The sequence below is a fragment of the Dermochelys coriacea genome, chromosome 7, assembly GCF_009764565.3.
Source record: "Dermochelys coriacea isolate rDerCor1 chromosome 7, rDerCor1.pri.v4, whole genome shotgun sequence".
In the NCBI taxonomy this organism is placed as follows: Eukaryota; Metazoa; Chordata; order Testudines; family Dermochelyidae; genus Dermochelys; species Dermochelys coriacea.
Genome location: NC_050074.1, coordinates 47,405,394 through 48,422,934, shown reverse-complemented (window position 1 = coordinate 48,422,934; position 1,017,541 = coordinate 47,405,394). Strand labels below are relative to the sequence as shown.

Sequence of the window (1,017,541 nt, the reverse complement as noted above, 5' to 3'; positions counted from 1 at the left end):
CCTTCCTGTGTACTTCAACTTGGGCTGCTCCTTAAAGCCACTCTGAGTGGAGCCAGCCAAGGACCTTAGTCTGTGTGCTCTCTGTAGAGCAGGGCTCCAGCCTTATAGCAGCTGGGACCAGCTGCTGAGAGGGATCTCCCAACCTTGCAATTTGGGCAGCTCAGATCTGTGGGGCTGGAACTGTTTCCCAGATGGTTTGGAGGGGATGGGAAGCTGGGAGCTTCTCCATGGAAGGTCGGAGAGCTGAGGGTATGCTCTCTTGCTTCCTGGAGTACTTTCCATCCAGGGATCTCACAGCACTTTGCAGCCTCCAAACAGTCCTTCCCACACACCTCATGGAGTAGTCAGTATTGTCCACCCCATTGTACAGCTGGGGAAACTGAGGAACAGAGAGGGAAGTGACTTGTCCAAGGTCTCACAAGGAGCTGGGGGCAGATCTGGGAATCAACCTCAGCTCCTGAGGCTTATGCACCATCCTCTCCCCCCTGTTCCTCTGACAGACTCCTGGGCAAAGCTCAGGCCCACTGTTCCCTTCCTTGTGGTATGTGGGTGTGAGAGCAGCAGGCTTGCTCCCATTTTGTGTGTTACTGGGACACAGTCCTGTTGTATGTACTGTAGTGTATTTAGCCATATCATGTGGGAAAGGACCACAGCCCCCAGGTCCCTGAGAGATTGGGAGGGGGGACATATTGCACACCTGGTGCTATAGCCCGCAGGCAAAGCCTGTCTTCTGGGGAAGGGGAGAAACGAGTTAGACTGAACCCTCTGTGCCTGGCAGGGAGGAAAGGAGTGGGCTCCAAGAATGAGCGTACTGGAGACTTTGGAAGCAACTCCTGGTTTTATGCCTCTTGGGTAAAAGAACAAATGTTGGGTTAGGCCCTCCAAGGTGCAGCCCTTCTCTGGGAGAAGTCTGGGGCACATGGGCTTGACTAGGGCTCAATTCCATCACAGGACATGGGGGCCCTTCCTCGTGCCTGGAATAGCTACTGTGCAGTCCTCTTGGCCATTGTGTGAGCATGGAATGATCCGGGCAGCCCATTCACCTTTATGTTGCACTGACACAGTCTTTCTGTTAAAGGGCGAGGGAGGAAGTGCCCCTCCTCTCTGTTAGTGAGGTACGAGCAGCCTTGGTTCAGGATGCAGTCCCATGGACTCCTCTGTGTGTGCAGCTCTCCTCCCTGGTTAAATGACAACCCTCCCCACCCCCTCTCTAGGAGGGAGGTCCCACCAGCTGTAAAAGATGCAGAAAGGGTTTGGAATACTTGTGGTACCTTAGAGACAAATTTATTTGAGCATAAGCTTTTGTGAGCTACAGCTCACTTCATCAGATGCATGCATCCCGTGAAGTGAGCTGTAGCTCGCAAAAGCTTATGCTCAAATAAATTTGTTAGTCTCTAAGGTGCCACAAGTACGCCTGTTCTTTTTGCGGATACAGACTAATACGGCTGCTACTCTGAAACCAGAAAGGGTTTGACTCCTGCTGGAGCCCAAGGAAGCTGCAGCCAGCCTCAGCAGCTGTTTCAATCCTCTTACTGAGGTGCATCATATTCCCTCTGGGGGGCAGGGGAAGTGGGAGCAGAGCCTACTCAAGGAACATTAAGTTGGAGCCAGAGGTTTTTTTAATTAAAGATTTCAAGCAGCTGCAGCCTTGTCAGCTTTGTGCCACTTTGTTTTGTTTTAATTGCCTTATTATCCACTAAGTTCCTGCTGAGAGAACAGAGGAATCCTCTTTGATGGGTGCTTTTAATGTGCAGCAGGGAGCATTTATCACCACAGGGTAAGAACAGCTCCCTGTGCCTAGGGATCCTACCCCTAAGGAGCTGATGGGAAGGAAGCAGGCAGAGGAGAGACGTGGACTAACCTCCTTGATACCCTACCAGTGAAGACGCTAGCGCAGGAGGGACTATGATGCAGCAGGCTGTATCTCATTCAGCATCTTAGCATAGTTTCTTCCTGCCATTCTCAGGCTACAGGTCAATTTCACTAGCTTTTCTTGGCAGCTGCAGAAAAAATAAAAAAGGCTCAGGCTGCCTGGGGCACCTGCCAACAGCAAGTCTGGGTGCTGCTGGGAGAAGTCATTGCGGCATGCTTAGTTCCACATTGGCTGAGCCTGTATTTGCTGTCCTGGAGCACCTTCCACAGGAATGCAGTGGAATTCACCCTTCCCACAGTAACTGTAAAACTGCTGGGCTAGGTGCCCCCCCTTCTCAGACACGGCTCTCTTGGATTAAATGAATCCAGCTCAGAAAGAGGGTGGCTGCTGCTTTCAGATTAAAAAAGGAGAAGCAGATTTTGCATCTCAATCAGCTTTATGTAATCATGGAATCTCAGGGTTGGAATGGACCTCAGGAGGTCATCTAGTCCAATCCCTAATTTTTGCCCCAGATCCCTAAATGCTCCCCCCCACAACCCTGGGTTTAGCAGGCCCATGCTCAAACCACTGAGCTATGTCTCCCCCCCCCAGTGTAGATCAAGAGACTAGCAGGTTTATGGGAGGGGGGTAGGAGCTATGGCAGCTAATTCTATGCAGCTGGAATAAAGTGCAGCATTTTAGCCCTCTGGGCACCAGAATTTTCCAACACACCTTGCTCATTTCTGGTGCATTAATTCACACAAGCCATTAGCTTTAGTGCAGTGAATCAGGGCTCTGGGCATCATCTGCCCAGCATTTCACAGCTGACCAAGGATTGTGGTGGATTCTCTGACACCAACAATTTTTAAATCAAGATTGGGTACATTAAAGATCTGCTCTACTTCAAACAGGACTTACTGTGGGGCTTTTCTCTAGCTTGTGTTATATAGAAAGGACAGCAAAGATAATCACTGTGGTCCCTTCTGGCCTCGAAATCTGTGAAGTTAGGCTCCTAAATCAGCACCTAAATAAGTGGCCCGATTTTCTAGAATGCCTGCCTAGCCTGCAGCTCCCTTTGACTTCAGTGGATAAAGGTCTCTGGCACAGCATGTGTCCCTTGCAGCAGAATCATGCTACAGACTAAGTTAATTCTGGAGAGCATTTAACCCAGGAGTGGCCAACCTGAGCCTAAGGAGGAGCCAGAATTTACCAAAGAGCCACAGTAATACGTCAGCAGCCCCCCCCATCAGCTCCCCCACCTGGCACCGACTCCATGGGTGCTCCTGGGCTGGAGCACCCATGGGGGAAAAGTGGTGGGTGCTCTGCACCTACCGGCAGCAAAGCTCCCCTGCCGCCTCACTTCACCTCACCTCCTCCCCTGAGTGCAGTGTGTGCACTTTTCCCAGTGCTTGCCACCACAAAACAGCTGTTTTGCAACATAACAAGCTCTGGGAGGGAGGGGGGAGTAGGCGGGGCCAGGGCAGGGATTTGAGGAAGGGGTTAGAATGGGGTGGGGACTTTGCCCCTGGCCCCACCCCCATTCCAACCCTTTCCCCAGAGGGGGGTTAAGCACCCATCGGCGCCAGCAGAAGTCGGTGCCTATGCCTCCCATGCACTGGCAGCCCTGCTGATCAGCGCCTCCCCCTCCCTTCTCGCACCTCCTGATCAGCTGTTTTGTGGCATGCAAGAGGCTCTGGGGGTGAGGGGAAGGAGTGAGGGCACGGGAGGCTCAGGGGAGGGGGCAGGGCGTGAGCAGCGAGCACCCCCCCGGCACATTGTTGCCTGTAGCTCCAGTCCTGGAGTCGGTGCCTATACAAGGAGCCGCATATTAACTTCTGAAGCATCACATGTGGCTCAAGAGCCACAGGTTGGCCACCCCTGATCTAACCCCCCAGAGCTGCAAAAAAACAACCACCTTCCACACTGCCTCTAGCTGCAGGGAGACAGATTGAAACCGCAGTTCTGAGTGACCAGCTCCCCCATTCAAAGCAGTTACCCAAACCTAAGACAATTTTAAGGGCCAACGTTAACTATTTCACTGTTCATTTCGGCAGGAACATCCAGTCTCAAACTGGTTCTCAGCTGCCAAAGACCCCAACTGTCTGCCATGTCCCCTCCTGCCCATCCCAAGCAGCTGCCAAACCCTCCTGCCTTCCCCCTTACTATGTCCACAATGAAATAATTCATCCCAACTCTGGTGTAGAGGAAGCTTTGGGTCAGAGTAAAATAATTGGAATTTAACAAAGTGAGGCAGGGCTTCTGGAGTCACATCTGGGTAAAAACCCCATGTTTTAACTCACCCAAAGCTGACACACAATCCCCAGTTTGCTGCACATGCAGGAGGCTCCTGCGGTTGGGTTTAGGCGCCACGGGTCACACAGGGCCTTGCTCATAAGCAGATGATGAGTATTAAACAGTGCTGGAAGCAGCATACAAATATTCTGCAGAGCCTAATGCTGACCCTACTGTTCCAGGCCTGCTCCTTCCTTCCCCTCCACTAAACCTCATTCCTACCTTGTCACGGTCTCACAGGACATGTCCACTCTTGCCCCTATATGGGCCCTGGGGGGAACCCCCTTCAGTGTGACAGCCCTTCTCAGGGGTTAAGCCCCTCCACCTCTTGGAACTGCACCTCTCTAAGCCTTAGCACACCTGTCTCTCGCCGTGGGCCCCCTCAGGGAGTCCACTTGCTCTGGACCCCTGGGACCTCCACTCCCAGAGGGAATAATGCAACCCTGTTCTCTAGACTGGAGCGTCTCTCAGCCAGCATAAAACAGGAGCATTTATTGAGCATCTGAACACAGCATAGGAAACTCTCTGGGCCCTCAGGCCTGGCCTCCCTCAACACAGCACATCTCAGTCTCCTCTGCATCCACATGGGCTCTGCCTGCTCTCTCTCTCCAGTCCAGAGACCCATGCTTTCCAGCTGGGCATCTGATATCACCTGCCCCCAAGCTCCGCCTCTGTCCCTATGTTTTCTGTCCAAGTAAACAGGGTCACCGGGGCCTCCCTTCTCATCCGTCCTTTGTTCCCCACTGGCTGGAACCGGCTGGTCCAGACCACCCTGTCTGGCTTGCCCTTCCTACAACACTCCATCAGGGGAGCTGCCAGGGAGCTAAAGTGTGGCACAAACCTCCAGTAGTACCCCGCCATCCTAATGAAAGCCTGGACCTGCTTCTTAGTCTGGGGAGTGGGCCAATCCTTGATTGCCTCCATTTTGGCCAGCTCTGGCTTCAGGTGGCTGCCATCCTCACCTTGCACCTTCCAGCATTTATAGTCAGTCCTGCATCCTGGAGGTGACCGAGCACCCTCTTCATCTGGGACACATGGTCCTCCCAGGGTTGGCTAAATATACAGATATTGTCCATATACGCTAGAGCAAAGTCCTCAATCCCCCTTGGTGCTGGACGGTTGAAGGTACCCCCTTGAGGCCAAAAGGCATGACCAGGAACTCGAAGAGCCTTATTGGAGTGGTGAACTTCGCCCTGGCCTCTGGGTCCAAAGGCATTTGCCAATAGCCTTTGGTGAGATAGATACCGGGCAGCCCCCAACATATCTAGGATCTCATTGGTCCTAGGCATGGGGTCGGCATCAGACACGGTGAGGACACTGAGCTTCTGATAGTCCACACAGAACTGGATCGACCTGTCCTTGGGGACCAACATGACAAGGAGAGGCCAAGGGGCTGGAAGATGGCTGGATCACCCCTAAAGCCAGCATGTCTCCGACCTCTCTCTCCAGATCCTGGGCTGCTTTCCCAGTGACCCTGAATGGGGAACACCTGATGTGAGGGCGGGCTCCCATCTCCACCCAATGAACAGCCAGGTTCATGAGCCCCGGACAGTTGGAAAACAGCTGATGGTACGAATGCAGCACCCCTCTGATCTCAGCCTGCTTGCCAGGGGTGAGCTGGTCTGAGAGGGGAACTGATTCCAGTGAGGGGTCAGCCACAGCCTCAGGGAGGAATCCCACCAGGGGATCCTCTCCCTTCTCCTCCTACTGCCCACACACAGCCAGCACCACCTTCTCCCTGTCCCAGTGTGGCTTCATCATGTTGACATGGTACACCCGGTGGCTGTGAGCCCAGTTAGACAGTTCCAGTGTGTAGTTCACCTCATTTACCTGTTTGATGACCTTGAAGGGGCCGTCCCAGGCAGCTTGTTCTTCCTCACGGGGATGAGAAGCATCACATGGTCCCCTGTAGCATAGGAGTGGGCACGTGCTGAGCAGTCATATCAGACCTTCTCTTCCCTTGGGCCCTGACTAGGTTTCCCCTGGCCAAGCCCGAGCTCAGTGAGCTTTTTCCAGAAGGTCAGTACATACTCCACCACTGATTCTCCATCAGGAGAGGCCTTCCCTTCCCACTCATACCTCATCAAGTCCAGAGGTCCCCTCCTATACAGCAACTCAAATGGGGAAAACCCTGTGGATTCCTGGGGCACTTTCCTGTAGGCAAACAGCAGGTGGGGTAAAAACTTGTCCCAGTCCTGCAAGTGCTGGTCCATAAAGGTTTTCAGAATCTCTCTACCAGCTCATTGGACTGAGGGTGATATGCCGAGGCCCAGGTGTGTTGGACCCCACACTTCTCCCACAAGAACTGGAGCAGGGTTGACATGAAGTTAGACCCATGGTCTGTAAGGACCTCCTTGGGGAAACCCACTCTACAATGGTAAGCAGTGCGTCTTCCATGGTGTCTGCCTCAATCAAGAACAAGGCCACTGCCTCGGGGTAGCGTGTAGTGAAATCCACCACCAGCAGAACAGATTTCTTCCCTGATCAGGTCACCCTGCTGAGGGGCCCCACCATGTCCATAGCGACCTTCTGGAAAGACTCCTTTATGATGGGCAAAAGTCTCAGAGCTGCTTTACACTTATTCTGGGCCTTCTCCACCCTCTGGCAGGAGTCACAGGACCTGCAATATTGTTGGACAGTGTCAAAGACCTTGGGCCAGTAAAAGTTCTGCAGCAGCCTCTGCCTGGTGTGCCTGATGTCCTGAAAGGAGAATATTGTGGGCCAAGTACAACAGTCTGTGGCGGTACCTCTGGGCTCCAAGGTTCAATTTGCCCCAAACCAGCCCATTCCCGGTACAGGAATCCCTTCTCCCACAGGAATCTCTCACAGCGGTGCTCCCACTGGAATCCTGGACCACTGTGGCCAGCAAGGGCCCTCAGCTTCTCTAAGGAAGGATCCTCCTGCAGTTCCATCTGGAATTCAGCTCTTGGGTTTGAGGTTACAGCCCTGGTTGGCAGTGCCTCAGTTTCCCCACCTTGGGATGGAGACTCTGGCCCAGCCCTGTCAAGCCCTACCCTCGGTGCTTCAGTCCTCCCCAATTGGGAGGTCCCACATCCCTCGCTGGCTCTGGCTCCGGGTAAGGACCAGGGCGCTCTGAGTGCCATCAGGCCAAATCATTACCCATTAGCACCTGAGTAGGCAGGTGATCGTGCACCCCAACCTCTTTGGGTCCCTCCTTAGCCCCCCATTTCATGTGTATCCTCACTACAGGCACCTTGATGGGGGGGTCCAACACTCCCCTAAGGGTCAGCTATGCATTGGGCACTAACTGGTCTGGGTCCACCACTTCGGGCCTCGCCAGTGTCACCTCTGCACCCGTGTCCCAGAAGCCCTGGATGCTCCTTGTGCTAATTGTCCCCCAGGACCTGTCCCACACTCACCCAGTGGATTGAGTACGGGCGCTCTGGAACTGGAGCCCCACCTTTGAGAGGTCTCTGGGTGACTCCCCTTCCGAGTCCCCGATGTGGATCTTCCTTCTCCCCGATCTGCTGTCCACAAACTCATCCGCCAGTGCCCCCGCACTCCACAGATCTTTAGGCTTCCGGTCCACTAACCACATCTTAAGGTCTGGAGGGCAGATGTCATATAGCTGCTCCAACCCTACCAGGTTACACACGGCCTCTGCGGTAATGGCCGCTGTGCCCTTCCCCATTTGCGGAGATATTCCCCCAGCAGGCTGGCGACCTCCTTATAGGTGACTCCTGAGGTCTTACGTACACCCCAGAATCGTTTCCTGTACGCCTCGGGGGTCAGTTCAAACTTCAGCAGCAAAGCCTGTTTAAACAGGTCATAGTCCCCGTCTCAATACCATCCATTTGGCTGAATGCCTTTATGGCCTTGGGACCCAGCAGGGGGGTTTGACAGCGGAGCCTGTCTGTAGGGTCAATCTGGTGCAGATCACAGGCCTTCTCAAAGGCTGTGAGGTAGGCATCAATATCCCCTCCACCCTTAAACCGGCAGCAGTTTGGTGTCTAGATTCCCCACAGAACTGGTGTCTTGGGGCCATTCCCCATTTACCCCCTGGCAGGCCCTCTTGGCCTACCTCTCCTCCAAATCCCAACTCGTGCTTTTGCTGTTCTGCATGGCCCGCCAGCCTCCGCTCCTCCAGCTCCACCTCCTTCTCTTTCAGCTCCAGCCTCTGCAGCTCCTCCAGGGAGAAACCTGACTGGAGAGTTGGGTCTGATAGATTCCCGGCTGCTACACTGCCCCCATGGCTACTCCCCACCTCTATGGGCATCCTGGGATCCCCCCTGGGATCTGGAGCCTGTTGCTCAGACTGGTCATTCTCTACAAGCTGAGCCATCAGCAGCTCCTTAGTGAGTCTCCCCACACTCAGCCTTCTCTCTCTGCACAGATGCGCCAGGTCCCTCTTATGGAGCTGGTTAGACGCCATTTCTCCGCTGGTTCCTTCAATTCCCTCGTTTTATCGCTGGCAAGCACTCACTGCAAAGTGCCTGCGCTTGTAGCCGACTGTCTATAGGGTGCATCCACAAACCATCCTCTGCTACCACATTGTCACGGACTTACAGGACATGCCCACTCTTGGCCCATATGGTCCCTGTGGGGAACCCTCTTCGACAGCCCTTCTCAACATTCCAATTAGGTGTGTGTGCGCCACGTGCACGGCTGTCAGAAAGTTTTACCCTAGCAACACCCGGCGGGTCAGCTGTGGAGCCCCCTGGAGTGGCGCCTTCATGGCGCTCGATATATACCCCAGCCGACCTGGTGCCTCCTCAGTTCCTTCTTGCCAAGCACTCTGACAGAGGGGAACGGGGGCAGGTTTGGAATGGACATGAGCAACACATCTCGAAGAACAACAGTTATAAAGATCAGTAACTGTTTTTTCTTCTTTGAGTGTTTGCTCATATCGATTCCAATTAGGTGACTCCCAAGCCTTACCTAGGTGGTGGGGTCGGAGTGAAGTAACGTGGAGTGCAGTACCACTCTACCAAACACTGCGTCGTCTCTGGCGTACCGGACGATGGCGTAGCACGAAGCGAAAGTATGCACCGAGGATCAAGTCGCTGCTCTGCAGATCTCCTGGACCAGGAATGCCGCAGACAAGGCCTGGGCTCTCATGGAGTGAGCGGTGAGGGCCGTGGTCGGTACACCGGCCAGCTCATAGCAAGCGTAGATGCAGGACGTGATCCATGAAGAGATCCGCTTACAGGAGACCAGGAGGCCTTTCATCCGGTTCGCCACTGCAACAAAAAGCTGTGTTGATTTCCTGAACGGCTTTGTGTGTTTGATATAGAAGGCAAGGGCCCTAGGGACATCGAGGGAGTGCAGCCTCTGTTCCTGGGGACCGGCGTGAGATTTCGGGTCAAAAATTGGCAGGAAAATGTCCTGGTTGGTATGGAAGGCTGACACCACCTTGGGAAGAAAGGCCTGGTGAGGACAAAGTTGCACCTTATCCTTATGGAAGACCATGTAAGGCGGTTCTGAGGTAAGGGCCCTCAGCTCAGAGACGCCTTGCTGACGTGATATCGACAAGGAAAGCTGTCTTCCAAGAGAGATAAAGGAGGGAGTATGAGGCCAGCGGCTCAAACGAGGTCCCCCATGAGTCTTGAAAGCACCAGGTTAAGGTCCCACCTGGGGACCGGCTGCTGGACCTGAAAGTAGAGGCGGTCTAAGCCCTTGTGAAAATGACCAACCATCAGATGGCGAAGACAGAGCGGCCAGACACACCCGATTGAATAGGCCAAGATGGTCGCGAGGTGAACTCTCACAGAGGATGCCACCAGGCCTTGCTGCTTCAGGTCCAGGTGGTACTCCAAAATGAGAGGCACCGGTGCCTGGAGAGGGGGGGTTCAGCGCTGGTAGCACCAACACGAAAACCGCTTCCACTTCATCAGATTCATGGCTCGAGTGGAGGGCTTCCTGTTCCCCATCAGTACTTATTGTACAGATTCCCGAACACAGACACTCTAAAAGGTTCAGCCACACAGCATCCATGCCATGAGGTGGACAGACTGCAGGTCGGAATGGCAGAGGTGTCCGTGATCCTGAGTGAGCAGGTCGGAAAGAAGAGGCAACACGACTGGAGCATCCATGGACAATTCCAGCAGCGTGGTATACCAATGCTGCCTGGGCCACACCGGAGCCACCAGAATCACCCACGCCCTGTCCCTGCATATCTTGAGCAGGACCTTGTGCACAAGGGGAAATGGAGGAAAAGTGTAAGACAGGTGACCCATCCACAGAAGCAGGAACACGTCTGTGAGGAAGCCCAGGCAGCGACCTTGGAAGGAGCAGAATGCTGGGCATTTCCAGTTGCTGCAGGAGGCAAACAGGTCGATCTGGGGAAACCCCCACCTTTGGAAGATGGGGTGGATGACATCCAGTCGGCGCGACCACTCAGGGGAGTCGAAGGACCTGCTGAGGTGGTCCACCAGCATGTTCTGGTCCCCAGGGAGAAAGGACCCCAGCGGGTGAATGAAGTGGGCTATACAGAATTCCGTGTCGAACAGCCTCCTGACAGAGGGGATAGAAGCGGGCCCCCTCCGCTTGTTGATGTAGAACATGGCCATGGTGTTGACCATGAGAACCGCCACACAATGACCCTGTAGCTGTTCCTGGAAGGCCTGAAAGGCAAGGCGCACCGCCATCAGCTCCCGGATGTTGATATGAAGGGAGAGCGTCGATGGAGGCCACAGGTACCGCATCTGAAGGTCTCCGAGGTGGGCGCCCCATGCCAGGGCTGATACATCCGTGACCAGAGACAAGGGGGGCTGCAGACTGTGAAAAGGGACTCCTTCGCACACCACCCGGGGATCTAGCCACCACCGGAGGGAGGCCAGGACTCGCTTCGGGACGATGACCACCAAGTTCAGACTGTTGTGACCGGGATGATAGACCGAAGCGAGCCAGGCTTGCAACAGGTGGAGTCGTAGCCTGGCGTGCCTGGTCATGTATGTACAGGAAGCCATGTGGCTGAGAAGACTCACGCAACTTCTTGCCAACGAGGCTGGGAAGCTCTGAAGGCTCCAGATGAGGCCCATGATAGCTTGGAAACGAGTGTCCGGCAGGAGGGCTCGCGCCTGAACGGAGTCCAGAACCGCTCCAACAAATTCTATTCTCTGGGTTGGTTCTAGGGTCGATTTTGCTACAGTAACTCCCCACTTAACGTCCTCTCACTTAACCTTGTTTCCATCTTATATCCCTGCTCCATTACAGAACATGCTCATTTAAAGTTGTGCAATGTTCCCCTATAACGTCGTTTGGCCACCTGCTTTGTCCACGGCTGGCAGCCCCCCTATTTGCCCCACGCCCAGTACCTCCCGCCTGCCGGCAGACCCCACAGATCAGTGCCTTCCCCCTGCTCTTCCCGCCTCCTGCCCATGGCAATCAGCTGTCTTGCAGCATTCAGGAGGCTGGAGGGAGGGATGGGGGAGGCTGCACGCCGTGCCCTCACTCCCCCCCCCCCAGCCTCCTGAACACTGCAAACTGCAGGAGGCTGAGGGCTAAAAGCCTCCTCCACAAGGAGCTGCTTTAAATGAAAGTCGCACTTCTTTTAGTCGGAGGACTAAACCCTTTACATATCCTGCACTTCTCAGCTTGATGAGCCTCCCCCAGACACTTCAGGCAAGAGTCATAGGGGTCGCCCGTTGGCATGGGCTTAGAGCAGGAACTGCAGGGCTTGAATCCCGGAGCTTTGGGCATAAGCCTGAGAAGAAGAATCGGGGAGGGGGGGAAAGCCCCCGAACCCAACTAGCACTAAGTAAAAACCAAACTATAACTAACTAACTAACTATTAACTATTATGCTAGGGAGAGTGGAGAGCAAGCGAAGCAAGAATCCACAGTTCCAATGACCATCATGGGTGGTAAGAAGAAACTGAGGAGGCGTCAGGTCAGCTGGGGTATATATCAAGCGCCATGAAGGCACCACTCTAGGGGGCTCCACAGCCAACCCACCGGGTGTTACTAGGGTAAAACTTTCTGACGGCTGTTCATGCAGCGCGCACACCTTATTGGAATCGATATGAGCAAGCACTTGAAGAACTGCACCTCTCTGAGCCTTTACCACACCTGTCTCTCGCCATGGGCCCCCTCAGGAAGTCCACTCGCTCTGGACCCCCATGGCCTCCACTCCCAGAGGGAATAATGCAACCCTGTTTTCTAGACTGGAGCAACTCTCAGTCAGCGTAAAACAGGAGGGTTTACTGAGCGTCTGAACACCACATAGGAAACCCTCTGGGCCCTCAGGCCTGGCTGCCCTCAGCACAGTACATCTGAGTCTCTCCTGCATCCAGGTGGGCTCTGCCTGCTCTCTCTCTCCAGTCCAGAGACCGCGGCATCTGATATCACCTGCCCCCAAGCCCCACCTCTGTCCTTTGTCTTCTATCCAGGTAAACAGGGTCTCCTGGGACTCGTCTCAGCCGTCCTTTGTTCCCCACTGGCTGGAACCAGCTGGTCAGGTCACCAGGGTCCACTCTTTCCATAGCCCATTGTCCTCCCACTGGCCAGAACTGGCTGTGACTCCTGAGCTGGCCCCCCCGGTCACCAGTCGCTGGGGTATCCATTCTCCCGGGCTTTGGCCAGGGTGCCAAGTTGTCATTGGTCCTCTAACAACAAACTCCCTCTCCCATCACCTTGTTAAACCAGTAACACCCAGGGAAACTGAGTCCCACCCCCTTTGAAACCATTGAAAAAAAAATCAAGAAAATCCACAACTTTGTTACACCTAACCCACAGGATTTCCTGTTATTCCAACCTGAACCCCCACCTCTCATAGCACCATCACATGGTGCTCCCCCATCACTCTAGCCCTGGAGCTCTCAGAGACTGAAAACCACCATGTGACTAAATGGGGGACTAAGATGAGACCCACTGAATTAGTTTCTCAAGGGCCTGAGTGAGGATCTGAGCATGGCTTCCTAGAGATGAGAGCCCAGCCCCCAAATTCCTCTGCTAACAATGCCAACCAAACCCCAGGAGCCCTCGCCCCAAGCTTCTGCCACTCATTAGGATGGGACTTGGACTTATTGGTGATGTAGGGATGAGAGCAGATAAGTGAAACAAAATGAAATGGAATGGTGTCCCTCCAAATGAGACCTGGGCTTTGGGTGATCTACAAACTACAGTGAGAGGCACTCTTTGAAATAATTTTTTATTGATACTGAAATTCCCATATGTTTATTTCTCGGTTGACAAAACCTTCTTGTGTGGCTCTTTAAAAAACGTTATCACATATGCACACTCCTCAATTTGGTAGCTGCCTCCCAGGGAAGTATACAAGCTGGAGTGGCACGGTCTTGTGGGGCTGGTTCTCAAGGAAATCTTTTCCAGATTAAGCACCCCCACCCCTACCCTCCAAAAAAGCCCATCAGCACAGAGGAGGGGAAAAGGAGAGGGGAAACCAACATTTTAATCAAAGGGAGAGGAAAAAGCAGAAGGAAGAATTGCCAAGAGCCCCACCATAAAACAGATTTGCAATCTGACAAAGAATCAATGCACAGATGATTCATCCAAGCAGCGGTGAATGTGCAGGTCCCACCCAGTTCAGAGGCTGCGTTACAATTTAAATCACTGCAAAAGAAATTGGAGAAAAACCAAAGTAGCAATAACACAAATGAAATTAAACCCCTCTAGGATTCCCACAGAAAGACTAGGGTTGATGTATGTCCATGGACTAGTCTCAAAGCTCTGTGGCCCCAGGCTTTCCAGTCAATAATTCAAGATAGGCAGCTGCAGCAAGGGGGCGGTATTAAGCACTTACTTTGTAGCTAAACAGGCTTATCTAATGATCATAGCAAATTCCCAACTCAGGAATTCATATTAGTCAGTTCTTGCCAGATAATCGGGGACAGAGGGGAAAGGGTTAATATAGCAAAGGGATTAAGAAAAACTTCCCGCTCCTCAGATCAGTAAGAAAACTAACTTTGAAAGGGAAAAAGGAAGTTGCAGGGTACTTTTAACCACCACCACCACAAAAGTAAGAGAGAGAGAGAGAGAGAGAGAGAAAGTACTGTATCACTTGCTGAGTCTGCTCTCTGGGATGCTGTGAGGGTCATCTAGTGGTCTAGCACACGGGCTTCAAAATCGGGACCTGACCAACCATGCACATGGCAAATCCTGAGGCCGGATGAGACCACTGCCTCTGCCCAGACAGTACCACAGCCACCACCGAGGCATACACAGTCAGCTAGCCCCAGTGGTGGCTACTGGCAGAGGCGGCAAGTGTAAGGCCTCTCTTGACAGAAATGTCCATGTTCTGTACTGAAGAGACACATGTGAGTCCACCCCCCTTGGTGGTTGGTGCCCAGCCCTGCTTAGTGTCTTTGAGGAACCTCACATCACCATAGAAAAAAGTGAATGAGAACCAGAGCCCCAGCAGGAGAGAGAGCCCTTCCAAGGAGCCAGCATTGGCTAATGGTTACCACCCAGAGACAGTCTAGAGACACTGCATCAGCCAACTGTGGCTATTAAATGCTGGAATGAGGTAGCCCTCTCCCCTCGAGGTTGCTGGAGGGGTCCTCCTGCTCCCTGCAGACAGCATCACTGGGGAGCAGAGAGGAGTGTGAGAAGATATGAAGGATCACTCTGACACACAGAGATGGGGAAGGGAAGGTGATGTGTTCACAGCTGAGGGGGGGCGTCCTCAAAGGTGATGAGACTGGACTCCTGGCTGGCTCCTTTCCCTGCAGCACTGGCATCCCGGCTACTTTGGTTCTTCTCAGGGAGCAGCAGGCTGTCCACCTTGGGACTTCCCTCATCCTCATTGTCCTCCATGCTGGGCCACGCTGACTGGTCCTCCACGCGTTTCAACCGCTCATTCAGTGCCTTCAGGGCAAGTTGTCTGCAGGACAAGGACAGACATGGGTTAGTGCAGGATCAGCTTCAGGCACTCCCAGGGAGAGGGGACAAGGCATATATTACAGTATGCTGGGCACTTCATGGGTATTTGGGGGGGTGGGGGAGATCTCCCAATGCTTCTACTAACCATCTGTCTAGGCCAAATAACCACTAGGGTGGGAGCAAAAGAACGCCAATACAATAGCCCTGCTCAGATTCCCCTCCACTCTACCTTTGCTGCATTTCTGCCCCACTTCCTCTGGTTCATGTGAGTGAACTACTCCAAGTGGCTACTGTTCCCCACACACCTCCTGCTGGCTCATAACTCTCTCCATCAAACCTGCATGAAAGCTCTCCATCCCTCTCAGCTCAGGTGTATCTCCAGTTTATTCTGGCTGCTACTTCTCCCAATCTGTGACGGGTTTATGGTTTCGCCCAGCCTCATCTGCTCATCACCCCATGGCAGAGCACCCTCAGCAGCAGCAAAGAGTTAAGGATGTGTTTCTGCACCTCCTCCACACTACCTATCTCCAGCAGAGGCAGTAGGGTTTGTGTGTCAGTTTCACTTGGCTGCTCTTGCCTGGGAGATGCTATGGGCAGTAGCAAATGCACCAACACAGTCCTCCTTAGTGGGCATGCCTTGCAGGGGAATTTCACAGTGCAGAGGCCTACGTGCCAGGGAAATGCAGAGCTCCTACAGTTACTCCCCAGATCTAGCCACCAATAAACACAGACCCTCCTATGGCTATGTCTTGGATAACCTTGCTAAGATCTGAACAGATCAGGATCTCCTGAAAGGTAGCAACCCACCAGGTTAGGCCATCAACACCAAGAACCACATTTGGTGAAAACACCGATGAATGGGATTTGGGAGGTTCTCCCAAGGAAGAGAATCTTTCAGGATCTTGGCTTCAGTCAGGACAGCATCTGAACCAAGACCTTCTTCCTGCTGCCCTCCCCAAGTATGGGTATATCCCTTGCGAATGCAGCATTGATATGAGACCCATGAGATTGGCAGAGACTATCTTTTACTATGTGTCTGAACAACTCCTACAGGGCCCTGATCCTAACTGAGACTTGTAGGCACTATTGCATAGTAATAAATACTAATAGGGAGTGGGCAGCGATTCTGTGATCCAGTTTAGGCAATAGAAGGATTTCAGCCAGTCTGAACACAGGAGAGAGAACATTCTCTTCCCACACACTACACTGAAATCTTCAGAGATAAAGGACACAGATTTCAAACACTGGTCTCTGAATTAGGGCCCCTAGGTCCTCACTGGGAGCTTAAAGTGGCTCCTAAGATGTGTATTTGGACAATCTGACTGATTGGAGAGTCAATCCCTTCCTCCTTGGTCCTTCCACCTAACTCCTTCCCCCAAATGGACATTGCTGGAGTCCTAGAAGGCAGCAGGACCAAACTGCAGCTTCCCTTCCTTATGGGTATGACGTCATTTGAAATATGGTGCTGGCAGAGAAGCAGACAAGGTGCTAACCACAGAAGCAGCTTATCGAATGCCTCAGCCTGGCTGTAGCGTTAGATCACCCAGGAGCACTGTTCAGTGCCGCAGTTACTCTTCTGCTGATAACATTATCCCTTGAATAAATCCCCCCCTCTTTTCTGGGATTAATGTCATCTCATCAGCAGAGGTCAAGCCCCCACCCTTCTGAAGGGAAATTCTGAAGAGTGTGGGAGTGTGTATGGAATATATGCATGCCAGGAGATTACATTTGGTGCAGGCCTGGGGGCATCCTGTGCCCCCATCTGCCCTGTGTTAACCAATGTCCACCCCCTCCTGGGAGAATCTTCCCTAGGCTGCTCCTACACAAACTGCTTCCCCCAAGCATGATGGCAGGAAATGCAACTGTGGAGTGAAACTGGCATCATCCTTGTCAGTTTTATTCCTGCTGCCACTGGGGTAGGAGGGACACAGGCTTCATCCTGAGGCATATGGTGGGAGGGAGGGAGGGAGGAAGGAAGGAAGGAAGAGAGAGAGAGAGAGAGGAGGAGACTAACAGGTCAGCGGGTGCTGCACACATTGGCCCGTGGTTTCTTGTTCTTTGGGCCAGAAGAGGCTGGGACAGCTCTTGACACAGTGCAATCATTGCCTAGGGGTGGGAAGTGCCATTTCAGGCAACGCTCCCATCTAGCTGCCCCCAGATGGGAGAAAGGGTCTTTGAAGGGGAAGGAGTAAAGGTAGCCTAGGAGATACCACTGCTGGATAAATATAAAATTACAGATTAGAGATAGTTTAAATCTGATTAATGAAATATATCCATGTTGTAAAGAGACCCTGACTAGCAAGTTGAAGGACTACCTTGAAATAATGAGTCATAAGGCCAAAGGGAATGAAGTGTGGAGGACACCTGGTTCAAAGACTAACTGATGAGATAAGGGGACGTTTCTAAAAAGGTGGCCTCTGACCCATACGGGTCATAGCGGATGATTTTAAATAAAACAAACAGAATCTGTCTTAAAATGAGCCAACATGGCCCTTCCCACTCCCCGCACCAGTGTTAAAGCTTAGGTGAGCCCCAGTGCATTGAAAAACTGTTAGTCAGCAAGAAGGAGGGGAGGAAAAGCCTTGAGGATTGTAAATATTATCTGGATTAAGATTGGAAATAAGGGTGAGCTATCTCCAACTGGTTTTTAGCTGAGGTCAGTAACTGGCAATGACATCAATTGTTTGTTGAAGGGCAGAAAAAGTAAACTCTTAAAAGGTTCATTGCTAACATCTGCCTGACTATGTTGGAGCAGACCAATATGTGTCTAAGTACTCTTGGGTTTAGCCCATTGAGTGTAAATATCTTGATCAAATGCTTATGTGTTGTTACTGTACTGGGTGTAGTAAATTGCTTATTATTTAGGCTTGTTAGGCATGTTCAAAGCAATTGTATAAACACCATTTGGCCTTTGGATTTAATAAAGGAATTTATGGTTAAATTAGCATTGTAATAATACCCTGCACAAAAATTCATAATTCCAACACCACGCACAAAAACAAGAAGGGAGTGGAGACAGTAGCAGAGAAGCAAGAAGAGAGGGAAAGACAGGAACAAGACCCAAGACAAAGGCCTGTTAAACAGAGAAACCCAACTCTAGAGCTGTCCTGTCCCTCTCCATGTATCTGAGGTAATTTAACCCTCATTGCAGCAGGAAGCCAGACCAGAGAAGTTAAGATATATGAAGCCAAACAGGTGCTTATCTGTTCTACACCAAAACAAGGACATTTGTTTTCCAAGTCAGTAGTGGATTACAATGCAACCCTCACTGCAAGCCCCTTGCAGAGAGTCTGCTCTGAATCTGCACTGGCCATTGATCCACACTTGCTGTGCCACATTATCTAGAAGTGTTCATTGTCTACTGGGAAATTATACTGCATGGTGCAAGATGCGGCATGAGACACATTCCAGCTCTGAGTCATTTCTGTTCACTGCCCAGCCACAGTCCAAGAACCTGTCAAATTTACTCATTGGATAGAAGGGAGGGAGGAAACAATTGTCTCATCCCTAGAGGCAAGTTCCCTCCAAGACATGACTGAGGCATACTGACAAGGTTACTGGGGCTGGGGAGTTTGCACTACTGCTGCTCATCAGATCCCCATTTCTGTGGGTCGAGTTTCCTGCGCTCTCAAGCTGGCTGCTTTCACCAGTGCTAAAGTTGCTTTAAAACGTAACCTCGTGTATGTATCCAAAGGGAAAACTCCAAATGAGTGCCTGGGACAAGGATGGACTAGACCAGGGATTGGCAAACTTTTTGGCCCAAGGGCCACATCTGGGTATGGAAGTTGTACGGCGGGCCATGAATGCTCTTGAAATTGGGGGTTGGGAGGGGATGAGAGTTCTGGCTGGGGGTGCAGGCTCTGGAGTGGGGCCAGAAATGAGGAGCTCAGGGTGCGGGAGGGGGGAAGGAGGAGGGATCTGGCGGCGGGTGCGGGCTCTGGGGTGGGGCTGGGGACGAGGGGTTGGGGGTGCAGGAGGTGTTCCAGGCTGGGATGGAGGGGTTTGGAGGGCAGGAGGGGGATCAGGGCTGGGGAAGGGGGTTGGGGTGCAGGAGGGGGGTCAGGGGCATAGGCTCTGGGCGGTGCTTACCTCAAGCAGCTCCCAGAAGCAGCGGCATGTCCCCCCTGCAGCTCCTACATGGAGGTGCAGCCAGGCAACTCTGCATGCTGCCCTGTCCGCAGGTGCCACGTCTACAGCTCCCAATTGGCCACAGTTCCCGGCCAATGGGAGTTATGGGGGCAGCGCTTGGGGTGGGGGCAGCGTGCGGAGCCTCCTGGCTACCCCTACGTGTAGGAGCTGGAGGGAGGACATGCCGCTGCTTCTGGGAGCCGCGCAGAGTGGCGCAAGCCCCAGATCCTGCTGCCCAGCAGGAGCTCGAGGGCCGGATTAAAATGTCTGGAGGGCTGGATGGCCCCCAGGCCATAGTTTGCCCATCCCGGGGCTAGATGGAATTTAGCAGGTCTGCAGTAACTGCATGAGACTCAGTGCAACACCAACATGAGCCACAGGCCTAAGCCTGTTCCAGATCCCACCACACCTCACCATCTTAATAGGACCCACCTGAGATTTCCTCCTCAGCTCATACGCAAAGACGCCAGTGAATGAGAGAGAACTTGGGTTGGCTGGAGGAAGAGGAAGCGCCTGAACCAGTAACATGCACCATTGTTATTGCTCTCCCAGAGCTGGTTTAGTGGAAAGCAAACTGTCCCACCTTCTCTGAGGCAGGGCAGGGGCCAGGCAGATCTAGGCCCACCCATAGCTAAAGGCCTATCCCCTCAATTACAGGAGAGGAAGCATTAGGTCCAGGCTACGATTAATTGCTGGGGACAACCAAAGAGAAAACAGAAATGGGCCTGAGATTAAAGGCTGGAAATCAAGGAACCAGAAGGGGACGCAGAGCAGAGCACCCCAGACAGCACCTCAAAGGCATTCCAGGAATCAGTGGGCACTGCCCAGAGATCTGAGTGGACAAGAAATAGGCCCCACAGGCGCAGAGCACCCTTCCTCTCCCTCACTCCCCACCCCCCCCAGCCAGCTTTCTTCTCCTGGTACGATGGATGGTCATCTCGGCTAGCACCAGAAGGAAGCTGATGAGCAGGTCCCGTGACATTGTGGGGCCGTGGATCGGGTGTGCAAGAATCAGATTCAGGGAAAAGTGCAACCAGAACCTCAGTAAGAGGTTTTGGAGGAGCCAGAAGAGGGGCTGCAACCTGACACATTCTGTATAAACGTGCGCCAGGGTCTCCCTCTCCCCACAAAAGGAACATGTGTAGGGGGCAGTTTGTGAATCATGCCAGGTACACAACAGTGCTCACAACACTGTGGAGGAATCACATCCCCCGTGGGCTGTGGGACCAAAGTGGAGCACAGACTGGCCTACCGGGGTTCCTCACCCTCAGCAGGTGGCAAGCAGGCTCCGCCACTTGGTGTCAGAGTGGAACCTAAGGGTGAATAAGTGGATGGTATGAAGCATGAGCATTTACAGATGTTTCCTGGGTCTGGTTCAGAGGTGAACCGACTGGCTGAATGTCGTTCAGCCAACTTAGATAGCGTGTCGGGGGCAGCTGAGGAGGCTCATGGGGCAGGGGCCTGATGATGAGTTCTGGAGGGCTGGGGTGAGTGAAGAGCACCCATCATTCTTTCGCTTGAAGAAAGTAAGAGATGCAGGAGACTAGGCTGCCCTCACCTCATGGCAGGCAGGGCAGAAAAGGTGGGGGAGTTGCATTGTATGTAAGAAAGCAGTATGGCTGCTCAGAGCTCCGGTATGAAACTGCAGAAAAACCAGAGAGTCTCTGAATTAAGTTTAGAAGTGTGAGCAACAAGGGTGAGGTCCTGCTGGGAGTCTGCTATAGACCACCAGACCAGGGGGATGAAGTGGACGAGACTTTCTTCCAGCAACTAACAGAAGTTACTAGATCGCAGGACCTGGTTCTCATGGGAGACTTCAATCACCCTGATATCTGCTGGGAGAGCATTACAGTGGTGCACAGACAATCCAAGAAACCTTTGGAAAGTGTAGGGGACAATTTCCTGGTACTAGTGCTGGAGGAACCAACTAGAGGCAGAGCTCTTCTTGATCTGCTGCTCACAAACCCGGAAGAATTAGTAGGGGAAGCAAAAGTGGATAGGAACCTGGGAGGCAGTGACCATGAGATGGTCGAGTTCAGGATCCTGACACAAAGAAGAAAGGAGAGCAGCAGAATACGGACCCTGAACTTCAGAAAAGCAGACTTTGACTCCCTCAAGGAACTGAGGGGCAGGATACCCTGGGAGAATGACATGAGGGGGAAAGGAGTCCAGGAGAGCTGGCTGTATTTTAAAGGATCCTTATTGAGGTTACAGGAACAAGCCATCCTGATGTGTAAAAAGAATAGTAAATATGGCAGGCGACCAGCTTGGCTTAACAGTGAAATCCTTGCTGATCTTAAACACAAAAAAGAAGCTTACAAGAAGTGGAAGTTTGGATAAATGACCAGGGAAGAGTATAAAAATATTGCTCAGGCATGCAGGAGTGAAATCAGGAAGGCCAAATCACACCTGGAGTTGCAGCTAGCAAGAGATGTTAAGAGTAACAAGAAGGGTTTTTTCAGGTATGTTAGCAACAAGAAGAAAGTCAAGGAAAGTGTGGGCCCCTTACTTGCTGAGGGAGGCAACCTAGTGACAGAAGATGTGGAAAAAGCTAATGTACTCAATGCTTTCATTGCGTCTGTCTTCAAGAACAAGGTCAGCTCCCAGACTACTGCACTGGACAGCACAGCAAGGGGAGGAGGTAACCAGCCCTCTGTGGAGAAAGAAGTGGTTCGGGACTATTTAGAAAAGCTGGATGGGCACAAGTCCATGGGGCTGGATGCGCTGCATCCAAGAGTGCTAAAGGAGTTGGTGGATGTGATTGCAGAGCCACTGGCCATTATTTTTGAAAACTCATGGTGATCGGGGGAGGTCCAGGACAACTGGAAAAAGGCTAATGTAGTGCCCATCTTTAAAAAAGGGAAGAGGAGGATCTGGGGAACTACAAGCCAGTCAGCCACACCTCAGTCCCTGGAAAAATCATGGAGCAGGTCCTCAAGGAATCAATTCTGAAGCATTTAGAGGAAAGGAAAGCAATCAGGAACAGTCAGCATGGATTCACCAAGGGCAAGTCATGCCTGACTAATCTAATTGCCTTCTATGATGAAATAACTGGCTCTGTGGATGAGGGGAAAGCAGTGGACATGTTATTCTTTGACTTGAGCAAAGCTTTTGATATGGTCTCCCACAGCATTCTTGCCAGCAAGTTAAAGTAGTATGGGCTGGATGAATGGACTATAAGGTGGATAGAAAGCTGGCTAGATCGTCGGGCTCAATGGGTAGTGATTAATGGCTCCATGTCTAGTTGGCAGCCGGTAACAAGCAGAGTCCCCCAAGCATCGGTCCTGGGGCCGGTTTTGTTCAGTATCTTCATTAATGATCTGGAGGATAGTGTGGACTGCACCCTCAGCAAGTTTGCAGATGACACTAAACTGGGAGGAATGGTAGATACGCTGGAGGGTAAGGGAAGGATACAGAGGGCCCTAGACAAATTAGAGGATAGGGCCAAAAGAAATCTGATGACGTTCAACAAGGACAAGTGCAGAGTCCTGCACTTAGGATGGAAGAATCCCATGCACCGCTACAGACTAGGGACTGAATGGCTAGCAGCAGTTCTGCAGAAAAGGACCTAGGGGTTACAGTGGACGAGAAGCTGGATATGAGTCAACAGTGTGCCCTTGTTGCCAAGAAGGCTAACAGCATTTTGGGATGTATAAGTAGGGGCATTGCCAGCAGATCGAGGGACGTGATCGTTCCCCTCTATTTGACATTGGTGAGGCCTCATCTGGGGTACTGTGTCCAGTTTGGGCCCCATATTACAAGAAGGATGTGGAAAAATTGGAAAGCATCCAGCGGATGGCAACAAAAATTATTAGGGGACTGGAACACATGATTTATGAGGAGAGGCTGAGGGACCTGGGATTATTTAGTCTGCAGAAGAGAAGAATGAGGGGGGATTTGATAGCTGCTTTCAACTACCTGAAAGGGGGTTCCAAAGAGGATGGATCTAGACTGTTCTCAGTGGTAGCAGATGACAGAACAAGGAGTAATGGTCTCAAGTTGCAGTGGGGGAGGCTTAGGTTGGATATTAGGAAAAACTTTTTCACTAGGAGGATGGTGAAGCACTGGAATGCATCACCTAGGGAGGTGGTGAAATCTCCTTCCTCTGAGGTTTTTAAGATCAGGCTTGACAAAGTCCTGGCTGGGATGATTTAGTTGGGAATTGGTCCTGCTTTGAGCAGGGGGTTGGACTAGATGACTTCCTGAGGTCCCTTCCAACCCTGATATTCTATGATTCTATGATTCATGGAGCACGACAGAGGACACACAGGGTTGGCAGCCCCATGCGCCGGCCAAGAGGTCCAACCAGTCCCTCTGATTGCAATCCAGGAGGTCTCTGATTCTGGTGGTGCTAGCCAGGACCATCCTTTGGCATACCAGAGAGGACTCCACCACCTGCACACAGCTATGGAGGGTTGCTTAGCAGCGGTTCTGTGAGGAGGTCCTCCCCCTCAGTGGCAGCTACAGACCTGGTCCCCAAGACTGACTTGCAGGTCCTGGGAAAAGACTGGCAGCTCAGAGAAGCCTCGGGGGAGACCTCTTGAGTGGAGACAGAGCACAGGGGCTACAGCTAGCACCTCTCTGAACAAATCAATTCACCCTAGGAAGCTTTAGTGAATCATGCTAAGACCCAGATGCTCTCTGATGTGACTAGAATATTGGTGTCAAGACATCAGCAGGGCAGGAATACCTATTTCCACCCTCACTGCAGGCACTCAGCTTCCACTGATGTCAATGGCAGCTTTGTACCTGGCACAGCTGCAAATCTGTGGCCTATCCTGGAAGAGAATTCTTCCTAGTTTTTAAAACCACTCCCCATGCCCTTTGCCCCTGTCTGCTTAAACCCGTCACAGACTTAGGACAGAGAGCTGCTTCTGCAGAGGGACTGTTCACATCAGCCTCTCCACTGCTTTGCCTAGTGCCCATGTCCCCAGCCATCTGCAGTCCTCATTGCCATTGTCTATACACCCCACGTCAGTCAGAAAGGCCAAAGCAACTGGGCTCTGTGGGAGTCAACCCACATGGGTCCAGGAAGGGACTGAAGGATTTCAGATACAACTACTGCGCAGGCACTTAGGGCTCCCAGTGTCTCACCCTAACAGAAGGGCTGGTCACATGCCCTCTCCGCTCCCACAAGGCATATGCACCTCTGCTTGTTTAAGCAAATGATGTGTGACCAGGGAGGAAGACTCCAGAGAAAAAACACCCACATCAAGGAAACTGACTCTCTGGGTAAAACACTCAGTGTGGAGCTCAGAACAAGCCACAGGGGCAGGGGGCTGCAGTGGCCACATGGTCTGCACCTGCTCCAGGAGTTAGCCATTCTAAAAGGCAGGGAGCAGGTGTACTCTTATCTGTACCCCATCACATGATCAGGATCAACCCTCTATCCTGAAACGTGAAGCTTTCATTTAAAATTCAGCTGTCATTGTGAGGCAATAGCGTGAGCACTTCTGGACGAGCTACGAGAAGCCAGCTTGACAGCCAGCTCTGAGGAGGAGGAAAAGAAGATCTGGCTAGCAGGACATTTCAGAAGCCCAATCCAGCCTAACATTGCAGGCAGCTAGGAAGGTGATATGAAGCTGAGAAGAGCTTTCCTCCACAGCAGAAGGGCTGGATTTCCAACCCTGAAGAAAGCTCAAATCTAGGGCATCAGCAAATACGTACAGATGGTTTTTATTATAAATTCTGCAACTGTACTGGAGCTAAACCTCCCTTTCCCCTCCAGGCTTTCTCCCTCAGTCCTCCAAACCTAAGCAAAACAAAGCATCAGCCTACCCCCCAAGAACATACCTTGACTACAGTGCATCCTATAGTGCTCTGGATACTTGGCATTGGCAGCTGTTGTGGAAATGGGGAGTGCAATGGGGGGATTCATAGCAGAGGGCACACAGCAACCCGCTGAACTGTCAGTGCATGTTGTATTCTAGTTATTTGTTTTCCCGCACTAACAACGTTCTCCACCCAGACATGCAATCTCATTTCAGTTCCTTCCCTCCCCTCCCCTCTAGCAGGATCCTCCACATCTCCAGTACTCCTAGCAGGACTCCTCCACTTTAATCCCTCCTGGCCGGTAATAACACCTTCCGATGGGCTACCTATGAACATTCCTATTTAACCTCCCAGTGGAGGGACAGAGGGGTTCTCTCTCCACTGCACTTTTATCCTCAATCCTAACAGCCCATCTGCAACCAAGAAACCATACAGTTGGGCAGAGATTTAACCCTTCGCCAACTCTCTTTTATCCTCAACTGATATAACAAAAGTCTGTTCTACAGCATGAAGCAAAACATTATGACTTCTGCTTTAGGGAATAGCCACACAGTTGAATGCCAGGTGGAAAGCACCTGAGGCTGGGCAGCTACCTAGTGGACCCAGAAATGCCCCCCTTTTAGAGTTACCTTGCCCATTACATTGAGTCATCATTAACAAGAACATGATTAGTTGGCAACTCTTTTCAGCAGGTTCTTAGCTCCATTTCACACTGCATGCTCCAAGCTGGGGTTGAGACTTATTTAAGCAAATCTTCCCTGAACAGCCTGTGGAAATTACCAACTGAGCAGCTGTGGAGATGTGGCAGCTGCTTGAATCAGTTACCATTATTCCAAGTCCTATCTCCCCCAAACAGGACTAACCTGAATACAGGGAAATGATTACACTGAAGACAATAAAGTGAAGGTTTCTTGCCTCACTCGCTTTCGAAACTCATGAAACACATGATCAGATTGCACAGGAGGTACAGTCAACTGAGAAGTTAAAGGGAATGTGTGCAAAATCTGACTATGAATAAAATAGTTCATGAAAATAAATTTACAATAGTGTTTGCAATTTTTCTTTTTAAATAGTTTGCCATTGAGTTCAAACCCAACCAGCTGCCTGGGTTCAACAGATCCAGGAAATAAAAGCGACTAGAAATGGTGAAACTGACTCAGCTCATTTTCTTCCCCATTCGAGAAAAGGGAAGAAGAGTAAACTACCATGACTGGCAAAGAGCAAATTAAGGCCCCAGTCATGTGGAGACTCATGAACCTTCAGCCCACTGATTTCAACAGGAATATTCTTGCACTTAAAGTTAAGCATGTGCACAGGGACTAGATTATTAAAATGCAAGGATCTAAGCCATGTATTAGGAACAAAGTTAATATTTTTTAAAAAGGAAGGTTCAACAGCTTCCCTTGAATTCTTAAATGGGAATGATGAGAAGGCTCCCACTTATGAAGTGAGCTCCACTGCTGATGGAATGTTCTGGGTCAATGCACGGAAAGTCCCTTTCCTTGGGTGGTTGTATTTTTCACTTTTTTTTTCCCCCCTGGGGGTGGGGAGAGAATAGGTAGTAAGAGGTGAACTAAAAGGGATTGCCACCTGCTGACCTCAGGATTTCATTTCCCTTAAGAGACCTTGTCTGTAGAAGGATCCCCCTCAGAACTTCTTGTGGTTACCATCGCTGAAGTTTCACTAGCAATAGCAATACCAATGGTTGGAGCGTTACTGTGCACAAGGCATGAGTGTTTTTAACAGTGTGTGGGTAGATCTGCTCTCAGTAGAACTAGATGACATAGGCCCTAAAATGCAGCTGTCCCACACCAGGGCTTCCATTGCTGCTGTCACTAGTAGGGCTGCAATAGGGAAAAAATCTAGTGCAGACAACAGTTGATGGCTCCCCGATGTCAGATTCAGGGGGTAAACACAGAGCCCTGAATTCAAATTGAGAAAGGCAAGTAAAGGGGGGCAGATTTTCAAATATTCCCTTTTTAAAAATAATCCTTGCAACAGTGGTCCCCAAGTTTTCTGTGGGAATAGCACATTCCTATTCCCAGAAAACTGTGGCAGGCACCAGACACCCCGTCGCCAAAATGCTGCCGAGAAACAGCAACGCTTCTTGGCCGCATTTCAGCAGGTGGTTCTCCGGTGGCCTCGCTCGGTGGCGGAATTGGAGCGGCGTGGTGTCCTGTGGGCACACACAACTGCCCCGGCGGGCGCCATTGCACCCGCGAGCACCGTGTTGGGGACCCCTGCCTTATAACATTTAAACCTAGACAGTCATTTGAAACCAAGCAGTTTTGTTATCTTATTAAAACTCATCTCAGTTCTCCTTTAGTAGGTATCTAGCACTGGGTATGCTGCATGAACTCATGATCTCTAACCACACAATATATTTCAAGGGAACATACAATACCTTCTCCTCTCAGCATCCTGCGGGTCTGTTCCAGGCAGGCTGATAGTGATGGACGAAGGAGCACCCACATCGTAACGCTTCACTGTTTTCCGACAAACTTTTACCTTTACCAAGATGCCATGCACCAAGTTGGCCACCAAACCAATCACGGGCTGCAGGATCTCGGGGAAGAACGTGGCAAAGGCAAAGTGGTCTGACATGTCTCCACGTCCCCTACTGTGCCGCTGGTAGAAACGAAGATAGATCCAGCTGGAGAGGACCCCAAAGCCATAAGAAGCCAACATGTTGCTTTCAATTAGGGTGGTCAGCCTCAGAACAGCCAGGATAAGGAGTAAGAGCATAGGGACCACTTTCATCCGCACCTGGGGCACCTTCAGGACAGTGCTGTCACCCATGGTCTGCTTGAGGGCCACCAAGACTCCACCAAGGAAGCCCAGCATGCCGTGGATGCGAACGGTAAACAGGTACAAGAGATTGAAGGACCCCACGTAGGTGAGAAAGTAGGCAAAGGCTCCCAGAAGCCCCACTGAGATATTCACAACTGCAAAGAAGATCAGGAGCTCCAGTGCTCCCCACAGGGGCTCCAGCAGCCTGCCAGCCAGCACTACTGTGGCCAGGCTCACACCAACGTCCCAGACATGCTTCTCCACCACACTGTGTGTGGCCAACGTCCAGATCCAAAAGTTGGGTGGAAAGAGGTAACCAGGAGTCACGCCGAGCCCGAACACCGTGTCCACAGCAAAGGATAGAAGGTACAGCAGGATGACGGTGGCACAGATAGACTTCACCACCACGCTGGTGCTGGCCAGCACAGCTAGAAAATGCTGCCGGGCTACTGGGAGGTACCGGTTCATGTTGAATCTCTGCCCACACACACCTTCGCTGAACCAGTCAGGGGCCTTGATCTGATACTTTTTGGGGAGTCATGCATCCAGCAGCCCCCTCTCCACCTCTTCCTCAATATGGAAGAGTGGACCTCAGTCCTGACACCGGCCACCACAGGCCCCAGGAGAGGGGGGACGACAGAACCTCTCCGCCCTGCTGATCAGCCTCCCCCGGATGGCACAACAGGGGACCGTTACCCTGCCTATCAGAGAATCCAAGAGGGACAAGCCCAGATTCTCTTGGCCCTGTCACCCAAAATGCTCAGATTCCCCAGAGCCCACTGGAGTCCCTCCACCCCACCCCCCTGCACGCCCTTACCCCACCGCCGCTCATCCGCCCCACCCCGTGCCCCCTGCACCCCGTTACGCCACCCCCCTTTCGTCCGCCCCACCCCGTGCCCCCTGCACCCCGTTACGCCACCCCCCTTTCGTCCGCCCCACCCCGTGCCCCCTGCACCCCGTTACGCCACCCCCCTTTCGTCCGCCCCACCCCGTGCCCCCTGCACCCCGTTACGCCACCCCCTGCTCGTCCCTTACCCCAGCGGGCGGGGCAGAGCCCGGCTCCCCTTGGCCGTGTGCGCACGGGTGCGGGGCCAGGTCCCGAGCCTAGGGGCGGGTCTCTGGGCCTGCCCCTCACGCCCCACTTCACCTCAGGGGGCTGCCCGCGCAGGCCGCACTCAGCCTCGGCGCCCCCCGACCCCGCCTCCCGCGCCCGGCTGCGGCCCCGCTCGACACCCCACGCCGCTGAGTGCTCCCCCCGGGCCAGGCCGCGGCCGCTCGGTGCCCCAGTCACTCACGACCCCGCCGAGCGGCGACGCGGACAAACACGGCACTGCGCCTGCACGCCGCCCTCGGGGCCCGCCCGGTGCACGCCGGGAGTTCGAGTCTCGAGGCTGGGCAGTGCCACGGGACGCAAGGGGGAGAAGAACGACAAGTCCCAGCATGCATCGGGCTGGGCGGAACCAGGGGCGCCGTTGGCGAAAAGGGTGCTGGGGGGTGTAGTTTTGGGTGGAGATGAAGTTCTCCCGGGCAGGGGGAAGCTGGCCCGTGCGCTCGCTCAGACCGTGTCTCCACGAGCGGCCCGCAGGGGCTTGGCAGGGAGCACAGCGCGGGATGTGGCTGCCCCAGGCCACCACGCTTCACACCGGCCAGGGGCTCCCTGTGCGCCCAGGCTCGGGACAGGGACTCAAAGCAGAATCCCAGCCCTGACCTAGGGAGCTGGGGGCCGGGAGGGGCCCCGGGGTGCGGAGATGGGACCTGCCTCGCCCCCTCCTGCAGTCGCACCGCTGGGCAGTCTCTGCAGCAGGGAACGGGTCTAGTGATGTAGGTAAACTAGGAACACCAGATAGCAAGTGTGAAAAATCAGGACACCTTTTTGGGGATGGGGAGTAGTAGTTGCATATATAAGACAAAGCCCCTAATGTCGGGATGTCTGGTCACCCTAAGGTAAACCCAGGCAGTGAGGTGTGACTGCAAACCTGGGCACCCCATGCTCCCAGGACAGCGGGACACCCGCCTCCTGGGAGAGGGGACAGACTGGGAACAGGGGGAAGGCCCTGGTGGGCCTCCAGCTTTTCTCTGCCATCACAAGGGCTAGCAATTTACTATTTTTTAAAATGAAAGCTGAGAGTCTCAAGTAACCACTTGACTCCTGGCACTGGTGCTAAAAGAAAAAAAAAACTCACTACTGTGAGACTCATGTCAAATCACAAGAGTTGGCAACAGCAAGTCAGATAAGGACAGGGAGGAGAGAGAGCACACTAGAAAATGATGGTGTTGAAATCAAGGATTAGAAAACATGCCTTCTCGTGATAGATTCAAAGATCTCAATCTACTTGGCTTAACAAAGAGAAGGTTAAGGGGTGACTTGATCACAGTCGAAATGCCTACATGGGGAACAGATATTTAATAATGGGCTCTTCTGTCTAGCAGAGAAAGGTCTAATGAAATCCAATGGTGGGAAGTTGAGGGTAGATATATTCAGACTGGAAATAAGGTGTAATTTTAAAACTAACCATCAGAACAACTTGCCAATGGTTGGGGTGGATTTTCTTAAAAAAAAAAAGCAGTACTTGTGGCACCTTAGAGACTAACAAATTTATTTGAGCATAAGCTTTCATAAGCTTTTATTTTTACAGCTCACTTCATCGGATGATTTTCTGTCACTCACACTTTTTATATCAAGATTGGATGTTCCTGTAGGAATTATTATGGGGCAGTTCTCTGGCCTGTGTTACACAGGAGATCAGACTAGATGATCACAATGGTCCCTGGTGATCTAGGAATCTATGACTCAAAGGGTTACAAACAATGCACTAAAGCAAAGGGAATACAGAAGCAATTTCCCGACAGCCTCACGGGCATTTTACTTCCAAGGGCTGTTGCTCGCCCAGTGTCTCATTCATCAGGACATCATGATGACTGTCCTTTATGGGCTTCTAATGGGTTTCCATGCTGGGGTGCCCTTGGAAATGCTTGGATAGGAAAGCGATTGAGCTGTGTGTGAAGCCTCCAATGCGCCCACAGCTCCAAGAGAAATGCTCTTGCTTTGCTCATGTTCCCTTAGCTTGATTTCTTGTTCCAAACATTAAGGAGAAGACTGTGCTCTTCAAGCTGAGTCATTCTACCAGCTGACATCACTGAGTCACAGCGAGAAATGGGGCTTTTAAAATGGCCCCTTCCTTACTGCCCAGACCTGCTCCAATAAAACCCTCACATCCCACAACCCGTTACCACTGCTGGATGTGCCTCAGATTTTACAAATGTTTTCAACTTTTCATTGGGGCTATTTTTTGTAGCCCTCTGCCTGTGACACCAGGCTTCCTTGGTTGCCACTGGCCCAATTCTCCTCTCTCAGCACATCGCTCAGGAGTAACTCCAATGGAGCTACACTGGCATAAAACCCAGGTGAGAAGAGAATCCAGCCTCAGGAATCCCACTATAAATGGCTTACGTGCGCCAACACTAGGAAAAAAGGTGTTAGCGAACACATGATAAAATCCTAGATACCATTAAAGTATCTCCTCAGGCTGCTAACTCAGGAGAAAGCAACAAATCGCCTTGTCTTTCAGGATTTTACCTGGTGGGAAGAACACACATTTCTTCCTAGTGAAGACAAGGCCCTAAGAGGGGAGAGAAACAGCTACATCTCAGGTTTCAGAGTAGCAGCCGTGTTAGTCTGTATTCGCAAAAAGAAAAGGAGTACCCGTGGCACCTTAGAGACTAACAAATTTATTAGAGCATAAGCTTTCGTGAGTGAGCTGTAGCTCACGAAAGCTTATGCTCTAATAAATTTGTTAGCTACATCTCAGACCCCTCTAGAGAGGCTTTTAAATAGCTCATCACTGGATCATGACACAAGTTGAAAGCAAAGCTGCTCCTACTAGTCTATTTCAGTAGTGCCTAGAGGCCCTGGTTGAGATCAGGATGCCAGGGTGCTAGTTGCTATACATACACACAGCAATAGGTGGTCTCGACTAGAAAGAGTTTACAGACAAGACATTAATAGATGGGGAAACAGAAGAAGTGAGAAGACAAATCAGTTGTCCGAAGTGGCCGTGGCAGACTCAGAAAGAGAACTGAGATCTCCTGAGTAAGCCCAACTTTCCCTTCTTCCTTTTCTAGCTGCTCTGTAGGTGCTCTGCTCCCTACAGCTGCAGGGGACATGAATAGTCAGTGTGGAAAGGTTAACGTATTGGAGGAACAGCTGCATCTTCTACCCTGAGCAGTAATAGCTCCCCATCTGTGACTCTGTCAAGCCACAGGGTAAATCTGGACATCCGCCTGCAGGAAAGTCAGCCAGGGAGAACATGGAGGCTTTGTGAGCCCTCCATGCTGCCGATGCCGAGGTGGAGGAGATTTCTGGAGGTCTCATGAGTGCATTTCAGAGGGTTGTGGGACAGCGTACCTCACGCTCACCTTGCTGCTGAGAGCAGCAGTACTGCTGGACCCTGGCAGCTTTCCCCTCAGCTGTAGGAGGGGCAGAAATGGGCCCTTGTCTTTTGTTCATGGGACTGGGACATGGTAATTTTTAATTGCAAAACAGATACACAGCTTGGAAAGGTCCAGGTGCATGTTGGGCTGGGAGAAGATTCTGCAGGAGATGAGAATTTTAAAAGCACAGTATCAATGAGAGAAGACAATATGTTTTGGTAGAGGACCCCCAGCACAAAGCACACAGGATCCGAGGGCCAGGCTGCACCAGTAAGTTCCCTATTGTTGACTGTCCAGAGTCCACAGTTACAGCTCTACATTTCAAAGCCAACAGGCTGAAGCATCCCTAAAGGAATGCCAAGTTCTCAAGGGCACATCATTCCCCATGCCTGATCTCTCTGGGGGCAAGACTGCACCAAAACTAGTTATACAGGTAGTATGATGAGCGGAACTGAAGAGAGAGAATAAGGTTTCAGGCGGGACTCAGATTGGTGTAGGACATGAGGTGCCCCTATAAAAGCCAAGTACCTGGCTGCTACTAGCATTAATAGCAGAACCTCAGCAGCTACTGCTGGCCTCACAGTATATTAAATACTATGATTCTGCCTGCTTAATGCATCACTTATTGCTAGTGAAACCAGACAGCCAATTGGATTAGATTTTTATCTATAAACATTGATAAACATTGTTTTCACCAGATACACACAAAATGATGAAAAAATATTTTCACTTATTATAATTAAAATTTACAGAGCAGCAAAGTTAAAAAAATGCTGCTTGAGAAGTGATTAATATAGAGTTTGATTTAAGATTTACATTGTATATTTTGACAGGTGATGTTGACAATTTGTGATTTAATAGTTATAAAGCTTTAACTTTTTGAATCTCAGCATCTATTGTTACTAATTATTGCCTGACACCCCCCTGATAATTTCTCACAACTGTGAAAGTTGAAATAGCTGACAAAAAATTAAAAATGCTTAAAATCTATACGCTTGCACAGCTGTGAAAAATTAAATTGATTAAAAATAGAAAAAATGTTTAAAAATAAACATTGATATTATCCACTGAAATGATAAAAAATAAAAATCTAATTCTGCCAAGCCTTCTTATATGCTCAAGGACAAAGAAGCCATTTATGTCCGTATTTGAGAGGCTCGTCCTGCCAAATTTCAGTAACTGTGGGACTTTTCCTTGCTTCAGGAAGACTCCTTGCCATAAGACACTCCCTCCCACAATACACAGTAGTACCATTCGATTTACTCACCTCTCCCTCTGCATGTTGGCCAGCATGGAAGGACTGATAGTTATGGCTGCTGGTGTCTTAGCCAGGCTGTCTGGATATAGTGCTTGATTGTTTTCCTTTCTCTGTTCTCTGTGGAGGCTGCTTCCCAACAGGTCCCGTGCATGTCGAAAGGAAAGCACAGCCATTTCTCTAACAGCAGGTGACACAAACATGGATGGGTGTGTGCGTGTGTATGTATGTGCACGCTTGGGATGAGCACGCTTGGGATGGGCACACATGAGGGCATGCATATGTTTGTGCATGGGCAGGGTTTTCTGCTGTTCTGTGATGGCATGGTGATTCCAAACCAAGCACCTTATCTTCTGGTGCTTCCCCTGGTGGCTTGCTCTTTCTCCCTTTTTGAGGAGAGTGGCCCTGCACACAAGAGTCTTGGTGCCTGGGGTGCTACAATGGCCTCCACTTCGTAGCACCTCGTGGTGGCAAGACGCAGTGTTGCCGCACTCTGCCTCAGTTTCCCCCTCCTCAGGAGCTTGATGACCAGGGATTTCACAAACTTATTTCAATCATGCCCTTGTTCAGCCTCAGTTGTTAAGACAAACAGCAGCTGTTCAAAGCCAAAGATAAAGTCCTCAGTGTCCAAACTTGACAAGAGACTAGAAATCATAAACAGAGGTGCCTCTTCCCTGCTGATCTTCAACCATGGGCCCACCAAGGCCTTACTAAACATAAGGAGATGTAAATCTGGCCCATCCCTTGAGCTCTTCTTCTGCAAACTCTCACGACCTCAACTTGGGCTCTGCAGGAGTCTCCCCGCTCTTTGGCTGAGTGCCACCAGCCAGGGTTTTCTCACCTGAGGCCCCTTTTCCTCCAGCAGGTTCTCACTTCTTCCCCTCCCAAGGGGATCCCTGCTGCTCCTGCTTCTCCTTTTTAATGATAGCCCTGCTTCTTACTGGAAATACCCATCCCCTCCTCAGCTGCAGCCCCCGACTCTCCTACAGGCCCAAGTACCATTCTGGGCGGGCGCTATGAAAGGTGTCCTCATTGCCCAGCGAGAATGGTGGGGTAAGCAAGCGGCTTAGCAGAGCCCTGAGCTGATGAGATTTCCTTTCCTGTTGGGATTTCAGGCCCTGAGCAGAAGATGACAGCACTCTAGTGACTCAGGAGCATTGTATCTGCTGGGCACTGGAAGGAAGGGAGAGCCTGATGCCTTATACAAATTTTGACAGATTCTTGTACGTTTCCCTGACACTTTTTACAGGTCACAGCAGAAACCTTAGGGGATTGATTCGCTTCTCATTTAGGGCCCGATTCTCCTGCTATAAAGCAGTGATACGCAAATCTCCGTGGTTCAGGAGCCAAATTAGCACTCAGCATTACCCAAAAGACCTTCATTGTTTCGTTTACTATAGTACTACATAGTCTTATTTAAACAGTATGACAGGGGAATGATAGGTCCATCAATGGCTATGAGCCAGGATAGGCAGGGACGGTGTCCCTAGCCACGGTTTGCCAGAAGCTAGGAATGAGAGACAGGGAAAGGATCACTTCATGATTACCTGTTCTGTTCATTCCCTCTGAGGCACCTGGCATTGGCCACTGCTGGAAGGCAGGATACTGGGCTGGATGGACCTTTGGTCTGACCCAGTATGGCCATTCTTATATTCACTGACCAAGTATTATTATCAACTATAGTTGGTTAATAATACAATGAAAGCATCCTGATTGGTTAATAACTTATACTGGTTAATAATGAAGTAACACAGTGTTTTAACAAAAACAAGGAGTCCAGTGGCACCTTAAAGACTAACAGATATATTTGAGCGTAAGATTTCATGGGTAAAAACCTCACTTCTTCAGATGCTTGTGTTAATGTCATGTGCCACAAAAGTCACATTGTGGCACATGAACCACAATCTGAGTATCACTGCTATAAAAGACCCTACCGTTGAGTTTGGTGGCCTTAAGTTGGCACCTTACCCTGGTGTAGATCAGTGTCTGTGGCATTACGGCTGAGGTTTCATCGCCAGCGCCATCTCTTTGCTAGTTGCAGCCAGAGAAGTGTTACTTGGCTAGTCAGCTCTTTGGGGCAGGGATATGTGGCTTTGGTTTGTGTTTGTACAGTGCCTAGTGCAATGCAGGCTTCTAGGCGCAATCACAATGCACATACCTAACAAATAACAATGAGAGGGAGGGCTGAGAATGCAGCATAGTTTCCTCTAAAGACATTATAATTGTCAACAAACCCTAACTGCTAGCAACTCAGGCAAGTCAATGGTCCAACAGCCTTAACTCTGCCCACCTGTGTCCTCTGCTCACCTTCTCCCTAGTCTCATAGGTAACCTGCCCATGTGGGGTTATGAAACGCGGTAATGCGGCCAGTAGTTGTTGGCTGATCTACGCCACACTCCCCATTCCGGCTTCTGTCAGGTGGTGGCAGGGTAGATCTTTGAGGCCCAGTCTGGTCCTGGAAGGGCCCCAATTTGGTCAGTATCTAGCTGACATTTACTGAACTCAGCTTCCTGTAACCCCTGAGGAGTAACGCAGGGCGGCCCCATTGCCCAGGTGGGGAAACTCACACACACATAGAGGGGAGATGACTTTACAACATGGCCAGGATTAGAACTCATGCCCTTACCAGCCTGATGTTGACCTGTTCCGTCCCCCCATCCCAACCCCTCGGTGCAGCTGTCCACCAGCCTGTCTTCCACCATTGCCAACGGGCCAGCCAGCAGGCAGCCGGCAGTTGTGTCCTTGTGGGGCTGCATTTTGGAAGGCGTATGCGTTTGTGACTAAACAGCAGCCGAGAGACAGATCCAGGGACTGAGATGCTTGGGGTGCATTTGTGAGGGATCGGAGGGTGGAGACTCAGAGACCTCTATCATGTCTCCTCTTAGCCAGCCCTCTGGCTCTAAGGAGCCTGCTGATGACACAATGAGCATCAACCAACCAGGTGTGCTGGAGAACACTGATGGGTGCTCCCTTCGCCAACGCCTTCCCGGGGGAGCAAGCAGCTTCCTCCAGCCTTGGGGTGCTAGGTCCTGAATCCTGATATGGCACCAGCCCCACTCTGCTGCCACGACAAGTCTCATGGCCAGCATAAGCTGGGATAACCAGTCCTCCTGTAGGAACCCCCCCATAACTGAATAAAGGGCTTGTCCACTTGCATTCTCCATGTTCGGCCCACGTGGTTAGTAAGGGGCAGCTGGCTTTGGCCATTGCAACCCCCTGCCAGCTGAGTATCGGGGCATAGCCCGCCTTGTATTTCTATAAGAACCTAATATTCTGCACAGACATGTCAACCTCCCAGAGTCAAGCAGGAGCAATCAATCCATTAAAGCAGCTACTAATTCCCCAGCATATATGGCATCCCAGCCACCCTCCCCAATCCCATTCAAAACCAGTTAAAAAAAGCCACCACGTGTGAAGTGAAAATATGAACATTATTTAATAACTGATTCTCTGTAATAAACAATTTGAAAATATTTTACAAGGAATCACACACACAATATTTTACAAAGTTTTTTGTCTTTTTTTAAAGTTTTCTGACTGTTCTGTACAAAAAAAAATCAAATCAAATCAAATTAAAAAAAACAACCCTTTCGAATGAGCAGAAGAAAGCATTCAGATGAGGAATGATCAGGATTTGATCCCAGCAGAACAACTATCTAGTGGTTCACTTTGTTCTTTTAGTTTTTAGTTTTTTAAACGTAAAATAGAATATATATATTTATATTTATGTATAGGCTTTTTTTGTTATTCTCAAATGAGCACCTAACTAGACTATAGAATTACACAGACTCCCAGTAACACAGAGCCAGCCATCTGTTCAAAACACGTTTCCCAGAGACATTTAACCAAACACACACTGAAAAAGCTACAAGCAAAATGACCATTAATTAACCCAGTCATTAATTAATGAATCACTTCCATTACCCGCCCCCCCCCGCCCCCTCCGGCTCAAGGGTCAAACCGGCAAGGTCCGTGGCTTCCCTCTGCCCACCCCCCTCCCATCCCCCAAGTTGGTTTAGTTGAATTAATTTTATATAAGCATTACAAAGGTCCAGTGATTTCAGTTCCAGCCAGCCCTGGGCGCCCCCTGCTGGCAGCTGAGTGTGGCGTAAAGGGGTACGTGGACACAGCTGAAATGATGATGGCCAATAGGCCAGTGCAGCCCCCAGTGCTGCACTGGAAACGGAGCAGCTCAGGGTGAGATGAGGTGTGCTCCAGCCCCCGTTGCCTTCCTAAGTGGGAATGGATAGGTCACCGGTTCCCCATCTCCTGCCCTGAGCCCACTCCCAAACCACGGCTCCCCTCCTCCGCCCGATCCCCAGCACCCTGCACATGCATCAAATTCCTTCACTGGCTCCCTCGCTAGCCTCAGTGTGCTCTGCACAGCTCTCCCCGGCCATCCCCTCTACCCCCACCCCCACCTCATCCCCTGCCCTCTGCCCCGGCCATCCCCCTACCCCCACCTCATCCCCTGCCCTCTGCCCCGGCCATCCCCCCACCCCCACCTCATCCCCTGCCCTCTGCCCCGGCCATCCCCCTACCCCCACCCCCACCTCATCCCCTGCCCTCTGCCCCGGCCATCCCCCCACCCCCACCTCATCCCCTGCCCTCTGCCCCGGCCATCCCCTACCCCCACCCCCACCTCATCCCCTGCCCTCTGCCCCGGCCATTCCCCTACCCCCACCTCATCCCTGCCCTCTGCCCCGGCCATCCCCCTACCCCCACCCCCACCTCATCCCCTGCCCTCTGCCCGGCCATCCCCCTACCCCCACCTCATCCCCTGCCCTCTGCCCCGGCCATCCCCCTACCCCCACCCCCACCTCATCCCCTGCCCTCTGCCCGGCCATCCCCCTACCCCCACCCCCACCTCATCCCCTGCCCTCTGCCCCGGCCATCCCCTACCCCACCTCATCCCCTGCCCTCTGCCCCGGCCATCCCCCTACCCCCACCCCCACCTCATCCCCTGCCCTCTGCCCCGGCCATCCCCCTACCCCCACCTCATCCCCTGCCCTCTGCCCCGGCCATCCCCCTACCCCCACCCCCACCTCATCCCCTGCCCTCTGCCCCGGCCATCCCCCTACCCCCACCCCCACCTCATCCCCTACCCTCTGCCCCAGCCCCACCCCTACTTTATCTCCTGCATTCTGCACCAGCCATCCCCTTCCCCCCAACCCCACCTCGTGCACTGCACTCTGTCTCCACCATCCCCCATCCCCTGCACTCTGCCCTGGCCATCTCCTGCCCCCACAACACCTTCTGCCCTGCACTCTGCCCCAGTCTTCCCTTCCCCTGTCCCCCCTCATCCCCTGCACTCTGCCTGGCTCTCCCCTGCCCCACCCCCACTTCATCAGCGCACTCTGCCCCAGCCATCTCCTCCTCCTCCCCCCCCTCGTCCCCTGCACTCTGCACTGCCGGTGCTTCATTGGGAGACCTCTGAAATTCCTTCTGGCTGGGAGTGCCAGCCTCCTGCAGGGCACGCAGCTGGGGAGCAAAGGGACTGGGGTGCTTATGGCAATGGTGGGATCTGGTAAGATTTCCTTCAGGGAAAACAAACACAGTGCTGGGGGAATTCAAGGGGAAAAGCCACCTCTAGCATTGGGTGTTGTGACTGGTCTCCTGTCCGGCCCTGCGGCTGCTGGGGTGAAGTTTGTGTCAGGATCAGAGTAGGGATACAGGGGGAATGTCGCTACCAGGCGCCTGGGTGAGGGGTGATGACAGTAGCCTAGCACAAAATGGTTCCTTGAACCAAAGATTGTGTTAGGGTGTGTGCAGGAGCATGTGTATGTACGTGTGTGTATGTGTTCACAGGAGGGGTAGCCACATGGGCCAGGATGTGCTGGTGTGTGCACAGTTTGGTGTATGCGTCTGTGAATGCACAAGAGTGTGTATTCCCTTGTGCGTACAAGGGGATGTCTGCACGTGGCTGTGTGTGCACATGGGGTGAGTGTGTGTGTGTTGTGGGGGTCATATCTGACAAGGGCTGTGTGCTGTTGCTGGATCGCAGGAAGCACTCTGCCCAGCAGGCACAGAGCTGTCGTGCCAGGGTGGAAGCAGGGCACAGCGAGGGCGCTAGCCTAGTAACACCCCAGGGGGCTAAAGTCTTGTTTCAGGGCATGGCAGGTGCATGGGAAGGAGCCTGGCTTCATTCTGGGAGCCCAGGCAGGGGCTGCAGGGTGCCCTGATCTAGAGCCCTGGGGAGACGCTGTTCTCACAGAGCAGAGACGATGCAGCCTGGCTGGCTAGTGCTGATGGGGCTGCGCTCTGCATATTCCAGGGGCAACTGGCTTTGCCGCACGCTAGCAGCCAGGGGGAGGGAAATACAACCTCTGCATGAGCCCCAGCTCTGTGAGCTAACAGAGAGCTCTCCTAGCTTAAAGGAGCAGCTTGCTACAGTCACGGGGGCCATCTGTTGGTGGGAGACATGATCAAACAAAAAGGGCTCATCCGAGCTCAGTGGACACTCTGTTGGGCCTTAAGCCAGTACGTTATACAAGCAGCTCACAAAGTGGCTCCTGTATATTGGCTCCACACTGTGGCATCACACAGCAGAGCAATGCCCCCCGCCCCCCTCCCCGCCACACTGTTCCTAGCTCTTCCTGCCCAGGTGTCAACACACCAAAAATCAAGAAGATTCTATAGGAGTGTACATCTGGTTTTCTCTCACTTGGCCTTTGGTTTCTGTTTGCTCCTGAGCGGGGACACACATTCCCTGGCTCTGTGGCTTCAGGCAAACACAGAGATGAGGGCAAGGTGGGGGCAGGCTGGTTTGTACCCTAGGGGTTCAGTCCGGCTTTGGTGACAAGTGAAAGGAAATGGAGGTGGGGTGGGATCTGTTAGTACCTCACAGACGTTTGCCCATGTCACAAAGCAGTCGCACGATCTGGCACGGCTTGGCAGTCTTGGCTCAGGAGAGACCGAGGGTACAGGATGAGGTCGGGGGCACAGGTCAGCAGCTGTGGGTCAGCAATGGCTGGGCTCATCTTTGCTAACAGGAACACTAAACTGAATGAGCCGTGGACAGAACGGGAATCAATGAGGTCTGGAAGGAGACATTTTCAGACATTCGGCTGCTGGTTCTGAAGACGGAGACGGCAGCTGTGACAGCACATGAACCCCTTGCTAACGACATAGTGGTTGAGGCAGGATTGGTTGTGGAGATAGCAAGAAAGACTAAATACCCCACCCTGCTCCCCATACAAAGAGTGATTAAAAGGGAAGCTAAGAAGACCCAGCAGATGTGCCAGAGGCCTATTGGATCATGGTGCACAGCATGGCATCGCGTGCATGGGATTGCACTCTATTCTGCTGAGCTGCACTAATGTGGCCTGGCATGGCACTGAGCTGCAGCACTCCACTCCAGTGCATTGCATTGCACTGAGCTGCAGCACTCTGCTCCGGTGCGTCGCATTGCACTGCGCCACTCTGCTCCAGTGCATGGCGTGGCACTGAGCTGTCTCCCACTGCTCAGAGCTGCCTCACGCTATATGAAGCCGCATCACATTTCCCACCACTGTGTTCCAATGCTCAGAGGAGCATCGCATTGCACGGAGCCGCTTTCACACTGCATGGAGCCACAATTGCATTGCCCTGCTCCCTGCACTGCACTGAGCTGCCCCTCATGATGTTGCTCTATGCGCCCACCCATGAAGCAGCAATGAGCGAGGGTCCTTTCCCCTTTCCTGGCCACCCAACGCAAAGAGGCAGAGGGGATATTTGGCTGGAGAGAAGGGGGCTTTGGGGTCGGGAGAGTACTCCAGTGCAGCTGAACCTGTGTTGAATGGTGTCCCTGCCTGTGCACCAGGAACAGCCCCAACGGCTGGGGACAGGCACAGAGCTAGCTCTGCCGCTTTGATATCCCATCTAGACTCCACTCGCTATGAGGGAAGGGATTCTGACTTTGATTTCAAAAGCTGGCCCCAGACATAAAACATGCCGTTATGAAGACAACTGGAGGGGCTCTTGGCGGGGGACGGGAGCTTGAGTTGAGTGGCAGGTGCCCATAGAACCCTCTCCCCTAAAACCAGATCTGAAAGGCCCGTGTGGGGGGCATCTGATGCCATCTGGATACATACGTGACAGCCAGCTGCTGCTTGAAAGACGGGTCAGTCTCAAGTCTCCCAGTTAGTGAGGCCCTAGGATCCAGATGTTCTGCCCTCTCCCAGACATCTGGGTGCTTCACAGGCCCAGGCTAACATGCATCATGCACTGAGGCATTCCAAGTGTGAAAACAAGGGCCGTGGGCACCCAGGGAATAATGTGTCAAATGCACCATGGCATCCCCCTGCTGGTGGTTCACCTGGCACATTACCGCTGCCTGTGTAGCATCTTCCTCCTTCTCTTGCCCTGCATGCCATTTTGGGAGGCTGAACTTACGCCTCTGGGGCCCAACCCTCTGCTCTGTGGCCAAACCCCTCGCTAGCGCATGCCCTTTCTGAAGCTTCCACCAGGCTCACATGAGGCAACCGATGGCCAAAGATGCATAAGGTCAAACTCTCCCCTCAGAGGCGGAGTCAATGGCAGCAACATGCGGGCACCACTTGGCCATTTTGGGGGGTTCAGTTCAGGGACCCTCTTCCTATAGCAGAGTTGCCCTGGATGCCAGTCCCTCTGGGGGGGTATTTGGGGTGTTAGGGCCAAATGCACCCTAGTGTATCTCTGCTGACTTAACAGTTACACCCAGGGATGAGCTTGGGCTGGGTTTTTTGGAGGTGTTGAACCCCACTGAGGTCTATGGGAGCTGTGGGGGGCTCAGCACCCTCCTTATACCAGGCCCTGGGTGTTTTAAAAGGCCCTGATGGATCCTCTCCAGCTCTGCGTGCCTGGTGGAGAACGAGTCAGCACACAGGATCAGGGCATGCTACTCAAAGGAGTGGGTAGTGCCTGCCCCAATGGTGGTAGTCCAGTCCAGAGAGAGATCCATGAACCCTTAGCCAAGCTTCCTGCCAATGTATCCTTGAGTCAACTGAGCAGGGGCAGCTGTTATCCAACCTGGGTTGTAGTGGGAGGATATCTCTGGGGAATGAGGAGTCAACTTGGACCAGGAAGTTCTTCTTACCCGTGATTAGTCCCACCCACTGTATGCCATGGCTAGAATGATACACATGAATGGCTGCTGAAGGTCTCGGACCCTCTCTCCCACTTCCCCACTACAGAGTTATCGATTTAAATAAATAATACTGACCATGATATTCCATTCAAGTTTCTTTTTTTGTGTGTGTGTCCTTGTTGCTGACAATAAATACTTGTACTTCTTCAGTCTAAAACGTTGGAAAGTAGATGTAGAAAGATCTGGTTTAAAATCCTCAGGCTACAAAATAATAATTGAAGATTGGAATAAGATGGATGTAAATAAGGTGAAACTTGGACGAGATGGCACTGGAAAGCACCTAGGGATTGGGTGGCATGGAGAAGCAAATGAGGACATTATAAAACTATGACATTGGTTGTTTTTTGAGTTCAAGAAGCCATGGTGATTAGCTGAGAAGTTAACAAGACTCGTCTCAATTTGGCAAGAAAACACCATTTTTTTCTCTTCTATTTTGTTTTGCGTTTTCACTTGGATGGGCAGGGCGGGAGGGCAGATTATCTCAAACACAAGAGCAATCCGGCATCAGTGTTGGTTAAATACTTTAAGACAGCAAAATGGTAAGACATCTCTCAATGGAAACTACAAAACCTCCCAAAATTCCACAGGTTTCACGAGGGAAAAGAGAAAAAAAAAAGAAAAGAAAACCAAACCAAAAAATCAGGTCACTGTTCTTCGTATTTGGCCAAAAGCTCAATGGCAGGGAGAGGACAGGGTCAAGGAGTCAAGAGCTCAAGGACGCTCACTGTCTGAAGAACAGAAGCCTCAAATGGGTTGTGATTCCTCAAGTCTTGTTCAAGCTCAGTTCTTGCCAACCTGCTGCACAGAGACACTAGAAAGGCAAGGCCAGGTTGGAGAGAATGCAAAAAAAAGCAAAAGGAAAAAGAAAAAGATATTCCAGGCTCCTGAGTGGAGTGAGAGGAGGTCCTCATGAGCCACAGCCAAGGTGTAACCAGAGCGGATGGGACGAGAAGAAGTTGCTCTTTTCCAACACGCCTGGAGAGGATGGAGATGGAGTTTTAAACAAAAGAAAAATGGATGGGTTGGACCAGATGGATGTTTTAAAGGCAAGATGCCGAGGACAGAGGCTGGTGGCTGGCAGTCAAGTAGAGGAGCAGCAGCTGCAGGGCTAACAAGATGCTGAGGGAGGGTTTGAAGGAGGCCCCTCTGCCGCAGTCTGAGGTATCTTCCTGCGGAGACAAAAGGCAAGATGGGTTTCTGCAGGGATCAGATGGGTGGGCAAGATCATCACACATGTGCCAGTGGGACCCGGGACAAAGGCAGTCCCCATGCAGTGACTGGCTTCCACTCACTGATGCCGATAACATACGCACTCACTCTAGGAAAGCTTCCAAATCAAGGGGAGGTTATTGCCTATGACCCGGCGCATCCTTAGAAAAGCATGAGGTGCTGGCAACCTTGCCTTCCATCCCCAGCAGATCCCTTGCACAGCTTGCCCTGCCTCCCTTCTTCTGGGACCCCTGCTTCCCTTGCCCCTGGAGCTCGTTCCCCTGCTTACCGTTGCATTGTAGTCGAAGCAGATGTGGGGGCCTTTCCGGTACCGGGGCTTGTCTACCAGCTCACACTGATTTGGATCTCTCGGCGGAGCTTCACGTGTCAAGGAAACAATGTGGTGCAGCCATGATTCTGGGGAAGAGGGACGAAGCAGGGCTGGGGCGGCTTAGAGAAGTTAAGCAATGGGACAGGAGGCCACCCAGAATGCAGGAGACTTCATGAGATCTGCGATTAGGGAAGGACCGAGACCTCCCAAGATGTTCTCCCTGGTTCTCTTCTCTCCTCACTTGGAGGCTAGTGCACAGCATTGGCCCTTGGCTTTTCACACTTCTCTAGCGGAAACCGTGTATTTCAACCCATCATCATTGATCCCCTTGCTGTTTTTGAAGCCCTCTGGCAGGTTGCCTTGGTCTCCTCTCTTCCATTGAGAACAATTCCAGCTCCCTTAACCTTCCCACACTAGTCACCTGGCCTGCAGAACGTAAGTGATCACCTGGGCATCTGAACACTCTTGGGGGGTGCGGACCCAGAAGAGAAACAGCTCAGAGCTGAACTAAGACAAGGCAGAGACACAACCAGCTCCAAGGGGAGTTGATCTGTGGACTATGTTTGTTATTTCTAAGGTGTTGGGCTCCCAGGGGTCAGGGGGGTCCTGCACTAGCATAGGCGCCACTTAGGACTCTCCTGAAACCTATGGGCTTAAAGAGGTGCTTATAGGGCATTGTACTGGCTCTCAGTGTGGGGTGAATTCCACCTTCTATGATCATCCAGGAGAAAAGCTCATCTTTTCTCCAGTGGCTGTTGGCCATGTCTTGGGGCTGAGGCGGGAGCTGTGAAGCCCAATGCAGTAACAATCAAAGGATACCTCGTATCTCCGCCTGAGGGAGCTTGGTGGACTCACACTGGCTGCACATCGGCTTATCCGCTACGACAAACAGCAGGTTGGTGTTGGCGAGCTTCTGTGCGTGGAACAGCCTGTGGGAGGGGAGCAATGTGGTTATGCCGGGCCGTATCTCCTATGCTGCATCCTCCATCTCTGCTGTGCTGCTCCTGAGGAGCGGTGAGCAAACCCTGCTAGTGCTACTGAGAACCCCTAGGCACCATGAGTGCACTTCTTCCTTGGCTTGGCTGACCTGTGACCCTGAGCCCCACACACCAGCACAGGCCGCCACATCCTCTGCCACTGGTGACCTCCCAAGTGTCATCAGGGAGGGATGTGAAGGAAGATTAAGGTACCAAAGAGGAGTCCAAAGCTTTCACCCCACCTGGTGGCCCTGTTCAGCCGGGTGAAATTCCTTCCTGCCCAGGCTGTGAGGGTTCGGGTGTCAGAGCCGCTGTGTTGACGTTAGAGGGGAAAGGTTCCACTTAATGAAACCTCAGTAGCCTGCAGAATTTGGAGCTCACCTTGCGTCCAGCTCACTCAGCCCAAGGGGCGGTCTGTACCAGCAATTGCTGGTGTCATGGGACAATGCTATTGCAAGTGTTTATTTATATAAAGGGCCACAGCCGAGAGTGGTGCTTTACAAAGAGAGAGAGAGACACAATTCACACCCCCAATGTAAAATTAGATCAGGGCCACAACGGCCATCACATCACAGAGGGAACAGTAACTCTGGCACCCCCAATCCCAGCACCGCTACATCCTCCTTCCCCTTCTCAGCAGGCATGGGAACGATACAGGGACCTTTGGGGAGGGGGGGGATCGCTGCTGCCACCTGGGCATCTCAGCAAAGAATAACTGACCATCGGTTGAATTAAAGTCATTATTAATTCATGAACCCACAAGAATTTTCTGGTCTTGCAGTTCTTATTGAGTCAGCAAGGTACCCAAGCTTTGCCCAACCGAGGGTGATGTGTCAGTTGGACAGGTGATGAAGGGCCCCATCCAAACTGTGTACCATGGTGCAGGATGCAGCTGCCCATTGAGAGACTACAGATCCCAGCATGCAAGGCACTGTTCGGAATTGAGTAGCCCTGGCCTCTGTGCATGCTGATAGGCCTTTGGCTAACGTGGCTTAATTAGGATCAGCTAAAATGATCATGTAACAAATTCTGCTCTCATTTACACTGGTCCCATACACAGATTTGTATTTGGTCCAGTATAAAATACACCAGTATTTTAAACCTCAAGACCTCCTGAGTTAAAAAAAGAACCTGAAGGGGAAGAGAAAGTTCCTCTCCCAGGCGTCAATGTTCCCTAGCTTCTTATCAGGAAGGCTTTCTGGGCGGAGGAGTCTGATCAGCTAACAATGGCTCAGAGAGTGCAGATCTCTCATACAACCCTGCAGATCAGGGACTCCGCAGCCAAATGCAACAAAACAAATCACACAAGTGCAAGCAGTGACATTCTAGCAGCTGCCTGTGATTCTGCACAGAGCTGATGACACAAAAAGTTTGGCTTCAAACCTGCAAATGCACTCGAGATGCAGTACCACTGCATGCTTGTTGGCTGCTACTGCTTATGACACTGCCAGCGCTGCTGTGTTTGTTCCAGTCCTTGGCGCTACTGCAAAGCAACTGTGCCACTCTCAAGGAGAAGCAGCTGAAGTGCAAGGAAGAGATGGAGCTTCCTTTGCACGGGACCTGATTCAGCTCCCACTGAATGAAGTCTTTGCTTTGATTTTAACAGGAGTTGGATGGGACCCAAGGAGCCATCTTCATTGTTCTGCTCTTCCTCAGCAACCCGGCTCCTTCCTCTCCAAGCCGTTGGATTGACGACATGCAGCCTACTGCACAGGACTGACACTAGGGCACTCCAGGGTCCTCAGCCTCAGGACCCCTTGGAAGGAGAAAGACATTCTCACGCCCCCAGCCCTCCTTGCAACAGAGCCCATGTTGTCTAGCTGTGAAATGCACCCTGGACACCATGTTCTGGTTACCAGCTGCTCTGAAGCCCCTCGCTGTGGGCACCCTGTCGCACTGACCTTGAGCAGTTTCCACAGTCGATTATAGCATTATAAGTGGCGTTGACGGTGCTGAAGTAGTACTGCGTCTGCTTCATGATGCAGCTGGTCTCTCTGGACTCCATGCTGTCTGCTGTGACATCCTCTGTCACCGGGGACAAGACACAGTGGGACATGGCAGGAGGAAAACCCTTGGCTGCTCATTCCCACCCCACTGGAATGTGCCCATCTCCTCTAAGCCCCTCTGAAGCAGTGGCCAGAACTAAGGCGGACTTTGCTGGCCAAAAATACACTCCATGATATTCTGGAAAGCAATACTATGTACCCCAGAAATCTGCACGTTGGGGCTGGGTGGTTACTGCAGTGACTCCAGGTGCTGGCCAATGGAGGATCAGCTGGTGACATCATCTATCTATCTCAGTCGCTTAGTACTCTCCATCCCCCGGACAGACGTTTACTCCCCCTCTCTCAAGTGCTCCCTCCTCCTGACTCATCCCTCCCGCTGCTGCACGGAGTTAACCCAGGCAGAACGTACCTGTTTGAAACCAGCTGCTGTAGGTGAGGCCGTACAAGAGCTGCTGGAACAAAGACCTTTGCGAAGGAAAACACAGAGTTGTTAGTTGACATGAGAGGCCAATCAGAACACACTGCTAGGGCCAGGCTACGCACTGACTATAAGCCTGTGGGCTGGAGCATTAGTTTTACACTGTGCCAGCTAAGCCTCCTTCACTCCAGCCTGACATGCAGCTCACAAGGTCAGAAGCCAGAAGCAGATGTTTCTTCTCCCTTTCACTCTCTGTGTAGGAGGTTGCTTTGCCTGGCTTTGAGCTACTCTGACATCACGAAGGCAGGTACAGCCATCGCATGGAAAGGAACCCACCCCATTCCACCATGAATTTGATCAAAGCCAAAGAGACCCAGCCACTCTACGGCTTCCGTTCCATCAAAGAGCACTCGCTTTCCTCAGGCTATTCTCCTTCGCAAGTGGAATTCAAATTCTGTCACTTGGCAGGTGCCATCACTGAAGCAGATATGAGCAATTAACATAAAGGCGGCAAAAACTGGTTGAGAGACGACGTTCCATTTGCTAATAAAGTACGATTTTCAAACCAAACCCACACAGCATCCAGGAGCAATTCTATTGGCCCCAAGGCTATTCCCTTCCATCTCTCTCCATCCAGAGAGATCGGGGCGGACAAACTTTTTGGCCTGAGGGCCACATCAGGTTTCTGAAATTGTATGGAGGGCTGGTTAGAGGAGGCTGTGCCTCCCCAAACAGCCAGGCGTGGCCTAGCCCCCACCCCCTATCTGACCCCCCCCCACTTCTCACCCCCTGATGGCCCCCCCAGGACTCCTGCCCCATCCACCCTCCCCCCACTCCCTGTCCCCTGACTGCCCTCAGATCCCCCACCCCTTACTTCCCCCCGCCACCCCATCCAACCCCTCCTCTCATTCCTGACTGCCCCCCGGGACTCCTGCCCCATCCAACCACCCCTTCTCCCTGTCCCCTGACCTCCCCCAGAACTCCTGCCTCTGACTGCCCCTCGCCACCCCATCCAACCCCCCCCTCCTGACTGCCCTTGTGGGACCCCTGCCCCCATTCAACCCCCGTTCCCCGCCCTCTGACCACCCTGACCCCCACACTCGTGACCACCACCCCAAACTCCCCTGCCCTCTATCCAACCTCCCCTGCTCCCTGCCACTTACCACGCTGCCTGGAGCACAGGTGGCTGGCAGCACTACAGCCACGTCGCCCAGAGCACCAGGACAGGTAGCCATGCTGCCCGGCTGGAGCCAGCCACGCCATCGCGCAGCACAGAGCACCGGGTCAGGCTGCAGCTCTGCAGCTGCGCTGCCCAGAGCATTGTGCCAGTGGCGCAGTGATCTGAGGCTGCGCGGGAGGGGGAACAGTGGGGGAGGGGCTGGGGGTGAGCCCCCCGGGCCAGGAGCTCAGGGGCCGGGCAGGAGGGTCCTGTGGGCTGGATGTGGCCCACGGGCCGTAGTTTGCCCACCTCTGAGATAGATAGATCCATCCGTCCATCCATCCATCCAGATAGATCTATCTACTAATAGCGTGCCAACCACCACTTCATCTGGGCACCAACCTAATGATCTATATAACACTCCCGTAAAAAGCACGAAAGCCAAAAATGTTCACATTCGGGTGGTGAAAGTTAGATATCTATATCCACATTTAGACCCCCTAAATAAAAATGGCCTGATTTTCAAACATGCATTGCTGAGCACCAGCAGCTCCCGATAAAGTCAGGGAAGCCACTTATTTAGGTACCTAATTTTAGACATCCAGGTTTGAAACTTTCCGCTTACCTGTACAGAGAAATGTCTAACTGATGCCTAGGGGTGTGTGGGTGTGAGACAGAGAGAGAGATGCTGACTAAAGGGAGTATCTCACATTGTATCTGAAAGGTGTAAACACCAAGGGATCTGAGCAGGGAAATAATCAGGAGATCGGGGCTGAAATGGATTAGTGCAGATGTAGGCTGAATTGCAGGGAACATTTTCTGATGCTGAGACATGTTAGGCAGAAATGGAGGCTCCCAAAGGAAGTGAGGTGGAAGCCCCACAGATTTAAAGAAGAGTGGACAAGCCCCAGGAGCATGGAATGTAGGGAATTCTCTGGCCCAGGGGATGGGATGGACCAGATAGGAGCTATTAAGGCATTTCCACCTGACTTCTCTCACTAGCACTTTCTCACTCTGCCTTGCTGTGGCACATCCTTACTCTCCAGTCTCACTCTAAAATCTCAGGGCTCAGCAGCAGCAGAGATGGAGACTTACCACGCGGCAGCTGATGTCCACCAAGCCAGGTTCAGGAAATCTGCCATGGTGGGCTGAAAAGAAAGAGGAGAAGGAAACAATGTGTCAACGGAGCAGGGCCCACCTGTTAACAGGGCCGCCGAGAAACTCTACAATTACAAACCAGTGGGCAGCATCCTGGGATTGATGCTGCAGAAGAACAGGTGTGAAGCGCTTCAGATGCCTGTGCTAGAGCCACACAGATAGAGGGCTCCATTTTCTCTTGTCTCCCCTGCTTTTTAACATATTAGTGACTCTAAACATGGCTGGTGTCCACACTTCTCCGGGTTAACGCTTGGTTAATGACTGTGGCCAGTAGTGGTCTTTCTCCCAGCCAGAGGCCTGGGCCGGCACACTGCTGTTACCGGCTAACCTGTCTGGCTCACTGCTCTTTTGCAGAGCAGTGCTAACTCCTTAACTAGGCCTGCATAACTGGCGCGGTTGGTCCCCCTTCCTCCCTGCTCTCTGTGCGCTAGGACACCCCAGAGTGCATTGTAGTACTTGATGCTGGGGCTGCTCTGTGTCGCATCCACTGGGCACTTGAGCCCCCGCTGCGGCACTCTGGGAGAGCTGCCCGTGTTTTCCCAGAACGCGCTCAGACCGATGTAGTAGGCAGCTAGGTAAAGGTGGACACACAGCCACAGCTGGCACACGATTGTGCTGCATGGACACAACTCACTCATGCTGCTGGGTACCATGTCAGAGGAGACCGCAGCCTGACCACAAAGCCTAAGCGCATGTGAGACAAGAGGCTATTTCAGACTCTGCACCCGACAGGGAAACTGAACCTTGATAAGCTACTCTCCACAGTTCCCGGCTCCACAAGGCATAAGGAAGAGGAGGATAAAGCAGCCCTCTCCTAGTCCAGGGCAATGTTGAATCCCCTGGGGACACAGCACTTGGGGTCTGTGAGAGAACACTGTCTGGAAGTATCACCCAAGTCTTGGTACCAACAGGCAGATTAAGAGGACTGGCCAGCTTTCCCGTTGCATTCTGGGAGGACATCTGTTGCTCTGATTGGTTGCATTACCCAGCTGCTATGCCCTATGGGAAAGCCAAAGGAATTTCTCCCTCTGGTTTCCTTGTGTCAATCAATGGTTCTTTAATTGCCTGGTTGTCAGGGATACAGCCCCTGGACCAGCAGGTGAACTTAGCCCTCGCCTCAGCTGTACGAGCGCTGCCCATAGCCCTGCACTCACCACAAACACCCCTCTGGGGGCAGCTCCCGTGTTGCTCTGAGCTTCTGGGGTGCACACCGACTGGAAGTCATAGGACTCCTTCCGCGCGAAGAAGGAGTTGTTGTAGAGGGCAGACATCAAATTAGCGTCCACCTCGCTGAAAAACTTTCCCACCTGGAACGGACGACACCAGAGCAGAGGAGGTGAGTCTGTGCTGAGCATGAGAAATGAGACATGCTCTCTGCACAGCAGGGCTCTGTGTTGAATCATCCAGCCAGAGCTCACGGGTGCAGTACAGGAACCAGGCTTATGGTTACAAATGAAGTGAGTTTGAAGGTCTCTGCTGAGTCCCCTATGGGTGCTTCTTAACCCAATACACAGTTCAGTACCAGCAGGAATGACCCAGGAATGGAATAGTGGTGGTGGGGCTGCAGCTCAGGACTGAAGGTCATTGGCAGACCTGGGGGGCGAGGGGCTCAGGCCTGGAGGAGCAAGGAGGCTGTAGGTCAGGATTGAGGTGCACTGGCAGAGCTGTGTATGTGGGGAGCCTAGGGCTGGAATAGCAGGGGGGCTGCAGGCCATCAGCCATGCACTGTTCTTAGGGGCAGCGCTATCAGTCCTTCACTTTCAGACACAACTGAAATTTACCCAAATTGGCCACGAGGGGGCAAATCACCATGCTTCTCTGCGCTCTGACTGGGATTTCCCTTCCTTCGGCTCCCAGCATCTCAGAGCCAAGACCCTCCACCCCAGCCTTTGGCAGAAGAACTGCTGCTCACCTGGTACCAATGGTCTTCCTGGTTGGAGAGCACCAGAAAGCCTCCATCATCGATGAGAACGCAAATGAGGTCCTGCAAAAGGAGGAGAGCATTGGTCTGACGTAGGCAGCTCAGAGCTATGGGCAGCACTGCTGGGCTCAGTTGTGTCCAGGCAGCCGTGCCCATGGGGGCAGAGCCTGGGCACTGCCCATGGGCCAAATTCAAGCGAGTTTCAAGAGAAATGCAAGCAGTACGTGAAATCCCTGGACAGGTCAGCCCTGCCCTGAACACCTGGTTCCCTGGGGCACTCCTTCAACATCCGTCCTGAAAGCACATGGGTCTTCATGTGTTAAAGGGCTGCTGTACTGTGTGAAAGGGCAGCCCTGAGATACAGCTGCCACATTGGGAGGTACGGGCCACACAAAGGATGGAACAAACCTTTGTAAAGAAAGTCTGTATCAAAATCTGCCTGCCAGGGCGATGTCTGATTGACAAGAGACAGGGACAGAGTTAAAGGCGTCTGCATGACTCTACATGTGTTTTCATCCTTTCCAATTTGATGTGTTCAGGGGCAACCTTAACTTAAGAATTTCCTGCCTTTCTGATGATTTTTTAAATCACATCAGAGTTTTTCTAGTGCAATTTCTTCTGGAGTTACAGATGGGTATTTTCAACCTTCACCACAGTTTTTTGTCTTGGAATTTCCTCTGGGTTTTGAAAACATTTGTCACAAAGTACTCTGAATCGGGAGGCTTTGCAGGCTCTCTCATCCCTGTGGTGTGTAATAATCATCCCTAGCTCTTAGCATTTCGCAGCAGTAGAGCCCAAAGAGCCTTACAAAGAATCATGATCTCCATTTTACTGGTGAAAGAGAGGAAATGACTTGCCCCAGATCACTGAGCAGGTGGAGCTGGCAATAGAACTCATGTCCCCTGAGAGTCCCAGACTGGAATTCTGTCCATGCTGGGCAGAGATAGGGGGCTAGCTGTGTGACTGCAGGAGTCCTGCAAGGTGATGATGTAGATCAGAGGTTCTCAAACTGGTGGTCTGCAAGCTCCATTCAGGTGGTCCGTGGATAGTTCCCTCTAAGGTGTGCAGCTGGGTGGCAGCACACAAGAGAATGAAGGGCCACCCACCTAATTAGGTGCCTGGACCCTGGAGAAGATGCACATGTAAGGTGAGGTGGTGTCCTTCAGGGGAATAGGGGGTAGGTGGGAGGGGGCAGTGGGGTGAGAAGATGGGGTGGGGGGAATTTGGGACGTGCAGGGCTGCGGCGGCCAGAGAAAGAGGTGATTTTCCCCAGCTCCAGGGCTGCGGCTGCCGGGGAGAGACGGCCCTCCTTCCCAGCCTCAGTTCTGTGGCTGTTGTGGTGGGGGAGAGACGGCCCCCCTTTCCAGCCTCAGCTCTGGGGCTGCTGTGGTGGGAGAGAGACCCCCCTCCTGCCACGGCTGGGGAGAGAGGGCACATCCATCACATTAGAAAGGTAAGACTACTGATATTAAAATATGAGTTGTGTGCTTTTATTTGTTGAACAAAAAAATGGTAATTATTATAAACCTTTTTTTATATAGTGCTTTTATCCAAAGCGCTTTACAATAGTTAACTAACGGTACAAACAACATTTGGAAAGGTCATTAAGTGATCCACGGAGACCCTCAGCAATTTTCAAGTGGTCTGCGAAAAAAAAGTTTGAGAACCACTGGTGTAGATTGTAAATGTCATCATGCCGGCATCATGAATGCCTGGGGTGCTACACACATGCTTAATAATAATGGTAAGTGCATGCTGGGGGGCTTTGAATTTGGCTGCCATGATCTGGACTCATGTCCCAGGGCGGAGTAGAGGAGCTGAGAGGCTGCTCACCTTGTTGTTGGCCTCACAGTCCATCTCGCAGCTTGTGGAGGGGTCGCACTGTGAATTCAAGCAAACAGAAAGAAGCGGGGACAGTTGTAAGCACAGCAGCAAGTGGGGTGTCTGCAACTGATCTGCCTCATTCGGAATCCGCACCCATTTCTCCACTGACCACGTCCCAGCTCTTCCTGGCTGTACCTCCCCGGGGAGATCAGAAACCAACTGGGAGAGAAGGATCATGGACATGGGAGGAAAGGGGAGAGGGGTGTAACGGGATGATGCGTGGAAGGGATGGGCAAAGGGGGAACCAGGTCTGTGTGGGGTGGAGAGGACTGGGATAGCTAGGGGGCTGGCTGGTAGGATATACTGGCAGGACTGTGCAGATCAGGGCCAAGCTGGGATCGCTCCTGGAGCAGAGCAGGACAGGTCTGAGCAATCCCACTGGAGTGCCCCTCTCTGTGCTAACTAAGATCCTGCCCGTAGAAGCAAAGCCCAGCAGCTCTGCCCAGGAGGGCGACAGCTCATATCTTTCCCCTTCCCTCTCCCCACTCACCCTGCGAGTTCCCATTTGATCCCGGTCTGTCCGATTACTTGCCAGGACTTTAAACTTTTCAGCCCAAGCTTCCAGGTCGAGCTTCACTCCAATCACTGGGGAGAGGAAAGGAGGGCATGGGAAGGTCACAGAGCAGCTCCCCTTCATGCCCATGGTCATGCCTCGCACCCTGGAGAGGTGTGTTGACTGTGGCCAGCAAGTGTTTCCCCGTATGTTAAATCACAAGGAGCCAGACTCAGTAGAATTGAGGGCTCAGGATCATCCTCCTACTTCCCACATGGGCCAGAGGGAGGTGGCTGCTCCCCACAGTGGAACCACACAGGGGAAGCCCAGGATTGACTGGACACAGAGAGCTCAGCCTAGAGCCAGGGGCACAGGTTCCAACTTTTTCTTTTCCCTGGGGGTGCTCAACCCCGGCTTCATGCTGAGGCCCTGCTCACACTTCGCCCCCTCCCCCAAGGTCCCGCCTTCGCTCTGCCTCTTCCTGTCCCTGCTCTGCCCCCTCCCTCAAGGCCCTGCCCTCGCTCCGCCTCTTCCTGCCCCCATTCTGCCCCCTCTCCAAGGCTCCTGCCCACCCACTGCTCTCCGCCCTCCCTCAAACCCTTCCCTGAGCCACCAAACAGCTGTTTGGCAGCACCACCCCCTATCAGCTGTTTGGCGGCGGCAGGGAAGAGCTGGTGCCAGTGGGTGCAGAGCACCACTATTTTTTTTCCATGGATGTTCCAGCCCCGGAGCACCCACAGAGTTGGGCCTATGACCAGGGGGCGCTCACCGGTGGAGCAGTGCAGGGGAGTCCAGACCCAAGTGGAACAAAAGTGGAACCCCTGAGCCAGAGTTAGTGTCCTGAGTGGCAGAGCCCACAGCTGGATAGAGCCTATCACCCTGCAGGCTGTGTCCAGACAATCGAGGAGAATCACATGGAGGGCTTTCCCCTAGGTCTGCCATGCAAACATCTCCCCGGGCACCCTGACCTGCTGGCTTCAGGGTCCTCCCGCCAATGCTGAGTTCCACGGCCGTGCTGACCAGGATCCCAATGGTGTTGTTTTCGAGCTCCAGCCCTCTGTAGCTGGCTGTGGGAAGAAGAGAGAGACCTGAGACCACATGAGATGCGGGGAGCGCCACCAGGCAGGTCCCTCTGTAAGGGGAGGCCCTGGATCCATCCCTGCTGCTATGATACTTTCTTAGATTTATAGAATCCAAGGACAGGAGGCACGGCCGTCCCTAGCCATTTTGGTGCCCTATGCAGCCCCCCGTGGAGGGGGAAGGCTGGCCTCAGGCCTCTGTGGGGGGGCAGGAACAGGCTTGGGGGGCAGAGGGGAAACTGCCCCCAAGCACGAGCTGGCGGAGCGGAGTGCGTTGGGGCCCGGTTGCTGCACTTCCTGTCACCCAGTGAGTGCCCGACCCTGTACTCACAGGGTGGCGGGAAGTGGAGTGACCTGGCCCCAGCCCACTCCACTCTGCTCCCCTGGCTCCCAGACTCGGGACTTGGGGGACAGGGAGGAACCACCCCCCAGCACCCACAGGCAGCGCGTCAGGGAGCTGGCAGCATGGAGCAGGCTGGGGCCGGGTTGCTCCAATGCCCACTGCCCGGTGAGTGCAGGGCACTCCCAACCCCTGCTGCAGTCCTCAAGGGAAGGGGTGGAATGGGGCAGGGCTGGGGCAGAGCAGGGGCAGAGCAAGGGCGGGGGCCACGGGGAAGAGGTGGAGCAGGGGCTGTGTACTTTGCGTATGGGTAAAGACAGCCCTGACAGGAGGGACCATTGTGACCATCTAGTCTGACCTCCTGGATAACATAGGCCAGAGACCTGCTCCACAATACCCCTAGAGCAGGTCCTTTAGGGAAACCTCCAATCTGGAGTTAAAAGTTGTTAGTAATGGAGAATCCACCATGCCCCTTGGAAAATGGTTCCAACAAGCTTTATTTCCAGCCTGAATTTGTTCAAAGAATCTCCGTCAGGCAGGGCTTGGGATATTGCATCTGCTGGGTCGAGAGCTGGGCAAACCTCACAACAATAACTGTGTTCACACCTCCAGCTGAACCCCCCCATTCCCACTCAGTGGAAAGGCTCTTGGGCTTCTTCTCCCTTCAAGCCTTGATTCCACTGATTCCACTGGCCCATCGACGCTCCCGCCCAGCAGCAGGGCTCTCTGACGGAGCCTCTGACTGCTCCAGGCCATGGATCAGCCGGGGCACTGCCTAAGCAGGGACAAACCATGCGCACCTTGCTCTTTACTCAACTGTCTTCCTGGCAGCCTGGACAGCAGGAATGCCGTCTGGTTCGCCAGCACCAGCACTTACGGCCTGGCACAGTAACGCTGCAGGCCCAGCTAGTGCTGAGCACCTTGCTCGCCATTATGACGCAATTCCTACCTCCAGGAAAGGATTCTCCTATCCATCAGTGAGCGACACTAGTGTAAAATACATGTGCAATGGACAAGGATATCTGAACCAGCAGAGCCCAAGAGATGAAGCTGCCCAGCGACAGATCTCAGGCGTGTTTCCTCAGGAGCCCCTGGCAGGGCCTGCTCTGTACCTCCGGAGGTAGCAGAGATGCTTCCAGCCCCCAGACACAGCTCCAGGCTCCGAGAACCATTGCTATCTCATCTCTCTTGGTACTGCTGCAAAGCGGCTGAGCCCAAGGAATCCCGTCTCATTCCAGAGGGCCATGAAGCACTGGGCTTGTCACTGCCATGCATACCCAGCCGCTGTCTTTTTGGGGTGCCGGTGCAGGGTGATACTTACGGTAGGGCGGTTTGAAGATATACCCCTTGTTGTCCAGGCTGCGACGATAGAAACTAGCATTGAAGGGCTCCGGGTCCTCTTCCCAGTCGTCGGCAGCTCTGGAGTGTGGGAGGAGAAGAGGCCCCAAATCAGAGAGGCCATCAGTGGTAACGGCTTGTGTATGCCAGCCTGCCCTCATGTTGAGGCTGCACCCTCACACAGACAGGGCTGAGACGTGAAGGGTAATCAAGGCTACTTACTTGTTAGGGAAAACTCGGGTGATGCCACCATCCGTGGCAGCAAACACAGCCAGGAGACTGTACCTGCAGTGAGACAGGACAGGAGCACAGAGCGTTACAGCTGGTCAGAGGGCGCTCAGGCTCCTACCCCTCCTCAGCACTGCCCTCACTTATATCTAGCTATGGGTATTTTTCCTACCATCCATCACTGTAGTATTTGGGGCCCTTCCATGCCAAATCAATAGCAACAGTGAAATCCCCCATGGACTTTGTGGAGTCCCTGGCACTTCTGCCTTGTCAGGGTTGAAACCCTGCTTGGGCTGGGGATGTTTTGGGGGCAGAGCTGGGTATTAAATGGGTATTTGAATGAGCGTGATCAGTTGCAGCTGGGACCCCAGGGGGTTCAATGCTTCCTACAGCAGTGCGTCACTGATGGTGGAAAGGCTCTCCCTAGAGGAAGGCCTTGTGCAACGGTTCCAAAAGATGGTCTGCCTCTGGATTTGCCTGATCTGGATCAGCTATTGCATGCACTGAAACTGTCATCTTGAGCACTATCGTGCCAGCAGGGAGAGCTTCCCACAGCTGTGCCCTGCCCCTGCCGCCTACCGTTGTAGGAGTGCAAGCTTTCGTATAGCAATGTGGCCAGTGCCAGCAACGTGGGCTCCTTCTGATGGCTGAGTCTTTGGGGCTGTGAACTTCCCCAGCACAGCACCCTAGCTGCACTCGGGGAGTCACACATTAACACCACAGCTTTTACTTTGAAACCCATCTGGGTTCAGAGCACCTGCTAGGGGTGGCTGTAGTCTCCGCTCAGCGCAGAAGCTGGCTACTGCAAGAGCCTTGCTCAGTGAATGAACATCAAGGTCAAGGCAGAAAGTCTGGCCTCAGGTAGGAGGTTTCAAGGCTGCTAATGCTGGTATTGTCTAGCCTACAGGGGCTCCTCTGGAGCGCATTCCAGGAGGGCCCTGCCTTCCAGCCATTGACTAAGGAACTCAATCTCCCTGCTCCCAGATGGAATTGCCCCTGGCTGGGCTGCTGCTGGCGGGACAGGTTCTGGAATGGGGATGTGCCTACGTGTTGAGGTCCTGATCCTTCCACACTCTCTCCACCAGCTGCTGGGTGATTCCTGTGTCCAGGATCAGGTTGTGAAGGAGGAAGTTGTCACCTTGAAAGTAAGAGGGAGAGAAGAGAACGATGAGGTCTGTTCCCCACCCGGAGCCTCCCCCTGACCTGTCAAGCAGCAATCTCCCCCCACCCAGGATCTCTTGTCCCTCTGAGTGCTGGGTGAAAGAGGGCGGGTTCCCATCGCCCTTTGGCCTTGGCTGCCTTTCCTCTCCATCCACTAGAGCCCCTTCTCCATGCTGTCTGAGCCACTGTGCCACGGCACAAGTCCTAGGCTCAGGAAGCGGGCTCTTCCGTGGCTACTGTGCTGTTCTGCACCAGCCATGAGGAAGCCAGGGCTGGAGAACTGCAGAGACAATCCCAGGATAGGGCAGGTGGGACATGGATTCAGGGCTCCCACATGGCAGCCAGCTGTGCAGATCCCTGAACTACTGAGTGCCTCTTTTGATCTTCTCTGGGACATACTTAATCTTAAGCAATACAGATATAACCATTGGGGAGAACACAGGGCTTGCATGAGAGAATCATGGCAGACAGCAGGCAGGCTCTCTGCCAATGTACCTCTGCCAAGGTACTCTAGTCCTAATCTACACCATCCCCTGCTAGCCCAGCCCTAGGCTCTTCATACACAGCTAACTGCCAACCTGCAATCCCCTTGCCATCCCAACACTGCTCAGTCAATGCCCCTCCATCCTGCCCTGAAGCCCCCCCTGCTATTCCAGTCCTTCATCCCCCCAGCTCTGCTGATGTACCTCAATCCCAACCTGCAGCCCCCTCTGCTATTCCAACCCTGGACCCCCTCCCCAGCTCAGCCAACACACTCATTCCTGCCCTTCCGCACCACTTCCTGCTTCCCCAGTCTGGCTGGACCTCTCTTAGGAACAGACTATCACACAGTGTGCTGCTTTTGTGGCTAGGACCAATGCCCGCTTGGCATCAGAGCCCACCAGCCTCCGTTGGCTCATGAGCTGATCCCAACCCTAGAGCTCAGCTCCCCCAGGTGTGTGCCCCAGCCTGCTGAGTCAGCTGCTGATCTGGACAGGTGTCGTTAATGGTTTATCCCCCTATTCATCCCCTCAACCTGCTATGACCCTTCCCAACCCAAACCTCTCCCTTTCTTCCCCGAGAGAAGCCCAGGACCGCTCTGCAAACGCTGCCCCCTGTGGTACTTACACTGTTTGGAGTCTGGGGTCACCTTTTCCATGAGGGCGATAAAGTTTTCCAGGAATTCTGTGTTGTTATCCGACAGGTCAAGGTCTTTGCAATATTCTCTGGGATTAGGGTGAAAAGATTTGGCGTTTGGAAGGAGGAAAAAGTTACTGTCACTTTTCTCCTGCTCAGCACTGGTGCAATCCTGTTTGTGTGCGAGTGTGTGGGTGCATAGGGCTGCTTGTATATGGGTGGGCGTGCACGGGCTACATGTGGGATGATGCCTTTGTGCTTCTATGTTCCTGGGGCTGCATGTGGAGAGCGAGTGTGCGTGTATTTGAAGAGGTGTCTGGGAGGGGTATATGTATGCAGCACCCTATATTGTGCATGTGTGTAGGCTTCTGTGCTTGGATGTGTCTATGAGGAAGATCCTACACAAGTGGATGGATCTAGACTGTTCTCAGTGGTAGCAGATGACAGAACAAGGAGTAATGGTCTCAAGTTGCAGTGGGGGAGGTTTAGGTTGGATATTAGGAAAAACTTTTTCACTAGGGGGGTGGTGAAACACTGGAATGTGTTACCTAGGGAGGTGGAGCAATCTCCTTCCTTAGAAGTTTTTAAGGTCAGGCTTGACAAAGCCCTGGCTGGGATGATTCAGTTGAGGATTGGTCCTGCTTTGAGCAGGGGGTTGGACTAGATGACCTCCTGAGGTCCCTTCCAATCCTGATATTCTATGATTCTATGATAAGTGTGTGAGGAGGTGCTGGTGAATATATGCAAGGGGCAGATGCTGGCTGACATTTGGATGTGTGAGCGTCCCTCTGAGTGGGCCTGCACTATTTGCATGGGCTGCATGGAAGCGTGTATGTTCACCAGAAAACTGCACATTCAGGCTTTCCAGAGTGGCACTGCATCATCACCCAAGAACCAGTGGAAGTTTATGAAAGTGGCCAATTTCAGTGGAGACAGCCGCCACACTGGAATTTATCAGCCATATCAACCCTGGGACAGGCACTGCTGCCGGCTATCTTGATACCTAGTCAGCCATGCCATCAAACACCATGGGGGAAGGCTGCTAATGCTGCGACAGCACAGCCCCACCGCCAACTGGGCTTGCTAATGTCACTTGGCGGAAGTACCCTATGAGCAGTCACTGCATCCTCAGATTGCTCCATGTCTGCTCAGATAAGCTAGGGATCGCTGGTTGCTTTTAGACATCCCTTTTGGTTCTTGGATTCAATGGGCAGAAATAAGATGGTAGCACATTCTTCAGCCCCAGCGGGTCTTTGGTCAATTGCCCAGGGCAATTCCCTTACACTGACTCTTGTAATGACAAATCCCGGGGCTTTGTTGTCAATGTACCAGGGCTCAGCTGGCCACACATGTGAGTACTAGATAGTGTGATGGTACTATGCCATTTCACCTTCTCTTAGCATGCAGACCAGACACACCAGGAATATCCACAGCCTTCTGCAGCCTGAAAAGGGCCCACAAGTGTCCTCTGGGTGAAACTTCACAAAAGGAACCACCCGCCTCTGGGGTCTGAGACGCGGGGAAGCAATCAGATGACATGCGACTACTTGCTTTCACTGCCGCATGGGCAGTGGGAAGTAGCTAGAAGCAGCGTCCTGTCACTGGAACACCAACAAGAACCTGTGGAAGGGCAGCATCACCTGGAGTGGCAAAGCTGGCGCCAGCTGCTATGGCATCTCCCCAGGAAGATGGCACCACCTGGCAAAACAGCATAATGCCTTCTGACATTACTGCCCAGAATGGTGGCAAGAGCCCCTCAAAAAACAGTGCGCCCAGCACAGAAGGATGAGGCTTTTCAGGGATGACAGCTGGAAGGGCCATAAAAGACCTCTGAAGGGAACATCACGTGAGGTGAGATCTTCAAACCTACTTCTCTTTCTATGGGTGATGACTGGCACCTATCATGCTGGTATCAGAACACCTGAAGGCACCTTATACAGCATCTATCAGAAGCACTATTTGCTGGGCTGCCTAAGATGGGATCTTATAGAGGGTGAAGGCGAGGCAGTTACAGAATTTATAATCTGGCTGCTGACCTCAGCTATAGCTTTGAGATGACTTAATGGGATGGAAGTCTTGGAAAAGTCACCAAACTCTCATCATTGGCTGACACAACATCCAGTGGTAGTTCTTCTCTCAGCCTTCCATGGAGGTGAAGGCCCCATTGCACTCACCCTGTGCATGCAGCTGCAAAATCCAGCTAACATGTGATTGCTGAAAATGTCACCATAGGTGAATTAGCCAAGACTCGGGTGCTGCCTTCCTGTCACAAGCGAACCCTAACACCAGTGAGGAAAACTGTGGAACGTGGCAGGCGCTCAGGTGAGATGGGAACAAGGCTGGAGGAGGTGGACGTGATTTGGTGTTTGAAGGCCTCTCGTGCTGGAGCGCCTTCTCCAAAAAACACCTGATCTACACAACTTCAGATGCTGCTGCAATAGAAGACAAGATGCTTCCAGATGCCATGGAACGGCCTAAAAGAGGCCCAGGGTTTAATAAGCAAACACTCTACTGACCACATTAAGTCTGGGAGGAATTTCCCTTGACTTCCATACCACAGGTACCTATTTCCAGGTCTGGGTTGCACCTGATTAGACCAGGACCAAATGTGACTCTAGTTTCTTTCTCATGTTGTCATTTTAGTAAGGGTGGGCCTCACAGTTCAAGACAAGAATTGTTCAGTGGACCTGGAGAAGCCTAGGATTCAATGATCATCTGCATGAATTCTCCTGTCACATTAAGAAGCAACTGGTCTTTCTTTGATAGGCCCACTCCATTGAGAATCCCATTCTAAAGCACGGAAGGATGCCTATACTGAGCTTGCAATACTGGTTAATGATGTTTGATGGCATTCAGGCTGCAATGTCTTACGTTACAGACTCTGTTACAAACGGGTGCATTAATGTGCCCTGATGTAGGTATTTTTTATGCTATGGCAATGTGGCCATTGAGGACTGATTGTGATTGCCTCACAAGTATCCCCACCTACCAAATTGCCAGCAGCTATTTAGGTGTTTGCAAAAGAGCTGCCACACCCCCAAACACATGAATTCTTCCTTCACATGGAGAATAAGCCATGGCTGTTTATGGGTCCAGGATGAACAATTCAGTGGATTGAGAGACTCCTGAATATGAACAGCATTAGAATCGCAAATACTGCAGATGGTATCCTGTGATGTGGCTAGGAGCGCTGGTGATGTGAGCAGGTAGAGTGGTGGAGCACACAGTAGGTTAAGCACTTGATGACTGGAGACTGAGGGAGTGTGGTGGACAAGACTCCAGCATTCCTTCCCTGGCTCTGCCACTGACTCACTGTGTGACCTTGGGCAAGCCACCTCACTGCTCCATGCCTCAGTTTCCCCATCTGTACAATGGGAGATAACTATACCTACCTACCTCATGCAGAGGGTTGTGAGGATTAGTTTATAAAAAGCTTGGGGACTGTCAGATACATGGAGCAGTGGATGCATATCAAATCGATTCTGGTTCGTGCTTCATTCACCAAGTGCTCATTTTACCACGTCCTCTGACAAATACGCTCCCATTGCTAGGGTTGCTGCTTGTATGCTCCAGTCACAGCAAGCCACATGCCCATCAAGTTAGCCTCACCAGCAAGAAAGCAACCTCTGGAAGCAAAATCTCTAGCGAGTCAGTTGTTTGTATTTTGCATTCAGATAGTGCTTTTGTAGACTCTGCTCTTGGAAGGAGCAGAGGGATGGGGCAGGGAGAGAGGAGGACAGAGACAGCTCTGGGGTCTGTCTCATTGGTGGCACAGTTTCCACTGCACACAGCTGCTCTCGTCTTAGCAACATGAAAATAAGATGGCCAGCCATGCTTTACCCAGGTTACTGTATTGGAAATACCGGTACACACACACACACTCTCGTTATACATATCTGTACCATTTATATAGATAGATAGGTGCTGGATTAGCTGTGTAGAAGAACATGTACATCTGGCATAGATGTGTTTGTGTTCTGCAAATAACTCCCCAGTAGCTGCTGGGGGTCAATTGCCCCAGCCCCCACAATGTGTTGATATTGGACTGCAGGCACGCACTTGGCCTGGAGTCCCGTCCTGCAGTGCATTAGAAAATGAAGGTAATTGATAGTTTAAAAGAATAACTGGATGGTGTGTGTGTGAAAGAGAGAAGTGTGATTGCATGTGTGTGTCTGGGTGTGAGGTGTATGAAATTATATAGGGCCAGATTCTCAACGTGGGTAAATGAGTGTTGTGCCATATGCTGATTGACACCCACTGAGAATGTAGCTTGGAGCTTACAATATTCATGCCTGGAGTAACTTCGCTGAAGTCAAGGGGATGAATTTGGCTCAGTCTAGGTTTGCCCTGACCGAGAGCCTTTTGGGTTCCACATCAGCCGAAGCTGGGAGTCCCTGTCTCCCAAATACCCACAGCTGCAATGTGTTCTCAGGAAAGAGAAACCAACTGCTTTTAAACCTGCTTCCAGCCGTGCTGATGCTACTTCCCCGACAGCTGCTGCCTCCAGCTGCTCGGCTCCCATTGCTTCCTGCCGCCAAGTCCCCAGGCTGCCTCAATCACACCAGGTTCCTCGTGCCTGTGAGTTCTGATGTGAGGGCTGCCATATTGGCCACCGCGCCAGGGACTGAACCGGGGACCTCCAGAGCTAACAGCACAGGTTGTCCAGGCTCCCACACTGGTGTCTGTAACAGCCTCATCTCTGCAGATCAGGCCTGTATCACACTCAGCATGAGGGTTACACTGGCATGATATTGCTCCTCGCTGCCAGGCTGCCATCACCTCCAGGGATAAGGTGCTGTGGGGAGCAAGTCTCAGCTGCTGTTGCCTGCCAGGTGCAAAGTGCACGGGAAGGGGTCAATTTAAGGACTGTCTTTACAAACTCTTGGCTCTGTGGCATTGGCCTCCCTGGCTGGGACTGCAGCTGAGATCCCCTGGCATGAGGCAGAGTGGGTCCTGCAGCCTGCAGGGCTTTCTAGCCTTGTTTCAGCAGTTCAGTTATTACTGCTTTATTTTAAGCCATCTGTGTAATTATGCCGAAGGATCAAATGTACTAGAAAGGAAGGCAGATCCATGCCTGCAGGATAGCAGATGGCAGGGTATGTGGGTGCCCATGAGGAATGCTTGGGGGTCTGAGACTCCTGTGGAGTGGGAGCATCTCATAACACCTGGCTAATGAGGGCAACTGATGCTCACCACTGCCTGACCCTGATATCAGCCTAGAGTATTGCCTGACACACAGCAGGCCCAGCTCTGGGGCTCAGATCAGCTGGCCTGCCGTTCATGGGCTTGGCTCCGTGTATGCTGAAATGACTCCTCGGGAGAAACAAAGTGGTGGGGAGGGAACCCCTGGGCATCCCATCCTTAAGCAGCTCTGCAATTTGTGATCACATACAGCAGGTGTGACTCCTCATCTCATCAGATCAAAACACCCCAGGAGAGGTGATTGGTGTGCATTGTCTCTCTAAAGAGCTGAGCAGTGGACTCATGACTGGCCCCGAAGTAACTCTAGTGCTGTGAGACCTTCACTGTAAAATATGGTAGCATTTTAAATACATATTACTGAAAGGGTTGCCAGTTCTCATGATTTCATTGCAAGGCTCGACATTGGGCATTTTTTCTTAAATCTCCAGCTCCCGGAGGCCTGGGATTTGGGAGAATCTTGGCTCTCAAACTAAGAAAAGTAAGTTTCTGGCCTTTGTGGTTGTGGAGAAAAACTTGAAAACCAACCAGGAGGCAAATAAAAAGAATCCCAGGTGGATTATTTTGGAAAGTCTCCTGATTTCTGAGGGGTCTGATGCACGATTTGTGAATGCCTGGGGTCTGAAATAATAGGAGGGAGAGAAAAGTTACTGGATCCCAATGTTCTGGCTGAGGCCATTCTGTGACAGTCCAGGTAAAGTCTCTGTATTTCCTGAAAAGCCATGGCTTCAAAAGCCACAGACTTGATGCTCTCCCTCTTTCCTGCTGGTTTTTACATATTTGAGGCAGGGAGTCAATTTCACGTATACCCGCCATTTTGGCATAGGTAGGTCGCTGCGCGCACAGCGATCTGACATGGGCTCTTAGGAGAGGACACTTTTGTGCAAAACTATCCAGACGATGCAGTGCTGCTTGGCTGGATTGGAATTGAAAAGAGCAGCAGTGGAGATGCATCTGTATGTGGCAGGCATGCTTATATTTTAACAGCACTAACAGCAAGGGTGTGTGTATGTAAAGGTGGGTTTCATCTGGAGGGGCATAAAGTCCCCTCTCTGTGTGAGCAGCTGAGTGGGGAAGCCATATGGTTTTAATTTCCCGCTGCACTGTGCAAGGCCCAAGTCTCCTCTTTCCACTCCACCAACATGATGGAAATTGTCATTCCCCTCCCATCTTCTAAACTTTTCACATGATGGCTAGAACGCATTGTAGATTCCCACACCCCTCTATTGCTCAAAGATCTATAGGTGTCCCAAGGTCATCTTTAACTAAAGCCACCTATTTATCTACACAAATGCGTACAGATATACGTGCTCACACACGCACAGAGATATTAATATGCGATATATGGTTTCTGAAAATTGCCAGGGTACATATTAGAATTGATGGCATATCATACAGTCTTATTGACTCTCATGTAATCTCATTTGGTCCTCCTGGGACATCTTACAGTCCTTTTGGTCCCCAGGGATATCATAGGCCTTGTAGGATAGGGAAGCAATAACACAAGATCCTATTTTTTTTCTAATGTGTCACAGTATTGATACCAATTTTGAGCAAGGAACAGTCACAGAACAGATTTCAAACTGGAAGATTCTTACCTATTATTAGAAAAATGGTTAATATACAATAAATCACTACACGGCAATTCCAAATTTCTCTTCTCCTTTATGAACTACATCATTTGGATCTGAATTTCAAACAGTCCGAAGTTCAGGACTGTTGGATTGGGCCCATCTCTAACACATATGAACAATACATTGGTAATGCAATGGATTTCTAATAAAAAGCTAGAAATTCATCAAGAGCTTCTGGTAATGTTCTATGCTGGGAGCTGAAGTTGGAGTCACCTGACTGCTATAATGTACATAGATTCTCATAAGATGTGGATTGGCGGGTTTTTTTTAATAACATATGCTTTGAAATTTTGTGTCTCTAGTTGACACTTAAGTGTCTCATTAATATTGACTCTATGCCTCATGACGAACATTATCCTTCTGGAAAAGTCCTATAGCATTTAAAAGAAAATAATCCCATTTGAGTCCCATGTTATATTAAAGGTACATTTATAAATGGCTTATTAAGGGTCATTGAATGATTAATGGCTGTGTAGCGGGGTGGTCACCCGCTCCTGCCTTAAAAGGCTTAAAACAGCCCGGGGAGAGGGCTGTGGCAGGGAAGGAAAAGTGTGGCTGAGTGGGAGAAGCAGCCTCAGATGGGGGCCACACCCCAATCAGGCCACGGTGGGCTTAATCAGGGTCCAGCTGGCTCTTATAAGATGGCAGTGGGCCAGGAGCACACAGAGTCTCCTCTCGCTGTGGAGGGAGATAGGCCTGGCTGCTGAGGAGTGTACCAGGGTACCTGAGGTGAAGCAGGGCTGGGGAAGGCCAGAGGAGCTAGGAGGCTCTAGACTGGAAAAACCCCAGGCTGCAGGCCTGGCAGATGGCCTAAGACAGGGTAGTGGGGTTGCAACAGGGCAGCCCAAGGGTAGGCGGAGGCAGCAGGTCCAAACCCCCCTTGCCTATGATGACTGGCTTATACAGACTGCAGTCAGCCCCAGTGAAAGGGGGCTAGATGGTGACTGGGGGTAGCCCATAGGCTGAGGCAAGGTGGGAATAGAGGGTGTGGGGTTCCCTGGGGAGGGGAGACCCAGATCTGTGGGGTATTGCCTGGAGGGGCAGCACCCCAGGTAAAAGGGCATCGGGGTCCGGGAGGGACATGGGGGCCAGTGATGGCGAGACACCGGCAGAGGGTGCTCTGGAGCTGGTAAAAAGAGCTAATTCCCAGATAGCCAGCAGGAGGCACTGCTGGGTGAGTCTGTGCCCGTTACAGGATGTTATAGCATGTTACAGACATGAGTAGTATGTGTTATAGATAGTTATAAGCACATCTGTAGGTGTTATGGATGATTCTAAGATGTAGTTATAAGCAATCTATTGACTGTTGGACTCTATAACAACTGTATCAACCATTTATTAAACATCTATTAACCACTTATTAACCCTTATAAATATACCCTTAGTAAAAAGTGTGACCAATATTTCTATAGATTTTTTTTCTTATAGATTTAATAGAAATTTCTGTCCCTGCTAGAGAATTCTACAAAATAAAACATCTTGTATAAAGGAGTTCTGTATCTATTAAGCCCTATCAGTTTTTAGAGTTATTTCTCTGAGTCCAATCCCTATTACCTCCTATTAGACTTTTCAATATGAGTGGAGCTGGGTGAACAAATTGATTGGTAAAATTTTCACTAAACAAAATGCATCAATCAATTGGCTCTGATTCAAAAGTGTTCAAACTACCTCTCAGCATTTGTGAAAGCGTTCGCAACTGTTCAGACATCCACAGTTTAGTCAAACTATTATTTCTTCAAAAATTCATGCCAAAGTGTGTTAAGTGCTACTTGTTGTTCTGCCATTTAAAATCAAATGTGTTTGGTCAACCGATTAGTGACCAGAAACATCATGTGACTGAGGCAGCCAATCACGTGAGCTGAATAATAAATTGTTGAGGCAAGCGATCCCAGCTCTGAAAATGACTGGTTGAAACTATCTGATGGACACCTAGGAATAAGGGACCTGTTTGCAGAAACTCAGGCCTGGCTCCTGAACAAATCTGCCACTCTCTCTTCCTGAAAAAGGACCTTAACTTGAACCAAATATTATCCATAACTGAACAGTCTGACCTGCACAGCCAACATGACTGTATGATGCCACAGCAATCCCACTATGACTTCTGGGTTGTCTGCTGCTTTGCGAGACTTTTCAGAAACTATACCTATATATGTACACCATATATACGCCTCATATACAGCTATACATATATACTGTGCTCGTGTATATAACTGAACAGACGATAGACACAGGCTGCCAACTGTGGTGGAGGTCTCAGCAGAGTGCAGGTAGCAGCTACCCATCTCAGAGGCACACAACACACACAAGAGACAAAGAGTAAGACAGGCACAATGAAGTGGCATCAGTTCTGGAGAAGAAGGTGATGAGAGGGATATATGTAGGGGTGGAGGTGGAAATGGGAAGAGGGGAGTTGAACTAGCCCCAGGGTCAGCGTGGGGAGCGTGTTTAAATGGACACCTCAGCAAGCGCACACGCAAAGCTACCTGGGAGCAATGAATACATGTCCCTCGGACTCAAAGCTGTTTGGCAGCAGGAATTCAAAATCTGCAACAGAAAGGCAACGTTATCCGGTGGAGGTTTCAAATGAAGGAAGGGGTTTTGGTCTCAGAATATGAGAGAGAGAGAAAGAGAGAGAGGATAAACGAAAGAATCAAACAATTGACTGATTTTTAACAAGAGAGAAGTAGGGGAATTCTGTTGGTAACTGTAGCATTGCACAAGAAGGAGAGTTATAGCCAATATGTTGCCAACATTAGAAAGATTTGGTGATTTGATTGGATTTTTTTTTGTTTGTGCTCTGAAATGCAATATATTTTCTCTGTTGTATATGTATGAATACGGGCCGTATAGTTACATATACACACATACATATATATATATGTGCACACATTTATATATATATATATATGCATGTTCAGTAGGTCATATGGGCATCTCTCTCTTATGAGGATTGTTAACAATGAAACCACATGCTATGCTTGTATATGAAAAGAATTACTACAACAATTTTTTTTTGTAATAAAAATTATTGTTCAGGCATCAACATGGCCAAACCAGGGTCCTTTATGAAGACAGTCCAACCAAAGACTTACCCACCAAATAAAAGTCAAATGCAATGCACTGTGGGGGTGTTGCTGCCTTCTGGCTGCCAATGGTCTACAGCTCAGCAATAACCATCCCCCTTGGTCAGGCTGCAATGGATCCTTCCAAATCTGGATTAAGATGGGTGGTGGGGGGTTGGGAGGATCTGAAGGGGCTGTTGGAGAAGCCTAGGCTAATCTTTCTGCTCTTCCAATGGAGGTTTTCTACTCTGGCTCTTTCAGATTCAAGGACCCAAGCTGAGGGCCACAATGTTATCTCTCTGCATTTCCCTTGTTCCCTGTTCTGCATCCTATTAGCTCTCCTTGGTGCTAGTGGTTTTCACTGCCATTGCCATTATCTCCTGGTTATGTGGCCACTGCATCTTCTTGGTACAAAACCAGGGGCTGTCTGCCTAGAAGAATGGGAGATATTTGCCCCAGGGGGCAATGTGTTGTTGAAGCCTGGCACAGTGGACCCAGGAGAGAACCTGATGGAGGAGGAGTCAGCCAGGATCCATGCAGCTGTTTGGAAAGGCAGAGGCCACACCCATGATTAGAAAACCCTTGGGTTGCTGAAAGCGACTCCCCAAAGCAGAAATGTTGATTTTCAGTTCCAACAAAGGCTAAGATGTCCCCAGGCCATTGGGCAGGGAGTGGGTGAGGAGTGAAGGTGATGGGTTATCAGTCATATTAAACATGGTTTCTCTTTCCTTAGTGGTGGGTATGGCACCAGGCGTTTGGAGACACCCTGGCTTTCTGGACCAATCATGGATGTTACTTGCAGCCTGGTCCTGCCTCCTTTACTCCTGATAAGAGACCTTACTCAGATGAGTCACCCCATGGGAGCCAATGGGATGGGCGACTCGAGTATGGATTACTTGTGTGAGTTCAGGGATTGGGCTCTAAGGGTTTTCACCAGTAAAAATTGCAGGGAAACCTTGTGCTGGACTACTGTGGCCTTGGAGGACAGATTCTGGCTTAGACAAAAGCTAGTGCAGCATATGTGGGGATGGGAGATGGAGGAACCTCTCCAGGATGACCCAAGTGATTTAGAAGGCAAGGAGGGAAAACAGGTTGGGGAAACCCATGCCGTGCATATGGCACATGCCCGATCCAGTTGGGATTTGATGGCCCAGGTGGCTAGTCCAGCAGGGCAGGGTCCTTTGCCTTGCTCCCCCAAGAGGATGGCTGTTGCCAGCTCTCCATTGCAGGCCATTTTCTGACAACACAGGCTCGACTAGTACAGCTTGTCTGCATTTTTCACACGGAGCTTCGTAGACATAAATATTCAGAGGTTAGCCCTATGAGCAGCCAAGCCCCTCGCCCTCCCCACCATGTCTTCCCGCAGTGCATTGCAAGACACACAAGGCCCTTTGCCAGGCAGCACAGCCATAGGTTGGACTGTTGTTTTCTGTAAGGCGGGGTCTGGATACAAGCCAATGAGAGGAGGAAGAGGAAAGGAATACAAAAACAGTAGTAATTATTCCATCAGCATTGCCATTACAGGGTCACTGGGAAGAGGCAACTCAAGGCTGATAGAACAGGGCTGAGGGCAACGCTCCCTTTACCTTTCTCCTTCCTTCCCCTTCCTCTGTGTCTATCTGTCTATGGCATCTGTGCCCCTCTGTGTCTGTCCATCCTTCCAAGCCTCTGAGCCTCTCCTCTCGCTGGCTGGGGGAACTGATAGAGGAGGAGTGGGTAGCTCCAGTGGTTCTGCTCAATGCACTGTGGAGTGGGGTTGTGGGTCTTGGTGGATGGGGGGGGAGTGGAGGAAGGAGGGCAATGAGAGGCACATTCTCCGCATTCCCCACCATCTGTACACCTCAGAAGGTGCAGAGAATGCGAGGGAAGCTAAGTCAATTTTCCACACGTTCTTCTTATTTAAATCCATTGGCTGTGCTTTTAACTAGATCATGGCCCTGATCAAAGCTATCCATTGACTCTGACAAGTTGGGTCAGACCCTCTATGAGGCACAGTGTCAGGCCACATTTTCACCAGCTGGACTTTAACGAATCCCACAGGATCTGGAAAAAAGCGGATTGAGGAGGGACCTGGTATTTTCAACAGAATAAGGGCTATTGTAACGAAGATGGGGATCAATTGTTCTCCTGACGGTGAAGGTAGGACAAGAAATAATGGGCTTAATCTGCAGCAAGGGAGAGTTAGGTTCAATATAGGAAAAACTGTCTAACTCTCACCAGTAGTTCAGCTCTGGAACAGGCGTCCAAGGGAGGTTGTGGAATCCCTGTGCTGGAGGGTTAGGAACAAGTTGGACAAACCCCTCGGGCTGGTCTAAGGTTACTTGGTCCTGCCTCATCACAGGGGACTGGACTTGACGGCTTCTTTTAAGTACCTTCCAGCACATTTCTAGGGTTTATGATCTCTCGAAAGTATTTCAATCCTCTTTCCCAGGGAGCATTGGATGGCCTTATTCATGCACGAACACAATTCTGCGCTCAGTCCATCCGTTGCCCTCCACTATTACACCGTGTCCTGAGAATAAATGTGCCCGTGAACAGATCCTGACATGTCTCCTTTTGGTTTTGAGAGCAGGAGAGGCAGAGTGTGGTCCTTGGCTGCCTGACATCTCTGGATTTAGGTGACAGGTGTTTTCAGACTCAGTTCTCCAAAAAAAGGCGGACCATGTTTGCTAGTGCCTGGGCAGGACCAATCATTTCCTTTCTCTGTTTGTATCACAGACAGAGAAGTGGTGAAGGCAGATGTGAAGGGTAAACATTGTTCCACTGCACAGGTTCAGGAATGGAGCACCACAAATGCCACTGGGACAAGCAGGGGACAGCTGGGTTCAAATCAGAAGTGCTTACTCAGCCCCACTCCTGCTGAAATCCATGGGAGTTCTGCATGAGTTGGTCCAATTCTGGAAAGATGACTTATTGCTAGGCCACATCCTGAGAGGGACCAAAACCACCCATTCCCACGGGATGGGAGTTGCTAGTTGCTCTGCATTTCTCCGGTGTCTGGCCCTTCATCCTGAGCTACACAAAGGATGGAAAAAAAAGAAACCATGGAGGACAGCTAATCCAAACTCATCCCCTTATTTTCCACTGAGGACACTCCTAGATCCCGATCCAGTAGCCACTGAAATCAATGGAAAGACTCCCATTGACTTCAAGGGGCATCGACTCAGGGCTCCAGTGCACTGTGGGAAATTCATGTCCAAGCAGATGGTCCAGTATCACACCAGATTGTACTGTATACACCTAGACCCCTTTACCTGAATACACTGTGCTAGCCAACTCCACCCTTGGTGACACCAGACCCAGGATATTTCAGGCAGCTGCAGCTAGCTCAGAACCCCGAACTCTTCTCTACATATACACATTTGCAGCACATGGACACACATATTTAGGTTTACGAGCTGTTCATTTGGGGATAAACCCTTCCCCAATTGACTTAAACTAAACCATAATAACTTGGATTTAAACAATCCAGAGTCTTCACTCCTCCATTAAACTGAATCGGCCTAACATCACACCTGGAGTTAAACCAGTGCAACTCAGCATGTGGACCAGCGTGACACAGCCATGGCTAGGACTGAAACGATGCAGCGACGCACAATCTGGGGCCTTCCTAATATGACAGCTGAGACTTGGTCCTGGAAGAAAAGCTTTGATTCATGCGTGCCATGGACCTGCCTGATTCCAGCCCCTTTCTCCTGCTCAGCCAACATCTCCCCACTCAGGAGGTCTAAACGCTTATTAGTAGTAGTTTTTAAGTGATCACTGGATCTAGTTCCAAGTACCACTGAGTCTGGAGGTCTCTGCACAGCCCTATCCCATTCAGTTTGAGTTGTCTTGAAGAGGAGGGACGCACAGGAGCAAAGATGGGAGGAGGAGAGATTTGTAGGGAAGGAGTGAGAGAGGGAAAGAAGAACAAGAAAGGGGGCTGGGGGAGGCAGAAGAGCAGGATATTAAACTAGCTACAAAAACCTTGTTGAATCAAAACATAACAATTCCATAGGAGATGGACTCTTTAATGGTATCAAATCGAATTTCTGAGCAATGCACAGGGAAGGAGTGCAGAGATAAATAGGGACAAAGCTCTCATGAACATAACAAGACGTTGCTTTCAAATAAAGGGGAAAGAACTGGAGGGAGGGAGTGGAGGAACAGTTTGGTGGAGGTTTGCAAGGTTAGGCGTGGCAAACGGGCACAGGAAATGGGCAAGCAGGCTGGGTGGAGGAGGTGGGGGGAGTCGGTGAAGGGTGGGAGTGAGGGGTGGGGGGTACTGGACACGGGGGGTGGTGGTGGTGAAGGGTTAGTGGTCTAAGACTGAAAATACTTGCCCTTCATTTTGATGTTTGGTACTGTGTGAATCCACCAGAGAGAGAAAGCAAGAAAAAAACAAACGAAAAAAACAACAAACAAAAAAAAAGGGGGGGGGGAAGGGTTGGGTGGAAAGGAGGAAGGAGGGAGGGCACAAACAATATTTTATTCAATTTTTGTTTGAATAAAAATATTGTGTATCATAATCAGACCAAAAGGAAACCTCTTGCAAAAAAACGACATAAAGAAAAGAAAAGAAAAAAAAAGAAAAGAAAAGAAAAAAGGCCACAGTAAAATAATAATAAAAAGTATAGATATAACTAGAGAACTATAATCAATCTATATTTATATAATCAAAATTAAAATGAAAGTCAGTAGCAAACAGTTGCAACAGTCTTGATATAGAAATGTTCTTACTGAGTTAGCAGACCATGCAAAAAGACAAGGTTAAAAGAGACCAGAGGGGAGACATGAGAGTGCCCAGAGGCACAGAGACAGAGAAGGAAGGAAGGCGAGAGAAGGAAAAAGGTATTCAGAGATAGGCGGGGGATAGAGAGCTCAAGACAGGGAAAGGGAGGATGCTGAAGGCTGTTATCCCACTCTGATGTAAGTGGCTGCTGAGAGAGCTCAGTGTGGGCTGAGCAGTCCTCCAGGAGGAATCCCAGGAGCCACCATGTCTGGAGAGAAGTCTTGGCCTGGATGTGGTGTGGGTCACTGCAAGCTCCCTTTGTGTGTAAACCCAACCCCTAGGAAGGGGGTATGTTTTGACCCACAGCACCTTTATGTGAGGTGTTTATGGAGCAAGGTGGGGAAGTCACATATGCTGTGGGGGGAGGTCACAAAATTCTTTTGAGCCCTCTTCTGCAAGTGACCCTGAGCGGGGAGTAGGCTCAAGCTGCAGCCCAGAGACAGCAGAAGCATGTCTCGCTCCCATCTCTAGAACAGCAGCTGCTCTTCCTGGAGCAGACGCTACAGCTGCTCCTTCCCCAGGGGGCACTGGGGCCAGTGAGTGCCAGCCCTTCTCTGCCCGACACGGGGCTGGACGAGACCCCTGAAGCCTAACTGCTCATCTTCGAGTGGTGGCTGCTGAGGAATTCTGGGCCCTCCATTTATCTCATTTTTTAATGAGTCAGGCTTAAGCTGCAAATAAGGCCCTGGGTGAGGACAGCTACAAGGCCCTCCTAGCTGCCACCCTGGGCTGGCTGCATTTGGAGGAGCTGTGCTCCAGGGCTGAGCCCAGCAGTGAGCCTGTGAACCACAACTGATCCACTGGGCAGCTTGACCCGCATCATGAACCACAGAACTGACAGCCATAGTCGCTCCAGAGCAGTTTTTAGGACACAAGCTTGGCTTGATGGCCCCAGCCATCTATGCTGGCACAGCCTGGGCAACACACGACGACTTCTACATGGAGGCTGAGCAGCCAGATGACCACCTAGCAGACTCAGGGTGCACCCAGACATTGGTGCAGAGAGCTTGGAACAGCCCCAACTCCTTCAAGTGACAGAGCCCAGGGGCATCTCCTTGAGGGGCATTGCCCTGGCTCCCATCACCCATTGCCATGGGGCGAGACCGGACACACCACTGGTCTCTTCTGGATTCCATGAGATGTCCATGGAGTCATTGGATTGACTTCCAGCCACAGGGCCAAGACGCAGGCTACCACAGGGCTTTGCAGGAGTTTGACCCCAATGGGGCTTGCAGTGGAGAGGCTACCAAACTGGACACGTTGGCATGGTTGTAGCAGGGAAGTAGGTAAGAGGATGGCAGTGTTTGCAGGCTAGCAAATGCTGTTCCTGCTAGGAAAGGGTTACATGGATTCTGTTGACTGATGCAGATGGCTCATTACCCCACCTAGATATATCTAATGATTGAGGACCTAAGGTGTGGGCTGAGCAACTCCTTGAAGCGGAACCCTGGGAGCAACCAAACCTGGGGAGATGACTCCAGATGGATTTTGTGTTGGTTCATTCCAAATTCCTATTGTGAATAAAATCAAACCCCAGGAAAGACCTGCGTTCTGACCTGCTATACTAGGGACTATGAATGCAGCAAGGTGCTCAGAAAGAGAAAGGGACAGTGGGCAGCAGAGAGAGACAGACAAAGACAGAAGGAGAGAGAAACGAGGGAGAAAAAGATGGAGGAGGAAGCCTGGTTCACCCCCTTCAGGAGCGACTCTTATCCCGAGGTGGGAGAATAGGTTCTGGCGTAGAACAAGAGAGAGAGATAGAGAGAGAGAGAGAGAGAGAGAGGTGCGCAGGTTAACACATAAGTACATAGACTAATTATAAATTAATTAAAAAGAAAATCAACGAACCAAAACTTAAATCATAAAAACAAAAGTGGTTTAAAACAAAACCCAAAAGAATCTTAACGAAAATAAAACATGCAAATTTTCACAGGCTTTCAAAGTAACTGGCTGCTACAGAATTATCACCTAGTACATCGAAAGCATATACAGCAGCATGTCAACCTCATCTCCTCTAGAGGGGTCTTTTTTTTTTTTTTAGGAAACATTTTATTTTAGGGTTTTTTTTTAATGCAAAATCTAAGTCCGAAACCCTCGCATTCCAAGGCAGACAATTAACCTTCCATTTTAAATGTCATAGTTCGTCTCTATTTTGAAATGATTATTATTCATTTTAGTAGCACACGTTTTGCTTATTTCCCCCCCCCATTGGTCATTCACTGTACCAGCTGGTAGGGGGTTCAGGGTCACAGGGCATGTGAAAGGGCAAAAGGAAAAGGGAAGTGTCTACTTACACTTCACTTGGAGAATCTGGTCGCTGAGGTTTGCTCGGATGTAGTATGTGCTATAAGGTGGCAAGGCTAGCCCCAGGCTGTGGAAGGGAAGGAAGGAATCAGCATGTTTCTAGCCTGGTTGTCAAACTTTTTCCCAGGGTAGGATCCTGGCCCTCAGACTCCAGTGGGGCCAGAATTTCACCCAACATCTTGTTCTAGACTGGCATTTGACAATGTAATCAGGGACATTTGGGGCCCGTTCCCTTAGGAGTCACTGGGCAGTCTGCTTCCGGAGCAGGAAGCGACACGGATATAGGCTCTGTCCTTGTCTTTACGAGCTACCCCAGCACCCACACAGAACCCCACTGAGAACAGGGGCAGTTCTCAGGATCGAAGCCAGAACATGCTAACCCCACCAAGAAATGTTTGGAACACACTCTCTCCCACCCCACTCCCCCATTAGATATAGGGATGGATGGCTTAAAAGTGTCTTTAACTAGTACATTCCCTTTAGCTGACTGGATACAGAGATCCAAATCCAGTTCTTCCCTCCCAGGGGCTGCACTCAAAGTCCGTCCCAGAGGTTCAGGAATTCAGGCAGGTGGATGTCTTAGAGTGCCACAGCACAGACTCTTCCAATCCTGGTAGCCACAGGGAGATCCAGGACGGTGTTTCTGCAATCGGGGACCCAGAACCCCACCTGTCTGGGGCTGTGCTCTCTAGGATCCAAGAGAGCTAGGGCTGTCCTAGCCACCAGGTTCTGCCCAGCTCGATGCAGGATGTTATTTGAAGGAGAGACCCCACCATTGATTTCCCACGCAGGGTCCTCCCAAGCTGCTGGAGCCTATTCCCTGCAAATCCCAGAAACGAGATGGGCTGATGGGGAAGTCAGTGGTGACCAGGGTTCTGGAGACTGCTAGGAGAAGGGGGCTGGCATGGGAGTGAGGACAAGGGGAGTGAAGAGGTGTGGGTGGGGAGGAGAGCCAGGATGGCCATTCAGGGTTAGAGCCTGAAACAGGTTGGGAGCGTGAGAAAGGGGCAGTTCTGGCCTTGGGGAGGGGGGTTGTGGTTTTGGGGCCGCCTCCCTAATCTAACCCCCATTTTGTCCATTGCCAACCCTGTCATCTCCACTCTGCTCCTGTCCCTCTCCCACAAGGTGGTGCTCCCTTCCCTATGAGCTATTTGCCTCCTCTCCCTTCCCCAGGGGCTCTGCATGGGCAGGGGAAGCATAGAGTGCCCCGTCTGTCTCCTCCCAACATATGGACAGCCCTCTCTCTCTGAACTGGTTTGGTTGTGTCTGGGAAGCCCAGAGCTCCCAACAGGCCAGCAAGCAGCTGGACTCCTCTGATCCCTTTCCATTGCCCTGTAGGGATTTGAGTGCCATATATTTTTTATCAAGCCATAAGCACATGGACTGTTCCCCTGCCCCTGCCTAAGTGTCCAGCCTCTGAGATGGGGCCACATTGTCCTCTTATGACTGCCCCCCCTTTTGTGCTTCCTTCCACTCCCCCACCCCCAGGGCCATCCCTAGCCATGTGGGTGACCTACGCAGGGTCTGGGAGGCAGGAGCTGTGGGTGGACACTTTTGGGGCCCCCACAGGCCCAGAGTGGCCCAGGGATTAGCGGGGGGCCGGGAGCAGCTGCTCCGCTTCCCTCGCCCCAGCCCCAGCTGTGTCGCTCGGGGGAGGAGGCTTGGGGGAAGGGATCTCCCCCATATTCACCGGCAGCGGCGAGAAGCGGAGCAGCCCGGCCCCAGCCTGCTCTACTCCGCCAGCTCCCAGCCGTGGTGCTCCACTTCCTGCTGCTGGTGAGTGCAGGGGGCGTCCTTTCCCCAACCTCCCCGCACACACCGGCAGCGGGAAGCGGAGTGCTGTGGCTGGGACCTGGCAGAGTGGAGCGGGCTGGGGCCAGGTTGCTCCGCTCCCCGCCGCTGCCAGGGAGTGTGGGGTTCCTGGGGGAAGAGGTGGAATGGGGAGGCAGGGGGCGGAGCATGGGGGAAGGGTAAGAGGTGGAGTGGAGGGAGTTGTCAGGGGCCCCACACCCCCCTAGGGACGGCCCTGCCCCTTGCAGTGGGCACAGCCCACGCGTGGGCCGGCCAAGGGACAGGGCTGGTCGCTGGGGCTGGTGCTGCCGCGTATGCAGCACGCAGCTGCCTAGGGCACCATGAAATTTGGGGCAATTTGGTGCTCCAAATTTCATGGTGCCCTACGCAGCTACGTATGCCTAAGAACGGCCCTGTCCATCCCTCTGTTTTTTTGGCTGTATCATGCATGGGATCAGACGGCCGGCTCTCCAGTGCAGGGACCCTGTGCAGTTTCTCTAGTCTGCTTCGCAGCAATCCCTAGGAAATAGATATACTTACAATGAACCTGTCTATCCACTAGATGACAGCCTTCCCCAAGGCAGATTATGCTCTAGTCTAGAAGCCATAGCAAGCAAGATCTATTTTTCTATGGCTAGCATCTGCAGCTCCCACTGAGTTTGGGAGGTCACGGAAGCTTAGACCTCTTTGAAAACTGGGCTATGGTTTTATTTTCCCCCGTGGCTGCTGACCTCTCTCCCTGCTCATGGCAGCGAGCGTGTATAGCCTTCATGAGCAATGCACGGGCATGAATTCACACTAGTCCCAACTCACGGTTTGCTTCTCATTCTACTTTAACATTTATCATCAGGTGAATGGGAGACTCTGGTTGGCTGGTGAATATTTCGGGCCATGGCAGATGACAGATGGGAATGTCATAGCAACTTGCCACCAAATTCTGAGACAGACGTCAGATAAATTGACTTATTTCTCCAGTAAAACTCAAGCACCAAAGATGCCGGTTTTGCAATAATAAGCTACACTACAATATAACGCAGTGAATGGAAAAGGCTGTGGGTGCAGCAGCACTCCCTGGCCAAAGTCAGAAAATGCCAGTTAAAGGAGGCCCACACAACTTTCACTCTGCCCTGATGTTAGTAAGTATTAATTCCCCTAAAATCCCTACTTACTAGAGGTGGGCGGGAAATGGTTTTCCCATCCCAAGAGAATTTTGGGGATTCAAACGTTTTTCTTGTCCTGAATTGGGATGAAATGTCAAAATCTTCCAAAAATTTTCACAAGCTGATAATCTGATAAATAATTCATTACTGGGTTAATCAAAATGTTTCATGTTTTAAATTTCAAAATATTTCATTTTTTACTTTTAATATCCCCCCCTGACTTTTTAACCATCCATTAACTAAAATTTTTAAACAAAAAGTTGTTTCAAGTAAAAAAAAAAAAACCTAAACTTTTTTGGTTTGAAAATGTTGAAACAGGACATTTTGACAAATTCCGAACACCTTTTCCCCCAATGTTTTTGGAATTGGGAGATTTGTTGAAACTGACCCTTTCCCGCCAACAGTTCTGGTCTTGATGAATTGCCATTTTTCTAATGGAAAAACGTATTGTTGGAGAATTCCTGACTAACTCTATTAGTTACTTCATCACATACTAGTTCTCCAATAATACATCCAACCACTTTTCCCTGCGGTTTAAATACCCTTGTTGTAGCCCTGCAGAGTCTCTGTTATTCCTTGCACATTTTACAAGGCTTTAGCAAAAATTCCATGATAACATCTTGTATCTGAAAAATAGACTGTGATCATGTCATTACCATGTATTGTAATGTCTATGCATAAAAAGGTAGAATTAAGGTTGTACGTGCAATCTTAACTTGGGCATTTTATGAATTTCGAATTCTGAACTGTGCAACCTTAATGGTTTATTAAAATAGGTTTTTTAGATGGAATTTCCTAGGGTTACAATTTTTTTTAAAGATCCATTGTCTGGCTCAGTCTGCCCAGGCTCCATGTGTTCAAACTTTTAGGCAATGTGAGTTACATGTTAATAAAGAGCGTCTACTGGACACATCTTGCATTCAGGATTATGTAACACCCCTCAGCAGTTGCTGACATGGGGATGTGACATTAGGAATGTTTGTCATGAAATTCGGTGTCTTTCAGTGCAGTGTAAGATGCCAGATGAAATTCAATAGAAGACAAGTGCAACATACTACACTTAGGAAGGAAAAATCAAATGCACAACTACAAAATGAGGACTAACTGGCTAGGTGGTTGTGCTGCTGAAAAGGATCTGGGGGATTACAGTGGATCAAATAGAATATGAGTCAACAATGTGATGCAGTTGCAAAAAAGGCTACTATCATTCTGGGGTGTTTTAACAGGATTGTCGTACGTACGACACAGAAGGTCATTGTCCTGCTCTGCTTGGCACTGGTGAGGCCCCAGCTGGAGTGCTGGGTTCAGTTCTGGGTGCTGCACTTTAGGAAAAATGTGGACAAATTGGAGAGGGTCCAGAGGAGAGCAACAAAAATAATCAAAGATTTAGAAAACCTGACCTGTGAGGACAAGTTAAAAAACCTGGGCATGTTTAATCTTGAGAAAAGAAGGCTGAGGAAGGACAGAGCTGGGGACCACACCCAGGTCTCCTGATTCCCTGCCACCATTCCATTTACCTCGGACCCCACCAAGAATCTCCTGTCACCCATTTCTCCCTCTCCAGCCAGTGGCTGGAATCCAGCTGATTTTTCCTGCTGCAGTTCTGTGCCTTCAGAGGGGCCAACACAGGAGATGGAGAAGAGCCCTTCCACCTCCCGCCCCCTCCTACCGGCCACACCCTGCTCACCTGTAATTGGTGCTTTTGATAGGGGCCCAGGTGTAGGTCCTGACGACTTCATCGATGTATCTCTGGAATTGCAAAGAGGACAAGCCATGGTCAGGGCCCAGGAGGAGACACTGAAATGGCAGTCCGGGTGCTACAGCCCACACACAGGACAGTGCCAAGAGTCACACTCCAGGCTCTGAGTGCAGCAGGCCCCATGCACGCCAGGACTATCACTCTCTCAGGTTCCCATTGCGTTCCATCTTTATCCCCAAGAATACAAGAATTTCCCTCCCCATCTCTGTGTGGGCCCTGCCAAGTCCTTACCTCATCCAGGGATTTGATCAGGGTCTTGATGACTCTCTGCCCTTCGCTGCCATCAATCATACTTCTCCGGATCTAGGGAAAAGGCAGGAAAGGAACTGAGCCCTGACACACACCGTGGCTCTGCACCCCAAGAGGCTGAGCCCTGGGCAGTCAGCTGGCTGTGTGGGCTCCTGTGATCCTGTCCCTGGCCAGCGCTCCAGACACATGGGGGAAAGAGGGAAACAGGGAGGGGTCGAATGTGGCCAGTCAAGAGCCCAACAGATCACCAGAAGGGAGAACAGGGCACCGTGCCATCCCCAGGGACATTGAGATCAAAGGGGAGGGATGACAACCTCTCTGATGGTCCTGTGAGCGGGTGGGATGGGAGTGGAGGATGTTTATGGAGTGAGGGCTGGGTACAATCATGTTCACACGTGCCAGCCCCCAAAAATCCTGTGCAGGACTGCTTTCCCTGTGGGAGTCAGGATCAATGCCAGTGGGCCAGTGCTCACATGCCCAAACCCCACCATCCCTGCCGACACTAAAGACCAAATGGCGCAAGGTGTCTGCCCTCCCTTCCCATCCTTAGGCTATTCCCCGCAGCGCAGGGCAGGGGCAGCATGGAGGAAGCCTGCTGCCCCGGCTGTGCTTGTCCTGTGCACAGAACGCAGCAGATTCCAGGGCCCCTTTGCCAGAAGGGCCCCCTATCGGCTGTTTTTAACTCAGCCTTTGCCTGAGTCCTTAGTCTTGGTCGAGGGAGAGCCCCGCTCACCTCCTCCTTGTTCTCATCCTCCAGCTCAGCATCCAGAAAGTCCAGGGTCACGGGCTCTCGGAAATTGATGATCTGAAAGCAGGAAGAGGCTGGTGAGAATCGAGGGCTGATGGGCACCGGTCAGCAGAGCCGGGCCCAAGCAGCTCGGAGCCAAGTCAACTTCCCCTCATGCACACCGCCCGACAGCCTGGGCTCAGCCACTCAGCGCACTAGTAAAGCACTCGATTGGTCAGCCAATGCCCTGAGGCATTGTGGGTGCTGGCAACAGCTTGGAAGAGTGAGACTCAGCAGGCAGTACTAGCAAAGCTGTCTAGCTGTTTGCCTTCCCTCGCACCCCCCACCCCATCTGCTCACTGGGGATCCCAAAGTGTTCTGCAGACACTAATGAATTAACACTCTCCGGTGTCCTGGAGTGGGGGAGGGTTATGAGCCAACTTTAACACATGGGGAAACTGAGGAACAGAGATGTTGAGCTTTTTTCTATAGCCTTGTACTCCTGTCAGCCCCACAGAGCCCACACAGCTCCAGGAGATGGCACCCTATGCTATGGTGTGCAGACGAGCTCCGGCTGCACAGGTAGAGGCTGGAGGCAGTTAGGGGTGAGTCTGGAGGCAGTGGGGGGTCGCACAGTGGTTGCAGAGGACAGACTTGCCTACAGAACCCTTATTTCCGGTGATGAATAAGCCCAGACTGACTCTCAGCTCCCCGGGGGCGTGTGCTGGGCCAGCAGATTAAATAAACATCCATTTGTCTGCCATCTGGGCACATTATATACAGGGATTCCTGGGAGACCAAAAGCATGGAGGCTTCCAGTGCTGTTTGTCCAGTCACTTTTCTGAAGTGAACCACTCACCCTTTAACCCTCAATGGGCCAATCCTGAGGCAGTCAAGGCAGGTCCCCACTGCTCAGCCCTGCACCCTGGCATGTTGTGTTTAGCCCTGGTCCTGGTAGCTGCCCAGCCACTTTCCACCCAGCACTGAGCTCTTCTCAGGCTTCCCTGGTTTTCTTTGCTGATCAGCCCTGGGGCTCTCTGGGCAGAGCCTGCACCCTAGGCACAGAGCCACCTGAAGGTGATTGAATGAAACTGACGAACAGTGACCTGGAGGAGTCAGGGCACCGAGACCTTGCCTGCCCCAGCATCCAGCCTAGTGAGTGCTCTGGAGCTGGGGGATGTCCAAGGAAGCATGACATGGCTGATCCTCAAACAGGAGACTGTTTTCAATCAGATCAGCAGGTCTGCAAGGCTTCCTACCCTGGTGATCCCCCAGTCAGTTCTCACAGCACGCGCTGGGCACAGAAAGGAGGTTACTGTTGGAGCCCCTCACCCACAGGGATGCTGGACTATTTCTGCTGCCATGAAAATAGCTTCGTTGTTAGGGGCTGAGGGGGGACTGGGATGTCTATGTGGGCTGCAATCACATACCATTAGCGGGGGAGAGCCCAGGGACTGAATGCTAGGTGGGACAGATTTTCCCACTCATCAGGAGCTTAGCCAGGGATCTATGTGGCTGCTGCAGTGTGATGGGGCACAAGACTCTCTCCCCACAGCAAGGGGGCTGGCTCTTGGCTCAGATCTTGGTGGGGTGGAGTGATAAAACTGGGCTGGAGCCTGCGGGTCCGACTGGGCACTCGGGGCAGTCTGGGAGCTCTAGAAGAGCCGCATGCTGGCACTCGGAAGGGTGAGGAATCCGTGAATGGGGGGTGTTCCCTGCCCAGTTACTATAGGGCTGGGCTGGAGCCTGGGTGGGGGCTTTTCCCATACTGCCTCCCAGTGAAGCCTCTTGTCAAAAGGCTGTTTTGAGCCGTGGGGCCTCTGGCCCCACTCATCAACCTTCCACAGTGGCAGGCCAAGGTATTGTTGTAGTACTTTAGTCATCCCTGCCTACAGGCAGCATGGGCACACATGCAAACACACCTACCTACCCCCAGCCCCCAGTTGCAGTACGGGGAGCGCTGGGCCATCTTCTGCTCCCTGTGCAGCCTCCACCCAGCAGGTGTGCTGGGCTGGCAGGGCCAGGAGCAAGTGCAGGCACCATAGTTCTCTGAACGTGTGTGTGGGCAAAGGGGGCTACACAGTAGAAAGAAAACATCTGGGGCAGAGTCCCTCACTCCTGTGTTCTCAGCAGCCCTGACACCCAGATCCCATTCTGAACAAAGGGGTGTTCACACCTGGGGCGATTGGGCCGTCCTGTCTAGAGACAGAGGCTGCAGAGTCAAGATCTGATCCTCTCCAGAGTTTGGTGCCATTTCAATCTAGTGTTCGAGCCTGTCTCTGAGAATGGGGGAATGTCACAGCTTTCCAGGCCCAAGATGAGGGTCCTGCTCAGACTGAAGCGCCCTCCCTGGCCTCTCTCACTGTGCTGGGCCATGGCAGGTAAACACAAAACATACCTGGGCAGCCATGGGGAGAGGAATGGGCCAAGTACGCTTTCAGCCCATTCGAATGGAAGGGGACAGAGAAGAGTGAATAAATCCCACTGTATCTCTGTCTGTCTCCGCCGCCCATTAATAATGCTGATGAGCCCTGTGGGACGTCTGTGCCAATGAAACATATTTCACCCTGTTCGCTGCCATTTCTCAGTGCCTAATTCCCAGCTCGCCTCTGAATGATGAATCTCTCCGATTAGCTCTGAAGCGGGGAGCCAATTTCCCACACCCCGCACTGACAGATGTGGCGGCCCCACGAGATAAATGATCCCACTCGCTGCTTCATGTCCCCAGGAAGGCATATTTCATAAAGGGCTGGGCTAATCCCTCTGCGCCCTGTCTGGAGGGGAGCAGGGGCCCATACATCATGGCCCAGAGAGGGAGCGATTAACGCCCATGGAGCAACAGGGCTTCCTACTCAGCTGTGAGCACTAGAGAGGGTTTTGGGGGCATAAGAGTGAGGGGTAATTAGCTGGGGATTGAATCCACACAGGCCCAGCAGGAGCCCAGGTACCTGGGATTGGGTGCCCTGCTCGGAGTGGCACAAGCTCACGAGTACACCCCATTGCAGACGCTCAAACACATACAAGCATGTCCATGCACAGCACAAGATTGCAATGCATCAGCCTTCGCCTTGAGGTGGGGGATCAGAAGGGCGCCCTCTGCAGGTCACAGGAAGCCAATCCCATCTCTCTTGCCAGTCAGTGCAATATAACAGCCACAGTGGGCAGGGTCAAACTACTCGGTCCTACTCCTGGCTCCCTCCGACAATGACCTGCCATCACCATGAGCAGGTCACTTCCCCTCTCGGTGCTGGGGGATAAGGATCCTGACCTGCCTGCCAATGGGTAAGGGGGCCCAAAGTTGTTCAGTGGCACACGGTGCAGACAAAGTTGGCATCTCAGCAGTGAAGGGGGGCAGGGAGGGCTCTCTGAGTCTGTCTCTTCCTGGCAGAGGGAGCTGTGGCCTAGTAAAATCCATGAGATCCCGGAGAGGCTCCTTCCATGGGAAGCCAGTGTTTGCTGTCTGGCTGTGCCTGAATTTCATGTGGTCCCGCAGACGTGCTTTGCTGGGGGAGTCAATCTCGTGTGTGAATCCCTCTGATCACAGCGTTATTCAGAATCCCTGCTTTTCCTGGTCAGATGGGTGGGCACTGAGGCTGGTGGAGTGCCACTATCAGGAGTGGGATGTTTGTCTCAGCTGTGACAGGCTCCAGGGGCTTTCCATGGGGGTACCCCCAGCTATAGTCCAGCTGTGCGTGTGTGGGTGTGTGTGCGGGGGGCAGATGTTCCGTGCATTCTCTCTCAGCCTCCTTGCCCACGTGCCTGCGGCTGTGCCCATCCCTCTAACTGAAAGCAGTGACCAGAACCTCAGCTGGCATAAATCTACATCGATCCAGTGACTTCACCACAGCTATGCCAGATCCAAAATGTTCTAGTCTCTGTCATTCCCCCCTGCCATGGCACGGAGGCACTTTCTCTCTCTTGGGGCTGGATTAGACCAAACTACATCAGCACTGGCCTGCTCCTTCAAAGTCCTAACTGAGGGGAGAGCCCAGCTCTCTGAGAGTCCGGCTCACCTGGCACCCTTCTCCAGCAGCTGTATCACCAAGGATGGAGCAGGTGACGTCCAGCTTTTCAGAGACAGGTCAGGCTCATGACCCTCCATTTTAACAAACCGGAAAACTGAGGCACAGAGTCCTGACGCCAGCTGCCCAAGGCTGTGCAGCACCAGGAAAAGCCTGGAGCTTTGATCTATGGACTATAAGGTGGATAGAAAGCTGGCTAGATTGTCGGGCTCAACGGGTAGTGATCAATGGCTCCATGTCTAGTTGGCAGCCGGTATCAAGCGGAGTGCCCCAAGGGTCAGTCCTAGGGCCGGTTTTGTTCAATATCTTCATTAATGATCTGGAGGATGGCGTAGATTGCATCCTCAGCAAGTTTGCAGATGACGCTAAACTGGGAGGAGAGGTAGATAAGCTGGAGGGTAGGGATAGGATACAGAGGGACCTAGACAAATTAGAGGATTGGGCCAAAAGAAATCTGATGAGGTTCAATAAGGACTAGTGCAGAGTCCTGCACTTAGAATGGAAGAATCCCATGCACTGCTACAGACTAGGGCCCGAATGGCTCGGCAGCAGTTCTGTAGAAAAGGACCTAGGGGTTACAGTGGATGAGAAGCTGTATATGAGTCAACAGTGTGCCCTTGTTGCCAAGAAGGCCAATGGCATTTTGGGATGTATAAGTAGGGGCATTGCCAGCAGATGGAGGGACGTGATCGTTCCCCTCTATTCAACACTGGTGAGGCCTCATCTGGAGTACTGTGTCCAGTTTTGGGCCCCACACTACAAGAAGGATGTGAAAAAATTGGAAAGCGTCCAGCGGAGGGCAACAAAAATGATTAGGGGATTGGAACACATGTCTTATGAGGAGAGGCTGAGGGAACTGGGGTTGTTTAGTCTGTGGAAGAGAAGAATGAGGGGGGATTTGATAGCTGCTTTCAACTACCTGAAAGGGGGTTCCAAAGGGGATGGATCTAGACTGTTCTCAGTGGTAGCAGATGACAGAACAAGGAGTAATGGTCTCAAGTTGCAGTGGGGGAGGTTTAGATTGGATATTAGGAGAAACTTTTTCACTAGGAGGGTGGTGAAGCACTGGAGTGCGTTACCTAGGGAGGTGGTGGAATCTCCTTCCTTTGAGGTTTTTAAGGTGAGGCTTGACAAAGCCCTGGCTGGGATGATTTAGTTGGGGATTGGTCCTGCTTTGAGCAGGGGGTTGGGCTAGATGACCTCCTGAGGTCCCTTCCAACCCTGATATTTTATGATTCTATGATCTTCTTCCTCGAGGGAGCGGTGTCCTTTGATATGTATGGAATGGCCATGGCTACTGTTGTCCTACCCCACACTGTCTGCTGACACTTGGCTCTGGAGCTGAGAGTCAGACCCTATGCGAATCGCAGACTGCACAGAGTCAGGGCAGACTGTAGTGGGTGTGGCAGGGTGAAGGGCCTGGGACTGTGAGGGCTCCAGGCTCCCTTGCATTGGGACACCAGAGAGTAGATGTGTTCCAGGCCCAGCTATTGTTGGCGGGGGTCAAAGCTAGGGAGCATGGCCCCTGCCCATACCTGGGGTTGCAGGTTTGGATGCAGCAGGACGTATCCATTCAGATCAATGGCGAAGATGTAGCCGTTAGCCCCTAGCTGTGGGAGGCGAAGAGAAGAGACTGTGGGTTAGGGCTCTGACAGAGAAGCAGCTCGGAGCTTGCCAAAGGGAGGCCTGGAGCTCAGTCTCTGCCCAGCACAATCACAGCTTCAGTGTGCTGGGCCCTCCTCAGCTGATCCCAATTCAGAGGCCCCTGCCTCCTACAGGGCCCACACCAGACTTCCCTGCCTCCTCCACGGTCCAGAGAAGCCTGGCTCTGCTTCTCATCCTACCAGGGATGGAACTCATCACCTCTCCCTGATCGACAAGGAAATGCAGCCCAGATTCTCATTCTGCCGGGGGCTGGAGTCTATTCTGGGGGGCCCAGAACCCCAATCAAGGTCCTCCCCCCCTGAGCTGACGGAACCTTCTTTTTCCCTGACACTAGGCTTCGTCTGCTGAGATGTCTTTGCCTGGGGAGTCACAGTGAAACACCAGGCTGAATCGAGGTGCCTCAGCAACCGGGAACGGAGAGGTCCAATACTCCCTTCCTCTGCCATCTCCAACATCTCACCGAGCTGACGATCCTGTTTGTCTGAGCCCTCCCCGCCTGAACGTTTGATACACCCCTTGCCCAGGGGTTCCTCACTGTCTGGCTTGGTAGAGAAACCCTGCCCCGGCAGTGGTGACGGGATTCCTGGATCCCAGGGGACGATGGATATTCAGAGGTTGGATTGGACCGGCCCACCCACACACACACACAGGAGCAACAGGGCTAAGTGTTCTCAATCCATCCAGGCAGGAGATCTGACAGAGCAGCGACATGCCTCTAGTTCTGAACCCTCAGAAGCCAGGCTGCTGCTTCCTGGACAGGCAGTAGGGTCTGTGTAACCTAGCTGTGCTCTTTCTCAGCAGGGTGTGACGTGTGGGGCCTGATCCTCTGCTGGATCAAGTCACGGCCCTGTAGCTCCTCTAGTGTACACCAGCTGGAGAGGTGGCTGGCACCCTTTAGTGGGATACCTGCTTCCTAGCAACACAGGCTGTCTGAGACTGTTTCCCGTAGTGTCCCTCCTGCAGGAGTCGCTACAGGGACTGGTGCAGCGAGATTGGTGCAAGAAAGCGATGCAGAAAGGACCGAGGGAGACTGGTGCTGATTGGCGCCCAGCTCATTCTATGCCTCACGTTCCCCTCCCCTCATGGCCAAGGGCAGAGCAAAGAAGCCCCTGTTTCCCCTCTCTCCTGCCATGGCCCCAGGGATGGCCTGCGAGGTGGCGTGCGAGGGACCCCTCTGAGTGAGGCCGACTTCCTCACGCACGTTGTAGCGCGGCGTCAGCTTCTTGATGTCATTGAGAGCCACGTCGATTCCCATCACACCCAGGATGAGCTGGTTCTGCAAGAAGCAGACAAAGCGGCATCAGCACCAGGATTGAGGGCAGAGCTGTGGGCATCCCACGTGGGTGGGAACATGGGTGCCATTCTACTCCCTTAGTGGGTGCAAAACACACAAACACACACGGGCCTTCTGCAGGTCAATGCAGAAACTTCACACTCAAATCTCAGTGCCAAGGGGTAGCCATGGGAGAGGCTGATTCTCATGGGCCTGTTCCCCCTACAGCTTTTTGCTTAACTCCTCCATGTACATCTGACGCCTCTCTGATACCAGGGCTCTGTCAGGGGAGCAGTGAATGACTAATACAAATGTAATTATCCACTCACCCTGGAGATGTGGCTTGTTTCTCTCTTTCTCACAGCTATCCATCTCTAGGCACCTTCATCCCAAAGAACTTTACAGACTCGACATGTTATCAACTCCCCCACCCCCAATATTGAAATGCAGCCAGCTCAGGGGTGGAATTTAGCAACTATTATATAGTGTAATGGATCTGCAAAGCAGTGGACTACAATTCTCACCAGCCCTCTTCCCCTGGCCAGGTAAGGGAAAGATCCTGAACCAGAAAGTGCCCAGGGCTCTTTTTGGGAGTGGGGGCCACATGGCAGCAGGGAGCTGGAAAGACGCCCCAGAACTGTGGCCAAAGTTGCAGGTAGAACAGACTGTGACTGCCGGACATCACAGCTGGGGGAAGCTCTGGGTGGGATTTATGGGGGAGCAGCAGTGGTTGGGCAGGAAGTCAGTGCAAAGGGGCCCCAGTGAGAGACACAGCCTGGCTTGGAAACCCACAAATGCTTATTTACTTGAACAGAGACTGGATTGGAGAGAGCACCCCAGGCACCGGGACTGCCCCAGGGACCAAACAGGAAATGGCTCATCATGGCTAGCACCTACAAGACCTAGTTGCTGTGCTTGCCTCCAAGACGCAATACACTGGGCACGCTACTGGCACCCTTGGAGCTTGGGGTACAGAGTAACCCCAATAAGTACAAAGGCAATGCAGCAACACTACAAGCAGGAAAAGAAGATGACCATAGTTAATCAGCAGAAGGCATGTGAAACAGGCTGAATGTACTCTCTGAAATGAAGACAGAATGGCTCAACTCCTCAAAGGCACTTAGGCATCAAACTCCCAGCGGGTACCTAAATGTACCTTGGAGGATCCAGGACAATAACCCCAGCCTTATGGAAAATGCCACAGAATTTTAACCGAGAGACCAGCAAACAGTGACTGTCTCTGGGACTTGGGGCCACCAAACTAACCACAAAGCCAGGACAGGACGCACAGGGAAAAATCACAGCAACGGGACTATCCTACGAACGTGAGTTCAGTGCCAGGGAACAGCTGCCGAGAGGGAGGGGCTTAGTAAGGAGACCATTAGAAGAAGCCAGAATTGGTTTGTAAGGCTGCCTGCTAGACTCTGAGCTGCCCTGGCTAAAGTTAAGACAGGTCACTTAATTAAGAACAAAGTGCTCAGGTTTTCAAGGGTTGTCTTAACATTTAACGTCTAGCTCTTTAGCATTGGTTCTGCGCATTCCCCCTGCCTGAGCTCTCCCCAAAAGAGTAACGGAGTTTTGCAAGCCCTGACTGCTGCTCTCTGCACCGTTCTCTCCTTATTACCTGTGAGACCTCAACAGCAAATTATAACCTCTTCAGGCAACGATCACAGCTATAAAAAGCAACTCGACCTGAGGGTGGATTTGCTCCCCTGGGTCCTAATTGTTCCCCAAATGACCATGGATGTGCGGGGTTGGTGGGTGAGGGTCTCAGCCATTTTGCTACACGAGGACCTGCCTGACAAAGGCGAAGACACGATTCGATCTATCGAAGGTATTTACTGAGGTAGTGTCTCAGCATCTCGCCATCTTCAATGCAGTTCTGCTCACAGCATCCTATGCGGCAGGGCTGTTATCCCCACTGTACAGCTGGGAAACTGAGGCACAGAGAGGCTAAGGAGCATGCCCAAGGTCGCATGGGCAATCTGTGGCAGAGCAGGGACTTAACCCAGGTTTTCCAAGTCCTAGGCTAGTGCCCTGACGGCCAGACCATGCCTCCTCCATTGTGTATCAGGATTAGAGGTGACTCTGGGTCCCACAATCCAGCCCCAGGCCTCTGTTTCAGCTCAGTATGGACATGGGTCTGAGCCAAGAAGTCTGGCTTCAGATTCAAACTTCCCCCACCTCTGGGAGTGTTAGCAGAACCAGGGTTTTAAAGTGCCCCATTCTTGGGAAAGGAGCCAGCTGCCAAGGTCTGGATCCAGATCTGAAGTTTCTGACAGTTTGGTTCCAGATTTTGAGCCAAACCTCTATGCAGGACATGCTCATTCCCTTCTTCACCCTCACACATCCTGCCCTGCTGCTGCTCCCCTTGAAGAGACACCAATGCCCACAGCTGCCATCCAGCTTGATGTGGGACAGGACAGGCTACTTCAGCAGGCAATAGCCCAGCTCCTCAGGGGACAGAGGCTTGGTCTCTGGCCTTATTGCTTACACAGTTGGGAAACAGATTGCTGGCTGCTTAGAAACACAAAATGCAGCAGCAGTGCCACTGCTGCAGTGATCAATCCAGAGCAGTACAATGAGGGGAGTGTGACACTGGGGAGAGGAGGCTGAGCCAGTGCGGAGCAGTGAGTTGAGGGGGGCGGTGGAATTACGGCATCATTGCTGGGGATCTGGTTAGCAAGGGCTACGTGTTGCATTTGCTCGTGGCTTTGTGTTTTATCCACCTGCCCCAGCTGCCTCTGGGAGCTGCCAAGAATTCACCCCCACCAGCTCCCTTGTCAGGCAGCATCCAACTCCCCTGCAGCTGGTGGCCTGGTCTTCGTTACACTGGAGCAAATTCCTGGGAACCTGGGGCTTTCCTTGCATCCCTGTGGTCTGGGCCACGACCACTCGAGAACGCACAGCAGCAGGGGCAGGCCCAGACTCTGGCTCTGCTAGTGCACAGGGTGGATGCAGGTGGGAGGTGATGATGCTAGAGCAGCCAGCCTAGAGATGCCAGTCATCTGAGCGCAGGAGTTGTGCTGCCAGCCCCAGTGGGAGTGGTGGATCCCTATTAGGGGAGAGGCAAAGGGTGTGCTCCAGCTCCGCTCTCCCTTCCCTCCCTTCCTTCACCACTGCTGTGGCTGAGCCCCTCCTGGTGATGCTCCCCCCTCACCAGCACCTACTGTTGGCTACATCCGGTGATGCAGCATCCCTGGAAAGGGTCGTGAGCATCTCCTGAAGGAGCACTGGCTGATGGCCCAGCAACGGATCCCTATGCAGCACCCCAGGGCTTCATCACATGCCGCAGCTGGGACTCCAGCCTGTGCTTTGGTTTCCGGCACAAACAGCCACCACAGCACACGTGGCTCCCTCAATCCCCTGTGGGTTGGCACAAGCTGGGTCTAGCTGCACAACTTTTGTCCTTTAATATTGTCTTAACCTGGGAAACTACAAGAACTGGCAAGAAAGCCCAGTGGGAAGGAGGCTGGGGGAAGAGCTCCATTGGGCATACAGAGCCATACATTGGTTCACTAACCCCCACCACTGCTTTCCTCACCTGCCCTGTCTCCCTGATCTGCAAACAAGCTCCACAGAGAAACAGGAGCTACTGCTCCATCTCTCTACATCCCTCCTTCCTCCTAACCCCAGCAACCCCCCTCAGGACATCCCTGCCTGCTGGGGGAATGCAGCATCTCAGCTGTCCCAGCCCTGCCCTTTCAGGTGGGTTGATCCAGCTCATGGTATCAGCATCCTCATGGCTCTGGTTCTGTTCCCAGGGAATTACAATGGAAGTTAAACCAGCCCCAAGCTCCCAACCTCGCCCCCCCCCCGGGCTCATCTTTGTGGCCAATGCCCCCCGGAGCAGAGGTGCTCTTTTGTTTCAGTATCTAAAGGGTTTTTTGTTTTTGCCTGGAAGCAAAAAAACTGCCCAGAAGAATAAATAAACTGAAATAATAATAATAAATAATAAATAATAATAATAACAACATGAAACGAAACCGTGGGAGAGACCCAGGGAAGAGGAGGTGGATGGGGTAGGTGGCAGAAGGGTCAGGGGGTTCTGGGAGGAGAGGGCTAGGAAAGGTTGGAGGTCAGGGACAGAACGCAGAGCGTTAGCCTCAGTGATGCTGGTTCTTGTCCGGAGCACAGGAAGATGGGCAGGAAAGAGAAAACTGACAGAGAGCAAACGAGAGACCAAATCCAACACATCAGATACTGAGACGAGTCTCTCCTATCCTGCACTTCCTCCGACGCAGCCTCTGAGATGCCTGATCCTGCTTCCATGGAAATCAATGCAAATTTTGCAGGATCAGGCCCTTAAAGGTCACAGAGCTTCCGTTCTCAAGCTATGACCTATGGCTAAGGCTAGGTGACTTCCAGAGCCTTTTGTGACATTTTCCGGGGCAGCTTTCAAGTGCTGCTGGCAGCAGGATCCCCCTTGTAACTAACAACTGCCGCATGCACCCCCCCTGGTGCTCCCCGCTGCCAGGCCACGGGGGGACCCTGCAGCTCCCAGCTTCTGAGAGGGGATCCCACAGCTCTCAGCTGCTGCGGGTGGCAGGGGGAAGTCTGCAGCTATCTAGATGCCACCCCCCCGAGAGCTCCCAGCCATTGTGGGTGGCAGAGAGACCCCGGACCCCACTCTGCCACCATGGGCGGTGGGGGCCCCTCCCGGAGCTCTGAGGCACCTCAGGCGGTAAAGGCCCCCACAGCTGTCCAGTTACCTGTCCATAGAGGGGCCCTGAAGCTCCCAACAACCATGGGCAGCAAGGGGACCCTCGCAGCTTCCCAGCCGTGGCGGGTGGGGGGGGATCCTGGAGCTCCCAACTGCGGCGGGTCGGGGTAGACTCCAACAGCGGTGGGAAACACCAGAGCTCCCAGCCGCTGCAGATGCTGGAGCCTCCTCTTTCCCCATTTTGTCAGGGATATTTTTAGTAAAAGTCAGAGACAGGTCACGGGCTTCTGCGAATTTTTGGTTATTGCCCGTGACCTGACCCTTTTACTAAAAATATCTGTGATAAAATCTTAGTCTTACCTATGGCGCACCAGTGAGTACTGGCGCGCAGGGGTGGGTATGTGTGTCCCTGGTCACATGGTGCTGGCTCTGCCTCCTTGGCACCAGCTGCCACCTTGCATGCAAAGAAGCTACAAACACATGAAGTTCTTTTCTGCTCCATACCGCTCCCCCAGGGATGTGATTGCAAGGGGAGGGCAGGGGTCCCGAGGTAGCTTCCCTGCTAGGTAGCAGCCTGTGCAGCCCTACGGTACAGTCTGGGCATGTAGTGGCACGTTGGGTATGGATGTAGGCAGCCGGATGGAAAGCTCCCTGGAGTTCTGGTCAAACTCTAGCGTTAGCAACCAGCAGGGTCTAGCGACTGCAGAGGACCAACTAACCCAGCCGGTTATGGTACTGCTCAGTGCCACTCTACAGCCACAAGCGAAAATCATCCTTTATTTAACCCAGCAGCCAGGGAAAGGCCAAATAACTAGAATTTAGACCCAGATCCACAAAGCTATTTAGGCTTCTATCTTCCACTGATTTCCTGTCAACCAGGCTGCACCAATACCCTCCAGCTTTTGGGTGGGGAGGTGACCCCATGGCTCAGCTGTGCTTCTTCTAGAGCTTTGCCATCACCAGAAACATCTGAGCGATTCCTCCTTGCCCCTCCCTGCCTCTCGCATACGCACGTCCTCGTGCCAACACAGGCTGAGCAGTGGGGAGATCATGGAATTGGCGGCATCCCATCTCCTGTGATGATGCTATCCACTGACACAGATGCTTTGGTCCCAGTATCACAAAGTGTTTTACCAACGGTAATTGGTGGAGCCTTTTGCACTTGCCCCTCTTACGGAAGAGATAAAAAGGGATCCAGCTCTAGACACACAGCCCCTGCCGGGGTGGAAAGCAGCAGCTGTTCAGCAACGCACAGCAGTGCTATAGAACAGTTCGTGGAGGGAAGGGAAGAATATCATATCCAGTGGGAGCTGGTAAAACAGGGAGGCAGACTAGGAATTTGGCCAAAGACCAGGGCAAACAGCCCTTCCATTTCACAAAGCAGCAAGGCATTTTTAAATCATCAAGAACTTGATTTTCCATCTTATGCAAGGAGGAGGGGAATCTTTGCCAGCTGGTTCAAGGCTGGGACAGGGAGAACACCACCTGCTGAGCACTCATCACTAAGGCTAAGATTATGTCATGGAGGTCACGGAATCCAGGACTTCCAGTGACCTTCATGACATTGGGGGCCTCACAGCTGACCAGCCGCTGCTGGCAGTGAGGGACCCCGCAGCAGCCCAGCCTCCACAGGCGACGGCGGACCCTCTGGCAGGACCTCCCGCAATTACCTGGCCACTGCCATTGGTGGCGACCCCTGAGCTGCCCAGCCACTGCCATTGGCAGGGGTTCCCCCGCAGCTCCCAGCCGCCGGCGGCAGTGGGACCCTGGAGCTGCTTAGTGGCCGCTGGCAGGGGTCCTCCCGCAGCTCTCAGCCACTGCAGGTGGCGGGGGACCCCTCCAAGCCATTGTGGTCCCTGCAGCTCCCAGCTGCTGTGGGGCAGGATGCTGGACCCTTCTCTCTCCCCGTTTTGTCAGAGATGTTTTTAGTAAAAGTCAGTGACAGGTCATGGCTTCCATGATTTTTTGTTCATTGCCCATGACATGTCCATGACTTTCACTAGAAATATCCATGACAAAATCGTAGCCTTACTCATCACCACCCCCTGCAGCACCAAGTGTTGTTATGCGAATTCTCCCATCCCAATACTGACCCATGGAAGTCTGCTTAGCTTGGGAGAAAGCCTGAGCTTGCAGCAAAAGCTGGCACGTCTGAGAGAATCCCTGCATAGATTGTCCCTCCTTGCCCAGCCAGTGACTCCAGCGATTGTCTCCAGCACGATAAGATGGGCAGGGAACAGAAAATGGACAGCAAACAAGGTACCGGGTCCATCACGTACCCATCTCTCCCGCTAGTTTTCTGGCCAGATTCATTTGTGACTGAGTTTTGAGCTATCATCTTCCTCTTTAAAACCCAGCAGGGACTCGCCCCAGCCAGTTTCAAATGCTCCAATCTCCCATCCGCTCCTCTTGTCCCAGTGCTCTCTGCCTCTCTCCATGCCATCTCTCACCTGAGGCTACAAGGGCCATGGCCTCTGCAGCTGCTGCCGGCTAAGCCAGCCTCCCTGTAGCTCTCCACTTCCTAGTCTCATTGGAAGACAAACCTTTCCTCCTCTCCCGCTGGCTCCTGGTCCTCCCCATCCCTGTTTGGGATGCAGTTTGAATTGACACACGCTATGCACAGTAATGCTGGGTTGTGTTTTGTCTTTCTCCCCACCACACACACACAGAGGCATGACTCAATTCTCCACTCCCACTGGTTTGGCCCCAGTGTGACCCCACGGACACCCCTGCACTTTCTCTTAGTTTACAGGGGTGTACGAGTGCCTAGAGCTGGAGAGAGGACGGTAACGTTTCATACCTTTCTGTTGCTGCCACCATCCTCTGTGAGGTTAAACACTGGCAGGGTGCCAGTCACCATCAAGCCCAGGCCCTGGACAGTGAAAGGAAAGGCAACCAGTCAAGCAAGGTCTTGGACATGTCTGCTCTGGTCTGACAGCTCCTTCGCAGGCTCTGCGCCACTGCTGGCCTGGGTCCATTGCATGGCTGGGGAAATCTGGGCATTTATCCCAGGCTGGGACAGAGGCCACAGAATGGAACTGGTGAGCTGCAGTACCGAGCCCTGGGGTCCGCTGTGCTGACGAGGATCCGCTACCTGTGTCTGGCTTGACTTGCTTCCCTCCCACCGTGAAGTTCTGAGGGGGGGGTCACCATGTGGTTTCCTTTTGGCACCAACAGAGTGGCTGTAAATCTACCCTGACGGTTCTGCGTCCCTTGGGGGTAATTCCCAGGACTGTCCACATGTAGCTACCCAGTCCCTGATGGGGGCTAGCAGCTCCCAGCTCTCTGACTAAAGAGCCTAAAGCATTATCATAACCCCCTGCTAATTGGAAACTGAAGCTAAATGTCCATGGAGCAGCACTGAGCAAGCAGCTGCTCCAGCAGTTGGGGGAGTAAAAGCACAGGTGGGCGCGGTGGGGAAAAGGCTCGCTTCTGTCTTGCTTACCAGAGCATCCTGATAGACATTGGTCCATTGAACCTGTTTTGCTTTGTTTCCTGCTAGGACCATGGGTCTTCCCAGCACATCCAGGTACTCCTGCAGACACAAGGAGAGAGGCCAGCTGTGAGACAGAGACAGGCACCCCCCGGCCCATCAGAGATGGGCACATGCAGCCCCAGCCCTGCTGGGAGCAGTGAGAGGAGAAACACCGGCTCATATGCGGGGTATGTGACAGAGCCCAGTCCAGGGATATCCCTCCACCTTTGCTGCCCCACATCCCTGGCTACTCCTGGCCCTAGGAGAGACATGGGCCTTCCTGCTTTCAGTTTCGTAGCCCTGGTCCCATCCTCAGTGGGCTGTGGTCTCCGCTCCATTCCCACCAGCTCGGCCTCTCAGCTGCCCCTCAATCCCACGGTGCCTGCTCCCATTCTGGTTCTCCTGTTGGAAATGGCCAACATCAGCCAGAGGGACTCGTAGCTGGGGGCTCCACGCAATCCTATAGCATGCAACGGTGCCTGCCCGGCTGATCTGGGTGCGGCTGGGTCTTTGTCTCATCTAGGGCTGGGCGGGATGAAAGCTGCCACACCAGTACTTCCCCTTTAAAGGCTGATATAGCAACCCTGCAACATGGTCAGCTGCCTCTCATGCTCCCCCTTGTTGCCAGGGGTGGCTCCTTCAGTACCCTGCCTCAGTTTCCCCTTCACTCAGTAGCTCCATAGAGATTTGTGCCCAGTAACAATGTCCCTCTTTGAGGGCTGTTTTTTTGCCATAAAATAAACTCAAACATAAAGTCTCCTCTGCCCCACCTTCCCACAGGGCACAGCCCCTCTCCTCCTGAGACCTGTTTGTCTTTTTAGAGTCCCAAGCTGGGCATCCTCTGCCCTGAGGGTGAGAGCCTCCTTCCTCCCTGCTGCATCTGCAGGCATCTGCCAAACTCCTGCAGTGCCTCCTTGCTCCAGGCCTCCCCAAGGCCTGATCACATCACCAGACCCACTGGCCACATGTCAAGGCTGATTCCCCACTCTGACACTTCGAGTGCAGAAGGTGGGGGCCCTCAAGGATTCTAAAAATTAATACTTGCTACTCCAGGCTTGTATTAAACTCCCAAGGTTACAGCTTTTCTCTGACCTTGGCTTGGTAAACGCTGCTACCACCCAAGTGAAAACTGCCTCTTGCAAATCCTGGAAAAACTCACTTGGGAAGTTTTCCCTGAGGCCCCTCGGCTTTTCCACCCCTCCATTGGGGAAGCCAAGAAAGAAAACAAACAAAAGGGAAACCCGGCTGTTGCCACCAGCTAGTTGAAAAACATATGCACAGACCTTTTAAGACACAAACCAATCAGGTTTTTAAAAAAGGTAAATTTTATTAAAAAAAAGAAAAAAGGAAACATCTGGAAAATCAGGCTACTGCTAGATCTCATAAAGCAACTGAGAAGAGGTTAAACACTAGGAATGGTTCCTGGGGTCCAGTTTAATGTGATAAAAGAAAACAAAAATACCTGAGCTTAGCACAAAGGAAATCCACAAGCCAAAATAAAGAAATAAACCTGATCACGTCTATCTAAACATTCCCTGTCCCAGTGAATCCTTCTAAGTACGGAAGATAATTTTTCATACCTGGTTCAAACTTTACACAGCATTCCTGCTGCCCTTGTCTCTTCAGCCAAAAGAGAACAACTGAGAGACAAAGGAAAAGCTTTTTCCCCATTTTTAAAAATTTCTAGCCTTCCCATTGATGCTTTTGGTCAGGTGCCCACTCCCTTTCCTTTACCTGGGGGACTCTGTTAACCCTGGGGACTCTGTTAAAGCAAGTGGAGAACAGCCACCAAGAGGGTCTTTTCGCTAACTGGCTGGCTGGGTGTGCATAAAAGGGAGCTCCCCCTCACCCCCTTCATTTATCACACCACATGACTGTCATTCACTGGGTGCTCTGTAAGGGCTTTCCTACTTGAGGCTACACCCATCAGTGAAGCCTCATGACTGCCCCGAATGTACAGATGGGGAAACTGAGGCTCAGAGAGAGGTGATGACATGCCCAAGGCACACAGAGAGTCAAGGGCAGAGCCGGGAATAGGACCCCGGAGTCCTGCCACCCTGCTCTAACCACTAGATGACACTGCCTTCAAGTGATGCTGTTGAGCTGAAGGCCAAGAAATCCCCTTGGAGCTGGACCGTGTATGTGGGGGCAGATGGGGGAGGGACTGGCACTGGACAGTTCTTTCTCTGTCTCTTCTACTGCCACCATGACACCCACCTTTCTCTGGGCATGTACAGGCTCTGCGTTACTGCAGGGTCCTTCTGCCCCCGCCAACAGAGAACTTCCCTCACCAACTTATTCCCACCCCCCCCACTACAACCTCCGACATTGATGGCAGCTTTGACAGGCATTCAGCATTGACTCAGGCACACAGGTTGAGGCCAGTTTTGGGTCCCAACTTGAGACTTCTTAAAGGGGTAGGATTTGCAGTCAACGGGTGCTCCCCATTCTCTGACACCCAGGCCCCTTTGAGGGGTCTCAAGTTGAGACCCCAAATCACTAGCCCCTTTTGAACACCCAGGCCTGAGCATGCAGTGTGAGGTATGTTTGTGGGGGAAGCCTCCTGCCCCTGCTTCCAGGAGGCAGCGTGGCCTAGTGGATAGAGCACTGGGTTGGCATTTAGGAGACCTGGGTGCTATTGCTAGCTCTACCATGCTAGGTGACCTTGGGCAACTCATAGCCTCACTCTGTGCCACAATTTCCCCATCTATAAAATGAGGATCATGGCACTGCCCTCCCTTTGTAAAGCACTTTGAATTGTGCTAATGGAAAGAGCGAGGTAGCAGGGCCCACCTCCCCTCTCACTCATTCACCCTGTACTACCCCCGTGGCAACACTCCTGCTCTATACTACTGGGACAGAGAGCACAACCAGGCCCAAGGTGGCTCTCATGGGGGAGTAGCTTTTCGTCCTACTGACTCAGGAAGGATTTAAGCAGCCAAGTCCCACCAGCTCTGCACACCACAGAAGAAGGAGGGTGATGAGGGAAGCACCAGGAGTGATGTGAACCACACCTAATCCTTTCTAAACCTGCAAATATGCTACCAGCGTCTCCCCGAGTACCAGAGTAGGGGGAAGGAATGGGGACAGACTGAAGGCTCTGTGCTCTCGGCCACCTGCCCAAGTGCACCGGGGACAGCGCTTGCCCATCAGCTCTCCCTTCTCCCCATATAGATTACCTGCCCCTGCAGGTTGCCATGGAGAGAGCAGCAGGTTGTAGCCTGGGCCCTGAGGGGGCTGTATTCTTTCTGGATGACAAGAGAGAGAAGCAAGCAGAAGGCATGGAGCAGGAGGGAGCCATGCAGCCAGAAAGAAAAAGCGCAGATCCTAGGAGAACACCAGGGATGCCATTAAAGCTGTATCCACGCTCACCGTTTAGCCCTGTGGGAGAACGACTATAGATGAGCCCTATCTATCTAAGCTGCTTACATGGCCCCCATCAATCCGGGCACCTGACACTCTTTAATGTATTTATCCCGCCCCTGTTCAGTAGGGCAGGGCTGGTATCCCCATCCTGAGGCTCAGCATTGCACGGGACAGAGCAGGGAACCGAACCCTGGTTTCCTGCCAGCGCTCTGACCACTGGGCCTTCCTTTCTTTCCACTCAGCTGAAGCACCAGGTAATTGAGCCCTGCTCCGAGCAGGCCTGAGCCCCCACAGGACAGCAAAGGCACAGCTGTTTGGCGGCAACCCTGTGGAGTTGTTTAAAATTAGAGCATTAGAGGTGAATTCTGAAAGAAACCGAACTCCAGGCCCTTACTGCTGTGGGTACACCCCACTCTCCATGAGCACACGGCTCTGCACCTGTGCCAACCAGCTGGAAACAAGAGTGCTAAGGGCCCGTCTTCCCTGCAGCCGCGGGGCCTGGCTGCAGATTGTGTAGACGTACGAGCGAGCTGGGGTGCAGAAGCCCGAGTGATTCCCCAGGGTTCCAGGCGGACTTGTGCAGCCTGCGATGGTGCCTGTGTTGCCATGGTTTCAGTGCTCCAGTATCCAAGCAAAGCAAGATTTGCAATGGATAAGACAGAGTCCGTGTGGGCAAAATTTACATTGGGAAAGAAAACTAGTAAAGCCTCTCCTACGATAGTGCTTGGGATATGCTATAGACCTCCGGGATCTAATTTGGATATGGATAGAGCCCTTTTTAATGTCTTTAATAAAGTAAATACTAATGGAAACTGCGTGATCATGGGAGACTTTAACTTCCCAGATATAGACTGGAGGACCAGTGCTAGTAATAATAATAGGGCTCAGATTTTCCTAGATGCGATAGCTGATGGATTCCTTCATCAAGTAGTTGCTGAACCGACTAGAGGGGATGCCATTTTAGATTTAATTTTGGTGAGTAGCGAGGACCTCATAGAAGAAATGGTTGTAGTTCAAATTCAGGTTTCAGAGTAGCAGCCGTGTTAGTCTGTATTCGCAAAAAGAAAAGGAGTACTTGTGGCACCTTAGAGACTAACAAATTTATTAGAGCATAAGCTTTCGTGAGCTACAGCTCACTTCATCGGATGCATTTGGTGGAAAAAAACAAAACAAAAAAAACCCACCTTTTTTTTTTCCACCAAATGCATCCGATGAAGTGAGCTGTAGCTCACGAAAGCTTATGCTCTAATAAATTTGTTAGTCTCTAAGGTGCCACAAGTACTCCTTTTCTTAGTTCAAATTCAGTAATTCAGTTCAAACTAAATGGAAGGATTAACAAAAATAAATCTACAACTAAGGTTTTTGATTTCAAAAGGGCTGACTTTCAAAAATTAAGGAAATTAGTTAGGGAAGTGGATTGGACTGAAGAATTTATGGATCTAAAGGTAGAGGAGGCCTGGGATTACTTTAAATCAAAGCTGCAGAAGCTATCGGAAGCCTGTATCCCAAAAAAGGGGAAAAAATTCATAGGAAGGAGTTGTAGACCAAGCTGGATGAGCAAGCATCTTAGAGAGGTGATTAAGAAGAAGCAGAAAGCATACAGGGAGTGGAAGATGGGAGGGATCAGCAAGGAAAGCTACCTAATTGAGGTCAGGACATGGAGGGATAAAGTGAGACAGGCTAAAAGTTGAGTAGAGTTGGACCTTGCAAAGGGAATTAAAACCAGTAGTAAAAGGATCTATAGCCATATAAATAAGAAGAAAATAAAGAAAGAAGAAGTGGGGCCGCTTAACACTGAGGATGGAGTGGAGGTTAAAGATAATCTAGGCATGGCCCAATATCTAAACAAATACTTTGCCTCAGTCTTTAATAAGGCTAAAGAGGATCTTAGGATAATGGTAGCATGATAAATGGGAATGAGGATATAGAGGTAGATATTACCATATCTGAGGTAGAAGCGAAACTCAAACAGCTTAATGGGACTAAATCGGGGGGGCCCAGATAATCTTCATCCAAGAATATTAAAGGAATTGGCACCTGAAATTGCAAGCCCATTACCAAGAATTTTTAATGAATCTGTAAACTCAGGAGTAGTACCGAATGATTGGAGAATTGCTAATATAGTTCCTATTTTTAAGAAAGGAAAAAAAAGTGATCCGGGTAACTACAGGCCAGTTAGTTTGACATCTGTAGTATGCAAGGTCCCGGAAAAAATTTTGAAGGAGAAATTAGTTAAGGACATTGAAGTCAATGGTAAATGGGACAAAATACAACATGGTTTTACAAAAAGTAGATCGTGCCAAACTAACCTAATCTCCTTTTTTGAAAAGGTAACAGATTTTTTAGATAAAGGAAATGCAGTGGATCTAATTTACCTAGATTTCAGTAAGGCATTCGATACCGTGCCACATGGGGAATTATTAGTTAAATTGGAGAAGATGGGGATCAATATGAACATCAAAAGGTGGATAAGGAATTGGTTAAAGGGGAGACTGCAACGGGTCCTACTGAAAGGCGAACTGTCAGGTTGGAGGGAGGTTACCAGTGGAGTTCCTCAGGGATCGGTTTTGGGACCAATCTTATTTAATCTTTTTATTACTGACCTTGGCACAAAAAGTGGGAGTGTGCTAATAAAGTTTGCAGATGATACAAAGCTGGGAGTATTGCCAATTCGAAGAAGGATCGGGATATTATACAGGAGGATCTGGATGACCTTGTAAACTGGAGTAATAGTAATAGGATGAAATTTAATAGTGAGAAGTGTAAGGTTATGCATTTAGGGATTAATAACAAGAATTTTAGTTATAAATTGGGGACGCATCAATTAGAAGTAACGGAAGAGGAGAAGGACCTTGGAGTATTGGTTGATCATAGGATGACTATGAGCTGCCAATGTGATATGGCTGTGAAAAAAGCTAATGCGGTTTTGGGATGCATCAGGAGAGGCATTTCCAGTAGGGATAAGGAGGTTTTAGTACCGTTATACAAGGCACTGGTGAGACCTCACCTAGAATACTGTGTGCAGTTCTGGTCTCCCATGTTTAAAAAGGATGAATTCAAGCTGGAGCAGGTACAGAGAAGGGCTACTAGGATGATCCGAGGAATGGAAAACTTGTCTTATGAAAGGAGACTTAAGGAGCTTGGCTTGTTTAGCCTAACTAAAAGAAGGTTGAGGGGAGATATGATTGCTCTCTATAAATATATCAGAGGAATAAATACAGGAGAGGGAGAGGAATTATTTCAGCTCAGCACCAATGTGGACACAAGAACAAATGGGTATAAACTGGCCACCAGGAAGTTTAGACTTGAAATCAGATGAAGGTTTTTAACCATCAGAGGAGTGAAGTTTTGGAATAGCCTTCCAAGGGAAGCAGTGGGGGCAAAAGATCTATCTGGTTTTAAGATTCTACTTGATAAGTTTATGGAGGAGATGGTATGATGGGATAATGGGATTTTGGTAAGTAATTGATCTTTAAATATTCAGGGTAAATAGGCCAAATCCCCTGAGATGGGATATTAGATGGATGGGATCTGAGTTACCTAGGAAAGAATTTTCTGTAGTATCTGGCTGGTGAATCTTGCCCATATGCTCAGGGTTTAGCTGATTGCCATATTTGGGATCGGGAAGGAATTTTTCTCCAGGGCAGATTGGAGAGGCCCTGGAGGTTTTTCGCCTTCCTTTGTAGCATGGGGCATGGTTGACTTGAGGGAGGCTTCTCTGCTCCTTGAAGTCTTTAAACCATGATTTAAGGACTTCAATAACTCAGACATGGGTGAGGTTTTTCATAGGAGTGGGTGGGTGAGATTCTGTGGCCTGCGCTGTGTAGGAGGTCAGACTAGATGATCAGAATGGTCCCTTCTGACCTTAGTATCTATGAATCTAAGATTCAGGCTAGCTCAGGTCCGTCAACAGGAGCGGCAATCCCAGCCTCTGCTTGCAGTGTAGACCCACAGCGAGAAAGGTCCTCAGCTCTGCCGCAGATACCCTGTGAGACGCTTCGCCCCGTCCCTTTCCCTGCTGGCACGGTGGGGGCAGTGACACAGCCACGGGGGACTGGGAGGAGGGATCTGGCCAGACAGGTGGCCATGGGTACCCTGCAGAAATGGGACTGAAGGGTGGAGAGGATCGCTGGCTGGCGAAGGAGGCGGCAGGAGGAAGTGGAGGCAAAGAATGGAGAAGAGGGAAGCAAGCGCTGTCAGCCACATGGAAAGAATTCAAAGCAAACTGCAAATTCCAGCACGAAGTGCGGCCGTGCAAGAGATGCCCCCTCCGCTGCAGTGCCCGGGCCGTACTGGGCCCTGGCTGGGAGGTATAGTCCCATGTTCCAGTCTAAGTCAGAAACATTCACTGCAGGTCAAATGCTCTGAGGAGTGCTGGGGAGCTGTGCCAGAGAAAGGGAGGGTTCTAGGCAGCACTGAGGGCTCAGGGGTCTCTGTTCCCTCAGGCTGCCTCCCTTTTGTGTTTGTCGGCACACCTTCGCACCGCGACTCTGCATCACGAGGTGCGTCCTTGCCCTGGGAGGCAGCATTAGGAAGTGGCATGACATCACCACAGGCCCTGATGCAATGCGGCACCATGAAAGCATTCAGTTCAATAGCCAGCTGTACTGTAGGCCTTGGGCCCATCACACCCTCTCCTTACTAGGTGCCCAGCCACATCTGGGACTCCCTCATTTTCCTCAAGGCCAGGCTGGGAAATATGGGACAAATCACCAAACCCTTCTATGAGTGGCACGACAGGAAAGAGGTAGGGACAAGGAGCCACTTCTTCCAGAACATCAACCCCCTGCCTCCCACCCTGCTCACACTGCCCTATGGCCCCCTTAAGAAAACCTATAGCTGCACCACACATGGGGGGCCCTCTGGCAAACTGCAGGGATGCAAGATGCAGCCCCATCCAAGATCCCGTTTGACCACTGGTCAAGAACCTGGTAGTGACCCCATCAGAGCCCAGTGGGAACGTCAGCAGGGGAGACGGACGTGATGCGGAAGTCCAGCCATTCACCATATGCAAGGACCCAGCATGGCGAGATGCTGGCTAAGCCCTTCCGAGTGATTGTGGAGGAGTCTCTGCCGTGTGGTAGGCTGAATGTTTCTGGATGGCCAGGAGTACCATGGGTCAGCTGGGATGGGGCTGAGAATGGCTCACGCACCAGCTCAGCAATTCTCCAGACTGTGCCGGCAGAGCCCTGAGAAATGTCTTGGCTGCATGAACGCCAGCTGCGTATGATGTTCATGTTACTCTGCACCCTGGGTGGGAGCAGGAACTGAACCAACAACCTCTGGATCTTAAAAGCAGGAGCCTCAATGGCTGGAGTGCAAAGAGCCGACCCAGAGCCCTGGTGGGCTCAACAGTCTCTCTCTCTGGCCCAGCCACCACTGGAGTGGGTGCAGTCCCACCGTGCGATGGGCCACGGTGGTGTAGTGAGGGAGGTGATAACCGCAGACGACGCTGGAGGACAGGACTGGTTACCCAGCAAAATGGTGCCTGGCTCATCACATCCTCAGCAAAACTCTCAATTCCAATGGGAAGGTTTGCCCGAGGGAGGACTACAGGATCAGGCCCGTGGCTGGATCAGACAAACAGTAGTTCACAGCACGTCCAGATGAACACAATGGCGATTTAGCTTTTTGAATGGGGGGAGCAGCAGGCGCCAATGAGCTCAGTAACGTGACATCTGTCACTAGCACAGCAGCTTCCCTTTACTACCCTCCGTTCCGACCAGCCTACTCTGCCTCGCCCCAGGCACTAAGAACGTGGGACACAAATGGCTACATTATCCTGCCCCTGCCACCCCTCTCAGAGCCATTACGCGGATGGAGTTTGACTTTTCAGGAGAAAGGCGACAGACTCCGGGGCCGTCTGAGCTCAGATTCAAGACAGCGGTGAGCTTTGTGTTAGGGTGGTTCTGATCTTGTTTTACATTTAATTTCAAAGGGATACAATTGCGAGAATGGATGTCTCTGAGAAATGAGTGCACTGTAGCTCTGCATTGCTGGTTGGGCTCTTTTTAGCTGTTTTCTGAGCTATTAGGGCAATGTTTTCAAGCAGAGATTCCTATAAAATCGCCTGACTCCAGGAGCTAGGTGGTGAAGGAAATCATCAAATCTGCAAGGCTTGTAATCCACAGATTCCAAGGCCAGAAGGAATCACTGTGATCATCTAGTCTGGTCTCCTGTATAACAAAGGCCAGAGACCTGCCCCACAATAACTCCTTTCAAACTAGTGCAGACCTTAAAAAAAAATATCAAAATCTTGATTTAAAAGTTGCTGGTGATGGAGAATCCACCATGACGCTTGGAAAATCGTTCTAACGTCAATTGCTCTCACTGTTAACAATTTACACCTTATTGCCAGTCTGAATTTGGCTAGCTTCATCTTCCAGCCATTGGATTGCATTAGACCTTTGTCTGCTAGCCTAAAGAGCCCATTAGCAAATATTTGTTCCCCAGGAAGGGTCAGGTGGGCTGGAGACCCAAGCTGTGACATTACTGCTATTTTTAGTAATGCACGCTAGCAGGGCTGGAGTCTGTCTACCTGGGCTGAGAAGCTCATGCCAGTGGCAGGGCAGACATACCCCATGAGTCTATTGCTAAAAGGCAGATTCTCTAGTCCTTTACTCATTCCTGTGGCTCTTCTCTGACCCCACTCCACTGTATCAACATCCTCCTTGGATGGTGGGCCCCAGAACTGGACACCGGACTCCTGCAGTGGCCACACCAGTGTCAAACACAGAAAGAGAGTTGGCAACACCCAAGAGAAAGATTTTGTCGCTTGCACCTTCATGTCTTGGGCCAGGTCCTCAGCAGCACCAGCTCAGGATATGGCCCAGGATTTTCAAACTGACCACGTGTCACTTAGGACCATGACAGCACCATGCAACATTCCCTGAGCGTAACCCCCTGCTCTGGGCTCTGCGAGGGAAAGGCTGTGACCTGGTGCGCGAGGAAGTGCTGGCAAAGCAGAGGTGCACAAAGGGGGTGTGGGGTCAGACTCCCAGTCCTCACACCGGGTATGCTGCCAAGTGGAGGGGATATGCTCCCCCCACTCCCCAAGCTCTGTGCCTCCAGTACCGCGCTGGCAGGATGGCTCTGGTGCCAGGGGGACTCCTGTGGCCATGCTTCCCTCCCTTTCTTGGGCTGCAGCCAGCCCCTGCACTAGGCAGCAAGGTGGGGTTGGGAAGAAGCAAGGGGCCTCCATCTCCTGAGCGTCCCCTGCAGGAATCTGCTGCAACTGCAATGCCTGAGAGCAAGTATAGCTCCCAAAAGGGGTGCGGAGGAGGTGGGGCCACGCCTCCCCCCTTCCACAGTAACCAGTACTTCTGCGAGAGCTTCATGACAGCTTTTAAAGGGTGTTGGAGCAGGAGCTCCCCTCTGCCTGCCAGGGGCTTCTGCAGAGCATGTGTGTGCAATAAATGGGGCACAGAAAGGCCCAGTTTCTGTCCACGGCTCCATGCACTGGGGCATGGACACCACCATCTAGGAGAGGGCAGCACAGCAACTGGCACAGCAGGAACCCAGCAGGTTGGTTCCCCGGCAATTTCCCTTTTTCGTGTCCCTAGACTCAGCACCCTCCTGCCATGGCGAGGGGTAGCGCATCTGTCAGTCCCTGTGCAGAGCTCCCGGTGAGCTACAGCAGTTGCTTCTTGCTGGGTGGACACTTCATCAGTGCTGGCTCCTCTTGTAGATGGAACTAGCTGTATTGCCCAACAGCTCCCCATGCTGGGTGGCTTATGTGCCCTTGCACAGGCACCGAGTCCAGATTTACCCAGCACACAGACAGACAGGGGGTATGTCTACATTGCAGTCACAGGTGTGACTGCAGTTCAGGTGAGCAAACCTGTGCTAGCTAGATTAAAGACAGCACAGCTAACACTAGCAGTGGCATGGGCTCTACGAGCCCCCTGAAGCCCTGGGCATGTATTCACATTCCTGGACCGTGCCAGCTAGATCAAAGCTAGTGCACGTTTGCCCTCTCAAGCTGCAATCATACCTCTGATTGCTGTGGAGACGTACCCAAAGCCTCTCATACGACACACAGAAGCAGACGCACGCTTTTGGGAGTACAGATCGGTCTCAATGTTTAAATTCACATACACACACTCAGCAACCCTCCCTCCCCCCACTTGCACCTACACACAATGTGAATCTCGTCTCTCTTCACATTGGTTTTATCTCATGGCCTTCAGTGCAGTTCCTCCTGATTTACATGGGGGTTAAGAAAGATCAGGCTCAGTCCCTGTGCATACAGCTGTCTCCCTCTACTCCCGTACGCTCCCAGGAAAATACACCAACCCAGATCTGGTGCCTGGCACCACAAAGGCCCATGGCACTGGGCAGAGCAATTGCAGGGAAAGTCCTGGAGCATGCTCAGTGTCGACAGAAACTTTGGAGAATTTAGCTTCAAACTCTACCAGCTCTCTACTGAGCATGTGCAAAATGAAATTTTTCAAAGGCCAAATGTTTTTTCATGGGAACATCCTGGACATAAGGATGATCCATCAGTCAAATTCCAAGCCCTCGCTCCAAAGCCCAAAGGTGTCCGAACTTCTCAATGAAACTGCTGCAAGATTCTTTTTTTCACATGGGCAAAACAATGTATTTTTTCCCCTAATCTTGTTCTTGGAAATGGCTGAACCATTTTGGCTGACACCTGAAATCAGGCTGAGGCAGCCACATGACATGAAAAATTTCATCCCGAACAGTTAAAGTCAGCCAAATTCTAAAGTAACTGAAAACAGGGTCTTATAATGGGAAGTATTGGGCAACTTTAACAATAAGCAGTGCTACTTTAGAACTTCTCAAACTTGAAGGCTCCTATGGCTTCTGGTTCCCAAGGGGACCCTCTGAACCCTGTGAAGAGGGTCATATCCATACAGGTGGTTTGAGAGGGCCATGGACTGGAAACTAGTGAGCACATGCAGGAAACTTTGCAGAAAGATCTCAACGCCTCCACCAAGAAACTTGACACTTCCTGGCAATGAGATAGGGACACAAAGCCGAACCCCACGAAAGGTGACAAAGCAGCAAAGCCAAAAAGTTGCTCGTCACTGGGTGAAGCTGGAAAGGTTCAGTATAGCCACGGAGGATTCAGTATAGCCTGGCTCAGAAGTATCTTGTGGGACGTGACAACATCTGGCTTCTAGTGATGAGGCAACAGGTTCTTCCCCTCCTCCTTTCATCTGCATCCCGTTGCTGACATGCTGAGGATTGGAGCATAGAAGGAGCCAGCTGGTTGTTTTCTCTAGCCTTAAGGCTGGTGACTGTTTGGGATTCAGCTTTCTAACCGGACCCCTGGGAAGTTCACAGCAGTTGTCAGACAGTCTCTCTCAGGTGGAAGCCTTGGAAAGGAGATGCCGACTGCCCCTTCAGAGTGCTCACAAGGCATTTATTAGCAGGGAGGGGAAAAGCCTCTGGGGGTTATCCCATCTTGCTGGCTTTTTAACTGTCTTGGCCCATCCAAGAGCCAGATCAAAGCTGGCCCATCTACCCACAGGAGGGGGCAGGAACGCAGCAGATGAGCTAATGAAGAAAACATCTTGCAGGTTGTTCTCAGCCATCCTGCGGGAGAACTGCAGCAGGTGAGGCCTCGCCCTGATGCATGCCACCCTCCCAACATCAAGTAAGCCGCCAGCGGGGAGCCTCCTGTCAAAACGCCTGGCTCTCTTCCCCAGGGATAAGGCACTGCTGACGTGGGGAGGCACTACACATGCTGCCACCCAGCTGTCTGGATCCACAGGAGCTACCCAGCTGTACAGTTTGCCAAGGTACCTCCAGCCCAGGGGCTGCAGATTTCATTGCTTCTGTTACCATGTGACTCCTGCATTAGACAGGGCTGGATGAAGGTCGGGGTCTGGGATGTGACTGGCAGCTCTTTGTCCAGTACAGGGTTAAACCAGTCTGTAAGCAGCAGTCTCCAGAGAGGGGTAATTCCACTGGCCCAGAGCGGGGAAGGGCCTGGAGCCCCTCCTCTCCTGCCTGCCATGAAACTGCTCTCTCTCACAGGCCTGGCCTTATGGGACTATTCGCTCTCCCTGATGTCCCAGCGGGGGCTGGCAAATTGCATCTCACTTATCTGTTCCCCAGAGGAGCCTGTGCTCTGCATACAGCACGCATCCCCCACTGGACTGCTCTGTGCCCATGTAGGGCTCCCCTTCTGTCCCATGCTCCATCTCTACAGGATGAGCAATACCTACACCCTATACCAGAGTCATGGGACCAGGGTGTGGGTAGCACGTGGCACCTGGACCCTTCCCCAGGATGGGACTGGGGGGCACATGACACCTGGACCCTACTCTAGGATGGGATGGCAGGGGGGGAATGACACGACACTCGGACCCTACCCCAGGATGGGGGCAAGGGATGGGGACACCAGGACTTTATTTTCTCCCCATTCTTGCTGGTTTCCCTTTGAGTATCCAACATGACAGCTGCAGAGAAACCAAGGAAAGGCAAAGGGAGTAGAGAACTGCCCCCACAGATGAGGAGAAGGAGAACAAGGGGAAGAGCAGAACTTCCCCAGTCATTCAGCGAGGCAAGGGGACAGGCCAGCCCCCAGCGTCCCATGGACAACCTTGTGCAACCAGCTTAAGCTCACTCACTCTCTTATTCATTTTCCCCCTCCCTCTTTTGCTGTGTTGTTTTGCAATTGTCTGGTTGGCCGGCCTGGGCGGGCTGCGAATGGAAGGCCACTAGCCCAGCCCAGCAGGGCCATTTGCCAGGTGCTAGTAACTTGTCCCCAGCTCTCACTTGCTGCCTGTCACCTTGAACAGCCCGACAGATCAGATGGCACCACTCGCTCCGCTCCGTGTGGATTAAAGCATGAAGTTTAATAACTAGCCACTTAAGGAGGGAAGGAAAAAAAAGGTTCAAGAAGAGGGCCATTCGTTTCAATAATGCAGCTCATCAGGCCCTCTGACGGGTACCTAGTTTCTGCTCTCCTTTCCCAACATGGACTCAGGTCACATTGAAATGGGTCTGCGGGCCCCAGCTGGGCACCCCATAGATGTCTGTCTGCAATGTGTACTCAGTAATTCAGGGTGCTTGGAGGTTTGGCCTCAGGAAAGATTCAAGGCTGGGACAGCAAGGTGAGCGGGCTGCAGGTGGGGACTGAGAGGCATCTGCAGAGCAGGGTGGAATGGCCAGGCAGGATTTGCAGCTTGCAGATTTAATAGATCCCCAGGCCAGAAGGGGGCACTGTGATCACACAGGAGATCAGACTAGATAACCCCGGCCAGCGAACTTTCCCAGAATAATTCCTATTGTACCAGTGCAGAGTCCAAGGGATAGCGGTGAGGTTCTATAGCCAATCTGGATTTAAAAATCGCCAGTGATGGATGAGCTGTTCTTGAGGCAGGGGGTGAGAGAGGAGACATTTCTTCCAGTGAAGTCCACTCGAATCAGAGCCAGCTTTGGCCCTCTGATCTGACTCCCTTTGGCCCCAGTCCTGGGCAGAGGGAAGTCCCTGGGTCCCTGCCAGCACCTGCACATCTGTCCCCATACTTCTGAGACGGTGCTGCCCGTGCGCCAGAGACGTGTTCAAGCCCCACTGCAGGAACAGGGGTAAAACCTTCAGCTGTGAAGGCCGTGTCCGCACTAGCATTCCCCACTTGATCTACCACCGCTGCAGGTCCTGTGGTATGCAGGCAGCTCTGGGGTAGAGGAGGCGCCAGCAGCATTCTACCCCTGTGCTCGGTGCCATGCTAGCCAGCAGGGTGGCAACAATGCTGGAAGCCAGCGTGCACCAGGGCCCTTACTCTGGGGCAGCACAGGGGCTGGGGCAGCAGTGGGGGATTCCAGGGGAAAAAATCTAGCACAGGCCCAGCCAGCCCCGTCCAGGGGCAACATGACCGGGCTTGTTGGTGGACAATCCAGTGGCTGGGAGATGAAGCCAGCTAAGGACAACCAGGAGAGAGGTGCCTGTGTGTAAGAATAAGGGTGGTTAACTCCCCTTTGGATTGGCTTCTCCTCCATCAGCTGGAGTCCTACCTAGCACTGGGTGTCTCTCTCAGAGCCCAAGCCACTGGGTCTGATGCAGAAACCCCAGGAGCCAGTTCTCTAGCTTGCGTCATGCAGGAGGTCAGACTAGAGAGATCATCTGACCTTCCTGCCAGTGGACCTCTAGGCGTATGTGTGCTGGGGGCCTGGCGTGGCTCCTTACCTGTGTGTTGATTCGGATGGCCCCAATGGAGGGAATTTCGAAGTAGTAACCTATGCAGAGAAACAAAGCAGGAGCTGTAGAAACATGCCCATTGCGCACAGCCTGGTACCTCCCCATTCGCCCTTTCCCCAATGCCCTTCCGCCTCACGGCCTCAGAGCCACTGAGAATGTGATCCCAAAATCCCATGGATACCACCTGCAGGGATCCCTGAGCTAGAGCCCCGGGCCCTGGAGACAACGGGCCCTGGGTGGAAAGAAGGAGCCAGCAATGGATGGGGGAGCAGGATACCCAGTTGCTCTCTTTGGATTGAAACCAGTACGAGATTCTACAGGCAAACAAACAGATGGAGCTGTGAAAAAACCAGAAGGACAGGAGCTGTAAGGACCAGAACAAGGAATGAATCCTACAGGGCAGGAGCAAAGGATATGCACAAAGCTGGGGATGGGTGGAGCCCAGGGCGGCAGAGCAGGGGGCTGTGCGTCAGGAGTGATGGGGATGGGCAGAACTTATGGGGGGGAGCCCAGGGCTGGGACAGTGGGGGTGGAGGAGCTGTGGGTTGGGATTCAGAGGCACCGGCAGGGCTGTGGGCATGGAGGGGAGCACAGGGCAGGGATAGCAGGGGGCTGTGGGTTGGGATTGAAGGGCATGGGCAGAGCTGGAGGGGATGAAGAGGGGGACAGCAGGGCTGGAATAGCATGGGGGATGCAGGTCCAGAATGAGCTGTAGGATCAGGCCCCATGTGGAAGAACCTGAGCCCAGGCTCTGCTGCAGTTGTCAGTCTACAGAGCATTCGCACCATGCAACACAAAGCCCATGGAATTCAGGAGGCAGTTTGTAAAGTGCCCCTCCCCCACATTAGATGATAACGAGGCATCAATCAGCTTTAAAATAGACCAGTGATTTTGGAAGCCTGCCAGTGGTCACTTTTGATCTTCGGCGCCCTCTTGTGGCAAAACCAAGTGACATAGCAATTCTGCCTCAGTTTCCCCTCCACTGCTGGAGTGATCACTATCTAGCCCAGGGATCTCAAACGCAAATCGCCACATGAGGACTAATATATTGGCCCGAGGGCCGCACTACTGACACCTTTTCATACAAAGATACAAAAGCCACCCCCTCTGTCCCTGCTCCCACTCCACCCCTTCCCCAAAGTCCTCGCCCCAACTTCGCCCCCTCCTTGCCCCTATTCCAACCCCTTCCAAAATCCCAGCCCCACCTCTTCTCCGCCTCCTCCCCTGAGCGTGCAGCTCGCCGCTCCTCCCCCTCCCTCCTGGAAAGTCCTGAGCGCTGGGAGGTAGGTGGAGGAGCAGGGACACGGTGTGGTTGGGTGTGGGGTGAGGGGCAGAGTGGGGGGAGTTGGTGCCTATGGCGGGCCACAGGAAATAGCTCCGTGGGCCGCATGCAGCCCGTGGGCCTCGTGTTTGAGACCCCTGATCTAGCCTGCCTGTTGATTTTTTGCTACGGCCTCAGCCCTCTCGCCAGGTCACTAGTGGTCCTATTCCCTTGCAGAGTGTTCGACTCCCATGGATCAGGAGGCCAATCGCCCTAGGTGAGGGGTGTACATTGCTGGTCTCTTCAAAGCATGCCTTGCCAGTTCAAGGCCTTAATAAAATCTAGGTTTGGCACGGGAACCCAGAGACCCTGTCTGAACCTGTCAGAGTCACCCTGGGGGCTGCACTTTGAGAGGATCCGATTTCTTGGGCAGCATCTCACCAGTCTCTGGCTGAAGGCTGCTGTTCCTAAGCCTCCCTGGCAGCCACCCCTCCCATCCACTCCACAGCTCTCTTATCTCCACAGCCCAGTTGTGAGGCCCACCGTTAGCCCAGCTAAGCAGGCCGGAAGCTTTCCCTAATAACCCTCCAGCAGCTGAGAGAGCATGTGCTCCCCCTGGCGCCAGAGCCCAGTGTGAATCCCCTGAAAGAGGCCGATTTGCAGAGAGCGGGTTCTCTGCATCCACTGAAAATCAGGCTCCCAAATCATGGGTCACCTTCCAAAACCTTGGCACTTGCATGCTGAGTGAGACGCAGAACCAGGACCCCACCCTAAAAGTCCACTGCTGTAACTGCTGGGCAGCCCCATGTTCCCATGAGCAAGGCGCGAAAGGGAGTTGATAAGCCATAACAAGCATTACCCGCTGTGGGGCTGCAGCGTGGTAACTGAGACTCAAGTGGGGCTAAGAGGGGTGAGGAACAGACGCTGTAGGCGCATGGTGCATGAATTCCCAGACGTGCTGGGATGATGTAGGGCACCGAGAGGATAGCTGAATTAACGCTAGCCTGGGGCTTGGTGGGTGCCTGCAACTGATACAGCCAGGTGAGGGGGAGATCCCCGGCCAGGGACAAAGGAGAACCAGAAACTGTGCTGACTAGGGAAGAGGCAGAGACGGGTGGCAGCAGGTAGAGAGGAGGGAGAGAGACTCGCAGGAATGGAGAAATGGGGAGGGAGAGTCCCTGGCAGAGAATGGAGCTAGGAGGCTGCTGAAAAAGCCCGGGGAAGGGATATGCAGCAGGCTCAGGGAGTGGTGGTATGAGTGCAGAGTGAAGTCTCCTCACGGCTCCCCCACAGAGCAGGCCGTAGGGAGAGGGCTTGGCACTGGCAGACACGTTCATCAGGCGGGAAAGGAGGTATCGGGCTGAAGGCAGGAGGGGAGAGCGCAGGGCCAGGCCGAGTGGGCAGAGCCCCATACCAGGCCTCTCCAGGCAGTGTGGGGGGAAGAGGGGGGACTAGCTGCCTCAGCCTATCCCTGGTCCTGAGTCAGCTCTTGGGGGGAGGCTCACTGCTCCTTGGAGCCCAGTTGGCTCCTTTGCTCATGCCTCCCAACCCCACTCCTGGGCAGCTCTGCTACAGGGTGAGGCCCTCCCCATAATCTGCTCCATGCCCCCTATTCTGCACTTGTGGCAGTGACCTCCACAAGCGGCTCCCCCTCCCTTATGTGTGGAGGTCCTGCACATGCCATCTGGCTCCCCTGGCAGACGGTGTCCTCAGTGGGCACAGAACCGACACAGGGATGACTGCCTCTCTCTTTACAGGCAACTACATGCCGGCAAACGGTGCCAGCCTGGCTGCCCCGGAGCCCTCTATCCAGACAGCAAAGGCAGAGCAAACTTCCCATACACCTCCTCTGCCACTCAGTGCGACAGAACTGCCCGAGGGCAAGGGCACCTCAGCCCTGTCCTTGGCCCCTCTGCTGCATGGGCCAGCAGGGCGGGTGAGCCTGGCTAGGTGCTGGGGTGCACTGTTTTCTGTGCAGTCCAGCTTTGAAGGAGAGGCATCTCCCAGCTGGGGCAGTAAGCAGCACACAGCACTGGCTCCCAGGATGACTTTGTATCCTCTCTCCACCTCGGCCACTGGGGAAGGTCAGACCAGGAGGAGGCGCTTTGCTTGTGCGGCTGGAAAGCACAGACGCCTTCTATCTGCGAAGGGTGACTCCCCTGTGCTTTCCCTGCAGGCTCCCAATCAGCCAGCAGATGGCACTCTTGGGTTAAGTTTGTTGTGTTGCCAGGGCTCTGAGAAGCTCTGGATAACAGGGAGAGACTATTTGGAGGTTTCAGAGTAGCAGCCGTGTTAGTCTGTATTCGCAAAAAGAAAAGGAGTACTTGTGGCACCTTAGAGACTAACAAATTTATTAGAGCATAAGCTTTCGTGAGCTACAGCTCACTTCATCCGATGAATGCATCCGATGAAGTGAGCTGTAGCTCACGAAAGCTTATGCTCTAATAAATTTGTTAGTCTCTAAGGTGCCACAAGTACTTCTTTTCTTTTTGAGACTATTTGGAGCGTCTTGTGAATTGCACTGTGAGTCACAGCGTGCCAAGCCTGGCACCCTGGCTCCTCGCTGGGCCCTGTACCCCAAAATGCCGGAGCACGAGAGGCAAGACATCAGCTGGATCCTCCAGTTAAACAATGTAGCAGCAAAGCTGCAGCCCTGTACCTTGGAGGTTAGATCTGTCTACGGTGGGCAATGCCATCCAACCATCGAGCGGGGTGAGCTTCCCCACAGCAGAGTCCTGCCCACCCTGCTGAGAGCCTGGCCGGTCGGAGCTGCCTCCCTCCCCTCCTTACTCCACTGTTCATGGCATGCTGGCTATTCCCCTTAAGCGCTGTCCTACTTACCTTTGTTGGCACAAGCCATCCACTGCAGGGGGGTCACATCGTAGTTGTGCTGTCCCACTGAGAAGGTGAACACTCGCACCTGGGGGAAGGGGGGCAGGTTAGTAACGGGGGACAGACTGACTGCACCATGCCACGGGATGTCTCAGCACTAGAGCACAATGCCACAAGAGCTGAGCCGTGTACCCGCTCAGGCTGAAGACCCTCACTGAGCTAGCTGGCCTGGCTGGGCTTGGGGCACTGCAGTGCAGGAGCCCAGGGCTGCAAGCTGAAGCCAGACAATCTGAAACTAGAAACAAGGCAAATATGTTTCACAGCGAGGGTGAACAAGCACTGGAACAAGCTCCGAGGGAAGCGGTGGAGCCTTCATCCATTGGTGTCTTCAAATCCAGGCTTGGCTGCCTTGGCGTTAGCCAAACCCAGGTTAGTGGGCTTGGCACAGGGGCAACTGGGTGTGCAGGAGGCCAGACTGGATGATCTGATGGCCCCTTCTGCCCTCAAACTCTAGGGGTCGATGAGCACAGCAGTGTGGTCTAGTGGACGGAGCATGGGACTGGGAGACAGAAGCTCCCAAGTTCTTCTTCTTCTCCTAAAGCCCCCACTTGAGATCAGGGCCTCCCTGTACAAACACAGCGAGAAACGGTCACATACAACTGAAAAGGCGAGACAGGGACAAGGAGCCAGAGAGGTGAAGTGACATGTCCAATAGCACACAGCACAGACAGGCAGTGATTGAGCTGGGAAGAGTGCCCAGATCTCCCGAGTCTCAGTCTTGTGCCCCTCTCCACTAGACCATGCTGCCTCTGACACCCACCCACCATTCCACTGATGGGTCTTCCACCAATCCTGTCTGTGGCCTGGTTCACTCCCTGTGTGCCCCTTGGACTTAGGGCCAGCCTGGGAAAAACATTTAGGCACTGTTCTGCTCTGCGTTGCTATGTCTAATTAATTTAGGAGCCTGAGTCCCATTGACTTTCAATCAGTCAGTTAGGCATTGCTTTGCTCAGCCGGGTTGTGAGGCTTTGAAAATGTTATTACAATCTAAAGCGAAGAAAATCTCGCTCCCCATAGACCCTCAGTCTTTAAGGTCCAGTATTTTCTGCGAAGCCCTCGAAGCACCCCGATTGAATCAGCTTAGTATTGTGAGTATCAAGACACTTATTACACTTGCTTTTACAGTAAACGCATGGGTGGGGGTAAGAAAATGTTTGACTTCCACCTGATCTAGACAGTTCTTTGAGCCAAGCAGCAGCTGTAGACTACAGCTCCCAGCATGCAACACTCTATCTGGGTCTAGATTAAATTATTATAAAGTGGGTGCAAAACTAGCTGAAGGACCGTACTCAAAGTGTAGTTATCAATGATTTGCTGTCAGACTGGGAGAATGAATTTAGTGGGGTCCTGTAGGGGTCGGTCTTGGGTCCATTACAATTCAATATTTTCATTAATGACTTGGATGATGGAGTGGAGAGTGTGCTTACAAAATATGCAGGGGACACCAAGCTGGCATGGGTTGGCAGCACTTTGTAGAACAGGATTAGAATTCAAAATGACCTTGACAAATTGAAGAATTGGTCTGAAATCAACAAAATGAAATTCAGTAAAGACAAGTGCAACATACGGCACGTGGAAGAAAAAAATCAAATGCACAGCTACAAAATGGGGGATAACTGGCTAGGTGGCTGTGCTGCTGAAAAGGATCTGAGGGTTAGAGTGGATTAAACTGAATATGAGTCAACAATGTGACACAGTTGCAAAAAAAGCTAATATCATTCTGGGGTGTATTAACAGGAGTGTTGCATGTAAGACACAGGAGGTCATTGTCCTGCTCTACTCGGCACTGTTGAGGCCCCAGCTGAAGTGCTGGGTCCAATTCTGGGGTGCCACACTTCAGGAAAGATGTGGACAAACTGGAGAGAGTACAGAGGAGAGCAACAACAATGATCAAAGGTTTAGAAAACCTGACCTGTGAAGAAAGACTAAAAAATGGGGTGTTTAGTCTTGAGATAAGAAGACTTGGGGATGGGGGGGCAGGACACCTGATAACAGTCTTCAAATATGTTAAGTGCTGTTACAAAGAAGACGATGATTAATTGTTGCCCACACCTACTGACAGTAGGACAAGAAGTAATGGGCTTAATCTGCAGTCAGGGCAATTTAGGTTCGATATTAGGAAAAACTGTCTAACTCTCCCGATAGTTCAGCTTTGGAACAGGCCTCCAAGGGAGGTTGTGAAATCCCTGTTGCTGGAGGGTTTTAAGGCTAGGTAAGACAAACACAGTCAGAGCTAGTCTAGGCTGACCCTCGAGTCCTCCCCAGCAATTGAAAGGATGCTTGGCCCGTGGAGGCTGGACTAATGAATGTGGAGCAGTTCCACTCCTGCTGCCTGGTCTGGGCTGGAGAGGATTCCCTGCTCCCCCTTGCCAAGTTACTGAGGGGGGGGGATGGGGGTCACAGAGTGGTGACCCGCTGCCGGCAGGCTGGCAGGGAAAGGAGCCATCTGGGCACAACCCTCCTGCCTCCTGGGGACTCCTCTCCCATGGTCCCGCAGCCCCTTGAGAGCACTGAGATGCTCCCATTCCACTCCCTCCCAGCCCGGCTCTCCTGTGACACATCCCCTGTGTACCAACAGCCCAGGCGAGGGAGCTCTGCCCATTTCCTTCCCTGGCACTTCAGCACAGATGATAAGACAGTCCTGGCATGTGAGCCACCCCATTACAGGGGCAGTGGCTCAGTGCAGGACCAGGTGGGCAGGAAGGAAGATGTCATAATAGCTCTCATCAAATGAAATGGAATCGGGTGATAAAGCTAGTGGCTATTTCCCCTTTCCTTGTGATGAGGTGGCGCACTGCAAAGCAGCTCCAGAGATTCACTCCCAGCCCCCTCACAGGGCTTCTCACCCGCCTTTCCCGACTCGTGCTCAATCCCCTACTCGTGATGGGCAGCTCCAGGAAGGGACGGAGAGAGCAGGTCAATGATACCACCTCTGCCCACCTTACTGGCTCATTCACAGCACTACGCTCCCAGGAAGAAACCCCATTGCATTTCCCGGGTATGTCTTTGCTGCTCTTCTGCCCCTGGCATGAGGCTCTGTGCACTAGATCCCTGTCTTGTGCTATGCAGGCACGACCCATTCACTGCCAGGCCCACCCCTTGCATCCCCAACCTTTTGTCCGTCCCCTTTGCTCTGAAGAGGATGGAACGGCCAGCTCTCCGTAGCTCACAAGACTCCCCTGAGCTCAGAGCTGGGTTGCAGCAGCTCCACCTTTGGCTCAGTGCCCTTTGGGACTCAGCCCTTGTGTCTATGCACAAGGGACAGCACAAGGCAGTGGCTGTGCAAATTTCCCCTCCCTTGTGCCTCTGGAGGGCCGGACTCAAAGGAGAGCTCAGGCCTTGGCTACCCTGCAGGCTTGCCCTAGTTCCACCACCTGTGCAGCTGCACTGAGATGGGGTTCACTGCAATTTGCATCAGTGGATCACACCCCATTTTCAGAACCCAGTGTAAATGACGGCTTCCCCTGAACATACTAGGGGTCTGCTCTGGGTGCTGGAATCCAGGCAAATTCCAAGTCCAGACCGGCCCTCCATCGCCATGGCCCTTAGCCTCTCACTTGAGACTGTAACCTGACTAATGCCAGGGTGGCAGTGGCTTTTGTGTTGTGGATACTCGCAGCGGGCTGAGAACAGAGCACTCATTTCACAGAGGCCACCAAACTTCCATTGCACGGGGCTGAATTTTGGTCTCCAGCGAGCTTGAATCCAAAGGCTGCTTTTCCCACTCCAACGTCAGTGGGATCACTGCTCAGCAGGGACCTGCTCTGACCATGACAGTCCCCACCTGCTAGACCAGCACCCTTTAACCTGGGCTTTCCTTACACATGCGTAACGTAGCAATAGGTGCACACAGCATCAAATCCTGCCTTCACCTATCCTCTGTGCAACCCCACTGCAATTAGCCGTACTGCCTGGGGTGGCTGCCGGGGCAGGGCTCTGGGCTATACTGTTTGGAGTGCCCTCTAGTGGTAGGTCTAAATACAACATTCTTAGTACAAGAAAGGCCTGACAGACTACCAAGTATCAGAGGGGTAGCCGTGTTAGTCTGTATCCACAAAAACAACGAAGAGTCCGGTGGCACCTTAAAGACTAACAGATTTATTTGGGCATAAGCTTTCAGAGTTGGTTTTTCACCCACAAAAGCTTATGCCCAAATAAATCTGTTAGTCTTTAAGGTGCCACCGGACTCTTCCTTGTTTCTGATAGACTACATTACCCAGAATCCTTAACAGGAAGTAGCGTGTGCCTGTGGTAGTAGAGTGGATCAGTATAGCTCGGTGGAAACTTAGCTGCAAACCTTAGGTTATTCCTTACAAAAATGGCTCCAAAGCCACATGTGTCCAGCACCCCATCATGGGACCCTTTTCTCCAGGCAGTGGAACAGCAAATTGTTAGCCACTGTGTTCTTCAGTGAGTGATGGGGGGAGAGAGAGAGAGAGAGAGAGAGTGTGTGTGTGTAAGTCTTGCATTGCGGGATCTGCTCTTAAAAGCCAGGAGGTTTCCCTGCCCCCAGCCCTGCTAATGAAATGCATACATAGCTTGCCTCCACCCAAGGGGATGCCTTTGCCTTATCAGCCTGCCTGTTATCTCACCAGACCCTTCATTGCAAACCTGCAGAGAGTGAAAGTCTGTAGGTATGTAAATGTTAACTAGGGCAGGATATAGGCACTCCGTCATCTGCTCCGACCAAGCCTCTCGGGGCCCAGAGGGAGACAGAAATGATTCGCTCTTGCCTGGAAACTGCAGAATACACTGCAAATGGACATTTCAGATCAGCTTTTAAATGCAGCACCAAAAAGGGCTGTGATGTAAACCTCAGACCTGCATCCCTGCCTTGCTACAGTGGCTGCTGCTCTTGTAGCATTCCCTACAGCACCCCCTGCTGGGAGAGGCTGGGGCTGGCATAGCTGGGAACTCCCCCACATCCAGCACTCCTGCCCCCTCCCCACAGCGCCCCCTGCTGAGAGAGGCTGGGGCTGGAGTAGCTGTGAGCTCCCCCCACAGCTCCCCCACAGCCAGCGCTCCTGCCCCGCTCCCCACAGCACCTCCTGCTGGGAAAGGCTGAGAAGTGAAATAGCTGGGTGTTTTCCAAGAGCCAATGCTCCTACCCAATTCCTTGCAATGCCTCTGGCTGGGAGAGGCTAGGAGTAGAGCCCAAGAAACAAATGCACAGCACACAGCAGTCGTATTCTGGGGTAAGAAGCGAACACACATACTGCCTGTTGGAGCACAGGCAGTGCTCATGGGCTGCACTAGAACCAGGACCACGTCAGCAGGGGATTGGTGTGTCTAATACCAGAGCACTCACCGTTTTATTGGGCCAGTTGTACTTCTCAAACACATCCTGGACCCGGTCTTCCCCGCCATCGGTGAACATCATGATCATCTTATTGCAGTTGGCTCGTGTGATGTTGGACTGCAACCAAGAGCAAAAAACAGAGTGAGGGCAGGCCCTGGAAGGGACAGAGAACATCGACTGCCTCTGTCATGCTCCTGGGTTAAATCAATGCACGGGCTTCTGCTAAGAAAGGCTGTATACAGTGTGTGTGTGTGTGTTTTATACACAGCAAAAAACTGGCTGGGATATTGTGCCCCACTGTCTGCTGCTGGATGGGATCAGAACTACTCCATCATGTGTCATATACCCTATACTGCTGGCATCTATGAGGGATTCTCCTTTGGCTCAGATAATGTGTTTGGAGCACAGAGGGTGTAAGTTTTATCCCAACGGTCACTCTGACGTTCTGGGAGACCCCTATGTCTGGAATAGTAACCACCATGTCCTCCAAGGTGCCTACAGAATTGTTTTTGTATTGTACGTGTGGGTACCTATACGTGTCTAAGAGTGAGAACAACACATCCATATAACATGTCCCCATTCTCAGGGCAGGAGGGACAAAGATCTCAGAAGAGCCTGTCAAGAAGCAGCCCTGGTGATGAGTAGCATCGGTCGCAGTATCATCCCACTCAGGCCATTACACCTGCTGCAACTCCCTTCCTATTCACTGAAGCCACTATTCACTATTTTCTTCAGGTATGTTGGCAACAAGAAGAAAGCCAAGGAAAGTGTGGGCCCCTTACTGAATGAGGGAGGCAAGCTAGTGACAGAGGATGTGGAAAAAGCTAATGTACTCAATGCTTTTTTTGCCTCTGTTTTCACTAACAAGGTCAGCTCCCAGACTGCTGTGCTGGGCAACACAAAACGGGGAAGAGATGGCCAGCCCTCTGTAGAGATAGAGGTGGTTAGGGACTATTTAGAAAAGCTGGACATGCACAAGTCCATGGGGCCGGACGAATTGCATCCGAGAGTGCTGAAGGAATTGGCGGCTGTGATTGCAGAGCCCTTGGCCATTATCTTTGAAAACTCGTGGCGAACGGGGGAAGTCCCGGATGACTGGAAAAAGGCTAATGTAGTGCCCATCTTTAAAAAAGGGAAGAAGGAGGATCCTGGGAACTACAGGCCGGTCAGCCTCACCTCAGTCCCTGGAAAAATCATGGAGCAGGTCCTCAAAGAATCAATCCTGAAGCACTTAGAGGAGAGGAAAGTGATCAGGAACAGTCAGCATGGATTCACCAAGGGAAGGTCATGCCTGACTAATCTAATCGCCTTTTATGATGAGATTACTGGTTCTGTGGATGAAGGGAAAGCAGTGGATGTATTGTTTCTTGACTTTAGCAAAGCTTTTGACACGGTCTCCCACAGCATTCTTGTCAGCAAGTTAAGGAAGTATGGGCTGGATGAATGCACTATAAGGTGGGTAGAAAGCTGGCTAGATTGTCGGGCTCAACGGGTAGTGATCAATGGCTCCATGTCTAGTTGGCAGCCGGTGTCAAGTGGAGTGCCCCAGGGGTCGGTCCTGGGGCCCGTTTTGTTCAATATCTTCATAAATGATCTGGAGGATGGTGTGGATTGCACTCTCAGCAAATTTGCGGATGATACTAAACTGGGAGGAGTGGTAGATACGCTGGAGGGGAGGGATAGGATACAGAAGGACCTAGACAAATTGGAGGATTGGGCCAAAAGAAATCTAATGAGGTTCAATAAGGATAAATGCAGGGTCCTGCACTTAGGATGGAAGAATCCAATGCACCGCTACAGACTAGGGACCGAATGGCTCGGCAGCAGTTCTGCGGAAAAGGACCTAGGGGTGACAGTGGACGAGAAGCTGGATATGAGTCAGCAGTGTGCCCTTGTTGCCAAGAAGGCCAATGGCATTTTGGGATGTATAAGTAGGGGCATAGCGAGCAGATCGAGGGACGTGATCGTTCCCCTCTATTCGACACTGGTGAGGCCTCATCTGGAGTACTGTGTCCAGTTTTGGGCCCCACACTACAGGAAGGATGTGGATAAATTGGAAAGAGTACAGCGAAGGGCAACAAAAATGATTAGGGGTCTAGAGCACATGACTTATGAGGAGAGGCTGAGGGAGCTGGGATTGTTTAGTCTGCAGAAGAGAAGAATGAGGGGGGATTTGATAGCTGCTTTCAACTACCTGAAAGGGGGTTTCAAAGAGGATGGCTCTAGACTGTTCTCAATGGTAGCAGATGACAGAACGAGGAGTAATGGTCTCAAGTTGCAATGGGGGAGGTTTAGATTGGATATTAGGAAAAACTTTTTCACTAAGAGGGTGGTGAAACACTGGAATGCGTTACCTAGGGAGGTGGTAGAATCTCCTTCCTTAGAGGTTTTTAAGGTCAGGCTTGACAAAGCCCTGGCTGGGATGATTTAACTGGGACTTGGTCCTGCTTTGAGCAGGGGGTTGGACTAGATGACCTTCTGGGGTCCCTTCCAACCCTGATATTCTATGATTCTATGATTCTATGATTCTAAGCCAGGAAGGACCTAGGAGGTTATCTGGCCGATTCCCCTTGGCCAGCAAAGTTGGGCTCCCTGTTCTCCAGCCTGGTCTGAAATGAGCCAGGCCATGGAGCGCCCGCTGCTCTCCTGGGGAGAGGAGGCCCCCAGAAGTCTCGTCTGAGATTCAGACCGAATTTCCCTTCCCAGACCTAGCCCAGGCACTTTGGGCTCTGGAAGGGAAGGGAATGGGAAGCAGAAGGGGCCAAGGCCAGCTGTGCTCTGAGGATGCCATGACCCAGCAACGAGAACCACTGAGGACCCCCCCAGCGCTTGCTGCTGGACAGTCCAGGGTAATTCTGCCTCTGCATTGGATGAGCGAAAGGAAGCTGTCAGGGGGGCTAGCAGGGGCCAGAGAGCCATGCCTGCACCACAGGACCTGCCCAGAAAGGAAGAAAAGAGCAATATGGAACTGGAAGAACTCTCAACTGGGCACACAATGGACAGTGGGCGAGGCTGGGGCTGGAGTATCTGGTTGTGCCCCCTCCCCAGAGCGCCTCCTGCTGGGAGAGGCTGGGGTTGGCATAGCTGGGAGCTCCCCCCATGGCCAGGGTTCCTGCCCCACTCCCCACAGTGCCCTCTGTTGGGAGAGGCTGGGGCAGCCGGGAGCACCAGGGCAGCCATTGGTAATTCCTCTCCTATATACTTGTCTCTCTTGCTGCTCAAATGGTGACAAACCTCAAATCTACGTAACTCCCTTGTCAGGTTTGGCTGCATCTCATGGTCTCTCCAGGGAGGGTCTGGAATCCACATGGGTGCCCAGGGCTGCAAGCCAGCCTGCGAGTTTCCACTCGCAAACAGAGATGTGTGTGCATGTGCGTCCACAACAGTGTGCGTGTGTGCACAGCAGTGTGTGCATGCATGTGTGTGCACATGGATGTGTGAATACAGCAGGGTGTGTGTGTGCGTGTGCACGTGCACAGCAGTGTGTGTGTGCATGTGTACCGCAGTGTCTGCACGAGTACAGCAGTGTGTGCGTGCATGTGTGTGTATAGCACTGTGCATTCACGTGTACAGCAATGTATGTGCATGTGTGCATGTGCAAAGCAATGTGGGCATGGGACTACAGCACAGTGTGTGTGCATGTACAGCAGTGTGTGTACATGCATGTGTGAGTACAGCAGGGTGTGTGTGTACAGATTTCCCTGCCTCTATGCAGGACTCAGCCCAGGCTCACCACGCTGGCCATGACAAATCTGTTTTCCCTGCCTGATTCTCCAGGGGTGAAGGTGGTGGAGGTGAACTGGAGGTGGGGGCTGTCTGGACAGAAATTATGTTGTGACTATTACTGCTCAGTGATTAATAGGGCCATTCATCTTTATCTGGCCCACCGCCTTGATGGCCTGTCTGAGCTGAGCCCTCTCATGTTGGCCCTGTGAACTTTTTAATGAAATGTAAGAGACAGCAGTTCCTGTGAAAACTGAAATTCCAGGCCCTGAAGCTCTCCATCGATCTGGCCAGGGCTGCAGCAATAACACAAGGGACAGGCCGAGCTGAGCTTTTCCAGCCTGGGCGCTGCTGATGGCCTCATGCAGCGCTTAGCAGCTGCATGTGATGCTGGGTGAGAGCCCTGAGGTGGGCATCTATAAAGGGAACACCGTGCAATTCACCGTGCACCCTATGGGGGACACTGTAGGGAATGGTGAAAAGCACTGCTTGTTAGGGGCTCCCTGCTCCATTCCCAACTTCTCCCAGAAGGGGGCGCTGTGGGGAGGGGGAAGAAGCGCTGGCTATGGGAGGAGCTCCTGGCGATGCCAGCCCCTGCCTCTCCCAGCAGGGGGTGCTGTCGGGAGGGGGCAGGAGCACTGGCTGTGGGGGGAACTCCCGGCTACTCTAGCCTCAGCCTCTGCCCAGAGGGGGTGCTGTTGGGAGGGGCAGGGGACACTGGCTGCGGGGGGAGCTCCCAGCTACTCCAGCCCCAGCCTCTGCTCACAGGGGGCGCTGCAGCGAAGCAGGTACCACCCTGTTTCCCCCCCCTGGAGTTTTGCTCCCAGTGCTCTGAACAGAGCTGAAGATGTATGAAATACTCTCCAATTCAAGCTGCGAGCAGTGTCCGCTTAATGTTGGCTCTCAGTCAGTGCTGCATCCTGGCACTGCGGGGGCAGAAGTGTGGGGCTCTGTTCCAGTTAATATTCTATGGCCCAAGGTCTCGTTCTCAGGTGAGTGACTGAAAAGCTGATTGCTGGCGGCCAGGGTGTGAGGGGCCTGAAGGACTGAAGATCTCTGGTCTGAGGAAGGATCAGCCATGTTACAGAGCAAAGGTCCACGCTGGGACCCACACGGACATTCCCATGGCTTGGCGGCTGCTTGGACCTATGGGCTCCAGCCCATCGCTAATGGATTTTGGAAGAGGATCCCATCAAAGACACGGAAGCTCGGAACGGAAGGGCTGACCTGAGACTCTGAGAGGGAAATTTCCAGACATGGAGGCTTCCCTGTGAGGCTAGAGTGCGTCCAGCTGCCAGGCAGAGGCCATGGGAGAATCTCCTGTTTCCAAAAGGTCTGTTTCGACAGCATCGTCTCCTGGTTTCCTTGTGCTTCCTCATGTGTCGTATCCAGCTGGTGTCTCTTGTCTTATACTTAGAGTACGTCAACACGACACGTTTCTTTCGGTGGCGTGTCGCGTATATAGCTAGCACGAGTATGAACAGCAGTATAGATGGTGAGGCACATCATAGGTGAGTAAAAACATGCCTGAAGGATGTGAGGATACTCTCTCAAGCACTGCCTCCCATCTACACTGCTGTTTTTAGTAGCGTTGTGTCCTGTCTCCCCACTGCTTGATCCTTACCCCACTGCCGGGGAAAGACTCCAGCAGTGGGGAAAGGCTCTGGCAGAGGGGAGGCAGCAACCAAAAGCTCAGCCTTTCCCCACTGCCTCCCCCTGCCAGAGCCTTTCACTGATGCGTGTAGCTACACCCTGCAGTGTGGAGGAAGCCTGTTTTTACTGTGATGAGTAGCTATGTGTATCCTACGTGCCGGTGTGCAGTGTAGCCATAGTGTTAGAACAGAAGCTCTTTGGGGCGGGGACTGTCTTTCTGTTCTGTGTTTGTATCGCACCTAGCACAACAGAGTCCTGGTGATGATGGGGGCTCCCATGGGTTATGATAATACAAATAATAAACGATAACAGCAAGGACCTTCCCCACTAGGCTGAGATACCCAGGTGAAGAGGAGAGAAGTTCACAGAGTCAGAAGATGGAGGTAGCCTCTTGCAAACAACTGATTGAACACAGTCCCCAGGCTTATGAGTTGCAGAGTCATCTGGCAGTGAATGGTCCAAGCCTCCTGCTCAGAGGCTGAGCATTTCATCTGGAAGCCTCCAGTCAGGAGGTCCTGGAGCTCCCACCCCAAAAACCAAAGAGTCTGAGTCCTGGAACTGCCCAGGATTTTGTCCTTTGGAAGCCCCTGTGTTTGAGTCCTAAAGCCCCCCTCCCAGTCCCAGACTTACATTTTGCAGCTGGTCAAAGGCGTACTCAAATCCGGCTTTGTAGTCAGTTGTCCCCTTGGCCACCATCTCCTGCACGTCTTCCTTGAAGACCTTCTTGTTACGGATGTTGGCCTGGACCAGGTGCTTGAAGCAGGATACAGGTTTTGCCTTCTCGTTAAACTAGGAAGAAAGAGAGAAAGGGACCGAGCATCACAGCATGTTGGAGGGGTGGAGGGGGAACTGCAGCAGCGATGCTGTAATCCCCAACTGAAAGGCAACCGGCTTGGGAGAGGAGACAGGAGGAGAACCAAAGACTCGCCTTCCCCATGGCAAATGCTTAGTGGGATATAAATCACAGCTCCTGGCACCGCTCAGCACTCATAACTTATAGGGCTTCTCCATGGGACATCTACCAGCTCACGGTCCCTGTTGTCCTAAAAATAATTTCGCCTGCCATTGTACCTGGTGTGGCTGGGATGGATCTGTAGCAGTGTAAGTGCCAATACGCTGCCTGTAATGACATAAATCTAGCTAAATAAAGGGCACACGCACCAGAGAGTCAAAAATCCATCCCGGATAGAAACAGGGAGCATCTCGTACTGCAGGACCCAGGAGAATGTTTCCACAACATCTCCAAGAGCTGGGCATCCTCCCCTGCAGGCATGGGCAGAATGGGGAGCTAGCGGAGTGACAGCTTGTGGCTGGCAGAGATGGGGAGATGAGAGGAGCCTTGCCTAGTCAAGCAGCAGGCGGCAGAGAAGCTGGGTCAAGCAGTGCTGTGGTGCCCTGCAGATCTGGCCCACTGCTATAGAATACAGTCATGTAATAAAGGAACTCTGGGACCTTCCCAAGGAAGCTTATCTGTGAACTTCTGCTGGAGAATGCCTGCCGGGCAGCAATCTCCTCTAGACAGCCCAGTCTTTGGGCAAATTTTCACCTTATCGCCTTTGCTGAGATTGTCAACAAGGGGTGTGGGGCAATTAGTGCTAGTTACGATAGGGGGTTTCAGAGTAGCAGCCGTGTTAGTCTGTATTCGCAAAAAGAAAAGGAGTACTTGTGGCACCTTAGAGACTAACAAATTTATTAGAGCATAAGCTTTCGTGAGCTACAGCTCACTTCATCAGATGCATCACGAAAGCTTATGCTCTAATAAATTTGTTAGTCTCTAAGGTGCCACAAGTACTCCTTTTCTTTTTGCGGATAGGGGGTTTGTGTGTTTTGTGGATACCTAGTCACTGGGGGGTGGGTGAGTGTCTACTCCAAAGCCCAATGGGAGTCCTTCCACTGACTTCCCTGGGCCTTGGATCCAGCCCTGAGAGCTGCACTGAGGTCACAAACTCACTTCACACAGGCCACCAAGCAGCCATCAGCTGGCAGTGACTTGAGGCACCTGGATTTAGGACAAAGTAAAACCTGTGACCTAGAGATGAAAACACTGGGCAACAGATTCAAACCCAGGTGCCTGAAGTTAGACTCTAAATCAATAATTAGGCTCCTAAATCGATTTCTGAGGTGCTGTACACAGTAGTTCTGAATGATTTCAACAACAGCTGCAGTGACTTGGTACTTCTGAAAAAAAGGTCACTTTTATGTAGGAGCCTAGATATGGATTTAGGAACCCAAGTTTGAAAATTCTGGACAGTATCATAACAAACCAATCCAGCAATTCACCCCTGCAGTATCTCCACTGCAAAATTCCCATTGTCAATCTGACAGACATTTTCTCATTCTGCTTCTGTTTTGATAAATGTGATAGAAAATGAGTAGGAGAATAAAGGGGCAATAAATCAAATACTATAATCACCTTCCTAGAAACCAGTAATTTCCAAAGAGCCAGGAATATAATCTTGCTTATCATATTGCTTTCAGCCCATAACACTCTCATTTAATGGGACACTGGCAGGAACATTTTAGACCCTAAAATTTAGGCTTAGTAAAAACAATACTTATCAGCTAAGACAACTAGAAATGTTCCCATTTTAAACAAACAGTCCAGTAAAAAACAGCTTCCTTAAAACTGAACAGGTTTCAGAGTAGCAGCCATGTTACTCTGTATTCGCAAAAAAGAAAAGGAGTACTTGTGGCACCTTAGAGACTAACAAATTTATTTGAGCATCAGCTTTCGTGAGCTACAGCTCACTTCATCGGATGCATTCGGTGGAAAAACCGAATGCATCTGATGAAGTGAGCTGTAGCTCACGAAAGCTTATACTCAAATAAATTTGTTAGTCTCTAAGGTGCCACAAGTACTCCTTTTCTTTTTTTAAAACTGAACATGGCCCTTGTGACCCAGACAGGGCAGTACCGGGCTAATGCAGGAGAACCTGGAAGTGAAACTGACTAGAAAATTTAAGGATGGCAATTTTGCAACAGAAAAGCTTCAAAAACAGATTCCAAAGAGAAACTGATGAATTGAAACTTGAATTAATATTCAAACTAGATACCATTAACCTGGGTTTGATTAGAGACTGGGAGTGGCTGGGTCATTACACATATTGAATCTATTTCCCTAAGTTAAGTATCCTCACACCTTCTTGTCAACTGTCTAAATGGGCCATCTTGATTATCACTACAAAAGTTTTTTTCTCTTGCTGATAATGGCTCATCTTAATTAATTAGCCTCTCACAGTTTGTATGGCAACTTCCAACTTATCTGTACATATATATATGTCTTCTTACTATATGTTCCATTCTATGCATCTGATGAAGTGGGCTGTAGCCTATGAAAGCTTATGCTCTAATACATTTGTTAGTCTCTAAGGTGCCACAAGTACTCCTTGTTCTTTTTTTAGAAGCCACAGCAAACCTGACTAGCCTATTTTCATTGCTCCAAGCTGAGTGAAAAGCACGCAGAAAACATGATTCAAACGCAGCAGCACTTGTGTGAGGAGCTGAACACAGCCCAGATGTGACTCTGAGAGTCTGAAAACGCTTTCAGATTTAGTCTGATGGGTTATTAGCAACCAGGGTTACACAGGCAGGATGGTCCAGTGACTAGCCCTGCTTCAGTTCCCTGCTCAGCCACAGACACACTGTATGATGTTGGGAAAGTCTCTCTGTGTGTCAGTTTCCCATCTGTACAATGGGGACACTTGCCCTGTCCTGCATCCCAGGGATGAGAGAGGATAAATACACTGGAGATTGTGAGGTGCTCAGATGCGTTGGTGACGAGGGTTGTATAACTACCTGAGACCGATAGAAAATGGGTCTCTTAACAATCTATCGGGCCAGATCCTCAGATGTGCTGGAGCAGCATGCCGCAAAGCTGAGAAGGGGAGGGAGGAGTCGGTGTACTGTCCCCTGGCAGCACGGGGTTTTCAGAGTGCAGTGTGCTCCTGCCACTGGAGTGCCCTTTATGCTGTAGGGCGGCCAGGTGTGCACTCACCTCTGGAGAATCCCCAGCTGCACAGTCAGGGCAGCTTCCCATCCCCTCTCTGCTGCCAGAAGGGGCATAAAAGGGACAGTGAGTGGGCCAGGATCAGCCTGGTGATTCCAAACCTGACGCTGTCTAGTTACCCTATCAGCCATTCACACATGCCAAACAGAGCTGTGAGCTCATGCTCAAGGCCTTGAGAAAGCATTTCCTGCCCATTTCCTCCACACCCCCAACTTCTTCTGGGACCGGAAAATCATTACAGCTCCTGCACGGGACAGGGGGAGGAGGAGGAAAAGGAGTGAGAACCGGTAGGAACTATCTCCCCAAGTGAGAAATGTATCTTGCTTGTCACCATGAAAGGTTTTCCTCCCTCCCCCCCTGCTGCTGGTGATGGCCCATCTTAAGTGATCACTGTCCTTACAGTGTGTATGATAAAACCCATTGTTTCATGTTCTGTGTGTGTGTATATCAATCTCTCCTCTGTATTTTCCACCAAATGCATCCGATGAAGTGAGCTGTAGCTCACGAAAGCTTATGCTCTAATAAATTTGTTAGTCTCTAAGGTGCCACAAGTACTCCTTTTCTTTTTAGAAAGAGGTGGGATTCGTTCCCCATTTGCTGAAAGTCAGGGCCCAATTAATCACTCAGCCATATCTGGCTCTCAGTTACCATTGTGTAAATTCTGGAAGAACTGAATTGATTAGGATGGAGTTAGATGACATTTACATGAGTGTAACCAAGAGCAGAATGTATCTGTCCATGGAGAAAGCTGTGATTTCCTCGAGCATCTTTGGGTAGGATTTCTGCAGGAAATTTGAGTGCTTTATCACAAGGTGGCAAACCCACTTAAGCAAATGTCCTGCACTATGCTCCAGCACGGAGAGGTCTGACCTCCCATCAGGAAGCAGGAGTGAGAGGACGGACAGAGCAGGGGCACTCAGATTGCTGGATATACAGAATGTTCAATAGGGAGGCAGGGATCTGGCAAAAATAGCCAGGTTACACTCATTACTTCCCTGCCAGAGAGAGGGCATGTGGGACAACGAGCAACTACAGCTCCTGACTCCCACTAGGCCAGGCCAATGGGCTTAGAAAGCAACGGGCCATCTCGCTGGGTGGTGGCTGCACAGGTCAGCCTGTATAATCCTGGAAACATCGGGCCAGAAGGGACTTTGAGAAGTCATCTGGTCCGGCCCCTGCGCTGAGGCAGAATCAAGTAAACTTGGCATGCTCTCGGTGCTATATAGATCAATCAGTAATAATGGATGCTGTCCAGGGAGAGATCATCGCTTGTCCTGGGAGCAGATCGTGCTGAGAACGGAAGTAGCTGGGGTCAGCAGCTGCAGCTAATCCTCCATAAAAATATTAAGGCAGGGACAGGAGGCACATTTCTCAGTCTAGACACCTGAGGATCTGAGCTGTGCTTGGGGCCTGTGGATAGACCATCTCTGACAGGTGCCTGTCTCATCTGTTTTTAAAAGCCTCCTAAAACAGGGATTCCACAGCCTCCCTAGATTCCCAAGCCTGTTCTAGAGCTTAGCTATCCTTAGAGTTAGACAGTTTTTCCTCAAAAAGAACAGGAATACTTGTGGCACCTTAGAGACTAACAAATTTATTTGAGCATAAGCTTTCGTGAGCTACAGCTCTCTTCATCGGATGCATGTTTTTCCTAATATTGAACCTAACTCTCCCTTGCTGTAGACTGAGCAGATTTTGTTGCTATCCTTTGGAAAAACAAGTCCAATAACTGCCAGTTCGCTTCCCCCACCTAAGAGAAAAGCTCATGCAGAGCACATCCTCCTCAAGCTGGCCTGGCTTGTCTCTGCTCTGCCCCAGCCCTTTGGTCCCATGCTTTGCAAGCTGCTCCAGCCCTGCCTTCTGCCGACACCAGGAAGAGGCCGAGTGGGATGGCACATGAGATAGTAAGAGATGCATTTGCAAAGGTGGCTTTTAATTCTGGGAGCCACGTGTTTTGGGGTGACCTGCTGGCATCTCTCTGGACTCAATTTTCAGAGGTGCTGAGTACCCCTCAACTCCAATGGAAGTCAATGAAAAGCAGGCCCCTAAGGTGACGCAGGCTGACTTCCCAACATCAGAGACTGTTTCTGACCTCTCCCTGGGAGTCTGATGGGCCATCCCTCCCCTTATTCAGGTCCCTCCTAACCAGCCTCTTTCCCAAGGCCTGTACATACACCCTTGTCCTCCCCCCAGACACATACTGACTCATTTAGAAGGGAAAACATGGTGGCTCTACGGGAAGCCTGCCCGGCCTCACCACTCAGTCATTTTGCTTCCGCTGCTGTACCCTCTCCCTCATCTACATGCTGCATAGCTGGCTTCATGCTTGTCTGTTAAGTGCCTATATGAATCAATCAGTAACAATAATGGATGCTGTCCAGGGCGAGATCATCACTTGTCCTGGGAGCAGATCGTGCTGAGGAGGGAAGTAGCTGGGGTCAGCAGCTGCCACCAATCCTCCATAAAGATATTAAGGCCAGGACAGGAGACACATTTCTCAGTCCAGACACCTGAGGATCTGAGCTGTGCTGGGGGCCTGTGGGGAACACCGATGACTGATCAGTTTGCAAAACCTGCCAGGGCATGCTGGCGCCATTTGTCTTGTATTCCAAATAGCCCCCTGGGGATGCTCTGGGAGCCGAGTCTTCATGACTGCTTTGCAGCACACAGCAGGGTCTAGAATCGAGGACAATGTCTGCAAAACTGTTTGAGAAGTGCTAATTAGGGTTATTTATTATTATAAAACCCTGGAGAGGAAAGAACTGAAAAGACTGGGAACAAATCCAGTACTGCCAACCCCAAGAGGTTAAAAATCAGGAGTCCAAAATAAGCCTCCAACAAAAAAGATTGTAAGGAATAATAACACTTAACATTGAATTCGTTCTTTGCCTTCTGGTGGGTGTCTTTAGAGGGCATCCCGGTACTTTTCAGTGCAATGGGGCTAACAGCCCTGCCTTCCTCACAGAGCAGTTATGAGGATTAATATGTTAAAGAGTGTGAGGCACTTAGATATTAATGTGACGGTGGGCACCTAAGATGCCTGATTTGCTGGAGCAGCACCAGAGTGCTCAGCACCTTGCAGCATCACGCTCTATGGACGGCATCCAATGCCCGCCGAGGGCTCACTGTGGGGAACCTTTCCCAGGCTTACAGTGGATCATGCCTTATTTATGTACTGCCCCTCCTGAGCCTGGGGGGTATTGTGAAGCGGAAACCGTTGATCTGTCAAGCTGGACTAGTTTTAATGAGCCCCAGGCTTGCAGCCATGTCGGCTGATGATACTGACAACCTGATGATAGACCTTTGGCTCTGGGGGCAATCCAATCTTGGCTCCAGACATGTTGCTTCTTCAGTCATCCCAGAGAATGGGCTTCCCCAGAATGGGAGAGAGGCCTTGATCACCTGGGAGCACAGCTGGTCTAGAGAACCACCCTGCCACGCAGCCCATCAGACATCTGACTGCCTGATTAGCTCAGAGCTCCAGTGGTGATAGGTGACCAGATGTCCTGATTTTATAGGGACAGTCCCGATATTTGGGGCTTTTTCTTATATAGGCTCCTATTACCCCCCACCCGTCCCGATTTTTCACTCTTGCTGTGTGGTCACCCTAAGTGGTGACAGCTGGAGAGGTGTCCTCAGGAAGGTCACTATTACATCCTGGTCACCTTCTGGCTGACAGGAATATCATATCTCTTGGCTGCTGGGGCAAACTGATCCCTAGTAGCTTCACAGCCCAGAGTTTGCTGCAATTGCCAACATGCAAGAAGTCGCAGTTTCCTCTGTGACCTTTGTCAAGGCCTCTGCTCTGCTCTCCAGCCTGAGCTGAGCTTCCCACATGAATCTGAACATCTAGGCCTCTTGGGTTATCCCCCATAGCCTCTAACAGATGTGATGCCACCGAACACATCCCATGTGACAGCCTGGGATGAGACAGGGCCCCAGGGGTGGCGAGTTGTATGGGCCTGTGGTTGTATGGGCTTCCGCAAATCCAGCTCACCAATATTTGGGGCTGGGTCTCTTCTCCGGCCCCACTTGCTGCTCCCGCGTGCCCCTCCCCTGAGAGTCCCTGCCTGCCCTGGGCAGCAGGTGGCTGCCCTCTGCAGGTCCGCGCTGTGCTCCCTCACCGGCCGCTGCCGGCTACAAGGGAGTGGCGCTGGGGGTAGGCTGAGGAGGCTGCTGTGCCTGTGGAGGGAGGAGGCGCATGGCAGCCCCCACCCTCGGCAGGCAACTCCGAGTCAGGGCTTATCCTGGCTGGACCTCCTGAGCAGCAGCCTGGGGGAGCTTGCGTGAGTGTTGTGCTGGGGGGGCTGTGCCGGGGCCGTCCCCCCGAGCTCGCTGTTGCTGGTGGGAAGAGGTCTGGGGGGAGTCCAGCCTGCCTGCTGCACCCCAAACTCCTCATCCCTGGCCCAGCCCCATGCACCTCATCCCCTCCTGCACCCCAAACCTCTGTCCCAGCCCATAGCCCGCACCCAACACCCAAACCCCCTTCCAGAGCCTGCACCCAGCACCCAAACCCCCTCCCAGAGCCCGCACCCAGCACCCAAACCCCCTCTTGCACCCAGCACCCAAACCCCCTCCCAGAGCCTGCACCCAGCACCCTAACCCCCTCTTACACCTCAATCTCCTGTCCCAACCCAGAGCCCGCACCCAGCACCCAAACCCCCTCCTGCACCCAGCACCCCAAACCCCCTCCCGCACCCCAACCTCCTGTCCCAGTCCAGAGCCCATACCCAGCACCCAAACTTCCTCCCAGAGCCAAAGGCAGGTGAGTGTGTGGGGGCGGGACTTGGACCCATTCTGGGCACCACCAAAAATTAAACAAACCTGCCACCCCTGCAGGGCCCAGCACTCTGCTTGCTGAGCATAACCCAGCCCAGCGTGGAGGTTCCTGCCCCTCTACTGGCTGGGCCATGGAAGAAGCTGACAAGTCTGCTACTCTCTCTGACACACATGCCCCTTTAACTTCAGCAGTATGGCCTCATGCTCAGAGATCCTGGCTTAGTCGCTGCAGCTGATCCATGCCGGGAAGTTGCTGCGTGAGCGTGTTCCATCCAATAGCCAAGGCACAATTTGCATGAGTCTGTGCTGGGGCATGCAGATGCAGGCAGCAGTAGCAGATTCCCCGAGCCTGCTTCAGCTGGCTGTATGCGAGGCTTCAGTGAGTGGGGCTGTGTTACCAAGCGAGGGGCCTGACCCACACCTGTGGGAGCCTTTCCATTGCCTTCAGCAGGCTTTGGAACCCCACCTCTGCCCCACTGTAGGGGGGCTAGGCCAGCCCTCTTCACTATGACAGGCACACGGACATTGTGGCCTGGGTTCTCAGGTCCAGCTGGAAGGGATCCCTCACTCTCTGTATCTCATACCAACTCTACATCAGGAGCGTGGCACAGGCCAATAAGTAAGAGGTGAAGGCACCCGCCTCTCTCCTGCAAGTCGTCCTTCACAGGCCTTCGTCCCTTCCCAAGGGGAAGCTTGCGTTCCCATGGGGCGCTCTCCCAGCTTGCATCCGTCCCAGGTCTGAAACACTAGCCTGCGGTGCCTGACATAATGGCAGGTCTGTGGAGGAATCTCCAAAGTCTGCTCTTTCCCTGCAATGGAAAGAATGTGAACGAGATTTTTTTTGAGGCATCTACATGCCTGAAAAACGAGGGGACACTGGACCGACCCCTAACGCTCCCTGGGAGGGCTTGGAGACTAGGAGACAATTTCCTCTGACTCATGGCAGATAAAATGTCTGCGTTGCTTCAAACTGTTCTGTGTCCAATCTGGTGGGAGGGATAAGACAGACTGTGAGCCTTTTACGCCCGTTGGCTAGTACCTTACTCCAGTCGGCAGCATGACTATCGGAAACCACACGTATCCTGTTAACTAGATCCTGCTCTGCCCTGAGGAAGCCAGAGCTCTTCCTGGCTGGAAGCTAGTCTGATCCCAGAGCACCCCCTGCAGAGCCACAAAACCTCCAGAGCTAGCTAGGCTGATGCAGTCATACGTCTCCCTCTGCCTGACCTAAGTCCCGGCCCCCCCTTTGCCTCTCATGCCAATGCCCCACCGTCACCACAATGAACTTCTCCCACAAAGAAAACCGGCTGTCAAAGCCAGCGCAGGGGAAATGGCAAGGGAAGGATGTAATTTATTTCTCACAGTGTGTTTTGTCGGTTGCAATCGATCAAAGGCAGGGAGACATCGGGAGAGGGGAGGGAAGGGAAAGGTGACAGAAACGGTAAATGGTGCTGCGGGAGCCATTCAAGGCAGAGGGCACTAGAGATTCCTCCTCCCTTTTCCCATTATAGAAAGAAAGAAAGAAAATGTTTGTCTCCTCCTAGATGCTGTGGCATTTTGTGAGTGGCTAAGCTGCTTCCCAGATCTCAGTCACTACGAACCAATTGTTGCTTTAATTCCTGGGTGCTGGAGGCTGGTGACACCATGAGCCACTATTATAGTCCCACTGGAAACCATCAGCTGGCTTTACTGATTGTGTGGCAACACCAGGGAGATCTTGCCATGCTGGACCTCACGCCCCACCGGCTGTACCAACATGTCTCCGGCCCCATACGCCTCGGGGCTTGCTTTGCCAAGGTGGTGAGAAATCCCACTGATCTCCACAGGAATGGTGGGGGCTCAGTTTTCTGAAGGTTTTCCAGGGTCCTTGTTCTTCCACCAACTCTTCCAAGGTGTCAGCAAAGCTGCCAGGCTCCTAGGAGTCATCCAGACTCCCAGGGAGTTGATGCTGGACTTGGTTTTGACACCCTCTTTGATGGGTGTTAGGGGAGTCGCGGTTTTGGGGTGGCTGAAAAGGCCTGTCAGGTGAATTGGCTGGGTGAATTGGCTCAGAGATGGGATGGAGAGGGAGGAAGGAAAAGAGCCAGTGGCAACCCTCATTAAAACCAACCCCATCCCAAGAACCACGGTCATTTCCTTGGTGCTGCAGGTCTGATGGCACCCAGGAGGTTAAGGAGCATTCATGCTGCTGACGCTGGAGGCCTCAGACACACGGACCGGTGACAAGACCCTCCAAGCAGGAGGGGAGGAGGAGGACAGAGATGAGACGATGCCCAGGCTAGTCACAAATGTCCCGACTCTTTGATGCAACCATGCATGGTGACACAGTAATTGGAGTGCATGTCGTGATGGTGCGGGATCAGGGTCAGGGTACATATACAAGTGACCACATTCAGTGACACAGTCTCTCTCTGTCCCTCTGCAAGGCTGAGCACCATAGGTGCTGCACCTTTTTGCAGCTAAGAAGCAGGGTGCAATTAGCTGGCATTTAACTACTCTACGGAGAAATTACTGGATAACAATTCCTTAGCTCCTCGCCGTACACAGCTCCAGTCACAACGACATAGTTATTTAGTGGCTAAGTGTTCCACTGTCATAGCACAGAATAGCACTGAGGTTACTTATCTATAGGGAGTATCTACATAACAATTACAGTGTGTTGGTTAGCAATAAAAAAGGTTACAGTATAATTAGTGCCATTCAATTTACCCTGTTGCCAAACAATCATGGATACTGTATAGTACCAGGAGTGCGGGGCTGCCATGTGTGACACAGTTTTATTAATGTGTAGGATTGGTGCCCTAGGGGCAACCTTCTGCCCTTAATGGGATAACCCAAACTGGGAAGGTGGCAGGGAGTGGTGCCGGCTTTGCCTTGGTGATGTGAGTCAGCCTACAGGCACAGGGTGGACGCAGAATGCAGTGGGTGCGATATGCATCCCAGGTGAGTGCACTGTGTGGAAGATAACATGCGCTAGCTGAGTGAGGGTTTGACCACACCCCGTGAGAGTTTAACCACACCCCCTGTGAGCCTGACAACACCCCATTGGGGCCAGGCTGTACCACATGGCCAATCTCCTTCCCTAGCGACTCTTGAACAGCTTGCAATCCTGGCCTGCTGTTACAGGCAGGGAAGAGACTTCTACACCCTCTCCCTGAACTAGTGCGGCCAGGGTTTTGCCTTACCAGTACTTTGCTAGTGGCAGGAGAAGCCCAGAGGGCTAGGGCATTCAGAGGGGCACCCAGAGGATAAGAAGGACCTTTCAGGTTCAGCTGAACTGTCCAAATCTCATGCTGAAGTGACCTGAACAAGGGGTTGGGGCTAGGGAGGTCCTGAGTTCTAATTCCAGTCTGGCCACTGGCTCCCAGTGGGGCTTTAGCTCTCTGTGCCTCAGTTTTCTCATTGGTACAAAGGGGGCTGACAACAGGCATCTAACTCTGGGTGCTTGCTCAGTGCTTTGGACATGTGAAATTGCTCTGCACTGGTATCAGGGCCATGCCATGCCAGGACAGACCCTCTGATGGTGTGTCAGAGCCCCTGCTCCCGGGAAAGGAAATGAGCAGGAGAAAGTAATCTGAACTCCAACATGGCTCAGGAGCAGCTCAGACTTTCGCTGTGCCCCTCCCGGTTCATCCATCCCCTGTGCAGGCAGTGGGGCCGGGGCACTTTTGCAGAGAGCTGCATCAGACTCTGGCTGTGGAGGGTCCCCCTTTGCCTTTCCCTGAAGTTGCTCACCGGGGTGGAGAGGTGTCCTCAGCACACTTCTCCTCAAACTGGGGTTGTACGTGGTGAGAGCAGCTTGAAGGGGCCTAGGGTATTTTCCTGAATTTCTTGCACAAGGCCCCAAAAGAAAGAGCATCTCCATGCCCAGCTCATCTGGGAACAATCCCAGCACCCACCACGGTCCAGGAAACGCTCTCTCTGTAAGAACTATCCACTGCCTCCCCGATCACTAGCTACGCAGCCCCCTGCTCCCTAGATGCTGAGGCAGAAGGGACCATTTGGATTGTCTCATGCACGGCACAGGCCAGAGGACTCCACTGAGCAATTCCAACTCAGAACATCTCTCTTTTAGAAAGACCAACGCAGTCTGGATTGATCAGGAGTCATACGGGTTTGCTATTTAGCCAAAGGAGATGTAGTCCGGAAACTTTCCTCCCAGTGAGCCGTGTCACAGTGTGGGAGGGCCACGAGTCCCAGTATTTGGGTGCACTACGCCCAATTGAGACCATATGATAGTGCACAGGCTGGTGGGCCATGGACATAAAGGGTGTTTTCCATCTCTCATTGCTAGGGTTCCCCATCCCTCACCCCTCCTCAGAGTGGTACTTACTGAAGCCACGTTGACGTAGTCATCATCGGAAAGGGTGTCCAGCATCTCGCAGACTGATGTCTTCATCAGCTTCAGGGTGAGACCACTGACGCTGCCGCTCCTGAGGAGGCAGAGGGGGCATGGCTTGTGATGTGGCTCAAGGCAATACATAGCTCTGGGGTGGGCAATACAATACCCTGCTGCTTGCAGGGACAGGGCGGGGAGGGGAGAATAGCATGACCAGTGACCCCACTGCTCCTCAGCAGCCCCCGAGAGCCTTCCCTTGGGAGGGGCGGAGTTACATGCTCACTCTGGCTCCACCCATTTGCAGACTGTTGATTGGCTAGGTGAGAATTTCACAAGAAGGCCCTGGCCATAAAAGGAATCCAGGGGAGGGGAGGTTCCTACGGATTCCTCCTGGGCAACACTCACACGTCCACGATGATCACCATGTCCTTCGGAGAGGAGGCCCCTTGGATATACCTGCAATGAGCAAAGACAGAGTGTGAAGCATGCCCCGGCCTCCCAACCCACCCGGGGAAGGGACTGGCATCGCATCGCAGCCCGGGGTCACCTGTGGAGGGCGAGGTTGGGATGGGAGAAGTACAATAGGGCATGTATGTGTATATCTATTGTCCTGGGCAGGATAGAACCGCTCAAGAGCCCATGATTAAATTACTCTGATAACTGGAGGAGGACAGTCCACCCACAGAAAGCTCAGGGCTCTATGTAGCAATTATAATATGCACATGATTTTTTAAATGCCTTCTAGTGGCCATTCTAATAACTGTCCCTAGTTGAGGAAGCAGCCTGCTGGACTACACTACCCAGAATCCTCAGCAGGAAGTTTGGTGGGTCTGGATTCAGAGAGTGCAAAATGAAGCATGATGGACTGGCAGCATCAAACTTCAAATTCTCTGTGCACAATTCACAGCTCATCAGCTGGAGCCTGTGTTTTGAGCACCACATGCTGTGAGGGCTGTTCCCTGTGGTGTGCAGAGCAACTGTCACTGTCATTGAAGCATGGGTGGGTCGGCTGTGGAGATCTAAGGTCCACAGGTATAGTTTGACTTCTACATTTTGGAGTGGGAGTGGGGGGGCAGCTGCAGTCAGGCCAATGGAGCTGTGTGTAGGGGGGAGAGGGGCGGCGGACACAAATTCTGTGCCTTCTCACAAGGGCTCCATTTCAGATCAGGGGAGTGCAAGTTTCACCGTGATTCCAGGGGCTGCTTAGGCAACTGAAAACTCCAGTGTTTTTGCAGATAATAACTTAGAAATATCTGACAGGAGCATTATATCTAATTCCTACATCAAGAAAGAAAATTAAATAAATATTAGACCCACTCAGCTCTAATACTAAGGTGTTCTGACATCTCGTGGCTAGTCACTTATGGGACACTCGTTAAATTTAAAATTGTAATGTACATTCTTACTCAGATATGCTTACTGAAGTCAGAAGGGACCATCGTGATCAACTAGTCTGACCTAGGCCACAGAACCTCACCCATTCACTCCTGTAATAGACCCCAACCTCTGGCTGAGTTACTGAAGTCCTCAAATCATGGTTTAAAGACTTTAAGTTACAGAGAATTCACCATTTACACTAGTTTAAGCCTGCAAGTGACCCCACGCAAAGGTGAAACCCCACCACTGTCTCTGCTAATCTGACCCGGGGGAAAATTCCTTCCTGACCCTAGATATGATGATCAGTTAGACCCTGACCATGTGGGCAAGACCCACCAGGCAGATACCTTAGAAAGAATTTTCTGTAGTAACTCAGAACCCTCATAAAATCATAGAATATTAGGGTTGGAAGAGACCTCCGGAGGTCATCTAGTCCAATCCCCAACTCAAAGCAGGACCAACACCAACTAATCATCCCAGCTAGGGCTTTGTCAAGCCGGGCCTTAAAAACCTCTAAGGATGGAGATTCCACCACCTCCCCATCTAGTTCCCCATCTCCAGCCGTTGGGGACTTTTGCTACAGGCAGTCGCTGATGGGCCACTCTCCATTGTTGGCAGTCCTGTCATACCATCCCCTCCATACACTTATCAAGCTCAGTCTTGAAACCAGTTAGGTTTTTCTCCCCCACTTCTCCCCTTGGGAGGCTGCTCCAGAACTTCACTCCTCTGATGGTTAGAAACCTTTGTCTAATTTCAAGCCTAAACTTGTTAATGGCCAGTTTACATCCATTTGTTCTGGGGTTCACATTGGTGCTTAACTTGAATAATTCCTCTTCCTCCCTGATATTTATCCCTCTGATGTATTTACAGAGAGCAATCATCTCTCTCCTCAGCCTTCTTTTGGTTAGACTAAACAAGTCAAGCTCTTTGAGTCTCCTCTCATAAGAGAGGTTTTCCATTCCTCAGATCATCCTAGTAGCCTTTCTGTGCAGCTGTTCCAGTTTGAATTCATCCTTCTTAAACATGGGAAACCAGAATTGCACACAATACTCAAGATGAGGTCTCACCAGTGTAATGGTACTAACACTTCCCTGTCTGTACTGGAAATACCTTGCCTGCTACAGCCGAGGATCGCATTAGCCTTTTCACGGCCGCACCACATCAGTGGCTCATAGTCATTCTGTGACCAACTAATACACCCAACTCTTTCTCCTCCACTGTCACATCCAACTGATAAGTCCCCAGTTTATAGCAAAAATTCTTGCTGTTAGTCCCTAAATGCATGACCTTGCACTTTACACTATTAAATAATTACTCCAGGTCATCTAAGATCTTCTTGTATGATATTCAGGTCCTCCTCAGTATTGGCAAAACCTCTCAACTTTGTGTCATCTGGAAATTGTATTAGCACACTCCCACTTTTTGTGCCAAGGTCAGTAATAAAAATGTTATACTGTATAAGATCGGTCCCAAGACTAATGCCTGAGGAACTCCACTAGTAACCTCCCTCCAGCCTGACAGTTCATCTTTCAGTATGACCTGTTGTAGTCACCCCTTTAACCAGTTCCTTATCCACCTTTCAGTTCTCATATTAATCCCCATTTTCTCCAATTTAACTAATAGTTTCCCATGTGGAACTGTATCAAATGCCCTGTTGACCTCAGGTAGATTAGTTCTACTGCATTTCCTTTGTCTAACAATCAGTTATCTTCCCAAAGAAAGATATTAGTAACTTTGTTACCACCTCTTGAGTACAACAATTTAAACAATTGTAGAAAAATCATTTGGCTACCTACTTTTTCCAAAAAACCCTGAGGAGTCCTTGGGGCACCTTAGAGACTAACAAAATTTATTTGGGCATAAGCTTTCATGGGCTAAAACCCACTTCATCGGGTGCATGCAGTGGAAAATACAGTAGGAAGAGATATATATACACAGAGAAAATGAAAAAATGGGTATTGCGATACCAACTAGACTAATCAATTAAGGTGGGCTATTAGCTGTTCACAAAGCTCGGAACTGATCATTTAACTTTAGGAAACACCCTAACAGCCCTTTCTTATCTTAATCACCTGCTAATCACTCTGTTTATAAACACAGGTTTCAGAGTAAAAAGAAAAGGAGTACTTGTGGCACCTTAGAGACTAACAAATTTATTAGAGCATAAGCTTTCGTGAGCTACAGCTCACTTCATCGGATGCATTTGGTGGAAAAAACAGAGGAGAGATTTATATACACACACACAGAGAACATGAAACAATGGGTTTATCATACACACTGTAAGGAGAGTGATCACTTAAGATAAGCCATCACCCACAGCAGGGGGGGGAAAGGAGGAAAACCTTCCATGGTGACAAGCAGGTAGGCTAATTCCAGCAGTTAACAAGAATATCAGAGGAACAGTGGGGGGTGGGGTGGGGGGGAGAAATACCATGGGGAAATAGTTTTACTTTGTGTAATGACTCATCCATTCCCAGTCTCTATTCAAGCCTAAGTTAATTGTATCCAGTTTGCAAATTAATTCCAATTCAGCAGTCTCTCGTTGGAGTCTGTTTTTGAAGCTTTTTTGTTGAAGTATAGCCACTCTTAGGTCTGTGATCGAGTGACCAGAGAGATTGAAGTGTTCTCCAACTGGTTTTTGAATGTTATAATTCTTGACGTCTGATTTGTGTCCATTCATTCTTTTACGTAGAGACTGTCCAGTTTGGCCAATGTACATGGCAGAGGGGCATTGCTGGCACATGATGGCATATATCACATTGGTAGATGCGCAGGTGAACGAGCCTCTGATAGTGTGGCTGATGTGATTAGGCCCTATGATGGTATCCCCTGAATAGATATGTGGACAGAGTTGGCAACGGGCTTTGTTGCAAGGATAGGTTCCTGGGGTAGTGGTTCTGTTGTGTGGTGTGTGGTTGCTGGTGAGTATTTGCTTCAGATTGGGGGGCTGTCTGTAAGCAAGGACTGGTCTATCTCCCAAGATCTGAGAGAGCGATGGCTCGTCCTTCAGGATAGGTTGTAGATAGGTTTCAGAGTAGCAGCCGTGTTAGTCTGTATTCGCAAAAAGAAAAGGAGTACTGGTGGCACCTTAGAGACTAACAAATTTATTAGAGCATAAGCTTTCGTGAGCTACAGCTCATCCGATGAAGTGAGCTGTAGCTCACGAAAGCTTATGCTCTAATAAATTTGTTAGTCTCTAAGGTGCCACCAGTATTCCTTTTCTTTTTGTTTATAAACAACATTCTGACTCCCTGCCTCAGGAGTGCAAGCTGGGAGCAGTATCCTCTGCAGAACTTGTTACAATGCTTTCCCATGCCCCCAAACTCTGCCTATGTTAAGGTCATCTTCCTTTTTGGAAAACAGGGTGCTGGGTGGGAGGGGCAGACAGCACTGGCTCCAGCAGATGGCAGGTCCAATTGCTGTGTTACGTCAGGTTTAAATGGAAATAACACATAATATGACAACAGCTTAGCTGATGAGCATGGCGACTACTGATCTGGTTATCCCCCATAAATTTATGATGGCAGAACCTCTCCTTCTGGCTTTGTACAGACACTGGGGACACTGCAACGCAAATCAGTCAAAAATTGAGTGTGGGGAAAAACCTGCACTATCCAAAGTATATGGAGGGTGAATGATACATGGCCAGGCTGCTCAGTTGGGCCTGCAGGCATTCCAGAAGCTTGGGAATAGTCTCTCTTCCTCTACCAAATACCAAGCTCTGTGATGGAAGTTGGGATATCAAGGCAAATGGCATTACTTGTATGCCCTGGAGACTGGAGTGCGACAGATGTCATAGCAGAGCTCTGCAGTACTGTAGCACAGATTGGCAGCAAAAATCCTCAGCTGTGGGGGGCATGGATCAGTATTCACATAGAACTCCCTGTCAGTACCCGGCCCAGGCCAGGGAAGCTAATGATCCAACCAGTGGACCAAATTGGGTGACGAATCCTGGCCACGGGCCACCACTGCACACTGTACATACACTAAGAAAATGACCCTCAGCTGTAGCAGCCCCACTTGCCCAGGAAAGTGTGCCAAGAAGAAGGGGAGAGAAGATGGTGCTAGCTCTCCTGGAAAGCCAAAGGGAGGAAGACCCCCCCCCGTTCAGTATCATATCAGCTTAATGAGCTCGAAATGCTAAAGTCTTCCAACCGCACCGTCCCCTTTTTTATTCTGAGCAGTGATTATGTTGCTGACACACACATACATATTAAGATGCTGTTTGCTCCCCTGGTGGTTTCAAAGGCCAGACCTGATTAGGTTATTTTTAGCTGCTTGGAGGAAAAAACCTCACCCCAAACCCACCCATTAAAAACAATTAGGAAAGCCTTTATCTGCTGCTTAAAAAGCACACACAAAACTGGCTGTCTGCTTCCCACCAAGTGCCCCTCACATCGACAGGGTGAAAGCTCTGCACCACAGGGTGAGGTTCATACCTGGAGGCAGGGGGGCACAAAGCAGGACACAATACCCATGGCAAAGACCTCATGCAAAATCCTAACTCCAAAACAGCTGCAAAAGTACCTCCCTGTCCTCCTCCAGAATGCTGCCCCCTGCGGTGATGCCTGCAAAACAGTGGACACTGGTGTGTTGTGCCCACTGCCCAGCCTACTGACCAGTATGGCCTCATTGTTTCCTTGCGCTCCCCCGTCTGTCTGTTATAGCCACCTGTCGTCTACACTACATCCTTAAAACACTGAGCCTGTAAACTTTTGAGGGCAGGGGCTGTCTCTCATCATGAATGAGACCTGCTACCAGCTTCTGAGGGTCAGCGACTGCTGTGGAAATGCCACCGACCCTCTGCCAGACCCTCTTTCTGTACCCTACTGCAGCATGCAGGAGCAGCTCATCCAATAGGGCTGGATCCATGACTCAGCCATGGCTGGAATAAACTCAAGCATGGAGCATGTGGAGCCTTAGCTTAAAATGTGTTGGCACTAGCCAACATCGCTTCCACAAAGGGAAGTGCCGACACGTTCTCCCACAATATGCTGCAAACCAATTCCTAAAATGGCTCCAGTTAGTGAGGCGCTGGGAACCCTGGGCTATGCTCCCAGAAACCCCAGTGCCAAACCCAGGTCACTGCAGCACCATGTGGACGTGACCCGTGTGTGGCTCTGCAGCGTGGATGCTCAGAGGAGGGGTTGGCAAGCATGGGTCTGCATGCAGGGGAGACTGTAACATAGGCAAGTTCTACGTGTCTGTACAGCGCCCAGCACAGTGGGGCCCTGACTGGTGCTCTCACACTGCAAATTACTAATATTTACTGCCAGATCTTTGTACTTTGATTGGAACATTAAACGACCCATTTCTGTGTGTGCATAAAAAACAGTGGAAATCTGCAGTTTTCCAATGCAAACTGGATCTGTTTTCATCCTCCACAGTTCTATCCTCAAAGGAGGGGGGGGGGGGGGGGAAAGAGGAGAATTAAAGGCTACGCTGGGAGATTTGAAAACCCTCCTCGTTCCTGACAAACAGCTGGCTTGCAGCCCATGGGGTGCGGGGCAGGAACAAGTCGGCTGGCAGCAGTTTTGTGAAAAGCACGTCCAGGGCATGAAGCAGTTTGGAACAAAGCCACAGAAATGCTTGTGTGACACTGGGCACCATGTTTCGTTCCTTGCACACTGCTCTCTTTATAAGGATCTTTGGCCCAAACTTAAGGTTATTATTTGTTTTCTGGAGGCCTCTGCTGAGATCACCACCCCATCGCGCTGGGTGCTGGACATAAGCATGGTGAGAAACAGCCCCCCCATGGGCCTTTGATGGAAACAGACAAGACAAACAAAGGGTGGGAGGGGAAGTGACTTACCCGAGCTCACAGGCAGAGCTGGGACTAGAATTCAGCTCTCCAGAGTCCCAGTTCAGGGCCCTGTCCAATAGCCCCCTCTACCTCCCAAACACAATCCCTACCCCATGGCTTCCTATGTCTCTGAGGCTGAAGGGGGAGCCTGGTTACATCTCCACATATCTCACCTGCACCGAGTGTGCACCCTTCCAGCCTGCTCACTCTCCTTGCACTTGCTGCCCTGTACCTGCGCTGGCCTGCCTCCTGACCTGACACTTCCTGACCTGCACTTCCAGGGCCTCTGGTGGTGGCTTCCCTCTGTGACCCTGGCATCCCAGGAGGGGGTAAAGCTCCTAGCTGGCCAGCTGCAATCTGTTGAGCTCCACTGCCTCCCACCCCCCACGGTGCTGGGGAATGTGGAGTGGGAATGCCCTGGAGGTGAGGGGAATGGAGCTAACGAAGGTGGTGCTTGGAGCTGGTGCCAGGCCTTGATGGTCCCTGAAGGGCTTACCAAAGGGTTGGGAAGACTGATGGAAGCCAGGCTGGAGAGGGGGAGAGGCACAGTCTGCTGTGCTGGCTGTTACCAAGTGGGTGCTCCACCTGCCCTGCCAGCGGCGTGCTCAGACTTGCTCTTCATGGAGCTGTGACTCTTGAGCCTTCTCAGGGATGCCCTGGTTTCCATGCACCTCTCACTTCTCTGCTGCACTCGCCTTCGCTGAGTTGCACGGCAGCCTTCCCTCCGCCTCCCCACTTGGATCCCTGGGACAGGGTGAGAGCAAACGGGGTGGGAGGCAAGCAGGTGCCATGGCCTTAGGGAACACATTTTCCCTTGTGGTTCTGTACAGTAAGCAAATGTCTGACAGGCAGAAAACAGGTGTATGTGGATTTGTCACTCCCTGAGTCACCCCGAACCTCAGCCCATGGCGACCCCACATTGCCGTGCCAGCACACGCCCTCCAGAAAACGGCTGGTGGGCTTCGATGTACGCGGCAGCAGCTCTCCAGGCTGCTCAGCTAAGGGACCCACCACTCAGGCCTTTCAGTACAAACGGCACCACAAGGCAGCGAGAGAGATTCACGGAGCACTACTCAGTCACTACCGCAAATACACAACCCACAATGCTACACACACCCACCCCATACACACCTCTACACCCACCCCACACTGCCACACCCAAACCCCTGCTGCAGACACACACTCCACCGCCACAGATGCACTGCACTTCTGTAGACACAAACAACACACTGCCATAGACACACCCACAACACTGCCAGACACACACACCCCTTTGCAGCAGCCACACATAACATTGCCATAAACAAACACAAGACGCTACTGCAGACACACACACACACATCACACTGCTAAAACCACATCATATTGCTGCAGCCATAGACACACATCACACTGCCATACACACCCCCCCACTGCTGCAGGCACACAACACATACAGTGAGACTCGACACCCCCCAACAATGGAGAAACACAATATACCCCTGACAGGGTTCCCTCCCCACTCTGAACTCTAGGGTACAGATGGGGGACTCGCATGAAAGACCCCCTAAGCTTATTTCTACCAGCTTAGGTTAAAAACTTCCCCAAGGTACAAATTCTTCCTGGTCCTTGGACGGTATTGCTGCCACCACCAAGTGAATTAGACAAGGATTCAAGGAAAAGAACCACTTGGAGTTCCTGTTCCCCAAAATATCCTCCCAAGCCCCTTCACCCCCTTTCCCGGGGGAGGCTTGAGAATAATATACCAACCAAATAGGTTAAAAAGGTGAGCCCGGACCAGCCCCCTGGGTTTTTAGGTCACTAAAAACCAATCAGGTTCTTAAAGCAGAACTTTATTATAAAGAAAAAGTAGAAGAAGCACCTCTGTAAAATCAGGATGATTTTAACCAGTTGATTCTGGGAAACTTTCACGGGTGAGTGCATCAGCCACTTTGTTAGAAGCTCCTGAAATGTGTTGTATTTCCAAATCAAAATCTTGGAGAGCTAAACTCCACCGAAGATGTTTTTTGTTATTGCCCAACATTCCCAGACACACGTTCCACCCCACACATCACACACATCCAGGCAGTGATGTGCAAACACACACTGTCTGTGCATTGCAGAGGCAGGCACACCAGCCCAGCTGTGGACACAGACATACACAGTTTCAGGCAGACTGATACACTCAGGGCTTGTCTACACTATCCGCCGGATCGGCAGGCAGTGATCGATCCAGCGGGGGTCGATTTACCGCATCTATCTAGGACCCTGCTGTGCCAGGCACTGAACAGACCCAGACCAAAGAGAGAGCCCCTGCATGGCATGACACCGCCTGCTCCATCTCCCAGTCTTTAAACACCTAAATATGACGTCTTTGCCTGAGGATGTTGTGAAGGCCAAGACTATAATAGAGTTCAAAAAAGAACTGGATACATTCATAGAGAATAGGTGCATCAATAACTATTAGCCAGGATGGGCAGGGATGGTGTCCCTAGCCTCTGTTTGCCAGGCCCTGTCTACAATGGCAAGTTTATATGCAGTAAAGCAGCTTTCTGTGTGTAACACACTGATTAGCCACTTAGTGCACAGAAACTGCGCAGTTGTAGCGCTGTAAAAAAATTACCCCGAGAGGTGTAGAGGTTTCTGCCCCGGGGCTACAGCACTGTGGTGCCAGTGTAGACACCGTGGTCGATTACAGTGCTGCGACTAGCCTCCAGGAAGTGTCCCACAATGCCTGTTCTCACCTCTCTGCTCATCGGTTTGAGCTCTACTGCCCTGCCCTTAGGTGACCAACCGTCATTCTCACCCCGTAAATTCCTTTGGAATTTTGAAAGTCCCCTTCCCGTTTGCTCAGTGACACATGCAGTGGTCTCAGCGCATATTTCCAGGTGGCCATGCCTGCTCCATGCACCAGACGATTCCCCGCTTGGAGCAATGCTGAGCTGCTGGATCTCATCAGCATTTGGGGAGAGGAGGCTGTCCAGTCCCAGCTGCGCTCCAGCCATAGGAATTATGATACCTATGGACATATTTCACGATGCATGACAGAAAGGGGCCATGATCGGGACACATTGCAATGCAGGGTCAAAGTGAAGGAGCTGCAGAACACCTACTACAAGGCATGGCAGACAAACCCCTGCTCAGGTGCTGCGCCCATGAGCTGCCAGTTCTACAAAGAGCTGGACGTGATACTCGGCAGCGACCCCACCTCCACTGCGAAGACCACTGTGGATACTTTGGTGGCTCATGTGCTAGTCGAGAGTGGACTGCGCCAGGAGGTGGAAATGTTGGAAGAGGATGTGGAGGGGGGGCAGAGGATGACCTGGAGGTCAGAGATGCATGCAGCCAGAAGCTCTTTTCTGCCTTGGAGGAGGCTACCCAGTCATGGATATTGGATGTTGACAAAGCGCAAACAGGAGAGGAGGCCCTTGGTAAGTGGATATGATTCTGGGAATCTCTAAGCGAGTTATAGGGGACAGGAGAGTTGCAGAAAGCAGGCTTGTCTCCCATTGCATGCCTAGTCTGAACAGCAGAACAGGCTGTTGATTGACTCCCTCACTTCACAGGACTCTCCCTCATATCTCCAGGAAACTCTTGTGGAGATACTGGGCAATCTGCTGCCTACGTTCTTCAGCAGAGCTGGTTTGTTTCTTGCCTTATTAATGGTAACTTTCCCACACCACTGTGCCATCATACAGGGGAGGGGGACAGACCATTGCTGTACACAGGCGAGCCACATAGGGGCCAGAGCGGAAGCCGCAGGCTTGGAGAAGACCCGCCCTTGATTCCCTGCTCACCTCAACAGTGAGATATCTTCCATCATGATCACATCCTGTGGAAAGTGTGCGGACAGGAATGATTATCAGGCCTACCCTACAGTGCTGGTTCTCCCCAAGAGCCACGTGCCCAGTGTACAGCAGGGTCTGGGAAGAGTGATTTACCCTGCTTCTGCGGCTACTCACCATTTTGGGAGTCTTGTGGCTCGTGTGTGCTTGCCTGGGGTCAGCCAGTTAGTTAGTGACAGGTGTGTGATTACTAGCTGTGTTTTAAATACCTAATCAGAATTCTCTGTGTTGCAAACAATACTGCTTCTGTAAAATGTTGCATTTAAACCTTCACAGAGATGACCTTGGAAGCCAAGCCTCCTGCTTTGTTACCGGCGGCTGACCTTGTGCACAGAATTAGAAAGCGGCCAAGAAGATCTAAGGAGGACTTTGTGCGTGATGTTATGATGCACTCTGCCGCCAAGAAACAGGAATTGAAGGAGTAGCGGGACAGCGAGAAGAGGGACCAAAAGGAAAACATGGCACATCTGAATGAAGCCATGGAGAGGCTCTTAAAAGTTATGTAGCGCCAAGCAGACATACTCCAGGCAATACTAGCTCTTCAAATCAAGCAGCTCCGCGCCTGCCCTCCCCTACAGCCGCTGTCGGAAAACTTTTTTCCATGCTCCCCCCCAGACACTGCCAATGCACTCTTATCAACCTCCTAGGTCCAGGCTGTACCTGTGGCATTCCACTCCTCCCTCCTCACAGTCTAGCACTGTGGACTCCCACTACCCCACTGCACTCAACACCCATCCCTCTGCAGTTTGGCCCTGCTGAAGTACAGCACCGCTGCACTGTACTCCAAAGGAGAAGGTTGGATAGGATCCCTGGACATACACAAATCTTTAGCCATCCTGGGACCCCTCCTCCTCCTGGGACCTTCCTTCCCCCATCCCCCTCACTGCTGATGTTTTTTTTTTTGGTTTGTCTCTCCGGTCCGATTGTTATTTTGTTGTAAAAGAACTGCGTTGGTTTGAAAGCAATCTTTATTCTATTAATTGAAAGCAAACAGAGCCCTACAAAGCAACATACAATTATGTTAAACCCACATATTGTATCGTCTGCACCAATTATCTCCTAGCACTACAAGCACTGCACTCCCGAGCATAGCAACAAATATTAGTGGCCTTCAGCTTCAAATTGTTGCCTCAAGTCATCCCTGATCCTTATGGCCCCGCACTGGGCCCCTCTAATAGGCCTGGTCTCTGGCTGTTCAAACTCAGCCTCCAGGTGCTGAGACTCTGCAGTTCAGCCGTGAGTGAATCGTTCACCCTTCCCTTCACACATATTGTGGAGCGCAAAGCACGAGGCTATAAACATAGGAATATTGTCAGTGGACAGGTCCAGCTTCCCATAGAAGCAGCGCCAGTGGGCTTTTAAATGGCCAAAAGCACACTCAACAGTCATTCTGCACTTGCTCACCCTGTTGTTGAACCGCTCCTTCCTGCTGTCAAGTTGCTCCATGTATGGCTTCATAAGCCACGGCATTAAGAGGTAGGTGGGGTCTCTCAGGATCACAATGGGCATTTCTGCTTCCCCTATGGTGATCTTCTGGTCTGGGAAGAAAGTCCCTGCTTGCAGCTTCCTGAACAGGCCAGTGTTCCGAAAGATGCATGCATCATGCATCTTTCTGGACCAGCCTGTGTTAAGGTCTGTGAAACGCCCACGCTCCTCGACAAGTGCCTGGATAACCATTGAGAAATACTCCTTGTGATCAATGTACTCAGTGGCTAGGTGGTCTGGTGCCAGAATGGAATATGTGTGCCATCTATCGCCCCTCCGTATTTAGGGAAGCCCATTTCTTCAAAGCCATCCACAATGTCACACACATTGCGTAGAGTCACGGTCTTTCGGAGCAGGATGATATTAATGGCCCTGCACACTTTCATCAACATGAGTCCAACGGTCGACTTTCCCATTCCAAACTGGTTAGCAACCAATCGGTAGCAGTCTGGAGTAGCCAGCTTCCGAACTGCAATCGCCACGCGCTTCTCCAATGACGGGGCAGCTCTCATTCTCGTGTTCTTGCACCACAGGGCTGGGGTGAGCTCATCACACAGTCCCATGAATGTGACTTTCCTTATCCGAAAGTTCTGCAGCCACTGCTCATCATCCCAGATGTGCATGACAATGTGATCCCACCACTCAGTGCTTGTTTCCTTAGCCCAGAAGCGGCATTCCACTGTGGTCAGCACTTCCGTGAATGCCACAAGCAATCTTGTGTCGTAGCTACTACATGTGGCCAGATCAGTGTCGCACCCCTCTTCCCTTTGTAGTTTAAGGAATAACTCCACTGCCACCCATGATGTGTTGGTCAGAGTGAGCAGAATACTACTCATCAGTTCAGGATCCATTCCTGCAGCCCGAAGAGGCAGGGCGTGCAGTACTCAAACCGTTGAAAGATGGCGCCAAATGCGGATGGAAGCAAAGGGATTCCTGGGATGCGAAGCAATGCATCATGGGGCATTGGGACAGAACCCAGGATGCTCCATTACTCCCTCCACCTTCCCACAACTCTTAGTGGCAGAAGAGGAAGAGGTGCTCTGTGGGATAACTGCACAACAGCGGTTTCCCTTCAATGCTCTCTGAGTAGCAATCTAACCCTTGGCAATGTAACTCTGCCAGTGTGGTCATGCCCCCAGAAGCTGGGAATGCACAGGGGATGGATCACTTGACGATTACCTGTTCTGTTCATTCCCTCTGGGGCACCTGGCATTGGCCACTGTCAGGAGACAGGATACTGGGCTGGATGGACCATTGGTCTGACCCAGTGTGGCCATTCTTACGTCACCAGCACATCTCTAGATGGCCTGATCCTTCCTGCCATGTCTACACGCTGCTTGGCAAGGACCTGATCCTGCACTGGTCGATGTCAAAGGCAGCTTCATCATTGACTTGAACAGGATTTGGCCTGGTGTGAATTAGTGCTTAATTACTGTCAATTACTCACCATAACTGGGAATTACTTGTAAACGGACAGGCCTTGATTACTAAAGCGAGTGAGGGATGTTCGCTAATTGGAAATGATTACATTTTCTTTGGGGATGAGGCTGAGCTCTCCGCCTCACAAGCAGCTATGGGACCAACCAGCCCCTTTGCTTTTGGCATTGTCCAGGGAACAGGAGATGTTTTCCAGCTGGTAAAAGAGCCCCCTCCTCTCTCCTGCTTTTCCTCAGAGCCCCTGACTCCACATCCCAGACTGCATGTGTGCTAGCCAGGGAAGCGCAAGGGCCAGCACTTTGTTCTGGGTCCTGAGTCCTGCATTTGGGGGCAAGGCATGGGAGGGGGAGTTTAGGGTTTTTTTTTCCTGAACCAAGCCAGGGGGGAGTTGTGACGGGTCAGCCACAGCTGGGGGACAGCAGGTAACCCCTCCCCCTGTCCCCATAACCCCGAGGAGCAACAAAGAATGTTGTACTGAGTCCCAGAGGGGGGAAAAGGGACAGGACACTGACTTTTAGGGCTGTCCCCTCCATCCTCTGCTATGTATCTTGGTGCCACCAGGGCGGCACTAGCCCTAACTGGCATGGCAAGAACAAGCACTGTTGCCCCCTGTGGGACAGCGAGTCTGTGTGGATTGTTCGTGATTCCTGCCACTGACATCCAACCCAAGGGAAGACGGAAGCTCTCGGGATCCCTGCATGTCGATATTCCCTGTCACTTGCAAACAGTGCAGATCAGGCTTAGGAGAAAAGAAAAGGAAGCCCCGAGCTGCAGTGACATTCCCATTCATTGCAGAGATCCGAGCCGGCAGCAAGTCCCATCTTGCCCTGTGCCTCCGATGCTCACAAAGGACCCATCCTTGCACTTACTCATTGTGCTGGGGAATGATCGCTGCAAGATGCACACACACCAGGGCCTTCACTTGGGCTGGCAGAGGACTTGACTGAGGCTGGGCTGAAATGCTCCCCATGCTAGCTCTGAACAGATCAACGCTGCAGCAAATACTCAGTTCTTCGGATTCAAATGAAATCCAGAGCCACGTGCAGAGGGCCAGGGGGAAATACCCTGATGCCATCCCCACTCATAAACTTCAGTGTAGAGCGTGTGCCAGGGACAGAGCCTGGGACAAAACGGGGCTTGTTGGGGGTCTCTCCTGCTCCATGACAGGTTTCAGAGTAGCAGCCGTGTTAGTCTGTATTCGCAAAAAGAAAAGGAGTACTTGTGGCACCTTAGAGACTAACAAATTTATTTGAGCATAAGCTTTCGTGAGCTATGAAGTGAGCTGTAGCTCACGACAGCTTATGCTCAAATATATTTGTTAGTCTCTAAGGTGCCACAAGTACTCCTTTTCTCCTGCTCCAGTGATTCTGAGATGCTGCATAGCAACCAGAAGACTGCCATAAATCAGAGCCCCACCCAGAGTTGCTCTAATTTATACCAAGGGGCTATTTCAGCCCCTGAAGCATCCCTGAATATGTATGGTGTAAGGTGGCTTGGATTCACCTTTGCCACTCTGCGCCTTCTAGAACTGAACCAACCCTCTGAGCCTTGGGGAAGCTGGGAGCTGGATCCCAGCTCTGCAACTCAGACCCATTTTAAACTGGGGCAGGGTTGCTCAAAACCCTAACTCCAAGGACCCTGGTTTATGACCGGGACAAACGACCCAGCCTGCTGACACTGACCTCCACCAACAACCAGGAGCAGAGGGTGACAAAGGATCTGTCCGCTGTACCAGGCCCTGGCATGCCTCTGAAATGAGCTCTAAAACTGTAGGATCGATACAGAGTTTTATGGGCACCCAGTGGAGAGACTGCAAAACAAGGAGCGAGGGACTGGAAAGCCCTGTGCCCCGGAAACATTACAGGTGTGGTGCAAACAGGAACGTATGAAAGGATGCAGGTGAAATAAACCATATTAGATTTTGGTGAGTTTCATGACTCTTCGGGGGAGCGCAGGGCATATTCTGGACATCCATATGAACGGGTCTACCTGCCTCGGCCTTTAAAGCTGGACCCATTTCTCCATCTATAGCCCTATGCTCTGGTCCGTTAAGCCATGCTCCAGGCTCCCATGCTGGATGGCATAAGGAGGGCTGAACTAAGATGCTTCTCCTAATAGATGGTGGCAGTGCATTTATCTCTCGGCGCTGCGCTCGGCTTAATACTCAGGACCCTGCAGGAAAAGGTTTATTTAATAAGGCCATTTATCAAGGCAGGGAGCAAGGGAGAGCTGCTCACTGACTGCGCTGCTGGGCAATCCAAATGGCTCTTAGCAGGAGCTGTGTGTTGGGCCCCTCACCCTGAGAAAGAAAGGGGGGAGCTAAGGAGCTTGGCAAGCCAGAATTTCAGACCCTAAGCTACTATCACATGACCCTGCTGGAAGCACATTGTTGTTATGTGTATTACAGTAGGACCTATGGATCAGGCCCCCTTGTGCCAGGTGCTGTACACTCTAAACAGACCGAAGGGCTTACACTGTAAATAGACTGGCAGAACTCAGCTCTCCTGACTCCTCATCAGTGCCCCACCCACTGGGCCATGCTGCTGAGGGATGAGCTCTTGGAATTAACTCCAGGGCCTGTCCCAACACCCCCCCTCCTCCAGTTCCAGGAGGGCTCTCCCTGTGTATGTCTGCCCATCCTGTGCAGAGCTATCTCTCTTCAGGGGCGAACTCAGTCTTCAGCCCATCTGCAACCTCTGTTTCTCTCCCTCCTTCACCCAAGACTTCCCTCTACAATTTCCCACTGCTGCTCGCACAGTCCCAGCAAGGGGGGCTAGCAATGGTGGGTGTGCTCTCTAATGGAAGGTGCTGGCTGCCACTGGTCTTTTGTCCACCAGGCTGTGTGCACCTGCTCTGAGCAGGGCTAGGCAGGACTGTGGTTACGGGAACCCAAACCGCTGGGCAAGGCAAGGGCAAAGGGCTAGTGTAGACATAGCCGAAGTTAACCAAGAGTATGTCTACACAGCAAAGAAAACCTGCGGTACCGAGTTGCAGAGCCCAGGTCAGCTGACTTGGGCTCGTGAGCCTCGGGCTGGGGGCTAAAAACAGATGCTGGGGCTCCTAAATCTGGCTGGGGTGGGTGGTGGGTCTTGGAGCTCAGGCTCCGGCCGAGCCCCAGGGTCTACACTGCTATCAGCCCGAGCCCAAGTCAATTGACCCAGGCCCTGATGCTTGGTGCTGCAGGTCTTTTCTTGCAGTGCAGACATACTCTCGGGGTCTAATTTCAGTGCAGATCAAGCCCTGGCTCTTAGCCGGGTGTTGCTCTAATACTCTCTCGCCCAATCCCATTTGCACACAAACCTTCTCAGCTGAGTCTGGTGGTGTTTTGAACCCAGGCTAGCTGCCCTGCCTCAGGGTGGGGATGGAGGGTGACGAAAGGGGTGGGGGGTGAGGTTAGATCCTAGCTGCTGCTTCCACTCTGCAGTGAGGAAGCAGGCTAAACCATGCACTGAGAGTCTACCAGTGCCTTTCCACAATTCCCCCCGTGTGCCCAGAAGGACAGACCCATGCTCCCACAGTTCACTGGGAGAGAATCACAGATACCCATGAGATGTGTCCCAGAAGTCCCAGTGACAAACACAGAGCAGAGTAGCATCAGTAGTGAGCTGTAGCTCACGAAAGCTTATGCTCAAATAAATTTGTTAGTCTCTAAGGTGCCACAAGTACTCCTTTTCTTTTTTGCGAATACAGACTAACACGGCTGCTACTCTGGAACAACTGGGGTGTAGTTTTCAGGGCGGCTGCTCACATCTGGGCAAGGCAAAGCCAGGGTCCGATCACCAGGGCTTATCTCTGCAGTGAGGATGTCCCCCCAGACTGCAGAACCTGCCCCTGCTGCGGGTGGAGGGGGGATTGTCTCTCCGTGTGTAACAGCCTCCCTGTTTGTTCCTCTAGAACTGTCCATGTAGGGCGTACAGGTCTCCCAGGCCCTCCCTGGAGGGCTCACAGCCGGCTCTCCCCACAAGAGTTTGACTGTGGTTAGCGTTAGAAACAGAGAAATTCTGAGGAGCAGGCACTTTCCATTCTCAAGTGCACAGGCCTGGGAGGTCAGTCCCAGTTCTGCAAAGCACTTCAGTCCGTGTTTAGCTCTGAGCATACACTTAAAATCCCATTGATTTAAGCCCACACTTAAGTGCTTTGCTGCTGCTGAGGAGAGAGAGGATCATGCTGGCGCTAACGAGGAATGTTCTCCAACAAGTTCCAGGAGAGAGCGCATCAGTGAGGGCCTCAGCACAGTAACTGAACTCAAGCCAGCCAGACTCGGCTCCTTCCCTAATAACCCTGCACAGCCGCTGCAACTGAGGAAAGTTAATAATTAATGTGCAGGAATCAAAGACAATTAACCATAATGGTGGAGCCATTAATTTCCTGTCAAAGAGAGAGCCTGATTGGCGCTGGGGTGCGCACTCCCACCACTCCGTCTTATTTATCAGTCTGGTGACAGGGCAAGGCTGGGCAGGGCAGAATGCCTCTTGAAAGCCTATGCACGCCTGTGCAGTGTAGTGCTCTCCCTTAGAGGAAAGCATGCAAAACCCCTGTCCCTGCAGTCAGGAGTTGCTGGGGGTCTGATCCTGCATGCTTGCAGCATGCAGAACTCCCATTGACTTCAATGGGAGCTAGGCACCTGCTTTGGGCCCAACCCTGCAAGCCCTCACTGTGCAGAGCTCCTGCTGACTCCAACCTCTCTTTGATTCTCACGAAGCATTTGCCAGATGAGGCCCTGGTAGGACAAAGCTGCTCTGCAGCGATGCTGTTTCTGCTACAAGCCCGTTTTCAGATGGGTTTACAGCCAGTCTCTGCAGGCAGCGCATTTTGCACACAGTCTTAAGGGGCAAATTATGATACAAACATGTTGGTTTTGTAAAAACAAAGCGGGTTGTACGGAAATCACAGAAATGATACACAAAGCCCATGGAAAACAACCCCCCCCTCCTCTGCAATTTCAATAGAAAAAAAACCAAAGGCATTCAAGATCTGAGTGTCATTTCAGCTGTCTGGTAATTGGCACCCACATCAGCCTAGCCTAGGTGGCAGCGTCCCCACAGCAAAGCCCTGCCCCTGTGACTGTGTGTCCTCGCTGTTCCTGCACTTGTCTGAACACATCCCATAGTTCTTAGTGCTCAGATGCCCTAGGATTCTTCCCCAGTCAGCTGTGTCAATTGAGAGAGAACTTGTCTGTCCTTCAGGGGGAATTGTGGGAAGGCACTGGAGGATTAGCAGCACTCAAGTGATCTTGCCTGTGTTCTCATTGCAAAGTGGGTAGGTTCCAGCAGTGCAGGCAAGCATGGGTTCAGAGTGCAAATAAGCATGTGCTTGAGGGCTTTGCTGTGGATGGCAGGGGGATTCAGGCAACAACACATGTAGGTGTATGGGCCAAGGCTAGAGTGTAGACATATCCATAGCGATAGTCCCAGCTCCTAAGAGTTTAGCATCCACAGACCAGCCAGTGGAAAGAAGGATTATTAAGCCCAGTTTTAAAGATGGGGAATGGAGGCCCAGAGAGAGAGTAATTGACATACATCAGTCAGTGGCAGAGGAAGGAGATGAACTCAGAGTAATGTGGCACCCTTCTGAAGAATGAAATTTGCTCAGACTAAAGAAGCAAAGATGACTAAAGCAACAGGAAGAAGGTATTCCCCAGAGAAACCAACTAGCTCTTTCCTTCTGTGCAACAAATACAATTAGAAGGAAAGAAAGAAAAATCTAAACAGTGTCTATTCGTGGCTTCGGGGCAGCAACTTCTCCAAGGGATTTCCAGTGTCTGCTACGCGCCGGATGCATAATGTATATTTACATGAGAGAAGAAATGGATCCTGAAATGTGACAGCTTCCAGCACTCCTTGTTCATGTCTAAACATGGATTTTGAGCAAATGCTGCATTCATGTGCCACCCACAGGTTTCCAGGAGAGGGTTGTTTTTAATGTGACATGAACTAAACAAAGAGAACCCACCTGCTAAAAATATCCCCAGGAAAAAGGATGTGTATATATATTACACACACAAAAACCTAGTTGTATGTAATTTCCCACCCCCAGACTCCTTGTCCCAGTCTACTCCCCGCACACTCGCCGCAGGTCTGGCTTTTGTCTCCTCTCCATTAGTGTCAGGCAGCTTCCTCCTGTCAGGCTGCTTGGGCCCAGAAGGGGTGTCACCGAGAGGGGTGTCATTCTGAGCTCTCAGTTCAGGTGCCCAAACTTGACATGGGCCTTAACTTATCTGGCCTCTCAGTGTTTGTTTTCAAAGACTGTACAACATCTTCAAAAGACAAGCTGGGAGCTTAAATTCATAACTTTGGTAGATGCTAAAAATCATGGACACAAAAACATTGGATTTATGGCTTATTACAACAAACCGTAAGTCACTAACCTTCACTTGTCCTACAAGTGCAGAAGCTTAACGGCCCACTTCACCTTGAATGGTCACTTGCAACATGTGTCAACTCCTTATGCTTAACAATCTATTCCGCCTTGTATTTATCTTTGACACACTTTGAGTACCCTTCCCAGACCTAAAGAGTTCTGTGTAAGCTTGAACACTTGCCTCTTTCACAAAGTCATGTTGGTCCAATAAAAAATCTTACCACACCTACCCTGTGATATGGCAGGTAAGTACTACGATAAGCAAATATCATGGTCATAAAACATTTATCTCACACCATCATGAAATCTCTCTCGCTCTCTTTCGGCAGATTCTCAGGGGGTATAAATCATCAGAGTTCCATTGAATTCAATTAAGCTACGACAATTTATACCCACTGAGGACCTGTCACCACGGTCATGATAGTGTGGCATAATAGTTTGTTCACTGTGAGGTGCAGAGACTCTCTATCACTTCCGATGGATAGACAGACAGATGATGGGAACACTTTGATCTCCTCATTCACCCCAATGAGGTATGAACTTGCAGAGCCAACTGAACCATTTAAATACTAAGGCCGCTATTCAGGAAGCATGTAAAGACATACTTTAAGCACATGCGTAAGGGCTTTCTTGAATCAGGGCCTAATATAATTAAGCACAGGGAATTTTTTCCTCCTTTAAAATCCCCACAGAAATTCAACAGAAAAAGAACAGTAAAGCAATGTTTCATGTAAAAACCTGCGTCTGACCCTGCAATTCAATCGCTTTGCCTGTGCAGTGTGTTGCCACTGACTCCAGCACATGCCAGGTGGGCGAAAGGGCCTACCCGCATGGATCTGACCGCAGGAACAGGGCCTTCGACCCAGACACGTCAGACAATGAAAGAGTTACAGTTCTCAGACCATTAACATGCCCACATTGCACCTAGTGTGGCAGATCCTCAGCTCTGGTGCGGCACTGCTTTATACAAAGGGATTTAGGCACCTAACTCCTAACTTTAGGTTCCTAAATTCCCTCGAGGATCTGCACCTTAATGCTTTCATTTCCTGACTTAGGTGCTTTTAACTCCACCACCTTCACATTGCATCACCATGCTCATGAACACCCTCACACCTGTGTCTCTCCTGCTGGCAGCTGAGAGAAACTTATTTATTCTGCAACCAGCCCTGTTGGGATGGGGCTTTGTCTGGCTCCAGATAAGCAGGGATCTGGAGTTTAAAGGACAGACTTTAAACAAGCTGCTACTGTTTATGCAAATGCTGGCTATTAAACCTTCCCCACCTCTGATATTTTTTCTCTTTGTTGCCCTTCCAGGGCTTCTGCTTAGGATGCCCTGCTGCTGTGTCCTTCCAGGAGGTAAATACCTGTTTGGACAAGCAAGGGGCTAAAGACGACATGGGTAAAAACCGATAACAGCAGTTGTCAGGCAAACAAAAGAAAAGAGCTGTCACTTAAGCAGAGGCAGGCTTAGGCTGTTTAGCTAGGGATCAAAGCAGAATGTAGGGATGCAGAAGCACCTTTATATTTTCTATTACCCCCTGCATCACAGGCAGCTGGTGCCATTTGGATAGTTAAAAGGAGCCCCGAATAAACAGGAAATCCCAAGCACCCTGCATTTGTGGTGGAATAATTAGCCCTATAGAGCTAGCTCCTCTACCAGGGCTGATCGTAACTGATTCAATCATGCTTAACTTGATGTGTGGCTAAATTGATGCTTGCAGCTATCACTTAAACACAGTCTGTCATTGTGCCTCATATTTCTCTCGCTGTCCTTCTGGCTCCAGCTTTCGAGAGTCATTTGTTTTTCTTTTTAAACGGGATCCTATGTGAGTGCTGCCTATGAACGAGCCCCACACTTACCATCTCCACTGGGGGAGAAAGGAAGGAAGATGATCAACCCGGTTGGTCTGTATCTAAGGATCTAGCTGTCTAACCTTCTGTCTTCCCCAGAGGCAGGAAGGAAGGGGATGGGAGGAAAAGAGCCAAAAGCTGCAGCTCCGATGCCCCTGCCTGTGTTATTGTATCCATTTTCCAACACCAACGATGTGTGAAATGAAAATTGGACAGAGCTGGCTGCTCCCAGACCTGGAGTTTCATACAGCCTAGCTGCCTCCCTAGAAGAGTGAGTGAGGGACGGAAGGAGAGGGGAAAGAGAAGATGCAGGCAAGACGGGAGAGAGAAAGGGGAAGGAAGGAGACTCCTGAATAGCTACACACCTGGCTTCAGTAAACCTATCTCCATTTTAATAGCTGCTTGTTGGGGCGGGGCAGGGCAGGGAGTGGGAGGGGCCTGTTGTGCTCATTTACAAGTAATTGCCCAGAATGCTCTGCCAATGTATGTCAGTGCTGGCAATTTACAGTAGCTGAAAGGCTAGGGATGTTGACCATTGATGTTCTTGGCTCTTTTCAATACCCTTTGTGACCAGGTCAGCTTTGATATCACAGCCCCATGCCTATGAGCTGTTGAGGGTCTTGAAGCAGCCCATAGCTCCATGAAAAGAAACAGCTGGCTACCTCAATAGGAGTTTCCAAATACGGGTGCAGCCTGCAGGGCATGGGCCTAGCCCTCCGTGCCCGGGAATTTGCTGGGCTGTATGGAAGATGGGAGCCCAGGTTGTAGAAGTGGTTCAGGGTGCACCCACCTCCCATCCCAGTACGTCATCCACATCCAGCCCTCTCGCCCGCCCCCTGGGGGGGTCTGTCCCCCTCCCTTCTCACCAAGGCCTCCTGCGGACGTCATACAAGTCGATCTTATTGGGCGCTCTCCATGGGGTGGCTGCAATGAAAACAGAGGAGATGTGAAACACCGCCAGGGAGGCAGATGTCAGCACACTGGGATAGAGGCTGTGGGAGGGGAGGGGATGAGCTAGCTCATTGGTTCTCTATCTATTAACCATCGTGGGCTACAGATGCAGGTCTCTGTGTTATGTGGGCCACATTCACACAGTGTATATTCTAGCTGTGTGGCCCTGAGGATGTCACATGGGCCGCAGCTGTGTGCTGACTGGGCCACCTGCGGGCTGAGAACCACTGAGCTACATGCTCCCTACAGGCAAAGCTGCTGTGGATGTCAGCAGGAGCTTGGCTGGTACTGGGGGCATGTGATCAGCCCAGCACACTGCCAGAGGAGGAGCTGAATGCTCCCAAGGAGTTAGGTATCACATCACAATGCCTTATAGGCACCTGTAAAAGGACTGAATCTCAAAGCCTGAGTTCAGCATCTAAGCTCCCACCTCCCACCACGGCACTAGGGGGCGCTATGTTGCTGTCCGCCTAACCTGGGCATGCCCCACCTCCCAGCAGGGGTGTTTGAGGCTGCTGTGGTTACTCGGGGGCCATGCTGCCATGTTTCCCTTCCCCGCAGAAAGCCGCGATGCCGGCGCAACAGACCTGGGTAGTAGCGAGTCACGCCAGTGGCGCTGCCAAAGACCTGCCACAGCAGAGATGGGTCTTCCTTCCGGTTCTCGATAAACACGTCCTCCAGGGCTTCAGTCCAGTTCAGCTCATTGAGGATCACGGTGGCTGGAAGGGAGAGAGCACGGACGGGCTGAGAGGGGGCGTACAGGACCTCGTTCATTCCCGATACTCGGCCTGCAAGGGGCTGGACACAGTGGGCCACATACTCTGCTGGTGCTGATTGGCATAGATCTAGACCGCGGTGTGGCTGGCCCAGGAGAGCAACAATACCCAGCAGCTACTGCTCTGTTGCGAATCTCAGCTGTGTGCTGCCACGTGGCTGGTGCTAACCCATCAGCACATCCTAGCGCTCACTCAGCAGCCCCTGTGCCTCCCCTGATACAGAGAAGAAGGGGTGGGAGATCCCCACTCCTGCAGCAGGGCACAGGAGGCAAGGCTAGGGCCAAGGGGATGCTGGGGGTGGGAGGGCAGGGGGCTCAGGAATGACAGCTGTGATGCTGGGGCTCCAAGAGCAGAACACCATGGAAGGAACAGAGGGGGGGAGCATGTGGCTCCATGAGGTGCTGGAAGCCGCCCCCCAGGCCCAGACGTGGGAACGTAGAAGCCAGCGCCAGGCAGAGGTGAGCCCTCGTTTGTCACAGATCAACATGGAAGTACCCAGCTCTGACTGGGCCTTGTCCCAGCAGATCAGCCATGGGAGGAGCCCAGCGAGACAACACCCACAAGCCCTCTGTGATTCTTCAGTGCCACGGGCTTTACAGCCCTGGCCTGCAGCACGCTCTTCCCTTCGCACCAGCTCCATCTCTCCCCACATCAGAATCACACTCAGCAGTGCTGTCCCTTGGCCCCGTGTGCCCACCACCTACCCTATCCACCCAGTGCACTGTGCCAGTGTCTCACCCACTGCTAGCCCTTGGGCCTGGGTCCACCTCCTTCCTCCTCCATGTCTCCGCTACCCACTCACTATTCACCAGCACATGCCCACTCCTGCCCTGGTGCCCCTACACCCAGCACGGGCAATGTAAGAAGGCAGCTACTCTGAGGGAAGCAGACCTGGGTCAGGGCAGGATCTGGCCCCTCAAACCTAACTCATGCCACACAACAAGGCTGGAACTAAGATGGTGCAGCCCGGACCTTCTTTGTGTTGACACCTGATCCTGCAATGGAAGGTCCAATCCTGCCACGCTGCCTCCCAAGCGCAACCAGCGGCCCAGGAGCGACCCCATTGCAGTGCAGGGGGCTGGTCTCTGCAGGAGGTACCACATGCAGCTGTCAATGTTTGCAAAAACAGATCCTCAGGACATGTCCTGGCAGCGGTCCTGGGGCATGGCTTCAGCTGGCCATGCCAGGGCTAGCTTCAACCTAGCTATCCCGTGTCCCAGAGCAGTGAAGCTGCAGCTGCACACACTTCCACAGGGTCTGTATGAGCCCTCCTGACCCATGTGATTATTGGACAGCTCGCCTGCACTAGGACCCGAGTGAGCTACAGCTAAGCTAAGTTAGGTCTGTCAGCTTGAGCTGCCATCCCCCCCGTCACTGCCATATAGACCCTACCCTCTGGCTGTAAGCTAGGGGCCTTCTCCTGCGTCTGTGTAACCCAGGGTAGGTGTGTTCTCTGCCCGATCCTCAGGGAGGGGAGTCTGTGATTGCAGGTGCCGCCCTGGGTGCAGCACCCAAATGGAGGGGGTCTAGCCGGCATGGTTTTCTCTGAGTAGCTGTCTCCTGAGAGCAGCCTGTGATGTTTATATTCAGGTACAATAACTGCTGCTTAAGGAAGATTAATCTCCCTCTCACAAGGTCACTGAGAATGCAAGAAACCAAAACTGGTGCAATGTCCAGAAAGCTGGAGACCAAGAGCAGTTTTAAGACAGCGGCCTTGCTGGCTTGCTCAGTGCACAGGTTGTGTCCTAGCCTCACTAGACAGTGGCCCAGTAGCCCCACTGGGACGTGCAAACAGTGTAGCAGGTGGTGTCAGCAAAGAGGAACAACAGAGAGATCCGATGCAAAACTGGCCCTGTTTGCAACTGCCCTGAGCCCTGATGGGCCAGATTGCCCAGTCCCCTCGCCCCACCTGGCCCGAGATGGGCTCTCGCTGCAGCCCTTTGAGGGCATGAAGCTGCTCTGGAGGTGTGTGCCAGCCTAGTCGAGGTTTGAGACCACAAAACTGCAGTCAGCATCGTGCCGTTCCACAGTGCAGGCTGGCAGTGGGAAGCAGCAGGGCTAGAAGGTGTGGTGTTCCACAGGTGCCATGGGAGCACTTTGTGTTGTCGCCTGGAATCTGAGATCCCTCTTTCTGTGCAGACATTGTTCTGGCCATCGATCTGTTTTGCCTAAGCATTTGTTTGTGCTGCACCTGCCTTATCACTGTGGTGCCAGGGAACTGTTAGAGGGGGAATGCTCACGTACTCTTTGGATGGAAGAGAAGGGATTCCTTTCCTATCTATTCCCTGCCTTTTCCCTCCCTTGTCCTGCCCGTGGATTGATACTACCATTCAATGCTCCCCGCTCCTTCACCAGCATGCACTTCAAACCCCAGATGGGCTGGGTGGCTTGCAGGGCATTAGGCTTGTCTACCTCATCTCAGATGTCAGCAGCCTGCCCTGTTCCAAATACCCCCTCCCCACCCGAGAGACGCTTTGCGCCATCGTCGGGTCTGGCAGGGTTGTGAAACATGCAAAATCTCTTCTGAGCTGGAGAGGGTCAGGCCCCTTCCCATCTCTGTGCTATTGTCTACATTTGCATATGGAGCAGCATCTCCCCAGGGTCTGACATGTGGTCCAGTTGCTTAGAGCGGAGCCACAGGGAGACAGAGCCAGGAGAGCGGGCTGGAGCTTGTGCTGGGCTCAGGTGGGCATTCCCCAAGCAGGTGCAGAGTTCCGGGGTTTCCGAAAGGGGCTGGGGAGGGGATGGGGCGGGCGAGGTTCTTATTCCCACTGAATGAGGAGGCTGCAGAAGAGGAAGGGAGGAGAGAGAGATGGACTGGGCCGATAAAATGAAAGGAGTCAGAACTCCTGGGTTCTAGTCCAGGCGCAGCTGCTGCTTTGTAAAGTGGGGAGAGTTCAGCCAACTTTTGCACTGCGGGGGGCTCCATGCTTTTCTTCTCGCAGAGAGCCGAGATCCTCAGCTGGAGGAGTTTGAGAGACTCACCGGCCTGAGAGTGCTCTACAGGGTTCAGACCTCCTCATCCATCTTCTCCCATGCTCAGCTCCGCAGCTCAGCCCTGCACCATTGGAGAAACCCCTCTATGCCCTCAGCTACCCCTTGACCCCGGCTCAGCCCCGTAGGAGCTGCCCCACTCAAATACCATCCTTAGAGGCTTCTGAAAGAAACAACCCCTTGTAAAGAGCGACTAACGGCGTGCCTGTCCCATTCACTTCAGCAGTCCTGGCCCCATTTGATTAATCACAGAGTCAGGCTGCTCTGAGTTCATCACTCACCTCAATAGCGGAATCATTTCAAATCTCTCTTTGCCGGTGTCTTAATTGCTTTTGCGTCGGGCACAAGGGCCGGTGTGAATGCAGAATAGGGCAAGCTACTCTCACCCATTGTCTCTTGGGGACTGGCTGATGGAGGAGGGACTCAAACGCAGCCCCCATGGGGGACAAACCCAATTTATTTCCCATCTGCCGTAGGTACCTGGTGACAAGCATGTGCCACAGGCTTGAATGTGCCTCCTGCAGTTCCGTCGTTTCGGGGTGGAGGGGTCCTTTGCTCACCAGCTCACCAGCCACTCAGATTGGGAGGCTGACGCCTGCCTGGGGTGACTGTCTGGATCTGTGCAATAGTGTGTGGAGGAGAGGCCTGGAGTCCCTGTCAGCTGCTGATGGAGAAAGAAACCTCAGTCTGGGAAGTTCGGATTTGTCCATCTCCCCTCCCCAGGCTGAAAGACGCTGGTTCCCAGTGCCCCAAGCCATGGAGCCTAGACCTGTGAGGACCCCCATCTTGGCCCACCCTGGCCATTGAACTAGGGGCTCAGGAATCCAGGTACAGTTCTTCTCCCAGGGTCTGTGCCAAGCAGGCCTAGAAATCCAGATCCAGGTTCTCTCACGAGTCCAATATTCTGTAACAGCCAACTTTTTTCCATTGCCGACTCCCTAGCGCTGGTGATGGCTACAGATTGCCTCATTATCCTTCTTTCCTTCCTACCTAGCTGTATCCAAGTTACTCTACCTTGCCTATTACTGAGCAGTCACCATCTGCTAGCTACACTCCTCCTGTAGATCCCATAGCATAGTGCTTCTCAAACTTTAGCAACCTGAGGACCGCCATTTTGATTAAAATTTTTTCACAGACCTCCAACCTCTGGATCAGTCTCAGGTCTTGCTCCCATTCCACTCATTCCCTCAAGGCCCCACCCCGACTCACCTCTTCCCACCCCCGCTCCTCCTCTTCCCTGCCCCTCCTCTTCCCAGCCTCTTTCTGCCCCCTTCTCCAGCACCTCCTGTACACCCCTGAACAGTTGTTCCCTGGCATGCAGGAGGCACTGGGAGGGAGGGGAGGAATCGAGGGAGGGAGGAGGAGTTGATCACCAGAGCTGGTGGACCCCCTGGAGTACCCTTGCAGACCCCCAAGGGTCCGCAGATCCCAGTTTGAGAAACTGCCAGAAGATCAGAATTTGCCTCCATTCTCTGCAGGCAGAACAGACTTCTAATGGTCCATCCAGCCTGGCAACCTGTCTCTGCCAGAAGCCAAGGTCAGGATGGCCCCCCCGGCAGCTGTTGCTGGGAGGCTGGACTTGGGTTCCGGGCGCAGTTTTATCCTGGGAGTTCCACCTATTCCTCCCCAAAGTCCCCCCGGGCAATTCCTCCCCATCCTTAATGCGGCCAATGCCCTTAGAACCCCCTACAGAGAGACAGCTATCAGAGCTCTACTCAGTCGTCACCACGCTGTACTGCAGCATCCCTGACCACTGAACTAGTGTGGTCCAGTGGGTAGAGCACTGGACTGAGATGCAGGAGACCACTTAGCTCTGCCCCAACCTGCTGCGTGTCCTTCAACAAGTCACTTCCCTCTCTGCCCCTCTGTTTCCCTGCTTGCCCTTTGCCTGTCCTGTCTAGTTAGGCTGTAAGAAGCTACCTTTGAAGATCTGGGCCCAAGCTCTCGTGGGGCGCGGGAATGGACTGTCTCTCAATAAGTGCATGTGCAGTGCCCAGCACAAAGGGGGCACTGATCTCAGTTGGGGATGCCATGTGCTACTGTACACAAAAATGGGGAGCAGGGGGAAGGGCTCTGAGAGATTCCGAAGGCGCTAAGGAGTTGTATGAGGGCCCCCGCAGTCAGCTGCAGGGCTGCTAAGGCGCTCACAAGAGGGTCTTTCTTGTGTGTCCTGGAACAGCTTCACCAGGGTTATGCTGGGGATGGCTGACTGAGGGGGTGCGCATGCATTAAGGGACGCCTGCACCAAGCTCTCCCACATCCCAGTCTTGCCTCAACCTCTGGCGAAGATGCAGGGAAGCCCGAGTGCGCAGGGGAGAGCCTGATCCTGAAACACCTTTGGGTCTCCAGGCTGCAGCAGCACACGTCGGAAGGTGTACGGGTGCTAGCGCTGGGTGATGGAATGTACCAACATTTGTCCTGCCAGCTGTGGAGTTTCACAGAACTGAAGACTGGACCTTCTCTTCCTTTATTTTGTAAAATGTCTTCTCCTTATCCATTGTATTTTTTTGTAATCCCCACCCCCAAAGCCCCACAACCACCCTAGGAAACTCCAGTGGAAAAAGCTGTGAACAGAACATTAAGGTGACACAGCTAAGCACTGACAAACCAGGGAAGGCCAAAGGTTAGGTCACACATGTAACCTTAACTCTGACCCTTGTGTGCATAAATTATGATACATTCTCTTCCTACGTGATCCCATATAATTTCTCTATTACTGCAAAACAACACCATGCCAGTTTTTAGATAGCCCAGTGTAGCAGCTTCTTGTGCTATGCATCGCTCCGGGTATCTTAAGGTTGCAGGGAAAAAATGGCACATCAGTTGTATTATATGAGAACTAGCATGTGACCCGATAAATATATTTAGTTCCCTTAGAGGTTCCTCCTACATCAGTCGCATAAATCAGGACACCATAAATAAGCCTATCAATTAATCAATCAACCAATCAATTAAATAAAATAAAGTAAAGCTTTTCATTTTTAAGTAATTCCACTTTCATTTTTAATTTCTTCCATCTGAGAAAATAAACCTTTCCATAATAAGTATTTAATTCCAGTTAATTCAGGCACATGGCAAAACCCACAGACACATGGTCTCATTCACTCCCTCTCACACACGCCTTTTCAAAACCAAACCTGTACACACAAAAGCCATGTGCCTCTCAAACCATGCCAGTGTTATGCTACAAAAGCCATGCGCCTCTCAAACCATGCCAGTGTTATGCTACAACAGCACAGGTGCTGGCAGATGGCACAGACCCACTATGTGGGCTGGGTCCCCTCCCCAAGGAACTGACAACCAGATACGATGGGAACATGGAACCAGAAATAAGGACTGATTCATCAAAGCCCAAGAACTGACTCATGAGAGGAAAATCAGAGACTCCCAACCTCGTCCATTGGACAGAAGAATAAGCAGGTGCCTCCAGCACCATGGTGACATACAGTCCTCTATGTCCCCCTTTGTCTCTAAAGGCCTCCTTTTCTGTTCCTTTCCTCCTGGTAGCAATCAATGGCACAGCATATGTGCTTTACGTCTTGATCTCCTTCAGCGTACACAATAGAGCATGGAGAGGAGAAAACAAAAATTAATCTCTCTGGAGTCTCCTGCAGCCTCTGTCCTGATGCCCCACCGGGACGGGCACTGTGCCCTGCAAATCTTTTCTGAACGGCACAGCAGCAACTTCAAAACCAATGTCTTATTTCATTAATGAAAATAAACATGTCTTACCCAGTTCTGCACTGGAGAGGCTGGGGCTGGTGTAGCTGGGAGCTCCCCCACTGCCAGTGTGCCTGCCCTGCTCCCTACAGCTAGGAAAGGCCAGGACTGAGGCAACTGGGAGCTCCTCCACAGCGAGCCTTCCCCGCTCTCTACAGCACCCTCTGCTGGGAGAGGCTGGCATAGCTGGGAGCTCTGCCACAGCCAGTGCTCCTGACCCGCTCCTTACAGCGCCCCCTTCTGGGAAATGCTGGGACTGGAATAGCTGGGAGCTCCCCCACAGCCAGCCTGCCCTGCTCCCTACAGTGTCACCTATTGGGAGAGGCCGGGACTGAAGCAACTGGGATCATCCTTTGCTAATATACTCTTATTCCATAGAAAGAAATCTCTGTAGTAGAATGTTAGAGTTATGCCTTCGATAGTCAGAAAGTGTGCAGGTCACAGTTGCATGCCTAGCCCTTCCTCTGCCCCCTTGTGTGGATGCCAAACAGTCTTTAATGACAGGAACGCACACTATTTGTCAATCCATATCCTATAGCAGACAGTTTTTTCTACATCTTAGATACACACATGCAGCATAGGGTAAGGTATTTTTTATTAATGTTATTGACCTAATGGCCTGAGAATATTTATATTGATTTAGGGTTGAATCCCACATTGGCCCTTAGCCTGCTATATATAACCTGTTCTCTTCTCTCTAAAAGCTGGATCTGAATATATTTCTCTGTATTATGCCCGATATGGTGAAGAGGACTTTTTTTCCCCTTCTGCAGACAGATATGTCTCCAGCCAATAATTTATGATGTCAGTATCTCAGATGCCGTTTCTCAGAAAGCTGCACCTACTGAGTTGTGTTATCAGTGTATTTTGCATGATTTCTTGTTTCACTGTGCCAGCAGCTGTATTTTTTCCATGAGGAAAAAAAAAGTGGTGGTGGAGAAATGACAGATTTCATGGGAAACTTACATTTCATACCCACCTCATTTAATTGTGGGCATCAACCAACACAGCTTGATATGGTACCCAAGATAGATCAGAACACACAAGACCTCAAGAGAAAAACAAGGAATCTCCATTCACGATTAGCTTCTTCTTGTTGTTAATAAACATCTGTAATGTGGTTGGGGCTGCATTGTGCTAAACACTGCACAAACATGTAACAATAGTGCACTGAGCCGGACCAAAAGATACAACACGTGGGTATCTACGCTTGTAGAAAAAATTGCATGATGTATCATTGTGCTGAAAGGTATTTGCTAATGGCTGCCGTGCGATGGGTCTTGGGTTTAAAGATAATCAACAGAAGGAGAAAGCAAGCCTCTTTCTGTAGTCAAAACAGCTGAAGACAATGGAGGTGATGAGACAAAGCACTATGATGGATGGCGATCAGAGCTAAGCCAGGCAAGTACTCAGAAGACCAAGGTTCTAGTCCTGGCTGTGCCACTGATCTGAGGGGTGACTCTGGGCAAATCAACTCACCTCACTTTTCCATCTGTTATGATCCTGACCTCCCTTTGTAAAGCGCTTTGACATCTGCTGATGAAAAGTGTTTGATAAGAGCTAGAGACCATGATTATTATAGGTAGATTAAGAGGGTGATGCTGGCTGCAAGCTGTGGGTATTGGAGGCAGGCAGCCAAGGGAAGTTGTGAGGGAGACCCTGAGAGGAAGCAGACACAGCGCTCGTTGGAAAGGCAGATCTGGGGAGTTCTGAGCAAGGAAGTGGCCTGCTGCTGAGGTCAGGGAACAGGACTGTGACCATTCTTTGTAAACATACGAGATTGCTCCAGGAATGTCCCTGACTTGTATCACTGATTGTTTGTCCTAATGGAACCAGCCCTGCAAGGTTCGGAACTTTGGGTAACTACTGGGGTCAAAGGGCAATGGTATTATTTGGGAAACAGGCTGTGACTATGTAATTAAAGGCTGCATCCTAATGGATACAGGCAAAGGGGCAGAGTTAAGATACCACAGTAACTAACTTCAGCATTGCTTGACTTCTGAGGGTCTAAACGTGCAACCCTATTATGTCCTTAACAGAAGACTTTTGTTTGAAATTTCCTAGCTGTCTCCTCTGTTCAATGTGAAAGGGAAAAAGTAAAAAATAAATTTAAAAAAAAAATAGCAGCAGGAGCTCCCGTCTGCAGGTCTCGGAAGCTCTCCTGGCTTGCACAAAAATCAGCAAATACAACATGTAAATTCTGTCACTTAAACTATTTGGCTAGACCCCAGTGGAGTGCTGCCAGCCTTCACCCAGGCCGCAAGAACCCACGTGACCTGGATTGAGATCTTGGTCAGCGTTTAGCATTTCACACCCAATTTAACACCTGGTTACTCACTGTTAAACTACTTTGCACTAAGTGCATTTGTGCAAATACTGTGGCAGTCATTATCATTTGCTAGCATTTGGCTAAACCAGTTTCCCTGGGCATGTCCTGGTAATGCAGATATCCCAACAGAGTTTGTTGGTACAAGCAGCAGGTACCATGATATTTTACATTTGTATAAAGATTTTTATTCCTGCAAAGTGATGTCTGCATTATACACGCAGGGCACTGTGGAAATGCAGCAGACTCTGGGGAGGAGAGCAGCAGTCAACGAACACACAGGATTGCTGCACAAAATGGCAGGGGGGAATTTTATACAATGTCTCCTGAGCAAATCTTTGCTCTCATGCACTGCACTATGGGCTCATCATCACCCACCCACACAACCAACAGGGATTCGCTGTATAAAGCCTGCTCTGAACAACATACACAATGCACTGCATGGGGCCTTGAGGATAAACGTCTGAGACAGTCCTGCTGAGAAGGGAACCAACTGCTCCAGGGAGAGGAGATATTTCAAGCCTGAACCCACAATGCCATCTCCTCTGCGTGCTTTCTCTCTTGCTTTCTTCTTAAAGCAACTTGTCTCTTGACAGAAATGGCTGTTCTCAAGCTCTCCCCCACTCTGACCCCTTACCGATCTCTCCTTGATGTCTGTCCTGCCCACCCATGGTTGGGGGAAGGCATCAGAGCCAGGACAGAGGTTCTGTCCACAAAGAAAAACTCACGGGGCCGAGTCTCAGAGCCCAGGTCTTGCAGGGCTCAGGCTGCGAGGCGACAAATAGCAGCATAGATATTCCTGCTCTGGCTGGAGCCCGGGCTTTGTAACCCGGTGAGCAGAGAAGGTCTATGCTACTGTTTTCAGCCCGTCAGTCTGAGCCCCATAAGCCTGAGTCAATTGACCCGGGCTCTGAGGCTCGGTGCCGTGGATTCTTCTTTGCTGTGTAGACACACCCAGGCCCAGTCTCCACTATAGGGTTAGGTCGATGTAAGCTGCCTCGCATCAACCTAGCTGTGAAAGTGTCTTCACTTAAATCTGGCTCCTGTGACACCAATTTAGTAACACCACTTTCCCACGCGGCACAGAGTGTGAGTGTAGACGCTGCATTGCTTATGTCAGCTGATACTGGCCTCCAGGAGCAGTCCCACAATGCCCCACATTGACAATAGTCGATACATGCGCTTCTGATGAAGACACACAGCACCGACACAAGGAGCCAAGTGTACCCAGAAGTGATGTGATTACTGTGATGGCTGCATACTGATTTAATTTTGTAGTGTAGACATGGCCTGAGAGGGAGGGAAATTTGCTTTCTGTGCAGTGCTCTCAACCTCTCCTGGACTTTCTGACCCCATCTCACAGATGGTGGCAATGGTACTGGCCTAACCTCTTGGAGGAGTGGCATGAGGCTTTGCTAAATAAGAGCTGTGAAGTGCAGAGTTATTTAGGCCACTCAGCAGAGGGAAAAGGACACTGGCATTGCCAGATTGGCCCAGACCTATGGTCCATCCAGCCCACGTTCCGTCTCTGACAGCGACCAGGGCCTGGTGCTTCAGAGGGAAGTGACAGAGCCCACCGGTAGCAGATGTGGGATAAACTGCCCCCCCCACACCCCACACATAGGCCTCATTCTGGTCTCTAATAGTTAGAGATTGGCGTAAGCCTTGAAGCCTGAGGTTTAATCTCCCTTCCATCATTTTTGTTCTCATTAACTATGATAGATCTGGATAGCCTTGATCTCCATTTAAGTGTCCAACCCCCTTTGGAATCTTGCTAAGTTCTTGGCCATCGTGACTTCTTGTGGCAATGAGTTCCGCAGTCTAACTGTATGTTGTGTGAAAGAGTATTTCCTTTTATCAGGTTGAATTTGCCTCAGAAACACTGATCCTCCTGAGTCCCAGTGCAGTGCATGGCTCCCTTGGTTGCTTGGAGGCATTTTTTGATGGGGAAAGCAGCAGCTGCCTGTGTTTTTCATTGATGCATTTGGAAAGTGGGTCCGGTGTGTCTGCAGTAATTTAGGAGATTAAGCAGTAGCATATGTAGCTGAGATGGCCACTCAGGATGTACAATGGAATCTTAGCTATACAGTTATGTGCTTAGCAAGAAAACACCAAACAAAATGTCCCATGCATGCATGAGGTTTGATTTTCCATAGGTGAACACAAACCTAAGTTTCTTCAGAACATTTTAAAGCACTTCCAAGAGAGGGCTACTTCTCTCCCAAATTTCAACTTTCCACCCCCCTGCTGATTCTGCTGCAGAGCAGTTCAAAAGAGAATGCAATGGGGGTTTTTTTGGTTCTGAAATGGCAAATGTGTGTATTTTTCCTCTTTAAACCCTTTAAAAAATGGATGAATGAATTGTGCTCAAACTTTAAACAAAGATCACTTTGGGGGCAGGGACCACGGCTGGAAAATTCCAGCTTGAAGGGAGAAAATTTCAGAAAATTGTAAGTCACCAAACCAGAGGCTTAGAATAAAAACTGCCCTGTAGCCTTAACACCCATGAGTCATTCCAAGGCTTTCCAGCACATACAAATATTCCCCAGAGTGACTTCATGGCCAAAGCTCCTTACAGGTGGGGTGCTGGGGAGAGACACAGATTTGTCCCTTGGAAAATCTTCTCTTGTGCCGAGTGCCAAATACTTTTGCCAAAGACTCAGGCAACTCCCCAAGCCAGGCTGATGGGTGCATAAAGCTTCCCTCGCTATGCTGAACCAGGAAGAGTGTGTCATCCAGGAGCTGGGCTTTGCATGTGAAGGCTGCTAGTCTCTTGATGGTGACGCGGTTTGGATCCTAGCTGGACCCCGCTCATTCCCCAACCCTGCTTTGCCTGAATGGTCCCTTTGCACTTCAGAGGGAGATTGGGGCAGGTTGCTTTGGGTTGTGTGTAAACGGACAGTATGCGGGTCTCCTTCACTACAGCCAAGCTGTTCCATTATTATCCCCTGCCAGAATTAGGGGAGTGGGCAAACAGAGGGCCTGATCCTACCAGCAGAGGGGACTTCCCCATGTGAGGCGCTCAGAGATGCCTCTTTCTCTCTGCTGTCCCAATCCTCCTAGATTCTCTGCTGGAGCTTCTTGTTTCTTATTAGTGAGACTGAATCAGGGGACCGGGTCCATCCAGGACTCCTTCCCTGCTCAAACATGCTCCAAATCCCCATTTCTCTCTCTCCTTCCCCAGCACTGCCCCTGGTGATTCCCCCACCCCCTGATACATGAGGCTGGATCGGACCCCTCCAGGCGCCCTCCCCACCTCCAGACAGGCAGGACCAGGCCATGCCCTCTAGCAAGCTATTAGGGATTTAATTACAAGTGACACAGTAAATAAAAAACATGTAAAATGTAATTTGTGTGTGTAGTGATGGGTGACTACGGAGGGTGTTTCATTCCGTGTATTAATTAACGTGCCCACCGGCGATAGTGCCCCTCTGGTGCTTCTGTGCCAGACTGGCATGGGACAGGGCTGAGGTGCTAGCAAGCCAAGGGGCACCGCTTGTGCCTTTCAATCCCACTCGCTCCCTGACAGCCAGCCATACCTCCAACATCCCCGGGGAGAGCTGCTGCGTCCGGACCCCCTAAATGCTGGGAATCAATGCTTCCCTGCCCACTGCAACCTCCTTGTCCTTCCTTGAACCTGGCAGCTGCCACGTGGACTTCACGGGGCTGGCTAGAGACAGACGAGGTCCCCCTAACACCCATGATCAATGCCCGAGATGTCCCTTTCACAGGATCAGACCCTAATAATACTCCCGTTTTACAAAGGGGAAGTGAGAGGCTGGAATTCTCCATTGGAGAATGTAGCATTGACCTTTACGTGCCCCAGCCAAGGGCCCCTTTCCCCTCTGTTTCCAGCCTTCTCTCTACAGGGCTCCCTGGCCAGGGCTGGACCTCACCCCTGAAGGGTGCTGGTCTTTGGGAGACACTGCCACTGGCTGCTCCCCCTAAATCGTGTTGCATGCATGGGTGTGGGGGACTCCACTGTATTGGGCTGGAAGCTATCCGGGGAAATGACACCAGCGTTTATGCCAGGCAAAGGGTTCCCTAAGCAGGCTGGACTAGGGGCACGTCCCATCCACTGGATGCCTCATGTCCAGTCTCTATCCAGGGCTTGGCACCCTCCTTCCCCAGTGGGGAGGGGCCGGTGTAGCACTGGGGTTTGGTTCCCCACTTGGCAAACCCCATTGGCCAACCATTTCATGTGGGTACCCAAAGCACGACTGTGCAGGGCTGTGACTGCATCTGGCTGCCCATCTTCACTGCTGGCTGGACAGCCCAACCGGGAGAGCCATGAGTTAAAGGCGAGCTGGTTGTCAAGTGCATGCCCTGGACATGCAACCCTGGCTCTCTCTTTTTTTTTTAAATTAACACTAAATAAACAGCAGGAAGAAACTTCTCCAGGCTCTGATCCTTTTCCTGTGAACTCACTTTCCATCACAGAGAAACGCCAGGCACCGGGGCTCATAAATGGGCTTTGGAAAAAGAAGAAAAATGAAATTTACAACGAATGAGGCAGTGCTGATTGTTTCTAATTACCGCAGTTCCCTGGAGCAGCTGTTCCTCCCATTTTAATATCCTTATGGAGGCACTGATCAGGGGCCTGCAGGGTCAGCCTCACAGCCTTATTTTGACCCTGCTCCACCCTTTTAACTCTTTGGTTGCTGGAGCAACTGTTCTGAGTTTGTGAGCAGCAGGACTGGGCAGGTAAGGAGTGCTCAGGAAATCTTTCTCCAAATTGAAAGCAAACTTGTTTCTTGTGGTTCTTCGGCCTATTCTATCCAGTGCTCCTATTTACTACTCTGGTGGGAATCTGTGTATTTTGACACAAGGTAATGTATCTGTGCATCACGATTTCAGATCTCACTCATGCCTTCCAATATTTCCCCCAGGTCTATGGTGCTGTGGTGGGGTGGCCGGTCCACATGGGGGGAAGGGTTGAAACAGGCCAGAGGGAGCCTATGCAGAACCTTCCAATTAGAGGAGGGCTCACTAATTGAGCCAATCGGGAGGTGGCTTGTTGCAGCGGCCAATCAGGGCCAACAGGGTCCATATATAAAGGGTTGCTCAAGAGAGCAGAGGGGGTCTCTCCCTGGCTTGCTAGGGAGAAGGGTTTGCGCCCTAGAAGCATGATGGCTAGGGCAGGGCAGGGCAGGGCAGGGCAGGGCAGGGCAGGGCAGGGCAGGGCAGGGCAGGAGCTTTTGTCTGACTGCTGCCAGACTGTGGCCCTAGAGGAAGGGCAAATAAGGTGCTAGGGCTGCCCCCACTTGCCCTGAGGCAAGTGGCTAACACAGACTGCAGTTTGCCCCTGAGCAAGGGACTAGACTGGTGACTGCAGAGGGCCACAGAGGCGAGTGGCTGAACTATAGATTGTCAGTTCCCCCAAAAGTGGGAGAGACAACAGCATGGGGCACAGCTGGAGGGCTGTGCCCAGAAGAGGACACTGCAGTCTGGGGAATGATATGGGTCACAGACTGGTGGAGACAGCAAAGCGGAAGTAACAGCGAGTGAGACACCACTGGAGAAGGATGCCCTATGGAAGGACTTGAGCTAATTCCAGAATGGCCAGCAGGCGGTGCCATGGCGATGAGTCTTGCACCGCTACAGGTGCCCATTGTAAAACTGTCCTTTAATCTGACGGCTAGAGCTTCACATCAGAGAAGTCACAGTGACCCCCCCGGGCAGCAGATCTCTGCAGGAGAAGGGTCTGCCCACTGCTCCCCTCTACAGTCCTCCTAGGAGCAGCAGCGACAGTGCGCACCTCCCACCATGGGGAGTTTTGGAGCTCTGCTGTCATGAGGGCTGGGCCCTGGCTGAAAACCCAGAGCGAAGTCCGCTGCTGAATTTTCCCCAGGCTGGGACCATTTTCAGCAGGCTGGGGACCACCTCTGGATCCAGGCAGTTATTTCTCGTTCAATATATAATGGTGCTTACACACAACCTTGCTTGTAAGCAGATAGAACCACCAGTTGCTCATGAAGAGTCCAAGGGCAGCTTTCTCAAGACAGGTCTGATTACGGTGTCCCATTGCACAAAGAACATGCCAGCATACTTAAAACTCGCTATTGCCTTAACCAGACAGTTTTTTCCTCAAGCCCCATTCGTCCTCTCCAGCCCTACTGCCCACTCAGCTCCTGAGCACAGCACAGTTATCAGGCCTGGCTTCAATGAGCTCCTCCTTCAGGACTCACCCCTCACAAGCTTCTGGCTGGATCAACCCGCAATCCCAGTCTCTTCCTTCCACAACAACACCCCTCTTCCTGAAGTGGTCTGCATGGCCCTCTCGGCAGTCACTAGTGAGGATGCTGCACTGGACAGCCAGCAGAGGGCGCTCTAAGACCCTCACTTTTCCTCTCTCCCCAGAACACAAAGGTTACTTCTCGAATGCACCTGAAAGCCACTCTCATGGTGCAGGGTGGGTGCGTAGATTGCTCCAGAAGTCAGGCTGCCAAGCTCATACAGATCAGCGGTGCCCTGTAAGATACCGTCTCATTCCGCAGCAACAAGCACAGAAGTCGTCCCCCGAGTGTAGTGTGCATTATTCAGTTCATATTTAAAAGGCTGTTTCCAGAGCCTGGTCCCTTGGGGAGATGATGCCACAGCCTTGTAGCTCTTGCCAGCAGAAAGATCTCCTGAGAGTCTAACTAAACTCTCCTCTCCTGCTTAGGTACCCAGGCCTCACCCTCGCTGGCACTTTCCACACGTCCAGATTGCTCGGCTCACACATCATCCTTCAGCTGGGTTCTGCCCTCTCCTCCGAGTCCCCTGCCGTTAACTGGCATTACCTTTGCTTCTGCACTGCCCAGCCCAAGTGGCCTTAATCTGCCCCCACAGGGCCGTGCTTACTGAGCATTCTCAGCTTTGCTCCCTCAGCAGAACTCTTTTAATCCTCCATGGCCCCACCATAGGAAATGGAGCATCCAGCTCTTCCCCAAGCAAAGCCCATCTCTAGGTGACGGCTATGGGGGATGGACGGTTGTTTCACGCTGTTCCTAGGAGTGGAGTGGATTCCAGATGGGTGTGTGGAGCCACTGCCAGTTCTGCCACCACATCCTGTACCTGAGCCTATTTCCAATGGGGCATCAGGATGGCCCAGGATCTTCCTTCGGCAAGTCAGTGCATTGTCCCGTGGTGCATGAAGCCTGTTGACTTCAAAAGCTGGGCTCCATCAGGCCTTCTCGACCCTGATGGGCACCTGGAGTGGTGCAGACACACTGCTCCAGGAGGAATCCTGCCTTGGGAAGGCATAGCCCCTCCCAGCACAGGGGGAAGGCACCTGCTGCTCCACCCTTCCAAGGGCCCAACCACGACCATCTTGACTCTCTGGAGATGTGGCTGCTGCTGACTCTGGCCAGACTGGAGAGGAGAGATCCCTTAATCATTCCCTTTGCAGACACATACTCACTGGGGAGCCAGGCAAGGAGCGGGAGCAGAACAGCCTCCTGCTCAGCAGCAGAGAAGCCGGGATGGAGTTGGTGCCAGTGTTTAATAAAAGGTTAAAAAAAATGATCTAGCGGGGAGATGTGGTGGAAAGTCCGCCCCTGCAGCAAGGATTCCCACAGAGTGGACTCAGGCTGCGCGCCCAGGATGGGCAAAAAATTTCCGGGGCAGCATGCTGCAGACAGACCAGGCCTGCCCTAGATGCTCGGCATGAGCAGACTCCCTGCCTCCCCAAGCATGTGGTGGGGATTCCTTGCAAGGCTGGGGAGAAGGAGAGCTGTGCGTCTCCCTTCCCATCATTGCTCAGGCACACAGGGACTCCTTCCAAAGCTGGGGACATAGGCTCCAGGACTGAAACTGTAATATATTCTGTCAGGCTCTCCAAACAGCCATGTCTATCCATGGCTCTTCCCATTCCCAAGGATCCCCAGTGCTTTCCAAATCTAAGTGCCTGGGCCAGGAGTGCACAGCGGCTAGAGTCTGCAGCAGGACCTGACGTCTGTTCCCTCCACCCCATTTCCTCGTGCTGGAAGAGGTGCACCCATCACCTGCCCTGCTCCTTTGATGAGCCAAGCACTGCTGCTTCCCCTAACAATCCCTAGCCTTACCACCAGGGAGCATGCAGCAGAAGGAAGACTCCTGGCATCCCATCCGCACAGGGCAAACCAGAACATGGCTCTATCCGTGGCCCTTTGCACTGGTGCTTACATACTAAGATGTCTGCTGCCTTGGAACTACCACAGCTACAGGAGCCATCCACCCACCATTGAAAAGCACCCACCTCTGGCATGGGAGAGGACAGCTGTTTAGTGCCCCATTTCAGAACAGATTAGGACCATTGTGAGGTTGAAACTGGGGCAGGGAGGATTAGGGAGCAGAAAGGGGAGTCTGGCCAGGCACCAGGCTGAGATCTCTTGGCTAAAAAAGCAAGTTGCCCCAGATCTCAGGCCAGTCTCTCATACATGAGGGAGCCTTTATATCACAATCTGGGCTCATTCCACGTTCAGAAACACATAGGCCCAGGCTCCCTGGGAGGATGAGGGGAACACAGAGTGTCCAGACTGGCATAAAGCGCTGGATACCTGCTCTCAGGAGATCATATTCTCACCATGAATCCAGCCTGACTCGGATCTGAGCTCCCTCCCGAGGACTGCACAGAGGCAGAGAGCCTTGCGGAGCACAGGAATCCCTCCATGGCAAGGCACGGGCCATCTGGGGAGGAGAGGGCTCTGTGGGGCCAGGGTCAGTTCTGTGCCCGGTAACACCTTTGGGGTCAGGAAGGTGGGGGGAGCCCCCCATTAGTGATGATAGCTGGAGAGGAGCTGCCCATACCAGCAAGGACAGGGAAGTAACAGAAAGCGATACAGGGTGAGGATGCAGGGCAGGGTCGGGGCCACAACCCCCAGGTTGAGGATTCCTGCCCCTCTCCCATTGTTCCTCTCACCCATGTGTCGAGTCTCGGCTCAAGTCAAACTGCACGGCTCCGTGAGCAGAGATCATGTCTGGGTCTGTGTAACCCCAAGCGTCCTGCTCTGTGCCCAATTCATGGAGGTTAGAAGTCTATCAGAGCGCCCGTTTACTGAAGCTCTTTAGCTCAAGCTGTAGCCACTCATGCTTTTAGCTCTGGAGGACACCAGTTTAATCCCTAGCGTGCGTCCCAAGAGGGTGGCCACCATGTCACATGGTGCCCAGTGCTTTTGCTGCAAGCCCCCTTCCCTCCCACCATGGTGCATGCCAGGACTCCACCCTGACTCCACCACACTTGGCAGCTATTTCCATGCACCAGAACACTGCTTTGGCTCATTTTTGCAATGGCTATTTCCAAAGAAGCAACATTCTTCCCCACAGAGCTACTCAATTCTGCCCCCACTCCTCTGCCCCCGCCATCCCCGCCTGGCCATTATTTCTCCAAATAGGCTCCAACTCCCCGGAGTGAGTTAATCTCCAGTTTGATTTTCTTCCATAGCCGAGCGTGGTGATTTATGTGGCTTTGGCAGGACATTAGCAATTGTGCCAGCTGAAGAGCGGGGGATTGGAAATCATGAATATTTCATCCTGCTCACCCATCCCATGCTTCCCCCCCTTCCCCAATCTCATGATTTGCTTCATTAGCTGCTCGGCCCGTGCTAGCTGGGTAATAAAACTAATTGCAATTTCTAATCCACTGATGCAGATGCGATGAAATTGTTCCACGGATGTGCTCCTGCGTATGTACATGCCGCTAACGAGTCGGTAGATCAGCACATGATGGAAAGTGAGGCTAAATAAGGTGATGTGGGCTAGGTTCCAATTACAGGCAAGACGGTGATTTGGAAGTGGAGGGGAGCCTCATGGGGGAGTTTGTGTGTGTGTCTAGGAAGCTGTGTCTGGGCTCCCTGCTTCTGTACTCCTAGGCTGGGAAGAGGAGCGTGAGTTTTCCTAGCGAACGTGTAAACAGTAACCTTGCTTGGGTCAACAGTGAGGTTTGAACCCAGGACCTTCACATCATAGAATATCACAGGTTGGAAGGGACCTCAAAGCAGGACCAATCTCCAGTTTTTGCCCCAGATCCCTAAATGGCCCCCTCAAGGCTTGAACTCATGGGGGAGTTTGTGTGTGTGTCTAGGAAGCTGTGTCTGGGCTCCCTGCTTCTGTACTCCTAGGCTGGGAAGAGGAGCGTGAGTTTTCCTAGCGAACGTGTAAACAGTAACCTTGCTTGGGTCAACAGTGAGGTTTGAACCCAGGACCTTCACATCATAGAATATCACAGGTTGGAAGGGACCTCAAAGCAGGACCAATCTCCAGTTTTTGCCCCAGATCCCTAAATGGCCCCCTCAAGGCTTGAACTCATGGGGGAGTTTGTGTGTGTGTCTAGGAAGCTGTGTCTGGGCTCCCTGCTTCTGTACTCCTAGGCTGGGAAGAGGAGCGTGAGTTTTCCTAGCGAACGTGTAAACAGTAACCTTGCTTGGGTCAACAGTGAGGTTTGAACCCAGGACCTTCACATCATAGAATATCACAGGTTGGAAGGGACCTCAAAGCAGGACCAATCTCCAGTTTTTGCCCCAGATCCCTAAATGGCCCCCTCAAGGCTTGAACTCACAACCTTGGGTTTAGCAGGCCATTGCTCAAACCACTGAGCTATCCCTCCCCCCTCTAAAAAGCATCAGCCTCAGCCCCTTGTGCTACAGGACTAAGGCCCTCTGTGGCCGGCTGTCGCTGACTTATCAATGTCTATGGTGGACCAGCCACTAGACAAAGGTTCCTGGTGTATCCAAAGTAGGGAGTCTGGCCAGCTCCCTCAAACAGGCTCAGTGGATGTGCGAGCTCCCTGGGGCACATTGAAAGTGAACTCTTGGCAGCTCCCTGGTGGGTACATACTGCACACATGTATATCCGTGCTTGGCTCCATCCCGCACCATCAGGTCCCTTCACGTTCACAAGCACAAAGTTCCCCATAACAATGAAGCACAAGTGTATGCGCTGTGATTAGCAATGGGGAGCCAGAGAACCCGAGCCTTTGATGCAGGACTCCAGCTGGGTGCAGGTGATTTGCACTGCCAGTGTGTAGGACGTAGTGAGCAAGAGTCACGGCTTGCAGGCCCTGCTCTGCTTTGCAGGTTCCCTGGTGATGGGACAGGAGCATGGGGCATGGGCGCACTCTGGTGTAACGGACAGCTTTAGAACTCAGCAGGCTCTGGCTTTGTCCTCGTGATTTTCAAGGCCTATAGACAACACGATGGTTGGCAAGTTTTGCTCATTTCTGGGGAAAGCCCAGGGCTGCTCCCAACAATCAGCCAAAGCGGGGAGACAACATAGAGATGGAAGATCTCATTCTCTGGATGGGAAGGGACCTTGGCGAGACAGTCCTCCTTGCACCAATGCAGCACAGCTTTCATTTTCTGCAAGCCAGTGCAGGTAGCAAGTAGCCGACCCCAATCTCCTTCTCACTCACAATGCAGAAGACTCTCCTACAAGGCCCTCAAGCCCCAAGACCTGCAGTGGGTCAGTCTATGGGAATTCATACTTATCCCTTTGCTATTTGACAACTCCCTGACTCTACCCCAGGGCTAGTTAACTTGGTGCCAACTCCTCCTGGGCTACTAGTGAATCTAACTGCCTCGGGTGCTGCTTGAATCTGCTGACTGCGGTCAGCTGTGCTGCAAGGAGCATCATTCTAACTGGTTCAGAGCAATGCCTCTCTGGACCATGTCAACAACATTAGGAGCCAGCACCAAACCACGTTGTTCCTCCAACGCAGCTTAGCCATTGTGCGGAACGCCTACCTGGCTCCTGGATGAAGATGCCAACCTCACTGCACATCCTGTGCAGCGGGGTCAAATTCGGCCTCAAACATCTCAGGTGATGGGGACACCACAACCTCCTCTGCAACACGTCCCATCACCTGGGAGCCTTGGAATTAATGCATTTCTCTCCATTAGCTCATACGGACTTGTCCCTGTCTCTGTAACAGGGGATCAGGGTATTGGCTCAGACCAATGAGCCATCTAAGGCTGATACCTTGACCTGACGCTTCGGAGTAAAGCGCAAGAGACCCCACAATGAACAGTGTCAGAATGCTCTGCCCAGTGGGGAGGGTTCGTCCCAGCTGTTGTCAGGAGGAGGTGGTGTGACTGGACCATCCTCTTGGAGTTACAGAGGGGCAAGGGACTCTTCTGGTAAATGTCACGAGGGGTTCTGGCTTAGGCTAAGGATTGGGGAGGTGCTATCTATAGCACCTACCTCCACCCCAGTGGGACTAGTTACAGGACAGGGAGCTGGCCTTAAAAGCAGGGCTCATGAGAAAGAAGGAGGGTTGCTCGGCAGCCATGCAGGGACTGAGCGCTAACTGGGCTCCAGATAGGCAGCTGTACTGAGCGGCAATACAACTGGGGCTTCTATGCACGCATCCCCCACGCTTTTTTCCCATCTGACCCACCAGGTTCATCAGGAGACAGTGATGCCCAGGCAGACCATGCGTGAGAGCTCTCCAATTCTAACCACTCATGACAAGGCCCAAGGCCAGTCTGCAACACCGGATGCACTGCTGGTCCAGCCATTCCACTGCCTTGCTTCTCACTGAAGCCAGTTCCTAATTCTGCAGAGGGAGGTGGTTCCCTCTCACCCACCAAGCACCTGTCTGCGCATTAGCACTGGATGAGAAGGATGGAGAGCTCCAGAGGACCAAGTGGCAGCGAAGGTGGGCCAGGTTCCAGGGCAGCAGGATGATATATTCCCTTTCCCAGTATATGAAGCCAGCTGGGGGGAGGGATAGCTCAGTGGTTTGAGCATTGACCTGCTAAACCCAGGGTTGTGAGTTCAATCCTTGAGGGGGGCATTTAGGGATCTGGGGCAAAAATTGGGGATTGGCCCTGCTTTGAGCAGGGGGTTGGACTAGATGACCTCCTGAGGACCCTTCTAAACCTGATATTCTATGATTCTATCCATCAGTCCCATGGCAGAGAATGAACCGCTGCCTCCCTCTCTTTACAATCCAGCAAAGCTGAGACAGGAGAGATGGGGTCTGCTGGGGGTCCCATTCCACCCTTAGCCTTCCAATTCCCCTGCCCCCTTAGGAACCGAGCCAGTGTGTCTCAGCTGCAGCAAGTTCCGCGAGCTACAGGCATGTCCAGCAGCAGGAGCTCCTGTCACTTGGCCCCCCCTTACTAGATCAAGTGGTTGTTTGGCGCTGAGCTCACACACCGGACATGGACCAGGGCTGTTGTTTGACAGCGAGATGGAGACCAGGGGAGAGCAGCCTCAGACCAGTGGCAGTGACTCTACGGCCAGCACACACAATCCCACGGCTTCATCTGAGCCATCAGGCTGGGCTGCTGACATTCTCAGCATGATCTGGGAGAAACCAGCTGCACCATTGTGAGTGGCGGTTGGGGATCTATTTACCAACCGTTCTGCTGGGAAGGGAACTGCCCACCCAGCGTCATTTTGGGGGAAACTCTCCAGCAGAAGTGCAGCTTACAGAGGGAGACAAAAAGATACCAAGGGGCCTCCCATCACAGAGCGGTGGAGGTGACAGAACCCCAGGGCAAAGCGACAGAGTGGTTTTGGTGCAGTGCCACTAATCGTCCAAGGCTATGCCTGGGCACTGGAATGGCCGGAGGTGGATGGGATCTCCCCTAGGTTGGGGAATCTTTGGGGTCAGACCCATCTCTGCTATAATCCCAGCTCCCTTGAACAGGGGAGGGAGGGGTTCACTCACTGTAGCACACTTTGCCAGGGGAAAGTGAATGCTCCATCTTCCACAGGTCACGCCATGGAACTGCATTGATGGGATGTTCATGCAGGGGCTCAACAGCTCTACATTTACATCAGCCTGTCGAGCCCCCAGACTCCAGTAGTTACAAGCTTTGCGTTATTTTTCATAAATGATGAGTTGCACAAAGACAGTAATAGAGAGAGGACAGCTAACACATGAGTGTAGCCCTCCATCCTTCCCTCGAGATCTTTACACCCAGGTCGGGGGACTCTCTCTAAAGACATGCTCTGACTCAGTCAGGAGTTATTGACTTGATAGGGAATTACAGGGTGGAGCTCTCTGACCTATGTTATACAGGGGGTCAACCTAGGCGATCAGAATTGTCCCTAGAAATTGAGGAGAAAGCAGCACTCACAGCCTTTGTAGATGTCCGTAGGGATCTGCACGGCGGCATACGAATAGTTAACCTTGGTTTTGAAGTTAACATCTTCGGTAAACTCCAGCTTCAAGGAGTTGGACTTCTCCCTTTCAATCTCTTCTCCCTCTGTATCGTCCTGGGAAGGGAACAGAACACAGCTTGTCAACACACCGCCCAACCTGGGACAGGCACAGCCAGCGGAAGTAGGACTGAGTGGGGGTAGCGCTTAGCCCAGGGCAGCCCAAGCGCAGTGAGATCCCATGGCGGTCTGGCACGCCACACATCAGCCCTGTGTGGGGCAGATGCCGGCACCCGTGCATGTCAGAATGCTCGAGTTGGCATGGGACTGCACAGCTGTAACCCAGGGGCTGGCTGGCTCACCTATCGCCTGCCAGGCCCAGCACATGTTGTGGAGACCAGACAGGCAAAGCGATCACATGCACAGGAGTGCTAGGCAATTCCAGCTCTAGTGTGGTGATTAAATTTAACCCCTCACTGCCCACCTTCTAATCACATCTGGAGGCACAGACCCAAAGAGCCCTGGCCAGAGCATTCGAGGCAGGGGGTTTAGAAAGAAACCCTGGGCTCTTCCCAGAAAAGGCTGGTCAAAGCTCCGGGGGCCCAGGTTCAGCTCTGAGCAGGGTGTTATCCTACAGGGTTGGCTCCAGGCGGATTGTGCCAAGAGCGCGTCTCTCTTTTGGGTGGGTCTTTAAAGACCACAGGGGCTGGTTTTCCAGGTGCGGAGCCCACACAATGGGTAGTGTTGTAGCCACTCAGCTCTGCTGACACAATCAGACCCACGGCTTCTTTCTGCTCTGCGTGGACGTTACGGCTCCCATGGCACTTTTCGGAAGAGGAGGGGGTTTGCCCTCCTGTCTTGGAGGATATTTCCCTTCCCCTCCCCCCAGCCATTGCGCTCTGTGACCTTTGTTTCCCTGTTATCCCAGAAGTGGCTGCACTTCAGTCAGGCTGCATGCACCGCGTTTGTAAAGAGCCTTGGGCTCCTCTGAGATGGAAGGCGCTATCAACATCACCACACTTCATGTTACCATGGTCCCTGGTGTCTGAGAAACGCCAGGAACAAGTTCCCCAGACACAGTCAACCGGCATAATTTTCTGCAGTGACTCAGCCCACATCCCATTCCTTACAGTGCCCCCTTCTGGGAAAAGCTGGGAGAACATTATTCCCCACAGTGCCTCCTATTGGGAATGGAGTGGCTGGCAGCTCCCTACAGTCTAAGTTCCTCTCCCATTCCTACAGCACCTCCTACTGGGAGAAGTCAGGGCAGGCATAGCTGGGCGCTCCCCGCACAGCCAACGCTCCTGTGCTATTTCCTACAGTGCACCCCTGCTGGAAAAGGCTGAGACTGGAGTAACTGTGAACTACCTAAAGCCAATTTCCCCTCCATCCCTGCAGCAGCGATGGAGCAGCTAGCAGATCCCTCCAGCCTCTCCTGTTACCCAGAGACGAGCTTGGAGCTTTGTGTGTCAACTCGTGCAGGAGGAGATGAAGAGAGAAGCTGGCTGTGTGCGAGGACAAGCCGGTTCCTGGCTCGCTCCTCAGCTCCGTGTCACCTTGCCTCTCTGTTTTCAGTGGCACCGCAGGTATTAAATCAGACAAAAAATAAAAACCACCCTGAAAATCAATTAGCAGCAAAAGGCGACTATCAAAGAACAAATTAAAACGGAGTGTGGCTTAGCGCTCTGTCAATAAGCAATACAAACAATATTTAATTATGGTGGAGAGACAGCAAATTCCCCACTGCTGGAGCTGGAACACACTGACTCTCTTTCACACTCTACTTCCCTCTCCCTTGCTGAGGCATTCTGCCATATCCTTGGCAAGGAAACTGAACGAAGGGACCTGTTGTTGTTTAGAAGGAGATTTAACCTGGTGAAGAGGCAAAAATTCTTCTCTCGGAGCAGCAGCGTGGGGCTGGACTCCGATGTCTTGCTGGCCCAATGCAGGAGTCTCCGGAGAGCTCCGGGCATACAAGGGCAGGGGAAGATCAGAGCCGCGATGCAGGCCTGAGAGCTGAGCAACACCCTGTGGCACGTAGGGATGCACATCTCAGCACAATGGCCAGCAAGGGGCAAGGAAGCAACCTGGGCCGAGGGACGTGCTTGCCGCTGCTTCCTGCAGCCCCCATTGGCCTGGAATGGCGAACTGCGGCCAGTGGGAGCTGCGATTGGCCGAACCTGCAGGCGCTGCAGGTAGACAAACCGTCCCGGCCCGCCAGTGAAAAAACTGACAGGCTGCGTGCCAAAGGTTGCTGATACCTGTTACAGTCGATTCATCCAATCCATAGTTTTTTAACTTGCTGGCAAGAATACTGTGGGAGACCGTATCAAAAACTTTGCTAGTCAAGGTATATCACATCCACCACTTTCCCCATATCCACAGAGCCAGTTATCTCATCATAGAAGGCAATCAGGTTGGTCAGGCATGACTTGCCCTTGGTGAATCCATGTTGACTGTTCCCGATCACATTCCTCTCCGCCAAGTGCTTCAAAATGGTTGCCTTGAGGACCTGCTCCATGATTTTTCCAGGGACTGAGGTGAGGAGCTGGTGTGTAGAAGGGGTTGGGCCACCTCTTCATCAGATTCTGCACCCCCTCCACTGAAACCACCACAGCCACGCTTAAATACCAGCTAAAGGAAAGAGAACCCAGATGGGCTCCTGAGCTGTCTGTAGAGGAGTGAATTTTCCTTGAAAAGCAGCTTGAAGCCTGTCCCATTGTGCCTGTTCCCAGACTGAAATACAGATCTTTGAGCCCATATGAGACGGGCTGATTGCGGTAGCAGAGATCATCCCGGGGAAAACGATAAGAGAAGTGACTAAAAGAGAGATCCATCCTGGACGCTACTAGCTGCTACAACAGAGCTGCCAGTTTGATCCCCTGCATGGCTTGGGAAGAGCATGTTAGCATGTGGAAGGAAGATCTGCCCCAGGAGACACGGGGTAAAGAGATGCAAGCTCCTGGCTGACATACAGAACTAGTAGAAAAAAACTATTTCCCACAACAAATCTGCAACTAAAGGAACATTCTTCACTTTGTTCGATATGTGGCTTTTTCAGCAAAATGAAAACTGAATATTTCCCAGTTTTTGTTTTTTCTCCTTTTTCTCTCTGTTTTCCAATTGGAAAAGGGGGTGGGGAGAGGAAGGAAAAGGGGAAAATCCCCCCAAAAGGGAACATTATTTTATTGAAAACACCCGAAAATTTCAATGGAAACTAAAAGCTAAAAACATTTAGATTTTGCTCAAAAAAATAAAGGTTTTTTTCCCACTAACAAGGCCTTTTTGGCTAGATATTCAGAAGGGTCCTGTAGCTCCCCTGGGGGTTCTCTACTGTGCCCATCAATGGGGTATCCTATCCTTAGGTACGTTCCTCGTGAACAGTGATGCTCGAGGAATTCCTGTCGGCCTTGATTTCTTCCCTTCCTTGCGGAGACGAACAGTCTTGGCTCCGGTCCCTTTGCTAGCTGGGACTTTTACTTTCAGCGGAGAGATATTTCACATCAGTATCAATTTTTCTCCTCCTTTCAAACACAACGGATTTAACAAATGAAACAGTCCTGGCAGCCCTATGTACCGGCCTTCCTGCCTCACTACAGTTCGACCTCTCAAGTGCATGCAGCCTAGTTTACCATTGTCAGAGCTTCCCTCCTTACACTGTTTTTCAGAGCATTGATTGAATCCTTCATGGCAGTACCCAAACCACTTCTCAACTGGGGACACTGGCAACCTGACATTCCCCATAGTGTGAGCTTCCTCCCAGCTAGTGTCAATGACAATCCCAGCCCAGCCAGCAGTGCCCTGTCGATACCAGGTAGCAGGAAAGCAGCATGTATGTCCTCACCCCAACGCCAGACAGCAGCAGTCATTGCTTTGGGCTCTACGTGTTGATTCTCCACATGCTAGCGAAATTCCCTTCTTGCCCGAATGCAGCAGCCCCCACCAGGAAGATGCTGAAACCTTGAGGCAGGTTTTCAAAGGCCCAAAGAGCAGTTTGGCATCTGGGTCTCATTGACAATTGGGCGCCTAACTCCCCTTTGTGCCTCTGAAATTCTCCCCTTGACCATGGCTTTACTTGCAGACTGGATGACCCGCAGACTGCAGGGCTAAGTCATACAACATCATCAGAGACGAGGGCAGACCCAGGGGTAGGGCATAAGCCAGTCTCTGCCTAGTGGGGGGCACAGAGACTCACTGGGGGTGGGGGGGAGATTGTCTCACATCTTCCTCTGAAGCATCTGGTGCGGGTTACTGATGGAGCACAGGTTGATCTGGTACGGATGCCAAGAGACAGGCTTCCAAGGCCCTACACAGGATCCCTTTCCCCATATGCATAAGGGGTGCACTCTTGGAACTCAGGCATTCATGCCTGAGAGGTCCCTGGATGGATCCTTCAGGCAAAGGGTGGAGAGGAGGAATCCAGGAGTAACAGCTCCACACAGGAGGCTGCTCCAGCTCTATTCCAGGGCTTCCCTCTCTGCCCAGGCAGCCCCAGACATTAGCATTCCAGCGGGAAGATTCATGCCTGGGAAGAGTCCAGACTGCATAGGAAATGTCCATGGGCAGCATACTAGGGTGGCTGCTTACTGAGCACCAACTTGTGGCCAGGGGTCACCCTGCAGCTATCCTACCCCTGTAAGCGCCCTCCTGTCGGCCCCGTAAGCACACCCCACACTCTTGGGACTAATAGCACCCCCACCCAGGGCAGGTTTAAAAACAGAAAAGGTTCAAACAATCCCCAGTGAGTCCCCGGAATAAAGTCCATAAACAAAAAGTTTATCCACAGCCCTGGTTCTTCTGCCCCACACCCAGCTCCTCCTCTGTCCCAGTCTGCCCCACACATAGCTGCCAGTCCAAACCCTTTCTGGAGCTCAGCCCGTGGAGACAGGCTATATAGCAACTTCCTCCAGAGAGCTCCTGCTGATTGGCTAGGAGAGGGGGATCCCCGCCCACTCTACATTCTACACTGATCCTGGGCCCTTAAAGGAACAGTGTCTTGTGGTTTCCCTCCATTCAACTCCCAATTCCCCAGGACCACTTCCCCTCTTCTGCTATGACGCCATTTCCTGGACCTCTGTTCACTCCAATGCCCTGGAACGGGATCTTCTGGCCCCCTCGACTCTTAAAGGGCCAATATACCCAGTTAGAGACAAGTACTTCCTCCAGTTTCCAATCCAGCCTGGCACCCAGGGAGCCCCTTCCTTGCCTTCCAGAACTACTGCCCTTCCAGAGTCCAGTCTGACTCCGATTCCACTGGGCTCAGTCCTGCCAGCAGGCAGCCAGCTCCAAGTGCCACCACCTGGCACTGTGACAGTCATCAGACACAGCTGGCAGCCGCACCAAGTAGAAACAGTCCCCTGTCCTCCCTAACCTCTCTGGCTGGGATTCCTGGCAGCCCCCTTTGACCAGTGCCTCCAGGACACAAGGCTCCTTCTCTACGGACTGGAGAGAGACTGCTGTCTTCTGGCAGCGGGGCCGTAGGCTCCCTGTGCTCATCGAGGTCCAAAAGCTGGCCAGTGTGCCTGGGGTCTTCCTCCTCATCAGACAGGGGCTGGCTATCTGCTCTGTCAGGTACAAGTTCAGCACACTGCTCTTACTCCTAGGGTTGTCCGTGCCTTCTCCCCCGAACAAGCAATCAGCTCCCACTGGGGATCAGCTCAGGTCCAAACTGTGCCCTGCTCCCTCCCAGACAGCTGGCATGGCAGACCTGGAGTGAACCACCCAATGACCACAAGATCTGTTAAGGGATGAAGGCACCCAGCCAGGTTTATTGTCGACAAAGCATGATACTAGTATCTCACAGGTTCTACCGGATCACTAATACATGTATGCAATGTATACAATGGACCAGCTCAGTGAATAGCGGGACTTTCCTCCCTAAGGCCAGACAAAGATACTCCCTCTGAGATACATCTTTATACCCCAATACAAACAAGTTAGTACTCCTCCTTTGACATAGTTAGTTACTACCCCCTGAAGGCGCTAATGATCACCCATCACCTTGCACATGTTGGTTCAGTCAAAACATCTCTATTACATAGCATCATCCTGACTGTATCTTTTAGAAGTGGCTAGTGTGTTCCTGTTATTCTTGGGGAATGTTTTTGTACCATCCTTGGTATCGGGATGTTCTTGTACCACTTGATATCGGGAAGTGGTTGTGTGGGTATTCTGTGACTAGCACTTCTTGGGAATGTGTATTTCTACAATATCAGCCCTGTTCTTGCTGAATTCTGCGAGCAGGTCCTACCTCATACCAGGCCTCTGATACAAGGGCTTATGTCTCAGGCTTTCTTCCTACTACAACCCCCGCTCCCGATTCCCTCCCATGTTATAACCAGTGCAGAAGGCTATTCCAGCTGAAAACCGCTTTGATTTCCCATTTTCTTTTTACCATGCCTGCTGATTGGTTGCTCTGGGCATTTCACGCAACTTGGGACAAGGAATAGGCTGGTCAATTTCATGAGTGTCACTAGTCAGTTTCCACGCCTTGCTCCCATCTGGCGGTGCAATGGTGGGGGAAGCTTACATCTCAAAAAAATAAATCTTGGTTTTTGCAAGACCTCAGTTATGGGCCTAGAGTACTTGAGTGTGTCCCTATAAGCTTGAACTTTGCACCCATAGCAGCACCTGCTGGTCCCTGGTGACTGCTCCTCCCTTCAGCACCCATGGCTCTAATTACCCCAGCCAGTGCGCTGAGGTCATGTCTACACAAGGAGCTCTTTTGCCAGCATAGTTCAGGCAAGCGCTGCCCCCAGCGAAATAAGCTATCCTGGTAAAAGTGCAGCATTGCCAATATAGCTGCATCTGCACTTAAGGTTCCTGCTGACAAGGCTCCGTCAGTCAGGGTGACACCTCGTCATGCTCCTGACTGACATGTCTGCAGTGTAGCCCTGGCCTGAGTAATCCAGCTTGGAGCTTCTCTGTCTGAAAAAAACAATCAAAAGAGCCCTGCAAGTGCCAGAAGAACTCAATCTCCTCTTCCTTGCCAGCCTGGCCATGACATCCTGGGATTTGCGAGGCCAAAGCTCTCAATCCATCCAGAGAGAGAGCCAGCCATGCTGACCTTTGACGCTGAGTTCCTGGCATGGCCCACTGACACCACTGGATGCATCTGCCAAATAGATTACTGATTGAGATGAAGTTACACCAGGAATGAATCTGGCCCACAGATGTATTAAAGAGAAGCTCCCAGTAGACCCCTAACCTTACAGATAGCATGCCCGAGCCACGTTCCTCGTGTGCATCTTGGTCAGTGGCAGAGGGAAGCAGAGAGAAGGGTGTGGCAGGGGAGTGAGGCAAGCTGCAGCCATGGTGGCGCAGCACTGAGCTGTTCGGTAGCAGACCCTTGTGAAGCTTTCCAGCTGCCCCTTCACAGACCGGAGCAGGCAGCACTGCTTTCCCCACCACTCTTGCTGAGCACACCATTTGCTGTTTGACAATCTGCAGTGCGACACAGAGAACGGCTTCCAGGGCAATTTGGCTGGCATTTGAAGCCTCTCTCCTCATCATTCCTCCCCTGCTCCAACATGCCTCGAGAAACATGCCTGCTTTGTGTAAGGGGACTGTTGCCCCCTTACTAACATTCAGTGGGGGTGTTTTGGTTGTCTAGCTCCCAGTACTAAAAGGGGCTGGCTATCTGGACCCTGAGACTGATAGTCCCTAGGAACAATGGGGAGAGGCCAATGCTCTGGGTCAGCCTGAATGACAGGGCAGGCAGGCTAATCAGGGAGTCAGGAGGCCAGGGTGGGTCCCATCCTCCATGTGAGCTGGAATTGCCTGGGTCAGACAGAGTGGTGCTGAGCTAAGGAGAAAGCAGGGCCCCAAGCTGAGCTGGGGAGCAGAGTCATGCCAGATCCAGAGGGACCAGACCTTGTCCTGGGAGTAGAGCTCCAGCCCCAAAACCAGAGGCACAGCCCAGAGAGAGCAGATTTGCCCTGGGAGGAGAGTTGCAGCAACCAGAGCCAGAGGGGCCAGAAAAGCAGTCCAGGAAGCAGGTCAGTGCTGGGAGCAGAGTCACAGAAGCAGCCTGCAGAGCAGACCTGTCCTGGGAGCAGAGCTGCAGCAACCAGAGCCAGAGGGGCCAAAGAAGCAGCCCAAGGAGCTGGAGGCAGAGGAGCAGCAGCAGCAGTGCAGAGACAGAGTGGTGGAGCTGGGGCTGGAGCAATCCGGAGCTGGGTGCGGTGAGCAGCTGGGGAGAGTGAGGGGGACCCTGGACAGCGGGCCCAGCACAGGGAGATGCCTCAGCCAAGAGGCTCTGCAGGCCAGGCTTGGATCGTAACCCCGACAGGGCAGGGCTGACAGTGGGAAGAAGGGTCCTACCACTTAGATCCTGAGAGCGTGTGGCCACCACCAGAGCAAGTGTCCAACCCACAGCATCTCTGCAGCACAGCCAGGGCCTGAGAAGAAGGCCTGGGACTTACAAGAAACAGACTGTGAACTGCCCGGACGTTCCAGAGACACTGTTTGTGATGTTCCCTGCCACAGAGCGGGGTGATGTGTTTCCTTTAATCTTTCCCATTTTTCTTTTTTCTTTTTAGAATTAATCGTTGATTAAATAACTTGCATTTGCTTTAAATTGTATGTAATGGTCAGTGGGTCAGAGAAGTGCCCAGTGCAGAGAGAGTACCCCAGAGTGGGGCCACCCTAGCCCCTGTCCTAGGTGACCACAGCAGGGCTGGGGATCGAGCCCCCCAGGAATCCTGGGCCCAGCCTTGTTGGGGTTACGAGGACTCTGCCAGACAGGAGAGTGGAAGGGGAGTCCTCAAGGGCAGGGAGGCCACTGGGTAAAGGAAGTGGGAGCGAGGACTCAGATCCTTTCGCTATATTTGCAAACGCCAGCTGGTTGAGAATTAGCTTTCTGCCAGGCCTGGCTGGTGCCGCAGACCCATCTGACAGCGCGGCAAAGCACAAGGACATGCTCTGGCTGGGGCTCGGGCCTGATGATTATCACAAGCCCAGGGGATAAGATGCTCATCTGATTTCCAAAGGTTTTGTCCTTGCTCCTAACCATGACACTCTGGCATCGAGGAAGGCTGCCAGGAGGGGAGATATAAACAGAACTCCAGATAACACAGGCTCGGCTGTTCCCCTCCATGCACAGATCTCACCTGAAGGCTCCCTTTGATTGCAGCTGCAATCACTCATGCACTTGAGACACTTGAAGCAGGCCTGATATCAGGTCCTTGGCTGCTTATCCCAGCCAAGCGCAGAAAGGGGGAACAGAAAGCTAGTGCAGCTTTGTCTCCGGAAAGGAAGCAGCACCATTTGCCTCACTGGTGGTAGCAGGCTGCATTACAAAGCCAGTGTCCTGGGCCAACAGATGCGGCACTGCATGGCCATCTTGATCCCTTAATCCCACGGCCAACGAAGCACTGGGTTTGGTGTAGGTCTACAAAGAATTCGTCAAGGAAGGGGATTTAAAAGCTCCTTTTCTGAGCTGCTGAAACAAAGGAAGCCAGCCCAGAGGTGGGGCTAAGAACCAGGTCCAGGATATGATGGGGGCACTCTGCCTTTGTAAAGGAATAGACGGGGGAACAGAAGCCAGAGACCGCTAGGAAAATACAAGTGGAAGCCACTCCCAGCCCAACTCAAGAAGGACATGTTAATTCCACAGCTCTCTGTTACAACCAGCCAATCATAGTTCTTTCCTGGCTGCCTCAAAAACATGCCACACGTCTAGTGAAGAGAAAATTAATAAGCTAATGAAGCTGATGGCCCATTTCAGTTCATTTGAAAGGGAAGCACACCTATCAGGAGCTGAAGGAGGGGGCCAGGGCTGCGACTAACAAACAGCAATCGCGAGGCAGAGGACGGCGGCAGAAATGCAGAAATCACCCCCAGCCCATGGCAATATCTGGACACGGCTTAGGGTGCGCTGAGAGCACAGCACACGCAGGATTAGCTGGGTGGGCTGCAGGCCAAGCCTGAGGTACACTGGGAAAGCAGTGGGGGGCAGGGGCCGGCAGGACTGGAAGTCAGGATTGAGGGGCATTGGCAGAGCTAGGTGGCGAGGGGGAGCCCAAGGCTGGACTAGCAGGAGGTGCAGGTCAGGACAGGGGTGCTGGCAAAGATGAAGCTCGCCCAGTGCTTGCCTCTGCCATCTTGGCTTTAGCTAGTAACGCGAGTCTCTGATTTTCACGAATGCTGAACATCACCCCGACCCCTCAAAGGAAACTTAAATCCAGCCCTAGGAATAGGTTGGCACCCACGAGCAGCTCTAAGATGGCACTTGCCTCGCTCCCAGGCTGGAGCATCCCCTGGTGATGAAGGCTCATTAAGCGTGCAGCTTATTTATAGCTGCAGATGCTCCAGCCTGCACTGGAGGTGGCGAACACAGTTCAGCTCTAAGGACAGCCCCTGCTCTCCCCATGGCATCGTGCCAATTATGGCATCTCACCAGCACAGGCAAGAGAACAAACCACTCACCCTCCAGTCGGCCTCAGCAGACGGACCCTCACGACATAACTGGGGTGGGATGGAAAGAGGAAAGGCAGCGACTGACCCCTGCAGGTGTGTGAAAGGGATGTGGGGGAGCCAAGGGGGATGACAGCTCTCCTGTGCATTGGTTCCCCTTCTTATACTACTCACTGAGGCACAAACGCCAAGTGCCTTCCCTTCCCATCCCCAGGCATCTTGGGGACAAGTGGTGACACAGCAAGGACAAGCAGAGGGCAATCACCCTGCCCCACCTGCTGGAAAATATCATCTCCTTGCTAAGGCAGGCAGGTTGACAGCAGCAGAATGTCCCGTCGCTCTCTGCACAGCACCAGCTCGTAAGCACCAATGGCCGTCCTCGCCATCTTCTGGAGGCTGCCAAGACATCTCCAGGACAGCAAGGAGACGCTGCCTGCTGGTTGTGGGTGTCTCCTCCTCTCAGGTGCTGACTTCTTAGGAGCCCTGTTGGTCCCCTCTGGCTCTCAGCCAGCTGAGGGGTCAGCGCTAGGGCAGTGTGATCAGTCACCACAAAGAGAACACACCTCCCAGACTCAGCTGGAGGTCAGTTAGCTTGGAGGGAGGGTCTGGTCCCTTCACATGGGAGGAGAGCAAAAGGCAGTGTTCTGGGGATCTGCAGGCCCGTCCCCCCCAAATGTTACTGGCGTTGTAGAAAGGGAATAAGCCCAAAGTGAGCCTGCCCCATGGAAGGTTGCTTTCCTGTGACTCTGATCCCACTCTCCTTGCTCTTTCAGAAGAAGACCTGTGACTACATCCAAGAGTCCACAGGGCTGGCGTGGGGGAGAGGTTAATCTGCCCTCTTCGAGAGGTTAAACCCACTTCCTGCCATTTCCAGCGCTCGCAATGAACCAGCAGATCTCCTGCTCATGATGGCTCTACAAATAGCAGGTGCCTGCTAGAAAGATGAGGCACAAATGAATGAAAGAGGCTGGGGAAAGCCTGGGGGCCTGGCCTATCGACAGAGAGGAGCAGCTGTGTTCCCAAGCTATGGTCCTTTGGTAGCGCTGACCTGCAGGTTGTTCCTGGATGTTCCTCTGTGCCTACGAGAATGGTGTCTTCTTTCATGATCTGCCCGCTGCCCAAGGCAGATTGCCTGTGCTGGAGGTTGGCTCATCAGCGTAATCTACCCCACATGTACTCATCTGCGGTGTCATCCAGGGGCTCTCCCAGGAGCAATCAGATTTACTCTTGGTTTCCTTCTGAAATAAGTGACTTTTATAGCTTAGCTTAAGCCATTCTTAAGCCAGATCCTGCCACCCTCACTCGCACACCTGGAAGAGTTCCATCGGTTTCATTTGGGGCCAGATTCTGGGGCGATATCACTCCGTGTGAGATTGGGAGGGCAGGATGTGGCCCAGAATGAATAAAGCTGTTTGCACGTGTAATGGCGCCCCCTAATCGGATCAGTTGCTGGGACTGAACGTGAGACCTCCAGATCTAAATGCATGTGCCCGGCAGCTTGAGCTGAAGAAGCAGCTGCATTAGCACAGAGGCAGCAGCAGACTCACCAGCCTCTGTTAGCCATTAGAGGGAGACAAACAGCAGCACCATGCTAGCCGGGGTAGCATGCAAGCATGCACGCACACACAGCATTGTTCATTCCTCTGCAGTCAGACTAAACAATGGGCCCCCTTGTGTCACTTCACTCATCCATTCACAGGTCCTCCTCCTCGTCAAACTGCAGTGCTGCCCCAGGGAAAAAGGCTGCTGGTTGAGGATGGCAGCCCTACATGGCACCAGGACAAATGATGCCAATGAAAAAGCATCCTGATATCCTAGCATATGTGTAACCCACTGCCCAGGGTGTGTTCCTCCAGGGCCACCACAGCTGCAGTTGCTCTGGTGCTTAGCTCTGGAGGTTTCTGGCCCAGTCTCTGATATAGTAGCTGGTTTTTTGTCAGCTGCAGAGAGCTGTGTCCTCTGTCTCGCCCTACAGAAGCCATAGTCAAAGCCCTGGAAACTCCCTCCATGCAGCCGGCTCACCTCAGACCAGGCCTGGGGACACCCCCATGAGGGGTGAACGCCTCCAGCATCTGGACAGCCTGTGACTCTTCTGCTGAGGGGGAAGGTTGTGCTGGGAGGGGGGGAGGTAATATGGCCACTTGTCCATCAGGAGTCAGGCTGAGCCACACTGATCCATCTCACTTAAGCTCTGCTGCAGCTGTGTGCTGCCGACAACTTCCCTTTGGGACTTCAGCAGGTGCTTAACATTAAGCATGTGCTTAAGTGCTTTGCCGAGCTGGGTCCGAAGCCTGGAGTTGCTCCAGCCATTATGTCAGGGAAGCCTGGGGCCCACGGAGGATTTACACACATTGGCCTGCAAACCGTCCCCCTTCCTGATTGCTGTATCACGCTGCTCTGTGCAGAGAGCAGCGCCAGCAACCTGGCTGTCCCCAGAGAAGTGTGATCCAGCATGGCTCAGCTTCCTTCTATGGGCTCTCATGCCCGAGGACCCCTAGGAGCATGCTATGAAACAGCAGGTTGGAGACACACGATTGCAGCTACATATGTACAAGGCGGTCAGGGAAAATCAAAGGTACTTCCATGGCACTCATTGCTGAGCACCTCACAGGCTTTAATGCATTAATCCTCACACCCTCCTGGCAGGCAGGGCAAGGCTGTTATCTGCATTGTACAGATGGGGAACTGAAGCCCAGAGAGACTGGCACAAGGTGACACCAGAAATCTGTGGCAGAGCAGGGACATGAACCTATGTCCTGGGCAAGTGCACTAAGCAGGGGACCAGGCTTCCTCTGAGCTGCCTCATTCCTTCTTGTTACGTAGTTCTGAAACTGAAGTAGCACCCACAGTCTGCCAAGTGCTTTCCAAACACGGCTGAAGACAGCTCCCTTCCCTCCCTTCTACTGGGAATGGCAGGCACAGCTTCCCTCACCAGCAGGGGTTCAGTCTCTAATGGGGACTAATCATTCTGGCTCCTTTGAAAAACGCTGGGCCCTTCAGAATCAGCACTCTACAGAGTAAAGAGCTGTGGAGCAGATGCTGGGGCAGCAGATGAGCCCCCTAACCCCCTCCGGAGCATAGATTCACAAGCTCAGCAAACCCACACTGCTAGGGACTCAGTTCCCTAAGTGTGCTGACCCTTCTGCAACGCCGCAGCAGCACGTGCTGGTGCACGGAGTCACTTGCGGCACCCAAGAGAGCTCAGAGGCTGTCCCTGCCAACTGGACTAAGGAGGCAGTCTCAAAGGAGGGCTTGGCACAACAGACTGCAAGGGATTTCAAGGAGCCCTTTCCCCTCCACTGGCTCAAGAAACATGGAGCTGTTTAGAAGTGTTCTCATCGCACCATACTCTGTTCTGACGCCGGTGTTTGTATGCATTGGAAATAAGCTATTTAATGGGAAATCAAAGACAAAAACTAAAGCCCAATGAACATGACCTCAGGAGCGGAGCGGAAAAGGCAAGAGATGGGGAGTCAACGCTGAAAGGTGAAGGCTGCCACGGCTGACTCCACTCACCACGGCCAGGATCAGCTGACATCTGCAGAGCTGCCTTCGCTCAGAATGCCCAGCCAGCTTCTAAGTCAGACTTGCCGTGCACCTGCAAGGTGATTTGATGAAAGGGGAACATAGGGCTGATGCCCTTGAGAAGTCCTGGAGGCATTTGTTATTTGTTTCTCCTTTTATTCCTGCTTGCTTGTCACCTTAGAAATACCAAGTCTGTCAAAACATGGTCTCCTTTGGTTTTGTTGGAGGACTCAATGCATGTCTCGGTGATGCAGGCTCTGAGCTTTCTCAGCCTTGAATTAACTGGTCAGGGTGCTGAACGCATTAGAATGCACTCTCTGAGCATTAGAGAGGCATTAACCAAAAATACCCAGGGAAGAAAACAAAGAGTTTTAAACAGTCCTGACTAAAAATATCTTCATCCTTTCGAGTGATCAGGTTTCACTTATTACTATTGTTTATTATTTCCTGGACCAGGATTCCATTGTGCTAGGCACTGCCCAAACACACTTCCTTGGTATCTCTGACATCACAATCCTCCCAGTTCTCCCGTCACCCATAGAATCTTCCAGAAAAAATGGGAGAGAGAAGAGCTGAATTTCTAATGACAATAGTCACATAAACAAACTGAAAGGAAAACAATTAGGCCTTTAAAAATATCTAATAAAGAGGCAATAAAAATCCCCAAATGCCCCAGACCTACCGCCGAGTCCATTTTTCCTTTGCAAGTCACTTTGCTGTCACAAGCAACTACCAGTCATCCCTCTCTGCCCATTCCATAGACACTGGAGGAGGGGAACAAAGATGAAATCTTGCTTTGGTAGAATAATACTCCCCTGACCCTGCAGCTGTGGCAATAACGTTTTCCACGGCTCGGAAGAGTAATAGGATTGTTATGCAAGGCTTGCTTTTTAATTCCAGCTAGTGTACTGTGTGTATGTAAATACACTGTCTATGGGACCCTAATACAGTAGACCTAGTAGCCTGGAAAGATGCTGAACTCAATCTGAGTTCAATCCTTGAGGGGGCCATTTAGGGATCTGGGGCAAAAATTGGGGATTGGTCCTGCTTGGAGCAGGGGGTTGGACTAGATGACCTCCTGAGATCTCTTCCAACCCTGATATTCTATGATTCTATGTGTGCAGTCTCCAAGCACAGGGCATGTATAGACCATAAGGAATGACTGGAGCTCCTATGGAGTGTACCTCTATGTTCTAAATCCAAATTCGGCCCTCAGTTACACCCGTGTAAATCCACTGATTTCAACAGCCTGACCCAATGTAAATCAATGGAGTTTATGCTGAATTTTGCACTGATTTAACTGAGTTCAGAATCTGGCCAACTTCCCATAGCGTGTACTAGATGCAAAATCGAGCAATGGCCTAGGCGTGTGCAAATGACAAGCAGCCTGTTTTTCAGCAGAACACAGGGGCCAGGCCCCACTGCAGGAAACATCTCAGTACACCAGATATTAATCCAATATGCCTCTTTGAGCTTGGGTCTTCCCTTTAAAGACTGTCCCCTGCCTAGAATACACACAGAGAAAAGAAGGATCGGTGCCTAAGCTGGAAATGTTAAACTCCAGTTCTATCCTTTGAAATCACTGTTATGGAGAGAGTCACAAGACAACATTGACATGCACCTTTTTGCCATTTGCAGCCACCTCTGTTCAAGGACTGGTGTATGTAGTGTAAAAAACCAAGTTACACTAATGATGCACTCAGAGTCCACGTCACTGGTTTCTCTTCCAATAGGAAGCTGCTCTGCAGGGCCCGCACTTGGTGGAAGGACATCATCATTCAAAACCCGACCCTTCTAGGAAAGTATTATTTTCAGCTGGAGAAAAGTATTATTTTCACCCACTTATACTCACGGGAGGGTCTTAATGTGCTCTACAAACATTCCTTTATGAAGCTCCACAATTTCCCTGTTAAGTAGGTGCCATATTATACTTAGTTTGCAGATGGGTAAGTTAAGGTACAGCGAGGTTAACCCTTAGTGTTTCTGCCCCATCACTATAAAATATTGCAGTATTTCTTTATAATGAGGACAGTGGTTTGCCCAAGGTTACACAGTGAGTCAGTGGCAGAGCCTGTAGAACCCAGGAGTCCGACTTGCTAATCCCCCTCTAGATCACACTGATGCCTCAACTGAGCTTTCCAGCTTCAGTCCCAGGACTCCTCCATTTGTTTGTGTGTGTGTGTGTGTGAGGGGGATGCTGTTCCCACTGTGAGCTTTCTCTCTCTTTCACTCACACCCATCCCGTGGCAAAACACACCGCCTTTTTGCCATCCACCATGGCTGGAGCCCTGCTTTCAGTCGTAAAATATCAAGGCTCATTCCCACCTGCCAACATTGTCATGTTTATCCACTACTTCCAAGAAGCTTTAAACTACAGCAGATAGTTACAGATGCTCTGTCTGTCATTATGCTGTTATATTATCCACTTTTCAGCAGCTAATTAGTATTCTCCAAGTTTCAGAGCTGTCTGGCTACTTTCATTCATGTATCCATATAGCCACATACACACAGCTCCTGCAGACCAAGCCTGCATGCAGCTATCTACATGTAGGATATTTCATGTGTCACTGAGACCTACAAGGCAACGTACACACATCAAAATCTGATGGTCACCAAAGAGTGGATACATTGGGCCAAATTTATCTGGGTGATCAATCTACTCACTTCAGCTGAGCTGTATCTGATTAACCAGGTACGAAGCTGGCCCATTGTATGGAGTCACCACAGCTCACATAAAACCAAATTATTATTATTTGGATTACAGCAGCACGTAAGGACTCTGTCAAGGATCAAAGTTCCAAGATGCTAGGTGCTGTGCAAATATATAGTGAAGACACAGTCCCTGCCCCAGAAAGCTTACAGCTCAATCCTGATGCAAGTGCATTGGCTGCAGCCGAGTTACTTCAGGGCTCATGTATGCCCACAATGTAGACGAACAGCTCAGCTTCTCAGACCACAATGCTTATGAGAGGAAGCATGGTCCAGTGGTTGGACATCTAGCGTAGCACTTAGCAGACCTGGCTTCAATTCCTTGTACTACCACGGCCTTCCTGGGTGACTATGCATAAGTCACTGGGCCTCAGTTTCCACATCTGTGCAATGGAGATAATGGCCAAGCCCTGCCACTCAGGGGTGTTATAAAGATAAATACATTAAGGATTGGGAAGCGATTTGAGAGCTACTGATGAAAAGTGCGATATAAGAGGTAGGTATTATCTACCTCTTCTGCTAGATCAGTGGTTTTCAACCTGTGGGCTGTGGACGCAGTCTTTTTAAGATTTCCAAAGGGGTCCATGCCTCCATTTGAAATTTGTTAGGGATCTGCAAATGAAAAAACGTTGAAAATCACTGTACCAGATCCAGGGCCACTTCAGATCTGGAGTAGTCAGGTGCTACTCTGCTAGAGCTATCCCTGCACACACCAGGAATGAATCTAGCCTAATAGAGCAAAAATAGGGGGTGCCAAGAGCAGCTTCCTCTGCTTTGCTTTGGCAGATCTGCACCATTTATTAGCTGCATTGCAGTAGCACAGTCCCTGCACCAAGGAGCTCACAATCATCTCCTTCAAACATTTGAGAAACTTTCCCATAGTTCGTTCGTTTATTCAGGACTTGAGACAGACCCAAACTGAAATTCCAAATACAAACTCCCTTTGCCTTGATATTCTGGGGAGGTTTGGAACCAAAAACAGGCCTAGGTTTCCAGACTGAGTTGAGATGTAACCCAAAATGGCGGAAAACGTGCATGAACAGCCAAGCTCCATAGATTTCTATCATTTAAGTCAGAAAGTTGTACAAGTATCTTCTTTAAAAAGTGCCAGTGGACCAAATTCCAGTTTATGATATGCTAGTGTAGCCCCAGAAGAATGTGATTTGAATGAAGAGAGTTACTCTAGACTTACATCAGTCTAACTTAGAGCCAAATAAGGCCTGTTCTCTATCCACACTCAGAGCATTTTATTAAACAATAATAAAATAAATAATAATCATAATAATAACAATTAATAGAAGTAGTTCTGATCTGCTGGCTCCTAAAGGCTCAAAATCCAAAGGCAAATACAAAGAACTCAGCACTTATTATTTTTAAAATCTCATGATCTTTGAGGTCTGACTCCTGATTTTTGAATGCTGGATTATACTGACTGCTTCAGTTATTATTATTTACTTGTATCATGCTAGTGCCTCAAGGTGCCAATAAGTGTCCCGCTGTACAAGGTACTAAGTACTTGTGTAATGAACACATGATCTCTACTCCAAAGAGGTAGTCTGTGTACTGAGCATGTGTGGGCAATGCCCCTGCAGTGCTGCCCCAAGCATCTTCCGTTTCCCCGTGGAAGTGTCAATATTTTAGTGAAACTTGATGCTTATAGGTATGCTGTCAGGTCAAATCAGTCCCAAAATGTAGGTGTTATAAAACAAGCTAATCCAAAACCTAAAGCCAGTGGAAATGATCCCGTGGGGTTTTTGCTTAAAGTCCAACCAGGATCTTCCCCTCCCAAAACCCAGGTCAATATCCCCCTGCGATGTTTGCAATTCATACATTGCAACATTTGGCCAGTGCATGAGAACCAGAAAGTAAAACTGACTAGAAACAAAAGTGAAACTAATTTATTTTCAATCACCCCAATTCAGATCTGATAGTTATTAGGGACATGGGATTTAGATGGATAGAGGAGATTGCCATCTGAAAGTTGGGTAGGGTGATCAGATAGCAAGTGTGAAAAATCGGGACGGGGGTGGGGGGTAATAGGAGCCTATATAAGAAAAAGCCCCAAATATCAGGACTATCCCTATAAAATCGGGACATCTGGTCACCCTAAAGCTGGGAAATTTGTTGGAAGGAAAATGCTAGATACAGCAAAAAATCAATGAGACGTTTAAGATGATTTCACTTTGAATAATCAGAGGTGTTTGTCGGAGCTTATCTACACACAAAGGTGGTGCCACTTTAACTTTCTCTGTGGAGTTAAAGCACTGCAGACCCCCAAGGATGGATGCGGTTGTATCGTTACAAAGGCACTTAGCCGACTTCGGTATGGGAAAGGGCACCAGCTATACCAGTATAAGGCACCTTTCAACCAAAATCCACATTAGAGGTTCTGCTGATACAGCTATTTTGATAAGAAACCACACCCCTCAGCGGTGTAGTTACACTGGTACAAAACCTGTGTGTAGAGCAGGACTTATATATGTAAGGACATTTGTTAAAAATATTTGGGTCCAATCTTCTTCTTACATCAGTTTTACCCTGGTGTAACTCCACTGACTTCCATGGAGTTACTCCAGATTTACACCAGGGTGAGAGGAGAATCAGACCCTTGATTTTTGTCCTGACACTTGTACATCTACACTGGAATCAGCCAAGTGAGTACATCTCATGTTGCTAGCCCATGCCAGGGTCTGTGCTGTCTTGTGTATTTTTGCAGTGCTAGCTAGAGCAGAGCTAGCATGGGTATGCCTGTCTGTGTTGCAGTCCCACCTCCGATTGCAGTGCGGACATGTCATAGAACCAGAGTGTTAGAAGGGGCTGCCAGGGTGATCAAGTCTAACCACAATATCTGCTGTCTCTTTACAAAAATGCTGCCTTGTTACACTGCTGGCGCGAGGTGAGTGTCAGCAGCGTCACCTGAAAGCTTTAGCGGAGGCTCTGATGCTCTTGAAAACTACCTGTCTTTATCATGTGTAGATTTCAGGTGGTGGAGGAGCGAATAAATTAACACTGATCTTAAAAGCAGCATAATTTGCCTTGACGCTGCTTTGATTTTGACAGCATAGCGGGGTTTTCCTGAGCCATTTACTGAAATCACCTATCTCCTGCCCATCTTAATTGCATTGTCATGATGGTCTCCACAGACCAGCACTGATATTATGGCAAGAATTAATTGGAGTCAGCACTGAGGATCTGTATTTAGTAAGAAAAGCCATAGGTAAAAATCTGCAGTCACTCTCTGCTGGGCTGTTTCTAGGCATACAGGGGGCTTGATCCAGCTCTACTGAGATCAGCTGGAGTCTTTCCGCTGACTTCGCTGGGGGCAGCATGTGACCCAGGGTTCCAAAGGTGACTGTGTCAGTGTGCCCAGATGTGATGCTGAGTTCCTGGGTTTGAAATGACTGCTCTGGGAGCAGCGAACTCCCTCCGTTCAGCTCCACGGGGTGCTAATCAGCAGAGTTAATGAGGACTGTTTAAATATCAGCATCGAGAACAAACACATTGCTGATCATGCTAGCAGAGAAGGACAGCCCCTTTAAGCCCATGAGGGGAGGTTAAGGGCAGTGGGTAGAGCCTGGTACCACCAGTCTTTCCTCCAGCCTGACGTGCAAATGCCACTGTAACCCCCGTGTAACAAGTTGGCCCAGGAACTAGAGTTACCATACATGCTCAGTAATCATCACCGAAAACCCTGGCCATAACCTTCATATGCCCACAGGCACTAAACCATGTGAACAGCTGGAAAAGCCTGTTCAATTCTACTAATAATAAAAACCAATCACCACTACTAATGAATAATAATACTTAGCACATATATCTGTTCCCTCTGGAGACCCCAAAGCACTTTACCAAGATGGGCAAGTATCATAACTTCTCTGTTGCAGATGGGAAAACCAAGGCACAGAGCGAGAAGTCGGTTCCCCAAGATCTCGCAGTGAGTCAGTGGAAGAGCCAGGAACAGAACCACAACGACAAGGTGGTAGTGTCTGACCTCGGGACGCTGCTGTGTCCCTACTAATAGCATGGGAACGAAATGATGACTGCTTTGCTAGAGAAATACACCCCAGGTGTCCGGAAGGCGTTTCAGGCACATCAATCCACCAGCAGGGCACCTCTGCAGCTGTCTACACAGCAAGAGATGAAAAGCTCTGAGTGTACCACGAATTCAGGAGTAGGCCTGAAAGAAGCATTAGCACCAGGGCCTAGCTCCCAAAGGTATCCAGTTACATCATTTCCATTGATTTAGGGGTCTAAACACCTGGAGGAGCTGGGAATTTTCCAATTAAACTTTTTTTTTTGGTGTGAGGGGTATGTGGAAAATGCTGATTTGCCAAAATCAAAAAATATTCATGGGAAAAGGTTGATGATGATGAATATCCCAATTAAAAAAAAGGTTGAATTCCGCCCCCTCATTACAGAAATGGGACATTCTGGAATTTTCAACAGGAAAAGTTTCTTTTTGGGGGGTTGGAAATAACTTTGTGGTTTGAGATTTTAGTGAATTTATTCTGAAAAACGGTATTTTTTAAAAAAAGTGAGAAATGAAATTAAATGTTCTAATTGACACAATCAGGTTTTTTGGGGGGGATTATCAGGTTGTGAACATTTTCGAGATTTTGACTTTTCATCCCGATTTGAGATTGGAAGATATTTTTAGCGCTCAAAAAGTCTCATGGGATGGGAGAACTCTTTCCCACCCAGCTGTAAGTAGGACAGGCATGGGACCCCCTCTGAGAGTGCCCACACTCCTGCATAGCTGGTTAACATTATGGAGGACAGAGAGCTGGGACAGAGGGCTGATCTATGCCCAGCTGAATAGGTCTGATGCCCTTTTAAGACCCAAGCTAAAAAATACAGTGGGCCTAATTCTCATTTACACTAAAGGCCCTTTTATGCCACTGATGTCACATCTACACTGCAGCTCAAAGAGGCATATCCATCTGTGCTAGCTCTGATTGAGCTAACATGCCAAAAATAGCGTGTAGCCATGGTGATGTGACTGGAGGGATGCTAGGCATATCTTTGGTGTGGCTAGCCCCACCTGCCCCTTGTGCCAATGCTGCTACGTTCTATTTTTAGTGCACTAGCTCGATCAGAGCTAGAACAGGTATGTCTCCCTGAGCTGGAATTTACCTTTCCAGTGCAAAGTGTGGACACGCCCTCTGACTATGTAAAGGTGCTTTAAAGTGAGTTACAAGATACAAAGGTGGGGAGGAAAGAGAGGAATAAGAGGGGGGCAGCTGTGAGCCAGTATACTGAACACAGCTCTGGGGGATCAGGACACCTGTGGGGGTCTATTCTGGACTCTGCCACTGACCCATGGCATGACTTTGGAGAAGTCAGTTCACTCTGCTACCCCCCGGCCCTAAGCCCAGGATGACGGCACTTGCTTTGCAATGGGCTTTAAAATGCATGAACAAGAGGCTTTATGCAAATGCAAAGGAATATTATTAGATTTCTCAGCTCTTCACATAACACAGAAATCCACGCAGGTGCTGACGCTCGGGGAGCGAGATCCTGAGCTCTCCACACCACGACCCGGCTTTTCTAAGCTGCACAGGTTATACATAACAATCAGTCTCTTGAGCTCATTCGCTCCTCTTTTTTTTTTAATCTTTGCCAAAGGTACTGTTTAGAGTACCTTCTAGACCCTTTATTTTTAAATTACCAGCCAGAGGAGAGACGAAGGGACGAGGGAAAAAAAAGGAAGAAAGAAAGTTAGTTCTCTGGCTGATAGCTTATCAGAATGAAATCCAAATGTCACATTAGTTGAGAAAGTTGGGAGATTAAATTTTCTAACATCCTTCATCTGCAGCTGACATTTCAGGGAGCTTTTCTCCCTCCCCCTCTTCTCCTCCTTTCCACATTTAACTTCTTGAGCAAAAAGCTTGCAGAGCCTGCTCTGTGCACTGGGACTGCAGATATCTTCTTAAGGTTAAATTTTTAGGCTTTAGTTTGACCCAAGGACTGTAGTTTGCGCTGTACACACAGCATGTGTGAGAGAGAGTAGTGCTTGTAGGCATTACACAACATCATTTGAACTGAAATGCTTTCTTTTTACAAAGCCATGGTAAGTCATTATTGTTATTTACTGGGTTTTACTCGCTTGTGCCATGCAGACCTATTCTGTGAACAGATTTTATTCCTTGTCTTGTGTATTGGCAGCCTTGCCAAGCTCACACATTTGAAAATCCCGAGTCAGACACACAAAATCCCAAAACTGGTTTAAAAATGAGGAGGGTTTTTTTAAAAATAATCCCTGCTGGGATCTTCATTCCACTGCTGGGTTTTGAGCCTGCAGGGGTCATATTTTCAAGCTCTTCTCCACACATCACGACTAGAAACTTAGTTTTTTAAATAGGAGCTGACTCCTGCAGCTGGGGCTTTAAGAAAAACACCAAAAGTTAGGAGCCTTCTGAGGAAATCCTTGGAGGTGGCAACCTGGTGCAGAAAGGGATTCTTCATATGATGGCCTGCATTGCAACTTCTGACATTCAGTGCATTTTCTGTCTATCCTATGAGGTGGAGACAGGCCTGAAGTGAAATCCCGGAGCTAAAGAACCCCCACAATTTGGGCAGAGCTGAATTTTGCATTTTTCTAACTATCACCTGGGATCCGCATGTCTCTGCACTCTGGGATCCGGATTCAGTTCCAAACTTTGCAGCCAGCCAGTCATAGTGACACAAACCTAAACACAGGCACCAAGTCCCCCAAACTCTAGAGGAATCCAGCTCAGGAGTGGAATCTTGCAGCTTTGGCCCCTCTCTGCTCTGAACAGGTTTGTACTTCTCACACAGTGGGCAAAATTCTCAGTTGGTATAGGGACAATGGAGCTATGTTGATCTACACCATCTCATGGTCCGGCCCACATTTCTGCAGCCTCTTCTATACTGTAAATGGCCTGAACCTTTTTCTAAGAAACCTATGGCTGAAGTGTGAGAGAGAGTATGTGGCATTAAAGCGGGGGTAGCATCTGCTCTCAGTTACACTGAGGTAAATCCAGAATAACTTCACTGACTGCAATAGTTACTCTGCATTGACCCCTCGTGTGAGCAGCATTACTCTACCGTATCTGCGCTGTGCATGCACACAAACAACCTTCTCTGTACATTTCACCTGGTGGAACCAGGCTGTAGTTACTTCAAGGAACTAAACCCTCATGTCTCTTCCTAGGTATCTCCTACATTATTAGCCAATTACTCCAGAGTACATGGAGGATGTCTGGTTGGGGTCCCGGGCTGCATTGTCAAAACACCCTCCAACGACAGCACTTGCTTTGTCTCCCTCCTCTTGCAGGATGGCAAGGTCAATGGCAGGATGGCAGCAGCCTTCTGACCCTGAACTGACAGCTATTAACGATTCCCGAAAAGCTATAATGAGACCCCAAATATCATAGCCTGCCAATCATTTCACTCCACTGTCCATGGCCAGGCCAGCTGGTTAGAACGCTGTGCATGTGGAGGAAGCAGAATGTGGGGGAAGGAGGAAGCAGTCACGCTGCAGTGGAGAACAGTTGTTCCTTCTGAGCAGGAGCCCACAATGTGGGTATAGAGCGGTGATCTCTTGGAGCGCACCCTTATTTGCACAGTTTAGGGATGAGTACAGGACACCCATTGTCGAAGAACTGCTGGATGGAAGAACTGGTTTGGAGGGTTCTGTGCAAACTACAACTGTTAAGTGAGTCTGTAACAAGTAGGGTACGTCTATACTGCACATTAAGTCAGGCTCTGACTCTGGTTTAAAACCAAGCCTTCCACATGCAAATCAGTCTGACTCAGGCCAGCAAGCACTCAGGATCCTAGCCCTGCTAGGGTATGGGTCAGAGCCAGGTCTTGCTGTGACGCGGATCCAAGCCCTGTCATTTTGCATTGTGGATGCAGCTGAAGCCGCAGACCCGAGTCAGAAGGTCTGCATAGCGCAGTATGGACCTGTTAACAGGGCTGGGAGACGCAGGTCCAGCAACTGTAAATCCAGGTGTATAATGCAGTGCGGACACTCAAGTGCAGGTTTGCAAACACCGAGTCCACAAGCCCGGGTCCCACAGACCTGGGTCTGCAATGCAGTGTAGACATACCTTTAGTGGCCTGATTGGTGCTAAACATGGACCCCACATAGCAAAAGCTCAGTTAGTAATTGTGCCAGCTAAAAGCACTTTGCCCCTGCCACAAGCCAAAGCTGGCACATGGCATCCTGCTGTAACTGTTTCAGCACACTAGTTTACTGCAGTGTAGATGGGACACCTTTTGTAACTGGCTTGGCCAGTCTTCCACCTTCCCAGGGTATCCCTGAGGGCATCACCCATGTGCTGCTGGTGGTTGCTCTGCGGGCACATGCCCTGGGCATTCTGTCTCCTGCTGAGGCACTGTGGGAGACCTGCCCAGATTTTCCCAGGATGGACTCAGACAAAGCCAGGCAGTGTGGCAGGCGCCTATGCACTAATGCAGCTGGGATGGCAGAAAAGTTGCAGTGTGGACATAAATCTGTGGCAAGTAAATTGACTGTGTCTCACTCCAGTTACAGAGCCTCAGTTAGAAACAACTGACCAACTTGCGATGTGTGATGTACAGAATTGCTTCTGTATGCCTAGGAACAGCACCTACCACAGCTACAGAGACAAACAGCCTGAGTCTGACCTCACTCACAATGGCTTTACAACTTCATTGACTTCCAGGGAGTTATTCCCAATTGACACTGGTGTAAATGAGATCAGAATCAGTCTCTTTTGCCTCTGACAAAGCCAGAAGCTTCAATCCGCTGCTGCCCCCTACAATAATGCACCAATTATGTGACACTACAGAGGGATTCTTCCTGACCTCCAACTGGTGACCAGTTTGTGCCCTGAAGCATGAGGACTGATACCTCTTGTGATTCTGAGTGACTCAAGATATGATTCTTTCAGTGACGCTATTGCCTTTCAAGAAGTGATGCAGTGCAGTGTCTGTGCCATGTAGTTTTGATTCCCCTTACACGAGAGAATTTGTCCTGACTTATGTTTTCCAGGTCTTACCATCCCATATTGAATTTATACCCTCCCAAGCCTCCTGCTATACCTGCTCTCACTCATGCTATTAGCATTACTGTGGAAATAATATGATCTATTGGTGAAGGGTTGGGGTTTTTTTTATTTCCCCCTGGTAGAGTATAAATAGCTGATATTTAAAATAATTACACAGACAGCACCAATTCATGATTCTAAAGACACCGTCAAGCTGTCATGGCATTGATCATGTTTATGAACGCTAGTCGCGCACTTGCAAGCCTGGACAGCTTCAGCACCTCTAACTTCTCAGAGTCCTCTGCAAGGCACTTCATAAACTGCTGCTGAACGCATGGAAAGCCATCTATCTGCATTGCTAAGGAGCCGAGCACCTGCTGCTGTGTGGAAGTGAGAATGAGCCAGCAATGGGCGGCCTCCTCACACATGCCTCCCGTTCAACTCAGTTGGAGTTTAGCACAAGTAACCACGCTGTGCCAATCCTTCACCAGATTCCTTAACTCATCTATTGTAACCTCATCCCCTCTGTCTCCTCGGACTGTAATCTCAGCAGAACAGAGATGGTCTCTTTCCTACAGCTGCACAGTGCCTAGCACGATGGAGCCCCAAACCTGACTGGGGCCATTGGGAGCTAGCAGACTGTCAATATTTAATAAAACAAATCATATCAGTGCTGTCCAGCAGGTTGATTCTGCCCAGCTCTTCTCACTGCACGGTCATGGGTCCGTGACTCTGTCCTGGACTGCAGTCCATCTGCACAGTCCCTTTGCTGCTCTCAGAACTAGAGCTGGACCAGAACCCTGTGACTTTCACATTGCGTCTCTTTCTGAAAGAAATCATAGAATATCAGGAGGACCTCAGGAGGTCATCTAGTCCAACCCCCTGCTCAAAGCAGGACCAATCCCCAACTAAATATCCCATGGTTGAACCAGACATGATGGGCTCATGGTAGGAATCAGCGGGTGGAATTCTCTGGCCCGTGCTGGGCAGGAGATCAGACAAGAAGCTCTTTGGGGCAGAGTCTATCTTTTTTGTGCTGTGTTTGGATAGCACCTAGCACAAGGGGGTCTTGGTCTGTGACTAGGCATCGCAAGAATAAGAGAGAAAAGATGGTAACAATGGTTCCTTCTGGCCTTAAAATCTATGAATTTCCAGAAGGATGGGATCTGAGTTCCCAGATCCATCTCCACCCCTATAGTTTTTGATAGATCTAACCCCCAGCTGAGCCCATTTTCAGCTCATTTCTCAAGATTTCCGCCATGTGGGGCCAGAATCTCACCAGAACTGCTTGTGAAATAACGACACCACACAATCTGAACATGAACTGCGGCCCCCATTCAGGCTCAAACTCAGACCTCTGGGCCTAAACCTGAGCCAGAGTAAGATGTGAACACAAACAAACACCAACCTCTGCAAACGCACAATTTGGTCTACAGGGGAATTGCCTTCAAGTCCGTTGTCTTTAGGCAGAACAACAGGAGCCCCTGTCCTGCCACCCACACTGAGTGACCCAAGGAGCTTCACTCAGTCTAAAGTCACGGTTACACTGCACTCTGAGATGCAACTGCAGGCTCTAGTTCAGGCCTAAGGTGCGAGGAAGTGTATCTTATACCTCGCTGTGTGAGCTCTGGTGAAAGGAATCTGTTAGGCATGACAGACGCTGAGAGGATCTAAGGGACTGGAAGTAAGACTACATGGCAGGAACTTACATGCTGAAGGGGCCAAACGAAGATGCAAATTACAGCAGCCTGGACTCATCCTAAGGAATGTCTGTACTGTAATCGGGAGATGTGATTGTGGCATGTATAGATGTACCTAGATGTAGATCAAAGCTAGCTCAAGTAACAAGAGCCGTGAAGTACGTCCCCAGGGTCCTGGGTGGGCAGGGCTAACCCTTGCAGCTGCCAGTGGGGACTGGGAAGGGCATGAGGCAGTTAAATGAGGGAGCAGAGCTCTCCTAGGACTGCTGAGCAGAAGCTCTGAGTCCTTGGAGCCCAAGATATTTTCATCCCTCTGTTAGGAGGATGCTGCCTTGCCCCAGACCGATGTCCCCTTTAACCAGGTGTGCATTGGAGTCCCAATCCCACTGCAGCCTGGGCCCAGCCCTGCTCCCACTGAAGCCAGTAGGGATCATGCAGTGTACATCCCAGCGTGAGGGAGCGGGGTGGGTTATGCAGCAGGATTATACAATTTGCCTGTGATGTAGATGGCCGAGTTCATGTTCAGAGGCTCTGCCATTACTGTATTCACTCTTTTAAGGGCACAGCTTTCTCCATTCCCATAAACAATGAGGCACGTAGCAAAGGAAACCTAGTTGCATAACGTGCCATTTCTAGACTGTCGGCTGTGTCTGCGGCTACAGCTTTCTCAATCGACATCTTGTATCGAAAAGGTCAGAGCGGGACAGCGTCTGTGTGATATCTAATGTGAGCTAGTCCTTTGTACAAATACAGGAGGCAGGCTCAAAAGATAGGGGAGCTTCTTTTCAAATCAAATACACAAGCTTACAAATGTCTCACGAAGCAGCAGAATTGGAAAGTGGAGCGAGGTACAGGGCTCAAGTGCTGGAAAGGATGATACAAAGATGTCCCCAGTCTATACTGCTGAGTGCACCATGGGTAGGCTATCCCAGCCACAAAAGAAGGGGCAGTTGCAAAAAAAGCCTGCCTTCCATTTTATAACTCTGGGAAATTAATGACTTGCCACTGATCAGTTGCAAAAAATTAACGCCATTGTTGTTATGGATAAAGGACCAGATCCTCCAGGGTCGACACGGGACATAGCTCTACTGATTTCAATGGAGCTTTGCTGATAAACAGAAACTGGGGATCCAACCTGGAGGATTTGGGCCTCAGTTCTGATTTAAACACTGCCCCCTGCCATAAACATAATGTCTGGAAAATTATTGTAATTTTCTACCATTCCGCCAGTGGTATCCAGCTGAGAATGTTTGTTGATTTGAACACTTCTCTAGGACTAAACATTGAATCCCTCACTTCAGGGAAGAGGCAAAAAGTTCTTGACTTCTGTAAACATTTCGAGTGTCTTGGGGTCCCTGAGTGAACCTTTGGACAGTCCCCATTCATTTGGGGAAAAAAATAAATTAAAAACGTGTTCAGGAAGATAGTGGACTGTTGGCAAAATGAATAGGAAATGCAACTTTCTTTTCCCTCCACATTTCAATCTGGCATGAGGCTCATGAATGAAGTCACAGTTTTGCTGAATAGGAATTGTCTATTACAACTAACTTCATTTCAGGGAGTTCTCGTGCTCAATTTAAATCTAAAAAATGGAACTAAAAAGAGAAAAATATGCGGGTTTGCTATTTATTGCAATTGCAAGCGTCCTGGTATCTTTTTTTATTTTATCATCTCTTCTGTCTTTTATTTTGGTTGGAATTAAATTAGCCGGGATTTCATTGGGAAGAAGTAATAGTTCTAATAGGGTAGAGTCCCATCCATGGAAAATTACAAGTGTTTTCAATAGGGCCCATACAATTTTGCTATAATAAAAAAGGAGAGAAAGAGAGAGAGAGAAGCCCAAATGGGAAATTATTTGAGCACTGCCACTGACATGGATACAAACTGCTAACTTCATTTGGTTCCAGCCCTGTAAACTAAGTTCTTTTTCTTTTCTGCTTTGTTATGAGAGCTGCAGGTTTTAAAAGGCAGCGATTGCTGATGGCTCAGGAGACCTCAATGGCTTTTCAACCATCCGGAGGTGGAGGGCCTGATTCATTCTCGGTAGCACAATATACATCCTCTGGTGTGCAGTAGTAGACCCCCTAGTAGGGGCAATTCACCCTGGAAGAGGGAAGCAGCTGTCTCCCAGGCATTCCATAGAACGCAAGACTGCTTAAGTGCCCAGCCAGTGGAGATTGCTTGAAAAACCTGCTGCATCTCCCAAGCAATCTGGACACCCCACCTTGCAGATGGCCCTGCCCACTTTCTAGGCTGCATCAGTGGACGTGCATGAATCATTGATTTTTCGGGGCTGAACTGCAAAATCCCTCCCCAACCCCAAAAGCAGAAGTTCATTTAAAAGCTAAACTGATTTTTTTGGTTGTTCTCAACAAAACAAAAACAAACAATCAAACAAATTTATTTGGGTTGAAGGAAAAGTTTCAAACAGCGATTTGAATGGAGGTTTTCTAAACAAAATGTCGATTTGAAATGGTTAGTTTAGAAAATGTCCAAAATATCCTATTGTTTTTCCTAGTTTTTTTCCAGACAAAACTATTTGCTGAACTTGACCCAACTTTTGATGCTTTTAAAAAAAGACTGTTTGGGGGGGAATTTACTATTCGCTGAAAAACTATTGCTGAGCTTTATGCATTAGCTGGTACAGCCTAGGCAGTTTGCACTGCTTTGATTCATGTTCCAGTTGGACTTTCCACTACTGAGGCCAGCCTTCCATCTGCGCAACCCAAGGGACAGATGAATCAAGCCATTAATGACATGCAATTTTAGACCCAAGACCAATTTCCTAAACCACCATGCTTTGTAAAGCAATTACCAGTTTCTCCTCAGGAGTTGTCACTGCCTGTTCTGCTGTGGCTTCACTGCTATTGTTACATGAGCTAGTTGTGACCTCACTCAGGTGTGTCGACAAAGGCTGCAATCACACCTCCTGAATGCAGTGTAGACATACTCTTGGTTGCCAGAGGGGGCTACAGCTCATTTCAGGGAAATCTCATGGAGGGAGATTTGGGCAGTGCTTGATTTGGCCACCCCCCTGGTTCCAGCCAGTATCAGGAGACTCGCGTCTTCATGAGCACTGCCGATCACTGAAAATATTTTTATAGTCAAGACTGTGGCCTTTTCAAAAGCCAATACTACATCAAGCCCATTCCAGAAACATAGGAAGATTTTCCTAGCTATCATCAGCTAGACCCTGGCTTACGCCCTGAAGCACGAGGGTTTATATCCCTCATATGTTCTAATCCCATCTAATGTCACCGTGGATGTTCTCATTACACATATATATGTCTAATCCTAAAGCTAACAGCCAGAAGTTGCTGGCGTTTTGCATATGAGCAGCCTACCTTGCACTAAGATTGCTGCTGCATAACTACCAAGTGACTCCTGCCTGGTAATAGGAGGGAGGTCTAAGAAAACATCTACACTGCAATTAAAAGCCTGTGGCTGGTCCATGCCAGCTAACTTGGGGTCACTGGGACTGGGCTAAGAGGCTGTGCAAGGTCCTAGAGCTCCAGCCCATGCCCAAACATTTATACCACAAACAGCCCTGCAAGCCCAAGCCCTGAAAGCCGGAGACAGCTGGCATGGACCAGCCACAGGTGCCTAGCTGCAGTGTAGACATACCCTTAGAGGCAAGTGGGTAGCTAAGCATTTCATTTCCAGGAAGAGAGAGAGACTGCAGAAAGAGAAAGGATGGTTTTCTGGTTAAAGCAGCTGAATGCTGCCCCAGAGAATTGGATTGTATCCCTGCCTCTGCCACAGAGTTCCTGTGTGATGCTAGACAAATTTTTTGCAAGTGATCACTAATTGTGAGTTCCTCATTTTCAGAGTGCCCGACTTGAGCCCCTGAGATCTGACTTGCAGAAGTGCTGAGCACTCACAGCTGTGACCGAAGCCAATGGGAGCTGGGCTCTGCACAAATACAGTACTACGTAATGCTAAGGACTCTGAAAAATCAGTAATTCTGTCTCCAGAGCAGGGTTTGAATAGCATGCTGGAAATTAGGCCCAGGGCCACATTGGAGAATGAGGAAACAACAAAATATTGAACAGCTGTCCACTCAGTGAGCACCATCTTCCCTGTGCACTGAATGAGGCAGGGCCCTGTGCAAAACATAGGATGTGATCATGTAGTTAAAGACTGTATCACATGGGGGCTGAGTTAAGGTTGCAGAGGCATCCTTAATTCTGGCATTTCCTAACTTTGGCGTGCTTGACTTTGCAACCTTGACAACATTCTTTTAACTTAGGGTTGTTTGTTTGTTTTTAAACAAAATTTCATAGGCTTTTAAAAAAAGCAAACTGACAATCCCCCAGAAATTCCACCACATGGAACCATTTTGATGAACCCTCATGGGTCATCAGTGGAGCTGGCACCATTAACTCCACTGCATGGGTCTTAAACTGGGAACTATCAGGCAACCTTAACTTTGGGCATCGCTACTTGTGCCACCTATCATTTTTAGTTCTTTGCCCAATTTAATTTTAAATGCTTCAAGGAATGACAAAGCTTCCAATTCTCCCCCTCAGGAAGTATGTAGGTTGATGCATAGATGCACCATTTTTATGGAGTTTCCTTGCACTCTATGTTTAATTAGCGGTCTTACATTACTTAAGAGATCTGAAAAATAAAATCAACCCATGCCCCATCTTCTGTTTTGTCAAAGCATCTTCCTGCCCCCTGCTTTACTTGCTCAGATTAGCCCCATGGCTGATAAAGTCTCAGACTTCCCCGCCAAGGAAGTCACACCTGTTTGCATCTGTCATTGCTGTTTATCATTTCTGTAGCTCTCGTTAAACTTTATGTTCCTGGGACAGCAGGAGCAGGCCGTGTGACCTGTTGCTGGATCAGCAGGGGATGATGGTGTTGGGGAGGGTTTGTCAGCGATTGCACTTTGAAGAAATCGATCTGATCTGTTTTGAATTTTCCCTCAAGCACTGTTCTTTCTTGTTATTTCAGAGCCTCTGTGACAGGAAAACTAGATCTGAATATCTGATGCATTGTTTGGCGCTCAACTATTATGTATAAATTCTAGAGGTGGTTGAATCCTATTCGTCAGACTGAGCTAAGGCTTCTTATCAGCTCATAATACATCCCTGCTTTCCGTGCATGTATTTGTAAGTGCTCAGGGAGTAATTTGGACTAATCCTTTTCAGATGATGGGTGCTTTGCAAGCTATTCGTTCCAACTATTTGCTGGTCACGATTCCTGATGTGCCATTGGCCACGTGGATTTGTTTCTGCTCCTTGTGTGGATGATTTGAACAAGCAATACACAGAAGAACGAATCACACACTGCAGTGTGAATTAATTCAGCTTGCAGGAGTTGCAAATATTTTCATGGATGCCAGAGAATGTTGGTGCCCAACAAGGAAGCTGACCTCACACAGAGAATGGTTTATTCACAAATCTAGTGTTTCTTTTAGATAATCAGCTTTAATAATTTTTCCAGGACACATTCTAAATTCATTCCTCTCTCTTTACACAAGCCAAAGTACCAATGATTTCAAATGGAATCTGCTCATGTCGGCCTGAAGGAATAGCCAAGGAAGAACTGCAGGATTTGGCCCTGCGGTGCAGATCTTAGGACCACACTGAGTGAACAGGCAACACCCACTAAGGTGCCATGCAGCCAACATGGCCCGACTGTTATTTTTTATATAGCCTAGTACATCCCAGAGGTTCCCACATTTCTTCACAGCATGGGTGTCATCTTAACAGAGAGATTGCCACGAGGCTTCCCCTCCCAGTCACCCACCTGGGAACCCCTTCCCACTGACCTCACATCCCAACCCAGAGGTTGCCACAGCAATTACTTGGATAGGAAGTGACCTTAGGAAAGTCCTATATTTTTAGCTTTGTATGTTGTAATGCAGAGCTGGGATCAGATGCCCAGCTAGTGTGAAATGACCCAGCCCCGCTGTCTGCAGTGGCACTACACTGGGACCCCCGCCTCATTGTAACATGGCTTGGCTTGCTGTTGACTGTGCAATTGCAGTTCTGCGTTAGTACTGTTTATCTGTGCCCAGGTGCACGTCTTGCCCCATTCGCCATGGCGATGGAGGGCCACAGAGTCAGTGGTACTAGTATACGGGGGTGGGGGCAAGGGGAGTGGGAAAGAGCTGTGCAAAAGGGGGTGTCCTGCTGCATTCCACGGACCCAGCACTGCACCACCCCTGGTTAGGGAAGAGGGTGGGAAGAGCAGGGCTAATACAGCCCCAGGGTACACATGGCAAGCAGCAGCAACCACTGCTCTGCTCAGACAGTGTGGCCCATGCAGGTCACATGCAGGAGGGAAACCCTGTAGCCCCCACCCTGGATTTATGACACACGCCACATGCTGACAGCCTGGCTGCAGCAGGGCTGCTCTTGCAAGCAGGTGGGCACAGACAAAGATACATGGCCCTTCCAAGGTGAACTGATTTTGGGGCTGGTGACCTCCTGGATTCAACTCTGTTTCTCCTTCTTGGTGCCTGAGTAAGGCTGGGTCTGTGCTAAATGCCATGTCCACCACCTAGTCCTTCCAGTTCAGCACCTAGCTGCAGGATGGGGGAAACTGAACCTGTGAATCGGTCTCTGGGTCAAAGGCCTGGATGCTTTCCAGTCCTTCGCTGCTTGTCGCTGTGTAAAGGAACACGTGGGACATTGGGCGCCAGGCCTGGGCTCCCAAACCAGGGCTGCTTGTGTGTCATTTACAATTGCTGCCCGCTGCCATCGCCTTCCACTCCGGCTAGGGCGTGTAAGCGGCTGGCAGAGGCCTAGGGATGCAGAGTGTGGTTACCTGGGGACAGGGGGCTCTTCGTTCATGAGGTTCTGACTTGATCACATTTCATTGTTTTTCCCCTCCAGTTGCTTAACAGCCCTGGGGCGGGAAGGAGCAGCAGCAGGAAAAACTCCTTCCATTGCTGTGCTTGAGGTGGGTTTTAGAAATGGGAGGGGAGATCAGTCAGATGAAGAAACAGCTACGCCCTGCCAGCCCAGGGCTCAGAGAACAATCAACAGCAGCGGTTTGTACTTATAGGGCACCTTTCATCCTGAAGGACCCCAAAGTACTTTACCACCTCCATACCCAGGCAACCTATCACCTGCCACTAAAATGCAGCCACCTCTGGGGTGAGCCAGGGCAGCAGCAAATGCCTGTGAAGTGCTTTGATCAGACAAACCACTAGCTGAGCGCTATCATCATGAAGTGTAACCGGCACATGTCGACCCCCTTGGGAGCCCTGGGAAATTCAAGCTGTCTGGTTTATATTTAAAACACTGATTGCCAGCATTACAGGATGGCTTTGCTGGGAGGGGGGTCGAGAATTAGATTCAGTCTCTAATTAAAGGTTTGCTCTTCATTTGAATTTCAGATGCCAGCTTTAATTTTAGAAATTTTCCCAGGCAGCGGAGTGGCTTGCCTTAGCAAACATGCACCTGGATCCCCCTGAGACTGGCTCCGGCTGACGGCCCATCACTGTCAGAACACAGAGTCAGAGGGCAGCTACTGAGTCTCTCTGCGTGGGCCTACAGCCAGGAGCCAGCCCCTAGTGTCCAGCCCAAGCAGCTGGGCTAAGCCTGGGGGATAAAACCTGGGGGTTGTAGGGCGAAGAGAAGGAATCGGTCCCAGGCTGTGGGATGGAGGCGCCCTAATGGCTGGAGTAGCCTAGCAGTTTTCATCTGCAGGTGGAAGCACAGGAAGGCCATGCCCTCCCCATCATGCTGTAGAGGAAGTGCCTGCCTCCCCAAGTGGGGCTCTGCAGCGTCCAGAGCACACCCTCTCTGCAATGCAGAGCCATCCGCTGCACACTGGTTTTGCTTCCTGGGTGACAGCGGACATGGGGCTGCACTGGGCACTAAGTGGCCCCTCTCAGAAATTGCCTGGTGTAACAGCACAGCATAGCACTGACTCTTAGGGACTGTAACCAGTTCTGCTAGGGAGCCCAGTTGTCTTAGCCAGAGAGACAGCACTTGCTACAGTCATACGTCTGGGGTTATGCTGATTCTAATGATCCCAAGGCATCTTGTAATCACGCTCCAACAGCCAGCGCTCCTGACCCACGTTCCATAGCACCCCCTGATGGGAGAAGCTGGGACTGGAGAAACTGGGAGCTTCCCCCCACCACAGCCAGTGCTCCTGCCCCACTCTCCACAATGCCCCCTGCTGGGAGAGGCTGGGGCTGGAGTAGCTGGGAGCTCACCCACAGTCCGTTCTCCTGTGTAAGGGGTATACAGCATAGATATGACTTGAATAATTACTAAGTATTAATTCCTCCTGGCAATTAGAGAAGCTATCCACCTCTGTTTATCTCAAAATAGGATCCACCTAGAAAGTAAAAAGAAAAGGAGTACTTGTGGCACCTTAGAGTCTAACACATTTATTTGAGCATGAGCTTATGCTCAAATAAATGTGTTAGTCTCTAAGGTGCCACAAGTCCTCCTTTTCTTTTTGCGGATACAGACTAACACGGCTGCTACTCTGAAACCTAGGAAGTAAAGACAATAAAAAAATGGTTCACATCATATGAGACATTTTGTCTAAGGACCCACAAATCAGCCAAGGTTAGGAGTTACACTCCCCAAGAACAGAGACTAAAACAGCTCAATGAGATTACTGTTACTCACCTATGCAAGAATCTCTCATAATCTGCATATGGATAAAACCTCTTTCTCTCTCCTAACCAGGGCCAGCTCTACCATTTTTGCTGCCCCAAGCAGTGAAAAAACCTGTCGCCGCCGAATTGCCGCCCCGGCCGGCGGAAAACACAAGAGCTGCCGCCAAATTGCTGCCGCCGTGGAAACTCTGCTGCCCCAAGCACCTGCTTGGAACGCTGGTGTCTGGAGCTGGCCCTGCTCCCAACCTAACTAAAAAGAACTCCAAATAAGTTACCAAGAAGGCTCACACCCGCCTCCGTCTACACTGGCAAGTTTCTGTGCAGTAAAGCAGCTTTCTGTGCTGTAACTCCCGAGGTTTACACACTGCCAAGCCACTTAATGTGCAGAAACTGCACAGTTGTAGCGCTTTAAGAAAAACACCCCAGCGAGAGCCGTACAGCTTTGTGAACCGGGGCTACCGCGCTGTGGTGCCAGTGTAGACACCGTGGCAATTACAGCGCTGTGGTTGGCCTCCGGGAGGTGTCCCACAATGTGTGTTCTCACCTCTCTGCTCATTGGTTTGAGCTCTACTGCCCTGCCATCCGTGACCAACTATCATCCCCACCCCATAAATTCCTTTGGAAATTTGAAAGTTCCCTTCCTGTTTGCTCGGATGCATGTAGTGGTCTCAGCACATCTTTCCAGGTGGCCATGTCTGCTCCACGCACCAGGCGATCCCCCGCTTGGAGTAATGCCGAGCTGCTGGACCTCATCAGCATTTGGAGAGGGTGGGGGGGAGAAACCATTGCTGCACACTGGCGAGCCGCATAGGGGCCAGGGTGGAAGCCGTAGTCTTGGAGAAGACCCTCCCTTGATTCCCAGCTCACCCTCAGCAGTGAGATATCTTCCATCATGATCACATCCTGTGGAATGCGTGCGGACAGGAATGATAATCAGGCCCCCCTACAGTGCTGGCTCTCCCCAAGAGCCATGTGCCCAGTGTACAGCAGGATCTGGGAAGAGTGATTAACCCTGCCCCTGCGGCTACTCACCATCTTGGGGGTCTTGTGGCTCATGTGTGGTTGCCTAGGATCAGCCAGTTAGTGGCAGGTGTGTGATTACTGGCTGTGTTTTAAATCACTGAATCAGGGTTCTCTGTGTTGCAAACAATACTGCTTCTGTAAAACGTTGCATTTAAACTTCACAGAGATGACCTTGGGAGCCTAGCCTCCCTCTTTGTTATCGACGGCTGACTGGCTATGCAGAATTAGAAAGTGGCCAAGAAGAACTAAGGAGGACTTTGTGAGTGATGTTATGATGCACTCTGCTGCAGAGAAACAGGAATTGAAGGAGTGGTGGGACAGCGAGAAGAGGGACTGAAAGGAGAACGCGGCACGCCAGAATGAAGCCATGGAGCAGCTCTTAAGGTTATGGAGCACCAATCAGACATGCTCCAGGCGATACTAGCTCTTCAAATCAAGCAGCTCCGCGCCCGCTCTCCCCTGCAGCCGCTATTGCAAAACTCTTTCCCATGCTCCCCCCAGACTCTGCCAACACATTCTTATCAACCTTCTGGCTCTAGTCTATACCCGTGGCATTCTATTCCTCCCCCCTCACAGTCTAGCACTGTGGACTCCCACAACTCACTGCACTCAACACCCATGCCTCTGCAGTTTGGCCCTGCTGAAGTACAGTACCCGCTGCATTGTACTCCAAAGGAGAAAGTTGGATAGGATCCCTTGACATACACAAATCTTTAGTGATCCCGGGACCCCACCTCCTCCTGGCACCTTACCTTCCTCCATCCCCCTCTCTGCTGATGTTTTTTTTGGTTTGACTCTCTCCTCCGGTTCTTATTTTGTTGTAAAAGAACTGTGTTGGTTTGAAAGCAATCTTTATTCTATTAATAGATAGCAAAAAGAGCCCTGCAAAACAACATACAATTATGTTAAACCCACATATTGCATCGTCTGCACCAATTACCTCCTAGCATTACAAGCACTGCACTCCCAAGCATAGCAACAAATATTAGTGGCTTTCAGCTTCAAATTGCTGCCTCATGGCATCCCTGAGCGGCAGCGAACCAGCTGAGCAGCGGGGACAGCAGAGCAGCTCACAGCAGGAGTTTGCCTGGGAGTTCGCCTGGAGTGAGCCCAGTGAGGCTTACATCTTGCCAACGTCTCTGAGGAAGCTCATAGTAGGTAGGTGATATGGAAGGGGGGGTTCAGCTGTTGTGACCTGCACTGGATGTGCCATGTTTGTCTTTCTTCCACAGGACAGAAGCGACTTTGTCTGTACAAAGTGCAAGCTGGTCTCCATATTGGAAGAGAAGATTGAAGGTCTGGAGCAACAGGTAACGACCCTGCGTTGTATACAAGAGACTGAGGATTTTCTGGACCAAACTCAGGATAGGCTTCTAGGGGCACAAAGCTCCAAAGATATAGAGCAGGTTGCACAGAGGGGCCAAGAGGCCAGTGAAGAAGCTTGGCAACATGTGACCTCCAGAAGAGGTAAGCGGAATGTCCGGGTTCCAGTAACACAGACACAGGTAACTAACCGCTTCATGTTCTCTCCACAGGTACCATTGCGGAGAGTGGACCAGATGATATGTCTGGGGGGAGAAAGCAGAAGGAGATTCCGCTGGTTGGGAGGCATGAGATGCGATGTCCTGAGGTTGGGGGTTCCACGACCACCACTCCCAAGAGGAGAAGGCGGGTGGTGGTGGTCGGGGACTCTCTCCTCCGGGGGACTGAGTCATCTATCTGCCGCCCTGACCGGGAAAACCGAGAAGTCTGCTGCTTGCCAGGGGCTAAGATTCGTGATGTGACGGAGAGACTGCCGAGACTCATCAAGCCCTCGGATCGCTACCCCTTCCTGCTTCTCCACGTGGGCACCAATGATACTGCCAAGAATGACCTTGAGCGGATCACTGCGGACTACGTGGCTCTGGGAAGAAGGATAAAGGAGTTGGAGGCGCAAGTGGTGTTCTCGTCCATCCTCCCCGTGGAAGGAAAAGGCCTGGGTAGGGACCGTCGAATCGTGGAGGTCAACGAATGGCTACGCAGGTGGTGTCGGAGAGAAGGCTTTGGATTCTTTGACCATGGGATGGTGTTCCATGAAGGAGGAGTGCTGGGCAGAGACGGGCTCCATCTTACGAAGAGAGGGAAGAACATCTTTGCCAGCAGGCTGGCTAACCTAGTGAGGAGGGCTTTAAACTAGGTTCACCGGGGGAAGGAGACCAAAGCCCTGAGGTAAGTGGGAAAGCGGGATACCGGGAGGAAGCACAGACAGGAATGTCTGTGAGGGGAGGGCTCCTGCCTCATACTGGGAATGAGGGGCGATCAACAGGTTATCTCAAGTGCTTATATACAAATGCACAAAGCCTTGGAAACAAGCAGGGAGAACTGGAGGTCCTGGTGATGTCAAGGAATTATGACGTGATTGGAATAACAGAGACTTGGTGGGATAACTCACATGACTGGAGTACAGTCATGGATGGTTATAAACTGTTCAGGAAGGACAGGCAGGGCAGAAAAGGTGGGGGAGTAGCACTGTATGTAAGGGAGCAGTATGACTGCTCAGAGCTCCGGTACGAAACTGTGGAAAACCTGAGTGTCTCTGGATTAAGTTTAGAAGTGTGTGCAACAAGAGTGATGTCATGGTGGAGTCTGCTATAGACCACCGGACCAGGGGGATGAGGTGGATGAGGCTTTCTTCCGGCAACTCACGGAAGCTACTAGATCGCATGCCCTGATTCTCATGGGTGACTTTAATTTTCCTGATATCTGCTGGGAGAGCATACAGCGGTGCATAGACAATCCAGGAAGTTTTGGAAAGCGTAGGGGACAATTTCCTGGTGCAAGTGCTAGGGGAGCCAACTAGGGGAGCGCTTTTCTTGACCTGCTGCTCACAAACCGGTAGAATTAGTGGGGGAAGCAAAAGTGGATGGGAATCTGGGAGGCAGTGACCATGAGTTGGTTGAGTTCAGGATCCTGACGCAGGGAAGAAAGGTAAGCAGCAGGATACGGACCCTGGACTTCAGGAAAGCAGACTTTGACTCCCTCAGGGAACAGATGGCCAGGATCCCCTGGGGGACTAACATGAAAGGGAAGGGAGTCCAGGAGAGCTGGCTGTATTTCAAGGAATCCCTGTTGAGGTTACAGGGACAAACCATCCCGATGAGTCGAAAGAATAGTAAATATGGCAGCGACCAGCTTGGCTTAATGGTGAAATCCTAGCGGATCTTAAACATAAAAAAGAAGCTTACAAGAAGTGGAAGGTTGGACATATGACCAGGTAAGAGTATAAAAATATTGCTCGGGCATGTAGGAAGGATATCAGGAGGGCCAAATCGCACCTGGAGCTGCAGCTAGCAAGAGATGTCAAGAGTAATAGAAGGGTTTCTTCAGGTATGTTGGCAACAAGAAGAAAGCCAAGGAAAGTGTGGGCCCCTTACTGAATGAGGGAGGCAAGCTAGTGACAGAGGATGTGGAAAAAGCTAATGTACTCAATGCTTTTTTTGCCTCTGTTTTCACTAACAAGGTCAGCTCCAGACTGCTGTGCTGGGCATCACAAAATGGGGAAGAGATGGCCAGCCCTCTGTAGAGATAGAGGTGGTTAGGGACTATTTAGAAAAGCTGGACGTGCACAAGTCCATGGGGCCGGACGAATTGCATCCGAGAGTGCTGAAGGAATTGGCGGCTGTGATTGCAGAGCCCTTGGCCATTATCTTTGAAAACTCGTGGCGAACGGGGGAAGTCCCGGATGACTGGAAAAAGGCTAATGTAGTGCCCATCTTTAAAAAAGGGAAGAAGGAGGATCCTGGGAACTACAGGCCGGTCAGCCTCACCTCAGTCCCTGGAAAAATCATGGAGCAGGTCCTCAAAGAATCAATCCTGAAGCACTTAGAGGAGAGGAAAGTGATCAGGAACAGTCAGCATGGATTCACCAAGGGAAGGTCATGCCTGACTAATCTAATCGCCTTTTATGATGAGATTACTGGTTATGTGGATGAAGGGAAAGCAGTGGATGTATTGTTTCTTGACTTTAGCAAAGCTTTTGACACGGTCTCCCACAGCATTCTTGTCAGCAAGTTAAGGAAGTATGGGCCGGATGAATGCACTATAAGGTGGGTAGAAAGCTGGCTAGATTGTCGGGCTCAACGGGTAGTGATCAATGGCTCCATGTCTAGTTGGCAGCCGGTGTCAAGTGGAGTGCCCCAGGGGTCGGTCCTGGGGCCCGTTTTGTTCAATATCTTCATAAATGATCTGGAGGATGGTGTGGATTGCACTCTCAGCAAATTGCGGATGATACTAAACTGGGAGGAGTGGTAGATACGCTGGAGGGGAGGGATAGGATACAGAAGGACCTAGACAAATTGGAGGATTGGGCCAAAAGAAATCTAATGAGGTTCAATAAGGATAAGTGCAGGACCCTGCACTTAGGATGGAAGAATCCAATGCACCGCTACAGACTAGGGACCGAATGGCTCGGCAGCAGTTCTGCGGAAAAGGACCTAGGGGTGACAGTGGACGAGAAGCTGGATATGAGTCAGCAGTGTGCCCTTGTTGCCAAGAAGGCCAATGGCATTTTGGGATGTATAAGTAGGGGCATAGCGAGCAGATCGAGGGACGTGATCGTTCCCTTATTCGACACTGGTGAGGCCTCATCTGGAGTACTGTGTCCAGTTTTGGCCCCACACTACAAGAAGGATGTGGATAAATTGGAAAGAGTACAGCGAAGGGCAACAAAAATGATTAGGGGTCTAGAGCACATGACTTATGAGGAGAGGCTGAGGGAGCTGGGATTGTTTAGTCTGCAGAAGAGAAGAATGAGGGGGGATTTGATAGCTGCTTTCAACTACCTGAAAGGGGGTTTCAAAGAGGATGGCTCTAGACTGTTCTCAATGGTAGCAGATGACAGAACGAGGAGTAATGGTCTCAAGTTGCAATGGGGGAGGTTTAGATTGGATATTAGGAAAAACTTTTTCACTAAGAGGGTGGTGAAACACTGGAATGCGTTACCTAGGGAGGTGGTAGAATCTCCTTCCTTAGAGGTTTTTAAGGTCAGGCTTGACAAAGCCCTGGCTAGGATGATTTAACTGGACTTGGTCCTGCTTTGAGCAGGGGGTTGGACTAGATGACCTTCTGGGGTCCCTTCCAACCCTGATATTCTATGATTCTATGATTCTATGATCCTTATGGCCCTGTGCTGGGCCCCTACAATAGCCCTGGTCTCTGGCTGTTCAAACTCAGCCTCCAGGCGCTGAGACTCTGCAGTCCAGCCCTGAGTGAAGCTTTCACCCTTCCCTTCACAAATATTATGAAGCGTACAGCATGTAGCTATAAGCATAGGAATATTGTCAGTGGACACGTCCAGCTTCCCATAGAGGCAGCGCCAGCGGGCTTTTAAAAGGCCAAAAACATGCTCAACAGTCATTCTTCACTTGCTCACCCTGTTGTTGAACCGCTCCTTGCTGCTGTCAAGTTGCCCCATGTATGGCTTCGAAAGCCACTGCATTAAGGGGTAGGTGAGGTCTCCCAGAATCACAATGGGCATTTCGACTTCCTCTATGGTGATGTTCTGGTCCGGGAAGAAAGTTTCTGCTTGCAGCTTCCTGAACAGGCCAGCGTTCCGAAAGATGCATGCGTCGTGCACCTTTCTGGACCAGCCTTCATTAATGTTAATGAAACGCCCATGGTGATCCACAAGTGCCTAGAGAACCATTGAGAAATACCCTTTGCGATTAATGTACTCAGTGGCTAAGTGGTCTGGTGCCAGAATTGGAATATGTGTGCCATCTATCACCCATCCGCAGTTGGGAAGCCCATTTCTGCAAAGCTATCCACAATGTCATGCACATTGCCCAGAGTCACAGTCTTTTAGAGCAGGATGATATTAATGGCCCCGCACACTTCCATAAACATGAGTCCAACAGTTAACTTTCCCACTCCTAACTAGCTAGCAACCGATTAGTAGCAGTCCGGAGTAGCCAGCTTCAACAGTGCAATCGCCACGTGCTTCTCCAACGACAGGGCAGCTCTCATTCCCGTGTCCTTGTGCTGCAGGGCAGGGGTGAGCTCATCACACAGTCCCATGAATGTGGCTTTCCTCATCCAAAAGTTCTGCAGCCACTGCTCGTCATCCCAGATGTGCACGATGATGTAATGCCACCACTCAGTACTTGTTTCCTGAGCCCAAAAATGGCGTTCCACTGTGGTCAGCACCTCCGTGAATGCCACAAGCAATCTTCTGTTGTAGCTACTACACCTGGCAAGATCAATGTTGCACCCCTCTTGCCTCTGTAGTTTAAGGAATAACTCCACTGCCACTTGTGACATGTTAGCCAGAGCGAGCAGCATATTGGTCAACAGGTCGGGATCCATTCCTGCAGCCCAAAGATGTAGGGCGTTCAGTACACAAACTGTTGGAACATGTCACCAAATGCGGACGGAAGCACAGGGATTTCTGGGACGCGAAGCAATACATCACAGGGCATAGGGACAGGACCTAGAATGCCCCACGACCCCCTACGCCTTCCCACAACTCTTAGTGGCAGAAGAGAAAGAGGTGCTCTGTGGGATAGCTGCCCAGAGTGCACCACTCCGAATACCGCTGCAAGGGCTGCAAGTGTGAACACACTATTGCACAGGCAGCTGAGTGTGAACGCATAACAGCGGTTTCCCTTCAGTGCTCTCTGAGCAGTGCTCTAACTGCCAGCGCTTGTAACATTGCCAGCGTAGACGTGCCCTGAGAGTTGATCCAAAGACGGGTGTGGAAGCTGCAAATTAAACAAACTATACTTACCTGGCAGTGAGACTGAAGGTCAAATAGGGCAAACTGCCTGCCTGTTACATCAAGACACTCAAACCACATGTTTTCACCCCAAATTATCAACTATAGGTTTGTTTTCCTAATAAATCAAATATACCACAGATAATCTGTTTTGTCCTGTCAATATGTTTTTCACTCAGAATTAGAAGATGCATGTTTATCTGCTCTGTGAATCAGGTAAACTCGCTCTTTATATATGGGTAATATCTCTTGTTCTATTGCAAGCACTAAATCAGGGATCGGCAACCTTTGGCACGCGGCCCGTCAGGGAAATCTGCTAGCGGGCCGGGACGGTTTGTTTACCTGCAGCGTCCTCAGGTTCAGCCAATCGCAGCTCCCACTGTCTGCGGTTCGCCGTTCCAGGCCAATGGGGGCTGCGGGAAGCGGTGGCCAGCATGTCCCTCGGCCCGCACTGCTTCCTGCAGCCCCCATTGGCTTGGAACAGCCAGTGGGAGCTGCGATCGGCCGAACCTGCAGACACTGCAGGTAAACAAACCGTCCTGGTCAATCAGCGGATTTCCCTGATGGGCCACGTGCCAAAGGTTGCTGATCCCTGCCCTAAATAATATGAAATGTTCATATAAAATCAAAGACTGTATCCACCAAATGAAAAGGCTTAGAATGGATTTTGTTTGTTTCCTTGGTAAAGGATTGCTGCACTCTAGCAATGATAGGCACAAAAAGGAAGGTGAAAAGATATAATCACTTAACCACAGTATAACTTGGAATTATTAAAAGAAATTGCTTAAAAGGGGGAAATTTCAATTAATAATATGGGCTAATACTGAACTTAAATCCTTGAACTGAATAGAACTAAAAAGCCTCCGATACGAAAAGGATTGAAGAAATTTATTATACACCTGCGCCATCTACTTGATACCAACAGAAGCGGCAGAGAAACTGAAAAGGGTAAAATCTGAGCGCTCATATGGCAACTGGCCAATGGAAATCCAAGGATGGTCCCCTCCAATGAGCCCAGGAATTCGGGTATATAAATCTGAGGTCACCATGGGGGACCCCAGAGTTGACTGAATCCTTGCATTGCAAGAGACTCCTGGACCAGCCATGTGGAACGGACTCTCCCGACATCCCAGGGTTAACCAGACAAGAAGAAGTGGTGAGATTTCATGTCTAAGATTGTATTCCTCCTTTATTTATACATAAACAACTGAAGGGTACCTTGTTCAGTCTAGGCTCTCCAGTGAGATATCAAGTAACCATATTTTAGATTTTAACTCATGCTCTATGTATGCGCTCCTTTATAAACCCAAGCAAATTGGCCTAAGAGAGATTTGAACCATAACTTCAAGTAATTGCTTTTGATATTCTAAACTTGTCCCTCATCCCCAATCCATTCATATAGCAGGAATCACGCTCTTAAAAGTGCCTTTACAGACATGTACATTCTTACTCCTTGGAGAAATGTTAGAAGGATGATACTTGTGCTAGGTACTAAAAAACTGATGATACTAAGCAAATGTGATAAAAAAATCTTAGTAATTTGCATTCTGTGACAACTGCTTGCAAGGCTGTATTGGAGTGTGCAGAACATAACTGGAACATTGGTTGTGCCTACACTTGATTGGTGAACTGTTGGTTGTACACTGATGTGGTTCTCGGTGAATTAATAAATTGCTGTTTGGTTAAGAATAACCCAGTGTCCTGATTTGAGAAATACTGTTCAAGTTAAAAGTTGACCCAAGAAGAACTTAGTATTAAGTTGGTAAGCTAACGCTCCCTGGACTTGATAAAAAGAGGTTCTCCTATTAGATTTCATTCTAATATTGGCTATCACACACAGCAAATTAGCAAATCCAGCTTGTTAGATTTCAGCATTAAAATCTAAAAAGTACCTCAGCAAAGTCATAACATTGACCCCTAACCACATTGACACCTGTCCCATTCCCTACAGCGCCCCCTGCTGGGAGAGATGGGGATTGGAGTAGCTGGGAGCTTCCCCACTGCCAGCGCTCCTTCCCCTGCCACACAATGAGTCCAGCTGTTAAAACTAGGAAATTGCCGTGAGTTCCTAGACCTAGCAGTCAAACACCCTGTATTGATATGAACCCGAGTGAACTAGGTTCTGTTCCCCTGTCTGGGATAGGTTTGCCATGCAAAAGACCGTGCTCCTGCCAACAGCTGCCACAAGCGCAGGTTCCATGCATCGTATCAGAGTGGGTCAGGCAGAGGAGAGTGTCAGCCCAGGCCCACTCCCCTACCTGTGACTATTGGAGGATGCAGGGATTGTACTCACATATTCCGTGTCTGCCTTGGAGTCGTAGTATTCAATATCCTCCTCCTGCAAAGAAAAGGTAAAAGCTCCGGTTAGTGGTATGCCCAGTCCTGGCTGGCAGGCCCACACCACCCCAAATGCTCACAGAGGCTGTGCATTGCCCCTGCCTACTCACTTGCCAGGCTACTGGAAACAAGGCTCAGAAGGAGGTTCCCAAGAGAAAGATGGGAGCTTTAAAACGAACCCCATGCCTGAGCTGTCGCAGTGACTATTGGATGGGTCCAGCTTCCCCTTCCTCCCTCCCCTTGCACTCCCCTATTTCTTTCTGTTTCTAAGAGTCGGTGTTAATTGTACCACTTGCTTCACCATCTCCACCTCGATGATGTCGGAGTGGGGAATATGACATCATGGCCCACAACCTCTCTTCCTGCCTGACCATCACAACCTCAGTGGCATCTCAGTACATCATCATGTGGGGCTGTGATGTCACTGCTCATCACCTCTCCTGCTTGGTGACATCACAATCATCATCACAGGGGAGGCTTGGTGACATCACAGTACCTTGTCCTAGAAGGGGCTGTGATGTCACAGCCCCAAAGAACATTGCTTTACTTCAACCACAAGTTAGTGGGCCACCTGCAGGAATCATTGGGAGGAATCTATAGAGTGTGTCTTATAGGAGATCAGACTAGGTCAGTGGTTCTCAAACTTTTTTTTGTGTGGACCACTTGAAAATTGCTGAGGGTCTCAACAGATCACTTCATCATCTTTCCAAATGTTGTTTGTACCGTTAGCTAACTATTGTAAAGCACTTTGGATAAAAGCACTATATAAAAAAAACCTTAATAATAATTAACATTGTTTGTTCTACAAATAAAAGCAAACAACTCATATTTTAATATCAGTAGTCTTGCCTTTCTAATGCGATGGATGTGCCCTCTCTCCCCTGCTGCAGCAGTCCCCGAGCTGGAGCTGGGAAGGAGGGGGGTCTCTCCCTCTCTCACCCACAGCAGCAGCCCCCAAGTTGGGGCTGGAAAGGAGGGGGGGGGTCTCTCCCCCACCACAGCATCCACAGAGCTGAGGCTGGGAAGGAGGGGGGTCTCTCCTCAGCCACAGAACTGAGGCTGGGAAGGAGGGTCATCTCTCCCTGGCAGCCACAGCCCTGGAGCTGGGGAAAGTCGCATCTTTCTCTGGCCGCAGCAGCCTTTCACGTCCCAAATTCCCCCCACCCTGCTTTCTCAGTCCACTGTCTCCTCCCACCTACCCCCAATTCTTCTCAAGGCCACCACCTCACCTTACATGTGCATCTTCTCCAGGGTCCAGGCACTTAATTAGTGGAGCCACACCTGCGTGGCTCCACTAATTAGGTGGGTGGCCCTTCATTCTCTTGTGTACGACCGCCCAGGTGTGCACCTTAGAGGGAACTATCCGCAGACCACCTGAATGGAGCTCAAAGACCACAGTTTGAGAACCTCTGGACTAAATGATCACAATGCTTCTCTCAATCAGAGGTGGTCGTTGTGGTGTTGGGGGAAGGCTGGAAATGCGACAAGCCCCGCCCTCCCCTTCACCCCCAGCAGCAGCAGAAGCAAACAAACAGCCTGAAAAATAAAAAGCAGCTTCACCATTCCCTTGGAGAAATCCGTGTAATTAATTTGGGGTATTTAGAAACCATTTATGCAGAAAGGTCTGCTCTGATTCCTCGTCCCGTGTGCTAGGACATGCGGCAGCTGATAAAATTCATAAAGAGAAAGGCAATTCAGAGAGCAGCAATACTGTCAAAATAGAATTTTATATTCCATCCAAAGGGGTAATTAAAGGGCAGAGGGAGACTATTCTGGATGCAAGAATACAGCAGCAGTGGCAGTGCGCTCAGCGCTAACATGGCTGCCATTCAATCAGCTGCTACACAAAGACAGCTTTCTCTCTTGGAGCTGTGTCAGTGCTGATTGGATTTTATTATTATTCCCATTATTATTTAAAGGGAAAAACGATCCACGCTGAGAACAGAAGCTCAGGCAAGGAACCTGCAAGGATCTCAGTTCACTTCCCACGCCCCTTGACTGCATCACCACAGGCCCGGCTCAGCAAATGGGCTCAGGGACATGGCTCTACAGGTGTGCGGACATGGCTGAAGGGGTCACCTCCCAAACGTGTGTTCACTGGCCTGCTGTTCTGTTCCACAGGGAAGTTGTGGGCAAGAACCAGTGTGGGGAATGACCTGTCTGCAGTCAGTTAGGTATTTTAGGATAGAGAGGTGTGAAACCCCACAAAACAGCCACAGTGCTGTGAGCCTGTGCCCTCACCCTCCACGCAAGGTCGCTGATGGGCAGCAGGGGTTGAGCAAGCAGGAGAAACTGGTTAGAGAGAGCGATGACAAGAAACTCTGTCCCAATGGCCAGTTGCAAGGCTCCTGTGAAGAAAAGGTGGCAACTGGCACAGGGGGCTGGATGCACGGTGCCCCTTGGGTCTCTGGCAGCGTGGAGCAGCGTGAGTGCCAGCAGCTGCTGCAGGGACCCAGGAGTCTGAAAATTGGAGCTCTGGGCTGGGGGAACAAGCTCTGGGAGCAGCCTGGTCCCATAAGCCTGCATTGCCATTACGGACCAGCCAGAGCTCAAAGGGAAGGGGGCTGCACCTGATCAGTGATGGAGGGACACTGGGCCATAGCTGACAGAGGTGACTGCTGCTGCTGATGGGGAGTGTTTGTTACTGATAATGACACTAGCATGATTCCTGCCTCCCCAAAGGCCGTAGGAGGGCTCTCCACCACAGGGCAAGGAGAGGGAGGCTGAGCAAGGGGAGCCTCTGATGGAGAATAGCAGCAGTGATGGACACCTCGTGGCCATTGCTAAGGGGCTCATGGACAGGCATGGTTCCATAAAGCTGTGGGCCAAATCCTGCCCCCTCAGGTGTGATGGGAGCCCAGAGGGTGCATGGAGCCTCTGAATCACCCAGGGCAGGCATGCAGCAGCCGCACAGGATTCCTGTCGAGCATGCACTAAATCCTGCGGAGGAATGCATGCTGCCCCAGCAGGCCGGCTGGCCTGTGTACTCAGTTCCCAGTGAACTATGCCACGGTGAGCAGTCTACATTAGCCCAGGGCACACCAGCGGATCTGTGCTAGCAAGATGGCCCTGGAAACAAGCACACAGCCAGCAGTGCTCCACTTCCCCTTGTGTCTCCCAGCAGCAAGGGCTGGGCTCTGGCTCTGGCAGTATAATACCGCAGATAGAGCATGACAAACAAGACCAAAGCTATAGAACTTACTTCATTGCACGGGAAGGGGTGTAATGAATCGGGTGACAAGACCAGCACCCCAAGTTTAGTGTATGGCACGGTCAGTCCTAGGGGCTGTCTGGGTATGGACAAAGCTAAGAGTCACCCGGTGACTGTAAACAAAAACATGGTTTTCCGTAAAGACGTTGTTTTCATCATAGCAATTTTGGTATACACAGTGGCCAAGATGTTCAAAGTGACCAGTAACTTTGGGGGGCCCAACTTGACACATCTTAAAGAGGCCTGGTTTGCAGAGGGTGGATGCTTGGTGATTTCTGAAAACCAGCTCTCTGTAAGGTATCTCCAGTGCGTCGCCCCAAATCATGGGTCACTTTGGAAAATGTTGGCCAATGTTGGGAATTTTCAAGCTTTGCATATACTAAACAGGAGCTACTTCCTCCACTGCAGTCACCTCTAGGGTGGAACCTGGCAGCTTTCAGACAAGGCCAACAATGCTCAGCAGTTTAGGACAGGAAGTGAAAAAGAAGGTCAAACATTCAACAGAAAGTGAAGGGGAAAATTTAGGAAGGCAGAATGTAATGATAATTGACATCTTCAGCGATTAAAGGGGCCAAGGCTATAGGAAGGAGGAAGCAATCTGTGTAACACCCTGTCTTGTAGGATCATGCCGGGGCACTGATTCAGTGCTCATGCAGAGGTAAGAGTGAAATGCCAGCTGTGCAAACTTGTGGTTGTTGAGAGACAAATACACAGCAGTCTACAAGCCAGGTTCCCCTTAGCCCACGCTCTTAGGTCACACACCTCTCTCTTTTCAGGGTGCATTGCTGTTTTGTTTTTAACTCATCCATGCATAAAAAAGACTGAAAAATGGTCTGTCTGCCTCTTAGGCTATGTCTGTACTGCAATCATAGGGTGTCACTGCAGCTCGTAGCTTTAATCTAGCTAGCTCAGGTCCCACAACAGCGAAGCTGTGGCAGCATGGGCTTCAGAGGGGCTGTATAAACCCACCTGGAACCCTAGGTAATTACTTGCAGAGCTAGCCCATGCTGCTGCAGCTTTGCTGCTCCAGTACCCGGCCTAGCTCGATTAAAGCTAATTTGGGTATGTCAGCTCGAGCTGCATTCAAACCCTGTTACTGCAGTATAGACATATCCTTAGGAATTAACTACACCTACATGGCTACAAAATCTCTTCTCCCATCCCTCTCCCTCCACCCTTCCCTTCCAGTCTGATAAGTAATGTTTCTCAGCTGACAACAACTCTCCTTGGCTACATCACCACCACCGCAACCAACGCATGTCTTCCTAAGACTTCACAGCTGTCCCTATGCTACAACCATAGCCACTTGGCTGCACACCTGAAACATGGGTCCCTTAGGACACAAACTATCTCAGCCAGATCAGTTGCTTAGCACCTGTTACATCCCCTGGAGCTGTTTTCTTTGCACAGATGGATTTCATTATTGGCCAAGAGTTTGCATCTGGTGAGTTAATTCAACTCCCCATGTCGCCGTCAATATTACCACCTCTGTCACGCTGATCTCACTAGAAATGTACGCAAGAAGCAGAGAGCTACTAACCCTTCTTTGGAGTTATCCTTAGACAAAATCTGCTCAGCTAAAGCACTTTCCTGTTTCTTCTCCGGATCGTTAAGAACCAAGCTGACAGCATGCTCAAGCTTAAAGAGATCCGGGCAAATTATATAGGCATAGAATGGAAGAACAATCAATGGGGAGATGTCTGGTAGCTGGTTAGATAGGAACACAACACGTAAGGCATAAGCTAATCTTTGACGTTCACCATCACATGTACCTTCTGTGACAGGGTCAGGCCAGATGGCTACAGGAGAGTGTTTTGTTTTGTTTTTTTTTTTTCATGGGCACACGGAGCGAGGGGCTAAGCGGTCTGGAGTTAGGGCAGAGAAACCAAGGGGCTAGCTTCAGAGGCTGGGGCGGGGCAAACAAACAAAGGCTGCAGAAGGAAATGGGCGGGGCAGGCAAACAAACTGAAGCTAGTAAGGGGGTCTGGGACAAAAGGGAGGGCAAAGCTACAAGTGGCAAATAGGGCAGGTAGTAAAGGGCAAAGCTGGGGGGCAGGCAGTCCGGGGGAGGGGCACATGCGCCCACGTGCACTTGCACAAGTCTTTTTAAGCTGGCTGCTGCTTCTGGCCCAAAGGGTGAAAATAGGGCGTGGCAAGCCAAGCAAGCATCTGAGTCCAGAGGCAGGAGCTGAGGCAGATGGTATACAGCCAGTGGGGGTGGTGGAGGGGGCAGCGGTGGTGGTAGTAGTGGTGGGGGTTGGGGGGACACACAGATGGATTGGGGGGCAGCTCCACACCACACCCCCTGTGTCCCTGGAAACACAGTCAAGACCCCCACCACAAGAGCACAGTTTGAAAATTACTCAGTCTTAGGCCCCCTCCACGGTGGTCTGCAAAGTCTCTAGGTGCTCCCCCACTGGCAGATGATCCTCTTCTTCTCCTCCTCGGGCTCAAGCAGCTCCAGGCAGTGGCCTCTGCAGCAGCAGCAGCTCCAGGAACTCCAGGTGGTGGTCCAGGCAGGCAGAAAGGACCCCTCTCAGGTGGTGGTGGTGGTGTCCACAACAGCAGTGGCTGGGGTCCCTCACTCCTCCTCTCTGGGGAGTGGGCTAGCAGCCCCCCCCCCCCGGGGCTGTAGTTGGAACAGTAGTAGCACCCAAGAGTTCAGGGTCCAGAACCAGGTAGCTGAGAACAGGGGGGCAGGGTGTCTGGCCAGCCAGGGGAGCAGCTGGAGCAGCAGGGAGAGCTTAGGGCCTAGCAGCAGCAGGAGTAGCAGCTTCCCACCTCTCTCCAAGCTAGAAGGCTATGAAAGAGTAGTCTTATTGGGATCCGGGAAGTGGGCGGGCGAAGCCCGTCCACTGCTAAAGGATCCCCCCCAGCCTAAAAGGGGGATCCACAGGACCTAGATACCCAAAAAATTCCGGGGGACAACTAATAAAATAAAAGGGACAGGAGTGCGGTCAAAGGGTCAAACGAAGGGAACCGGACGGGGACACCGAGCAGAGAACCCCGGACAGCGCCCACTGCTCCTTAAAGGCGTCAAGGGAGTCAGAGGACGCCGCCCAGAGGAACTCTGCCCGGATACGTGAACGGATACAGGAGAGTGTTAGAAGGCAGACATATTAGTCCCAGATTAAGTAGATCCCTTTTCCCTGGGTAAGGTAACAGGGGCAGTTCCAGAACAAGCAGGAACTTGCTGGAACCAATTAAGGCAGGCAGGCTAACTAAGTAGGACACCTGGAGCCAATTAAGGAGAATCAATTAGGACAGGCTGGCTAATCAGGGCACCTGAGTTTAAAAAGGATCTCACTTCAGTTTGTGGCATGTGTGCGAGGAGCTGGGAGCAAGAGGCACTAGGAGCTGAGAGTGGGAAGGCATACTGCTGGAGGACTGAGGAGTACAAGCATTATTAGACACCAGGAGAAAGGTCCTGTGGTGAGGATAAAGCAGGTGTTGGGAGGAGGCTGTGGGGAAGTAGCCCAGGGAGTTGTAGCTGTTCTGCAGCTGTTCCAGGAGCCACTCTAGATAGCTACAGTCCACAGGGCCCTGGGCTGGAACCTGGAGTAGAGGATGGGCCCGGGTTCCCCCCAAACCTCCCAACTCCTGATCAGACACAGGAGGAGTTGACCTGGACTGTGGGTTCCATCAGAGGGGAAGGTCTTTGGGCTGTTCCCTGACCCACATGGTGGATCAGCAGAGACTGCGGGGATTGTTCTCCTTCCTTTTCCCCGTGCTGGCCAGTGATGAGGTTATCTGAGTAAAACAGCAGATTTGAGCCACAAAAGTGGCCAAACTGAGGGCTGCTGTGAATCTCTGAGGCAGCCGTATTAGTCTGTATCTGCAAAAAGAACAGGAGTACTTGTGGCACCCTAGAGACTAACAAATTTATTTGAGTATAAGCTTTCATGGGCTACAGCCCACTTCATCAGATGCATAGAATGGAACATATAGTAAGAAGATTATATATATTGTGATGGGGCAAGGCCAGATGGCTATAAAAAAGTAGTGAGAGATAGATATATTAGCTCCAGGCTAAACAAATCGCTGGTACCAGGTTAAGTGAAATGGCAGGTACTCCAGGTCAATTAAGACATCTGGGGCCAATTAAGAACTTTCCAGAAGGCAGGGAGAATGCTAGGTTGATTGGGACACCTGAAGCCAATCAGGGGCTGGCTGAAACTGGTTAAAAGCCTCCCAGTTAGTCAGGTGGGGGTGCATGTCAGGAGCTGTGGGAGGAAGTTGCGCTGTTGGAGAGGCTGAGTAGTACACACCATATCAGGCACAAGGAAGGAGGCCCTGAGGTAAGGGTGAAGTGGAGCTTGAGGAAGTGAGGGCTGCTGTGGGGGAAGTAGCCCAGAGAATTGTACATGTCATGTTTCTAAAAGGTCAGCTATCATAGCTGATACTATTCGGGTCCCTGGGCTGGAGCCTGGAGTAGAGGGTGGGCCTGGGCTCTGAGGCTAGCGAAATCCGCCAGGAAAACGGGACCCACGGAGGCAAGGACAGAGCTCTGTCACAATATACACATGAAAAAGGTGGAGTAAGAGGCTAATTAATTAAGATGAGCTATTATCAGCAGGAGAAAAAAACTTTTGTAGTGAAAATCAAGATCGCCCATTCAGACAGTTGACAAGAAGGTGTGAGGATACTTAACATGGGGAAATAGATTCAATATGTGTAATGACCCAGCCACTCCCAGTCTCTATTTAAACCCAAGTTAATGGTATCTAGTTTGCATATTAATTCAAGCTCAGCAGTGTCTCGTTGGAGTCTGTTTTTGAAGCTTTTCTGTTGCAAAATTGCCACCTTTTAAGTCTGTTACTGAGTGGCCGGAGAGGTTGAAGTGTTCTCCTACCGGTTTTTGAATGTTATGATTCCTGATGTCAGATTTGTGTCCATTTATTCTTTTGCGTAGAGACTGTCCTTGGATCCAAACTTAACAGACTCATTTAGAATGAATGCTTTCTCATGGGTCACTGGCTTAGTAACACAGCATGGGTAGGACTCCTCTGGGGGACTATGAAGGGTTGGAATGCCCTCTCCCAATTCATGCCCCCTACAAAAATAAGCTCCAGCTTTCTCTCCCTTCCCTTGTTATTAAACACCTCTCCTACTCCCTGCTTCAAACCTGCAATGGTAACAGCATTCCCTTTCCATCCTCTAAGCACCACCGGGTGGTACTGAATGCTCCAGAGTCAGAGCAGTGCCCCGCTTCATGGATTATTTTCCTGGTGTTTCTAAAATGAAGGATTATAGTATGTTTAATTCAGTCTGAATTTTGAGACCAGCTCCTGAGTGTGAGGGTTCGTTTCTTCTTATATATGACACATTATTTTCTAATTTATTCCCTTTCCAGATGTCTCAGAACCCCTCCTGGGAACCGCTCATATGTCTTATGGAGGCGACCTGCCAAAGTCCCTGCTTTGTGTGATGCAAACATTTCCCCTCTCATAATCCTGAGCTACACTTTAATATTTCCTTGATTGTCTGGGGTGTTATAATCTCCTATTGACCGCCTTCGTGCCTTTTGTGATGTGTTAATCCCTAAGCAATTGAAAGCTGCACAACGCAGCCTTGCCACAAGACCTGATCTAAAGAGGCTGTAAAAATCCTTCATCAGGTAGCAAACAACACTGGGCAATGTGCAAAAGACCAGGTGCCCCCAGCTCTCCTGGCATGATACAACAGGATGCACCCATTCACATAAGTGAAACTGATTGGTGGGCGTGTGCACACACCCCCTTCCAGAAAATACATAGCTATTAGAAAAAAAGATGAATTATTTATAGCAACAGGACTATAAGCTTTCACTAACACCCCTGGGTACCTTGGCATTTCACCAGCCAAATTAACTCTCCAGGATCCGTATCTGAAAACTAGCGGTGTTGCAAATGCTGTGATGAAAGCTGTAAACAGTTTTGGTCACAATGTTCCTAATTGTACTGCTCCTAGCTTTCCTCTTGGGATGGAGAGGGCCCCTAAATCATTGCCAGTCTCTGGGCCCATCGCGGCAGTTTAGGAAATAAGGGAAGACAAGGCATGGCACATGCATATTTAAAGCCAGGGAGAACACAGTATGTTACGCCGTGAGTGTGCCATTATGGGCTGCAACCTAACGAGGCGCACACACAAGGGGGCAGAGCTAGAGTGGAAGAGTTAGCCGTTTCCTGGTGTTGAAGGGCTTAGCTAGCTGGAAGAAAGAGCCCATTACCTCCCTCCCGCGCCCTAGGGGCTGTGACACGATTGAGGCCGTCCAGTGATGACGGGGCAAAGGGCTGAGCCGCGCCCTGGGAGTCACTCCTGGGGGTTTGTGATGGAGAGGACAATGCATCGCTCTGATGCCGCATTGCGAAGATGCTGCTGCGCAGCAGAGTCGCGAGGGCCATCACAACTGGCCCTCTCAGCCTGCAACAGACTCTCTCTCAGAGCCCCTGCCTACAGTGATTCTGAGCTCTTCCATTTAACGCGCTCTCTTCCCTCTGCCCCTTGCTGTGCTGTCTCCTCCTGCCCAGATTGTGCTAGCCCCACGTCGTCCCCCTCAGGCTTCCCAGCAGTCCAGTCAGAAAGTGGAGGTGAAAGGCACATTCCCCCCCACCCCCCGGTTTAAGCTGAAGGCAGTAGACTCCTCAGGAGCCTCAGTGCTACTTTTAGCTTCTCTGCAGCACATGATCAATTTAGCCCCGCATGGGACTCGCCTGTCGCTGCGATGGAAGAGAATGACAAACAGCAGCCTCGCTGGCATCTGGGGCATCTGCTGCTAATTACACAGGTGTACGTCAGAGCTGCACGGCATGGAGCCAGCACAAGGGGGGCGGAGGGGGAAGCTGGCAAGAGAACCTCTTCAAAATAACCCTCCCTGCATCCGACCTTAGCTCGCACTGCAGACATACACACCCATGCACATGTTCCTGGCAGGCAGGAGTCCAGCTTCCCCAAACCATGCTTTGTTGTCAGTCTGAGCACAGAGGCCAAGCACCAAACAGGCTACTGAGAGTGAAATATCCTCGTTAATGCACCCACACTTCTGATTTGAGGCAAAGCCTTGGGCATGTGCACAGAGCCAGCAGGAGTCAGGACGAGGTTCCAGCATGGGCAGGTCCCGGTCTGTGCTGCATAGCGGAGCTGCGTTGTGACCGGGATGGAGGATGGCCTGGCTGCACAGCAATGGTGGAATCTGTAGTGTAGATGGGCACTGAATTGAGCGGGGAAGGCTGTCGTGCCACGAAAGGGTCATGCCTGCTGTAGCAGGAAAAATGTTCTCTGTGTTCGAAGATGCTGCACAACAACCAAGCTGTCAGTCACAGGCCCTGGCTGTCGGCAGATCTGCCACTGCCCATGTTTGTAACAAGGTGGCTTGACAGTCGAACAACAGTATGAACTCTCCCGCCATCCCCATGGTGTAGCATGTAGCTATCTGCACTCATGATGGCAGAGTGCTGTGCACCCAACCTGAGAGAGATGCTCCTTTAGCACTTCTATTCCACCTACACGTACCTGCTCTCCAAACCTCTCTGGGAACTACATACTCCTGCCCGGCCCAGTGCCAGGCCCCCAGCCTGGAGTGCTCCTAATTGTTCCCACTTCTCTTTCATTCCCTCCGTCTCCTGTCCCCTCCCACTCCATGTGGTCCCCATTTCCTGGCCCAGACCTGCCCTCTTCTGTCCACAGTGTGCCAGCAGCAGCAAAGGGCATCTTCCAGGCTCTCTCAGGCGGAGCTGGGCTGCAGAGAAGGTCCCTGTGCCCTGCAGGTGCTGGGACACTGCTCTGATGTGTTCTGGTGCAACAGAGGCACTGAGCGCTGCTGGAGGGGCACTGCTGCTGTCCCCACCACAGGCAAGGGCAGCCAGCTGTACTGCCCAGCACTAGTGCAGCATGCTATGGTGGAGCCTGCATGCTCGGGGAAGGGCTTAGTCAGCTGGAAGAAGGAGCCCATTACCTCCCTCCTGCACCCCAGGGGATAACTATCTAGCAGGAGAAGATGCTGCAGCTGCAGTTTGCTCCCAGCGTGCACTGACGCTGCCGTTCAGGGTATGTCTGCACTGTAACCACGGGGTGGGATGTACCCGAGCTAGCTTTAATGTAGCTAGCTCAGGTCCCAGAGCAGCTAAGCTCAGCAGCGTGTTTCAGTATGGGTTAGCTTGCCCAGAGCCCTGCGGAACTATTCGCTGGGTTAGCTCACTGCCCTGGGACCCAAGCTAGCTAGATAAAAGCTAGCTTGGGTATTGCTACTCAAGCTGTAATCACACCCCATGACTGCAGTAAAGACATACCTTCAGCCATAAGGGGCACCTGTCGAAACTTTTCTCTAGCTGTGTTTCTGCCCTCTCATCTCCCGCATCATGCACCATGGGGCTCTGCTCTCTCCCCATGGAGCTTGCAGCTTCTCTCTCTCCCCTGCCTGTCTGGGGACTTGAGGGATCTCTCTCTCTTAACAGCGCACGGTGTGAACTGTTTTGACAATAGCTTTAACCCCCAGGAGACAGCAATGGTACCTTGTGCTTCTGGAACGCAGGCTCCCACTGCTTCCAACCCAGAGCACCATGCTTCCAGCCTCCCATTAAACAGCACGTGCCCTGGTGCATGGGTGGTTTGCAGCAGTAGGTCTCGGCTATGGGGCAATGCACAACTGAACGGGCGTTAGCTGGTACTGGATGAGGTCCCTCTATGGCAGACTGGCACAGCCAACAATTCAGGCTAGGACAGAAGGGCAGCCAAGGAGTCAGCCTGGCAGAGGCTGGGATTAGGAAGCGGGTTTCAGCATCACCCATTGCACAGCAGTCTGAGCAACTCTCGTTAGAGCGAGAAAGGTGAGGTAAGTGGGAAAGCGGGATACCAGGAGGAAGCACAGGCAGGAATGTCTGTGAGGGGAGGGCTCCTGCCTCATACTGGGAATGAGGGGCGATCAACAGGTTATCTCAAGTGCTTATATACAAATGCACAAAGCCTTGGAAACAAGCAGGGAGAACTGGAGGTCCTGGTGATGTCAAGGAATTATGACGTGATTGGAATAACAGAGACTTGGTGGGATAACTCACATGACTGGAGTACAGTCATGGATGGTTATAAACTGTTCAGGAAGGACAGGCAGGGCAGAAAAGGTGGGGGAGTAGCACTGTATGTAAGGGAGCAGTATGACTGCTCAGAGCTCCGGTACGAAACTGTGGAAAAACCTGAGTGTCTCTGGATTAAGTTTAGAAGTGTGTGCAACAAGAGTGATGTCATGGTGGGAGTCTGCTATAGACCACCGGACCAGAGGGATGAGGTGGATGAGGCTTTCTTCCGGCAACTCACGGAAGCTACTAGATCGCATGCCCTGATTCTCATGGGTGACTTTAATTTTCCTGATATCTGCTGGGAGAGCAATACAGCGGTGCATAGACAATCCAGGAAGTTTTTGGAAAGCGTAGGGGACAATTTCCTGGTGCAAGTGCTAGGGGAGCCAACTAGGGGGAGCGCTTTTCTTGACCTGCTGCTCACAAACCGGGTAGAATTAGTGGGGGAAGCAAAAGTGGATGGGAATCTGGGAGGCAGTGACCATGAGTTGGTTGAGTTCAGGATCCTGACGCAGGGAAGAAAGGTAAGCAGCAGGATACGGACCCTGGACTTCAGGAAAGCAGACTTTGACTCCCTCAGGGAACAGATGGCCAGGATCCCCTGGGGGACTAACATGAAAGGGAAGGGAGTCCAGGAGAGCTGGCTGTATTTCAAGGAATCCCTGTTGAGGTTACAGGGACAAACCATCCCGATGAGTCGAAAGAATAGTAAATATGGCAGGCGACCAGCTTGGCTTAATGGTGAAATCCTAGCGGATCTTAAACATAAAAAAGAAGCTTACAAGAAGTGGAAGGTTGGACATATGACCAGGGAAGAGTATAAAAATATTGCTCGGGCATGTAGGAAAGATATCAGGAGGGCCAAATCGCACCTGGAGCTGCAGCTAGCAAGAGATGTCAAGAGTAACAAGAAGGGTTTCTTCAGGTATGTTGGCAACAAGAAGAAAGCCAAGGAAAGTGTGGGCCCCTTACTGAATGAGGGAGGCAAGCTAGTGACAGAGGATGTGGAAAAAGCTAATGTACTCAATGCTTTTTTTGCCTCTGTTTTCACTAACAAGGTCAGCTCCCAGACTGCTGTGCTGGGCATCACAAAATGGGGAAGAGATGGCCAGCCCTCTGTAGAGATAGAGGTGGTTAGGGACTATTTAGAAAAGCTGGACGTGCACAAGTCCATGGGGCCGGACGAATTGCATCCGAGAGTGCTGAGGGAATTGGCGGCTGTGATTGCAGAGCCCTTGGCCATTATCTTTGAAAACTCGTGGCGAACGGGGGAAGTCCCGGATGACTGGAAAAAGGCTAATGTAGTGCCCATCTTTAAAAAAGGGAAGAAGGAGGATCCTGGGAACTACAGGCCGGTCAGCCTCACCTCAGTCCCTGGAAAAATCATGGAGCAGGTCCTCAAAGAATCAATCCTGAAGCACTTAGAGGAGAGGAAAGTGATCAGGAACAGTCAGCATGGATTCACCAAGGGAAGGTCATGCCTGACTAATCTAATCGCCTTTTATGATGAGATTACTGGTTCTGTGGATGAAGGGAAAGCAGTGGATGTATTGTTTCTTGACTTTAGCAAAGCTTTTGACACGGTCTCCCACAGCATTCTTGTCAGCAAGTTAAGGAAGTATGGGCTGGATGAATGCACTATAAGGTGGGTAGAAAGCTGGCTAGATTGTCGGGCTCAACGGGTAGTGATCAATGGCTCCATGTCTAGTTGGCAGCCGGTGTCAAGTGGAGTGCCCCAGGGGTCGGTCCTGGGGCCCGTTTTGTTCAATATCTTCATAAATGATCTGGAGGATGGTGTGGATTGCACTCTCAGCAAATTTGCGGATGATACTAAACTGGGAGGAGTGGTAGATACGCTGGAGGGGAGGGATAGGATACAGAAGGACCTAGACAAATTGGAAGATTGGGCCAAAAGAAATCTAATGAGGTTCAATAAGGATAAGTGCAGGGTCCTGCACTTAGGATGGAAGAATCCAATGCACCGCTACAGACTAGGGACCGAATGGCTCGGCAGCAGTTCTGCGGAAAAGGACCTAGGGGTGACAGTGGACGAGAAGCTGGATATGAGTCAGCAGTGTGCCCTTGTTGCCAAGAAGGCCAATGGCATTTTGGGATGTATAAGTAGGGGCATAGCGAGCAGATCGAGGGACGTGATCGTTCCCCTCTATTCGACACTGGTGAGGCCTCATCTGGAGTACTGTGTCCAGTTTTGGGCCCCACACTACAAGAAGGATGTGGATAAATTGGAAAGAGTACAGCGAAGGGCAACAAAAATGATTAGGGGTCTAGAGCACATGACTTATGAGGAGAGGCTGAGGGAGCTGGGATTGTTTAGTCTGCAGAAGAGAAGAATGAGGGGGGATTTGATAGCTGCTTTCAACTACCTGAAAGGGGGTTTCAAAGAGGATGGCTCTAGACTGTTCTCAATGGTAGCAGATGACAGAACGAGGAGTAATGGTCTCAAGTTGCAATGGGGGAGGTTTAGATTGGATATTAGGAAAAACTTTTTCACTAAGAGGGTGGTGAAACACTGGAATGCGTTACCTAGGGAGGTGGTAGAATCTCCTTCCTTAGAGGTTTTTAAGGTCAGGCTTGACAAAGCCCTGGCTAGGATGATTTAACTGGGACTTGGTCCTGCTTTGAGCAGGGGGTTGGACTAGATGACCTTCTGGGGTCCCTTCCAACCCTGATATTCTATGATTCTATGATTCTATGAAAGAAAAAAAACTGAAAGGGGGGAAAAGAAAGAAAGAATTGACACAGCATCTTCCAATTTCTGCTATTAAAAAGCCTAGTCATTAAGGGAATGTACTTATTAATTATCTGTGATTTGTTGTGAAATGCTGAGGGATTTACAACAACAAGGACAGGGAAAAAAATTAATTTCTATTCCGTTGCCTTCCCAGCTCCTCTCCCGCGTCTCTCCCTGCTCCCACACAGCTCTGCCCCCTTTCCAGAGCTGCCCCAGTTTGCGGCCATCTGCACTTCATAATTAACGGAACCCCTGGGAGACCCATAACACAAATGAGCTAATTTCATGTTTAATGATCTTTAATCAGAAGTGAGTGTGACTAACAACAGTCATCCAGAAGGTGCTTTGTTATTCATTTTATCTTCTAGTGGCTCCTCTGAAAAGCTAAATTCGCCTTTGACATGTGATGGCCCAGCTCCGGAGGAGGAGGAGATGACATAAGTGAGCAGTGCAAGGCAGCAGAGCTCAGAGAGATGAGAAGTGAGCTGTAGCTCACGAAAGCTTATGCTCAAATAAATGTGTTAGTCTCTAAGGTGCCACAAGTCCTCCTTTTCTTTTTGCGAAAGTGCTCTCTGTCTCTCAGGCCAGTACACAGACATGCAGACCGGGAAAGCTAGTAGAGGGGTGACTTGTCCCTCCCACTGTGCTGTGGGATAGCTTTCTGGCAGGATTCTGTTTTTGGAGACCATTAGTAGCTCTGATTGGAGCCAGTGTCACCTCCAGACTAGAACCTGAGGCCTCAACCCCACACTGTACCACAAGATGGAAGGGGAAGGGGGGCTTCTCAGACACTGCAGAAGAAACGGCACAGTATTCTGTGGGGTTATTTGAGAACTAGCGTGTGATGATGTAATTAAAGGACGTACTGTAATGAGGCCCACGACAGGCCAGAGTTAAGGTCACACACAGAGTAAGTGATAAAAAGTGACAGGGAATCTTTATCCTCCAGTTATCTATCATATGCTCATCACCATGAGACTTGAGGGCACATTTCTCAGGCACTCTATAGTCATCTCTAGGATGGTAGCCAGCCAGAGTGGGAGTGAGCCCTAAGAGGAGCTAGAATTGAATGTGGAAACATGATCCACTTCTGGATATCATTACTCTCCGCGCTCAACAATTCTAACCCCACGACCAGCAGAGCAAACATAATCCCACTCAAAACCAAAACATGCCCTGGACACCAGATCAGCATCTAAAACAAGAACAGCTCAGACCCAGAACCAAGCCAAGCTGCTAGAGATCCCCGTCCAGTACTGACATATTAGCAACACATTAAAACTCTCTTCTGGCATGAAGCCTACAAAAAAACTTGACACCAGTGAGGCTGCTGGTGTGCTGAGACCATTGCCTCTCAAACCGATGAATAGTTTTTTATTGCTTCCTTGTGCTCTTCCGTCACTCTCTCTGTATCCATCTGTTGTCTTTCGCCTTATACTTAGATGGTGCAGTTTGCAGCCGGGACTTTGTGTTCTGTGATTGTACAGCACCCAGCCCACTGGGGTTCTGGAGCATGCCTAGGGCACGTAAGCACTACAGTAATACAAATAAATAATGACAAAAATAATTGCAGACATGCCACTTACAAAAGTAAGGCAGATTCTTCCCAAATGCTCAGGGTGGAAATGGGGGGAGACAAAGCCAGAGAGAGATTGTGAGATTGACGGGAGAGAGGACACAGCATGGCTTTCTACTCCAACACCCAGAATATGAGTCAGAGACTTCCTCAATTGATCAGGAATCCCTGAAGACATTTAATCCAACCGTGATGAGGAAACAAAGCCCCTAGCCCTGGAAGAAAGAAGAGGTTTGGCATGGGGCTATGGCACAACCTGGCCCTGGATTGGGAAGGGACAAACAATGATGCCAGGCGGTCACTGGGAATCATACTACACACACAGCGTGCGCTGTGTGGCTCATCCCTGTCTCTGGCAGCGACCTGAGGACTCTGTCTCTTTTCTCTCCATGCTGGCAGTACCCGTCCAGCTTGTAAAGCTAATGCAAGTCTGGTTGAGTGGTGCTGAACAGCAAGGCAAAAGCGTGTGAGCTTCTGCTGTCCCACGGCAATGGCACTCGGGCTGCCACTGCTGGGGGTGGGTGTGAGTCTGTGGCCCAGCCGTGTGTGGTCATCTCTGCCAGGGACAGCAGGTGAGCATGCTCTGCTGTCTCCAGCAGGGTAATGAGGTGGGAGAAATGCAAGGCTGAGCTCCCCTCTGTTATATATCACCAGCCATTCACTGCCGGTTACCAGAGGTCCTGACACTCCCTCCATGTAATCTCTCCAACAACGGTGGGCTGCCTTTGACACTCGAACACAAGGGAGCGTGCCCCTTGTGCCCAAGTGGAGTTGGGGGAGGCTGTGGCACCGGAGGGAGTGTCTCTTCCTTCACTTCTCCTGCAGCCCATTCAGGGCACGCAGGCTAACCAGGAAAAATCACTGTCCCCTTGTTATGCTTATATGCACATGGGATTTTTTTTTAGGGGAAAAGGCAATACACTGCGTTTATGGAAGATACAACAATTAGCACCCTTGTCCCTGGCTAAATCATCAGCACCCAGAGAGATCACCAGCCCAGCTCAGAGCCCTGAAGGATATGAAGGGGAGAAGGATCAGACCAAGTCACACAAGTTGCCAAGTTTAGTACAGCTCCATGGGTGACATTTTATGCAAAGTATTAAATTAATTCATCTGCATATCTGAAAATAATTCACACCTACCCACACACTTCAGTTTATGGTCAAAACACCCCTTCCTGAGCAGTGGTGGGGACGGGAGACGGTGCACAAAGCACAGCAGCACTGAGACTGGCAGGATGGGGAGGTGGGTGGGCAGTTAAGGGTACCGGTGTGTGTCTGAGACTGGGTTAGGTAGGTGGGAATAACTGGTACTGTGGGAGATTGGGGGTGCCAAGATGTCTGGGAGTGGTAGGATGGGGATTGGTAGCTGGTATAGGGGTCTCTGGAGGGCTGCAGTCCAGCTGGTGATCTCTTTTGGAAGCTGGGGTATCTCTGGGGGTATTATGGGAGGACTCAGTGGGTCTCTCAAGGACTAGTGCCTGGCTGGGGAGAAGGGGTTTGACTGGGATCTCTCTTGGGGGCAGGATCTGTGGTGGGGTCTCTGAAGGAAGGGCAGTCTCTGAGGGGGACTAGTGACTGGCTGGGGAGAAGAATTCTGGTGGGGATCTCTCTGGGAGGTAGGGGGTCTGGGATCTAGCTGGAGGTTAGGGAGTTTCTAGGGTTTGCAGGGGGTTGCTCTAGAGGGTATCAGGGAATTGGTCTGGGAGTGGGAGGAAGGGGGTAGGCAGACTGGTTGGGAGGCAGGACCATGGGGATCTCTGTAGGGGGCAGAGAGTTATTACAAATTCCCAGATTCTGAGGTCATAAGGGACCACTGTGATCATCTAGCCTGCCCTCCTGGTTAGCACAGGCCAGAGACCTGCCCCACAATAATTCCTAGAGCAGAGTTTTTAGGAAAACAATGGTAAATTGTTCCAGCAGCTAATTACCCTCACTGTCAAAAATTCACGCCTTATTTTCAGTCAGAATTGGTCTCGTTGCAACTTCCAGCCATTGGCTCATGTTAGACTTTTCTCAGCCAGACGGAAGAGCCTATTAGCAAATATCTGTGCCCCACGCAGGTACTCTTAGATTGTGACAAAGTCACCCATTCACCTTCTCTTTCTTAAGCTAAATATAATACCAAGACCCCCCCACCCCCCTCCCTGCCGGCTGTACCACTGAGGCAGCCACTGCCCCTGCACATGCTCCTACCTCTGCCGCAGCTGCTGTGCCATCCACAGGTGGATCCAGCAGGGGCAGCAAGCAGAAAGGCAGCCATACAGCCAGACTGCCAGAAGCTAAGCTCCACAGGGACCACTACTGTCCAAAAGTTGCAACTGATTTTCCTGTCCCAAGCTTAGCCGTGGGCAGGTGCAACTGACCTGCCAGGAGCATGATTGTCCTGCGAGAATCATGCAACTGGGCAGCCCTGGCTGCAGAACCTGCTCTGCCCCTTCATCCACCATAGTATGGCCTGATTCCAGACCCTGCTGCCAATACACAGCACCAGCGCTGTAACGTAGCCTGCATGCTCCCCTTCCAAACCACGTTGTCTGTATCTCAGATTGGATGACTACTGCTGCAAGTTAGGAGACAACTCACTGATTGCAGGTGTCTGCCCCATCCCTAATGAAGCACTAACCCTATGCAAGTTTCCCCCAGACTGCTTCAAGAATCATTGACCTAGGGAATGGTAACAAACCACGGTTCCTCTGCAGCTCTTCCCTTCCATCAATCTCAAAGGTGACTGAGCATTATGACATCCATTACTCAGAGGGAGAGAACGAGGGCTGGTCATAGCAAAGTCTTTCTCAGATTCTCTCCCAGGATCTGCCCTGCTCCAGGGGTGCTAAAAACAGTAGGAGCGATAATGTAGACAGGCCATGGGGTTTTTTAGCACCATATTGCATAGCGGCAGGGCTAGATGACATGCTAGGTAAAGCAGTGGTAGTTGATGCTACTGGTAATAATGCCCCAGAACTAGAGCAAGAGGGGGAGAATTTGCCCAACAGAATTAGGGTAGACCCCACTGGAGAGAGGAAGGGACTTGCTAAGGGCATCCGGCAGGACAACGGGAGAGCTGGGAACAGCAACCAACTCCTCGGATTCCCAGCCTGGTGATCTACCTACTGGACTGGATTGTCTCCTGCCCCTCAGGAAGGCCAGCAGCAGGACACTGTGCTGTCACTGGCTCAGAGGGAAAAGTGTTGTGCGCTCAATAACCTGCATCAGCTGCGAGGTTCCCCATTCCTGCACTGACCAGCCCTGGGCCAGCTCAGCTTGAGCTACCAAGAGACCTGCTCTGAAGCACGTGGTATCCAAGCACCCTTTATGGCCTTCTGCTCTGGTTGACTGTCTCAGCTCCACCTGGTTCCCATGTGTAATTCTGAGCCCCCCTCTCCCTGTCACACGCGCTCTCTCCTCTTTCCCATTTGCATTATGACCCTTTCTGAATGCATTGCCTCATTTACATGCACTGCCCTGGGAGACAGCAGCAAGAGCATTGATGCAGCGAGATTCCTGCCAGGGCCACTCTCTCTGCCCAGGCTGGCTGAGGGTCTGCAGTCAAACACCCTTGCCAGAAGGCATTAGCTCAGTAGCCTCTGAACTGATGTAACTACTTAGGCCATAATGGCTCAGGTTTAGCAATCCTAATTAGATGGCTGAGGACAACACTGCCTTGCTCTCTGCTGTCTGGCCAGTGCCTGTAGCTGCTCCTTCCTTTGCCCCTCCTCACAATCCTGTATTTGCTTGGCTTTCAGATTCTCTTCCCCACTCAGGTTTTCAATCCTGCTCACACACCTCTCTCACCTGCTCCTAAGCAAACCTGGCCTGCTTTCCAATTAGCATCCATCTGCTCAGGTGGGTGTACCGCTCCCCGCTGGGGAGGCTTTGGGTTAAATACACATTACACAAACCATCTGATTGCTGGAGTCACTCATGAGCTGACTGAGATGTTTAAGCTGTGAAAACTGAAGCCAGGCTGTGGGCCCAGCAGCGGCTGTCAGCCAACCAGACGCTGTGCCAGCATGTCTCAGAAGCAGCAGCTGCCACCCACAGGACTGATGGAGGGTTCAGGCCTTGTAGTCCACGCTGCCTCGAGGGGGTGGGTGGGACGAGACTGTGTGTCCCCCTCTCTTCAGGAACTCAGGAGGTGACCAGTTTGCTGAGAAATACAGTGTCAGGAGGAGAGCGGGAGGCATGGTCTGCCTAACTCAGCCTGATGGGATTGACTGGCTTCCATAACACAAAGCATTTACATGGGGAGGTAGGCTTGTGGGCTATGCTATTTATGGAATCATCTTCATTAAAACTTAGATTTGCAGAGCATGTCCAAGAGAGCCCTACACAGGCCACAGGACCCACCGCTGAAATGCAGGTGAAGCTCAGCAGCTGTTCAACAGCACACAGTAATGCTTCATGCATGCATCTGGGAGCTCACCACCATGGCATCCGGGTGCCCAACGGGATTAATTAATTCAGCCTGGAAGGTCCAACAGCAGATCTTTGCAGTGGGCAGGAAGTGAAGAATACCAGATCTGATAGAAATGACAGATAGGAGGATTTACACTGGCAGAGTGCCTAAGACGTCTAGCCAGCACAATGCAGCTAATACTCCGATTAAAAGATGCCATAGATCTTGCAATGGGATAATATCACTTCTAAAGTGACATCAAGCCACTATATCATCATCAGTTCCTCATGCTGTGACCCTGGCAGGAACAAGACATCTAGCAACATAGGAGTAGAACGATTCTAAAGATGAGAAACATCCCTAGATTCCCCCCTTAACGGGATGTCAGCAGCAACATTCCATTTGGGCTAAATCCTGGTCCAACTGCACTCAACTGTAAAGATCCCATTGACATCAACAGACTCAGAACTTGGTCCTTAGTCTCTACCAGGATAGATTTTATTGTGGTCTTCACACTCGGACTGTCTATGGGCTACCACTCATCCGACGTGCTTGCATCAGGGTCTTTGCTACCGTCTGGGTCTTCTGACCAGTAGGCTATGTTCTTCCAACCCTGATCTGCTTCCCAGTCCCAGATCTCATTCCATATCTTAAAAAGGGCTCAGGTAACAATTGCTCCTATTTTTATATCAGCCACTTTTCACTTGCGTGGATTGGACCAGACAGTAAAGCATAGCAAAGCTACTTTATTGGAGATGCTTCTTAAAGATGCAGTGAACTTTGGATGTATACTCTCTCCTCCCACTGGGGCATGTCTCTGGAGAGATCTCACACTTTCCATCCAAGCTGAAACCTAATTTCTCCAGCCTGGTTTCCTTTCCGACCTCTCACTGCTGGTTTTAGTTTTATTATCCTGCACAGCGCTTTGCAATTCTTGGGATTTCAGGGTTCACACAGACTGACTGACTAACCATCCGAGCTCCTCTTCCACATTACAATCCCCAACCCTATGTATCCTCATCTCCAATGGCTCTTCATCTAACACGCAGGTATGACTAATTTGATGCCTCTCATCTTGCAATGTGCATGCACACGGAGCTGGCTTGGGCCCTTCTTTTTATTGATTCCAGTGATGGCTTCCTTCACTTTCTCATTCTCTAGACATGACCTCTGCAGCAGATATGCATGCTCCTGAATTGGTGCCTCCTTGGAAAAGGATATGTCACCAGCAATCCTGAATCAGACATTCACACACTGGGAATGGATACTTGAGGCCTCATTGGAAGTGGATATCCTGATGTCCCAGAGTGCATACCCGCGAGTGCCCCTGGACACCCCCACATCTGAACATGGACATCCTGGATCAGAAACATGTTTTCTAAGAGTGGCCACCCTCAAATCTGACACACACACACTCTGGAAGTGAAGAAAACCCCTATCCCACACCCAAGCTCTTAACAGATGTGGATACTTCCGAGTCTTGACATGCAGTTCTGGAAGTACACATTTCAGCTCAGGAGCCCCCACTGAAACCAGAGCCTTAGCACTACTACTACGCAAGCCTTCCAATATGGCAAGTGGTCACTGCCAAGGAGACCCAACACTGCCTGGCACTGACAGAAGGACACTGTACTTTGTAAGAAAGGAGGAATAGTGTCCCTAAGGCAAACATTTAAAGAAGGATGTTGAGAGAGAAAAGTCAGGAGGCCTGTAGCCCTTGTTCAATCCAGCTTCCTCTCTAATCCTCTTCTTCCTCCTCATGTTAATTCAAGTGCATCTTCTGTGTGAACTGCTCTGGTGTCTGCAGGGTCTTTCTGAATAGGACTCCAGGAAAGCTAAGGGGTGGGTGGAAGATATGGAGGACTTTCAAGCCTTGTTTCCAGCACACGTTATTCCCTTCACCGAGAAAGAAAATGTAGTGGCAAGAAAAGTGAGTCACAGAGATGAAGGCCAGAAGAAACCACCAGGTCACCTAGTCGGATCTCATGTCCAGCACCCGCACACTAAATCCAACAACTGAAACGAGACCAACATACTCAGCCCACAGACTCAATTACTGTCTGCTACAAGCAGAGAATACAAGATCTCGAAGTGCACCGATGCCTGAGGCCCCGGCAATGGCAAGGAATCGATTAAATGAGACATTGTTGATTGGCAGGGAATTGATTAAGTATATCATTGTTTTAAACTGTGGGGGACTGACATCAGGTAACTATTCCTCAATACTACGTTAACTGCTGACCATTTAATTATACTCTAATTGCCAAACGGCATCTGGGTAATGGCATTGTAAGCACCATATCATTACAGGATACACACAGGGTTACCTCAAAAAGAAAAGGAGTACTTGTGGCACCTTAGAGAATAACAATTTTATTTGAGCATAAGTTTTTGTGAGCTACAGCTCACTTCATCGGATGCATTCAGTGGAAAATACAGTGGGGAGATTTTATATACACAAAGAACAAGAAATAACGGGTGTTACCATACACACTGTAACAAGAGTGATCAGGTAAGGTGAGCTATTACCAGCAGAAGAGGAAAAAAAACCTTTGGTAGTGATAATCAAGGTGGGCCATTTCCAGCAGTTGACAAGAACATGTGAGGAACAGTAGTGGGGGAAAATAAATATGGGGAAATAGTTTTACTTCGTGTAATGACACATCCACTCCCAGTCTTTATTCAAGCCTAATGTAATGGTGTCCAGTTTGCAAATTAATTCCAATTCAGCAGTCTCTCATTGGAGTCTGTTTTTGAAGGTTTTTTGTTGAAGAATTGCCACTCTTAGGTCTGTAATCGAGTGACCAGAGAGACTAAAGTGTTCTCCGACTGGTTTTTGAATGTTAAAATTCTTGATGTCTGATTTGTGTCCATTTATTCTTTTATGTAGAGACTGTCTGGTTTGGCCAGTGTACATGGCAGAGGGGCATTGCTGGCACATGAAGGCATATATCACATTGGTAGATGCGCAGGTGAACGAGCCTCTGATAGTGTGGCTGATGTGATTAGGCCCTATGATGGTGTCCCTCTGAATAGATATGTGGACAGAGTTGGCAACGGCCTTTGTTGCAAGGATAGGTTCCTGGGTTGGTGGTTCTGTTGTGTGGTGTGTGGTTGCTGGTGAGTATTTGCTTCAGATTGGGGGGCTGACTGTAAGCAAGGACTGGCCTGTCTCCCAAGATCTGTGAGAGTGATGGGTCGTCCTTCAGAGCAGGTTGTAGATCCTTGATGATGCGCTGGAGAGATTTTAGTTGGGGGCTGAAGGTGATGACTAGTGGCGTTCTGTTATTTTCTTTGTTGGGCCTGTCCTGTAGTAGGTAACTTCTGGGTACTCTTCTGGTTCTGTCAATCTGTTTCTTCACTTCAGCAGGTGGGTATTGTAGTTGTAAGAATGCTTGATAGAGATCTTGTAGGTGTTTGTCTCTGTCTGAGGAGTTGGAGCAAATGCGGTTGTATCGTAGAGCTTGGCTGTAAACAATGGATAGTGTGGTGTGGTCTGGATGAAAGCTGGAGGCATGTAGGTAAGTATCGTGGTCAGTAGGTTTCCGGTATAGGGTGGTGTTTATGTGACCATTGCTTATTAGCACTCTAGTGTCCAGGAAGTGGATCTCTTGTGTGGACTGGTCCAGGCTGAGGTTGATGGTGGGATGGAAAGTGTTGAAATCATGGTGGAATTCCTCAAGGGCTTCTTTTCCATGGGTCCAGATGATGAAGATGTCATCAATATAGTGCAAGTAGAGTAGGGGCATTATGGGATGAGAACTGAGGACGCGTTGTTCTAAGTCAGCCATAGAAATGTTGGCATACTGTGGGGCCATGCGGGTACCCATAGCAGTTCCGCTGATTTGAAGGTGTACATTGTCCCCAAATGTGAAATAATTATGGGTGAGGACAAAGTAACAAAGTTCAGCCACCAGGTTTGCCGTGACATTATTGGGGATACTGTTCCTGACAGCTTGTAGACCTCAGTCATCTAAACCCTCTGTGCAGGTTACATGGAAATTGCTTTGGGATCTAAGTGCAATTACATGGTAATCTGCAGAAGCTGGTAAATACCATGTCATTCCCTGGTATTTGCTTGTAAAACTCAACGGAGCGACCATGGTCTTAGTCCCATATTCCTTATGTAAGGCCTACAGACCCTGGTCATTGACGGGTAGGATGGAACCTGAGACCTCTGAAGCTTAAAGCATGAGCCTTTACTGCATGAATTAAAAGCCACACATAGCTCTTATCTAAACTGTAGCAGACTCAGCAATCACTAGATGGTCTAGGTGCCACTAGAGGGACACAGAGCATGACACCAAGCAGGCATGGGTTACACTTACTCAGGCTAAACACTGACCAAATTCAGTGGGAGTTTTATCCCAGGAAGGACTGGAGAACTGGTCCCATGCGATGGTAGGGGAACTGACTGCCAGATGCCAATGCATCACAGGCCAGGGACGCAGAAGCACTGCCAACTCACAACTTTCTGGTACCTCCAAAAAACATGCATTCTGATTTGCGTGGCCCTCGGAACTCATCCAACCAGGTGCTCCTGACAGCCATGGCCTCATTTTAATCTATGTGAGCCATAAAGAAACCATCTTCTAGTTCAGGCACCTTTGATGTTTCAGCCTGACAGCCGAACATGGAGAGTGACGCTGGCTTAGAAGGCAACAAAGCATGGGTGAAATTGGGGTTTTTTGGTCATACATATGCCAAAACTCCCCAACCAATCTTGCCATTCTTCTCTTTTTCCTTCTCAATTTCTTCTTTAGGCTTCTCTTCAGGGCTGGTGTGATGGCTGCCATCTTGGCCAACACACTGGGGATTGAACCAGGGACCTCTAGAACTAAAACAGGGAGTTGTTACAGCTTGAGCTAAAGCTCTATAACACCACCCTTCCTCTGTGGGTTATATACTTCCTCTGCTCAAAGGAACCTTGTCCAGAGCATCGGAAGCCTATGGCAGTTCAAATTCCAGAGAAACCCCCACTTATGTGTTGGCCAGACACTGGGGACTGAATCAGGTACGTAAACTGGAGAGGCTGCTTCAATGTGTGTCAGGTGATTAGAGATCCTGAGATGAAAAGCAAATAATTTTTTAGTGCACTCGAGAATGCAAAGGGTTCATAGATCACTGACAGAAACTCATAGCCAAGTGCCAACTCTTTTGGGCCAGTTTTTAATCAGTTAAATATCTGTTGCTTGGTTACGAAATCTCCCAATGCATCCCCTGCGCAGGAGTCAATGCAGGGGGTAGACAAGACCCTGTGCCCTCAGCATTACAAAGATAAGGGATCCGGGGTGTTGCAGAAGGGGATTTTGGCTGATTCAGTAAGTGGAGCTCAGCTTGTCTGGAAATGCCAGGGGGGCACCAGTTTACAGCATATTACTGTCCCAACAAGCCCACCTGCCACACACCCTTTCTAGACAACGTGTCACAGGTTCTGGAGAGTCCTGAGTGTGAACAGAAATCTGGGCCAGATACCAAGACACAGCCAATGGAGCTTCTCATAGAGTTAGGCAATACTCAGCATGAGGAAGGATGTCAGAATCTGGGCTTTGAGTATTTCTTTAACTCAACATGGCAGTTTATACAACATCTGGAGAACTGTATGAAAAATCCTTGCGATGACCTGTTCCACTGCATTTCTACAGGTGCCATCTCACCCTCACCAGCTCATCTCCATGAATCCCTCCCCAAAAGTTAAGAAACTTAGAGTGGAAAAAGCCTTTAAATGCCCAGAAAAATGTCCATAATCACAAATGAAAAATGGGCTGAAACTAATGTACTTGGGTCAATTTGCTATCTGAGTTCAGACATCAGTTGGCACTTGGCTATAATCTTCTGTCTGTGATCTGTGAATCTTTTGTGTCATTGAGTGCATTAAAATCAGTAATATTCTGTTCTTCATCTGAAGATCTCAAAGCACGACACACCTTGAAGCACCAGCTCAAGAGAATCTCAAAGCAGGAGTTTGGAATTACATTACTTCGACAAAGACAGCGTGATGCAATTGAGAAAGGAGGAGAATTAATCTGACTGCGTTTCTTGATCATGACACATTGTCTAATTCTTAGAATCAGTGGACTAATGCACTGAAAGCCCATAAGCTTGGTTCTTGCCTAGAACATGCCTATAAACAAATTCTGGTTGGCCACATCCATCTACAGGTAGATGGAGTCTTGCCAGAGACATCTACTGTTACATAGGGGGAGTTCCGGTGGATCTCAGTTTGTTCTCCGGTGAACGGTCTCATGCTCAGGATTTAGAAAGAGTAAATATGAGCCTGTGCAGATGGACATCAGCTTGGAATACTCATATAGCAGCCGCCTAGCAGATGGAACTCTGGTGTTTCCAGACTGTCTCCTGGATGGGTTCCTGCCTGAGAAATATGCATTTTCTACCCATTCCACCTTCTAGAAACCCAAACCATCAGAAAACTAGATTCTACCAACTGTAAGTAATAGTAGGTCAAGCACACATGTATCTAGAGCAAGCTCCACCCCTTGCTATCTGTGTGTCTTTTTACATGTAGCCTCCCAGGCACTAAGGTCAAGGTGATCTTGTTTCTACATTTCAATTTCGAACCTATGCTGATCTGCACAGCCGAGACATTAAAACATTGAGTTAATAGCCAACTAATTACAAACAAATCTGTGACCTTCCCAGGAGCTGCATCTTGACCCACTTCCTGCTACTCAGGCGAGGACCACCCTCCAGTATGCGCCAGGTGGAGGAGAGTCCCTGTCTGATGAACTGGAGGGGAATTTTGAAGCCTAAGAAGCCAAAGTCAAAGAAAGTAATTGGAATGATGCCTGGTTAGTATCGGCCACCATCATATTAAGAATTCATCACCAAGAGGAGATCAGCTCCCTAGATGTTATGGGAAAACATCTGGGACAGGTTCTGTTCTTGTTACCACCCTCATGGTAACTCCCTTGCTTACAATACAGTTTAAAGTTCACTTTTATTCTTACTCTTTCGGTACCTCAGAATAGTTCATTTCCCCTCTACATCAGTTACAGCAACTAAAAATAACACTGAAAAGGTCAGTGCAGTGATATCATTGCTGTGGTCCTGCAGCATAGTGGGTGGAGGGAGCCTGGATGATGACTCTGAGCTAAACAGCCCAAAGAGATGGCAGGCAAGCGAGTCACATGCGCAGCTGCAGTGTGGTTCATATGCACAGCTTTCCAACACCAGGAAAATGCCTCTTTGGAAGGATGGAACAGCTGGTGTGTGAGCACCAGAAACCCAGCCGACCATCTCTGAACACAGCTTACAAGGCAATCTGCAGGGATTTCTGGTGGGTACCATCACTCACACCAGCCCTTAGCCTCACGATTCACCAGTGGAAAGCATTAACACATGTTTACTAAAATCCCCTTTGGCCACGGTTTAGAGAGGCACATATGAAAGATCACACAGCATGTACCGCAAACGTGGCTCATGTAAGACAAAGGGTTAAGGTTTAGCCTCCATTTATCTGTCCTTCGAATAGCTCACACAGACAGGACCATATGAATCCATGGCATACAGCAGGGCATTGTGGATGACTGATATTGGAATATGGCTTACACACCCTGAGTGGCTTTTGAATCACATCTTCCTCTTCTTCCTACTAAGGGACAGCACAATGGCCATAGAATCGTAGGACTGGAAGGGACCTTGAGAGGTCATCTAGTCCTGTGTCCTGCACTCATGGCAGGACTGTGAGGCTGAGCTAGTCATCTCTATGGGCTCACTTAGTAGAACCTAGCACAACTTTGGGCCCAATCCTGCTCCCGTATTAGTCTATGGCAAAACTCCCACTGAATTCATCAGAAGCAGGAGTAGGCTGTTGGGGCTATATTCTATTCTGTCCTGCCTCAGGAAGACTCCCTCTAAGTAAAGAAATGAGTAAGGACTTTAGGATTTAGCGCTTGGAGAGCATGATCGCTTCCTACAGACCGCACAGGGTAACGACAGCAGTTGTGTCACAGAAACACAGCACAGGGACAAGAAGTTATTGGGATGCTGTAGGTGGGACTAGTTCTGATCTCACACTGGCACTGCTCTATTGACTGCAGGGGAATTAGTGCTGATCTACATCACCCTATGCGAGATCAGAATCAGTCCCTGTATAGAAAAAGGGGAAGAGTCAAGGGAGACTACACCAAATATGAGCCCCAGGAGGATACAGGATGGGTTGAAGAGAATTGTAAGGGAAAATAGGAATGGAAAGAACTTGCAGCCAGAGGGAACAGGGGAGAGACTGGAGAATAGCACTGTCACCAGGAAAAGGCAGGTCTATGTGATCGGGGACTCTTTATTGAGAAGAATAGACAGGCCTGTAACTAGAGCTGATCCTGAGAATAGAAGGGTGTGCTGTCTTCCGGGTGCTAAGATAAGGGATGTAGACCTGAGGTTGAAAAGGATCCTCAAGGGAGCGGGAAAGAATCCCCTAATTATCCTTCATGTGGGAACAAATGATACAGCCAGATTCTCGCTGGAAAGTATCAAGGGAGACTATGCTAGGCTGGGGAAGACGCTTAAGGAAATTGAGGCTCAGGTGATCTTTAGTGGGATCCTTCCTGTTCCTAGAGAAGGGCAATAAAGGTGTGACAAGATTATGACTGTCAACAGATGGCTTAGGCAGTGGTGCTATAAGGAGGGCTTTGGGATGTATGGCCACTGGGAGGCATTCACGGACAGAGGTCAGTTCTCTCGGGATGGACTTCATCTGAGTAGGGAAGGAAATAGACTTCTAGGATCGAGGCTGGCACAACTGATAAAGAGAGCTTTAAACTAGGAATTGGGGGGAGATGGATGGGAGATGTCCGGAAAATCTCCACGCCAGATTTTAGCATTGAGAGGGAAGAAGATGAAGTAAGAAAGGATACAGCCATGGGTAGGAGAATGTATATAAGGAGCGAGGGCGGTGTGGATACTAGTCTAATAGGTTATAATGGCTGTAGAATGACTGTGCCTAATAGGGTACAAAATGTGAGCGAGGCCAAACAGCAAAAATTAAGATGTTTATACACCAATGCGAGGAGTCTAGGTAACAAAATGGAGGAACTAGAGCTACTGGTGCAGGAAGTGAAACCAGATATTATAGGGATAACAGAAACATGGTGGAATAGTAGTCATGACTGGACTACAGGTATTGAAGGGTATGTGCTGTTTAGGAAAGACAGAAACAAAGGTAAAGGGGGTGGAGTAGCATTGTATATCAACGATGAGTTAGAATGTAAAGAAATAAGAAGCGATGCAATGGATAAGACAGAGTCTGTCTGGGCAAAAATTACATTGGGGAAGAAAACTAGTAAAGCCTCTCCTACGATAGTGCTTGGGGTGTGCTATAGACCTCCGGGATCTAATTTGGTTATGGATAGAGCCCTTTTTGATGTCTTTAATAAAGTAAATACTAATGGAAACTGCGTGATCATGGGAGACTTTAACTTCCCAGATATAGACTGGAGGACCAATGCTAGTAATAATAATAGGGCTCAGATTTTCCTAGATGCGATAGCTGATGGATTCCTTCAACAAGTAGTTGCTGAACCGACTAGAGGGGATGCCATTTTAGATTTAATTTTGGTGAGTAGCGAGGACCTCATAGAAGAAATGGTTGTAGGGGACAATCTTGGCTCAAGTGATCATGAGCTAATTCAGTTCAAACTAAATGGAAGGATTAACAAAAATAAATCTGCAACTAGGGTTTTTGATTTCAAAAGGGCTGACTTTCAAAAATTAAGGCAATTAGTTAGGGAAGTGGATTGGACTGAAGAACTTATGGATCTAAAGGCAGTTGAGGCCTGGGATTACTTTAAATCAAAACTGCAGAAGCTATCGGAAGCCTGTATCCCAAGAAAGGGGAAAAAATTCATAGGAAGGAGTTGTAGACCAAGCTGGATGAGCAAGCATCTTAGAGAGGTGATTATGAAGAAGCAGAAAGCATACAGGGAGTGGAAGATGGGAGGGATCAGCAAGGAAAGCTACCTAATTGAGGTCAGAAGATGTAGGGATAAAGTCAGAGAGGCTAAAAGTCGAGTAGAGTTGGACCTTGCAAAGGGAATTAAAACCAATAGTAAAAGGTTCTATAGCCATATAAATAAGAAGAAAACTAAGAAGGAAGAAGTGGGGCCGCTTAACACTGAGGATGGAGTGGAGGTTAAAGATAATCTAGGCATGGCCCAATATCTAAACAAATACTTTGCCTCAGTCTTTAATAAGGCTAAAGAGGATCTTGGGGATAATGGTAGCATGACAAATGGGAAGGAGGATATAGAGGTAGATATTACCATATCAGAGGTAGAAGCGAAACTGAAACAGCTTAATGGGACTAAATCGGGGGGCCCAGATAATCTTCATCCAAGAATATTAAAGGAATTGGCACCTGAAATTGCAAGCCCATTAGCAAGAATTTTTAATGAATCTGTAAACTCAGGAATGGTACCGAATGATTGGAGAATTGCTAATATAGTTCCTATTTTTAAGAAAGGAAAAAAAAGTGATCCAGGTAACTACAGGCCAGTTAGTTTGACATCTGTAGTATGCAAGGTCCTGGAAAAAATTTTGAAGGAGAAATTAGTTAAGGACATTGAAGTCAATGGTAAATGGGACAAAATACAACATGGTTTTACAAAAGGTAGATCGTGCCAAACCAACTTAATCTCCTTTTTTGAAAAAGTAACAGATTTTTTAGATAAAGGAAATGCAGTGGATCTAATTTACCTAGATTTCAGTAAGGCATTCGATACCGTGCCACATGGGGAATTATTAGTTAAATTGGAGAAGATGGGGATCAATATGAACATCAGAAGGTGGATAAGGAATTGGTTAAAGGGGAGACTGCAACGGGTCCTACTGAAAGGTGAACTGTCAGGTTGGAGGGAGGTTACCAGTGGAGTTCCTCAGGGATCGGTTTTGGGACCAATCTTATTTAATCTTTTTGTTACTGACCTTGGCACAAAAAGTGGGAGTGTGCTAATAAAGTTTGCAGATGATACAAAGCTGGGAGGTATTGCCAATTCGGAGAAGGATCGGGATATTATACAGGAGGATCTGGATGACCTTGTAAACTGGAGTAATAGTAATAGGATGAAATTTAATAGTGAGAAGTGTAAGGTTATGCATTTAGGGATTAATAACAAGAATTTTAGTTATAAGTTGGGGACGCATCAATTAGAAGTAACGGAAGAGGAGAAGGACCTTGGAGTATTGGTTGATCATAGGATGACTATGAGCTGCCAATGTGATATGGCTGTGAAAAAAGCTAATGCGGTTTTGGGATGCATCAGGAGAGGCATTTCCAGTAGGGATAAGGAGGTTTTAGTACCGTTATACAAGGCACTGGTGAGACCTCACCTAGAATACTGTGTGCAGTTCTGGTCTCCCATGTTTAAAAAGGATGAATTCAAACTGGAGCAGGTACAGAGAAGGGCTACTCGGATGATCCGAGGAATGGAAAACTTGTCTTATGAAAGGAGACTTAAGGAGCTTGGCTTGTTTAGCCTAACTAAAAGAAGGTTGAGGGGAGATATGATTGCTCTCTATAAATATATCAGAGGGATAAATTTAGGAAAGGGAGAGGAATTATTTAAGCTCAGCACCAATGTGGACACAAGAACAAATGGGTATAAACTGGCCACCAGGAAGTTTAGACTTGAAATCAGACGAAGGTTTTTAACCATCAGAGGAGTGAAGTTTTGGAATAGCCTTCCAAGGGAAGCAGTGGGGGCAAAAGATCTATCTGGCTTTAAGATTCTACTCGACAAGTTTATGGAGGAGATGGTATGATGGGATAATGGGATTTTGGTAAGTAATTGATCTTTAAATATTCAGGGTAAACAGGCCAAATCCCCTGAGATGGGATATTAGATGGATGGGATCTGATTTACTATAGAAAATTCTTTCCTGGGTATCTGGCTGGTGAATCTTGCCCATGTGCTCAGGGTTTGGCTGATTGCCATATTTGGGGTCGGGAGGAATTTTTCCTCCAGGGCAGATTGGAGAGGCCCTGGAGGTTTTTTTGCCTTCCTCTGTAGCATGGGGCATGGTTGACTGGAGGGAGGCTTCTCTGCTCCTTGATGTTTTGAACCATGATTTGAGGACTTCAATAGCTCAGACATGGGTGAGGTTTTTCATAGGAGTGGTGGGTGACATTCTGTGGCCTGCGCTGTGCAGGAGGTCGGACTAGATGATCAGAGTGGTCCCTTCTGACCTTAGTATCTATGAATCTATTTAGTCTAGGAAGCCTGTAGCCAGTAATTTTAGCAATGTTGCTTTGTTTTGGGGTGCAGAGGTGAAACATGGCTCATGTAGCTTGGAGCCCTCACATTAGTTACTGACATCCAAAGTGGGGTTTGGAGGTACCAATCGCTGTTTCTGTTCCTCCAGAAGTTCACTCCAATTAGCTAATCCTTTCCTATGCGTCGACAGGCTTCCCTGGGATCTTGGCCCCTCTGCCTGTGAGGGCCCTTCTGCTAATCATATGCCCTAGAGATATTTTAGCAACTCATCTAGATGTTCCCGGTAATTCCTGCTGAGTTGCATTGATCTGGGGATATGTCATATTCCCCAGCTGTCGGTTTTATTCAGTCAGTCAGCACGGAGGGCCCGTGGGCACATGAAATCTCTTTGAAGATTTAATTGGCTCACAAAGGACCAAGTTCTGTTGTCGTTTACCTTGAAGACAACTGGGAGCCACTCTAATGACTCCGAGGGACTACTGCTGGTATAAATGAGTCCAGAGTTTGGTCCAAAGCTGGTAGCTCTGTCCCCTCTCCATCCCCTAAGGTATGCTGGACTCTGATGCACAGAGGAGCAGCAGGTTTCAGAGTAGCAGCCGTGTTAGTCTGTATTCGCAAACAGAAAAGGAGTACTTGTGGCACCTTAGAGACTAACAAATTTATTAGAGCATAAGCTTTCGTGAGCTACAGCTCACTTCATCGGATGCATTTGGTGGAGCAGCAAACACAGATGTGCATTGCTTTGAAGCTGTGCTGCACCTGTAGGGCCCAATTCGCCACTTGCAGAGGCACATGTAACTCCACTGAGGTGACTTTACAACCACTTATGCCAACAGTAAATTTGGCCTCTATGATCTTTGAACTGGAATTGCTTCTCTAGATGCAATCTTTAAGATATGAGACAAACAAGCAACCCACTAAATAACTAACCTATCATATCAGTTAACAGGTAGAAGAAGGCTGAAGGGAGCAGGCATACCTGCAAAGTATCATCTGGTCAGTTCATGATCAAATCTTTCCGGTGGTATAAGCATTTATAATTGATAGTACATATTCAGGTGGTTCTTCATGCCCCAGAACCATTGGGTACACTGGTACATTGGGTATAGTAATAAATAGGAGAGGATTTTGTTTTGGTGCGCAAGGTGTCCTTTAACAGCTCTGAGTTGGACACTGATACTAGAGTAGGCAAACACAGCAGCTGTTACCTACTCAACTATAATTCCTACATCGCTTAAAGCATTGGCAGCTTTTATTAGAATTAGGGGGTAGTTGACAGGGGAGCACTGGTGATGGGACAAAGTATTTCAATTATACAGCCAACGATTTAAAAATCTAACTGGTGTCAAGTGGCTGGAAGATCTTATCTCACGGCCTACGGCAAATTAGCTGTTGGTTTCAGTCTGGTTCCTTCGGGACAGGTGTCCCTATTCAAAATAATCCCATCTTAAGTGGTCTCTATGGTTGGCTGTCTCAGCTAATAAGCCAAAGGTTGGATGGATGCAGAGACTGAACTACCCTCTCAGCTCTAAAGGTAGTCCCTCCAGGTCGGAGTCTGCCATGCTGTGCTATTACAGTGAATAATTAACACTGGAACATATGTTCCTAGGGATGTTGCAGGATTTATTGCACCAACACCAAAAATACCCTCTCCTTTTTTTAAAAAAAGCCTCTTAAATTGAGGGAAGGATAGCTAGTTTATTCCCTTCATGTGATCTTTAATTTCCACCAGGATACACACCAGAAGGGGCTTTAGTTTAACATCTTGTCTAAAGGACGGATGACTCTTGGATGGGTTCTGGTTTGTAAGACACTGTTGTTTTACTTCTTGCCTTTGGACCTTCTTCATGCTTGCTGAGCAGTCAGTATGCCAGAGATAGCTGCATGCACTGGTTCTAAACCTTTCATTCAGTGAGCACCAGAAGCAATCTGGCCTTCTCTTTGTGATGGCCACTGGAGCTTTGACCGCAATGCAGCTCTTCTAAATATTTAAGTGATGACTCTGGGTTTAGAGGAAGTGGCAGAGATTCATTCTGAAAGACATTGGGATGCTTACAACTGCTTTCCAGGACTGACCCCTAGATCCACATGCTGATGTCCGAGCTGAATTTTTCAATCTGCTCCAAGGCTGCCAGCTTTAGCACCTCTGCTATTTCTTCAGCTTGTTGAATGCTCCTCCCAAATCGCTTTCCTATTTAGGGCAGGATTTCTTTCTGCAAGTCCACAGAGCAGCCAACCCAAATTCATAGATACTAGGGTCAGAAGGGACCATTCTGATCATCTAGTCTGACCTCCTGCACAGCGCAGGCCACAGAATCTCACCCACCCATTCCTACGAAAAACCTCACCTATGTCTGAGCTATTGAAGTCCTCAAATCGTGGTTTAAAGACTTCAAGGAGCAGTGAAGCCTCCCTCAAGTAACCCGTGCCCCAAGCTACAGAGGAAGGCGAAAAACCTCCAGGGCCTCTCCAATCTGCCCTGGAGAAAAATTCCTTCCCGACCCCAAATATGGCAATCAGCTAAACCCTGAGCATATGGGCAAGATTCACCAGTCAGATACTACAGAAAATTCTTTCCTGGGTAACTCAGATCCCATCCATCTAATATCCCATCTCAGGGGATTAGTCCTATTTACCCTGAATATTTAAAGATCAATTACTTACCAAAATCCCATTATCCCATCATACCATCTCCTCCATAAACTTGTCGAGTAGAATCTTAAAGCCAGATAGATCTTTTGCCCCCACTGCTTCCCTTGGAAGGCTATTCCAAAACTTCACTCCTCTGATGGTTAAAAACCTTCGTCTAATTTCAAGTCTAAACTTCCTGGTGGCCAGTTTATACCCATTTGTTCTTGTGTCCACATTGGTGCTGAGGTTAATAATTCCTCTCCCTCTCCTGTATTTATCCCTCTGATATATTTATAGAGAGCAATCGTATCTCCCTTCAACCTTCTTTTAGTTAGGCTAAACAAGCCAAGCTCCTTAAGTCTCCTTTCATAAGACGAGTTTTCCATTCCTCGAATCATCCTAGTAGCCCTTCCTGTACCTGCTCCAGTTTGAATTCATCCTTTTTAAACATGGGAGACCAGAACTGCATACAGTATTCCAGGTGAGGTCTCACCAGTGCTTTGTATAATGGTACTAAAACCTCCTTATCCCTACTGGAAATGCCTCTCCTGATGCATCCCAAAACCGCATTAGCTTTTTTCACAGCCATAACATTGGCAGCTCATAGTCATCCTATGATCAACCAATACTCCAAGGTCTTTCTCCTCTTCCGTTACTTCTAATTGATGTGTCCCCAACTTATAGCTAAAATTCTTGTTATTAATCCCTAAATGCATAACCTTACACTTCTCACTATTAAATTTCATCCTATTACTATTACTCCAGTTTACAAGGTCATCCAGATCCTCCTGTATAATATCCCGATCCTTCTCTGAATTGGCAATACCTCCCGAAGTTACCTACTCACCTGGCCCATCTTCTTCCATCGACCAACTCCTGAGGTCCTTACCCACCCAAACTCCCACTGACATCAGTGAGTGCTTCGTCCAAGGATGGGCTCCAGGCTCTGCCCCCATTGGCTAGTTTCAGGTTTTAAGGGGATCTTGGAGCACCAGTGGCCATTTTCCCATTGCTTATTGCCAAACCTGTGGCACATGGGATTTTCAATGTTCTCTTGTTGTAGCTGTTCCAGCTCCATCTAATCCTGCGACACCTGCGTCCTGGCTAAAGTGGTGTTTCCCCCGGCTTCCCAAATGAGGTAGATTGCAAGCCAGCAAAGGCCCAAGAAGCGAATGCTGTCTGACCCTGATATTAACATCATACTGCTCTCTGAGGCTCTCGGCAATCCAGGGTGGCATGCTGGGCTCCATTTATGGAACAGATGAATATTTTTCTTGGAACTCTACATTTTTTCCCATTAAAAGCCAACTGCTTTCATGCAGTAGTATCTGCGCAAGGACAGGAAGTTCTGATTTCAGGCACCATGAAAACCTGTGGGAAGCACTGGCAAAGGCTGATCTCTTTATCTGTCACTGGGCTATCTACAGATATCTATTTCCCACGTAGTGCGGTGATGAATCCATCCCAAGTCCTCCATGAAGCTGATCTCATTGACAGTTAGTCTGAACTGCCACCTGACCCACCCCAATGCTGTGGGAGTAGATATTGGATTAATGCATAACTGGTGTGGCTGCAAACATGCCTGCCCTTCCTGTAGCTTTCTGCCTACGAGTTCCTTTGTACTGCCTCCAGCAGCATGGGGCTAGATACATTACCAGTGACAGGCAGGAACAGTTGTCATGATCCGCCTTGGCATTTAAAAAAAAAACAAAACACGCAATTTCCTCCCTTTGCCTCCCTGACTGCACTGGGGAAACATTTGAGTGACCCGTCAGCAGGGTTTTTTCCATCTCTGAAAGAAGAGGTTTTATCTGATCTTGCCTAGCCTACTATTTTTCTTATCATGGCATCTTGCTCCACTTCTATCAAGTCAAGACTGGCTCACATGAAACTTGGGTGATTTCACTTTAATTCTGATTTCAGCAACCCATCTTGCCTTGCCAGCTGCCCCTGGGGAGACAGTGAGCTTCTGCCATGCAAACCTGAGGGGAAAGCCTATAGACTCTTGCCACGCCAACCACCCACAGGGAAGCCAAAGGGATCCTGCCACACCAACCACCCAGAGAGAAAGCTCCTGGTCACTCAGATCCTGCTATGCCATGCTCATGACATTGCCAAGTCTTTTCTTTTTTAGAAAGGAGGGGGCCTCCATTTGCTTTGAAGAGCAAAGGACGAAGACTTTTTTTTGTGAATGATTTTCTTGTTCTACTTTCAGTCAGAATGGTTCGACAGCAAGGTTGGTGCTGTAACACAGAAGTTCTCAGTGCGCCCTCAGAGCGTAATGAAAGCTGACATTATATCAAACACAATAAAGACTCTCCGTTGATGAAGATCATTCCTGAACACACAAACCTATTAAACTGAAAAGAAAAAAAAATATCAATTCTACACAGTCACCAGCCAAAAGCAAATGTGATTTGTTATCTAAAAAGGGGTTATAAACACAGCTTCAATGCACTTTCGGCACGGTAATGAAAACTAGGTTTGAAATGGCAAGATGACTGCAAATTAGAACATTTGATTTTATTTTCTAACTTTTTAGGTAAACCTTTCACAAGGGCAAGTGCAAGGTTAAAGAGACTATCTTTCTGTTCTCAGTCGATAAGTGGGCTCCATAATTAAAGGGGAAGAAAAATGAAATGGGGAGTGATGAGCTTGCGTTTGCTCTTCTGAAGAGGCTTTGAACACAGAGTCCTTCTGATGCACCTCTGCAAAATAAACTGATAGATATGCACACGTGTACCCGCACAGTCTTGCAGCGTGAACTGCAGATACAACTCAGAAATGAGCAGAGACATCAGTGCTCTGTGCAAAATACAAAGCTCTTTGGCTATTGCTGTACCCACCACGCCCTGAAACACACACCTGGATCCCTCTGGAGGGGCACTGTTGGGTGAGTAGCCACCCCATGCTGTATTAGTGCACCCCGACCAGAGAGCCAGCAGAACGACGCAGCATGTCCAAATACACGGCAGAGTGCTGCACCATCCACGAGAGCCCGCAGCACAGACCTCTGTCAATCACATGCCAAGACTGCAGCATTTTTTGCTAGGAGCGAGCATCATTCTGTACGCAGCATATGGGCCTCTTTTCTTGCTGGTGCACTGTTCACCCCTCACGGTCGGGAGCTCATAACAGGGGAGTACGGCAGCTTTGTGATTAGTAAAGTCACAGAAATGTAGAGCCAGAGGGGACCACAAGACCAAGTCAATCTGGACCATTCCTGACAGGTGTTTGTCCAACCTGTTCTTAAAATCCACCAGTGATGAGGATTCTTCAACCCTCCCAGGTAACCTGTTCCAGTGCCTGATTGTCTACATGTACAGAGCTACGGCACTGGTGCAGCTGTGCCACTGTAGCTTTAGCGAAGATGCTACCATGCCAACGGGAGAGCTTCTTCCATCAGCGTGGTTAATCCATCTCTCTGAGAGGCGGTAGCTATGGTGATGGGAGAAGCTCTGTTGACGTGGCACACCCTCCATGCGGGTGAGGTTGGTAATGTAGATCTGGCCATAGTTAGAAAGTTCTCTCTCATTTCAATCTCCCTTGTTGCAAACTAATCTGAATTTTTCTTGTCCTACTCTCAGTGGACATGGAGACCAATTGATCACTGTCCTATGTACATTGTTACCTTCATTTCACTGGGCCTTCTACCAAGCTTTGCCTCAAACCCCCAAGCTCCGTGCAGGGTCTGTGCTGCCTCAAATTGACAGGCAAGAGGAGTGGCAGCACTGGATGCACAATTCATCGTACATTCAAACACAAGGTATATTGGCTGCATTCCATCCCATGGGAAAACAGGAGGGGTCTGTATTAGCTCGGGCACTCTCAGATCCTCCATCGCTACGGACGGCCAAGCTGTCTGCACTGTGTTAGAGCCCTGGACAGAGATGCCTGCGAGATCAGAATAATGCTCCTCACCTGTACAAATGCATTAGCTCCTTATCCTCATACATTAATTAACCCCTTGTGTAAGACACGACTCACTGGTGCAGCACCTCCCGCTGCTCGTCCTTGGAATTCACTCTCCAGCCTCTGGAGCACCCTCTGCAGGCCAGTGTCCTGCTTACCTCAGGCCCCCGTATCCCTCCCAGATCCCAGTGCCCCTTCCCTTGGGGATCTGCCTTCTACAGTACCCCCACAGTCTCTGGGTCTCCCCTGCCTGGGGAACCCCCAACCCTCTATCCACTCCTTGCCTCAGTGGCTACTGCCAGTCATCATCTAGCCCCCACTCTCTGGGGCAGACTGCAGTGTAATGGCCACTCATCATCAGCAAGGGGAGTTTGGACCTGCTGCCTTTGCCTACCCCTGGGCTGCCCCTCTGCAACCTCAGTACCTTTCCCGGCCTTTAATAAGGCCTGCAGCCTGGGGTTTTTCCAGCCTGGAGCTCCCCAGCTCCTTTGGCCTTTCCCCAGCCCTGGGGGAAAGGCCACTCTAGGTACCCTGCTCAGCTCCAGGCAGCCAGGCCCATCTCTCTCCACAGCTAGAGAGAAACTGTTGGCTCATAGCCTTTTATAGGGCCAGCTGTGGCCTGATTGGGGCGTGGCCCCAGCTGTGGCTGCCTTCCTCATCAGCCTAGCTTTTGGCTCCCCCGGGACAGCCCTCCCCTGGGCTGTTTTAACCCCATCAGGGCCGGAGCGGGTGACCACCCTGCTACACTCCTATAAAAGGTTTTCAAGCTCCCAGTTGTGGTGGAAGAGAGATTGTGGCATCAAAGGCAAACCTGCACATGCGAGCATTAAAAATGCAGAGGGGGTGGGTCTGAGCGTGTTCGAACAGACCAATGAAAGGAAGATGGGCAAGGGAAGCACAGAGTGCCAGCCAGTGGCCTCTGACTGATGGGGACACACAAGTGATGGCTCAAGGTACAAGCAAGCTCTGCCCAAGCTGTAGACTAGACCAGATCTCTCTCTAGCTGTGCCCTGCTTCCCTGGATAATAGCTGCATTGCCCATTGGAAATTTACTGGATAGTTACTGCTTCAAGCACCTGCAATACTCCCCCCATGCCTTCTCTCCCTTGGGGGTAGGGCTGGCATGGGGAGGGAAGATGTCCAGTGGCAGCCGGGCTCCATTTCCTATTATATCAGTTTTAAATCGGATGCCTTTCCATTTCTTTGAGTATCCCCTTCTCATGCCATGAGACAGGGTCACTGGGAGTAACTGATCCCCCTTCACTGGATCATTCATTATTCTGAATGATCAGCGCTCACTTATAATTATTCAATTATCAACTCAATGTACAACCTGAAATTTGCTTTCAGCAAACATTTCAGCATTGATGCTTAGAAACTGATTGTCGCGAGCATTCATGCCAGTAAATCTTGAGACTCCAACCTTTGTAGAAACTGACCATTGAAAGGGTCATGGATATGGGATACATTTCTTTTTGATTTTCAATGAACATTAACAGAGTATAAATGGATAAGCACTGGACTGCGACTCAGGAGATCAGGTTTCAATTCCCAGCTATGCCACAGATTCCCTAGACGACCTCAGGTATGTCATTTCATCACTTTGTGTCTCAGGCCTTGATCTTGCAAAGACTAAAGCACATGCTTAACATTATGCACCGTGAGGAGCCCCGTAGGAGTAAACAGAATTACTCACAGTGCATAAAGTAAAGCACGTGTGCCAAGCTTTGCAAGACTGGGGTCTTGAATTCTCATCTACAAAATGGAGATCATCTTCCTTTCGTTTTTCCCTCCTTCATCTGTCTGGTCTGTTAAGTCCATGGCCCAAAGAGCCGACAGGCTGTCTCTCAATAAGTGTTGGGACACTGTCCAGCCAGAAGCCCTCAAACAATTAATACAAATAATGCAATGTTGCCTTCTTGTTGTAAAGCAATCACACAGCATGACTACACAGTACAGCTCCAAAAGCCTGGTGCAGAGAACAGGTTTCACTGACTTTCAAGCCACTTATGTTGGGTTCTTTTCTTTTCCCTCCATTCACCTCTCTTTTGTTTGCAAGACCCAGTTAGAAGCTGAAAAACAAACTCTCTCTTATTTATTCTGTCCTTCCCCATTTGGCAAATGGTGATCCTATTCCCCCTGAGAGTCTTTTCTAATAGAGCTTGAAATTATCTGGGCTTTTTTGTTGCTTCCTTGTTTTACGCGCCAGTGTTATTGATGGGAGTTAGCACCATGGGGTTTGGTGGTTTGCTGGTGATCCCCCTCTGGCCCTGCAATAGCACAGTACCCAACATCAGGCAGGGTTCTCCGGCCCGCTAAATTCATGCAACGCCAACTGATCTGAAAAATTATCTTGCGAGAATCCCCCCTGCAGCTTCTGGTTAAATCATGTGGTATTACTTTTGTTCTCTGATTGGATGATGACTGGAGTTAATTGACACAGCATTTAACTATGTCAATTAACTTTTATTCCCTGATTGGATGATGACTGGAATTAATTGCTAAACTTTTTGGGGGGACCCACGACATAATCTGAAACTGAGGCCCCCCCCAACCTTCCAAAACAAGTTGCCATTGAAGGGAGATGGGGAGGGATGATTTAGAGAGTGAGCCCACCCCACACTCACCCTGCAGCGGTGGCTCCTCTCCCAAGGGGAAGGACCTGGCGGGCGCCTGGGGACATAGCACTGCTCAGGTCTGACCAAGCTGCCCTGAGGGGTGGCCGGGCCAAACCTGAGTAGTGCTACATCCCCAGGCACCAGGTTGCAACACCATTTGGTATGTTCAGAGCTGGAGGGGGGAGGGCAGCGGGCGGAAAGGGCAATGAAGATACCTGTTGAAGAACAGGAAAACTTAAAGGGAATGCCTTATTCTGGACCAGAGCGATCCCTCAGGCTGGGCCCGAAACAGAGCAGAGATAGAGTCAGACAAGGCTGATGTCACAAGGTGCCTCTCCATGCCAGGCCTCAGCATTATCTATGCACTCAGATCAACCCCATCACCATACTATCTGGGCACCTTGTGATCTGTAAGGTATTTAACTTCCCAACTCCGCTATGCGGCAGGGTAGGGCTGTTATCTCCGTTGTACAGATGGGAAACTGAGGCACACACAGGCCCAGTGACTTGGCCAAGGTCACAAAGGAAATCTGTGGAAGAGATGGGGGGACGAACCAGTTCCACCCTCTTTGAAAATCCATCCTCCATGTTCACTCGGCTCTAGATGGCTCACTCTGTGCCCTCCACCCCTTATCCTAACTGGGGTCTGCGGGAGTGGGTGAGACAGGGACGTGGTCCCATGCAGGGCTTAAATTCAACTGGAGCCATCTGGAGCAGAGCCCTGGTAAATATTTTCAACCCCCTGGAGTTTTCATAGCAAGCTGGGGGGGGGAGGAGCTCCCAGAAATACTCTATGCAAATTTAAGCCTTGGCCCAGGGATTCTCCTCAGCTGGGTGGGCGCCGTGCAACATGGAGATCAGGGGGCGCTGCCCTCTGATGCTTGGCTGCAGAGCTGGGACAAAGCCCACCCCAACGCACACAAGGAAGACAAAGCTGGGAGGCTGGCAGTAATTACCTTCTGCAAAAATAAAGCCCCTCCTTAGCCAGCTTGGACTCTAGCTTGGCTGTCAGGAGGCATCAGGGCTGTTTGCTAATCAGCATGCCAGATGAGGCAGGGGGTTGGTGCAAGCTACAGGCAGCTGCTGGATAACACAGAGCTGTGCTCCTTTATGATATTTCTGAGCAGACCCCACCCCGCCTCACCTTTTTTCTTTCTTCTCCCCTATCTCCCCAGCCCAGCCAGCCCCCAATGCACCCAGTAAGGCTGGGAGTGCTGTGAAATCACTGGACAGAAGAACTGTGCTCAGGCAGAGCCTTGTGTGGGGAGAATGCAGAGGGCAAAGGTGGGGATTGGTGAGGAGAGGAATGGGAAGGAGAATAATGAGGAACTAACCCAATTAGAATCTGCATTACCCTTTGTGTTATAAAGAAAGGGAAGGGAAAAAGAGCGAGAGAGAGAGAGAGAGACACACACACACACACACACAGAGGTTTCAGAGTAGCAGCCATGTTAGTCTGTATTCGCAAAAAGAAAAGGACTACTTGTGGCACCTTAGAGACTAACCAATTTATTTGAGCATAAGCTTTCGTGAGCTACAGCTCACTTCATCGGATGCATTCCGATGAAGTGAGCTGTAGCTCACGAAAGCTTATGCTCAAATAAATGTGTTAGTCTCTAAGGTGCCACAAGTACTCCTTTTCTTTTTACACATACAGAGAGAGAGAGATAAAGAGAGTATGCGTGGTGCTGAAAAGGGAAGCAGCTCAGCTGAGGTAGGCAAAGAAGAAGGAGAGGGCTGGGCTCTTGAATGACTGAGCACCAAAAAGCACGGGAGCTGGGTCTCTCAGAATCAGTCCTCAGAGAGGAAGCATTTTAGAACTGATCACACTGGCAGACACTGATGTGGCAAGGCCAAGGAGTCCCTTGTCTTAATGGCTTCCCCGAGATGTCCGCATTATGGCCCACCCCATGCCATGCTTGCTGAATCAGTGATCTGTTCTGGTGGCCCTCCACACTCTCCTGCTATTGCTATCCAATTCCCCTGGGTGCAGGAGTAGCAAACAGCTCTCTATGTGGTGAATGGCAGCACTGGGAGAGGTGGGCAACCGAGCCAGCCCCTGAACCAAGGAGACAGGATTCGGTTCCCGTTTCTAGCCACTCCAAGATCCCCTGAGCATCTGAGGGTGCATGTACACTGCAGTCGGGGGCGAGCTTCCCAGCCTGGGTTGATAGACCTATGCCAGCGAGGTTCGCTAGCACCGAAAAATAGTGGTGTAGCTGGAAGTTGGTGGGCCTTGACGGCTCAAGCCCCAGCCCAAACCGCAACGTGAAAGCAATGTCTAAACAGCAATTTTAGCACATTAGTGCTAGTATGTCCCTGGACCCTTACTCACCAGGGGGAGGTGCAGAGTGGAGATACCAGGGGAGCAGGAAAGCAGCATTTCTCTTGGCCTGTCACAACTCTAACATTTCTATCATGGTCTCTCAGGACAGCATGGTCCCCACTGATCCAGCTATTGTATTAGGCACTAAACAGAGGTCCTGGCCAGAAGTATTATGAGATCCCAGGCACCTTGTTGTCCTGACCAGTTTGGTTCATTATATTCTGCTAGCCTAAACTCTCCCTGCAGTTACAACCTGATAGGATATTTGCTTTACTTTCTGTGGTGACTCTTGTGCAGTGCTGCTGCATGCTCTTAAACATAGGTGCTGGAACTAGGGGTGCTGCCACCCCCCTGGCTTGAAGTGGTTTCCATCATATATAGGGTTACAATTTGGTTCAATGGCTCTCTGCACCCCCACTATAAAATTTGTTCCTGCACCTCTGCTCTTAAATAGCTGCCGCATTCCACCCCAGATGTGGCTGCAATTCAGTTGTCGGAGGAACGATTGCAGCTTACATGGAGTCTATAGTTAGTAAATGTTGAAAAGCATGTGAGTCACCCATCAGGGCATGAAGCTTATATGGAAATGTAAGATATTATAAGCAGAATTGCCTAACAGTCCACACATGGTCCAATTCTGTTCTCAGTTATACTTGCTGGAAAACTGGAATAACTCCCTTGGTTTGGACAGAGCTATTCTGGATTTTTGATGGCTGTAACTGAGAAGAGAAGTCGGTTAGCTTTCTTTGGCATGGGTGGTGGTTTAACTGCATTAATGTAAACCTGGTTGAAAAGTGGGGTGGGAACATGACATTTTTAAAAATTGTTTCCATTTTGCTGGGTACTGAAATAAAACAATTTTTCATTTTTTAGAATTTTTTCAGCAAATTGGTTTCTCAAAGAATTTCAAATATTTGGTCCCCCGGTCTTTCTGCTTTTGAGCAATGAGGGCAATAAAATGAATAATGCCTGGGGCTTTTTCTCCATTTCTCCAGCTTTGGAAGCGTTCCATGTGTCTTTTTGCCACTTTGGAATTTTTCCAAGGTTGAGGAAGTTTTGAAAAGTTATAGAGTAGGAAAAGGAAAAGGGAAAGGAAGGAAAAGATAAGAAGGAGAAGGAGGAGGAGAAGAAAAAATCTGGGAAAAAAAACCTTAGTCATTATTCAATCTAATGCGTTAATTGGCAAAAATGAAAAAAAGTGTAAAGGAAACACCCCCTTCCCCCCAAAGTCAATAGTTTGAAAAGGTTTTGTTTTTCCAAAACCAGAAATGAACATTTTTTGTTTCATTTCAAAATTTCCTGTAGAAAAACATCATTGAAAACTGACATGAAAAAGTCATTACCGAGAAACCAAACAAAAAGCAGGTTTAAAACAAACAAGAGGGAGTACTTCTTAAAACAACGCACATTTGAAGGAACATCCCTTCTGATGCTCCACAGCTCCCCATGTGCATCTATGTAGCTGGAGATGTTTTGTCCTCTCCCTGGACTGATCCCTCAAACTTGCCTGGATGATGGCCAACATCAGGACCAACATGGGTTAGTGCACAAGGAGATGTGGGGAGAAGGTCCTCCCCAAGGGGGGGCTTTAAGTGATACAGAGCATGTGAATTTCACCTACAGTGTATGTAAATCACCAGGTGTACATTACCATATAAAATCAGCCCAATATAATTCAGCCAATATACCATGTCAGATACGCCAGGGAAATACACTGGTCATAAAATACTGGCCTGTGTGCCTGTTACATTGAAGTACATTTTTGAAGTACAAGGCAAGTATAATTGCCTTGCTAGAGTGGCAGGTACAAAACAACAACACAAACACATGGTTGAATTCCGCTGTCAGAGCAAAGGGGTGTGTGACTTATGTCAGAAAGGATGATTCTATCCACTCTGGAACTGTTTTGGGCATAGGGCACCCAGGAGAGAGACTTATTTCTCTGCAGAAATGTGCTAGGAGAGGAGAGATTGAGTAGGATGCAGAGGAAGAAAGGAGCTTTTTTCATTGTACCAATGAAAACTGTAGTGGAAAAGAAGCACTGGGAGAAAAACAACAGTAATAAACATTTTATGAAGCAGAAAATGGCTTATAAAGAAGTCAACTTTTAAAGGCAATTTATATAATCCTGCCAAATGCCCATAAATGTGGGAATGGCCCTCTCGGCAGCCACTAAATGTCCCTTTCAGGGACACATAGCCATGACAGCCAACTCAGGACACCCGAGCAAACCTACACAACATCATAAAAATGCTAATGACCTGAGCGCCGTTCCTGAGCTGGAACGAGAGGGAGAACGTGATTGCTGAGCACAGAGGGGAACAGCTGGTTTTCACCAAGGTGGTGGTGGTGCTGCTGCATTGAAATCACTGGAAAGGCTGCCTTGCCAACAGGCACTGGATCTGGCCCCTATGCTCCCACTCATTTCTTTGATAACTTAGGGTAACCTGGCCTGTTTGATACTGGCAACCTAGTATAACTAACTAGGTGAAGCTGGGACTCATGGCCCACAAAGCATTAGCAAAATGCTAGGGAGTTGCAGGGAATTAGAAGAGCGCAGTTTGCCTCTTCAGGCAGGTCTACGCTGCAAGTGAAGGTGCGATTGCAGAGGCAGGCATAACCATGCCTAGAGACACTAGCATGGGCAACAACAGCAGGGAAGATGCGGCAGCATTGACTGGCAACCTGCGTACAAACCTGCTGGGGACTCTGGGCATACACTTGGGTTACTAGCTCCTGCTGCCATGTTCCCAGCGCTAGCTGCTAGATTAAAGCTAGCATAAGGATGCCTATCCATGCTACAACCTCACTTTCTACATGTAAGTGACATACCAATAAGCACCTGCAGCCAACTAGCTCTTCACAAATGCTACTGATAAATACACGGGTGCTGCAAACTCAATAGCTTAGGATTTGCGCTATAAGATCAAACCACTAATTAATAAAACCCAGTCTCCGGCCTCCATGTTTCAGAGAGGGGTAAAATGATTAGAGCTGGTTGGGAATTTTTTGACAAAAGAGTTTCTCAGAGCCAGGATGGAGTGTCTGGTGAAAGAATGGGAGCACTGCAAGAGGGACTTGAACTGGGGTCTCCTGCTTCTCAGGTGAGTGCCCAGAGGCTCTAGAGTCAGTCTCTTGCACTCTCTCACTGACCCAATGAATATTTAATTATTTATACAAAGCAGAACAGTTCCAACAGGAGAGATTGAAGAGCCCCAACCCCAGAATAGCCCATAGCCTGGTGTTGGTCTAGGGCACTCACCTGGGATAAGAGACCTGCAAGGGAGTGGCCTACTCACCTGGCTATCCGGGGCTACGTGGACATACACGCACTCGTTCTCTATCGTTTTTCATGGAAAATTTGGAAAGGTCTTGGTTTTGTCCCACTGAGGAATGGGAACAGTTCTGAAAACTCAGATTTTTGTGAGATGGGAAAACGGTTTCCCATCCAGCTCTGGAAATGACTCACAATGAACCTGGATAATAGGAGCTAGTTGCATACATCACAAAGCAAATCCCCTTCTGGTCCTGCAATGATTGGTCCACTGCTTGTAGCAAGAAAACTGGTTGGCTGCAGGACCTTCGCTTGCCCAACTGTTAATATTACTGGCCACCAAATTATACTGTCCTCTGTTAAATCTATCTAGAGTATTGGAGGAGAAGATAAAAGAAGAGTTAGAGAAAGTCTGAGAAGAAGGGAAACTAATCACAAAGTTCCTGGTGAGCTGGTTTGATCATTATGAGATGGCATTTCCTATTACATCTCCTGTTATGTCACAGGAAATGGGAGGGGCTGCATGGACTAGGACCGGGATATGGATCTTCCCACTCAAGTCAAATGCAGCCCAGGTTGAGGGGACTTGAAGAGCCTTCAATGGCAATGACTTTAAGGGCCACTGTTCTTTTACTTACTGTACTGGGGCCTGAAAATGTGTCCAAGCCCCCTAAAACATCACTGCGCACAAGAGAAAATGTAGTATAGGGTCTAAGAAATGGCACAGGGGACTTCCAGGGTAAAGAAATGCCAAGCTGGCGGGAGGCGCTGCAGGCTAGTACAGAAGGCAGCTCAGGTTCTAGGCGACCGCAGCAGGAACCCATCAACAGAGACTCCAGGGCTGCCTCCGGGTAGAGGTACTGGGCACTCCATGGCAGCAGAGAGAGAAGCAGCTTCCAAGGTAGCACTGCTGGGGATTTCAGGGGGTTATTCAATATTCCTTGGTCCAATGGACTGTTAGCAGCAAACAGATTCTTAGAGCTGGGCTAGGAGGGTTGGGGAAAAGAAGGACCCCTTGTCCTTTTGCAGTTGAACTGCAATAGGAGATGAATGCTGGGCAAAAGTGTAAGTATTACTTGACATACTACTTAAACCAGGAGCTCTTTGGGGTGGGAACTGTCTTTGTACAGCACCTAGCACAACAGGGCCCTAGTCCATGACTGGTGTGCCTATGTGCTACCGCAATACACCTAATAGAAACAAAATGTACAACGCCTAGCACAATGGGGCCCTGGTTCATGACTGGAGCTCTTAGGTATTACCACACATATGCATGCATGCACATAAATAAATAAATAAAGCAGCAGCAGCTGTTTGGGGCAGGGACTGAGGCTTAGCGGAACAACCAGAACTAAGCTGCTGGGTACGACTGCACTATAAATGGTAGATAAAATAATACATGTGTTCTTGGCCTCTCATCCATAGTGCCCAACGATGGCTTCTATGTTCCCCCATCATCCCTCTCCCAAGGAGGCTTTAAAGCCTGCTTTGGCCTACTCCCTGGGATGATCCAAAGGCTTCAGCTGTTAAGAGCAGGCGTCTTCCCTTCTTTAATACACAGACCCTGTCTGTACATGATGTGTAATGCCATTGGTCATAATCAGAGCAGAACATTAGTGCAAAGGAAAAGGCTACAGTACAAAACAGACATGCTATGTCAAGGTCTTTTTACTGCTGTGCGCACCATGAAACTTCAATGACTCTTAGATGAATTACATACAAGCACAGAAATGTAGGGACCTTGAGAGTTCATCAAGTCCAGCCCCTATACTGAGGCAGAACCTAAACCAATGTTTCTCAACTTATTGACCATTGTGGGCCACAGATGTGTGTTATATATATATATATATACACAATATATATATTGCCTGTATGGCCCTGAGGATGTCTCTTGGGCCACAGCTGTGTGCCGACTGGGCCACAAATGGCCCATGGGTTGAGAGCCACTGACCTAGACCATCCTTAACAGGTGTTTGTCCAATCAGTTCTTAAAAACTTCCTATGATGGGGATTAGACAACCTCCTTGGGAAGCCTGTTCCAGAGCTTAAACTACTATTATAAAGTTTTTCCTAATATCTAACCTAAATGTCCCTTGCTTGCAGATTAAGACCATTACCTCTTGTGCTACCTTCAGCAGACATGGAGAACAACTGATCACTGTCCTTTTTATAGCAGCCCCCGCATATTTGAAAACTTATCAGCCCCACCTCTCACTCTCAGTCTTATTTTCTCAAAACCAAACATGACCATTTTTTAAACCTTTCCTCATAGGTCAGGCTTTCTAAACCTTTTATCATTTTTCTTACTCTCCTCTGGACTCTCTCTACTTTGTCCACATCCCCTACATAGATGGGGATTGTAGGGCTGGACCCTGACCCACTGAAGCCAGAACATGTTCATCTCCAGTCAGGATCAGGTCTTTAGCAGTCGATGCTGAGTGCAATGCCTGATCCATTCATGCACACCCATACAAAGCAATTACTGTCTAAGGGCGACCATCACTGGAGAGGTTTCGCAGAGACATTTCCACTCCTCACACACTCAGGCCGAGGGACTCGTCTTCCCCGTAACCCCAGCCTAATGCAGGGGGCATTCATTTTCATCCTCCCTCTCTCAGCCCGGGGGACTCTTTCCTTGGGTGCTGTCACTGCACCTCAGCCTGATGGGAGCTCCTCCTGCCGTCACTGGTGAGATGTGTCCTTCCTCCCCACTGTGCTACCAGGACACCGCGGATGCAGCTTCTTCGTTTTTTCTTCCAGTAATCCACTCACTTCTCTCTCCTGTCTGGATCTCTCGGCCCTAATTAGAAACGACTTCCTGATGATGCGTGCACACTGGACTCCAGCTGCCTCCACTGACGTGCCCGCAGCTTCTTCTGCAGGGAACATGGCTTGGCTGAAATCCAACTCCACAAGGGAAAGGTCGCTAAAGCTACACGAGCTCCATAGTTTTGTACACTGCTAAGGCGGACTGAGGCTCCTTACCCTGCTGCTGATGACAGTACATGGGGTTGCTCTGGAAAAGCTCCAGGAAGCTGCTGAAAGAGGGGACCAGCAGCTGTGAGATGAACAGTAAGCAAGGGCTTCCTCAATGCTTCTGATCCCCACCTCTGCTTTGGTGGGTGCTTTCTCCATTTCAACTTGGAGGGAGGCCTTAGTGATTTAGACACTTTGTTGCCCACCCTGAAGGAAGGACTCATTGGAATGTGACAGGTTTCAGAGTAGCAGCCGTGTTAGTCTGTATTTGCAAAAAGAAAAGGAGTACTTGTGGCACCTTAGAGACTAACAAATTTATTTGAGCATAAACTTTCGTGAGCATCCGATGAAGCTTATGCTCAAATAAATTTGTTAGTCTCTAAGGTGCCACAAGTACTCCTTTTCTTATTGGAATGTGATTTCTTCTCTCTGGGAGGATTGTATGGGCTCTCTCCGTGAGCAGCTAAGGAGCTCCTACACCAGCCACAAGGGATGTGCCTGTGGGCCCTTCCAAGGTAAGCTAGATGCAGCTGACTGCTGGCTCCTCTCCTTTTGCACTATGCTTCTGCAAGGATCACAGCCAGCTGAGAAGCCTGTGTTCCAAATGAGGATTGCCGAATTGTAGGATGGTCCCAAGTCCACAGCAGGGCAGCTAGGGCTGGCTTGCATTTGAATGCCCTGGTTGGTCTTCTGTCCTCGGTGCTCAGACTTCCACAGCATTCTTTACTCAACCACAAAGGCAGAATTTTGGATCTGGATCTGAATTCTGAAACTTGGGCCCCTCTCTCATATGAGATCCTACTGCAGCTCCACAGCTATTCAAGGAACTAGCTGTTGAAAGTCTATGACTTTATTATGGAGGAAGTCAGACCAGATGATCACAAATGGCTCCTTCTGGCCTTAGAATGTACAACTTTATGAGCAGTGCTGGCAAAACTGGCAGTAGGGGATGGGGAAATACAGATGAACACAGGAGGATGAATTAGTTAATTTTGCAAAGAGCTATGAAATATCAAAGATGCTCTGCACAGGTGGTAATTTGACGGTCCAAGCAAAAGAGGGGTAAGGGGGTTTAAAAGGCATCCAGCTCTGCCATGGGTTTATTCACCACCGCACAGTTTGCCAGCAACTCCAGATAAGGAGCAGCACTGAGACACTGAGCATGTGGGAAGTCCGGGAAAAAAGGAAGGAAAACTGCAGTGCTACTATCTCCTGTCCTGCAAATGGCCCCACTCTGTTTAACTGTGACCAGCAGCAAAGAGGAAGCAACAAAGGCACTGCCTGCGATTGCTGGCTGCAAAACACAGAGAGGTTGGATGGCCCATCCGCTCCACTGCGCTGATTCATTTGCAAGAAGGACATAAAGGAAGACAGCAAAAAAATAAAGCTACCTTCTGTAATTGTTATAGGTACATTTTGCACCTGTCACTAGTCTGAGCAAAGTGGCAGAGGACTGAAACCTGGTAAACAGCAATGCAGCACGCACTCCGGAATGACAGCAGCCAACGCTCCAGCTGTCCGGGAATATCTGCACAGAGGAGAGGGAGTGAGTGGGCTGACCCTCCCTTCACAGAGATCTGCTGCTGTGGTTAAGGCAGGGGCTCGGTGCTATGAAGGCGTTTATGTGTTGCATGCATAGATAATACTGCATTTCGGATTTGCATGTTGAAACAAACACTCCCGCTAAGAGCATAGGCAGGAAGAGGGGTGTGCCCAGCCTCAGGGCACTATCCAGGAAATATGCTCCCCCAGGGAGCTCCTAGGATGCACCCGAAAGACAGACACATCTGTAATGGGAGATGAGAACAAATCAATGGAGAAAAGCTCAGGGCAAAAGTGAGCAATTGCAAAGTGGACTAATAAACTTGATATTGGCTTGCTGGTCCACTTCCAAACTAGGAGTTTTCCTCCTCTCTCTTTACCTCCAACATTCTGGATGTATCTTTTTATACATACCAGGTAGGGAGATGCGCATGCATGCGCATGGACACACGCACGAGAGATCTTCCAGAGATTTTCCATGCTACATCTCATCCCCAGAGAAATTTTTTTTCCTGGGAAGTTTGGTAAAGAAAGTCAGACCTGAAGGTTTAAAGTGATGTTGTTTGGAAAATGTCTCTGAAATGCACTTTTAAAAAATTATTAGAAGCGAAACTGAAACAGCTTAATGGGACTAAATCGGGGGGCCCAGATAATCTTCATCCAAGAATATTAACGGAATTGGCACCTGAAATTGCAAGCCCATTAGCAAGAATTTTTAATGAATCTGTAAACTCAGGAGTAGTACCGAATGATTGGAGAATTGCTAATATAGTTCCTATTTTTAAGAAAGGAAAAAAAAGTGATCCGGGTAACTACAGGCCAGTTAGTTTGACATCTGTAGTATGCAAAGTCCCGGAAAAAATTTTGAAGGAGAAATTAGTTAAGGACATTGAAGTCAATGGTAAATGGGACAAAATACAACATGGTTTTACAAAAGGTAGATTGTGCCAAACCAACCTAATCTCCTTTTTTGAAAAAGTAACAGATTTTTTAGATAAAGGAAATGCAGTGGATCTAATTTACCTAGATTTCAGTAAGGCATTTGATACCGTGCCACATGGGGAATTATTAGTTAAATTGGAGAAGATGGGGATCAATATGAACATCAAAAGGTGGATAAGGAATTGGTTAAAGGGGAGACTGCAACGGGTCCTACTGAAAGGCGAACTGTCAGGCTGGAGGGAGGTTACCAGTGGAGTTCCTCAGGGATCGGTTTTGGGACCAATCTTATTTAATCTTTTTATTACTGACCTTGGCACAAAAAGCGGGAGTGTGCTAATAAAGTTTGCAGATGATACAAAGCTGGGAGGTATTGCCAATTCAGAGAAGGATCGGGATATTATACAGGAGGATCTGGATGACCTTGTAAACTGGAGTAATAGTAATAGGATGAAATTTAATAGCGAGAAGTGTAAGGTTATGCATTTAGGGATTAGTAACAAGAATTTTAGTTATAAGTTGGGGACGCATCAATTAGAAGTAACGGAAGAGGAGAAGGACCTTGGAGTATTGGTTGATCATAAGATGACTATGAGCTGCCAATGTGATATGGCTGTGAAAAAAGCTAATGCGGTTTTGGGATGCATCAGGAGAGGCATTTCCAGTAGGGATAAGGAGGTTTTAGTACCATTATACAAGGCACTGGTGAGACCTCACCTAGAATACTGTGTGCAGTTCTGGTCTCCCATGTTTAAAAAGGATGAATTCAAACTGGAGCAGGTACAGAGAAGGGCTATTAGGATGATCTGAGGAATGGAAAACTTGTCTTATAAAAAGAGACTTAAGGAGCTTGGCTTGTTTAGCCTAACTAAAAGAAGGTTGAGGGGAGATATGATTGCCCTCTATAAATATCTCAGAGGGATAAATACAGGAGAGGGAGAGGAATTATTTAAGCTCAGCACCAATGTGGACACAAGAACAAATGGGTATAAACTGGCCACCAGGAAGTTTAGACTTGAAATCAGACGAAGGTTTTTAACCATCAGAGGAGTGAAGTTTTGGAATAGCCTTCCAAGGGAAGCAGTGGGGGCAAAAGATCTATCTGGTTTTAAGATTCTACTCGATAAGTTTATGGAGGAGATGGTATGATGGGATAATGGGATTTGGTAAGTAATTGATCTTTAAATATTCAGGGTAAATAGGCCAAATCCCCTGAGATGGGATATTAGATGGATGGGATCTGAGTTACCCAGGAAAGAATTTTCTGTAGTATCTGGCTAGTGAATCTTGCCCATATGCTCAGGGTTTAGCTGATCACCATATTTGGGGTCGGGAAGGAATTTTCCTCCAGGGCGGATTGGAGAGGTCCTGGAGGTTTTCGCCTTCCTCTGTAGCATGGGGCATGGGTGACTTGAGGGAGGCTTCTCTGCTCCTTGAAGTCTTTAAACCATGATTTAAGGACTTCAATAGCTCAGACATAGGTGAGGTTTTTCGTGGGAGTGGGTGGGTGAGATTCTGTGGCCTGCACTGTGCAGGAGGTCGGACTAGATGATCAGAATGGTCCCTTCTGACCTTAGTATCTATGAATCTATTCTCACTTTTTTTTTTTTTTTGCTCTTCTCTCTAAACTAGCTTGGCCTAGAAACTTTGCCGAGCTTTGTAACATCTGCAAGGGCTGAGCTTCTGCAGACCTCACACCCAACGCCACACAAACTTTTGGAGCACAGAAAGCAACAGGGAAATTTGCTAGCAAAAAAATCTTTAGAGCTCATATGGGAAGCATGCAGCCCAGGAGTCTAGCTATTATCCTATTGACAAAACCGCCCTTTCTTCAAAAAAAAATTGACACCCTTTAAAATCTAATTTATATTGCCCTTCCAAACTTAACTGCCTCCCAGTAAAGCTTGCAAATATATACCAAGGTCAACATAAAACATTGCTAGTAGTGTACGAAGTGTCCTCTCTTACTCTCTAAGGGGTTCCATTTGCAGTTATCTCCTAATAATGGGTTATCTTTGACCTGGGCATATATTTTTGCAAATTAAGGTCCTGATCCAATGCCCATTGAAGGTGACTGCAGTAAGCCCTGGACTGGGCTCTGGATTAGGAATCATGGTTAAATGGGGGATGAGCCCAGAAACTAGGGAGGGGACTATGATTTTTATATTATTCTGAGATGAACACACTTGGAGATGCCTGCCCCAGCATCCAGTCACCCTGATGGAGAATTAATGTCACCATTGATAAAGACAATGAAACCAGCAGAGCCAAGGCCGGCCCTGCTCCTCCCACACAAACAGCGAGGCATCAGCATCATCAGCCAAACCTCCCATGCTCTGATCCCACAAAGATGAACAACCCACGAATGCCACATCCCATGTTTCACCTGCACCTTATGCCTGCTCTGTGGGGCTTTGCCACATGCCTGGAAAGACAGCACATTGGGGCTATACTGGACCAAGAGGCAACCTCTGATTTCCAACAATAACCCAAACCACCCTCCAGATAACCTGAGCCCCCATCCCCACAGGAAGCTTCCTCTAAGTCCAGTCATGCCTGGTCCCTGGACCCTCCCATGTTCCTAGGGTTCTGCTGTCGTAGCACTCCAGGTTGGGTAAAACCCCTCGGAAGACGCCCTCACCTTGGAAAGGAAGATGGGCACAACCCCTCCCCCATCCTTGCCCCTCATGTTGGGGAGGGTAATGATAGGGCATCCTAAATTCTTGTCACTTTGTGTGAGGCTCTCACTCCCATGCTTAATAGTGCCCTTCAATGAAAAGGCCCTCAATGAAAAAGCAACTCCCACCACCACCACCCTGGATCTCTCACTCTCTTCCATGGAAGGATTGTTGGCCATCACCACCCAGCTCGCTGTCACCAAGTGCAAAGGACCGAGGCACTGAGACTAGCTCCTTTCAGCTGCAAGGAAACCAATACGCCATCTGTGATGGGTCTGGAAGAGACGCATCTGGTGCCATTTCTCGGGCTGAGGCCTCCAGAACAAAACCACCTCATGGTGGCGGGCTTGGCCCAGAAAGGAAGGATGGCCCAGTAGTTTGAGCATGAGCCTTGGACATGGTGTGACCCAAGGACCTCCTGCTGCCAACTGGCAGAGGGCATAAGGGGAGCATGAGGTTTTACAGGGATCCCCTGGATCTGACGGGTACAAAATAGTGCACCAAAGGTTAGCATGTGAGGTCTTGATCAACAGCCAACACTGCACTCATCATCCTAGTCATGGCGAGATGTATGTATGGAGGATATTTAAGGACTGAAGTATCCATAGTGAAAACTATGTTCTGAAGGTCTGAGAGTTAAGACAGGTGAAAAACAGGCTCCGTTCAGACAGGGGGCAGGAGACGCTGACCATTGTGTTTTGTGTGTCTTACAACATAAATCTGTTTGCACATGGAGCCATCAGCTAATCAAGACCATGAAGTCAATAACTTGCAAACTGTACAAGGAGAAACACACAGCAAGAGAGTCTCCTGCTAATGACTAAGATCATAGAATCATAGAATATCAGGGTTGGAAGGGACCTCAGGAGGTCATCTCGTCCAACCCCCTGCTCAAAGCAGGACCAATCCCCAACTAGTTCATCCCAGCCAGGGCTTTGTCAAGCCTGACCTTAAAAACTTCTAAGGAAGGAGATTCTACCACCTCCCTAGGTAACGCATTCCAGTGTTTCACCACCCTCCTAGTGAAAAAGTTTTTCCTAATATCCAACCTAAACCTCCCCCACTGCAACTTGAGACCATTACTCCTTGTTCTGTCATCTCCTACCACTGAGAACAGTCTAGATCCATCCTCTTTGGAACCCCCTTTCACGTAGTTGAAAGCAGCTATCAAATCCCCCCGTCATTCTTCTCTTCTGCAGACTAAACAATCCCAGTTCCCTCAGCCTCTCCTCATAAGTCATGTGTTCCAGTCCCTTAATTATTTGTGTTGCCCTCTGCTGGACTCTCTCCAATTTTTCTGCATCCTTTTTGTAGTGTGGGGCCCAAAACTTGACACAGTACTCCAGATGAGGCCTCACCAATGTCAAATAGAGGGGAACGATCACATCCCTCGATCTGCTGGCAATGCCCCTACTTATACTGCCCAAAATGCCATTGGCCTTCTTGGCAACAATGGCACACTGTTGATTCAGATCCAGTTTCTCGACCACTGTAACCCCTAAGTCCTTTTCTGCAGAACTGCTGCCGAGCCATTCGGTCCCTAGTCTGTAGCGGTGCATGGGATTCTTCCGTCGTAAGTGCAGGACTCTGCACTTGTCCTTGTTGAACCTCATCAGATTTCTTTTGGCCCAATCCTCTAATTTGTCTAGGGCCCTCTGTATCCTATCCCTACCCTCCAGTGTATCTACCTCTCCTCCCAATTTAGTGTCATCTGCAAACTTGCTGAGGGTGCAATCCACACCATCCTCCAGATCATTTATGAAGATATTGAACAAAACCGGCCTGAGGACCGACCCTTGGGGCACTCCACTTGATACCGGCTGCCAACTAGACATGGAGCCATTGATCACTACCTGTTGAGCCCGACAATCTAGCCAACTTTCTATCCACCTTATAGTCCATTCATCCAGCCCATACTTCTTTAACTTGCTGGCAAGAATATTGTGGGAGACTGTGTCAAAAGCTTTGCTAAAGTCAAGGAACAACACGTCCACTACTTTTCCCTCATCCACAGAGCCACAGATCAAAGAATTAGTATGGTATACTAGAGACTAACAAATTTATTTGAGCATAAGCTTTCGTGAGCTACAGCTCTCTTCATCGGATGCATTTGGTGGAAAATACAGTGGGGAGATTTAAATACACACACAGAGAACATGAAACAATGGGTTTTATCATATACACTGTAAGGAGAGGTTTCAGAGTAGCAGCCGTGTTAGTCTGTATTCGCAAAAAGAAAAGGAGTACTTGTGGCACCTTAGAGACTAACAAATTTATTAGAGCATAAGCTTTCGTGAGCTACAGCTCACTTCATCGGATGCATTTGGTGGAAAAACTGTAAGGAGAGTGATCACTTAAGATGAGCCATCACCAGCAGCGGGGGGGGGGGAGGCGGGAAGGAGGAAAACCTTTCATGGTGACAAACAAGGTAGGCTATTTCCAGCAGTTAACAAGAACATCTGAGGAACAGTGGGGGGTGGGGTGGGGGGGAGAAATACCATGGGGAAATAGTTTTACTTTGTGTAATGACTCATCCATTCCCAGTCTCTATTCAAGCCTAAATTAATTGTATCCAGTTTGCAAATTAATTCCAATTCAGCAGTCTCTCGTTGGAGTCTGTTTTTGAAGTTTTTTTGTTGAAGGATAGCCTTTGTTAGTCTCTAAGGTGCCGCAAGTACTCCTCTTCTTTTTGCGAATACAGACTAACAGGCTGCTACTCTGAAATCTGGTATACTAGGAGAATGCAGACACACCCGGGATCCTTTACTGAGGAGATAGGTTGAAAGTGCAGACTGTTTCATGATCACAGTAACTACCGATTTCAAGATGAATCTTTTAAAGGGTTTATGATAAAAGGAAGAAATTAACAAAAGTAAAATTTACCTTGAATATCAGGGGGAAATACCCTAATTCTATTCTACATCCCTATAGCAGCTGAGCACCTTGCAGTCATTCTTTAAGTAATATGACTCCTACCTGTTGCATGTGGTCTGTTCTCTCTCTCTCACACCCTCTCCCTCGGGAACCCCAGAACTTAAAACTTGACTGGACAAAAGCCCTGGAGGATGTACTGCAAGGAACAATCAAGCCTTGGTTTGGGACGGACAGGGGACCTGCTAGCCTCATCCTGACTCTCTCGTGAAGGACCCATGATCACAGTTACCCATCAGTACAATGGGGATAACAGCACTGCCCTGCCTCTTGGGGGTGTGTGAGGATAAATAAAGTCAAGCCCATGAAGCGCTTTGAGATCTACTGATGCAAAGCACTACACAAGAGCTAGCTGTTGTTATTATTGCAGTGCAGACAAACAGAGCTGTAAACAGGGGAGCATGAGTGGGAGTTTGTAAGGGGAGTTTGGGGGGAAGACTAAGAGAGCCAGGCAAAGGAGCAGACAGGCTAGTGAAGGGGGTGTGTGGTGGTCTGGCAGTGTTTTGGTGCTCGTTGGGGGTTTGTTTTGCTGTGGGTGGTAGTGTTTTGGTTTGGTTTGTGTTTCCCGGACTAACAGGACTTAGGTGAGAAGGCGATGACAGACACAGAGGCAGCAGTGGTAGTGACCCAAGTAGTGGAAGACACAATGAAGATGACTGGATGTAGAAGCTGTGGCATGTACATGATCCTGGAGGGGGTACCTGAAAAGAGTTTCGTCTGCATGAAGTGCTGCCTGATAGAGCTGATGGAAGAAAAGATCCGAGGACTGGAGATGCAGGTGGAAACTCTGGTTGTGTTTAGAAGGGGGGTCGAGTAGATGATGGAGCAAAGACATGAGGAGGCTGAAGGGAAAAGCTCAGACTTGCAGATGGAAGCAGGACCAAAGAACTCTGAAGGGATACTGCTGGGTGAGGAAAGTGGACAGTGGAAGCATGTGACTAAGAGAACCAGGCAGAGGAACAGATGGGCCAATGAAGGAGAAATAGAGCTCAGGAACAGGTTTGCGAAGTTGGACAATGAAGAAGGGGCACAGCAGGTGGTCACTGAAGGTGGGAGGGCAAGGAAGAAGAAGAGCAGATTGTCCTATAGGAAGAGGGCAAGAGTCAATGGAGATAACACCAAACATAAGCCTCAGGAGGATTGGGATGGATCACAGAGGGACAATAGAAATCGAAAGGACTTGTGGCCAGATGAAACAGGGGATAGACTAGAGAATCGCATCATTGCCAGGAAAAGGCAGGTCTACATGATTGGAGACTCATTACTGAGAAGAATAGACAAGCCTGTAACAAGAGATGATCCAGAGAATAGAAGGGTGTCTGCCGGGTGCTAAGATAGGGGATGTGGACCTGAGGCTGAAGAGGATCCTAACGGGAGCGGGAAAGAATCCATTGATTATCCTTCAGGTGGGAACAAATGATACAGTTAGATTCTCACTGGAGCATATCAAGGGAGACTATGCCAGGCTGAGGAAGACGCTGAACGAAATAGAGGCTCAGGTGATCTTCAGTGGGATTCTGCCTGTTCCTAGAGAAGGACAACAAAGGTGTGACAAGATGATGATGCTCACCAGATGGCTCAGGCAGTGGTGATATAAGGAGGGCTTTGGGATGTATGGCCACTGGGAAGCATTCATGGACAGAGGACTGTTCTCTCAGGATGGACTTCACCTGAGTAAGGAGGGAAATAGACTTCTAGGATGGAGGATGGCACAACTGATCAAGAGAGCTTTACACTAGGAATTCGGGGGAGATGGTTGGGAGATGTCCAGGTAATCTCCATGCCAGATTTTCTCTTTGAGAGGGAAGAAAATGAAGTAAGAAAGGATACCGTCGTGGGTAGGAGAATGGACATAAGATGGAAGGGCACTGTACATACCAATCTAGTAGGTGATACTGGTGGTAGAATGTCTGTGTCCAATCGGGTAAAGAATGTGAGCAAAGCCAAAAAGCAAAAATTAAGATGTTTGTACATTAATGCAAGGACTGTTGGTAACAAAATGGAGGAACTACTGGTGCAGGAAGCGAAACCAGATATTATAGGGATAACAGAAACATGATGGAATTGTAGTCATGACTGGAGTATAGGTACTGAAAGGTATGTGCTGTTTAGGAAAGACAGAAATAAAGGCGAAGGTTGTGGAGCACCAGTGTATGTCAATGATGAGGTAAACTGTAAAGAAATAAGAAGTGATGGAATGGATAAGACAGAGTCTGTCTGGGCAAAAAGCACATTAGGGAAGAAAGCTACTAGAGCCTCCCCTGGGATAGTGCTTGGGGTGTGCTATAGACTGCCGGGATCTGATCTGGATATGGATAGAGACCTCTTTAATGTTTTTAAAGAAGTAAATACTAACGGGAATTGTGTGATCATGGGAGACTTTAACTTCCCAGATATAGACTGGAGGACAAGTTCTAGTAATAATAATAGGGCTCAGATTTTCCTGGATGCGATAGCTGATGGATTCCTTCACCAAGTAGTTGCTGAACCGACAAGAGGGGATGCCATTTTTTATTTGGTTTTGGTGATCAGTGGAGACCTCATAGAAGAAATGGTTGTTGGGGACAACCTTGGTTTGAGCGATCATGAGCTAATTTAGTTCAAACTAAATGGAAGGACAAACAAAAATAGATCTGTGACTAGGGTTTTTGATTTCAAAAGGGCTAACTTTAAAAAATTAAGGAAATTAGTTAGGGAAATGGATTGGACTGAAAAACTTGTGGATCTAAAGGCAGAGGAGGCCTGGAATTACTTCAAGTGAAAGTTGCAGAAACTATCGGAAGCCTGCATCCCAAGAAAGGGGGAAAAATTCATAGGCAGGAGTTGTAGACCAAGCTGGATGAGCAAGCATCTCAGAGAGGTGATTAAGAAAAAGCAGAAAGCCTACAGGAAGTGAAAGATGGGAGGGATTAGCAAGGAAAGCTACCTTACTGAGGTCAGAACGTGTAGGGATAAAGTGAGAAAGGCCAAAAGCTATGTAGAGTTGGACCTTGCAAAGGGAATTAAAACCAGTAGTAAAACGTTCTATAGCCATATAAATAAGAAGAAAACAAAGAAAGACGAAGTGGAACTGCTAAACACTGAGGATGGAGGTTAAGGATAATCTAGGCATGGCCCAATATCTAAACAAATACTTTGCCTCAGTCTTTAATGAGGCTAACGAGGAGCTTAAGGATAATGGTAGGAGAACAAATGGAAATGAGGATATGGAGGTAGATATTACCACATCCGAGGTAGATGCCAAACTCAAACATCTTAGTGGGACTAAATTGGGGGGCCCGGATAATCTTCATCCAAGAATATTAAAGGAACTGGCACATGAAATTGCAAGCCCATTAGCAAGAATTTTTAATCAATCTGTAAACTCAGGGGTTGTATTGTATGACTGGAGAATTGCTAACATCGTTCCTATTTTTAAGAAAGGTAAAAAAAGCAATCCAGGTAACTGCAGGCCTCTTAGTTTGACATCTGTAGTATGGAAAAAAATTTTAAGGAGAAAGTAGTTAAGGACATTGAAGTCAATTGTAATTGGGACAAAATACAACATGGCTTTACAAAAGGTAGATCGTATCAAACCAACCTAATCTTCTTTGAGAAGGTAACAGATTTTTTAGACAAAGGGAACACAGTGGATCTAATTTACCTCAATTTCAGTAAGAAATTTGATACGGCTCCACATAGAGAATTATTAGCTAAATTGGAAAAGATGGGGATCAGTATGAAAATTGAAAGGTGGATAAGGAACTGGTTAAAGGGGAGACTACAGCAGGTCACACTGAAAGGTGAACTCTCAGGCTGGAAGGAGGTTACTAGTGAGGTTCTCAAGGATCGGTTTTGGGATCAATCTTATTTAATCTTTTTATTACTGACCTTGGCAGAAAAAGCAGGAATGTGCTAATAAAGTCTGTGGATGACACAAAGCTGGGAGGTATTGCCAATATATAGAAGGACCGGGGTAGCATACAGGAAGATCTGGATGACCTTGTAAACTGGAGTAATAGTAATAGGATGAAACTGAATAGTGAAAAGTGAAAGGTCATGCATTTAGGGATTAATAACAAAATTTCTGTTATAAATTGGGGATGCATCACTTGGAAGTAACATAGGAGGAGAAAGACCTCGGAGTATTGGTTGATCACAGGATGACTATGAGCCGCCAATGTGATATGGCTGTGAAAAAAGCTAACGTGGTTTTGGGATGCATCAGGCGAGGTATTTCCAGATAAGGAGGTGTTAGTACTGTTATACCAGGCATTGATGAGACCTCATCTGGAATATTGTGTGCAGTTCTGTTCTCCCATGTTTAAGAAGGATGAATTCAAATTGGAACAGGTACAGAGAAGGGCTACTAGGATGATCCGAGGAATGGAAAACCTGTCTTATGAGACTCAAAGACCTTGGCTTGTTTAGACTAACCAAAAGAATGCTGAGAGGAGATATGATTGCTCTCTATAAATATATCAGAGGGATAAATACCATGGAGGGAGAAAAGTTATTTAAGCTCAGTACCAATGTGGACACAAGAACAAATAGATATAAACTGGCCATCAGGAAGTTTAGACTTGAAATTAGATGAAGGTTTCTAACCGTCAGAGGAGTGAAGTTCTGGAACAGCCTTGCAAGGGAAGCAATGGGGGCAAAAGACATATCTGGCTTCAAGACTAAGCTTGATAAGTTTATGGAGGAGATGATATGATGGGATAGCCTAATTTTGGCAATTAATTGATCTTTGACTATTAGTGGTAGATATGCCCAATGGACTGTGACGGGAAGTTAGATGGGGTGGGATCTGAGTTACTACAGAGAATTCTTTCCTGGGTGTCTGGCCGGTGAGTCTTGCCCACATGCTCAGGGTTTAGCTGAGGGGTCGGGAAGGAATTTTCCTCCAGGGCAGATTGGCAGAGGCCCTGGGGGTTTTTCGCCTTCCTCTGCAGCATGGAGCATGGATCACTTGCTGGAGAATTCTCTGCACCTTGAAGTCTTTAAACCATGATTTGAGGACTTCAATAGCTCGGACATAAGTTAGGGGTTTGTTACAGGAGTCGGTGGGTGAGATTCTGTGGCCTGCATTGTGCAGGAGGTCGGACTAGATGATCATAATGGTCCCTTCTGACCTTAAAATCTGAGATTCTATGATTAGACACAAGGGCAAACCAAGGCAGCAGCTAGAGTGACTCAGCCGCAGGACCCTGCCTCTGTTTCTAACGTGGATCCCCATGGCATGACAATTCAGCCACGCACATGGACTTTGAACCACTTCTCCTTGAGCGAGGGGTTAATCTCCTAGGCAGGGGGTTTGGGGAATGGGAGGTGGGAATAGGCAGCTAGCGTGACTATTTTGTTGTGGGTAAGATCAAGCTTCATCAGCAAAGAGACTCAAGGAACTCCATACATAGTTGGGCCAGAGCCTCAGTTTGTGTAAGTCATCGTAGCTCTATTGACATCCCTTTACGTCAGCATAGAAATGTTTCAGTGGCTCCTAGTGCTCAACCCATCCCCTCATGTGATCCCCTCTGAAGTCCCCAGAGCAGTTCCCCCTCCTGGCCCTTCTGGCTGCGGAGACCCGTGGTTGAGGAACAGCACAGGAGCACATTATGAAAGCAGCAGAAACCAGCAGTGTGAGGAGAGGGGCAGGGAGAGGATCCCCTGGGGTTGTCGTCCTGTAGGGTGGATCGAAAGCCAGGATGGAGGGCGTGACGATGCCTGAAGGTCACTTCAAATGACACTGCTGCAATCAAGCCCTTTGGAAAAAAAAGTGCTGGCATGGGGTTTAATATAAAGAACCCTAGAAAAGAGAAACTTTCCATGCAGGGATCACGGTTCTGACTGATTGCCCAGCTGATGATTGCTGGAAACAGCCTACCAACCGCTTTCACTCCTGCTCTTGCTTCATTTTCCCCTGAACCTCCATAGCAACCCATCTGCAGTGAGTGACTTTAATGTTTAATGGTCCTGCCATTAGCACTAATGCATTCCAAACACTCAGCATCTGCCGTCGCGCATTCAGATAGAAACACAAAAATAACCACACTTGGCGCAATCTGTCATAAACTCCAGCTTGAGGTTACAAAATGACACACTGGGAGAGGGGAGAGTGGTGTGGCCAAAATTAAAAAGTCACTTGGTAAAACAAGTAAAGGAGGAAAAGCCGCAGTGTAGCTATCGAACAAGGGAAAGAGGAAGGGTGGGTAAGCCTCAGGCAGAGCTGCCCAGAGACCCGGCAGCAAGGGGTCACTCTCCAAGGGGCTGATTTAATGTCTGCCGTGCATGCCAGCTAAATGTAAACAAACCTGGGATACAAATTGGGGCAATAAAACCCTTCCTTCTCTCCAGTGGCGTTATTTGAAGATAAGCACTTGTGGCACATGGAGGTACTAATGAAGAAGACGAGAAATTTATAGCCTGAGACAGGGAGGCATTCATTGTGAATTACCGTTCAGTGACTCTCCAGATGCTCTAAATTGCCACCTTCAACTCTGCAGACTGATTCCATGCTGCAGTTAAATCAGTGGGATTTTCCTCCCGGAGGAGCATTCGGTTGCTGTACTATATATTTTTTTAAAGCAGGCATGATGGTGTAATAAATGAGGGGCGGGAGTAGCTCCCTTTTATGTACCCAGCCAGCTAGTTAGCTTAATATCCTTCTTAGTAGTTGTTCTCTACTTGCTTTACCTGTAAAGGGTTAAAAGTCACTGCTATGCATAGGTAAAAGGAAGTGAGTGGGCACCTGGTCAAAAGAGGTACTTTTGAAGGCTAGAACTTTTTGAAATTGAAACAAGACTCCCCTTGTGTCTGTCTGTTGTTGTTCTCGGGCAGAGGCAGACAGGGCTGGAACTATGCTGTAAGAAGGTTGGGGCCAGGTATGAAAAATCATCAGTATCATACCTAGAAACTACTCATTTGAAACCCCTGATATGTAAGTAGATGAGGGAATGTCTAGGAAGATGCGATCAGGTTTATCTCCTTTTATTTCTTTATGGCTTGTGGACTCCTCTGTGCTAACCCCAAATGCTTTTGTTTTGCTTGTAACCTTTAAGCTGGCCCTCAAGAAAGTTATTCTTGATGCTTAATCCTTGTGTGTTTTTTTTTTTTAAATCTAGCAATAGCCTGAGTTTCCAGATATATTTTCTTTCTTTTTATTTTTAATAAAATTTACCTTTTTTAAGAACAGGATTGGATTTTTGTATCCTAAGAGGTTTGTGCACGTTGTTTAATTAGCTGGTGGCAACAGCTGATTTCCTTTGGTTTTCTTTCTCAGCTCTTCCCCGGAGAGAGGGTGTATGTGTGAAAGGGCTTGAGGTTACCCCACTGGAAGGAATTCCCAAGTGTGCCTTCCTGGGTTCTCAAAGGGATCTTGCACTTGGGTGGTGGCAGCATTTACCCATCCAAGGTCATAGAAAAGCTGTAACCTTGGAAGTTTAATACAAGCCTGAAGTGGCCAGTATTAATTTTTAGACTCCTTGCGGGTCCCCACCTTCTGCACTCAAAGTGCCAGAGTGGGGAATCAGCCTTGACAGATGGACTGTATACAACACAGAACACAAACATGCAGAAGCAGTTAGGAGCTTAGAATGTGTGTCTCCACAATCTTCTGAGTGGGCAATGCCGGTGTTCAGAGACAGTTAGCCAGCCCTTGACCCCTTGGTGGCACCAGTCCACCACCCTAATGAAACATTGTGAAGTCCAACGAACGGAGGCATCTCCTCAATAATTACTGGAGAACAAAAGACCACCCAAAGGTGCAGAAAGCACATATGCATAACCTGGGCAGGAGGATATTTCTACCTGGAAAACCTCTGATTTAATTATTTTTAAGCTTTTCAAAGGAAAAGAAGAAAAGTAGAGGAGAGTTCATTTTGAACCCAAACTAGCACAAGCTGTTGCTGTGCAAACTTTCTCTCCGGAGCCCTCCTCATCCACTAGCCCGACAATTCCATTTCTGAATCCCACATACACAGCTCTGCCCATGCACCACAATGCTGACCAACTGCCTTCCCTGTACCCCAATCACCTCCCCATCAGCCAGGATCTGCCTACACACCATTGTTCTGACCTGCAACCCACTGCTATTCCTGACCGAGACTCTGTCCATTCACAGCTCTGCCAATTTCCCTCTCCATCCTGAACGGCAGCTTCTGCTCCATTGTGAGCAAAGGCTGTTGAATATGGTAGTTGGTCCTGGTAACACTGCAGACATCAGCTGAGCTTGCCCCAGTGTTAAAGAACCACAGCAGCCTTGGAGAAGTCAATAACTTGTGTATCTCCCACTTGTGCTCCTCTGTGCAGCAACACAAAAGACTTCCCACTAACTCCCAGGCAGCAAGGTGACAATGCGGCTCCGCTGGTGCAGTCTAACCGAACCTCTATGCAAAGTCTCCATTTCCATCAAGGGGTCTGGTATATGGAGAGCATTAAGGTTATACAGTTAAGCAACACAAACTCAGGAAGTACCAGAGTTAAAATAGGGCACACATCCCCTTAACTCTGCCCCCTTGTGCATGTATTTTGTAATGGTCTGATCGCATGACCATGCTTTCTGTCATATAATACAAAATATCTTAATATTTTGCTACAGCCTTAGACATGCCACATGTAGCATCATGCAGTACTGTGTATGCCAGACAGAGTCCATGACACTCATTTAGATAAGAGATACATGCCCTGCTTCAGTCTCTCTCTCTCTCTCTCTCTCTCTCTCTCTCTCTCTCTCTCACACACACACACACACACACACACATATATATAGAGGGAAGGAGCTTTTATGCTGGAGCTAGAGCACAACAAGCAATGAACTGGGACAGAGCAGATCTTGGCTCCTAGAGCCATCTCTGTGGAACACAAATGGCACAGATTAAACGATCATCCCCACTAACAGATGTTTACTGCTTCACATTATACAGATGCAGAAAATGAGATTAAAACCTGGCCAGAAATGCTAGGACAAGCCATTTATTTAATTGTTCCTTTATTTCCTAGGCTTTTAATAAGCACACAGTCGCCACTGATACAGTCGATACATTGCACGCTCTCACTTTGGTGGGTTGCACGAGGAGTGATTCTGCCCGCAGTCAATGGGGTGTGCTGTGAAGAGCAGGGACAGCCACACAACCGTCCCACCTATCCAAGAGAAAAGCACTGGGCTGGCCTGATAAAACTGCTGTGTGTTCTGGAGCAGTTCGCCAGTGCACATCAGTTCCGGGTGGCTCATTCCTAATTACCTGCATCTTGATTAAGTGGCTGCAAATGGTCCTGTTAAAAAGGTTTTCTTAAGGAAGTGGATTTCAGAAGCGCTTGTGGCACACATGGCAAAATAAACCAATGGCCGCTCACACCCCACCCAGTTTTGTTTTGTGTATATTGAGGTTGTTGTTCGCCTCTGGGTCACTGGTTTGAATCTGGCTCAAGATGGTACAGACAGAAGTTACTCCCATTTGCAGGCTAGTGCCAGTACTGCAGGTACCAGTCTGCAGCACATTTATGGACTGCTCCTGCCCCAACCACTGGGCTCTATAGGAACCAGCAAGCTCAGTCTGTGTCCCACAGGAGCCAGAAGTCTGCCACTCTAAGATCTACATGCTGCCATCACTCAGTACAAACTGGCTCGTGAGGCTGCACTGCAAGACAAGAGGTCAGAGACCAGGCTGCCACCAGAGTTCCTGAGGACAGGAGCAAAGCACTGATAAAAGCATTCACAGCTCAGAAGAATAATGACCCGAAAGGAGAAACAACAGGAAACGTGTCTTTTCCCATCCGACATTAAGAACAATATTGATTTTGAGTTGAGGCCATCTCTGTTCTTCCTCCTGGGGAAGGAGCTTTAAGAATGGTGGCCTAAAATTAAACCCCTTCCTGCACCAAGGAGAGCACGGCTGCTATCGGCCAAAGGGAGCGAACATTCATTCAACTTAGCATACAACCTCCATGGCAGCTGCCGTTGAGCAAGTGTCTTGGTAGTGGGTGAAATGGGGCCTGATTCGCATTAGAGCTACCCATAGCCAGCCACACCCCGCCTCCACTACAGCTAGTTATACCTATCTATCAATACCTATATACACACAGAGCACTGTAGCTGGCTATAGTCATGTATACAATCACCTACATTCGGCAGGGTCCGGAGCACTGAGAGGTGCTGTCTTTTCTCCCCATGCATTGGAGGGGGCCTGCAGAGAGAGGGAAGGGCACTGAAGACATCCTAAATCTCCTGCAAAAGCATTGGCTCCCTGGGTGCTGACAGCAGATCTGCTTATTAGTCCCATAGATTCATAGATGCCAAGGCCAGAAAGGTCCATCGCGATCTCCTAGTCTGACCTCCTGGATGAGACAGGCCAGAGACCTGCCCTGAACTCATTCCTGTCTGAAGTAGAGCAGATTGTCTAGAAACACATCCAATCTCCCATGATGGAGAATCCACTATTCAACCCCTTTCCAGTGCCAGTCTGAGGTTCTCCAGAAAGACTTGGGGGGGGGCAGGTCTCAGCCCTGGAACCCAGATTTCCCCTTCGAGTTCCCAGGGAAGGGCCCTCCCTCAGACTGTGACAGCAGTCCCTGTGGAGGCAGCCCCACCTCCTTCAGGGAGAGGCAGCGCTGGCTCCCAGGACATGGCTGGCAGACAGCAGGGGCAGCACTAGCAGTAAGAGCATTTCACAATCACTGAAGCTAGTTAAAGATGGAGGCAGAAGGTGGTGGGAAGGGGGGGTAATGGAGGAAGCAAGAAGGAGACAGGACACTCAAGAAGGGAGAGGAGCATAGGGAAGTGGGGAGAGCATTAGAGAGATTCCCTCCTTGCTTCTGTCCCTCTTTCCAAACGCAATTCAGACTGGGCCCAGCAGACACAATGATGTAGGGAGCAGCATAAGTCCATGGGGCAGGATCACACACAACCGGCCCTGGTTTGTGCATGCAGGGGTGGAAGGAGCCAAAACCCCACTACAGAACCTGACAGATGGGAGCTGGGCCTCAGCGGCCCAATCCCACTTCCCTCCAGCCCCAAGGAAGCCTCTCGGTTTTGGGGTTCCATAGATTTATGGGAGTCCTGGCTGGAGGCAGCTGCCTTGTGCTGCCTTGTGCTCTAGAAACACAGGCTGACCCTGTGCTTGTTAATCTCCCCATTCCTGAGAAACTGGGGAGGCAGAGGCCATGTGTGGGCTGGCAGGTAGGGGATGGAGGGCACAGGAAGCAGTGCAGAAGGGCCTATTCTCCATGAGAATTCCTAGCCCACTGGAGATGTCCTTGGACTTCCCCCATGGATCCTGGGCTGTCCGTCACACCCTCTACTCACTCCCAGGGCCGGCGAACCCCACCCCTCACCCTCCAGCAGATGGCTCACAAACTCTGCCAGGGCAAACTCACATGTCTTAGCCTTCCCCAAGCTCCTCTTTCTGTGCCAAGTTAGACATGGGGCCCTCCCCTCCATAGCTACTCCCAGAGCCCCAACACCATCCCACTGTGTCTCTCAGCCAGGAGCTCCCATCCCCACGCACCACAGGTCTTTCTTATAGATCCTTTTGGGGGGACTTCCCTCCCCAGCAGCTGAGAAGGGCTGCGTACAGAGAAGAATGAGCTGAGCACATGGGGCTGAGAGCTTAGAGGTTACTTTGCTCACTTCCCTTTCAGCTCCTCAGGAGGAGCAGCAGCCTGGTCGCCCGGACACCTTAAAGCACCTCCGTCATGCACTGGGAGCCAGAGAAGAGAGGCTGGCCTCAGAGCCATGAGCCTCTCAGGTACCTGAGCTGGCCTAGAGGGCTATTGGGGACCAAGGTGTGCTGGGCCAGGAGCACATTCAGCCGCAGGGGCAGGGAGATACCCCCTCCAGCCTGCAGTCAGACAGGTATCAATGGGCCATCTGGAGCATGGCAGAAAGAGGCACTGGAGACCCCATAGGGTTGGAGAGGAGTAGGCAATGAAGATCCCCTCCATATGAGATACTCAAAGAAAACACAATGCACATAGGATCACCTGTTGAAAGGCATCTCCTGCAGTGCAGGGCAGACATGGCAGAAACAATGCACTGTAGTGGGGATTTCAATCCATTGCTCAGCAGGACACCTCTTAAACTAAGCCGAGTGACAGTTTTTGTATTCCCCTTGCCCTCCCCACCAATTGCTGCTGATTATGTCTGCCTCTGCCTAAGAGATAGGCCTGAGTCTCAGAGATCTAGCCTGACTCCAGAGCAAAACTCCTCTGTCTCTGAGGGGTGTTCAGGTGCAGGTTTCCGGTTCTGTCTCCTCATTTCTAATCTCCACAGAGACGTAGTCCTGACCGGTCAACGCATGGCTCCTCTGCTGGAGTCAGGGGGTGACCTCACAATCCTGTGTCTATGGCATCATCCGCCAGCATGACTGAAATGACTGTGATGCAATGCACATTAAGTGATGGCATCAGAGAATGAAGCGGGCAGCAGGAGGTGAAGGGCTGTGCTTGGATGCAGGTATCTCAGCCATCTGCAGTGAGAATAGAAGTGGGAGTGATGGAAAGACACAGGGCAATTTAATGGGGAACTGGAGAATTACGTATGCCAGTGTGAAGTAGGGGTGTCAGAGCTCTTTAAAAGCCCCAGCAAGCTGGTTTTACTGGGCCAGTGACTATGCCAAGCACCTGCCTGTGAAGCTGACAGCTGTGTGCCCTTCCCATGACAGTGTGTGCTAACTCAGTGCCACGGCATCTGAAGCTTTGTTACATCCTTGTTGCCAAGCAGAGCCAGCCTCAGAGGTATCCCAAGCCGGGGACAGATCAAGGTGGAAGGGGCAACCCCCAGTGTGTCAGGGCTCATTTGCCTCCCTTGACACAAGTTTGCTGCTCACTGCCATGCCTGCTGATTTGAGTCAGCCGCTTCCTGCTGGCGCTGCCTTAGAAGTGGCTCTTTTTCGCAGTACAGAACAGCACCGCAGCTGGCCTCAGGGCTTCCAGCTCTCACGCTCCAGTGACGTTAATGAAGGCAGCGGAGCTTCTCCTGCAGGAGCTGGAGCTCAGAGCAAGGCATTCAGAGTCCTTGCTGGAGCAACCTTGGATCTCTATGATGGTGCCTGCCTTCCAAAGAGACAAGGCAAGAACGTGTGTCTATTGGCATATACCCTGTGGATTGAAAAGGCGACATCCTGATGCTTTTGGTTGTTTATGGCAGAGACTGGAGTGTAGCTAAAAGCAGCCTCACTTGCATCTCCAACTCAAGTGGAGGGCACTGTCTAAGCTTGCTCAGAGCACATGAAGCTCTGGGCGCTCTTTGTTCCCAATACATTCTAATTAGTCAACGGCAGCTGCCACAGTATGTTCGTTGCAGCTCGATGAGATGCCAAAGCCACTACAGAAGGAGAATGCTGTGGCCTCTGCACAGCAGGGGCTACTAGTCCAGCCGCAAACCTGCAAATAAGAGTTCCAGCAGGAGTGCAAATATCACCTGGTTTCCTGCTGGATCCTGGGAGCATGTTAACCCCTGGGAGATTGCAGGCATGCCACAGACAAAGTGCTACAATCCTGGGAAGAAAAGTCCAGGGTGTCCAAATGGGGACAAATGTGCACAATACCTTACAGCATTTCCCCCTGGGCTTTAAGGAAAACAGAAGGGAATAGTATTTCAAGCAGGCTTGCTGAGCATCCCACAGAACAGGACAAGTATGAAACTAGAAAGAACAAAGCCACTAGCAAAAGGAAGGTGAGGGGAGGGTATTACCCATTTGGGGCAAACCTTGCTTTATGAAGAGTGCCAACGTGGGTATCTCTGTAAGACATCTAATGCAGAGATTCAGAAACAAGAGAAATACACATGCTGCTTCCTAAATGGAAATAGGGCAGGAATAAACTCTACCTGTCCCTGCAGTACCTGCCACACAGCTGCCTACAACTTCCTGTCGTAACAGTCCTGAAACCCAGAAGTTGGAGTTCCCCATTAGCAGGTCAGTATGTGTTTGTGGGAGCACCTGTGGCTGAGAAGTTCTGCTCATGCAAGCTAGGGAGGGCTCACACCTCCCTTTTGTGTGCTACTCCTTTGAGCTGTTCTGCTGATCGTTGGCCTGAGGTTGTGTTTTGTGATGCTGGTGTCCTGAGTTTTGTTGAATGAAATGCAGCCAAACACGACAGCATCCTCCCAGGTGCCTGCTCTAAAAGCAGCCTTCTCCTTGAATAACCTCAGCCCGGAGTGTTGGCTACTGTAGGCAGCAAGATCTCACCCATGGGGCAGTTGTGTGTTCTCTGGAGTGGCTTCAGAGAAGCCAGATGCATGTCTCTGCTTATAGAATCATAGAATCATAGAATATCAGGGTTGGAAGGGACCCCAGAAGGTCATCTAGTCCAACCCCCTGCTCAAAGCAGGACCAAGTCCCAGTTAAATCATCCCAGCCAGGGCTTTGTCAAGCCTGACCTTAAAAACCTCTAAGGAAGGAGATTCTACCACCTCCCTAGGTAACGCATTCCAGTGTTTCACCACCCTCTTAGTGAAAAAGTTTTTCCTAATATCCAATCTAAACCTCCCCCATTGCAACTTGAGACCATTACTCCTCGTTCTGTCATCTGCTACCATTGAGAACAGTCTAGAGCCATCCTCTTTGAAACCCCCTTTCAGGTAGTTGAAAGCAGCTATCAAATCCCCCCTCATTCTTCTCTTCTGCAGACTAAACAATCCCAGCTCCCTCAGCCTCTCCTCATAAGTCATGTGCTCTAGACCCCTAATCATTTTCGTTGCCCTTCGTTGTACTCTTTCCAATTTATCCACATCCTTCCTGTAGTGTGGGGCCCAAAACTGGACACAGTACTCCAGATGAGGCCTCACCAGTGTCGAATAGAGGGGAACGATCACGTCCCTCGATCTGCTCGCTATGCCCCTACTTATACAACCCAAAATGCCATTGGCCTTCTTGGCAACAAGGGCACACTGCTGACTCATAACCAGCTTCTCGTCCACTGTCACCCCTAGGTCCTTTTCCGCAGAACTGCTGCCGAGCCATTCGGTCCCTAGTCTGTAGCGGTGCATTGGATTCTTCCATCCTAAGTGCAGGACCCTGCATTTATCCTTATTGAACCTCATTAGATTTCTTTTGGCCCAATCCTCCAATTTGTCTAGGTCCTTCTGTATCCTATCCCTCCCCTCCAGCGTATCTACCACTCCTCCCAGTTTAGTATCATCCGCAAATTTGCTGAGAGTGCAATCCACACCATCCTCCAGATCATTTATGAAGATATTGAACAAAACGGGCCCCAGGACCGACCCCTGGGGCACTCCACTTGACACCGGCTGCCAACTAGACATGGAGCCATTGATCACTACCCGTTGAGCCCGACAATCTAGCCAGCTTTCTACCCACCTTATAGTGCATTCATCCAGCCCATACTTCCTTAACTTGCTGACAAGAATGCTGTGGGAGACCGTGTCAAAAGCTTTGCTAAAGTCAAGAAACAATACATCCACTGCTTTCCCTTCATCCACAGAACCAGTAATCTCATCATAAAAGGCGATTAGATTAGTCAGGCATGACCTTCCCTTGGTGAATCCATGCTGACTGTTCCTGATCACTTTCCTCTCCTCTAAGTGCTTCAGGATTGATTCTTTGAGGACCTGCTCCATGATTTTTCCAGGGACTGAGGTGAGGCTGACCGGCCTGTAGTTCCCAGGATCCTCCTTCTTCCCTTTTTTAAAGATGGGCACTACATTAGCCTTTTTCCAGTCATCCGGGACTTCCCCCGTTCGCCACGAGTTTTCAAAGATAATGGCCAAGGGCTCTGCAATCACAGCCGCCAATTCCTTCAGCACTCTCGGATGCAATTCGTCCGGCCCCATGGACTTGTGCACGTCCAGCTTTTCTAAATAGTCCCTAACCACCTCTATCTCTACAGAGGGCTGGCCATCTCTTCCCCATTTTGTGTTGCCCAGCACAGCAGTCTGGGAGCTGACCTTGTTAGTGAAAACAGAGGCAAAAAAAGCATTGAGTACATTAGCTTTTTCCACATCCTCTGTCACTAGCTTGCCTCCCTCATTCAGTAAGGGGCCCACACCTTCCTTGGCTTTCTTCTTGTTGCCAACATACCTGAAGAACCCTTCTTGTTACTCTTGACATCTCTTGCTAGCTGCAGCTCCAGGTGCGATTTGGCCCTCCTGATATCTTTCCTACATGCCCGAGCAATATTTTTATACTCTTCCCTGGTCATATGTCCAAGCTTCCACTTCTTGTAAGCTTCTTTTTTATGTTTAAGATCCGCTAGGATTTCACCATTAAGCCAAGCTGGTCGCCTGCCATATTTACTATTCTTTCGACTCATCAGGATGGTTTGTCCCTGTAACCTCAACAGGGATTCCTTGAAATACAGCCAGCTCTCCTGGACTCCCTTCCCTTTCATGTTAGTCCCCCAGGGGATCCTGGCCATCTGTTCCCTGAGGGAGTCAAAGTCTGCTTTCCTGAAGTCCAGGGTCCGTATCCTGCTGCTTACCTTTCTTCCCTGCGTCAGGATCCTGAACTCAACCAACTCATGGTCACTGCCTCCCAGATTCCCATCCACTTTTGCTTCCCCCACTAATTCTACCCGGTTTGTGAGCTTGCTGCAGAGCTTCATTCCAATGTATTGTCCATCTTGGCTAAGGAGACAGGGCTGAAGGAAAAATTAGAGCCGTACAGTCGATTAAGTTTGAGAGTGGAAACTGAGCACAGGAGAACCTTTAAACCACAAGTAGTGCATCCGAGGAATTAAAGACTGTGCTCCTCCCCCCCCAGTTTATTTAATCTAGAATGGCCTGCCGTCTAGGAGACAGAAGCCTCCAAACAACCACATAAACCCAGAAACAGCTGTGCATTAGGCACTGACCAGGGAACTATCTGGGGATGAGATGACAGGATTACTGTTAAAATTGGCTTCTTGGGATAGAAGAGGTATCAGATTCCTGGAGCGATGGGCCCAGCCTGCAGAGTTCAGATTCAGATCTTCCACCCAAAGGGTGTTCAGAGCTGGGATTTTGGTTCAGACCATACTCCAGATCCCAGACCCTTCCCCTACTGGGATCTAACACTGTGAAGAATAAACACCTTGTACATGAAGAGTAATTTTTCATTTGGACAAGGATGAAGAATGGGCACTAAGGAAAACGAAAAAAGAAAACAGAGTAAGAGGCAGATGTGGGTAGATACAGAATGGCAGCCAAAGGTTCGTTCTTTCAAAAGATGACTGATCAGACAAGTGGTGCTTGACATACCTGTTCATTTAAGTTTACTTTAAGGAATTCAGCATTTGTTCTTTGAAATCACAACAGACTTTGGAAACCAAATCTCCTGCCAAAGGAAGAACCACGCCACCCCCAACGCGACTTGGTAAAAATCCCTTTTCACTGGATGGTCAGATCTGAGCTGGGATCGATTGTTTCATGACTGTGAAGTCTAATACAATACTGTGGTCTGTTTGTGTTTGCTCAATTGTTGACGCACAACTAGAGATCCCCTCCCAAGATTTAAAATATTTACAACCTGAGAGACATGACAGCAGCCACCACAAATATAAGGGCCACTCCTGCTCCTACCAAAGTCAGTGGCAAAGCCACCATTGGCTCCACCAGGAGAAGACCAGCCTCACTGTTTCTAGGGCTAATTCCCCAGGATTTTTTTGTTTTCAGATGTTGAGTTTCACTGGCAGCTCCTCCTCCACCACCTTTGCTAGGAATTTTTCATGGTTAACTACATTACAGCTGTGCCTCCAAAGGCCAACTGAGATCAGGGCCCCCTTCTGCCATGTGCTGCACCAGACCAGAGACCGCTTCTGCCTGAAAGAGCTGACCCTATTGACGGGCAAAGTGCAGAAGGGGAAAGAGAGGGACAGACAAAGGAAACAGCTTGCCCAAAGTTACGCTGCAGGTCAGTGGCACAGTGCAGAACAGCACTCAGATCGCCTGACTCCCAGTCCAATTCCATAACCATTGGACCACTCTGCCTGGGACCCACCGGAGCCGAGATTCTGTGAGCAAGCAAGCATCCGTGCAGACTTTACTAAACCAGTGCGTGCTTCTTAACCAGGATGCAACTGTGACCAGCCCGTTTACCTTCTCTGGCCCCACAGATGTTGAGGTGAAAGATCATTAGATAAAAAACACAGTTCAGATTTCCCAGGCTCTTGGGTTTGGTATCCCAGAATTCAGTGGGGCATCCAGAGTGATGACATCTGCAACACATGACTAAGCAACAAATTCCAAGGCTGCCGCTCCTGCATATTTTATACACAGCTATAGAATGGCCTTATTTTTAATATTTATTTAAAGTCCTTATGACACGAGGGCTCATCTATAGGGCCCTACCCAATTCACGGCCATGAAAAACACGTCATGGACCGTGAAATCACGTCTAACCCTGTGAAATCTGGTCTTTTGTGTGCTTTTACCCTATACTATTCAGATTTCATGGTGGAGATCAGCATTTCTCACATTGGAGGTCCTGACCCAAAAGGGAGTTGCGGGGGGGTCACAAGGTTATTTTAGGGGTTCGTGGTGTTGCCACCTTCAGTTCTCTGCTGCCTTCAAAGCTGGGTGGCCAGAGAGCAGTTGCTGTTGGCCGGGCACCCAGCTCTGAAGGCAGTGCCCCGAGAGCAGAGGCGCAGAAGTAAGGATGGGCAGTACCATATTATGCCCGCCTTACTTCTACGTTCCTGCTGGTGGCAGCTCTGCCTTCAGATCTGGGCTCCCGGCCTTTACAGCTGGGTTCCCAGCCAGCAACCGCCGCTCTCCAGCTGCCCAGCTCTGAAGGAAGTGCCACTGCCAGCAGCAGTGCAGAAGTGAAGGTAGCAGTACCACAACCCCCCCTACAATAACCTTGCAACATCTCCCCCATACAACTCCTGTTTGAGTCAGGACCCTTACAATTACAACGCTGTGAAATTTCAGATTTAAATATCTGAAATCATTAAATTTACATTTTTAAAAATCCTATGACCATGAAATTGACCAAAATGGACTGAATTTGGTAGGACCCTACTCATCTGGGATGGGTGGAGCCAGACAAGTGAAAGAGATCAATGCTATAGCATAGGCAGGACCAGAGCAGGACTCCTGGGGAATATGGAATGTAAACAGATCACAATTTAAATGAAAACATTCTAATACAACTTTAAGTTATAAAATAATTGAAAAATATGCCCCCTCTGTGCTGCCCTATGGCCAAGTGCTTTGCACTGATTTTGCGCTACCCTGCTCAACAGCTGAGCACTGAGTATTGGTCATTTCACTGTCTTGTCCTCCAGCTCACTGTCTGGTGTTCTAATGCAGTCAACATGACAGTGAGTCTCTCTTCCAAAAGCCACCATGTGCATCCCCAGATCTTCCTCTGCCAGGCAGCTGACAATGTCCCCGATCCTCTAGTTCAGCATTTCCTGAATGTCTGATGAGAGACAACTCCTGGTGCTATGAGAACCTGAGCAGTGTAGTGTAGGAGGATCATGGGAAGCAAGCAAATGAGGACAGACAAAGAGAGGCAGTAGCTATAGCCGCACAGATATCAATTTCCATCATGAGTTGGTCAAGTGGCAAACTGAACGCAGCTGGCTCCTCCCTCCTACTTCACTCTTCTATTGCGTGGGCCAAATTCTGCTCCTCAGAGGTTAATGTATGGACCAGGAGGGGGGTATCTAAGAGCTATATTTGGCCTCAGGCCTTACTCTCATCTACCCCACATCTTTTCAATTCCTTCCTTATTTCTGTCTCCAGGCCCAGACTCCACAATGGAGCTTTTGTCATGCCACAGAACACCTCCTCTGCACACCCCCCCCATTCCACATCCCTCTTTGCAAACTATACTCTGGCCACTTCTTCTTGCAAACAGCACACACTAGATCTCCGCAACACATATGTGCTATGCTATGAGAGACTTTAGCAATGCTCAGAGAGTTCAACCCCTGCTCCTTAGAAATGAGATGGTCAGTTCGTTCCATCGAGATAATACTAACACCTCCTAGCTCTTCTCTAGTGCTTTTCATGCACAGATCTCAAAATGCTCCCAAAGGAGGAGACCCTTATCCCCATTTTACAGATTGGGAGAGTTTGGCCATATCAGGCTGCCGGGCCACCAGCACAGCCAAAAACACAGAGGTGACAGAAACCTGCTGGAGACACTGCCTGGGCCAATATCTTTTTGACAGTGCAAGAGGTGGTTTCTCTGGGCTGGTTTCTCACGCTAGCCTGGGGTTACTCATGGAGTAAGGTACTCCTCAAAGTGAGGAATGATGGCACAATCTGGGGGTTGGTCTCTCAGAGGTTTTTTCCCCAGAATCCATTTGAAAACAACCATTTCTTCCTTCTGTATTATTGTTATAATTTGTACATTTCCAGGCAGAATCCTTCAGATTCCTGCTGCGCTTTATCACTGCCATAATTACAAAGTCAAATGCAATCACTAAAACAACATTTTCCCTGCACCAGCCTCAATTACCCCTTCCCCCAGAACCAACCCCAAATCAGAATTACTGTCAGGCAATAGAAAAATAGGCACACAAGCATGTGTGTGCGCGTCTGTCGTCATTTAACACAAGACCCCCTACTGCACTGAGCACGCCCCTCCAAATAGGGTCCCTGATGACCATGCAGATGACTTGTCTACTGAGATGGCGAAGATGTAAATTCTCTAGGGAGCTCTCCACAGGAACCCAATACCAAAGTGTTTAACCATTAGCTTGACCTTCACCTTCTGCCTTCTGACTGCTCTTATTACCTGCATGCACAGACAGAAGCAACGCTGGAAAGAGCTCAAAATTACTTCATTCACTTTCATTAGGGCTGGCAGGCAGCAGGGACAGAAGATGAGGAGCAGGGCAACTGTGTATGAACTTGCAGAGATGAACAGAGTGACGTGGACACAGCTTGCTTTAAAAATCACAGTGCGAGCGAGGGAGTGGGCAGAGAGAGAGAGAGAGACAGTGGGAAATGAAAAGCTAGCAGATGGGGAGAAGGGGAGGGAGAAAAATCACAAAGATTGAGATAAAGCCAAGAAAGAAAGAACTGGAAGGGCAAATTCTGCCTCAATGATTCCTACAGAACTCCAGTGGTTTCAATGGGGTTACATGCTATGAGTGAGCTAAATTCTACCCTGGGAAACAAAGTGCAAGACAGAGACACCCCAAGACAGTTGTGATGCCTGTGGGGAGAGTCCAGGCCTTACCCTGATGTTGTCCTGCCAGCGGTGGGCTTTCTGGAACTTCTCAGCCGCACCAGCGAGTCTCTGAAAATAGAACAAGAGAGAAGCAGTGACCCCAAATAGATCATGTTTTGCAATAGCCAGGACACAGTTGATTTGAGCTCATCCCACCCCAGGAGGGCATTGGCTCCTATGGGGCCACTGACACCAGGAGTTGAGCCTGAGTCAAAGATCCAGGCTCTAGATGGGAGCTAAAACAGGCTCACAGGCTCTGTGGAGGATGCGTCACACTCTCTCTCTCTCTCTCTCACAGCACAGGCTCCCTCCTCAGAGTTCCAGGCTGCAAGTGGCTTCCATTGCCCCCCTGGTGCCCATCACTAACTCACAATGAGAGGAGGAGAAGCAGCATCCAAGGTGCTGCGAAAAATCTTGCAATACGATCCCTCCCCTTGTTTCCAGAGAATTCTTGGAGGGCAAGAGGGAAGAAGGAACCCACCCACTAACCACAGCCCTTGTCTACACACACATATGTATGCTGTCTAACTAAAGCTTTGATATGAAAATGACTCCATTAAAAGGGTGCAAAGGGCTGTCATTTCAGCTTAAAGTAGGCTTCTTGCCGTTTCGCCCTCGTCAATTCCTTACTGACTTAAGCGGAGCTGGAATAAGCTACTCACAGTGAGATAAGCGTCTATACAGGGATCTGAACCAGTTTAACTAAATCCATACAGACTAAGACACTGCTCACTTTGAATGTTGATAAGCCTAGCTTTTCAGTCATGACTTAGGACAGGAATTGAACTCGGGTCTCCAGAGCAGACGGAGAGGGGGAAGTTAGCCACAGCCAACCGTAGCTGCTGCCACTCTGTAGTCCATAGCCCCTGGGATGGCGAGGGAGTTAGTGTCTCTGTCCAGAGCTGATTAATCCTCTCACTTCACACCAGATTATTTTTACACCTTGAGTGCAAAAGCCCAGGAGAGTTAGTTGGGCAGCACTGAGCTGGTCTGCATCACACCGGTTGTTGCCAGGCGCTGCAGAACGGGGAGAGGAATCAGGGAAGATATTTCAGCAGCTCTGGCTTTAATCACTGACTGCAGTAGGGAGGCTCCCACACCGAGATGGCATTTAACGGCAGCCTAACGAGGTTTACTGAAAGGACAGATTAAGCACAGACACTGGAGCCAGCTCCTTCCTTCAGAATGTATGAGATTTTAAAATAATATCGCCGTATCCAGAGCGAGAGGAGAGTTTTCAACACAATTGAGCGCAGCACCAACATCATCCCTTGGAAGGGAAGCAAGAGGCATGGCCTGGCACTATGGGAGATGAGAGGGGGACAAGGTGTGCTGTCTTCCCACTTAGCTATGTCATCCCATGCAACACAGCTGGCTCAGCATGTGAAAAGTGAGAGGAACAAGAGTTGTGCAAAAAGGGGGTGAGCAATTTCTTTGTTTACCGCAAGAAGACAGCATGCAGCTACGCCATTCACACTTGAGTGGAACATGGCTGAGGGATATCACTTGGGGCTGTCTAAAGAAAGGTTAGGCCCAAATTTTCAAAGGGGTCTGGGAGAATTAGGTTTCCATCCTGAGACACCATGGGCCTGATTTTCAGAAGCGCTGAGCAGCTATTGCTCCAGTGGCCGCCCCGGGAGCTCTTGGTGTTCAACACCTCTGACAGCCAGCCCTTGTGCCACAAATGGGGCTCCCAACCGAGGCACATGAATTCACTGGCCATCTGGGGCACGTGAGTAAAAACAGAATGCTGATGGGGACTAGGCAGCAAACCCCAGCACCTGAGAGAGAGCAGGGGTATCAGGCGGCTCTTCACCCTTCTGCTGAGCAGCCAGCATTGGCCACTATCAGAGACGGCAAAGCAGGTTAGATGGACAATTGGTCTGCTCCACTATGGTGGGCAGGCAGGGTACAGGGGCTAGACGGTTAGTCTATAGTGGGGAGGGGGTATATGGGACCAGATTGCTAGTCTTTTCTGGTCTGATAGTGCTCTGATTTCTATCTATTGTGAAGCTGAGGCAGGGTGGAGCTGGGGAAGCTGGTTGCATGTGCACCTGGAGTTTCAGATACAATCAGGGCCGGATGAGCGCACAGTGTAATACAGACCAAATACCAATGCTCCCAGCGTGTATTATACTGGGCTGGAAATCATTAGTTTTTCTTTGTGATAGGATCAAAAGTCTCCCTCGAGAGCCAGAATAGAGCTCTGCCACCCCCGTCTCAACACAAGTGTCCACTGGGCAGTGTTCTCAGCCTCTCACCTAACCCCATCCTGCTGGGTTCATCTGTCTTCCCCACTGCCTTGACTGCTATCTACAGCGCATGGTGACCATTACAGCTCCTTTCCCGAGAGCCTGGAAGCCACTTTTCTCCGATACCGTCCCCTGGATCAGAGGAGGAACCGTCACCACTGGGCTCTGATACTGAGCTGTGAATTGCCAAGGCAGGGAGTGGTAACACAATGGGTGGCCTTTACCATCCCTCCCCTTTAGCTATGTGCCCATTCTGGCCTGCTCCTCAGCAATACTGACCCAGAGAGCCCCCATCCCACCCTGGGCCACCGTTTCCTAGGGCTTTCCCTCCATTCATTTGTATATCTCCTCTCATTCCTCCGCAGCTTTCCCATTCCCTGTCTCTTGCTCAGCTGCATACGGGTGTGTGGAGAGCAGGGTTTCTGAGGCAGCCGGCAGAGGACGGGAGAAGGTCCCTTCAGCTACCAGTGCCTCAGATATCACAGGCCCATCGTGCGATCTACAGCATGGCAGGACAGCAGGAGAAAAAGAAATAAAGGAAAGAAAGCGAGGTGAATCAATTTGTATAATAAAGCATCGAGACGTAGCTGTGGTTGGCTCTTTTAATTGAGCTGAAAGGTGCAAATGTCAAGAGCCCGGAGATTTCCAAGGGAGATCAATTCTGCATTACTAAGTAAATTAAAAACAGAAAGCAAAATAAATTACACAACCTCCCCCCACAGCCCGCTAGCCCAGATCCAAGAGCTGTGTGCCAGCAGGGCAGGTATGAGGAATGGCCCCTTTTCAGATGTGCATGGTGAGTCCAGCCCAGACCTTGCAGGGCCACAGGTCAGATGAAAAGGGCAAACACAACTGGCTCTGTGTGTGTGTGTGTGTGTGTGTGTGTGTGTGTGTGTCACAGAGCCCAGCATGGACCATATCTTGCTCTGGCAGATTGGGGTGTGGACTTCAGGATCTGTCCCTATCTGCCCTTAACAGCACCAAGGGAATGGATCTGACTTCTTACCACCCTCATCTATCAGTGTTAGAGTCACACAAAAGACTGGCTTCCCCAGATAGACACTTCCCCAGCCTGCAGTGGTGATGTTTCCCAGGTGATGAGCACCCTAAGTCTGATCACAGGTGCATCATGCCTATCGCTGCAGCCTTGTAAAATCAGACACACCCCCAGTTGCTCACACGCAGCTGTTGGCTTTATGGGATTCTCAAGGAATACGTGCCATACATGTCTGAGCTCAGATCCACGGACTAAGCGGCTAATCCGTAAGGAGGTTAATTAGCCATGAGGCTAACACAACAAAAAATACAAGAGTTTGGGAGATACATCAAGGCAAAGACATTGCTCATTGCAAGTCCTACTACCTACATACAGGTTTCAGAGTAGCAGCTGTGTTAGTCTGTATTCGCAAAAAGAAAAGGAGTACTTAAGTACTCCTTTTCTTTCTACCTACATACAGTCCTTCTTATGTGTTTACTCAGGTAACTGACTGATTTGCCCCAATAACAGACAATGTCCATAATGCCGAGGATCTCAAACTATGGTGTGTGTACAAGAACAGTACAGCCGTCATTGGCATGGCATGCAGCAGATGCTTAACAGTGCACAGCCACCCTACGCAGGGTTTAGGGCAGGGAGTGAAGAACAATACTGTACTCACCCACAAGGTGAAAAGTGCTGGGTGATCTTTAATGATGACAAGTGGTAAAGGCCCCAGGCTGTTTTGCTGCTGTTATTCACGTGTTTTATTAAAAAATTATAAACAGACTAACAATGCTCAAGGAATCCTATACTGAAGGAAAAGCAAACAAAGTGATTTGAAGCAAACAGAACCTCTCAGTGAAAACCAGGAAACTATTAAAATAACTAGTCCAAGGAGAGTGATAAAATCATTGCATTAATAATTCATTGTAGTAATAAGAGGAAATTACTCACCTTGTGCAGTAACGATGGTTCTTCGAGATGTGTCCCCCTATGGTGCTCCACTTTAGGTGTCTGTGTGCCCCTGCACCTCTAATCAGAGATTTTTGGTAGCAGTGTCCCATTGAGCCAGGGCATGTGCTTTCCCTCCCTCTTGGTCTGCCTGGAGGCTACTTAGCACTGCACAGGCGGACCCCCTCACTTCCTTCTCTACCACAGAGCCCTATAGAGAACTCCGAAGTAGAGGGGAGGAGGGCGGGTTGTGGAGCAACCATAGGGACACACATCTCGAAGAACCATCATTACTGCACAAGGTGAGTAACTTCCTCTTCTTCTTTGATTAGTGTCCTATGGGTGCTCCACTTTAGATGACTCCAGAGCAGTACCCACCACTGGAGGCTGGGACTTCAGAGCTACAGAGAGTACTGTGGAGTTGAAGATGGTGTCAGCGGCCAAATCTTCAGTGATTGCATAATGTTCTGCGAAAGTATGGACAGAGGCCCCAATCATTGCTCTATAGATTGGGGAGATAGGAGCATCCCTATGGAATGTGATTGAGGTAGGAACTGATCTCATGGAGTGCGTATGGACGGAAACAAGTTGCGCCCTTGCTAAGTAATTAATGCAACTAGAGACCCATTTGGATAGTCTTTGAGGAGATATCACAGAGCTTTTGGATCTTTCTGTGGACGAAAGGAAGAATTTAGAGGATTTCCTGAAATCCTTAGTCCTGTCCAAGTAGAATGCTAATGTCCTTCTAATATCCAGCATATGCACAATTGTCTCCCAGTTGTCACAATGTGGTTTTGGGAAAAAACAGGGAGATGGATCTGTTGATTCATATGGAAAGTGCAGAAAAAGTAGGGAAAAACTTGGGATATGGCCTTAGAGTTACTTTTTTTTTTTTTTTTTTTTTTTTAAAAGAAGACAAAGGCTGTGAATGATGGGTGTGCCATCAGGGCCACTATTTCTCCTATGTGCCTAGCTGAGGTGATGGCAATTAGAAATGGTGTCATCATGGACAAGTATAACAGAGAACAAGTTGCCCTGGACTCGGATGGAGGTCTAGTCCAAGCCCTGAGAACTAGATTAAAGTCCCAGGCTGGAGCGGGTGTCACATGAGGGAAGAGAGTCCCAATGCCCTTAAAGAATCTACGCATTAGTGGTTGAGCAACCTCCAAGTGGGAAGCCATTTTCGCCATGAGATGTACCTTAAGGGAGCTCAGTGAGAGTTTAAAATGTAGTGCAAAATCAAAGGGAGGAAAGATGAGGTTGGGTCTGTCCGTTTGGAATGGTACGGACTTGGAATCGTTTCCATTTTGTAGATAGGTATGTGGAGCGGCCAACTTGTGGTTGTGTTGCAACATGTGTTTCAGCTTGTCAGAGCATTCTGCTTCTAAGCCTTGGAACAAAGAAAGATCCAAGCCTGGAGGCGGAGGATCCAGGTGAAGGGTCAGCCCATTCTTTTGAGAGAGCGGGTAAGGAATGGGCTGACGTCAGAGGAACAGGAGGGCATATTGCCATCTGGGTCAGGTAAGGGAGCCAGACTTGTCATAGTCAAGAGGGGCAATCACAATAACTCTCGCTTTGTTTTGTTGAATTTTCAACAGAATTTTGGCTCAGGTAGGAAACTGGGAAGAGACATACAAGTGGGCCCTGTCTGCTGGGAAGATGAGGGCAACTGCCAGTGAATGTTTCCCCAAGCCGGCCCTGGAGCAGTAACAAGGACCTTTCTTGTTCCGATAAGTAGCAAAGAGATCCATAGGCCGGGTTTCCCCAAAGGGTGGCTATATCTTGAAGCACCTCTGAATTCATTATACACTCATTGTCATGAGAAAAATCCAACTGAGACTGTTGGTTGTCCCGTTCTGTATCCCTTGTAGACAGACAACTGAGATGAGCACATTGTGATGGGTGCATCAATTCCAAAGTCTGAATGCTGTCTTGCAGAGGGAGGGAGATCTGGCAGATCTTTGGCAGTTTATACAAAACACAGAGGTCACATTAAGTCCACCATAACTTTTGTGTGTTGTTTTTGATGAAAGGCAGAGTTTGTTCACAGGCACTCCTAACAGCCCTTAGCCCCAAAAGAGTGATGTGGAAGGGCATTTCTGTGGAAGGCCATTTGTCTTGAAACTTGTGGTTATGTAGGTGAGCTCCCCAGGGTATTAGGGAGATGTGTCCCAGGGTGGTGAATGTGGGTAGCGAGAGGAATGCATTTGCTTGTACTGCATCAGGTTGGTGCTAATAAAGTCCATTCACTGTACCAGGGTTAGTATGACACTACAATGAAGTGAAACTTGGAGAATACCTTGTGTGGAGCTGTCTGTACCTATAATGATCCTGCCCCAAAGGTAAGCAGTAGAAAATCTCCTGTACGATGGCTGTATTGAGATATGGAAGTAGGCACCCTGTAGGTTCAGGGCTAGAAATCAATCTCTTTGCTCTAGAGCTAGTCCTAACTGCTGTGAAGTAAGGTAAGGTGACTTCTGAGTGGTGCAACAGGTGTATAGATGGCAGCTGGTGCTGTAAGGTATCATTGTTCAGGCCCCCGACTAGCTTATCTAAGTGCTTATAAGAGGCAGTTTGAGAGGTCATGGACTTGGGTGTAGACTGTTCTTACTTTTGAGCCCTGGGTCTCTTACACTGTGGCTCATAACAGCACAGAGATGGTGAGTATTGAGAAGATTTTGATCTGTGGTATGGTTGAGAGGTATATCTTCTCTTCTGTTCCACAGTGTAAATTCCTAAGGAGTGTAGTGCGGTCCAAGAATCCTTCAGGATGTCAAGAGAAAATCTGTCTTCTCCGCAAAGAGTTTGGCCCTTCAAATTGGAAGTCTGTAGCTTTGTGGGCAATCTAGAGAGGTGCAGTGAACACAAAACAAAAAAACCCCACAACCCACCTCAGTACCACTGTCATGGAGACTGAGCGGGCAGCTGTAACAGCTACATCCAGTGGTGTCTCTAGGACTGGTCTGGCTATTAACTGACTTTCTATAAGAATGGTCTGAATCTGTTCTTTTTGTGTTTCCAGTAATGTTTCAGAAACATCCTGGGTTTCCCAAGATTAACAAAATTGTTCTGGCTATGACAGTTTGGTAATTTATGACTCTCAACAGTAATGCTGTTGATGAATACGGCATCTTGCGAAGCCTGATCATATGGAGTTGACTTGGCATTATGTTGCTTGCTTCATGCATTAACCAACCACTATGATGGAGTTGGGTTGCAGATGTTTGAAAACAAAGTCTGCCTCTTTGGGTAGAGATGTAGGGTTGTTTTTGTTTACACTCCGTTGCTGGTTGGTGCGATGGAGGCTGGCTCTGCCAGATGATTTTGGTAGGATCTAGAATCAGCCCGTTAATTGGGAGGACAGTTCTAGATGAGAAGGTAGTGTGAAGAATTTCCACCAACTTGTGATGTGTATCTGTCACCTCCTGTAAGGGAATCTGCAGCTCATCTGCCACCCTTTTGGTGAGATCCAGAAAGTTCTTAAATCTTCACCTAGTGATGAAGGGTGGGCAGCACAGTCTCATCTGCGAGAGATGAGGAGAAGTGTGCTGAAGAGGTAGCTTCCTCTTCAGATGTTTCCCCCCACACCCTTTCCTGTCCTGAAAAAGCTTTCTCCTGCCCTGGGTGAGGTGCCAGGCTGTAGCAAACCATCTGGTGGACTGAGAGACACTGGAGATGGTCGCACCATGTGTGTGTACATACCCGAAGAGTTACAATATGGCTTTGGGAGGGAGAGGCAGGAAGGCAGGCACGGGTGGTTGGCGTGATGGAATTGGGAATGACCCTTGTAGTGTGGTGGTGGGCCACCTTGAGGCGCCAGGGAATGATCTGCTCCTGGTCAGTGTCAGATTCGTCAGTGCATAAGGGTGCCGCTGACTGGGGTATTGGCAGTATACAGCCCAGTGCTAAGAGCGATTCTGGGTGCCGGGATGTACCAGGTACCCTGTACCTCGATACCAGGGTCTTGGTACCAACTAATGGGGATTGTGTTCTTCCCCAATCATCAGGTCTCCAGGATACCAGAGCTCATGCAGTACCATGGGTTCATTTGGTACCACAGAGGAGGGTCCGTGGTACATTGTCAGTACCGATTGTTGGGCAGAGCACTCCCTAAATGAGAGTTTTGTCCAGTACAAAAAGTTGATGGTGCCACTTTTTTAGAGATGGTATGGTAATTGTCTCTCCCTGGGTGCTGAGGCCAGAGGTCTCCAGAGTATCAGAGCACCTGTGTTACCATGGGCTCATCCAGAACCCCAGAGGAGTGTCTGTAGTTGGTATCAATGGTTGGGAAGGTGCAGAACACTTCCTAGATGGGAGTTTTGTTGCCTCTGGTGCCAAAGGGTTTCTCTATGCCGCTCTTTTAGAGATGGTATGGTAACGGTCCCCTCTCCTTAGGGGACGGTACCATTGCCTCAGAGCATGAGGGTGGAAGCCTCTGGTGTCTGGGTGCCGAAGCAGAGCTGACAGCAGGACTTCTCTGTGTCGCTCTTTTAGAGATGGTACGGTAACCGCGCGCTCTCGGCGCAGTGGCTCCCAGAGTAGAGCTCAGAGCAGCACAGAGCTCGCAGAAGCCCCTGGGCTGCGCGGAGAGCAGAGCTCGCAGCAGGGCAGAGCTCGCAGCAGGAAGCCCCTTCTCAGGTTTCAGCTTCCAGAGCGGCAGCTGAGCTCACAGCACGCGGTTCCTCTGCTGGTATTGGCCTCCCTGTGGCCGCTCTGGGGAGTCCCACTGGCTGGCCAGCTACTGGGGATCGGCGTGGAGATGGCTGCACTGGGGAACACCCCGCCGCCTGGCCAGTTGCTCAGAGGAGCCTTTCCAGGGGGAGTCTGCTGATGACTCGACCCCTTTCGAAGTGAAGGCTCCGGGGATGATCCAGGGTCAACACCCACCGGAGTCCCCTGCAGACTGAAGTGTTTTTTCGATAGCGAGTGTCTGGCCATTACCGGAACTGACTCCTGGCAGGAGAGGCACCGCTCGGAGCAGAGAGAGCCAGGCAAGCCCCTGGGGCAGGGGTGTCATCCTCTAACAGGAAGGAATATGCAGAGGAACATCGTCTTTACTTTTTTTTTTTAAAACTGAAAAAGAAAATAATTATGAATCTACTAGTTGCCTGGGTGCAGGGAAGGCCCCCAGACAGGGAAGGAAAGTGACGTTCTTTTCCTTTTTCTCTTTTCTTTTTAAACCAAAGGAATGAAGTAAAATAAAATAAAATAAAACAAACCACTAGCCTGAGTACTTTTAGGGAGAACAAAGGTAACAAAACAGACACTACTTATGCTAATAGAAAAGGAGTACTTGTGGCACCTTAGAGACTTAACAAATTTATTAGTGCATAAGCTTTCGTGAACTACAGCTCACTGCATCCGATGAAGTGAGCTGTAGCTCACGAAAGCTTATGCTCTAATAAATTTGTTAGTCTCTAAGGTGCCACAAGTCCTCCTTTTCTTTTTGCGAATACAGACTAACAGGGCCGCTACTCTGATACTTATGCTAATGACACGGATAAGGCAGGGACAACTGCTCCTTCCATCAGAGGCCAAAGGCAGTAGAGAAGGGGGTTCGCAGGAGCAGTGCTAAATAGCCTCGAGGCAGACCACGAGGGAGGGAGAGCACATGCGTGGGCTCAAGGGGACACTGCTACCAAAAATCTCCGATTAGAGGTTCAGGACACACAAAGTGGAGCACCCATAGGGACACTACTCAAAGAAGCAGCAAAGGATGCTGCATTCATGCTCAAAATGGCTAGCGCAATAGCTCCAGTTTCCCATACATCTGTCAGTGCCTCTTTACATGGCCCATCAGCAAATATTTCACATTTGATCACTATACTCACAGCACCCTGGCACCCACACTGACTCATACGGGAGTTCTGCACATTAATCCAGATGGGAAATTTGGGCTTTGCTAAAGCCTCTTTCTATTCTGCACATTCAGTCCAAAGACAAGGGAAAGGCTCTTGTCTACAAAGCCTTTGTAAGATGTTCCCAAGCTGTTACTAAGGGAGCAAGAGTCAAGATGCTAAGTGACTCATTTGGTAATTTTTTGACTTCTTGTACAAAAGATCGAGAAAACTGTGACCTAAAATCATTTCCTAGGGGGCATTAACACAATAGGTGCACATGTGACTCTGTTTGCTATTATACGGCCAATTGTTTTCTTTTAATGTTGCCTTCCACAGCTTAATTGGGATCCAAATTGTTCAGTGTAAAACCGAATAAGATGGCCAGGGGACTGCTGAAGAGCTCTAAGCTTTCCTCGTAGAGTACCAAGAGAGGGCCAACTGGTTAGGAATCACTCCCAAGGAGCTCCTATTTTAGCCTCCTCCAGAAGGCAGGAAGAAAGTTCGCTATTTTCAAGAGAGGAGAGAATTTCCCACAGTTAGATCTGAGACATGTTTGAAATAAAAACAGAGGGTAAAATCCCAGTCCCATTTACATCAATGGGAGTTTTCCAATTGCCTGGAATAGGACCACGGTTTCACCCATATTTAGTGCCACTGTTCGCGTTAGGTTTGGTGCCTAGGTGCTCAGTGGTGGGTGTCAATATAGGAACCTGGGGTGATAGAAGAGTGACGGGTGCCCTTAGAAATCTAATCAATACAAGCAGAGACATGATATTGCACCTGGCTAGGGGGCATGTGATGGGAGAACTGGTGGTGCTGCAGGAATCAGAAATAAGCACCTTGCAATGCTGTGAAAAGGAACAGGTGCCACCAAAATATCAAGCCAGGGGAGAGTGCTTTAGCCACTGTTAATTCAGCCACTGGAAGATGAGGTAAAATGTGCCAATCTTATCTCTACAAGGAAACAAAGAGGTGAGGAAGAGAAGGAGAATTCTCTTGCTCATCACATGCTTCCTCCTCTCTGTCCATTTCTCCCACTGGGTAATGCTACATCTTTCCAGCCTCAGATAGGGCATGGGAGGTAAACAGCCCTGGTGGTAGTCGCGGGAGGCATACTGCCGGCGGCGTACTGAAGCCTCGTGAGCAGCTTTCCCAAAACTGGCCTCCAAGCACTAGTGGATATGGAACAGGCATGGGCCTAACCATGCCCTTGGATGTATGGAGACAGAGCCACAATGCATGTCAGCAACAGCTTGCCCGCCTGTGTGCACGCACTACACACACGGATGCCCTGTCCGAAGACAGGCGCCGGCTGCCTCCACATGAGCCAGCAAGGTAGGTAAGGGTCTCCTTGTGCCCTCCCCCACTTTGCATAACTATAGCCATGATCTGACTATGTGTCTGTGTAAGCCTGCAGGACAACAGGGACACAGCTAATCTGTTAGCTAACAGGATGACTGATGTGACAGTGAGGTACTAGACAACAGGGACCCAAGGGCAGCAGGTGGAGCGGAACGTCATGGCCTGGCAGCATCACACAGGCTAGGGCAGTCTTCTCCAGGCTTTAAAAAGCTGTCCTCCCCACCCCCTTCCCAGCATTAAGATGAATGCAATCATGACTCCCTTACACCCCGCCCCATGTCAGGACTTGTCCGTTCCATGCTCACCCCAGCTGGGCCTTTGTGTCCCCAGGGGGCATGTCCCACACTCGGCGGAATGCTGGGCTGGCTAGTGAAACTCAGCACTGATAATAGACCCAGGAAGTCACAGGAATTCCCTGGATCAGACTGAGACCCATCCAGCCCAGTATCCAGTCTTACACAGTGGCTGATTTCTGCTTCAGAGGAAGAAACAAGACCCCTGCAGTAGTCAGTTGTGGGATAATCTGCCTCCATGGAGCTCCCGTCCTAACCCCCTACCAGTGACAGCTCCTTTTATAGCCTTCCAAAACACTTCTCTTTTAGCATTAACTACACTAACTCTGGCTGTTCTTGTTATCCTTCTCAAGCCAATATGCAATAAAACACAGCAGTATCTAGTTCAAGACACCTCCTTGCACTGCTGGCACAGAGTTCCTGGAATTAATTCCTGAAGCTGGGAGTTTTGCCCTTGGCTTCAGTGAGGCAAGGATTTCACCCATTGTTTCAAACACCAGTTAAGGTGACAGGAGCGGACAGATCACAGGGCACTGGTCTGGGGCTCTGGACACCTGGATTCTATTCCTGGCTCTGCCACTGGCCTGCTGGGTGACCTTGGGAAAACCACTTCCTCTTCTTTGTGTCTCAGTTTCCCCAGATGTAAAATGGGAATAATGATACTGCCCTCCTTTGTAAAGTGCCTTGAGATCTAGGGATGAGAAGGGCTAGAGAAGAGCAAGAAATTGTTAACAGCATTTACAATGCCCAGGCATTTAAAAGCAAGGCAACAAACAGGTAATATCATCATAAATCTTACACTATTCACATAAGAAACTTACTTTATTATTGTCAAACATAAAGGAATGCATATTTCATCACAATACAACCCTCTCAGCTATAGACTTGTGCCCTGTTTCTCTTATATAGTTTCATTTTTATCCTGTTTTCAGGATCCAAACGTTTTCTTTCAAGAGATACCATTAAAGGGGAAAGATCAGTTAATAGAGTTATCAACTGACAGTTGAATTTTGGGGGATAATGGGGGAACAGAATTCAATACAGTAGCTATTTTAACAGGAAAAGTGTGTAATATCTAATTCTGTTTGAGGACTTGCATGTGGGGCTGATAAATGTGCATCATTAACGTGTGTGTGTATCCAATCACAGGACTGTGGCCATAGTTTCCGATGAAGTGAGCTGTAGCTCACGAAAGCTTATGCTCAAATAAATTTGTTAGTCTCTAAGGTGCCACAAGTACTCCTTTTCTTTTTGCGAATACAGACTAACACGGCTTCTACTCTGAAACCCATAGTTTCTCTGTTTCATTTTCCAGATGGTTTTGTGCCGTGTTTATATGCTGAGATTGCTGATGGAAGAAGAGCTGCTGATGAAAGAAAAGTATTTATTCTGAATTACAGTTAAAGCTGCAGTGCTGAAATATGCCACTCTTTAGACTTGATAAGAATACTGGTTTTGTTTATAACGGTGACCAGTGTAAGATTATGGATATCCCTAACTATTTTATGTGTTTTTAAAGTACCTAGATTCTGCAAACAATGCAATAGACAACTACCTCAGCTGGTTGAATAGCTTCCAACAGAAATTATCGATTTGACAACATTTTGTAAAAAAAAAAAAAAAATATCTGTATAAAGCATTTTGATACATGAACCCATTCAATTCTTTTGTTTCAAAATTACTTTTTGTTTCAAAATGTATTTTGTATTATATTACCATGAGGGTTTAATAACAATTTTCAAATAATAAATAAAAATAGTTGACAGATCTGACCTTAATTTCGTTGAGTTTCAGTTCCCCATCTGGGGATAATATCACAGGAGTGTTGTGAAGATCGATTAATTAATGTTTGTGAGACCCTCAGATACAATATTGATGAGTGTCACAGGAAAAACCAGCAAGGAAATTAACAATTCTATCTCCAGGGCAAGGTTTGAATAGCATTCAGTAAAATAGGGCCTAGGACCACACACTGAACGAGGAGAAAACAAAATATTACATAGCTGGTCATTAACTGAGCACCATCCATCCTGTGCACCAAATGAACCAGAGGTCCTGTGAAAAAAACAGTATGTGATCATGAATTACAGACTGTATCATAATGTATATGCACAAGAGGGCTGGAATTCAGGTTGCACAGGCACCTTAATTCTGGAATTTCCTGACATTTGAGTACTTGACTTTGCAACTTCAATAATGTTCTTTTAACATAGCTTGTGTGTGAAATACATACATATACAAATAAAGTCTGATTCTTGGAAAACGTGAGACCTGACTTTAAGAGATGCTGCACCCACAACTCCTCCTGGCAGCTGGGGGGCACCCACAGAACCACTGAAACCCAGCCATTCGCTCTGACATGTTGCCTGCTAATCAGATCCATCTTGGCCACACAATATTGCCTCCAATATATAGGCAATCAATCCTGGTTGGGTAAAGGTGATGGGAAATTATTTAGTAGTTAAAAAGCAAATTAGATCCTGATTAATGTTGTAGCATTAGAGACAATTCTAAATAAAACAAAACAGTTACTTATTGGCACACTTGAGAAATAGCCCAATAGACTCTTGTTTATAGTCCCTGAAGTGTGCAGTGAATTGATTGGCACTCTCACTTTGAGAGACAGACCGTGATGCATTACTTTACCTCCTCTCTATCCACTATCTGTTACGGCCAGAAACAAATAGACAGGACAGCTAGCAGGACTGACACAGGCCTGGGCTCCTCAGGGATAAGTAGCTCTCTCTTTAGTAGTCAGATATAAATTGTAATGAAGGTGGATAAAGTGGAGCAGTTGGTTCATCTGATCTGAAAGGAACTCAAAAAGTGAAGAGGAAAAAAGTCTCTTCTGTGATCACTACAAAGCAGGATGTTTATACAGTCTGTACTGGGACTTGCTACCTAAGCACTTCTAAATTCTTATTGATTATCTGTATCACAATAGGGGCTCCATCAGGGAGCCAGGGTGCTTGGTACTGCACATAGAATAAGAAGGTTATCCTTCCTCCAGGGAGTTCACAATCTACACGGCAGGATGCAGCAAGGGCAAGAGACAGGCAGAGGGGCTGGGAGGATGATGTAGCCGTCATAGGATGCATCGATATCCGCTTGCAATATTGCTAGTCTTAAGCGGAATCAAAATTCACGATTCCGGTCTCCAAAAATAAATCAGACTGGCTTAAAAATCACAAGATTTTTAAAGAATGATAAATGTACGTTATTTTTCTTTGCCCTCTTGTTTTTGATCCTTTCTTTTCAAGCTTATCTCCATAAGTAAGGGCTAGAAGTTTATTAAAAACCACCACCACCGCCATCTTAAAATCAGATTTAATCACAGGACTCCAGATGCTGGGACTTTAAGAACAACAACAAATATTGCGAGATGTACAAAATCACAAAAGTTGGTAACAGTGACTTGGCAGCTGCTGCAGCTTTCTGTGGTGGGAAGTTCCACAGGCTCAGCAAGCACAGGTAAAAAAACCCCAGTATTTCCTTCAATCCATTTCAGATATGTTTCCTTTTAACTGAATCAGTCATTGTCTTGTTCTTGTGCTAAGAGACTAAATCAGAGAGCCCTAGTGACTGACTCTGAACCACTCATTATTTTATATGCCTCTGTCCCACCCCCTCCTTCCCTTTTTACCATTTCCTCTTGAAAGCTCCGATTCAGCAAACCACTTAAGCACATGCTTATGTTCCAGTGATGTCAGTGCTTTAAACTGAGCACATTCTGAAATGATTTGCTGAACAGGGGCCTAAACTATTTGTGTTTTCTCCTCATATTAAAGACTTTCTGTGCCCCAGCCATTTAAATCAGTGTAATAGGGTTCTTTCATGTGTGTGTGTGTGTGATTTCATGTAATTAAAGACTGTGTCATAAGGCATATGCACAAAGGGACTGAATTAAGGTGGCACAGGGCCACCTTAATTCTGGTATTACCGAACTTTTGAGCACTTGACTTTGCAACTTTTATAATGTCCTTTCAGTGCACTTTTGTGTAGGTACTATGTACAGCAGTTGCCACTGAAAATCGTGGTTGCTAGTCTGCAGCTCCTACAGTGCAATGTTTTCTCCTGAGTAGGGGAAGATACCATGGACTCTGCAGGTAACAGAAACAGCTGGCATTTAGTTTTTAATGGTGGCCAGTATATTACATACATTTCTAATTTAATGATTGGGAGGTGCAGGTGGTGAGCCTTGTACAATTCAGGACAGTATTAGAGATCTCTATGAATAGCTGTAGTCTCACTAGCTAGGATAATATCATAAGGGGCAATAGCTTCAGGACGTAAGACCAGGGTGAGTATGAAATTCCCCACCTTGGGCACACTAGTGCATAACTGTGTAGTATGGGGCAGTCTATACCTTCCTCAGAGACATCTGGTATTGGCTCCAGGCTGATACAAGCTGCCGGACTAGAGGGAGTGCTGATGTGCTCCATAATGGCAATTCCTATGTTCCTACACAGAGTGTGTTTAAACCCTGATGTCCAGGAATGGACACAGTGCTCACGAAGTGCAAGGCTGGTAGAATTGGCTTGAGCCAGAATCAACTGAAGGAAACCTTGGTGCAAGCTTTCCCCTGCAGCTTGGCCAATACACCTCATTCCCAATCTGCAAACTTCCACTACTCCGGCCCTGGGTATTCTCAGCAGCTCAACCCAACCTGCAACACCCAGCAACACCTTTGCTACCACAGCACTGCTAATCCATCCACCTCAATCCTGACCTACAGCTCCCCCTGCTATCCCAGGCCCAGATTCCCTATACAGCTCTGCTAATGCCTCTCAGTCTTGACCTGCAGCCCCCCCCTTTCCCTCCCCCAGCTATGCCTGCCTGTGACGGGGCGCACTCGCCTTGCACTGGAAGGGAAGGGGTTAATGCCTCATTGTGGGGCTGAGGAAGCCACACCCCCTTTGCCCTACTGGGCATGCTCCAGGTGTACCAGTATAAAAGAGAGCAGCCCAGCTAAGTCAGGGAGGGATGCTGGCAGGGAAGGACGTGTGCCAGAAGCTCCTGCTGAGGACAGGTTCCAGCCTGTGCCAGAGGGGAGCAGAGACGTGGATCACAGTGTCGTAGCCCATGGAGCCCCAGGGAGCAGCTGGTGCTGGGGAACTAAGAGATCCCAATGCCTCCTGGACTACAACGCCTGAGACTGTGGTACGAAGTGACAGGGGCGGTGTCGGAGTAGTATCTCCCACCAAGGTAAGCTCAGCATGTTTCGGTGGGACTCCCCACTGAGCTGGTAGCTGGTCGTTCCACCGCTAGTAGGGCCCTGGGTCGGTGATCCTGTGAACTCTTGCCATTGGGCCACACTGTCCTGACAGTAGGGATGTGTTTCTTGGACTGTTGCTGCTAGGCCTTACTGCCCTGAACGAGCAGGGTGTTTGCATAGATTCTGGCCATTGAGCTGCACTCCCTGCTACTAGAGATGTGTTTCATGGACTCTGGCTGCTAGGCCATACTACCTCCAGAAGGGGGAAGACTGGAGTAGTGGACACTGCCCTCCGGCTGAAGAGGACACCACGGTCCAGAGAGCGACGTGTGTCCCGGTAGTGGAGACAATGCAGCCAAGCAGACAACGGGCAAGACACCACCTGCAGAGGGCACCCCACAGCTGAATGAGCTAATTCCTGGAGCAGCCAGCAGGAGGCGTCACGGTGGTGAGCACAAACCGTTACACATGGTGGAGAATATGGGCACGACCCCAGGCCTGAGGAGAGGCCTGAACTAAGGAAGCGAAAGGCGGTGTGAATACCCCTCTGCGATTAACCTTCCACGCTAGCGAGTCACAGATAGTCTATGCTAGTATGCTAGGAGTCGGACAAAGTTTTGAAATGGCTCCTAGAAAACCAACAGCAGAACGCAGCAGAGCAACAACAACATTACGCGCAGCTGCTGCAACAGGTGACGAGTCACCAACAGGAGATGATGCGGGAGTTGGCTGCAAAACAGCAAGTGCAACAGGAGAGTCTTGTTCAGCAGCAGCAGGTCGAATGGGAAAGGCTTGTTCAACAAATGGCAGCCCTGCTGCAGCCAGGCAAGCCCCCGGCCAACCCCCCAACAGACCCTGACCCAGACGCCTTACTGCCTGGGCTCCCTGTAAGGCTCACGAAGATGGGGCCTGGGGATGGTCCTGAGGCCTTCCTCATCACATTTGAGTGGGTGGCCACCGTTGCACGATGACTGGCAGGACACTGGGCTACCCTGCGAGCCCCTTATTTAACAGGGCCAGCCCAGGCAGCCTACCGTAACCTGGACCCCCAATACGCTCTGGACTACAAAACAGTCAAGGCGGCCATACTAGACCACACCGGCATCAGTCCAGAGACGTATCATCGGCAGCACTTTTGTCAGGGGCGGTATCTGACGGGGGCCAGGCCATGGGCGGTGGCTCAACATCTCCAGGACTATGCTTGGCGATGGCTAGAGCCCACCAAGCAGTCTGGGGCACAGGTGGAAGAGACGGTCATCCTGGAACAGGATCCGAGACAGTGGGATACGTTACTCCCAGCCTTGTTGTTTGCTATACGGGAGGTACGCCAAGCCTCCACAGGGTTCTCTCCATTTGAACTCTTCTATGGAAGACAACTCCGAGGTATCCTTGACCTCCTGAAGGAGGGCTGGGAAGAAGAAGAAGAGACCCAGGGAAAGGGGGTCATCCACCATGTTCTACAGTTACAGAAGAGGTTGCAGAAATTGGGAACCTTTTCTAAAGAGAACCTGGAGCAGGCACAGAAGAGTCAGGCCCAACATTACAACAAGGGAGCCAAGTTGCGGAGCTTTGAACCTGGACACCGGGTCCTGATCCTATTGCCCTCATCTGAATCCAAATTTTTGGCTAAGTGGCAAGGCCCTTTTGAAGTAAACTGGCGGATTGGCCTGGTTGACTACGAGGTTAAGCTACTTGGCCGGCAGCACGAAACATGCACATACCATGTAAATTTATTGAAGGCCTGGTGCAGTAGGGAGATGTTACTGATTACTCCCTACCCTCCTGAACCAGAGCTGGGACCCCTGGCAGATGAGTCTTTGAACATGGGACAGTAACCATAGGAGCAGGCCTTAATCTGAACCAGAAGGAACTACTCCAAAGACTATTGCGGTTTTACCCAAAGCTCTTGTCAGCACGGCCCGGGCCACTGGCCATCCTGCTGATGGCCCCCATGAACACTGGCCATTGGGTCACACCACCCTGACAGTAGGGGTGTGTTTTATGGACTGTGGCTGTTAGGCCGTGCTGCCCTGAATGAGCAGGGCGTTTGCATAGACTCTGGCCATTGGGCTGCACTGCCCTGGTAGTAGGGGTGTGTTTTATGGACTCTGGTCGCCAGGTCGTACTACCCCCGGAAGGGGGAAGGATTCAAGTAGTGGGCACTGCCAGAGGGCAATGTCCTGAAGCGACACCGCGGTCCAGAGAGCGATGCATGTCCCAGTGGTGGAGACAATACAGCCGAGCAGACAACAGGCAAGACACCACCTGCAGAGGGTGCCCCACAGCTGAATGAGCTAATTTCCGGAGCAACCAGCAGGAGGCGCCATGGTGGTAAGCACAACCTGTTACACTACCCTGATACTGTTGTGAGCAGAGTCTGCCAAAAATGGTGTACTGGTGGTGGGTTATTCTTTTCATCTGTCCCAATGGGGACAAGGATAAACCAATCACACTCATTTTTACTTGCAACTGAAATCCAGGATTTGAATTCAAGTCGCCAGAGTCTGGGAGAGTGGCCAGCTCATCCACAGTGCCACCTCGCTCCCTCTTTTCTCTGAAGAGCAGATGAATGGTGATGAGAACAGGATTCCCATGGCGCTATATGCAGCTATAGAGGACATCCACACTAATACCAAATGAGTTCATCATGAATAATATTATCATGATCAATGCAGCTACAAGATTATTGGTAATCCTTAATAATGATTAGACCATTATTTTTAAAGCATTACCGATCAATCAGTCCATCTCAAGGGGCGCCCCGTGCACAGACTGCAAGACACCTGGGAGGCAAGCGGTGATCTAGAGAGAACAGGGAATGAGGCCGGTGCTGCTGACAGCCATGCAGAGAGAGATCTAGCGCTGGGCGGATGACATGGGTGAGGGGGGCCGGGGCAGGAAGGGGAGAGGGGTTGCCAGTGCCACAGAGCTGATCTGCAGAGAGAGCAGAAACAATTTATGGAGAGCGACACGTAGCACCCTCCAAGACTGTAGGTGGAGAAGGAGCAGCACAGGCAGGGCCATCAGTAGGCATACACAACATATGCGGCTGTGTAGAGCACCCCAGAATTTCAGGCACCACCCTCGTTGGCTGCGGTGCAGAAACCTCTCCTCTCCAGCCCCTCCCCAGCGCTGGGCCAGCAGGCTTCTCCCCGACCCAAAACCCTGGCCCCTCCCCTCCACCCACTCACTCCTCAGCTGGGCAGCTGAGGGCTCCAGCTAGGGTGGGGCCTCAAAGAGTCAGGAACTAAAGTTTGCATGTGAATAAACAGGAGGAGCCAGGCCAGGTGGGGGGGACCAGGCAAGGCTGGAAACAGAGCAGGGGTGGATACCCGGACATTGGGAAGAGAGGGGGGGAACCGAGCTCGGGGGGGGGAGGGGTAGAGCTGAGCATAGGACTTCAGGGTCAGGGGGGCGGAGGAGGAACCATGCTGGGGATGGCTCTGGGGAGCTGGGCCAGGCAGGGGGTCAGACAAGACTGGGAACGGGGTGGGGGGGGTTACCTGGCGCCTGGGAGCTGAACTTGGGGGTGTGTAGAGCTGGGCATGGGACTTTGGCGGGGGGAGGAACTGGGCTGGGTATTGCTGGGGGCAGTCGGGCTGGGAAGAGAAAAGAGCTGGGGGGGGTTCTTTGTCTGGCTCAGTGAGCAAGCAATGGATGCGCTAGGGCCTCCTGGGGAGCAGACTGATGGCCTCAGGGGAGAGCAGCTGTTCCGAGCAGCCCCCCACTGTACCTGCACCTTCCCCCCCCCCTTTGCCCACATGCCCTGCCCACCAGCAACTCCCTGCAATCTCTCTCCTACTGTCCTTTTCACGCCACCTCCCTCTTCTCTGAAGTTTAAGCCCAGAAGGGGAGGGCTGGGAGGAGGGAGAGGTGCACACACACACCCAGGCTGGGGAGGAGGAAAAGTTAAAGGAAAATAAAAGAAGGTGGTCTTTGCTTTTCCTGCCCATTCACAATATTCCAGTGTCAACAGGAGGAAACTGACACTAAAACAATGGGAGGAGGGGGATGTATCAAGAGCAGAAAAGCAACAATCAGGGCTGCAGAATGCAAGGGAGGGGGCGACCTCTTAGCTGGGGAGGAAGATGGACTCGCACTTGACAAGGCTGGAGTAGCTGAAAACTTTTATTTAGGAAAAAGGGACATGATTTTTTTCTTGTGGATCCAAGTATCCCCAGGGCTGTCTTTCAAGCTGGTAGCATTTTGAAGGAGGGAGAGTTCTAAACAGTGAAGAGTTGGTGGGATTTTAAAGGTCCCTTCAAGAATGCAGCACCTTCTTCCTCACCCGTGGGAAAGACCTTTTAAAAATGGCCTTAAATAATCAAAAACAAGAGCCACTGTTCAAATGACACTTGGCTAGTTATGGCTCCAGCCCCACTGTTGAAGCATTGTTGAAACTGCGTTCTGAGTTATACCCAGTACAATCCCACTGAGCCATGTGTGGCAACGAGGTGTATAAATCACGGCAGAAGAGTGGTGCCTGAATATAATTCCTTTTCTTATTAAACTGCACATGCCAAGCACCTCTTTACTTTTCAGGATTAGACGGAAATGCTCTATTTTAGGGAGAATGAAAGGTAATTTGGGAGTTGATGGCCCACAGCAGTGGCAGGCAAGGCCCTGGATGAGGGCTGGACTCTGCCACTGGTATCAGCTATTTCTTTTTTGTCATTCAAAAGGATTTGCGGTCATGGCTGACATCTCAGCTATCATGTAAAACGCTTCCCTGTGGCCTTTTGACATGCAGTCAGAGGTATCTCACTGCCAAGTTCCTATCCTAGGAGGGGACAGGGAGGGGGGAGGCTGCAGGGTGATTTCCCACCTCCATGCAGTCAGTGGCCTATGCTTGCCACTGACATGCTGGAGCCTCCACATTTATTTATTGACGAAGTTGCAGAATTTTAAAATACTGTGCACAGAATTTAATTTTTTGGTGCTGAATTCCCTCAGGAATATGGGGTGCTGAGCAGTTGGGGGAGGCTGTGAGATGGGTGCTGGGCAGTGGGGGGTAGTCTGTGGGTGGGAGATCACTGGGTATAGAGATCTGTGGTGGAGATCTCTCCGTGAGGGGCCAGAGGACATGGGGATTGCTGGGCATCAGGGGGTGGGTGATACTGGGAAGTGGGGCAGTATAGTGGGGCATGCTGGCAGTGCAGGGCTGGGTTTGGGGGCACAGGTGGGACGGAAGTGCAGAGGTTAGGGGTGAAGGCAGCACAATTAAACAGTTTTTAATAACAGGTTTCAGAGTAGCAGCCGTGTTAGTCTGTATTTGCAAAAAGAAAAGGAGTACTTGTGGCACCTTAGAAACTAACAAATTTATTTGAGCATAAGTTTTTAATAAAGTGCACGTGACAAGTTATCAAATCATGTAAGCTTATAGGTTTCAGAGTAGCAGCCGTGTTAGTCTGTATTCGCAAAAAGAAAAGGAGTACTTGTGGCACCTTAGAGACTAACAAATTTATTGGAGCATAAGCTTTCGTGAGCTACAGCTCACTTCATCGGATGCATTTGGTGGAAAAGCTTATGTTTGTGTTGCTAAGAGCAAGTCAGGCATAGGAGCACCAGTTTAATAATACTGCATATGGCCCCATAAATCCTAAGGAAGGCCCTGAGCACAGGGTAGAAAGGAACAAGAGCAGGAAGAATTAAAAAAGAAACCACAGAACTCAGGGACAAAGAACTTCCGAGACTGCACCCGCCAGAGCCCAATCCAACTGGCACAGAAATCCAGTTCAGGTTTCCTCCACACAATGGCTGCAGTTGGAGCCCATCAAGGGTACTCTAGGAATCCAGTTCCAGCCTCCCCCACAGTGGCACTCTACCCAGAGCCCATATAAGAAAGACAGAAATCCAGGTTTGGTTTTTCCCTTGCCTGGGGCAGCACCCAGAGTCCATTCCAGGAGGCACAGTAATTCAGGCCAGGTTCCTCTACTCCTGGGGGGCTGCACACAGGTTGCACTCCAGATACATCATAAAAATACACCCTAACACCTCTTGCTTGCCGGTGTAAACAGAACCAGCCTGTGCCAGAAGGAGGCAAACATACAGACAGCAGGTTGAAGCTAATACGAACATCTCTGGATTGCTCTGGGACATACCTAACAAACAGCACAGTCAAATGACACATGTATAAAGCACCTATCATTCAGCTGTATCCCCAAAGGCTTGACAAAGTACAAGCCGAGGAAGGAAGAGAATTCCCTTCTTTGCCCCGGGAACAAGGATGCCCTGGGAAATGTTCAGCTTTGGGGGGATGAACGTCTTGGACACTGTTGTTCACCCAGGTAAATGGCTTGATTTGCTTGTATGTACAATATGGAGGCAAACACTAAACCAAGCCAGATGTGGCTATTCCCTTCGCAAAGTGTTTCCTCACTACAGTGAACACATGCAGCCAAAGCTCATACACTTCGATTTTTAGATGTGCCCAAATCCCATTGACACATCATAGGAGTTAGGCACTGTCAGGAGACCCATGGGAAGAGCTGCCCTGGGGAAGCCATCTGCAGCATACGTAAGTTTCATTGCTCCTGCAAAATCCAGGGACTCTGCTACATATTCCTGTGCACTGTCTCCTGGCACTTAACTACTTACATATACACAGGCACTTAATTCCCTTAGGCCCCTTTGAAAATCTCACCATTGTCTACAGAGAGGTTCATGCCCTCCACATACAGACCAGAGGAGATCACAGCTAATGGGACAGGCAAATGGAACTTCCCTTCAAAAATGAATCAAAATTCCCTTAGAAATAGCACTTGGTGCACAGGAAACACCTGGTTCCTAGTTGAGCTGAGGGTGTAGAATTGCATGGGATGCTCACTTCCTTCCTCACATCAGTAAGAGCCTTCAAAGAGACAGCCAAGGCTGAGTTGCCCACTGTTCTCCCAGTGGCCAACCCTGAGCACTGCCCCAAGTCGTGGTAGATGCTTTCATTAGCACCACCATGATGCCCTGGTAGGTCTAGCACACCTAGAGAGCAAAACTGTCAATTGTAATGATCAAATATCAATGAAAAGAATATTAGAGGCTTTAAAAATTGGAACGTGCTGGCATGAAATATCTCCCAATTCACCCAAATGAAAGGGCTCAATTTTCAGCATGCTAATGTACGTTGCCTTCCCTGACCTCTGCGCTGGAAGGAGCAGAATTAATTTTTTTCCAAGAGAGTTGCTAAAGGACTAAGTATCGGAGATTTAGAAACTAAAAATCTTGAATTTAAATGAGTCCTGCAGGTCATAAAAGGTCAATAATAGACTTGGGATTTACTGATCTTTCCAATTCCCCATGGCTGCAAGTAGCTGGATGCTAAACAATTGATGGTTTAGATTTGGGAGGGTGGAGGGGCTGCATAGTTATTTACTGCATCCTGCCTTCTTTTTTATTCTGCACACTCCTCCTCTCAGCACTTGGGCGAATCCAGCCTGAGCTCTCTATTCAGAGACAGAGCTCCAAGTAAGGCCAGGATTAGGGCATATCAGAAAAAGCAGTGACTCAGAACTTGCAGACAGTAACAAATGGAAGCTGCTAAGTTTCTAGAATTGCATAGAAACTCTACTGGAGCTGAGCAGACTCTCTCGTTGGAAGGCCCAGAAAGGAAAGGAGGGTAAATAAAACTAGTCCGAGACCAGACAGGGAAAAGCATTTTAGGGTTGACAGTTGGATCACTGAGGTGAGGCAAGATGGCAGCCCCTCGCCCCACGAGGCCAGTGCTATACTAGTGTTTGCTTGGAGCAGACATGTGCTCTGATTCTAATGCAACTGACCCAAGATGAGAATCCAAGCCAGCTGCAGAGCCCCAGTTGCCCTCTTCCTGTTCCTTGTGGGGGCGCAGAATTCATAAGGTCCGCATATTTCTATGCCCCCCACGCAGAAAAATGCAAAAGAAATCTGTGGAAGGGACATGCCTCTTCCCTTGGCAGCCCAGGCACAGTGCATCTGTTCCAAAGTGCCCGGGACATTTTCAGAGAGGCAAATCACTGTGGGGGGAGGGGTCTGGGCCTGCGGGAGAGAGGTTGATCACCATCAGGGGGTAGGGTTGGGCATGTGTGTGTGCCTGCCAACAACTACTAAAATTGGAACGATACAGAGATTAGCATGGCCCCTGCGCAAGGATAACACACAAATTCGTGAAGTGTTCCATAAAAAACCAAAACCAAACCAAAACAAAACAAACAAACAAAAAACAACAACTGAGAGACACTCTGTCCCTCTCACTTGCTAGTGTGGCTCTCCGGGGGTAGAGTAGTAGGTCTTTTTATTATGCAGGAGGCAGGCTCTGTCCTTGAGGCAGAAATGTAGCAGCCTGCCTGCATAGTAATATTGTTAATATTCCTATTGTTAAAAAGAAAAGGAGTACCCGTTGCACCTTAGAGACTAACAAATTTATTAGAGCATAAGCTTTCGTGAGCTACAGCTCACTTCATAGAATCATAGAATCATAGAATATCAGGGTTGGAAGGGACCCCAGAAGGTCATCTAGTCCAACCCCCTGCTCAAAGCAGGACCAAGTCCCAGTTAAATCATCCCAGCTAGGGCTTTGTCAAGCCTGACCTTAAAAACCTCTAAGGAAGGAGATTCTACCACCTCCCTAGGTAACGTATTCCAGTGTTTCACCACCCTCTTAGTGAAAAAGTTTTTCCTAATATCCAATCTAAACCTCCCCCATTGCAACTTGAGACCATTACTCCTCGTTCTGTCATCTGCTACCATTGAGAACAGTCTAGAGCCATCCTCTTTGAAACCCCCTTTCAGGTAGTTGAAAGCAGCTATCAAATCCCCCCTCATTCTTCTCTTCTGCAGACTAAACAATCCCAGCTCCCTCAGCCTCTCCTCATAAGTCATGTGCTCTAGACCCCTAATCATTTTCGTTGCCCTTCGTTGTACTCTTTCCAATTTATCCATATCCTTCCTGTAGTGTGGGGCCCAAAACTGGACACAGTACTCCAGATGAGGCCTCACCAGTGTCGAATAGAGGGGAACGATCACGTCCCTCGATCTGCTCGCTATGCCCCTACTTATACATCCCAAAATGCCATTGGCCTTCTTGGCAACAAGGGCACACTGCTGACTCATATCCAGCTTCTCGTCCACTGTCACCCCTAAGTCCTTTTCCGCAGAACTGCTGCCGAGCCATTCGGTCCCTAGTCTGTAGCGGTGCATTGGATTCTTCCATCCTAAGTGCAGGACCCTGCATTTATCCTTATTGAACCTCATTAGATTTCTTTTGGCCCAATCCTCCAATTTGTCTAGGTCCTTCTGTATCCTATCCCTCCCCTCCAGCGTATCTACCACTCCTCCCAGTTTAGTATCATCCGCAAATTTGCTGAGAGTGCAATCCACACCATCCTCCAGATCATTTATGAAGATATTGAACAAAACGGGCCCCAGGACCGACCCCTGGGGCACTCCACTTGACACCGGCTGCCAACTAGACATGGAGCCATTGATCACTACCCGTTGAGCCCGACAATCTAGCCAGCTTTCTACCCACCTTATAGTGCATTCATCCAGCCCATACTTCCTTAACTTGCTGACAAGAATGCTGTGGGAGACCGTGTCAAAAGCTTTGCTAAAGTCAAGAAACAATACATCCACTGCTTTCCCTTCATCCACAGAACCAGTAATCTCATCATAAAAGGCGATTAGATTAGTCAGGCATGACCTTCCCTTGGTGAATCCATGCTGACTGTTCCTGATCACTTTCCTCTCCTCTAAGTGCTTCAGGATTGATTCTTTGAGGACCTGCTCCATAATTTTTCCAGGGACTGAGGTGAGGCTGACCGGCCTGTAGTTCCCAGGATCCTCCTTCTTCCCTTTTTTAAAGATGGGCACTACATTAGCCTTTTTCCAGTCATCCGGGACTTCCCCCGTTCGCCACGAGTTTTCAAAGATAATGGCCAAGGGCTCTGCAATCACAGCCGCCAATTCCTTCAGCACTCTCGGATGCAATTCGTCCGGCCCCATGGACTTGTGCACGTCCAGCTTTTCTAAATAGTCCCTAACCACCTCTATCTCTACAGAGGGCTGGCCATCTCTTCCCCATTTTGTGATGCCCAGCACAGCAGTCTGGGAGCTGACCTTGTTAGTGAAAACAGAGGCAAAAAAAGCATTGAGTACATTAGCTTTTTCCACATCCTCTGTCACTAGCTTGCCTCCCTCATTCAGTAAGGGGCCCACACTTTCCTTGGCTTTCTTCTTGTTGCCAACATACCTGAAGAAACCCTTCTTGTTACTCTTGACATCTCTTGCTAGCTGCAGCTCCAGGTGCGATTTGGCCCTCCTGATATCTTTCCTACATGCCCGAGCAATATTTTTATACTCTTCCCTGGTCATATGTCCAAGCTTCCACTTCTTGTAAGCTTCTTTTTTATGTTTAAGATCCGCTAGGATTTCACCATTAAGCCAAGCTGGTCGCCTGCCATATTTACTATTCTTTCGACTCATCGGGATGGTTTGTCCCTGTAACCTCAACAGGGATTCCTTGAAATACAGCCAGCTCTCCTGGACTCCCTTCCCTTTCATGTTAGTCCCCCAGGGGATCCTGGCCATCTGTTCCCTGAGGGAGTCAAAGTCTGCTTTCCTGAAGTCCAGGGTCCGTATCCTGCTGCTTACCTTTCTTCCCTGCGTCAGGATCCTGAACTCAACCAACTCATGGTCACTGCCTCCCAGATTCCCATCCACTTTTGCTTCCCCCACTAATTCTACCCGGTTTGTGAGCAGCAGGTCAAGAAAAGCGCTCCCCCTAGTTGGCTCCCCTAGCACTTGCACCAGGAAATTGTCCCCTACGCTTTCCAAAAACTTCCTGGATTGTCTATGCACCGCTGTATTGCTCTCCCAGCAGATATCAGGAAAATTAAAGTCACCCATGAGAATCAGGGCATGCGATCTAGGATGCGTAATGCATCCGATGAAGTGAGTTGTAGCTCACGAAAGCTTATGCTCTAATAAATTTGTTAGTCTCTAAGGTGCCACGGGTACTCCTTTTCTTTTTGTGAATACAGACTAACACGGCTGCTACTCTGAAACCATTCCTATTGTTAGTTAACTGTTCCCATTCTCAGTCAATACCCCCTGCAACATAAAACCTGTAAAAGTTTTTAGGCCCCTACATTGCCAGAGTGATGTAAAGCCTTATAAATGACAGTAAGAGAATCAGCTAGGAAGAGCTATGTGCTCTCTCACTTTTTTCCTGTGCCAAAGTGGCACAATGGGGTTAGATTACCTCTCAGGATTTATTTTACTTACCCATTAAAAAAAAAAAAAAGACTTTGAGCGCAAATAAAACATTTACCAAGCAGTCAATAAAATGCCAGGACAATCAGAAGCAAGCACTTCCCAAAGTACCCAGCCAGGCCCAGGACAATGATTAGCAAAACTTATAGTCATTGTAGTTTAAATAAATTACCAAAACAATTGAAACAGGTGTATATATTATATTACATTATTTTGACACACAAAATATGCAAAATTTTGAATTTTTGGTGCAGAATCCCCCCAGGAGTAAGGAATGCAGCCCTTACCCCAGGCCAGGTGGCGAGAGCGCCAAAGGGATCACAACGTCCACATGTAATGCACAAATTTTGTTGCACAAGAGCTGCAAGAAAGCCACCACCGCTTCTGTGCTGAGGCTTATTGTCACGCTGAGCTGATGGGTCTCTTGCCCCAACCCAGCTCCTGTTGCAGTCAAGGCTAAAACTTCTCTGTGTGAGCTGTGTCATACCCTCAGTCAGCCAGTAGTTCGTTCCTATCTGAAGGAAAGAGGGGAGGTTCATTTCCACTTGCTCTCTCTGTAGGGGGAGCTCGCAAGTTCTAGGTGGAAATGTTTTAATTAATTGCTTTCTTTCTGGCCTCATGTCCACAGGACAGCAGCGTCACTTCTCTATGTCTCTGCTGCCTTCTCTCTCCTTGCCACGTGCTGACAGTGCAAATTAAGAGGCTGGGCAAGACAGCATCTGGGCCATCTGGTACAGCCAGCATTTCCTTGTGGCCCCAGACATCGTATCAGCATTTCCTTGTGGCCCCAAACGTCGTATGATCTCAATCAGAAACACAGTTGTCAATTCACAGGGCAGCCAGGTGCTATCTCAGGCCCCAGTCTATCCCTCGCCAGCAAAGGACTTCAGCACATGCTTAAAAACCAGTTGGAGAACACTTCAATCTCTCTGGTCACTCGATCACAGACCTAAGAGTGGCTATACTTCAACAAAAAAGCTTCAAAAACAGACTCCAACGAGAGACTGCTGAATTGGAATTAATTTGCAAACTGGATACAATTAACTTAGGCTTGAATAGAGACTGGGAATGGATGAGTCATTACACAAAGTAAAACTATTTCCCCATGGTATTTCTCCCTCCCACCCCACCCCCCACTGTTCCTCTGATATTCTTGTTAACTGCTGGAATTAGCCTACCTTGCTTGTCACCATGAAAGGTTTTCCTCCTTTCCCCCCCCTGCTGTGGGTGATGGCTTATCTTAAGTGATCACTCTCCTTACAGTGTGTATGATAAACCCATTGTTTCATGTTCTCTGTGTGTGTGTATATAAATCTCTCCTCTGTTTTTTCCACCAAATGCATCCGATGAAGTGAGCTGTAGCTCACGAAAGCTTATGCTCTAATAAATTTGTTAGTCTCTAAGGTGCCACAAGTACTCCTTTTCTTTTTGCGAATACAGACTAACACGGCTGCTACTCTGAAAAATGGAATTTTAGTGTGTCTTTAAGTGCTTTGCTGATCGTAAGCACTAGCTGAACTGGAGCCCTGGTGAGAGTTACAAGCAAGAGAGCTTTAAAACGGGGAAAGGGCAGTGCAGAGAGATGTGCAAAAACTCTCCTGCTCTGCCTGGATTAACCCCGGTGACTTTCATATGCTCAGAGAGCAGGGCTGGCTCTTGTCCTGTGAGACAAACAACCACAGCACATATACAGTGCTTTGACTCTCACCGCTCCCCCACCCCAGTGTCCCGTGCTTTAGGAATAGGCTCCACACACACCTTCTTCCGCAGGCATGTCCCACTCTAACTGGGGCACCGCCCCCCTATCACTTCGCCTCCTGGGAGGTCTCCTAGCCACGCAGTGACAAGACCCAGCCCTGCTTTGCCTTGCCGAGGTCCCAACCTGAGGACAGAGATTGGGATTTATAACTCATGATTCTCGGCTTGCTAGGAGTATCTGCAGCCTCGCTGAAAAGGGACGCCACAGGAGAGACTTTGTAGTCCAGGAGCCATGGGGCAGGGATAAGCTGGCTTCAGGACTCTGATGATGAAGGTTACTGCTGAATATTTAAACAACGACCTCCTTCCAATGATTCACCCATGCACCGGGCATCAGGGGCAGCTCCAGTTCTCCACAACAGCCTCCTGCTTACATTGAGGGTGTCATTTCCAAAGCACTGCTTGGTAGGGCAAAGCCTTGAAGCCTCCTGAGCAAAGCCTTGAAGCCAACAGGAGCTGAGGCCCTTTAGTCCCAGTGCTGAGCACTTGGCAGGATTGGGTCCTTGGGCAGCTTTCAGGATGCTGTGCAAAGCAGACGAGATGGTGGCCCTTTCCCTGCCTCCTCTCCCAATGACTCTGCATGGACAAGAACCTTCCTTCCAGCTCCAGAAGGCTGTGGCTTCCCGCAGAGCTTACCAAAGTTACTGTGATGGAGAGAGACTAAGGATATGTCTACACTGCATTCGGGAGAAGTGACTGCAACACGGACCACGGCCACTTGAATATGTAACCGAGGGCCCTGGGCAGCTAGCCTGCGGAGTCACTGCTCTTGTTACCCGAGCGAGCTTTGGTCTAGTTCTACATACGTGCATTGCAATCACACCTCCCAACTGCAGCGTTGATAGATCCTAAGCTGTTCTCAGTTTCCTACTGTAACAGGAGCATGGGGAAGCATACTGTGCCTACTGTGTCAGGCTGTGCGCTGCCAGGCCCAACCCTGCCAGGTAACCCTTCCATTAGCTGGAAGATGAAGCTAGACTTTTACCACAAAAGAGACCAACGTGTAGACAATCAGCTCTGGGATGGGACAAATTCACCCCTGGTGGAACCCCCCCTGGCCGAAGCTACACACCACTGCCTCCAGGACCTCTGAGCAGCCAATGCCAACTCATTTAAACACCAGCTCTCCTATTAAAATTGAGAGAGTCGATTGTTACAATCCCAATTCCCTTCCATTACCTCACTGGAAACTTAAGGCACCAGGAATTGCTGAGAAGTCGGAATTAAGGCTGACCCAGAAGACAGAGACCTTTACATCATCATCAGCGGAAGCCATTAGGGATGGCTGTGCCCTGACAAGTTCAGCCTGGTTGACTTAGTTAATGGCAGCAATCTGCCCGGGAATTGATGAGGCTTGGGTTTAGCTCTGCTATAGTGACACCATAACTAACTTCACTGGGCTGGTGCGAGGGAGGCAGGAGTGAAGGGAGTTCCAGTCTGGGATGGCATTATTTCTATACCCTAGAGCTGCCTTTACATACAAATTTCTGCTGCTCTCACTTTAGAGCCTCTCATTATCTTTGCAAAAAAATTCTTCTCTGTTCATTTCACTACAGATCGGAGGTCCCTATGCTTCCTTCACACCCTCTTCCCCCATGCACCTACTACCTGATATCTCTCCTAGGTTCTTTCCCCTACCCTTGAATGTTACCTTATTTCCTCCCCAATCATCTCCCCCAACTCAATTTACTTCCCCTCTTTTCCTTTAATCCTCCCTTCTTCATATACTGCTTTCTCCCCAGTGCCCCATCCCCATCCCATCCACTCTCTCTTCTCCAAGACCATCGTGCGGTGACCTTCAAAACTGGCTCAAAGCTTTCCCAAGTTCCCGTTTTCTGCCCACAAGTGGCTGATGAGAATGAGGCAGACCTGATGTGCTCTCAGATGTTCGTAAGTTTCACTGGGAAGGCTGCTGAGCAGACAGCACTAAGAGACTTGAGCCGGGCGCAAACAGGCAGAATGCCATGGGTGGACTTATAAGTATGGCAAACAGGCAGGTTCAGAGGAAATAACCTGTCGCAGGAAGCCAGGTCAATGAGAATAACAGCAGCAATATCGTCTTCTCTGGCTCCAGCCCCTTTCATTAAGCTACAGGAATCACAGAATATTAGGGTTGGAAGAGACCTCAGGAGGTCATCTAGTCCAATCTCCTGCTCAAAGCAGGACCAACACCAACGAAATTATCCCAGCCAAGGCTTTGTCAAGCCGGGCCTTAAAAACCTCTAAGAAAGGAGATTCCACCACCTCCCTAGGTAATCCATTCCAGTGCTTCACCACCCTCCTAGTGAAACAGTGTTTCCTAATATCCAACCTAAACCTCCCCCACTGCAACTTGAGACCATTGCTCCTTGTTCTGTCATCTGCCACCACTGAGAACAGCCTAGCTCCATCCTCTTTGAAACCCCCCTTCAGGTACTTGAAGGCTGCTTCAAATCCCCCCTCACTCTTCTCTTCTGCAGACTAAATAATCCCAGTTCCCTCATCCTCTCCTCGTAAGTCATGTGCCCCAGACCCTTAATCAAAGAGGCTGCACCCATAACAACAGCAATCAGAAAATCCTGCATATGCAGCCTGATGCAGGGAGGGAAAGAGGGAAGGATTTAGAAAGAGCAGAGGGCGGTGGTGGAAGGGATTGCTCTAGAAAAAACAGATGTAACCTGGGGCCAGAAGAGGAGCTGTTCCATATAGAAACACGTGCCAGAGGGTCTCAGACGACAGTGCTGGACTCTCAGATCAGCCTAGGCTAGACAGGAGCAGGCATGTAGGTTAGGCTTTCTACTCAAAGCACAGCAGGAAAACTGATGGGAAACCAGCAACTGAACTCAGGGCTGCTGGATCTAAAAGCAAGAGCTAGTCCCAGCTGCTTGAGCTAACAGACCAACTCCATTAATTGGAAAGCAGCTGTGGACTCATAACCCTGATAAACGTCCCGACTGCTAAAGAGGAAAAGAGACCCACACCCCATTCCAGGCTCCATCCTTCTTCCTTGGACCCAACACATCAAGACACTGAGAGAAACAACATGGATCATCTCAGGCCAGGATCTGACTTGGGTCTAGCTCTTGGTCCCTAGGTCAAGCAAGGCCAGGTTGGGGGCAGGATGTTTTCATCTGAATCCAAAAGTGTGGAACACCCTCCTGGAAGGGGATCCCTCGCCAGCTCCTTCAGAGATTGAGGCCTGCCCAGTACTTTGCTGCACTTCCTTTTCCATCATAAAGAATTGAACAGGACACAAAACCTATCCCCTTCCCTGTACAGGTCTCCTTTAAGTCAGGGCCTTTCCCAGCAGCTTGGGAAAGAAAAAGCACCTCCACAGCAAGCTTGGCTGGCCAGCCTGTGTGAGCTGTGCTTTGCAGTTAGGGCAGATGGATACACCTGGATAAAGGATTTTTCCTCCTCCCAGTCCAGAATCTGCCTCTGCAGTGATGCCAGTGAGTCAGAGCCTCAGTTAATGGAAGTCGGTGTAATTCCCCTGAAGCCAGTGCAGTAACACTGATTTACAGCAGCTGAGAATCTGGCCATACCCTTCTGCCTGTTGTCATGTGAGCAATTGTGATGTCACAACTCCAGTGTTATTGACCCAGGCAGTGCCCTTCCTTCCTAGCAGGCTTGGGGGAAAAGTCCTCCTGTTTTTGTACAGCCACAAATGTTACTGGATTATTAGAGTACGTCGTAAGAGTATGTATCACAAAGCGAGTCTCTGGTTAATTGATTTCTGTTCAGGTCAGAGAAAGCTTGTCCTTGGCAAGCAGGAAAGTCTCTCTTCAAATGAGCCCAAGCGGATCACTGATATATACAACAGGAATCAGACTCTTTTAAGAGGGCATTATGGGGGATTACAGACCAGTCTGGCACAATATTCCAGCTCCTCCAGAGAGGGCACTACCAGGTGTTACAGAGAAGTTTAGCAAGTAATATACCTCTGCCATTACTTGCCAAGCCAGTCCACAATCCTCAATAATGCCCTCTCTGGAGGGGTTGGCACCGCTTGCCAAGCTGGTCTTTAATCCCCCATAATGACCTTGCTAGAGACTCTGGCTTTATATAATTCCTGATGATGTTCTTGCAGTCAGTAAGCCCCTGTGTGTCCCTGGACATTGTAGGAAACAGCTTATGATCTCAGGACAGATACTGAGCATCCTACAGCTCCTGTTTGTGCCACTGAATATACTGAGACCAAGGCTGGGAGCCACAGTGCCCCAAGACCCTTGCTCTCCACCTCTTAGGAGACAACTCCGAACATCACGTGCTTAGCGGAAGCCCCCAAGCTAGTCCCCATTCACAGGAAAAAGAAACTGGTGCCTTTGAGACGTGAAACTGGGCAAGACTGGGAAACTCCATGGAGGCGAAGACCCGTGGCTGGGAGTCCTGGAAGAAGATGGCTCTGTGGGCCGCACTGCCATGGTGGGGAGTGAAGGGACATGCTGCACTACAATGATAGTAACTGATACTTTCAGCCCCTGATCACAAGATGCTTTAGTAACAGTAATTCAGAAAGCCTGTGAGGTAGATAGTGGGTAAACGGAGGGAAAGGGTATATGTCCACTGCAGTCAGGAGGTGTGAGTGAAGCGCATGAAGACACACCTGATCTAGCTATGATCCACCTAGCTCGAGTAACAACAGCAGTGAAACCCCGGGCAGCCTGGGTTGCTTCATGGGCTAGCCCTGACTGCCCAGGACCCTGGATAGATACTCAAAAGTCCATTGCCCACGCTGCTGTGGAATCACTGCTATTGTTACTTGATCTAGCTTTGATCTAGCTAGTGCAGCAATCACAATTCCCAAGTGCAATGCAGACTTACCCAAAGAGGGGGCTAATTGCCTAAACCAAGTTCACACCACAAGTCATCAGCACAGCCAAGGGCAGATGCTACAGGTCTTACTCCAGCCACTAGACACTGGCCTCGCCTTCACTCACAAGATCAAATTCAGCTTGGAGATCTAGAGAGAATCTTGTCCATCCCAAACCACCTCACACACTGCTCTGCTAGCTCTGTCTGTAGTGGCATCCCATCGTTGCACCATCACGGGCACTAAAACTCATCCAGCAAACTCAGAAAGAAAGAGAAGGAAAGAGCAGAACAGGGCTAGATGACAGTCTGAAGCACACAGGTCCCAGCATTGAAAGGGTTAACCAATCCCCCACACCTCCAATACCATGGTAGATCCACAGCCTAATTAAACGAGTTGCTGCAGAGGAGAGGCAGGCTGGCCTGAGACACACAGGCCTGTGGTGCTTTCAAAGGGGAGAGCAATTGACACTCAACAAATCCCTGTGCTAATGACCAGTTTTCAAAAGGTCTGAACAGGCCCCAAAGCCCAAAGATGACTCATTCGATCAGCCGAGGGACTGGGAAAGGCAGCTCCTACAGCCAGTAAAGCTCAGTGTCTGTTGGAGGCTACACATCCAAGCCAGCAGGATTATTCTTTGCCGGCAGCGTGGGGTGAGTATGCTCCATTGCAGCTCCCTAGCCAAACGGAAGGGGATGAAATTCTCAGCTTAGGCATAGAGCCCTCACCCTGCGGCTTCAGATGCAGCCTTGCATCTCTATCCAGGTCCTCTGGGGATCTCCCCATGGTCCTCCAGCAGAAGGGGAGAAGTGAGGATTGTGTCCAGTTCTAGTGAGCACAATTCAAGAAGGATGTTGATAAACTGGAGTGGGTTCAGAGAAGAGCCATGAAAATGATTAAAGAATTAGGAAACCTGCCTTATAATGATAGACTCAAGGAGCTCAATCTAATTAGCTTAACCAAAGGTAGGTTAAGGGGTAGCTTGATTTCAGTATGTACTTATCTGCCTGGGGATCAAATATTTAATAATGGGGTATTCTATCTAGCAGAGAAAGGTATAACATGATCCATTAGCTGGAAGATGAAGCTAGACAAATTCAAACTGGAAATAAGGTGTACATTTTTGACACTGAGCGTAATTAACCATTGGAACAACTTTCCAAGGATTGTGGTAGATTCTTCATCCCTGACAATTTTAAAATTCAGATTGGATGTTTTTCTAAAAGCTCTGCTCCAGGAACGATTTGAGGGCAGTTCTCCAGCCTGTGCTATACAGGAAGTCAAACTAGCTGATCACAACGGTCCCTTTGGCCTTGAGATCTATGAGGGCTGAGATTTCAAATGGAAAAAGTCAGCAGAAAAAAAATATTAAAATTCCTTTCGAGGAAGCTGTTGTAAAGTGCAACCACTTTTCTTTCTTTCTTTGCCTCACAGTTCACCTTTAGTTGTATCCCCTGGAAGGAGAGGAATTCTTTTGCGTCGTGCAAGAGTAGTATCTAACCAAAATGAAATTTAGACTGATACATTTCCTAACTGAGTGAGATGCAGCTGCCTGTGGAATCATCTCTTGGGGGGTAGCAGCCCATGCCCCATCACTTGTTCATTTGAAACTGGAGAATAGACTACAGGGTACAGTCCTGTACTGAGTACAGAGTGGAATAGTTACCCTTGTAAGGGTATGCCTACACTGGAGTGGGGCTGTTATTCCCAGCACAGAGACATACCCTCGCATGGCTCTGATCAAACCGGTGCACTAAAAATAGAGCGTAGCCACAGCGGCAAGAGTGGCTAGCTGCCCAAGTACGTATCTAGGGTTTCAGATGGGATCAGCTGGTACTGCTGCTTTGGCTGCTGTGACTACACTCCTATTTTTATCATATTAGCTTGATCAGAGCTAGCCTGGGCATTGTCCCCTCGGGCTGGAATTTACATCTCCAGCTCCAGTTGTAGACGTACCCTATGATCATACGCTAATCCCTTTTATAAAGTGGTGGCGCTGAGATACTTTCAGAAAGGGGCTTTGAAGTGACACACCCATCTGCCTCCCATCTCTCAGGGCCTGTCTACACTTAACATGCTACAGCTGCAGTGCTTGAGTGTAGATGCTACCTATGCTGACAAGAGGGGTTCTCCCATCAGCGTAGGTAATCCACCTCCCCTAGAGATGGTAGCTAGTTGACTGAAGAATTCTTCTGTCAACCTAGTACCGTCTGCATTGGCACTTAAGTCAGTTTTACAACACCGCTCAGGGGTGTGGATTTTTCACACCCCCTGACCAAAGTAGTTAAACTGACCTAATTTTCTAGTGTAGACCAGGCATCGCTGCTTCCGGCCTGTGGGTTTGTTTGCCTGTTCTCCTTTTTCATCCCAATCATTTCATCTTGGCGTTTGTCACACTGGCTCCAGGAGAACAGGGGGAAAAAAGCGCCCAACCCCAAACAAACAGTAATAATACTGCAAGTACAAGACCATCAAAAAATTATCAACCAGTGACAAGAGAAGACAACCCCTTATATACACACAGGGAATATAAATCTTTAGAAAATACTGTAAAGCAGCCAAGCATCTCATCCTGTAATAATCTCTGAGACAGTTGATCCCAGGGCTCTTATTACCCCAGCAGCCTGCATCTGAAATCCACTAGACAGCAGGCTTAGCCACCACTGAGTATTGATTAAGAAGGCAGCTTCACAAAATGCTGTGGCATTTTTCTTTCAAAGCACTAACTTGTTTGTCAATAATGCTCTCTTTGGCACAGCAAGGGTTGAGCAGGAAGGGATGTGGGGAAGGGGGATCTTTTCTTCTCTTCACATGTAGTCAGTGTCTTGTGTTTTTCTCTGTTTTCCCCAATGGGGAGGGGGAAGCAGTGGGGGCAGCAATGGTTTGCTTATGTTCTCCTGCCAATCAGAGAACAAATGAAACCATATTCCCACCGGTAAAGAGCAACGGGTGGAATTTGCAGATTTCCAAGGACTCATCACACCACCTGGATGGACAGTAACAGTTGTTAATGTGCACCTGCACCAATAGTGGCAGTGTACTGTGCCAACCAGATGTGGACCACACCCCTGATACGCTGGCAGCAGGAGGGGCAGTGATTAGTCAGAATGTAAATGCCCCCATACATACCTGGTGCCAGTGCAGAGCAGGGTATGGAACTGGGGTGAACCGAGGGCCCCCCGTGTCTCAACGTTAAGGGAAAGCTCAGTACACTTAAGGCTTGCAAGGCATTCATTGCCTAGAATCAACCACAGATCAAATCCCTCCACCCTCCCAGGGGGTAGCCTGGTCAGGATTCGACCTGTGAGTTGCCAGCTCACTGTGCAGAGGAAGCAGGGATTAGCGCAAAAGGGGACAATGGGTAATTCTGCAACCTAGCTAGTTTGAAACAGAGCTAGTTTGAATGGGATTAGATGATGGAGTTGCCTGGGATAGCCAAGCCTAGACTCCAGGACCCAGGAGGTCCCTTCTGTCCTATGTACCTATTACAGCCCAATACATCACTGAAGTTGGACAATCCTCTTTGATCCCAGAGGACTTGTACTGGGCTGCTGCATGGCCAGTACACCACATTAGCACCTCTCTGAAGCTGCTATCTAATTCTCCAGAACATTGACTTTCACTTAAAAACGACACCAAGTTTCCAGCTGTAACAGCTGCAAAGAAACCGCCACAAAAAGGACCGAAGTGTAACGGATGCAAAGAGATCAGAATCTGCACAGTGCTTGCAGCAGTGGTTCACAGAGATGTGAGCTGCCTTATCCATCTTGGCGCGGCATTCACGCAGCTGCCCAGTGATGACCACCAGAATGTCAATGGAGAGGGAGGACCACAGAGCTGCACAAGCCACGTCTTCTTTGGGAGCCATGAGTGGGTGATGTTTGGGAGACGCCCCCCTTATTTTTCTCCCCCCAGTCAAGGAGCAGAGCCTGGAGGGCACGTTCCCATCCCAGTGAGGGGCCCAGTGGAGCTGCACAATCGTATTTGGAATCTACTGTGTGCAGCATTTCAGTCTGGTGGCAAATGCAGATGGCGTTTATTTTGTGGATGGAGCACCACCCGAGGTCCCCTGACCCCAACCCCAGGCTGTCCACCTGTGCTCCTTTGAATGGAAAGTTGCTTTTAGCAGGTGAGAGAACAGCAACGGGCAAGGGAATGCCCCAGGCAGAGTGTAATGAAATCACTCCAGCTAAGAGTGAACAAAAGGGACTGGCAAAGGTCTGAAGGGATCTCACTTGGCCCATCCCACCACACCTCCTAGAGGATTTTATCATCTCAAGGATTTAGGATTTTGTTCCCATGTCCGATCTTTGCCCCATCCACCCAAATCCTTGGCCTCTACAGATCCTTGCTATCATTAGAAAGCTATAAACAGGGGCACTCAGGAGGAAAAACAGGGTCCCAGCTTCCAGATCCATGGGACTATGAGAGCTGTGTAGCAGCACAGAGCAAATAATACTGTCTGCTGTACTGAAATCAGAGTGCCTGTGTGAGCCAGGGGTGTTCGGCACATATGGGGACGTGTGAGACTGCGTGGCTGGCCTGGATATCGGCATGTTTGAACACAGATGAAAGGGATAGACTTTTCTTCTGCTCTAAAATCCCTTTCATGCCTCCAGAATGGACCTTACATCATGCAAAATGGAAAAGTACCCAAGGTCAAAAGGACAGCGCTGGCTGCCTGAATTTCCAGGGAATCTGAGGCTTGTGTGGGTTTCTTTTTAACTCTGTCTCCCTCAAAAAAGTTTGGAAATCTCTATTTTCTCTCCTCTCGATTTTGCCCTTCACCAAGGCAGAATTCTGCTCCCGAGTGACACCGCGGGGCTCAGCTCCAATCATCCAGCCTCCCTTGATAAGGGAAGTTCTGCGCTTGTGGGGAGGAGCATGGACAGTGTCGCTCTGAGATCACCACCTGCCCCATATCATCCCATCCCCTTGGAATCTGTGCTCTGTGACACTCTGCTGTCCGGGCTGCTGACAGCACCCACGAGGGCAATGATTTCAGTGAATCACCACCTTTCAAAGCTGCCTGGGGAGATACAAATGTTTCCATGCAGCATTGATGAGCACAGGATTCCACTCTCCTCCCAACTGGGCATCTAGGGAGAAGTATAGTTGTTCCTAAAGCAGGACAGACTTTGTGGCAGGGCGCTGCTGGGGAAGCCCCAATCAGCTCCTGCCACTCCAGCCCCAATCAGGGGAAATGGATTGGGGCTGCGTAAATAGCCTAGGTTTGCCTAATCACTGACTGCACCTGCCAGCCTCATTAGACCGGAGCTATAAGGCTGGGAAGAAGTGAGTAGGGAGGGGAAGACCAGAAGGGAAGGGAGAGTTAGGAGCCTGTTACTCTGTTGTTGACCAGGCCTGTGTTAGGCCAAGCCAATGTAAATAGCCTGTATATAGCAGGAAACTGGTGGTGGGAAATGGACACCAATAAAGAGCATGGGAGTTGCACCAGCTTGGAGTGTCCCTGAGTCTGTGAGGAGCAGGGCCAAGGGGCTGGATACGCAGGGGCGTGACGGGCACCCCGTTACGGACTTGTAGAAATTGAGGCCTGCAAAAGCTTGGGGTGGATTTCATCCTACCTCACTTTTGTTACTTCACTGCTGAGTCAGCAGGGGGAGCTCACAACATTGCATTTTGCTGTTCCTGCAAAAATAGCAGCTGCTGTTCCACGCTGCTTTCCCTATCACTTCCGCTGCCCTTCCAGCAGTGCAACTGGGAGCAAAATTTGACACCCATTTGTCCAGAAAGGGCCAGCAACATGCTGCCCTATAGAACACAGATGTGATATGGAAAAAGGGACAAGACCAATATAAGGGGCTTTCAGTTGAACTGGCTCAAAACCAGCACAAGAAGAGAATGAACCTGGCAAATCTCCCCAGCATTTACAGTTTCCACTGGGCTACCCTGCTTCCCCTTCTCCTAGTAAAGGTCAAAATGCTTCCTTTCCGCTCTGAGCAGCACAGTGCTGGGACCAATCTTTAATGCTACCCCAAAACTGGAGACACATGGGGGTAGGAAGGCCTGTCCCCAACCCAGCACACCATGGTTCCTTGAGCTGTAGAGAACTGCTGGGTACAGTAGCTAACCCTCCCACCTGGCACTGGGAGCACTGACTCCCTCTTTTGAATTGTTCCTGCATGGATTCTCTTGGGGAACCCTGCAGAAGACATGGCACAATCCTGGTTTTCATCTAGTGAAGGAGAAAGTATGGAAGACAGAGACTGAAGGCTGAAACACAGATTCCCACCCCATGGCTTGCAACTATCCTGCCCCCCTCCCACAGTGCTAAATGGGGAAGAAGAAAGATCCCTAATGGGTCCCAGCATGGAAAAGGTTGAAAACCATTAGTTTTCAAGACAGAAGAATAGGAACTGTTGGCAGGAAGCATCTCCAGAGGCAGCAATGTCTGCATTCTTTCATTGACCACTTGACTATCGACTAGTAAGACTCATTTTGCAGAAGTTGGAGGAAGTAGCTTTGGCTACATCCCCGATCTCCTGGAGTTCTGCAGGCTAGGATAAGGGCGTTTTGGCACACCATGGGCGAGCTCAGATGTGTGGGTGAAACACGAGCACCGCCGCATCCCTTTAGTCTTTAAAACAGGGCTTATGTAGTGCAGATGGCCTCATGAGATGAGTAGTCAGATAGATTTCCCTCCAGAATAGTCATATCAGCACAAATCCCCTGGTGTGGACGCAGTTCAGAGAGTCCAAGGCCAGAAGGGATTAACTAGTCTGACCTCCTGTGTAACATAAAACAGAGAACATCCCCAAAACAATCCCTTACACCAATGTATAGGTGCCTTCCCAGAACAGCTTATTCCATTTCCTACATGGTGAAAAGCTGTACTAGTCTAAACCATCCTTATCCCACTGTAATTACATCCACACTCAGGGGATAGCACTACATTGATTAGATCACACACAACTTCTGTGTGTAGACAAGCCCTTCGGAGGGAAATACACAACCTTGTTCATTTCATTACAAAATAAAATGCTCCCCCCGCTATGCCCATTGCATTAGTATCTGAGCACCTTATCCATTACTGGAGTGAAGACAAAATGCTCTCCTCCCACCCCACTTTGCTGGGCTCGAAGAGAACAAAAACAAGCTACCGTACCAGTTGAAGAGGGATGGCTTTGAGATTTGTGCATGGCAGGCAGCAGAGAAGAGAGGGGGACAGGGTTCTGGTGGATGACTGGGCTCCCAGATGCTACAGCAATACTAATAATGAATAATCATCATCCCCCCACCCTACGCCCCCATTGAGATCTGCTCACTATCCCTACAGGTTGGCAAACACTTCCTCCATCCCTGTCTAGCACCCTGTGCCTGAAGGTAGGCTGGGGGCTGGTACATAAAGGGCAAATCCAGGGCAGAAGGGAAAGCCAGTTTGATTTATTTGTCAGCTGTGTGGTAGATTTTCCCCACAGACATCTTGGAGCAGATTTTTCAGAGAGGTTTAGCCTAGGGGAGTTACACTGCTGTCACGGGCCCACGAGTAATATCTGCCCGTACGGCGTTGGAAAACAGAGGGTTGAGACACTAGAGGACATTCTCCATCTGAGTGGAACAGGGATGATGAGGGCATCTGACCAACTCCTTACAAACAGCCTGTGGGTTTAGTGCTGGACGAAGCCAGCCAAAAGCCACTGCGCCTCTGAGAAGGAATAACGCTCGGGAAAACACCCCTGGGCACCTCACTGGCCGCTTAGTGTTTTAAAATTCGGAATTAGTTTAATACTTATAAAGAAAGGACCTAACAAGCACTGGTTTCACTTAGGCATAAAGCAGGCAGGCACAGTGGACATTACTGCCTAATCCTGACCTGCAGCCCCTGCTATTCCAGCCTTGGGCTTCCCCCCAAGCTCTGCCAACCCCTCTCACTCCTGACCTGCAGCCCACCTTGCTACCCCAGTCCTGCCCCAGCTCTGCTGTTCTCCCTCACTCCCCACCTACCACATCATCACAAGATTGTTCTTTTCATTTAAGAAACTGTCTCTGATCCAGAAATGCAATTTGCTTTTGCTTTCCAGGACCAATATATCTTCCTTTTGCCAAGAAGCAGCTCACGGCTGTTTTTTCTAAGGGACATTTAGACTCTTTGTAAAAACTGGTTACATTTTGCCAGGTTTACACCAATGTCCTGATATCAGTCACAAAAAAGGCCATCCTGGCAGGAATTCCAGGCATGAAAGTCAAGGTTCTGCAGAAGGACAGAGCTGACGTCGCCCTGACAACCTGGGATCCCCTAAGCAGGTTTCTCCCATGTAGATGGCTGGAAACTTCATTCCGAGATGTCTTATAAGAAGAGGACCCAGCTCCCAGAATAAGCAGTTCTTGAGCAGCGTGCCAAAGGCAAGCGACATTCACCTGTAAGCCTTGCTTCTCCACACCAGCTGCTCCTCTGACCCCCATAGTGTCCCTGGAGCACTGCCTCAGGAAGCTGTGGAGGGGGAGGCATTTACTGCAGATGATGGAGTGAGCATTAACTCATGCCGAGAATCCCAGCAGGGCTTGTGGGGAAGGAAGAGCCAAGGGAGCCAGCTATCACCTCTTGCCCTTGGCCGAGGTCTTTCCCCCTTACTCAGCCCCATTCCCACCACCTATGACTATTTGTATTTCCTGAGGTGAGGCAGAGACCTATTACCACTTCAACTTATTATTTAAAGAATATGTGATGGGGAAAAGATAGGTTGCCCACTAGGAAAACTGCCCCTGTGCATTGTAGATACCCATGGAAGATAAAGCTGTGGCTACTCTTCCTTTGTTCTTGCTTTCACTCTTCCTCCCTAATTCTGACGCATGAAAAAATGTAATTTCTGGGCGTGGCAGGCCTGTTAACATCAGTGGTAGGATGTCAATGGATTTTCAAAGGCTGCCCTGGGTGATGAATTCCAGCACAGCGGTTTCAAATTGTTCTCATTTCATCCCACTTGCAATGTTTTGGCACGTCGATTGCAGCAATGCAGTCTCTACAGCTGTCTTACCTCCACAGATCTGAGAAACATTTTTATCTGTAGATTTTATGGTATTTATAGCACACGGAATGCTGTCCACCTGTCTTCAGGGGTGGGTAGTTATGTGTGGGAACTGGCCACAAGGTAAACATTCATATTTTATATATCTAGATGGACATATCTTGCTTGTGGATATTTAGGAACTAAAGCCTATATACATATTCACAGAAAACACCTACTGCTAAAACATAAATAATGGCTCAGGGTGGAGGAGAGAAGTTGCAGCTATCCCTAATCCTAGCTCTTCACAGTTTTTCAAATTCTGGATGTGGGAGAAACCAAAGGCAGCCTAAGAGCTTAAAGTCCAGAAGGTAGCTACAAAATCCAGCTGGCCCAAAGCCCAAGAACGATTTGATCCCTTGCGGCTCCTGGCCTGTAATGTCCATGAAAAGTGTCTAGTTAGACGTCTGATATACAGCAGGCGACCACCTCTTGGTGTGGTAGAATGGTTTAACAGCAATGAGGCTACAAGTCACTTATGCGAGCTTCGATGCCATCCCAAACTCATGGGCAATAAAACATCTACACCACCCTCCAGGCAATCCTGTCTCAGAAATGATTTCTAAATGTTCTGGGTACTAGAGCTTGCATCCTTCCACCCGGTAAACTGCTTCAGCCCCAACTGCACAGAGACTGTAATTCGTTCTATATAGAAGTTTCCAAAAAATTATTTCAAACAGATTCATTGTGCATTATGTCACCATGGACAGGTCTGATAATTTATGCTCTGGCAGACACCTCCCATTGGAAAGAGAAGATTCCTCACTGGGACTTAAACCAGAATATTTTGGGATTTAGGCCAGGGTAACTTGGGGACAGGGGAGGGAATATTTTGTGGCTGGTAATTACTTACTTAAAATAGCTGGCAGCTCCTGGCAGGTGCTCAGAGGTCTGGGAATATCGGCAGCAATCCCAGAGGAGCAGAGTGCAGCTGTGATAAATTCACATGATCACTTAGCCTCTACAGTATACTGCATGGGCATTTGCACCACACAAGAGGTAGACCTATTTATCTATGGAATGAATGGTACAGATGCCATTCTCTAAGAGGAGTCTATGCAGCATATGTGCTCTGCATAGGAAACAAAAAATGCAAGTCTTGTACCACTGATCATGCCTGTTTGTCCCCATGACTACAGTGACCCAATCAGGCTGTCCTGTTCTCAGCAATAAGGTTTGCTAACTCCCTTGAATGGTACCTGCTCTCCTGTTCTCAGCACTATGTTGGTTCTGTTCTTAGTGAACTCAGAGCTGGTGAAAGCTGCCAGCTTGGCAGCCCTGGAGGCTGAATTCTATTCTGATTTCTTACACTGTGCCATGCTTGTACTTCAGTCTTCACTCTATCCACAGAGCAAGTAGTAATAATAACACCAGCACCGCCTAGTTTTTACCTAGCGCTTCTCATCCATGGTTCTGAAAGCATTTTACAAAGATCATCAATATCATTATCCCCATTTTACAGATAGGGAAACGGAGGCGCAGACAAGCAAAGTGACTCACCCAAGGTCATCCAGTAGGCCAGTGGCAGAGCCAGGAATAGAACCCAGGTCTCCTGAGTTGCAGTCTAATACTCTACCCACCAGGCCACACTGCCTCCTACAGAAGAGGCATGGCCTTGCAAGCTTTCCTAATACTCCCTCAACATAACTCACACCTACCCTGGCCAGACTTCCTCAGAGGATACATGGCACTTCTGTCACTCTCATACAGGTTGAATGTGCTCAGCCCTGCAGGCTCAAGGCACCACAGACATATTATAAAGCGTCTCTTGTCTCACTCAACCCCTGTGCTGTCTGCTGGGACCCTCAACAAGTTGGCTAGTGAGTGCCAATTGTGACTGTGGGTTCCGGGGTGCAGGGGAGCTGGACAGGGACTGTGCTGAGATGAAGAACTCTTTTCACAGTGCTCACACAGCTCCTGAAGCTGTTGGCAGCTGTTAATGATCTATGCCCGCTACTAATCTGGGCTGAATTCCTACCAGCAAGTTGGTGAAAGAGAGGATGTATATCCCAGCCCCATGAGCCATTCTCCATCACTGGGCTAAATTCTCCATCACTGATCATTTTTAAATCAAGATGGGATGTATTTCTAAAAGCTCTGCTCTAGGAATTACTCTGGAGAAGTTCTTTGGCCTGTGCTCTAAGGAGGTCAGACAGGATGATCATCACAATGGTCCCTTCTGGCCTTAGAATCTATGAATCTATTCAGGGTACCAGCTGGAATCATCAGTATGTTCTCTGGAGGTATTTTAGGATGCTGCAGACCTGACTGCTTGGCCTCTTTGAAATGCACCTTGGTAAAATACTAAGGATGAGATCCTGACGCCATTAAAATCAATGGAGCTTGGCCATTGATATCAATGGGGCCAGAATTTCACTCTGTGTCACAAGCACAAGGGTGAAAGTAACTTAAAGGATTTACCAGTACGCTGAAGTCCTAAGCAGTGGGGTGGGGCTGCAACCGGAAGGGGGAGGGGCCTCAACCAGAAGAGGCGGGGCCTTTAAATCTCCAGACCCTTTAAATCGAGGCTCCCCAGGTGCTCCAGCAGAGGGGCTCTGGCAGCCATTTAAAGGGCCCAGGTCTCCCAGCAGCGGCCGGAGCCCCAAGCCCTTTAAATCGCCAGCCTGGTGAAGCTGCCCCCTACTGGTACAGTCGGCTGTGTACCGGCTCTTGCCGGTACACCATAGCGGACTGGACTGGCTTACTTTCACCTCTGATACCCCTGCTTTTCTGGTGCACTTGTGACCATACCTGCCCTCCCTGAAGCTCACAGGTTCCCCAGACATCCTCGCTGCCCTGTGCTAGGAATTCTTGGAGGAGGGTCTGTGACCAAGCACGGGGCTAGGAGGCAGGACTAGGTTCAACTTCATTTCTCAGCTCTGCCGCTGCCATCTGCGTGACCCTGGACCAATCCCTTCCCCACTCTGGGACTGGGTTTTGAGAGAATAAAGCATGTCTACTTCCCATGTCTACTGCTGCAAATCCTACCTTGATGCCTCAACGTGGCATAGTGGTGACCCTAGCTGTTCGACAGCGATGGTAGCGGAGTGTATTCTCCGACAGGTCTAGCCATGCTATCAAGGTGTCGGACTGTCAGCCCAGTGAGGGGGCTGCTTCCTCTGTGAAGGGGCATATAATCTCTCTTTCTGAAGCTGTAAGCTAGCTAAATTGAGGAGGTAAACGCGCCACTGATAACCCAGCCAGCGGGTGGCTGAAAACAATGGCTAAAACAACATGGAAAACCAAGTCTCAGTTCTCTGCACGTCCCTCGATCCCCACTCCAGAGGCAGAGAGGCATTCGAATGACAAGAGGCTGCAAAGAATCTCAGGTGCCAGGTTGCCAAAAGGAAACTGGAAACTCTCTCAGTGTGCACTTATAACTGCAGAACACTGATGAGGGAGGTTTCAGAGTAGCAGCCGTGTTAGTCTGTATTCGCAAAAAGAAAAGGCGTACCCGTGGCACCTTAGAGACTGATAAACTATCTCATGGAGGAAAAGGCAAAAACAGCCTGCGATGTGCTGGGAGTTTGCAAAACACAACGAAAGACGGAGATGGAGGTCAGCTGGAGGGATAGAAGCAAGGTCATTCTAGGAAAAAGAAGGCACAAGGACAGTTGGAGGAGTTAGATTCATCATAAACAAGGAATGGTCTTCGAAAATTGTCTCATGCCATTTGAAGTCATTGCGTATCATGGTGCTTTACCTCCGATTGAACCGAAATAGTACCCTCAAAATCATCCAGATCTATGCTCTCACAAGTGCATGCGAAGATGATGATGTGGAAGGATTCTATCAGGAACTGGAGGAAACCCTCGCCCAGAGTTCCAGATATATGATTGTGATGGGAGATTTTAACACCAAAGTTGGAAGAGGGAGAGAGGGCGAAAAGTTCATAGGAAGGTACAGTATCGGAGAACGAAATGCACGAGGAGAACAACTAGCTATACTGGCAGAGATGAGGAGAATGTTCATTGGTAACACATGGTTCTGAAAGAAGGCCAACAGAAGATAGACCTGGATCGCATCAAACGCGAAGACAAAAAATGAAATCGATAACTTTCTGATCGATAGATAACGCATCATGTAGGATATTTCAGTAGTGCCATCATTCAATATCGGTAACGATCATCGCCAACTGAGAGCCAGACTCACATTCACTGTGAAGGTGGAGAAAAAGGTGCTGTGTATGGCGAACAGAAGGCACCAACCGGTAGCTTTCAACGAGGCAATCCTGAAGGAAAACATTTCTAGGGAAGATTAGAGCCTCCTGGACGACTGCGATGACGATTATGAGAACTTCAGTAAGAGACTGAAACGGTGAGTGAAATCAACTGAGAGTGAAAGACCAAGAAGAGCTAGCGGAAGAATCTCAGAGAATACAAAAGAAAAGGAGTACTTGTGGCACCTTAGAGACGAACAAGTTTATTTGAGCATAAGCTTTTGTGAGCTACAGCTCACTTCATCGGATGCTTTCAGTGGATACAAAGTCCTTTGCCTGTGTCCCTGTACAGGAATGGCATGACCGTACCCCACCCCACCCCATCCCATCCCCTGTGGGTCGTTAGACCTGCCAGCTGCACTAGAGCCCTTATTCCGGCCTGGGCCACCGAGGATAATGACCTCATGTTTACAGGCAGTCTGTCCTCCAGCCAGGCCCCAGAGCACCCTCTTACCATAGCCTGGGGATCACTTCACCCGTCAGTGAGATGCCGTCCCCTCAGGCGTGGCACACAGCATCCCTCTGACACCACCCTCTGGTTGGGACAGGAAGTGAACTAGCACCCTTTTGGCAGGGCTGTACTGGAACACTGCCTCAGGATCTTGCTTTGGCCTCCCCAGAATGACTGTCCTTAGCCCAGTGTCAGTGCCTGATTCAGCAGACAGGACCGGTTTTGTTCAACTTCTTTATAAACGATCTGGAGGATGGTGTGGATTGCACCCTCAGCAAGTTTGCAGATGACACTAAACTGGGAGGAGAGGTAGATACGCTGGAGGGTAGGGATAGGATACAGAGGGCCCTAGACAAATTAGAGGACTGGGCCAAAAGAAATCTAATGAGGTTTAACAAGGACAAGTGCAGAGTCCTGCACTTAGGATGGAAGAACCTGTGCACCGCTACAGACTAGGGACCGAATGGCTCGGCAGCAGTTCTGCAGAAAAGGACCTAGAGGTTACAGTGGACGAGAAGCTGGATATGAGTCAACAGTGTGCCCTTGTTGCCAAGAAGGCCAATGGCATTTTGGGCTGTATAAGTAGGGGCATTGCCAGCAGATTGAGGGACATGATTGGTCGCCTCTATTCGACATTGGTGAGGCCTCATCTGGAGTACTGTGTGCAGTTTTGGGCCCCACACTACAAGAAGGATGTGGAAAAATTGGAAAGCATCCAGCGGAGAGCAACAAAAATGATTAGGGGACTGAAGCACATGACTTATGAGGAGAGGCTGAGGGAACTGGGATTGTTTAGTCTGCGGAAGAGAAGAATGAGGGGGGATATGATAGCTCCTTTCAACTACGTGAAAGGGGGTTCCAAAGAGGATGGATCTAGACTGTTCTCAGTGGTAGCAGATGACAGAACAATGGTCTCAAGTTGCAGTGGGGGAGGCTTAGGTTGGATATTAGGAAAAACTTTTTCACTAGGAGGGTGGTGAAGCACTGGAATGTGTTACCTAGGGAGGTGGTAGAATCTCCTTCCTTAGAAGTTTTTAAGGTCAGGCTTGACAAAGCCCTGGCTGGGATGATTTAGTTGGGGATTGGTCCTTCTTTGATCAGGGGGTTGGACTAGATGACCTCCTGAGGTCCCTTCCAACTCTGATATTCTATGATTCTAAGAGGAGGAAAATGAAAAGAAATAGCAGCAACAGGCTTGAGTACTCCCTTCTCTGCAAGCTCATACGAATGAAGTTGAAGGAAGACTTCGAGAAATTTTGAATAGAAAAGCCCCTAAAGGCTGCTGAAGATCATAAAAGTCTCAAAAAATGCAAATGAGAACTGGCATTGTACAGGTCATCATTATCGGCTTTGAAGAACAGGGACGGAAAAATCAATAACTGATCGAACAGAGATGGAGGCAACTTGCAGGGATTTCTATAACCAGCTGTTTGCATCCCGTACAGCCATCACTTCAACAAACCGATGAACACAGACTCCTGGTTCTCATCAGTGAAGTCCATCACGCAGTCCATCAAAGGAAAGAGAGGAAGGCTCCAGGCAAGGACGGTCTGACAGCAGAAGTGTTTAAGTCGGGAGGTCAAGAACTTTGGAAATCTCTCACTCAGCCATTACCTGGAAATCCAGAAGATACCGTCCAGTAGGAAAGAGTCCAATACCATCTTGCTGCATAAGAAAAGGTGATCAAGAAAATCTAAAGAACTATCGCCCGATCTGCCTGCTTTCACGTATCTATAAGTTGTTCACTAAAATAATAACAAATAGATTGTCACAAAACCTGGATAAAAAGCAAACTAGAGAGCAGGCCGGCTTTCGAAGGAATTACAGCACGACAGACTACATCTTCACTCTAAACCAACTACTAGAGCGTTCAAGGGACTACAAGTTCCCTTTGTGTATTGCCTTTGTGGACTACGAGAAGGGGTTTGACAGTGTAGAGACTAACGCCATTCTTGAAGCTCTTTTCAGAACAGGGCATCAGCGTGAAAAATCACATTACTAAAGGAAGCGAACTCTGGCTGCAGCATGGACATATCACTGTTCGATACTCCCCTCCAAATCTCCATCGAGAAAGATGTGAAACAAGGAGATACAGTTTCACCAAAACTATTCACAGCCTGTCTTGAATTGGTTTTTCGACGAGCAGACTTGAAAGGCGGGATTAATATCAATGGCGAGTGACTAAACCATGAGGTTTGCAGATGATATAGCGCGGATAGCTGAAAATACAGCCCAGCTTGAGAGAATGCTTAAAGAACTGAATGCAAAAAGTAGTCAAGTCGGATTTAAAATGAACTGGCCAAAAATGAAATACATGAGATCAGGTATTCTGCCAAGAACCCAAATAACTGTTGGGGGAGAGCAGTTCCAAGAGGTTGATACATATGTTTATTTAGGCCAGGAAGTCAACATGCACCACGATCAGAAAGGTGAACTGTCGTGCAGAAAAAAAGCTGGATGGTGCACATTCAATGACATCAAGGACATCCTCTAAGAAAAGATCAGCAAAACAACTCATGCAAATCTTTTTAACTTGACTGTGCTTCCATGGTCGCTGACAAAGATTAAAGAACATCAACTGTCTGTCACACAGAGGGCGATGGAACAAACGTTATTGGGCATTTCGCTCTGCGATCACATCCCCAGTGAAATAATTAGGCAGCAGTCTGGAATGCGAGATGTTGTCGAAAGCAGGCTCAGCAAAATGTGATGGGTGGGACATGTGCCCCAACTCAGCAACAACAGATGGACCGCAGCTATATCTGAGTGGTATCTGCAAGAACGGAAACGGCCATGTGGTCAGCTTCCAAAGAGGTGGGATGACTTCCTAATAAGGAGATATGGACAAGCATGGTGAAAAATGGCCAGAGCGAGAGAAGATTGCAAGATGTGTTGTGATCAGCTCAGTCTCAACTGATGAAGGACCGACTGTCTACGCACGCAGTCTACTTCCCATGTGGATTGGGAGGCTTGGCTCACTCCTGTCTGAGACCTGTGGATGGAAAGGGCGAGAGAAGAGCACTCTGTTCTGCTGATGGGATAGTGTCAGCGCTTCTCCTGCTCCACCTTTTTGTTCGCGATTTGTGTAGCAATCAACAAAGCAGCATCTAAAATGGAAAACCACCACTGAAGTCCAGCAGCTATGTCTAAGGTGTGCAAGAACCAATGTGAGCTTGCTCCCAGGAAACTCTGATCAGATTCACTTCCAGGGGAGCTTCAGGTCTGAACCAGTTTCCGCTGGGAGCTGCCCTGGAAACATAGAAAGCTGCTAATTCCACTCCCTGTCACCCTCCTGTTTGCTTTACACACTGATCCATTTCACCTGAATCCCCTTCTCCCTCTAACTAAATTGCTGTTGTATGTTATTAAGGGATCTAGACACGGCCTAGAAAGAGAGAGCACCTGAAGACAGATCAGTGTTTCAGGTGAGCGATGAAAGGAGCCAGAACACGTGCGCGCACGGGTGTGGGAAGGGGAGCTGAACACTAATTGTTATAAAACACAGTGGAACTAAATGAATTGATGTAGTGATTTTGTTATGAATTTGGTTCATAGGGCTAAAACGGCCAAAACCGGGGCAGCTGCATTGGCAGAGCAACTGTTGGGTAAAGTCTGCATGTACTCTCATGTCTATTCCATCCCAGGCAGATTTTCTCAGTGGATAGCTCACTGGACTGGGAGTCAGGAGACCTGGGTTCTCCATTTGGCTCTGCCATTGGCCTGCTGGGTGGCCATTGGCAAGTCGTTTTGCCACTCAGTGCCTCAACTTCCCCTTTCGTTCTCTATTTTGCAAGTTCTTTGGTGGCAGGGACCGTCTCTTACTATGTGTCTGTACAGTGCCCAGCATGAGAGGAATGAACCCCACTAGGAGTTACTGTGGTACAGAACTCAACAGAGTTGAGGGAGGTCCCAGACTGGGAGATGCAGGGATACTGCCAGTCAGGACCATTCCCCCACTCCATACACTGGCTTCCCCAGAAGCTCAAGGCCTCAGACCTTATCTTTAAGGCACTCCATGGCCTGGGCCCAGGGTATCTAAAGGAACTTAAAGCTCCAGGATAAGGACGATGGCCAACAAACCTGCTTCCCAGGCACTCTGAAACTCCCTATATACATGTAAAGCAGGAGACGGTGCTTTCTCGGTACCCAGTCCCAGACTGTGGAATGATCTCCCCCAGGAACTAAGGACCATCCCCTAACCTCCCCACCTTTCACTCCAAGAGCAAGGTGCACATCTTCCACCTGCCTTCTCTAACATGAGCGAAGAGCAGCAGGGACATATTAAGGAAACCCAGCACACTCCACTCCCAATTCTCCCCTTGGGAAAAAGGATGAGTCTCACACCATTTAATGCACTACTGCATTACCATAGGATACCATATGATAAGAGTGGTTCAAGAACCCATAGAGCATAGAATGGAGGTGCAACATATGTTCTAGCTAGCAAGGCATACTGAGAGGTAGGACTGAGTGCCACGTGCAGAACTGTGTGGAGTCCCAGAACTGAGGTAGCAGGGAGGGCTGCAGGCCAGGAATTACCAGAAGTGAGCACACAAGCTGCATGCCCTGGGCAATCAGTCATATTCAGCCTAAGCGGGAACTTATTCTACACGCACTTTGACAAAGGAATACAAATGAAACCCCAATTGTACTGCCTTGCCCCCAGCAGCTGCACCAAAGATGTACTGTGAGGTATCCGCACTCTCCAACATAACTTAACAAAAATGCTCCCTGCTCCAGTGCTCAGCACATAAGGGCCACTATTGGAAAAGGTGCTCCTCTCCAACAGCTGATCACCCCAGCATAGGCAAAGCGAGGCTCTGCGTGCCATGTTATTCTGTGGGCAAAATGAGTTTGAGAACTCTCAGCCGGTTCCTAATAAGGAAACACCGAAAGAGCCAGCCAAGTAGTGCTGATGCTACTGCTGCTTTGGAGAAGGTGGAAAGAAATTATGGGAAGTGGGATTCTAGTTTTCCATGATAAAAAAACCAAAACGCTCTGATTAAAAAACAAAATAGAAACCCGAGTTTTTCTGTGATTAAAATTAAATGCTGAACTTTAATTTCCCTAGCCACAATTTTCCTAGCCACACTATATATAGGTATCAGCTGAACACAGTATTTATTTATATATTTACAATTTTTAAGCTGAAAGCCCGAGTCCCACTGCCAGGGGTTAACAGTCCAAACCCTGCCACCCGGGGCTGACAGCCTGGAGCCCTGCCCATACTCCTGGCCCCAGTCCCAGGAAGATCAGATAATTGGGGTTCCACTGTATATGTTTTTATCTTTTCACAAAACGTAAAAACGAAAGAGTCTCTGTAAAAACTCCAATTCCACATTTCTCCAGCAGCCTCAAGTCATGCCTTTGTAGGTTTTAAAAAAAGCTGAGGAGAGGCAGGTGGGCTGGAGCTGACCTTCTATGGAGAAGCCTCTGCCAAGTCTTCTCCTGGAGCCTGGTGCTGGGAGTGACAAAAGGGTGGTGATTTCCTGGGGATGGGGCCAGGTAGGGGGCTCTTTTTCGAAACATTAACTCCCCTCCTCCCCGCAAGAGCAAGAAGGGAGCTGGGTTCCCACTGTTCCTAGTCTCCCAAAAGGCCTCACCACTTTGCAAGAAACTCAGCTACCATTAACTCCTTCTTTGCCAGGAAGTGCCCCAACAAACACCTGCACTTTGGGCTCCAGGGAGGCAGGGTTCTTCAGGCCAAGGCACAGACTAGGGTAGTCAAAGGCCAGCACCCATTTGACACAGGAGGAAGACGTGGGCTATAAAAGGTTTCTATGGGATTGTCTGAACTTCAGGCTCCCACCTCATCCCCATTCCGCTTTCCCTGTAACTGCAGCCCCTCTGCTGAAAAGAGACTTGCAGAGCCCGTGTCCAGGCAGCAACTGTGCACTAAAAGCTTGGGGCGTGCTCCTGCACTGAAGCGCTCATTACAGAATACTTTAGGGGGAAAGAGTCAGCTCTGCCCCCAGAGTGCCACTTCTCTTGGCAGGGAGGGAGGCGGGAAGCAGGACGGGGCTGCTCCCAGGAGCTGCTTATTCACACTCCCCCGGCTGAGTGACAGCTGCATTTCTTGACAATCTTAATCTCCTTGTCTCCTCCCTGGCAGGCTGCACTGACTCCTTTGTTTATTACTGTTATTACTCGTACTCCTGGGGAGTTAGTGCCTATGTGCTGCCATTGACTTGCCAGCCACACCCTAGCCAAACTCCCTGGCCAACCCTGGGCTATTGTTCCTAACTCCCACTCCGGCAGCATTGCAATTAGCGACTGCAGGCTGGTTAGTGCAGTCAGCCATTTCAGTTACCCCCGCTGCCTTCCAGCCCCGGGAAATTTTCACAAAACGGTAGCCCCTCTTTTCAGGGCTAATGACTGCAGCCAGTTCCATGCCGACACGAACATGCAGTGGCCTCTCTGCAAAGCTCACCTCTCCCGCGACTCAGGATGGTCAGGGTTTCGGTCACTGACGGAGCTGGGCAGGTGTGATTTACTCCTTCCAAGGCAAGCAGGTGGGAGCTCTGAAATGGCACAATGCTTCCCTCGACGTAAGCTCAGACAGCGTTGGAGTTTCTGTTATCAATCCTAATTGCAAAGACGTGATGACCCTGCCACGAAGACTGGATCTTGGCTGAATTCTGGCTTAGAGACGGGGCATGTTTCCCCACTCTCACCCTGCACAATGCATCTAGGGAGAAGATTGGTTGAGCTATGGAGCAGGACTCCTGGCTTCTAGTCTTACCTTGGAGGACAGCATGTCTAGTGCTTAAAACAGTGACCTGGGGGGTCAGAACTCCCGAGTTCTATTCCTAGCTGTGCCTTTGACTCACTGTGTTCTTTTGGACACATCCCTTAACCTCAGATTTCCCATCTGTAAACCACCGTGAACTGTTCCCAGTCTTGGAGGAGGCAGGCTTAATTATGACTTACAAAGCATTTGGAGTTCTGCAGGTGTGAAGAGGCAAATATCAAAGACAGAGTTAAAAAACCCCAAACCAAACAGGAACAAACCATTTACAAAAAGTGTCTCACACTCACTAGGCCAAATTACGCCCTGGTGTGAACCCTATTCAGCTTTTTATACTGTGCCCGTCACCATGGTATCTGAGTAGTTGAAAACAGTGATGCAGTGCAGTTGTATCTGCTTTAATTCAAGGCTTCATTTGGCCCTACAGGTGAAAATTAATCTATTTAGAAATTAAACAGGTGGTTCATCCCTAATGAGCATCAGCATCTTGCTATTTTACCGGCATGCACTACAACAGTGTAAGAGAACAGGGGAGACAGAATTTGTTTAAAGCTGCTTCTGCTGGGTGCATTTTCACTGCAGACGCTAAGCTTTTCAGCCACTGAATTTCCCCAAGCATGGATGACACCTACACTGGCTCCTAATGACCCCCATGTCAAAGCTGTTACCATTTGTCAGGGATTACTGAGCCACAAACCAATGTTTCTCAAAGGTGGCCTTGCTCTGAAATGTGCTTTGTGCCAGCTGATCCAGGGCTCTCTATCAGCACCCCTGGAATCCATGTCTTAATAGCTTGCTGCTCACAGCAGATGGTGGGGGAAAGCCAGGCCACAGTTTGCATCAGCAGGGGATAGATTGCAGAAGCTGCCTTGTCCTTCCTATCCCTAACTTTTATGATCCTGCACATCTCCAAACTTCCTTAACTCTGTATTTGCTCCGTCACCTAGAACAGCTGCTGGGCAAATAAACAGATACTACTTAGGAGCTCCTTTCATTGAAGGATCTCATATCACATTATGTTGACTAAGTCTCAACACTTCAGTGAAACAGGCAAGGGAACAGACAGGCCTTCCTGTAACATGAATGGAAACATCATGGCTCATTCTTTACTGATGAATGGCGAGTTTTCTTTTTGCTGTGAGGAGCAGGCCCTGCCTGTAATAGCTCACATTCTGAAGAGATTTCAGAGTAGCAGCCGTGTTAGTCTGTATTCGCAAAAAGAAAAGGAGTACTTGTGGCACCTTAGAAATTTGTTAGTCTCTAAGGTGCCACAAGTACTCCTTTTCATTCTGAAGAGACAAGACAGACAAAGATGGAGAGGGGATCCTTAGGTACCGAGAGAGGAAGGATGTGCTTAAATTCACACAGGTTATAGGCAGGAGCGGGGAGAGAGTCCACATCTCCTGACTCCCAGTCCAGTGTCCTACCCACTAGACCTCAGCATTAAAACTTTGTCCTGCAGCATCCAAACTTATATCCCAGCAGCAGAGACCAAAATCTCCTTAACTCAATAAATTTGGCAACACTAATTGTTACGCCAATATACTGCGGGGTGGGCAGTCAAAAGACAGACCAAAAAACCCACCAGACAATATCTAACTAAAAAAACCTCCTGATTTTTGGGCCTAGCCCCTGATTTTTGTGGGGCCTGATTCATGATGTTTGGCCTTTTGGATGTGGCAATACTGCATCTAGGCTGCCCTTCACTGGAGTCAGGTCCCAAAGGCATTAGGCAGGGTACACAGGAAATGATTGATAATGAAATCCAGGTAGTGAAGAGAGCTACAAACCTGATTCACCTCTCAGCAGGGATAGCTGCAAACTGGACAAGAACCACCAGACCGAGGTCGAATTAAGGACATCACTGATGAACCCAATGGTAGAGACATAATCCATGGCGTCAGTTAATACCATTTTGAACATATTTATTTTTTGCACTCCAGTAGCATCTGAACCAGGGCTCCATTGCACTCGGTGCTCTACATGTACATCATAAAGATTCCCTGCACCAGAGAACTTGCAGTCTAGGAGGATAACGGAGGTGCAATGGATGGAAGACACAGAGAAAAGTGGAGGTGGGAATGGGAGGATGAGGGAACAGTAAAAGGAGCACGTTTTGCATGCAAATGGGTGGTATCAGCTTGCCACCTAGCTAAACGCTGCCAGATGGCAATGTTCAGCAGACAATGCAGAGGTGAGACTAGAGGAGGAGTCTGATGGCCAGCAAGACAGTGGCACTTTTCTTCCACAGATCTCAAAGAACTTTTACAAAGGTGGTTGGGTATCATCGTCCCTGTTGGATGGATGGAGAAAGCGAGGTAGGGTCCTGCCCCAGACCACACAGAGAGTTAGGGACGGAGTTAGGAATACAACCCAGGTGTCCTGGATCCCAGTCCAGTGACCCAAAATTTATGAGTTTATGACAGCAAGAAACAAGCTGACCCCAGATGGGCGCCGCAGGCTGAAGGAAGATGATCAGAGTGGCACTGCTGTACCATGCACAATGACTGGAATCGCTTTCCCATCTGGAGTGAACTCAACCTACTGCAAGGAGAAGGACGGAGCTGGACTTGGGGAGACATTTAGAAGAGAATCCCGGCCCATAGGTGAAGAAACACCTGAACTAGGCTCAGGGTTTACTCATATGCATAACAGAGTTTCTTTGCCAAGCCTAGACCTTCCTCATCTTTCCTCAGCTGCCAGACATCATATCTATATACAAAATGCCTTACCAGGAAAACGGGGTGGAGGACTGTGCTGTACAGCACACATGTTGGACAGGTTAATGGAGCACTTTTAGGGAAAGGGCAGTGCTTGGGGCACCAGATCTTCGAAGCATTCTCAGCTTCTGCAGCCTTGCGGTTGAGAGAATGTGCAAGAAATATGTTAGTCAGCATTTTGAGCCACTGCTCCTGCCTTCATCTCCTCTTTATTCAGACAGAACGCTCAGCTAAGCTCAAATCATTCAATCCAACAAGGTTCCCTAAATCACATTCAAATAATCTGCGGCGCTCCAGTTATGATCATCAAGTAGGCCTCGTCACAGTTCAAAATCCATTACAATAACCACAAGGCATTTCAGTGGCAATTATAAGAGATCGTTTCACTTAAAAATCAATTTTACTTAGAGCTCGAGGGAACAGTTCTTTAAAAAAATAAAAAACTAAATAAACCAAAAAAATGATAGAGCCTGCCATTCGGACAGGAGAACAAGGAATTTGCCCAGGGGGCTCTTATTAGAACACAATGCATTGTCTTAACAGATAGAGTATCAAATAGAAAAAATTATTCCTCTCGTTTTGCAAAAAAAATCCTTTTTTTTTTCATGATACAAAGTTCAGAAAGTGTTTTTTTTCTTTTAACATTAGACATTAATACAACCAGACTAACAGATAAGCTCCAAAAGATCTCTGGGAGTTCTGGGTACATTGCACACAAAGAAAGTGGAGCTGGGGTGACAATCTGTTACTTTCCTTAGATCCCTCAGACAGCGACAAACACATTCAGGATCTCTATCAAGCATTCTTAAAACTACAGTACACACCTGGTGAAGTGAAGAAACAGATTGACAGAACCAGAAGAGTACCCAGAAGTTACCTACTCCAAGACAGGCCCAACAAAGAAAGTAACAGAACGCCACTAGCCGTCAACTACAGCCCCCAACTAAAACCTCTCCTGCACATCATCAGGGATCTACAACCTATCCTGAAGGATGACCCATCACTCTCATAGACCTTGAGAGTCAGGGCAGTCCTTGTTTACAGACAGCCACCCAACCTAAAGCAAATACTCACCAGCAACCACACACCGCAGAACAAAAACATCAACCCAGGAACCAAACCCTGCAACAAACCCCGGTGCCAACTCTGTCCATACATCTATTCAAGGGACACCATCGTAGGACTTAACCACATCAGCCACACCACCAGGGGCTCATTCACCTGCACATCTACCAATGTGATATATGCCAGCAATGCCTCTCTATTATGTACATTGGCCAAACCTGACAGTCTCTATGCAAAAGAATAAATGGACACAAATCTGACATCAGGAATTATAATATTCAAAAACCAATAGGAGAACACTTCGATCTCCCTGGTCACTCAATAACAGACCTAAAAATTCTTCAACAACAAAACTTCAAAAACAGACTCCAGTGTGAAACTGCAGAACTGGAATTAATTTGCAAACTGACACCATCACATTAGGCCTGAATAAAGAAATGGGAGCGGTTGGGTCATTACAAAACCTAAACCTAATTTTCCCCATACGAATTTCTCCCTACTGTTACTCACACCTTCTTGTCAACTGTTTGAAATGGGCCACTCTCATTACCACTACAAAAGTATCCTACTGTTAATTGAATTGTCTCGTGAGATTGACCTCACACTTGGCAAGGCAACTCCCATCTTTTCATGTATTTATACCTGCTCCTGTATCTTCCACTCCATGCATCTGATGAAGTGGGTTCTAGCCAACAAAAGCTTATGCCCAAATAAATGTGTTAGTCTCTAAGGTGCCACAAGAACTCCTTGTCATTTTTACTTGGAGGGGAGATTGTCAAAGGCAGACTCCATTTGGAGGTCTAACCCCCATGGAAAGTCAATGGGAATTGGGTGACTAACTAGAGCTGGGTGAAAATTTTCAGCCAACTTTTTTTGGGCGAGTGGGGGGAAGTTGGAGAATGCAGATTTAAGACACCAAAACATTTCTCAAATTTCTGTTGGTTTCACTGAATTGTTCTGGTCAAAAAAAAATCAAATGTTTTTTGTTTTGTCATTTTAAAAACATTTTGATGTTTATTTTGAAACAACTGTTTCAAAATTTCCTTTAGTTTTTTTTTTTTTAATTAAAAACATTTTTAAATGGCAAAAATCAAAAGGAAATGTTTTGATGTGAAACATTTAGTTTTACTTTTCAATTTGAAAAATTTAGTTTTCGGTTCATGCTGTAACAATTTCCCCTCAGCCCCCAATTTTTGAGAATTGCCAAAGAACCAAAAAATCCATTGTTCATCTAGCTCTACGTCTTATGGCCATTTGTGCTTTTGAAACCTCCTCTTTGATTCCCAGCATTTTGTTCAATAGGAGACCATTATAACCTTTGCATTGGAAACTGCTGACAATCAATATATTTTCAAAAGGCATCACCTCTTGCTGTGTTGTGATGTGTGAGCTATAACATGACCTTTTACACTGTTTAGTGCTGCATGGGGATTTCTATACAGTAAACTATGGAGCAATAATAGTTACTCCAAGATTAAAGTTGCTGCTGAGTTTCAATTATAAGGCCGATTTTACACACACACACACACACACACACACACACACACACACACCCCTACCTCTAAAATCTACAAAAAAGTCATACTGACCTGAAAATTAATAGGAGTTTGTCTACGTGGAGACAAATAAATCTGTTAGTCTTTAAGGTGCCACTGGACTCCTCATTGTTTTTCTACACGGAGTTAGAACTCTACACGAGTTATTCTGGAATAGCTATTGCTGATTAACTCCATAACACTAGAAGTTAATACAACCTGACGAACAGATAAGCTCCAACAGAGCCCAGGGAGTTCTGGTTCATCGCACACAAGGAAAGCGGAGCTGAGGTGACAAGCTGCCACTTTCCCAAGCTGGAATTTCCTTGGATAACACCTGGAGAGGAGATGGTCAAAGTCACAGACTTGAGCTGGTGGTCTAACCACGGAGTTAATCAGGAAAAATTACTCTGTTTAAATTCTCACCCCTACCTTATTCCAGGTTACTTTTGGTGTGTAGACAAGCTCTCGGTTAAGTGTGGAGTTGAGCTAGAACATTTTCTGCCACATTTGAGTTCTATGAATCCATCGACCCCCATTTCCAGGCCCTGGGCCCCTACAGAGTTTAGGCTTTCCATTGGCCTTCCCCATCTAACATACCTCCTGGTTCATCAGACTGGGACTGCCCAACAGCAAACCACGGGGAGATTGCCATACAAGGAAGTTGCCAGGTTTGTAACAGCTTCAGCGACCTGTCCGAAAGATGCTGCCCTAGTACTTGTGACCAGGAGGAGCCTGCCCTAGGGAGGCGCTGTCATCCTGTTGTGTTGGCTCCAGCCTGTGCATTCTTCGGGAACCCACATAGGGGTTGAGAGCACGTTTCAAAGCTGCTGCGTTATTTCTTCTCATTCTCTCCGGAATTCTTGCTGACATCAGGGGTCAAAGGAAGACGCGCCCTCATTTTGATGCAGCACATTTCCATCTCGAGTGCCGCCGAATGAAGCATGGCTGAGAACGGTCTCTGAAAAAAAAGCGCATCCACTGGGACACACCAACATGCAAGTCTCATGTGAGACACACATAAGCCACCTCTGATTTCACTGGCAGCTGCCATTACCTTGTGACAGCTTCAAATATGCCTCTGAGCTGGCAGAGTCCTATGGAGAAGGAGCTCCAGAAGAGCAAACTAGCATGCATCTGTCGGGCTACAAGAGTGGTCTTAAAATTTACCAAGGTCAATGTAGATTCCTGCAGTGCCAGGGCAGGGAGGGTGATGCAGAAACCAGTCATGGCTGTGCCCAGACAGAAAGGGATGGTGGAAAGAGCAGGCCAGCTGCAGCCAGGCAAGGTCAGCAGCAAGCTGTGCAAAATGCCTCGGCATCCAAGTGACCAGGCCTGATTGGCTGTCTGGGGTAGCCTGAGGGATGTGACATTGATGTGTCTGAGGTTAGTAGCAAAGGGTTAGTTCCTTGCCAAAGAATAAGCATGTGGTTTATCTCGGCACCATGTAAGCAGTGAAGAGCTTCATGTTGATGTGGCTGGGCTGCTAATGGTCTCTCTTGTGATATTTATGCCCAAGCACTGAGGAGTCCGGGCTAACTGAATCCATCAGAGCTAGACTCTCACTGTATTTCTCTCGCTCCTTGTGACCTCTTTTTCTTTGAACAAAATTAAGCTTCATTTAAGGAAGCCCAAAGAGGAGCAGGTGATTCTACCTCATTCATGGATATCTGCACCTCTTCAGAAGAAGCTCCTCCAAACCAGAGGCCAGTTCTGGTTTCGGTGGACAGACCCCACCAAGTTATGTGGGGAACGAGTTCTACTATTTTTCCTGATGGAAAAAGCACAGTCAATAAACCATTCATAGCTATCACGAGACTGTTGATATCTTACATCTGTTTAAACTGTGCTGGAGAATATTTTGAGATGTTTTCAAAATAATTGCATGAGTTTTCTGTTTGTACTTAGCAGCTAATTAAGCTGATCCTAAACAAAGTGAAATGGCAAAAATCTTTCATTTTTCTGCTACATTTCTCATGCCATTAAAACCAAGCTGGTAGTCGCCTCTTCCTGGCCAAATGCAAAATTACTCCCACGGGGAAATACAGCATATCACCTGCCAGGCCTTGAGAAAGGACAGATCCTCTGGAAAAATCCTATTGCTCTGCTAAAGGAGATGAAACCCAATTCATGCAAGTCTGGTACCCAGTTTACCGATTGTGGAATTCAACTAATATAAAATCATCATATGAAAAAATACACTGATAAGTTACTCGGGTATTCCTTCCATAATCACCATAGCAAATCTGATCTGCACAGGATATTTCAATTCTGCCCTGTACTAATAAAACACTGTAGACCCCATTTATATAGCTCTGTGGATTTGCCAACACCTATCACACTCTATGTCTGTATCAGTAACATCCCTACTCTTCCTGCTTTACAGCAGTGGATCCTTCTCTTTTCCCTGTTTGTTGGGTTATTGAAAATAAACACTAATGTGCATAAGAGTTCGCCCTCCCGTTGGCCAACAATAGCAAACGTGCTCTGACAGAAGTTATCCATTCCTGTCGACATCCACTGGGTGGACAATGAAGTAAACAAGAGGCCACCCAGAACGGTTTCTGCTTTACAAGAAACATCAGGATGGTGCATGGATGCTAGATGCCTAATGCCTGCCTGGCACCTGGAAGGTCAATGACAAATCACACAGAAGTACTCCGTGAAGGGCTGCAGACCGGCCAACCCCAAACAGGCCCCCAAAGACCATGAGCTTGACCTACAAATCATGAGATATAAACAATTATAAATTCCTCAGCTTGAAACGCTTGAGGATGGGTCATGTTTTCAAGCTTTTCTCTGCAATCAGGAAGTCTAGAAACTTACTTCTTTTTCCTAATGTAAACTGAGATTCTTAGGCAATGACCTCATTCTAGCAGCTGGAGCTTTAAGAAATACACCAACGCCACAAGAGTTGATAATACTGGCTGACTAACCCATTCCTGAGCTGCCCAGTTCTGTAACTCAGACAGGAACTCACAGGCAATACAGGGCCACTTGCATGTTGTCAACAGCTGCTTTAGCATCAGGCTGTGCTTTTCCTATTGGGATCAGATTCTTTGCACCAGGCCCCAGCCCCTTTGTTTGGATGGCAGCTGTTCACTTAACACGTTTTTTGCTTCCAATAGAATTCTCAAGGCCCCATTGAGAGAACAGAATTTCCAGGTATACGTAATCCTGCCTCAGTATGAGGAGATGGGCTCTTGAGGTCCCTTCCAGCTCTACATTTCTGAGATTGTCATCATATGGACCCCCCCGTGAACCGCCCTATTCTCATGCTCCTTCTTGAAGCCCCCTCTCCTATGCATCCTTGCAAAAAGAAAGCTATTACCTTTTCAGATGCAGCTGACACTCCAGTGGAGCTGTGTCTCTAAACTAGTCCTACACAGTGTGGCATTCCTGAGCTGGGCATGTTATGAACTTAGCAAGGAAATCCTGCACTGAAGGTGGAATTCACCCATGCGCAGATGGCCAGCCCAAGGCATAGGCACCATTCATGTCTTCAGAATAGCACTGACGTGGTGCATTGGACTTGTGTTGGCCTCCTCCGCCCGGGGGTGAATTTCACTGCATCTGCAGAAGTAGGGTAGCAGTGAGGGGTATGCAGTCAAATCAAATCCAGTTTTCAGGGGATGTTTTAAACAAGGTACTTCTCCACAACAACTAGTTCCTGCTAAATTTCAGTCTTTCAGAAACATAAAAATAAAATCATTCCCCTCTAGGCAGCAACCAAGCCTAGGAAATAAGAGGGGAAAGTTTCATAGAGTTGTAAGTGGCCGGTTACAGGGGGCTAAAACAAAAGTCGTTATATAAGTAATGCCAGCAGTGGCTGCCTCTCCAGCTACAATCAGGATTACTACTACTCCACACTCATTTCTCTTTAGCCATGAAAGCATTTCTTGTTCTCATTGCAGAGTCAGCTTCAATTACTGTCTGGGATAGCTAAGCCTTGGCATGCTCGCACCCACCGGCAGTTGCGTAGAAGGAATGATCATGCTACTGTGCACATGGCGGGAGAGGGACACCCAGTCATCCCCCAATAAATGTCAGCAAGGGTGACACATAAGGACATTGCATTATCTCCTAAGCTCTTCAACAGGCTTGTGCGCTGCAGTCTCTGCTCCATCCCCTTTGTGTTAAGTGCTGTTGGAGAAGCGAATGGTATCAGCTTACAGCTTCCAACAGGAGGGGAGTGACAATGACTGACCTGTCATAAGCAAGAGCTGCCTGGTTGGTGGGGGGAGGGGGGAGAGGGCTGAGAATTGTGTTTTGACTTTCACAAGAGCACAGTAATTGCTTTAATTGAGGAGAACAAATAAATCTGCTTTGTGCCTTTCTGAGTGTTATTTTAATACCGCTGGCATTGTAATAAGACATCAGCTGTTTAGAGCGTCTATGCTTTCACGTTCCCAATAGCTGGGGCTCCTCATTGCATTACCAGCCAGCATTATAGTTCAGAGCCAGATCCCACACACCTTGCTCATGGGACCAACTACACTGACTTCAATGGGACCACTCGAGGCAAGCCAGCAGAGTTTGACCCTGCAGATCTAGCCGTGGCTCCCCTTATGAGCTTTTATTTCCAGGGATCTGGAACTTGACCTGAGCCATTTGTTCTGTGAATCACAGTGCTGGTACTCAGTACTTGACGGGCAGCCATATAGACTGAATTCCTCCACCATACCAACAATAGGTACCATATGGCCAACCTTCCCCTCCCTACACCACCTCACCTCCAGGAGCCAGAGGGGGATTTAGTCATCATGGCTCACACAGAGTGGAATTCGCTCCTGTGAACAAGGCCTTGGCACCGCATAAGCCATCATCCTAGGGTGTGAGTGGGATGGAAATTGTGCATAGGTTGAGTGCTGGCCTTCAGAATGGGGGCAAATTTTACCCTATATCCATAGCCCCCCTGCCAGCACCGCCAAGGGCCCCAGGTGTAAAGGTCCCTGGATGTACACATATTCCCTCCATCGCAGAGCTAAGGCTGCTGAAGTTCAAATCCCACTGACCTAAGTTTCTAAAAATCAAAGAAACTACCAAGTAATTGACTACGTTCCCCCGACACACACACACACGCGCACACACACACACTCTCCCCTTCCTCATTTCTCATCTGGCTCACCAACAAACCATCTCTTCTCACAATGCACATGCACCTCCAGCACTCCCTGCAGTAAATGGTAGGTGGAGTGGGTAGCACACTTCAGGCACTGAGCCCACAGAGGCACTGGGGTCTGCCTGGCACATAGCATGGCTGCAGTCCCCACCACTCCAGGCCTGCCCCCTATGCTGGCCTGCACATCCCCACTCGTCTTCCTTTCCCCATCAAAACTCCACTTGATCCTTCATGCTCCCAAAGCCCTGATGCCCTCGCCCCTCCTCCAGAGTCACCTCACTCCCTACTCCTAGCCCCTGATGTCCAGCCAGCCTCTCTGACCATCACCCATAGCCACTGAGGAGTGGAGCTGATGGCTCAGGGAGGCATGATGTCCGGGGCACTAAAGACAGACAGCTGACGGAATGTGCCAGTTCCTTTGGCTGTTCCTTGCAGAGATCAGATAGGTAACAAGAAGTGAGAGCTTTACATGTGATATTTTAAAAATGATCTGTGTCCAAGCTGGCATCCAGATCTAGGTGGGGCTGGACCCATATGTGAGAGAGAAATTTACAGGGATCGTGGCTGTTGAGCTAGAGAAGCCCAAAACCGCCCAAGCTGGTCAGGGCAACATTAGCATGTTTTAAGTGTTCGTTCTGCAAAGGAAGGCAGAGCGAAGGATCCTGGGAGGGCAGGGCTGGGCCTGCAGGAAGGGTCACGTGGCTAGAAGATAACTAAGGAGGGATATGAGTCGACAACCAGTGACAAGCAACTGCCCAGCAGCCTCACCAAGAGCCAAAGGGGGCATTTCTCAGAGGCAGGTACAGTTTCTCCAGCAGCATAGGTGTAGCACCACCCCTTTACAGAGGGCAGCCTGAGTTCTCCCCCACACACACTCTGCCAGCTCTTCTGGCTGATGTGGGGTGGTGAGGCCATGAACCCATCCTGCTCCCTTTGGGGTATCCAGCACTAAAGAGCATTAGCATGGGATGAAATTTCATAGTGCGAAGTGCATGGTCAGGCGCTTAGGGACTAACAAGAATTTTTGCTATAAGCTGGGGACAGTTAGAAGTGACAGAGGAGGAGAAAGACCTATGTGTATTCGTTGGTCACAGGATGACTATGAGCCGCTTACGTGATCTGGCCGTGAAAAAGGCTAATTCAGTCGTAGAATGCATCAGGCGAGGTATTTCCAGTAGAGATAGGGAAGTGTTAGTACCATTATACAAGGCACGGGAGATCTCACCTGGGATACTGTGTGCAGTTCTGGCCTTCCATGTTTAAGAAAGATTAATTGAAACTGGAACAGGTGCAGAGAAGGGCTACTAGGATGATCCGAGGAATGAAAAACCTATTTTATGAGAGGCAGCTCAAAGAGCTTGGCTTGTTTAGCCTAACCAAACGAAGGCTGAGGAGAAATACGACTGCTCTCTATAAATACATCAGAGGGATAAATACCAGAGAGAGAGAGAGGAGTTATTTACGTTAAGTGCCAATGTTGACAAAAGAACAAATGGATATGAACCAGCCATCAATAAATTTAACCTTGCAGTTAGATAGGTTTCTAACCATCAGAGGAGTGAAGTTTTGGAGCAGCCTTCCAAGGGAAGTAGTGAGGGCAAAAAATCTAACTGGCTTCAAGACTGAGCTTAATAAGTTAATGGAGGAGATGGTACGATGAGACTGCCTACAATGGTATGTAGCCGATCTGTGACTGCTAGCAGCAAATATCTCCAATGGCCAGTGATGGGACACTAGATGGGGAGGGCTCTGAGTTACTACAGAGAATTCTTTCCCAGGTGTCTGGCTGCTGGGTCTTGCTCACATGCTCAGGGTCTAACTGATCGCCATATCTGGGGTTGGGAAGGAATTTTTTCCCCTGGGTCAGATTGGCAAAGACTCTGGGGGGTTTTCACCTTCCTCTGCAGCACAGGGCACAGGTCACTTGCAGGTTTAAACTAGTGTAAATGATGGATTCTCTTGAAGTCTTTAAACCATGATTTGAGGACTTCAGTAACTCGGCCAGAGGTTAGGGGTCTGTTACAGGAGCGGGCAGGTGAGGTTCTGTGGCCTGCAATGTGCAGGAGGTCAGACTAGATGATCACAATGGTCCCTGCTGGCCTTAGAGTCTATGAGTCCAACCCTCAGTCTTTGCATGCAGACAGTGCAAGTGGCAGCCCCTGAGTAAGGATGCCAGAGGCAGATGTTTGCTGATGCCCCTGGTCAGGACCAAGTACACTGGTCAGGACCAAGTACACTCTGGTTCCAGGGAGCAGGAGGCACTGTGCAGCGTGACTGTGAGGAGCCATTAATGAGGAATAAAGGGATGAAACTGGGCAAAGAAAATGTAGAAGAGTAGGGAGAAAACTGGTAACAGTGAGATCAGTGAAACAGTGTCCCCAGGAAGCGGTAGATGCTCTAACACTGGAGACACTGAAAACTAGACTGGACAAAGCACAGAGCATCATAACAAAGGGTAGAGTCTTGCACTGGCCAGGGGATGGGCTGGCTGATCACTACAGCTCTCCCATCACTACAATACTTTGATAATTGTACCTAGAGACCCTGATCTATTACCCTAATCTATTAGGTAAATTATAGGTTTCATTTTTGAAAATTCATTATTATTAGGATGACCAGATGTCCCGATTTTATAGGGACAGTTGTGATTTTTGGGTTTTTTTCTTATATAGGCTTCTATTACCCCCCACCCCCATCCTGATTTTTCACACTTGCTGTCTGGTCACCCTAATTATTATGAATATACACAGTTATAATGTAATGAAGGCTTCTGGTGTTTGTCTTAACCCCCGGGCTCTGAAATCACTGCCAGAGATGGATGTTATGCTTGGAAAATTCAATCCCTGGCCCAAAGTTTTAAAACAAGGAGATGGAAAGAGACTAATGAAGTGAAGTGAAATTTGTAACACGGATCTGTTCAAACCTTACAGTTGTCTAAACTCTAATTGAGTGCCCCCACTTGACTGAGCGGAAGGCAGCAACGCCAGGCTGATGCAGGCATGTTCTGAAAACCTGGCGTGGGTCAATGAAATACTGCTTCTATTATGAATGTCTGGCCTTGGTGGGTGATAACAACTTAAGAAGAGTTTGTGTGAGAAGAGGAAGTTACTCAACTTGTGCAGTAATGAAGGTTCTTCAAGATGTGGGTCACTAGTTCCTGCGGTGGAGCACCCATAGGGACATGTCTCAAAGAAAAACTCTTGCCTTAACAAAAACATATGGCAGTATTCTATGTCAAACACCCCAAACACTGCAACAATGCGACTGAGAGCTGTGATCTTTGGCTGCCCAGTTACCCAAGAAGCACTACTGTGGGCAGTGGCATCAGGGTGTGTTACTGAACAACACACGTCTGCAGCAGCACGGCAGTGGGCTGTAGCATTTGGCAGCACCGTTGTACAATAATGCAGTAAGTTCATAATACATTTTAAAAAGAACGGTTTAACATACCCTTTTTTTTCCAGCCTAGGATGTTTCTCTACAACACCCTCATTGCAGAGCAGTTGTGGTTCCTTGTGCTGCTCACAGGTTCAGGGTAAGAAAGCTACTTGCATGGCCATTTGCACAGGCGGTGAGTTTCCTTAATCTCTGCCCTCCTGTCCAGCTCTGGAAACTGAGTGACTTAATAATGGTTGCACAGCGCATTTGGGTCAAAGCCCTACCTGTCACCTGTCCTTGGCTACAGAGACATTGACTCCTGCCTCCGATCCACCCATGACGCCAGCCTCCATCGCCTAGTTGTTACATTTTCCAACAAGCCCCTTCGTGCTTTCTCCCATGCTGCCCCTCACACTTGGGAGAAGCTCCCCATAAATGTCCACAGAGCTCCCTCATTGTCCTCCTTCAATGCCTCTTATCCTATGCCGTGATGCCTACGAAATACTGGACACTGGCTAGGACTGCTGGGGTGCGGAGACCATCAACTACCATGCTGATCAATATTGTCTCGTCAGACTATCAGCTGTTTGAGGCAGGGACTGTCTTTTTGTTCTGTTTGTACAGCACCAAGCACCAGGAGGTCCTGGTCTAGGACTGGGACTCCCATGCGCTACTGTAATACACCTAATAGCAATACAAACGTACAGTGCCGAGCACCATGGAGTTCTGGTCCATGACTGGGGCACCTATGTGCTACAGTAATACATCTAATAGCAATTAAAATATACAGCGCCAAACACCATGGGGTCCTGGTCCAGGACTGGGGCTCCTATGCACTACCATAATACCTCTACTAATAATAAAAGTGTGCCACACCTAGCACAATGGGGTCCTGGTCCATGATGGGAGCTCTCAGACTGTACCACAATACAAACAACAACAGCCTCTCCTGACAGGCAGTCCTGAGCTCTGACTACACTCGCAACCTTCCTTCTGGAGCTTGCAAAGCTTAGGAGAGAGGGAGATGTGCTCACTTGGATTTTCCTCCCATACTCGGCGTTTTCCAGCTTTTACAGCCCTTTGACGTTCCTTTAACATAATTTCCCCCATGAGGTTTAATATATGATCAATTTCTGACCTGATTTTTTTTTAAAGATAATTCTCCTGCTTTCTGTTGAAAGTTCAGCTCTGCCCCATTTAAGGCATAATTCCTGCCCTGTAGACATGGTGCTGAAAAAGCTTCGGCATTAATAAAATTACCTATAATGAGAATTCAGATCCTCCTCCCTCTCCTTTGGCCAGTTTGATTGACTCCCATTCTTACTGTTAATAAAGAGCAACTTAAGCCCAGGGAAACGGATTCGAAGAGCAGCAACTCGCCAGTGTATAGCTATTTCTTATTACTTGTCTTCATTCATTTCCCCTCTAACGTGCCGCTACTGTATAGGGATTCCATTGTGGAGCCACTCCCTAGCATCTCTGTCAGTGTCGGGGTGCTCTAGATCCATGCCATGCCACAGACCCAGCCTGCCACCATGGAGGGTCTCCAAGATCCACTAGAGCTGGGTGGGAAGCTGTTTTCCCATCCCATGAAAACTTTTGAGATTTCAAATATTTTTCCCCGTTTCGTATCGGGAGGAATCCGAGACCTTTCAAAGGATTTTGCTAAAATCCAAGGGGGGGGGAGAGAGAGAGAGCACCACCACAGAATGGCCAGGTGGTGAGGGCACTGACCTGGGATGGGGAGATGCAAGCTGAACCTGCTATGGAGCAGGGATTGACCCTGGGTCTCCCATATCCCAGTCAGTGCTCTGGCCACCAGAAATTCAGTGTAACTGATACACTCCCAAGAGATGTTTTGGTTATGACAAATTGGCATTTTCAACAACAAATCCCTTTTGTTGAAAATGTCCTGACTTGTTCTAGCTCTCCCACCCGCCTAGCTGCCAGCTCTGATGGACAGGGCTTTTGGGTACACCGTGATGACTTGCCAAGAGTGTCACAAGTGGGAGAGGAATCAAAATCCATCAGGTGGTTTCAGTGTGTGTCTCAGCAGAACCTTGAATTTCTGTAAAAATGGGCCCGATCCTGTATTCCTTGCTCATGTGACTGCAGATTTGGACTCCAACTTCACAAAAGAAAACAAATCCCAGTTTTGCAAATGTCGGGCCCAATCCTGCATTCATATATGGACTGCAGGGTCAAACCCACTGACACAGAAAATAAAGAGCTTTTAGTGGTTGTCTCTCTGATTAAAGAATGTATATCATTAAACCTTGAAAAATCAAAACAAATTAACACATTTTTGTTATGGGAAAAAAATGAAGGGGAACAAAATAAAGAGGAAAAAAAAGCCCCTAAGGGAAAATCCATCAACTGAAACAAGATTTCACCAACTACATATTTCCTGACCTTTTCCACAGTCATATATTTAGTGTTCCACTGACGAATTTGATAAAAAGAAAGAATTAATAAAATAGATTTCATTTTTTAAAAAAGGTCAGGACATGTGTTACTGGGAAAAACTCATTTAGGTTTGTATCTTCCATCTCTCGAAAGCTGGAACCTCGCTCTCCTTCTCCCCCCGCTCCCCAACCAGAGGACCTTTTGGCAAGCTGTGAATTGATGTCATTGATTTTCATTTGTTTGCATCACTGCATTCAGAGCTTAGTCTATTTTGTTTTTCCTTCCCCAGCCAAGCTCTGATTCAGTAACCAGGAATCACTCAGAGGAGGAGATAAACGCTTGGGAGAAGCCTGTAACTAGTGGGATGTAGCAGATATAGCACAGGAATGCAGCCAATCACAAAAGGGATTCAGGAAAAAAACAAACTTGGAAGCAATCTGTTACCCCAGAGGTATAGCCCCTGAACATGGGTTTGCCACCAGCAACTGGTCAAACTGGTAACAAGAGGCACACAGCAAAGAGGGGGTTTGCAAACAATAACTGAGGTGCAGCACAAACTCTGAGATGCATCCAACAGTAACTGAAGAATAGTATGTAAAAACGAGGGTGAAATGAACAACACTGATGGCTCATTACATATCCTAATGGAAATCCCAGGAAGCGCCATTAAAATCCTTCTAGCTGATCTCTATTGGTTTCTACTTTGTTTCAGTTGACATCTACTGGAAGATGAAGTAAGCTCTGTAAGCAACCAACCAATAGAGCTGCTGCTCCATTCCAAAATCTAGCAGGCCAACCAGAACCAGATGAATCTTGGAATTTCCTTTAGGATAAGACCAGCAAGGATAACAGCAAAGCACCACTGTAAAGCTTATAGCTGCTGATTACTGCAACCTGGCAAAAGTGCCTCTTTCTACTCACAGATTTTAAGACAAGAAGGGACTATTAGACCATCTAATCTGACCTCTTGTATAACCAGGCCAGAGAACCTCACCCAATTATCTCTGTATTGAGCCCAATAATTTGTATTTGACTAACACAACATCAGCATCTCCATTATCCACTCCATGTTGTTTTAGTACCTTGGCTGCTTTGAAACATGCTGAATTGATACCTGGCACACACAGTTGTCTGCCCAAAGGAGATTTCCCCCCATCCTACAGAAGTACTTAAATCAGTTCTGCCATGTTTGATTTAGAGATTGCCAACAGCAAATGGAGCTAAACAGACTTCTCAGGGAAGCACTTCGGAGCTAACCTGCCAACCAAAACTGTTTGTAAAAATTGAAGTATTTCCCACTGGCTCTTTTTCATGGGGCTACTAGTTTCTGATATTTCAAAAAAACTTTGGGGGAAAAAAAGCCCAAACAAAACCCTTTCACAATATAAGCCACAGATATTCATGTTTGTAAATTGGCTGCTCAGCGAATAGACTTTTCCTAACTTTTCCCCCCTTTACCATTTTCTAATATTTTTTATTGAATAACAAAATATAATTAATCAAAGTTAGCAAAAAAAATTACCCTGATAACATCATACCTAAGTTATTACAAAGCGACAATGGGGGACAATTACAGTATCTAGTCCTTTATACAGTACTGCAGCCAGGATGATTCAAAGCAAATACTCACAATGAATGGAGATGAGCTTATTAATCAGAACATTAGTATAAGTGAATATAATACCTGCCATTCAGATTATATATTTGTCTCTGTGGTTCATACAGTCGGCTGGAGAGATTGGAAAGGAGAGTCAGAAAGGGGGCGGGATGGAAAGAACAGACCAGGTGCAGAGTGCAAGGAAAGAACCTGCTCCTTCTATACAGGCTCTCCAGAACAGTGGTCTATTTCAGACGATCCCACTGATTGAAGCCCACCCAGGCACGATTACAATTTGGGAACCCAGAGAAGAATGTCATGCCAAGTTTTTGACTGAGTTGTCAGGGACAGAATTACATTTGTATTCTAATTAGGTAAAAATGGTAGGATGGCAAAGTGGCTTCAGCTAGATGCGTACACACACACACACACACACACACACACGTGATCACAGACCTGCATGAACCTGATTCACCAGCGTCCCCAGCATATGTAACACTAAGAACCCACTGATAAGACACTTTGAGAGTAGTCAGCAAAAACTCCAATCATCAGACACAGTTTTACTTGTTACTGTCACATAAGCTGTGTCCGGTTACTAGGTTGGAATCTAGCGCGTGCGCTCCAATCAGTTGCACATGTGGCACTTGGTCTTGCTACGCTGTCAGGCGCAATGTAAAGCTGCATGTGACGCATCTCACGGGGAGGGAGGGGAATGACACGGCAGCTCGAAGCTGCAAAAGACGAATTATGATTATTATTGGGACTCTCTGTACGGTCCATAACAATGCACAGGCATGGATGGGGTGCGCCACTCAAACCAGGCTCAAGTGGTGCACGGGCCTCACGCTTGCCATCTCTGGGGTGAATTTTCCCTGGAAGGGTTATAAGGCCAGGTTTTAATGAGGGGGTTTCTCAGGTTGTAGCAGCCAGCAGGATGCAATAAAATACCAAGTTCTAGTGTGAGACGGTAACATTTCTCAAAAAGAAAAGGAGTACTTGTGGCACCTTAGAGACTAACAAATTTATTAGAGCATAAGCTTTCGTGAGCTACAGCTCACTTCATCGAATGCATCCGATGAAGTGAGCTGTAGCTCACGAAAGCTTATGCTCTAATAAATTTGTTAGTCTCTAAGGTGCCACAAGTACTCCTTTTCTTTTTGCGAATACAGACTAACACGGCTGCTACTCTGAAACCTGTCAGGTAACATTTCTGACTACATGTGAGAGACTTAGGGATTATGGGGAAAATTTTCCAATGTCCCTTTCTGCTAGCATATTCATGCAAAGAGATGGGCCTCAATCAAAGCTAAGGCATCAAATACAAATGACAGGTCATGGCTTGGAAAGCCTTTCCTGGGCTACCTATCATCTCGTCTGCACTGTTGAGCTATCAGCCCCAGCTACTGCTCTGCCAGCGACACCAGCCTTCACTGCCCATTTGTCGAGCTCACCCACAAGCACCTTCTCATTCTTTCCCATGCACAGAAGAAGCTGATCATAAAATATCCATAAGGCCACTGTACAACCCCTCCTTTACTTCTGTCCTCTAGGCCCACTAGACGCTCGGTAGCGGTTAGGCAGCAGGCATGCTGCGACCGCTGCTTCCCAGGTGGGTTAGAATGGTCTCACTGGTACCTTGCGCTCCCCCGTCTCCCTGTTGTACTGGACTGTTGGTGAAGCTGTCTTTCCGTCCTGTGTTTGTTTAGTGCTTAGCACAGTGGGACTCTGATTCCTAACTGGGGCTACTAGACACTATTGTAATACAAATTAAGGAAAGGACTCTGGCCTTAGCCTCTCTGGCCAGGTCGCTCTCTGGCATGCAGCTTACAATCCATCGCTCTTTTACTGACCTGCCCAGCTAGGGTCCCAACCCTGCACCATAGTGCAGGGCTCCTCCTAAGAGCTGCTAGTGTCTTCTGCTGGCTTCAGCAAGGGCTTTTGCACCCTACCCAATCTTCACATTTTCAGTTAGTTCTGCCCTTTCTATGGTAACATGGGGGGAGGAGGAGGCAATGTGTGTGTCTGGAAGCAGTTTTTAAAAAGACTCCAGTAGAGTCACGGTGCTGCTTTTCCCACCTCTTTCTGGCCACCCCTAATGTGTGATTTCCAGTGTGGAGAAGGGAGGGCAACTCCAGCACTGGAGAAGACACCTGATTTCTAGAGGTGCTCAAACATTGCTCGGTCTCTGACTTGCTCTGCTCCCACCGGAGTCACCAGAAAAACTCCAATTGATTTCAATGGTAGCTGCATCAGGCTAATGCTGGTCCTTTCCATAATCCCACCCTAAGCCTCTCTGGTTCCCATGAGTTGGAAACATTGTAAAGCTGGGAGGTCTCTCTTGGGTCAGGCCTCCCAGACAGGCTGCACTAAGCAACAACATGGACCAAGCTGAAAGAGCTTTAGATTCATCCTGATGGGAATCCTTTCCCCCCCGCAGGCTGGGCCATATGGAAACTGGTCTGAGGCCTTGTTTCCTATTGGTTTTGCAATGCCCAGCACTCTGTTCCAGGAAGGCACTGAGCAGCGTAGTTCTTTTTCGCACTGTTGAGGACTTCCCACCCTTCTCAATCCCACACGTGGGATTAGTGACCAGAGATAAAGGAGCAATCGGCAGCAGGATCTGATGCGGTTTAGTGGAGGGCAGAAAGCAGTATCCCTTTGCTCCCAGGAGGAGGGGAGCTCTGTTTGATCCATCCGGAGCACTCTAAATGAGTGCATTATTATTTCTAAGCAGACTAAACAAGGATGGACTGGGAAATTGACTAGTATGAAAGACACATCTGTGAAGGTGCGCAACACACCAGGACCAGAGTTAACACCTGTATCCTCTCAACAAGAATAACCACTGAGACAATGCGGGTCTGGAATCAAAAAAAACTTTTCCCCATGCAAAAAAGATGAATTAATCTGGGTAATAAATGACCTAAAACAATACAGCATGATCCACTAGTATTTACGATGTGTGTGTCTAGGATGGAGCTGAATCTCGTAATCCAGTGGTGTAGAGGTAAAAGAGGGTAAACTCCATTTACCCTCGACTACACTACAGTCACAATCATCATCATTCCTGAATATTTCCATGCATGGGGCTAGCCTGCCACCCTTTTGGAAGGCGAAGCTAAGCAGAGGGCTCAGTCCAGCCACTGTAGCGTAGATGCTTCCTACAATCGACTGAAGGAGTTTTTCCATCATGTAGATAAGCCACCTCTCCAAGAGTCAGTAGCAACTACAGCAGGGGTTAAGTCAACCTCAACTACTGAACTCAGGGCAAGACATTTTTAGAACCCTGAGCGATGTAGGTAGGTCAACCTAAATTTTTGGTGTAGAGCAGGCCTAAGAGAATGGAGCAAAAGTTGCAGGACTTCTCTTGTCCACTTCCATTCCCCCGGCTAGTTCTGGGGGTGTTATTGCAGGAAGGCAAGTGTACAGAGATGAGATCTCACTATTGCTCTGAAGGGGGGAGATCTGGGCTCATCCTCATTTCTGGTGGGATGGTGTTCCCCAGCCTGGGGGCTGCTACCATAGAGTCCCTGTCCCAAGTTCATGTAGCATTCCTAACGCCCACAGCTGCCAGGCGAGTAATGGAGAAAGAGACGATTCTCTAAGGTACTCAGGGCCTAGATCATCGAGAGCTCTGCCGAGTAGCACCAGCACTGCTTGGGTGAATCCAGAGAGCACAGAGAACGCACAGAGAGCACATGGGCACTGCAGCGATGTGATCTCGTCAGTCTAGCCTATGAAGAACAGCTCCTGCACATTGACCTAGGTGGGGGTTTCCATGTGGCCTATGCATCCTACCTCAGGATGTTACTACAATTGAGCTTGGACATGGTGAACTGGTAGATCTCTGTGGTATATATCATCTTCCAACAAGAAGGGCAACTTCTTGGCCAGCCAAAGACATGAAAAGGCATTTCTGTCTATTACCAAACCTTGGGCACCCTGGAACAGCCAAGAATACAGTGATGATAGCTATCTTGGGTTCTGAGCTCTCCCAGATGGCACAGTACCATTGTGACTGGAGCTTGAGTGACTTAGACAGAGGAAAAGGCAACAGCTTTGGTCAGCTCTACAAAGCATCCCCCTCTTCCCAGGAACATCATCTAAGTGCATCCTGTACATGCGCACTGAGACAACTGCATAGAGGTACTGTGAACACTGGCTGAGCAAGAGAGGTAGAGCTAGGGGTCATCAGCATAGGACTTTCTTTGCTTTAATGAACATTAAGGAACTCCAGCCAGGTGCTGTGTGATGCTTTGCTACACAGCCTTGCTCATCTTGAGATGCTTCTCCATACCATAGATCGGTTTTCGGTCCAATTTCTGGATTCGGTGGACCGATCCTGCCGACTTATGTGGGGAATGAGTGCAAATATGAGTGTGATATAAGCAGACAACAAATCGTCTGTAGCTACAACTAGACCATTGACATCTTACACCTGTTTAAACTGTGCTGGGGAATATTTTGAGTCATTTTCAAAATAATCGCAAGAGTTTTCTCTTTGTACCGAGCAGCTAATTAAATGGATTATAAACAATGTGAAATGATAACATCTTTCACTTCCTGCAACACATCTCATGCTCTTAAAAGTAGTGTGTGAGGGACGTTGAGCTCCGTCTGCTGGCCCAGCCACATAAGTTCATTAGCAAATATATCTCAAGAGCTATTGTCAATCCTGTTGTCAATTCAGTGATGCTAGTGTGTGAAACGGGAAGTAAACAAGGCGGCAAGTTTAACGGCTGCTCCTGTACAAAAAACACAAGGAGAAAGACAAAAACACCAAATGCAGAAGGAAATCATTAGCAGGTAAATAGTGTTACGTCGATTGTAAGCTCTCCAGGAAGAGTGTCTTAGTTATGTTTGCACCATGCCTAGCACATCAATAACAATTAAAGGCCCGATCCTCCACTGGTGTAAATGAATGTTTTTCTGCTTCTGAAGAACCTGCTGCCATATGCACTACATGGTAAGATGCACTTTTAAACTCCAGTCGGCACTTTGGCACCTCTTGCTGAAAAGTGACCTCGTTCCAGTCACCAGCAGCCAGGGAATCCCAGGCTGCAGACTGGTTCCCATCCTGCTCTCGTGCCCATTAAACAGTGTGACAAAAACCTTCTCTGCTGAATATTTAATTAATTTAATTTAATTTAATATTTAATCTTTAACAATTTAAAGATTTAAAGCCATGCAAGTCTCCTGGTTTTAGCTGGAGCAACATTAAAGCAGGCTGGGGAGTTTCCAACAGTCCCTCACCGCTTCCCACTAGCCTGGATTCTGCGCTGAAGTGCAGAGAGGGCAGCTCCCTCCCTGCTGGGGTCACAGCTTGGCACTCATCAGGAGGACAGCTGGTGCCAGCAGAGGGCTCGGGAAGGGGCAGCCGGAATAGTTTCAAGGAGGTTTCTTGATGGGAAGTGCAAAGAAAGGGCTGAAGTGGGTGGGTTTTTTAAAGTTCATTCTGGAGCAGTATCGAGTATTTGCTTCTTTCCTGGGGAGCAACCCAAGACAGGAGGCACAAAACCTCACAAAGCAGAGAGGTAGAAATAACATGAGCAATGGAGCGCAACTGACGCCACAACCAATGATGCATGTTCTAGGAAGACTGAGGAGCCCCTCCCTTCCATCAGTGCTGAGGGACAGGTAACAGCTGGGAAAGTTGCAGATGATGCACCTTCAAGCAGGGATGCCCAGGCCTGCCCAGCGCCTGGAAGACACTAACAAGCCATAAAGCAGCGACCCAGTGAATAACAGCCAGCAGACCTCACTGGAAACTGACATGCTTGATTCTTAGTGGGTCGCAGGAGGAGATGCATAGGAAAGAGTTAGCCAAATTGTTGTGTCCTGTCCCTCTGTGACCCAATGAGAACGCAGGTTTCAGATAGGCGCTTTCCCACCTGGAGAATTGTCCACAGATTTTAATTCTCACTGGACTCAGCTGGCAGCTGAAATTCGTGGGAAATCCTGAGGGGCAAAATGATCTAAGTAGAGCCTGTAGCACCAGGCTCTCCTCCATGCAGTCTATTCTAGGCAGGTTCTTATACAGCATATCAGTTGCTGTGGTTATGCAGCATTCATCCAAGCCCTCCAGTATTTAAAAGAAGCCAGTGCAGCCTGCCCATCCATGGACCTGGTGGGGTGCTCTCTCGCTTAGAATCTGCCAGCCATATCAGAGGCATCTCATTCTCACTCATTTTCTTGGGGCACATTCCAGGCTCCCATCTCACACTAGCTAGCCAAGGTCTCTTCCTGCATGGCCAGGGCTCATGGCTTTGAAAGATGAAAGGTCCACACTTCCTGGGCAACGAAGGAGGGGAGAAAGGAAACCTCCTCCAGCTGCCAGAAGAGACCCAGCTGAGACATTCTCAGGTCTGATTCTCCATAAAGAATGAGCTCTAAGAAGAAGGGCTGTCCCTATGCTTTCTCTGTGCTCCACCACAGAGCAATCCTCTCCAGGTTAATGCATCTAATTGTTTGGACAGCTCCTGCCCCTTCCCCTCCTCAGATCTGAGATCTTTCGCCCTCTCCACTGGCCTGTCTCCTTCCCAGGGCTGGAAAGCCTATTTACCTTCACCAGAGCCAGATCTCCTGCTGCTACATTAGCTTTGATTCTTTCTTTCGAAGACGTTATTTTTACACTTCTCTTAAAATACAACACTAAGAGAGGCTTCTTGACTATATTAACATTAGGAATCTAATCAGCAATCAGACAGCTCATAATTTTCTGATTAGCTCTGATTATACTCAATCTTTGGGAAAGAAAAAAGAGAATGAGTGAGAGAGAGAGAGAGAGAGAAGGAAAAAAGGAGGAAAATATTCTTTGCTCATTTCCTTGTTCTAATTCCCTTGACGAGGGCACAAGTAACCACACGGGCATCTCAGCCATCTCTGGTTAAGCAGGGTGATGCCACAGTGACCTAGTAAATGAAAGCTGCTGAATAAACCACAGTGCTGTCTTGCTTCCTTCTCTTCAGTGGCTTGTGCATAGGGTGAGCAGCTGCTTTCCAGAGGCTTGTCCCAGCAAATAACTCAAGGTATGGATACAAGTGGCGGAAGGGAACTTACCCTTGAAATTTCCACACAGAGCCTTACCCAACATGCCTGGACTAGTACAATGGAAGCTAAGCTATTTCACCAGCACATTGGATGGAAAGCAAAGGTGGCCAAAAAGACTGGGGCCTAATCAATCCATGTGCAACATACGCAGACTTTCCCTGAAGAGCCACTTGATTCCTTGGTGTGTCTAGGAGCCATCTGCCCATGGCTAGCTTGCCCTCCTGAGCACTATTTCCAAGGGGAGGCAGGGGAAGATGGTCAAAGCCAGGAATGGGAGTTGGATGCCTAAAAGCTTTGAAAGTCCCCCCGAACTCCTGCTCCTGACCAATTGCATGGTAACATTCAGGAGAGAGCATCATTTACAGAGGAGAATGCACATAACAGGAGCGGACTGGGCTCATGGGACTCAATCCTGGATCAGCCCAGAAGGCACTTGCACCTCCTTCTCCATGATTCACCCGCAAATCAAACACTCCAACTCTGGGACTGTACCTGAGGAGGAGAAACTTCCGAAGTGCCCACCCCTGGTTCCTGATGCATAATCCTATGGGGACTGCAGAGAGCTCTGGCTGATGGCTTAGCGCTCCGATATTGGAGTATTGGCAGCATGGTCTTGGACCCTGCTCTTCTCACGCTCTGGAGCAGACACAAAGAGGTGGCACTATGTTCTTACTCAGGAAAGGAGCTAGCAACATGGCCATCAGCTTACACTGGTCTGAATGGGAGGGAACAGCTACTTATCCCAAGGAAATCCCAGGGACATTTGGCCTTTCTAAATCGGTACATTGCTGAAAAGCGTCACTGGGGTTGGTGGAGAAAAGCGGCATCCTGGATCCATGGCAGCCAGAGCAGAGGCTCCCTGTCCTGAGTCTTGGAGGTGTGATAAAGAGGTTGAGCCATCTGAGGATTAACACAGGACACGACTGGCCATGCACTCCCATGAACATCTGCAACCGTACGAGATTAGGCCATAGTCCACCTAGTCAAGTATCCCATCTCCTGCATATTTGATAAGCCCACTGGCCCATCTCCTCCTATATCCTGCTTCTGACATGGGCCATGAAAAGAGCTGATTCTTCAGAGGAAGGAGATTTACTCCCCCACACCCCAAATATACCTAATCAGTCATGCAAAGCTACACAAAGGAGATTCATTTCCAACTGCAGAAAACAATCCACTGATCCTGTCAAGCATGAGATTTGATTATTCATATCATAGTCAGAGCCCGCACTACTATAAATGTTATTAATGGTCATACAATTATCCAGCTGGCTTTTCAAACCTGCCTCAGTGTTTCACTCCATGCTCTCCTATAGCAGTGAATTCCACAGGTTACCTACAGAAGCGCTGCCTCTTACTTGTTCCCAGTTTGGTTTCACATGGTCTCTGGCTCTCGTGTTATGGGACGGGACAATAAAAGAGGGAGTGACTAATTCCCACTATGCCCCACAGAATCTTAAACACGTCAAACACCGCATCTCCTCTCTTTCCTCTCCCCACACTTCTCTTTCTTTTCAAGGCCAGATCACAACAACAAGCCTTGATTTGTAACCCTCACCCAAGAATCGGGGAATGAGTGAAAGTGTTCCCAGAGTTAATATATGCAGTTCTGTACCAGTGACAAACTCACTGCTAGCCTGAGTGGCCAGACAGTGTCTGATACCATACGGACCACCATGGCTAGAAACACCTGCTCTATACCATCTGGGATGCTGCAATTTCCAGTGGTGTAGGGCTGGAGACAAATGCCTCATTAGCCCTCAAGTCCTCAGACCTTACAATTACATCACTCTGATACACTCCTGTTTCCCCATGCACCTTGCTCCTGTCATTCAAAATGGTTCTTGCAGCCACTGTCCTGCACAGCCAGGGCTAGAAACCAACTCTCTAGTTTATCTGAAAGAACAATGCAACCTCAGTTCTCAAACAGTATCAAGCATTAACCTCTAGAAATCGGCCTTGGATTGGCTGCTAGAATCATGGCAGCATAGAACTGGGAGGCTGGGGAGCAAAGTAGCAAGTAGAATAACTCGGTTGGCAGTTCCCAGATCTCACAACCTGTCAAGGCTACAAACCATCTGGGAGGTCCATTAAGCTTTTGCCCTGAGCATTAGTCTGGGAGCAGTGAGCAGAAAGGAAGAGTCTTATTCCTTTGAGGCAGAGGGAAACTGGGAATATGTATACGCTATGGAAACTACACTTTGGAGGCATAACCCTGTAGTGTAGATAGAGAAGGTTTTGCCATTGGTATAGGAAGACCACCTCCCTGAGAGACGGTAACTACATTGAGAGAAGCCTTCATCCTCACTGCATCTACATTGGGGGTTAGGTCAGCATAGCTACAATGCTCAGAGGAGTGGATTTTTCACACCCTTAATCAAAGTAGTTATGTCGACCTAACTTTTCAGAGTAGACCAGATCTAGGAAATGTCAGTCTCTCTAAGGACAGGTCTACACACATACATCTCCACTGGTTTAGTTAAATTGGAACAAATCCCTGCGTGAACACTTATGTAGGTTAAGAGTCGCTTATTTCAGGTTAGCTTAAATCATTCCTATTCAATATAAGCTAACCCAAAGTAAGTTTGGCTTAAACTGAAATAAGAGAGTACACACAGACTTTTGCACTGGTTTGACCAAATCATTTTAGAAACCCACTGAAAGTAAACTGGTGCAAAGCTGCATGTGGATGAGAAAAACAAACAAACACTTGATTTGTTAAGATCCTCCTTCCCCTCCTCATTTCACAGTCTGGGGGGAGAGAGGAATCTCCCTCTATCAGGCAGATTCCAGGGTACAATCAATCACAGCTGTAATCACAAACCGGGTAGAATTAGTGGGGGAAGCAAAAGTGGATGGGAATCTGGGAGGCAGTGACCATGAGTTGGTTGAGTTCAGGATCCTGACGCAGGGAAGAAAGGTAAGCAGCAGGATACGGACCCTGGACTTCAGGAAAGCAGACTTTGACTCCCTCAGGGAACAGATGGCCAGGATCCCCTGGGGGACTAACATGAAAGGGAAGGGAGTCCAGGAGAGCTGGCTGTATTTCAAGGAATCCCTGTTGAGGTTACAGGGACAAACCATCCCGATGAGTCGAAAGAATAGTAAATATGGCAGGCGACCAGCTTGGCTTAATGGTGAAATCCTAGCGGATCTTAAACATAAAAAAGAAGCTTACAAGAAGTGGAAGGTTGGACATATGACCAGGGAAGAGTATAAAAATATTGCTCGGGCATGTAGGAAAGAGCAGGGGGTTGGACTAGATGACCTTCTGGGGTCCCTTCCAACCCTGATATTCTATGATTCTATGATTCTATGATATCAGGAGGGCCAAATCGCACCTGGAGCTGCAGCTAGCAAGAGATGTCAAGAGTAACAAGAAGGGTTTCTTCAGGTATGTTGGCAACAAGAAGAAAGCCAAGGAAGGTGTGGGCCCCTTACTGAATGAGGGAGGCAAGCTAGTGACAGAGGATGTGGAAAAAGCTAATGTACTCAATGCTTTTTTTGCCTCTGTTTTCACTAACAAGGTCAGCTCCCAGACTGCTGTGCTGGGCAACACAAAATGGGGAAGAGATGGCCAGCCCTCTGTAGAGATAGAGGTGGTTAGGGACTATTTAGAAAAGCTGGACGTGCACAAGTCCATGGGGCCGGACGAATTGCATCCGAGAGTGCTGAAGGAATTGGCGGCTGTGATTGCAGAGCCCTTGGCCATTATCTTTGAAAACTCGTGGCGAACGGGGGAAGTCCCGGATGACTGGAAAAAGGCTAATGTAGTGCCCATCTTTAAAAAAAGGGAAGAAGGAGGATCCTGGGAACTACAGGCCGGTCAGCCTCACCTCAGTCCCTGGAAAAATCATGGAGCAGGTCCTCAAAGAATCAATCCTGAAGCACTTAGAGGAGAGGAAAGTGATCAGGAACAGTCAGCATGGATTCACCAAGGGAAGGTCATGCCTGACTAATCTAATCGCCTTTTATGATGAGATTACTGGTTCTGTGGATGAAGGGAAAGCAGTGGATGTATTGTTTCTTGACTTTAGCAAAGCTTTTGACACGGTCTCCCACAGCATTCTTGTCAGCAAGTTAAGGAAGTATGGGCTGGATGAATGCACTATAAGGTGGGTAGAAAGCTGGCTAGATTGTCGGGCTCAACGGGTAGTGATCAATGGCTCCATGTCTAGTTGGCAGCCGGTGTCAAGTGGAGTGCCCCAGGGGTCGGTCCTGGGGCCCGTTTGTTCAATATCTTCATAAATGATCTGGAGGATGGTGTGGATTGCACTCTCAGCAAATTTGCGGATGATACTAAACTGGGAGGAGTGGTAGATACGCTGGAGGGGAGGGATAGGATACAGAAGGACCTAGACAAATTGGAGGATTGGGCCAAAAGAAATCTAATGAGGTTCAATAAGGATAAATGCAGGGTCCTGCACTTAGGATGGAAGAATCCAATGCACCGCTACAGACTAGGGACCGAATGGCTCGGCAGCAGTTCTGCGGAAAAGGACCTAGGGGTGACAGTGGACGAGAAGCTGGATATGAGTCAGCAGTGTGCCCTTGTTGCCAAGAAGGCCAATGGCATTTTGGGTTGTATAAGTAGGGGCATAGCGAGCAGATCGAGGGACGTGATCGTTCCCCTCTATTCGACACTGGTGAGGCCTCATCTGGAGTACTGTGTCCAGTTTTGGGCCCCACACTACAGGAAGGATGTGGATAAATTGGAAAGAGTACAACGAAGGGCAACAAAAATGATTAGGGGTCTAGAGCACATGACTTATGAGGAGAGGCTGAGGGAGCTGGGATTGTTTAGTCTGCAGAAGAGAAGAATGAGGGGGGATTTGAAAGCTGCTTTCAACTACCTGAAAGGGGGTTTCAAAGAGGATGGCTCTAGACTGTTCTCAATGGTAGCAGATGACAGAACGAGGAGTAATGGTCTCAAGTTGCAATGGGGGAGGTTTAGATTGGATATTAGGAAAAACTTTTTCACTAAGAGGGTGGTGAAACACTGGAATGCGTTACCTAGGGAGGTGGTAGAATCTCCTTCCTTAGAGGTTTTTAAGGTCAGGCTTGACAAAGCCCTGGCTGGGATGATTTAACTGGGACTTGGTCCTGCTTTGAGCATGGGGTTGGACTAGATGACCTTCTGGGGTCCCTTCCAACCCTGATATTCTATGATTCTATGATTCTAATCAAACAGGCAGCTGTGGTGAGAGGCAAGAGGCATGTTGGAGAACAGCTCTCTTTTGTATAATTCTACAGAGAGCTTGAACTTTGTGCATTGTTGTTGCACTCGACACAAACGCTAGTTTCTGCAGCCAATACAAATAAAACCTCCAATAAAAGGGTTCTATTATTAAACTACCTGAATTTATGCATTAAAAGCTGCTTGAGTTCACATGGCCAGGCCCTTTCCCCTCCTCCCCAATGCTAGGAAAGTCTTCTCCTCACACTTCAGACCCTGTAATCACATCCGTGGAGCCCTCTTTTGTAAAGCAGGGCTGGGGATGTAATTAGTTTGAGGTGACCTCTGAGGAAAAAAAAGCTCAGGTTTAAAAAGAAAATCTCTCTGGTTAATGCTATGCAAATTGCCAGAGAGGCAATCAAGCTGACTTTTAAAAAGCTGGCCTCTGTCGGAACCACTCAGAAGACGGGCTTATTGTCTCTATCAATTTGCATCTCATTACCCACAATGCTCTGCTCCTTGGAGGTAACCTTTTTTGGGGTCCATGCTGCATAAGAGTAGAGGCTAGGGATAATACAGTTACTCATGTTTACAAGGATGTAATGTGGCTGGGCACCTCAAATGCTATTGTTCCAAGACGCAGCTGCTGTCCTCCCCTTGCCCCTTCCTTCCCTGAGAGGTGGCAGCACTCCTGCAGCAGCTTTCAGCCCTCTGCTAAGCCCCTGCAGATGTTCTGGAGGGCAGGTGTGAGCTCAGCAGCCAGTTCAGCTACCTCAAAAGCCACATCAGGGCTGCCTTCGGCATCAGAGCACTCAGTCCGTGCAGTGAAGCCCTGCGTTGCAATCCTTGCATCAGAGCTCCCACCCAACCCCTACATCAGAGCTCCCAGGCCCTGCAGCACAACCCTTGTATCAGCAGTCCCAGCCCTGCACAGCAGCTCCAAGCCTTCCATCAGAGCTCTGAGCCCCTGCAGCACAGCCTTGCATCACAATACCTGCATCAAGCTCCCAGCAGCCCTGCATTGCAGCTCCCGACCCCTGCATCAGAGCTCCCAAGCCCTGCAGCGCAGTTGTCATCCTCACAGAGATACCAGCCCCTCAGGTGTGCATCACAGCTATTTACTAATGACAAACTTAAGTAAAAAGAGCAAAGGTTGAAAGTGTGTTTCTGTGGGAGGAGTAGCAAAGGGGGTGGGGAGGCATTTCTCCACATGGGAAACTTAAAGGTTAAAATCTCCTAGATATAAAACATTAAAAGTTTCACTTGCATCAAGGTCTCTGTCCATTTCTACATGCCCTCCCCAAGCATTTCATTCTTCTTCCACACTCGCCCAGCCCTCTGCTCCTCCTTTAACCACCCCCCTCCACAGATCCAACCTCTTCCTGCCTCATCCCAGCACCTGGTAGCATAACAACATGTAATTGGGGAGGGGGAGGAGGAGACAATGTGATAGGAGGGAACCAAGGAAAACACAAAATACTCCATCCATGCAAGGAAACAAAATCCTGCACCCTGCCGCTTTAAATCACGCACACACACACTCAAAGAGCATACAGTAAGTAGAATCTCAGAGTTACGAACTGACCAGTCAACCACACACCTCATTTGGAACTGAAGTACACAATCAGGCAGTAGCAGCAGACCAAAAAAAAAGCAAATACAGTACAGTACTGTGTTAAACGTAAACTACTAAAAATATAAAGGGAAAGTTTAAAACAATATTTGACAAGATAAAGAAACTGTTTCTGTGTTCGTTCCATTTAAATTAATATGGTTAAAAACAGCATTTTTCTTCTTTGCAGTAAACTTTCAAAGCTGTATGAAGTCAATATTCAGTTGTAAACTTTTGAAAGAATGACCATAATGGTTTGTTCAGAGATACCAACATTTCAGAGGTCCGAATAGCCTCCATTCCTCAGGTGTTCGTAACTCTGAGGTTCTACTGTATCTCCAGCCCAGATAAGCAGTATCTCTGCCTCCAGTCTCCCAGGTCTTCCCTTTTATTCCAAGTCCTATGACATGGCTGGGAGGGGCATGTGCATCTCTTCCTCTTCCCTCAGCTCTCAGGATGCCTCCCTCAGCATTTCTCCAGCTCCTTTTTCTATCCCTGCTTTAAAAAGCCACTAGTTAACCCCTTGCCTGCTTACCTGCGCGCAGGATGTCCTGAGCTATTTCTATGTTCTATTACATGGCTTTGTAATTTCCCTGCTAACCACCCACCCTCTCTAAAAGTCGGTACTAGAAATGCACTTCTCTGCAACAAAGCCAGTGAGGAAACTAATCTGGAGTCTCTAGAGCAAGCCACACTAGCAGTAGGATAAGCTTTCAGACTGCAAGTGCTTTGGGGCAGGGACTGTAATTTGTTACGTTTGTACAGCATCTAGCACAATGCAGCCCAACCCGACTGTGGCCCTACTGTAATATAAATATTATTCTTATTTAATACGTAATAAGCCAAAACTGTTAGAAACATTTTCAAAAGGGACCCTCAGGTACATTTTCAAAACATAAAGAAAAGGAGTACTTGTGGCACCTTAGAGACTAACAAATTTAATTGAGCATAAGCTTTCGTGAGCTACAGCTCACTTCATCGGATGCATTTGGTGGAAAATATAGAGGGGAGATTTATATACACACACGGAGAACATGAAACAATGGGTTTTATCATACACACTGTAAGGAGAGTGATCACTTAAGCTGAGGGGGGGGAAAGGAGGAAAACCTTTCATGGTGACAAGCAAGGTAGGCTATTTCCAGCAGTTAACAAGAACATCTGAGGAACAGTGGGGGGTGGGATGGGGGGGAGAAATAACATGGGGAAATAGTTTTACTTTGTGTAATGACTCATCCATTCCCAGTCTCTATTCAAGCCTAAATTAATTGTATCCAGTTTGCAAATTAATTCCAATTCAGCAGTCTCTCCTTGGAGTCTGTTTTTGAAGTTTTTTTGTTGAAGGATAGCCACCCTCAGGTCTGTAATCGAGTGACCGCAGAGATTGAAGTGTTCTCCAATTGGTTTTTGAATGTTATAATTCTTGACGTCTGATTTGTGTCCATTTATTCTTTTACGTAGAGACTGTCCAGTTTGACCAATGTACATGGCAGAGGGGCATTGCTGGCACATGATGGCATATATCACATTGGTAGATGTGCAGGTGAACGAGCCTCTGATAGTGTGGCTGATGTGATTAGGCCCTATGATGGTGTCCCCTGAATAGATATGTGGACAGAGTTGGCAATGGCCTTTGTTGCAAGGATAGGTTCCTGGGTTAGTGGTTCTGTTGTGTGGTGTGTGGTTGCTGGTGAGTATTTGCTTCAGGTTGGGGGGCTGTCTGTAAGCAAGGACTGGTCTGTCTCCCAAGATCTGAGAGAGCGATGGGTCGTCCTTCAGGATAGGTTGTAGATCCTTGAAGATGCGTTGGAGAGGTTTTAGTTGGGGGCTGAAGGTGATGGCTAGAGGCGTTCCGTTATTTTCTTTGTTGGGCCTGTCCTGTAGTAGGTGACTTCTGGGTACTCTTCTGGCTCTGTCAATCTGTTTCTTCACTTCAGCAGGTGGGTATTGTAGTTGTAGGAATGCATGATGGAGATCTTGTAGGTGTTTGTCTCTGTCTGAGAGGTTGGAGCAAATGCGGTTATATCGTAGAGCTTGGCTGTAGACAATGGATCGTGTGGTATGATCTGGATGAAAGCTAGAGGCATGTAGGTAGGAATAGTGGTCAGTAGGTTTCCGATATAGGGTGGTGTTTATGTGACCATCGCTTATTAGCACCGTAGTGTCCAGGAAGTGGATCTCTTGTATGGACTGGTCCAGGCTGAGGTTGATGGTGGGATGGAAATTGTTGAAATCATGGTGGAATTCCTCAAGGGCTTCTTTTCCATGGGTCCAGATGATGAAGATGTCATCAATGTAGCGCAAGTAGAGTAGGGGCTCCTTTTCTGATTTTGACTACACTTTGCAGAAATACTGGGACCTGGGATGAGGCGAGGGATGAAACGTTTCAGAGAGAGAGGTTGCTTTTAGGGGAGGGAAAGAAAGGAAATGAAAAGTCAAGCTTGTAAGTGGAACCTTGCTCCAACCTTAACAATCAAGCCATAGCAGCTCCCGTCACACAACAATCAGTCAGCATATTGGAGCCATCAGCAGCAGCACCGCATCAGAGCTAGGAACTGCAGTGCTGCATCACAGCTGCCCGCCACCACCTGCAAGCACTGGATCCGAGCAGTCTGTTTTAAGCTTCAGCACCAGGCTGCTGTATGAGACCTGTGGTTCACAGCAGCTGATATCAGAGCAGCCAACTATCAGCCTCAACAGAGCTGATGACTTCAGTGTGCAATGTGGAGGCCTGGATCACACTCCCATATATGTAACCCCTGGCTAGACTAGTCAGGGCAATTTAGGAGCGAACCAGTTTTGCACAGCCAAGGGCCCCTTGGCTATCTCCCAACAGGGGTAAGCACCGGATCTTGGATCACTTCACTCAACAGTTCTCAGATCTTCCTCCCATCCCAGACCTCTATGGCCTCCCTCTTTGAGATCCTTTGGCCTTCTCCAGCCTTCCCTCTCTTCCAGCAGCCTTGAGCCTCTCCAGTCTCTTCTCCTCTAGCCACGGCAAGCCACTTCTATCTCTCCTCCGCTTCCAGCAGCTCCGGGCTATCTTCCTGTCCCTGCTGCACTGACCAGCCACCTCTCTCAGCCCAGGGGTTCGTTCTGATTATGCCTATTAGCCGATGGAGATCTGAGAGTCCACTGGGGTCTTTGCAGCTGGAGCAAAGCCCACCAGTAGCATCCATATGCAAGGCGTGGGGGCAGTCATAATTGTAGCATATATACATGCTGAAAGGAGCAAGCACAGCTGGCCTACAGCCCTCACCAGGTGAGTGATGGGAGCTGGGGCCACTCCACCACTGGGATGTGAAATGTCTCTAGCTATGCTCACCCTATATCCCTTTTCTATGGATACTGAAGCACCAGCACTGGCTCTCTGCTCTTCTGCCAGCGCCAGCATATCTGCACTGCTGTGCCTAGAATTGATTATTGGCGAACCCTATAAAGTCCCTGACATAGCATTCCCCTCCGACCTTCACTCACTCATCCTCTGCCAGCCAGTCTATTCTCCTGTATCATATCGCTGGCCTATGCTGCCCCATTGTACTTTGAGGACGTTAGAAGACAATTTAGCAGCAGCCCTCCCATAGGGATCAGTGCTGAAAGGTCCTCTCTGCCTCACCACACCCCAGAGTGCAGTGGCAGCCACACAATTCTCAGGCTTGCTCTCTTTTAAAACAAACTTTTCCATATCGAAACTTCCCACTGGGGCTGGGAGGGATTTTGTGTTTTGCTTTTTAGAGATGCCTGTAAAGCATCTTTCTCCAACCTCCTGCTCAAACAGCGTGGGACCTTTGCGTTGCTAAGCACTTCCATGGTCCTCAACCAATGAGAAGCCACCACCTCAGTATCCAGGCCAGAGGTGCCAAGACAACAAAGATTTTTTAATAGTCAAGAGAGCACCACTGTGATGAAGAAAACCCAGTCGTTTAAAAACCCTTCTGAATAATGGGTCTGCCTCCCTGCTGCTGAAATCAGCTGCAGCATTTTGTTATTATGATAACTAAATATGGCAGATTTTAACAGCTGGAAATTCAGCAACAATATTTAAAAGAGCTTTTTAAATTGTCAGGATTTTATTCAATAATAGTAATGGGCTTTTTTTTTTTTTTTTTTTTTTTTTTTTTACTGTTTAAGACACAAGGTTTCCTTTTTCTGTTGTTTCCGCACCATGCTGGTTGGGCTGAGAAACACATGGCTGCGTGGGGATGGCAGGCCTGCTGGAGACAGCATGTGCGTAAGAAATTGGCAGTGGCATGTGGAAATTACAACTGGCTGTTCAGGCTTCCTGCTCAGTTTCAGATTCTCTCTTCTCAAACTGGGTGTGGGTTCAGAAGCTGCAAAAATTACAAATCGCTGCAAAGAAGTGCTAGATACCACGGCCAGGAACTCGCAATAACTCTAGCAGTCACTGCCAGCGACCCAGATTCACAGCCCACTGAAGTAAATGGAAAGACTCCCATTCATAAATTAATAGGCCAGAAGGGATCTGTGATCATTTAGTCTGATCTCCTGTAATATCCAGATTTGTAGACCTTCAGAGCTGTCCCCTCAGCCTCCTCCTGCGCCCCACGGTCCACTACACCTTCTCCTGAAGTCATACAACAGCTGTAAAGAGCCATTCATCCAGGAGGACAATATAGTTCTGGGAAGCAGCTGCATTTCCAAAGCCCAAATGAGTGCTGAACTCATGACCCCTACATTTATAAGACCTATGGGCTAATCCCTCATCTATGGAGCCAGGCCAATAGACTCTCATAAACTTTGGATCAGGCCCTGAGATACTCTTCTAAGTTATCTCCTCTTCTAAGTAAAGAGAAGCACTTTATTCTCTCAGATACCATGTGATAACTGGTGGGAAGCATTTGCGTTTTAATGGCAGCCACAGGGCTAAAGATACTGACTTGGAGATTTACCAGGTTCCAAAGGGAATGAAAGCAGGTCTTAAAGCCAAAAAGTGCACCAATATTAACATAGCTGGACTATTGGCCTTTTAAAGGGTGTATTACTATTTGTAGTATTGTAGTGCTGGCCTTGCCTTGCTGCTCTTGTTACTGGTATTTTTAGCTCCTATATTAGAAATAAAATGGAAAAAAAGTACAAAACATTATGACAAACCTGGATAAAGCAGAACTTCACTAATCCCTGTGGATTGACAAGCCAGGCACACTAAAATGGAGTTGCTGTAAAACCACTCATGTAGCTGCCCTATGCTGATGGGAGAGAGCTCTCCTGTTGACATAATTAAACCACCCCCAATGAGCGGCAGTAGCTATGTTGGCGGAAGAAGCTCTCCCTCTGACATAGCGCTGTGCACACTATCACTTATGCTGGCATAATTTATGTTGCTCAGGGCAGTGGTTTATTCACCCCCCCCCCCCCCGTGACATGTGTTTTGCAGACATAAGTGCTTGTGTAGGCTTGGCCTTAGAGCGCTCAACAATTCACAACCCCAGAGCCTGGACAGCAGCACCCTGTAGACAAGCCCACAATGAAAGTTACAGCGCTCATGGTACAAAGAATTCATTAGTCCTACAAAACGAACCACAGTCCATTTACAGTGCATTGCCAAGTAATTAAAAGGAGGCTACAAATGTTGATATAAATGAACAATAGGGCATTTTATGATGTAGTATTTTTGATTTTTTTTAATTGCATTAGATTCCTAATTCGCAAAATTCTGTTGGCATCGGGTTTTCCAGTCATTAACGAGACAGTACCATAATTCACTTCTGCTGGCTAAAATTCCGCCACGCAGCTTCAGAGGGATATGCTATTCTTCCTTTTGTTCATTTCCTGGATGTTGCTACGCACGGCTACATACTCGGCTTGTTCCACCCCAGAAAGGGTGGATTCCAGTGGCTGAGGGTGGGGGAAGTGCACTGGAAAGGGTGCTCTGTTGACCAAAATGCGGCCAGAATTTCACCCATTTCTTATTCATTTAAATTGTACTGAATTCTTAAACTTTTAAACATTTATGGCAGTGTAGCCCAGTGGACAAAGCACTGGACTGGGACTCAAGAAGGTAGGTTCTATTACTGGCTCTGCAACTGGCCTACTGGGTGACCTTGGGCAAGTCATGTCCCCTTGTGCCTCAGTTTCCCCACCTGTAAAAATGGGAACAATGATAGTGACCTCCCATGTCAAGCACTTTGAAACTGATGGATGAAAAGCACTATATAAAAGCTAGGGATTATCACCACTTCCTTCTCGGTCAAAACTCTCGTTAAAGTCAATGCAATTTTGGCCAGAGAGTTGATTAAAAGCAAAGTAGCGGCCTCAAGTCTCTGGCCATGGAGGACAGTCACACAAAAGGAGACGACATCAAGTGTCCTCACACATGGGAAACCCCTTGGAATGCTGGGAAAGTATCCATTTCAGCGGCTGATGCAGGCAAGGAACCTTTTCACTGAGGTGGCCTGTGGAGCTCTGCTCTGTCCCCACTTTCTAAAATACCAGCCAGTGAATCTCTGCCTCTGCTCCCTCTGGAAGGTGAACGGGATTGCAGCTAGCAGGGTGAAATTGTCCCATGAGCTCCCGAAATCAGTCACTGCAGATGTCACTGTCTGAGCCAGAGAGAGGACTGGGGGATTCCTGGAGCAAAGCAGTGCCCAAATTAGAGCTCACAGGTAACAATACACCACTGACTGCCTTGCTCTGATGACAGCTATATCCCTACAATTGCACACATGTATACTTGCGTGTGCACACAAACACACACACACACACACACACCCCCTTCCTCTGAGAGGTTCTTAACATGTGTTACAGGAGCCAGTGCAGTCAGTGGCCTGTTTGAACCACAACTGGCAGGGATGAAAGCTGATGCATTCAACCATGGTGGAAACTTGGCTACAAGCTTGCGTTGAGCTGACATTTCTCGCCACCAACACATCACCACTTAAAGACACTTTGCCTGTCAAAGCAGTTCAAGCATTCTACTGGGATGTAAGATTAATTGGCAGGGTGTCTCATGCTCTTGTATTGGGCCTCCTTTTATTATCATCAATTAATTAATTAAATTAAAAAATTAGAGACTAAGTAAAATGCAACAGAAAAGGCTTCTTCAATCCCCATAGACAAGTTGCGAGAAACAATATAAGGAAAAGCAGGCACTGGGCGGTAGATTAGCTTGGCCATGCTGGCGATGTCATCCATGTCATTGGTGCAAAGAGGCATGAGAAAAGAGAAGGATGTAGCAGGTGCCTTTTCTGACCAGCTCTATAACAAAGTCCAATGTACAGAATCAAGAACTCGACCTTGCCCTAAGGTTTGGCTTTATTAACAAAGAAATTAACAATAACAAAATAAAGTTCCACACAAGCCTTCACATTCCAGACTTGGCTGCTTATAGGGCTCCTCTCTCTGGACTGCTCAGCCCGCATTCTCGTTCCTCTCTCCCTAGAGAGCCACTTCCACCTCCCTTTTACTGAGGCTTGGCAACAAGCCATCTGTGACAATGACTGAGCAGTACCCTCTTTACCCTTTCCCAGCAGGAGCAACAGCTATAACAGGGTGGGTGTGTTTCAGGCTAACCTTTTACATTGTCGAAAGACAGAATTTGGGGGGAGGGGGGCATGAAGAAAGAGAAGAAACTGAAGGATTGAGAAAACGAAAGTCTAAAGAAACACAAACACAGACACACACAGAGGAATCAGGTGCAGATCAGAAAAAATGAAAAGGCCAGAGAAGGAAGGAGGAGGAGCTGCTAACTGTAATGACCCAGGAGAAAAGTGCTATTTTAATGCTTCATTCACAGGCATCGACACCCTTCACCTTGATGTCCATTTAGCATTGTCGTATTCAGCAAGTGTCCCCATGATCTGGTCATTATCTTTCACTTACAAAAGAGCATCTCTGTGTCTCAAATATTCCCCTCTCCAGCTCTGCTACAGATCAATATCTCCTCAAGGCCTTTCGCTATTGTTTGGAGGGATAGAATTGATTTCTCCGAGGAATGTCTGCGTTTGGGAAGAGGAATAAATGAAAGCACCGCCGACACACTGCTGCCAGAGTTCTGTTAAAGCCCGTGCCGTGAGAGGTGTGAAGCAAAAGGAGAACCTAAGCATCTTGACTGACAATGTCACACATTGTGTTTTACCTGAACTAGCTGTTTCTGCTGAATCAGGGGCAGGTGATCCATTCTATACCATTTATGGACAAAACATTTAAAGACCTGGTTCTGAGGGAGATTTCCAGGTCAGGACCCTTCCTGCCTTCTTAAGGTTTCAGTACAAGATGCACAGCACAAAGGCCCTGATTCAGCAAAGTACTTTGGGCATGTCCTTAACTGTAAGCAAGCTTCCATTGACTGCAGAGGGACTTAAGTGCCTTGCTAAACTGGGGCATAAGTTACTGTTCTGCAGGGTGCTAGTGAAAAGCCTTAGACAGGGTAAGAACTTCTAATTTTAAGAGTACGCAAGTTGACATGCGATCAGCGATTGAGGGGGCACTGACAGTTGAAACCAAGAGTATAGCAAGTGTCATCTCATCACGGTGGTGTAAGACTGCAACAGACACCTCAGATACATGAGAGCAGGAGGTACACCCAAATCCATCAAGCAAATCGCCAGCTCCATGTATTGAGCGGCGCCCTCCCCCAAAAAATCAGCAGATTTATTTAAAAATCATTAAATTAAAAAAATAAAATTTGGTGTTTAATTTGCTTTCTGCTTTTCTCTACAATCATGAAAAACTTGCCAGAAACTTACTTTTTTTCCCCAAGCAAAAGCTGAGATTCTCAGAGAATCACATGATGCCAGGAGCTAGGGCTTTATGAAAGACACCAAATATTGCAAGAGCTGCAATTAAAACTATGAGAGTTGGCAACACTGGATTCGGAGAAGCAGATACTGTGCTAAGGGGGTTACAGTAGGATGGAAAGTGCCAGGAGTTCGTGCAAAGGGGCCACAGGGACACAAACCAGGAATCATGACATGGGAGATACAATACAGCAAGTCCAACAAGGCAGGACCAATTGCAGCCTTCAGTCTGTTCTCTTTCTTTCCTTTTTCAAGCTTTTCAACCACTTCCTAATTTTTTCTTGTTTAAGTGAAATGAAGCATGGGGCAGAGAAGGGGGATTAACACAAGAAACTCCGTTGGCTCTCAGTTCCTAAAACCCTGCTTAAAGTGCGATAGCTCAGTTCTTGGGGGCCATACTCTGTGCTGCAGTTCAGCCCTAAAAACCCCTGCTGAAGTGCTGCAGCTCAGCAGCTGGGCACCCCTCCAGTCCCGGAGCAGTGACTGATGCTGCAAGCACACCTTTTGTACCGATTCAGCTAGAGAAACTGAGTACAACAGAGCTAGCTGCAAGAGCAGGCTGCAAACCGGTAGGAGAAAGGGACATTAAACTTGTTTTGTCATACAAGGTCCATCTACCAAGCCACCAGTACTGGGGCTGGCCCAGAGAGGAAAGGAAGGAGTGAAAGGAAAGGGTCCAGAAAGTTAGAAGGAGAACCAGTGCCATAGACTAGGGGCGAAAACCTGGCCCACTGAGGGAGTTTTGCCATTGACTTCAATGGGGGCAGGATTCCACCCAAGGGGTTTTGTGAATGAGAGCTCAGATAGGAAGCCTGGGCTGCAACCCAAACAAGCAGGGGACACCAACACATCCACCTTATACAATGTTTAGTGAAGGCTCATACAGACACTGAGATTGCAGCCTTGCGGATCTCAGTGTCTGATGCTCTGTTCCTCTCTGCCCAGGAAGCAGCAAGGGACCCAGCGGAATGGATTGCTGGAAGGAAAGGCATCTGAAAACTGAAACAGATTTGTCTGCCCCTACCAAAAAGACTGGAGAGGGGCTGACTCTCAGAAAGACGTTACCTGTCCAGAACATCTCCTGACAGTTCTTGTGACATCTCAGGAACATAGCAGAATCTCTTCCAGGAGCGAAGGTTTAGGGTAAAAAGAGTGGAGGGCAACTGAATGGAAAAAAGAGCAGATATTTGGGAGCAAAGACCAGAAGAGCCCTGTGCATCTCCTTACCTGGGGAGAAGAAAAGGAAGGCTCCAAACTTGCAGACTTGTGTAGTGAGGATGACGGATATGAGTAATGTGGCCTTCATCACAAGAAGGTAGAGTGAGACTAATGTCCTGCTTTAGCTATGTGATACCTGAAGAGGGGGTCTGAGCCTTTTTATGGTGCTTGGGAACAGGAAGTGAAGGCGCTATAGACCCCAAGGAGTGTGAATTTGTCTGCACAGCTTATGAATTCTGGTTGATATCATGTAGTGGTTACTATGAAAATTGCTGTACCACTGAACGCCTCTATGTAAATGTGGAATGACTCTGCCAGACCAGGGACAATAGTGGGTGGTTAGAATTTAATTACTGGACAATAGGTATGTTAAAGAGGCTGCTGAACAGGGAAATCCATTCTCTCCAACTCCCCTTAGCAGGGGAATAGGGGTTTGGAGAGTGGATAATTACCAGCAGCAGAGCAAAGATGCCAAGGAGGCAATGCCAGTCTTTAAAAAGCCTCACAGGGGGTGACTGAGGGGGACACACAGAGGATGCATAGGGCAGGAGAGAGAAGGGGACCGATTGGCTAAGGTCAAAGAAGGTAAACTGGACAGAGAAGGCTCCACGTTTCAGAATCCAAGCCATGCACTGCAGCTAAAGGACCCTGGAGGGCCCAAGATGACTCTGACTCCAGCCCACAGACTACTCTGGAGTGGTAAGGAAACTGAGGCAGAAAAACGTGTATCATTTTTGTATAGATTTGCATATTTCTTATGCTATCAAAGTAAGAGCAATAGTGTGTTAAACTCCAGTGCAGAGTTTGTGCAATTCATGTGTCACACTGATCATATGCCCTGTGAAGAAGCAAGCTGCAGTCCCAGAACGCCCCATGGCTGGAGCTCTGGGAAAGGCTAAGCTATGGGGGCAGTCTGAAGGGTCAGCACTGATTCCAGGGGCTGAGCAGTGGGCCCTGTGGTTGCAGCTCTCAGGAGAGGGTGCCAGGTAGAAGGTCTGCACCACAAAAGCGTGCCTAGAGGCCTTAAGACTCTGGGGGCTTAGAACAGCCGGGGATTCAGTGGCTGGATCCCCAGTCTGGTGAGTGGCCAAGAGGGAGCTCTCGACCGGACCAGTGACAAGGAGTCATTACAAACTGCCAAACTCAGAGCTCACAGGCTAGAAACTTGCATGCTGTAGCTGAGCCCTTTGTTTAAATCCTGCAACAGATAATGCAGGAGGGCACTCGTTGAAACGTGCAGGCGTGGAAATAGTCCACTCCAAACACACCAGCGACCACTGACGGTGAACATTTTCCTTACCATTTTGAGACGAGGAACAGGAACCTTGCAAATACACCCTCCCCCAGCCTCCATGCTGCAAACTTCAGACAGGCAGGGCACTGGGACCTAATGCAGGAGACCTAGAGTATGGGAGGGATCACAGATTGAAGCAGGCTAGGAGGCTTTGCATGGTCCCTGCTGATATTCCAAACCAATGAAATAACAAGGAAAGCCAACAAGGAAAGAAGAAGGAATCTACTTTCCACACATTGTGTCCAAGTGTGTGGCTTAGCAGACAGGAGAGGTGATAGCTCCCATGGGAAGCGAACAAGGCCAGCTGGGGAAAGTCCTGCATAAAGAGGTGAGCAATGCTGACTCATACATGGACATCCCCCTGGAGGAAGAGTCTGCCGACTATAGGTTGCTTAGCTTCCCAGAACTACAAGCATGCCTTCCCCACACTGGCTGCCGAGAACTTCTGCTCTGGAGGAGCTTCTGGGTTCCACACAGAAGGAGGGTAACAGTGGCGTGTCTGAAGGACCCATGCCAGGACCAGTGTTCTATACGTTACTTGGAAGAGAAGAGGAACAAGGAGGTGGCAACATTTTGTGGATGGGGAAAAATTAGGTTAGTCAAGTCTGGATAAATCTGCAAGGAGTTTCAAAGGATCCACCTCAACTACAGGACTGGGAAACACACAGTCAAATGAAATCAGTGCAAGCAAGTACAAAATAATGCTCACTGGAAGGAATGCTTGGAGCTCTACATGCTGATGAGTTTTCAATTAATGGGAACCCCTCAGGATAAAGATCTAGGCATCAGTGAATGTAAGTATCTGCTCAGTATACAGCGGTGGTCAAAGAAGCCCACAAGGTATTAGGTTATATTAAGAAACAGATCATGAATAATCCTGACATAGTATCAAGTCAGTATATAAATCAATGGTATGCCCTCACTTGGAATACTGCATTTAGTTCTGGTCACCATAACTCAAAAATGATAGAGTACAAACATGTGGGGGTTCAGTGAAGGGCAACAAAAGCTATAATAGGCATGGAAAGATACCCACAGAAAGGATTCAGAGTATTTAGTTTAGAGAGGAAGAGATGAATAAGAGGCTAGAAGTATATAAACTAATAGATAGTACAGAAAGGGTTGGTCAGAGGTTTCCATTTAGCTTCTCACATGAGTCAAGAAAAGGGAACATCCAATGAAATTAAAAAACAATACATTTAAATTTGATAAAGCCCTAACACTTTATAAGCTACCACACAACTGCTTAGAAAAAAACCTCTGCAGTCAGTCGGCTAGTGCATAAGTGTTGCCTATGAGGGTTTTAAATCTTCCTCTGAAGTATCTGGTATTAACTACTATTGGAGACACAACCATGGGCTGGATGGACTGTAAGTCTGATCCCGTCTGACTGCTATGTCATAAAATGGATTACTGAAAATTATTTTTCATTGTATGTATTATAGCAGTACCTAAGAGCTCCATCATGGACCACAGCCCACTGTGCCAGGTGCTGCACACACACAAACAGAAAGACAATCCTTCCCCAAAGGAGCTCACAATCTAAGCAAAGACGGACCTTTGGAAAGGAGGATGCTTGCAGGCAATATGTGCCCTTGGATTTTTATTGTATTCATTATATTTTCAGTGGCTTTTAACGATCAGGCATTTCCCTGCCATGAAGAGACATGCAGCTGGGCATACAAGAAACTACGAGGGGAACATCTCAACAAATGTGCATTTCCCTTGGTGGATCTGCGGTTTTATATCACGCATCGGAGCTGTCTCTTGATGTAGTATCAAACCAGGCAAGCAGACTTAACGCATGCCTTGGATAAGCCTGCCATTTATTTTATTTATTTATTTATGTTTGGCCTGTACTCTTCCTAAATGTTCCCCAAGCTTAATGCACTCCAGTCTGCGCAATTCTAGTGGAAATGCATTATCGAGGGAGGCCAAGGCGGGGGTGGAGTGCAGTCTAGGCAGAATGTTTCTTTTTTGTTTTTTGCATAAATTCTAGTACGCAGATGTTTCCAACAACTTCCTTCTTCGCCGAACGTTTAATCGATGTTGACTTGTTTGCCATTTAAGATTGAACACAAGGATACAGGAACATAGCTCCCAACTTCCCCCGCTTGCTTCTCTAACATGCAACATTATCTTCTGCTGGGATGAGTGTTCTGCCAGGGGTGTGCCAGTGCATGGATCGCCTCAGCCAGAACTGCTTGAAATGGAATGAGGGGAAGGAGTTGGAAGGGGAAGATGGAAAAAAGAGAGACGAGGATAAATGGAGGGAGAAAAAAAAGAAAAGGAGTACTTGTGGCACCTTAGAGACTAACAAATTTATTTGAGCAAATTTATTTGAGCTACAGCTCACTTCATCGGATACATACAAAGGAATACTACCAGAGCAATTATATAGCATCTTTCATCCAGAGAGCTTTAACAAAAAAGGCAAGGACCAATATTAGAGATGGTTGAAAGACACTAATTAACTTTCTGTGGAAGTTTCAGAACTCTTCCCCCCCCCGCCAAAAAAAAATTTCCCATAGGTTTTTTTTCAGTTTCTTGATGAAACCCCTTTCTCCCTCCCCCCATGAATTTTCAGTTGGGGAGGGGGTTGTCTTAGCTTTAAAAAAAACACCCCCAAGCGCACACCAGAAAATTTTGATCCAAATGTTCTGTTGTTTTTTTTCATTTTGGTCCCAAGACTAGTTTTCATCCAAAAAAAAATGCTGCAGCAGAATAATTTCAACCAGCACTAGTCAATAACCCTTCTTTACAGAGAGGGAAACAGAGGTATGGGGAGATGAGGTGGCCTGCCCAGGGTCACTGAACAAATCAGTGGCTGAATTGGGTACAGAATTCAGATCTCCCAAGTCCCAATCTGCAAGTTATCTTACTGTGGTACCACAAGGAAGGGAACCAAAAAAATAATCACAATGTTGTTTCTTCCCAAATCCACAAGAGCCTTCAGTTTAAAACCTATTACCCTTTTTTAAAATCAGTTCTTATCGGAGCTTTCTTATCAGCTACACAGCATGGTTAAGAGGTATCTCTCCGCCATTCTTGTCCCTGGCTCTGATGCTACCTGTATGCCTCTTCGAGTTTGCCTCTTAACTGGGACAATCTCAAATCACACAAGACCCGCATCCACCTGGATGCCTATAGTCACGCTGTGTAAACAAGCATTTAATGGACCAGCAGGGGTCCCTAACTCAGCCCTTGCTGGGGCTAAACTCCTGATTGTGTGTGTGTGTGTGGCTCTCTGCCATTCACAGCTGTCAGAGAGGAAACCATGGTGCAGAAAGGCAGGTCCTGCTCCACTTCCCAGTTCCTTTTGAGTCTCACACGCATGTTTTCCATTACCATAATTTCTTCCCTCCCCAACACCACAGGGGAAAATGCTTTCAAAGCCTTCCTAAAAGGCTCTCTCTAGCTAAGTGACTCTACGCCCTTGCAATTAAATCTCTCTGTAAATAATCAACTCTCCTACAACAAGTTTGGAGGAGCCACAGTAGGTAGAGCTAATGTACTTTCACAAGAAAAGTTAAACCTTCTGCAAGGGGATCACACAGCCATTCAGGTTTCCACTTCAGAGAGGTGATTGGGATTATCTGGTGCTGCATCACAGTTTGTTTTGTCATTTCATCACAGCCCTCTGGGGCCTGTTGCAGACCATTCTCCAGAGCAGCAATTGCCAATCCAGGTAGCTCCATGCCATTTTCCCCATGATATCTATTCCCCATCCACCAGGATCTGTGTTACTACAGGTTCATTACATTACAGATGCGAGAAACACAGTGGTACTACGCTGTTCTGCAAAGCCTAATTGCTTCGCTGGTTCTTTCTAGGGCGTTGTTGGGCAAAGATGGTTGGAAACGGCATGTCACAGCACTGTCATTTGGATGCAACCAGGTGTCCCCAGAAGCTAATACAGATTTGCAGCAGGTCTATAGGAGGCCTGGATCTAAAGGGCAGCTTCCTCCCATTCCCATAAGAGTGGGAGGAATGGCTGGGAGAGATGTAAAATATGCCAACCTGGCCCACTCCTCTAGAAACCGGGCTCCATGGCAAGTGGGGCCCTTATGCTCCCCTCTATGCCACATAAGGAGATGAAGACCCATGGGCCAGAGCTTCTAATCCGAAGTCTGACATGTAGCAAACTACACAACACTGAGGTGTCACATCACCCAGCAACGTGTCCCATCACAGGATGTATCCAGCCAGACCCTGCTCCCAGCCATCACCAAGGGAAAATCACAGCTGTAAGGGTAGGATAATGTAACATCCCAGAACCCAACATCTTCAGTAGCTTTTACATAGCTGATTCTGGGTCCTTAAAACACAACACTGAATTGTTCTGCTCAGCTCTGATCCGATCCAGTTCAATACTTGGGACTCATTTTGCCTTTTATATTAACCCTCTGTATTCTAAACAGGAACTCTCTGTAGCAACAAGAAGGACACTGATGGGATGATTCTAATTGTTCTTATTGGGATCTTTATGGACTGAATATCCCAGACTTCTGCACTGGAACGATAGACAGGATCAAACCTTATTCTCTTTGTTGTGTTGGAGGGGTAGAGGTTGCAGAAAGGTATCTGATTAGCTGAGGCCTGATGTGTGTGTACTGTACACACAGCCAGATTAGCGCTTTCTCCTTCCAACACAGTCAAGGGACCAATTTCGAAAACCTTCTCTCTGGTCCCAGGGACGGGGAGCAGCTGTCTCTTTCTACAGACACCACTGCTGATGGGTGCCTTTGCACTAAGCACTGACTTCAAGACAGGCTCCACTGGTGCCTCATTGGGAGTGTTTTTGCAGTTTAAATTAAATCATGTATTAAAACGTATGGCACCACATTGCTGTCTGACAGCATCCACAGGGGAGCTGGCTGTTCAACAGAAACAGCAGTGCTGAATCCAAGCTAGCCTCAGCACTGAGAGGTTAGAATGCCTGGGAAGTTAGCACAGTGGGAGCTATGCTCCCCTGGAATGCAAGAAGGAAGCAGTTAAGATAGTGGGTTACTGAACCAGCCTTTTGACCTCTGGAGAGCTGGATTCAAACCCTAACTGAAATCACTACTGACCTCAATTTGGGAGCTTTAACCCCATACAGAGTATTTTCTCAGCACAAAAAAACATGCAAAGTTAATGTAAGAGTTGAAAATGATTTGTGGATGTTGTTCCGGAAGAAAGACACAGTCGGGCTAAGAGAGCAGGTTTTAAGTACACTGGAAAGTTTTGAGAGTCTGCAGATCAGGCATAAGATGTCTGGCAGAGCTGTGTGGAGAACCCAAGTCTGGAATAGCACAGGCTGCTACAGACCAAGATCAAGACGAAGGCATGCAGGACTGGAATAGCAGAGGGCACTGTAGCTCAGGACAGGGTTGGACGACGACTGCCTCTCTCCATTCTATAGGTACTTCAATTCAATTTTAACAAAAGCAAACTCCATCCCAGGCTGTCTTCTCCCCAATCATAGTCCATAAAAGGACCATAGCCCAGAGGCAGACACATCCCAGAAGCCCTTTCCCACAGATGACGGGCCAGCTCCCTGGTTCAGTCTGCTGCAACAGGAACCAGAGCGTGCTAGGCAGAGTGTGGCTGTGCTCCAGCCCAGGCCAGCAGAGACAGCCTGTACTGCCAATGGAGGAACCCGGCAGACACACTTTGGACTCTGTGCTGGTCCCTAAGGTATGCCGAGATGACAAGCTAGCTCTAGCAAACATGATGGCTTGGAGAGCACTGGGCTGCAATGGCCACTTCTGGTTGATGGCCAGTACAAGATGAACACAAACTACCCTGACCTGTAACTCTCCCTCAACCCACAAGCCCTGCCTCTCCTAGCTCAGCCTCATCCCTTCACCATCAGCCTGCCCCACCTCCTCTGGAGAAGGACAGAACCTCCCTCACCCCCTTGCAGCACTCAATCCCCCTTAACACCAGTGAAGATCCCTGCCTTAAACAGAACTGAATGGCATTGGGTTGTGCACCCATCACAGTTTGTTGCTCCCTGAGGCCATGAAGGGAAAACAGATTCAGATGCCAAAGCCATGGCCAGGGAGTAGGAGCAGTTCCTTATAAATAACCACAGACCAGATTGTGGGGAAGGTGGCTCTCCCCCGGGACCGACAACAAGTGTCATGGCTGTTTTGAACACTCCCACCCCCAGCCAGCTAGCATGTACTGCAGGATAGAGATGCGTCCTCCCCATACACCCAACCTGAACACAATGGGCCAGATTCTCTTCTGCAGTGAGGGCCATAGAGCCGGTGAATCTCCCCCACTGAAAACATTCCCAACACAGACAATTTCCCAGCAGGAATATCCAGCTCCTAAACCACACCCTTGTGCTGTACCCAAAAGAGAGGGTGTGGTAAGACTCTAGAGGGGCATGGCCAGACCACTACTGTACTCCAGTTACTCTCAAGCTAGCATACCCCCCCACACCTCCGCCCCCAGTATATGTAACCATCAGGCGTAGTTTAGAGCAGCCTCAGGACTGCCACAGAACTACCTCCTGGATGAAGGAGCCACGAGCATGTCCTTTGCAGCCCACTCCCTCTCCCCAGCAATCCAGGGCACAGCTGGGAGCCTACCACTGCACATTCCCCTCACTGTTAATATTTCATTTTAAAAACCAAAAGCAGCATTGGGGGGGCGTATCCACAGCAGCTTGGAAAACTTCCATCACCAAAACTGCCATGGAGGATTATCCCTCACAGAGTGTAGGAAAGTCACCTGACATGCACTCTCTCTCCGCCTGTCATATCCAGGCAGCGTCAAGGCCAGTATGTGAGTCTTGTCATGCGTTTCCCCTGCATCAGCTGTCCAGAAGGAGCAAAGAGAAAGCATTGCTATGGGAACTGTGCAACTAACTGAGCTGACAGGACTTTGCCCAGGGTCTTAAAAGGACAGTGAATTGAGACAGCCTTTCATTTCAGGAAACCTGTGTTCAAATCAGACCTTTGCGCAGAATGGAGGAAAATGTATTTCAAAGGTCACCAAACTAGCAACCCCAGCTGGTCCAGTGATGGAATACTGGTCGGGGGAGGGAAGGAGGCTGCAAGTCAGGATTGAGGGGCATCGAACAGAACTATGGGGATGGGGACTTGGGCTTGGATAGCAGGGGGACACTGGCAGAGGGGCCAGGAATGGAATAGCGCAAGTATTTATTGCAGGGCAGGACTGAAGGGCACTGGCAGAAGCTTTGTGATGAAAGTTAGCCAAATCCACTTCCATCTTCTTCTACCACTAACCAGTGTTCTCAGCCCTTAACATTAAAAAGGTCGTAGAGCAGTTTTTAAACTAAGGGCTGGGGGAAAGCCGACAGGTGTGGAGGAGCACATGGTTCGGACCTCCCTTAGGGGAGGATCTATTAATAGAGAATCTCTATGTCCTAGTGAGGACAAGAGGATGGAAAATGATAAAATACAGGCAGGGTCTGATCAGAAACAGTCAAATAAAAAAGAGTCCCATTCAGTTACATCATGTAATGGCGGACAGCTAAAAGGAGACAAGTTTTTAAAATGCTTATATACCAATGCTAGAAGTCAAAATAATAAAATAAGTGAACTAGAGTACCTCGTATTAAATGAGGATGTTGATATAATATGCACCACAGAAACTTGGTGGAATGAGGATAATCAATGGGATACAGTAATATCAGGGTACAAAATATATCGGAAAGACAGAACAGGTCTTGCTGGTGGGGGAGTGGCATTATATGTGAAAGAAAGCGTAGAATCAAATGAAGTAAAAATCATAAATGAATCAAACTGTACCATAGAATCTCTATGGATAGAAATTCCATGCTCTAATAATAAGAATATGGCAGTAGGGATATATTACCGACCACTTGACCAGGATGGTGACAGTGACTGTGAAATGCTCAGGGAGTTTAGAGAGGCTATTAAAATAAAAAACTTTATAATAATAATGGGCGATTTCAATTATCCCCATATTGATTCAGGACGGGAGGCAGAGAAAAAGTTTCTTGACTGCTTCTTGGAGCAGCTGGTCCTGGAATGCACCAGAAGAGAGGCAATTCTTGATTTAGTCCTAAGTGGAGCACAAGATCTGGTCCAAGAGGTGACTATAGCTGGACTGCTTTGTAATAGTGACCATAATATAATTAAATTTAATATCCCTGTTGCAGGAAAAACACCACAGTGGCCCAACACTGTAGCATTTAATTTCAGAAAGGGGAACTACACAAAAATGAGGAGGTTAGTTAAACAGAAATTAAGGGTACAGTGCCAAAAGTGAAATCTCTGCAAGCTGCGTGGAAACTTTTTAAAGACACCATAATAGAGGCTCAATTTAAATGTATACCCCAAATTAAAAAAAAACATAGTAAGAGAACCAAAAAGAGTTGCCATGGCTAAACAACAAAGTAAAAGAAGCAGTGAGAGGCAAAAAGGTATCCATTAAAAGTGGAAGTTAAATCCTACTGAGGAAAATAGAAAGGAGTATAAATACGGGCAAATGAAGTATAAAAATTCAATTAGGAAGGCCAAAAAAGAATTTGAGGAAAAGTTAGCCAAAGACTCAAATAGTAACAGCAATTTTTTTTTTAAAGTACATCAGAAGGAGGAAGCCTGCTAAGCAACCAGTGGGGCCACTGGACGATCGAGGTGCTAAAGGAGCACTCAAGGATGATAAGACCTTTGCTGAGAAATTAAATTAATTCTTTGCTTCGGTCTTCAAGGCCGAGGATGTGAGGGAGATTCCCAAACCTGACCCATTCTTTTTAGGTGACAGATCTGAGGAACCATCCCAGATTAAGATATCATTAGAGGAGGTTTTGGAACAAATTGACAAATTAAACAGTAATAAGTCACCAGGACCAGATGGTATTCACCCAAGAGTTCTGAAGGAACTCAAATGTGAAATTGCAGAAGTACTAAATGTAGTCTGAAACCTATAATTTAAATCAGCTTCTGTACCAGATGACTGGAGGATAGCTAATGTGACACCAATTTTTAAAAAGGGCTCCAGAGGTGATCCCGGCAATTACAGGCCTGTAAGCCTGACTTCAGTGCTGGGCAAACTGGCTGAAACTATAATAAAGAACAATGTTGTCAGACATATAGATGAACATAACTTGTTGAGGAAGAGTCTGGTTTTAGTAAAGGGAAATCATACCTCACCAATCTACTAGAATTCTTTGAGGGGATCAACAAGCATGTGGACCAAGGGGATCCAGTGGATAGAGCATACTTAGATTTTCAGAAAGCCTTTGACAACGTCCGTCACCAAAGGCTCTTAGGCAAAGTAAGCTGCCATGGGATAAGAGGGAAGGTGCTCTCATGGATCAGTAACTGGTTAAAAGATAGGAAACAAAGGGTAGGTATAAATGGTCAGTTTTCAGAATGGAGAGAGGTAGAAAACAGGTCTGTTCTGGGACCAGTCCTATTCAACATATTCATAAATGATCTGGAAAAAGGGGTAAACAGTGAGGTGGCAAAATTTGCAGATGATACAAAACTACTAAAGATAGTTAAGACCCAGCCAGACTGAGAAAAGATAGAAAATGATCTCTCAAAACTGGGTGACTGGGCAACAAAATGGCAGATGAAATTTAATGTTGATAAATGCAAAGTAATGCACATTGGAAAGCATAATCCTAACTATGCATATAAAATGATGGGCTCTAAATTAGCTGTTACCACTCAAGAAAGAGATCTTGGAGTCATTGTGGATAGTTCTCTGAAAACATCCAGTCAATGTGCAGTTGCAGTCAAAAAAGTGAACAGAATGCTGAGAATAATTAAGAAAGGGATAGATAATAGGACAGAAAATATCATGTTGCCTCTACGTAAATCCATTGCATGCCCACATCTTGAATACTGGGTGCAGATGTGGTTTGACCCATCGCAAAAAAAAAAAATACTGGAATTGGAAAAGGTTCAGAAAAGGGCAACAAAAATTATTAGGGATATGGAATGGCTTCCGTATGAGGAGAGATTAATAAGACAGACTTTTCAGGTTGGAAAAGAGATGGCTAAGGGGAGATATGATTGAGGTCTATAAAATCATGACTGGTGTAGAGAAAGTAGATAAGGAAGTGTTGTTTACTACTTCTCATAACACAAGAACTAGTGGTCACCAAATTAAATTAACAGGCAGCAGGTTTAAAACAAATAAAAGGAAGTATTTCTTCACACAACACACAGTCAACCTGTGGAACTCCTTGCCAGAGGATGTTGTGAAGGCCAAGACCATAACAGGGTTCTAAAAAGAACTAGATAAATTCATGGAGGATAGGTCCATCAATGGCTATTAGCAGGAATGGTGTCCCTAGCCTTTGTTTTCCAGAAGCTTGGAATGAGCGACAGGGGATGTATCACTTGATGATTGCCTGTTCTGTTCATTCCCTCTGGGGCACCTAGCACTGGCCACTGTTGGAAGACAGGATACTGGGCTAGATGGACCTTTGATCTGACCTAGTATGACCATTCTTATGTTCTTATGTACTAAAATTCAAAGCCAGCTAGATACATCACAGAACTTCAGCTGTCTCTCTCTGCAGTGGGTTTCAAATATGGAAAACAGGTTTGTCCATCCTAATTTCAACCCCATTGGTTAATTGATTTTGAAAGTGAGACTTAAACTGGACATATCTTGGATTGTGTTGTGTTAAGTGGAATGTGAGAAAAGAGAAGAGGAAGAGAGGCTAGTGAAAATATGGGGTGAGAAATGGAGCAGAGTGAAAACCAGACAGAGGAGCTGGGTAAGATGGAGCAGGGAGGGCGAGAGAAAAGATAGGCATAGACTGTATAACATAGCACCCTACCCATGCAGGGAGTGGAGGTCTCCTGTCTCCATCACAGAGCACAGGCTGCCTTTCAGCTAGGGAAAAAAATGTGAACTGAATGTTTGAATTGAACCACCCTAGAAAAAAAATCCATGGGATTAAATTACATGCAGAGAGGGTCACAGTCTTGTTTTACAAACCTGGTGAGACTGAAGTACACTGTGTGAGCTTCACCAAACCTGTGCTATTCCCCCAACCCCTACTTTCAAGTATGAACTCACCAATGCAATAAGCTTTGATTTATCTGCAAAATCCCTAGTAACTGATAACACACTGCAAGACTCCCAGATGCATGCTTTAGTTCAGTTTGTGTGTGTAGTCCAGGACTGGCAACAGATTCTCTTATCCCCTGGAGAAAGTTAGGCAACAGAGAGAGGAAGGATGGTCCAATGGTTAAAGTGTGTGCCTGGGATTTTGGAGACCTGAGATCACTTATTTGCCCTGTACAGACTTCCTATGTGACCCTGAACAAGTCGGTTAGTTTCTGTGTGCGCCCATTCCCCATCTGTCTAATGGGGATAATAGCCATGCCTTGGCGCATAGATGTGATGGGAGTATAAATACAATAAAGATGCTGAGGTGCTAAGTTACTGGGAGCCATACAAAGACCTATGATAAAAAACAGGTCAAGGGTAATGGGGGTCTATCACAAAGAAGCAAATAGTGGGCAGCCTGCAAGCTGCTTTGTGGGCCCCTACCTGGGAAATACACTTGCTGTTTAATCTGCGGACTCCTCATCTTTTACAGTACACCGGACCCTCGCTAGAATACGCGTCTATATAGCGCGAATTTGCATATAATGCGGTCGTGGCCATGGACCCCAAATTTAATTACTTTAATTGCAATTCATTTTAACACAGTCCCCACAATAACGCAGTCCCCCGTGTTAACACGGTACCGCACATGGATCCCAAATCCCACGTTCTAGTGAGGTTCCGGTGTATTTACAACAAGCTACAGAATGGTGCCCTCTTTTGACCAGATAATTGCAAAAGAGGTAGCGCTTGCCTAGGGTACTATAACCTTGCTGCTTAAATTCAGCACTGAAACGGTTTAGAGTCCAGCGCAGACGTACCTGAGGGTAATAAACAAGGAGGGGGAAGGAGGAGCCGTACAAGTAAACTGTTCTGATTCTGCAAAGGTTTGTGTTTTCTTTCTTGTTATCCTAATAACTCTTTTATAGAGCATATTGTTGGCAAAGCTCTTTGCTGAGGCAGCCGGTTCTGTGTAGGCACAAGACAATTTGCAAAAGCAATAAACTGACATTCAGCTGAAAAAGCCTGCGAGAAAGATGAGTCATCAGCAAATCCCCCTACACACGTATGGCCTTAAAGACACATTGGCTTTATCTCACAGTTACAGGAAAACAAACCAAAACAAACACACACTGCTCTGGAGAATCGCAGGTGGCATCTGGCAAGCTGCATTGATACATGCTTCCAGTGCAGCATGATCTCACAGTTCTGCTTTTTTGTGGCTCCTCCTACACCTGATGAATCTAAACACACTGATGTATGGATTCGATTGGACTCAGAGACCCGAGTGAGGGTTTCCTAGCACTCGTGCCCTAGTGTGTTTCAAGTCTTTGAGCCTGGCTCTTCTCCCAGTCTGTGTAGGAGCCTCCATCTCATAATAGTGCACAGAAGAGTTTTTCATATGGAAACAGGAAAACTATCCTGCCATTACCTAAAGGAAATCAACTTTTAATTGAGAAGCTTTCCAGGCTAATAATGTGACATTTGGACTATACTTTCTGATCCAGTTAGTAAAGAGGAAAACAGAAAGGAGCATAAACTCTGGCAAGTCAAGTGTCAAAGTATAATTAGGCAGGCCAAAAAAGAATTTGAAGAGCAACTAGCAAAAGACAAAAACTAACAGAAAAAAAAAGTACATCTGAAGCAGGAAGCCTGCTAAACAATCAGTGGGGCCACTAGACGATCGAGGTGCTAAAGGAGCACTCCAGGAAGACATGGCCATTGGAGAGAAGGTAAAGGAATTCTTTGCATCCGTCTTCATTGCAGAGGATGTGAGGGAGATTCCCACACCCAAGCCATTCTTTTTAGATAACAAATCTGGGACAAGGTGTTGATAGAAGAGGGTTTAGAAGAAGCTGATAAATTACACAGTTATAAATCACCAGGACCATATGGGATTCACTCAAGAGTTTGGAAGAAACTCAAATAAGAAATTGCAGAACTACTAACTCTGGTATACTTGTGGCACCTTAGAGACTAACAAATTTGTTAGAGCATAAGCTTTCGTGAGCTACAGCTCACTTCATCAGATGCATCCGATGAAGTGAGCTGTAGCTCACGAAAGCTTATGCTCTAATAAATTTGTTAGTCTCTAAGGTGCCACAAGTACTCCTTTTCTTTTTGCGAATACAGACTAACACGGCTGCTACTATGAAACCTGTAACTCTGGTATGTAACCTATGACTTAAATAAGCCCCTGTACCAGATGACTGGAGGACAGCTAATGTAACACCAATTTTTAAAAAAGGCTCCAGAAGTGATCCTGGCAATTACAGGATGGTACGCCTAACTTCAGTGTCAGGCAAACTGGTTGAAACTATAGTAATGAACAAAATTATCATACACATAGATGAACATGATTTGTTGGGGAAGAGTCAACACGGCTTTTGTAAAGGGAAATCACGCCACACCAATCTATTTGAATTCTTTGAAGAGGGTCAAAAATGTGGACAAGGGTGATGCAGTGTATATAGTGTACTTGGACTTTCAGGAAAGCATTTAAATAGGTCCCTCACCAAAGGCTTTTAAGCAAAGTAAGCAGCCATGGGATAAGAAGGAAGATCCTCTCATGGATCAGTAACTGGTTAAAAGATAGGAAACAAAGGGCAGGAATGGTCAGTTTTCTCAGTGGAGAGAGGTAACAGTGGGGTCCCCCAGGGATGTGTACTGGGACCTGTGCTGTTCAACATACTCGTAACTGATCTGGAAAAAGAGGCAAATAGTGAGATGGCAAAGTTTGCATATGATGCAGAATTATTCAAGATGGTTAAGTCTAAAGCTGACTGCAAAGAGTTACAAAGGGATCTCAAAAAACTGGGTGACTGGGCAAGAAAATGGGAGAAGAAATTCAATGTTGATAAATGCAAAGTAATGCACTTTGGAAAACATAATCCCAACTATACATACAAAATGATGGGGTCTAAATTAGCTACAACCATTCAAGAATGATCTTGGAGTCACTGCGGATAATTCTCTAAAAACATCTGCTCAATGTGCAGTGGCAGCCAAAAAAGTTAACAATGTTGGGAACCGTTAGGAAAGGTACAGATAAGAAGACAGCAAATGTCATAATGACACTATATAAATCCATGGTGCCCCCACACTTTGAATACTGGGTGCAGTTCTGGTTGCCCCATCTCAAAAAAGATACATTAGAATTGGAAAAGGTACAGAGAAGGGCAACAAAAATTATTTGTTATATGGAAGCTGTTACACACCCCCAAAGATTAAAAAGACTGGGACATTTCAGCTTGGAAAAGAGACGACTAAGTCTATAAAATCATGAATGGTGTGCAGAAACTGAATAAGGAAGAGTTATTTACCTCTTCATATTACACAAGAACCAGGGGTCACCTGATGAAATTAACAGACAGCAAGTTTAAAACAAACAAAAGGAAGTACTTCTTCACATAATGCACAGTCAACCTGTGGAACTTGCTGCCAGTAGATGTTATGAAGGCCAAAAAGTATAACTGGATTAAAAAAAGAATTAGGTAAATTCATGGAGGACAGGTCTATCAATGGCTATTAGCTAAGATGGTCAAGGATGCAACCCCGTGGTCTGGGTGTCCCTAAAACCCTGACTGGATGACAGGGGATGGATCACTTGATAATTACCCTGTTCTGTTCATTCCCTCTTAAGCACGTGACATTGGCCACTGTCGGAAGACAGGACATTGGGCTAGAAGGACCATTGGTCTGACCCAGTATGGCAGTTCTTATGTTCTTAAGAGCATCAAAACTCTGCTCATGTGTGCCACGCACTGTATTAGACATACATGAAATGCGACTTTCAAAGGATTATGAATAACCAAGGACTTCTAGAGCTGTAAGGAATGAGTCACAGATTGAGGGTGGCAGGAAAGAGCAATGTTCAACTGTAACGTAGGACCAGGCTTGCTGGAAAATCTGGACAGTGGGAGTGGGGAAGAGTCACAGTGATAAACCTAACCACTGCAACTTTAAGCCTTATATCTGCACAAACCTAATCCTGCTAATATCAAACAGAGCTGAGCATTTTAAAGGGGAATCCCTATTTAGGGAGAACTTTTCATCTTCTAGCAATGAAAGGCAAATAGATCTCACCCTAAGGAGTGCGAAGACACTTTGAACACCCTAGCCCTCGTGTCATTATTATTCCCTTTTCCCCGATTCAGGAGTTAGGCGCTAAGCATTATTTATATATCATCTCTGGATACCCCACTCAATTGTAACAGCTCTTCTAAGTCGTTTTCACCTTAGTAATGTACAGCACATGCAGACAAGCAGACGGAATGATCTGGCGAGGCAGGCAGACAAGGAGCTGAGATTACTGTGTAACCCATCGACAAACTGTGCACACACCTAGTTTGTGAAAAGATAGTCTGTTCTACAGTTACCCTCTTGTCCCTTCGCTGCCCCTCTCCCACACATTATATCTTGCTTTAAGATTACAAAGTCTTCAGGGCAGGGCCCTATATGTCTGCGGAGGACCTAGCATAATGTGACCTAGCTGGGGAGAATAGGCCCTACTGCTATATTAAAATAATACCATTGAGCAGCAAGTAGCTACATTCATAAAACCCTGCAACCTTCACCCACTGCAGATCCCCCTATGCTCTTCCCCTGACAGAGTGTTCATTCTTGACAAGTGGACTGCTTTCCCATTACTGAGATCCAGTCTACAAGCACCCCATTGCACCAGCTCTCTGCTGGCATAGGAGGCTGGATCTTGCTTCAGGGCCAGTCAGTACTGATGGTCATTATCCAGAAAAAAGGAGGAGCTGGAGGGCATGCAGCAGAGGTAAAGAAGCAATTTGCTGCTCACTAGCGTCCTTACAAAACCTCTCCACTATTAGTCAGCGCACTTTTTATTTAAATAGGATGATTCTTATTAAGATAATTAACTCTTCCATTTAGATCTAAATTAACCTCCCTTTATCCTACCTTCTACAACACCTTTCAGCCAGATCCAAATTCCTCTTCATCCCACACGGCCTGTACTGGTTGTTATCGCATGATCCATCATCCCTTTCATCCATCCCTCATTACATATTCTATGTTCCCCTGAGTGCCACGCAGAACTGTTGCAATACTACACAGTCATTCATCTCACCCACCCCCACCAGAGACCTGCCATTAGCCACCCTGCCCATTACCCCACCCGCCCCCATTACAGACCCCAACTTCCCCTGCATAAATGCACCGTCATTCTTGACCCATCGCCCATACCCAATAAAGGCCCTAATTCCATTCCCCCCACACAAACCCCTGCCCCCCATCACTCCCATTACAGACCCCAACTCCCCTCCTCCACAAGCCTTGCTATAAACCCCCATCATCTTCCCATGCCCCATTACAGACCCTAATTCCCCTTCCCTGCACAGACGTGTCGTTACTTTCTATCACTTACTTCACAACAGAGCCAAAAATTCTTTTGCATGACTCTCTAGATATACTTTGCCATTGAAAAAAGTCCATCACCTCCCAGCCCAAGTTAATAGGCAGTTTTCTGTGTAGCAGCGGCTAGCTTCAATTACCAGCAAAGTTTTTATTTCATTCCTGAATGTTGACCACCAAAGCAAAAAAAAACCCCAAACCAAACCCATAAAGAAATCAAACTTTTATCATAGTGTAGCTGCTCTCTCTCTCCACCTTTTCAAAGAAAGAGCATCTTACTAGAACAAAACTGTGGAGTTTTAAAAAATCCTTTAAAATGTTTCATGTTTCTTTTATTTTTTTAAACACTTTATGCAGCTGTCAGTGTGCAAAATGAGAATTTTTTTTTAGCACAATCTTTGAAATAAGGATGTTATGTGGAATCAATTTTTTTATGGCAGTAAAGTAAAAGGGGAAAATAGTAGCAATTTTCTCTTTTGAACATGCCCTATTTAATGGAATGGATGTCACAGTGGAGTTTTATCCAAGGGAGACGGAGAAAAAGCCACAAAATGATACTGTGGTCAATCAAAGACTTCTACATTACAATCTTGTTACTCTCGCTCTCTGTCTCAGCCACTCGAGATTTGCATTGCCCTCTCCTCATCCTCCCTGCGTGTCTTCTTCCTCTCCCCTCCTACACCCGAGGGAAAGTAAAATAAAAAAAGTAAATGGGGAGATCCAACAGCACTCCCATGGCAAATGCTGAAACACCAGGCACAATTTCCTCGATTGTGGCTCAAAATTCCTCATCCACAGGGAGAGAAGAGAAGGAGGAGGAAGCTTCCCTGGTATTTACTTAGATTTCTAGGATAACATGCCAGTGAGAAATTATGTTTAATTAAAAACACCAACAAATGTGCATCTGAAACCCTAGGCCCCAATGCACAGACATAAAACATCAATGCTGGTTTTTTTTAATGTGCAATTGTTTTCCTTTCTTCATACACATAGTAGGGACATGTTTCAGAGTAGCAGCCGTGTTAGTCTGTATTCGCAAAAAGAAAAGGAGTACTTTTGGCACTCTAGAGACTAACAAATTTATTAGAGCATAAGCTTTCGCGAGCTACAGCTCACTTCATCGGATGCATAGTAGGGACATGAAACTCCTCTTGCATCCTCACTCACCAGGTCTCCCTCTTGGTTCCTGTTTCCTTCCAACTCATTGCTGCTCCCCATCCCCCTGCTCACTCACCTCACCCATCCACATTACACTGTCTAGTCCCCCCTGCCTGCCCCACCTTGCTCACCTTTCTAGTCCTCATGGCCTGCGCCCACCCACTCTCCCCCAAAGCTTTCCTCCTACCCATGTTCCTTTCATCCACTTGCTCTCTGCCTTCATTTCTTCCCTGTTCTCCCACAGCCTCAGCTCTTCATCTTCTGGTCCTCAGCCCACCCCGGGGCCCCTGCAGCTCTCCTTCAGCTTCCTAGCCATCTCTCTCCCACTCCATCAGTTAGTTTTCCCCTAGGTCCCCAGCCCATCTTCTCCCCTGCCCCACTCTCAGCCCCCCCCAATCAATCACCCTTCTGGCTGCTCTCCTATTCTTTGCCCTGCCCTGCACTCCCACTGTCTCTCCCCCCAGCAGCTCTCTAGTTTATCTGCCGGTTTCCCATCCACGGCCCTGCAGCAGGATAGAGGTGGAGAGAACCTCTCCACAAGCTACCCCCCCATAGGAGAGCAGTGGTTCCCAGGCTCTCCCTCTGCCCCGATGGCAGTGTGAAGAGGGGAGTGGTCAGTGAGAGATGCCCTCTTCCCTGGGGCAGACACAGTGGAGTAATGCACCTATTCCCCACTGCAGGCCTAAGGGACACCCCTTGTTTTGTCCCTGCTTTCCAGTGCCCAGTATCAGGTCAGTGCCGGATGCAACTTGCCCCATGCGCAGGATACGGTGCCACAAAACAAAGCACAGCACAGGAAGCTGTCCCTTGAACCAGAGGTCCGAAACTTTTTACTAAGGCAACCCACCCACTGCATTTGGTCTTTGAGGGGGACCTACCATTACCCCTCTACCCCTTCCCAGTCTCCCACTCCCCTCCATTCTTAGCCCTACAGCCCCCCCCCCCCATCCCCTCTCTCCAGTTTATCCTTTGCAGCCTCCAAATGCAGTGGGTTACCCTGGCCAGCCCCCAGGGCACATCTCAGCCAGGCAAGGGAACTGGCCTGTCAGAGCTCTGGCTGGTCCCTGCAGAGTGACAGATGGCCAGCAGGAACGCTGCTGAACAGCCACAGATTCCAGGCACCAGGCTGCCACCGCTGGCTGGCATGGAAGTTAAACACACCAGAGGCTGCAAAAGCCTGTCTATGCTAGAGCTCTCCCTGACCAGAGCGGGTTGGAGTTGAATTGATGGCCACAGAGTGGGAAAGTTGTGTCCGAAAAGGCCTAACGTAGGCCAAGCCAGCAGCTCTGGGGCTCAGCCCGCTGCCAGCAGAGGGAGCTCTGGGACAGGCAGTCCCAGGCAGGCAGTCCCAGGCAGTCTCACTGTCTCTGGAAGGCATGGGGCCTCCCTCTTCCTCCCTGCCCGGAAGATGCTGCCACTGTCACTCCTACGTGAGAGCCCCGTGCAGCAGCTCCTGCCAGCACTTCCCCCATGCTCTCCAAAATGAATGCTGCACTGTGTTATGAGGGGGATACAAAAAAGCTGCTCTAATTAAAATAAAATATAGGAAGAGTCTAAGGGGGAAAACCCTATGCAAGAGAGAATCTGGTTGGTCAAACTCCTCCATCGTTCTAACAATCAATCTCGAAGCACTTCCCTATGGGCAGGGAGATGTGGGCAGGAAGCTAGATGGTGAGTAGGTTTCTACAATACCTTGCACACCAACTGGCTTCCAGTAGCTGCAGGAACTAGCTGTTGAAGATTTCCTTATCAGGCTGTTGGTGAACCAGGCTGTGCATGTGCAGAAGAGGATAGGAAGGAGGGAGAGAGGAGGAAGGGGCTGACAAAAGCAGCATGGAGAGCAAGGGGGGGATGAGGACGGGAGAGCCTGTCTCAGAACAAGGAGCAATGCGAGTAGCCAGTGAGAGGGATTCAGCCTCTTTCCTTCCTGTCAATGGGAAACAAAGTTAATAGTATACAGAACAAAAAATAGACAAGAAGGAGAGTTTATTTCCAGACTCCTGGGACATGAAGGAGAGGGAACTGGCAAGGAAACCAATTTATTTAAAGTCTCTGTCAGCTTGTTTAGGTCCCAGCTTTAGGTTATTTTTTGCAGAGGGGCTTTCACAAAGCTTAAGATAGACTGAAATAGCAGGGTAGGTGGGGATTTTTTTAAATTTCAATTAAAAACCTAAAAGTATTTAAAACTAAAAACATTCCCCTCAGAGGCAGAGAGCCAAACAGAACAGTGCTGGGCTAAGACAGGAAGTGAAATGGAAACAGCCAGTGTCTCTAAGCAGGGACAAACAGCATGAGTAAGGGAAAGGGAACAATTTTGTTCTGACTGGTGCAATGCTGATTAGAGGTATGCTGGAGGCCTGGAGCCAGGATTCAGATTCAAACTTCCCTGAGATTTGGGAGCGTTACGGTCTCGTTTCTGATCCAGCTCTAGCTGTGTTCCACATTGGAGGTGTTGGTAGCAGCACAGCTAAGGAATTCCTTCCTCATGGCCCATTCAGATCCTTGATGTAAATCCATTAGCTATGCGGGGGTGGGGGGTGAGTTCAACCCATGGTTTCGATCACAACAAGGTTTTTGACTAAACGTCTCAAGTTAAGTTCTTTAATTTGGAGGTGGGGGGGAGCTTTAGAGGCTGGAGCTAGAGGGGGAGATACAAAGTCTCTTTGCTGATGTTGCCACATCTTTTTCTTCTTGTGCAGCCGGGGGCACCAGCTTTAAAACAACATTGAGCCTGAAATGGCAACACTCAACGCACATGATGTCTTTCAGCCAGCCGATCCCAAGACAAGTGGGCATCATTGGCTCACAGATGGGGAAACTGAGGCACAGAGCCATTAAGTGACTTGCCCAAGCTCCCACTAAGTCAAAGGCAGACCCAGAAATAGACCCCAGTTCCCTCATCACTCTCCGTGCCATGTCACTGGGAAAAAAAAAACACTGATGCTCGTTTTTAGAATCATAGAATATCAGAGTTGGAAGGGACCTCAGGAGGTCATCTAGTCCAACCCCCGATCAAAGAAGGACCAATCCCCAACTAAATCATCCCAGCCAGGGCTTTGTCAAGCCTGACCTTAAAAACTTCTAAGGAAGGAGATTCTACCACCTCCCTAGGTAACACATTCCAGTGCTTCACCACCCTCCTAGTGAAAAGGTTTTTCCCAATATCCAACCTAAGCCTCCCCCACTGCAACTTGAGACCATTGTTCTGTCATCTGCTACCACTGAGAACAGTCTAGATCCATCCTCTTTGGAACCCCCTTTCACGTAGTTGAAAGGAGCTATCATATCCCCCCTCATTCTTCTCTTCCGCAGACTAAACAATCCCAGTTCCCTCAGCCTCTCCTCATAAGTCATGTGCTTCAGTCCCCTAATCATTTTTGTTGCTCTCCGCTGGATGCTTTCCAATTTTTCCACATCCTTCTTGTAGTGTGGGGCCCAAAACTGCACACAGTACTCCAGATGAGGCCTCACCAATGTCGAATAGAGGGGACCAATTATGTCCCTCAATCTGCTGGCAATGCCCCTACTTATACAGCCCAAAATGCCATTGGCCTTCTTGGCAACAAGGGCACACTGTTGACTCATATCCAGCTTCTCGTCCACTGTAACCCCTAGGTCCTTTTCTGCAGAACTGCTGCCGAGCCATTCGGTCCCTAGTCTGTAGCGGTGCACAGGTTCTTCCATCCTAAGTGCAGGACTCTGCACTTGTCCTTGTTAAACCTCATTAGATTTCTTTTGGCCCAGTCCTCTAATTTGTCTAGGGCCCTCTGTATCCTATCCCTACCCTCCAGCGTATCTACCACTCCTCCCAGTTTAGTGTCATCTGCAAACTTGCTGAGGGTGCAATCCACACCATCCTCCAGATCGTTTATGAAGATGTTGAACAAAACTGGTCCTGTCTGCTGAATCAGGCACTGACACTGGGCTAAGGACAGTCATTTTGGGGAGGCCAAAGCAGGATCCTGAGGCAGTGTTCCAATACAGCCCTGCCAAAAGGGTGCTAATTCACTTCCTGTCCCAACCAGAGGGTGGTGTCAGAGGGATGCTGTGTGCCACGCCTGAGGGGACGGCATTTCACTGACGGGTGAAGTGATCCCCAGGCTATGGTAAGAGGGTGCTCTGGGGCCTGGCTGGAGGACAGACTGCCTGTAAACATGAGGTCATTATTCTCGGTGGCCCAGGCCAGAGCAAGGGCTCTAGCGCAGCTGGCAGGTCTAACGACCCACAGGGGATGGGATGGGATGGGATGGGGTGGGGTATGGTCATGCCATTCCTGTACAGGGACACAGGCAAAGGGACGCTGGAGCCCCCTGTGAAGCATGGAATCTCCCCCGTTAGTGAGGTCTGGCTGGGACACACCCCTCCCCAGCCCCCATGTGTTTAACAGGGAACAAAATGCCTTGCCGCTGAGACTGAAGAGGAAAAACAGCTCACAGAACTGCTCCTCCAGAAGAAGCATGGTCCAGGACTACACTAAGGGGGTGGGAAGCTCCTCCTTGCCTGGTGTAGTGAGAGTTCCCTCCCCCACTCCATTGCAGTCTCCTTTAAACCCTGGTGCAGTCTATATCTAACATACCATCTGTGCATCTTCACACCCCCTCCTGGGGCTGCCTCAAAGAGAGGAAATTTTGCTCAGGGAAAAGACATTGGGCTGGAACCCAGGAGATCTGGGGTCAACCCAGAGCTCTGACACAACCAGTCCTGCATGACCCTGGGCAAGCCACTGACCCTCAGCTCCCATCTGCACCACGCTTCTGCACCTCCTAAGCTGGTAGAAGAGCAGGCACACTGATTAATGATTGTGAGGTGGATGTGGGGGCACAGAGAAGTCCACAAAAGAAGAATAAGGAGCTACTACAGCCCCTGTTAGAGACTGGTGGGTCTGGAGTGGAGCAAGCAGGGTTCTGCTGCCCCAGCGTGGACACAATTTACCTGGTAGCCATGTCTGGCACCTGCACATGGATTTATTACACAGAAAACAATGACTGTGGCCAAGACTACTGGGTTCTATTGCTGCTCTGCCACTGACTGTATGGCCTTGGGACTCAGTTTCCCATCTGCAAAATGGGGCACACCACTTCCCAGTGAGTATTGTGCAGCTGCGGATCTTGACAGTGCTTTGAAATCCTCAAAGGGCAGGCAAAGCATTCCTGCACCATTCGCCACTGGCAGAGGTAGTGACGATGGGGCAAGGGGAGGAGCTATGACATCACAGCCGGGGGAAGGAGAGCCAATAAATCTACCTAGGTGTCTCCACCACAGCTGCTCTTACTGTTCTCTAGTAAAAAAAATCCATTCTAAAGTAGCTGAAGCAGCTCCACTGAGTTGTGGCACAGCCCAGCTAACTACGCAAACATCCTGCATGCTACAGTTCCCAACTAAAGGCTTCGGCCCCTGGAACAGAGACTCTCAGAGCCCATTCCTTTGATGTTTGCCAATCACCTGTTTAAAAAGGCAAGCCCTTGCCCATCCCCACAGACCCGGGCTGCCTTGGCATTTACCTTGGAAGCGACTGCTTACAAATAATTTATGTTAAAGGTATTAGAGTGCGTGGCTCACCTCTGCAGCTTCTTCCAAGCATCTAAAACCTACTTCTGGGATCCAGCTTGATGCTGGAGTGGATGGAACAGAGGGGCGCAGTGCGCTAAGATGGGAGGGGGCAGCTTGCTGAATGAACCCTTTCACATACTTATTGCTATGGTTTGAAGCACTGAGTCAGTCATGTGGGGCAGCGGGGGGTGCACAGAATACAGGCCAACTACAGGAACAGCACCTGGGGGGGCCAGGAGGAAGCAGCAGGGTGGCTGCAGAAACAGCGGGAGGGGGGCAGGAAGCGTGGAGGGGGGTAGTTCAGCTGCAGCAGGGTGGATTGTATCAAGACATGACTGATGAGGAGAGGCTGAGGAACGGGGATTATTTAGTCTGCAGAAGAGAAGAATGAGGGGGGATTTGATAGTTGCTTTCAACTACCTGAAAGGGGGTTCCAAAGAGGATGGATCTAGATTGTTCTCAGTGGTGGCAGTTGACAGAACAAGGAGTAATGGTCTCAAGTTGCAGTGGGGGAAGCTTAGGTTGGATATTAGGAAACACTATTTCACTAGGAGGGTGGTGAAGCACTGGAATGGGTTACCTAAGGAGGTGGTGGAATCTCCTTCCTTTGAGGTTTTTAAGGTCAGGCTTGACAAAGCCCCTGGCTGGGATGATTTAGTTGGGGATTGGTCCTTCTTTGAGCAGGGGGTTGGACTAGATGACCTCCTGAGGTCCCTTCCAACCCTGATATTCTATGTTTCTAAGACATCATTACAGCAGCTGTGGGCCGGGGAAGGAAGATGCTGGAGAGCCTTGCTGCACCCTGGAGTAGGCAGCCCTATGCTTCCCTAGGGCGAGGCCGGCTTCAGCAGAGTGACCATTCCCCAGGCATCTCCCCTCCCAGTCTCGCACTGTCCCACTGGCTGCTGCGGCATTTGCTTGCACTGAAGGGAGACACACACAAAACCAACCTCCCCCATCCTCAAATCCCTCCTGTCCCATTCCACTCTCCCCAGGTTCTGCTTTCCTCTTCTTCCACCCAGTCCCAAGGCTCTTTTCCTAGCTCCATGAGCCTTCTTCCCTGGCTCTGTGCTCCTGACCCCTGCCACATGGGGCAATTGCTCCCCCTCATTCCCATGTTCTCCCCTGTCTAATCCAACTGCTCCCCAGCACCCTGTTCTCATCTCCCTCTCTGCTCCCCATAGGTGATGTCAGTGGCCTGGGGACAAGGCCCAGCTCCTTTCCTTCTGGTACATAGCAGGGGGCAGTAATGGCTTTGCCTATCAGGTGCCCTGGTTCCAGTCCCAGAGGAGGAATGACGTGGTGGCTGCTTTAATGCAGTGTCTCTTTCCTTGAAGACAGCCTCTCCATGGCCGAGTCAAGGGGAGCTGAGAGTCCAGCTCTCCGCACGCTATAGGGCGAGGGTCCACAGTTCACAAACCCTAGTGCTGCCAGTTTGTGCAGTTTTATCACAAGTCTTGCAATATTTGGGGCTTTTCCTAAAGCACCAGCTCTTCGAGTTCTGTGATTTTGTGAGAATTACCGCTTACATTTAAAAAATAAGTTTCTAACCCTCATAGTTGCAGAGGAAAAACTTGAAAACACGAAACCTAAAGGCTGGAAACTCGGGAGGCAAAGAAAACCCAACACTGATTATTAAAAAATAAAAACCTCATCATTGTATGTGGGGGAGGGGGGGCTTGATTCAAGGTTAGTAAAGACCAGGGGTTCACAATACTGCAGACACGCCCGTGGGAGAGGAGGGGTTCACCTTGGATGGACAAAGTGTGGCCTCAGAACTCCAAGTCTGCTTTGCCCTGTTGATTTTCAAAGGCCTGAGGCCTTTGGCTACTTGGGAGTGTCTTTTGGGGGACAGGGGGGATTTTTATTTACTCATCAAAGGTGATTTCAGCAAATCCATTGCAACCACCACAGAGCTCATACACCAGTGCAGGAACTCTGACCTCGCCAGGCGTGAGGTTCCTGAACAACGCATACACAGCACATGTGCTTCAGAAACCCCACATCCTGCCACTTCTCTGACGTGGCGCTTCACAGCACCATGTCCAAGGAAATGCACCACATAGAGCTCTGCAACAGCTTAGGAATCTTGCATGTGCCAGGGATGGGCTCCTCAAGTGAGTAGGGAGCAGTGGGAGCCCTCCCCAGGCCAATCATTTGGCCCCTCAGCATAACGTGGCAGAGCTAGGATCACCCATAAACCCAGTTCCCATCCCATCCTGCTAACATCCCTCCCTCCGCCCGTCATCTTTACAGTCCCCTTTTCTAGCCAGCTGCGGTGGGCTCCCTGTGGCTGTGGTCACTCTACCCCCGGCATGCCGCATCCTTGCAGCTGGGCCAGAGACATTCTGATGGCCAGACCACAGAGGACATGGCATGACCGATCTTCAGCCGCAGGCGGAACACCAAAGCAGACCAGGATTAAGACAGCCACAGCCATCCAGGATACCAGCCGAACCAGCAAGGCATACAACCTTTAACATGTCAACTAACTGCAAGACAGCAATCCTGTTTTGCTACGGACACAGATTGACCTTGCACAGAAGGCATGTGGGAAGATGCAAGCTGCCTTCAGTCCCTGGTCTTAGTATTGCCTCATTCCCCACTGGGTTTGGGGAGCGGTGGTGGTCTACAAGCGTAACCATCACTACCCAGTTCCTGGCTTTCAGGCACTTGTGCTTTTTCCCCAAAGGACAATGATCAGTTTAAGGATTTCTGCTTTAGGTCATGGATATATATATAACAAGTTCAAAGCTGGCACCCAGGAATAAAACGCATAGGGAGCAGGAGCTGGTGGGGCCATGCTAAAATGCTTAGTGGGAGATCTGTGTGTTTGGAAGGGAAGAGAGGTGGTCGATCAGGAGACAATTCCAAACATCAGGAGTTACATGAGCTGGAGAAGGCTAGAAGCAGGGGAAGGCAGTCAGAGGGAGGAGGTGAGAACTGTGCATGGCCTTGAAGGTGCTGAGAGCTGGCACAGATCTTGAAATGGTGACAAGCAGGAAGCGTTCCTAGCTTGGCACAGGGATTTCCATATTTAGAAAGGAAAAGAACTGACACTTACTAAATATAAACTGGCACTCTAACCTATTTATGTAACCTAACATGACAGCTCAAAGGTCCAGTTCATCAATGATGCTGGCACCTCACCCATGAGCGCCCGACTCACTGAGTATCTCTGCTGCTTCATCACACAGTGCAAAAGTGGTTTAAGAATCATAATTACTGCTGCTTAATTGAAAGCATTAACGGTGCTATGATACGTACAGGAGAGAATGCCAATCCCGTCTCCTCCGGAGGGAGCCTGACAACTGGACGGGAGCTGGACCACTGAGCGGAGCGTACTGGCTGGACTGGTACCTTCCCACCACGCACCAGGACAATCTTGTCCACTGGCCTGTGGGGAGTTGTGTTAGATGGCAGAGCCCCTGAGTCCTCCAGTTCCCAGAGTGGACCAGAGTGTGACACTCTTGGCCGATCTCAAATCGGCTGTCACAGCAGCCACTTTGTGGTCTACTCAATGGGTGACACTTTACGCAAGTTGCTCAATGGGTTCATTTGCAGATAATCTCCATGTAACAATAAATTTAAGCTAATGGTCAATGCCCTGTGCTGAGCTGAACAAAACCCAGCAGCTCTGGGCTGGGGAGGTATATTAGGATGGGGGGAGGGAAGACCAGGTGAGAGCTACTGGGACTGTTGGGACCAGGAGAGAGCAGGTGCTGGGGCTCCTGGGGGACCGTGAGAAGCCCAGAGAGGATAGGAGGTGTTATATTCCTGGGAGTCAGGGGGCCGTTTGTGTGGGATGGAGGAGGCTTGTGCAGAAGGTTGCCAAAAGGAAGTAGCCTGAGGCCCGTACTGGCCCCTCACCTTGTGCTGGAGCAGTCGTGCCCATCTGCCTGCTCACAGGCTCCACGGCTCTCTCTAGTGGCCAGAAGGCACAAACGGCTCCAGCTTTCCCGCAGCTCAGCCAGACGCGGCATTTCCACAGGTATACGGATGGGATGGCCAAAGGTGTGACCCTTGGCAGCGCTGCGCTGTAGACACATGTGCCTCTGTATGCTCCTTTCCTCTGCCTGCCTGGGCAGTAACACACTGGTGCCTTGACACCGAGGCATTAAAAGCAGCCTGTAGGCTGGATTTGGTGAGGAGCGTGCACAGGTGAAGCCTGCAGGTCTTTCATCATTTAATTCCATATCCTGGTGTGATAAATGAAGGGGGGGGGGTAGCTCTCTTTTATGGAGACCCAGCCAGCCAGTTAGCTATTAAGTCCCTCTTGGTGGCTCTTCTCTGCTTGCTTTACCTGTAAAGGGTTAACAGAGTTCCCCAGATAAAGGAAAGGGAGTGGGCATCTGACCAAAAGAGTCAATGGGAAGGCTAGAACTTTTTAAAAATGGGGAAAGAGCTTTCTCTTTGTCTCTCAGTTGTTCTCTTTTGGCTGAAGAGACAGGGGCAGCAGGAATACTGTGTAAAGTTTGAACCAGGTATGAAAAATTATCTTCCATACCTAGAAGGATTCATTGGGACAGGGAATATTTAGACAGATGTGATCAGGTTTATTTCGGATTGTGGATTTCCTCTGTGCTAAGCTCAGGTATTTTTGTTTTCTTTTGCAATGTTAAGCTGGACCCCAGGGAGCCATTCCTGGTGTTTAACTCCTTTTCAGTTGCTCTATAACATCTAGCAGTAGCCTGATTTTCCAGATGTGTTTCCTTTCTTCTTTTTTAAATAAAAGTTACCTTTTTAAAAAACCTGATTGGTTTGTGTCTTAAAAGGTCTGTGCATATGTTTTTTAATTAGCTGGTGGCAACAGCTGGGTTTCCCTTTTGTTTATTTTCTTTCTCAGCTTCCCCAAGGGAGGGGTGGAAAAGCCGAGGGGCCTCAGGGAAAACTTCCCAAGTGAGTTTTTCCAGGATTTGCAAGAGGCAGTTTTCACTTGGGTGGTGGCAGTGTTTACCAAACCAAAGTCAGAGAAAAGCTGTAACCTAGGGAGTTTAATACAAGCCTGGAGTGGCCAGTATTAATTTTTAGAATCCTTGCAGGCCCCCACCTTCTGCACTCAAAGTGCCAGAGTGGGGAATCAGCCTTGACACCTGGCATGCAGAGAAGAACCCTCTCACCTCCCTCTGCTCTGCTCCATTGGCCACCTGATTCACAAACAGCAACAGATGTCTGGAACCAGTTAAAACCCCTCTAACTCGCACAGAAACACTGTGGGAGCCTCCCAAGGCACAGTTCGCAGGACTCACCAGCCAACTGAGAGGAGAGAGCACAGACCTTCAGAACCCACCAGCCAAAACACCACTGATGTAAATAAACACCCCAGGTCTACAGGTGCTGGAGCCCTCAATCAGAGCGCATGAGCTGCCGTACCTGACAACAGATGCATGATACTCCGCATTCAGCGTGGAGCCTTTGAAATAATTAGCCATTCTGAATTACAAAACATTGTCCCCATGGGATAATAAAGTCCAACATCTGTCAGAAGAGCTAGCGCCTATCAAATTGCCAAGAGAAATATTTTTTCTCCTCATTCAATTCACATCTAAATTGAAAACAACCCCAGAAAGTATCCAGTGGCACCAAATCACTATACATCTCTGAGAGCATGCAAGCTGTTCACCATTGCCAGCAAAGCAGGCCAGCCATACAGCGATCATTCACCCAAATTAACAAATCATTTTATTTAGATATGAAAAGGATTGGTAACTGACTGATGGCATGCCCCCATATGGCACTGTAAACTGGAGGAAAGAGAAAAAAAATCAATCCAATCAGCCACGCCTCTGCCCCCCCCCGCCCCCCCACACTTACCATCCACACTTGCTACAGCAGAAGTGTGGAAGTGGGAAATGTGACAGTAGGTGTCAAGGAACAACGGAAAAGCTGTGGATGGAGGAAACTATAGCTGACCCAGTCAATTCTTCTGTGCAGAAGTCATTGCAGAGTCTGGTATAGGAGCACTGGCTGTGAGGGAAGCTCCCAGCAGGAGGCACAGTACAGAATGGACCAGGAATGCTGGTCATAGACAGCTTCTTGCTGCTCTAGACCGGGGTGGGCAAACTGCAGCCCACGGGCCAGAGCCATTTTAAGCCGGCCCGTGAGCCACACCACGCAGCCGGGGCGCTGGGTCAGGGCCGCACCACATGGCTCGGCCCTGCTTTGGCCAGGGTGCTGGGTTGGGAGCCACACCATGCAGCATGGCCCCACTCTGGCTCCTATGCAGTCCAATGGGAGCTGCAGGAGCGGTGCCTGCGGATGGGCAGTGTGCAGAGCCTCCTGGCCATGCCTCTGCGTAGGAGCTGGAGAAGGGACATGCCACTGCTTCCGGGAGCTGCTTGAGGTAAGTGCCGCTCAGAGCCTGCACCCCCTGAACCTCTCCCCACACCCCAACCCCAGCCCTGATTCTCCTCCTGCTCTCCAAAACCCTCGATCCCAGCTTGGAGCAGTGTCCTATACCCCAAACCTCTCATCCCCAGCCCCATCCCAGAGCCCACACCCCCAGCTGTATCCTGCACCCCTTGATCCCGCTCCCACCCTCTGAACCCCTCAGTCCCAGCCCAGAGCACCCTCCTACACCCCAAACTCCTCATCCCCAGCCCCAACCAAGAGCCCACACCCCTTCCCGCACCCCAACCCCAATTTTGTGAGCATTCATGGCCCGCCATACAATTTCTATTCCCCGATGTGGCCCTCGGGCCAAAAAGTTTGCTCACCCCTGCTCTAGAACATTCTCTCCCAACAGAAGGTGCTATAGAGAATGGCCCAGGACTATCTATCTAGCTAAGGGCCCCATTGATGGCCCCCTATTTATCAAAGTGATGCTCACAACCTTTTGCCACAACACCTCTATGCGGGAGGAAAATTCTATTATCCCTCATTTGACAGATGGGGAACAAAGGGACAAGTTCCCAAAGGTATTTAGGTGCCTGAAGATGTAGACAGGCACCCACCCTTGGGTACTTTTGAAAATGCCACTAGGTGCCTAACTCCAATTGGTTTCAGTGGGAATTAGGCACCTAACCTGCTTAGATGCTTTTGAAAACCCCACTAGGTGCCTATCTACAGCATTAGGCACTTAAATACCTTTGGGACCCTGGCTCTAAGTGGTTTGGCCCAGGGTCACATAGGAGGTCTGTGGCAGAGTCAGGAAGTGAACCCCGTGCAGTAACCGTAAGGCAATTTTTCCTCTCTGCTAATTAACTTAGAGAGTTTCCACCTACTCCAGACCCATCCTCTCCCAGCCGAAGGCACGCAAGGGATAGCGAGGAGTAATGGGTGTCACAGAAGCTCCAAGAAGGGACAGCATAGCCAACACTGTAAAATTGCTGACTGTGAGGAAGCTCACAGTTGGTCCAGTCCCAAGTCACTGTGAGGAATGGTGCAGAAACACCAAGTGTGGGTATGACCCAGCAGTCCCTTGGTACAAACTGGCCGAGGGCCCAGAGGGGTACATAGGATTTTACAGGGATCCCCTGGATCAGATAGCTGCATAATAGCTCACTGAAGGGTGGCAGGTGAGGTCTCTACCGAGAGCCAGTAGCCCACTGGTCACACAGTCACTGGGAAACGGACATGCGGGTCATACTGAAGGAGCTCTGTATCCCTACTGATAATTATGTTCTTAAGGCTTTGGAGTTAGGAGGTGACATACCTTTCAGCCAGGAGATAAATGACACCTATCTCCCTGTCTGGCCGTTTGTGTACTGCAGGCCTAGCAGTGTGGAGTGAGAGATTGTGAAACTGACAAGGGAGGAAATCGAGGGGATGAAACTAACAGCTGAGTTGCGTCCTGTTTATGAACAAAGATGAAGGACTGTTCGAGTCCATCTTGGCCTGCACTGAATTCTTCACCATGGAGGCAAGCTGATAGTATGCTTGTCTCATGAAAAAGGGGTCACAGCCACCCCTGCTGTACAGCAGAGATGGGCAAATTACAACCGTGGGCCACATTCGGCCTACCCGGCCTCTGAGCTCCTGGCCAGGGAGGCTAGCCCCCGGCCTCTCCCCCGCAGTCTCAGCACACGGCTCCAGCCGGGCAGGGTAGGCAGTGTGGCTGGCTCCAGCCAGGCTGCGGGGCTGCAAGCTCCTGCTGCTCTGAGCTGCATGGTAAGGGTGGGGAGGGGTTGGATAAGGGGCAAGAGGGGGACAGGGAGCAGGGGGCGGTTGGATGGGGCGGAGGTTCTGGGGGAGAGAAGTCAGGGAGAAGGGGGTGTTGGATAGGTGTGGGACTGTAAGGGGGCGAGGATGTGGATAGGCGTCGGGCCAGTCAGGGGACAGGGAGCAGGGGTGGGTTGGATAGGGGGTGTGGTTCCCAGGAGGCAGTTAGGAGCGGGGGTGTGAATAGGGGTCAGGGCAGTCAGGGGACAGGGAGGGTTGAATAGGGGCGGGGGTCCCGGGAGGGGGCAGTCAGGGGACAAGGAGTAGGGGCGGTTGGATGGGTGGAGGGTTCTGAGGGGGCAGTCAGGGGGCGGGAAGTGGGAGGGACCGGATAGAGGCAGTGGCCAGGCTGTTTGGGGAAGTACAGCCTTCCCTACCCAGCCCTCCATACAGTTTCGCAATGCCAATGTGGCCCTCAGGCCAAAAAGTTTGCCCACCTCTGCTGTAAAGCGTGGCAAGTATTTTGGGTAAGCAATGCTAGTAGACAGGAGAGTATCTTATCAATTTAGTCTAGGCTCTATAGTGGGAGTTACGACTTTATTTTATATGTAACCATTTGTTTTCAATACTTCTACTTGCTCCTACTTGAATCCCTCTGCTTTGATAAATAAATTTACACTTGATTTCACAACGAACACATCCAAGTGCTGTGTGTTAAACAGAGAGGTGATCTGAGGTGGAGCTGCTAAGCTGGAGTATATTGTTTCTTTGGAAGCAGTGACTAGATGATTACTGCAAGTGTCCAGTGGACCAGGCAGGCTGGATGCTCGAGGGAGACACATGGAGGGCTCAAGGGTTGGAGTGCACCTATAGTTAACCCATAGAGTGACTGCAGGGCCTGAGAGGCCCACAGGGGAGGGCTTATATTGCCCGTGGCACTGAAGCACTGACCCCTGGCCAGCACAGACATGGCCTCCTCATGCTAAGGGCAGGTGGTGGCAATGGGCCTTACAAACCTGGGCGCCCACAGGGAATAGCACAGTGGGGAAGCAACCTGTTACTCTAAAACCAGAAGTCTCTGTTGGGAGTGACCTAAATGTTGACCATCTGCATGTGTGAACACTGTGGTTAAATTCAAGATATAAACTAAATGCTGATTTTTTTTAGGAATTCCTACAATAAACTAGATTCCACATATCCCTGGTCAAAAAGAAGAGTCAGAATATGCCCAATACAAGGCTTTTCCTCCTTAATTCCCCACTCCCAAGAACTCGCACAACCCCACTCACTGGTCAGTGAAATATCAGTTTATTGCAAAAAAAGAAAAGGAGTACTTGTGGCACCTTAGAGACTAACAAATTTATTTGAGCGTAAGCTTTCGTGATCTACAGCTCACTTCATCGGATGCATTCGATGAAGTGAGCTGTAGCTCATGAAAGCTTATGCTCAAATAAATTTGTTAGTCTCTAAGGTGCCACAAGTACTCCTTTTCTTTTTTGCGAATACAGACTAACACGGCTGCTACTCTGAAATCAGTTGATTGGGGAGGTTAACTTCTAATGGCATTGGCATGTGTAAGAGGAAGAAGATAGAGTTTTGACAACAAAATGCCTTCCTAGGCAGGAAGTTCTCAGTGCATTTTGTGCAAATTTAGCCCTGGTGTAAAATGATGCACAGTCACAGAATTCAATAGACTTAGGCCCAGTTGTAAGTCTCACTCTGGCCTTTTGAGAAGGGAGCCTGGTAAAGTTAAAGATAATGAACCCAGATTCAACTACAGTCAAGGATCCTGGGCTTGTTAATTTCTCTTTTACATTTGAAAACTTGACACTGTAAAGAAACTGGCGATGAAGGATCCAGTCCTGCCACCATTACTAGAAGGATTTCATTCTGCAAGCAGCACCACTGACTTCAGTGCAACTACTCACAGATTAAGGGGCTACTCAACTTGAGTCAAGGCAGCAGAATCTGGCCCTCTGCTGACTACAGCAAGACACAGTGCAGAAAAACACTTTGAAACACAGATTTGCCAGTGAACCTCAATTCTGATCTGCAGCCCCCTGCTATGCCAGCCCTGGGTCTCCCCCCGCAGATTTGCCAGTCCACCTCAGTCCTGAGCTGCAGCACCCCTAGTATTCTAGACCTAAACTCCCACACACATAGGTTTACTTATGCTCCTCAATTCTGACCTGAAGATCCCTTGCTATTCCAGCCTGGGCCCCCCACAAAAATTCCAGTTCTTCTAATGCAGCTTGACCTTGCCCAGCAGCATGCCCCAGTCCTGGCTTTTCCTCTGCAGACCTAGGCTACTGTGGATAATGCTGCAGAGGTTTAATGTTCTAGGCTGAAATATGGAGATTCACTTTCCCTTCACAATGTAAATCCAGGCCCCTCTTCTCTGCTGTGGGCATGAATCCTCAGCCTCGCTAGGCCACACAGTACCTTTGATTCGCATGCACAACTGCATCACCGTACAAGGCTAAGTCCTCAAGGGACACACGGTTTCTGTGGCAGTTAGAAACTCAGAATGGCACAAAACCAAAGAGAATTTACAATGGTGTCACTGGCAATACAAAAAGAAAAGGAGTACTTGTGGCACCTTAGAGACTAACAAATTTATTAGAGCATAAGCTTTCGTGAGCTACAGCTCACTTCATCGGATGCATTTGGTGGAAAAAACAGAGGAGAGATTTATATACACACACACAGAGAACATGAAACAATGGGTTTATCATACACACTGTAAGGAGAGTGATCACTTAAGATAAGCCATCACCAACAGCAGGGGGGGGAAGGAGGAAAACCTTTCATGGTGACAAGCAAGGTAGGCTAATTCCAGCAGTTAACAAGAATATCAGAAAAAAGAAAAGGAGTACTTGTGGCACCTTAGAGACTAACAAATTTATTAGAGCATAAGCTTTCGTGAGCTACAGCTCACTTCATCGGATGCATTTTAAGTGAGCTGTAGCTCACGAAAGCTTATGCTCTAATAAATTTGTTAGTCTCTAAGGTGCCACAAGTACTCCTTTTCTTTTTGCGAATACAGACTAACACGGCTGCTACTCTGAAACCTAAGAATATCAGAGGAACAGTGGGGGGTGGGGTGGGAGGGAGAAATACCATGGGGAAATAGTTTTACTTTGTGTAATGACTCATCCATTCCCAGTCTCTATTCAAGCCTAAGTTAATTGTATCCAGTTTGCAAATTAATTCCAATTCAGCAGTCTCTCCTTGGAGTCTGTTTTTGAAGCTTTTTTGTTGAAGGATAGCCACTCTTAGGTCTGTGATCGAGTGACCAGAGAGATTGAAGTGTTCTCCAACTGGTTTTTGAATGTTATAATTCTTGACGTCTGATTTGTGTCCATTCATTCTTTTACGTAGAGACTGTCCAGTTTGGCCAATGTACATGGCAGAGGGGCATTGCTGGCACATGATGGCATATATCACATTGGTAGATGCGCAGGTGAACGAGCCTCTGATAGTGTGGCTGATGTGATTAGGCCCTATGATGGTATCCCCTGAATAGATATGTGGACAGAGTTGGTAACGGGCTTTGTTGCAGGGATAGGTTCCTGGGTTAGTGGTTCTGTTGTGTGGTGTGTGGTTGCTGGTGAGTATTTGCTTCAGATTGGGGGGCTGTCTGTAAGCAAGGACTGGCCTGTCTCCGAAGATCTGTGAGAGTGATGGGTCGTCCTTCAGGATAGGTTGTAGATCCTTGATGATGCGTTGGAGAGGTTTTAGTTGGGGGCTGAAGGTGATGGCTAGTGGCGTTGTGTTGTTTTCTTTGTTGGGCCTGTCCTGTAGTAGGTGACTTCTGGGTACTCTTCTGGCTCTGTCAATCTGTTTCTTCACTTCAGCAGGTGGGTATTGTAGTTGTAGGAATGCATGATAGAGATCTTGTAAGTGTTTGTCTCTGTCTGAGAGGTTGGAGCAAATGCGGTTATATCGTAGCGCTTGGCTGTAGACAATGGATCTCCAACGCATCGTCAAGGATCTACAACCTATCCTGAAGGACGACCCATCACTCTCACAGATCTTGGGAGACAGACCAGTCCTTGCTTACAGACAGCCCCCCAATCTGAAGCAAATACTCACCAGCAACCACACACCACACAACAGAACCACTAACCCAGGAACCTATCCTTGCAACAAAGCCCGTTGCCAACTCTGTCCACATATCTATTCAGGAGATACCATCATAGGGCCTAATCACATCAGCCACACTATCAGAGGCTCGTTCACCTGCGCATCTACCAATGTGATATATGCCATCATGTGCCAGCAATGCCCCTCTGCCATGTACATTGGCCAAACTGGACAGTCTCTACGTAAAAGAATGAATGGACACAAATCAGACGTCAAGAATTATAACATTCAAAAACCAGTTGGAGAACACTTCAATCTCTCTGGTCACTCGATCACAGACCTAAGAGTGGCTATCCTTCAACAAAAAAGCTTCAAAAACAGACTCCAAGGAGAGACTGCTGAATTGGAATTAATTTGCAAACTGGATACAATTAACTTAGGCTTGAATAGAGACTGGGAATGGATGAGTCATTACACAAAGTAAAACTATTTCCCCATGGTATTTCTCCCTCCCACCCCACCCCCCGCTGTTCCTCTGATATTCTTGTTAACTGCTGGAATTAGCCTACCTTGCTTGTCACCATGAAAGGTTTTCCTCCTCCCCCCCACCACCCGCTGCTGGTGATGGCTTATTTTAAGTGATCACTCTCCTTACAGTGTGTATGATAAACCCATTGTTTCATGTTCTCTGTGCGTGTGTATATATAAATCTCTCCTCTGTTTTTTCCACCAAATGCATCCGATGAAGTGAGCTGTAGCTCACGAAAGCTTATGCTCTAATAAATTTGTTAGTCTCTAAGGTGCCACAAGTACTCCTTTTCTTTTTGCGAATACAGACTAACACGGCTGTTACTCTGAAAACTGGCAATACAACAGCCTGTGGCTTCTCAGCCCATATCGACTTTGGCAGCCCCCCCCCCCCTTTACCATCTGCAACATGCTGTATGCCATGGTAATGGGACCTGAATGTCATCGTTCAAAAAAAAAAAAATCAGAACTCAAATATGCTGTGGTTTGCAAACATGTGTCAGAATTAGAAATAAATAATAAAGTGGAGTGGTTTGCAAGCCATTCATCTTTATTTATTTTGTCAGCTACAGTTTTGCCAACCATGCACAGTGCTGGGCAACATTTCTCTCCTTCCCCAAAATGTCAAAATTGTTATGACTTCGTGGTTGGAAGCATTCTATCAACAGAGGAAAACTGCCTCCAGTGCCTGTCAGTCTAGCAAGCTCCAGGACTCCTGCGGATAGCACAGCTTGGCCTGACAGTACATCTATCACCACGCAAGGAGATGAGCAGAACAGGAAGGAGGGGTTAGTTGGATTACTTCCCTTGACTCTCCCCCCTCCGCTCCCTCCCTTTGATCCAAGGGGAAAGTCAGTTTAACCAAAAGAGAAAGAATATACGAAGGGGAAACCCTTTAAACTACCAAAAGCTGGTGGGAGGGAGCATGGGGAGAGGCAGGTGGGGTCAACTTGTGCCATCATGCAAGGCCAGGAAGGCATGAGATACCTGCAGCTTGACAGCCCCCATACCCCCCAATACAAACCCCAGCCTGGGCTGGCACACCCTTCAAGCTTCCCAATCAGCCCCTGTGACGCTGCACGCAGCCACTGGTGCTCCTGGAGGAACTGGAGGGATGCAAGCAAGATTTTGCTTGACAGTGAAAAACCATCAAGACTTTATCTCATTCACACAGGCGATGGTGGGAGGAGTGCTTGGGTCTGGCTCAGTTTCCCGGTTGAAATCAAAATTACTTCAAGAGAGCACATGCTTCATATGGGGATGGACTGTTAACGCTTTCCGGCTGCTGAGCCACCCTGCCCCCCAAACTCTCCTCCTCCTCCTGGAGCCCCCGTCCTCCACCCTCAGTGCCTCCCCCAGACCCTGCTGGCTTCCAAGCCACAGCCAGCATTGCCTTCCCCCACCAATTCTTGCTCCTGATTTCAGATCCTTTCCCCGCCCTCTGCACCCATTGCTACAGCCCAGCTGGCAGATGCATATTGTGCTGGCAAGCCATGCAAATGGAGGGCCGTTGCAGATGATTTTTGGATCAGCAGGCTGCAGCATATCGGGTGGCTGAAGGCTAGCTAAAACTTGCAGAGCTCTGCACAGCCACTGCCTCCTGCAGAGCCCCGTGCGACTGGCAAATGGTGCTACTTTTGTGTCATGTTCAATAAGCACTGTTACAAAACCTAAAATTTAAAAGGGTTTCTCCTCCCAACTGGGTTCAGAGCACAGAATGGGAAGCTGCAGCCTGCATGTTTAAGGATCTTTCAGGAAAGCGGGACAACGTTCTGAATTCCTAGCAATAAATCCAGGAGACAACTAGCTGATTTCCTGGAAAACAGAGCTGCTTTCTTGCCTTGCTGCCACCCTACACTGTCAGCTTTGGTTCCATACAGGCAGACAGAGCTGCTGCTCCCTGTAGCTGTAAGATTCCAGCAACAGAAAAGCAGAGAAAACTCTGCCTACAGCAAATACCTGAGAAAATATTGCAAAAGCAGAGTGCAGTTGGAAAGCTGAGTGCAAAGCCAAAGCAAGGGCAGGCAGCTAGAACAGAGGCACAATAGACAAGTGCATTAGCACTTAGCTTCTAGAGACCTCAGGTTCAAATCCTACCTTAGATCACAAGTGAAATGGAAGTCTACAGCAGTCTGAGCCATACTCTCCTGGAGATTTAGCCCGACTGCAGTTGCATGTGGCGGCATCTGCTCATGAGAGGCCCAGGCCTTGAGGCGGAGTGAGGTGTTTAGTGTCACAATTTTGAGGGCAGCGGGCTGCGCTGCAGGACTAAGGTGCCCTGGAAGAGCTGGGGGGATGCCTGCATAGCAAATACCAGGCTGGAGGGAAGCAGGGGGCTCTCTCGCTGGCTACTGCAACACAGCACATTCTCCAGCCACAGGGCTCTTGTGCTTTTTTTCTTTAGGGGTTCAGCTCTCCCCGCCTCAAAATATGCTTATTTACCACAACTTCATCATCTCAGTCATGCCCTTTTCACTTGACCCAAGGTCTTCTGCAGGAGCCAATCTACTTCCTCTAGCTCTCACTAGCAACTGAGCTTTTGCTGGCTCTTGTGAGAGATCTCCTTCCTTAGAGGTTTTTAAGGCCCGGCTTGACAAAGCCCTGGCTGGGATGATTTAGTTGGGGTTGGTCCTGCTTTGAATGGGGAGTTGGACTAGATGACCTCCTGAGGTCTCTTCCAACCCTAATCTTCTATGATTTTTCTGAGGACCAAGTAATCTTCAAGCCATTGTCTGAGCTACATGCTCAGGTGCTAGAAGTAGGAGTGCTGCCGCACCTCCTGGCTTGAAGTGGTTTCCATCATACACAAGGTTTACAATTTGGTTCAATGGCTCTCAGCACCCCCACTGTACAAATTGTTCCAGCAGCCCTGGTCTGAGCCCTAGACTCACATCACCAGCCAATAGGTAGCTACGAGTCACAGGTGGGTCTGTACCCAACTCTCATCTAGGGCAAACCACCTTGTGGCACTGGTCCCGCAAGTTTCTCCTTTTTTGTAAGTACCAAGTTTACAAAGCAGCAGCAATGAGCCCCAGACAGAGATGTAGTTAGACACTCCCTCCGAAAAGAGGCCTCTACGGATGTATTACACTGTAAAAAGAAACCCCTGGCAGAGTCTCAAAGCCCGGTTCGACTGACTGAGGTTCACTGAGCTTGTACTACAGGACTAAAAATAGCAGTGTAGATGTTCAGGCTCGGGCTGGAGCCTGGGCTATGAGACTCTCCTTCTGCACCGGGTTTCAGAGCCTCCAAAAAAAACCTTCCAAAACTTGTAGGCCAGAATGGGCCTAAGACCGGACCCCCAACACCATCAATATCTCCTAAAGGAGATGCTGTACAGAGCTCAAACACGTTCTGGGTTGGATGCAGGAATCACCAAGTGAAATTCTGTGGCCTGTTCTGTGCAGATCAAACTTACACAATCAGAATAATCCCTTCTGGCCTTAAAAATTGACGCAGCTATGAAGAGTAGGGGCGGAATGGAGAAGCAGCATGCACTGCACTGCTACGTAAGTTTACAACCAGGAAACAGGCTTAGCCAAGAGAATGCTGACCCAGAGGATGGAAGTGGCTTGGGAATAAAGGCAGGGTTGGGCAAGGACTTCCCTATTGGTTTGCATTTTTCTAAGGGACATTTAGGCAGGATGCTGAAAGGAGACACAACTGGACCAAGTAGAACAAATAAGAACACACCGCCTGATCCAGTACAGTGACTTCAATGGGTTTAAGATCAAGCCTGCAGTAAAAGTCCACTGAGGTCAGTGATTTACATCAAAAGTCATGGCTCTGCTTGGTACCTCCCAGGCTGGCCAAGGTATGCTGCATGCCGCTCATTGGCGTTTCAGCATGAAGGTTGCATCTTTTAAATGCCTGCTAGCTTCAAACCTGGAGATTAATGACCAGAGGAAGAAGCCTATCTGGGTGATGAAAGCATTTTGTTAAAAGAATGACAGTAATTATGTTCATATTAGTCACAAAACGCAGCACACTGCGAGAGTTTTGGTCGGTTCTTTTGTTTATTCCCTTTTCTGGCTGCACTGATTTCATATTTATGTCCCTTCTGAAATGGGGATAATTCTATAGGAGGTCTGAAATCCTGACTGCCCACAGACCTGGTTAAAATTAACCATAAAGATCCAACTGAGCCACTGGCCACAGAACCGAGCTGATAAGGTCATTTATCATGGCTCAGGTTTTCTAGTTTTTTCTTGCGCCAACATTTGCTGCTGATGAACACAAGGAGCTGATAGCTCTGGATAAAGGCAGGTTATAGCCACAGCCACATCGCAGGTTGACAGAGACCAGGCATCCAGAGGAAGTCACGCCCACCACCTGAGAGGACGAAACCCGGATGCTGATCATGCTGCTCAAGCACTTTATACCAGCTGGCTGTCGTGGTGGCATCAAAGTAAGCAATGCGTATTCCAGCCTCGCAATCTGAGAGGGGAGCCTCAATTAATCTCTGCACCGCTCCAGCTTTATCAACACGTATAGCTCACATATAGTGTCAAAAGTGTACAAGGAGCTGTACAACAAGCTGTACAACAAGAGAACAAACCAACCGGTTCTCGGCCTCAAAGACCTACAGGATGGGATAGGCCCGTGTCCTGAGAATTCTCTTTTTCCAGGTGCTTTGCTGGCTGGTTCTTGCTCATATACTCAGAGTCTAACTGATCCCCAGATTTGGGTCAGGAAGTAATTCCCCCCCCCCCGTTCAGACTGGCAGGAACCGTGGGGTTTTTATGCCTTTCTCTGCAGTATGGGGGTGTAGATTGCCTGCTGTGATCATCTGGGTACCTCTCACCTAATCAATTCTTTGCCACTGCAGGGATCTCTGACACTGGTGCCCTCTCTCCCTCCTGTTCTCTGAGTGCAGCACACAATAGTTTATTGTGTTATACTTTGGTCTAATTCCAGTTGTTGGGTTTAGCCTGTGGGTGCTGGATGAGGTTTAGTGGCCTGCCTTATCCAGGAAGTCAAACCAGATACAGTACAGAAGGGAGGTGATGAGTGGCCATGGGAGAGGCAATGCACCCCAGAACGTGAGGGTCTGGAGAAGAGGATTGAGGGAGCTCTGCACGCGTGACTCGGGGGAGGCTGTTCAAGGCATGCAACACGAAGCAGCAAAATGCACAGTGCCAAGGGTGAGCTATGGGGGAGGTCAGCATGAGGCTGAGGTGGATTAGACGGACAAAGAGGTGATGTCGCAGGAGATGAGAGCAGAGGTGGGAAAGGAAAATTATTTTGGAAATGGGAGAAAAAGCCAGCACAAGGCTGCAGTGCTTCAGGAGTGAGGTGAACAGAGCACTGACAGCTGAGCATGGAGGAAGGGACACAGACAAGCAAGATCCCAAGGGCAGGAGCCTAGGTGGTATAAAGGATGATGTTATTGGTAGTTGATACCACAGAAGTAAATGAGATCTCCTAGGGAAAGTGTATAGAGTGAGATGGGTAGAAGGAACAAATATCTGATAATGGGCTCTTAAATCTAGCAGAGGAAGGCACACGATCCAATGGCTGGAAGTTGAGGCTAGACAAATTCAGTCTGGAAATAAGACGTAATTTTGTGACACTGGGAGCAATTAACCACTGGAACCATTTACCAAGGGTTGTGGTGGAGTCTCCATCACTGGCAGTGTTTAAATCAAGATCAATCAAATGTTTTACTAAAAGCTCTGCTCCAGGAATTATCTGGAGACAGTTCACTGGCCTGTGTTGTACAGGAGGTCAGACTAGATCAGTGTTTCTCAAATGCAGCCACCAGTGGATTTTTTTGCATCCATGATAGCCTCAAAAGCGGGGCAGAGATGGCGGGGGCAAAGCAGCAGCCTCTCTCTGCAGCACCCAGCTGTTGCTCCTGAATAGCTGTTACCAAGGGCAACGAAATGCGCAGCCTTGGTGTTTTCACTGGCACTACCAGAAGGCATCAGCACCCTGCACCATGAAGCATCCTTGGGGGTTCAGGGCAGAGCCTCTGGAGACACGTGGGGCTGATGTGCACGGTGCCAGATCTTGTCAGTGGAGGTGGCTGCAGTGCTCAGTTGCCATGACGCTCCCTGGGCAGCATCCCTGCTCCAGCCCAGCCAGGGCATGCAGAGCCTGGGACTCTGCAGGCGGCCAGTGAGTTCCTGACCCACCTTCCACAGGGTGGGCTCTCGATGAAGGGTCGGAGGAGACAGGGACAGAGAGACAGGTTTGTCAGAGCGGCCACCAGCAATAGTTGGTGGCTGCACTTGGAGGCCACCAAAACATTTGTTGTGAGAACCCCTGGACTAGATGATCACAATGCTCCCTTCTGGCCTTGGAATCTAGGAATAAAGGCTGAGGGGGAAGGGGGAAGGAAGAGTCAGAGCCTCCAGAACTGAGGAAGAAAACATGTCCAGGGAGGTAAGCGAACCAGAAAAAGCAATCCACAGATGTCCAGGGAGGGCATGACTGATGAGACCAAGGGCAGTGGATATACAGAACCCTCTAGAGGAGAAGAGACCATTAGTCTTGGCAGGCAGGGTATCACTGATGACCTACTGAGAGTAAGGAAGCAAAACAGATGAAAGGGGTGCAAAGCAAGGAATGTGAGGGCTCGGCTCCACACTCGAAAGTCGGAGCGGGATGGTGGCAAGGAAGTTACAGTGAAAACATCATGGTGTCATTATGCCATTTAGCATTTACATTGTGCACATTCACTGACTCCACCTTGCTGCCATTCCCTTTGGAGATAGCTATTGTCCCATCATACAGAAGTGGATACTGAGACACAAACAACTGCAGTGACTTGCCAAAGGCCATCAGTGAGTCTGTGGCAGAGCTAGAACCAAAAACTCAGCAGGCCCTGTGGCTCCTAGTCCCAGTGTTTGCTCCTTCTCACTGGAGCACAAACAGAGCATATGCACAAACTAAGCCATCAGCTGTAAAGTAGGGCTGATCACAAGTCTGGTACACGAGAATCCCTTGTGAAGATGATTAATCCTTAGTGCTCAACAGACTTTCCAATGCATACTCATCAAGTGGCACCCGTATGACCCTGAAATACATTGGACATACATTGTACATCCTGTAGAACCATGTTAAAGTGCTTTCAACGTACACCCTCAGTACTGCAACATCATTACTTGGAGAGTCATTACATCAAAACTGGCTCCTAGCCACCAATATACAGCAGCAGATTGGGGTCAATGTACTAACTTTAGTAAAGTTCATAGCTCAATGTGCTAAATGGCCACATCCAATGTGTTTTCATCACTCCACCCATGCTGCCGTAGAATTCCACACACTCTGTGAAGTACTTCAGTATGTTTAAAGTGCACAGTCACTAATTTTAGCATCATGATTTGCAGTATGCTAAGTGTATCACATCAGAACATAAAACCGGAGCATCTAGTTTTGCATAATTCCCTCTCAAATTCAAACACATGGACACTCTTTATATGAAATACATATGAATCAGGAGCTAAGTGTCACATAAGAAACATTTTTAATTTATAAAAACTGTCACACAAAGATGCTTCAGAATTAAAAGATAAGGGGGAAAATCCCACATGGGTAATTGACACCCTCCATAGTCTAGAAGTGTTTTGTTTGTTTGTTTGTTTGTTTTTTTTGTCAGCAGTAAAGATTTTCATATTGTACTAGAACACAGAAGCAAGATGCGTTCAAAGACAGGAGACAGATGTGGCTCCGAGACAGGAGACAGATGTGGCTCCGAGACAGGAGACAGATGTGGCTCCGAGACAGGAGACAGATGTGGCTCCGAGACAGACGTCTAGCAAGAATGTAAAGAGCAGTAGCTTATTTAAAAGGCAGCAACATACAATTCTTTTTTTTAAAAAGCAATTTAAATTGTTTGGTTTTTTTTAAAGGAAAAATTAATTAAAATTGTAATTTCCTAAAGGATCCACTGAGAACTGACAAATGTCTCTGTGGAAATCTGCAGAAGAGGATCCCTGGACAACTTTATTCCCAACAGCCCATGCAGTTATAGATTTATACACTGACAGATGTCAATTTTTTTTTAATGTGAAGTTATTGATTAGTCTGTGTCTTGAGTGTATACCTGAGGGTTCTACATCACACTGTGTCGAGAATCATCTAATTGTATAACAGAATGGAAAAGGTGTCCCCCTCTGGGATGGTGTTCCCAGACTCATTCTGTCCACCTCCAATATTAGGCCATCATCCTTCATTTAACTGCAAACCACAAAAAGTGTTCTGTCTTAAGTCCCTGCATTCAGGACCCCCTGCTGCAAAAGGGAGAAGTTTGAAAGACATTCAGTAAAGAAACAGTTCTGCTCCTAGATTCTACATGACAAATTCTGTACTGACTGGTGCCAACCCCTCCAAACCCTAATCCCTGAGCTACCCCAATGAAGCTAAAGGTGTTGCATGGAACATAGGTCAGCACAGACCAAATCCTCTTTGTTTTTTTACTACTGAAGATTTCACTGTTTCCTTTACTCTAAAGTAAGAATTATCCCAACCAATATATGGTTGCTCTTTGTGCCAGGAGTAACTTCAGAATTAGGACTCCCAAGCTATATGCGTCCTGCCTGACATCTGGTGGCTTCTGCAAGCCAAGATGGGTAAGAATTGTCACAGATTGTAAATCTTCTCCCATTAGATAACTAATGATCAGCAGGTTACAGACCAAAAGTACAATATTTATTGCCTGACCTTAGCATGTGGAGGCTGAAGACATCTGAAAGTCCCCAGGAGAAATGGATGTGTATAAAAAGAGGACACTCACCCAACTTACAAACATGGATAAAGATCCTTTCAGGTCAGGGGCATTTGTCTTATCTGTCCAGCACCAGGCACAACTGTAATGCCATATAAATAACGTATTCGATTCTAAACAAGCAATGCACTGTCTTCCCTCAGGGGCCACCGCTTCGATTTTTCCAAATGAGAAATTTCCCCTTCCCCCTGCTTCCATCACAAATCTTGCTCAGAAATAATAAAGAGGAATCGTAATGCACCTTCCTTCCTAATGCCCCCTTTGTGCCGTTCCCTGCTGCAGCCTTTGCATGGCAACAGAAGCTGGCATTCTGGAGGCATCCTACCTGGCCCATTTGGCGGCCCTGAAGCAGTTACAAACTATAAGTAGTGTATAAACTGTTACTTACGTGTGATTATCACTGACTCCTCCAACAGCCTCTCTGCTGCCTTCTCTCCCCCACACCTCCCTCCCTTTTAGAGGGGGGAGGGAGAATGACAGATGCAATATTTTGCAAAATGAGATAATTATACAGCAGCCACATGTGGAGATTAAATTTGTAAAAGATTTCAATGCAAGGATATTTAACAAGAATGAGACACAGGTACATGAAAACGCAGATGCAAAAGGTCATCATCATTGCAATGATGATATTGAGATTATGAAACAAAATGCTTATGACCTACATGGGCTCCCTGCAGTAATTCTGTTGTCATTGCAAATGCAAATAATAGGATTATTCTGAACAGAAGATGTATAGCCAAATGGAGACAAAAAACTTATGCTGAAGTGACAAAGGCAAGGTAACTCAAAGGCAAGGTGGAAACTCCATGCTAGACTCATCCCAGTCTGCAGCCTTTGTGTCCTGCACCTGGCCATCAGGTTGGGTTATGGATAGAGCACCCATGTCTAAGGGCTTGTCTGTTTGTAGCTACCAAAGTAGTTACACCAGTGCAAACCCCTAGTGTAGACATGGTGCAGCAGTATAAGTGGCTTATACCAGTGCAGCCAATCCTGGGTTAACCTACAACAGTGCAAGCCACTTTATACACTGGTGCAGTGTGTTTACACTAGGAGTTTGCACTAGCGCAGCTATGTCAGTGCAAGACTCCCCAGTGTAGACAAGCCCTGGGTTGCCAATCTCCTGGCCTCTGTTAGCTTAACATGAGTCCTAGTGATGGATTAGCATTTTCTGCAGGGTTTAAAATTTCCCCTAATGTTATCTTAAGCATGAGGGGGGAGGGGAGCAGAAGAGTCACCCCTGACAGGATACACTATCCTCTGGCAGTGATCTGGTACGCACACCGAGATACCGCACTCAGATGAAACGATAATTTCCCAGTGTGGAAGCCACACTCCATAGGAGCTGTCATTACGCTCCACTGGGACAACAGCAAATCTACTTTGCTTAAAAATGCATTTTATTTACCCATAGGCCAGCCGTGTGTTTAACACATTTGGTTTTTAAAAAGGAGTGCTCTCTTTGGGTCTCAACGTTCTAAACTCTCCGAGCAAATACATCTCTGTGGGCAAGCCTCTAGCCCCTCCCCTAGAGCCACAGAGCACCCTACTTGCAACCGGACCCCTAGAAGGAGAGAGATGGATGTGATCTGGGGAGCCCAGAGGTGCTCCCTTCCTTAGGAGTCAGAGCCCGGCCCTGTAGAGACTCCTGCGGGAGCCCAGAGCAGTGGTGCTTTGGCTACAGGAGGTGAGCTTGGGCTGAGCTGTTGAATCACAGATGAAGGTGCAGCAGCAGCAAGAGTTATACAGTGTTGCCTACTCCTGTGACTTTATGGCAAGTCTCGCGATACTGTTTTTGGAATATTGTGATATTACTGGGCAAAACTCTCAGGTTTTATATTTGAAACAAAGTAAGTTTCTAGCCCTCACAGGTGCTAAGACAAGCTGGAAAATAGTGATCTCTAGAGTTTAAAAACCAGAAATCAAATGAAAGGATACCAGAATGTATTCCTTCTAAAATCTTATGACTTTGAAACTGATCTTGTGATTGATGGGGGAGGTAGGGGTTGACTTTTGAATAATTGGGGCTGACAACATGGGTTACGCAACCTGAGCCTTATCCCTTTCTCATTGTTGCTGAGTCTGCACACACAAAACCTACTTTCTTGGGTGTGGAGGTTGCCTGGGTGACCGCGGGGGTGGCTGGAGAAAGGATCTGGCCCTCGGGGCACATGCAGCACTATCCTGGGCATGCACTAGACCAGTTCTTAGAAACTGCTAAAAATGACCTCTCGACTGAAGTTGCACCTGACAGGTTTGACCACTTGTCAAGTTTCACTGTACAATAAATGACACATTTGACACATACACATTTGAATGATGTGAGTCCCGGAACGCACCCAAATGCACACAGGTAATAGTTTCAAAAAAATATTTGTGCTCACTTAAGTGGGAACAGCTTCATGCAGGAAAACCTCCACAATTAACTCCCATCAGGCTGAGCAGCCAGCTGCAGAATCCACAGCAGATCATGCTTCACCACAGCGCCACTGTGCAATGACCCCCACAACCTCGCACACGGAAATGAGGGGTCTGATAGAACCGACAGGTCCTTAACTATACTGGTGCTACTGAGCACCTGCTATAAGTGGCCCCCAGGGGGCAGCACATGTTTTCCAACCTGCTAGCGAGTTCACTCATGGAGGAAGGAATTGGTTCAGACAGATTTTGAACAAAATGCTCCTCCATATACACACAGCGGGTCTGTGACGCTGCCCTCCCCCACCCTCCAGCAGTTTCTTTCTGAGCATCTCCAGGTGCTTTGCAAACATTAATAAATGAAGCCTCTGCACACTAGGAAGGAGAGGGAATACTGTGCCTGTTTTATTGGGAGAGAGTGTACGTGATTCACCCCAGGGCCATAAAAAAAGCCTGTGACAAGATCAGAAATGAAGGCCACATAGCTTGCAGCCCAGCCCTCTGCTTCAACCACTGGCCCATGCTTCCGGGCACCCCCAGAAAGCAAATGACAAGAGACACTGGCACAATTCTTGCATAAGGCACAGGTGCAGGATGTGCAAACCCACCTGACCTCCAGGCTTGGGAGCTCGAACTGCAGTGGCTATTTTTAGCACACTAGCTTGAGCCCCGCCAATGTGAGTCTGTCTCCCAGGCTGAGAGGTTTGCTCCCCACTGTAGTGTAGACAGACCTAAAGCTTTGTCAGCTGGCAGCTAATGGAGCCTTGTTTGAGTAGCAGAGCCACTGCAGGCCCCCCCTGAAAAGCAGCCAGTGATGAGCAAGGAAGTGCTGACTGTCAAGGGATGCTACAGTGCATGGGCACCAGACTCCACTCCCAGCATGCTTTGCACAGAAAAGACAGAGCTAGGCTTCCCTTCCCCCATCCTGTTATGAAGGTGACCAAGGCTCCCCTCTCAACTACCCCTCGTTTTTAGATGCTCAGGAGATCAACCTTTACACACTCTATTAGAATGAAGGGAGCCCTGAACCACTCTTCTCTCAGTGCCCCAACAGGACCGGCACTGGACACACTATGGATCTAGCTGCTTCTACCCAGTGTGGGATGCAGGAGATGGAAGCTGTCTGTAAAGGGGCAGACCCTCCCACAGCCATGTCTAGCGCTGGATTAGTGCTGCCGCTCCCAGCCCCGGCATGGCCATCCTGCCTGGGAGAGAGGGGATAACGACTCTCTGCTCAAAGACACAGACACACCCCATGATGCCCTGCTGCTGGGGAGAGGGTGGCCAGGTCGGGAGCTGTCCATGAAAATTAGGGACTCTAGGGAGCCATCCATTTTCTCCAGCCCTACTTCCGGCCCTGGTAATGACCTACAGTTTGTTGCCCAATCCCAGTCTGCAAAGCTGTGACCCACAGCCCATCCAAACAATACCAGGGATATGACAGTAGCTGAAAATCATATCTTAACCAGCCACACATGAAGATCACCTATCCTTTCCCTGTGATTTAGCATTTAGGAGTGAATCAGAGAGGATGGATGATCTTATTGGTATGGTACTGGGTTGGGATTCAGGAGCTCTGGATTCAGTTCTGGGCTCTGCCAGACTCTCCCTGGGTGACTTTAGGCAAGTCACTTTATTATTAATAATTATTATTACTGTAGTGCCTACGAGCCTCAGTCACAGGCCAGGACCCTGCCATGCCAGGTGCCGTACAAACAGAACAAAAAGTCAGCCGCTGCCCCAAAGAGCTTGCATTCTAAGTATAACATGAGCAACAGATTGCTACAGACAAATAGGCAAGGGAGTACAAGGAAACAATGAAACGATGGTCTTTCTATACCTCATTCCCTGGCTACAGCATGGGAACAACCACCCTCTCTCCCTTCTCCCACCTTTTTTCTGTCTTGTCTATTGCAGATTTGGCTCTGTATAGTTCAGTTCTAACCACACTTTGTACTGTGCGCCCAATGACAGCTTTATGACTGCATTTACTGAAATTTCATGTTTTTTTTTTAAAATAAAGGCTCAGTAAAAAATGACTGGATTTGGAATGCTGACTATGACATCTGAATACCTCGCATATTGTGCCATGGAAGAACTGGAGTCAAATGGATATTTTTCCCCACCGAAGTTTGGCAACATCTTCATAGCATATTTAAAGGTGAGGTTACACAGATTTGACCTGGATAATTTTTTCAGTCAAAGAACAATGCGTCAGAATAATGAGTATGTGATGCCATTCTGACAACAGCTGGGGGATTCAATAACTCGGGATACTCGCCTTTCTCCTCAGGGCTGCTGTTTCCAAGCCACCCGAGGCTACATATTCCCAGGCTTAGAAGTTACTATCTGCTGCTATGTAGCTGCCTATGGAAAACAATTTGGTGCCCTCACTCCCATTCCGAGCAGACAAGCCTCCAATAGCAAAAAAGCTGCTATCACAAATTGCCTCCTTGTGAATAGTGCCAGCAAAGGAGCCAGGGCTGGATGATCCATGGAAACAGGACTTCCCCTCTCATCCCCAGAGCTGGGTGGAGGCACACTGGTGGGAAAGGGCAGGAAAAGCTTCCACTTGTGGCTCCTGTTCCTGTGGTTAGAGGATGTCAACTACAGCTGTGTGGATCTGTCACATTTCACCAGCCCTGAAGTTCATGACAAGAATCCAGCATTGAGGAATGCACAGGCAGAATTATAAGCTCTTTGGTCTGTATCCTCTTGAGTCTCAACACTATTTTTTTTTTTTAAATCAACTGGATCTAAATTCAAACAGAGCAGGTATTTGTCAGCACATAGTGCTACCAGGAAAAATTCCTCTCAGGCTGGGTACAGCTGCAATAGCAGCACATGCTCCTCACATTAGCAGGAAAGCTGATTTTTCTTTGTATCTATAAAGGTCTCCAGCTAGTCTCAGTTCCCTTTGGACACCATTATCCTTTCCTGTTTTACATATCTTTGCGAAAACACAGTGTATCTGGGTCAGGAAATCCCAGTTCTTGGTCTCCAGGTTAAAATCAATCTAAAAAAAAATACCCCAATCCGAACAGCAAACAAAGACAGGGAACAGTGTTCGTTCTGATCAATTCTTAGTAGGTTTATAACAAAACAACCAAAACAATTATAGGCTGAAAGATTAGGTCTTTTTTTAAAGAGTTGACAAGCACAGTACAGTACTAATGGTCACAGCAAAACATCTGCCCATTTTCAGCAGCACTTTGATACGATTACCAGACGCATGCCAGCCAGCCAACGATTAAAAGTGCTAAGGCTGGCAAAATGTACAAAGCTTTGAAGAGCATGCATCAGAATGGATTTTACTGTGCTGAAACAGCCCCAGGCTCTGCAAATCCATTTCTTCCTACAATTGTGTTGAAGTGCTAGTTTATCTCCCCTGTTAAGTAACCTGTATCAGAAAGATCTGTGGAATATTTCTGAAGTTTCTGGTGACCCAGTTCACAGTAACAATGTGAAATGTATTAGTCTTAGCTGGGCAGAGGTGGGGAGTGGATGTGTCACATCTGCACAGAGACCTATAAATAGCCTCATGCAAACTGTGGTCAGGGATTAGGAGGCTCCTTGTTAATGCCAATAGGACCTGAAAATAACGTCAAATGCCTAGGGGAAAAGGAAATTCAATTACTCATAGCTGATGCCGAGAAGATGACTGCCCTTTATAAGTTTAGGGGTGTGTGAACCGCAAGCAGTGGAGAGGTAAGCAGGCTCACAGAGGTCCATGTCACACTGAATTAGCATTGGGCTACAATGAACAGGTATGCTGGAGGGAGCCTCGGGCTAGCTTTAATATGCAGAAAAATCTGAAACAGCACTGAGAATGAGTAGGAACTGAGTCCAGCCGTGGGCTGGAGGAAGAGCATCCGGAACCTTTAGTAAGATCTATATGCTAGTGCAAGACATGACATTCCTTCAGAAAGTGCCCCTAGGTTTTAGTTGTACCAAGAACTGACCATCTCCTGCCACGTGTGACTCTCTGCACAGCAAAGAGCCCTACTGCCTTAGAGCAGTTAGAGCAAGGCCAGGGAGAGTTGGGGGTGCGTACGTATCATTCTCCAAGTACAGGGCACGCTTATGCCCCTGACCTGAACTTGCATGACCACGAATCATTGTGTGTTTGGCCAGGCTGATGAGCAGGTGGTCATACTGTAAATACCTTAATGCAGCCCCTACCACTGCAGTACCTGAGCAGTGCACAAGTGTATTTACCCTCACAACAACCCTGTGCTTTCATCCCCATTGCACAGATAGGGAAGTGGGCCACAGAGAGCCTGAGCGACTTGTCCAAGGTCACACAGGGAGTCTGTGGCTGAACAGGGGAATTAAGTCAGTGTCTAACACTTTGACTACTGAGTCATCCCTTCTTCCGGGCTATGTATGTTAACGCAATTTTATATTACCATGATGTAGTAGTCGCCACACTGATCATTCTCCCTGTATGTCATACCCTTTTCCCATACCGTCTATCTCTATAATCCCTACCAGGTAGGGATCATCCATTCAGTGCTGTCTGGAAAGTGCTTAGCACATCGTGAACTCCATCAGATGTGAAAGGAGCAGATGCAATTAGCTCCAGGCAGGAGACCAAGCCCTATCTTTGTTCACACACCTCTGAAGTGAAGGGGAAGGGGTAACCAGGTGTTGAAGATTAGGATATATCAGCTCTTACACAGCAGTTTTTCTTCTGTCAATTTCAAAGTGTTTTTACAAAGGGGAATGGGCAATATCATCTCACTCCATTTTACACATGGGGAAACTGAGGCATGGAGAGGCAAAATGCCTTGCCCAACGCCACACAGTGCATCAATGACAGAGCTGGGAACAGAACTCAGAAGTCCTAGCTCCCAGTCCAGTGCAAAGAGAGTCATTGTTCTGAGAGTCTAAGCCTTTAAAGCTGAACTTTATTAACTATATTTCCTACTAACAAATGCATTGTAAGCAATTTGGGGCTGGGATAGTAATTTACTGTGTGTGTACACAGCACCTAGCACTTACAACCGTGGCCTGATTGACCTCTAGGTGCTAGCATAGTATAAACGCTAAATAATAGTCTTACTAAATGAGCCAGCCTCAGGAGCCATCCACGTTAGTTTCCCTACAGCACTCGATTCTTCCCTGTTTTCTGTCAGGATTTTAGCTGCCTGTAACCTTAAGAACTGTGTCATTAGCGTGCAAATCCCTCTGAGGTTAATAGGAGTCCTGTGTGTGCCATGAGGGGAGTTCACGCTCTGCAGTGATTCACCATCACAGTAATAGCGGGGGGTGTTAACTCTCCTCCTTCACCCCCTTTAAAGATTCATGATGTGAAATTACAGCCATCGCTGTCAGTGATGCCAAACACCTACCAGAGAAGAGAGAGGGCCGTGCACTCTGTAGTCTCCCGTTTGTGGAGTTGCACTGAGTGAGACTGCAGCCATGATGGTGTATCTTGCACGCTGCCTATGGAACAGATCCAAAAACCTAACCCTAACTAAACACGTGAGTTTGTTAGCCAGAAGGCGCAGGTTGAGAAACACACAGGCACTGGCCTCTGGGACAAGGGGAGAATCCAGACCCCCTGCTTCCAGAGCTGAAGAGTTTTTTAATCTGTGGAAGAAGCACCTTATGCAAATGATGACAACTCTTTACAGACCTATCTGAGGTCTATAAAAGGCCAGAGTTCATGTAACTACCGTGTCTTTTCTAAAGCTGGTATCTAAGCTTCCAGAATCCCAGGAGAGACTACAAAAAGAAAAGGAGTACTTGTGGCACCTTAGAGACTAACAAATTTATTAGAGCATAAGCTTTCGTGAGCTACTACGTCACCTATCCTCCCAGCCCCCATGGTGCTTCCAAAGCGCCCAGTAACACAAGTTTCAGAGTAGCAGCCGTGTTAGTCTGTATCCATGAAAAGAAAGAATACTTGTGGCACCTTAGAGACTAACAAATTTATTTGAGCATAAGCTTTTGTGAGCTACAGTTCACTTCATCGGATGCATACAATGGAAAATATAGTGGGGAGATTTTATATACAAAGAGAACATGAAACAATGGGTGTTACCATACAGACTGTAACAATAGTGATCAGGAAAGGTGAGCTATTACCAGCAGGAGAAGCGGGGGGGAAGGGGGGAAAGGAAACCTTTTGTAGTGATAATCAAGTTGGGGCATTTCCAGCACTTTACAAGAACAGTAGGATGGGAAATAAACAAGGGGAAATGGTTTTACTTTGTGTAAAGACACATCCACTTCCAGTCTTTATTCAAGCCTAAATTAACTGTATCCAATTTGAAAATTAATTCTAATTCAGCAGTCTCTCGTTGGAGTCTGTTGCTGAAGTTTTTTTTTTTGTTGAAGAATTGCCACTTTTAGGTCTGTAATTGAGTGACCAAAGAGACTGAAGTGTTCTCCGACTGGTTTTTGAATGTTATAATTCTTGATGTCTGATTTGTGTCCATTTATTCTTTTATGTAGAGACTGTCCAGTTTGGCCAATGTACATGGCAGAGGAGCATTGCTGGCACATGATGACATATATCACATTGGTAGATGCACAGTGTGACAGGGTCGGGCCGGATGGCTACAGGAGAGTAATAGAAGGCAGATATATTAGCCCCAGGTTAAGTAGGTCCCTTTTCCCTGGGTAAGGTAACAGTGAAGGTTCCAGTACAATCAGGAACCTTCTGGAGACAATTAAGACAGACAGGCTGATTAGAACACCTGCAGCCAATCAAGTGCTAGAATCAATTAAGGCAGGCTAAACAGGGCACCTGGGTTTAAAAAGAACCTCACTTCAGTTTGTGGTGTGTGTGTAAGGAGCTGGGAGCAAGAGGTGCTAGGAGCTGAGAGTGAGAACACATACTGTTGGAGGACTGAGGAGTACAAGCATTATCAGACATCAGGAGGAAGGTCCTCTGGTGAGGATAAAGAAAATGTTGGGAGGAGGCCATGGGGAAGTAGCCCAGGGAGTTGTAGCTGTCGCACAGCTGTTCCAGGAGGCACTCTAGACAGCTGCATTCTACAGGGCCCTGGGCTGGAACCCAGAGTACAGGGCGGGCCCAGTTCCCCCCCAAACCTCCCAACTCCTAGTCAGACACAGGAGGAGTTGACCTGGACTGTGGGTTCACGAAAACGGCCAAACTGAGGGCTGCCGTGAAGCTCCAAGGCGAGCAAATCTGCCAATAAGCGCAGACCCACCAAGGTAGAGGAGGAACTTTGTCACAGCATGTGAACGAGCCTCTGATAGTGTGGTTGATGTGATTAGGCCCTATGATGGTGTCCCCTGAATAGATATGTGGACAGAGTTGGCAACTGGCTTTGTTGCAAGGACAGGTTCCTGGGTTAGTCGTTTTGTTGTGTGGTGCGTGGTTGCTGTGAGTATTTGCTTCAGGTTGAGGGGCTGTCTGTAAGCAAGGACTGGCCTGTCTCCCAAGATCTGTGAGAGTGATGGGTCGTCCTTCAGGATAGGTTGTAGATCCTTGATGATGTGCTGAAGAGGTTTTAGTTGGGGGCTGAAGGTGATGGCTAGTGGCGTTCTGTTATTTTCTTTGATGGGCCTGTCCTGTAGTAGGTAACTTCTGGGTGCTCTTCTGGCTCTGTCAATCTGTTTCTTCACTTCAGCAGGTGGGTATTGTAGTTGTAAGAACGCTTGGTAGAGATCTTGTAGGTGTTTGTCTCTGTCTGAGAAGTTGAAGCAAATGCGGTTGTATCATAGAGCTTGGCTGTAGACAATGGATCGTGTGGTGTGGTCTGGATGAAAGCTGGAGACATGTAGGTAAGCATAGCAGTCAGTAGGTTTCCGGTATAGGGTGGTGTTTATGTGACCATCGCTTATTAGCACTCTAGTGTCCAGGAAGTGGATCTCTTGTGTGGACTGGTCCAGGCTGAGGTTGATGATGGGATGGAAAGTGTTGAAATCATGGTGGAATTCCTCAAGGGCTCCTTTTCCATGGGTCCAGATGATGAAGATGTCATCAGTGTAGCACAAGTAGAGTAGGGGCACTGGGGACGAGAGCTGAGGAAGCGTTGTTTTAAGTCAGCCATAAAAATGTTGGCATACTGTGGGGCCTTGCGGGTACCCATAGCAGTGCCACTGATTTCAAGGTATACATTGTCCCCAAATGTGAAATAGTTATGGGTGAGGACAAAGTCACAAAGTTCAGCCACCAGGTTTGCCGTGACATTATCGGGGATACTGTTCCTGGCGGTTTGTAGTCCATCTTTGTGTGGAATGTTGGTGTGGAGGGCGTCTACATCCATAAGTGGCTAGGATGGTGTTTTCAGGAAGATCACCAATGGTAGTTTCCTCAGGAAGTCAGTGGTGTCTCGAAGATAGCTGGGAGTGCTGGTAGCATAGGGCCTGAAGAGGGAGTCTACATAGCCAGACAATCCTGCTGTCAGGGTGCCAATGCCTGAGATGATGGGGCTTCCAGGATTTCCAGGTTTATGGATCTTGGGTAGCAGATAGAATACTCCTGGTCGGAGTTCCAGGCGTGTGTCTGTGCGTATTTGTTCTTGTGCTTTTTCAGGGAGTTTCTTGAGCAGATGGTGTAATTTCTTTTGGTAACCCTCAGTAGGATCAGAGAGTTGTAGAAAGTGATGTTGGAGAGCTGCCTAGCAGCCTCTTATTCATATTCCGACCTATTCATGACGACGACGACACCTCCTTTGTCAGCCTTTTTGATGATGATGTCAGAGTTGTTTATTTCTGCACGGCTAAGGTTATGGGGCAAGTGGGGTTCCCCCCCACTCTACTGCTGGTAATAGCTCACCTTTCCTGGTCACTCTTGTTACAGTCTGTATGGTAACACCCATTGTTTCATGTTTTCTGGGTATATAAAATCTCCCCACTATATTTTCCACTGTATGCATCCGATGAAGTGAACTGTAGCTCACGAAAGCTTATGCTCTAATAAATTTGTTAGTCTCTAAGGTGCCACAAGTACTCCTTTTCTTTTTACAGTAACACAAGATCACAGCATTCAGCAGCCTGAACTAGGACCAAAACCTGGCTCCACTCAAATCAAGAGGCATTTCATCACAGACATGTGCAATATCAGGCTTTGGCCCTTAACGCTGCTTGTGCTCTTCAGAAAACTAGGTCTCAGTGCCCGCAATGAGCTGGCCTCAAAAGTCTGCAGTCCTATAATGACATTAGAGCACATTCCCTTCCCAAGCCAGCCCTGGGGCCCCAAGCAAGATCAGATGTCAGTGGCTGATCTTAGTATTTCCAGCATCAATAGTCAAAGCCATAAATATGCTCTGCTGGATCCCAGGCAAGTTAAAGAGCATCCAGAGGGGCCTGAACTGTGTCTGAATTTTACACACACGCACACACACTGCCCATTAACATCCCTGGTTAGAAGAGTCCAGATTCCAATATCCCTAACTCATGTTGATTAATACCTTACTCAGTGAGTGGTCCTATTGAAATCAACAGGATGACTCATGGAGTAAGATACTATTCAACACATGTAAGGATGTCAGAATCCAGCCCTTACAGTTAATCCTTCGTGGTATATTCAAAATAGCTTTGATTTGCTTTTGAGGAGAGATACTACAGAGTGGCACAACACAGCAAGGGAAAGAACTGGAGAAATGGCACCAGGATTATAATAACCAATTATAAGAGACAACTGTGCAGTGCAGCACAGATCGCTTTAGCATCAAGCCTTTCCAAATGACTCATTTCCAATCTTGCTGCACACTATGGAAAAATATGGCGGGATACTCCTCATCTCTCTAATGTGCTTTAAATAGATGATGTTCCAGATGGTATTGACATTGCTAAACAAATTGTGAAACTCACATGCCAAACACTGTGGGTAAACACACCAAAGCACCTCTTGCAACAAAAGAGGCTAAAAACTCCAATCAACATCACTTTAAATGCTGCTCACGAAGTGAGGAAGGGTCTGGGTTGCAATAGCTATTTTTAACAAGAAATCAGATGGTATGATACAAACTGTAGCCCAGATTCACAATACATTCCTCCAAGGGACCTGGGAGAATGGCAATGGGATGTGGAACCTCTCACCTCTAGATCAATAGGATCAACACAGATGAGGTCAACAGAGACTGAAAGTCAATGAAATCTGACAGCTGTTTGGTGGCCTGGGTAAAATGGGTTGATGGGTCTCAGTTCAATTTTAATCATACATCACAAAAACCACCATCATATCTGGCATTTCTTACCTACCCTGCCCTTGTTGGCAGTCTCAGCATGGAGACGGAAACAGGCTATGGAGACTGAAGACTGAATGCCCCTTTATGCTCCTATGTGTTATTTACCCTTGAGAGCAGACCATTAGCTTTATCCTGTTACCTTCAGTATGGAGGAGGTCAGACACATTATTTGACTGTGGTTTGCTCCAGAAAGAACCATGACCCACTACGATGTTTGGAACATGACAACTTCCTGTCTATGCAGGTGCTGAGGGGCAATTAACCTCTTGCCTAACATCATACCTAACTAGGTCTATTTTCCCAGCACATGCATGACCCTAGAATCATAGAATATTAGGGTTGGAAGGGACCCCAGGAGGTCATCTAGTCCAACCCCCTGCTCAAAGCAGGACCAATCCCCAACTAAATCATCCCAGCCAGGGCTTTGTCAAGCCTGACCTTAAAAACTTCTAAGGAAGGAGATTCCACCACCTTCTTAGGTAGCACATTCCAGTGTTTCACCACCCTCCTAGTGAAAAAGTTTTTCCTAATATCCAACTTAAACCTCCCCCACTGCAACTTGAGACCATTACTCCTTGTTCTGTCATCTGCTACCACTGAGAACAGTCTAGATCTATCCTCTTTGGAACCCCCTTTCACGTAGTTGAAAGCAGCTATCAAATCCCCCCTCAATCTTCTCTTCTGCAGACTAAACAATCCCAGTTCCCTCAGCCTCTCCTCATAAGTTATGTGTTCCAGTCCCCTAATCATTTTTGTTGTCCTCTGCTGGACTCTTTCCAATTTTTCCACACCTTTGGGCCCTTCTTGTAGTGTGGGGCCCAAAACTGGACACAGTACTCCAGATGAGACCTCACCAATGTCGAACAGAGGGGAACGACCACATCCCTCGATCTGCTGGCAATGCCTCTACTTATACATCCCAAAATGCTATTGGTCTTCTTGGCAACAAGGGCACACTGTTGACTCATATCCAGCTTCTTGTCCACTGTAACTCCTAGGTCCTTTTCTGCAGAACTGCTGCCTAGCCATTCAGTCCCTAGTCTGTAGCAATGCATGGGTTCTTCCGTCCTAAGTGCAGGACTCTGCACTTGTCCTTGTTGAACCTCATCAGATTTCTTTTGGCCCAATCCCCTAATCCTCTGTATCCTATCCCTACCCTCCAGCGTATCTACCTCTCCTCTCAGTTTAGTGTCATCTGCAAACTTGCTGAGGGTGCAATCCACACCATCCTCCAGATCATTTATGAAGATATATAACAAAACCTGCCCGAGGACCGACCCTTGGGGCACTCCACTTGATACCGGCAGCCAACTAGACATGGAGCCATTGATCACTACCCGTTGAGCCCGACAATCTAGCCAACTTTCTATCCACCTTATAATCCATTCATCCAGCCCATACTTCTTTAACTTGCTGGCAAGAGTACTGTGGGAGACCATGTCAAAAGCTTTGCTAAAGTCAAGAAACAACACGTCCGCTGCTTTCCCCTCATCCAGAGAGCTAGTTATCTCGTTGTAGAAGGCAATCAGATTAGTCAGGCATGACTTGCCCTTGGTGAATCCATGCTGACTGTTCCTGATCACTTTCCTCTCCTCTAAGTGCTTCAGAATTGATTCCTTGAGAACCTGCTCCATGATTTTTGCAGGGACTGAGGTGAGGCTGACTGGCCTGTATTTCCCAGGATCATCCTCCTTCCCTTTTTTAAAGATGGGCACTACATTAGCCTTTTTCCAATCGTCTGGGACTTCCCCCGATCACCATGAGTTTTCAAAGATAATGGCCAATGGCTCTGCAATCACATCCGCCAACTCCTTTAGCACTCTCGGATGCAGCGTATCCGACCCCATGGACTTGTGCTCGTTCAGCTTTTCTAAATAGAAGGTCCAGCCGGGGGGAGGCAGAGCACACTATGGTGGAAGTTTGCACTTCTGCTGACCAGATTCTTCCTGTACTGAAGCTAAGCAGAGGTCTCCCATCTCTAAGGCTGTTCAATCTAGGATCTTTCTTCAGCACCAATCACGATTAGAGGTTTCACAAGGAAGGGTACCAGGAAAGGTTTCTTCTGATGAAGTTATCGGAAAGTGGGACAACATGCAATTCCAAACAGCAGCACAAAGCCATCCAAAGCAGAGACAACAACATGTTACAAATTAGACATGTTTGCTGAATATTGAAAGGACCCCGTCACAACGCACATTCATACTTCTCTGTCTCATTAAAACAACTTGAGGTGGAATAGCAGCTCTCGGCCTTGTGTTGTATTTCATCTCTGCATGCAGAATTGTGGCCTAAGCAAAGAAAGGACAATGCAATCATTCAGCAAATGGGTGGGGCCCAATCCCTGGAGTAACTTCAAGGAAGAGATGGAAGGAGTAATGACATTGGGTGAATCTGGCCCATGGTGATTATGCAGGGACGCTGAATGTAGATTGTGGACAGGTTCCTGGATAAGAGGGGAGTCCCAATCTTCTCTTTTAACCTGCAACTGGACTGATCAATTGGGGCTATGTAGCCCTTAGAGAACTGGCAAGGAACAAGTGGGACTCTGCCAAGGAGAGCTATTATCAGAAAAAATGGTCCAGGCATCAGATGCCAATGGCAAAGCCTGAGAGGAAACCCTGTGGCTTATCAGCATGCAGTGCTGCGTGCTAGCAAACGTGGCCAGCCAGAGAGAGGGAAGAACAGAGAGGGAAGCACAAAACCTCTACTTTCCCCCCTTTCCTGTATATTGCGGTAACTAGACCTACTGTCAGCTGCAGCCACTCAGGTTTCAGCACTGCCTTAGAAGGCATCCCTTGCCTATGCTTTTCTGTACCTTCTCCCTCCCTGTGCCTTTTAAATTAAGCCAGGAACATATGTAAACTCTTCAGGGAAGCAATGGCCAGCTAATATACCTTTGTACAGTGCCGAGCACAATGGAGCCTTCATCTAGGGTGGTGCCTCTAGGGAATACCGCAATACAAATAAATCAATTGCAGTATAGCCACTGGACAACAAGTAGAAGTCACTGAAGACCTTATTTAAAAAGGGACTGGATTTGATCTCCCTTGAAGAGGGGTTCCAATCTCACAGGCAGCAGTTATTAAGCAGATGAATATAAGCTCAGCTGCTGCTCCACTGAGAACCTATAAAAAACCCGAGAGAGAGAGAGAGAGATTGGGTACACTCATGCAAGAGGCAGCCTTAATTTGGATGGCTATATTCCGGGGATCTCCAACTCAAATCACCACGAGGGCCACATGAGGACTAGTACATTGGCCCAAGGGCCGCATCACTGACACCTTTTCATACAAAGATACAAAAGCTCCACCTCTACCCCCGCTCCCACTCCGCCTCGTCCCCAAAATCCCCACCCCAACTCTGCCCCCTCCTTACCCCTATTCTAACCCCTTCCCCAAATCCCCACCCCAGCCCTGCCTCTTCTCCACCTCCTCCCGAGCGCGCGGCTCCCCACTCCTTCCCCCTCCCTCCTGGAAAGTCCTAAGCACCGTTGGTGGCGGGAAGCGCTGGGAGGTAGGTGGAGGAGCGGAGATGTGGCGTGGTCAGGTGCGGGGTAAGGGGCAGAGTCGGCGCCTATGGCGGTCTGCAGGAAATAGCTCCGCGGGCCGCATGCAGCCTGTGCGCCGCGTGTTTGAGACCCCTACTATATTCCAAGAGCACAAATGGGAAGGCCATCTAGCATTACCCTAGAGGAGGCCTGCCTGGTTGGGGGTACGAAGGAGAAAGTTGGCCCTGATCACACCCCCACAGCTCCCCATAAAGTGTCTGGCTCCTAAACCCATAACTGAGTTAGATCAGGATGGTGGCACAATTATAATAGAGCAGGTTGTGGTTCAGTGCTTTTCTTCAAATATAAAATCAGGGAATGGAAAAAATTTCATTTTCAGGGTTCAAAGGGGGTATTATGAGCAGTGGAGTTAAAGTATAAACCCAAAATTACTTGATCATGTTCTTTAATTATTGGTAACAAACTTCTACAGAATTCCCAGGGCAGTAACAACATACAAGATGAAATGCCTTCAAAAAGGTTTTACACTCTTTGTTTCTGCCCACATTTAATACTTTTTCCTTTAAAAAAAATGTAATGATGGAGGGGAAAAGAAAAGACTTTGTAGGAAAACAAAACAAAAACATGCATCAGAAATTCCAGAGCCTCTGTGCGTTGCCAGGGCAGCGGGATTTACTCTGTGTATTGTGGCTTGGCTCGGCTCTCTTTTGCTGTGGAGGAGACTGTGGGTATGTCTACACTACGAAGTTGTCAACAAAACTTTTGTCTTTCGCTTTTGTCTCTCCTGCCAACGAAGCTAACGCTGCTCACAGGGCTGGAAGTATTTTGTCGGCCTGCATAACACACTGAAATACCCACAGGCATATTCCATTTAACTGAGGACAGACCATAGGGTGTATAACTCTAGAGGTTTCATTTCGAGGGGAAGAGAGATGGAGACAGACAGACAGACAGATTGAGAAGGAGTAAGCCAGTGCTATGAAATAATTATTAGCATATGTACTTTGGACAGCACAGTGTTTAACAAAGGAACGGTTGCCCTAACCATGTTGCTAAGAAGGCTAGATCAATTGAGTTCAGCACCTCACAGTGCACAGTGTCTGAACGCATTTAAAAAAAAACAAACACTTGGACACGCTCTGCCACTCTAGCAAAAGGTAGGATGTTTTGTCAGCATGACCGTGCAGGAGTCAGGCTGAGCTGAACACCATGGCGACAGAGTTAAAGGTGTTAGGATACGAGAAAATGCGAACAGTGAAAGGGCTGAGTAACAGTCTAGAGAGCAAAAAGAAAAGGAGTACTTGTGGCACCTTAGAGACTAACAAATTTATTAGAGCATAAGTTTTCGTGAGCTACAGCTCACTTCATCGGATGCATTTTTTTTCCACCAAATGCATCCGATGAAGTGAGCTGTAGCTCACGAAAGCTTATGCTCTAATAAATTTGTTAGTCTCTAAGGTGCCACAAGTACTCCTTTTCTTTTTGCGAATACAGACTAACACGGCTGCTACTCTGAAACCAGTCTAGAGAGGTCACACCCAGAATTAGAGCACAAAGATCCAGCTCAAGGACTTTCTGGATCCCAGAGCAGGGAACTCCCAGTAACTTCCGATTACATTCCTGAATCCTGCAGTGAGCAGATATGGATTAATCTGCCCCCAGAGACGTTTCTCTCCAAATGTCTGATCCCTTCCAAGACTTTCTTCTAGTGTTTACCGGAACAACTCTGGATATTCTTGTTCTCCATGCTATCACCCAAACCCTATTTAAATTTTTTTAAGTTCTTGCACACAGCAATATCCTGCGGCCGTAAGTTCCACAGTATAATTAGGCATTTTTATCAGTTTCCAGTTTTCCACCCTCCCATTCCAGTGACTGTCCCTCCGCCAGGAAAACAGCAGATGGGCTTCCAAAGAGGGACTCTCTGAGACTATAGGAAAGGGGAGAGAGAGAGAGAGAGAGAGAGCGTGTGTGTGTGTCTGAGCTCAAGGGAAGAGAGGAAATGGATTCTGTGTTTGGGGTGGGAGGAGAGGCGCCCTGACCCACCTCCCAGTTGTGTGACACACACATATTTGGAAGGCCTCCAGTATCCTTAGAGAATGAGCAATATTGTGAACCTCATTACTATCGCCTCAACTGACATCTAAGGCCAAGAGAAAGCTTCAGTTATTTGGGTGCCCAATCTGAGAGACCTTATTTCCTGGTTCTTAGCCATTGTCTGAAAATGAAGCCCATTTCACGGGTCTCAAATTGGGAATAATTGTGCAATCCAAAAAAATCACTAGTCGCTGTTGTAAATCTGACTTTTTCCTCATCCCATGAGCTGCCCTTGCAAGGAACAGGACAGCGCCAGCAAAGGCTTGACTGTCCTCTGAGATTTGGGGTAGGCAGCGACCCTGATACACAGTGAGTATTTCAATCGTTTGAAAGCACAGACTGCCAGTTCATTGTGCTGTTGCTGCTTGCGCCTTGCAGGAGCCCCAGGCTACAGAGTTAACTCTGAAATTTGCTTTCCCCCTATCAGCTGGAAACACAGGGCAAGAGGGGACCATATGCCATTAATGCCGGAGGAGGGCACGGTGGCACTAGCCAGGAGCTGGGAAATGGGAGTACTTGAAAAGCAACAGAATCATATTGCCCCCCACTTTCAAAATAGCTCCTGCAAGCGCTGGCCAGCATTCAGCAATCTGTCATGGCCAACAGCTGCAGAAAACAAGTTTACTAAGAGCCGTATGTTTATACACATGGATGCTACCAGAGTGTCAGTCAGACGTGTGGGACACAGCCACAGCTTTAGGCCTCTCCTCACAATCTGCAGCCAATCCATCCCTTATTCATCACAGCTGCTGAAGATGAGGGTGGCGGCACATCTTCAGATCCAACTTCCCCTTCAGCAGTACAAGGTGAAGGGGGCCAGATCCCAGCCATACTGCCCTGTTCTTTCTATTCTACCCTAACTAGGTATATAAATACTATGGGGTTATATGAGCAGCTCACACTTTTTAATGGGTTTCATCTGACCAGTGCCCTGTGAAGAAGGGAAGTGCCATCAGCCCCTTTACAGATGGTTAGCTAAGGCACAGGGCATATGAAGTGATGTCTCCTGGATCCCAGTCCAGTACCCTACCCATTAGGGCATTCTTTCTCTCTAGCTTCCCCTGCAGAGTTCATGAACAGCTGTACTCCACCACAGTTCCACATATATGGAGATGGTACCTTTTGTGCTTGGGAGTTGTTTTTTTTTTTACAGACAATTCTGGCAGCCAATGTTAGCAGGTGAGGTGGGGCCGCTTCGGACACAGAAGGTTAACAGAAAGAAATCCTTTCCCTAAAATAACTGGCTTGCTCCTGAGCACCATGTTTTGTTTTGTTTTATTTTAAAGAAAGCAGCAACTGGTTTAATAAAATATATTGCGACTTATTTTCAGATCTGATCTCGATGCCAAGTTTGGATATGGCTTCTGAGATCCATGCCCTGGAAATACTGCAGAAAAGGCCTTCTGCTGGGTATGAGCCACAACCTGTCAGACAACAGGGCGAATCTGAAGAGACACCAGTTTGTTCATTGCTAAGAAACGCTGCTGCGGAGTTTTACCAACTCTAACCTCATTCACAATGCATCAAAGTTCCACACAATATTGAAGAGGTGCAGCACAGTGGCCTGCAGGCCCTCCCTCCCTGACAGAGCCACATGGCAGAGCTAGAGCACGTTGGAAGGAAAAGGGGTCTGTCGGCCCCGTGCAAGAGATGGCAGGGTGGCTCTTCCGAGTACAGCATTTTCCAATGGGGGAGAGCGAGTGCATGCGCACGCCTGCGCATTTTAGTCTGCTACTACCCAGCTGTGTGGGGAAAAACAAAAATATAACTCACTGTGCCAATGATTGCCAAAAGATGAAATACTAAACTGTGTTTGTGTGAGGGTGAGACACAGAATGCAAGGTGTGTGTTGCAGTGAAAGAGGTCCCCGGCATCCTTCTATATCACACACACATCCATCTACACATGCATGACTGCAGCTTGGCAATCTCTGCTTTAGAGTCCCACTGCTGAACTAACACATAAGCTGAATTGCTCTTTTACCTCTGCTGCACCCAGCTCCTCCTCCCGTCCCTTTTCCCCCCCGCCCACGTCCACCCGAGAGACTGACATTTCTTCTGGGGCAGACAAGCTATAGAAGAAACAGTGCACCTGAACAGTGGGTATGAAGGGGATGTTTCCAGTCTCTAGACCTGCCTCCCTCCCTCCCCCCCCCAGTAGTAGGAACTGCCAACCTAGATGTGAAAAGAAATCAACAGAATGAAAAGCTACGCCTGTGAAGCAGTGGAATTGTGGGGCTGGAGTGGCGATCCAGGGAGAGAGGAAGAGGAGAACTAGGCGAGAGCTTCCAAGTTATTGGCATCAACCTGTCCCAAGAATTTCACACAAGTCTGTCACATCTGCCAGAAGCGATCTACTCAGAGAGGAGCAGTGAGAGAAATAAATAAATCAAGAAATAATGAATAAATAAAGAATCTTTAAAAAGACTGCCTCGTGTGAAACAAATCCCTTAGGGAAGGTAAGCAGCAGCAGCCGGAAGGGTGGCTCAGTGCCGTTCCCAGTGCCCTGACAAGATTGCATCGGACAGAGATACCAAGCGGGTAGGGGTAGAACAGCGGAGTTCAGGGCATGTTTCATACCCTTTCTTCCCCATGCATACTGACCTTCCTGTCACTGCTAATTATCGTCGCATTCATGGACTCAGGGAAGAAACCACAGCAGATAAACTTTTCACCGTGTACACAACAGTGCACGAAATGGAGACGTGAGGGGTAGAGAAGGCAGCCTCATGCTATGGTTGGGTTTGCGATGAGCGTTGCTGAATTCAGTGCATGCCAATGCAGACTGGGGAGGGGGAAGGGACACATTCAGAGAAATGACACCCACTTCCCACCCAGGGAAAGGAAAATCGAAGACAATTATACGTCTCCTTGATGTTTCTACAGGCAGGCTAGGACGGATGGTGTGCTAATCAAAAGGGATTCGATTCCTCAGGACAACGTGTACCAAATAATGGAAGACCACAAAGGAGCTCCGAGGAGTGAGATGAAAGCATTGGAGCCAATACAAATAAGAGACTATATAACTCAGCGAAACAAATATCTGACATTGTCTGTGTAGCAAGGTGGAATAACAACATTTGAGAGACCATGCTCACTTGGTACACTTTACCCATTGTGCAGCTGTGAAGTTAATACAATGCAGGGAGGCAGTTTGCTATTGTGACTGGAGCTGGTTGAATTCTATTCAACAGATATAAAATCCAGCCAATTGTGGCTATTTTGGGCTTTACTAATCATCTGCAAACAACTCCATTCGGTATTTGAAAACATGCAATGAATCTCTCAAGCCAACAAACCACAGTCTGCATGTTACTCTCTGAAAAGTATCCCGTGTGGCTATCCAGGATTTGAGCTTCAGAAGGGGCCATCCGAGTCATTAGCAGGAGCCAAAGCACATAAGACACACCAAATCCACAGGAGCAAATCATTCAGACCCATTTCAAAGCTTCATCAGTTCAGAAATACCAAAGGGCTGCACTACAGTAGAAGAGAACCTCAACCTTCATGTATGAAAAACATTCCTCTTCTTTCAGAGTAGCAGCCGTGTTAGTCTGTATTCGCAAAAAGAAAAGGAGTACTTGTGGCACCTTCTTGGTACTGTTTGGCCAGCTGTCATTCTGCCTACCCCACAAAACTGGACCACGGGGAGCTGGGCTCTATCTCTGACTCTGCAACTGATGGCAGATGTGGCTTGGCCAAATTCTCCTCCCTCAACCTTGTAAACGAGGGACACCACCACTCACCTCGCCTACAGAGTCTAAATTAATTAGGGCCCAATTCAAGCCGTAGAGAAGTCAAAGGGAATCTTTCCATTTCCTTTCATGGGAGTTAGATCAGGCCCTTATAGTGTTCATGAGGTGCCTGCAGATCTTCAGGGTGGCAGGTGGTGCTGAAGTGCAAAACACAAGTATAATGGCTGGACACTTACTCCAGGGCATTGATACTTAAAGGATGCGACTAATGTTTAATATTCATTAGATCCTTTTTTAAAAGGCTAATTTTAATACTCATGAAAAAGGAAACATGGAACCAGATAGGAGTGTGTGCTAGGAGATAGAACGTACTGCACTGGTACCCTGAGATGTAAAGCTTGGCAAATACCAGTTGTATGATCTACTCCAGTGGGGCTCTGCCATCTCCAACTTCTGAGAGGCAGACAGCTACTGGCAAGAGCCAGGCTTAGTGCAAGAACGATTCAGGCTTCCCTCACACAGCTCTGCCAATGTCTCTCAAACCTGACCCGCAATGTGATGTTCTATTCCAGGCCTGGGGCTTTCCTGAACAGAGACAGTAATTCAAATTCAAGCCAAATTATGCTATAAAGTGGGTGATGCTTTGTCTGACACCCACTAGGAACAAGTTCAGACTTTCAAACTCTGTGTGCCGCGGAGAGAAGCCGAATATGAATGGGGGCTTCCAGAGGTGAAAGGCAAGGTATCTGTGCCATTTAATCCTCCACGGTAAAGTCCACAAGGACAGGGCTGAACTTATCAGTTCTCTGGTGATTGGATGAAGCATCTGACCCTTCCCCGAAGCCACAGACACAGCAGAGGGGAAAGCTGATGTGACCACAATAATTTGCACTACCTGTAGCGGTAAGAAACTTCTCCAAGGAAGCCTGCACCTGGGAAAACTCCAGTTGAAACTCCAAGAACAGCCCTGGTCTGACGCTCACACTCAGAGGGTTCCAGCTGGCAGCCCTCCTGCACTGCCATCAAGAGTTCATAATGCCAGAGAGGTAGCAGGCACTGACAAGATACTGTTGAAAGGGAGCTCATGCTGTCTGTGGGGAGGATGGAAGGATCATAACTAGAGGCCACGAACCTAGATTCTGAGCATTCAGGGGCAGGAGCTGTCTGTTTTGTATGGTGTCTAGTACAGCGGGGCCTTGATCCTTGACGGGAGTCTACAGGCACCACCACAGTAGACATAACACACCCCGCAAGGAAGCTCACCACATAAGACATCTCAGCTAACACTTAAAGGGCACTGCTGCAGGAAGGACAACACAGAGGGAATGGCATGCGGTGTGCATGCATTCCTGCCAACACCACTGGCATTGAAAGGGCACTGCTCTAAGGAAGAAAACAATGACCCTTTCCTTTAAGGGGATATTTGTGTAAAAGAGACGCACACATACACACACACACAGTATATAATCGTGTCACTAACCATTCCATTCACTTGATTGTTTCCCTCTTCAGAGATGCCTGCTGCAGAGTGACACAGAGCCTGCCTGACATGGAGACAACAAATTAATCACAAGGAAAAAAAACCCCACAATTGTTAAGCCACATAGCAGTGCACATAGAAAAGAGAGGAGCTCAGACCCAGGTCTCTCCACCTGGCAAACTGATCGGCAAAATGCATTAGCTTGAAGAGATGAAAGATTAAAAATGTCACCATGAGTACAGCATCTACTCTAATACCCGTCCATGTTGCGATCCAAGGAGCTGCCTGACACATTGACTCAAACATGCAAAATGAAAATGCTTCCAAAGGGTAAACCTGTCACTTTAGCAAGTGCTGGTTTTATACCTGAATTTGTTTAGTTTATAGTTGCAACAGGGCTCTCTCCAGTATATGCAGATGCAGAGCCACCACCAGCAGCCATACAAGTCTATTACAAGCCTCCATTCTCGGCGGTGTACGGCAGCCACTAGAGCTTGGCAACAGGAAACTTTTACACACCTTAATTGCTGCCACTGAACTTGATTGTCATGCAGGACTACGAGAGTGCATGGCCCTTTACAGACCAGTAAAAGATGGAGCCCTTGCCCCAAGAAAGTTACAATCAAAGGCCCAGGTCACACACACAAATTTGTGCAAGAGGCTCTCATGTCAGTAGGGAGCACCATCCAAGTCAGCAGTATTCTGCCTTGGAGCAAGAGGCTATGTGAGCCCACTAAACGGACAGAGAACTAGGTGTGATAGGACACAAGGCAGAGAAAGTTATGAGGTCACACATCTTTGCACCATGTACACTGTGTTATTTGATGTGATAGTCTTGTGGTTAAGATGCGGGGCTGGGATTTAGGACACAGTGGGTTCAATTCCTGGCTCTGCCACAACCTTTGGCCAAGCCACAATCTCTCTGGGCCCTGATTCCCCATCTGTAAAACTGGGGATAATTACACTCCCTCTCTCCCACCCTTTGTCTGCCTCGCCTAGCGTAGAATAGAAACTCTTCAGGGCAGCAGTCGTCCTTAGCTTGTCTTCACTCCAGAGTTAACTCAATTGTTGCCCCTAATTTGAGTCCACACATAAAAACCTTTAATGTAAGAACGGGGGTGCTTTTAACTCTAATTGGCTAGCCCAAGAGAAGTATTGGCTATAGCTCAAGTTAGCACACCTTGACAAATGCTAACATGACCACTGGGTAGCGTGGATGCAGACTAGCTTCTCCCGAACGCTGCTCCAGTCCTAACCACAACTCCCCTCTTTCCCCCCAGTGCTCAGAAAGGATAGGCAAAATTCCCCCCATAATTCTTTAGAAAAGAATTCATAGAGTGGCTCAGCTTACTGCAGCGCAAAGAACTATGGGATATGCCCCCTGAAGCATTTAGTGTCACACAAATAAGCACAGTACCATGTGGACATGGCAGCTTCCGTGCCATTTCGCAACGTGGCTGCTCTCACACAAACTAAGCTAAATACTTGCTGTATTGGTAAGGGGATCATGAGGTGAATAATATAGGGCTAGGTTTCCAAAACCAGCTGTTTGCTGTACCCACAAAACCCACTTGCACAAGCACTCACATTTATGCAGGTAAGTAGCCCCTTCTGTGCACTTACTTGTTTATGTGAGCAGCTACCACTTTCCCCATGCACTCCTATGCCCACAATGCTGTATTGCTTATGCGACATTCATCACACTGAGTAAAACTTTCCTATGTACAATCCATTAAGCTGGAAGCGTCCCCAGTCCCCAAATGACCATGCAATTAGCAGACACAAGCTTGGAGTCCCTGACTGATTCTAGGATAGCTGGAAGTTTGACAGGTGAAACAGAAAACATTGCCTCAGAAAAAGGACAAACTAGTGCCAACAAAATAGATTTTAGAATCATGGAATGGACCGCTACTCCTGCTGGGTTCCTTCAAAACTAAAAGGACAAGTGGTGGATCAATTCCAAAGCCACACACAGCACTGTGTCACAAAGTGAGCATGTGGAAACCTGCTGGGTCAACCAATGCTGCAGCTCAGGCACCCATTTTGCTACCCAAGTACTTACATGGCCCTCATCCCTATAGTATTGGAACATCTCACAGTCATTAGTGTATTCATCCTCCAATGCCCTGTAAGGGAGAGAAGTGCTAGTATCCACAGTTCACCATCTGTGAGATGAGACACAGGGTAGATTAAATCTGTGGCAGAAACAGGAACTGAACTCGGGTCTCCAGAACCAATGCAGTACTTAACCCACAAAACCAGCCTCTCCCCCTCCCCCCTGATTAAAATTGTGGCAAATGCCACTGCTGATCAAAACTCCAGGACAGCAATGGCTAGAAGGGTACAACTCCATATCTCATGCTTTAGGCAAATCAAAGGACTACCAGGGTCATCTATATGCAACGGAGATCATTCCACCTGTAGGCGAAGAACACCGAAAAATTCTCTTTCCTGTTGGGAAGGGACCACAGAAAAAACCTGGAAAAGCCAGGCACTATTCCAGAGTACAAGTACCTATCTTGGGGATACTTCCTGTAGACCCCAAAGCACAAGAAACAGATGTATGGTCATGGCAAGGAAATAGATTCATAGATACTAAGGTCAGAAGGGACCATTCTGATCATCTAGTCTGACCTCCTGCACAGTGCAGGCCACAGAATCTCACCCACCCACTCCTATGAAAAACCTCACCCATGTCTGAGCTATTGAAGTCCTTAAATCATGGTTTAAAGACTTCAAGGAGCAGAGAAGCCTCCCTCAAGTCAACCATGCCCCATGCTACAGAGGAAGGCGAAAAACCTCCAGGGCCTCTCCAATCTGCCCTGGAGGAAAATTCCTTCCCGACCCCAAATATGGCGATCAGCTAAACCCTGAGCATATGGGCAAGATGAAATACGTCATGTCACACCAACTCCGAATGACATCTTCTAATGGGGCTGCCAATGCTCAAACAATACCCATCTGCTTGAAACGGCAGCTTTAAGTACATCATCTCGTTTTCCTCTCACATTGGTCAAACAGATGATCGTTTGGAGCATTCTCAGAAGAGCTCCAAAACACCATCAAGCAAATGATCAACCTTATGAATAACTGGTTTCAGAGTAGCAGCCGTGTTAGTCTGTATCCACAAAAAGAAAAGGAGGACTTGTGGCACCTTAGAGACTAACAAATTTATTTGAGCATAAGCTTTCATGAGCTACAGCTCACTTCATCGGATGCAATTTGCAAACTGGATACAATTAACTTAGGCTTGAATAAAGACTGGGAGTGGATGTGTCATTACACAAAGTAAAACCATTTCCCACCCCCCCAACTGTTCCTCACATGTTCTTGTCAACTGCTGGAAATGGCCCATCTTGATTATCACTACAAAAGGTTCCCCCCCCCCCCGCTCTCCTGCTGATAATAGCTCACCTTACCTGATCACTCTTGTTACAGTGTGTATATTAACACCCATTGTTTCATGTTCTCTGTGTATATAAAATCTCCCCACTGTATTTTCCATTGCATGCATCCGATGAAGTGAGTTGTAGCTCACGAAAGCTTATGCTCAAATAAATTTGTTAGTCTCTAAGGTGCCACAAGTACTCCTTTTCTTCCTATAAATAACCAACTCAGTCACAGCCAGGGCATCACCTATGAAACAATGCAACAAGAACATGGCAAATCACAGAGGAATGACTGCAAAAAACCCACCACCCATATCACTAACATTAAAAGGCTTGCTGAAAAACCCTCAGAGCCTGACCAATACCTTGATTGCTTCAGCGTAGCTGAAGTGTGGGTGCTCTTATGTTCAGGATTGTTTTCCTTTCAAGAGTAGCTTAGTTGACTTCTGAACAGTTGATAAAACAGCAGGGCACGTTTAGCAGATCACTTATTAGAATGAGTTACACATTTAGTCTATCCGAGGGGGTGGGACCGATTTAGCACTGATAGAAGGGTTACTTAGTGATGTTCAGCCAGACGCAACCCAGGGAAAGGAAGAGCAACTCCCCCACAAGTGCCTGAGTCTACTTCAGCAGGCATGTAAACGGTGATGAGCGCTTGCTTCTTGAACAGGTGGCCATGGCAAGATACAGGGGTATAACTGGCACTATTTTGTTTGGCACAACTGCTGGCTGCTGAATGTAACTCGGTCACTGAGGGGGTGGAAGCGTGGGAGGTAAATTAGGAAAAGCAACAGCAGGAAGGGATAAGATAGCAGCGGGGGCTCGCTGCACCACTCCCAGCATTCCCGAGATCAAGTCAGCACCGGCATACGGCATCACAGCTCCTGGTGTCTTCAATCGTGGCTTCACCCACTTTAACCATAAGTTGAATTTGATCTCCCCTGAACACTGCCTTAGTGTCGGCTGCATTCAGTTAATATCCTCACCTCCAGGCCTACTGTCTGCACTCAGCTACACTTGTGTCAACCTGGGGAGGTGCACAGATTTTGCAGGCCCACTCGAAGCAGCTAGTTATGAAAATCTAGTCCATGGTGTAAAAACGAGTCTTTGCCTCAATTCACCCTCCCCAATACACTCCCTGGATTCTTCCATCCAAATGCTTGTTAACACATGTGACAGTCTCCTATGGCAAGCATCATGCAGCTGCAGGGAAGCTGAATAAAGACATTCGGGTGCCAGGAAGGGGCAAGACACTGCCAGAGGACAGGGCAAAGTTCACAACCTGCAGCAACTTGACTTCTGGTTGCAGCCCTGCAGTCTACAGAGCTCTATCACCTTCCCGCACTGGAACAAGCACCACAGCCATCAGAAACGGTGTTGTTCAGGGTTTGGGCTGGAGTGCCAGGTAAGTGAGGGAAGCACAACGCCTCTCCGATGGCTTAGGAGTTGAGGCAGCTGCCAGGTAAGGGGAGAAGATGGTGCAATGGTGCCTGGGAAGACAATAAGAAGGAAAAAGCCCAGAGCAAAGAGGTGGATGAAAGGCTCCCGGGGATCCTGTGCCAGGCAAGTCACTGCTCTGGATTGCCAGATAGTGTGGCAGGCATGGGGGTGAAGGCTCGTCGCTGTGCCCCTTGCGAGCACTTGCATGCGGGCAGGGAAGAAGCCTAGTCCAGATGCCACAGGAACAAGGGAGGGAGGTGGCTCTGGAGTATTTAAGCACAAATAATTTATTCAGGGTGAGGGTTGGTTAAATAGCCCTTCTGCAATGAACACAATGCAAAGACACTTGGCAACCCACTTTATTATCATACAGCTAATATCTTACAGCTGCACCCTCAATTGCAACAGCCATTTGTTCATGTCTCATTAAAACACAGTGTGTGTGTTTTATTTGGGTTAGACCAGCTCGCTGAGAGCAATCACTTTGTACTTCCAATGTCAGCAGCTACTCTGAGCAGCACCAGCTACTGCAAACCCTCCTGCATACCTCTGCTCAAGTGCTTCTGACTCACTACGACCTTAGCGTCAAGGTTCAGAGCCAGAGAGTGGAAGGGGTGCAGATAGTACCAGGATCAAGATTTGTAAGGGTCTGTCCTGTCCATACAACATGAAGCACTAGGTTGCAAGGTAGGAATGGATCAGTTGTGCCCTGACTTTGTTACAAGGCAGGTGTAGATGTGAACTAGCCAAGTCCAGAGACACTGTTAACGTCCTGTTCACACTACAAAAGGGAGCGCCACAGATCTGGCCTGACTGAAATATCCAAACTAGCAGCATACAGAACAGCCAGAGACTCCCTGTCATCCAACACGGACTTTGCTATTGCTAATCCCCTTTTCAGGAAAAGTGCTCTGACATGACAGTGATGGGCAGCAATGTAAATCCCTATGGTAGATAGCATTGTTTTCCATGGCTTCCTCACAGCAATGCCAGTGAGTGACAGTGGTGTTCAGACCTTCCCAAAACCATCAGTGGCTCCCATCATCTTGATTATGATGTTATTTCTATTAACAGAAGCATCCAAAGGCCCTGTTGTGCCAGGCGCTGCATAGATACAGAAGCAGGCACAGCTCCTGCTCAGCAGAACTGACAATCGAAAGACAAGCGACGTGTGAAGGAGAGGGACACACTGAAATATATATACTCGCTGGATACAAATATATATTCACCCTTTCCTCATTTCTGTCAAAGCCCAGAGCTCTGCCACAACGTCTCATCACAGGTGGGTCTCGAGGAGGGAAGAGAAAGAAGGAGAGGCTAGCGGCTTTACGGATCCAGTACAGAAGAGCGTGCCATGCGCAGGTGCAAGCAGAATGGACAGCAGCAGGATTGTGGAACAATCAGGCACACAGGCAGCAGAGGCTGCAATTGCTGGAAGTCACCAGAGCATATGCAGGGAGGAGCAGAGAGGGAAAGGAAAGACAACTTCAGCACTACACCCCCAACTTTGAGCTGCAACGGAGAGAAAGGAACCCATTGGCTGTGGTCATCTAGTGCTTGGCTTCTGCACGCTGCTGTCTGCTAACAACCCTCTTCCCCTTCTATCCCATTGATGCCAGGCGCCGGCAGGTAACATCTGTATCTAATCATCACACAAGACCAATCTGAAGGATGAATCCACTTCCACAAACCACTGTAGCTCAGGCAGATTTCAGCTGCTCTCTGTGGAAATTGCTATATTTGACATCCAGGGGTTTCTTCCACTTTCAGTCTCTCTTGTTAAGGAATATCTAGAAAGGGTGGGGGGCAGCAGCACCCAGCTCCCTCCTTTCCCTCACAGCAGCCTGGGGCTCAGCTCCCTCTCCTACCTAATTCTCCCATCCCCGCACAGCAGTGCAATGTGCTATCACTGCACCTCTCCCAGCAGCTCTCTCCCCTCCTCCTCCTCTCTGCTCCTAATGCAAAGCTTGCTGTAAAAAGGAATAATACTTGAGAGAAATCACCTGCCTCCAGACATAGGCAAGTGCTCTTCTGAAAGCCCCAGTTAGCAGGCAATGCCCCTTGCAAGCACTCAGGCACTTCCATTTGTTTTTACAGTGAGGAACACACATTTACTCAATGTAAATTTGACCTTTTATCCAAGAAAGAAAGAAAAAAGAAATCCTGGATTCTCTCTCTCCTCTCCAGAGGAGTAAACATATTCTTCTTCCAACTGGTTTTTGAATGTTATAATTCTTGATGTCTGATTTGTGTCCATTCATTCTTTTACGTAGAGACTGTCCAGTTTGGCCAATGTACATGGCAGAGGGGCATTGCTGGCACATGATGGCATATATCACATTGGTAGATGCGCAGGTGAACAAGCCTCTGATAGTGTGGCTGATGTGATTAGGCCCTATGATGGTGTCCCCTGAATAGATATGTGGACAGAGTTGGCAACGGGCTTTGTTGCAAGGATAGGTTCCTGGGTTGGTGGTTCTGTTGTGTGGTGTGTGGTTGCTGGTGAGTATTTGCTTCAGATTGGGGGGCTGTCTGTAAGCAAGGACTGGCCTGTCTCCCAAGATCTGTGAAAGTGATGGGTCGTCCTTCAGGATAGGTTGTAGATCCTTGATGATGCGTTGGAGAGGTTTTAGTTGGGGGCTGAAGAGGCTCGTTCACCTGCGCATCTACCAATGTGATATATGCCATCATGTGCCAGCAATGCCCCTCTGCCATGTACATTGGTCAAACTGGACAGTCTCTACGTAGAAGAATGAATGGACACAAATCAGACGTCAAGAATTATAACATTCAAAAACCAGTTGGAGAACACTTCAATCTCTCTGGTCACTCGATTACAGACCTAAGAGTGGCTATCCTTCAACAAAAAAGCTTCTAAAACAGACTCCAAGGAGAGACTGCTGAATTGGAATTAATTTGCAAACTGGATACAATTAACTTAGGCTTGAATAGAGACTGGGAATGGATGAGTCATTACACAAAGTAAAACTATTTCCCCATGGTATTTCTCCCCCCCACCCAACCCCACCCCCCACTGTTCCTCAGATGTTCTTGTTAACTGCTGGAAATAGCCTACCTTGCTTGTCACCATGAAAGGTTTTCCTCCTTTCCCATCCTGCTGCTGGTGATGGCTTATTTTAAGTGATCACTCTCCTTACAGTGTGTATGATAAACCCATTGTTTCATGTTCTCTGTGTGTGTATATATCAATCTCCCCTCTGTTTTTTCCACCAAATGCATCTGATGAAGTGAGCTGTAGCTCACAAAAGCTTATGCTCTAATAAATTTGTTAGTCTCTAAGGTGCCACAAGTACTCCTATTATTTTCTTTGCATCCTATCATCTGTTTGTCTTCTGCAGTGTCCCCACCATCATAATCCTTTTGATTGTAGTCAATCTTGTCCCTGATATCACATTCTCCTCTCCTTCTAAATTCTCCATTTGTCAAAAAATCATTCCATTTTACACAAGCCATGTTTTGAATAACTCTTAGCTCTACTGCCTGCAGCCTTCTGATGTGTCTGTCTGTCTCATTTAATACAGCTGCTTCCAGCCCACAGAGTAATATTGTTAGTACCCTAGCTTGATACATTATCACTTCAGTATCAAATAATGTTTTTATCAGTCCATAATTTCATCAGTTTCTGTGCAGCACTTGTAACTAAAGCACATCTTCTTTTAACCTCATCCCTGATGGAACCATGGCACTGATCAAGCTTTCTAAGTACACATTACATTTTACTTGTCTTACCACTTCACCGCTGCTACATTTCAACATTTTATCTATAGTCCCTTTTCCAAGGTACATCCATTTCATCTTCTTGGCATTTATTTTAAGGTCAAGCTGACTACACCAATCTTCCAAGGTAGAAAAGAGTATCATCATTAATTCAAATAGGTCTGCCAGCTGTACAATGTTATCTACCTAAACTAAGGAGATTAACGCCAGATCATTTAACGCCATGCCCTCCAACTCGTCTAACATTCTCAGTGTCCAGTTTAAAACCATGATGAAAAGTGATGGTGATTCCCTGCCCCCTTGTCTAACACCAAATTTTTACTTTAACCAGTTGCTTAATTTGATCTTGGTAAATTAAAGGATAAAGGAAAGCTCTGTGAGGGAGGCATAAAAGGTGACCCCTGGGAGTAACTGCTAAGACAACAAATATACCTCCCCATGCAGCTTTCCACATGCTGGCCACACACACTCGCCTGGACTGTGGATTCCTCTGCCACTGCTGCGTTAGGGGGTGGGCACAGACTCCACACAAGGAAAGCCACTTGAGGCATGTGAAAGAGAAAGGCAGACTCAAAGCCTCCCACAATGATAGGTGCCTACATCTCCCAACCCAACCAGGTGGGGCATAAGTCATTGATATGAGGGACAGAGGACCAAAGTGTCATGCTGTTCTTCGCTGCTACTGCAATGGGGTTCCAGGGAGACAACCTCTTGTTGTTGGAGGCTTTGGAAGAGCTAGGAACAAATGGTGATCTTGGCTCCTATGTCCAAACAGTTATCCCTTAGGAAAAATCTGAAGAGACAAAACCCTTCTTCAGAGAAAAGGCTGCATAAAATCCTGGATATATACTTGAAGGTGCCATTGAACAGATGGTTGCCAGAATCTCCAGGCTATAGCAACCACCATTCACATGGTTTCAATGCTCTGACTCCACGCAGTAGCCCAGCAATAAAGAATTGGTCTATTACAGCAATGTACATAATGATAATCTGCTGGACCACTTCACAAAGGTATCAAGTGAGGCAGAGGATAATGCCCTGTGTCAGCACTGGCCTCTTAGAACTGCACTTAAACTCCAGCAAATCCTCAACAACTGAGGAGGTACGTGCATGTTTAACAAAGCTTTTAACCCTAGGCCAGCCGCCTTTTAGGATCGATTTCTCATAGTGGAAACACTGTTCCCATTGTCCAGGAGCACTGAAGTGGCAGAACGTGGGTTTTCCATAAGAAATTTAACTAAAACAATTCCACATACACTAGCTGAAACATTATTTGTGGGGGGTGGGAAGGGAGGGGTTAAACTTGAATTTGAAATAAGCTACTTGATTCTCAGTTCTGACTGACTGGTGGAGTTGTGGCATTTTAGGGTATGTCTACAAGGGAGAAAAAAACAGCAGCAGTAAGTTTCACCGTCTGAGTCTACAGTATTGGGCTTGGGCTCTGGTGCTAAAAGCAGTTGTGTAAACGTTCTGTCTCAGGCAGGAGCTCGGACATACCCCTAGGGAGAGACAGTCCTTGTTTCAAAGAGAGTACCCTCCTAACAGGTAAAGGTGAGAGGATAAACAGAGGCACAGAGAAGTGAAGTGACTTGCCCAAGAGCACACAACAAGTCAGAGCTGGGAACTGAACCCAAGTCTTCCAATTCTTAGTGCATGCGGCCAGCACATGGATAATAGCCTTAATGTAAAAATAAACATAAGAAAGTTATGAAAATGGCAATGCATTCAGACTGTGGAGTGGGGAAGATAGTTTAGAAATTCATGGGTAAACCATAATGCTACCATAATGCTAACATATCTACCAGCAAATGACTTTAGGAGAAACTTAATGTTATGCACACAGAGAAGTTAGATCACATAAAATACTCCTTCTGGAAGGATGCAGCATAATGCTATTTTATCTCTTAGAATTCAGAATGATAACGCACAAAAACCCAAAAGCAGAGAGAGAAAACAGGCTACAACGAGGCACAACTCACCCTTCCTTGTTTTAAAGTTGCTCTTTCCAGACTGATTGTGATTGCACACTTTCCTACAGAGCCATCTAGAGTGCAAGCAGAACTGGGAACAATGTCAGCACACACACACTTTTAGGGTAGGTCAACACTGCATCTGGGAGCAGGTTTCTCACCTTGGGTAGACAGACACATACCAGCTCTGCTCAAGCTAGCACACTAAAAATAGCAATATAGCCAAGGGTGGTGACGGTTTGGGCTAGCTGCCTGCGTACAAACCTACCCAGACTGGGTACACGGTTAGTTCAAGCCACCACCCGTGCTATTCCTGGTTACTCTGCTAATGCATTTACTTGAGCAGAGATAGCGTGTGCCCGTCTACACAATCTGGGAAGCCCACTCCCAGCTGCAGTGTAGATGAACCCTTAAAGTGGTAAAAAATGGTTACTCGCCTCTTGTTGCTAGGAGAAAAATCTTCCGGCTAATGTCCATGTGCGCACACACCTGATTGGAATGGACATGAACAAGCACTCGAAGAAGAACCTGCAATTCCAACACAGTCCTCAATACACCACACTTAAGCTTGCACAACAAGCACTGAAAGAGAGTCAGGCAATGCACCAGTGAAGGCTGTGGCAGTGGCTCTTGGACTGGGAGGTGCTCATAGAGCAGCCAAAGACACCAAAGGGCAGCAGTAGAAGTTCACTCAGGGTATGTCTACACTGCACACTGAGCCAGGCTCTGACTCATGTTTGAGCCCAAGCTCTCTTTGTCTCGGGTCAGCAAGCATTCAGGATCAAGCAATTCAGGACAAATTGCTTAAAGCAGGGCAGTTACCACCCAAGGCTGGGGTTTCTATGCATACCAAGGAAAACCAAACCAAACCAGCCAGAGAAGAGTTTGGTTTTACCCCACTGGCTAACCACAAGTCCCTTAGACACTCCAGTTTCTCAGTATCACCACCAGTGCCATTCATTATGAGGACAAATGGTTATGAAAACCAATCCCCAGTCCAAGAAAAAAGGTTCTCTCGATCCCAAAGGACCAAGCCCCAGACCCAGGTCAATATACAAATCAGATCTTACCCACAAATCATGCTGTTGCCAATCCTTTTGAATCTAAAAGTTTATTCACAAAAGGAAAAAGATATAGATGAGAGCTAGAATTGGTTAAATGGAATCAATTACATACAGTAATGGCAAAGTTCTTGCTTCAGACTTGTAGCAATGATGGAATAAGCTGCAGGTTCAAATCAAGTCTCTGGAGTACATGCACAGCTGGGATGGGTCATCAGTCCTTTGTGTAGAGCTTCCGTTTGTAGCAAATTCAGTCCAGAGGTAAGAAGCAGGGTCGAAGACAAGATGGAGGAGCTGCAGCAGCTCTTTATATTCTCTTGCCATGTGGTCGCTGCTTTCTTCATCCCAAAGACAAGCTGTCCATCACATGGCATGGAAAAACCTCAGAGCTCTGTCCATAGGCATGTCCCTGCATACCTTGCTGAATCACAAGGCGTATCTGCTTTCTCTCAATGGGTCAATTGTATAGCTGATGGTCCTTAATGGGCCATCAAGCAAGCTAGGCAGAGCTGAAACCAACTTATCTGGGGTGTCACCCAGAAGCACAGCATAAGTTTGAAATACAGACAGTATAGAGCCAATACTTATAAAACTTTAAATACAAAAATGATACATGCACACAGATAGCATAATCATAATCAGCCAACCATAACCTTGTCTTAGACACCTTATTTGACCCGCTTTATACAAGATTTGGTGCCTTGTACAGGACCTTGGTTGCAACAATGATCTATACAGTCCCAGATTACATCAATAACATCAAAGACGGGCACTCTCTTTATGAGGAAGATGCTTGGAGAGTCACTTCTAAAGAGAACGAGGCAGGAAAGATGTGGTCATGGCTAAAGCACAGGACCAGGTGAGGACACTGAAGACTTCATCCAGGGATCTCAACAAGTTTATGGACAACGAATTTAGGATCACAACCATCATTGGGATAAGTAAACATCATCATCAATTGTTGAAAAACGTGGATAACGGACAGGGAAACAACCACAGACAGGCCCAAGGTCATAGGGTGAGTCACTGATAGCCCAGTCCCTGGCCTGTGGAAGTTCCAGCCTCCCAAGCTTAGTCCATGAGGCTAAACCCACCTCTCTCAGAATTACATCCCACATCAAAGGGAACACTAACAGGTTTGTCAGGTTTTAGAAGCCCATGATAATGCCCCAAGCAGTCATACCCTACAGTGCGTGCAGAAGGCTAAGATTGTACTCTCCAGCCTCTCACTGAGGCAGGTATATAGTGCTTCCCCTTAGGAGGTTGTTATAAAGGGCATCTCAAATGCCAGCTTCCCTGATCCACAGCCAGATACCTCCCCTTCCACTGACTTCTGTGACAGATGTCCCTTGACTCACTCTTTGCAAAAAAAAACTCAGTAGATGCTGCAGTGGTGGATCCCATTAAAGTCACACCGTAAGGTTTTAACCAGAGAGCCCCCGGCTATGCAAGCGAGGAGTGTAATGATGCACATTCATCACCAGTGAACTTCCTTGTGTCAGGGTGCAGTGGTTCTCATCTCCAGTGCCCCCTGCAGGCCCCCTGCCTTCACAGGATGCTCTGCCCTCTGGCTGAGAAGGGGCTAGTCCAAAGAATCACCCTAACCTCTGGGCCCTATGCTCAACCCTTTCCCAGAATACCACTGCCTTTCCCTGGCTCTGTTCTGCCCAACCAAAGTCTTCCTGAGGCCTCTAGTTTCCTTCCACCTCTGGCGTTTCGGCCCTTTGCAGGAGCCAGCCTTCTCGTCTCCTCCTTGTGGCATCTCTCCCCTGACTGAATTCTCTTAGCCCAGGTGTCTGCTGATCCTTTTAGTCATGTCCTCTCCGACTGACGAGGAACTGCCCAATTACCACCGAGGTGGGGTAAATAAGACTAACTGTGCCTTTAAGCCTTTTGCACCTGTGATGGGGGTTTTACCCCATCGTGAGTCTCATGCTAAGCTGCCAGAGTGCACAAACTGTTGGCTAAGGAAGCCCACTAGTAATAGCCTTGAGTCTGTATCTGTGCAAACTTGGATTTGCCTCCTCGCAAGACAACACTGAAGCATTAAAGACCCACCCCTGGGTACGCCCATCATTTGATTCTCCAGTTAAATGGCCAAACTTCTCCAGCACCCTCCCCATCTCGGCTTTTGCGGATGCTGTAGCTGGCTCCTTTGAAGCATGGCATGTGAAGTGGCAGTAGGTGCAGCGCCCTGTCCTCCCAGCACAAAGTACGTTTGCCATCATTAAAGGAACAGGAAAAGACTGCTCCGGGAATTATGTGAAGGTGTTTATCCAGTGACGACCTGCTGTGACTTCAGGAGACATTTTGCTATGTGAACACATAGAAAGTAATCTTGCTTAGTTGAAGGATGATGGTTCCATTTCTTTTATGGAGCTGAAAGACCTATAACTCACACTCACTGGAGGCATCGACGGGCTATTAACGCCCTTCTCAAGAGGGATATTCTGCTAGCTCAACATCATATTTCAGGGAGACGGTGCCCCCCTTCTTCTTAAGGCCATATTTTTTAGTTAAATAAATGAATGCAATAAGGTGACAATTTAAAATCACCAGCAGCTGCACAAAAGCAGAAGGAAAGGGGAGGGGGGAGTGGATTCTGAGTTACGGCTGCCACTCCATCCTCCGCTTATCCCCTGGTACCTGAGTACTGCAGAGATCTCAGAGCAGTGTGTGATTTCACATGTTCAGGCTGCAATAATCCCAGCACCATAGGAGGGAGATGACAAACAGCCTTAAACAATTCCTCGTTCTTGTGAATCTAAGTTAGTGGCTTAAGTTTGGGGTTTCTTTTTTAAGAATTTATTTGAATTGAGCTCTGGTGGAAAGGTGCTGGATAGGTCGTGGTCCTGGAAGGTAAACCTTCTGGCTAGCCACAGAACTTGGGCAGCACAGGCTGTGGCAGCTCCCGCACTGCAGTTCCTCTACATTGAGAGGTAACACAGCTAGGTGGGAAGCTGCATTCCCATGCTGATGGAGATCACAGATTTATAGATTCCAAGGCCAGAAGGGACCATTGTGATTGAGTCTGGCCTCCTGTATAGCACAGGCCATAGAATTTCCTCAAAATAATTCCTTTGAAATTAGCGCAGATCTTTAAGAAACACCAAAAAAAAATCATCTAATCCTGAATAACAAATTGCTAGTGATGGAGAATCCACTATGACCCTGGATGAATTGTTCCAATGGTTAATTACCATAGATACTTTCCTCCTGGCGTGATGACCTGAAACTAAGGGAGGGGCAGAAAAAACAGGCCACATTGATATGGTTTACACTCTTGTATTTGGTATCCAGATGGGTCCTTAGGCTGTTAGCTCTGATGTTGTGAGCAGCAACCACATAAGTGCATGGAAAGTGCCTAGTGCATAGTGATAAATCATAATGATGGTTCCTCTAGAGATACATGGAGCAATTCCTTTTCAGTCCTTGGCCTGTCTGCCTGGGCCTGCCGACAAGGTAGCCACTGGTAGCAGTGGTTTCTGAAACTTGGATGTTTGCCTGAGAGGAAGTGGGCTAAGATAACTGGTTAAGAAGCACAGTCGCTGCCCATAAGGGCTTTTCAGAGTGAACAAGATCTCCAGTTCACGTCACCAAATAGCTAGCACAGTTCTGTTATTTCATTTCCTTTGCAGAAGGAAGGAAGGAAGAAAAATACCTGCCTCCATGTACACTGCAGTCAATAGGAGAGTCCTTAAAATTCCACAATCATTGGAGGCAGGTAACATTGGAGACTCTGCCAGCAAATGAGCCAGTGTTATTATTCAGTAGATTAAGACCCCAATTGATAATACTCCCCAAGATAAGTGTGTGTCACTGTATGCATTGGTCTAGCTAGCTGACAGAACCTTAGCAAAAGGTTATCATGTGCTGCTCCAGGAGTCCTGGGGTTAATATGCTACACTCAGAAGACCTGGCTTTCAATTTCTGAGCTCAGTCTCTTGTTATCTGCACCCTCTGGTCAATCAAAGGAGTCAGGTTGATGAGAAGAAATCAAACATTTTTTCATCAAACTAGGTCATGCCAATGCACAGGGCAGAGATGAAGGGAAATCTTCCACTGAGGATATAGGAAAACCTTTGTTGAGGATATGAGAAAACAAACTTATAATTTCAAGTGCTTCAAAACTTCTGCAAGCTGAGAGGATGATGTACCCTACTAACACACCTCTGCATCTGCCCTGAAGGGCCCAACACTACATCTGGGGAATAGTTACACTGTAAATTAACATTCAGCACCAACAGCCTCACAGATATAAATGTTATTTCCCATCCTATTGTGTATTTCATGCATGTAATTCCCAAGGTGAACATTACTTACATTTACAAAAGTGCAGGCATACAGCCTTCTTTACAGACCACTTAGAATATTCCGCCCTAGTGTGCTACACAGAGCTCCCATTATGATTCAGATAGAGCTGTATCTCACCCTTGAGCTTACTGGTTATGCGTCAAATCCTGTAGCTTGTCTTACCCCCATGGGATTCAGTGGGCTGAATAAAGACTGCTGAATGTGGTCCTCAGTGCAATAGTGGATGCAAAGTAAAGAAATATCCTAAGGAGTAGCTAGTAGCTGCTTTTCAAGCTACAACTCATCAGGGATGTTTGTGGGAAAGACAAGGGGGAACGCCTCAAGATGCGTTCACTGTTAAAGTGATTTTTTCAAAACCCAGACCTCATTTTCCTGGATACCTGCATGGGACCCTGGAGAATTTATATTTTGGAGTTAAGAGGCCAGGGCATGGCACAGCTAATTTAATGTAACATTTGCAGGGGATGGAGTTTGCAGTAGATCCCCCAGTTGGCATTGGGACATACATTATCAGATGGAGAAAGTACCTCCAAACTCGTCTCTATAGTGAAAAACATATACAGAGCCTTAGCTCTGAGGTGAGGACAGCAGGAAAGCTGTAATTATGTTAAATGCACAGACTTCTGCTTCATGCTTTCAAGACATGTAATCTTTCATCAGAGTATCGTAAGCTGAATGGGCCACATTCGTCCCTGATGTAACACCACACATTTGATGAATGGATCAATTCAGCCCAGGTTGTTCTATTTGGGTGCCCAGAAAACGTCTTACATTTAAAACTCTCTGATCTAAAGACGACCTAGCTGTGCTGCTGTAACAGTGCCCAGACATCTGGCTTGTGTGGCTTCCTTGCAGACCAGTGTTTTGAAAAGAGGATGCATAAACAGCGGCTCTTTGGTGTTGCCAAAGTTAAAAGCTGCCTCTCTGCGTGCCTGCTTCTGATGATAGATTATTACACTTTGCATAGTACTCTCTGATGTTTGGGTGATGTGAGCATAATCAGACTTAAATGTAAGCAATCAGAGAAAATGCTTTCATAGTCAACCTAATTTCCACACACTGGATCCTAATTGGCACAATATATTACTTTTCTTCCAAGAGATGGAAATGGATGGTCAAGTTCTTTTAATGCATATAATGGATATAATGCATAAAAATACATTTACTGTTTAAGACACTGCCTTTTAATTTCTAAGGGAGAAAAAATTAAAAGCAATAGCAAAGTAAATGGGGCTGGGAGACCCCGAACATCTTAAAATCCCATTAGAGCGATACACATTTTGTGAGTTAATTCATCTCTCTCCTTTCCATTTTCTCAGTCATTAATCAAAAACAATTCTCTGAGAAGGAAAAACAATACCCCAGTTTGACAGGAGAGCCATGAAAGCTGGAGAGATAGATACATGTGCCCAAGGAACAAGAAATAAGGAGGTTCTCACTAGATAGCCATCTGCCTTGATCTAGAGTCCACTTCAGGGCTAGGAGGAATCTCAGATACAAAGCAGTCACATGGGTCAGCATCAGCAAAGCTAAGCAGTAATGGATGGAGAAGACCTACCCTGGCCAACCCAGTGAGGGGCAGATGCCTCGCTCGTTCCAGAAATCCTGATAACCAGTGCAGCATCCCATCAGATGGGGTGTGGGAAGGTGACATACAGTTTGCTGAGGCTCTGGAAAGGAAGCACTGCATGTCCCTGACTAGACAGGGCACGCAGTGCGTCAGTAGCCATCTGGAAGACCAGATGGGCCCCCTGCAAGGGAGCACAGGACAGCAGGAGTGAGACCAGCTACCTCTCACCCTCTGATACCTGGGCTCCTTACACTCCCTTCGCCTTCCCCATGCAGAACCCAAGTGGCAGGATCTCCTCCAAGGTGTGTGCCTGGTTACCCTGGCATGACTACTTACAGCCCTCTGCCACATTTCCCAGGTTCACTTGTTAAAATGCACCTGAAATAACTAGGAGAAGCAGCCGTGCAGGCTGTTAGAGATGCAGAAGTGCAGCTGCCTGGGAAACCAATATATGACGGGCTCAGCGCTGTCACCACAGCCCACTCCATCATGTTGTTCCTGGGACACCTGGCACCTTTTCCGGACTCACTCTTTGAAATGCTAAATCTACAGAGTTGTCCACATAAACATCCCAGAACCACTGAAATGCCAGCTGGGATTCAGGGGAGGTTTTCTCCCAATGAAAGTATCATTCCCAAAGTTATCACTGTGCCACATGACTGGGCCATGGGCAGTGGTGTCTAGTGGCAGGAGCTGAACTCAGGCCTAATGGTCAGAGCAGAAGTCATGCCCAATGGTTAGATCGGGATTCCGTAACCAGGAATTGGAGCCAAGGGTCAGAACACGAGCGAGAGGCCAAATCCTAAAGCCAAGGGTCAGAGCCAGAGTCAGAGGTGAGGAATCGGAGCTGAGGGTTGGAACCAGGTTATCTGGAGTGACGCAAGACACGATGCAAGGCAGGGAACAAGTAGGAGCAAGAGAGATCACAGCAATGGGCAAATGCTTTGAGCAAGAACTAGGCATCACCAAATGAAATTAATAGGCAGCAGGTTTAAAACAAATAAAAGGAAGTATTTCTTCACACAATGCACAGTCAACCTGTGGAACTCCTTGCCAGGGGATGTTGTGAAGGCCAAGACTATAACAAGGTTAAAAAAAGAACTAGGTAAGTTCATGGAGGATAGGTCCATCAATGGCTATTAGCCAGGATGTGCAGGGATGGTGTCTAGAGCCTCTATTTGCCAGATGCAGGGAATGTGTGACAGGGGATTGATCAATTGATGATTACCTCTTCTGTTCATTCCCTCTGGGGCACCAGGCATTGGCCACTGTCAGAAGACAGGATACTGGGCTAGATGGACCTTTGGTCTGACCAGTATGGCTGTTCTTACGAGCAGTCCTGAACTGCTGCTGCTAGGCTTAAGAGCCAGTCTGCTGACTCTTCCAACCAGTCAGGCAGCCAACTACAGACCAGCTGCACTCAGCTCAGAGACTGGCTGAGCCTGCAGGCCTTGATTCCTGACACTAACTGTGTTTTTAACTGCAAAGGTCTCCCCTCCATGTGTTCTGAGAGCACAGAGGGGAACGGTCAAAGACGTGCCCTTCTTTCGACACATCTTTCAGAAGAGAGGAGTTGCTACAGTACAACTGGCCCAGCGTCCCACCAATTGTTACATCTTACTAATGCTTTGGGAGCAAGACACAGCACACCCTGCCCTCAATGCTGCGCTAACATATGCTGTACCACCCAAGGAAGAGAAGGGAATTCATTTTCCTGATCCTAGCCGGTGACTGGAATAGGCTCTCTCATTTACACCCATTTACTTGCTACATTTTACAGATGCCAGGATTGATCCTGAAAGCCTTCGTCACATGGAACACACCCAATGATTTTCAGAGTCACCACTTCAGGGAATAAGGACTATTATTGCACATAAAAGGTGGCAGAATCAGGTTCATTATTCTTGTTCATAATAATATTTAATTTTTTTTTGTGCCTTATGTGACAGGGCTGGGCCAGATGGCTACAGGAGAGTGATAGAAGGCAGATATATTAGCCCCAGGTTAAGTAGGTCCCTTTTCCCTGGGTAAGGTAACAGGGAAGGTTCCAGAACAATCAGGAACTTTCTGGAAACAATTAAGGTAGACAGGCTGATTAGAACACCTGCAGCCAATCAAGAAGCTGCTAGAATCAATTAAGGCAGGCTAATCAGGGTATCTGGGTTTAAAAAGTCTCTCACTCCAGTTGTAAGGAGCTGGGAGTGAGAGGACGTGCTGCTGGAGGATTGAGGAGTACAAGCGTTAACAGACATCAGGAGGAAGCTCCTGTGTGGCGAGGACAAAGAATGTGTTGGCAGGAGGCCATAGGGAAGTAGCCCAGGGAATTGTAGCTGTCACACAGCTGTTCCAGAAGGCACTCTAAAAAGTTGCAGTCCACAGGGCCCGGGGCTGGAACCTGGGGTAGAGGGCGGGCCCGGGTTCCCCCCAAACCTCCCAACTCCTGATCCAACACAGGAGGTTCCACCGGAGAGGAAGATCTCTAGGCTGTTCCCTGACCCACACGGTAGATCAGTAGAGACCGCGGGGATTATTCTTACTCTTTTTTTCCCCATGTTGGCCAGTGATGATGTTATCTGAGTGAACGCAGATTTGAGCCACGAAAGTTGCCAAACTGAGGACTACTGTTAATCTCTGAGGCAAGCAAAATCTGCCAATAAGCGCAGGACCCACCAAGGTAGAGGAGGAACTTTATCACACTTACTAACTTTTTTGCCTCAAACAGCATCCTGGAGCAGCAAGTGCCACAAGTTAATGATACTTCCTATTAAGAAATGTTTGTTTGACCTGCATTGAATTTTTCATTACCCCAGATGCCCTTACGTTCCTTCATTAGGAGCAACGGGGAAAAGAAACACACCAATGGTCTTCTGGAGAAACATATGTTAGTTGCCATAGTTCTGTTTTACTGATTCTCTGATTTTCAACGCTTAATAACCTTGATCTGTTTAATCTAAATTTTAAAAAGGAAAAAAGAAGAGTATCTTGGGAATTAGATTCATTTCAACCTCTAGTAAAATAGTGGAACAAACATTAAGAAAAAGATCTAAGAGGCTAGAGGATAATGGAATTGAACAATCAGCAGCAATAATAGTGCAGCAAAGTTGATTGCTTTTTTAAATATATAAAATTACAAAATCAGCAAGGAGAGAAAAGTGGTAGATGTGGCATTCAGATTATAATAAAGCCTTTAATTCGGCCCCTCAAAAACCTTACCTCACGAATGAACTACTGTTGACTTGGAAAAGAACAAAGCCACACAGACTGATGGTCTGGAAACAAAGAGCAATGGGTCACACGCTATGACAATGTTCCAATAATTAACTTTATACAGGAGAAGCTTAGAGTTACATAATGACTGGTCAACCACACGCCTCATTTGGAACCAGAAGTATACAATTAAGCAGCAGCAAAGACAAAAGAAAGCCAATATAGTAGAGTGCTGTGCTAAATGTAAACTACTAAAAAATAAAAGGAAAGTTTTAAAAAAAAGAAGATTTGACAAGGGAAGGAAACTGATTCTGTGCTTGTTTCATTTAAATTAAGATGGTTAAAAGCAGAATTTTCTTCTGTATAGTAAAGTTTCAAAAGCTGTATTTAGTCAATGTTCAGTCGTAAACTTTTGAAAGAACAATGTTTTGTTCAGAGTTATGAACATTTCAGAGTTACGAACAACCTCCATTCCCGAGGTGTTCCTAACTTGGAGGTTCTACTGTAAATGATGAATAGGATGAAATTCAATATGTACAAATGCAAAGTACTCCACTTAGGAATGGGAAATGACTGCCTAGGAAGGAGTACTGTGGAAAGGAGTACTGTATAAGTAGGGGCATTGCCAGCAGATCAAGGGACGTGATTTTTCCCCTCTATTCGACATTGGTGAGGCCTCATCTGAAGTACTGTGTCCAGTTTTGGGCTCCACACTATAAGAAGGATGTGGAAAAATTGGAAAGAGTCCAGCAGAGGGCAACAAAAATGATTAGGGGACTGGAACACATGACTTATGAGGAGAGGCTGAGGGAACTGGGATTCTTTAGTCTGCGGAAGAGAAGAATGAGGGGGGATTTGATAGCTGCTTTCAACTACGTGAAAGGGGGTTCCAAAGAGGATGGATCTAGACTGTTCTCAGTGGTAGCAGATGACAGAACAAGGAGTAATGGTCTCAAGTTGCAGTGGGGGAGGTTTAGGTTGGATATTAGGAAAAACTTTTTCACTAGGAGGGTGGTGAAACACTGGAGCGCGTTACCTAGGGAGGTGGTGGAATCTCCTTCCTTAGAAGTTTTTAAGGTCAGGCTTGACAAAGCCCTGGCTGGGATGATTTAGTTGGGGATCGGTCCTGTTTTGAGCAGGGGGTTGGACTAGATGACCTCCTGAGGTCCCTTCCAACCCTGATATTCTATGATTCTATGAAAGATGGGGACAAATTGGAGAAAGTCCAGAGAAGAGCAACAAAAATGATTAAAGGTCTAGAAAACATGATCTATGAGGGAAGACTGAAAAAAATGGGTTTGTTTAGTCTGGAAAAGAGAAGACTGAGAGGGGACATGATAACAGTTTTCAAGTACATAAAAGGTGGTTACAAGGAAGAGGGAGAGGAATTGTTCTTCTTAACCTCTGAGGTTAGGACAAGAAGCAATGGGCTTAAATTGCAGCAAGGGAGGTTTAGGTTGGACATTAGGAAAAACTTCCTGTCAGGGTGGTTAAGCTCTGAAATAAATTGCCCAGGGAGGTTGTGGAATCTAAATCATTGGAGGTTTTTAAGAGCAGATTAGACAAACACCTGTCAGGGATGGTCTAGATAATACTTAGTCCTGGCATGAGTGCAGGGGACTGGACTAATGACCTCTCGATGTCCCTTCCAGTCCGATGATTCTAATAGATGTTATAAGCACGTTACAGACATGAGTAGCATGTGTTCTAAGCACATCAGTAGATGGTGTGTTACAGATGGTTATAAGTCATGGCTGTAGGTAACTTAGGAAACTGCTACACTCTATGACAATTTATTAATCCTCTACAAACTATAAAAATGTGACTGAGAAAGGTACCGAGTTGGGGATGAGTCTTGTGGAGATCTGTGGCGCGTAGTGCTCGACCAGGTCACAATTCACAAAGTCTGTTGTGATCTGTCACGGGAAAGAAACAACTCCCTGAAGGGGCCGAGGGTTTTAACTAGAGAGGTTCTGTGAACGCCAAGAAGATCAGAGAGTTGAAATACAGGCAGAAAAGTAAAAACAACATTCAAGTTGGTCAAACCTCTCCCCTCTGGGAGGGGAGGGAAGCAGTAATTACACACAGATATTTAATGGGAATCCTGGGATGCAAATGCTTAAGGAGACCGAGGAGTGAACATTAGACATGTTTACAACATGAGAGAGTAGCAGAAAAATCCCACTGCTATTCTGAGTTGCAAACGTCAAGTCATGGGGAAGGGAGGGAAGAGTCCCTCGATCTTACAGCTCTGGTGTGAGTGCTCCTGGATTCCATTCCATTCTGTGTAACACACATTTTTATAAAAAAACAAGGAGTCCCTGTGGCACTTTAGAGACTAACACGTTTTTTTGGGCAAAAAGAAAAGGAGTACTTGTGGCACCTTAGAGACTAACAAATTTATTAGAGTATAAGCTTTCGTGAGCTACAGCTCACTTCATCGGATGCATTTGGTTGTAGGCTAACACCCATTTCATCAGATGCAAAGAGCGGAAAATACAGTAGCAGGTATATATACACAGTACATGCAAAGATGGGAGTTGCCTTACCAAGTGTGTATGTGGTGGGGGGGGCTAATGAGACAATTCAATTAACAGTAGAATACCGAGGGAGGAAAAAATCACTTTTGTAGTGCTAATGAAGGTGGCCTGTTTCAAACAGTAGACAAGAAGGTGTGAGTAACAATAGGGGGAAATTAGTATGAGGAAATTAGTTTTTGTAAAGACCCGTCCACTCCCAGTCTTTCTTCAGACCTAATTTGATGGTGTCCAGTTTGCAAATTAATTCTAGTTCTGCAGTTTCTCGTTGGAGTCTGTTTTTGAAGTTTTTTTTGTTGAAGAATTGCCACTTTTAACCAGGGAGATTGACGTGTTCTCCTACTGGTTTTTGAATGTTATAATTCCTGATTTCAGATTTGTGTCCATTTATTCTTTTGTGTAGAAACTTTCAGGTTTGGCAAATGTACATGGCAGAGGGGCGTTGCTGACACATGATGGCATATATCATATTGGTAAATGTGCAGGTGAAAGTCCACCATCAGGGGCTCAATGGGGCCATGCGGGTACCCACAGCAGTTCTGCTGACTTGAAGGCATAAATTGTCCCCAAATCTGAAACAGCTGTGGGTGAGGACAAAGCCACAAAAAGTTCAGCCACCAGGTTTGTAAAAGGACCTAACCACATCAGCCACACCATCAGGAACTCAGTCCAACAGATAGCTCCTAGGTGGAGAACTTTAACAGACATAGCTAGGGCCCTACCAAATTCACAGTTCATTCTGATAAATTTCACAGTCATTGGATTTTAAAAATCGGAAATTTGATTATTTCAGCTATTTCAATCTGAAATTTCACAGTGTTGTAATTGTAGGGGTCCTGACTGCAAAAGGAGTGCTGGGGGGGGGTCACAAGGTTTATTGTAGGGGGGCATTGTGGTACTGATACCCTTACTTCTGCTCCGCTGCTGGAGGTGGCGCTGCCTTCAGAGCTGGGCAGCTGGAGAGCAGTGGCTGCTGGCCAGGAGCCCAGCTCTGAAGGCAGAGCCACTGCCAGCAGCAGCGCAGGAGTAAGGATGGCCTGGTATTTTGTAGGGCCCTAGATTTAAATCACACTCATCCACTGCCTCGATAAGTAGGTTGAAATGAATCAAGCACCACATTAAGGTCTTTGAAGGAGACATCGGAGACCAAACCTTAAGGCATTTCCTTGATGAATCTGGCCACGGATTGGGATGAAACTACCATGAAGTTTGTGCCCTGTGTCTGTATAAAGCAGCACCTTGCTGTCCTTTGCAGATAGCTAGAACTGCCCCCATCTACCGTCTGGACCTGCCTAGCCTCAGAGAGTTAATAACAGTGGTATGTGCTGAGTCTGTCTTGGATTCTTTACAGCAGGATAAAAGGGTTCTCCAAATTCTGAGTTAAACTGAGGAAGTGGAGGCTTGGGGAATGGCTCTCCATCTCTGAAGAGAGAGCATATAAAACCTTCCCTGGGACAAGGAATCCCCATCACTCCACTACATACTATTACCGCTGGAAACAGGGACAGTGCATGCCTGGAAGAGACCTATTCCTTTAGCAGCCTGGCTATCTAATGGACCTGACCCCAGAGCACTCCTCTCTTAAGCACTGCACTCATTTACCCATTTTCTCAACTTGACCCGGGCCAGCATGAGCACTGCCTGCATTTGTGCACTCTGTCGTGCAGCCAGCCAGCCATCAATGACCTAATTTGGCAGAGCATGTCACCAGAGTCTTTTTGTCCAATCTATACAATGAAGTCCACTTTCCTCCACTCAGTATTCTTCCCAGGCTATGGCCAATTCCAGCAGCACTGATTCTCTCTCTGACGGAGCTGTAGCCCCTTTCAGTCTCCCTGTGTTTGTAATTGTGCTCTGAATGCATTGCTGATGACTGTCTGGCATTACTCGTGCCCCCATTTAGTTTCACTGAATTCTTTATTTTGTTCATTCTTCTGCTGAAAGTGCAGTCTAGTACAGCATAATTTCACCATTCTGATTCTCTCCTTTCCATTGGGCTTCTCAGTAATAGTGTCTTGACAGAGGTCGCCAAGTATCTTGCGGGCAGAAAACATTGATCTGTGCTTCATCTTCTCTGCCAAAGCAGTTTGAATGGGACCAGTTGGGTTGTCTGCTATACCCTAATTGGAAGAAGTTTAACAGATTTTTTTTTTAGCTTTCGCATGAATTGATCTATGGGACATAGAGTTGTGCTCTAAAAATAAAGTCAGAGAGGTGGTATTCCTAGGGGACTGCAACAAAGTCATTGGCGGCGTTCTTTTCTTCAGGTCAGCTCGATGGGGACTTGGGACCTGGCATCTTATACGCAGCCTTCTGGTTCTGCTACTGCTCTCTCAGCAAACCTCCTCCCTCTGCTCAGAGCACAGCAGCTCACTTTGCTCCTTGCTGTCACATAGAAGGGGTGGTTTCTATCACATCCAGATGGGTTAATTCCCAGCTACAGAGAACCATCAGTCCCCAGCCATTGTGGTGCTGTACCCATCAGATACACAGCTCAGTGCTGGATAATGGAAGGGGCACAGTCCCACAACCCACAGTGGGAGGGAGCAGATGGTGCACACATGGCACCAGGCTCTGGGAACACAGTAGAAGAGAAAAACTGAACAATGGGGAAGCCCGGGTGAGGTCTCAGGGGTAGCATGAGGGAGCCGGGCCAGACTAAGATGGCCACTGCTACATAATGGTTGCAGTATCCAGTCAAGCACTGCACTGCACTGGTATGACAGAGTTTGGGTGAAGTCTCTAAGCTGGTGGCCATGATAGCTGCTCTTCGTTCAGGATAAATGTAAGAGCAATTAATCTCCTTTTTGGAGTAAGATACTGAAACAGGAGCCCCAATCCAGAACACAGGCCGCATGCCAGGCCAGTGAGGAGTCCAGATATGTAGGTGGTGGGGTTTCGCAGGGCATTGTTTGATGGAGGTGCGTGTCTGTGAGCAGAAACACCCAGAAGCAGCCAGAGAGAATCAGCCAAAAAGTAAAGCAGACAGCAAGAGACGGACTGGAAATGTGGCTCTGAGAAAAAGTCTAGAGGGATTTTGGGGCAGAGTGCTGACTGGAAAGAGGCTTGGAACTATGAGCAGAGAAACTGTCTCCTGCTCGATTCCTATTGTGGCCCAGGAAACTGGACTTTGTGCACATTCTTTGCTAAAAAGACAGGACTGCACCAAAGAAATACCTATCATCAATTTCTCCACCTAACAGAAACCACCCACAAGCCCCTGAACACTGGCAAGCTGTTCAGGTCAAAAAGGAGCAACAGTACAAAGGCAGTCCCAGCCCAAATTGCTGGAAGGAATCATGTGTGATTCTGCTGTGGGCGAACAAGTCCCCCCAGCGGCAATCATTAAAGTTCCAGCACCAGGGCAAACCTGCTTTGTAATCAACTATTTCTCAGCCATGTCCCTCTTGTTCAGAGGGTGCAGCTGAGGCTGTTTTAATCAATCTCTGTTCAGAAGGACAATCCCATTAAAGAGCGTACGTTTCCCAAGCACCAAATCCCTAAAGAAAATACAAGGCCTTTTAAAGAGGGAGCCCTAACTTTGTTACAAGAATCAGCTTCTAGAGCCCCAAAAGCAGCAAATGAACAATGGAGGAGGGAGAGATCATTACATTTATTTTTTAAAAACGTATAGGCTCTAATGGAGAATCCTCCACCAACCACTCAAGTCCTTGGAAGGAAATTTAACCTTCCCAGGAGTCTGCAAAATAGCTCCTCCTCTATCTGGGAAATAACTAGTGTCCCTGGAGGTTTGGTCTCTTACTACAAAACACATCATTCTCACTCAGGGAAGAGAGCGAGACGGGAGCAAATAATAGCGGAAGTGGGATATTTTCTAAACCCCCACAACAAGAGATGGCAGGGGGAAGGGAAGGAATCAAGCTATGCATAAAAAAACCTCTCTCTCTCTCACACACACACTCGAAGTGAACTGTAGCTCACGAAAGCTTATGCTCAAATAAATTTGTTAGTCTCTAAGGTGCCACAAGTACTGCTTTTCTTTTTGCGAATACAGACTAACACAGCTGCTACTCTGAAACACACACACACACACACACACCCCCCTCCCTTCCAATGTAAATTGCAGCTGCTGTGTGATGGGAGAGGCACTTTAGAATTTTTCCTCAGTGCTAAGGATTAGGTAAATTAGCCAGCAGCCTTCTGCAATAATACATCCAATCAGTCCCCTTCCTTTTTGCCTCATCAGCTACAGCCATTGGGAAGAGTCTCATCTGGTAGAAAGCTTGCAGATATCCTGGGGAAAGGTTAGAAAGCAAGTGCTTTGTTGCAGTTACATCTCTCCAAGGAAGGGCACATTACTAGCCCTGCCATAAAGGGTTATTCCCCCACTTTAAAAGCCAACCCTGAACATCACAGAGCTTCTCTACCCAATTAGCACATGACCCAGACCTGCCACTCACTCCAAACCCTAGTACAGCTAGGCTGTGATCCAGCAGAGTGCTTCAGTAATTAATTTATTTTAAGGTGGAATTTTCTGCAGAGACCTGTAGTGAGAGCTGTAAGGCTGTACTGTGGACGGAGGTACACTAGATTTCAGAGCCCAGGTCCTCAGCTGGTACAAATGCAGGAAACTCCACTGAAATCAATGCAAATGTTCCCCATATTCCAAATTCAGATCTGGCCCCATGCACTTAAGCAGAGTGCTAGAGAATGACTTCCTGCCAGGAAAACTCTCACTTATGTTCCTCCTGCAGCATATACTGGTCCACTCTGGAAACTGGAGGACCAAAAGCTGTACAAGTTCAGCTCAGCTCCACATCTCCCTATCTTTCTCATTTTCTACTTCTTTCTACCTATGAAAATAAACCAGTAAATGAACAACTCAGAACAGAATTCAAATCCTTTGGTACTTCCAAGGTTTGTGCAGTCCTGCCTCAGCAAAGGGGGCTGGACCTGGTGATCTCTTGAGGCCCCTTCTGCCTCTACAGTACACTCTGATCTTCTTAAACCTCTAGAGCTCAACAACCTAGGGCAGGGGTTTTCAAACTGGGGATTGGGACCCCTCAGGGGGTCGTGAGGCTATTACGTGGGGGGTCATGAGCTGTCAACCTCCACCCTGAACCCTGCTTTGCCTCTAGCATTTATAATGGTGTTAAATATATCTAAACGTGTTTTTAATTTATAAGGGGGGGGTCGCACTCAGAGGCTTGCTATGTGAAAGGGTTCAGAGTAGCATCCGTGTTAGTCTGTATTCGCAAAAAGAAAAGGAGTACTTGTGGCACCTTAGAGACTAACAAATTTATTAGAGCATAAGCTTTCGTGAGCTACAGCTCACTTCATCGGATGCATTTGGTGGAAAAAACAGAGGAGAGATTTATATACACACACACACACACACAGAGAACATGAAACAATGGGTTTATCATACACACTGTAAGGAGAGTGATCACTTAAGATAAGCCATCACCAACAGCAGGGGGGGGAAGGAGGAAAACCTTTCATGGTGACAAGCAGGTAGGCTAATTCCAGCAGTTAACAAGAATATCAGAGGAACAGTGGGGGGTGGGGTGGGAGGGAGAAATACCATGGGGAAATAGTTTTACTTTGTGTAATGACTCATCCATTCCCAGTCTCTATTCAAGCCTAAGTTAATTGTATCCAGTTTGCAAATTAATTCCAATTCAGCAGTCTCTCCTTGGAGTCTGTTTTTGAAGCTTTTTTGTTGAAGGATAGCCACTCTTAGGTCTGTGATCGAGTGACCAGAGAGATTGAAGTGTTCTCCAACTGGTTTTTGAATGTTATAATTCTTGACGTCTGATTTGTGTCCATTCATTCTTTTACGTAGAGACTGTCCAGTTTGGCCAATGTACATGGCAGAGGGGCATTGCTGGCACATGATGGCATATATCACATTGGTAGATGCGCAGGTGAACGAGCCTCTGATAGTGTGGCTGATGTGATTAGGCCCTATGATGGTATCCCCTGAATAGATATGTGGACAGAGTTGGCAACGGGCTTTGTTGCAAGGATAGGTTCCTGGGTTAGTGGTTCTGTTGTGTGGTGTGTGGTTGCTGGTGAGTATTTGCTTCAGATTGGGGGGCTGTCTGTAAGCAAGGACTGGTCTGTCTCCCAAGATCTGAGAGAGCGATGGCTCGTCCTTCAGGATAGGTTGTAGATCCTTGATGATGCGTTGGAGAGGTTTTAGTTGGGGGCTGAAGGTGATGGCTCGTGGCGTTCTGTTGTTTTCTTTGTTGGGCCTGTCCTGTAGTAGGTGACTTCTGGGTACTCTTCTGGCTCTGGATACTCTCATAAAGAACCAACCTTCCACACAAACTTCCTCGTGGCTGGACTTTACAAAAACTAGACAAGCCATTTACAAAACACACTTTGATTCTCTACAAAAGAAAAAGGACACTAAGCTATCTAAACTACTATATGCCACAAGGGGCCACAACAATGGTTCTCGTAACCCACCCAGAAATATTGTTAATCTATCCAACTATACTCTTAGCCCAGCGGAAGAATCTGTCCTATCTCGGGGCCTCTCCTTTTGCCCCTCCACCCCCACGAACATGATACAGTTCTGTGGTGACCTAGAATCCTATTTTCGATGTCTCAGACTCAAGGAATATTTCCAACACACCTCTGACCAACATATTAACCCACAGAGACCTTCCTGCCAACACTACAAAAAGAAGGATTCTGGGTGGACTCCTCCTGAAGGTCGAAACAGCAGCCTGGATTTCTACATAGACTGCTTCCGCCGACGTGCACGAGCTGAAATTGTGGAAAAGCAGCATCGCTTACCCCATAACCTCAGCCATGCAGAACACAGTGCCATCCACAGCCTCAGAAACAACTCTGACATCATAATCAAAAAGGCTGACAAAGGAGGTGCTGTCGTCATCATGAATAGGTTGGAGTATGAACAAGAGGCTACTAAGCAGCTCTCCAACACCACTTTCTACAAGCCATTACCCTCTGATCCCACTGAGAGTTACCAAAAGAAACTACAGCATTTGCTCAAGAAACTCCCTGAAAAAGCACAAGAACAAATCCGCACAGACACACCCCTGGAGCCCCGACCTGGGGTATTCTATCTGCTACCCAAGATCCATAAACCTGGAAATCCTGGACGCCCCATCATCTCAGGCATTGGCACCCTGACAGCAGGATTGTCTGGCTATGTAGACTCCCTCCTCAGGCCCTTCGTTACCAGCACTCCCAGCTATCTTCGAGACACCACCGATTTCCTGAGGAAACTACAGTCCATTGGTGATCTTCCTAAAAACACCATCCTAGCCACTATGGATGTAGAAGCCCTCTACACCAACATTCCACACAAAGATGGACTACAAGCCGTCAGGAACAGTATCCCCAATACTGTCACGGCTAACCTGGTGGCAGAACTTTGTGACTTTGTCCTGACCCATAACTATTTCACATTTGGTGACAATGTATACCTTCAAATCAGCGGCACTGCGATGGGTACCCGCATGGCCCCACAGTATGCCAACATTTTTATGGCTGACTTAGAACAACACTTCCTCAGCTCTCGTCCCCTAATGCCCCTACTCTACTTGCGCTACATTGATGACATCTTCATCATCTGGACCCATGGAAAAGAAGCTCTTGAGGAATTCCACCATGATTTCAACACTTTCCATCCCACCATCAACCTCAGCCTGGACCAGTCCACACAAGAGATCCACTTCCTGGACACTACGGTGCTAATAAGCGATGGTCACATAAACACCACCCTATATCGGAAACCTACTGACCGCTATTCCTACCTACATGCCTCTAGCTTTCATCCAGATCATACCACTCGATCCATTGTCTACAGCCAAGCGCTACGATATAACCGCATTTGCTCCAACCCCTCAGACAGAGACAAACACCTACAAGATCTCTATCATGCATTCCTACAACTACAATACCCACCTGCTGAAGTGAAGAAACAGATTGACAGAGTCAGAAGAGTACCCAGAAGTCACCTACTACAGGACAGGCCCAACAAAGAAAACAACACAACGCCACTAGCCATCATCTTCAGCCCCCAACTAAAATCTCTCCAACGCATCATCAAGGATCTACAACCTATCCTGAAGGACGAGCCATCGCTCTCTCAGATCTTGGGAGACAGACCAGTCCTTGCTTACAGACAGCCCCCCAATCTGAAGCAAATACTCACCAGCAACCACACAACAGAACCACTAACCCAGGAACCTATCCTTGCAACAAAGCCCGTTGCCAACTCTGTCCACATATCTATTCAGGGGATACCATCATAGGGCCTAATCACATCAGCCACACTATCAGAGGCTCGTTCACCTGCGCATCTACCAATGTGATATATGCCATCATGTGCCAGCAATGCCCCTCTGCCATGTACATTGGCCAAACTGGACAGTCTCTACGTAAAAGAATGAATGGACACAAATCAGACGTCAAGAATTATAACATTCAAAAACCAGTTGGAGAACACTTCAATCTCTCTGGTCACTCGATCACAGACCTAAGAGTGGCTATACTTCAACAAAAAAGCTTCAAAAACAGACTCCAAGGAGAGACTGCTGAATTGGAATTAATTTGCAAACTGGATACAATTAACTTAGGCTTGAATAGAGACTGGGAATGGATGAGTCATTACACAAAGTAAAACTATTTCCCCATGAAGAAAAGGAGTACTTGTGGCACCTTAGAGACTAACAAATTTATTAGAGCATAAGCTTTCGTGAGCTACAGCTCACTTCATCGGATGCACTCGGTGGAAAAAACAGAGGAGAGATTTATATACACACACACAGAGAACATGAAACAATGGGTTTATCATACACACTGCAAGGAGAGCGACCACCCAAGACAAGCCACCACCAACAGCAGGGGGGGGAAGGAGGAAAATCCCCCACGGCGACAAGCAGGTAGGCCAACTCCAGCAGTCAACAAGAATATCAGAGGAACAGTGGGGGGTGGGGCGGGAGGGAGAAACACCATGGGGAAATAGCTTCACTCCGTGCAATGACCCATCCACTCCCAGTCTCCATTCAAGCCCAAGTTAATTGTATCCAGTTTGCAAATCAATTCCAATTCAGCAGTCTCCCGCTGGAGCCTGCCCTTGAAGCTCCCTTGTTGAAGTATAGCCACTCCCAGGTCTGCGATCGAGCGACCAGAGAGACCGAAGTGTTCTCCAACCGGTTTCCGAATGCCATAACTCCCGACGTCTGATTTGTGTCCATTCACTCTTCCACGCAGAGACCGTCCAGCCCGGCCAATGCACATGGCAGAGGGGCATCGCCGGCACACGATGGCACATACCACATTGGCAGATGCGCAGGTGAACGAGCCCCCGATAGTGTGGCTGATGCGACCAGGCCCCACGATGGCATCCCCTGAACAGACACGTGGACAGAGCTGGCAACGGGCCCCGCCGCAAGGATAGGCTCCTGGGCCAGTGGCCCCGCCGCGTGGTGCGCGGCCGCCGGTGAGCACTCGCTTCAGACTGGGGGGCCGTCCGCAAGCAAGGACCGGCCTGTCTCCCAAGATCTGAGAGAGCGATGGCTCGCCCCTCAGGATAGGCTGCAGATCCCCGACGATGCGTTGGAGGGGTTCAAGCCGGGGGCCGAAGGCGACGGCCAGTGGCGCTCCGCTGCCTTCCCCGTTGGGCCCGCCCTGCAGCAGGCGACCTCCGGGCACTCCTCTGGCTCCGCCAATCCGCCTCTCCACCTCAGCAGGTGGGCACCGCAGTTGCAGGAATGCATGACAGAGATCCCGCAGGTGTCCGCCTCCGTCCGAGGGGCCGGAGCAAACGCGGCCACACCGCAGCGCCTGGCTGTAGACAACGGATCGAGCGGTATGATCCGGACGAAAGCCAGAGGCACGCAGGCAGGAACAGCGGCCAGCAGGCCCCCGACACAGGGTGGTGTCCATGCGACCACCGCCTACCAGCACCGCAGTGCCCAGGAAGTGGATCCCCCGCGCGGACCGGCCCAGGCCGAGGCCGATGGCGGGATGGAAACTGCTGAAACCATGGTGGAACTCCTCAAGAGCCTCTCCTCCATGGGTCCAGACAATGAAGACGCCATCAATGTAGCGCAAGCAGAGCAGGGGCATCAGGGAACGAGAGCTGAGGAAGCGCCGCCCCAAGCCAGCCATAAAAATGTTGGCACACTGTGGGGCCATGCGGGCACCCATCGCAGCGCCGCTGACCCGAAGGCACACATTGTCACCAAATGTGAAATAGTTATGGGTCAGGACAAAGTCACAAAGTTCTGCCACCAGGCCAGCCGTGACAGCATCGGGGACACTGTTCCCGACGGCCCGCAGTCCATCCCTGCGTGGAATGCCGGCACAGAGGGCCTCCACATCCACAGTGGCCAGGACGGCGCCCCTAGGAAGACCACCAACGGACTGCAGCCTCCCCAGGAAATCGGCGGTGCCCCGAAGACAGCCGGGAGCGCTGGTAACGAAGGGCCCGAGGAGGGAGCCCACACAGCCAGACAATCCCGCTGCCAGGGCGCCAATGCCCGAGACGATGGGGCGCCCAGGACCCCCAGGTCCACGGATCCCGGGCAGCAGACTGAACACCCCAGGTCCTGGCTCCAGGGGTGTGTCCGCGCGGATCCGCTCCCGTGCCTTCCCAGGGAGCCTCCCGAAGCTCACGAAAGCTTATGCTCTAATAAATTTGTTAGTCTCTAAGGTGCCACAAGTACTCCTTTTCTTTTTGCGAATACAGACTAACACGGCTGCTACTCTGAAACCTATTTCCCCATGGTATTTCTCCCTCCCACCCCACCCCCCACTGTTCCTCTGATATTCTTGTTAACTGCTGGAATTAGCCTACCTGCTTGTCACCATGAAAGGTTTTCCTCCTTCCCCCCCCTGCTGTTGGTGATGGCTTATCTTAAGTGATCACTCTCCTTACAGTGTGTATGATAAACCCATTGTTTCATGTTCTCTGTGTGTGTGTGTGTATATAAATCTCTCCTCTGTTTTTTCCACCAAATGCATCCGATGAAGTGAGCTGTAGCTCACGAAAGCTTATGCTCTAATAAATTTGTTAGTCTCTAAGGTGCCACAAGTACTCCTTTTCTTTATGTGAAAGGGGTCACCAGTACAAAAGTTTGAGAACCACTGTCCTAGGGCTTGTGAGGAGCCCAATCACTTAGGTACCTTTAAAAATCCCACTTTAAAGGACATGAACAATCCTATCGATATCAGCATGACTACTTGTGCGATTACAGTTCGGCACGTGATTCAATGCTTTGACGGATTGGGGCCTTTGTCGCCAATGAAAGCCTGAGCAGTCAGGCGAACGTTTTTATCACTATATCGATTTCTTTATTGTTGAAGGAGGGTGGTTAAGAAATCTAATGAATCTCAGAGGCTAGATAGAGGTACAGAGCCTGCAAACCGCCTCTCGTGGGCCCCTCAAATCAGGCAGGAGAAGAGTAGGATTGTTTCCCTAGAAATGCAGCTCTGTGGCCACAGTACCAAGTGCTGCGACCACAGAAGGCACTTCCATACCCTACAGCACCATGGGCCAGGCTGGTGCTGTCAGTTCGACACAGGATCCTCTTATTACTTTGCCACTAAAGGGATGGAGGGAGCCTTGATAAAATACTTGGGGTGAAGGTGCCACATTCCTTCCTTCCAGCTCCTTTCCCACTCGACTCTTTCTAGCTGCTGGGACGGGCTTGGAACTGACTACCTTCTGACTCTGGGGACAGGGAGTGGGGGGCTGACCAGGCAATCAAGTGGGGATCTTAAATCTGCGAATACAAAAGCTTTTGGCTTGATTACACCTTACCTTGAAGGGAGGTGACAGAGCCAGCAAACCTGCCCCCAAAGCAAAGAGGAGCACAGTTTCTGCAGCAGATACCTGAAATGGCAAACCCTGCGGCTGCAGACACTGAATCGGAGTTCACAGGGCCCTGGACAGTCACACAGGTCCCAGTGGACTCCTGGAACGCACCATCACAACACTGCAGCCACACAGTGCCCTGTCTTGGAAAAGCCGTACCACGACTGCGGCAAATCTGTACACACAGACGGTAGCTAAGTCCCCCTCTCCAGAGAAGCTATAGCATAGTGCCACCAGAATACAACTACAGAGCTTCATACAGACACCAAACATCCATCCTTTTCCAAGGCACAGTGAAACAGCAGAACCATCATTTAATCTGGATGGCCTTTGTCTGGGATTTATTTTAGACAAAATCTAAATAACCATCAGGAGGGTATGCAGGGAATCCTATGCTCTGAGTAAGGTGGCAATAACGGGGTATGGAACAGCAATATGGAATCCTAGCATTTGTTTCATTTCTATTTGCTAAAACTTTTAAAAAGAAAACAAGAAGAATATCAAACCTTTTGGCCCCTTCCTGTATCTTTCCATTTCCATCTCTCTCTATTTTAAATGAGGTGTCAGGATATACATTCCCCTGGGATGGCAGGTGCTTCAGAACGTGCTCTTCCCATAACGCAGAGGGTGTGTTTTAAATGATTTTCATTTCTATTCCCTATTCGGAGAATTTCATATTCCTATCAAAGGGCTGCCAGAGACAGTAAATAGCGACAGGACTGCATGATGGAAAATCAATAGCAATAGGTGGGTTTTATGTTTGTCTGCTCCCCTGGAACTGTTTTCAGCAGCCATGTATTACAAACGTTTATAAAAACAGACCTTATGAAGAGAGGATTCCGACTGGCTGAAAGTTCCAGCAGGCAGGTATCACTGCAATGGCACAGAGCAGGGCTCATTAGCAATGGTCACCTGAGCCACAAAATAGTTTGTGAAAGTGTCACTGCACTTGGGAAGTCAGCTCTGCTACTGCAGGGACTCGAGAGACCTGGCAGAAAAATGCACTTGGCTGCACGTAGCTCATAAACCCCAGGCATAAGCTCTTGTGTGGCATACAGCAAGCAGCGCAAGGCCAAGAGTGAGTAGAGGCAACACACAAGCATATGTAGGCACCAGACATCATCCTCCACCCTTAGCAAGGATCATTCCTCCAGCCCATTGGGCATCTGCTGCCTAACTCTCAAAAGCAGGGGCTGAGAGGAGAATGGGCATGTCTGAGGTGACACAGAGCTCATGGTCCCCTCTTAGACCACCAGCTTGCTGCTATGCACAGCCAACCAAGCAATCACAGTCTCAGGGCTCCTTGTCCTATGGGCCACTTTGTACCTGGAATATGTAGGATCCTGACCCAAAAGGTGGGTGGGGTCAGTAGGAGGACACAGGATGCCTTGACCTCATATCTGTCTACATGAGGAAATGGAAAAGACAAGTTTCCTCTCAGCCACTCCACAGCTGGATTTCCTGGCTACCTGTGGGAAACCAGAATCATCACAGAGTTCACAGCCACAAGGGACCACCCGATCACCTAGTCTAACCTCCCAAACATGACATGAAGCAAAATTTTAAATCATATAAAGAATATTCCACCTACTTGAAGGGACTCTGAGGACTGTGAGGGATCGGGAACTCAGGATCTGGGTTTTTTTTTTTGCAGGCTGTCTAGATAGGGCCCATCCATCAGTTCCTCCTCCGGGCCATTCAACATCACTGTCATGTCACAGCACCCATAGCCTTTGCCCCCATACCTCCGGCATGGCCATTTCTGATGCAGTACTAAAAGCCTGATAAATCCCCTGCAAACCTGAGCCCCATGCAAAAAGCTTTGTGTTAGAAATAGACTGCAGCCAATGCAGCCACAAGAAGAATTTACAACATAGACCTCTACCAGGCTCGCCTGCCAAGTCCCTTCCTCAAAGGCAGAGCTCCAGACACTGCAACACTGAATTTTAAAACAGGATGTAAATTATTTTTAAAAATGTGGAGTCAGGAACACTTACAGCACACTGGCAAGACCCTTGGGGGTTTTCCACCACTCCTCAGAGCAATGACCAGGAACCATGGTTATCAGTGATGTACTGAATACCAACAGCGAAGTCCTTTCAGCAGGTGGCAGGCTGCCCTACAGCCAGACCATGAAGAGTGCTGAACACCTTCCGCTCCCACTGAAGCCAAAGGGAGTTTTACCATTGACTTCAATGGGGGCAGAGTCCAGCCAGCACCAGCCCTTTAGAAAATTCCAACTTATTATTTTTCAGGCTCAGGTCTTACATCAGCCATGGACAGCACAGCTCCAAAAGTCCGACAGTCTGACCTTGGAAGGCCGCCCGTCTCTTTGGAGACGGGGGAATGGCTAGAAGACAGCAGAATTTCAGAGCACCACAGAAGATGGCTCTGGGGCAGATATTCTCTGAAAAGGATTCAAACACTACAATCATCTCCCCACCACGGAGAGATTTTGAATATAAAGTAATTGCATGTTTCCACTTCATTCCAGTAGCTCAACAATATACACCCACAGCTCCAGCTTCACCCACATATTTGGAAGAAGCCACAGATCCAAGTATGTTGGTCCAAGTATTAAGGTTTTTAACCATCAGAGGAGTGAAGTTTTGGAATAACCTTCCAAGGGAAGCAGTAGGGGCAAAAGATCTATCTGGTTTTAAGATTCTACTCGATAAGTTTATGGAGGAGATGGTATGATGGGATAATGGGATTTTGGTAATTAATTGATCTTTAAATATTCAGGGTAAATAGGCCAAATCCCCTGAGATGGGATATTAGATGGATGGGATCTGAGTTACTATAGAAAATTCTTTCCTGGGTATCTGGCTGGTGAATCTTGCCCATATGCTCAGGGTTTAGCTGATTGCCATATTTGGGGTCGGGAAGGAATTTTCCTCCAGGGCAGATTGGAGAGGCCCTGGAGGTTTTTCGCCTTCCTCCGTAGCATGGGGCATGGTTGACTTGAGGGAGGCTTCTCTGCTCCTTGAAGTCTTTGAACCATGATTTAAGGACTTCAATAGCTCAGACATGGGTGAGGTTTTTCATAGGAGTGGGTGGGTGAGATTCTGTGGCCTGCGCTGTGCAGGAGGTCGGACTAGATGATCAGAATGGTCCCTTCTGACCTTAGTATCTATGAATCTATGGTCACAGAGATACAGTAACTCCTCACTTAATGTTGTCCTGGTTAACACATTGCTGATCTATTAGGGAACAAGCTCATTTAAAGTTGTGCAATGCTCCCCTATAACATTGTTTGGCAGCTGCCTGCTTTGTCCACTGCTTGCAGGATTCTCTGGAAGAGCAGCCCTCCCCCCCTTGTGGGGATTGGAACCGGGGGGGGGATAACCCCCCCCCATCAGCTCCCCTAAATAGAAAAGGAGTACTTGTGGCACCTTAGAGACTAACAAATTTATTAGAGCATAAGCTTTCGTGAGCTACAGCTCACTTATAAATTTGTTAGTCTCTAAGGTGCCACAAGTACTCCTTTTCTTTTTGCAAATACAGACTCACACGGTTGCTACTCTGAAACCTGTCATATTTGAAGTGGGGTCAGTGTACTTAAAGGGGCAATGCACCTCTCTATCTCTCTCTCTCTCTCTCTCATGCATACCCCCCCAGCACTTTGGAAAGTTAGCACCTGTGCAGCCGTGCACGTGCTGTCAGGAGGAGGGAGTGGTGCACTCCAGCTGGATAGCGTGGGCTGATCATCATGTTCAGTTTTTGCAGGGAAGCATTTGCAGCTACTGCCCTCCATCTATTATGTTTCCTCCTTCCTGCCTCAGTCCATGCTGCCTTGTAGAGTGTGAGACTACATTAACAACAGCGTATTAACCCTTGAGGGCTCAGCCGAGTACTAGTTCATCACTTAGCAGTAAGGCATTCCCTGGGAAATATCCCACGCTCTCACTCTACCACCTCAACCAAGCTTTACAATCATTCATTGCTGTGTACAATATTAAACTGTTTGTTTAAAACTGTTTAAAACTTATGTCTATGTATATAATGTCTTTTGTCTGGCGAAAAAAATTTCCCTGAAACCTAACCCCCACCCCCATTTACATTAATTCTTATGGGGAAATTGGATTCACTTAACATCATTTCGCATCAAGTCACATTTTTCAGGAACAAAGCTACAACTTTAAGTGAGTAGTTACTGTATATACATAGAAAAAACTTACTATACACTTTAATAAAATCTTGGACGACTGTGCTCGGGGAACCCTCCCTCAAATCTACAAAAGAAAGAAATATATTTGGAATATAACAGGAGCATCAAAGGAAATGCACCACAATAGGGTGGCTCACCAGAGAAAACCCTGGTACAATTATGTGGCCAAACAAAATCAGAGATGTACTGAACAGATCTCAGCTAAGATGAGACTGTCCCCAGACGAGCTTGAGGAATGCTGATCTTGTAACATGCAAGAAACAAATAACAAAGAATAATGACCATGAGCTATCACTACATTGTATCATATGTAGAAAGGGGTCGCCTCCTTTCTAAACTGAATAATTAATATCTGCATAGTTACCCACATTTAGTAACATTACACCAAATACCCATGGACTGGTACTAAGCTATAAATAAAAAGGTCTGCATCAGCAGCTTGTAGATCCATCAGCCCAGAATCTATTGCATTAAGCACCTATATTCTTACCTGTGTTCAGCCATAGCACACAAAACCTCCACACTGTATCTACCTACCTGTGCATTCATCTGTGTACTTGCTTACATCATTACAAAATGTGAACATAGAAAGGCGTATCCATTAGGGTCAGGTCTGTACAAGCCACAGGTTCGATTTCCATTGGTAACAGAAGATGGACATTGGTAGGCTTTGATCTTTCTTGAGTGTTTGTGTTTCTCAAACAAGTGACAATAAAGATGGCAAATATGGGGCACTACAAAGAACAACAGATGGCAAGGACGAGAAGGGAGGTGAAACTAAATTTCTTTATGGGCTCATCCAAAGCCTACTGAAGTCAGCATAAAGACTCCCACTGACTTGAGAGCCTGATTCAGAGTCCATTTAATTTGTTTCAGAGTAGCAGCCGTGTTAGTCTGTATTCGCAAAAAGAAAAGGAGTACTTGTGGTACCTTAGAGACTAACAAATTTATCTGAGCATAAGCTTTCGTGAGCTATAGCTCACTTCATCTACTGAATGCATCCGAAGAAGTGAGCTGTAGCTCACAAAAGCTTATGCTCAAATAAATTAGTTAGTCTCTAAGGTGCCATTTAACTTGTGTGAGCTTGTGCCCGTTTCAGTGTTTCCAATAGTGGCAGTCTGTAATAACACCCCCAGATAGCTGATCTGGAGAGACTCTGAGCATCTGCAACAACACTGAAGTCTATAGGAGTTTTCTGTGCTTAACACCACTCGAGTCAGGTCCTGGATTTGTACACAACTCAGAGGCAAAACTGAATGAGAACAGTGATAATGTAAGTCATGACTGGGCATGGATGACAGGTCTCCCTACTAGGAACTGGCTCCAACATTCCCTGTAGGATTATTTCATTGAACAGTCTGGTTCTAGCAGCCCGGACCTTCTTTTGTTAAAAGAGATAATAAAGTAAAATTGCTGTCCTAAATATTACTAAAGCACTGGCTGACATGTTTAATAAACCTTTCCATTTGGATAAATTAGCACTCATCTGGACAAGTGCTGAAGAGCTGTTACTTGGGGAAAAATATTCAATGCTCGGAGTTCAATTTAAATAATTATCAGCCTATTTCTGCTCTTACTGTTTTGCTGAAATTACTAGGAGATTGATACAGATTGGAGATTGAGTCTGAGCGTAAAGCGTCTTTTGTCTGCATGTGATTTATTGACCCCCATCTCAGTCAAGATTTTTTGCCCATTCATTCTGCTACCTCAGCTTGTCTCCCAGTAACCAAAGAAGCCTGTAAAACCAGAGATTGTAAAGTCAACAGCAACTGAGCTATTTTTATAGATTTTGACAGGGACCCTTGATTGATCAGTCACCACCTAGTGCTCTTGACATTTGCTAAACCTTAGGATCAGAAATAATTGTCCTGCTTCTGTAGTGTGCTCAGCATTTCCTTAGAGGCTGATTCAAAAACAGGCATTCTACCGATTTCCCACAGGGAATCAAACCACCCGTCTGGCTAGACAAGAACCTCACCTTTGGCATGACCAAAACATTGCATCAGTGTCACATGACGATCCCCCTCATAATGAACTTAGCCCAATATGCAGTATTATGGGGTGATTAGCTGACCCCTGGAAGCATGAGCGTTGGTTATCCAGACTTGTCTGCTGTCATGAAATCACCCAGCCCATTATATACACCGTCCATGATATTTGACACACTGACCTCTCGTGGGAGTGAGTTCCACAGGACAACAGCATGTCAGGATCTATCGAGGATACTTGGCAGCAAAATGGGTGAGAGTTTTCTAGACATAACTTGTGCATTTATCACAGCAAAACAGATTGTCATTTAAGGTCACTCTCATCTGCTGAGGAGTAGGTAGAGCTTGCAACTTGCAGGGGGGAGTGTTATAAATTCCTCACTGGGGCAGAAATTAATGACACAAACGTTCCTCCGAATCTATTCTATTTGCTGCATTTAATTAAGCAGGGTGGGGGGCGGGAAATTGCCAAGATTTCTTTGTAGTTAAAAATACATTTTTCATTAAAAAAAAAGTTTCAACTCCACTCTAGTTCCACAGTCCATTCCACTAATCAGTTGGACAGCCATCCTCCCTTAATTCGAGCCCTGCATGTGCGGTACGCTGCATAGCCCATGCTGTATTCAGGTAAGGAGAGAGGGCAAGGTCTGTCCAGAGGAGATAAAAGGTGCACACACTCTAAAATAACTCCCCGCCACTCAAAACAAATATGCATTCCGCTAGTGATTCAGCCATCTGTGCCTTATGGCTGCTATAGCTAGGCAAGAATCTCTTTAGGGCACATTCTGTGAACCTCACATTCACCAACCCATCAATCCTTGGCTCTCATCAAAAAGACAAACTTAAAAACAGATCCAGACGCTCTGCTCAGGTTTAATGGAGGCAGCTAAGGAGCTGTGATCATTTGATGTTTTCTGATGATAACGGTGACGCCTGAGGCCAGCAATAATATTACCATGAAATAAATCTGCAGTGATATAATTAGCAGGGCTGCTATTACAGCTCGGGTTTTACTGCTGCTCAACGTACAGGGAATAAAAACTGCTTGGATGGGGTGGTATAGAGGATCTAGTTTGGGTGGGGAGGGGGCAGACAGAGACACTGTGATGTCACAGGGAAAACTCAAGCATGAGCCATGTGGGGATTATCTGGACTAATTTTATACACATTTCTGTATGGTTAGAGGTTATTGTGGGGTTGGGTCTATGGAACCTTGAAGGGTTAAGTGCAGCTTGAGTTTCCCCAGCTTTCCAGGAACTCAGCAGTGGCTTTAATTCAAATGCCTAGTATACAAAGGAAGCTACCACCAGCCCCTTCTGAAGAAATACACGGACGAGGTACAAGGTCCCAAATCTGACTAAGGAACTTTAAAATCGTGAACACCACATCTTGGAATGAATAAGAGAGCCAGTGAATTCAGGGGGAGATAGCAAGTGTGGTGGGGGTGATCAGAGATAGAGGTAGAGGCTGCGTGGTCAGGCTGCCTCATGCACCGCAAGTCTGACAGCCTACCCAGAGCTAGCAAGGAAAGGCCAAGGCCAAAGTCAAAAACATCATGTGCTCAGAGACAAGGTCATCATCATCATTATGTTCCTATTACACTTCTGGCATTTAGGGCAATGATGAAGCTCCTCCACTCCTGTCTGTTTCTGGCAAATCTTTCAATGGTTCCCCAGCTGTGCCCCAGGTTTTTCAGCTCGGCTTCCACAGCTCTTTGCCATGTTGTTTTCGGGTGGCCTCGTTTTCACTTGCGTTCAGGTGTCCATCTTATTGCTACTCTGGTGGTGGAATCAGTGTCCATCAGATGCACATGACTGATCAATCTCCAACGCCTCCTGGCAATAATGGTGCTCAGATCTTCTTGGCTGCACTGTGTCAGTAGATCTTGGTTTGAGATTGTTCTGGGCGAAAAGATATGGAGGATTTTTCTGAGGCAGGTTGCATGGAATGAAGACTGTTTGGACATGTCATGCTTTCTCATTCCCCAGCATTCTGCAATATAAAGTAGTGTTGAAAGTACGCAGCTCTGATAAATCTTAAGTTTGGTTTTGGTGTTGTATTTTGATGATTTCCAGATTGTATTTAAGCTCCTGAAGGTGTTCCTGGCTTTACTGATTTTGTTCCGGATGTCCTGGCTTGTTCCACCGTCCTGGCTGATTGTGCTGCCCAAGTACGTGTTTCTACATTGGTGAGAACATTATCCTCTAGCCGTACTGGTGATGGTGAGGCAATATTAAAGGTCATGATATCTGTCTTATTGCGGTTGATTTTCAGTCCAATTTGATGTCTGAATGCGTTGAGTCGAGTTTTTTCTTGTATATGGTGTTGGGTATGTGAGAGGAGAGCGACATCTGCGAAGTCCAGGTCGTGAAGGGATGAGAAGAGTGTCCATTTAATGTCACACACACTCTCAGAGACAAGGTGGGTGAGGTAATATCTTTTACTGGCCCAACTTCTGTTGGTGAAAGAGACAAGCTTTCAAGCTCCACAGAGCTCTTCTTCAGGTCCTGAAGCTTGACTCTTTCACCAATAGAAGATGGGCCAGTAAACAATATTACCTCACCCACCCTGTCTCTCTCACACTCTGGAACCAATATGACAACAACACTGCAAACTACATGTGGTTAGGAGTTTGTTATTTTAACCCTGGCCTCTCTACTTGTGATGTACCTATGGATCAATCAGTCATACTTGTTTTGAAAAAGCTGTCCTAAGTCCCTTCATCCATCAGCTGCTGACAACACCTGAACAGCAGTATATGGCAGGCCCAATGGGTTCAGACCCTGCTGGAGTAATACAGTCAGTGAAACGGAGTACTGTAACATAGTAACCGGTTTAAAAGTGAGGTGAACTGCGGGGTTTTCCCTAAGAAACGTACACGTGCGAGTCTGTGGCTAAAAAAAGGGAGACCATTGGAGAGTTGCGAGTGGGGTCAAGGTACAATATATCCCTGCAACCATAATATCATGTTACGGGCATCCCAGACTGAGGCTGCCCATATCCCCAGCCCCATCTCCATTGTTCAATTGTTGTTTAGTTGCACCTGAGCACATATCCTCCAGCAGGTTGCAAAAGCAGGCAGAGAAAGGAGCAGAGCAGTGGTTTGGTACAGAGGAGGAAAAGAACAGCTGGACACTATTATACAAATAGACAATTTACGGTTGACCATCAACATTTAAAACCCATGGCCCTGTAGCAGACTCTGATACAAAAAAAGTACATAGACAAGAGGCTTTGGACTATCATTCTCCTCCAGCAGTTTTGCTATTTTATCTCTAGTCATAACCTTTGAGGAACGGTCTTGTGGTTACAGACATTGCACTGAGATTCAGGAGATGTGGGTTCTACTCCCAGCTCTGTCACACTCACTATGTGAAACTGTTCTGTGCCTCAGTTTCCCCATATGTAAAGTAGGGATCGTCAGCCACACTCACCACATCAGAGTGTTGTGAAGTTTAGTTTATTACTGTTTGTGAAGTGCTTTGAGTTTCTTTGATGAAAGTTGCTTGAAAAGGCAAAAATATCTTGAGGTTGTTTTTTTTTCAGGACACCTACTCTCCAAAGTCTCCACAGCTGGCCCTGTTTTGCTTGTGTAATATTTAGCACTTATACTGTTTATATTGCTCCAAACATTGTTACTTGGTTCGTAGTGCTCGGCTGTAGACAATGGATCATGTGGTGTGATCTGGATGAAAGCTGGAAGCATGTAGGTAGGAATAGCGGTCAGTAGGTTTCCAGTATAGGGTGGTGTTTATGTGACCATCGCTTATTAGCACCGAAGTGTCCAGGAAGTGGATCTCTTGTGTGGACTGGTCCAGGCTGAGGTTGATGGTGGGATGGAAAGTGTTGAAATCATGGTGGAATTCCTCAAGGGCTTCTTTTCCATGGGTCCAGATGATGAAGATGTCATCAATATAGTGCAAGTAGAGTAGGGGCATTATGGAATGAGAACTGAGGACGCGTTGTTCTAAGTCAGCCATAGAAATGTTGGCATACTGTGGGGCCATGCGGGTACCCATCGCAGTGCCGCTGATTTGAAGGTGTACATTGTCCCCAAATGTGTCCACCCAGAATCCTTCTTTTTGTAGTGCTGGTAGGAAGGTCTAGGAAGCCAAGCACTACGATACAACCACATTTACTCCAACCCCTCAAACAGAGACAAACACCTACAAGATCTCTATCAAGCATTCTTACAACTACAATACCCACCTGCTGAAGTGAAGAAACAGATTGACAGAGCCAGAAGAGTACCCAGAAGTCACCTACTACAGGACAGGCCCAACAAAGAAAACAACACAACGCCACTAGCCATCACCTTCAGCCCCCAACTAAAACCTCTCCAACGCATCATCAAGGATCTACAACCTATCCTGAAGGACGACCCATCACTCTCACAGATCTTCGGAGACAGGCCAGTCCTTGCTTACAGACAGCCCCCCAACCTGAAGCAAATACTCACCAGCAACCACACAACACATAACAGAACCACTAACCCAGGAATCTATCCTTGCAACAAAGCCCGTTGCCAACTCTGTCCACATATCTATTCAGGGGACACCATCACAGGGCCTAATCACATCAGCCACACTATCAGAGGCTCGTTCACCTGCACATCTACCAATGTGATATATGCCATCATGTGCCAGCAATGCCCCTCTGCCATGTACATTGGCAAAACTGGACAATCTCTACGTAAAAGAATGAATGGACACAAATCAGACGTCAAGAATTATAACATTCAAAAATCAGTCAGAGAACACTTCAATCTCTCTGGTCACTCGATTATAGACCTAAGAGTGGCTATTCTTCAACAAAAAAAACTTCAAAAATAGACTCCAACGAGAGACTGCTGAATTGGAATTAATCTGCAAACTGGATACAGTTAACTTAGGCTTGAATAGACACTGGGAGTGGATGGGTCATTACACAAAGTAAAACTATTTCCCCATGTTATTTCCCACTCCCCACTGTTCCTCAGACGTTCTTGTCAACTGCTGGAAATGCCCCACCTTGATTATCACCACAAAAGGCTTTCTTCCTCCCTTCCCCCCCACCCCCTTGCTGGTAATAGCTCATCTTAAGCAATCACTCTCCTTACAGTGTGTATGATAAAACCCATTGTTTCATGTTCTCTGTGTGTGTGTGTGTGTATATAAATCTGCCCACTGTATTTTCCACTGAATGCATCCGATGAAGTGAGCTGTGGCTCACGAAAGCTTATGCTCAAATAAATTTGTTAGTCTCTAAGGTGCCACAAGTACTCCCTTTCTTTTTGCAAATACAAACTAACATGGCTGCTACTCTGAAATCTGTTTATATGTAGATAATTTACCTTGTAAACTGGAGTAATAGTAATAGGATGAAATTTAATAGCGAGAAGTGTAAGGTTATGCATTTAGGGATTAACAACAAGAATCTTAGTTATAAGCTGGGGATGCATCAATTAGAAGTAACGGAAGAGAAGAAGGACCTTGGAGTATTGGTTGATCATAGGATGACTATGAGCTGCCAATGTGATAGGGCTGTGAAAAAAGCTAATGCGGTTTTGGGATGCATCAGGAGAAGTATTTCCATTAGGGATAAGGAGGTTTTAGTACCGTTATACAAGGCACTAGTGAGACCTCACCTGGAATACTGTGTGCAGTTCTCGTCTCCCATGTTTAAAAAGGATGAATTCAAACTGGAGCAGGTACAGAGAAGGGCTACTAGGATGATCCAAGGAATAGAAAACTTGTCTTATGAAAGGAGACTTAAGGAGCTTGGCTTGTTTAGCCTAACTACAAGAAGGTTGAGGGGAGATATGTTTGCTCTCTATAAATATATCAGAGGGATAAATACAGGAGAGGGAGAGGAATTATTTCAACTCAGCACCAATGTGGACACAAGAACAAATGGGTATAAACTGGCCACCAGGAAGTTTAGACTTGAAATTAGATGAAGGTTTCTAACCATCAGAGGAGTGAAGTTTTGGAATAGCCTTCCAAGGGAAGCAGTGGGGGCAAAAGATCTATCTGGCTTTAAGATTCTACTCGATAAGTTTATGGAGGAGATGGTATGATGGGATAATGGGATTTTGGTAATTAATTGATCTTTAAATATTCAGGGTAAATAGGCCTAATCCCCTGAGATGGGATATTAGATGGATGGGATCTGAGTTACCCAGGAAAGAATTTTCTGTAGTATCTGGCTGGTGAATCTTGCCCATATGCTCAGGGTTTAGCTGATCGCCATATTTGGTGTTGGGAAGGAATTTTCCTCCAGGGCAGATTGGAAGAGGCCCTGGAGGTTTTTCGCCTTCCTCTGGAGCGTGGGGCACGGGTCACTTGAGAGAGGATTCTCTGCTCCTTGAAGTCTTTAAACCACGATTTGAGGACTTCAATAGCTCAGACATAGGCGAGGTTTTTCGTAGGAGTGGGAGGGTGAGATTCTGTGGCCTGCGTTGTGCAGGAGGTCGGACTAGATGATCAGAATGGTCCCTTCTGACCTTAGTATCTATGAATTCATTCATACAAAGTGTGCCATCTACTGGTAAGTCAGAATGAGAAACTGCTCATAAGTTAGGTTCAATAAAGTTGTTGTTGCTATGCAATACAAATGGTTTCCAGAGTCCAGCTTAACAAGGCTAATTGTATGCATGCACATTCATTCATCCTGCAATGGATGTGAACCAACCTCAATGCTTCAGCACCAACAGGGCCAAGTGAAGTCATACAGTGTTGCCAACTCTTTTATGATTTTATTGCAAGTCTCACACTGTTTGATATTTTCCTTAAAGCTGCAGCTCCTGGAGTCAGGTGATTAAAAATTAAAGCTGAGGTATCGTGCAAAAAAAAAAACGTTTCTTGCCCTCTTCATTGCAGGGGGGAAAAGCTTGAAAACATGGTCCCTAAAGAACCAAAATCTAGAAGGCAAAGAAAAAAACCCATATTCATTATTTTTAAAGCCTCAGACTGTCCAGTGATTGGCACTGGCATTACTATCAACAGGAGACAGGAAAGGAAGGCATTGCAGGCAGAGATCATAGAAGATTAGGGTTGGAAGGAACTTTAGGAGGTCATCTAGTCCTACTCCCTGCTCAAAGCAGGACCAATCCCCAGTTTTTGGCCCAGATCTCTAAATAGCCTCCTCAAGGATTGAACTCACAACCCTGGGTTTAGCAGGCCAATGCTCAAACCACTGAGCTATCCCTCCCCTCCTCAGGAGGTCATCTAGTCCAACCCCCTACTCAAACAGGACCAACCCCAACTAAATCATCCCAACCAGGGCTTTGTCAAGCCAGGCCTTAAAAACCTCTACGGATGGAGATTCCTCCACCACCTCCTTAGGTAACCCATTTCAGTGCTTCACCACCCTCTTAGAGAAAAAGTTTTTCCTAATATCCAACCTAGACTTCCCCCACTGCAACTTCAGACCATTAATCCTAATTCTGTCATCTGCCACCATTGAGAACTTCACCACTGCCTAGCCCCATCCTCTCTGGAACCCCAGTCAGGTAGTTGAAGGCTGCTATCAAATCCCCCCTCACTCTTCTCTTCTGTAGACTAAATAACCCCAGTTTCCTCAGCCTCTCCTCGTAAGTCATGTGCCCCAGCCCCCTAATCATTTTAGTTGCCCTCCGCTGGAATCTCTCCAATTTGTCCACATCCTTTCCGTAGTGGGGGACCCAAAACTGGACGCAATACTCCAGATGTGGCCTCACCAGTGCCGAACAAAGGGGAATAATCACTTCCCTCGATCTCACTTGCAACTCATGCCCTGCACTAAAAGGGGACCAGAGTCGCACTGTGCTCGAGACTGACTGCAGAGCTCAGACAATAATATATTAAGATGGTTTATTTGGCTGAATTCATCTCAGTAGGTGCAATGGGTATGGAGAAATCAAAACACTACAAGATGGAAATCATGGGCTCTAAAGAAGAGATTTAAGGGGGGAAAAGGTCAGTTGGCCCAGAAGACATGGGAGACTGTTGTAAGCATTAGCACAGATAGAAGTACCAATCTGCAAGTTCTAGACTGGGTTATAGGATTGTTCAAATCTACCCTCAAATGCTACTCTCACGCTGCTGCAGACAATGTCTTTGCACATGTAGTGTCTGTAACCCCATTACCTCATTATTCGGCTAATGTGATTCAAGCTCTTTAATATTAGAGCATGAAGCCTAGGACCACTGTATCCAGTCACTCTCCAGTAGAGACCAGTGTCCAGGTGAGGCATGGTTCTGGGGAAAGGACTTCTGCTTCCATCAGTTTTACTTGCCATGTGGGTAGTTGTGGGAACATGGTGTATTTGTGAGCTAGTTAAGAATATTTATGAGCTAGTTAAGGTCGCGGTGAACCTTCAGTGAACCTTTAATGAACCTTGAGAAAGAATTACAGGATGGAACGTGATCCAGGCAAATTGGCAACACCAGACTTTGTTGACAACAGATAGCGGACAGCTGTGCACCAATCAAGAGGAAGGACGCACGTGTATAGCCCGTGCTGAGGCTGTTTGACCAACGAGATGTCTCCGTGACCGGGTGATGGACTTTGGGGGGGTGGGGGGTTGAAAATATTATGTAAAAGGAGTGTATAAAAGCAATGAGAAAATAACTGATAAATGGCTTAGCTACCAACCATATTGGCTGATGTGCTTTGTCCAGCTCGCATGAAAACCCCAACAGGTAGTCACATGATTACATGCTGGTAGGTGCATTGCTTGAGATTTCTCCTACGGTTCTGGAATCTACTGAGCTGGGCTTCCTCTGTGGTAAGGTATAGTTTTAATTCTAGTTTGTTAGGCACCCAAAGGCCAGCAGGCTTGGGAAGCTTATTTTAAAGCAAAGAGGATATCATCATTATGGCAACTGGGCAGCTTTTCATTCATCCCCAGGAAGCAGACTTTTTCTTGAAGCTCGAGGTTGTAGGTTTAGAGATGGCTTGTACAGAAGGCTCAGGCAATTTACATTCTTTCTGCTGAAATTCCACTGCCTAACAAGGATTGCTCTTTAAAGAGCGGATCACAGAGCTCCGCACTAAACTTGCATTAAATTGATACGATCTCTTTAATGTTATCTGCAGCTCGTTATCACAATTGTATGTGCAATTTACATCCTTGTCGGCTTTTTTTTTTATTAAGATTTGCTAGATACCTAATGTAGATATTTTGTACATTGTTCCAGTATCACTCAAATGTTTAATGGACATCAGCTGCCCTAAGAATATGTAATAGCTCTATGCTATGGGCTGTGCCTGATGCTGCCATGCTTCATGCTCACTGCTTCAAGGGTGCAGACAGACGTGTGGGCAGCCCAGGCACCCATCATTTGCACTGAGAGAGAGAGGGTGGATGAGGCAGGCTGCCAGTTGTATAGAGTTTAGTGGCAGCAGCATAGAGTCAAGCCACATAACAGGGACTGGGAAAGCTGCCTTCATGTAGGTTTGAGGCTGTCTCTCATTCCTGACCTGCACCAGCCTCTGCTATGCCAATTCAGGGGTCACCCATACAGCTCTACCAATGCTCCTCACCTGCCCCTACTCTTCCAGTCCTGCACCTTTCCTAAGCAGAGATCACCATATTCACTTTCACTTGGACCACAAGGCAGGATTTGAACTGAGCTCTCAAGAACCTAAAGGCTAATGCCCCAAAACTGCACAAATGTCCACAGTAATTATAACCTCTAACTGAGCTGGCAGCTCATAAAGTTGCCTATCTAGTGTAGAATTATGCTGAAACTCCATTTTCTGACCTCAGTTCCTGACTAGATCCGGTCTCTCCATTTCTTACTGTGACACTGAGCATTTGAGTACCTACAGCCATAAATTTTATTTATCCCCTCTATCCTTGTATGTTGCTCAATCTGCACGGAGAGCTGTGTCTGAGCCAGAGGTTTTTAAATCTGCATTTGGAAAAAGGAAGGGGGCAGGAATGGAGGTCCTAAGCTCCAACACACTTGTGCCTATGCACCTCAATGCACTTGTGCCTACAGCACCCCTGGCGCTTCCAGCCCTGGGACGCCACATGTCTCTACCAAAGCACCTAGATCCTGACCACAGTTCTGCCCACGCACAGCAGTCCTGAATTTAAACACGCATATATTCCCAGCTGGGATGCAGCTGCAATTGCCAGCGATGCCAAGCTTTGGGTCAGAAAATGTATTATGTTTAGCACTGACTCTGCAGAGCACTTTATGTCTTCAAAGTGCTTTACAAACATTAACTAGTATGAACACATTAATTAACACTAATGTGTAAATGTGGGTAAGACAAACATCCACAAACTACACAACAACCTAAGCCAGGCAAACCCAGGTCTCCAGGGACTAAAGAGTGCATCAACTGGCTATGTCCAATTTCCTCACTAATAAACACTGCTCAGTGCCAATCTGCATCTCGGGGAATATTCATAACTATGCAGGACTCTAGGGTATTTTCTGCACAAAAGCTCCTTCATGTTCTTAGCTTTTTTTAAAAAAAACAGCAACAGTGAAACTGAAGCTAGGGTTTGCCAGGTTTTAAATGTACGTGGGTCGTTCATTTCAGTATTCTATAGCTGTTATGTTGCTTAAAGGGATATTACCAACTTGAAATTCAGTCCATTAAAACCTATTTTTAAGAAAGTCTGGTACTACCCTGGAGAAAGAGCCACAGAAACAACATGAAACACTAATTATGTAGGGGAACCTGAAAAAGAGTGACAGCGATAGCTGCATGACAGCAAAGTGCTGTGAAATACAAAGTCAAACATTACTGGCAAAGTTTTAAAAAACTGCCCCTCTTTCTACTCTATGAGTTACAGGGGTCTCTAGGGCTCTTGTAACAATAGGAATGAAAAAGTTTAACAGGGGACTGCAGCCCCCTACATTTTTTAACTCAAGATTTTAAATTTGGGCCAAATGTTCACAGGGTGCAATCTCCTGTAAGATGCACCCACATCATTTGTGACACCCCATTATTACATCTGCATTGTAGCAGCAAGAGATCCCAGTCAGGAATCAGGGCCTGTTGTGTTAGGCAGAGTACAGATATATAGGGCCTGAATCTCATTTACCCTAAGGAAGCCTCTGTACACTACTGTGGCAGTGTGAAGAGCCTTAAAGAGGGTGTACTTTGAATTCCCCCTCTCCCCTTTAAGGCTCCTGCATGCTGCCAGAGTAGTGTAAAGGAGCCTTAGTGCAAACAAGGATCAGGCCCAGAATGAAAAGACAAAGAGCCCCAAAGAGCTTAGAGTCTATCTTGTACCTCCAGGCTTGTGTGTGCAATCCAGCACCCACGGGGCTTGTGCTTTCAGGTATGCGTACGCCAGGCATAAAGGTGCCAGGGAAAATTTTACTCAGCCAATTTAGAAAATGCAACCCTCTAAGTCAAATGCAGTTGGGCTGTCCCCCCACCCCCTGAGCAATTTTAGGAGTTCAGAGCCTGGAACTGAGGACAGTGCAATGAACAGAAGAATACTGAAACTGCCTGCATCATACCTGTCTCAGGAGAGACTTCAGTGTGGAGCAAGCACCAGAGAGAAAATATTTTAGGACCATGAGGAAATACAGAAGCCCAGAATAAATCCCTGAGCCAAGCCCATAGGTACAGACTGCTAAGCAGCAGCAACCCACAGTAAGTGACCGACTCCAAGGCAGCTCAGCTCTTTGATGAAAGCTGGACACTAGTGGTGATAATAGAGAAAGGAGGAGAGAGAATTTATTTGATCAGGAAAGCACAAGGAGACAAAGTAACTACTTGCCCAAGGCTAGCCAGTTATGCTTGGAAGGGGAAGAGGAAGGGGAACACAGCATTTCCCTGGCCTCTGAACCTTTGCTCTGACCTCTAGAAAACATAGGTTTCTTGCTCTTGAGCTGTGACGGAGTCCACAGCCCAAGCACACTCTACATATAAACAATTAAAACAAAACAATTAAATCTACGAAACCCGAGCACCAGGTTTTACATGCCCTGTAGCAAGACAGAAAAAAGGCCATTGTATATTTATTCATTCTTTGACCACATCCTCTCTCAGCCAAAAGTGCCTGAAGGCTCATACCCATATGTACAAGGTTAGGAAGTATCTTCAATGCAGAGACTTATAAGGTGTCTCCATACATGAGTTACTGCCTCCTATTTCCCAGCAGCGCAGCTCAAATGCATCCCGAGTGACAGACATGGCACTCTGCTGTGGCTGCTTGTAAGACCCACATGGAGCGAGTTGGAGAGGCCTCTGCTCAGGAAGTACTCCGGTCTCTTCCACATGCAGGGCACGTGGTGCCACTACCACCATCACTCAGGGCGCTGCAGAAACCACAATGGAAGGATATGCGGTCTCACATCTCTCTGTGGCCTCAGGGCACACCAAGCAGCTTATGAAGTTTTAAAGCAAACAGGGCTGGGCTTCTGCCAAGCATACATGCAAGAAGAAAGGAAAACGTACGACATAATCTGCATGAAAGTGCACAAAGCCCTAAATCGTGTTAGCGTTATTAGAAGGCTGGTTACACTGCTCTGCAAATGGGTCCAATACAGTTCTCATAGACTTGTTACAAACATCTGATTGTCCCTGATTAGATTAGACAATAAACTCCCGTCCTGGTGTGTGCGCATTGTTCAACTCCCACTCTGCAATCTGTAAATTAGAATTCCAGACTTGAGAGATTGGATTCAAATTGGATTACTGGATCAGGTCCAGCTCGGGAACAGTAAGGGAAGGGTGGAGGGAGGAAGGAAGAGGAAGAGAAGGGGAGGTGGGGAAGAGACAGACACATGCACACATACAGCCCAAAAAAATAAATAAATTAAATAAATGAAGCAAGTCAGCCAAGATTTGATTAGGAGTGAATTAAAAATATAATTAAAACAAAAACTACTAACCAGCAATTAGGAAACAAGTGGGAGAAGGGACAGATTATCACTATTAATTAACAAAGCAAGGAGATTATACCTTTAAATGTTTGCAGTTTAGGCAGTGTGCTATTCCCCCCACCTTCTTCTCTTTAAATGCAAGTGCTGAGCAGAGAAAGCTAATTTCCATCTTTATTGCTGGTTGGGTTTCTGCTCTGTTGTGACTGGGCACAGTATGATGTGTGCGTGCTGTATCAGTTGAGTCCCTAGCTCCCAGCTAAACACAGGCAGTGTCTGAAGGAAACACTTCCCCAAGAAGGTCACCTGCCATCTGAAATGGGGAAAGACAGGCAGATAGTGTGACCTAGTGGACAGGGCACCAGGCTGGGACCCAGGAGAACTGGGTGTAGCAATCTGTCCTCTTCCTGCCCTGCCTGAAGGTCTCACGCTGTGTAGAACCCATGGGCCATGTCCAGGTAAGGAGGAGGAACCCTACACGTATGCATGCGTAACACACACTGCTGGAGTCCTGGGAGCTCAACAGTCTGGTGGACTGTGGTTCAGTATAGTCTTTATTTCAGCTCAATGACCCCTTCCTGCTGAGAAGAAAAACAGTTACTCACTTTCTCATAACTGTTGTTCTTCGAGATGTGTTGTTCATGCCCATTCCAAGCAGGTGTGTGCATGCTGCATGCACACCAGCTGGAAGATTTTTCCCCTAGCATCGTCCATAAGGTCGGCCTGGGCACCCCCTGGAGTGGCGCCTTCATGGCGCCCAATATCGGGCCCCGCCAATCCCCCACCCCCTCAGTTCCTTCTTGCCGACTATTCCGACAGAGGGGTAGGAGGGTGGGTATTGGAATGGACACGAACAACACATCTCGAAGAACAACAGTTACGAGAAACTGTTTTTCTTCTTCAAGTGATTGTTCATGTCCATTCCAAGCAGGTGATTCACAAGCTAGAGTTCAGGAGGTGGGGTCGAAGTTATCCACAGAAAAGAGCACGACTCGCCCAAAAGCCGCATCGTCCCTGGACTGTTGTGTAATTGCAGTGCGACGTAAATGTATGTATCGAGGACCACGTAGCTGCCCTGCAAATTTCCTGAATAGGGACTTGTGCCAGGAACGCCACAGAGGAGGCCTGGGTCCCGGTAGAGTCAGCAGTTATCTGTGGAGTAGGTCCTTTGCCAGGGTATAGCACTCCCTAATGCAGGATGTTATCCATGATGATATGTGTTGAGAGGATACCGGGAGGCCCTTCATTCTGTCCGCCACGGCTTCAAAGAGTAGGCCAGACTTCCGGAACGACTTAGTTCTCTCTATGTAGAGGGCTAAGGCCCTACGCACGTCCAGTGCGTGCAGCCTGCGCTCCCTATCAAAGAAGTGTGTCTTGGCATAAAACACTGGGAGGAAGATGTCCTGGGTCATGTGAAAATGGGAGACGACCTTCGGGAGAAAAGCCAGATGAGACCTGAGCTGGACCTTATCCTTATGAAAAACTGTGTAAGGGGGCTCAGACGTGAGGGCCCTGAGCTCCGAAACCCATCGAGCGGAGGTAATTGCCACGAGGAATGCAACCTTGAATGAGAGATATAACACGGAGCAGGTGGCCAGAGGTTCAAATGGCGTGCCTGTAAGACTGGAGAGGACTAAATTGAGGTCCCAGGCAGGGACAGGCTGACGCGTGTGTGGAAAGAGCCTGTCCAAACCCCCTTGAGGAATGAAAAAGAAAACGACTGACCATAGGGTTTGCAAAGACCGAGAGACCATCTGAGGGCGGAGATAGCGGCCAAGTGGACCCTTATTGATGACCGGGACAAGTCTTGATGCTTTAGGTGAAGGAGGTAGTCCAGTATAAACGGTATGGAGGCAAGGAGCGGCGACTGACTATGTTGCTCTGCCCAGATGGAAAACCTTTTCCACTTGGCCAGGTAAGTAGCCCTAGTGGAGGGCTTTCTACTACCCAGGAGGACTTGTCTGACCTGGTCCAAACAAGACAGCTCTGTGGCACTTAGCCATGGAGCATCCAGGCTGTAAGGTGGAGCGACTCCAGATTCGGGTGCCAGAGTCGGCCCTGGTCCTGCATGATCAGGTCAGGGACCAGCAGTAAGGCGAGTGGGGCCACGATGGACATTTCCAGGAGCATGGTGAACCAGTGCTGATGCAGCCACGCCGGCGCTATTAGCAAGGGCCCGGTCCCTGCGGATCTTGAGGAGCACCCTCAAGGGGGATGGGTGGGAAAGCATATAGCAAGCAGACCTCCCGTGAGAGAAGGAAAGTGTCCTCGATGGACCCCGTGCCATGGTTCCTGAGGGAACAAAATGTCTGACATTTCCTGTTGCCCAGAGTCGTGAACAGGTCTATCTGGGGAGAGCCCCAGAACCAGAAGATTGAGCTCACCACGTCTGGCCGAAGGGACCACTCATGGCCATTGAAGGTCCGGCTGAGGCTGTCAGCCAGTGTGTTTCGCACCCCTGGGAGGCATGAAGCCTGCAGTTTGATCGAGCGCTCTATGCAGAAATCCCACAGCGCAAGGGCTTCTTGGCACAGAGGGAGAAGCATGCACCCCCCTGTTTGTTGATATAAAACATCGCCGAGGTGTTGTCCCCGAGGATTGAAACACACATGCCCGTTATGTGCATTTTGAAAGTGTAGCAGGCCAGACACACTGCCCTCAGCTCTTTGACATTGATGTGAAGAGCGACATCCACCAGAGACCAGAGGCCTTGGGTCTTGAAGTCCCCTAGGTGAGCCCCCCCAACCCAGATCCGAGGTGTCTGACACCAAGGTGAGCGAGGGCGGAGGGCTGGCAAAAGGCACCCCTGCGCAAACCATTCGAGGGTCAAGCCACCATAGGAGGGAGTCCAGTACCAGGCGGGGCAGAGTTATGACCCTGTCCAACGCATCTCTGGCTGGTCGGTACACCGATGCCAGCCAAGACTGGAGTGGGCGCAGCCTGAGCCTGGCATGCTGCACCACGTATGTGCAGGAGGCCATGTGTCCAAGCAGCTTTAGACAGTTTCTTGCCGACATCGTAGGGAACCATCTGAGGCTCTGTATGATGTCCTGAAGTGAGTGAAACCTGGCCTCCGGGAGGTATGCCCTGGCTTGGGTAGAGTCCAGGACCGTGCCTATAAACTCTATCCTCTGCACTGGGAACAGAGTAGATTTCTCCTCGTTTAGGAGGAGACCTAAGTCGATGAAGGTCCTCCTTATAAACTCTACCTGAGCCTCCACCTGGGCTCTCGAGCGACCTTTGATCAGCCAGTTGTCGAGGTATGGAAAAACCTGTAACTGGCGCTTGTGCAGGAACGCCATGACAACTGCCATGCATTTTGTGAATACTCGAGGGGCAGTCGCTAGTCCGAATGGGAGGACGGCAAACTGGTAGTGGCTTCTGTTCACCACGAATCTGAGGTAGTGTCTGTGATGTGGGACTATTGCAATATGAAAATATGCATCCTTCAAGTCGAGGGCGGCGTACCAGTTTCCTGGATCCAGTGAGGTGATAATGGAGGTTAGTGAGACCATGCGAAACTCGAGTTTCTTTATGTACTTGTTAAGCTATCGCAGGTCCAGTATGGGTCCGACGCCCCTCTTGGCCTTCGGTATGAGGAAACACCGGGAGTAGAAATCCTTGCCCCTTAGCTTCTGAGGAACCTCCTCCACTGCCCTACCGAGAGGAGGAACTGCACCTCTTGAATTAGAAGTTGCTCGTGAGAGGGGTCCCTGAAGGGGAAGGGGGTTCGGGGGGGTACAGATGTGGATGGAATATCCCCTCTCTACCGTGTGGAGCACCCATCAGTTTGAAGTAATTCGAGATCAGGCACGGTAGAAAGGGGATAGACGGGACAAGAAAGTAAGATAGGAAGGATCCAAAGGTCATACTGGCAAGCTGTCCTCAACCATATCCTCAAAAGGGTGGTCTAGAGCCCGGTGGGACCCTGGGCTGGCCCGAGCTTTGTCCAGAGGGAGGGAGTTGCCTCCTCTGAGTGCTCCTGTTCTGCCTACGTGGAGCATCCTGGCGGTTTTGGAGTTGGTAAGAATGAGGGGCAGGTTGAGGCCTAAAATGTCTGCACTGGGTAGCAGGCGTGTGAAGCCCCAGCAAATGAAGGGTAGCCCTCGAGTCCTTCAAGCTGTGAAGTCTCTTATCCGTCTTCGAGGGTGTAGCTCTCTTCTCCGAGAAGGGAAGGTCTTGAATGGTCTGCTGGATCTCGTGGGGAAGACCAGAGACCTGTAGCCAGGAGCCCCTCCTCATAACCACCCCTGTGGCCAAAGTGGGGGAGGCCGCATCCGCCGCACCCAAGGCCGCTTGCAAAGATGCTCAGGAGACCAGTTTCTGCTCTTCCACGAGCGCAGACAACTCCCCCCAAACTTCCTGGGGCAGAAGTTCTGTAAACTTAGCCATAGATGAGCAGGTGTTATGCCCGTAGCGGCTTACTATGGCCTGCTGGTTGGCTATATAAAGTTGCAGGCCTGCTGTCAAGTAGACCTTCGGGCCAAACAGGTCCAGTTTCTTGGCATCCCTGTTTTTACGGGTGGATCTTGAAACCCTTGACGTTCTCTCTGATTGGCCGCGTCGACCACCAAAGAGTCCAGAGGAGGGTGGGTGTAAAGATGCTCATACCCTCTAGAGGGAACAAAGTAGCAGCGCTCGGATTTCTTGGCCGTAAGAGTTTGACACAAGTTCTTAGATGTTTCGGTTATCGACTTGATAAATGGCATTGCAACTCTGGATGGGCTGAAGGGAGCCAGGATGTCTATGACAGAGTCTTAATCCTCTTCCCCCTTTGCCTGAATCCCCAGGCTTTTGGGAGGCCCACCTCAAAAGCTGTTGAAGAACCCAGTTGTCCTCCAAAGCTGGGGCCGTCAAAGTCCCCACGACCGCTTCATTGGGGGAGGACGAGGAAGAGAGAACAGGAGGTGGGCCCAGTTCACTGCCTTCGGCCCCCCTGGGGTCCCTCGACATGCAGTACTCGGGCTGTGGAGCTGATACCGATGAAGAACTCTGCGCCGCAGCCGGTGCTGGGGCAGATAAATCCGGCGGGACCAAGACCATCGGGGTCAGTAGGGACGGAGCTGAGGCTTCCACTGGTGCTGTCACCTGGAGAGCCGGTGCTGGAACTGGCTGAGGTATCTGTGCTGAAACCATTGAGTCGGTGAGGCCACTTTGCCCAAGAGCGGCGCCGTCATCGGCGGTGCCGGCGCTGACAGTGGCACAAATGACACCGAGAACACTGCCACCGTTCTGGAGCACAGACCATGGACTTGACCCTGGCTCTGATGGTACGCCCAGGGTGTCCAGAAGGGCCATTGAGCAGGTGGTTGCCACTGTTGCTGCCACGGTGCCGGGTATGGTTGGTGATGGTGCCGGGACCTGGACCTTCTGCTCCACAATCTGCTAGATCAAGCTGAGTCTACTTCCGACTCCAAGGTCTCTGAATAAGACGACCATGGAGGAGCAGTCCCCTGGGTCGCCAACGAACAACAACTCGATTCCCGGGAATGGTGCGCTTCCTGCATCTGTGCAGGCAGTGCCGGAGATGGAGATTGACGGGCCATCATGGTTGGCTTACCACTGGAGTGGAACAGGGGGCGTGCGGTCACCAGGGATGGACTCGACTGGACCCCGGCTGGGGCAGGAGTCAACAAAACCCTGGGCGGAAGCGAGGCGGAGGCGGTCTGTCCTCAGCCACTCGTGGACGGTGCTGGCCCCTTAGGCTTCAAGGGAGGTGATCGGTCCTTCACCGGCCTCTTCTTCTTTACCAGCACCGGAGATGGGGAATGGTGCCGAATTGAGGCCGATGCCCTGTGGCCCGAGTAGTGGCGGTGCTGGTGGTCTTAGCTGGTGGTCTTAGCCAGGCCCGTTTTGTGTGCTGTTGGCGCCGGAGCGCTGCGCACCGAAGAGGACGTGCTCGGTGCCGGGTCGTTGGGTCCCTGGTCGGATTGCGGTCTCAGAGCCACCTCCATGAGCAGGAGTTTTAGTCTCTGCTCTCTGTCCTTAAGGGTTCTTGGGTGGAAACCCTTGCAAATGCAGCACTTTCCCTTTTGGTGAGTCTCACCAAGGCACCACAGGCAAGACGAGTGAGGATCACTCTTGGGCATAAACTTTCCACAGGACTCACAGAGTTTAAACCCCAGAGACCTGGGCATACCCCCAAAGGGGAAAATGAACTATCTAACAAATCACTACTAACTATATGAGAAGTATATCTATAGAGAATAATATTTACACTAAGAACAAAGACACTGCTAAGGCGCCTGCTGTAAGAGCGAGCAAAATTCCAACTAGCCGTCATGGGCAGTAAGAAGGAACTGAGGGGGTGGGGGGTTGGTGGTGCCTGATATTGGGCACCATGAAGGCACCACTCCAGGGGATGCCCAGGCCAACCCTATGGACGCTGCTAGGGGAAAAATCTTCTGGGTGTCTTGCACGCAGTGCACACACACCTGCTTGGAATGGACATGAACAATCACTCAAAGAAGAACTCAGACATGCCACTGGGAAGAGGGGGGAGAATGCTTTTTATGAGTACTAATTCACTATGCTACCCAGTCCTCCATATCACATGCCTCCAGAAGCCAGAGAAAAAACACTACAGGCAATTAGCATGGAGAGCAACAGGACATAGAGAGAAGCAGCTCCTGACACAGCTCAGTGGCTTTCGCTGGAGGAGGAAGGGCAGTCCTGTTCCATACTGGATTAGCCTAGCCCATTGTGCCCTAATACCATCCTCAGCACAAACATTGCTGTCACAAGTCAGATAGTTCGCCAATGGAGAGATTTAACTGCTTGCAATGAGAGTGCCATAAGATTTACTTGGTTGGGGGGGGCGGGGGGGAAAGAGACCACTCTGAACGGAGCCGAGGAACATTTTGTTGCATGCCAATCTTTGCAAGTCTTCAGACAAAGGAAACCTTTCACTCTCCCTATCAGGAAGCTGAAGGGCTGATAAAGACTCATTACCCAATACCTGTAAAGGAAATCTTATGGCTATCAGAGCTGTTAAAGGGATAAACCTGTCCAATTAAATCCCCTCTGCATGCATGATATATGCTAGACGCAGATTGAGCCTGAGACAACTCCCAGTGGAATAGAACCAGACAGTATATACCAGGGCTAAGAGCATCAGAGGATGAGCTGCCAACCCTACAAGCACCCTGACCAACCAGCTACCATCCCTGGAAAGCCCCCTAATGCAAGGTTCTATAATAACGCACCACACTCCTGCAGTGTCTTCCCTCCCAGGATTCAAAACACTTTATAAGCATTAATTGCACTACCATGCAAAGCAGATGAGTAATGATATGCTGATAGGGAGACTGAGGCACAAAAAGTTAAGTACGTTGCCCAATTTCTCCAAATCTCTTGTGTGAAGCCAGGTCCCCAGATGCCTGGTCACATGCTGACATCATTAAGATGGGTTTCAGAGTAGCAGCCGTGTTAGTCTGTATTCGCAAAAAGAAAAGGAGTACTTGTAGTTGTAGGAATGCATGATAGATAGCTCTCGTCTCCTAATGCCCCTACTCTACTTACGCTACATTGATGACATCTTCATCATCTGGACCCATGGAAAAGAAGCCCTTGAGGAATTCCACCTTGATTTCAACAATTTCCATTCCACCATCAACCTCAGCCTGGACCAGTCCACACAAGAGATCCACTTCCTGGACACTACGGTGCTAATAAGTGATGGTCACATAACCACCACCCTATATCGGAAACCTACTGACCACTATTCCTACCTACATGCCTCTAGCTTTCATCCAGATCATACTACACGATCCATTGTCTACAGCCAAGCTCTACGGTACAACCGCATTTGCTCCAACCCCTCAGACAGAGACAAACACCTACAAGATCTCTATCATACATTCTTACAACTATAATACCCACCTGCTGAAGTGAAGAAATAGATTGACAGAGCCAGAAGAGTACCCAGAAGTCACCCACTACAGGACAGGCCCAACGAAGAAAACAACAGAACGCCACTAGCCATCACCTTCAGCCCCCAACTAAAACCTCTCCAACGCATCATCAAGGATCTACAACCTATCCTGAAGGACGACCCATCACTCTCACATATCTTCGGAGATAGGCCAGTCCTTGCTTACAGACAGCCCCCCAACCTGAAGCAAATACTCACCAGCAACCACACACTACACAACAGAACCACCAACCCAGGAACCTATCCTTGCAACAAAGCCCGTTGCCAACTCTGTCCACATATCTATTCAGGGGACACCATCATAGGGCCTAATCACATCAGCCACACTATCAGAGGCTCATTCACCTGCGCATCCACCAATGTGATATATGCCATCATGTGCCAGCAATGCCCCTCTGCCATGTACATTGGTCAAACTGGACAGTCTCTACGTAAAAGAATAAATGGACACAAATCAGACGTCAAGAATTATAACATTCAAAAACCAGTCGGAGAACACTTCAATCTCTGCGGTCACTCGATTACAGACCTGAGGGTGGCTATCCTTCAACAAAAAAGCTTCAAAAACAGACTCCAACGAGAGACTGCGGAATTGGAATTAATTTGCAAACTGGATACAATTAACTTAGGCTTGAATAGAGACTGGGAATGGATGAGTCATTACACAAAGTAAAACTTTCCCCATGTTATTTCTCCCCCCTACCCCACCCCCCCACTGTTCCTCAATTATTCTTGTTAACTGCTGGATATAGCCTACCTTGCTTGTCACCATGAAAGGTTTTCCTCCTTTCTTTTCCCCCCTTGCTGCTGGTGATGGCTCATCTTAAGTGATCACTCTCCTTACAGTGGGTATGATAAAATCCATTGTTTCATGTTCTCTGTGTATGTATATAAATCTCCCCTCTGTATTTTCCACCAAATGCATCCGATGAAGTGAGTTGTAGCTCACGAAAGCTTATGCTCAATTAAATTTGTTAGTCTCTAAGGTGCCACAAGTACTCCTTTTCTTTTTACCATTAAGATGATGTCCCCTTTCTCAATGCACTACACAGCCGGTGCTCTCAAGCACCATCTTTGGAACTGGAGCCAGGAGAGAAGGGAAACACATTCCTCAGTAATAGAAGCTCCTACAGCAACACTCCCAGGAAATCTCTTCAAGGAGACCTGCAAAAGTGTTTAAAATAAAAGTACACCCCTAGAGTTTTGCTCCTGCTGCTTGTGTTTTGCCTTAAGGTGATGTGGAAGGCCACGCCTGATCTTCCCTGCCTTTGCTGGAGGACGATTTGGGGATCTTCTAGGATGTACACAGTGAACTCTTGCATCTTAACTGAAGGGACAGGAATGTTGAATCTTTACCAAAGAGGTCCTTTCACCAGAGCGTTCATCAAGCATTAGAGATAAGTAGGTGTTAACAAAACCCAGGGTTCATCCACACAGGTCAGCAGCTGATGAGACGGAAAGTGAAAACAAGCATGGAATTGTGATGGGGGAGAAAGGAGAGAGAATAAGCTCACAGGAATTGGAAAGAGCACAGGACCCATTTAACTGGCTGCTCCTGCACAGCGCCGACTACAACACCTCGCTCATGGGGCTGCAGGATACAGGAAACAGCAAACAGATCTCCACCATAAGGCAGCTTAAACTTTTCTATTTTGCCAGTAGAATTTGTGCAGATTGAGAAATACAGCCTCAACTGACCACCCTTCAGGCCGGTGCAAAGACCCTGGACAGGCAGTCCAACCGGTGGAGACAGAGAGAGGCTGGCTTCAGCACTGAACTCTGCCCCCAGCATCTTGCCCCCAGAGGTTCAGATCTAAGAACTATCAGGCAGAGTGACCCAGCTGAACCCAGCTGCCAGGCGGGATTGTGAAGAAACAGGCAATTGCTAAAGGAGCTGGGACCTGGACGGCCTAGGGTCTGTTGGTTCTGGTCTCCATCTCCCACTCCCAGCATTCCAGATTATCCATACACCCTGATGTTGTTTATTTGTATCTTATTTTATTGCATCAGATAGACTTCTTTCAGAGAAGGAGAAAGAACACCAACACAGCCAGCACTGTTTAGCAAGTCACAGTGTATAAATAACTCAGCACAGCCCACAGTAAGCAATGGGATGTACAGCTATCATGAGGCAAAGCAAATCATCTGTAGCTAAGCCTGTGAAATGGGAACCAATCACCAGTTGAATTAGCCTTCAGAGGTTTGCATGGGAAAAGCCCAAAATGAAACGCAGGAGCGAAGTTTTCCATCCTGCCCCTAACTCCTAAGAATGTGGGGAAAATTCAGATCCAGATACTGACTCCACACACAGCTCCTATCCCTTGCTGATTACAAAAAAGCAGTCATGGGACATTCATGGCCCTGCAGGGAGAAAATGCCCTGTATTACCACACTGAGTCCAGCGGAGCTAATCAGCAACAGTGATTTTTCCACTTGTGTTTGACTTTAGTTACAGAGACATGCTCCAAGAAAATGCTCAGCAAACAGAGAAAAGGACACTGCTGCCACAGCCCTGGGACCAGATTCTCATCTCCCCTACACTGGGATCAGCTGGGATAACACCATGGTATTCAAGGGGAGAGTGACATGGTGGGAATTGGGCGCATTGAGTTCCAGAAGCTCCCGCCCATGGAAAGCGCAGCCTCCCATGTTTCAGGGAGTGACTCTGGCAAAAGGATCATGTCTATTGCTGCAATTAAGAAATATTTCTCCTGTGCCACTTAACACCTCTGGAAAATGTCAGTGGCGTATCAGCTGTTTGCACTGATGCTTTCTGAAATCCGACATCAGCTCAAACCACAACCCCTGCTGCCCTCCTCTCTTTGCTGTCCTGCAGCTTGGCATTTACAGAGCTGGTTAGGAAGAGAGTCTGGGCTGAGTCGAGCACATCAGTGGCACGCAGCCGCAGTGAGCAGGTGGAAGAAGCCATGAAAGTGGCATGCACAGCTTCACACGAAGCAATTACAACTCCGATCTGCACATCCAGGTAGCAAGCGAAAGCACATGCAGGAAATAGCAAACCTCTGCCTTAACTGTTGTGCTGGGTCCCTTCCTTCCCAGTCTGCCCTGGTCATCAGCTCCTCCTGACCCCAGGGCACATGCCACCCTGGAGAGTGGCTAATCATGGGCATGGGAAGTAACACACAACAGGCCCAGAAGGGAGGGAGAAGAATCCAGCAGCAATACCACTGAAGGAGATTACACTTCCAAAAAGTAAAACTACCCAAATTTATCCACAGCCAATAATAAAAAAAATCAGGTCCATTTAGTCAAGTTTATTTTTCTCCCAAACTCTTCTGCAGGCAGCAATTACACAGCAGCAGCACCATTATAATACAATACATCTAGGCAGCATTTCCTGTACTTGTCCAATACACAAAGCAGCACGGGGATTTCGGAAAGAGCAACAATGCAGACGTGGGGAAGAGGGACCCAGCTTCCCCCTCCCCCCATCTCTCCTTCATCCTTCTATAAAATCTGCTGTCTCCAGGGTCCTCATCAATCATGGATTCCCTTGGGGCTCCCCAACTCACATAAGTCACCCCACTGACTTCAGCAGGGCTTCCTGTTTGAGTGGCAACAGAAAGATCCAGCTTTTGGCCCTGTGCATCAGAGGCTACTACAGCAGCAGCCTGGAACACCCGAGCCTGTTTGCTGACACCGGATTCTTCACTGCCACCTCATCTGTGTGGAACTAGCACTTTATCCCCCACCCAGTGAGCGCCTGAACACAACGGGTTGGTGCTTTCCAGAGATGGGTGGGGCAAAACAGAAACATGTTAACTCAGGTTAAAAAAACAATACCAGTGAATGGAGCATGGAGGGAGGCAATGCCAGGCAGCCCTCTCCTTCCAGCCAGACACTCACTGCCCTCCGCAGGCATTCAGAATGCCAGGCTCATGAAGATGGAAGCTATGTTGCTTTTTTCTTATTTCCAGCTCACCCTCCCTTCCTGGAGTCTGGGGAAGCAGGGAGCAGTAGAGCGATGGCCACGGAGCTTGGAGCACAGTGCTGGCTTCTACAGTTACTCAGAACATATGAAGGGGAGGGAGTAGTGCTGAGGTTTGGGTTGGGAGAGAGGAAAATATACAGGGGGTGTGGGCTGTGACTTTTGAACAATGGGGTGGGGGGACAGCAGCCATGGGAGGGGCTTCTCATCACTGGAGGCCTTGTCTGCCTTTCCCTACCTGGGCCAGAGCAGACACGAAGGGGAGGGAGTAGCAGTAGCGGCTAACACTGGGGGGACTGGTAAGTAAACCCTGCAGAAGCTGTACAGGGGGCGGGCTGAGGCCTAACACTGAGCTCTGGTAACCTCACTAGAGCTGTAAGTAAAGCCTCAGAACAAGTGCCCAAAGCACAATACATAATAAACGGGTCAGTTCCCTTGACAAATTCCCCGAAGGCAGCCCATGGCACAAGCCTTCCTGTGAGCGCACAGACGTGGGAAGGTACTTGAATGACAGAAGGGGGAAAAAGAGGGGAGACCTGGAAAAAAAAAAAACAGCCACAGAAGAGGAGAATCCAAGAAAAAAATAAGTTTGGTAAATGATTGACAGACACAGAGAAATTCTGGACTCAAGAGCTTGTCAAGCCATGAGCAAAGCAACTGTAATTCCCAACAGAAGGGTTAAAGGTGCAGTCAGGGCATAACTGGGATATTATCTCACCATCATTTGGCAGTTGCTGACACCTTGACCCTTTTGCAAGGGTTGGGGGGGTCATATTTCCTGGGTAGAACCAGGGCAACTGTTGATCCAGACCAAAAAGCACCACAGTAGTTTGAATTTGATGCAGGAAAACAATCAAAGCCATCCATATTGTTTCCCTGTAACTGATCTGATGGGACACGCTGGCTAAGTATGTTGTGTCCTCTAGTGTCAGTCAACTAGGATACAAGCCTACTACAGCTACTAGCAGAGTTACTCTATTAGCTCAAGGTAGAGGGCTGTGCTTTTGGGAATCAAGGCCAAGGATTCCATCCCTGCTGGTGACACTAGGAAGCAAGCGGAATGGTGATTGTAGGGCCTAAGAAAGGATACAATAAGAGAGTTAACACAGGGCTCGGTTGGTGTGAAAGGGGCTTCCCCTGGACAACGGGCATTGGGGACAGAGGCAGCTACATACTGATTTCATGCTTATGGCTGGGGAGCAGGGTAGGCCAGCAATAAGTCTCCTGGTATCTGGCGGAGTGCATTAACCCCACAGGGCTAGTGGGAACAAGAAAGGAGTGTTGCAGAGAGATCCTGTTAGGAATTTTTCCTGTCTCATGAGGAAACAGACAGAATGGTCCAGTGTAGAGAGGAAGAGCAGTAGCTAAGTGCCCAGCCTTGCAGCTCTGCTTTACTGAGGGAAGCAATCACTCTCCTTCCCTCACATTACTCTGAAATGCACATGGGAAATAAGAATGCCTGTGATCGTCAGACCCCTGCTGCAGCCATAAGGCTGTGTCAAGCCACTGCCACCAAAAGTCAGCACCAAGTGTGGTTTCTTGTGTTTAATTTTTGTTTCTATAGGGGAAGCAGGGAGGACAGTAAATATCATTAACACACACTCTGGACACAGCTTAACTTCCTTTAATCAGGATGCATTAATGTTTTGCTTTGAAATTGGGAACAACAGCAGGTTCTTTGATGAATAGGCTGAATCATCGTCTAATTTGAATGCGACTCCTATGCAGTGCCGGTGCAGCGTGCCGAAAGGCTAGCTAGTATCTTCCTCCAGAAATCCTGCTCACTGAGAAACGTCCTACACCTCCTACAGCAACAATACAAAGTGGGGAGGGGACTAGTTTTCCAGTGGTGGAAGCATACAGGTGCCACAAAAATTGTGCTTCTTAAGGTCTGATGCCCCCTCCCACTCTCACTGATACACGTCAGTCACACTTGACTCAACCGCTGAAAAAATCAGTTAAGGAAAATCATCATTGCTCCCATGAGTCACGGGGTGGGGGGGAATGTCTCAGAGAGATGATTCAACTGGAAGGAGAGCAGAGGCAAAAGAAAACATAGGTTGGAGATGAGGAAAAACTTCCTGGTAGGGGAGCTGTGTAAGGTTTTGTCTACACTAGCACTTTTGTCAGCAAAACTTTTGTCAATGGGGTGCAGACAGAGCTATGTCCATAGGAGACCTTACAGTGGCGCAGCTGTAGCAGTACAGCTGCGTCACTGTAAGGTCTGTAGTGTAGAGATAGCCTTAGGCTGTGGCAGAAGCTCCCAAAGGAAGTGGAGGGAGTGCTTTGGCTTAGATCCTGGCCCCTTTGGCACTGTACAGTCCTGCACTGGCAGGAAGAGGGACTGAAGGAGCCAAAAGGTTTCCCTCATCCCTAGATTCTATTGCCTATCACCAATCTGGGAGAGACCAGGAGCACCTACTAAAATGTTGTAATTGAGGTGTATGGACATTCAAACTGGCTTCATGAGAGATGAACCACCCAGGGTCTCATTCTGAAAGTGCATGCTTCATAAGACTCTCAGCCCTGGATAAATACGAGTCACCTCACCATGCTGGGCTACTGAACTGGGGACTCTTATCATAGATTGGCCAACGCCAGAGATGAATCAAGCTGGAAGACAACTGAGATTAAGTCCATCCGGCACCATATGTGCCGCTTCTAGCCTGAGCTTAGCAACAGGAGATGCACAGCCACCTTTCAGAACTGCCTGTGAACCAGAACAGAGGACAGGAAGGAGACAGTGACTGACCCCACAGATATATTTACACCGTGCTGTAAAGCTCCCAGCACCATTCCCCATTATAAGCAATTCCCCTGGGAGTTCTATCCTATTCTACGCTTATTCCACGCTCATCACAGTAGGATCTGAGCATCTTCCACCAGTGCATTAAGCATCAGGACTAACATTGTCACAGGCTTAGAAACAGGCCTTGCACTTTGAGCAGAAGGCAGTGAGGTTTGAGTTGGAGCAAGAAATGTGTCATTAGACAGATGGAGGTGGAAAGACTGGGATACTTCATGTGTCACGGCATGAAAGCAAATAAATTAAAAAAAAAAAATTTGGGATGGTCCTTAGTTGCTGTAGGAGTTCATTCCACAGTCTGGGTCCGGCCCTTAAGAAAGCTCTGTCTCTTGTTCTCTTATTAAGGCACAGAGACTTTGTATTTAACATTACATAACACAGCAATGAAAGCCTACTCCAAACAGCTACGGCGTGGTCTTTCCCAGCAGTCCAGCCCCCCTCCTACCAAGATGAAGGGTGACCTTTGATCTCTCCATCTGCACCCGCACATCCTTACATGACACCTCATCCATCGCTCCTGGTTAACTCAGTTGCATGCCCGGTTAGGCCAGTGTTGCCACTTGAACCGTGCTCTCAGGTGCAGAACTTCACCACACACAAAGTTTCATAAAATCAAGCACTCCAGAAGAAGAGACAGTTCCAGTAAATGAAACAGCTTTATGGCAGCGCAATCAGGTTATCTTGCTCCAGCACTAATGAAATGAGCTCACTCAAAGAGAAAATGACACAAAATGGGAAGTGAGATTGGAAACTTACACAGATGCCCAAGGGGACAACTCACACACTTATATCACAGGCTATGTGCACTGTCCATCGGACACAGGCATGCGAGCATTTCAGGTTGCAGCCTCTTAAAGAGCCAAAGCTATCTCTCGGTAACACTTTTTGTAATTTGTGCTAAGGAACTGAGGTACTTTCTGCTGTTCAGTAGCTGGGGAGAATACACTGGCAAGGTTCAGATGCCAACGTCTCTAACTGTAGCAGCACATGTAGCAGTTATCCCAAGACTAAGGACGACACTTCACTTGAAAAGTCCCCTATGCTGGGGAGTTGCTGAAATTTACCAACCCATATGCCTTCCACACCCTTTCAGAAATATTCACATTAAGATATGCAAACCCTAAGAGATGCAGTGCCTAGGAGAGAGCATGTCATCGTGTTCTCCTGGCAAGGTCACACCATTCCACGAGGATCATCCCTTCCCATAGATCCCAAACACACCACAAGAGACCAGTGAACCAGGCACGCCCCTTACCTTTAAAGCCCGGACTTTCTTCGCCAACAGGCTCTCAATGTCTCCCGACACTTTCTCCACTAATTTATTGGGGACGTTCTCCTTGACCTCGAACAGGTTCCTGTTGTCATTGTAGATCTAGTAAGGGGAATAAAAAAAAAAAAAGACGGACACCATTACATAAAGACATGAGAAACACAGATATCCATGCAGTACAATCCCTTGGCACCGTAGGGCTAGGGTAAGATAAGGGCTGTGGGATTTGGAAGTTGGGAGGCTTAGCACGCAAGGAAGGTGTGCACAAGGGTATGGTTTGAAGCTCATCCCTCTGGGCTTTCTAGCTTCCTCTCTTCTCCAGAAGAGACATCAAGGGCCTCTCCTTCCCCAAGGCCTGAGACATCCCAGTGCAATGGCCACCCATCCCCCTGGTGACCCAAATGTGCAATGCAGTCAAGGCCTCCCTAATTTTTTCACCCATTTTTCAGTGTCTAAATGATGTACCCAGACCCCAGTCACAATCCACACTCCAGATCTTACTTGCCAGACCAGGCAACTGCAAGAAGAGCTCACTGCCATCCCCCAGGGCCCATAGTTCAATAGACACATGGGCTGACAGCAGATGGCACATAGCACTGCTGCCCAGTGCCGAATCAGCAGGGGGCAGAGGGGAGGTTAGCCAGCCGGATCGGACTGAAACTGGGATAAAATGTAGGACTTCCCCAGTAAACCCAGCATTTGTCCTACCTGTGCTGGAGAAGGGAGAGAGAGAAGTTGCCCGGTGGTGAAGGCAAAAAAAGTCCTGATACAATTAGCTACTCATTTGGGTTTCTAAAGTTTGCAGCCTTACTCCTGCGGCATGCTCTTTCACATGGATGGAAACCACCCTAGCTAAGCACATTCAGCCCCGAAGGAAACCCCAATGTATTTCCAGTGGAGCAACTCTGGGGATTGATCTGTCCTACCAGCTAGAAGCTGGTGCTAGAACAATCAGTGAAATTGTTAATAACCACACCAACATGGTCAGCATTAGGCTTCAGAGTCAACAACTCCCATTCATCTCCACAGGGAGGGGAGGAGGTTTAAATTATGCAGGAAACATGGGAGATCCCAGAAATCCTTAGGGTGACTAACTCCACTACAGCAGGAGGAAGTTCCATGAATGACAATTTCCAGTGCCACTGATAACAGGGTACTGACTTTCATTTCTACCAAAGTACCTACCCCCCTGGCCTCTGCCCAAGCCAGATAAAAAAATGCCCCCACTTTGTGACCTCCCCACATGGCCTCATGCCCTTTGTCCCCACACAGCATACCATAGCTCTTCCCTCTCCTAATTAAGAGGCATCCTCCCACAAGCCTGTAAGCCCTAGGTCTCCCATCAGAGGCATGTTAAACCAGACAGCAGAAAATCACCCAAGTAAATCTGAATCCTTGGAGTTCACAGGCCACAAAGTCAGCATCATTGCTCATGTACACTGCTGAGCATCTCATCCCCCTTGCCCCATGTACAAGACTGCAGGCTCTTTGGGGCAGGCAATTCTGTCTTCATACCCTGCCACAAACCATCTAGCACACTTCAAGTGCTATAGAAACGATCACATGGAGTCTTCGCCTTTAGGGCATCAGTTCAAATCTAGATCTGATCAGTAGTAACAGTGACTATTCGAGGCAGGGACTGTTTCTCACTATGTGTCTATATGGCGCCTAGCCCAAATGGGGCCTAACCTGGGATGGGCCTGTAGGCAGTACCGTAATCCACCTGAGACATCTCTGGTGGCTTGTGTGCAACATGCTGGGAGTCTCAGCCCAGGTCCCTCCCCAGCAGACAAAACACATCACAAAAGTTACCAGACCTGGCCCAGCGTTGGCAGCCTCAGTGGAAAGATTAAGGATGGGCTGGGCCAGAAACAATCTCTTCTCCATTGAGGGGAAATCACTATGACCAGTAGGAGCATTGGTGGTAATGCAGGCCTTGATCAGAACAATGAAAGCTGGTGCTTCAGGGCATGTCCGGGAGACAGGATGGTAGTGCTCTCTACGCACTGCACTACATCAGGGTTGGGTGAAGTGGGGCTCCACTTCCCACAAGCTAGTGATGGGGTCAAGATCCCAGCAGACGGGCCAGTGCCCTGATCCAGCATGACAAACACTATGTACTTCTGTAAATTGGCAGGGGGTGAACTGGAGTGAGTTCGCACTGCCACTGTTCAGGCAGCATTGTGCATATAAACAGGGGGCTTCGGTCACCAGAGCGACCAGGCTGACACCTTTCACTGGGCACTCTGTTCTTTAAAAAAGAAAAGGAGTACTTGTGGCACCTTAGAGACTAACAAATTTGTTAGTCTCTAAGGTGCCACAAGTACTCCTTTTCTTTTTGCGAATACAGACTAACACGGCTGCTACTCTGAAACCTGTTCTTTAAAGAGGCTGGAATGAGAACTCCTGCTCTGTGTTCCAGCTCCACCAGCAGAAAACAAGGAACACATTTAATTAATCGGACAAACACCGGCTCCTGCACCAGGCCTAATGCAGAGACAACTCCTATAATGGAATATGCCCGATGCTACGATTTAGGGTCAGGGAAGGCCACCGAAGTATTACCCTCCTAAGGCGATCTTCAAAGTACCCCTACAAAACAGCCCAGCAGAAGGATGCAGACACCAACCCCATGGAAAAATTACTTTGATATTTCCATCCTCTCCACCCCTCCCCTGAAAATCTGAGCTAGAGCATCAAGCAGTTTCTCAGTGGACAACAAGCTCCTGATAACTTGAAGGCAGCTGGAGGTGAATTTAAAGTGTCTGAATACTGAATCCCATCTCCCACCTTCCTCCAGTGGCAGAGACAAATGGTTAAAGAAGCAGAGGCTGCATGTGGTGCTTTCTGAGGCGAAGGAAAAAGATGCTGCTTCTCCTCTTGGACAGTCTCTCCAGAGCTCCAGCAGGATTAGCCCACAGGTTCCAGTCTTGTTTTCTCAGACCCTTGCTGTAATTGTCATTCTGCCCAATTCCCCATTTCTGATGTGCCCAATTTCTCCTTTCTTCTGTGCTGCTGGTGTATTCCTGACAACAGCCACCTCGTGCTGACCTTTCATCCAGAAATACCACTCCAGCACAAGGCTCTGTTCCCAGAACTTATGGGAGGGATATTGTCATTCCCAAAAAATCAGGGTTTCAAGCAAGTTACCCTGGGTGCCAGCCTTCCCTGCAAATGGAGTAACAAACTTCCTCCACCAATGTGCCTATCAGCTGCATTCTAACTAGCAGGAGCAGCATGCTGAAATTTGCAAGACTCCCCTTTTCTGAGTCTATCATAGAATCATAGAATATCAGGGTTGGAAGAGACCTCAGGAGGTCATCTAGTCCAACCCCCTGCTCAAAGCAGGACCAATCCCCAACTAAATCATCCCAGCCAGGACTTTGTCAAGCCTGACCTTAAAAACTTCGAAGGTAGGAGATTCCACCACCTCCCTAGGTAACGCATTCCAGTGTTTCACCCTCCTAGTGAAAAAGTTTTTCCTAATATCCAACTTAAGCCTCCTCCACTGCAACTTGAGAAAGTTCTTGTCAATTTCTCTATATAACTGGCTCACAAGAATGGGGCGGGTAGGCACAGGGAGTGGAAGTGTGCTCTGGCACCCCACAGAGCAGAGGCCCAGGGAGGTGATTTGTTTGCCTCACCAATTGCAATCATATGCCCGTAAGGAATAGCCGGAGAGATCAGCAGACACCTCACTGGGTCTCCTCCTCTCTCAGGCTGAAGAGCCATGTAGTTCACAGGAAAGACAGGAGGGATCGCCCTAGAAACTAACCCCTCAGAGCCAGCTGCTTCAATAAGTCTGTTCCTCTCAGGAACCCACTCACTTTGGCCCCAAAGTCATCCTATGTTCCATACCAATCTGGTATCCCCACAGCTTTTATTGTTGGAAATTACTGACACTGGAAATAAAGATTAATGGATCTAGGGTAACAGAGAATTATTTACAATAAAAGGAGGCATCCCACAGACATTTTAAGTATCCTACATGAATAATCTGTGAGCGCCCCTCATTTCAGGTCCTTGTCACACAGCTAGGTCCCAGCAGGCTGAAAGGTGTATGCTGCTGATAGCAATGAATGCTATTCTGGGAAAGAATCTCGCCGGAGCACAGAACAGGTTAAAGATAGAAAATTGAACATAAATTATATTCTCCCTCACGCTCTTTTTTCCTTTGGTAAGTAACAGCTTAACAAAGTAATGTGTTTTGAAGGCATGCTACCTCCAGCTGAGCAGCAGCAATTAGGGAAGCAAAAGAAGGGGAACAGTCTTCAAGGAGAAAGCTTTGGATAAAGAGGGCACCCTGACATTCGTGTTTTCCTATTATGAAACGGAAAATCAGCTCCCATTGGTTACAGCTAGAAACTGTGCCTACCTATTGTGGACAGGGGAGTGGGGGAATAATAAAATCAAGCAATGCTCCCCAGCCCTCATCACACACCCTCTGCAGATATAGGCCTAAGTAGGTTTTGTCCATCAGTTTATCCAGGTTAATGAGAATATTTCAATTCAAAGAAAGGGTGACCAAAAAAAAAAAAAAAGTCAGGTGGGGTGGTAGCACTGCCTGTTAAGGTTGCCAACACTTCCCATTATAAGACCTTGTTTTCAGATGTGTATAACTTTGCCAAACTAATCGTTTGAGCTGAAATTTTACATGCACATGCTGAATGTCTGCCTCGGGCTGAACAGTTGTGGAAAATTTCAGCCAAAACAGCCCAGCCATTTCTGAGAATGAAGCTAGTGAAAAATACTTTGTAATGGCCTAGCTCACAGGAGATCTGGGAGCATTATTTAGCATTTACAGAACTCTCTGAAGATACAAAGCATCAGGGAAGTTAGGGCATCCGATGAAGTGAGCTGTAGCTCACGAAAGCTTATGCTCTAATAAATTTGTTAGTCTCTAAGGTGCCACAAGTACTCCTTTTCTTTTTGCGAATACAGACTAACACGGCTGCTACTCTGAGAGCTGAAGCTGACAGCTGCTCCCTCCTCAGCTGTGTTACTAAGCTTCCCATGGCAATTTGGGCATCCATGACAGATCAAAATTCCCCTGGTAACCCTAGTCATGCTGCTGCCATCAATTCTTGGCCTCCTCTTCTCTAAGTGGCAACTTTGCTGTCAGACACTAAAGGGAAGCTACTTTGAAATACTGAAGTATCCTACAGTAATGGACTGGACTACTGTACTAACTACTGCAAGGTGCAGTATTGCGGCCTGTGACATTGCTCCCAATAATGCTCTATGGGAATATGCTTATGAATTTATATATGACATAACTGGAATACGTTTTATGCTACATATGCCACGTAACATATCTCTGTAAAGGTTACGATCTACTGAATATATTCATCCTATTTGTATGCATGTATCATTTTTGTATTCGAAGTTATGAATATTGGCTATGTACTTGTTTAATTTTAAGTAGCCTCAGTGAAGCAGTTGGTCAGCTTCCTGAGAAAAGACTATTCTCGGTAAGTGCCCAATCAAGAAACACTTAAGCTAACAATGAACTTGGAGACGCCAATCCACACCTGAGCTTTCCCAGGAACATAGCCTGGCTGGTAAAGAACTCAGTCATGCATGGACATGTGACTTGCCCATGTGACTTCAAAACTCCATCTTGGAGCTGAATTCTGGATAGGAGAGGAGGAGATCTCCACCCACAAGAGAAAGTCTATTTAAGCCCCTGGGAGACTCCCCCATTTTGTCTTCAGCTGGCTCAAGAGATATCCTTTGGGGGTGGAGAGGCTACTTGAAAGAAACTAGAACAAAGGACAGTAACCACAGGGATGTGAGTGATTGCTGGACCCAGACTAGAAGGAGCCTAGTCTGTAAAAGCAGCTTACTGGAACATCTCTGAGGGTGAGATTTCATCTGCAATTGCTTTCCTATTATGCAGAGACTTGCATGTTTTATTTTATTTTGCTTGGTAATTCACTTTGTTCTGTCTGTTATTACTTGAAACCACTTAAACCCTACTTTTTGTATTTAATAAAATCACTTTTTGCTTATTAAATAACCCAGAGTATGTATTAATACCTGGGGGGGGGGGAAACAGCTGTGCATATCTCTCTATCAGTGTTATAGAGAGCGAACAATTTATGAATTTACCCTGTATAAGCTTTATACAGGGTAAAACAGATTTGGGGTTTGGACCCCATTGGGAGCTGGGCATCTGAGTGTTGGAGACAGGAACACTTCTTAAGCAGTTTTCAGTTAAGCCTGCCGCTTGTGTGGGATGTGTTTCAAATCTAGGTCTGTGTTTGTACCAGGCTAGCGTGTCTCGCAAAACCAGGCAGGGTTCTGAAGTGCCAAGCTGACAGGAAAAATGGACTCAGGGGTAGTCTCAAAACACCAGTGCCAAAGAGGGTTTCTGTGATCCAACCTGTCACACGGCCCCTTCACCATTAGTGCAGAACAGTGGTTCTCCACCTTTCCCATAACAGGACCCCCTTGGAATCTTCTCCCATTCAGATATAACCAATAACCTTGCTCCAGTTATCAGTCTGAGACAGACAGGATGGCCATGCTCCTCGATACCTGCTTGCAACCTCCCTGGAGAACCCATAGTGCAGAATAATGTAATTATATATTTAATAAGGTGTGGACTTCAAGAAAGAGTCCATTAGAGAACCACAGACATTACAGGTGGACTAGACCCACTGGATCAACTTGACCATCTCCCATCCAATGCAAGGAGGTTCCCTACAGCACGCTCTGGAGGCATAGATACCTGGGAGGAGGAATCAAGAAGGGGAAAAACAAACTTCACTGCAATGAAAGTTTTTGAGTAGTGCTCTGCCTTCTCTATCAACTTTCATCCAAAGCTCTTCGCAAACAGGGATGAACCCTCACAACAGCCAGCGAGGGACATGGGTTGTGGAGATCACTTAACTCCAATGCACAGCAGCCCACAGCACCACCACACAACACGTTAGCACGGGGAGTGAAGAATGAAGTATCCAGCTGAGTCTGCAAGATGAAGTTACCCAACATGCACTTTAAACCTGGACAGCAGGCCTCACTTTGGCATGTTCATTCTATGTGGCAGAACTGAGCTTCTGACATCTCAGCATGATGCTCCATAAAGCCAGCCGGGGGGATTCAGTCAACAACTCATGAGGAAGAACGCTGAACTGTTTCCTCTGGAACTAGGTACTTCCTGGAGATTTCACCGCCACCAAATGGCCCACTCAACCTGGCTTAGCTGGTGAAAATGGACAGACTCATGGCCTATGGAGGTAAGGCTGGAGGCCATGCTTTGTTTCCTGCCCTGTTAGAAATCCATTGAACTGACAGCTCTGAATATCTATTGAAGAAGTATAGTGATCTGCTGGCAAAAGGCATTTCACCTTTATCCCACACGGGCACGTGTGGAATTAGTGCAGTTTTGGTCGAGGTGGTGGGGGAGCTCCCAGACTTTTACTGTCTGCACTAAAGCTAAAGACAGGCTAGAAACAGAGACAAACTGAGATTTGAAATAGATTCCCTCCCTCCCCCCAAGTCCTAATAGGCTCTGAAACATCTACTGGGCAAGCTCCTCTCACTCAGCCTTATCAATACAATTCTCTTTCCCGGAACACACGGCAAATTATTAATACAGCAAAAAGCCTTGAAAAAGGGCCAGAGTCCCCCACCATAGGGGACAACCATTACACTGGGAAAGGAAGATACATACACCCCATCAGGGCTACATTTGTTCACTGTTCAACGGAGCGTACAAGTCAGAATACTCACTCTCCCCATGAATAATGGTGAGAATCTAACCCGGGGTGGGCGAACTACGGCCTGCGGGCTGGATCTGGTCCCTTGGGACTTTGGATCCAGCCCACAGGATTGCCACCCTCGTGGTGCTGCGCCACTCCGGGAAGCGGCCAAACCATGTCACTGCAGCCCCTGGGGATGGGGATGGGGGTGGGGCAGCAGAGAGCTCCGCTCACTGCTCTTGCCTGTGGGTACCTCCCCCAAAGCTCGCATTGGCCAGGAATGGGGTATCGCAACCAATGGGAGTGGTACCCACAGGCAAGGGAAACACATGGAGCTCTCTGCGCCCCACCCTCACGGGCCATGCAGGGACGTGGTGCCTGCCGCTTCCCAGAGCACTGCGGCGTGGGTCCAGGGCAGGCATGCAGGGAGCCTGCCCTGGCCCTGGTGTGCGCCACAGCCACCCCGGAGCCACTCGAGGTAAGCGGCACCGGGCCAGAGCCTGAACCCCTCCTGCACCCCACACCCCAACTCCCTGCCCTGAGCCCCCTGCCATACCCCACACCCCTCCTGTACCCCAACTCCCTGCCCTGAGCCCTCCTGCACCTCAACCTCCAGATCTGAGCCCCCTCCTGCACTCCACATCCCTCCTGCACCCTAAACCCCTTCCATGAGCCCCCTCATACATCCCGCACCCCTCCTCTGTCCCAACCCCTTGCCCTGAGCCCCTTCCTGCACACTGCACTCCCTCCCACACCTCACACTCTGCCCCCGCACCCCAACCCCCTGCCCTGCAAGCAATTTCCCCACCCAGATGTGGCCCTCAGGCCAAAAAGTTTGCCCACCCCAATCCAACCCAAGGCAGCCCTTCCCTGCCTCTCTGGGGAAGTCCTTCCTGCAGACTCTGACTTGGTTCTGAAAACCTCTTGTGCACCAGGAGAGCAGGAGGTGAGAGCTGACTGGGTTCACCAGTGTAATGAGGAACACCTGTCAGCAAACCCAACTGTTTCTTCACCCCTTGCTGAGCCCAAACACACGTCGTGCCAGTAGCGCAAGCACAATGGTCACTGGGTTTCTTTTGGTGTAAAGCTTGGAGCTGGAACTCAGAAGTTCCAGTAAAAGCAGTCACAGACCTCCACCTGCTTAAGCTCAGGGATCCCCTCTCCACCTCCCCGTGAGGCTGCTCCATATCAGCTCTCACACCTACCAGTGTGTGACAACCAAAGAGCATAACTTGGACTTTGTTGCATGTTGCACTATAAAATTACAGATAGCGTTATATACACACACACATATATATATATATAATTAGTTTTTCAGGCTGTCCTCTCACTGCATGAATCAAACCAGGTTTGCACTCCAGTAGCCCCCCAACCTGTTAGGTTTATCACATACACACAAAGAAGTTAGATAAAAACATAAATCCTCTCACTGGAAAGTTGCAATACTACTTTATTTCTTAGCATTCAGAACCCTAACATCCAAGAGCCCAAAACAAAAAGAGACAAAACAGGCTGCTCCCTAAAACAGAAAGGAACAACTCACCCCTCATTCCTCTAAGCTGGTTCTTTGCAGACTGTGCTGAAAGACCCAAATCACATTTCTCTACAGAGGGCCCTAGCCTGCAAGCAGCACCTGAAAACCCCTTACAGATTAAAGTGATAGCTTCTAATTTTAACGCAGTTTTTAATACAATACCACACCTCACCCCAAACACAAGTTTAACATGTTCCAGGTTGCAAACCTGGTTTATTTGAGTCTCACAGTGAGAAAAGAGCCTGAAAGCCAGGCTACACCATGAAAAAAAAAAGGCTATAATTTATGGCTTATAGCCCAATGTGCACCAAAATACATATGGGCCATAGTCTGGTCTTTGGAAGCCTGGAATGCAGCTGGGGGAGGTCCTTGCCCCAGGTTCTCATGCGGCACCAGGAAGAGGGAGAGCGTAAAGCAGGTGGGAAGGGCAGACCCTGCTCAGGCTGTCCCCAAATTCAACTCATGCAGCCCCCAGCCCTAATTAATGCAGTCTCCTTGATATGAACATATACGGTTCATGCTGTCCTTCCTGCACTCAGACAATACTGGCTGGCCCCTACTTTAGAGCTGCTCCTTCAGGCCCCGCCCCTCATAACTGCACCTCCTCTGTACCCCCTCCCCTGATCTTCTCAAGGCCTTTGGGACAGCTCTGCTCTATCTCAGGATGAGTCAATAGATTTTTAGATGGGAAAGGGAGGGAATTCTCCTGGGCCAACAAATTATTCCAGCTGTGAGAGGGAGCAGAAAGAGCCTAGCTTCTCACTCCTCCCCTATCTGAAACCTCATGCTGCTGGCTCCTGGGGAGCTCCGTGCCTTCTCCCCTGGACCCTCTCTGCTCCTAGGAGGTCTAAGCAGCAGAATCATCTCATCCCCACACCAGCCAGCCATCCGCCTCCTCCATGAAAATGACTGGGCCAGGGAGCTCAAGCCAGCTGCACTGCAGCACAGGGTGGGACTGAGGGTCCTGCCCCTAGCACAGGGATTCAGGGGAGAGGAAAGCAAAGCCCCTGCCCCTCAAGAACCAGGGGCTAGCTTGCAACCTGTCATGTTATGCAAGGCCACATGGTGTGAAAGCAATGGCTTCTCCCACTGCTGGTGCTGCTCCGTGGGAGAGCGGTGTTCAGAGGGATCCTGAAACGCCCTTTGCTGGGCTTGTCCTGGGTAGAACCATCACTAGCCTGGCCTCTGCAGAAGGCAGGATGACAACTACTGCACCAGCACCCCTTCAGCTCCCTTCTCCTCCACCTCACACCATAGTGCCCAGTTAGTGCCTCATCCAGAGAGCAGCCCAGCTCCCACTGGTGTCTAAGATTTGCCAGTGCTCAGCACTCAAGCCTTTCATGGGGCATATATAACTGCAGAGTTGCCAACTGCAGCCATTTTATCACAAGTCTTGTGATATGTGGTTGTTTTCTGAAAGCCCCAGCTCCTGGAGTAATATGTGTGAAAATCTCAGCTTTGGATTTGTTTGTTTTTAAAATGGTAAAATTCTAGCCCACTTGCTTGTGGAGAAAAAAAACTTGAACATGTTCTAAATCCAGAAGGCAAATAAAACACCACCACATTTCTTGTTCTTACAAAACGTCACAATGTTTTCAAGCCTATCTCATGATTTTTGTGGCCTGCCTCCTGGTCTGGCCAGGGCTCCCAGAAGAAGGGTGAGCATTCTAACAGGGGCAGAGAGCTGAGAACTCCAAAGTAAGGGAGCAGGTCTGCCCAAACTCCAATACTCACAGGCAGCTTAGTAAAAAAGTTATCAGGCAACATCAATAGTGAAAAAAAGCCCGAATGGACTATTCCACACTGAGCAAAGAGCACAGCACCTGGACAAGGCCTGCAACCTTCAGATCCTCCCCAAGCTTAGTGACTGCTCAATGCTGCAAGCAGAGACATAAAAACCAGATTCCCATCTCACTCTCACTCCCCTGCTGCACCTACTGTTCTTAAATTTCATCGCCTGGTGCTTATATTTCATGCTATGATTATAATCACTGTGGTGTCTATATTACATTAACAGGATGTCAGCTTCTGTGCAGCATCAAGGATAATCAAGCAGGCAGTGATAAGAATGACAGCGGCCTTGCTGTCAGCGCGTCGGGCCAATTTGCACTGTCTTCAGCATGTTACATGGAGGACATCATACATCACTGCAGAGTGGGAGGCGATGCAACCCAATGGAGAGGCAGCTGGAGGGAAAGGGAGAGCGGTTACTGAAGAAGAGGCTGTAAAGGGAAGGCAATAGAGACAGCAAGGAGAGAAGCGAGCCAAGGAGGAGGAAAGGCAGGAGAGGGGACGAAGAAGCAAGGGAGTTATGGTTGGGACGGAGCATATCGGCCCCCCCATGCACGCTGCTCCTCAGAGCCAGCTCAATCAGAACCATCATCACAGGTGCTGCAGTAGCACAGTGAGCCTGCCAGCCCTTGATGCTGCTGCTCTGGGATCTTGACTCTTCCCTGATCTCAGGGGGGAGCAATAAGCCGATTTTAGATGGAGGCACATGTTGCTGACTCAGGAGTTGAATGCTGGGAGGAAGCCAGTCTGGAGGATGGACCTGCAGTCACCCTTTCCCTCCCCATGCCTCCAAACCTCCAGCATGCCCTCAATAAGAACCCTTGTTCCTATAGCAGTGGGATGTGCATGAGGGATAACACAAGAAGGGAAGAGAGAACCTAACATTTTTAAACCCCATCTCCCTCTCCCTCCAGGCAAGCAACTTTCCTGCCACCTTTGCTCCTGCTACCTATTTAATAATAAAAAAGCAGCTGTCCTAGCAGTTCTTTGCAATATTGCTACAGGAGCAGTAAAAGGAAGCAAGTAGTTAAGCTGCTCCTCAGGGACAGTTAGCTATAACGAAGCAAACAAACTGTAGAACACAAAAGCCTGATTCCTTAATGAAACGGCTCACCAAAAGGCAGCCATACTACATCGGACAAGTGGGACGGGGAAGGGCAAGGCAGCTCCTCCTCCATGGGGGAAGGTTGGATGGCTCTCCCTCCGACAGCAGCTGTTCTGCATTGTCACACATTGTCCCATGGATGCACATTCTCCCTTCTCTTCCAGCTAATTTCTTGTGAAGTAGGTCATATGCAGAGATTGAACTTGTGACCTTCTCCTAGTATACAGAACTCAATGTCCAGGTTCTGTAACCAGGGGATGGCCTCTGCATCACAATGGGCCAGGCATTGTAAAGCACCGGCCAGATATCAAGCAGCACGTTGTTCCACCACATGAGTTACTGTCTGCAACACTGCTCCACAATCAGTGAGGAGAGGAAACCAGGCCAATCTGGTGACCTCTGGATCTGCTAGCTCAGAGGCAGCAGTGGACTCAAACCTCTACACGTGACCTAGCTGCTGGAGGGGGACAAAGGGCTACATAGCATTAGCTCCAGTTACACACTCTCCCTTGGCAGCAAACCTCATCCCAAGCTCCAAAGGTCGGCAGCAGCCTGCATCCTTGTATAGGCCAGCACTTGTCATGTCGCTCCTGGTCAAGTGGTCAGTTACGGTTGCGATGGGGCACATCGGCCCCCATGCACACTGCTCCTCAGAGCCACGTTACCACAGTAATTCAGTAACACAGACACTGTCTAACTTGCCATTATGCTACTCCTTTGGGCTAGGATGCTCCACAGACAGACAACAACAGAAGTGACGATGGTAAGGCTCCGATTCTAAGATGAGCTCTGTCCAGACAGAGCTTGATTCCCCCATGGTACACCATCAATGTCAACAGGGGCCCACCCACACAGAGCTCATGGTAGGATCGGGGCCCAAGTTCATTGAAGCATGCTCTAGTGAAGCACATACAAGAAAAGAGCTAAAGGAACAGAGAATATTCAAACACGCTGACAGATCACATGATTTCTAAGGGTACGGCTACACTAGAGAGAGTTTACAGTAGCGCAGCTGCACCATTGTAAGCTCTCTAATGTAGCCATTCTAAGCCAACGGGAGAGAGCTCTCCCGTCTGCTTAACTACTCCAGCCCCCACGAGGAACAGTAGCTATGTCGGCAGAAGCTCTCCCGCCGACAGAGCACTGTCCACACTAGCACTTAGGTCAGTGTAACTTATGTTGCTCAGGGGATGATTTATTCACCCCCCGAGTGGCATAAATTATGCTGATATAAGCTGTAGTGTAGACATAGCCTCAGTTTACCCATGTATGACACATTGCACATTCCAAAGACAACCTTAACTCTGTCCACTAGCCACCTTAACGGGGCATAGCTCCTAGAGCCTTAGAAATCAATCCCACAGAATTCTCGGCTCTCTTCATTCCTACAGGCTAAATAAAGAGCAGTCTACTCACATAAGTGGAATCAATTTAACTAAGGCCTTGTCTACACACATGGATTGTATTGCTTTAACTCTACAGGTAGAGTCAGAACTATACAGCCATCCCTAGTGCAGGTTCAACTATATCAGCATAAAGGTAATTTATACAGGAACAGTTATTTCTGTATGGGAAGGGGAATAAGCTGTACCAGTATAAAGCACATTTATTCCAGTATCACTGTGTCCACAACAATATAATTATCCCAGTACCAAACCTGTTTATAAAGCTGACCTAAAAGGTGTGGGGTGTTTTTGTTGTTGTAGTTTTCTAAAGCAATGCAAATCCTTAGGTGGGCAAGTCAAACTGATATTAACATGGTTTATACTAATTTAGCTGAAACCGATTCCTTGCTGACTTTTGCTTATATCAGCATAAGCAAGGATTAAATCTATTTAAGTGACCAAACAGGACCTGGAACCAGGTTAACTAACTTGGATTAAACGCCCACCGTTAGTTAAACCACCACAGCTTGTGGGAGCAGATAAACTCTAAGGGTATGTCTACACTACGAAATTAGGTCGATATTATAGAAGTCAATTTTTAGAAATTGATTTTACACAGTCGATTGCATATGTCCACACTAAGCATATTAAGTCGGCAGAGTGCATTCTCACTACCGTGGCTAGCATCGACTTACGGAGCAGTGCAGTGTGGGTTGCTATCACACAGTTCCCGCAGTCTCTGCCGCCCATTGGAATTCTGGGTTAAGCTCCCAATGCCTGATGGGGCAAAAACATTGTCGTGGGTGGTTTTGGGTACATGTCATCAGTCGCCCCTCCCTCCATGAAAGCAATGGCAGACAATTGTTTCATGCCTTTTTTCTATGCGGATGCCATACTGCTTTCAGCAGACGGTGCAGTAGGACTGCTAACTGTCGTCATCCACTGCTTCCGCTGCAACTCTGCTCTGCTGCTATTGTCTCAACAGCGAATTTCTCCATGTTGTTTGTCATGGGCTCCCGGGTACATGTGTGCTTCCTCGGGAAATGTGCGCTGTGCTAACCGTCGTCCTCCACCGCTTCCGCTGCAATTCTGCTCTCATGAATCCACCTCGCAGGTCCTCTTGTTGTCTATAAATATCTATTCTCGTGGCATTCATCATCAGCCACCGCTTCCGCTGCAACTCTGCTCTCCTGCAGACGCCATACCACAGCAAGCATGGAGCCCGCTCAGATCACCATGGCAGTTATGAGCATTGTAAACACCTCGTGCATTATCCTGTAGTATGTGCAGAACCAGAACCTGCAAAAGCAGGTGAGGAGGTGACGGCAGCACAGTGACGAAAGAGATAAGGACGTGGACACAGACTTCTCTCAACGAATGGGGCCTGGAAATTTGGACATCCTGGTGGCAATGCGGCAGGCTCATGCCGTGGAACGCCCTGATTCTGGGCCCGGGAAACAAGCACAGACTGGTGGGACTGCATAGTATTGCGGGTCTGGGATGATTTCCAGTAGCTGCAAAACTTTCGCATGCGTAAGGGCACTTTCATGGAATTTTGTGACTTGCTGTCCCCGGCCCTGAAGCGCAAGAATACTAAGATGAGAGCAGCCCTCACAATTCACACGCGAGTGGTGATAGCCCTCTGGAAGCTTGCAATATCAGACAGCTACCTGTCAGTCGGGAATCAATTTGGAGTGGGCAAATCTACTGTGGGAGCTGCTGTGATCCAAGTAGCCAATGCAATCACTGAGCTGTTGCTATCAAGGGTTGTGACTCTGGGAAATGTGCAGGTCCTAGCTTTGCTGCAATAGGATTCCCTAACTGTGGTGGGGTGATAGACGGAACCCATATCCCTATCTTGGGACCAGACTACCTTGCCAGCCAGTACGTAAATCGCAAGGGGTACTTTTCAATGGTGCTGCAAGCACTGGTGGATCACAAGAGACATTTCACCGACATCAATGTGGGATGGCCGGGAAAGGTACATGACGCTTGCATCTTCAGGAACTCTGGTCTGTTTCAAAAGCTGCAGAAAGGGACTTTATTCCCAGACCAGAAAATAGCCGTTGGGGATGTTGAAATGCCTATAGTTATCCTTGGGGACCCAGCCTACCCCTTAATGCCATGGCTCATGAAACCATACACAGGCATCCTGGACAGTAGTAAGGAGCTATTTAATTATAGGCTGAGCAAGTACAGAATGGTGGTAGAATGTTCATTTGGACATTTAAAAGCGCGCTAGCGCAGTTTACTGACTCAGACCTCAGCAAAACCAATATTCCCATTGTTATTGCTGCTTGTTGTGTGCTCCACAATATCTGTGAGAATAAGGGGGAGACATTTATGGCGGGGTGGGAGATTGTGGCAAATTGCCTGGCCACTAATTACGTGCAGCCAGACACCAGGGCGATTAGAAGAGCACAGCAGGGTGAGCTGCACATCAGAGAAGCTTTGAAAACCAGTTTCATGGCTAACCAGGCTACGGTGTGACCGTTCTGTTTGTTTCTCCTTGATGAAAACCCATCCCCTTGGTTCACTCTACTTCCCTGTAAGCCAACCGCCCTCCTCCCTTTGATCACCACTTGCAGAGGCAATACAGTCATTGTTGTTTAAAAATCATGCATTCTTTATTAATTCATCACACAAATAGGGGGATAACTGCCAAGGTAACCCGGGGGGGGAGGAGGGAAGCACCGGCTGGGGCGGTGGATGAGGGGAGGAGGGAAAGACAAGGCCACACTGCACTTCATAACTTATTGAACGCCAGCCTTCTGTTGCTTGGGCAGTCCTCTGGGGTGGAGTGGTTGGGTGCCTGGAACTCCCCTCCCCCGCGTTCTTGGGCATCTCGGTGAGGCGGCTATGGAACTTGAGGAGGAGGGTGGGCCGTTACACAGGGGCTGCAGCACAGTCTGTGCTCCTACTGCCTTTCCTGCAGCTCCACCAGACGCCGGAGCATATCAGTTTGACTCCCAGTAGCCTCAGCATTGCATCCTGCCTCCTCTCATCACGCTGCCGCCACCTCTCCTCTTGCTCCTGCAGCCCCTTATCTTGCTCGTCCCTCCTGTCCTCGCATTCATTTTCTGCTTTCCTGGACCCTGCCATTGTTTGCCTCCACACATTCTGCTGAGCTCTTTCAGTGCGGGAGGACTGCGTGAGCTCAGAGAATATTTCATCACGAGTGCATTTTTTTCGCTTTCTTATCTGCGCTAGCCTCTGGGATGGAGATGATAGGGGGAGCATTGAAACATCTGCAGGTGCGGGAGGGAAAAAAAGGGAGAGTAGTATTTAAAAAGACATTTTTAGAGAACAATGGGTAGACTCTTTCACAGTGAACCAAGCTGTTAACATTACATAGCACATGTGCTTTTGATACAAGGTTGCATTTTGCCTCGTATATTGAGGGCCTGCTGGTTTGGTGTGAGAAATCACACATGCAGGGCCAAGCAACAGAATTCGGCTTGCAGGCAGCCATGGTAAGCCACAGTCTTTCGGCTTCTTCAACCTTCGTTACACGTGGGAATGGTTTCAAACAGCAGCACCCTCCTTTCCCATACCAAGCACGCATTTGGCTTGAAGGCTTTGATCACAAGATAACCAGAAACAGTATGGGGTAGGGAGGCCCCCAAGTGAGCAATGAGGTGCACTGAGAAAGCTAGGTGAGATTCCATGATTGGGATAGCAGGGGATGCAGCAGACTAAGTCTGAAGGGCACTAGGAGAGCAGTAGGACTGGAACTGCAAGGGGGGCTGCGGGGCAGGATTGAGGCAAGTTGGTAAAGTTGTGTGGGATCCCAGGACTGGATTAGCTTGGCATGCTGCAGGTCAGAACCAAGATGAACTGGATCTCATGACAGAGCTACAGGGCTGGTGGATGCAGACCACCACTAATGTGCACTGGCAGAGTTGTGAGTGATGGGTTAAACAGCACCCCTCTGTGCTATGTCTGATCACATCTGGCTCCTCGACCCCCACACTGTCACGACTATACAGAGTTACACAACAATAGTTGCATCAGAGAAAAAACACAGCCCTCAGTCAGAACATCCTGCTGAAGACATCTCTCCGCTGCTGTGATGATACCACTCAGTGCTATTTACATGTACAAACTGTTAGCACAGAGCCTCTCAGGGAAATGCAGGTGCAGCTGTTGCATCACAACCCTGAAAGCATGTTGAGGAAACCCTTCAAATTTAAGAGAAAAATACAGTGGGGACCTCTTAGTTGAGCAACAAATCACCTTCCCCCCCTGCAGAGGCTTCAGACCTCAATCAGCCCCTCATTTAGCTGTGTCTATGCTGAACAAGAATAGCCCCTGCATCAGACACCTGTGGGGCTTGGCATGGGGCAGAGGAGATCTTCCTGGGCAGTAAGTGTCGGTGTGGGCACAGGAGTGGGTCATGCATCCAGCACTACTCCTTTGGGTACGTAGAAAGGAAGAAGCTGAGCTCCACAATGCTTTCCCTACCTTCCACTCAGGGTCTCCACACAGGTTGGGACTCTATTGTGTAGGGATGGCTTAGGAGGAAGTCTGTCTCAGGCCCCCCAAATCTTACAGAACCACCCCAAGCCCAGAGAACACTGGGCCTGTCTTCACTGACTAGAAGTGTGTTTTTACTGCGAATACTAATACGCCTTAGCTGTCATGCTGGGAGAGCTGAGTGGGGACAAGGCACTTCCGTTTTACTTGTGATGTAAACTGGGGTGTAGGCAAAGGGGAATGCTGACGGGGCCTAGCTACCTCACGGTGAACACAGCCAGCTTCTTGTCTCCATTTAGGATTTCACAGCGAGATAACTATCAATTTATTTTTTTTAGCAACGAGATAAAGTGAAGACAAAGACATCAGTGTTTTCTTGTGCGTTGTGAGCCACCACACAGCAAACTTCCTTCCGAAGTTCAGCTGTAAACCAACGGTCCCTTGCCCCACCTGGACTCAACCCTAAGCAAAACATCCTTCACCCCTTTTAGGCTCAACTTCAATTCCTTGCCCTTGTCAGGGTATTGACCCCCACCAGGCTCTGCCTTGCTAGGAGTCCAAGTGCCAATTGAACTCGCCTTCCACCTTTCCTGGGCTTCTGTCTTATTCCCTGCCCCTTCCTAGGGAGACGAAATGCCCTAGTGCCTCTCGTGGGTCTCTCCCCACTGCTGAGCTCCCTCAGCTCCTTATACAGCCTAGCAATGAGGCAATTAGTTAAGCACCTGCCAGGTGATGGGCATCACGAATGAGGTTCTTTTCCTTACAAGCAATAGGGTTAACCCCATCATGGGTCTGTTCTGAGAGCCTAACACACAGGGATGACTTGTGAGCCTCCCTACCCTCACGCTGGTCTGTGCTACCAGGAGCCAATCTGTCTCCTGGAGAGAGCAGCTCCCCAGAATGGGTAGATGACCTGAAGCCTGGGAGAGAGTCTGTGGGTTTGCTGGGAATCTCTCAAAGTCCATATGTGCGATGAAGCAGATTTGGTTGTTTAGCAGCCGTACGCCACGTGCTGAGCAGCGAGTTAGCTACTGGTGGAGTTTCTCCCTTTACCAATACTGGGCTGGGGTAAGCCCACAGGCTTTGCAGAGGCATACCTCATGTGTGATCTGTAATCAACTCTTCTCTGAATGGCCTAACCAGATGATAGTATGACGACATGTTACTAGCATAATTGCTACAATCACCTGACACCATTTGCACAGATTACCACGAGCATGAACTGACTTTTCCAAATATGTAAAAAAAGAAGCCTAGTCAAAATCCCTGTTGCATTTAATACCCTGTGATCCAATGAGGTTTGCAAACAGTTTGGGGGTTGGAGACAGTGCAACAGGGAAACAACGATCCTCTTTCCTGACTGCAGCACCTGCTTCTGTTTCAGGAGCAGGTCTTCACACAACTCCATCCATGCATCCCTTGTTCCCTCAGCCTTTTGCCAATACATCCCAACCCAGCACTCTTCTATTCCAGCCCTGCCCTCCCCCCACAGTCATACACACAATACACCTCAGACCTGAGCTGCAATCCCAGCTGCTATTCCAGTCATGGGCTCCCCACATAGCTCTGCTGATGCATTTTGACACCTGCATGTGACACCAAGTGCTATTTTAGTTCTACCCCTGCATGTTTCCAAGAACTACTATGACAGTATACTGAGACCCCTGAGCCACTTTCATTTATAGCTTAATCCAACTCCAAACACAAGCAGGGAGCAATGGTCTGGTAGTTAAGGCACATATATATATATATAGGGGAGCCAGGAGACGTGGACTCTTATCCCACAGTTCTGCCACTGACTTGCTGTGAGACCCTTGGGAAAGTCAACTTCTTTGTAGCAGAGAGTTTTCCTATTTATAGTGAAACTGACCTACCTCCCTGGGAGAGTCTCTCTCTAATGTTTGCAGAGTGTTTTGGAATCCTTGGATGGAAGGGACTATGCAAGTGCAAAGTATTCATATTCTGTTCCGAGTCTCCAGATGTAAGAGACTGGGTGCATTAAAAGTAATATAGAGGAACCAAAAACTCTTGTATGTTTCAAGTCAGACTCACAAAATACCACCAGATCTCTGCACATGCTTTCCATCAGCACAGGATGTGTTCTCTGACCCTTGGTAAACCTATAAGACCAGGCCCTTATCTCTTGGCTCTTTAGGATCAGGAGAGTGGACGTGAGATGAGCTCTGTTTGCAGAAAATGCCTTGGAACACATCAGACCCCATATACAGTACGGGATAGTCTCCTGCTGTTCTAGCACAACATTAATCAAGGACAGAAATTATTCCTTCCTGAAAGCATGTTACCAGTTTCTAATTTCATTCCCACTTGCTTGTCATTAAGGGGATGGGAAACCTGTAGCATTGACCAGCCTTGCCAAGTGCTTCATTCTTATGTAAAAACACACATACCTGCCCCCACACACACCCACCCCCTCAAATCCATGCACAACCACAAAGGCATGCACAGGCAGATGAGCACGTGAACAAACATGCAAACTCATGTCAAAACACATGCCCAAATGCAAGTCTTATGGAGCTTTAAATCAAGATACACACACACACACACACACACACACACACACACACAGGTAAAAACAACTCCCTGGACAAACAGTGCCCAAAGAGCAAAGTGGCTTTTAAAACTCAAGCATTTCCTTTTCCTACTCTTTTTCCTTTGCCCACACTATTAATTAGCTGAAAACTATTAATTAGCGTTACTCTAAAACAGCAGTAGCAACAGCCTAAGCCTGAGCAAGCTCTAACTGCTTTAAAGGAAACCTGGTTATGAGTTCTTTCCTGCATGAGATGATTAAACTAAAACCGAGCTGTCCATAAAAGGGTGATGTGTTTCACACCCCTGAACGACTAAAGTTTTAGTGCTGAAAGTGTTAGTGCAGACACAGCCTAATGTGGCATCAGTACCACAGTCATGGTCTCAGCACTGTAGCTTCTGTAACATACCATAGCAAAACTATTGCTGCCGTGCCTGAGCCCTGCTGACTGTGTGATACTGGGGCAGTATCAAAGCAGAGTTTAGTGGGTCAAACAACAGGAAAACAAATGTGCAGTTATATGCATAAACAACAACTTTGCTCCGCGACTCTATATTAGCACACAGGGATAACGAATATGCTCTACATATAGATGTATCTGAGTATTCAGCTGATCAACGAGCATCCCAAGATGCTAGCACCAATTGTTTGTCAAAAAAGTTGTGCCGGAAAGTGTATTCTTCATTAGTCACTGTTCATTATATGCTATTTACCATTGTCCTATTTAAAAAGTTACTCATCCAAACAGGGAGCAGAAACAATGCCATACGTCTTAGGCGACCAATTACACACCTCAGATAGCATTCAGCTGAAGCAAACAATTCATAACTATCCAATAGGCTGAACACAGTTGGTCTAAACTATCAGGGGAATAGTTATAAATAACAAATCCATGTGCAGAAATCTGCACTGGTTCACAGATGATTCAGAAGAAGACAGAGAAAGAAGGCTACATTCTCTACACAGTGGAAATCAAAGTACTGTATAGCAGAGTTGGATGCTCAGATAGTATGATGATGGGCTTACTCTGAGGATATGGAAAGATAGACTGTAAATGTGTTTCGGTGCCAAGTTCCCCCAATACCATGCTGTAACACAACAGAGATAATGCAGTCCTGTCCCATTTCCTCCTTTTAGAAAGTACATTGTGCATGGCTTAGCTGTGTTTTCAGCAAGAAGCACGTTCTGGGAGCTTTCAGCTCTGTTATCTTAGAAGCTGAAGAGTTTGTGAATGGGAATAAGTGCACAGAGGAAAATCACAAATATAAAACTTGTTAAGTGTGGAACCATTAGAAGAGCAGAAAATCTGCTTCCACTCCTGACCCAGTCCCTGGTGCAAAGTGGTTCACTCCTACTTCGCTTTGACATCATTTAGGACCTGCGTCAATGCAGCTCACCGGCCTTCATGATGCCAGGCTACCAGACACTGGCAACATCATAGCTCCAAACCCTCCCACAACTCAGGTGATGAGAAAACTCCAGTGCTGCCTCCTCCAACATTCTCCTCCAACGTAGCTCCGGTTGACAAAGGATATCACTACCCCCTCTCTCTTGCTTTTTCTTTCCAGGGCCATTGCTGGGTTGTTCCAGAATAATTTACACTCAAAGGGGCTCACATGACATTACAAAAATCAACTTGTTTCCAGGAATTAAATGTTCTCAGTAGTGATATCCTTTTTTTATGCTCTTTATACTGCTACTAATGAACTAAGCCAACATAATGCTTGGTAATTCCCAGCTGGGACTGATTGTCAAGCTGATGAGAATGTTATAGTTGGATTCTTTCCTGCTCTTTTTTTGCTCCCCTCAATCTGAGTTAAGAAAATCTGAGCAAATACACAAAAAACAAGAGAGTGTGGCATGTCTTTTTCCCTTGCAAAACACACAGAACAGTCTCTCCAGGAAATGCCTTTCCTAGTCACATTAGTTATTACTGCCTCTGCATGGTTTCTAGTTATGTGTGCATTTGAAGAGGGGAAAAAATGCTCAAGTTCTTGAAATGCCTTCATTTCTGCTTCATCTTGAACGTTTGGAAAGAAATGACCCGTAAACTTTTAAAGTGATTAACATTTTATTAACTTGAAGGCCAAATCACATAACACCACAACAAAAACAAAAACAGAAAAGCAAAGCATCAAGTATCTCTAGAAACGCTCGGAAGTTCTGGGGGAGTCTAATGATCTAACTGACTCATCTCTTTCTTTAAAATGAATACTTCCATTTTGTGCCATTTTCCTCTCCTCGCCCTGCCCCCTATGATCCGCTCTTCCAACTCATACAGTAGCATCCTTCCATGCTGTGGGCATTTCTTACGTAAACACCCATGAAATATTCCCAGTTATGATTCCAGTAAGAATGCACTCCAGGTACCTTCTCTTAACAAAAAGAAGATTAAGGGGTGACTTGAACACAATCTAGTTATCTACATGAGGAGCAAATATTTGATAATGGGCTCTTCTGTCTAGCAGAGAAAGGTACATGATCCAATGGTTTGAAGTTGAAGCTAGACAAATTCAGGCTGGAAATAAGGTGCAATTTTTTTTTTTATTAGTGAGGGTAATTAACAATTGGAACATTTTATCAAAGGTCGTGGTGGATTCTCTGTCACTGACAACTTTTAAATCAAGATTGGATGTTTTCCTAAATGCTCTGCTCTATGAATTATTATTGGGAGGTGCTAAAGCCTAGGTTATACAGGAGGCCAGACTAGGTAATCATAATAGTCCCTTCTAGCCTGGGAATCCATGGGTTTCGACTTCGCTCTGAAATCTACCTAGCCTGGTAATGCCAAGATCTGTGGCTCCCATCCACAGTTTATTCTACATCAGTTGCCTTGACTTCGTTTTCAGCTCCCTCCATGCCTCTGCAATCCTAGCAGTCTCATCCTGCCATCGCACCTCACAATGCAAGGGTGGGGCTCTCCATTTTCACAATGACCTTATAGGAATTTAGAGCTCTGCCCAGTCCCAGTCCTCTCTGGAGCTCCTGTAAAGAAGGGGACATTATGCCAGCGGGGATGTATAGACAGAAGCTTGGAATAGTGCTGACTGCATGGGAGGAGCGGTGGTGGCTCCTAGCTATTCCAGTCACTATAGGGAATGGTACAGGGCATTGGATGTGGGGAATCTCCAAGCTATTCCAGCCCCAGCTTCTCCCAGCAGGGGGCACTTAAGGGAATGGTGCAGAGGCACCACTTGGTGTGGGAGCTCCAAACTACACCAACCCCTCCAGGAATCGCTGAGGCAAATCCACTGTGTTGAGATATGAGGTACTTCAAGCCACAGCTTCCCTCAGCAGGAATTACTGAAGGCCAGGAAGAGTGAAGAGCAGTAGTGGTGGAGAGCACCTAGCTACTCCAATAGGATCTGTGCCTATGGAAGAGCAATACAAAAAACCCTCCAGAGAAAATAAAAATGTTTCTAGAAACCACAAAATGCCAATTCATGCTTGCTATTCCCCGCCCCCACCCCCGAGACTCCAACAACAAAACTGTGAAGATATTTTTAATAACTGACATCAAATGATGTAATGCATATAGTGTAATTATGCTTAAGTGCTTTCCATGTTAAATGTCATTTCAGTTATCACTTTTTAAATGCAATTTTTATTGAATGCACAATAATAATTTAGCTACCATATGAGCAAGTTACAAAAAGAGAGCAGAACCAGGGAGGGAGCGTGGAAAACCTGAAACCCGACAATGAAATGCACTGGGATACACAGAAATGCTATCTCTGAAAAGCTTGGAAATAATAAAAAAGCCCAAAATTACAAAGCTGTGAATTGCAATAAAATTACAGCCTCTACCAAGGCAGATAATGGGAAGTGGAAAGGGGGTGGGGAGAGAAATCTGCATAATTTGTCACTGCCGACCCCAGACACCTGGGCAGCCTGCACAGAGTACTGGAAATGTTTGGATATTTCAGAGGCCCAGTGAACAACAGTCCTCAATGGCCATGGAGGAGGTCAGGACTGGGGCTGTTTCCTCAACCCACGTTCCAGTACGGGAGCCTCCTTGCCCCAGAGCCCAAAAGAAACACATGGTGCCCCCACATGCCCCTCTACAATATGCACAACTGGGATTCTGGGAGAGCCTAGTCAGTGGAACTGCTTTGTAATAAGCTGATCCCACAGCCTGAAGCTCCTGTCTGCAAACCAATGAGAAGGAAAGAAGCATCAAAGAAAGCAAAAAGAAAGGAGTACTTGTGGCACCTTAGAGACTAACAAATTTATTAGAGCATAAGCTTTCGTGAGCTACAGCTCACTTCATCGGATGCATCCGATGAAGTGAGCTGTAGCTCACGAAAGCTTATGCTCTAATAAATTTGTTAGTCTCTAAGGTGCCACAAGTACTCCTTTTCTTTTTGCGAATACAGACTAACACGGCTGCTACTCTGAAACCAAAGAAAGCAGTTACACTTCCCTGAGGACAGGGAATGAATGCACTTAGATCATCTGTTAAGTACTGACTCTTGGGGTTTGTCTATACTACATTTGGGAGGTGAGACTGCAGCATGTGTAGACACAGTCCCAAGCTAACTGGATCACAACTAACTTAAGTAAACAGTGAAGCTGCAGCAGCACAGACAGTTGTTCCAGGCTTCCCCATCTGCCTCAGATTGCAGGTTCCTACTCGCGCAGGGGCTGCCTATACTATCACAGCTCCAAAGTTAGCTCAGGTACGTCTACGTGTGCTGCAATTGCATCTCCCAGTTGCAGCCTTAAAGATATGACTCTCCCTCCAAACACCTTACCAAGCCCATAGGATCAAATTCACCCTTGGCATGAGTAGGTGAAACTCCCAAAGCAGAAAGCTACACAGAAGGCAGCTGAGAGAGAAGAGATTGTTAGCAACACAAGGCTGGCAGTCTCCAACCAGACTGACTCATGGGGGGAAACAGCTAGCAGTTCCCAGGCCACAGTTACACAAAACGCACTTCAGCTGGCAACTCTGAACCAGATGGAGAAGGAAAACAAGGCTCTTTTCAGGATCAGGGCCAAACATTGGGCGACATTGTGCTGCCAATTCTGATGCACAACTCCCTGTTGATTTTATGGCCCGGGGGCTCCACTTAAGTCAGCAGGAGCTCAGAACTTTAAAAATAAAATAAAATAAAATAAAATAAGAGAAAGGAAAATCCAACAGAGTAAAAGAACAAACAGAATCAGAGCAGCAGGTTCCAGGAGTGGAGATGAACTGGATCTTAATCTCTGGAAAATTAAATTGGAAAGAAAATGGAACAACAAAAATAATATTGGCTGATGCAGATCATTCTCTCGCCTGCCTTTCCACAGCAACTCTGCCAGCTCCGTTTGACTAAAACTTGTCAGGATGGAGGAATTAGGGTATTTTTTGGCAGGCGTGGGGAGTTGTTTTAATTTTTCAAGTGGGGGAAGGGAAGAGGAAACAGCCTGATCTGAGCCCATTCTAAGCAGCTGGTGCTGGAAAAAAGGGTCCTACACACTGGACTGCTGGGAATTTACAGGTATTTCATTTCTTATGCAGGGATTACACTATTCACAAGCATTTGTTTCCAGTTCTTCACTGTCTGTTTGCATGACAGGGTTGCAAGCCCTTCAGAAGCCTGGTCGGACTACTATGTTGCCGCGAGGCCTTGCGGTGACCTCAGAAGAAACCCCACACCTCAATGTGGGATGGGTCAAAACCTGTGAGCACGGTACTGTAGCTCCGGGGACTGGCCCTGTAGGATTTGAGCCCCACATTACAATCACCACCATGCTTGGTGCGGATTGGCCTCCTTGGGGGCAGTGTCATCAGAACGGCCAACGGCTGAACGGGCTGGGGCAGTAAATCACCTTCTTGTCCTTCAGAGTAGGAGTGAGGTCTGTTGGTGGGACAGCATGGAGTAAACCATAACCTGCCATTGCTAAACCTGTTCCAGGGCTAAAGGACACCAAGCTCCAGGGCTGTCAAGCCAGCACTACAATACAAGGCTGGTTCTGATTTTGCAAGGGAGGTCAGGCAGAGGGGAGCCTATGGCCCTGGGAGCACTGAGTATGCTCTAGATAATTAGTCCAATATGTATGCACAGAGGACTGAAGGAAAGGCAAGGGGCCCTGCTACCCCTTCCCAGGCCAGTCCTTGATGCAAATATCCCAGTGCAGCAATAATAATGGGCCTACAGAGCATGGTCCAGCTCAGTCCTGCTCGTTATAGAATGGCTTGCTGGGCAGGGAGGGATTTTGACTAGATTCCCCATCCTGATCCCAGTTCTTCAGGGACACTTCACCATGGAGATGGCCTCAGGCAAGTGAGAACAGACTCGGACTGGCTGAGGCTGCCCCTGTGCGCGCTCTCCAAGGTCCAGTTGGCTCCCTCTGAAGAGGATGCGCAGGGTTAATGACGGTAGCCAGGTAGCAATACTGGTGCATCACCCCAGCAGATGGAGATCTGGTGACTGAATGCCCAGCAGGACCTGGGTCCAGTAGCGCTGAGAGCGAAGAAGAGATGACATACCGAGGCACTGCAGCCTGAGCGCCACGCTGGCATTTATAAACTAAACGGGAAGTCTCTTAAAAGTGAGTGCTCAGTGCTCCCCCCCACTCCCTGAGGGGCCTTCCCTTATGTGCTGATGTGCTCCAGCACAAGTCGCTAATCAGGGCACAGAGTGAGCAGAAACTGGCAGGTGCTGGGCTCCAGCACTTTCTTCTCAGCGGGAGCCGAGCGCCAGCACTTCCCTTGCACTAAAAAAGGGGGTGTCTCATTGTTTTACAAGGTTTAAAAGATATTAAACATAAGGTTAACTGGAATGCAATTTCCAAAGGAAGAAGAGTTAATTCCAGGGTCTGAATGGAGCTGTTCTGCAGGGCTCGGTCCTGCTTTTCCATTTCCCCCGCTCCGGGACTCAGAACTGCAGTGCCGCATCGGCTCAGCTGCTGCTATTCACCTGCCCCATCACAGGAGCTCCCCTTCTCGCACACAGCACTCCTAGCACTCAGCTCCCTGGCTCCAGCCTGCCCTGCAGCCTGCTCCCCTGTGCTCTGCTCCCAGCCAAGACCCAGCTCTGTCAGTGCCCTGGGAGCTTGTGAAGTTCATTAGCTACGTTATGCAAAGTGGAACACGGAGTCACTGAACTTTACCAGTGGAGCCTAGAGGTGCTGCTGGCACAGCCCAATCACTGCAGCCTCTGCCACAGACAACCTGCTAACGCATCAGCAGCCAGTGGGTCAGCCTGCTTCTCCATCTGCTCACAAGCGCCACCTGAACCCAGAGGGGTGCTGTGGGTGAAATGGGAAGATGAAGATAGCAGGTGCCCCTCGCCTTCCCATTATTCCCCCACCTTGTTGACATTGTTGTGCCTTCCATACTCCCATTAGCCAGTCTGTACCAACCCTCCCACAGAGACAGATTTTCGAGGGGCAGGATTTTCAGTTGCTAACTCATGGCCAGGTTCACAGCAGAGCTGAAAACCCAGCATGCACCCAACCTGCTGAGCTCTCCTGAACATCATGTCTCAGACCAGACACAGGCTGTTTCTCACACACCATCACCCTTGCTACCAGGCTGCTGTATCAAGAGCAGAAAGGGTGCACTTGGAGCTTTCTCTTGGGTCTCCTATTAGAAAGCTCCCCCCTACGTTTCCCCCTAGCTTCCCCACCCTCAAACTCTGACTACTCCAATCCTTGCCCTCCTCTCTCAGAGCCAGTCCCCTCCATCCATCTCCCAGCCCTTCCACAGAGCCAGAATCCACTCAGCAACTTTTGATTTTGAGAGACAGCGGATCTTCTCCCCAGGAGCCATTAGAAATCCCCAGAGGGCAAGCCCAAGGGCATGTGCCCCCATCAAAGGGCTAGGGAGCTCTGCCCCCCAGCACCAGCTGCCAGCCTACCTCCTAGCATTTCAGAAAGGAGGGAATTGACCAGGGCTGCTAAACGTCTCTGAGAAAACGAGCTGTAATCGATGATGTGCCATTGGAGCCCCTGAGATAATACTATCTAATCAAACAGGCCCAGGGAAAATAGCATCTTATGGGCCATAAAACAGTCAGAGGCTTATTCCCCCTCATAAATACTGAGCAGCTGCCGACACAGCAACAGCCCTTTGGCTCTTCCTTCCTCTCCTCCCCTCCTATCCTTCCACTTGAACGCTCCGCTGCTGATAGACCCTAATGACTTGGAGTCAGATTCGTCTATCTAATCAGGGATGCGCTAATGGAGACGTTCTCCTGTCCGGTCTAACCCTGGATGCATGCTCAGAGGGGGGAGCAAAGACTCTACATTGCAGGAAAACAGGTGCCTCAAGCAGCCACACCCACCTACCCGAACAGGTGCTTGTAGAAGTCATATCCACACACCCCCAGACACGTGCCTGTAGCACCTAGAGACCCACATGTGTGCACCCGTGCCTCCAGTGCATGTATATACACACACACACACACAGCTTGACTCTCCACTGAATGGCAGTCCATGTAGGCACTTGGGGTGAAATCCTGGTCTTGCTGTCGTCAATGGCAAAACTTCCATTGACGCCAAAGAGGCTATGACTGGACTTCTCATTTGCATATTGAAGATGGCGATTGAGACCATGTCCCTTCAGCACACCCCCTCTGTCCACACCCCACCCTGCATTCTGGGGAAAAGGGGGCTTATTTTCAAGGGGCCTGAGCATCCACAGTTCCCATTGCCCAGCCCCTCTGAAATCCATGCCCACAGCATGCCTCCAGCTGGGCATACCCCACATCCTACAAGCACACAAACTCAGTGGCCACTTTTTAAAGATTTTGGCTCAAACGTTCACTCCCCCCTCCAACTTAAAATGTCACTCAAGAGACAACAGCTGTCCCTAGAGTTGGGCCAATTTCTCTTTCCATTCTGGTGTAGAGCCATTGAAGTCAAGTTATGCTGGTGTAACGGACAGAAGAATTTGGCCAACATCTGCCCAAGGCTCCTCTAAATCACCCCCCTCCCCACACAGCCATAGGGAGCTCTAGTATCGATCCTGGATCATCCCATCCCTTTGCCCATAGTCATTCCATACCCTTTTTCCTTCTTATCGTTTGATTTTTTTTAATTTTTGTCCTTCATCTGGAACCAGGCAATTTATTTATTTGGAGATTTCAGCATTGCCCCCTTGTGATCATATTTGGCTTTTTAAGCTTTAAAAAATATGTCCTCTTTCTCTCCCACAACATCCAGGAAAATCTAGGAATCAGGACTCCTGGGTTCCATTCCCCAATTGTACCAATGATTTGCTACTTTATCTCAGGTGAGTTATTTTACCTCTCTAGATATCAGCTTCCCCTGACTGCAAGATAGGGATAATACCGACCCCCCCCCATAAATGCTTTGAGATCTTTGGGTGATGTGGGCTGTAAAAAGGTTAAAATTACAACTCAGGCTAAAGCTGAAAAATTAGATCTTGCAACATACCCCAAGAGTAAACAGACTAAGGCAATGAACTGCAGAGTCCAGGGAGCTGCCCTGAACAGTCAGACATTAAAACGTGGGTGGGATAGGGGGGGCTAGACTCTGAACAAACCTCAGCTGTTGCCATAGAGAGTAGGGCAAGAGATAGCCTCAGAGACAGTCCTCAAGTATATAGGGCTTTGCCTTGTTAAAATACTTTTAACTAGTGCCACTTGTCTGTAAAGCGATAGGCACCATCCTTATAGCTTGTAGGGCCCTCCAGAAGAAGCAAGCACAATAAATTCATGATCAGCGGAGGACTCACTCACACACACTTCCTACCGACCCTGTCAAGAGCCACGTAACCCGCCTTCTACAAATAGCCCCTTACCTCCATGAGCAGCTCATGCTTCGCAATACATGTTCACGTAGGAAGAGAAAACTAAGGGTAACTGATTCCCTGCTGCATCCAAGGCAGCTCATGTGGTGCAGTGGGCCTGGGGGCACTCTCAAAGGTGTCCGTGTCCCAGGAGCATGCTGGCACATCAGCTGCACAGCTGGCATGCAGACAGCACTGCACATGCATTTTGCCCCTTGTAACTCTCATGGCTGGGTAAATGGAAGGGAGTTAACTTGCTTTGCCCAAGCCCTGGGCTAAGAAATGGCCATGTCAAGGCTCAGGTGAAAAGTAATGATAAACCTCTGAAAGCAGGGGTTTATAAGGAAAATGCCAGGTTAACTTTAACTTTAATTGCAGGGTCAGGGTCTTCACTCCAGATACTGGGAAATAAGAAAAGGTTCAAAGCCTAGAGGTTTGATTAATTAGATAATTTTTATTATTAATTATTATTGGCACCACTCTCTCTTTTCTCTGGTTTTGTCTGAAAGCAACGGGCCCAAAGTTTGGAAGGAATTCATTTCCACTGGGGATTCTGACAGATGGCAATCAGGAAGGAGTGGAATTCTCTGCACACAGCTGGTTACTGTAAGATTTCCAGCCTCATGAAGACTGTACAGTTATGTTTTAGAGGTGGGTGAATCATTTCCCATGTTCTGAGAAGAGATGGTCACTGCTTAAAGTTCAGGGAACAGTGTCAGGAGAACCAGGTAGCATTCCTGGCTCTGCCATTGATTTCTTGTATGGCCTCTAGCAAGTCACCTCCCCACTCTGTGTTTCAGTTTCCCCAGCTAAAGGGAGAACAGTGACATACCTCATAGGGTGTTGTGAGGTGCTGGCCTGTCTCCCCACCCAAAGGACTCATTGCCATGTCTAGAGAGTCTTTCAGGCACTTAGTAAAACAGTGCCCTCTTGCTTGATGAAGTGAGCTGTAGCTCACAAAAGCTTATGCTCAGATAAATTTGTTAGTCTCTAAGGTGCCACAAGTACTCCTTTTCTTTAGTGCCCTAGAAGAATTCAAACAAAACTCACTCCTCAGCTAGTCACAGGACCCCGCCCTCCCTTCAACTAAGCACTCTTAAGGACCACCTGACCCCTTCCCAGCGGGGTCTGATAAAAATGACCAGGGTGTGATGATGGGCCCAGGCTCTTAAAGGGGCAAGCCACACTGTTACAGATGTGATGAAACTAAATTCCATAAAACTCTTCAAGATCGGAGACGGAAGGCAGGGGAGAGGCAAAAGCATCAGTCTTATGAATTACAAGCCCATTATGATGAAGTCCATTCTGATCACAGAACTAAAAATGAATGATAGCTTAGGTATAAGCCATCATAACTTGATTACATTTATAATGTGCAAGCAGACTGAAGTTCAGACCAATAAAATATTTATTTACACACTTCTTTAACAGGGCCAATTTCACAAAGCTGAAAACAATGAGCCGCCAAATCAGCTGGGAGGAAGAATTTAATCAGAAAAATGTGAATGATAATTAGGAATAATTTAAGAACACCTTACTAGATATGCAAAAAGCCACAATCGAGGAAGAAAGCCATGCTGGTTTAAAAAAAATGACTTGGTTTAGAGGGGAAATGAAGACAGGATTAAAAAAAAAAGTTATATTACTATATATGTTCTCTCTCACGCGCACATACATTCACGAAAGAAAAGGGAAACTGATAGTAATAAATATAAATCAGAAGTTAGTACTTGTAGAAAACTGATCAGGGAAGCCAACGGACACAAGAAGAAACCTATGGCCAGCAAAGTTAAGGAAAATAAGGAGTTTTTCAAATACATTAGGAACAAAAAGAATCCTGGTAATGGCATTGGTCTGTTATTGGACAGACACAATTCTACTATCAATAGTCATGAAGAAAATGAAGTGTTCAATAGATATTTCTGTTCTGAATTTAGGGAAAAGACAGATGATATAGTCTCATTATATGCTAACGAAAACACTCTTTCCATTCCACTTAGTATCTCTTGAGGATGGTAAATAGACGCTACTAAAGCTAGATATTTTTAAATCAGCAGGTCCTGATAATTTGCACCAAAGAGTTTTAAAAGAGCTGGCTGAGGAGCTCGCTGGACCCTTAATGTTGATTTTAAGCAAGTCTTGGAGCACTGAGGAAGTTCCAGAAGCCTGGAAGAAAACTAATGTTGTGCCGATTTTTAACAAGGGTAAATGAGATGACTCAGGTAAGTATAGGCTTGTCAGCCTGACACTGATCCCAGACAAGCTAATGGAGCAGCAAACATGGGACTCTTAATAAAGAATTAAAAGAGGGTAATATAATTAATGCAAATCAACATGTTTTATGGAAAATAGATACTATCAAGCTAAATCGATAGCCTTTTTTTGATAAGATTGCAAGTTTGGTTGATAACGCTAGTAGAATTCACATAATATACTTAGATTTCTGTAAGGCATTTGACTTGGTACCACATGACATTTTGATTAAAAAACTAGGACAATATCAAATTAACATAGCATACATGAAAAACTGGCTAACTGATATGGTGTCTAAATGTAATTGTAAACGGGGCATCATCATCAAGCAGTTGCATCTCCAGTGGGGCTCTGCAGCAATCAATTGTTGGTCCTATGCTATTTAACATTTTTATCAATGACCTGTGAGAAAACATAAAATCATGACTGATAAAGTTTGCAGATGACACAAAAATTAGGGGAGTGGTAAATAACAGAGGACAGGTCACTGATTCAGAATAACGTGGATCTCTTGATAGAATGGGGCACAAGCAAACAATGTGTGTTTTAATATGGCTAAATGTAAATGCATACATCTAGGAACAAAACATACAGGCCATACTAACAGGATGGGATATTGAATCCTGGGAAGCAGTGTCTCTGAAAAAGATTTGGGGGTCATGGTGGAGAATCAGCTGAGCGTGAACTCCCAATGAGATGCTGTGACCAAAGGGCTAATGCAATTCTGGGATGCATAAACAGGGGAATCTCGAGAAGGAGCAGAGAGGTTATTGTACCTCTGAATCTGGTGCCACCATTGCTGGAATACTGTGTCCAGTTCTGGTGCCCACAATTTAAGAAGGACGTTGATAAACTGGAGAGGGTTCAGAGAAGAGCCATGAGAATGATTAAAAGATAGAAAAACCTGCCTTACAATGATAGACGCAAGGAGTTCAATCTTTTTAGTTTACAGAAAAGGTTAAGAGGTGACTTGGTTACACTCTGTAAGTATGAACTTTGGGGACAAATATTTAATCATGAGCTCTTTAATCTAACTTGATTCAGTGTCTGGAAAATGAAACTAGACAAATTCAGATTGGAAAGAAGGTTTACATTTTTGACAGTGACGGTAATTAGCCATTGGAACAACTTACCAAGGGTCGTGGTGGATTCTTCATAACGGACAATTTTTATATCCAGATTGGATGTTTTGATCTGCTCCATGTTAAGTGGTACTGAAGCTTCATACAAGGAGCAGACTTTGAATGCCAGAGAAGTGAGTTGTAGCTCACGAAAGCTTATGTTCAAATAAATTTGTTAGTCTCTAAGGTGCCACAAGTACTCCTTTTCTTTTTGTGAATACAGACTAACACAGCTGCTACTCTGAAACCTGTCACTTCTGCCATGTTGCTAGAACCCAGGCACAGTGGAAGGCCTAGAACCTAAATACCGTTTTGAAAACAGTCTTTATGCAAGTTAGCACAAGAACAAATATATAATCTGCATATTTCGCCATTTGGTGAAAGGGCTTTTTAATCATTTAACAGTTTTAATCCTTTATCCGACGTTTATCTAAGAGGATTTAGCTGCACTTACAAGATTTAGTACAGGGTCATTTGCAATAAATATATTCATTTAAAAGGTTTATTTCCCAGCCACTCATGAATTTGAGCAAGGGGCATGTTATCTGCCAATCGACAGAGGAAGGCTGCAAGACCCTCCCTTCATTTCCTATCCAGGCAGTGGCAGACTAGGATGTCTCAGCTACAGTGTCTTAAGAGCCACCGGTCATCTAACCAGACACATGGACGGGCTCCTGTTGCCATCCCCTTCCCCCCCCCACCAGGGAAAACATAAGACTAAGCATTAAAGGTAGCTGCAGCTTCCCTTGAAGTAGCATCTGTGATGGACGGTGAGAGGCAATCATGGGGATGATGAATTGGGCGAGAGCCGCACTTGATGCCGCCTGTCTGAGGTATAGAAATGAGGCAGGATTACAGCAGCTCGTTAAGTCATTCAGTAACACCCCACCTGCCTCATCTCAGATTGGTCGCTTGCAGGAGATTGTAAATCTACTTTTCTAGAGACCAAGTAAAAATTGACAGACTAAAAAGTGCTCTCTAGTTGACTAAATTTGCCATGGAAGATGTTACCCAGTAACGGCAGTGTAAATGACAGCCCAATATTAGAAGGCAAACGGCGCAGCTGAAATCTCTATAATTTTCAAGGTAGGTTTTTGGAAGGTAGCTACAATAAAATCCGTGGCTGAGTTTATAGCGAGATGAAGCTTCTCAGACTTGCAAGGCTCTGTCTATGGAAAGCTGCGACTGAAGCAAGTCCTTGTGTTAATTCCCTAAGTGTGCAAGGGGAGCACACATCTTCAAACTTTTCTGCAAGAACAAGACAGTTGCTGACTCTTTAGTGAATTTAGTGCTGCCATTGGTTGCTTGTCAGAGGATCAGCTGATCCTGAAGTGTCTGGGTAGCTGTACCTCAGTTTCCCCTAGCACGATTTGAGTCTTGGGCAATCAAATGTCCAAAAAAACCTCCGAACAAGCAGTTCCTCAGCCCTTTCATTAAGCTCAGTCTATTGGAGAGGTCTATCTGTCTCAGACACACACATACTCCCCATCATCATAGCATGTGAGTGCCCCACAATCTTTAACATGTTTATCCTCACACCACCTCTGGAAAGCAGGGCAGCTCATCGTGCCAGTAGGCAGCTGCTGCACAGAGAGATTAAAGGACTTGCCCAAGGTCACACAGGAGGTCTGTGGCACTGCTGGGAATTGAACCCAAGTCTCCCAAATGACAGGCTTGTGCCCTAACCCTGAACCCTCCTACTACTTCCTCCAGCTGCCTTGTGGCCACTTACCTTGAACAGGAGTGAATAGGAGCCCTCCCCTTCCTCTACCCCCTCCTGCATGTCTTTACAGTCCATGCAAACACCTAAGGCCCTTCATAGGGCAAGAGCATTAACTCTCTCTCTGCCAGTCCAGGGAAGGGCTTCTGCACCCCAGGCCCCGTCTTTCTCCGCAGATCAGATACGGGCAGCAGCAGTGCAAGCTTCCCCACACTGCTCCATCTCTCTTTGGTCCCATCATCTGACTCTTCTTAGCGTATGCACAATGTGCCTCACGTGGTCCGTGACCAGGATTCATGCCCCCACATCATCTATCTGTATGGGTCCCCCTTACCCGAAGGGACCCTACCTCTTGTGCAGAGAAGATAGTTCAGCCTCTACAGCCAATTAGGTCCTGGGAGGCTCCAATAATTCTGCCAACATGCCGAACGATGCTAACTAAGGGTCTTTGGGATGCAAGTGGAACAGAGTACCGTAACTGACCTTCGCTGGATTTAAGTCAGTAACATACAACTAAGGTGTGCTACATCCATCTCCCTGAGCTCCCACTGATACCACTGGCAGCTGCATCCCTTTAAGCTAGTGCAAGCTAAACCCGCAACTGACAATTACAAACATACTTTCCCCTTGATTTGCTACTTGCTCTGTGGCTAAATAGCTTTGGTTACCCTTTTGGCACCAAAGGGAGACTTCACAGATCTGACTGTGGCCCAGCAGAACCAGACACTCCTGGAATAAGAGAGGAAAGTCAGTACTCTGCTACTGAAGAGACTGAAAGACACTGCTTTTAGACACATGGCCAAAGCTGCACATGAGCCAGGCACGTGCCCTGCCTTAGTGGCCCACATGGCAGTGCTTTGGGTCAAGCATCTTTGCTCCCCCGGAATCTGTCACTACTGGCAATTTGAAAGGATGCTGGGTGGCAACTCTCCAAAATAGCAGCAAATGTTTACCCAGGTCGTACTGTTGATGGGCCCAACGCTTTTAAAGGGGCAATATTGAATCCCTAACTAGACGGGAATAACCTGTCCAGTGGGAACTGTTTAAAGATAAATTCAGTCTCTTGGGTTCATCCAAAATAAGCTGATCAAGAAACGACAAGGATAAGCAATACTGCTGCAATGTTCAGCAGCTGCACTGTGAACCAGAGCCTCCCTCACCATGCACATGTGGGCATCACAAGGAGACAGGGAGAAGTGTCAGCAACGGGTGAAACTCTTCTCGCCCTGTTCCCTCTCTGCCTCTAATTCAGTGGTTCTTAACCTTTACTGCAGCCTGCACCCCTTAGGTTCTCAAAATATGTTCTCGCACCCCTTATCAAAAAGCGTTGAAGTAGGTCAGTTCTTTAAACCTAGATATATTTTTTGTTTGTATATTACAGTAATCGTTAAAAATGTATAATGTTAATAAATTCATAGGTTTGATTAAACAAATTAGTTGTACTTACGTGCCTGTGCTTAATTTGTGTTTTCGATGGTTTACCTTCTAAAAAAATCTGGCATGTCTCGCACCCCCAGAAAGGGCATCTCGCACCCCCAGGGGGTGCGTGCACCCCAGGTAAGAACCGCTGCTCTAATTCATTGCGTTTTTCAAATCCTCAATATTTTGCGAGACATGAAGAGATGCCTCCTGCAAAAATGCTGCGGTTTCACAGGGTACCTGTCAACTCCTTCACAAGCAAATGCCAATGTAAATTTTCCCCCAAAGATCTTGGATTGTAAGCACTCCAGGGCAGGGACCATATGTTCCTGTGCACACTGAGGACACTACTAGGAGTCAAATAACGAAGAAGAATCTTGTGCCCAACTCAAGTCATCACTCATTAGAACAACTGGCAGCCGAGATGTAATGCACTAGTGCATGAAACTAAAGAGTTAATGTTCCTCTAGTCTGGAAAATGCAATGTGCACCAGAGTCTGTTGCCCTCTGTCTGCATCGAATTAGATCTTATGGTTTTTAAGGTTTATTTGGCAAAATTAATAGGGTGATGTTACTTCACTCCCTGTCTATTTAAAACATTCCAGGAATACAATGTTTATGTGCAGTCTCGGTACTCCAATACTTCAGTATCTGCATGGTTCAACGGCTTGGTACAGCAGTGGTAGGCTTCTTGCTTTGCGAGAGAGTGTCCTCAGGAAATCTCGAGAGAATTTTCACTACTTCCGCACCTTTACATTTTGCTTCAGGACTTAAGATTCTGCAGAATCTCTTATGCCTTTCTCTATAGCAGCCATTGCTGGCCCCTCTCGAAGATCAGATACTGGACTACATGGGTCTGATCCAGTATAGTAATTCCTATGTGCCTAACATTAGCCCCATTATACGGATGGGGAAACTGAGCCCCGAAGAGCTGATAAGCCATGCATAGATACTAGAAATCAAATGCACATCTCCTGACCCTGTTAAGCCATCCCTCCTCCTATTAGCACATGGACAGTGACAAAACATCCTGAGCCTCAAAGACAGCATCCTGACTATGGTCAACAACAACCTGGAGATACACGAGTCTTCCCAGCTGCCCAGCCGGTGCTCCACTAACACAAGTAATAACTTAATAAATAAGCCCTTGCAGCATTTGCACACACTCACAGGATTGTTGCACATCACAGATGCCCTGCTCCTTTGCTGCCAGGCTGATGGAAAGCAGAGTACCTTTGATATGTAGCAAGGATAAGCTTGAAACAAAACCTTTGTTTGTCCCTTTGGGAGTCTTCAAGAGTAGCCCATTGCAGGGAAGCAGAGTCAAGACAGGTTTGTACCATAGCTCAGAACCTTCAAAAAACACTGCACTCGCACCACCCAGAGAATTAAATGTTACTAATGGATCAGTCACCGCTGGGATCCATTCAGACTCAAAGCCATGTCAACACTTATTCATAAAGCTGCCCAGTCTCAGCCCACTTGGAATGGCCCAAACTGTCCCACACAGTGGGCAAGTCTCAAATCCACAGCCAGATCTCGATTAGGATTTGGCAAACATCCTCTCCCCTGCCCCCTCCACCCCCCCCCCCGGCTTCTAATGGGCCAAACCCAAACCTTGGATCCAAACAGCCTCAAGTTCCTGCATCTGGATCCTGATTCTGTAGTTTGGGCCCCCTTCTTGCCTGAACAGACATGCCAACCACATGCAGGTAACAAAACACACACAAGCACACATATCCAGGAAATTTATTCACCCCATTTGCCAAGATAAACAGCATGCTGAGTATGGAAGGGGAGGAGGAGGCTGGGCTGATTTAAGTGATTTCATTTTGCAATTTGCTGTGCTCTTTTTAAGTCGCTTATCCATTTCAGTGCTCAATATTCGCCTCTTTCCCTAATTAGAAAATCGCTAATCTGCTCTGAAAAATGTAAAAGTGAGTCTTGCTTACGTGCACTGCTTGGAATATGCAAGTGTTTTGTTTTGTTTTTTTTAAAGTCCTCTTTAAAAGCCAAGGCACTCTTTTTAAAAGTCCCTGGTGTCTGAGTGTCATCTGTTTCCTCCTCTCCCCAAAATCCAGGCCCCGACCTCCATAGCGACTCAGGGTATGGCTACCCTTGGTGTGAGGGGTGTGACTGCCACCTCGAGGAGACATGCTTGCATGCTTAAATCAGTAGTGCGACTGCAGTAGCACAGGCTGCCTTGAGTACGTGTCCACAGGGTCCCAGCGGATCTGTACTCAGGGTGGCTAGCCCATACTGTTGCTCGCCCCTACCCGTGCTCCCCTGGCTACGCTATTATTTTGAGCATGCTGGCTCGATGACGGCTAGTGTGAGTACATCTATGGTGAGCTAGGAATTGTACCCTTAGTTCCAAGCGCAGATATAGCCTCCGAGTAGTGCCACCTGTTCTGGTGTGAAGCCCACACTCTCCTGACTACTCCTGCCTTGCTCCACCTCCTCCTCTGCTTCCCTCTGAGGGATGTCCCCACCCAATAGGACTCACTCCCACTGTAAACGAGCGCTCTTCCCCCTCTCTGCACTCCATTCCACGTCACACCACCCAGCAGATCTACAGTACGTTTCAGGCTCAAAGCTGGCTGGGAGCCAGTCATCTGGCAGAACTCGCTGTACATCACAGTGACATACAGGAGAGCCCAGTCTGGGAGACAGCTGGAGGTCAGGCACAAGGCCACCTGTTAAAGTCATGTCAACCTTCACGTGCTTCAAGCCTCTGCTTTCCTCTGTCTCTCAGACATGTTGGCTAAGACACCCATCCAGGGAGAACCAGAATGACAATGGCGTGGAAGTAACAATGCACCAGAACAGTAGCCCAATGGCCCCAAAATTCTCAGGTACACCAGTGGTATTCTCTTCTCCATTCTGGACATGCGGCTCTGAACTAGCTGTTCCAAACCAAAACTCCTTGAAGATATTTTGCATCATTCCTCCTCTCCTCTCCCCCCAGTATAATTTGCATCTATAGGATTGTTACAAGCTACCTCATCTTGGCCTCTGACATGGTCAGATTTCACACGCAAGTTAGGTCAGGTGTGGTCAAAACTTGTATGGGAGCTTTCAATCCAGCACAACAACTTCAATGATGCTGGGAACCAATAGCCCAGCATGTTGGAGGTGGTGCGGCCTGCATGAGACCCAATGCAGATCATTCAATTCTGCCTCCCTCAATCTGCTCACTAATAATTTATTTCCTCATTTTTTTTAGCATTGCTGTGCCCAGTTAAACAGCTGCTACATTTCTCTCAGAGGTGGCTGCTTCTCAGTAGCAAGTGAGTGAGATTATAAATTCCTTGGAGCAGACACTGTCTTTCTGTTCTGTTTGTACAATGCCTAGCATAATGGGGTCCTGATCCATGAATGCGACTCCTGGGCACTACAGTAATACAAATAATATGAATAAAATCCCAGGGCAAGATTCATCCCTGCACCCATACTGTGGCCATAACAGGAACAAAGATTGAAGCATCCTGCACCTCCTCTCTTCAGGGGCTGCCATGGGATGATGGACTGCACCTTCCTCAGCCACTTTCCTGCTTTCAAGATCCCTAGAGGCCATTGCATGAACACACAATCAACAGGGCATAAGAATGACTCAGAGGTGTCTCCTCCCAACCATGGCCTGGAATACCCCATGCCCTGGGTTGGAGGTGGAGGCAGTGCAGAGTTTGTGGAGTGGGCACTGCAGCCTGGCACAGAACCCCTCTGCACTGGCATTACTTTCGGGTGGGGGGGCAGAGCCAGCCCTACAGCCCCTTGGACCAGCTCAGCAGAGCCCAAGGGGGCCACATGGTATCTGGATAACAGACAATAGCATGTTTAGAGCTTCCTTTGGAGGCAAGATGCAATATAAATTCCAGATTCATTAGCGATAACTGTATTTTTCAATAGGCACCAGTAGCATTTTGGGAAAAGCTTGGAAAGTTCACCCAGAGTCAGCATAGCTGTCTGGCTGCTAAGTGGACAAAGTTTACCATTTATCTTCTACTCCTCTGATCGCTCGCAGAAAGGATTGGGGGAGAAAGAGAGAGACACTCCTATACAGTTGCCAGCATAAGCCTTTTTAGCCAAACCGCCCTGCTTCATTATAGCTTGTCACCTGCTCAGGGAAATCACTTGTCATGAAGACTTTCTTTTCCACTTAACTTCAGACTCAATTTGAGGATTGGCTCAGCAGGCTAATGCACTGGCCTTCAGTCTCTAATGGACTGGGCCTACACGTAGGTTAGGTTACAAGCGTTAGATATGCAGTCTCAGCCTTTGGCCACAATGCAAAGTTCCAATTTTGTTTTGCATAACCAGGGCCCCACCTCAGCAAAGCGCTTAAATCCCACTGATTTACAACAAACTCATGCCTAAGCACACTGTTGAACAGTGATGGGATAAGACATGTGGTTTGCTGAATCAGGGCCTGGCCTAAGGAGGCCTAGGGCTGAAACGGAAGGCCATTCCAGTTCATGAACGGAACCAGTGGGGAGAGGCCGACACGGGAGAGCTAAATTCATCTCTCATTTAATTCCACTGAATTCAATGAGTTACTGCAACAAAAGAAATTGGCCTGGGGAGTTAAAAGTCAGGACTGAAGTATGGAGGTCCCCAGGCTGGGATAGCAGGGAGGAGATGCAAAAAGAAAAGGAGTACTTGTGGAACCTTAGAGACTGATGGGTTCAGAACTCTGGTGCTTTGACAGGGCAATGCAGGGATCCAGAACTGTAACAAAAAAGAGAGTGTTGCAGCTGTACCAGCACAGCTCATGGAGGAAGCTTCCACAGAACTTGCCATTAGCCTCTCATTTTCATTACCACTAATTAAGGACAAGAGTTTGTTGTAACACTGTGGTGTTTTAACCCACTGGGCTCTCAGGGGACAGTTTATGTTGCCTTAATAAATTCAGGGTAACTCAAGCAGGAGCTGTCACTGACCCCAACTTCAAATGAATTAGTTAGTGTTACTATTTATTATGTACATACTGACAAATATGGTAATACCTCCTGTGAGATCTAGAAATCAGAAGCAGAGCTGATAAGTACCCTCCCACCCATTTTACAAATGAGTAAACTGAGGCAAAGTAACCCAGCCAAGGTCACCCAGAAGGTCACTGGAAGAGCTGGGAAAAGAACCCAGGTCTTCTAAATCTCAGTTCACTGGCCCTATCCACTGGCCTATACTGCCCTTCATATGTCTACTGCTTTAAAATACAAAATAAAAAGACAAGGGCTCTCCCCCACAGAAATGAGATATTTTTCTAAAATAATGAACTCCAGTTTATTAAAATTGCAAAGAAAGATAAACAGCCACTAAGCCAGTTGATATTATTGCATTTTTATTTTTTTAAAAACCTTGCTCCTTCCTAAATACAGAATCTGAACTATAATCTAGATGCATAAGATAAGTGGACATTGAGTTCCTCTCAGCATTTGAGAAAAATCTACAAAACAATATTACAGTCCAATAGTGGTGATGTCACAGGTAAGACTGTGGCAAAGCTGTCATTTACTTATTCTAGAATCTTCCTAAACAGCTGTAACCTACACAAGTAAAACTAAAAACATAAACCCAGCCCATTTATTCCTTGGACAAAAGGTGCCCTCATCCTTCCTAAGAACAGAAGGCACTGAACGGACAACTAATGGGATCTCAGTCCATTTCCCAGAGGAGCTGTGATCCTATCACAAAAACCACCACCCCACAATTGGTACTGATTGGCCCCCTAGTCCATGTAAGACATACACCCCCTCAGTGGGTCAGCAGCAGCAGGAATTGAATCTGTGAGTTCTGGTTCTAAAAGCATGGGCTTCCCCTGCCTGTAGCAGCCTTGTCAACCTCTATGTAGCCCAGTCACCACTAGAGAGGGACAGAGTACTACACCAAGTGGGCGGGGCCTACATTAGTAAGTCTTGCGAGAGCAGCCAAGGACTGAGGGCCTGATCCAGCCCTGCCCTTCAAAGCCAAAGGGAGTCTTTCCATTCCCTTCAGTGGGTGTGGACTGGGCCTCCAACAAGCCATAGAGAACAAACTTTCCGCTTTCTCTTAGATGTTTCTCCAAAAAAGGAGTTGAGGAACGCTGTCCGTGCTCTGCTGCTGCCTGTGCTAGACCTCTCCTATAGACAGCCATAGAACTTAACCCTCCAGGGCTGTCCCCAGCACTAAACCGAAACACACTCCTTCTTCCCAAAAACTCATGCATTAAAAGCAGAAAGATCATTCAGATTTATAATGGATCATTTAAAAATTGAGCTAAAAATGCATCCTGCAGAAGAAAAATCTTCCATGTACACAAATATTGGAGACTACATTTGATTGAAACTTTTCTGTGTGTAAATTAGGTTTCACTTTTTAAAGAAAGACAGGATAGTCCAGCGGATTCAATTAATAGAGACCTGCGCAGATACAAAATTTGTATCTGTATCCAATCCACAAACTTGGGCCATGGATATGAAGCAGATATCTGCAGATTTGCAGGGCTCTATCAATGAATTCTCTAAATCCCTGTAATATAAACTTACTCCTGCAGCTGCCCTCTGCTCCTCCTGCAATGGATGTTCACTTTCTAATAACCCCAGTAAATTAGTGACACAAGCAACCAGTTCCTTTCTAATTGGTTTATAAGTGACCAGGTCTCCTTTTTGAAGAGCAGATTAATTACCAAGCTGTCCAATGCGAGGTTGTGATTCGCTTGTCTCTGCAGAGATTTAACATAGGGTGGTAAGGCTTCCATGCGTAAACAAGGTGACTGGCACAAAAGGCCTCTTGCATTCGCCCTGTGCTTGATGCTGTTGTCATGGATCTGTGTGCCAGCCAAAATTAAACCAGCCAGTGGCTTTTCAGATAACTTTCCAGCCGGTTCCACTCCTCAAAGGTTAATGGAAATAAAAATGAGAAAATCTTTATCGAGGTAAAACACTACATTTGTCAGGAAGACAGGGCTCATTTGGTGTTAATTTTTTTAAATTTGGCTACTAGTTAAATCCAGGCAAAGACCTTGATGTTAAAATGAATTGAAACAACTAACGTGCCTAAGCTTTCGTTACATATTCCCTTCCTTCTCCCCTGCCTGCCCCCAAGAGGGAGAGAGAACCGCACAAAAAATGTGCGGATTAAGTAGAAACAATATAAATCAGTGTGAGGCTAGGTTAATACAGTCATGGCTTTCTGCTGTCGTCATTTCTGTTTGTTGTTTGCAATCCTTTTAAGGTGGCTGCATCTTGGAGCCAGTGTAATCCCAATTTTGTGTTTTTTCCATCCCCCATTGCTGGCAATTGATTTCAATTAACATTTTCATTCCTCTGCCTGCTGCAAATAACCACTTGGCATTAGAGTCTCTCAAGTAGAACCGGCAGTGGCTGTTCACTCTCTCAGTTGGTGGGGGAGGGGGAGGAGGAGAGAGAGAATCTGGAAAGCACTAAAGAAAAATTTCAAGTACCTTCAAAATGTGAGGGAGATTCCATCGCATGTAATCAGATGCAAGGCATTTTTAAAACTGCTGGTGAACTCGGTGCTCATGTGACCGAAGGACTAAGAGTACAGGTTAGAACCAAGCATCCTGCATCCAATTCATTGTTGACCTGCGCCCTGTATAGTCTCTAAGCCCAGCAGAAAGTGATTGCAATGTTACCATTCTGGTCAGACCACAGGTGCAAATGCCTATGCAAGGTGCACAGCCATGATGAATGGGTTCCATTATGTGCATGTGCTTTGCAAGCTCTGCACACAGATAGCTGGCTTTACCGTTGCACTTCAATCTTCTATGGCATCTTCACCTGCTATTCCAGTCCTGCACCCTCCCCCCAGCTCAGCCAACATATCTCAGTTCTGATTCATCATATGCCCTTCCCACCTGTCCTGGGCTCTCACCTAACTCTGCCAATAAGCCAGTCATGACCTGAAACACGCCCTGCTATTCCAGTCCTCCACTCTCTCACAAACCAGGACTGTGTAAATCATCTCTATCCTTCTGGGCAACAGCCCCTGCTAATTCCAGGCCTGGATCCTTCACCCAGTTTTACCAGTGCCCCTCAATCCTGACCTGCACCCCCCTGCTTTTTCAATCTGGGTCTCTCTTGAATGTTGACTGACAGCTCTGTTATGTAACATGTACAGTCTATGAGACCCACTGATGCACCGCCCAAATGGAGCATTTGAAGATGGGTCTCCAGTGGGGCTGTGCGAGAGCATGGCAGCTCACTCCAGCATAACATGGCATGTATTTTGTTTTAACATTACAGCGAATACAAAAATCGGATTCGTCAGAGTAAAAAACTTAACATGCTTTCAAATGGTCTTTAATCCAGGCGGCAAGCCCATTCAGGGAAGGATGATACACAATCCAAGAAGCAGATACAGCCCTGATCTCAAGTCCCTGTAAACTGGCTCCAAAACCTCCAGTTGCCACCTGGTTTAATAGGGGCCAACTTCTGTGAAGGCTTATATCCTGCAAAACCCCACTGGCTTCAGCAGAGTCACAAGGTGCAAGTCAAACTATGGCCTTACACATGGATAACAAAGCAGTAACTGAAACAGTGACAACTAGATAGGGAAAGAACATTGCATCCAAGTCTCCTCTCACTATCACCAGGGTTACAGCCATGTTACTCCATTGATTACACCTGGAGCTACTCCTGGTTTGCGCCAGCGTGAGAGGAGAATCAAGCACATAGTAGCAACAACAGAAAATGCAGCCCCACAGGCACTTGGCTGCATTTTAAGTGCAGGAGTTATGAATACTTAAGAGGAGCGCCACCATCCAAGATGTGTAATTGGGCACCCAGAAAGACACAGCCTTGTCCTTAGCTTCCCTGTTCCCTCATCTCCAAAATGGGGGATAACGGTACTCACCATTGGGAGTGCTATGAAAAGAACCATGCAAATGCAAAGTCCTAAAAAGGACTAATTTGCAACGGCTGCTTTTTTGGGGCTTTTGTTTAGAAATCATAAGCCTGTTCTGAAGGAAGCTGTTGACAATACCAACAAGCAGGGCTCATACCACAGACTATGCAGTATAATTCTCCCCTCTTTCTGACGCAGCAATAAAAAGCACTGGCAGTGCCAGGACACAGACAACCACAAACCCCCGACCTTGATCTAAATACTAAATGCTCCTCAGCCAATAGCTGTTTATCCTTCCCGTGCCTCTCCTTGCAATCTTCCCCTCACCAGCCCATGCTGGGAACCACAGCAAATGTGCCCCTTGCTGAACTTGAGCTTAGAGGCAGAGCGGAGAGAAGATGACAAAATAGGAGTTGGCAGCATTGCAGTGGGAAGCCCAACAGAACAGTCACCTTTTGCCTCCCCTGTCCACCCCACGCACAGCGCAGTCCAAACAAAGCTCAGGAGTGAAAGCAGCCCAGCAAATGCCAGCCAAGCTTGCAATCACAATGGAGGGCACAAGGAGCAGAGGAGGAGATGGGTGCCCTTTACATTTTTAATGCACTGATCCAAAGCGTGCCCTTGCCCCATCTGGAGTGCTAAGGGAAGAGTGATGGTCAGGGGCATCCTGCTAGCCCAGAGCAGCTGCAAGCAGAAAGTCTGGAGGGAAGGGGCAGCACTGGGAGAGCATGCTCAGTCACATCCCTCACAACTGCTGTGAAAGGTGCAGCACCAGCTCCCCTCTCAAGCATGCCTCAGGGTACCAGCATGTGCAGAGGGGACTCCAGACCATGGCCACAACCCAAACCTGGAGGGCCCTTGGCCCTCCTGGGGTTGTACAGCATCACTGGTAGCACCAGTCACACCCCCATGTGCTCTGGGGTGCTCACCAGAGCCGTGCTCAGATTTAGTCTTATATTGGTTTGCTGACTGTTGATTACAAGACTCCTCTGCCCTGAAAATAGTTCAAGCCTCCTGTATCGGAGCTAGAATATATCCAAGGACCGTGAGATAGTGCGGCAGGAACAATGTTCCTGCACTTTTTACCTCACACACACACACACACACACACACACACACACACACACACACACACTGTACATGAGAGATCACGCCCCATGGAGGATGCCATTTTATACAGAAACACACCGGGGGGGGGGGGGAGATAGGGAGAGGGAGAAGAGTACCTACACTTAAAAATCAGCACTACACCCCAGCCCAGAGTTCTAGTTCCTGGCTCAGGACTTGTGACACTGTAAAAATCTGGTAGCTCTTCTTTAAGGAATTTAATTTTAGCAACCTAACATTACCCTGGCTCCTCCCTTCCACAACAAAGAGCATGCATGGAAAATTCTCATTCCATTTTATTTTAGGTGTGCTTTTTGAAATTAAGTGGGCTGCAAGAGGTCTGATGCACTGTGTGCCGAGCACGCGTCTCGCAGTCTCTGTCTTTAGAAAAATGCAAAAGGCAAAAAGAAGAAAAGGAGCCTGGAAGCAATTGCCTCATTGCCGATTGCAGAGCGGGATTTTCTGGGGCCTGGGAGTGAGGGCCTATGTAAGTGGTCACAATCAGGAGCTCTCGTGGAAATTTAGCCACTGAGAAACCAGCGAATGATAGCTGAGCATGGTAAATGGATAACACCTGAACAGAGGAAGTAGGTAAAAGGCACCTGCCTTTCCTATAGCTTCCGTGGAAGACAGGGCGAGCAGAGGGGCAGAGATAGGATAAGGGAAAAGTACATGGGAAAGGAAATACTTGGCTTGGGATGGTCTGAAATGGGAGCATACAGGCTCCCTCACACAGTGCAGGGCAAATCTTCCCCCATACCTCTGCGCAGAGTCTCTGGCCAGCAGAGCTCTGCTAGGCAAGGGTGAGAGCAGCTCCCGGTGAAACTTACTGAAAGAGGCAGCGCATGGGTGGCTGGTGGATTCTCCCCTCTCCCCCCATGATAAGGATGCATTCAGCCCTAGAGGTTATTGCAGCAGAGACCAGACTCCCTGGCCGCACACGTCTCCCCAGCGTTGGAGCTAGTCACTAGGCTGAGGACTTGCCCAGCGCGCAGTAATCCTCAATTCAGAGAGCTGCTGGAACCTGGCACTCCATTAGAGCGGTCCTCTGAACATGGCTGGATCTGCACTGAGTCTACGTATGGGATGGGGTAGTTCTCTGCTTGGTCATTACCATCAAGTCACTGCTTATAGGGTGTGAATGAAGAGCGGAGCTTCCATTGGCACAACGTTCTTCTCTTTGAATAGTCCATCAGACCTGAACAAATACCTCAAGAGCATCACTGACAAATACTTAATTGCAAATTTGCTGTGGCTGTGTCATCCCATTCCCCCACTCCCAAAGTGTCTGCCCAAGCTATTCTAGCGAGCCGGCTCACTAGCACTGATGTCCATGGAAACAGTGATCTTTAGGCAAACATGCATAGTGGAAGGGGAATCCAATGACTAAAATTAAACACCAGCAATCCAGTTGCAGGAACAGCCCGTTGTTCACTAGCAACTCGCAAACACAACACAAAGGGCAATGTTCATCCTACAAATAAATGGCTGCTCTCAGACCTGCCGTCAGAAACCTGCTTGGGACTCCAAGCCCCAGGCAAGATTCAATCCAGAAAGATAGAGGATACAGGAAGCAGAAAGACTCCACAGGCAGCGCTGGGTGAACACGGCAAGGCCTTTCCTGAGCATTTCTTCAGAGCAGGAGGTGAGCCACAGCCTTTGGTTGATAGTAAAGCCCTGCACGGATACAAAATTGGTACCCGCATCCAATCTGCAAACCGCAGAATTGATCCACAGATGCAGATACCCGTGGATATAAAGCAGATACCCGTGGATTTGCAGGGCTGTATTGATCAGCCTAAACTGGCTGATTTCCTCAGCCAATCAGCCAGTGTTTGCCTTTCTGCAACCACTCCAGTGCTGGAGCTTTCCGCATGCAGACCCTTACAGAATGCGTCGTACCACAAATGTTCAATCTGAGTTTAACACAAAGGGGTCTGCTTCACTCCAACACAGGGCACAGCTCCCAAATGCTCCTGACCAGAACGCCAGCACAAAGGCAATTAAGTGAAGCAGATGAGGGTCTGATCACACCCTTCACCTGCTAGAATATCCCCTCCCTTACCATAAGTGGGACTCACCGGAAAACAAGAATTGTGGCTTGCAAAAATAATATTGGAAGGTCTTTTCTTTTTTGTTCTGCACTGGACGAAATAGACTTTTCCAATAAGATCTGTGAAAACAAACAGAGAGAGACCTGGTCCAGAACATCCAATAGCTTGACCACCAGGGCACACCCTTGGGATTTGGAAGACCCAAACTCAAGTCTTTGCTCCTCCTGAGAGTCCATCTCTCTCTATCAAACACACACAATCACATCTGTGGAAGCAGTTCCACTTCGTATAAGTAATGAAATATTCATTGGTCAGAGAGAGGGACTGACTGTAGTTAGGGCACTTCCCTGTCACGTGAAGCTCTGGGCAAATCATGTCCTCTCTGTGCTCTCATGTTCCTTTTGTCTTGTCCATTTAGACCAGGGTTTCTCACTCTGTGGGTCGGGACCAAAACTGAGTTGCTAGAATGTTTCAAAGGTTGGCGTGGCAGCTCCTGTGACTCCTGTCCCATGGAGCAGGCTGGGCTCGCCTCCCTGCTCCAGGCACTGCAAGCTCTGGAGTCCCAGTGCCACACAGGTTTGGCCCAGCCGTCATGACAGCAGGAGTCCAGGTAGGCCAAATTTGAGTGAATGGCACTGCAACCCCATGAGCCAGGTCACAACTCCATTCACACAAACTGGGTCTTGTCAGGGGGGCAGGACCAAACCTGAGCGGCATTGCAGCCCCGGAGGTTGCAACGCCCGGAGCGGAGAGCCAAGCCCAGCCAGCCCCACAACACAGGAGCCGCCGCTATGGGGTGAGCGATGGGCAGGACCCAACTCCGCTAGTGAGTAGAAGTCGACCCCAGACTATTTTCTGTGTCACAGGAGGCAATAAACATTTGCAAATGGGTCCTGAGCCCGAAAAGGTTGAGTCACTGGTTTAGACTGTACCTTCTCAGGGCACGGCCTGGCATTTCTTACTAACAGTTTGTTCAGCACCTAGATCAATGGGTTGGGACAGTGATGCAAATAATTTTTTTTAGGACTCGTGTGCCACATTAACCCACTGTTCTAATTTTTACTGGTTTTCCACCCGACCTGCTGAATCCATGAACCTCCCTGCATCCACGTTACGCGATTTGTGTTTAAGGAAATAAAAGTCACATTTTACAAGATGCTTGTATCCCTCATTAAACCTTTTTGTCTCACACTGGGTCCATCCCCCGCATGGGGTATGAGCAGTATGGAGGAAAGAGAAACAGCTTGAGATTCACAGTGTATTAGAATTAACAGCCAGGGCAGTCAAGTGTTGTATTTCTGTCCAATCCTTTTTTGAGAGGCTTGTAACATAAAACAGGGTCATCTCCACATATTTAATCGAAAGTTCCACAAAGAGAAGACAAACATTTATCACCCTCTGAGAATCTGCTTGAACGATGGGCAAGAGTGGGTGGAGCCTAAGGAAGCCATGTGGCCAAGGGTCAGTGCCAGAGACCAGGACATGGGCAGTCATGCCTAGTAGTTGGAGCAGGAGTCAATAGCTCAGAATACAAGCCCAGAGTCAGAGTCATAAATCAGGAATCAGAGCTGAGGGACACAACCAGAGTCAGAGGCCAGAGCCTAGGGTCAGAGCTGAAGTCAGAAATTGGAGCTGAGGGTCAGAGACAGGTTACCGAGACCGGGGGGTGGCAGGAGCAGGGCTGGGTCTGAGACAGGAACAAGGCATGAGCAGGCCTGGACACAGGTGGGTGCAAGGCTGGAAATAAGAAAGGGCTCTCATAGTCATGAGCAAGTGCTTTGAGGAGCCAGAGAACTGCTGTAGTGCTGAACTCAAGAGCCAGCCTCCTAGCTTCCTCCACCCATCAGGCAGGGTGTCCCAACAGACAGCCTAGCTGACGCAGCCCAGGTTTGCTCATTAGGCCATCAGGAGATGGAGCAGTGCCTGCTCTAGGCCCTTATTCCCGATTCACAGCCAAAGCCCTGTTCCTTTTGCAAGGCTACTGTCCACTGTCTGCCCCTCTAGATCGCACCAGGGGGGTATTTTTTCTTCCATGAGACCAACATACGCAGAGCTGGGAGCTGAGCTTACTGCATCCTGGTCCAACAATGTCCCAGCAAAACAACAAACAAAAGAAGGCTCGCTTCAGCCAAGGGCACACCAAACAGTCCTTAGAGCCTCTCGTGAGCAGTGCAGCGAGATGAACAATTTCCCAGTTTCTTCTGGCTAATTGGGCCTAAACCTGGAAATTTCCAGCCCTGTTTGCTGGCTAAGCAGAGAGAACAGATCTTTGCTTCTGCTTTATAACCCTGCTTTAATGAACCTCTTCCCTGCAGAGGTTAGTGTGCGGTGTGTACACTCCAGCCCAAGCTTTTCATATTGCCTCGGACAGCCCCACTAATCACCCTCTCCAAAAGACAAATACTTCTCCTCTCCAAGATGAGCAAAAGTAAACAGCTTTAGAGTGCAGGCCAAGCCATTATGCAGATCTGATAGGCCAAAACACATCCAGGACATTTCCCAGAAAGTCAAGAGTCAGGACTTATTTATTTATTTTTGGACTTAGATTTTTTCCCAACCACCGGAAAAAAAAATCAAACCTGGCACTGAGATATGGCATCAGAAATTTCAGGGAGACTTTTTCAGAAGTCATATGAGGGTTTGGGGGTTAAATTTCAGGCTTATTATGGGAAAATTCAACTGTAGCCAAATAGCTGTGGAAGTCCCTCCGAGTGTAGGTGTCTATTGACTTAGGTACTGAACTTACATCTGAACTTACTTGTGCATCTACCTATTGTACCTGTATGTGCCTCTTAAAATTCAAGTAGTTATTTTAAAAAAAAAAAAAAAGCCCTCCACTCAAGCAGGAAACAAGTTTCAAATGTCAGTACCAATAGCAGACTAATCCCTTCATACTCTACTCCTGCCCCAGACCCCACCTCCCCAGAGAGGTGGGCTACTTTAAGAGGGGAAAGGCATCATTTCCATCCAAATACACTAGACCAGCCCATCACATCCATCTAAGCCCAGCTCCCAGTCTAGAAATTCCTCAGCATGATGATTTTCTAAGAGGAAGTGGCACTGTCAAGAATTGGAACAGGGAAAATTGTTCTACTAGATATGAAGCAAAACGTGGCAGGAAGCACAGCCTGGAAGCCCTGGAACAAAGCTGGTAACAGGGAAAGCTATCTGAAATATGGGAAACTGTTTAGATAAAGATTCCACCAGCATTTCTTCACTCGAAACCTATTTTGACAGAAGACTGCTGACCGCTTCTGCTATCAAGGATGTGGCCTATCAGGTCCTAGCTCAAGAAGAAGGATGAATGCGTCTGGGAGCACAGACCACCTCTAGTGAGCAGGGAGTCCAGTTTACAGGGGCTAGTCTATTCTTGGCCCATGGCTCCTGCTGCCAGTTATGATCTTGCTAGAGACATAAACGTGTCTACTTAGAATGGGACTGAGGGCACCTGCTCAGTTCAGAGATCACTAAACAGCCATTAGTCATGACTGACCTGAGTTGGTTTCAAACAGATGAGCCAGAGAAGAGAGCCATACCTTATTTCTCACACTCAGCCCCACAATCACTACCTCCTTTAACCCTCAGCTGCCATTTTGCTGCCCCATAAAGGAAAGCTGCAGCCATTGTACTCTCCCAGCAATCCGACAGCTCAGCTGGTGGAAAGCACTGTGCACAAGAACCACCAACTGTCCTGCAAATTAAGGCATTTAATTTAAATGTGCACTTTTAAGCCTCCTACTGGTGGCAATAGGGCTGCCACCGCCAAGTGAGCCTCTATTGGTGATACCAGCAAGCAACATGGGGTCCAATGATTAACATAATCCACTCTCCTAGGCACAACACCTCCTATGGGTCTCTCTTAGGACAAGCTCTGGCCAGAGGCAGAATTGGTCAGGAACAGTCTAGCCGGCTCATCACAAAGGACCACAAAGAAAGTAACACCATGAGGGAGACACCATGTTGCCAGCTCGGTCTATCCACGTCAGCTATCAGACACTCATTGTCACCCCAGATCCTATTCCCAGTCCCCAGCCCCTTGGGACGCCACAGCCAGCGCAAGGACTAAATAGTTATGCAAAGCATTGGTTAGGCTGGCGTGTGGTCTAGAAGTTCAGGGGCATGGCAACTGGGGCCCTCTCCCAGGAAACCCTCGCAATTTTCAGAGAAGATTGATATCTATAATAATGCAGAGTCGAAGAGGCAATCAGATGGGATGGGCTTGGGAAAGGAGGGGGAAGTTCATCTTCTGATGCGAGCGGTGAATTCTGAAATTAAGCCCAGAAGGCTAGAGTATTCTGTGTGTATTATACCATAATGCAACTTTATTTGGTCTTTCACACAAACTCGAGCTCCCAGGTACCATACAGAGCAAGTTAATAAACAGCAGCTGAGGGAGAGAGGAATTAAAAAGGGAAAGACAATGAAGGGAGAGAGGGGATTTAACAAGAGCTTTGCCAAGGGAGGGAGAACTGATAAAGGGGACTTGGTAGAACCTGCTGAAGAGATGCACTCTTGGACCCACAGTGACAAGGTCATATAAAGGGGAAGCTGCTGCTCAGTGAGTGGAGGGCATGCTGCATGCTGGGACTGAATTTCCAAAGATCCTGCAGCTTGCTTGTGAGTAATCTAGGCCTCTTTTCTGGGGAGGGCAGCAGAACAGCAGTACCTGGAGGACTGCCTGGGTGCGAGAACCCCATTTATGACAGAGAGTGTGGGGGCACACATACTCTGTCTTCTCTTCTCCTCCCCGTGTGCATTTACATAAAGACCCTGCCTTAGCTACTTCAGCCACTGGATCGACCTCACTTCCACCAAGCAGCTCTGCAGCCTGGTATCTATGGGTATTTATCCTCACAGTAGTATTCCAGCACCTCACAGTCCTTAACTTATTCTCACAATTTATTCTCACAACACCCTGTGAGGTGGTGAAGGATTATCCTCATTTTGCAGATGGGACACTGGAGTCAAGAAGGATCAAGTAATTTGACAAGGTCAGATAGGGAGTATGTGGCAGAGCAAGGAACCGAACCAGGGTCAACCACAAGATCATCGTTCCCCTCCTCTATAGTACTTCCCCCATCCCAGCTATTTGGCCCAGTCTCTAGCTTTGATGCCATTTTTTTTTTTTAAAGAGAGAGACCTTGACCAGCAGCAGCAGCTGAGCCAGTGAAATGGCAGATTCTGACAGCAAACCCAAATTAAATCCCTTTCTAAATGTACATGAACACTTTCCCCTACTTCTCACTCACACAATCGGATGGCTGCAGCACGCTTTGGGATGAATTACAGCCTCTCTCCCTGCGAAGGGAAACGTGCTGCCAATCAGGCAGGGGGAATGCAAGTCTTCTATCTATAACTGTGCAAACACTAATGCTGCAAAAGCTAATTTTACAGAGTTCCACTCTACGGATTCCTCTTTGTCCCAGAATTCCTCAGCTTGGGAGATTAACAGTATAGAGATAGAGAAAGAGAAGTTATTTTAAAATTCAGCATAAAACACTCAGATTCAATGAGCTAAAAAAAATGATTGGAAAGTATCAGTTTGTGAGGGAGGGGGAAGGGCTCAAATAAACAGAAAAATAATTGAAAGACTGAGAAGAAAGTGTAGATCTGCCACTCTAGAAACACCAATACGTGCTTTCATTTCCAATCTCCTCTTCATGCCCCTTTAGAGCTCACTTACTGCCTTCCCAAAGCCCATCCTGGTCTCCAAAAAAAAAAATAAATAAAAATAAAAAAAATAAAAAAAATTTCCAACTCCAGCTGCCTTCAACCCTCCCCTCTACCAATCCTTTGTTTTACTTCTCCATACCACATCTGAATTTGCTACCTCACTTCTAAACATAAGGATAATTCCCTAACCTAATATAAGTGAGGACTGGAAAACTCAATATAGTTTGCTTGAGCTAGTTGTTGGACCTGCACCAATAGCCCCTACTCCAAAACACTTCAGGCTCTCAATTCTCCACTGTCTATATAGGTACTTATATGACCCCAACAGCCATCATGGCTGGGCGCCTCACATAATATATGTATCCCCACACACTATTAGCTCCATTGCATAGATGGGGAACTGAGGGACAGGAAGGCTGTGCAGAGCTGGGATCTGAATCCAGGTCCCGTGAGTCCCAGGCCAGCCCCAACACTAACCATTCTCCTCCCACCTAGAGCCTGGACTACAGGAAGCCAGGAGGGTCCCATGGTTAAGGCACAAGGCCTGTAGGTCAGATAATGTAGCATCCAGTCCTGGCTCACTGCGTGGCCTTGAGCATGTCACTTCTCTTCGCTGTGTGAGAGAGGATAATGGCACCTCCCTGGTCCCAAGAGGGGCTTTCATGCACATAAAGCGGTTAGAGATCCTCAAATGCCAGGGCAAGGGAGGAGGACAACAGCAGATTTTGACTTTGAAACCCCCTTCCCAAATCAACCCCCCAGGTACTGATGGCAGTTCAGACTAATAGAGCTTGCACAGGAGAAGGAGACATGCGCTCCTGCAGCAAGGAGATGCAGCAATGTCTTCAGCAGGAGTTCATTATGATTGTTTATCTTCATTTCGTCGGTAACAGATGAACAGCATAATGGCTCTGGCTTTCCTGGATGCCATGAGCCTAGAAACACCCTAATGAAAAATAAATGTATTTACAGGGAAACGTCAAAACAGCCCAAGACAAGTCAAAGTAATGTGCCTGCGATGGGAGTGAGTGCTTTTATTTCGTTGCCCCTCCATGGCCTTCAAGCAGATCACGCAGCGGAGAGAGATAAATGTTTTAAATAGTGTCACTTTGGCGATGCACGGTTGTGCTAGACAAGGAATAATTAGAAAATAAATTACCTTTTTTTTTAATCCCGGCATTTCCAAACATTGAATGAATTAGATTATTTGACAAACTCCAGGGTCATGCCAGGTTTGTCAGTGCTGAAGGGTCTTATGCAATCGGGGGTGCTCGAATAAATAAAAGGCTAGGGAAATACAAATAAATACAGTTCAGAGAAAGTGCTTAATATCTGCCTGGCAACTTTCATAAATCTAAAAGATTTCTGGCTTCACACCAACAGTCTGATATAAAAATAGCTTAATCTCCTTGAGAGCAAAGGAGCAATCATCAAAAGCAGACACACTCTCCCCCTGTGCGCACACACATGCACACTCCAGCAGCCACCACACTCAGACACACAACTTATCCTCTAAATGCATCAGATGAAGTGAGCTGTAGCTCACGAAAGCTTATGCTCTAATAAATTTGTTAGTCTCTAAGGTGCCACAAGTACTCCTTTTCTTTTAACTTATCCTCTAGTTAATTTTCAGACACTTTCCCTAATTCTGTTCTGCACAAGTTCGCAATGCCATGCACCAAACTGCTGGGCTGAGCAGAGGGCACTGGGCTGACTTCTTAGAACCAACCATCCTTCTACAGTTTTGGAAGCCAATTTCTGTACATGCAAATGTGGTTCCCTAAATCCTGATTAATTATACAAATGTATGTGTATATGGTATGATGAATACACACACTATTATTGTGCTGAGAATACCACCTCACCTCTTTGAAGGAGAATATCAAGATTTTAATTTACCAGTGATGGGGATGGTATTGCACACCAGCCAAGGTATAAATCACGCTACTAAGTCAAAACAGAACAACATGTGATGCACTGTACTTCTAGCATATCTGCAGAGGCTTTCACAGACTCCTGGAATCATGACACACTTATGGAGAAGGCTGTATAACACAGAAAGGCACCGTATAAATACATGCATTTGCATCCTGTTGATGTCATCATGCTATTTATAGAATGCAGAAACTAGCTATATGCTATAGCTATGCAAACAAGCAAGCTCTGGTTAGAACAAATTAGTTGAATAAGGACATGATACAGAAGCTGGCGGGCTTGGGCCGAATCTGGCCAGTCTTATATTCCTGAATAAAAAAAGCATGTTAAAAAATGGAGCAAAGCAGCTGGAGTGAACTGGTGAGTTGCAATTCATTTATTGGCTTAGCAGGCTGCGTTAGTGGAACTGGCACAGGGAGTTCCTGCGTCCCAACATGTCTGTGCTTTAAGAACCCCCCTCTGCACCCCAGCCTCAGCTCCCCTGGCAGCACTGCCTCTGGATATGCTGGAGCAAAGGCAGCAGTGGCATGGGGAACCTTTCAAGCACTGATCTCCAAGCCAGAAGCTGCCACAAAACCTTTAATGGAGCAGTAATAGGTTGACCATACCATCTACCAATGAGAATGCTTGACATGTGTCCATACCATTGAGTCATTACAGTCAACATAAACTGTTTCATGAAAATAGCTGTAGAAGAATGGTGATTGGTTTAGTTATCTATGATATATGATGGCCCTGCTTAAGAGTTATCTAACCCAGGCTGAAGCTTAGCAATTAATTAGATATAAAAATCTTTAAATAATTAAGCTAAATTATTAGCTAATTTCTTCAAATATAGCCTCTGCACAAGATTTCACTTCATTTTAACTAGCTGAAAAGTTTGAAGTGTCTGTGTTACTCCATTGTTAAGATCATTCAAGACCTAGAAAAGAGTGAAAGATGCTACTTTTCTGAAAGGTTTCAGTTATTAATTAACTAACTCAAATTAACAGATTTATTTGTACACTCCCAGACAATTCATATTTACTCAAAACATCTACGTGACAAGTTTGAAGAGGATACAATGCATTTTGCATACAAAGAGGCTGAAACTGTGTTTTAAGTGCAAAACTGACCTCAGCCTGAACTATAAAGTTGCAACCAGCATCTTCATCATTTGAAAGATTACCACTTGGAAAATTATTTTCAAAAGGTCTCACTCTGACTCAATCACAGAGCTCAGAACAGAGCTCAAGAGTCCTGGCTCCCAATCCCCTGCTCTAACAACCAGATACACTCTCTCCCATAGCTCTGAATAGAAGCCAGGAGCCCTGACTCCAAACCAGCCCCCCTGCTCACCACACTATAGGTAACACTGTTACAACCAAGCCCAGTCCCACTTTCTGGACAGATCCAACTGCTGAATCCCATGTGATTCTAAGCCTTCTGGGTCTGGGGAGTAATTGGTCACCATTCCTCACACCAGGTCTGTCACCCAAACTCCCAGGTGCAGAGCCCTGTGTCTGACACCTTTATGAGCCAGTGGGACCCCACAGTCTGGCTGCCTAGACCCAGAACCAGTGCCCTCCCCAGTATCCAGCAGCTTAGACACAACCCCACTCAGAGTCTACCTTGCTGCAGGAGCTCTGGGCTTTAGTTACTCTTCAAGAACAACATGGCAGGAATGCAAGGAAGCACAGGTCTAGCAAAGGAACTTCCTATCCTCAGGCACTTTCTTCTTAAAAAGAGCACAAGAGTTACAGATCTCTGGAAAATAAACTCCTGAATGCCATTCCCGTGGTCTGATCTCCCCACTCCTGCAAATCCTGGGTTTGGTCCAAGTCCTTAGGCCAAACAGCTCTTTCTGACTGCTCAACCTGGTCTTTGCGTTTTTGGCATTGGTTGGCCCCTCTTGCTTAGAGAAGCACCCCTTTTTAAATCAGTTATGTCCCATTTCTCCATGCCCTGAAAGCTGGAGGTCCAGGATCTAGTTTTCTTCCTCCCCCACCCCGAAATCAGCTTCTGTGTAGAGAGTCGTTCAAAGTCAGCAGCCCTACCAGGAGAAAAACCATTGTTCCTGTAGGGAAGAGTCAATCAAGGTTGATGGCCCTTAACTGCTCTTTCACAACTTCCCAGATATTGACTATCCACCAGATGCACACAGACATATCCCCCAACCATCACACACACTTTCTCCCAGAAACAGATAAGAACCCAGGAGTCCTTACTCCAACTCCCATGCTCTAAGTGCATGACACACTCACCCTTTTGAGCTGCTCTGGTATTGTGCTGGGAGCAGATTGTACCCTAACTCATTATGTCTGTTTTCCAGCATCTGATTTAAAACAATGTTTCTGGATGGGTCAGTGTCCGTGCAGACTGAAACTAGGACTTCTAGGATGCGCATCTATTGCTTGAGCTATAGGTCCAGGAGCAGATGCCTAACCTATGATATAGGATTTACCCACAAGAGAGGGAATGGCCACGCTGTGTCAGCATGAGTTGTACATTGTGAAGAAATTCACTTGAGCAATCTTAACTCCAAGTTACAAGAGTTTTTTGTATGTGGTGATAGATATATGAGCTCATAAAGATACCAAGAAGAGACTGATTATGCACATGGCTCCATACAGAGTGACATCAAAATTGCACCTGTGGCTGAATGAGCAACCATTTCAGGTATCAGGAGCCTGATCTTGTTCTCACTTACACTGGGATAAATACCGTGTAATTCTGGTGAGTTCCTCCAGATTTACACCAGCCCCACAGCAATCAGAACTGGGCCCCAAGTGTCCTTCACATCTCCTACATTTTCCTTCCAGACTCCTCTGAGCCCCTGACTCCTGTAATAGATGTCTCCTTTGTGCATGCATGACTCTGCTAAGCAAACACTCTGTCCCCTTCATGCTATTCCCTGCCTACATCTCACTACTGCTCGATCCATCTCGATCTGTCAGCATTTGCAGCCTGAAACCTGCCACCCAATCTAGCCTGGCAGGATGCAGACAGCAAATGCTGGAGGCCCTTGACTTTGTGAGATGCAAATACAGGAAAAAAAAAAAAAAAAAGACAGGATCTAATTTTCAGATACTGACCCCTCCATCTAACAGGCATGGGCACAGGCCTATCCAGAATGCTCCAACTGTGCACTTCTTAAAACAGATCCACTTCGTGCTATTGCATCAGTGACAGTGGAGCTGGAGAGGAGCAGAAAATGAAAAGCAAATGGGGGGAAAAAACAGCACCCTATTTTGTGCAGTAGACCATAGCTGTACAGCGAAGGGTGCCTGCCCTGCAGCCACAGAAACAGCTCTCATCCTGCTTCTGACACAGGGAAAGGAAGTAGTAGTAGAACTAGGGAAGACTTTTGGGCTCCAGGGAGAGATCTGATGGAGGCAGTTGGTCTTGGAGACTCCCAGTGCCATGTCTTGGGGGAGAAAGCAGAGGTGTTTAGTGGAGCCTGCAAGCTCTTCTGGACAGGTACCATGTCTTCATTTATCTTTGTAAGGTGCCGAGCAGCTGGTGGGAGCCCAAAAATAAATAGTAATAAGACCGATGCTGGAGATCAGACTAGAAAGGACAATCTGGTAATTAAGGTGTTGGGATGGGATTCAGGAGGCCACTCGGACTTTCCTGTGTGACTTTGGCCACTCGGACTTTCTGTGCCTCAGTTCCCCATTTGTACAATGGGGATAAACAGCACTGACTCACCTCACAGGGGTGTTGTGCGGAGAAATACATTCAAGATTGTGAGGTGCTCAGACACTGCAGCAATGGGGTCCATCTAGGTACCTTAGATAGAGAACCAGACTACAGCGGCACCAGTGGTGCAGAGATGAGGGGATAGGAAGAGCAGAGCACTGTGATGCAAGCCAGCTGTTTGTGTGAAATAGCAAGTGCAGCACCAACCTCCTAGACTTAACAAGCTCTGCCAATTTTGAGAAAACAGCCAGCGAGAAAGGAAAGAAGTATCAGATACCATGGTGACAGGCAGAATATAAGAACGTGAACAGAACAAGGCATCTTTCACTTAATTCTTTCAAATAATCCAACATGTAATTTTAGCATGTAAAATTGTAGAGGGCCAGTGACCCCGATGGATCAGAAGTGTTTTATAGAGAGCAGTATTAATGTACTCAAAGACAGAAATTCTGACTCAACGTGGCATAAATCAGAACAGAATTTTGCCCCACGGGATCTGTTCACAAATCCTCAGGAGAAATAAAGCAGGATAAAACAATGAATAGTATGACTAGCCAAGCAGACATAGTAAAACCTAATGAAATGGTCTCCTCAACTAGGCTGTCAATCCAGAAGAGTACCCTCTCTACAAAAGATCCAAATTGTAGGAGAGGTAGAAGTCAGTGCCAAAAGACCTTCCAATACCATCAAGACACCATTTGATAACACAGAGTAGCAAGCCAACCCTGCAGCCAAGGATAGAAGACAAAACTAGGAAACAAGAACCTTCCCTGGACATCAGCGATGGACCCCCAGGGAGAATGAAACACTCCAGGACCAAATGTGAGGGGCTTTTAACTATATGACACTGCAGTTGGAGGAGGAGTTTAATTATCCAGACATCTGTTGGGTGACAATATAGCTAACCAAGGATCATCAGTGAGAGTCAGAAGCTACACAGAAAACAAGGTCATGCGGCTGCTCTCCCTTCTGCTGTACTAACCCTCCACGTGCTGCAGTTACCCTGAGAAGCCCCACAATAGAGAGATACTGCATATAGCTTACCACCAGACATGGAAGATGCGAAGATAAGAGATGCCGCACACAGAGAAGGATCATGGTTTGAAATCACCTCCACATACCGGTAAGTAAGACATGTGGTATGGACATACGGAGAGGAATTCTCAATACCAGACAGATAGGCACATAAGTTATAAGAGGACAGAGAAACAGGAAGGGACAGTACATGGACAGAGAGGAAGAGAGAGATCTATAATAGAGACATATCATGGCATCTACGAAAAAAGCAGGAGGAGGGAGAAACACAGAAGGTGCACTATGGCTAAACATTTATTCCCAATCTGGCCAAGGTTTATTCAAAATTTGGCAGACCATTCAACAGAACCTGCGCTCAGTCTGTAGTTAGTCAAACACAAATGCGATAGCTGACAGATTTCATTAAATAGTCACCAAACCAATAAGAGGAGATACCAATTTAGATTTAGTATCGATGAGGACCTCACAGAAGAGCTGGTTGTAGAGCACAACCTTGGTTTGAGGGATCAGAAGCTTATTCACTTTAAACTAAATGGAAGGATAAATAAAAATAGGTCTGAAACTAGAGTCCTTGATTACAGAAGGGCAAATTTAAAGGAATTAAAGAAGTGTGGGGACTGAAGAATCCAAGGAGCTGAATGCGGAGGAGGGTTGGAATTACTTTAACTGAAAATTGCATAAGTTTTCTGAAGCCTGCATCCCAAGCCAGGGGAAAAACTTCACAGGGAAGGGTTGCTCATCCAGTTTGATCTACAAGCATCTCCAACAGGTTATTAAGAGAAAGCAGAAAGCCTACAAGGAATGAAAGATGGGATGGATGAGCAAGGAAAGCTACCTCCTGGAAGTCAGACAGTGTAGGGAAAAAGCAAAAACTTTTTTTTTTTCTTCTTGCCTAAGCCAAGCAGAGTTGGATTAAAAAAGGAATTAAAAACCAACAGTAAAAGGTTCTTTAGACACATAAATAAAAAGAAAACGAGGAAAGAAGAAGTGGGACCGCTAAGCACTAAGAATGGGATGCAGATTAAAGATAATCTAGGCATGGCCCCAACACCTAAAAAAAATACTTTGCCTCAGTTTTCAATATGGCTAATGAAGAGCTTAGGGGTAGTGGCAGGGTGGCTAACGGAAACAAGAATATGGAAGGAGAAATCATCACATCCGAGATGGAAGTCGAACTCAAAGATCTTAATGGAACCAAATCAGGCGGGGGGGAGAGGGGGAGAATAATCTCCACCCAAGCATATTAAAAGGGACTGGCACATGAAATTGCAAGCCCAATAGCGAGGATTTTTAATCAATCCATAAACTTGGGGGTTATGCCCTATGACTGGAGAATTGCTAATAAAGTACCTATTTTTAAGAAAAGGGAGAAAAAAGTGATCCGTGAAACTATAGGCCTGTTAGTTTGACCTAAATTATATGCAAGGTTTTGAAATAAATTCTGAAAGAGAAAGCAGTTACGGATATAGAGGTAAACAATAACTGGAACAAAATACAATATGGTTTTACAAAAGGTAGATCATGCCAGTCCAACCTCATCTCTTTCTTTGAAAAGATAACCGATTTTCTAGATAAAGGAAAAGCAGTAGATCTAATCTACCTGGATTTAAGCAAGGTATTTGATACAGTTCCACACGGGAAATGGTTAGTTAAATTGGAGAAGATGAGGATTAATATAAGAACTGAAAGTTGGATAAGGAACTGGTTAAAGGGGAGACTGTGACGGGTGTGACAGAGTGCTAGGTATGAAAGCATGAGTCAGCTCTCTGTTCACAGCAGCTCCAATCAGGCAAAGCACATTGGAGCTGACTAAACAGAGCTGTGCCTAATTTGTCGGTGGAGCAGTGCAGAAAGGCTAATTAAGCCATTAGCCAGAGCCAACAAATAGGCACAGGAAGGAAGTGAAAAGTGGGAAAGCAGGTAGTAAGAGGGAGAGAGAGATAGCATCTTTGACGAGCAATATATGCTGTGAAGGTGGTGGGTCCTTTATAAATAAACTGCACAAGATGTTGGACCAGCACAAGGATCTCTGTGTGGTTTGTAGATTGAGGAGGCCTTGTTACATTGGTCATACTAAAAAAAGTGAACTGTCAGGCTGGCAGGAAGTTACTAGTGGAGTTCCCCAGGGATTCGTCTTGGGGCCAATCTTATTTAACGTTTTTATTAATAATCTTGGCCCAAAAAAAGTGGGAATATGCTAATAAAATTTGCAGATGATACAAAGTTGAGAGGTATTACCAATATGGAGGAGGACTGGAATATCATACAAGATCTGGACGACCTTGAAAACTGGAGTAATTTAAACGGGATGAAATCTAATAATGCAAAGTCATTCACTCAGGGACTAACAAGAATTTTTTTTAAAAGGTCAGGGACTTACCAGTTAGAAGTGTCAGAGGAGAAGAAAGACCTGGTGTATTGGTTGGTCATAGGATGACTCTAAGCTGCCAGGGTGATGCAGCCATGAAAAAAGCTAATGCAATCCTAGGATGCATCAGGAAAGATATTTCCAGTAGAGATAGGGAAGTGTTATTGCCATTATACAAGGCACTGTTAAGATCTCATCTGGAATACTATGTACAATTCTGGTCTCCCATGTTTAAGAAAAATTAATTGAAACTGGAACAAGTGCAGAGAAGTGCTACTAGGATGATCCGAGGAATGGAAAACCTACCCTATGAGAGGAAACGCAAAGAACTAACCAAATGAAAGATGAGAGGAGATATGACTGCTCTCTATAAATAGATTAGAGGGATAAAAATCAAGGAGGCAGAGGAGTTATTTAAATTAAGTGCCAATGATGGCACAAGAACAAATGGATATAAACTGGCCATTAACAAGTATAGGCTTGAAATTAGATAAAGTTTTCTAACCACCAGAGGAGTAAAGTTCTGGAACAGCCTTCCAAGGGGAGTGGAGGGAAGGGACAAAAAACCTGATTGGCTTCAAGACTGAGCTTGATAAGTTTGAGAGGATGGAATGATGAGACAGGTCACATGCCATTGTAGGCAATCTGCGACTGCTAGCAGCTTATATTTCCAATAGCCGGTGATGGGATATTAGAGAGGAGGGCTCTGAGTTACTACAGAGAACTCTTTCCCAGGTGTCTGGCTGCTGGGTCTTGCCCATATACTCAGTGTCTGACTGCCATATTTGGGGATCAGGAAGGAATTTCTTCCCGGGTCAGATTGGCAGAGACCCTGGGGTGTGGGTTTGCCTTCCTCTGAAGCATGGGGAATGGGGCACTTGCGGATTTAAACTAGAGTAAATGGTAGACTCACTGCAACTTGAAGTCTTTACACCAAGATTTGAGGACATCAAAAATTCAGACAGAGGTTCGGGGTCTATTACAGGAGTGGGCAGGTGAGGTTCTGTGCAACGTGCAGGAGGTCAGACTAGATGATCACGATGGTCCCTTCTGGCCTTAAAGTCTATGTTGTGCAATTGAGAGGGCAGAGACATGTATGCATCATGGGCAAGTGCTTTATGAAAAGATAACTAGAAAGTGATAATGATAGCCCTACAACATCACCACCATTTTAAGTAACTTCCAAGCACATCTGGTTTTCAGTTTCACAATGAAAGTGGCATAATGAGTTCAACTTCCAGCCTAAAGAGATTCAGCAAAGTGCAGATAAGCCCCAAGAGTCCAATCCAACTGCCATGACAGTCTATGGAATGACTCCCATTGATTTCAATAGGAGATAGATTGGCAATGTGGATGCATCTCCGTATGGAGCCAAAGTCTTCCGACTTTCACCCTACTACGGATTTCTGACCACTCCAAGATTAGAAGACTATTTCTCCCTGCCAAAGGTTACAGCATTACAAATTAGAAGCTGAGAAATATCATTCTTTGACACATTTCACTAGGCATGGACCTGAGCCATGAAGACCTGGCTCCAAAGTCAGGTCTGTTCATTCCTATAGCACAGAGTGTTCAGATTCATGGCTCTAGCCCAGCCCATTGTAACAATATGGGATGGTCACAAAGGGATTTTCCATCCAGCCCATTATAAAAGTAAAGGCTAGCCACAAAATTCAGTTAGAGGTGCAAACTTCCAGGCGTGTTCACATCAGGAACTTTCGTGTGCAGGTCAGAGTTGGACCTGAACAAATATTCTGCATGCTCAACACAAATGCAATAGTTTCTAATTAACATATTTGTTCCTGAAAAAAATATGTGGACTCCTAAATTCAAGGATTGAACATATTTTCTTCCTGAAAGTGAACAGTGAGATAGATCTCCGTCTCCCGAGCAATCTGGTCTTATGCCTTAGAGCTAGGGTGATCATATTTGGAAAAGAGGAAAAATGGGACACTAAGTGGGACTGGCCCAAGTCCTTCTTGTTCCCATCCCCCAAGGCTGGCCTGAGCTGCTTACCCAGCCCCGCCTGCCCCCCACGCAAGGCTGGGGTCACTCCTTGTTGCTCGCTCAAGCCTGCCTCCCCCCCTGCACGGGACTAGCTTTGCCCCTTATGCCCCCTGCACGTTCCTCCACACTGCACCCCACTTTTTTGACAAAAGTGAGCATTTGTCCCATTTGCTCTTGCCCACAGATCAAGCTGGTAAGAGCAAACAAGACAAATACCCACGTTTATCAAAAAAAGTCAGGACAGCTGGGACAGGGCTTAAAAAAGGGACTGTCCCAGCCAAGACGGGACATATGGTCACCCTACTTATAGCCATCTTCAGTACCAATTAAAGAACCCCTGCATAGAATATACAAGACACCCCTCTGAGGGGGCCCTCATTCCTGTAAAGGACATTTTAAAAGCCTCCCAGCAGCACTCTCTGAAATGGAACAACCTTGTTAACAAGAGATTTTACAACACACCCAATTTTAATCTACAGATGCTTCCTGGGTTACGCAAAATCTGATTTACACAAATTTGCACTTACGGAAAAAGTTTCATAAGCCAGAAATAGGATTTTTGAGTTGCGGAAAATGTTGCATAACGTACCGGTATATGTTTCCGATTTATGCAAAATTCGAGTTATGCAAGGCTTTCTGGAACCATTGTGTATGTCACAGGGGCATCGGTACACCGGTTAACCTTCTGTGTGTTCTCTCCATCCCCTCTCCCCCACGCAAAAAATAAATAAATAAATCAAAATTTTCCATTGCCCATTTGGCCCACTTTGAAAATGATTTTTAAGCAGACGTTTCTCCTGCTCCAGCCCTAGAAATACTAGGGTCACATTTCAAAACAGGACGGATTGTTTTACCACCAATAATATGTGTAGCTATACATGCTACTGTTAGAGTAATCAAATCCTTCTTCCTCAGGGCATAAACTGTTTGGGATAGGAGTCAGGAATCAATTGATCTTCCAGTGTACAGCACTGTATAACTGACCAGATGCACTATGGGGATATTTTCCTTCCTCTGAAGCAAAAGCATGGGCATAAGCAACTTTTGGAAGCAGGATATGGAATCTGATGGACCGTTAAGCCAAACTGCCTAAATCCCATGTTCTTACTCTCACACTTCTCCTCATTTATGGCCAGATCAATGTAAAGTGCCTACAACTCCAACTGCAAGGGGTTGAGATTGAGGTGCCAAACAAAGATACCATAAAATGCAGGCTTACATCTACATTTCAGGAATCACCGCTTAATTCCATAGATACAGCTGGGCCAGCTATCTGCAGCAAGAAATTTAATGAATCTTGCAAATATGGAAGAAGGACTAATTATACCCAGGCTAGTTTTTATGAAGTTGTTTGTTACGCTAGATCATTGACAAATGATTTATGCCAACATATTTTGACCTATGGACAACTCAGGAACTCTCTGTGCAACTGGTCTCCTAAATCACAAGGTATTGTTTCTGCCACTTGACTAGATAACTCCCAAACCTGCAAAGAGCTTTCCAGATCAAATTTGCAACACCACTTCCTCAGCTGAACATTGTTGCAAACAAAAGTTGATGTCTGTGAATGTTCAAAGCATGTGAATAAAAAAAAGAGGTACAATTAAATATTTTTATTTTATTCACATTAATCTATGCAAATATACATAGGTAGGTGGGTGGGTGGGTGGGTGTGTATATATATACACAATTTTTTTCCCACCAGCAGTCATCCAGCTGAGGCTGTTGACATCATAGATTCAGCCTTCTAACTTCCAGCACAACAGTGCCAGCTGGAAGAGAGCTCATATTCAAATAGCAGCTAGGAGAATACGTAAAAAAAATTACTGGCTAAGTAATTGCTTTTTGTATAAATGTTTTTAAAGAAGTTTTCCCCAGCGTGGAAGTCCTTTTTAAAAAGAATAAATTTACTGTATTCCAATTTATTCAGAGCCTGTAGATTCAGTATAATGAAATCCTCCTAAGTAAATATCTGATAAAGGAGCAAGTGATTAGCACTTGACCCCAGGAGCTGGGATTTCTTGATATGCTGTTCTAATGCAAAACAGCAGGAATCTCAGAACTGTTCACACAGAGGAGTCAAGTGAATAAAACCTTGAACAAAGGTCCTGGCTCCTCAGCGGCACAGGTACAGCACAGGCTGCCAACTGAGTGGGTTGGGTCCAAACATAAGACTTCATCTTTGACCCCCGAGACAACCAGAACAGGGAGCACTAGCAAGAGGATGTGCTGTGCTCTCAACAGGCAGGATGTGCTACAGTGGGCTGCATGAAAAACCCAAGACTAGCTTCTTTGCAATGACTGCTGTACCATTGTCACCTTTGCCAAGTGCAGGAAGAGACCACAGCAACTGCTGCAACGTGTATTGCGTTTTTAATGGCCATCACTGGACTAAGCCACAGACAGATTCCTCTTCTCTCTCCTGGTATCCTAGGTTTTGGGTCCCGGCAAGTTCTGGGTGTCATAACCCAGCCAGGTGCTCCCTGAAGGACGATATACTAGAGCATTTGGGAGGGGAAGGGCGGGGGAGAGGGAGAAGTCTCGTTCCCTCACGTTAAGACCTGCACACTTGAACACCTCAGTCCTTCACAAAGCACTGCCTGTGAACTCCAAGCCCAGCCCAGAGGAAGCATTGAGAGATCTTAGCACCTTGCAGGGATCAGGCACTGCAGTCTATCTATCAGGGGGCTCCCGCAGTCCCTAGGAGAGGACAATCTCTGACAAGTTCTTCTGTCAAGGCTTCTTCCACATCACCTGCTCCGTAGTGCATTAGTAGCAGCATGTCACAAGCAGCTGGGAAGGCTGACCCAGTGTAAGGGTTCAATCCTGCTCCCACACAGGTGATGGGAAGTTTGGTTCCTGGTTTCAACAGGATCTGGAGTTGACACTTGGGAAAACTACTAAGCACCTTCACCTCTCGGATGATGGATGCACTACAAAAAGCCTGTGTTTGGGCATAAATGCGAGACACTCACTTTCAGTTTACCCTGTCCCTCAATCCAGCACCAGGCACTGAATAGTACATGGGGGCTTGTGGAGAAGATCATAGGAGAGTCCCTCCTTGAAAAAGGACATACCCCTAACATTCTACAGGCCAGGGACACAGAATAGTATCTTCTCCTGCTGAGATCTGAACTAAAGTAACTGCTCTACAGCTGTTGCTATAGGAGAATTGCTGGCACTAGTTATCTACAGATATTAACATCCAAGGTAAGGTATGATTGCACAGGAAGACAGTACCATTAGATTAAAAAATTAATCAAGGAAACAATTAGGTGGCCACAGAGCGACCTCAGGGACTGCCCATCACTGGCAAATTTCTTGTCTTTGCTCTCTCGGTGCTCTGGGCTGCTGTCTCTTTGCTTAGTTGCTCTTATTGCAGGCTTTTTGTCAATTCCCGAACTCTCTTTTGGGGACTATACATTCCAATATCCCTGCTTTAGGGCTGGTGTCTTCTTCGGTCTCTGTCCCTATCAACTGAAGTCAACAGACACAGATGGAACCACACTAACCAGTCTACCAGATACTGTGCTGCAGAACAGTTCCTCTCTGCCATGGGCCACATATGTGAGAAATTTCTTCTGCAGCATCTAGTGTAATGCCAGAGCCGCATTGAAAGTGCTTACTGCCCGCATTTTGGCCTTCCGTGTCATTGGGCCTTTAAAGCAACATGTCCCAAAGTGCTCTTCCAATCCATTCATAAATAAGCAAAGCCAGTTTCCAGCCAGAAAAAGGTTTAGCCTGATAAACAAAGACAGTAACCGTCCTTCCTGTTAAAAACAAGGGGGAAGAGCTCCAGATCCAAAGGGGGGGGAAAAGGGAGGGGGGAAGAAAAGTCTCAAGGAGATAAAGAACTTGAGCTTCTGCCTAGGCATGACCTGAAAGAACATTCAGAAGGTGCTGATTATTTATTCATATTACAGTAGTGTCCCGAGGCCTCTAGCAGGGATGAGGGGCAGCAGCAGGAGAGGGCAGAACTTGCTAAACAGACGTAGCAAAAAAATACAGTCCCTGCCCCAAAGAGCTCCCAAGGCAGGCTAGCAATAAAGTGCAACAGGAGAATGAGACAAACCAATGGGCAGGACTACGGGAGGTAACTATAGCTCAAACCAGTTCTCAGGAGTTGCAAGCACACGCACACAAAAACGGCACCCAGCTAGCCATTCTCCACAGGCAGGGCTTTGTAGGCATCATGGCAAGAGTGAGTTTCAAGGCGCACAAGAGACCTCAACTTCAGGGGCAGCGGAAGGTGTACAGGATCAAGGCCCTAATGGGGAAACCAGCAGGATGGCCAGTCGGCATGACCCACCATGAGCTCCGTAAGTCAGCATTCGCCTCCACGCCAGAGGAAGCAAGGCGTGTTGGCTCTCAGCCCCACAGGCTGGGTGCCAAAGTAAAGGATGAAAGATTCAGTGGGGAGGGAGGAAAATAAACCCAGCAACTCTCTTTGTATCTAATTTGAAAGCTCCTCCAACAGCACAAACTGCAGCCAGACAGTCTACAGGGTAACATTTATCCTGTGCATGTGCATTTGTAAATGATCCCCACCACCGAGCCAGAGACTTCTCAGCTCCACTAATTAATTGCTTAAGTAGTTCTCGCCCAGCTCTCTATGACACAGAGCTATCAGCATCTCTCTTCCCTCCACTTGGTGCCTCGATAGCATCACTTGCTCTATCAGAAGATCCTACGAGGAAGCTGGCATCCCTTTCTCTCAGCCGAGTGTCTTTCTCACACACACACACACACACACACACTCCACATTTACAGACAGACATTGGTTCTTAACAATTTGCACCACGAATGCACTCAGACTTGAGACAATAATGCCCACCCCTTCCCATTCCCCACCACTCCTCACCAACGAATAGCAGCATCAACGTATCCATAGGATTTCAAACCACACCAACACCAGTTTGGGCCAGGTGGGTTTGGTTCCCTGGATTCCCATTCCACCACTTCACTTCCTTTACAGATGTGGGAACATACCTAGGAACCCTGCTTACTGGAACCCAGCTCCCCATTATACACCTTTCATCAAACTCAAAGGGTGTCCTGCTGCCACCCCCTTGGAGTGTGAAGTATACAATGAAACGCAAGAAGAGAACAAGAGATGGAAATGAAATCTCAGGGTCTTGCATCAATCATCATGCAGTCATTCTAGTACAATGAGAGTCCAAGGGTAGCAAATGGGTAATGACCCCTTTCCAATCCAAAGCCCTAAGCAGCTACCCCATCATGATCCCGATGCTTCAGGTGGCACCAGAACCAGATCCCTGTTACAATCCCAACCCCAAGAACCCCTCAATGCCAACTGGCAAGGGGCATTACAAGAATATCATGATCCTGGTTCACCAAAGAATATCATGCGAGGTCTTAAATCAAAGCCGAAGGCATGCTGGTCATTAACATAGTTGTGAAATGTATGTACAGATACTATTTAAGGAATTGTGCGTATATACATGGAAAATAAGTTCCTAAAGTCTGTGTCAAGGCAGAGTTGACAAACAGGTTTACTGTCAGATAACAGGTGTTTAATTTGCATGCGACAGTGAATAAACATTGTAAGCCAACACAATGGAAGCCCCATTTATATACAAAGTCAATGAGGAGGAGTGGTTGTGAAATCAACAAGGAGGCAGCACAGGGAGAATAAGCTATAGGGGTTATCCTAACTCTAGGGACAGACAATGAACTTTGGGGATATAAGGAGAAGTCAAGGCAGACAACCCTTTATCCTGCACCTAGGAAGTAACTGGACTGTGTGATTACGTTCATGAAAACGGGATCACAAATAGTCTTGGCTGAAACACTGCAAAAGATATTTGGGGTGAGAAACTTCTTCAGATTATACTTAACAGGTTAACCAGTCTCTAAAGATGGTGTTATGATTTTGTTTTATGGAAACAAAAGGGTTACTATTATCTTTTCTCACTATCCATCTTTGATAATAAACTTGTTGTTGTTTTCACCATAGATGTGTCTCAGTACTCCGGTATTATACAAGGAGCAGGTCCCAAGTTGAATCAGTCAAGCTGGTATGTACACTGTTCCCTTGGGGACTGCAGACCTGGTATTACTGTGAGTGTTCGGTGGAGAAGGGACAGGACATGCCAAGGGAACACTTCAAAGGAGCGCTGGACTGGGATGCACCTACTGTTAACTTGCAAGGCACAGCAAGGGCTGGCATGGCCCAGAGGAAAGCGTATGGGTATCTAGCAGGCTGGCAGCATCAGTGAGCTGACATGCAGCTAAGCGCAATCAAGTTTCCTTCTCACTGGAGGCAGGGGGGTAACAAGTTCTGGGCACTCAAAGAACCAGGAGCTGCTTAGGGATGGTGACCCCACTGTGAAAACATTCCTGGGACCACCCACAGATAGCACCCCATTAAAACAGTGATGCCATGACTGCACATACGTGATAATGCCATTAAGTAATGTTCTTACAACGGCCCCTAGGTGGCAATCCCATATGGCACTAACAACAATCACATTCTGTGACGGCATATAGCCAAGAGTGACCCCACTGATTTAAACCGACATGAAGAGCATCACTCGATATTATAAAGCAGGCAAACACCAATTAAAATCTCACCACCACCAGCCAATTAGTGTAGAATGACAGCTGGCCTCAGGTCAGTCCCTAGCAGATAGGTGCCCCTATCCTAACCAACGCCATACGTTGACTGGTGGCCACATTTGAAACCATTTTCCTAAAACAAATCTATGGCTGTAACATGCTTTGCACCCCCGCTTAATATGGGTACAAATCATGATACAGTTGTGCTAGAATCCTGCACGGATGGGGTTAGATGATGGTTTCTGCTAGCAGTCTCATTTTTTTAAGTGGCTGATGCTAAGACCACGCTAGCTGTGATCAGAAACAGTTCTCTAGCATGCTTGGGCTAGAGCTGTTTACTGGCTAGCCAGGGCCCAGTCTGCACCCTTATTCGGCAATCTCAGCAGACAGGCTAAGGACTAAATGTTCCTGGAGACTGCTCCAGGGGCAAAAGGGGAATCGCATACGGCTGCAGGTCAGGGTTGAGGCACAAAACAAGCTTGATCTGCTGGTGTACCTACATTGTGGATAAATAGAGGCCATCAGTTCCCAGCTCTGTCATTCTGGCACCTTTCACAACCACTGAATTCCTTTTTTAAAAGAAAAAGGAGACTATATTAAAAAGTGAGCAGACAATCCAAATGCCTGGATGAGAGTCTTGAGCGAGGTTAAGAATATTTTTACAGTGGCACTAAAGGTGAATGAACACCAGAGCTTTTTGATTTCCTGCCTGGTTTCAATAAATGTTGCACTCACAAGCACCCAAGGGACTGCTGTAGTTTGTCAAAACCAATTAATTTTCTTCCTCAGAACGCTGCAGGCTCCTCAAAATGTCGTTTGAAAGCTAGCACACACCCGAGGAGGGAAGCCAGTGAAAAAAAAATCACAGCTCTGGCTGCAGAGCTCACCCCAACTCACTGACAGACAGAGAGACACCACAATGGGAGCCCAGCAGCCAGGCAGGGGATGGAGACAAGAATAGGCTCAAAGCAAAGGTACCATCACAGAATAAAGCAATGTGAACGGAATTAAGGAGACTCTGCATACATTGCATCCTATGAGCACGCTTCCAAGCAGAGAATTCAAAGCTCAGAGTTGTTTCTCTCATGTGCATTTCCAGGCACCCAACTTCATTGCTAGCCCTTGCAACGGTCAGCCAAAAGTTACAACTGCAGCCCCTGTTAATATTAAAGATACATGGGAGTTTTGTCTGGTATTTAGAACATAGGACTTGCAGTCAGGATCCCTGGGTTCTGTTCCCAACTCTGCCACCGATCCACTGTATGACCTAGAGCAAGTCACTGCTCTCTGCGCCTCAGTTTACCCATCTCTAAAACGTGGGGAGAAATCATTACCTACTTCAGAGTGGCAGGAAGCAAGAGCAAGTTAGCATTTGTAAATCACTTTGGGATAAAAGACTAAATGCACTAGAGGGGTGGACAGTATTATTAGGTCAGGTTTTTTCCCCCAATGGATAACACAGCAGCAAAGATTCATCATATACTGGATATTACAGCACAGACTAGATGGGATGAACATTCTTTTTATATTTACCTCAAATATTAAACAACCAGCATTTATACCGGAGTGAATGCTAAGAGTAATTATTACCTGGGTGAAGTCATAGGTCATCTCTTTCTCTTTGTAAATTGGAGGGGAAAGAAAAGTATCCACCCCCACGTGCAACTCATATCTTCTGCAAAGGAGGGCAATGAGAAATGTCACCTGCCACAGGACTCCTTCCTGGGGTTGAAGCAGCCTGCAGCTGAATTCTGATACCTAGTACTTTTACAGTACTTTCTATCAACTTCGTTATCCCCATTGTACAGATGGGGAAACTGAGGTGAAGAAGTTAGCCAAAATGTTCAAACTTGAGTGCCCAAATAAGAGTGACTGATTTTTCCAGAGATACCTAGGACAAGCCATCGTTGGCTTCTGTGTGAATTATGGGGCTCAGCCCCTTGGACGGTCAAGCCACTTTTATTCAGGTTCCTAACTGTGGGAATTTAAGTTTGTGCATTTCATCTAAAGCAATTTGCCCAAGGTCACAAAGTCAGCCAGTGGCAGAGCTGGGAAAAGAAGCCAGGGCTGAGATTGCAAAGGGGGCTGGGCAGCCAACTCCCTAAAGGTCAATGGGATCTGGGGACCAATCTTCTCTGAAGATCCCCATCCAGGTCTCCCAACTCCCTGTCCCATACTCTGCCTGCAGAGGGCTGCACTGAAACACAACCCCAAAGCTCTGCCAATTAAGGAGCAGCAGCAGACTGAGAAGCAAAGTGAGTTCTATTGTGTAACAAATCTTTCAAAAACAGCCCAGGAATAAATCCCCCTTTTCTTTCTCTCCGCTCACCAACCGTAGTTTCTTCTATGGGCTTACTTACCTTTGAGAGTAATCCAGCATTTACCAGTACAAGCCTCTTTATGACAGAAACATAGCTCCCCCAGCCACATAAACCCATTGGATATGCCGTCTCCTCCCTCTCTAGGTACCTGGTTTTATAGCTGCAATGGGGAACTGCAAATCTCCTCCCTCCTCCTCTTTTGCTGGAAGGCAAGTCTTTCCACCGAGGCTCTGGAGATGAGAACTAGTGCAACTCTGAGATCAAGCTTCTAAATCTCTCTCTCTCACACAAATACCACCACCTGTTTGAACAATAGCCTTCCAGCTAACATGAAGCCTTTCTCCATAGAAACTGCCATCACCTCCCCCACTTGTTCCCTTGTCCTCAGTGAACATTTATACTGTGTTTGGATATGGAGACTTTTTTTGATACTCTTACCATGTAATATTTACATTACTGTAAGTGCCCGCAGGCCATGAGAAGGCTGGTTCCCTTTGTGCTGGCTGTTGTACAAATATATAATAAGTGACTATTCCTGCCCCAAAATGCTTACAATCTGAATCTTAAAAGGCAAAAATATCCCCACCCTAAACCAACAACAAAAATCAAGAGACAGAGGTCGGGGGTTAAAATGAAGAAAGGTGATGAGAGACAGGACAAAGAGGAGCCCTCCAGCCCAGATCCTAAATCCCTTGGAGGACTAAGGACTCTTGACTTCAGTGGACTTGGGTTAGACCCAGAGCTCAGAAAGAAATACCGCAGGAGAGAGGATACAGAAGAACAGATAACTGTTGTGTTGCTTTCCTGCTCCTTTGCTCTCCTTTAGTCCCCTCCTGTATTTTCTCTCTCCTCCCTTCTTCTCTCTGAAGACCATCCCTGAAATCGGAGGTGGAAAAAGGCCTGTTCTTGGTCAAGTCCCTCACCAGGACAGCTAGCACTGTTCCTTAACATATATTCTACAGGGCTTTGCTCAGGCTAGCTGTAAATGACACAAGTGAAGGCAGTTTCTCCTCGGAGTGGAATCTTCTAACACCACCACCACGACTAAATTCCCTGCTCTTGTATTCCATAGATCGCAAAGTGCTTTACACAGGAGTTTAGTATCCCTATTTACAGATGGGGAAAACTGAGGCACAGAGAAGGAACATGACTTACCCACGGTCACCAGTAGACCCAGGAATAGAACACAGGTCTCTCAAGTCCCAGTCCAATGCTTTGCCCACTCAACCAGACTGCTTCCTTCAGGGGGCCCTGTCCGTCCCAATGAAACGCTGATAGCTATTGTTCTGTAAGAAGCTTTGTCTCCATACAAGAGGAGGATTTTTCCATTATCAGGAATTTGAGGGAAAGGAACGATGGCTCGCTGGTTTGCCTGCCTTCAAATCACAGGAGAAGCAGGGCCAATCACTGAATTTTCAGCAAGTGCACTGTTCCAAGTCACATTACCATCTGAAGTTGTGCAGGAAATGGATATTCCACTATTTTGAAGTTTTTTCCATTCCAAATGGAATGAAAACACACACACACACACACACCCCTCAAAATTTCCCACACAACAAAAAGATATATGGGGTCAATTGCAATATTTTGTTCCTATTTAGACCTTTTAAAACAACAAATTAAATTTTTTTGAAAGATCAGTTTGAAACAAGAAACCAAAATGTTCCATTCTAAGAATACCAAAAGGGGATGTGTCAATATAAACAAAGCATTTTGTTACTTCCCGTCCCCATGTAAACAAAATTAAGTCAAAATTGACATGTTTTTCTAAACATTTAGATTTTTTACAAAACAGTATTTTTGTTGATCAACTGTTTTGATGAAAAGTTTCCCACCAGCTCTACTCACAACCTTTTCAGCCATACCCTTAGTCTTTGAACAAGGTGCTCTTGTATAACCAGATCATAGTCAAGTTCAAAAAGGGAAAAAACCTCAATCAATGTCAGATGCTGCTGGCTCAGTAATTTTTAAACATTGAATGATTAAAAAGAAATAAGGACCCTATAAAACTGGCAGAATTATTGCAAGCCAAAAGGTGCTATGAAACAAGAGAATTATGCAGGTCAGAAGTCAGAGGTGCTCCACATTAATGAGAACCCATAAATATACTCACTTAACAGGCAAGTCTGCAGCTGCAATTTACAGGGCTGAAGCCTCACTCAAATTAAAAAAAGCAAATATGCCCTTGAGGGGCCACCTATCCTGGACCCCTCCTTGCATTTTAACGCTGCCATCTTGTTATTTCATCCATGTGCCAAGATGGGCTATTTAAAGAGGGGCATCCTCTTTAGAATACTTGGGAGTATATATTCATGTTTTGAAATGTGCAAACAGTCTCCGATCACAGGACAGTGATGCAGATTTCTCCTTATGGTGGCATCTGAGACCAAGTTTTGGTTTGACAACCCAGGTGGGGACAGGAAAAACAACCACTCCACCACCCGAGCATTTCTGGGTGGAAAAGGCAATGCAGTTCCTCCAGTCTCAATTTATCCTGGAAGTCTGAAGCCATGCTGGACATTTAAAAAAAAAATTCTCCTTGTTTTGATCCCTGATCAGCGATAAAGCTGCATCTTCAGTTATCAGCTCCGCTCACAGGAGCTTGTGTCCCAAGCTACATCAATTCCCCTGCTGAGTGTAAAGGAAAAGAACCATCTGGAGAGAAGAAGACGACAATTAACTTTCCATTAAAGAAGAATTCATGTGTGTTTTTAAGGAGGCGAACTTTAACGATCTCAGCCTATTGATTCATTTTGCATTTAGGGGATTTGTTTTGATTTGGTTTAACCACTGCTTGAACATAATGGTTTAACCTAGTATTAAAATGGAGGGTCATGTGGTTTCTTGGTGTCTCCACAGTACAAGCACGGAACCCGGGTAATTAAAGGCACCAGAACGCTGTCCATGCTCTTGTTCAATGCCAACACCCTAGATCCTAATGGTTTTGCTTAACAGTCATGAGGACCTCACATGCGTTGCCACTTTCTGGCTGCAAATTCAACATTTGTTGGAAACTCCAGACAACAGGACTGTGCATCCGAGAGATGCGTGCAAGCAAACATCAGCTGAACACTGGGCCTGTCCCTTCATCGACAATACTGGGGGTAAATCGGTTAAGTCAATGGAATCTGTGTCATCAGACCACGATATTGCCAGCTTGACGATTAGCTGAAAATGCATCAGTATTCAAGCCTAGTTCTGTCAACCAGAGGGGTTACAAACAAGGTCTTTGGGGACTATTACTATGCCCGGTCAGGGACAGGAAGAGACCCTGCCACTGCACTCCAGGGCTGAGAGATGCAAACACAGCCCCTAGGGGAGGTTTCCACACTGGATCATGGCCCAAAGAGCCATGCACAGTCAGCACCTCCTAACCTTCCATGAAGGAGGGTTCAGCAGTCTCTGTGGCACATTCCCCCTTTTCCTGAATCCTACCAGTGCCTCTGGGATCTGTTCTGGGCAAGTTGGGGGGGGAGAGGGGAAGACTGCTGGAGGGAGGAGTTGTCCAGCCAGCACTTGGAAAGAAGTGGGTGCAAGCTGCCCTCCTTCTGGCCCTCCAGAAGTTACTCAAAGATGATGATACAGCCTGGGGAAGGCTACAACCAGCAGTAGACCTTGGAGATTTGGCTCTAATGGTGCTGCATTGCCAGGGAGCTAGAGAAGGGACAGTGGCACTGGGCTTGCACGCAGCTGGATGCAGCCTCCCACAGGAAGGGTTCTGGGTTGAGCCTCAAGGCCTCTACCTGGGGTGGCACACCTCTTCCTCCATCATAACCCTATTACCTTCTCACAGCCGTGGATGCCTCCTGGAGCAAATTGGCTCCACACCTAACCACACTGAGGCTGATGTTTAAAAGGCACAACCTGGCCCAAGCCTTGGGAGGCAGGTCAGTCTGTAGACACTTTAACACTATGAGCAGGACCACAGCCAAGTGACTAGAGCACATCACCGGCAGAGAAGATGCCAGGTTTTATCACAGTCTTACCACGTGGCCTTTGCCAATTCATTACACAAAGTAAAACTATTTCCCCATGGTATTTCTCCCTCCTACCCCACCCCCCACTGTTCCTCTGATATTCTTGTTAACTGCTGGAATTAGCCTACCTTGCTTGTCACCATGAAAGGTTTTCCTCCTTTCCACCCCCTGCTCCTGGTAATGGCTTATCTTAAGTGATCACTCTTATAGATTCATAGATACTAAGGTCAGAAGGGACCATTCTGATCATCTAGTCCAACCTCCTGCTCAGCGCAGGCCACAGAATCTCACACAACCACTCCTATGAAAAACCTCACCTATGTCTGAGCTATTGAAGTCCTTAAATCATGGTTTAAAGACTTCAAGGAGCAGAGAAGCCTCCCTCAAGTCAACCATGCCCCATGCTACAGAGGAAGGCGAAAAACCTCCATGGCCTCTCCAATCTGCCCTGGAGGAAAATTCCTTCCCGACCCCAAATATGGCAATCAGCTAAACCCTGAGCATATGGGCAAGATTCACCAGCCAGATACTACAGAAAATTCTTTCCTGGGTAACTCAGATCCCATCCATCTAATATCCCATCTCAGGGGATTAGGCCTATGTACTCTGAATATTTAAAGATCAATTACTTACCAAAATCCCATTATCCCATCATACCATCTCCTCCATAAACTTATCAAGTAGAATCTTAAAACCAGATAGATCTTTTGCCCCCCACTGCTTCCCTTGGAAGGCTATTCCAAAACTTCACTCCTCTGATGGTTAAAAACCTTCATCTGATTTCCAGTCTAAACTTCCTGGTGGCCAGTTTATACCCATTTGTTCTTCTGTCCACATTGGTGCTGAGCTGAAATAATTCCTCTCCCTCTCCTGTATTTATCCCTCTGATATATTTATAGAGAGCAATCATATCTCCCCTCAACCTTCTTTTAGTTAGGCTAAACAAGCCAAGCTCCTTAAGTCTCCTTTCATAAGACAAGTTTTCCATTCCTCGGATCATCCTAGTAGCCCTTCTCTGTACCTGCTCCAGTTTGAATTCATCCTTTTTAAACATGGGAGACCAGAACTGCACACAGTATTCTAGGTGAGGTCTCACCAATGCTTTGTATAATGGTACTAAAACCTCCTTATCCCTACTGGAAATGCCTCTCCTGATGCATCCCAAAACCGCATTAGCTTTTTTCACAGCCATATCACATTGGCAGCTCATAGTCATCCTATGATCAACCAATACTCCAAGGTCCTTCTCCTCTTCCGTTACTTCTAATTGATGCGTCCCCAACTAATAGCTAAAATTCTTGTTATTAATCCCTAAATGCATAACCTTACACTTCTCACTATTAAATTTCATCCTATTACTATTACTACAGTTTACAAGGTCATCCAGATCCTCCTGTATAATATCCCGATCCTTCTCTGAATTGGCAATACCTCCCAGCTTTGTATCATCTGCAAACTTTATTAGCACACTCCCACTTTTTGTGCCAAGGTCAGTAATAAAAAGATTAAATAAGATTGGTCCCAAAACCGATCCCTGAGGAACTCCACTGGTAACCTCCCTCCAACCTGACAGTTCGCCTTTCAGTAGGACCCGTTGCAGTCTCCTTGGTCATGCTCCCACTGATGACAGGAACAAGCCCTTTGGGTATTAATTTCCTCATCTGTAAAATTGACGTATTTCAGAGTAGCATGTTGGTCTGTATTCGCAAAAAGAACAGGAGTACCCGTGGCACCCCAGAGACCAACGAACCTACCCGAGCACAAGCGTTCGTGAGCCACAACCCACCCCACCGGATGCATCCAGTGGAAAACACAGCGGGGAGACCTACACACACAGAGAACACGAAACAATGGGTGCTACCATACACACTGAAACAAGAGTGATCATTTAAGGTGAGCTAATACCAGCGGGAGAGCGGGGGGAGGGAACCTTTTGTAGTGACAATCAAGGTGTGCCACTTCCAGTAGTTGACAAAGAATGTCCGAGGAACAGTGGGGGGTGGAGGGGGGAAATAAACATGGGGAAATAGTCCCACCCTGTGCAATGACCCCATCCACTCCCAGTCTCCACTCAAGCCCAAATCAACTATATCCAGCTTGCAAACCAATTCCAATTCAGCAGTCCCCCGCCGGAGCCTGCCCTCGAAGCCTCCCCGTTGAAGGATAGCCACTCTCAGGTCTGTAATCAAGTGACCGGAGAGATTGAAGTGTTCTCCGACCGGTCCCCGAATGCCACAACTCCCGACGTCCAACCTGCGCCCATCCACTCCCCTACGCAGAGACTGTCCAGCATGACCAATGCATATGGCAAAGGGGCACTGCCGGCACACGACGGCACACATCACACCGGCAGATGCGCAAACGAACCAGCCCCCAATAGCGCGGTTGACGCGACCAGGCCCCCCGATGGTGTCCCCCAAACAGACATGTGGACACAGGTGGCAACGGGCCCCGCCGCAAGGATAGGCCCCCGGGCCAGTGGTTCCGCCGTGTGGCGCGTGGTTGCCGGCAAGCACCTGCTTCAGGCCGGGGGGCCGCCTGCAAGTGAGGACCGGCCTGCCTCCCAAGATCCGCGAGAGCGATGGGTCGTCCCCCAGGACAGGCCGCAGATCCCCGATGATGTACTGGAGAGGCCCCAGCCGGGGGCTGAAGGCGATGGCCAGCGGCGCCCTGCTATCCTCCCTGTTGGGCCTGTCCCGCAGTTGGCGACCCCCGGGCACTCCCCCGGCCCTGCCAATCTGCTTCCCCACCTCAGCAGGCGGGCACTGCAGCTGGAAGAATGCACGACAGAGATCCCGCAGGTGCCCGCCTCCGCTCGAGGGGTTGGAGCAAATGCAGCTGCATTGTAGAGCTTGGCTGTAGACAATGGACCGTGCGGCGCGGTCCGGATGAAAGCTGGAGGCATGCAGGCAGGAATAGAGGTCAGTAGGTTTCCGGCACAGGGCGGCGCCCACGTCACCATCGCCCACTAGCACCGCAGTGTCCAGGAAGTAGACCTCCTGTGTGGACAGTGGGATGGAAACTGCCGAAACCATGGTGGAACTCCCCAAGGGCCTCCCCTCCATGGGTCCAGATGATGAAGACGCCATCAATGCAGCGCAAGCAGAGCAGGGGCATCAGGGGACGAGAGCCGAGCAAGCGCTGCTCCAAGTCAGCCACAAAAATGCCGGCACACTGCGGGGCCCCGCGGGCACCCACAGCAGTGTCGCCAACCCGAAGGCAAACACCGTCCCCAAATGTGAAACAGCCATGGGCGAGGACAAAGCCACAAAGTCCAGCCACCAGGTCCGCCACGACACCATCAGGGACACTGCCCCCGACGGCCTGCAGCCCATCCCCGCGCGGAACGCTGGCGCGGAGGGCCTCCACATCCACTCCCCTTACAGTGTGTATGATAAACCCATTGTTTCATGTTCTCTGTGTGTGTAAATCTCTCCTCTGTTTTTTCCACCAAATGCATCCGATGAAGTGAGCTGTAGCTCACGAAAGCTTATGCTCTAATAAATTTGTTAGTCTCTAAGGTGCCACAAGTACTCCTTTTCTTTTTGCGAATACAGACTAACACGGCTGCTACTCTGAAATTTGCCAATTCAATCTGTCTCAGTTTCCCCATGTGTAATAGACCCACAGGGAAGATGTGTGGCTAAAATTCATTCATATTTGCAAAGTGTATTGAGATCCTGGGCTAGAAAAACCACAGAAGAAAGCCAAGAGTGTTTTGGTTTTTTTTAAATTGAGGAAATCCGCCTGTGATCTCATTTGTTGCAAGTGAGGTAAAGTGTCAGATAAATCACCATAGTTTAACCAATCAGATCCTCCTATTACTAAGCATTTCCAGGGACTCTCAGCTTTCCACTCATTCAGCTCATGGAATAAACAGACCAGAATGTTCTTTGCCCCGTTCAGAACCTGCAAACTGGGGAATCTTTCCCGAACTATTACTGTTTTAAATGCAGGGAGGACAAATTTTCATGTTTCCATGATCAATCCCCTTGGCAAATGGAAGATGACTGGAGAAAATGTATCAGCCCAGGAGCAAAAATCAAGTTTTACCAAGGCAACTACCAAAAATAATAAATAATAATATTAATAATAATAATAATCTGAAGAGCTAGAGGGCACGCCTTCACTCCCCCGCCTTCACTTCAAAATATTGCAGAGCATTTTAAATTCACAGCTTCCAACTAAAAGAAACAAGTTTCTAGCCTAATATCCAAGACTTCTAGGCTGCTTCTCTCCTTTGTTGTAATGGGCTGGGCTCCCCCATGCTAAAAGGGGCGTTTCTCCCTCTCTCAGAGAAGAGCTCCTGTGGGAGCTGGGCTGCAATCTGCAGTATAGACTCTCCAGTTCCCACCTCCTCACTGGATTTGTACCACCCACTGGAAGGGATTTAATGAAGGGTGCGAACGCCATGCAGTGAACATCCACATGCAGCTACCCCTATGAATTATTCATATATATTAGCCTCATTATGCAAATGATTTAAAAGCTGGAGCATATGTTTCCCTGACAGCTCCTAGGATGGATGCAATACAGCTCTAAGTGGAGAGGAAGGGTAAAGAGGAGGAGGCTGCCAGAAGGAGCCACTTGCAAAGACCATTCTAGAGGGTGGCACAGGAAGGCCCCTCCCCGCCCCAGCCAAGCTACTGCGAGGAGAACATTAAAATGCTGCCACTCAGTAATACATAGTCAGCTTTGCACTCAGTGTTAGCAGAGTGCTGAGGCTGCTGAATGGCCTGGGCAGATTAAAATAAACCTGAGCAGTTTGGAACTGGAATGTGTTTATCTGGCATCGCACACTTCACCTCCCAAAACAAGAGGAGCAGGAAAGGGCAGAGCAATGGCATTTGGAGGCAGCGTGTGTGTGCATGGGGGGAAAGGACGGTGAGTACAAGCTCAAATAGATAGACAGCACATGAACCTTGTTTCCTATAGGTACGGAACATAAGTAGGGGGCTGAAAAAAAGGGAAGGAGGAGGATCTGGGGAACTACAGGCCAGTCAGCCTCACCTCAGTCCCTGGAAAAATCATGGAGCAGATCCTCAAGAAATCAATTCTGAAGCACAGAGGAGAGGAAAGCGATCAGGAACAGTCAGCATGGATTCACCAAGGGCAAGTCATGCCGACTAATCTAATTGTCTTCTATGACGAGATAACTGGCTCTGTGGATGAGGGGAAAGCAGTGGACATGTTATTCCTTGACTTTAGAAAAGCTTTATGATACGGTCTCCCACACTATTCTTGCCAGCAAGTTAAAGAAGTATGGGCTGGATGAATGGACAGTAAGGTGGATAGAAAGCTGGCTAGATTGTCGGGCTCAACAGGTAGTGATCAATGGCTCCATGTCTAGTTGGCAGCTGGTATCAAGTGGAGTGCCCAAAGGGTCGGTCCTGGGGCTGTTTTGTTCAATATCTTCATTAATGATCTGGAGGATGGTGTGGACTGCACCCTCAGCAAGTTTGCAGATGACACTAAACTGGGAGGAAAGGTAGGTACGCTGGAGGGTACGGATAGAATACAGAGGGCCCTAGACAAATTGGAGAATTGGGCCAAAAGAAATCTGATGAGGTTCAACAAGGACAAGTGCAGAGACCTGCACTTAGGATGGAAGAATCCCATGCACCGCTACAGACTAGGGACCGAATGGCTAGGCAGCAGTTCTGCACAAAAGGACCTAAGGGTTACAGTAGACGAGAAGCTGGATACGAGTCAACAGTGTGCCCTTCTTGCCAATGAGGCTAATGGCATTTTGGAATGTATAAGTAGGGGCATTGCCAGCAGATCGAAGGACATGATCATTCCCCTCTATTCGACATTGGCGAGGCCTCATCTGGAGTACTATGTCCAGTTTTGGGCCCCACACTACAAGAAGGATGTGGAAAAATTGGAAAGCGTCCAGCAGAGGGCAACAAAAATGATTAGGGGACTGGAGCACATGACTTATGAGGAGAGGCTGAGAGAACTGGGATTATTTAGTCCGCAGAAGACAAGAATGAGGGGGGATTTGATAGCTGCTTTAAACTACCTGAAAGGGGGTTCCAAAGAGAATGGATCTAGACTGTTCTCAGTGGTAGCAGATGACAGAATAAGGAGTAATGGTCTCAAGTTGCAGTGGGGGAGGTGTAGATCGGATACTAGGAAATAACTTTCACTAGGAGGGTGGCGAAGCACTGGAATAGGTTACTTAGGGAGGTGGTGGATTCTCCTTCCTTTGAGATTTTTAAGGTCAGGCTTGACAAAGTTCTGGCTGGGATGATTCAGTTGGGGCTTGGTCCTGCTTTGAGAAGGGGGTTGGACTAGATGACCTCCTTAGGTCCCTTCCAACCCTGAGATTCTATGATTGGCTGGCCTGTATCGCACCAAGACGCATAGTCCCTTTTCCTGGCTAGCCCCTCCTGGGAAGCTAGCTGTCTGAAAGTGGGAAGGAAGGGGGTGGGGATTAGTCAAAACCCCACCTCCTTTCTCAGCACAGAGCACAATGCACCCACTACATAGCGGCAGAGGTACTGCTCAGGATTTTGACTCCAACAGAAATTCCTCCTATGGGCTCCAGCCGCAATCCAGTCCCTGGGAATCCTCCATACTTAAACACACCGCAGCGCACTCAGGATAAATTCTGGCTTTTAAGACGGGCAAGACCAACCTCTCCCCATCACCAGAGGATGGTTTTAAAGCATGGTCTAGTGGATAGAGCACTCAGTTGGCAGTCAGGAAACTTGGGTTCTCTTCCCAGCGCTGCCATTCATCTGATATAAGATCCTGGCCAAGTCACGTCCCCCATGTGCATTTCTGTTTCCCCTTCCACCTATTGTAGTCTTGTCTATTTAGACTGCAAGCTCGCTGAAGTTGGGACTGTGTCTCAGTAAGTGTCTGTACTGATCCTAGCACAATGGAGCCCTGATCTCTGTCACTGTAATACCAGTTCATTTTTACAAACACTCTGGACACTGTCCAAATCCCCACCACTACCCCTTGAATTCCCAGTGAGAGTCCTCCTCACCCAGGAAATTAAGGCAAGCAAAGCAAAGCTCCATCATCCCCAAGGCAGAAGAGGGATCCGTTCCACAACTCCCTTCTCCAGACAGATCAGAATTCAGGCTCACAAACGGGTAACAATACCTGGCTACAGAAAGTGTCATCTGGTACATGCAATGCTCGCAGTTACCTATATCGTTATCATTAGAAGATCGAACAGAAACACACTGGCAGCTACCCTCACAAAGATGCTTCTCACCCGCTGATATCATTAAAACAAAACAAAAACACATACACACACCCACATCTCATGCTCTTTATCAACATTTGTATAGGGGCTGCAATAACAGAGCAGGGTGAGAAACAGCAAGTTGCAGAGAGACATGAGAAGGACAGGGGAAAGAGCTACAGTAGGTTCATGCACTCGCCCTTCAATTTTGCAGACCCATATCCAAATCTTTGCTCAGAACAAAGACTGTAAAACAAATTGAATCCTCACTGGCACACGTCCAACCCCCACAATTTGGTGGAAAGGTAGGTCTCAGCTCATGAAATGGCCAGGGCCGATGTGCACCAGCAGAGGTGTATGGACACCTGGAATTCAAACAGCAGGTGGTGCTGGAGAAGCTTGCACAATACCTGCCCACACTATCCCCCTCCCCAGCCAGTGCTCACGTCCCTCACTTCCACAAACCCCAACATTAACAAATAAGAGAACTTCCAGCACGCGGGGATATCACGCTGTCAAGTCAAGGTAAAGAGCTGGGAAAGCAGAGCCATAACAACAAAAAAAAGCACTGAAGAAAAATTAGATGTCAGTTTAGAAGGAGACACTGGAGCCATCTCTCCTCCACGGTGCTCAACAGAGCCTTCGAGGGAGGAATGATACATCCAGAAGGGCACACCGCTACCATGGGATTGTCAGCAAATAGAGGAAGCCCACTGTGGGCAGCCCTGCCTTTAAACTCACCCCCTCCCCCATGGACCCCATTCAATCTCCGTGCTTTCCCCAACATTGCAGTGACACCTGTAGAGGAGGATCAAGCATCAATGGGCTGGTGGGTAGCTGGCTGCCGAGCTCTGCCAACAAGCTGCTCCTCACGCCCAACTGATGGCTCAGCTTTTCAGGCCATCTGGATCTTTATGGACTGGGTGTTTCTTCATCACCATTAGGAGATGAAAAGGGCAGCACGATCTGCAGGCAGCAAGCTGGTGCTGGATGAAAAGGACACAGGGTCGAGCCAGTCACCACGACCTACTTCCCCAGAGAGGGTGGCGGAGGCAGCCTGCTGGATTCGAGAGGGGATTGTCAGCTTGGTTCAGCCGATTGCAGAGGCGGGAGGGACCCTGTACCTGCTCTACTCTGCCTGTTCCACAGTGCCTCACTGCTAACCCCTACCTGCCAGAGTAACACCGACACGAAGATCTTCAGAGCACAACATCCCTGGAGTCAGCCTTTGTGCCTGTCCCTGTAGCATGTCCCATGGCGGCAGACAAGCCAAGGGATCCCATCAGTTGCAACTCTACAGCTGGGTGTTTCCTCACCCACCTGTGAGGGCTGAAGCACAGGATCTATGCTGTCAGTCTGAGGGTGAAGGTACTGAGAGGAGGTAAAAGCAGCAGGTGACACTGGTTTGAGGCACCAGCCTTTCATATTCGGAGACCTGGGTACAAATGCAGTTTAGTTAACAACTGAGAAGGGCCTGGCAGTCTCATCTGCATCACAAGAAATAAAAACACTACACAAATTTTAAGCTGCTCACGAGACCAGGCAGCGCAAATGCAAGACTGTAATGCAGGCCAATATTGAGGTGTATTACCAGAGTTGTGAGGATGTCCCATGACGGGAATTGCAGGAGATCACCACAGGTGAGGACAAAGCTGCATTGGCAAGAGGGAGCTTACACAGCACCTGCGGGAACTGTGCCTACCTCAAGTCTGTGATACGAGTTCCTCTGCCTTTTACATTTAAATTTATGAATTACTTATTGTGAACCCAGGGTACTAATAGCAGTACAAGTCAAGCATGGTGCAAGCAAGCTCTATGTAATGTACCATAGTAACAAACAGAGATTTGCTGAGGTACCTCAATCAACCCTGACTACCAGCATGGTTCAAGTCCTACTCACACACAGGCCAATGCCCCTCAATTCCGAGCCACAACTCCTCTGTGATTCGTCCTCCCCCACAGCTCTGCCAACGCAACTAATCTTCAGCCCCATCCCCTACGCAGTTCCACCAATGCCCCTCAATCTCAACCCACAGCCCCGCTGCTACTGAAGACCTGCGCTCCCTAAGACCCAAACACACATGCACACTTCTGCCAACGCACCACAATCCTGTCTGCAGCACCCGCTGCTATTCCAGTCCTGGGTCTCTTGAGCATAGCACTAAACTCTGTGGTGCTTTTTGTGAAGACAGACTACAACAGGAAATCGAAAATTCACTGTCACTTTCTGACTAAAGCTGGTAGTTTATGACCACACTAAAACATGGGAAGAGTTAGAATTTTAGGAAAGTGGCAGCACACAATGTCAGTATTACATTACCTGTCCTGCAAAATGCCGAGAGGGCTACTGTGACCATGGGGAAATATTCTAAAGTTATGTTTCTGAATAAAATATACCTTATATTAACAGGAAAAAGTATTTTAAATTGGTTAATTATATCGAATGAATACTTGAAAAACCCCACACTCCACTACACTGGACAGAGTCAAATCTGTAAGGATTCATGGAGGAGCTGGATCGGGTGACCAAGACCATTGGCTATGGATGGAAGGGAACAAACCACTCCAAACCCCTGAGAATCGCAGGTTTTGTCGCTGAAGTCATATCTGGGACAAGCCAATACAGAGCCTGATCCTGCACCACTGACGTCAATGAGGGTTTAATCATTAGTATCTCCGGCCACTGGATTAAGCAGATGAGTCCACATCTGATGTTCCAACCCTGAAAACACTTAAGCACATATAGTCCCATGTAAGATCAGGGCCTTAGGGGAATGCTGAACCTATATCTCTAAGCTGAAAGGCCAGCACTATGTCATGCCACCCCACTGCACCCCAGGACACTCATTCTTTTATGACTGCAAAGAAAAAACAATTTACAAAAACAAAAGATGCATCTGAAGTGGTGCAAGCTCAAAAAACGTCCATCAGAGAGGTGTGCAAGATGACTGTACCTTCAGGAGAGGAGGAAGCAGGGCATCCGACATTTAGTATGCCAACTCCAGGAAATGACTTAAGAGTTGAAATAAAAAAAAGTCATTCCCGGGTGAGCAGAATAAAATATTCAGCACCATTATGTTCCCAGAGACCAGCTTTCCGACAATAAATTTCATGCCTCATATGCCACAACAGTTATGAGGTTTCAGTCCCACATCCTTTCATAGCAACCAAAAAAATATAAATAAATAACCCTGACAAAGCTGAGGAGGGAATTTCTATTATTGTTATTTACCGGGTATAGTCAGGCCTGGATTGAAGATCCATTTCTGGAGCAGCACCTTCCCCAGCACTTGCTCTTTCCATAAACCTGTGAGAGATGACAGCAGGACCCAGAATGTATGCTGGCAGGGGTTCCCGGATCTGGACTGAAGCTTCTGCCTGAACTGCAGTTTTCTCCTATACCCCATGAGGAGCTAGGGGCATTAATCACTAAATTTAGATCCACATATTTGAAGTCCCAATCAGGGCTCCTGTTGTGCTAGGTGCTGTACAGATATTTACAAATAGAGTCCCTGGCTCCATGAGTCTGTAATCTAACTTGGGAAACGCAGACAGAGCTAGAACATACATGCACAGAGCTAAAACCCGCAAGCACGTTCACTGTTAGATCCTGATCCTTGCAATGAAAAAAGCAAGAGACAAAGTCTGGGGGAAAGGGGAACAATCAGTGTGTGCGCTAGTTGTATTCAGATATAAATTTGCATAAAATGCACATGCCACAGTCCCTTAACCTACCCATTCCAGGTTCTGCAAGTGCCATGGTAAGAGGTGTGTATTGAGGAAAGAGATGCAAAAAGATAATGGAGCAAATAATCTGCAAACACTTAGCAGATAAGGTGATAAACAATAGCCAGCATGGATTTGTCAAGAACAAATTGTGTCACATAAACTGAATAGCTTTCTGTGACAGGGTAACAAGCCTTGTGGATGGAGGAGAAGCAGTAGATGTGGTATATCTTGATTTTAGTAAGGCTTTTGATACTGTCTCGCATGACCCTCTCATAAACAAACTAGGGAAATACAACTGAGACGGAGCTACTATAAAGTGGGTGCATAACTGGTTGAAAAACCATTCCCAGAGAGTAGTTACCTGTGGTTCACAGTCAAACTGGAAAGGCATATCAAATGGGGTCCCGCAGGGATCAGTTCTGGGCCCAGTTCTGTTCAATACCTTCATCAATGGTTTAGATAATGGGAGAGAGAGAATACACTTATAAAGCCTGTGGACGATACCAAGCTGGGAGGGGATGCAAGTGCTTTGGAAGGTAGAACTAATATTCAAAACGAACTGGACAAACTGGAGAAATGACCTGAAGAAAATAGGATGAAATTCAATTAGGACAAAATGCAAAGTACTCCACTTAGAAAGGAGCAATCAGCTGCACACATACAAAATGGGAAATGACTGCCTAGAAAGGGGTTTTGTGTAAAGGGATCTGGGGGTCATAGCATACTAAATATGATGCAACGCTATTGCAAAAAAACAAAAACAAAAACATGAACATCATAATGGGATGTATTAGCAGGAGTGTTGTCAAGTAGTAATTCTTCCGCTCTATTCCGTGTGGATACAGCCTCAACTGGAGTATGTGTGTCCAGTTCTGGGCACAATATTTTAGGAAATGTGTTGACAAATTGGAGAAAGCCCAGAGGAGAACAAAAATAATGAAAGGTCTAGAAAACATGACTTATGAGGATAGATTGAAAAAATTGGGCGTGTGTAGTCTGGAGAAGAGAAGACAAAGGGGAAATAACAGTTTTCAATACATAAAAGCTTGTTACAAGGAAAAGGGAGAAAAATTGTTCAGGACAGGACAAGAAGCAATGGGCTTAAAAATTGCAGCAAGGAAGGTTTACATTGGACAGTAGGAAAAACTTCCTGTCAGGGTAGTTAGGCACTGGAATAAATTGCCTCGGGAAGTTGTGGAACCTCTGCTATTGGAGGTTTTTAAAGAGCAGGTTAGACAAACACCTGTTTGGTTCAGCCCATTATACAGCTACAACATTCAGATCCAAATCTGGGTCCTGACTCAGAAATAGCCCCAATACCTCCAACCCCACGTTTTATCTCTTTCTGCTTTTGGTTTACAGATTTCCCACACTCAGAAGACAGTTTAACTAGTCTCTAATACTGAAAGCAGTACTCATTCCATCGTTCTTCCCCCTACCTGTCTCACAAGGAATTACGTCTGCCTCATAATCCTTTTTTTACAAGCTCCATTTCCATTTAGATGCAAGTTTCAGTTCCCATAGCTTCTCACAAAATTTTATTCCATTCTCCCCTCCACTCATGGTGATTCAGCTGGTGCGCTTGTTGTCTGAGAGTATGTCTACACTATGAAATTAGGTCTATTTTATAGAAGTCAATTTTTAGAAATTGATTTTATACAGTCGATTGCGTATGTCCACACTAAGCGCATTAAGCTGGCGGAGTGCGTCCTCACTGCCGTGGCTAGCATCGACTTACGGAGAGGTGCACTGTGGGTAGTTATCCCACAGTTCCTGCAGTCTCCGCCACCCACTGGAATTCTGGGTTAAGCTCCCAATGCCTGATGGGGCAAAAACATTGTCACGGGTGGTTTTGGGTTCATGTTGTCAGTCGCCCCTCCTTCTGTGAAAGCAACGGCAGACAATCATTCCATGCCTTTTTTCCGTGCAGACGCCATATCACGGCAAGCATGGAGCCTGCTCAGCTCACCGTCACCACTGCTGTTGTATCCTGGGTGCTGCCATCAGCAGACGGTGCAGTACGACTGCTAACCATCATCATCCACTGCTTCCGCTGCAACTCTGCTCGCCTGGTCTTGTAAATGAGCTCAGTCTCAATAGCAAATTTCTCCATGGTGTTGTCATCCACCGCTTCTGCTGCAACTCTGCTCTCCTGGTGCCATGAATCCACCTTGCAGGTCGTCTCGTCATTCTCTATCAGTATCTATTCTCGTGGCATCCACCATCATTCACCGCTTCTGCTGCAACTCTGCTCTCCTGCAGATGCCATACCACAGCAAGCATGGAGCCCCTCAGCTCACCCCTACTGTTGTGAACATATGGAGTATATGCAGGACCAGGCTAAGAGACACCAGCACAAGAACTATTTTGATGAGGACATGGACACAGATGTTTCTGAAAGCACAGGTTGTGGCAATTGGGACATCATGGTGGCAGTGGGGCTGGTTGATACAGTGGAATACCGATTCTGGGTCCAGCAAACAAGCACAGACTTGTGGGACCGCATAGTGTTGCGGGTATGGGATGATTCACAGTGGCTGTGAAACTTTTGCATGCGTAAGGCCACATTCCTGGAACTCAGTGAGTTGCTTTCCCCCCACCCTGAAGCGCAGGAATTCTAAGATGAGAGCTGCCCTGACAGATGAGAAGCGAGTGGCGATAGCCCTGCGGAAGCTTGCTAGTCAACAATCAATTTGGGAGTGGGCAAATCTACTGTGGGGGCTGCTGTGATCCAAGTAGCCAATGCAATCACTGATGTTCTGTTATCAAGGGTAGTGACTCTGGGAAATGTGCAGGTCATAGTGGATGGCTCTGCTGCAATGGGTTTCCCTAACTGTGGTGGGGTAATAGACAGAACGCATATATCTATCTTGGCACCAGACCACTGTGCCCACCAGTACATAAAGGGTACTTCTCAATGGTGCTGCAAGCACTGGTGGATCACAAGGGTTGTTTCACTGACATCAACATGGGATGGCCGGGAAAGGTGCATGACGCTCGCATCTTTAGGAACTCTGGGCTGTTTGAGCAGCTGCAAGAAGGGACTTACTTCCCAGACCACAAAATTACCATTGGGGATGTTGAAATGCCAATAGTTATCCTTGGGGACCCAGCCTACCCCTTAATGTCATGGCTCACGAAGCCGTACACAGGCAGCCTGGACAGTAGTAAGGAGCACTTCAACTATAGGCTGAGCAAGTGCAGAACGGTAGTAAAATGCGACTTTAGACATTTAAAAGCTCGCTGGCGCTGTTTGCTGACTACGTCAGACCTCAGCGCAACCAACATTCCCCATTGTGATTGCTTCTTGCTGTGTGCTCCATAATATCTGTGAGAGTAAGGGGGAAGACGTTTATGGCCGGGTGGGAGGTTGAGGCAAATTGCCTGGTGTCTGATTTTGAGCAGCCAGACACCAGGGCTATTAGAAGAGCACAGCTGCACATCAGAGAGGCTTTGAAAACCAGTTTCATGACTGGCCAGGCTTCGGTGTGACAGTTGTGTGTATTTCTCCTCGATGCAAACCCTCCCCCTTTGTTGATTTTAATTCCCTGTAAGCCAACCACCCTGCCCCCTTCTAAATAAAGTAACTATTGATTTGAAACCATGCATTCTTTATTAATTTTTTTTTTTAAAAAGGGAGATAACTGACATGGGAGATAACTGACAAGGTAGCCCCGGTGGGGTGGGGGGGGGAAAGGAGGGAAGGACAAGGCCAAATTGATTTGTAGTGTGGCTACAATAAGCAAACTGTTTGAATGACAGCCTTCTGTTGCTTGAACCATCCTCTGGAGTGGAGTGGCTGGGTGCCCGGAGCATCCCCCCAGTTCTTGGGCATCTGGTTGAGGAGGATATGGAACTTGGGGAGGTCGTCAGGTGGTTTACAATGGATGCAGTTGGGGTCTGTGCTCTTGTTGGCTTTCCTACAGCTACACCAGATGCTTCATCATGTCTATTTGCTCCCCCATTAGCCTTAGCATCGACTCCTGCCTCTGATCTTCGTGCTCCCAACTCTGCTCTTCGCGCTCACTTAATGCTTTCCTAGCCTCTAACACTGAATGCCTCCATGCATTCAGCTGTGCCCTATCAGTGTAAGAGGACTGCATGAGATCGGAAAACATGTCATCGTGAGTGCATTTTTTCGCCTTTTAATCTGCGATAGCCTCAGGGACAGAGATGATAGGGGGAGCCTAGAAACATTTGCACCTGGGAGGAGATAAAAAGGAAGAGTAAAATTTAAGATGATACATTTCTGAGAACAAAAGGGAGAGACTCTTTCACAGTGAATCAAGCAATTCACAGCAGACAGCACATGTGCTTTAGGTACAAGGTCGCATTTTGCCTTTTATATTGAGCACCTGCCGGTATGGTGACACATCACACACGGCTAAGGCAACAGAATTCAGTTTCCTTGCAGCCTTGGTAAGGCAAAGGGTAAGCAGGGTTGGCTTCTTACGCGTAACATGTGGGAATGGTTTCAAACTGCAGCACCATCCTTTCCCATAGCAAGCAATGGGTTGGGTTTCACATTTAAAAGGATGGGCTGCGGTTTTCGGGTGGATGTGCAGCACACACCTCCCCCCAACCCCACCCCGTGGCTATTCTCCGGGATTATCCCTTTTAGCCAAGCACAAACAGCCCAGCATGAACGGGGTCCTTTTACTGTTCCCTATTTCAACCAGGTGACCATGAATGATATCTCTTTCCTGAGGAAAGAAAAGGAGTACTTGTGGCACCTTAGAGACTAACAAATTTATTAGAGCATAAGCTTTCGTGAGCTACAGCTCACTTCATCAGATGCATTTGGTGGAAAAAATGCACCAAATGCATCCGATGAAGTGAACTGTAGCTCACGAAAGCTTATGCTCTAATAAATTTGTTAGTCTCTAAGGTGCCACAAGTACTCCTTTTCTTTTTGCGAATACAGACTAACACGGCTGCTACTCTGAAATCTCTCCTGAGGCTAACACAGAAAGATATAGACTGAATGTTGCTTGAATGCAACCAAAACCCAGGACCATTCACTGCCATGCTTTGTGCTGCAATGTTTCCATAATACTTTCAGAGTACCTCCAGGAGAGCTTCATGGAGATGTCCCTGGAGGATTCCCGCTTCATCCCCAGACATGTGAACAGACTTTTCCAGTAGCTGTACTAGCCGCAAATGCAAACCAATTCTTCAGAGCAAATCAAACATTAAACACTATTGCTTTTAAACCCTGTACTGTAGTTACCAGAGATGCCTTGTCCAGCTTCAAGGTCGGGATCCTGCCTTCGGAGGGTATTGGCTCCAGGGTGATGAAAAGGTCCTGGTTGCCGGGGAGAACGGATTCACCGCTTGCCTGCTGCGCATTCTCCTCCTCATCCACAAAATCTTCCTCCCTGTTACGTGAGACTCCCCCCCCCCGCCCCTTTGCAGGTGTCCACAGACAGTGGTGGGTTATTGGTAGGGTCCCCTCCTAGAATGGCATGCAGCTGATCATAGAAGCAGCATGTATGGGGCTCTGACCTGGAGTGACCGTTTGCCTCCTTTGTCTTTTGGTAGGCTTGCCTCAGCTCCTTAACTTTCATGCAGCACTGCTGTGTGTCCCTGTTGTAGGGACCATGCCCTGTGAGATTTTGGCAAATATATTTGCATTTCTTCTTTTTGATCGGAGTTCTGCCTGCACAGATGCTTCTCCCCATACAACAATCAGATCCAGTGTCTCACTTTCGGTTCATGCTGGAGCTCGTATGTGATTCTGGGGGGACTGCATGGTCACCTGTGCTGCTGAGTTCACCACGCTGATCAAACAGGAAATGAAATTCAAAAGTTCCTGGGGCTTTTCCGGTGTACCTGGCTAGTGCATTGGAGTTCAAAGTGCTGTCCAGAGCGGTCACAACGGAACACTCTGGGATAGCTCCGGGAGGCCAATACCGTCGATTTACATCTGCACTATCCCAAATTCGACCCAGCAAGGTCGATTTTTGCGCTACTCCCCTTGCCAGGGAGGAGTACAGAAGTCGATTTTAAGAGCCCTTTAAGTCGACAGAACGGGGTTGGTTGTGTGGACGCATTCATTTTAAAAACTGACCTAATACAGCTAAATTTGACCTAACCCCGTAGTGTAGACCAAGCCTGAGTCAGTCCCAAACCAAAGTGTCTTTGTCATGTTTAGAGTGGTGTTTTGCTGGAGGTGGTGTCTTTCAGATGAGAGACAAACCCAAGGCCCTGTCCAGATGGCACTTTTTGCAAGAGAGGGAGCATTAGTCAGTCCCTAAGTTTAAACAATGATGTGCTCCTGCTCCCTAAATATCCCCAAATGGATACAGTACTCCCTTTTCACTTCCTGTCCTAAAAACTGCTCTGTGCTGTTAAACAGCCGCCACACTGTATCCCAGACTGACTGGTGGACAACAGTACTGTATATGTGTACAGTTTGTAAAGCTCTTTGGGATGAAAGGAAGCTAGGTTTGAAGTCAATGATTTGCACCAGCTGGGAATCTGCCCTCTAGAGTAGATGTCATTCATTTTAAATTCTGCTTATGAAATCAACCCTCAAGCACCATACCAGGTCCCCCATTTGTTAATCTATAGATAACTTTGGCTATTCTTTTACTATTACAACAAGACATTCAGTAGGATGAGGTTAAAAGTTGTCAGTAGCCCACCACTTGCTTGTACAGTCACCAGATATAAGAATCATGTACAAATTGCTCTCTTTCTACTTCACTAGATACCAAAGTTATTAGTCTGTCTGATTTCAACTGATCCCGTGCTATTCAGTTACAGCTTGGGGAACCCTATGCCACAAGAATAATTAAATAGAAGGAAGTGATTACCCTTACCTGCAATTTACCGACTGGCCAATGGGAAACAAGGGCTGATAAAGTAGAACGCAACTTAATGTTTTTATTAGACAGAAGACTATTTCATTTTGGATTCCGATGCACCTATTTAACATGCATGGGAGCAAAAAGCAAAAGGAGAATAAATTATATGAATGTTGAACTAAGTAGAGGTCCTTCCCAGGTGTTCTTCTGAAGAGCATGTTGTCCATTGTGTCTCCACACACATGCAACCAACCATATAGATATCTAACCCTATATAGGATGTGCTGGGAGCTCAACACCAAGAGCCCAGTTCTGATCTAAGAGCTTGTCTATATGCAAAGCTGTCCCAATAACAGCATGATTTTAAAACCTGATGTCTTTAGGATCCTCAGACCTCCAGTGTTTCAATATTTATTTCAGATTATTCCATTTAAAATAACTAATAAAGTGATGTTGGAAGAGTTGGGAAAAGGAGGGAGAGAAGACCTAGAGGCTGAAGTCCTCTCTCTCTCTGTCTCCACGGTGCCAGTACAGCATGGGCAGAAATAGGGCAGGCTTCCTTTTCACTACCCCAACTCGGACTTGGAGGGATCACTTCCAGGAGGAGGGAGTTCTGCTGCTACAGACCACAGTCCCTGGCTTCTCAGCTTAGCTGACAATGAGAAACAGAGGAGTGAGGAAACAGGGGCATCTGCGATGGTATTTTATTTGTAAACACCTGTACGCCGGAAGCAGATTGTTATTTGCCAACTAAAAATCACCATGTTTCATTATGGTATTTAGGTGCAAACCAACCACTCAGATTATTCTCAGAATGCAGCCTGTTTTAAGAGTGACAATTTCAATTTACAAGGCAAATATGAGCACTGTGTCTCCTTGGCAGCACAAACAGCTGGATTTAGTGTGTGTATGCAGTGCAGTACAGGGAAAGAACACAAGGTGCTGAGATAACAGTTGTGTGCAGCCATATAGAAACGCACATAGATGGATACAAAACACACATGCACACTTGATAAATGCATCAAATTGACTATCACCCAGAGGCACAGGCAGCTGTAACCCTGCGCGCAGAAAGACGGTGACTTATTACAAGTGTTCACGCAGGCAGCTTCTCTAGAATAGGAGAGCTGCTCCGTGCCACAAGGAAGGAAACAGAGGGCAAGAGAGACAGCTTACCCCTCTGAGCTGCTGGACACCACCGAATAGTCTCATCACTCCATCAATCTCCTGCTCCAGCCTCCTGGCCCAGTACTGCATCCTGCAAGGGGGGGGGAGGGAAGAGAGAGAAAGAGAGAATCAGAGCCCTGACACTTAGTAGATCAACAGGATAACGGAAGGGGGAGGGAGGAAATCGGTGCCCACTGCTAAGTTTACTGCACTCTGTTTCTGCAGCGCCAGATGCGGGCAGAATACCAAAAACATCTGCCCTTAGACTTAAGGCTGGAGCTTCAGGACTTAAGTTTACACACAGAGGAAAGGGGAAGGGGTGGGTAGGCAAAACAGAAATTTCAAAGTGCCTCTTTTACTAAGCACGAGAGACAGATAATTGTGCAATCCCAAAGGGACTATTCAAGGCCTGGGTGGTTCAGTGCTTGGCTCTTGCTATGGAGAACAGCTTATCGCTCCTGCAGGGCTGTTTGGCAAGAGCACCCATAGAACCAGTTCAGGATCAGCCATGTCCTCCAGCAGGGGACTATGCCCTGGCCCAGCTAGGGAATGGACAAGAGGCTATAACAGGGCTTTCCCAACATTAATTTATATGACGGCAAAGTATTTGACACATTTGGGAGCCTAATAAGCAGCCCTAATATTTCTCACTCCCATAAGAAGTGGTGCTGCCAGGTCTAAGGAGATGTTATTGGCAAAGCTGCCTCTTGAGTTACTTGACCGGAATAGGATGGGAAGCTGCAGCATGGACTACACAGTGTCACTCCTATGTACAGATCACTTTACGGCAAGAGTTCCCATTGCTGGCAAGCCTGCATCTGCCCACAGCACACTCCATACTCCCTCCTCCACTTCAAAAAAAAAAAAAATGTATTTTTAGTTGTAACAAACAAAAAACCCTCCTCAAATCCACATCTTTTAATCCTCTTCTGCTTTTAACGAGCTTCCCTGACTTCTTTAATTCCTGGCCATGCAAATGTCAAGTCTCCCACCTGGCCTGGAAAAGTGTTGCTGGCTTGTTAACATCCCAATTATTATTATTTTCAGTGCTATTCCCATGGCACCTTTTATCTCTAAGTGCTGCATCGGAAAAAGGAGCCAAAGACGAGTAGACGAAACTGAGGCCAATAGTGGAAAGTAGGAAGCCAGCCTCACAGTAAGTAGGATCATGGAGTGGAGAGGGCAGAAAGCAAGAGAACTATCAGCCTTGGCTCATTTTAAATTCAGGAAAATTCCCCCAGATCAGGGCTTTATGCACACAAGCTACAGCCCTGCTGCCACTGAACCAAACTAACTTCTTCACAAGGACAAGAGATGGGGAAACCCAACTTATGAGAGGATTGTAGTACTGTATTTTACAGTCTAATGATTGTCAGTCTTAGGACAGTACGTATTTCCATTAGGCATAAATTCCACATAGGAAACCCCCCCAACGTCCCCCCCAACATACACAGCTTCTCTTTCAGAGCAGAAGCACTACTTGTAAACACCTGGAGTGGAGGCACCTAAGGAGGACAGGAATCTGGTCCGGCAGATACCAATATTATTCATGCAGGTGGCGCTCTGGCCAATTGTTAATGTTACACAGGAGGCTGCCAACAGAAGGCTGGTATAGCTGCGCAATCCAAGCTTACAGAATTAATCATGCTGAAAATCCCATCTCTATGATTAAACTGGTCTAATGTTCTAAAGCAGGTGACGCTATGATTTTTGCCCTCAGGAGCTTGGTAGGAGGAGGAGAAGGCAGGCAGGGGAGCAGATGGGCAAGAAAGCAGCAGACACATTTTCTCTGAGAAGCAGAGAGCAGACAGGAAAGCCACCTGGACAGCTGTTTTCAAGATGGAGAGTCACAAATTCTAGAAGCCCTTCAAGGAGCTTACACAGCTGGCATCTTTCACTGATTTCTAGCTGCCTACAGCATCTGTCCATCCCATCTCTCTCTAGGAACATTGGATTTGCCATATCAGACGAAACCTATAGCCCATCTAGTCCAGGATCCATTAATCCTTAAGAAAAAAAGAAAAAAAAAGTCTTCAAGTGCCATCAAGGCACAAGATTTCAGACCGTTCTAAATATATGGGAAGTTTGAGGCATCTACATTATTCTGTTAAGATCATTCAAGACATACACACAGAAAACTGAAATGGGGTGCTCATTTTCTTAATTTTTAAATTAATTTTAACTCAAATTAACTAACCAAGTTACTTAAATCCACAGAAAATTCATTCTGTGCCCAAACAATAAGCGCTGTCATTTTCGGGAGGACATGCATAAGAAAAAAAAAAGGTTGGAATTTTGTTTCAAATGGAAAACTCAACAGAGCCTTACCTCTGGAGCCATGACCGGCATTTCCATATCCAAGTATCTCTGGCCTAGCCTGCACCAGTGGTTGTCAAGGGGTACGTGTATTCCTGGGGTGGGTACAGCAACTCATCTAGATGTTTGCCTAGTTTTTCAACAGGCTACATAAAAAGCACTAGCGAAGACTGTAAACTAAAATTTCATACAGACAAAGACTTGTTTATACTGCTCCAAATACTATATCAGTGTTTCTTAACCTGGGAGGTCACAATTTATTTTTATAATTATATAGTAAAAATGAGAAAGTAAGCAATTTTTCAGTAATACTTTACTGTGACAGTTATATTTTTGTGCCTGATTTTGTAAGCAAGTAGTTTTAAAGTTAAGTGAAACATGGGGTATGCAAGACAAATCAGACTCCTGAAAGGGGTACATTTGTCTGGGAAGGTTGAGAACCAGTGGGCTTACACTACAGAAGGTTTGCCAGTATAGTTATACCAACAAACTCTCCTAGTGTGGATGCAACTTATTGGGGGGGGAAAAAAGAGTGCTTACGCCAGTTCTCTGAACAAAAACAGGCTATACCAGCAAAATGACTTTTTTGCAAATATAACTGAATACACTAGGGCTTCTGTCAGTATTGAACGGTCAGAGAAAAATAATCACAGTCCTACACGACATTACTACACCAGCAAAAGTTTGTAGTGTAGACCTGGTTTATATCTATGGATTTCTAAATGCAGTCATCACTATAATATTTGGGGCCAGCGATTCTGGTGACCAGGAATGTTCAAGGCCAGGCACATCCTAGAATTTGGCATCACCTCTTCACCCACCACTTGCCATGTTCTGAGTAAGAAAGTAACATTTAAAAATATATTACTATTCTTCTGTCGCAGTTGACCTCCTGTTTCTGTGATTGTTCCACTTGAAATTTTAAAAAAGGGATTAGAGCAAGGATGAAAAGGGCAAAGAAACCGATATGCCATTATGCACATAGAGATTTTACTTTGAAGCAACTCTGGTATGGAAGCTGTAAGCAATAAGACATGACTGTCATTGCGTCTCTAGGCCATTATTGCATGCCTCAGGTGGCGTTACGGGGCTCGACGAGCAATAATTCCTCAAAATGCTCAGCCCGGAGTGTCTTACCGCTCTTGTGAAATGGCATTTATAAATAAAATATAAAGCAAACAGCAAGGCCGTTGCACTTACTGGGATACTATTGACACAGATGCATTACCAGTGACAAGGCCCCATTTCCAACTATGTGCTAAAGCCTTTTCCTAAATGTAATTCCAGCTGCAGAAACCTGAAGTATCCTTCTCTAGTGAATTAATATGGCAGAGGAGGATGTCCCAAAGACAGGAGTTTTGGGTCACAACTGAGGAAGTAGCTAGATAGGCACCAGCATTCCATAGTGAGGCTGCCTCATTGTCCTAAGCTCTGCCCCCTTTAAAGACTATCCTGCACAGCTTACCTCAGTCCCCGCTAAAAGCAAACCCTTGACCATGTGTGGCTGCAATGTGTAAATTCAAGTTCCCTTGGCACTCGAAAAAAGTCATTTGTGTATTTGGTGATTCTCCCCCTACTTCCATCTGCACAATTTATAACTTGCTGTACAATTTGTAACAAAGAAAATAAAGAAATCTTTAAAAAAAAAAGAGCAACTAAGTCCTTTGTCATGGTCTCCTCAAAGGAAGCTTTAAAAATGTTAATTGATTTCATAATCTGCATATTTGATTTTTTGTTTAAAGAGGAGATAAAACATTTAAAAAAAACCTGCAAGTCAAAAATATTTACTAGCACACGCATCCTGTGCTGCAGTCCAACCTGCGCCATATGGGAGCCAGAGAAGTTTGCACCTGCACATACATTCTTGCAGAAAGGAGGTGGATCTCTTTTCTGACTGCTCTCCTATTCTGGACATACCTGGTTTGGACCCAGGGCAAATTCCCTGTTTTACACAAGCCAGTCCCCCTTCTCAAGGTCCCATACCTCCTCGGAAGACTTTGGTTAATACGTCTGAGCAGCTGTCACCACCACCATTCCTGGGGGGGTTCGTTGGGAACGGAATGAGAATTCCCATGGAGTCAGGGATCACCCCTTCCTTGGCCCAAGGGGCCACCCCCCAATTTCTGCATGTAACGGACTGCATTCCTTAGTGCTGGTCTTTTCTGCACAGCAGCCCTCAGTCACAAGCAAGCCACCGAGACAGGTCAATTCCATTTGTTAGTGGTCTCAAGAATGTCAAAGGACAAGGGGGAAAAAACAACTTGAGAGGATATGCTCCCCTAGGGCTCAATGGATTATACAGAAAGTGTTCTGTACAAGCACACACACTTAATGCTGTGTGTTCATCCAAGAATGCTTCACTCCGATTCCTGTGTTTTGGTTCAATGCCCAAATATCACTATTTAATAAGGTTATTAATTATAGTGTCGTCTAATTTTTGCTGTGCAGGAACTTTCCCTTTTAATTGGCTTATTCTTCAAAATGCTTAATTCTCTAACTACCTTCACATGTGTGTGCATTCTTCATTTCTTATATATCTGAAAGGGGAAGCCCTATATAAGCCAGTATTTACCGGCCAAAAAAAAAAAAAAAAATACGACCCAACCTTTGTTGTTGTTGAACAGGACTTCTGGAGAGTACTGGTTTGTAACAGAACAGCCACAGAAATTGCTGGCCACTCTGCCAGTCATTTTCAAACCTGCTACACGGTCATTTTCATGACTCCCTGTTAATTTCATGTATGTGCACAGGTGCTTATCAGGAATAAGGGCGAGAAAATACCTAGACAATTCTCACACACACACCCCCTCCCTCAAGATGTTACTCACCCACTATCACCCCACAATAAAGCACCTTGGAGGGGGATGAAGGAGAGAAACATTTCAGAAATCCAATGGAAGAAAGATCTATTAAGAAGATAGGATGGTCGGATAGATAGAACCCTGGACTGGGATTCCCAGGTCTTCCACTGACGTGCTGTGTCACCTCGGCCATGTCACGTCCCCTCTCTGTGCCTTTGTTTTCCCCTCCCACTCAGTCTTGTCAGCTCACCGCAGCAGACAGTCTCTTAATGCATGTGTGTACAGTACCTAACACAGAGGGGCCTTGATCTCAGTTGGGTCCTCCAGACCTCTGTGTAATAATAAATAAGTAAATCAAAATCAGAGGGATAATTTGGGGAGGTGACTTTATTGGCCTGCAACCTAGACTGGGACAAACGATGTGAACAAAATGCCGCAAATACTAGATTACGTTTTGTAACAAACGCTCTTGAATTTGTGCTCCATTTGTTTACCACAAATAGTCTAGTGAACAAGTATAACTGGCAAGAATGTTCACAGAAATAGCCAATTTTATGGGGAATATGAGAGAATATTCCCGGAAAATGAGTTTTGAACCTGAAAACCCAAGTGTTTGTCATCTAAGAGTTACAATCCACCAATCAGCAAACAGATAATACCATGTGATCAATGGTCCTGTCAAAATACCTTGAATTTCAAACTTTGCATATAAAATACTCACAACCAGTTTTTTTGAAGAGAAGTTGGAGGCCAAAGGATAATTCAGTAAATAAATTTTAAAAGGTTTGCAAAAATCATGCTGTCAGGTTTCCCGCCCCACACTGAACTCTGGGGTACAGATGTGGGGACCCACATAAACAACCCCCTAAGCTTATTTCTACCAGCTTAGGTTAAAAATTCCCCAAGGTTCAAATCTCTTTTGTCCTTGGACGATATGCTGCCACCACCAAGTAATTAAACAAACGTTCAGGGATGGCCACTTGGAGCCCTATCTCCCCCAAAATATCCCCCCCAAGCCCTTACACTCCCTTTCCTGGGGAGGTCCGAGAATAATATCCTAACCAATTGGTTACAAAGTGAGCACAGATCAATCCCCCCGGGTCTTAGGACACTGAAAATCAATCAAGTTCTTAAAAGAAGAATTTTATTTAAAGAAAAGATAAAAGAATCACCTTTGTAAAACCAGGATGGAAGATAACTTTACAGGGTAACAAAAGATTCACAAACACAGAGGAACTCCCCCTAGGCTTAGTTCAAAGTTACAAAAAACAGGAATAAACCACCTTCTAGCAAACGGAAAATTCACAAGCTAAAACAAAAGATAATCTAACAAGCCTTGCCTGGCTTTACTTACTATTTTTGTAATATTAGTGACTGGTTCAGGATTGGTTGGAGGAGATGGATTTCAGCCTGGCCCCTCTCAGTCCCAGGAGAGAGAACACCCAACAAAAAGCACAAACAAAGCCTCCCCCTCCCCAGATTTGAAAGCATCTTCTTTCCCCTTTGGTCCTTTTGGTCAGGTGCCAACCAAGTTATCTGAGCTTCTTAACCTCTTACAGGTAAAGAGGAATTCTAGGCTACCCTTAGCTGTATGATTATGACACATGCTATTTGTAAAAAGAAAAGGAGTACTTGTGGCACCTTAGAGACTAAAATTTATTTGAGCATAAGCTTTCATGAGCTTATTATAGATGTCTGGCCAATAGAAAGAGGATAAGTTAATTGGTCAAATGTAGCAAATACCATACTTAATGGTACTGCGAAGGGTCCCCGCAAGATTGATGTATCCCTTTATCAACTCACACACACTCCCACTGCCCTGGTAATAAAAACCAAACAGTAAAGCACACCACAAGAAATCTCTTTTGCAGACAGTGAGGCAGAGGGGAGGAAAATTGCAGCATGGGGCTCCCCAAACCAGTCACTATCCATCTCAAGAGTGGGTTTCTTCATTACATGACCATTCAGAAAAATGCAGCCATCACATGAAGAGCACCGGAATTTTAGCAAGATTATTTTGGAACTCTTCCACCTGAGGATCCCAAAGTCCTTTTTAACCATGAAAGGACTAAGCCTCACAGACTCTCAGAGCCCGAGTCTGATGCTGTAGCAACACTGGGTTACAGTTGTTTAAGTGAGAGCAGAATCATGCAGTGAGGTGCAAGGCAGGTCATCCTCAGCCAAGGTACGGAGAAGTTAAACCAATGCCAAAACAGCAAGTCCAGCTGACTAACTGCTAGATAAAGGTTCTCTCTCTCTCTCTCTCCCCTCTTTCCAAAATCCTTGATCACACCTACACTAGTATAAATCAGGAGTAACTGTACAGAAGTTGGTGGAGTTACACCAGGTTTCTAATGTTTTACAGTGAGACTGGAACCACACCCTTGAACTCTTAAAGCCTGTAACAGAACTGAAGAGCTGCAAGATACTGCTTTAAGTAAATAGGTGTCAGTTTTATATTTATTGCCTATTTATTGCCTGAAGGAAGTTCACCCAACAAATCCTCTTGTAACTTTCACTCCCCATCAAGCTCTTGTGACTGACAACGTCCACACATCACCATGCAATCAGCTAGGTGCACAATGGTTTACATTAATACCTCCCTCTGTGCCGCCACTATCTCGGCTGTTTCACCACTCTCTCAGCTGCTACAATGCCTTTCAGCCATGATGAGAATGATGGGGTTGAAGAGATCCCATTCCCCGGTGTAAGGCGAGAGCAGGTCTAGCAAAGCTTCTGCGAGCAGCATGAATTATTAACTGACTTTATGATGTAATGACAGACACACTGGGTTATTTGTTTATTGTGTATAATTCATGGCTCTTTTGGGAGGCAGACAGGGGTCGGGGAGATCATTGCAATTCTCGTTTGTTCCAGGAAAGGAACATCAGATGGAAAGCAAAGGTGCCCAAAGGAGAGCAGTCCCAGCTTCCATAAAGCAGCCCATGGGATTCCAGCACCCAGCTGGGGACCAAAGCACATGCTCCACAACTTGGAGAACTAGCAAAGCAATCAGACCAACACAGCCAGTTAGCAAGAACTCAGATGCTCTGTGTCTGGGCTCTGGTGACAAAGGATGCCAGATCATCTCCTAACGATGTTCTGATCAGTGGTCAGTCCTGGGGCCAGTTTTGTTCGCTGACTCGTCGGTGCTCTGGGGCTGGAGCATCAACAGGGAAAAATTAGTGGATGCTCTGCACCCACCGGCAGCCAAACTCCCCTCAGCACCTGCCCCACTCCTTCTCCCTCTCCCCCCGCCCGAGCACGCCACATCCTTGCTCCTCCGCCTACCTCCCAGTGCTTCCCGCCCGGCCGCTGCCGAACAGCTGTTTGGAGGCGCTTAGCAAGCTCCGGGAGGGGGGAGGAGCAGGAACGTGGCGCGCTCAGGGGAGGAGGCAAGGAAGAGGTGGGGCCGGGGATTTGGGGAAGGAGTTGGAATAGGTGCAGGGAGGGGGCAGAGTTGGGACGGGGAACTTTGGGGAAGGGGTTGGAATGGGGGCAGGGCAGCGGTGGGAAGGGTGGGGCAGGGTCTCATGGAAGGGGTGGAGTGGGGGTGGAGGTCAAGCACTCAGGGGAAAGAGGGGAAGTTGGCACCTATGCCTGGGGCACTCAACTGCCAACTAGACATCAAGCCACTGATCACTACCCACTGAACCCAACAATCTAGCCAGCTTTCTGTCCACCTTATAGTCTATTCATCCAGCGCATACTTCAACTGCTGGCAAGAATACTGTCGGAGACGGTATCGAAAGCTTTGCTAAAGTCAAGATATAGCTCATCCACAACTTTCCACATATCCACAGAGCCAGTTATCTCATCACAGAAGGCAATCAGGTTGGTCAGGCGTGACTTGCCCTTGGTGAATCCATGTTGACTGTTCCTGGGCACCTTCCTCACCTCAAAGTGCTTCAGAATGGTTTCCTTGAGGAACTGCTCCATGATTTTGTCGGGGACTGAAGTGAGGCTGACCAGTCTAGTTCTCCGGGTTCTCTTTCTTCCCTTTTTTTTTTTTTTTTTTTAAAAATATGGGCATTATATTCTCCCCGTTTTTACAGAGAGGGAACACTGAGGCACAGGGGTTAAGTAACTTGCCCAGGTCAGGGGAGGTCCTGGACGATTGGAAAAAGGAAAATAATCACCTGTGTGTTATGGGGATGGCCTAGTTAATGCTGACCAGCTCTGTGACAAGGTTGTCCAACGGTTCTTCCTTTGTAAATGTCACTCAGCCAGAATCCTTAAGCAGCCCCAGAGGGGGTCTGGCAGATCAGAATCAAGGCAGGGCTGTGGTTGCATCACCTGTTTAATGCTGCTGAGGTGTTTGGGAGAAGCGGACACAACTTTACCTTTTCTCCCTGCCTTGTCCCCTTCTTCCTCAGCGTTGGCTTCACTGTGCCTAAGCTCTAAAATGTACAGGAGAGCGGCTCCTTCAAAATAAAAGACCAGCTGTAGCACCGATATAGTTCTTCCCCAGGCCTCATAGGTTAAGCTGGGTTTTGTGTTGCCACAGAAGGGAAACTAGATTGTATCCGTTTGTGTTGTCGCCCTGTGAAGTGAGCCATGTGCTTGAGTTGGGGGGTCTGTGACCAGCTAATGCTTAAAATTTGGCCCCTTTCTCGCTCCTCCCCCACTCCTGGAGCTTGCTAAGTGCAAACAGTGGAGCAAACAGCTGTTTGGCAGTGTCCAGGCGGGAAGCACTGGGAGGTAGGCGGAGGAGCAGGGACGTGAGGCACTCAGGGCAGGAAGGAGGAGGAGAAGGTGCGGGGCAGGTGCTGAGGGGAGTTTGGCTGCCGGTGGGTAAAGAGCACCCACAAATTTTTCCCCGTTGATGCTCTTGCCCCAGAGCACCCATGGAGTCAGTGAACAAAACCAGCCCCAGGACTGACTGACCCCTGGGACCATAGGCGTCAGTCCTGGGGCTGTTTTTGTTCAACATCTTTATTCGTGATCTGGATGATGGGATGAATTGCACCCTCAGCAAGTTTGCAGATGACACTAAACTGGGGGGGGGGGAGGGAAGAAGAGGTAGATATGCTGGAGGGTAGGGATAGGGTCCAAAGTGACCTAGACAAATTGGAGGATTGGGCCAAAAAAAAAAAATCTGAGGAGGTTCAACAAGGACAAGTGCAGAGTCCTGCACTGAGGAAGGAAGAATCCCATGCACCGCTACAGGCTGGGGACCGACTGGCTAAGCAGCAGTTCTGCAGAAAAGGACCTGGGGATTACAGTGGATGAGAAGCTGCATATGAATCAGCAGTGTGCCCTTGTTGCCAAGAAGGCAAACAGCATATTGGGCCGTATTAGTAGGAGCATTGCCAGCAGATTGAGGGAAGTGATTATTCCCCTCTATTCGGTACTGGTGAGGCCACACCTGGAGTAGTGTGTCCCATTTTGGTCCCCCCACTACAGAAGGGATGTGGACAAATTGGAGAGTGCAGCGGAGGGCAAAGAAAAGAATTGGGGGCTGGGGCACATAACTTACGAGGAGAGGCTAAGGGAACTGGGTTTGTTTAGTCTGCAGAAGTGAAGAGTGAAGGGGGAAATGTGACAGCAGCCTTCAACTACCTGAAAGGGGGTTCCAAAGATGATGGAGCTAAGCTGTTCTCAGTGGTGGCAGATGACAGAACAAGGACTAATGGTCTCAAGTTTCAGTGGGAAGGTCTAGGTTGGATATTAGAAAACACTTTCACTAGGAGGGTGATGAGGCACTGGAATGGATTACCTAGGGAGGTGGTGGAATCTCCATCCTTAGAGGTTTTTAAGGCCCAGCTTGACAAAGCCCTGGCTGGGATGATTTAGTTGGGGATTGGTCCTGCTTTGAGCAGGGGATTCGACTAGATGACCTCCTGGGGTCTCTTCTAACCCACATCTTCTATGCTTCTATTTCCACACAGCCAGTCAAAGGCAGAACCAGGACTAGAACTCAGGAATTCCAGACTCCGAGTTCTGTGCTCAAGCCTCAAAAGGGTACATTTACACTGCAAGTGAAGGTGTGACTGTAGCCTGGATAGGCATACCCCTGCTAACTTTAATCTATCAAGCACAGGTAACAACAATAGCGTAGATGTTGCAGCACGAGCTAGCAACCGGAGAATGTACCCAGTGTGCTTGTACTTGGGCAGCTCTGAAGCCCATGCTGCTACATCTACACTACTGTTGTTATCCATGCTAGCTAGCTTAAATATAGCAAGAGTAGGCATACCTTTACTTGCAGCACAAGGAGGCAGTAATCAATTCAGAAGGAAGGATGCTCCCACAGAGAGTGACACCCCAAGGCACTTGCCGTGCTTACCAACACTCTCTCTCACACACACACACACACACACACACACACACACACACACAAACAAAACCGGAGAACCGAAGATAACTCACATTTTTGTTTTAGATGCCAATATTCATTTATGAAATCAAACTCATGTTTGCAGGCAACCGAAAAGCTTGTGCAGAGAATATCCAGAGTTGGTTTTTTTTTTAAATTTTTTTTCCCTAGAAGATAAAACCAGTTTTTAATGTGGCACTCTTGATGGGTCTTATGACATCATCAACCCCTTTCTATTTAGAATAATGACTTCTTCCACACGCCAAGAGATTTGAAATTACCTGTGAAATATATTTCCCTAGGCGCAGGCTCAAGAAGCATGTAAATTACCCAGGCTAATGGCCTCTAGAATTCTCTCTCTCCCTCCCTCCAACATACATACTTCCACCCCCAGTTGGAAATGTTCAGATGAGATCGTGGGAGACATGCTAAGGGGTAAATATTTGTGGGATATGAGAGGAGTTGTGCTGAGGCTCCCCCAAGAGCTAGCTCTGCCTTTAGGAGCCAAGATACACAAGCCTTATACAGAGAGAGCGCCAGCGAGCACCTAGTAAGAAGTTGGTGCACTGTCAGCATAAAAATGTAATTTTAAAAGAGCACTTTCTTGGGACCGTTGCCTGGCCATAATTTCCACAGTACAAGCAGCCAAACTTACTATGGATTATGCTGGAGAATGCACCCCTTTAATTTTCAAACACCTGATGTTATGGCACATTGAGCAATTGGCAGCAATTCCTCCAACTCTTCTCTCAACTCCTCAGAGAAACAGCCCTGTTCAAGCATACATTAAGCTCCTCGCTTTGGTGCCAAAGCACTTCCCAGAGTCTGTCCCCCAAGGACAATTCCCAACCACCCCAAGACAGGGAAAGAGGGATTCTTCCTTAGAGGTCAAACTCTCCTGGCCATGTCTCTACTCTCAGAACATCAGTATATAGAACGAGATGCACTGACTCCAAGAGAAGGTGCTTCGTCCATTGAGAGGAGCAGATATCTGGGAATTATATGACCCGAGTTCTATTCCTAGATCTGCTATTGACTTACTGCCTGACCTTGTCATGTCAACTCATGCCTCTGTTTCAAAATGAACAACAACTAGCTCAGGTGAAGTACAAACGTTATTAAAAAAACACACTAAAAGGAAGAAAAAGGCATGGGGAGGGAACCAAGGATGTACACCTGAGAGGAGAAAGACACCTAGGTGCTCATAGAATCATAGAATATTAGGGTTGGAAGGGACCCCAGAAGGTCATCTAGTCCAACCCCCTGCTCAAAGCAGGACCAAGTCCCAGTTAAATCATCCTAGCCAGGGCTTTGTCAAGCCTGACCTTAAAAACCTCTAAGGAAGGAGATTCTACCACCTCCCTAGGTAACGCATTCCAGTGTTTCACCACCCTCTTAGTGAAAAAGTTTTTCCTAATATCCAATCTAAACCTCCCCCATTGCAACTTGAGACCATTACTCCTCGTTCTGTCATCTGCTACCATTGAGAACAGTCTAGAGCCATCCTCTTTGAAACCCCCTTTCAGGTAGTTGAAAGCAGCTATCAAATCCCCCCTCATTCTTCTCTTCTGCAGACTAAACAATCCCAGCTCCCTCAGCCTCTCCTCATAAGTCATGTGCTCTAGACCCCTAATCATTTTTGTTGCCCTTCGCTGTACTCTTTCCAATTTATCCACATCCTTCTTGTAGTGTGGGGCCCAAAACTGGACACAGTACTCCAGATGAGGCCTCACCAGTGTCGAATAGAGGGGAACGATCACGTCCCTTGATCTGCTCGCTATGCCCCTACTTATACATCCCAAAATGCCATTGGCCTTCTTGGCAACAAGGGCACACTGCTGACTCATATCCAGCTTCTCATCCACTGTCACCCCTAGGTCCTTTTCCGCAGAACTGCTGCCGAGCCATTCGGTCCCTAGTCTGTAGCGGTGCATTGGATTCTTCCATCCTAAGTGCAGGACCCTGCACTTATCCTTATTGAACCTCATTAGATTTCTTTTGGCCCAATCTTCCAATTTGTCTAGGTCCTTCTGTATCCTATCCCTCCCCTCCAGCGTATCTACCACTCCTCCCAGTTTAGTATCATCCGCAAATTTGCTGAGAGTGCAATCCACACCATCCTCCAGATCATTTATGAAGATATTGAACAAAACGGGCCCCAGGACCGACCCCTGGGGCACTCCACTTGACACCGGCTGCCAACTAGACATGGAGCCATTGATCACTACCCGTTGAGCCCGACAATCTAGCCAGCTTTCTACCCACCTTATAGTGCATTCATCCAGCCCATACTTCCTTAACTTGCTGACAAGAATGCTGTGGGAGACCGTGTCAAAAGCTTTGCTAAAGTCAAGAAACAATACATCCACTGCTTTCCCTTCATCCACAGAACCAGTAATCTCATCATAAAAGGCGATTAGATTAGTCAGGCATGACCTTCCCTTGGTGAATCCATGCTGACTGTTCCTGATCACTTTCCTCTCCTCTAAGTGCTTCAGGATTGATTCTTTGAGGACCTGCTCCATGATTTTTCCAGGGACTGAGGTGAGGCTGACCGGCCTGTAGTTCCCAGGATCCTCCTTCTTCCCTTTTTTAAAGATGGGCACTACATTAGCCATACTTCAGCAGAGAGGGAAAAAATGAAATGGGACCTGAAAATATAAACTATACACACACCCAAAAGGGCAGGACTAAGTCATAGAAATCAACTCTTTAGCTGGTGTAAATAGCTGCACCTCCATTGGGGATCAGGCCATGTCACTAACAGAGCCTACTGCAGGCAGGGCTGACAACCAGCCACCTTTCACCGAAGTCATACAAATCACAAGAGCCCCCATATATCTATACTGAAAAAAACAGGTGGTGGGAAAATAGGAATGGCCACAAGATAGCACAGAACAAAATGGGTCAAGTTTATCCCCCCAGGGGGATTCCACTGAAGCAAGTAGAGAAAGGCCAGAGATGAATTTGGCACGATGGTCTTTGCATGGGTTTTTCAAAGTCAAGGTCAAGTTGCAAAGTGTTTCCCAGGCACATCCATCCTGCTAAGCCATGGATTGACAGAACCCGTGGTATCACACTGCTCTCATTTTCCAGAAGCATAACCAGGACAAGCAACTTGAGCATTTTCAACAAATAGGGCTATACAACATGTCAAGCCATTTTCCCCACCAACAGCTAAGATCTGCACACACACTTCAGGGTCATGCTCAGAGTTCAAAATTAACTGTTAGCCCAGGCCACCAATCCAATCACCACACTATATACAGGTCATCAATCCTGAAATACTAAGTCCAAGTACAGTAACAGCAGAGAAAGTGGGAATAAAAGGAATGAGGCTGTGACAATGACATGTTTCATTGCTGTGACCCAAATGAGGACAGCGCTGGCTTCATTCACAAGATTGGCCAAAAATATTCCATACGTAATTCAGAATATTCCATGTTTTGATTACTGAATTTGGATTTATTTATTGATTCATACTGCACCTCTCACAACCTTCAAATGCTTTAGACAACTTCAGACTTTACTCCTACAGATATCACCTCCAAAATGCAGCTGCCATTCTGTATACAAGAGTTTTAGGACCAGGCAGTAAAGACACAATCTGCACCCACTTAAACAGGAGCAGAAATTTAAGGAGGCAGATGAAAATTATTCAAACTAGAATTTGGCTCAGTACAGTCAGGACCTTATTTTCCTGAGACAGCACCCCTTCAGGCACACAGCAACTCCCCTTCCACAACACCACACTAGGGTATCACACTTGTCCTCCTGAGACAGCGATAAAGCAATCTGCTGAACCATCAACACCATTTCCTGTTTGGCTGTCTTTGGGAGGGGTCTCCCATCTACGTATTGCCCGTATCTAACCCTGCTTATCTTAGGAGAGGTCACAAATGCTATGTGGTATAGCTACATGAATGGGTAAATTCAGTTAGGGAAGAAAGTCAATGGGTTTTACAACCTATCATACAAAAAATATTGACTCTTGCCATGGGCACATCCATCCATCACTTAACTATGACCCCACACAATATAAAAGGCTCACCCCCGATGAGAAGGCCACACACTCAGTTGCCTGAAAGCCACCAAACAAGTGACATTTATTAAGTGGCTCTTGCAAAAAACAAGCTGCTTTCAGTGCATGTAATTACATTCATAAACAGCTCGAACTGCCAGTGCAAGACTCTACCTGGAAAGATGTCCGGGGGGGGGGGGGGGGAGAAGAAGAGAGAAAATATTTTCACGCACACCAGCATCACTATGGACGAATCTCCAGGCAGCATATTGACTCGAGTATTCAGTCTGATCCCAGACAAAATAAAATTGTACCTTCTGAGGCAAATGAGACACAAACAGGGTTGTCAGAACATGTACAATACAGCGCAGTGCAAGGGGAGAGAGAAAAGAAACCATTTATCTAAGCAGGCATAAGGTGAAATCAGACCCTGTGTCAGACCTTGGCTCTCAGGCACCCTTTCACCACTGGCCACAGAGTGGCATTACAGCTCCATTTCACCCTGCAGGATGCCTGGTTAAGAAAGCAAGGAAAGGCAGGTAAAAGAAACGCTGCCTCAGCTTGGACCACCTTAACCCTAAATACTGCTTCACTGGGGTGAGAATGCTGCCCCAAATCCTCATCAAGACAGTGAATAAGAAGCGGAGAGGATTATATTTCTCTCCAAAGAGAAACTGGGTCAGGACAGCTCATTTCCAAGGCCAACATAGAGGGGGCTCCACTCAGTCCAAGGGCAATGGGAGGAAAGTTGGTGTGTGTGTCAAAAACATTTACAAGGCATCTCTGACATCAGGTCACATGTGTGGGAAGAGGATAGATAAAGCTGCCTAGGAATAAGTGCTGATGTATTGAAGCTCATGAAAGTATGTAAAATTAGATGTGCTTCTTTCCTTCACACCAAGATAAAAATCAAGACAGAAAAAACTACAACCTCCATCCTCTTTAAAAATGGAGCCAAAAGCCCAAGTTCATCCCAGATCGAACTCCACTGCCTTTAGTAGAGTTGCACTAAGAATAAATTTGGCCCAAAACCTTGAGAACTCTTGGATGGCCCTCCACCTGCAAACAACATGCTTCTACAGCAAAAAAATAGCCTGGGAGACCAAAGATGGTGAATTCTGCTACACAGCAACACAGACAGGATGGTTCAACTGCAACAATAAAATAGTCCATTAATGCATGGTGCGTTTGGGGCAGGGGCAGCTTGTTTGGGGCTAAGTGTTGATTCACTCCCTCCCTGTGCTCTCAAAATGGCTGTCATTCCATGGCAGGCAGAGCAATGTCATCGGCTCGGTCACTGATCTACAATTATTAAGATTCCCAGGCAAAACCAAGAGAGAATAAATAAAAACTGAGAGGTACGTATGTGGAGGGAAGGCACTGATTTTTATACCCAGTTTTGCAGCAAGCGCTGGGTGGGAAGGGAAAGCACAGAACCCTCTCTGAAGCTGTGATATACGTCTAATGGGCTGGAGGCTCAGAGACCTCTCTTTGGCTTGCAGGCCTTGAATAATTAAATGCAGTTTCCTCCAACCTTCTTTTCCCTGCTGTGCATGACGGGCTGCAAAAAGGTTAACCATAACCTTGGGAAAGGGCTTCTTGTCCCCCTGCAGAGTCCCTGCCAGCACACAGGCCTTATGCTCCCCAGTGGAAGTGCAGGTGTATTATTTAATTGTTTTTTCCCCCTACCAAGCACAAGAAATATGTTATCAGCAGTGAATGCTCAAGTATATGACTCTAATTTATAAGGCTACATCAGATATGAGGAAATGGTACTTTGGCTCCTCCTGGCTCTACTGAGTTCATTATAAAGCAGTAAAAGAGCCTCAGCCACACATAGCCCAGAATTTGGTTGAACATTCAACACACGATAAAGTTGTATATTAGGTGCTCTGCTTAGCTTCTTCCTCACTTTTTTTTTCCTCCTTAGTCTCTGTTTTACAGCTGCAAAAAAAAAAAAAAAAAAAACAAAAACAAAAAACCACCACACACACCTAACTAGGAACAAGGGACTTTATCTCTTCCTGTCACTGCACCAAGCCCCTAACTAGGTGACCATTTGACCATTCTGAAGAGATCTATGCAAAGCTTATGAATCCGAGGACCTAGCTACCAGAGTCCCATCGATTCAGAGGGAGCGTTATAAGTGAGACAACTTTATAAATCACCTGGAGCATAGCAGCTGACATCACCTGCGCGGAGGAGTAGGAATGGAGACCCTAGACCCCTTGTACCAGGCTTGGGTATATAAAAAAATGCCCCCGGGTAAGAAACAAAGTCTGATTTCAAAGCAGATCAGTGTCTTGCTATGGAAGGAGTGTTCTGGGGGCCGGTTCTGCAATGTGTTGAAATGAGTCCATATTTATAAAGAGAATAAATTTCCTCGTTTTTCACTTGAGTGGAGATGGATTCACACTCTCTCCCAATTCTTTCCACCAATTTAACAGTTTAAGGGGTAAATCTGTTTGTGTGCGGGAAGGCCAAGGAACTAAGGAAGCTAGGACTGACAACACTTCTATTTATCAACAAGTCAGGTAGGCGGAGGCAGCCACAGTGCGAACCTGCGCCAGGTCTGCAGCATCGTGGAGTGTCGGCTCTGAACTGTGGGATGTTGGGGACCAAGAGGGCCAGTTAGTTCCTGCCAGAGCTCACATCTGGGGGAGACTTTCAAGATGATCGCTGGCTGATATTGACTCAGCACTCTCCCCTTAGGGCTTGGATTCCCTGGGTAATCTTGAGCAGGCACCGTTGTACAGCCAAACGGTCTCCTTGCTTAGCACTACACACAGCCCTTCCTTCTATGTATCAGCCCAGCGCAACCAAGGATGCTAGTGCCTGAAACCACGTGCAGCTCATTGGAACAGGAGCTTCCAACGCAGCTGAAACATTATACATTGCCTGATACAACAGAACCCCTTTCCCACTAACCTTACCCACTTCTTTGGCAATATGTTGACGTGGTCCCACCTGCTGCCCTCCAACCGTCAATATGACACAGGAAAAGCAGACAGAGAACTTTATCTAGCCAATTTATAGGCAACCCCGAGGCTTGATTCTCCAGCCCTTAGTCATGGAAATAACCCTTACTAGAGTGAGTAATCCCATAGACTTTAAGACTACTCACATGAGTAACTATTATTCACATGGATAAGAAACTCCAAGTCTTTAGGGCATTTGATTTGTGTTCTCCCCCCAGCATAAACTGCAATTATATTTCTAACCCCACAGTGATTTTTGCTCTGATGCACAGTGTAATCTCACTAATTTGCACTTCATTTTGCTGCACACCTCATCATTTGCACATGGAAACAGTGGTCTCCCATTCTCATCCCCCCCACACACTCCCGCCACTTCTTAGAAATATAAGCCTTCTCTGAACAGCTAAGACTTCATTACTTTTACAAAATTTACTGCAGAACATTCACTAGCATGCTGTGAAGGCTCATAAATAAATTAGAGATAGACAATCCTCGGCAGGTAAATTAACATGCATGTTGAAATGCATTATCCTTGGTTCTCTATCATGCTTATTCATTTACTTGCTAATTGGCAAAACCTGATAGTTCACAATGGCCAACCCCGCCCCCCCCCCAAAATCATCATTGTGGCAGGGGACAGTAAGACAGACCCTGATTTCAATAGCACCAATGTAAATTTGAAGCCACTGATTTCAGCAATGTCACCCCAGATTGCACTGCTGCTAGTGAGAGGCGAATCTAGCCCACAGAAAATAGAGTTTGACTCCTTATCTGAAAAGATATAGATACAGTAGAACTCCATTACAGCCAGTTAATAAAAGTCAACGGAAGCTGACGGCTCCCCAAAATTCTTCCCCTGAATTCCTACATGAGAAATCTGACAGACCTTGAGAAACATCCGCTCTAGAAATGCATTGGGCCCCATCCATCCTTGGTTTAATTCCATTTACTTTGTTGGAGTTACAAATGCATTTGGCTCATTACATATACACATATTCCACTTTGTTTTGGCTGCAGTGCCCAAGGCTTTATCATAGTCAGCTACATTTCATTGAAGGTTTTATATCCCCATTAAGTGCCCAGGCCAACGATTTGATTGCTGACATAGGGCATTACCATGCAGAAGAGCCAGGATCAGGCCTCATCCCTCACTCCCTTCAATCCCCAGCTCAGTTGATGCTGGGAACTTCAGAGTCTCCCACAGGAGACAGTCCAGCATGCATTGGTCTCTTGTGCCCCCATTAGCTCATTGAGAAGCAGCTTTAGAGGAAGCTGCTTACACTCCTAATTGCAGGAAAGGATCCATGGTTTGCAACGGAGTGCATGACAGGATATGGAAACCACATACCACACAGTGTTTGTCTGGCCTGATTTAGATTTATACACTTGGGTCTCCTGCCCTGCATCCCAACCCCCAACCCCCACCCCCCACCCTTCACTCCAACCGCTCTGGCTAAACATACTGATACACGTATCCGGAAGTGGACAACAACAGGCATCTGAATTACAGACAAAAGAACCAATTCTTCACTCTGGGAAAACGCTCAGTATATTTATCATCTGACTAATATCTTCCAGGCTCGAATGATATCGACCAGCATTAAAAGATTGTTGAAATAAGGACTCGCCAAAAGAACAATAGGGAGGTTATCAAAGTTGTTGAGTAGTTCTGCCCATGTGCTTTCCTCAAAACAGTTTAGTGCATTTCCAACTCCATGACACCATTCCAAAGAAATCTATGCCATTCAGGTTATCAGTGCTGTATAGTCCTACAACAACAAACCAAAGTGCATAGCCCAGAACTCAGGAGCAACTCTACAACAACAAACCATTGCAGACACCAATAGAGGAAACAAATTTGCTAAGGGAATGCATTTTGCTTTCCCAGGGTACTTAGGAAAGCACATATTTAAATGTTCTGACAGTGTGCTTCCTAGCAGAGTATTTAATTCAAGTACTTGCTTGAGAATGAGTTTTAAAAAAATTCTATCCTACTTGGCTATTTCTTCAACTTAAACACAAAGCGGTTGTCCAAGTTGTGTTGTTTATAGTACATGTACAGTGTTATACTGTAAATATAAACTCCAGCACTAGACCCTCAAGGGCGCTCTGCTGGCATTTGAAGCCCCAAAGCCAATAGACTTGCCTGAGGTTGAACTCCCAGGTTCCCATTTAGCCTGCAGCTGACCTTCTTCATTGGAATTTTAAGTGAGTTTTGCACAGAAATAACAGTTTCCTCAGAATGGAGCCTCTGGATTAGGCCCAGTTGTGTATTCAGAGGGATGAATTCTATCCTCCAGAGCTCAGGAGGGTCCCTGTTGATTTAAGTGGGAACCTCACACACTCAAGACCGGAACTAAGTCCTTAATTAAAACAAACAAGTACAAAACAAAACTTTTCCAGGGCTGAAAGAAGCAAGCCAGGGGCACCATGATGAAGGGGGTTCGCATAAGCAGGGAGCATGGTGCATTTAACCCATTGGCGATAAACAAGAAATGCCCCTCATTATCATATTGCCCATGAGCGACCCATACTGGGAGATGCTTAGCAGCACAGAGGGAACTGGCTTCCTGGCTTCCTTTCCGCCAGAAGGAATGTGGCTGTGGCAAAGAACATTTTAAAGTGGTAAAGAGGGGGAACAGAACTGAGAAAATGAAGAACATAGAGGATCATTAAGAGAAAAAACTGGGCCTTAGTAAGGGATCCTGCAGAATGAGCTTAAACACTGAGCCAGGTTAGAAACAACACGCATGCTAACTGCCATAGTTCCCATAGTGGCTTCACTGTTAGGAACAAGGGCTCACATGCAGCTGTTTCAAACACGAGCCCTGAGCAAGGGATGTTTGGGAAAAGGCCAGGAGGGGGAGAGAAAGAAAAGGAGATTTCAAACATCTGAGAGAAATATAGCAAATGAATGCTTGTTTTGGACTCAGTCTGTCCGGGTCCTTCTCCAACAGCACTCTGCATAGCGCATGAAAGCCTCACAAACAGGAAAGCCAGTTCTGTGGAGACCACAGTAGGTCATACCACAGGCAGGCACAGTTTCTCACAGGGGCAGGTGGACACACTAGTCATTCACCGGTGGCAGACGACCCTGCTCTGCAGGCTGTTGCAGAGGAAGATCAGAGCAATGGTCCCATTTCCTCCCCGCTCCGTTTCTGGTTAATGGCACCGGAGGCTCTTACAGCTCTGCTCAAGGGTGAGAAGAGGCTTTCCTCTCCATCCCATCCTGCATCGCAATGTAAGAGCCAACAAAATCAGGTCTTAATGGAGGTTATGTGCCTCACAACACCCCAAGAGGATCATTACCTCTGTTTTCCAAATAGGGAACTGAAGCACATCAGGAGGTTAAGGCCCAAGCTTACCAAAATGGCCAGTTTTGAGGCAACCTAAAAATTTCTGGTTTTCAGAGGTGCTGAACACCTGCAGCTTCCACTGACCTCAGATGGAGCTCTCAGTGCTCCAGATAACGAGGCCTGTGGTGTCTCAAATTAAACATCTCAAAATATATATCTATATATCACTGCCCACTTTTGACTGCTGCCCAAGTTCATAGAGAAATGACTGTGGCAGGGCCAACAAATGAGCCCACCTCTCTGAATCCCAGCCTAGCCCCTCAACTGAAAGGCCATCCCTCCTCTCCTCTGACAGTACGTCTTATTTGTTTGGATATCACAGCAAGAGACTTTAGCAGCCACATCTCACCATTGGGGGGGGGAGGGTAAAATGGTTCCGAACACACATGCTGTCCTACAAGAAAAAAAAAAAAAAAAAAGGGTCACTGCTCTCTAGACAATGGCAACTTTCCTTCAAGACCAAGTGATAAATGGCAGGTTCACGGAGCGAGGCGTGGGCTTGCTCTGCTTGCAGGGTGAGGGACTGATAATTTATATATGGGCTATTCTCTAGCACCTGTAATTCCCAACAACAGGAGTCTGGCGTGGGCACCAACAGGAGAACAGTCCCCTAAGTGGTCAACATTTATAGAGACTATGCATTTTATATTCCAACAATGATCAGGACGAATCCATCAGGGAAGCATACAGCAGTTGTTGCATCTTTGCAGGGATCTCTCTGCAATCCAGCACCAACTAGCTGATGCCTCTAAGTATTTAAAAGAAAAAAAAAATCAGCATCAACCAGCAGCCCTTTTTTCCACCAGAGCTATTAATCTCGTTCACGACATACACACACGTGCCCACCCATAAAAAGAAAACAGTCGGTCAAGTGGACACCACCCAACACGCCTGCTTGAATGGCTCCGTTTCAATTGGGGATTTTGCTTTCTAAATCTCAATGAGAAATTTCCCTTCGGACAACTGCTGAGCTGAGCCTTCCTTAGCTCAGCATAAGATGATTAAAACCATGTTACCCAGGAGGAGAGAGAATATATGGAACACTGACTATTTACCATGGACAAAACCAGAAACCAATATCCAGAACCGCTAGAGACAATTAATGCGATTTCTACTTTCAAAAAATTAACTGTTCTCTCATTCATCCCCTCCCCCAAAAAAGGAAAATATTCTAATCATTGCACATGCTGCCCTAGGTCATAATGAAACAGTTCTAGGGAGTCTGCAAAAACAGCCTCATTCTTGAGGACCCTATAAAGGGAGACAACTTAAGCAACTCACACAGAAAACCTCTAAAGATAAGCAGGATTTCTAATAAAAACTCAATATTGTTCTTTGTTGACATATGGAAGAGGAAAAAATGGTTTTATAATTGGAAGAATTTGGCATCCAATTTAATTTCAAACAAAGGCATCCTCCAAAATTATACCCGAGTTACAGGTTTAAATTAAGTCTTTTCAATTGCTGGACCGGTAAAGGTGTGTATGTGGGAGGGGAGGCTTATAATAAGGGGAACTGCCAAGAGAAGGTGCTTAGTCTGAGTGTAACAGTAACGATCAGGAACAGTTTTCTTCTGTTAAATTTTTCTTTCCTTGAGTGACAGATGTTACAATCCTGAGAGCTCCAGAGTACTGTACATAAGGCATTACAGTCCACATGTTACAGGGCATTAACCTACTGCCCAGCAATCCTGCCTCATCATCATCCAATACCCACACATGACTTCTTTTTTTCCCCCCCCAGGTTCAGAAAACAGGTCATAATGAGAATAAAATAACACAGCAGTAAGAGGCCAGGCTGAGGTCTCAGTTCCAATACTTTTCTTCTTCAGATGCAGCGTAAACCAGAATTGCTTTCTGCCCTCTGTGAGCAAAGGCGCACACACACTCACACAACCCCATTTTAGGGCCAAACCTTCCACTTTATAAAAGCTTATGAACCATATATTGTCATTGCTGGGCCCAGTTTTGCATTCCTGGCATATGTCAAACTCCAACTGATTTCAATGCAGGATTGGGCCCATTCTGGTAACACTGTCATTCTATCAAAGGTGCTATGAAACATGCCTTATACTAAGCACTGTTTTGCCAGGAGTTTAACACGGCTGGAAAAAAAATTGCTGTGAGCTAAAACCTAGCATAGCAGACAGGAGCAAATTTATAATACTTAGTTAATCAATTTGGGTGGAAGAGGGAAGCAAGTTTTGTTGTTTTTTTTAAACTAAATTATATTACTCTAGAAACAGGTCTCCTGATTTAAGACCCTTGTTTAAACTTGTATAATAAAAAACCCTAACTCTAAATTAAAAACTGGTATCTGGAAAGTAATATGGTCTGATGCATTCAGAATCTGGGGAGAGGGAACGCAAAAAACACTGTTGAGATCTTGAAGTGCAAGGATCCAATCCTACAAACCTTACTAGTGTGATGAAGGATTAACAACACAATGGGACTTCTCGCATGAGTAAAAATTACTCACATGAGTTGTAGTTGCAAGATCTGGCCCTAAAAAATGTGCTATTTGTGCAGTGCAGGCATATTCCACACACCCCGGCAACAGACACCTCTCAAGGTTTTATTCTGAGGAACGTGTGTGCATGTTTGACAGCCAGATTGACAAAAAAAGATGCCAACAGCTCAGTATTCGAGGTCAATAACATGTGGACTCAGAAGGATGATTACAATGGGCTCCATAACAGCCCTGGAGTCATCTCTATGATGTGGTATGATGCTAAATAAATAACACAGCAAACTACACCTTTTAGAACGGAGTGCTAGTATAGTAACACAACAGACCAGATTGATTCCAAATAAATAATTCAAATAGTTCTGTTAATAAGCTTCCTTTTTAGAAGACCTAAACACATGAGTCTAAACACGCATTCAAAAATATTTTGGCCCTTCAGTAAGTTGCATTAATTTCAAGAAGTCTTTCATCAAATATTTCCTTAAAAAAAACACGCGCTAAAATTCAAAATATATTATATAAAAAATCTGATGCCTAAAAACCACAAAAATTGTGACTCAAAGCAACAAATATCCGGAGACGCAAGCACAAAGTTAAGGGTGACTGCCATTATTAACCCATGTCATTGAGACCTTTCTCCACCTTCAGAAATGCACAACGTAAGGACACGGTGTCAGCCTTTACTCTGAACAGCCTGGCTCTTGCCGTTTAGTGGCACAAACCCTTAACGTCTCATAACGTAGATGTTGGTGTCTCGAAACACATTCCAGAAAGGTTTGGGGTGGATTTGTGGAAGGGAAAACGATTGCAGCTATCACATTGTGGAATGAACATGTGAGAGCAAAAATTTCCAACTCCAACTGTAAATATAATTCTACATCCTTCCATTATTACCTTACCCTCCACCCAAAAAAATCATATGCTTTCTGATTTGGTCTCACCAGACTAAAATCAATTTGTGTGAGTTCTGGGGAGGCTTCGGGGGAGAATATCCTCAGATTGATAGCCTGTGGCTGTGGAACTATTTGTTATCAGTTTGTACTAAACTCCACCGGGCACTCCTGGATTGCAGATGCTGTACTGTACACCTGTAAACCAGAAAAGCACACTCTCTCTCTCTCTCTCTCTCTCTCTCGATTAACATTTAGATAACTGTATTAAAAAAAAAAACCCAAACCTTCAGGCATTGGTGAAGTTTGAGTTTTCCAGCAACTCGCCGTCTATTTCTGTTTTCCTTACTGCGGGGAGAGGGACGGAAGGATTTCACACCAAAGATTTCAAAAACTTATTATTAGAAGAAAATAAAAATAAGGCTGCCTATAGGAACTGCCTAAAAAGTAGTAACTTGCTGGAGCGTCACCTCCTGATAACCTATACAGAGCAATCTTTGCTCCTGCATACACGCTCCAGGTAGGCACGCATTTGAAATACCGAGGGGCGTGCAAGGCAACACTCAAAGCCCATCGCTGCTGCTGCTGCTGCTGCTGCCCCCGATCCCCTCGCACGCTGCCTGTATTAGAGAGTTTGCCAGGGAGGAGCTGCAGGTCATTACGTTAATTAAGTTTCACCTCTCCGTCCGAGCACGAGTCCCTCTCTCCCCACACCTCACTTTCGGAGGCATCTTCCTTGAAAGCCGGGGAGCTCCTGTGCCCACGCCACCCGGGCACCGACCCGCGCCGCTCCTCCATGGGGCAGGGCGGGGAAGGTGCCGGACCCGGGCGCTCGCCAGCCCCCGCTCCCGCGCCTTGCCCGGAGGGAGCGAGGGGCAGGCCCGGGGGGCAGGGTGCCGGCCGGTACTCACGTGTAGTGCTGCGGGAAGCTGTAGCCGTGGGCGGCGGGGGCGGCCAGCAGCAGGAGCAGCAGCAGGAGCGGGCCGAGGGGAGCCGCGCGGCGGGGCTGCGCCGGCATCGCCATGTTGCCATGAAAGATGCAGCGGGGAAGGGCGAGCGGCGGCGAGCAACCTCTGCCCCCCCCTCCTCCTCCTCCTCCTCCTCCTCCTCCCCCCCGCTCCCGCTCCCGGGGCGGCCGAGCGCCCCCTCCTACCCCGCCGCCTCCCCCGCCGCGGGTGCGCTGAGCCGGGCCGTTCTCAGCGGGGCGGCCGGCAGCACTGAGCCCAGCCAAACGGAGCCTTTCCCTCAAATAGGCTGCCGAGGCGCCCAGCCTCCTCCCCCCTCGCCGCTTCTCCCCCCGGCCCCCCCATCGCCGGGCGGCACGCGCCCAGCCCAGCCCCGCCGCCGCGCATGCTCCCCCCGCCCCGGCCCCGCCGCCGCGCGCCCCGGCCCGGCCCGGCCCGGCCGCTCCGGACCCGAGCGGGCGCAGCCCGTCCTTGCTCTCTACCTGTGTCCCCCCACCGCACCAAGCGGTGCCCCCGCGGCAACCTCCCCCCATCCCTCGCTGCATCCACCCCTCCTGTGCCCTCTGCAAACCAGCCCCCCCGTCCCCCTGCACCTCTGTATCAGCCCCTCCGTCGTTCCTGTATACCAGCCCCCCACATCGTCCAGTGCCCCCATCCTGCCAGTGCCCCCTGCAAACAAGCCCCCTATCCCTCCGTGTATGCACCCCTCCTGTGCCCCTCTGCAAACTAGCCCCCGTCCCCCCGTAGTCTAGTGCATCCACCCTGTCTGTGCCAGCTTCTGTGCCTCCCCCTTGTACACCATCCCTTGGTACATCCACCCTCCCTGTGCCAGCCCCTGTGCCCCTCCTGCAAACCAGCCCCCACCCCCAAATGCAGCCTGTCTGTGCCTGCCCCTGTGCCCTCTGGAAACCAGCCCCCACCCCTCCGGTGCATTCACCCTGCCTGTGCCAGCCCCTGTACCCCCTACAAACCAGCTCTGCCATCCCCCTTCTGCCACCACCCTGCCTGAGCCTGCCCCTATGCCCCTGTAAACCATCTCCATGCTCCATCCACCCTGCCTGTGGCTACCCTGTGCCTCCTGCAAACCATCCCCGGTGCATTCACCCTGAGAGTGCCAGCCCTGGGCCCCCTGGAAACCAACCCCACCAGTGCATCCACCCCACCTGTGCCAGTCCCAAGGCCTTCTGCAAACCACACTTCCTCCCCAGCTGGTGCATCCACCTTGCCTGTGCCATTGCTATGCCCCCTGGAAACCAGCCCCCTACTCCAGCTGGTGCATCCACTTCTGTGCCAATCCCCATGCCAATGCAAATTAGACCCACCTCTCTGCTGCCTGTAACACCTGCTGGGGCAGGGGGAGGGGGAGAACTGTCCCTATTTGCCCAAGAGAGGAAATTGAGATGATTTAATTCTACCCCGCTACAGAAACCCATCTGCTCAAAGATATTTCCTCGGAGGCTAGTGAGGTCTCTTGACTTCTCAAGGGCCTACTTTCCTACCATCTCAGAACATGTGTGCACAATTTCCCAGGGCCCTCACTAATAATCTCTCATTCTAGCCCCTTCCATTTGGGCTGCAAAATTTAAGATTAGCACACTCCCTCTGGTAGACAGGAAAGTAATTTAGTTTGTACACAATTTTTTTTTTAAAATAGATTTGTCCCATGCTTGGGGCACATCTGCACTTATAATTTAAAAAAAAAAAATGTAGCATCCAACAGATTGGGAGGACTGGGGAGGCCCTAACAGGGCTCTCTAAAACCCCAACTCACCCTCTCCCCTCCCCACAATAAAAGCCAAGGCAAATAAATGGTCCTTGCAACAGGGCAACAAATTCTGCCTTTGGAGAAGCAGAGCAGAAAGCACATTATGGAGCTGAGGACACCTGTCCCCACCCTCTACAGAACAGCCTCACTCCATTCCTCCTCCCAGTTAAAATGGAGGTGGGGCAGCTATCTTACATGCTAAGACAATCTCAACAGCCACATCACACAGGTCTTGGAGATAGCTGGCACCCGACTTATTTGGGGTTTAATACCCTGCACCTTCAACGTCATCCAGAAATAAATACAAAAAGTTAGTGCAGTTCTGCTGTAACATGCATCCCAAAAGAGATTCCCCCAAACCAGCAGGCTGCTGCATTCTGCATTTGCTGCAGTTTGATGGGCATTAAGGTAGAGCTATACGTAGAACACGTTACAGAAACAGGAAGAGTCTGGTGCACTAGGGCAGAGCTCCTGCATGACCAGTTAAGGTTCACCACCATAGCACCCCTTATCAGAGCTTCCTGTGCAGGGGTTCTCACATCCTAGTGCACAGGATCCAGCCCTCTGGCTGAGAAGCATCTAGTTCAGCTGCCTTTCATCACAACAGGAGGTTTAGCTAATGCCCAAAAGCCTAACAAATCAGTCCATCTTCAGGGCTCTGTTCTCTGTCCCCTTTCTAGGGGGACTTTAGAGTCTTCTCCTCATGTCTAGTACTGAGCCCAGGCTCCCTCAGACTACGTTTTCCTGGAGGGTAGGGAGTATCTGCTCCCCTGCTGATCCTGGCACCAAGCTCTTTATAAACATCTCTCTACCACTTCCTCCTAAAGACTGGCCTCTCTCTGCCTTTTATGAGGCCCAGGTGGCCATTAAGTTATCACCTGACCCTTCTTAGTCCCACCCCCTTTGGCTGAGAAGTAACAAATTAATTATGGCACAAGTGAAGCACATGTGACAAACTGGCCTTTAACCCTCTCTAGCCCATGATGGGGTTTCACCCCATCACAGTCAGTCCCCGTGTCTAAAAGAAATGGTTTCACCATTTTGGCTGGGTGTGAATGACCAAAGGAATTTTGATGTCACCTAACTAGATTCACCAGCACCCAAGGTTATGAACTTCTGTAACAAAAGGCAGTCCAGCCTCTGTCACTGCAGGTTCTGTCTTGAGTCTTGATTTTCTTAAAGTCCCAACTCCTGGAGTCAAGTGAATCTCCGTTTTCATTTTTAAGAAAGTAACTGTCTAGCTCTCCGGGTTGTGGATAAAAGTTTGGAAGCATGATCTGAGTGCAAGCTAAAGGCTCAAACATCAGAAGATAAATAAAATGAACCCTCAAATTATTATTTTTTTAAATATCATGATTTGCGGGTCTTGGTTAAGATTTTTTTTTAAGACTTGGGGTTGGCAATATTGCTTCTGGCTGATTGCATCAGAGACTCAGTCTTAGCTAGAGAGAGTCACAACTTGCCTTCAACCAAACCCCATGGCCAGCAAGAGACTGGGACAGCGGGTCAACTGCCCCATCCAGAATGGGACGAGAAGGAGATATAGAGATGAGTGTCATCCCAATACTGCCTCACTATCTTCCCCCAATAGCCTAAATCTAGGTTGTCCTTGGTCAGGGAAATCTGAATACCAGAGCAGCTTTGCCTCTTACTTAACCTTAGACACAGAGTGAAAATTTGCAAGATTATCAATATACAGAAATGCTTTTAAGCTAGACCCTAGCAAATGCTCCCTTAAGAGGTCTAGGTTGGATATTAGGAAAAACTATGTCACTAGGAGGGTGGTGAAGCACTGGAACGGGTTACCTAGGGAGGTGGTGGAATCTCCATCCTTAGAGGTTTTTAAGGCCCGGCTTGACAAAGCCCTGGCTGGGATGATTTAATTGGTGTTGGTCCTGCTTTGAGCAGGGGATTGGACTAGATGACCTCCTGGGATCTCTTCCAACCCAAATCTTCTATGCTTCTATTTCCACATAGCCAGTCAAAGGCAGAACCAGGACTAGAACCCAGGAATTCCAGACTCCTAGTTCTGTGCTCAAGTGGGTACGTTTACACTGCAAGTGAAAGTGTGTCTGTAGCCTGGATAGACATACCCCTGCTAACTTTAATCTAGCAAGCATAGGTAACAATAATAGCATAGATGTTGCAGCATGAGCTAGCAACCGGAGAATATACCCAGTGTGCTTGTACTTGGGCAGCTCTGAAGCTGTTTTCAAAACGTCAGTTTTGTTTCCCAAAGCACATCTCAGCACTTTCTCCCCACATGAATTGGAGGTAGCAGCACAGCGTTGTAACATTTACTGGACCTCGCACAGTTCACCACATGATAGCCACAGCCCTGTGACACAATGTCAGTGAAGCAGTGATCTTCCTCGGAGCCAGTTTTTCGACACAGCTCCCTACCGTCCGATTGGGATGGGATGGAATTCCATTTCCTTCGGGGTTTCTGCAATATCTTGCTCATCCAGGATCTGTTAGGCTGCATGCACATGCCTTCCCAATACACCTGTATTGCCCCAGCATGAGAAGCAGCCATGCCATGCAGGCAACAACTAGTGAGAAACCACCCCCAATTCGCCAGAATATGGACCAAAGAAGAAGGTCATTGTCACAGGAAGTGTCCCATCCCTGGCAGAGGGAGTGCGATCAAATACAAGAGATGTATTTGACAGCAGCAGAGCTATAAAATACAGTGGTGTAGTGGAAGGAAAAGGGTTTTTTACTGCACAAAAGGCTCTTCTACAACCTTTCCGCTTCTGGAATGGAAGACGCCAAAGGGAGTGAGTATACGGAGGCTAAGGAGAAGGGACGGGGGAAGAAAGGGAAAGGTGACTAGCAGGAGAGGGGAGTAAGAGGATGAGGAAGTGAAAATGGGATGTTCCCAGCCTGCTCCTAACAAAGCAGACATGCTCAAGGTCTCTTGTACCGTTGAATTCATTGGTGTAAATCTCAGCCTAAAGCCATCGCCTTCCTTCCCTGTTCCTAGGGTTTGTCTCCTGCTCAGCCCCTAATTCCATCTGCCTCTGTGAGAGATGCTCAAGCCTTTTTATAGTCTGCTTGAGCAAACAAGCGCTGCCTTGTCTAGCCTCCGTCACGCTCATTCTGTCTCCTTCTAGAGACAGAATGAGCCAGCGAGAGAGAGCGAGACTCTGGTTAGGGCCCCCGCCTGGAGGGTGGGAGATCCTGGGTCCAGTCTCCCAGCTCCAATCACACTTTCATTAGTTATCCACCATGGAAGAATTTCAACAGGAGAGACTGACGCAAACCCACGTCAGATTAAATCCCATAGCTCTGTGGTTAGAGCACTCTCAGGAGAGCTAGGAGAACCACTGGTCAAATCCCCTCCCACCCTCTGGAAGAGAGGGGGAATTAAACCCTCGCCTTCCACATCCCAGGCGAGTGCTCTAATGGCTAGGCTAAAAGTTACAAGATAGGTCCTGCCTCTGGTTAGCAAATCATGCAAAAGGGCCCATGACCCTGTCCCCTCTCTGCACCAGCATGCAGAGTTGGACCACTGCTCCAAAGGGGTTGGGGAGAGTGATCTACACAATCCCAGTGGATTATGCATCTTCTGGGCACAGTGGACAACTCTGAGCAGGATTAGCCACAATGGGCCTTTTCTCTTCTCAGTTATACTGGTTTGACACTGCTATGGAGTTACTCTTGCTTTACACAAGCAGAAGTGAGACCAGAATCTCCTTGGATGGCCCAGTGTAAGGATTTTGTTCTGGAGCAGGTTGGAAGAGGCACCTGGTTCACAAACAGAAGGGTTAATAATTCTGCACTCAGCTAACCCAGTGTAAATCTGAAGTCATCCCATGGAGTATGCCTGGATTTGATACCTGTGTAAATCCAAGTGGAATCTGGCTCTGCATGGCTAAAACATGCCTGTAACTGACATAGGTGCCTACCTTACTTTTAGATTCAGCCCCTGAGTGAGAGGATGGAAAATGCTGGCTGACATACCATTAAAGTGAGACAAATAAGGGTAGGAGGTAATTAAGAGTAAACAGATGATAATAGCTAATACACATTCTGACTTTAGAGGCTTACTCTTCTTATCCAGTGTTCCTCAACCTGAGCTTTTTGGCTGATGATGTATGAGGCTGTTTCATGCCAGATATTAGTGTTTCAGAACAGGGGAAAAAAGAGTGCACTCAATGCTAATAGAAACATAATAATGACAGGTTTCAGAGTATCAGCCATGTTAGTCTGTATTCACAAAAATAAAAGGAGTACTTGTGGCACCTTAGAAGTAACCGCTGTGTTTACCAGAAGTCAGGGAGAACCACTGTGTGTCTGAACAGAGTTCAAGAGGGAAATAACATCCACAGCAGAGCGATGTGCAGAGTTTCTGGAGTGGGCAGCATAAGAACAGTGGTGAAGAAGGCAAAGAGGTACCTGTGGGGCACCAGCATGAACAGCACAAGAGAAACAGAGCCCAGGTGCTCACACAAAGGATGCCCCAAGATGTAATCCTGTGAAGTGAAGCAACATGCTTCAGGGCCTCGGCAGGAATACTGCGGAGAGCTCATATCATGAGAGCCATCTGGCCTCTGTCCAAACTTATTGCAATCCAAATCAAAGGCTTGCTTTGACCCCAAAGTGGCCAGTATCCCTCCCCCTCCCCAGACGTGCAGGATATGGGAGGTATGCTATCCATATCTGCTATACAATATAAAAAATATTCATGCTGCATTTCAAAGCGGGAGACTTGCAGGATAACTCAGGGTGAAATTCGCCCTGGTGCAGAGGCCCAGCGCATGGTGAGGCATCCCTTGCATGCTATTTAGAGGGTTTAATTGGGATCTGAGTGGCAAGTAGGCCTTTGCTGGCCCTCTGCAGGGGGGGAATTACTGAGGGAGAAAGAAAAGGAGACTAACAAATTTATTTGAGCATAAGCTTTCGTGAGCTACAGCTCACTTCATCGGACGTGCATCAAATATGCTCAAATAAATTTGTTAGTTTCTAAGGTGCCACAAGTACTCCTTTTCTTTTTGCGAATACAGACTAACACAGCTGCTACTCTGAATACGGAGGGAAAGTTATTCTAGCCCTAGGGAGATGCAAGGTAGTAGGCAAGGGAAAGCTGACATTTGTCAACAACTGTCCCCTTACATAATTATTTAGATGCAAAATCTAGTGTTCTGAAGTGGGACATGGATTTGGGAGACTCACTGGATGACATTAAATTCCTTAACTAACAGGAAACAGTACGTATAACTCCTTTAGAAACCAAGGGGCCAACTTCATTCATGGTGTAGCTTTACTGACTTCAAATGGAATGGCACCAGGGAAGAATTTGGCCCCAGATGTGAAGAGAAGAGAACTTGCTCATTTTAAATTGTTTTCCCTGACACAAGTGCTCCTGCACTTGACGCAGAATGCTGCCACTCTCCTTGCTTTTATTCAGAATATATGTGCTTGCCCTATTTCTTCTTATGCGCTATATCATTTCTGGTATGACACTTGGGAAGAGCCAAGTTATCCACTGGTTTCCTGGTCTTTCAGCAAAACTTCTGCCATTCCTAATAACGTTCTTTCCAGTTAGGTAGATGATCGCTTAGAACTCAGGGTGGTCCAACTGATGGCCCATAGGCTGGATCTGACCCACAGGATGATTCTGTCCAGCCCTCAGATGATTTTCAGCTTCATGCAGCACCGTGAGCCCCTTGCGCCCCTGCTCTCAATGGCAGCTGGCAGTGTTGCTGTTCAGTTTTTATTGAGCTCAATACAGAGATAAATTTCTAGCCTCTATTAAATAGAGGTCAGACTAGATCATCTAATGGTCTCTTCTGGCCTTAAAATGTATGAAAAATAAGTGAGTATTGTATGTTTCAGTTTGTGAAATGGCTAAGGGCAGTATTATACAGAAGGAAATGGAACAAAGCACGCTGTAAAAACTGAAGGCTCAAGTTTGGACCCAAAGAGCAATTGTTTAAACTCTCCCCATGTGTTGTATACCCCTCCCCAAAAAGTGTTCTTTTCACAAGGATCCAAATTATAGGACAAAAACACCCTGAGTCAGCTAGATATTACATACCCACAGCAACACTGTCAACATTACAGTGCTATGTTCAAATGCCAAATGGAATACAAACAGCTACCTGGTTGGAAGAATTATATATATACTTGGCAGAAGTCAATGTTTAAAACATAATTTTGACTAATATCAATGTTTATTTTTATGTATTTTTCAATGTTATCCATTTAAATTTTCACGGTTGTGCAAACTTATGTTTTTTAAGCATTTATTTTTATTTTGATCGATTTAAATTTTCCTAGCTGTGGGAAATTCTGGGGGGAAGGGTTCAGACAATAATAATTTAATGACAATAGACCTTGAGCTTCAAAAAGTTAAAGTGTAGAACCATTCAGACACAAGCTGTCAATATCACATGTCAAAATATACTGAATAACTCTCCTTAAATCAAATGGTAACAAGTCTCAAGAAGCATTTTTCTTACTGTGCCTATCTGTAAATGTCAAATATTACAGATGGAAATAGTTTTTCGTTGGTTGGTGTGTGTGTGTGTACGGCGATAAACAACGTTTGCCAAATTTTACCCATAATAAGCCTGACGAGCCTAATTATACATCGGAAACATCTAATAAAGTTGTGTAAAGCACTTCATAGACATTAGTCTGGGGTGGCTGCATTACTTATGAGTAGTTATAAAATTTTTCTGCCACATCACATCATGTTGTTTGTAAATACCACAGATTTTACAGCCATTCTGTCTTAGAAATGTTTTAGGATGTTTTCCCAATCAAAATGGCGGTATTGTGTTTTGTATTCCCCTGCCTATAATGCAAACCCCCTCCCCCATCCCAACCCCCTGCCCCAGCCTGGAGTCCCCTCCTGCACCCAAACATCCTCCTGGAGCCTGCATGCCTGCACCCCACCTCACACTCCAACTTCCTACCCCAGCTCTGAGCCCCCTCCTGTACCCCAAACCCATCATCCCTGGCCCCACCCCAGAGCCTGCACCCCCAGCTGGAGTCCTCACCCCCTGCACCCCAACCCCCTGCCCCAGCCCAATGAAAGAGTGATGGTGGGGGAGAGCAAGTGCTGAAGTGAGGGGAGATGGAGCGAGCAGGGGGGAGGCCTCAGAGAAGGGGTGGGGCAAGGGAGGGGAAGTTGAGTTCGGTTTTGTGCCATTAGAAAGTTGGCAACCCTAGTCACCCAGGAAATTTGTAGCAGAGCAGAAAACTGAACGTAGGTCTTGTGAGTGGCAGGCCTGTGCCCTAACCACTAGACCATCCTTCCACCATACCCTTCCCAATCTGAATAGAATGAAATCAAAATAAGTTGATGTGTGAAAAATAAAATGACAATTTCTCAACAGTTTGAATCACAGAATTCATGTGTCTTTAATCTTGGAAGGACACACACACACACACGCGTGCATACAATCTTGCAACAAGAACTAAACCTATGAGAGCATGACAAATCAGAAAGGCGGCCTGCAGCAACATGGACTAACAGTCTGTCATCAACTCATTCCAGCACTTGTTTTTTCCCCTCAAGGGGCAAGTGGTAGGTGTCAAGCTAAACTGCAGCAGCCCTAAATCAGAGTGCTCCTCTGGTCGTGGGTTTAAAGTCAGACTCTTCATGTTCCCCAAGCAGAGGTTTGTGCAGTTTCTGTATCATATTAAAAAAGCCAATTTGCACACTGTTGCTTCCCGTATAAAAGCCAACTTCCTTCCCTCCCCACCATTAAGTAATTCCGTACATCTGGCACCCAGTCTAGCCTGCCAGCAGGCTTTTTCCTCATTACATTCAGGCAGCTGCTGCACCTTTATCTTTTGTCCGGTTTGGGGGGGGGGAAGTGCTGAGGGTACCTTGTCAAGAGGGAAAAGGGGACATCATCCCCTGGAATTTAAGATCTAGGTTGAACGTGGTGAATCCTTTGCTATTTTGAGGTACTTCAAATAAGACCAGGTTGCTTTTGCTGAAAATATGTTCTGTTCCTCCTCATTCTCTCTCCATCATTCCCTCACCCTCCGTTTCACCCCATCTCACCTTTTCCAGAGAGTCTTCTACTCCAAAGACGATGGGAAAATCTAATCTGTGCTTTCCTTCCCCAAATCCTCTCTCTGCCCACAAACCTCCTGGCCCTACTGCCACTCTCAAATCCTCCCTGTCCTGCCCCCAAATCCTTCCTCCCAAATCTGAGGTCTCCATTTCTCTCCCCCAAATCTCTCAGTGCTCCTTTCCTGCAAACCCTTCTCTGTCCCTATCTCATTTTGATCTCCTCAGTACAAGAGCCCAGGTTTTTCCCAAATGACAGAAAAACACATGTAATCTGGTCATCCCAGTTGGCATTAAAAAGCATGCAGCCAGTGCCAAGGCTTGCCAGGGCTGAGCCCCGGCACCTCTGTGCTTGGCAATTCATAGACCTGGCACTTCTGGGCTTGCCGCATGAGTTATGAAAGTAACAAAAAACCTGCTTCAGTCCCAGCACCTCTTTCATTACAAATTAAGCACTGCATGCAGATAAAGAAGGTGTTTACAAAGCTGCATGGCAAGCGTGTGTGTGCGTGGAGCACCCAGCACCCCCGCCAAAGGATAGTCAATCACAACACGTGCAGCTCTCTGTTTGCTGTCATGCTGTGTTCTAGTACTGACTATGATGCTGTGTGACCTGGGACAAGTCCCTTAGTCTCAGATCCCCCAAGGGTTACTCACCTAACTCCCACTGAAATCAAAACCTGAATTCCTGTGAGGATTTGAGCCTCAGTTTTCCAGTCTTCTAAAATGCTTACCCACATTTGAAGAGCATTGAGATCTACAGGTGAAAGGCATTCCCGACTATCAGTGCAAAGGAATATAAATTGCAGAGGTTTATTAGATTCTGAGCTGTATCCTTTTGAGTTCACGCACAGGATCTGTGAACGATCTGTTTTATAAACCCCTTGATATTTGTGGTTTGTATTGGTTAATACTTTCTCAAGTCTAAAGTTTGTAACTACATTTATTGCAAAATGAAAATCAATAAGAAAGAGGATTTTTAAAGAAAAGAGTACTGCGCATATATATATATATATACATACACACACACACACACACACACACACGAATGCCTAGGGTTCCTTCTACCACATCCATATCTCTCTATATCTCTGCAGCTAATCTATCTATATTTGGATGGGTAGAAGGAACCCTATGCATTTGTAACTGCTTTTAAAAGCATCTGACAATCAAGTCTCATCTCTGGCTCTAAATGGAACTATTCTATAGAGATGCTTTAAATACACAAGCTGTATAGGCCACATACAGTGTGACTCTATCTCCCCCCACCCCCACCCCCACCCCTCACCCCTCACCCCAGGTCTTTCTTGCTTGCTTTGACTATTAACTTCACCATAGTGTTGCAAAGAAAAGAGGTCTCCAGATATCAAAATGATTCAATGGCCTAGGCGACCGCAAGAGAGAAAAAGGGTATTTTCTAAACCAGTTCTCCATGAAATCGCTGAAACTAGCTTTGTCCTGGGGGATAATAGAATGGATCATTAGGTGCCTTAAAAGTTCACATTGGATTTCAAAGCCACATTGCAAGATGGAAAAAAAACAACAACAGTATTTTAGGCAAATAAATAAAAGTCAGAGGGTCCCCTTTAATCTGCAAAACACAGGGGTGCAGGGTTTGTAATCAGAAAGCTTTCATTTTTCCCAAAATGATGAGGTTTTAAAGTCCCTCCTCCCCCACTCCTCTTTCTCTCCTGGTGATTTAATCACATATGATATTGTAAATCAAATCACTTCCTTTTCTCCTCAAGTGTGAATTAGCTCTTAATTAGGCTATTGGGTGAAATTTCCAGTTAAAATTAAATGCATGTTATTAATAGCTCGTGATAGCCTTTGTGTTAATGTAAAGGTTAAAACATGGGTCTTTATCAGCATATTGCGGCCTGGTTTTGGTCTTACTGTTAAAGGTGTTACCCCCTCCATTGACTTCAGTAGAATTCCTCCTAATTTACACCAGTGTAAAATGAAAGGAGAATGAAGCCCATAACATTTACATTTTCCAGTTCCAGCATTCATTTATAATAGAACAGATGTGGGGTGGTTGGGGGGAAGAATGCCAAGCTGAGAATCCAAATGATCCTGGTCAGTTTTCTTTCTTTCACAGCTCCCTTTATCAGCATCACTGAATTTGAGTTGCCACCCATCCTCAGGACAGTCTCGATGGAGGTGCAAGACGATTGAAGCACCCAAGAGACCTGTGGGGCCAATGTAACATTCTCCTGTGATGATGATGCATTGGCTAAGTTGCCTCTGCTCCAGGATGTGATGAATTACCCATGTGATGACAGTGTGATACGCTATAACAACATTACATCCTGGTGCCATGACATTTCCTTGTGTAACACACCCCAGCGCAGTCTTTGTTCCCCCTCAAATGACTGGAGGATAAGAGCCCACTAGAGCTACCAGTGTATAGAGTTACTCCTTTAACTCCAGTGGCAGCAGCTCTTTGTTTTAACGATGCATGCCCCAGGTTCAGACCCCACTCTCAGCCCAAGCAGAGTTGGTTACACTTACAATGGTGCAAACCTTCACCACGCTGAGAGTGGTGTCTTGCCCCAGTGCAAACAAAGGTGCAATGGCGACAGCTCTACCACCACTGGTCAGTAGCCTCACTTTGTTCTTTTTGAAACTGACTTGGAAAAAGAATTGATTTGATGAAACCAGTTGCTGCTTGGAATTTCCTTCCCTCTCATCAGCATGAGTTCATGAATTCAGCTTCCCACTATAGGCCCTCACTCTGTGTCTCTGCCCCCACCTGCAGAACAGCAAAGTGATCTGCCTAACATCACAAGGCAAGTCTCTGGCAGAGCTGCGGACAGATTCCAGCTGTCCTGGCTCCTGGTGTCGCTGCTCTAACCTCAACCCATCTCTGATATTTACTGCTAATCTGATTCTTTTGGGGGAAATATTTGACAGTGACTCTTTTAAACCTCAGATGAGTCACTCTACAGGATCAGATGTGAAATGGGGTGACTAGCTGGACTGGCACTTGCTGTGCTGAGATGCCACCAGTCAATAGGATGTACAGGTTAAAAGTTAGACCAAGAATGCGGAGCCACAAACCCACTTGCACCTATTAACGCACATCCCTCAGCTTTGGCAAGCTCTGCTTTGTGCACCTAGTGTGGTGGTTTTAAACGATGAGCATGGGGCAACCAGAGGCGGATTTGACCCCAACATAATTTATTTCAGTTAATAAAGTGTCAGATTTTTAACAGATCCCCAGGTGCTTTTATGCTGGCTGGGGATCAATGGAGCACAGAATATTTCATCCTTCCATATTCTGAAAAACTCCCACTCAATGCCTCCTGCACCAGGGGCTCCCTCGGCTGTCTGCTTAAGACAGTTTTAAGGCTCCTTTGTGCTGCCAGGGTGTTGTCAAGGGATCAGCGCTCAGCCCAATATACGGCCCAGGGAGAGCTGTAAAACGTGCAGAACCCCTTTAGAACATCGGCCTGGACTGACTCATCCTTTGCGCCCTGTTTTAATTAGTCATTGTAGAACCTTGGAAGAAAAAGTAGAGCCCTATTCAAGACACCGTGCCTTTATAAACTCCAGCAGAGCAGAACACATTTGGTGGCTTTGTACATAAAAATAAGTCCTTTTCTAGTGCAAGCATTTCCTTGTGAGTGGGATAAAGCAAAAATGATTCTAGCACTAGCTAGTGTGACTCGATTTATAACATCAAACAGGAACCCAGAACACAAAATGCTAGTTTGGTGCTAGCTACTGCAGACAACATAAAGCTGGCTGAGTGTCTGAGTCAGGTCTCAGTGAAAACAGGACCTTTGCTAAACAATGGCAATGCAGTAACTAAGATGTGAATAATTAAATCATACACTACGGAAATGAAACCACGGAGTGAAAGTAAAACGCTGAATTATTTGAACACTCTTCAAACCCAATTTAAATTTCACCCACTACTGAGACCTCTGTTTGCTGGCATCATAACTAATAACGGGAACGTTGCTGAAACATCAGTTTAGTAAACAGCCCATTAGAAGAACGAGGAAAAAAGAGACATCATACAAGAAAACCAGCCGCTTACAACAAGGCAAATAAGCTTCTTGCATAGAAATTCAAAATAGCTGGAAATAAAAGCACTGCAGTAACTGTCCATTTTCTAGCACACTCAGTAACCAAATCCATCCAGAGAGCCCTGACTATAATCATTGTGCGGAAGATGCTGCAACAGAACTAAAACTCACCACTGGGGGACTAGATGACTCAGAGGATGGATTCGGGGGGGGGGGGGGAACCAGTGGACCTTTTCATCTTTAGGTCTCTGGTTTGCAACCAGCTCAGATTAATTGTGAGTGGAAAGTCATTTCCATTTAATTGTCAGTTTGAAATGAGTGGGTGGTGTATTGTATCCAAATTGCGATTGGCAGCCTTTGCAGAGGGGCTAAGATAGATCATGGAGACTGAACTGCTCCCAAACCCTAGAGGGACTTTTGGCTTGTCTAGACATGGAGTTATTCAGGAACAAGTATAGACCAGCCCTTAGAATGCTACTGCTTTCTTAGCTATAAGTGAAGAATTATTATTTATATTACAGTCAAGGATCAGCAACGTGACCGTACACAGACACAAGTGTCGGTGGTAAAAATTTTGAGATCTGTGGTAATTTTTCAAAAAGTGGAATGACTGAATGACATAACCCCCAACCCCAATGTACGTCACTAAGTCTGGTAATTTTGTCAAGTGTCCGTCGTGCAACATGGTGGTGCTGACCTCTGATTACAGTAGCAACTGGAGGGCCAAATCAAGATCTGTAATAGGAACCATACAGAGACATGGTGAGAGAGAATTGCTGTCCTGAACAGGTGATGGTGGGGAAACTGAGGTACAGAGCAGGGACAAGACCTACCCAAGGTCATATAGCAGGTGAATGGCAGAGCCAGGAACAGAACCCAGGTCTCCTGCAGCCCAAGCTAGTGCTCTACCCACTGCTTCCTTGCAATGCACTCATATCTTCACACTAGGTGTGCCATCTTTGTAATATTTAAAAACTGGACACTCCAGCAGGAGTGCCAGAACCTCCCCTTCCCCCTGAAGACCAGGCCTGCCCCACCCCCTCCCCCCAGGCCTCACCCCTACCCCGCCTCTTCCCCCAAGACCCAGCTCCTGACCTGCCCCATCCTCCTGAGGCCCACCACCCATTCACTCCTCTTTCCCTCTCGCTCCATTGCTCACTGCTTTTCCCCTCTCCTGTGCTCCCTGAATGGGTCAGCACCAGGAAGGACTCGCCTGCAGAGCCAGGGCCGGGAGTTCCAGCCGTCCGATGCATTTAAGAGGTGGCCCTGGCCAAGTAGAGGCTGGTGTGGGTGATGACTCTGTGCCTCCCCTGCTCACAGTAACCAGACATTGGGTTTCCAGTCAGTAGATCTGACCGGATGCTGTCAAGTCCCACTTTTGACCAGACTTTCCAGTTGAAAACTACTTTTCCAGTAGCCACCCTACTTCACACTCCTGTTAGAGCTGAGCAAATAATGCATAACAAAATTCATTTGTCAAAAGTTGACTCCCTTTTCTGTTCCTGAAATATTTGCCAGGGGCTAGCTAGATTCTCAGAATTTTTCATTCCCATTATTTGTAAATTTCTTTGCGGGTTTTTTTTTTCCTAAAAAAGCTTATGCCCAGTATATCTGTGGTCTTTGAAATCTGAGTTCAGAATCACTTGGATCATAGACTCATAAGAGTAGAAGGGACTGCAAGGGTCCTCCAGTCTAACCCCAGTCAGAGATAACTGACTTCTGGTTAGTTAAACAAGTCTTGTGTTATCATTTCTGTTCCCTGATTGGATGATTTATATAACCAACCAATACAGAGTGAATTGCAAATTTCAATGTCAACTGGGGAAATGGCTCTGCAGAAAACAAGTGCAGTCAGCAAGATCTTTCCCTCAGGAGCTGGTGTCTGGAATAAGAAAAGAAATGACCACAAACAAGCAGAGAAATCCCCCATCGTGGGGCTTGGGGCAGTCCTACAATGCTGAGTATGGAGAGCTCCCTTCCCAAAAGTATCTTCCTCCCTCTGTCCCCAATTCACAGCCCTTTCTCTGAGCACCTGTGCAAAGGGAGGAGAAAGCTGAACTGAGGTAAACCCTTTGTTCATCCGTTAGAGCCCCTGCTGCCTCCTCCATCCTGTCCCATTCACAGATTACACCTGATTATACAGTTTGAGCCTCTCTTTCACATTGGAAGATTTAAGCATAAAACTCACTTTGTGGGGGATATTCATGCCCAGGTAGGACTGCAGCATGAGCCAGATTTTCAGAAGAGCTCAGCAAGTTGTGTGCAGGTTGGGTGCCGAGCTCTTTGGAAAACAGGACCTCAACTTGGTGCTGAGCATTGGAAAATCCAGCCTCTAGACTTAAGTGGGGCATAAGGGCTTATAATGCAGCCCCTCTGCACAGGGGTAAAGTGCCTCAAATCTTCCCAGGAAGTGAATACGGTCAAGATTAGCATTTACATTTCATAGAATCATAGTAGATTAGGGTTGGAAAAGACCTCAGCAGGCCATCTAGTCCAAGCCCCTACTCAAAGCAGGACCAACACCCACTAAATCATCCCAGCCAGGGCTTTGTCAAGCTGGGCCTTAAAAACCTCTAAGGATGGAGATTCCACCACCTCCTTAGGTGACCTATTTGGGTGCTTCATCACCCTCCTTGTGAAATAGTGTTTCCTAATATCCAACCTAGACCTCCCCCACAGCAACTTGAGACCATTGCTCCTTGTTCTGTCATCTGCCACCACTGAGAACAGCCTAGCTCCATCATCTTTGGAACCCCCCTCCCTCCAGATAGTTGAAGGCTGCTGTCAAATCCCCCCTTCACTCTTCTTTTCTGCAGACTAAAGAAGCCCAGTTCCCTCAGCCTCTCCTCTTAAATCATGTGCCCCAACCACCTGATCATTTTCATTCCCCTCCACTGGACTCTCTCCAATTTGTCCACATCCCTTCTCTAGTGGGGGGATAAAAATGGGACACAATACTCCAGATGTGGCCTCATCAGTGCCAAATAGAGGGGAATAATCACTTCCCTCAATCTGCTGACAATGCTCCTACTAATACAGCCCAATATGCCATTGGCCTTCTTGGCAACAAGGGCACTGTAGCGAGGCGGAGTCACCAGCACAGGGCCTCCAGCTGGTCATTTAGGGAATTAGTTCTCCAGCATATGGAGCGGCCTCTGCAAGCCACTGTCTTGTCTGCTGCTGGCCCCATATCCCTCCTGGACCCCAGTGCCTTTTTCCTCAGAGTTCTGCCCCAGCAGGACCCCCACTCTGAGTCTCCCCTCCCAGAGGAACCCCAACCCTTTAAACCCACCTTGCCTCAGTAGCTACTGCTAGTCATCATCTAACCCCCACTCACTGGGGCAGATTACAGTGTAATGACCACACATCATTGGCAAGGGGTTAGGACCAGCTGCCTCTGCCTATTCCCAGGCTGCCCCTCTGCAGCCCCAGTACCTCTCTGGGTCTTTACCAAGGCCTGTAGCCTAGGGGTTTACCACCACTGCTCCACTTAAGGTACCTCACTCTCAGGCAGCTTGCCCTTCCCACTCTAGGGCTAGAGTGAGACTCCTCCAGCTTCTGGCCCTCAACCCTCTTCTAAGGGCCAGCTGGGCCCTGATTGAGCTCGCCACACCTGTGGTCAGCTACTCACTCAGCTTCTCCCAGCCACAGCCCTCTCAAGGGCTGCTTTTAACCACTTCAGGGCCAGAGTGGGGTGACCACCCCGCTACAGGCACACTGCTGACTCATATGCAGCTTCTCATCCACTGTAATCCCCATGTCCTTTTCTGCAGAACCGCTGCTTAGCCAATTGGCCCAATCCTCCAATTTGTCTAGGTCACTCTGGACCCTATCCCTACCTTCCAGCATATCTACCTCTCCCCCCATCTTAGTGTCATCTGCTAACTTACTGAGGGTGCAATCCATTCCATCATCCAGATCATTAATAAAGATGTTGAACAAAACCGGCCCCAGGACCGACCCCTGGGGTACTCCGCTTGATACCGGCTGCCAATTAAACATCAAGCCATTGATCACTACTCGTTGAGCCCAACAATCTAGCCAGTTTTCTATCTATCTTATAGTCCATTCATCCAATCCATACTTTAGACCGTATCAAAAGCTTTGCTAAAGTCAAGATATATCACATCCCACCGCTTTCCCCATATCCACAGGGCCAGTTATCTTATCATAGAAGGCAATCAGGTTGGTCAGGCATGACTTGCACTTGGTGAATCCATGTTGAATGTTCCTGATCACCTTCCTTTCCTCCAAGTGCTTCATAATGGTTTCCATGATTTTTCCAGGAACAGAGGTGAGGCTGACTGGTTTGTAGTTCCCCGGGTTCTCTTTTTTCCCTTTTGGAAGGACATTTGCAGAATTTCTCCCCACACACACACACTCTTTGTTCTGCTGTAGTTACCACCTATATGACATCAAAGGCCCCTTGCATTGCTAGCACACTCCATTTCCTCATCCTGCACTCACTGTGTAATTTGCTGCTTGATCTTTGGATTTCAAGTGCTTCCCTTCACATCTACCTACCTTTCCTTCCATCAGCCATTTTCCAGTCCAGTCCTCCTAGCTTACTTAAAGCTCTCTGAAGGACATCTATCCGTTACTTTTGAATTAACAGTATCAAGTAGCATTCAATGGTTGCTGCTCTGCAGATGCTGCCTTGCAGTCACTTTTAAGTGAGCTGAAAAGCAGTGACCCTAGTACTAACCCGTTGGGGACTTTACTATTGACCTTTGTCCACTGCAACCTAATGTCATTTAATTACTTCTGCTTGCTCCCATTTGCTTTCATATACTGGAGCTCTGTGTTCAGGGTGATCAGTCTAAGACTCCAGCCCTTTGGTGAATTATTTTATCAATGGCTTTACTGAAGTTGAAGTAGACAGAACCCTCACATACATTCCCCTTGTCAAAAGCCTCCCTGACGCACTCGGAGAGAGAGGTGATGTTGGTCTGGAGTGATCTATTTTAAATACCATCCTGTTGGGGTTTTTTCATGTATAAATCATGTCCCTTCAGCCTATTCCATCAAACTGCTTTTTATAAGAGATTCCATGGGGCTCAATTCCACTCTCACTTTGGGGTAAACCAGGAGTGGCTCCATCCAGTGTCAGCGTTATCAGAATCAGGCCCCATAATCTTACTGGGGACTGAAGCTAGTCTTCATCACACTTTTTAAAGGTTTCAGAGTAGCAGCCATGTTAGTCTGTATCCGCAAAAAGAAAAGGAGTACTTGTGGCACCTTAGAGACTAATACATTTATTTAAGCATAAGCTTTCGTGAGCTACATCTGATGAAGTGAGCTGTAGCTCACGAAAGCTTATGCTCAAATAAATTTGTTAGTCTCTAAGGTGCCACAAGTACTCCTTTCCTACATTTTTTAAAGACAGATTAACATGAACCACTCCCTAGTGCAGCAGGAATAGCTAGCAACATGCTGTTATGCTCATACTGGCTGGTCTGTTGCCTCCTGCCTGCAGCATCTCTACAATATCCCAGGGTAGATATGCCCCATTGCACACAATATGTTCACTAGCAAAGTAGCGGCCATTAGGGAGATCTAGAAGAAGTGTTATTAAAAGGCCTGATGACAAGGAACACAATATCTGTTGCTCCCCAAGAAATTCCAGTGCTTTGCTGTGGATGATGTCAAGGGCACACGTCTGCCTGCAGTCATGTTCTGACCCCAGCACTGTCATCAGAAAAAGGGTGAATATGGCTGCCAGCAGCAGGAACCTCTCAGCACTCCCATAACTCACTGGAATGCAAACCATCCAGGCCTGGTGATTTACTGGGTCTACATTTTTAAAATGCTGTTAGCACCAAGCTGATTTCCAAGCCTGTAAGCTCTTCAGGGCAGGGACCATCTTTGCATGTACCTGGACTGTGCTGAGCGCAGTGGGACCCTGGTCATGAGTGGTGCTACTGGAATATAAATAAATATTAATAATAAAGCCCACTGATGCCTTCATCGTCCATGCACGCTTGCAATTTTTTTATTTTGGTACCATCATCATCCTTTTTTAAAAGTCTTTATTCTTGTCCCTCTCACATCTTCCATATTGGTCTTCCCTGCCTCAATTTGCAGATATCCTACAGTAACCTTCCCCCAAGGATTCCCTTAGATGCACTTACACATTGATGTGTTGTTCTTCCTACTAATTTTAGCTACTGTGTTCTCCTCTCACATGTGCACTCTGGTGACTCTTTTCTTCCATGCCGGGGAGCAGGAGAATCTATATTTTGCCCTGCCCAATAGCCATATTGCCATCTTGCCCCGAGATGAAGGCTGTGGCTGATTTGTACTAAATGGAGTGGCTTGGCCCACGTGGGAAACAAATGTGACCTGCCGAGACTACGAGCCCCAGCATGCAATTTTCTACCCTGAGGTGAGTTGCCCGGCTCAGATTAAGATGTGCTTCCCCATATTCATGAGGGCAGTCACAGGTCATATTGTAGAATGTTGTGAACCACAATTGACTGCTGGGCAAGTTAATTCACTGAACTGAGTCTCATTTCTTCTGTCCCACTGCTCTGCCAGATTTCACCCATACTGTAATGAACCGGCCTTCTCATTACTGGGCACCTTCTCTCCTGAGCTGGAGGGAAAGGATCTACCCACTGGAAGTCATTGTTTTAACCAGTTCAATGTCTAGCCAGCAAAGTGGTCCATAATCCTTAGGGTGCAGGAAAAGGCAGTAATATCCTGACATCAGAGGGGGCCAGGCTCAGGAGAGCATCAGAGGCTGCCCGTGGCAGGAGCAGCACCATGGGAGCTGGCCAGGCAGCTGCTTAAAAGCTGGATCGAAAGCTGGGCAGGGAGCCGGCAGTGCCTGCAGGGGTAGATAATACCGTGATCTGCACTCAGGAGGACTGTAAGTGCTCCAGGGCAGGGACTGTTTCCTACTCTGTGTTTGTACAACACCTAGCACAGTAGAGCCCCACCTTTGGCTGGTCTTTAGTCACTCCTGTAACAAACACAAACATTCATAATAGGTGGGGCAACTGCACCTGCCCAGCAGCAGGATGGTGCAGAAGGGACCCCAATGAGACTGTTTCCACTCATACCCCTGTGCTGGGCTGCCCCTAGGAACTGGGCTAGGAACTCTTGGGTTAATAATTTAATGTCCTTGTGTCAAGGGTATTTGCCCATTTTAGTTTTTGGCAGCCCTAGTAAAGGGGTTTTGCTCAAACTCTGTGTGGGTTTATAGGAACTCACTCCCAGCCAGAGCCTCATGCTTGGAGTGCCAATAGCATTTGTCTCTCAGCCCATGGTACACAGAGCACACTGCTAGACATCTCAGTTGGGTGGGTGCACCACAGTCCTTGCAGAAATACCCAGCTGTGGGGTCAGTTACAACAACTGGGACCTCTTCTGCAAGGATCTCAGTGCACTTTACAAGGGTAAGTAAATATTAGTATCCCTATTTTACATATGCAGAAACTCAGACACAGGGAAGGAAGTGATTTGCTACGGCCACATGAGGAAGCCTATGACATAGGTGGGAGTGGAACCCAGATCCAGGCTCCCCCCCCCCCGTCTCCTGTTTTAAGCACCAGGCTGTACTTCTTCCCTATTCATAAGGGCTCCTCTTTTCAGCTAACACACTGTCCTTTTATTCTCTTTGCTAATCGAGGAGGGCTCCTCTATTACCTGTGTGTGCTTTCCTGAAAATTGGGCTAAATCTGCTCCTTGCTCTAATTAGAACTGAAAATGCCTCCGCGCTCTTGTCTGCAAACTAATTGTTGCAATTAATCCTCAAATAGGTCCTCAAAGAAAAAAAATGCTTGGAGGGGGTAGCGCTGGAGGTCATATTAGCTAGGAGTCAGTGTAAACATTGCTGAGTACTTAAAATAGCTACTTCGCAACAGGAGGAGAGATGGGTAGCTCAGGGATTCACACGGTCACCAAGTCTAGCTAGGACTAGATCTCAGTGGCACCTGGAAGTTATTACCAAGGGATGGCCATGCAGTTGTCTGTGTGCTATGAGGCTAGCCTGCAGCAGCCAGGAGTCCTCATCCCCCAAATCCCATTTTAACTGGTAACCTGGATGGGTATCTCAGCAGATATTGACTAGGGTGTGGAGACTGAACTAATCCCTTCTCTCTTTGAGGCAGTCTCTCCAGGTCAGCGTTAAGGCCTGTGGGTGGGGTGAAGCTTGCACTGTGTTATACCCAAGGGCAGATCTACCAATTTTGCCGCCCCAAGCAGTCGCCGCCGAATTGCCACCGCTGCAACAGTGGCGGAGCTGCGGCCGAATTGCCGCTGCAGGACACGGACTGCCGCCCCATTCTGATTGCCGCCCCAAGCACCTGCTTGGAAAGCTGGTGCCTGGAGCCAGCCCTGGTTATACCTTTCTTGGGGGTTAATTGAGGATTTCAGTCTCCAGTACAATCACCTGGCACCTTGCACCAGCATGATGTTCACATGGAAAATGTTTAAAAAATCAGCCTGCCAATGCCCTGCTGACTTATGCTGTCACTCTGGAGACCCCAGGTTTGGTTTTCAGTCTTGGGCCTTATTCCTAGGGAGAGCAGCCATCTGCAGCCTCTGCAATAACTTATCATTTACAGAGCACTGCTCAAATATTAACTAATTAAGAGCCAGATTCTGATGCCCTCCCTCTTTGCACATAGAAGCAACCAAATAGCATTCAGGTGGCAAAGACTTTTGCCAACTGCTAACAAAGGCAGGATTTCAAGCAGGAACCTAATGAAAACCAATGCAGGTTTTATAACATCACATTAGTATGCTGGCCCAGAAGAGACTTGCCATCCAGGACCCAAATCTCAGAACATAGGAAGTTCACACTCAAAAAATTTTGTATCTATTGCCTGAACTTGGGCATCGTGATCCAATGGAGAGAGCAGAGAACTGGAGTGAGAAGGCCTGGGTTGTATTCCCAGGTTGGCCACTGACTTAGTGCATGATGTTTTGGCAAATCAATTAACACTTCTCTACAACTCAATTTCCCATCTATAAAAAAATGGTGAGAATGATATTTTCCCAGCTTTGTAGCTCTCTGTGATCTATGGGGGGGAGGGGGGTGTATCCCAGCTTAGCATTAACTAGCTGATTCTGCATCTCTTGAGGATAGAGATGACAATGTTTCCATTTTATGCACCTCCCAATGCTGCCAGAGGCATGCTCCAGTGGCCCATTAATACCCACCCTGTCCTCGCTCATTTTTGCAGCCTAGAACTAATCTGCCTCCAGTCTTGGCTAATTGGAAATGTTTTTTTCCTCTATGTTGCATGGATTTCCAAAGTTAAATCTTGAATGATAGACAGTGCTGTCACAGAAGCATTAAGTGTTTAGAGAGCAATTGTTCTTGAAAGACTTTCATTTTTCAAACTTTTGCTTTTACAGAAAGTTGGGGAAATAAATGAGAACATTTAGGGCTAACCAACCCTTCAAGCTTTATACAGAGATCTACAAAAAGGAGAAACAACAGCCCAGAGCAATGCCTAATATATTTACAATTACAAGCATTTGCAGTTTTCCTCTCATCCCTATAGGGCATTAGGGGCTTGCCTTATATAAAGTCCTATTCATAACAGTCAGAGTGCTCCTACGAGGAATCACTCCTAAAATGTCAATTTACTTTTTTTAACCTGTTTAATAAAACAGGAGACAGCTGCAATTAGTGATGAATATTCCATATACACGAGATTATTTTAAAAGCACCAGCAATATTATAAAATATTTTCAGTAAGTGAACAGCTGTCACATTGGCATCTTTTGTATGCTTTTATTCTTTTTTAAACATCACTTTTTATACTGGGTCACTTATTCTATATGAGCCAAAACCTGCAGTCATGACTCAGTCACAATTCCCTACTGAAGCTAATGGAAACTTTGCCTGTTTAAAAGGTGAATAAAGACTGCCCTGTCTTTATAATCCCATTGCAACTGGTGGCATGACATCCGGTTACACCAGCGCTGAATTTGACCCATGGATTCTTGGTCCCAATTCTGCCCTCACTATAAATCTAAAGCAACTTCATAAAAGGCAGACCACAGGCCCACTTTGGATATGCAATACACCTCACTGCCTTGCCTTGGCAAATTGGCATCTGTACACCACTGATGCCTGACAACCCATGCTGTAGCACGAAGACCCAAATGGTAACCTCTGTTGCAATGCCTGTCTGGGATCATGAGCTTTCTGGCTGTTAAGAGATTAAATCCAAAACCCTGCATATCAGGACGGCAGTAGAAATGCAGGAAGCAGCCTCCATCTCTCTCCTCCCGGCTACTCAGCTTTGGCATATTTTCTTTCTCTTCCATTAGATGCCACCAGCACAATACTTCGCTATCACACCTCTGCATCTCCCTCCTCCCCAAAAGGAATATGGAACAAACAGCATTTTAACAAGGTTTTATTAATTATTATTATTTCCCCCCAGATTTCTCAGTGAGGCCCTTCAGGAGGAAAGCTTTTGTCATCAACGAATATGCAGAACAAAGCAACTCGGCCTTATCTTATTAATTACTCCAATGACTCCCCACATCCAATCATGCTGCCTGTTATTTATCAGTTAGACTATTGTACTGCAGTATATGGGGGACACGCAAGCTGGGATTGGCTCTGTTTACAGAATTCCCGCTTTGGCAATGAGGAGAACACTGTTGGCCGCCCCAGCACCTACCTTCAAGCTAGAGTACTGGTCAATGCCCTTCCGTGTCCCTATGTGCACTCTCTTGGTCCCTGTATCCTCTTCCTGCCCCCAACATTCTTGGAATAGGGTGGCTTGCCCCATGAGCTGGAGAGCCAGGGGCTAAGCTAGCCTTGATTACAGGATGAGTCCCACCTGGGGAATCAGTAGTGTAAAAGGAGCAGAATGTTACAGTGAAGGGGAGAAAAAATGCCCAGGGGGCTGGGGCAGAGGCAGAGTCTGCAGAGACTGAGGAACGCTCTCTAGGCAGGAAGGCCTGGGGGAGATTGCAAAGACCTGTGAGGAGGAAGAGAAACCTTGAGTTGTGTGGACTTATGAATGGATTTTGTCTGGGGTTTCTGAGTTTTATTTACAGTTTATTTTATATTAATAAACCCAGTCCCCAAGCTGGGGTATTTTTTGACCAAGAAAAAAACAGAAGTGAAGTTTATTTGAACAGTCCAGGAGGGGAAACCGAGACAGGCTGCCTGCAGCATGACCCTCGGCCACGAGGGGATGCAGAAGAGGCACCCGGCTCAGTTACAATTCCCTTATGTGCTAGCATATTCTGACCTGTGGAGCCCAGCTCCCCATTGCAGAAAAGACATGAAGGCCTTCCCAGGCAGCAGCTCCACCCCTCATTCTGCAAACATCCCTCTGGGATATTGTGCTAAAAAGCTCTTTTGATAGCTCTTTCCCATCCAGCTTCCTCTGATGGTTCTTTGTTTGAAGAAGATAGCATCCAGGACTCACAGCATGACACACGCTGTATGCCATCACCTCTCTGAGAAAGCTGTGCCATCTCTACTCAGAGGGCTCAGTTCTCAAATCCTTACTTGGCTCTTCCTCACTTAGTATTTCTACTTCAGTAATGGGCCATACAAGGCCGCCTCAATTTCCTCTGAAACACTAGATAACGATCACAGTTGCAGGGGATGAGGAAGAAAGATGGGCAATAGGGCGTGCCTGGGATCAGTAAGTGGCTATGAGTTTTGCAAAAGGGAGAAGGCAAGCTGCTCACTCCCACTGCCGGGTCGAGTTGTTCCATAGAGGAGATACACACAAGTTGTGTATGTGCAAATACTTTGCCGTCCCCTCATGTCCTTCCTCTGAGAATCCCGAAGCATTTTACTTACATGGATTAATTAAATTTCACATTCATGGTGAGACATAGGCAAGTATTGCTACCGCAACCTTAGAGCATGAGGAAACTGAAGCACGGCGCGGTCAAGCGGCTTCCTGAGTCACAGAGCTGAGTCAGTAGCAGCGTTGAGACTAGAACACAGGAGACCTGATGCCCTTGGCTCTACCCACTAGCCCACTCTCCCTCCCTCAGCATATTTAAGCAGCACACTGCTATAGTTATACTACATATAGTATGCATTATTCAATTATTAACAAACGACAGCTTCACAATGGCATTTTTCCCTAGTTTTCTCATTTCCAAAATTCCCAGGTACAGTACAGCCTATATCTCTATTTCCAGCCACAGCACCTTCCCCACTCCAGAGTCAGCACCCCAAAATCCTGAGTTACTCTCGATGTTGCTGTTGTAGGTAAAAATAGCAGCAACTCTGCTATCTTTCAACACAGCCTAGAGCATCACAGCCTTTTTCACCGAGAGAAGGACTGTTGGCCAGGACACTGGGGTTATCGCCTGCTTATTCAAGAAGTGCACTGGGATCCTAAACGTCCATCTGGACAGGCTGTGGTGAGCCACAGATAGGACCTGAGTTTAACAGCCGCAGTCAGCGCAGAATGGCGGCATCCGCGCTGAGCAGGAGCCGGCCCCTAGTGTGGTACTTACGCTCATGTTGATCCTTCTGGCCAAGGAGTGAGAGTGCTATTGAGTCGGCTGTAGTATGTTGCATGGGGGATGGGAATACCACGTGATTCTGTTTTGTGTTTTAACATGTCATTAAATGATTCATAATTAGGACAAGACCAAACCTTTGGTGCCCATTCGTGCTGTCCTATATTGGCAGTGGGACTGATCCTCTTCTCACTCATACTGGTTTTAGGTGAGTAAATTTGATGGAGTTACTCCAATTCACCCTGCTGGGAGTGAGATCAGAATCAGGCCCAGCTTTCTAATATCTATTTGACACAAATTAAATTAGCTGTCTCCGCCTGGGAATTGTGATCTAGACATGGCCCCCTTTGGGCCTTGTGCTATTTCCAAATATAGGGCCTTCTCCCACTGTCCAATGGGAAGCCCAGCTGCTTCTAGTTTGCTGAGATGATGGCTCCATATTGTTAAGCTTAGAATTCACGACACTTCTTTCCTCCTGCCTCCCATCACTTTCAATTGCACTGTGTTTTATAGTTGTATTTCAGGTTTTTTGCACATAAATCAATATATAATAAAGCTAAGCACTTTTACACTCATCACATTAATTCTCCTTATGCCCTTGGGAGGTGAGTAAAGATATGTCTACACAGCCCACGGCAGGAGACTCAGATCCCAGGTCAATGGACTGGAGCCCACCCCTGTCTCCCTAGGCATCTGCACAGCTATTTTTAGCCTCGTGCGAGTCCCATGAGCCTGACTCTGTCAACCCACTTGCTGTGTAGATGAACCCTAAGGGAATAAGCATTATTATCCTCCTCACCTAGGCCCTGCCAATGTGCATGACACTGGAGTAGCTACAAGCACATTTTACAAACAGGGAAAATGAGGAACATGACCCAGAGAAGCCAGCACGGTTTTGCTGCAGCTGGGGGGATAGATGCAGAGAATCTATGTCCCTCATGTGCTATAGGACGTAGATTCTCTGCATCTGTGTTCTGTTATTATCCTAGTGTGCAGGGGCTTTTGCGTGCAGGTCAGGAGAAAGGACGGCATCAGTGGATCTATGCAAACATGGTGTCCATTTCTACATTCACCCCACTAAGGGATCTGCCCTGAGGCTGCAGAAGAAGCTCCAAGGTCTGAGTCCCTCCTCTCTTGTCCCCTGTGGAACTTCCCAGTGCATTGGGCTAAGGATTTAGCCCTGCGTGATTTGACCAAGGTCACACAGCAAGTAAGGCCAAAGCCAGGATTAGCACTCAGGAGTTCCTGGCTCTCAGCCCAAGCACAATCTATCAGAGCGCAGCTGCCTCTGTGTATTATAATAACGATAATCTGAGCTGTAATCTAGATGGGTAGCTTTGGATCTGATATATATACTTAAAAACCAGAAAGCAGCTAACAGGACAGACCTGTGAAATGAAGCATTTCTCTGTGCCAAAATGAACCACAGCATTCACATGCAACATCATAGCAAAGCCCCTTCCAACCAGAAAACACCTGGGAAAGTTTAAAGAGCAAACCAGTAGGGGGAAAAGGAAGTAAAATGTCATATGATGCAAACTTGTTAAAGTCAGAGATCTGTTAAATACACACAATGTCTCTTCACCCATCCAAGGCACGTTTCAGACACTAACACAGTGTTTGCAAAGGGATTTCTGTTAGGGTGAAAATTATACATGTGCAGAAGGCCAGTACAAGTTTCTAAACCTACTTCAGCCTTCAAAACAGGTGAGCTCCAGCAGGTATTTAAATGGCCACACATCCAGCAGGATGTTGTGTAACGCCACGCTTCCTGATGACTTTCATGCACAGAGCCAAACACTAGTAGCAGAGACTGAGACAGAGACTTCAGCTAGGCCATATTACAGTAGCATCAGTACTGTGTTTACTATGCAAGTTATTTCTTGCTCTGTATTGACAACCCCAGCAGGTCAAAACCCGTGAGTCAGGTTCCCAAAAATCGTGAGATTGGCTTTCAAATCATGAGATTTAAAAAAAGTCTAGAGATATGATCTGGGGATCTTTTTATGTGCCTTCTGTGTTTTGATCCTTTAGGTTGCACTTGGAACACATTTTCAAGCTTTTCTCTGCAACTGTGAGGGCTAGAAATTTACATTTAAAAATATGAAAACTGAGATTCTCATGTATTCACCTGACTCCAGGGTGTGCAGCTTTAAAAAAACCACCAAAATCACCAAAAATCATGAGTGTTGGTAACCCTGCTTGTGGTTCATTAAATAAATTATTCTAACACCTGCCTCAGTTGCCAATGAAATACCGCAGATGTAAGTCAGAAATTTCCATTCTCTGCAGTTACACCAGGCAGACACCGTCCCTCTCCCCTGATTAAATATGATTATGAGGGACTCTCAATCGGAGGGGGGTGTCAAAGCTGTCAGGTGCATGGGGAACAGGTATCGGGGGTATGACCCTTACCTTCGCACACTACTGAAAGGGAGAGAGGGGTCTCAGCTTGATGGGAAAAGGGTGTTGGTATGGAAAAGGTTTGAGAACCTCTGATCTAGATATCTGGCTTCTTGTGACTGTATTTTCAAGGAGTGAACATTCACCAGCTGTAAAAACCGAAGACTTTGTTGTTATTGTTTGGAGTATTAAACAAGATGTTGATTGTAAAGTAGACTATCCACCCAGCAGAGAGAAATGCAGAAGAAATTCATAACAATGAAGAAGAAAATTAATTTAAGATTGAATCCCCAGGACAATAACCCAAACACCATCCTCAAAAAAACAGCAATGAACTGCACATTCATTAAAAGTAACTATCTCACCCTTTGTACTGGAAAATGTTGTGCTGATTTACATATTGCAGAAATAGTGTCAGAAGAATGTTTTATTTTAGAAGTCATTTTGGAAATGTAAGAGACATTAACAGATAGTGGGTCCAAGTTATCTATGGGGCTTTACCTATGAATTCCCAGATTTTCAAATATTTTTAACATTTTATTTTAATCTAAAACCCTGATCACCATTAATAATAATAATGATAATTAATCCTATAGTGCTTTTCAGCTGTAGATCTCAAAGCACTTTACAAAAGGACGTCATTAGTATCATTACCCCTATTTTACAGATGGAGAAACTGAGGCACGGGGAGACGAAATTACTTGCCCAAGGTCACCCAAAAGGCCAGCAGCAGAGCTAGGAATAGAACTCAGGCGTTCTGAGTCCTAGTCCAGTATACTGTCCACTAGGTAACATTGCCTTCCCTTTTATTGTGTTTATGAGGTGATGATGCCCAGCTTTCCCCCGTCAATACATCCATATGTACATGTACTCTTTCATATATTCAGTGACAGAAACAATTTCGCACACATTTCCATGATCAAAACAAACACTGAATACTTTGTGAAACTACAGGGAAGCAAGTGATAACAGTTACGCCAGCTCAAATCACCAGCATCTTCTGTTTTCCCCTGACTCATGTAAGAGGAGCCTGAAAGGGTATGGGGCTGACGCATGCTTCCCTATTAGGACCACTTAAGGTCCCAGCCAGGGGCTGAGGTTCCCATAATCCCCAGCCTCCCTGAGGTTGATGGCTGCTGCCCAATGTACCCCTGCATCATGTGCTCCCCCATTTGCTGCCCCCCTCCACTGATTCCCCCAGGGTGCCACTGTCCCAGTCACATTCAACCGCAGACCCCCCTTCCCATTACCAGAGGTTTCTTCCTGCTCCCCCGCTGGCTTCAGGCCCCCCCAGGGAGAGCACACAGGGCTCATCGGGGCAGAGCCCAATTCCACAGGAAGCGGAACTCAGCCGGCTCGTGGAATCACTCCACCCCATGAGGGCGATAGGGGTTTGCCCATGACATGGAAGGCTGTGAGACTGAGTTCTAGGGCCCAGTGGTGATGGAGCAGCGCCAGCAGGAGCCAGAGAGAAGTAGCCCAGGGAAACAAGACTTTGGCCTGGGTGTGCTGCTGGGACGCAAGGCAGCAATTGCACGTTTCCCTGCTGACCCTGTGGTGAGATTATCAGCCACTTCTAGGGCCCTGGACTGGTCCCTCTGCCCCTTATGTGGGGCTGGTTGCAAGCTAACCTTCAGGCCAGAAATATAGACTGTTTAATTGCTCAGCCCACATGCTGAAGGCCAGAGCCATAGACTATTGCTGTTCACCCCATCCAGGCTGACTGGTTGTTAGCTTTATCTTCCTTCGGAGATTTCAAACTGCTATTTGGGCAATTGTGCAGCCTGACAACACATCTGCTGGGCATAGCGACTCCTCCAACCCACCAGAGGCGGCATCCTCCTGACCCCGAGAGGTAGGAAGTCTACACCTATAATAGCTCAGTGGAAGACAGGAGGTGCAGTCAGTCATCTGCTGCCAGTGGGGTTGCCAACTTTGGTTGGACAAATTCCTGGAGGTTTCATCCCATGATACAATCTTAAAGTTTAATCTTTAATTCCTGGAGACTCCAGGACAATCCTAGAGGGCTGACAACTCTAGCTGCCAGGGCCGTAGCATCCAGACCAGGGACAGTGGTCAGTCCTCAAACCTTAATGGTCAGTTGGAAACACCCTTGGCCCAATGGGTTGGCTGCAGCCTAGGAGCCTCTACAGTAAGGTGGGGGATGGAGAGTGGAAAATCCCCAGCAGCAGAACAAAGGAACCAGGCATTGTTGGTGGGATGTATTGAGTGGAAGGTCTCTCAGCAGAGACACACAGGACCCTGGGGCAGGAGAGAGGCACATGCTTTCGCAGCAGGTGGGCCTGGTTAACTACAGACCAGCAGGAAGAAGGAAACAAGCTGTGTATGTCTGTCCCACTCGCTCTGTTTCTGAAGAAAAGCCATGAGCTGCAGGGAAAGGATCCTGAGCAGCACACAAGACTGTGCCTAAGGCCAAAGAATGTCTAGGGTGGTGAGGTAACCGTGGCAGGTGATTTGTGATTTTCTCTAGATCTGTGTGTCTGTTGTGCAGGGGTTCTCAGGATAAATTATTTGGTGGCCTCAGAGTATAGCCACCAACTCTTGCTGGTAGCTGCTCTCACACTTTTTCCTAAAATACTCTATTAGCTTTAGGAAAACCAAATAAATATGCACATATACATGTCCAAATCATTGTAATTTATTTATTGCTAGCTAATAAGTGTGTTGTGAAAAGTGATATTAACAAGCACACAAGTATCGCTTTTCACAACAGACTTACTCAGCCCTATCAAGCCTGGGGACAAATTAAACCCTGGATGGGTGGTGGTGGGGTTGTGGGAGGCAGTCAGGGCCTGGGGCAATGGGGAGGAGTGGGGGGGGAGGCAGTGGGGGGCTGGAGCCTGAAGCCCTGTGGCCAGAGCCTGCTGCCCTGCCACCCCAGGGCTGAAACCAAAAGCCATTGGGAAGATGGGAAACTCACCGGCTGCCTGGTCCTCCAGCATTGTGCCCCAGGTATCTCCATAGGGGTAGCAGGCCCAACTACTGTTGGTGGCCCAGCAACCAACACCAAGGCAGTGCATCCAGCAGCAACAGGGAGGGGCCGTTACTTTGCCTCCCCGCCCCAATAACAGCCCAGGTGGCTAAGGGCGAAAGAAAAGCTCCTGGTGGCCATGCCATGGTGGCCACATCTGAGAAACACTGTGGTAGGTGAAGTGTAACTGTTTGCCAAGTCCTGCACATAGTCTGTCTCTGTGTGGTTTCCCTGCCATGTGCCCCCGAAGAGGGGACCCGTTAACCCAGGGTGCTCATGTGGTGGGTGTTCTCGGAGAAGGCGTGTGAGAGCCAGCACTAGTCCCAGGGGCAAGGAGGTTGGACCTGGGGGGTCCCAGCCTTCAAAAGGGAGTGCTAGACAGAGGATCTGATTCCCAGAGTTGCCTAGACACCCCAGCCAGGGGCAGGGCCCAGGGTCTGTGCAGACTCAGGACGCTTAGAGCACAGGGGGGCCCAAACACGACAAGCAGGTGAATGTCAGGCCATTGGGAGCTCTACCAGCGTGGTGCGTTTGACACTAGGGTATGGAAACCTTGTCCAGCTGGCAGGGTGGGAGCCAGCAGAACTCTGTGTGTTGTGAGGCTTGGCCCTGCCCGGCAGGGGAAAAGTACACCTTGCTGCCCCTGAAGGTCCCAGCATACTCGCTCTGTGGGTAGGGTGGGGGCAGTTGGCCATGAAGCCTGTGGAGGGAGCATGTGGCACTCTGTGGAGAGAGGGAATCTAGTGTGTGGAGGTCAGTATGACAGCGGGCCCGTGGTGAGGCAGCACTGGGGTGGGGGAAGGGCAGGTGCACAGGATAGAGGCTGAGCAGCAGTCTCCTACAGTGTCTCATATTTCCTGACCTGGGCCTCACGGGGAGCAGAGCTCTGTGGAGGAAGGAGGGGCAGTGACAGCATCTTCACACCCCCAGGCTGGCTGTGGGGAGAGGGAAAGGGGTGGGGAGCTGGCGATCCGGCTGGGAGGCCTCTCACTGACTACAGTAACATCTGTGTGGGTTAACACTGGGGCAAAGTGAGGGTATCTTCGCTGAGGAAGCCCTGGCTCCAGGAGTTCAGTCTTGAAGAACCAAGACCCAGAGCATCCCAGCTGATGGAAGGTGCAATGACAGACTGTGTGGTTGGGGAGGGGGGGTTGTGTCACCTGGTCCCTGGTCTGTTCAGGACTTTAAAGATCAAAAGCCAGATTCAAAGTGCCTTGACGGCCAGACTACGATGCACTCCTGTCAACCTGCCATGCTTGAAGGAGGATGCTGCACTAATGTTTCCTAGTGGTCTCCAAGGGTGACCCTTATGAGGAGAATAAGCAACATGACCAGTGGGGGTTTAAAAATGATGATCCTGTTTCAGTGCAAATGCCCCTAGGAATCAGAGACGAGACGGAGAAAACAAGAAAATCTGTGACACAGGGAGAGGCAGAACTGTCTCCCAACAGGAAGCTTTCCAAAATCTTCCACTAGGTACCCTGGATCTTTAAAGGGCACCGTCAAGTACTTTAAGTCCTCATTGTTTGTAAGTCTTTCACAAGCTTGAAAATGCTGTCTCTCCCTACTGATTTTGTTCTTTCTGCTTTCACTGAGCAATCATTATTTCCCATGCTTTTAAATGATGCTGAAATTAGCTTGGTTATTTTTGTTTAACAACAACCTCAATGTATATGGTGCTTGTATCCTGCAAAAACAGCTTTGTTTGTTCTCCAGCATCAGTGGTATTGTCAGCAAAACTCCAGGAAGAGTGGCTGCTGTTAGTTAATTGTTGGCTACTTCGCAGCCAGCAAAGAGGTGGGTAATGGGGCCAGGTGCTTTTGTACGTCCTACGGAAATATCCTGTATTGCATTTCTAGATAGAACTTTCCTCATCATAAGTCAACAACATTACGTAGCTAAAATACGAGCTTTAAAAAGCTGTTAAAAGAACACTGTCACTATTTTCATTTTTTCTTCTTCTTAATAACAATTATTAATAATAGTAATATCTGGAAAACTTCCCCCTTCAGGTTTATAGTAGCAACTTCTGATTAAAATGTTTTTGATCAGAGAGATTGTTCCTTGTGATAGGGCCTTCAGTGGCCGGGCAGCCTAGATCATTGGTTAGGGGCTGTAGGGGGACTTGACCCCTCCTACTCCCTCAGGTCCTGGCCCAGAGTCCGGGGTCCCTCAAACCTCTAATCAGGGGAGATGGATGTTTCAGGACTTGTTGGTTTGAGCTGCTCCCTATACAAGTCCTTTAATTTGGTGCGTGGCTCTCCTAGTCCAGTTTTCCCACAGTTGGGGCTTGTCTGCAAGCTCCCCTTGTCAGGGGAAGACTTACTTTCCTCCAGTGGCTACATTGGCAGGCAGGTTGCCAGTTCCCTGCCTTCAGGCAGGCACACAGAATGCTCCTGCCTCTTCCCCAGTTAGCCTCTGACTGAGCCAGACTCCCTTCCTTTCTCCCCCACCCGCCCCCAGCTGAATCCACAGTTGTTCTTTAACCCCTGCTGTGTCCGGTTGCAGTCTCTCTGCTCCTTCACATTCCTCCATTACTCAGGTAGATTGGCTTGTTATTCTAGATTGTTAAAGACAGCTGGGGTTTGCACATGGATTTGTTTTTGTAGGAGCTCAATAACACTCTTGAGCTAGTTTGTTATTGCAGGGTCGTTAAAGTGTATCGTTCACCTCCCCATTCTCACTGACATCAATGGGAAGAGGCCATGGAAACTGAGGGTGCAAGATGGCCTCGAATTAAATGAATACTCCAGGGAGCAGAAAGGAGGAAGTAAGCCTCTTCCTTCATTTCTGCTGGCAGTAGCTGGCTACCTCACGCATAGCATGAAGGTGAAAGGGAACGGAGATGCCCTGCCCTCATCCAGGAGTCTGTCTCTCCCAACAGACTGGTGAGTAGGAGGATGGTAACTCCTCAGCCCTGCAGTTTCTGAACTCAGACTCAGGAGCCCAGGGGTTAATTCTATCCCCGCTGAGGCCCCACAGCTACTTTCCTTTGATGGAATCTGCATGCAGATTCTTCTGCAATGAGGAAGAGGGCAGGTTTTTCCCTTCCAGGCTTTCATTATGTTGCAGTTTTCATGATTTTCCAGGGCTGCTGGGTTCATGAAAATTAATGCAATTCTGCCAGACAGTTTCCTTCGCTTCTGATGTGCCCTGATGCATTATGAAACTGTTCAAGGGATTGAAATTTCCCTTCCGCTGAGTGCAGACCATCAGGGCTTGATTCACACTGTTTCAGGAGACTCCTTTCTGACACACCTGGTGCTGTGCTAAGTGACCCAGCTGAATAAATTGGAGGAGCCTTCTTGTGCTCAGGCCCTCTTTCTCAGCTGCCTCTTCCAGTTTGATGACATCAGCTCATTTGCTGGGAAATGTTGTCGGTTCAACAGGCAGATTTTGCAAAAAATGTCAATTCTGTAAAATTTCCAAAACATTTATCATCTTTCCTGTTCCTTTAATTCCTGAACAGTGAGAGGGAAACAGATTGTAGACAGGAAATATTTAGCAAGCTGGAATTTTTGCAGACATTAAGAATGGGTGTTGGTACTCCTGGTTAGCCAATTCACTAATGTGCAGGTTGCAGTCATGCAGAGTGTCCTACAGGAGGTGCTAGTGAGCTCAAGTTTGGCTTGTGGAAACTCTCATATTTTGACTTCACCCTACTTCTGGTGTCTATTGATTAGTGTAGAATTGTTCTGTATTTCAGTGCAAGCATTCTGTAGAGCCCTGTTAGTTTGTATCTCTTGGTTATGTAATGTCCATATCTTCTGGCAGGACTGGCACTCACTGAAAGCATAGGATTGATTTCTGAGTAATAATAAAAAAGAAGGAAGTTAAGAAGTTCTGAACTGATTCTGATCATGCACATTGGAAAGGCATAAAGATTTCACTAAGAATGCCAAGTGGACATATCTGAAAGAGGGAGACCAACTCAGGGGAGTCCCAAACCCAGTGTTCACATAGCATTGTTGAATGGAGAATGGGTTCTTTCTCCTGATGGTCATTTTTCTGGAGTCATCAGATGAGATAGGGTAACGTAGTTGCTCCTGATGTGTTTCCAATTGGCTCCCACAATAGCTCTAGAATCTATGGGATTTTTCAAAAATTTAAATGAACCAATAAATTTTCTTATCAGGTATTTTGCTTCAGGTGCCAGTCAGATATCTCCTATTCCAGAGATTCTCAACCTTTTCCATACAGGGATGCCCCCTTCCCATCTAGCCAGGATCTATTTGGGACGGAAATGGCAGGGTGATTGTGACTCGCTGATACCTTGTCACGTCTGCCAGGGTGAGGATCCCTGTCCTATTCTAAGGACAGAGAAAACTGACTAATTCCAGGCACCACTGTGTGGAAATGGTTCGTGCCAATGTAGCCTTTTTAATAGGAACCACTGCCTTTTTTACTGATGGGATGGGTGAACAGGAGGAAAGCAAGAAGACAAAGACAGTATTGATAGGGTAGCTGGGTAAGTGCCCATTGGGTGTTCTAGAATTCTTGCACGGACTGTTTGAACTGATCCATGCATCTAGAGCTTTGGACAGGTGTGTAAATTTAAACAAGTCCGTCTAGCAGGACATGGATGGACCATGAGATATATTCTCAGGCCCTTATGAAGTCACATCCGTAGGCTGTCGCACTGCAGCCTAAACATCAGCATGCTCCAACCACGTTTTATCATGACAATGAAACATTTGTATCCCGATGTGCCAGTGCACTACCATGATGTCAAATTTGTCCTTCCAGTGCAAGTCTACTCCCACAACCTTCCTTTCCCCCCATTTTTATTTCTGCAAGGGGGCTCTCCCTAACCCCACCCCACCCACAGACAGCACTGGGCTCTCCACTGCTTCACATTTCCTTCTGATGAAGAGCACCTGGCTCTGTGGCCCAAAAGAATCAAAGAGGCATTGTTAGGAAATAGTGCAAGGACTCATTCATTTCCAAAACTTTTTTTTTCTCTAGTCACTGTTGTTAATTGATTGTTGGTAGCCAGCAGGCTTTTGATCTGCTCTGCTGCCCCCATGGCAGGGGAAGGGAGAGAAGAAGAGTGAGGGTTTTAAATGTCATAAATCACACAGAGATGCATAAGAGTTTATAATGATCAATAAAACAAACAATTATCCTGTCATTATCCAATACACTGTCACGATGGCTTCAAGCACCAGCAAGAAAGATATAAATAATAACACCATTCGCGGGGAAAAAGGAAGAAAGTAGAAGCCTCGTCAGGTGGCTGTAGAATGCAGTGAAATGGGGTTCTGGGGTTGAGGTGTTCCTGCAATGTTTTTATTAGTTAACATTCCAGTAGCATCTACAGTTCCCAACTGAGATCAGAGCCCCCGATGTGCAAGGCACTGTACAAATGGTGAGGCAGTCCCCTTCCCTGAACAGCTTGCAATCTAAATACTCAAGAGTGACAAAGATTGGGAGGGAAAACAGAGGCACAGAGAGAGGAAATAACTTGCCCAAGGTCACCAGGAAGCGCCTTGAATAGAATCCAGGTCTCCTGACTCCTGGTCTACTACCCTAGTGACTAGATCACAGTGCCTACCTGCTGTAATGGTATTATAGGTGGCACAGGTAGTGACACATAATGAAGGTTGCCTCACACTTTCCATTGTACATGCATCCTGTGTGCTGAAGGAGGCAAGGGTTTTTGTGGAACAAATAGCATATGATCATGTAATTAAGGACTGTATCATAATGTACATGCACCAGGGGGGCTAAAACTGAGGTTGTGCGGGCAATCTTAATTCTGGCATTTCCTAACTTTTGAGTGCTTGACATTGCAACCGTAATGCTCTTTTAATGTAGATTTTTTGGCTGTAGCAGGATGTTTCCAAGGGGCAGAGAGGGTTGCGAGAGATCCGTCAGAGCTGAATTCGCCCCTCCCTTTCCCTCCCCTCCGCTCCAGAACTGCAAGAATAGGCCATTGGAAGAGATTCCAGTGTTGTTAATCAAGGACTAAACTCGGCATCTATTTGCACTGAACTTACAGCTCCAGCTCGGGATTTCCTTGGGATCAGCTTCAGAGGAAAGAATCCCTGTGTGTCTGTTGGCACACCGCCCCCTGATCCATTCTCCCTGCCCCCATTTAAATCAATGGGAAAACTCTTGCCTGCTCCTGCTGGAACAGACTCGGGCCCATCAGCGATGCTGGCCCCAGCACAAGGATATGAATGGAAAGAGCTGCCTTCATATGGGTGCCCCTGACTCTGCAGCACTTGGGAAGTGCTGACAGAATCGGCCAAGGGAGGACACTCCTGTGGGGGCAGGGAGCCCCCTCCCCACCCCCATCAATCCCTTGAGGTCTGTGCAGATCTCAGGGGGTCCACTGGAGATAGGAGGCCTGGCGGTTAGATAGCCTGGGCCTCTTCCTCTGCCCCAGCTCCAAGGGACCCCACTTCACCTGCCTATGGAGGCCCCCCAAGTCCATTCAAGGGGGATTCCCCAGCGGGGCAGAGGCTTCCACAGAAACATTAATGGAGCAGGAGGCAGCTTTACAGCTGGTGGCCAGAAAGCACAGCAACGCACCCCTGCTCCTACACCTGCTGGAGCCAACGCAGCAGCTTTGTGGTGGCTCTATTACCATTCTTGCAGCATAGGGGAGGCATCCCTCCCCATCTATCCTTTTAGCCTAAGCTTACCCCCTTCTGTGAGTGGGTATGCAAATCCCACACGGGACAACAAAGGGTTAAGGAGCTGCTCTGGGCTCAAGTAGCTCCGCCCTGCCACACCTTTGGGGTATGCCCAGGCTGGAGGAGGTGTTAAAAGGGGAGCGGAGGAGCTTACCTGTGAGCAGACCAGAGGAAAGGGCAGACTGAGGCAGGAGCCTTCCCGATAACCTTGGCCTGAAGGCTCCTCCTTGAGGGAAGGGAGGGCCTGATCCTGATCCTGATCCTGTCTGAGAGGGAATCATTTCTCCCTCTCTCTTACTGACTCAGTTTATTTGCATTAATTCCCTTTGCTTTCTGTTCCTAGACTACCCTGGAGGGGGAGAGACTTGGAATTGACCTGGAGGGCCAGGTCACAGGAAGAGGCAGGCTACTGCAGAGGCAGAGCAGCTGTCAGCAGGAGACAACCAGTGGGGAGAGACCTGCTATGCCATGCCCAACCACAAGGAGGTGCTAGCAGTGAGTCAATCCATTCACACCTCTAATGTCTCATGGGGGTGCCAAGGTAAAATAATTGACAAACAGCCTGCATGCATCCTCACTGTTCCCCTGAGTTCCCTGGAAATGTGCCAGCAAAGTGGTGGGCCTGAGAGGCCAGCAGGGAAAAGGTTAATGCAGTCGAAGGCTGGGGAGAAAAAGCACTGAACTTTTCATGGGTATTTATCTGTTTTATTTTTTTAAATGTGAGTGCTTAAATGATATATTTATAACAGCTGGAGGAGCTTTATAGTGCTGTGAACTGCAGCCTTTTACAGCCTTATAACCTGTTTTGGGCGTGTGGGGAGAGGAATGGTGCTATGAAACAAAGATAATGATGTCACTTTATTAGTGCCTTTGCCATTTGTGTGCCAGGTTGCAAGGAAGTGGCATGATGTTTGTGATGGACATTTTGGGTGCTTGCCTTTGAAATGTGCAGTGAGAGCCACATGGGCATCTAGCTGGGTGCCCCAGGCTCTTGTCTCCCTGGTTTATCAATGTGGATGTATCTTTTTATATCACAAACTAAACTCAAATAAGTGCACCATTTGCTTGTTCTTGGATCTGCCATGACAGCGGAGCAGAAGTGCCTTGATGGCTGAGTTTCTCACAGTCAGCTTTGTGCTCATGCTGGCTGCATTGCAGGTTGGCCAGCTCCTAACTCTCCTGAACATGAAAATTCACTGTCTGGACTTTCCCAAATCCCAGGTTGTTTAGAACCACCCCGGCCTTCTGGTGAACAAGGGTTAACATTAGCTCAGCTTCTCCCCTTCTTGACCCTGGGTTTGCTGGACACTTAGGTCACTGCACTAGCAGCTGCACAAGCTGCTTCCTTCAGGGATCCCAGGCCAAACAGCTCCCCAACTGCTTCCTCCAGCCCTCCTTAGAAGGGCCAAGGATCTCCCCTAACCCAGTTGTGCAAGAGGAAATCAGCCACTGGTGCCAGTCACCTCCTGGAAGTCTGGCTCCACACTCAGCCATCAGACTAGCTTGAGCCCCAAGTTGGGGAGTCTTTCTGTTAATGCCATTCTTATTACAGTAGCATGTAAAGGCGCCAGGCATTGTACACACATGTAGTAAGAGACAGCCCCTTCCCCACAGAGCTTACACTCTGAATAGAGAGTTCAGACAAATGCAGGATTATTATCCTGACATTACAGATGGGAAACTGAGGCACAGAGAAATTTGCCCAAGGTCATACACACAGTGTGTGGGAGAGCTGGGAGTTGAACCCAGACCTCCTAAGTCCCAATCCAATGCTACCCTTCCTCTGCTTGCTGCTTACAGCTGCTAATTTTGCTTTCTTGTTATAAACATAAAACCCTAAGGTTTATTTTCTCACGGCCTTTGACCAACGTAACACTTTAAAAATACAGTTTTATGAAGTTGGACGATTAGGGCTTGGCAACAGGCTATAGGGGAACTCTTCACTCATAGGTTGCTGGTTTGAATCCATCCCTAGTTGGTTGTGAGTGAAAGTTGGGGTGATCCACCTATTGATGGATCTCTCTGTTGCCAGAGGGAAGGGTGATCCATAAGGGGAAAGTCCAACAGTGACTGTTTCTTATGCAACACCAATTCTCCAGCTAAGGCTGAACCACTGCCCACTGAAGTCATTGGGAGTATTTCCACTGAGTTCAGTGGGTATTGGGTAAGGCTCTGAATGAGCTGTCTGTCTATCTTGGGTATGTATACAGCTCCCATCACCCTAGTTTCTGAGTATCTCACAATCTTAAGTGTGTTTATCCTCCAAAACACCCCCACAAGACAGGGTTGTTGTCCCCATTGTACAGATAGCCTTCCTGCTCCTCAGGTCCCCAAGAGACTTAGGCAAGGTCATACCAGTAATCTGTGGTAGAGTAGGGAATTGAACCGAGGTCTCCTAAGCCCTTATGTAGACCTCTAACCATCAGACCAACCTACCTGAGAGCTGAATTTCTGTCCCTTCTAACAGTTCCACCCAGTGCTGGGGAGTGGCTCAGAGGAACACAGCAAGTGGTCACAATTCCCCTTGCATTATGGGAGGAAAGGAATGAGGAGCTACAGGTCTGGCTGCCTCGGACATGTTCTCAGAAACATTCATAAGCAGAGGCCAAGGATTGAAGTGGTTCCCATATTTCCCCAGCTTTGCCTTCTCCATTACCACCATATCCAGACTGTGACACAAACATTTTTTGTTTAGGGAGTGTGGCAAGTGGCACACTTTTGTGTCTTAGGGGTCGGGTAGCTGGCATGACAGCCCTGACTGTCCGCAAGTTGCATTTGCCATTACTTGGCTGCTGTGGAGACATCAGTATTTATGAACCGTACATGTCAGGTGATGGACGAATATGATCCATTTGACACATTACTGCATAATTCTGCCTTTTTGCAGTGTAGGTGTGACTTGTTGCATACATTAAGTGGTAATTTTCCCATGACACTGATCTGACAGCTTTAGAAGTGTTCCAAAGAGCTGGTAACAACTTAAATAGTAAACAAGTCCAATGCTGGGCCAGACACACACCCCATTGGGACAGCCAGGCCAAGTAGCTTGCAAATTGAAAAAACAGACATTGCGGAAAACTGTTCCCACCAATACATTGTGCAAGGAGTTATGTCTAATACCACCTAATGTACTAGAACCAAATCTGCAGCCACAGCTATTAACATGTTGCACACCGTTGGCCTTGGAGTGACAGTGAGGATCAAGCTCTGGTCTGCTGTTCCAGAAACACAGGCCCCTGTGAACTGAAATAGAATTCCAAGTAAGTGCTTGCAGTATAGAGCCTATGACACACAGTTGAGCAATTTTGATTTTGTCCAGTAGAGGACAGTGTGGTGCACCAGCCAGTAGATTCTGATATCTTTCTCTGTAACATTAGTGATTGCTCATCCATTTCCCATTTTAGGCTTTCTTTTGTATACTGGGATAAAGCCTTGACTATTTGTGTGTAGTGTGGTTTAATTATTAGATTATGCTGTTTACTTGCAAAGGAAACATTTTGTTTTTGCAGTGGTTGCGCCTCCTATCAATGTAATCCCCTCAGATCTTGCAAGCTGAAACAGGGTTGGACTGGGTCAAACCCAGGGCTGGAGGTCTCTAAGAAAAACCCCAGGCACCAGACAATTGATGCTGATGACACAGTATTAGGTGCTCTTCCGAGTGAATCTGTATGGGGCGGCGGATGCCAAAGCTACTAGCTGTGTATGCTGCATTGGAGTAATGGCTGACTTTCAGATAAGAAGCAAAACAGCAGCTCTAATCCCTATGCTCATTTAGCAAGGAGGTCCTAGCCACATCCCAGTGTGGATATTGATACCCTGTCTGCTTAACTTCCTGCTTCAGTTTTAGTCAGATGCATTGTTCTTTTTTTATTGTGTGCCCTAACTTGTGGTGTAGCATTTCTGTGCGCTGCTAAACAGCTGTCATGTTCCACCCCAGAGTAGGCTGCATATCAGAGTTGGGCAAAGTAATTCTTGTGTATATATTGACTTTAAAAAGCTGTAAAAGTCTTTAGAGTGTGTCATGAGGTGCACAACTCACCACTTGTCTGGTGCCTCCTGATCACTCTGGGGATTAGCTCTCAAGGTCGATGCCCGTTCCCAGAGTAACACACCATCACATCAGCTCCCTCTCAGATCTGCAGCTCCTCTCTCATTCCAGGAACCCCAGTGTCCTCTTTGTGACTCCACCCTCCTGCCAGGCCACTCAGCATTTTCCCCCTTCTGGAGTATATCAAGGTCTTTCCTGCAGCAGCCCTAGGCAGTCTTCCCATTTACTGCCTTAGGTGCCACTTCTTCAGTCTGGTAGGGGAATCCAGACCCGCCCTCTACTCCAGGTTTCAATCCAGGGACCCTCAACTCCGCAGTTCTGGACTTTCCTGTCCCAGCCTTCATGCTCATTCCCTAGACTGCTTCCTACCGCACTCATTCCCCTTCTCTCTCTGGGCATAACAGCTCCAAACTCTCCTCCCTTTTCCCAGGGAGTGACTGCTTTTTCCCAGCAGTAGTCTCTACCTGTTTCCAGCTTCTTGGCTTTATAGGCCCTGCCTTCTCCTGCACAACTGAATCTGCTTGCAATTAATTCCCTGCTCCTTGGTCTTCCTCTAGGTGCAGCTTGTGGAGTTAATAGGCCTACATGGCTACCTTAAACCTTCCAGTTCTGTGTGCGGTAGACATCCCATTACAGGGTGAAAGCACTAACTGAAAGCAAGATGGTATTATTATAATGGGCCCTTTTCAGAGCCATCATAATGTGTTTCCTGGAGACTGTTACTGGCTCGGATCAGCAGCCTGACAACTGGTGAGAAGGGATGGATTTAAGCTGCCCTACCACATACAGAACTGCAGACCATTTGCCATTGCCATGCACAAAATAAATGTACCTCAACTTGTGCTCCTGAGAAATCATCAAGAATTACATGGACCCTGGACTTTCCATATGAAGCAAGTCAAATCGACTAAGGGAAAAAATCTGTTTGAATCTAACAGCTCAGTTGCCTCCATGCAATCTTACATCAAGTTACTACCTTGGTGTAAAATGCCTCCAAGAGTACCCAAATCAACTGTAGTTTTCCCAATCTCACTCCCAGCCTGCTCCCCCATCATCTCCACGGCATGAAGACCAAAAAAGTGAGCAGAAGCTGTCCTCCCATTAAAGAACATGCTGAAACTTGGTACAAGTATTGGCCACATCTAAACACAAAGGGACTGATCCTGTCCTCAGATTCACTGGAGCAAAGCAGCAATAACTCTACTGTGGTAAAAAGTGTAAAACTGAATGGTACGCTCAGCCCTGAGGTTGATGTACAAGCAGAATGGTCATCATCAATAGAGGGCGGTAGGATCCTGCCCTGGACACCTGGAGGAGTTGAATGAAATTGACCTCGTTGTTTGCAGTGAAGATCCTGTCAAAGAGGTAACCCCCCCCACAAAAAAAATCAGTAAAAGCATAACATAGAAAAACACACTTGCTTTTAAAGCCAAACTGCAGCAGTTCAAAAATCCCCGCTTCCTGCTGAGATTTGTGAGTCTGTCCCTGCAATGCTATCAAAGAAGCATGGTGCAAGTTCTAATCACCAGGCTGGGAGTCAAGTGCTCTCGATTCCCAGATCTGCCAGGCGCAAGGCCTTAGTCAAGTCACTTTGTCTCGCTGTGCCTTAGTTTACCTATCTATAAAGAGAGGGTATTGGTGCCTGCCTGAGAGGGGTACGAGCAGGCTCCGTTCATTAATATTTGTAAGGCACATTGAGTGTATCAGATGCAAGACTTAGGAGAAGACAAAAGTCTGACTATTAATATAAGTCAGGCTCTGTGCTGCACCCACTGAAGTCAATGGGAATGTTGCTATTGAAGACGCAGGGCCAGAGCTTTAGGGGATGATGTGTCTGGCAGGTTGCAATCCTCACTGGCGTAAAGAATACCTGGGACACATCCCTGTCAGTCGAGATGAAATGCCCCTTTAGAACATACTGCTGGGAAGATGTTATCCCCTTATAGATGTCTTTTATTCTCTGATACTTCCTACAGCACCATGCACTGTTCACTATAGTAAATCTCCTCCATCAGATGAACAGACACAAAACAGAAAGTGATTTATTATTCTGCCCCATTATGCCTGTTTTCAGAGAAACTAATTATTCCACATTGTTGCATTAGATACTTTAAGAAAGATTACATTTTCTTACTTTTGGCTGATAAAAAAAAATTAAATCCATCAGTTTTCCTAAACACATTAGCGTAAAGACAGAATTTCTGGTTCTAATTATTAATCAGTCGGATTTGAGGATGCAGAGATTTGACTTAAGCTCAATATATTCACGAACAATGTCCCAATATCACATTTTGTATGGAAACAATTTTTCACTTTATTCACGGCTTTTGGAGAGGAAACTGAGCTGCAGCTCTCGCTCAAGGTCGTGAGAGCTTAGCGAAGCCTCCTTGGTGTAACAAAGCTTAAACATTATCTTCAGCTTTCCAGACACTATGGGTATTTCTCTCCCTCCTTCCAAGTTCTGTGGTGTGGTGGGGACAGGATAAGAGAAAAGGAAATTAGCTAGCAGGTGTGGCACCTGGGTGAGAATACTTCTTTGTGAAAGAGGGCGGGGTAGCGGCATGAAGGGCAGAGTTAAGGCTGGTCTTAATCGCTAATTGACAATTTCCTGACTCGTGTATGCACTAGGTTCTGGAGTTTAGCCCTGGTTCAGTAACTCACTTAAGCACATGAATTGTTCTATTGAAGTCCATGGGACTGCTGGAAAGTGCAAAGTTAGGCAGCATGTGCCTAAACACCTTGCTGAATCTGAGCCTCTGTTGGCAGGAAAGGTGGGTGGTGGCGTGACTCACTTCTCTAAACCGCTGGGCAATTTCCCATTGAGGCAAAGATGAGCTGTCAGGGCATTAGCCAGTTCCCTTCCTCTCATGTTCAGCTGTTCCTTAGGTCACAACCCTACCTTACTCCTGTATCGTGGACTGGCCTGCTCTGTAGTGCACCTGAGCAAGAGGAGAGGTGGGCAGAATGCAGCCCTGAGTGCTTCAGTTCTCCCCTCCCATGTTGCAGTGCACTTGGTGTGTTGTCAGGGGAATACATTCTCCCTTGTTGTGGCGGGGGGAGTAGTGTTTGGGCTGGGAGGGTTAAGTTTTGCTTGGATTTCAGCTCAAGGTGCCTTGCAGTCTCCCTGGGGCTCAGCTTTGCAGGGAGTGAAAAATTCATTGATTGGAAGAATCGGTGTTTTGATGAAAAGCAGAAGCTACTTGAACTTTCTCCCATCCCCAGACTGAATGAACCATGATTGTGTGGGAGGTCTGAGAATGCTCGGTCAGCTCTTGGCAGGCCTAGAGCATTGCCCCTGAAGAACTGAGCCATCCCGAATCGGAGGGATTAAATCCTCATTCCAATTTTGGGAAGGTCTTGTCCCTGGAATTGATGTATCTGTTCTACTTCCAGCAAGGGGATTACAAAGTTTCTTTCTGAGGGACTGCTGCAGAGCTGCCTACTCAGCCTGGCTTCAGGCTAGCATCTGCCTCCCCCCTTATTCAGGTTGGATCACCTCCTGGGCCTTCCGGCCTGCTTTGGTTACTGCAGTGACATGGCCATCCTGGAAAGTTATTACAAAAAAAAGTCCATCCTTTCTGGAGTACCCAAGTCCAAAACGATCCCAAAACCTTCCACCCAAGCTCAAGCTGGGCACAGCTCCTGCTTTCTAAGGGGCTGTCTTCTCTGCAAGTTTCAAATGCTCTTCAGCTCATCCCCTGGGTTCATTTCTCAGCCCCTTCCCAGGCTCTCCTGTCAGCCCCTCCTGGGCTCCTTTGGGTCACACCCTGCTGTCTACTGAGCACCAATCCCAGGGCTTCCTAGCTGGAGTCTCTCTTGGTTCTCAACTGGCTTCTGTTTTATGACCAGCCCAAAGGCCTAAGTTAACCAAAAACCAGCCTTTCATGTGACTTGGATCATATTCTCCACCTGGGAAGGGGAGCAGAGTGTGTCACAAGGGACTGGTCTGGACTCATCTCCCCTTAAAGAGCTAATCCCCTCTGTGACAAGGCCATTAAATCCCTGCTCTCTCCCAAAGAAACATTTGGGTTGTCTGCTCCCTTCCTGGACTAATGGCTAAGTCTTATTAGAGATGCAGGCCTTTAAAAGAGAACAGCTGGGCTACAAGGATCCTTGGTTCCAGGGAGCAGCATGATGTCTCTGGCGCCTGCCCATGGGTCCAAGGTCTAAATATACAGGAACTGATTCCAAATGCCCTGAGAAATATTTGGGGGCCGTGGTGGATAATTGGCTGAACATGATCTCCCACAATGACCGTGTATAGCCAAAAGAGCTAATGTGATCCTGGGATGCATAAACAGGGGAATTTCGTTATTGTACCTCTGTGTTTTGAACTGGTGTGACTCATACTGGAATATGTTCTTTTCTGGTGCCCGTAATTCAAGAAAGATGTTGATAAATTGGAGAGGGCTCAGAGAAGAGCCACAAGAATAATTACAGGATTAGAAAACATGGTTATAGTGATAGACTCAAGGAGCTCATTCTATTTATTTTAACAAAGAGAAGATTAAGAGGTGATTGATTACAGTCTATAAGTATCTACCTGGGGAACAAATAGTTAATAATGGACACTCCGGTCTAGCAGAGAAATGTATAGCATGATCCAATAGTTGGAAGATGAAGCTAAAAAAAATTGGGACTGGAAATAAGGTGTACATTTTTGACAGTGAGGGTAGTTAGCCATGGGAACAATTTGCCAAGGGACATGGTGGATTCTCCATCACTGACAATTTTTAAAACCAGATTGGATGTTTCTGCTCTAGGAATTGTTTTGGGGAAGTTCTCTCACCTGTGCAATACAGGAGGGCAGACTAGATGATCCCAGTGGACCCTTCTGGCCTTGGAATCCATGCATTTCATCTTCTGGGTATTCACAAAGCTGTTGTAGCATTGCTTGGAGAATCAGGGAGTGTTTTCTGTAAGTTAATCTTTCAAAGGGATCTGGAACAAAGAACAGTTTAAAACCTACAACTGTGTTGGGCCTCCTATGTGAACTTGCAGTAGGCTAAGCGCTAGCCACAGATCCTTTATAATGGGCTGAACTGAAATCCCAGATCCAAATACACCAAGATTTTCCAAAGTAAGGAGTAATTTTGCCCCAGGAAGACACCATAAGTGAAGCTGACTTTCTGTGGGTGGGTGGTCAGCACCCAAAATTGCTAGTCATTTTGGACAATCTTGGCCCGGAACTCTTGAGCATTCAGACTCTAGATCCAGAGCTGAATTTTATACTGTGAGTCTTTTTCTATTGTTCATTTCCATGCGTCTCTGCAGTTGCTGGGCCTGGCTGAAGTATCTTGGCAATGGCTGGTTTCAGGGGTTCTCTGATAATCTCACAGGGGCCAGTTCTAACTCAAGTTCTAGCTCTAACTTTGTAGACCCAAGCAGCTCAGGAAAGCATCCAACCTTCCATCTGTACAGAGCAGGACCTATCAGTCTCAGAGGTTTCCCCATTTCTAGCTGGACCTTCCACCTACACCCTCAGCTATCCTGTACAACCCCACTAAAGTCAGCTGAGTGTAACTGAGGTAGAATTTGGTCTTATGGGTCTATTTTTACTAAGATGTCCATATAATTGCATGAGCAACAGCCAGTTCTGCATCCAGCAGGTCTTCTGAGAGCATCCATACCCTCAATGTGGATGCAGCCAAGGTAACGGCTATCCAGATTAGGACATTTCCTCAAATGGGAAAGAATGTTTGCATACACAATCAAGGGAGCGTTTTTGAACACCAGGCCCTTGGTGGGGTGGCCTCCTTCATCAGACTCGTAATCGCCTGTACTGAAGTGCAGTGTGTTTGTGTTGTGTCAAGCACTCACTGCCATGCTCATTTTTATTATAAGAAGAATAAAAAAACAAGCCTCTTGCCTCTTCCCCACTCTCCTCCCCCAAAGCCCTCTGTCAGCATGAGACTCAGGACATCAAGATTAATGGCAGTGTAATGCAGATCTATGTCATTTCCATTTTAATTCTAGTCTGTGTTTAGCAAAGTAAGTGACGCTTAAATGTAATATATGGAAGCTGACACTTTGTCACCGCTGTCAGGGATTGTGGGAAATATTCTGAGAGCTGGGGCCATGCTCCATCATTGTCTCCTGTAAAATATCATATTGCAGCAGATTGAGTTCCATTGCATGTGCTCCATATAGCTGCTTTCCATCACTGTTGCCTCCATGTGATTTTTTTTTTTTCAGCCTCTTTGATACCAGCCTGCCAGTGGCACTGATCCGTGCGTCACGGGACAGAAAGAATTGGCTACAGTCACATGGCACTGGGGAACAGTTATTTTCTCCCAATTTTGTGCAAAGTGCTTTGCCATTTCTGTCTGCTGGATCTTGGCTCTGCAGAATTATGTTGTGAAATTTCTGGACCCCAACCCCTTTTTCATATGGAAGCCTCATTCAGTGCTGAGCTGGAGAAGGCTCTTGGGAGTCTTGTGTTAAAGTTCTGTTGCCAAAGGTTAAGATGACTTCCCTGCTTCTGCTGACATGCACCCGATTGGCTCCCAATTTGCTAATTTTATCTACCACATCATTTCTAAGGCACCCATCACTGCACTATGCAGGCACTGGCTTCAGAACTGTGTGGGGCATAACTTCTTCCTGGAGTGTATTTCACTGGTCGAAATCAGGAACAACTCCAATTGTGTAAATAGAGTTGTTCTGGTCCAAAATTAGAGGAAATTGGGTCCCTAGGCTGGGACTCCTAAGGGAGTTAGGCACCAAAAGCTCATTGAAGTAAGGATGTGGTGCCCAGCTCCCTTAGGTGCCAGTGAAAATCCCTGCCCTATTCTCTGTTCTCCTTGTCGGGGATAATTTGTACCTAGGGATCTTATCCCTGAAGAGTAAATGTGTTTGTCTCTGGAGTCCAGTGCCTGGCAAATATTTACAAAGAGACTGCAGGAGAGGGGACCCCCAGCTTTCACACATGGTATTTGTGATGGGTTCAATCACAGAGATTCCCTTGGGATGTGCTGAAGTTACCTCTGAGCCTGTTTTTCCTGGCAGCTTGGGTCTTCCAGAATCCTGCCTTTTTGAGCCAGACATGCTAGCCTGCTGCAACATAGACCCTTGTTGAGCCAGACATGCTAGCCTGCTGCAACCCAAAGCTGCAGGCTTTAAGTGAAAACGGCTCTGCAGGTTACCTGACTCCAGCACCCAGACACCCAGCTCCCAATGGGATCCAAATCCCAAATAAATCTGTTTTTACTCTGTATAAAGCTTCTACAGGGTAAACTCATAAATTGTCTGCCCTCTATAACATTGATATAACACTGAAAACCGGGGCTCTCATGACTGGCTGCCCCCTCTGTCCTGCTCCACCCCTTTTTATAGCTTTGGCACAAGGCTGGAATCTTTTGTCTCTGGGTCCCCACCTCTCCTTCTAAATGAAAAACTTCCAGATTTAAGATGGATTCCAGTATCAGGTGACATGATCACATGTCCTGTGCCTCCATTCTTCCTGGGCTGGCCCACAGGTACACAGGAAGGTTTGAAAATAAACAGAGCCATTTACAACCAATTGGCCTAGTCAATGGGAGCCATCAAGATTCTAAACCATCATTAATGGCCCACACTTTGGATAATTACAATAGGACCTCAGAGTTATACTTCATATTTCTAGCTTCAGATACAAGAATGATACATGCATACAAATGGGATGAACACACTCAATAGATTGTAAGCTTTGTAATGATATCTTACAAGAGACCTTTTGCAGAAAGCATATTCCAGTTACATCTTATTCACATTCATAAGCACATTTCCATAAAGCATATGGAGTGCAATGTCACAGTCTTCACTCTCCCCAAACTCCAATGGCAGCAGCTGAACACAGCACTGTAGGTACCATTTGCTGAGGATATTTTTCAGGAACAAAGTGTAAACCTTTTCATGCAAAGGCCTCGACTCATAGACTTTAACGTCAGAAGGGACCATTATGATGGTCTAGTTTGACCTCCTGCACAACGCAGGCCACAGAATCTCACCCACCCACTCGTGTAATAAACCCCTACCCTATGTCTGGGCTATTGAAGTCCTCGAATCATTGTTTAAACTTTAAGGTGAAGAGAATCCTCCACCAAGTGACCCGTGCCTCACACTGCAGAGGAAGGCAAAAAACCCCCAGGGCCTCTGCCAATATGCCCGGGAGGAAAATTCTTTCCCAACCCCAATTATGGTGACCAGCTAAACCCTGAGCATGTGGGCAAGACTCACCAAATAGACACCCAGGAAAGAATTCTATGTAGTAACTCAGATTCCACTCCAACACGTACAAAGTGAGAGGCGGCACCTCACTGCATAGAAGGGTGGTGCATAGTTACATAAAGGGGTTGCACCTTAATACATCAGGAGCATTATGTAACTTGTTTGTACCTGTGTATAAGAATGCATCCCTGGGGTGGTGTCTTTGTCCGGCCTATGGGGCAGTGGAAAGTCCTGCCACTGACTGAGCTAAGTATTACGTACTCGGGTAGCTTCTGACAATAACGTTCACCTTTTGAAGGTGTTGTACAGGTTTCCTTTGAGGATGAGTATTGAAAGATCAGATATGGAGTGATCGCTTAGTGAACAGTGTTCACTCACAGGTGATGGGATGTTTTTGTCTTATCATTTTTCTGTGGCATACATGAGAGCATAGTGATTGTCAGGTTTCACCCACACAGTTTTTATTGGGGCATTTGATGCACTGGATGAGGAACACCACATGTTGTGATAGGCATGTGTAGGACCCATGGATCTTGAAAGGTATGTTGTGGGGGCCATTGATCATTGGTGGAGATATGTCTGCAGGTTTTGCATCTGTTGTTATGACAGAGTCTGGTGCCTTTGCATTGGTATGTTCTGGCCCAGGGATACTTGGGAACTTGCTTCTGATGATGAACTTCTTGGTTGTTTGAAGGCCAGAAGAGGATGTTCTAGAAAGATTACTTTCAGGATGTGGTCCCCATCAAATATGGCTTGTAGATGTTTGATAATACACTTAGGGAGGTTTTTTTCCCTTGTATCAAAGCAGGTTCTCCCAAGGTAATTGGATGACCCTTTCCAAAAACACCATAATCACCTGTCAGCCAACACATTTCACAAAGCGATCACTCCATATCTGATCTTTCAATACTCATCCTCAAAGGAAATCTGTACAACTCATTGAAAAGGTGAGCCTGGGTATTTTAATTCGTAATGCTGCTAGACACTAAAAACCGCACACAAGGCCTGAAGGGATTAAGGTGACAAGGTGGGCCAATTAGCTTCCCAGACTTCACCTGGAAGAGGGGCCAGGGAGCACGGATTAATTAGACAAGGCTCATCTGGACAGCAACAGGTGGCGCCTGTAGAAAGCCCAAGAGCTGAGAGCAGCAAGGGGCTACAGGAGAGGCAGCCTGCAGTCACTCCCTGGGAGAAAGGATGTCTGTTACTATAGAGGGTCATTCACAGTTACTCCCTGGGAGGAGGGAATTGGGCGGCTAGTGAACCCAGAGAGGGGGGAAGCCAGGAAGGTAGGAAAGGCTCAGAGGGAAAGCAGTAAGATAGAACAGTGCAGGCCTTGGCTACTGACTGGAGGGCCCCTGAGTAGAGTGCAGGCCTGGGCTCCCTACCAGCCAATGGGGATGTGGCACAGACCAGGCAGAGGACAGTGGACAGCCTGGGACAATTTGTCCTGGAAATTATCCTCCCCCTGGAAGGCAATACACTCCTAGTGACCTGGTCAGAGGGCCAAGTCACAAAAAAGCAGCAGCTGGAGCTGCAGAGGGTGCAAGAGGATGATGGGAGAGATACCACCAGAGGAGGGTGCAATGCCTGGCCAGAGATAATCCCCAGAGTGACCAGGAGGAGGTGCCACTAGCAGTGAGTGGATCCCATGACACGTAGATTCAAAAGGGCTACTGGTGTCATGGCTCATTACAATTTATAATACATACCTACCTGCTAACCCTTAAGGGCCCACTTCCAACTCCTTTGGAATAACAATCTAACCCTTATTTCAAGTGGCCTCATATAAGATCTTACCCCTTTGCTTAACCATCTGTCCCAGCTTGTATTTAGCTCAGTTGCTCTGATTTCTTCCCCATACCTGAAGAAGAGCTCTGTGTAGCTCGAAAACTTGTCCCTTCCACCAACAGAAGCTGGCCCAATAAAAGATATTAACTCACCCACCTCATCTCTGTCATATCCTAGGACCAACAACACTGCAAACAAGCATGACTGTTGTCTGAGTAACGAAGCAGCTGTAGGATTGTGGGCTGAGCCCCTCCATGGCAGAGGGGCATTCATTCATCACCCATGTGCCTGATTGTAAAGAGAGGTGTGCCTGTGCTGCTGGACCTTGATCTGAACTGTCCCAAAATGCAGAGGTGGGAATTGCTCCTGTGGTCTGGGCCCAGGGTTAGTTTACAAGTGGGTGAGTTTCTCCTTTCATTTTAACTCACCCCACTGTTGACGCTTCGACTCCTTCTCCATTGTGCTATTGCAACTTGCTCTTGGCCTGTGGGTATCTGGAGCCGGCCGGCAGGTGCTCAGGAAGGAAGAAGCTGGCCGGAGGCAGGAATGGACCACACCCTAAAGCAGGGGTGGGTAAACTACGGCCCGGGGGCCGCATCTGGCCCTTCAGACATTTTAATCTGGCCCTTGAGCACCAGCCGGGGAGCAGGGTCCAGGGCTTGCCCCACTCTGACGCTCCAGTTGGGAAGTGGGGTCGGGGGCTTGCCCTGCTCCGTGTGTACCATGGCTCTGCACAGCTCCTGGAAGCAACGACATGCTCCCCCTCCAGCTCCTACACTTACGGACAATCAAGGGGCTCCGCACGCTGCGTCCACCCCAAGCGCAGCCCCCACAGCTCACATTGGCTGGGAACCATGGCTGCACCTCCGCGTAGGAGCTGGAGGGGGGACACGCCACTGCTTCTGGGAGCTGCTTGAGGTAAGCGCTGCCAGGAGCCTGCGCCCCTGACCCCCTCCCATGCCCCAACCCCCTGCTCCATCCCTGATCCCTCTCCTGCCCTCAGAACCCCTTGGTCCCAGCCCAGAGCACCCTCCTGCACCTCAAACCCTCATCCCCAGAGCCTGCACCCCCAGCCAAAGCCCTCACCCCCCACACCCCAACCCTATGCCCCAGCCTGAAGCCCCTTCCCGCACACTGAACTCATTTCTGGACCCACCACAGAGCCCACACCTGCAGCTGGAGCCCGCACCCCAACCCCCAATTTCGTGAGCGTTCATGGCCCGCCATACAATTTCCATATCCAGATGTGGCCCTTGGGCCAAAATGATTGCCCACCCCTGCCCTAAAGGATTGTGTATTGCACTGTATTTAAAAAACAAAAAGCTTTTTTGTCAGTGCCATTTCTCTGTGTCCCTAGTGATGGGCTTCGGTCAGATTTCAGGCTTGTTGCGACATCCCTGTATGATGCCTGCTGGGATGGAATCAGGCATCAGCAAGTCTAGACTTTGGTTGGTTCTCAAATAACATTCCTGGTCTGTTCTTTGAGTTGAATGGCCCTCTGCCTCACTGCTTTTTAGCCCATAACCCCACAATTCCCTCATTATCCAAATTGGATCATCAGGATAACCTTTAAACAAACCTCTCACTGTACCAGGCTCTCCTCCTAATCCCTGTTCTCTGAGTTACTCTTTGCTTTGATTCCCAGGGCGTTGTGAAGGGGGGGATCGCTTCTGTTTATGTGCCAGGTGGGTGTATGTGGTACAGAAATAGCCTGGATCATGTAGTTTATGTTCAGAGCGCTCGAGGGAGGATATGTAGATAAAATTTAGCTGGAGAGGGAGCCTTTTATGGCAGAGTATTCAGACATATTCCTGTTTCCGCTGACAAAGACAGAGGAGCACTGTCAAAAGCTTCTGAAAAACATTTCCCCAGCTCTACATCTATCTGCCTATCTCCTCCCCTTCTTTTCCTCCATCTTCATACATACCTGTCTGCTTTATACAGACTCATCACTCTCATGATTTATATTGTTGCTTGACACCTTCATAGAAATGCAGATGCATAACCTGCATGGCTCGGAGTAGTTTTTAGACTGCTCGGCTGCTGATAAAGAAAGGGATGCCAAGACGTGGTCCTTAGCACCTGCTGCTCTCCCTGATGTGTTTTTTGTATAACGCGACTGCAGCGCTGGTGAAAGGGGCTGGTGTGACGGTGCTGAAGTCTCTGTCTAGCCACAGGTCAGGGCAGTGTGGGCAGCACTAGGGCAAGCCACACTTCAATGTGCCCTTGTCCTGCCTTGGAGGGACCAAGGGGAGTTGAGTCCCAGTCCCAGTTTGGCAAGGGTGATGCTGAATTTTTACACGTTTTGTGGTTGCTTTGGTTAGTGTCCCAGACCTGTGAATCCCCTGCTCCCTGCAGGCAGCCTCCCTGCTGAGCTGGCACAGCTGTATGGGTGGGTTGGAGGGGAGGGGCGACTGGAGCTGGGAGCTCAAAGAGCCGCAGGTGGAAGGGAGAGGAACAGCTACACATGGAAGGCAGAGAATGGACAGAGAGAGGGGGACAAAGGCTCAGATCCTACAGGGTTTTTAGGTGCCTAACTTTTCTGTGGGCATCACTGGAAGTTAGGAGCCTTAATATCTTTGAGGATCTGGACCAAAGCCTTGTGGGAGAAGAGGCCAATGGGCAAGAGGAACCATCAGGAGAGGAAGAAGGCTGAAGTCATGGAGGGCAGAAGCGTGAAGGGAAGCATTGGGAAGGGTGAGAGATGCACTAGGGGTGTAGCAGACAGGAATGGTCAAAGCAGAGTGAAACAGGAGGGGGAGTTCTCACTGCACCGGCCAAGGAGGGGTGAGATGTGGGAGAATGCCACTTACCCGAGCCCGGGAGTGGAAGGGGATGGTGCAGGCCTTGCCACTCTGTCTTATGGACCCCAGAACTCTTGGAACTTGCAGTCATTTGTTGCCCAGTTACAGCGGGACAGGGAGGGAAACTGAGATAGTCGCCACACCAAGACACTACATATCCCTATACCTGGGTCCAGAACAAGCCCCCAGTTAGTGCCCTCTGTGAGGAGACTTTTTTAAAATGATGCATCACTTTTTTAAAATGTTATCAAACTTATTAAAGTCCCTTCAGCTCTGGCTGATCTCTTGGGGGAAAACGGCTCTCCACACAAAACCGAAAGCCCAACAGCTATCAGAAAACTGGGATCACAGATAATGGCAGAGAATCTCTCTCCGGTGCTCAGGTTAATTAAATGACACAGATAACGTTGTGCATGGCCAGAGCGTGCGTATGTGTTTTTTCTCTGAAATCATATCAATCATTTAATTAGCCCTGTGCTCACGCTGACATTATCTGGAGTTAAAGGCTGTGCAATTATTACTTGGTTTTCTTTTTCTTCAAAGAAGCCACTGTTTTCTTTTAAAGGCTAAGTTATTGCCCTAGGTAAAGAGATCCTGCTGGCTGTTTAGTTGCACTCTGAATCCAAATCCAAACCTCCCTGTCTACTCCATATAGAGGCTTCTTACTGTAGTAGAGATAAGGGCCTTCCAGTAGCGCATTAAGCAACTTGACTAGCATGGGTCATGTGTGGTGTGGTGAGGTGCGGTGCCGAAGGATGCACAGTCAGTGGCAGGGTAGCGATTACATTTGCTGCTCCCACACCAGCATCCTGTTTACTGCTTTGCACTGCTAGCTCACTGAGCTGGCTTGGAAGATGGTCTTTGCATCAGGCTCCTAATGTCTGTCTTTCCTAGAAAAATGAGTTTGAATCCTACCTCAGTCTGAAGAGGAGGCAGAGAAAAGCACTCAACCCAGCTCCTGAGAGGTATTTAAGCACCTGACTCCCATTGATTTCAAGACCTTTCAGGATCTATGCTACAGTGATAAATGTTGTATGAATGCTTTGATATGTGTTCCCAAACCATCAGTTCTGGCATGATTGACAGACATTGCTCAAATTAAGAGAGACCCTGGTCTGGAATAGCTGAGGTCCTGCAGGTGAGAATTCAGAAAGTGGAGAAGGGTGGGACTGGAATAGCAGGGGGCTGCCCAAGATTGAGGTGCAATGGCAAAGTGCTGGGGGTACCTGGGGCTGGGATATGGGGGCTGTGGATCAGGATTGGGGTGCAGCAGCAGAGCTGTGTTTCGGAAACTTGCTTGCCCTTGCCCCTGCCCCTGCCCATGCCACATGGGGCATTCACAAGAGTCTTGAGGATAGCTCTCTCCTATTCAGGAATAATAACATCCCTGCATTTTATTCAGAGAAGATGCACAAAAAGGAACGACCACTAGCTGAGCCAGTCTGTTCCTAACCCACTCTGCTGTCAATAAGAATACTTTGTCAGGATGCCCTAAAACTTTGCATGTGCTCCCAACCCCTGCAACCTTGCAGTGCCTGCCGGGACTCCCCTTCTGTTTCCTGCAGCTGTGTCCACATTGCACATCTGTACTGCCCACCCTAGGTGAGGAGTATCTGGCAGCAAAATACCTTGGACCCAGGGTGCCAAGGATGGAAGCTTTTATACCAAGGAATGAAGAATGGGGTGGGGGGGGGGACGAATTGGATTTTGGATACAGAGTCATAGAGAGAACTTCCTGTGAATTAGGAAGAATTTCTTATTGGCTTTGACTGTAATTTGTGCCTTGAGAGCACGGGTCCCTTGCCAGCTGTTTTTCCTGCATTTAGTGCTCCGCTCGCTCTTGTTCACTTTCAGTCTCCAGGACTGTATTATCTTTTTCTTAACCAGAGAGCTGCCAGCTGGTGGTGTTGATCACACCCCCAGCAGCAGGCACAAAGGCCAGGCACAGTTTACACAGCACTCCTTCTCCTTCCCTTTCTATTTCAGCACTAATAAACACATTGTCATTTCACACATAAGCAGCTGGGAGCATCGCGAATTTCAGCCTTTTGATTAAGGTGGTTTGGCAGAGCTCCTATGTGGAGTTCTTCGCATCCCAATACTGGGCCAGGGCAAGGAAAAGCCAGGGTCCATCCCTGCCCTATCTCCCACCTGCCATATCCTCACTCCTTTTGGTAACTTGCCACATTGACCCATACAATGTCAACCTCCCATCACCCAAATGCCCCTCTTGTGGCAAATGTTCCCCCACTTGATTGGCAATTCTTCCCAGCTTCCAAACCCTTCCTCTGCAGACATGCAACCCCCACACATCCCTTCCCATAACCCTCCTCACTCCTCCAAGGATGGGCATCCCTGACCTGCCTGTGGTTTCCCATAATCCTCTCCCCCTCCGCTAGAGACCTGCATCCCTCACTCATCCCCTCCCGTACCTTGATCACTCCTCTCAGGAACTGCAACTGTGACCCATTCCTGCCTTTAACCCTCTCTTCCCCCATCCTGTCCCGTCCCTTCCCTTCCAGGGATATGCAACCCAGACATGTACCTTCCCATAATCCTCATCCCTTTCTCTTCCAGCGACATGCAACCTCAATCCTTCCCCTCTTATAACCCTCTTCCCCCTCTAGGGATACAGAATCCCAACGCAACCCCTCCCGTAACCCTCAAAACTACTGAGACATGGAGCCTCAACACATTTCCAGTGATAACTATCTCCAATGCAACTGCTACCCTCTTCCCCCTGCAACCTTGAAATTTTGGGCTGTAAGTGATCAGAATGCGTAGCTGAAATGGCTGGGTTTCGAGTGGTGCACCCCCTGGACTGGGCACCTTCCCGCCACATGGATCTATGCTTGGCACCACCCTCCTCTCAGGAATTCCAGCTGTAGCTAGTGCGGCGATGAGCCATGGACTGCATGGGGCTGTCCACAGCTCTCCCAACCTTCATCCAGCACCCATGGTGTTTACCATTTAGGTTGCTTTCCCACCCCTGATCTTTGTAGAGTAGCCTCCCTCCTGGGTCCCCCTGGTCTGCAAGAGGGGTAGAGCCCACTTATTCCTCTCTCCTCTGTAGCTGTGGCCCTGCAGGCCCTGGGTTCTAATCCCAGCTGTTTTGCTAGACTGGGGTGTGACCTGGGCAGGTCAGTTCACCTCTCCGCATCCCCTACTGTGCTCTGTCGCTCTCTTCTGCTCAGACTGCAAGTCCTTTGGGGCCAGGAAGGTGGATGGCCTTTTCAAAGGCGCTCAGCACTGGTGTAACTGGGCTCCACGGAAGTTAACGCTAAGATTGCCGCTGATGGAGTTAGGCCATTGTGGAGCACTTTTGTACAGCTGCTAGTACAAGGGGGGCCCTGATATTTGCTGAGGCTTCCAGGTGCTGCTGAAATAGAAATCAGTATCAATAACCGTAATCTACTCTCACATCACCTCTTCTTCCAGTGGGCACCCTGCTCTCTTGGCTCTACAGGGCTCCTCATCGCTAGCCTCCTCCCTTTGCTTCTATTCTCCTCCCATTCCCTCCTGTCTGCATTCTGTAGTGATGCCACCTGATCAAAGCTCCCTTGCCCAGGCTTTCTTGCTGCACTCCGTTGTGACCCATGCAGCAGACCCACCCATCCCCATCCTTGCTCTGGGCTTTCACTTCAGATAGCTTATTTCCATGGGCGGCTCTCCCACTACACCATAGATCTAAGTACACAGAGAGCTCGCTTTCTCCATGTGTTGATATATGGGTGATGTCAGCAGAGTGATGTCCAGGAAACTCATTTGCTGGTGACTTCAGGGACAAACTCATGAATTCCTAGCACCTGCCCAGGAGGGGGCCCTTTGCTTTCCAGCTTTCTGCAGTATCTGGGTCTGACATGAGATAGTTGAATCCATGTGCTGTTAGAGGTGCACCGTCTTAAGTCACCACAGAGGGAAGGCCTTAATTTCCAAAGCAAACACCTCCCATAGCTGACTCCTCCTAGAGACATATGGTTAACGTGTGTCACTACATTCCCTTTTTCACAGACTATCACTTTCAGAATCCATACCCTTTTCAGTTACATAGTAGCTATCAGAGTGCTTGAGAGAGAGAGTGAAAAAGCCAAAGCAGCTGATCGAGCACAGGTTTATTCCCACCAGTAAGGAATGACAGTATCACATATTTACTCTGTGAGTTTTGTACATTCAGTTCTACCAAATGTAAATTAGGAGTGTACTACAGTGTGTGACAAAGCTCTGTCCTTGCCTCCATGGGTCCCGTGTTTCCTGGTGGATTTTGCTAGCCTCACAGGCTTACTGTGACCCTCCATGTAACCCTTCTTTCTCGAGAGACAAGGGTCACAGTCTGAGCCATTTTCATCATAAGTTAGTGAGGGAGATGAGGAGGTTATCCTTCCTTGCACAGTCTCTGTTGTCTCCCAGTCTCAGTGATTAATCAGGGGGCAAAGATGAGGGGGGGAGCCCGGGCCTACCCTCTACTCTGGGCTCCAGCCCAGGGACCTTAATAGTATCAGCTATGGTAGCTGACCTTTTAGAAACATGACACGTACAATGCCCTGGACTACTTCCCCCACAGCAGCCCTCACTTCCTCAAGCTCCACTTCGCCCTTACCTCAGGGCCTCCTTCCTTGTGCCTGATATAGTGTGTACTAATCAGCCTCTCCAACCATGCAACTTCTTCCCACAGCTCCTGACATGCACCCCACCTGACTAACTGGGAGGCTTTTAACTAGTTTCAGCCAGCCCCTGATTGGCTTCAGGTGTCCCAATCAACCTAGCCTTCTCCCTGCCTTCTGGAAAGTTCTTAATTGGCCTCAGGTGTCTTAATTGACCTGGAGCAGCTGCCATTTAACTTATCCTGGTACCAGAGATTAGTATAGCCTGGAGCAACTCTCTCTCCTCCCACTGCTCTCCCATAGCCTTCTAGCTTGGAGGGAGGTGAGAAGCTGCTACTCCTGCTGCTGCTAGGACCTAAGCTCTCCCTGCTGCTCCCCTGGCTGGCCAGACAACCCCCCTTCTCTGCTACTTGGCTGCTGGACCCCCCACTCTGGAGTGCTGCTACTGCTCCAACTGCAGCCCTGAGGTGGGGAGGGGGCTGCTAGTCCACTCCCCAGAGAGGAGGAGTGAGGAACCCCAGCCACTGCTGTTGTGGATACCACCACCACCACCACCACCACCACCTGAGGGGGTCCTTTCTGCCTGCCTGGACTACAACCTGCAGTTCCTGGAGCTACTGCTGCTGCAGAGGCCACTGTCTGGAGCTGCTGAAGCCCGAGGAGGAGAAGAAGAGGATCATCTGCCAGTGGGGCAGCACCTAGAGATTTTGCAGACCACCGTGGAGGGGGCCCTAAGACTGAGTAATTTTCAAACTGTGCTCTTGTGGTGGGGGTCTTGACTGTGTTTACAGGGACACGGGGTGTGGTGTGGAGCTGCCCCCCATCCATCTGTGTGTCCCTCCAACCCCCACCACTACTACCACCACCACTGCCCCCTCCACCACCCCCACTGGCTGTATACCATCTGCCTCAGCTCCTGCCTCTGGACTCAGCTGCTTGCTTGGCTTGCCATGCCCTATTTCCACCCTTTGGGCCAGAAGCAGCAGCCAGCTAAAAAAGACTTGTGCAAGTGCACATGGGCACATGTGCCCCCCCGGACTGCCTACCCCCCAGCTTTGCCCTTTACTACCTGCCCCATTTGCCACTTGCTTTGCCTCCTCTTTTGCTCCAGCCCCCCTTACTAGCTTCAGTTTGTTTGCCTGCCCCGCCCATTTCCTTCTGCAGCCTTTGTTTGTTTGCCCCGCCTCAGCCTCTGAAGCTAGCCCCTTGGTTTCCCTGTTCTACCCCCAGACCGCTTAGCCCCTCGCTCTGTGTGCCCATGCCCCCTCCCATGCGCTTGTGCAACTCCCCATTTCAGTTGCAACCCTCTTCACTGCACCTTCGATGTTGTTGAATCCCCCCCCGTAGTGCACCAAGAGGAGCCGGAATTTCCACCTTGTATCGGTGACTGACCCCTAACCCCTGATTGCCCCCCGCCCAGCCCACCCCTTTTGGCGCCCTCCTCCCCTGCCTGCAGCCTAGCGGGGAGGAGTGGTCGACCTGCTTCCCCTCTCCCCTCCTCCTTTTGGTGTCCCCCTTTCCTCCTTGCTCATGATGGCGGGGGATGAGACGGGTGAGACCTCTCCAGTAGCCCGAGCTCTCCCTCCCCCGCCTGCCCCTCTGTCACCCCCCCAAGCTTCTACGTCCGCTGCCAAACCATCTGCCATCGCCCCCGTTGGGGCACCAGCAGCGACAGGCACCGGGGTGACCTCCACTGCTGCCACGTCTATCACCCCCTCAGATTTGGGGGGAGTCCTCCCAGCCGGCGGGAAGGGCCAGGGGAAGAAGAAGGGGAAGGGCCCCGCTAAAAAGACCAGGCCCTCCATGGCAGGGGCTGCCCCCAATGCCCCGGCCCCATCTCCAGCTGGGGCGCCCCTCCCCGCTGTTCCCTCCACCAGCTCTGCAGGTGTCCCTCCCCCGGCCCCTAGAGCATACGCCCAGGTGGCGGCAGCCCCCCCGCCTGCCGCTACATCATTTCTCCAGCCCACCGCCTCCGCTACCATCTATAGCGGCCGGGGCCCCTTTCCCACCATGACCAGGAAGCACGGCGTCCGTTGCCTCCTGGTGCCCGCCTCACCCCACGTGGAGACCTATGTGCGGGCATTGGCGAGGGTGGTGGGGCCCACGGCCATTGTGGCGGTCTCCAAAATGTATGGCAAGGTCGTCTTCTTCCTAGCATCGGAGGCCGCCGCCCAGGAGGCGGTGGAGAAGGGCCTGGAGGTGGGGGGCGTGTTCGTCCCCTTAGAGCCGCTAGAGGACCTGGGCGTCCGCCTGGTCCTGACCTCCGTCCCTCCCTTTCTCCCCAATGCCGCCCTGTTACCCGCCCTTTCTGCCTTGGGAAAGCCCATCTCTGTCATCAGCCCTCTCCTGTTGGGCTGCAAAGACCCCGCCCTCCGTCACGTCCTCTCCTTCCGCCGGCAAGTGCAGCTTCAACTGCTGCCGGCGGCGCGCGACGGAGAGGCACTGGAGGGGTCCTTCCTAGTCCCCTACCAGGGGACCCCTTACAGGGTGCATTATTCCACGGGGGAGGCCCGGTGCTACCTCTGCCGGGCGATGGGGCACGTCCGGAGGGAATGCCCCCTCGCCCGGGAAGGAGGGGCATCCAGGACACCCGAGCCCCGGCAGGTCACTCGCCCCGTCATCGCCGACGCCCCTGGCTGCCCAGCACCCGAAACCGCCCCTCCTCCCTCCCAGTCCACCATTGCTCCCGCTCGGGCCCAAGGGGTACCTCCCCCACTATGCCCAAACAAGCGGGAGAACCCCGCCCCCGCTGTTTGCAATCTGGCGGGGCCTGTGGAGGAGGGTGCGGCAGGGACACCGCCAAGTATGGGAGAGGGCCTGCCCCAAGGGGAATCTTCCCTCCCTTGTGCTGCCCCACCGTTACCCCCTCGAGTCCCTGAGCCATCGCCTCTGCCCCCTGACACAACCCCTGCTAGCCAGCCCCCGGATGATGCCATGGAGGGCTGGGCCCTAGTCCAGGGGAAGCGGGGCAAGCGGAAGGCTCGAGCTCCGCTCCTCCCATCTGACGCGGAGGCCCCCCGGAAGACCAGGAAGGGGGGCACCGATGCCGAGCCTTCCGCTCTACCCACGGGTGTGTTCCACCCACCAGAGCCGGCTGGGGAAGACGTGGCAGCACTGGAAGGCGGTATCTCCCCTCCACGGGAGTCCCTCCCCTCCAAGACCCCCGAGGCATCATTTGAAACCCCAGTGTGCCCCGAAGTAACCATCGTGTCAGGTGCCGGCGGGGAGAATCCCGGGGTAGCGGAAAACAATTTTCCCTCTATATATGAGGAGATCGAGGCCCTGGGTCTGACCCCGGTCACCCAAGGGGAGGACGATCCTATGCCAGCGGGCCTCGATCTGGGCGACTTCTTTCCGGCCCCCTTTTCCCCATACTCCCTCCCCGTAACCGTTGCTTCTGCTCCCACCTCCGAGGAGCCCCTGGACTCCTCCATCAACCCGGCTGCAGAGGGCACCCCGCTGAGAGCCGCCAAGCCAGTTAAGGCGACGGCCAGTGCCACGCGGCTGGAACCTGAGCCACCAGGGGCATCCCTCGCTGGTGAGGAGCATTCGACCTCCTTTCCGGGAGAGGACCCTACAGAAGAAAGTCCACCTCCTGATGCCGTGGCTGCCAAATCCACCAGACAGCTTGCGCCCGGCATCGGTGACAGCCCTCTCCCGACCCAGAATCTCACCTCTACCCCTGCCCCTGCCCTTCTCCCGCCCACCTCCCGAGATATTATTGCCACCCCTGGGACAGTCTCCTTTCCCTTTCCAACAGATGACTCCCAGGGAATGGCCTTTGTGTTTGCCCGACCCACCAGGGGCTGCTATCCTCCCTCCGCCGCCCCCTATTGCCCCAGCATTCAGGTCAACCCATCAAGAGCCCCGTCGGGGGTCCGCACCCTGTCTGCCCGTCCCGCTGGGCCAGGGGGCTGTACCAAGGGCCCCATCGGGAAGCAACCAGACCATAACCCCAGCCCCCCATGCGCTGCGAGAGGAGTTGCGGGAGTTCCTAGAAGACGTCCGTGGCTCCCGCAACAAAGTCCAGCTTGCCCTCCAGCGATGGGGGGACTTTAATCAAATCCTCCGGGCCGCAAGGGCCCTCATGGGGGAGGGGAAAAGGACCGGGAGACAGGGCGCCGCGGCCTACCAGCGGGTCCGCCACTTCCGTGACTCCTTACTCACCTACGGGGTGGGTCACGGACTGCTACGCGGCCCGCCGGGAGCCACGAGCATTCCTGCCGGCGAGGATCCCCCCCAGCCCTCCTCATGGCACCCTTTACCATCGCAACATTGAACACCCGTGGCTGTAAGATGGGTCTCCGCAGGTCCCAGGTGCTCTCCTTCCTTCGAGAAGGGAGGTACTCTGTGGTTTTCCTGCAGGAGACCCATACGGATCCGACCGCCGAAGACAGCTGGCGGCTGGATTGGGGGGACAGGGTCTACTTTAGCCACCTCACAGTTCATACAGGTGGAGTGGCGACCCTGTTCTCCCCCGACCTACGGCCCGAGGTGCTGGGGGTTGCCGAGGCTGTGCCGGGTCGCCTGCTGCACCTCCGGGTCCACATGGAGGGGCTCGTAGTCAACCTCGTCAACATCTATGCCCCAGCAGCGAGCCCGGAGCGGCTGCAATTCTATCAGCAGGCATCCGCCTTCCTCGGCACCTTGGATCCTCAGGAGTGCCTGGTCCTGGGAGGGGACTTTAACATCACCCTTGAGGAACGGGACCGCTCGGGGACCGAGAAGAGCCCGGCCGCCGTCGCCGTCCTCCAGGAGATAGTCGAACACCACTCCCTGGTGGACGTCTGGCGCGACCACCACCCGGATGACACTTCCACGTTCACCTTTGTCCGGGTGGAGGCCCATCGGTCGCGCCACTCCCGGTTGGACCGCATTTATTTATCACGCTTTCATCTTACACGAGCCCACTCCTCCAGCATCCGGCCGGCCCCATTTTCGGACCATCACATAGCCACCGTGACAGCCTCCCTCTGCGCGGAGAGGCCGGGGCCGGCCTATTGGCATTTTAACAACAGCTTGCTGGAGGATGCGGGCTTCGTGGCGTCCTTCCGGGAGTTCTGGCTGGCCTGGCGAGGGCAGCGGCGTGCCTTTCCCTCGGCACGGCGGTGGTGGGACGTAGGGAAGGTGCGCGCCCGGCTCTTCTGCCGTGACTACACCCGGGTCACCAGCCGACGGAGGGATGCAGCGATACAGCAGTTGGAACGGGAGGTCTTAGAGCTGGAGAGGCGTCTGGCCGCCAGCCCCGAGGATCCACCCCTCTGCGGAGCGTGCCGGGAGAAGCGGGAGGAGCTCCGGAGCCTCGAGGACCATCGGGCCCGGGGTGCCTTTGTTTGATCCCGCATCCGTCTCCTTCGGGAGATGGATTGCGGCTCCCGCTTCTTCTACGCCCTGGAAAAAAAGAGGGGGGCTAAGAAACATATCATCTGCCTACTGGCAGAAGATGGCACCCCCCTCACGGATCCGGTGGAGATGTGCGAGAGGGCGAGAGCCTTCTACGCAAGCCTTTTCTCCCCGGAGCCGACCGATCCTAACGCTTGCAGAGTGCTGTGGGATGAGCTCCCGACGGTCAGCGTGGGCGACCGAGACCGGCTAGAGCTGCCTCTCACTCTGGCCGAGTTCTCGGAAGCCCTCCGTCGCATGCCCACCAATAAATCTCCGGGCATGGACGGGCTGACCGTGGAGTTCTACCGCGTGTTCTGGGACATCCTGGGCCCAGACCTAGTCACCGTCTGGGCCGAGTCTTTGCAGAGCGGGGTCCTCCCTCTTTCGTGCAGGCGAGCCGTGCTCGCCTTATTGCCGAAGAAGGGGGACCTCCGCGATTTACGAAATTGGCGTCCCGTCTCGCTCCTCAGCACGGACTACAAAATCGTGGCAAAAGCCATCTCCCTGAGGCTAGGGTCCGTGCTGGCGGACGTGGTCCACCCAGACCAGACCTACACCGTCCCGGGCCGCAGTATCTTCGACAACCTATATCTGGTCCGGGACCTATTGGAACTTGGGTGTAGGGATGGTCTGTCGTTCGCCCTCCTGTCTTTAGATCAGGAGAAGGCGTTCGACAGGATGGATCACGGGTATCTAATGAGCACTCTGCAGGCATTTGGCTTCGGACGCAGGTTTGTGAACTTTCTCCGGGTGCTGTACGCTTCCGCAGAGTGTCTGGTAAGACTCAACTGGACCCTGACCGAACCGGTCAACTGCGGGCGAGGAGTACGGCAGGGGTGCCCCCTCTCAGGCCAGCTGTACGCTCTGGCGATCGAGCCCTTCCTCTGTCTCCTCCGAAGAAGGTTGACAGGGTTGGTGCTGAGGGAGCCGGAGCTGCGGCTGGTCCTGTCGGCGTACGCTGATGACGTGCTCCTCATGGTCCAGGACCCGGGCGACTTGGTGCGAGTGGAGGCTTGCCAGGCCATCTATTCAGCAGCCTCCTCCGCGCGGGTCAACTGGGTCAAGAGCTCTGGCTTGGTGGTAGGGGACTGGCGGCAGGCGAGCCCCCGCCCACCCGCGCTTCAAGCCATCCGGTGGAGCACGGGTCCGCTGCTCTATCTGGGCGTTTACCTTTTTGCCACGCATCCCTCTCCGCCGGAGAACTGGCAGAATTTAGAGGGCGGGGTGATAGAGCGGCTCCGGAAATGGACAGGATTGCTCCGGTGCCTCTCCCTTCGAGGGAGAGCGTTAGCGCTTAATCAACTAGTCCTGTCCATGCTTTGGTACCGGCTCAACACCCTGGTCCCTGCCCCGGCTTTCCTGACCAACCTGCGGACATCGATTCTGGAGTTCTTTTGGTCAGGACTGCACTGGGTCCCTGCAGGGGTTCTCCATCTACCTGTGGAGGAGGGAGGGCAGGGCCTCAAATGTCTGCTTACTCAGGTCCATGTCTTCCGCCTCCAGACCCTGCAGAGGCTCCTTTATGGTGCAGGTAGTCCGGCGTGGAGCATACTGGCTCACGCCTTCCTGCGCCGCTTCCGAGGGCTCCGATACGACCGGCAGCTCCTTTATCTCCATCCGAGAGGTCTTCCGCGAGACCTCTCCGGGCTGCCGGTCTTCTACCAGGACCTCCTCCGGACCTGGAAACTCTTTACAACGAGCAGGTCCGTGGCGGCCACCGAGGGGGCAGATCTCCTCGCGGAGCCCCTGCTACACAACCCCCAGCTCCGTTTGCAGGTGGCGGAGTCCCGCTCGGTGCGCCAGAGGTTGGTCCTGGCAGAGGTCACAAGAGTCGGAGACCTCCTGGACTATGACCGGGGAGACTGGCTGGATCCCCTAACCTTCGCTCAGCGCATGGGGCTTTCCAGACCTTGTACTCCCCGACGCATACTTCAGGAGGTGAAGGCCGCTTTGCCGCCCGCTGCTCGGGTTTATCTCGACCGGGTCCTGCACGAGGGCACGCCCCGCCCACCCACTACCCCAGGCCCGCCGGACCTTTTAATTGGACCCCTGCCCTGTGGACCCAACCGATCCCTTCACTAGAAGCCGGCTGCACGAGATGCAGCCGGTCTGTTTTCAAACCACACCAAGAAAACATCTCTACACACTCGTGCTTCACATCCTTCACGCCCACACCCTCGTATCCCGCCCCGATACAAAAGGGCGGGACCTCCTGCCACCTTTGGAGGGTGAAGAGTCCCGGTGGGCCAGCCTATATTCCATCTTAGTCCCAAAGCCCGCCGGGGATGTCAGTTGGCGGCTCCTTCACGGAGCCGTGAGCACGGGCGTGTACTTGGCGCGGTTCACCACAATCCCAGACACCTGCCCCTTTTGCGGCGTGAGGGATACCCTGGCACATGTCTACTAGGAGTGTGCCAGGCTGCAGCCCCTACTCCGGCTCCTCACCAATATCTTATTACGTTTTTGGTTGCACTTCTCCCCTCATCTTCTCATTTATGCACTCCCTATCCATGGCCCCACAAAGTCACGGGATCTCCTGGTCAACCTCCTCCTGGCCCTAGCTAAAATGGCCATCTACAAAACCAGAGTGAGGAGGTTGGCCGATGGAGTCTCCTGTGACTGTAGGGCCTATTTCCGATCCTCGGTCCGTTCACGTATCCGGGCGGAGTTCCTCTGGGCGGCGTCCTCTGACTCCCTTGACGCCTTTGAGGAGCAGTGGGCGCTGTCCGGGGTTCTCTGCTCGGGGTCCCCGTCCGGTTCCCTTCTTTTGACCCTTTGACCGCACTCCTGTCCCTGTTATTTTATTAGTTGTCCCCCGGAATTTTTTGGGTATCTAGGTCCTGTGGATCCCCCTTTTAGGCTGGGGGGGATCCTTTAGCAGTGGACGGGCTTTGCCCGCCCACTTCCCGGATCCCAATAAGACTCCTGCTGCTGCTAGGACCTAAGCTCTCCCTGCTGCTCCCCTGGCTGGCCAGACAACCCCCATTCTCTGCTACTTGGCTGCTGGACCCCCCACTCTGGAGTGCTGCTACTGCTCCAACTGCAGCCCTGAGGTGGGGAGGGGGCTGCTCGTCCACTCCCCAGAGAGGAGGAGTGAGGAACCCCAGCCACTGCTGTTGTGGATACTACCACCACCACCTGAGGGGGTCCTTTCTGCCTGCCTGGACTACAACCTGGAGTTCCTGGAGCTACTGCTGCTGCAGAGGCCACTGTCTAGAGCTGCTGAAGCCCGAGGAGGAGAAGAAGAGGATCATCTGCCAGTGGGGCAGCACCTAGAGATTTTGCAGACCACCGTGGAGGGGGCCCTAAGACTGAGTAATTTTCAAACTGTGCTCTTGTGGTGGGGGTTTTGACTGTGTTTACAGGGACACGGGGTGTGGTGTGGAGCTGCCCCCCCATCCATCTGTGTGTCCCTCCAACCCCCACCACTACTACCACCACCACTGCCCCCTCCACCACCCCCACTGGCTGTATACCATCTGCCTCAGCTCCTGCCTCTGGACTCAGCTGCTTGCTTGGCTTGCCACGCCCTATTTCCACCCTTTGGGCCAGAAGCAGCAGCCAGCTTAAAAAGACTTGTGCAAGTGCACGTGGGCGCATGTGCCCCCCCCGGACTGCCTACCCCCCAGCTTTGCCCTTTTCTACCTGCCCCATTTGCCACTTGCTTTGCCTCCTCTTTTGCTCCAGCCCCCCTTACTAGCTTCAGTTTGTTTGCCTGCCCCGCCCATTTCCTTCTGCAGCCTTTGTTTGTTTGCCCCGCCCCAGCCTCTGAAGCTAGCCCCTTGGTTTCCCTGTTCTACCCCCAGACCGCTTAGCCCCTCGCTCCGTGTGCCCATGCCCCCTCCCATGCGCTTGTGCAATTCCCCATTTTAGTTGCAACCCTCTTCACTTCACCCTCAATGTTGTTGAATCCCCCCCCCCCGTAGTGCACCAAGAGGAGCCGGAATTCCACCTTGTGTCGGTGACTGACCCCTAACCCCTGATTGCCCCCCGTCCAGCCCACCCCTTTTGGCGCCCTTCTCCCCTGCCTGCAGCCTAGTGGGGAGGAGTGGTCGACCTACTTCCCCTCTCCCCTCCTCCTTTTGGTGTCCCCCTTTCCTCCTTGCTCATGATGGCGGGGGATGAGACGGGTGAGACCTCTCCAGTAGCCCGAGCTCCCCCTCCCTACGCCTGCCCCTCTGTCACCCCCCCAAGCTTCTATCTCCGTTGCCAAACCATCGCCCCCGCTGGGGCACCAGCAGCGACGGGCACCAGGGCGACCTCCACTGCTGCCACATCTATCACCCCCTCAGATTTGGGGGAGTCCTCCCAGCCGGCGGGAAGGGCCAGGGGAAGAAGAAGGGGAAGGGCCCCGCTAAAAAGACCAGGCCTTCCATGGCAGGGGCTGCCCCCAATGCCCCGGCCCCATCTCCAGCTGGGGTGCCCCTCCCCCCTGTTCCCTCCACCAGCTCTGCAGGTGTCCCTCCCCAGGCCCCCAGAGCATACGCCCAGGTGGCGGCAGCCCCTTCGCCTGCCCCTACATCATTTCTCCAGCCCACCGCCTCCGCGACCATCTATAGCGGCCGGGGCCCCTTTCCCACCATGACCAGGAAGCACGGCGTCCGTTGCCTCCTGGTGCCCGCCTCACCCCACGTGGAAACCTATGTGCGGGCGTTGGCGAGGGTGGTGGGGCCCACGGCCATTGTGGCGGCCTCCAAAATGTATGGCAAGGTTGTCTTCTTCTTAGCATCGGAGGCCGCCGCCCAGGAGGCGGTGGAGAAGGGCCTGGCGGTGGGGGGCGTGTTCGTCCCTTTAGAGCCGCTAGAGGACCTGGGCGTCCGCCTGGTCCTGACCTCCGTCCCTCCCTTTCTCCCCAATGCCGCCCTGTTACCCGCCCTTTCTACCTTGGGAAAGCCCATCTCTGTCATCAGCCCTCTCCCGTTGGGCTGCAAAGACCCCGCCCTCCGTCACGTCCTCTCCTTCTGCCGGCAAGTGCAGCTTCAACTGCCGCCGGCGGCGCGCGACGGAGAGGCACTGGAGGGGTCCTTCCTAGTCCCCTACCAGGGGACCCCTTACAGAGTGCATTATTCCACGGGGGAGGCCCGGTGCTACCTCTGCCGGGCGATGGGGCACGTCCGGAGGGACTGCCCCCTGGCCCGGGAAGAAGGGGCATCCAGGATCCCCGAGCCCCGGCAGGGAACCGGCCCCGTCATCACCAACGCCCCTGGCTGCCCGGCGCCCGAAACCGCCCCTCCTCCTTCCCAGTCCACCATTGCTCCCGCTCGGGCCCAAGGGGCACCTCCCCCACTATGCCCAGACGAGCGGGAGAACCCCGCCCCCGCTGTTTGCAATCTGGCGAGGCCTGTGGAGGAGGGTGCGGCAGGGACACCACGAAGCATGGGAGAGGGCCCGCCCCAAGGGGAATCTTCCCTCCCTTGTGCTGCCCCACCGTTACCCCCTCGAGTCCCTGAGCCATCGCCTCTGCCCCCTGACACAACCCCTGCTAGCCAGCCCCTGGATGATGCCATGGAGGGCTGGGCCCTAGTCCAGGGGAAGCGGGGCAAGCGGAAGGCTCGAGCTCCGCTCCTCCCATCTGACGTGGAGGACCCCCGGAAGACCAAAAAGGGGGGCACCGATGCCGAGCCTTCCGCTCTACCCACGGGTGTGTTCCATCCACCAGAGCCGGCTGGGGAAGACGTAGCAGCACTGGAAGGCGGTATCTCCCCTCCACGGGAGTCCCTCCCCTCCAAGACCCCCGAGGCACCATCTGAAACCCCAGTGTGCCCCGAAGTAACCGTCGCATCAGGTGCCGGCGGGGAGAATCCCGGGGTAGCGGAAAACAATTTCCCCTCTATATATGAGGAGATCGAGGCCCTGGGTCTGACCCCGGTCACCCAGGGGGAGGACGATCCTATGCCAGCGGGCCTCGATCTGGGCAACTTCATTCCAGCCCCCCTTTCCCCATACTCCCTCCCCGTAACCGTTGCTTCTGCTCCCACCTCCGAGGAGTCCCTGGACTCCTCCATCAACCCGGCTGCAGAGGGCACCCCGCTGAGAGCCGCCGAGCCAGTTGAGGCAACGGCCAGTGCCACGCGGCTGGAACCTGAGCCACCAGGGGCATCCCTCGCTGGTGAGGAGCATTCGACCTCCTTTCCGGGAGAGGACCCTACAGAAGAAAGTCCACCTCCTGATGCCGTGGCTGCCAAATCCACCAGAGAGCTTGCGCCCCACATCAGTGAGAGCCCTCTCCCAACCCAGACTCTCGCCTCTACCCCTGCCCCTGCCCTTATCCCGCCCACCTCCCGCGATATTATTGCCACCCCTGGGACAGTCTCCTTCCCCTTTCCAACAGATGACTCCCAGGGAATGGCCTTTGTGTTTGCCCGTCCCGACCCACCAGGGGCTGCTATCCTCCCTCCGCCGCCCCCTATCGCCCCAGCATTCAGGTCAACCCATCAAGAGCCCCGTCGGGGGTCCGCACCCTGTCTGCCCGTCCCGCTGGGCCAGGGGGCTGTACCAAGGGCCCCATCGGGAAGCAACCAGACCATAACCCCAGCCCCCCATGCGCTGCGAGAGGAGTTGCGGGAGTTCCTAGAAGACGTCCGTGGCTCCCGCAACAAAGTCCAGCTTGCCCTCCAGCGATGGGGGGGACTTTAATCAAATCCTCCGGGCTGCAAGGGCCCTCATGGGGGAGGGGAAAAGGACCGGGAGACAGGGCGCCGCGGCCTACCAGCGGGTCCGCCACTTCCGTGACTCCTTACTCACCTACGGGGTGGGTCACGGACTGCTACGCGGCCCGCCGGGAGCCACGAGCATCCCTGCCGGCGAGGATCCCCCCCAGCCCTCCTCATGGCACCCTTTACCATCGCAACATTGAACACCCGTGGCTGTAAGATGGGTCTCCGCAGGTCCCAGGTGCTCTCCTTCCTTCGAGAGGGAAGGTACTCTGTGGTTTTCCTGCAGGAGACCCATACGGATCCGACCGCCGAAGACAGCTGGCGGCTGGATTGGGGGGACAGGGTCTACTTTAGCCACCTCACAGTTCATACGGGTGGAGTGGCGACCCTGTTCTCCCCCGACCTACGGCCCAAGGTGCTGGGGGTCGCCGAGGCTGTGCCGGGTCGCCTGCTGCACCTCCGGGTCCAAATGGAGGGGCTCGTAGTCAACCTCGTCAACATCTATGCCCCAGCAGCGAGCCCGGAGCGGCTGCAATTCTATCAGCAGGCATCCGCCTTCCTCGGCACCTTGGATCCTCAGGAGTGCCTGGTCCTGGGAGGGGACTTTAACATCACCCTTGAGGAACGGGACCGCTCGGGGACCGAGAAGAGCCCGGCCGCCGTCACCGTCCTCCAGGAGATAGTCGAACACCACTCCCTGGTGGACGTCTGGCGCGACCACCACCCGGATGACACTTCCACGTTCACCTTTGTCCGGGTGGAGGCCCATCGGTCGCGCCACTCCCGGTTGGACCGCATCTATTTATCACGCTTTCATCTTACACGAGCCCACTCCTCCAGCATCCGGCCGGCCCCATTTTCGGACCATCACATAGCCACCGTGACAGCCTCCCTCTGCGCGGAGAGGCCGGGGCCGGCCTATTGGCATTTTAACAACAGCTTGCTGGAGGATGCGGGCTTCGTGGCGTCCTTCCGGGAGTTCTGGCTGGCCTGGCGAGGGCAGCGGCGTGCCTTTCCCTCGGCACGGCGGTGGTGGGACGTAGGGAAGGTGCGCGCCCGGCTCTTCTGCCGTGACTACACCCGGGGCACCAGCCGACGGAGGGATGCAGCGATAGAGCAGTTGGAACGGGAGCTCTTAGAGCTGGAGAGGCGTCTGGCCGCCAGCCCCGAGGATCCACCCCTCTGCGGAGCGTGCCGGGAGAAGCGGGAGGAGCTCCGGAGCCTCGAGGACCATCGGGCCCGGGGTGCCTTTGTTCGATCCCGCATCCGTCTCCTTCGGGAGATGGATTGCGGCTCCCGCTTCTTCTACGCCCTGGAAAAAAAGAGGGGGGCTAAGAAACATATCATATGCCTACTGACTGAGGATGGCACCCCCCCTCACGGATCCGGTGGAGATGTGCGAGAGGGCGAGAGCCTTCTACGCAAGCCTTTTCTCCCCGGAGCCGACCGATCCTAACGCTTGCAGAGTGCTGTGGGAGGAGCTCCCGACGGTGAGCGTGGGCGACCGAGACCGGCTAGAGCTGCCTCTCACTCTGGCCGAGTTCTCGGAAGCCCTCCGTCGCATGCCCACCAATAAATCTCCGGGCATGGACGGGCTGACCGTGGAGTTCTACCGCGTGTTCTGGGATGTCCTGGGCCCAGACCTAGTCACCGTCTGGCCGAGTCTTTGCAGAGCGGGGTCCTCCCTCTTTCGTGCAGGCGAGCCGTGCTCGCCTTATTGCCGAAGAAGGGGGACCTCCGCGATTTACGAAATTGGCGTCCCGTCTCGCTCCTCAGCACGGACTACAAAATCGTGGCAAAAGCCATCTCCCTGAGGCTAGGGTCCGTGCTGGCGGACGTGGTCCACCCAGACCAGACCTACACCGTCCCGGGCCGCAGTATCTTCGACAACCTCTATCTGGTCCGGGACCTATTGCAACTTGGGTGTAGGGATGGTCTGTCGTTCGCCCTCCTGTCCTTAGATCAAGAGAAGGCGTTCGACAGGATGGATCACGGGTATCTCCTGAGCACTCTGCAGGCATTTGGCTTCGGACCCAGATTTGTGAACTTTCTCCGGGTGCTGTACGCTTCCGCAGAGTGTCTGGTAAGACTCAACTGGACCCTGACCGAACCGGTCAACTTCGGGCGAGGAGTACGGCAGGGGTGCCCCCTCTCAGGCCAGCTCTACGCTCTGGCGATCGAGCCCTTCCTCTGTCTCCTCCGAAGGAGGTTGACAGGGTTGGTGCTGAGGGAGCCGGAGCTGCGGCTGGTCCTGTCGGCGTACGCTGATGACGTGCTCTCATGGTCCAGGACCCGGGCGACTTGGTGCGAGTGGAGGCTTGCCAGGCCATCTATTCAGCAGCCTCCTCTGCGCGGGTCAACTGGGTCAAGAGCTCTGGCTTGGTGGTAGGGGACTGGCGGCAGGCGAGCCCCCGCCCACCCGCGCTTCAAGCCATCCGGTGGAGCACGGGTCCGCTGCTCTATCTGGGCGTTTACCTTTCTGCCACGCATCCCTCTCCGCCGGAGAACTGGCAGAATTTAGAGGGCGGGGTGATAGAGCGGCTCCGGAAATGGACAGGACTGCTCCGGTGTCTCTCCCTTCGAGGGAGAGCGTTAGTGCTTAATCAACTAGTCCTGTCCATGCTTTGGTACCGGCTCAACACCCTGGTCCCAGCCCCGGCTTTCCTGACCAACCTGCGGACATCGATTCTGGAGTTCTTTTGGTCAGGACTGCACTGGGTCCCTGCAGGGGTTCTCCATCTACCTGTGAAGGAGGGAGGGCAGGGCCTCAAATGTCTGCTTACTCAGGTCCATGTCTTCCGCCTCCAGACCCTGCAGAGGCTCCTTTATGGTGCAGGTAGTCCGGCGTGGAGCATACTGGCACACGCCTTCCTGCGCCGCTTCCGAGGGCTCCGATACGACCGGCAGCTCCTTTATCTCCATCCGAGAGGTCTTCCGCGAGACCTCTCCGGGCTGCCGGTCTTCTACCAGGACCTCCTCCGGACCTGGAAACTCTTTACAACGAGCAGGTCCGTGGCGGCCACCGAGGGGGCAGATCTCCTCGCGGAGCCCCTGCTACACAACCCCCAGCTCCGTTTGCAGGTGGCGGAGTCCCGCTCGGTGCGCCAGAGGTTGGTCCTGGCAGAGGTCACAAGAGTCGGAGACCTCCTGGACTATGACCGGGGAGACTGGCTGGATCCCCTAACCTTCGCTCAGCGCATGGGGCTTTCCAGACCTTGTACTCCCCGATGCATACTTCAGGAGGTGAAGGCCGCTTTGCCGCCCGCTGCTCGGGTTTATCTCGACCGGGTCCTGCACGAGGGCACGCCCCGCCCACCCACTACCCCAGGCCCGCCGGACCTTTTAATTGGACCCCTCCCCCGTGGACCCAACCGATCCCTTCACCCCTTCACTAGAAGCCGGCTGCACGAGATGCAGCCGGTCTGTTTTCAAACCGCGCCAAGAAAACATCTCTACACGCTCGTGTTCCACACCCTTCACGCCCGCACCCTCGTGTCCCGCCCCGATACAAAATGGCGGGACCTCCTGCCACCTTCAGAGGGTGAGGAGCCCCGGTGGGCCAGCCTATATTCCATCTTAGTCCCAAAGCCCGCCGGGGATGTCAGTTGGCGGCTCCTTCACGGAGCCGTGAGCACGGGCGTGTACTTGGCGCGGTTCACCACAATCCCAGACACCTGCCCCTTTTGCGGCGTGAGGGATACCCTGGCACATGTCTACCTGGAGTGTGCCAGGCTGCAGCCCCTATTCCGGCTCCTCACCAATATCTTATTACGTTTTTGGTTGCACTTCTCCCCTCACCTTCTCATTTATGCACTCCCTATCCGTGGCCCCACAAAGTCCCGGGATCTCCTGGTCAACCTCCTCCTGGCCCTAGCTAAAATGGCCATCTACAAAACCAGAGTAAGGAGGTTGGCCGATAGAGTCTCCTGTGACTGTGGGGCCTATTTCCGATCCTCGGTCCGTTCACGTATCCGGGCAGAGTTCCTCTGGGCGGCGTCCTCTGACTCCCTTGACGCCTTTGAGGAGCCGTGGGCTCTGTCCGGGGTTCTCTGCTCGGTGTCCCCGTCCGGTTCCCTTCTTTTGACCCTTTGACCGCACTCCTGTCCCTGTTATTTTATTAGTTGTCCCCCGGAATTTTTTGGGTATCTAGGTCCTGTGGATCCCCCTTTTAGGCTGGGGGGGACCCTTTAGCAGTGGACGGGCTTCGCCCGCCCACTTCCCGGATCCCAATAAGACCAGCGGGTCCGCCACTTCCGTGACTCCTTACTCATCTACGGGGTGGGTCACGGACTGCTGCGCGGCCCGCCAGGAGCCACGAGCATCCCTGCCGGCGAGGATCCCCCCCAGCCCTCCTCATGGCACCCTTTTTCCATTGCAACATTGAACACCCGTGAATGTAGGATGGGTCTCCGCAGGTCCCAGGTTCTCTCCTTCCTTTGGGAGGGGAGGTACTCTGTGGTTTTCCTGCAGGAGACCCATACGGATCCGACCGCCGAAGACAGCTGGCGGCTGGATTGGGGGGACAGGGTCTACTTTAGCCACCTCACAGTTCATACGGGTGGAGTGGCGATCCTGTTCTCCCCTGACCTACGGCCCGAGGTGCTGGGGGTCGCTGAGGCTTTGCCGGGTCGCCTGCTGCACCTCCGGGTCCGCATGGAGGGGCTCGTAGTCAACCTCGTCAACATCTATGCCCCAGCAGCGAGCCCGGAGCGGCTGCAATTCTATCAGCAGGCATCCGCCTTCCTCGGCACCTTGGATCCTCAGGAGTGCCTGGTCCTGGGAGGGGACTTTAACATCACCCTTGAGGAACGGGACCGCTCGGGAACCGAGCAGAGCCCGGCCGCCGTCGCCGTCCTCCAGGAGATAGTCGAACACCACTCCCTGGTGGACGTCTGGCGCGACCACCACCCGGACGACACTTCCACGTTCACCTTTGTCCGGGTGGAGGTCCATCGGTCACGCCACTCCCGGTTGGACCGCATTTATTTATCACGCTTTCATCTTACACGAGCCCACTCCTCCAGCATCCGGCCGGCCCCATTTTCTGACCATCACATAGCCACCGTGACAGCCTCCCTCTGCGCGGAGAGGCCGGGGCTGGCCTATCGGCATTTTAACAACAGCTTGCTGGAGGATGCGGGCTTCGTGGCGTCCTTCCGGGAGTTCTGGCTGGCCTGGCGAGGGCAGCGGCGTGCCTTTCCCTCGGCACGGCGGTGGTGGGACGTAGGGAAGGTGCTCGCCCGGCTCTTCTGCCGTGACTACACCCGGGTCACCAGCCGACGGAGGGATGCAGCGATAGAGCAGTTGGAACGGGAGGTCTTAGAGCTGGAGAGGCGTCTGGCCGCCAGCCCCGAGGATCCACCCCTCTGCGGAGCGTGCCGGGAGAAGCGGGAGGAGCTCCGGATCATCGAGGACCATCGGGCCCGGGGTGCCTTTGTTCGATCCCGCATCCGTCTCCTTCGGGAGATGGATTGCGGCTCCCGCTTCTTCTACACCCTGGAAAAAAAGAGGGGGGCTAAGAAACATATCATCTGCCTACTGGCAGAAGATGGCACCCCCCTCACGGATCCGGTGGAGATGTGCGAGAGGGCGAGAGCCTTCTACGCAAGCCTATTCTCCCCGGAGCCGACCGATCCTAGCGCTTGCAGAGTGCTGTGGGAGGAGCTCCCGACGGTCAGCGTGGGCGACCGAGACCGGCTAGAGCTGCCCCTCACTCTGGCCGAGTTCTCGGAAGCCCTCCGTCGCATGCCCACCAATAAATCTCCGGGCATGGACGGGCTGACCGTGGAGTTCTACCGCGTGTTCTGGGACATCCTGGGCCCAGACCTAGTCACCATCTGGGCCGAGTCTTTGCAGAGCGGGGTCCTCCCTCTTTCGTGCAGGCGAGCCGTGCTGGCCTTATTGCCGAAGAAGGGGGACCTCCGCGATTTACGAAATTGGTGTCCCGTCTCGCTCCTCAGCACGGACTACAAAATCGTGGCAAAAGCCATCTCCCTGAGGCTAGGGTCCGTGCTGGCGGACGTGGTCCACCCAGACCAGACCTACACCGTCCCGGGCCGCAGCATCTTCGACAACCTATATCTGGTCCGGGACCTATTGGAACTTGGGTGTAGGGATGGTCTGTCGTTCGCCCTCCTGTCCTTAGATCAGGAGAAGGCGTTCGACAGGATGGATCACGGGTATCTCCTGAGCACTCTGCAGGCGTTTGGCTTTGGACCCAGGTTTGTGAACTTTCTCCGGGTGCTGTACGCTTCCGCAGAGTGTCTGGTAAGGCTCAACTGGACCCTGACCGAACCGGTCAACTTCGGGCGAGGAGTACGGCAGGGGTGCCCCCTCTCAGGCCAGCTGTACGCTCTGGCGATCGAGCCCTTCCTCTGTCTCCTCCGAAGAAGGTTGACAGGGTTGGTGCTGAGGGAGCCGGAGCTGCGGCTGGTCCTGTCGGCGTACGCTGATGCCATGCTCCTCGTGGTCCAGGACCCGGGCGACTTGGTGCGAGTGGAGGCTTGCCAGGCCATCTACTCAGCAGCCTTCTCCGCACGGGTCAACTGGGTCAAGAGCTCTGGCTTGGTGGTAGGGGACTGGCGGCAGGCGAGCTCCCTTCCACCCGCGCTTCAGGCCATCCGGTGGAGCATGGGTCCGCTGCTCTATCTCTGTGTTTATCTTTCTGCCACGCATTCCTCTCCGCCGGAGAACTGGCAGAATTTAGAGGGCGGGGTGATAGAGCGGCTACAGAAATGGACAGGACTACTCCGGTGCCTCTCCCTTCGAGGGAGAGCCCTGGTGCTTAATCAACTAGTCCTGTCCATGCTCTGGTACCGGCTCAACACCCTGGTCCCGGCCCCGGCTTTCCTGGCCAACCTGCGGACATCGATTCTGGAGTTCTTTTGGTCAGGACTGCACTGGGTCCCTGTAGGGGTTCTTCATCTACCTGTGGAGGAGGGAGGGCAGGGCCTAAAATGTCTGCTTACTCAGGTCCATGTTTTCAGTCTCCAGACCCTGCAGAGGCTCCTTTATTGTGCAGGTAGTCTGGTGTGGAGCATACTTGCGCATGCCATCCTGCGCCGCTTCCGAGGGTTCTGATATGACCAGTAGCTCCTTTATTTCCATCTGAGAGGTGTTCCGCGAGACCTCTCCGGGTTGCCGGTCTTCTACCAGGACCTCCTTCGGACCTGGAAACTTTTTTCAACGACCAGGTCCGTGGCGGCCACCGAGGGGGCAGATCTCCTCGCGGAGCCCCTGCTACACAACCCCCAGGTCCCGAGGCCCGCTGGGGATGTCAGTTGGCGGCTCCTTCACAGAGCTGTGAGCACAGGCGTGTACTTGGTGCGGTTCACCTCAATCCCAGACACCTGCCCCTTTTGCGGCAATAGGGAAACCCTGGCACATGTATACCTGGAGTGTGCCAGGCTGCAGCCCCTATTCCGGCTCCTCACCCATATTTTATTACATTTTTGGTTGCACTTCTCCCCTCACCTTCTCATTTATGCACTCTTTATCCGTGGCCCCACAAAGTCACGGGATCTCCTGGTTAGCCTCCTCCTGGCCCTAGCAAAAATGGCCATTTATAAAACCAGAGTGAGGAGGTTGGCCGATGGAGTCTCCTGTGACTGTGGGGCCTATTTCCGATCCTTGGTCCGTTCACGTATCCGGGCAGAGTTCCTCTGGGCGGCGTCCTCTGTCTTCCTTGATGCCTTTGAGGAGCAGTGGGCGCTGTCCGGGGTTCTCTGCTCGGTGTCCCCATCCAGTTCCCTTCGTTTGACCCTTTGACCGCATTCCTGTCCCTGTTATTTCATTAGTTGTCCCCCGGAATTTTTTGGGTATCTAGGTCCTGTGGATCCCCCTTTTAGGCTGGTGGGGATCCTTTAGCAGTGGACGGGCTTTGCCCGCCCACTTCCCGGATCCCAAAAGGACTACTTTTCTATAGCCATCTGGCCTTGCCCCATCACAAGTGCTACCCATTACTCATTATATTTGGATCATTCCAGGGCAGCTGTGGTTGTACCTAGATTTGCTTGTGTTATTAATAGGCTTGGAAGGATAAGATTTTTATCAGTAAATGTAAATTTCACCATACACACCCACAGTGGGAAAAAAATATTTCCATTGATGAGTGATCATAGAAATATACAGAAAGGCAAAGTAAGAAAAATGCTGCTTGAAAACTCAAGAATGTTTGAGTTAGGGACATTTGCTTTGTATATTTTGACACGTGATGTTGAGAGTTTGTGTTTTAACAGTTATAAAATTTAACTTTTTGAATCTCAACATCTACTGTCATTAAATATTTAGGGCCTGACCCGCTCCCATTTTCTGACCCTCCCATAATTTCCCACAACCATGAAAATGTAAATTGTTACAAAAATTAAAAAAAATGCTTTCAAATAAACACTGGTATTGTCTGTTGAAATTATAAAAAATTGAATTCTGCCAAACCTAGTTATTAGTAGGATAGCAGCAATAATAAGATGCTTTGACGCTCATTTCACCGTGGGTACTATGCTACATACTGTAGAAATGTATGTGTCGCGTGTGTCTGTATGTGTCCAGCCTTGTCTTGTTTTACTCTTGCCCCTCTGGTGTGTGTTTGACAGCCTTCCCTGTGCACATCTTAGCAGAGGAGACGATCACTTTTGCATCAGCTGCATCTGGAGTTGCCCCATGTAGCTTTTCAGCCTCTTATAACTGGTCCAGAAAACGATCCCCTCACCTTTTCCCCCTTAATGGCATCTGGAGAGCTATGCTAAGCTGCACACCTGGCTAACCTTAAGTAAAGCCAGTGTGGGGAGATCTGTTTTGTCAGGCAGCAGGAGGCGGGAGTGCGCAGGGAGCAAGAGAGCAGATGGGGAGTGATTTAGAGCGTTGGCTGTCTGCTATCAGAAGGTTGTCACTGCAGAGCAGGTAGGGGGAGATGCAAAGCAGCCTTTAAGGCCTATCTCTCTTTTCCCCTCTGTATCTCTCACCTTGAGGTCAGGTTCAGTTAGATGCATAGTCATGGATTCAAAGGTGGCACCTGCCTTCTTCTAGGCACCAGCAAAGAAGGAGTGTCTCCATTTTCCTCATCTTTTAAAACAACAACCACCAGTGACCCCCAAAAGAAACCCCAACCTAAACAATTACAGGGCTCTCCACCTATTCTCCCACTTCCTATTGTTCCTGAGGAGAAGTCAGCTTTCCATCCGTAACAGAGACTAACTGCAGGCTGGGAGAAGTGGGAGGGGAAGGCTGGGGGCTGGAGCCATTTAAGCTGTCACTGACTCGGTCAGCACATTTAAATCACTGACACAATAACAATGCCAAATATTGCAGTTCAAAAACAACCAGCAACGCCCCCCCCCACCCCCCAACACCACAGACAGGACAGAATAATGCATTTCCAGCCTTGTTGTTTATTGATGTACAAGAAATGGAAAGACAGACTCAGGGGTCTGAGCAGCATGGCAGGGCAGTACATACTGGCCGGGTAAATTAAATACAAACAGCACAAGCCCTTTAGGTTCCCTTCTTTCTTTCTATTTAAATGGGCAACCGCTGGTAAGAGCCATAATAGCTAACAGCTTATTTGACACAGCCAAAACCATCACCAGTTGGCGGGGATGGGGAGAGAGCTCTGCACAACCAAATGCATTGAGGCCATGATGCACCTAAACACCGCCGAGCAAAGGACAGTAGGCTCACTGCAACAGCACTAAGGCACCAATTCAGCTAGACCAATGGCTTTCAACCTTTTTTCATCTGTGGACCCCAGTGGAGGTGCAGACCCCTTTGGAAACCTTAAATATAGTCTTCAGCATAACAACGTTCTTTTGTGGACCCCTGAGATATAGTCTGCAGACCCCCAGGGGTCCATGGACCACAGATTGAAAACCACTGAGCTAGACACTTAAGCATCCTCTTTAACTTTGCTGAACAGAGATGATTAAAACATGAGCTTGAAGTTAGGCATGAGCTTATGTGCTTTTCTGATCTAGGACTTAAAGCCGATCTGCTCTCTAGATTCTCATTCCTTTTCCTGAAGGTTGCTGTAGCTCACGAAAGCTTATGCTCAAATAAATTTGTTAGTCTCTAAGGTGCCACAAGTCCTCCTTTTCTTTTTGCGAATACAGACTAACACGGCTGCTACTCTGAAATTAGCCATTTCTTTGATTCTTCCAGAGTTATCACAGTGCAAAGTAGCCCTGCTCCTCACAACCCCCATTTGGATCCTTTAAATCCAAAGCCTCACTTGGCTCTCATTCCCTGAGCTGGGGAGCAGTGGAGGGAAGTGTGGAAGGAATGTTTTGTGCCACCGCTAGACTGGCAGATAGCAACTGAAACTCCTGAGGCCCAGGTCCTCAAAGGCATTTAGATATCTAACCTCCACTGATTCCCCATTGGTTTCAGTGGGAGTTAGGCACTTAAATAATTTTGAGGGTCTGAGCTGCTCAGTGGTGGATGTCAGATGAGTTTGGTGGTCTCAGATCAGTTCCTAGTGCGACAGGTTCCCACATCACTAAACACAGAATGGCTCTGAAAATTACCTCTTCTCTCACTCCACTACGGGGATCCTCTCAAAACAGAAGTGAGGCACATCGATATCACAACATCTGTGTCCTGTTCTGTAGCTAATCGAGGATTTCTTTCTCCAGAGTCAAAATCACCATATTTTTCTCACGTACTATGCTCACTTCATTAACGTCCTTCTGAGCACCAAGAGGCTGAGCGTTTTTGCTCCTTCAATACACCTTTGAAATAAAAAACCACGTACATTTGTGGGAGCAGGTCTTCACCATTCCACGTACGGGATTGTAATTTTTCTGCAGCGCCTGCGAGCCACGATTAGGAGCCAGGATTGCTCTGCTCATAGCAAGCCTGCCGCCGTCTTTGATTGCATGGTATTAACTGTAAATTATACCCTTTTGGAGGCCGCATGTAAAAATAAAATAAAATAAATGTCAAAAGACAAAGAAAAATATTGATTCTTGAGAAAGCGGAAACTATAGCTTGGTTAAATTAGAACCTTAAAACCAAACCAAACAAACCTTTGTCAGGGTGAAACAGGGATTAAAAGAAAAGGGGTCTGATTCTCCTCTCCTTTATGATGGTGTAAAACCTCTCTGAAGTCCCTGGAATGACACTGGTGTAAGTGAGAGGAGAATAAGGCCCAAGGAATAGAAATGAGCTTAGAGAAGGAGATGGAGGGTGTGGATAGCAGGAGTGTGGCCAAGGTGCTGATGAATTGGAAGCATAGTTAATTAGCAAACTAAAGCACAATATATATTTAAGAGAAGAAAGAAAGAAGCTGCAGCCTGAGAGTAATGCTCTGAGCTCTGATTGACCAGAATCCAGCTCCTCTTACTAATGAAGTTTCCTGGTCTCAGGTTGACCTCAGGAGCTGTTTTTAAGCACTGCCTTGCACAGATGAAAGTCTTGGAGTCAGGGGATAAGAGACCTCTTGAGGTGACCTGTATATCTAGAACTGAAACTAGACTTTCTGTCTCACTCCAAACCTTGGAACCATCTAGGTCTTCCACAAAAATCTTTGGAAGGAAACTTCCAAAAATGGCAGAGGCATCAGAATCAATAGAGCTTGAGCCCCATCTCAAAGATGGCCTAGAGAGAGTGGAAATGCAGAAGAAGCAGAGGATAGTGCACATAACCTTTTTCATAGTTTTTTTTTAAGGACCGAAGGGACCATTAGATCATTAAGTCAGATCTCCTGCATAACATAGGCCAGTGACTGCTGCCTCTAGCCCATAACTTCTTGAGCTAGTGTGTATAGCTTTAGAGCACACCCACTGTGGATGTCATCCAGGCCTACCAGTTCTATCATTGTAATTACCTTGACCAGCAGTGAGAAATGTGCCTAGAAATCCCACCCTTTCCAGTGAAGGGCCTAAGTTAAGACCACTGGGCACAGGCTGAAGGAAGAACAGAAGAGAAAGAGCTTAGCTAAGCTTTGAAAGAAGCTCTAGGACAAATGGCTGTAGCTGTTTACTTCTATGACTGGTCCGAGTCTCTGCCCCCTCTGCCTCAGAGTGCACAGAGCCTGAGTCAGTGTGCTGCTCACTCCCTTCATGGGGTTTGGTTGTACCGGTCACTCAATACAATAAAGGAACAAAAAGTTCCTCTTACAGGTCATCTCCCAGGCTTGGCTGTTCCTACAGGCTTCCCTCCTGGAAGTCTCCAGTCCTAGTTCTCTCTGGCCTAGAGAGTCGCTGTCTCCAACCTTTAGAGCCTAGTTGGAGATAAACTGCCAGCTAGGCCAACTTGCCAGCATGACTCAGCATCTTAATGCAGGGTATTAGCACCTGAAACTAGAGTGACTCAACAGAAGAGTCCTCATTCCTACCTAGGGTCTCTGAGTCTTCCACCCAGAAATCCAGGCCTGTTTCAGACTTTGCCTCCATTTTGGTATGGAGGGTTTGGAAGATCTTGCCTTGAGGAACCCTGAATATGTCTCCATATGTCCCACCGCCATGTAGCCCTTACCAGCCCCACTGCCTCATTACACTGTCCAGATTCCTTAGCCCATTATCCAAACTGCAGCTGCTCCCCGTTCTCTTGCCCAGGTGCTTGTTTAAGGTTTTTGAGCAAAGTTGCACCACAGCGATCTTCGCCATAAAACACTCCTCTCGCCTCTTAATTTTTGAGGGGATTGGGGGCCTCTGAGGGGAGTCTCTGCATCATCCCCTGGTTAGCAGCCCATCCTTCTTCCAGACCCACACTGTTAAAAATGAACACCTTATTTCCAGTCTGAATTTGTCCAGCTTCAGCTCCAGCCATTGGATCGTGTTATACCTTTCTCTGCTAGTCTGAAGAGCCCGTTATTAAATATTTGTTCCCCAGGTAGATACTTACAGCCTGTGATCAAGTCACTCCATAACTGTCTCTTTCTTAAGCTAAATAGATTGAACTCTTTAAGTCTATCACTATAAGGTATGATTTCTAATCCCTTAATTATTCTCGAGGCTCTTCTCTGAACTCTCTCCAAATTATCAACATCCTTCTTGAATTGTTGGCACCAGAACTGCACACAGTATTCCAACAGTAGTCAACAGTGCCAAACACAGAGGTAACATAACCTCTTTGCTCGTACTCAAGATTCTCCTGTTGATGCATCCCAGGATCGCATTAGCTCTTTAGGCCACAGAGTCATACTGGGAGCTCATGTTCAGCTGATTATTCACCATGACCCCCAAATCTTTTTCAGAGTCACTACTTCCCAGATACAGTCCCCTATCCTGTAAGTGTGGCCTACGTTCTTTGTCCCTTGATGTATAAATTTACATTTAGTCATATTAAATATATATTGTTTGCTTGCTTCTAGTTTACCAAGTGATCTGGAGTGCTCAGACTCAGACTCTTCATTATTTACCTCTCCCCCAATTTTGTGTTATCTGGGACCTCCTTTTGAGGTAGCCTACCCCACTACCTTTAGATCTGCCAGAGGCTCCCTTCAGAGCAACAGGAGGTGCCTTACCATGTCCACAAATGGTGTGGTTGGGGATGCTACCACTACCAGTTGATGGGGTACCTGGGCCATGTTATCTCTGTCATGTGACTGGAGAGCATGTCTCACATGCCAACTGGTCTAGCTCACCTCACCTCTCCCCTTCCCCCCCCAGTGACTGTACATTCCCTGTCAATAAATACTCCAAATAAAAAGCTTCTGATAGATGTACATTTGGGGATGGAAGGAATTATGGTGGGGGGTAGGGTGGGAGGAGGAGGGAAATGCCCAGTGGCCAGATTATTATAATTAGGCACCTTTTTATGAAGTCTTTCTTTTATTTTCTTGTGTTTAGAGAAAACAGTTCTCAGTTTATGACTTCTGCTCCGTCAGTGAGAAAATGAGCAATAAAAGCAGAGCTAGGAAGGAGTTAACCCATTTCCAGTTCAGTATGTTACAATTTGCTTCAGTAATAATAATAAAAAAAGAACAATACTGGGAAACATAATTTTTAAAATGACGCCTACCAAACCAGTATGTGCTACATGGCTAATGATTTTCTTTGTTTTTGGTGGAGAAATGGAGAGCTGTGATCAGAAACCAAAAGCAGGGGTGCCCGACTTCTCTGCAGTCATTACAAATCTCTGCTTTACTGTAATCTGTGGGAAGGAGTTTTTTCACTTGGGTACAAGCTAATGCTGGCAAGTGGCACTGGAGTCACTCCTCAGTGACATCAGCATGTTTTTTGGAAAGAGACGGAAACCCTGCTATACTGGAAGGACAGAGAGGATGAGTCAGTTTGCAAAACACTTTCACTAGTGACCTAAGTCGGCATTTGGATCTGATGTCCAGGGATAAAAGGCTGATTCATTACCTACCACATCCCTCAGCTATGGTAGGATTTCCTATGATAGGCCCCAGTTCAGCAAGGTACTTAATTTTAAGCAGGAGACCAGTTGACTACAGTGGGATTACAGACATGCTTAAATTTAGGCATCCGCTTAATACCTTCCTGAACTGCCACCAAATAAAGCATAGATTCTTATTTTTAATGTAGATCTTAAGAGTGCTTAACCAAGATGTGTAAATATTACCCCCAGACTTTAAAAGAGTTGCCCAAGATCATAGAATCATAGAAGATTAGGATTGGAAGAGACCTCAGGAGGTCGTCTAGTCTAAGCCCCTGCTCAAAGCAGGACCAACCCCAAGATCACATGGACTCAGTGGAAATGCTGGTATTAGAAACTGTGGAATGAGATTCCATTGCGTGTCAAAATCTCTTAGATGGCTTTGAACATCTCAGCTCAGATTTCTTGAAGGTCAGCCAGAGCCAAGCTCAGTCCATTAGCTGCCTCTCCTGCATGTGGGTATGACTGTAGTTGTCTTGGTGTTTTTGATTTTTGTGAAAGGAATGAAGGGGCTGATCTAGTGGTGGGCTGGGTAATGATGGTGCATTGTGGTTTGGGGTTTTTTTTTTTGTATAGTGCCTTACATCCTAAAGGATCACACACAGCTTTTCAAGCTGAATGGCTAATGGGTGGAATCCAGCAGCTGTATAACAGCACAGAGCCACACGACTTCACAATGATGGAGAAACCTGGGACCAGTAGTGTGTGTGAGGATTTTAGGAAGGCAGATTGGAACTGGAATTTGGTTGGACATTTGGTCTAATGTACACCTGTTGAAGAAAATGACCTAAGATCTTTTATAACTACAAATTGTAGACCTCAGCATGGCAATAATGCCAGCTGGTCTTGTATAATATGCACTTACTCTTGGAGGCTCTCCAGCACCAAGGCAAACCAAGCAGATCTGGTGTATCAGCAAGACATTGCATAGAGTGGTGACACTATGAAGGGGTGGCTTAGTGAGGCACTATTGCTGAGGCACTATAGAAAGAGCAGATAGAGGTGCCAGGGACATGATCTTCTGAGTGGAAAGCCTCTTGTGTGGAGGGTTTCCAACTCCACTTTCCCACTGTTTTTCAATGTCAGACACAGCTAGTGCCTCCAGTCCAGCTTTTCTCAGATTTGCTCCTTGAGCCACCATATTTGCAGCCTGGTGCCTTATACCGTGAGGATCACATACACTTGAGGATCATATACACATGAGAATCAGCTTAGATCCTCATGTGCAGTGTCCAGGCTTGCCTCAAATTCAGGAATAGAATTCCCTAACCATAAGGTAGGGCAAATGCTTCCCCCATCTGTTGCACATGGGAGAAATTCTGACCTCTACTTAATATACAGCACCACTTGGTAACATGCCTCCAGCGGAAAATCTGAAGAGTATAGGTCAAGGTCCAAATTTCTTGGTCAAGGTATAGTCAAGGTCCAAACTCCAGAGAAAATAATAAAAAGATTACAATAATTATAATAACTAAATAAAAATATTTTGGGGTCTGTTCAAAAGCAACTGGCAGTCCAGATTTGGCCCACGGTCCACCTATTGGCTACCCGTGGCATAGGCCTTTACATACCAGGCAGTCAAATAGCGTTTAAATGAACACGCATTTACTATGCAAATATTTCAATAACTCGGGTCAAAGCCACACAGAATAAAGGGAGCAGCCCCAGATCCACATTCCCAGTTAACTTCTGTCATAAATATAAAGGGAAGGGTAACCACCTTTCTGTATACAGTGCTATAAAATACCTCCAGGCCAGAGGCAAAACCCTTTCACCTGTAAAGGGTTAAGAAGCTAACACCTAACCAAAATGACCAATGAGGAGACAAGATACTTTCAAATCTGGGGGTGGGGGGCAGTACAAAGGGTTCTGTCTGTCTGTGTAATGCTTTTGCCGGGAACAGATCAGAAATGCAAGCCTTCCAACTCCTGTTAAGTTAGTAAGTAATCTAGCTGGAAAATGCATTAATTTTCTTTTGTTCAATGGCTGGTAAAATAAGCTGTTCTGGAGGGAATGTATATTCCTGTTTTTGTGTCTTTTTGTAACTTAAAGTTTTGCCTAGAGGGATTCTCTGTGTTTTGAATCTGATTACACTGTAAGGTATTTACCATCCTGATTTTACAGAGGTGATTCTCTTACCTTTTCTTTAATTAAAATTCTTCTTTTAAGAACTTGATTGCTTTTTCATTGTTCTTACGATCCAAGGGTTTGGGTCTGTGTTTGCCTGTACAAATTGGTGAGGATTATTATCAAGCCTTCCCCAGGAAAGGGGGTGTAGGGCTTGGGGGGATATTTTGGGGGAAGACATCTCCAAGTGGGTTCTTTCCCTGTTCTTTGTTTAAAATGCTTGGTGATGGCAGCATACTGTTCAAGGACAAGGCAAAGTTTGTACCTTGGGGAAGTTTTTAATCTAAGCTGGTAAGAATAAGATTAGGGAGTCTTTCATACAGGTTCCCACATCTGTATCCTAGAGTTCAGAGTGGGGAAGGAACCTTGACAACTTCCCAGAGCAGAAAGTAATTAGTCTGCTTGAGTAACCCCAGCCTTCCCCAGGGAGGGGCTCACTCTACAATCTGATGTGCACACAAATGGCTGGTGTCACTTTCCTAGGAAATATCTTCTTCAAAGCCTGTTTTTTATGTAGACGTTTTGAAGGCCACAATAAAAAGGAAATTGCCCTTCCCAGTGAGGCTGAGTTTATGAGGGGCCTGAAGATGAGGAGCAGCTGTTTGAACTTGATAATAAATAACACTCAGTACTTCCATCTATAGACTCGAGGTGTGTTACACAGGAGGGCCAGCATTTTTTTATCCCCATTATACAGGTGGTGGAATGAGGTCTGAACAGTTAAATGACTTGGCCAAGGGAATAGAACCTGTCTTCCCCACCATGCACAGCACTGCCTACCCTGTCTGTTTTGAGAGGGCTTTGATGCCCTCTGAAGCAGCATACCTCACAGGATACCAGACTAGATGGACCAATGACATAACCTGGGCAGTTCAAAACCCAATATTGCTGTTGAATATATATGAAGCAATGGAAAACACAGGCAATATTTATTTAACAGAAAGCCCTGGGATCTGTTTCCTAGCAAAGACCAACCTAAAGTTATTGGGGAATAAGGAGAAAATAGCAACACAAACTTCACTATAATAAATTCTTCTTAGGATGCAGCCAGTGTTTGGAGAGAGTCTGCTTTAATCTATGAGTGTTTGTGGGCGATTAGTGCTTATTAGCTAATAACCTTTGATTATGTTTACTCCGACAGCTGATGTGCTCAGGTGTTTGTCACATAACTGCAGAAATACGGCTCAGTGCCACAGCCTGTGCCTGGTTTAGGCTTCAGAGTTTTGTTTTCTTGGCAGCAGACTGATGAATTACTATTTTTTACATCATAATTCGTTACTGTTCTGAAGGGCTTTCCATGCAAGGAACATGAGGTAATAAAAAAATTGTCTTGCAACATCCCTATATGGTAAACTGGACTGTTGATAACTTGGAAAGGGTTCAGAGAAGAGCCATGAGAATGATTAAAAGATTAGAAAATATGCCTTATGGTAGACTTAAGAAGCTCAATCTATTTAGCTTAACAAATCGACGTTTAAGGAGTGAAAGGTTTCAGAGTAGCAGCCGTGTTAGTCTGCATCCGCAAAAAGAACAGGAGTACTTGTGGCACCTTAGAGACTAACAAATTTATTAGAGCATAAACTTTCGTGGGTTACAGCCCACTTCATTGGATGCATAGAATGGAACATATAGTAAGATTATATATATATATATATATACATACACCTCTGTCCTTATCTCCGTGGGTCCCGCATTTCCTGGCAGATTTTGCTAGCCTCAGAGGATCACTGTGACTCTCCACGTAACCCTTCTTTCTCTAGAGACAAGCGTCACAGTCTACTGAGCCATTTTCATCATAAGCCAGCGAGGGAGGTGAGGAGAACTTATCCTTCATTGCACACTCTCTGTTGTCTCCCAGTCTTGGTGATTAAACAGGGGGAAAAAGTGGGGGGTGGAGCCCGGGCCCACCCTCTACTCCGGGCTCCAGCCCAGGGACCCTAATAGTGTCAGCTATGGTAGCTGACCTTTTAGAAACATGGCATGTACAATTCCCTGGGCTACTTCCCCCACAGCAGCCCTCACTTCCTCAAGCTCCACTTCACCCTTACCTCAGGGCCTCCTTCCTTGTGCCTGCTATGGTGTGTACTACTCAGCCTCTCCAACCGCGCAACTTCTTCCCACAGCTCCTGATATGCACACCCACCTGACTGACTGGGAGGCTTTTAACTAGTTTCAGCCAGCTCCTGATTGGCTTCAGGTGTCCCAATCAACATAGCATTCTCCCTGCCTTCTGGAAAGTTCTTAATTGGCCCCAGGTGTCTTAATTGACCTAGAGCAGCTTCCATTTCACTTAACCTGGTACCAGGGATTTGTTTAGCTTGGAGCTAATATATCTATCTCCCACTACTTTTCTGTAGCCATCTGGCCTTGCCCCGTCACAATATATATACATACAGATAAGTTGGAAGTTACCATACAAACTGTGAGAAGCTAATTAGTTAAGATGAGCTATTATCAGCAGGAGAAAAAAACTTTTGTAGTGATAATCAAAATGGCCCATTTAGACAGTTGACAAGAAGGTGTGAGGATACTTAACTTAAGGAAATAGATTCAATATGTGTAATGACCCAGCCACTCCCAGTCTCTATTCAAACCCAAGTTAATGGTATCTAGTTTGCATATTAATTCAAGCTCAGCAGTTTCTCGTTGGAGTCTGTTTTTGAAGCTTTTCTGTTGCAAAATTGCCACCCTTAAGTCTTATTACTGAGTGGCCAGAGAGGTTGAAGTGTTTTCCTACCGGTTTTTGAATGTTATGATTCCTGATGTCAGATTTGTGTCCATTTATTCTTTTGCATAGAGACTGTCCAGTTTGGCCAATGTACAAGGAAGGGGGGCATTGCTGGCACATGATGGCATATATCACATTGATAGATGTGCAGGTGAACGAGCTCCTGATGGTGTGGCTAACGAGACTCCAACGAGAAACTGCTAAGCTTGAATTAATATGGAATTAATACAGAAAAAGGCTAAGGTAGTGCCCATCTTTAAAAAAGGGAAGAAGGAGGATCCGGGAAACTACAGGCTAGTCAGCCTTACCTCAGTCCCTGGAAAAATCACGGAACAGGTCCTCAAAGAATCAATTTTGAAGCACTTTGAGGAGAGGAAAGTGATCGGGAACAGTCAGCATGGATTTACCAAGGGCAAGTCATGCCTGACAAACCTAATTGCCTTCTATGACGAGATAACTGGCTCTGTGGCTGAGGGAAAAGCAGTGGACGTGTTATTCCTTGACTTTAGCAAAGCTTTTGATACGGTCTCCCAGAGTATTCTTGCCAGCAAGTTAAAGAAGTATGGGCTGGATGAATGGACTATAAGGTGGATAGAAATCTGGCTAGATCATCGGGCTCAACGGGTAGTGATCAATGGCTGCATGTCTAGTTGGCGGCTGGTATCAAGCAGTGTGCCCCAAGGGTTGGTCCTGGGGCCAATTTAGTTCAATATCTTCATTAATGATCTGGAGGATGGCTTGGATTGCACTCTCTGCAAGTTTCCAGATGACACTAAACTGAGAGGAGTGGTAGATACACTGGAGGGTAAGGATAGGATACAGAGGGACCTAGACAAATTAGAGGATTGGGCCAAAAGAAATCTGATGAGGTTCAACAAGGAGAGGTTCAACGCTGGAGCATAGGAATAGGATACAAAGGGACCTAGACAAATTAGAGGATTGGGCCAAAAGAAATCTGATGAGGTTCAACAAGGATAAGTGCAGAGTCCTGCACTTAGGACGGAAGAATCCCATGCACTGCTACAGACTAGGGACCAAGCGGCGAGGCAGCAGTTCTACAGAAAAGGACCTAGGGGTTACAGTGGACGAGAAGCTGGATATGAGTCAACAGTGTGCCCTTGTTGCCAAGAAGGCTAATAGCATTTTGGGCTGTATAAGTAGGGGCATTGCCAGCAGATCGAGGGACGTGATCGTTCCCCTCTATTCATCATTGGTGAGGCCTCATCTGGAATACAGTGTCCAGTTTTGGGCCCCACATTACAAGAAGGATGTGGAAAAATTGGAAAGAGTCCAGCAGAGGCTAACAAAAATGATTAGGGGGCTGGAGCACATGAATTATGAGAAGAGGCTGAGGGAACTGGGATTGTTTAGTCTGCGAAAGAGAAGAATGAGGGGGGATTTGATAGCTGCTTTCAACTACCTGAAAGGGGGTTCCAAAAAGGATGGATCTTGACTGTTCTCAGTGGTACCAGATGATAGAACAAGGAGTAATAGTCTCAAGTTGCATTGGGGGAGGTGTAGGTTGGATATTAGGAAAAACGTTTTCACTAGGAAGGTGGTGAAGCACTGGAATGGGAGAGGTGGTGGAACCTCGTTCATTTGAGGTTTTTAAGGTCAGGCTTGATAAAGCCCTGGCTGGGGTGATTTAGTTGGGGATTGGTCCTGCTTTGTGCAGGGGGTTGGATTAGCTGACTTCCTAAGGTCCCTTCCAAACTTGATATTCTATGATTCTATGATCATTGATATCTTTGTGTTTAATGTAGCCCTAATCTGTAGTATCTGAGCACCTCACCATCATTAATGGATTATCTACCTTCAACGCTTCTGTCATAAATATAAAGGGAAGGGTAAACACTTTTAAAATCCCTCCTGGCCAGAGGAAAAACCCTTTCACCTGTAAAGGGTTAAGAAGCTAGGATAACCTTGCTGGCACCTGACTACAATGACCAATGAGGAGACAAGATACTTTCAAAGCTGGAGGGGAGGAGAAACAAAGGGTCTGGGTCTGTCCGGGTGATGCTTTTGCAGGGGTCAGAACAGAAATGGAGTCTTAGAATTTAGTAAGTAATCTAGCTAGATATGTGTTAGATTATGATTTCTTTAAATGGCTGAGAAAATAAGCCGTGCTGAATGGAATGGATATTCCTGTTTTTGTGTCTTTTTGTAATTTAAGATTTTGCCTAGAGGGATTCTCGATATTCTGAATCTAATTACCCTGTAAGATATTTACCACTCTGATTTTACTGAGGTGATTCTTTTTTACTTTTTCTTCTATTAAAATTCTTCTTTTAAGAAACTGAATGCTTTTTTCATTATTCTTAAGATCCAAGGGTTTGGGTCTATGGTCACCTATGCAAATTGGTGAGGATTTTTACCAAGCCTTCCCCAGGAAGGGGAGTGCAAGGTTTTGGTGAGGATTTTGGGAGGAAAGATGTTTCCAAACGGCTCTTTCATAATAAAAATCCTGGTTAGATGTTTGGTAGTGGCAGCGAAAGTCCAAGGGCAAAAAGTAATATAGTTTGTACCTTGGGGAAGTTTTAACCTAAACTGATAAAAGTAAGCTTAGGAGGTTTTCATGCAGGTCCCCACATCTCTACCCTAAAGTTCAGAGTGGGGAAGGAACCTTGACAGCTCCCCTATGAGTTAGGGAGGTATTATCCCCATTTTACAGATCGGGGACTAGAAGCACAGGGTAGATTGAGTGGTGGCCTTGCAGGGAGTCTGTGACAGATCTGGGAATTGCACCTAGCTCCCCTGTGTCCCAGTCTAGGATTCTGTGCATTAAATCTCTATTTCCCAAAATGTTGGACGTACCTGCTGGGCGAGGGAGGTGAGCAAAGAATGAGCCTGAGGTTGAGGACACAACACTCAGTTGTTCTACAGAGTCTCAGCTTTCAGTTTAAAAGGATAAGGTTCCAGCACTTTGGTTGCAAAGAAAACCTTAAAAGCATGAAGCACATGTTACCAGTGCCTGAGTCTGTGCAGAATCTGAAACAGCAGCTTTGAGATGTGACCTGACCCATTCATTTCCATGTGAGCTGTCTCAGATGCCACCAATTATACTTAAAATGTCATCATTGCCTTAACGATTTCACTGCTCACTAGAGCAGGTAAGCAAGGATAGGACTGTGCCTTAAAACTGTCACCACTTCCTCTTGGAGGAGGATTATTCAAGCTCATTGACATCACTAGAGAAGAGTTGGGAACAAGCCATACAAATCTGGAGCCAATTTAAAACGGCTGACACATGTGCAAGTGTTCATGTATACACATGCACATGCGTACACATGCACACAGCAGACGTGCACAGACACGAGTGCACACACCAGGACATGGCAAAATTTTGCCCACAAAGGAGACCAGCTAACCAAGGCTGATGATAGAGAGATAACAATATCCTGACTTCCTGCTGGGATTTGCGGTGGGTGGGAGGAGTACATTTCTTTATTCTTCCCCTTTGGGAACAGTTGCCTGCTGGAGAGAATCAAGCAGCATATTAGCATTTCAGTGCACTTTATTAGCAGAGGGATTCTGGCCAATGATGTTTCTTAATAAACTGATTCGAGTGATAATCTGCTGTCCCAGTGCTGCAAGCAGAGGGGCTGCTGAACAGCTTTCAATTCATGAGGCCTTTCCAAAGGAGGAAGCGACTCAGAGAAACTCTTCAGCTGGGGGATGAGGAAGGAGAGGGAGTCGCAAGCAAATTGACTGAGGATGAACATTAATTGCTGGCTGGAGGAGAAGGGATATTTGTTTGAAGGGAGGATCATTATGATTTTACTTGGATACATCATGACTTTGCAGTGGGGGAGTGCGGGAGAGTGCTTGACCTCCCCACTGTTCATTTGCTGAGATGGCTCAGAATCTGTGCTGCTTCTGCCTTGCAAGTTTGTAGCAACCCAATGGCAAACTCGGACAAAGACTGCCAGTAACATAGACTGCATACCCAGCCTGACTTCCCAGAAGAGCCCCGTATCCCAGATGAGTACCAAGCCTAGTAGTTGGAGCACGGCAAATGACAGTTCCATGTTTGTATTATTGCATTGCCTCTGCCACACTGAGATCCTCCACCTTCCCCCAGTCTCACACACTGATCCGTCAGAAGCTTTTGGTACCATTGACCATGAGATCTTGTCAGCTGTAGAATCTTGTGGGAGTCAACAGGGTGACCTGTGACACTTTCCCAGTGTTTTGAGTGAGAGAGATCTGGACAAAGGTGACCTGCATGTAAGAGATACTGGCTGACAAGGGGAAGTAGTTTGCAGTGGCTCTCAACCTTTTCCAGACTACTGTACCCCTTTCAGGAGTCTGAGTTGTCTCACGTGCCCCCAAGTTTCACCTCACTTAAAAACTACTTGCTTACAAAATCAGACATAAAAATACAAAAGTGTCACAGCACAATATTACTGAAAAATTGCTGACTTTCTCATTTTTACCATATAATTATAAAAAAATAAATTGGAATATAAATATTGTACTTACATGTCAGTGTATAGTACATAGAGCAGTATACACAAGTCATTGTTTGTATGAAATTTTAGTTTGTACTGACTTTGCTAGTGCTTTTTATGTAGCCTAGTGTAAAACTAGGCAAATATCTAGATAAGTTGATGTACCCCCTGAAAGATCTTTGCATACCCTCAGGGGTATGCATACCCCTGGTTGTGAACCACTGATTTAGAGGAAAGGACAGAAGTTATGTCAGCACCACCAACCAACTAGCCTTTTGTTTGCGGCTTCAGGGCCCTGTTGGAGCCATCAATGCTCCTGGCCTGTCAGACAGCAGAATCATACTGATTTTAATCCTTTGCATTTATACTCAGGAACCACAGCCGTTCCTCTAATATGGACCTCACCTCCATGCCTTTGTTACCTCCAGGCTTCACTGCAAGGGACTATATAGGTAGGGCCCAACCAAATTCATGGTTCACCTTGATCAATTTCATGGCCACAGGGTCTTAAAATTGGTCAGTTTCACAATTTCAGATGTTTACATCTGAAATGTCAGGATGTTGTAACCGTGGGGGTCCTGATCCAAAGTGGGATTATTGGTGGGGGAGAGAGAGGGTCCCAAAGATGTTGTTATCACGATTGCCATACTCACTTCTGGGCTGCGGAGTTTCCTGAAGCTGGAGGAGGCTCCCAGAGGTGGAGGTGGAGGTAGGTCCAATCTCCCCAGTGCTGCTGGGAGCGCCCGAGCTAGGGGTTCCTAGTTACTAGTCAGGGCAAGTGTTAGATTAATGCATGGGCCCATGAGGCCTATGCCCAGGGGCCCTGGACAATTTGAAAAAATGGGTGCCCCAGCTCCTGCAGGAGCCACAAGGTGGAAGCCCCAAGCCCCAGCAGGTGCTACAGGGGCTGAAGCCCCAAGCTTGGGTGCCCTGAGCCCCGGCAGCCATGGGCAGCCCAAGCCTGGGCAGGAGCCATGGTGGGTGTGGGTGAAGGGGTTGGAAGCCTGGTGCTCAAGCAGGAGCTATGGGGGGAAGCTCCGAGCCTGGGCAGGAGCCAAGGGGCAGTTCTGAGCCTGGCAGGAGCTGAGGGGGCTGGAGATGCAGGAGGTGGCAGCCCTGAGTCCAGGCTGGAGCCCAGGCGCCCCCAGCCCTGGCAAGAGCACTGGGGGGGGCAGCAACCCCAGGCTCGGGCACCCAGAGCCCATGCAGGAGCCACAGGGGACGTGAGGGAGCCTTGAGCTGGTACACCCTTACTTCTGCACTGTCTGTGGAGGTGGGTCTGATCTCCCTCCAATAACAGCCCTGCAGGGGAAGGACAAGTCCTGTCCTTCTTCAGCCTGGCTGATTTTGGGGAGATCAGATTTCATGGGGAAGGGCTTATTTCACAGTCCATGACATGTTTTTCACTGCTGTGAAATTGGTAGGGCCCTATATATATGGGTTCCCTTTGGAGTCACCTGGAAGCTCCAGCTAGTTCAGAAAGCAGCTGTGCACCTTCTGAGAGGTATAGGCTGCTCCCAGTACATGGCACCTATGTTAACATAAGAACATAAGAATGGCCATACTGGGTCAGACCAAAGGTCCATCCAGCCCAGTATCCTGACTACCAACAGTGACCAATGCCAGGTGCCCCAGAGGGAGTGAACCTAACAAGTAATGATCTAGTGATCTCTCTCCTGCCATCCATCTCCACCCTCTGACAAACAGAGGTTAGGGACACCATTCCTTACCCATCCTGGCTAATAGCCATTAATGGACTTAACCTCCATGAATTTACCCAGTTCTCTTTTAAACTCTGTTACAGTCCTAGCCTTCACAACTTCCTCAGGCAAGGACTTCCACAGGTTGACTGTGCACTGAGTGAAGAACTTCCTTTTATTTGTTTTAAACCTGCTACCCATTCATTTCATTTGGTGGCCCCTAGTTCTTATATTATGGGAACAAGTAAATAACTTTTCCTTATTCACTTTCTTCACACCACTCATGATTTTATATACCTCTATCATATCCCCTCTTAGTCTCCTCTTTTCCAAGCTGAAAAGTCCTAGCCTCTTTAATCTCTCCTCATATGGGGCCCGTTCCAAACCCCTAATCATTTTAGTTGTCCTTTTTTGAACCTTTTCTAATACTAGTATATCTTTTTTGAGATGAGGGGACCACATCTGTATGCAGTATTCAAGATGTAGGCGTATCATGGATTTATATAAGGGCAATAAGATATTCTCTGTCTTATTCTCTATCCCTTTTTTTAATGATTCCTAACATCCTGTTTGCTTTTTTGATTGCCATTGCACACTGCGTGGACATCTTCAGAGAACTATCCATGATGACTCCAAGCTCTTTCTCCTGATTAGTTGTAGCTAAATTAGCCTCCATCATATTGTATGTATAATTGGGATTATTTTTTCCAATGTGCATTACTTTACATTTATCCACATTAAATTTCATTTGCCATTTTGTTGCCCAATCACTTCGTTTTGTGAGATCTTTTTAAAATTCTTCACAGTCTGCTTTGGTCTTAACTATCTTGAGCAGTTTTGTATCATCTGCAAACTTTGCCACCTCACTGTTTATCCCTTTCTCCAGATCATTTATGAAGAGGTTGAATAGGATTGGTCCTAGGACTGACCCTTGGGGAACACCACTAGTTACCCCTCTCCATTCTGAAAATTTACCATTTATTCCTATGCTTTGTTCACTGTCTTTTAACCAGTTCTCAGTCCATGAAAGGATCTTCCCTCTTATCCCATGACAACTTAATTTACATAAGAGCCTTTGATGACTGACCTTGTCAAAGGCTTTCTGGTTTCAGAGTAGCAGCCGTGTTAGTCTGTATTCGCAAAAAGAAAAGGAGTACTGGTGGCACCTTAGAGAGTAGCTCACGAAAGCTTATGCTCTAAGAAAGGCTTTCTGGAAATCTAAGTACGATATCCACTGGATCCCCCTTGTCCACATGTTTGTTGACCCCCTCAAAGAACTCTAATAGATTAGTAAGACACGATCTCCCTTTACAGAAACCATGTTGACTTTTGTGCAACAATTTATGTTCTTCTATGTGTCTGACAATTTTATTCTTTACTATTGCTTCAACTAACTAATTTGCCAGGTACTGCTGTTAGACTTAATTTGATCCTGTAATTGCCAGGATCACCTCTAGAGCCCTTCTTAAATATTGGCCTTACATTAGCTTTCTTCCAGTCATTGGGTACAGTAGCTGATTTAAAGGACAGGTTACAAACCATAGTTAATAGTTCCACAATTTCACATTTGAGTTCTTTCGGAACTCTTGGTTGAATGCCATCTGGTTCCGGTCACTTGTTACTGTTACGTTTCTCAGTTAATTCCAAAACCTTCTCTAAAAAAGAAAAGGAGTACTTGTGGCACCTTAGAGACTAACAAATTTAGTTGAGCATAAGCTTTCATGAGCTACAGCTCACTTCATCGAATGTATTTGGTGGAAAAAACCTTCTCTAGCGTCACTTCAATCTGTGACAATTCCTCAGATTTGTCATCTACAAAAGACAGCTCAGGTTTGGAAATCTCCCTAACATCCTCAGCCTTGAAGACTGAAGCAAAGAATTCATTTAGTTTCTCTGTGATGACTTTATCATCTTTAAGTGCTCATTTTGTATCTCGATCATCCAGGGGCCCCACTGGTTGTTCTGACGTACTTAAAAAACATTTTGTTATTACCTTTTGAGTTTTTGGCTAACTGTTCTTCAAACTCCTTTTTCGCTTTTCTTATTACATTTTTACACTTAATTTGGCAGTATTTATGCTCCTTTCTATTTACCTCACTAGGATTTGACTTTCACGTTTTAAAAGATGCCTTTTTATCTCTCACTACTTCTTTTACATGGTTGTTAAGCCACGGTGGCTCTTTTTTAGTTCTTTTACTGTGTTTTTTAATTTGGGGTATACATTTAAGTTGAGCCTCCATTATGGTGCCTTTGAAAAGTGTCCATGCAGCTGGCAGGGATTTCACTCTAGTCACTGTACCTTTTAATTTCTGTTTAACGAACCTCCTCTTTTTTGCATAGTTCCCCTTTCTGAAATTAAATGCCACAGTGTTGGGCTGTTTTAGTGTTCTTCCCACTACAGGAATGTTAAATGTTATTATATTATGGTCGCTGTTTCCAAGCGGTTCTGTTATAGTTACCTCTTGGACCAGATCCTGCGCTTCACTCAGGACTAGATCGAGAGTTGCCTCTCCCCTTGTGGGTTCCTGTACCAGCTGCTCCAAGAAACAATCATTTAAAGTATCGAGAAATTTTGACTCTGCATTTCGTCCTGAGGTGACATGTACCCAGTCAATATGGGGATAATTGAAATCCCCCACTATTATTGAGTTCTTTATTTTGATAGCCTCTCTAATTTCCCTTAGCATTTCACCGTCACTATCACTCTCCTGGTCAGGTGGTCGATAATAAATCCCTACGGTTATATTCTTATTAAAGCATGGAATTACTATCCATAGAGATTCTATGGGACATGTGGATTCAGTTAAGATTTTTATTTCATTTGATTCTACATTTTCTTTCACATATAGTGCCACTCCCCCACCGAACGACCTGTTCTGTCCTTCCGATATATTTTGTACCTTGGAATGATTGTGTCCCATTGATTGTCCTCACTCCACCAGGTTTCTGTAATGCCTATTATATCAATATCCTCCTTTAACACGAGGCACTCTAGTTCACCCATCTTATTATTTAGACTTCCAGCATTGTGTACAAGCACTTTAAAAACTTGTCACTGTTTATTTGTCTGCCCTTTTCTGATGTGTCAGATTATTTATGTGAATGTTTCTTGTCTGATCTGGCCCATACTTTGTTCTCTTCCATCCTCTCCTCCTGACTAAAACCTCAAGAACCTCTATCAATAGACTCTCCTCTAAGAGAAGTCTCTGTCTGATCGACGTGCTCCTCTGCAGCAATCGGCTTTCCCCCATCTCTTAGTTTTAAAACTGCTCTGCAACCTTTTCAATGTTAGGTGCCAGCCGTCTGGATCCACCTTGGTTTAGGTAGAGCCCATCCTTCCTGTATAGGCTCCCCCATCCCAAAAGTTTCTCCAGTTCCTAATAAATCTAACCCCTCCTCTCTACACCATAGTCTCATCCATGCATTGAGACTCTGAAGCTCTGCCTGCCTATCTGGCCCTGCGCGTGGAACTGGAAGCATTTCTGAGAATGCCACCATAGAGAACCTGGATTTCAGTCTCTTTCCTAGCAGCCTAAATTTGGCTACCAGGACATTTCTTCTACCCTTCCCTACGTAATTGGTACCTACATGTATGACGACCACCGACTCCTCCCCCGCACTACACATAAGTCTATCTAGATGCCTCAAGAGATCCGCAACCTTTGCACCAGGGAGGGAAGTCACCATATGGTTCTCCCGGTCATCACAAACCCAGCTATCTATGTTTCTAATGATCAAGTCTCCAATTACTAACACCTGCCTTTTCCTAATGACTGGAGTTCCCTCCCCCGGAGAGGTAACCTCAGTGCGAGAGGATACCCCAACATCATCTGGAAAGAAGGTCCCAACTATGGGAAGGTTTCTGTCTGTTCCCGTTGACTGCTCTCCTTCCCTGAGCCTTTCATCCTCCTTAACAGTGCAGGGGCTGTCTGAGCAGAGGTGGGACAAATCTACAGTGTCCCAGAAAGCCTCATCAACATGCCTCTCTGCCTCCCTTAGCTCCTCCAGTTCTGCCACCCTGGCCTCCAAAGCCTGTACATGGTCTCTGAGGGCCAGGAGCTCCTTGCACCAAATGCACACATACACCACCCGCGCACAGGGCAGGTAATCATATATGCTACACTCAGTGCAATAAACAGGATAGCCCCCTCTCTGCTGCTGGGCTTCTGCCTGCATTTTCTCCTACAGTTACCTAGGTTAATGATAGGGTTTTGTTTAAATCAAGAAGTTTTGATTATAGTTTAGTGTAAAGGTTTTAAAGAATGGCAAGTGTACCTTGCCCCCTTCCCACTCACCTTCCAAATTCCCTCTTGAAACTCCCCGTTAGAGGCCCCTGTTTGCAAAACTCCCTGGTCGCTTGCACACTGCTTTATAAAGCCCTGGCCTCCTTGATAGCCCTGGGATGTTCAGGATGGTGTTGGCTTCTTGTTCCAGTCCAGTAGCAGGGCCAGGTGTTGGTAATAACCTTCTGAGCCCTGACAAAGTGACACCTGGTTATCTGAGGAAGCACCTCCCTTCCTACATCCTATCATGTCAATTAGGATCTGCCGGGCGGGGAAAGGCTCTCAGTTCCTGGGGCTAGGAAAAGGGCTTTCTGGGTTACCCCTGCTTTGGTATTACATCTCTTAGTAGTTCCCCAACTCTTTCAGCCTTCGTGACACATTGTATGGTTTCTGAGTTCTCTAACTCTCCCTTCAGGGCAGGGACCTTCTATTAGTTTGTAGGTGTGCACAGCACCTCACACAGTGGGGCCCCCAGGCACTGTGCAATGCAAATAAAAATAATTGCTTCACAACTTTTTGACTTTCAAAAATTAAGGAAATTAGTTAGGGAAGTGGATTGGACTGAAGAACTTATGGATCTAAAGGTAGAGGAGGCCTGGGATTACTTTAAATCAAAGCTGCAGAAGCTATCGGAAGCCTGTATCCCAAGAAAGGGGAAAAAATTCATAGGAAGGAGTTGTAGACCAAGCTGGATGAGCAAGCATCTTAGAGAGGTGATTAAGAAGAAGCAGAAAGCATACAGGGAGTGGAAGATGGGAGGGATCAGCAAGGAAAGCTACCTAATTGAGGTCAGAACATGTAGGGATAAAGTGAGACAGGCTAAAAGTCGAGTAGAGTTGGACCTTGCAAAGGGAATTAAAACCAAGAGTAAAAGGTTCTAGAGCCATATAAATAAGAAGAAAACTAAGAAAGAAGAAGTGGGGCCGCTAAACACTGAGGATGGAGTGGAGGTTAAAGATAATCTAGGCATGGCCCAATATCTAAACAAATACTTTGCCTCAGTCTTTAACAAGGCTAAAGAGGATCTTAGGGATAATGGTGGCATGACAAATGGGAATGAGGATATGGAGGTAGATATTACCATATCTGAGGTAGAAGCGAAACTGAAACAGCTTAATGGGACTAAATCGGGGGGCCCAGATAATCTTCATCCAAGAATATTAAAGGAATTGGCACCTGAAATTGCAAGCCCATTAGCAAGAATTTTTAATGAATCTGTAAACTCAGGAGTAGTACCGAATGATTGGAGAATTGCTAATATAGTTCCTATTTTTAAGAAAGGAAAAAAAAGTGACCCGGGTAACTATAGGCCAGTTAGTTTGACATCTGTAGTATGCAAGGTCCTGGAAAAATTTTTGAAGGAGAAATTAGTTAAGGACATTGAAGTCAATGGTAAATGGGACAAAATACAACATGGTTTTACAAAAGGTAGATCGTGCCAAACCAACCTGATCTTTTTTTGAAAAAGTAACAGATTTTTTAGATAAAGGAAATGCAGTGGATCTGATTTACCTAGATTTCAGTAAGGTGTTTGATACCGGCCACATGGGGAATTATTAGTTAAATTGGAGAAGATGGGGATCAATATGAACATCAAAAGATGGATAAGGAATTGGTTAAAGGGGAGACTGCAACGGGTCCTACTGAAAGGCGAACTGTAAGGCTGGAGGAAGGTTACCAGTGGAGTTCCTCAGGGATCGGTTTTGGGACCAATCTTATTTAATCTTTTTATTACTGACCTTGGCACAAAAAGTGGGAGTGTGCTAATAAAGTTTGCAGATGATACAAAGCTGGGAGGTATTGCCAATTCGGAGAAGGATCTGGATATTAGACAGGAGGATCTGGATGACCTTGTAAACTGGAGTAATAGTAATAGGATGAAATTTAATAGTGAGAAGTGTAAGGTTATGCATTTAGGGATTAATAACAAGAATTTTAGTTATAAGTTGGGGACGCATCAATTAGAAGTAACAGAAGAGCAGAAGGACCTTGGAGTATTGGTTGATCATAGGATGACTATGAGCTGCCAATGTGATATGGCTGTGAAAAAAGCTAATGCGGTTTTGGGATGCATCAGGAGAGGCATTTCCAGTAGGGATAAGGAGGTTTTAGTACCATTATACAAGGCACTCGTGAGACCTCACCTAGAATCCTGTGTGCAGTTCTGGTCTCCCATGTTTAAAAAGGATGAATTCAAACTGGAGCAGGTACAGAGAAGGGCTACTAGGATGATCCGAGGAATGGAAAACTCGTCTTATGAAAGGAGACTTAAGGAGCTTGGCTTGTTTAGCCTAACTAAAAGAAGGTTGAGGGGAGATATGATTGCTCTCTATAAATATATCAGAGGGATAAATACAGGAGAGGGAGAGGAATTATTTCAGCTCAGCACCAATGTGGACAGAAGAACAAATGGGTATAAACTGGCCACCAGGAAGTTTAGACTTGAAATCAGACGAAGGTTTTTAACCATCAGAGGAGTGAAGTTTTGGAATAGCCTTCCAAGGGAAGCAGTGGGGGCAAAAGATCTATCTGGTTTTAAGATTCTACTTGATAAGTTTATGGAGGAGATGGTATGATGGGATAATGGGATTTTGGTAAGTAATTGATCTTTAAATATTCAGGGTAAATAGGCCTAATCCCCTGAGATGGGATATTAGATGGATGGGATCTGAGTTACCCAGGAAAGAATTTTCTGTAGTATCTGGCTGGTGAATCTTGCCCATATGCTCAGGGTTTAGCTGATTGCCATATTTGGGGTCAGGAAGGAATTTTCCTCCAGGGCAGATTGGAGAGGCCCTGGAGGTTTTTCACCTTCCTCTGTAGCATGGGGCATGGTTGACTTGAGGGAGGCTTCTCTGCTCCTTGAAGTCTTTAAACCATGATTTAAGGACTTCAATAGCTCAGACATAGGTGAAGTTTTTCATAGGAGTGGGTGGGTGAGATTCTGTGGCCTGCGCTGTGCAGGAGGTCGGACTAGATGATCAGAATGGTCCCTTCTGACCTTAGTATCTATGAATCTATGAAACTCAAAAAATATATTCCCTGGCTGTTAAAAACTCAGCCATTTACATTAGTCAGCAGGCAGACATTAGCCCCTGGAGGTACCAGCAAACTCTAGCGGCATCTTGAAGGTTGAGGGTCAGACAGGTTGTGGTGAGGTAGGATGTCCACTGTAGGCTCTGCTCTCCTCTCCAACCCTGCAGTGCAGCCAAGCACAGGTTTTTCTTTTTTAGAGCTACAAGAAGCTAGATTTTGGGTGGCTTTTATAGCCACTCAGGAGCATTTTACAGCAGCCTGATAAAAGATTAAAAACATCCAGTCCGGAGCATGGCTTTGGGAAGGGCCCACAGCTCCAGGGGCCAACGGCAAGATGTGGTTCCAAGGTCTGGCAGCCAGTGAGGAAGCCATTTGGTGTGAGTAGATGGGTTGACATTTTCCATATGCAAAGTTTTCCCTTTGAAAAATGGCTTTTGTTTAAAAAAAAAAAGAGCTTTTTACAAAAAAATGGTTGACATCTTTAAGTTACAAATGTTTGCAGAAGCTTTGGTGACATTTTAGTCAATTTTGTAATTAAAATATTTATCAAAATTTTATTTTAATTCGTGATTAAACATCTTCATTGGCTGACAACAAGTTCCCATCAACAATTCCAAGTGTAGTTTTAATGTACACTTTTACCTTTGGCTAGCAAAAAATGTTGGATGGTTTCAGATGCAATTTGCGTTTATTGGTTTTTGGTAAATGAAAATGTTCAAATACAATTTCAGTAAAAGACCGATGAAAAAATATTGATTACAACATCATGGAAACTTGCATGAAAGGCAAAAAACTTACATTTAAATCCCTGGGAAACGGAAACATAATTGAATTTTCACACAAAATCACTTTTTCTGCTTTTTCTCCCATCTGTAGCTTAGAGCACCCTTCCTGATTGACAGTTATTGATTCAGTAGCATGGCTCTTTCCTGCTAGAGCTGGAAACCCAGCTCTGTCCTGCCTTTGCAGTTATACTCAGGGAACTGTCACAGAGCAGAACTCCACATGGTACCATGAGTACACCATGTACCACATGGTACAACCCCTGCACGTGCCCTCACCCATTATGTATGGCAGAATTAACCACTTACGTTTCTGGGGTCCTTCGTGTCTGTGAAAAAGGAGCCAAAATTTGTCCCTTGAGAACATCTGGGGTGGACTTCCTCTCCTTCGGTCTCCTATTTGCTACAGCAGAGAATACTCCGTGAGACAGGTATTTGGCACGGATAATGGTGAATCACTTTTTGGGGCTAAGATCAAGTAGGCTATCAGTGTGATATCTAAGCAGTCTGCTATCAGATGGCTGGATCCTGCCCCTGCTAGGGGACAGAGCTGACAATACAATGGGGCTTTTCCAACGTTAATGGCTCCTGTGACCCTGGAAGAGAAACTTGGGAGACGACAGGTTTTACAGAAAAAGCTGCTAATTCCCATTTAATTTTCTCCCCTTTATTATTAATCGTATCACTGCAAATGTCGTTTCCAGCAATATAAATAGGAGTTGTAGCTAGAGGGAATTGTGCAGCTTCTGTCAATTTTTCAGCACCCAAATGTGAAACAGAAGCAATTAAACTCTGAGGGAAAAAAGTAACAGTGTGGAACACATCAGAAATCGGGTCATGAATTCACACAGATGGGAAAGGCAGGAAGCAGTGGGAAAGCAGGGTTTTGATTGACTCACCGTCAACAGTAAATGAGCCATTGGCCATTTACTGTCAATTTTTTGCCTTTTAATCCGCACATTCCAGAGGTGAAGACACACTCCCCTCCACCCATCTTCTGAGGAGTGGAAGAAAGTTGGACATGGAAAGGAAAGATAGGTATGTAAGAGAGAAAAGGAGATGATTCTGGTTGGTGAGGGCAGGCAGAAGGGCAGTTTGGAGCATCCTCCACATGTGTGACTGGAGGAACATGGGTAGGAATTACACAGTGCCCAGGCACTACAACGATAGGCACTATAGAAATACATCATCCTTAGAGGGACAAGTGGACTCTGGGAATTTAATCATAATACTGCAGTAGCACCTAGAGGCCTTAGGCAGGTCCAGGCCCAACTGTGGTAGGTGCTGTACAAATCCAGAGTAAATGACAGCTGCTGCCCCAAAGCCTTGATGAGGCAAAGCAAGGAGATGAAGTAGCAGCACTGTCCTAGTGGGACAGGAGGAGCTCTGGGAGCATGTTCTGTGTGCTGGGTGTCTCTGCTATTTAGGAACACTCCAGATGCAACCAACAATGGCTATGAAAAGGTTGTGGGTGGATAGATGTGGGGATGGGGATGAGGCTCCAACTGCCACTCTCTTATAAATGCTACAGTATACTACAGGGGGTGTATGCTGTCCAGCCGGGATACAGTGTTGCCTAGTGCTTAAAGCACCTCCCAGCTAGCCAGAAGGTCTGACTTCTATTCCCAGATTTGCTACTCACTTTCTGTGAGGTGCTGAGTGGCCTGAACTCCCCATGATTTCCATGGGAGTGGAGGGTGCTCAGCACCTCATAGGAACATCTGGCATCTTGCAGAATTGAGCCCTTTCTTAGCAGCCGTTTACTCACTGGATATTTTCTTTTCTTGGATGCTGTTCTGGGCATGAGGCGGTTAACGGCAAAACTAACCTAGCAGCAAAGCATCAAGGGGATTTTATATATGCTAGTCAATTTTCATTATTGCTCTTTCTACATACTTAGGTTCTGATTCTCCTCTCACACCAATTTTACACCACTGCTTTAGAGGTTACTCCTGATTTACACCAGAAGAAGTGAGAGGAATATCAGGCCCCTAATATGTAGCTCTGAGTAATACCTTACCCATGCAATAATCCCATTGATTTCAGTGAGACTGCATGCAGAATAAGGTTCTACTCAGTGTGAGTAATGGTGGCAAAATCTGGCCTTACTGTGTACTTGTCAAATAAATGACTTTAATTGACTGGCCTGTACAAAATAGTGTTTGTAAGGGAAAATTACATGGCATTCTATTCTATTCAAAATAATATGTGACCATATAATGAAAGACTGTACTGTGATATACTGTGACAAAGTTCCTCCTCTGCGTTCGTGGGTCCTGCACTATCGTGCATTTGCTCACCTCAGAGAGTCACAGCGGCCCTCAGTTTGGCCACTTTTGCTAGTGGCTCAAACTTGCCGTTCACTCAGCTAACCTCATCACTGGCCAGCATGGGGAAAAGGAAGGAGAACAATCCCCGCAGTCTCTGCTGGTCCACCTAGTGGGTCGGGGGACAGGCCAGGGACCTTCCCCTCTGGTGGGACCCACAGTCCAGGTCAACACCTCCTGTATCCAATAGGGAGTTGGGGGGATGAGGGGAACCTGGGCCTGCCCTCTACTCAAGGTTACAGCCCAGGGCCCTGTGAATCACAGCTGTCTACACTGTTTCGCGTAACACCTGTGTGACAGCTACAACTCCCTGGGCTACTTTCCCATGGCCTCCTCCCAACACCTTCTGTATCCTTACCACAGGACCTTCCTCCTGATGCCAGATAGCATTTGTACTCCTCAGTCCTCCAGCAGCACACCTTCTCACTCTCAGCTCCCTACGTGCCCCTCACTGACTGAAGTGAGGTCCTTTTTAAACCAGGTGCCCTGATTAGCCTGCCTGTCTTAATTGGCTCCAGGTATCCTAATTAGCCTGTCTGCCTTAATTGGTTCCAGCAAGTTCCTGATTGTTCTGGATCTGCCCCTGTTACCTTACCCAGGGAAAAGGGACCTGCTTAACTTGGGGCTAATATATCTGTCTTCTATCACTCTTCTGTAGCCATCTGGCCTGACCCTGTCACAATACACACAAGGGTTGGAGTTAACACAGAGCACGAAATCTTAAATGAGGACTTTTAAGTGCTCTGCCAGGCATCCTTAACTATATCTTAACAGAATTTTTTAATGGAATTTCCTAGTTGTTGTTGGATTTGTTTGTTTGTGTTTTGTTTTTGCCATGAAGTTTTTTTTAAAATGTAGCAATAGGGAACTATTTGGTGAGGTGCGACTGGAATATCTTCTCCTGTACACTTCATCAGCCATTCAGGAGGGAGGAAGCCCTCTGGCACTTCTCTGGAGCTTTGCAGATTTTATCTTACAGATGCACAGTGAATGTAGCAAAGGCACCTTTCTCAGCCTGTGCCCAGGCTTACTGCATTTTTCACTCAGCAGCCACGTTCACTGCTGGGAAGGCCCTGATTCCGCAAAGTACTTAAGCATGTGCTAACATGCTTTGGTGAATCAGAGAGCTTGAGGCTGAATCAGTGGCATCTATCCTTCTCTGACCATTGATAAAAATTAGAACAAAAGGTGATTTTATTTTTAAAGAACTTTAACTTGGTCAAATCAAAACCAATTATCATCAAAACACTCAAAGGGGAACTCAGGACTGTTTCGTGGTGGCTGTTTCTGTCAGACAAAAAGTTTGTCTTTTCATTTCAGCACAGCAGCTGTTAAATAAGAAGTTGGAAGTTTTCTTGGGAGGTGGAGGGGATTGGTTTGCACCTGAAAACAGGGGCTTAGAAGAGAAACTCTTGTGTGGCCTTAACTATTGTATGAGCAAGGTAGGATCTGTGCATCTGCAGTGAGTTTCAGGGCTCTTTGGGTGAGTAACTCTTTTGCCAGTAGCTAGAACCCTGCTTAAAAATCTAAAGGATTTTTTTTTTTGCCAACTTGTGGGAACAGGTGAGAGAAGTAGGGGTTGGAACTGAGATGTCCTGCAGGGGGAAACCCTAGGAACAAACCATGTTCAGGAGGCTGGGATTTGTTTTCTTGTTATTTAAGCTATCAGTAAAGGCAAAGGGCCCAGAAAGAGGTTGGGTGTAAGACAGTTACATTGTACGTGTGTGTGTGCACTTGCTGTTTAAAAGAACAGAGGCCCAGTCACCTGGGCTCTGCCTATCCTGATGGAATGGCTTGGACATACTGAAATGCTTTCTAAAGAGGATGTATGGGAACTTCAGGGATGTGGAAGGGAGAGAGGGACAGATGAAGGCCACGAAGAATTCACTCCTGGCCCAATCCCTCTGAATGTGGGAGAGACACAACCAGTGGCAGCCTGAACTCTGTAGGTTAAAATTTCAGAGCCTCAATCCATGTCTGAATGTTGTATAACAAACGGAAATTGCTCATATTTAGCTGACTGAATGCATTTCCACTTGAGGGTTTTACACTTCTATGTCTCTGCTGGAGAAAAGCGCAGGCCCTGAAATGCCCAGATTTCTGGCCCACCTAGAGTCACCTGGTCTTCATTTAGATGCCACAGATGATCTATCCCCAGTGTTTGACTTACTTTCCCCCCTCGTTTTATTGGGCTTGAATGTTTTTTTTTTCCTAACCAGGGCGCTAAAGCCTGTGATTCATTTCAGCAGCGTGGCACAGAAAGTTGTTGGTACTCTTAGAGACTTGGGGAAGGCTCCTCCCTGAATGGGGGACATGTTGTTTCAGTGGCTGAGCTGCGTGGGTAGCCACCCAACCTTTATCAGCTTATCGGTCTCACTTGTGACACTGAGTACCCATCTATTTGGCAATTCAGTGTGGAGCCTGCCTTGATTCTGTAAAAAACACAAGTGGTCCTTCAAATCTGCGGGGCAGCATGTGTGAGTGTATGTGTTTGTGCAGGATAGGTGGGCAGAATATGGACTAGAACTGTGATCTTGCTGCAACTGGGAGCAGTGTGCTCCACTAGATAGGGCACTGGCCTTAGGAGACCAGGCTACTATTCCTGGCTCTTGCCACTGATCTGCTGGGTGATCTTGGACAAGACACTTCATCTCTCTGTGCCTCAGTTTCCCCTCCCACCCTTTGTCTGTCTCATCTACTTAGACTGTAAGCTCTTCAGGACAGGCATTGCGCCCAACATGATGGGGCCCTGATCTAGCTCGGGGGGCTGTAACGGGTTATACTGGCCCTTTAAGAGTAGAGGGGGGCCAGAAGACCCTATTATAGGGAGCTGGAATGAACAAAGGCCCAGGAAATGGCCTTGTAGCAGAAGAAGTCCCAGGGAATTAGGAGTTGGATAGGGGGAAAACCCCAGGACAATGTTCCTTTAACAGCACAGGATCAGGAGCCATATAATGTAGGGAGTGGGCTCACCTCTCTTCCAGCCAATCAGGAGGAGCTCTCTGGAGGATTGCAGTATATAGACTGCCTTCTCCCTCAGAACATGGGAGATGCACATTGTCAAGATAAGGAAGACAGGAGGCTAAATGCTGGGAAGAGACAGCTATGAGAAACAACCCAGTGAAGAGCAGGCTGTGGCCAGGGAAGAGCACTGTGTGGACAGCCAAAGAGCCAGAGATAAGTGTGAACCATTGGATTGCAGGGATGGACTATAATGGTGGGACTTTCTGAGACTGTCTGTGTGCATTTAACAGCCCCAACTGGAGGGTGATAGGATTTATAAGAGAGGAGAGTCTAATAAGGGGCTCTGAAATGCTGCAAAGGGACCCCTGCCCACAAAGGACAACTCAGTAAGTGGCAGACCTGTTGCAGGAGGTCTAGGTGCTATACTGCTAAAAGTAGCAATGTAGAACTAAAGGGGAAGGGTCAGACTGGATGCAGTTAGAATCATTGCAGTGCACTGCAAGAGCAGGTTGATTGTTTTGCCTTTTTCATTCCTTTTATACTAATGTGGCATGCCTTACTGCAGCACTGAGTAAACTGGCTGACATGAGAATGGAAAAACTGTTATAAGATTCCTAGGTGAGCTTGTTTGGACAGGGGCAAACCAGCATGGATCCACAAAGGAAAATCATCCCTCTCTAGTCAACTGGACTTCTGTTGCCCTGTCAGCAGAATAGGAGAGAGAGGCAAAAAAGCTGACATAATTTATTTCAAATTGCATTTGATGAACTTCCTCACAAGTAGCTTATTAAGGAAACTAGCTCATTGTGGAGTGAGAGGTAAAGTGTCTGTTATGGATCAGAGACCAGCTAGGGCCAGGAAATGAAGAGTTGGAATAAAGGATCCATTTTTAATATGCCAGTAGTGTCAAACAGCATGGGGGTGATGAGGCTCTTCATGAGGACCAGAATTTTGTGCATTCATTAATGATCTGGGAAAGGGGCTGAGCAGCGAGGTAGCAAAATCTCCAAATGACACACTGATTTAGGGGAATCAAGAGCAGAGAAGATGAGAGGAACGTTAGAGGGACCTAACCAAATTAGGTGAATGGGCAATCCAACTGGAGATTAAATTCACCAAGGCAGATCCAATGCAAGCTAGAGCGTGTTGGAAAGAGTGATTTGAACTGCTCTTACATATCGTTGGGTCCCAAATGAACTATTATCATGGATGAGAACATCTATTGTTATATTAGCTAGGATTAAAAAACAAACAAACAAACTAGGGATATAAACCCCATGCTTCAGGGCATGAGGCAGACATTAACTGTATGAGACCCAGAAGATATTCCTCTTTTGTGTAGGTTATCCCATAATTGTCCACTGTGGGGTTCTTGCAATGTCCTCTGAAGCAGCTGGTACTGTCAGAGACAGGATACTAGGCAAGATGGGGAACTGGTCTGATCCATTAGGCAATTCCTATGTCCCTGCTTTTATGTTCTGTGAACACACAGTCCTCCTGGGCATCCAGGGCATCAGTAAAGTTGTCCTAAAGTCAGGGCTCTTCTAAATTCAGCTCCATTCAGATTTTTGGATCTGCCCACTTCAGAGCTTCAGTATTCTGCTCCATTCAGAAAGTCATGGTTCAGATAACTTCTGGATTCTGCACAAGTCAAAATTCCAGTTGAGCTCAGGGAGCTTCTAATTCCATCTCATTGAGAACACACAAATTTCTGTATGTGTTTTAAATTTTGCATCTTCTGGTCTTCCTTGTCTTGGCAGAAAATAGAGCAGTTTTGAAGAGTTAGCATGTATCAATGTCTTCAGAGCTGGTCAAAATGTTTTGCATCAATTTTTTTCCCCATTAGAAAATATGATTTCATTGAAATCAAAATTTTCCATGGGGAAAATGTCATTTTAGCCAATTTCAATTTTCTGATCCGGAGAAACTAAACACATTTTTTGGTTTGAGTGAAGACTTCAAAACAAAGTGACATTTTTTTTTGTTTCAAATGAAAAATGTCTCGACATATTGAACCAAATTATTTTGGTCAAAAATGTCAACATTTTTCATTTTGACATTTTCAATTTGAAATCATTTCAGAATTTTGACTCTCCATTCCAATTTGGAATGAAAAGCAATTTTAAAACTTCTGTGGGAGGAAAATTCCATTTTCTAACCAGCTTTAAGTATCTTATTGTGAAGCTAGATGATCCTGTGGATAAAGTACAAGGCCTGAGAGTCAGGTGATCTGGGTTCTATACCTCCCTCTACTCTAGGTATGCTTGGGCAAGTTCCTTCACTTCTCCATGCCTTGGTTTCTCTAGGTGCAATTTTAATTATGATTACTGGAAGATGTGTGTCCTAATTCCCTGCAGTGCTTTGAAAATCCTAACTCCACCTCTATGAAACAGGAATGATAGTACTTGTCTCTCTCACATGGGATGGTTGTGAGGCTTAATTAATCAGTACTTGTAAAATTCTTAGTTGCAAAGTGCTCTAGAAATCAAAAGTGTTATTGATGGAAATGAGTGATGCAAACAACCTGAGTGCAAATGTTGAGCAAACCCTACTTCCACCATTAATACATTTTCATAGAAACCATTAATTGTTTGGGCTGACCAGGACCTCTAGACCCTCCCCTTCCAGGGGAAGAACACCAGTTTTTTTCCATTCTGCATTATCACATAAATATCAGGCAGCACTTTGCAATCAGCTACATGGCCTTTGGGTAGCATTCATGGGAACAACATTAAATGGGAGGATGACTGCTTCTACTCTTGGTGATGTGGTATTCCACTCCATGCTCCCACACTGATATAGCTCCTCTTTCACAGCCACTGCACCATGCTTCTGGCCCCACTATGTATTTTCTCTGTGTGGCACTGCTGGCATCTCCTCCCATTCATTCAAAGAGTAGTGGATGAAAAAATAAGTTTCACAATGAGAAGGGTAAGAGGTTGAAGTAGGTAGAGAGAGCTTGGGAATTTAACCAGGAGCTCTGTCTTGGTTCATCCATCATCCACAGTGGGGATGGAGAGGGAATATATTAATGGGGACTTAGCATATAGGACAGATGAACAGTGAGGAAGGAAGAGGAGATGGGCCAGGATTCTTTATTGCATTGTCCTGTAGCTTTCTATAACCTATTCAAGATTCCTTATGCCAACTCTCTGGCTTATTACAAATCTAAGCTGAAAATCAATCTCTCTTCCTTCCCCTCCTCCATCCCCACCTCTCTGTGTCTCCTCTGCAGCTGCTGTGTGCCAGTTAAGGCCCTTAAGCCTTTGGAGATGCATTTGTATGAAGGGTGTGATGTATAGAGTGGGATTGGAGGTGGGTGGGTTATTGGCTGTGTCAGCTGCTCTGAATATTACCCTGTCTGGTCCTCTTCAGCTGCCTTCCCCTACACTCTGCCTCCAACCAAGAGGGCAAAGGCCCCTTTCCAAAGCTATACCACTACACTTCCGTCAGCTGCAAGAAATGAGCAGCATGTCCTTCTTTGAACCCCTTCACCTTTCTTCACTGAGGCTGCACCAGCTCAGGCTTAGTCTACACAAGAAAAGGTTTACTGATATAGTTATAAAAATCACCCCACCCCCTAGCTGACATTGCTAGACCAGCAAAAGTTTCTAGTGTAGACTGGTCTGAGCCCTCAGCCTCCAGTGGTTTGAAGAGAGCATCTGGCTATTGTGTTTTCAGCCAAGTAGCACCTTGCACTGAGTTGAAGAAGATTCTGTGGATGTCTGATTTTCCTTCCTTTAATCCATCCAACAGGGTATTGACTTTGCAGATAGTGGTAGCTGCTCCCTGGTATGTTGGTGGCTCAGCTGGCATGGCAGCTGACTCAGTCAGGGCTGTGGACACCTCTGCTTTGCTGCCTTTCCTGTTAGCAATACTTTACAAAACATCCTTTATAATTCCACTGGCTGAGACCTCCCCAGACGACAAAGGTGAGGGCAAGGTGCAGCATTCCAGTAAATCTGATGTCTGGGCAGCTTCAGCCATCTGATAAGGAATTCATTTTAACCACACAGAAAAAGGTGTAATTGGTACACCCTTGATTTAGCCATTTAACAGGTCCTGTAACCAATATCTGCATTTCTAAAGTACCAATCACTGCTGTATCTGGGCACTATTATATAATTAAGTCAGTAGAACCTGGTCAGCTGTTCAGTTTGTTTTCATTTCAGTGAGTTAGTCCTTGGGCTGGTATTTACAGGGGAGAATGTCACTAACACTGGATTTCAGAAACTGGGGAGCAAAGGATATTCAAAGAAGCTTAGGTTCCCAATTCCCCTTGAATTTCAGTGGCTGAGGATGTTTTGGAAATCCAAGCCTATGGCTATTAAACAGAGGGAGGACTCATGATCTCTGTTTATGGAATCGCAGTTAATGTGATTCATTCTTGCTTTCTTTCCTTTGTTCACTTGTCCCATGCATTAGACTCTGCATTCAATTTGTCAGCTCATCCTTCCAGCCACCTGTCTCCTCCATCCTTGTGTCCCTGTCACATTTGTTGGTCCGAGCGTGCTGTTGCCTCTCCAATGAATAGTTCTCTCATGCTCGCACACTCTCTGCCCTTTCTCTGGAAGGGCGGAGTGTTTTGCACCTTGCATCCACAGGGCCTGAATTAAGCCTTTCCTTTGCATTGTTGAAACTTTGCTTCCCCGTCAGGAAGTATAATATCCTCCAGATGCTCAGGAGGAGAAGAAAATGTGGGCGGTGAAAATGCAGCAAACAGGCACAGTAATTAGATCTGATGCCTGGTCTCCAGAGAGGAAATTGGGAGATAAATTAAAAGTTGGTCCCACTGGAAGGTTCCCCAATGGGTTATTGATCAGGATCAGGTGAGCTAGAAATAGAAGAGAATGTATTAATTAGAAGTTGATATCCAATTACCTGTCCCCCTCCCAGCTGCTAGATTGTACATTTTTGTTTGCTTGCTTCTCTGATGAAGTCAGCCTGTATATTTCTTTAAACTCCCTCCATCTATGTTCAAGAGGCAGAAGAGTAGAAGCACAGAAGCTGGCAAAACCTGTTAAAGGCAGGCGTCCTGAAATGGAAGGCAGTTTCTGCTATTCCTTCCCCAGGGATGCTCAGATTTGTTTATCATTCACCTGAGACCCCACCTTCTCCTTATGGTTGCTGTTGCATGTGCCTTTATGGCACTGTAACAATGCATGACTCACCCCTGCGGCACCTCCTACTGGCTGTCTGGGAATTAGCTCATTTCCAGCTCTGGAGCACCCTCTGCAGGCCACTGTCATTGCCACCATTGGTCCCTGTGTCTCTTCCGGACCCTGGTGCAGCTTTGTCTGGGGGTTCTGCCCCAGGAGTATCCCCTCAGTCTCTGGGTCTCCCCTCCCCAGGGAACCCCAACCCCCTAATCCCACCTTGCCTCTGGGCCTACTGCCAGTCATCATTTAGCCCCCAATCACTAGGGTCAACTGCAGCCTGTAATGGCCACTCATCATTGGCAAGCCAGGGGTAGGAACTGCTGCCTCTGCCTAGCCCCAGGCCGCCTCAGCACCTGGTTTAGGTCCCACACAAGGCCCTGCAGTCTGGGGGGCTATCAGGCTGGAGCTCCCCAGCCCCTCTTGCCTCTCCCCCAGCACTGCCATACTACAGGTCCCTGCTCAGCTCCCAGGCAGCCAAGTCCTTCCCTCTCAAAAGCTAGAAAGAGAGTGAACCAGCTCCTGCCTAGCAGCTGTTTTATAGGGCCAGTTGAGGCCTGATTGGGGCGTGGCCCAGCTGTGGCTGCTTCCCTAATCAGCCTATTTGCTGCTTTCCCCAGCTACAGCCCTCTTCAGGGCTGTTTTAACCCACTCAGGGCCAGAGTGGGGTGACCACCCCGCTACAGGCATGCTTAGCTAAATAGCTCTAGTACGGGCCTGTTGACTGGCAATATTCTCCATAGATATGAAAAACCAAAAAGCATCTGCTGGCTTCTGAAGCAAATGACCCATCAGTACTTTGTATCTGCCTTAGCTGCATATGTTGCTGGGTGCAAGGAGGGAAGCAAATGGTTTTCTCCTGACTGTAGCAGCTTCTTGTGGTTTAAATGTGGAGCCACCCAATGTATGCACATTCCCATTGTAATAATAGCTTATGGGCTGGGACAGTCAAAGGAATCGGAGGGAAATATGCTGGGTGGTGTAGCTGTGTCAGTCCTAAGATATTAGCGAGACAAGGTGGGGGAGGTAAGATCTTGTATAGAGCAACTTCTGTCTCTCTTCCCAACAGAATCTGGTCCAATGACAGATATTACTTCACCCACTTTGTCTCTCTAAGGGAAGTAGGCACCCAACTCCCCTTCAGTTTCAACAGGATTTGGAGCCTACCTCCTCTGCAAATCCTAGACAGGAATTATACAGCATCACTCCTTCGAAAGCAATGTACAGATGCTGTGTATTATATTACACATGCACAATGATATTAAAAGAACATCATTGAGGTTGCAAAGTCAAACACAAAAATCAGGAAATGCCAGATGCAAAGTTAGCAAATGCAACTTTAATTTGGCTCCCTTGTGTTTTATGCATTGTGATGCCACTTTTATTTATGTGATCACATACTATTTATGTACCCAAGTAAATAAACACTGTATCTACTCCTTTCCCTCCCTCTGGTCTGGCTTTTGTCTCCTCTGCATTCAAATCAGGTAGCTTCCTCCTCCACACTACCTAGGTGCAACAAGGCAGAGGGGTCAGGGATAGCACAGAAGGAACAGCTCCCTGCTCTCAGTTCCAGAATTCACCCCCAGCTGCTGTGAAGCACCAGCTGGAAGCAGCCATTACAGGGAAAGTCTGGCTTCTCCCCCATAACAGTCAGCTGGAACATGTGCTGTCACTCTGTGGGGATGGCACATGCACAATCTGTCAGCGCTAGGAGCTGTGAGGGGACCGAGCATGCTCCATGAGGATGGAATCTTAGGAGACTTTTGCTTCTAAAATCAAAGAAGTCTCTACTGAGCATGTATGAACTGCAGTTTTTCAAAGGCTTATCACTTGGCAAAATTTGGACCAGTTTTCACCAGGACAGCAAAAGGCAGAGGGGCACTAGAACTGTTGCCAGAATTTTTTAACATGGGCAAAAACTTCCCCTAGCTTCATTCGTAAAAATGGCTGAATCATTTTGACTGGCTTAATAATCAGCCTGAGGCATACACCTAGCATGGAAAATTACAGCTCAAATCATTAAAGTTTGGAAAAGTTATAAGCAACTAAAAACAGAGTCTTATAATGGGAAGTATCAGCCAATACCAATATTAGGCAGTGTTACGAAGGATCGGCCACTTACTGCTGCAGTGTAACCTAAGCAGTTTTGGTTTGAAACCCATAGGCTCTACCATGTCCCAGCTATAGCATGATCACTCTTATCTGAACCTCACTAATGCCGAAAATGAAAAGCGCCCCAAGATCTTTAATGACTACAATTGGACAGAGCCTCAGTTTTCCATTGTTCATCATGAGACAACATCCCCTCTGCCACAACAATCCCCTTTTGTCCCCACATCATGTTGGCCAAACTGGTTCATTGCCCCCTACTGAATCTCCAACACCACTTCCTAGGACACACCATCTTTCCTGGGAGGTCAACCTTCCAAATACTGACAAACTTGTTCCTTTCCAACTTGTGAGATCTGCTAACATCACAGCCTGAGGCAATGTGGGTAAAAGAGAATGAGCGTAGGCTGCAGCTGAAATAGCCATAATAACTGTACAACTTGACATGGGAAGTCTGAGATTCTTATATGCAGTTTATAAGGTAATAATAATTGTGCATCTTCTGGAGCATTGGCATGGGGGAGGCTCTGCTGTATAAATAATACAGTAAAGACCAATGTTCCCTCTAATTTTTAACAGGCTGTGTGCGCAAAAAATTTCTTCTGTGCCACTGCCAAAGTAAAAAGAAAAAAAAAAAGCCGAAGCCAGAGTGTGCGTGGTGTTTTGCCGTGTGCATGGGGTTTAAGATCTATGCGTGCGCACACACGCGCACAGCTTAGAGGGAACAGTGGTGAAGACCATGATATTTGCTGTTGAATCTGATCATGATGAGGCAAAGAGGCTTTTTCACCCTTGCCCTTCCTCTTCTGTTAAAAATAAAACCTCCAAAGTGCATGAAGGTTGCTCCTAGATTTATTTGCAATAGGTTATTAGTCGTTGGCCCTAGGTGTTTCCATATATGATTTATCTTTGCTGGGCCTGGGACTTTGTTTCCCCTGAGGTGTTGGCCACTTCAGCAGGACTTGAAAGGACAAGCTTTTAAAAGCTACATTTCATCTCTAGTTGGGTTCTCTTCTTTAAAAGTGAATTTAATGCTGGTGAAAAGTGCAGCCTAGAGGGCCCCAGGGAATGATTCTCTTTATTTAGTGACAGAACTGGTGCAGTTTGGACAAGCTTCCCCACCACACACTGCCCTGCCAATGTGAATCACTCCTGGTCTGGAGTTACCTCCTGTGGGTGTGAGTGGAGAGTTCAATCTCCAGGTCCAGTCAGTCCTTGTCCTCTCTACTGAGACTGCCAGTTAGTGACAGCTATGGTGGTGGCTTATCACGCTCTTGGCTTTCCTCCATTTTGAGCTGGATTGGGACCATCTGCTCATTTCATACAGGTCCCTCAGCAGCAAAAGAATAACTGATTTCTTTTTGGTTCACTGGCAGATCTGAAAAATTAAACAAATTTTGGTTGGTTACAACTGAAATTTTACAGAATTTATGATTAATCGAAAAAGTCAGAAAAAATGTTGTTCCAGGCCAAATCAAATGTTTCATTTGACCCCAAATGAAACATTTCATTTTGATTTTGGGATATATTAACCTTTGCTTTTATTTTTATTAAAAAAAAAAGGAACTTAAGGGCTAGATTCATAAAACCACAGGAAGAGGAGGTGGTGCAACCCCTTATACCTAATAGCCTAGGGCTTTCACGTGGGGTTTTAGAGAACCATTTTGGAGCAATGACTTGAACCTAGGTCTTCCCCCAGAGGTGAGTGCCCTAACCACCAAGCTATAGTGTGTGTGTGTGTGGTGGGAGAGGAGGATTTGTGGTGGGGAGGGAGCAGTTCTCAGGCTCTCTTGTTGAAACTACTCCACTTTGACATCAATCCCAGGCAAGATAAATTTTCAGAGTAGCAGCCGTGTTAGTCTGTATTCGCAAAAAGAAAAGGAGTACTTGTGGCACCTTAGAGACTAACAAATTTATTAGAGCATAAGCTTTCGTGAGCTACAGCTCACTTCATCAGATGCATTTGGTGGAAAAAACAGAGGAGAGATTTATATACACACAGAGAGAACATGAAACAATGGGTTTATCATACACACTGTAAGGAGAAAAAAAAGGAGTACTTGTGGCACCTTAGAGACTAACAACTTTATTAGAGCATAGGCTTTCGTGAGCTACAGCTCACTTCATCGGATGCATCCGATGAAGTGAGCTGTAGCTCACGAAAGCTTATGCTCTAATAAATTTGTTAGTCTCTAAGGTGCCACAAGTACTCCTTTTCTTTTTGCGAATACAGACTAACACGGCTGCTACTCTGAAACTGTAAGGAGAGTGATCACTTAAGATAAGCCATCACCAGCAGCAGGGGGGGGGGGGGAAGGAGGAAAACCTTTTATGGTGACAAGCAAGGTAGGCTAATTCCAGCAGTTAACAAGAATATCAGAGGAACAGTGGGGGGTGGGGTGGGAGGGAGAAATACCATGGGGAAATAGTTTTACTTTGTGTAATGACTCATCCATTCCCAGTCTCTATTCAAGCCTAAGCTAATTGTATCCAGTTTGCAAATTAATTCCAATTCAGCAGTCTCTCGTTGGAGTCTGTTTTTGAAGCTTTTTTGTTGAAGGATAGCCACTCTTAGGTCTGTGATCGAGTGACCAGAGAGATTGAAGTGTTCTCCAACTGGTTTTTGAATGTTATAATTCTTGACGTCTGATTTGTGTCCATTCATTCTTTTACGTAGAGACTGTCCAGTTTGGCCAATGTACATGGAAGAGGGGCATTGCTGGCACATGATGGCATATATCACATTGGTAGATGCGCAGGTGAACGAGCCTCTGATAGTGTGGCTGATGTGATTAGGCCCTATGATGGTATCCCCTGAATAGATATGTGGACAGAGTTGGCAACGGGCTTTGTTGCAAGGATAGGTTCCTGGGTTAGTGGTTCTGTTGTGTGGTGTGTGGTTGCTGGTGAGTATTTGCTTCAGATTGGGGGGCTGTCTGTAAGCAAGGACTGGTCTGTCTCTCAAGATCTGTGAGAGTGATGGGTCGTCCTTCAGGATAGGTTGTAGATCCTTGATGATGCGTTGGAGAGGTTTTAGTTGGGGGCTGAAGGTGATGGCTAGTGGCGTTGTGTTGTTTTCTTTGTTGGGCCTGTCCTGTAGTAGGTGACTTCTGGGTACTCTTCTGGCTCTGTCAATCTGTTTCTTCACTTCAGCAGGTGGGTATTGTAGTTGTAGGAATGCATGATAGAGATCTTGTAGGTGTTTCTCTGTCTGAGAGGTTGGAGCAAATGCGGTTATATCGTAGCGCTTGGCTGTAGACAATGGATCTCCAACGCATCATCAAGGATCTACAACCTATCCTGAAGGATGAGCCATCACTCTCACAGATCTTGGGAGACAGACCAGTCCTTGCTTACAGACAGCCCCCCAATCTGAAGCAAATACTCACCAGCAACCACACACCACACAACAGAACCACTAACCCAGGAACCTATCCTTGCAACAAAGCCCGTTGCCAACTCTGTCCACATATCTATTCAGGGGATACCATCATAGGGCCTAATCACATCAGCCACACTATCAGAGGCTCGTTCACCTGCGCATCTACCAATGTGATATATGCCATCATGTGCCAGCAATGCCCCTCTGCCATGTACATTGGCCAAACTGGACAGTCTCTACGTAAAAGAATGAATGGACACAAATCAGACATCAAGAATTATAACATTCAAAAACCAGTTGGAGAACACTTCAATCTCTCTGGTCACTCGATCACAGACCTAAGAGTGGCTATCCTTCAACAAAAAAGCTTCAAAAACAGACTCCAACGAGAGACTGCTGAATTGGAATTAATTTGCAAACTGGATACAATTAATTTAGGCTTGAATAGAGACTGGGAATGGATGAGTCATTACACAAAGTAAAACTATTTCCCCATGGTATTTCTCCCTCCCACCCCACCCCCCACTGTTCCTCTGATATTCTTGTTAACTGCTGGAATTAGCCTACCTTGCTTGTCACCATGAAAGGTTTTCCTCCTCCCCCCCCCCCCCCCCCCGCTGCTGGTGATGGCTTATCTTAAGTGATCACTCTCCTTACAGTGTGTATGATAAACCCATTGTTTCATGTTCTCTGTGTGTATGTGTGTATATAAATCTCTCCTCTGTTTTTTCCACCAAATGCATCCGATGAAGTGAGCTGTAGCTCACGAAAGCTTATGCTCTAATAAATTTGTTAGTCTCTAAGGTGCCACAAGTACTCCTTTTCTTTTAGGCAAGATAATGGAACGGCTGATACAGGACCTGATTAATAAAGAATTAAAGGAGGGTAATGTAATTAATAAAAATCAACATGGGTTTACGAAAAATAGATCCCGTCAAATTAACTTGATACTCTTTTTTGATGAGATTGCAAGTTTGGTTGATAAAGATGATAGTGCTGATGTAATATACTTAGGCTTCTTTAAGTGTTTGACTTGATACCACACAACATTTCATTTAAAAAGCTAAAATGCTATTAAATTAACATAGCACACATTAAGTGGGTTAAAAAGTGACTAACGGATAGGCCTCAAAATTTAATTTTAAACCGGGTATAATCATTGAGCATATTGCCAGTGAGGTCCTGCAGGGATCAGTTCTTGGCCCTATGCTATTTAACTGTTTTAACAATGTCGTGGGAAAAAAACATAAAATCATCACTGATAAAGTTTTCAGATGACCCAAAAATTGGGGGAGCAGTAAATAATGAAGAGGAGATGTCACTGATTCAGAACAATCTGGATTGCTTGGTAAACTGGGCACAAGCAAACAACATGCATTTTAATATGGCTCAGTGTAAATGAATACATCTAGGAACAAAGAATGTAGGCCCTACTTACAGGAGAGGGGACCCTTTCCTGGGAAGCGGTTTCTGAAAAAGATTTGGGAGTCATGGTGGATGATGGACTGAACATGAGCTCCCAGTGGGATGCTGTGGCCATAAGAACTAATGCAATCCTGGGATGTGTAAACAGGGGAATCTCTAATAGGAGTAGACAGGTTATTGTGCCTTTATATTTGACACTGCTGTGCCTGCTGCTGGAATACTGTCTAGTCCACAATGGTGTCTTCTGGCCTCAGAATCTATGAATAAAATACTTGAGCATTCATTGGGCAAGAATGAGAGTGACTCTGTAGCCTGATGTATAACACGCTCATATGAGGTTCCAATCCTGCTCTGCTGTCTAATTATTGATATAAAGTGGAATAGTTTCAACAGGAGCAACCCACCCCATAATGGTCTGGTAGTTAGGATGTTCACATGGGAGCAGGGAGAGAGAGGTTTAAACATGGGTCTCCCACAGACCAGGTGAGTGCCTGAACCACCAGGCTACTGAGTATAAGGAGGATGGCACCTCTTCTTTCAATGGCTTTGTGAATGGTGTCCCCTTGTGACTCTAGCTAGGCCACAACTATTTGGCAAATTTTGTGTCAATTTCATGATGTTTCAATTGACTCAAAACTGAGTTTATTCACAGAAAAAATGATGTGCTCGAAAATTTTTCCCTAGCTCTACTGAATAGCCATCAGAGTAATTTAGGTGTGGTCACTGCTGAGCTGGGGACAGATTTGAGCCAGGGACCGAAAAGGGAATAGGCTAGGAGGTTATGTCCAGTCCCTTGAGCAATCTCATCCTCCTAGACAGTGGCTTTATGAAGTGACAACATGTAAAATTTCATGACATTCAATTGAACAATCTGTTTTTTCCAGAGTCAATGAATTAACACTTAGTGGAATAAAAGAAATTAACAAAACCACCACAAGCATCAGAGACACTCTTCCAAGTGATCATTTTGGGTTGTTCCCTTCCTTCTGATGTGGGCATAGGGGTCTCACTGACTCACTGCAGGTGCTGTTGCCTGGTAGGAAGGTTTACATCTGGAAACAGCTTTAGAAAGAAAGCAAATAGAAGAACAAATTCCAGGAAGTTTTAATCCATTTGATCCTCTGCTGCTGGCAAACTGTGATCTGGGTTTCAGGTCTGATGAATTCAAGGCCTTATAGAAGTGTGATGGGGTATGCAAACCCCATGCTGGAGAACAAGGGGTTAAGGGGCAACTCTGGGCAACTCACCTGGCTGCACCTGCAAAGCCTGTACAAGCAGGAGGTGGAGCTTAAAAGGGGAGGCAGGGTGGCTCAGAAGGGGGTAAGCTGTGGAAGGGAGCAGACCTTTGCTCTGAGGAAGGAAAAGCTCAGGAGCTCTTGTTGCCCAAGACCTGACCAAGCCTACAAAGGAGAGACTGGGGACTGTTTGAGGGGGTCAGAAACTTTATTTTTGGGCCAGTTCTTTAATTTACCCTGTGGGGGGAAAAAGGGATCATGGGTAGGAAGTGATCCAGGGAGGCAGCTATTTAGCACCCCAAGGTGCAGAACATAACAGCCCCACCTTGGACCCTGGTTCGGAGCCTGATAGAAGGGGTGGGCCCAGGCTCCCCTGCCAACCCCTAAAGATGGGACAACAAAAGGAGTCTACCCCTCAGTGGGGAATCCAGCTGGGAAAGGCCTTGAATATGCAAGCGTCTAGACCCCAAGTCCTGGAGATAAAGAGAGAGCCCTGAACCCTTTTCTTTTTTGTATATACCCTGGAAGGGGTGGCCTGGAATGCATGACCCAGCTGGACGGCTGACCTGCAAAGAAGGGACAGATCCAATGGGCTGGAGTTGTAGAGGAAAGGGAAGATGTCAAGGAAGGGGACAGCCTACCACACCCTTGCCTAACCATTAGGTTGCACTGCTGGCATGGGGCACCTTGCACAAGAAGAATCAGCAGACTGGAAGGAATGAGATTGCTGGGATTCCACTAGTATCCCAAGACCTCTTGCAGTCATAGGGAATTGCTCTCACAGGATCGCCCCATCTCCTGACCTCATTCAGCGAGGGGCCCCACACCGTACGTGTATGGGCATACATGCCCATCCCCACCTCCACTCCTTGACAAAAAGCAACAACCAGGAGAAAATTCCTCCTGAAATCAGATTTGGGGTGAAATCCTGGCCCCACTGACAAAATTCCCATTGACTTCCATAGAGCCAGAATTTCACCAGGGAGTTCAGGCTAAGCCCGTGCATGTCAGCAAGAATCATTGCAGTTAAGTATCTAATCCCACTTGCACCTTGAGACACTGCGGGTGTCTAAATTATACTTTTTTTCCCCCTCTTCTAGGGAGGTGGATTCATGCAATTTCTCTGCTTGGGCAGAACTGCAGCTGAGTTCCTCCTTGTGCCAGCGCTGGGGCTGGAATAAGGAGTAAAGAGTAAGGGGAAGTGCCTTGTACTTCCCCATTCAGGGGCTACTGGGAGCCAGTTTGGCCCACCAGCACAGCTAGAGAAGTCCTCAGGGCTGCCTTGTATCATCCAAACTACCATAGCCAGCATGGGGCTTGTGGCAGAAGGCAGAAAATCACCACCCCAGCCACATCTCCTCCTCCCACCTTCAATCCTCCAGCCTGTCCTCAACCCCCACTGCAGGGGTGGTGTGAAGGCCTCCTGCATCAGTGCTACAAAGGGAGCATAGAATAAAGCTGAGTCTGCCCTCTGGTCTTGGTCACCTCGCGCAGGCCAAGTAACCACCACCATGATCTGACCTTGCCTGGATTCAGACAGGTGATCTAGAGGTGCAAACCGCGTCTAGCCTATTCTGCATCTTCACTTCTCTCAAGGTACCAGTGACCAAAGTGTGTGTCTGCCTTTACTGCTGGAGATTGTGGATGCTCCCACCATCTGCTGCTCTCTACTCTGTGATGGATGCAATGGTGGATTAAGAGCAGACAGGACAGATGGGCTGATCCAAAGAACATGCTATAGGCACCCAGTTCTGGCCTCAGTCTTCCCAGGATGGTGGCCCTGTGTTTTCAGCCTGTTCAGTACAAGTTTGGCTGTATTCTGTCCTTGAGTTTCAGCTGAACTAATCAAACACACCAGGGCTGAATTTGTCTGACTATAACACCCTAGACTTCAGTGGCCTTATACTAGGGATGAACATAGCCCTATGTATCTTCCATATTCTAAATGGGAAAGTAGGATTTTCTATGAATGTTGCCTCGTTCTGGTTTGAGTTAGGAAAGGTTGATTGTAGCACTGTTTTTCCAAAGAAGCATTACAAAATATTCCATGCTGCACGTCAGGGACATTGGCAGAGCTGTGTAGACTAGCATAGCAGGAGATGCTGTTGCAGGTCAGGAGGGAAGAGCCCGGTCAGAGCTGTGAGGGGACCCCAGGGCTGGAAAGCAGGAGAGGCTGCAGGTGAGGAGTGAGGGACACTGGGGGAGCTGTGGGGGAGCCAAGCCTGGAATAGCATGGGGGCTGCAGGTCAGGAGTGAGGAGGACTGGCACGCTGCCTGCCTGCACTGTTCTACGCAGTTATCAGACCCTTGTTTTCTGAAGTACGCACACTAATTGTAATTATCCCCAGAGAGGAAGCAATTTGAAGTTGAAAGCGGAGACTGGCCATGATTTTTCAGAGTAAACGGAGAAACTGAAAGGAAGCCTGCCATCCAGCATCCCCTGCCTTCCCTCTTGCAGCTGAGGACAAGCTGCAATGCTGAAAAACTATGTGGCCATCCTCTACTCCGGGAGGGGGAGAACAGAGATGGATTTAGTTCTCTCTGTCTTGTTGGAGTTTACATGTTCCTGCCTCAGTGGAAGAATACTAGACAACGAGGGAACACAATCACTCAGGCTGAGGCCACCGAGGAGTGACAGTATTATGGTTCTCCTGGATTGCTACACGGCAAAGCTGGCCAAAAAAAAAGAAAAGAAAAGAAAAGGCAGGCAACTAGACTAGTTTGTCTTCTTCACAGTGGCCAGAAAATGTGGATGATAAAGCTCACTAATGCTGCACAGGTGAGGTGTTGCCTGCCCGTGGTCTGGTCTTGCAGACAGAGTTTGGAGCTGACCATTAGGAAACCTGAGTTTTATTCCAGGCTCTGTCACTGACTTTCTGGGTGACCTTGGGCAAGTTGCTTCACCTCTTGGTGCATCGTTCTCCCCATCAGATGATGCTGATGCATCTCATTGAATGCTTTGAGATCTGCATGCTGTAGTTCGAGGAAGCTGGGATTCTCAGGCTCCATCATTGTTGTGCTGTTACATCCAGAATATAAGAGAGGAAACTGAATATATTTTCTCGCTGAGAGTCCCCAAACTCAGTCTGTCCGTGTCTGTGTCTCTCACTCGTTTCCTCATTCCTCTGCACTTCTTGTTAAATATAGAAGGTAGCTCTGAGTGTCAGATGGTCCTTGAATGATAGACACATATATTTATTGAGTACAAAGACTTATTACCTGAAAGAACCTTCTGTGGACAGGCCACAATCTCTAGATTCTCCCACAATCTTTTGAGGATAATATAACTGCTGTTCTTGCCACAAATACCCTCCGGACACATTTATTGCTGCTGCTATTATTATTTATTAATTAATAATGCAATGGAGTAATAATTCTATTAGCTGATTTAATGCTAGTGAAATGTACAAGACAGCCCTGGAAATGAAGTCCTGAAATGATCCCCCGAACAGGCACAGCACAGGAGCAGGTCTACATGCCAAGTTAAAGCAATTTAACTAAAGGTGTGATTTCTTTTTTAAATCAGTTTAGATAAATCAGTGCAACTTTGTATGTGGACACTCTTATAGCTGTTTAAGAGCATCTTGAATCCAGAGGGATTTTTTATTGTAATGTAGACATACCCTTAGGTGCAATTCCCATTGCTTTGCAGCATGCCCTTAAGCGAGTCACTTACTCCCTCGGTGCCTCAGTTTCCCCCTTGGTGGAATGGGGAAAAATTGCTGCCTTTTTCACAGAGCATTAGTGGGGTGTAATGCTAATCAATGATTATAAAGCCTTAAGGGATCTGTAGTGCATGTAACTATAGTATGTAATGTCACTGTTATTGCATCTTTACATTTCTAAGGAGTCTACTCCTGTCTGCAGGGTTAACTGTCATTTTGTGTGGCAGAGCTGATACACTATGTTACCAACAAGGTACATTGTGCTCTCACTCATGGAAACTTGACCTTTTATTCTTTCTTGTTTTGTCATTTCTCTTAATTTACAAATAAGTCATTGAGGCTGAAAGACTCAAAGTTCTATGGCTAAAAGGTGCTTTAGAAGTGCAAAGTATTATTATTTTATTTACTTTGCACTCATATAGCACTTCCCAGCCAATAATCTCATGGGTTTTCCCCCCCACACACACACAAAGAGCAACAGCTACAATAATAAGGCTTTTGTGCATAAGCTCTCTGATGCTTGCGTTGGCCCAGGCAAACCTCTGTGGGGTCCCTGAGGTGCACATCCATGTGTGTATCTTGGCTCTCATCCATACAGCCCCCTCTTCCCCACCTCGCATCTTGGCTCACTTGAGATCCTTTCCTATCCTCGGCTCACAGAATGGTTGATTTAACCTTGACATTCTCTTATCGACTGCATCATTCTCCCATAGTTGAAAGAGCTAAATTGTTTTCCATTGTCCGTGAATTGAATGGGGCCAGGGCTTCAGTGAGCATGGGTTTGGATGCACTTTAAATTGGATGGTCTGAAATTGAAGTACTGCAGGTAGCAGAAAAGTCAACAGACACGCTCCTTCCCAGGGTACACCTGATGCCCGGCCGCAGGATGGGCGAGTCAGCCCCAGCCTTCTCAGGGGGCCAAGTACTGCACATGGCTCTTAATCACATATACAACCGTGAGTGAAGGCCATGCGCAGGAAGGAGGAAGGCTGTTAGCCCTGGGGAGAGCCAGGCACAGTGGGAGGAGCATTATGCAATCAATGCAGCTCTGCTAGTGCGCCTTATTTCTGACACATGTTATTTCAATCATCCACCCCCATAGCTCTGCCAGTGCCCCTCAATCCTGCTCTAGAACATCCCTTGCTATTCCAGTCCTCCTTCTTCCCTGCCTCTGCCATTTCACCTCATTCCGGACCTTCAGCACTCCTGTTTGATCAGCCCTTGATCCAACACACCTCAGAATTGAGGGACATTGGCAGAGCTGGGAGAAGGTCCAAGGTTTCACAGATACTAAGGTCAGAAGGGACCATTCTGATCATCTAGTCTGACCTATTGCACAACGCAGGCCACAGAATCTCACCCACCCATTCCTACAAAAAACCTCACCTATGGCTGAGCTATTGAAGTCCTCAAATCGTGGTTTAAAGACTTCAAGGAGCAGAGAATCCTCCCTCAAGTGACCCGTACCCCATGCTACAGAGGAAAGCGAAAAACCTCCAGGGCCTCTCCAATCTGCCCTGGAGGAAAATTCCTTCCTGACCCCAAATATGGCGATCAGCTAAACCCTGAGCATATGGGCAAGATTCACCAGCCAGATACTACAGAAAATTCTTTCCTGGGTAACTCAGATCCCATCCATCTAATATCCCATCTCAGGGGATTAGGCCTATTTACCCTGAATATTTAAAGATCAATTACTTACCAAAATCCCATTATCCCATCATACCATCTCCTCCATAAACTTATCGAGTAGAATCTTAAAGCCAGATAGATCTTTTGCCCCCACTGCTTCCCTTGGAAGGCTATTCCAAAACTTCACTCCTCTGATGGTTAGAAACCTTCATCTAATTACAAGTCTAAACTTCCTGGTGGCCAGTTTATACCCATTTGTTCTTGTGTCCACATTGGTGCTGAGCTGAAATAATTCCTCTCCCTCTCCTGTATTTATCCCTCTGATATATTTATAGAGAGCAATCATATCTCCCCTCAACCTTCTTTTAGTTAGGCTAAACAAGCCAAGCTCCTTAAGTCTCCTTTCATAAGACAAGTTTTCCATTCCTCGGATCATCCTAGTAGCCCTTCTCTGTACCTGCTCCAGTTTGAATTCATCCTTTTTAAACATGGGAGACCAGAACTGCACACAGTATTCTAGGTGAGGTCTCACCAGTGCCTTTTATAACGGTACTAAAACCTCCTTATCCCTACTGGAAATGCCTCTCCTGATGCATCCCAAAACCGCATTAGCTTTTTTCACAGCCATATCACATTGGCAGCTCATAGTCATCCTATGATCAACCAATACTCCAAGGTCCTTCTGCTCTTCTGTTACTTCTAATTGATGCGTCCCCAACTTATAACTAAAATTCTTGTTACTAATCCCTAAATGCATAACCTTACACTTCTCACTGTTAAATTTCATCCTATTACTATTACTCCAGTTTACAAGGTCATCCAGATCCTCCTGTACAATATACCGATCCTTCTCCGAATTGGCAATACCTCCCAGCTTTGTATCATCTGCAAACTTTATTAGCACACTCCCACTTTTTGTGCCAAGGTCAGTAATAAAAAGATTAAATAAGATTGGTCCCAAAACCGATCCCTGAGGAACTCCACTGGTAACCTTCCTCCAGCCTTACAGTTCGCCTTTCAGTAGGACCCGTTGCAGTCTCCCCTTTAACCAATTCCTTATCCATCTTTTGATGTTCATATTGATCCCCATCTTCTCCAATTTAACTAATAATTCCCCATGTGGCCGGTATCAAACACCTTACTGAAATCTAGGTAAATCAGATCCACTGCATTTCCTTTATCTAAAAAATCTGTTACTTTTTCAAAAAAAGATCAGGTTGGTTTGGCACGATCTACCTTTTGTAAAACCATGTTGTATTTTGTCCCATTTACCATTGACTTCAATGTCCTTAACTAATTTCTCCTTCAAAATTTTTTCCAGGACCTTGCATACTACAGATGTCAAACTAATTGGCCTGTAGTTACCTGGATCACTTTTTTTCCCTTTCTTAAAAATAGGAACTATATTAGCAATTCTCCAATCATTCGGTACAACTCCTGAGTTTACAGATTCATTAAAAATTCTTGCTAATGGGCTTGCAATTTCAGGTGCCAATTCCTTTAATATTCTTGGATGAAGATTATCTGGGCCCCCCGATTTAGTCCTATTAAGCTGTTTGAGTTTCGCTTCTACCTCAGATGGTAATATCTACCTCCATATCCTCATTCCCATTTGTCATGCTACCATTATCCCTAAGATCCTCTTTAGCCTTGTTAAAGACTGAGGCAAAGTATTTGTTTAGATATTGGGCCATGCCTAGATTATCTTTAACCTCCACTCCATCCTCAGTGTTTAGCGGCCCCACTTCTTCTTTCTTAGTTTTCTTCTTATTTATATGGCTATAGAACCTTTTAGTCCTGGTTTTAATTCCCTTTGCAAGGTCCAACTCTACTCGACTTTTAGCCTGTCTCACTTTATCCCTACATGTTCTGACCTCAATTAGGTAGCTTTCCTTGCTGATCCCTCCCATCTTCCACTCCCTGTATGCTTTCTGCTTCTTCTTAATCACCTCTCTAAGATGCTTGCTCATCCAGCTTGGTCTACAACTCCTTCCTATGAATTTTTTCCCCTTTCTTGAGATACAGGCTTCCGATAGCTTCTGCAGCTTTGATTTAAAGTAATCCCAGGCCTCCTCTACCTTTAGATCCATAAATTCTTCAGTCCAGTCCACTTCCCTAACTAATTTCCTTAATTGTTGAAAGTCAGCCCTTTTGAAATCAAAATCTCTAGTTGCAGATTTATTTTTGTTAATCCTTCTGTTCAGTTTGAACTGAATTAGCCCATGATCACTTGAGCCAAGATTATCCCCTACAACCATGTCTTCTATGAGGTCCTCGCTACTCACAAAAATTAAATCTAAAATGGCATCCCCTCTAGTCGGTTCAGCAACTACTTGATGAAGGAATCCATCAGCTATCGCATCTAGGAAAATCTGAGCCCTATTATTACTAGCACTGGTCCTCCAGTCTATATCTGGGAAGTTAGTCTCCCATGATCACGCAGTTTCCATTAGTATTTACTTTATTAAAAACATTTAAAAAGGGCTCTATCCATATCCAAATTAGATCCCGGAGGTCTATAGCACACCCCAAGCACTATCGTAGGAGAGGCTCTACTAGTTATCTTCCCCAATGTAATTTTTGCCCAGACGGACTCTCTTATCCATTGCATTGCTTCTTATTTCTTTACATTCTACCTCATCATTGATATACAATGCTACTCCACCACCTTTACCTTTATTTCGGTCTTTCCTAAACAGCACATACCCTTCAATACCTGTAGTCCAGTCATGACTACTATTCCACCATGTTTGTTATCCCTATAATATCTGGTTTCACTTCCTGCACCAGTAGCTCTAGTTCCTCCATTCTGTTACCTAGGCTCCTCGCATTGGTGTACAAACATCTTAATTTTTGCTGTTTGGCCTTGCTCACATTTTGTACCCTATTAGGCACAGTCATTCTACAGCCAGTATAACCTATTAGACTAGTATCCACACTGCCCTCACTCCTTATATACATTCTCCTACGCACGGCTGTATCCTTTCTTACTTGGTCTTCTTCCCTCTCAATGCTAAAATCTGGCGTGGAGACTACCTGGACATCTCCCAACCATCTCCCCCAGATTCCTAATTTAAAGCTCCCTTTACCAGTTGTGCCAGCCTCCATCCTAGAAGTCTATTTCCTTCCCTACTCAGATGAAGTCCATCCCGAGGGAACTGTCCTCTGTCTATGAATGCCTCCCAGTGGCCATACATCCCAAAGTCCTCCTTATAGCACCACTGCCTAAGCCAGCTGTTGACAGTCATAATCTTGTCACACCTTTGTTGCCCTTCTCTAGGAACAGGCAGGATCCCACTAAAGATCACCTGAGCCTCAATTTCCTTAAGCGTCTTCCCCAGCCTAGCATAGTCTCCCTTAATACTTTCCAGCGAGAATCTAGCCGTATCATTTGTTCCCACATGAAGGATAATTAGGGGATTCTTTCCTGCTCCCTTTAGGATCCTTTTCAACCTCAGGTCTACATCCCGTATCTTAGCACCCGGAAGACAGCACACCCTTCTATTCTCTGGATCAGCTCTAGTTACAGGCCTGTCTATTCTTCTCAATAAAGAGTCCCCGATCACATAGACCTGCCTTTTCCTGGTGACAGTGCTATTCTCCAGTCTCGCCCCTGTTTCCTCTGGCTGCAAGTTCTTTCCATTCCTATTTTCCTTTATAATCCTCTTCAACCCATCCTGTATCCTCCTGGGGCTCAGATTTGGTGTAGTCTCCCTTGACTCTTCCCCTTTTCCTATAGGACTAGCCTCTCTTCTCTTCTTCCTTTCCCTTCCACCTTCAGCAACTACCTGCTGAGCCCCTTCTTCATTTTCCAACTCTGCAAACCTGTTCCTAAGCTCTATTTCTCCTTCACTAGCTCGTCTTTTCCTCTGCCTGGTTCTTTTAGTCACATGCTTCCACTGACCACTTTCCTCACCCAGTCTCCCCTCAAAATTCCCCAGCCCTGCTTCCATCTATAAGTCTGAGCTTTTCCCTTCAGATACCTCATGTCTTTGCTCCATCATCTGCTCAAACCCCTTCCTAAACTCAACCAGACTTTCCACCTGCATCTCCAAACCTCAGATCTTTTCCTCCATCAGCTCTATCAGACAGCATTTCATGCAGAAAAAACTCTTACCAGGTCCCCCTCCAGGATCATGTACATACCACAGCTTCCACATCCAGTCGTCCTCCATTGTGTATTCCACTACAGGAGTCACTCCCACAGCTGCCTCCGTATCTGTCATAGCCTTCCCACCTAAATCCTGTTAATCTGGGAAACACAAGCCACACCAAAAAGACCACCCCCCAGCAAAAACAAACCCCAAACAAGCACCACAATACAAACTCCCCTTTCAAACTCCCCTGTTTACAGCTGTTTGCTAGCTCCTGTGCCACTGCAGTTGTCTGCAACACCAAGAGACGATTTGGGTTAGAAGTGCATTATCCCAGATACACGTGTGTGTGTGTGGGACATTCAAGCAGCACCGTCTACACTGGGAGCCTGATCTTCCCCCACGTGCATTGTTTGCTTCTACCAAGAGCATCCGTCTGCATTGCAGAGAAACCAAGCTTGGCCCAGCATTAAGAGAACATCAAATGGAATGGATGCAGTTTTGTCCTGACTCTTTCCTTTGATGCCCTGTCCTCCCCCACCCTCAGATGTGCTCACGTTTGTTGCAGGAATGGGAGTACAGGCCTGTTGCCCTGAGAAAGCCCCTTTGGGGCTACTCTTCCTAGGCCCTTGCTGCAATATTTTCTTGTGACTAATTGGCAGGGCTCCCTCCGGGTTTGCAAATTAAACACAAAGATGGATTATGTGTTGATCATCTTCCTTGGATTTGGATTGCAAGTTTCAATCCATGTCACTAATGGTCACTGAGCGCTTGTGTTCTCTGTCAGTCTCTACTGAGGATGGCATGATCACCAGGAGACAAAGGTGAACTACTTGAAGGGACTTCCAGAGGCATGGAATTTCTCTGGGTCTCCAAGCAGGACTGCCACCAGAAATGTTCACTTTAAAGGTGAGCTGCAAATTAAAATTAAGGTTCAAGCAATGGCTTGTATTCCACATTTGCTCTTCGTGATGCTAGGGCTGGGTGCAGAGCAGCTGAGCGTGGTGGTAGGACTATTGGATATATAATTATGGGGATCCAGATGAGGAAGTGCCTGCACCATAGTGCCAGGATGGGGGAGTGGATTTTGCCTCTCAACACCCAGTAGGCCCTTCACCAGCATAAAACCCATGTACAGGCCTTGGCTTTACTTTAAGCAGATGAAGCCAATTGCAACCCAAGTGAATGTGTGCAATACACTTAGAGATGACACATGCCTTTCCATTTTAAACCAAACCCTGGGAAATCAGTTTTCCCTTCATTTGCCTGACTTATGCCATGTTCAGGATTCTGTGTCTGATGTGAAGCAGCTGCCACTCTCAACCAACCACCTCCTATAGCCCTTTGTTTTAGATGCTTGTTTGGTCCTCACCTTCTCAGGCCAGGTAGAGAATCCCAGACGCAGGGTTTTGCACATCTCCCACCATGAGAAAGTGCTTTAAGCGCCTCAGATGAAGATCGCTGAGTGACCCCCTTATACAGAGAAAGTGGCTGAATCACAAAATGAAGTGACTTTCTTAAGGTCATCCAGTCAGTGGGAGAATTGAGTCAGAGCTAGAATCCTAGACTTGTCCTCAATCCACTAGATCGCAGCTGCTGCTCATTGACAGCATGATGAGTCACCAGGATCCTATGCACCCAGTTCTTAAAATAACTACTAATCAGCAAAACCACACAGACCTACACTCAGTCACTTCTCATGCAAAATTCCCTGTAGGCCACGTTCCCTTTTCTCCGTTACAGCAGTGTGTCTCCATTGAAATAGAGGGTGTGTACAGGTGTAACAGAACTTTTGAGCTTACTAGGAGTTTTGGCTCTTGAAGGACTCCATTATTTCACCCCTCGCCAGCACCCTCGATGCTCAGCAAGCCATGCAGTAAGACAATCATCTCTGCCCTAGGCAACTTGGAGCCTATCACAATAGCAAACTACTTTAGGCGGAGGATATGCTGCTTTTCCAGGCAAAGAAGTCAACATGGGCCATTTTCTGTGACTCTCCTGAACAGTGTGACTGTTTCTGTGTGATGCTGGAGCCAGGCTACGACACTGAAAAGCATTGCTGTATTACTGCCAGGGGATGTGCGGTGTACCAAATGCACTGACTTGAAGCTGAATCCTGCTTCAGATAAGGTTTGGCCAAGCGTTGAGGAAGGCAGCTGGTGCTGAAACATTGGCCAGACTATAACCACTCCAAGGAACATAAAGGACTGCATGAGAAATACATCTGCTGAGTGGCCAGAGATGTGGGGGGTGCTGGTGACCGGGTGTGTGCCCCTTTGAAGCTAGCATGACAGGAAGACTGATTTCCTGAACTGACCCATGGGCGATCTGGTTGAGTAACAGTGACAGTGCTCACTGTTGCTGTATTGCCCCACTAAAGGGGGACAAAAGCAGAGACAGAGACTGAAACTGGAGAGGGAAAGATTGAAGGGGGCAGGGGCAAGAGGAGGAAGCTGAGAGGGCCAGTGAGAGAACTTTGGGGTGGAGAGAGAGAGATGGGGAAGGCCTGAGTAGGCCCATGAGACTGGCTGGGGAGGGGCCCGCAGGGGGAAAGTACAGGCTGCCTGGACTCTTCCCCCCCAGGAGCCAGCACTGGATACTATGCTCTGCGTGGGGTGACATCCTGTACCCACTGGACACTGCACCTAGTGCAGAATCCTGCTGCCCACAGGATATTCAACCTCTGCTCTGCCAGGGGTGCAGTTCACCACTGCCCAGAACTGAGCCCCACGGCCTCCCCTGCTTCCCCCAGCCCCACCCATGACACCTCCCCTGCACTGAAGCTTTTAGGCACGGGGCAGCAAAAGGCAGCTTGGGGCAGTGTTTGTCCCAGGGGAATTTCCCCCAGCTGGTAAAGGGACTTTGACGGCCCCTGGATCATGTCAGAGGGACCGACATGGGCTGCAGCAACAGAAAGGAGCATTCCTCTCTCCCTCCATCTCTTGATCTAGAGCTTGAGATCCTCCCTTTCCCCATAGGGGCTGCAGTCATTCGGGTACTGGAGCTCCCTCCACTCAAGATTGGGATGGTGCTGTCAGCAGCAGGTTCTCACCGTGGGATTCCTTGAACCCACTCCCCTCTGGCTCTCCAGAATACAGAGTTGGTGACCTTCCAGGCAGGCTCCAAGAATAATCTTATTCTCCAGTCTCTCCTCGGGGGAGGATCAGTGGGGATCACTCAGGGGATGCAGGCAATGGAGGAGGGTAGATAATCTGTTGTATTTGAGGGCTAGGAGGGCTTCTGGAGGGATAGGGCTGTTCAGTTCTAGATATTTTTCTCCCATGTGGGACGGGGGTGGTGATTGTGTTTCAGGGTTTGGGAGAACCTTTGAACTCACTTTGCGATGTACTAGAGAGGTTAAAAATTATGTGATACTCCAACAAGCTTAACTCTCTCTGAAATTTGATATTGTATTACAAGAACAAGCAGCCCAGCCTATGCAAACTGTTTTATATAGCAAGCATAACAACATATAGAACAATTGTTCACCATACCACATAACATCATTTAATAATGGATCCTTCTGCATCTTTTTGTTAACTCAGTGTCATCATACCGTTGTCATCCCTACTGTATGCATCATTTTAATGGGGAGATTATTGATTTTCAATATTTTACTCTCTTTTCTAACATTGTGTTTTATTGGCTGGGCCAGATGAGACTGCATGTGTCATTTGATGACTGAGATTGTTCTTTTGTCACCCCTGATTGTCTGTCTGTCTGTGAGGGAGGGAAGCATTAGTATCTCTACTTTGAGGATTGGATAGCCGAGGCTCATAGAGGTTACGTGATTTGGCCATGGCCCACACAATACATCAGTGGCTGTGCCAGGATTAGAATTCATGGGTTCCTGGCATGCAGTCTTGTGCTGGATCTGCTAGAGTATGTTGATAAAAACAAATGAACAATTTCCAACCTCCATAAAATCTGGTACAGTTTTATCCAAGATGCTTTGTCCATCCCTGCACTGTACTTAGTATTAGTCATAGGTTCATAGATTTTTAAGGCCAGAAGAGACAATTAAGATCATCCAGTCTGATCAGCTGCATAGCACAGGCAATAAATTTCATCCAGTGCATTATAAACTGTGGAAAACAGTCTCATTCAGCTGTTGTTTTATAATAGATATGCCTGAGCTGGAGAAACCAGGGAAAAAGGGGTCAAAGCCCAGCTCTCTAACCTCTTTATAGGAGTCCTCATTAGTTCCTTGAGAATCTTCATGGCACATACGCTGTGTGTCCTGTTAAATTGCACAGGTTTTTGAAACAGGTATGTTTGGATCTGTCTGTCCTCAGTAACAAGAGCCGTGAATTACCTCAAGCAATCGGAGGGTAAGCGCACAGTTTCGCTGGCCCAGGGAGCAGAACCATTGCTGGCAGGAAAGGGGTTAATCCAGTCACTTTTTGCAGCAGTCCCCACTGGGTGGATGAAAATGAATCACATTTCATTCTCTTCTCCGTCAGCTGAGATTGCTCTATAATTTTGTTTTTAGTCATTCGTGACAGACGTTCTCTGGCAAATTTAGTCACCAAGTGTTTTTGCTGTTTAGCCCCACTGGGCTGAAAGTTGGCACCTTTCATATTGCGACAGCTGAGAGATGAGCAAGGGGAGAGCTGATGACTGTTGATAGCAGACATACAGTATCGTTCCTATCTACCACCTGGCTGGGCAGCGATAACCAGTTCATTTATTCATGATCTTCTAGAAAGGATTTGAGTATTCAGTGTCATAATAGTTTGAGATCTTAAAGGGATAGGGTCAAGTATTTGTGGCCGAGAATGTGACCTACCATAGAAACTGTTATAGGTCAAAGAGGTTATATAATAATACTTTCACCTATCACCTTGCATCCCAACTTCCCAACACATTTTACAAACATTAATAATGAGTTAAATCTTACAGCCACCTGACACAGAGAAGTATTATTTTCCCTGTTTATAGAAGAGGAAAACTGAGGCACAGCGTGATTAAGCCACTTGCCCAAGGTCACAGAGAGTCAGTCGCAGCATTGGGAGTAGGACTACTGTCTTCTGGCTCTCAGTGCTGTATCTTAATCACGGCAAGCGCCTTCTTCCCTTGAATGGCTGCAGAATTCTAAACAGTGCATTTGTTATTTTAATTCAGCAGTTTGTTCCCCAAGAGAAGCATTGCACTTTGGGGCTCACTTAAGTGAGGTGAAGGTGCCACCTGTACACTGGCCTGGACTCTTTCCAGACCCGTACCCTTTCCCCATGGCATTGGCAATGATGCCGGCACATGAGAAAGGAACCAAACAAAATGGAGACATAGTTGCATTTGCTCCGTTCAAAACATGGGGGATAAAAATCACTGTTTAGCAAGGGGGTGAGTGGTGGTGGTGGGGTGATAAAGAAAATGAGTTGGTGAGACCAATGTTATCTCTAGGGTCTAGGTTTTGCACACAGTGGAGGGTAACACCAATGCTTGCAGTGGGGACCTGAGCCATTTGCAGGGAGCAGGAGCTAGCTCTCTCCTAGTAATGTGAAGGGCTGTGGCATTGCTGAGGTTTCTGGGGATGTTAATGCGGTACCACCCTATAGTTTCCTTGCCAGGCCACTTGCTGTTGACAATAGAAGCTGATGGGGAAGGCAGTTCCACTCTGTTAATGACTGGCTGATGGAGGCAAGGGCCTGGGGCCATTTGTGCTGTTAAACTCTGGAAATATAAAGGAAAAAATAAAGGAAATTGCCTTTTTATGTGTTGGAGAGTTTAATGTTGAACTGACTGTTGCCATGGCTACAGTGTTCGGTTTGCAGTTTGGTTCTTTAAGACAGAGGCCCGATCCTGTGCTCCCACTGACGGAAGCACGTTCTTTTATGTCAATGAGAGTGGGATCAGATCCCAGTAGGGTGACCAGTAGGAAAGCGGGACTTCATCCTCAGCATCCCATCCCATTCATTATGGGTCAAATGCTCTGGAGTGGTGCCTCTGCTCAGGGGCATGGGTGGGATACGGTAAGCTTTGCACGGTCTGCACCCCAACAGGCCCTATGCTCCAGACGGGCTTCATCTTCCACACTACAGAGTGGGGAGGGTCAGGAGCCTGCGGACTTTGGCCAGCTGCCCCCTATCTGCAAAAGACCAGGCACATCTCTACAGCTGTGTAAATAACGGATAAGGGTAAGACTCTTCTCCAACAGTCAAACTCCGTTACTGTTGGCTGCAGGTTTCTCAGCCATTTTCCTCCATCATGGACATTTTCAGGAATGCCCCTTTCTTGGCCTTACCCAGCAGTGGAGAGACCCTTCCCAGCAAGGCTTCTGCTCCCTTTGTGCTTAGTCAGGTCCCAGGACAGGAACGCCACAGGCATGTGCTCTGGGTTCCCACCTGCTGGAATTGATCCTGCAAAGCCAATGGATCACTTAGTGAGGCCAGGACAGTGCAATTGCTCCAAGTTTGTATCCATATATTGTGCCATTACGTTAACACAGAGCGATGTGCTACCATCAGGTGACAAAATGACACCCTCTATTGGTGAGCAATGCCAGCTCAAATCCCAAGTGCCATTCTGATGTTTCCCTCTGCACAAAGGACATCCAGAGGCTTTTAGACTGAACCATTTATTCTCAGATTAAAAGAAATCACAAAACGAGAGAGCAAGAATCAAAAGCTCCAGGAGAGGAAGCACAGCATGTATGTCACCTCTGTAACCAGCTGCTGCTGCCCCTGCCCTGCCTCACAAAACAGTAGCCTGTCCCTACAGATGGTAGAGAGCTTAGGGATTTAAAGAGGCAGTACAGGGAAAACAAAGGCATAACAGTCACAGAACGGATAGTACCACACCAGCATTAAGGTCTGACTTTTGAGTTGGACCCATCTCCAGACATTGCTTTAAAGTACAGTATCCATCCACCATTCGCCATAGCCTCTGTCAGGGTTCCTTCCCCCACTCTGAACTCTAGGGTACGTACGTGGGGACCCGCATGAAAACCCCTAAGATTATTCTTACCAGATTAGGTTAAAAACTTCCCCAAGGTACAAACTTTGCCTTGTCCTTGAACAGTATGCTGCCACCGCCAAGCGTTTTAAACAAAGAACAGGGAAAGAGACCACTTGGAGACATCTTCCCCCAAAATATCCCCCCAAACCCTACACACTCCCTTTCCTGAAGAGGCTTGAAAATAATATCCTAACCAATTTGTTACAAAATCATCAAAGATCCAAACCTCTGGATCTTGGAACAATGGAAAAATCTGTCAGGTTCTTAAAAGAAGGATTTTATTTAAAAAAGTAAAAATCATCTGGGTATTCAGATTCAAAACACAGAGGATCCCCCTCTGGGCAAAACCTTAAAGTTACAGAAAACAGGAATAAGCCTCCCTCTTAACACAGAGAAAATTCACATAAAACAAAAGATAAACTAATCAACCTTGCCTGGCTTACCTATACTGGTTGCAATATTGGAGACTTGGATTAAGATGGGTTGGAGAAGATGGATTTCTGTCTGGCCTTTCTCAGTCCCAAGAGAGAGCAAACACCTAAACAAAGAGCAAACAACCCCCCCCAGATTTGAAAGCATCTTGTCCCCTTATTGGTCCTTTGGTGCCAGCCAGGTTAGCTAAACTTCTTAACCCTTTACAGGTAACAGGATGTTGCCTCTGGCCAAGAGGAATTTTATAGCACTGTATACAGAAAGGTGGTTACCCTTCCCTTTATATTTATGACAGCCTCTAAGAAACGAACAAGGTAATTTAGATCCACAAAACATTGTGCATAGTATCATCATGTCCCAGAACTACATTGTGATGCCTCCAATGAGTTCACTGTTGGGACCATCCCCAGCATTTCAAAGTGGGTGGTTTCCCTACCTTACTGGTATTTTCTATACATTCTCTGCTGCTTCCTGAAAAATGACTGACGTGTCCCCCTTTGAGGAATCTGCTTCCTCTCTGCTGTGACTTTTCTTCTTCACTGAGGGATGGGAACAGCGCTTGCCAGACCAACCTAAGCACGTCTGCTGCCCACAAGTGAGACTAGATACGAGTGCCCCATATTGAGTCAGACAGGAGAGGTTTTATCAGGGACAAACATGAACCAAATGAAAGCTTTGGGATTTCACTTCAAAGGGAGGATGCCATTAGCAGCCTCTCTGCTCCTGGTTGCACAGGTGGGTAGGCATTTTATTAATGTCCTGAGTGAGCAAGAAGGAGCAGCATGGGTTTAAAACAGAGGTGGGCAAACTACAGCCCTTGGGACCATCTTGCCAGGCCCCTGAGCTCCCGGCTGGGGAGACTAGCCCCTGGCTCCTCCCTGCTGTCCCCCCTTCCCCGCAGCCTCAGCGCACTGTGCCACCGGTGCTCTGGTCTGCCACTCCTGCCAGGCAGGATGGTGGCATGGCTGAGAGCTCCTGCTGCTCTGAGCAGTGTGGTAAGGGGGCAGGGAGGGGTTGGATAAGGGGCAGGAGGTTCTGGGGGGCAGTCAGGGAGCAGTGGGCATTGGATGGGGTGGAGGTTGGGGGGACAGTCAGGGGACAGGGGGGTTGGATAGAGGGTTGGGTCCTGGGGGGTGGTTAGGGGAGGGGGTGTGGATAGGGGTCAGGGCAGTCAGGGGACTGGGAGCAGGGGGTTGGTAGGGGGTGGGATCCCAGGGGGTGGCTAGGGGCAGGGGTCCTGGGATGGGGCGGTCAGGGGGCAAGGAGTGGGGGGGGGGGTTGGATGGGTCAGTGGGTCTGAGGGGGGAAGTCAGGGGGCAGGAAGTGGGAGGGGGTGGATAGGGGACAGGGTCCAGGCTGTTTGGGGAGGCACAGCCTTCCCTACCCAGCACTCCATAAAGTTTTGCAATGCCAGTGTGGCCCTTGGGCCAAAAAGTTTGCCCACCCCGGTTTAAAAGCTGCTGGCACCTCTGCACTGCCTAAGGCTGCATTAGAGTGAGGATAAGGGAATCAAGAGGGAGTAGGAACATTTCTGGGAGAGACGAACATCCCCACAGCACCTAGCAAGGCTCTTTCCAATTCAGGGCTCCATGTAGGTACCTCTTTGCAGTGTCCCAAGGGGCCAACAGGATGGAGATCTCCATACACAGTCCTCCCAGATAACACTGCAGAGCTGGCAGTGAACCGCTGTACTTACACCGAACCACATTCCCTGTTCCCCACCTAGTGTACATGGAATTAGATTTCTCCAGTGTAGGGTGATTGGAGCCCACCTACTCTTTTGAAGCCCCCTCACCCTCTGGAGCACTCAGCTACCAACATCACCCCATCCTTTCCCAGAACAACATCCCCTACCCCACCCCAGACAACAAAATCCATTAAAGTGCAAAGGCATTTGGTCAGGTTTATTGTCAGCAAAGTAAGTTCCTAGCTCCCTGGATCAATGTCTGCAGTTACACTAGCACATGTATGCCCAAGACAGTGGGCACAGCCCCCTCAGCTGGACAAAGACACTCCCTCTGAGATACATCTTTATACACCAATACAAACAAGTTACATATCACCCCTGATGTATCAGGGTGCCACCCTCTGATGTATTAAGGCACCATCCATTGCCTTGTACCTAGCACCTCTTAGGAATGTATGTTTTTGCAATATCAGCCTGCGACGGGGCAGGACTCACCACCTTGGTGCCTCTTGCTGGGAATTAGCTTTTGATTGCCAGTGCACCTTCCTCTAGTGGTGTCTCACCGCCATCACTTCTGTTCCACTTCTAAGACCCGCATTGGTCCCTGGTGTCCTCTTCTGGGCATGGCCCTCTAGGTGTGCCCCCTCTACTTTCTCCCCTCCATCTCTAGTCCATCTCCTTGCCACTGTGGCCTACTGCAGCCTTTGATCTAGCCCCTCACCTCAAGGAGTAAACTGCAGTCAGAATACTGGTCACTCCCCTGTGGTAAGGGGAGGGGAGGGGAGGTGGGCTCATCTGCTACTCAGGTCCCTGACCCAAGGACCCTATGGCCAGCAGCAACATGCTACTGCTCTTCCAACTCACACCGCCTATCTCCCTGGGCCACTTCTCCATAGCCCTAGCCCCTTCCTGGCCATTTGTATCAGGGGCCTAAGGCTGGTAGTCCTCAGGCTGGAGCTCCCTATTGCTCCCCAGCCCTGTTCTGGCTAAGGCAGCCAGTCTTTCTCCCTTACAATCCAGGGAGAGACTACCTCTGCTCTGTTGAGCAGCCCTCTTTATATGGCCTGATTGGCTGCTCTAACCAACCTTCTCCTGATTGGCTCTTTACAAGCCCTCCTTCCATTGGTTGGGTTTTGCGCAGCCCAGCCTCTCTGAGGTCTGCTTTAACCCTCCATCTATCTGTGTGGGGCAGCAGCCCCACCACCCAGCCCTGTGCTTGCCAATTTGGTGAGCAAGTCCTGTCTCTTGCTCCCAACTTAACTTTGCTTTATATCAGCAAAGTTTTGATTACTTTAGCCCAGGCTTCAGACCAGGCCTCTGATACATGGGCTTATGTTTCAGGCCCTCTTCCTACTATCGCCTCCCACCCTTCATTTAGGCTATAAACTCTTCAGAAGAAGCACTGCTTCTCTCTGTGTGTTTGTACAGCACGGTGTACAATGGACCCACCGTCTCAGTTGGACCTCTGGGAGCGACTGTAACAGAATTAGTACTTAAATAATAATAATCATTAGGGCAGTTTGGAATGGCTGTTGTCCACACCAGCCCCTGGATCATGGTGTTCTGGACTTCCTGGAGCTGGTGCAGGCAGCAGTATCTATCCTTATGCACACACAGAACCCTAGCCAGGCAGTGGGACACAATCCACTGCTTCGATACATCTCTCCACTTCAAGCACAGGCTGTGCCTTACTACTGCTAGGTAATTTTCCTTTCTCCTCATGTCCCACTCCCCAACTCCCTTTCCTCCCTCCCTCTTCTTCCCCGAGCTGTCAGTACTAATGAACACAGAACCCTCTTCATCTAACCCCTCACGACATCTCCTGCATCTGAACTCCCGGCTAATGGCTTATGGGAACCTTCCATTGATTGGGTTAATAGAGAATAAAATTACCTCAGAGCTGGATTTCACTTTGGTTTTAAAATTATGCCCCCCCACCCCAGGGAATGACTTGTTAACTCTTTTGATGCTAAACTACCCCAGCATTGGTGTGAATAGACCCTTGCCTGCCTGGTTGATAGGGGAGAAAGAAGAGGCAGGGTAATTAATTTTGGGAAGGATCTTTCAGGGCACTGGGTGGCCTTGATTCAGAGGCACTGAATATGGACTGAACAGAAAGTGTCACATATGAAGCTGTGCACACATCCTAAATCTTGGAGTGCATGTGCGTATTATTGGTTTCCATTCCGCGGCATGGGTCAACTCACATTTAAAAGCAACAGATCCCCTTGTAAGTCTATTTCCTCTCCCCCATACTGACAAGAACTGAGATCCTGTTCTCCATGTATGTGTAACCTGATTATAACGGAGTGGCAGCTCCTGTATGGGTGGCCGCAAATAGTCTGAACCCTGGTCTACACTAGGCATTGAGGTCGAATTTAGCAGCATTAAATCAATGTAACCCTGCACCCGTCCACATGATGAAGCCCTTTTTTTCGACTTAAAGGGCTCTTAAAATCGATTTCCTTACTCCACCCCCGACAAGGGGATTAGCGCTGAAATCGGTTTTGCTGGGTCGAATTTGGAGTACTGTGGATGCAATTAGATGGTATTGGCCTCCAGGAACTATCCCAGAGTGCTCCATTGTGACCGCTCTGGACAGCACTCTCAACACAGATGCACTGACCAGGTAGACAGGAAAAGGCGCGCGAACTTTTGAATTTCAATTTCCATTTTGGCCAGTGTGGCAAGCTGCAGGTGACCATGCAGAGCTCATCAGCAGAGGTGACCATGATGGAGTCCCAGAATCGCAAAAGAGCTCCAGCATGGACCGAACGGGAGGTACAGGATCTGATCGCTGTATGGGGAGAGGAATCTGTGCTATTAGAACTACGTTCCAGTTTTCGAAATGCCAAAACATTTGTGAAAATCTCCCAGGGCATGAAGGACAGAGGCCATAACAGGGACCCGAAGCAGTGCCACATGAAACTTAAGGAGCTGAGGCAAGCCTACCAGAAAACCAGAGAGGCGAACAGCCGCTCCGGGTCAGAGCCCCAAACATGCCGCTTCTATGATGAGCTGCATGCCATTTTAGGGGGTTCAGCCACCACTACCCCAGCCGTGTTGTTTGACTCCTTCAATGTAGATGGAGGCAACACGGAAGCAGGTTTTGGGGACGAGGAAGATGATGATGATGAGGTTGAAGATAGGTCACAGCAAACAAGCGGAGAAACCGGTTTTCCTGACAGCCAGGAACTGTTTCTTACCCTGGACCTGGAGCCAGTACCCCCCGAACCCACCCAAGGCTGCCTCCCGGACCCGCCAGGCAGAGAAGGGACCTCTGGTGAGTGTACCTTTTAAAATACTATACAAGGTTTAAAAGCCAGCATGTTTAATGATTAATTTACCCTGGCATTCGTGGCTCTCCTGGATACACTCCCAAAGCCTTTGCAAAAGGTTTCTGGGGAGGGCAGCCTTATTCCATCCAACATGGTAGGACACTTTACCACTCCAGGGCAGTCAACTGCCCTGTTCTTATGTCGAGGCACTGATGCAGTGCTGTCTCTGAGGGCAGAATACCAGACACCACTTCCTGCAGCATGTTGCCTTTTCCTCAGGTCTCTCCTCCATGAACTGGCCTGTCCTGATACTAATTAGTTTATGAGATCTGACAAGTTCACAACACAGAGCGATATGGCTTCTGGTTTCCACTTTAGCTTTCAATTAGTATTTATCTGAGCCCAGCAGTTTCTCTGGTATATTGTAGTTGTTCATGGGATATTTTTTCAAATGGATATTTAGCCTGATGTCCCATAATGGCTCCAGATATGCATAGTGGCTCTCTTAAAAGACATGGACACTGATGCCGATTGCCTGTAACAGCTCCAACCTCTGGACCCATTCCTCAGTCACGGCTCCTTCCAAACTGGCACAAGCCATTGAATCAATCCACAGGGCAAAGCCATCAGTACAGTCAAATGTCTCTCCATTTTCTATACCTTGACCCTCCTTCTTCTTCTTCTCTTACAGACAACTCTCATGAATGCCCTTCTCTACCCAAAACAAACTCATATGATGCCACCTCAGGGCAGGGCTCCTCATCTAATCATGATATTAAGCACCCAGGCAGCAAGGCATCCTTATTAGAGCAATCTGTACCAGCATCTTGCGTCACCATTGACTATCCCCCGGACTGGCCAACAAGTGTGCTTCTAGAGCAAGGTGAGAGAGATGTACTTAGAATCATAGAACTGGAAGGGACCTCGAGAAGTCATCTAGTCCAGTCCCCTGCACTCGAGGCAGGACTTCTCCATCCGCTCCCATGCAGGTGATCAGCTTGCTGCTCCTGGGTCATTCTGACCCATTGCTGGGTCAGGGAGGAAGAGGCCGAGGCTGGGATGTGACATCTGCTTCTTCCAGAATACATGGCATTAGCTCCACTCTAAAGCATTTAAAAAGCACCCTTTACTGCCTGGACTTGGGCAGTAGTGTGCATGATTCTGTACTGCATGTTACTACACTTCCTGTATTATTGTGTTTGGTAATTTTAGAAACACTGCCTGGGAATACTGCTAAATCTAGAGAGGGGTGAGTAAAAGGCCTTCCTGTTATCAGGCATCAGTATAGATTCTTGGCATCCCATAGATACAGGTTGTATTGTTCCTGATTTAAGGCTCTGGAGAACCTTTGACGAAGCCATGCCTGTCCTTCATAGAACAGAAAGCTGCCTGGAGCCAGCAATAGATTAAACTGAATGAGAGGTCTCCCAGGGCCAGTCAGCAAGCTGGCAGTTTGTCAAGGTAGAACTCTGTGGATGAACATGCTGCAAGCCACTGAAGGTTTAATTTGGGAGCTGTTGTGTTTTATTTACAGGGTGATCTCAGGGCTAAGCAGAATGAGAAAATCACTTGGACGCAGTGCTCACAAGCAGAGAGAGAGAGAGAGAATGAAAAAACACAGGCGAGTGTGGGTGGATTGGAGGGGAAAGAAGGAGGAGAGATTGTGGAGGCTCCAGGGTGGGAAACAGAAGTGGGAGGAAGAATTAAAAATGCCACTAGAGGCCATGCCATTAAAACTGGCATGCATAGCAGGCCCAACAGCTTGCTTGGAAGTCTGTGGGTTGTCATGTGAGACATGTTGATTCAAGGACTCCTTGGGCAGCCAGAAGTTATGAATAATCATGAAAATGACACTCTCTGTCTCCAGTGGAGGAAAGAAAGGAGGGATTCTGTTCGCACGCTTCTCTAGCAGCCCTGTCTTGTTCCACTGCGGCCACTGAGGAGCTGAAGATTCATAGATTTTAAGGCCAGAAGGGACTTCAGTCTTACCTCTTGGATAATACAGATCAGAGCACTTCACTTAGCGATTCCCCAATCAATCCCAGTACCTTGTAGCGTATCTCCTAGAAAGGCATCCATTCTTAAGTTAAAGATTTCAAATGATGAAGAATCCACCCCTTGCCATACCTGGGTAATTTCTTCCAATGATCAATTACACTGATTTAAATATTTGAGCCTTGAATCTGTCTAACTTCAGCTCCCAGCTGTTGGATCTTCTTATGTCTTTATCTGCCAAATCAACGAGCCCTTCTTGAACTCTGAGCACCTGAACTGGACACAGTATTCCAGTAGTGGTTTTACCAGTGCAAAATACAGAAGTACTTTAACCTCCCTGCTTTTGCAGGATATTCTTCAGCATATGAATCCAAAAATGTACAACAGTACAAGGGGGTGGGGGTGGAAGATTGGTCCCCGTGAAGATGGGAGTGGAAGCTCCAGCACCAGAGGCTGACAGGAGTGGAAGAAAGTGGTGGTCATCTTCAAGCAGTCACCACAAACTCACACTTACAGTAAGTGGCCTAATAAGGCACTAGTGAGGCTGAGGCACCCATAGGTGCAAACTCTCTCCTCTCGGAAACCTACACAAGATGAGATCATCTAGTCTTTCATGGGGTAGCAGAAGCTTGGAGACCAGTCCTGATTGTTCTGTGTTTGCCAAGTCTGCTGTATGGCTTAAAGGTTGGTGGTGGCATGGTTGATGGGTGTAGACATCAAGACATTAGCTTGAAAACATCTGAAGGAGGAGTTTCATGTGCTTCATGTGCAGCATCACCATCAAAAAACGTCCTACAGAAACTGGCCAGAAAGTGTCCACAAGATATTCTGAGCGCGAAAACCCAACACTGTGTAGTACAAATCCATGAACCCACACTCACAGCAATAAATACTTTTATTCCCCTCTGCCTCTATGATACTAACTCCGGCTGGCAATAGGATAAGAACATAAACATAAGAACAGCCAGACTGTATCAGACCAAAGGGCCATCTAGCCCAGTATCCTGTCTTCCAACAGGGACCAATGCCAGATGCTTCAAGGGGAATGAACAGAACAGGGAAATCATCAAGTGATCCATCCTCTGTCCTCCATTCCCAGCATCTGGCAGTCAGAAGTTAGGGAGCCCAGAGCATAGGGTTGCGTCCATGACCATCTTGGCTAATAGCCATTGATGGACCTATCCTCCAGGAACATCTCTAATTCTTTTTTGAGCCCACATATACATTTGGCTTTCACAACATCTTCTGGCAATGAATTCCAGATAGGGTGCAGGCAAGTGCATGTTCATAACTCTGGGCTTCCTGCTACAAACAAAATGCAATATGAGTGAGTGCCAAGGGTGTTTCCTCAATCAAAGGGACTAAGAACAAGAACTAGTTAGGAAACTATATTTTTTTTCAAGAAAAGTTTTGATGAAAATATTTTTGACTAAATTTTTCTTCTACATTTTCCAGGTTTTCATCAAGAAATTTTGAAAACTAAAAATATGTTTTTTGGCTAAAAACAATTAAATGAATTTCAGGTTTTTCAATTATACTTCCCTGAAATTGACAAAAGTTGCAATTTTACTCAAATTCCTGTGTGGTAAAACCACCCCCCCAACAGTTTTCTGCCAAAAAATCCCAAACCCAACAACATTTCAATGGAAAAAATTCAACCAGTTCTATCGGTAAGTGCAGAGGGCATATAGCCAACAAGCCAATGCCTGTCTTCATGCAAATGACAACTTGTAGGTCTGTGATAAATGCAAAGGGAATTTCTTTTACAGGGAAAGGGAAAAAATGGTATGTGTGCATACATATTGGGAAACAAAAAAGAGCACTCAGATAGAAGAGAGTCTTCATGCCAGTGTAGAAGAAGACAGCTTTCATGTTCTTCCAAACAGAGAAGACAGTCTGTGTGCCAATAGTAGAAAAGAGCTTCAATTTCCATGCCAACACTAAAGAGAACCTGCAGTGCCCATACAGAAGGAAATCTGCATGCCCGTATAAAAGGACTTTCATGTGAATAGTAATATAAAGAGAGTTTCCACGCTGTCACTGAAGAGAACCTCCACACCCATGTTAGCACTGGAGAGAACTTCCATGCCGATGCTAGCGCTGGACAGCACAGGCGTTTCCATGCTAACATTGTAGAGAGTCTGCCTGCAAATGCCTGCATAGGCATTAGCAGAAAAAAGAATGACAAAACCAGCCTTTTGAAACCAAGACCAATTAGCAAGGTTAAAAAAAACCTCATGATAATTAAAAATTAAAAACCAACAAGACAACAGTGTAAAAAATGAAAGGAATGAATAAAAACAATTAGCCGAGATGAAGAAGCAAGGATGGGAGCGATATAAATTGAACCTATTATAAAACACTAATGACTTTCGAAAACCTAATTTTTACATTGTCAAACCATTTTGATTAAGTGTTAGATGCAGCTCTTATGAACTTGGCATATTTTGTGCTACAGCAGTAATTTCTGCCTTTATCTTTCTCTCTCTCTGAAAAGGTGCTTCTGTGCTGAGTGAGACAGCGAGTGTTCACAAGTTGCCACTGTTTCCCTCTTTTGTACATGCCGTGAACTGCAGCCCCCACACAGTAATGGTCATTTGTGTGCTAGCAAGAAGTGGGATCAAGGCGATTGAGGGGGTTGGGGCAGGTAAATAATGATGAAGCCAGTTTCTACTGATGGGAAAAATATATGTCTTCATAACAGGGAAACTTTTTTTAAAATGGAATAAGCAAAATAATTGAAAGAAAGAAAATTGACTTTTTATTGCTTTTTAAGTGTTTAACATGAAATTTCATCTAGCAAAATTATTGTTATTTTTATCTTTAGCTGCACTGTGCATCCTTAAAGAAGCTATTTCATGAGTTCAGGATGCCAGCTGCAAGGGGTTGTGTGGAGAATGACAATGGCCTATGCCAATACAATACATCAGCTATAAAGCACATTTTTGGAGCACAACCCTGCTGAAGCACAGGTGCCACTGGAGTCGAATGCAGCAGGCCTTACCAGTCTGGTCTTGAGATGTGCTGCTCAGTTGCAATTCCAGTCAATGTGACCAGGAGTTGAGAGTACTTAATACCTTGCAGGAGTCCATTAGTCCTCACAATACCACGTGGCAGTGCAGAGTCACAAAGGGAAGAGGCATGTTGTATCCACTTGAACAGCAGGAGGAGGCAGAAGGCAATCACCCATTAGGGAATTTAGCCAAGCAACCAGGGTAAATATCCCCTTCTTATGAAAAGATCTTTAAAGATTCCAAGTGGCCAGAACCTTGGCTTCATAGCTCATCAGAACAGTAGGCTAGTGCCCCAAACATCTCACTGACCTATTAGGTCAGTGCTCGGAAGGATGAGTCACAATCCCCTGAGCCTGGACTTGGGGGTGTTCCTTCTAGTCGGTCTCCCATCCATATGCTGACCAGGCTTAAGTAAGGAAACTGAACAAAGTCACAGCCCAAGGCAGGTTTCAGAAGGACCCTTTTGTGGGAGGGAGAGTTGCATGTGGTGCTGGCCAGAAAATGGTGGTGGGGGTAAGGTGGTTCTGTGGAAAATGTGACTTTTAAGCAAAATAATAAAAAACTGAAATATATCACCTGACAGCCAGAGTATATGGATTTGGAAATGTTGCCACTGTGCCTTGTGGGAGTTGTAGTTCAGTTGCCTCATGCACTCATTCTCCTCTAGGCCAGGCTCCCTGAACAGACTACATCTCCCATGATGCAACATGGACTCCTCTCTTGGTGAGGGGTGGTGATACATCATGGGAGATGTAGTTCAGTTCAGGAGCCCAGCCCAAGAGGTGAATGGGGACATGAGGCAACAAAACTATATCACCCATGAGACTGGTAGTGAATATGTGACTCAAAATATTTCAGTTTAAGGGTATTTGGGGTTTTTGGGAAAAAATGAAATTTTTTGTGGAAAATAGCCACTTTTTGCAAAAAATATATTTTTTTTAGTTAAAAACCCAATATTATGGAAAAAAATATGGAAAAATTTTGACCAGTCCTAGCTGCAACAGTGCAGGGTACCAGGAGCTGTTAAGTTAAAAAGAGAGATGGTATGTGTCAGGTTGGCTGGCCCCTTTAAATGAAGCAAGTCCAGTACCCCTGGGCCGGTACAGGTGCTCCTAGTTTGTCCAATTAAGAGAACAGGGAAGGACCTGTGGCTGTCTACATTAGAGATGGTCCCAATTCAAAACTCTCTATCCAGATATACACAGTTCTGGAAAACAGTGGATCTGTTGGCCAATCTCTAATCTGCAGGAAGGGCGAGATCTCAGATGATGTCAGCTGACTCCTTTAAAGTCAGTGGCATAATGCGGGTGTACACCATCTGCGAATCTGCCCGTATCTATTTAAATGGAGGAGAAGTGTCTGCCACAATCCTCTGGGATTGGCCAGAGAGTCACTGTGCTGCTAAAGGGACTGTCTGCTGCTCAGACAAAACATGGAGTTGAGGAGTTTAGACCAGAGACAGAAGTCAGACTTTGGGCTTGATTCTCTGCTTTGTTACACTGGTGTTAGGCTTTGATCCACTTTAAAGGAGCTGCTTCTGATTTTCACTGGTGTCACTGAGGCGAATCAGGCCCAGAGCCTACAGAGTAAATAGGAGCAGGTCAGCAGGCAGCTGGATCAAGCTCTGTGAGTACATGAGGTGAAAACCTATGTTTAGTAAGGACGGCTCCTTCGAACGAGGGGTGCCGGGCTCTCTTGTTAACCCATCCTGCAGCAAGTGCTAGAGCTCTCCCTAAAGTTGCTGAAGTTCTGCTGACTCCTTGGATGGGTGCAGCAGGCTGACTCCAACTGGGACTTAAGTGCAGTGGGAGAGGAAACGAGGGAGCTGGGAGAGGGATGGAAACCCTATGGCCAGCCAAGCTCAGGGTAGGAAATCATGAGGAGGTTTACGTCATGTGATTGTCTCTGAGTTGCCCATAAAGCCAAACTCCAGGAAGAAGGGGAGTTTGAACACGCTCAGGGTCTATGTGATCTGCTAAGGGGTAGAGACTTTGTCTGTTTACAAGGCTTAGTAGCAAAAGGGCCGCCCTAGATCAAGAGGGTAGGATGGAGAGTTAGCCAGGCAAACTGATAGATGCCTGACGGGGTCAGAACAAATTGGATAGTGACTTTAGTGGAAGGGACTCAGTGAATACAGGCAAAGTTTGAGAGGGACTAGTGAGGGATGTGTGTGTGTGTGTGCATGCGCGTGCGCACACGCACACACAGCCCAAGCAGAAATCCCAGCTGGACTGGGTCAGACATTTTGTCTCCTGTCACTCCACTGTTGCTTTGCTAGCTCAGCTCGCTTTAACATTCCCTTGGTTTAGTCCCCTGGCAAGTGATAGTGGCCTGGCTGCTCCTCCCACTTCCAATGAATGACTGTGGGCTGGGGTTGCCACCTGGTCCATTTTTAACTGGACTAGCTGGGTTTTGTACAGCCTTGTCTGTTATAAGATTTAATATGCAGGGTTATATTTTTTGGATGTGCATGTGATGGGGTGTTCATCCCACACTTGGCCTGAAAGGGTTAATTGAAGCCAGATGGGTCAGTTAATCTATTAAACAAAAAAGGAGGGAGATATAGGCTGGGTGGAGAGTCTTGATTAGAGGGAAGCTCTCCTGAGCAGAGGTGGGCTGGGCTGTTTAAAAACCCAGGAAGCTGGCAGCAGAAAAGACTGGCAGGAGGAAGTTTGTGGTGACCCTCTGTTTAGCAGAGAGGGAAGCCCAGGGAAAGAGTAGGACCCAGGGGTCTGGGCCAGGCTGGGCCGGGCCAGGCCTGGAGGGAAGGGCGTACCCTGAAGAGAGCATGGTGGAGAAGAGTCTGTGGGATGTAGGACAGGAAGCAGTTCAGGGAGTAAGCAGCAAGACTGGGGACTGAACAGACCGTGGCTGTGTGTTGCTGGGTCCCTGGGCTGGAACCAGGAGTAGAGGGCAGGCCCGGATTCCCCTCCACACGACTGGGAACTGGAAGACTGCCTGGGTCACTGTGGGAGTGACAGAGGCTTAGACGGGTTATACCCCAGAAGAGGAAAATGCTGAGTGACCTGGCCAGAGGGCCAAGTCACAAAGAGGCAACAGCAGCTCTTGGAGTGAAGAGAGGCTGCAAACAGAGAGAGAGAGACAGACAGACAGATAGACACACACACACACACACACACACACACACAGGGCAACTGTGGTAATGAGTGTTGACCTGGTGAACTATTCTCAGAGTGACCAGGAGGAGGTGCCATCCTAGCAATGAGTAGAGCACCCTGTGATGGGAATTATGTTTATAATTTTTATTAATTTTTTCTAATACAACAAATATACCGAAATACCAGATTCAACATAACATACAATGGCAGTAAAGAGGGTAGGATAAAAGAAGGGGAAGGGAAGGGATATATCTATCTTCAGGGACTGCTTCAATCATAGACCTCTAAAAAGCCAGCCCAAGTTGCTTTGAATTCTTCGGGCGTTCTCCTTCTGCAGAATGCCCGTCATTTAATAGCTGTGTGGTCAGCCACATCACTGAGCCCGGCATCAATGTTTAGATTAAGTGACCGTAGCTTCATGTTGGAACCAGGCCACCTTATTATCAGGTAGTCTCCGGGTATCAGGAATATATCCAACAATGAAACTTAAGGGGAAGGGCTTCCACTTAACATCCAATATCAAATTGGTCCTTTGATCCATCTTATACCAGAAATTCTTGGTACAGGAGCACTCCCAAAATATATAAGCTAATGTAGTACCAAGGGAGTTATATTTCTAGCAGTGGCCAGCATTTGAGGCCCATTCCCATTAGCTTATGTGGGGACCAGTATATTTGAAAAAGTGTCTTTGGTGAATAAGATGGGTCTATAGTTGCTCTTTTAACATTAGATCCAATTGTGGTCCACTGGGTCAAAGAGAGTTGTGCATCCAAACCTCTATTCCAAGCAACTCCCAAATTATCAGTCTGTGGCAGATTTTTTGGGGGGCTGGAACATTGTAAAAGGATACCACTGGCTGAGTAAATCCAGGAAGTTTCCTCCAAAATAATAAAACTTCAATAAAAGTGGCATCATCATAAAAAAGGTTCCAGACTGGCCACCTATGGGTGGATTGGGCTGGGGGTGGCACCCTTGGCTCCGGGCTGGCCACCTCAGACTCATCTGCATAAATGGAGGCTGGAGCATTGAATCGGGGTATGTCTACACTGCACACAAAGCCAGGGCTCTGGCTCAGGTTTGAACCCAAACCCCCCTTCCCTCCACACACACAAATCAGCCTGACTTGGGTCAGCAAACATTCAGGACGCAGGTTTTAGGTGTGACTTGGGTCCATACCCTGTCATTTGCAGTATGGATTCAGCTGAAGCCACAGACCCAAGTCAAAAGGTCAGTGCAGTGCGGTATGGACATGTTAGCATGGCTGTGAGACCCCAGTCCAGCAATTGTAAACCCAGATTTACAGTGCAATGCGGACATTCAACACAGGCTTGGAAACACCAAGTTCACAAGTTCAACAGATTCAGGTTTACAATGCAGTTGCAGACATACCCTCAAACGGTGCTCTTATAAATCGGTCAGATGGTGAATGTGGCTTGAAGGGACTTTGTTTCCCCATCTGTAAAATGAGAATAATGATGCTGACTTTCTTTGAAAAGTTCTTTGAGATCTGATGAAAAATGCTAGATAAGAGCTAGGCATTATTATTTATTATTATGAAAGCAGAAGAGAGGCAATGCAGTTTATCTGTTAGTGAGGGACTGGGAGCCACTGGGACTGGGTTTTATTAGCAGTTCTGCCACTGACTCAGTGGTCTTGGGTTCACCACTTAACATCTTGGTTCTTTTATTTCTTGCTTCCCTCCCCTCTATAAAATACGTCTAATGAGCCTTGCCCTCATCACAGGGAGAGTCTAAGGCTGTATTCATTAATGTATGTGGGGCACTTTGACATCCTTGGACAAAAGGTGTCCAGGAAAGGAAATTCTGAGAGCATAACATGAAAAGGGAAAACCCTAGCCCAACATGGGGCAAGACACAGTTTCACTGTCCTGCCTGGAGCATTGTTGGCTCCACCTGTGCTATCCATGGGATATATGAAGACCCCCTGTGGGATATGGGGGGATTCTCAGAGCCACAGGAGAAAGCAGGTTTAGAACTAGAGTGAGAGTTGGTCCAATGCCTTCCACCAGAGGCAGGAGGTTCAGGGAGAGACTTGATGGTAGAAACCTTTTTTGCCGGCAATGATGTTGCAGAAACAAAGCTCCCGTAGTGAAAAGCTGTTCACTGTGTTGCCAACTCTCTGGATTTTAGGAAAAGTGACTGACATATCTGATGTTTCTTCTTAAACCCCCGGATCTTGGAGTTATGTGATTACCTGAGAATTGCAGATTTCATTAAAAGGAAAATGAGTTTCTAGGCTTCATTGTCATGGAGGAAAGCTTGAAAACATGACCTGAGTGCACCATAAAGGTGCAGAAAAATCCCTCAATGTACTATCTCTTCACTTGGGCAGGTCTGACTCATGATCTGGGAATGCTTGGGTCTGGAATGCTAAATTTGGCTACTACTACTAACACTTTAGATTATTAAACACTGAGACTGACAGCTGATCTGCTGTTCAACATTTATGTATTCCTATATTTCAGGCCCATTAGAGTTTGTCCTGCTTCTATCCCTGCTCTTTGCCATTTCTCCCTGCATTGTGCCAACATGGCTATGGGAAGGTAATCTGTCCCTGTAGCCTATCCCTTTGTCTTTGCCACGGTTATCTCTCTCATCCTCTCTGTGCTGCTTTCCTCACTGCCCCTCTTCCGCCTGTATTTTTCCTTCCCCTGTGGTGCTGCCTTCCCTCTCCTCTATCTGCATCCCTCCCTCTGCTCTGGTGCCTCTTGTCCATACCTCTCTCACTTTCGCTCTCTGCCTTTGTCTCCCACTGCCTCATTCTTCCGCATCCCAAGGGCTTCTTTCCCAGGAGAAGTTCAGTTGAATTGATCTGCCATTTAATTACCTGATGTGTTCATTGCCTGTGTTTGCTGTTTGTAAACAGGCCTGCCTGTGAACCACTCTGGAGGGGGAGGATGTGGGAGGGGGTGAGGGGAGATGGGCTGGCAGCAGCAGCCAGAAATGCAGCTTCCTCTAAAACAAAAAACCACCTGCACGTAACACCAGTGTTTGTAAATGTTTGCTGCCTTCCTTGGTCAGGCCCCAGTGCCTGGGGAATGAAAGTGTCTGTTCCATGGCACCAACCCTGCGATATTTGAATGCCTTTAACTAGCACTGTTGTCTACCACCGTGTACTCAGGCGGGTAAACACAAGCCAAGAGGCATACACCCCTTAAACAGGGATGTGGGCACATTGTGAGCGTTCATCTCATCTCCACTGAATCTGCCTGAATAGATGGTGTCCTGACACCAGCCCTGTGGGTGGGCATTTAGGATGGAGATGTGGAAGAGGCCAGGCAATCAGACTTCACCCTGCTCGAGAACCTTTCACCCAAGGGTTTCAAAGCACTTGGCCAGAATGAATGATTTTAAACCTCATGACTTCTGTTATGAGATGGGGGAGTATCATTCTTCTCATCTGGCAGCTGGAGGAGAAACCAAGATACAGAGGGGAAGTGACTCACTTATGGTCACAGCAGTAGCATATAGAATGATCAGGAATAGAGCCCACATCTGCATTTCCCCTTCCCCCCCCCACCCCCCAAGAAAGAAAGGGATACAAAAGAGGAGTGTGTTGTGAGGGGCAATGGACCAGAGTAACTACTGTGCTGAAGAATTTTTGTCCCCCTCTGAGCTGGTTTTGATCTAGCATCATCGACTAGACACAAGAATCTGAAAGGAGTAAACACCAAGAAGGCAGAGAAATTGTCCAAGGTCATCCCAGGAGGGATAACCAGGAGAAATGACCATGATCTATGGGATGGCAGTGGTGGATGCTCCCGTCCTCTTCTATACTTTAAAGGAATTAGTTTCCTTTAAGAAGGAAAAATGGAGTACCTGTCCCGCTCCCCTCCCACACATACCCCAAGCCTTCCCTCCACCTCTGTTCAACAGCTGGATACAAGCTCCAGGCTCCAGAGACTCAGCCAATTAGCAGAAATCCACTGCTCTCTTTAGATGCCCTGTGTGGCTTCTTAAGCTTTAGGCAGCGAAGCATGTATGGAATGTTCTGGCCATTCACTAATACCAATCATGCTGATTTCTGTCACTTAACTGCGCCACGGTCCATGCCAAGCTTTGCTGGGAAGAACACAACACAAATTGGTGCTTGTGGGAGAAGGCACAGAGATAAGGGGGGCAGGTGTACAGTGTGTGTAGAGGGGAGAGGTATTATTGCTGCTTTGACCTTATCAGACATAGAACGAGGAGGGGACCACAAGGTGGTAAAAAACCCAGATGCTGGAAAGCGCAGGGGAGCATTTCCAATTTGCATCGGACACAGGAAGAACTGGTCAGTTGTGTCCTGTGTGCAATGATTTTATTATTTCCACCATAGTGTCCAGCTAATGGGATTTGCAGCCATATTAAATGAATATGGATATGGGTCCTGCTGAGTCTGGGGTGTGTGTGTGTGTGTGCGCGTGTGCACAAACTCGCATCTCTGGATTTATTGTTTCCACTGTGTTTTAAGGGTATGTTTCAGACTGAAGAAATGCTGTCTTTCACTGTCTCTCTGACTTTGCCTGTCTCTCTCCTTTGTCTTCCTCTCGACCATTTGTCTCCTTAAAGGCCTTGATCCTTACCTGTTGTATCCATCTGTTCTCTCCCTCATCATACACTTAGAGTGCCAGCTTTTGGAGAGAGGATCATCTTTTTGTTGTGTATGTGTACAGCACCTAGCACAGCAGGGCTGTGATGCCCAACTGGAGTCTCTAAGTGCTATTGCAATACAAATAATTCTGCCGTTCTACATGTGATGCACAGCAGGGAGTGCAACGTTGCTCAGCACCAGCACAAGCATGAGCTGAATCTACTCAGAGACGGAAAAAGGAGGAATGCTAGGGGTCTGGCGATTGAAAGTCTGGAGCGTCTTTGCTTTCACATGACCTTACGCTGAAGAGTGCATGACAAAGAAGAGGAGGCGTATGGCCGAAGAGTGGGTGTATTGGAAGAGATGTGGTGTTCATCATGGAAATGCGGTACTGAGCTGTGACTCCCCGCTCTGGCCTCGCTCTCTTGCAACTAGACAGCTGTAATTCAGCAGCCGTGCAGCAATGCTCTCATTAACGCAGGGTTGGATTCTCCCTGCTTCCCCTCCTCCTTGGTACTTCGAAGGCTCTGCCCCTGCGCCAGGCCCTTGGATCCCAATTCAGGAAAGCATCTTTATTCAGGAAAGCACTAAAGCATGTGCTCAAGTCCCGTTGAAGTCAATGAGTTTTAAACAAATGTTTAAACTTAATTGGGACAGGTTCTTAATGCCAGTCTCCAGGAAGTCATCATATCAATGTTGCTATCTTGTACATTATACTTCACGTGCCATTGATGGAACAATCTGTTTCCCATTAATGCTCCGAATTAAACCATTTTGCCTTGATCTGCATTTTTAGGAGATTTTTTTTAACAGCTCCACTTTGTATGATCTATTTATTTGATTGTTTCCAAAGCCTGATTACAATACAGCAGTGCAGAGAAGCTTTAACTTCCTATTTTGTTTACTCTGTGGAGCATTTACAGCACTAGGTAGTGTGCACCTCTGTGCTGGCCCCTGCTTACTGCAGTGATGGGCATTTTAGGGAATGAGAGAGAGATATCTAACCAAGAAAAGCTTCTTCTAGGCACTCAGTGATGAGTAAGACCCAGAGAGGAGTTCAGTCGTTTTTTGTAGCAACATGGCATTTGAAGCACAACTTTTTAAAGGGGTACCCAACATCAGTCCCCCATCACATGCCTTTTCTACATACCTGACCAATCACAGTGCAATGGTGCAATCACCGGCTATAGCTCAATTCACAAGCTGTTTTTTGTGTTGGCTCCATTTTACACAAGCCATTCCCCAGCTTTGATGGCACTAGTGGTTAGAGCCTCTCATGGGCTACATAAACCCCACCCTAGAACGGAAGGGGTTTAGGAGCAGCTGTAGGCCCAGCTGACTCCCTCTCTCCACACCTGCAGAGCCTGCTTTGGCTGGAAGGGGAACTTGAAAGGGGGGAGCCAGACTGCTCAGAAGGGGACAGACTGGGGAGGAAGAGAGACCTACGCTCTCAGCTCCTGAAGAAAAGTGCTGCAGAAGCCTCTCACTGGGAGGAAGAGACTGCCTGCAGAGCCTTGAGGTCACCCACCAAAATGTGGACCATCACAAGGGTAGTAACTAGCAGTGAGACCCTGGAGGCAGGGCAAGTGGAGACCCCATAACTTAACATCTAGGTGCTGCTGCCAGTGAGCCTAGTCCCTATCATAAAGCCTTGTTTCACCCTCTCCCTTGTTCTCCATGTGAGGAAAACTACCCTAAGTCCTGATAAATCTAAACAAAACATCAGCTGGACTTTGTGTCCCTGAGGAGACGTTCCTCATACATGTCTAAGAGCAGGGGGTGGGGTTCATTGTTCTGGGTGCAGACAGGTGCTACATTTCCTGAAAGAATTCAACTGATGGTGTTACCTATGCCATTGTGACCCCACACGATTGTATTACTGCAATGCCTTCTGTGATGGACTGTCCTAGAAGATCCCTCATGTGTTGCTGGTGCATCAGGAGCAGAGTGTGGTTGCCTGCCTGCCAGCTGGTCTTAATGGGATGGAGCCTACAGCACAACTTCACCAGGGCTAGGACTATTCACTAGTTTCTGGATACAATTCTAGGTGTTCACATTACCTTACAAAGACCTATGTGGTGTGTGCCCTGGCTGCATTTGCCTGTGCACTGGGAGGAGCTGGAGCAAACATGTTAGAAGTCTCTCCATCAGAATGTATGGATGCAGGGGGTATTGTCACATCAAAAGTGCTGCATCCCAACTGATTTGTGGAGGAGCAGTACTGCTGTCGTTGGAGATGAAGGGTGGTCTTTTAGTTAAGACACTAGTTTGACATGCAAGACTTCTAGCTTCTGGTCTCAGCTCTACCCCAAATGTACCCTGGGTGAATCATGAAGTTTCTCTGTGCCTCATTTCTCCATCTCAAAAATAGATTAATCGATTCCAAGGCCAGAAGGGACCACTATGACCATCTAATCTGCCCTCCTGTGTAACCCAGACCAGAGACCTGCCCCAAAATAACTCCTAGGACAGATCCTTTTTTTTTTCTTTCTTGATTTAAAAATTGTCAGTGATGGAGACTGTTCCACAACCTGTGGTAGGTTGTTCTGATGTTTAATTACACGATTAAACATGTATGCCTTATTTCCAGTCTGAATGTGTCTAGCTTCAGCTTCCAGCCACTGGATCATGCTTTAGCTTTCTCTGCTAGACCGAAGAGCCCATTATTAAATATTGGTTCTCCACATAAGTGCATAGACGCTGTGATCAAGTCACCCTTTAACCTTCTCTTTATTAAGCTAAACAGATTGAGTTTCTTGAGTCTATCAATATTATGCAGGTTTTCTCATCCTTTGATCATTCTTATGGCTCTTCTCTGAACCCTCTTGAATTTATCAATGTCCTTCTTGAATTGTAAACACCAGAACTGAACACAGAACTCCAGCAGTTGTCACACGAGTGCCAAATAATCTTTCTGCTCCTACTCAAGATTCCCCTGTTTATGCATCTCAGGACTGCATTAGCCCTTTAGGCCACAGCACGTCATCAGGAGCTCATGTTCAGCTGATTATCCACCACAACCTCAATCATTTCCAGTGTCTCCACTTCCCAAGCTGGAGGCCCCCATTGTTCATTGTTCCTAGATGTATACATTTAGCCATATGAAACTGTTTGCTTGCATTTGGACTGACCGTACTGGCCAACATCACAGAGGTGTTGTGTGAATGATCCCATTAGTCTCTGTGAAGTGTTCAGATATGGTGATGGTGAGAGCAATAGATATAGCTTGGGGATGACCACTTGCCCTTCTTCCCATTGGTGGGCGGTAATGAGTTTCCTTTTAACTTTTGACAGATCAGTGAATGTTGCTGGGCCTGCGGGACTTGTCTCTACATGTTTGTCACAGTGCCTATCAGTGTCACTCCCTTTCACCCCACTGCCAACAAATGAAGAATGTTTCCTCTGACAGCTGCTTTCCATGCTGGCTCCCTGGAGACCAGTGATACTTCTGTGCTGCTGTATGTAGCTCATCTCCCATTACCAGAGCATCCCTGCTCTCCAGAAATGCTTTACTCCTTTCTGGTCAGTTTGCGTATTGTGCACTGAAAAAAGCAATGTGCAAACTGAATGTACAATGATGTTTGATTACTAAAATGTATGTCTGCATTATTCTTCACCTTGGACATGGGAGGGCAAAGGCAAAGAGTCCTTGGCTTAAGTTACAATGGGGTACCATTTCTTAGATATTGGAAAGAATTTATTTTTGGTCACAGCTGTTCCAGGTGTGGTTGGAAAACCCCAGTTGCTTGGTGCAGGGCATTGGCACACAGTGATTTGAATTCAGTCACCCAGAACACACTGAGAAACTTAGAGCAGAGGCCATGGTAACAAGTGGTTGATTAGTGATGATGATTTCAGCAAGGGGCATTTGAACAGGGCCGCACAGTTGTAGCATAAATGGAACACATTTGCCACATTTCGAACCAAGCTGGAACTGGTTCAGGGCAGGTGTCGTCCTTCCTAGCAATGAGCTGCAGCAATCAAGCTTGGAAGGCACAAATGCACCGATCATGGCCAGATCAGTGTCTCACGGGATGTGGCAGAATCTTCTAGCTATTCACAGGTGGAAGTAGTTATTTTTGGCCTCCGTGGCTCAAGGGAGAGGTTTGGAGTGGAGGGAACAGTTGCCCATAATGCCCCTGTGGGTGTGATGTGAGAGAAGGACCTGAGCCATTTCAGAGCATTTCCATTCAAACCTGCAGCCTCTTGGGTGTGGGACAGGCGTATCTTGTGATCGAGGGCATCCGATGCTGCAAAGAGCTCCAGTAGGATGAGTCTGGATGTACTTTCCTCTGTCTCTGAACACAAGGTGGTCCTATACCAGAGCGGCAAGTGCTGTCTCTGTACTGCACCCTGCCTGAGAGAGGGATCAAGGATCCTGACAGGTGCTGTGGATGACTACTTTTTGATTGATTAATTCACTCACAAATGGTTAGTTTGCGATAGAGCGGATGTTTGTGAGATCTCTAGCACTAAGTGATGGTTTCTTTAGCACAGGCTGGGCTGGTGCATGTTATAGGGCTGGCGTTAGTGTTCCCTTGTCAAAGGAGGAATTGATGATCTCTGGTCCATAGGTGTTCTCTTTTTCTCAACACAGGAAGAGCAGGGGCCAGAATCACAGGTGGAGACCTTGGCTGCCATCAGTGCTTCTTTGACTATTTCTATAGTAGGTCCTGGACAGAGAAGTCTGGCAGCACTATGGTGAGCTCTCCGTGCTTCTTTGGACCTACTGATGCTTGTGAGGAAGACAATCCCTTGTGCTTATTGGATACTGGGGATAATAGAACAATGAGTGTTGCTGTATTTCTGACTGTACAGGATTTGTGGGGCGCAGGTCACATCAAACTTCTTTTCTTTTTCTTCCACGGCATTTATTCGTAGTGATAGCCACAAAAATCTCTCGTAATATTGGATACACTAATAAAAAGAAAGAGTTTGCCTCCCACTTTGTTCTGCCTCTGACATATCCAGAATTCAGATATTGTGGGCTCTGATTTGGATCTTTGGCAGCACAACACAGGAATTAGATAACTTGTTCTCCTTCCTAATACAATTAGATAATTTTGTGCTGTTTCACCAACGTCTTCTCATAGCTCTGAGTCTGTGTCTGGGATGAGTTTAATTCCTGGCCGCCCACATATTCCTCTTAAATTGTCATTCTACCCTGTCATTTTTATCAGAGTCTCTGACTGCAGTGGCATGCACTTAGTCTGACTTTCAAACTGAGTCGCCTCCAGCGTTGCTGCTTTCACAAAATGTTTCTGATGACTTACAGATGATCTCATGGACTTTAGGGGAGAGTAAAAGGGTGGCTAAGCCTCTAAAAGCACCTGGCCCTGGCTGATTATATTTAACCTTTAAAGGAATCCTTCTGTGCTGGATTTGCCTTTATCACTGGGATCAGACATTTTGCCAGCAACTAGAGCTACTCAGCTTCCAAACTACCCAAAATGTATGCTGATAAACTCCAAAGGGAAGGGGAACACATACCTAATTTGTCCTGGTCAATTCAGTGTAAATCTCATTCCAGCACACCCAGTGGTGGTGGCCATGGCTGACCCCTTGTGTGTGCAGTGCCGGTAGAAGTCAACTTGCCAAGCTCCAAGTAGTTACCAAAGACAGAAGCACTAGTGTGAGATTTCCCCGCAAAGGTGCTGTCCTAGCTGGGCATGAAAATGAATTGATTTTGGTGTTGCAAAAAGTACACACTCAGACTAAAAAGGAATGATGGTAACTCTTTGGTTAGTTGCATGCACTTGCATGTCCTCAAGGGGTTCTATTTCATAGGGAAACTAAAAATGTCAAAAGAGAGCTCTGAGAGGTCTCTGCAAGCTTTGATTCTATTGACCACAAGGTGTTGACTTTCCTGCAGAACCAGTGGGGATGAAAGGAATCACATTGCAGTGGCTCTTCTCTTCCTTCCCATCAAGTAGTATTTGGCAATGGCTCATCTGCCCCACAGTTCTCTTGCAGGTTGCCCAGGGCTGGCTCACCTCTGCTGTTTAACCTATATGTAGGGCTGTTGGAGGAGATGGTTACACAGCGTGAACTATGGAGTTGCTACTTAATTGATAGGGATAAAATTTACAAAAGCACCTAAAAGGTACAGGTACCTAAATCCCACTGACTTGGTTCTGGACAGTGCTGTCTGTTGCTTTCCCAATGTGTGGCCATAATAGGAGCTTCTTCCAAGCCGACTGAAGCTCGTTCCAGGCAAGACAGAGCCTAGGGCATCTAATCCATGTGGAAAGCATTGGAGGGGGTGGTATTGTTCCCCCTATATAACCTATAAAGGTTATATAACCTATAAAGGGCTTTATTAGCAATGATATTAATTTATTAGTTCTCTTTGATACTTGACTTTCACCAGGTGGGCAGAAATGTCCTATTCCACCTGTATCTGGCAAGGAGACTGCCCCTTTCCTCTCCAATGCAGGTCTCACCACAATTACCCAGGCCTTTACGACCTGAAGTTGGGATTGTCAGCCCCATGTGAAGCATACATGATATCTTTGAAGACCACTCAGGAGATTCTGATAGTGCAGTGCTCTGTAGATGGCATTAGCTTTTGAGGGCAATTCAAGGAATTGGATTTAGTGTGTAAAGCCGTAAAGGACCGTCTTTCACCCAATTTGCCTCCCTAATAGTTGAGATTAGCCAGAGCACTTGTCCTAGTGGGTCTGCTGGCAAGGCATCCTTCCCATCATTGGTCCATGAAACTCCGAGGTTACTGATATTCAGGGTGCAGTCAAAGGCTCATGCCTCTGCGCAAGCTTTTGCCTGAGAGGAGAGTTTGGGCAGACCAAGGCTTGCTGTGAGCTTGGGATTTTTGGAGGTTTGGGGTGAGGAGGGCTGACTTCAATCAGACTGCTCGTTCATAGTGATGCTTTTTAAAATGCTTGTACGTAACCCCTGAAAACACTATTTCTCGCTTGGCCCAAACCAGGAAACATGCTGATCTCAAGAGAGAGTCTGATATCACAAGATTTCTAGCCCAGCTTCCAGATCAAACAGATTGAGAGAAGCAGCCAAACCACTTTATCCAACCCAAACTTCTAAGCTGTCTGAGGCTCTCACATGGCTAATTAGAACTGGTTGCTTTGGGCCAAGTTGGGATGGATCGGACCTTCTTGCTATATCTGGAAGTTTCCTGACTTGCCAGTTCCCTTAGGTGTTCCCATCTCAATTCTCCTTAAGGCAAATCCAGATGAAACTATCGGGTGACCTTTGCCTATTTTATTACTACTCCCAAAGCAAAGTGCAGACCCACACAGCTGCTCAGGGAGCAGTCACAGTTGCACAATTTGGTTCCAAGTTACAGAGCTAGTTATGTGCTAGTGTGCCTAGCAAATCCATGTGGCTTCCCGTTGTTGGATGAGCTGTTATCTAGACTGCCATCTAGTATAGCCTCCTTCCCGACCTTTTGCATAAGTGTCACTAGCTATTTAAAGAAAATGTTCCAGAATTCTAATTTTTACAGAATTCTTGTGCCTGGGAAAGATGCCAGACTGTCAGCTGTAGAGATTTAAGCCCTCTCTGTATTCACTGAACAGGTACAGCACAAGCCAAAGCAGCATAAGCTCATCTTTCACCTACACACATATCACTGTGCCTTAGTCCTGAATTGGACAGGCCACTTTTAAAGGGGAGAGGAGAGTTCATTCACTGTCAATTGACGTTACTGGCCTCATTGCCAGCAAGTGTGGAAATCTGTGATTACTGTCTGTTCTGTGATGTGGGGATATCCCGGGTGACACTGGCCCTTTAAAATGAAAGAGGCCAATGCACCTGTGACTGGTCAGCTGACTCGAACTGGGCTTAAAAGAGGGCACATGGCCCATAGTGGGGAAGAATCTGGATGGGCTGGAGACCTGCCTGAGAGCACAGCCTGGAGAATCAAGGAAAGAGGCAGGGAAACTGCAGAGAGAGGGAAACTCTGCAGGTTTGATCTGGGAATAGGGAGGAATTGGCTGCCTGCCGACCTCCCTTCACTAGAAAGTCAATGGCAGGAGACTGAAAAGAACTGAATCATTGGATTGTGTTTGGGTAGAAGAGTCATGAGACTGGTCGCTCTCAGGTGGGTGGCCTGGAGAATGGGGCCCTGGAACATGGGCAGAAAGGAGCGGGGAACTCAGTGCTGTGAACTCATGGGGTGACCCAGAAGTGATGTCCCTGGAGAGGGAGATGGAAAATTGCAGGACTTGTATATGTTTTACAGTGGGAAGTGGGGGGAATGGTATTACTGTGGGGGCCCTATGGACTATTGCATCCATAAATGAATAAACCATGGCCAGAGGTGGGCTTTTGTATTGAGCAGTGAGAGACTGTGCTCTTTTTATGGCTAGACTGAGACAAAACTGAAGCAGGCACACTTGTTGGGCCACACCTGGTGTTGGAGGGTGCCCCAGAAGGGCCCACCTTGTCTTGGGGTACCTTTCCAGTAGGACCAGGACCGAGATCATCAGCCAGTTTCACATAATGAGCATTTATCAGCAACTTTATCATAACGCTGATCTGAGCTGAATTGAATTCCGGGACCCCTATGGCTGAAAGATTTGGTATTTCAATCTTCTAAGCCATGCAGCCACTGCTGAGGCTTGTACAGCATTCTCTGGTTGTCTCTTGCTGTCATGGAAATCCTTACATCTATTAATTAGCCAACTCTTGCAAAACATGGCTGGGTACTGTAATCAACAGGATTAGGTGGGCTTTAGCCGATAGATCAGCGTGCCCTGCTTGGCTTTTGAGATGGTAATTTGTTGTTGTGTGCTTTGGGGCTTGCAAAATACTGAAGAAGTCACAGCTGACCTCTTGCCTTTTTTCTGAGGGAGGATTGTTCAGGTGAGGCAGCACTCTCTCTCTCTCTTTCCCTCTGCTTTTCATATTTCATGTGGAATTAGTGTTCACAAACAGGAGGAATGAGCAACAGGTGCTAAGGTCAAGTAGGCATTGTGCAAGCTTCCCTCGCTCCTTTGTGCCAATGCAATTCAGTCTCACCTGCAGCGCATTCTGCTTTGCCAAACCTGGACTTCCACACCATTGTGTTAATGCCCCTCAAGCCCAATCAGCTATATCCTCTGCTGTTCCAGGCCTGAGTCTTCAGCCAGCTCTGCCTTGGTTCTGGCTTGGGACACCCCTTCCTATCCCAGTTTTTGTGCTTTTGCCAGCACACTCCAGTCTTGGGCTCCAAAACCCTGGCCCAGCATGGACCCCATAAAGCTCTGCCTATGCACCTTCATTTTGACCTAGAGCAACCCTTGCTCTTCTAGTCTTGGATTTCTCATAGGAGACTGACAATTGTGTAATGGTTCTGTGATGTGAACCAACACTCAGTCTGCACTACAGTAGATTGAGTAAATCAGAGTTGTCACTTGTGACCAAAGACAGGATTTGAACCCAGGGTTGCAGAATGGGAACTCAAAAGAGACATTCTTACTAATGCCATCTTCAGTTCGGCTGTAATTTACTTTGTTAGCCAGGTGAAAACCAGTAGTGGAAACATATTTGAAGGTTTCACGACGGGGTGACCATTACTTGGATGCAATTATATTAAAATGTGCCAGAAAAGACAGACCCTGGCTATGGATCATTTATTGTTTCCTAGCTGCGCTTGTCTGGCTCAGCCTTGTCACCTTTCTCTGATGTCTGACTGTAACCAGATAAAATGCAGAAAGGGACTGTGAAAATGAGGGTTTGTAGCAGCCATGATGAAAGGGCAACTTAAGCAGTGTTGTACAGTACAAAATAGCTCATCCAACGTGATGGTACCACAGGCTTTCTGACAACCGCACCCAATACTTTAATATTTATATTATGATTGGGCACAGTATCCCAGTCAGGATCCAGGACCTATCATATAGCTGATATACAGACACATTTAAAGACAGGCATAACATCCAGATAGATACAAACCAAACAGTTGGGCACATTAGTTCTGGCATAAAGTGTTAGGGAATAATATAATAATTTAATTTATATTTACATATTTTACTTTATCCATCTAGAAATAGTCCAAAGTGCTTTACTAACTGTACAGAAGGATTACTTGCTCTCTTATCTATCAGTCCATCTGTTTGTCTATTTTAGGTATTTGTTGAGTTCTCATCACTTTCTCGGGATATATGGAATCACAATCTGGTATAAACAGAAGGCATTTATTAAAGCAAGCTACAGCCATAAGCAAACAACCTTGCACATAGCTTTAGTTCCAGCTTAGTGTCTTTTGTTTACCAGGGATTACAGGATACCTGGAACTCTCTACAGCATATAGACAGCCAGTATCTAAATGTAATGTTATATGTTTTGTTGTAGTATGCAACACTTAAGTGCTCAGGGTTCTGGGGCAGTTTCACTCAAGGGGGCTACAGTCATTTAGGTGCGTGGGGCTTGTAAGTTTACTAACTGCTCTGACCACAGCTGTGTCTTCTGCATTCAATGCAGGCTCCTGCCTTGCATCAACTGTTTGTGTTTCTAGTAGTAGTAGTAACAGTAGCTCCTGGAGGCCTCATTCAGGATCAGGACCCTGGTGTGTGGGGCACTATACATACAGAGAGGGAATGAATCCCTGCTTCAGAAATCTTATGGTCCAAATCGACAAGCATCTTCAACCCCTTTTACAGCTGGGTAAAGGAGACATAGGGAAAGAGACAGTGTGTCTACAGTGTCAGCTTAGTTAATCTTGCTAACACAATCACACTTCCACTGACAGGGTAGGTGTATTCTAAATGACTTGCACACCATCACACAGGAAGTGTGTGGAAGACCTGGGAATTGCACCCCCCGACTGTCACCTGTGTCACTTACACCACAAGGCCATCCTTCCTCTCAACAGGTTTTAGAGCCTCCTAAATGCACAAAACTACAGAAATGTGTAGTGTCCAAACGTTCTGGGGCAGGAGATATCAAAACATCCTATTTTCATATTGTTACCAACAGCCCCTCCTTAATTTATTCAGCTAAAGGCCCAGTGAAGGGTGGGGAGGGCAGGGGGAGCTGCCAAAAAAAAAAAAGGCAGTTTGGTTCAATTGTGGCAGCCATGCCTCTGTGCTCCCTGCTGGGAGGCTCTGCCCTCTGCCTCCCCCACTGCAGGGATTCTGCCCCCAGAACCTCACAGTACATGGCTCTCTCTCCTGCTCAGATGTTCCTGAGTCTTTGCTGCTGAAGCAAAGGGCGGGTGGATTTCCCTTGCAAAAGAAATCAAAACAGAGACTGAGACATGACCGTTAACTGGCTTGATGGCTCAGTCCAGCTCTTCGTAGAGAGGCTGTTACTGCAGTTCTGTTAGCACCTGTTAGTCCCCTTGCTAGAAGCCTGAACAGAGGGGCTAGAGACTGAATGGCAGAATGGCATTGCTCTGTCAGTGCCCATGCTGTACCCGTCCTGGGGGCAAACAGAGTAGCTGTCACTCCAGCACCTTCCACCCTGCACTCAACTCACTGATGTGTTTATCCTTTTGTGGGCCTCTCCTGGATTATGCTTCCAGACACCGTGAGGGATTGAACTGCTGAACCTGCCTGAGGGATTTTTCTCATGTTGTTGCTCACTTGCCCCGGAATGAGAAATAGGGGGAGCACGCCAGCCTTGGCATGCCAGAAACCCAGCACAACCCTCAGGACACAAGGTGAAGCTTTGTTTCTCCAGTAGAAATCAACAGGGGATAGAAAGCAATTACCTTAACTGGGGGTTGATCTGGAAGACCCCACAACAAACACCCTTATCAAAAGAACCCTGCAATCTTTACTGGCCGCAAGTAGTAAGAGACTTGGATTTATGTCCATTCAGAAAGACATCACCTCTGCCAGAACCATTCCCCATAACACAATGGTGGGGCATTGGCTCAACTGTGAGGGAAGAGCGCCACCTACAGAATTCCCATGCCTGCAGTTCTTTCTCCCCACTCAGCTAGAGGTCTCCCATCCCAGTACTGACCAGGCCAAAGCCTGCTTCCTTAATGCTGTCTGGTAACATCACAGCCCAAGGTGGTGTGGCTGTAGCCTGTAAACAGAGCTAGCAACTATTAAAGGGGCTCTCTGTTTCTGCTTTTTGCAGTTAAGTCTTCATGGTCTTTGGGTCTCTCTTCCACTATTATTGTCATCCCTGCCCACACCCCATGGGCAAACAGGGACCACGGTTCAGTACTTCCAAATCATCTTCCAGACACTGACTCACAGCTCTCCACAGGGTACAAAGTCCCATAGATCTCTGTGATCAAACCCATTGATCTGACAGGGACTCAGATAAACCCTCCACAGAAAGTTAAAGCAATGGAAAGCCAGATTCAGAAGGCAAGATCTCGGTGATGGGAACAGGGAGCCAACTGGGACTCGGACAAATCCAGCCACACTGAGTGACTGAGCATCCATTCCATGCCCAACTGCCTGCATAAAGAGACAGAGAAAAGAGATCCCACATAGCATCTAGCATGACAGCAGCATCTGTTAGGAGATTAGTGCTGGAAGGAGAAATACCCATTCAAAGCAATATTATGCTGCCACTGGGGGAGTGGGAGTGTACGCAGTGAGGCTCCTGGCAGCCACAGTAACAGCAAATGGTTCTGGAGGAAGGACATGAAAAGCACAATAGTGGGGGGGGGGGGGGAGGAAAGAAAAGCAAGAACACATGCATTGGTGTGGGGCTATGGGGATGGAATCCAGTACCAGGGGAGGGAACCAGCTCCAGTCAGTGGTGCAAATACTGATTAGGTTAATAAAGTCTAATCATTTTAAAAGGGGGATGGAAGCAGGGCAAAGAGCAGGATCGGCAGCAAGCTCCCAGTACACATGGCAGCTGGATTGCTCTAGATCCTGCTGGAGGAACAGATGAAGAAATTATGGCAGAAGCTGTTGGGCTATCTATGACATGTTGATGGATTTATACCTTCACTTAATAGGCAGTGCTTAGCGTGAAAAGAGGATGTGTGATTGGCCAATCTGTCACCATCATCCATCCGCCCAGCAAGGAAACTATCCATAGTGGGGCATGGAAGGGGTTAAACCTCTTTACTCAGGCAAACAGGAAGTGATCCTGGCTGGCATAATAATGAGGACTGCATGAGCTATCAGGATGGGAGAGAAGAGCTTTCAGCTGTGGCTAGTTAAGAGAAGTTCCTGCTCTAAAGGAAAATGAACGTACTTGTTTTACAGATAGATTCTTGTATTCTTTTTCCTTTATGGCTTTGCCCTGGGGTCCCTCTGTCCTTGGGCATCTGTCAGTGACCTTCTTACAGAAATTTGTAAGGAAACTAATATTAAAGAAGATCTTGGTGTTCAAAGGGAACCCTCTGCCTGACCCTTCTTGCTGAGTCCATGAAGGTGCCGTATAGCATATCTGTCAGTGCTGGAACTGGAGTTTCTGTGAGACTTTGCAAGGAGATAGTGGTTGGGAGATTGGATAGCTAAAGGGCTTGGTAATGAAGTAGAAAGCCCTTCACCCTAAATTCAGTGTGTAAAGCCTTAAGTTACCCACAGCTGTTACTGACTGCCGGCTGTTTGGAGCTCTCAGTCCCAACTACATGTCACAAAATACACCATTGCCACAATTAGCTCCCTTGTGGGCATGCTCAATTCAAAGGTCGAGGCTTGTGAATGTGCCATGGAGCAATGGTTGCTGTGGCTTAAGGGACTGGGCTGAGACTAAGAAGAACTAGATGTAATGCCCAACTCTGCCACAGACTTGTTGTGTGACGCTGGGCAAGTCACTTAATCTCTCTGTGCCTCAGTACCCCATCTGTAAACTGGAAGAATAATCCCTCCACTCTGTTTAGACTGCAAGGTCTTTGGGGCAGGGATTGCATCTTGCCATGTGTGTACGATACCTAGTGTGATGGAGTCACAACCCTGTCTGGGACCTCTATTACAGTATCTATAAAGCCATTTGCTTTCAGTTTTAATTTTGTTTAAAATTTCCTGGGAATGTATCGGTGTTTATTACAAAAATTTAAAAAATGGGTGAAACTCAGTGCAAAAAATTAACTTCACAGTTTTCTGGGTAAATATTGGGGTCAATACTGGGGTATGGGAGGACAGAAAAAAAGCTATAGATAGAGAAAAGTCAGAGTAGGGAAAGTAAATGCAGTTTAATGCTGCGGTTTATTTCATTAATTGTACATTAACAGTTCGTACCAATATGCATGCCCATATTAATACGTGTTTTATCTTCCACTGCATTGCTGTGCTTTAACAGATCGCCTCGCCATTTACACTTAGCCTAATTTATTAGTAACATAAGCACATCCACCTAATGTAATGGATTGGATTTTCTTAACCTAATCAGTATTTGCATGTACTTGAGTGGTCCAAAATTTAAATGAAAATCAGTAAAAAAAACAAAACCCCACCCCGAATAGCTTTTTGTAAAACCTGGGCATTTTTCAGTAAAAACTGGAAACAAACATTGAGTATAAATGATAATACACCGTTGGATCAGTTCCTTCTATGAGAGCAGAGAGGCAGTGATGGAGCATGTTGTACTGTTGTGTGGATAAACGGAGGACTTCACACTCCAGGCCTGTCCAGCTGGCACCTTTCACCCACACTAAACTCATACAAGGTGTGATTGCTTTTGGCAATGCTATTAACCACTTAAGCCCCATCACATGCTTACGGTTCCTCTGGCAGTTGTAGCCTACCTTTCATCTTTAACACTATGAATTCACCCTTCCCCACCTCTCTGTTTAATCTCACCACCACTATCACTGTCTGTTCCTACCAGTTGCTTGTTGCTATCACCTCTAGCAGTCATCAGGTGAGAAGGCAGCACCAGCCTTTGCCTGGAGAGCTTCATCATATTTCCTCCGTGGAGCTGTGAGCCCAGCACTGGTTCTGTGGATAAACATAGGACATGGCCTAAGCTAAGTGATGCCTTTGAGAGGAATGCATAGAGAGTAAAACTCAGTGCTGTTTGCACTGCATGGTGATGGAATTCCTGCTCCGGTTCCCTCTAGCTGAAGCAGTGGAAACATTCCCATTATGATGAGGTAGAGGAAAATGATGATGCTGGAAGCAGGGGCCTCATTCAGCTTTGGTGTGATTTCATGGATCTCAGTGGAGTTAGATCAGGGATGATTTTTGGCTCATTAATGCTGATGCAGAGGTCACCAAGCAGGTGACTTCAACATTCCATCAAAGCCTGATCGCATTGAGGTCTTTTGGCTGTTGTAACAGAAGCACACTTACTGCAGAGCTAGCTGGCTTATAAGGACATAAGTGCTTTAGTTCCGGGCCTCAGCTTTCACGTTCAAGAAGAAAACTGATTCTGAGTACTTCAGCATTGCAGCGAGACCAGAAATATGGGGCGACATCTTTTAAAATGCAGTATCAGTTAATATAGAGCAAAGAACCAAGGTGGCTGAGATTTCATTGGCCATGAGCACAGCAGAGCACAGGTAAAGGGAACCTTGAGATACAGGTTTCAATGTATGATGTGTACCTTTTCCACATCAAATTCTCCTTCCAGCCTCTGGACTGTCTCAGGCTGTTGCTTGAGGGAAACCCCAAAGTTTAAGGCATCCGATGAAGTGAGCTGTAGCTTTTGAAAGCTTATGCTCAAATAAATTTGTTAGTCTCTAAGGTGCCACAAGTACTCCTTTTCTTTTTGCTGCTAAAATATAGCTAGATCAAGAAAGATGAGATTAGGCCCTAAACTTTGGGTCTGAGAAAGGTGATGGGTGGATGGGAGGTTGTGTCCTAGATTACTAAAAACCTGGAATCAGGATGGCTGGCTGATGGCTCTCCACTTGGTAGAACTCATTAAACATGTTGGTCCAGAATAAGCTGGGTCTTGCATAAAATTACGGGTGGATTTCTTTGGGAGCTGTCTCTGTTATTTCAGAGTCCTGGCCCAGAATTTGGAGGAAATTTTTCCAGGGCATAATAGGGAGGTTTTCCAAACCATCCCTCCAAACCTTTGGGAGCTATCTCATCATTCACTAGGTTGTTAGCAGAGGACTGTGAGCTCCGAGTTGGAACAGAAGGTTTAGTAAGTCACCCAGGTGGTACACTGGTAGAATTGGGAGAACAAAGGTGGGTCCAGAACTGGAATAGGGACAGGAGTTTATACTTCAGCAGCTGTGAGTGGGAAGTTCTCAGAGTGACATCCTGGAGCATGCATGCCTCTGACTCACACTATTAGTCCTTTATTTTCATGGGCACAGAAATCATCAGTTTTTTTAGGGAGAATTGTCTGCTCCTGGAATAGCTGTACAGATTCCACAGTGCAGGAAGGGGAAGGTAATTTAACTCCCTGAGTTATTTAAATCCAGTAGTAATTGCTTCCTCAAAGCCATAGTACCTTCAGCTAGAAATATTTGGAATAGAAGCATTGCTAAGTAGAGCTGGGCCAAACTTTTCAGCCCAAACATTTTTACACTGAAAAATTTGGGTCAACCAAAACATATCGTGAACTTGTGTCAAATTCATCAAATTTTTTTTTGAGGGGGAAATCAGACAAAAATGTATTGTTTTGACATTTTTAAATAAAATGTTTTGATATTTTTACTCAAAATGACTTTTTGTTTTAAAATTTGGTTCAATTTCATTTTTAAAAGTTCACAAAAACTAAAACAGCTCAAAACCAAAATGAACCATTTCACTGAGAGTCAAACAAAATATTTTGTTTGTCCTGAAACAAATATTTTTGGTTCAGCGATTGCACCTAAATAATCTGCTGTTTACCCAGCTCTACAAATGTGTCACAATGCCCCAGTTTTCCATCTGGGCTAACATTTTGTTTCTGAAAGCAACCACCTCTGGAAGCTATGGAGAAAGGCCCTAGCCCCTCTCTTCACCCAAAGTCACGGTTACACATAAAACATAGAATCAGAACCCTTTGGGGGAGAAACTGAACATAAAGACTGGAAGTTTTTGAGGTTCATGCATGTCCCTACTGTAGTTAAGGTGAATGTTAACATATGAAAGGGAGGCTAAGAAAAGCGGTCAGGAGGAGGGAAGCTACAGTGTGCTCTGTTTGTTTCAAAGGCTGTTTGGGCCCCTAACTTTGGGCAACTAGAAGAAGTTTCTATCCTTTCTTCTCCTGATGCTTGCCTGGAAAATGTCAACTGATCTCGAGGGAAGGAGGTTCCTTAAAGCCAGATTTTTAACAGTATTTAGCTGCCTACAGCAGCAGATAGGTGCTTAGGCCCTTTTGAAAATCCGCTAGTTTCTTAGGCCAGGTCTACACTATCAATTTACACTGGAATAACAACATTGCTCAGGGGTGTGAAAATCCCCCACCCCCCGAGCAACACAGCTATAATGATCTAATCCCTGGTGTAGACAGCTCCATGTTGATGAGAGGGCTTCTCCCATTCACAAAGCTGCCACTGCCCGTGGAGATGGATTAACTACATGAAGAGAGAAGCTTTCCTGTCAGCAGAGTAGTGTCTTTACTGAAGCGCTACAGCAGTGCAGCTGCACCATGAGGCATTGTAAGTATAGTCCTGCCCCTAGTCTCTCTGTGCCTCAATTCCCGGTCTGTAAAATTGGAATTATAGCACTTTCTATGCTCACAGGAGTGTTGTGAGGATAACTGCATTAAAGGGTGTGAGGTACTCAGACACAATGATAATAGGGGCCTTAGAATGTACCATAGGTAGATAGGATTAAAAGAGATAAGCAACTGGATCTGGTTTTCTAATGCAATAGATTCAGCTGTGTTTCCTCTGAAGCCTTTCCTCTCCCCAGCCAGGAGAGTTGCCGTGCTAGGCTGTCTCTTTAAACATCTGGCCGACTGCTGATCAGTTTCCCTACTAATGGTATCTGACTTGTGATTTCTGAAGCTGAGCAGAGGTCACTGGCTGCAGACGGCCGTATCAGTCAGGATGCTGGCACCGAGTCCCCCCTACATACACCACTGGGAGATTTACCAAGATTGAGGATGTGATTCCATTTTTGAGTCTCAGCTGGTGCAAAACTAGTAACTGACTGCGCGGCATCTGGAAAATATACGTTTGCAGATGCTGCTTATGGGACATAGCTGTAGTCAGCTCCCTGTGGGCTGCAAAGAGAATCCAGAGCTAGATTTCCTTGTGACTCTCCCTACCAGGGGAGATGGGTATTCATCTTGCTTTCTCCCTCTCTGTGAGGCCTACCAACTGCCTGTCTGGCTTCAGGTTGCTCATCCGTTTTCATGCCTCCGAATGAGAAATAACAAAAGCAGTGCATTTGTTGAAGGCATCTTTCGGTGAGGGATAGAGCACTGCTGGAGTCCTATGCTGTATTCGACAACTGATAACACAATCTCAGCATCCTGTTGTTGTTGTAAGGACCAATCCCTTTTGCACATGATGGCAAAATGAGAACTGCATTGCTCTGGCAATTGGCCTTTCAAGGAGAGTGCTGGGTTTGCTTGGGTTGCATAACCCAGAAGTGAAAACACGCTCATGCTGTGTGCACTAGGCTGGCTAACCTAGTGAGGAGGGCTTTAACCTAGGTTAACCAGGGGAAGGAGACCAAAGCCCTGAGGTAAGTGGGGAATTGGGATATCGGGAGGAAGCACGAACAGGAGAGCACAAGAGGGGCGGGCTCCTGCCTCATACTGAGAAAGCAGGATGATCAGTGAATTATTTTAAGTGCCTACACACAAATGCAAGAAGCCTGGGAAACAAGCAAGGAGAACTGGAAGTCCTGGCACAGTCAAGGAATTATGATGTGATTGGAATAACAGAGACTTGGTGGGATAACTCACATGACTGGAGTACTGTCATGGAGGGATATAAACTGTTTAGGAAGGACAGGCAGGGCAGAAAAGGTGGGGGAGTTGCATTGTATGTAAGAGAGCAGTATGACTTTCTAAGAACTCCGGTATGAAACTGCAGAAAAACCTGAGAGTCTCTGGATTAAGTTTAGAAGTGTGAGCAACAAGGGTGATGTCGTGCTGGGAGTCTGCTATAGACCACCAGACCAGGGGGATGAGGTGGACAAGGCTTTCTTCCGGCAACTAATGGAAGGTACTAGATCGCAGGCCCTGGTTCTCATGGGAGACTTCAATCACCCTGATATCTGCTGGGAGAGCAATACAGCAGTGCACAGACAATCCAAGAAGTTTTTGGAAAGTGTAGGGGACAATTTCCTGGTACAAGTGCTGGAGGAACCAACTAGGGGCAGAGCTCTTCTTGACCTGCTGCTCGCAAACCAGGAAGAATTAGTAGGGGAAGCAAAAGTGGATGGGAACCTGGGAGGCAGTGACCATGAGATGGTTGAGTTCAGGATCCTGACACAAGGAAGAAAGGAGAGCAGCAGAATACGGACCCTGGACTTCAGAAAAGCAGACTTTGACTCCCTCAGGGAACTGATGGGCAGGATCCCCTGGGAGAATGACATGAGGGGGAAAGGAGTCCAGGAGAGCTGGCTGTATTTTAAAGAATCCTTATTGAGGCTACAGGAACAAACCATCCTGATGTGTAGAAAGAATAGTAATTATGGAAGGCAACCAGCTTGACTTAACAATGAAATCTTTGCTGATCTTAAACACAAAAAAGAAGCTTACAAGAAGTGGAAGATTGGACAAATGACCAGGGAGGAGTATAAAAATATTGCTCAGTCATGCAGGAGTGAAATCAGGAAGGCCAAATCACACTTGGAGTTGCAGCTAGAGTAACAAGAAGGGTTTCTTCAGGTATGTTAGCAACAAGAAGAAAGTCAAGGAAGGTGTAGGCCTCTTACTGAATGAGGGAGGCAACCTAGTGACAGAGGATGTGGAAAAAGCTAATGTACTCAATGCTTTTATTGCTTCTGTCTTCACAAACAAGGTCAGCCCTCAGACTACTGCACTGGGCAGAACAGCATGGGGAGGAGGTGACCAGCCCTCTGTGGAGAAAGAAGTGGTTCGGGACTATTTAGAAAAGCTGGATGAGTACAAGTCCATGGGGCTGGATGCGCTGCATCCAAAAGTGCTAAAGGAGTTGGCAGATGTGATTGCAGAGCTGTTGGCCATTATCTTCGAAAACTCATGGCGACTGGGGAAGGTCCTGGATGACTGGAAAAAGGCTAATGTAGTGCCCATCTTTAAAAAAGGGAAGGAGGAGGATCCGGGGAACTACAGGCCAGTCAGCCTCACCTAAGTCCCTGGAAAAATCATGGAGCAGGTCCTCAAGGAATCAATTCAGAAGCACTTAGAGAGAGGAAAGTGATCAGGAACAGTCAGCATGGATTCACCAAGGGCAAGTCATGCCTGACTAATCTAATTGCCTTCTATACAGCCCAAAATGCCGTTAGCCTTCTTGGCAACAAGGGCACACTGTTGACTGTTAACTGGCTCTGTGGATGAGGGGAAAGCAGTGGACGTGTTATTCCTTGACTTTAGCAAAGCTTTTGTTACGGTCTCCCACAGTATTCTTGCTAGAAAGTTAAAGAAATATGGGCTGGATGAATGGACTATAAGATGGATAGAAAGCTGGCTATATCATTGGGCTTAATGGGTAGTGATCAATGGCTCCATGTCTAGTTGGCAGCCGGTATCAAGCGGAGTGCCCAAGGGTCAGTCCTGGAGCAGTTTTGTTCAATATCTTCATAAATGATCTGGAGGATGGTGTGGATTGCACCCTCAGCAAGTTTTCAGATGACACTAAACTGGGAGGAATGGTAGATACGCTGGAGGGTAAGGGAAGGATACAGAGGGCCCTAGACAAATTAGAGAATTGGGCCAAAAGAAATCTGATGAGGTTCAACAAGGACAAGTGCAGAGTCCTGCACTTATGACGGAAGAATCCCATGCACCGCTACAGACTAGGGACTGAATGGCTAGGCAGCAGTTCTGCAGAAAAGGACCTAGGGGTTACAGTGGATGAGAAGCTGGATATGAGTCAACAGTGTGCCCTTGTTGCCAAGAAGGCCAATGGCATTTTGGGCTGTATAAGTAGGGGCATTGCCAGCAGATCGAGGGATGTGATCGTTCCCCTCTATTCGACATTGTTGAGGCCTCATCTGGAATACTGTGTCCAGTTTTGGGCCCCACACTACAAGAAGGATGTGGAAAAATTGGAAAGAGTCCAGCGGAGGGCAACAAAAATGATTAGGGGACTGGAACACATGACTTATGAGGAGAGGCTGAAGGAACTGGGATTGTTTAGTCTGCGGAAGAGAAGAATGAGGGGGGATTTGATAGCTGCTTTCAACTATCTGAAAGGGGGTTCCAAAGAGGATGGATCTAGACTGTTCTCGGTGGTAGCAGATGACAGAACAAGGAGTAATGGTCTCAAGTTGCAGTGGGGGAGATTTAGGTTGGACATTAGGAAAAGCTTTTTCACTAGGAAGGTGGTGAAACACTGGAATGCGTTACCTAGGGAGGTGGTGGAATCTCCTTCCTTAGAAGTTTTTAAGGTGAGGCTTGACAAAGCCCTGGCTGGGATGATTTAGTTGGGGATTGGTCCTGCTTTGAGTAGGGGGTTGGACTAGATGACCTCCTGAGGTCCCTTCCAACCCTGATATTCTATGATTCTATGATCCCCAGCGAATGTTGAGAAAGGAAGCCTGGTGTAGAGTTTCAAGGCCATTTAGAGGTATTTAGGAATCAATGGGAGTTAGGGACTTAAATACATTTGAGGCTTGGGGCCTCAGTCACTGTAGTGGGAGCCAGAAGCTTGAGGTTCAATTCCCAGTTCTTCCCCAGAACTGCTGTGTGACTTTGGGAAAGCCACTTGATCTTCCTGTGCCTCATTTTCCCCATCTGCAGTCTGGAGAAAACAACAATGTCTCTGACTCACAGAAATGTTACAAGGCTAAATTAATTTAATGTTTATATAAAGTGCTGTTTGCTCCATAAACACAAGGTTCTGAAGATGTGCAAAGCATCATTATTATTGTTGTTTCTTTAGCTATACAAAAAATCTCAGTACCAGCAAGCAACATAAAGGTATTTCCCAGCTATGAATGTGATGTAGAGAAAAGGCTACATTTTGCAGCTGTTTTGGTACCTCATAACAGCAATCTATATGGTAGTCCCCCAGTTGCATTATAGCTGCAAAATCTAACTCTTGAAATATTAGAAATGCCAAAGAGCTTGGATGTAAATAACAAGCTTGTGTAATGTATACTCTATAAAGGCATGGCTGAGCCATTCCTTTGAATGCCATCTTCAGTTTTCACCTCACTGGAGTAAATAGCTGGTTGTTGTGTCTGTGTGTGAGTGTTTCAGAAGCATTAAAAGGTTAATTTTTACTGTGCTCAGTTATGGGTATGTTTTCTCCACAGAGGTTGAGCGATGCTTCAGGTAGAATTCCGCACCAGTAATGGAAAGCTGCATCTCATATGCTTCGTGAGGTTGGGTTTCTTTTAGCAATATTAGGCTGAGGTTTGTTGATGTGTAGGCAGTATTGCCAGCATCTTAATACAGTGAGTCAGGCCCCCTGAAATCATGACATTTGCTTAAAAATCATGACATTTTACAAAAATAATAAATTTGGGATTTTTTTATTCTCCTTCTGGCTTCTGAGCTGAAGGGTGACACTCGAGTCACATTTCCAAGCTTTTCTTAGCAACCACAAGGGCTAGAAATGTACTCTTGATTTTTAATGAAAGCTGATATCCTCACCCCTTTACAAAACTCTGTGAGCTGGGGCTTTAATGAAAGCATCAGATATTCTGAGATTCGCACTAAAATTGCGAGAGTTGGCAATACTGTGTTAGGAGTCTTTTATTTAGATGGTTTTCTCTCATTTTCCCTAATAAACCTGCTTGTAATTAAGACACTGGGAACTGGATATTATCAATTATTAAATTGGTGTCAGTCTCTCAGGGGTAAAGCTGGGCGAGTCATTGGAGTTTTTTGTTTTTGTTTGTTGGGGTTTTGGGTTTTTTTGGTTCAACCAGCACTCTGAAAAATCAGAGGAAAATGTTTGGAATCTGTAGCAAAGCACATGTGTCCAACTGTCTCCCTTTAGCTTAATGGCTAGGGCATTTGTCTGGGATGTCAGAAGCTCCAGTTTGAATTCCCCACTCTAGGGCAGGGACGTGAACTCAGCTTTTCCCCCGAGTATCCTATAGTTATTCTGGGGTGGGTTACTCTCAGTCTCTCCTGTTGAAGCTGTTCTACTTTGTATAAATACTAGTAACTGAATGCTCGTGCTGTTGAATGGGTGTAATTCATAAAGTCAAAATGGCTGAGAACATAAAAACTGGAAAGTAACAGATTGTGAATTCCAGCAGTGATTGAACCTGGGGATGCTCTAACTAAAAGAGCTCTCTGCCATGCTCGTAGCTGCTTTCGTCACTTCACACTGACCCCCGAGACATCATAGGCTTCCAAGTGACACACAGAGTGACAATCCTGGAATATTATTTTATAGATTCATTGAGCCAAAGTGACTGAGGCAGTCAACTGGAAGATAGGGGATGTGGATTCAAAGCCCTCCTCTGACACAGGCAAAGAAGCTTGGGGTTGGTCAAAACTGTGTTTTTTGGTGAATAAACTATTTGAAAAGATTTGCCCAGTTCTACCCATCCACCCCATCCCCCTCTCCCCCACCCCCCCACCCCAAGAAAGAGAACCCTGCCTCTGCTTTTCCTACCTCAAGAAGCAGAAACAAGAGACAGATTGCAGGTCACCTCTCTCGGCCCAATCATTCCCCTCCTAGTTAAAGGTACTTTCAGGGGCGCTGAATGAGCTCTCACAAAAGCTTGTCTGTGACTGGCCTTGGGTAATCCCCTGTGGCCAGCTTGCTTTGAAGCTTTAAGGGCTTCTTTATGGTCAAAGTCTGGAGGCTGTTACTATAAGCAATGCCCTCCCCTCGCACCCCAAGGAATGGACAAAACAACACAGAAAGTGGTACGCTGTTTAGGGTGACCCGATGTCCTGATTTTATAGGGACAGTCCTGATTTTTGGGGCTTTTTCTTATATAGGCACCTATTACCTCCCACCCCGTCCTGATTTTTCACAGTAGTTATCTGGTCATCCTAATGCTGTTTAAAAGCAATGGGAGAAAGTGTGGCTGCATCATAGGTTTATTTAAATCTTAGGAACATGCCACAAGAGAACCATGAGCTTTATGGTGCCCATGCAAGGAGAACGCTTCATGTTCTCATTCCATGCAGGTTTGACACCTGCAGCACTTGGTGACATGAGCAAATTGCACAGGGATCAGGAGATAAAACAGTAATTGAAATGCGAGGTACCATGCGACATACAGCTTTTTCTCTACAGAGTCTGATCTCTGATCCCACCAGTGTACTGTCTTTTCTGCTTGCCCTGTCCAGCCCTCCAGATCACAGATGCTGGGTGCCTACTCTACAACACCCTGTTGCATTCAGTGAAGGGCACCCGTGGCTGCACAAAGCACTCGGCAATTTCTCCATTGCAGGTTCTGTTAGACAGGATGGAGAGATGAAAGTTAAAACACGAGGCAAGACAAGCACAGAATCATTTTAGCACGATCAACCCAATATGGCAGTGAGTGCTTCTTGGAATGTATGTGTGGGAGAGTTATACACCTTATTTTATTTTTATCAATAATAATGACTCATAAACTAGCACTCCTGTAGGGTGGTGATCCTAATCACCAGTTGGGGACGGTCAGCCACACCCAGCTGTTTTTCTGTCCCTCTCTTCAGGGCTGTTTATTGTCTCCACAAAGAAAGAAAGAAAAAAGTGCAAAAGTAACATAAATAACCAGCTGGCAAAGGGTTCAGACTGGGAACCCCTGGCAGCTACTGAGCAGGGCCTGCCCCAACTTTGAGGAGCATCCACTTGCCTGATCAGGTCCCCCATTGTTCAAGGCACTGTACACACACATAATGAAGAGACGGTCCCTGCTCCAAGAGCTCACAGAAGACTATTTGGGCTGGATGGGTTGGATGGAATTCTAGCTATTTCAGAGTCTAGATGCATATAAGTAAAGCTTGTGTTTATTTAAGAAGAGTGGCACTGGATTCCATTTGTCTTCCAAACTCCTTTGACATTGAGAAGTTTGGTATGTAAGCTCCTGGGTGTTCAGTCATTTATCAGGCCAGGGTGGTACAATAAATGCAGCCGACAAGCCCAAATGCATACCTTGCAGTTCTACAGTGCATGTGTTCCAATCAGATAGAATGTTGGGCCATACCTCTGTATTAAAGATGAGGGCGGCTAGAATTGAACCGTGGCTTTGGGGTGAAAGTGGCCTTCAGCATTAGAGTGACCAAGTTTTCTCACCATGGAACTGAGTCAGAAAATTTTAGATGCGTTGTTGGGCTAGTACAGTTAAGAACATAATGTCTGATTTCTCATTCAGAGAATCTGCAGGAACTTTGCTAGCCAGGTGCACCTTTTATTCTGCAAGAGTGGGAAAGCCAGAAGCAAATGCTCCTCAGAGCTGGTGCAAAGTCCCTGACAAGTGAAGTTAAATTTATTTCTCATGTTCTATCTTGAAACGTTCCAAGTATGGAATACCTGATGCCCAGCCATCAGTTGGTGCAATTAAGGGCTCCCTCACCGGCGGAGGAAAATATCAGAACAACTGCAATTCGCTTACTGGATGCTGAAATTAAGTCTGTTCTTCAAAGGACTGACTTAGACGAATACAAAAAGACTAAAATGTACAGTGCCGTGCTTCAAAGGTACTGTAACGATGCTGCCTTTGGTGGGACACTTCTGAGAGTATCAATTCAGGACAAATTGCTTAGAGCAGGGCAGTTACAGCCCAAGGCTGGGGTTTCTCCACTTCTAAGGCACAACAAACCAAACAAACAGAGAGGACTTTGGTTTTACCCCACTGGCTAACCATAAGTCATACAAGCAATTCTCTTAGACACTCCAATTTCTCAGTATCACTACCAGTGCCACTTCTTATGGGGATGAATGTTTATGAAAACCAATACCCCAGTAAAAGAAAAAAGGTTCTCCCGATCCCAAAGGACCAACCCCCAGACCTAGGTCAATATACAAATCAAATCTTACCCACAAATCACACTGTTGCCAGTCCTTTAGAATCTTAAATCTAAAGGTTTATTCATAAAAGGAAAAAGATATAGATGAGAACTAGAATTGGTTGAATGGAATCAATTACATATAGTAATGGCAAAGTTCTTGGTTCAGGCTTATAGCAGTGGTGGAATAAACTGCAGGTTCAAATCAAGTCTCTGGAGTACATCCACAGCTTGAATGGGTCATTCAGTCCTTTGTTCGGAGCTTCAATTCAATTCAGTCCTTTGTTCTTACTGTGGAAAATCCCAGCAGCAACATGGAGTTTGGAGTCACATGGGCAAGTCACATGTCCATGCATGACTCAGTTTGCAGGCATCCTCCATTACTCACATGCTATCTTGACTGTTCCCAGGAAGACTTTTTTTCTGGATTGGAGTCTCCCAAGGTCCATTGTCAGTTAAGTGTTTCTTGATTGGGCACTCAATTTGCAAATTTCTTTCTCAAGAAGCTGACCAAATGCTTTACTAATGCTATTTAGAATCAAACACATTGAGATACACATTGGCACATAGCCAATACTCATAACTTCAACTACAAAAATTGTATACACGTACAGATAGCATAATTATAACCAGCAAATCATAACCTCTTCATTAGACACCTCACACAACAACCTTTCTACAATATTTTCTGCAAATATATAACAGTGGTTGCAACAATGATTTATACAGTCACAGTTTATGTCAATAACGTCACAGGGTACATAACATATGTGAAGCAGAGAGATGTGAATAAAAGGAAAATAAGTCTTTTTCTACTGGAACAGGAACAGAATGTGACTGCCAAACTCCCAAAACCACCAAAGACCTCTGACTCTGTTGCTCAGGAGGTGTTGGATAACGTGAATAAGAAAAATGCATTAGTATTGCTAAATAAGCTGGGCCAGGATAAAAATATCTCTTTGTGGAATGATAAAGGGGTTTTTGTGTACAAAGGCTTGACGGTTAATAGTTCTAACATGCTCGACTTAGTCAGGGCCATCACCCAGATGCGCTCTGTTCCTAGCAGACATGTACCTTAAGGATGGGATGTGTTTTTGAATGCCATGGCGGAACTGAACATACCATCTTCTGTCATGGGCAACGCGGCCAACAGAGATCTTTTGGGACGCCCGAAGGCCTTGACCGTTAACACCAGGGTTGATCAAGAAACACTGACCCCTTTTTTGCCATCTAAAAAACCAAAAATTGGCTAAAAGACCCGAATGGCTCACTGTGTAATGTTTTTATGTTCTAAAAATAATTATTTATAACTGGTAATGTTTTGCTTTAAATAAAACATTTCTATACTTTAAAAAAATGTATCTACATGTACTTTTTCTGAATTGGTCATTTGTTTTAAAAAAAAAAAGAAGAAAAAACCCCACCAAACATCAAGTGGATGTGAAATTTAAATCCCTCACCTGGGGTGCTTTACTGGGTAACATGGCTATGAAAATCGTTGCAAGATGCACACGTCTGGGTTTGCTGAAGCATGTTTTGTGTGAGGCTAGGCATGCCTGAGAATTTACATTTAATATTTTTTAACAAAATTAATCATCCGGTCATTTTGCACTAAGTTGTTAGAATACAATTTTAAAATCTGGTCAAAAGATAAACCCTTGCTATGGTGAAAAGAAAAGGAGTACTTGTGGCACCTTAGAGACTAACAAATTTATTAGAGCATAAGCTTTTGTGAGCTACAGCTCACTTCATCGGATGCATTTGGTGGAAAAAACAGAGGGGAGATTGATATACACACACAGAGAACATGAAACAATGGATTTATCATACACACTGTAAGGAGAGTGATCACTTAAGATAAGCCATCACCAGCAGCAGGGGGCGGAAAGGAGGTTTTCCTCCTTTCCCCCCCCCCCGCTGCTGGTGATGGCTCATCTTAAGTGATCACTCTCCTTACAGTAAAAAGAAAAGGAGTACTTGTGGCACCTTAGAGACTAACAAATTTATTAGAGCATAAGCTTTCATAAAGTTTTTTCCACCCAATGCATCCGATGAAGTGAGCTGTAGCTCACGAAAGCTTATGCTCTAATAAATTTGTTAGTCTCTAAGGTGCCACAAGTACTCCTTTTCTTTTTGCGAATACAGACTAACACGGCTGCTACTCTGAAACCTTGCTATGGTCATGTAAGAAAAACACACAGTGATAGCTGCAGGCAATGGAACGGGGGTCTTGTAATTGTCTAGTGTGACACGCAATGTTGGTGGCATTTTTGTTTAAAAATTTCATAATGCTTCTAGGAAAAAACACACTGTTCAGGGGAATGCCTGTATGAGTCAAAAAACTCTCCACAGTTACGCTCCGCTAGATACAAGGCGAGCCAGTGTTCACCTGGTTGGTTGTGCAGATACATGTTGACCACCAAACCTAGGGGGTCTCTGAGACAACTTGCTGCGAGGGAGCCAATCCCAAGGGAATACATCTAAGAAATTCTTTTCTGTGTAAGCATCCATTGATAAGACATATGAGAGCTGCATGGTATCCATATTCACATGTAGTGAAACAGAACGTTTCTCCTCTGATTTATCTCTGTGACATTATCAAAAACCCCATACATGATCATATTGACAGTGACCATCAAAGCCTTCCCAAAACATATTTCTGCTCTCAGGTTCCCGGTTTTAATCAGGGAATAGTGATAGGCGCATTCCTGGTCGGGAGGCAGGTCAAAGGCAAACAAGGCCTCTATATAAATCCATGGTAGGCCCACATCTTGAATACTGTGTGCAGATGTGGTTGCCTCATCTCAAAAAAGATATATTGGAATTGGAAATGGTTCCGAAAAGGGCAACAAAAATTATTAGGGGTATGGAACGGCTTCCGTATGAAGAGAGATTAATAAGACTAGGACTTTTCAGCTTGGAAAAGAGATGGCTAAGAGGAGATATGATTGAGGTCTATAAAATCATGACTGGTATAGAGAAAGTAGATAAGGAAGTGTTGTTTACTTCTCATAACACAAGAACTAGGGGTCACCAAATGAAATTAATAAGCAGCAGGTTTAAAACAAATAAAAGGAAGTATTTCTTCACACAACGCACAGTCAACCTATGGAATTCCTTGCAAGAGGATGTTGTGAAGGCCAAGACCAATTTATCAAAAAAGAGCTAGATAAATTCATGGAGGATTGGTCCATCAATGATTATTAGCCAGGATGGGCAGGAATGGTGTCCCTAGCCTCTGTTTGCCAGAAGCTGGGAATGAGCGACAGGGGATGGATCACTTGATGATTGCCTGTTCTGTTCATTCCCTCTGGGGCACCTGGCACTGGCCATTGTCAGAAGAGAGGATACTGGGCAAGATGGACTTTTGGTCTGTCCCAATAGGGCCATTCTTATGTTCTTATGTAAGGTGTAACCCTGTAACACTGTCGATTAACAGAGAACGATCTTTCATGTGTTTGCTAACCGTCTGTACCAGATTCATGTATTCTCTCATGCAGCGTCCGGCCTCAAAGTCTGGTTGCAGAGGCTTGGTTGGTATCTGTTCACCATCCCCATACAAAGCCACAAAATTTATATCATAATGTTCAAAATGAAAGAGGTTATTAGCATATCTTCCACTAAAGGCATCATTATCCACAAACCCAAGGACAAGCATTTTGGGTAACTGTCCCAAGAACAGGTTCTCCTGGTTACTGACTGTGCTGCCTGTGGGAATACTAAACACTTTCATTCCCACACAGTCCACGGGGTATTTCGCATTAGTGGTAAGCAGGACCTCCACATGCCCCAGACAGATGCCCGGGGTCAGCCGTACTTTCTTCACAAAAAGGGATGCTGATACAATGCGCAGTTTAAAGCCTTTGGTTGCACTGCCCATTAAACAGAAGGCATCTTTACTGCATGTCAGTTTAATTTTCACATCCACTCCGTTAAACAAAAGTTTTTCTTGAAAAAACAGGTTGCTGTGTAGATGACCCAACAGCTTTATCGTCCTGCTCTGGGCCATCAGCTTTGCCCACCTCACAAACCCTAGATTCCCGCCATCCAGCTCCATTTCTTTGTGTTGTCTGGAAGTGTCTTTGTAAAACAGGCCAGTGGAAAATTGCGTGCTGAGGGTGTCGTCGCTGTATGAACACTGATTCTATAAAGGCCCTGTAAGGGTAACAGGTGTTGTTTTGGCTTATGAGGCAGTCTCCCAGCATGACATCCAGCTGACTGAAAATAGAGGCCACAGGATAATTCAGCAGGCCCACCTCAGCAACCCTGGTGAGTTCAGTTCCATCTCCTTTTACAATCTTACAACATAGGTACAGCAGTGTGTTGTTTAAATCCATATAATCTATGCCATTCCCTGCTATAAAAAAGTTGATGGGGGCAGCCTCCGTAATGGCTGAGAGAGGCGGCACCTTGATGTAGATGCTTTTCTCAATGCTGGTCTGCGTACAGGCCATTTGGAAGAAGTCTAGTTGGGATTTGGTACACTCTTCAGACCCGCCATGAACAAAAGCCATGTTGATTAAAATATCTCTTTTACCAGGTGGAGAGTGTCTCCTCTTTTGCCCAGGCTTCCTCTTGGACTTTCACTTATGGTCAGCCCTGAGCATCAAAGCCCTTCTTTTAAAGGTTTTCAGGGGTCCTGTGTGTCGCGGGTATGATGCATTTCTCTTTCTCAGCCCCGATCCCTCCTGTGCAGCTGGATTCCCCACCTTCTCCAGAACTGCACGGGGGATGTGGCCTACCACGGCTCTAGCTATGTTTTGAGTGGCGGTTTTTACGTGGGGTTTAAGAATCTCTAGCCACCTCCTCAAAAGCAGTATGCCTTTTTTAAAGAGGCTATGGAATATTCTGCCCATGCCAGCCCAATACATCACGGGGGCCCTAAGATATCCAGGAAGGGCGTATCCAGTATGGTCTTTGTAATAGCTGCTGTAGATGGTGGAGTCGCCATCATTTTTTAGGGTCACCATTGTGCTTTGCTTTTTAGAAACCTCACTCTCTGGGAACGCAGGTGCAGCTTGGCGATCACCTTGCCAAAGCAAAATGAGATGTGTCTATTCTGATCTGTCTTTATTTCAGTGGTGATGGTGTTGATGTGGTGTTTACTGACAGGGATGAAATGAGGTTTATCATAGATGATGGTGACAAATTCATTGTTCCTTCCTCAGACGGGGACGTAGTGTAATAGGGAAATGGAAAAGAACCCCACAAACTGGTGTTCTACGAAATCCACGTATAGCTACAAGGAGCTGAACCCCCCTGTGATGTCTGCCGAGAAGGGGATTTTTTGGACTCTGTGCTTGGGGCCCAAATCCAGAATGTTAGCTAGCTCCCCGCCAGTAGAAAACATACAAGAAAAATCAGCGGATTTAAGTCTAACTTTTCTACCCGTGGGGTCGTAGTTCATGACCACCTTAGGTGATCCGGGATGACGAGCCATGGTACTGTTCATATGATCTAGTAATTTGGATATGGACGAGTAATAACCTCGTCATAGGATGAAACTCCACGCCATATCTCCAAAGGTGATTTTGAAAGGGGTGTTTTTGTTAATAGTGTTCCAGCTGTGCGGGTATTGTATTTCCACTAACCCCACCTCCCAGGAACCCGGGAGATTCAAGGCTTAATTAGCCGTATTTTAAAGTTTGAGCTGGTGTTTCGGGGAAAAACCCCAGATCTGGCGTTGCTGGGCAAAGTGATGTAAAACCTGCCATTGCTCATTTCTCTCTCTCTCTCTCTCTTTGCAGGAGGAATTGTTTTCTTTCAAAGCTTCCACCTAACTGTTAAACTTATCAGGCTACCTCAACCATTTCACCTGTAGCTGCTTTTTTCTCCCTTTTCCTTTCTCTGCTAGAACTTTTTCAGTCCTGTCTCGTTTGGGGTTTACATTTTGTAATTCTTCAGTAACTCTCTCACCCTTGTAATCTTTTAATCGGTATACAGGTCTCTGGCCCCAGGTTAAGGCTTCATCCACTATGAATATATCATCAGTAAACATCTGTTCTTAACCTATTTCAAAGGGTCCTTTAGTTTTAGATAGTGTCATGTGGTCGCCTTTTCTAAAAGGGGCAACAACCAGTTTTATTTTAAAACCATGTCCATAAACCATTTTCCATACCTTCAGAGAATATGAAGGGTTAACATCAGTGGGTCTGGTATGTATAGTTCTGTGAAAGCTCTGGTTGTAACTCTTCATAAAGTCAGGTAAAACATCGATGTAGTGAAAGATGTTATGGGCTCTGTCAAGGCTGATTCCCCACTCTGGCACTTTGAGTAGAGAAGGTGGGGGCTTACAAGGACTCTAAAAATTAAGACTGGCCACTCCTGGCTGGTATTAAACTCCCAAGGTCGCAGCTTCTCTCTGACCTTCGATGGGTAGATGCTGTCACTACCCATGTGCAAAAGACCCCTCTGGACTCAGGAAGGCACACTTGGGAATTCCTCCCTGTGGGGTACCCTCAAGCCCTTTCACCCCCACTCCAGGGAAGAACTGAGAAAGAAAAACAAAGGAAATCAGCTGTTGCCACCAGCTAATTAAACAACATATTCACAAACCTCTTAGGACACACACAAAAAAAGCCCCCAATCCTGTTTTTAAAAAAAGGTAAATTTTATTAAAAACAAAAAGAAAGAAAATACATCTGGAACTTAGGTTATTGCTAGATTTAAAAAGAGCAAATATAATAATTAAGCATCAAGAATGGTTTTCTTGAGATCCAGCTTAATGGTTACAAACAAAACAAAAGCATTTGGGGGTTAGCACAGAGGAGACCACAAGCCAATTAAAAAAAAAAAAGAACTAATCACATCTTCCTAGACATTCCCTGATCTACTTACATATCTGGGAGTTTCAAATAAGTAGTCTCTAGGATGATCTGATGGTTTTTCATACCTGGCTTAAAGCTTCCTAGAGCATAGTTCAGCCCTGTTCCTGCTCTGCGCCTCCTCTCTCCGGAGAACAACAACAGACAGACAAAGGGAAAGTTTTTTCCCAATTTTAAAAAGTTCTAATCCTCCCATTGGCTCTTTTGTTCAGGTGCCCACTCCCTTCCTTTTAGCTATGGGCTTTTTTAACCCTTTACAGGTAAAGCAAATAGAGAACAGCTACTAACAGGGATTTTATAGCTAACTAACTGGCTGGCTGGGTGTCCATAAAAGGGAGCTACCCCCCCTCACCCTTCATTTATCACATGCCCCACAAATCACAGACAGTGCTGGCCAGCCTGGTTCAGGTCGGGTCCACACCGGCTGGGATTTCTTCTTGGAGGTTTAGGAAACAGAGTTAATAAGATACATGCACCTCTAATTTTACTACTAATTACATGAAGAACTAAACAGTATTTTTCACATTTCAAGGACTACAGTGACTTAGAATACAGGGACATTTTTACCCAGCTCATTCTGGGAAACCTTCTTGGGATAGTACATCAGCCTCTTTGTTGGAAGCTCCTGAAATGTGTTGTATTTCAAAATCAAATTCTTGAAGAGGTAAATTCCACTGAAGAAGTTTGTTGTTAGTTTCTTTGACTGTGTGACGTCAGTTCAGTGCAGCGTGGTCAGCCTGCAGGTGAACTGCCATCCCCAAATGTATGGGCATAGCTTCTCCAGAGCATACACAATGGTGTAACATTCTTTTTCTGAGACTGACCAGTGGCTTTCCCTCTCAGAAAGTTTTTTGCTGAGAAACACAACAGAATGGAATTGTTGATCTGGTCCTTCCTGCATTAAAACTGCTCCTACACCATGCTCAGACGCATCTGTGGTTACAATGAAAGTTTGGTCAAACTCCGGGGCCCTTAGTACAGGGTCAGACGTAAGGGCCACCTTAAGCTGGTTAAAGGCTTTCTGACACTTCTCAGTCCACTGAACTGCATTTGGTTGTTTTTTCCTGGTTAGATCTGTCAGTGGGGTGGCAATTGGCTGTAGTGTGGTACAAATCGTCCATAATACCCAGCCAAGCCCAAGAAGGATTGGACCTGCTTCTTTGATTTAAGGACAGGCCGATTTTGGATAGCATTAACTTTAGCCTGTAGGGGTTGATAGTTCCTTTACCCACTTGATGTCCAAGATACATTACCCTGTTTAGGCCTATTTGACATTTTTTGGCCTTAAAGGTTAATCCTGCCTACCTTAGGCGCTGGAAGACAGCTTGGAGGTGTTCCAGGGGTTCTGCCCATGAATCTGAGAATATAGCCACATCATCAAGGTAGGCTACTGCAAATTCCCCAAATCCAGTCAGAAGGTTATCTACCAGTCTCTGGAAGGTGGTGGGTGCATTTCACTTCTGAAAGGGAGCACATTAAATTCATACAGCCTGTCATAAATATAAAGGAAAGAGTAACATAAAATCCCTCCTTGTCAGCTGTACTGAATCGCTTTACCTGTAAGGGGTTAAGAAGCTCAGATAACCTGATTGGCATGTGACCAGAAGGATCAATAAGAAAAGAAGATACTTTCAAACCTGGCGTGTGGGGTGGGGGAGGTTTTGTTTGTGCTCTCTGTTTGTTCCCTCTCTGGATGGAGAGAGAGACCAGGCAGGTACAACAGCTCCTGAAAACCTACCTGAAATGATCCTTCTAAGATTACAAAAATTGTAAGTAAGGCAAGGAAATGTGTTAAGTTATCTTTTGTTTTAGCTTGTGAATTTTCCCTATGCTATGAGGTAGTTTTATTCCTGTTTTTGTAACTGTGAAGCTGAGTCCAGAGGGGAGTCCTCTGTGTTTTAAATCTTTTTATTACCCTGTAAAGTTACCTTCTATTCTGATTTTGCAGGTGTGATTCTTTTACTTTTTTCTTTATAATAAAGTTCTTCTTTTAAGAACCTGATTGATTTTAGTGTCCTAAAGGTAAAGAGTCTGGTCTGTACTTACATTAAAGACAATTGGTTGGTATATTATTCTCAAGCCTCCCCAGGAAAGGGGATGAAGGGGTTTGGGGGAATTGGGATTCCAAGTGACCCATCCCTGAATTTTTGTTTAAATCACTTGGCGGTGGCAGCAATACCGTCCAAGGACAAGGAAAGGAATTTGTGCCTTGGGAAAGTTTTTAACCTAAGCTGGTAGAAATAAGCTTAGGGGGTCTTTCATGCAGGTCCTCACATCTGTACCCCAGAGATCAGGGTGGGGAGGGAATCCTGACACAGCCCTACATGGGTGATGAAGGCTCACCTTTCCTTGCTTGGGTCATCTAGCAGCACTTGCCAGTACCCCTTAGTTAAGTCTAAGGGGGAGATGAATTGGGCACATCCTAGTTTTTCCAATAGCTCATCTGTGCATGGCATTGGATGGTTTTCTGGGCGAGTTACAGCATTTAGCTTATGGTAGTCCACACAAAAGTGGATTTCCCCATCTGATTTGGGAACCAGAACCACTGGAGACACCCATGCACTCTCAGAGGGGTGGATTACACCCATCTGTAACATGTCCTTGATCTCCCTCTCTGTGGCGGTTTTGGCTTGCTGAACTATCTGGGCTTTAATTGGGTGAGCATCACCTGTGTCAAGGGAGGGGTATGCCTGTTCTGTCTGTCCTGGGGTGACTGAAAACACTTGTGTGAAGCTGGTGCACAGCTCCTGGATTTGCTGTCACTGCTTATGCCCAAGACTTATGGAAAGGCTCACCTCTTCTACGCCACCGTTGTTTTTTCCTTTGTAGTAGACTCCTTCAGGCCACTCCACATCATCTCTCTCCTGGGCTGTAAAGTGGAGAACCATGATTTCTTGGGAATAAAAGAGCTTTAGAAAATTAACATGGTATACTTTAGGTTTTAGGGTAGGGTTTGGGAACGCTATAAGGTAATTAACAGCTCCCAAGCACTCTCAGACCACAAATAGCCCCTCCCACGATGCTTCCATCTTATTGGCCTGGAGAGATTTCAGGACATAACTTGGTCACCTACTCTGAATGAAAGCTCTCTGGCATGTTTATCATACCAGGCCTTTTGTTCTTGTTGAGCATCCTGTAGGTTTAATCAAGCAAGGGCTAGAGAGTCCTTGAGGATGTTTTGTAGGTTGGTTACAAAGTCCAAATAGTTCCTGGAGAAGATGTAACCCCCTCCCATTGCTGCTTCACCAACTGTAATGGCTCCTTAACTTCATGGCCATAAACGAGTTTAAAGGGTGAAAATCCCAAACTGGGATGTGGTAAAGCCCTGTAGGCAAAGAGCAACTGCTGCAATGCTAGGTCCCAATCATTGGAGTGCTCATTCACGAGTTTACTTATCATGGCCCCCAAAGTCTCATTAAACTTCTTCACTAGGCCATTAATTTGATGGTGGTAAGGAGTGGCAACCAAGTGGTTCATCCCATGAGCTTCCCAAAGATGTTTCATGGTCCCTGCCAGGAAGTTACTTCCAGAATCTGTGTGTCGGAGGGCCAATATACCCTGGCAAAAATGTCTGCCAATGCCTGGCTCACGCTTTTAGCTCTGGTGTTGCTTAGCGCTACTGCTTCTAGCCATCAGGTGGCAAAATCCATGAAGATCAGTATGTATAGCTTTCTTCTGGGTGTCTTTTTAGGGAAAGGACCTAAAATATCCACAGCTACACGTTGAAATGGAACCTCAATTATGGGGAGTAGCTAGAGAGGAGCCTTGACCTGGTCTTGGGGCTTTCCCACCCTCTGGCACACCTCACAAGAGTAGACATAGGTAGAAACGTCCTTGCCCATTCCCTCCCAGTGGAATGACTTCCCCAAACGGTCCTTGGTCCTGTTCACCCCCGCATAGCCACTAGGGTGATCATGGGCTGAGCTCAAGAGCTTTTCCCTATACTTAGTTGGAACTACCAACTGTCTCTAAGGATGCCAGTCCTCCTTGTGCCAACCAGAAAGGGTTTCCTTGTGTAAGAGTCCTCCTTCTACCAGAAACCTGGACCTCTTGGAAGAGCTGAGAGGCAGTGGGTCGCTGTGCCACCGTCCAAGCTCCCTTGAAGCTTTCATCTGCTTCCTGCTCTGCCTGGAATTGCTCCCTTGATGCTGGAGATATTAGTTCCTCTCTGGGTTGTGTACTTGGGCTGGGTCCCACTGGAAGCGATGCAGGCAATGGGGTTGTCTTTGTCAATTGTGAACCATTCTCCGCTGGTGCACTAGGTTGTATTTCAGGCTCTGGTTGAGCTTCTTGTGCCGGTATAGCTGCTGGTGCAGGTTCTGTGGCGCCCTTTGCTGCTGGCTCCCCTGACTCTGCTGGGATTGCAAGCATGGGCTCTGGTGCTGACTGCTCCTCTGGTTCCAATCCTTGGGCTGGTTCTGGCTGGGTCCCAGCAACTGGATCTACAACCACTGCCATAGACTTTGGTCTGGGGTCTGGTTCCACCACCTCTGGCTGAGTCCCTGTAGGAGACTCAGGAATGGAGTTAGGTGTGGAGGTCTGCTTAGCCTCGCTGCGGGTAACAATCCCCACCCTTTTTGATAGCCTCACATAGTTGGCTAAGTCTTCTCCCAGCAGCATGGGAATGGGATAATCATCATAGATTGCAAAAGTCCATATTCCTGACTGGACAGGCAACTTGGCTGTAGGCAAGTTAAAAAGAGTTGGCCTTAAAAGGATGCACCATCACTTGGGCCTCTGGGTTGATGAATTTGGGGTCCATCAGGGATTGGTGGATAACTGACACCTGTGCTCCCGTGTCTCTCCACGCAGTAATCTTCCTCCCGCCCACACTCACACTTTTCCTTCGCTCTGGGGGTATTTGGAAGGCATCTGGGCCTGAAGGCTCTTGGTAGGACTCGGGGGTGATGAGTTGCAGTCAGCTGGTGCTCTTGGGGCAGTTGGCCTTCACATGTCCCAGCTCGTTACATTTGAAGCATTACACAGCTGACTGTGGGCTGGGTCGAGGTGCGTGGTTGGAGAGTGGGATGGTGGGACAAGAGGGCATCTGGGGTTTCCCTAGCTGTGTTGAGGGCTCCTCCTTGTGAGGTGGGGCCTTGGGCTGACTCCAATGGTGGGGTGTCATCTCAGGTTGTCCCTTCTGGTATCTGCACCAACTGCTACTAGCTTTCTTCTTCTCCACCACCTCCACCCATTTGGTTCTGATCTCCCCTGCTTCAATTACAGTTTTGGGCTTCCCATCTAGGATGTACCTTTCTATTTCCTCAGGAACACCCTCTTAGAACTGCTCCATTTGAGAGACAGATCTTCCAGAGACTTAACATTTGCTCCTGATATCCAGGCATCCCAACGTTTTATAATGTGGTAGGTGTGTTGGGAAGATGCCATGTCTGGTTTCCACCTTGGGGCTCTGAGCAGACGGGCATGCTCGGGTGTTAGCCCAATCCTAATTCTGGCATTTTGTTTTAAAAGTTTGTATTTGTTCATGTGTTCTTTAGGCATTTCAGCTGCCACCTCTGCTAAGGGTCCACTGAGTTGTGGCCTCAGCTCCACCATATACTGGTCTGTAGGGATGTTGTACCCAAGGCAGGCCCTTTCAAAATTTTCTAAGTAGGCCTCTGTATCATCACCTACCTTGTATGTTGGGAATTTCTTGGAATGGGGAGTGGTACCTGGAGGAGGACTGTTAGGGCTACCTGATTGATCCAGTTTAGCCTTTTCCATCTCTAAGTACTTTGCTTCCACCTCCAAGCGCTTCTCCTCCACTTCCAAGCACTTCATCCCTGGGAAGGAATTTCTGTCTTCCACAGTTAGAACTCGATCTGTGTTAAGGGCATCCCTCCATCTTGGCCCCTGGATTTTGGGTTGGGGAGGGCTGACCCTTTCGTCCTGGGAAATTCCTGGTCCCCCATTCCCTCCCTGCATTTCTGTCATGGAGCTGGATGTCTGGGTTTGATCTGGGTCTGTCTTCTCCGTGGTTTGCCGCTTTGGGAAGGCTGGTCGCTCTAAGGTTTCTGTGCCTGACGTCAACCTCATGCACAGGGCTGCCCTACTGTAGCCTCGCTATTTCATTGCCAGGAAGCTAGAAAAAAAAATAAAGTGCTTGTTGGACTACCTGGCTTGGCAGGCTGAATCCTTTGTGTGCCTATTCCTCCTCAGGCAGCGAAAGAAAGAAAGAAAGAAAGAAAGAAAGAAAGAAAGAAAGAAAGAAAGAAAGAAAGAAAAAGAAAATCCTCCCTGGCTTTCAAGCAACCAAAAGGAAGACTGTGTCCTTTAAAAATCCTGAGGTCTGTGCTTCTGCTTCAAAATGATCCCACTGCTCTGCACCATGTCAAGGTTGATTCCCCACTCTGGCACTTTGAGTGCAGAAGGTGGGGGCCTGCAAGGATTCTAAAAATTAATACTGGCCACTCCAGGCTTGTATTAAACTCCCAAGGTTGCAGCTTCTCTCTGACCTTGGATGGGTAGATGCTGCCACTACCCAAGTGCAGAACCCCGTTGAAAGCCCAGAAAGGTGCACTTGGGAATTCCTCCCTGTGCGGTACCCTCAAGCCCCTTCACCCCCTCCCCGCTCCGGGAAAGAGCTGAGAAAGAAAAACAAAAGAAATCAGCTGTTGCCACCAGCTAATTAAGCAACATGTGCACAAACCTCTTAGGATACAAAAAAAAACCCCAATCCTGTTTTTAAAAAAGGTAAATTTTATTAAAAACAAAAAGAAAGAAAATACCTCTGGAACTTAGGTTATTGCTAGATTTAAAAAGAGCAAATATAATAATTAAGCATCAAGAATGGTTTTCTTGAGGTCCAGCTAAATGGTTACAAGCAAAACAAAAGCATTTGGGGGTTAGCACAGAGGAGACCACAAGCCAATAAGGAAAAAAAAAAGAGATAAACCTAATCGCATCTTCTTAGACATTCCCTGATCTACTTACACAGTAGTTCTTAACCTGGGGTGTACGCACCCCCTGGAGGAGCGAGATGCCCTTACTGGGGGTGCGAGACATGCCAGATTTTTTTAGAAGGTAAATCGTCGAAAACACAAATTAAGCACAGGTATGTAAGTACAACTACTTTGTTTAATCAAACCTATGTATTTATTAATATTATTCATTTTTAACTATTACTGTAATAAACAAACAAAAATATATCTAGGTTTAAAGAACTGACCTACTTCAACAATTTTTGATAAGGGGTGCGAGAACATATTTTGAGAACCAAAGGGGTGCAGTAAAGGTTAAGTACCACTGTACTTACATATCTGGGGGTTTCAAATAAGTAGTCTCTAGGATGATCTAATGGTTTTTCATACCTGGCTTAAAGCTTCCTAGAGAGCATAGTTCAGCCCTGTTCCTGCTCTGCATGTCCTCTCTCCAGAGAACAACAACAGACAGACAAAGGGAAAGCTTTTTTTCCAATTTTAAAAAGTTCTAGCCCTCCCATTGGCTCTTTTGTTCAGGTGCCCACTCCCTTCCTTTTAGCTATGGGCTTTTTCAACCTGTTACAGGTAAAGCAAGTAGAGAACAGCTACTAACAGGAATTGTATAGCTAACTGGCTCACTAGGTGTCCACTGGCTCTTCCCCTTCATTTATCATAGGCTATAAAATATTTCCACATCCTAGTTTTTAAAGTTCTGTTAAACTGCTCCACAACCCCTGCTTTGACTTCGTTATTAGTAACAAAATGGCGAATGCCATGCTGCTTTAACAATCTGCTTAAAGGTTTGTTTAAAAATTCTTTCCCCTGATCGGTTTGTAATTTTTGAGGCATGTGACCTTCGCTGAAAAGAGCTTTAAAGGCCTTGGATACCTCACCACCTATCTTGTCTTTTAAGCCTAAAGCCTGGGCATATTTGGATAGAATGTCTATCACTGTTAAGTTTCAGAGTAGCAGCTGTGTTAGTCTGTATCCGCAAAATAGAAAAGGAGTACTTGTGGCACCTTAGAAACTAACAAATTTATCTGAGCATAAGCTTTCGTGAGCTACAGCTCGCTTCATCGGATGCATTTGGTGGAAAAAACAGAGGGGAGATTGATATACACACACACAGAGAACATGAAACAATGTGTTTATCATACACACTGTAAGGAGAGTGATCACTTAAGATAAGCCATCACCAGCAGCACTCTCCTGGAAAATACAGTGGGGAGATTTTATATACACAGAGAACATGAAACAATGGGTGTTACCATACACACTGTAATGAGAGTGATCAGGTAAGGGGAGCTATTACCAATAGGAGAGGAAAAAAAACCTTTTGTAGTGATAATCAAGGTGGGCCATTTCCAGCAGTTGACAAGAACGTGTGAGGAACAGTGGGGTGGGGGCAATAAACATGGGGAAATAGTTTTACTTTGTGTAATGACACATTCATTCTTCCATTTTGTCCTTTTCCAGATTTTTCTCTTGAGATCTGTGTCTCAAACACAGCAAGAACAGCTGATGCATGGTAGATTTACTCCCACAGGGCTACTGATGTGTAAGTGCTCAAAGGCCTCTAGAAAGGTATCATTGAGCAATTGAGAGATTTTCAGAAAAGAAACAGAGTAACACCCCCACTGCGTGTTTTTAGATTTATGCAACTCCAGGTCGGTTCCTAACCCCATTACTCCCCATCCTCGACCGTCACTTCTTACTTGTTCATTTACCTAAGCAACAATTTTTCCATTCACCTTGTCCACCGGTAACTCCCATGAGTCATGGTCACCTTCCTCTATAGGGGTGGACAACAAGAGGCCATCATGCTTGTCGGTCTGCCTCATGACCGCTTGGATTTCAAGATCGGGTTCCAGTGTATCCATCAACAGCTGGGCTAAAGGGCTTCTCATGGCCCCTCCCTCCTCGGAAGTGTCACTGATGTAGCACTTCTTCCACAGGGGGTCGAAGGCCCTCGGAGCTAAAACAAAGTCTGAAGTTCGCACGGGAGTAGTGAAGGAGTCCATCTTTTCTTTTGGCGTTTCCATGATTTCTAAAACATGCATTCTTGGAATGAAATGGCCTCTTCCGCATGGCGCTGGGACTTCCAGGGGCAGTGCTGCACTCTGATTGGTAGAGGGAGGTAGGGTGAGCTCTTAGAGGGGTCACACGATCCTCTTCTGGGCGGGTCACCCCGCCCCAGAACTCCCGCCGATTGGTCAAATCCACTCTCAAGGCTGTCCTACAGGGGATAAAATTCATCTTGATTGGTAGAGGCTGGTGGGAGGAGTTTTTAGAGAGATCACATGACACCCTTTGCTTCCAGTCATGTGTCCATCTTGACTTCAGAAGTAGTACCCCCGGGAGGCGGGTCTTAGGGTGAAAAGTGGGTGGTGCATGAGGGAGATCAGAGGGCGGGAACTATGTTTGTCTGATGGTAGATTGCTTATACTACTAGTGTGGGTGGAGGTCTTTGCTGTATAGCAGAGGTAGCTGGTTCTCTTGGCACATCTGCCTCGGATATCTGCAGAGTTGTCCCTCGTTATTCCTGGGCCATAGTACCTACGTTTTGCTCTTCAGTGGCTGTCTGCCTCTGTCTGTACAATGCCTAGTGAGGTCCCATCTCGCTTGGGGTTCCTAGGTGTTGCCATAGTTCACATAATAACAATGAAATATGCTTCTCAGGCTAAGCAGGGCCTGAGAGGGTGTGCAGTACTAGCAGGGCTTGGAGAAAGGGGCTGCAACAATGCGTGTTGAGGGAGGTCTAGAGGCTGGCATGTGTAGGATTGTTTACAGGGCACAGAGGTAGAGAGCTCGCACACTTCACTTGTTCTTGTTCCGCGAACCTGCTGTCTCAAAGGTCAGTTAAATGTCTTTGCTCTATAGTGGCTAACTGAGTTTATTCAAGCTGTAGGTTATAGTGAATTCCAGGCCTTGTCTGCTATTGAAAAGCATTACTCCAGATTTAAAACCTGCCTCACCTAAAGTCAGATTGGCACGTCCCTGTTGTGATTCTTCCTGGGAGGGCTGAGATAGGCATAGCTGGGTGCTCCTCCACAGCCGTCATGCCTGCCCCACTTCCTATAATGCCCCTGATAGGGACTAGCTAAGTGTGCCCTGTTAGCCAGAGCATCTGTCCCATTCACTGCAGCATCTCCTACTGGAAGAAGCTGGGAATGCAGTTGGATGAGCTTCCACACTGTAAATACACCTTAATTCTCTGAGATGACTCCTTCTGGGTAGACACCGGGCACAGAGCAGCTGGGAGCTCTCCTACAGCTCTCCTCACCATGCCTTCTGGAAGGAGAATCTGGGCAGGTGCAACTGGCATCTTCCCTTACATCTTGTGCTCTTAAATCATTCTGGACAGTGCCTCCTCCTGGAGAGTCTAAGAGTGGAACAGTAGGGCACTCCTGTGTCACTATTCCCCTTAAACCATGCCTGAGAACATCATCTGCTGGGAGGGACTGGAGCCTGAGTAGCTGCAAGTACCTTACTTTAACATGTTTTCAATGCTGACCATTGCCTGCTGAACTCTCTTTGTTTCTGAAGTAGATGGGGTGACCCCTGATTCTCATCCTCACTGGCACTCAGTCCCACACCTACATCTTACTATGGAATGGAGAACTATTTTTTGTTAAGGTGGTGCAGTGGGATACATCTAATACTTTTCCCTAGGCCATCCAAGTGCCTTAGAGGAGGACATGCCCATTCTTGTTCTCAGGAACCCAAAGAGTTAACTGTGCATGGTTTCATCCCCTCCTGTGGGAAAAGAAAGAGCCCCTCCTCTTTATCAGTCCTTTTGGTGCTATCTTCTTTTTTTAATCATCTCAGACTTTGAACGCCTGCTCCAAAGAGTGTGTGTCTCTCTCTCTTCCTCTTCAACTTCAGCAGCTGCCAGGTCTGGAGGCCTAATCAATGCAAGTTATTGATAGCAAATCAATTAACTCAGACAAAGGATCAAAATGAAGGCGCTTTTACTAAATTAATAAGTGATCCTAAGTCTTTTAACAGAGTGTTTCAGATAAGGAGAGCTCAGTCTTCTGGGACAGCAGCCTCCAGTCCTCTGTTTCCAAAGGCAATCAGCAGCAGAGAGCGCTCTGCCTTAATAGTATTTATTTTCCTTCTTAAATAGCACTTTCTCAATAGAAAGTGCTTAAAATGTGACAGTAGAGAGGATGCCAGGCAGCGGGGTCTAGCTGAAAAGAGCTGATTTATTTGTACAAGCTAGCCAAGGCCTTGATCAGCTGACTCAACAAAGATCAGTTATTTCAAAGGCCAGATATGTACAAGATACACCCAACATCAGAACAAACTCAATATTGATTTTCATAGTGAGTGTATGCAAGACCTGGTTTATGTTGGTGGTGATGTATATCCTAGCAATTTCAGTTTCACCTACCCTGTGTCAGTTTATGTTGAGAGTAGCTGGGAGCTCCTCCACAGTCAGCACTCCTGCCCCACTCTCTACAGTGTCCCCTGCTAAGAAAGGGTGGGACTGGAATAGCTGGACATGTCTTGCACAGCTAGTGCTCTTACCCCGTTCTTTATAGTGCCTCCTGTGGGGAGAGCTTGGGGTTGGATTAACTGGGTGTGAAGTTGTACCCCATAATGCTTTATAGAAATATGCTTATGAGTGTAAATATGACAAAACTGGAATATGTTTTATGCTAGATATGCCATGTAATATATCTTTGCAATGGTTATGTTCTATTGAATGTATTCATCCTATTTGTATGCATGTATCATTTTTATATCTGAAGTTATGACCGTTGGCTCTATGCTTGAATTTAAAGTGTTTGCTGTAGGAAGCACATAAGGCAGATTTGGTGAACATAGTGTGAAGGGGTTATTCAAGTAATTGGGAGTACTTAGCTAACAATGGACCTTGGGAGATGCCAATCCACATCTAAGCTTTCATGGGAACATTCAAACTAACATGTAAACAATGGTGTCGGCCTGCAAAAAGCTAAATCATTCATAGACATGTGACTTGCCCAGGTGACTGCAAAACTCCATCTTGTTGAGGGAATTTTACACAGGAGAAGAGAGGGGTTTCCACCCACAAGAGAGAGACTATATAAGCCCCTGGAAACTCCTCTGTTTTGTCTTCAGCTGGCTCAAAATATAACCTCTCCACCCCAAAGAGATGCCTGAAATAAACTGGAACAAAGGACAGTAACTACAGGGGTGTGAGTGATTGCTGGACCCAGACTAGGAGGAAGTCTAGTCTATAAAAGTGACTTATTGGAACATCTCTGAGGGTGAGATTTACCTGCGTTTAGTTTCTTACTGTATTCGTCTTAGACTTGCATGTTTTATTTTATTTTGCTTGGTAACTTACTTTGTTCTGTCTGTTATTACTTGGAACCACTTAAATCCTACTTTTTATATTTAATAAATCACTTTTTACTTATTAATTAACCCAAAGCAAGTAATTAATTCCTGGGGGAGCAAACAGCTGTGCATATCTCTCTATCAGTGTTATAGAGGGCCAACAATTTATGAGTTTACCCCGTAAAAGCTTTATACAGAGTAAACAGATTTTTTTGGGGTTTGGATCACATTGGGAACTGGGTATCTGGGTGTTGAAGCACTTCTTAAGCTGTTTTCAGTTAAGCCTGCAGCTTTTGGGGGATGTGGTTCGGACCTGGCCCTGCGTTTGTAGCAGGCTAGTGTGTCTGGCTGAACAAGGCAAGGTACTGAAGTCCCAAGCTGACAGGGAAAATGGGCTAAGAGGTAGTCCCAGCATATCAGGTGGCAGTCCCAAGGGGATTTCTGTGACCCAACCCATCACACTGAGAGATTCCCACATCTAGTATTTCTGCGTCACTCTCTACAGCATCTCCTGTTTCCATTTTTTCCCCTGATGACTTGGCCAAAGGAATTCCAAGGATAGCCCCTAAACTGGGAGAGGAAGAGTTTTACATCAGTCATTGTATACGTAACTGGTGCTGGCCCTTCCCTCTTATTTTCCTACCTGATAAGTAGGGGCAGGTTTCTATTCTTTGAAATGGCAGAAACTTTCCTGCAGTGACAATAATCAACAGGGATGCAGATGGAGCCAAAAAGTGAATCACATACAAATACAGTACAGGCTTATTCAAGATGAAACATGATTCAGGGTCAATCCATGATTCCCTCCTGTAATGCCCTGGATAGTGCCCTCCCTGCTCTTGACTGGGACTTTGGAACAATCAAAATACAGACCATTCCCAAAGAATCCATCCTAGGTTTTACCTGACACTCAGAGGATGCTGGGACATAACCTCAAAATCATTACTTAGCGCTTTGCAAGCCTCTGTCTACAGGCATGCCATAAATCTGCTGGGGTTTATATTAATGTTGAGCCTTAGCTTATTATTAAATTAAATCTCCCAAAAATCAGAGGCACAACATCTCCCGCTGTCCAATATCCCTGTTTTGCCTCTTCTGCCTCTCACTGAATTTTACCTGGCACTTCTCACCCTGACACCATCTTCAGATCCCTGCCCTTCTGCCCCAATGGTCCATCTAGCCCAGTATCCTGTCTTCTGACAGTGGCCACTACCAGATGTTTCAGAGGGAGTGAACAGAACAGGGCAATTTATCAAGTGATCCATCCCCTGTTCTCCTGTCCCATCTTTTAGCAGTCAGAGATTTAGGGACACCCAGAGCGTGGGGTTGCATCCATGACCATCTTGGCTAATAGCTATTGATGGACCTGTCCTCCAGGAACTTATCTCATTCTTTTTTGAACCCACTTATACTTTTGGCCTTCACAACCTCCTCTGGCAATTAATTCCATGTGCTGACTGTGTGTTGTGTGAAGAAATACTTCCTTTTGTTTCTTTTTAACCTGCTGCCTATTAATTTCTTTGGGTGACTCCTAGTTCTTGTGTTATGAGAAGGGATAAATGATGCGTCCTTATTCCCTTTCTCCCCACCCGTCATGATTGTTTAGTCCTTTGTCACATCCCCCCTTAGTCGTCTCTTTTCCAAGCTGAACAATCCAGCATTTTTAATCTCTCCTCACATGGAGCATTGTGAGATTCTTTGGGGAGAGGGATAGCTCAGTGGTTTGAGCATTGGCCTGCTAAACCCAGGGTTGTGAGTTCAATCCTTGAGGGGGCCATTTAGGGATCTGGGGCAAAATTTGGGAATTGGTCCTACCCTGAGCAGGGGGTTGGACTAGATGACCTCCTGAGGACCCTTCCAACCCTGATATTCTATGATTGATATTCCAACTCTTAGTACTCAAAGCAGACTGCAATCTTGAGCTTTTAGTAAGGAACCTCATCAAAGGCTTTCTGAAAGTTCAACTACAATATATAAATTGGATTACCCTTGTCCACATGCTTGTTGACCCCCTCAAAGATTGGTGAGGCATGATTTCCCTTTGCAAAAGCCATGTTGACTCTTCCCAAAGAAATAGTGTTCATCTATGTGTCTGATAATTCTGTTCTTTACTATAGTTTCAACCAATTTGCCTGGTACTGAAATTAGGTTTACTGTAATTAACAGATTCACCTCTGGAGCCTTTTTTAAAAATTGGTGTCAGCTTAGTTACCCTCAAGTCATCTGGTATCAGGGCTGATTTAAGTGATAGGTTACATACCAGAGTTAGTAGTTCTGTAATTTCATATTTGAATTCCTTCAGAACTCTTGGATGAATCCCATCTGATCCTGGTACCTTATTACTGTATAATTTATCAATCTGTTCCAAAACCTCTTCCATTGATACCTCAATCTAGGACAGTTTCTCAGATTTGTCACCTAAAAACAGTTGGCTCAGGTGTGTGTATCTTCCTCATATCCTCTGCATTGAAGATCAATGCAAAGAATTCATTTAGCTTCTCTGTAACGGCCTTGTCTTCCTTGAGTGCTCCCTTAGTATCTTGATTATCAAGTGGCCCCACTGATTGTTTGGCAGGCTTCCTGCTTCTGGTGTACTTAAAAATTTTTTTGCTGTTATATTTTCTGTCTTTTGCTATTTGCTGTTAAAATTTTTTTTGGCCTGCCTAATTATATTTTTACACTTGACTTGCCAGAGCTTATGCTCCTTTTTATTTTCCTCAGTAGGATTTGACTTCCAATTTTTAAAGGATGCCTTTTTGTTCTAACCTCCCCTTTTATGCTGTTTTTTAGCCAGGGTTTTTTGGGGTATACATATAGTTTGAGCCTCTATTATGGTGTTTTTAATAAAGTTTCCATGCAACTTGCAGGCATTTCACTCTTGTGAATGTTCCTTTTAATTTCCATTTAAGTAGCTTCTTCATTTTTTTTTTAGTTCCCCTTTTTGAAGTTAAATAATACTGTGGTGGGTGTCTTTGGTATTTTTCCCTTTGTAACAATGTTAAATTTAATTACATTATGGTTGCTCTTACTGAGCGGTTCAACTATATTCACCTCTTGGGACCAGATCCTTTGCGCTACTTAGTACTAAATCAAGAATTGCCTCTCCCCTTGGGGGTTCCAGGACTAGCTGCTTCAAGAGGCAGTCATTAAAAATGTCTAGAGATTTTAGCTCAGCATCCCATCCTGAGGTGACATGTTCCCTATCAATATGGGGATAGTTGAAATCTCCCATTATTACTTGGTTTTCTGTTTTTGTAGCCTCTCTAATCTCCCTGAGCATTTCACAGTCACCATCACCATCCTGGTCCTGTAGTCGGTAGTATATTCCTACTGCTATATTCTATTATTTAAGCGTGAATTTCTATCCATAGCGAACCTACGGTATTTGATTCATTTACGATTTTTACTATATTTGACCCTGTTTTCTTTCACATATAGTGCCACTCCTCCATCCACGCAAACTACTATTATTCCTATATATTTTGTACCCTGGTATTACTATGTCCCATTGATTATAATTATTCCACCAAGTTTCTGTGATGCCTATTATATCAATATCCTCATTTAATACCAGACACTCAAGTTCACCCATTTTTAGTATTTAGACTTCTAGCATTTATATACAAGCATTTATAAAATTTGTCAATATTTAGTTGTCTGCTTTCATATGATGTAATTGAATGGGACTCTTTTGTTTGACAGTTTCTCTTCAGTTCCAACCTGTACTTTATCAATTTCTATCCTCTCCTCTTTAGTAGGATATAGAGTATCCCCTTCAATAAATCCTCCCCTCAGGGATGTTTCTGCACTGCTTGCTCCTCCGCACCTGTCAGCTTTCTCTCACCCCTTAGTAAAAAAAAAACTCCTCTATGACCATTTAATTTTACATGCCAGCAATCTGGTTGCATTCGGATTTAGTGGAGTCCATCCTTCTGGTACAGGCTCCTCCTTTCCCAAAGGTTCCCCAGTTCCTAATAAACCTAACCTTCTACTCCCTACACCATCATTTTATCCATGCATTGAGACCCTGCATGTCTAATTGGCCCTGCACCTGGAACTGGAAGCATTTCACAGAACATTACCATAGATGTCGTGGATTTAAATCTCTTACCAAGCAGCCTAAATTTGGCCTCCCGGACCTTTCTCCTATTTTTCCCTATGTCATTGGTACCTACATGTACCACAACAACCGGCTCCTCCCCAGCACTGCACACGAGTCTATCTAGATGTCTCGAGAGATCCTCAACCTTTGCAACCAGCACGCAATTCACCATGTGGTTCTCCCAGTCATCACAAACCCAACTATCTATATTTCTATTAATTGAATCCCCCATTACTATTACCTGTCCCTTCCTAATAACTGTGGTCTCCTTCCCAGGAGGGGTATCATCAGTGTGAGAGGGTACCATGACATCTGGAAGGAGGGTCCCAACTATGGGATCGCTTCTCTCTGCTCCATCTTGATGTTCTCCTTCCCTGAGACTTTCGTCCTCCTGTAGAGCACAGAGGCCGGGGACTGATTTTATTGCCCTGGAGCACTATGCTTCTCAGTCAGGATGTCTAGGTGGGGGCTTGCTTGAGCCAAATGTGTAGTTAGGGCTTGTCATAGCTCGTTGGCGCTCTAAGGGAAGGTGGGCCCAGCCTCACCTGTGATGAACAGCTACCATCCCAGCTGCTCCTGATGGGCTGGGGATCAGATGGCCCTGTTTGTTAGACCCAGCTGGGAATGGTCATGGGATGCCTGCAAAGGGCTGTCTGAACTCACTTGGGAGAGTGGCAGGGGGATGATTGTTCTGTGCAATGGGCCCTGAAGTGAGAGAGTGGTAGGCCGGGGCAAAGGCCAGTTCTGAGGCAGGTGGTCTGGGAATAAGGATCCAGCCTATGGAGAACCAGAGTGAGGGAAGGATTCTGGGCAAGAAGCCCTGAGTGTCAGCAGCCCAGGTAGGACCTGGACCTCTAGGGAGAAAGTCCAAAGCGTCATCGCTCTACACGTGAGTGGGATGGAAGGGTGCCCTGGAGACCTGGAAGCACGTTACCACAGATGGTCCTCCACTGGGACCAGAATTGACCCGGTCTCAAACCAAAGCAGCAGTGGTGAGGAGCTGCCAGGTGTAGAAAAGCTTTGGCAGGAAGCTCTGATACAAGGGTGATTGAAGATCTCAGGGAGGGTTGCCAGGAGCAGAGAATTTTGACTATTTGTTTTGGAACTGGGATATTGTGGGAAGACCTGGAGGGAAACTGAGGCAGGCTGAATAATGCCATGGTGGGCCACAAGCGGGTGCTGCAGAGGCTGACCCTGCCATGGGGCTCCAGTGTGTCTTCTGTGCCCTGATCTGAGGATGGTGCTGTACTGTCCAAGGGGAATTCTGGAAATGTTCTGCCTCATGGAAACAGAATCTCACTTGTGGCTTTTTGTATCCCCATGGTTACACTCCTCCAAGATACAGCACGCTATCCCTGTGTGACCAGTGCAGAAGGCGCATTGAACCATTGCCCTGCCCACTTTGGGGTATCTGACACTCCAAAAGGGAGCAATTCTTCAATAGCCAGGGGACTCAATGGATACTGACCCCTGCCTTGTGATGGGGGTGCCAACTTTCCTAACCTTGACCCTGCCACATGAGTCTAGCCAGGAAATAAAAGCCAGTCTCTTGACAGCACTGCTGTGTGCCAGGCCTTCCTTTTGGAGGCTGCTGTGTGCCAGAGGCTATACAGAGGAGCAAAGGGTACGGGGAGCTCTCTTGATTTCTTCCCATGCCTCTGGTGAGCAGCTGGACACAGCTACCATCTACCCAAAGAGAGAGTGTTGTGACACCTGAACAGTCCTTTGTACTGTCCAAAGCACCTGACAGAAGAGCTGCATAACTCCACCATCCATTCCAGGTGGGCAGATTCCTTCTATGGTTGGGTCTGGAATCTGCTCATGAACGGAGTAACATTCGCAGAGCCAGTCCACAGGTGATCGATCGCCTTCTGCAAAAATGCCAAAGTGTTATACAGCCAGGCAGCTGGTGGCCAGCTAATGTACTACTCAGCAGTCTGGTTTGAGGTGTGTGCTGAGTCTGAGAAGAGCTGGTTTAGCACTGTGGAGGAGCGCTCCTCTCGCTCTGAACTCTGGGGTCTGTGCCTGATTGCGCCAGCAGTGGTGTGACATTACTGGTGTTTGCTTGGCTGAGAATTTGTTTCTGTGCCTACCCACTGTATCGGGAATTATAGTCACTCCTGTGCTGTCGCTTGCCTTCTCCAGGCAGCGTTTGCAGCGCAGGACGGTGATCTGCCTTCTCTTTCTACTGCTACTGCTTTCAGTTTCACCCACAAAAGCCTCCACTAGCTGTCGTTCTCTGCAGCCGCATGTCCAGAATAACCGTTTAACCTAGAAATCATCACCAAAAAGATCGAATGTCATAAAGCCCTGGAAAAGGCGCTTCCATGCCCTTTCCCCTCCCCTTTTCGTTTCCTGAGATATATGAAAAGCTGAAACTAGCAAATCAAAATCTATTTGATTTCTGTACTCCCTTGATAATGGGCAGCTGATGTCTATCAGCCACCTGAGGCTTATCTGCTGCCTCCAGTCTCACTGCTACAGCAATTGGTTCCTACCAGGACCGTGCTAGGTTATAGAGTGAGACTGATATCACAGGCAGGCTCTTGCTTTCGAACTGCATCCATTGTCTGACTGAGCTAGAGACGTTCCTGAGCAAGCAGCTCAGTGTTCCTCCTCCCAGCGCTGGGCCCGTGTGTCACTGCTGTGCTCTGATTGCGGTGGGATTGGGATGAGGAAAGAAATCAGAGAGATTTAATTTTGAGCTGATCTTGGAAATCAAGGCCACAGGCTGGAGTCAAGGATAATGTGGTGTTAGTATTAGCATTTCTTTGCGGCCTAAAGGCCCCAAGTGAGATCTTGACCTTGGTGCTAAGCACTGTACCCACACATTGTCAGAGAAGGTCTCTTTTCTGAAGAACTGAGGGGACGTCCACACAGGGTTAAAAGACCCGTGGCAGGCTGTGGCTTGTCCCAGTCAGCTAACTTGGGCTTGTGGGGCTTGGGCTCCAGAGCTAAAAATCACTGTGTGGATGTTCAAGGTTGGGCTCTGGGACCCTCCACTCTCACAGGGTCCAGCCCAAGCATCTACACAGTGATTTTGCAGCCCCAGAGCCCAAGCCTCGTGAGCCTGAGTCAGCTGATCCAGGCCAGCCATGGTTTTTTTTAATCCCTGTGTAGACACAGCCTTAGAGTCCGAATAGTCAAAGGGCAGCATAATATGTTGGGGAAGAGTCATCTGTGTGTCTGATAATTGTGTTCTTTACTATAGTTTCAACCCATTTTCCTAGTACAGAATTACGCTTACTGGTCGATTACTGTCAGTATTGCCTCTGGAGCCTTTTTAAAATATTGGTGTTACTTTAGCTATCCACCAGTCATCTTGTCTAGAAGCTGATTTTTAGTTATAGGTTACGTACCAGAGTTAGTAGAGCTGCAATTTCATATTTGAGTTCCTTCAGAACTCTTGGGTGAATCCCATCTAGTCCTGGTGATGTATTACTGTATAATTTATCAATCTGTTCCAATACCACCTCCATCAACATCTCAATCTGGAACAGTTCCTTAGATTTGTCACCTAAAAAGAATGGCTCAGGCATGGGTTAATGTCTTAGAACCTGGATATTTTGAAATGCATTTGCTTCCCCAGAGACACAGTTCTGAGGCCAAGAAAACACTATGTGGCAACTGCAGAGAAGTGTACAGTTTTAAACACAGCACGAATGGTGTAAGGCTTGTATGATTCTAGGGTTCTCTCTTCTGCATGGTGAAGCATGGAATAGAACCCTCTCCAACCCTATCCCAGCCACCACCCTGTGTACCTGCCACTGTATCGTTCACAGGGAGGTGTGTTTGGGTGATCTTTATGCTTATCCTCCCACCCCCACTATACCCTTGTGCAGTACTAATGGAGCAGTCTGTTTCAGAGGTCACTCTGTGTAGGATTTGCGTCATGGGATGCTAGCTTAGCGAGTGCAGGTCTATCTTCCCCTGGGGGCTGGCCTCAGCTAGTGTAACAGCCTGCTGCTTTCTGCTACGTAATGGAGTCCTCCTTCATCTTGAGTGCAGGGGCTTGTGCTTTTGGGGCTGAAGATCCCTCATTCGATCCTTGCTGACATCCATGATGTCTACGTATGTGGCCATGGTGAAGGCTCCAGGCTGTTTTGCTTGACTATGCAGAAGATTTTTATCATTTTGTCAATGGAGCAGAGTAAACAGTACAAGAATGGTTAGACTCATGAGATGGGATGGCAAATCTGCCCTGCACAACACTACTTCATCTAGTCTAGCATCCTATCTCTGGCACTAGCTAAAGCTTGATGCTTCAGAGGAAGGAATAAAAACCTGATTATGCATCTAACCAGGTCCAGATTAGGGAGGGAAAAACCAGATTCTCATCTGATGTTTTGCATCAGCAGATGTCAAATTGCTTTACCAAGGAGGGCAGTATTATTACTCCCATTTTACAGATGGGGAAACAGAGGCAAAAAGCAGGGAAGTGTCTTGCCCAGGGGTAGAGCTGGGAATAGAACCCAGCACACCTGCATCTCACTCCAGTGCTTGATCCTCTAGATCTACCTACAATTCCAAATGCCACCTAAAATCACTGTATATCTAGCAGTGAAATAGCTAGCAATGTCGACACTTACCCTTATGCTTCAGAATTCACATCCCTGTGAAATGAATTTCATAGTTATCATTGTTGCTTCAATAAGCACAGATGGGCTCACCCAGCACTTCACTGGTTCCCATCCAGTAGGTTATCTTTCTAAGGCTATGTCTATGGTGTGGGCTAGGGATGTGATTTCGTGTACACATTCTCACAGTAGCTTGATGAGAGCTAGTGTGAGTATGTCTGTGTGAGTTGGGAATCACAACCCTAACTCTAACATCTAACTCTGTAGATGTATTCTAAATGAAAACATAATATCTGCACAAACCGTGGGTTGGCCAGAGAAGTGCTAAGACACTATATCTCTGAGCACCAGCTTAGTCCAGCTCCTGAATGTAGCCAATCCTATTTTGCTGTACACAGAGAAATTCCTTCCTGACCCCCTCAGCCTGTGTGGTATGGAGTGTGGAGACACTGCTCAGGAAAAGTGAATTGTGGTATACATAGCTCCATCTACACAGCCAGGAGATGGCAGGACAACTCTGTACATCTCCTATGAGATCCACATTCAGGGATTGCACTGCATTCCAATATTCTTTGTTACTTATATTTCTCCACAGTGTACAGAGTTTTTGTGTGTTGGGTTTGTTTCTGCAAAGCCCTGTGTCTCAGGCCTGGTCATACAACTTTTGTATTGGTGTAACTACTTTGGTAGGAAGAAAAGGAGTACTTGTGGCACCTTAGAGACTAACAAATTTATTAGAGCATAAGCTTTCGTGAGCTACAGCTCACTTCATCGGATGCATTTGGTGGTTGTGCTTTTTTTAACCTCGTAGTTACACTCTCTGGGAATCAGCTATCCTCTATCCCACAGAGCACCTCTTCCCATTCTGGTGCTGTGGCTGGGAAGGGGAAGGGGGCAAGGGGTGCAGGACACTTTGGGTCCTGTCCCAACGCCCCGTGATGCATCTGTTTGCATCCCAGTCATCCCTGTGCTTCTGTCCACATTTGGTGCCATCTTCCAGTGTTTTTTGTACTGCGCGCTCTGTCTTCCCTTTCAGTCTGCGGGAAGGGAGTCCGAACTGCTGAGGAGTATCCTGACGAGTCTCGCCAGCATGTCATGTTTGGCAGTCGAGTTATTCCTTATGATCCAGAGTGACAGTGAGGGCTCTGACGATGATATCGACTCGAGTAACGCATATGACACGAGTTTGCTTGTGGCATTCACGGACATGCTCACTACCGTGGAACACATGCATCTTTTGGAACACTGGCCTGTTCAGGAAGCTGCAAGCTGGTACTTTTTTCCCAGACCAGAAGATCACCGTAGGGGAAGTCAAAATACCCATTGTGATCCTTGGAGACCCTGCTTACCCTTTATGCCATGGCTCATGAAGCCCTACACGGAGCCTTGACAGCAGCAAGGAGCGGTTCAACAACAGGCTGAGCCGGTGCAGAATGACTGTGGAATGTGCTTTTGACCGTTTAAAGGGCTGCTGGTGCTCTCTGTATGGGAAGCTGGACCTGGCCGATGACAACATCCCTATGGTTATATCCATGTGCTATACCCTCCATAACATTTGTGAAGGGAAGGGTGAACGATTCACTCAGGCATGGAACTCTGAGGTTCAACACCTGGAGGCTGAATTTGAACAGCCAGAGAGCAGGGCTATTAGAGGGGCCCAGTGCGGGGCTGCAAGGATTAGGGATGCCTTGAGGGAGCAATTTGAGGCTGAAAGCCACCAGTAATGTCTGGTGCCCTGCACGGGAGAGAAATGCAGTGGTTCCAATGTTAGTAGGAATCTGAGTTTGCTACACTGACTTGCCATGCCTGTTTCTTTCCTGGGCTCAGGTATCCTTTATTTTATGCAATAATAAAGAATGTTTTCAAAGCCAAAAAATCCATTTATTGAAAACAAAATTTATTTATTGAAAAGAAACAAAACTGCTTGGAAAACAGAAAGGGCAAGGGGGTGGGGAACAGTACAATCACAGGTTTTGCGTATGTCCTGTTATCATACTTGGCCTTCCTGTCTGGAGCGCTCTGAAATGAGTGCTGCACTTCAGCATGGCTATACTGAATGGTGATGTGGGTTGAGTGCAATGGGTAAGGGTTGTAGATTTCAGGGCTGGGTAGTGAAGCTACAGGTTTTGGAGGCAGCTGGTGGTGGTAAGAACCCAGATGTCAGGGAAAGTGGGTTGGAGGTAACATGGGGGGGGGCACAAGGGAAAGAGTTTTGGGACAAGGGTTGCGGGGGAGGGGGGGCGGGCGGGCTTGGTAGTGCTCCGCATGCATGGCTACGAGCGCCTGGATAGAATCTGCTTGGTGCTGATCTGTACTTTGCTGCCGGAGCACCACGCTTGTGTGCCGGCGTTCCTCATTCTGCTGGCGGATCCTCCTTTCACTGTCCTGCCACTCCTGCACTTTTTGATTTTCATTACTTGAATGCTGCATTACTTCATGCAACATATCTTCCTTGCTTCTATGTGGCCTCTTTCTGATTCTTCGGAGTCTTTCGGCTGGTGGTAACACGGACGGCTGAGATCTCAAGGTTGCATCTGTAAAGGCAAAATGCAACTCTTAACAGAGGCAGCATTGTTCACACCAGACAGAGCAATCATTCCCCCATACTTAAGGGCAAGCCCAGTCTACACAATGGCATAATTTGCCCATCCCAAAGCGAGCACACACAACCCACGAGAGCCCCAAAATGGTGAGTAAGCACAGGGTCAAGCGTGACTGATTGTTTCATGGCTGTACTGTCCTCTAGGTTTCTACGGCTTGGGGAGAGCCAACAGCGGCAGGGGGCCCCTATACTGAACACTGTCCCCACATTTTCCACAGGAGTTCATCCTAGAAGATATCGCGCTGCAGAGGGTGACCTGGGAAGCAAAGGAGGGTCTTCCACTGCAATGTGGCTTCCACCCTGGCCCATATGCAGCTTACCTGTGTGCAGCAATGGTCCGCCCACCCCTGACGGCACAGTGGCGCGGACAAGTTACCCTGACTGGGACAAGGACCACAGTGGCTCTCCCAAGAAACCTGCACAAGCGCATTGCCCAAGTTCTGGATGAGACCTTTGAAGAGATCACTGAGGCCGATTACTGCGATGTGAGAGAGCACATCAACGCCCTATTCTGCATCTAGGCATGCATGCAGCCCTAACCCTCCTCGCCCCAAGAGCCTGCACCGAATAACTTCCTTCCCAAAATAAAAGCTGCTTACCATGGACCTCGTCTGGTGTTTGTCCTTCCCCAAGCACCAGCCGCTGCGACTGGCTACCTTCCTCCTGGCTTGAGAACAGCTCCTGGCTGCCTGCATCTAGGGACTCCGCGGTGTCTTCCTCCACCTCAGCACCCTTGCTCCCCCTTTGCTCCTCCTCCTCCTGCCTTGTTGAATTGGCTCTGAAGTGTCCACGGTGGTACTCGGAGTGGAGGTGGGATCATCCACAAGTATCACATCCAGCTCTTTGTAGAAACGGCAGGTTGTGGGGGCAGCACCGGAGCGGCTGTTTGTCTCGCGGGCCTTGCAGTAGGCATTCCACAGCTCCTTCACTTTAACCCTGCACTGCAGAGCGTCCCGGTCATGGCCCCTTTCCCTCATGCCCCTTGATATCTGCCCGAAGGTATCATAATTCTTATGGCTGGAGCACAGCTGGGACTGGACAGCTTCCTCCCCCCAAACATTGATGAGGTCCAGCAACTTGCCATTGCTCCATACTGGGGATCGCCTGGCATGTGGAGGCATGGTCACCTGGAAAGATTCGCTGAGAGCACTCCATGTCCGGCTGAGCAAACAGGAAGGGGATTTCCAAAATTCCCAGAGAATTTAAAGGGCGGGTCTGACAGTTGATCACCTGAGGGCAGGGCAGTAGAGTTCAAAGTGATGACCAGAGTGGCTAGAACAGCATTGTGGGGAGGCCAATCAGAGCGCACTAACAGACCAGGGCGTCCACACTGGCGCCGTGGCGCTCCAGCGGGGGCACATCAAACGTTATTCCACTTGCTGAGGTGGAGTACCAGGAGCGCTCTAGCTGCGGAGTCAGAGCGCTCTACGTGCCTTGCCCATGTGGACACGTCATGAGCTAGTGCGCCTGGGGCTCCTTTAATGCGCTGTAACTCGCAAGTGTAGCCAAGCCCTGAGACACACTTAGGGCTTGTCTACACTGGCACTTTACAGTACTGCAACTTTCTTGCTCAGGGGTGTGGAAAAAACACCCCCCCAAGCGCTGCAAGTTTCAGAGCTGTAATGTGCCAGTGTAGACAGTGCACCAGCGCTGGGAGCTACATCCCTCGTGAGGGTGGTTTTTTTAGAGTGCTGGGAGAGCTCTCCTCCAGTGCTGTGCCATGACTACACAAGCCACGTCAAAGCGGTGCCGTGGCAGCACTTTAACGTTGCCAGTGAGGACGTGCCTTACTTCACTTTCAAATGCACATGGCTGTTCCCATAGGTGACCTTAGTGTTTTAACTGGCTGTAGCAAACCAGAGCCTGGATTTACTCTAGCTTTAGCTCAAGAGTATTTTCAGACTCTGTGGCAGTGGCATTTATGTTAGCACTCGAAAACACCGGATCACTTCATCAGACTGTGTCTGTAGCAGTGCCTGCCACTAAGCAGGCCTCTGGTCAACATCTCTTCACTGTCCTCCTGATTAGATACAGATGCGGAGCCATTGTGCTAATGACTTGATGAGCCCTGGAAGTTCTAAGTGATGAAACAAATTCAAGCCCAGGTGTTTGAGGGCTGAGCCACAAGAAACCTGCATTCAGGAATAGTTATATCCAGCATTTAGGCAACACTGTTCATTAGTTTAGAAACATTATCGAAGTCTCTCCCAGGGAGGGAGGTATGATTCCCCTCTTTTACAGATGGGGGAAATTTAAAGCAATGAGGTTAAGTGATTTGGCCACAGTCAGGCAAAAAATTGGAGAAATGTTTTTTAAAAAAATGTGTAGACAAGCATGCATGCACATTTCTGTGCATCGGAATTACACACACAAAGCAGCTGATGTGTACATGCATGTTTGAGCTTCACACCCACAAAAGGATTTGTGTGCATAAATCCCAGTGTAATTATTGGGGTTACCCTGTACCCCAGACCAAGGGTGCCAGTACATGCCCAGTATACTACATCTTGGAGGCAAGCATAACAGGTGCTTTAGCATCTAGGCTTTGTAGGCACTAGCCTTGGTGGGTCCCAGTAACCACTCAAACATATGGCTCAGGGCAAGGTTTTATTGAGGCTGGCAGGAAAGGGAAAGGTCGCAAACATGCTAGGTACAGCGACTTACACCGTTGCAATTCAAGATGAGCAATAGCCATCCCTGTGTGGGTTCTTAGGACAGACCGATGGAGAGTCAGGGCTCTGCAGGCCTAGTGCCTGGGGTGCTCTCTCTAGTTCAGTCTCTGTTCAAGCAAATAAGCATTTATGGGTTTCCAAGCCAGGCTCACTTAGTGTCTCTCACTGGGGCCCCTTTGCACTGGCTCCCAGCCCACCCGCTGCTGCTCCCCCATAAATCCCACCCAGAGCTGCACCCAGCTGTGATGTCCGGCAGTCACAGTCTGTTCCACCTGCAGCTTTGGCCACAGTTCTGGGGCGTCTCTCCAGCTCCCTGCTGCCATGCGGTCCCCAGTCCCAAACAGAGCCCTGGGCACTTCCTCATTCCGGATCTTTCCCCATACCTGACCACAAGGACTCGGAAGTGTAATTGGGAGGGGGCTGAAGGGAAACGTAATCCCTGCTTACCCAGTAGGAACTGGATGTAGAATGGGGAAGGGGCTGATGGGAGTTGTTGTGCCCTGCTTTGCAGAGCCACCACACCAGTTTGCACATACACGTATCAAGTGTCTTGTATATCAATAATAAGACAGAAAATATCATACTGCCACTATATGAATCCATGGCACAACCACACCTGGAGTGCTGGGTGCAATTCTGGTCACCCCATCTCAGAAAGGATATATTAGAATTGTAATAAGTATAGAGCAGGCAACAAAAATGATTAAGGGTATGGAATAGCTTCTGTATGAGGAGAGATTAAAATGACAGGGACGGTTCAGCTTGGAAAGGAGAGGACTCAGATGGGTTATGATAGAGGTCTATAAAGTTGTGACTCGTGGAGAAAGTGTTATTTACCCCTTCGCATAACACAAGAATCAGAGGTCACCCAATGAAATGAATAGGCAGCAGGTTTAAAACAAACAAAAGGAAGTATTTCCTCAAACAACGCACTCATTGCCAGGGATGTCATTAAGGCCAAAACTATAACTAGGTTTTGAAAGAATTAGATAAGTTAATGGAGGAAAGGTCCATCAATGGCTGTTACCCAAGATGGGCAGGGATGCAACCCCATGTTCTGGCTGTTCCTAGTCTCTAATTGCCAGAAGTTGGAAGTGAACAACTGGAAATGGATCACTCAGTGATTGCCTGTACTGTCATTCCCTCTGACGCACCTGGCATTGGCCACTGTCAGAAGACAGGATACTAGGGCTAGATGGACCTTTGGTCTCACCCTGCATGGCCATTCTTATGTATACACTCTTTACAATTTGGGCCTCCATAGCAGAGCTGGAATTAGAGTTCAGGATCCCTGTCTCTCACTCTAGTTCTGGACTCTGCCAGCTGGGTACACAGGAACTTTGTGGAGGTGATAGAACAGGTATGATTTTTCTGCAATTTGATTTTTCATTCAGGCTTGATTTTTTGGCCTCCAAATTTTCCTTCCACACCTGGCCCATACAGGCTGCTGTGGAGACCAGCTCTACGCATAGGCACTGCTGCACGGTTGCTCAGCTGGTTGACTGGCCAGTGCAACCTTAAGTGGTGCAAAAGGCCTTGTACCAGCCCTCAGAACCAGGGTATGACTTCAGCTTTCACCTCACTGGAGGGTAAGGTGCACAAATACTATGGATCACTTTATGCTCAGGGATGGGAAGAGGGGGAAGATATCTTCCAGGATCCCCCCCCCCCCCCAAGGATTCATGCAGCTGCCCAGGGTCCTGAGTGGAATGAACCATTCAGAAGTTTTGTCCATGTCTAGAATCTAACTGAGCCAGAACTGTAAACAAGGTTGGATCGATGCTTGTTTTCACTTCTGATTTCCATTCCACACCAGAAGCAAGAATAGTAAAATATTGTGGGATCCTGTTCTCACAGTATCCCACCTGAGGCTGGTAGTGGGAGCACTGGAAATCTCACAAGACATTCTGTTCTTGCCAAATGCCTATCTGCAGGGCAATTGGCCATCCAGATTTTTGGAGGTTCCATATCACTGGAGGAAGAGAGGGAAGGCAAAGGTTCTATTGTCTATTGTGCTACCCAGCTACATAAGAACATGATTTGGGTTTGTCAGTAAAGATAGCACCAAACAGTGCTCCACTGATGGGAAGGAAAGATGCTGTGAGACTGGACAAAGCTGTACAGTGGTGACTTTTCCCGGTTGCACCAGGGTTTCTTTAACGTAGCATCAAACCACTTTACAACAGTCTACACAGGCAAAGCCAGTTACAGTTAGTGACATGGTAGTGCACTGTGGCCCCAACCACAATGGAGACTCCATTGTGCTTGGGGCTGTACAAACACAACACGGGAGGAGACAGCTCTTGCTCCAAAGAACTTACACTCATTGAAACAAAAGTACAGAGAGGGGAAGCAACTTGCCCATTTCACAGGGGGGTTATTGGCAGAATTGGGAAGAGAACCTAGTTGTCCTGGATCTGGGTCTAGTGCTGTTCCCCACTAGAACCTGCTACCTCCTGCTGAGCCCTGTTGTTGGGGAGCCATGCTATACCCCAGCCTGATTGGAACTCTAGACAGGACCAAAAGAGGAACCCCTAGTGTAGGGAGCAAACTTAATTGCACCACACCCCCCTTCTGACAACAAAAATTACTACACGACCCGACGATGGGGGACTAGAGCTAGAGCCTGCCTGAGTCCCGCCACCCTGGTGGGGGGGCCTGTAACCTGAGCCCTGCCACCCAGAGCTGAAGCCTTCAGTAGTTGAGGAAGAAGCTATCAGCTGAGGCTAAACGCAAGTGGCCACCCCACTTTGGACAGCTGTACCCTAATACTGTAATAAAAAGTAAGAGTTTGGGTTCTTTTTGCTCCCCCTCCCTCTCCTTTTCCTTTGTATAAAAAGCCCTAAAAAGCCCTTTCCTACTGAAGGAGTCCATGCGGGACTGTCAAATAAACACATATCCAGGAAACGTGCCAGGCTTACATTTGCTTTTTGTTTTTCCTCGGGCCACAGGGGGCTGCTTTAATTCTCTGCGTTGAAAGCTCTCTGACTTCTTCATTTGCCGGGAGAAGACATCCCCTCAGCCCGCTGTCAGCAGTGGTGGAAGGCAGACAGCTGTTTTCAGCCTATTGGGCAGGAGCACTGGCTTGGAATCCTGTGCAATAAAATATACAAAAGAAGTAAGGACAGGAAAAAGCCCTGCCACCATCATGAATATTTCAAGGTGCCTGACATGCAGGGGGAGTGTGGCTGCTCCCCTGGGCTGGATGCGCATGGAGCTATCAATAATGAATCTCGCATTTCTGTGTATAAATGCTTTTAAAAATACCATTTCTCTTCTCTTCCCTCTGCCTTGCAGCAACATGCTCACCTCACCACCTAGAAGCACACAAAATATTCTCTTTGCAAAGGGCAGCAGCTCATCCAGTATTTCCCTGCAATCAAACAACCCCCCTACACCCCCAAATTTCAAATGGATTTTCTAGCAAAGGGAATGGAAACGCTCAGTGCAATGTGGTTTGTTTGCTGAACGCACATTCACCCACCTCCCTCTCCCCCTTGCTGTATTAAAGAAGTAATTAAAGGAACCAGCGTACCCTGACCATCAGTAGCTAGCAAGAAAACTAAGTAGGTCTGTTTGTTTGGCAGCACAGGTATTTTGGAGGTCTGTCTTTTACAAACTGCCTGTGCTGTTGCTTTTTGGTGCTGACCAGGTTAGGATCCAGGCTAAGCTTGGCTAAGATCAAGGCAGAAAATAAAATGTTGGCAACCTAATATTTCTCTGAAGGGGATGCTGCTGGGTGGAAAATGCAGCAAGAGGGGAAGTTGCTGGTGCAGGGAGACGAGGATGTAGAATTCTGGATGCTGACACACCAGCAGCGGCCCACAGCCATGCAGAGCTGAAGCTATGTCTTTCTGCTCCATATATGAAAATGCATGTGGGACAAACCTGTATCTCTCCCTTCTCTGTACATAGCTATATTCTTCTGTTCTTCTACCTCCTCCACTATTGTGAATGTTCAGCAATTTTCTCCCTGGTGGAAGCTTGCCTTTTTTATGGGGAAGGTTTTCCTTCCTGTGTTTAAAAAAGCCCTTCTCTAGCACAGGAGGATCCCAAAGTGCTTGACACACATGAATGAATTAAGCCTCAATGGCCCTGAGAGGTAGGGAAGTAGTATCTGCCTTTTGCATATATGGGGAAACTGAGTCACAGAGGTGCTGTGGTTGGCAGAGGTCATACAGAGGGTGAATAACAGAGTCAGGAACAGAGTGCAGGACTCCTGCCTCCTGGCCTGTCTTTGTCATAAGACCACCCAACTTCCGTCATACGGCCTTTCCTTCTTGTGGAAAAAATGCAATGGGAGCAACAGAAATGCCCCACTTTCTGCAGAGATGGGCTTTTTCACTACGAGGGTGGTGAAGCACTGGAATGCATTACTTAGGGAAGTGGTGGAATCTCCATCCTTAGAGGTTTTTAAGGCCTGGCTTGACAAAGTCCTGGCTGGGATGATCAGGGGGTTGGACTAGATGACCTCCTGAGGTCCCTTCCAACCTTGATATTCTATGATTCTGTGATTTAAATGCCGTTGATCTGGAAAGTGGAAGTTTTTCTCTATACAAAGGGAGGTATTGGGGAGGGGGGCATTTTAATTTACCAGCCTGGGGTTCTGGTTCCAGTCTATCTTCAGGGTCCTCCTCAAGGGTTTCTGCAACCTAATCCTCTGAGTACAATTGCAGAATCCCTTCTACCTGGTATTCAAGGGTGTCCTAGACGGTCCCAGCTGCATAAGCAGCCTTGTTGCTGTCCCTTCGGGCCCAGCAATGTTTGGCAGCACATCATGAGCGATGGTAGGCTCCATATTGGGGTCCTTGTACAGTCAGATTCCTCCTAGAATGGGCACGTGGCAGGTGCATTCTCAGACTGGGTGTTGGAATCTCAGGCCTTCCTGTACAGATACTTCGGGTGCTGCATTTGCTCCCTTCACTGAATGTCAGTACCCTGAATGTCCAACTCCTCCAGCCTGCTGGATATTTGCCTGTACAGGTGTGTGTTCCTGCTGCTCCTCACGAAGTTGTGCTGGCTGCTGTACTCCACCCAGATATTTATTAAAATCCGGGTATGCGCTTAGGGTTGGCTAGCTGCTCACTGAGCTGTTGCCATTGTCCCCTGTAGTAGCAAACTTTGCAGCCTGCGGCAGAAATCTAGCGAGATGTGCAGCACACGACAACAACCGCATACTGGGTGAATGGAAAGGTATTGAAACTTGAGACATGGTATCTGCTGCTTACCCACATCCACGCTGCAGAGCGGGCTGGGTACACAGCCGAGTCTCAGCCCTTACCGACACCCCTTAGGCAAGCTAGATGGCTCTGCATCTGCTTGCTCTGTGACATGTGCGGTATGGCTTTCAGGGTGGACCACAGGATTTTGTTTAGCACAACCGAGGGCCTGGACCATAGGTGGGCAAACTACGGCCCGTGGGCCAAATCTGGCCCGCAGGACCCTCCTGCCCGGCCTCTAAGCTCCTGCCCCAGGAGGCTAGCCCCTGGTCCCTCCCCCGCAGCCTAGCTCACTGTGCCACCAGCGCAATGCTCTGGGTGGTGGGGCTGTGAGCTCTTGCCGGGCAGCACAGCTGCAGAGTTGTGGCCTGACCCGGTGCTCTGCGCTGCGGCGTGGCTCGCTCCAGCCGGGCGGCACGGCTGCCTGTCGTGGTGCTCTGGGTGGCACAGCTGTAGTGCCGCCAGCCACCAGTGCTCCAGGCAGCATGGTAAGGAGGCAGGGAGCAGGGGCGGGGTTGGATAGAGGGCAGGGGAGTTTGGGGTCATGGTCAGGAGGGCGGGGATGTGGATAGGAGGTGGGGCGGTCAGAGGGGGGCTGAATGGGGGCAGGCGTCCCCGGGGGACAGTCAAGAATGAGAGGAGGGGTTGGATGGGGCGGTGGGGAGGCAGTCGGGGTGGGGGGTCTGGGGGCGGTCAGGGGACAGGGAGTGGGGGTGGATGGGGCAGGGTGGGTTGGTTGCGGCAGGAATCTCGGGGGGCCATCAGGGGGCGAGAAGCAGGGGGGGTCGGATACGAGGCAGGGGCCAGGCCATGCCTGGCTGTTTGGGGAGACACTGCCTCCCCTAACAGGCCCTCCATACAATTTCAGAAACCCAATGTGGCTCTCAGGCCAAAAAGTTTGCTCACCCCTGGCCTAGACACATGGAGAATCACCAGTATAGACATAACCTTAGAATACCCTCTGCTGGCTGCTCTGTGGAAGTAGCACCAGCAGCTCGGGTGACCGGTCTCTGCAGATGTATGCAGGCTGACTCAATCTCCCCTTCCCTCTCTGTGGAGACAGGAATATCCATGAAAAAATAGGAATCAGTAGGTGTAGGAAAGTGCCATATTTTTCTCTTCCTGCAGCATCTGTCTCCCCCTTCATCCCTTTCATGGTATAAGTTGCTCACCTGGACAGCTTTTCAGAAAGAGACTCTGCGACATGGACAGTAACCCCAGTGCTGACACAGCTGAATTATGGAGAGCTGAGATGCTGAACTCTCCTTCCTTCTGTCTCTGCTGGCCGTGCAGTCCCTGTCATGGGAGTATATGTACATCAAAGCTCTGTGGGAGGCCATGGGTATGGAAGGTGCTATCAGGAGCTAAATTCAATCCATCCTTGTCTAGGAGACCATTCAGGGCTGGTCCTTGGGTTAGGGTTACTAATTCATATCTGGGCTGGTCCATATAATGAAGTACACCATGAACTACACACACGTAATGAAGTACACAATACTTCTTTACAAATTGGTTGCCTTTTCTATCTTGTGCCTAGACTCTATAGTGATTGAGTACCATGTAAATGCCAAGGTTAGATTAGACACACTGCTTGATCTGGAGCGACTTGGGAGGGTCGGATTATCTATGCTATTGGGAGGAGGAAAATCCTTTACTAGCCGTTAGAGACTCTTAAGCGTGGGGTGGAGGGCAGTCCTGCTCCAGCTGAAGTCAATGCGAGTCCTGCTATTGACGTCAGTGGCTTATAGGGATTGTCAGCATTGTGCTGAGCTGAAAGGTAACCGGGCCTGGTAAGGAAGAGGAAAGGTAGCTCAGAGGGCTAAGTGGGGAGAAATGTTTTCGTAGTGCTGGGTTTATTGGCAGAGCTGGGCATGCTTTGCTTGGGGAGATGTAGGCATGGAATGAAAGAGAGGAAAGGTGAAGGAGAGGGTACATACTCCGTGGGAGATGGAATTGAATCCAACTCCCCTTGGCAATTCTGCTAGGGAAATTAGCATTTCTTTAGAGCCAGGGCAAGGGCAGAGCCTGGTTGCACAGAGATAAGTGTGCACAGCAGCCTCCCAGTGTGATTCTGCAGGTTGACAATGGGCAATGTGATGTTTAACAGTTTCAGTGCCAGCCTTTCACAGGGAGGTGATGCATGGGGTGTTCCAGGTGGACAGGGGCGTGGGTGACGAGGGCCTGTGATCAGTGGCATGGTACTGACACTGACAAATGTCCAGCAGTGATTACCCAGATGGGGAAGGAGGAGGAAGGATGTGAAATAACAAAAGGTTGAACAGGACAAAGGAACATAAGCATAGAGGTCAGGAAAACAAGAATTCCTAAACGTGGAGGGGTGGTGAGGGAGTCTGACAGGAATCATTTTCTGAAACAGCCCACTGCATACCATGCTCACTTCTCAGTGGGGCCTCTCCATAGTTGTCCTGCCCTGCTGGCCATGCTGGCAGTCCCACAGATTCACAGGAGAGATGCTCTGATGTATAGTTAACAATCCCTTGAAGGACAGAAAATCCTTTTCAGGCTGCTATCCCATTACACACAGAGACAGCCCCTCCTCCAGGGCCTGCCATGATGACCCTCCTCCGAGACTGCTGGGTCTCCAGTCTGGGATACTCTTGCAGCAGCAGTTTAAGCTGCTGCCCTTTACAACTGGGTGACTCCCTGAGGCCTCACTTACAGGCCTTCTCCCTCTTTCCAGACCCCAGCTGGTTCCTCTCCACAGCCCCATGCTACTGATTGCTGAGATTTGGCCTTCCCTATGATCTATGACTTGTAGTTTCCTCCAGCTCAGCTGGGCTGCTTCTGTGATGGTGACCTTGGCTGCCCACTGACTTCCAACCTAAGTACCATTCACTAGCCCAGCCTCCTCCTGCCTTGCATTTCCTTGGGCAGCCCCTGCACTATCTGTTCAGATATTCAAGCCAGGCAAGGTCCTTGGGGGTGGGAGGAGGTTTGCTTTCGGGCTGAGTAGACTCTAAGTGGAAAGATGTCTGCTGGGATTGAATTTTAAGGAGCCCTGGGATCTTTGTGGTCAGGAGGCAGCTGATCCCCTTCTCTCCAGAGGTAACCCTGGATAATTCAGTGGGTGGGGGAGCAGCCGGGCACCAGAAAGCTCACTCTGCTATCCCTCCGCTGCTGTCTCCTTTTTCGGAAGGACGGAAAGCTGCACCCGCTCTTTGTTTGTGTGTCAATCCTGGTGCCAAGCAGTGACCCTAGATAGGATTTCAGATGCCAGCATCATGGTTACCTGAGGAACATCTAACATAAGGGACACCTTTATATATGACCCAGGGATTTAACAGAGAAACTTTGGAGCTGGGGGAGAAATGTGCTTAAAACCAACATTCAGTTTAAACCAGTTTTATCTGCAAGAGTGCTGTGAAAGGAAATGAAAAGACAAACAGATCTCTGGGATAAATACCAATAGGTAGATTGCATGCACTTTTTTCTACTGAACTGCCGGGCAGTATTGACAATGTGAGGTTAGCTTGGGAAAAGGAAATGAACCATCAAATCTCTCCAGAGAGCTGGAGGGATATAATGCTAGCCACTATAAGCAATATAAGTTCCCTGTCATAGAGCAAATACCAGTGGAAAGTTATGATTAGATATTTTCACACAACAGCCTTGCAAAAACAACTTAGACACACAGTTCACAGCAAAATGCTGGCAGGGATGCCTTGTTTCTTCCTACCAATCTTCATGTCCTTTGGGATTGTCCCAAATTTGAAGGCTGCTGTTAGAAAATAGACACACGTTATTTCAGAGATATAACTCCCAAGTTATTATTATTATGAATTTTTGGAGAATGTCTTGGTTTGCTGCAATTAACCAAAGATACCTGGTTAGAATTCTGTGAGTGCAGCCACTGACTGTATTAAGACAGGTTTCAGAGTAGCAGCCGTGTTAGTCTGTATTTGCAAAAAGAAAAGGAGTACTTGTGGCACCTTAGCGACTAACAAATTTATTTGAGCATAAGCTTTCGTGAGCTACAGCTCACTTCATCGGAAGCATTCAGTGGAAAATACAGTGGGGAGATTTATATACACAGAGAACATGGAACAATGGGTGTTACCATACACACTGTAAGGAGAATGATGACTTAAGATGAGCTATTACCAGCAGGAAAGTGGTGGGGGGAGGGGGAAGAAAACCTTTTGTAGTGATAATCAAGGTGGGCTATTTCCAACAGTGGACAAGAACGTCTGAGGAACAGTGGGGGGGGGGAATAAACATGGGGAAATAATTTTACTTTGTGTAATGACCCATCCACTCCCAGTCTCTATTCAAACCTAAGTTAATTGTATCCAGTTTGCAAATTAATTCCAGTTCAGCAGTCTCTTGTTGGAGTCTGTTTTTGAAGTGTTTTTGTTGAATAATAGCCACTCTTAGGTCTGTAATCGAGTGACCAGAGAGATGGAAGTGTTCTCTGACTGGTTTTTGAATGTTATAATTCTTGACGTCTGATTTGTGTCCATTTATTCTTTTACGTAGAGATTGTCCAGTTTGTTGGTTCATGTTCTCTGTGTATATAAATCTCCCCACTGTATTTTCCACTGAATGCATCCGATGAAGTGAGCTGTAGCTCACGAAAGCTTATGCTCAAATAAATTTGTTAGTCTCTAAGGTGCCACAAGTACTCCTTTTCCTTTTGACTGCATTAAATTACTATGGTTGCAGGAAAAAAATACAATCCACAGAAACAGGGTTGGCCAGAATAAAATGAAAAGAAATGGGAAGTCACTTACTGCCTCCTTTAGATTATCAGATGAGCCTTTTGAGGAAAGATCCTAGATGGGATGAACTGATAAAAGAGAGAAATCATTGATCTAACTTTAATAACAATGCTGTTCCTCCTAATCTATTCCACCTCGCCTCTGTTGTCTTCTCTTTTATGTCTGTGACCCTCTTTCAATAGTTACATTAGAAAATAACTTGCAAAGATTCTGTAGGTCTTTAATAACATGTGAATAACATTTAAAAGTTGCTTCTTGGAATGGTGCTTTTCCCGGAACGATTATTCTCTCCTTGACATTGAAATTTTGTATCATGTTTACATAATTCACTTGAGTTCTGTAAATTTCACGCCCCAAACCCCCTTGCCCCAGTGTCATTATTAATCTCCTCTCCGCGCAGCTAAAAATGGATCTTAAAAAAATCAAGCATTATTCTTCTGTTGTCTGGCCTGCCTGCGAACATGATCACCAATAATCATCTGCATAGTAGCAGCTTGTTTTCTGCTATCTGGCTTGTTGGAGATGATATATGAAGTATAAAGAATAGTGTGAGATGGTTTTCTTAAGCTACGTTAAGCCCACTATGCTGACAGCAGCAAAATAGAATGTGGTTTGACAGGGAGCTGAGCTAATGTGACAATGAAGCGCAACACAGGAAGGATAGGGCATCTATATCCGGCTGTGGTGGTTAATTTTTCATTGATAGGTCACTTTAAAAGGTGCATGTTTGTTTGGGTTTTTCCCTCCTTGGTGTCCAATGCCTATTCTCTGAGAGTTGTCACCTGCTCCCAAGTTTATAAGACACTCCTGATTTTTTTTTCCCGTTGGTCCGTTTTGCTACCAGGACAACTTAAAGAAACCTGGATTTATTTTCCGCCTTACAACACAGCATCACAATGTTGGTGACATTGCATCTTTCTGTGGGGGTGAGGTGTCGACAGGAGATGTTGCTTCATAACAGATTGGTGCAATCTGATGGCGTGAAGATGATGTTATGACATGGTTCTTTTGTGCCTCAGAGCATGTACAAAGAATTAGGAGCCCTACGTGATTCTCTTGAATCAATAATCACCCTTCATCTTCTCTCTGCAAGGGAGGAATTAGTCTTCCCCAGGAGCATGGATCAGTTATGGCTTTATTTTGCTAGAGTCCTCATGTGGCAATCACTACCCCAGGAGGTCATCAAGCCAACTATCATCACCAGAGTATTAAAAGAGCTGGATTATTTCTGAGCTAACTAAATCTCATGCTTCAGCATACAGTATAAGCTGACCACCTTGCTGGGATCAGGAAGGATTCCCCCTCCACCCTCATAAACACATGCATTATGGGGTTTCCTTCCTCCGAAGCATTAGGTATGGACTGCTACAAGAGTCAGGATGCTTAATGGACCAAGGCCCTGATGACCATGACAGACCCTAAATCCCTATACAGAGACTGGTCCCATGAATGGAATCGTGAACCCATTAAAGTCAATAGGAGTTTTGCCATTGACATCAAGGGGCCAGGATTTCACCCCACATTTGAATTCTGTCCTCATTTGTGTATCGGACAGTGGAGGATCACAACTGCTGTAGTGCATGCAGCAGAAAATCCATAGCGGGTAAAACTGCTAGTATTTAAGCAATAAGAAGCCATCTAAATGTTCTTCTGTCAGTCACATAAGGACCACTTGGGGCGGTTGAAGGTGAGCTGAAAAGCTGTTTGCCTGCTAAGGCTTGAGTTCAGAAAGCTGTTTCTCCTGACACTAAATGAGATTCAGTTTAGCTCAGCCTCAGGGTTGTAGTAACTGAAAGTCACTTACTACCCCCTGCTGCTCTTTGATGAGGGATGAAAGTCCAGTTCCCAATGGCCAGAGGTCTACATAATGAACAATCCCTGCATGATTGTAACTGAGCCATCTCAGCAAAAAGGCTGAAAGGCTATATGCAGTATGGAGGCCTCAGCCCTTTCTGAATGAAGTTGAAACATATTGTAGTGATGGGGGGCTGAGAAAATATGAGGGAGCATCCCCATGTGCTGCACCTGTACTAAGGCTGCTGGCCAATGATGAGCTGCTAAAATCTTAACAACCGGTTCCCTATAAAAAGTTCTGATTTAAGGGATGCGCCCCAGTATGTATTTTTTGTACCAACAGGGTTACCATACATCCGTATTTTCCCAGGAGGAATTTTTAATATTTAAAAATTCCTCCCGGACAGCGATTTAAGAACCAAACCTGGCAGGGAAAATACAGATGTATGTTAACCCTGCCTAAAGTTCTTTTTTAAAAAGATGGGTCTGAACTAGAAATGAGCTCCATTTCACATGTGTGGGTCCCCGCCACTCCCTGGAGGTGTGCTAGGGTGACCAGATGTCCTGATTTTATAGGGACAGTCCTGATTTTGGGGTCTTTTTCTTATATAGGTTCCTATTACCCCTTATCCCCTGTCCAGATTTTTCACACTTGCTGTCTGGTCACCCTATGGTGTACACATGTGTGGGTCCCAGCTGCTCCCTGCCCCCCTCATTGAAGCAGGTGTGAAGGGTTACTGCCCTGGGAACTGCAGGGCACCAGTGGACGTGGGGCCAGCTGCAGACAGGGATGTGGGGCAGGGCTAGCTGGAGGCAGGGGGTGAAGGGCTGGCTGCGGGCAGGGCAGGGTGTGTGGAGCTGGCTGGAGACAGGAGGGTATGGGGTTGGCTGGAGGCAAGGGGTGCGGGGCTGGCTGCGGGCAGGGCAGGGGGTGCGGAGCTGGCTGGAAACAGGAGGGTGCGGGGTTGGCTGGAGGCAAGGCGGTGTGGGGCTGGCTGCAGGCAGGGCAGGGGGGTGCAGGGCTGGCTGGAGACAGGCTGGCTGCGGGCACGGCAGGGGGTGCAGCAGGGGCTGGCTGCGGGCAGGGCAGGGGGTGCGGCAGAGGCTGGCTGCAGGCAGGGCAGGGAGTGTGGGGGTGGCTGGAGACGGGCTCGCTGCAGGCAGGGGGTGCAGCAGGGGCTGGCTGCAGGCAGTGGGGGTGGCTGGAGATAGCTGGAGACGGGCTGGCTGCAGGCAGGACAAGGGTTGCATGCAGCAGGGGCTGGTTGCGGGCAGGGGGTGCAGGGGTGGCTGGAGACAGGGGCTGGTGCAGGCAGGGGGTGCTGGGGGTGTGGCAGGGGCTGACTGCAGGCAGGGCAGGGGGTGGAGACGGGCTGGCTGCAGGCAGGGGGTGTGGGGGTGGCTGGAGACAGAGGCTGTCTGCGGGCAGGGCAGGGGGTGTGGCAGAAGCTGGCTGCAGGCAGAGGGTGTGGGGGTGGCTGGAGGCAGGGCAGGGGCTGGCTGGAGGCAGGGGCTGGCTGTGGGCAGGGCAGGGGGTGCGGAGGTGGCTGGAAGCAGGGGCTGGCTGCGGGCAGGGTGGTGGGTGCTCACGGGGAGAGCGGCTCGGAGCAGACCGAGCAGCAGGACGCAGCCCAGGCCCAGCAGAGTAGCCGGGGACCCACCAGGAAGCATCGGGAGCCCCAGGGCCAGGGGTCGGGGGAGCAGCAGCAGCAACAGGGCTCGTGCTCAGGGCCAGGCAGCAGCCCACATGGAATTATATCACTTCCTGGCCGAAGCCCATCAAAGCCTCAGCGCCCCTTGCAGGGAAGAGGGTTAACAACCAGTTCTAAAATTGCTTCAAAATTTAACAACCGGTTTGCACGAACTGGTGCGAACCGGGTCCAGTTCACCACTGCTGCTGGCCCAAAAATACGTTTGCTAAAAGCTGTAGTAGGAAGCAGGCCTGAAACATAAGCCCATGTATCAGGGGCCTGGTATGAGGCCTGAGGCCTGGGCTAAAGTAGTAGTCAGAACTTTGCTGATACAAAACAAAGTTAAGTTGTGAGCAAGACGTAAACCCTGCTCACAAAATCTGGCAAGAACAGGGCTGATAGTGCAGACACACATATTTCTAAGTAGTGCTAGGCACAAGAATATACATGCAAACACATTCCAGAAAGGTACCAGAACACCTTGATACATAGGCGCCGACTTCCCCTCTTTTCCATGGGTGCCCCGTCCCCGTCCCCACTCCACCCCTTCCATGAGGCCCTGCCCCTTCCCCGCCTCTTCCCATCTCTTCCCCGCCCCCATTCCAACCCCTTCCCCAAAGTCCCAGCCCCAACTCCGCTCCCTCCCTACCCCTATTCCAACTCCTTCCCCAAATCCCCACCCGGGCCCCGCCTCTTCCCCACCTCCTCCCATGAGCACGTCACTTTCCCGTTCCTCCTCCACCCCTCCCAGAGTGTGCTAACGCTGCCAAACAGCTGTTTGGTGACGCCCGGGCAGGAAATGCTGGGAGATGGATGGAAAAGCAGGGATGCGGTGCGCTCGGGTTCTGGGGGAGCAGGAGGTGGGTCGGGGGGGAGCTTGGCTGCCGGTGGGTGCAGAGCACCCACTAATTTTTCTCTGTGGCTGCTCCAGCCCCAGAGCACCCACGGACTCGGCGCCTATGCCTCGATACCAAACATATTCTCCAAAGACATGCTGACCTATTTTAAATATAAGGTCAGGTCGGCAGCATGATGAATAGAGATGTTTTGATTGAACCAACATGTACACGGTCACAGGCGGCCCCTGGATATGTCAGAGGGGCAATACATGACTTGTTTGTATCAGTATATAAAAAGATAACTCAGAGAAAGAGTCTTTGGCTGGCCTACGGGATAATGGAAAGTCCCGCCATTAACTAAGCTAGTCCATTGCAATGGGCATACATGTGTTAGTGTTCTTGTAACGGTTGAGCCAGGGCATTAGGACCATGCTTCATTGACAATAAACCTAACCAAGTGCCTTCGCTATGAACTGAGTCTGTAGATTTATTGAGCAGTTTGATGGGAGCCTGCAGCTTGGGCTATCTAGCCAGCGTCAGTACAGCACGTAGAAAGAACACACACATGCAGCCAAACATCTGACCACAAAAGCCATTAGTGTTTGTGAAGCACTTCGAAGCTGTATGTGGTAAGTACTAATATCATTAATAAAAGAATTTAGGAAGCCATCTGACCTTCCTAACACTTAGCCGCCATTTTGCTTTCATGGACATCAATAGCAAAACTCCCATCGACTGCAGCATGTGTCTGTACCCAGCTGTATTGCTTGTGCAGCAATGTCAAGGAGTTGCTGCTGAAGAAACACTGTAAGTTTGGGTCCTGGCAGACAACTTCAGGAGAAAGTAGGTTTCCAAGATATAAAAATAATGTTGTGAGTTTTAGCCCTATCATGACTTAACCAGGTTGTAGGAAACCTTCTTAATTCACCTTTCCAGGCTCAAGTTCCCATGACAAAGGAGCCATAGAAATGAATAGACCACTGCATGGAACGAGCCATTAGTTCAGTGTAAACTGTTAGGAGCTCTCAGTGTCCCTCAGTAACGGAAAGAGCCGATACAACTACAACTTGGATCTAGCTTAACAGCAGAAAACACATCAGCCGGGTAAATGCGCCCGGGGTAAATAAGCCCAGCTCTGTTCAACTGAGTGAAGACACAGCCATTTACAGCAAAAGATCAAGCTCTATCTTGCGCTAAGCCTGAGGCCTGATATCTACTTCTCAGGGAACGCCAAAGATTTTATTTTCTCTCCCTCCCCTCCCTTCTGACTCGCCAGGGGCCGGGCTGAGCACCCTTCCAGTCCTATGATTTTATGTCAGTACGGATGTGAGGAAGGGACAGAGATGGGAAATATCTGGCTCTGATAGCAGTCAGTTTGGCTCAGCGCTGGTGGAAAAAGACAAAAGTATGACCAGGTGGCTTCCCTTCTCTTGACCATTGTGCTGTGTGTCAGTTTTATGTAGCTCTAGTCTGGCTATTATCCTCTACCACCTGCTCCACAACCCAATTTTGTAATAATAATCACACAAGCTCTCTGTGTTGTGCCCCAAGTTTAGACACAGGGCTGGTATTTACCTCCCTCTGTCCTGTTCTCTGGCACACTGAGCAAAAGGTACAGAGATCAAGCTGAGAAATTCCCTGGAAATCACAGGCACTTTGCGGCTGTGGTTACTAAGCTCAGGGTGGACTCATGCAGAAGTGGGACTGTGGAATGCTGATGTAGACTCTTAGTGGACTGCATCAATGACACCTCTTTATGCTCCCTAGAAACCAAGCAGCCCTTTGGAAAAAGAGCAGAGCTTTGATAGAATGAGGTTATGTTAGTAGCCCTTTGTGAATGTGATAAGGACAGGTGATCGCCTCCACCCCCAATCAGTATGGTGGCTTCCCGGTGAGTTTTCTATCAGGGTTTAAAACACAGAAAGGAACCTAGCTGCTGAAGGTTACCTGGGTACTTTCCAGCACAGAAGAGGTAATGTTGCTGGGATGCTATTGAGATCAGACAATATGGCCTGGCCCCAATCAAAGTATCGGAGGTGGACGCTCTTTGCCATTGCTGAATTTGGCCCAAAGATTGCCAAAGGTCGTGCACACCAGATCTGAACTAGGTCCAGGGCATCCAATTCACCAATCCCCTGCACTAGTGTTTCACGTTCACTATATGTTGTCTAAATGGCTACACAAGGGAAGGTAGGGCAATAGTGAATTGGGGTCAACATGTTTAATCTCTCTCCAGGGGCTTCCTTCCAGACTCTCCTGCATCTCTACATAAAGATCATCAACCCAAGGCTGCAGACAGATGTGTACCATTGTGTACCTATATAACAACCCTCCTATTAATCAGTCCAACGCAGGGTTTAAGGCTTGATGCTGACTCTGGTTCACATAGAGGCTCATTGATCCCTCCTACCCAAGAGCCAAGTGGTTAGCGGGGTCCTGCTTTCACACTGATTTGCACCCCTTTCACAGAAGCATTACAAACAGAGGCAGTGCCAAAGAGCATGTGCGTACAAGAACACATGGCACTGAGTTGCATCTCCCGCCCCACTTGGAGCTGCTAGTGCTGCACCAGAGTTTGACACTTTAATAATAGATTTCTTTTGTCAGCTGAAATTAATCTTGGATTATCTGCTTCACCAATCCAAACACGGGCTCCTGCATTAGCATCCTCTTTCCTTAGGCTTGAATCTTTCAGGGAATAGATGCAAATTGCAAAGGCTGCATCAGCTAACAAAACCTGTAGCATTCCCAGCTACATCATGAGCAAGTCCGGGAGGTGAAAAATGTTTTTCAAACTACTCGCTACAATTTGAGAATGAATGTTGCATTCCAGTGAATTTTATTAAAGCTACAGCTTTGGAAGCAAGTTTATTATTACAGGGGTCCGGTGCTTGCAACCAGCTGCCTTAGTTCTGGGAGCAAAAAGAAATGCTATCTACCCCCGCGCAAGGCAAACTGAATCTGCTTGGCTTCTGCCCTTTGTAACTGGTACAAAAAAAATCTTTGTTTTGAAGAATTTAGCATTGCTACACACACAAGAGAGCTGGCACCAACCCAAATACAAGGAAATGTAAAGTTAAGGCAATTTTAGGTGTCTCTTCATTGTGCAGCTAGCCTGCATGTTTGGTCCCGGGTCTGAGCACCTATCCCAGCGTAGCCTGGGTGTGAGCAGGCACACCCACCCCACTCTTTTCATTGTATTAGCTTGAGCACCCCTAGCACAAGTCTGTTTACCCAGGCTGGGTGGCTCGCTCCCTGTCGCAGTGTAGACATAACCTAAGAGCATGTAACCTCTGGTCCTCCGACCCAAGGTGCAGGTACAACGGGAGTAACTCTACATCACAGGTCATGCACGGCAACCTTCACTTGGTGATGTTTACACTTTGTGTTACAAATGGGAGTAGTCCCATCGAGTGAGCACATGCAGAAGTGTTTGCAGGACTGGAGCCTAAATGCCATGTCATCTTTATTCCGGAAAACAACGATGTTATTCTGGATTGAAGGTTCAGAGCACATGCCAGGCATTTAAGGATTAAAAAGTATCACAGGAACATTTAATTGTCCAAAGAACAAAGCCTTAGAATCCCAGAAGATTAGGATTCAAAGGAAGGATTAAAAGAAATCTGACCGTGTTGGTGTATGGAAATTTTGTGTCAAAGCATCCAGCCAACCCTCACTCTGCCCTGCAGTGATGCAATCATGAAAAATTTTTTAAAAAAATTAATCTATCTTTAGAAATCATCATAATCTAATCTGGTGTTTAAAACACTAGCATTGTAGAATCACAGAAATGCAGGGCTCAAAGGGACCTTGAGAAGTCATCAAGTCCAGCTCCCTGGGCTGTGGCAGGACCAAGTAAACCTAGACCAGCCCTGACAGGTGTTTGTCTGAACTGTTCTTAAAATCCTCCAGTGATGGGGATTTCACAACCTCCCTTGGAAACCTGTTCTGAACTATCTTTATAGTTAGACAGGTTTCAGAGTAGCAGCCGTGTTAGTCTGTATTCGCAAAAAGAAAAGGAGTACTTGTGGCACCTTAGAGACTAACAAATTTATTAGAGCATAAGCTTTCGTGAGCTACAGCTCACTTCATCGGATGCATTTGGTGGAAAAAACAGAGGAGAGATTTATATACACACACACAGAGAACATGAAACAATGGGTTTATCATACACACTGTAAGGAGAGTGATCACTTAAGATAAGCCATCACCAACAGCAGGGGGGGGAAAGGAGGAAAACCTTCCATGGTGACAAGCAGGTAGGCTAATTCCAGCAGTTAACAAGAATATCAGAGGAACAGTGGGGGGTGGGGTGGGAGGAGAAATAACATGGGGAAATAGTTTTACTTTGTGTAATGACTCATCCATTCCCAGTCTCTATTCAAGCCTAAGTTAATTGTATCCAGTTTGCAAATTAATTCCAATTCAGCAGTCTCTCGTTGGAGTCTGTTTTTGAAGCTTTTTTGTTGAAGTATAGCCACTCTTAGGTCTGTGATCGAGTGATCAGAGAGATTGAAGTGTTCTCCAACTGGTTTTTGAATGTTATAATTCTTGACGTCTGATTTGTGTCCATTCATTCTTTTACGTAGAGACTGTCCAGTTTGGCCAATGTACATGGCAGAGGGGCATTGCTGGCACATGATGGCATATATCACATTGGTAGATGCGCAGGTGAACGAGCCTCTGATAGTGTGGCTGATGTGATTAGGCCCTATGATGGTATCCCCTGAATAGATATGTGGACAGAGTTGGCAACGGGCTTTGTTGCAAGGATAGGTTCCTGGGTTAGTGGTTCTGTTGTGTGGTGTGTGGTTGCTGGTGAGTATTTGCTTCAGATTGGGGGGCTGTCTGTAAGCAAGGACTGGTCTATCTCCCAAGATCTGAGAGAGCGATGGCTCGTCCTTCAGGATAGGTTGTAGATCCTTGATGATGCGTTGGAGAGGTTTTAGTTGGGGGCTGAAGGTGATGGCTAGTGGCGTTCTGTTGTTTTCTTTGTTGGGCCTGTCCTGTAGTAGGTGACTTCTGGGTACTCTTCTGGCTCTGTCAATCTGTTTCTTCACTTCAGCAGGTGGGTATTGTAGTTGTAGGAATGCATGATAGAGATCTTGTAGGTGTTTGTCTCTGTCTGAGGGGTTGGAGCAAATGCGGTTATATCGTAGCGCTTGGCTGTAGACAATGGATCGAGTGGTATGATCTGGATGAAAGCTAGAGGCATGTAGGTAGGAATAGCGGTCAGTAGGTTTCCGATATAGGGTGGTGTTTATGTGACCATCGCTTATTAGCACCGTAGTGTCCAGGAAGTGGATCTCTTGTGTGGACTGGTCCAGGCTGAGGTTGATGGTGGGATGGAAATTGTTGAAATCATGGTGGAATTCCTCAAGAGCTTCTTTTCCATGGGTCCAGATGATGAAGATGTCATCAATGTAGCGCAAGTAGAGTAGGGGCATTAGGGGACGAGAGCTGAGGAAGCGTTGTTCTAAGTCAGCCATAAAAATGTTGGCATACTGTGGGGCCATGCGGGTACCCATCGCAGTGCCGCTGATTTGAAGGTATACATTGTCACCAAATGTGAAATAGTTATGGGTCAGGACAAAGTCACAAAGTTCTGCCACCAGGTTAGCCGTGACAGTATCGGGGATACTGTTCCTGACGGCTTGTAGTCCATCTTTGTGTGGAATGTTGGTGTAGAGCAACCACACACCACACAACAGAACCACTAACCCAGGAACCTATCCTTGCAACAAAGCCCGTTGCCAACTCTGTCCACATATCTATTCAGGGGATACCATCATAGGGCCTAATCACATCAGCCACACTATCAGAGGCTCGTTCACCTGCGCATCTACCAATGTGATATATGCCATCATGTGCCAGCAATGCCCCTCTGCCATGTACATTGGCCAAACTGGACAGTCTCTACGTAAAAGAATGAATGGACACAAATCAGACGTCAAGAATTATAACATTCAAAAACCAGTTGGAGAACACTTCAATCTCTCTGATCACTCGATCACAGACCTAAGAGTGGCTATACTTCAACAAAAAAGCTTCAAAAACAGACTCCAACGAGAGACTGCTGAATTGGAATTAATTTGCAAACTGGATACAATTAACTTAGGCTTGAATAGAGACTGGGAATGGATGAGTCATTACACAAAGTAAAACTATTTCCCCATGTTATTTCTCCCCCCACCCCACCCCCCACTGTTCCTCTGATATTCTTGTTAACTGCTGGAATTAGCCTACCTGCTTGTCACCATGGAAGGTTTTCCTCCTTTCCCCCCCCTGCTGTTGGTGATGGCTTATCTTAAGTGATCACTCTCCTTACAGTGTGTATGATAAACCCATTGTTTCATGTTCTCTGTGTGTGTGTATATAAATCTCTCCTCTGTTTTTTCCACCAAATGCATCCGATGAAGTGAGCTGTAGCTCACGAAAGCTTATGCTCTAATAAATTTGTTAGTCTCTAAGGTGCCACAAGTACTCCTTTTCTTTTTATAGTTAGACAGTTTTTCCTAATATCTAATCTAACTTTCACTTGCTGCAGATTAAGCCCATTCCTTCTTGTCCTAAATTCAGTGGAAACAGAGAACAATGGATCACCATCCTCTTTATAATAGCCCTTAGTATATTTGAAGACTGTTATCAGGTCCCCCCTCAGTCTTTTTTTCTCAGGACTAAACATGCCCAGGTTTTTTAACATGTCCTCATAGATCAGGTTTTCTAAACCTTTGGTAATTTTTGTTGCTTTTCTCTGGACCCTCTCCAGTTTGTCCACATCTTTCTAAAGTGTTGTGCCCAGAACTGGACCCAGCACTCCAGCTGAGGCCTCACCAATGCCGAGTAGAGCAGGACAATGACCTCCCGTGTCTTACATGTGACACTCCTGTTAATATCCCCCAGAATGACAGTAGCCTTTTTTGCAATTGCATCACATTGTTGACCCATATTAGTTTGATCCACTCTAACCCCCAGATCCTTTTCAACAGCACAAGTACCTAGCCAGTTAGTCCCCATTTTGTAGTTGTGCATTTGATTTTTCCTTCCTAAGCGAAGTACTTTACACTTGTCTTTATTGAAGTTCATCTTGTTCAATTAAGATCAATTTTCAATTTGTCAAGGTTGTTTTGAATTCTAATCCTGCCCTCCAAAGGGCTTGCAACACCTCCCAGCTTTGTGTCATCTACAAATTTTAAAAGCATACTTTCCACTCCATTATCCAAATAATTTATGAAAATACTAAAGAGTACCTGACCCTGGTTTGACCCCTGCAGGACCCCACTAGATTCACCTTCCCAGTTTGATAGCAAACCATTGATAACTACTCTTTGAGTATGGTCATTCAACCAATTGTGCACCCACTTCATAGAAATTTCATCTAGACCACATTTCCCTACTTTTCTGCTGGGAATGTCTTAGTCCTAACAGTGTGGTTATTTCAGAAACTCCAACCTGCTTTGCAGTCCTAAACAACTCACTGAATAATGCACACCTCTCACATTTCTGATTAGACAAACAGCTTAATAATGATGACAATCAGTGACCATTTTGCATTAAGATTCTGTGACCCACAATTATACAAGTATCAATTAGAAAAATGCAGATATACTGTATCTAAATATACAAACCACCTAGGCTTAGATGATAATAATTCCAAGATCTTATCATGTATTATGACATTACTGCTTTTACATGAACAGTAAAGACAGTGTGGTGATTAAGCATAACTCTTACATCTAAAGTCATGTGTCTGTACAAATGGCACAAATTTAGGCCCCAATATCCTGCAAACTCTTAACTTGACTTCAATGAGACTAAGACCAATGGGAATTAGGCATCTACATCGCTTTTAAGAATCTGGGCCTAATCCACTTGCTTAAAGTTAAGTACCATGTATAAGTGTTTGCAGGACCAGCATCTCCTCAAAATTTCCGATTCCTTCATCTGTAGGACGCAAACACTGTTATGGGGAAACAACTGACAAAGATAAATTAAGAACTTGGGAGTCAGCTACATACTTTTTAAAAAATTTAGAATATGCCCAGCCAGACATGAACTTGGTCTGAAAAGTGTGTGTGTGTGTGTGTGTGTGTGTGTGTGTGAGGAGGTCTGTTATCACCCCCACATCTGCCCACCCCCCTGCCTAGCAATTAATTTCACTTCAACCCCCAATCAGTTCTGCCTCCCATCCCGCCATCAATTCTGCCCCCAAATCTGTTCTATCCTACCCCCATATTTCTTAAACAACATGGTTTTTAATTAATTGTCTAAGCAAAGCAAGGTCCTATGCTCAACTCAAAGGTGTTTCTCTGTCTCCAGCGCAGTAAGTTTGGCACATTGCATCCGCCCAATTCCAAAGTTTTCAGGGAAGGCGTCATTAGGCAGAACAGGCAGACGAGGGGGCAAGGGCTTTGGGAGAGTCAGGCAGGTCTCCTGGCTCTCAGTCTAGTGCCCTGTCCACTAGGCCACCCTATTTTATAGGGGTCGCCTAACCTTGCTGCGAGAGTTCTACCATGGACATCCATGGGAGGAAAGTTAGACCAGTGCTGAGTGCTTTGGAGGAAGGAAGGAAATTCCAGTAGGTTGCTGTATAGCTACAAACATTCTTCCCAGGTCACTCATAAGGCTTGGCCCTTTGTAGATGAGACACAGACGTACACCTGCAATGCACAGCTGTACTGCACACCTGTCTTTGATCACGCTGCAGGTGCTTTGTTTCATTAGTGTCTGTGCTGCTCTAATCCAGCGACACTCGTTTGGAAAGCATTCACTTTTCCTCTTGACAGCGTTCTGGAAGCCATATTTTTTTATAGCTGGTATAATCTGGAAATTGAGTCCTTTTGGCAATTTTCTATAGTCACATATAATCCTCGGTGTTCATTCATGCCACTACAATTGGCCTTCAATCTGTCCAGATCCAATTATTTCAAGTGTCTCCAGGTAAAGCATCATGTCCTTTTATTTTAAAACCAAAAAAATCACCACCCAACAGTCATTGTTTTATCTCAGAGGAGCTGTGGGTTCAGCTCCTGGCTTTGCCCCTGACTTGTTCTGTTATTTTGTCAGCCATGTTATTGCTCTGTGCCTCGGTTTCCCCATCTGTAAAATAGCACTAGTGCTCACCTGTCTTTGTGAAGTGCTTTGAGATCTGGGCTGTGCCCTCAGTGAGGGGAAGGGCAGGCACACCTGGCCCCAGACCAGTCATTGGAATAAACTCTGTAACGCCCATCATTTTCCATAACCTCTCCTGAGTGCAAAAGGTTATCTGGAAAGGATAAATCACCACACCATATCCTTCTACAGCATGAGTAGTAGGCTCTGAGGCAAGTGATGCTGCATGAAATGGTGAAGAGTGGCCAGAGGGGCATGAAAAGTTCACTGGAAATTCACCATTTCCACTACTGCTGGAAACTCATAAAGTCAGGGATTCCAAGGCCTGAATGGACCATTATATTCATCTAGTCTGACCGCCTATATGGCACAGGCCAGAGAAAGACCCCAGAAAATAATTCCTAGAGCAGATCTGGTAGAAAAACATCCAATTGTGAGATTGCCCAGTGAGGTTTCCAACAAACTTTGTGACAGACTCATGGGAGCCCCTGATATTATCATAATGGGCTGAGCTGGAGACCAAACCCGAGAGGAGAATTTTTCAAGGAGTTATGGGAAACTGAGTACAAGGTTATCCTGGAATTCCACAGATAACCTTAACTGAAGGGTCTGCTACTTCCAAGGCTTCAGTGCCCTGCATGTTGCTGAAACTAGCTGAGTGATGTCAGGCTGGTGACCTTTTCTTCTAAGTCACAAAATTGTGCGGCTTCCTTACTTATCCTATAAAAGTAAGCATAAAAAAGATTGGATAACAATGATAACCCTATGTAATTGATGGGGGGGCAGGCGGGTGTTCCGAGAACATGACCTTGAAGGGTCAGAATGTGTGGGGAGAAGGGGAGCAAGATTTTCTTTGCTTTAGTTCAGTGTCTCTCAGACTTCTTTGATTGCCACCCCCCTTTGTGTCTATAGTAGTTTACATGCCCCCCCCAAGTACATATACCAATATAATACACTTCACTTGAATCAGTTTTGGCTTCTTTGTTTTTCACTTGAGTTGTTTTTTTATCCTGTTGCACGAATGAGCCAGCGATCTATAGTAATAAGAGCAAAAGTAAAACTGCGATTGCCGTCCGTGCTTACAATTAAATGAGCACACCGCATCGTAGCAAACAGCTTCACGTCCAGGTGGCCATGACTTTGTATAATGCTAGGCAAGCTTAACAAATCCGTGAAAATGTACAGCGCCATCTAGGGTCGAATGCACAATGCCACATGGGGACCGGATCTATCTGGAGGAATCAGCTGTGGGTGAAATGTGCACAATAAGTTTTTTTCCTAAAGCTTCTCAATCTCCTCCCCCAATGCATTCTCCCCCCCACCCCCCAAGTTTGAGAACCTCTGCTTTAGATTCGCAAAAAGAAAAGGAGTACCGGTGGCACCTTAGAGACTAACAAATTTATTAGAGCATAAGCTTTCGTGAGCTACAGCTCACTTCATCGGATGAAGTGAGCTGTAGCTCACGAAAGCTTATGCTCTAATAAAAAAGTGAGTTGTAGCTCACGAAAGCTTATGCTCTAATAAATTTGTTAGTCTCTAAGGTGCCACCGGTACTCCTTTTCTTTTTGCGAATACAGACTAACACGGCTGCTACTCTGAAATCTGCTTTAGATTGTAATAACATTTTCAGTGCCTTACAACCCCCAAGCACTTTTGTAACCCTCTGACCCACCAGCTGAGAAACGCTCATTACTGAGCCATGACTTCCTATGAACATGGGCCTGAACAAACCCCCTGGATCTTAACATCTCACATCTCTGACCTTTGGAAAAAGTCCCTCGCTCTCTATTTGATCAAATCAGGTGCACACCCTCCCACAGCCACATGTGAACATCCCCCAACCTCGGGGCAGATTGGCCTGCAGTTGGCTGCTTGGAGGATTGTGCTGAGGAGGAGCTGTGCTATTTGAGTATCCCACTCTGTGCATCCCACTCTCTGGGCATCATCAAGTAGGCCACAGAGAGTTTGGAAACTGCTGCCCTAAGGCAGCTGGTAAGATGTCAATCCTAAAGTGTAGCTCAGCAACTCCAAGAGAAATCAGACCTTAACACGTGTGTGCTACAGGGCTAAACATTTATGGACCTGATTCTCCACTACCCTGCACCACATGTAGCCACTTAGCTCGATCACAATGGTAGTATTTTACATCCAGTCAACCCTGGTGTGAATGACTACACAAGATGCAGGGCAACAGAGAATCAGGCCCCTCATCTTCACTGTGTAGACAGCGTTCTGCAGTGAGAATTGCATTAGCAAAACCACAACCCATCCCAGTGAAAAGACAGCATCTTAAAATGGGCCTGGAAATCAGCGCCTTTTTGGGGAGAACTGGCGTTTCGATGTGAATGTTTCTGCTGGTGCTTGGGGTATGTGCTGGGATGACAGAAGTAGGAGGGACTGACTGGCTTGACACTGGAAATGGAATACAAAGGATTTCACTGCTCCTGGTAGGTCCTGGTTTTGAATGTAGCCGAGGTTAAGGTGACCAGCTGGTGGCTGTTTGCTGATCCTTAGGAAAGAAGTGTTTGATCTCAGTCCATCGCCCTGCAGACAGCTACCCCTGTCACAACTGCAACTGCAATTGGCGCTAATTGTTCCCCTACCCATTGCTGGAAGTCTCAGCAGACAAACCAAGGCTGGAACTGAGCCAGAGACACTCAGGTACTCTCTCACCCCTGGATCTAGTTTCTCCAAGTCTGGCAGACAGTGAAGGGAGCCCACACAGCCATTGCCAGTGCCAAGAGAGGAGAGCTGTCAGCCGGCACCTGCATTGGGAAAACAACAACGTCTTTACAGAGTGAGGAGCATTGTGATGGGCTGGAACTGGAGAGGTGGGGGAGAGAAACTCAGCTACTTGAAACACTAGCACCTCCTGCTGGCTGATTTCACCAAGGACACTTGCCTGAGAGCAACCACAAGAACAGCCCAGAGCAGGAAGCTACCTGCAGGAGACACCTGCCAGCCCTGAAAAGCCCAGCCCATGAAGAGTTAATGCCGGCTGTTACAAATGAGCCAAGTGTATTTGGTGGTTTCAGAGAGGCGAGGGTGGGCGTGAAGTACTGTAGCATTCCTATTAACTCAAGACGGCTTCTCTAAGCCCACAAAGAAGGGCCCATTTTTTAGTCAATATTAATTTTACACTTGGCACCACAGGCCCATGTGAACTGCTGGGTTCACAAAAGGGCTGTCTGATAAACAGACTATAGAAAATCAGCAAAGTGAAGATTGAATTCACGTTCCCTGGCACTGAGAGTATAATAGCAGCGGGGGCTGTGGAGGGCAGTTGAAACTTCAGAGCTGTAATGAGGGATAAGAGGGCTGTGTGCAGCCGAGGGGAATTCGGGTCTCAGATGGATATGGGTAAGGGGGAAAACAGAACATGGGATAGCTGCAGGTTTGTGCAGGGTGGAGAAGAGTTTGGATCTGGAATGAAGGACAGATGAGAGGATTGATATAAAGCAGCAAGGGGGTGTGGAACTAAGATACAAAAGCCACCGTGCTCCCTGCAGATGCACCTTAAACCCGATTCCCTCTGAAGTGGGGCTCTGAATTTGAAAAGGGACCTGGCCCCCTGCTGCCTGTCTGTAGCACTGTCCTCTTTGTGTCACCTTCCTGGCTGTATTACACAAGAAGACCATGTCTCCTGGTGACTGTGAGAGAGATTTCCCACAGAATCTCAGACTTCTGGCTTATCTCTTTCAAAACTACTGCTATTAGAAAAGAAAATTCTGTACCAGGCAGAGCAGACTTTCTGCCAGAGAACCAGAGACGACTGGATTTCTAATAGATCTAGAGGAGGCTCTCCTGACACTCAGGGTAACTGCAGTGGAGGATCACATTGGCTGACATACTTCTCAGTTCACCCCAACCTTAATCAAGGGAGTCTACAGGAAAATATCTTGCTTTACTCAGCCTTGTTGCCGGCACTAGGCATTCCAGTCATATATGATCGATTAATTTCAATCTCCTTTAATTGTAACAAATCTGCAGGCACTTAGGGCCTTCACGGTTGTCACTGTGCTACACACTTTGGAGACTCAGCTTCTGATGACAGCAGAGACGGAACTTGTTCAGAAATTATTGGCTTCCCCACCACCACCAGAGCAGAAGGAGTCTGTTAGCAGTAGAGCTGGCTTAAAAATTGAGTGCATTTTGTCCACAACTTTCCCAAATAGAGCCATTTTTAATTCTTTGGATTTTTCTGCAGAAACAATTATCACATTTATTTTCATTTTCTGTTTTCTAAAGAAATTTTTTTAAATTTCATTTATGAACATTTCTGATTTGACAAGATCCCCCCCTGGGTATTGAATAACCATTACTGACAATGCAACCCCTGCAGAGTTAGAGCTGTGCAATCCCAGGCCCAGCTCAGACCCCTCAGTCATCATCATGTGCCTGCTTTTGGGGAAGATGTGTTAAATTAATGCAGAATTGGAAAGAAACCTTCTGGAGTCCTGGCCCATACCAGCCCTTGTCAGGAATTGAACCCACAACTTCTGGAGCTGAAAGTTAGCCATAGACAGAACATCAGCTAGCCAGCTATTGTGCTGCTGAAGTCTTCTGATTGAAAGGAATTTGTAAATTAGGTATCAAGCTTTTCTTAGTCTTTTGGAAAAAAGTTAACAGTACTATGATTTCCCCAGCTCCTGTAATGCTTTGAAGCTGGGACCTTTCATAACTAAAGCAAGATGCCTTTTTTCTATGCCAATACTATGAGCCTAACTGCTACACTTGGCATATTTTGTGACTCCACAGCGTTTAAAGTTCATCTGCGCCTGGGTTCTCCCTATATTTCAGGAGCATGGTCCCACAGAAAACCTGCAGCCCATGGTGAATGAACAAACCTCAGACCATATCAGAGATAATTTCTCTTCCCTTCTGTAGCTCTGCATCTCTGTACAATAATTAATGCACCCTAATCATCCCCCTGCCAATGGGTTGAATTTCTCTTTTAAAGAGAGGGAAATGGGCATTTGGAGGGGCTAGGTGAGCGGCTTACAATTAGACAGCAAGTTGATGGTGGAGCTGGGTTTTGAACCTTACCCAGTTCTTTGACATGCCAATCTCATGCTTTAACCATTAGATCCTATTTCCTTCCAGACAGAGAGGGTCTTCTCTAAACTTCTTTGGACTACATAGCTCAGGGGTTCTCCAACTGGGGGTCAGGACCCCTCAGGGGGTCACGAGGTTATTAGATGGGGGGGGTTGTGAACTGTCAGCCTCCACCCCAAACCCCGCTTTGCCTCCAGCATTTATAATGGTGTTAAATATATTTAAAAGTGTTTTTAATTTATAAGGGGGGGTCACACGCAGAGGATTGCTATGTGAAAGGGGTCACCAGTACAAAAGTTTTAGAAGCACTGACACAGCCGGTCTGGAAAAACGCATGAAATCAGGATTTTGTTGGTAGGTTTCCAATCAGGCTGGACATACCATGTCATTAGCCTATAAGCCTTTCTTTCAGGGCCTTCGTACATCCCATTCTGTTTCCAAACAGTCCCCAGGAGTGCAGGGTTTGTGCATGCACCCTGCCCCCCAGCAACATTTTTTGGAGTTTCCAGAAAGCTTTGGTTTGCGTTTTGGACCTGTTCTTATTTTATGCTAACTAGCTAATTGAACCATAGGTACTGTGTGCCCAGCCCTCTGTCCCCATCCTCCCCAATCCAAGCATTTCCTTCAGAGCACCTGTCATTGGAACCGGTACTCCGTCATCCTGGTGGCTCAGCTGTATGCTTGCAGGGGGTATCAAGAACATGAGGGCTGGAGGAGTTCCTGCAATTCCACTGTACAGGTGCCTGCTGAGGTCTCATCCTGAGAATGCGCACCGGGGGGAGCCAGCAATTCTGTTGGCTGCTGCCTCTCATTTTATTTCGGCATTGCCCCGAAATAGCCGTTTAAAGGTAATTTTATTTAATTATAACTTTTTCCTGCAGTTCTATTTTTAACTGCAGCATTGGCTTGGTGCCTAAGTGGTGAGATAATAATTAGGGTCGTGATCACTCTTGCAAAAGCCACACCAGCCATTCTCAGCTCCTGCGGGCAAAGGTCTCACCAATCATCCAGCCACTCACTGAACAACAGTGCTATCGCTGTCCTTCCAGAGTGAAGGCCTCATAACATAAACCCCGTGCCTGCCCAGCCCTCCTCAGCCCAATGCAAAGAAAAGGCTTCTTCAGGGCCTTCCCTGCCCATCCATCTGAGCCACTCATTCCACTGGCTAGGCAGAGACCTCTCCTACATGCAGAAGATATTGGCAGAACCTTGCCAGGCTAGGTCAAGAGTGATTTGAGATCAATTTGAGATCCATCCACTCCAATCTAAACCAGTGGGGCATTCACTGTTACAGTGGAATGAATAGCTCATCCCTTTAGCGCAGAACTGGATCCCAACAGCCATTCAGGGGCTTTGTCGGTGTCTATGGTGCCTGCACAGTTCAGTTCAGTACATGGGAAATGCCTCTTGCTTTTGCTTGCTGTCTCTCTAGTGTCATTTGTCTCATGCCCTGGAGAGTTCCTCCTCTGAGGGATGGATTCCCCTTCCAAGGGTGTTCCTTGAAGGGTGGGCCCAAGTCCTTCCTTAAAGTGATTCCTTAGTAGCTGATGGAGTCACACTAAGGATAAACCTGTCCCAGTCTCTGAATTTCCACACAGTGACCGTGCAGGGAACATAGCCAATCAGATGGGCTGCCCTCACTATTCTCTATGGACAACATCCTTCCTCAGAGGTATTTAGGCACCTTATTCCCATTTAAATCAATCAGCCTTTGAGGAGCTGAGTACATATGCATTACCATCCCTTTGAGATCTATAGCCTTCTGGAGTCCTTTTGCACTCGCTGTTAGCAGGCAGCCCGAACCCCCAGAATGGGTAGACAAAACTGGGAGATTCCGACCAGCAAAAGCAGTAAGTCTGCTGATGGTCCATGTGTCCTCCTTCCCCGCGGTGCTCCCATGCTTTGATTCCAGCTCCCTCATCCCCCTCTTTGCAGCCACCATCATTCTAATAGAGAGCTGTCCAGGAGACCCACCTGCACAGTTTTGTTTTTTGCAGCACAAGGTCTTTGTTGTGATGAGGGCAGGCTACAATGGGAAATGAAAGGAGTGAGATGAGGAGCAGTTGTTCCCCAGGTTGGCATGGCAGTAGCATTCCGTGTGGGATTCAACCATCAGGGCAGGCTGGTGGAAAGAGGTGTCAGAACTGGGGTCCTGTCTAGCCAATCCCTCCTTTACCATCAGCTTCCCTTGTCCTTCCCTGTCTTTAACTCCACCCTCTTCTTTTGACCTTGGCTAATTCCAGTGGTGGGGTGGGAAGAGTTGTCTTGGCCTTTGTCTACACAGTAGTTTTCTGATGTTCCCGGGGGGAATCCTCTCTGGGGAAGCTCCAGAGGATAAACTCCAGGGGACAGAGGGCTGGGCACACTGTGCTGGGGTTCAGTGCAGAGTTGTAGGACCTGCTGCCAGAGATTAAACCTATTCCCGTGGGTTCCTATATCAGAGCAGGGTAGTCATGGGGACTGAGGAGATGGATGGAGCCAGAAGCCTGGGGCGGGAGAGAGGTGAAGGAGCCAAATGTGTGAGCGGAGGGGTCAAGATGGCAAAGCGATGAAGGAAGAAGACATGGAAGCAGACACCTGAGGGGACATCTCTGAAATTAGGAGATTAGGTTTAGGAGAATGGTTTCACCTCAGTTCATCTGAGTTTTCACCTCAAATATTCCTGGCATTTAGCCTCTGAGAACTCTGAATTAGCTAATACTTGTGCAATTAGTGCCTGTGTTGGGATTCACTAGCTGCACCCCTTCACAGTGGTCACTGTTTGCAGCAGGGGAGGTTTCTGAAGACTTGTGGTCAGGTTTACACTTGCAGGTGTTATCTTGACAGCATATAGATGTGAAATTCCCTTTGCAAAATGTGGTGGGAGGGCCTCACCATGTGGATAAAGGGAGAACTTCACTTAGTGTTTTCCACATTGAGGGCCTGATGCAGCACCTACTGAAATCAGTCGAAAGACTGCCCCTAAGTCCCATGGGCTTTGGATCAGGCCATGGGTGACTCTTCAAAGAAATCTGTTCAAGGATAAAGGAACAGGGAAGCTTCAAATTCTTCCCCTCTGCTGTCCTTCCCCCTTCCTTTGCACTCTCAATGCCCTTTAGCCAAATCTAAAGGTAGGGGAAAATATACCCCAGGCCTTGCTCTGCAGAGTCCATGGAGGAATTAATTCGGTATTGTGATGCCTCTTTTCAAGGGAAAAGGAAGATCAGAGAGAGAAGAGCAAAACAGTTGTTAGGTTCTGTCAGAGGGTACTCTACCTCACTAAGGAACAGCAGGTCGGGGGCCAGTCAGCCCTGTCCAGAGACACAGCCTCTTTCGGAACAGGTATCTGGGCCAGGTAGAGGGGATTAGCAGCTGCAGCTGGGAAGGGGTCATGATTACTATAAAGGTCTGAAGGAGGAGCTGTAGGAAGCAGGGTGAGTTCTGTGGCTGGTTCTCTGTGGGTCCCTACATCCTGTTTTGGCCAGGGGAATTGCTTGGGTTGGGTGTTGCTTTGTGAGTTGTTTGAAGAATAAACTGTGCGTGAAGGAAGGGTCTGAGCCAACTGTGAGTGTGGTGGTAGCTCTTCCTGGCCCGGGGAGACAGGCTAGCAGCGTGTACTGTTGGTCTGGTCCCCAAAACCATCCTGCAAAGTTATACTTCAGACATGGACTATACTGGTGTCTGCCTTGCTCCATTTGGGGAACTAGAGTCATGCTGTCTAGGGAGCCAGCTCATGTAGTACTAGTAAGTAGCTCTTGGCTCCCAAAGCTTGCCTCTCCAAATCAGCTCTAGGTCCTTAAACATTTGATGTTGGTTGAGAAATACTTGATTTGGCTTTGCCTTGGGGAGGGGAGCCTTTTTCCGCAGGGTTCATTGGTTTGTTATAAGCTGATTCTGACGAGAGAACCAAAGTTTGCATTAGCCACCTTCCTGTCAGCATAGCCTGCAGTGAGCAAGGTGCTGCTCGAGACTACGTACTTTGCACTGGGTTCCCTTCAGACTCTTTGTTTCTAGACAGCCTAGTTTCACGAGCTCTCCTGCCTGACCTCAAGAAACCAGGTGCCATTTATCAGCTGCTTAAACTGATCTGGCTCTCTCCAGTTTCCTTGCCACTATTTTAATGCTTATAATAAAATATTTAGAAAGCGAGTGTGGTGCTGCTTGCCCACTCCAGCATGAGAGAAAGAAGCAGTAATGACACTTCAACATGATGGGAATACAGTGCTTGCTGGGAGCATGGATCCATCCAGCCTATATCTAAAGCAAACCTGCTCCATTTGCACCAGCCTTTGAGGTCTATGGTCCCTTTCCACAAAGACCAAGGAAGGAGACAACTTCTGCTGAAACCCCCAGGAGATTTGCTGTGTAGTCCTCTGAATAGTCTCCTCAGGAAAGGGGTGGGGGAAGGTTTGTCGTCCAGTGTGAGCCCCAGAAATCAGAAGTACCCTGACTTCCTCAGGGAAATCCTCACCCTGTTGGGGCTGGATTTCTGGATTGGATGACTGGATCAGTGTCCTCTTATGAGGTGCCACTGCACCTGCCTTCCTTCCATATATGCCACTTTAGATACACCCACTCTGCGCCTCTTCTTCTGGGTTAGCCAAAAAGAGAATCTGGTCCTACATCTGAGACCCCCAACCTCAATCGATGTGGATGTCCAGCCCCACACCAGGCATTCTGTACCCACCTCCTTTATTCGCAGCAACTGGGGGACCCCATACAGACCCTCCTGGGGCTCTTAATTATTTTTGTTATTTTTTTCAAAGGTGCAGCTTTAGTTCTATTAAACTACAGACCCTGCCACGCTCAGATACTAAAGTGCCTGGAAGGTGTCTGTATAGACCCTAGTACTGGCCCCAATATAGACCCCAGTATGGATCCCACTATGATTCTAGTACTGGTCATAGCACTGGTCCAAGTATAGACCCCAGAGCTAGTCAAAGTAATTGTCCCAGTATTGACCCCAGTACTGGTCTTAGTAAGACCTCAGTAATGGTCCCAGTACTGGTCCCAGTAAGATCCAGTATGGGTCCCGGTATAGACCCTACAACTGGTCCTAGTTATGGTCCCAGTATAGAGATCAGTAGTTGTCCCACTAAAACCCCAGTATCAGCATTGAGTTCTATACTGGGACCAGTACTGGGACAAGTAGTGAGGTCTATACTGGGAAGAGTACTGGGGTCTTACTGCAAACAGTACTACAACTAGTACTACCAACTATACTGGCATCAGTACTGGGTCTGTATTGGGACCAGTACTGAGACCAGAACTGGAGTGTATACTGGGACCAGTATTGGGATCTTACTGGGACCAGTTCTGGGACTAGTACTGGGGTCTGACAGGGACCAGTACTGGTACCACTACTAGGGTGTATACTGGGACCAGTACTGGAACCAGTACTGGGGTCTTACTGGGACCAGTACTATGACCAGTAATGGGGTGTATACTTGGACCAGTACTGGAATCTTACTGTGACCAGTTCTGGTATCAGTAATGGAGTATTACTGGAACCACTACTGGGGTCTTACTGGGACCATTACTGGTTTCAGTTTTTGGGTCTCAGTGGGTCCACTATTGGCACCAGTGCTGGGATGTACAGTGTTACCAGTTATGGGGTCTTACTGGGACCAGAATCAGGACCAGTACTGGAATCTGTAATCAGACTAGTACTGGGACCAGAACTGAAATCTTTCTGAGTCCAGTACTGGGGTCTATAATCGGATCAGTACTGTACTGCAGTCTGTACTGGAACCAGTACTTTGGTCTTACAGGGACTAATATTGGGGTGTACATTGGGACCAGTACTTTGGTCTATACTGGGACTAGTACCGAGACCAGTCCTGGGGTCTTACTGGGACCAGTACTAGGGTCTTTCTGGGACCTGGGGTGTACACTGGTACCAGTACTGGGACCAGTAGTATGAGAGATACTGAGGTCTACACTCAGACCAGTACTGGGATGTATACTGGGACCAGTACTGGGACCACTCTTAGGATCTATACTGGGACCTGTACTGGGACTAGTACTGGAGTATTACTGGGACCATTACCCAAACAAGTACTGGAACCAGTACTGGGGTCTATACTGTGACCAGTTCTGAGATCAGTATAGGGGTCTTGGACTAGTACTGGATTTGTTACTGGGACTAGTACTGAGACCAGTACTGGGGTCTTACTGGGACCAGTACTAGAGTCTTAGTGGGACTAGTATTGGGATAAACTGTATAAGTGGGGGCATTGCCAGCACCTCGAGGGACGTGATCATTCCCCTCTATTCGGCATTAGTGAGGCCTCATCTGGAGTACTGCGTCCAGTTTCAGGCCCCACACTATAAGAAGGATGTGGAAAAATTGGAAAGAGTCCAGCAGAGGGCAACAAAAATGATTAGAGAGCTGGAGCACATGATTTATGAGGAGAGGCTGAGGGAACTGGGATTATTTAGTCTGCAGAAGAGAAGAATGAGGGGGGATTTGATAGCTGCTTTCAACTACCTGAAAGGGGGTTCCAAAGAGGATGGATCTAGACTGTTCTCAGTGGTACCAGATGATAGAACAAGGAGTAATGGTCTCAAGTTGCGGTGGAGGCAGTTTTGGTTGGATATTAGGAAAAACTTTTTCACTAGGAGGGTGGTGAAGCACTGGAATGCGTTACCTAGGGAGACGGTGGAATCTCCTTCCTTAGAGGTTTTTAAGGTCAGGCTTGACAAAGCCCTGGCTGGGATGATTTAGTTGGGGATTAGGTCCTGCTTTGAGCAGGGGGTTGGACTAGATGACCTCTCTTCCAACCCTGATATTCTCTAATTCTATAAGCACTGCGGTGTATACTGGGACCAGCACTTGTGTCTTTCTGTTACCACTGCTGGGGTCTTTCTGGGACCAGTAGTATGACTAGTATTGGGTTCTATACTGGGATGAGTATGAGTACTGGACTGTATCCTGGTACCACTACTGGGGTCTATACTGGGTCAAGTACTGGGGACCTGTACTGGGTCCTTACTGGGACCAGGACTGGAACCAGTACTGGGGTATTATTAGGACCAGGACTGGCACCAGTAGTGGTATATATACTGGAATAAGTAGTTGAGTTGTACTAGGGACAGTACCGGGACCAGTACTGAGTCCTATATTTGGACCAGTATTTGAGTCTATACTTGGACCAGTTCTACAACCAGTACTGGTGTCTGTGCTGGGACCAGTACTAGGCTCTATAATGTGACTCGTACTGGAGAAAGTACTGGGTCTATAATGGGACCAGTATTATGGTCTTTCTGGGACCAGTACTGAAATCAGTACTGGAATCTGTACTTGGGACCACTGCTGAGATCTATATGGGAACTAGTAATGGAGTCTTACTAGGACCAGTACTGGGGTATATTCTGGGACCAGTACTATGGTGTTATTGGGACCAATACTGATCTCTTACTACCAGAACTGGGAACAGTAATGGGGTCTACAAAGGGACCAGTACTATGGCCTCACTGGGACGAGTATTAGGATGAGTTCTGGGGTGTCTACTTGGGACCCGTACTGGGTCTGTACAGGGGTCAGTCCTGGGGCTAGTGTTCAGATCTTACTGGGAGCAGTATTGGGGTCTATACTGGTTCCAGTAATGGGACAAGTACTGGGGTCATAGATTCATAGATACTAAGGTCAGAAGGGACCATTCTGATCATCTAGTCCGACCTCCTGCACAGCGCAGGCCACAGAATCTCACCCACCCACTCCTACGAAAAACCTCACCCATGTCTGAGCTATTGAAGTCCTCAAATGGTGGCTTAAAGACTTCAAGGAGCAGAGAATCCTCCCTCAAGCTCCAGAGGAAGGCGAAAAACCTCCAGGGCCTCTTCCAATCTGCCCTGGAGGAAAATTCCTTCCCGACCCCAAATATGGTGATCAGCTAAACCCTGAGCATATGGGCAAGATTCACCAGCCAGATACTACAGAAAATTCTTTCCTGGGTAACTCAGATCCCATCCATCTAATATCCCATCTCAGGTCTTACTAGGGCCAGTACTGGATCCAGTGCTGGGACCAGTGCTGGGGTATATACTGGACCCAGTAGTGGGGACTTACGGGGACCAGTACTGGAACCATTACTGGGGTGTGTATTTGGACCAGTACTGGGGTGTAGTGGGACCAGTACTAGGACCAGTACTGGGTCTGTCCTGCCACCAGTGGTGGGATCTTACTGGGATCGGTCCCGTGACCGCCGCCAGCCAGCACCGGAAGGGTTAAACACAGCCTCCTGGCCCAGCTAGCTCCGCCCCCTTTTGCCCGCAGCCAATGGCAGCCCTGGAGGGAGGGGACAAGGGGCGGGGGCGGAGCTGCCTGCTGCTGTTCCGGTGCGCGCGCGGCCGCCGCCAGCCGTCACCTCCCTGCGCTGGGGGTCCGGCTCCGCCCGGCCGCGGAGGCGCCCGATTGGCCAAGCCCGGGACGCTGGTAGGAAGGACCCGGGGCGCTGGGTTAGACTCTGTGCCAAGCGGGGTGCGCGGGGCGGGGTCTCGCCCGGTCCCCCCTCGGCCCGGCCTTGCGGACTGAGGCCCTGCAGCGGGGCGGGGGGCTGGACGCCCCAGGCTCAGGCTGCCGTGCGGGGCACCCCGGTTCCGGTAGAGCCTCCAGCACTGGTCCCAGTGGTCTGTCCGGGGACCGCTGCTGCAGGCTGACTGGGAAGCCGCTTAGAAGGACTCGGGAGCGCTGGAAGTGGAGGAAATGTGCACTGGTGACCCATGGCCTCAGCGGGAGGAGGAGAAAAACCGAGGAGTCCTTGTGGCACCTTGGAGACTAACGCATTTATTTGGGCCTAAGCTTTCCTGGTTGTTGGTCTCTCAGGTGCCACAAGGACGCCTCGGTTTTTTGTTTGTTTTTTTGCTGATACAGACTAACGCGGCTGCCTCTCTGAAACCTAGCACAGCGGGAGGAGGGTGTGTGACAGTGTATTTTATGCACCAAAAAGGAGAGGGGAGTAGCAAAAGTGTGTAGGAAGCTCTAAATTAAATTTGACCACCCCCTACTTAAATTTATGCATTCTTACCCTGCTGTCCTGTCTCCTAGCATGTACATTGCACCTCTTCACACTCCCTTAGACTCAGGTTTCAGAGTAGCAGCCCTGTTAGTCTGTATTCGCAAAAAGAAAAGGAGGACTTGTGGCACCTTAAAGACTAACAAATTTATTTCAGCATAAGCTTTTGTGAGCTACAGCTCACTTCAGTGCATCCGATGAAGTGAGCTGTAGCTCACGAAAGCTTATGCTCAGATAAATTTGTTAGTCTCTAAGGTGCCACAAGTACTCCTTTTCCTTAGACTCAGATTACTGTCTGTGAACCTAGCTATCTAATACTTAGCCCTGGTCTACCCTACCAAATTACTTCGGTATAACTACGTAAGTCAGGGGTGTGGATTATTCACACCTCTGAGTGACGTAGTTATACTGATCTAAGTACCCGTGTAGACAGCATTATGTTGGTGTGAGAGCTTCTCCTGCCGATGTAGCTACTGCCTCTCGTGTAGGTGGATTAACTAAATTGACGGGAGATGCGCGCGCTCTCTCATCATTTTAGAGCAATGGCTCTCAACCTTTCCAGACTACTCTATCTCTTTCAGGAGTTCGATTTGTTTTGCATACCCCCAAGTTTTACGTCACTTAAAAACTACTTACTTATGAAATCAGACATAAAAATACAAAAGTGTCACAGCTCACTGTTACTGAACAATTGCTGACTCTCATTTTTACCATGTAATCATAAAAAAAAATCAATTGCAATCTAAATATTGCACTTACAATTCAGTGTATAGCATAGAATCATAGAATATCAGGGTTGGAAGGGACCTCAGGTAGTCATCTAGTCCAACCCCCTGCTCAAAGCAGGACCTAATCCCCAACTAAATCATCCCAGCCAGGGCTTTGTCAAGCCTGACCTTAAAAACCTCTAAGGAAGGAGATTCCACCATCTCCTCAGGTAACCCATTCCAGGGCTTCACCACCCTCCTAGTGAAAAAGTTTTTCCTAATATCCAACCAAAACTGCCTCCACCGCAACTTGAGACCATTACTCCTTGTTCTATCATCTGGTACCACTGAGAACAGTCTAGAGCCATCCTCTTTGGAACCTCCTTTCAGGTAGTTGAAAGCAGCTATCAAATCCTCCCTCATTCTTCTCTTCTACAGACTAAATAAATAATCCCAGTTCCCTCAGCCTCTCCTCATAAATCATGTGCTCCAGCCCCCTAATCATTTTTGTTGTCCTCCACTGGACTCTTTCCAATTTTTCCAAATCCTTCTTATAGTGTGGGGCCCAAAACTGGACACAGTACTCCAGCTGAGGCCTCACTAATGCCGAATAGAGGGGAATGGTCACGTCCCTCGATCTGCTGGCAATTCCCCTACTTATACAGCCCAAAATGCCGTTAGCCTTCTTGGCAACAAGGGCACACTGTTGACTCATATCCAGCTTCTCGTCCACTGTAACCCCTAGGTCCTTTTCTGCATAACTGCTGCCTAGCCGCTCGGTCCCTAGTCTTTAGTGGTGCATGGGATTCTTCCGTCCTAAGTGCAGGACTCTGCACTTGTCCTTGTCGAGCTCATCAGATTTCTTTTGGCTCAATCCTCTAATTTGTGTAGGTCCCTCTGTATCCTAACACTACCCTGTAGTGCATCTACCACTCCTCCCAGTTTAGTGTCATCTGCAAACTTGCTGAAGGTGCAGTCCACGCCATCTTCCATATCATTAATAAAGACATTGAACAAAACCGGCCCCAGGATCGACCCTTGGGACACTCCGCTTGATACCAGCTGCCAACTAGACATGGAGCCATTGATCACTACCCGTTGAGCCCGACGACCTAGCCAGCTTTCTATACACCTTACAGTCCATTCATCCAGCCCAAAATTCTTTACCTTGCTGGCAAGAATACTGTGGGAGACCGTAGCAAAAGCTATATAGAGCAAAAGCTATATTGAGCAATATAAACAAGTCGTCATCTGTATGAAATTCTAGTTTCTACTGACTTTGCTAGTGCTTTTCATGTAGCCTGTTGTAAAACTAGGCAAATATCTAGAGGAGTTAACGTACCCCCTGGAAGACTCCTGAGAACACCCAGAGGTACGTGTACCCCAAGTTGAAAATCCCTGGTTTAGAGCATTTTCATTAAAATGCTACCGCAATGTGGTTGCATCAATGTGTTTTAAGTGTAGACCTGCCCTTAGATTATGCTTCTCACCCTGATACCTGCTTGCTGGACCCATTCACCTGAATCTGGCTCTTTGCTTACAAAGTTTGGTTTGATTCCAATTCCTAGTTGTTACCTAAGTTATCAGAAACCATCTTTTGCCTGTTGTTTATCATTGCCAAGTCCCTTCCCTCGAAGATGGAAGTTGGGAACTGAGGTTTTTGGTGTCTTGTGTTGAGAGAGTTAATCATAGAACTTGAATCTGGTGGGCAGCTGCAGATTGAGGAGCTTTATGAAGAGTGAGTGCTAGATTTTATAATGTTAACTTATGCAAATATGCAGATTGGAGACATCGTTCATTAATGAAAGCTCAGGAAGTTTTCATTTAAAGGGGATTAATCTAAACCCCTCGCAATCCTCCTTCAATCCTCACTCAGAATAGGCTCAGGATTGTTTTCCTCCAAAGTTTAATGTAGACTCTTGGACAACTTTCTGAAAGGATGCATCCCAAACCAAACATTTTGCTAGGCCAGGGGAGGGCAAACTATGGCCTGCAGGCTTGGATCCAGCCCATCAGGGCTTTCTGTCTGGCCTGTGGGATTGCCAGCCCCATGGTGCATCGGGGCTAAGGCAGGCTCCTTGCCTGCCCTGGCCCTGTGCTGCTCCCGGAAGCGGCCGGCACCATGTCCCTGCGGCCCCTGGAGGGTCGGGGGGGCGGAGGGCAGGGAGCTTGCCTTAGCCCCTTTACGCATCGCTGCCACCCCGGAGCCGCTTGAGGTAAGCGGTGCCGGGCTGGAGCCCGAACCACTCCTGCACCCCAACCCCCTGCCCTGAGCCCCCAAAACCCCTACTGCCCCCATCCTGCACTCCTGCCCTGAGCCCCCTCTCATACTCTGCACCCCCTCCTTGACCTCAACTCCTTGCCCTGAGCCCCCTCCCATACCCCGCACTCTCTCCCGCACCCCAACCCCCTGCCCTGCATACAATTTCCCCACCCAGATGTGGCTCTCGGGCCAAAAAGTTTGCCCTCCCCTGTGCTAGGCAGTGGGGACTGAGGAGTGTGCAAGGTCTGGGCCATGGCAGAATGTAGCTTGATCATTTCCACTGAGGCTATCGTGGCTCTAATGTAGAATAAAGAACCAAAAAGGGGACAAGAAAAATTAATATTGGAGCGCTCTTAAAATTATGTGAGAATAACATCTTTAGTATAAATCACCATCTTCTCCAACATCCTCTCCATCAGCTCAGATGCGTGGGTTTATTTCCCCAACCAGCAGGTGGACAGAAGAAAAAAACAGATGTGTGATGGCGTAACTTCCCTTATGCTAGGCATTGGCTAGCTCAAGCAGCTAAGTCATTTCCAGACCCAAAGTTCCTGATGGTGCCCTAAATGGCAGCATTTAAACTCCCTTTTTTTGCTGGGCTAACTGAAATAGATGTGCTGTTGAGTAGAGTTCAGATGTTGAGTAAAGAATCATACATTTCTATGAAGAGTGTTAAGATATGACTTCAGTTACAAGATTAAAACATGCACAGAAACGGCTCATTGACAAGGAGGAAGGATGGTCCAGTGGTTCGAGTGTTAGCCTGGATTTTAGGTTGGATTCCATGAGGAGGCATAGAGGACAAAGAACGACCTGTCGAAGGACAATCGGAAAGGATGCTGCTTTCATGGAGACTACGTATGACAGACTCAGAGGGTAGTGGGGAAAATGGGTTGTCATAGGTGCCACTAGGAACAGGAGAGTCTAAGGCTAAATGAGACTGGAGAGGCCTGGGTTCACAACTCTGCCACTAACTTGAACAGTCATTGGGCTGGAGAGAGTGAGTGTGGGAATGACCCTGTAGCCCAGTGGTCAGGGCAACCTTGGGCCGAGTCCCCCTTTTCCCACCAAGTGAGCTCCTTTAGGCCCTCTTCCCTCCACCCTTGTTATTTCACTTTGAAATGCTGTTGCCCTCAGCACTGAGCAAATCCTTGTTGTTTCTCTCAAGCCCTTGTTCCACTGTGGGGTTCGATCAGCATGCACAGACAGGCTGTTTTGACTATCAAAGAGTCTGTGGGTTTGGAGGCTCTTAATGGGGGCTCTGGGTTTGAGCTCCTCAGTGGCAGAAAGAGGCCCTGCACTGATCTGAGCTCAGAGGTGCTTTAGGAGGGCCTCACTCTCTTAATTATTAAACCCTTGATACCTTGTGGGAGTGTTTTGATAAAGAGACCTCTGAACTCTTGAGCTCTCCTGGAAGAGCATTCACATGTGCATGCTCTGGAGGAAGACTCAACTGGAAGGTAATTCTAACCTCTCATTCCCTATGGCAGGGTTTACAAGTCATTTGGTGCCTCCAGCAGGGTACCTCAGCCTTGCCACCTCTCGTCCCTGTGATGGCCCAGCTCTGAATCAGATAGTGGTGTGGTTTTCCTGGGTGAATTCCCTGCAGGGAGAGGCTCCCTGTGTCAAGGCAGCCAAGCGTCACTAAGTCTGGCTGGGCTTAGATCCTCAAAAGGCTGAGCTACTCTCACGAGAGGCAGAGACAAGAGTTTTGCCAGCTGGAACCCAGAACAAGGCCTGCTTGAGACAGAAGAACTGCCATATGTCCATTGCTTAGGGTTTACTGATTGCTAAACTGCATGAAGGGAATTTGGCCAAAGATGTGGCTGGGTTTTCTGGTTTTGTTTATCTGGGCCGCCCGTGAATTTTCCCTCCAGCTGCTCACGTCCCACGCTTGATTGTGTTGGGGAATAAATTGTCCTTTTTCTTTTTCTTTAAATAAAGACCATCTCACAAAACAGGGTGGCCATTTCCTGCGTGGGCTCTGCCCCTGAGTGTAGTCAGGCTGATGCTCTCTGGAAGAATCTGCCTGTTACTTGCCCTGTTTATTGGCCATTGTTATTTCTGGGCTCTTGTTCACACACCACATTACTTCCGTGTAGCTGTGGTGTGACTCTACAGCGCACGAGTGTGCTGCACAGCAACTTGCCATGTGACCACTGCCACAGTCCAGTGAAAGTCCCAGAGTGCTCCCACCCAGCAGAGCTGGGCTTATTTCCCAGCTTTGCCACAGACTCTGTTTGTGACCCTGGGAAAGTCACTTAGCTACTCCATGCCTCAGTTTCCCATGTGTAAAATAGAGATAATAGCACTTCCTTGCCTCACGGGGATGTTATGAGGTTACATTAATTAATGACTGTGAGGTGCATAGCTGCTGTGAAGATGGGGGTGGGAGGGTGGCATATAGATAGGTTATGCGTGAAACTGGGTACTCTCTAATTTCCTCAGTGTACTGACGTTACAGGGGCCCTCTGGTGTTTGTAAGACACGCAGCTGCGGAGAGTTGATATGGCTGCTCGGTGCTGTTCTTGGAGCTCTGATGACAGCTGCGCTAGCAGACAGTGCAGTGTGTTCATTCAGCAGACCTTGATGTTTGCAAAGAAAGACCACAGGCTCAGTTTGGTGGTGAAGGCACTTGGCCAGGTTTATTGTTAGCAAAGTGCGGTACTTGTGCCCTGTCTAACGGGTCAAAGGGACACTGACTCGTATGCCTGTGACAGTCAAGGCTCAGTCAGGACACCAGGATCCTGTCCCCTCGGCCAACACAAAGCTGCCCTCCTATAACTTCTCCTTTTATACCTCAATCCAAACAAACCTCACTCCAGATGATATTAGTTACCACCCTTACACCTTGTACCTGCTAATTCGAACAAAACCTCCTCTTCTGTTATCTGGTCATCCCCACCTTATCTTATGGGGGTTTCGGTGTGTGCTTGCAAAGTCTCTTAGGAATTGGTTTACGTAGGTACTTGAGAATTCTGGGTGTCCTTGTATCATCCTCTCCGGTCAGGAATGCGTTTACTTGGTTAGCCAATACTTGGTGTGTTACTATTCTGCCAAGGCCAAGCCTGCTTTGGTTTACAGCCTTTGGTTCACACTGCTAGTTATGTCTTGGGCTCCAGCAAGGCCTACAAAAGCCAGTTTAAGTAGATCAGTCTGTTTAGTTTATCAGAGGTGTCGAAGTACCTTTCCAGGGAAAAAATACCAGGTGCTAAAGAGCTCTTTAATCTAGCAGAGAAAGGCACAAGAACGGAAGAACCCATGGTAGGAAGCTGAAGCCAGAAAAATTCATATTAAAAATTAAGCACACATTTGTAACAGTGAGTTAACAAGCTACCAAGGGAAGTGGTGGGATTTTCCATCTCCTGATGTCTTCAAATCAAGACTGGCTGTCTGGAAGATCTTTTCTAGTCAAGCGTACAAGTTATTGGGCTTAATATCCCTGTGCTGATGAGATGGAGTCTCCCTCCCAACTTGACTGTTATTGAATGTGCCCCAAATGTTTATAGTAGACCAAAGCCTACTGTCTTTACACTGAACTGGCCAGGAGTTTTGCCTGGAGGAGGAGCGCAGGATTTGGCTCTGTAAGCATACAAGCCTGTCTGGTGTCCGAACATGATTTTAAAGACTGATGAGCTATTAATAAAGCCAAGAAATTGGAGCATTTTTCTGTCTTCAGTTGATTTGCTTTTTATTGTGAAAACCCCCATGACTGGCATCTTCTGACATAACCATCATCAAGGAGTTCAAAGAGCCACAAAGATGCTGAGCCTGTTATTTTACGATAGGCTCCATCAGACAATGTGGGAGGGAAATGAGTAACTGACGGTGAATGATCTAAGATGAGCTTTGGGATACCACAGTGATGAGGGGCTTCACCCTAGCTAAAAGCTGGGTTGGGGGCTATGGTCTATCTGAATCTTCCCCCTGAAGGGTAGAGAACAGCCTCTGTTGTTGGGAAGTCATTAAGAAATGAGCGAGTCAAAATAATGGGCAATCTGTGAAATCTACAATGAACCTGAAGTTAGCCAGCAGATGTTCAGCCCTCGCGGGGGTTTGATGGTGTTGTAGGGAACGTCAAGGGGATGAGGGGAGCTGCCATTCGGTTGTCTGACTGTGAAACTCCCAAATGGCAGAAGTCTAAAAATAAAGGAAATATAACTGCTATCGTGCTGTCTTAGACTACAGGAAAGGGTGTGCACTGCAGATGTGGGTAGCATAATGGATTTACCTGTGCTGGGAAGCCAGATTTCCATACTATGGGCCAAATCCAGAGCTTCTTTCTTAGCTCCTACTCCAGGCAAACACGCATTAGCTTTTGTGGGAGTTTTGCGTGAGTAAGGCTGAGTCCTCTATTGGGTTCACAGCTTGCTAGCTCGCCACTTTCCAATCGAAAGCCCACCTCTTGCTGGCTGAGTATTTAACCATTCCTTCCCCTTGTTACAGGTTGGATATGGCTGGCTGACCAACTGCTAAGAGACAGCGAGGTCCAGACATGACCTCAGCTCTCAAGGCCCTGCCCAACATCCGTAGAGCCTGCATGATCCCAGCCTGTCAGGGCCAAGCATCTCACCCGCGCAGTATGTCCCTCTGGGAGCACGGGCTGCACCTCTTCCGCAGCGCTGTAGGTGTCGTCCTGCCGGCCCCCATGCTGAGAAGGGCCATGGTACTCAAAACCAACGGATGCCCCAGGCTGGTCGTGAGGGACAGGGCTTTCCCTGTGAGGAGGAACCTGTATCTGGTGGGCTTTGGGAAAGCTGTACTGGGAATGGCGGCTGCGGCAGAGGAGATCCTCGGAGACCACCTAATTCAGGGGGTTGTCAGTGTCCCCCACGGCATCCGGGCATGTCTGCAGCAGGCGGGAATGGAGTAAGACTGCTAGTGCCCGGATAGTCCGCTGGGAGGGTGGAGAGAAGGGTTGGGGACAGGCAAGCACAAAGACCCAGGCTCCTGCAGGAATGTCTGCCTGCCATATATTTTCCCCTTGGGGTCACTGCTGAATTCCTCTTGGATCCTCTCCACCTGTCCCAATTTTAACCCTTGACCATGGGTTCAAGACTCATAGCTCAGCCTTGACTGGTCTCCTTCCCCCTTCGTGGGCCATCAGATCTGTCCTTGGGGCTGTGTATGCTGCCCCCATAGTGTACCTGGCCCCATGGGGAGAGACCAGGATCAGCAAAGGAACCTGGATAAACCTTTGTTACAGGGCCTTTTCTTGTCCCCCAGATCCCTCTTGTGGGAGTGGGGCTGCCAGCTGGGCTGTGGATGAGTGTAAGTTTCAGTGGCCTGATCACTTTTCTAACCCATGCAGGGAGATGCTGCTGAAACCTCACAGCAGGATCCAGGTCATAGAAGGAGCCAAGCACAACCTCCCTGACAGAGAGGCTCTGAGGGCAGCCAGCGTAATTCAGGAGCTAGCTGAAGGGCTGACAGCTGATGACCTCCTCCTTGTGCTGATCTCAGGTAATGTCTGGAATCCCAGGAGCGGGGAGTGAGTTCTTGTGGAACTGCCGTCAGTTGTTGCCTTCTCTTCTCCTGCCCCATCTTTCCTCCCTTTATCTCTTCTCTAGCCTGGCTTCTGCCTTTCCTCATGCATGCAGGAGACAGATCCGGAATCATGCCTGGCAAACTAGGTCAAGTTGGCTGTTGCAAAAGAAGATGAGGAGAGGCGTAAAGTGGGTCAGAGCTGTTCCCATTGCGACTCCCATACCGGTAGCAACTCATTGCATGCCTTCACATTTCAGTACCTGGTCTTCTGGCAGCAGCTGTGAGTTGGCAGCAGCTTGGGCCCTGGGCAGACACACTTCTCTCCCAGTCAGACCTCTCGGAGGAACTTGTCACAAGAATCCACTATTGATTCCTTGGTCTAGAATCTCCCTCCTCTACTGGCTGTTGCTTTGTGCCCTCCCATGTAAGAGGTGGCTGCATTCCAGCAGGGCTGTGTGTAAAGAGTGGTATGGGAGATGCTATATTATTCATTAGAGTGTTGGCACACCAAGTATTTGGGCCAGCCAGTTGTGTTGCTGTTTCTCTCCCTCCTCCCACAGGCCTTGCCCTGTGGTTCGCTGCTGTCCTGCCAGCAATATCAATCCACAGTACTTGCAGTTTGAAGCAGCAAGGCACCATTTTGCCATGTGGTGGTGCCAGGCAATCAGAAAGCGCTGCTCTGCAAATATAAGCCCATCCCAAGGCAAAGCACTGAGGAGTGGCAGCCTGAGCTGTATGGAGGTCTGGTTCCTGGGGCCCGAGTCTGCTCTGAGTTACATCGGTTTGACACCATGAAGTCAGTGTAACCAGTCTTGTATTTCCATGTTTGTATTTGTAAAGACAGATTCTCCTGGGTCATCTGATCACCCAGCCATGTAGATGCTTTCTTCCCTCAGAATGGGAGGTGCCCCGTGCTTAAATCTGGGCATGTAGGCTAGGGCAGTGGTTCTCAACCAGAGGTACGTGTATCCTGGGGAGTACACAGGTCTTCCCAGGGGTACATCAACTCATCTAGATATTTGTCTAGTTTTACAACAGGCTACATTAAAAGCACTAGCAATGTCAGTACAAACTAAAATTTCATGCAGATAATGACTTGTTTATACTGCTCTATATACTGAAATGTAAGTACAGTATTTATATTTTTATTTTATAGTTATATGGTAAAAATGAGAGTTACAATTTTTCAGTAATAGTGTGCTGTGACACTTGTATTTTTATGTCTGATTTTGTAAGCAAGCAGTTTTAAGTGAGGTAAAATTTGGGGGTATGCAAGACAAATCAGACTCCTGAAAGGGGTACAGTAGTCTGGAAAGGTTGAGCAACTGGGCTATGGCAGCAGAGCTCAGAACAGCAGGTACTGGAGGTGCAGGTGTTTGGGCATCAATGCGTGGGTTGTCATGGGGGACTAACTTAGGTATCCAAGTTGGAAAAATGAGGCCCTATCTGAGACTCGGAGTCACTGAGGGGCTGATCCTGCAAGGGGTCAGATAGCACGGTTGAGGTGCTCTGCATTCTCACACACACGCACTCCCCAAATCAAAAGGAGTCACTCAGTGCCAAGTAAGAGGTGCTCTGCACCTTGTAGGATCGGCCCCAAGCACATGCATTTGAAACCCGCAGGCTCCTCCAGGAGCGATTGCCCCTTTAGTGCCTTATTCCCCCATTCCTGGATACCGGGGCACACAATGAGGGAATGTGCTCTGCTTTGAGTGCATAAGCAATGTGGCAGTGCACTTGTGGGGTTTATTTAATTGGGTGGATATCTAGCTATATACATGCCCCTTTGCGTAGGTGTCTCCAGACTTGCACTTGGAGCTGCTCTTTAGGGATTTTGGGGGGTTCTTGATTGTGCTCCTCAGCTGAGCAAGGTCTCGATCGAGATGCTCAGCTGGCTGCAGTTTATTCTGCCATGGTTCAGAGAGAATTTTGTAGGATTATCCAGACACAAATATAATTGGATTTGAATCATGTCTTGTGGGAATTCCCTTGAGTTTCCTCTTGTCCTCTGGCTACTGATATTTTCAAGAGACTCCTAGGCCCCTAAGTCAGCCATCCCAGGATTTGCTGTCGGCAGCAGCTCCCAAAGCATGCATATCTCCACGCAGGCCCCTTTGGCTGCTTCTGCCCCTCAGTCAGATCCCTACTGATTGACTGAAACTCAGGCAGTTTCATTTGTTTTTCTTGTTCGTCATATTTTATTGATGGTGCTTTTTCTCAAACCTCAGAGCAGGCTTTGCCCTTTTATGGTAGTTTTCAGATACACTTCTATACATACTCACCCTCTATTTTCCCCGTTAACTCTCTTTCCCCACTCTTTTTTCACTGCATTTCAAGGGCCCAATCATACTGTCAGCTGTGCTCTGCCACTCCCATTAATCAGATCACTAATGCACCCATCACTATAGTATCCAGCCTTATTTTTGTTTCCTCTGTGACTCTCCCTCCTTCTCTCTCTCTCTCAATAAGCTTTTTGCTGTAGTGCAGTTCTATATTTAGGTTTAGACATTGCTATATTTTTTTAAACACCGCTCATTATGAATGAGGTCAGTGAAACGCTGAAGCCAGAAGTGTCTCTCTTTCCCTGCAGCTAAACACTGAGTGAGCCATGGAGTCTGCAGTCCCCTCTCTCTCAGACAAGCGGTCACTGAAGTCACATTTGAGGCACATTCGCAGGGAAGTGTAGTGAGAACAATAGCACCTCTGCCTGATTCTGTCCTGCCTTGCACCCTGCATTCTCATTTATGCCAGGCAAAGTAGGTATAAAATGCAGGCACCATTGTGAATGAACTCACTGAGCACAGGTGAAACTGACTGACATAGAGATCCAGCCTGCTCTGTGGAGAAAGAAAAGACATCAGTCTTCAGGGCTGTTAGTCTGGCACCTTTCACCAGCACTAAATTTCTTTGACAAAATGCTGAGGGAAGAGAAGAAGAAAAACTCCAGCTGTAGGATGCCCTCGCAAAACCCCATGTCTGTGAGAGGCCAGCCTTTGAGTGCTGGGGGGGGGGGTTCCTCCCACCCTGCTACACATGTGCATTCACTCACTTCAGTTTCTCCTGCATTATAGGAGGTGGATCGGCCCTACTGCCTGCTCCTACTCCTCCGATCCTCTTGGAAGAGAAAGAGAAGGTCACCAAGCTTCTGGCTTCCAGAGGAGCTACCATACAGGAGCTCAACACCATCCGGAAGGCCCTTTCCTTGTTGAAGGGTGGAGGGTTGGCCCGGGCTGCATATCCTGCACAGGTGAGTGTGGAAGACTTCTCACTTGCCCATAGCTTCTGCTTTAAGGCAGTTTTAAAGAGACACCATGAGATTAAAAGTCATGGCCAAAACAGACCTCACTAGAAATGACCTGATGATTAGATCAGTCGTTCTCAACCAGGGGTGCGCAGAGGTCTTCCAAGGGGTACATCAACCCATCTAGATATTTGCCTAGCTGTACAACAGGTGACATAAAAAGCACTAGTGAAATCAGTATAAACTAAAATTTCATACAGACAATGACTTGTTTGTACTGCTCCATATACTATACACTGAAATCTAAGCACAATATTTATATTCCAATTAATTTTATGTGATTAAAAATGAGAAAGTCAACAATTTTTCAGTAATACTGTGCTGTGACACTTTTATATTTGTATATCTGATTGTGTAAACAAGTAGCTTCTAAGTGAGGTGAAACTTGGGGGTATGCAACAAAAATCAGACGTGTGAAAGGGGTACAGTGGTCTGGAAAGGTTGAGAACCATTGGTTCAGATGATTTTAGCTCCCAGTGAAGTCAATGGGAATCAGCATCTGTGGTAATCACACTGCTTCTATTCAGCTGCCTGAATATGCAGTTACGAATCAACTATAGGATTCAAAAATTTGGTCCATATTTACAAAAACAAACTAAAAAAAATCATTACTTACCTTTTTCAATAGCACATGAGATTGTTAACACAGTTTGTGTTGTGTTTTGTTTTTTCACTGTGTGATCTGGTCACTCAGCATTTCTTGTGGCTTAGGGAATGAAAATTGGCTGGTCAGTTTCCTTTTCATTTCTAGTCAGTTTCACTTTCTGGCTCTCTAGCACTATGCTGCAATGATGTTTGGGTTGAAAGCAGCACAGGGCAGTTTTCTTTGTTTAAAAAAACCCATTGTCACTTGGTAGCAGAACAATAGTGGAAATGTTTCTATTGAATTTAGGTTTCGTTCATCTTTTCAAAACCTACATTTGGGGCCAAATTTGTCCCCTTTAAACTGTCCGATGAATGTGTATATAGGTTCAAATGAGAGCACTCGCCATGCTAATGACTGCAGCCCCCAGTTAATGTGCACATGCAGAATGCTGACTCCCCACCACAATCTGGACAGACTAGTGTTGTGGTGTGAAGGAAATTCAGACTCCTTATTTGTTCAATAGCAGCCTTTCCCTCACTACTCCACTACCATTATCTGATGGGGCCACTTGTCTGGAGTAAGTGGGCTGGAGCCTCAGCTGAAGTAAATCTGCAAAGCGTCCTTGATGTCCACAGAGCTGTGTGGATTTACGCTAGCAGAGGATCTGGCCTCGTATTTTACTTCTGGGCTTTCTCACTGTATTTATAGTAGAGCTCCAATTCAATCTATACCAGGTTAGGAGCCTGATAAGAGTCACATAAAAACATCCTACTCTTTCCTATATTATAGTCCAACATGAAATGTCATTTTGATTCCATGGGTGAGAGCCCTGAGAGCTCTTATTGCATTATCTTAAAACAGAATGGGCCAAATTTGCCATCATTTGCACCCATGTATCTCCATTGAGATCCGCTGGATTGCAAAGGTGTAACTGAATGCAGAACTTGGTCTGATCACTCTTGCATGTCAGTAAGTCTCTGCTGCAGGCACTGCATTTATCTGTCATCCTTTCTGCTTCTAGGTGCTAAGCCTCATCCTCTCTGATGTTATTGGCAACCCAGTGGACATTATTGCAAGTGGCCCCACTGTCTACAGTTACCCCAGTGCTCAAGGCTGCCTTCAGATACTGACAAAATACAACCTGCTGAGTGTCTTGCCCAGATCTGTGGAAACAGTGCTGTCCAGCTCCATCTCAGATCCCAGTGGTCCAAAAGACTATTCCCATGTCTACAATGTTGTCATTGGCTCAAACAGTTTAGCTTTAGAGGAGGCCAAATGCCAAGCAGAGGATTTGGGCTACTGGACCCTGATTCTGAGTGCAGCGGTGTGTGGGGAAGTCAGCAGAGTGGCCAAACTCTACAGCCAGTTGATTCAGTTTGTTTGCTTGAGCACAGCTGGACTTAGAGAAGGTCCTCTAAGAGACCAGGTGAGAGGAGATCTTCTAAAGCTGGCAGCAGAGCTAGAGATCCCAGGTTTGAACCTTGTATATCCTTTGAAGGCTTTGCAAGGATTGGAGTCTGAAAGATCAGTTTGCCTGCTGGCTGGTGGAGAGACCACTGTCCAGCTTCGAGGAAATGGGAAGGGTGGGAGGAACCAGGAGTTGGCCTTACAGGTGGCATTGGAGTTACACCGAGCTAAGGCCACTGGGGCTGGCTACTTCCTTGGGAGATGTGAAGTCCTTTTCCTCAGTGGTGGGACTGATGGGCAAGATGGGCCAACAGAGGCAGCTGGTGCCTTCTCTAGCCAGGAGCTGGTGGATAGGGCTGCTCAGGAAGGTCTGGACGTGGAGACCTTTCTGAGCAACAATGACTCCTACACATTCTTCAGTAAGTTCCAAAATGGACATCACCTTTTGCTGACTGGTTTAACAGGCACCAATGTCATGGACATCCAGGCTATTTTAATTAGGGCTAGAGACAGATAAGGGGAGCACCTCTACAAACTCCTCAGTTGTTTTTAATTAGAGGCATTGGTGAAAAATGAGGGTACCAATGTTCTGGACAAATCCAGGCTGCTTAAATTAGGGACAGCTGGCAAGGGCACTAATATCATGGCTGTAAAAGCTACGTTAGTGAGGCATATGGGTGGATGACCATGAGCATGTTCAATCTGTTAATTAGGATCAGAGGAAGGTAAAATAGCACCAGCATTATGGGCATTGAGGCTGCATTAACACTTTCCAGCCGAAGAGCCACTAACATACTGCATTTTGGCTGTGGTTATGCAGGGCTGATGACTGGCAGGCAAATAAGGCTGGGATTTATAAAGGTGTCTTAGGGAGTTTGAGTTCAAGTGGGGTTTTTGGACATCTGACGCCTAGCCTGAATCTCTAGGTTGCCGTTGTAACTCTTATTCCATACAAAGCTAACAAGGTATATTAGACTAGTCCATAGGACCCTAAATCCAGTGCACTCCAAGTTCAGCGGAGATGAGCACATGGCGTCAGTTGAACCTTTGGTCTTGGATACACGGTGAAAACACACCTAGCTGTGGCATTAACATCATGTTAAGTGAAGAACGGTGTGAACCATGATTCAGACTCACTGGTGCAAAAACCATCGGAACATGAGATCTTCTCCCCCACTATGTAACCTTCTCTGCTCTGGTGTGGTGACATTTCCGCCCCATGGTTGATATTTCATGGGGTAGCGTGCTGTATTATGTGTGTGTATGCTACAAGCAATCGGAGTATTACCACCAAACCAGTCAGAAAGCAATACAGCCTCCAGCCTGAGTCATTGACCTTTTTACTGTGTAAAGTCAGTAGTCGCTGTCGTTCTGATTAACTCCTCTAACTCCATAGAACAAAAGGCCACAAAATCTGTAAATTCAACTCTCCTGACCCCTATTGCTGCACTGATCAAAGGGCAAAGCAGCTGAGGCTATTGCTCTGTCAAACAGTGGATCACTCCAGCCTCTGGGACAATGCGGAGCACCAGCTACTTCAGCTTTGTCATAAATTAAACTCAGATCCTGCCTTGCCTTATTCAGCTCAGTTCCCAGCGTGACACCTGAGGCCAGGTTTTCTAAGGAGCATTGCAATCAATGTCTTCGTCTCTTATGAAGATCTGGCCGCTTATTGCAGTGCCTAAATGGGAGCTGAGTTCGCTTGAAATTCCAGCCCTGATGCAAACGGTTTGCAGACAGATGTAGCTGTGCCGTGTGGCTGATCTAATTTTGCAACATAAGTATACCATCCTATTAATACTGTAAACAGTGAAGTCATTGCACAGTCATGCTTAGCAAGATTCAAAGAGGGACTGGATATTTATAAGGATAACAAGAATAACCAAGAATAGCTAATGCTAATAGTTATGGGTGAGGATAAAGTCACAAAGTTCAGCCACCAGGTTTGCCGTGACGTTATCGGGGATACTGTTCCTGACAGCTTGTAGTCCATCTTTGTGTGGAATGTTGGTGTAGAGGGCTTCTACATCCATAGCGGCCAGGATGGTGTTTTGTGACTTTGTCCTCACCCATAACTATTTCACATTTGGGGACAATGTATACCTTCAAATCAGCGGCACTGCGATGGGTACCTGCATGGCCCCACAGTATGCCAACATTTTTATGGCTGACTTAGAACTACGCTTCCTCAGTTCTCGTCCCCTAATGCCTCTACTCTACTTGCGCTACATTGATGACATCTTCATCATCTGGACCCATGGAAAAGAAGCCCTTGAGGAATTCCACCATGATTTCAACAATTTCCATCCCACCATCAACCTCAGCCTGGACCAGTCCACACAAGAGATCCACTTCCTGGACACTACGGTGCTAATAAGCGATGGTCACATAAACAGCACCCTATACCGGAAACCTACTGACCACTATTCCTACCTACATGCCTCCAGCTTTCACCCAGATCACACCACATGATCCATTGTCTACAGCCAAGCTCTACGGTACAGCCGCATTTGCTCCAACCCCTCAGACAGAGACAAACACCTACAAGATCTCTATCAAGCATTCTTACAACTACAATACCCAGCTGCTGAAGTGAAGAAACAGATTGATAGAGCCAGAAGAGTACCCAGAAGTCACCTACTACAGGACAGGCCCAACAAAGAAAATAACAGAACGCCACTAGCCATCACGTTCAGCCCCCAACTAAAACCTCTCCAGTGCATCATCAAGGATCTACAACCTATCCTGAAGGACGACCCATCACTCTCACAGATCTTCGGAGACAGGCCAGTCCTTGCTTACAGACAGCCCCCCAACCTGAAGCAAATACTCACCAGCAATCACTCACCACACAACAGAACCACTAACTCAGGAACCTATCCTTGCAACAAAGCCCGTTGCCAACTGTGTCCACATATCTATTCAGGGACTCCATCATAGGGCTTAATCACATCAGCCACACTATCAGAGGCTCGTTCACCTGCGCATCTACCAATGTGATATATGCCATCATGTACCAGCAATGCCCCTCTGCCATGTACATTGGTCAAACTGGACAGTCTCTATGTAAAGAATAAATGGACACAAATCAGACGTCAAGAATTATAACATTCAAAAACCAATCAGAGAACACTTTAGTCTCTCTGGTCACTCAATTACAGACCTAAGAGTGGCTATTCTTCAACAAAAAACCTTCAAAAACAGACTCCAATGAGAGACTGCTGAATTGGAATTAATTTGCAAACTGGATACAATTAACTTAGGCTTGAATAGAGACTGGGAGTGGATGGGTCATTACACAAAGTAAAACTATTTCCCCATGTTTATTCCCCCCCCCCGTTCCTCAGACGTTCTTGTCAACTGCTGGAAATGGCCCACCTTGATTATTACTACAAAAGGTTTTCTCCCTCCCCGCCCCTCCCCCCCCCCGCTCTCCTGCTGGTAATAGCTCATCTTAAGTGATCTCTCTCCTTACAGTGTGTATGGTAACACCCATTGTTTCATGTTCTCTGTGTATATAAATCTCCCACTGTATTTTCCACTGAATGCATGAGATGAAGTGAGCTGTAGCTCACGAAAGCTTATGCTCAAATAAATGTTAGTCTCTAAGGTGCCACAAGTCCTCCTTTTCTTTTTGTGTGGTTTTTGAAGGTTTCTCAGTGGAGTGGAGAATGCCATTTGAATTTCCCTGTGTGTGTGGTGCCTGCCATATTGGGACCCTGATCTGATTGGGGTCCATGTGCATGACTGCGGTGCAAATAGCATGAATAAACGTAAAGGGAAAATGAATGTGTTCAAAGAGCTTGTTTATGGGTCAGGATGATTGGTTGGACAGCCATGTTAGTTGCTTAGCACCTAATCCTGCTCTTTGTTAAACCAGTGTAAATCTGGAGTCACTCTGGAGTTATTGGGTTAACTATCATGAGTGCAAAATTTAGTCCTTAACCATTTTGTTGCTGGCACTCTGCTGCACCTGCTCTGCTGTTCTTTTCCATTATCATTTAATAGACATCAGCGGAAGGGAGCTGGCCTGTAGATCTAGCTGCAGGGTAGGTGTGCTCCATCCGGATAGATCTGAAATGTCCAGCACTGCAGCCAGTGTATATGAGTTAAGGGCCCCGTTTAGCAGCACAACAGGTACTTTCTGCCTGGAGGTACCTGGTACATTCTGCAGTTGACCAGGTGTTTTCTACCTGAAGGGCCTTGGAATGCTCAGCAGCCTGTGTGTGTTCAGTGCGGATGTAGCTGGTACGTTTAGCAGCATATAGCTGTATTATAGAGGAGATCTCTGAAACATATGGCATCACGCGAGTGGTCAACGGCACAGGAAAATGTTTGAGGATTTGTGCAAAATGAAAAGTGGGGAGGCAAACCTCAGAGCAGGAAGGAGTAACATTATAGGCCAGATCCTCATCTGGTGTAGATTGACACAGCTCCTCTGATATCAATGGAATGATTCTCATTTACACCAGCTGAGACTCTAGCCCCATAATCCCTCTCTTGCACTCAGAGCCCTGGAAAAACAATGCCTTTTTTTAACTCCAAGCATTGCCTGAGCCCTTGAAGATGCTGATCTGAAATCAATCGCAGTCGAGTTCTGAAAACTTCGGCTGGCATTCACTCCTCAAGGGAAGTCCCTGAGCTGTTAATAGGACGCATCGGCCCTGCTTTTTTAAACAGGAGCATTTTACTAATGATTAAAATGAGCTCATCTTGTTGAGGGGGAAGGCTGATAAAAGGTCTGATGAAAGCATGCAGCTGTTTGAAGCACATTTCACATCTTCATTCACTTGGCTTCCTTTCCCCTTCATGTTTTTTCAACTATTCCCTTTTGTTTTAATGAGGAAAAAGCAGGACAGGGGGCATTGGTCAAGGACGGTGAGGTTATATTAACATTTTTACTCTTCAGGCAGTGTAGTCTAAGCTTCATCTCTGAGCTGACCTCAGTGAGGGGCTTGCATGTCCTCAGTTTAGGAAAGAAAGCTTCATCACCATGCTGCCCTGTAATGCCATGTGCTATTATCAGTATAGTGCACACACCTGGGTTCCAAACCTTGCTGCCATAGAGCTGGAAAGAGATGTGATTTCTTCCTCCTAACTGTGTTTAGCACAGAACTGCAGCTACCTGTGTTATAACTCAGATTATAAAAGCTGGAAGCAGAAGATGGAAAAAGCTCCCTATGGCTCTAAAGCCATTCACCAGCAGCAGAAGACTCCAACAGTAGTTTGCTCTCCAGGCCAGATCCTGCTTTTACTCACACCAGCATGCACATGGAGTCACTGGGCCAGATTCTCATTTTCATTAAGTCTGGGGCTACACCCCCCTTTACTTTAAGGCCAGAACAGTGTAAAGGGGTCTTAGTGGGTATGAGAATCTGGCTTGCTCTATTTAATTCAGTGGAGTTACTCTGCATTTACACAAGTGTGACTAAGAGCAGAATCTCTTCCTAACTGCAACTTGTGTAGCTATTGGGCCACCCCTGCTGTTCTGGGAGATAAATATTCCCCTGTGCTGAAAAGCAGCATGGGAAAGGAAACTCAGGCTCCTGAGTTCTAATCCTGGCTCTACCAGTAACAAGATCAGAGGTAAGTTATTTAACCTCTTGCTGCCTCAGCTTCTAATTTGTACCAAGGGAATAGTACGGACCTACCTCACAGGTTTGTTTCTGGAGATTGATTAGTTAATGTTTGGATCATGTCTTGAGCCACAGAGTGGTATGTAACTGCTAAGTACTGTTATTACCTTCACCACATTCAAGAGAGGTTGGAGGTATCTCAAAGGTGTGATGGATTGACCTTCAGATCCTTGAAGGCATCATTGCTGTCTTGGCAGTTTAATGAATTTGTCTCCATGAACTCTGAGGAGAGGGGTTATTATAGCTGGGCTTTGCCTATGTGATCCTAGAGTGATATTAGAGCCACTTTAATCCAGTCAGACAACTGCAAAGGCTGGAATCTGTGTTTATTATTTTTATTTATTATTTATTATTACAGTAACACCTAGGGGTTTTGATCCCCCCCACACACATACAAACATAAAAAGACACTGTCCTTGCCCCAAGGAGCTTACAGTGTAAGACAAGTGACAGAATGGGGGAGAAGTTTACAATGAAATATATCTATCAATCTATTTATATACACAGATACACATTATTATATATACATTCTATACACTGAAAAGGTAACGGATACCAGCCACTTGCAATACACTAAACAGACTGTCCTCCCTTGGATCCTGGAAGAAGTGGGTCTTGAGGAGAGAGATGAAGGTGGAGGAGTGAGGATAGTGACTTTATGGGACTCCAGGGAAACATATACAGCATGTGTATGTGGAGCAGGCTCTGTGCAGCCAGGAACACTCCTAACCGTAAAGAAAGTCCTGAAGTGCAAGTGAGAAGGGAAGCAAAGCAGGGGTAGGAGTGGGTATGACTGCTGGGAAGATTTCAGTGGCTGTACAGCCCCCTCCTGCCTGTAAGGAGGCCAAGGGTGAGAGGATTGGCAGACACAGCAGCTGGCCATGTGCTTTGTGAGGGCCCAGCTCACTTCTGTAAATGGAACACTTGTGGCCAAACAGTGATAATGTTCAGGATAAGTAACCACACTATTAACGGGGGAAGCTTTTGGCAGTAAATTAAAAATCTTGGCTCCTGGCCTTGGCATTGCTCATGCCTCTTAGGAGACATTAATATCCCAGCTCCCCAGCATTCCCATTCTCACTTCATTAAGGAGCCAATAATGATACATGTTGATGGTTTTATTCTGCATGGAGGCTGCTTAATGGCTAATATTTCACAAGGTGTTAATGGGGGCCTTCCTTTATGAAGTGAGCGGAACGGGTCCGCCTTTAATCTCTTTCATAAGCTGTGTAATTTTACCCATTTTTGCTACTGTGACAGATATTACGCAGATCTTTAAAGAGCCACGGAAGCCTCTTGAGAAACTTTGGAAAACACTGTTTAGAGGTAATCCTGCCCAGGCATCATAGTCTCATAGATTCATAGATACTAAGGTCAGAAGGGACCATTCTGATCATCTAGTCCGACCTCCTGCACAGCGCAGGCCACAGAATCTCACCCACCCACTCCTATGAAAAACCTCACCCATGTATGAGCTATTGAAGTCCTTAAATCATGGTTCAAAGACTTCAAGGAGCAGAGAAGCCTCCCTCAAGTCAACCATGCCCCATGCTACAGAGGAAGGCGAAAAACCTCCAGGGCCTCTCCAATCTGCCCTGGAGGAAAATTCCTTCCCGACCCCAAATATGGCAATCAGCTAAACCCTGAGCATATGGGCAAGATTCACCAGCCAGATACTCAGGAAAGAATTTTCTATAGTAACTCAGATCCCATCCATCTAATATCCCATCTCAGGGGATTTGGCCTATTTACCCTGAATATTTAAAGATCAATTACTTACCAAATCCCATTATCCCATCATACCATCTCCTCCATAAACTTATCGAGTAGAATCTTAAAGCCAGATAGATCTTTTGCCCCCACTGCTTCCCTTGGAAGGCTATTCCAAAACTTCACTCCTCTGATGGTTAAAAACCTTCATCTGATTTCAAGTCTAAACTTCCTGGTGGCCAGTTTATACCCATTTGTTCTTGTGTCCACATTGGTGCTGAGGTTAAATAATTCCTCTCCCTCTCCTGTATTTATCCCTCTGATATATTTATAGAGAGCAATCGTATCTCCCCTCAACCTTCTTTTAGTTAGGCTAAACAAGCCAAGCTCTTTAAGTCTCCTTTCATAAGACAAGTTTTCCATTCCTCGGATCATCCTAGTAGCCCTTCTCTGTACCTGCTCCAGTTTGAATTCATCCTTTTTAAACATGGGAGACCAGAACTGCACACAGTATTCTAGGTGAGGTCTCACCGGTGCCTTTTATAACGGTACTAAAACCTCCTTATCCCTACTGGAAATGCCTCTCCTGATGCATCCCAAAACCGCATTAGCTTTTTTCACAGCCATATCACATTGGCAGCTCATAGTCATCCTATGATCAACCAATACTCCAAGGTCCTTCTCCTCTTCCGTTACTTCTAATTGATGCGTCCCCAACTTATAGCTAAAATTCTTGTTATTAATCCCTAAATACATAACCTTACACTTCTCACTATTAAATTTCATCCTATTACTATTACTCCAGTTTACAAGGTCATCCAGATCCTCCTGTTATAATATCCCGATCCTTCTCCAAATTGGCAATACCTCCCAGCTTTGTATCATCTGCAAACTTTATTAGCACACTCCCACTTTTTGTGCCAAGGTCAGTAATAAAAAGATTAAATAAGATTGGTCCCAAAACCGATCCCTGAGGAACTCCACTGGTAACCTCCCTCCAACCTGACAGTTCGCCTTTCAGTAGGACCCGTTGCAGTCTCCCCTTTAACCAATTCCTTATCCACCTTTTGATGTTCATATTGATCCCTATCTTCTCCAATTTAACTAATATCCCTTTCCCTTTGTTCTGGAGCCCTAGAAACATTTGATTAGCTGGAACTCTGTTTTTTAAGGCCCTATCTACAATGCAGGTCCAACTGTCTTTATGTAGCCAGTAGAGTGCTTCTTCATTACTGAGTTAACTCAGGTGTTATCTATCACTCCCTTCTTCTGTCCACACATAAAACTCTCTCCCCTGACGGTAGTGGTGCTTTCAACGCAGGCTAATTGGCCTGGCTGGGGATATGGGTGAGAGCCCAGGTTCTGCTTTTACTCCAGCTGGCAATCTGCCTCTTTACAGTGAGAATTCACACTAGATCAGTTCTCCAGTGCCTCCCACAATTCCCTCCATATGCCCAGAAGGGCAGTGGAGTTCTCCCACCATTACTGGGAAAGAATTCTACACCGACTCGGTTTATTGCAGCACAAAGGACCATGGGAGGTGCTCCCAGAAGTCCTAGTGGTGCACATGGAGGAGCACAGTTGGAGTAATGGGTAGGGCTTTGCAGTGTGGTTGCTTGCACCCAAGTGTCAATCATCCAAACTAGCACCCCTTAACAGACCATCCCTGGCCCAGAGAGCTTCCAGTCTAAATAGACGCGGTGGAAGAGAAAAAATGGCATGCAGGGTGAAGTGACTTGCCCAAACTCACAGAGTAGGTCTGTGGCAGAGCCTGGAGTACAAGTCAGGGAGTGCCCAGTTCCACTGGCCCCTGCTGGGACAGTCTTGTCTGAGCTGGTCAGAGCCACTCCAGCCATATTTTTCACAACCCTCCCATGTGCGCCGACACCTACCAAGCTGGGCAAGGCCCTAATCTGCCTCCATTGAAATCAATGGGAGTTTTGCCATTGACTTCACTGGGAGCAGGATCCAGTGTTTGTGTCAGTGTACTCCAGTCACCACCCTCCCCTAACCCCCTGGTGGTGGTAGCGTTTGGGTGTGGCCACTACTGTTCATTTCTCAGGTGCATTCCCCAGTGGGTGGTTTGGCTCGCAGCATTTACCCAAGTCAGGAACTCTGCTGGGCTGGCAGAAGCCAGGTGTGGGGATACCATCCGAAGCAGGGCTGAGGTTAAACAGGCCCTGCTTTTTCCGGATGGGGACGACTGCACTCCACTCAGAGGGGTGTGACTGCAGCACGCGTAGATGTAGCGAGCTCCCTAGATCAACGCCAGTTCAAGTAACAGGGAAGCTGCTGCAGCATGGATGGTGCAAGCCCACCGGAGACCCTGGAGACGAACTCGAGCGGCCGGCCTGTACTGACACCCCCGCTGCTGGGGCGTTGCTGCTAGTGTTACTCAAGCTAGCGTTGCTCTAGCTAGCTCAGCTATGATTGCACATGCTGCAGTCACCCCCTCACCCCTCTGATTGCCGTGTGGACATACCTAGGATGCCCAACCTGGGATGGTGGCAGCATCTCCTGGCTGAGCACAGGCAGTTACTGATACTCCAGGACTTTCCTACAGGGGCTTCTCCAGGCCCCCGAGCACTGGGGGCAGTGACCCAGTACACCAGCAGCTCATTTTGGCGATAGTGGCCCTTTAAAAGCGAGGTCCGCAGGAACTGGTGATGTTCTCCGGTGGCCAGCCCCAGCGTATTGCACGGCTTCAATCCCTATATGAAATGAGCAGTATAATCACATAGGAATAAAAAGCCATAAAAGACAGTGGGACACAGGACACGTCTCCTCTGCTGGCAGCAGACAGGCCTCTGAGTGGCATGCCATCAGGTATGTCCCCTCCTCCTTCCCTCTCTCTTCCTTGGGGTGGCTGCTGCTCTGATGCCTTCTCATAGCGCATCTGGCTGCAGACCTGACCCTGGGGCAGACTCAGATGGGAGGCACTCCCTGGAACATGATGCATGAGGAGTCTTGATGGTCTTCATCGGGTTTGTGCGGGTGGAGGATGCTGGGGAAAGAGAAAAACATTTCAGGAAAAGAACAAAGAGAAGAAAAGAGAAAGAGAGAGACTCAAGCGGAAGGGACCTGAGGTGGACGGGTTCCAGGGGGGGGTGGTCTCTGGGGCAGAGTGCTTGTCCATATGCCCCTGAGCTCAGATCTCCGCTCCAGACCGTTAGGTAGTGATGAATGCCATGCCCTTATGGCATCAGCTTCTGGCTCCTGCCCAGGATTTTGGAACAACTAGAGAACTGTCCCCCGTGTATCCATCCCAGCTTTTACATTGACTCCACTGCACACTGGACAAGTCTTAGCCTGGGGCACAGGGGATGGTGAGGCTGGAAGGGTCGGAGGTTGCGGGACACTGATCTAAATGTGCCTGGCTCTCTTTGGTGTAGGACTGAGGCTGGAAATGCTGGCAGAGCTGCCTGCTCGGTCCAGTTTCTAGCACTGTTGGTGATGAGTCATTTGCAGACACTACCCCATTAAGCCTACTTGGTAGGATTGCAGCTTCCATTCCAACCCTGGCTGAATCTAAGTGCACAGAAACGTGGCGGGGAGTTAGCTGAAATGTCTGGTTCCCAGGGGTTTGGTTCAGGGCAAAGGTGAGAGTTTCAGGTCTCATTCCATCCTAGCCAGTTCACCCAGCCCTGCCTGATTTGCAGCATGCCCAGAGAAACCTTGCACTCTCTCCTTCCCATCCCTCTCCCCTCCTCTATCCTGTTCTCCTCTGCCCCTCGTTCCTGCAGCTTTCCTTCTCTCCTATTTTAGCCTACCTAGAATACGCTGGCCCCAATCCTGCCATGTGCTGGGCATCCTCCCATCCCAGGGACTGTCAGCAGCATAAAACCCCTAGATCCTCAGAGGATCAGCTCCTCTGCTTGAAATCCCAGGCGAAATCCTGGCCTCCCCAGTGCAATGGGAGTTTTACCATAGATGTCACTCGGCCCACGAGTTCACCCCTTGTGCCTGAGAGCTGTGATGCTCTGGGCCACTGTGTCTGATGCAGGGTGACAGAATAGAATCATAGAATATCAGGGTTGGAAGGGACCTCAGGAGGTCATCTAGTCCAACCCCCTGCTCAAAGCAGGACCAGTCCTCAACTAAATCATCCCAGCCAGGGCTTTGTCAAAACCATCAGGGCCCGATTTCAGCTGAGCCTCGGCAGTTGTGCTCCTGATTATGTGCTCAGTTACTACAGATTGGGTGTTTTCCTGAACTAGCGACTATAGACACACATGTCTATCTGGGTGCACACCAAGCCCCGCATTGGGGTGCAAGCACAGTACCTGTTCATTCAAAGCGGACTCAAACACGTGCATGCAGTTTTCACCAGCAACTGCGTGCATGCATTAAAAAAAATTAGGCTATTTTTTTTGCACCAGTAAGGGGCAAATCCTGACCTGCATGTGGCTGCATGGGAGAGAATAGTGCATAGGGAGCCTCTTCCACCCTACCCCACATGCAGGGTAAGATCTCAACCTAGTGCTCAGTAACAGGTTGCAATGGGGTGTGGGCCTCAGCTTCTATGCTGGCTTGTTCCATTGCCATGATCAGGGCTTGGCCAGATACCCAGTCAGCTAGGGTAGGTGTTGCAGCCATGGCTAAACAGGGGTGTATCCTTCCCCTTTGCAAAGTCTGCTCCACTCTGCATTGCTTCCTCCTTCTCTGCACAGGCTAATCTGTGTTGGCATGAGGGCTCAGGTACCAGTGAATGGCCAGCACATGCCCTGCCCACCCCTGAGGGGCAGGACTTTGCCTTACTCTAGAGAAGAGCACTCGCGTATAATCAGGCTCATGTCATGAGGGCAGAAGTCAGCTGCTCACTCACAGCTAAGCTAAAGTTGCCTCCCTCCTCATTAGCTTAGGCTGTGACTCATGGAGCAGGGGCCACATTCCCAATCCTGGTGAAAAGGAAGAAGAAATATTTGTAGTATGACTGTGGTGTTAACTTATAAAGATTCTCTCTCTCTCTGCCTCTGTGCTCACACTTAGTCCTCCATACAGTGTTACACACCTGCATCTGCTCTCCTATGCCTGAGCACAAGCATGCCACACACCTGCTGCATGCTCCCACGGAGTTGCACAACCATTTCTTCACACCTACTGATTTGGCTTTTTCAGGCTCCTTCAGGCCCTGGTGGAAGAAGCTCAAGGGGACCAGAGCTCATGTTAGTTTGGCCCCATGATAAATGGCTCCCCAAAGGAAGGATCATGGAAAACACAGAAACAGATTTGCATCTTAAGACACTCAGCTTGATCCTGACGCTGTGCTGGTGGGTCCCCATGGTGCTTGATTGCATAGTCCTAATACTGGCTGTGGCTATGCCCTGATTTGAAGTCGAGGGGAGCAGAAGGTTAATTGCAGCTTGTCTTTGAATGGGGTACTGTGCAAACTCCTGGGGTACTGTGCAAACTCCGATCAGCACACATGCAAGCCCCGACACAATCTCTTGGCCCCACATGGCAAGGGAAAGCTACAGAAAAGCACATCGCGGTTCATCGTCCGCCACATAGCCACTCTGACAAGGTGAGAATGAGAGACCAATTTCCAATCCTGCGAGCACAGCGAGTCTTTCCAGCAAGCTGTCAGCACCTGGTACACACTCCTGTCAGAGAACAAATCCCCTGGCAGCCCATTAGAAGCAGCTCCAGGCTGGCTGCAGGATATCTTGACAGGAGGCCAGACAACAGAGTGAACAAACACAGATATTCTGTACGTGGGCGGAATGAAATCTGGGATCTATTACTCTGTTAGAGGCCATTTGATGAATACTTACAGAGCTGCCTATCGGGAGGAGCAGAGCATGGAAAAATGCTTCCTCTCAAGCATTTCTCCTGCCTCCATGGTATGAAAATCACATGTATCGGCCTCTTTCTCTCTGCACCAAGCTTGGGCTTCTTGTTAGTGTAAGTGCCAATACTGGGTCACACAATTCTCTCCTGTTACTCTAGGCCTCTAGAGGGGTTTAGTAAGCCCTCGGTGGTGTGCCCTGCCTGTACAATAACAAGAGCCATCCCAGAACCCACCTTCCTGGATTTGCAGAGAGATGGGGTCTTGGCAGAATTGCTAGGGTTGTGTGCTAGGGCGATTTCTATGCTGGCCAAATGGACCTGTAACTCACCCCCTGCTGTGCCACCAATGGCAGATGTTGTGGTGCAGATGGGGATCAGACTGTGGGTGGGGTTGGTGCTGCGGTCGAGCCCTGTCCACAGTACAGCTCCCACAAGTGGTGAATGAGGGATCTCAGCTTTGCCAGTGTGGAGAGGGCTTTGGAGGAGAGAGTGTGTGGGGGAAAGCCTCGGACATATGAGTAAGGGGCCAGGATAGCACTTTGTCACTAAGGCAGGACAGAGAGAATAAGTGGGGTTGAGAGGGACTTAATGGGGTAAGCACATGGCTGGGAACCAGGAACTCCTCTGCAATTGACTCTTTCTGTAATCTTGGGCTAGTCACTTGACTGCTCTTTGCCTCGGGGATAACACTACCTACCTGACAGGCAGGGATAGCCATTAGGTGCACAGCACTAAAGAGATGGGCCCAAGCTGCATTTCAAATCATCCCCTTGTTGCTTCCCACAGGAGCATTTGGATCAGCCAATTACCCAGACAAGGATGAGCTGGTTCCAGCATGTTGGATTGGTCCCAGCTTGAATTACACAGGAGGCAGTGAAAATAAGCCTGGGTGACCATTTATTATGCAGCACCGTGATCCCAAACTCAAATTATTAGGATCACCAACCCTTCCTGAGAGCCTGTTGCAGAGGTGCTGCTGCTGGCTGTGGGGAGCCAGGAATGACCTGGGTTGGTAATGCAGAAGAGGTGAAATGGCAGCTAAGGAAAAACATTTGCTTCCCCTTTAGGGAAAATAAGTTGCTGGTGAGTACCAGAGTGGTTCCAAAAATGTTCTTCCAGCTCTCATTCACAATTGCATTGTAAGTTATTTAGTGACAGCACATCCCAGTTTGCCTTTTCCCTGAGTGGCAAGATCGCAGGCTAAGGAACAGCCCTCACAGACATGGAAAGAGAGCGAATTGGTTGGCACACCCCACTGGTGTATGCAAGGAAAGGGTTGTGTGTGAGCTTTGCTTGTCCTCAGAGGGATGGGCACAAAGAAAGCTTTAAAAATTAACAGGACACTAAACCATATTTAGTCATGGTCCTGGTCCTCCTCTTGTCAGATTTTCCTTGTGAAAGAAGCAATAGAAAACTAGAAGAAAAAAGTCTTTGGCACCTTAATACTTTAGGTTTAATTTCAAGAACATATGAAACCACTCCTCACCAGGTGGTGAGATTGGGCCATCAGAGATAATTCAGCCAGTCCACAGATTTTTATTAGGCCATCAGAGGTAACTTAGTTGATCAGCATATGTGGCTGCTAATTTGCTATCAAACTGTTTGACTTTAATTAAGGGCACATATAGGGAAGAGCTGCAAGATTCAGAGTGGGATTTCATACCCCATAAAGTTCAGGGTGATTTGGATACCGGGTTTTGGTTCATACTAGTCTCTTGATAAAATGCTTTAAATCTACCTTGGGCTTTTCCCTACAGTTTAACTAGGTTTGTATTATTTGGTTATGATAGCTCAGCAGCAAAGAGCAGTCCTTTGATCACATCATAGATCTGCAACACAATCTCTTTTCCAACTGACTGTGGGATTTTTTGCTACTGGTAGCTCTCCATACACACACGCATATGGAAGTGACTGCCATCAATGTGATCACCTGCATTTATCATTCCACTTTGGCCATCTCACCTGCACTTTTCTGGAGCTATTTCTAGGATTCCAAACCTCTGAGCCGCTTCAAACAGCTTTCACAAAAATGTTTTTCTGTCTTTCAAAACATGAGATTTTTGCCCTTTAAATTGTACTAAACTAAGGAACAGGATGGGTGATTTTCAGACACTGTCACCAACCAAGGAAAGGTCAAATATTTTGTGGACCACCAAGGTGCTAAAATACGTATCAGTGGAGAGCTGGGGAATTCTGAGGTTTGTTACTAGTCAATGAAAGAATGATCTGGCTCTAGGTGAAACTTGGGGTAGCAGCTCAGTGCAAGGAACAATAAGTGGTATTATGGAAAGTCAATACTATGTACTGGATCTGCTGACCATTTTATAACACTGAACCCTCATTTATCCAATTTTTGTGTGGAAAGGAGGCATATCAAAAGCAGGACCCAGTGGATAATTATCCAGAGTGATCTTACTGAAATTTGGATGAAAAGAGGAGTTTGATTTAAAGGGGCTGGATAAATGGGCTTGAATTGTCTATGTAATTATAGGCCAATTAGAGAGCCAATGCTAAGTTGTGATGTAGCTGCATAGCTTTCTACACCCAAAAGCTCCATGCCATGCAGTCTGTCCTTTTAGCCACGCATACCTGGGAGTTGGTTTTTCCCCTAACTGCTAGTGCCACACACAAGCTCACGCTGGATCTAAGTCAGGCCTTTCCTTCCCGTGCACCAGCCACAGAGCTGGCTGAAAATTTTCTGTCAAAATGTTCTTTTCGGTGGAAACAGCTTTTTGACTAAACGTTGTGTTTTGTCTCCTGTTTGCCTTACAGGTTCAGGTCTTCATAAAAAAACAGATTGGAAAAACAAAAACCAAGGATTTTTTCCCAGCTACTAGAAAATAAAATTGTTTTTAGTTTTGGGTTGCCAGAAATAGAATATTTTTCAGTGGCTGGAAACTGAATATTTTTGGTTTTCAGGTTTATGGGTAATAAATTTCAATTTCAAAGAAAAAATGGATGACAATGGGAAAACCATTTTTTGTTTTGTTTTTTTCCTCCCTTCCCCAAGAAGAAAAATCATTTCCTGACCAGCTCTAGTAATCACCCATGATGCACTCAGTGACCCCACTGTAACCAAATTTCAGCCCTTGGTGACACCTATGTACCCCATTACCATTGATGGGTTTGCACAGGGGTCACTGCCCAGAACTTTGTAACCAACTCTATGGATGATGCATGAGCAGCACTAAATTCCAACTCCCGCTTCCATTTCACCTGGGCTGGCTTTGTAGGGTAACGGGAGTAAAAAAAGGAGCAACACCTTATTTCTATTGCTAAAGGGCTCAAATATGATGAAATATGCATCTACTGAGCAAGGAATGGCTATTTTTGACTCAGTCACTTTTCAGAACAGAACTGCACTTGGAAGTAACAAAGAGGATTGGATGTCAAGGAAGGAAGCCCAAATAAGTATTTTCATTTAGAACACGGCAGCAAATCAGGGAGCAAGCCTCACAGTTTTCTGTTCAATGCAAAAATTATATTAGTGCAACTTGAGGGTTGTGTGGCTCATATCACAAAAAGACAGGAAAGCGGAAGGTTACCAAAAGCTGGATCCTGGGTGCTTTTACTGCCTCCACATTATGACATGAACAGTACTAAATTAAGTTATACAGGTAACAAAGAACCAGGACTAGGAAACAGAATGTTCTCTCTGCAATGTGCCTGAGTTAATGCTGCCATTGAAACATTAGCATATGCATCTCCTGACTGATTTTTAACTGCAAGCCTCATGCTGTGGCAATGCAGATTTTTGTATGTAATTTCCTTGGGTTAGATTTCCCCTTTCTTGCCCTCACCCAACAGAATGAACAGAAGTTTGGCCTATGCCCCAAGGATCTCATGGGATCTATCAGATGCCTTTTCCCATCTGTCCCTTGCCACTGTCCCCTTCAAAAGCTGTCTGTTGCCACCAAAATCTACAATTCATCAGTTTATTAAAGCTGAGAGAAAATCGGAATTGCTATCCCAGAGGCCAGTTCTGAGAGTTTGACATTAGTTTCCATCCTGAATATAGGGATGAAAAGTCAAAATATCAATTTTTTTTCCCAATCAAAACCATATTGACATTCCTGAATCAAAATGTTTCATTCCGGATCCGTTCAACATTGAACTGTGTCTGACATACAGGGTTGCCTCATGGGAGTTATATGTCAAATGCCTCTGTTAGCCTCTATGTGCTGGGCTCCCCAGTTGGACTACATTTCCCATGATGCACTGGTGTCACAGGACTCTCATGATGCAGTGCTTCAGCTAGAGGAGAAACCATGGTGCATCATGGGCACCCAAATTATAACTCTCCGAGGTGCTGTGGCAGCTCAGGGGGACCCATCATAGTGTCAAATTGACCTGAAATGAAACCTTTTGATTTGGTTTGAAAAAGGGAAATGTTTCAGCTGGGGGTGACCCATCACAAAACCGCTCATTTCAATTTTCCTGATTGCAAATTAAAAAACGTTGGTGAAAATCAAAGTTTTCCCAGGAAAGACTTTGCAGAAAATGCATTTTTCCATTGAAAAACATTTTCACCACAAATTCATGACTAGCTCATCTGTCTACACTCTCTTGTACTGGTATCCATCTCTGTAGTGTTCCAATGTCTCCTAGAACAATCAGCATGGCATGTGTTTTATTATTATTACAGCAGAACTTTAACCAGCCCAGCCAGGGATCAGGACCCCATTGCACAAATAATGCAGAGCCAGTCCCTGCCCTTGGGTGTAGTAATCTAGGGTTTAGATAATATTCAGTAGGTAGAGGCAGGTGGGCAAGAGGACAGGGTGACTGCAGGGACAGGTGCTCTGTGATTCCTGTTGCAATTGTAGTGGTCCTGATAGCCATAGGTGGTCCCCAGCCTGAGCAACATAATCAAAGCACAGGCTGGTTTTCAGGAGGCATTTAAATGAGGCTGGGTGTGAATCTGGATGTGGAGCATAAGGTGCAGCAAGGCCAGGATTTAGCTGATGATTCATGAGGCGGAAGAGAACTCAGCTGGCTGGCCCCTTCTCAGCTGCGCCAAGTTGCAAGGCTACAAGACTAGGCGTATCCCGAATGCAGCGGGAAGCAAGCTTCCCAGCCTGTGCCCACTGGGCTCCAGCTAGTGCACTAAAAATCGCTGTGTGGACATTGTGGCTTGAGCTGCAACTCCAGCTTGGATGCCTTGGTGGGCTTGAGCACTCTATTTGACTCGTCCACACTATTTTTAGCACACTAGCTGGAACCCTGCTTGAGCAAGTCTGTCTCCCTGGGCCGGGAGATCTACCTTCTGTGGCTAGCACTGAGCTGCTCTGACCCTAATGCCTGCGGGCTGCAGAGCTGCTGAGGAGGAAGGCGCCATTTTTGACACAGCAGCCCTTTCTACCGTCAGCAGCATGGTGACTTCGCTGTAATTAACACAGACTGTCTCTAAGCCGGCTGCCTGCTGCGGGAACCTGAAGATGCGGGCCACTGGTCTCATTTCAAGCCAACCGGCTGCGCCTTTGATGTCTGTGGAGATGATGACCCAGCGCAGGCTGAGGCTGCTCTTGAAAGAGAGAAGCTGCTATTTAGCAAAGAAAATGTTTTTCTGCTTCTCTTTGGAGCCCACTATGGAAATGGAGCCGGAAAAACAGATATTTAATAAAAGAGTGGGAGGGAAAAACCCCAGCCTTGCTAGCTTCTCTTTTGAGAGATGCCTCCATCACAGCCGCGTCCATTTCAAAGAGGCATCAAAAAGTTAGCAGCTCAGGTGCAGGCTTCAGATCCAAAGGGGCCTGAAGCCCGGGGGTTTTACACGCATAGAATAGTGCCTGACACTGTTTTTCCAGAACCTGCAGGCACTTAGCAAATCGCACTGGGACTGAAAAGCAGTTGGCCACCCAGCTCCAGTGTCTCTGGGCTGGAGCCGTGGCATGTGGCCCTCCCATGGGCAGATGGGAGAGAGGTTATCACCTGCTTGGGCTGGCGGCTGTGACTAGTTGGCCTTGGGGCCCTGCTGAGCTGCAACCCCGTGGGTGGTTTGGTCTCCCACTCTGGCAGCAAGGCTGGATCTGGAGCCAAGTCACTGGCTGATCTGGCAGTGGAAGCGGAAGCGGGGACTTGCTCTCTGGGCATCTGTTCTAGCAGCAGGACAGGAAGGAGAGGGGACTGAGGCCTGGATTCCCACCCCACTGCCCTGTGGCAGCTCAGGGCTCACAATGCCCTGCGGTGGGGGTGGGGCTAATCTGGGGATAGAATATCTGTTCTCTGGTGTGAATCTGAAATCCCCAAGCTCTTCTCAGGGGTTATGAATAAGGACAGCCCATATGTGGGAGACCTTCCTGGCCTGGGAATGCTAAGTACTGAGAGATGGAAACGATTTTAAATTGTCTGACTGACCCTCTTCTCCCAGCCCCCACTTGCTGCCTCTACCTTTCCTAAGTGCTGTCTGGCACACCCTGCCCTTCCTGGCATGGTCCCCAACACGGCACCTAGGGATGGGGGCTTTGCAGGAGCCCATTCTTCCCCCACTCTCCTTCTGCCGCTGCCCTACCTCGGCCAGTCTCGCTGGTGGGAAACCCAGCCTGGTAAGGATTTGGGGCAGCCAACCTCCTCTCTTCCCCACCTGCCTCACTGCTGCCTTGGGAGGGGGGATCTGGAGCAGCACCTTTGGGCCCTCCCCTGCCCCAGTGGGACCTGGGGCTCCCCCGCCCTTTCTGAAACTGGTGCGAGCAGTGGGAATCGAAGGCCGGGGTGGCAGCTGCACAAGTCGCCTGCAGCCAGGGAGAGTCAGTGTCATGCCATGTTCAGGCTCTCCTTTTTGCAGGGAGGCCACACAGTGCTGAACTGCCTGAAGTGGAGTGTGGGACACAGGGGCAGGAGGACCCTGGGGCATATCCCAGGCCAGGAAACAGCCCCACTTCTATGTAAAATCATCATCAACCCAGGGCTGTGGGAGGAGAGCCCATGGGAGACCCGAGCTCTCAGCCAGATCATGTTATTAGACAGATCCCTCTAAGGCTCTACGGCTGGGAGTTGACCCTGAAAGGACAGCTATAGCTTGGCCATGACATAGGGGAGCTAGATTCATGCTGGCAGGACTCAGGGGTATCCCTTTTGCTTTGATGCCAGCTGTGTGGCAGCTCCTCTCCTTCCCAATGCACCCGTGTCTTCATCCTCCCTCTTTGTGACATGCCCTTTCCTGGAGTCAGGGTTCCAGGAATCCTGCCATACGTGAGGGCCCTTGTGTGTGGCAAGGGCACTGGGGCAGTTCTGGTCCCAGATCCAGCCTGTGTGAGCCCAGCGTGGGAGAGGCAGGATTCCAGGATTTACACAGCTCCATAATCACGGTATCATCTACTGCCCATGGGCAGGATGGGAGAAGGGCCCAACAAGGTACCACTGAGAACATGGCAGTCAGCTGCAAGTTCCAGCCCTGAGCCATGCCAGCCTGCATCAGCCAGCCAGTTCTGTGCCCAAACAGAAGCAATCACCTGCGTTATGACACTGATGGTGGCCAGCTATGGTCCAGTTGTGTCCTTTGCTCTTTACACAATAAACATAATATGAAGCAACCACACAGGCATCGGGGGAGAGGGGGGCGGAGTCCTGAAAATTGTGTTACTGAATATGAGCAGCACACCAGGCCTCGATGCATGTACACTGCTGCCCACGTCTGGAAGCAACGGGGAGTCTGATCCTCTGCTGCCCTGCATCTTTTGTGATACGTAGAATGTGGTGATCACCACTAGAGAGCTCACACGCTAGTTAAAGGGCTATGACCCTATTCCTATATACTGTGGGCTTGGTTTCACTGGGGAGAGGGGACCCTTCCTCAGATATTGTCTGTCAGTGAAATTTACCAAACCCCTATAAATGACCCTCTGGCTGGGGAACAGGATCCCCCCCCCCCAGATTTGGATTCCTGTGTGGCTCGATGCTGAAAGGCAGAAAGCATGATTCGATTAGCACTATACTGTGTTTTCCAGCTAGTAAGGCGACCGGCAGCACAGAGTGCTAACCCATGGGCCCCACCCCAAGACTCTGCTTATTGGGTCTCAGTGACTCCCCATAGCCAATTGGCTCCACTGATCAGTAATCGAACATTTCGCTATGTGAGCCATCTCTACAGGGGCCAGGTACAATCACAGCCTGGGCAGAGAGAGAGCGTATGAGCTATGTGAGCCGAGGCCAGGTCACCGTCTCCCTTCCTTCTCGTGGGACTGCAGAGTGCACCCAGCCAGGGAGGAGCACAGAGGCATTACAGCTGCTGTGCCCTGGGAGACTTTGCGTTTGTCTTCAGGAGCTCTTCCAGGGCATGTCTGGAAGCAACGGGGAGTCTGATCCTCTGCTGCCCTGCATCTTTTGTGGTCATTTACACCAGAGCAAAGTGGGTATGAAACACTGGCTAACTTGGAATGGGAGGGTTATGCACCCTCTTTGCATCAAGGAAGGGCAATAGGGAGTCCTATAGCTTTCAAACTCAGCCCTTGAGGCATCTGGCCTGTAACCTGGGTTCTGAAAATTGAGCTGGCTTACTTTTAAGCTTGGACTCTGCTGCTATTCTGGCTTGCTTCTTGCTCAGGCTAAATATTTTGCCAGTCAGATTTTGCCTTCAAAGCACCAGAATGGATTTGCACAGGTGGAGCTCGGCCTGTTCATGTCTCATTACTGGTGACGATGTGTGAGCCAAAAGCAGCCTACCCTGCCGCTCTGCTCCCAGGCTGAGTTTGTAGGAGAACCATCTTTGTAATCATGAAATCATGCGAGCGAGAGTCAATAAACATGGACCCCTATGATGCTGTTTGAACAGTCACTTTTCCAAATGGAAACTCATTTTACTAGCCAGATCCTCAACTGCTGTACTTTGGTGTATCTCCATTGAAGCCAGTACCCAGTTATGCTAGCTGAGGATCTAACATGTGTTTCAAAAGGCAGGATTTGATGCTTACAGGGCAGAGACTAGCATCCGCAGTGACTCTAGTTAGAGCAAGGTATCAATCCCCAGGCTCCAGGACATAAGTGGGTCAGAGAGTGACCCCTCCCACCCTGGTACAACATTGCAAGATTAATTACTTTACTGGGGCATTCTGCCTTGCTCTGTAGCATCTGGCATTGGCAAGACACCAGCCTAGATGGACCACTGGGCTGTTCCAGCTAGCTACATTTCCTGTTCTTAAATAGACTGCTATGTCATTCCAAATCCTTTTAAAGACCAATCAGCCTGCACTCAGGGGCAAACCCTTTGCAGTGGAAGCAGTGTGCATGGAGGAGGGGGAGAATTTGGGGGAGCAGTGCAGGATGGAGCCTGGTGCTGCAGTGGATCTTGCATGTCAGAGGATGGGTGGAAGCTGGAGAACAGATGGGTCTGGGGGATCCTGCACTATGTGGAGTCTGGTCCTATGCCAGGTGAGGGGCTTGTGTAGACTATTTCTGCTCTTGGCCTGCAGTAGCCTCCATGGAACGGCTCTGAAGCCACTGCATGGATTGTGTTGGGGCATTGCTACCTGCCCCAGTCTCCTAGGCATCTGCCCTGTGCCTTGCTGAGCTTCTCAGGCTGGTTGCTGGTCATAGGAGTTGCCTCTCAGTGCCTTCCATCCCATGCTCTTAGGCATGGCTTGGTTACTGAAGTGTAACAACTTATGGCTAATTGGTGCCTGACATCATTCACTCCTGACACTGATATTATATACTGTGCATGGAGATTTGCTGATGAAACTGAGAAGTTAAAGGGTTGATGAAACCATCTGGCTTGTTGCCCGATGGCTAAGACACTTGATGGGGGTCAGGAGGCCTACCTTCTATACCTCATCTGTAAAATGAGAATAATAATACTTGCCCTCATTTGTAAAGCGATTAGAGACCTATGCACAAAAACCACTATGGAAGAGAGAAGTATTTATTGTGCACTTGCCACTCCATAGTGTTGCAATCAGCTTTGAGCAGAAAGCCCTAATATAACTTGGCTTGGAAAACTGGTTTGGTCTGAAAATTGCCAGGTTTACTCTGCAGGCAGAAGAGAATGTTTCTGTAGCGTTTGAGGGGAAAATCCATCAAACACTGTTAGTTACAGGTCACTTCAAAATTACTCTGATTTGAAGTTTGGACTTCTACCTAAACTGTCTTCCATTTGCCCCCTCTCCCAAAAAAGTGTGGCTGCTGGCCATTTCCAGGTAGCTAAGTTTCCTGGAAATCTCACTTGCTGGCTACATTAGAAGAGAACAGATTGTAATTAACAATTTCTGTTCTGGATGATTGAGGTCCTTGCCCGCTGATTTCAAATGTAGGTTTTGCATTCACTTTGCACAGGTGTAAATGGCTACCAATGAAGCAGAGCAGGAGCTATTCAGACTCTCCATATCTATGACCACGTTGCCATCTATTTGCTGCCTGCAAATCAGAAAGAATTTCAAGTGCCGCCAATAGGTGGAAGTTAACAGATATTGGGACTGATCACAAAATATCCTGTTTTTCCCCCTCCTGACTACATTTTCCATGGTGCAGCATAGCCAGGGACTCCCATAATACATTGCTACCCTCTCCAAAGAGGGAGACCATGGTGCATCATGGTAGCTGTAGTCCAGTAGGGGATCCCAGCCTATAGAGATAAAAGAGTGTGCTAGGCACCTGAACTACAACTCCCAGGAGACACCATAGCAACATTTCCAAAATCACGTTTTGGATTTTCACCAAAAATGTTCAGGATTCAACTTTTCAATGAAAAATTAAAATTTGCCAAGGGCTGGACACCAAGCAGCATCTACAGACTTTCTGTGGCAATACACACAGCATCTACAGACTTTCTGTGGCAATAGTACACTACACCACATCTCTTCTTCATGTAACCTATTGATTAGTCTAATGAAATGAAAAGAAACATGATGTCTGATTTTGTTGCCAGTTACTTAAACATTTTTATGTTTTGATTCAATTGGTTATTGATATTATAATTATTACGTAGCTCGTTCCTGATATGTGCTAGGCACTTCTCGTATATAAGACAGGTCCCTATCCCAAAAGACCTTTACAAGGGAGAAATCTGGATTCCACTGAAGTCAATAGCAATTTTGCCCTAAGTGATAACATATAGACAAAATAGGGGAGGGGAAAAGAACTAAACAGATAGGGAGGAAAGAACATGCAGAGTAGCTTAGGAGGCTGCAAATGTGGTATATGATGTATTATGTTAATTCCTTGGCTATTTTTAAAATTACTTAAAATATATGCATAGGCAATTAAGGAATTGTTGTTTGAGGCATTATGAGAAAAGGTGCATTTATGAATCACTTAAAAATACCATTTGGGCTATATTTTGAAACATCATTCTCAATATTGTGTGAATCATGATTTGTAATTATTCTAAACCATACAAAGATGATAACTAGAGGCTAAACCAATGTCTAAAAGCAGCTCAAGCTGTTGTACTAGGAGAAAAATGGGGAGGGGCTTTAAATCAGAAGGGAAACTAGAATGGAGAGAGGAGAAGAGAACTTCAAAACCTGACTGTATTTTTAACTCATATTGCTGTCATATTTATCTACAGGTAGTGGATGCATTTCAGAGGTGGGTGAAGTGTTTCCTGTATAGTTTGAACAGTCAAACAGTGGAATATTGAAAAGCCCATTGTGGTGCTATATAACTGTTTGATCATTATTATTACAATGGAGGTAGTGCACAGCTGGTAGTTATATGAGTATTGATAACAATGGTGTTACTGTAGGTACATCACTAGGTCATTTGCTTGGTCCTTTGAGTTTTGCAGATTCCAAATCCATGTCTAGGGCAGGAACTGCATTGGAAGAGTTGTGATGGGGGTTTTGTACCCAATGCCAGAGTGCACAGTGAATGGGTTAAACTCCTTAAGTAGGATAAGAGAAGGGAAACTGCCTAGTAGAGATTGGTTTGGGTCAAGATGTGGCATCTAAGGGGTAACAGCTTGTTAAAGGCCTCCTGGAAAGGCAGGGAGAAATTATAGTTTAGAGCTGGTCAGAATTCTTCATGCAGAAAGTGCAACACAACTTTGTTGAAACCAAACTGTTTTGAAGCAAAATGTCATTTCTGACACAAACATTTTCTCATGGGAAATTCTGAAACACAAAATTTCATTTTTAAATTGACATTTCAAAACAAAGCAGAAATTTTCATCTCCATTTCGAAATGTTGTTACATCACAGGTTTGCGGTGTAAAAAAACTTCCATAAACAAAAGGAGTACTTGTGGCACCTTAGAGACTAACAAATTTATTTGAGCATAAGCTTTCGTGAGCTACAGCTCACTTCATCGGAAGTGAAACAATGGGTTTCATGTTCTCTGTGTGTGTATATCAATCTCCCCTCTGTATTTTCCACCAAATGCATCTGATGAAGTGAGCTGTAGCTCACGAAAGCTTATGCTCAAATAAATTTGTTAGTCTCTAAGGTGCCACAAGTACTCCTTTTCTTTTTGCGAATACAGACTAACACGGCTGCTACTCTGAAACCTGTCATAAACAAAATGGCATTTTAGGTGAAAATGTTGATTTTAAGAAAACATGAATGAAACACTTGAAGATGCAATCAAAACACTCTTCCTAAATACGCGCCAGGCATTAACAATGGCAGAGTTAAGAAGGTTAGAAGACTTAGCTGTCCCAGCAACATGTCGTTGAGTTGAAATGAGCAGGAACCCCAGATAATATAAGAAAGAGACGGAGGGAGAAAAAATAATAAAACCACAAGAGGGAAAATACCAAGAATTGAAAAAGAAAAGGAAAACCCCTTTTTATTTGTTGTTTCATTAGGTTGAATCTGATTTTATAGTCCTCTAAAAGAGGCTAAAATATAATCTCCTTTGGTGTAATGTGTGTGTTAAGAAAATGTGTCATCAGCAATTCTTCTATACTCTACAGCAGCATTAAAAAAAATTATCAGGGATATTCATGCAGAGCAGCAAAGGGAAACAAACAGGCCCATATTCAAGCCTGGGTTCTCATTTAAGATTTGGTGTTTTAAAACTTTTATTAACATTTTTAGGGCCCCATTGCACTACATGATAAGATGCATTGTAGAGGCTCAAAGTTAGCACACCAAGCCCACTTCTGCTTTTACATTCAAAAGAAAGGTGAGGAAATCAGACTAAACAAGAGGAAGAAAGTCTTGGAATATGTATCTATCTGTCTGTCTAGCTTAGGGTTTTCTAGATTAGTAGGTTTCAGAGTAGCAGCCGTGTTACTTCATGATTTGAGGACTTCAATAACTCAGACATAGTGAGAGGTTTATTGCAGGGAGTGGGTGAGTGAGATTCGGTGGCCTGCATTGTGCAGGAGGTCAGACTAGATGATCATAATGGTCCCGGTCTGACCTTAATATCTATGAGTCTATGAGTCTATGAAATGACAAATTTTTGTTTCTGTCTGAAATGTCCATTTGAAATGAAAATTTTGTTCAAAGAGGTTCTAAACTTCCCGCGGCAAACTGATATTTTTCAATTGAAATTTTCAAATAAAGATGTTTTTTGTTCTAAACTGCTCATGGGGGGAGATGTGGAATTGGAGGAGAAGTAGGCGGGATTGCAATTTGCAATTTGCTCCAGCCCCAGGGAAAAGGAAACTGGTGGTTTATCCATCCCCATCTTAGATCAAGTGTATTGTTTCTTGAATGCCCTGCTTTAAAACCTTTCTCAAGGCTCTAGCGTTTAAAATCACCCTGTTACGCATTCTAACACAGTGTGGCTCTTGGTACCACTTGCAGTGACATCCTAGGTTAGGTCACTTGCAGGGACTGAACCCAGGACCTCTGGATCTAAAAGCACATGCCTCTGCAGCATCAAATACAGGAGCAGCAGCAGTACACGAGCATGTTATATGTGACCCAGCCACTAGAGGGGGACAATGAGCCTCACTGTATTAGCTTAGGTTCCCCAGTAATATCCAGGATCAATTGTTGCCATGTTATTTCTAGGAACATGTGGGTGAGAAGTACTCGAGGTGGCATGAGAACAGGCCTGAGTCTGATCTCACAGCACTTCTATGCAGGCATCTCTGCACTTGCTTCAGTGGAGTTGTTCCTGCTGTTACACCTTGTCACCTAGCTCAGAATCAGGCCCAGCCTACCCATAGGGCTATATAAATACTTGGGATCTAGTTCCCTCACATAACAGAGTAAAAGAGCCAGTGCTGCTGTTGCATGTTAATTACACAGCCTTTCTTGCTGGGAAGAAGATAGAGATTTCTGCAGTCTTATGAGTGCTATCACCTCTGCCCTCATTAAAACCATGTATTTCTTATTTCTTTAGCTTCCACTGTCACCAAGGTTTCAAAATCAGACAGCGCAACAGAATAGCCGATAACTTTGGTGCATTGCTATTCCACAGATGTTCCAAATGACTAACGGGAGAACTTCACTCAAGAGAAATGAGGGTTGTTTTTTTTTAAAATCTGCTATGAACAAACCTCACTCAAGAGAAATGAGTTTTAAAATAATAATTGTGCTATGAACAAACCTAACTCCACATTCGCTGGATCTTTACAGCACCTGTTAAACTTGAGTTTAACCTTCTCTTCCCTTCCCCAGAAGGGTACTAGAAAATTTCATAGACTGGAGTTTTTCTTTAAGGCTGTGCTTACTTTGATATGTAGGCACCAGTGGCATCCAGGTGTTATATAGATTTTCAAGGAATTATATAGGAATAAATGTTCAAATCTGGGTGTCTAAAGTGTCTGAATAAGACCTGGTCTGCACTTAAAAATTAGATTGACCTACTTATGTCACTCAGGGCAGTGAAAAATTTTGTGCCCTGAGCACCATGGTTAGATTAACCTAACCCCTCAGCATGGATGGTGCGTGAACTCCCCTTCAGGAAGGCTAGCCCCTAGCCCTTCTGCCTGAGGCCCCACTCTTCCCTCCCTCCCCCCACCCCACCGTGGCCGGAGGAGCCCAGGCCGACCAACCTGTCCCTGCTGTCCTGAGCCCCAGGCTGCTGGCTGGCCTGAGCCGCTGGCCAGCCAAGCCGCAAATTCCAGGCCGATGGCCTGAGCTGAGCCCTTGCCAGTTTTGGGAGAGAGGGGTGAGAGAGCGGGACCTCGGGGCAGAGTGTGAGCAGGGCCACAGCTGGGGTCAGGGGAGGCTTAGCCTCCCCTGGCCTATTATACCTGCTGCCCCTGCCTCTCAGGTAGGCGAAGCTAGGTTAATGGAAGAACTCTTCTGTCGACTTACCTACTGCCTCTTGCGGGGGGAGAAGGATTAATGATATCTATGGAAAACCCCGTTTCACTGATTAGGAAACAGCTGCGCTGCAGGCACACAGCAGTGGCACTGTAGCTGTGTGGCTGTAGTGCTCGAACGGTAGCTGTAGCCTGGTTGCTGAGTATCCCCAGCGGCTGTTGACACTGGTATGAACTGTGACATCCAAGTTTGAAAATATTCAACACGGCCCAGCTCCCCAAAGGTATTTAGGTACCTAGCCCCCATGTTAGGCACCTACACACCTTTAAAAATCTAGCCCGTGCTCCCTTAGCTAAATGTTTTTCCAGCATGAACTTATACCTTAAAAGCTGCCTTTTCCAAAGCTCAGTGTTGAGACACACCATTCTTGCTTGAATATCTTGTGGTGGTGACTAGGGTTGTTATGTCTGTTTGTCCATACCATGCCCATTGCTATGCTCTGTGAACATTTCTGTGCTCTCACCTGAGTGATACTTCCCAGCAGGGTGCTCTTGGTGTCAGTGATGCAAAGTGGGACTGAAGGAATCAAGGCTCCCCCCCCACCCCCCTGGAAAGCTCTGGGAATCCCACAATTCTAATTATCCTCAATTTATTTGTCATTCGATGCTTGGCTTGATGACTCTGAAATTAACCCAAGCAATGTTGAATGGGAAGGGCTATAGTCTTTTAAAGCATTTCAACAATGCTAGGACTCTGCTCTCCAACTCCAAAGCCAGTAGGGAGGAGAAAGCACTAGGTTTTGTGCCACTTAAAATCTATGGGCCAGATTCTGGAGCTGTGCCAATAAGCATAGCTGAGGGTTAGTCTTTTAGTCTTGGAAAATGATAAGCAGTAGGATCTGTACCTTGGGTTTGTGTCTCTCTGCAGGCTGAGCAGCCAGGTGAACAGAGATGAGTAGCCGCATTCTGAGGGGGTCGCGTGGAACAACTGCTGAGACGCAGGGTCTGCATGGAAGAAAATAATGTGGTTCAGAACTGCCACTCTGTGCAAGACCTCTCTTAGCTTCTGAATCCCTCCAATAAAATGGACCCCTCTCACTCCCTGCCTGTGAAATGCTAGTCTACTAAACACAAGAAGGTGTCTGTGTCAGCCCTGCAGGGCTAGAGGCATGGGGACAAATCGCCTTTGGCATTAGCAGGTGCAATGCCATTGAGGCCAATAGACTGATGCTCATTTATGCCATCAGTGAGTTTGGCTCCCATTATGCCAGCCAGCCACCTGTCTAGGAACCAGTGTGTCCTCTAGACGCTGTCCAGTGTCTCCATGCAGTACTGCTCTGATCAGTCTGATACAGCTTCTACAAAAAGCAACAGTATTTATGCTGCACTCCTGGAATTAGTGCATAATTCCAGCAATAAGATTTACACTGCAGTGCCCAGCCTGTTCCCACCCACCAGCCTCTTAGTTTGTACAGAATTTAAGCCTTTGTTTATTTTTGAAAAGAATTTCTAGTAGAGTTGATTGAGAAAATTAAGTCATTCTCCCCCCCCTCCCGCCCTGTTAACTTTTTTCCTTTTTGTCAAAACTTTCTTTGAGATTTTTTTTTCAGTGTTTGGATGAAAAACTAACGTTTTGCAGCAAGCAAAAATTGAAAACTTGGCAACAGAAAACTGATATCAGTGTTTTGGTATAAAACAGAGTTTGTTGATTTGAAAAAAAAAAACAAAATTCAATCCCAACCAACCTTTTCTGTGTGTGAAATTTTCCATTTTGTTAAAGTTACTCATCTCCACTAGAAAGAGAACTTCAAGTGAAAATTTTTGACTAGTTCTAATTTCTTGGCCTTACCACTGCTGGGGGTGGGGGTGTAGAGTGGGGTAGTATTGTCTGCCAACAGATAGCCTAAAACCATAGCTCTTATAACTGCCTCCATTCATCTCAGTGGAGTGCTGACTGTGAAGCCTATTTAGGACACTTAAATTATCAGCATAGTTGTCTATTTTACATGGGTATCTTTTGCTAACATGCTTGCCCAGTATGGTTGGATATCATAAAAGGCTTGTGGTGAACACTCTGTGGCCCTTGCTTCATCTCTGGAAGATACATTAGAAATATTAGTGCCCAGGAGAGAGCCCGGGGTATAAAGAAGCCATGTGCTGCAGATAATAAACACAGTTGCTAGATAAATTGCACATTAACATATGGTTAGTTAAGATTAGAAGCCTGGCTGTCCTGCTCAAAACTCACAGATCTCTCCCACTTGAGCTCAGGGAGGTTCCCTGTAGCAGTAGTAGGTTGTATGTCTTGAGGAAGCCACTAATGGGCACCATCAACAAACTTGAGGGAAGGTACATTCTGCAGGGAACTCGGCAAGGGTCCCCACTAGAATCTGATGGAAAAAACAGTTCACAAGAATCTTTCTAAAACTTTACTGGTTTGTTTAAGACTTCGGTGGAGTTTTCTGTCATCAAAATGGTTTAGTTGAGAGAGTGATTTAATATAACTCAATTGTGGAAAACAGAGACCACCTCCAGCCACCACTCTACAGCAAGGGTGGCCAACCTGTCGCTCCGGAACTGCATGCGGCTCTTCAGAGGTTAATATGCTGCTCCTTGCATAGGCACTGACTCCGAGGCTGGAGCTAAAGATGCCAACTTTCCAATGTGCTGTCAGGTGCTCACTGCTCAACCCCCTGCTCTGCCCCTGGTCCTGCCACCACTCCACCCCTTCCCCTGAGGCTCCTGCCCCTTCCCCCAAGCCTGCCATGTCCCTGCTCCTCCCCCCTCCCCACCAGAGCCTCCTGCACACTGCAAAACAGCTGATTGTAGCGGGTGGGAGGTGGAGGCACTGACTGGTGGGGCTGTTGGTGGGTGGGAGGTGCTGGGGGCTGGTGGGGGTAGTGGATGGAACAGCCAATGGGAGCTGCGGACTCGGCACCCAGGATGGGGGCAACATGTGGAGACACATACACCCCCCCAGGGGCTGCAGGGACATGCTGGCCACTTCCAGGAGTGGCGCGGCACAGAGGGAGGGAGGCAAAGTGGGCAGGGAGCCACCTTAGCCTTGCTGCTGGCATGTCTCTGCTCACCCCTTGAGGGAGGGGGGCAGCGGGTCTCCGTGCGCTGCCTGGGGTGGGGGCAGTGTCTTGAGCTGCCTCCCCCTCTCCCCCCACCAGATGTGCACAGAAACATACCAGCAGTCTGCCTCTTCTGGGTGCGGTGCGGGGCCACCGGCAAAGGCATGCAGGCAGCCTGCCTGCCTGAGTGCTGCTGCACAGGTGCATTTTGGGGGCCCCCCTCTCGTTGGGAGCCCTGTTCCACTGCACAGTTTGTTTAATGGTAAATCTGCTCCGGCAGTTGAGTTTTACAAGGATAGAATATGTTGCATTCCATATGACTTTATAAAAATATGCTTATGAATATAATGTAATTGGAATATGCTTCATGCAAAAGGTCTCTTGTAAGGTATCATTACAAAGCTTATAATCTCCTGAGTGTGCTCATCCTATTTGTATAAATGTATCACTCTTGTATCTGAAACTAGAAATATGAAATAGAAATATGAAATATAACTCTGAGCTCCTATTGTAGTTATGCAAAGTGTGGGCCATTAATGGTGGCTTGGAATCTTGATGGCTCCCATTAACCAGGACAATTATCTGTAGATGGCTCTGTTTTACTTACAAATTTATTAGAGCATAAGCTTTCGTGAGCTACAGCTCACTTCATCCGATGAAGTGAGCTGTAGCTCACGAAAGCTTATGCTCTAATAAATTTGTTAGTCTCTAAGGTGCCACAAGTACTCCTTTTCTTTTTGCGAATACAGACTAACACGGCTGCTACTCTGAAATCTGTTTTACTTGTAAGTCTTCCTGTATAACTGTGGGCTGGCAAATGGTTAATGAAGTCTTACAGGGACATGTGATCATGTCACCTGAACTCAGAGTAGCAGCCGTGTTAGTCTGTATTCGCAAAAGAAAAGGAGTACTTGTGGCACCTTAGAGACTAACAAATTTATTAGAGCATAAGCTTTCGTGAGCTACAGCTCACTTCATCGGATGCATTTGGTGGAAAAAACAGAGCTCTGTTTTTTCCACCAAATGCATCCGATGAAGTGAGCTGTAGCTCACGAAAGCTTATGCTCTAATAAATTTGTTAGTCTCTAAGGTGCCACAAGTACTCCTTTTCTTTTTGTCACCTGAACTGGAATCCATCTTCAACCTGGTGTTTTTTCATTGAGAAGGAGGGGTGGGAACCCAGAGGACAAAGGATTTCCACCTTATGCAAAAGATATATAAGTGGGTGGAAAAGACCAAAGTGGAGCCATCATGAGGAATCCCGTAGCTACCACCTGATTTGGATCAAGGGCTGTACCAGGGGAAAGGATTGTGCCCAGACTAGGAAGGCGCCCAATCTATGAAAGAAACTTATTGAAACATCTCTGAGGGTGAGATTTTATCATTATTCAGTTTTATTACTGTACTAGACTTAGACTTGCGTGTTCTATTTTATTTTGCTTGGTAATTCACTTTGTTCTGTCTGTTACTTCTTGGAGCCACTTAAATCCTATTTTCTGTATTTAATAAAATCACTTTTTACTTATTAATTAATCCAGAGTATGTATTAATACCTGGGGGGGGGGGCAAACAGCTGTGCAATAAATTCAATTTATTTTCATTCTCACAACAAAGTTGTGTCCATATCAATGAGTCTTGATTCTGAAACCTAAAGATGACATCTTCACTGTCAGCTTTGGCGGAGATTTTCAAGGTCACAGAGGGAAGTTAGGCACCCAACAGCCTTCACTGACTTATAATGAGAGTTAACTGTTTAACTGCCCTCTGTATATTTGTACTTAGCTGCCCATACTGTTGACTATTTCACTACTGATCTCTCTGGAAGAAATCACACTAGCTGGATGTTTCTGTTAAGCTCTCTAGGTGCTAAAAGTCCCCAACTGTCCCGTATTCAAATGCCCAAATCCCCAAAGAGTCAGTTCTTTGTTGTGAGAATAAAAATAAATTGAATTAATGTCAAACTAAATAATACAAGGAGCAGCAATACTGATTCTATTATTCTACATCATTAGCTGAAAACCAACACTTCTAAATTTAGATGCCACAAAATCTCATTCTTCAGCAAGATTGCTAGATTCTGCAGGAGTTTTTAAGCCCTGCGTGCCACCAAATAAACACGGTGGCCTTATTGTTTGTATTATGGTAGCACCTACAGTCTGCAGTTGAGATTGTACTATGTGTACAAAAACACATAGTAAGGGACAGCTTCTGCCCCCAAAGAACCTACAAATATCTAACTGAGCAATGGAGTGACTTTCCCAAGGTCACGCTGTGTCAGAGCTAGGAATAGAACTCCATGCTTTCTGTGCTCCAGGCCAGGGTCTTATCCACTGGACCTCCCTGCCTAGTAGAGCCCCTATAGGCCCTAAACATAGTTATAAAAACATGCCACAGACCTGTTTCTCCACTCGGCGATCTCAGCAGCAAGACCCTCTTGGACTTCAAACAGAGTGGTAGGCTTGAGCCCCTGTCTCTCTATATATTACACTAATAATCCTGTGTGGGTGTGTGTTTTGAGAGAGATATTCAAATTATATTTCCCAGTCCAAGTAAATATGAAAGGCTGCCAAATCTGTCTCTCTAAATCCCAAGGATCTCCAATGTTTTCTCATTTGCACTGAAAATAAATCAAAGGTGCGATGGCTTTTTAAGAATTTTTATTTTGTTTTTGCCTGCAAATGGGGAATAAAGGGAAAGGGTTAGTCTTTCAGAAGTGTATTTATTTCAGAGTTACTGGCTTGGCAAACAAATGATTCATCTCTGTGGCATATATAAAGGGAATCAGGAGGAAAAAACATGTTAATATTTTAAAGTAATTCATAGTGCTGCCTGAGCATCATGGAAAATTGCCTTCTGCCCTTTACTAATGTTCATTTAGTTTTAATAGGCCATTGAACGCTTGTCATGAGGAACTTTCATGAGCCATTTGCAAAGTATAAGTGAGAGCACGAATAGGGAGACGTGTGAAGCAGCAAAGGGGATGGAGGTTGGTGGACACAATATATTTCCTTGCCTTAGTCTGCGTATGTAACTGGAATGCCCCATTTGCTGTACACCTGCATGTACACTTAAATTATTGCTCTTGCATAAATATTCAGGGTAAGATTTTGTAACTGCCCTGGGACAAGTTGTGCGACGAATTACTCACTAGAGTTGGATGAATGTCTTTAATGGGGTGGGGGAACCCAGAGATTTGTTTGTATTCTACATTTTTTGCGGGGGGGGGGACAAATTCTAATTTCCTTTTGGAGGGTGAGGGGAACGACTCTTACTTTGAAGCTGTTCTCATTGGAAAACAATTAGTCTCTTTCCATTTTTAACTCTCTAAGTGAGAAAGTGGTCTTTAAAAGAGTGATCTTTTTTACTCATGTCCTCCCCCCATTCTTCTTGGGGGTGGGAGGGAAGAGAAATGAGAAGGTGGATATTTCCCCACAACTTAGAAATGAAATTGAAAATTCCCTCTGAAATCTTTCATGCTGGAATTTCACAATAAAAAATGTCCTTTTCCAATTAAAATGGGATTTTTCCAATGGAAAAATATTCTTCCAAAACCTCTTCAACCAGACTTGTTGCTCACCAATGTGACTGAGGAGTTCACGGTTTAGCCTTAGGCAGATGCAGGGCCAAATTCAGAAGTGTTTTTAACTGAGCCTAAATCAGCAAGGAGTCTAAGCTTCAGTCATTACCTCTTCTGATGCCCTCAACAGGTAGATTTCACTGGCTTAAATTGTCTCTGGATTCCCCTGAGTCTCTATGATTTAGGTCAAAATTCTTAAAAGTGGACCCTGGTTTTGGGTGTCCCAGTTCCTGAGGCACCTTGGAGCTGTTTTTTCAGAGGTGCTGAGCACCTGCAATGCCAATTGAAATCAGTGGCAGCCTCAGCTAATCAGCATCTCTGAAAGTCAGGCCCTGGGTGGATACCCTAAGCTGGGCACCACAAAAAAATCCAGACCACCCCCCCAATCAGTGGCCATTACTGAAAATGTGGCTTGGGGTCCAGTTCTCAAGACTTACTCTTGTGAGACTTGCATAAAGTACACTTCTATGTGAGTAGGGGATGCAGAATTGGGCCATCACTGAAGTTCTGATGCTGGGGTGTGATCAGAATCTGGCCCTGACCTTGGCCGATCTAGCCTAGTGTTGTGGAGCCAAGGCTCACATGCCAAGGGGTCAGAAGGAGGCATCTGTAGCCAGAAAAGCTGCAGGGCAGGAGAAGGCCACCACCTGCTTTAGCTAACATTATTTTACACTTTCTTCTGGCTCCTTTGCAGGTACATCCCAACAGCCTAGGCTCTGTTGCACTCCTCCCACACACCAGGAAGTCTAAGGCTCTGATCCAAACCCACTGAAATTGACAGACCCAATTTTAATGGGCTTTGGATCAGGCCCTACTGAATGGAAGAGAGCATACCAGCATGTACGGGGATCTGATTCACAGTGTCTTACGGGTCACCTCTGAACTGGGCCCACAGATTACAGGGAGGGGAAAAATCAAGACAGTGATGTGAATGTCTAGTTTGAGGCACAACTGAATTGGTGTCTGCTGATAGCTGAAGCTGGTGTTTTCATCAAAGCTTCTAGCACAATTTATCCTTATAAACTTGTATACTAAAAGGGAAGGGAAGTTAGAGGGACAGAAAAGGCTATTTATTCAGCGCTGGCCACCTAACTAACTTGGCCGAAGACTCAGGGTTTTCCCTGAACTCAGTTGCAGCCTGCAAAGTTGCATTTTTAGCATGTGTGATCTCCTTGGCTAACATTATTTCAGACCTTTGCATCACTGACCTATCAGGCTGCAAACAAATGCATCACATGACCTAATAGGTCTCTTCCACCTCTATGGTGTCATGACCATTTTTGACTAATTATGAACTGGCATTTTCCTTTGTGTTTGTGTTATGGTGGTACCTAGAGGCCGCACTCAAGATCAGGGTTTCATTGTGCTAGGTGCTGGACAAATTCATAATGGATCAATCCTGCCTCAAAGAGCTTAGTCAAATAGACACAGCATTATCCCCACTTTTCAAAGTCTTGGACCAAAGTCTTAACCACAAAACCATACTTTCTCCCTAACTATCCATATGTCTGAGAACCTGAAGCTACAATTATACCATCTTGCACATCTTAATATTGTGGTCGGCCAGGCCTATGAATTAGCTCACAGTCTGTGTGGGCAACAGTACAGCTGTACAGCTCAGGAATTAACCTGCAGTCTCTCTGACAAAGATGCATACTCCTGGGAATAAGTCCATGCTGTTCCCAGAAAGCAATAAGCCATACACTGCATTCCCTGGGAATGCATTCACACTAAATACAGGGAACAATAGGATATACTGTCTCCAGGGAGTTGCTCCACAATCTCTTTTGAGAGATAATAGGATTTATTCTGTAACCATTAGGAATCTCTGCAATAATCTCCTTAGGGAGTAATAGGATTTAGTCTGTTCCTTTGCCTCTGGGAATGGTTTCATAGACTCCAAGGATAGAAGCAGGATTGGTATTGCATCTTCTGGAAAATTAGTCCACAGCCTCTCTATGAAGCAAAAGGATGGAAATGTCATCTCTTGGGAACTGGACAGCCTTCTTTAGGTAGCTATAGGGAATTTCTTTGTGGTTATATAAAATAACAACTGCATATCAGGCCAGCATCATTCCTTGGTAACTGCTCTTGTCTTAAGGCATCCCACTGAGTCCTAGAAATATACTTTCATCTTGTGCTGACCTGGTGATGTAGAGGTGAATGCACCATCAGTCTTTGCTCACCTGAGCCAGAATTTCTAAGGAGAAGTAGTAATGTTTCTGGAACTAGAGTATGCATTTCTCCAAGGGAAATAGTTCATTTTGGAGTTTGAGGCTTGACTGAAATGAAGGCGGCCTAGCCTATGTCATGTGAGTGAATATATCTAGAGCTGTTTCTGATTTGGGAATGCTTATGGATTAGTATCAGAGGGGTAGCCGTGTTACTCTGTATCCACAAAAACAACAAGGAGTCCGGTGGCACCTTAAAGACTAACAGATTTATTTGGGCATAAGCTTTCGTAGGTAAAACACCCCCCACTTCTTTAGATGCATCTCCTCATTGTTTTTATGGGTTAGTGTGTCACAGACATCTGGCTGTGGTATGCTCTAATTATCTCTCCATTTTACTGTAGATCTCAGATTTGGGAAATCACTAGGATTAGTCAGTTTTGAAAGCTGATTAAATTAATGGCATTTAGAAATGCCATTGATTAGGGAAAATTGCATAAAACAAGACTTGGCAACCAGGATTCAGTGCTGTGTTAAGTGACAGAGCAATACACTATACTATGGTGTTACTCTTAGAATGATGTCACCTTGATCATAAGAACATAAGAATGGCCATACTGGGTCAGACCAAAGGTCCATCCAGCCCAGTATCCTGTCTACTGACAGTGGCCAATGCCAGGTGCCCCAGAGGGAGTGAACCTAAGAGATAATGATCAAGTGATCTCTCGCCTGCCATCCATCTCCACCCTCTGACAAACAGAGGCTAGGGACACCCTTGCTTACCCATCCTGGCTAATAGCCATTAATGGACTTAACCTCCATCAATTTATCCAGTTCTCTTTTAAACCCTGTTATAGTCCTAACCTTCACAACCTCCTCAGGCAAGGAGTTCCACAGGTTGACTGTTTGCTGAGTGAAGAAGAACTTCCTTTTATTTGTTTTAAACCTGCTGCCCATTAATTTCATTTGGTGGCCCCTAGTTCTTATATTATGGGAAAAAGTAAATAACTTTTCCTTATTCATTTTCTCCACACCACTCATGATTTTATATACCTCTATCATATCCCCGCTTAGTCTCCTCTTTTCCAATCTGAAAAGTCCTAGCCTCTTTAATCTCTCCTCATATGGGATATGTTCCAAACTCCTAATCATTTTAGTTGCTCTTTTCTGAACCTTGAGTTGCTCCTTCTTGAGTTAGCAATGTCCTAGAGGGTGGCTCCAGGCCTCGAAAATCTCTGATTGGGTTGAACATTCTCTTGGCTGGCCCAATGATCTGTTTTCACCCACACCGCTATAATATTCTGGCCAGAGCCCCTCCAGATTACTGACCAGGAATTGGGAACAGGTGATGAAAAGAGGCCCCCAAGGAACATTTGCCAGGTTTTTACATCAAGTCCCGACTGTGCTGGAATGCTAGGAGTTCAGATAGTGCTGTGTAAATGGGAGCCTGAAAGCTAAATGAATGTGTAGGCAGTGCCGATTGGATCAAAAGGGGGGCTAGCTCCATCTTTCAGAACTAAGCCTTCAAGAATATTTGTGTGACCTGAGATGCTACATGGGTGAGTGTTGAGGAGTATCGGCACCAGACCTACCCCGATCTGGGTGGTGGTACATACCCTTGGCCAATTCTGGCTCATATCAGGCAGTTCTTGCCTTGGCTTGGAGCTGTGTGCCTCAGACCTCTTCATCCCTCCATTCTCGCTGCTCCCATTTTGTTAATAACTTGTAATATGAGAAGCCTGGCCCGGGGGAGTGAAATTATCAAATGGCATTTCCTAGTTGTTGGGCTTCTAGAGGCTTTATTGATGCATGGAGGAGGGAAGCTAGAGGATTAACTGGGAATTGAAGGAAGAAGACACAGTCCTGGTTTGGGATTTCCAAGTGTAAGCAGAGTCAGAATGAGCTCTACCTTGACATCTGGTGGTGAGTTGTGGAAAAGGACTTCAGGGGCTGATCTCATTTGCATGAGCACACCCACCCCACCTAGCATGATGGGACTGCTTGCCCAAATGGTCACTTTGGCTGCTGTGGGATCCCCAGTCTCTTTGTTATTGGTGCAGGAGTAATAAAGTGTTGTTATCCTGGTTATGTGAATCAAGGACAGTGGAACTGTACTTGGCATTTTATGATGGAGGGACTTGTCCTCAACTGAGTAGCACTCGCTAGGCAAAGGACATAGTGAACTGAGAGAGGCTAGGAATAGGTGTGTGTATTTGGTAATGTGAGTTGCCTTCTAAGGGCTGCAAATGCTATTTTGATCCTGCTTTTCTCTATTGTGTAATAGCAGAGCTGAAATCACTGATACTGAAGTCTGAGTATTAGACCTAGTTTGAATTAGTGGTTCTGAGTGTGCCCCCCTTTCCCAACTAACAGCTGAAATCACTGAGAGCTGTGTTAAGTGTGTGTTGGGGCAGGGGCTGAAGACATTGGTAAGTGGCTAGGAGGGCAGTGAAAGGAGTGGATAGCAGAAGGGCATAGCAGGGTGGCTAGTGGAGAAGAATGGCCAGCAGGATGTCTGGTGGAGAAGTGCAGCTGGTGGTGAAGACTGCAACAGAACTCCATGGAGAGGTGTGGCAATCGGCCCTTGACCCGAGCAGTGGAGCGTGTAAGATGCCCCCATACCTCCCCTCACTTCCCCCTGGGCTGGGAAGTAAACTCTGCAGGTAAACTTCTGAACTCTGGGGGCTGAACTGACCAAGGACAGAAACTGTGAGAGGGGTGACTTTTGGGTTGCTGGACTCAAGAACTATTCTGGGGCTGCATTGACCAAGGACAGAAACTGTGGGTGGCGTGACTGGGGGGTTGCTGGACTTAAGATCCTGAGGGGAAAAGGACACTGCCAAACTTACTTGGGGGTGGGTCTTTTGCTCATGGTTTGTGTTATGAATCCTGTTGGTGGTGTTTCCCCAACATAATGCCACATTGTTTTCCTCCTTTATTGAAAGGCTTTTGCTACACTCAGACTCTGTGCTTGCGAGAGGGGAAGTATTGCCTCTTAGAGGTGCCCAGGGGGTGGTATGTAATTGTCCCAGGTCACTGGGTGGGGACTCAAGCCAGTTTTGTATTGTGTTATTGAAACAGAACCCCTAGATACTGAACCCGGCCCTTGTTGCTGCCAACTCTGATGGGCAGAAGGGTTACACAAGGGCTACAGCTCTTAACAGGACTCTTCTGGAGGCCCCAAATATTCACTAACTTACAAGGAACATAATCTGGTGAAGAAGGTCTATTGAATCCTAATTAGCTCTTTAAAATTAAGGAGTTGGCATGAAAACAAATGATCCCACGACAATGGTTGCCACTCTTCATTCAAACACTCTACACTGCTTTTGTTCTGTTGCCATAGAGCCAGCCAGCAAAAGGGAGCCCAGCCCAATAACACACCTTCCCAGCGACCATGGCTGTGCATATATCATGGCCGTGAGCCTGCCCACAGACCCAGCCGCTTCAACCAGAGAATCCTGGCTCAATCTGCTCTGGCTGAGCCTGCTGCCTCAGCTTCCCAGACAGATCCATAGCATCACCAACCCCAACTGTACAAAAATCATCAGTCAGGCCCCCAAATCAAGAATGGCTTAAAAACCATGTGAGGTGGTTTTTTTTAATGATAAACATTAGGCTCTTTTTGAACCATTAGACGGTCACATTTCCCAGATTTTCTCTGCAGTGATGAGGTCTTGAATCTTTCCTTAATTTTAAAAAATAAAAGCAGAAAATCTCCTGTAGTCCCATGACTCCAGGAAGTGGGGCTTTAAGAAACTCAAAGCATTGCAAGAATTGGCAACACTGCATTTGCTCTGCTCCCCGCTGGAGTCCAACTCCTCCAAGGGTCCCTGCTAAGCAACCCCTTACAATCTTGCAGCAACCTTCATGCCTCTGCTCCTTTACCCACAAAGGTCTGGCTCAGTCCACTTCTAGGCTGCTGTCCCAGATAGAGCCCTGCTCCAATGGCAGAGCTCCCAGAATACCTTGCCAGATAGTGCCCCAGGAAATCAAAGTTCTGCCCCTATCTGGCAACTCTTAATACAGCATGTGAGGTTTCAAGACCCAGGCTGCTGCCCAGAGCTCATTTCTCCCAGCTGTGACTATGTGATAAAACAATCATTAATATATTGCTCTCCTACCAAGCCTTCTTTCTGGAGTTCCCTGTGTGTCACTCAGAGCCCTGTGTGACCTAAGTGAGACCATTTCTAAAAATACATTAAGGCCTATCACAAGTCCCCACCTGCCGTAGTGTTAAGGGAGGAGGTCTGATACACAGGCCAATTGGTGGGGGGAGAAATACTTCTACAGCTTAGGACTGCGCAAATAAGCACCACAATATGGCTGGAAAGCTACCTGTTGTATGTGGGGTGATGCGGATGCAAAGGAGCTCCCAAATCCTGGCAGGAATCATACCGAGGTCTTATCTAGCACTTGTCCTCCGTAGATCTCATAGCGCTTTTCAAAGGAGGTCAGAATCATTATCCCTGAGTCACAGGGAGGTGAAGTGACTGGTTCAAGCTAGGACCAGAATCCAGGTCTCCTGAGTGCCAGCCCAGTGCTCTATCCACCAGACAACACTACCCATCACATTAATTGGTCTGGGATTGTCTGGCAGCAGACTCTTCATGCTTTCTCTCCTGCCATAAACCGTTAACTTTTCATAAAGAATAATTAAGAAAAGGGGGAAACTGAGGCATGGAAATCCTATTACTGGCCCAAGGCTATAGACGAAGTTGGGAACAGAACCCAAGTCTCCTGACTCCTAATCTACAGGTATGACCATTGGTGTGTGTGTGTGTGTGGGATGTTAGACAAATAAGTAGCCAAACCAAATATGGTAGCCAGGTTAATCTGAGTGTGTAACTGGGGGGTGGGTGTGGAGTAGAGCGGGAGGAATTGCAATTTTTCGAAAAAGCAAAATTGGTAGGAAACAGGTTTCAGAGTAGCAGCCGTGTTAGTCTGTATTTGCAAAAAAGAAAAGGAGTACTTGTGGCACCTTAGAGACTAACAAATTTATTTGAGCATAAGCTTTTTGTGAGCTACAGCTCACTTCATCGGATGAGCTGTAGCTCACAAAAGCTTATGCTCAAATACATTTGTTAGTCTCTAAGGTGCCACAAGTACTCCTTTTCTTTTTTGGTAGGAAACAGTTTAACTTATTGCCCAGTTTGGAAGAAAGGATTATAAAAAGTGGGAGAAAATGAACTCCAGAAGCATGTCATCATGTCATATTGTGAGTGCTGGGAATATAACCCCATATTTCTTATGCTGCTTCCATCACTTTTGATTGGCCTTAGTTCCAGTCCTGTGAAGACTTTTATGCACGAGCTAAACTTTGAAACTAATGGGCAAGGCTGGCTCTAGGGGCAGGCAAGCAAGGGAGTGGCCCTGGGTGCTAACTCCCAGAGGGTGCCATAGTGCTGCGCTGCCTGGCTTTGTTAGCTCCACTGTGATTGGCTAGCCTGTCTTTGCTCTGATGGCTGGCTGCTGGGGGAGGAGGGAGTGCTCAGAACAGGGACCAAAAACATTTTCCATCCTGACCAGCAAAATGGCCCAGCTCTTCCGAATGGGACTGCTCCTATCTCTTTGCAGAACTGGGGCCTAATACAGGTGATCTCTGCTGGACCACATATCTGAGAATCAAAAGAGATGACCTATTAGGTCACGTTGCCCACTCCCATGAGCAATACAGGATGGTTCCCATCAGTATATTGCATAGTGCGTTGTCCAGCTAGTGATGGGAGCATCTGCCAGTTTCCCTGAATGATTATTCCACAATCTAAGGGTGTGTCTAGATAGGGAAAATGACTAGCATAGCTATAGCAACATAACTATTCTGCTATAGGTGTTCCAACTCCCCATGGGGACTTTCTAGTCTGAAGTGACAGGACTCCAGAATCGAGTGCCCACAAGGAGGAACTATACAAGAAAAGCTATTCTGCTATAGCTACATTGGTCAACTTCCCAGACCTAATACATTTACTCACTGGGAAATTTCCTCTGAGAGTGAGCCAACCTTTTCCATGTCATTCCATTATCGTCCTTAGGTACTTAGATGGCCCCTGTTACCATGATACCTGAGTGCCTCATGACTTGTAATGTATTTAGCCTCAGGACATCTCCATGAGGCAGGGAAGTGCAATCCTCTCCATCTTACAGGCCAGGATCCTCAAAGGTAGTTAGAAGTATTAGACTTCATTGGTAATAGGGCACCTCAATGTCTGTGAAGATCTGGGTGAGAGAGAATACAGTATGTCTACATGGCAAAAAAGGTAAGTTCTTAACTTGGGTTAAAATAGCAGTGAAGACACAGCAACTTGGCTTTGAAGCGCCAGTTGGAGCCTGTAGTTAAACTTGAGTTGGTGGGTCTCCACTGCTATTTTAACTCATGTTATCTAATGCAAGTTGACTAACTCAAGAGTACACAGCTTGGAAATACTACGGACGTACCCTAAGTAACTTGCCCAAGTCAACACAGGGAGACTGAGGTATATCCAGACTTAGTGCCCTAACCACTAGACCATCCTCCACCTCAAACCCCTTTGTTCATATCCTCTTTAATTATCCTAGTCACTCTCATCTATGTCACAGCTTTTCCAAGCAAACAGAGCTCTGTGTAGCGGTGCATAACAATAGTTTATAACAAGAACTGCAGAGCTTGTCTCAGTTACCCTGGTTGACCAGCAGCTGTTCTGTTGGTCTGAGACATTTCTTATTCCTAGAAGGAAGGTTACAAACAGGCAGTACTTTGGGGATATGAGTCTTGGAAAAAACTGGTGGTGCTCCAACGTTCCTAAAAGCTTCATAGGACACTCTGCCATTTTTTCAAAGGTACTATCAAGCCCCTGAAGTTAAGACTGGCCAATTCTCAGTTTCCTTCAATAGGACTTTCATCAGGTTTTCTAGAGATCTTCACCCAGGTCTCCATGAATCCTAAACAAGGATTTCCACCCCAAGCTGATGAGCTCTACCTTGGAGGATGCAGCCCTGGAAGGATCTTGCTCCTATTTTATAACCAATGTAGAGGACCCGATAGCTTGTATTTCTTCTGTATTCCTAATGGAGATTGCATGCTTTCAGACTTGCTGTTCTAATCTTTCCCTGGGTTAGCTCCAAGTTTCTAACTAGCATGCATGGAAGGGTCAGATCCACAGCTGGTGCAAATCAGTGTGACTATGTGTCCTCTGTTGACAGCACTTAATGGCTGGGATATAACAGGCTATGGATACTCATGGAGCATGCCAAGAAGAGACTTGTTTTTGTGATGACCTGTGGCTTCTGTTCCAGCCATATGTCCATCTTTGGAGATGGCACCTCTGGGAGCAATAGTGCAGCCAATGGTGAGTTGTTTATCATCCCTTTCAAGAGACTTTGTCTGCAGACAGCTCCCCTAGGAATGATGCTGGGAAATACAACCGTTTGTCTGGCCCTCAGAGTGAAGCAAAGGCATGTCTAGGGAAATACCCACCCTAACCATAGGTTGTGGTTACTCCCCAGGTCAGAAGTCTGACTCTTCTTGAAGTAGCATTGGGATCTCTGCCCATTGGAGCCCTTCACACGTGCATGATGGAGACAGGTTTAAAAGTAATTCCATGTAGGTGTTTGGTGGCACTGTGGATTAATCTTAAGCTCTATAGACCTAAGGTGAAACTAGTTCTAGGACAGGCTTCAGAGTAGCAGCCGTGTTAGTCTGTATCTGCAAAAAGAAAAGGAGACTTGTGGCACCTTAGAGACTAACAAATTTATTTGAGCATAAGCTTTTGTGAGCTACAGCTCACTTCATCGGATTAATTCAGTGGAAAATACAGTGGGAAGATTTATATACACAGAGAACATGAAACAATGGGTGTTACCATACACACTGTAATGAGAGTGACCAGGTAAGGTAGCTATTACCAGCAGGAGAGCGGGGTGGGGAGAAACCTTTTGTAGTGATGATCAAGGTGGGCCATTTCCAGCAGTTGACAAGAATGTCTGAGGAACAGCGGGGGGGTGGGGGGGAGGAATAAACATGGGGAAATAGTTTTACTTTGTGTAATGACAAATCCACTCCCAGTCTTTATTCAAGCCTAAATTAATTGTATCCAGTTTGGAAATTAATTCCAATTCAGTAGTCTCTCGCTGGAGTCTGTTTTTGAAGTTTTTTTGTTGAATAATTGCCACTTTTAGGTCTGTAATCGAGTGACCAAAGAGATTGAAGTGTTCTCCAACTGGTTTTTGAACGTTATAATTCTTGATGTCTGATTTGTGTCCATTTATTCTTTTATGTAGAGACTGTCCAGTCTGGCCAATGTACATGGCAGAGGGCCATTGCTGGCACACGATGGCATATATCACATTGGTAGATGTGCAGGTGAACGAGCTACAACCTATCCTAAAAGACGACCCATCACTCTCACAGATCTTGGAAGACAGGCCAGTCCTTGCTTACAGACAGCCCCCCAACCTGAAGCAAATACTCACCAGCAACCACACACCACACAACAGAACCACTAACCCAGGAACCTATCCTTGCAACAAAGCCCGTTGCCAACTCTGTCCACATATCTATTCAGGGGACACCATCATAGGGCCTAATCACATCAGTCATACTATCAGAGGCTCGTTCACCTGCGCATCTACCAATGTGATATATACCATCATGTGCCAGCAATGCCCCTCTGCCATGTACATTGGTCAAACTGGACAGTCTCTACGTAAAAGAATGAATGGACACAAATCAGACATCAAGAATTATAACATTCAAAAACCAGTCGGAGAACACTTCAATCTCTCCGGTCACACGATTACAGACATGAGAGTGGCTATTCTTCAACAAAAAACTTCAAAAACAGACTCCAAGGAGAGACTGCTGAATTGGAATTAATTTGCAAACTGGATACAATTAACTTAGGCTTGAATAGAGACTGGGAGTGGATGGGTCATTACATAAAGTAAAGCTATTTCCCCATGTTATTTCTCCCCCCACCCCGCCCCCCACTGTTCCTCAGACGTTCTTGTTAACTGCTGGAAATGGCTCACCTTGATTATCACCACAAAAGGTTTTCCTCCTCCCCCCCCCTTCCTGCTAGTAATAGCTCATCTTTAGTGATCACTCTCCTTACAGTGTGTATGATAAAACCCATTGTTTCATGTTCTCTGTGTGTGTATATAAATCTCCCCACTGTATTTTCCACCGAATGCATCCGATGAAGTGAGCTGTAGCTCACAAAAGCTTATGCTCAAATAAATTTGTTAGTCTCTAAGGTTCCACAAGTACTCCATTTCTTTTTTGCGAATACAGACTAACACAGCTGCTACTCTGGAGCCTCTGATAGTGTGGTTGATGTGATTAGGCCCTATGATGGTGTCCCCTGAATAGATATGTGGACACAGTTGGCAAAGGGCTTTGTTGCAAGGATAGGTTCCTGGGTTAGTGGTTCTGTTGTGTGGTGTGCAGTTGCTGGTGAGTATTTGCTTCAGGTTGGGGGGCTGTCTGTAAGTTCTATGACAGAAGCAGAATGAGTTATGTGGTCTCATGCTGCATCTTAGTGGATGATTATCTGCATTACAAACCCACAACAGAATCTGGCCTGACTGGCAGTTGCTTTGCTCAGCAGGAGGTGCTGGAGCCTCAGGAACAAGGTGCATTTAGCATAGCTATGCGTGGGAAGTTTCTGTAACACCTGCCTACACTACGTCTGCCTTTAGATGGTCTCTTTTTCAGAAACCCTTAAATTAATCAAATTTAAAATAAATTACATGCTGCTCATCTTTGTACGTGTGTGTAAATGAGGAGTCAGGGAAGCAAAGTCTGACAATGACCTCAAATTCCTGGCGCTTTTCTCTGCATGAAATCAGATAAACCAGGTACAATTGTGGACCTATCAGACTGGCACAGCTGCCTTGGCATCACTTTTGAGACAGGTTTGGGGCATTTTGCCCATCTTCCTCTACTCCCTATCTGCCTTTAGCATGTGGCAATGCTAGCTGTATTTATAGCAGTTACTTAACTCCTGAGTCATGGCACCAGCGTATGTTTAGCTAATGAAAATACAACAGTTGTTAGGGTTTGCAAGGAAACTCAGATTTATATTTTTCACCCACTCTCTCAAACTCACTTGCCATGTCTTAGCCCTAACATGCCACCATTTTGTGACAATTTCATGAAAAGTGGTTTTTCTCATGAAAACCTGCAAAATTTCAAAATGTGTTCATGTTTGGATGTGAAAGTCGATCGCTGAAAGGAAGTTTCAAATTTTCAAAAATTTCAGGGATTTTGCTTTAAAAAGAAAAGACCAATCTTCAATTGGATCCAATGGGTCTAATTGTGACTTAAAATCTCACGACAGTTAGCAAGTTGGTTTTGAGGTTTTTTACAAAATTGAAAGTAAAGGTAAAATGCTCAGGATCTGAGGGTTTTTTGGTGGTTTTTTTTTTCCAATTTCTTGATAAATAGTTCTCTTTTTAGGTACATATTTATCTTCCTTTACTAGAGCACCTCAAAATCCTTAACATATTTCTCCTCATAGTTCTTTTGGAGGTAGGACAGTGCTGTTTCACAGATGGGAAAGTGATGTGCAGAGAGATTTAGGGTATGTCTACACACACAGAGCTTAATTTGCAATGAAAGAGGTGCTGGGGCTCAGGCAAATTTTTTACCTTCATAACTTATGCAGCAAGCCCCAGAGGTGTAGGGGTTATAAATTGCCAAGCCTAGAGATGCCGGGGATCAGCCCTGCCACAAATTAAACACCATCTAAACAGCATTTTGGAGAGAGCCTCTCAGCCTGTTGACAGCCTTGGGCTAGATGGGTTCACACCTGTGCTCTAAAAGAACAGATGTATAGACAGCGCTCTGAAGTCATGGCTCTGGTTCTGAAATCCACCCCAATTCCTGGACTTCAGAGCCCAAACTCCATCCCAAGCCATGGGGAAGTCAAGCCATGACTTCAAAGGACTGTCTATACAGTTATTCTTTTAGAGCACAGGTGTGAGCCCATCTAGCCCAAGTGCCAAGCTCCACTAGCTGGAGTCGGTCCACCTGAGCTGGGAGGCTCACTCCAAATAGTACAACCATAAGGACCAGATCCTCAAAGGTATTTTAGGTGCCTAACTCCCACTGAAATCGACAGGAGTCAGGTGCCCAAATACCTCTTCAAGCTGTGGGACTAATGAGCGTGCTTGTGGTTACAAAGGAAATGTGTGCCAAAGCCGGGAATGGACCCAGGGGTCTCCTGAATTGCAGCCAGTGTCCCAACCACTGGGCCATCTTTCTTGGTCAGGTAAATGAGGGTCAATGGACGGACAGATTACGTGAAAGTTGCTCAGTAGCTGCCACTGACATAAATAGGGTTTGCTAGTTCTCAGGACTTCTGTAAATCAGGCCAGAAGCCTAGACATATGGTGCATGCTTAATTAGGCATCACAGATGCACTTTGTGTCTATGTAACATGCACATCCACTAAGTATGTATTAGGCCAGAGCCTATAAGCATCACAGCTCTGGCTCTGGAGCAAAGAGTTTTAAGTGCTACAAGCTTACCTTCTTTGTATTGCAGTAGTACCTAGGTGCCACCATCGGGGGGGAAAGCATCCTGTTGCGCTAGGTGTGGTACACCCATACAATACAGTTCTTGCCCCAATTTTTCCTTTTGAGGAACTAAGTAATAAAATGCCAACAGATTGCTTGGAGACTATTAAGATCACAAAAAGTTAAGAGGCCAGATCCTTACTTGGTGTACAGTTGTGTGGTTCCACTAAAGTCGCAGATAGTCCCCACTTTGCTGGCCTACGCCAGCTGGGAATCTGGCCCAAGAAACGCAAACATTTAGGTTCCAACAGTGCCATTAACTCTACTGTGTTACACGTGGGCGCTGTTGTCTATTCTGGTTTTCCTGGTTACGCATCTAGCTTAGTATCTTATCGACTATGCTGTTAAAGAGGTACCACAGAACATCTCCGATGTGCAATGTGGTCAAATTAGCACTGCTGTCAGAGCGTTAACTTTTGCAGTTTCCTGATATTGTGTGAATTTAACTATGCAGCCTTCATCCAAAACAAGGATTTTTTTTTCTTGAGTGCAAGAGGGAGGGTCTGTATATAATAATGCAATATATCTGGTTCTTTTCCTAGTAAAGTGAATTGGTCAATCAGATTACAATTAACGAGAGCTCAGTGCTTAAGTCATCCAAGTGGTACATGCGAATAGCCATACTGGGTCTCTCTGCACATCAGATCAAAGGTCCATCTATCCCAGTATCCTGTCTTCTGACAGTGGCCAGTGCCAGGTGCCCCAGAGGGGATAAACAGAACAGGGGTAGTCTCAGAATATCACTCTCCCAAACTCAAACCCTTTTGTAGCCCCCTTCCTGATCTGAGCCTTTGTTTCCTGCAGCAATCCCTCCTACCTCCCCCACCCCGCCTTGAGCCCGTTGGCAAAGGCACAAGAGCCGAGCACAGAGACTCTATAGGTAGAAGCGAGCTGCTGATGCCTTCCTTTAATTAAAAACTATTTGTCTTTCAAATGCATCAGTGTTGCCTGAGAGCACCAGGGCTAGAAGAACCTCTCCTAATGAAACCAGGGCTGGCTGAGCAGCACTCTGAATCCAAGACACCTGTGCTCAGTTCTTTGAGAAGGCATCTCAGAAATGCCAGCAGCCTCCCCATGACTGGTGCACAGCACCCCCTGCGCTCTCTGGCTGGCTCCTTGCCTCTCTCGTGCTGCATACAAATGCAGCCGCTCGTTACTGAGTTCCATGCAGGCTTCTAGGACAAGGTCCTTCAAAACCCAGCCTGTCTGCTCTGCACGGATGTTAAATAGCCACTGCAGGGCCTGTCTTTGTTCTCTGAGCCAAAATGGCCCCCTCTCCCAACGGTAGGACCCCCTGTCTCTAGCTGCCACCTCCAAGCTGAGAACCAGCTGTATTTCAGTCGTGCTAGGATCATACAGGGTCTGGTTCTCTTACCCCTATTGAGGCAAATAATCCCAATGAGGCCAATGGGGATGCTTGTGGGAGTGGGGTGGCAGAACTGAGCCAAAAGTGGGATGAAAGGTGCTATGTCATAGAAAGCGAGGAAGGCAGGTCTTGTGCACCTGGTGGTCTGGCTTCAATTCCAGCTCGACCACAGACTGATTTAATCTCTCAGCCCCTCCATCCCCCTCTGTAAAACAGGGGTGATAATTCTGCCTTGTCTGCTTAGACTGTCATCTCTTTGGGACAGGAGCTCTCTTATCCTCTCTTATAGCGCCAAGCACCAGGGCACCTCTAGGTGCTACTGTAATACCAGCAACATAGCCATATGCAACCTCCATGAGTCATTGCTAAGATTTGTGATCCCACAGTAATGGGTGCCATAGGGTCAGTTGACTCAGGCTGGTGGGTCTTGGGCTGCAGGGCTGTAAAATTACAGTGTAGACATTTGGGCTGGAACTTGGGCTCTGGGCCCTCCCCACTTGCAGGATCTCACAGCCTGGGCTCCAGCCCTAGCCCAAAGGTCTACACTGCCGGTTTAGGGGCTTGTGGGGCTTGGGCTGCGGGGCCCAGGCAGCTGACCCAGGCCAGCTGCAGGTGTTCTGCTGCAGTCTAGATGCACCTTTAGAAAGAACAAGGGGGTGAAGAGCTATTTCTCCTTCCTATGGCGTTGCAGTCTCTTTGTTCTCCACACCATTTTCCCGCCTCCCCTTTGCCAGGAGATGAAATCTGGCAAACCTCTCTCACTGGCTCTCGGGATCAAAAATGCTAATTGAAAAAACTCATTAGGAAAAGTTAATCATCTTGTGTCCCGGGCCTGCTGTGCCGTCCAAGCCTGAAAGGGAAGCAGGGGTTGCTGCAGTCCTCAATTCAGGGAGCCTTTTTGTTGTGTCTTTGACAGAGTGTGGGTTGCCGTCAGCACTGGGGCTCAGGGATCTGAAAACCCCTCCCCCACCTTGTGGCTGTTCTGCTCTGAGTACCATGCAGAAAGCTCCAGCATGGGCTCTTGGGGAGGGGGGCGGGGAAGGAGAGGGGACAATCCTTTTGATCAAAGTCTGATCCAAAGCCCTTTGAAGTCAAGGGAAAGATCCCTGATGGATCGGGCCCTTGGCTATTGCTCTGTTTAAATACCAGGTCGGGGCGGAGGGGGGCTGCTGAGGCATGGAGAAGGGGAAAGAAAGATCCTTTCCTGTCTGCTTGCACCATTTCACTCCCCCTTCTTTCTCTTCTCCTCCTCCTCCTCTCTGCTTCCTCTTTTGAGCCCTTCTTGCCCTGCTCCCTTCTCATCCCTTTGCAAGCTGTGCTCCCTGTGCCTGCAGTTGAACAAATGCTGTGAGGATGGTAAAGTGGGGGTGGGGCGAAGGGGAAGAGGAGAGATTTGGGAGTGGTGCTGCAAAACCATTTGCTACCACCAGCACCCCAAGAGAGGAGGAAAATGATCTGGTGGTCACTCACCACTGGTCAGGGTGATAGCCTGGTAATTAAACCCAGGTCTCTCTGGTCTGCCACAGACTCCATGTGTGTCCTTGGGCAAGTCTCTCTGCCTCAGTTTCCCCATCTGTAAAATGGGGATAATATAGGACCTCACTGTCTTTAAGTGCTGACATTATAATGGGGATGATATAAGTACATTAGAGAGGTAGATTGGGCCAGAGTAGAGCTTTTTATCTAGAGCTTCCCCCATCACACATGTACTGGACATTTGTGGTTCAGATAACAACAGATCCCAGATCTGAACCCGCCCTGGCTTGGCTTCTGCAGAACTTGACCTGTCAATAGAGCTGATCAAAACCCAATTTTCTCTTGCAATTTCAAAGACATTTTCAGTTCTAAATGTTCAAAACTGATCCGTTTTTCAAAGATATTTTTCATTCATTTTCAAATCCAAAATGTGATGGAAAATGTTTACAAAACTTTTCATACCCTGAAAACCTGGTTATCATTAAACAAAAAGTATTTAAAAATATTGTTGGGGGTGGGGGAAGGTACAACATTCTTCATGAGAGATGTTGACACCATTGCTAGTCTTGCAAAAATGGATGTTGCAGAACAAAAATAACTTTCAAAACTGGCCGCCTTTCAATGGAAAACACTTATTACAAAACAGAAACTCTGCCCAGCCCTGGCACAGTGCAATCCAACCCTTCCCTCCCTGGCCCACCTCTCTTTTCAATGTAAAAGCTCAAATGGGACCACGTTAGCAAAAACTTGGCTCCAGATTTCCTTGTAAGTTGCTTGGATCTGTTGATGAATCCAGGCTGTCTTTTCAGTAGGTAGAAGACCAAAATAAGAAAAATGTCCCATAGTGCAGTGTTTTAATATGATCATGTCCTAGGGCACTGGCTTCAATTTTACACCATCATCTATAAAGATGTAACAACATCATGTTGCCCTCTCCTGTCCCCTTCAACACCAGGATTTCAAAGCATGCTATGACCCCTGGACTTAAGCCCAAGGCCCCCTGTGAGATGGTCCATGTCACAATCACAACTTCACAGAGAGGGCAACAAAGGTTAAATGACTTGCCCAAGCTGTTACAATGAGTCAGAAGCAGAAACAGGAATAGAAGCCCAGAGACCTCCCTGCCTGTGCTGCTACTTAAATCACAAGCCCATCTTTCCATTGCCATCTATGGCACCAAGGTCCCTAACTGTACGAGTTTTAAGCATTTTCTTCCCTGGGCAGGGAGGAGTTTTTCTAGGCACTAAGACAGCAGCCAGGAGGGTATCAAGTTGTATATACTTGCTGCTGTGTGTTAAATGCAGATCCTTCCATGGTAGGGGGAGATAGGGCAGGGCAGTGCGGATCGCTAGCTGGATAACGGGCTAGCCGCTTTCGGAGCGGTGGCCCCAGTGAATGGGGAGATGCTTAAGAGATTTGCTCTGACTGGCTGTGCGCATCAGCTTTGTAGGAGACTCAGAGCAGCCTTTAGCCAGCAACTAGGTCCTTTTGCACCCACCCAGCCTGGGACAGACCAGTTCAGATCTGCTGTCCTTGATATTTATGTGGTGTTTGGGGACCTAGAATAAAGCGAGGCAGCTGCTGTTGGCTGCAGGGATCCTTTCTTTATCAGACATGCTGCTCATCAGCATCCACAATACACGCCCCGGTCATGATCTTGTCTAATAAAGAAGCAGGAGTCCATATTGCCAGCTACCATAGACACTGCCTGTGGCCACTGTGCCGAACAGGTCAGCAAGAGCTATCTCCACGCCTCATTTGCCCTTACTGATTACTAGCTTGTCAGTGGTGTGGACAGATTTATAAGCCAGGGTGTGTCTACATTGCAATGAAAGACCTGCTGCACCTAGACTCAGAACCTGGATCAACTGATTTGGGCTGCAGGGCTGAAAATAGCAACGTAGAGGTTCAGGGTCTGAAATGTATCAAGCTGGGAGGATCTCTGAGTCCAGGCACCAGCCTGTGTGGGAATGTCTACACTGCTATTTATAGCCTCATGGCCCGAGCCCAAGTCAATCAACCCAGGCTCTGAGACTTGGTGCCATGGGTCTTTGATTGCAATATAGACGTATCCACAGTTACTTGATCCTGTGTAGTCCATAACACCTGTCCTTGGGTCAGGGTGAAAAAGGGAGGAGGGACTCTTCTGAGCTCCATCCATAAAATAAGCTCCACCCATGTGGAGTTGCTAAAGTGACACTGCCCATAGTAAATCGTGCAGCTCCCTGAGCTCACCTGGCTCCTTGGGCTGTTGGCTCCCACTCAGAGGGATCTGAATGTGCCCATGGGTTCTGCAGGACTCCCTGGGTGGGGAAGAGCTGGCACATTTCCCAAATGCCGCCCACTTTTGGTACCAGATGAAGAGACCACTCACAGGAAACTCTGCAGATCTGGGACACTCCCTCTCCTTTCTGACACGAATGAAATATGCCGGGGTGGTGTAGCTGGGTCAGTCCTAAGATATTAGAGAGACAAGGTGGGGGAGGTAATATCTTGAATTGGACCAACCTCTGTTGGCGAGAGAGACAAGCTTTCAAGCTTACGTGGAGCTCTTTGTAATAAATAATTGAATGACATGTCACTGATCATCGCTGGTGCCTGAGCTAACCCCTCACTGAGCTAGATGGGGCAGGTCACCCCACTCAGAGCAATTGGTCCAGGCTCAGTCAGACATCCTGGGCACCTGGTAAACTTGGTTCATGCTTCTGATGTTTTGTGCTCCTAAAAAAAAATAGCTCTAGCGGTTAGATGAAAGCTGGCCAAGTTCCTAGCTCCAGAGTGGTGCCACCATGGTGTGTAGCAGCACAGCAGCTGGTTCCAAGCCAGCCTTCTCCATTCATCTCTTCTCACCCAACTGGCTGGTGGGTTTGTGCCTGATTGTCCGCTACTGGTCAGAAACAGAACTGCTCAAGCATGTGTCAGGACCTATACTGCTACCAGCGAATCTCTTCAAGCTCAGGTGGCAAAAGGAGGTTTTTGGCTCTGTGCCTGGGAAGGAGTCGTTCAGATTCCACCCAGCAGAGCATAGCTGTAGACCCCCACTAGCCACTTCATACAAGTGGAAGCACCAAAGCTCATTTTGCCCAGTCCCTTTCTACTTGCCAGCACCAGCAGCAGAGCCAGCAAGGAGGCCGGGAGGAAGCCAAGTGCCATCGGTTAGGCTGGCACTCGAGGCAGGACTGGCATGGAATTATTGGCTCCCTGATGGAAGCAGCAGCTGGGACGGCACAGGAGAAAGGGCGATGAGTGTAAGGGAACTGGCAAGCCTCCTTTTAGCTACACTGTGCAGGCCCTTGTATCTCTCCAAGTCAGACCCCAGTGCTGGCCTTGTCTGCCCTGGTCTCATTACTGTAGAGCACGCATTGTGCCACTGATTGCACACAGTGCTAGTCACAATGTACAAAATGGATTAGAAATGTGGGTGTGCTGAACTATTAATATTTAATACCGTCATTAGGGGGAAAAAATCATCCCGCTTAAAGTGACTCCAGCACGGGGTGACAGGGCTCCAACGAAAGCCAAAGATCGACAAACATTTTCATTTGGGGTGGGGGCGGGGGAAGGATCACAAGGTTTGTAATAAAGGAAGGGATGCTTTGGTTGTTTTTTCAACCAGCGGGAAGCTCAAGGCTGGTGGGGTTGGTCTCTTCAATCAGGGTCATTCACCATGGTGGTGGGTGCAGCAGAAGAACCAGAATAGAGGCAAGTTGCAAAATTCTCAGGCTGCTCCCTGATCTGAGTTTGGATCTGGCCTCAAATTGCAGCCCCCACCCCGTGCCCCCCTTTCCCTCCTGAAAAAAGCCTGGGGGAAGTAGTCAGAGCAGACATGAACTTAACCAGGCTGTAGCAGTGACCAGATGACACTTCAGCCCCAGACCTGAGTTTTAGTGGCCCCTTAAAGTGTTGGAACTGTATCATACACCCAAAGCTTTTGTGACAGACACTGCCTTTTAGGGAAGGTGGAAGATGGAGGCCTTTTATTTGTAACTCTTATTCATGTAGGGCTGTAAACACACACACACACACACACACTCTCTCTCTCTCTCTCTCTCTCTCAACAGGTGAGTTGTGCCAACCAGCAACAGTTCCCTGCTGCAAACAGCTTGGAGCCTAAACCGGTTTTTACACAGCATAGTCTCCCTCTCTCCCCGAATAAAATGCACATGCCACAACCGAAAGATGAAGGGACAGATGAAGGGCGTGGGGGGGAGATGCGCTCACCGTGAGCAGGAGCTGGAGTGCGTCGCAAATGGGGATAGAGCTAAAGAGCCGGTGTGCTGTGCTGGGGAGCTGGAATGGTAGAGAGGGGCACAGTCGCAGTGCTTAGATGGCACCAGGCACGGAGCTGGCTGATGTCTGTGTGATGATGGTGGAGCTGTCTGGCTGATTAATGGGTCCAGCAAGCAGCACACGGGCTCCAGAGCTGGACCATGTACCGCTGTCCAGATAAAGCAGGAGTCTTTCTGATGGCTGGATAAACCAGACAGACAGATATTGCAGTGAGACTGACAGGTGGACAGAGAACAGGCAGGGAGCCCATGTGACAGATGAATCAATGCTTTCTTTGACATTCCTCCTCCATTGTTTGCCTCCTAATGTGAAATAATTTAAATAACAATGGGCTGAAAGGCCGGGGTGAGTCATAATCATAAAGCCCTCCAGGATGATCAATATACCAGCTGAGAGAGACACCGTGCTCTTCTGGGGCTGAGCCATGCAACAAATAGACACTCAAGGCCAAATATATTCAAACCCCCCGTTGCTGCTTCTCAGTCCTACCAGCCAGAAAGCTGGGCTTGGGGCTAATGGTCCTTGTGGGGCACAGGCCTGTACTCAAAAACCTTCCCATTGTACGGCTGGAGAGAATACTGGCGGCAACCCAGCTCCGCATGCCTGGAACTGAGAGCCAAGCACCAGTTCCCACCCCCAGTCCTCAGAGAGCGGAACGGTGCGCTGATGCTTTCAGACACAATGCAAATAGAATCCTAGATGGCTAAGACCTATTAGCCCAGCGCACTGGCCAGCAGTGTGTTCTCCAGTGCTTTGTTCGGGGTAGATTAAATATTCCCAAACAACAGGACTCTCTCTGCTTCCCCAGCCTGATGGAACACACTTACAGTACCGGCCAGGTCCTCTGCTGGTGGGGTAGATCAGCATCGCTTCACTAATTTCTGTGGAGCGCCACTGATTTGCACCAGCTGAGGAGCTGGCCTGCGATTAACTTTTAATTCATTAAAGTATAACAGTCGCTTGAGCTCCTGCAGTCCCCTCTACCCAAGGATCTGAGAGAGCTTTAGTGTAGTCTCAGGACACCCCTATGGGATAGGTATTGTTTTTCCATATTACAGATGGGGAAACTGAGGCACAGAGCGGTGACATTGCCAACATGACCTAGAGCCCAATCCAACACCCTTGAAGTCAATGAGTGTTTTATTTCAGAGTAGCAGCCATGTTAGTCTGTAGTCACAAAAAGAAAAGGAGTACTTGTGGCACCTTAGAGACTAACAAATTTATTTGAGCATAAGCTTTCGTGAGCTACAGCTCACTTCATCGGACAGTAGCAGGGTCCAGAGGGAGCCAGGAATAAACTCTTTTGCAGAGTGGTTAAGCCCCACCTGACCACCAGGGGGTTAATTCCCTGCCTGGCGCTCTGACAGGTGCACAGGGTGGGACTAATGAAGCAGTGTGGGAGACTGGAGGCCCAGTCAGCTACAGAGCAGTGAGCCAGGCCCCTCTCTAAAAGCAGTGCCCCCTGAGTTAGAGGTGACTCTAGCAGCTCCTCAGCCACCTGTGAAGGAGCAGTGGCTGGTAACCCTGGGCTTCTTCTATTTGCATAAAACCCCTGTGCTGCTTGTGTCATAACCTCAGCACCTCAGAGGTGTGGGGAGAAAATAGGCCTGTTCGAAGACTTCTTGCTGTTGCTCTTTGGCCAAGTGGTTGACTCCACAGGCTCATATGGATCCAACAGTTCTGATGTCTAGTCCCCTGCTCCTTCCTACCCCTCCACCATGCTTCTCCTTCCCCAGTGAATAACCATCACTATTCAGCCCTTCCTGCTGCCTGTTCTGCGTCACACATCCCTCAGTCAGTAAATTAACTGCACAGAAGAATATAAGACGTGTGTCCTGTAGCGAAGGCTGCATCCGATGAGGAGAGATATGTTTCCCTAGCCACAGATGGCACTCATTGGAAGGGCAGCCAAAGACAGAGTATAATAATCCTGCTTTTTACCTATGGGCTTGGAGAGTAGGCATATATATCACTGCCACCTGCTGAACCACCTATTGTGCCACGAAGTCTGCAGCATGTTCTATTCTATTCGATGAGCCTGGCATCAGTAGCTAAACCTGCCAAACCTAGTGTGAAGCACAAGCATATAAGCCATATGGCCCAGCTCATCCTTCAGTTCTTGGGACCAGACTTCCCCGCCCCAAAAACTTCCCATGGCCACATGTCCCAACCTCAAGAAATCTGAAATCAGTGTTTAAACCAGAGGCCTTCCATTGACTAGCCACTCATATCAAACCTGAGAGAGAACCTGCCAATTCAGTTCCTTCAAATACAGCTGCTGCCACCCCTGCGTGGAGCTGGAAAGGATAAAAGTCCTCTGCTCCTTTGTTGCACTGTTCCCAGGGCTTAATCTGTGCCAGGGCTGAGTCGCAGCACCTCTGGGCTTGCTGCCTCAGTTATGAATGTAAAAAAATGACTTGAGCCCTGGCACCTAATTGCTTGAGCCCTGACACCTCTTTCATTACAAATTAAGCACTGGCCCTTGCCTGGCTAACATGAGATCGAGAGAGCCATAACTTGCAAGGCTCATGTGTGATGTTTTTGACAGTATGGGCTTCCGAAGCTCACTGGATCAAATCCAAACCAGGTGAAGTAGGAACCGGAAGTTATCACCAGCTAATGACTGGTGTGAAATGAATTGGTTTCAAGCCAGATCCTAGTGGAGAGCTCTTGATATGACAAAACCCTTTTGGTATGGGGGGGGGTCACTCCAGGTGTGTTAAATTGCCTTGACTCAGAGAAAGCCATTGACACACACACACACATCCACACCCCACCGGGAAGGCACCGCCTTGTGAGAAACATGCGTTCAGTGATCTCAACTTGACTGTATCTAGCTTTGGTTTGCTGCAGAACTGAAGCTCACTAAACACTCAGGGTCACTGAGCATTGCTGCTGCTCCTAACTACGAGCCCTGTTCCTATGACATGCTAATGGGTCTCCTGCAACAACACTCAAACCCTTGTGCTAGCATCACATATCTTCTGCTAATCCTCATCCTCCTCCTTCTAATCAACCACAGATCTCACAGAAGATGTCTCACAAAACCTTAATTGGAAAAATTAATTCAAATTGGCTTGGATCTGAACACTGCCGTGTGAACTGAAAACCAGTTAAAAGACTGTAAACACAGGCTAATGATAAATGGCAGCTTCTATTTAGTAGAGAAGTGTCTAGTGGGGGGACCGCAGGGATCGGAGGGATCGGCTGGTCTTATTTAATGTCTTCATTAATGATCTGGAAGAGGGATTAAGCAGCATGCTAATGAAATTCCCAGATAATGCTAATTTGGGAGGAGTTGCAAACACCAGTGAGGACAGAAAAATAAGACACAGGAGCTGGGAGAGATTAGAAGCATGGTGAGAAAATACCCAACTGAGCTTCAGCTTGGGAAAACACGCTAACATTGCTATAGGTAATCACTGAGGCCAAGAGCTTAGCAAGATTCAAATAAGGTTTAGCCATTTATATGGAGGAGAGGATCCACCAATACAGGAGGTGGGAGAACTCTTTTTTTTAAAATTTTTTTTATAAAGAATGGCTATAAATGGTCACGCTTCAGGAGGCAAAAGCCACTCTAACTGATGGAGGTTAGCAAGAAACTTCCTGTATGGGAAGGTTATTCTATAATTGTCCACCAGGGGGTTCTTGATCTGAATCGATTGGTACTGGCTACTGCTAGAATCATGTGGGCCATGGCCCAGACAAACCCTATGTTCCTGTTACAGCTGTGGAAGAATAATCTGAAATGCACCTACTCCAAATTCCAGGGACAGCCCCGAGATGCAATAATGACCTAGGAGCGAGAGAGGACAGTGAATGAGACAGGAATTTGCAATGTGATGAGGTTGCCCAAAGTGCCAGTACTGTTTTGGGCCAAGCCACGACATGACTGAAGAAGGAGGTGCCAGGCCCTTTCTGCTTCATCCACAGCTGCAACGTGAAACTCAGTTTTAAGCATTGCGTTACCAGAAAGATCTTGAAAGTTCAGAGAAGACTAATGCAGGTGATCAGACAGCTGGATAGGCTGATTTACTAGGGAAGAGTCAAAGGGCTAAATAGGCAAAGCGTGACTAAGTGATGACTCAAGTGAGAGAGAGAATACAACTATCTGAAGGATAGAAAGGCCAAGGAGGGAGGTGATGTTAGTATGGTGCAGAAGGTTATTACTAGGAGTAATGGGATGAAATTAAGACTCAGTAGCAAGGAAAACTTCCCAATAATAAGATCCAGTGGAATAATCTCCCTGGGGAAGTGCGGGAAGCCAGAATCATTCTTGTAGTGCTGTGTGGGTTGTGACCTAGTGGGTCTGTTTGCTCCCTTCCTTTAATGCTTCCGTCATTCAGATCTTACCCTCTTAAATCCATTCCACTCTCCTCTGGCCCTGCCCACCCACCTTCCACTCCTCGCTGTGCAGTCGCAGAAGGCTGAGATGAGATGCCTACCTCGGGCAGAGAAGGTTACTGAACTGTCTGTGCTTTAAAACTTCAGGTGAAGGAAGCTTGAAAGGTTCCAGCCACAAAACCTGAAGTATCCAGTCAGAGCCAACCCAAGACAGGAAGCCAAATGAACGGGAGGGCAACTGAGAGACCGCAGTGCAGACCATGGGGAGAGGCCGCGGGCCCTGCTTAGGGATGGGTGGTGGCAACTAGGGGCAAGGAAAAGACTCATACCATGTCCGTGTGGAAGAAATTCACACTGGTGCAATCTGCTAATGCAGACAGCAGCATGCTGTAAATTGGGGCTTGCTGTGGTGCACCTTAATCCAGCAATTCACCCCAGGAACCAGAATGGGATAAGCCCTGCTTTGTGCCAGTGTAGCCAGTCGATGTTAGGGGCTGGTGCTAATGAAGTTACACTGGGAAGAGTGTCCTGCATATTGACAGGGCCTGTGTCTCTTTTGTGTCTGCAAGGACTCTGCTAGGCTGGGACGTCACCTGGGGCATACGTGGACTGCCAGCTCCACAGCATCACCCCTCCTTTCTCAGACCCCAGGGAAGCCTTGCAGAGCTTGGGATGCAGGGCTGGGGTGGTAAAGTCCCACTCCCCTGCCGAGTGAGGATCCAAGTGAAGAGCCTCGTGTTCATTAATGCTCCAGGCCTGGATCCCCATCCGCACTGGCAGCATGGTTCCTACAGGTATCCTGTGATGGGGTGGTGGGGTAGGGCAGCAGCACAGAAGAACCATCCCTTTCCCACAGATCACAGGATTCGGAGACCACCTGCTCAACACCCCTCTTGCCCCCAGGATTTGATTGGCTCTCATTAAGTCCTCTGGCCTGCTTGTTAGCCTCCTTCCCTCATCTTCCCCTGCCCAGGTGTCTCCATGGGTGGGTAAAATTTGGTCCTAAATATCTGTATCTAATTAGTCTAGGAGTCAAGCCCCATTGCCATAACGCTCTTGGGCGTGTGTGTGTTAGTGGCTAAAGTTTGGATATTATTGATGGTCGTAGCCGTAAGAGATTAGATTATTGCTAAAGGTACATGTGTAATAGCCGTGGAACCTCTCTGCCAGCAACAGATTTAAGTGAGAATCTGGCAAGAGAGAGACTTATCTTTTGTTTATTGCGCAGATAAGGAGTAAATGATGTCAGCCTCAGAGTGGGGAATTGCCAGCTTCTAGTGCAGCTGCCTGGATCATAAGATGGGGAGATTGGGAGACCCTGTAGGTCCTCTTGTCTGTCTCCCCGCCAGAGTGGAATTAGTCCTTATTGTAGGTTGTTAACCATGCCCCCCTCTGTGATCTCTCCACAGGGTTTCTGCACCGACCGCAAACTTCTCACGCTCATACTCCTTCTTAACTGTGCTTGCCCCTTTACCCTGACCGTCCTCTCCTGCACCCCCTCCGGAGCTTTTCCCCTACTTGTTCCTTTTGGCTCCTTCTCACTCTCCAGATTCCAGGCCATCATCCATGCTACCCCACTGATGGAGACCAAATGCCTGCCATCCCCCTCCACCCTTAAAACAAGGCTACCCCCTCCACGCAGCCTGCCAACAGCAGTGCCTGCTCCTGGTGTCCTCCCTACCTGCTGTTTTAGACGGTAAGCTGCTTGGGGCAGGGGGTTTGTTTGGTGTTGTATATCCCATGGCTCGTAAAGTATCATATACAGATATGACCCATCTAAACAGCAGTAAGAGCTAATCAATCAGGGAAACAGCTATATTTTAAACAGAGATGAACCTTGACCAGCATGCCAGACACAAAGGCCCTTGGACTTTAGGATATTTGGATTCAGATCCATTCCTAGCAGTTCAGAGCCTTCTGCATCAAAAGAACAACACTGGATCCAAACCCCTGGGAGAAATTTGCATTTCACAGCTGAGGCTCATCTTCGATTTCAGACGCGCTCCTGTATTATTACTGATGGACCGTTTCTTTTTCTTTCTATTCCTCATTTACTTTAACCTCTTAATAAATCTTGCTACATAGGTTGAAATTGCTCTGTTCTGTGCCCAGCTATCAGAACTTGATTAAGCTCTAATTAATTGTATTAAGGCCAGCCAATGCACTTTGCTAGGGAGGAAAGCTGATAATTACACTATCTGGGGGTGTGCTGCGGCCATGAGCTATATAAACTACCGTAATAGGACCCAGGCACAGGAGGGTCACAGCCAGCACTAGCTAACCGTAAAGTGGTGGCAGAAATCAGCAATTGAACACCCTAAATGAAACCATCACCATTTCATTGTATCTATGACAAAAACCAGTGCCATAATCAGCACCCTCTTGGTAGCTTCAGCAGAGTCAAAGAGCTGGAGGGGCCATGGATGCCGATGGCCAGATTTCCAGGAGAGCTTGGCTCACAGGAAGGCACTGCAATGAAGTGGCTAGATGTATAGCACTCAGCATTGTTCTCACTGGGGCAGGGGTTCTCCAGTGTTCTCACTGGGAACTGGCCTTGAGCTTCATCCTACCTCCATGTCCTGGGCAAGGTTGGGCCATGTTGGTGAGGGGCCATGGGGGAAGCTGCTGCCTGGAACTGATGGACATTGCTGCTGCTTGGGATGTATCTATTCCATGGGGAAAGGAGCCTGTGTGCTCAGTCTGACACCATTCACTGGCCATGAATGCACAGACAAAACAAAGAAAGTAAAGGACCGAAAAGATGAGGCTGTTTCCTTATCACACATGCCTCGGACTCAGCCATTCTTGGCTCTAATTTGATTTCACAGGTATTCCAGGAGTCAGCCTGCTGCACGATTGCCTTTTTAATAACATCTTTGGCTTAGCACTTCTCTCGGCAGCAGGACCTTAACCTCTGGGCCATTCGCTTTACCTTCATCTTTGTCTGAGTAGCCCTCCAGCAAGTTCAGCTGGTTTGATACGCCCACTGTTTTAACCTCCAGAGACAGAAGAGTGCCTTGAAGTGAGCTGCATTTGGCAAGGTCCAGACAGTGACAGCTCCCATCTGGGAGATGACAGTTCCGCATGTTGGCCACATGGAGCTTAAACCAATTCGGCTCCTCAGTCTACTTACTTGGATGATTAACCCCTCTCCCCCATGATGGCTAAAGCCCCATATTTTAAGAGCTTCAAGTCACTAGAAAGTGGCAGAGGAGAAATAAACAAACAAAAAGCACTAGTGAAAGACAGGGAACATCAAAGAAATATTCTTGCCAGATGGATCCTCAACTGGTTTCTCACCCATTTTCCCCCCATTGGATAGCTATATATCCTAAGAGCAGTGGGTTTGAGGACAGTCTAGAGGTTCGTGCTTTGGACTAGTTATCAGAAAGTCTAGGATCTATTCCCAGCTCTGTCATTGGCCTCTTGGCTGAGTCACCTTGCCTCTTTGTCCCTCTGTTTGCTCATTTGTACAGTGGGGACAATACTGTACGGGCCTCAGGCTCCATTCACTCAGCCTGTGAAGGGCTTTGAGATGAAGCCTGGGATGGAAATGCAAAGGACTCTAAAACCTTGTTTGTCTGGATGAAACTGGGCTGGGGGAAGGAATGAAATTAATGCAGTTAAAATGGGATTTTGGTTAAGACACAAGACTTCAATGTATACGATCCATGCTGGGGACAACGCTGTTTGGAGCATATAATGATGATGATGATTATTTATAATTATTTATTTTATTATTACAACCAGGAATAAAAAACTGTAGGCCACTGAAGTACTTTTGCTTGTGTTATGCTGGGGAAAATTACTAAACCCAAATTACAGTAAATAACATAGGGTAGAAGTTGTAAGCTCTTTGGGGGCAGGGACCAGCTTCTTGTTCTGTGTTTATACAGGACCTGGCACAATGGGGTCCTGGTAATACAAACATAATACTAGGAACTTCACGAGGACATCCCACTAAGAGCAAGAGTAAGCAGTCATTCCATAAAAGCCAAGCCCTGTAATCTAGTTACCAATACTGTCTACTTGAGGTTGGTTGTCCAGTGGATGCTCAGGGCAGAGGAGCAGATACTGTGTGTGAGAGCTTTACATGCTACTTGCTTGCAGATTGCTTGCACCCTTTACCAGTCATTCCACACATCACTATGCTCTGCTGGGATTGCCCAAATGAGAGAACTTGGAAGCTGTCTTGAATAATGAATGTGTAGAAAACAGTCACAGGATGTTACGGTTTAGGTGAGATCATAGGCTCTCCAGGGCAGGAACTGTGTCATCTTAGCGCCTAACATAATGGGGCCTTATCTTGAATGAGGCCTCTAAGCATTACCGCAATACATATAATAAGGTGGAAGTGCTGAGTGCAGTAGTTCCCCCCCCACTTTCCCCCAGATGAATTTGAATTCAAAGTCTCATTGACATTGGCCCTTTAAGAGGGAAGAGGCTAGTGCATCTGTGACTGGTCAACCGACCCCAGTTGCACTTAAAAAAGGGCACCTGGGCCAGGTGAGAGCTGCCTGGGAGAGACAGGGAAGCTGCAGAGAGAGGAAAGCTCTGACCTGGGGATAGGGAGGAATTAGCAGACCAGCAGAGGGGCTAGCCTGCTGACTTCCCTTAGCTAGAGAGCCAGTGGCAGGAAGCTAACAAGGGCTGAGTCCATGGATTGTGTTGGGTAGAAGAGTTGTGAGACTGGCTACTCTCAAGTGCCTGGCCTGGAAAATGGGGCCCTGGCACCAGGACAGAAAGAAACTGGGAACTGAATGACCCAAAAATGTTGTACTGGGAGAGGGGCATGGAGCCTCGCTGTACCTTTCTGTGTTTTACTATGGGAGATGGGAGAACCATTTTGCCATGAGGCTGTAAGGATTATTGCACGTGTCCATCAACAAATTATGCCCAGAGGTTGTATCAGACAGTGAGACAGACTGGGCTCCTTTTATAGCTAGACCAAGGGGAAATTGAGGCAGGTGCACCTGTTGTCTCAGAGCCAGCCCCGGGAGGGCACTATGACACTCATCTTTCCCCCTCATTTGACAGGTAGCTTTCTGCAGAGGAAGAATATTCTGCAAGCCCAGGCTTTAACCATCCTGGCAGCATGGTGGTGGGGGGGCTTGTTTAGCTCCAAAATTGTTCTGCTGTTTGATCTGTTTCCATGTCCCACCATTGCTCATGCTCTTTGAAATGCAGCACACATACCCTGAGCTACCTGTAGCCTTTTACAATCATCCTCTTGCTCCCGGGAATGGAGACACAGATGCTGTCAATCCTGACTTGGCTAGGGCTGCATCAGCGCAAGTCCACCTACCCGCTGTCTCTGCATGAACAGCCCAGCTAGGTAAAGGCTGGCCCTAGATTAGGGGCAGATATTCTTCAGCTCAGACAGCTTCCTTCACAAGCAGGGAGAGGTAGCGAGGAGGAAAATAATGCGAAAGAAATGCAAGCAGAAAGCCTCCTGGATGGAGAGAAGCAAAACACACTAGCTGGGGCATCCTGCAGACTAAGGATAATGGAGTGTACATAGCCGGCATTGGGGAATGGCCAGGAGCTGCGTGAACCTCCTAAGAGCTGGTTTCCATCAGAAGCCCTCCTGCAGTCAGGGCAGGCACTGCAGTCACCAGTTGGCAGGTTACTGTCACTCTCACCTGGGCTTGGCCAGCACAGGAATGAACCATAGCAGGAATCTATAGGGCTTGGACTGAGAAGGGCTTTGGCATAAAGGAAGAAGTAGATCAGTTCCCATGGAAGTACAAATCGGCTGCCATAGATGAGTCTAAATCATACTAGCCTATGAGTGTGGTCAAAGCTGGATTTTGCATATGGCTGTGATGTGCCGGGTCTTGAATCCAGGCCTGGGAGTCCCTAGACAGCCGCCGCATCCTGACCTCCACCCAGTGTCTACTGAAACCTGGGTTGTGTCTACACAGAAAAGACAAACCTGCAACTGGCCCATGCCAGCCGACTTGTACTCAGGCTGTGGGCTGTTCATTGCGGTTGAGACTTCTGGGCTTGGGCTGGGGGCCCGGGCTCAAGGATCTGGTGGAGTGGAATGGTCCTGGAAGTCTACACAGCAATGAAACAGTCCCACAGCCCAAGTCAGCTGGCACGGGCCAGCCGGGGGTTTGTCTTTTCTGTGTAGACATACCCCTGGTGGGCTGAGAAACTACTAGGACTACAGCCCCAATCAAGGCACCACCCACAGGAATCTTGATTGTAGGATCACCTGGCTCCACTGATTGGTCCAGCTAAGCTATTTAAGCCAGAAGGAGGCACAGGAAGTTTGTCCGAGCAACTAGGTGGTTTTCTGTTGTGGCTGCACTGGACCCTGCTTGTGTCTGCCTCCTGCACCTAACCCTGTTCCTGATTCCTGCTCTGCTCCTGGCTCCTGCCTTACCCCTGTTTTCACTCCTGTTCCCACCGTGCTCCATGCTTGATCCTTGCCTCTCCTCCAGTTCCTGCCCCTGCACCTTGCCTCCAGTCCCCAGTGACCAGTCCTGGCTCCGACCCTGGCCTCTGACTTCTGACTCTGGCTTGACCCTTGGTTTGGCATTTGGCATCTCACCTCGGCTCTGAGCCTCAGCTCCAATTTCCTGGTTCTGACTCTGGCTTGCCCCGGCTCTGGTAACTGGCAGTTGACTCTGGTGCTGAACCTTAGCTTCGTTCCCCAACCTGGATGCCTGCTCTGCCCTCTACACCTGACTCCTGCTCTGACCACTGGGCAAGACCGCCTACATCCTAGTCCATAACAGCGGCCCTGTATCTCTGTGATCCCATAGGCGTGTTCCTCCTGGGAACATGCTCCCATCACGTGCAGCCAGCCCGCCCCACCGAGGTAGAGCAGAAGCATGGATGTGCCTCTCCAGCTATCCAGCTCGTTCAGTGAAATGACAACCACCGACCTCAATGAGGCTGCCTGCCCAAAATGTGCAGTCGCCATAGCAACCAAGCAGCCAGACTGTGTGACTTTGACACCGGAGTCATAGGGGCCTGGTATGTCTCCTAAGCCAGCACAGGCAGCAGTGATCAGACGCTTGGGGGTGACGTGAAAAAGGCCAAGATCCAGCTATCCGTAGTGAAATGTTCAAACAAAATAGGGTCTGAAGAGACAGCTTCCAAATTAGCAGTAGCCAGCACCAAGGACACACTAAGTGCAGTGTGTTCAGATCCATAGACACAAAGCACCACTGCTATGTGTCAGTACACGCTAGGGAGAAAAGACCCAAATCCAAGTTTACCTTGGTGCCTTTAAGTGAGATGACTCTGTGTCCCCAAGTCCCTGTATGTAAATGCTGCGATTCATACACACAGTACAGGCAAAGGTGAGGATAAAATGGGAGCACCATCAAGTTTTGTTACTTAATTACAGTTTATTTAATTAGGTGCCCAATCAGCGCTTTTAAAATGTGAAGTGCTAGGTAGTGATTGTTTAATTAATTAATTGCCTACTAGCTAAATACCAAATGGCTAACGAGATGGCAGCCGTAGGGTCGCATTCACTCTCCAATCCCCCAAATAGAGGAACTGCTGTAGTCATGTCCCGCAGGTAACTTCAGCATGTTCCCATTGAGAATCCCAAAGGCCTTCTCTTAATTCAGGGAGCTCAGGGAGATGGGGACATACTCCACTGAGAATATTCATTCACCGACTCATCACTGCAGTGGTCTGAAGACTGTCATTTCCGGAGTAAAGGACGGTCCTTAAGTCTCATCTATTATCTGGCTACAAATAGTGCCAGAAGGGTAGGAGGAGAAATGGGAGGTTTGGGAGAGATTAATTTTGGGCTTAGACCTAGCACTGAAAATTGAGACATATCCCTCAGTGGGCTTAACTATCCAAAGTCGCATTCACTTCCCACACCAGAAATTCTGGAGGCAGGCATTCAGAATGCACTCTGATCTGAAGGAGACTAGAGAGAGTGACAACAGGGTTTCTGTCTGAGGTCCCATTGGTCACAACAAGGTGCGCCTGTCTCTGGCTGTGTGCTGGGAGCCAGAGCTGGATGTGCCATGCCTCAGCATGGTGTGCTTTCTGCATGTCACAGCATATGGAGAGTAGATGAACATTAATGAACTGCCTTTACATTGCACATGTTATTGCTGTATTGCTGTCTTCATTGCCACGTGCCAGTGGGGAGCTGTCTCAACTGTGGGCCAGAAGATTTGTAGGACCTGAGGCCAAACCCAGAAGTGACACTGCAATGCCCAGTTAAGGTTGGTGCATGCTTTCAAGGGTTTTCTGCCTAACTCCATGCTGATGGAGGGTGCACAAGGAACTTCACAAAAGGAGTTTGATACAACCTGGGTGTCTCGGCCAGTGCTCTCTCTCAGAGGTAAACAGGTGGCTAAGGATCATGGCTGGGTGGGAGCTTCTGCTGAATGCATAAATTGACCGCCGCATGTGCCTGCATGAGGACCGCCTATGCTGCATAGGGAATGGACCCAATTCAGGAGATGTTCATTGAGAGGGACTGGACATATAGAGCACTTGTCAATATGAGGACTGGACGAGGATCAATTGTCACTTAGGTTGAATGGACACAGAAACCAGGTGATGCAATCGACCCAGAAATTGGGGGAGAAACTTTATTTTATGAGTGAATAGACATTTCTCTAACATTCCTTGCTAGAGTACTGCTGCCCTATAGAATTGAAATAACCCCTGAAAGTCTGAGCTCTCCTCCATTCACTCTCTAGCCCAGCTTCTTAGATTGACAGGGTCTTATTCTGTCTGCCCAAGATGCCTTATGACAGTTGTTTGAGGAACTCCTAGTGTACGCAGGTGCATCTTGCAGCCTCTGAGCGCAGTGGGAACTCCTGCATTTTTATCCAGAGCCCTGGGCCCTTCCCTGAGAACACCCTGCACTTGACTGTCCTGAGATGAGAGCTGTACTTCACCAGCTAGCACCTCCTGGCTGAGATGGCAGGTACAGCGGGGAATGGAGAGAGAAGCCATCACCATTTGGGGCTTTTAAATGTGGATGAGGAAACCGAACCAGACAAGAAATTTCACTGGGACACAGAGCAGAGTGCAGAGAGCTTCTGGGATGTGGTCACGCGGCACTTGCTGTACCATCTTTTATCTGCACTGGGTAAGCCTTCAGCTGGGATGCAGTAGCCCAGTCTGGAGGCAATGAATTGTTGTCAGTGTGCCTGTACTGGCCTGGAATGGGCATTATTATTTGCCCAAAGGTAGCAGAAGATATTCCCCACCCCTCATTGCTACTCTCTGGGTGTCTAGGTGCAGTTGAAGAGTCAAACAGGATCCAGAGCCCGCTTTGATCATTGGGGTGGGATGAGCAAACATCTTCATGGTGGGAGGAGACCAGCTTTACAGCAGGGGGGCTAGACAAAGATGGGGGTGAGGAAACATCCCCTGATGCTCTGGACACAAGGATGAGGTGAGGGAATATCCTCTGTTTGGCGTGGCCACAGGCAAAGAGGGGGGAGGGAAGAGTGCAGGAGATGTCACCTGAACCTGGACACATTCTATTGTCCAGCCTTAAGGAAGTTTGACTCTACATTGGTACTGAAAAGAACTGGGAAATGATATTTCCTGTATTCTTTTCAAGAGACTGCCTGGCACAGGAGGCCACCCCACATGATGACCAGAGCACCACTTCCAGCAAAGCTGCCCTTTTGAAATGAAGAGCGTTCACCCTATAGAATCAGCCTTCAAAGGGCCTCAGACCCTCTCTTTTTAAAATGTCCTGCGAATATGAAGAACGAATGTGCCGACCAGAATGGCCTGGCTGTGTGAAGGATGTTAAAACACCCTGGGGAGCCAGGAGACTATTTCAGGAGCGGCTTGTGAGCTGACAAGTTTGGTTACTGGGAGGGAAAGAAAAGAGCATTCATATGCCTCTCTCCAGCAACGCCTCTCCCATGAGCAAGCTCACTCAGGGCTTTCTTTGCACACAACAGAAAAATAAAGGCCAAGGTAATCTGTCCATCCTCCTCTTTCTATCTGGCATAATAGCAACTCAAGCACAATATACAACATGCTAGGGTTTTACAGCTTTTATGAGAAGGTTTCTATTGTATACTGATAAAGAGGAGTGAAGGTAGCAGAGAGGTAAGGTAGAGATATATACTACAAAGTCACTCTATTGACTTTACGTTCTTCACTCAACATAAATTTCACTACCTATGTAGGTAGTTAGGGCCCGTGAGAGGCCAAAGGAGAGAGAAACAAGTAATAGGCAGGTGAGGCCAAGGCAGAGATGGTTGTGTGAAAAGCTGGGTAAGTACTGCACAAAATTCCCACCACTCTTCAATCTCATTTTTAGTTAATTCACACAGGCTGAGTTCACGGCTCCTCTTTTGTTTGCTTTTCCATGAATATTCTGGACAGTGAGCATTATTAGCATGAATGCCCATGGGAAGTGAATTTGAAGCTCAGAGGCTTGTCCATTTGCCTGGAGTGAACTGTGATTGTGAATTTTTGTACTCAAATTTCCAGTTTTGCACCATTGTTGATTCTGATAGTCATACAATGTACCCAATTGGGGAATAGAAAGAAAACCATGTGTCGTATATAGCTAACCAATACAATAAGAACTGTGATTCTTGAATATTCACAATGAACTGTTTGCAAACAATCTACAGACCAAGAATTACTAGCTGGAGAAATGAGTGAGTAATTTCAAATAGCAAGAGGGTCAAAACATTTTCAGCAAAATTTCAATTTGATAGAAATTTCCCAGCCAACTCTACAAATAAATTTGAGAATTTCATGCTCTTTTTGTGGGCAGAAAAAGGTGAAATTAATCAGATACTGTTTGTTACAAATAATTCGTGTTAATCTAGTTGGGGTGAATGGCTCAGATGGGGAAAAAATACACCCTAGTTCTGTTCAGATTTACTAACTGAATCTGAGCATTGGGGATCTGACTTTGATAGTTCTAATATGTCAATATGTGGGTCACAATGCCATCCCAGAAGAGCCTCTGACTTGTGAGCATCCAAGGAGAAATTCCTTCCACATATTCATGACTGTCCCTATATTGTCTCCAGCTACGCCATCCCAGTCTCAACTGGATCATAATCCTGATGTAATGACATGGCTGTTAAATCGGTGTCGTTATGACAGGATCAGAACTGGCAAACCACAGCCTGTTTGAATTTGCCTTGCCCTTAAGCTAGGTCAAGAAATATAACAAGAGAAAGGAAAGTGGCAGAGTGGACAGAAGAAGCAGAGTGGGGGAGAGAGATTAAATTAGCAAATGGGAGAAGGTAAGGCTATCTGAAGAGCAGCACAGCTCCAGTGGAAAGGGAAATGGGGTGAATCAGTTCTCCTTGTTCAGGTGAATGAATGAGCTTAACACTAGGCTGAAAGGGAAGGGGAGATTGCTTTGTTAAACATCTTCCATTCAGGCCCAGGTACTGAAGTGAAGAGGATAAATCTATGCAGCGAACGGCAAGGAGGTGAACTTTATGTGCTATTGAGTCCCACAGTCAAGAGGCATTCTGAGGTGCTGTTGTGTAGAAGTGAAAAATCGACTGGCATTGTCTGGTAAAATAAGCAACCCAGAGAGTAGGGAGGAAAGAATGGGATTCGTTCAGGGCTTGGAGGAATGAAATGTTGGCAGAAATGCTGATCAAACAGGTGGAAAGCTCAGAAGCAATCAGACCGTCACTTAGCTTAGCAAAGAGTTTGCAGCAGCAAACGGAGGAAGATTGAGGAGGAGGGAGAACAGGGTCCAGTGCTAGTTTATTTTGTATTACAGCTACTGCCATGCACAGTGTAGGGGAGCCAGGGCACCAAAGAAGCATGCTTCAGTGTCTCTCTGGTGGGGAGCACAGGACTCCCAGACCATGCCTTGCAGTCCTTCCACTGTATATTTTTTCTATTAGTTTTGGACAGGTCAAATGAAACAAATAAATCCAGTCATTAAAAATGGGGCACAATACGGTTGATGGTACAAAGAAGGTGTGCTCTAATGTTACAGTATCTTCCAAAACACTTCAGAAACATTCATTCTCACAACACTTCTGTGAGGGGTGGCAAAGAACGTCACTGATTATCCCCTGTCTAGAGAGGAACAAGGGTCTTGTGGTTAAGACTGGGAGGCAGGAGATTCCCTGCTCTGCCACAGACTCCTCCTGTAACCTTGTGGTAGTCACTTAATCTCTCTGTGCCTCACTTTCTCATCTGTAACACGAGGATGATAATATTTCCATTGTCTGATTAGATTATATTCTCTTTGGGGCAGGAACTCTTCTTACCTAGCGTTATGTGCAAATTTATTAGCCGCTGTTATATAGAGGATGATGATCAATTGTTCTCCATGTTCACTGAAGATAGGATGAGAAGCAATGGGCTTAATCTGCAGCAAGGTAGATTTAGATTAGTTATTAGGAAAAACTTTCTAACTATAGAACAGGCTTACAAGGGAGGTTGTGGAATCCCCATCACTGGAAGTTTTAAGAAGGGGCTGGACAAAGCAGGGTGGTCTAGGTATATTTGGTCCTGCCTCAGCATAGGAGGCTGGACTTGATAACTTCTCAAGGTCCCTTCCAGCTATATATTTCCAGGATTCTATAACAGGGACCTGATCTTGGTTGGGGCCTTTAAGTGTCCCTATAACCCAAATAAATAAAACAAATGGAGAAGATGCAACACAGAGAAGCAAAGTGACTACACAGCAAGTCTAATGCCAAAAGCAAGAGTAGAACTTCCGAGTTCCTGGCTATTGCAATAGTTGTGCGTAGTCTGCTAGGCACAGATCCCAAGGACATAGAGGAACATGTGGAGTTTGTGGGCACATCCAAACCATAGCGGCCACATCCTATCTAGGTAGTTAGGGCCAAAGGGGAGAGAAACAAGAATGTTGAATTTAATCTGAGCAGATGCTGAGGGAACCTGAATGGGATAAAGAGCAGTGGAGGAAAAGGACATAAAGCAGAAAGGGAAATTGCTCTACGATAAAATTTTCTACGGCATAAATGTCTGCAATAGCCATCACATAAACAGCAGCCATCCATTTCACAAGCCCTGCTGTGTATTGCCAGCCATTAAACGCTGACTTTATTCTGCAGTTGTGGACATTCCTAAACCCCGCCCCATCAATGACATCATTGTTTCCATAGTGACTAATGCACTTAGAAGGGGGAAAGCAGTAAGAGGTGGGGGTAAAAAGGATGAAAAGTGAAGAGAATGTAACAAAATCTTAGACGGAACACAGGCCATGTAAACAATATGCACGATGCTGTGTGTGTAGAGGGTGCACGTGTGTGTAATTCATTGGCATAGTATATGTAATCCCGTCTCTCTCTAAGTGCTGGCCCTGCTGAGTTTAGTAGCCTGCTAGTCGCTCTCAGCTCATGTGGTAGGTTTGAGTTTGATCCCCATTGATGACCATGATGTCTGTACATACAGCGTACCCCCATGATCCATTACAAGTGTGTGTATGTGGTTTAAGACTTCTATAGTTTCTTGTTGGGGAAGAACAGCATCATGTACTCCTGACCCTACCACATGTGAGTGGGGTGAATTGGATCAGGATCCTTGGAGGATCCCAGGGGCTCTGATGGCTCTGGAGCTGGAGAAACAGCAAAGAATCAGTCAGTAACTAAGGCCAACGTTTTCACACGTCCATTAATTTAGGGGGCCTGTTTTTGGGTGCCTAATCTGACACATCTGGGGTCTGATTATCAGGGGGCTAAGCACCTATGGCTCTACATCAGTGTAATATCCCATACACCTCCAGCTGGGCCCCCAAAAAATTGATGGACAATTTTGGAAACTTTGGCTCAAATGTCTGTGTGGAGAGGCCGGGAGAGGAAGATGGAGTCAATGTACATGTGAAGGTAGTGGGGAGAAGAAAGGGAGGAAGAAACTGGGAATGGAAAGGGATGGACTAGACGATCTCTTGAGGTTCTGTCCAGCCCTACATTTGTTCATGGACATAGGGATTAGGAAGAAGTGTCCATTTCGTGATGAGGCTGGTCAAGGAGACTGGATAGGTAGGGCTCAGGGGAAAATTGTGATTTTGCAACTGTTTTTTTTTAATGATTTTCTGGATCTAGCTGTCATTTATCTGAATCCCTCCCCTGTTAGTGAGGGGGACAGTCATCTTAAACTCCTGGCAATAAAACCTTTATTGCCTCACAGACCATTTTCTATTCTCCATGTCTAAGGTCACCTCAGGTTCCCAGAGTCACTGCACAATAAACAGACTAAGAGCAATGAAAGGAAAATGAATATGCAGGGACATGAGGCTGTAATCAGCCAAAGGACAGCAGCACGAGGGAGGAGGACTGCAAAGCCAGGAAGAATAAAGCTACAGAGACAGAGAGAACCTCACTGGAAAATGCCCCTCCCCTTCTGACAAGGCATCAGATATCCTTGTTAAGGTTCCCTCTACCCATACAGATCATCTCCTGCTGTTTCCTTCAGATGGGAAAGATGTCTGGCCCTTGAATTTCCTCAGTTTTCATTATTATTATTAATTTGTTTTATGGTAGCATTAGAGGACCCAACTAAAATGAGGGCTCCACTGGGTGCTTCACACCCCCTTGGGGAGGGAAAGTCTCTGCCCCAAAGAGCTTGCAGTATAAATAGACCAGATAGATTATTATCTCCATTTTGCAGGAGGGGAACAGAGAGACTTGCCTGAGATCACAGAGGGTCTATGGCAGAGCCAGGATTACAACCCAGATCTACTGAGGCCAAACCCAGTGCTGCAGCAGGCATTCCAGTTCATGGATGCCTTCTCTTAGTGCGAACGGGTTGAATGGAGAAAGAGGGACACTGAAATAAATGACCATAAAAAAGAAGGGATCTAGGAATGCACTTGCAGATCTGTGAGTTAGTCTTGAGCCATGTGGGTGAGGTGGAGACAGTAGGGGAGTGTCTCCAGGAAAGTTATGGCACTGTATCATGGAGGTTAGGGAGAGTTTGTGTATTAGGGGCAGGCAAAAGCACAGATGGTCTTGGGTATTGCTGAATGTGGTTGGTCATGTTTTCGAAAACAAAACCCTGAGTTGTTCCAAGCTGGGTCCCACTAGCCCAGTGTGAGGAAAGAAGCACTTGGACAAATGGTTCCAGTTTTGGCCCATCCCTCACTGGGCTTGGGTTTGCATAGAGAGAGGCTTTTAATGAACAAACAAGGGATGGTGAAATCCACGGGCGTCATTCACCCCAGGGTTGCTATCATCTATTTGTATTGAATCCTCCCATGGAGAGCCCCCAAGGCACATGTTCTTTACAGGGCCTTTAACCGAGCCTCCTGACACAGTAGCATCTGCAAGGTCCATAAGTCCAGGGTCAGGGATGTAGAAGAAATGGACTTGGGCAGCAATAACTAAGGGGACTCACGTAGGGTGTGGTGACTCTAGGGAGTCATGAGGCTCTCACCTGCCTCTTGCACCCCATGTGCTGGGGAAATAACTGAGAATCGTAGTGTGGGAGCCTGATCCAGGTAGAGGAATGGAAGTGAGAATAGATACCAGAGGGACATAGAGTCCTAGGTGGGAGTCCTGTGTGAGGTAACCTGGATCAATTCTGTGCTGCTTTCCACCTTCTCTGGGCTAGGCATGGGCGTGGGGGGCTACTGCTGGGAGATGGGTTCAATGTGAGAGCCACCCTGGGCAGGTGGTGTGAGGAAAGGGCCTCAGTGCAGGAAGTGGTGCTGGAGCACTCTTGGTGCCAAAGCATAAGGGGGGGATTGCAATCCATAGGTGGAAACAGCACGGTGTGTGTGTAGGGCCCACTATGCATGTGTTACAAGGGATGACTGTAGCTAGGGCAGGGCAGGGTTGAAGGTCTTGTTTCAGGGAGAGTGACTGAGCAGAGGGAAAGTGGGAGCTCAAGGAGAAGGATCTGAGTGTTTTATTAGGCAGTGGATTAGGCTGTCATAGGCCAGTGGAGTGACTGAGTCTTTCAGATGTTGGGGGCAGCACAGGAGATTGATCTGCTGGAAAGACCGAGAACATGCACAGAGAGAAGTGTACGTAAGAGGCTGAATAGCAGGAAGAGACAAGGTTAGT

General features: G+C 48.1%; 3 protein-coding genes, 5 long non-coding RNA genes and 1 pseudogene across 14 annotated transcripts in view; 4 read left to right on the top strand and 5 right to left on the bottom strand.

Annotated features, from left to right (window-relative positions):
- Positions 1–2,765, top strand: part of LOC122460944 — a 6,780-nt gene extending 4,015 nt beyond the window's left edge. The window contains exon 2 of the long non-coding RNA XR_006282588.1: positions 2,465–2,765. This is a non-coding gene — a long non-coding RNA (uncharacterized LOC122460944). The remainder of the gene's footprint in view (positions 1–2,464) is intronic.
- A 10,476-nt stretch (positions 2,766–13,241) lies between these two features.
- On the bottom strand, positions 13,242–28,531 carry TMEM115 (transmembrane protein 115). The gene is made up of 2 exons (XM_038410266.1): positions 27,248–28,531; positions 13,242–14,944 (listed from the first exon to the last, which is right to left on the bottom strand). Exons 1-2 carry the CDS (start codon positions 28,099–28,101, stop codon positions 14,725–14,727), a joined length of 1,074 nt encoding a protein of 357 aa, XP_038266194.1. The 5' UTR covers positions 28,102–28,531; the 3' UTR covers positions 13,242–14,724.
- A 14,330-nt stretch (positions 28,532–42,861) lies between these two features.
- Positions 42,862–673,199, bottom strand: CACNA2D2 (calcium voltage-gated channel auxiliary subunit alpha2delta 2). 3 transcript variants are annotated; one of them, XM_038410728.2, is made up of 39 exons: positions 673,011–673,199; positions 646,962–647,043; positions 549,642–549,758; positions 313,660–313,719; positions 233,468–233,512; positions 187,437–187,575; positions 164,163–164,294; positions 163,491–163,548; positions 140,893–140,943; positions 140,482–140,581; positions 127,997–128,155; positions 122,000–122,107; positions 116,641–116,719; positions 112,527–112,576; positions 96,971–97,060; positions 96,326–96,397; positions 88,791–88,865; positions 87,460–87,534; positions 81,909–81,980; positions 81,158–81,229; positions 80,855–80,916; positions 76,207–76,283; positions 73,464–73,484; positions 68,560–68,620; positions 59,235–59,332; positions 58,014–58,104; positions 56,961–57,023; positions 56,722–56,819; positions 54,950–55,048; positions 53,979–54,073; positions 53,438–53,485; positions 51,596–51,667; positions 50,838–50,990; positions 49,621–49,673; positions 47,358–47,413; positions 46,844–46,967; positions 44,785–44,894; positions 43,924–44,012; positions 42,862–43,594 (listed from the first exon to the last, which is right to left on the bottom strand). In XM_038410728.2, the coding sequence occupies exons 1-39, from the start codon at positions 673,121–673,123 to the stop codon at positions 43,466–43,468; spliced, it is 3,348 nt and encodes a 1,115-aa protein (XP_038266656.1). In that variant the 5' UTR covers positions 673,124–673,199; the 3' UTR covers positions 42,862–43,465. The 3 variants fall into 3 exon arrangements, with proteins under 3 accessions (XP_038266656.1, XP_038266659.1, XP_038266657.1); XM_038410731.2 differs by lacking the exon at positions 673,011–673,199 and adding an exon at positions 672,387–672,602; XM_038410729.2 differs by lacking the exon at positions 73,464–73,484 and having other exon boundaries at positions 673,011–673,198.
- LOC122460941 lies at positions 270,185–273,848 on the bottom strand. The gene is made up of 3 exons (XR_006282584.1): positions 273,693–273,848; positions 272,988–273,236; positions 270,185–271,708 (listed from the first exon to the last, which is right to left on the bottom strand). It is a non-coding gene; the product is annotated as an uncharacterized LOC122460941 (long non-coding RNA).
- On the top strand, positions 338,594–338,694 carry LOC119859586 (annotated as a pseudogene).
- Positions 616,878–631,412, bottom strand: LOC122460943. The gene is made up of 3 exons (XR_006282587.1): positions 631,053–631,412; positions 617,342–617,346; positions 616,878–616,888 (listed from the first exon to the last, which is right to left on the bottom strand). It is a non-coding gene; the product is annotated as an uncharacterized LOC122460943 (long non-coding RNA).
- A 33,281-nt stretch (positions 673,200–706,480) lies between the features above and the next one.
- LOC122461026 lies at positions 706,481–714,776 on the top strand. Its single transcript, XR_006282706.1, has 4 exons — positions 706,481–706,561; positions 707,412–707,652; positions 711,749–711,900; positions 713,873–714,776. It is a non-coding gene; the product is annotated as an uncharacterized LOC122461026 (long non-coding RNA).
- Positions 714,777–787,872: 73,096 nt separating this feature from the next.
- Positions 787,873–789,303, bottom strand: LOC122461112. 2 transcript variants are annotated; one of them, XR_006282851.1, is made up of 2 exons: positions 788,805–789,303; positions 787,873–788,467 (listed from the first exon to the last, which is right to left on the bottom strand). It is a non-coding gene; the product is annotated as an uncharacterized LOC122461112 (long non-coding RNA). The 2 variants fall into 2 exon arrangements; XR_006282850.1 differs by having other exon boundaries at positions 789,146–789,303.
- Positions 789,304–927,012: 137,709 nt separating this feature from the next.
- On the top strand, positions 927,013–942,800 carry GLYCTK (glycerate kinase). Of its 4 annotated transcripts, none has more exons than XM_038411308.2 (5): positions 927,013–927,134; positions 935,131–935,553; positions 935,996–936,147; positions 939,243–939,418; positions 941,080–942,800. In XM_038411308.2, exons 2-5 carry the CDS (start codon positions 935,180–935,182, stop codon positions 941,980–941,982), a joined length of 1,605 nt encoding a protein of 534 aa, XP_038267236.1. In that variant the 5' UTR covers positions 927,013–927,134; positions 935,131–935,179; the 3' UTR covers positions 941,983–942,800. The 4 variants fall into 4 exon arrangements, with proteins under 4 accessions (XP_038267236.1, XP_038267237.1, XP_043374927.1 ...); XM_038411309.2 differs by lacking the exon at positions 927,013–927,134 and adding an exon at positions 929,564–929,793; XM_043518992.1 differs by lacking the exon at positions 927,013–927,134 and adding an exon at positions 930,818–931,542.
- The last annotated feature ends 74,741 nt before the right edge of the window (positions 942,801–1,017,541 follow it).

Excerpts from the sequence above, each read along its gene's own strand:
- TMEM115 (XM_038410266.1), bottom strand. The coding sequence starts at position 28,101 with ATGAACCGGTACCTCCCAGTAGCCCGGCAGCATTTTCTAGCTGTGCTG. Across the intron at positions 14,945-27,247 it reads CAGGATGCTGAGAGGAGAAG|ACAACTTGCCCTGAAGGCAC; the intron begins GTATTGTATGTT and ends CTTGTCCTGCAG.
- CACNA2D2 (XM_038410728.2), bottom strand. The coding sequence starts at position 673,123 with ATGGCGATGCCGGCGCAGCCCCGCCGCGCGGCTCCCCTCGGCCCGCTC. Across the intron at positions 56,820-56,960 it reads ACCCGAGTTTTCCCTAACAA|AGCTGCCGACGACTGGGAAG; the intron begins GTAAGTAGCCTT and ends CCCACACTCCAG. Across the intron at positions 43,595-43,923 it reads GCTTCGACTACAATGCAACG|GAAGATACCTCAGACTGCGG; the intron begins GTAAGCAGGGGA and ends TTGTCTCCGCAG.
- GLYCTK (XM_038411308.2), top strand. The coding sequence starts at position 935,180 with ATGACCTCAGCTCTCAAGGCCCTGCCCAACATCCGTAGAGCCTGCATG. Across the intron at positions 935,554-935,995 it reads CTGCAGCAGGCGGGAATGGA|GGAGATGCTGCTGAAACCTC; the intron begins GTAAGACTGCTA and ends TAACCCATGCAG. Across the intron at positions 936,148-939,242 it reads CCTCCTTGTGCTGATCTCAG|GAGGTGGATCGGCCCTACTG; the intron begins GTAATGTCTGGA and ends CCTGCATTATAG.